General features: G+C 37.0%; 6 protein-coding genes, 2 non-coding genes and 2 pseudogenes across 17 annotated transcripts in view; 6 read left to right on the top strand and 4 right to left on the bottom strand.

Moving 5' to 3' along the window:
* The first annotated feature begins 318 nt into the window (after positions 1–318).
* LIN7A (lin-7 homolog A, crumbs cell polarity complex component) lies at positions 319–365417 on the top strand. Of its 5 annotated transcripts, XR_010932507.1 has the most exons (8): positions 319–436; positions 82598–83022; positions 124032–124150; positions 173807–173878; positions 176174–176383; positions 207577–207795; positions 213925–218462; positions 218520–219097. XR_010932507.1 is itself a non-coding variant. In XM_067697467.1 (7 exons), the coding sequence occupies exons 2-6, from the start codon at positions 82941–82943 to the stop codon at positions 207793–207795; spliced, it is 702 nt and encodes a 233-aa protein (XP_067553568.1). In that variant the 5' UTR covers positions 319–436; positions 82598–82940; the 3' UTR covers positions 362007–365417. The 5 variants fall into 5 exon arrangements, 3 of the variants coding, with proteins under 3 accessions (XP_067553568.1, XP_067553567.1, XP_067553569.1); XM_067697467.1 differs by lacking the exons at positions 213925–218462; positions 218520–219097 and adding an exon at positions 362007–365417; XM_067697466.1 differs by having other exon boundaries at positions 213925–219097.
* On the top strand, positions 54734–54806 carry TRNAD-AUC (transfer RNA aspartic acid (anticodon AUC)). Its single transcript has one exon. It is a non-coding gene; the product is annotated as a tRNA-Asp (tRNA).
* Positions 170862–172468, top strand: LOC137202237 (lupus La protein homolog pseudogene; annotated as a pseudogene).
* On the bottom strand, positions 269969–280475 carry MYF5 (myogenic factor 5). Its single transcript, XM_067697464.1, has 3 exons — positions 272704–280475; positions 271788–271863; positions 269969–271385 (listed from the first exon to the last, which is right to left on the bottom strand). Exons 1-3 carry the CDS (start codon positions 273202–273204, stop codon positions 271195–271197), a joined length of 768 nt encoding a protein of 255 aa, XP_067553565.1. The 5' UTR covers positions 273205–280475; the 3' UTR covers positions 269969–271194.
* Positions 280620–282573, bottom strand: MYF6 (myogenic factor 6). The gene is made up of 3 exons (XM_067697465.1): positions 281960–282573; positions 281580–281670; positions 280620–281341 (listed from the first exon to the last, which is right to left on the bottom strand). The coding sequence occupies exons 1-3, from the start codon at positions 282476–282478 to the stop codon at positions 281223–281225; spliced, it is 729 nt and encodes a 242-aa protein (XP_067553566.1). The 5' UTR covers positions 282479–282573; the 3' UTR covers positions 280620–281222.
* On the bottom strand, positions 310149–549427 carry PTPRQ (protein tyrosine phosphatase receptor type Q). The gene is made up of 49 exons (XM_067698707.1): positions 549127–549427; positions 542451–542711; positions 535854–535984; positions 535551–535680; positions 506040–506200; positions 505119–505230; positions 504221–504447; positions 503813–503882; positions 499201–499400; positions 497802–498051; positions 495854–495982; positions 492949–493095; positions 486906–487078; positions 478111–478291; positions 476574–476735; positions 476291–476470; positions 475579–475686; positions 475157–475435; positions 467091–467273; positions 466635–466736; positions 462628–462748; positions 444629–444789; positions 443790–443935; positions 439703–439871; positions 437935–438225; positions 437397–437672; positions 436872–437023; positions 432438–432579; positions 429553–429822; positions 400854–401177; positions 382881–383002; positions 376038–376224; positions 372580–372824; positions 370197–370263; positions 367055–367213; positions 366293–366515; positions 364210–364283; positions 354908–355007; positions 352301–352429; positions 337732–337758; positions 336997–337078; positions 333781–333871; positions 328789–328865; positions 322387–322521; positions 322028–322153; positions 321067–321215; positions 317591–317726; positions 311741–311864; positions 310149–311489 (listed from the first exon to the last, which is right to left on the bottom strand). Exons 1-49 carry the CDS (start codon positions 549425–549427, stop codon positions 311452–311454), a joined length of 7830 nt encoding a protein of 2609 aa, XP_067554808.1. The 3' UTR covers positions 310149–311451.
* Positions 537577–537683, top strand: LOC137203112 (U6 spliceosomal RNA). The gene has a single exon (XR_010932941.1). It is a non-coding gene; the product is annotated as a U6 spliceosomal RNA (small nuclear RNA).
* Positions 549428–581878: 32451 nt separating the features above from the next.
* Positions 581879–731306, bottom strand: OTOGL (otogelin like). Its single transcript, XM_067697438.1, is given in 59 exon segments — positions 581879–583823; positions 584378–584457; positions 589699–589744; positions 591141–591260; positions 593797–593901; positions 594361–594539; positions 595628–595691; positions 598945–598985; positions 599070–599174; positions 599678–599779; positions 601145–601252; positions 601887–601991; positions 602699–602911; positions 604322–604507; positions 609872–610013; positions 613333–613547; positions 616290–616479; positions 618472–618564; positions 618657–618680; positions 618914–619056; positions 619316–619493; positions 622628–622695; positions 631754–631759; positions 632625–632693; positions 633002–633081; positions 637304–637421; positions 639410–639688; positions 641441–641608; positions 646695–646721; positions 647394–647550; positions 648423–648539; positions 651157–651276; positions 653632–653781; positions 659063–659197; positions 668454–668592; positions 669339–669446; positions 673477–673639; positions 675217–675269; positions 676501–676575; positions 677344–677509; positions 679401–679610; positions 682074–682198; positions 685610–685787; positions 687672–687795; positions 689769–689914; positions 690646–690692; positions 691744–691852; positions 693109–693234; positions 694063–694169; positions 700937–701043; positions 701404–701531; positions 706840–707045; positions 710133–710254; positions 716351–716505; positions 720330–720428; positions 722300–722366; positions 729102–729150; positions 730117–730156; positions 731228–731306. Coding segments are annotated over 59 exon segments (7062 nt in total). The 3' UTR covers positions 581879–583622.
* A 178864-nt stretch (positions 731307–910170) lies between these two features.
* On the top strand, positions 910171–910596 carry LOC137202929 (small nuclear ribonucleoprotein G pseudogene; annotated as a pseudogene).
* Positions 910597–965824: 55228 nt separating this feature from the next.
* The window catches only part of PPP1R12A (protein phosphatase 1 regulatory subunit 12A), a 150909-nt gene continuing 141558 nt past the window's right edge, over positions 965825–975175 (top strand). For all 6 annotated transcript variants that reach the window (XM_067697436.1, XM_067697434.1, XM_067697432.1 and 3 more), the window contains exon 1: positions 965825–966076. In XM_067697436.1, the coding sequence (XP_067553537.1) occupies positions 965840–966076 (237 nt within the window). In that variant the 5' untranslated portion in view covers positions 965825–965839. The remainder of the gene's footprint in view (positions 966077–975175) is intronic.

Genomic DNA, 975175 nt, shown 5'->3' with positions numbered 1-975175 from the left:
ATTACATTGCATTGTTAAAAAATACGTAATGAGAAATAACACATTGATTTATAATTTTGTTTTATAGCTTATAAAATTGTATGAATTAATCTTGTCTTAAGAGGATGCTATCTTAATCTCATTAAGAATTCATTTCTAAGAAATTATTATATACTTGTAATAAAATTTTACTTTTAGTTATTGTATTTTGATGAACTGCAGATCATATTGAAACAACTGGGTCCATAAAAAATACATATTAAACGTACAATTATAGGAAATTTTTAATAAATCACATTTAATTTATATCCCTAAACTAGTTCTCTTACCTCTGAACAGACAGGCATAAATCAACAAGTATGCTGCATAAGAAAACGTTCACCTGGGGAGTGAGATACCAGTGTTGACTTCTAATTTGTGGTGGTGGCACTCCTTGAGGTCTTCTCTCTTGGATTTGGTAAGCACCATTTCTTCACTCTTCAGGCAAGGAAGTAAAAATCCGTAGTTTCCTCCTTGGGTAAATAATTCACAACTTGAATAAATTTTGGTTCTCCCTGTTTCCTGGGGTTCTGCTTAAATGGACTTGAGGTTGGGATGGGGACTAGGGCAATAATCGGGAATGGGAACCAGCCATCAGGGAGATAATAGCCTCAATTATTTTCAACATTCTTTTAAATGCAGAGAATTGATGCTGCTTTTTTCTCAGCCTTGGGTTTTTAGTTGTTGAACCTAAGACAATAAGAACATTGCTACTCAGCTCACATACACAGAATGAAGCATAAATTTTTAAAATTATACAATGAAATGATTGTAAAAACCACAGGATACATCCTCAGATCCAGGGGGGCTGCAGACCCCAACTTCAGGTTCTATAATCAGTACGCTTTCCACCTTTTAGACAGGTGCCATCCAAATCCAAGGCAGCTTGTGAACTGGAGATTACATCAGTCTCCACAGAATGTCTATACTACTGTTCATCGAACAAATTTCACTGAGATGTATTTTAAAAAGTCAAAACAGATTTGACCATTTCTAAGTAATCTGCCGTTTTATTTAGAAATTTCAGGAAAAATCATGATGAAAATTAAGATTATTATAATAAGCATTGTAGGTTAAAATTCAGAACAACTTTGAGTACTTTAGTATCAATCAAATCTTTAAAACTTTATTAAAGAATAAATGTACCAAAACTAGAAGAGAAGAAAAAGCACATATATAGAAATATAATTCTCCAAATTAAATTATATTTTTATAGGGAATTTGACAATCTAGATGAAAAGAGTATTTTCAGTATACAAATATTTTCTAAAAATAATTATCTAACAACATTGCTTTTTTTTGCTTGTTTTTGGTCACCATTCTCTAATTTATCACTGGCGTAATCAAGTTAACATCTCTAGGGTCTGGGAATAGACTTCAACTATATGAAAACAAATGAGTTTTAGAGATACATCAAAGTCCTCTGTAATGTAGATATAATAGAGACAAAGTATCAATATATTCAGCCTAGGAGATATTAGTAAGAATAAAAACACAGAGAATAGTTTGGCAATATATAAAGAAACCCAGAGAGTTCCCAAGGAATGCTCACTGATCTTGCAGTTTTCAACTTACACCACATTATCCTCTCAGGGTACCATTACGCAGAATTGATTCTGGCCTCACATGTGGAAAGAAGCAAATTCTAAAGTTGATGTGTGACTTTTCCTCTATATCTAAACCAATAACTAAAGATAAAAACCATTCAAGGCAAGGCATATATTTGTTAATGTAATAGTATTGCCCAAGAACATAATATATTATTTCCACATGTCATTTTCTCATTGATAATAACATCTGATTTATTCAGTGGTCAATCTTTTGGTAAATTCAACATCTGTAACAAATCTGAGAACCTGATAGTAAATGGAAAAAGTTCTGACCCACTGAAATACCTAGTATTCTAAGATTCATGCATCTTGTGTACTGGCTAGACCCTTGATTCAACATTAGATATAATGAATACACATTTTTAATACTTGGGTGTCTTACTTCTCTGTCCACATCAAATTAAGAAGAGAACTGGAAGCTTCATTTGAGAATTTGTGCATCCATTCCACAAATATTTTTTTAACTTCTCATGTGCTCAGCATTACACTGACAAACTAAACTGTTATTTAATAACTAAATAACAGTAAGAAAGGAAATAGAGAAGCAACCATACTAAAGCCAAGCATAAAACTGATGATTGTAAAAATGACTCTAAATTGTTAAAAGAAGAGCTTGATACTTTCTGTTTATGTAAGCAAGCAGGTAAGTGTGTTTATTTTAGTAAAAAATTTACTTTATTTTCATGTTAGTAGGATTATAACTTGAAATACATATTATTAAAAAGGTTATTCTTGGTACTTAAAGAAACAATTTGCTATCTGAAATTCATTTATTGAAGCAATGTAATTCATAACAGCAGCAGGTGTATGCCAATAATAACAGGCAGTGTCTCACTGTTTCTTTAGAAACTTTTAGAATTTATCTTATAAAAATAGTCACCTCTAAAGGCTGGTACAGCAATTTAATAAGCTTGAGATTAATTTTGGTTACATTGTGTCTCAGAAAATAGACATTGTGAAACAAGGCACAGCCAGGTTCCTGGAGAAACCACAGTGGTTATTTTCAATTGGCTATTTCTATTAAATACAGGAATAGCACTGAGAAGCTTTGAAAATTTAATAGTTTCTGTCCTTCCTAGAGGACTAAATCAGTAGATTGAAATGAAATGTTATGCTGGATTTCAAAATAGAATATTGTGAATTATGTACACCAAATAATATTAGTGGTCATTCAGAAAAACAATCAAGCATTGCACATGTTAAACCAGCCGTGTAGACTGGCATGGGTTCATAAGTTCAGGGACTTCATAAAATACTGCTGTGCAAGTAAACGTTTAAATCAAAATTGAAAATACAATCCTCAGGTCTATCGTGTCGTGTATTTTTCAGTCTGAGCTACATATGCGTTATCGCATTTTGTGATCATGTAAAAGCACAGGTTCCCAAAATAAACACAGTCACCTCCAATCAAGTTATTAACAACCCAGTGAAATTGGATTTGGCTAAAAACCAAAATTGGCAGTCTCCTCTCTCATCTTCTATAGATGTTCTTTCTTCCCTGTATAATGCATCCATTGTTTTAACCTAACAACATACATCAGTACTAATCGTTAACACAAACAGCTATGCATGACCATCCATATATTTTGACATGTAAAACTGACAATTGTTTCTGAGCAAATGTTTCATATTTTACTTGCCACCCACTGATTTCTAGGCTTTTCCCAGAAATGGCAGTTTTGAATTAATAATCCTACATTGTTATTATGTTTCTATAACAGCATTCTGTTAACTGTTCTTAGCACTCCATTATATGTAATTAGAGTTATAAGTGCAAATGAAGTAAAAATAAAAATTCTACCAGATGTTTGATTCATCCCTTAGTAAAGCAATTGAATAAAATGAAAATCTGCCGTCTGTTCTATGGATTAAAAATCCACATGTTTGTAACATGGCCTTTTGTAGCCTTTTGATAGCTATGATTTCCAGAGGAAATATATTAAGATAATTTTTTATTATACTTCTCAAAATATTTTGGATTCTCTGAAGTTTTATGAATTTATGATTCTTGATCTGTATCAGTTTTTCTTTCCATTCCTTAATTTGTATTATAAATCATATAGGTGTTTTAAATCATGAAAATAGCTTTTAGCTTATTTTCTTGAATGCTAAAAAGAAATTAAAGAAAAATCTGTTTTTCTGGGCACTATCAATGAAATCTCAAAAGAATGAGTTTTTAGATCTATTACAATTGGGGAAAATAGAGCTTTTTTTAGTAGTGATATTGTATAAAATCACCAGATGGCATCTCCTAGTCCCTGTAGAAGATTTCTGTTCTCTTGCTAAACAAAATATTCAAAAGAACAACAAAAAAAATTACGCTATACCAAAAAGGAGGCGTTTCCAAGTACTAACTGCTTATTTTTGTATTGTACTTCTCTCACTTGTTAGTCTCTTGCTTCCATTTTTACTGATTTCTAAAAATATTTATTGCCTATGTAAACTGTAAGGTTTACAGACAAGGAAAAGTCTAGAATCAACCACTAAAATTCTGTTCTTGAAATCTCTCTCCAAGGACATTAAATCCAGGGTGAATATCAATTATCTTTTTAAAGCTCACAGTACAATAATGGTACTTCTGATTCAAAGCTGAGCTTTGCTACAAGAGGCAGAGCCCAAAAGGTAAAATTAAATGTGCAATGTCTAAACTGAGCTCGCTGATCATTCTTCTTTTCCTCTGAGAATCTCAAGCTGTGGTTTACAAACAGCTTTCTTGTGGGGTGTGCTGTGAAATAGCAAATGGAATTTTAACTTATCTGTTACTTCAGGGCTTTGTTTACTTTCCTAAATGGAGAGCAGCAGGATATAAAGAAAGAATTCTGGAAAACTATACCATCTAGAACTGTTTCCCAACCACTCTTCTGAAGAAAAATACTGTTATGGTCCAATATATTGTAGACGTAACTGATTAAACAGAAATAAGTGTTTTTGTTTATCTGCTTGTTTGAGATGGCTCAGGACTTCTATTCTAATGTGTCTGGTGAATCTCTCAAAAGGAAACATGGATTAAAGTAGTATAAACAGTTATTTCACCCTAGCATGTGTATTTTGTTGATTTCTTATCAAGATTTTTATTCAAACGAATATGCTTTGGGGAAAGTTGACCAGGAGGAAGGTAATATTAATCATCAGCTTTAAGGGATCAGTTATAAAAATTTCAACAATATCATTAATGATGCAGTTTTTTGTTTGCTCATCCATTAATGGATGAGCAAATTTGGAATTTTTTTGATTCCAACTTCTATTGGAATAAAAGTTTTCTCCGTTGTCTGAAAGTTGAGTGTTCCTGTGAAAACTCTGGGAAGCAGAAATGGAGTAAAGTGAAGAAGCAATTACCTGATGGCACATCTTGCTAAGGACACACAAAAATAAATTGAGATAAAGCACAGATGCTCACAGACAGTGTAAAGCTTTCGTGGCCTGATGCTAAGGTGCTGAGTGTAGTTCCCGGGAAAAGAGCTTGGAGGTGCCCTCTCGCTGCTGGGGGGGTGAGCACTGCCTCTGTAAACGGCTCCCTGCAAAACAAATACTGAGTACTATTGTCCCGTTTTTCCTGAAAGGAAAAATCCTCTTAAGATTTCTTTCAGTTAGCAAAAATAGGTACTAATGAGGGTCTTTTGTAAAAGTGAAGTGATATAAAGCAAACTTTCGAAAAGAGGGGGATACCTGTATATTGTATTCCATTTTAGGTGTGATGTATGTCATCATGTGTTTTCTCAAAGAGAAACTTGTATACATTAGAAAATACCTGAGTAATTGACTGAAATTTTCGCTTTTTATATAAGATGTGTTGATGCAAACTGACAGGGCACAATTGTTTAAGAGATTTTTTTAAAAATTTCCTGTTGAATCATACAGAATGTTGAAATATGAAGACATCAATGGGACTGTCTTAACAACTTTACCTCCCTCATTTTAAGGAAATACCAGCTCAGGGAGGTAAAATAATATGTTCAAGTTTGAGTATTTTTTTAAAGCAAAAAATTAAGAGAAAACCATAGTAACCAAACAGAATACCTATGGCATAAATGAGACAAGTTTATTTCTCTTACATATCCAGGGAGCCCAAAGGTTTCTATCCCAGGCTCCTGTCTTGCTACTATGCTATAAAGGACTTCCATTCCCAAGGCCACCTCAAGGTCCCTGATAGCTGTTGGAGTCTCAGCATATAGGTACTCATTTTAACCAGCAAGAAGAGAAGGATTAAAAGGACCCTCTTTAAAAGCATTTTCTGGAAGTTGCACACCCTATTTTCCTTATAGCCGTTAGCTAATATTTAGACATATGATCAGACCTAAAGGCAAGGAAGCTCTGTGCCCAGCTAAAAATTGAGAAGAAAGTGAGGATAGTGATTAGGAGATAATTAGAAGCCTCTGAACTCAGGTAGCTAGTGAAGGAAGAACTTGTGAATTAATTCAGCTCTTTAGAATTCCTGTCTTTTCTTTCTTTCTCACATTTCCACTTACGTGAATATACCCAAGGTTCTTTACTGTTACATTCTTTTTTTTTTTTTTTTTTTTTTTGCGGTACACGGGCCTCTCACTGTTGTGGCCTCTCCCATTGCGGAGCACAGGGTCCGGACGCACAGGCTCAGAGGCCATGACTCATGGGCCCAGCCGCTCCGCGGCATATGGGATCTTCCTGGACCGGGGCACGAACCCGTGTCCCCTGCATCAGCAGGCGGACTCTCAACCACTGCGCCACCGGGGAAGCCCTATTGTTACATTCTTCAAAGTGTACTTCAAGTCTCCCCTACCTCACTAAATTTTTTCTAACAACCACATCTCAAAATAATGAATTAACTCTCTAATTTTGATGTTCAGTCTATACCACGAAGTCTGGGCTGTATCGTATTGTGGACACTTCGGTTTCTATGCAGCGTTTTTCCAACTGCATTACAAGTTTCAAGAAGCCAGGGAGTATAACTTTATTACAGTTTGTGGCTGGCCCTATTTTTTGATTTGCTGGATCCAGTGGCCTTTGAGTCCTCATCCTAATTTACTGGGTGTAACCTAGTCCTACCCCTTGGCTTCTGTGGTATCTCTCACCAGCTCTTCTTAGTTTTAGAATACTGTGTACCCACAGTCCACAGGAAAAGAGATCTTGAACTCTGGTCCCTCCCAGTGTTCATTTGTAGGATATTTTAGTACTGTCGAGGTTTGCAGACTATTGGCCTACAGGTCTAGTTTGTAGACATATTTTGTTTGGCTCATATAAGGTCATTAAAAGAATGATTTAGTTGCCAACATTTAAAAATCGGAGATGTCACATTAAAAAAAGAAAATTAAATTTCTGGCTGCTCTTAAAAAATGGAAAGGTCTGGCATCATCAGGTCGACGTTCCCACATGCTTAGTAGTGTCATCCCTTGTGGAAGAGACTGTGCTTTGTGTTCACTAAATTTCATTTCTTTCCCTGTGCACACAACTAAATTACATTTCTCAATAAATTAGGTGTGGCTGTTTGATTGAGTTCAATCAATCAAATGTGGATTTATAAGTTCAAGGAATGGCTGTTGAAAAAATTACCCGTATGATGCTCAGTGCTCACTTTCTCACCCTGTATGTCACACTGATGCATTTTTACTTCCATAGTTCCTAATATCAAAAATAGATACATGAAATTTTATGTTTCTCTGTATGAACTCTCTCAAAATAGGCCCAATAACTATACAATATAGCCATCTTTAAATTTCACGAGAATTTTTACAGAATCCCAGTTAATGTTAATGTCATCAAAATATAAAATATATTTAAGTGATTTTCTTAAAATAATTCCTTTACCTGAAAACATCAAGTATTTCCACATTTCTGTCTTTCTCTGTACTTTTTCAATCTATATGACCTAACTGGAAATTAAAATGTGAAAGATACAGTTGAAGTCACCTGGCTTCTTTTTCTCCAATCTTATTCACATCATTCTCTTTCCAGAAATAACTATTAGCCTAAATTTGGAATTTATCATTCCCATGCACATTTAAAAATTATTATTATATAAGTAACAACAAGTTATATATTATATATTATTATTGAGTTATATATTATTACTTATATAAGCAAGTATCAATAAGTTATATATTATGATTTGCCTGCTGTAAAAACATGTCCATGCACAACACAGAATGCAATTTTCTTTTTCTCATTCAATGTTATGTTTTGTTTTAGAAAAAGAAAATGCATTTTTGTTAAACAGTTTACTTATTTCTTCCCTTTAAACATTTAAACAGTTAATTAATTTGTAGAACAGCTAATCCATTCACATGGATTCCAAAATCAGTAAACCTAAAACACTATAGAGTTGAAAATCTCCCTCCCACCTCTGTACTTACAGCCACTCAGTTTCTACCCACCTCAGTCCCCCAAAATAGGTACCCATGGTTACTAGTTTTTTCTGTATCTTTGCAGACAAGTTTTATAGGCGTAAATAAATGTTAGCATGCTATGCGTTATTTTGTACATTGCTTTTTCACTTAATAACATATTGATTATCTTTTCATATCAGTGCATAAAGAGCACTCTTATCCTTTTTTTGTGTAGCATCATGTTTTATTTCATGAATGAACCTCTACTTATTTAACTACTATTCTATTGATGTACATTTTGATTGTCTCTACTTTTTTAGCAATTACAAATAATGCCACAATATATAACACACATACATAATTTTGCAGGTATGAGTTATATCAGTTATTTATTCTAGCATAATAAATTAGCAGCTTAAATTGATAAATATTTATTATCTCACATTTTCTGTGGGCCCAGAACACAAGCAGAGTTTATCTAGATTCTTCTGCCTCAGTCAGTCTCACAAGGCTGTTATCGGGATTTGCCAGGTCTGTGTCTTCATCTGAAGGCTTGACTGGGGAAGGATCTGCTTTCAAGCTCACTCACTTGGCTGTTGTCAAGATTCAGTTCCTTGGAGATTTTTAGACTGAGGGCCTCAGTTCCTCATGGACTGTTGGCTGGAGCCCTTCCTTATATCCTTGCCAGATGGACCTCTCCATAGGGCAGCAAACAACATGGCAGCTTGCTTCCTCCAGAACAAGGGCTCTATGAGAGAGTGCAATATAAATAAAGAGCCACAAAGAATAAGAAATAAATTAATAGATGCACAAGCACATGTGTGTTTGTATATGTGGAGGAAGAGGCTGCCAGGGGAGAGGGAAGTAGAGGAAAGCAGTGGAGCCACAGATGGGCATGAGAAGAGAGCACTCAAATAGCCAATAGATGTTTGCTGGAAAGCACTGCAAGACAATAACAACCAGAACTGACACTGGGGGGAGTTTTGGCATGCTTCAAATGTAGATAAACACAAGAGCTTGCAGTAAGGAAGCCTGAAGGAGTGGGGACAATCGAGCTCTCAGAAGGCTTGAAATTGACCTGCCAAGGCCAACTTCCAGGGCAGGGCCCAGGGAAGAACTCAAATTTAGTGTAACATAGATAACAGAGTGTAAGGAAAAGATAATAGTTGTGGAGAGAGTAGAGCCGGGAATGTCAGGAAGCAAGTTACTACTGGAAACAACAGAAGGGGGAGCTCTGTGAAATAAAAGAACCAATCAGAATCAAAGCTTCCTTTAAAAATTCAGGAAAACTAATTTCACACTAAAATGAGTAAGAGAAAACAAATGTGTGAATCCCATAAGTAGAAAGAAAAAAAGGAATGGAAGAATATCCACACAATTAAAAGACCCCAGAAAAGAAATACAATAGATAGATAGACAGACAAATAAATATTAAAACCATGCCTAATATTTCAAAGTGAGCTAAAAGATATCAAGAAAAATACATAAGAAATAAACTAATAAAAATACAACATAAAATCAGAATTAGAAAAACTCAGCAATGACCTGACAGAACTCAAAAAAAATCAAATTTGACTTTTTAAATGCTCTTATAAATATTCTGTACCTTTAACTTGGAACACATGTGCTAGAGTTTCACTGAGGTATATGCCTAGTTGTGGGATTGCTCCATCAAGGTGTGTGAACATCTTCAAATTTGCTAAATATTGCCAAATTGCTATCTGTAATAAAATGGTTGTGCTAGTTTACGTTCACACCAATATCTTAGGAGAATCAACAGTTCTGTATATATTACCCACCTTTTTACTGTCAGGCCTGTTTCAATTTTCCCAATCTATTGGGCATGAAATGGTATCAAAATATTATTTAAAATTTTATCTCTGTGCTTACTAAAGAGGTTTAGCATTTTTAATGTAATTTTTATCAAACTTTCTCTGAATTACCTACGCACATGCTTTTATCTATTTTCTTTTGGGTTGGTTTTGTTTTTCTTATTGATTCATAATAATTCTTCTATTTATTTTAAAAAGTAGTTCTCTGTTACATGGATTTTAAGTATTTTTTTAAGTTTAAGATACGTCTTTTTAAGATATGTCTTTTTAGTTTACAATGTCTCTTTTCAAAACAAACCTTGTAATTTTAATATGATATATATTTCAGTAAGTTTTCATACACAGTGGTATAACGTTTTTGTGCTTTTTTTCTCTCCTACACCAGTAAATGTCCTATACATTCTTGAACACTTTATAAAGTTTTGCTTTTACAGTAGAGTCTTTAACCCATGTGGAATGGATTTTAGGTGTAATGTGAGGTATGGTTCTAATAGTTTATTTTTGTTATATCAATAACCACATTAAAACCAATTTTCACTAATACAGACAATGCTGCAATTGGCATGCCTGTGCTCATGAGCACGTGCTTCTTGTGGTAGCACCTAGAAGTGGAGGGACTGGGATGAGGGGCATGCACATTTTCTTATTCAGTAGCTGTTGAGAGATTATTCTCTAATGGAATTTTTGAATTGACACTCACCAGTGAAGTTTGAATTTTACATCCCTATGAGTGTCATCAGACATTAATTTGAGCCAATCTGATGAATGTTAATTGTTGTATCAGTAGTCATTTTACAAAGATTTTTTTCGTTCAATTTGTGTTCTTGAAATATATAATCATTTGTTCAAAGTGGACTATTTTCTGAATTTGCATAATTTGTGAATCCCGGAGTATTTCTTTCAGAGTGATAAGCAAATATCCCCAAAGAAGGTATTAAATAACGATTCCTTCCCTGCATTGTTACCTTGTATGTAAGACACTATCTTAAAGATGATCAAGGAGGGCTTCCCTGGTGGCGCAGTGGTTGAGAGTCCGCCTGCTGATGCAGGGGATATGGGTTCGTGCCCCGGTCCAGGAAGATCCCACATGCCGCGGAGCGGCTGGGCCCATGAGCCTTGGCCGATGAGCCTGCGCGTCCGGAGCCTGTGCTCTGCAACGGGAGAGGCCACAGCAGTGAGAGGCCTGCGTACTGCAAAAAAAAAAGATGATCAAGGAAAAGGAATTTATAATTATTTATTTGAATTTTCTCATCCCCATGCTTTAAATATTCATACTACTACTACTAACATATCTGCATGAGCACTTGACAATTTTAAAGAGTTCTAGCATGCATTTGGACAAGAATTTAAAACTCAGAGTTTGTCATAACTAAACATTAATAAAAATGATTAAGTGTTCTTTTTTGTGCTAATGAGTCACTCCCAGTTTTTTAGCTCCCTATTATTTTGTTTCATCAAAAATGTTTGCATATTTATATCAACTTTCTGTTTACCCTTAGATTATTCATGCCTGAGTGGTGTGTCAGCTGCAGAAATAGGTTTAATGAGTTTCATGGGAATACCTCATTCCAAGAACAAAAACTGGAAAAGAAATAAAACACAAATGCCTGCATACTAATATGGCCCCTTGTTAGAACCAGTCTCAGAGTACAAGATATAGAAAGTCCCTACACAATATACATCTCCTTTAGAGAGGCCTTTACTTTGGCTTTCTTTGTGTAATCTCCTACAGACACCACACTAATTCTAAATATATAAACAACAAATACCCAAAGGTAGAGGTTACCGTTACTCTACCCTAAATATTGTATTTCTCTGCACCTGCTCAGGTTTTATTTTATAAACTATTGCTTTGTTCTGCTGCTTTTTTTCCTTCTTTCTTTTTTAAGAACGATTGTTGTTTATGATAGAAACCGTTCCCATAAAAATAAACATTTAACTTATTAGCATTCTACACAGACATCCTATTTCTTTGAAAGAGAGCCTTAATTTACTTTGGTGAAGATAATGCATTATAAAGCACCTTTTTTACATATTTAATATATGCTATGTAGTGCTATTCTATTGGGACAGCAAGCAAAGTTAATTTAAAAGAGTGAAATTTAAAGTTGATCTATGAAGCGCATAAAAAATGGAGAACTAAGGCAATTACTCATGCTTTTCAGATTAAAAATTCCTATATATATATATATATATATATATATATATATAAAGAGAAAGATTTTGGATCTGTATAATTTAGATGTATTATTTTATGTATAGTTCCTCTGTGTGTGTGCATGCATGCACGTATGTGCATACACAGCAAAATACATGGAATTATAATCTTGATATTCTAATGCTCATAAAAAATTTGATCTTAAATTTTACAGTAAACATTAAACAAAAGATTTGCAAGGAACCCTCCATTTTTTAAGCCAGGTGAAGTTTTTGAAGCAATATTAACCAGTGGTATTTAGAAGGAATCCATTAACTTGTCTGAAACATAGGGGGAAATATTGTTTGATTTAGTTTTGATCACTTTGAACTATATTCAGCACTTTAAGATGGATTTCCCAATTTCCTTGGATTTCAAAGAGAAAAAATTTCACTCATTAAAGCAGAAAAGTCTTGATTCCTCCACACATAAAAAATACTCTGATGTGGTGCTTAGGTGACAGTGAAGAAGGAGATAGGCAAGAGGGACAAATAGGAATAAATATTAATGACTAATTTATGCAAAACACTTTACACATATATTTATATTATTATCGTGGTTGGTGCTATCTCTTGTAATCCACTCACTTATTTCATTAAAAATAAAAAAGAATTCTTCTTCTTTTTTGGCAAATGACCTGAGAAAAGTTAGCAATTGCTCAGTTTGCATGGTTGGTATCAGAGTTGGGATCAGAATCGAGGTTTGAATTTTATAGTCTGTTTGACTACAAAGTCCATATCCTATCCTATCTAACACACCATGCAACAAGGAGAAGTACACAGTAAATTTTGACTAAGGGTGATAAGATGTGCAAATGTGTCCAGTAAGAGCATAAGTGTTGTGTTTTTTGTTTTTTGTTTTTTGCGGTACGCGGGTCTCTCAGTGCTGTGGCCTCTCCCGTTGCGGAGCGCAGGCTCCGGACGCGCAGGCTCAGCGGCCATGGCTCACGGGCCCAGCCGCTGCGCGGCATGTGGGGTCTTCCCGGACCGGGGCACGAACCCGTGTCCCCTACATCGGCAGGTGGACTCTCAACCACTGCACCACCAGGGAAGCCCATAAGTGTGCTCTTAATGCTCTTCTGTGTTGCCAAGAAGGGATGAATATGTACCAGCACCATTTACCTAAGGAACACAATTGTTTGGAGAAAGTTCAGATATTAGATACTACTACTAACAGCCTCTATAGTGATACAGAATTTACAAAAATATTTTATATGATTTAGACACCATTTATTGAGGGCTCACTTTCTGCCAGTCATAGTCCTATTATCACATTTCACTTTTTCAATAAGCCAGTGAGTGAAGTATTATTAACTAATCTTTGTAGACAATACTGAGGTTCAAAGACTGATCAATATCATAGAGCCCTTCAGGAATTTATCAGAATTTAATCTAAGGTCTCCAAACTTCTCATCCTCTAAACTTATACTCTTTCCACTGCTCCAAACTAACCACTCAGTACATCAAACAGAGAAGGCACTCAAGAGCCCAACAATAATTCCAAATTAGAGAAATGGAATAATTATTATGATTGTTCATACTTTCAAAATTCCTTTTTTATACAGAGTAGTCCAACTCTTTGGATTCCAAAACATCCAAATCATTATCTCAGTCCTTTATATAACATTGCCCCAAGAAATTAAATAAACAAAACAAACCAAAAAACCCAAACAAAAACCAACCTCACCATCAAAATTTTTTCAATTAGATGAAGAAATAATAAAGAACACTTCTTTAAACTTTCTTGAATGTGATAATAAATGCTACAGTGTTTTCAAACATCATTTAGGAAGGCCATCTATGGTAACAGTTAAACACTATAGCTGTAGAGTTCTGACTTCCAGAATCCAAATTCTAGTTCTAGAACTTATTTTCTTAGGCGATGACATAGCAAATCTAATTTTCTGCATGTATGTAATGGGGATAATAATACATCTGTGAATCATTTAGGATGGTTGATTATAAGTTTTTAAAAACTACCTCCCCAAAAATTTAAATAACCAAAATGAATGCATTTAGCTCATGTAAATTGAGATTTCAAAAGTTTCAAGAATGCTTTGATCGCAGCTCTGGCTGCATTTTTCTAAGGTTGTGTGCCAATGTTGGCTTACTTTGGGCTATCCAAATGTCTGCAGCAGTTGTGAGCCTCCCATCTCACCCTGTTCCCTCCAGAGTTAAGAGAGCCCTGCTCTTCCCACAAATGTCAAATATAAGGCCTTGAAACTTCATCTGGATTTAATCATCTAGAGGCTTATGCCTACCCTTTAAAATCATTTCTATAGCAGGAAAAATGACAAAGAGTTCTCTTACTGGTGTAGGCCAATGTATAGATTTGGGACTGAGTTCAGTCTTAAACAGACCACGTAGCAGCTTCACTGCAAGGAAAGAGGGAGAGAGATAGCAGCTGAGAATGTCAAAATCAATGTCCCCTGCAGCCTGCCTTATAGGGTGAAAGAAATCATCTATGTAATGCACCCAGCAGAGCTTCTGATACACAGTAAAGGATACATAAATGTAGATAATATTATCCTTCTAATGTTTTTACTTTATTTTTATTTTATTTGATAATTTTATTAGTAGACAATAGAAAATATTGAAGGAAAGATTATATACAGTATCTTAAAAATAATTTTTGTTCTAGAATATAATTCTATATAATTAAATTAGACTGTTGTTACTTTATGTGCTGAATTTGGGCTTAAAAGAGAACCAAATCATATATCTTGATTTAAACAATTCTTTGCTCTCATCCTCCATTTTCTTTCTATGAAAAATATTTATAAATTAAATTAATCTTTCAGCGACAGTTAATTTGGCAATAAAAACTACACTAGAATAATTTCATTAACTAGCCTGTTGGTTCTCAAGCTGCATGTATTCGCGATACACTTTCAAATGCACCAATTTTTGGCTGAATACTTAAAGGGATTAAAAGAAAATGGGTGATTTTTTTAAAGCGCACTTTAGAAAATTGAAGGAAAGAAAACTCCTCATTTCACAGTTATTCAGCTACCCTCTTCAGAGCTGAGCCACAGTGTTGTTTTATTTTCTACTCTGCCCACACTCTTGCGAACTTGCAATGCAAAGTTTTCACATGTTCTGATAAAAATGTCATTTCTCTTTTCTTCACCTTCCCTTTCCTTTTACCTTTTTTTTTTTTTTTATCGTAAGAGATCACCAAACCCAGTTTTCCGTAATGATAATAATAGCTAAAATTTATTGAGTGCCCATTATCTCCCAGAGACTGTTTTAAGTTTTTTTATATGCATTAATTCCTTTAATCCTCAAAATGGTGACATTTCTTGTGAAGGGTTGTTATGGTCCTTTATGCAGTAGCACACATTATTATTGCAAACCCTTGAGTACGTCTATCTTTTGTTGTAATATATGCTTTAAGGAGTTATTTTTGTAGTTTGAATAAATTACTATAAGCAAGAATGCTTATATAGTCATCCCTTAATCCCTTAACACACACACATTCACACACACACACACACATATATCCGTGCTATGTGATTAAGTCTCGAGCTCTTGAACTAGCGTGGGTCTCCAGGCACAGGACCCCCACAGTTCTTGAGTTTACAGCTTTGGATTCATGCACACTCAAAGACTGCCTACCTGTCTCTGAATCATAGATTCAAGTTCCTGTAAGGCAGAATCTGATTGGCCTATATAGGGTGAAGTGTCCATAAATGATTCACTCAGCTATATCTGGGAGGAAGAATTTTATAGGTTGAAAGAAGAAGGAGAAGGAGAAGAAAGGGGAGGAGAAGGAGGAGGAGAAAATGTATCATAGACTCATCAATTTCTGCTATTAGTAATAATGTCCCTGATAAAAGGAAGCAATTTTATATCAGTGGTTAGTGGGATTGGAGGAAATTGGGACATACAGAGATCAGTAGAGGCTGGACAAAGGAAAAGGAAAGATACCTTACAAGGAGAGTTCCTTAGCTTTATGTCTAAGGGTCTGAGCAAGTGCTTTAGTAATGAGCATGAGAAATGTATGAATTATTTATAGTTATTTAATTGTGTTTAACTGCACAGCACACTTGGTTTTCTCTGCAGTGTGAGTTGAATCATTCTCATTCAATTTCTCATAATTTGAATCAAAGAAACCTTCTTAGTATTATTATAAAGTTATATTGGAATAGAGACTTCCATTAGAAATTATAGTTAAGATTCTTATACTTAGGGCAGATCACATAGTTAGCAAAATTTGTAGAATACTGCAGTAATGATACATTCCTGTCTGCAAGTATTCTGCCATTATACCTACCATTATTTAAAATGTTATTTCGACAAGAAAAGAAGTGAAGGAAGAATATAAAGACAAAACAAAACAAAACAAAAACAGAAGTGCAATAATCAGTTCCCTGGACATGATGCCTCTAGAAGTCTATTCACATCATTTCATAGAGAGTAATTTATGCTATAACTGAGTTCTGTTCAGAAGCTTTCTATGAGCCCCTCTCTTCTTGTCTTGTTTGACCTTTCTCCCCACTGTACTGAAGAACACCATAGTTTTCTTTGTTAACATGACGAACCACAGGTTTTCTTCCAAGAAGCTTACTAGTCAATATCCATAACGTCTGTCCCCTGAGAATATTAACATGTAGAGGAAAAGAAAGAATAAGACCCTGAATTATCAATTTAAACTTAATATCAAATCAAGAATCTGAATTTTACCTCATATCCAAGTTCTTTTAAGTAAGAAAACATTTGGTATTATTAGTCTTTTAATTTTAACAATTCCAGTTTTTGTGCAGTGATACCTCATTACAGTTTTAATTTGCATTTCCCTAATGACCAATGACACTGAACATGTTTTCATGGTTTTTGGCCATCTGAATCTCCTCTCTTTGTTTGCCTTTACGTTTCCTCATTTATAAAATCGAGATCTATGTTTTTCTTATTGATTGATTTTCTTAATCTTGTTGATTGATTTCTATTGAACAAGATGTATATTATTCTGAAGACAAGTTCTCTGATGGATGTATGTCAGGCAGTTATCTTGTTCCAGCCAGTGGCTTATCTTTCCACTCTCATAATAGTGTCCTTTGTGGAATAGGTATTCTTAATTTCATAAAAACCAATTTATCATTTTTTTCTTTCAACATTCACTTTTTGTGAACTGTTTCAGGGACCTTTGCATACCTCAAACACTTGAAGACCTTCTCCTATATTTTATTTTGGAAGCTTTATTATGTTACCTTTTATATTTATATCTATGGTACATCTCAAATTAAATTTTTAGAGATCAAGGTTTATCCATATTATTTATGAATATTCAACTGGCCCAGCACCATTTATTGAAAAGACTGTTTTTGTACAACAAACTTTAGTGATGTTCTTATCACAAAACTGATGAACACACGTGTGAATCTATCTCTGAACTCTCTGTTGTGTTTCCTTAATCTATATATCTATCTTTGCACCAATATCACATATTCACAATCACTATAGATTTATGTCTTGATGTCTAGGAATATAAGTAATCCAGCTTTATTCTTCTTCAAGATTTCCTTGGCTCATAAAATTCTTTACATTTCCTTATAGAATTAGCTTTACATTTCCTTTTAGAATTAGCTTGTTCATTTTACTTTTTAAAAGCTTCTGGGGTTATTGGAATTTTGTTGAATTTGTAGATTAATTTGGGTGAGATTTAAAATTTTTAGTGTTTTGGGTTTCTATTGCTGCATAACAAATTACCACAAATTTAGGGAATTAAACTGACACTCATTAATTATCTCATTTTCCACAATCCAATGTCTAGGCATCATTTATCTAGGTTCCCTGCCCAGGACTAGGGGTCACACGGCTGCAGTCAAACTGTTGGCAGGGTCTGGGGTCTGATCTGAAACTCAGGGTCCTCTTTTAAATATTCATTTCTTTTTCTTTTCTTTTTTTTCCTGCACAGAGCACATTATTTGACTAATTGTTGTGACAATTATGGTAGCATCACCGTTTGGCTAAGTCCTGCTCCAGATGTAAAATAAATTGGAGGGTAGGGGATGGGATGGGTAGCAAGAGAGGAGAGATGAGGAGACAGCTAAATAATCCAAGAAGAGAGGAGGGCAAAAGAGGAAAGGAATTTACAGCAAGAAGAAATATATAAGCTCTAGAGAAAGCAGCCCATCAAGAGTGCCCTAAATTAAACACTTCAAGCAGGTAAAAGCTGGTTGAGATTTTTCAGATATGCATTTGGTAAGTCAGGCCTGGAGGGTGGAGTAGTTAAATAGCCAGCATAAAACAGAGAAGCCAGATACCTTCTAAGATAGGAGGGGCCAGAAAGCCACTCCATCGAGGGATGGAGAAGTTGGGTGGAGGGATAACCAGGTTCCTGCTGGCCCTCCCTCACCCCCGGTCTTGTTCTTGGATGAGTTTAGGAGTGAGCAGGTGGGAAGTGTAAAACTGGCCCCAGGTCTATGTCAATATTCTGGATCAACTCAAAGATAAATTTCACCTGGGTCTCATAGGCTTAGACTGAGAGATTATTGTTAATTCCTTGGATGCTCCTGAAGCCCTAAGGCTGGAGGTGGAGCGGGTTGAGCCAATAGATGCTGGTGGTGAGGCTTATATTGTGTCAGCTGTCAGTGTTACAGTAGTCAATACAGTAGTAGTTGGGGGCCAAAACTGACTTCCAGGTATATGAACTACATAATCTGGTGGAGCAGTTGGTAGCCCAAGGCTTGGTCATCAACGAGGCTGATGGGCAGGGGTCAAAGGCACTCAACACATGGAACCGGACACAGTCATCAGCCACAGTGTTCTTAATGAGCTCTAGGGTCTCCTGGACTGTCTGTGTAGGGTGAATCTGGGAGTTCATTGTGGCCTGAATCACTGGGGGGAATAACATTTATTTGACCCCTGCATTAAACGTGGTAAATGCTGTGAAGGACCTTACCAGCTCATTGGTTATGTGATTTCTCTCCATTAACTTAAGGCCCGAGTCTCCCTCTACTTTAGATCTGCCTCAGGGGCCCTCAGAGGTCAGGAATCAGACCTTGACCATACAGAAATCTGGCAGCATAGAAATCTGGCAGCTTTTGCTTCTTCAAGACCAGGAGGAAAGAGTCTCTGACTTCTTCCTTCTTTGCTGTCTAAACCCTTTTTTAAATGGCTCATGTGATTAGCCAGGCCCACTCAGGATAATTGTCTTTTTTCTTAATAATTAGGGACCTTAATTATGTCTGTAAAATCCCATCACCTTTGCCATATTCTGTAGGTTAGCAGCAAGTTAAAAGGTCTGCCCACAGTCAGGAGGGGGAGATTACACAATGGTGTGAACCATTAGGGCTCTTTTAAAATTCTGCATGGTACAAAGTAGTGAGTCTTCCAATCCAGGAACATGGCATTCTTTCTGTTCTATTTATTTTTGTTATTTTAAACTTGTCTCAACCATATTTTGTAGTTTTAGCAATCTATTGGAAGATTTATTTCTAGGTGTTAGATTTTTTGTGCTATTATAAATGATATTTTATTATTTTCTAATTCTTGTCTACAACATATAGAAATAAAATTTACTTTTGTATATTAGCTTTGCATCCTGATAAATTTACAGAGCAATTTCTACTAGTTTATCTGTAAATATTACTAGATTTTATATATATACACAATCATGTCATCTGTTTCCCTTTTTCCTCCCAACCTTTATACTTTTTTAATGCTTTTTGACCTGGACAGAACCTACAGTACAGAGTTTAATAGAAGTGGTAATAATGGCATTCTTGCCTTATTCGCAACCTAAGGAAAAAATACTAAATGTTTCATCATTAAATGTAATGTTAACTATGAGTTTTTTTATAAATATCCTTTACGCAATTGAGGAAGCTTACTTCCACTGAAATTTGTGGAAATTTTTTTATCATTATTGAGTGTTGAATATTGTCAGATGACTTTTCTGTATCTATTGATATAGTTAAATTATTTTTATTCTTTATTCTATTAATGTGATTAATTATATTGATAACTTCTCTAATATTGAACCAAACCTGCTTTCCTGAAACAAATCACAGTTCATCATGACAACACATCATATATTTTTATATTACTTTATTTGACTTGCTAATGTTTATTTAAGGGTTTTGCTTACATGTCACGAGAGATACTGGCCTGTAATTTTTCTTTCTTACATTGTCCTTGTCATGTTTTAGTATCAGATTTATTCTAACCTCATAAAATACATAGGAAAGTAGTCCCTCTCTTTATATGCCAAGGAAGGTTTTGTTTTGTTTTGCTTTGATTAATATTATGTATTTTTTATACGTTTAGAAGAACTCACAAGTAATGGCTGGCATTTTATTTTTTGTGAAGATTTTAAGTTATAGGTTCAGTTTCTTCCATAGATATAGAACTGTTCAGAGACTTTTTTTTTTTTGCTGTACGCGGGCCTCTCACTGTTGTGGTCTCTTCCGTTGCGGAGCACAGGCTCCGGACGCGCAGGCTCAGAGGCCATGGCTCACGGGCCCAGCCGCTCTGCGGCACGTGGGATCTTACCGGACCGGGGCACGAACCCATGTCCCCTGCATCGGCAGGCGGACTCTTAACCACTGCGCCACTAGGGAAGCCCAGAGACTATTTTTTATTATGTCACTTTTGGTAAATTATCTTTCTTAAGGAATTATTCCTGTCATTTATCCTGTCTTCCTTCTGTGCCAGTCTCAGTCCAGGCTTCTAGAATCTCCACCCCCACTCAACTACCAATGGAGAGTAAGTTAATTATTGACATAAATTCTTCTGAAGCTGTTAGGTAAGCTTAGTAACTATTAATTAACTAAAGAGATTTAGTTGTCTAATTAACTAAAGAGATTTATTTTTTACCAAGTATAAAGAAATAAAGTTTTCAATTTATACCGTTCTATAAAGTCAAAGAAAAATCAGGCAAATAAAAATTGCCTGATTTTGTTCATTGGTTGGTTGGTGTTTTCACTCTCTTGGTTTGTTTTGGGTACTCTTGGAAGCGTGTAGCACGTTATTGAGGGATTAGTGAGGGATCAAATGGAGGGCATGCATGCTCAGACAAGGACAGTATTCTACAAGTAGAATTGAATATTCTGAGCTATGCGATAAGCATCATCAGAGTTTCACACACCAGATATACTGTGTTTGCTCTGAAGCCCAACAGATGACTTTCCCTTTTGTGCGTTTTGATTCTTTCCCCCCTCTCTCTGCCTGTGTAAGTTCTTGTTGATTCTCAGCTGACATGCCAAATACTCTTTCCTCTTACTGCCAAACATCCCTTTGATGGACTCTCTCTAGACCTTAGTCCCTCATTATCCATAACTTTAAACTAATGCTTAAATGGTTTACACCATTTATTTTCTTATGCCAGTGTGAACCTGAGTTTGTGCCTAAAACCCAAGGAAATAGATCTGTAACCGTTTAATATAGAGGTGCAAATGTACGACCAGCTTTCTCTGTAAGTATCTACTTGGTAGTCTGATGGAAGAGAACTTTGCTTAAATATACTATAATATTGAGATTTCATCACTTAGGTATTCACCACTTTGGGTCCTCAGTGTTAAAATCCATGTATTTTTCACTGAGTAGGCGCCTACCTAGCACTTCCCTATAGTGAGTAAACAGGTGAAAACTAGTCTTAGCATTAGTGGGCAAAAAGAACTCCTGTGTTCCAAGGAGTTAGAAAAGATATCAGTATAATGGAAGGAGGAGCCCAGCATGAAGATTAAATATTTGGGATGCAAGACGGTGTCTTCCTATAGATTCTTCACACATTTACCTATGGTTGATTTTGTCAAAATATGTTTATTTTGCAAGTGGGATCAAGTGAAAAACAGATACTTTGATAAAAGTTACAGAATATATTTTTAATTCTTTCATATGGGTTATTTAAATGCAAAGAAGAGTTATTTCTCCTTTTTTGCTATATTTGGAAGGGTTTTCAGTTAAACAATATCTCTTCTTTGTGTATAAAAGATTTTTTTCTAAACACAGGAGATGTGTACAGACTGATTAAACTATGAGAAAGAAAAAGGTAAGACACATAGCTTATCTTCTGGCAAACTCTTTGCATTTTCCATTAAGCCCTTTTTACAGCAGTTTCAGAACCTTTGTGAACCTAGTATTAGTATCATGAAACGTTAGAGCTGATAAAGACAATCTAATTTACACTCCTCATTTCCCAGGTGACGAACAAAGATCTCCTAAATCCCAGTTCAGAGGTGATTCCACAACATCAAAATGCTGTTGTCTCCTTACATATTTATTTTCATTTATAATTGTTTCAGGAATGGAACTGATATCTGTAAGAGAATAATGTTCAGATTAGTTAGCATATTGGAGTAATTTTTGAGTAAGTGCTTTAGACAAAGCACATTGTTTTAGTATATATTTTGTTCAAAGACTGAGTAGCTGTTTTGCTTATTTTCATGTCATGTGAAGATGCTGAAATGACATTATCAGTATTAAAGGCAGATAAATTAATATGAAATCTAGTCAAAATTCTCCCTTGGCTAAGTGGACTTATCATAAACAACACACATATCATTTGAAATTTCCATTTTAAAAAAGCATAAATCCAAGCCTTCAAGTGAGAAATACTAACAAATAGTCTATCTTTAATTCGAGTTCAAGTAACTTGCACTTTAAAGCACGAAACTTAACTAAAAATCCTTATTGTCTATTTACTCAGTGTTTTTAATCTTATGCAGTGCTTTAAGTATTGAGTGTCCTGCAGCTCTGGTATCCTTCTATTCATTAAATGCATGATTTTGAACAAAGAACTGACTCCTTGAAATGCATGTTGTTGCATTTCACTAAGTGAATTTCTAAGTAGATCAAGAAAATTAACTTAAATTCTTCTGACTTAACGCAGAATAATTTAGTGCTACACAATAGAGAACTAAAAAACCAGCTTAGTCACTTGGAATTTTAGGAGTTATATTAAGTAAGAATTACTGGGTGGAAATATTATCATAAAGTACGTAGACATAGATATTTAAAATTATTAGATTTATAGGGAATTCCCTGGCGGTCCAGTGGTTAGGACCTCACACTTCCACTGCAGGGGGCCCAGGTTTGATCTCTGGCTGGGAAACTGAAATCCTGGAAGCTGCATGGTACAGCCAAAAAATAAAAATAAAATAAAATTATTAGATTTATAAAATTACTAGATCTGTAAAATTTAATTATAAGAATGTTTACTTCATTAGTTAGACCCTATCTTGAGCAATTTTCCCTCCGCCTTTCAACTTCAGAAAGTGGAATACTAGGGGAAAAATGAAGTAAATGAAATAAAATAACTATTTTTAAAAAATACCTGGCCACTGTTCTTTCAGGTTTGGTCATTACTTCCTATGCTCCTCTAAGATTGTGGTACCGCATTTTAAGAATCACTGTTTTGAATCGCTTGACTCTTATCTACTTTTTCTTCAAATCTGTTCCAGTTGCCTCTTTTTCTAAAGTTTTGTCAACCTGAAAAATGAATCCTTGAAAGTTTTCCCCTCTTCTGAATAACATATTATTCTGATACATGGAATGTATTTTTTATTATCTGCTATTATTTTGAATCATATAAAATTGCCATTTGAATAGTCAATCCATTAAAATGTTGGCAGTTTCATATAATTCAAATTAATATATGCCAAGCAGTTCATGCATGCTTTCAAATGTGTGATTCATTTCGTTCCTTCACATACTCATTGTATACTACATTTTATTTTATTATATGTAATTACATATCAATTTCCCATCTAGCTTATAAACTCCCAAGGAAACGAACAGTCACATTTTTTGTTTTTAATTAAGAAGAGCACAAAAAATTTCTGTTGAATGAACAAGTGAAAGTAGCAGTAGAATAGAAGCAAATACTGTTATTGCATTAATAAATCACTTTTTTTTTTTTTTTTTTTTGCGGTACGTGGGCCTCTCACTGTTGTGGCTTCTCCCGTTGCAGAGCACAGGCTCCAGACATGCAGGCTCAGCGGCCATGGCTCACGGACCCAGCCGCTCTGCGGCATGTGGGATCTTCCCAGACCAGGGCACGAACCCGTGTTCCCTGCATCAGCAGGCGGACTCTCAATCACTGCGCCACCAGGGAAGCCCCAACTTTTAACATTTCTTAGCTTGCGTTTTTTATATAAGAAGCTAGAGCTTCTTATATAACTTTTTCTTGGTTTAAAAAAAAAAGAGAAGCAATATAAAATTTCTTCGATATGTGATATGTATCTTTTAATCCAGAAGCATAGATATTCATTCATTCAACAATATGTTGTCTGCACCTACTGTTTTGGACATCGTACTATAGGCATGAGAGACAAAAATAATATAAAATATTTATTGAGTTCTTGTATGCCAGGCACCATTCTAATGTTTTACATATTTTAAGCTCACATGGAACCTATGAAATACTATTTACACTTATCAAATGGTGAAAATGAGACACAGGGAAGTACCTTGTTCAAGGGTATACAGCTCATAAATAGTAGAGATGGGCTTCAAACCATGCAGTCCAGTTCCAAAGTCTGTCCCCTTAACCACTGTCTAGTACTGCTTCTCACAACAAAATCTGAACACAACACCCACTACACTCTGAGTTAAAAAATCATTTGTAGTATTTTCGTCACTGTATCCTGAGCACCTAGACCAATGCCTGGTACATCTTACGCACAGAGTAGCTGTTGTTGCATAAATGAATAAATGTTCAAGAAGAATTCCTCTAGAGAACTGATATGCTGAGATAAAATCTGTTATAGACATATAAAAAAAGTATTGTAGAAGGTCTTAGGATGCAGGACCTAACCTTGTCTGATAGAATTAGGACAGATTTTATGAGTAACATGTGAGCAGTATTGAAAAGATATTAGCCATAAGACTATCCTTGGTGTAGAAAACAGCATTTGCAAAAGTTTTGAGTCTTGAATTGAGTTAGGTTCTACTGCTGGGTGTTAGTAGAAGATAGCAGAGACTGGAAAACTGGAAAATTACTCTGGGATGGGACTATGAAGGGTGATGTATCTCAATCTTGGGAGATTACATTTATCCTAAGGGCAATGGGAAGGCAACCGGCTTGTTTTCTTTCTTCGTGTCTCTCTTTCTGTTTGAAAACCTTTTAAAAGTGATTCAATCCAGGGACTTCCCTGGTGGCACAGTCGTTAATAATCCACCTGCCAATGCAGGGGACAGAGGTTCGAGCCCTAATCCGGGAAGATCCCACATGCCATGGAGCAACTAAGCCTGTGAGCCACAGGCGAGTGAGCCTGCGCTTTAGAGCCTGTGAGCCACAACTACTGAGCCCACGTGCCACAACTACTGAAGCCCGCGTGCCTAGAGCCCGTGCTCTGCAACAAGAGAAGCCACTGCAATGAGAAGCTTGCGCACCTCAACAAAGAGTAGCCCCCGTTCTCCGCAAACGCAGCAACAAAGACCCAACGCAGCCAAAAATAAATAAATAAATTTAAAAGCGATTCAATCCATTAGCAGTGTTGCTGTTGTTATAATTGCTCTCAACTATATCTCAGCTAGATTTAGTGAAATATCAGTCATTAAAATGGTAAGTTTCAGATTTTAAAACAAAGTAGCAATGTATTGAACCAACCCTCCACAAGGTCAAGGAGAATGACCAGTAATTTAACTGTCTGTTAGAACAAAAATAAACACTTTCAGAGGAAGGTAACAGAAATTACAGTTTTTACATCTTTCTCCAATAATGTCTAACATGTAATAAAAAGTACTAGACTTCAAAGAAGTAGTGAAATGTGATTCATTGTCAAGAAATTTTTAAAAGTATTCAACAGAAAAAGCTCTAAGGTGGCTGAGGTATTGGAAGGAGCAGACAAGGCCTTTACATATATTCAGTGGGCTTAACAGCAGATTGGAGACAGAAGAAAATGTCTGAAATTGAACATAGATCAACTGAAATTCGCCAATCTGAAGGTAGATAAAAAAATTGTAAAAAAAAATAAAGAGTATCACTGAACTGTGATAACTGTTACGTGGTCTGATACATGCAAATGGAGTTCTAGAAATATAAGAGAGGGACAATAGGGCAGAAAATATTTGGAGAAATTTTTCACAAATTTGGGGACTAACAAGAGGCTCAGCTAACTCCACACAAGAATAAATACAAAGAAAATAACACTGAGGGACAGTATAATCAAACTACAAATGAATATCAAAAGAAAAGAAAGTGTCTTAAGTAGCAAAAGGTGGGCGGGGGGGCGAGATATATGACACTCAGAGGAATAGCTATATGAATTAAATGAACTGGTTTCCCATTCGGAAAAAAAAAAACAAAGAAAATGGAACGGCATCTTTAATTGCTGAAAGAAACCAGAATTCTATGTGCTAAAAGAAATCAGAATTTGATGTTCAGCAAAAATATTCTTTTAACAATAAGAATAAAGAATAAAATTTTCAGATAAGACAAAACAGATAATTTGTTTCAGAGATCTGCACTACTGGAAATGCTGAAGACTTTAAACTGTAAAATATGACTGGGTAGACTTCTTGCTTCTTTATGTATTCTTCCTATTGCATGTCACAGTACCTTACACAAGGTAGGTGCTCAATAAATTTTTTTCAGAATTCATGTTTGTAATTAATTAACAAATAAAAAGCAGTTTTGGACCAATTATCTGAACTAGCAATACTATCATTCACCAACTTTTGCAATTTTTGTTTTCCTAGTCCAGTTCTGTTTTTCCTGGCATTTGAAGGTTTTGATTTACCTATACTCTCCAAAAAGCTTTACTAAAATTAGGTCAATATTTAAAGAGAAAATGAGATTTGTGATGCCCAAACAAATTCTGAACAACCAACAAGTTTCCTTGAAAGATTCATGGTTTCATTTTATTGATTTATTACGCCTGAAGCGTCCAAGTAATTGCCTTGTGTTTAGAGACTTACACTTTATCATAGTATAACGTATTTAAATATATCTACCTTTATTTTCTAGATAAAATATGATTTAAAAAGTATTAGTGTGCATTTTTCTGGGATATGCATTAAACTATGGTCTGCAAGAAATAATTATGGGAAATATTCTGCTGCGTGTGTGTGTATGTGTGTGTGTATGTGTGTGTGTGTTTGGCCTGCACAAAATTTATTATAGCCCTAAACCTTCTATTCTGTATTTTAATTATCTTAATTTCCAAAAATAGAATACAAACTCCTCATGAACAGAATAAAATTTGGAATCCTTTGCTACAGTGTTTTCTCCCTAGTAGCTGCTCAGCTATTGGTGAATGAAAGAAAGAATGAATGAATATTATAGGTGATAGAATTTCTAGTTAGGTGTACAATCTTCTAAGTTGTAGTTATTCCAAAGTTGATATTAAAGAAGTTGGATAGTTTACCACACAATTCAATTATATTATTGATTTTTGATAAATTATTGATAAACAATATTCAATTATTTATTGTTGACCTCATAGCCAACATCATAGATTTATCTGTATTTCCTCTCTGTATTCTCACTCTATTCTCCCTTCTGCTCCTGAAACTACATTTAGCAAGGTCTCAATACTTTCCATCTTACTTAACACAATGGCTTTCTTTCTATCTTCATTATATTCCAAATCTTAGAACCAACACCCAACCTGTTAACTGAAACATTTTTCTCAAGGTTTCTGTAACACCATACTTGCCTCATTTTCCTCTTGGTTCATAAGCTTTTAGATATGTAATTCTATTATATACAGTTTTGGTTATTTATTGAAATGGTTGTATTTTTTCTATAATACATTGATAATATAATATCACTATATTTCCTAATACTAATATATCCTTGAATTCCTATGAATAACTCTATGCGGTTGTAGAGGGTTATTAGTTTGTTGTAATTTTTGTATTGAGATATAGTTGACTTAAAATGCTGTGTTAGTTTCTGGTATACAGCAAAGTGATTCATATTCTTTTTCCATTATGGTTTATTACAGGATATTGAATATAGTTCCCTGTGCTATACAATAGGACCTTGTTGTTTATCCATTCTATATTTAATAGTTTGCATCTGCTAGTCCCAAACTCCCAATCCAACCCTCCCCCACTCCCCATCCACCTTGGCAACCACAGGTCTGTTCTCTGTGTCTATGAGTCTGCTTCTGTTTCTGTTGTGATTTTTAATCAATCCCAAAGGTTTCTTTTTTATTCTATGTAGTCATAAGCAGGTTTGCCTAAAGTGAGTGAGGGAAAGAGAACTTTACTATGTTTTGCGCTCAGAAATATGTTCACTTTGAAAATGACAGAAAAAACTTTCCATTTTTCTAACCTGTGGTAGTTTGTATAGAATCAGTCACGTCTACAATTAAGCCATTAAGGAAAGAATCCTTTAATAAATTTAATAATGTATTTTTTGTTTCTCCATGGTTATTATTCAATTTTTTTTTACTTTTGTAGTCAATATTGGTAATTTTTCAGAAAATTACCTATTTCAATAATATTTTCAAATTTATTAGTGGGTCTCTGAAAGGTAGTCTCTTAAACTTCATATCTCTCATTTTATCTCCTGTTTTATGTCTAAAATTTTTTTTTATCACATTTGTCATAGAGTTTATACTCTATTTTATCACACACCCTCCTCATCCCTACTTTCCACAAACATGCAAAAACAAAAATAATTGCAACAGAAATCACATATTTTGGATTTATTTATGAATTGTTTCTTTCCTAATTTTTAAAAAATTATCACTTTTCTACTTTGATCCCATTTATTTCCATTCTCATATTTCTGTAAACCATTTTCATCCCTTCTGTATTCTTTATTTGAATAATTTATTAGCATCTTGGTTTTTTTTAACATGATGCCCTCTTTAAAGCATGTTACTTTACCTCTGAGTATACATTTGGCTGTATCCCCCAAGTTCTCATTTTTCTTGCCTTTTTATCTAAGAAATTTATTAATGCAGATTTTATTTTCTATTTGAACAGATAATTGCTTTGGAAAATTTTTAATTAAAGTTTTAAAATTCTTACTCTTTGTAGGGCTCTCTCCTGAGAGAGATTATTTCCTATCAATGTCTGATACTTGCCAATCAGAACTCCCCACTCTTCCCTGACACCCTGCACCCAGCAGTTTCCCCTGCAGACTTCACAGGTCTCATATGCTTTCCTTATGTGTACGTGTAGTTTCCAGAATGTCCCTGCTTCCTAGCTTTGCAGAAAATATAGTTTGTGAATTCCCTCTTTCCTCCCTCCATTCTCCTTGATGCTGTATATGGTGTCTAGGAAAGCAATGGGAAGATAAGTAACTAAGCCATTGCTACTTTTTTTTGGAGACTGAATTTGTAAAATATTAATAGTGACTTAATAAATCTGCTACAGCAGAAAGGACCTTTGCTCTCTGCTAAAATTTCTGCTCATTGAATATATATACTTTTTATAGCATTTCATTACTGCTAAAGTTAATGTTAAACTCTTTCATCGACTAATCTAACCTTAATTAATGTTCCGTCCTCCTGTATCTATTCAAAGAATGTGTGATTAACATTTTAAAAGCTAACTTGAGTTAATACCTAGGGAAGTATACCAACAGTGGTAGCTGGATTACAAGGTATTTTGTAGGAAAATGATAAAAATAAAATGAATCCAAGGAAAAACAGTAAGCTGCCTATTTGAATGTCTTCAATACTTAGAAAACTAAGTAAATCATTAGAATAATCTATTTTTTATCATGGACTCATTAATTATTTATATGACTTAGTGAACTATTCTATGACCTCTTTATAGAGTTTGTTTTAATTTGTATGTATGATATGATCAAATGAATTTGTGTCTTAGACTCAGCTTTTAAATATAAAATGAAAGGCCATCCAGATTTTTTTAAATTGAGGAAGGATATTAATATTTATTAATGTAAGTTTTAAAATACCTTTCATTTAAAAAGTATTATCAAGATCCTAATTTTCATGTTTTTAGTAATAGGCTCTAAATAATGATCTATACACAAGATCCGCTCTTGCCCAAGCTACATGTAAGCCTTCTACATATAAGCTTATTATTCATAACAATATCATAGTCTCTCCTCCGGCTAACAAAATTGTCTCTAAAACTTCTAGTGGTAGATTCATATTAATAAGGACTAACCTGTCTCATAATATTAAACTGCATGCATTTTTCAAACTATCATATATCATTACCTTTCAAAGTTGCTACCTTCTACTTGGTTAATTTCCAACACTACATTTTGGTTACAATTGAACACATATAATGTGTGTTTTTTCACACTCTTATTTTACAATTTTAATTCAAACCTTCTATGATTACTTGATTAATAGTTTGCAGGTGCTCTGTGGACTCTGCTTGTAAGAGTAAACTGGATACCTCTGTCAAAAGTATTATAACAGCATTGTGGTTATTGTATTAATAATTTCTATGATTACCTACATTAATACATTTTTATGTAGCTCATCCCAGCTGCACAAACCCATTCTCTTATTAATAACATAATTGTGATGTCTACAGAGTTTGATCCTTCTCTTCTTTCAGGCCGTAACTCAAATGTTATCTTCTTGGCAACGTCTTCCCTAGCCATCCTATTTAAAAATATACCTCCAATTTCCCTACTCTCTATCCTGAATTATTTTGCTCCATAGCGTTTATCATCCTCTGATAATTTATATTTTACTTATTTATTTGTTTGTTTATGGTCTGCCTCTCCTGTTTAGAATTTAAGCTTTATGATATCAGGAATAATATGTGCCCTGTTCATGCTCCAGTCACTGCTGCCAGAACAGTTCCTGGAATGTAGTACGTTCTCAATAAATATTTGTTGAATAAACAAAAAAGCAAAACCCAGAATAATATGGACATTATAGGAAAAGATACATAGGAAGTGTCAGGGGTGTTAAAGAAAGTAATGTTTGACATAATCTTGAGATAGAAAATAAGAATGAAGTCTCTGTACTCTGGATTCATGTTTACAATAAGGATGTTAAATGAGTAGTGAAATTATGATCTGAGCATGGGCTATGAAAGGGTGGGAATATAGTAGAAGCTAGAAAACTGAGTCAGATATGCTCATGCTACACTGCGTCTTCATTTCCCTTCAGATGCTGGGTCTCATTCAGTCATCCTCATTGTGACTTGCCTCTCACTGTAAAGAATACTTTGCTTGAAAAATATGACAGCTCCACCATCTCTATTGATTTTTTCCTGTCTTCTAGCACGGATGGTACTCTGGGAAATAAAAACCCCCCATATAGTTGGTTCCTCTACTATTTAAGGCGCTCCTCAGTGTCTAATGAAGCAAAGTGTTCTATAATTGAGTAAGTAAGGGCATCAGTACCAAAGCAGCTGGAATCATAGCTCATTTTGCCACTAGTGCCTGATGCAGGATGAAGAAAGTAGCAATATGCCAGGTGGAGATAAGTCACTTAGCTGGCTGATCACATCAAATTGCTCTCAATATAATCAGCTGGGACACATTTACCAAACTGGCATTTTAAATCATTATAAGGAAGTTGAATTAATTACCTGGTTATATGTTTTAATATTATGTGTTCAGTATATGCTCATAGCAAGCACTTAATAAAAATGTTAACCATTATATACAGAAGGAAAAAATAGAACAAATAAAATCATAGCTGATTTCTTGGTAATGTTAGACTTATCTTTACATTATGACTCTGGAATATTGTCCTAATCATAAACTCGTTAGTTATCAATGAATGTTTTTGATTACCCGAAAATCTGTACTGAGGCATCAGCTGAGAAAATTAGGAAAAACAGACTGGAACCTATAACACTTAGCACCCGAATTTCCTTGTGTCATTTTCCATTTAAAGTCAGTCAAAATTGGATTACAACTCATTTTTAAATTTCCCTAGTTCTTTGTTGCTGTATGTCTGCCAGCCCCTGAATCACAATTCAGCTGTGCTGTGTCCTGCATACATTCCTCTTAAGAGGCTTTATTGGTTGGTTGCGATGAGGTTTTACACAGTCCCTTGATCCCACAGAGTTCATTATCCTGCCGTTTTCACATTTCATTACATGGCATGGAGAAAACGAAACATGGGAAAGACTGGGGCATAGTATACATCATTTTTCTAACCTTTGAAACTGATTACAAATGGCAATAAAAATGCATTTTAAATCCTAGTTATAGTGACATTGAAATTAATGTAAATGGTGAGTTCTGTGGGTTCTCAGTCTTCTTCTTCCATTAAAAAAACTACTGAATACTACTGCCTTGATACCATAACAAAAATTTTTTATGCTTTTTTAAAGCTGTTTTTGGAACTAAATTATTTTTTTTTTAAGGACTTTAAAACTCTGGCAATGTCAAAATTACAGTGATAAAGAGTTTATGAAGGCTTTTATTTATCACTTCAAAATAATTGTCAGAGAGCCTCTAAAATTTTACTCCTGGCACAGGAAAAAAAACCTACCAAACATTTAACACTGGCTACGTTATGAAGCCATAGTTTTAAAATTTGATTTATTAAAATCAGAAATATTATTTTTTAATGTAAAATATTTAGCAACATAAATGTGATCAAAAAATAGTAACTCTCACTTCAAATAAGCCCTTAGTTTTTACTGAGGGCATTTATGACAGCCCATAAATTCATTTGCCATAAATAAGAAAATGCACTTATTCCACTGTATTTATTTCGCCAGTGTTTTTGTAGGGGACAGTTGACTTCTTTATCCTACTGCCCATTATCCTACCTTGCATCACTGTACTGCCCATCTTATTTGGGAAGAATTCCCCTGATTCAAGTGATAAGAGAATTCTGTCTTCTACTACAGAAACTGAAGGATCCAGATATCACTTCTCCCTGACCCCCTAAAGAGCCAGCTCATGATACTGAATCAGTGAAATTCTTCAGCTTTGACTTTGAATCTGCAAAGATGCAGGTACATATGAAGACATTAACAAAGCAGTACTGTGAGGCTTGCACAGGTGCCAAGAGTGGTATCCTTAGCATGAACTAGACTGTATTCCCTGATTTCTAACTGAGACTGATTCTCTGGCTTTTGAACTGAAGTTTTTTAGCTAATCATTATTCATCCAGGAAAATAATTTCTCCTTAAGTTCTCCAGAGTTGGTGGTGTTGCTTACAATAAACACTCTGGTGAAGAAATTGGTATTTGTGAATAGATTGTAGACAGCAGATGCTTAGAGAAAGGAGGATTCTTGGGTTCGATGTTGCCTAAACAGTGCTGAAGGGGAATGCAAATCTGTTCTTATCGACAGGTGAAAATCTGGCAATGAAGGTATGCAAGGCATGAAGGATTCAAGACTATAGGGCGGGGTAGTTACTTATAATCATACTGAAAAGCTTGAGGAGAGAAAAAGAGGATAAAACCTGTGCTGTCCATATAGTAGCCACTAGCCCCATACGGCTAAATAAACCCTGGATACTTGAAAACTTAGTGCTTAAGAACAAAAGAATGTAAAATATCTCATTTTTACTGCTTATATGTTGAAATAATAATATCTTAGGCATATTGGGTTAACTAAATTATAAAAATTAATTTCATGTGTTTATTTTTACCTTTTAAATTGTGGCTTACTAGAAAATTTTAAATTACATAAGACACATTTTTTTTATAATTTTTAAGAAATTTTTATTGGAGTGTAGTTGATTTACAATGTTATGTTAGTTTCAAGTGTATGGCAGAGTGAGTCAGTTATACATATACATATATCCACTCTTTTTTAGATTCTTTTCCCATATAGGTCATTCCAGAGTATTGAGTAGAAGTTCCCTGTGCTATACAGCAGGTCCTTATTTATAGTAGTGTGTATATGTCAATCCCAATTTCCAATTTATCCCTCCCCCTCTTATCCCCTGGTAACCATAAGTTTATTTTCTACATCTGTAACTCTATTTGTTTTGTAGATAAGTTCATTTGTACCCTTTTTTTAGATTCCACATATAAGCGATATCATATGATATTTGTCTTTCTCTGTCTGACTTACTTCACTCAGTATGACAATCTCTAGGTCCATCCATGTTGCTGCAAATGGCATTATTTCATTTTTTTATGGCTGAGTAGTATTCCATTGTATGTGTGCACCACATCTTCCTTATCTGTTCCTCTGTTGATGGACATTTAGGTCGCTTCCATGTCCTGACTATTGTAAATAGTGCTGCAGTGAATGTCAGGGTGCAAAACATATTTGTGACTCACAGTTTATGGCATTGGTTCTGAAAGAGTGAGGACATAATAGGTGTGGTTATATGGGTGAGATTCTTAGGGCTTAAAAATATACCCTCATGGGGCTTCCCTGGTGGCGCAGTGGTTGAGAATCTGCCTGCTAATGCAGGGGACATGGGTTCGAGCCCTGGTCTGGGAGGATCCCACATGCCGCGGAGCAACTAGGCCCGTGAGCCACAACTACTGAGCCTGTGCGTCTGGAGCCTGTGCTCTGCAACAAGAGAGGCCGTGACAGTGAGAGGTCCGCGTGCCGCGATGAAGAGTGGCCCCCGCTCGCCACAACTAGAGAAAGCCCTCGCACAGAAACGAAGACCCAACACAGCCAAAAATAAATTAATTAATTAATAAACTCCTACCCCCAACATCTTCTCTAAAAAAAATATATACCCTCATTATCCAATCCCACTAACCAGATAAAGAAACCCCTTTCTATTTGCTTAAAACACTGTAACTCCCTTGCAGGAGAGTGTTCTGCGGACAGTTAAGTCAATTTTCTTCATATCCAGTGGTCCATCCTTCATGGTCTCCAGGCTTCCAACTGGAGCCATATACCAGCATGTTTCCTACAGACTCAGAGAACTTCAGAACTTTGATATTTATGTGTGTAAATATGTGGGAATATTAGTGAAAATAGACGGTGCTCCACAAAAGAGGGAGCAATAATGGACATATATACACTACCAAGCATAAAATAGATAGCTAGTGGGAAGCAGCCGCATAGCACAGGGAGATCAGCTCGGTGCTTTGTGACCACCTAGAGGGGTGGGATAGGGAGGGTGGGAGGGAGGGAGACACAAGAGGGAAGAGAGATGGGGACATATGTATATGTATAACTGATCCACTTTGTTATAAAGCAGAAACTAACACACCATTGTAAAGCAATTATACTCCAATAAAGATGTTAAAAAATAAAAAAGGAGCAATATAATTTGAAATTGGGCTGAAGGTATTACTGTGAGCACACCTCCCAGAGAGTCCTGATTCATTCAGTGTGTTACTCAGTCAGCTGACATGGGTCTAATTATTTGCTTCCCTAAAATGACTGATGACTGGTTATCCACCTAACTTGCCCAGACCTTTCAGGGAGTTGTACACTGAGCCAAGTTAATTCCCAGTATCTCAGACTGCCATTGCAATCTGCTGGAAAGAATGAGAGTTTATTGCAGTTAGTGGGTTGGTGGAGTTCTGGCCAAAGTCTGTCTCTTGGTTGACCCAACTGAAGCCAAATTCATAGTGATTTTATTTCACAAGTCCTAACATTATTCTGTAAATTTCATTTCTGCTGAAGTTAACTGGAGTTTATTTCTATTGCTCACAACAGAGGGCACTCACTGGCTGATGTAGATTTGTGGAACTTAGCAGTGTCTTCCATTGATTGGAAAGGGTACTGATGTTGATACGAATACACCTATTTTAAATTTCAGCTTTGAAACTAAATAACTGTGTGACTTTGAGCACCTACCCTCTTCACTTGTAAAATTAGAATATTTGACCATCATTTGGCTTGCTTCCAAGCCTAAAATTCTTGATTCTTTCCACCATAACTGAATCTACATGTAGTGTCTCCAAACTACATTTATTTTTAACCCAGTGGTTTGACAGCTCCCACCACAAATACTCAATGTGTCAATAGAATTAGGATTATTAAGAAAGCCTGCTCTAAATCTGAGGTTTTTAATTTTCCTGCTCAGTGATATATTCACCAAAGTTCTAAAACATAAACCTACATTCACTAGTTTATCCCCTGAAAAAATGTTTCTCCCTATTTATTTTTAATCCTATAGTTACAGCCTTTGATTGTTAATTTACAACAGTTATAACTAAATCAATTTCTTTAGTCTACAGTAGAACATAATCTCCAGGCCAAAGAGGAAGACAAATTCAAAAAGAATAATTTTACGAATATATCACAACAACTGTGGTAAGTGCCACAAAATTTAATAGGGTGGGGACTTGCCTGGTAGCGCAGTGGTTAAGAATCCGCCTGCTAATGCAGGGGACTTGGGTTCGAGCCCTGGTCCGGGAAGATCCCACATGCCGTGGAGCAACTAAGCCCGTGCACCACAACTACTGAGCCTGCACTCTAGAGCCCACAAGCCACAACTCCTGAGCCCATGTGCCACAACTACTGAAGCCCACACACCTAGAGCCTGTGCTCCATGACAAGAGAAGCCACCGCAGGGAGAAGCCTGGGCACTGCAACAGAGTAGCCCCTGCTCGCTGCAACTAAAGAAAGCCCACAAAGCGAAGACCCAACACAGCCAAAAATTAATTAAAATAAATGAATAGGGTGTTCTGAGATCACATAATGAGGCACCTGGCAGATAACTGCCTCTGAAAGAAGCAATGTATTTTTCAGAGGTATGCTCAAGGTGAAACCTGGATCACTCTAAGGCTGGCAGCTGATGGGTACAGGCCTTCTCCAGCTGATGTGTTAAATGCAGAGCAAACTGAAGCACAGGGCAATGTGTGGTGTATCAGTTTGCTGATATCAAAATGCTTTATTAATCCTCGTTTCCTCTTGGAGTTATAGAACCTGAAATCTCAAAGGGCTTAGATCCAGGTTTCCTCCCCTCACCAGCCCAAATAGGTGTTCATATCACCTGAGAAGGATAGTAATAAAAAGGCAAATAAATGCCTTCGTTTGCTTCAAACATCAAGATATCTGCAGAACTCTGCCTTACATGTATGCAGCCTTTCCTGGTTCTACTTTCTTTTAAACTAAGAGAATAAAAGTTCTCACGTGCAGGAAATAAATCCAGAATTCTCCTTAAGAAGCAAGAGTCCCATAAGAATCCACTATCGACAAAGCAGAAAGTAGTTTTTCTTTTAGGCCTAGTGTCCTCATTTTCTTTGCCACTTTAGTTTAATTTAGGTCCCGGGCATGTGTTTATTTTCACAGAGGTATTTATAGAGAGAAGAAGAAAAGAAAGAAAAGTTTAAATTTGAATTTCTCCAATGCCTTCAAGATACTGGGACTTTCTCTAAGGGACATGAATGTATGTATTTCCTTCATAGTGACAGCTTCCTGAACATGATAGCCTGGTTAAGTGCCACTCTCTGGAGAGAGTAGGCTGGGTTATTACTGATATTTCATCTACATGGAAAAATCGCTCAATCACCTAGGCCTCAACTTTCCAGTCTGTAAAATGTGAACAATAATAAGACTGAATAAAATACATTTCTGAAGTGTTTGGCACAGTGCCTGGCCAATATCTACTCATTAAACATTAGTTATTAATATAGCCATCATTATTGTTTTTAACAAATAACCAATACCAGAATAGTGGTGGGAGTTGGGGGAGGGGGCACAGAAAGGCAGGGAAAGGAGCACAGTCACGTTACATAGACAACCTCTGAAAATATTTTAATTTGTATAAAACCTATGGTCACGTATTATACGTTTTAACTGCTTCTATTGACTATGCATCTTTGGATTGACTTTTATATATTGCATTACACGGCAGCATATTGCAATGTTTAAAAGTAAGGTCTCTGGAGTCACAATACCTGGATACAAATGCAGTCTCTACCATTTTCAAGCTCTGCAACGTCAGGCAAATTACCTGTCTGAGCCTCTGTTATTATATCCTTAAAATAGGGGTAAACATAGTGTCTTACCTCCTAGGATTGTTGTGAGAATTGAATGAGATAATATATGTCAAGTTTTCAGAACACAGCCCGACACAAAGTAAACATTCAAGAAATGTTAATGCAATATAATTGTTATATCAAATATCATAATTATGTTATAGATCAAATATGATATATCAAATATCATAGACTTTTCATATTCTTCCCTAAGAATAGTAGTGTTTTCTCATTTCTTATCCTGGAAAGCCTATTTAAGGGTTTTGCTCAGTGTGGTGAAAGTTGATCTATCAAATTTTCATTGAAAAGCTGAGGCTAAAACAAGCAGTGTTGCCAAATCTCAAATGTTTAAGATTGATTTAAGCAATTGCATGGCATCAGGCATAGTTCAGTCAGAAAAATAAAGAAACCACTCTGCTGTTTTAAGTAGCGAGAAATTTAATACCGTGAACTAGTGACTTAAAAATATATAGGAAGGCCTGGAGAAGCAGCGACTGTGGAAAGCATTCATTATTACTCACTATTACTCAGTTTTATCACCAGCCATGAGGGGATTAGAAAGTTTCAGGATCACAGGAAACTTCCACTAATGATCTCAGGTCACCACGACACCAGATGAACAACTTCCAAGGGGATCCAAAGGAACTGCAAAGCATCACAGTTGTTCAAGCCCATGAGGTCTACTTACTGGACGAAGAACAATGGTTTCTGCTTCTCATGGCATTTTGAACTTTGTGGCCTCTGCTTGGTGGACTCTAAACCAGAAACCCGCTGGCAAGAGATTCTGGGAAATGCGTTTGCTAGACTTCCAGTTGCTGTGATATGAGGACAGGAAGGAAAAGAAATAAGCGTGCAGGCGGTTGGTCCCTCCAAAATAATACACAGCACAGTCATTCATTTGTCCATTCAGCATTCATATAGGACCTTCTACCTATATTCAAATTTAAAAATATCATTCTTAAATCTAACATGTTATAATTATTTCTTATTCAAATAAATATATGCTCACTCTCTCCCTATAAAGGTATGATCCCAAATTCCATCAGTTAATTTATCCAAATCAGGGTGATATCCTTCTAGTTTGGTCACAATATTTTGGGGTAAACTTTAAACAATATATTATAAAGTTAACAACCACAAAAATACTTTATATAAAAATAGGAGAGGGCTTCCCTGGTGGCGCAGTGGTTGAGAGTCCGCCTGCCGATGCAGGGGACACGGGTTCGTGCCCCGGTCCGGGAAGATCCCACATGCCGCTCCGCGGCTGGGCCCGTGAGCCATGGCCGCTGAGCCTGCGCGTCCGGAGCCTGTGCTCCACAATGGGAGTACGCAAAAAAAAAAAAGGAGAAACGGAAAAAATGACATAGGTTAATATACATAAATATGTGCATAAAAAGTTAAGCAAGAAAGTATGCCTGGGCACTGTAATGATTTCTGCATCTGGATGTGAATCAATAGTTGATACTAACTACTTCCTTTTTCTGGCAACTGTTCTAAGTCCTCTTTGTCCTCACCTGCTTCTGAGTTTCCCTTCTATTTCACAGGCCACCCCACTGTGTAGTAGAGACCTTATTTTTCCTTAACGGGACCATTCATCCCAAACTGTTGAGTAAGCCCCTTCATTGCCTGTTGGTTCATTGACAATTGCAACTTCTAGTTTTATAGAAATTTTATTTTGTCCCATGGTAGAAGTATTCCTCCCTTATGCATCAGAGAGCCCAAAGTTGTTAGGACAGGAATTGAGACAGTAGTAATGAGATGAACCACTCCCACTTATTCCCTTAGTGCCAGACCCACATGTTCTCATTGTCCTTTTAGGTGATTGGGTAGCTGATAAGATCAGTAAATCCCAGGGGTATTAATTTATTGCCACACATGGCACAGTAAATGAGTTTCTTGGTCATAAACAATGTTTGAGATTCTATGACAGTGAGTAAGGCATTCAGTGGGCCCAAGGGTTGATGCTTCTGGGAAAAGATTATGGAACTGAGAAGGGATATCCGTATACACAGTGTCTGCTCCACAGAGCTCAGATTGCTACCCTTAATAAGATGTAAAAATTCAATATATCAATTTGCCACCAGGTGACTGGCTGGTCCTAGTGAATGGTGCCATACTGGGGACTCAGCTTTCTTAAGTCTTGACAGACTGGGTGTTAAGCAGTAGTGTTCACTGGCCAGATGAGCCTTGGAGAAAGTACGCCCATATGGCTTAACTTTTGTACAACTTCCATCTGAATGGCCTTGGACACTTTGTTCTTGAATTCATTGAGCAAGCACCGGGGTGGCTGTTGAAGGAGACTGATTAACGTCTATAGGTCAAGTCATCTTACCTACATGATTATTAAGAGTCTATGCAGTGTATGCCCTTTGGTGAGGCGGTGTATATATGGGATACAATTACCTTCACACTCAGTGATTACCTAAAAGGTTCTCCTCTGCTGATCTCCCATTTACTCCTCCCCTAACGTCCCTGTTACTTATGCTCCAGTTATGTTCCTTCCATGTTCATCACTATTCAGTAAATCTTTTGAGACCATCTATTAATTGGTATATACAGACTTATGACGGTTTGACCTATGAGTTTTCAACTTCACGATGGTGCAAAAGCGATACACATTCAGTAAAAACTGTATTTCAGATTTTGAATTTTGATCTTTTGGGCTAGTAATATGCAGTATGATACTCTCTTGTGGTTCTGGGCCATGGCAGCTAGCCTCAGCTGCTGGTCAGCCACACGGGGGTAAACAACTGACACTTTTACAACCGTTCTATATCTATACAACCATTTTGGTTTTCACTTTCACCACAGTATTCAAGAAATTACATGAGATATTCAGCACTTTATTATAAAATAGGTTTTGTGTTCGATGATTTTTTCCCAGCTGTAGGCTAGTGTAAGTGTTCTGAGCACGTTTATAGTAGGCTAGGCTAAGCTATGATGTTTGGTAGGTTAAGTGTGTTAAAAGCATTTTCGACTTACAGTGCTTTCAACTTACAATGGGTTTATCAGGTTGTAACCCCATTGTAAGTTGAGGAAGATCTGTATCCAGATATCTTGTCATTTCCGTCACCAGCAAAGTGAAACACTAAATGTACTGCTCAAGCTTCTACCTGCTAGGAAGATCTCCCACTGTCTTCCAGGAACCTAATTGAGTGGAGTTGTTATGTTATATTTTGTAGTTCTGACTGGTTGCAAATCTGTTTTCTTTTTTTTTTTTTAAGATTTTTTTTTTTTTGATGTGGACCATTTTTAAAGTCTTTATTGAATTTGTTACAGTATTGCTTCTGTTTTATGTTTTGGTTTTTTGGCCCCAAGGAATGTGGGATCTTAGCTCCCCAACCAGGGATCGAACCTGCACCCCCTGCATAGGAGGGCAAAGTCTTAAGCACTGGACTGCTAGGGATGTCCCACAAATCTGTTTTCTTATGTAAACCACCCTTGGAAGTTTCCTTTCTCATACAGTTGTTTATAGAAACTCCCCATGAGGTCGCAATGCATATTGAGAGGGAGGTGGCAATGGGTGCTGCCTGCAGAATTTAGAGGGGCCTTTTTCTCAATGGTGGGGGGTGGGGTGCAAGATGTAGCAATTTATCTTTTACTCTGGAGGGAATATGTCACCATGACCTAGGCTACTGGCATTTTAGAAACTTCACCGAGATAGCAGGCCCCAGAATAATCCTGGAGATTACTTCCTAACTTCTGGCACATCGTGCGTCATGACAAGGCGTCTGAGAGATTTCTTGACTCTTGCCAACCAGACCTAAAAAGAATGTCATCAGTGTAGTAAACCCCAAACCCTATGGGTTGAAGAGATGCTTAAGATTCCTATAGAGAATTCCTGTGGTGAGGCATAAAATTAAAATAACTCTGCTAGGTACAATTAAAAAAAAAAAAAAAACCTGCTACCAGTAATATTTTTTATGGATATAACTTCAGAGACAGACTGCAGGTTTTGAATTTATGTGAGTTACTATTTTAGGAAGATTCAAAATTGGGTGAAAAATTATTTTCATATCTAATAAGCAGATTTATAAAATAAAGCCAATGAATAAAAGTGATATCTAAGAATAGGATAGGAGTATTACATAAAAAGAATAAATAATAATGTAAAATGGCAAGAGGTAACAAATAGAATCATAGGATAGAAGTTAGAAATTAAAAATAAATTTTAGAGAGATAACGAATATGAGGCAAAAGTACGGATAAGGGGCTTTCCTGGTGGCGCAGTGGTTGAGAGTCCACCTGCCGATGCAGGGGACACGGGTTCGTGCCCCGGTCCGGGAAGATCCCATATGCCGCGGAGCACCTGGGCCCGTGGGCCATGGCCGCTGGGCCTGCGTGTCCGGAGCCTGTGCTGCGCAACGGGAGAGGCCACAGCAGTGAGAGGCCCCCGTACTGCAAAAAAAAAAAAAAAAAAAAGTACGGATAAGGCAGAGAAAAAAAAGCAATGATTATAAAGAATGCTAGTATAATCTACTTATGAGTTATTCTATCTATCATAATTATTTTTGTTTTTAAATTAGTAACTATGAAAGGGAAAATATCCCCAGTGGTAAAAGCATATATGACTGGTATAGAAGAAAAAAAAACCATTTTGCTACAGTGCTGATACCAGAAAAATCATAGATTTTATTTGAAATTTAAATGTGCCCACTGTTCATCTTTATGTAGACATTTAAAACTCAAATATACTGATTCATTATTTTCATTTTCTTAGTTGCCATTGTTCTGAAAAAAATTTAAGTATTTCTCTTGAATAATTCAACGTCATTCTCTCCTAGTAAAGTTAGTCACCTTCATGCTACTGTTATAAATTAGAAAGATGTTTCTGGTTTTAAAATAGCTTTCTTTGCTTCAGCTGAAACATAATAAATACAAAAACATGTATTTTCCCCCAAATTTCTTCCAATTGAATGTTATTTAATAATTCTTTTAGTATTTAACATTCACATTTTATTACCTTTATTTTATGGCAATGTACATATAACAGACTTTTAAAAATCAGAATATATGTCTAGATTCTTTAATTTTGCTAAGTCTAAAAGTGTCAGCATTTCACATTCTTAATACTGCAATGCTGGAAGGGATTGAGAGAGAAGCATCATTAAAAGTTTGTATTAGGCATCCATGTAGTAGGATTGATACCATGTTGACTATAGTATGAAACGTAAGTGCTCATTTTCATCTGATAACATATAATCTAATTTATAAGCCGCTCCAAATCCCTCCTCACTTTATATACCTGTGAATAAAAAACTTTTTAATCTCATTTCATTATTTTATAATTTGTTTTGTATTTTATAACTTATAGTTCTAAGTATTTGTCAGCATAAGAGTTTAAATGACTAGCATTCTGTTCTTTGTTTTACTTTCAGATTTCAGCTCTGCCATTTTTTAAATTACAATTTTATTGAGATATAATTCACATACCATAAAATTCAGCTATTTAAAGTGTACAGTTCAGTAGTTTTTGGTATATTCACCACTATCTAATTTTAGAACATTTGGTCACTCCCGAAAGCAACCCCATAGCAATCATGACTTGTTCCTCCTTAACCTCAGTCCCTAGAAATCACTATCTACTTTTTGTCTCTATGGATTTTCCTATTCAATACATTTCATATAAATGGAATCATATATGTGGCCTTTTAATCTAGTTTCACTCACTAACAATGATATTTTCAAGATTCATCTATGCTGTAGCATGTATCAGTACTTTATTCTTTTAGGGAGGAATAGGACTGTAGGACTATACCACACTTTGTTTATCCATTTATCAGTTGATTGACATTTAGGTTGTTTCTACAGTTTGGCTACTATGAATAATGCTGCAGTAAGTATTAATAAGCAAGTTTTTGTGCGGACTTGTGCTTTCAATTGTTTGGGGTGTGTATATACCTAAGTAGGAGTGGAAATGCTGCTTCTTATTGTAACTCTATGTTTAACATTTTGAGAAAATGTGAAACTGTTTTCCAAAGTGGTTGTAGCATTTTACAGTCCCATCAGCAATGTATGAGGGTTCCTGTTCCTCCACACCCTAAGCATACTTGGTATTATTTGTCTGTTTTGTTTTAGCCCTCCAAGTGTGTGTGAAGTGGTACTTCATTGTAGTTTTAATTTGCATTTCCCTAATGAATGAATGGTGGTGTGCCTCTTCACATGTATCTTTTTTCTCTTTGGTTTATCTTCATTGGAGATAGGTCTATTAAAATCTTTTGCCCATTTAAAAATTAGATCATTTGTCTTTTTGTTGTTGAGTTGTAAGAGTCTTTTGTATATTCTGGATACAAGTCTCTTATCAGATATATGATTTGCAAATTTTCTTCCCTTTTGCAAATATTTTCTTTCACTCTTTGGGTGGTCTTTTTACTTTACTGATGCTGTCTTTTGAAGCCAAAAGTTTTGTTTTGATGGAGATGAACTTATCCATTTTTTTCTTTTGTTGCTTGTGCTATTGGTGTCATATTTAAGAAACCATTGCCTGATCCCAAATCACAAAGATTTACTCTTATGTTTTCTTCTAAGAATTTATATTTTTAGCTATTACATTTAGGTCTCTAATCCCTTTTGAGTTAAATTTCATATATGGTGTGAGGTAGGGGTTCAGTTTTATTCTTTTTTTTTTTAAATAAATGTATTTATTTATTTATTTATTTATATTTTTGACTGCGTTGGGTCTTCATTGCTGCACACAGGCTTTTTCTAGTTGCAGCAAGCGTGGACTACTCTTCGTTGTGGTGTGCAAGCTTCTCATTGCAGTGGCTTCTCTTGTTGAAGGGCACAGGCTCTAAGTGCACAGGCTTCAGTAGTTGTGGCTCACGGGCTCTAGAGCACAGGCTCAGTAGCACCGGGGAAGTACCAGTTTTATTCTTTTGCATGTGGATATCCAGTTTTCACAGTGTTTTTTATCAAAAGACTATCCTAATTGTTAATGCCTACAACTAGCATTTCTATTTGCTTGTTATTCATCTATGAAATATATATATTTAACATAACAGTATAAATAAATATACTGAAAGTACACCGATCAATATAAATAAATTTCATTCTTCTTTGAAAAAAATGTTCTAAAATGACCCAGACTAAAAGCTTTATGAATGTCTTTACCTATCTTAGTATGTACCTACTGGGCTTAGTGTAAATGTTATTTTCTCTTATCTATGTTTGTTGGCGACTTAGCACCATTCCTGAATCATTCTATTCTCTGTCTGTTTCCCTTGCCAACAAGATTATGGCCTAGATTTACCAAGAAAGGTGCTCATGTGGGAAACAAAATGCATTGCTCCTGGTCAACAGTGGGATGTATTTGAGCTTAATTGGATGTTTTTGCAGTAGCCTCTGAGAATTTCTCTGCAAATTATCTGCCTTGGAGCTTCAGGCAACTATAAACATACGTAGTGGATCCCTACATTTCCTGAAACTGCCTGAGTCGCAGAAAGCTAACAGCGAATCTGAAAGTTATGGTAGCTGTTCGTTACCTTTACTCTTCCAACATACACAGTGGTTTTCCAAGCTTCCAATTCTTTGTGTTAAACCTCTTCCTTCTTGGACTATTTAGAGTAATTTTTGTGTTTCTTTTTGAAGTATAACTGATATATAACTGATGAAGTATAACTGATATACTTCTTTTTGAAGTATAACTGATATATTTGAAGTATAACTGAAGTATAACTGATATATAACTGGACTATTTAGAGTAATTTTTGTGTTTCTTTTTGAAGTATAACTGATATATATATTTATACTTCTTTTGAAGTATAACTGGACTATTTAGAGTAATTTTTGTGTTTCTTTTTGAAGTATAACTGATACATACTTTTTACTCTTCCAACATACACAGTGGTTTTCCAAGCTTCCAATTCTTTGTATTAAACCTCTTCCTTCTTGGACTATTTAGAGTAATTTTTGTGTTTCTTTTTGAAGTATAACTGATATATTTATGTTGGAGGATATGCCACACACATATTTTTAAGTACTATGGAATCAATATTATACCCACACATTTAAGAAGTTTTTTTAAAAAAAAAAAAAAAACCTTAACTATTTATTTATTTTATTTACTTTGGCCATGTTGGGTCTTTGTTGCTGCCCATGGGCTTTCCCTAGTTGCAGCGAGTGGGGGCTACTCTTTGTTGAAGAGCGCAGAGGCTACTCTTCATTGCTGTGCATGGGCTTCTCACTGCAGTGCCTTCTCTTGTTGCGGACCATGGGCTCTAGGTCAGCAGGCTTCAGTAGTTGTGGCATGCGGGCTCAGTAGTTTTGGCTCAACAGCTCTAGAGCGCAGGCTCAGTAGTTGTGGTGCATGAGCTTAGTTGCTCTGTGGCATGTGGGATCTTCCCGGACCAGGGATCGAACCCGTGTCCCCTGCATTGGCAGGTGGTTTCTTAACCACTGCTCCACCAGGGAAGTCCCCTAAAACCTTAACGATTATAAAAGCTTTCTCATGCTGTCATCTTCCTTGCCTTGATGCTGCTGAAGCTTCGTCTGGGATATCTACAAAAGAGGGAAAGTTTTCCACTCATACTCCTTGCTGAAGTCACTGACTTAGTGCCTGTGGCATAATGGGCTCTGCTTTCTATCCCCTGAAAAACCATAGCCCATTGAATTTTCTTCCTCTTTTCACCAGATGTCTCCTCATGGACAATATGTAGAACCTTCTCTGATTTCTTATGGGAGGACTGAGTCTTTGTGGGAGTGCATGGAGAGTGTCTCAGTTTCTATTTTTCACCTTGGAAAAAGAGTTCCCAGAGTGTTATTTTCTCTTTATTTTGTTTTCAGCCAATTGTCCAGTTCTTTCTTTTATAATACATTCTGGTAATACAACCACAACCGAGGTACGTAGATAATGGAGATTGATGGAGATGTTGATATCTGTAAACACACGAGTAAAGGCTACATTTTCTGAGAACCAACTATGTTCTAGGTACTGTATGATGCATTTTACATTATAATATTTTTAGTGGATATTATGTTCAAGGCTATGCTAAGGAGTTTATAATCATTATTTTATTCTATGAGGTAGGTACTATTATCATTTCCATTTTACTGATGAAAAAAACAGATTTTAAAAAGGTTAAATAATATCCCCACAACCATAGAGTTATTATGTAGCAAAAACTAGGTTTCAAACCCAGGTCTGTGTGGCCTTGAAGCCCATATATTTTAGATTAGTCAATTCTGTGACTTATATGTGTGCATATATTAAAGAAGTTTATACCTTCCTTCTTTATTATTCCAATCCATTCTCCATTACCATGGGGTGCTTGTTTGTTTCTTAAGCAACTAATACAGTCACCTCTTGTTCATGAATTTTCAGTGGTTCCCTACAACCTACACTCTTTAGTATGGCTCAAAAGCCGTTTGGTGATTTGACCCCTTGAACCTACTGAGTCTTACTTCCCTTTCCTCCTCCAAACTGTATCTTATTCTAACATGTTTTCCCTCTGTGTGACACACTTACATGACTGGCAAACTCCTAATCATTCTTCAAGTCTTGTCTCCAAACATCACCTTCTCTGTGCAGGTTCTATTGATTCGCTTTCTTCAGGGAGACTTGGACAGAACTTCACCTCTACTCTCATTGCTTCTTGCATATTTGTGTGAGCAAAGTATACCTCTGTAATAGATTTGTTGTGAAGATTAAATAAGATTATCCATGTAAAAGACTCAACAGAATGCCTAGCACACAGTAAATGCTCATCAAAATGTTAGTTATTATATTTGTATTTTTATTACTAAGCATTAGCCAAAAATATAAAATTAGAACATTGCAATTTTATTTAGTTTTTCTTAAAGCTTTCCATTTTTTATTGTTCTACCTTTTATATTGTAAATTCTTTTACATAGTGTTTGTGTTTCTGACCAGAGAAAATCCTGGGAATATTATAGGCAGGGCTTGTTGGCTAATAGTTCCCTGCTGCTAAGGGTGTCTAGTTGGTTATCAAACCAAATTTGAAAAAGTTCTTAGACCCCTATTTGAAAATAATTTGTTACGATGATGTACCTGTTGGTTTGTATTTAAATAGTGTGATGGGCTGGGAAGATTTGAAGTGAACCAGCTGAGCGTCTATGGTCATGGCAGAGAAGAAGCATAGTTTCAGTTGCTCAGCTCTTTGAAGGGAGGTGGTGCTAGGCCTACTTTCAGGGACAGCTTGATGGAACCACTCAAGCTCCTTGCCTGCTCTGTTGGCTGCCACCATGACATGCTGATAAAGATACCATCACTTGACTGAAAGGAAGAAGAGGATACAACAGGGACTCACAGACTGATAGGATATACCTACTCCTTCAGATAGGGGAGCTCATGCAGTGTGCCCTCAGTGAGAGCCAACAAAAAAGTGGTCTAATGTTCTTAAACTGAAAGTAAGTAGGTATATGCGACTGTGTCATGTCTTTCATCCTAAAGCATAAAAGAACTTGACGCAGACATGGAGTCACGTTTACAAGCTGAGTAATAACATACTTAGGCATTACTAATGCACTATCTTTTTAATCTTTATAACCACAATTCTTAACAATATTTTTGTCCCAATCAGACATTGGAGGAAGATACAAGGAGAGATGAGGACAAAAGGAGGGGGGGAGGGAGACATAGAGAAAGGAAGAAGGAAAGAGAGAGGAAGAAAGAAAGGAAGGAAAGGAGGGAAGGAGGAAATAAAAAAAATGAAAGGAAAGTTAAGGAAAGGAAGCAAAAGGAAGGGATGGTTGGAGGTGACATTTCTCCCTTTTACTGACTACACCACACCCTGCTTCATTTTCCTGTTGCCTCTACCTCTGGATTGTTTTCTGCTAAAAAGCGTTTTTTCTCCTTATCTTTTAACATTATGCCACCCTGCAACAGCCAGTTTCTTTTGTAACCCTTCTTTTATACTCAGAGCTGTTATGGCAGACATAACTAGAGCTTCCCTGGATAGACAAGAAGAAAATATATCCTCGTAAAGTCAGGAACGCCCATGTGACTTGCTTAGGTCCATTAAATGTGAGCAGCAGTAATGAGTGCCTCTTTGTCTTCTTTTGGATAGAAGCATTTCCGAGTGGAGAGCAAATGTTCATGCTCTCCTTCCCTGCCAAGGCAAATGTGGAAGCATCATGCAGATCCTTGTGCCACCATGATACACACAGCTTTCTGGCTAAACCAAGTTCATATATATAACACAAATAAACAGTAAACGTTATTTTAAGCAACTAAGATTTTGGCATTGTTTACTGCTGCAACATAACCTTTAATATTTTGAATAATACAAACATACCTTTTCATTATACACATGGATCTGAAAAAGACATCAGTCCTCTCAGTCCAATAAAAGGTCCCATTATATTAATTTGACCACGGATAAAGGGAACTTCCTAGACATATATTTCTTTTTCATAAAGTTGATCAGTTGGGCTATACATGTCATTAGGTACACTGAGTTTCAGCCTGACCTCACAGTATTATTGGTCTGTCTCTCAGTATCTTGGCAGAAATTCTTTATCACCTTCTATACTTGTGAGTGAAAAAGACGGTTGCATGCCCCCATTAAAGCAATAATATAGAAAAATCTCTGGCTTACAATGGATGGCTACCACACGTAGAATAGCCACTCTTTCTATCTATTTTAACTTTTATCCTGATAAAAGACAGATTCTTATGACTAAAAGAATTCTTTCTTAGTCCAGCACCCTTCTTACAAATAAGTTTTTTGGTTCATTGTATTCCTAATTATACACAGTTCTAGCCTAGCTCCTCAGGTCTGACATAGTCGAGCGTTCCTTTGGTTTCTGTTTCATAGTACTAAAAGTTAGCTGTAGTTACTCACAGATTTTAAGAAATTGTAGGAGTCTGGGTCATTCTGGTTTCCTTTTTCTTGCTGCAGGAAAATCAGAGATGTGCAAGGAGCGGAACTGTTTCATTATTTCCTAGGGATGTGTCTATAGTTCTAAACTAAACACATCAGCCTGACAACAATAATTACTTTCCTGGAGAGGAAACCCTCAAAAACCTTAGCGTTCTTCATTTATTTATTTGTTGAACAAATATTTACTTTATGATGATAGGAGTTCAGGTAGTTTTCCAAGTACTGGGGGCCCTGCCATCATGGGGATACCAAATAATATACAAAAAACCAAATGAACTAGAAAATGTTGGATAAACAATTATTGGACTAGGCAGTGCCTGGGGTGGGTCACTTTAGATTGGGTGGTCAGCAAAGACTCCTTACTTAATTAGTGTGATTTAGCACTTATTACTGGGCTCTTCCAGGTGAGTACACACTTGGAAGCAAAACAAAAACAAAAATAGTAGAAGACAGAAAACTGCCCTCCAAGATATTAGTGAATTGGGGAAGAACTATGACCAAATTGACTCCAGAGAACCTGTTCAGCTCCTGTTTTACTACTCACACCATACCCCCTTCCAACAGTCAGGCCTGATCCAAATCTGGTCACATCAGTTTCTATCAGAATAAGATGGGGGGGGGCGGGGTTTAATGTGGTGAATCACACTGCAATCTGACTCTGCCTTTGGCTCTGAGCGATGCCCCAGGCATGGAGAACGTGTAAAGCCAATTCATTTCAGATCTGAAAATATCATCAATATTATATTCACTAAACATGCTCATTTTTATCACAGTGCTTTTACTGACAGATATGAAAAGGCAAATGATCCTAATCAGAACCAAATTTTTAAAAGAGTCAATGAAAAAAAGTTCAAGTGCCTTGGAGTACCAAAGATATCTTGTTCTGTGTTGACAGCAAATGAAACAGTCATTTAGAAAAACTAACAGTGTGTGGATTAAGTGGTCAACAAGACTTAATGCACAGTGGATTTGAGTCTTTCATTGGCATCTAGGAGGGCAGTTATTGAGTCTCAGCGCATGGAAAGTTAAGAAGTCTCCCTCTGAACTTTTCGCGCATGCTAATGCAGAGGATGACTCTCCAAAAGCTAGGCAATCATTTAGCTGACACCTACAAACTGATGGAAAAAAGGAAAAGGTAGCCACAATTTATTTAGTGCTTTTGGTGGCTACTCATCCCTGTTGCCCTCACATATCCAGCTGGAATATTTCACCAGGGCATCAACCTCTGCCCTTATATACACTCTTCAGTTATGTTCAGGTCATTCTGCAGCATTTACTGGGACATAGACATGGAGGCTCCATGGCTGTGGTTATAGTTTATCAGTTCAGGAGAGTAGTGTGTATATTCCCATAAGACAAGTAAACACAAACTCATAAAAGGTTAAAAGTACATATTTACAGAATCCCTTTCTACAGGCAAATTTAAGAGATGGAGAATTCTGTGCTGTAACCATATTCGAATTATACATGCACAACCTCTTTGATAAAATAAAAAGGATAGAAAAGAAAGGACAAAGAAAGAAAGTAAACAAAGGATTCTATCATCTTGCCTCTGATATTTTTTAAAGCTTTTTATATGATAAGATCAGCAAAGAAAAGATAATGTCAATACTGGGAGGAGATGAAGGGAAGAACCAAACGCTGGAACACAGGTTGAGAGCCTCTGTGGCATACCCCCTTAGGCTAGGACATAAATTAATCCATTCCCCAAGGGTTGCTTCACAAGAGCAGACGGTCTATTAAGGCAAGGCTGAGAGACTGTCTTATTTATTGTGTGGGTTTTTGTTGTTTCTTTTTGTAACTAAAGCATAATGGACTTTTTTTCTCCTATATTTTCATTTGCACCAAGGTTATAAAAGTGATCTGAATTGTATATTAGCCATTTTACATCCTCATGAAATCTCTCAATATGACGCTTTTGAAAGTGAATGATTATGCGAGGTATGTTTAGAATAGCAAAGTTGTACTGGGAAATGTGAATTGCATTTTTGACATTTATCCATAAATTAATTACTCAAGTATTCATGCATAACGGGAAATTGTTGAATTTTTTCATATGTTAATTATTGACCAAGATCGTATTAATATTTAGATATACATCATTCCGGCATTATTTTCTTATATGGAGTATATCTCCAGAAATAAAATATGAGTCTCTAGGGTAATTGAAAAGCCACTACATTTTACAATTATCAGATAAAGTCTAAGGTGATAAATATTGCTTTTAAAACACCTGGGAAACTATAATTTCTAAAAATAAATTGTAAACTAAGCATGATTTTATTTTGCAGGGCTTTGAAGCTATAAATCAATTTATGCTTGCCTCTCTATTCATTTAACCTATGGTTCCCTCGCTTTCCTATTTCCAAGGAACTCATTCAAGTATCCCAGGAAGTGATAATAATAACCCCTCTGTATCTCGCAGCGGCTACTATGAAGATAAATGGAATAATATATGTGAGCATGCTTTGGGATACTTGAATGAGTATATATACTGATTTGAAAGAATACATAAATTAAAAAGTGGCTATGGGCTTCCCTGGTGGCGCAGTGGTTGAGAGTCCACCTGCCGATGCAGGGGACACGGGTTCGTGCCCCGGTCCGGGAAGATCCCACATGCCGTGGAGCGGCTGGGCCCGTGAGCCATGGCTGCTGAGCCTGCACGTCCGGAGCCTGTGCTCCGCAATGGGAGAGGCCACAACAGTGAGAGGTCCGCGTACCGCAAAAAAAAAAAAAAAAAAGTGGCTAATATTGATTTTTATTGAGGAACTATAGAATGAACATTTAATAAGATTTTTATACTTTAATTCAGATAAAATTTCATAAATATATTCAACATATTTCAATAAAAGAATCAGTGATTTAACACATCCTCTGATTCAGGTGATTCAGAATAAATGCTATTGATTTCCTCTTGACTTTGTTATTTCTGATCACTCTAGTAAGTCCTCATGTGCCAGCACTCACTAGCACATTTTCTGGTCTGTTGAGCCTAGATTCAGAAACACACCCATATCCTCCTACCCTGTGTTACAACTCTAAACAGTTAAATCAGAGGCTATCTAGAGTTAACAAATTATATTCTTCACATTAAATTTTAAAAGCCATTGTGTTATCTTCAATCTTAATTGTGCTATTTTTAATCCACCATTTTACTCACAAATAGAGAAGAGTAATGATGTAAGTTATCAGAAAAAACAGATAATCCATTGATCTTTCCAGCAGAATAAACAGTTGTGTGCAATGGGGACAGTTGTGAGGATTGTAAAAATGTGGCTGTAACTGGGTTGAATTTATTCTTCTATGGCTTTAGTATATTATTGGAGGGGAGTCCCAGCTGGGCTCTCCACGCCCCCTCCCTGTGAAATTTTGGCTATTCATGGTTTCAAGGTCATCAACAGTCAGAAAATGAATGCAGATTAATATAGGGAATTGAATTTAATTCTCATTACTCTGGAGAAATAGCACTGGGAATGGATGCTATACTTGCTTGTCTAATAGATCCTTCTTCTGTGTCCCCAAGGCACCTTGCCTTCAAAAATATTTTCACTTGGACAAATAAATAAGCCAGACTATGGCATATATCCTTTAAAAGACCAAAGCATGGACTGTGCACTTTAACCCTCAGCATCTAGAGTAGTGACTGGGATGGAGTGAATGTAGTATAAAATATATGAAGAATGAATAAAAAAATATTCATTAGCCATTTTAGATCTCAATTTGGAAAAATGTTACTCTTTTATTCTGACATCAGATAAAATTAGAAAAAGAGACTTGGAAAGGAACTTGGGAGAAAGTGATGGAATTCAAATAGTCCTTTAAAACATAGATTGCTTTCTTGGGGAAGGGGAAATACCTTATTAGGCTATTCAGTTACACAAATATAAAGCAAGCATTCTGCCTCCTGTTTTTTGTTCTTGAGGGAAACTGGTGCAATTATTTGGACCTTTTTAATCAGAACTCTCCTTGTTCTTCCCTTTGCCCAAAATGTCTTTCTCTCTTTCTGTTTTGTTTTGAATATGTTTACAGCAAGATGCCCTGCACTGGCAAAGTATTTGCCTTTGTAAAAATTGTATGTTCTTCTTTGGGAAGTTACTTACGAAATAAAAAGAGCTGAGTCTTGGTCTTATAAGATGATGAAATCTGACCTTTACCTATGAATTAAATGATGGGCCATTTGTAGGGAATCTATATATCGCAAACACTGGTCAGGCCCCAGGAAAGGCTACTTCACATCGCTTGCCCTGTGTCTTCAAAACAAAGGCAACTGCTGTTAGTAGGTGTGGAGGTTTATGTGTTGTACTGCTGCTGAAGTTTGAGACAGACTATACTTGCAAGCACAGGGATGATTCGAGTGGGAAAAGATAGAAGGCAACTAACTTGTTGAATTCACTCTCTTAGGTATGCAGTAGAATCTTGCCTAACAAAGTACCATTTCCCAGTCGTACTGAATGTCCATTTTCTTGCTTCCTGTTCCAATTCATAGTTTCTGAGGTACTTTCATATTGTGCAATAGTTGTGACAGTCACTAATGGAGGCTGAAAAACATTTTACAATATAAAACAATTCATATTTCTCTTAAATTTGAGTATAGGTCAGTTTATACCTACACTGTCAATATGGTAGCCACTAGCCAAAGTGGCCATTGAACACTTGAAATGAGGCTGTTCCAAAATGCTATAGGTGTAAACACTGGATTTCAAAGAGTTGACAAAATAATGTATTATATCGTAATAATCTTTTATATTGATTATTTGTTGAAATAACATTGTTTTTGGGTATTTTAGTTAAAACATTATTAAAATTAATTTCATCTTTTATTTTTACTTTTTAAATTGTGACAAGTAGAAAATTTGTAATGACATATGTGCTCACATTATATTTCTATTGGACAGTGCTGGTCTAGACCTAATATGTGTGAAGTGTAATACCAAACCCTCACATAGGCACCTAGTAGGACACTAAACTCTAGAAAGCAGAATAGTAGTATTTGCTACAACTACTAGTATAAAAATGTTTAGTAAGATTTAATAGAAATTTCAAAAAGTGGTTAAAATTTTCTATTTTATTTAGTTAAAAGACTAAAAATAAAATACATTATTGAAATTAGTAATTTCAAGGGCGAGTTCATGAAATAGCCCTAAATGTGTTGCTAAAGAAGAAATATGTACATTCAACAATATGGCCAAACACCCAGAATAATTATTCATGCTATGGGGAATTCCCTGGTGGTCCAGTGGTTAGGACTCTGTACTATCACTGCCGAGGGCCTGGTTTCAATTCCTGGTTGGGGAACTAAAATCCCACAAACTGCATAATGTGGCCCAAAAAAAAAAAAAAAATTTATCTGTGCTATATATTCTACTTTGAACTGCAAAAAAAAAAAAAAAAAAAAGCCTTCAGCTATATCAGTATAGTGGAAAATTTTTTTAAGATATTTGGTGGAATAAATACCAAATCCCACCTTATCACCATTCTCAGACTCACTGTGGAAATGTCTACTACATGCTTTTAAAACAAGATACACTAGAGGAGTTAAGGAAAACAACAAGGTTCTCAAATAAAACCTGAATGATGAAACCACACCCTAAACACAAGGAATGCTGAGTAAAGGGAAGGCTTGAAGGTCTTGCTCTGTTTGGGGAAAGATTTGTGGAATTTCTGTATTTCACATGTTATCCAAATATTATACCAAACCATTATCTTGTTAAATAAAGTTAATTAGTCCATACATTGCCCCAGAAAGCCCAAATTCTTAAGAATTTGTCTTAAGCACAGAATTTTTCTATCTTCTTTGACCAATTCCATAATAGGTCTGAGAATCTCATGGGATGTGTATGAGTATGGAATTGTATCTTTGAAATAGTATAAAATTTTTATACTGTTGTGATGGGAATTTGAAGTTTCAATGTTTATTAATATTTTTAGAATCTGTCTAATTTTATATAGTTGATGCTCAAAATTGTGTGTATATGCTGCACAAAATTAATTGCAGAAAATGTTCATCATGTATTAAAAATCTCCATTTGGCTTGGTATAAATAATTGGATAAAGTATCAAAAATATTAAAACAATCTTTAAATAACCAACAATAAAATAGCAAACTGTGGTCTTTGACAGAAAATGAAATCAATTTTGAATTTGTGCTATCTGCTGTTGTTTGATATGAACTTTTGCTTGACATTGATAATGTTAACAAATACTTATAAAGGTAAACAAAACTAATTTAGATACTTTAATTTTTGACTGTTTAAAATACACTATTTCAAAATTTAGAGAAAATGATTTTTCTAATTTAAAAAACTTTGTGTAAAATATGCAACAAAATTGAATTTCTAATAAAATGAAGAAATTAAGAAAATTTAAAATATTTGCATAACTATTATAAAGGAGAAGATTCGTAGACAACTAATACTGAAACTAAGTTCTATAGATACTGTTTTCTGGCTATTATAAATTCAAGGTATGGTCTTGATGGAATAGAGCTGAGCAAACTGTGCAAGGCATATATCACTACCTTACATTTTCCTTATAATATCCTAGCAATGAAACAACTCAAAGAAACATGTATGGTTATAGATGGTGCAGTATGAAATGGGAAAAATCTTGATATAAGTAATATAAAATTATATTAATATAATTAAATTAAGTATTTTTGAAATAGTTTCAGTGAAATGTTAATTTTTCAAGTCTTACCCCCATTACAAATATTTGAACATGAAACTTTATAGACTAATTCCAAGTACTGCATTATAACTTTATAAACAGTTCCAGATAAATTTTTCCAAATTGAAGTTTTTAAAGCAAATAAACATATTTTAAGCACTGTAATATTCAGCAAAGGTCTAATATGGCAATATTGTCAATAGAATACAAATTATGTGAAAACCTTGATTATAACAGTGTAATGAGTAATTTTGCTGAGGGCTAAAAAATTAAATTATATGAAATAAATATATAATTTATAATTTGCTTTGCTTTATTACTCATCCAAATACTTTCCTCTTTTCAATAGACTAACGAGTATGTGACATAATATTTGAATTTGTTCATTTTTGGAATTTTGCTGACCTTCGGTAATAAACATTACCAAAGCCTAATAGATATTTTTCAATGTGTTTATTATGAAGTGATATTTGTCAAAGTAGAAGGGAAGAATATATTTCATTTAATAGCCTGTAGTCATAATTTATAAGTTTCAAATATTTAGTCTTATTGTATATGGACCTACATTTGTAATGTTTTCCAAGTTCAGACTTGCTCTGAAGGAAGTAGACATTTCTATTTTTACTAACCTTGTGAAGAAGCCAATCAGAGTATCAAAGTATAATTTTCTAAAAGTTAAAAATATAACTCACAGAAACATAAAGTAAGCTCAGGTCAAAAACATTAGTGAGGGATTAAGCCAAATGTTAAGCTGGTTCGATGGAGTATAAGAAAGAACAAAGTATGTACTACAGAGAGAAAAAAAAAATGCTGAAATGACATTGCTAAATTAAATACAAAACTGTTTAATAGACTCCAGGACCATAAAATGTAACCTTTTGGATTACCTTTTCTATCAGACAGAAATCATTTGTATCTCAAATGGACAAAAATCATTTACAGTTTAACAGTCTTCTAAAGCTTAACATTTAACTACATGGAGTGTGGAACTTTGTCAGTAGTAAATAGTTAATCAGACAAAACCGAATCCTCTTAGATAATTAGATAAGCCTTGAGCAGACCTGTTAAATGGTACTAAAGTATGTCATGGAAAGGACGTGCAGTCATTCTTTTGCATCCCAAGTTTTGGATACTTTCTCTTAGTAAGGGAAAAGAAACAAAAGCTGGGAAATTCAGTCTTGAGGGGAACTTCTTCTCTAACTGGAGCTTGGGCAGTGAGCCAGGAGGCTGATGAATAGAGACAGACTCAAAAACATGCCATGTGGTAAGAGGAAATTGGCCCCGGCCATTTGGAGGCATGTCTGAAACCAGGCCAGGAGGTGCCCGATGACTGCGACTCTTCAGGGATGGGCCTGGACTGGCACACTCCAAAAGCAACCTTATTTTTTTGTAATTATAATTTATTCTGTATTTTCAAATCCTTTTTTTATCTTCAGCCTTCAGTAAAATCCAGCCAAGTGGTAGCTTCATATTTAGCTGTGTTGTGGGAACTTAAAGAGAGAGTCTCTTTGTTGTTTGGGTGAAGTATTCATATTAGACATAGAGAAAATGGGGAAGGCCAGTGTTTTTCCTCATGCTGAAGCCAGAACAGTGATAGTAGCAGTGGCTCAAGGGAATGTGACCAGAAAGAGAAATTACTCACCATTGAAATTGTTGGTTATACAAAAAGGAGGAGCTATGTTGATCAAATGTGGCCAATACCAGTGGCAAGAGAAGATCAGGCCATATGAAATACCTGGGCAGGTATGTATCAGAAATACTTGGAAGGGGGTCTTGGAAAAAATTAGCTTTTTCCTTTGGACAAATGAAACAGGTTCCAGAGCACCTGTGCTTGTTGAATTGTAGTACAGTGATTACAGGTATCAACTCTAGAGTTATATTGCCTGGGTTCAAATCCTAATTCCACCTCTTAATAGCTATATCAAGTTGATATTACCTAGCTTCTTTATGTCTCAGTTTCCTCATCAGGTATAAATAGGTATAAAGCATACCTACCACACAGGATTGTTATGAGAACTAAATTAATATCTTTCTATCTGAAAATAGTTAAAATGGTACCCATCATATTGTATGTATTTTGGTAATTTTTCTCCTGGAATAAGCTCTATTCTTGCCTTCCTTCATTCACTTTTGAACTGTAGAAGTAGTATCCTGCAAACTGATATATTTCCCTTTTTAGTTGTGTACAGAATTTTGGAAAGCAAGAGGAAGAGAGATGCCATCTTTCCTTGCCTTTGGAGATGCCTTCAGCAGAAGTAGTAGCAGTAGTGTCACATAGTCTCTTCTATGGGAGTGGGAGTGTGGCTCCCAGGTTCCCACTCATCTGCAATAACAGCAGGGACATAGCCTCCATCAGAGTAGTGGCAAGGCTGGGCTTCAGGGCAGGAATGGTTCCAGCTCTGGATCAATGGATAAAGCACTGTACTCTTTGGTTCACCCAGCTTTTCCAACAATTTTGTAACTAATTCTGCATTAAATCCCTTTACACTTGAAATATCTAGAGTGGTTTCTGTATTTCTGACTGATGGACACATCTATTATTGTGTCCATTATTATATTATATAATATATATTATATTATTTCCATTATTAATATCAATTATAGTATTAATATTAATATCCTCTGGAATATTATCTATGAACCAAAAAGTCTAACAATATAACCTTCTTACCCACCTTTCCCAATCTACTACTCTAGTCCTTTTTTCCACAGACTTCTTCCTTGAACCAGAGCATATATAGTGAATGATGAATAGTTATATGAACTGGTGTATCATTTAAATACATCACTGTAGGTTTATATCTATCACTGATCAATGGCATAGTGGGTAGAGAGATTTATTTCATTTGACACCAGTCTAAGAAAGATCATATTATTTTGGAGAATGAACTTTGAACAATTAGAAACAATTAGTAAAATCAGTAACAGGAGAGTTCTTATGTCCCATATAAGGCATACTGTGTGATTAACCTGTAATACTTTATCTTTCTCCAGCTCTCTACTGATTACCATGACTTGTAACAGTTTTAAGGAAGAAATATATACCACACAAGTAACCTTGTTTCACAGCTGGACTGCCTTGGTAACGGAAACTTTGATCAATGGATTTAGCATCCAAAATTATAAACTCATAGAAGGATTTGTGAATATGAGGGTTTAAAACTCGGGAATAATTCAAAAACTAAAAAACTAAAAAACTAAGGAAATGCTGGGCTTCCCTGGTGGCGCAGTGGTTAAGAGTCCGCCTGCCGATGCGGGGAACACGGGTTTGTGCCCCGGTCTGGGAAGATCCCACATGCCGTGGAGTGGCTGGGCCCGTGAGCCATGGCCGCTGAGCCTACGCGTACGGAGCCTGTGCTCCGCAACGGGAGAGGCCACAACAGTGAGACGCCCACGTACCAGGAAAAAAACTTAAGGAAATCTTAAACTATAGACTTCAGTTAATGATAATGTTAGGATTTTATTGCCACATTAATTGTAACAAATATATCACACTAACGTAAGCTATCAACAATTGCTTATATTGGAAACTAGGTTTGGGGTATATATGAACTCTGTGTTCTATTTTGTAATTCTTCTGTAAATCTAAAACTATTATAAAACAGAAAATTAAAATATTTGGTAGAACACTTGAAAAGTTATTATATTTGGATGACCATAAGTTACATATTTAGATGTAGAAATTATTTTACCATATAGATCCAACAAAGCAGAATAAAATGAAGAAGGAGTTCTAAATATGTTTATTCTTTCATGATAATATACCATACTAAAATGTGTTGTTTGGAAATGTTTGCAGCTTTTGCCTATGTAACTAATGGGCTTCAATCCTAAAAATGCTAGAGAAATAAGAAACTATATTTCAAGTGGAAAAGACAAAAATCGCAGGAAATAACAGTCATGCTCTGAAATATAATAAAGTCATTGAGGGATTCTATATAATAGCAGTACAAAAAAGAGAGAAGGACACAGTTAAAGGGTAAAATCAACTGGGGACACATTTAATTCAAGTATTGTATTTTGGAAACTACCCAAAAGCAGTAAGAGAGTTCGCCTAACATCTGGGAAATCACAGTGAGCAATACAATAGAATGGCAGTTCATTTGTATATTGGGAGGAAAAACATCAGTATAATAAGGAAGAAAACAAGGTTTTCCTACATATAAAGGAAAAAAATAGTCTACACCATAAACATATTTCCCAAGTAAATAACTGTCTCCCAGGCAGAAAATGTGTAGCTTGTAAGGTGCAGCTTGAAATGCAAGGACAAGTCTATGTCAAGAATACATCTAAAACTGACGCACAGTTCATTGCAGAGATTGCTTTAAAAAGTTTAAGCCAAGAAATCCAAAGCTGTCATCTGAAGCATTTCAAATCTGTGACAAAATGCTTAGTTATAAAATGATGGTTCTAAGCCACATTAAGCCACACTGGCAATCTTACGGAAAGAGAAACTGATATTTTGCAAGGGTTGTGTCACATCATGTTGGAATAAGGTATCACTGATACCCTGGGTCTCTGATGCTAGAAGTGAAGTGATAGACCCTGATTTAATCCTCAGGAAATATCTTTTTCAGTCTATTTGAAGATAAGGAAGCAATCTAATCATTTGGAAGACCTATGATAGTCCCTTCAAAAGACATATTATTAGGAATATAGTTAACCACAAATCAGTGATTTCAAGGGCTTCCCCCAATATAACAGAAAAAAATAATTTAGAACCATCCTGCCTTTGCCTAGAAAATAACTTTTTTTGTTTTCACTAATAATCTCCATTTATTGAGAGTTTATTCTGTGCCAGGCAGCACCAGGCTAAGTTACTGACCTTATTTCACAGATAAAGAGGCTTGGAGAGTGTGAAGAGTTTGCCCAAGATTAAGAGCTAGCAATTGGGGGAACTGGGGTTTGAACTCAGGCGAACTTCAGAGGTAATAGAATCACGTGACAGAACATTAGAAAAGGTACACAGGGGAATTCAATGAAAACTCACTCTTTTCCCCACGTTCCCCAGCCACACATTTCCCTCCTCAGAGACATCTGCTTTTGCCGTGCTGTGGATCCTTCCAGAGAAATATTTATACCCCAACATGTATGTATCACAATTTATTGACTAATCTGTCCCACTGATTTGAAATGTCACTTTTATGGTATAATAGATTCTTATACGTATTTATATTACTCTTTTCAGAGCTGTCCTGACTCTTTTTTGCCTATCTTTTATGTTTGCCATTTCTCTAAAATTCTTTTTATCTTCTTTTTGGTTTAAAAAAAATTTTCCTTTTCTTGTTTCTTTCTCTTAAGGCATTATCCATTATGTTCATTCACTCGTATTATTTTATTTAATTTATTTAATTAATTAATTAATTTAGAAAATAACTTTTTTAAATGGATAGTCCTCAAGCAACTCAAGCAATTTAACTTTATCTATTCATGATGCTAGATCAGAGAATATGTGTTAAATAGAAAAAATATTTATTAGTTTTTTGGTACTCTATGCTAATACTTAAATATAGAAAATCTATACAATGTGCTATTGTGAACTTAATTGTCAAAATAATTTTCAAAATCTGAGTTTATTGATTAACTCCAAATTGAGTATGTAAATTCTACACATGCTTACTTTGGCCTGATGTCCATAGTTTGAACTTTTTTTTTTAAAAGCAACTAGTAATTCTTTCAATGAAGAGTAAAACACTAAAGGTGAAACAGACAGACTGATTCCTGTGATTGTTGGATAGTTATGTTGTTTAACTTCTTGGCTAAAGGAATTAATTTTGCTTATTCCATTATAGCCTTAGCACAGATCATTATTAACATTCATTTATTTAACAAATATTTACTGATCACAAATTTGCATCAGGCATTGTGGTAAAATTCAGGGGATACAACTGTAAACAACATCAGAAAAGTATCCTCATAGAGCTTATAGTCTAAAAAAGAAGACAGATATTAATTAAATAATCATATAAGCAAATATGAAATTGCTCTTGTAATAATTACTAGGAAGGACAAGTGTGTGGTGCTGTGTGATTTAGTCAGACTTGGAGAAAGCTTCTCTGAGAGTCACACTTGGGTTCAGATATAGTGAGTAAAAGTTCACTAGACCAAGAGAAGAAGGAAAATTTCCCAGGTAGAGGGTAGAATGTATGCTACTAACTTATGGCGGAAGATAGTTTGGACCGTGAATAAGCTTTGAGGATCATGGTAAGAATGTTTGCCTTTATTTTAAGAGAGTAGGGAAAGCATTCAAGAGTTTTAACCCAAAGTGACATAACTATTTTTGCATTTTAAAAATGTCATGCAGTCTATTATGTGGAAAAATGGTGAGATGACGCTGGCCTGGATGCAGGTAGATTAGTCAAAGGGTTATTATAGCACTCAGGAGTCAGTTTTTGAGAAGATGAGCCATGATGTTTTTACTGGAAATGCTAAAAAGTGGATAGATTTGAGAGCCATTTAGGAAATAATATATGCTGGATTTGGTAATGGGTTGAATATGGGGGTGAGAGATAAAAGAGATTTCTGGCTAGTGTAGCCTAATGAGTATTGGAGCAATTCATTAAGACAGACTATAAAAGAAGATTATTAAAATGTAGGGAAATACAATGTGTAATTGATGATTCCATTTTGGGATGTTGACTTTAAGATACCACTGAGACATACCAGAAGGGATGACCCAAGTGGCATTTCCAGAGTGACAGAGTCAAGATGTCCAGAAATCTGCTCCCCATAAAAACAATGAGAACACTAGCAATAATGCTCAAAATCAATTTTTTAAAAACTCTGGAAGTTAACTAAAGGCTTGCAACAATTACAGAAGTCTTTATGCAATAAAAATGGCTGAATCTCAGTAAGAAGAGTAAGTATTGTAGCATTTTAACTTGCCTTACTCCCATCACCCACTTCCGAGCTCCATAGTAGAACTGAAAACCCACAGGCTCACAACTAAACAGCTGTAACAACCAGCAGTCTAGCAGCCACTGGAGGGACAGAGTGGTTTTGGATTTTCCTAAAGTCTCATCCCCAGAGAAATGGTATTATCTGACCTTTCTAGCAGCTGCTAGGTAAAGTTTCATTCTTAGAACTTGCCTTTATTTGACCTAACTCAGAACTCTCTATGTGTGAGTCTTATCTCCAGGGTATTTGTAGAAAATAGTTACTGGTAATTGTTTGATATTGCAGCTGCCTGAGGCAGTGATACTACTTGTAGCTAACAAGAGGTTGACCAAAAATCTCAAAAAGGAAATGGGGAATGAGATGTTTATTGGGGGATTTGAAAAGGACTGGCATATTCCTGAAAATCTAGGAGGCGATGCTCACATGCAGAGCTGTGCATATACCCAGGAATGACCTGAGAATGCCCACCTTTGGCTGATGTTGATGCTCTACCTAGGTAGGAAGTAAAGACTAAGCCAGAGATTTAACTGTGCTGGAGCACTGAAGGTGTACCCTAACACACAAACAAAGGGTCTCAGCAACACTGAGAGACTTACTGGTTCAGGGCCTTAACGCAAATCTCTGTCTAATCATTAGCTGATCACTAAGTTAACTGAGAAGAGACTTCGTTGGCTGGATGCAAGAAAGAACACAGACTGAATTAGTCCAAGAAAGTCACTCAACAAACAACTTTGCTGGTGGGGTTGTAAAGTGTTGCAGCCACTTTGGAAAACTGTTTGATAGTTCCTAAAATTGTTAAACATAGATTTACCATAAGATCCAGAAATTCTACTCCCAGGTATATGCCCAAGAGAAAGGAAAACCAATGTCCACACAAAAATTCATACATGAATGTTCATGGCAGCATTACTTATAATAGGAAAATAGTGGGAAAAAACAAATGTCCATCAACTGAAGAATGAATTTAAAATATGCTGTATGAATCAATGTGATACACCACATTAACAAATTGAAGGATAAAAACCATATGATAATCTCAATAATTGCAGAAAAAGCTTTTGACAAAATTCAACACTGATTTATGATAAAAACTCTCCAGAAAGTAGGCATAGAGGGAACCTACGTCAACATAATAAAGGTCATATATGACAAACCCACAGCCAACATCGTTCTCAATGGTGAAAAACTGAAACCATTTCCTCTAAGATCAGGAGCAAGACAAGGTTGCTTACTCTCACCACTATTATTCAACATAATTTTGGAAGTTTTAGCGACAGCAATCAGAGAAGAAAAAGAAATCCAAATCAGAAAAGAAGAAGTAAAACTGTCACTGTTTGCAGATAACATGATATTATATAGAGAATCCTAAAGATGCTACCAGAAAACTACTAGAGCTAATCAATGAATTTGGTAGAGTAGCAGGATACAAAATTAATGCACAGAAATCTCTTGCATTCCTATACACTAATGATGAAAATTCTGAAATAAAAATTAAGGAAACACTCCCATTTACCATGGCAACAAAAAGAATAAAATACTTAGGAATAAACCTTCCTAAGGAGGCAAAAGACCTGTATGGGGAAAACTGTAAGACCCTGATGAAAGAAATTAAAGACAATACAAACAGATGGAGAGATATACCATGTTCTTGGATTGGAAGAATCAACATTGTGAAAATGACTCTACTACCCAAAGCAATCTACAGATTCAGTGCAATCCCTATCAAACTACCAATTGCATTTTTCACAGAACTAGAACAAAAAATTTCACAATTTGTATGGAAACACAAAAGACCCCAAATAGCCAAAACAATCTTGAGAAAGGAAAATGGAGCTGGAGCAATCAGGCTCCCTGACTTCAGACTATACTACAAAGCTACAGTAATCAAGACAGTATGGTACTGGCACAAAGACAGAAATATAGATCAATGGAACAGGATAGGAAGCCCAAAGATAAACCCACGTACATATGGTCACCTTATCTTTGATAAAGGAGACAAGAATATACAATGGAGAAAAGACAGCATCTTCAATAAGTGTTGCTGGGAAAACTGGACTGCTACATGTAAAAGAATGAAATTAGAACACTTCCTAACACCATACACAAAAATAAACTCAAAATGGGTTAAAGACCTAAACGTAAGGCCAGACACTATAAAAAACTCTTTGAGGAAAACATAAGCAGAACACTCTATGACATAAATCACAGCAAGATCCTTTTTGACCCACCTCCTAGAGAAATGGAAATAAAAACAAAAATTAACAAATGGGACCTAATGAAACTTCAAAGCTTTTGCACAGCAAAGGAAACCATAAACAAGATGAAAAGACAACCCTCAGAATGGGAGAAAATATTTGCCAATGAAGCAACTGACAAAGGATTAATCTCCAAAATATACAAGCAGCCCATGCAGCTCAATATCTAAAAAACAAACAACCCAATTCAAAACTGGGCAGAAGACCTAAACAGACATTTCTCCAAAGAAGATATACAGATTACCAACAAACACATGAGGAGATGCTCAACACCACTAATCATTAAAGAAATCAAATCAAAACTACAATGAGGTATCACCTCACACTGGTGAGAATGGCCATCATCAAAAAATCTACAAACGATAAATGCTGGAGAGGGTGTGGAGAAAAGGGAACCCTCCTACACTATTGGTAGGAATGTAAATTGGTACAGCCACTATGGAGAACAGTATGGAGGTTCCTTAAAAAACTAAAAATAGAACTACCATGTGACATAGCAATCCCACTGCTGGGCATATACCCTGAGAAAACCATAATTCAAAAAGAGTCATGTAACACAATGTTCATTGCAGCACTATTTACAATAGCCGGGACATGGAAGCAACCTCAGTGTCCATCGACAGATGAATGGATAAAGATGTGGCACATATATACAATGGAGTATTACTCAGCCATGAAAAGAAACGAAATTGAGTTATTTGTAGTGAGGTGGATGGACCTAGGGTCTGTCATACAGAGTGAAATAAGTCAGAAAGAGAAAAATACCGTATGCTAACACATATATTTGGAATCTAAAAAAAAAAAAAAAAGGCTCTTATGAATCTAGGGGTGGGACAGGAATAAAGAAACAGGCATAGAAAATGGACTTGAGGACACGGGGAGGGGGAAGGTTAAGGTGGGACAAAGTAAGAGAGTAGCATTGACATGAATACACTACCAAAATATAAAATAGATAGCTAGTGGGAAGCAGCTGCATGGCACAGGGAGATCAGCTCTGTGCTTTGCAACCACCTAGACGGGTGGGATAAGGAGGGTGGGAGGGAGACACAAGAGGATAGGGGTATGTGGATATGGGGATACGTATGCATATAGCTGATTCACTTTGTTATACAGCAGGAACTAACACAACACTGTAAAGCTATTATACGCCAGTAAAGATGTTAAAAAAAATTATGCAGGAGTGAATTGGTACGTCTTAGAGCAGTGGAGTTATGTTATAGGAAAACAACTTTTGAGTGGGATTTGGAACCTAACCCTCATATAAATTGCATTTAATGCCTAAGGTCCTGAGACTGATTCCTGTTCAGTGGGGCCTCAATACTTACCGACAGTCTGGAAAGATAGATGTAAGCAGTCAAGGTCATCTCCGTATCTTTTCCAAGAATAGTATGCATGTCCAACTGCTCACATGCAAGATTTAGATTAAAATCCAGTAAGCATTGTCTACTGTGTGCCAGTGACACTTTATCTTGTTAACCTCCTCCTAAGACACAATTTATTTATATTCATTAAGTTTGCAGAGGCTGATTTATTAAAACAGAATGGAGTAAATCCTTCAGGCAAACAGAAACGTTTTATAATTCTCATCCATCATTTGTTCTCTATTAGGAATTTTATAGTTGTTATAAAGTCAGGAAGAATAGCAAACACACTTACTGCATGCCAGACACTGTTTCAAACAGTTTACACAGATTATGTCATTTGACCTTCACAACAACCTATTCCATAGGTACCATTTATAATCCAATTTTACAGATGTGGAAACAGGGCAAGAGACATTGTCATTTAGCCAGGGTCACACAGGTTCTAATCATTGGATCTAGGATTCAAAATCAGCAGGCTGATTTCAAAGCAGGGACTCTTAACCTTGAAGCCATACTCTCACTGAGCACTGAGTGACTCACTCCTGAGGGTTTCAACTTTGTTTTGACTTAACACAGTACTCCTAAAATTTTAATGCATTTAAGAATTACTATATAAGGGTATAGACCCCAAATCGAGTTTTATAGGAGATAGAAGGGGTTTTTCAAGGGCAATCTTTTGCCTTACTAGCTGACTTTAAGATTAACCTTAGGAAGAAGCAATCTCACTGTAATTTGCAAAATCACAGCCATCCTGTGAAGTAAATGCAATGTAAGTAGAAGTCAGTCCTCCCTAACAGGGTGCTGGGATATGCCAATTACAGACAACTTATCTGTTCATTAGGTCTCAGAAGTTTTTAGGTAACACTAGTCTACTTGCTGTATTGCAGGTGGTATATGAAATTTAAGATATAAAATAAATACTTAGAAATATATTTTTATTAGCAGTGTCGCCTTTTCAGACAAGTTTTAATCACTCTTCATTTATTTGTTCATTCATTTGTACCTTTCCTCTTTCCCTTCCTTCTTTCCATCTACTCATTATTCATTCACTACTATATTTTAGGTATGTGGACAAAATAAAGCAAAATGAAACAAAACTCAAACATGGTCTTGTCCATATTTAGCTTATGCCCTTTAAAAGAATAAGGAGTTTTCACATTTTTCAGTATTGGTTTAACTCTTAGAAACATGCCCAATGTTGATCAGTGGAACTGGATCTTTTGCCGAAAACCATAGAAAAATGTTAAATGCGTTGAATTATGTCTTCATATTAATATATTAGAACTCTAATAGATAACATTCTGGTACAAGATAAGGATTATAAGAATCTCATTTGACTTTGATAAATGCATTTGTTTGTAATCACAATACTTTCTTTTACTGCTAGATAATAGAGATAACGTGTTTAGCCTAAAAATGTCCACCTGTTATCAAGCTGGGAGAATCAACTGCAATTGTCTATATTCTATTTTTATATGTCTACTTTTAAAATTTTCTTAATAAAAATTCCTGGATTTTAACTTCTAAACTATTCCAGTGATACAAATAGAATTAGGCAAATTTGATGCCCAAATGCTGCTGTGTCCAAATGAAAACTTCTAAGTCATGAGTAACACCAAAATATTAATAAATGAAACCTGTAGGAAGTAGAGATTCCAGGCCAGTAAGATGAGGAAGTTCAACCTACATCTCATTCTGGAGGAAACACAGTTACGATCCCTCATCGCAATAAAGTAATGCCCATCTGAAAAGGTCTCGTCTGATGGAGGTGTTGCCATGTTATATTTAATTTGTTTAAATTTTATAACGAACTTGTATTTTGTATAACCAGGAAAATGAGTGTATGACTCATGGTTTCTATACAGTTAAAAGAAAAATAAAAATCACCAATAAGCCTGTGAAACAAATATACAGTATAAGCCTTTCTACCATAGAAGGAAATTTGTAACTTAATGAAAAGTTGTTTTCCAGAGCTCTCTTTGAAAAGTTGAAGACACAAAAGAAAAGTAAGTTTTGTTTATTCCTCTTTAAAAAGGATTTTTGCATTTCATAAGATGACAACTTACAGTCCACAAAATGTTTTATATTTCTTTCTGCTACTTTCAGTTCCCTCAGGATTTGTGTAAACGCTTTCCAAATTTAGCAATGGAATGTCTCAAAAAATAAAAATTTGGAAGGGCAATATTAATATTGGTAAAAGGGGTGAACATAAAAGCAAACAAAGAAGTGAAAAATTTGAAGAGTGAGAAGGAGAATAAAATAATACTTAAGAAGACAAGAAGCAAAATGCAGGCATTCTTTAATTTACACAAACATTAACTTTCTAAATTAACAAAGTAGTGAAGAAACACTGATAATAAAGTCTCAGATTTAAAGAGAATTTCTACCTGGAGCTGGCGATAACTAGGCAGTAGTATCCTTGACACATTATTATACTATAACCCAGATCTAAATCACATTGTGAAGATGAGGACTCAGAGAATATGAAGGCCAAATTATTGAAGCAGCATATTTGAAGTCAGAGGTTCTTTGCTTACATAGAAGAAACTACTAGTCATTGAGTAGGTGGATCCCAAAGGAAACTACTAAAAAAGAAAAATGACCTGTCGGATGATAATTAAAATTACCTGGAGGCTTAGCATTGATGGTGTACCGCAATCCTTAGCATGCCAGGGAGACATATAGTAAAATACCTCTTTCCTCACAAAATCTGTTTTTCAATCATATTACTTGGTCATATTTTCGAGGGACTATATTTCCAACTCTGTATTGAAAATGGATAGATGAATGGCATTTTCTTTATTTTTAAAACGCCTTGAAAGTCAACTTCATGGACCGTATCTCTTCAATAACCTAAGGAGTCAAGGGAGGAAAACATTCAGACACGGGATATAAATAATAAGTGAAGAAAATACAAGTATAGAGATGAAGGAGAATTGAAGGGCAGAAGTATAAATGCTGCAATTTTCCGTACACTTTTTCTCCTGAATGATGTTGAATGCAACAATTAACCTGGCTCTAACCTCCACCCACACCTCCCATTGACTCAGTGGGAACTCTTCACAGAGCAGCAATTATGAGCTGCACATAACACAGAATTGTTAACTTGCTCATTTGCATCTCTCCTATTTCCCTAAATATATCATCTCATCTCCTACTATGAAAGTTCCACTGATATCAGATGCAGATACTTTATGTCTCAAGAGCTATAATATTTATATATATATCTCATATGAAAATGAAAGATTAAAAATCTCATATTTATGGTTAAAATATGTCTTTCACACATATGGATCTCTGTTTTATATGACCACTAGTCTGAATAAAAATGACAATCACTATGTACTAACACATTATGATGCTGAAAATCTAGGGTGGGAATTTTGTCCGCATAAAGACTTGGGGTAAGGAGAGGAAGATACCTCCCGCCTGATAATACAATTTCTACAGGCTCAGTAACATGTTCCATTTTTTTTCTTCAGGCTTTGTCTCTAATTTTAAAACTGATGTTAATATTAATTAGAATTGACATAAATGACCCAGTATAGGCACCACCATTTAAATCTTTATAGCCACTCTCTGTCCTCATCTAGTTCATTTTCCTCAAAACATTTCAACTGAATGAATGTATTATTATCATTATTTCAAAGCTTACCTTGGAATGAAGAAGTTTTCTCAATAATTCCCTAAAACGTCTCCTAATGAATATCTTATTTTCTATGTAATAGTAGTATTTTCATTATATCCTCTCCATAACAAAATCTCTCATTTTTTTTACTGTTATTTTATTGTTCTTTTTATACTACCTGGAGTATAAGGTAAGCTACTACAGTAGTAGGAGTTCACAAAAGAGCAAAGAGTTTGGGGGGATATATACAGTGACATTTTAGGGAAGATGTGAGGTGTTAAGAAATCTTGAGTCCTCAGAATTTCAAACTTTGGCCACTGCTTACTTTTCCTTTGTATACTAGAGATACTTCTTTAGCCAGAGTCAAAAGCCTTCAAAAAAGTAATGTTGTTTCATATCTTCCATGATGAACAATGAAGAAAATTGCATTGAGTGCTATGCAACCAATCAACCAAGCTATAGTTTGGTGTGAAGGCCTGTCTGTGTGACCTCAGATTGGGTCTTTTCTCTTCATATGTGACTAGAACATCACCAGTTGATATGGATAATTTTGACTTTCTGCTACTCTATTTAGAATTTGTAATCATTTTTCTATAATAAATTTTAATATACTATTTCAAGAAGAACCTCCTCACCTTCCTGCTCAAAAACTTTAATGGCCTTCTGAATAAATTCTAAACTTTTCTCAGTGACCTCCAAAGCCCCCTATGGTACCTGCCATTCCCCTTCCCTACCAGCTTCTTTCTAATCTTAATATTTTGCTACTTCCTTCACATCTTCCATGTTTCAGTCAAGTTTAACTGTTTCAATAATAACATACATGCCATTGCTTCCTGAGGCGTACATTTACACATTCTGTTCAGTTCAACTGAAATGTCTATTCAGTTCTGCCTCCACCTAAAAAATCCTTCTGTTTTCAAAGACGCAGCATAAATGACAGTCTTTCATGATGCCTACCATGTTCCATGTAATCCTTTGTTCATATATTTTAATGTTGTGGCACTTACCAAGCCCTACCTTATTCTGGAGATAATTATGACAGCTATATGTTACTGTAGGGCAGGGGTCACATTTTATCTATCCTTTTCTTGTAAATCTCCATAGGATATAGTAGAGCAAATATCTTGTACAAATGAAGCAATCAGTAAATATAGTGACCTAATTTTTCATTGTAAAATGCATTTAAAGTGAAGTTTATCTTCTAGGAAAAATGATTATTTTACTCATTCTTTTATTCACTAGTGTTTATTGAGCACTGGTTTTATGCCAAGCAATGAATATACAGTGGCAAACCAAACATTGTCTCTCTGCTCATGAAATTTACAATCTAGTGTTATAGTGTAGTATAAAAAGGACTGAACTGATTGTCACTTGGCTTTCAGTCTAAGCCCTGTTCCTCACTAGCTAGGAAAAGTTGGGCAGATGATTTAATCTCTCTGGATCTCATTTTCCACTATTGGTCAGATTTGATGTTCTTTAACATCCTTATTGGCTCAAAAATATCATTATATTTTATTTTGACTCTGGAGGAGTACATTTGGGTGGATGCAACTTGTTCAGTAGTATATATGTCAATATCAATGCTGTCTTTTTTTTAGAATTAAGTTGCTTTCTCTCTGTTCGGACCAAATACAGTAAGAGCATGTGTGGGTACTTCCTAAGTAATATCAAATAGTCATGAAAAATAGTAATTAGCTTCAAACAAATATTTTAGTAGGCCTAATATAATGTACTAAATGTTAGTAATAAATATAGGACTGGTATGTATTGCTTTAGACAAATGATGACCATATTGAAAACTCGTGGCCAGGAAGTTCCCCAGAGTAATGAGTGTTCCTTCCATTTATGTTCACTCAATCAGGCAGTAATGATGGAAAAGATAACTTTCCCAAATCAGTTCTGTGCTTAAGAAGGAACTGAGTATACTAAAGAACGGCTAGTGTTTAAACATGCTCACGTCTCTCCTTAAACACACCATTAATGTTCCATTTTTGGAGAAGTCATTTCTGAATCCCTAAACATTGATTTAGGTTATAGATTCTCACTGTACCATGTACTTCCCTTAATAGCATTTGTAACTATTTTAATTGAGAAGTAATTCCACAGATACCAATAATTCCAGTAGAGTATCAGTGGTCTTGATTACTGCTTTATCTTCAGTGCTTTATCTTCAGTGCACAGGGCTTGGTGCGTAGCAGCCACTTGACATGAAACTATTGAATGAATGAATGAATGTATTTTCTTTCTCTCTATCTAACACACACACACACACACACACACACACACACACACACACTTCCGAAGCAAATAGCTTTCATAACTACCGGTAATAAAATTTGCTCTTAAGCTTTAAAAAAATCACCACTAAGTTGATTTTTTAAATATTTGAGGAGTGGAGCAGGAAGGAGTAGTGGAGGGAAAAAAAGAGAAGAGCTCATGATGGTGACCACTGTCCCGTAAAAATTGCTGAATACACACAGCCACCCATTCTCCTCCTAGGAGGCCTTCACCTGTCTTCTCCAGGGATCAGGAAAAGCAAGCACCTTAGATGCTGCCACTGCCTATTAACTGTACTGAAAAACATTATCCCTTGCATTAAAACTATATACCCGTCTTTTTTAATATCTCTGTATTACTGAATTGTGATAATGTATGTCATCAATTCATGTGCAGGGTTCAAAACTGACTTCAGTATGGAAATTCAAAAATGAATATTTGTGTGTCCATGCACGCGCACACACACACACACACACACACACACACACACACTTAAAGTAGACACCAAATAGAAATTTTTAAAAAACACTAGTAGTCTTTTGGGATAGAGACAATTTTCATGACCTTTTGTAAATACAAATTTGACACAGTGTGGTTGCAATAAAGATAAGACCAGTAGAGAGCACTACATGCATTAACGTTTAAATATTCTTTTGAATAGTGACTAGTAACAACATTTAATGAAAGAATAGTATTTCTCACTTTAAATTTTACTTAGAGTTTTCTCTAATTAGTGAATCAATGTGTTACTTTATTTGAAAAAACAAGGTACTTAAACATCTTCTTGTGCTTTCACTGTGTTCCTATCTCATTTGGTGGTAATAAAACCTTCAATAGAACAAATATCCAAAAGTGGATTATTTTAGGCTCTTAATTTTTTTTTTTTTTTTTTTTTTTTTTGGGCTGTACGCGGGCCTCTCACTGTTGTGGCCTCTGCCGTTGCGGAGCACAGGCTCCGGACGCGCAGGCTCAGCGGCCATGGCTCACGGGCCCAGCCGCTCCGCAGCATGTGGGATCTTACCAGACCGGGGCGCGAACCCGTGTCCCCTGCATCGGCAGGTGGACTCCCAACCACTGCGCCACCAGGGAAGCCCTAGGCTCTTAATTTTTAACTTGCTTTAGACACTGTTAGTTTCTCAGTTGAAAATTGGGGTGATCATCATTGATTTACTGGATTGCTGGAGGGTGCTTCATACCACATATTTTGAAGACAAAAATGGTCCTCAGTGTATGGCAAATAGTTTTTTTCAGTCACTTTGACATTTTAGGTTCAATTAAATATGACAGTTCTATAGAAAAGAGGTATCAATTCTCATGGGATAGAATGCCTACAATGAAACAGGAATAAAATGGCTGCAGGTGTGATAATCTGAGAGCATTATCATTGAAAAGGGCCACATTAGCCCTGGGTTATACGGAAGTACACAGTTATAACCGAGTGGAATTTATGCTCATAAAGATGATATAAACAAGAAAGATTTTCCTTCTTAATGCTGTTTGAGATAGCAAAAACCTAGAAACAGCCTGAAAGTTCATCTATAAGAGAAGATTTCAGTGGAATTTTTTGAAGTAGTTAAGAGATCTTACATATATAATGTATTGATATGAAAATATCACTAGATAAAATAATCAAGGTGTAAAATATGGTGTATAAGGCTATTTGAGTTATTTAAAAGATATGTGAACACACATGAATGTGTGTAGACACATATATATGTGTATGTACATATAATTTCTGAAAGAAGACACGAAAATCCCTGTTAACATTGGTTACTTGTGGTAAGATTTTGTAATACCTATCAAGAATTGTTTTCCATGTGCCTTGTCTTACACTTAACATTTCAAAAAAAATTCCTCGTTAAAAAGAAAATATATTAACTACATAAAAGACTTAATAGTTTACTTGCGTGTCCTAGGTTAAAAATGGCAGAGGTTTGCTTACTTTCTCCATTTATTTGCAATTGCTTTGATTTGGGGTCTAGACAAAAATATTTGTTCGGCTTGATTTGCCACTACTGATCTATGCAAAATTCGAGGTGACAGGAACCTGATGATACTTAGAGTTAAAACATTTTTCATTTGCCTTATTTTTTATTTTTTTTTATTCTAGTTAAATCCTCAAGAAGCCAAAATAAAGCCATAATTGTATTTATTATTCAAGTAAATGCTTTGAGCAAGAAGTAAAATTAAGAAATCACTGAAAGAGGAAGTTTCTCAGAGATCCTGTATTTCAAGGTGGTGTCTTGCATAGCTGCGGACTTGGGGAATGGCACAATAAGATTATAAGCATCAGAAAGATCACCTACACGAGCAAGGGGATAAGAATTCATCGAGGACCAGAAAAGCAGGGAAGGCAGAGAAGCAGAGAATGGGGCACTTAGTTTAAGAAAAACATAATTTGACCCCACTGAGAAGTTATAGGAAAAAGATATTACACTTTATGCTTCAGGCTGAGCCTAAGAAAGATCACATTTAAATGCAAACTGATTAAAATCGTAGTGATTTTTGCTTTAATTTAGAGAATTGAAGGAGAAAAATAAGAGTTTATAACTCTCTCCTGAATGTGCTGTCCATGCTAATGTTGCATTTTGCCCTCAAACTTGCTAATTACTGGCAGTATGGCCCTCAGCACACCTACAGTAAATTCTGTTACTGCCTCAATTACTGTATCATGTCACAATCTGGGAAGAATTTGAAGATGGCCTTTTCATCTGTTTCTTCCTAATATTCCTAATTAATTCCATTGTTCCAGAATTCGAGAGAAGTTGGGCAGGATTAAGAAAAAAATGAAAGTCAGGAACTGAGGTGCTTTCAAGAGAAACCCATTTAAACCATATTTTAAATAAAGCTAAAGTTTGAATAAAACAAGCCTTGAACATCCTTAGTGTCCTTTTTTAAGGATCAAGGCAATAGAGTTCTCTCATCACCATGATAAGATTCTCTAGTAACATAGGCACCCAATTATGATAATCTTGTCCCTCCTTTTCTTTACTTTTCATGAAATCCCATAGAAGATCTGGTCCACTTGGTTAGCAATCTTTTTTTTTTTTTTTTTTTTTTTTTTGCAGTACGCGGGCCTCTCACTGTTGTGGCCTCTCCCGTTGCGGAGCACAGGCTCCGGACGCACAGGCTCAGCGGCCACGGCTCACGGGCCCAGCCTCTCCGTGGCGTGTGGGATCTTCCCGGACCGGGGCACGAACCCCTGTCCCCTGCATCGGCAGGCGGACTCTCAACCACTGCGCCACCAGGGAAGCCCTGGTAGCAATCTTTTGATTCAAAATTGCAAAGAGTAGCTTTCTCCTCTGTGACATTTTATTATCCGCATACAGGAAAGAAAATATCTCCAAGTCTCCTCTAAAAGTGAATGTAGGGACTTACCTGGTGATGCAGTGGTTAAGAATCTACCTGGCAATGCAGGGGACACGGGTTTGAGTCCCGGTCCGGGAAGATCCCACATGCCGTGGAGCAACTAAGCCCACGTGCCACAACTACTGAGACTGCATGCTACAACTATGGAAGCCCATGCACCTAGAGCCCGTGCTCTGCAACAAGAGAAGCCACTGCAATGAGAAGCCCTCGCACCACAACGAAGAGTAGCCCCCGCTCGCCGCAACTAGAGAAAGCCCACACCCAGCAACGAAGACCCAACAGAGCCAAAAATAAGTAAAATTTAAAAATTTTAAATTTATTTTAAAAAATAAATAAAAGAGCTTCCCTGGTGGCACAGTGGTTGAGAGTCCGCCTGCCGATGCAGGGGACACGGGTTCGTGCCCCAGTCCGGGAAAATCCCACATGCCGCAGAGCGGCTGGGCCCGTGAGCCATGGCCGCTGAGCCTGCGCGTCTGGAGCCTGTGCTCCACAACGGGAGAGGCCACAACAGTGAGAGGCCCGCATAACGCAAAAAAAAAATAAAAAAATAAAAATAAATAAAATAAAAAAATGAAAGTGAATGTAAACTGCCTCCAGGAAGCATTCAAAGAACCCAGACTTTTTTTTTTATTATGTATGCCTTTAACATATACAAATTTATACTATCACTTATTCTTGTTGATACATCATTGTGTAATTCATACTATGCCTTTCCATTGATGCTTCTCTTTCCTTTCCAAATATTTTGTAATTCCTCAGAAATAACATGAATGTCTCCTATTTCTTCTAACTTCATCCCAGGCCCAGCATCCTAGTCAGTACTCCATCAAATACAGGGTAGATATGTTATTTTTAAAAAATTTTGTATCAAACACAATGTGACTTATTTTCTGATCATTCTAATGTTGCCTGCTCCCTGCTGCATGTTTCATCACAACTTTCTATTTTATTTTCCTTGTAGGCTTCATGGTATGATGGCAAATGTTTAACAACTAGCTTTCCTGAGGAAAACACAAAGCTTCCATATGTAATATTTGCCAATATCCATGGTGTAAACACTCCCACCATGGCCAGTCTAAAGATACCAATGTGATGTCACTAAAAGTGACGTTGGGGCAAGATGCACATAGCTGGGTCTCACGTGTGAACAGCCTTCAGCATATCACTGTTTGTGGTTCTTACTACTACCTAAGATTATCTGATTTATTGTTTATTTGTGTTTTATCTGTTTCCCTTCATAAAATCTAAGCTCCATAAGGAAAGTCACTCCTTCCATGTTTACCACTGAACATAGAGCAGTGTCTGGCATATACAGTAGCAGGTGCATCATAAAGATTTGTTGGATAAAAGCATAATTGTAGACTCAAAATTGAGTATATTAAAAACATTTTAAGATGTGATGGTAATAAAAATATTTTTTAAAAAAACATTAAAGTTTGTGGGTTCTAAAAGTTCAGAAGTATCTCCTGAGTAGATGAGAGAAAGAAATGAGTCCAGTATCACTTTTAAAAATCACTTTATCTTGCCTCTCTTGCATCTATTAGGCTTTCCCAATGATGTAACTGTGAGGTTGGGATGCATAAAGAAAAAAGGAAAATTGTAAGCTTTGAATTTAAATTTCATCATAAAAGATCAATCATAACTTCTGTGAAAACAGAAAAATGTTCATTTCAAAATGAAACAAAAACATCATTTTATATTCTATGAATTAAATAGGCATAAATAAAATATACAATTACCAGAAAGACTTTGCACTTACTACATGTGCTATTGCCTATGGCAGAATCAGAGCAAACATTAATTATTATATTTATTATTTTCATGATAACTGGTAATGTAAAATAATGCAAATAAGACCCTACAAATGAGGATTATTCAGATTTCAGAATTCTTTTAAAATTTTTAAAAATTTCTTTTGAGGACTTCCCTGGTGGCGCAGTGGTTAAGAATCTGCCTGCCAATGTAGGGGACACAAGTTCGAGCCCTGGTCTGGGAAGATCCCACATGCCGTGGAGCAACTAAGCCCATGCGCCACAATGACTGAGCCTGTGCTCTAGAGCCTGCGAGCCCGCGTGCTCAACTACTGAAGCCCGTGCGCCTAGAGCCAGTGCTCTGCAACAAGAGAAGCCACCACATTGAGAAGTCCGCACACTGCCACAAAGAGTAGCCCCTGCTCAGTGCAACCAGAGAAAACCCGTGCACAGCAATGAAGACCCAACACAGCCAAAAATAAGTAAATTAAAATAAATTAAAAAACTTTTTTTGAAAGAAATGAAAAATAATTAAAATGAACATTTTATATTTTATTTCATCTTCAATTTTCTAACATTCAACACAGAATTAGTAACTCTTTATTTCATTCTGATGTTAGTAGTTTTTAATGTAGATGCTACAACACAATTTTTTTTCTTAGCCTGGATAGTCTGTACATTTCATTGTATGATGGGCACAAAGCTATTCACGAAAGGTTCATTACATTTCTGTTAAGTACATTATCTTTCACAACCTGACTCTCAATGGCCCTTGTTTAGGCTTGTTTTTCTTATGCTCCAAATTGAACTGCCTATTTTGCCCAAACGCACCATGTCTGCTCTCCTATCCCTGGCTTTTCTCTCCCGCTTCTCAGAATGCCCTTTTCCCTTATCTCTGTCTTTTGTAATCCTGACGTTATTCTAGACTCAGTTCAGTCCTCAAATTATTCATTCTCTGCACAGCACATAGTCACTAACTGACCTCTTTCTTGTTTGTTTCTTAGTTTGTTTATTGTCTTTCTCTCCCATATAGAATATAAGCCAAGTGAGAACAGGGCCTTTTCTTATTCACTGCAATATCCCAGTGCCTAGAACAGAGTCTGGGATATAGTAAGTACAGTATTTATTGACTGAACAGACAGATAAGTAGTTATTAAAACAAGTCTAAGATTCAGATATTTTACCGTGAACATACTTGCCACTCAGTTTAAAAAAGCTCTAAGGAGAGAATAATATAGTAAGGTTCTCTATGATTATTCAAAAAACCCCAAACCTTTATATTCCAAAGTATAGGTTGGCACTTCGTCTTAATCTAGTGCTATTTTGACAAAGCTGTGAGAATTAAAGAAGATAACGAGATATCGTGACTCAGTCAAAAATAATTTCTAACACCCAAGGCTGAAAGAATTCCAGTTTGTGGTGTTATTTTCCTCATATGAAACTGTGCTTATTATACTCCATTTATAATCTAACTAAACACATTTTCTTGGTATGCTAATGCTTTATTCAAACCTTCTCTTGATTTTGTCATTTAATTCACAAAGATTCAGTTAAGTGAAACAGACCTTAACGTAACTTTGAATGAATTTTTTAACAAGAAGAGACTTTATATTCAAAATAGGTAGTCATTTTAATATTAACCTGTATTTATATAAAATGGAACCAGTGTCATAGTTCTTTCCTCCTTTGACCTAAATTTCCTCCATGCATTTCTCTCTTTGAGTATATCTCAAGCATAACAAAAAAGAGAAAGGATACACACACACACATACACACACACACACACACACTCATATATGGAACTCTGAAATAAAAGACTGAAATCACTAAATCTTGAATAATGCAAGGTGAAGTGTGTTTCTCAGTGGAAAGCACAGGGGCTCTTGAATACAGGTGCTACTTTTTTTTTTTTTAAAGACATTTACTTTTTAAAAAAATTATTTTTTGGCTGCATTGAGTCTTTGCTGCTAAACGCAGGCTTTCTCTAGTTGCGGCGAGCGGGGGCTACTCTTCATTGCGGTGCGTGGGCTTCTCATTATGGTGGCTTCTCTTGTTGCAGAGCACGGGCTCTAGGTGCGCGGGCTTCAGTAGTTGTGGCTCGCGGGCTGTAGAGTGCAGGCTCAGTAGTTGTAGTGCACGGGCTTAGTTGCTTCACGGCATATGCTATCGCCTATGGCAGAATCAGAGCAAACATTAATCTTCCTGGACCAGCGCTTGAACCCGTGTCCCCTGCACTGGCAGGCAGATTCTTAACCACTGCGCCACCAGGGAAGCCCCAGGTGCTACTATTTTTAAGCAAGTTGCTTAACCTCTGTGAGTCTCAGTTTACTTATCTATAAAATGGGATAATAATACCTAATCCTCTGGGCTGAAAAGATAAAGAGAAACCAACCTAGCTCCAAGCCTGGCATATATATAAACTGTTCAATAAGTATTTCTGAATTAATGAATTTCATTGAAAATAAAGGTGCCACAGAGGTAAATTAATATATATCATTTAATGAAAAATTGCACTGATTGTGTAACCAAATAGCTAAAAGTATAATCACAGGTGTTTTAACAATTCCCTGATTAATACACAATTAGCAAGGCAACACACATGTGAATGGATCAAGTATATTGACCTTGATGCAACACTGTGTTTGATACAGGAGTGGTCCAGGCAGTTACTCAAGAGACTTAAGCATGGTCATATCTACCAAAGCAATACAGTAGATTAAGGATATTTTCTTATGTTTCTGCATGTCTCAATTAGAAATTCACAAGTGTTATCAGAGACAGCAGTTAGTTATTCATCCTTCATAAAAAAACAAAATCTAACAGATAATGAATTGTTTATTATTCATTTTTTACACCTGTGCAGACATACGCTAAAGGCATTGAACTTGCCACTATTAGAAATAATAACTAACGAATATATGGTGATTTGTGCTTTCTCGTCCTGTCTTTTTCAATCCATACAAAACCCTACAGAGTCAACAGAGAGGGAGAATGGTAGAGTAAATTTTCAATTAGGGAGCTCAAAGCATAAGTCCAGAAACATTCTATTAAATGTTTGGTGCTGAGGCTACATCAGGAAACAAAAAGACAAAAAGCCTACCATCATGGACTTCACAATCTGGGATTTGTATTGAAATCATGGCTTTTAGATTTATGAATCAAGCCACTAAAGTACATATTCACAATACAGGATGTTGTTAAGAACTACATTAGTGGCCAAGGGATTTGTATGTTCTTTTCGTCCTCAGTTATTGAATGAGGTTTGGTATTTTGTGCAAAGCCTTGGAACATACTCTGTTGTTGTTGTCCACAATTCAACTTCTGTCTGTTGTTTGATTTAGGGGAGGTGAATAATGATAATCCACCAGAATTGTTGCTTCTTCCTGTCTCCCACAGCACTTCCTTTCTATGGTGCTTAGAGCACTTACTGCTCTCATTTTTGCTCAGAGCTTGCTCATATTCTCACAACCAGCTCATTATTTGTCTCCCAACCTGTACGGAGCACTGTCTAGAAAAAGTGCCACATCTCATTAATCTTTGCATGGCTAGTGTCTAGCAGAGTGTTGCCATACAGTTCAGGTGGGATGTATGTTTGTTGTATGAATATATTTGTATATACTTTACTGTTTTCAAAGCACATACATGTGCATGATCTCATCAGACCCTCACAAACCTCAGTGAGATTGCAGGGAAGAATTAGTTCCCTCATTTTACAGAACCTCAGTGAGATTGAAGATTACAAATGCCCTTGTTTGACAGATGAAGAAACTGGGGATCAGTGAGAGATTTGATTTCTGAAAAGCACATAACTAAGACTTGAATTTCCAGATCAGTGTTCTGTCTAAACACTAAATGAAAATATAGGCATGCTGAACTATTATTTTCCGTTTGTCTTTAAGGTCTGTTAGGTGTTTGGCCAATCATTTATGACTTTCCCAAATCACTGGTGAAATCTTGTTTGTTAGTTTTTTTCAAATGTAAACCATGAGATGGGAAAGTTTTCAGAAACCATCCATATTGTAATCAGAAGACAATGACGTAGATTATATGCAAATATTTTGCTGTAAAACTGTGTCTGTCTTCAGGAGTATATTGCTAGCCAAAACAATTCTGCTCTGTCATAGGGAAGGTGACGGAGGCAGCTTTGTCATTTCCAATCCTGAACCCATAGTCATCACCCTTCTGCTTACACAAGATTTCTATATGCCTCTTAATTTCTTGATCAAGAAAATGAGAGTCCCTACAGTGGCAAGATAGTGAAAGCAGTCTGTTGGGGTGAAGGGGTCACAGCTAATAGTTGAAGGTTCTAGTAACTGAATCTTGATCAACTGACTCTAAAGTCACCCTTTTAAAAACATCATCTCCCATTAGATTACAGGCTACTGGAAGGCAGGGACTGTATTGAATCCCCAAGTCAGGCCATGGCTTAGTTCAATTCCTGTCACATATGTTAATTAATCAGCAAGTGGCAGCTCTGAGGGTCAGCCTGGAGGAGTGCTAGGGACATGGTTTTCAAACTTAGTAATAGAAACTTCTCTTTGTGTTTTTAATTGTTTTCTCATTGTGATTTTTAATTTAAAACCATTATTAAGAAGTTTGCTTGTGAGAGAAGTTATTTTCTAGGCAATATACTCAGGTCCTTAACGGGGGCCTAGTGATGGAACTCTGTCTTGTGTACTGTTATAAGTCAACATTCCAAAATAAACTTTAACAGAAATTAGCAGCAACTACAGTTAACCCCCAACATTTCTGAACTAGAAGCATTTTCTTTCTAGGGGATGGGATTAAGGGGTTGACAAATTCTCTTAATCCGAAAAAAATCATGTCTCTGCCTCCCTCCCCTCTATCCCCTCCCTTTCATTCTTCTCCCTTCCCCCAGACGCACGTACACTCTGACCATTTTGTTTGAGTGGAAAGTTGAAAGAAAGCAACACACTAGCTACACGCATCCAGCGATCCTTGGGGTGGAAGAGCAAAGTTCTAGGGCAGAGCCTTCCTTGTCAGAGCCGGCGATGCTTTCGCTCTCCGGTACCTGCTCAGCTTCACGCCGCATCTGAAGGTCTGCCCCTCGCGGAACAGTTGCGTCTCCATCTGGCTGCCAACCCACCCAAGCCTTCTCTCCTCCACAACCACCACCTTCCCTCCTTCCCCCCTCCTTTCCGTCTTCCCTCTCCACCCCGCCCCCAATCTCCTCCTCTTTTTCTCACTACAAGCGGTTGCTGATGCTGAAGCTGAGCGTCACTTCGGCTCCCACGGCAGACATGGCGACATTGACAGTGGTCCAGCCTCTCACTCTGGACAGAGGTAAGGGAGCAGCTCACCCGTCAGGCCACTGCGTCCCCTCTGCCTCCCCCTCTGCCCCCGCCAGCTCCCACCGGGACCGCCAGACGCGCTCGGGCAGGGGGAGCAGGGCAACGAGGAGGAGCGAAGAAGGCTTTCGCGCTGAGAGCAGGATACTTTCTTCCCCCTTTCTCTGCCCGCCACGTCCCCCGTGCCCCCTTCACGCCTCACTCGCCCGGCACAAGGGTGCCTTCGCCGGGCTGTGGCGTCCCCGCCGCCACTCCCAGCCCCTCGCCGGATCGCCTCCGGGCCGCCGGCTTTGTTGGAGCGGAGGCGCGGGGATCGCTCGGCGCCCGCCCGGGGCTCGGGGCTGGTGAGGGGCAGGGAGGAAGCTTGCCGAGCCGGGCGAGGGCGCCTGCAGCCGGAGACCGTGGAAGCCTGGCGAGTGAGCCGCTTGCCAGCCTACGCTGCCGGGGGCCTGGGAGGAAGGAAGTTTGTCCCCGCGCCGGGGGGCGAGGGCCGGTCAGGCTGCGGGTGCCCGGGCAGCCGCCCGGAGGCGGACAAGGCGTACCCCGTGTGACCTGTGCCGGGGCGCAAGGCGGCTGGACTGCCGCGGCGGGGAGCTGACCTCGGCCGAAAGGGCAACGCGGAGAGCGGGCAGCCGTGCCGGGGCCGGGCGCGCAGCGTCGCGGCAGCCGTGCCCTGCTCTCCCGGGCTTCGCGCTCTGAAGGCGCCAGGGGTCGCGTGTGCCCCCGCCGCCGGCGGCTCTCCGGCAGTGGCAACTCACAGTTTGTCCTGCCCCAGCCAGCCTCGTCCTCTCCCAGCCCTGTGCCACCGCGGTGCCCGGGCTGCGGAAGGCGCTGGGACGCAGCGCAGGCTGGGTTGAAATTCAACTTCTGACCTCCGACCCTGTGCGTTCTGCTCTCTGACTTGACTGGGGAAGCAATGTTTGCTTCCTTCCCAGGCCCTCCCCAAGCCTAAGGATGGAAACCTCCGCTGCGATCTCGGCCTCTCCGGTGCATGCGTGCGGGGTTATACCTGTCCTTTGCGTGTTCGAGTTTCCTTTCTGGCTTCCGACGTCCAGTTATGAATGCGCTGAGTCTCACGACTCTGCAGCGGAGGACACCTCGTCCTGGTCCGCAGAGGCCGGATTTAGGACCATGGGCGGCCATTTGGAAATGGTGTGCTCAGATGAAAATGATTTAGTCCGATGTGCCTCTAAAAATATTCTTTCTAGCGGATTAAACTGGACTGTGGGGCAAGGCAAAAGAGCATCCTGCTGCGAGTACAGTGAAAAAGCCAGAGCAAACTTAGTGAGGTTTTTAATTTGGAGAGATTGTGGGTGACTTTAACGTAATCTGTTGGCGCCAGAGCGGATGTTATGTGGTGCCCATAGCAACCTTACTTGGGGTAGGAGTTGAAAGATAAAAAAATAATTGATTTTATGTTGGGAAATGTTGTTTTGCAAGCTAGTAAGTTAATAACAGTAGTTAAAAAGGTCAGAAATCCATTGCATAATCCATGATTTCTCCCCAGGATCATCATCTGCCCTAAGCAGGATAAATCCATTGCCTCTAAAAACCAGACAGATGGCAAGCTATTAGAAATTATGGATTTCCCAAGTATTTCTGTTTTAATGTAATGAGATCTTATATTGTCCCATTCCTAAATCATAGTCTTTAAACATCCCAAGTAAAACGACGTTAGGAGAGAAAACGAACAAGCAAACAAACTCCAAGAAAATTGCATACCTGAGGAATTTTATATACTACTACTACTAAAAACATTTCACTTTGGGGGGTCTTACTTTAAATGCCTGGATCAGTTGTGGAGAGGAAGTGCAATCAGACTAAGTTCTATTCTTTGTTCTTGTTCACAGCCAGACTGTACCTGTCCTTCCCAGTTGTGATTAGGTTCATGGAATAAGTAGCTCAAGAGGCAAGTGTGGGTGAGACAGTGAATGTATCTGAATAAATTCACCAGCAGCTCACTGCGAGGTCTGTAATTTACAGATGGTGGGTTACTGGCATCATTAATGTGCATGAAGTCAATACATATTAATAATTTCCCCTATACATTATTAAAATATAATTAACTGTTTAATTACATCATTAAATTGATGAAATAAACTGATAAAAATTTTCCTACAAGAAAAAAAATCTCTTAAAATAGAGAGCCCAATAATACTTATCTGGCTGCTAGCTGTAGCTCTGATACTCACTTTGGAGTAGTTGGTTAGCCTCTTTGGGCATCAGTTTTCCTCTATGGCACATAAGGAGTTTGGATTAAATGATTCTGCCACTGTGCAGCTTTAACAGTCTAGAATTCAATGAATTAAAACTAGGACTCAGTTTCTGCTCACCTGCTGGAAGATTTTGCAGATCACTTCCTCTCCCACCTCTTCCAGGTGTCCTTTGACGTGCCCTGAGGTCACCCACTACTTTGGCGTCATCAAAGCATTTCTCAAACTCTGTTGCATCTATCTCCTCATTGAACGGAACTCCTTGAGGGAAGAGACCATTTCTAACTTCATCTTTGTATTCTCAGTGCCTGCCATAGTCCCTGATCACAGTAGAATATCAAAAATTAATGTAAATTAGTGTAAGGGAACTAAGGATTGTAACAACTTAAGCGCCATTAAAATATAAGGGTTTCATAGTGAACAGAGGTACAGCTCATAGATTCACAACATTTTGACCCTGGAAAGAATGGCAGGGAGAACATAGGCCAATGGTTCTTAAACTTTCTTTTCCCCCATGCACTTGACAGATTTCCATCAGCAACCATAGCTCACTTATCTGTGATTATTAACCAAGGGGGATTGTGGCAGGTGAGCACAGGAGAAAAGGAAAGAAGACACTGCATAAAGCCTCCTAAGGGCATCTCATCAAGCAAACCCAAATACATGATCCATATGTATCCTGCTGGTTCTTTTCTAGCATCTTCATTTTTCAAATGAAAAACATGAAAGAAGCAATGATAAGAGATGTTTTCAAGGTTACTCTACTAGTTAGTGGGAGATTTTATGCTAAAATCTAATTTTTCTTGTTTGATGCCCTTTGGCATTATCAACAGATTCATCTGGAATCTTCAGGGCAGAGGTTTTAACCAAACAAAGCAAAGCTATGGCTTGAAATTAAGATTGATCCCTCCCAGAATTCAAAAGATATCTGAAAGTAAGAAGCTCAGAAGTCTGCGCTAGTTTCCTGGGTCTTGTCTGGGAAGCAAGCCTTTGCCAGAACCAGCCTGGCCCCTGAAAGGACAAACAGGGTGGCTTCAGGTTTTCACTGCTCTGTGTGTATCCTAAACTCTTTTCCATCTGCCATTAAGACCTCAGATTACCTCTGTGGGGGCTTCTGGGTGGCTGTGGTCACAGCAGGTTCCTGTTCACGCTGGTCCCAGTCCTTAGGATTGCTTATTGAGTGCCTACCGCAAGTCAGACCCTACTGTGGGATTGCTATATACTGATGAGCTAAACAGACTACCACATAGTCTTCATGGTAATTAGAGCTTGGCGGGGGGGAAGAAATTACACACACACACACACACACACACACACACACACACACACACTCACTCATTCAAACCATTCATTTATTCAATAAATATTCATTTATCACCTGCTATATAAGAGATGCTACAGGAATGCCAGAGACAAAGTTTCTGCTTTTAAGAGTCCAGTGGGGAAAACATAATAAGTTAGGAATTCATTCATTCATTCAACAAATTATTGAGTGTCAGCCTTATGGCACGCACTGTTTTAAGCAATATGGTGGTCCTAATGAACAAAGTAGATAAAGCCTAATGGAGTTTACATACTAATGAGAGAACCACACACTGAACAACACATAGGTATACAACTATAAGTGCTAGTGAGAAAAGTAAGACTGAATCAAAGAGAGTGATGGGCTGCTGTTTGAAACATGATAGTCAAGGAAGACCCTTTCCTCCGAGTTGGTGACATTGGAGAAGAGACCCGATTAAAGTGAGGAAGCAAACTTTGCAGGTATCTGGAAGAATGTGCTCTGGAGAAGGACCTCACGTGTGTATCCTGGGAGCATCAAGAAAGTCAGTGTGAAAATGTGAGCACAGGGAAGAGTGGCAAAAAATGGGATTTGTGAATTGGTGGCCAGGGGCCAGATGATATAAATTATAATTAGGATTTTAGATTAGTTGAAAATATGAAGTGCTCTGAAGACAATAAACATGACAGGAGGATAGCGAATAATGGGGAGGGACCTATTTAGATGGTGTTGGTCATAGAAGGCTCACTGAGAAAGTAAAATTTAATCTGAGTTCTGGTGTATTAATAAGGTCCTTAGGAAAAGCATTATGGATAGAGGGAAGAATACAAGAAAAAGCTGTTGCACATGTAAAGCTTGGCTACCATCCCATTAATACCTCCATAACCAAGCAAATGACTGAAAAGAAAAATTACCAAGAAATAACAACACTCTAAGTATGCATCTGGGGCAGATAGTTGGTTATAAGTATACCAAGAAAATCTCAACTTTTTGCTTCTTACTGCTAGACTAAAACACTATATATTATAATTAAATTTTCAAAGATACCTTTTTTAAAAAATTAATTAATTTATTTATTTTTGGCTGCGTTGGGTCTTCATTGCTGCGTGTGGGTCTTTCTCTAGTTGTAGCAAGCGGGGGCTACTCTTCTTTGCAGTGTGCCGGCTTCTCATTGAGGTGGCTTCTCTTATGGAGGAGCACGGGCTCTAGGCATGTGGGCTTCAGTAGTTGTGGCTCGTGGGCTCTAGAGTGTAGGCTCCGTAGTTGTGGTGCATGGGCTTAGTTGCTCCGTGGCATGTGGGATCTTCCCGGACCGGGGCTCGAACCTGTGTCCCCTGCATTGGCAGGCAGATTCTCAACCACTGCACCACCAGGGAAGCCCCAAAGATATCTTGATCATTGTAATTTACATGTCACTATGCATAGATCTACATGTTGAACCCAAGTGGTCATAATACGAGATATATTCATTTTCAGTGTAATATTTTATATTAGACTGTGATGTAGAAAGTAGTAACTGTAATTTACCCTTGTGGCAAAGAGAAGATGCTGATAAGGAGATTAGTGTGGAATCATCTCTTCCAGAATTTAAAATATTCAGTGCAATTCTTCCCTACACCTTTGCCCAGATTTTAATCTCTACAACCAGGAATGACCTTCAGCTAAAATCAAGGGAACAAAGCAGGGTGCAATCCATGATATTTAATACCATTATAACAAAGAACATAGGAATACTTCACTATATTAAAAAATGCATGGATTTAGGCACTTTCCTTCAGTCCAGTAGCTCCAACTCTCCTTCACTTACCATCTCAAGGTCAGAAAAGATAATACAATGGAATTCTCCAAAATGTTACTTCTGCTTATCTTGTTGCCCTGATTTTAAGCAGAATGGCTTTTTAAAAAAACATGACTTATAAGGAAGTCTTTGCATGACTTATAAAGAAGACTGACAAAATCAATTCTTGGAGAAAAATGGATAATTAAAATAATTTCTATGAGTAATTGAAACTGTGTAATTTTAGGGGCTTCCCTGGTGGTGCAGTGGTTAAGAATCCGCCTGCCAATGCAGGGGACACGGGTTCGAGCCCTGGTCCGGGAAGATCCCACATGCCACGGAGCAATTAAGCCCGTGCGCCACAAGTACTGAGCCTGCACTCTAGAGCCTGTGTGCCACAACTATTGAGCTCTCGTGCCACAACTACTGAAGCCCACGTGCCTAGAGCCTGTGCTCCACAATAAGAGAAGCCACTGCAATGAGAAGCCTGTGCACCGCAACGAAGAGTAGCCCCCACTCGCCGCAACCAGAGAAAGCCCGCACACAGCGATGAAGACCCAACACAGCCAAAAATAAAAATAAAAATAATTAAATTTAAAATAAATTTATTAAAAACAAAAGAAATTGTTGGGCTTCCCTGGTGGCGCAGTGGTTGGGAGTCCGCCTGACGATGCAGGGGATACGGGTTGGTGCTCCAGTCCGGGAAGATCCCACATGCCGCGGAGCGGCTGGGCCCGTGAGCCATGGCCGCTGAGCCCGTGGGTCCGGAGACTGTGCTCCGCAACGGGAGAGGCCCCAGCAGTGAGAGTCCCGCATACCGCAAAAAAAAAAAAAAAAAAAGAAATTGTGTAGTTTTAAATATTTGAGACTTTGCTTATAACATGATCAATAGTTTACAATCTGCATTTAGGCACCTATATAAAATAAAATGCTGGTGTCACAGCCACTGAACTTTTCTGTGAGTTAAATTCAACTTGGATACATTGCAAAAGTGTAAATGTAAATCTTGTTTTCTTGAATTCTAAAATAAGTTTTAATCTAAAATATTGATTAAACAAATTTTGATGTGTTTTCCCTTTAAAAAAATTAAAACTTTTGTCCTTTGAAAATTCTAATAGAAAACCAAGAGCCATTATTTTGTGGATTTCAAACTTATGAAAAAAAACATGAGTACAAAAGTTGAATGCAAATGGAAATCCCATGAGTGCCACACTTTTCATAGAATTTGTGATACATTAAAAGTTTTCTCTCTTCCCTTTTCCCTTTTCAAGGCAAGCGGAGCTTATTACTTTATGTATTTCCCAATTCAAGCCTTGGGCAGCCTATAGATTTTCTAATCAGCTGTATTCACCAGTTTTTATAAAATCTGTATTTGCCTGAAAATTGCTTTTGTTCATAGTCCAAAGGGGCCTTCCTCCTCTCTCTCTCTTCGTTATTTATTTATTTATTTTTTAGCATGAGGAGAAATTAAGGAAGAAGGAAAGTAAAAATTAAGCTAGTCTTTATGTTGTTTTAAAGTTGTGTGCCCTGATGGTTGTGATGGGGAGGAGAGAGGGGCTGACTATATTTTATGGCTCTTGTCCTAAAGTCTTCTTACATCAGCAGCCAGAATGTTTTAGTCTACAAACATTAAGTATTTGCTTTCTTTCTCATTTTTTCCATAAGCGTCACTAAACATTTAAAAACATATTGAATTTTTTTTGCAAATCAATATTTGAGTTTCTTTTTGCACTACTGTCACAAAATATTTTCCAGGAGTCAGAATCATGTCATATTCACCTTTTCTTTTTGTTTGATAATGAAAAGTTACAAAGAGAAGGAACCAAATTTCTAAAAAGTCTTATTGAAAAAGGTATTTTCCATTTAATGAGAGTTTTATACACAGTTTTAAAATTGAAATTGAAAAATTAATGATTGAACTTCCAGGAAAAGAAACAGAAATCTGGTGAATACCTTCTAGTTTGGTGTGTCAGCCATCCAAGCTCTGAGACGTATTTGGTGTTCTCTGGTCATTTATGAAAGTAATGCTTTTGCTTTTGGGGTGCTTTTTCAGGATCACAGCTAGGGCTTAGCTATTCAATAGGGAAAAGAGAACATTTAGAGAGGAGTATCAAATGGGAAGATATGTGTATTGGGTTTTAAGGATGCTACTATAGGTGCAAAGCCAATACCTCTTGGAGAGAGTTCTTTACTTAGTTCTGACATCTGTCTATTAAGATATAGTCTTCATCAGGTCAGAGACTCTGCTGGATTTGCTTACACAGAGCTCAACACACTCTTAATATTGATTGATTGATTAATTGAATAAATGTATGAATGAAATTGACTTAGTTGGACTAGCTATCATGGAGTCATTCGTAATGCTAAAAAAAAAAAAAGCCTTCCAACATATAATAATGTAAAAGTGGTGGCTACCTTACTTTGTCACTTTGCTTTGTGTGTGTGTAGCAGACCTAAAAGTGGAATGCTCTCCAGGGCCAAGAAAGGATGTGAGGTGCTGGTGTTCATACTTATACTTGTAGCCCTACTTCCATTGCTTGCATCCACCTGCCATCTTAACTTGTTAATTGAACCAGGCAAGTTAATGCCAGAGTACAACTGAAAAGGGTAAAAAAAAAAAAAAGACAAAAAAGGAGGAGGGCTTGGCAGAATCTGCCCCCCCACCAACACACACACATAAGCTATACTGCCTTACTTTTTTTTTTTCCTTTTAACTAAAAATGGATGAATAATAGAGCTATGTCCTGATAAACAAGTTAGAATCGATTTAATTTGAAATCACTCTGGGTTGGCAAATGTAAACACAACCTTAAAAGTCATGTAGATTAAATCAATGCTTTACTTCTGGTCTAAGTGATAAAGAGGTTTTTTTTTTTTTTTTTTTTTCTCCATGACTGACTTTTACTAAGTGATGTGCTAGCTGAATTTGAAGACTTGTCTATTAAAAGTAAAAGTAAATATACCCAAAGACTACTTGAAAAAAGTTGGGTTGAATTGAAACTTATATTGAAATTATACTCAGATAGTATCTGACTTGGACAGAAAACAAGGGCTTCTAGTTTAAACTGGTGGTAATTTCCTCTAGAAACACAGTAGCTATTCCAAGTCCAACTGGATATGCTATTTTTGTTTACTTGCCTACTGTGGTGATAGTTAATGATATTTCAGTATGAGCTCTGTTTTTTTTTTTTTCTATCAAAGAATCATCTTTCACCAAAAAAGGAAAAAGGATAGAATAATGGGAATCATAGAATGACAATAAGATTTAAACCCCCAAGTTAGATGGGGAAAAAAACTCCATCAAATCATAGCTGGGTCTATTTAATGGTATTGAATTTGGAAATATGGCTGAGAGAATGCTGAAAGTGATTTTTGAGGAAAGTTTTCAAAGAGCACTAATTGCTGATGAACAAATATCCTGGCTTCCAAAAAGGTGTTAAAGATGTTTGGGGAAACTACAGACCGATCTACTTGTTGTTGCCTCCTGGCAGAAAAATCTAAGGCATATTAATAGAAGAATGTGATATTGGCACTTAAAAAAGAAAGTGGTGATCCCACAGAGCCTACATGGGATCACCAAGAATAGGTTTTTTTCAAATTTCAGGTGTGTGCCATAGCAATACTATAAACTCACGACAGCACAACTTTCATAGAAACACTGTGGAAAGTGTGAGGTATGTGAAGTGGATGATTACACTGTTGGATTTCTAGTGGTTGAAATACTATTCCAAGGCGATTTGGTTCTCTGTCCTATTCAACATTGTTACCAATATTTTGGATGAGTGCCATAGAAGATTTTTTATAAGTGACATAGAGCTAAGAAGAAGAGCAACTAATTTGGCCAACCAAATCAGTATTCTAAAATTATAACTAGCTTGGAGTTTGGGATTAGCAGACACAAACTACTATATATAGAATAAACAACAAGGACCTACTGTATAGCACAGGGAGCTATATTCAATATATTGTAATAAACTATAATAGAAAAGAATATGGAAAAGAATATGATATAGCTGAATCACTTTGCTGTACACCAGAGACTAACACAACATTGTAAATTAACTATACTTCAGTTAAACTATATATATATAATAAATCTATAAAGAAAGTTTAAAGATCATATCTACCATTCACTGGTACCAAATCAATTTTCCATACTGAATAGAGAAAAACCCGTGAAACAATAGCAACAATTCAAAGTAAAATATATATATAATGTTTAATAGCCAGGTAAGCTCACAAATTTAGATATTTTAAAAAGTGTAACAAGAATGTAATGTTTTTCAATAAAAGTTGTTTGCCAAAATCTTTAAAATAAATAAATAAATGAAATTATAACTAGCTTGGACAGGGTACAGTAAAAGAGATAAAATTTAATGAAAATGAATGTATTCTTCATTCATTCATTCACCAGGAAAAGGGAGCCAGCGCTGTCTATTCATTGCTCTTGGTTCTAATGCCCAGTGAATACTGCCCCACTGGACTCCACTCAACCACCACTAAAACCTCAGGCAGGCCCTGTACCTCAGTCAAGCCATAATGATTCAGTTCTGGGTCGAGACAGGGATGGTTTAGTATGGCACTTAAAACATGCACCCCAGGACTTCCCTGGTGACGCAGTGGTTAAGAATCCGCCTGCCAATGCAGGGAACACGGGTTTGAGCCCTGGTCTGGGAAGATCCCACATGCCGCAAAGCAACTAAGCCCATGGGCCACAACTACTGAGACCGTGTGCCACAACCACTGAAGCCCACGCGCCTAGAGCCCATGTTCCGCAACAAGAGAAGCCACCGCAATGAGAAGCCCGCACACCGCAATGAAGAGCAGCCCCCGTTCACTGCAACTAGAGAAAGCCCGCCGTGTAGCAACGAAGACCCAACGCAGCCAAAAATAAATAAATTAATTAAAAAAAAACAAAAAACATGCACCCCAGAGCCAGCCTGCTGAGTTTGAATCCTAGCTTTTCTATTTACTAACTCTGTAACTTCCAGTGTTACTAGACTGTTTTGAATCTGTTTTCTTGTCTGTGAAATGGGAAATGATAAAAATAGCAGTGACTTCATAAGGTGGACGAACCTTAAACGAGTTAATACGTGCAAAATACTTAGAGCAGGCCTGACACGTGAGCATCACTGAACAATGATAATCATTTCTTCCCTGAGTCCTCAAAGTCAAGGAAGACATCCTTCGATATCCGCCGGATATTGGTTCCAGGACCCCCTGCTGATAACAAAATCAGAGGAAGCTCAGTCCCTTACGTAAAAAGGTGTGGTACAGTCAGCCATTGTTTCTGCATCCGCAGATTCAAGCAACCATCCATCTGCAATTAGTTGAATCTGTGGATGCGGAACCCCCGGATATGGAGAGTCAACTGTACTCCCACCCTACTGCCAGGAGGTAAGGACAGATACTGTTTGTTGCCTTCAAGCTATACTAAGAGGCAGAGACCGTGTTTATTTTGGTATGCTGTAGAAGCAGGAAGCATTTGGAGATGCCTGGGGGTCAAAGCAAATATTTCCTGTATAAATACCTAATTTGCCAGCTCACTCTTTCCCTAAATCCTTTCTTTCTTGATGCTTCTATAACACTAATTTTCAAAATTGTACTAGAGCACTTACCACACAATATAGAATTTTTTCTTTTACACTGCCGTCACCGTAACAACATAAGTTATTTATATTCATCTTTGTGTACGCATTGCCTATCACAGTGCCTGAAAGACATGTGCTCAAATGTGTGCTGAATAAATTAGTGTTTTTTTCTTCAAATACTGCATAGCAGTCAGGGGGTAAAACTAGGTGAGTTAGCAAAGGATACAAGATGACAGATTTTTTTTTTTTTTTTCCAGTACGCGGGCCTCTCACTGTTCTGGCCTCTCCCGTTGCGGAGCACAGGCTCCGGACGCGCAGGCTCAGCGGCCATGGCTTACGGGCCCAGCCACTCCGCGGCATGTGGGATCTTCCCGGACCGGGGCACGAACCCGTGTCCCCTGCATCGGCAGGCGGACTCTCAACCACTGCGCCACCAGGGAAGCCTAGGGGATTTTTTTAATTCAAGAAAAAAAATCCCCGGGGCTTCCCGCGTGGCGCAGTGGTTAAGAACCTGCCTGCCAAAGCAGGGCACACGGGTTCGAGCCCTGGTCCGGGAAGATCCCACATGCCGCGGAGCAACTAAGCCCGTGCACCACAGCTACTGAGCCTGCGCTCTAGAGCCCGTGAGCCACAACTACTGAAGCCCGCGTGCCTAGAGCCCGTGCTCCGCAACAAGAGAAGCCACGAAAATGAGAAGCCCGCGCACCGCAATGCTTCAACTGGAGAAAAGCCCACATGCAGCTACCAAGACCCAGCACAGCCAAAAATAAATAAATAAATAAATTTATTTTTGAAAAAAAAATTCCCCACATTTATTCTGTTCAAAATTAGAATGGGTGCCTTCCGGGAATTTGTGAACATTCCATTACCAGATTACTGGAAAAGTACAGGCAAAACTTGAATGACAAATTGGAAAAGTTGTTACAGATGGACTTTATGATTCGGTAATTGTTAAGGACAGGGACTAGAGTTTATGTAGATGTTCAGGGTTTTAATTTTATTTTATTTATACAGATATCAGAAGTGTACTAAACAGGGCTTCCCTGGCGGCGCAGTGGTTGAGAAGTCCGCCTGCCGATGCAGGGGACACAGGTTCGTCCCCCGGTCCGGGAAGATCCCACATGCCGCAGAACGGCTGGGCCCGTGAGCCATGGCCGCTGAGCCTGCGCGTCCGGAGCCTGTGCTCTGCAACGGGAGAGGCCACAACAGTGAGAGGCCCGCGTACCGCAAAAAAAAAAAAGTGTACTAAACAGTTGACTGGGGAAAATATAACCAAGAGTGACATTTTGACTCTTGTTTAGTGCTGTTTAATTTTGAAGCATCACATGATGCTGAGAGAGGCATACATGTGCCAGTCAGGGGTGTGAGCACCGGATCCAGACGTCTGCGTTCAAATCCTATCTATGCCTGCCTCTTCCTTAGCTCTGTAACCTTGGCCTGTTAATGTCTTCTCTCTGTCCTTTACTTTTCATCTGTAAAATTGAAAATAATAATAGTTTCTATCTCTTAAGATTACTGTAAAAATTAACTAAGAAAACATATGCAAGTGCTTAGAACGCTGCCAAGTCCATAGTAAGTGCTCAACACTGATTGATTATTCCCCATCCCTTCTCCCCAGAGCATGTGTTTTTCCCAGTGCAGTAAATGAAAAGTGCACAAGCTTTGGATTTAGACAGATATGGATTTGAATTGCAGTTCTGCCACTTACTATGTATGGAAGCTTAGAATACTGCTTACTCTCTCCACATTCTGTTTCTTTCATTCTTAATATAGGAATAATGACACCCACTTTATGGCTGTGGTTACATAGGCTGTGGTTACATAGGCTTGCAAGGCTAAGGTTCTTCCTTAGCCTTGCAAGGAAAAGAGAATGAGAATCTACCATGTGGCAGGTACCGAGTCAAAGGCTGGGGGTAGAGCGTGCAGAAGGGAAGACAGACATGAAACATAATTTATGATAACATAGTTTGAGTATTATAGTAACAGCTCACACATATTGAGCATTTACTATGTGCCAGGCGTTGTGCTTAGAGTTTTTCATATTTCATTTCAATTAGTCCTGAAAACAAACCTCTGAGGCACATGCTATTAGTATTTTGAAGATGTGGGAATTGAGGCAGAACGAGGCTAAATAAAGGGATTGGAACTCAGTCTGGTTTATATTGTGACCTTGAGCTTAATCACTATGCTACACTGTGGAGAGCAAGTACATAGGTCTGTAACAGGGTCTGTAACAAGACTTGAGGGACGTGGACTTGTAAGGGATGGCAAACACGGAGGTGCTTGCAAAGGCTTCAAAGAGCAGACAGACTGGTAGGAGGCACCACCAGGACAGTATGTTGTTCAGACAAAAAGGAAAGAATGTTATTCAATGCTTATAAAAGGGGTATATACTAATGCTGGTAAAGACTAATTTAAGTGATGTATTTTAAAAGTCTGTTATTCGAAATTATTCGAAAATAGCAGGTGTTTAATAAATGGTTGTGCGTATTATTAATCATGTTTATTACTTTCTTGGTACAAAAGATCAAAATACCCAAATATGGAATTAAAAGAAGGTCTAGCAAGATTCTGTTCCTTCTTTCCATGCTGTGCCAGTGAACCAAGAGATTATGACTGTGACATTTAGATTATCTTTCAGTGATCTGTCACGCGCAGATAAAACTTCTTCATATACTTGGAATTTTGACAGGCTCACAGAGGGAGTTGAAAAAGTGATAATAGGGCCCCAAGTCCCTTTCTGTACAGTCTTTGCTGTTAAGTGAGACAAGTGCAGCACAACCTGAGTTGCAGGCATGAAGAGAAAATTGTGACTTCTTTTCTTCCTTCAAGATTGGCTCTAAATGGCCTGAAGGGCATAAACACACTCTGCTAACCCATGATCTTTAAAATATAGGCCTTGAGGTTTTAACATGTGTTTCAGTGGCCCAAGCCATGCTGTATTTGCCTAGCATTAAATGTGGGAGAGATGATCCATCTAAGTAAACTGATCTCGGAGAGGCAGCAGTGAGTGGTGGCATGAGGCAAGATCTTAATTCCCTGCCCAGGAATTGAACCCAGGCAGCCTGGATGAAAACCAGGAATCCTAGCCACCAGACCCCCCTGGTTCTTGCCTCCTAGTAAAAAATTCATTTCTCACGGAGGCAAAAACTGTAAAAACACGTACAAAGTTTATTATTGGAGACATAACACAACAAGAAGTGGGAGAGCACACAGAGAAACGGTTGGTTTAGTTAAGATAGAAGCAAGGCAGAGATGCACACCCGGAGAGAAAGGTGTGGGCCTCCTCCCTAATGAGGAGGCATGAAGGAAAGAGACTGTTAAGTCATCTATATAGGTAAGTTCTTCCGGGTTTTGTTTATCTTTGGCCAATTATCTGGTTTCTTTTTCCACACCTGCCCTAGGACTTTCCCCAACATGTGTGCACAACTTTTTTCCAAGATGGATCACAGCCCAGAGGCCTATGGGACGGCCTTAGCATCACAAATTATGGGGTGGCGCCCCCTCCTTTTTGACCCCCAAGGAGCCTTTCTGCGCATGGGCAATGTTTCCCTTGCCCTAAGGATGGGAAATGTATGACCTCCTGATCTTTTAACAGGGTTTAGCCCCTCTCTATCCCTGACATAAAAGTGTCCAATGTCCAGTTATCTACCCTATTCCTGTTGCTGTTTCTTATATCGAAGTGCAGATCTCGAAATATAGAGAGGAGTCCGGTCATAAATATGTAGTCCGGAGCCCGTTTTTCTCTTGCCTCAGGAAGTGTAAACAGGGGGCTAGTAATGAAAGTCCAGCCTGGAGCCCATCTTCTTCTCACCCCAGGAAGTGTGAACAGGCCAGGTGTAAATGTCTGGCCTGGAGCCCATCTATCTCCTGCCTCAAAACCTTACAGATAACTGAAAATTAATCAATGGTTAATTTTTAACCATTTTTAACCCGAAAATATAGGATTCATTTTCTTTCCTTCTCTGGTATAGTATATGTTCTCTAGAAAATGGAGCTTTTGTAAAAGAATAGTGGAAGATAAAACAAGTAAGGCAGGACAGCAATGCATGTTGCTAACGGAATGATGAGATATTTATGTGGATGGCTCAAAGGGAAATTCTGCATCACTCCAGCTTCTCAGACCCGTTTTAGTTAGTTGACTTTGACAGATCCATGCCTCTGGATAAATAAGGTATTCTGGATCATGTAGACACTCATTTCTTCTGATGACACACATTTTGCAAATATTGACAGTTTGGCTTCCAAATGATAACTTTGAATAGCAAAGTATTAAGATTGTATATGCTATGGACTGAATGTTTTTGTCTCTCCCTTCCCCATTCATATGTTGAAATCCTAACCCCCAATGTGATTTGGAGGTGGAGGCTTTAGGCAGTAATTAGGGTTAGAGGAGGTCATGAGGGTGGGGGTCATGATGAGATTAGTGTCCTTATAAGAAGAGACTAGAGCTCTCTCTTCGCCCTGTGAATATACACCCAGAAGGTAGATGGCTGCAAGCTGGGAAGCGACTTGCACCAGAAACTGAATCTGCTGGCAGATTGATCTTGAACTTCCCACTCTCTAGAACTGTGAGACATAAAGGTCTGTTTTTGAAGCCACTTAGGTTATTACTTTGTTATAGCAATTTAAGCTAAGACAGTATAGCAATCATCATACGATCTTAGCCTCGGCAATCCTCTATCCTAAGTAGTTGAACACATTAGCTATAGGCAAGATAAGTTGTACACAGATGCACACTGAGGTATACCTAATTTCCTCCTTAGTTGCATCTTCTTCCCTGCGTGAGGTTTGAAATCTTTGTCTTACATGTACTAACAAGTTTTCAGAGCCTCTTCTCTTGGATTGTTCTCCATTATTTTCAAATACATTGAATTCTTTAAATACATTTACTTATTTTTTTCTTAGCAGTTTCTCCTGGATATTTTTCGAGATGAAATTTTCTATTTGTAAATTACGCATTTTCCAAATGTAAAGGAGCTGTATCTAATCATTTGTCTTACATTCAAACCATACTTTACTGATCTAATATTGATGTAGGCCTTTGCTTATTTTGCTGTAAGTCTTTCTTTAATGTTTGTATTGTGTGTGGGGGTGTTGTGTTGGCTAGGGTCGACAGTGTGTATCTTTAACTTATCACAGCCTTCCTTAAAATAATATACTTCCAACTGCTGCCTCTTGTCTTTTGTGCTATTGTTAAATCTATGCTATAAATGCATAATTCATTGCTACTAATTGTGCTTTAAACCAGGGTTCACAAGTTATAACCCCCAAACCAAATCCAGCCTGAGAGCTAAGAATGTTTTTTTCATTATTTTAAATGGTTGGAAAACTCAAAAAGAGAAATATTTTGTGGTAATGAAATATTTTAATACAATGAAAACTGTATTAATTTCAAATTTCCATGTTTATAAGTAAAGTTTTATTGGAACATAGCCATGCTCATTAATTTACATGTTATCTATGGCTGCTTTTAGGCTACAGTGGCAGAGGTGAGGAATTTCAGAGACAGAGACCATTTGGTCTGTAAAGCTTCAGCTATTTACTCAGATTCTTTACAGAAAACGCCTGCCAACCTCTGCTTTTAGAGCATTAAAGAAATAGAAAAGAGAGAATGGCCTTTACGTTTGCATTCAGTTGAACCATCTGAGTTGCTTGACCCTCAGCTTGCAGTCTTCCTTGTACACCCGTGTCCCAGCTGATTCTTGCTCTTTGCTCTTACATTCCCACAGGGGTAGACTACTGTCGCTCCTTTCTTGGTACTTACTAGCCTGGTGGTGGGGGACAAAGGAGCTTCTCTGTTGTCCTGGCCCAGCCTTGGTCTCAGGAAGACCCTGTGCCTGAGTCTCAAGGATGGGGCTTTCTCGATGATGCTGCCTCTTCCTGGTCTCCCAGACTAAACTCTGGCTTCATCCTTGGAGGGTCTTGGTGGGAGAGCTCCCTGCCCCTCCCTCAGCGGTAGGGGGCCTCTAATAGTATTGGTATTGGATCCTGGAATTAACACTGTTTCCTGCTTCCCTCTCCCTCCACCTTGGCATACAGGTTTTTTCTTTTATCTGTCTCCCAGTTGTAACAGGTTTTTACCTTTACTCTTAACTCTGACCCATTCTTTCTCACGAGCTCCCAGTAAAAGTTTGTAAAAATTGCCTGTCTTTGCCACTCCCAGAGGTTTTATATTGTCATGCTAGCTCACATTTGGACTTTCATCAATCAGTTAAACACTTCAGCTGAATTCTTCTTCCCCATTTGTATGGCACTCTTCTGCCCATGCTCTGCCACAGATGAGTGAGCCTGTGCTGGGTGTGAGCCTGGCTCACCTCCCCTCTCTGCTTGGATGGGTTTCTATGCTCTTCAAGGTTCCTATACTATTACAGTTTTGCAAAGTTAACTTATCCTATGTGAGCTAAAATTCACACTAACCTAATTGAGTAAGAAGTTGTGTTCCCAGTTGGGAAGACAGACTTTGAAAGCATTTTTGCAGCCTGGTTAGTTTTTGGTATTTATCTGCACATCTGAGCGACTGTTTGGTTAGGCAGACTGTCTTTATGTTGTTGCTCATACTTCAAATTAAAATCCAATTCAGAGACTAATTTGAGTGAATCTGTAATATGGCAGACTGAGCTAACACAGAACCTCTCCCATTACAAAGATCAAGATGTGCTACATAAAATCTAACAATTAAACTCTCTACAGCTTAGAATGCAAGTGAGAAAGCATTATCTCCAGGTGCCAGGAATGAAAGGGGAAGTGAAGGCTGGAATGGCAGTGGTATCACGCTGACATCTTGGTACAAGTGGACGGAGGGAGATGAAGGGGATGCCAAGTGGTCCCAGACTGAGAAATAAGCCCCATGACTGGGGGCAAAGCAGGAACTGAGGGTGACGTGTTAGATCTTCATTATACCCATACCCTAAACTGCATTGCTTAGCTTGGAGTCTGAATATATACCACTGAGCTGGTTCAGGAAACTTTTTCTCAAGGAACTTACATAAAACGAGTCCTAGCCTAGGACAGACTAGAGGAAGTAAAATGAAAGCACTCTTAAGAAGCATTCAGCTACATTACTGGTTTCTCATAGAACAAACAATCCCTGCCAAAGGTGAGCTCGCAAATAAACATTAGAAATGAATGAGAAGGAGGTAGAACATTCGAGTGAGTCAGTGCTGACAACAAACCAGGGGGTTAGTGAGCCCTGTGTTTTGGGCAGAAGGAACAGAAATTCAGAGAGAAGAAGGAAGATATGTCTGAAAAACTGAAAGAACTCGATATAGAAGAAATCAGAAAGAGACTATAAGCATATTTATAATGATTTTAAAATGCACTTTAAAAATAGAAACTATAAGGAGAGAACATGACACTGAAAAAATAAGTAAATTTGAAAAAGATTCCTGAAAAATATGAGAAAAGAGTACTAAAAGCAGATTTTTTAAAAATAAAATGACATTAAATTATATTAAAGTTTTGAAAAACTTGAAAACTTCTATTTATAAGACTTTTTTTGTTTTGTATTCACATACAGGAAAATAATTAGCACCATTTTCACTTTATCTGTTTCTAAGGGCTTATATTAGAAATGACTGTGGAACCTGAAAGGAAGCTCTTCTTGGTTAAGTATCAAAACAGCCAGGAACTGGGGGTAAGGCTTATGTTTGGTTTTGATTTTCTGAGTTATTAATCTGATCATGTCATTCCTTGCATTAAACTTTTTAGTGGCTTCCCATTTTCCAATATTTTAAATATATCTTAATATGTTCTTAATTTTATTAACTGATCATATGCCAAAAATTATTTATGTATAGCCTTTCCCCTTTATTACTTATGTTCCAAATACCTAGAACACAGCCTGGCACATTGCAGGTGTTTAATAAATATTTGTTAAATAAAATCAGGATCTTGGCAATGTTGTTCTCTTTGTGGGGAGAACTCTTCCCTTCCTCTTCCTCCCGTTTCTTGGCAAATTCCTACTTGTCTTTTTAGCATTTGGGTTTCAGATTCCTCAAAAACTCTTGTTCCCTGAGCCTAGTTTAGTTCCCTCTGTTTTATGCTTCCATAGCACCTTATAATGCCCTTTTGTAAATTCACCCAATTATTCACTCGATTCTTGAGTGCCTACTATGTCCCAACTCCTGTTCTAGGTCCTATGTAGTGAACACAGACATAATTTCAACTCTTGTGAAGCTTATATGGTAGTGGGGTGGAGGTGGAGGACGACAAGACAAACAAATAAGTACATAGTACTTTCTATAATTTTAAGTAATCTGAAGAAACATGAAGCAGGTTTGCGGGGGGGCGGTGACAGAGCCAAGGAAAGTAGGGGTGGATCCAGGGAAGTCCTCCTGTATTAGATACAGTAAGTCCCCTGCATACAAACGAGTTCTGTTCCAAGAGTGTGTTCATAAGCCCAGTTTGTTCGTAAGTCCAACAAAGTTAGCCAGGTACCCAACTAACACAATCGGCTATATCGTACTGTTCTGTAATAGTTTTATAATACCTATCACCACTGCTTTTACGCTTGTTTCCGGACATCCTGGGTTTGAAATAAAGATGCTGTACTACTATACTCTATACAGTACTGTACAATAAAGTACACAAAAGCACAACCACTTGTGGAGGATGCACGCACCTGACAATGTAACCCAGACACGTGAAGTAACTTATGTGATTGGACATGCGAATGCACATTCGCATCTTTGAAAGTTCGCAACTTGAAGGTTTGTATGTAGGGGACTTACTGTATAAGTAAATAAGTAGTTTTCCCTGAGGATAACTGGGAAAAAGTAGCACAGAGGAAACAGCAAGGGTAAAGGCCTTGAGGCAATAATGTTCTGAAAGTATTTTAGGAACAGCAATGAGCCCTGTGCCTGGGGCACAGTCAACAAGGGAAAGGGTAGAAAGAGATGAAGACAGAGAGGCTTTGGGTTTTTTTTTTTTTTTTTTTTCCTGGACAAGTGATGTCATTTTAGTTGTTACAGTTATCTCTGGGATGGGCAGGGCCAAGGGGGAAGGCGCAGGGTGTGGGTTCTGGATGGATAGTCCTAGGAAAGCCAAGTCCTAAGGGTGCAGCCCCCGGAGCAGCCACGAGGTGGCGCCAGGCCGCCCCAGGAACTGCAACCCGAGGCTGCGGGCTGGGAGTCTTGGTGATTCCCTGGGACACCAGGCCTCGCCCTCCACCGGGCTAGTGGGCCCCCGAACACCCTAGAGGAGTTGCGCTTCCGTCCGGGGTTCCGAAGATGGTTCCCATCAGTTTGAGGGGCAGTTCAGTTGTCCCAGCCTGAGGACTGCCACCGCAGAGCATCCACCGCAGCAGGTCTGCGCCCAGCTCCTTTCTGAGCTGCTGGAGCGGTCGGCGGTCGGGACAGGGGGCCCCAGGCAGCCTGGTCACCACGCAGCTGTAGGTAACCCGCCGCCGGACATGGTGACTGCGGCCGCTGAGGGCCACCTGGCCGCCCCCGGGAAGGCAGCGGCCTGGACGCGTTCCGGGAGCCCAGCCGAGCACTGGAGGTAGGCCAGCGCGCCCTCGGACTGGAGGAGGCTGACGCTTGCTATTTTGAGGACTTTGGCTTTTAGTCTAATATACTAAAGCCACAGATGGTGGGATTTTTAGTTTGAACGGACTAGATTAGTTGGGAAGTAAATAAAAGAATCCAGACCAGAGATGACGGTGGTAGGGATCCGGGTAGTAACAGGAAAGGTAGTGATGAGTGGTCAAATTCTGGACACGCCTGGAAGACTTAGCCTGCAGGATTTGATGCAGGTTTGAGTATAAGGTGTAGGAGAAACAAAGCAGTTGATGAAGAATCAGGTGTTTGATCTGAGAACCTGAAAAGATGAAGTTTCACCTGAGATTGGAAAGACTCCAGAAGAGCGTAGGGGGAGGGGTTTACGTCCAGGAGAAATACCGATTTTGGATGTGTTGAGATATCAGTTAGACGCTAGAATGAAGAGTTTGAGTTGCCAGCTGTATAAAAACTCTGGAGCTCAAGGGAAGAGTCCAGGATGGAGATATAAATACGGGAATTATCAACGTATAGATGGTATTTAAAGCCATCTGGAGGATGAAAAGATGGGACGTTTGATGACTCAGCTCTGCGTAATTACAACACTTAAAGGTTGAGAAGATGAGGAAGCACCAGCCAGGGAGGAAAAGCAAAAGACAGTGGTGATCAGAGGCCAAGTAAATGAAGTCTTTTAAGAAGCTGGGAAGGCTTATCTGTGTGAAATGGTAACAGGTGAGGTAAGACCTCGTCTGGGAATTGACCATTGCGATTAGCAGTGTGAAGGTCATTGATGGTCCTGACACTTTTTAGAAATAGTAGGTAAAAGCTTCATTGGTGTAGACTCAGGAGAGGATGAGATATTTTAGGGACAGTAAGAACAACATTTTGTAGAACTTTTGTTTTCAGAGAAATAGCATAGTAGCTGGAGGGAGATATAATTCTCAGCATGCCTGGAACTCCTGGTAAAAACTACACACTGTGGTAACAACTGTGTCCATCTTGTTGACTGCTTTTTGCCTGGTACCAATGCTTGACCCAAAGCAGATGTGCCACTGAGTGTTTCTTGAACAGTAAGTACCATTTCAGTTAAAATTATAACCTAAAATTTTTTAAGGTTTAGAAGTATTTTCAATAGATGTTACTTTTTTAAAATTGGATAAGAATATGTGTTTTGACACTGGTTAAGGAATGATCACAGATAATATGATCATTCCACATCTACTTACCAATTTCCCATCTGGCTCAATTATACTAAGCACCACATACCACCTTTATTTCAGGAAAACCATGCAATAATGACAATTTAATTTGTTAAAACTATTCAGTGCATGTAACTATCTACAGCAGAGTTTTTCAAATCATGGAGAGAAGAAAGTAAATATATTTTTCTTTAGCAAAGTAGACTTTGGTTTAAGTTTGGAGAGCATCAGGAAGCCATTAAGTCTTTAAAGAGCTGTTCACAGTACCAGAGTTTTGCGTGAAAGGTTGATTCATTGCTAAATGATGGTACACATTTATTTAATGAAACACATTTATTTGGTTTGAGGATGAGCGCTTGTAGTACAGTAGATCCTAGGCTTGATGTCTGGTGAACTACAGAGATGAATGAAGTCATGAAAGAGCAGATTAAACGTGTAGGTTGCAGATAGATAGAGGTGCTTAGCTTTGTTTGATGGGTAAGCGAGAGTGTTTGAAAATTTTGAGCAGGGAAGTGAAATCATCTGAGCTGTATATTTATTAGCTGCTATGAAAATTGGCTGCAGGATTGAATCTATGGGGAAGAAGAATGTTTTACAAACATGACTCTGGGAGATTTTATTGGATGCTCTTTGAAAACCTTTCCATGGTAAAATGAATTAGGAGATATTGGGTTTCCCAAACATCAGGTTAAACAAACTTAATAAGATGTTTCTTTACTGTAGCCTTTCAGATACTTTGTGAATCTCTAGGTCGTACGGAATATGCAGATCCTGGAACTCTTTGTTCCAGGAATCCTATTATTCTTTGGAACAGTTTGACAATTTTGGACCACTGTTGTATTATTGTTGTAATCTGGATGACCTAACCTGAATTTGAGGAAGAGTTATAGGAATGAAAAGGAAGGATGAGATAATGATGGGCATGCCTTACTGACTAATAGATGATGAAAATGGGGAGAGGAAAAAAGTCAAAGGGGAGACATGTGGATTCACAAACTTGATGAGTTTAGCTTAGCACTTGATGAACTTTAAGATGTTGAAGGACAACCAAGTATAAATCAGGGTTTTAACCTGGAAAGAATTCAAGGCTGGAAACAAGTTTCAGGAGAGCAGATACCATGTATACAGTGCAGGAGGCCAATGATTAGAGCATGAATTAGGGATACTGAAGAAGTGATAGCTACAGATTTTTTTTTTCCAGAAAAAAAAATGTGGGATAAAGCAAAAGTCTAGTTTTAGAAACGATGCGGCAACAAGTGCTTGAAAGTAAGCACTTGAAAGTAAGCATCATTTTCAGTATTCAGACTGAGACATAAAAAGAAAACCAGTGTCAAATCTGTTTTTATGCTCAGAGTATTAATTCCCCATGTCAGTAAAGTGTGATGCCTCCTTCAGAAATCCTGACATCCTCAGCATACTTGGGCAATCGGTATATTGTGACAAGCCAGGAATTCCTCACTGTTTCAGCTTTGTCATCCGCCCTGTGATGATTCATTGTATCCACATAAGGAGTACAATCCTAGTTTCCAACTCCTCTCCTTGACGTTCTCAGAGATCTGCCTTCTGGGCCTCCTTGTGGACCACTGCTCTCAGAGAAGCAGTTGTTACGCTTCCCTGGTGGCGCAGTGGTTGAGAGTCCGCCTGCCGTTGCAGGGGACACGGGTCCGTGTCGGAGCGGCTGGGCCCGTGAGCCATGGCCGCTGAGCCTGCGCGTCTGGAGCCTGTGCTCCGCAACGGGGGAGGCCACAACAGTGAGAGGCCCGTGTACCGCAAAAAAAAAAAAAAAAAACGAAGCAGTTGTTGCTTAGAACTGTGCTTGTCAGCACTTGCAGGTGTATCATGGAATATCTAGGAATTTCTTTTTATTTATTTATTTTTTAAAATATCTTTATTGGAGTATAATTGGTTTACAATGGTGTGTTAGTTTTTGCTTTATAACTAAGTGAATCAGTTATACATATATATATGTTCCCATATCTCTTCCCTCTTGCGTCTCCCTCCCTCCCACCCTCCCTATCCCACCCCTCTAGGTGGTCACAAACCACCGAGCTGATCTCCCTGTGCTATGTGGTTATTTCCCACTAGCTATCTATTTTACGTTTGGTAGTGTATATATGTCCATGCCACTCTCTCACTTTGTCACAGCTTACCCTTCCCCCTCCCCATATCCTCAAGTCCATGCTCTAGTAGGTCTGTGTCTTTATTCTCGTCTTACCCCTAGGTTCTTCATGACCTTTTTTTTTTCTTAGATTCCATATATATGTGTTAGCATACAGTATTTGTTTTTCTCTTTCTGACTTACTTCACTCTGTATGACAGACTCTAGCTCCATCCACCTCACTACAAATAACTCAATTTCGTTTCTTTTTATGGCTGAGTAATATTCCATTGTATATATGTGCCACATCTTCTTTATCCATTCATCCATTGATGGACACTTAGGTTGCTTCCATGTCCTGGCTATTGTAAATAGAGCTACAATGAACATTTTGGTACATGACTCTTTTTGAATTATGGTTTTCTCAGGGTATATGCCCAGTAGTGGGATTTCTGGGTGGTATGGTAGCTCTATTTTTAGTTTTTCAAGGAACTTCCATACTGTTCTCCATAGTGGCTGTATCAATTTACATTCCCACCAACAGTGCAAGAGGGTTCCCTTTTCTCCACACCCTCTCCAGCATTTATTGTTTCTAGATTTTTTGATGATGGCCATTCTGACCAGTGTGAGATGATATCTCATGGTAGTTTTGATTTGCATTTCTCTAATGATTAATGATGTTGAGCATTCTTTTTTTTTTTTTTTGTGGTACGCGGGCCTCTTACTGTTGTGGCCTCTCCCGTTGCGGAGCACAGGCTCCGGATGCGCAGACCCAGCGGCCATGGCTCACGGGCCCAGCTGCTCCGCGGCATGTGGGATCTTACCGGACCGGGGCGCGGACCCGTGTCCCCTGCATCGGCAGGCGGACTCCCAACCACTGCGCCACCAGGGAAGCCCGATGTTGAGCATTCTTTCATGTGTTTGTTGGCAGTCTGTATATCTTCTTTGGAGAAATGTCTCTTTAGGTCTTCTGCCCATTTTTGGATTGGGTTGTTTGTTTTTATGTTATTGAGCTGCATGAGCTGCTTCTATATTTTGGAGATTAATCCTTTTGTCAGTTGCTTCATTTGCAAATATTTTCTACCATTCTGAGGGTTGTCTTTTGGTCTTGTTTATGGTTTCCTTTGCTGTGCAAAAGCTTTTAAGTTTCATTAGGTCCCATTTGTTTATTTTTGTTTTTATTTCCATTTCTCTAGGAGGTAGGTCAAAAAGGATCTTGCTGTGATCTAGGAATTTATAGAACAGCTGAAAGGCTGAAAGAGTATCACCATCAGAAATAAAACCTTTTAAAAAAAAATCAGAAAACTGAGATAAAATAAAATACAGCACAATATGTCCTTTGTTGTGTTAGTATCCTTTGCATAATTAAGTCTACCTGCATTTATGTTTAGAAGGAAATGCATGTAGCAAAACATGTAGATGCATTTTCAAGGTCAGAATGGGGAGTTTGGAAGAAAAATATGGAGCAGACGGTAAGCTCACAGGAAAATTGAGTCAGCCAGCTCTCCCCAGATGGTCACCTTTATACTGTTTTTTGTAGTTTGCGAATTAGGCACCTGTGTTTTCTTCAACTCACTCCCTGCCATGTGAATTCTTGCATTTGACATTTTAATTGCAAATAAAAACAATAAAGTCTTGATTTGTTTCCACCAAAACCCCCATATTTTTTATTCTTATTTTTTCTTGGAATGAAATAACACTTATTCATATTTTGGAATTCCTAAAATGCTTATTTGAATTTTACTGTTTTCTATTCACCTGGTATGGTAATGGATCAGTTCACATAAAGGATTTCTTTTTGCACTTCTCAGGAGACTGGCTTGAGTAACTTTTAAGAACTGTTCAATTAAAAATATATATATATATATATGTTTTCTCTAGAATGTAGTTTTAAAGGAAGTCTATGATTCATGATAAAAATAGCCATATTGATTTCATATCTAATTTAGTTTAAAATATTCCTTGACTTTGACAGTCACATGTTAAATACATCATCTACCCCCATACATAAGAAGAGCATAATGCCTTTAAATACACAATGATTTTCAGGTAAGCAATGTGTTTTTCTTTTTCTTTTTTCTTTTTTTTTTTGTGGTACGCGGGCCTCTCACTGTTGTGGCCTCTCCCGTTGCGGGGCACCGGCTCCAGATGCGCAGGCTCAGCGGCCATGGCTCACGAGCCCAGCCGCTCGGCGGCATGCGGGATCTTCCCGGACCGGGGCACAAACCCGTGTCCCCTGCATCAGCAGGCTGACTCTCAACCACTGCACCACCAGGGAAGCCCAACAATGTGTTTTACTCAGTCACTGCTTTCAGACTTCTATGGCATTTGAACTGGCGTTCTATTATTGAAATGTCAGATAAAAATAGTAAGGCTACCTCTATCCGCACTTAATAAACCAACATAATTTCCTCTTTTCTTTTGCATCGTTTATATGCATTAATAAGTGTTGACACTGAGATGCATGTAGAAGAAAAAGGATCCCTAAGAGAGACATGTTAATCTTTTTCCTTACCTGTTAGAGATATCCTTGATAAATGTAACAAAAATAAATGTTTAAAGTATTATTAGAATGTGATGACGTTCTTGCACCTGAGTTAAGGTATTCAGAGTATGTATAATTAAAGGTAAGATAAAACTACTCAGTAAACTATGGCAAGAGTGGCTTATGTTAAGGCCACTTGAAAAATAATGCCTTTCAAATTAAACTTGTTTATGTATGAGTAGCTTGTTCTGCATTAAAAAATGTGAATTCATACTCAGATTTAAGTATTGCGATATTAGCTTATTCAAAAGATAAAGCTAAGCTTATTTAATCTTCTCTCAAATGGAGCAAAACCCAGCTATTTACTATAAATTCAGGACCTTGTTGAACAAGTCATTTCGAGTTTATTGCATTTGCCTTTTTGTTTTGAGTCAGATCCTAATGACTCACGAACTAGAAAAGGTACAAGTATAATTTTAAGGACATCTAGTGGTCTATGGGATTAAATTTTTTTCATCTGACAAGAAAATATTAAGTTATTTTTAATCTAATATGAAGTTGTAGCATCTGTTTTTATCCAAATAAATGTTTTATTTGTGAATTTTAAACTTAACTCCTCATGCTTAGAGTCTACAACCGAACCTCCAAACTTCATCTCCTAGAACTTCCTTAAAATTACACTTAAAAAATGTTTCTGATACATTTTCATGCATACAGCAGTTGAGTTATGGTTACAGAGTCAGTGAACAGTCTTTTGTGTAGTGTGTGTTGAATAGCATAGAGCAAGTCAACACTACTCCAAAATATTTCCTCCATCTCTGGGCAGGTATTTTCTTTTGGCTCATTTATTTATTCAGTAAATATTTAATGAGTACCTGCCCTGTTACAGGCCTTCAGCTGGGCATGGACATCAAAGGAGAACAAAAAACAGTCATGGTTCTTGTTCTCATGAAGCTTACAATCTACAGGAGAGAGGTAGTAGTCAAAGAGTCATGGAGATAAATGTACAATTACAATAATAAGTACTAGGAAACAAAGATGGACGGTACTGTGAAAGCACCATGGCACAGAGTGGGCATCTTAGAAAGAATGATTAGTGATAGTCTTGATAACAGAAATTAAAATTTTTTTCATATTTTTTAAACAAAGAAAACATATCTAAAGCATAGGACTGGAATTTATATTTACCCTATAAACCTCCCCAAGAAGTGAATTTATTTTGTAATTAGGGGAAAAAGGCATTCAAGTTTGTTTTTTGTCATCTTTAAATTTATTTAACTGTACTTATGACTAAATAACACTTCATTAGTTACTATTTGCTATGCAAATGCAATAAGTTACTAAACAATTATTTTTCCTCCTCCTCTATTCCCAAGATTTGTTTTATAAAAGAAACATCAATTGAAAGTCTGACAAAGCAGCCCCAGGGAATCTAATGTAATGAGGAGAAACTCATTATTTCACGATTTTTATTTGGAATTTTAAATCATCTTTTGCACAGCTTGAAAGTAGTCAATGTTCTAAACAACTATTCACCATAGCAATTTCTGCAAACACCAAGCTTCACTTTGTCCTCTAATCATCTTTTAAAGACACAGATAGCACTGCACTAACCTCACTATACAATTCTCAAAGTAAATAAGCAACTGAGTCATAGTATGATATAGTAGTGATAAGGTAACAGAGGAAACATTATTAAGTAGCTTGACAGCAGAATAATTTATCGAAGTGTCAGTTTAGATAAAAACATTCATCCATTTTTTAGTATAGGAGATATTTGAGGACGTGAAAAGTTAAATTTGTAAGGTTTCTTTATAATGAGCTCTTTGAAAACACCGAACTCGATTGGGTGTCTCTCCAGCAATTTCCTGATAAAATTTTCCCTTCCAATTTCCTAAGCAATATGAAAAAGGCGATTGGGATGTCCTAGTAATAATTACCAGGAAAAAAAATTCCAATTTGACAATATACACAGGTGGAATCACTACCAGTGTAAAAGCTTGGTTATGTCTTACGTACTAAGCCAGGGAAATACTAAAACTCATAGAGCCTAAGGATCCATATCGTTTTGTGTCTAGTATTTTAAGATGCCAGACAATAATTATTTAACTAACTTCTATTGAGAAAACGTTAGACAGATAAGGAGTTATGGAAGGGAAGGTAAAATATATAGACTTCAATTAAGAGTTAAATTTAAAGCTCTGTGAAAAGTGTTTTGTTCTTTCATCAAGTGCATCTAAAATCAGTTGAGGCTGTAGATGAAGTGTAAATAAAGCGTAGTGTGGATGGACAGGCTGGGTCGCTGGTGATGCAGGGTTGAGGTATCATCTTGCTAATCTGTGCGTGGCAGTTGTATTCCTACAACTATACTCCCAGTACTTAACTGGCTAATGAAGAAATGCTCATTGTATCCATTGTCTAAGAAATTTTAGAAACAGTTTGTCTGCATACAAAATGTAGTTTGGACAATGTACTTTGAAATACGTCCCAGAGAGTTTAAAATAAGGCTTCCCTAAAAATTTTCATGAGTGCTAAAATAAACTCTGATCCACTTTCCAAGTCATACCCATGGTTCTTACTCCACCCACTTGTAGAAGGTTAAAGTTGATTATTATAAAAAGATGGAGTCTAGTCCCTTAAATCCTAATTTTCTCAGAATTCACATTTTGTAAGAAATCCAAATCTTGTCAAATTGGGCTTGATATAGTATCACTGTTAACTAGTGAAGACAAATACTTGTATATAATATTAATATAATATATAGGTATATATAAGTACATAATACTTGTATAATATAACAATAACATTTAATTCTGTACAATCAATTGTATTCAACAACCAGTTTTTAAGGGCCTACAATTGTCATGATTCTGGATTGGATATAATGGCGCATACAAAAATTAATAGGATACAGGTGTTTGAGTATTTAGCGTAAAAGAGGGCAGTAGTTGGTTCAACTTCTTTCAGACATGCAAAAACAGATTACATTTTGGCCAGGTCTAATTTCTCATAGATTCTCCAAACACGATCAAGTCAGGCGTTCATTTGCGTCGTTGCCAAGAAGGCTGGAAACAGAAAATGAGATGAGCTAATTTCACTGTCATTAGGACTAAGGTTATAGTTGGCTGTCATTATGTAAAGACATGGATGGAAGATTAAAAAGAAACGTGAGGTGAAAACATAGAAGAAAGGGAAAGACATCAAATACGAGATAAAAGAAAGCGCAAACAAAAAAGGAAGTTGAAACTCCTGATTTCCTGAGGTCTCAGGTGATGGTAGGCAAATCAAGCTTCAATTTTAGCTGCTTGGGAAAATTCGATGAATTCTTTTAAAAAAGGAAGAAGGAAAGAAAAAGAAGAAAACGTTGACTATAGTTCCTTTAAAAACTGGGAACACGTTACTCATTCAGACCACATAACAGGGATTGTTTAACAAAGCTTAAGCTTTGTATACTTAACGATTTGTTTATTGGGTAAGTAATCACTTTCACATGAAACAGGTACCGGCCACTTCAGAGAATCTCTTAGCAACTACAGCTTTTCATTTTGTAGCGTAAAGTGTTCTTCTGGTTGCAGTAGGTTTGGCAAACAATTTGAGATTCATGATTTAAAAATTCTAGTATTGTCAGACTTTTGTGATACACTTCAGTGTCGTCCCAAATCCTAGAAAGAGAATTCATTCAGCTTTTGATAATAAACATAAATTGGGATTCTTTTTCACAGCATACTAAGTAAAGCTTTTAATTGGAGCACATTTAAATTGAGCTAGTCCTAAGGTTTACCAGTTAGTGTGCCTCTAAGGAACATGGCAAGTCGTGGGTGGATCCAGAGATGAGTGTCAGATGAGAAGGACACAATGGTTGTCATGTCTCATTATTACTTGTAAATTGACAGAATTTCCTTTCATATCAGAGCAATGCAAGTGCAAAGCATTATTGGCCATTTATTTTCATTTGTTGGTACACATGCTCTGTTGTGCAGCATGAGATTTTTAAACTGAGCATTCTTTGGTCCAATTTTTAGATACATCATGAAGCTAGTAATCAGTCAGTATTTCATGTACACTATTTAAAATGTAGACTTAATAATGACTTCTACAATACTGTACATGAAATACTAACTTACGGCTAGATTTAGTTGTCCATAGCCATTTTCCTTAAACTCTATGGGTCAAGTATGTCTTCAAAAAGAGGACCTCTAGTCACCTTTTCAAAGGAAATTTGAGTAGCATAGTTTCATTCCTATAATTTAACATTTCCTCTTCAAATATTTCCACTAATAGAACAGGAAGTGAGGACCCACAGAAAGAAAGGGTTAAAAGACAAGATGGTATAGATGTCATGTATAGTTCATGTGCCAGGTACTCTATATGAAAATCTCATCGTAATTACATTCTCCTTCAGACCTCACAATCACTGTATATAATCAGTATTACCACATTTTATACTTCTCAGGTCTCTGACTTTTAGGTTTATATCCATATTCTCCAACTGCTTGGTGCAGTGCTAAAACATTTTATATCATCCCTAATTGACGCTGAATAGAGGGATCTTATATGGATAGGAAGAGACTAACAGGAGAAAGTGCCACACTCTTATTATGTGCTTTTAAAATAATTCTGTCTTCAGGGTGCTGATACTTTTCTTCTCCCTCATTATTCTGGTTACTTGTTCAATTTGTTGACACCATCTGCTTATGGGTAAAGAGGCAGACACAATTATCGATGGAACAGGCTAAGGCATGTGACTGTATTCACTAATAAATCCTTTTCTGCCAAAGAGACATTCTTTTGGGACCTCATCATACAGCTGTGCACCTCCTCGGGGTACTGGTTCCTCTTCTCCCCACCTGTGCTGTCCGTGCCTTGGCATCCCTGCTGCCACCATTTAATTGAAGCTTTCACCATTTCTTGCCAAGACCACTGTAATAGCCTTTTTCCTAACTGGTTTCCTGTGTATATCCTTGACCCACTGGAATTAACATTTCAAACAGTAGTCATAATGATATTTATAAAATGTGAACCAAATCATATCATTCTTCTGCCCAAAACTCTTCAATGGCTTTCTTTAGTAATTACACGAAAATATAACCTTCTTTTTTTTTTTTTTAGATGTTGGGGGTAGGAGTTTATTAATTAATTAATTTATTTTTGCTGTGTTGGGTCTTCATTTCTGTGCGAGGGCTTTCTCTAGTTGTGGCAAGCCGGGGCCACTCTTCATCGCGGTGCACGGGGCCTCTCACTATCGCGGCCTCTCGTGTTGCGGAGCACAGGCTCCAGATGCTCGGGCTCAGTAGTTGTGGCTCACAGGCCTAGTTGCTCCGCGGCATGTGGGATCCTCCCAGACCAGGGCTCGAATCCGTGTCCCCTGCATTAGCAGGCAGATTCTCAACCACTGCTCTTATAAAATCTGCTTAAAATCTAACCCCTGTTTACTTCTCAAACTTTGTTTCCTATACAGTGGTGTGCCGTAATCGGTACTTTCTGCCTTGTGAGAGCTGAGTGTTGAGTAGTCAAGAATTTTTCAAGCCAGTGGTATCATGTTGGTACCTTGAAACTGGTCATGGTAGCAGTATTTACACTACAGAAATCAGAAAACGCTACAAATAAGGGCTTTTTCTGTTTTGTGCATGTGTTTTGGAGAGCGGGTTGTTAATCATTTACCAGTACGCCATTGCTGCTATTGCTCTCTGCCTTACACACTGTGCTCCACTGACACTGGTTTTGTCTGTTCTTCCAATATGTAGGGTTGCTCCCCTCAGTTTAGGGTCTTTGCCCTTGCTATTCTCTTCAGATATTTCTCCTTCGGATTTTCATATGGCTGGCTTGTTATCAATATTCAAGTCTCAGTCCAATGTCACCTTCCCAGAGTGGCTTTCCATGGTTATCTTATTCAAAGGACCACCATATGTGACTCCAGTTTCTCAGTAACATCAACCTTATCCCTGCTAGGATAGTGCGTTTAAAGTCATTTCCTCTGGTATTAGTTAGTTTGTATTTGGTTGCAAGTCACAGGGAACCAAACAGTAAAGCATATATTTGTCTCATAGACAAGAATCATGGGGTTGCACAGTTCAAGGCCAGTACACAGCTCAGTGATGACATCAGGGGCTAGGCCCCTTCCTTCTTCCTACTCCACCTGCCTTAGCATGTGACAGCCATTTTCATGATTACAAAATGGCTGATTCACCTCTAGGCACATTTAAGGCTGGCAAGAGAATGGGGAAAGAGTAAGGGTTCGAAGACCAAAAAGCTGAAGCATACGCCAGCATTTTATTCATCTAAAAAGCCTGCCTGGGGCTTCCCTGGTGGCGCAGTGGTTGAGAGTCCGCCTGCCGATGCAGGGGACACGGGTTCGTGCCCCGGTCTGGGAAGATTCCACATGCCGCGGAGGGGCTGGGCCCGTGAGCCATGGCCGCTGAGCCTGCATGTCTGGAGCCTGTGCTCCACAACGGGAGAGGCCACAGCAGTGAGAGGCCCGTGTACCACAAAAAAAAAAAAAAAAAAGCCTTCCTGGAAGCCATACCCAGTGACTTTACACTTACAACAACTTGGCCAAATGACAGAAGAGTCTGGAAAGAGAAGTATGATTGCTTTCCAGCTTTTGTAGTAGAAGAAGGCAAGGGATATGAGGGTTTTAGATGACTTTGGGGTAGATCATTCATATTGTTTGCCATAGTACTCAATAAATTTTTATGGAATTAGTGGACAGTATGCCTTAAATGACCCAGCTGTATCTTCATCCAAGTTCCAGATGCACATGAGTCATCGGTTAAATTCTGCAGTCTAAATGTTAACCAAGTTAATAAAAAGTCATCATTAAGGAAAGAGAAGATGATAATTGGACTCTTCCAGATGACTGGAAGTTCATCCCACTTAAGTTCCAATATTTTATTGTTTTTGGTTATAATGTTCAACTATTTTAAAGGAAGTCTTTCCAGAATATGTTATCTTACTATCATCAGGCAGTTGATGATGATTTGGTCATTTTTAATTATTAAAATATGTTATCAAGGGGCTTCCCTGGTGGCGCAGTGGTTGAGAGTCCGCCTGCCGATGCAGGGGACGCGGGTTCGTGCCCCGGTCCGGGAGGGTCCCACATGCCGCGGAGTGGCTGGGCCCGTGAGCCATGGCCGCTGGGCCTGCGCGTTCGGAGCCTGTGCTCCGCAACGGGAGAGGCCACAACAGTGAGAGGCCCGCGTACTGCAAAAAAAAAAAAAAAAAGTTATCAATATGAGCACATTGATTATACTATAATGTATTGAAGGGTTACCTTCCAGGACTTTGTGCAGTGTTATATCTGTTTGCCTCAGTTTGCGATGATGCTATATTTAAAAAATAAGTTTGCCATACCTTTATTGTTTTATTTTTAATCCCTTTTCCATGGCAGGTTAGAGAAATAAATAAGAGCATGGGCACTGGAGTCAAACACCTCTGGTCTTAAATCCTGGCCCTACTAGCTGTGTAACCTTGAGCCAGATAATTCATCTTTCTGAGCCTTAGTTGGTGTTTTGTTTTGTTTTATTTTGTTTTTAACTATACAATAGGAACAGTAGTAATCCTTTTATATATTTTTGAGGATTTTATAAGATGAGCTAAGTAAGGCAAGTAAACAATGAATAAATGATGGCCTTTAACTCACTTTATTCTGGATCACATATTGAACTATCAGTAACCTTAAAGTGCATTTGTGAACCACCTTCTGCATCAGCACCATCTGAGATGACTACTAAAAGAGCAAATTTCAAAGCTTCACCCTCAGCCTCTTTTTTTTTAACCTTAATTTTTAATAAATGGTCCAGAGTTATTTTGTTGTTGTTGTTGACTAAAATTTGAGAACCACTGTTTTCAGCCCTCAAGCAAGGATTTGTTGATCAGATTAGCATAATCTCTGTTAACAATGTTGGAGAAGTGGTGCTGGGAATGATTTTAACAGTATAGATTCCTGAGACACATCTCAAATGTAGTCCAGATTCTAGAGCCATATTGCCAGGATTCAAATCCTAACTCTACAACTTACTAGCTCTTTCCTCAGAGAAGTAATTTTAACTCTATGGGTCTCAGTTTCCTTTTCTGTAAAATGGAGATAATAGTACCTACTTCATAGTGCTAAGAGAAGAAAAATGTTTATAATTCGTGCATACTAAACACTGTACGTGAGAGTAATTAGCAATTGCTGTACGTGACAGCAATAAGTAACATTGTTATTAGATTCCCTGGGGTGTACCTTGAGAGGCCATATCAGTGATTCTCAGCATGGTCATCTCTAGGGAGCGCTCTGAAGATACTAATGCCCAGGCCATATCCCAGAACAATGAAATCAGAAATATATGTAGGTAGGATCTAGGTATCTGTTTTTTGTTTTGTTTTGTTTTTCAGTTAACCCAGGTGATTCCAGTTGGTAGCCAAGGCTGAGAAACACTCTTCCCTATCATTTAAATGCTCTCCAGAGAGCTCCCTGGCAGTCCAGTGGTTAGGGATAGATGGTGGAAGTATGGGCTTGAGAGTTGACAGACCAGAGGACGAGTCCATTTCAGAAAAAAATTGTGAGATCTTCTTGCCTTCGTTGTGTTTGTCAAGCAGCCTCCCCAGTCGTTATCTAATATTTCTTCTAATCTGAGCTATCCTGATAGACCCAGACTTCTGTATTAGTAACCAAATTTTGTAGAATAGTTTCATAAAACAAGTGTGAGGTTCTCAATGAGAACGCTAAGGGAACTCATAAATAAACTACACACACTTTACTGCAATCATTTTAAGAACAAGTATTTTACTTACTCAAAGGCTCCTTTTGCTTCCTTCCAGACCTTGGCTTGCAGGTTTCTGGTACTTTTACAGAGCTAAAGGGAATCAGAATTTCATTTTAAGCTCCAGTCTAACATCCAATTTATCACTCACCACATCTTTGCAGCACCAGCCAGGCCTGGGCTGGAGGGACCTGATCTCACTCACTCTTAGTTTTTAGACTTCTTTTGGCTTTTACCAACTGCCACATACCCCATGACCTCATACTGCTAGATTCCCCTGGATAGATGCCAGCAAGATGATTCATGCTCTAGTGCCACTGCTCTCCAGATCTCTCCCTCTGATCAGATAGGCAGAGGGCAGGCAGATCACCATGTCTGCTGCCTGTCTCACCAGGAAAGGGATTCTAGTCTCCCTCTGCAGGCAACCCCCAATGGCTACAATTGGTTCTATTTGGAACACTCCTCGCTTGGTTAATGGAAGAGAAGCAAAAGACCTAGTATTCTGTCCAAAGTTAATGACTTAACAATTTTTCATGAATTTTCTTTCATCTCACAATTAAATCTTTTTTTTTAATCAGTTTATTTATTTTTGGCTGTGTTGGGTCTTCGTTGCTGCGTGTGGGCTTTCTCTAGTTGCAGCGAGCGGGGGCTACTCTTCGTTGTGGTGCATGGGCTTCTCACTGCAGTGGCTTCTCTTGTTGCAGGAGCATGGACTCTAGGAATGCGGGCTTCAGTAGTTGTGGCTCGCAGGCTCTAGAGCCCAGGCTCAGTAGTTGTGGCACACGGGCTTAGTTGCTCCGTGGCATGTGGGATCTTCCCGCACCAGGGCTTGAATCTGTGTCCCCTGCATTAGCAGGCGGATTCTTAACCACTGCGCCACCAGGGAAATCCCCCAGTTACCTCTTAATAAGAACTGGAAACGGCCTATGGTATTACGTTACATAAAAGGACCGGCCCAGCTTCGAATAAGTCTTAATATGGTGGATAGTGTCTAATTTCTTTGATCGCTCTTTTTTGAACTTTATTTCTCAACTTTGGATGGTCATAGGAATCATCTGGAAGCTTAAGAACAAAGAAACAAAACCTCATGAGTGGATCTCACACTTAGAGATTTTGAATAATTGGTCTGGGGAAGCAGGCTGGTTTTAAAACTCCACAGGTGATCCAGGTGAGCAGCCTTTGCTAGGAGCATTGTTTCAGGATGGGGCTGGTACTTAACACTAATTACTTCCATTCATGGACTTTTGTCAATAATTGTGAGACTCCCAGAAGAATCCCATTCAGTATCCTGTTCTACGGGTATCAAAGAATAATAGAAAATGCAAGTGTTTCTGGAATGCTGGGGCTGAAAGAAATCTGAACCATCATTTTGTTCACTATCTCTTGAAATGGGGTCTGTGAAACTACTTTGGAATCACTTGAATCATTTGTTTAAAAGGCAAATTCCTGGGCCTTATCCTCACACCTCCTGAATCAACCTCCCTCAAGTGGGGGTGAGGGGTCGGGAACCTACATTTTAATACATTTCCGCAGGGAATTCTTAGGCACACTCATGTTTTAGAACCATTGATTTGTAGCAGAGGTGCTTAACCCTGCATGCACATTTGCATTAAATAGGGCTATAAAACTACCCATGCCAACTAGACCAGTGGTTCTCAACCATGGCTGCACTTCAGCATCACCTTGAGGGCTTTCAAAAGCCTAATGCCTAGGCCTCCCCCTAGGCCAATCTCACTGGAATCTCTGGGGTGAGGCCCAGGTATCCAAGGGTTTTAAAGCTCCCCAGGTGGTTCCAGTCTGCAGCCAAGGTTGAGAACCACTGTTCCATATATTCTGGTTTAATTCATTTGGGGTGAGTCTCAGGCATTAATAACTTATTGTGGTAATCATTTTGCTGTATACATATATTAAATCATTATGTTGTACGCTTAAACTAATACAGTGTTATATGTCAATTATATCTCAATAAAATGGGGGAATAAATAAATAATTTTAAAATGTATTCCAGGTAATTTTAAAGTGCAGTCCAGGGTGAGAACTCCTGAATAGTCACTTTCAGCTTTTCTGAACTTCTTCTAGTTCAGTCACGTGATACCCTTTAGCCTACGGATTCAGGCTTGAGTCCTTTCCCCCCACACCAGACCCAAGCCAGTCTTGATCACGGCTGATAGTGATCTGGAGGTTTCGTCTCAGGAGAAGTTAGTTATATGTCCACCTAGACATAGACCTCTAACCCCTGCCTTCCTAGCTAGTCTCATTAATTAATCCATCATTCATTCAACAAATATAAACACCTAATATCTGTCAAGTACTCCTCACTGAACTATGGATACAATAACAAATAAGATACTGTTCCTAACCTCAAGAAGCTAATATATTTGCAAGGGTGAAGGATGGAGACATATATGCAAAACGAGCTATAGCAGAGAGTAGTAATTATTACAGTGGATAAGTGAACAAAGGACTGTGGGATCATGGCTATGATAGCAACTAAATCTGCCTTGGAGGGTCAGGGAAGACATGCCTAAGGAGATGCTATTTAAGCCAAGTCTTCCCTACATGACCTAACACACCCTCCGTGATATGATTTCTCTCTGCTGCATCTCTTGCTACTCTTGGCCTGGTTTCAACTTCAGCCATACTGAACTCTCAGTTCTGTGAATGCCCCACACTCTCTTGGTAAGACTTCAATCCGCACTTATTTGCCTGGAACTTTTTTTCTCCTTGTCCTCACCTGTACCTCCTACCCAGGGCTGTGCTTAGCTGTTATTTTCACAAAGAGCTCCTCCCTGACCTCCTGGATGATGATAAATGTCTTGGTTAGACATCCATGTACTAGCCTGTAGAGCTGCTTTTATAGCTCATGCCCCCTCTGTTGGGTATCTGTGATCCGTCAGACCTATAAATGCCATGAAAGCAAGAGCACCCCTCTGTCTCTATTACCACAGTGTCTCCCATGCCTGGCACTATTGGATGAATAAATTAATTGCATTCCAGGAACAGGGGATGATATGTACAAAGTCACAGAGACATGGTGTTCCTGTGGCGTGTCCTAGAATAGTGAAAATTTTGGATGGTCAACGTATAGAATGGGCAGGAGGAGGTTTCTAGAGATGAGTCATAAGAGGTTGGTTGTTAAGGGCTTTGTATGTAGCCCTAAGTGGTCCGAATTTCACCCTTTAGGCAGTAGGAAGCCAGAGAAGGTTTTATGCAAGAGAGTATAATAATGAGATTTATCACTCTGGGAGCAGAGTGGACAGTGGACTGTAAAAGAAAAGCCACTTAAAGAACAGTTAGGACATGTTCCAGTACCTCAGGAGAGAAGTAATGAAGCAAAGGGTTTCCATTCAAAAGGCATTTTGAGATAGAACCTGCAGCACTTACTGACTAATTGCATGTGGGGGTGAATCTGAAAGATGATGCCATGGTCTAGCTTGGAAGACAGGCTGAATGGAGATGCTATTAATAGAAATATGGAATATAAGAAGAGAAGAGCTAATTTCAGGAAAAAAATATGATGAGCACAGTTTTAAACATGTTGAGAGTTCCAGGTGCCTGTTGGCATCTAGAGTCTTTCATGCAGTTAGAAATGCATACAATTCTTAGCTTGGTATCTTACTGATTGTGGATGTGGCTGGTGTGGTACAGTTGACTATGTTGACTTTCAGTTTATGTAACAAAGGACAGACTTTTGAAACTGGCAGTGTCTTACTGATTTCAGGATTTATGCTTCCTTGGGCTAAGATTGGCAATCAGTTGGCAGTACGTCAAAGGAGAGTGTCCATTAAAGTTACTTTTTGGTTATTTTCTTTGGTTAGATACATAAACCTATACCAACCCCACCCTAATTCAGAGGTGGTAGAAATTTTATTATAGGTAGCTATACTGTTATGTTTTTTTTCTCATTTAGCTGTGAATGCAGAAGTGTGTCTTGTTAAGGTAGTGCCAAGTTTAATAGGAACACAAATTGAGGGATGGATGGATGGATGAATTTATAATCTGATGGCAGGGATACGGGATACTTTCTGGAGTTAATCACTTAGGAATTGAAAATCTCTATTCTATACATAAATGCCTGAGTGACTTTTCAGTGAGTTATTGACTACAGCAAGAGAGGTAGAAGAGATCACCATAAGTATTATTATTATTATTTTTTTGCGGTACGCGGGCCTCTCACTGCTGTGGCCTCTCCCCTTGCGGAGCACAGGCTCCAGATGCGCAGGCTCAGCGGCCATGGCTCACGGGCCCAGCCGCTCCGCGGCATGTGGGATCTTCCCGGACCGGGGCACGAACCCGTGTCCCCTGCATCGGCAGGCGGACTCTCAACCACTGCGCCACCAGGGAAGCTCCACCATAAGTATTTTTAAAATAGCCTTCATCATATCATTTTCTTTTGGCAATACAAGACCATCCTGGGAATTTTAAAGCTATGGCTATAAGAGACTGTGTTTCTTGATATATTAACGTGTGTGTGTGTGTGTGTGTGTGTGTGTGTGTGTGTGTGTGTGTGTAAGTTTTATTTGGGGCAAAATGAGGACTATAGCCCGGGAGACAGCATTCCACATAGTTCTGAGAAACTGCTCCAAAGAGGTCTGAGGGAAGGTCAATGTATATGTGATTTTCATGGAGGGGGGAGTACATGCAATCAAGCTCTTACTTTTTGGAGAAGGTTTCTGCTGGTCCTGTGAAAATTACTGCTAGTCACGAGGAGCAGACACCACCATGAAGGATCTTAGTGCTTTTCTAGATACGAGGAAATGCAAGAACTGGGCTCATAAAATCTTCTCCTGAAAATATCTAACTATCTAAAGACCTGTTCTGCCAGTTTTTCCCAAAGCACAGAGGGCCTCATTATCGACCTCCACCTTGAACTCCTTTTAGGGGGTGTTGAAGGTCAGCAGCTGCAGCAGCTCATAATTTGATCCTTGTGGAGGTAGATGGCAAGTGCCAGTTTGTAGGTGACAGGGCCCCCTCACTGTCATAAATTCGACCATGGTTTGAGAGGTATTTCGTGACCATTTTGTCCCACAGTGCTAGGAATGCTCATTCCCAGGTCTGACGAAGATTTTGTTGATAGGCCACTCTATGTGCTACTATTGGACTAGACCTTATTAACGTAGCCAAAAGTCTCTGGACCGTCTGTCTTACTAGTCTGTTGCAGTCCAGGAAAAAATCCCCTCTTGTTGCATCTTGCCATATCTGGAGTTACACTGTTACAATCATCGATCTCATATAGAGCTATATATTTTTGTCAGAGGCTCATTGACACATTTGGTAATGCAAGAAACAACAATCTGGTAAAACAGGCAAAGTGCGAATAACATAGCTAGCAGTATTATTGAAGTCATAAGTAAGAATTAATTTTATTCTTCCATTAGGTGCAGCCCAGTATACCCCCAGGTCATCTGACTTAGTCTGTTCTCTACTGGTCCTTATCTTCCAGGGAAATTATATATTGGCACTGTCCATACGGCCCAATTTCCTAGCATTATTAAGCTGGTTATCCTTAGTATAATTTAATTGTTCCCAAGATACAGGGGGGGCCTTAAAACTTAAATGACCGTAGCCTGGTGTTAACCACATAAATTACACCAGACTCTGGGGCTGCAGTGATGAATAAACCCAATTAAGTTCTTACCCTCAAGGAGTTTATCGACAAGTGGAGAAGATGCACATTAATCAAATCGTCATACTAATAACTGTAAAAATGCAGGTGTGATAAATGTGGAATGCGAAAAGAAAACCTGAAAAAAGCATCTCAGAGGTAAAATTAACAGGGTTCATTTGGTTATTGGGGTATCAGAATATACAAAAGACATGCTTCCTGCTCTTCTTTCCTGAAAGAATATTCAGACTAATTTGTGTGACAAGAAATAACTTATGAGAAATGCCATTAAGGAAGATGTATTAAGTGACAAGTTGTGTGGAATAGATTTAAATGAGCTTTTATCAAAAGATGAGATCAATAAGCTATGAATTGTAAATTCTCATTTTGCAATTAATTCCACTTACTTTTCTTTGTCACTGTTTTCATTGTCACTGAAATGATGGTACTTTGGTGATGAGATTCAGTTTACTCCATGTCTCTCCATTTTGATTTCTTTTTTTTTTCATTCAGATGTTGCCAGAGCCATTGAATTACTGGAAAAACTGCAGGAATCTGGAGAAGTACCAGTGCACAAGCTACAGTCCCTCAAAAAAGTGCTCCAGAGTGAGTTTTGTACTGCTATTCGAGAGGTATGAGACTAAGATTTTAATAACTATATTCTGCCATATGTCTTCTGAACAGAAAACATGTCTTTTCCACACAAACAGTTGAAATAGTTAAGATTGTAACTGCATCTTAGCTTTCTAACTGCTTGGACAGATGATAAAAATAATTTAGTCTGCTAAATTCCAAAATTAGATTCAGTTAGGATTTATGCATTCATATAAAACCAAATGTTGATCTTATGGTACCAATGAAGTGACTGCCTCAGCAGGGGACTCTGGCGTATAGTCTAAACTATTTAGTAGTCACATGAAGTCATCTGGAAATTCAGGTAGAAATAGTCATAATTAATGGGGACTGAGCTTTTCTTAAAAGAACACTCAGCTAAATCTTCCTCAGGTAAATCTGAAAGAGTAACCTCCTACTGACTAAAGTTATAGTTATCCAGACATTACTGTCTAGTGCAATAAGGGGAAATTGAACAGGCTGATATGCCCTTCAACAAATCTTTATAATGCTTTCCTGGTTAACAGTTTCAAGAAGACTGAGGTGAAACAAGTGTGTTTAAAATGACTGTTTGAATTTTTTATTGACTGGTGGTGGAATTGACTAATCAATTAATGTATTTCACTGGTTACAAGATGTACACTTAAGATATATACACTACATTGTTTTATTCAGTAAGCCCATCACCCCTTCCCTATCAGGTACTAAATAATAATTCATTAATTAGCACTTAAAGTGCATATATCCAACATATCTGTCCTGCTAGAAGTCCCCAGTAGTGAATTAAGTACTGTCATCCTCTCCAAAGCCAGCTGAACCCAGTGACTGCCAGGAGAGTTTGTTGTAGCAGAGGGCATGCACCTCTCAAGGAATGCTTGTATCAGCCTCCCTTCCTCTTTGCAACTCTACTTGTGGGTAACACATACTCTGTGCCTCAACAGTGCTAGTTTATGGGTTGTCACTAAGTGAAAAAACCTCAAGTGCCTAAGGCAGAGACACACAAGACCTCTCTCACTACATATGTAAGCCATAGCCTACCCAATGAGGTTAATATTTGGATTTTGCTGGGATTTGACTTAGACTGCGCTTGTGCTAAATCTTTATTAAGTGAAGGTGTTAACTACTTAATTTTTGTTTATAATGAACGCAGCTTAAGGTAATAACCATAATTCTATCTCTAAGCTTTTTTTTAAAATTTATTTATTTATTTATTTTGGCTGTGTTGGGTCTTCGTTGTTGCACGCAGGCTTTCTCTGGTTGCAGTGAGCGGGGGCTACTCTTCGTTGCGGTGCACGGGCTTCTCACGCGGTGGCTTCTCTTGTTGTGGAGCATGGACTCTAGGTGCACGGGCTTCAGTACTTGTGGCACACAGGCTCAGTAGTTGTGGCTTGAGAGCTCTAGAGTGCAGGCTGAGTAGTTGTGGTGCACGGGCTTAGTTGCTCCGCGGCATGTGGAATCTTCCCAGACCAGGGCTTGAACCCATGTCCCCTGCATTGGCAGGCAGATTCTTAACCACTGCGCCACCAGGGAAGTCCCCCATCTCTAAGCTTTAATTGATGAATTTGACCGAAGACTGAAAGAAAATTCCTCAAAGTGTATGAATTCTCGGCTATCAGCTGCTCAGTGGGAAAGGTATAAGATATGTAGAAACTCCACAGGCCTCCTGTAGTCACTCTGTAGACTAAGGCTAAGTCCCCTATCTTTCACAGAGTGCTGCTCCCCTGAGATTTGGTGGCTGACTTTTCATCTTAGATATCCTATCACCTTTCTATTTCCACAGAACTAACTAAAGAATAGGAACCATCGAATAGCTCTCTCTGCTCACTGGGAGTTTGGCTTGTGATCAGTGCAAAGTGTCTACTTTTATGGAACTTACATTCCAGTGAGAAAATGATGATAAATAAATGTATAATACAATATCAGAAAGTGACAAGACTATGGAGAGAAATAAAGCAGGATTAAGGGAGTACGGGTAGGGCTCTATTAAATTAGCGTGGTCAGAAAATAACCTAATTGAAGGAAGAAGTCACACAGGTATCAGGGGGTATAGTGTTCCAGGCAGAGGAAATCACAAGTGAAAAAACACAGAGGCAAGAATTATCTCAGTCCATGGAAGGAACAGTGAAATAAGGAAGGTAGGCTTCCTAGAGGCAGCTGGAGAGCAGATCACACAAGGCCTCGCAGGCCATGGTAAGAACACTGGACTCTATCCTAAGCATGATAGGAAGCCCTTGGAGAGTTTTACCTCACCAGATTAGCTTTTTAAAAATGTTCCTCTGACTACTTAGAGAATACAAGTGTCTGTGCAAGAGTAGAAATAAGAGAGACCAGTAATAAGGTAAGGAGTAGGTCACGTAAGAGATGAGATGATGGCAGCCTGGACCAAAGTGACAGCAGTGCACGTAGTGGGGAGTTGTCAAGTTCAATATGTATGTTTTTGAGAATAAAGACAATAAGCATTGACATATTGGATATATGGATGAGAGAGAGGCGTCTCAATGGATTCTTAGGTTTGGACTTGAACAATCGGATCAGTGGTGATATAATGAGGTGGGAATCTCTGGAGGTGGACCAGGTTTGGATAAGCCTATACAAGAGCTCTGTTCTGGGCATAGTAAATTGACGGTCCTTTTCAGACATCCACGTAGAGATGTCTGGCAGGTATCTAAGTCTGAAGCTTAGGGGAGAAGCTGATGCTGGAGATGTAAATGCGACGTAGATATCTGTTCACATAAACACACAGGCCTTCTTCTTTAAAGACCTTGGTAAGGAAAAAGAGGATGGGAGTAAGAAAAAAATGAAAAGAGACATTGTATAGGCATTATAAATATATCTTACAAACTCTGTGGTAAAGTGTGATATGTTTATCATTAGTGGTCCATGCAAATCTATAACTGATCTATAAGCAGTCCAAAAATTTCAGAGGGGAAAAAGAGATATAATTTATCTACCTTACATTTTATAAACTTGGACTAAGATTAATTTTATGTTCACAGCACCGTCCTTAGTAATAATTTTGTTCTTAAAGGCAATACATGTTAAAAAAATAATAAAAAAAAAAGGCAATACATGTTATATAGAAATTGATTTGGTCCCTTCATCTTGGCTAACATTTCATACCAGTTGCATAGTATTGTTTATATTTGTTACGTCTGGGATTTTTATTATTCTTATGGGGTTGTTTTACACTAACTGTGGGAAGTAATGATAAAAGTGTAAAGCCTATATGTATACAAAAATTCTGAATCATTGAATAATATTGCAAATCCATCTAATGAAAATTTGTTCAATAAAAATATAAAATATGAATACAGTTTGCCAGACAGGTGAATCCACAAGCCAATAAAGTACAACTAGGAAGTACGATGATGTAAGATGATGAATACCTGAAAATAACATCTAATTTCACTCCTGGTCTCTTGGGTACTGCCTGTCATGCTGGCATGAAACCTTTGAACTTTTGGTTTCTTATTCAAATAATGCTCAGAATTTCTGTGGTTAAATTATTTGGCTTTTCAGAAATATTTGCCAGTAAATACTTTCCAGTGTGAAAGTTATAAATGTTGTCAGGACTGTTGGAGAAAAGAACAAGAACTACAGAGGCACCCTTCTTAGTTGCACTTACCAGAGCAAAAACAGGTGCAGGTTACACCACTGCCAACAAGACTGTAAAGCCCAAATTATGCTTTAAAAGAAAGCAGGACAAGCTATTGCCGGTTTTGTTTTTGCCATATACATGTGTGACAGTAGTTATTGTTTCATGTTGAGGCAATCCCATATTTTGCTTTACATTTGGGTGAAACCACCGAATCAGCTTCTGGCGTATGTGCAGCACTTATATGGGAAGAATAGTTTCATGAAATTTTATTTTGTTTTTTAATGTGGATGATTAAAAGAGAGGAGGTGTTTTCTCTACTTAACTTTTTCTGTACTCTGTAACAAAGACTGAAAAAGTTTTGTTGAGATCAGTACTGAAATGAGACCATCTATGTATACAACTAAGAAAGTCATTGATCTATTAATAAATGAGTGCACTTGAATGACAATCCACACCCAGCTTTATTCACAGAATACAGATAGTAGTTGACAGTACTTACCTTGCTTGTGTTTTTTTGCTCAGTGATCTTAACAAGACCTGATTAATAATTCAATTGTACCTATTCGGTGCAAGTAATTTCGGAGTACATGGCAGAGAAATGGGGTGACAGGTGATGCTGCTTTTCCAAAGTGAGAGGTACCGGTTGACAAAAGAAAGTTCACACAAAGTTTTGAATGAGAGATGAACTTTAAAAATCTATGCTACTGATTCCCAGTAAAAATCATCTCTGCCACTTTAAGTGGCTTCTTCAAGTTTTAGTTCATCACTGTATTAATTAGCTTGAATGACCCAAACTTATAAATTAAAATATAAGGAAAAATAAGGGTTGAAATAAAAGGATTATAAAATGTTGATTTTTGGATAAGAGAATTTCCTAAGAGAATTAAGTTGCCGTTCAGATAGCTCAATTGCCAAAAGATGGACTTTTTCCCAACACTTTATATTCTTGTGCTTCAGAGTAAGGAATCAATAGTATATTGAATGGTCATATTTTAAGAGAAAATCCAATTTCTGCAACAGAATACCAGAATATTCCTTCTGAAACTAAAATGTTAAAAAAAAACCCATGAACAAACAGAATTAGCCATCTATTTACTATCATTATCTTCCAAGTTTTAAAGCCTTCAGGCTTCCTGCTTTCCAGAATGATATGCTCACTGATCTGGTGTATGCTGTGCTGCTGAGAGCAGACCGTGGTGTGGACTTACTCCTACACTTATGCCTATCGCTTGCATATTTGAACCAAATATACAGAACTGAATGACATAGTTACCCCAAACTACCTTCCTTGGCCGATCACCAGATGGTGTGTGCTAGTATTTTCTAATACAATAGAACTATACAATAAGAAAATAAAACCAACTCTACCTAGAAGCTATCATTCTGTGATAGTGGATTATTGAAAAATATTCCAATTCTCCTCTCCTTCTTAGGACATATTACAGTTGGACTTCTCCATCCTCCCTTCAGCTCATGTGGTTATGACAACTGCTTTGATTAAGGAAATGTGAGTGGAAGGGTGCTTGCCACTTCCTCATGGAAACCTTTGAGTCAGTGCAGTATTTGCTATGTTCCCTTTCCTTTTCATACGACTAGTGATGTTTTATTTGATAAATGATCTATCAGCCTGGATTACAGAGTGGGAAAATGAGAAATGCAGGCTTTAGCTAACTCTTAATGAACGTGTAGGATCAGCAAGCAGTAAACCTTTGTTACTTTAAGCCCCCAAGATGTTGGGGTTATGGTACCACAGCAAAACTCAAGCTATCCTGACTGATACTAAAATAGTCATCAAACTCAAATACGTTTTCTATTAAATCATGCGTCTCCATTTTCATAGCTAAAAAAAATAAAAAATAAAATAGTCATCAAGCCAAATTTACCTTGGAAAAAGGTTATAAGCAGTATCAACCCTTTTACTGCTATAAAACAAAATTAATTTTTTAAAACTATGTTGTGTTTTTAGTAAGCTGTGATAAATCTTTTTAAAACTATGTGAAATTATTATCTGATATAGTGTACCAATGCCCATTAGATGGCTCATAAATTTTTAAATGTTGAGACACTTTAAATGTTGAGACACTTTGGTCATAGATTGCATTTGCTTCTAGCTTATCTCCCATTTGCTCCTACTCTTTTTTTTCTTCCTTAGGATGGAGCTCATTAACCCTCCATCACTACCTCCCACCCCATCTAAGTCTCACAACATTTCTTTTTCTTTTTTTTTTTTGCGGTACGTGGGCCTCTCACTGTTGTGGCCTCTCCCGTTGCGGAGCACAGGCTCCGGACGCGCAGGCTCAGCGGTCATGGCTCACGGGCCCAGCCGCTCCGCGGCATGTGGGATCTTCCCCGACCGGGGCACGAACCCGTGTCCCCTGCATCAGCAGGTGGACTCTCAACCACTGCGCCGCCAGGGAAGCCCTCACACGATTTCTTTATGAAGGTTTTTCTTTGCTTTATAGACTTGAAGGTATAATCAACATAGAAGAAATAGTTGGAATGTATCAGTCTGCTATTTTTTTTTTTTTTTTTTTGCGATACGCAGGCCTCTCATCGTTGTGGCCTCTCCTGATGCGGAGCACAGGCTCCGGACGCTCAGGCTCAGCGGCCATGGCTCACGGGCGCAGCCGCTCCACGGCATGTGGGATCCTCCTGGACCGGGGCACGAATCCGTGTCCCCTGCATCGGCAGGCGGACTCTCAACCACTGCGCCACCAAGGAAGCCCCCCAGTCTGCCATTTAAGTGCTCTTAGTTTCCAGTGAGTTTTTTTTTTTTTGGAGGGATGTATAGATTGAGAATTATCACCACCATGCCTTCCACCAGTAATATGTGGAAAATGTCACTGCTAGACATTTTGTCAGATCAGAGTGAGCAGCAAAGTCATTAGAGCCGTGCTATAGTCAAGTTTACCAATGTTCGAATCCCAACTTAGCTACTTATTTTTGACCTCTCTAAAATTTCATCAGTTCTTAATAGTGGGAGTAATACCATCAGCCTTGAGGTGATTCTGATAATTAGAGATCATACATGTAAAACCTCCTAGTACAGTCTGGTAGCCAATAATTACACAATCAGTGGATGCCATTATTATTAAAGAGTAGAGTCCCAAATTATTACTGGGTACAGTGTTTTGGTAAGTCAGGAAATAGTTAACAGATGGGAATAAGAATGGTAGTTTCTATAGACTAGATCTAAGAAAACCCATAAGACTAATAGACGTATTCATTGCCCCACTGTCATGCATTAAAATAAATTGAGCCATTGCATCCTAATTCCACAGTCTCATGGGCCATAACTTTATGACTCAAGTGCTCATTCTTGATGCTGTTTTGTACAGCATCTTAATCTACTTTGTGCATGAAAACGCAGATGGCAAATGCAATGAGCTTTATGAGAAAGCTAATGATTGGTTGTATAATAGCATATAGATTTCTAATTACTTTAAGAAAACATATCCTTGGGTCAGTAGTGACAAGATGAGATGAAACAAGGATACACAGATGGAGAAAGAAGAGTTGGAGGAAGGGAGAGTGAGAGGAAAAAAGGAAGAGAAAGGAAGAGGAAAGAAGGGAGGAGGGAAGAAAGAAGGAAGGCTGGTTGATGCTAATCATGGCATAATGTACTATAATGTAATGGAGAGGGCTACCCTGGTGGAACAGTGGTTGAGAGTCTGCCTGCTGATGCAGGGGACACGGGTTCATGCCCTGGTCCGGGAAGATCCCACATGCCGCGGAGCGGCTGGGCCCGTGAGCCATGGCCGCTGAGCCTGTGCATCTGGAGCCTGTGCTCCGCAACGGGAGAGGCCACAACAGTGAGAGGCCCGCGTAATGCAAAAAAAAGAAAAAAAAAATATATATATATATAATGGAAAGATAGGAAGAACATTACATGGAATTAGAAAGAGCATTGACAATGGATTCAGATAACCTGGATTCAAAGTTTTGCTTGGCCATTTAATTATGTGATCTTGTGCAAGTTACTTAATCTCTATGATCTTGGTTTTGTTTAATTTTTTTTTTTTTTTTTACATAAAATAACTTCCTGGGACTGGTGGGAACACTAGATCAAATGAGATAAAAAATATAAAATACCTTGACTAATATAGTGCCTAGCTAAAAGAGTAACTAGTTAAGAAATGGTACCTATTTTGGTGAAATAGTGGTTTTAGTGACAACACAAAATTTTACTATGTTTTAATGGAAATATTAGTTACAACTATAGAGAATAATAGTTCTTTAGTTACTAATCAAACAAATGTAGAATTTTTTTTTACACGATTGCTTTTTTTTTTTTAATTTTATTTATTTTTGGCTGCGTTTGGTCTTAGTTGCTGTGCGTGGACTTTTCTCTAGTTTTGGCGAGCGGGGGCTACTCTTCGTTGCAGTGCATAGGCTTATCACTGCGGTGGCTTCTCTAGTTGTGGAGCACGGGCTCTAGGTGCGCGGGCTTCAGTAGTTGTGGCTCGCGGGCTCTAGAGCGCAGGCTCAGTAGTTGTGGTGCACAGGCTTAGTTGCTCCGGGGCATGTGGGATCTTCCAGGACCAGGGATCGAACCCACGTCCCCTGCATTGGCAGGCAGATTCCTAACCACTGTGCCACCTGGGAAGTCCCTAGAATTTTTTTTTTTTAATAGGAAGATCCACATTTTAAGAAAAATGTTGACAGTCTGGAGTGGTTTTAGAATAAACCAATATCGTAAGGATCTGGAACCCTTGTCATATGTTGAGAAGTTAATAACAACGGAGGTCATTTGGTCATATTTCGGATTACTTTAGAACAATAGTTTTTAACTTAAGGTCATGTATAGGCTTCATGTTGTAAGTGTGGAAAAAGCAAATATATATAAGATTTATTTTTATTTCCTTCTCTTTATGTGCAAAAAATTTTATGGCAAACTATGTTTTTTAGTGTTTTACTTTAAATATGGATAGAGTGGCATGGATTCATTCTGTAAAATTATCATCCTTGTCATATAGTGGCATTTAGAATAGCATTACATTCGTCAGAATTAACAAAAATGTATCTGAAATTATGTTTATGCATATGTTTCTGTTCATACTGAACTTAAGTTGGCAGATGACAAAGAAAAGAAAGCTTGGTGGCTCTTACACTTCCTTTGATTTTATTTGCATTGCTAAATGTGATGGGGCACAAAAGCCAGACTGTTTCTTGTGTGATAAGTTTCCTGCCAACAAGAGCCTGAAGTCAAGAAAGCTTATTTCTGAGCATCCTGAAAATACATCACAGAATATAGAATTTTTGTTTTCTACAGAAAAAGCTCAATTTTCAAAAAGTGAAAATTTACTAAAACTTATATTTGCCACAGTGTGTCTTGACACCTTTCCAAGCAAAAGAAACCATTAAATAATTGGAGAAAGCTTGATCAAATCATGCGCTCTAGAAATGTTTGAACTGGTGGGTTGCTGAGAAAAACAACACAAAATTAAAAGAGTGCCTCTGTTCACTTGCTATAACCTACTTCTGAACTTTGATATTTTGCTAATATTTTGCAGCCAGTTATGGTGAAAATAATAGCTGTGCCATTCCCACTTGGCATGCAATTGGGTGAAAACTATGATTGTTTCAGTAAGTTCTGATTTTTATCTATCTTGTGAATGATGATATCCTGGTGTGTGTGTGTGTGAGAGAGAGAGAGAGAGAGAGAGAGAGAGAGCTACCCCGTGGATATTTTAAAGGCCAAGTTGTTCTAACAGTGAAAAGTTTCTTTGTTAAGCAAAACTCCTAATGGAAGAAAAATCTTGATACTTTGTGTACATGAGGAGTACATATGGAGTTTCTGGGTCTAGCATCCAGCTTGATTAGTGTGGTGAAGAAGACAAACATTCTACTTTTCATAGAGACTTATTACTTTCAACATCAGGGTGCATTAATGTCAAGGACTCTGACAATAATCCTAAAAGATGCCTTGCCTGCTCTGTGGTAAGTGGTCCAATAATTTCACAGCTATAGCCTGCAACCTATATTTTCAAGTTTTTATTTAGGAATGGAGCAAAATGTTTTCTTTTTACTGACAAAAGTTTCTTGGCTTTCCAGAAGATGTGTTAATGCTCTTGGTTGAACTTGGGTCAGAGATTTCAATATGTTTATTTTTTAAGTAAAGGATTGCTATATCTTAGAAAAAATTGACAAGAGAGGTTCATTCGAGGCTAGATTTTATTGTAGAGATGTTAGGCCATAAGAAGGAGGCCAGTCCCTAGATTCCAGATTTGCTGATCGTGTACAGTTGCTGTTGGAAACAGCTGCCATTTTGGAGGGAGAGATTTTAGAGCTGAAAATTTGTGACATTTACAATGCTGAAAGAAGGATATCTGTGAGGGAAAGGGAGTTGAAACGGAGAAAGCCTTGTCAGTTTATGCATGGGGAAGATCTACAACAACTGGAAAGCCTGCAAAACTCTTTTAAAGGTTACTTCTGCTTAGATGATTCAAATGTAAAAAGGATTCAAACGTCATTCCTTGCTGAAAGAGGCTGCATAGTTGACACCAGCCTTTCAAAAATAACATCATTTGACTTGAGGATAAAGGATTTGGTAGAACCTGAATTCAACTTGAAGTGTATTAGAGAAAGCCCAGGTGTCAATAGAAGGCTACTCTGCTCTGATAAAGTGTTTAACTGACTTTGCTATTGAAAGTGATGTGAGCTGCAGCTTTGAGCACTTGCTGCTATGAAACCAGACTCTAATTGATTGGATACTAAAAATGACATAAATATTTCCATGTAAAAGATAACTCCAAATATTAGCTTTTTCTAAACCAAATAAAACAGCCTTCTTATTGAAACATACTTTAAGCAGGCACAAAGTTTTCTTTTTTATATGATTTGTTTAATTTGGAATTATATTTTCTAGGGAACAGCCATTAATTTTTACGGAAAAAGAGTCACGTTATCCTTTGTGAAATGACTCAATGTCAAAGGCCAAAAAAAAAAAAAGACATGAACATTTACACATGTATTTTCTTGGGATAACACCGTAACTTCATTAGATTCTCAAAAGGGTCTATGATATCTCCTCCCACCCCCATCCCTCAAAAACTGAAGAAAACTCTCTAATAAAGGATGATGGTATCAGTTCAGTAACTACGTGACTAGTTCATCTCTAACTCTAAGGTCCTTCCAATTCTATGAATCTATACATAGTTACACAGCAAGTAATTTTCTTTTTAAATATTTATTTATTTTATTTATTTATGGCTGCATTGGGTCTTCGTTGCTACGCACGGGCTTTCTCTAGCTGCGGAGGGTGGGGGCTACTCCTTGTTGTTGTGTGGTGGCTTCTCTTGTTGCAGAGCATGGGCTCTAGGTGCGCAGGCTTCAGTAGTTGTGGCACGCAGGCTTCAGTAGTTGTGGCGCACAGGCTTAGTTACTCCGCAGCATGTGTGATCTTCCCAGACCAGGGATCAAACCTGTGTCCCCTGCATTGGCAGGCGGATTCTTAACCACTGCACCACCAGGGAAGTCCTTAATGTTTTTCTTTATGTAGATTACATGGAATTATGTAAAGCTGAGTATATATGCATGGTAGGAATATATGACTATGTGAGACTGTATGAATGGGGTGGGAAAGACAGATACTATGAAGATTTCTAAACGGATAAAAATAATAAAAGAATAAGTGTACTCATTTTATTGAGCTTTTCGGAGAAACTAATCTATAATTTTATCACAGGAAATTGCAAAAACAAAATGACTACATCACTCACTGGAAACAGAATTTGTAAACTATAGTTAGAGTTCTATTCCTGCAGCTTTTGCAGAGAGAAGACACATTTTTAACAATGTAAGGCGTGTTTATAACATCAACATATCACTTTCTGGTAGCAAGAACAGGGTCTGTGTGGCAGGAACCATCTTAGAGTACAATTGCACTAATGGGTCATTGATCTTAAAGGTATCTAAACAGACCCTTACAAATAGTCTGTAATGACTCTGAAGGCTGTTTAGCATCACTGTTGGGTAAATACTCAGCTCTAGCCTTTCTATTTGCTACTACAAATGATAAAATAAACAGTACATATTTCCAGAAGCTTGTAATTACATGTACTTACACAGTAGTTCAAAATAATAGAGCCCTCAGAGAAGCTGTGTTTTATATCAGTCAGATAAAGTGAACATTCTGTCTTCTGTTGAGGTCATAGGACTGCAAATCAGAACTTCTATTTTTGGCACCACGGATGATAACTTTTTTCTCTCAGTGAACAAGTCATTTAACCTTTTCTTGCTTCAGTATTGCCAACACATGTAGACAAGTCCATTTGTACAAGCCATCTAAAATGAATGTTAAGTTACAAACTGGCGTTTTTAACCAGCTTGCTGTTATCCCTGAGTGTGATTTGTACATAGAAAAGGGAATGAAATTAGTATCACTTGTAATTCAAATATATGCAAGGCACTTAACTTCCTCCCTCCCTTCTTTATTTCCCTTCTTCATTCTTTTCTTCCTTTTCTTCTTTCATAGAAGACTTAGGGTTAAAAACTGACCACCACATCTTGTATGCATCATTTCCTTGATTTTTATATAGTCTGAGTGCCTGTGTTTAATCCTCAAACACATTTATTTTAATTTTATGTGTTTAAAATGTTATAAGGTATCATGCTAACAAAATCTTTGGCGATATTTTTTTTTCACTTAATATCAGTGCTAAGATTCAAACTTTGTGTGTGTGTCGCTGTGATTCACTTGTTTTGACTGTTGTGTGATATTCCATTGTGTAAATGTTTATTAATTCACTCTCCCATTGGAGAGCATTGAGTTGTTTCCAAGCTTTTCACTATGATCATTGGTGTGGCTATTAACATACATGCATTTATTTATTTATTAGATGACTAAGACTTCTCTTGGATATATATGTAGATGTGGAATTTCTGGTTCATAAGGTGTAAAAATGTTCAACTTTAAGAGGTAATGCCAGTTTTTAAACTTGGTTGCTCTAATTTATACCCCAGAAAGCAATATAGAAGGTGCATACTCACATTAGCTCCAACTCTTGGCATATGAGACATTTAAACTTTTACTAGTTGAATAACTAAAATGGATCTCATTGCAGTCATCATTTGCATTTAATTGATCACTAAATTGTTGAATATCCCTTCTTGTGATTATTGGAAATATGTTTCTTTTTCTGTGAAACATCTGTTCATGTATTTTTCTACTAGTTTGTGCTTTTGTATATGTATGTATACATATATATTTAATATATTCTTGTTATCAATTCTTTACTGGTGGTGTATATAGTGAATATATTCAGCTACTTTGTAACGTGTCTTTAAGATGTCTTAAAATTGTTAAATTTTAAATATTCACATTAATCATTTTTTAAATAATCAATGCCATTTTGGTATCTCACCTCAGAAATATTTTCCTACTCCAGTGTCTAAAAGATATTCACCTATAATTTCTACTAAAAGTAAAAATTTTATTTTTAAAATTTATGTCCTTAAACTATCTAGAGTTGATTTTTGTATAGTGTGAGGTAGGGATCCATTTTTTTTCTTTTTTCATCTATAAAGGTAAATATTTCCAGCTTTATTTATTAAATAATCCATAATTTCCTCCTTGATCCATTACATTAATATACCAAAAGCTATACACAGGGATCTGTTTCTGGGTTTTCTGATTAATTGGTCAATTTATCTATCCCTTCATTATTTCCCTACTTATCTCATTTGGGAGATCCAAGGCAATGAATATGGGGGTGGGTGGGAGCGGCTGGGAGCGAGGCATAGTTTTAATTCTTGCAGGTTGTGATCCTAGCTTTTGTTTCATTAGGAGGTTTGTCAGTGCTTGCTAATGTGTAAAAGTAAATTAATAAGAGCAAGCCATTCATGGATCAGTGGACAATGATGAGTATGTGCCATAAATTAAAGCTTATGGTAACTCCAATTCTGTTCTTTGCACCCGAGGCCCAAGGAGGGAAGGAAAAAAAAAAAGAACATAACCTAATGTTCTCAGAGCATAGTTTCACATTCACAATTTGTGGGTCTCTTTCTATTTCTTTCATCGAGGTTAATAAAGGGTTTAAAGTAAAGTCATCTATCTTACTAGAATGAAGGCAGAGAATGTTTCAGTCATCACAGTAAAATTAGCACCTAGTATAGTGTCTATAATAATGAGCATTTAATAAATATCTGTTGGATGCATGAAGAAATTCATTAAGATGGCTCATTTTCATTAGTAGACAATCAGATATTTGATTTTTATAAGTCTTGAATTTCAAATAGGACTCTGAGTTCATACAAATCCCAGACAAAACATGATGACACCTCTAGTTCAAAAGAAGATCTTACTCACATTAAAATGGCTTTCAACTTTGAAAGGCTACATGTAATTAGAAGCAAAATTTTATTTACATTTAAAAGTTGTTTCCAACCTTGAAAACTGACTTTTAATTAGAATCAAATTTCAAGGCTCTTTATGTATTTGCATAAATATATATGTTGGTATAAATGTGCAAATATGTAACATGTGGGTTCTCATGTAGTAACTGTATTTGACATAAAATTAAATAATATGTATAGGGTGTAAAAGGAATCTTAGGAAGCACTTAGTCCTGTGCTTCTTAACTTTGGGGAGTTATAAACTTCTGTGTGATTCTGGTGATTGTGAATTTGGTAAAATTATGGACCATTTTTCCAAATACGTACATGTGCAAATATTTTTTAAAAATTCAGGAGCTGGAAAATCCTCTGAAACTGATCCATTTAGCATCTTGATTTATTATAACCTCTTAATTTTACAGATGAGAAAATAAGATCCAGAAAGTTTACATGGTCTTTCAAGCTAGTTAGTGCCTGAATTAGTACAGAATCAGTCTCTTGAATCCAAGTCTAGTTCTGGTTTCACTTGTTAAGGACAGTGGCAAAAATAGAACACTATGCAATGTAGAAACAGTGAAACATTTGTTTCACTACTTATTGGTAATGAGCTAAAATGATTGGAAAATTGTATCATGATTCCATTTCCGTAATTCCTATTCATATCAGTGTTCCATGTATACCAACAGCGTTATTTAAAATTTTTGCTTCTGGTTCTTTCTTTGCCTCATTTAACACAAGATAATGTATTGTGTTTTTGTAATATATTGTATCATATATTTGTTAAACAAATTTCCAGAAGGCAATGTAAAAATCTAGTTACTAATCTTTGTATACTTGGCATTATATCACCAAAACAGTTACGACATTTCTAGAAAATTTCAGTCCCGTCTGGAATAACTTAGGGCTTTTTTTTTGGAAGTATAGTTAGTTGATTTACAATATTATATTAGTTTCAGATGCACAACATAGTGATTTGATATTTTTATAGATTATACTCCAAACAAAGTTATAAGATGTTGGCTAGATTCCCAGTGCTGTACTTTACAGCCTTGTAACTTACTTATTTTATGCCTAGCAGTTTGTACCTCTTAATCTCCTTTACCTATGTTGCACCTCACCCAATCCCTCTACCCTTTGATAACCACTAACTTGTTTTCTAGGTCTGTGAGTCTGTTTCTGTTTTACTTTAGTATTTTTAAGACTAAGCTTTAGCAAATGTGTTTCAGGATCTATCACAAATATGCTTATCTATTCAAATGTGCCCATAGTCCTTTTCCTAATAAGTTAGCTCGACAGCCAGGGAAACCGTTTCAACCAATAGCCACAACTTTAGGGAGAAGGCGTGCTCTCCTAGATAAAGAGAAAAGAAAACTGTTACAGGTAATCTTGTCTTCCAAAACTACCTTGTATTCTCATGTCTATTTGTTGGCCATATTATAAGAGACCCCAAATACTTATTAAGCCTGATACTTGGAAACTTTTTTTTTTTTTTTAAAGAAGATGTTGGGGGTAGGAGTTTATTAATTAATTAATTTATTTTTGCTGTGTTGGGTCTTCATTTCTGTGCGAGGGCAAGCGGGGGCCAATCTTCATCGCGGTGCGTGGGCCTCTCACTATCGCGGCCTCTCTCGTTGCGGAGCACAGGCTCCAGATGCGGAGGCTCAGTAGTTGTAGCTCACGGGCCTAGTTGCTCCGCGGCATGTGGGATCCTCCCACATCAGGGCTCGAACCCGTGTCCCGTGCATTAGCAGGCAGATTCTCAACCACTGCACCACCTGGGAAGCCCCTTGGAAACTTTTTTTTTTTTTTATTTAGCAGTAGGCGCAGGCTCAGCGGCCATGACTCACGGGCCCAGCCGCTCCGCGGCACGTGAGATCCTCCCGGACTGGGGCACGAACTCGTGTCCCCTGCCTCGGCAGGCGGACTCTCAACCACTGCGCCACCAGGGAAGCCCCACTTGGAAACTTTTGAACTGCATTTTCTCCATGCTGCTGTTTCCAATAGGTCAGCAGAAATACATCCCAGACTTGGCCTACTGGCTAAACTGCAGCCAAAAATTTCTTTGCTCTCCATTCACACACTGCTAGCAGCTGGAGGTGCAATCATAGCGTCCAGTCCTACCAGTTAATAGGCAAGAGACAGCAGTCATTTTTATTTTTAAATTTATTATTTATTTATTTTTATTAACGTATAGTTGATTTACAGTGTTGTGTTAATTTCAGGTGTTTAGCAAAACGATTCACATATATATCTATTTTTACACATAAAATAGTTATACACATTTATATACCTATTTTTTCACATTCTTTTCCTTTACAGTTAATTACAAAATATTGAGTATAGTTCCTGATGCTATACAGTATGTCCTTGTTGATTACCTGTTTTACATATAGTAGTGTGTATATGTTAATCCCAAACTCCTAATTTATCCCTCCTCCCACCCCTTTCCCCTTTGGTAGCCATAGTTTGTTTTCTATGTCTCTGGGTCTATTTTTGACAGCAGTCATTGTTAAAGGCATCTTTGCAAATTTCTCAGGGGCTATGCAAAGACATATGCAAGTATAAAAATCAAATAAAGAACTAACCAAGCAACAACAAAAACAACACAATAAACTATTTACCTCAGAGTCACTGAGAGAGGGATTAGGGCCCAGCAGACACACACACTCTTCCTCTCCTCAGTCTTGCTTCTGGAAAGATGGGGTCAGTTGCCAAGGACAACAGTAACAGGGAAATCATGAGGTCTGGATAGCCCACAAAAGTGTCACATTGATGACAATGGACAGATGTGTACCTTCTGCGTCAAATTAGTAATGTTTCTCTTTCTTTAAGGTCAAGAAAGGAAAGGGAAATTAATCTCTCTGCAACACCCAATAGAATACATTGTTTTTCGTTCACTGATTTCCTTGATATCATTTTCTTCACACACCTTGATCACCATTTTTAGGTCCTGTCTACTTGGAAATATCAACAGGCATGCAGTCATACAAAGATGACAGTGCTGTAACACATCTTCTAAAAAATACTCAGGGCTAACTATTCTGAGAACTATAAACCCATATGTAGTCAATGTGGGAAAGGTTGCTGGCTGTGTAGAGAAATTAAATAATACTACTTCCTGAAATTTCTGATTGAAAGAATATTCTGTTAAATTTACTCTGTGACCACCTGTTTAACTGCCAGATATTTTTGACTCTTTATTTCAGAAAGTGAATTATAACTGGATTCTAATAAAATTCATTTGAAAATCATTGTTTCCTCACAGATGGGACAGCAATTACTTTTGTGTCTAGGATAGAGATTAACCAACTACCACTGCACATTGAGAGAATTGGGATTGCCAGACATTAGCTAAGTAAATTAGACTTTTCTAAACAAGCTATAAAATGTGTCCTTCCTCCAGATATGACAAAGAGTTATGTCATTTATATTTCAATAAAAAATATATCCAGATAATTAGGTTGGAAGAAATTAAAGGACTTAGAAAATTATGAAGGCCCCATAATAGTTCAACAGAACTTCTCAACAATAAATACTTTAAATATTTGAAGATAGTCCCATAGGAGGATGATAATTTATTAATTACTCTGGTGAAGAGTTTATAATTATGAGTGTGATTCAAATCACACTGTTGATGTTTCATGCAAAATACCTTGTCAAGCATAGGCAATTATTCAAACAGTAGTCAAGGGGAAGAAATTCATTGAGAATGTTCATTTGCTTTAATTGTGTCACATGATTACAGCTGAGGGAGGAATTATCAAGATCTCCATGACATAAGGACTAAAAGTAATAGAATTGCTGAATCATACCTGATGTTCAAACTTTCATCTTAGAAAGAATAAACTTGGGTAATAAAAGAATCCATTTAAAATATGATTTAGTCATCATGGTATAAAAATAAAAACAAATGAAATTGACTGTTATTGTAATTACAGCTTTATAATATTTGCATTGCCAAATGCAAAGACAGACTGAAATGTCTAAATATTTGAACATATGACTACACATATGAATTTCCCCAATCTGAATTTCTGTATAATTAAAATTGGACTCTGTTAAGCTATAGCTTTAAAAAAAAAAAATCCCAGAACATTTATTCTATCTTTAGTTAGCTAGTTATAATGATCTAATAGTGAGAAAAATAAATATTGACTAATGTGATTATATTTCATAGAATATTTGCATTCTGTAGAAGACAAAATGTTTTCTTCTCATTGAATTTCCAGTGATATAAAGATTTACGTTTGTTCATTTATTATAAGATTCCAGAAAGTTGTTTTTTTTTTTTTTTTAAGTTTATTTATTTATTTTTGGCTGCGTTGGGTCCTTGTTGCTGTGCGCGCTTTCTCTAGTTGCAGCGAGCGGGGGCCACTCCTCGTTTTGGTGCGCGGGCTTCTCATCGCGGCGGCCTCTCCTGTCGCGGAGCACGGGCTCCAGGTACGTGGGCTCAGTAGTTGTGGCTCGCGAGCTCCAGAGCACAGGCTCAGTAGTTGTGGTGCACAGGCTCCGTTGCTCTGCAGCATGTGAGATCCTCCCGGACCAGGGCTCGAACCCCTGCCCCCTGCCTTGGCAGGCAGATTCTTAACCACTGTGCCACTAGGGAAGTCCCAGAAAGTTTTTGACCATCAAATACTTATATTTAACTTTGAGAGATGTTTTACAGTGGATGTCTAATTAAATATGAGTTTACAAGCAAAAGATTCATAAGTTAATCATCTGTCTGGCTATTTTATTTATTTAATGCCAAATGTTCAGATGTTTACAAATATTGATTTCCTTTGAAGAAAGCAATATTTAAAATTGTTAGAAAAACATATGCTTATTGAACTATATTTCAGTGTGTGTTTGGTATCAATGTGCATATTAGCAACTAAAAGTAAAAGGAGAGTTTTCCTCAATTCAGTGGCTAATTTGAATACATAAAACTATTTAATTGGATTTAGAAGCAGTTGCATTGTAATTAAGCTTGTTGACTCACTTTACTAATAGAGAAATAACCTTTTAGAGATAGCGTTTCAGACAATGCAATTCAATATACATAATTTTATATTAATGTAGCAAGTTATTTAGGAAATAAATAAATAAATAATATGTTGTGTTAACTCTGAGGGACATTTCCTGTTTCCCACTCTTCTCCATCACCTCTCCTTTCACTTGGCCTCTAAAAACCAAGTATCCACTGATATATTCTCTTTACCTTCTCTCCTCCCATTGCCTTTGCCTTTTAGTGTCCGGAAGAGAGAAAGAAGCTGAATGAGATGGATGCATTCCCCCTCCCATGCTCCACCCTGCACATTCTGTTTTCAGCCTAAGATTTTTTAATTCTGTGTGTGATATTGGTTCTTTTTCTTTCTTTCTTTTTTTAATGTAGCATTTACTAGGTTTATGACGTTGGGGCTTAGATCATTTTTACATGAATGCATTTTTCCATTTATAGCAGAATTTTCCATTGACCTTTCCTAAGGTATACAAATAATTCCTTAGAATCCTTGTTGGCTGCTAAAAATGACACAAACGTATCACATTTACAGTTTTCACATATAACAGTGAATTAGGCTCAAAATGAGTGAATCTGAATGTACCTATGATAGTACAGCAAAAATATTTTACTTTATTGCATGAAATGCTAATTTTCAGTTTCCAGCTAGTACCTGAGGAGCTCTTGGTGAAGTTCCTGACTCATCCATACATAGTCTGGCCATAGTCTTGGCTCATTTGAAACTTGGAGAGTTCCTGCTCACTGTGTCTAGTAACAAAAGACTCTGTCTTCCTTTGTGGCTTCCCAGTAAGCCATAGATGATGGTGCCAAACACCGTGGGTGTTTGTGATGATAGTTATAATTTAGTGCACCTTTGGAACATTTCTTCAGTCCTCTATGCTTGCTGTGCTCCCCACTTCTGCTTATTTTGTAGCAGCTGCTTGTCCTTCACCCTTTGCCCAGGACTTGCCCGGTTTCTGTATGTAGCATCAGTTATTATGGGGACAGGCAGGATTCAACTTTTTTATTGAAAAGGAGAGTATACTTACATTAGTAAGTCTTCTGAACTTCTCAAGGGTACCATGTAAGATTGTGCACTGAACCTTTTAGGAACACCATTTATTTTTGTGGTTGTCCTGAATTTGAATATTTATTACTACAGTTTCCTGGCAGATGGCTGTGTCTTGAGGAAGGGCCAGCTTTTTCTAATAGGCGCAGAAGGACCATTTGTGCAAAGTATAGGACTGGATTTCTCATAACATATTCTTTGTCATTTTGTGCATTTGTCACAGAGGAGAAATACTATGTACATTGACATTCTACGACAAACCCCAAATCTATTGGGATTTAGCAGAAGTTCTTGGAGCCTTGCAACCAGCAAGTTTCCTCTCCCTGATTTAAACATCCTCACATCTTTTAACTTTCCTCATGCAGCATGGTTTCCCTTCCTTTCAATCATCTGGTTACCTTCCTCTCCATGAAGAACTCCAAAGTTTATGAGAAATGCTTACTGGAAGTGTTTGATTCTGTAATTTTATATTTTGTATGATTGGTTTATATGCAACACAGTTACCTAATTCATGTCCACTTAATCTCAGTACACCACGGGCCAGATTCAAGAGTATTCAAATGTGACCTTCTCTTAGGCTGAAAAGAAGAAAATATATATATATATAAATTACGTAAGGGATAATTATGCTCTTAGTAGCTACATAGTCATTTAAATTTGTAACAACACATATACTGTTATATGGCCATCTATCAATACTTCTTAGAATCTTCCAAAAAATGTTATTCAGTGAAATGATTCCCAACAGTTTTAAAGTTAAGGATATGGCTATTCTAAGGACACCTGAAACGTGAATTTAAAAAAATCAGAAGGTACCAACAGACATGGTTTTCAGCCTAAACTTCCGGGACTCTTTACCAAGCTTATTGCATGGTGCTCTGGTGGAGTGCGGTGCTCTCTGACTGAAGATGACTCCACACACAGCCAACTAAACAATCTGACCATGCAGTTTGAATTGAGTAGAAGGGACAGACATATCAGGTGTCCACAGAACTCCCCCAACTGAGGAATCCTCTAATTCAGATTGAACGCTCTCTTTATTTATGTGTGACCAGAAAGCACATGCATCTTACATAACAAAGTGAGTTCACATGACACCTTCACTTGGGCTTTGTAGACTTCTGCTCATGTGTCTCATGAACTAAAGGACTTTTTTGTTGTTGTTGTAAAAGATTAAAATACCTTGGTTTAAATTGCTGAATGCCAGCGTCCTTTCTCCACCTAAGCCAAAACTTAGGCTACCTTAGCTTCACCTTGTACTTCACCTTGCAGCTTCTTGCTGGCTGTTGTGTCATTGTTTAGATTGGGTATCACACCCTTATCAGTCTTCCTAAATTGTCAAGTGCAGAGCAGTTGAGATGCGGTGGGTTGGTTTTTGACACTGGAGACTGTTGTCTGCTCTAGGATTTCCTCAAGGGTGAGCCTATCCTGCTACTTGATAGCGATTATGGGTGATAAAAGCCCTTTGTGAAACCAGCCCAGAGGCAGGTACTGCCCTCTAGTGATCTTATCCAATAAGTTGTATATGCTCACTTAGTTAATTAAAGCTGAGTGATAGATCACCTGAGCAATGTGGCAGGTAGCATTTCTGATGTATCTTGTTAGAGGACAGTTAAATGAGATACTATCCACTTCTTGGTTTCTGAATTAATTAGTTCCTGGGAACTTTGACACAAATAATACCAAAAGACAAATAATACACAACTGTGAAGAAAGACATAACTCTCTTCAGTGTCTTGCTTCTCTTATCATCAGGGCTGGTGTCTCTTTATCCTTGAGTAGACAAACACTGACATGTTTGAAGAACTTTGTGAATGATTACCTTGCTCCTAGGCAGATGGCCTCCCATAATTACTATTACACTCTCCTGGGAGGCAACTTCAGCATTATCGGAGGGAAGAAAAGCTACCAAGATGCAGTCAAGTTGCTAACCATCCATTATTTCACTACAGGAGGCTTAAAATAGCTGTTTCCAGCTTTCCCTTGCTCTCCTATCAGTGTAGTAACGCTTCAGAGATAAGTATTTTCATGTGGACTGTAAGTCTGAAGTATACATCTGGTTTGAGCCATTTTGAATTACATCTTTTGTTTTTTCCATCTGAGTGCTCCCTAACTGAAACAATAGAATTTAAATTAAAAAAAATTGAAACTAAGAACATTATTTGTATGAGTAGCTATACTGGATTAAAAAATAGAAATAATAGTAAGAAAAATATAATAAAAAGTCAGAAAAAATGCTTTAATAGTTTTCAAAAGGAACTCTAAGTCAGTTACTTAGCAATCTAACTGAACCATATTCAAATGTAATCAAGTACCTACTACTCTTTTTTTTTAAATAGATCTTTATTGGAGTATAATTGCTTCACAGTACTGTGTTAGTTTCTGTTGTACAACAAAGTGAATCAGCCATATGCATACACATGGCCCCATATCCCCTTCCTCGTGAGCCTCCCTCCCATCCTGCCAGTCCCACCCCTCTAGGTCATCGCAAAGCACTGAACTGATCTCCCTGTGCTATGCTGCTGCTTCCCACTAGCTATTTTACATTCGGTAGTATATATATGTCAATGCTACTCTCACTTCGCCCCAGGTTCCCCCTCCCACCTCGTGTCCTCAAGTGCATTTTCTATGTCTACATTTTTATTCCTGCCCTGCAACTAGGTTTATCAGTACCTTTTTTTTTTTAGATTCCATATATATGCATTAGCATATGGTATTTGTTTTTCTCCTTCTGAATTACTTCACTCTGTATGACAGACTCCTCCAGGTCCATCTACCTCACTACAAATAACTCAGTTTCCTTTCTTTTTATGGCTGAGTAATATTCCATTGTATATATGTGCCACATCTTCTTTATCCATTCATCTGTCGATAGACACTTAGGTTGCTTCCATGTCCTGGCTATTGTAAATAGTGCTGCAGTGAACATTGAGGTACATGACTCTTTTTGAATTATGGTTTTCTCTGGGTATATGCCCAGTAGTGGGATTACTGGCTCATATGGTAGTTCTATTCTGTTTTTTAAGGGACCTCCATACTGTTTTCCATAGTGGTTGTATCAATTTACATTCCCACCAACAGTGCAGGAGGGTTCTCTTTTCACCACACCCTTTCCAGCATTTATTGTTTCTAGATTTTTTTGATGATGGCCATTCTGACTGGTGTGAGGTGATACCTCATTGTAGTTTTGATTTGAGTTTCTCTAATAATTAGTGATGTTAAGCATCCTTTCATGGGCCTCTTGGCCATCTGTATGTCTTCTTTGGTGAAATGTCTATTTAGGTCTTCTGCCCAGTTTTTAACTGCTTTGTTTGTTTTTTTTAATATTGAGTTCCATGAGCTGTTTGTATGTTTTGGAGATTAATCCTTTGTCTGTGGTTTCATTTGCAAATATTTTCTCCCATCCTGAGGATTGTCTTTTCGTCTTGTTTATGGTTTCCTTTGCTGCACAAAAGCTTTGAAGTTTAATTATGTCCCATTTGTTTATTTTTGTTTTTATTTCTGTAACTCTAGGGGGTGGGTCAAAAAAGATCTTGTTGTGGTTTATGTCAAAGAGTGTTTTTCCTGTTTTCCTCTAAGAGTTTTATAGTGTCTGGCCTTACATTTAAGTCTTTAATCCATTGGGAGTTTATTTTTGTGTATGGTGTTAGGGAGTGTTCTAATTTCATTCTTTTACGTGTAGCTGTCCAGTTTTCCCAGCACCACTTATTGAAGAGGCTGTCTTTTCTCCATTATATGTTCTTGTCTCCTTTGTCATAAATTAGGTGCCCATATATGTGTGGGTTTATCTCTGGGCATTCTATCCTGTACCATTGATCTATATTTCTGTTTTTGTGCCAGTACCATACTTCTTGATTACTGTAGCTTTGTGGTATAGTTTGAAGTCAGGGAGCCTGATTCCTCCAACTCCTTTTTTTCTTTCTCAAGATTGCTTTGGCTATTCGGGGTCTTTTGTGTTTCCATACGAATTGTAAAATTTTTTGTTCTAATTCTGTGAAGAATGTCATTGGTAGTTTGATAGGGATTGCATTGAATCCGTAGATTGCTTTGGGTAGTATAGTCATTTTTACGGTATTGATTCTTTCAATCCAAGAACATGGTATATTTCTCCATCTGTTTATGTAACCTTTGATTTCTTTCATTAGTGTTTTACAGTTTTCTGAGTACAAGTCTTTAGCCTCCTTAGGCAGGTTTCTTCCTAGGTATTTTATTCTTTTTGTTGCAGTGGTAGATGGGAGTGTTTCCTTAATTTCTCTTTCTGATTTTCGTTGTTGGTGTATAGGAATGCCAGAGATTTCTGTGCATTAATTTTGTATCCTGCAACCTTATCAAATTCACTGATTAGTTCTAGTAGTTTTCTGATGGCATCTGTAGGATTTTATATATATAATATCATGTCATCTGCAAAGCGTGACAGTTTTACTTCTTCTTTTCCAATTTGTATTCCTTTTATTTCTTTTTCTTCTCTGATTGCCATGGCTAGGACTTCCAAAACTATGTTGAATAAGAGTGGTGAGAGTGGACATCCTTGTTTTGTTCCTGATCTTAGTGGAAATGCTTTCAGTTTTTCACCATTGAGTATGATGCTTGCTGTGGGTTTGTCATATATGGCCTTTATTATGTTGAGATAGTTTCCCTCTATGACCATTTTCTGGAGAGTTTTTATCATAAATGGGTGCTGAGTTTTCTCTAAAGCTTTTTCTGCATCTATTGAGATGATTGTGTTGTTTTTATTCCTTAATTTGTTAATGTGGTGTATCACATTGAGTGATTTGCATATATTGAAGAATCCTTGCATCCCTGTGATAAATCCCACTTGATCATGGTGTGTGATCCCTTTAATGTGCTGTTGGATTCTGTTTGCTAGTATTTTGTTCAGGATTTTTGCATCTGTGTTCATCAGTGATATTGGTCTATGATTTTCTTTTTTTGTGTGATATCTTTTTCTGGTTTGGTATCAGGGTGATGGTGGCTTCGTAGAATGAATTTGGGAGTGTTTCTCCCGCTGCAATTTTTTGGAAGAGTTTGAGAAGGATGGGTGTTAGCTCTTCTCTAAATGTTTGAGAGAATTCGCCTGTGAAGCCATCTGGTCTTGGACTTTGGTTTGTTGGAAGATTTTTAATTATGGTTTCAATTTCATTGCTTGTGATAGGTCTGTTTATATTTTCTAATTCTTCTTGGTTCAGTCTTGGAAAATTGTACCTTTCCAAGAATTTGTCCATTTCTTCATGGTTGTCCATTTTATTGGTATAGAGGTGTTTTTAGCAGTCTCTTATAATCCTTTATATTTCTGTAGTGTCAGTTGTGATTTCTCCTTTTTCGTTTCTAATTTTATTGATTTGCATCCACTCCCTTTTTTTCTTGATGAGTCTGGCTAAAGGTTTATCAATTTCGTTTATCTTCTCAAAGAACCAGCTTTCAGTTTTATTCATCTTTGCTATTGTTTTCTTTGTTTCTATTTCATTTATTTCTGCTCTGATCTGTATGATTTCTTTCCTTCTACTGACTTTGGGTTTTCTTTGTTCTTCTTTCTCTAGCTGTTTTACGTATAGGGTTAGACTGTTTATTTGAGATGTTTCTTGATTCTTGAGGTGAGATTGAATTGCTGTAAACTTCCCTCTTAGAACTGCTTTTGCTGTGTCCCATAGGTTTTGGGTCATCATGTTTTCATTGTCATTTGTTTCTATGTATTTTTTAAATTTCTTCTTTGATTTCTTCAGTGATCTCTTGGTTATTTAGTAGTGCACTGTTTAGCCTCCATGTATTTGTGACTTTTACAGTTTCTTTTCCTGTAACTGATTTCCAGTCTCATAGTGTTGTGGTCAGAAAAGATGCTTGCTATGCTTTCAATTATTTTAAATTTTCCGAGCCTTGATTTATGACCCAAGATGTGATCTATCCTGGAGAATGTTCCATGTGCACTTGAGAAGAAAGTGTATTCTGCCACTTTTGGGTGGAATGTTCTATAAATATCAATTAAATCTATCTGGTCTCTTGTGTCATTTAAAGGTGTGTTTCCTTATTTATTTTCTGTTTGGATGATCTGTCCATTGGTGTTAAGTGGGGTGTTAAAAGTCCCCTGCTATTATTGTGTTACTGTCGCTTTCTCCTTTCATGGTTGTTAGCATTTGCCTTTGTATTGAGGTGCTCCTGTGTTGGGTGCATATATATTTATAATTGTTATATCTTCTTCTTGGATTGATCCCTTGATCATTATGTAGTGTCCCTTCTTATCTCTTGTAACAGTCTCTTTTTTTTAAAGTCTATTTTATCTGATACAAGTATTGCTACTCCAGCTTTCTTTTAATTTCCATTTGCATGGAATATCTTTTTCCATCCCTTCACTTTCAGTCTCTATGTGTCCCTAGTTCTGAAGTGGATCTCTTGTAAACAGCATACAGGTGGGTCTTGTTTTTGTATCCATTCAGCCCGTCTGTGTCTTTTGGTTGGGGCATTTAATCCATTTACATTCAAGGTTATTATCTATATGTATGTTCCTATTACCATTTTCTTAATTGTTTTGGGTTTGTCTTTGTGGGTCTTTTTCTTCTCTTGGGTTTCCCACCTAGAGAAGTTTCTTTAGCATTTGTTGTAAAGCTGGTTTGGTGGTGCTGAATTCTCTTAGCTATTACTTGTCTGAAAAACTTTTGATTTCTCAATCGAATCTGAATGAGATTCTTGCTGGGTAGAGTAATCTTGGTTGTAGGTTTTTCCTCTTTCATCACTTTAAGTATATCCTGCCACTCCCTTCTGGCCTGCAGAGTTTCTGCTGAAAAATCAGCTGATAACCTTATGGGGATTCCTTTGTATGTTATTTTTTGTTTTTCTCTTGCTGCTTTTAATATTTTTCTTTGAATTTAATGTTTGTTAGTTTGATTAATGTGTGTCTCAGTGTGTTTTTGCTAGAGTTTATCCTGTATGGGACTCTCTGTGCTTCCTGGACTTGACTATTTCCTTTCCCATGTTAGGGAGGTTTTCGACTATAATCTCTTCAAATATTTTCTCAGACCATTTCTTTTTCTCTTCTTCTTCTGGGACCCCTATAATTCGAATGTTGGTGCATTTAGTGTTGTCCCCGAGGTCTCTGAGATTGTCTTCAATTCTTTTCATTCTTTTTTATTCTGCCTCTCTGCAGTTGTTTCCACCACTTTGTCTTCCAGCTCACTTATTCGTTCTTCTGCCTCAGTTATTCTGTTGTTGATTCCTTCTAGCATATTTTTCACTTCAGTTATTGTGTTGTTCATCTCTGTTTGTTTGTACTTTAGTTCATCTAGATCTTTGTTAAACATTTCTTGTATTTTCTCAGTCTGTGCCTCCATTCTATTTGTGAGATTCTGGATCATCTTTACTATCTTTCTCTGAATTCTTTTTCAGGTAGATTGCCTATTTCCTGTTCATTTATTTGGTCTTGCAGGTTTTTACCGTGCTCTTTCATCTGTGACATATTTTTTCACTGTCTCATTTAAAAAATTTTTTTTATGAGTGGGATTGTGTTCCTGTCTTACTGGTTTTTTGGCCTGAGGCTTCTAACACTGGAGTTTCTAGGCTGTTGGGTAGAGCTGGGTCTTGGTGCTGAGAGGAGCACCTCCGTGAGACCTCACTCCAATGAATATTCTCTGGGATCTGAGGTTCTCTGTTAATCCAGTAGTTTGGACTTGGAGCTCCCACCACAGGAGCTTCACCCGACCCCTGGATCATGAACCAAGATCCCCCAAGCAGCATGAGGAAAAAAAAAAGAACAATAACAAGGTTAAAAAAAGATTAGACTAGGAAATTAGCAGATATGTTAGAAAGAATATAAAAATAAAAATATAGATGAACCAGCAACTGGGAGGTGCATCAGTACCACAATAGGAAAACAGAAGAGGAGGGAAAAGAAAAAAAGAAAGAAAAGAAAAAAAAAGGGGGAGAAGGCCTTGGCTATGGAGGGCGGGGCCTAAGCAAGGGTGAGGTTTGGGTGGTGGGTGGGGCTTATGCTTAGGACAGGGCTGGAAAAGGCCCTGGAGGCTGTGGAGGGTGGGGCTTAGGCTCCAGGAACAGAAGGGGCCCAGTCGTGCCCCCCACCCCGGTCTCAGAGGGCAGAGGACCTCACCTGGGAGCCCAGCAGGCTCCCAATGCCTGAGTGGGTGCGGCAAATGCTGTCTGCTGCTCTCCCGCTCCTCCCAGAGGGCCCCTCCCACTTGCCTCTCCTGTTCTCCCCTCGCCCTCCTTCTTTAGCCCCCAGGACCAGTGCAGCGTTGGGGCCGGGGGGCTTGGAGGGCAGGGGATCAGCCTGGGAGCTCAGCAGGCTCCCTGTGCCCGAGTGGGTCGGTCAAATGCCCTCTGCTCCTCTCCAGCTTCTACTGGAGGGCCCCTCCCACCTGCCTCTCCTGATCTCCCCGGCCTCAGGGGCACCAATCTTGTCTGGCCTCCACTTCTCCTCCCCCCTCAGTCCCCCCACCTCCTACCAGTTCACTTGGGGGTTCCTCTCGTCTCCTTGGGCATCAGGGTCCCCCACCAGCGGCCGGCAGGCGCCCTAGTTGTGGGGAGATGCTAACTCGGTGTCTTCCCACACTGCCAGCTTGACTCCGCCCCCCCCACTACTCTTGATAGAGTAGTCTGATCATTTCCTTTTTTAAAGCTTTATATCTGTTTAATAACCTGAAATTTAATTTATGTGAGATAATTACAAGTGAGAGAATCCTTTCATCTTTATTACATTTAGTCTTTGAAGAATATGTCTACATAATAGAAACAAATATGGGCTTTTATTATATATAATTTCAAGAAAGGAAGATTTATTTTTCTTGTCAGCTGTTACAAATCCCCTCAACCACACACACACACACACACACACACACACACACACACACACACTTTTATTTAACATTGGTGAATTAGATTAAGGCCATCTGCTTTCTCACCTTGTTACCTGGTCCATTATTATCATAATATTGAATTTAGAAAACCACCTAAGAAATGGTCCACAGTGGCGTATGCTCCACTTGGGAGGCACAGGCAAGAATCCTAACAGCTCAAGGTAAATCATGGCAACAATTCTATGACAACCACTTTATAGAAGAAACATTTTCCACTCTCTGGAAGGCTGTACTTCCTCTTATTTTGAGGAGGGTAACTTCTTGTCATCTGCCTTTTCAGGGTGGAGATCACATAGCGGTAACTCTTCAGTTCATCTCCTTATCTAAGAGCCAGAGGACAGCGGCCTGTTTGTCTTCTCATAGTTTCATAAAACACTATGCAGTGGACTCTGAATCTTGCTGAGAATTTCAGTGTCACCTTACTGTGTAAGAGTAGATATTTTGGGTGTGCTACATGCTGACCACGTATGTGATCACACTACATCGTGACAGCTGCCAAAGAAAATTTCCGGTTTCTCCAAAGATGTTGTTAATATCACCCGGCAGTCATTGATCCTATCCCTCTTTTCCACTTCTCAGTCGTTGGACTGGGCTTTTTTTTCCCCCCCCAAGGCCAAAAAACATTTATATACATATGTATACAAAAAATATATATACACATATATATATAAGTATAGAATTTTTTTTATATTGGAGTATAGCCGGTTAACAATGTTGTGATAGTTTCAGGTGCACAGCAAAGCGACTCAGCCATATGTATCATGTATCCATTCTCCCTGGACTGGGGTTTCGATTTCTTACTTTGTCCTAAAGTAAGATAATAAGAACTGTATAGATAGTGTATAATAAGTAGGCACCCCTAGTCTCATTAGATAACAGGATAGGCCACTCAGTTTAAAAAAACAAGCCCGGTAAAATTTCAGATAAATGGGCTTTTCATTTCATTGGTCATGTCAATGTAGAATTTCTTTAATTTTATAATACAAAGTGATAATTTGCTTAACAGATGAGAAAAGTGACTATGCGAACTTATTCTTTCAATAAAAGCTTTTAAAAATATGCATTTACATAGGCAGTAAGAAAATAAAGAGGACACTAGACTTGCAGGCATGGAATCAGAAGTTGTTTTCCTTTAATGCTGAGTTATGCTGACAGTTATCTCTGATAAAAATAAATGGGCCATGTAACAGGAATAATCAGTGGCTGAGAAAGAGATTCTTTGCATCAATCTGAATTGATAGCATTTACCTGATTGAGGGTAGGTAGTAATGAAGCAGTTCAACCTAATTAAAACTTTCTGAGCATTTTTCCCCCTTCAAAAGTTAGATTTTTATAGGATTTAATTTGCAGGATATGGAAATACAAAGGCAGATTTTTGTCATGCCTAAGGGCTGGTTAATAATGCATTCGGATTCAAATCATCTTCCACATTGATAAAACTGACCTACTTTTTCTTTCAGAGAGAAAACGTCTTATGAAATATTTTCACATAAAAAATGTTGCATTTTGGTGTCTTTTTTCTTACATTCTATAATTAAACCTGGCATATCACTCCCAAAAGTTAAATGAAGTTCAGTTCTTTTTCAGGTCTGGGCTTTTTAATGAGTTAGCATCTCTGCTGCCTGAGACAAGTGGCATTCCCTGCTTTGCGTGCCAGAGAATTTTTCTGACAGTAGTAATAATGATGCAGATGTTTTTCTTTGTGGGAATCTTCCAACAATATCCCTAATGAAAACACATGCCTACTTCCTGGCAAATAAAAAAAAATCATTTTTCAAAACAAAAAAATTCAAAGGCCTTCATCCTAAAACGGCAAATATAAACAGTCCGTTATTTTTTTCACATCATTTTTGCTGTGTTCTGTTGTAGCAATAAAGTGATTTTCTTAAACTTTTCTTTCTGGTCTTGATATGGAACCAACTTTTACAAAATCTCATATAGATTCCAAGTAGAGTGGGGATATTTAGAGCCGTAAGGTTATAATTAGATCATAGGGGTCAAGTTTGGGAATTGACTATTGAAATTGATTTGCCATGCCATCTTGAACCTCATGTCTAGCTCATTTGGTTTCAACAAAGAAATAAATACAGTTGCTCTTAGTATTATGCCCTTAAACTTATGAGTGTAACTTTGTCTGTAGATATGGAAATAATGAAAGGTCTGTGTAAATAATCTTAAACCATTTTTTTAGAAAATTGAGGTATAATTGACATGTAATTTGACAAATCTTTTTTATTTTAAAAATGTGAAATTTTGCAAAAATGCAGATGAGGTTTTTCTAAAATAAAATCTAGATATATTTTGGGGTTTAAGTGAATGTTTGCGGCTGCCCTATCCTCAAAGGAATATTTTAATGTGTTTTCCCCCGAAAAAGAGCCTTTCATCAGTTAGCTTTTAAAAAAGAATTTCCAGTTCAGTGCACAAGAGGTGTCCTTACCCTATTCTTTGTTAAAAATGATATCAACAAGACTGAACATGAGGTATATCCTCTTAACAGATTTTTAAGTTTGCAATACAGTATTGTTGACTCTAGGCACAGTGTTGTACAGCAGAACTCTAGAATTTATTCATCTTGCTTAATTGAAATTTTATGCCCATTGTTTAGTAATTCCCCATTTTCCCATCCCTCCCCCCACCCCCCGCCACTTGGCAACCACCTTTCCACTCATTGATTCTATTAATTTGATTTAAATACCTCCTGTAAGTGAAATCATAGAGTATTTGTCTTTCTGTGACAGGCTTATTTCACTTAGCGTAAACAAAAGACAAAAGTGTTGGTTGAGGTGGAGAAATTGGAATCCTTACACACTGTTGGTGGGTTGGTGGGAATGCAAAATGGTGCACCTGCTATGGAAAACAGTATGGAGGGTCCTCAAAAAATTAGAAATAGAACTACCATATGATCCAGCAGCCCCTGTTCTGGGTATTTATCCAAAAGTATTGAAATCAGGATCTTGAAGCGATATTAGCACTTACCTTATTCCTAGGCATTATGCGTGCCTGCAATCCTGACAGCTTTATCCCTGACCCACACCCCCAGATGGGGTTCAGGATGGATGAGGACCAGAGATGTCTGTTGTACCCATTGCTTGGTCATTAAAACAAAATAGTGTTTTACATTTACTTGTCTGTGTTAGGAGGACTATGTCAAAATGCCACATCAGATGGGCCACATCAAAATATTCTCATTTTCCACACTTATTTACCACCAGGGGAGTTATTGTGAGCCTCCTTTCTCCCTTCTTGGGTGACTGAGCAATCATAGTCATTAGGACATATAAGTAAACAACTCATCAGAATAGAATGGGAAGGGACCTGAGCAATCTGGATAATTCAGGCCAAATGAATCTGCCATCAGTAGCAGCTTGGTTAAGTTTGTGTGCACCTATGGGTAGGTGCTGTCCACTGTTCCTAAGGGCCAGAAGGCTGTGATGTACCTTTCAGAGAGAATGCTCTTGCTAGATTAACTTTTGTTCAGGCATGAGTTATAGTGCTGTTGGCCTTGAGTTCAATGTTAATTATCAACAATATATATTGAATAAAGTGTCTTTAAACAAAAAGTCACATAAAACAAGCTAATAAATTCATCAATTGATGGAGATGTAACCAGAGGCTCATAGGATCCCAATTCTGAATTTTCCATAGGAGCAGTGGTCCAGTATTTGCTAGTTCAATGTTTGCAGAGACTTTATAGACCATAACTATTGCAACTAACAAGAGTCAGCGGTGGTGTTCATATTCAATATAGTCAATTCAAGAAGAGAAATGAGGCCTAGGAATGCAGGTGTATAATATAAAGGATCATAATTCATAATTTTCCAGGATACCTAAACATGTGAAACATGATGAAAATATTTTTATAGGTTTCCCAGAGATTACCAAAATGTGCCTCACTGTAGGGTTAGTGTACGCTGAAGGATTTGGTCATAACTGAGACAGTTAAAACTTCTGCCATCTGATAACTTATTTGAGAAAGGACCAAATCTTCTGCTTCTCTATTTTGAAGACTACTTGAAGGCTGCACAGCTACTATCTAAAAAAGTCTTTAAGTGGTGAGTTAGCACATGTTTTAAAAACACTTTCTAAATAGTAGGAGGAACTATGGAACCTTTGGAAAATTTAAGTGATGATGCAATCATTTGGTATTAAAACCCAGACCAGAAGTCAGGATTCTTTTTTACTCATTTTCAGCATGTATCTGCAACCGCTTCCACTCTGAAGCTTCATTTATTAAACAAGCTTTTTTGGTACTGACTTAATTTCAGAAATAATCTGTTAGTAATTTTCACTATTTAATTGTTATAGAAAAATTTATCTATAGCAAGCATTGCTTCCTGTAGTAAGTATAAAAGATCTTTATTTCTGTGTACCACATAAATTGGCAGAAAACCAGATAGGGAATTACTAGAATTATAATTTGTTAATATCTTCTCTTCTTATTGAACTGTCTATAACTCAGTTTTAACTTCATTTAACTTTCAAGTAATCAAAATAGAAAGAAAAAAAGCAAAGCAAAACAAAAATAATTAGTAGATTATGAAATAAGTCACACAATCTGATTCTGTTTTTTTTTTTTTTTTTTTTGCATTAGGAGTGAAATTCTGTGGTTCAAAAATCATATGTTTATCTCCAATAGGATTTTTTCTAATTCACATTTTCTTATGGAAATCAGGAGGACCAACTACTTAACATGTCTGTGCCACTAGGATTCTGATGAGTAATGCTTATAGATACAATTTGTTTTTGTGTTTTAATGATCTGGCTCTGATCTAATTGGTAAAATACTGAGTTAAATTATATAGTGTATACTTTCATGCTCAGGAGTTAAAGAAAATCAGGACAAGTCTAATATGAATTTGGCAGTGAATATCCCAAAGTTGATCAGGAAATAATTATAAATAGTCCGTTTCTCTTTTCTATCGATCCCATCCCTTTCATTTTTTATCAGACTTCTAGTTACCAGTGAAAGGGCCTATATTTTCTTGAGTCTATCTGAACAGAAGCAAGAAGAGGTAGGAATCACTAAGTATGAAGTATATAGGCTATAGTAAAGGGTAATTGATAAACTCTGTCTTTTGGACAGATGATATATACATGGAGCGCCTTTCATTTTTCAGTCATTTTTTCATAAATACATTTGGCACATTTATAAGATTAAATATGATAGCACCATTAAAATAATGTAGAAGACTAATACATGGCAAAAATATTCCCAGCATTTTAAGTGAAAAATCAGATTATAAAAGGTATGTAATGACTGACTTGATATTGATTTCTTAAAATCAGTAAGTAAAGCAGACTAGAAATAAATCCCCCAAAATGTTAACAGTGGTTATATCCTGGTATGGAATTATAACTGATTCTAATTTCTTGCTTGTACAGTTGTACAAATTTTCTATAGTATATATTGATGACTTTTACTGTCAAATCACTTTTGAAAATTTTATTTCTTTGTATTCCCTCTCTCCTGAATATATTTTATTTGAAAAGGTCTATATATGAGTTATATAAATTCAAATAGATGCCTTGGCTCTATAGGTTAAATATAATACTAAGGCTTAGCTTATAAATTACATAAAAAGATGTTGGAACCCCTCAAGACCCTCACATCTTCTCACTCTAAATTTCACCCAAAGGATAACATATACATAAAGGACTTCATTTGCCAACTAAATAGATAACTCACAAATTATATCTTACAGCCCATATACTTCTAATATTCAGTCCTACATATCTAGCTGTCTACTGAACATTTCTTGGAGATCACACAGTGACTCAAACTCATTATCCTGCATCCCTGCCCATGCCAGCAAACTAGACCCCTTTCCATCTTTTCTCACCCAGAGGCTTCCAACACCAAATTCTGTTCAGTTTACTCCTTAATCATATTCACCATTCTACTCTGAATTATATCCAGCATCTCTTGGTTGCCAAACTATAATAGTTTCCTTTTCAACCATGATCCATTTATGATGTCCTAAATATTGCACAGAACATAATTTAACTAAAAATTTTTCATCATTTATCTGAAACTCCAGTCTAACTGTACATCCTGTATTTTTACTGTTACCTCTGGCAACTTTATTAGCTGTAATAATTTTATCTCAATCAACTGAATAATCAGGTTGATTTTTACTGAGTTAAAGTTTTTCTTTACTATTCATTTGATTAGCTGATATGACTCATATGACACTGACAATATACTCCTAATTATCCAAAATGATTAGTTCATTTTCCTGATAAATACCTATTTTAAGAAGCAGAAATTGATTTTACAACTCTTGCAAACTTTTAAGTATGCAGGTAAATTTCAACCCTGCTGAGCCAATATCCTAGAACTTTGGAATCCTTCATGAGATTTCACATTGTCTTAATCCAATCAGAAAAAAAGGAGACAGATTTTAAGCCCCAAACTTTGTTTGAATTTTACCCAAAGTAAGCAAATAGAGATAATCCAGCCCCTTTGAATGGTGCTATACTAATTGGAAATGACATCTTTCCAAAATTTTGCTCAGGCGTTTCCTGTCACAGGGGACTCCTGCTGTGTAACAACGACAGGACAGGAACAGCTGCCTTAAGGGAATTCTTTTTTAGACAACCATAAGGAAAGAGATTTCTCCCTGGTGGCTTGGCCACCTGTCACGTGGACCCTGTGGAAATCATCCATTATTTGTGATCTCAGTTTTTCCTTGCAGTTATTAAATAATTTGTACAAAGTATTTGTACTACCTTATGAAAGTTAATGTGTGTTAAGAACCCACTAGGAAATATAAACCAATTATAAAAATAAGTAGAGAAATTAATGGTTAATGGCATAGTTTTAAAAATTATAGTCATTCTTCAGTTTTATAGTTTGACAACTAATGCTTCTGCTTTTATATAACAGAATAATTATAATTAGTTGTAAAACTCTACAGAGTATTTTCTGTTCCCTTTGGAAAATGTAAGTATATGGCAGAATCATTTTAATTCACTTACAACAAATGATATAACTAACTTTTGGAAATTTTAAAATTGATGGCGATTCTGAAGACTGTGATATGTAACATACCAACAGTCCTGATGCCTCCCTACTGAGTTCCTACAGAACTAAAAGAAGAAGAAGAAAAAAGAAAGGATGTGCCATCCATTTACTGTCAGGCATGAAGGGGCATTTAATCCTCTTTGGGAAGTGATCCCAGGTTATCCTCCTTGAGGGTCCTCTCATCCCTGCCACATCATTTGGGAAGCAGAGTTCTGGAGAACTTTCTTAGTGTGCCCTTCTCATTAGAATTAACCTATAACAGCATTTTAGAAAAAGTTCCTGTCCCTTTATAACTTGGCTAGGAAGATGAGTAGATATTGAAAGACATCAATTTGTCCAAAACGTTCCTTATCTTCATCTCTATCTAAGCATTGGTGATCACTTGCAATTTGAGACCATATTTTCCTTCAGTCTAGTAATACCTTTTTCATAAATTCACTTTAACACACGAGTTAGGTCACAAATGATGGACCATTTCAATTCAGCTTTTCTACTGCTGTAGTCTGCTTAGTGCCCTTTAAAGCAGATCACAAATGGCATGTATCACATTGCAGCAGAAAGTCTGAGTTATGGAGTCTCATGTGTGGACTGTGAGAGGTAGACTTGAGATTTCAGTGCTGTTAAGATGTTATCATAGCCAGTGGTCCAGGAGTACTCAGATCCTGTCCTGCATTCTGTCGTTCTTCTCAAGGAGTTACCAACCAAGGAAGCAACGTGAAAGGCCCATAACCAAATAGGAAACAAACGACCACTTTGTTATTAGCATGGAAAGCACCCAAATCCTCTCTAGTACGGCTCTTTCTGGTAAAATATAGATTGGAGAATGAAGTTTGGGTCCTTACATCTAAATGAATCCTCCTTTTTCTCCAGTCTGAATCTGAGATGTCAGGTTTGGCTTAAGGAGGTATTATAGAATTGAAAACGAGAGCAACAGCTACATCTCCTCCAAGCAGGCAACTCCTACCTGAATTCTTGTGACATGGGTGCAGAAAGAGTAGAAGATGGGTCTTGTGGCTCCTAACCCTTTTAGAGACACTGTCAGTAACCCTGGTAAAACCATGGCTTAATACGGTTCTTGGGTGCTGACCAATCATGTGAGCAGATAGGTCTTCCTTCTCTGGGGATATTGAGGCAATAAGTAAGCAGGTGTACAGAGGCCCACACTTGAAAGAGAGGGGTCAGAAATGTTTAGTTACCCCAAATGTCACATATTTTTCAATCTTCAAATTCAGTGATTTTTGTTTTTGTTTTTGATTGTAGGTAATGCCACCATTTCTGGCAAGAATGTCAGTCGACATATTGATTTTACCAGTAATATTGTCAAACGTCTGTTTTAATGACTGAACTCTCTTTTTTAAAATTATTTTTATTTTTTTATAAATTTTTGGCTGTGTTGGGTCTTTGTTGCTGTGCACAGGCTTTCTCTAGTTGCGTTGAGCAGGGGCTACTCTTTGTTATGGTGCGCAGGCCTCTCATTGCAGTGGCTTCTCTTGTGGAGCACAGGCTCTAGGCACGCGGGTTTTAGTAGTTGTGTCACGTGGGCTCAGTAGTTGTGGCTCGCGGGCTCTAGGTGTGTGGGCTTCAGTAGTGTGGCACACAGGCTTAGTTGCTCCACAGCATGTGGGTTCTTCCCAGACCAGGGCTCGAACCCGTGTCCCCTGCATTGGCAGGCAGATTCTTAACCACTGCACCACCAGGGAAGTCTCTGAACTCTCTTTTTAAATCATTTCAACCTAATAGAGATGTATTATCCTTTGCTTCTCTATACCTGTCAGTGTTTTTCTTGGCCAGTGGGTGGCGTGTTCTCATCAAAGTTGATGGTCAAAGAGAGATGTAGAAAAAGACATTACCCAAGATATTTTATTCTTGGATTTTCACAGGATTGATTTGACTCTTGATGGTCTTACTGTAGTAGACATGAATTGTAACCAGTGTGTACCATTTTATTTTATTTTCAAAAAATGGTTGGTTCTAGACATTAAATTTTATACCCTAAATTTTGTAGTTTATAGGAATTCTAACACTGTGATTTTAAATGGAACATTTCCACAGTTAGAAAAGCATATGGAAACAATATAGATACATGGATTGCTATAGATTTAAACGTATAACATTTAATTATAGCTGCCATTTTTCCAAAATGGAAGAAAAAATTCAAGGCAAAAATTAGATATTTTTTGAATATCTCTTCCTTAATAGATGAGCCAATTTTCAATTGGTCTGGAACTATTTCTACAAAGCCTCCTAAAATAAGTAGACCATGTGTTTGGTGACGAAATCTCTATTTCTGTTTTATTCTAGTCACATCGAGTACAGTATGCACTTTCACATCAGGGCACTCGATTTCTGCATGCATGGACTCCACTAAATGCAATTAAATTTAGAGCCACATATTTATTTTAGATACCTCCCTTGGCCTAAAATTTGCTTTCAGAAAAACTGCCAAGTTTTTATTATAAATACACTGTGGCTTAATATTGTGAATGTTGTCCAACTACCCAGGTGGCCTCTAATTATATAAGGACATGAGGGGGCTCAGTCTTCACTTTTAGTGTTATGAAAATATTTAAGTATTTTAAAATCAAATAACTTTATTCAACTCTTATCTCAATTTCCAAATCTGAAAAATCAAGCAATCCATTAAAAAAATTATAGATAGCTATAGATATAAATATCAGTCTTAATACTTACATTGCTTTTTTTATTAAAAAAGTACATTGTTGCTTGCTTTTTAATAAAAACCTACATATAAGAAGCTTTAATTAATATTATAATGTGGTAGGATTTGGACCATGTAATTTTCTCATTTAGACTTTCTCATTCATTTTCTCTAATCTGATCATATGTCTTTCTACTATTTTCCCTCTTGAGGTAACTTGGTTTAATGCCATTTTCATTTTTCACAATGTTGCTGAAAAATTTATTTCTTTTTTCCAGTCACTGATATAGAGAAGTTTATTTAATCTTGATTATAATTCTATTGACATTTTAGTAGCTAGCCCATCTATAATAAGACACTTTGAAAGAGATATTACCATCCATTAAAGTATATGTTGCTTTCCACACTGATAAACTTTGAGGAATGGGGGCTAATGTTATCTTTTTATTATATTAAATACTTTCTTAAATATCTGTAGGTTTTTGTGTTTTAAGGTCTTTGTTTTAGGTTTCCAAAATAACAATTAAGTATCTGAATATTTTCATCTCTTAAGAAATATTTTCTGCTTTTTTAAAAGTCAGGTTTATTGAAGTATAATTGCCATCGAGTAATATTTCCCCTTTTCAGTGTACAGTTTCAGAGTTTTAGTAATCCCATACAATCATGTTAACCATAACCTTTATCAAGATATTCGAACAGTTCCAACACCCCTCAGATTTTCTCATACCTGGAGGTCAATTCATCCCACCCCCAGCTTCTGACAACCTTTGATCTGTTTTCTGTCATTATTTTGCCTTTTCCTGAGTATCATGTAAATGACATCTATAGAGTCTGGCTTCTTTCACTTAGCAACATGCATTTGAAATTCATCCACATTGTTGCATGTATGAGTAGTTTGTTCCTTTTTATTGCCTAGCAGTATTCCATTGTATGGATGTGCTTCCATTTGATATTCATCCACAGTTGAAGCCTATTGAGTTTTTTCCAGTTTGTGGTGATTATGAATAAAGTGTGCTTGTATCTAATTTTTGTATGAATATACATTTTTTATTTATCTTGGATAAATAGCTAAATGTAGATACGTGAATCTTACAAGTTTAGGTTTAAATCTGTGGAAGACTATTAATTTGTTTTCTCAAGTGGATGTGCCATTTTCTATTACCACAAGAGTTCTAGTTGTTCAACATTCTTCCACATACTAGGTATTGTCGGGATTTTTAAAAATCTAGATATTCTAATAAGTGTGTACATGTGTCTAATTATGATTTTAATTTGAATTTCCCAGCAACTAATGATGTTGATTATCTTTTCATATTTGCCACCCATACACCTTTCTTGATGACATGCCTGTTCAGACTTTACCCAATTTTTAATTGGGTTGTTTTCTTGTTATTGACTTTTGAAAACTCTTTCTATATTCTGGATAGAAGGCCAGCTATGTGTTTTGCAAATATTTCCTCTTAGTTAGCTTGTCTTTTCATATCCCTAACAGTGTTTTTCCAAGAGTTAGTTTCTGCATCTTTTTTTTTTTTACTGTGACTTTAGTCTATCCTCTCTTAGTTTCTAAACCGTCATATTAACAAATTTGCTTTGATTTCTAATGAAAAAATTATAACTTTTGGAATTGGAAGAGGCTAGAAGAAAACAGGCTCTAAATATAGCATAGTTCTGTATAACATTTACTTGAGTAATGTAGCAATGAGGAATTCTCTTGGCTGAAAGTAGCAGAAAATCCAACTTCAGTGGCTGAAACAAATAGACTGTTTTTCTTCATTACAGTCCGTTGAGAGTAGGCAGCTGCTCACAGGGATTCAGGAGCTCCAAGTGATCAGAGCTGATGTCTATGTGTTTCCCTGGCCTTTCTCTTGCAGTTACAGGTTGCTACTACAGCTGATAATATCCACAATCAGGATGAGAAATAGAGGTGGGGAAACAGACAGTGTTTATACCAAAACAGCAACACTTTCATAGAAGCGTCTCATCTACTTCCAGTTGAATTCTCGCTGGACAGAACTGGGTCATGTGGCCAGGCAGTGCTGGGAGGAGGGAGTGGAAAATGGGGGTGGGGTAAGGTGAGCCTAAGTAGTGTTTGCCTCACGCAGCAACTTTAAATAACATCAAAATACAAGAGTCAACACAGCTATCTGCAAGAGCGGAAGACAGAACAATCAGAATCTAGTTTTGAACTCAAAGTTTTTTCCACACTTCTCACCAAGCAGCTAAATTCTAAAGGCATTGTTCCAACCAAATCTCACACACGCATATAATAGTAATAATAGAAATATAGCAGCTTTTATAATAAAAGTATAAGAATAACAAGTTATGGTTCATGAAGCCACATACTTTGTCTTCTTTGGCTGACTCTTGAAGGTAGCATTTTACATAGTAGAAAACTAAGGTGCACAGATAGTAGGTCCCTTAAAGTCACATAGAAAAGGAGTAAAGGGCAAGAAACTGATGATATAGATTTGTCATCCCTTTCCTACATCTCTGTACCAATCAGGGTTTTCAAGATCAAGAAGAATGATTCAGTGTAAAGTTTATATTGTGATATTGTCTACATAGTCTATGATAAATGAGAGCTAAGAAGCAAGAATCCTCTTGCACTTGAATTTTAGCTGTTTGTTTTAACTCTAACTGGGAATTCTGTTGTAAATTTGGTCCACAAGAGAAGCTTTTATGACATTTGTACTTGATATTCTCCCAGTGACAAACTTTCCATCCAGAAAAGATAGGCTATCTGCTTTTTAATATAAAGAAAAGTAAAATTTAAACTATTCGCTTAAAATATTTTAAAACACTCCTTCTATAATGAACATTAATACTAATTCAAAGTTTTAGAAACAGCCAATATATTTTTTTTCATATTTTGGCCCAGGTGCCTAACCTACTGACTAGAATAGCTTGTAAGTAAATATTAGTTGAATGAATGAATAAATGGATCTTTTTGAACCAACTCACCACAATTCCACTGCCTTTATTGAATTGATCTGTATTTGTAAATTTTCAATAGCTTAGAATAGCTTCTAAATATACAAAATGCTATTGAATTTGTGGGATTTATTCAAGGTTAGGAAATTATTGACTAAGATGTAAACTAAAACTCTATACAAGAGTTTTTATAAATTATTTGACTTTCACTAGGAATTAAACCCATGATATCCAATAGAATGTGCTTAGAAATGCTGTAGGTAAGGTTGCCAGACATTTGGGGACCCAAAAGATTCAGAGGACCATAAGCCCCATGCACTGTCCCTTGAAGAAGCTCATACAACCATTTTCTGTCTTCCCTTCAGAAACTTTCTCAGGGTATCTGGGAAATACTTTAGCTTTCCATAACACCTTTCTTCAAAATTTTATACTTTTACAATTGTCCTTGAAAAGTAAGATAGGCAGGGATAGGTTTTGCCCCTTAGGAAGTAAAAAGCTAAGAAACGTTCCTAAGATGACATAGCTAATGGAAGTAGAATTAATATCTCCAAGTTTTGACTTGACTCTATAACTAGACCATGACCTTTTTAGCTCACTTTTGAAAACCAAGTATCAGAATCTATTGTATTTTACAGGAAAAAAGACTGACGCTAACACTGGATTTATTTCACTTAATCTTAGTATGTTATAGCCAGAAAAGAGGATTGAAATGCTATTTCACTTTCATTTGGAGTTGGTGCATTTGTTGGTTTCAGAATCGTATTGTTGATTGGCAGCCACCACTTGTATAGGTGGTAGACACCATATAAAACCCAGAAACTTTTATGCAAAATATAAGTACTTGTGACATCTTCACATCTGTTTCAACACATGCTGCCAAAATAGTAGTGGTCCAATGTTGTCTCAATATAAGAAAACCTGATGTGGTTAAAAGAGGAAACATTTGGGAGGCAACTGGATATCAATTTCTGTACCAAATTGGCCACTAACTAGCTGTGCAGTTGTGGTTTTGTTATCATCTCCATGGCTGTTTTCTTGTGTGTAGAATGCCTGAATCACAAGTTGTGAGAATTAAATGAACTCATAAATATAAAACGCTTAGCACTACTCTTGGCCTACAGTAAGTCCTTGTTAAATGTGCACCAGAATCATATTTGACTCCAAAAATTATTTACTGAACATTTACGAGACCCTTCTCTCAGTGCGATACAAGTGTTGTTTTATAGCTCACTAATTATTACACATCAGAAGAAAATATATAGCTTGATTCATTAGTTCAGGGTTTTACAATCTCAGCATCATTGACATTTTGGCAGATAATTCATTATTGTGGGGAGCTGCCTTGAGCATTGTAGGGTGTTTAGCAGCATCCCGGCTACTGGGCATGTCGACTACTAGATGCCAGCAGCACCATGCCTCTCCCCATTTGTGACAACCCAAAATGTCTCCAGACATTGCCCAGTGTCTCCTGGAGGCGGGGGCAAAATTCCCCTAGTTGAGAACTACAGTCTTTGATCAGTTCTTTCTAAAAGTGTTCATAGACTCCTAGTCCTAGAGGATTCTTCCTCAAAGATCCCAGGGTCAAATACATTGGGAAACATTAAATAATAATGATAATAGTAATGATAACAACTAATTTTTTATGCACTTACTACATCCTACAAACTGTTCTTATCTTATTGAATCTTCACAACAGACCTAGAAGTTAATTGATGCCTTAAGCACATTTTTCAAATGCAAAAATTGAGCCCCAGAGAAATGAAGTAACTGACAAAAATCATACAATTAATAAGTGGCCCAGGGTTTGTTTCCAAGTCATCTCCAGAGCCTGTGCAATTATCTATATATAGTACTACTTCTTGCATAGCACGTTTTTAAGTTCACAGTTCAAATTGGGGTGTTAAGGATAATTATTCTTAATTTGTATTTGCTTTATCTCAGGCTCTTACAAAATTAGTTTTTCTTCTGTGCTTCAGTTTTCCTCATTTTTATTTTTTATTGAAGTATAATTGACATATATTAGTTTCAGATGTACAACATAGCAATTTAATATTTGTATACCTTGTGAAATAATCACTACAGTAAGTCTAGTTTAAATCCATAACCATGAATAGTTACAATTTTTTTTCCTTGTGATTAGAACTTTTATGATTTACTCTCTTAGTAACTTTCAAATATGCAATACAGTATTATTAACTGTAGTCACCATGCTGTCCACTGTATTCCCATGACTTATTTTGTAACTGAAGTTTGTACCTTTTTGCCCACTCCCAACTCCCCTCTCTGGCAACCACCAATCCATTTTCTGTATCTATGAGCTTGGTTTTATTTGTTTGTTTGTTTTGTTTTTTTTAGATTCCACATATAAGTGAGATCACGTGGTATTTATCTTTCTCTGTCTGACTTATTTCACTTCGCGTAATGCCTCCAAGATCCATCTACATTGTTATGAGTAACAAGATTTTACTCTTTATTTTTTTTTGGCTGACTAGTATACCATTGCATGTATATACCATATCTTCTTTATCTATTTATCCACTGATGTCCACTTAGGTTGTTTCCATACCTTGGCTCCCCTAAATAATGCTGCAGTGAACATGGGTGTGCATATATCTTTTCAAATTAGTGTTTTCATTTTCTTTGGATAAATACCCAGAAGTGAAATTACTGGATCATATGGTAGTTCTCTTTTTAATTTTTTGAGGAACCTCCATAATGCTTTCCATAGTGGTGCACTAATTTACAACGGCACCAACAGTACATGAGGGTTTCCTTTTCTCCACATCCTCTCCAACACTTATTTCTTGTCTTTTTGGTAATAGCCATTCTGAGAGGTATGAGGTGATATCTCATTATGGTTTTGATTTGCATCCCGTGATGGTTAGTGATGTTGAGCATATTTCCATGTGCCTCTTGGCCATCTGTATGTCTTCTCTGGAAAAATATTCAGATCCTCTACCCATTTTTATATTGGATTGTTTCATTTTTGTTTTTGCTGTTGGATGAGTTTTTCATATATTTTGGATATTAACCTCTTATCAGATATATGATTTGCAAATGTTTTCGCCCATTGAGTAGGTCGCTTTTTCATTTTGTTGATGATTTCCCTTGCTGTGTAGAAGCTTTTTAACTTGATGTAGACCCATTTGTTTATTTTTGCTTTTGTTGTCTTTGCTTTTAGAGTCAGATCCAAAAAATAATCTTTAAGATTGATATCAAGGATCTACCACCTATGTGTTCTTCTAGGAGTTTTATGGTTTCAGGTCTAACATTCAAGTGTTTAATCCATTTTGAATTAATTTTTGTGTATGGTCCAAGATAATAGTTTAGTTTAATTCTTTTGCATGTGGCTGTCCAGTTTTCTCAACACCATTTATTGGAGAGACTGTCCTTTCCCTATTGTGTATTCTTGCTTCCTTTGTCATAAGTTAATTGACCATACATGTATGGGTTTATTTTTGGGCTCTCCATTCTGTCCTATTGATCTATGTGTCTGTTTTTATACCAATATCATATGGTTTTGATTACTACAGCTTTGTAATATAGTTGGAAAACAAGGAGTGTGATGCCTCCAGCTTTGTTCTCCTTTTTCGAGATTGCTTTGTCTATTCAGGTCTTTTGTGGTTCCATATAAGTTTTAGGATTGTGTTCTATTTCTGTGAAATATGCCGTTGGAATTTTGTTAAGAATTGCATTGAATCTGTAGATTGTTCTAGGTGACATGGTCGTTTTAACAATATTAATTCTTCCAGTCCATGAGTACAGAATATCTTTTCATTTATTTGTGTCTTCAATTTCTTTCATCGACATCTTATTAGTTTTCAGTGTACAGGGCTTTCACCTCCTTGGTTAAAAAAAAGTAGTTTTTGTTTTAATCAATTGATGACAACCATTCCTCCTCCCCCAATTATTTGCTACATGATTGTCCTCATAAACATCCTTGAATGCAAACAAACACGTCACTCCTCCGGAAAAGATGACCGCAATGACTCCAGACAAACTCATTTGGCCAGGAGCCAAGGAGGGAGAAATTTACTCTGCTTGGGGAAGGCAGAGAATGTTTAACAGAGAAGACAATATTTGAATTAAGCCTTTAATGATTGTGTTAAACTTAGATAAATAAGAGTCTTCCTGATGGAAGGGCATTCCAAACAGAACATACAGCATGTGCAAAAGCCTGGGCAACTAAGAGGGTATGATATGTTTGGGTAATGCTCAGGGAGGAGAAAAGGAAGTAGGAAAACAAGACGAAAGAGGAGGCTGTGCTCTGCATTATTTTCACTAGCTTGACTTTTGTAAGAATTTGACTTTGCAACCTTTACTGTAAGGGCAGCAGACAGCGAAGAGCACAGCAGCAGTATGGTCAGGTAGGTACTTGATGTTGATAACTAAAGTCTATAGTGTTTTGGTGGTAGAGAGACCCAATTAAGACACTAATTCCGTGCTTCGAGCAACAGATAATAAATAAGTTAGGATGGAGCAAACGGGTCAGATTTGAGAGAGTTTATTAACAAGAGAAACAGGCAAACAGGCTGGAGAAAATTCTCCTCTTAAATGGGCTGTAAGAGCAAGTAAGTGGCATTTATTTGTGGAAGGACCATTTCTGTGAAACAGAACGATACATTTTCAAGGAAATAACATGGAAACATGTTTAGCAGTTATTTTGGTAACCTAAAGAATTTGCATGAACAGGTCCCAGTTCCACAAAATGGTCTTCTGGAAACTTGCTCTCTTCCTGTTCAGATTTCCCACAGAAACTGAATACCCCAGTTATTTAGTGGAAACATAAGGATTAAAGGTGGATCCTCAGTAGTGCTCCTACTTTTCTGCTCCAGACCACTTTGTCTTTCTCCTTCTAAATATGCTACCTGGGAAAGATGAATCAGCATTAGTGGAGATTCAACCAAATATATTTGAGACATGAGCCAATAAAAAATGTTGGGAAATCAGTCCCAGACATTCAATGAATGGTTGTTGAATGGATGAATTAATCAAATTTTGAACTCACCTTAATAATTTTTGACTTAAGCATATAAAATAAGATCAATAGAAAGGAAAAAATCTTCAATTAAAATTCTCCTGTTTCATCTTTTACTGATGTGGCTAATGGGTCACTCCTGAAAAATACTCCAGCATAATACCAAATGGACTTTTACCCCGTGCCTTATGCAATAGATATTTACAAATTTATTATTTAAATCTTCAAAATGAGCATATAATCAAGCATATTTAATCGTGTTATTTTTTCAAAATATCCTCTTCAAACTATCCTTTAAAAGTCATCCTCTATACTTCAGTTTATTTAAAATTGAGCAATTTATTTTACTACTGATTTCCTAACCCCCCCATCCCTGGTAGTTTAAAGGAAAAACAGTTTTTCTGTTATGTTTCAACAATTTGTATAGTTGTCTAGAATCATAATTAGTAATGATACCTGCTGTCTAAGGAGTACCTGCTCTGGATGGCGTTTTGAAAGTATTCTTTCAAAGAAAAATAACCATACTGGCCGGGACAACCCCCATCTTCTTGAGGTGCATTGGGCAAGCCGGCGGTGCTGGGGAGGGGAGATGTTGCGGTCGCTGTTAGTGACCCTGTGGCGCGTCTCTGTGGGACCGGGAACTTAAAAATAGCCAGAATGGCAGAAAATGGTGATAATGAAAAAAATGGCTGCTCTGGAGGCCAAAATCTGTCATCAAATCGAGCATTATTTTGGTGACTTCAATTTTCCACGCGACAAATTTTTAAAGGAACAGATCAAACTGGGTGAAGGTTGGGTACCTTTGGAGATAATGATAAAATTTAATAGGTTAAACCGTCTAACAACAGACTTTAATGTAATAGTAGAAGCATTGAGCAAATCAAAGGCAGAACTCATGCAAATAAGTGAAGCAGAACTCATGGAAATAAGTGAAGATAAACTAAAATTAGAAGATCTCCAAGCAAACCCTTCCCTGAAGTGACTGATGAGTATAAAACTGTTGTAAAAAACAGATCTGTTTATATTAAAGGCTTCCCAATTGATGCAACCCTTGATGACATAAAAGAATGGTTGGAAGATAAAGGTCAGGTACTAAATATTAAGATGAGAAGAACATTGCACAAAGTATTTAAGGGATCAATATTTGCTGTATTTGATACCATTGAATCTGCTAAGAAGTTTGTTGAGACCCCTGGCCAGAAGTACAAAGACACAAAGACCTGCTAATACTTTTCAAGGCCGATTACTTTACAGAGAAAAATGAAGAAAGAAAGCAAAATAAAATAGAAGCTACATTATGAGCTAAACACGAGCAAGAAGAAAAACAAAAGTTAGCAGAAAATGCTGAAATGAAATCTCTAGAAGAAAAGATTGGCTGCTTGCTGAAATTCTCGGGGGACTTAGATGATCAGATGTGTAGAGAAGATTTGCATGTCCTTTTCTCAAATCATGGTGAAATAAAATGGATAGACTTTGTCAGAGGAGCCAAAGAGGAAATAATTCTGTTTAAAGAAAAAGCTATGGAAAGCAAAAGACGCGAATAATGGTAACCTACAATTAAGGAACAAAGAGGTCACCTGGGAAGTTCTAGAAAGAGATGTGGAAAAAGAAGCATTGAAAAAAATAGTAGAAGAGCAACAAGAATCCCTAAACAAATAGAAGTCAAAAGGTCGCAGGTTTAAAGGAAAAGGAAAGGGAAATAAAGCTGCCCAGATTGGGTCTGCTAAAGGAAAAGTACAGTTTCAGGGCAAGAAAACTAAATTTGATAGTGATGATGAACATGATGAAAATGGTGCATCTAGACCAGTAAAAAGAGCAAGAGAAGAAACAGACAAAGAACCTTCATCTAAACAACAGAAAACAGGGCTTCCCTGGTGGCGCAGTGGTTGAGAGTCTGCCTGCGGATGCAGGGGTCACGGGTTCGTGTCCCGGTCTGGGAAGATACCGCATGCCGCGGAGCGGCTGGGCCCGTGAGCCATGGCCGCTGAGCCTGCGTGTTTGGAGCCTGTGCTCCGCGACGGGAGAGGCTGCAACAGTGAGAGGCCCGTGTACCGCAGAAAAAAAATAATAATAATACAACAGAAAACAGAAAATGGTGCCAAAGACCAGTAATTTAGTAAACATTTTTTATTCATTTTAATTAGATTTTAAGCTGCTTTTGTCTTTGGAGGCTTTTAAACAGAAAACCGAATTAGGTCCACTTCATTGTCTACCTGTAAGAAAGGAAAATTTTTTTATTGTTTAACTTGTCTTTTTGTTGTTGTTGTTGCTGTTATCCAAACGAGTATGTTTTTATGTATAATTCTGTTTGTGTTCTTTCAGATTATTCAAATATCAAAAGAAACATTCTTCCACTAAATTGCCTTTGTAATATGAGAATGTGTTAGTACAAAGTAATAAACTGTATACTGCATAAAAAAAAAAGAAACAACCATACTAAATAAATATTCTTTACCCATTTTTCAGATGGGCAAAAAGAGCATCAAAGTGGTAAAGTAGTTCACCCAAGACCTCATAGTTCCCCAATTGTATTATAAGGCTCAAACGTAGGTCCGTTAGTCAGCAAAACCTGTATGCTTTCTGTGACATCATTCTGGGTCCAGATTTTACCCCCCATTTTTTCTATTTCATCTAAATGTTAACATGAACCCATAGTTGATATGTTTTTCTGTATTACTAATTCCAAGAATCTCTTACTTTAGTTGTCTTTGCTCCTGAATCTCTATAGTTATGAATTATGAGTGTGTATCAGTAACACATTCCAACTTGCATACCTTCCAACATTCAAGGAAAAGATATTGTAATCCCAGCTCTGTGGAATATTAACTTAGAAAACTATTTTTAAAGTGTTACCTAGATTCAGGAAATAACTATATACATTATTTTTATTACGTATTTGAGAGATAGAACTATAAATAATGGTAAAAATTTTTACCAACAGCGGCTTTTATAAAACCAAATATAAAAGTTTTATTACTTGATAAACATGGATAGCCAAATTAAAAAGTGAATAAAAGTGATTGCCCTCTCTTCTCTGCCCTAACCACCACCTGCCCGCTCCCCCCGCAAAAAAAAAAATAGGAGGGATTTTTGGTCCAAATCATCAGGATAATTGATTCAAAGCTATTTCACTTTGTGATAGGGAACTTCTGTCTTACAGTGAAAACTTATTGTCCTATCTGCAATGAAAGAATTGATATTCTTAATGTTCTTACACGTTCTTTTTTTATGTGAACATTTTAGGTGTATCAATATATGCATGAAACGATAACTGTTAATGGCTGTCCTGAATTCCGTGCCAGGGCCACAGCAAAGGTAAGACTTGAGTAACTTTAAAAATATACTTAACCCCAGTGATCTAGTAATTGATTGTGCGCGTGTGTGTTTCAGGTATTCTCGTGTGTACACTGTAAGAGAATTTAGACATCAGTGGCAGCCCAGAGTCTAGAACCAGTACTACTTCCCAGGTAAAAATCCTAATGGAAAATTGAACGTTTCTGCTGCTTCTGTAGCTTAAGAAAGGAGAATGATTTCATTAAACTCACTGAATGTTCATTTGGCACAAGCAAATCTGCTGGTTCATTGTATAAATACTTCTTGGTTTTCTGACACATTCCTCTGATCCAAAAGAACCTGTTCCCTATTCAACGCATGAAGATTTGTACAAGTCTAAAAGTTTGACTCAAGCTAGACATGACGAGAACTCACCTGATACCCACTGATGCAGGATTCTTCCATGTACTCAGCAGAGTAGCTGAATGAATATGGTGTTGACCTAAAGGGAAGGTCTGTTACCTGTTTTGGTAGTGACCACATTTGCTCTTGAAAAACTCAAATCCAGAGATTGCAGAGACCTTCCGAATGAAAATGTTACAGCAGTAGGATCATGAAATTATGTGGGAAACAGACCATAGGAAATAATACTTTTAAACTAAAATCACTAATGCAGTTCTTACTTTACAAGTACAGAAATGTTATAATAGATACACATTTGCTTTTTAAAAGCTTTTCTCTTTCTAATATGTGTAAGAAATAAGAACTGCTGAAAATAATCAGAATTTTCCATTTAATTCTTTTGTGTTACATCACCGCTTGTTTGGTTTCTCTCCTGATTTTTTCAGTTTTCATTCTGTAACTGAACACTATAGATTTGTGATTTTTTTGTTTTTTGATTTTTTTACCCCAGGCAAAAAGAGGGTATTATTATCATTACATCATGCTTTGCTTGTACTGAAGTGGAACACACACAGAAAAATGATCCCTACATGGTTTAATTAAGGGGAAAGTGAATTATGTAGTGTTTTACCATTCTCATTTCTTATTCATGTAGAACAGCAGGATAGCAGCATAATGTTGCAATAGCACAATATTTTCTGGTTGTTTCTGGGCTGTCTGCATTGCATCCATGTCAGCCATTAAAATCTATGCATGACAGCAAGGTTTGCATGAGCAAATGCATGTAGCTAAAAGCAAGCCATTATTTCCATATCATTCACTATCTTTCACTAAATGCAGACAGTAGCATAATGCTAAATTGATGTGATAATGCTGTGTGTGGAAAAGAATGTACAGTCGTTGGGAATCAATATTTTCACAGTGTTGAGTAAATCACTTTATAGTAGGTATCTAACCAACTGTGGTTAAGGCAGTTTACCAGAGGTGGAAAATAAGAAGCAGGCAGAAGAATCTTTTCTTGATAGAAACTATTTAAATCTTCTCTATGGAGGGGAGGGGGGTGAAAACTAATGGTAAGTTGTTTCCTTCAACTTATTTTTTAAATTAACATATATGAATTTTAAAATAAAGTTATATCCATATTAAATGATATTTTGTACATCTAGGTATAAAACCATGGAGTGCTCATTTTGCCTACGTTACTGCAGTAGTTGAAATATTAATGTAAAATATAGGGGAAAAAAACCTGTGCCAGATAAGAGGACCTCTCATAATAATATGGAATATTGATATGAAATAATTATAACCTGTTTGAATCTATTATTTTCTTTTAGCTTTTTTTTCTTTTAGGCATTTTCAATTAAAAAAGAAAAAGAAACTAAATTTTCTAAGCCAGTGGTTTGGCAATAGCAAAATTCTAGATGTATTCACCAGTATATATACATATAAGTGCTCATCAGCGTATTGAATACATTTATGTGCAAACACCAAGTTAGACCGTGTGTCATACAAAGAAGTGGAAGCCACGATCTCGGCCCTTCGGGTGCCCATGGTCAACATATATACAATATATACAGTAATTATAGTTTATGTACCATATGTAGGTATTATATGTACCAAAGCTATTTGGAGTCCAAGAATAGGAAGATTTGCATCTAACCAAGGTTAGTGGGAAAGATGTTTATGAGGAAGGGAAATTTTTATCATAATGGGTAAGGTCTAGAAAGGTGGAAATATCAATAGTTGGGCTGAGCTTTACCAAAGAAAGGAATTATAAAGGACATCTAAATGAAGAAAGCCTCCTCCCTTTCGTGTTCTTTCTTTCACAGGAGAATGCTGTAAAATAGGAGGAGTTGCCAGATCTACACACTGCAAGTCATGTGATGAGCCTTATTTCCCTCGTTTTTATCACCAAATGACCATCTTTTCTTTCAGGCAACAGTTGCAGCTTTTGCAGCTAGTGAAGGCCATTCCCACCCTCGGGTAGTCGAGCTGCCAAAAACGGATGAAGGCCTTGGTTTTAATGTGATGGGAGGAAAGGAGCAAAATTCCCCCATTTATATCTCTCGCATCATTCCTGGAGGGGTGGCCGAAAGACACGGAGGCCTCAAGCGAGGAGACCAGCTACTATCAGTGAATGGAGTGGTACGTTCATAACATAATCAGAGGTTTTTCTCTCTAAGCACATTCTTGTTTTTCCCCTGCTGTTACTAAAGTCAATGTTGAAATCCTAGAACAAATCTTAATTTTGTGTCCAAACAGCTTCCTCAGCATTGATGGATATTAAGCCTACAAAAGCAGCAATTTTATAGTTTTGATGTCTCATTTTGTCTTATTCAGGGATGATAAGTAGGACCTAGTGGGAAAATCATCCCAAGATATTATCCCAACTAGTAGAATTTCCCCCATATAATACTATAATTGAATTAATATTTAAAAGAACATAATTTCAAGTCACTTTTATTCAGTTATTATGAGCAAATATACACATTTAAAAAATAAAGCTAAAACTTCTCACTCTATATATTTTTCATTTTCATTAAAGAGGAAGAATAATTTTAATATGTGTAATAATAACACACATGGGAAAGGCTAAAGCACAGATAATTCTGTAAGCCGGGTATACAGCTAGAGTATAACAAAAATAGATCAGCCTCTTTCCTGGAAAAGTTTGATTATATTATCTATTCATCATATTTATTTTAGTTTTCACATGAAGTTAAAACTAAGAACATACATTTTTTTCATAACCTCATATTCTTTGGATGCCATTACCTCCACATGTAATAACGAGTTGTTAATGAAATGGCTTCATGTGAAATGAATAATTTTTCCCCATAACTTCTACTTAAATAAAAAAATTAACCTTAAAGCATAAATTTCAGAAGTATAGATAGGAACATATCAAAGCTTACTTTTCTGTTCACCTAGGATCTGTCTTCTAAGAACTTAAGATTTTAAAAAATAAATTAGATTTGGGTTATTTGTGGCCATACTGATTTCTGCTAAGGACATAATATCCAAAATAAATGAATTTGGAATGTGATATTTTGTTGGTAACTATGGAGTAAATTCTTCTATTTATATCTTGCATTTTTTTTTAGCCTGATTAGTAGCTTTATAGGACCCCAAATCATTCATTCAACTCCACTGATCCCTGCTGTACATCAGAATCATCAGTCCATGAATATTTTATTTCCCTTAAGCATTCCAATTCTAAAATTACCATTTCATTTACTTTTTTCTATGCAACAATGCTTTGAGATGAGCTTTTTATTGACTTTTAGATAACTATGACTTTTCAAAGCATGTTTCAACTGATAATTTTATAGTCAAGCTTTCTAGGAGAGGGCTCTAGAGCTAGGTCATGCAATTATGTCACAGAGTAATCTGTGCCTCAGTGTATGAAATTACAATTTCTCTGAATATATTGGGTAGATCAAAAGAGAGTATAGATTTTAAAACATGAGAAGTACAAAAAAAGAACCAAAACTGTATTAATAGTAAGTGTATATATATATAAAGGAACAGTAAATATATATCAAATCAATTTAATATGAGTTGACTTTAAGCTATCTGTCAAAAGGGCTAAAGAGCCTTTGTTTAACCCATACATTTGCAGAGAACCCAGCTGCTGCCATTTCATAACCACTCATCCATTCCTTGCAATGACCATGTGACTTTATCTGGGAGTCTGCGGGAGCAGTTGGAGCAATGAAATCAGACACATCAGGCTCTACCACTCAATATCCATATTTTTATGGATTAATATCCCCTAAACCTGAATTTTCTAATCTGAGTAAGGGGAGTAGTGACTAATTTGAAGGGCTCTGGTGAAAATTAAAATGAGGCAAAATGTCAGTTGAGAGCTATCCTGTGATAATTTGGTTATACACACCTTTGATAGGTAAGTGTGGTTACTGCAGAATGTTGAAAAGGGTTAGCAGTCCCCCTATGATATTGCTATTGCCAGCTATAAGTTTTAAAGCAAATTCTGCTACACATATAGTCATATTTTAGCAAACATTTACTAGCAAATAGGCATTAATAGACTCATACAACCTCTTCCGTAAGTTTGATGATATCCTAGTTCTCTGCCTATTCAGATATTCCAGTCATTACCTTGAAAAAAAGGTTTACTTGAGGCAGATGAAACAACGTTCCAGAGCCAGGATTTTGTTATCTTTATATTCAGCATCAAACAACCAGAAATTCTACTAGAGTGACAGTTGGAAATAAGAAGCTTTAGTGTTCAACTTAGGCCACTGATCCTTCGGTACAGGCTGTGGGCCTCCTTAAGAGTTTTGTAACCTGGTCATGCAAAGGTGGGGGACATCTCCAAAATCTCTAGTATTCCACTTATATTTAAAACCTTTAATTTTGTCGATTAAGTTCTATTTATAATGCTAGTTAATAAGTCACTAATTGTGCCAGTGGGAGTCCATTTCTGACATATGTTGCTAATAAAACAAAGCATCAAGATGGGTATAACAAATGCTTTTGTAGTGACCAACCTCTAGAATGTTGCCTTGGTAACACTCTATAATGTTTGCTGACCACCTAGACTGCTTTAAGCTTCTAAGTTTGGAGTTTAAAACATGGTACATCTATATAATCAAACTATACATTATAAACTACCTATTTTAAAGTACTTAAAAGTAAGTTATATACATTTTAACAGTACTAATATTTATCAGATATTCATCAAAACGTAGTTTTCCTTCTGTAAATGAGAAATTTCATGACCCAGTGGGTTTCCAATAGTCACACAAAGTAGTTAATCCAAGGCAACAACCCTGGGCTCCTAACATTGAATCCACAAGTCTTTTCAGGATAAATAATTCCAGGCAGATAGCAGTATTTAATGAAAAAAAAAAATTCTGTAATGGAAGGGCCAAAAAGAGAAAATGTTAGCAAATGATCAAATTTACACTTTAAAATAAAGTACCATTTGGGGAAATAAATATGGAAGATTTTCAGAACATGCCATTCTAAACTGAGAACAAATTTTGGAAGGAAGTGATTTGAAGGGCTGAAGCAAACCTTACTACTTCAGTACAAGTACTCTGGGGAAAATTTCCTAGTGTCCTACTTGAAAAGTAAAGAAATTGTTGCATGGACCTTTAAACGTCTGAAAAGACACATGAAAAGATGTCTTAATTATGCATGTTCGTTTTTATGCCCTACCTGCTTTTAGAAAGGATATATCATGATATCTGATAAAAAGTAAAATATGTTAATACGGATTTATTAACATGGCATGTTAGGTAATGAAGTGGGATAGAAGGGAAGAAAATCAATAAATAGAAATAAAGAAAAGATACAGCAGTAGAGCAAGTACTTTTTTTTTCTCTTAGCCTCTTAGAAATCAAAGCAGAAGGAAACTTATACCAGCTCAGCTAGCATTGGTAGGGATTTTTTTCTATCCTTGAGTTCCAGGAGAAATTTCCCATGGGATTTTTACAAATGAGATATTGAATCGCCTAATAAAATTTTATAGAATTTTACACAGAGGCTTTTTGCGCATGGCTACTTCTTAGGTCAATCCTCAGTAAAAACTTAGAGCTGAATGCTCAATTAAAATTTAACGGTAACAGGAGGTCACAGTGTTATAGTTAGAATTTATAGCTTTCTAATGATCTCCTTTTTGCCCTTTTATACCAAAGTGTTTCATCAGCAATTTTGAGAAGGACCTAAAGGGCTGTATATAAAGGTTACAGCCAACATGCAGCCAGAAGGGTCAGTAAATACATTTAGTGATTGAGTCTGGATACAAAAAATATCAATAGAATGGTACAACAGGCCTAATTTAATAAGAATCTACATGAAGTCCTGCTCATTTGCCCAGAAAACTAGCTACCTATGTGCAGAATCAGGAAGGAATGGCTAAATAACAAGGCAAATTTACACTTTAAAAAAAAAAAAAAGCCCAGGGGATTTCAATTGATTTCAAGAGAAAAATGAAGCAAGTTGAGGGGGAAAAAAAAAAAAAAGCCCAGGGGATTTCAATTGATTTCAAGAGAAAAATGAAGCAAGTTGAGGGGAAAAATGAAAAACACAAAAAGATGTTAATGTAATCATAGGGGCCATTAATACAAGTATCATGTACAGACAGAGGAGGAGACTGGTCCAGCTCTGAATATGCTGTTCAGCTCACACCCCACTGTACTTTGATCGTGGTTGCATCCTTGGAGAGAACAAGAAGCTCATCCAGAGTCAAGCAGTCTTGTACAGAAAGAAGGACTTGCCTTGTTCAGGGTAGAGAAGAGACTCAGGGGAACGATGGCTGCCTTCACTTGTCCTCCATTGTGTGTGGCAGCAGATGGCAGAACCAAGACCAGTGGATAAAAGCCACAGGGAAGGCAGATTACAGCTTATTATAAGGAAGGACCTTTAAACACATAGGGAAAGACTGAATCATTAGGCAGTATGTGCCCATCATTTGAAGTTTTAATCAGAGATTAGAAGACTAACCAGCAAGAGTATTTCAAAATATGTGTACAATGTAGAGGACTGGAACAGTTGGTCCCAAGGTCCCTTCTAACTGTGTACTGTGTTTTCAGATGGGATTTTGCTGAGACTCCTAAATACCCCTACACACACACACACACACACACACACACACACACACACACACACACACTCCTTATACAGGTAAGTAGGCTCTACCTACTCTCTGTGTACCCTACTAATGAGACATTTTTTCTTGAACAGAGCATTAGACATATACTACAATATAATGCTTTTTATTTATCTAGCATTTTACAGTTTATGAACAGTATTTACCTAAAATTCTCCCATTTGTTCCTCAAAAGTCTCATGAAAAGGGTAGGGTCAGAGTTTGTTCTCTCTCTCTCTCTCTCACACACACACACACACACACAAATGGATACACACACATGTGCACACACAGGCCCACACCAAATACACACACAAGAAGTGAATTTCAGCCTTTATTGTGATCATAACCGATGCTTACCAAATGTAATAACTGGTTACTTAAAAAGTAAATCCCAATGAAATCTGAATAAGCTCCGTGGACTGAGCCTATGTCAATGCCCTGGTTTTAATATTATACAGTTGTTTTAAAAGATGTTAATATTTAGGGAACCTGGGTAAAGGGTGCATAGGACCTCCCTGTACATTTCTTTTTAACTTCCTGTGACTCAATAATTATTTCCTAATAATTTTTTAAAAGTGAGAGAGTCCACAAGAATCAACCTGAAATGTGATATCCTCCTGGTGCTGATGGGAGAGAGGACAGGTGGAGACAGGAAGGCACAGGGCAGAAAGATAAAATAAAAGCATAAGAACTTTAAAAATATGTCATAGTCAAAAGAGACCTTCATTAGCTCCTGAAATCCAGGCATTGTTTTAGAGCATCATTGGTAGGGAAATTGCAGTTAAATTTGCCCAGTAGTTAATCCTAAATAAAGCTGTTGATACAGTGTATGAACAGCGCTAATTGATTTTTAAGCATAACAGATGAATGAGTAAAACTTGAGGGATGGGACAGCATAAATTGTTTTCCTGGAATGTGGCTTTTCTTCCATTTTATAAATACCTATGCCAAGTTAAGGGTGAGTCCTCACAGCCCAAATTATTTATACAGAAAGGCTATCAGGTGTGGAATGAGGATGAAACACAAATTAGAACTGTCTAGATCTGAGCTCTGTGAACCTACAGCATCCCAGATGGGAAATCTGTATTAAATCTTACTTATCTATTATCTGAACAAAGAGAAAATATACATAAGAAGATACTTTTAATTACTATGAAATACACTATAAGATTTCTATGGAAATTTAAGCTCTACATTAAAAACACATGCCCCATTGACAGCAGTAATTTTTGTTCATTGCCTTCAGTCTTAGAACAGCACCTATCTAGTCAAAGCTCCATATATATTTGTTTAACTCCAGGCACCATTGTAAGCACTTTACATATTGAATTTATTATTTCCTCATAATGATCTTTTGTGGTAGGTGCTCTTTTTGTCACTCTTATTTTACAAATGAGGAAACTGAGGAAGAGCGAGATCAAATGACTTGCCCAAGTTTGTACAGCTACTGAATGACAGAAGTGGAGAGTCTAACCTGGGCAGTCTGGCCTTATTCATCCTAATTTAAGGGTAAATAAATATCTTAGCCCTTAAAAGATGAGTATTTTCCTGTATGGTATAGAAATGATCAAGTGGTTTTTTTTATTTTTTTTAACTTTTATAGGTTTGCATAAGCATTTTTTGTTGGGAGAGGGTCTGTTGTTTTTCTGTTTCTCATAAAGGGCTTTGACCTTTAAAAAGTTAAGAACCATTCCTAAAAAACAGTAGCATTTTGGAAAAGGAGGCATTTACTTGAATTCAAACGGCTCAGAATCCTGAGGGGGTGCAGAGAGTTTGGTATGAATGTGTTTGATGGTCCCATCCCTGCCTAACCCATCACTCCACCTTGTGTCAGGCACAGAAAGCACAGGGCCAGAGTGTGGCCTGAACACCCAGTGACAGCCCTGATCCACACTCACTCTTGGGGGTCCACGCGGCTGTTAGAGGGAAGCCATACAGGCATAAAGAGGGGGAAGGCAAAGCAGAGCCTCAGCTTTTGGGTCCCTGTAGAGGCCTGGCATGAGCATCCCTGAGTTCTAGGCTAGGAGGCCTCAAGTAAAGCTATTCTCAGATTCTCTTTGCCAAGGAATTGTTACCAGATTCTTTACCTTGCTGGGCAGCTGAGTGCGAGATTGTTTGGGTTATAATTAAATAGGAGTGCAAGCTGGAATTTCAGTTAAGTGCTGAAAATTCTTGTTCTCTGAATAATTTCATGTGGCACTCCACTCACAACTGTGAAGCCTCCAAGACAAGTACGATTATGTTGCCTTAACCCAGTCACTTTAGGAATGGCACAAACAAGGCAACATAATCCGGTATATTTTGCAACATCGAACAGGTAGTGTTCTAGTCCCCTTCATTCTGAATTGGCTCATGATAGATCTTCTCACTTAAAAAGCAGAATAGAAGAATATTGTACTATCCCAACCGAGCAGGTAACCATAGCTCACAGGCCAGAACTGCTACATTCCCGCCCTGCGATTTCAGCCTACAGGGACGGGCACCAGGTACATTAGCTCTCAGACGTTAATAGACCAACTTGAGCTTTGAGCATACCCTGAGGTTGTGCTGATGAAACTGACCGAAAATGTATCAATGCCAGAATACACTCACATTTAGCAAGTATTAAAGTACAGGTCTCTATATGCTGGAAAGCATTCTCACCCATGGGGTCAGACTGGCCGAAATCTCTATTTAGATTGCTAGTAATGGGTATTTGACTATTCAGTTTTCTTCTGGTACAGTCTTTTTCGTAGTTATTTTTACCATTTGTTGTTTGTGTTTTTCTCATTTTGTGCTATTTTAGCAATACTTTTCATTCATTCAACAATTATTTGTAGGGGCTTCCCTGGTGGCGCAGTGGTTGGGGGTCCGCCTGCCGATGCAGGGGACATGGGTTCGTGCCCCGGTCCGGGAAGATCCCACATGCCGTGAAGTGGCTGGGCCCGTGAGCCATGGCCGCTGAGCCTGCGCGTCCGACGGGAGAAGCCACAACAGTGAGAGGCCCGCGTACCGCAAAAAAAAAAAACAACAAAAAAACCCCCCAATTATTTGTAAAGCACTTATTATGTGACAGCTGCTAAACAGAGACCTGGGTATAAATGTGAACAAAAGAGAAAGGGTTATAACCTTCGTGGAACTTTCTGTCCGGTAAAGAGTAGAAAAATAGTGATGATGATAATAATAAACATACAGGCATACCTTGTTCATTGTGCTTTGCAGATAATTGAGTTTTTTACAAATTGAAGGTTTGTGGCAACCTTGCATTGTAAGATGATGGTTAGCATTTTTTAGCAATATTTTAAAATTTAGGTATACATATTGTTTTTTTTAGACATAATTCTATTGTACACTTCATAGATTACAGAGTAGTGTAAACATAATTTTATATACACTAAGAAACCAAAAAGTACGTGTGACTCACTTTATTGTGATATCTGCTTCATTGTGGTGGTCTGGAACCAAACCCTCAGTATCTCCAAGGTATGCCTGTATACATATCCATGTATATGTAACTGGTGGTATAGCCATCACTTATCCCAGCATAAAGGAAATTCCCCCAGAGATTCAGTTCAGTTCCACACTGGTCAGAGTAATGAGATTTTTACTCCATGTGTGTATTAGTTTCCGTGGCTGCTGTAACAAATTACCGTGAACCTGACGCCTTAAACAATAGAAGTTTATCCTCCCACATTTCTGGAGGTCAGAACTCAGAAATCAGTTTGAATGACCCCAAACCAGGGTGTTAGCAGGGCTGGACTTCCTCCAGAGGCTCTAGGGGAGAATTTGCTTCTTGCTCCTTGCAGCTTCTGTGTTGAATCTCCCTCTACTTCTTTCTTACAAGGACACTTCTGATTGCATTTAGGGCATAAGTCTAGGTAATCTCATCTCAAAATTCTTAAGTTGATCATATCAGCAAGGACCCTTTTTCCATACAAGGCAACATTTACAGGTTCCAGTGAATAAGACCTGATGTCTTTGAAAACCATTATTCTAAATTCAGAGGGCTTACAAGTTTCCAGGACTATGGAAAGGGATCACTTGTCCACAGACCATGAGCACACTGGTTTCCCACTCTCAGGACAGTATGTGCTGAGTATTTTCCACCTACTCCTGGTTCTGACAATGCAACTTTCTTTTTCCCCTCCCACTTTGAATACTTTTCTCCTTTTACTTCTGCCTGTATAATCAGTGAAGCTTTTCATCCTTCTCTTCCTCCTGCCCCCGCCCCCTGGCCCCAATCTCTATCTAGTCTTTGGATAACGGGGGGGGGGGGGGGGGGGAATGCATTTCTGCCTTACTGTCAAAGTCAAAGTCTTTCAGCTGTTTCTGAGTTCTTTGTTTGCTCTGTAGATGTAAGCTGAAGGAAGCAAAGGGGGAGGGGAAGTACAGAAAAAACACAAATTTATATCAGTACTTCAGAATATAACACTGCCTCATAATGAAGTGCTATAACAAGTGTTAAAGGGGGAAAAGGGGAAGAAAACAAGGTGCCATATAAAAGAATAAGAGGAGCTCCTTTTAATAGTGTTAGGGATAGCCTCTTTGAGGGGTGACATTTAAGCTGAGACTAAGGGCAAGGACGAGTCAGTCATCATCAGAAGAAAGCTTGTGTGAAGGTATCCAGGCAAGAAAGTCCATGACTTGCAGTGTAGGATTGTTACCTACCAGGGTTCTTGGCCTTCCTTAGTCAATAGAAATTGATAAGAAACCAGACAAGAAATTCAGGCAAGGCTTTACTGGGGCCCCTGCTACAGCACGGGGGAGCGAAAATAAGTAACAGGTTCCCTTGCTCGCTCCCCAAGGAGGGGCGAGCTCATTCCTCTATGGGGTGAGGGTAGGGGTGTGTCCAGGGTCTGGCCGGAGGGATGGCTTAGGTGCTTTGCCCACCCCTTTGGTGGTGTTGAGTGCAGGGGGCATGCGCAATACCCTGCTTTTGCTCCCAACATCTTGTTTTTGCTCCTGGCTCTTCAGAAGTAGCAATAGGATTTGGTCCTTTTGTTATCTTGTTGTCCGTAATTTGCCCCAACTGTGCATGCATGCAGTTATTTTTGGTCCCTTATAGTTTCTTTGTATTTTGTTGCTGGAGGAGACGTTTGTCCAGGTGCAAGCCCTGCAGCATAGGGTCCCAGTCTCAGGTCCCAGCCTGTCTCAGGATTGGCTGAAAAAAGAGCAGAGAGACTGGGTCATGGAGAGTCGGATAAGATGAGCTGAAGAGTGGTGGGAGCCAGATAGGGCAGATTCCTATAGGTGCTACCAAAAAGATTATATTTTATTCTAAGTGCAATGGGAATCTCGATGTTGTCCGTCAATTCTGAAATCTGGTATTATGCTAAGAATTTCTGATACCTACTATGGCTAGTCACTAAAAACTGAAGTGTCTTATACGTTTTCTGTTTTAGTGTAGTATTATTATTTTTTCTATATTGAAATTTTCTTACTAAACCCTTAAACCACTTAAATAAGATCTGGCATCTGATCGCTTTAGAAGTAGTTTTCTGTCTTTTTATCACTACTTTTAATGGAAATTAGAAACCTTTTACTTTATTGTTAATTGATATTTTCAACATTTCAAATAAGTCATCACATTTCAAGTTCTTATAGTTTCTGAGGAGTTTAAGGATAGTCTAACCATAATATGACCATTTACAATTTGGGGACTCTATTTCATCATCTGTAAAACAGAGATAATACTATCTTTCTCACATGGCTGATCTGAAGATTAAAATAAGAGAAAGTGTGTGAAAGTATCTGCCACTATGGCAGATATCTTTTAAAAGCCCAATAGCTGGGACTTCCCATGTGTTGCAGTAGTTAAGAATCCGCCTGCCAGTGCAGGGAACACGGGTTCAAGCCTTGCTCCGGGAAGATCCCACATGCCGCGAAGCAACTAAGCCCGTGTGCCACAACTATTGAGCCTGTGCTCTAGAGCCCACAGGCCACAACTACTGAGCCCATGTGCCACAACTACTGAAGCCCACGTGCCTAGAGCCTGTGCTCCACAGCAAGAGAAGCCACTGCAATGAGAAGCCCGTGCACAGCAACAAGGAGTAGCCCCCACTCGCCACAATTAGAGACAGCCCATGCACAGGAACGAAAACCCAAGACAGCCAAAAATTATAAATAAAATAATTTTAAAAACCCCAATAGCTGCTAACTATTAATTATTATTAACTGTTAATATAAATTTCTTTAAGGCAGGTAATAGTCTCCTTCCTGTCTTACAATTTTCTTGCATGTAGATATAAACTTTCAGCTCAGACTAAGTCATTTCCTCTGCTCTGTTTATTTTCAAGGGACAATAAAAGTCTCTCATTAAATATGCTAATTTCAAAGGCAGTTAGCTCCCACTCATGTGCTGTTGATTATTGGCAAGTCATTGGATTTTTGGGTGTCCTTACATCTGTAAAACTGATGTAATGACAGCATCCTATCTACCTTTCCTAATGAAGGTAAAAGAGAGAATTGATAAATATAGGACTGGCAAAAATATGACTTTATCTTTCCACAAAAATATAGCATTATTGCTGTATATTATTAGTAAACAGCCTTTTCATCAAACCCCCAGATGGATGTCTTCATAGTTCTTGTGGCAGCAAAGTCTTAATTTACAAAAGCAGAAAATGTAAACAGAGTAAGGATCCTTCTATTGGCTGAGAAATAAGCAGTTCACCTTGAAGGAATACAGTGCTTGCCTTCAAGTTCTGTGCTAGGTCACGTTCTGGCATCATTTATGCTTTATGAAACTCATCAAACCCAATTACCAGTTATTGTTTTAACCATTACTGGAGAAACCAATTTCTGTTACCTAAAAGCTATGCTTTATGATTCGATTTAAGCCCAACTAGCTTGAGAAGGACCATTCTTCTAACTTACTAAATGTTGGCCTTGAGACTACTGGTACCAGCCTAAAGCAAAGTCGGAATGTTGTTAATATAACCACAGCTCCATAGGTGTACCCAATGAAATGCAAACCGAGTTAAGTCTCAGAGTTTGTACAGTTTTATAGAATGGATTATGATCTTGTTCCTGATTATACACTCAAAGAAAGAAGACACTGATACAGATGGGAATCAAATAACACTTCATGAGCTGCCTGTGATTACTGGGGGGTTCATGTAACATGCCCAAACTTTAACTCAAATGTTAGTTGCTGAGCCTCAGCTATGGGAAATTCAGTGAGAGAGTCTTAGATGTTGTGGTGCCAGAACCACAGTTTCTAAGTTCAGCCATGGGGTGTGGACAGTTTTAATGCAGTTGCAAAGTGTCTCATATTGAACCATAAGCCTTCCCTCCTTGGTTTGCTCTGTCTTCTCATAGATACAGAATCATTTGTTGGTAACTTTTTTACTGCTGACTTTACTCTGAAATGTAAATTACATTGTAGCCCTTCAGTGGCACCTAAACACTTCTCAGAAGTCGTGTTTTTATTCATAGGTGTGCCTGTTATCACCAACAACTATGCAAATATGGCGTAGCTTAAGACTTAGGAAGGTAACTTTGAATATGAAGCAAGGCACTGAGACTTTACATCCTGGAGTTAAAGTCTGAATATGTTGCAGTTATGTTTTTGACTGAGCATGAATTTAAATCTCTGCAAGGCTGGTATGCACACGATTTGATCTCCTAAAATCAGCCTGAGCCTAGCTTATCACCCAGCACCTGCATCTCAACTCAGCTTTTTAGTTCTGAACTCATCACCACATATGCAGTAGTCAGTACATATTCAGAAATATAGTAAAATGTGACATTAGAAAACTTGAGGATTCTAGACAGTCACTGAGCTTCTACTTCTGAAAGCCAAGGGAGCATGAAGCTGTAATAGATTTGGTTTTGTAAAAGTAGATTTGGCTCCCCTTAGAGTAGGAGAGATAAATTTGACTACAGTGGGGACCAAGAGGAGATTATATAAATGAATGGAGATGACCAAGTGGGAACTGTGGCAATCTAGAGAGGAAATGTCCCAACACAGTTCCAGCCAGTTATTGCCATTGGATAATGTAGACAGTGTTGGCGGACAGTTCAGAATTTTTAAAAACGAGAAACACCTTCTGGCTTTGTAGAGGAGATGATATATAAGTAGAATTTTTAAAGGATAAATAGTAGTTATCTATAGAAATGTCGGTTGATGGAGGGTTACTCTAGGCAGAGGAGACAACATAATGCACAAACGTAAGAAACAGCATGATGTCTGTAGTGAAAGAGTAAGGCAAAGTGTGGTGGGATTGGGTTTGGAGGGGTGGGCAGGGGCCATGTCGTAGTGTGCCCCATAAACCATGATAAGTAGTCTGGACTTACCATTTGAAGGTGGTAGGAAATGGCCAACATAACATGTTTTTTTTTTTGCATTTAGATAAGTTGGTCTGGCAACTGCCAGCATGTGGGAGTGGGAGTATGTGAAGGAGTGGAGAAAAAACTGGACGTGGGGAGATCAACTAGGAAACTCCTAGGAGTTTTGGAGAGACATGATGAACGTCTTGCAAGAAAAGAATTAGGATGGAGAGAAAGGAAGAGATTTCAAAACTATTTTGGAGGTAATGGTACTATAAGCAAGACCTGGCGGTTGACTAGATGTGAGAGGTAAAGGAGAGGGAATTACCAAGGAAGTCCTAAGTTTCTGGCATGGTTCCTGCCTCTTGTGGATGCAGGAGAAAAGATGTTTCAGGCTGAGCTCTCAGGAGGACTCGGTGATGTCAGATCAGAGACGGGAGCCCACAGGCATCATGGACAAATGTAGAGAAAACTGCATTTCGGGGCCTAAGAGTGCAGTTCCACTTGGTGATGGTCCAAAACGTGTTCCAGTGACTTGGCAATTAAAAAAAAAAAAAAAAGTGTTTCAGGCAAGAAAGTGAGGTGCCCATTACTTAGCAAATTGTGGTGTCTGCAGGTCATCCATGTGAAAGTATACAAAATAGAATGATTTCATCTGGTTTTGGAGAGGGCATAGGTTTTAGGCTGCGGGTAATTTTAAATGAATTAACTGAGTTCTAGCAAACTGGCAGCATTTTAAAGTAGAAAACTTTATTTTTTAAAAAAATTCTGCTTCGTAAACTTTTCACTGAATTAATTTGTCTTAATCAGAGTTTCTCAACCTTAGAACAGTTGATATTGTAAACTGGATAAGTCTTTGTTGGAGAGGCTGTTCTGTCTATTGTAGGATGTTTGGCCGGCATTCCTGGCCAGTCACACTCCCCGCCTCCAGCGGTGACCAACAAAAGTGTCTCCAGACATCGCCAGCTCTCCCCTGAGGGGTGAAATCATGCCTGGTTGAGAACCATTTTCTTAAACTAAACTGGTCTAATTTCAAGGAGACTGATACAAACCAAATATTAGGTGCACCATTAAAATCTAAATTGCATACATTATACACTGTATGGTGCATATGAATAGAATGGACTTCTACCAAATCATAGCATGCGCGGAATTTCACAAATGAGGCCAATTCTTGGAAAGAGACTTTATCTAAGGCTTGTCTCTGAATTGAGGATCTGTGAGGAGGAGCCCTGCAGTTGACCCTAATTACCTTCTATAACAAAGGCAAGGAGATAGACCGCTCACCATTATTGAACCTGTCTCTACAGGCAAACAGTATTTTAAGAATACCACTTTAAAGGCTTCAATCAGACTGCCAAAAAAGAATTATTAACCACGTGCCATGTGCTTGGCACTGGGAAAGGGAAAGTTTAAACAAATCATAGCTCATACCCTAAAGGAGCTCATTTCTACCTAATTCTCCTAGAAACATCAAGTTAAGTTTTTCATAAATAGACAGGACCACATTACTTATAATTGGCCTGAGCTATAGGTTTGGGTGATTTGGAGAAATTGTGTGTCAATATGTCATAAACAGAAATATGCTAAGGCCTTGCCACTTTTCTCTTCTGCCTAAGTCTAGAAGGCACAGTATCTATTTGACTACTCAATAGAGTCTAAAAGTGAAGGCTTCAGGGTACCAGAGCCCTCTGAGTTTTACAACAGATCTGAAATAAGGCTGGCCACAAGGCTAGGAGTGGGACAGCTGCTAATCCTGAAATTCTCTTTATTTTTGTGCCCATGATCTGTTTAAATTTTTTTAAAGTTTATATTAAATGATCATTATTATGTTGCTCTTCACTCTTACACAATGTTAGAAGCAATTTTAAATATTACTGACCAGGATGTAGTAATTTCTAGCTAATTACCACAGGGACCCATTGCACACATCATTTCACATGGGTCCTGTTTTTTTGGATGCAGTTGGCAGGAGGGATAATGCAAAGCTGTCTGATGCTAGTTATCAGATCACACATCATTTTATGGTGTCAACATCTGTAGGTATTAAGATATGTTTTCCTTCAGTTGCATTGAATATAATTTTGCACATATTTTGAGTGTTCCACAAAGTACCCCAATCACTTAAACCTGCTTGGCCTCTAATAAATTTATTTAATTTTTAAGGAAATCATCGAGAGTTTAATTATGTGGAATTTTTTAGTAAGCATGTTTGATTATTCTGTGAAGGAAACAAGTCAAATATAGTCATTAAAATTCCCTCTGACGCACTTTCAATTATTTATAGGAACGTGGGTAACCTAAGCTGAACTTTTAGCTTTACCTCTCTTCGTTGTGTTACTCTTCCTAGATCAAACCATGATCACCTGCTCAGCTACTCCACCAAACCCTAAGTTTGAGAGCTACTAAATAGGGCAGTATATTGACAAAATATACATAAATGCCCTATATCTGGAGCACATATGTGGCCAAACGAGGTTGTAGAACATTACCTGGACATAGTTTTAACATGCATTCATTCATTCAAAAAGTATTTATTATTAACCATAATAAAGATTAAGGAGGATAGGGGGTGTCAGGGTAGAGAGAGGAGTGTGCGCTGTTGGGCAGAGTAACCTCCGTGAGAAGGTGGTATTTGAGAAGAGGAATCAAGGAGATGAGGCGGGGGGAGCCGCATGAGTATCTAGGGAGGAACATTCCAGGCAGAGGAAAGAATCAATGCAAAGTCCCTAAGATGGAAGAGTACTGGCATGTTGGAGAAGAAACAAAGAAGGTAGAGGTGAATTTGGCAGTAGCAGCTCACAGTTTTAATTTTTAAAGTTTTTGCTAATTAAAAATATGCAACTTTTCAAAAATGTATCTTCTATTCAATGTATATGCCACTATATTAATGGTAGTTTGAAAATCCCCAAACACTAGGTGTAGAAATAAAGCAGGCAGCCCTTTAAGTGTAGTAACAAAATTGACTTTTCTGTAGTAACAGAAAAGCCTTCCTTTGAGAGCTTACAGGCCAGGCATTTCCTAAGCACTCTAAATGCACTGGGCAAATTAACTCTCACAGACTAATTCAGTGTAATTTATGGAGTTTACGAAGCAATCTGGTAACTTCTCTGAACCTTAGTTTCCTCACTGCTAAGAGATGGTAATAATAGTGGCTACCTTGTTTTTATGTTTTGGTGTTCAAGTGGCATAACATAGTTCCTGACACGTAGTAGGTACTATATAAATTATTTAAATTAATTCATTAAATAATTATAAATTATTTATTTACTATATAAATTAATTGTGTTGATTGTTACTAGTTCATAATTAAGAGGGCAGCCATTGGTTTAAATAAGAAATCATTATGTTTTCTCTGAGAAGTGACAACATCGTTAAGTTACAAGTTTGTTGATGAACATTAATCAATCCATAAAACTTAGATAATTATTCATTCATTCATTTGGCAAAATATTATTGGGCCTGGTATTGTCTTAGTCACCAGTGAAATAAAAAATAAAACCCCCTGATTTCACGCTTACAGGTATGGGGAGGAAATAGGGAAGAAGACGATCTTTGCAACATAGGCTATTTTGTAAATAAGGATAAGTATGGGGTTCCATGGGAGATCATAACAGGGGCATCTAACCCAGGCATGGGAGGGCCAGAGGTGGTTCCTTCTGTGAAGAAAACTCATAGGCAAGTAGGTGCTGGGTAGGTGGATGGAGGCAGCAAGGAGCATGAAAGGGCCACCTCAGAGTAAACCATGCTAGAGTCCAGACACGAGAGAACATGGCCAGGCCAGTTCTTCCATTTGGACCCTTAAGAGTTGGCAAATGAGGCTAAAAATGTAAGCAGGGCCTAGATTGTAATGAGGCACACTGGACTGCAAAGCTAGGGCCGTATCTGAGCAATATGGGGATTTAGACGGATTTTAAGCAAGAGAGTGATACGATCAAATATGCATTTTAGAAAGACTGCCGTGATTGCAATGTGAAGAGTGGTCTAGAAGGGGCTGGAATTTGAGGCAGGGTAACCAGGGGTAGATATAACTTAATGTTTTAATGAGAGAAGAAACAGATCTCATGATGAACCTGTTATGTAGGGAACAGCTATGTTTCTTTGTTACAATACATTGTTATTTGGGGAAATGGGAGGAGAGGATCAATAATAATCGTACTAAAGGAGAAATATAAAACCAGCTCATTTCATTTTCAAAAGAATTTCTAGGTCGACTGATTCGTAACTCTCTCTGGGATCTCACATCTGTCAGCCTCGAAATCACTGCAGTTTTTCATCTTAGGAGCCATTAGTGAAAAACAAAAATTCGAACATGCGGTGTTTCATAATTCTTCTTCACCAGTTCTTAGTCAAACATCATCCTCAATTTATATCATTCACACTTAAACATGAATGATCTAGCAGGTCATGTAACTGAAGCTAGCATGGACAAATAAACAACCAAGAGTTAACGGAGGAAAGGAAAACTCAGGTTTCAGCAAATTAACGATGCCAGGAGAAAAAGCGTTCGGTCATGATTGAATGGAATTTTGGTGGCCTTCCCTTATAATTGGGGTTTTGAAGCTCCCACAAACCACACTTCTATGTCCATAATTTCTGAGGTAATGTAGCTAAAACCCCTTCATTTCACCTAAGTGGCCCAGGCAATTGCAGGTATGATTTATTTTTTGCTCAAATTATCTCAAAGCTGTGCCTCAAAGCACTTTGAAAACAAAATTATCCTTTGTCCCACCTTCTTCAGTTTATTCTAGAATGACTCACTTTCCTCATGTTGATTCTGGGCTACAGTAGTTATACAAGAAATATGTGAATGCATCCTTATAAAATTTCCAAAGAATTGAATGTTAAAAAACTGGTCAGATTTTTTTAAAAAGCCTCTTTAATCATTTTCCTCACCATCACTGCATTCCAGTTCCTTCCTCTCCCCGCCTGAGGAAACACTATGATGGTGGGTATTTACCCAAGTGTTTTCCTTTGCACGCAAGTACACACACACACACACACACACACACACACACACACACATATTCAATTATTTATTTATTTTTAGATATAAAGTGTATGAGACAATATAGAGCCGTGATTAAGAGGCCAGGCTTAGAGACAGATTTGTTACCCGTTAATGGTGCGCCCATGGAAACTTACTGTTCTTCAGTTTCCTCATATATAAAATTGGGATGATAACGTTACATACCTCACCAGGTATGTAGGAAGAGTCACTATTTTGATAAATTTAAAGCACTTAGAACAGTACCTGATAGTAAACACTCAATGAATGTTAGTCATTATTTTAAGTTTTTAAAATACACTAATATTTTCATATATACTTATTTTTCTATGACTTGCTTTCTCAGAACTATGTCTTGGATATCTTGTCTTCTCAGTACATACTTATGTTTTTTAATCTGCTGTATAGTATTCCATGGTATGTGGGTACCAGAGTTCATTCAACCATTCCCCTGTTGATGGACATTTAGCATGTTACCCAATTGTTTTTTTGTTTTGTTTTGTTTCATTTTGTTATTGTGAACACTGCTTCAATGAAAATCTTTATGTATATGAATGACTATTTTTCTAGGGTGAATACTGATAGGTGGCAAACCAGGTTAGGAGCACATGGGCACACTTTATTTTAATAGATGCTGCCAAATTGACCTCCAGCTTCTATTGCCAATTGTATGAGAATCAAAATTTCCACCAAATCCTTGGCAATAGTTACCAATTTTTAAAAATAAGTGAACAATGTTTATTCCATTCTGGATTTAATCTGCATCTCTCTAACTAATATTAAAGTTGAACATTGTTTACCTGAGAACTTTATGAGAGGGAACTAGTCATACAAAATCCTGGCAGGAATGAACCAGGCATGTATAATACAAAAAAGAACTCCAGTGTAATTTGGGGTTTGAATGAGAGGGAGAGTCTTAGAAGGTGGAGTTGGAGAGGCCAGCTGGGAGCGGAGAGTAAAGGTCCTTACAGGCCATTGTAAGGTGTTTACACTTAATTTTGAGCAAGAAAATAACATATTAGAGAATAAGTGCTATTTGGAATGGACTTTGAATGATGAGTGGAGCTTTCCTAAGACAGGAGAAGGAGGAAGAACCATCTAGTCTGAGGGAATAAAACTGAGAGATTACGGAAACACGAAAATATGTGGTAAAATCAAAAGCATGGTGCTCATATGTTGAAGCTGAATATAAGGAAATAGAGTTGGACCTGCCTGTGTGATAGAAGTGCTTTGCATGACACAGGATACTTTTATTTTCATTTCTAGAAAATGGGGAAATATTCATGGGGTAAGGGGACACTCATTTATTGGGTGCATTCTGTGGGCCAGGTGTAGCACTTGGCACTTTACATGGGTAGTTCATTAAATTTTAAATGACATCTTTAAAGGAAATGTTATTCACATTGTTTTGCATGTTGGGAACTGGGCCTCAGGAAATGAAATAACTTTCCCTACAGTATACAGCTGGCAATCTTTGGGCCTATCCTTCAAAGCCAGCACTCACCAGATTGGGTGGGTACTATGCACTGTGCTGGGTCCTGCCTGGGAAGAAACAATCAGTGTAGCTCAGTAGCCCCTGCCTTCAAGGACAGGGTCTACCAGAACTGTGTTCTTTCTGCCTTTCACTAGATTGTCAGCAAGGACACAGGAAGACCAAGTGACTCAGGCTAGAATCTGGAGAAGAATTTAGACAAGAGGGAAACTAGAGGATATTTTATAATGGTAAGAAATAAGAGGGAGGAGAGGATGAGGTGAGTTGGTAAATGGGGAATAAATATCAACCAGTATCCATGGTTAATTGGATGTGGGTTGAGGGGAGAGTTAGCAACATACCCTGGATGCCTAGTTTGGGTGGCTGCATGGCTAGTGATAGCAGGAGCCAGAGGGGAGGGGTGAAAAGAATCTTTGGGGATTAGAGCCAGTTAGAACATTTAAAATAAGTACAGTTTTATTTTGTTGAATTACCTGAAAAATCTTAGTATAAGTCACTGGTGACAAATCCACAGAATATTCTGTGGTGTGCTTTTTTTTTTTTTTGGCGTTCTGCGGGCCTCTCACTGTTGTGGCCTCTCCCATTGTGGAGCACAGGCTCCGGACACGCAGGCTCAGCAGCCATGGCTCACGGGCCCAGCCGCTCCACGGCATGTGGGATCTTCCCAGACCAGGGCACGAACCCGTGTCCCCTGCATCGGCAGGCGGACTCTCAACCACTGCACCACCAGGGAAGCCCCTGTGGTGTGCTTTTAATTGGAAAAGACATTTATATGTAGAGCCAGTGAGATATTTGACAGTAAAACCTGAAATATCCCTTAAATTTTCACTCCTTCTCCTACAAGAAGGCATCTGTAATCTTGAGTCTCTGTAATTAAATTAAGCATTATAGCTATTATTACTGTACATTATTCATGGTACAAAGCAACATAAAAGTCCCTGCTGCTTTACACTGTACAGGAAACACATTTGACAGCTCTGGACTCGACAACTTCTGCCTAGATTTGTTGTGTTTCTCCTTTATGCTTTATATAATTGGTGGGGCTTCTAGGATTCTAAGACAGGTTAAATAATAAAGGGTACCCTTTGAAGGGTTTGGGTGAATAATTTCAGAGACCTGTTATTGTCTCCATTGATACCCCTTAGAAAACAACGGTCTCTCTGAGATCACTAGAGTAAGATACTGAAGGAAAAAAGAAAACTATTCTGGTTGACAGAATCCTGATGGCATTGCAGCATAATACAAGCTGACATCTAGGGAGAGGAGATGGGATGATGTATGCCACGCTTAGTGAAAGGGAGACTTCCCATAAACTCCCTATAGGCTAAGCCTTTTTCTAGGTTGCAAAGTCTTTCAAAGAACCTTCCAGTGTTCATCCTGTCTGCATCACATCATAACCCGCCTGCCATAAAAATCAGTGGAGACTATCTGAAGGATGGGCTTTGGTATTTGTCCTCGGGGATCCAACCAGTGTCCAGGTATGCAGGCCTGGTTCATCAGTTTAAAAGCCTCACCTGAATCTGGATACTCCTCCTAAACTAGCTTTGCCATTTAAGCCAGGCTCCATCATCCTTGGGATTCTACAGTACCAGAAGGAGATAATGCTCCGTGGTACTAGACCTGTCTTTAGGGTGTTGGCAGGGTTTCAGAGTGAGCAAAAATGACTCCCCCGCCCTCGAACCTATTCTTCCAAACCTTTCTCTTAACTCAGATCCCTCCTTCCCTTCCCTTTCCTCTCCTCATGCTGCCCTTTGGTGTTCAACAGACCCATCCTTCTTTGATAAAATTGCTCCCCCCTATGTCCACTGAAAATTCAAATTCCACAAGGGCTACTGCAAAAACAAACATTTACTGAAGATATATCATGTACCAAGCACTACTATGCATTCTTCAATCTTTACATTTTCCTGCGTCTTAGTCAGTGACCAACTGTCTAGGTTTGCCCAGGACTGAGGTATTTTCTGGGACTTTCAGTCCTAAAACCAGGACAGTGTCCATCGGAGACCTGAGACACAAAGAGGTGAGGTCATTCTCTAAAGGTCACACTCTTCGACAGTGATTTGTTATGACTCAAACCGGGATCCTCCTAATCCGAATCCCTGGCCTTTCTGCCCCGTCACACTGGCTGTACCCAGGGTTGGTCTGACGATTTGATTAGGAACCACACTAGATTTTAGTGACTGAGATGTATTTGCATGTTTAAGTGGAGCTGTAATGGTAGCACGTATGGGTATGAGGGAGGGGATTCTTGGTGGGTATGTCATCACCTCCACAACCCCCCTCTCAGGCCAAACCAGACCTGGAAGCAAATATCAAGAGTCGGCAATTTTGATATTCCTGCTTCTGGACGTTTGCGAGAGGCTCTGCTCCGGGGGGGGTTAGTGTCACAGAGTGTCACGGCTTGGGAGAGTGTGGGTGGGCAGAGCACGTATTTTGGAAGCACAGATCAGCGTGAATCCTGATTGGAAGTGTACCCTGGAACTCGGCTTCCCGGGTGAAACCTACCCCTCAAAAATTAACAGACCGATTTCAAGATCTCATTTTCTAGGAATATTTTTCCACACAGCTTTGTTCTGGTTCCAGATGTCTAGTGTTCACATTTGTACTCTTGAAGATGGCTGTATGTGTGTGTATGCGTATACGTGTGTGCATGTGTGTGCATGTGTATATATGTTTATTGAGTGTATATGTATAGGTATACATGTATGTGTGTGCATGTGTGTGTTGTATTTATCCCAACAACCATCAGGACTTCTTTTGCCTCCTGTCGGTGCCAGAACATTGAGGGTTAAGCAGAGTTACTATAAAGCATTACAACTGACATGTAGTAGCTGTATTTGTTTCCAGTTTTAGGCTCCGGATCTGAAAAGGTGGGCTCAGATCAACCACCTGTTAGATCTGTGATTTCTGGTGCTGATTTTTTTCTTAAAGCTTTTGCTTGCTTTAAATTTGCCCCTGGGCCGACTGCTAGTGCTCTGCATTCTCTACTTCCATGGTTCAAAAAATTTTATATGTATAACTACTCTCACAGGATAAACATGTGTGTAATTACATACACTTTTTTCCCCCATTAACCTCTTTGCTCTCTTGTCGTGTTTGGCTATTTGATGGTTTTCCCCTCTCAAGTTTGCTCACATTATGCATGCTCCTATCAAGAGAATTTCCTGCACGCTCTTCCTTTCCCTAACAAAGTCTGGCACCGTGGAGGGACTGAGAGAGCAGTTTTTCATGAATAAATGATGATCATTTGTAATTAGCATATCAACTGTATGTATGGAAATGATGCTTCTAAATTACTTGACTGTGATTAGAAGCAGTTGATTTACCTAAGTAGTTTCAAACCTTCCAACAAACTCCATACATAATTAATTTAGTAAATACATTTTCTTTGGCTTCCTAGATAATATAAAAGAAACTTCTACCTATTCCAAAGGCAAATTATATTTTGTTGTTGCTGTTATTGTCCTTAAGCACCTGAAGCCCTACAGTGACATGATCACCCAGGAAACAGTTCAACAAACAGCTCACATTTTTTGGACCCTTTTAAAGTGTCAGGTGCTCTTCCAAGTGCCTTGTGTATATTATCAATAAATGTAATGCCCATAATGATTCTATAAAGTAAACACTCTATGATACCCTTTTTACAGATGAGAAAATTGAGGCGTGGGGATGCTAAGCAGCTTGTCTGAGCTCACAAAGCTGCTAAGTTAAGAAGCTCAAATTCAAACTTGGGCAGTACTGGCTCCTTAGCAGCCGCATAGCACAGGGAGATCAGCTCGGTGCTTTGTGACCACCTAGAGGGGTGGGATAGGGAAAGTGGGAGGGAGACGCAAGAGGGAGGAGATATGGGGATATATGTATATGTACAGCTGATTCACTCTGTTATAAAGCAGAAACTAACACACCACTGTAAAGCAATTATACTCCAATAAAGATGTTAAAAATATATATATATAAATGTGTGTGTGTGTGTGTATGGCTTATTCATTGACTAAGTATTTATTGAGCACACAATAGATGCTGGGCACAGAGATAAATAAGACTCATCTTGCCCTCGGACAGTCTAGTGACAGCAGAATGGTTGAAAACTAATAAATTACAGTGCACTGAAATAGATATTAGCATTTAGGCAGGAACAAAGTACTATGGGAGAGAATTAGCATATTTTTTCCAGAGGATAAATGTACTACTTTTTATACTTGCCACTTTTCTTCAGGAAAAGAGAATACATTTAGAACAGGATATTAACATATTTGAGAAAAGGAAAGGATCAAAGAGTCATAAAGGTTTTTTTCTGAATATATCCTATAACCTGTGTGGAGATAGTTCATTTTTTTTTTAAACATCTTTATTGGAGTATAATTGCTTTACAACGGTGTGTTAATTTCTGCTTTATAACAAAGTGAATCAGCTATACATATACATATATCCCCATATCTCTTCCCTCTTGCGTCTCCCTCCCACCCTCCCTATCCCACCCCTCTAGGGGGTCACAAACCACTGAGCAGATCTCCCTGTGCTATGTGGCTGCTTCCCACTAGCTATCTATTTTACATTTGGTAGTGTATATATGTCCATGCCACACTGTCACTTTGTCCCAGCTTACCCTTCCCCCCTCCCCACGTCCTCAAGTCCATTCTCTACATCTTCATTCCTTCCTGTCCTGCCCCTAGGTTCTTCATAACCTTTTTTTTTTTTTTAGATTCCATATATATGTGTTAGCATACGGTATTTGTTTTTCTCTTTCTGCCTTACTTCACTCTGTATGACAGACTCTAGGTCCATCCACCTCACTGCAAATAACTCAATTTTGTTTGATAGTCCATTCTGAATTAAACATCCAGTCCATATGGTTTTTTTTTAATGACCAAAAATGCTGACTACAGAGCTACACCAAGGCAAAATCGTAAGATTTCCCTCACCTATCCAGCCCTCTTTCCTGGAGTAACATAGTAAAGACACTCCTAAGATGGCATTTACTATTTGAGGTGGTTATAGTCTAGGGCACTATGTCTAAACACTAATCTGCACATCAGTGGCTGGCTGGCTGTATCAGAGTTTTATAATGTCACATGTTCCTAGCTCGTATTGCTGTGGACCTTGATATGGCAAGTCTGGGATACAGCCTAGGTCTCTATATTTTAAAAGTGTTTAAGTTGATTTCTGTGTACATCCAGGTTCAAAAACAACTGGTCTGAAAATACCCGTGAATAGGAGAACCACTGATATGCTATTTACTTTCTCTTTATTATCTTATTTAAGGCTATGGATTAGTAGGTAAGAGCCTAGTCTCTGGAAACAGATCTCAGTTAAGTTCCATCTGACTAGCTGGGGACTTGGGACAAATTTCTTAAGCTCTCCATTACCTCTCCATTACAAAGCAGCTAACAGCGCCTTGCACTCAATAAGTGCTCAATGAATGTTAGAGTATACACACACACCCCACACACACACCCACATTTATTATGTATAGACACACACACTCTTAAAATAATATCAAAACACCTTCATGGACTAAAAGCAAAACTATCATAAGAACAAAATGAACAGTCACAATTACCTTCGTGGGAAAGGAGTAGGTCTGTCTTTGGCTATATTGGGCCTTTTCAAAGTTGAGAATAATAACCCACTAATAGTGAGCATAGAGTCTTATTCTGCTTCTTCACTGGCCAACTCATACACTTTAGAGCTAGGAGTTGACACATCCTTGTCATTAGTTTCTATCCTTTCACATCATGTAAAAACCGACCCACCATTATCTAAATTAGTTAATCTAAAAAAGCAGAATGAGGCTGTTGAAAGAGCAGTCATTACGAATAATGAGTTCTAATCCAGCACTGCAACTAACATATTGATCAAATGGACCAAGTCACAGCCACTCTTGGTCTTTACTTCCTTATGTATTAAGGTACAAGGAGATAAACAAGGTTGCTTCTAAGGGCCTTGGCAGGTATGATATTCTGAGTTTGTGAGCTACTTAATTGTACTAACATATCATAACTCAATATCCTTGATTTCATTTTATTTCCTGATAACATTATTTGGTCCTTAATCCAAAAGAATGACTGATGCATTTAGGAGCCTATGCATAAACCTGGCTCTAGATACTCCTACAGTAACTGAGAGGTATAGCCAACTCTCCGTTATCCAACAAAGTGTTTAAGCAGCTTATCAGCAAGCTGGGTCAGGATTATGTCCATGTAATCCTCACAGAGAAAGAACCACATGCACATGAAGACCTGGGCATGGGCCATTGGGCAACTGATTGTGCACAGATATTGAGATCCCTTTCCAGGGCAGGCATCTCTTCCATCTGAGGTCTATACAAGTTCAAAATTTAACAACTGGTTTTTCTATAACAGGGGGGAGAGCACATATTGTGAGCAAATTCATGTATGCAGTGTAATCCAAAGTTCTCTCTTATTAGAGGGGATTCTTAATCAACCAAGATACTGAGTGTACCAAGAAATAGCAGCCATTTTGATAACTCATATTGTGTGGGGGGAAAAAATACTACTGAAAAATCAGAATGCAACAATGTTTAAAAGTTGGTTCATTTATCAGCCACTGACTTGCCAAATTTGCATCAAAGTAACTAACTTTAAAATTTCCCACAGCTTACTACTACTACATGAGATTACTAATGAAACAAGTATGCGTCTGGTTATTTACTGAGATCATTTTTCCCAGCTTCCTGAATGAAAATATATTCCTTTATATATTAACATTTTAGAAGATCCAGTTCTTACGGTTTTTCTTCAGTTTAGTATTTTATTAGTTTGTATTTATGCATTTGGAAATGGTAATATTAATAAAACCACTTGAACTCTGCTTTTCATTTGGATTTCTATCTGTGTTTTTTTAAAAATTTAGCAGCGGAAAGAAATATTTTCAGGATGGGAATGTCCATTCTTCCTGTGCATTTTAATTTACTTTGGTAAAGGCTCGTGGCCAGACTAGGCACTACTATGGAGTAGGTAATATTTCTCTTTAGGGGCTTTTCTTTTTTCAGACCACTTCTCTTTGGTCTAAGTTTCCTGGATACCTAGTATACCCCCATGCCTTCCCCACCACCCCTCACCTCCTTAATGACATCCAACTTTTACCAGATGTCTGTTGGAAAGCCTTGTTAAATTAACCCATGCTAATGACTTCCTCAAATTGCAATAGGTACAATAAACTCTTAAAGCAAGAGGATGAAATCTAAAACTACAGAATTTCTTTTAGAAAGTATAGAAAGCTCTTATGGAAAGTATAAAGTTCAGGGTTTTTTAACAGAGGAGGGAATTTCACTTTGAAATTGGAAGTTTTCCTTGGTCTCCTCAAATCACATAAAGGCCACGTTTTCATCCTATGTGAAAAGCTGGTGTTACAGGTTTTCAGTGACTGCTCAAACTGAGCTAATTGTTATAAAGGACAATTCCTGAATCAGGAGGGGGTGTGTGTGTGTGTGTGTGTGTACACATATCTATATCTGTAATAGAAATCTTAACTGTTTACAAATAAACTATTGTATTTCAAAACATGTTTTAAATATTTTAGCTTGAAATGAGGCATAGTTTCATTAAGAGTGAGAGAGACTAAGTCAAAAGTAGGAATAAATGATAAACTTTCAGGGCTAAGGGAGTACCTGCTGACAGGTGTTTGTTCCTCAGCGTGTATACCCTAACTGATCAGATAGCTTTTTCTATGCATGGAACAGGAAAGGTTGTCTGCTTTTTTGTTCTTACTTTAAAAGGGAGAGAAAGGAGAGAAAACTGCCTTATTCTTATTAAAAAGTTATACTGAAGGACTAAAAGCACTCCAGAGATAAATCATAGCTTAAGACAAACATATGCCCCCCAAAGTATTTATAAAGTAGGCAAAGCCAGTGGAAAAAGAGAGCCACCCAGAATAATCCTCAAGATTTTTCTGAAAACAATTTTAAAAACAAAGTTATTGAGTGTTTGAAATGATAGTCTTATAAACATGCTTATATTTCTTCAAATCTCTGAGTTACCTCTTAGTTTCTGTTATACTGCTTAATCATGTTATTTGTATTATTTTTAACACAGCATTTTTAGTAGTAGAAATGAAGAAGTGTGACACTGCCCAGATCCCATGTGGGTTCTGTGCCCTGGTGGGAAAGACAGAGTGAAAAGGTAGATTCAGACTAGGAGACCCGTTAACTCTGCCGAGCCCGAAAGAATCTGAGTCACCGTCTAAACCAAAGATAGAGCACTGAGGCAAAAATCTGGATTCAAAGACCGTGGAGTCTGCTTTTTTTTTTTTTTTTTTTTTTTTGCGGTACGTGGGCCTCTCACTGTTGTGGCCTCTCCCGTTGCGGAGCACAGGCTCCGGACGCGCAGGCTCAGCAGCCATGGCTCACGGGCCCAGCCGCTCCGCGGCAGGTGGGATCTTCCCAGACCGGGGCACGAACCCGCGTCCCCTGCATCGGCAGGCGAACTCTCAACCACTGCATCACCAAGGAAGCCCCCGTGAGATCTGCCTTTTATCAGTTGCTAACCGTATTGGGGAGAGCAGCGCTGGGGTTGAGAGAGGTAATCCTGCCAGTTCTGCAGGGCTGAGTATGGCACACCAGCCGTGTTTCTCAGCCATTCTCTATGGTGAGAGCCTGATGGTCCCACGTATTAGTCCCACAGCCCTCCTGTGGCAACTCTAAATAGTAGGCAGAGTGCCTAAACTGGGATAATGGGCCTCCAAAGGTCCGGCCTAGAATTTCCAACCCTATTAAATGAAAGCAAATAGAACAAAAGCCAAAAAGAAGTCTGGAGACTAATCATGTGGCCTAGAAAATGGGTGAACCATTGTTATTAAAACATATAAACATGTAAGTTTTAATATTAGAAAAGAAACTAGAGAAGGGTATGAACAAGCAAATCAGCCAGTTTTCCTTTTAAAGGAGAATTCCATACATTAATTGTTAATACATTAACAATTCACCTTGGGGCAAATTACAAAGAAATTACAAGCACACTGAAAACAGAGTTTGTGTTATACAAAGTTGTCAAAGTTTTCCCCTGTCCATGTTCTTCCAGAGAACTTAGTAGAACATGACTGGTAAAATAAATGCTTAATAAACATCTGTTGAGTGTCCAAGTCAATGACTGAGTGAATAATTAAAGGAATAAATTAATCAGTGAATAAGCCTATTTTCCTAGGCTTCCGCCACAGATAAAAATTCACTCGACTCAACAGCTATTTATAACCGCTTGCTCTCTATTTAACCCAGACTCGGCAAAGGAGTGGTTATATAAGTTGCCTCCAGGGCTCTCCACAGTCATTTCTTAAACCCTTAGTATCTGTCTGGTTTTCAGACAAATGACTGAAGGCCACCAATGGCTATCTCATTGCTAAGTTCAAAGCGTTTTTTTCTGCAGTCCACATCCACCTCGCTGAAGCAAATGACAGAATGGAACACAATTCTTAAGTCTCCAAATCTGTACAACAGTCGTAATTAGGAATCTCAAGATATAATTTGTGTGCTTGAAATGCAAATTGTTTTTTGTAACTCAAGATAATATTCATTTTAGCCCCCCTTCTCCTTGGCTTGTGAAAATGTAATCTCAACCAATTTTGGGTGGCCTTCTCTGCCACTTCAGTGCCACTCTTCGGTATTCTGGCAGTGTTTAAGCCTATCTTGCTCTCTGTCACATCACACACGTTTCTCCCCCGAGCTTTACCCAGGAAGCAAGTCAAGAAGGCCTTTGCACTTGGATCCTATAAAATCGGAGTTATGTCATCTACCCTGGGGGTCAGCTGAAAGGAAAGGACTGCCTCCTTTTCTCAGGGTTCTATTATGTCTGATTACAACTTTTCTTCTCTTTTACTACTCCCTAATCCCAACCTGGAGAAACCTTAAAAGGGTTGGGAAGTGTATATATGTCCATGCCACTCTCTCACTTTGTCACAGTTTACCCTTCCCCCTCCCCATATCCTCAAGTCCATTCTCTAGTAGGTCTGTGTCTTTATTCCTGTCTTACCCCTAGGTTCTTCATGACATTTTTTTCCCTTAAATTCCATACATATGTGTTAGCATTCGGTATTTGTCTTTCTCTTTCTGACTTACTTCACTCTGTATGATGGACTCTAGGTCCATCCAGCTCATTACAAATAGCTCAATTTCGTTTCTTTTTATGGCTGAGTAATATTCCATTGTATATATGTGCCACATCTTCTTTATCCATTCATCCAATGATGGACACTTAGGTTGTTGCTTTGTGACCACCTAGAGGGGTGGGATAGGGAGGGTGGGAGGGAGGGAGATGCAAGAGGGAAGAGATATGGGAACATATGTATATGTATAACTGATTCACTTTGTTATAAAGCAGAAACTAACACACCATTGTAAAGCAATTATACTCCAATAAAGATGTTAAATAAATAAATCTCACATACACACACACACACACACACACACACACACACAGGGAGCCTCTTTGAGTTTACTTATAGTAAACATAGTTTCCCCAACTATTGTCTGTGCCATGACGTTCAAAGAGTATTTCTGAAACTCAAAAGCCAAGAATTGATTTATTTTTTGTTTTCTGTCACATCACATCTATCTTATAGGTATGTGTGTATATCTGATTTTATCCTTAGTAAATTTTCCTGAAAGTAAAAATCTTCATTTATAAAGGGTTTATCCAGTGCATAACGATAGTGCCCTCCAGAAAAACTGTACCAGTTTGTGTTATATTAACAGTATATGAGTACCTTTTCCCTACGTCCTTTTCAGTACACCATATTTAAAAATACATCTTTACCATTTTTAAATTAAAAATTTTTTCATCTATATTTCTTTAATTATTAGGGATCTTGGACATTTTTTCATAGGTTTATTGGGCATTTTAAAAATTATTATTTGTCCATGAGTTCTCTCGCCTATTTTGCTTAGATCTTTACTGACTTGTAAGAGCTCTTCATTTGAAGAATATTAACAAATTGACTGTCGTGTATTGAAAATATTTTTTATAGTTTGTTATTTGACCTTTCATGGTGTGTGAGACATAGAAACTTACAATCTTTAAATCTGATTTTTGTGGGGGGTTTTCTTGGTATTTTTACTTAAGAATTCCTTTTGCATTGCAAGATGATGAACACTGACCTGTGCTTTATTTTAGTTGTTTCAGCATCATTATTTAACAATCCTTTTCCCCTTTGGTCCAAATTTCACATTTATCATACAATCAAGATTTATATATGATGGATCTACTTCTAGACTCTGTTTCGTTCTACTGTTCCTTACTACACCAATAAGACACTGCTTTAAGCATTGTAGATTCTTTTTTTTTTTTTAATTATTTTATTTATTTTTGGCTGTGTTGGGTCTTCGTTTCTGTGTAAGGGCTTTCTCTAGTTGGGGCAAGCGGGGGCCACTCTTCATCGCGGTGCGCGGGCCTCTCACTATCGCGGCCTCTTGTTGGGAGCACAAGCTCCAGACGCAGGCTCAGTAGCTGTGGCTCACGGGCCTAGTTGCTCTGCGGCATGTGGGATCTTCCCACACCAGGGCTCGAACCCGTGTCCCCTGCACTGGCAGGCAGATTCTCAACCACTGTGCCACCAGGGAAGCCCTAGATTCTTAATAAATGTTAATATCAGATAGGAAAAGTCCCCATTCGTTACTCTTTTTAAATTTTTTCCAAAGTGTCCAGACTAGTGCATTTACTCTTTCAGGTGAAATTTAGAAATTCCATTCTAAATGTTAGTGTTATCGTTTAGTTCTTCACTGTTTCTCACCCTCCTAACTTGAACCTCCATTCAACCCATCCTGTACCCTAGTGCAGCCTAACCTGCCCACGATTCAGCTACAAATGTAATAAATAATAACAATGGCAATACATCTCATTTGCCATATCTTCTTGAAATTTCAGAGTAGGATTGTACTATGACACTAATTTCACATTTGGCTCTCGAGAAAAGAACATGGAAACTCTCCCCTTTAAGAAATGTCACTGTCTTTTCAGAGTGTGGAAGGAGAACACCATGAGAAAGCTGTGGAACTACTCAAGGCTGCTAAGGACAGCGTCAAGCTGGTGGTCCGATACACCCCGAAAGTCTTGGAAGAAATGGAGGCTCGCTTTGAAAAGCTACGGACAGCCCGGCGTCGGCAGCAGCAACAATTGCTAATTCAACAACAGCAACAGCAGCGGCAGCAACAAACACAGCAAAACCACATGTCATAGGTAAGAGGTGCCTTCTTCTATACAAGGAAAGTCCCTTACATGTTTTTTTTTTAAAATATAGTTTCTTAGACAGCTGGAACATAATTACTAGATTTAATAATCCAAACAAAATCAAACAAATTAAAAAAATGACCTCAGAAAATGTAAACAAGACAGTTGCTTACTTTATGTGTCATTCAGCCATATTCCCTGCAAATGTAAGGTATTTTTGAAAAATGATATTCTTTAGGAGGCCAGGCACACACTATATGATGCCTTTATACAAATTACAAAAATGCAGCCTCTGTGCAAACCCAGATCCTCAGGCACATGACTATATGACAAGAGTGTGGGCTAGATTCCAGCCCCCCTCACCTCCTTGGCCAGTTGCCTTTGCACAGTGTACAAACTAAACTGAAACAGTTTACTAGAAAACTGCTCCACTGAAAAGAATGAAATAGAGACCTGGCAGTGTTTATGCTCTGAGAGATTTTGAAATTCTCTCTGGGTGCTCAGTTAAAATGTGTCTAAGGTACACCTGCCTTTTTCTAAATTCCACTTTGTGACAAAGAATGCTAAATCAGGTTTTTGCTACATGTTTTTAAGAAAATTCAAGAAAAAATGTTAAGAATGAGAACCACCATCTCTGAAGTGCCTGTTATGTGCTAGGCTCTCACATGTCATTCCTTATCCTCAAAAACCCCTTCACAGTAAGTATCACTAAAACACCATTTTTTAGATGAATGATACAAAGCTGCAATAGCTTCAGTGGATTCCCCACAACCACACTTACAAGGATTATTGTAATAGAATATTTTCCCTTCTTATTTTGCCAAGTATTTCATGTGCCAACGTCAGAAATTCTGGAGTTACATAAATTTTCCTTGCTATCCTTTGGAAGAGACAGTTCATATTGTTATATACCTCTACGCTATGATGTCTGCAAATGTGTATTTGAAATGAGGTTCAAATGTTCTTGGGAAGATGACAATGGGTAGTGGTGGTTTTAACTCATTCAATATCAGATTACTATTTGCACACACTGAATTCGAGAAGAGATTTTCAACTTTTTTGCGCCACTCATGAAAAGAAGCTGCATGGGGAAGTAAAAAGAGTATGGGATTTATTCACAGAGTTCTGGGGATTCAACTATCTTTCTTTTATAGCCTGCTAGTTTTGTTATATATATATCACAGTTTGGTGTCTTTATCTAAAATTACATTCCATTCTAAAAACTACATTTATTTAACAATAAATATTTATTTGTTACCGTGATGGGCCAGGCACTGTTCAATGGGCTATAGAAACAGCAGGAGCAGAGCAAAATCCTTGCTGTCATGGTGTTTACATTCTGGTTGGAAGAGATAGTTAATTTACAGGTAGATAAAAAACATCCTATTGAGACCAGTACTTTGTAGAGTTAAAATCGTGTGCTTTGATAGAGACTGGCTAGGTGATGACCTTCTGTGAGGTGATCAGGGAAGACCCCTCAGAGGAGGTAACATTTAAGCTGAGGTTGAATGACAGTGCGAAGCCAGGAAATGAGCATAAGAAGAGGAGGAAATAGCCAGTACAGTAGCTCTGAGGCAGATGTGAGCCTGTTTGACGTTTGAGGAATAGAAAGAAAGCTGAGGTAGTTAGGCAATAAAGAGTGAGAAGGACGGTTAGCTAGATGGGGGCCAGGTAATAGAGAGCTTTTTAAACTGCTTAGGGAAGTTAGATGTTATTGCAGTGGAAACCACTGAAGGTTTTTAAGCAAAAGAGTGACATGATTTATGTGTTAAAAAAGATCACTCTGGCTGCTATGGGGAGAATAGATTAGTGCAGGGTAAGAGTAAAAACAGAGACCAATTAGGAGACTATTATATAGGAGTCCAGGCAAGAGATATGGTGGTTTGGGCTGGGATGACGCAATGATTTGGATGCATACAGACAAGTCATTTTGTCCATATCCTCCTTCTCTCTAATCCGTTTCAAACATAAAGGTACTTCACATTTGTACTTTCAGAATCCTTGCAAAGGTCTTCTTGCTAATAATAACAATCCAGTATTCTTCAGTCAAACACTGACACTCTTTTCCTGAACACATTTTTTCTTCCATTCTCAATAATACAGACTTGTACCAATTCTCCTAAATTGTTTTACCACACTGGCCCATAGTAAAATTGTTTTAAAATGTTTTAAAAGAAGTATGTTGTCATTCCGACTTCTGAGGTCTTACTAAAAGCTTCCAGTATTTATGCTCATTCAGTCATCTTTGGAAGTATACAACTTGGCTATAAATACTGCTGGGCCATATACTCAATTCCATTTCTCTGTTCCATCAGTCTTCATTAAATCACTTGAGAATTTCCCACTGTCTCATTATCGAAGAGTAACATTTTTAATAAAAGGCATTTAAAACCATGTTTATTTGTTGCACAGGATACGGTAAAGCTCTGTTTAAGTGAACATGAAATTTATATCTATGCCTGCCAAGACAGCACTTGTAGTGCACAGGATCATGGACCCTTGAGATGAAACTGTAGTGACCATTTCAAGTACAAGCAAAGTACAACTCTGTCATGTCATCCATGGATTTTATGGTGGATTCAGTCAAAGAGACCTACATTAGCTCTTGTTCAACTTTTAATTAATTAGATTTTTTAAGGATTAAATGGGATTTGTTACACTTGATAACTCATACTATGGTTGCTTTTGAGAAGAGATCTGAAACTATTTACTTTGAACAGATCTCTGATTTTTTTTTTTTTAAGTTTGACAAGTCAAGCAAAGACCAGGTAAAGCAAAAATACTTGTCAGATATTGTCTTACTGTTTATCACATGAAATGTAACTTCTGTTCTATAAATTAGAAATAATATTTTGTCTGAGACGGTAGAAGTTATTAAGTAACTAGCAATGGTCAGTGGTACATACAGATGGAAAATAGGTTGAATGCAAGTAGTGTGTGGAAAACGTGTCTTATGCCTACTTTTAATTTTAAACTTCTCCTGAAGTGAATCTCAGTTGTCTTTTTCCCTAACTTCCATCTTCGTTAATCAGGAAGAATATACTACATTTCTTAAATGCAGTAAATATGATCACTACATAATTACATTACAGAAACCTAAGCAGATAATATGAATATAGGTTTCTTTTTAATACTGTACCCACTTTTTGTGAGAAAGTGTCACATTTATTCAGCTTTAAGCATTTTTTTTTCTTTTTTTACTGAAGTGTAGTTGACTTTGATTATTAAGTTTTAGGCATACAGCATAGTGATTTGACATTTATATGCATTATAAATTGATCATCACGATAAGTCTAGTTACTACCTGCCACCATACAATGTTATTACAGTATTATTGACTATATTCCCTATGCTGTACATTGTCCCATGATTTATTTATTTTATAACTGGAAGCTTGTACCTCTTAATCCCCTTCATCTATTTTGTCCCCCACCCCGTAAGCATCTCATTTATTTTATTTTGTTTTATTTATTTTTACTTTTGGCTGCATTGGGTCTTCGTTGCTGCCTGTGGGCTTTCTCTAGTTGCGGCGAGCAGCGGCTACTCTTCATTGCGGTGCGCGGGCTTCTCATTGCGGTGGCTTCTCTTGTTGCGGAGCACGGGGTCTAGGCGCGCGGGCTTTAGTAGTTGTGGCACACGGGCTCAGGAGTTGTGGCTTGAGGGCTCTAGAGTGCAGGCTCAGTAGTTGTGGCGCACGGGCTTAGTTGCTCTGCTGCATGTGGGATCCTCCCAGACCAGGGCTCGAACCCATGTCCCCTGCATTGACAGGTGGATTCTCAACTACTGCACCACCAGGGAAGCCCATCATCTCATTTTTTTTTTTTTTTTTTTTGTGGTACGCGGGCCTCTCACTGTTGTGGCCTCTCCCATTGCGGAGCACAGGCTCCGGACACGCAGGCTCAGCGGCCATGGCTCATGGGCCCAGCCACTCCGCGGCATGTGGGATCTTCCCAGACCGGGGCACGAACCCGTGTCCCCTGCATCGGCAGGTGGACTCTCAACCACTGCGCCACCAGGGAAGCCTGTCTCTTTCTTTTAACAGCTGTGCTGCTCTACCTCTTTCTTCAATGGCACCTGCCCTTTCATATCCCATCCCGCCTCATAGACACATTCACGTGAGCTTTCCAGGAGTTCAGTCTCACACTGCTTAGAGTTGGTGCTAACCCTCACCACTGACCTCTAAAACAGTGCCCTGTGCTTCAGAGTATTTCGCCATTACAGCTCTGTTAGTTTCCTGTTGCTGCCTAAAAATTACAAAACACATTTAATGTCTTAAAAGAATACAAATTAATTTTCTTGTAATAATGTAGGACAGAAGCCCAAGACAGTCTCACTGGGCTTTCAGAGGCTCTAGGGGAAGATTCATTTCCTTGCCTTTTCTACCTTCTAGGGGATGCCTGCATTCCTTGCCTCCTGGTTCCATTCCTCACCCTCCAAACCACCAGTGATGGTCGAGTCCTCACATCGCGTCCCTCTGACCTCTGCTTCTGTCATCACATCCCCTTCCCTGAGTCTTTCTTCTCTCACCGTCTTCCACTTCTAATTACATTGGACCCACCTGGACAATTCAGGATACTCTCCCTATTTTAACATCAGCTGTTTAGCAAGCTTACTTCCATCTACAACTTTAATTTCCCTTACCATGGAATCTAACATATTCACAGGTTCTGGGGATTAGAACGTGGACATATTTCAGCGGCCATTATTCTGCCTACCACAGTGGCTCATTGAAAAATTAGCAAAGCAATTTGATCAACAAAAATTCAACTAATGTGAAAATGAGGCTTTTATTTTTTAAAAAATGAATCATTAATCTGTTCAATTGTAAATCATGGGAATGAGGGAAATAATGAGAACATTTGGTGCAGGTGGTTCTTCCCAGTGGGTATCTCAGTGATGCAGTTTGGATGCCCAGTGCTCTCTCAGCTGCTGGCATATCCCTCAGGCCTACTCCCCCTCGGGTAGATGAAGAGACCCAAGACTCTTACTAAAATTCATCTGCTCTAAGTCCCATTCCCTTAGGACATGTAACTGTATGATAAGTTAATGGATTAAAAACTCAGTCACTTGGTAGCTCTGTCACCTGGTAGCTAAGGGACTTGAAGGAAGTTATTCAATGTGAGACTCATGAAAATGGTCTGTTATGGAGATTAAATAAGAAAAAATATGTAAAACTCTTTACAAAATATGGACAGTTGTTGAGCACTCAACAGTAATAGTAGTGGCAGTAGTATAGCAGTGAGAATGCTAACGGCAGATGATATTTTTATGCAATATCTTGTTAGGTGACTCCTGAAGCAGTACAGTGGCCTCAGGCTTGACTTTCAGTTCCACGCTGTAGGCCCAAGGTGCTTTTAGGCATTTCTCTAGAAGGCTTGGTGGCTGGAGAGCGCTGATGCAGAGTAGGCAGATGGCAAACCCACCCCCCACACACACTTTCACATGAACCAGAACAATTCATTAAAAATTTGTTTTGTGTGTGGTGCTCTGCATTCATTGAAATAAAAATATCTGCAGCTTTAAAAACAAAGATTGAAAACCACTGTTCTTTCTGAAAGAAATGACTCCATAATGGTAGAAAAGTGACAGGTCTGGGGGAATGTTTGGGGAGGCTGCTCCCCCAAATGTGACCACGTGGGGCATCTGCTTACTCTGTTCTACTCTGTGTCAGGCTGGCTGACCTCGTAGGAGAAGAGACAGGCCTACTATCTGCTTTACAGAAGGGATATTGGTGCTTCCAGCCTATCAGAGAGAGGCTTTGCTTGCATGTGTCTCAGCAGGAGCAACACTAATCACCCTAAAAGTCATAATATATAAAAGTTATCTCTTCTTTGCCTTCGTGAAGAAAAATAGAGTCATCTGGAATTGGGAGGAAGAAATGTTTTACATTTGAAGTGTTTCCAAACTGATTTTTTAAACTTTAATCTTAGGGAATAACTGTGTCTTTTCCATCCTCATTTGATAATTACTTCCTTTGCAGACATCAGTTTTTTCACATGTGGAAGGCTGTGCATGAATGATAGCGCCCAAAATAATCCTTGCTGTTCTCACATAGCACATGCTTCTTTGATATTTTTAGCATATTGTAGTTGAATACTAATCACTGATTTCTCTTCACTCTTTCCCCCCCCCTTTCAGGTCCTTGAAGCTACTTGATCAAACACCCAATAGTCACAAGTTTGAAACCGTGCTTCAGAATCCCAGCACATAGTAAAGGAAAAGACAACACTGATAATTATACCTGTCAAGAAACTGTGAACACGTGGTGTATAAATTCTTTACAAAGGCAACTCGACACCTTCTTTCTCTGGGGCTAAACCCCCGCTGCTCACGTGCTCTTTACACACACAGACCTTCCATTCACTGCAGTGGGAATTCTCACTGTGTAAAGGGAGAGGTTTTCCAGTCTGCAGACTGAAACAATAAGAAGAATAAAGTCCATGACTTTCAGATAAATCACCAGGGCCAGGGTTAAGTGAATCTTGGGTCTATAGCTTTTCCAGAGAATAACAAATCCCTCATTAGGCTATAGTTCAAACTGCATCAGTTCAAGGTTGTCGCCACTTAAAAGAAACCTACACATTGCCCCTCCCCCAGACCTGTTCCACGTCTGTATTGCTGAGTTGTCTGAATTAGAATTCCAGTTAATTGCAAATTCAACCTCTGTTCCTCTCTTGAAAATGGCAAGTTATTATACTATATTTATACTCAATTCAGGTTCTAGAAGCATTTGGCTTTTTATTTTCTGTTTCCATGAATTCTATTATGCATTAATAGAGTGGGCAATTTCAACTCAACTTTTAGTTAGTTAAAAGCAAGGATAGAGAACTCTAGTACTGTTTTTTGTTTTTTTTTAATTTAAGTCTTGCTTGTATCTATTCTTATTAATTCTAACAGAATATAATGTCTTTTATTCCACAAAATATATATTATTAGAGTGTATTTGTTACAAACTTAGGTCTTTTCTTACCAAGTGTTATGAATCTGGTAAGAGAATACTAGCAAAGGACCCGGCTTCATGAACTGATCGTGTGATATTTATATATAACCCTGCTCTCAATATTTTTTGTTAATTTTATATTTTTGATTGATAAACTGGAGAAATTTAAACTCTTTTTACCTACACGGATGTGCTGTCATAGAAGTCTGTTTGATATTTCAAAGCTTAGGGCTTTACAAAACTAAATTATGGATGTGCATATATATATATATATATACAAATATATGTCATACAAAATCTAGATCATTTTTCCCAAGTATAAACTGGATATGTTTGGCAATATAAGATCAAAAGTATTATTCCTCTTAAAATTAGGCATATGGAAACCAGAGATATTAATATTGTGAATGAAAAGGTATTGCTGCTTCTAGGGTAAAAATATACCTACTTCATTACACATATTCATGTACGTAAATAGATATCTCTCAGAAAGTATCATTTACTATAAAATGATCTGTTAAAATCATCTATACTGATCATAACTTTTAACTTATGGTGAATCTAGGCACATAAGTCTGATTTTACTTTATGGAATTAGCAGGAAGCAATAATTATTTGGGCACTTAAATACCTTAGCCACACAAATGTACCTGAAGAAAGAATAAATGTCCAGTTGAAACATTCTAGAGAGATCATTAAAACTTGAGGCAAATATTTGAATATTCCGTTTTCTCAAATGAAGAAACTGATTCCCCAAGAGACAATAAATTTCACATTTCAGATAGTCCCTCAAATTAGAAATTTATGAAGCTCAGTTTAGGAACTGTTTTCTTGAAAATAAAACCAATTGGAACTACCCCACATGTTTCGTTTTGCCCTGTCGGGTGGTGTTATTGTCAATACCAAGTTCTGCCTACTCTTCATAGCCCATCACTCAACAGAGGACAAACAGTAAGGAAACCAGGAGGTGCACCTATTTCAGCAATGTCCTGCCGTGGTAACAGATTCCCATTCTTGAACACGTATCATTTTTTACTAGAGAGAACTGGGGTGGGGGTGGAGCAAGGGTGAGGACCCTGAATGTTATGTAAAATAGGGTTACAAAAGAGGTAAGCATGACTAAGGGAATGAATGAAGAATACAGGAGTATTATTCAGTTTGAAAGAGGTAGTTCCCATTTTTATAAGAAAAATTTAATAAAACATATATTTTAGTTATCATTTAACAGAAAAATATTCACGCTATTCAGGCTATACCACAGACTGTCATAAAGGGAAATCATTGCACCCTTGTGATGAGGAAATGGTCATTTCAACACATCTCAGTACACTGTATAAATTTGGAGCTTAAGGTATGTTTTCGTTTAGCCGTAAGTGGTTGGTTACTATTAAGTTATCATATGTTTTCATGTCAATATAAATATTGTCATGGTGTTACAGAAGCAACTGTCAAATGGGCAGACAGCTTACATTTGTGTTTTCTGGAAACCTTTGTATTTTATGCTTCATTTGCATAATGTTTTGTGCTAATAAATGTATGCCAAGTCGTTTGTCCAAGTGAAGGGGCAATCCATCACACCTAAGGCATCTAAGGACAGATTACATGTCACACTAGTCCTGTTTACAAATGACCAGTCAGATGACCAGTTTTCTTCAGTAAAATCTAGTTGTTGAAATGTAAGCCTTCCCCTAAAGTCTTCGTCAAAAGTAGCTACTTTCGTCAAAAGTAGCCAGTAGACTTAGGCTGCTTGTGGTTGTCTAAAGGTTCACTGAAGCCAGAGGGAAAAGGAAGAAAGTTACCACAACTTGTATTAATGCCTTTTATTATTACTGATCATATTAGAGCCACTGACAAGTCCAAAATCATATTAAAATAAAGACATATCATGTTGCTCTTACATGAAGCTTTATAGTAAACAAATGAGATATTAAAAGTTGGGGAAAAATCTGTTGTGACTATTCATCAGTGATCCTGCTGAATTTTAATTCTTTCCCTTGACCTAATTGGTGGCCAGATTTTTCTAAACTCGATCCTGCTGGATTTTATTTCTTTCCCTTGACCTAATTGGTGGCCAGATTCTTCTAAACTCTTTCCTGCTGTGATTTTGAAGGCAAAACACAGCATAGTTCAGTAAAAGAATCCTTAAACCTTTTCACTGAAGCATTTACATTTTGATTCTGTTGCCATTTGAAATAGAACCTCCACAGGGAGATAATGAGCTTAAATTACAATTGATTTTGGAAAGAATAACAGATTTTGTGCTTCCTCAATCATGTAATCAATAGGGAATTCTCTAGTTATGTGAACTACAACTATCTTTTAAGACAATGCTAAGATCTTAATACAAAATCTGTCATTCAGGAGCTTTTTAAGAATTCAAGGCTGTCTCTGAAGAACTTGGCTGGAGATGGATTATACCAATTTACAAATGCAGTTTTCAACCATGACAAATCAAACTGATCTGATCTCAGTTCATTTTATTCAACTGTGCCCATAGGACCCTGAGACGTTGGAATACTTTGTCTACATTATTTTTAACATCTATAGATATTTGTGGATGTGTGAATAATGCTTGAATTTCTCATCTTTTGGCTAGTTTGTGTTTATCACACAGACACAGCCTGTTAGTAAGACTAGCTTTAACAGCATCATGAAGTAGAAATCAATGCTCTGAAGATTCAGGGAGGCCAACCTAAGACAAAATCTCCTGAAACATGGGGTAGTCCTACCCATCTCATCCCTCTCTAGATCATAAAATCCCTGAGAAAGGGCTATAACCGCCTTGTGGACTGCTGATCCCTAGCATCTGGGATACTGCCAGCACAGTAGAGGCGCTCAATTAATATTTGTTGAATGAATGGACAACTAAATAAATGAATGAAATTAGACAAAAAAATAAATTTTGCCTTCTGATAATTTGAAAAATTTCACCAATTTATATTATCCTGATTGGCATTATAATTTCTGAATTACATAATTAGAATCAGAATTGATTCTTTATAAATACTTTTTAGATATATGAATTTGGAATCAATTACTTCAAAGGCTTCAAGGGTTTGAGAACACTTAGATAGGAATGTTTGGGGATTCAGAGTTTTTACAATGAATAGAACTCAACCTTTCTAGCTATTTATGAAAGGTCCCTGAGTTATATGACAACGATGATCCAAACATGGAACTCCATTTATAAATTTTGTAAAATATTTTCATTTTTAAAAAAGAAGAAAATTCATATCATCAAGCATATTATTAATATGTCCTTCAATATATATTAACCACTTTTCTCTAAGGCTTTCATTGTAATTGGAGACATCATCTCTAAATCTTTTCCTGCTTTCAAAAGATCACTTCTCCTTTCTTATTTGACTCTTAGAATGTACCTGAGCTAAAGATTAATCACATAGCAATTAAGACTTTTCCATGTGTTTATTCATCTAACAAATATTTATTGTATACCTAGCATATGCTACGTTTTGGAAATACAATGGCAAACAAGACAGATGCGGCACCCCCATGGAGTTTGCTGTGAGGGGCTCCTCAACACTTGCTCTAGCAATAACTAGGGTTACTGTCTAATGGATCCTTCTTCACAGCTAATAGAAGAAATGAAGTCCCTTACCCCATGGAGATCATGAAAGACTCTGCACATATTTATGTGAACTTGCTTTTCTAAACACACCACTCAAAAATGCTGCTCAGTGTACCCAAACATCATAGTTATACCCCAGTGAGGTAGGTAATAATTTATTCATAACTAACACTTATTTAGCTCTTACTCCTACCAGTGAGGTAGGTAATAATTTATTCATAACTAACACTTATTTAGCTCTTACTACTATGCTCAGTATATTCATAGACTATATCACTGAATCCCTTCAACAACTCTATTTAGTAGGTTCCATTTTATAGACAAGAAAACTGAAGCACAGATATGTGACCTGTCCAAGGTCACACAGTTAGCAGATGTAACTGGGATTTGAACCCACACAGTATAACACAAAGGCTCATGTGTCTAAGCGTTATCTGTGGCTTGGGGGAAACCATTACATTAAAATAAATGTCAGTAACATAAATGGGTCACTGTATATAAAAGTTCTTTGAAATTGTAAAGTAGTATATAAAAAGATATTAGTAAAGTATTATGATCAACAAACCACATCAGTGGCAGAAACAGAGTGAGAACTCAATCTTAAGTTGCAGCTTACTCTCATGAAGAACACTTCAAGCCAGGGAAATGGATAAAAGTACAGATCCAGAAAATTTCTGACATGTGATAACTATTGCAATGACTTTTGAGAATTACTTATTGTTAGCCACTGTGTCTATTTGGTGCTACAAAAAAAAAACAACAAAAAAACTGAAAGAACAAAATCCCTTGCTATAAGGGCTTATAATAAATACACAATGGGGAGATGAATCGAGGATATTCCACATTTATGGGGAAAGATTGGGCCATAGTACTATTTTCTCACCATTGCATGTGATCTTGTCTTTCTAATTGTTTTCATTATTTTTCTGAAAGAGCTGCAAAATTGTGCAGTGGTTCAACCTGACCAAAGTGGTAATATGCTGCTGGGAAGTAAAAGTATTAGATACCAGACTGGAATTATTGTCTTCATTCTCAAATTTAAGTTCTTTTAAAGCATGAATATAGAGGGACTTTTAGATGCTGAAGGCACCTGAATATTTGGATTTATTAAGTAAAATGAATTAAGTTCCTTGTGTTTCTCCATTCCAGATCATACAGTGAGGTCATGCTATTGAGGGGTTAGGTTCTAAAACTAATATGAAAGGCAAAAATTGAGAAAGAGGAATCATACTCATTATTTAAATTTATTCTCCCTCTGGCCCCTCCCAGTTAAATGGGCATATGATGCAACTTAAATGCTGGTTCATATTTGTGGAAGCAAGGAGTATTCTTAAGAAAACTTTATTACCTCATCATTCTTTCCTACTACCAGCTAATTAGCTCCTTCAAATAATATGTTGGAAAGTTTAGCTTTACACGTAATACAACAGTAAACTCATAAGCCTTTTGTCCAAAACGATACTTAACTTCTACTTCCCTTTTGACACTTTTATTTTTACTAATGATATTACCGTTCTCTGTACAAATCTACTGAGCTTTCTCATTTGCCATCCACATCAATTCTTACATTCTACTTTGACAAAGTCTCTTGCAACTATCTTATCCATTTTCAATATTCCTATCTATGAACAGAAATTTAGTACTTTTTACTAGGACTTCTGTGAGCTTTTAACTGTTTCCCCAATTACTGTGTCTAGCCATATAAATTTCCCTACATATTGATGCTTGATAACTCCCCCTGTAGCTATTCCTTTGCTCAAAATTCTCCAAGGGGTCCCTCATCAAAAAAAATTAAGATTTCTAGTCAAGACTCTGAACCAAAACACTAACATGATGTTGGAGAAGAACACTATAGTGCCACCCCTCCATCTACAAGGGCAAAACACAGAACATGAAATGTGATGGTACCGAAATCTGGTACATGGACTGTGAAATAGAAGTCACGGGGTTCCATGACACTGAAAAATATCACAAGCTTTTCTTCTAGATGAAATGAAATGCAGTGAGAGACTAGCAGTGTTCTGTGGTGAAGATACAGGACTGTATCAGATTATGATGCACCAATTCCAAGATATTTGTTTGGGGTGGTGTGTGTGTGTGTGAATGTGCGGGGTTATGCTAACATCCTAACATTAGACACAAGTATGGTTTGAGATGTGGATTTCCGGACTAGATAGCACTGCTTTTTCAGCCGTGCTCTATCTTGCCATCCAAGTTGACCACTACCTATTCCTGGAAACTCCTAAACTTTTCTTCCCCTGAGCTTTTGATTATTTCTGAAATGCCTCTCTCCTTCTCCTGAAAAAAAAATCCTCAACTTTTAAGGCCCATTTCAGATGGTCCTTCTTCCAAAAAGCTTTTTCTAATTTTTCCAGGCTTGATATTAACCATCATCAAATCCCACTGTGGTATCTGTACCCCTCCTTAGCTCTTTTCTTAGCTTGTCTTGTAGTATACCCATTTGTGTCGTTATCATCTTGATTTCTCCTGCAATTAGTAATTACATATGGCATGGGTGCTTAATATTTCATAAAAGGAATTACCTTCACTTACCTTCACTTGTCAACTTCACAGAATGGCTTCCGGATTATTTTGGGGGTCTCAGTTCTCAGTAGCTCACCAGCGAAGTTCATCTGAATTGAGAACTCAACACCAGATACTTTTAAAGAGAATAAAGCCTTAATTATTGAGTATTTTGATTTAAAAAAAAAAGTAACGATAAAAGTGGTAATCCTTATCACTTATTTCCTAGGTTTTTCTGATCTGATTTTTATTCTCAGGATGAATGTGGAGGTCGATGTAAACATTTTGGATGACCATCACCACCACCACCCCCTCCACACACACACACAATGATTTACTGCTGGTTTATCCCCACATATTTGGTTACTTATTCCGCGGGAGAAACGATGAAGGATAAAACTGGTTTTCGGGCTTCCCTGGTGGCGCAGTGGTTGGGAGTCCGCCTGCCGATGCAGGGGACACGGGTTCGTGCCCCAGTCCGGGAAGATCCCACATACCGCGGAGCGCCTGGGCCCGTGAGCCATGGCCGCTGAGCCTGCGCGTCCGGAGCCTGTGCTCCGCAACGGGAGAGGCCACAACGTGAGAGGCCTGCGTACCGCAAAAACAAACAAACAAACAAAAAAACTGGGTTGCAAGTCAACAGCCAAACAAACAAAATGGGCACCATAATACTACTTTCAACTGGACTCCAGTCCTGTATTAATGGTCCTCCCTATGGCTACTCTCCAACAGAACACAGAACTACCTACTCTTCATTAGACCTCCCCCTCCCCCCGCAAACCACTGCATTCGGAATGGGGGATTGGGAGAGTAATTACTATTGTCTCAACTCCTTAACTTACCCGGAAAAATAAAAGTTAATTGAAATCAAAACATTTCACTAGCCTTAGCCACACATTGTGTTATTTTGTGTTGCCAACACATTGTTTTATGAGTATGACATTTATATAACAAACATGTTCAATGTTTAATTTAAACATGACATTAATTTAATCCCTCCCCCCAACCTAAGGAAAACAAACCACAATATCCTAAAGGAACGTTCCCATACATAGACAAAGAAATGCACTTTTTTCCATTCTTTAAGTTAGAATGATTACAAACAGAACTTCAAGAAATATCCCACATGAATGCAACATTGTTTCAGAGAGTTTAATTGCTACCTGTCTAATAAATCGTGCTTCCTACTGGCTTCTGTTCATTAAATGCATTGTTGTATCTAAAAGGGCTATAAGAGTGAGAGGCTGACTGGCTGCCATAGAAGGAGACCCATAAATGGTCTATACCTGAATTTTTTGTAACACAAGTTTCTAGTATCTGCTCCTCAGCTTTGCAGATCCAGGCTCATTTGTTTTTTCTAGGAAACCCAGGGACAGTCTCAGCTAACACCTGTTTTCTCAGAATAATTACAGCACCCCCTTCAACTCTCAGAAGTGCCCCAATTTAGACAAAACAAGATGTTGTCTACCTACCTAGAAATGATAAAGCCCTAGGATGATGGTTCTTATTGACCTTCTTCAACTCACAGGATGACTGGGAGGATTCCATTTTGTTGCAAGTAACAAAAACAAGACTGAATAGAGCTTGAGTGAAAAAGAGAATTCACTATTGCCAAAGCAGGCCAGATCTGGGATCTCAGTGTTGATAGAATTCTCACCTCCTCTCTCTTTCTCAGCTCTACTTGTCTCTCCTCTTTTTGTCTGTGGCCCTTGTTCTCCCTGCTAGTCAGTTTCTCTCCCTTGTCTGTTTCTCCCTTAGTCCTTGCAGTACCAGGCATATATCCTTATAGCTCTTAGTCTAAAAAGAAAACTAGACTCTTATTCTCAGAGTCTGTATCGTACAGGCAATCTCTGAATGGCCCTGCTTGGCTCTGGTGCTCACCACCTGAGGCAAATCACTCTGGGAAAAGGTGGCATGATTGGCTAGCCCCGGTCACAACCTCATGTCTACTGAGTATCATTTGTTAGCTGCAGGGAAGCCAAAAAAGAGTAACACACTAATAGTTCTACTCAAGGCAAGCTAGGAAAAGAAACGCAAAATGGACACAGATATCAAAAAGGGGGTCAATTACAGGTGAGATAACACAATACAGAGAAACTAGAAAAATCTTCTTAGAAGAGATACCAGTTGAAATGGGTGGTAAAATCTGAGTGGGATTTGATAGGTATGGAAGGAGCTGGAGATAGACATTGACTAGAGGAGGAGCATTACCCCAAATCTTGGCTTAAAACAAGAATCATGTATTAGTTCTTAATTCTGAAGCTCATCAATTTAGGCTGGGCTCAGACAGGAAGTCCTTGTGGGTTTGGCCGCCTGGGCTTCCCCAAGTGTCCATAATCAATCGCCCTGAATCAGCTCAGCAGCTCAGCTTCTTGGTTGGCTGACCCCCAAATGAGGTGCCTCAGCGATCCTCCACATGGTGTCCTATCCTCCAGCAGGATCGTTTGGGCTTGTTCCCATGGCAAAGGGAAAGAATTCAAGAGAGAGCAAAAGTCCAGAAAGCCTTTTGAGAGTTAAACCGACACAATGTCACCTCCACCACATTCTATTGACCAGAGCAAGTCACAAGGCCAGCCCAGATTCAAGGACTGGGGGCGAAGTCTCTATGATTTGGGGTTGTTTTTTTTTTTGCGGTACGCGGGCCTCTCACTGTTGTGGCCTCTCCTGTTGCATAGCACAGGCTCCGGACGTGCAGGCTCAGCGACCATGGCTCACGGGCCCAGCCGCTCCACGGCATGTGGGATCTTCCTGGACCGGGGCACGAACCCATGTCCCCTGCATCGGCAGGCGGACTCCCAACCGCTGCACCACCAGAGAAGCCCAAGTCTCTATGTTTTGACAGGAGAAGTTCATTGCAAAGGGCACGCATACACAGAGAGACAGAAAAGAGCCATTTTTGCAATCAGTCCACAAGAGTACTTTTACTGAAATAAGATGATTGGTAAAGAATCCTCAGTAGGCAAAGTTATAGTTAACAGTTAACATTTATTAAGTGCTTACCATGTTCCAAGCACTGTTCTAAGAGCTTCACATATATTAACACATTTTAATTCCTGCAACATCTTTTATTTTAGAGAAATAGACTACCTGCATATGGAAGTCTAGATGTGGCTTACTATTAGAAAAGGAAACAACTGAGTCCAAAGTCAGGAATTCCCTGAACTCTGGGTTGCTGTCCCTCCTCAGAAGTCAGACTACTCTGCATAGTTGCTGCTTGGGTTCCCAGCTGCCCATGTAGAAGGCGACAGCTAATAGGATGATGTGTTAGTTGGGGTTCTCCAGAGAAACCGAACCAAAAGGATAAACAGATAGATGTATATAAGAGGAGATTTATTATGGGAATTGGCTCCTGTGACTATGGAGGCTGAGAAGTCCCATGATCCGCCACCTGCCAACTGGAACCAGGAGCGTCTATATCAGAGGGCAGGAGAAGATGGATGTCCCAACTCAAGCAAAGAGTAATTTCACCCCTCCTCTGCCTTTTTGTTCTATTTCTGGCCCTTAATGGATTGGATGACTACCCACCTGCACGGGTGAGAGTGACGTTTACTCAGTCTACTGATTCAAATGCTAATCCCTTCCAGAAACACCCTCATAGACACACCCAGAAACATTTTACCAGGTCTCTGGGCATCTCTTAGCCGAGTCAAGTTGACACATAAGATTAACCATCACAGGTGGTTTCAACCTTTTCCTCTCAAACAGAATGTAATCCACTGAGGCAGATATAACAGGATGTTGAGAGAATTTGTTTTTCTATTGTTCAGAATGATGGCTAAGGCCTGAAGCTGAAATCAGAATTTATCATATGTTCCTATAATCTAAAGAAAGCCTTGGACTTTCTAAGAGGTAGTTGAATTAGCCCCACTAACTTCAACCTCTCTCATACCACCAAACACCACAGCAACAGAGAGAGAGAGAGAGAGAGGGACAGAGAGAGAGAGAGAAAAAATTCAGTTTTTGGAGAGAAAGCTTTCAATCTCCACCTCCACTCCCAACCAGGCTAAGCCATGTGAGAGAGGGGAGCTTCAAGACACTCTCTCATAAAGAGTAGAGGTGACTGTAAGAAAAAAAGTCACTAGGGGCTTCCCTGGTGGCACAGTGGTTAAGAATCTGCCTGCCAACACAGGGAACACGGGTTTGAGCCCTGGTCCGAGAAGATCCCATATGCCACGGAGCAACTAAGCCCGTGCGCCACAACTACTGAGCCTGCGCTCTAGAGCCCGTGGGCCACAACTACTGAAGCCCGCAAGCCACAACTACTGAGCCTGCGAGCCACAACTACTGAAGCCTGCATGCCTAGAGCCTGTGCTCTGCAACAAGAGAAGCCATCGCAATGAGAAGCCCTTGCACCGCAACAAAGAGTAGCTCCCACTCACTGCAACTAGAGAAAGCCCGCGTGCAGCAACAAAGACCCAACACAGCCCCCCCCAAATCAATTAATTAAATAAAAAAGAAAAAAGTTACTAGAACCTCACTCCCCAGATGAATGGCTACTGAGCTGCAGAGATCTATTGTTCCCTGATGTTGCCATTGCTTCTACAGCTGAGTGCCATGAGAGGGTTCTTAGGAGAGCTTTGACATGTGGGGTGTGGGGACATACATGAACAAAGAGATGGAAGTTAGGGGGGACCCCCTTCAGGGTTTGTGCCAGTAGGGCTTGAAGGGAATGTGGTGCCTGGGAAGAAGATGGGGACAAATCTCCACTTCATTCCAGTTCCCTGTGGCCTTCAGGATTCACAGATAAGGGCCTCAGCAGTGGCACTGTATCCATGTGATGGAGTGTAGACCTTAGAGGAAGGGCTTGGATGGGCTTGGATGTTACATCAATGTCAAGTTACTCCACAAGCTGCTAAATGCTTATTCTCACTTACTTTGCCTCTTACCAGTAGCAAACCTCATGGACCAAAAAGAGTCTTGTCAACCACACTTTGAACAGCACAGCTTAGGTACACTCTGGAGAAGGACTGTGTATCAAACATAAAAATTGCAGTTTTAAATAGAATTGGGTTTAATTTCAATAAAATAAGCTACCAGAAAGTTGTGGAATCTGTCCATGATATTGCAAGGGGGAAATTCAAGTAAACGTTGCTGAAAAAATAACAGGTTAGAAACAAACAAAAAACCCACAAGGCATAGAGATTCTGAAAAAAAAACGGTTAGAAACAAAAAAATCCTATCACAATTCTGTTACACTCTAATTTTAAACTTATTTTATCCTTTAGTGAGTCCTTACCTTTGAATCAAAGTCCAATTCTAGCAAAGGACTTGCTTCAAAATTTAACCAATCAGGTAACAGTGTGACTGAATAAAGGGCTCACTGTCAGAAGATCACAGAAGCCAGTACTATGGCACTGGTTTTTGAGAGGTCGACCGGCAAGGAGAAAGGAGGCGAGGCTCAAATCCGTCTTCCCCCAATCTGAAATGAGGTCAAGCTTTTTATGCGTTGTGGGGGAGGGCGGGTATGCGGAAGCACGGGCGGGGCAGGTTTCCATTGCAGGGCTTTGGAACTTGGCCATTTATGGCAAGATGCGATAAAGAGGCTTCAGCGGCACATCTTCCGGAAGTATGGACCCTTCACTTCTGAAAGTGTTCTTGCCTTCAGGTTCCGGTCATGTCCTGGCACTTTGGCTCCTGAAATTTTGGTTCCGGGTACTGTGTGAGGTAAAAATTTTTTCCTCCGAGCGTGCTCCGGCTGCATGACTTGCAGTTTTGGTCTGTCTCTGAAAAACAACTCAGTATCTTGTTAGAAACAGGACCAGGCCGGTTTGGGGCTGGTTCTGCTGTTACAATAGCCGATTACGATGTGATTTCTTTTGCGTTATGATTTCTACTCGTCGTGTGTGAAACTCATAGGATTTAAGCTAAGTAATTCAAAATGGAATCACAATGGCCGGTGTGAACTGCCATTATTAGTTTCAAAACGTCCTATATTGGACTGCGAGTGTCTTAGAGTGTTGCTTTAGACAAGAAATTTGTTTGGTAACGTCCGTGAAAAGACTTCACTGAAACAGGAGATCTCACAGAGGCAAGACCCCTTGGGGCATAATTGTTACACCCTAATAGCAGCCTCCTTAAGAGACCATGAGCGACTTGACCAGGCTTTAGGCTGTTGCGAGCTGTTCCAGAGGGATGCTGCCGCAGGCTCTGTCAGAACAGAAGGCAACTTCGGGATGAGCGCAAGTCCAGTTGCTGGACTGGAGACCACCTCTCATGCTGAGGCGCTGCTTCCTGGATCCTTCTTCAGAGTGGTTCGTTACCTCTTTTTCTCTTTCTTCTTTGCGTGACTAACCTTGTGCAAGGTTGTGTGGTTGTGTGCCATAAACTGAGGGGATTTGTAAATTGAATATTCACTGCACATTGTATATTTCCAATCTCATGATTTTTACCTAGCCTTACCACTGGGTCCTGTGACACAGCCCTGGATGATATTATTTGTAATAAAAAATACAGTCAGCCCTCCATATCCTCCAGGTCTGCATCCAAGGATTCGGCCAACTTCAGATAGAAAATATTGGGAAAAATAATTCCAGAAAGTTCCAAAAAGCAACACTTAAGTTTGCCACATGCCTGCAACTATTTACCTAGCATTTACATTTTATTTTCAACTATTTCCATAACATCTGCATTGTAGTAGGTATTAAAAGTAATCTATAGATGATCTGAAGTATACAGAAGGATGTGCTGTATAGTTTATGTGCAAATACTATACCGTTTTATATAAGAGACTGGGGCATCCTTGGGTTTTGGTATCCCTGAGGGTCCTGGAACCAATCCCCGTTGAATACAGAGGGGAGACTGTGTTTGGTCTTTGACCCCCTTTGTGGCAGAAAGCTCCTAAAACCTTTGGTACTTCCTGTGTTGAGAACAATAAAGGCGTCTTACGTTATGTTAATGAAATGACTTTTGGAAAGCCTCTGGGTCTTTTTTTTAACCAGTTTTTAAAAATTGAAGTACAGTTTTTTACAATGCTTCAGGTGTACAGCAAAATTGTATATATAGTAGTATGTATCTGTTAATCCCAAATTCCCAATTTATCCCTCCCTCCCCTTTCTGCTTTGGTAACCGTAAGTTTGTTTTCTATGTCTGTGAGTCTATTTCTGTTTTGTAAATAAGTTCATTAAGTAAATTTGTATCATTTTTTTTAGATTCCACATATAAGTGATATCATATGATACTTGTCTTTGACTTACTTCACTTAGTGTCATAATCCCTAGGTTCATCCATGTTGCTGCAAGTGGCATTATTTGGTTCTTTTTTATGGCTGAATAATATTCTGTTGTATATATATACCACATCTGCTTTATCCATCCCTCTGTTGATGGAAATTTAGGTTGCTTCCATGTCTCAGCTATTGTAAATAGTGTTGCTGTGAACATTGGGGTGCATGTATCATTTTGAATTAGAGTTTTCATCTTTTTGGGATATATGCCCAGGAGTGGGATTGCTGGATCATATGGCAACTCTAGTTTTTTAAGGAACCTCCGTACTGTTCTCCATAGTGGCTGCACCAATTTACATTCCCACCAACAGTGTAAGAGGGTTCCCTTTTCTCCACATCCTCTCCAGCATTTGTTATTTGTAGACTTTTTGATGATGGCCATTCTGACTGGTATTAGGTGGTACCTTATTGTAGTTTTGTTTTTTGTTGTTTTTGTTTTTTTTTTTGTTGGTGGTACGCAGGCCTCTCACCGTTGTGGCCTCTCCTGTTGCGGAGCATAGGCTCCGGAAGCGCAGGCGCAGCGGCCATGGCTCACCGGCCCAGCCACTCCGTGGCATGTGGGATCTTCCCGGACTGGGGCACGAACCCGTGTCCCCTGCATCGGCAGGTGGACTCTCAACCACTGCGCCACCAGGGAAGCCCCTCATTGTAGTTTTGATTTGCATTTCTCTAATAATTAGCGATGGAAGCCCCCAGGTCTTTATTCTTAGAGGAAATTAAATCACAATTGAGTGTGTGTGTGTGTGTGTGAGAGAGAGAGAGACCTTGGTTTATAAGAATTGAGAAGGGACCCATGATTGGTAACAGTTACAGTGAAGATGTGTATAGGGGTAAATTCTGCTTTTGAGGGACCTGAAGTTTATACTGAGGAGAGGTGGAAAATGAAGCTTTTAAAGAAAAGTTGCAAATATAAATTAGGTGAAACTGCATATTTATTTAGAGTGAGAAAGAAATCACAAGAAATTATAAATTTTCACAACTTGACAAATTCCACAAAATCCAGATGTTACATAATTTCTAACTTTCCCTTTCTCGTTCTTTTGTTCTTTTTCTTCGGTTTTTTTTTTTTTTCTTTTTGCTGTCTATGAATTCTCTCTTTTTTGTAAAATTATTTATTTATTGTTGACTGCGTTGGGTCTTCGTTGCTGCACGTGGGCTTTCTCTAGTTGCGGGGTGAGTGGAGGCTACTCTTGGTTGCAGTGCGTGGACTTCTCATTGCAGTGGCTTCTCTTGTTGCGGAGCACGGGCTTTAGGCATGTGGGCTTCAGTAGTTGTGGCACACAGGCTAAGTAGTTGTGGCGCATGGGCTTAGTTGCTCCGTGGCATGTGGGATCTTCCTGGCATGTGGGATCTTCCCAGACCAGGGCTCAAACCCGTGTCCCCTGCATTGGCAGGTGGATTCTGTGCCCCCAGGGAAGTCCCTATGAATTGTCTCTTGATACAACATTGACTTAATAATATTTTCCATGGAAAAAATAGAAAGATCATTTAGCAGTCTCCTCTAAACTGGTTGATTAGACTTTGTTGTTTTTTTTTGTTGTTTTTTGTTTTTGGTAGAGTGTCTTAAAACTTCATGACTTGATATTTGGAACATAAAATTAATTTTTTAGGACTATGGTTAAATTTGGAAAACGTTCTGTCATATATAAGTCATAAAGTCTCAGGACAGTTTTTGCTCATGATTTATCTTAATATTAATTCTATTTGAATTGACAGTACTCCTGTAAAAAATTAATAACGAGAAACCTCCGTTAAATAGAGTCTGGAGACCAGAACAGGGAGCTCTCATGCTCTATGAGGATAGCAGAGCCCACCTGGAAGAAGAAAGACTCCTCTCCTTCCCTGGCAGGGACTTGGCCAGTGAAAAGCCATGGCCTCTGTTTTCCACAACCCTCCCAACTTCGCTTTTCCCTCTGTAAAGGTGTTCTCCTTCTCTTGTTACTCAGGGACTTCAAGTGGCTCACCATGGTTGCAGACCGAGTTGCAATTCTCTGCTGATCCCAAATAAACTCATTGTTGCTGGAGAAATATCTGACAGTCTATTTATTTTAGGGCAATACTCTCTAAACACTTTGTTACTGATGTCCTCACTGTAGTGGTAGTGCATTGAGAGTTTTTAAAGTTTTCTTTTTCTCTCAGTATTTCTTACCAAATTGGCAAGCAGTTTATCTTTTCACACTCTGTTCATATAGAATACTTCCTTTTGACTGGATTATCAAGCCAAGAGCCTACTTATTACTTTTATTCAAGCTTATCTTTACCTCTTAATAAAATACTATTTTGGATATGATCTGATTTGTTGTTTTGTTGTAATTCACTCCTCAATATCAGATTAATTTGTATTGATTTTATCACTCATTTTTTTTCTTTCTTTTTTTTTTTTTGGTCATAGTTTTTATTTTATTTATTTATTTATTCATTTTTTAATTTTTGTTTTGGCCATGTTGCTGCATGCAGGCTTTCTCTAGTTGTGATGAGCGGGGACTACTCTTCATTGCAGTGTGCTGGCTTCTCATTGTAGTGGCTTCTCTTATTGCGGAGCACGGGCTCTAGGTGCACAGCCTTCAGTAGTTGCAGCACGTGGGCTCAGTAGTTGTGGCACGCAGGCCCTAGAATGCGTGGGCTTCAGTAGTTGTGATGCATGGGCTCAGTAGTTGTGGCTCACGGGCTCTAGAGCACAGGATCAGTAGTTGTGGTGCACGGGCTTAGTTGCCCCGTGGCACGTGGGATCTTCCTGGACCACGGATCGAACCCATGTCCCCTGCATTGGCGGGTGGATTCTTAACCACTGCACCAGCAGGGAAGTCCCAATCACTCATTTTTGTGACCTTTTCTTTTCATGTTTCACTCATGTGAATTTATATGTCCTCTCAGTTCATTATTAAATACATTTTAAAGTGGTACAATAATATCCATATATATCCACATCAAGAGTTTATAATTTCTCCCTTGTTTTATTGAAACATTCCAAACTTGCTTTATAAATTACAATTAAAATGGAGTATCCGCAACTCATCGTGCCCTTGTCCCAAACCTAAAACGCCCAAGGCCACTGTGGGGGAAATATAAAGAAGTGCCAGTCAGTGAAAAATGGTTTTGACGGATTACGTTAAAATGCTTTATTTTTTGCTAATCGTATAGGAACACATGATAATGTGAAAACATTTGCTCGGGCCTCTCGCAGGGCTGGCTGCTGCAAGTGAGGAGCCCCAAGCTTTAAGCCTCATTAGTGTCACAGTCATCCTGCTTCTGCTTACGGATTTTCAGAGTTACTTGCAGATGGGTAGGTAAACCTACCTCCTGTTGGGTGTGCATATGTTTTAGGGGATTTGGGAACTTAACTTATAGGAGAGAAAACCTAGAGAAGAGAAGCTGATGCATTTGTCTTTCTAGGGGTACTGAGTTAGACTGAACAGTTGCCACACCACTTTGGGCCTGGATATCAAAATGGAAAATTATAAAAAATGAATAATCACTGCCAAAAAAAGCCTGTCTTCTTCATGTGTGTGTATGTGTTATAAAGAAGACAAACCAGAGAAAAGCCTAGGACTTACCTACCATTCCAGCAATTCAGAAGCATCTTGTGAAACGTCAGTCTCCCTCCCAATTCTAGGAATGACCCTTAATCTTGCTTTTCTCCTTTTTTCTCCTTAATAACTGATATCCCAGACTATAGCTCTGTACACTTGAAATTAAGCAAATAAAAATTTCTCTGTATAAATGTTAGGATATTATAATGAAAGGGATATTTGAAGCCTCAGCGAAATTAAGAAAACAATGATTTAACCTAATGCAGGACACACCTACTGATAAAATGAAAGACAATGGACTTCTGAATGCCAATTTGAAATATTATTATTATTTTTTAATGTGATTCAGAAATACACACATGGTTTTTTAGTGCTTGAAAGTGCAATTTTCCATCTGACCACCAGGTAGCAGACAAATGCCTTGCAATAAAGGCTCTTCAATCACTTGAACATGAAAATGTCAAAAACTTACAACAAAAGGAGCGTAAATAAAGCCGAAGACATAAAGTGATTGACAAACAGTAGTGCTTTTGTTTTCAAAAATAAAGGATGCCAGAAGGCATACGCTAAAACAAAACGTCTCAGCCATTTTCCATCTCAATATATTTAAAGACTTTATCAACTGTCATATACTTTGTGGGTTTGGATTGAAGAGGCAGGGTCTCCTCTCTGAAAGTGAGCAAGTACTAATAAAAGGAAAGATGTCCACATGTACCGCCCCTGCTTCCTGGAATTACTTGAAGTGTCTAAAGAAGGTGAACATTGTGGGTTGTCACCGTAGTTAATCTACTGACAGAGGCATCCCTAGAAGTTCTCTCTAGTCATAGCAAGGCTAGCTGCAAAAAGAAGAAAAGTGAATTCTCAATTTAACTTCATGTGTAAGTGCCAATAAAGAGTTTAGTTTAGTCATTGGCACATTTTAAATTAAACTCCACTCCATCAACTATAAATCAATAAAATTGCAGTATAAAATTCTTGTTTCTAGGCAAGTTTAAACAAATTATTCTTTAATACACAAGATCACCATGATATGTATTTTTCATTTAATTTAAAATATAGGCCTACCTCATTTTACTGAACTTCACTTTATTGTGCTTTGCAGATACTGCTTTCTTTACAAATTGAAAGTCTGAGACAACCCTGAGATGAGCAAGTATATTGGCACCATATTTCCAACAACATTTGCTCACTTCGTGTCTCTGTGTCACAGTTTGGTAATTCTCACAATTTCAAACTTTTCAGTTATATTTGTTATGGTGATCTGTGATCAGTGAACTTTAATGTTACTATTGCAAAAAAGATTATGACTCATTGAAGGCTCAGATGATGGTTAGTATCTTTTAGCAATCTTTTGATTAAGGTATGTACATTTTTTTTTAGACATAATGCTACTGCACACTCAGTAGACTACAGTATAGTATAAACATACCTTTTACAGGCACTGGAAAATCAAAAAACTTTGTGACTCACTTTATCGCAATGGTGTGGAGCTGAACCTGCAATATATCCGAGGTATGACTACAATCCCTTAATGTTGTAAAACCTTCCCTGGGTTTTATTTAAACGGGTCTTCTACAACGGATAATTAGTCTTTCGTAGAATCAAGTTGGAAAACTAGTCTTTGAAATCTGGGCGTTCTAATCTTCCCCCTCCCAGGTCTTTAACTCTTACACTCTCTGTAACCCCAGCCCCCCATCTTCCCTGAGTGCCGAGTAGTCACGTGATTGCTCCTCCCTCTGTCAAAACACCTGTTTTCATATCCTCAATTGCCATAAAAGACATGGTGACTGGCTTTCAAAGTTACCCTTCTGAGCACTGACTGCGTTTTTATAGGACTTGAACACTTAAGCTGAAGGGAGAAGGGAGAAGGTACAGAACTTGAGACTCAGAAGTCAGAATGCTGGATTTAAATCCCAGCTCTGCGCCTTACTAGCAAATTGCTTAATCTCTGTGTAATTTCTTTTCCTTTTATGTAAGATGGGGGAAAAAGTTACAGGACCTAGCCCACGGGCCTGCTGTGAGCCTTAAGTGAGATCACGGGACAGTGTGTCTGGCATGATGCAAACTCTTAATGAGTGCTAGTTGTATGTCTTTGTTACAAGGGAGGTTTCCCATAAGCCCCTTCTCGGGTGACTGGAATCATTACCCTTGACAGATTTTCCCTTCAGTAGGCCAGAGGATTCTGACCATGGCTATGGCTGTGCAATCTGACCATGACTAGGTTGAAGTTTGAAAGAACAACTGTTCGTGACAACAATTGTCATGCTGTGTAGCCCTATGCAAGCCATCCAATCCTTTCCACAAATGAACCTCTTAATTTGTAAAGACATGTTATTGATTAGACAGACAAATACTCTATTTACTGTAGTCTCAAAGCTCTTTTTCAACCAAGAAGTTCAAAGGTAAGTTCTCAAATGACTAATAGACATCTCAAATCTAGTACATCCAAATTGAACTTCTGACTACCTCACCCCCCATTCAGTACCCTCTCATCTTAATTTGTGGCAGCTCCAACCTGCCACTTTTTTTTAAGGCATGTGCATTGGAGTGACCCCCAACTCCACTTTTTCTCTCACATCCTACTTCCAGTTTGTTAGATAATTCTGTTGCCTCGACCTTCAAAATGTATCCAGAAGCTGACCGCTTTTCACTAATTCCATTGCCATCATCCTGGTCCCAGACACCATCTCTCACTTGAATTACTGTAGTAACTTCCTAACTGGTCTCCCTGATTCCCCATACCCACCCCCAATCTATTCTCAACACAGCATCCAGATCCTTTAAAAATAAAAGTCATAGTGTCACTCCTCTGCTTAGAACTCTGTAATGACTCTTCACCAGGAATAAAGGCCAAGGTACTTAAAATGTCCTTCAAGGCTTCCTGTAACCCAGCTCTCACTTCTCTGTCTCAAGTCCTACCATTAGCTCATTCCCCTCCAATCACATTGGCCTCTATGCTGTTCCTCAAAAATATCAGGCATGGCCACCTTCAGGCCTTTGAGCTAGCTGTTCTCTCTGCCCAGAATACCCTCCCCTGTTTGACTAATTCCTGCAGATCCTTCAAAGCTGTGTTCAGGTCTTATTTTCACAATGTGGTCTACTCTTACCACTCAGTTTAATATTGCAACCTGCCTGTCCACACCCCTCCACATCCCCAGACCATAATACCCTGTTCTACTTAACCTTTTGTTCCTTAGTACTCATCACCTCCAACAACATACATGTGTGTCTATATTCACTCCCCCTTCCCTCCATCTTTTATGCTGCTTATTTTATTTTGTCTATTTCCCTCCTTGAATGTAAACTCCACAGTGGCAGGTATTTTGGTTTGTTTGATTGATGGATGTGTCCCAGCTACCACAAATACTCAATATTTGCTGAACGACTGAATTGGAGTAGGGGGAGAGAAGTAGTGTATAGAGAGGAATTAAGATACATTGAAGATTTATTGGTCACTGTTTTAAGCACTTTCACATATAAATTCACTTGTTTTCCTCTTTTATGTGAGATTGGCAAAATTCAAACCTCTGTTAACACAGATTTCTATCATCATTTCTTGCCGAAGAGTTGCTTTTCAGATGCCAGGAGTATAATTGGGTCAGAACAGTAAGAGTAACAAGAATGGGGGGGAAATCTAAGAGAAAAGAACATGACAAATTCTTTGAATGGAGTTTCAAAATGTATTTTACAATGCTTCAGGGTCTAGCAGTCAGGTTCATCAAATATAAGCTCACGCTTATAAAGTCATTTTCATTTCCTTAGGAAAACTGGCTCGGATCCAGTCTATTAAAAGAAAATGTCTCAGCAGAAGTTAAAATGGATAATTTAAAAGATAACTAAATTCAATCGGGCTTCCCTGGTGGCGCAGTGGTTGAGAGTCCGCCTGCCGATGCAGGGGACACGGGTTTGTGTCCCGGTCCGGGAGGATCCCACATGCCGCGGAGTGGCTGGGCCCGTGAGCCGTGGCCGCTGTGCCTGCGCGTCCGGAGCCTGTGCTCCGCAACGGGAGAGGCCACAACAGTGAGAGGCCTGCGTACCGCAAAAAAAAAAAAAAAAAAAAAATATATATATATATATGTATATAAAACTAAATTCAACAAACATATATTGAGTGATCATTATGCACTAAGCAATGTGTGGGTGGCAAGTAGGATACAAAAAATGAGGTATTTTCTTTTCCCAGTAAAAGGTTATAATTGAGTAGGAGGCACAGACATACAACACCAATAATTATAATTCACGGCAGAAAGTGCTAAGTGCTATCATAAAGGTATAGGGTGCAATAGAAAGATGAGAATAGGAATGATTAATTTCAGTACTTAGAGACAGCCACTTTTAAATTTCAGTTTAAATATGTGTGTGTGTTTATCTCTTGCAAGACGCTTCAACTAAATTGACCTCAACCAACTGCAAATAATTGCTGTGGGTTTCATTTTATGTTATCAGACTCTGTGCTCTTCATTTGTCACTACCTCAATTTGTTTAAGTAATGCTTTGCAAAGTACAAAGCCCTGAATCCTGAAGCTTTAACGATTATTTTTTTAATATAGTAACGCCCCGTAATCTAAAGTGCTAACTGGACTCAATTTAATTCATCATTTTATCTGAAATTGAAATGAATCAGAAAATATGAAGTATGAATTCCATAAGACGTAATTCAAGCATCTATCGATAAAAAATACTATAGTGTTAGCTTCATGAACACTACTATCTGAATGTATTTCAAGTAGATGATAAAAATTATAAATATAGAAACATCAAAAATGATGAGGAAATTCCTATGCTAATATTTGCTTTTTTAGCAAATGATAACATCAGAATCAGAAACCTAAGAATTATCTTTGAAATCTCCCTATCTTTCCTCATGCAATAGCCAATCCAGCATCAGACCCTATAGATTTTTACCTCTCCAGTATCTTTTTTTTTTAATTTGTTTTATTTATTTTATTTTTGGCTGCATTGGATCTTTGTTTCTGCACGCGGACTTTCTCTAGTTGCAGTGAGCGGGGTTTACTCTTCGTTGCAGTACGCGGGCTTCTCATTGCGGTGGCTTCTCTTGTTGCAGAGCACGGGCTCTAGGCGCGCAGGCTTCAGTAATTGTGGCATGCGGGCTCAGTAGTTGTGGCATGTGGGATCTTCCTGGACCAGGGATCGAACCCGTGTCCCCTTCATTGGCAGGGGGATTCTTAACCACTGTGCCACCAGGGAAGTCCCTACCTCCCCGGTATCTTTTAAATGCATCCACTTCTTCTCATCTCCCCTTTTATTCTACCAACCACCATACCTCGCATGGACAATCGCTATGGATTCTTAACTAGATACTTTACATTGGCTTTTGCCCCCTAAAAGTCATTCCCCACTCTACAGTAAGAGTGATTCCTGTTGGTGTGTGTGGTTATTTAGGGACCCCAGGTGTCAAGAATTGGGTGACTCATATTTCTCAGCTCATGGCACACTGTCGTCATCAGTCCATGCAATGTTCTTCTCTTATTTCATATTTTTTTCTCCCTGTACTTCGCATCACCATTCTTTTCTCTCATTCTGCTTATTCATGTAGGTATATATACTTGTTAATAAATATGATACTATTTCAGCATAATGGGCTTAGAAACTGTGTAAATGTCATAATGCAAGAGATTATACTCTCTATCTTATTTTTTCTTTATTCAACACTATGCTCTTAAAATTTATCCATGATGCTATTTGTACATCTAATTAAGTACTTCTGCCTGCTGCCTAGTACTTTATTGAATGCATTCACCACACTTTTACTCATCATGCCCTGAACCCGAATTCTTTTGTTCAGTGTGGATTCATTGAGCAGCAGCTAAGGGTCTGGCAATTTTCTAGGCCATTGGAGATAATAAGGGAAAATATAATGGACAAAAAATGTCCTCAGGAGCTTATATTGTAATGGTAGAGACAAATAATAAACAAGATAAATGAGTAAATATAGATTATGTTGGATGGTAATAATTACAGGAGAAAAATAAAGCAGGAAATGAGGGGTAAGACATGTGCAAGGATGGGGGATGTCAAGGAACACCTCTGTGTTCTGAGAAGGTGACATTTGATTTAAGCCCTAAAGGAAGTGAGGATGTGAGCCACATGGGTATTTGGAGGAAGAGTATTCCAGGTACAGAAAGAGTAAGCTCAAGTCCCGAGGTAGGAGTGAACGAATGTGTGCAATAAACAGCAAGGAGGGGAAAGAGCAGTACAGGTGAGAGTAGAGAAGTGACATGGAAATACCTCTTCAAGGACTATGTAGATCCTTGTGCTGAATTATATGAGAAATTATTGAAGTATTTGAGCAGAGGAATAATGTGATCAGATGTATGCTTCATTAGGAATTTTCTGATTACTATGTTGAGAATAGACTGAAAAGGGCAAGGCAGGAGCAGAGACTAGGTAAGTGAGTCTCACAATAATCTTGTGTGAGAAAGTGGTAATTTAAACCAACATGGTAGCAATAGAGGTGATAAGAAGTTCTTTGGTTTTCGGTATATTTAGAAGGTGGAGCCAAAAGGATTTTTTGATAAATCATTATAGTGCATGAAATAAAGAGAGGCAAAGATTACACAAAGGTTTTTTGTTGTTGTTGTTTGTTTTGGGTTTTTTTTTTTTTTTTTTTGCCTGAGTAGCTGAAATAATGTATTGTCATTTACTGCATGAGGAAGATAAAAAATTCAGTTCTGTTCATGTGCAGTTTGAGATGCCTATTAAACATTTAAGTAGAGTGGTTCATCAGACAGTTGGATTTATGAGTTTATAGCTCAGAGAGAAAAAGCTAGACTAGAGATATAAGTTTGGGAGCCTTCACCACTTGATAATATGTAAAGCCATGAGATTGAATGATTTCACTGAGGGAATAATTATAGCAATATAAGACACTGATGCCTGAGTCACAACAACATTTTTAGATCAGGGAGATGAAGAAAAACTAGCAAAACAAGGAAAGGGTGTCCAGGGAGGCAGTTCTTCATCTAGTCTAAAAGAGATTTTCTAAAGGCATGCCTTTTTCAGTCTATGGAAATATACCTCAGGTCCAAACAAGGACCTAGGTTTGGGGATTTGATGAGTTGACAAGACCAAGGGAAACTGCAGATAAATACCACTTAGCTCAAAAGACTTTCACTTTTTTTATTTTGTAAAGAAGCTAAGAAACATCTGCAAGCAAGCAACATGGAATGGGGGTAGAGTGCATAAGCTATCTGTCCAGTGACTGACAGTCTTTCTCTCTAGCTTAGCCACTGCTCACTCCCAGCAGGTGTGTCTCATGGTGTCACTTGCAAGACTTACCTAATGGTCTGCACGTGGTGGTTTGCAGGCAGCTCTGCACACTCTCGAGGACTTGGCGATTCAATGTGCCTCATAGTCTGGTCAGGAGACCTATAAGCTAATTGGGGAAACTGGGCACTCTGGAAGGGCCTCATATTCGATTGGTTTGCAGTTGTATCAGCCTCATTTTGATTGGTTAGACCCAAAGTTACATAAGCCATTACATCATTGATTATATAATGTTTTTGCAAGTTCTATCACTCCTTATGAATATATTCCAGAACTCTTTTTTTTTTTCAAAATATGTTTGCATCTTTGAGGCACAGCAGGTGTTTATCTTCTTTAACCAAAGTGCTCTATGCTTACCCAAAATGGAGTATACATGTTTACAACTTTAACAACTAGTGAGAAAAACATGTTTACAAGCAAAAGAACACTTTCGGTGGGAAAGCTTGTTTACCACTTTAAGCACAGCAAAACAGTTTTTATTCATTCTTTTAAAATGTAGGATGAGGCATACTTAACAAAAAATTATTTCAAACATGACCCATGACAAACCATATTATCATTCTTCTGCTTCAAATGCATCAAGGGCTTCGTGTTGTTCTTAAGTCAAAGACCAATATATCTAAAGTGGTTACCAGGATCCTACAAGGTCTGGCTTCAGCATACCTCTCTAGTTTCATCTCAAAGTGATCCTTTTCATCCACACTGGCCCTTTTGATGGAACCCAGTTTGGTGCAGGGGCTTGGTATGCAGTTCCTCTGCTTGGAAATCTCTTCCCTAATCCCACACCCCAGCTACCCGCTAATCACTCAGTTAATTCCCTTAAATCTCACATCATTTATTTCTTCCTCAGGGAAGCCTTCCTGACTTTCTAAACTATATCAGGGTCCCTATCACTTGCTTTTAAAGCACCATATGTTTTTCCTTGGTAACCATTGTATCCTTTCTAATTTAACTTTTATCTGAATAATTATTTAATATCTTCCTAATTAGAAAGTACATTCCATTTCATTCTAGCAATTAGCACAATGCAAGGTTACATAGTAGGTTTTTATTAATATTTGTTGAGTGAATCAATAAATGGAAAATACTTGTCATTGTATTTTAGTGGAACAGCACAGCTTTCATTTACTCCCCTTTTTGCATTGTTTTCTTTTTTTCCTTTCTTATTGAGGTGTAATTGACATATAACATTGTATTAGTTTCAAGGGAGCAACATAATGATTCAGTATTTGTGTATATTGCAAAATCATCAGCACAGTAAGTCTAACATCAGTCCCCATACGTGGTTACAATTTTTTTTTTCTAGTGATGAGAACTTTTAAGATCTAATCTCTTAGCATGGCTTTCCTTTTTTTATATATATAAATTTATTTATTTATTTTTGGCTGCATTGGGTCTTCGTTGCTGTGCGCAGGCTTTCTGTAGTTTCGGCGAGCGGGGGCTACTCTTTGTTACAGTGCGCGGGTTTATTGTGGTGGCTTATCTTGTTGCGGAGCACAGGCTCTAGGGGCACGGGCTTCAGTGGTTGTGGCATGTGGGCTCAACAGTTGTGGCTAGTGGGCTCTAGAGCACAGGCTCAGTAGTCGTGGTGCACAAGCTTAGTTGCTCTGCGGCATGTGGGATCTTCCTGGACCAGGGCTCGAACCTGTGTCCCCTGCATTGGCAGGCGGATTCTTAACCACTGCACCACCAGGGAAGCCCAGTACAGCTTTCTTAAAGTGCTTATTTTTCCACTTAAAAAATCCAACTTGGAAGCAGCATGTTATATTGAGAAATTCTGCATGTAATATAGGCATCTTAAATTTACCATGAAACTGAATTTTTTGCCTTAGTGATGCAGAAGCTAGAATAATAGATTTTATAATCCGTGCTCAGTGATGTTTCAGTCAACAAATATGACCTGTTGTTAGTCTGAGTATCTAAAATCTATGCATTACTTTTTGGAAGAGCACAACTTACTAAGAAATAAATGTGAGTGGCATTTGACTCATCCATAGTTCTTATAATGAGTTTTGGGATTATTATAGAACATAACCACAATGCTTATGGGTATGAGTCATGAAATGCCTGAATTGAACATGCTCACATTCAAAGAGAGAATTTTGACAACTCTGTTGACACTTCAGTGCTTTCATTAGATGTTTTAAAATTGTAATATGTATTCTGGGTTGACCAGCATGTAAATTCCTTGATTATTGTTAAGTAGGTTTGCAGAAGAATTTTGGGTTGCCATTCATCTCATGCCACCCAGAGATCTATTACATATCTGTGTGGACAGCCGCAGTGTTGTTTATCCCATTTAAGAGGAAGATACTTTTCCCTCAGTGCCTGCTGACCGCCAACCCCACAACACATTTTTTTAAAACTCTAAAGCCCAAACATAAGACACCACTTTCTCCTTTATTTTCTTGTCTTCTTCTTGGATCATTTGGCTAGGGAGACAGAAAGGGGAACAGCTTGTTTGCTAAGAGATTTGGAGTTTGATTTTAGGCTTAACTGAGTAAGAGGAAGGGGTTTTGTTGAGTGTGGAGTAGAAAAGGGCAGAAACTTTGGAGTAGGAGAGCAAGGAGCAGCAAGGTGCTGAAGATCTTGCCCAACTAGAGCAATGTGCCTTCCAGAAGACAGCTTTAACACCTCGAGTAAGCTGCAAGCTTGAGAGTTGAACAGAATCAGTTAACAAAATTATAAAGAGTTTTTGATTAAGTTAAACTCTGGAAAAGTTGTACTCATTTTTGCCCTTATTCATGCCCTTTCATATAATACTGTTTTATTTTCGTCATAGCACTTATCACTACCTAAAATGTTTTTATTTACTTATTATTTATTTATCATTTATTTGTTTATTAGTCTGTTGTTTATAGTCTCTTTAGCCCTACTCTATAAGATCTGACAGTAGAGACCTTGACGTTTTTGCTCTGGACTTCCTGTACTTACCATTACCTAGAAAAGCATATGGCACTGAGAAGTCCCTCAAGAAAACTTTACTAAGTGAATTAAAGAATGCTTAAAGTCCCAACAAGTATTTCTGTCTTCTCTGTAAAGTCTTTCCTGATGAAGTAAGTCATTCCCTCTATGTTTTGGAGTATATTTCATTCATCCATCCATTCATGTTTGTTCATTCCTTCGTTCACTCATGTATTCATTCCTGCAACAATCATTCATTGAGTGAGTGGGGTATGCTAAGAACTCTGAGAAATAAGAATGCTATACGGTTGAATAAAACTGCCTGTAGTTACAGTCTAGAGAGGAGACAGGAAGTCCAGGGCTGTAATAGAGATGTGCACAGGCTTGTATGAGCGTGCATAGGAAAGAGCTATTAATCCAGCCTCGTAGGGGCAGGAAAGGCTTCCTAGAGAAGAGTTCCTTTAAGCTGAGATCTGAAGAACAAGTAGAAGGGAATCATATTTCACAAAGAAGAAACAGCATTTCCAAGGCTGAGAGGCTAAAATGGAACATGGTAGATGTTGAGAACTACATTGTTCATCAGACAAATCCCAGCAAAGAGACGATACCCTGCACATAGTAAGTACTCAGTAAACGTTTCCCCCAGTGGTTGTATGGTTTCTTCATTGAAAAACAGAATAGTTATGGAAACTAAAAAATCATCCATCATGAGTTACTCTGTGCTTTCCTTGCCTTGATTTAAGATGAATCCATTTCTGTCTCCTGCTATATCAATACATGGCTGAACTAGCATTAATTCCTACACACATTCTATTTTAAATGTCTTAAAGGACAGAATTTATGTCTTCTATGAGGAGCCATTACTGCACCACACTTGACAGTTTAGTGGCACAGAAACTCCTGTCGTGGGTGGCAGAAAGGACATGAGTGCCAACCATTTCCCCATCCTATACCCTAACTACCGTGTGTCTGAAAGGAAATCATCCATCTCTATCTTAGGAGAAGGAAAACTGGTGCTTAATATCTATCAAAGAGCGTTCACTACTCTTTGGCAAAAACAAAAGACTAAATTATTCTTCAGTCTTCTGGGTCTTCATTATATTCCATGCTAGTTAATACAGAATAACTTTGGAGGATTTCTTGGCAATTGTAATTCATGGCTGGCTTCTCTCTGTTCTTTATGATTTCTAGCCAACTCCCATCTGTTTTGTAGTTTCAGTAGGAACTTGTCACAAAAGAGATTCACTGCCCAACTAAGGTTCAAAGGAGTAGCACAAAAGCTGCAGAGATGTTTCACATCTCAATCTGTAAGAAAAATGCAAATGCTAGTGTCCAGGGTACATGTGAATCCTGTTAGAGTCAGAAAATGTGCGTTATTATTGAGGTAATGAAAAGACATCCAAAATAGATAGTTCAACAATTACTTCACTCTAAAAACCACAAAACTCATATGGAATATAACAGGATCCTAAGGAGAGGGATTGCTGGGACAGGGTCAGCTGTAAACCTGCATGACATTTAGCATCTTACTTGAATGGCCATCTCAGCCCCACAGCCTTTAATCATTTCTAGTTCATCCCTTTTCTCCTTTTTCCTTATCATTCCTCCCTTTCCCTACAATGCACATACAAAGTTAGGAATTTTAACACAATTTCATTTAGTTGACACCATTTAAAAATACGACAGTTTTAGGGGCTTCCCTGGTGGTGCAGTGGTTGAGAATCTGCCTGCCAGTGTAGGGGACACGGGTTCGAGCCCTGGTCTGGGAAGATTCCACGGGCTGCAGAGCAACTAGGCCCGTGAGCCACAGCTACTGAGCCTGCGCGTCTGGAGCCCGTGCTCCGCAACAAGAGAGGCCGCGATAGTGAGAGACCTGCGCGTCGTGATGAAGAGTGGCTCCCGCTTGGCGCAACTAGAGAAAGCCCTCGCACAGAAACGAAGACCCAACACAGCCAAAAATAAATAAATAAATTTAAAGGGTTAAAAAAATATATGACAATTTTACATAAAAATTGAGATTCTTAGTTTCTCTTGAAAAAAGAAAATGGGCCCGCGTTCTTTCTTGGTGATAATTAGGTAGAGCTGACAATACTCCCTGGAGTCTCTGTTTGCCCCAGTCCTCGCTAATCCCTTTATTCACACACAGACTCTTTCACATGTTTACATTATCTGTCTAGTTTCTGTAGGAGTTAGAGTTTCATTTCTCTGATTTTCTGTTTTAGTGCCTGTATCTCTCATGTATCACTTAATGTCTGCTCTTGCAGTTCTGGATAAACAAGTCCGTCCTCTTACTCAGCTGTTAACTCTATAAGAGTTCCCTGATTCAGTTTTGGGCCTGTAACGATGTTCTCTGATTCAAAGGGCCTATAATGATGTTCAGTGAATAGTTGATGAAAAAATGCAGTAGATGAGAAAGTGTCACAGAGTAAAGAAAGGACTGTTTAGGGCATTTGGCTCTTCTGTTAATGAACAATGTGATCTTCAGCAAGAGATACCTCCATCTGGGATCTCAGTTTCTGTGATTTTAAAAATAGGAAAGTTAGTTTTGATGACCATTGCTTTCTCTTCACTCTAGCATTTTATGATTCTAGAGTTCTTTGAACCGGACTTTCCTCAATTTCTATAAATTTGCCAGCTGGGTCACGAAATCCCCACGCTCTTCCCCATTGAACATGAGTGGGAAATTATTCTGATTATAGTTTTGCAAAGGCAGACAAAAGAGCACGTCAAAGAAAATCACACTTGGCACATCGTGAATGAGGTTTTAAACCAAATATTTTTAGACTGCGTTTATTCTTCGATGTGCCGTTATCTAAATCCTCCTTGCAGGGCTCTCGTTTCAGAAGTGATTTAGAGTTAATGATATGGTAGGAATCAAGAAACTCTGTCTTCCCGGTTATGCCACACAAAAGGGGAAAATACAGACACCAGAGAGCTCATGATGAAGAATTTGCCGAGTCATGTGTTCCTTTATGTTCTGCAGAGCAGAGAGAATTCTATTGCCACTTGAAAGATAAATAATAATAATTGTGATAAGTTCCTCTGTATTCCCAGCAGGGCTGTCAGAATCTGAATAGTACTTTTTTTGCAATCTTCCACGTGGGGACACAGGCTCCCTGATGTCTTTGCAAGGCTCAGAATCATGTCGTTTATTCTCTTTCCCCTGACTAGGGCTCAGACTGGTTGTCTCACGTAGAGGATATGACTTACTCCTTCAAATGTATCACTACAGAAATATTAATTAACCATCGTGGAAAATTTTAATATAAATAAAAATTTATATTTTTATAGGTTTAGAAATGTTGGAATTAAAATCACCTAAAATATTGCCTTGTAGTTACTCTTAATAATTCCAAATGTGAGCACACACACATAATTTTGAAAAGGATATTTGTCGTTTTATACTCTAATATCTTTCCCCTTCCTACCAGTGCTCTGCTACCTGTGGAGAATCACGTCTACCTCCCTTGTGTGTACCGTTGGTGAGACGACAAATTTGACGTTAGAGGGAAATATCATTTCCCAACTTTTATATTTCTCAGCTTCAGCACCACGGACATTTTGAGGCTGAAAAATCTTTATTGTAGGAGCTTTCCTGTGCTTCGTGGGATGGTTAGCAGCATCCCTGGCCTTTGACCACTAGATGCCAGTAACCCCTCTCCAATTCTGACAACCAAAAATTTCTCCAGTTACTGCCACTGGGGCAAAATTGCCCTCAGTTGAGAACTAGCAGTATAGTGTGACTGTCCTACAATAAAATTCCAGGCCTCTTATGAGGGAGGAGTGACTTTGCTGTTTGGAGACTTTGAGGGAAGGAAATAAGCATGCATGGCCTGGCACCTTCTGGATTCCCTTTGGAATCTGTTTGCCTCCAGAGAATATATTATGGTCTGCTCTTAGGCTTCTGGTAATATAACTGGAGCTTGAAGTGGGTGGTGGTTTACTTAATCAAGTGTTCATTTTTTTAAAATCTAGATAATAGTCAAATTTGTACCACCATGTCATGCTTTAAAGGTTACATAGTTGACTTTAAACTGGCATGATTTAGGTGAGTGGCTTTAGAACTTAGGATTTTGTGAGTGCAAGCTCTGTGGTTCTTTTGACCTTGACTTAAGGTGGCTTTATCCTCAGGCACATCGACTGTATCTCAGCAGAAATGGGCCGTAATGGCCGTGGCAGATGTTGGCCGCTTGGGCTCTAGCATGCAAGCTGCTGTAGCTTGATTGTAAACAGCGTTCTGTCATGGCGCTGCAAAAGAGACCGAAAGATGCACTTGTTCTTTTTTGCACATTGACAGGGAGAGAAACATTTGCTGCTTATGCTCTGTTTTTTCAGCCAGGCCTTCAGATCGGGACTTTGAACAGCAGAGACCGTTGAGTTCCAAGTGAACTACACTAATGAATTTCAGACTTTAAATTATTAGTGCCAGGCCTGAACAGACAGTGCTAGGTCAGCTGCCCAAAATTCCATCCTTCTTTTTGTTGTCTTAACCTGCATTCCTGGCAGACGAAGAGCTAACATCTTCGATTAATGTTCCTTGTCTGCATGTTCCTGCATGTACACCCTCCACTAACATCACTACGTGGTCTCAAAATGGCCGGAGCTTTGTTCATTACGGACGTTCTAACCTTAGTTCTAAATCTCAGAGGCCCAAACTCTGATTTTATTTGTATTAGGTTGGTCAGTTTGGGTAATTATGCAAAAAAGTAAAATTAGGTAGTTCCTTACCATAAAGAGAATATTCCTTCTTCTTGGTTGGAGGCAGAAAACAACCCAAAGAAACTTTGCAAAACTAAAGGTTATGAAAGTAATTAAAGAGGCTTCTACCTGGAACAACATATTTCTTGGAATCACAGTTCCCAAGAAATCAAGAAATGGTTTGGAAAAACAGTTTTCAGCCATACACTCAGAAAGGAGCAAGAGAAGAATACAAATAAATAAAGGAAAGCAAATAAGTAAACTTGAGGAAGAGAAAGCATTCTTTAATTTTAAGACTGTAGATGATATTCTAGACAGATATGATCTTCAAGGCTACAATAAACAGATATAAAAATAGAAAATGCTTCCAGGTCTCATTTCTTTTAAAGAGAACATATAAAAGAAAGGAATTATTTCCATTATTCACAAAGAGTAACTAGGATCCAATAACATCTAATAGAGGAAGAGAAGTAAGATCTTAAAGAGCAGGTTAAAATACTGCACAAGAACTTCCTTGGTGGCGCAGTGGTTGAGAGTCCGCCTGCCGATACAGGGTACACGGGTTCGTGCCCCAGTCCGGGAAGATCCCACATGCCGCGGAGCGGCTGCGCCCGTGAGCCATGGCCGCTGAGCCTGCGCGTCTGGAGCCTGCTGCTCCGCAACGGGAGAGACCACAACAGTGAGAGGCCCACGTACCGCAAAAAAAAAAAAAAAAAAAATGCTGCGCAAAGAGCAAGATTCAGGAAATTCCTGACCTTGAATGGCACAGTTAGTTCAAGTAAAGCTGCACAAAGTGAGTACACCTGGAGTCCCCCGCCTTGAATAGCTGTTATCAAACAGTTTTAAAGTAGAGGATTTGGACCTACTGAGAAAACAAAACCAGGGATATTGACATAGAGACTCAAGAATTACTTGGTAAACTTTCAAGGTGAGAGTTATTGTCAACAGGCCTGCATATACTGCCTCTGCCTTGAAGGGCTATGATCCAGGGAGTTTTAACATCACGAATCCTAGGGAGGGCACAGACGAGATGAGACCCTAAAGGATGCTGGGCAGGAGAAGAACAGCGTCCATGCCTGATCTGAATATTTGCCTGATAGAAGAACATCTCCTGGGTGAGATTATCTGACTTGGGGAAAATAAAGGTGGACATAATTTGTTTGAATTATGGAAGCTTTTAGCAGCCCCTTAAACTTGATATTTCTGTCTAAAGCAGACACCAAGGAGACAAAATCTAGAGAAATATGTAAGAAAGATAAGTCTGAGCCAGAAAACAAAGATAGGAAAGGAAAGAACAAGACATTCAAGTTTGGCCAACAGTGTTAGTTCCACCTGTCTCAACTAGGAAAGGGAGCAACTTAAGAATCAGGTTAACTGTAAAAGCTGGACTTAACTCTTCTAAGCAGAGTAGGAGAATATTAAAGGGAAATAAAATATAGCAGCTCTGTAAGAAAAATATGCACGAGGAAGATCTGGAACCTTCAAAAGCTTCAGGAAGACAGTGTCTTGGGGAGCACATAGCAGAGGTATTGGTCTTTATTGGACCCTGGAATACAAGCTTCAATATTTCGAAAGCAGCATCAGTTCGGGAATCTGCTGAAGAAGATTCTGCAACTGAACCAATGTGGAGATCAGGTGAAAACCTTCCAAAGCATGCTGGTTTCACACGCCTAAAAAATAATACAATGAAAAGCAGTGGGAACAACCACTATGCTTGGGCCCAGGAGAAAGTGGAGGCTTTGTCATTTAGTGTAGAATCACAACATAAGCGCAGATTCTAGTGGGAGATGAAAATAAAGACGCTTTGAATATGCTGAGTAGAAACAAGTTAGACCTGGTCACTGAGGATCCCACACTGCAAATTTTTAAACTTTGCAAAGAAAAGGCAGTATTACCACGTGTCTAGGTAAGCATTTGCGAGGCTGATTAGGAAGGAAGAGTACTCCGGAGAGAGGGAACGGTGTCTTGTTCAAGACTAAGAGACATGAGATAAATGTCACCGTTGGAGGATTGCAACTAGGTCAAGTGATGGAATGAGGTAATGGCCAGAAATGAAGTCAGAGGCTAGACCTCATGTTAAAATATATATATATATATCCTGATCCACGGTAGGTGCTGAGTATATGTTAGAAGGGAATGTGAAACCAAACAACAAACAAGTTTTTTTACACAGTTTTAATAATGGAAATATTTCCTACATTAGGAAATGTCTTGGGGAAAGCAACAGCAAGTAATATTCAGGGTAAGATTGATAAAATTGAGCTGGGGAGGGAAGAAGTGGCAAGTAAATACAATATGCTGTATCCATTGTCTACTGCTGCAGAGCAATGTGCCCCCAAATATAGTAGCTGAAAACCACAAAAGTCTATTATTTTCATGATTCTGCGGGTTGGTTGGATGGCTCTTCTGCTGGTCTCACCTGAGCTTCCTCACGGGGCTGCGTTCAGCTGGTGTGTTGCTGGGGGATCGTGCTTGGCCGGGGCAGCTGGAACGGCAGGGTCTTTCTCTCTATGTACTCTTTCATCTCAAAAAGGCTTGGTTGAGCTGCTTTACAGAGTCTCAGAGTTCCAAGTGTGGGAAGGGGACAGCTGCAAGACTTCATGGGTTCTAGGTTCAAGAACCTGTACAGTGTCACACGACATTTTATTTGCTAAAGCAAGCCACAAGATCAGCCCACGGTTGATATGCAGCAAAATACTGTGGCCATATTTTTCAGTCCACCCAACCAACTAAAAAACCTTTGACGTTTTGTGGTCAAAATCAGTTGAGAACTGACGTCAAGTATCTGAATTAAAATCCACCGACCAGCCTATGATGTCATCCTCGTTCCAGATTACTCCTAGTCTTAGGTCTTGGGGTTCTGTAAGTGCTACTCACAGAGGGGCCATATATCATATGGGTTATTCTTCCCCTCCTGCACAATGTTTTGTTTTCCATAGAATTCATTTCTGTTTTCTTTTGTTCTTGTGTGAGTTTTTTGTACATTTATATTAAGTTCATCTCCTCACTCATTCCCACGTTATTACTTCTCGATATATTTAAAAACAGAAGGTATTCTCCAGTTTTCTCTTCCTGAAGATATTTATTCTGGTGAATTCTGTCTTGCTCCAGTCTGATTGGCCAGATGAACAGCTGTCCCCTTGAAATTTCCCATTAACCCATTCTTGTGTTTGCTTTCCCGTTTCGTGGATTTTGTTTCGCTTGTTCTTTGAACAAGTAGAACTCCTTTCTACTTGTAAAATGCATCCTTTAGAAACTTTCTGAAAGAAGGTAAATTTTTTGAAGCTATGCATGTCTACTAAAAATGCCCTTTTTCTACCTTCACACTTAATTGAAAAAAGTCTAGATTGAAAAAACTTTTGTACAGAATTGTGAAGGTATTGTTCTTCTGCCTTCAATCTTTCAGCATTGCTCCTAAGATGTTTATTGCCTTTCAGATCTTGATCGTATGTATAAATCTGAGTTCTCTTGGAAGGTTTCAGAACCTTCTCTTTGTCCTCGATCTTCTGAAACTGCATACTGATGTTATTTGATTTGGCCGCGTATTCACTCATTGTGCACCAATGGTTAATTCAACCTGACGAACCCTGTTCTTTATTTCTGGGGAATATTTCGAAGTTTTTTCATTATTCCTTTCCACCGCTTTCTTTATTCTTTCTTAGAATTCTTATTATTTGGATGTTAAAACACTTGGCCTGGTCCAATAAAATGTCTAATCTTTTCTATTTGCTCTGTCTTTTCTACTTTTTAGGAGGTATCTTTAATTTTATTGTTCAATCCTTCTCTTGAATATTTCATATTTTATATTTCCATGACCTCTTTTGCTCTCCAAATATTCCTTTTGTAGGGTAATTTCTTATTTCATGATACAATAATTTCGAAGCATCACAAGGTGGAGCCTTTTGTCTGTTCTACTTACTACTGAATCCCTAGTGCCTGGCACATAGTAGGCCCTTAAATATTTGTTTAACGATTGCCCATGGAGATATTTTTATAGATTCTTGGAGGGTTTTTTTTCTCTCTGCACAGTGTCTGTTTCCTCCAAAATTTTATTTTCTATTAATTATGTTTTCTTTCATTGTACATCTGCTTATTCTTGGTTGTCTACTCATGTTTAAAAGCTCGGCTCTGAAAAGCTGATCAGAAGCTCTATATACACAAGAAAAACTTGTTGATGGTGGATTTCCTTATAGGATTAGTCAAATCGATTTAAAATATTCAGTCCCAGTTTTTAGTACACATTTACTTAGATTTAACCACAGAATGTTCTAAATCATGTGAGATATATTTAAATTTCTAGTTTTAACATGTTCTATCATTTTTCTCATCTTCCTGAATTCCTCTTAATCCTTACGGTAATAGTCTACACAGAGTAGGGTCACATCAAATCCTTTAACTCTTAATTTTACCATCCAAATATATTCATATAAATATCCAAAGATCTATATACAAGGATATACATTGCAGTGTTGTTTGTAAACAACCCAAATGCTCATCCGTTTGGAAAGTGTAAAGTAAATAATGGTATAGTCGTATAATGGAATACTGTACTGATTTTAAAGAGCATGAGGGAGACCTGCAGTGCTGATATGGAAAGATGCCTGAATTTTGTTTTAAGCAAGGTAGAAGACATAAAAATAAATACGTGGTATTCCACTTGCATAAAAAATGAATAGGCAGCTATTCATTCCAGAAGTAAAGCCTGGGTTGTTGTAGGGGCTGAAGGAACCTCCTTTGGTAACTTATTCTAGGGATTAAAAAAAATATATAAAAATAAAACCATCTCTATGGTTTTATTTATATAAGACACATTTTAAGTTATTTCTTTATATATTACTCACTGTATTTCAGGTACCCTTTTATGTACATGTATACTTCAGGTACTTTACATGTATTAACTTTAATTCTCACAACTACATATAGACACCATTATTATCCCCACTTTTAGATGAGGGTGCTGAGGCACAGAGAAATTAGATAATTTGCATAAATTTATTATCTAAGGTTTGAATCTACAAAATTCATGTCCAGGACCTACTCTTTGACCACTGTATTATCCTATTTATTTAACCATTGAAAGTTGAGGTTTTTGCTACTTTCAGCCCAAAACATTTCTAGCTGATAGATGGTTAGAAGGGCCAACCTTTAATAATCACCTTTGATTATTCCAAAGAAAATGAGTTTTTAAACCTTTTAATCAAAATGCTATTTACTCTAATATGCACCATTACTCACATCTTCCTCTTTATTGGATTATAATTCCTAGTGGTATTTCATTTTTATATCTGCCTCCTTATAAAGGCATAAATTCCAGACTTGCGTTTCTCTCACCTGGTGCTGAAAGCAGCCAAGAAATATTTGTAAACTTGAAATCTAAGAGGTAGATTTTTCCACAAGAAAAAAGAAAATGGTAACTGTGTGAGGTGATGGATTGACAGATACGTCAATTATCTTGATTTTGGTGATCATTTCACAATATATACATATATTAAAACATCAAGCAGTATACCTTAAATATAAACAATTTTTATTGTCAATTTTACCTCAATAAACCTGAAAAAAACCCTACATTTGTACTTACATACCTTTCCTGGATGTCTTCTTTTCTAGTAGCTAGAGATACAGTCAGCAAACTGGCAGATTTATCATAGCATGAGCTCAGGCTAAACTCAGGAAATATATTCTTTCCCATATCCTCCCCTTGCCCTCTAAATTATGCCAAATAGTTCCTTCTTAAAGCTTATAAAGTGCATTGTAATTAAATCGTATTTATGTATTATGACTGGCATGCCAAAGTTATTATCCCACACAAAGTGCTGACCCTGTCTAGAGCTACTTTCCCTGAAAGTGCAGAGAGCAGGAAGTTCCTAGGAGGTCACCAGCAGGGCCCTTAGGCCGTGACTGACTTGATACTTAAATATGAAAGCCCAGATCCTTTGCCTACAGAGAGGACAAATTCTAAGACAAAATTTACATTCCAGAGATCCCAGTGACATCAGGCTGTTACTGGAGCTTTGTCTGAAATCATATCCTTTCTTGGCTTCTTCCTCTTCCCTGTTCTGACTCTCTCACTCTCTTACCAGATTTTTCTGGGAACACTTCTTTAATAAACTACTTGCACACAGATGCCCATTTTGAGATTTACTTCTGGAGATGCCAACTTCCTAACCTAAGATGTAAAAGAATAGAGCTTCATCAGGTTTTTATAGTGTAAGGCTCTCCCCAAGCTCAGCCCTCAACCCACGTGTCTATGTTCTTATATGGGCTGGATCTGTTTACTTTAGTAGGTTTCTTCTCCCTATCAACCTAATTCATACTACTGTGGTATATGTGTGTGTTTGTTTCTTTCTCCTGAAATTTATCTCTAAGATTCAGGGTTCTTCTGGCTACTGAATGTGTCCTGTACCCCACAGCCTCCTGAAAACTATGTTCCTTGCTATCAGTTCTTTCTCAAGAGTTCAGGTTGATTCCCAAATATGTATTTTGAGATCTTAAATAATTTTATACATACATACACATATACGTGCATATACATTAAAATATCTATTTGGTAGGACAAAGTCTTAAAGTCTTACTCTTTCAGCCTTACTGCTCCTAGGTTATTGTTTCTGATTATGTGGCTTGCTGCATCAGAATGACCTGAGTTGGGATGATCTTTGCTGTTACTCTCATGAAAATTATTTTTACATATCATGATTCATTATACACATAGATACCTACACATTCCTACACACATGTTGTACACACACACGTGTAACTGAAATAGCATTTTAAAGAAATGATACTCTTACGACATATATGATCTGATACTTTGCATTGTACTTCATATTTTTATTCCACTTAAAATACATTAAGTTTAAAACATATCCCTGGGCTTCCCTGGTGGCGCAGTGGTTGAGAGTCCACTTGCCGATGCAGGGGACACGGGTTCGTGCCCCAGTCCGGGAAGATCCCACATGCCACAGAGCGGCTGGGTCCGTGAGCCATGGCTGCTGAGCCTGCGCGTCCGGAGCCTGTGCTCCGCAACAGGAGAGGCCACAACAGTGAGAGGCCCGCGTACCGCAAAAAACAAAACAAACATATCCCTTTTTTTCAAACTTGTGCTTCTATTTATTTTGCCCATATGATCTTAATACATTATAATTTTTATGACTCAAGGTCTTTTATTGATCTCACTGTTATAATTTCCTGCAACAAAGGTAGATATAAAATTTAAATTTAAAAAATGAAACTTCCTCTGACTATAAAATCCTAAGTGTTAAAAAATTTCTTTGGGATTAAGTTGTGATTTTACAATTAGTAGTAATACATAATTGATCAAAATAACTAATGTTTAGTTTTGCTAATTCTTAAACATAAAAAGCAAAATTATATTGGAAATATTCCTTAATGAAATACTTTATTTTTTGAGACAGTCCTCTTTGTCAATTCATGTATCGAAGAATGTTACTAATCGCTAAAGTAAAACAGGGTTCAGATCCATTTTTTCATAAAAATAAGCACTAAGAAATCTTATTCACATAAGTAAGTATGAACGGAAGAAGATAGCCGACTAATAACTAATGTCATTTAGTTCATTGAATTGTTTCTGAGTTATATGTCAAAATCACATAGGGCTCTACAATAAAACACTATTTTTAATGACCTATTAGTAAATACCTTGATTAGGTCCTACATTAAATAAGTAAAAGGGGATGATTAGAAACTACTTGTCATCAAAAGGCTATGTTAGTCATTATAGCCATTCACCTTCCTAATACATACACCAATATTTGTTCCATTGTTTGGCATCCTGGTGATTTTTGCACCTGGGGTCAATGTACCCTAGTAAGGTTTAGGATGGGTGAGAGGATTATCTTTTTTTTTTTTTCTCGGTACGCGGGGCTCTCACCGCCGTGGCCTCTCGCGTCGCGGAGCACAGGCTCCGGACGCGCAGGCTCAGCGGCCATGGCTCACGGACCCAGCCGCTCCGCGGCATGTGGGATCCTCCAGGATCGGGGCACGAACCCGCGTCCCCTGCATCAGCAGGCGGACTTTTCAACCACTGCGCCACCAGGGAAGCCCGAGAGGATTATCTTTGACTCATAAAATGGAAGAAAGATTGTTTGAGAGGGGAGATGGAGAAGAACACGTAAGAAACTTGCTGAGATGTGTTCTCATGCACACCAATTTTAAGCAAGTGTGCATATGGGAATTGAGCACCTGAAACCCTATTCCTTTGAAATATCTTGGAAAGTCTTTGTATACTTTGAGATATATAAGTAACTCAGTCAGAAGACTTCTGCCCTAGGGTTTATATATTTAGGAATGAAATTGTTTTGTCACAGCCATGTACATGATTAAAATTATTAGTTAAGGGACAAGTGATTATCAAATATTTGTTCTAATTTACACTCCCACCAGCAGCATTTAAGAGCTCCCATTATTCCACATCCTTCCCAACACCTGGGATTGTCGGCTTTTTCAACATTTGCCAATCTGCTATGCATAAATGAGAGCCAATTATAGCTTCATTTTGTATTTCCTTGATTACAAATTAAGTCGAGCAAATTTCTATATGTTTATTGGCCATTCAGGTTTCCAGTTTCCTTTCTTATGATTTTCTGGGTTACATATTTTGCCCAGTTTTTAACTTTTTCATTATTTATTTAAATATTTTAATATACATATATGCACCTATATATTATATATGTATATTAGATACAATCCTTTGTTGGTTGATGTGTTGTAAAACCTTCTTATTTGTGGCTTATATTTTCACTTTTTATTACGTTTTTGATGAATAATACTTAAAATATTAATGTAGAAGAATTTATCATTTTTTTCTTTTTGTGTTTTGTGCTGTGTCTTATGTTAGAAATCCACCTGAACATCATAAAGATATTCTTCTATATGTTCTTCTAAAAGTTTTGCTTTTCACATTTACATTCTACCTAAAAGTCTCCCTCCCTCCCTCCCTTCCTTCCTTCCTTCCTTTCTTCCTCCCTCCCTTCCTTCCTTCCTTCCTTCCTTCCTCCCTCCCTCCCTCCTTTCCTCCCTCCTTCCCTTCCTCTCTCTCTTTCTTTTTTTCTTAGGATAATAAAATGTCCAGGCACAATTTGTTGAAGAGCCATAATTTCACCACTGAATTTCAAATACCACCACTATAATTCATAAAGTGTCCACATATGGGTGGGTCTGTTTATTTGGGGGCTCTCTATCCTCTTCCTCTGCCCCACTGCTCTATTTGTCCCTGAATCAGTATCAAACTGCCTAATTACTATAACTTTTATAGTAAATATTAATATTAGGTGGAGCAAGTACCCCACCTTTGGCTTCTTCATTTGTATCCTGGTCATTCAACATAAATGTTAGAGTTATCTCATCATATTCCCCAATGCAAGTATACTGGATTTAAAGATTAAATTTGATGAAAATTGACATGAGTAAAATATCCCATTCCCCTATTTATGGATATAGTATACCTTTCTTTTTATTCAGATATTTCTGAATATTTTTCAATAAAGTTTTAAAAATTTCTCCCAAGAAATAAGAAATTTTCAGATATTGATCTTACAGTTAGCCATCTGCCTGAACTCTTATTGGCTCTAGTAATTTGTATAATATTTAAGTTTTATACACAGGCCTCACATCTATGCAAATAAAGGACAGGTGGATGATTTCCAAAGTTTTTCCATGTTAGAGCTGAAACCAGAAGTCTGACTCTTTTTCTTAGAGTCCTGTGCTGCTCACTCCCCTGCCACCCACTTTATAAAGCATTATGGAACACAAGCTTTGGTAATAAATAACCCCATCTTCACTCCCCCATCAAATCAAGATCAACTGACACTGTTAATTGCCACAAAACTAAACATACAACAGCAACCGCATGTATTATATTTGGACCGTTGGCTTCCATATAACGCTTTACTCATTTTCTCAGACTTGTCAGACTGCACTTTCCCAGCCTCCTTCACCAATTTGTCTTCCTTTCCCTGATTCATTTAAATATTGGCAGTCTTAAGGATCCTTCTTAATCATCTTCTCTTCATTCTACACTCCTTCCAATATGTTCATCGCTTCAAGGAATATTTAGCTAATTTAAAATCTGAAAGTTTTACTTCCATCCCAGTCCTTTTTTTAAACTTCAAACATATATATCCAATTGCCTCTCATCATTTACATTTGAATTTTTAAGAAACATCTCAGTAAATATTTTTGATTGATAGAGTGATGAAAGGGTCTTGTGCGCTTCCTTTCCCTACAACGTCATTAATCAGTGAGCTCAGTAACTAGTGCTTGAAGATCAGTGTCAGAGTCAGATTGAAGCTTAAAGGCAAAAAATGTCTGTTTCTTTCCTCCACAAGTGATTGTAAGCCTCTTGAAATTAGGTACCACAATTTGTTTATTTTGGAAGGGCTCATAAATTTTTTTTTAACACTTGAATAGTGTTAACCTCTTAGAAAAAAGTGACCAGAATAGCTAATTCTTCCTTTGAACTTATTTTACTGTGTTTATTGATGATGTGCACAGCTCAAGTAGCACTGACATAGCATTTATGTTGACCTTAAAATTAAGAATTGATGAGATGAGATGGAGATGATAAAGAGGAAGAGGTCAGAACTGGGAAAGGTGGAAGAAAAAAAAGGATAAAATGCAGATTCTTTAGCAGAGATATAATTAGGTTTACTCTGCCTTCTTTTGAATGTGAATAATCTAACTATAGGAAAAAAGAATGATTCTGTCATACATCTTGGGCTTGAATGCTAGTCTAACATTTGAGTAAAGTTCTTAATCTAACCTCACATGCTTTCATAACCTGTAAAATAATGCATGTAGAGGAATGATTGCAGTGACTGTCCTCAGGTAAATTCTCAGTAAATACCTGTTATTAAAACAAGGCAGTGAATTAAAGTCCTTTGGGAGGAAAGACATAAATAGATGTCAGGAGTTGAGGAACTCCAATTGGCCACTCATTACTTAAACTGATTGAACACCAATTTAGAATTATTCAATCAGACTTTTGCTTTCAGATGAATGACTTTTTTTCTTCACTTTACTTACATTTACCCCTCTTCAGGCACCCCACCTCGCCTCCCAGTACTTCCATGTATTCACTGACCTCTCTCTAAATCACATTTTTTTTCTCAGGTGAAGGGTTTTTAACATTTTCCAACCGAGTTCTTAAAGGAACAGAACACTTCTTCAGTGCTTACCTGGGTTACAAAATCAGAAGATTAAAGAAATAACAGTTTTCTTCGACAGCACAAAAGGTTTTTCACCAGATTGATGCATCCTGAGCTTTAGATTTTGTGCACACTCCACTGAATTAACCTGAACAGTTTGAAAAGAAAGAACATCTTCTAAAAACAAACAAGAAAACTACCTTTAAAATTCTGTCTACTCTGCATAGCAATTGTGAAATCAGTTTAATATTCCAAATGATGTACTATTCAACAAAATCTGCCCAAAATGTAAACTTTCATGTTACTCTGGTTTGTCCAAGAACATTTTTTCCCTAGTAAACACTGCAAAATGTACAATGAGGGCCCCGAGTAACTAATACCTGAAATTGGCTTTATATATTATTTGTTGCCTGGTTTTCATCATGGTAGGGTTGCTTCTCACCCTACAAAAACCTAAGCTCCTTACGGGCAGCCCTGTATTGCCTGATTCTTTTATGCCTCCACATAAGTTCTCTGCACACTGATGACTCAATAAAGACCTGACAACTGGTTATATTTTAAGTCCATATATTCCAAACAAAGGCATAAAGAGGGTGAATTCTGATTGAACTAGCGGAGCCTTCTAAAGGAGGAACATTTGGGAAATATATTTGTTAAGAGGCATTGAAAGTTACCTCCTTCTAAAAGAGCAAAAGAAAAACCCTGAAGCCAGTTGCATATCAGAAATGGCATCCATTAATCTCTTTGCAAGCAGCATAATGCAAAGAGGCCTTTGAAAGCAGTTGCCCTTAAGAATGGAGTCATGGTTTAATGTGTTTGGTTTGGAGCACCTTGCTTTTAGAAGCCAGCACCTGCAGCAGACTGACTGAGTCACTGCTTCTGGTAGCAGATTGGGTAATGATGCTGATGACATTTATGGTCCAACATTTCAAGAATTAATTTACAATGGAAATAGTTCTTAGTGCAATGAATACATCACTGCAGTGAAAGATTGACTCCCAGTTTACCAGCTATAAACTATGCAGCTCAGCTTAAGTCCTTTAGAAGGCAAGCATTACAGACATTACTCACAGCTATTTGGGGTTCATAATTCACTGAGAGAATATTTGAAATATGATGGTATATGCCACTATAGCAAAAATCAAGAGCAAAAACCTAGAAAGGGATTTGGAGGGGGAGAAGAACAATAAAGAAATGTGTTCCAGGTGCCTCTGTGTCTCTTCCCTCCTCTGGTCAGATTTCCTATGGAAACCATGCAATTTCATCCCTGATAATCCCCTATATTTTACATCAGGAAGTTCCCATGAAAACATTTTCTTCTTTCAGCTTCTCTTCTTTATCACCAACTTATAGCCAGCCCATCATTTTTATTAGAAAATTTTCTGTAAATCGGTTAGGAAAAGTAACATAAAGTATGCATCTTCATGTTATTTTGTGGATTATTAAAGAATTACAAGTCCCTCATTTCCAGTCTTCAGAAAATCTAGTATTTTCCTAGGACTTCTGATATTCTCCAGATGACTCTGACCACCTGTTTTTTTCAGGGAGAGATGGCTCTGTCTACTGAAAGTAAAAAATACGAGGGATGTACTGGTAATAAACATACATCTAAATGTTGATTAAACTATTGGCTATAGGAATGAGACTTGTCTTATAATTATAAAAACTAATACAAATTATGCAAAGGGATTAACATAAGCTATTATACTGCAGTAAGCTACAACAAATAATTGCATTTAAAGGCTAATTATTGAGAAGCAGAGATACTGGAGTTGTAATTATTAGCACCTGTTCTTGGCCCTGAAATAGACTTGGGATGAGCTCTTAGATTGAAATCATTATTTTTCTGTGTCTTTAAATTAGTATGGTCTTTCTCAAAGCAGATGTCTTGAGTGTAAATAATATGTGGGGAGGGATAATTTTTTAGGGAGTGGTCTGATGGTCACAGGGGCAGTAGGGAAAGACATATACTCCAATTAGCGTTTGCAAAGCCCTTTGTCAGAGTTCTGTATGAGCTTAATGGGTTTTTAGTAAGTCTGGTAGTACCCCTCATATACACCTTCCTTCTCTCCCAACCCATCCCAACCCTTTCTTCTTTTGGTCATATCTAATGAGAGTAGATGTATCCGTGTGCAAACAGCACATGAAACATTAGGGCTGCTTTCAAAAGTCAACTAACTCTAAAGAGGAAATTACAGGTTGGATAATGTTTATATAAGAAGAGTTTGTATAAGTTGTGCACTGTTTTGTTTTCTTTATTAAAGTGTCCATTTAGAAAACTTGGAAAAAACTCAAAAGGAAAAAATAATGAAGCAATTAAATGTATAGTTCCCTCATCCAAACACACCATCATTCTTTGTGCATTAATACATAGGAATATGTAGTACAAGTCCTGCGTGGAGGAGTTTGCAAAATCCTATAAAATGTCATTACTTTTGACTGAACATTTACTGGGAGCTAATACATAAAATAATTGAAAAAATACCACCCATAAAAATAGAAGTCTTTTATATAGCTTACCAGCAAGTGATATGGCTCAGTGAGTAAAGCTAGGATGGGCATACCGGAGATACTCAACCCTTTGTCAGTGTTCCCAAGTGCCACAGTAAATATAACACATGAAACTTAATAGCCATGATTTTAGGAATTAATCTCCGGAGAGGATTATACTAATAATTAGAATCCTATGTATTTTAGTTTCAGTGAGCTTTAAGTCTTGCCGCTCTACTTTTGTTATACATTGATTTTAGAAGGGATGATTTTGCCTACCATACTCGAGTAAGGATTAAGAATGATTTTCTCACATATGGTGAAATAGCCATATTAACCTAGATAGATTGAAGAGCATATGGTTGTAATATGACTGTAGATCACTTAACACCAATCACTGGTATATGATTTCAGTATAGAACTCAGATATTTTTCTCTAAGGATTGTTAAGAACTAATTTTTGTAGCACTTTTGTATTATATGTTCACATACATTTGTTCATATTTCAGAATTTAATTTATATTGTGAAAACATTTTAAAGTTATATCTTTAGTTATTCATTCAAAGAATGAAGGCCAAAGTTTAGAAAAGAGATGGAATGGAGAAGATATAGTCTCTGGAGTTGAAGATAAGATTTTATTAGAACTTGTACATTAACCAAAATAAAAGGAACAATGATTTTAAGTAATTTATTTAAATAACTTTAATATTACAGCATTATATAACTTCCTGTTTAAACAGTAGTATCTGTTTGAACATTCTAGAGTTTGTCAAACTGAGCTGGAAACAATTCATCTTGGAATTTTGATTAAGTATTTATTGCTAGGCAGAAAAAAAAGGAAAAATAATTAGTATGCTTATCTTTCTCTGGTTCCACCTAAATATAACTTGTAGCTATGGTATTTAATCTGTCACTACTGCTGTAATGTCTTAAGTTAAACCAAACAACCTCTTGGGTCAACAACTTGTCAGATCCCTAGGTTAAGAATAATTTAGTGTATTAGGAAATAATTCTCAAAATCCCCTCCCTGACATTTTGTATGAATTTTGCTGACCATTAATAGGCAAAATAATTTGCTCCATGTATGGTGTGTGTTCTATGTACTAAGAATTGATTTCAGAGCTTGATACACATACATATAACTAACACTAAAAATATCTTGTGGAAATGGGTATTAAGAATTCTGTTATGACTGAGGAAAATAAAGCACAGAGAGGGAAAGTAGTTTGATCAACTTATAAGCTGGGAACTGGTGACTTGACCAAGGTCACTCTTACTTCACAGGTCATTCCCTTAAGTACTATATACATAGCTTTCTACATTCTTTATGTTGGATCAGAAAACCACAAACGTTTCCATGTGATAGTACTAAAGAACTCTTGAGCTGTTGAATCACATCTTGAATTCAGTTGGTTATACTAACATGACTTTCGTGGTCATTAAGTATACTAGAGACTTTATACCAGTACAGAACATTTAACCTTTCTGCCGGGCCAGAAGTCTAATTTGAGCAGTTTTACTTTGATGCTCTATTTTTGATTGGTTAAGCCATTCATCCTGTTTGACATTGTTGTGTGGTGTTGCTATGCTTACTTTAACCAGCTGTCACATTCCAGCCCAGAGGTGGGTGAAATGATTTGTGTTTATATGTAATTCTGAAAGGCTTTTAGATGCTTTGAGTTGGCAGTATGTCAATATAAAAGACATTTATCCATCCAGCATAGCAAGCCTGAGAGACTTTCAAAATTCTTCATGTAACTTTATAAAAATTTCTTTCTGCCATTCAAATGTTGGCAGACTGTTCTTATGCAATTATTTCTAGCTCTATTATTAAGCCTGTGACTGTAAAGAGCTGTCTTTGTAGCAGATACTCATTTCTTCATGTTGAATTGGTTCTAAATTTGTATGAGACTATTCATATCATATATCCTGTCTTTCTGAAAGAGATTATAACACTTAAAGCAGGATAGTTGTTCTGAGCTACAATTAGATATGGGAAGAAGTTTGAATTCCTCCAGTAGAGTTTCTGCACAAGTATACAGATTGATATAAGAATATAGACATTTAAAAAAAAAAAAAAGAATATAGACATTTAATGAGCATTTAAACGCCTGAAGCAAGTCCAGGTGCTAGGGATACATAGAACAGTTCTGCATTGAGGGTACTAATAATGCAGCGCAAAACAAAACAAAACAAAACAAAACAAAACAAACCCACATACTTTTAGTATTCTTTAGCCACAAACTCATAATCCTTCCAAAAAGTTTTGACAGCTTAAATCAATGGAGTTGTGGGTTTCGTTATTCAGGAAATCATCTCAATTTTTTGTCACTTTCCTGTGTAGAAAGCTTATCTTCCAAAAGAGTATTATCCCTATTCACAAAATGTAAAGCCACCCAAGTGATTCAAAAAGTAACTTTAAAAATCAGTAATTTCTTCAAGAAAGAAAAAAAGGCCAACCCCATATCAATCAATCTCTTTATCATCATTCACACAAAACACCCAGTTAACCAGTTGCTTTACTCAAACTTTCACTTACAACAGGTCAACTTAGCATTTGGACATAGAATGAATATGATTAAAAGGCATTATCTTCAATGATAAATTAATATCCTTATTTTCAAGTTATATTTACTTGGAGACAGTTTTTTAAAGAACAAAGGTATGTTTCTATTACCATCATTACTTACTTACAGCAGTATGATTTTATCAAAATTGGGATTTTAAAAATACATTATTATATGCAATATAGTTACTTAGGAGGATAATTTACTTTTAGTGAACTAAATATGATATTACAGTGCTTCGTTTTTATATCTCATTTTAACTGTGCGCAGAAGGAAAGTGTTAACATTTAATTGTCTGCGAAATATTTTCAAGGAGTTAGCTTTGATGTGAAAAAATAATAGTTACTTAGGGAACTGTAATGCTATAAGCTTGAGACACCCAACCCAATGAAAATTCTTTGAATGACAAAGAGGGCAACCACAACAAATAGTATTTAAAATGCGTCTCTGATCATATGAAGCTTTCACTTTCTTCATTATTTACTAGTTCTCATTTATTTCCATGTTCACCTGTCTAGTATACCACCATTACTCTTTTAGTGATTCATCAGCATGGCAACCTAACCATTCCCTGAAAAAAAGCAAGGAATAGCAATTGGTACATGCTCAAGCTGAGTTAACTCAATGCTGTTTATCTGGATGTAAAGTAAGAAAGGCAGTCAATCAGTTAAAAGTTTTAAATGTTTGATGGTGTTGTATCATGTAACCTTACCATCTGGATGACTGGATTTTCGTCTTTATATCCAGATGTCTGGCATCATGCAGACACCACCTCAGTGGTTCAATCAGTCAACAACTTTCATTGAGAGCCCCCTTTGCCTGGACAGCTCAGCAAGGGCTAAAGGAAATGTCACCTCATGCATGGGCTATTACAGTATCCTCTTAATTAGTTCTCTTTACTCGCTCTCCATTCCAAACAACCAGGATACCAAAACACCATTTTCAAGATCTAAGTTAAATACTTGCTCAGGAGCCTCGCCTTGCCTCAGGTTTTCACTGAACTCTAGTTGCTTCATAGGTCTGTAACAGAAGAGTTTACAGAAACTCTGCTTTTAAATTAATCATGTTATTTACCCCTCTGTGTGTAAGGCCTTCTTCAGCTGTAGCCTGGAGTGGGTAATACTCAACTCCGTGAGCTGTTTTTATGCTTAGCTATATATTATGCATATCAGACTTCAAAAACTGTTCCAGGATCATAGTAGTCACCCCATGAATGGAGGTAATTATTTTTATCCACTCATGATCAACATCAATAAGGCATGTAAAACTCAGTTTCTGATATAAAAGAAAGTGATGAATAAATGTCCCTTCTTAAACTTCATTTAGAGTCAACATTTACTTTACCCTAAAATCTCATTGATTATAAGATGTCCAATTTGTAACTTTTTGGAGGAGAAAAGGCATCCTATTCCATGAATGTAGTCAAAGACTATAAAACTCAGACTGATTTCATAAATTGCAGTGTGGAAAATTATGCTTATTGAGGAAATACACTATTGTTTCTACTGCTATTACTACTATTACTTTAACAATTCCTTTTTGCGTTATGATCCAGACAAACTAAATTAATTGTTGAGGGAAAAGGAGGAATCAAAAATGATTCTAAAATTTTTGGCATGCATACGTATGCATGTGGTGCTACGAAATGAAATACGACATGTAGGAGTAAAAGACAAGTCAAATTTTGTCCATGTTGAGGTTGCCACCAAGGCGGAAAGAGTCCATCGATCACTGAGTATATGAATGGCCTTCTGAAGAAAAATCTGCAGATTAATATTTGGAGAATGTTTTACTGTGATTCTTTTAGTTACAGATCCACTCAGGGTAGCTCATATATGACTCCCATGAAAAGTAATAAGGGAATCACTTGAGCCAATGGTCACTAAACCAAGAGGACTTCTTTGGAATCAAGATAATTCCAAAGATCCCCACGTCAAGCATTCATGAGTCTTCATCCTAAATCTCGATCATTGTACTTTCTTTTATTATCATTGTATGAGTATGTGTTATGGACTAGGCACTAAGCTAAGCATTTTTTATGCCTTATGTCATGCCACTCTCACAAAAAGTCGTGCGAGTTGTTCTGTTATTATCCACATTTATAAGTGAAAAAACAGCTTCTGAGAATCTAAGTAATTTACCCAAGTACCCTCAGCTAATTAGTGGTAAATTAGTGGTCAACTTCAACTCTTATCCAGGGACCTATATGTACTACAAATAGTGGGCGCTGTGTTCTCTTCTGCCTCTGAATCCACTGTATTCCACTACCAATTGGCTTTTTGGTTTACCTTAACTCATGTTCTCCCATAATTTCAGCCTGTGTATGGCCTTTCATAAACTCTCCAGTCCCATCAACATCATGACCTTTCAATTTAGTTCCCACTATTAAATGGTGATTTAATTTCTCTATGTTTTAGTCTGACTCATGATAATAAGAATCTGTTTATCTCAATACAATATTGAAATCAAGCTATGCATTTCATAAATGTTGTTCAGTCTGTTGATTGGTTGCCCTCACATCAGATACCCATCCCTAACTGATTAACAGTTACTAAAAAGGCCAGCCAAGCCAATCAAAGGATGCATGTGGGGCAGCTTTCCTTAGGAAAGGTAAGACTGAAGCAATAGTAGAAACATCTCTACATAGGAGATAGGTGGGAGTTGAAGCTATGGAAGTGGGAAAGGTCCACAGTAGACCAAAAAGAAAAGAGGACACACAACAGAACCCTAAAAAATTAATATATGAAAATTGGCCAGAATAAGAGAGGTCAGTATAAGAAATTAACATAAAACAGAAAATTATGAGAAAAGTAGAAAATAGTGTCAAGGAATTCTATGAATAAGAAAGTTTGAACATTAAGGGTGCACTCCACAACAAAAGCTTCAGCAATATCAATTCTCATATAGTCCAGGGTTGAGCAAGACAGGTCCTTGCTCTCAAGGTGGAGGAAACAAATGTTAGTCATCACACTAATTAATGCACAATTGCAATTCTGAGACATGCTACAGAGAAGAGGTATATGGTATTTTGAAATCGTAGGATACGAGGACTTGATACTGTGAAAGAGTTCAAGAAAATCTTGCCTTAGAATTGATGCCTGAATTGAGGTCTGAAAGGAGTGGGAATGGACTAGGGGAAGTGGAGGAGGGAAGAGCATTGCAGACAGAGAGAATGTGTAAAGCTCCTTTGGTAAGAGGGAACGTAGTGACTGATAGAAGTCTCTTATGTAGCTGGAGTGGAGAGAACAAGGACTTGACCAGAAAGACGTACTACTAGAGAGGTAGATAGGAGGTAGACACGCAGAACCTTGACGGTCACATTAAGGGGCTTGTTCTGTCGATACCCTACGTGCAATAAGCTGGGAGGGAAAATGGGGTGATTGACATGATGAGATGAATATTCTGAAATGATTGCTCTGGCTGCAATAAATAGGAAAGATCAAAGAATGGCATTATGCAAGATTTTTCTGTTTCAGTTAACCAAGTTCCCACTATTACTGGTTTAAGAAAAAAGATCTTTGTTGGCTCCAAACTTGTAAAGCATGGCCAAGAGCAGATATTCAGGCATTTGGGGATCCAGATACTTAATGATGTTTTCAGGGATATATCACTCTGTGTCACAGATCTGATTTCTACTGTGTTGGCTTTATTTTTAGGCAGGATCTCCTCTCCCAGGGATGACATGGCAGCTGGCAGCCTAGAGTAAAAAAATCTCTTATATTAGAACCTCAGCAGAAAGAAAACTTTTTCCTTACAGTTCCAGCAAATATCCCAGGACTGACACTTATAGAACAACTTGGTCACACTCCCATCCATGAAACAATCATGTGGCCAAGGAAGAGGACACACTCATGGTCAGGCTCATTTCTGGAGGTACACTCAGTCCCACCTGAACCACATGGCCTGAGAAGAGGAAAGGGACAGTCCCCAAAGACAAACTTGGATGCTGTCTCCAGAAATGGGAGGCCCAGAGAAATTATGGGGGAACAGGTTAAGAAGGTCTTATGACATTCCTGGATAGCGATAACCATAGTTTGGATTGAGAGGTATTTAAGGACAATAAATTTGTAGGATTTTGTAGTGAATTAGACAAGAGGTAAGAGAGATTGAAGTATCAGGAGTATGTCCCAAGTTTCATGTTTATATAACTGGTGATATCATTCACTGAGAGAGTCAACACTGAAAGGGTGCCAGGTTAAGAGGTAGGGAGAGAGGCAGAACAGCTTGAACCTAACTTGGAATGTGTTTACTTGGAGGTACCATTGAGACATTCAAGAGATGATAGGAATCTAAAGATCAGTTGGATATACAGGTCTGAAGATCAGGGAAGATATCAGGGCTGGAGGATAAGCTTGCCCAGGGCTGGAACACTCTGTTTTGAAGGTTGTAGTGACCATGGATAGTGATAGAGGCAGAGCCAGATTACGGTCAGTGGAATCAGTGAAAGGTAAAGAAATAGAGACTGCAAGTATATACTAGTCATTATGGTAGATTAACTATGGCCACAGATTCATTACTATTTCTTCCACTGAAAAGTGGAGTTTAGTTTGCTTCTCAGTGATTCTGGATTGACTTTAGTAACTTGCTTGACCAGAATAATGCAATAGACACAATGTTCTGGGACTTTTCATGCTATATCATAAGGAACCTTGTGATTTCCACCTGAGCCTCCTGGAATATGTGCTGTGGAAAGGCCCAAATAGCCAGCCCAAACAGAGTGTTCTTGGGAAAATTATTAAACTCCTTAAGCTTCTACTTCTTTATTTGCATAATAATGCAAACTCAATTTTTAGTTGCTGGTTTATCATTAGTGTTCACTCAATCTGTAATGAAGTGAATTAAGTAGCATAAAAGGAGATAAGAGTTGGCTTGTTTTTCCCTTTACTAAGGATGATTTCTATAAGATTTTAAGACTATAACAATTTTAGTGGTAACTATTTATTATATAATGTTATCTTAAACTATCATTGACTCCATTTTACAATGTGGCAAGTAAAATTAAAAAGAGAGCAATACATTAGCAATTTTAGACCCAGTTTAGACTTTGCATTAAATTCTAGATCCTTTGCTCAGCAAATGTACCATGTTAAACAATTAAATCACTAGTCAACTAATATCAAATCAGAACTGTTAAAGAAATAAATTTCATGTTCTGTGCTTTTTGTGACAACGTGGGAACTTTCAGTGGTGACATTTTCAGGGGTACTTTGCCATTTGAGCAGGGATTTTCTAAAGTTACAAATAGCTATACTCTAATATCATTCCCAGAAATACCACCTCTGAAAGTCAGAGAATTAAATTACTTCTTTAATCTAGTAACTGTTGTAAGCGCAAAGAGAGAATTTCAGGAAATACCACTGTCAGATTAAGTATTTGTAGGAATGCCATCTTAAAGAAGAATTTAGGGCTATAACATAGTCAGTAATTTTATCTGACTTGTATTTTTCAAATGAGAAAAAAAATAAGGGCAATCAAGACACCTTGATTTATGTAGCAACTTGCTTCCACATAGTACTTCCCAATTTCCATAACCTCACTTGATGACATTTTCCTCTGTAACCCAGTGAACGTGCATTTCTCAGGCATGAGGAGAAAGGAGTCTCTTTTGACTCTTTTTTCCTGAGAACCTCCTCGCCATCAGGTTGCAGATGGGAAAGGGGATGTTTTCCTATAAATTTGACTGTTAGTGGCATGTTTTCCACCAGCTGAGGTAGGTCTGATATAAGCTTAGTGGCAGCCCACTTGTTCACTCCAGGGGATTTTGGAGATGGCAAAATCCTGTCCTTACTTGACTATTTTGTCAGTGTCACTCTTTTCCCCCTCTTCTCCCCTACTTTCTTGGAGAAGGGAATGGGTCTGGATTACTGCAACCAACTCCCAAAGGCCCTTGTCAGAAAAGTATATATGACTGCATGTGATGTGTTGTGCTGAGCTGTTTACTGAATAGACACCAGCCTTCACTGTTAGTCCATTGGAAGTGAGATTAATCCAAGCAAGCTGTCATGGAGAGTATTGTATTAAATCATACATTTATCACCATCTGTATTATATCCAGAGCATTGAAAAACTCTTAACTAAATACTTTGAGGCATCATAATATTAACTGAGAATATCAAATACATTTGCAAGTATAGAAGTAACTGAAGTTTGGAAATAAAATTAATTTTTATTCACTTGAATTAAAAATTACATTATATTCTCTGCTTACTTTTATTAAATGGAACAGAATATGGTAATGTGTTTTATTTTTCTTTAATTTTTTTAAAAAATTAATTTATTTATTTATTTTTGGCTGTGTTGGGTCTTTGTTTCTGTGCGAGGGCTTTCTCTAGTTGTGGCAAGTGGGGGCCACTCTTCATCGCGGTGCGCGGGCCTCTCACTGTCGCGGCCTCTCCTGCCGTGGAGCACAGGCTCCAGACGCGCAGGCTCAGTAGTTGTGGCTCACGGGCCCAGTCACTGCACGGCATGTGGGATCTTCCCGGACTAGGGCTCGAACCCGTGTCCGCTGCATTGGCAGGCAGATTCTCAACCACTGCGCCACCAGGGAAGCCCCGGTAATGTGTTTTAAAATTGAACTTTAAAAAACAATCTTTGGATAGTTCTTTTTATTCTAATTCTACTAAGAGCAACAACAAATTTCCCACTTCTTCATAGAAGTAGAAGAAGGAGACAGTGTCTAACAAAAGTGAATCACTCAAACTAAAGTTGAAATTATATGTGAATCTTTATAATGCCCTCTTGAATTCTTTTCACTTCAAATCCTCACACTGTCAAATCATGTATAAAGAAAGACATACCTGTGTAGTAAAGTCAGCATCCCATATCAGGGCATGATGCTAACAGAGTGACAGTGGCTACAATATTTTTTGAACCCACCCCCTCTTCTTTCCTTTCCTTTATGGAATAATATCTATTCTTTTAAGCCTGGTGACTGGACAAGCAAAAGAAAAGAAGGGGAAACCTTCCTAAGAACAGTACAATTGCCAAGCTCCAGCAAAGAGTCCATATGCTTTGGCTGGTGAATATATGTAACTACAAACCCTTAGAAATTTTGAACTAATTTATAAATTAGAAGAGAAGATCATTATCTTTATTTGCTCTCTGAACAGCCAATTTAGATGCTTCAAGGATACTTCCCTTTTTATCTCTCTCAGTGGTAACCTTGTGAGAATTATTCCAATGATTGGCTACCTAATTTTCCACTTACTTGTTCTGTTTTCATCTCAATTCATTCTAAAGGAGATTTAAATGATTAACAATAAAAGACACATGTCCATCACGCAACACAACACAGAAGCATAACGTATGATTAATAAAATCAAAAAGGCTGTGAAAAGGAGGAGGGCAGTTGCAGTCTGCTTCACTTTACTATGGTTTCTGTAAATTTTCTTATGCCAGCACTTTAATAATACAAAAAAACGCTCAATACCTTTAAATATTTTATTGACAATATTAATATACTAATGTTTCAAGATGTTTTCAGGCAAGTAGATAAATGTGACCTAACTCATGATTTCTAATGTACTGTAGATATTAAAATGATGTAATGTTGTACATTCTTTTTGTTTAAAAATATTTTATTGTCCTGAATAACTTCTATCTTTCCCCCACATACACACATAGTTTGACATTATATGGTGCAACATTAAGATAAAAGAAAAATTTTAGTTAGTAGCCTCCCTTGAAGTATGCTTAAAATAGAAATGTGGTATTTTCATCTGTGACACCAACAGGACCTAAGGTGAGTCCATGAGATGATAAATATTCAGATTTATCTACAAAACCAACTGTTTCAGCATTTTCAGCCCCACCTTAAAAATATCATATCAATGACTGCCAACCCCATTAGGGGGTTCTTTCACCAAAATCATAAACCAAAATGTTTCTTCATTTAAACAATTTTATTTGTGGTGGAATTTCCAAAATCTCTTATATCTTGAAATCATCCACAAAATACTATTTTGTGCTTACATTAAAAAGATGCATTTCTTATAAGATCAAAATATATACCATTAGGCAGTATTGTTATATTTTTATTTTACATAATATAATCAAAGGATTAAAGAGACAAGCAAAAAAGTTAAATATATATAAAACTCCCTATAACTGATTTACAGCTATTCTAAAGTTTTAAAGAAAAAAAATAAAGCTCTAAACATCAGATGTAATATTTTGATAAGCAATATTTATAAAAAATATAAGTTAAGCATTGCAACAAGCTACCTTTGATGAACTGCCCCCTGTAAGAAATAGTATCTCTGGAACTATATATCTAAAGCAAGACAAAGGAAAAGAAGAAAAGAAAGTATTAATTGCAATAGTGACTTTTTAGTTAAATACACTTTCTTATAAAGTGGCAAGATAATATTTACAAATTTACAACTGAAAGGAAATGTTTATTTACAGGTTGTCTTGCTTTTGGACTTTTTGGGCCTCTTTCCTCCTGTGTAATAGACCCTCCTGGCAGAACTGATCTAGACTAGATTTTTAGTTCATAGCACATGATAGATGAGCCTGGAATTAGAGGCCCCTTGAGTTGCAGGCTGAGAATCGGTGCTGGCAACTGGGGAGAGAGATGCTGGGTCCTGGAGAGGCAATCCAGGTTGCTCTGAGTTGGTGATCCGATCCACTATGCTGGATAAGCAGTCCAAGCTGGATAAGGAGCTTTTATCCGTGGCATATACTAAGGATACAAAGAGAAAACCATTAAAATAAAATCCTTGCTTATGTTGCCCCTTAAGCAGCAGGTCAGCTCCTTTGAAACCCAGAGGTCAGGTGGTCACAGAAAACCTGATGTAGAAATTTGCAACAAATATCTAGCAATTCATGGGGATGAAGGTGGGGAGTGGAGAAGCACCTGGGTAATATTTCAAGCAAAAGCTCCTATGTCTGTGTGTGTGCATGGATGTATCTGGTAGGGGGATTTTGAGCAGAAGATGTGTGTTTATTTTGCTCTGTCCCAAAACGCCATAAATACCATTCTATCCTCTTCCCAATACCGCATGGAAGAACAGACTCTGCTTTGATAGGCTGAATTATGAAGTTGAACTGGTTTTTAAACTCCTCTGAAGTCATCAGTTCTTACCATTTGGTACATCAGGACAGTAGACGCTGTCAAAACTGCTGCTTTTTCTGGACCAGACAGGGCTGTTACATTCGGGCTATAATAAAAGACACAAAAGAAGGCATTTGTTTTCAGGTCTTGGCAAAAGATGCTCTGACCTAGGGTGAGGCAGTGCTTGCCCACCAGCTCCATAAACTGACCGCTCTCAAATACCTTCATTGCCTTGATTTAGGAAGGGCTAGCCTCACCAAATTGCAAGGGCACTGAGGTCAATCTCTGTGCTTGGAGAAGAGGAGAAAGGCAGCAAAAGGAAGAGGGCGGGTGGAATTCAGCAGCCATGTGCATTGGGTTAACCATGCAAAATGGATTGGAGTAGAAGGAAGCCACACTAATTGAGAGAGAGCACTTTCCCAGGGCAAAAACACATTAAAACCTGGCAGCGTTGGTGCAAACGCCCTCTGTAAAGAATGCATCAACATCTTCCAGCCAGGCCTCAGCAGAGCAGGGACTCGGACCACGCGGGCATTTCTCTCTTAAGTTACAAACTGCGGGACAGTGGAAGCCTCACACAGTTGCCTTTAGATGTTAGTGTATGGCAGGGGCCACTGGTGGTATATATTGGAAATAAACCGAGTTGTAGAGAAAACATCTGATTGATCATTCACAGCCACCTATCTCACGTGACAGCCTCTTCCTACGATGTACACTTAGAACTTGGTAGGAAGTCAAACTAAACTCCTGGTCCGCAGCTACCTGTTTCCTGGCATCTGTCTAAATGCGGCACCTCTCTTCTCTTTCAGCACCTGCCTCCCCATTCCCACCCCCAACTATCCACCAATAACTACTGGCTGTTTGGTCGCTACACCTGGCCTAAATGAGATGTAAAGGTTTTTGTAAAAGATTGGAAGGGCCTAGTAGGTGCAGCGGTCTCTCTTACCATGCCGTCAGAGCAGCTGGAGGTGGGGCTGGTGGGCTCAGAGCAGCTCTGCCCCGGCAGGCTGTAGTAGTTTTCCACCTGTTCCCTCAGCAGCTCCTGCAGGCTCTCAATGTAGCGGATGGCATTCCTGAGGATCTCCACCTTGGGCAGCCTCTGGTTGGGGTTGGTCGTGGTGCACCGCTTGAGCGTCTCGAAAGCCTGGTTGACCTTCTTCAGGCGTCTCCGCTCACGCATGGTGGCCGCCTTCCTCCGATCCATGGTGGTGGACTTCCTCTTGCATGCTTTGCAGGCCCACATGAGGCAGTGGCCGGCCTGGTGGTGGCCCGTAGGTGCTCTCACGTGCTCGTCCTCGTCTGAGCCCTGCAGGTCTGCTTTGTGCGCCCCGAAAGCAGCCACTCGCGGCTCAAACTCGTCCCCGAACTCGCCCTCGGGGGACGGGATGCAGGAGCCATCGTAGAAGTACTCAGAAGGCGAGAACTGGCAGCCATCCATCATGTCCATCTTCTGCGGAGAGGCAGGGGGTGCACCTGGGCAGCAGCGAGATAGGGGAGAAACCGGAGCCTGGCGCCGCTGAGGGCAGGCGAGTCCCGGGCGGAGCTCCCTGGTCGGTTTCTCCGGTAATTAACAAGGGCAGACGCCTGACGGCCTGGGTCAGCCGCGCTGGGGTTGAGGCTCTTTATATATTCTTGGGGAAGGGAGGCCGGCCCCAGTGGCCCCGCACTATTAGCATATCCCACCGCAACCCCCGCCGGGGCTGTCTGGGCAAACCTCCGCCTTTCCTCTAGAGACAACTTGCTGTTTACTGCCCCTTTTGACGCTAATGGTTTTACTGCATTTCTGCTGGGGCGGGGGTGATGGATGGCTCCCCAACCCACTTACTTGCACACTCTAGATTACCTAAACCAAGGGACACTTAAAGGGTGTCACAGACAAAAGGAACGAAGGATCCAACTTTGTACGATTGCTGTCACATTAAAAAAAGATAATTAGTAAATAGAACTCCCTACTTCAGCTGACACCAAAAGCGGACCTGCCTTCCCAGTCCGGGACATGATCACTTTATTTTCAGATGTTTCTCTTTTTCATGAACTTTAGTTGTGTCAGGCATTTTTTCAGCCAGTAGGCCAAATATCGGTTGCTAAAAGCTCGAAGTGGCACCTTCAATAATGGAGTGAATCTAGATTTTTGTTTTAATCTGTTTTGTTTCTCATCATATTGCCATTTTGTAGGCTCTGTGTTATAGGGGGTAAGCAGGGAGGGGAAGGTTCCTTTTCCCCAAAACAGCCCGCTCTGAGTTCTCTCTCTACGCTCATTCAAAAGGCGTGGGCACAGGAGGGCCAGGTGGCCAGGAACACACCTCCCTTCCTCTCTTTCCCGCTTATGCGCATGTTTGCCGAGCGCCTCCTCTGTTGCGCCAGACCTTTGATGGGCCCTGAGCCGGCGGGAGATACGCACTGACTGCGCCTCTTAAGATTTGTATTCTAAGAAACCCAGTTTTAGACGGCGAACTTCTTTCCAGGGGTGCGTCTCCCTTCTCCCTCTCTTTCTGCTCCGCCCTGTCGTTTCTACAGACTAAACAGCCAAGCAGGGCTTTGGGGTCGCTAATTTTCTGCTTTCAGGCAAACTAACACCGTTACAGATGCGTCCCAGCTGCCAGCACAGCAATCCTTCTTGGCTCGTGTAAAATTTCCAACTCCTCCAATCCGAGAAACTTCACACACTTTGGCGACAAAAGCCTTCCAGGAAAGCAATCACAGCAGGGTCTTTGAAACTCTGGTGGCTAGAAGGCGAGAGGGGAGGGCTGCCATTTAAGTGACAATGAACCTATTAATCAGCTTTTGTCAATCCTCCTCCACCCTTACTTAACCCACTACCAAATCACTTGGGGGGGGTTGGTGGGGGACTTGCTGTTTATACATGGGAAAAGCTCTTACTTCAGGCCTAAACAAGTAAAGTATTCTGAGGTTTGGGGTCAGGCCTTGTAGCCTCATTCAAAGAGGAGAGAGAGTTCTCACCTTGATCTTGGGTCATACAGTCCAGTAACTGTTGTGACTCCGAACGTATTGGGGGCTGGGGGAGCTTTCTTTTCTATTACTTTTTCCTAAAATTATTTTCCGAAAGCAACCCTGGCCGGCAGATCCCTGTCTGCAGGAGCCAGAGAAGTATTAACTTTTTCAGGTGAAATCTGTACTCCAAAGTGAAGGTCCCAGAAACCAGAGGTGGGAGAGTGTCAGTCACCAAGGTTTGCTACAGACATCCCCGCCGCAGTCCTCTCTTCCAAGTTCTGTCATCTCTAAGACAAAGACACTACCACCACCACCATCACCATCCACCCTCGAAAATCAGGCCCATTCATACCAACGGGCTGCTTAGTAGGCCTGTGGGAAATTCATCTGTACCTTATTTAGGACTATTAACAAGTGGCTGCCTTTGAAATGAATAGGTACCCAGGGCTACACCAGATAAAAGAATTAAGTTCCTAAAGGACTCATCCAGGTGGGTGGAAACATTCCAAACCATGCACATTGCTACCTCTGAAACACAGTAGTGGGTAGATACTCTCATCTGGGAATTCTCAGCCAAGTCCCACAGGTTCTGGTCAGCAGCAATAGTACCATTTTCTTTGCCTAGAGAGTCCAGAAGTTCACACACTGGTTGAAGCTAAAACTGAGTTGTGTGCAGATTTAAGATTTGGGCACAAATAAACTTTAAGTGGAAGATAGAAGTTATCTTGCCTTTCAGCTGATTTCTTTCCACCAGGCACCTAATGTGCTTTGTACCCAAACTGCTCAGCGTTGCCTGTGTGGAGCAAACAATTATTAAGAATTTTCTATTTGCCAAGCACTCTTCCCAACCCTTTCCATGTATTCACTCGTTTATGATTTACAACAATTTTGTGGCAACTGTAAGTGGACCCATTATTAAAAGAAGGTAACCAAGCTCAAGGAGTAAGTCATTTGCCCCCGGTCACACAGAATTGGAAACTAGGCATCCCCGTGGAGAGTTTGTGCTCCTAGAGGTGAATTTCGTTTGTTTTTTTCTTGAATCAGTTTGTTCTCACTGCGCGTCCTTAACGCTCCAGAGCAGAAACTCGCAAACGCCGGTCCCCAACAGCTGTCCCTCGGCTCCCGGGCTGGGAAGACGCTGTCACTCAGGAAGCTCTGTCAGGAACGGTGGTTCTCAGAGGTTAGGGCTGTCTTTGGTAAGGTGATCTCAAACAAATTTACCAGAGTGCCGCGGGTGAGTGGAACTAAAGAAGCCGAGAAAACACAAGCGCCCGGCGGCTTAATGGGACTTGCTAGGGGGGAAACAGGGTCCAGGGTTGAGGACCCTTGGGACCCAAGTGCTGAAAATAGGATCTCAGAGCACCAAAGTTAAAAAAACGAAACAAAACTTTTAGACCTCTGTCAGGGGCGAGAGGAGAAAGAGATCAAAAAATGGGAGGCAGGATACAAAGAAGGCAGGGAGCCAGCGCCTCAAAGATGGCTGGGCTCCCCTAATTCGGGAGAGATTCCCCTGCTCTTTTCCCAAGAAAGACCGTGGGTGGGGAAAATGCGAAACTGAGTGAACGAGACGGAGGAAAAAAATTTTTTTGAGTGGGAAAATTGAACAGAGAAGTATGAAAACAGTTAAAATTAACTTTTTTAAAAAAAGGTCGTTTACAGTACTCATCTGGGTGGCCTCTTCTTCTCAAAATCAGACTAGATTGGCTTTTGCTTTTCATAGAAAAGAATGAAAATACTGTTTTCCACTATTTCTCCAGAGAAGTGGATGTCTTCCATGCAGAGAAAACTCACGATTGTCTAATATGTAAACGGGTTGTTAGAAATGATATTCCAACACTGACTGTCTGCTAGGAAAGTATCACAGTAGTCAGATGATGGGAGGAAAACTCAGCCCAGCTGGGTGTTATAAATGAATGCCCACCAAGGTTCTGGTGAAGTATCAACAGATATAATGTTTTTAAATTTTTGTGTCATTTTACATTCTGAATAAAAATAAACACATGCTTAATTTTCTTACAATTTAGACTTGTAAGCAGGTATTAATTGCAAAGACCTTTAAGTAATCAAGTTTCTTTTTTTTTTAAAAGAGAACGTATTTTAGTTTAAGCATTATGGCAACAATCCTAGTGTTGATGGACAGACCACACCAGCAAAATGATGCTTAGAGCTTCCTTTTTTAGTAAAATTTGCCCACCCTAGGAATTCTGCACAATTGAAAATTCTCCATGCTTCTCTTAGCAGGAGAAATCAAATATACATAGAAGATAAGTTCATTTCAATTCGTTTCTGCCCCTACCTGAGACCCTTATCAACTCCTGGACCAAGGGAGTTATTCTTGAAATGTTTGCTTATTATATCTGACGTAACAACGTGCTAAACAATTTCAAACCGATATTAGCTCTGGGAACCAGGCACACCTAAGTAAACACATTAGTACCTGCCAAAGCTGCTGGAAGAATTTGTGGAGAAGACAGCTGAGGAAGACATTGGCCTCTGCCTGAATTCGAAGACTCCCAGGAGAGATCAAAGGCCTGAGTAAGGACTTTTAGCAGCCTTGAGAGTAGAGAAAGTAGCCAGTCCTTGCAGCGTTATCTTTGTTCCAGCACATGGCACAGGCATCCCGTCTCACAGGCTGACTCTGAACTAGGCTTGCAAAAAATTGCTTTTTCGGAATGAAACCTCTAGGAAGGAGGGTCGTCTTTTGCAACACTTCTTCTGCCTTTAAGGGAGTGACTGGAGGAGTCTGTTGGGGAAATGTCTTGATGGCTTAGCTCTTTGAGGAAATGCCATGTTATTGCTAATTTACTAATAATGCATTAGAGTAGGAGGTGAGATATTCAAAGTTTAAACTAAAAATTTTTTAAAAATACTTTTTCCAGATAAGGTGTTGTAGGAGGAAGGTTTTGAGATGAATAAAAGGGATAAAATATTACTAAGAGAAAAGCACAGATGGGTAAATTGTAACTTTGAGTTAAGAAATGTCTTAATAGGGATAGAGGTCACTTTAGCAGCCCAGGACTTCTCTGCCAGTCTCAAGAGGACTTGGGAACATTGAATTTTAGCACCACACCTCCACCCTAAAAACATATGAAAGAGTCTGAAAAAAAAAAATGAGTCCGTTAGACATAAGTGGATTTCCACTACGTTCAGGCTTGAAACTCAATGATCCAGGTGTGATGATTAAAGTTAGTTTCAGAAAGCTGACATTTGACATTCTACAAATTGTTTCTATAGTAACATAAAAGAGAAAGTCGCTCGTTGTTTTATACTTGATAACTTCATGCCTGCCTCTGGAAAGAGGCTCAGTTTTAATCTCAAATTGCTTATCTTTACCAAGTTATTAACATCTTGATTTTTCTGCTTCCACAGCCCTGTTTGTTTTGGCTTTGGCCTTAGTCAAGCTTATCATCATTAATATCAAATAAAAACATTTAAATTGCAAACACACCAAGGATTTCATTGGAAAGCCTAACATGTCAGCTATAGCAGTGGAGGTCACCTGAAGTCTTTGGGAAATATTTGCTCTATTTAATGAAGAGACTTCTATAGGCAAACTTATTCTAAACAGTTTCTCAAGTTACCCCGCCAAGAGAGATAGAGAGGATTTGATTTGCAAAGACTGAATAAAAACTATCAGCAATTAAAGTCCGTGAATTGATAAAAGCTTTCTGCTGATGAGCAGACTATAACACAAATCTTATTATAAATATATGCACAGTTACAAAGTAAATGAGTTCACCTGGTCACTTATGACATCTGATTTCAGTTGTGGCATGAGTCTGATTTTCCAAAATATAGGGGTGTGCATGTACATATACATTTTTAGGAAATCATTATCGATTCTCAGGAAGAAAATCATAGATACATAATAAGCATGATTAATGGATATACACGCCATTAAGCCATCTTCAGTCGCATGTGTTCTGATTAGATAGTTTGCAGTGCTTGACCACGTATCTTTTAATTAAATGACTCCTCTAATTTGGAGTTTACTAGCTAATCACTCTTGAGAAAGAGCTTTTAGAAAACAATTGTCAAATACAGCCAAGTTATTCTGCAGTCCTTAAATACTCATTTCTCAAGGGCTTCTCTTTCAGGATGCATAAGCAATTCAGAGAGCGAGCTTGAAGCCACTGATGTTGACTGGCTCCAAATCCTGGCTCTGTACTTAAAACTGCAAGAACTCCTCTCTGTTCCAAAGTATCCTTTTCTCATAAGAGATAACAAAAGGACCCCTTTACAGGTTTTCGTAGGGTTATATGAGTAAACAGGTAAAGTGTTAGTAATGGCTCATTCATTTTACTGCTGGTCTCATTGTTATTAATACTTTCTCAGCCAGAGCCTGCAAAAAAGCTAGAAAACTAAATCTCATGGAACTGTGGCTTTTGGTGGAAGAAAAGCCTCTTGATGGTCAATTTAGATTTACTAATGAAAAATAAAAACAGCTGACATTTAGTGTTTATTTTTGTGTCCTGTTTTGGTTAAGAACTTTATCTCAGTGAATCTTCAGAACCCCAGGAGTTAAGCCCTATTATTGTCATCCCCATTATTTTATAAATGAGGAAACGGGAAAAAGAGAGGAGCAGTGATAGTTCCACGTTTACACCATAGCAGCAAAGATTCAATCCAGTTTATGGCGCACAGAGGTTCAGCAGTTTGCATCCACTAACACTCCCACCTACTTCTCTCACACTTTTGAGAGGGATTATATGTCAAGATCAGTTTCCTCTATGAAGCTTTCTGCATTTTAGGAGAAAGTAGAATTATCCATACACTCAGAAAATTGAGTAACTATTATCCCCAGGAAGAAGCTTTTTGAAATGCTAAAGGGGCAAGACACTGCTCCATGCCTGCGGGGGGCGCGGTCTGTGGCGGCATCTGGAACTCTGGCGGTGGGCAACAAGGTCCAGACTGGAGCGTTGGGAATGAAGTTTGGGCTGGGAAGTGCTGAATTAGATTTGATTTTCACATTTCTGAACTGAGGACTAGCTGTAGAGAAAAAGAGGGAAGGAAGCAGTTAAGGGCGGGCGGGGAGAGTGAAAGTACCATTTACGGAATGTAAGAGAGAAGTAGCAATTCCAAAGAAATAGCTTGCCTCTTTCCTCTGCTTCACTTCCCACTGTGATTCTTGGTGGTCGTTTCTTCCTGAGGTTACAGGATAAACAAACCTGGCACACGTTGTAAAATCCTCACGGTGAGGAGCTCCTGGGGCTTCAAGCCTCTCTGGGGCTTTGCTATTTGGTCCAGCTAAGAGGTTTCATGTGTGTTGTTGTTGTCTTTTGCCCTCAGCCATTTAACCCTTACCTCTCTTGAAGCAACCTTCCTTCAAAGATGCCCACCCCACCTCATGAGACAGATCGTCCCCTTCTTTTATCTTTCTATTTGGAAAACAAACCCAAGCCACAAGAGGTCTTGAGGCTATTCCAGTCTTCTAGCCACCAGTCTAGTTCAAGAAAACCCGGGAGGGACCAGAGACCTGGCTCAGAAGCCAGCACAGCCCCTGGTGCACCATATGAATGCTTCCTCACGAAGGGCCGGGCCTGTAAATTCAAAGAGGGAAAGTAATTCGGCCTAAATTAGCTGAAGATTTTTTTAGGCAAATGAGCAGAATTTTTGTGTGGTCATTTCTTGTAACAATGAGATTTTCCTCGATTGAACATTCAGTTGTTAACTTTGAGAAAGTAAATCTCACCCAGATCTCCAGGTAAAGGACAGTTAAAACAGAAAGAAAAGGGATGCTGATAAAAGGGAAAAGGGCAGATTTCTTCCGGATGGTCTTCATTTCTAACCACAAGTGTGGGGTCTACATGAGATAGAAAAGTGAACAGTTTAATTCAGACACAGGAAAGCAACCCATTTTCCTCCCTTTAAATCAGTCCATAAGTAAACGCCCAAATAAATGGGCTTGGGTGATTTCTAAATTAAAATGTGGTTCACCTTTATTTATGTCTCAAACATAGTTTTTTCAGTTGAATCAAATTAGGAACAACTTTGTTCATATAGAAACTTACATTTTAATATTACAATACCAGGATCCTCGCACATTTTATATACAATACGTCACTACACATTTAAAATATATTTCTTAGGTTTACATTAAAAAATGAAAGTACTAAGATTATTTACAAAAATATATTCAATACCACTAACATTTAGATGCAACGTTCCCACTTTGCTTTAAACAGGAATGAACTTCTTTTGAACATGGCACAAAAGGATCATCGTAATAAAAGTAAATATATTACAAACCCAACCAAACAAAAACAAAGCAAAACTGCTAGATCTAAGCCACTCGCGGTTCCCCAAATACAAGCCCAAAGCCGAAAGGCTTTTTCATCTGAGCGTGCACAACAGTTTCCGAGAAGTTTCTTTGTGAATATGGCTCCTTCCCTTTCATAAGCTCCTGGGTCTGGGTTCCTAAATATTACTGTAACGTGACCTAAAGGATTAGGCGAATGAGGGAGGGAGGGATCTTCCTGCTACGTGGAGGACATCCCTAGCACCGGCGCCGGGTTACTTCTCCACCACCTCCTCCGCGCAGGGGAGTTTGTGCTCCTCCGAGGAGATGCTGTCCACGATGGAGGAAAGACATCGAAGGCTACTCGAGGCCGATGAATCAATGCTTGCCCCTCCTGAGCGCAGAAAACACACACACAAACATAACCCCGAAGGAAGGAAGAAGCCGGCAGCCCCGCGCCCCACGCGAAGCCGCTTAGACCGCGCGGGAGGACTGGTCCCCGTGCAAGGAGCGCCGGTCTCTTAGGGACCGTCCAGGCTCCTGCTGGGCTCCGAGCGCTTTCTGCCCCCAGCGAGCACCCCAGTCCCCTCCCGGGATGTTCTCCAGCGCAGTCCAGTGCCCTTTTACTTTACCTTCCTTGGCAGTTATCACGAGCCCCCTGGAATGATCCGAAACACTTGGCCACTGGGAGCTGCAGGTGCGCAGGAAATCCGCACCCTCAAGCTGGAGGAAAACCGAGGCAGCAGATTAGTCAAGAAACATCGGTTCCGGGGCTGGGGTAGGGGACCCTTTGTGAGGGGGTCTCCCCTGTTTCGTCAGGCCGGGTACGAATTTCCTGCCTATTGCAGGCACCCCGTGTTCACGGGTCACCGGGGGTTCATTTGAGAGGGACCGGGAGGGGCGGGTGAGGAAGGAGGACGCGAACGGAGACAGAGCAGCTGGAGGTTAAGGCCCCAAGGAGGGCGACTAATCAGCCTATACATTCCCCGGCCCCGGCAGCATCTGGGCTTACATTCTCTTGCTTGGGTCTGTAGCTGAAGGGGTCCACCCCTAGCTCCTGCATTTTGTCCTGCTGATCCAGCCGGTGCAGCAGGTCCTGCAACCGCTCAATGTAGTTGATGGCGCTCCGCAGAATCTCCACCTTGGGCAGTCTCTGGTTGGGGTTGGCCACAGTCCGCCGCTTCAGTGCCTCGAAGGCCTCGTTGATTTTCTTTAGCCGCCTCCTCTCGCGCAGGGTGGCGGCCTTCCGCCGGTCAGTGGGGGCAGATTTTCTCTTGCAGGTCTTGCAAGCCCAGATCAGGCATTGGCCGGGGCAGTGAGGAGGCTGCAGGCCTGGGGGCGCCAGGACATGTTCCTCTCCGCTGCTGTCGCTCCCAGCTTCCGGGGGCATTTGGTCCTGGCAGGGGGACAGGGTACCATCACTCCCTGGATACAAAGGAGAGCCCTCTGCCACTTCTAACGGCTGCAGGGTAACATTTTCCCCATCCAAGTAGAAGAAATAGGAGCCAGTTTCAAAAAGGTCCATCATCATGTTCTCCTCCTTGGCCTCTGACTCGGTCTGAACGGGGTGATGGGCTCAAAAACCCAGAGGAGCCACCCAGATGGCATTTAATTAGTGCGGTGACTTAAGTCGCCCCAGCTTTATATATAGAAGCTCCTGAAACTCAATCCAACTTTTAGCTGTCATGGAGCATCAGTCTCTCAACGTGATTACAGCCAGTGCTCTCTAGAACATCTAGTTTGAAAGAAAACTGAGAAGTGTCACCCCCAGAATGATGTGACAACCTATATGCAGAACAGGTTAAAACAAAATACATAGAGAGAATCCAATAATTTAAACAAAGCATCGAACACTTCCATCTGGGGCAGTTTAGACGCTAACCTGCTTACAGGACAACTTCAGAACAACTGGGGATTAACACTGCTCCATTCCCCTCCCCCAGGCTCATCTGAATTCTAAGTATAGACCCATGATGAAAGATTTCAAAGGCAATAGCCATTGCTCCAAAATAGCTTGGTTAATGTTTGCAGACTGGTTCAGCTCTTTTCTCCCTCCTGCCTGTCAAAAAGGTGCTATTCCTGTGATTAAAACCCTTACAGTCCTTCAAAGGTTATACATGACTTTCAGGCTTCAGCCTCAATAGCAGCAGGTAAATCTCTTTCCTCTCTTTTACTAAGGTTGAATGACAGTTTGGGAGCTGGAAGGGGGTGGCTGGAGGGTGCTCAGATTCCTTCCTTGGCTATCTTTTTTTGGAGGGTGGCAACCAAGATCTGAATTCCGTACCCCTGCTCCACGGTGGAGCAGTAGTACCTATAAGGTAAGGGGTGGGACTGAGGATGGGGATGCACTAAATGTAATAATGTCTCTTGAAAAATAGTTTTAGTGGAAATAAGACTCACACTATAGCTATTTGATATTCCAGGATTCAACGTGCCACTCCAAGATGCCTCTGTTAAGGCTCCTGTTCTACAATGTGTGGTCATAGCTTTTTCATTAGCATTCTCGGTATCCACTGACCCCAAATAAGTTCTTTCATAGGATTCAGATGAGAAAGGTAGCAACCAAGATACAAACCAAGGAACAGAATGTTTAGTTGCAGTTTGCCCATGGTCCAATACACACAAGTATGGTGGTTGAGGAGGCAGTACAAGATAAGGGTGAAGTGCAGGGCCCCTAAATTCCAAAGATGTCCCCTCAAGTCTTAGCTAAGTTAATTTCTATTTATGTGTGGATGGGTAATACTAGGTCTTGATTCCTTTAAGATAACAATGGTTACCTTATGGAATTTTGGTGAGAATTCGATCAAATGATACCGTGCGTGTGAAGCATATAACCTTATATTAGCTACTTGATGAACATTAGTTATTTAAAGCATAAGGCTATGTCAAGGCTAAGACCATTTCTTATGAAGGAAATAAAGCACAGCTGTAGCAGAGATTTATTTTTTCTCCTATTTAAATTCTTTTATTTAATTAATTAATTTATTTTTTTAAATATCCCTTCCCTTTCCCTTTCCTTTCCTTCCCCTCCCAGAGCTCTGGAAGGACTCCTTCCAACCTTAAATTGCCTTTGGGGTGACAGTCAACTCTGGTTTTAGCCTTTATAGTCAGGGCCTGAAAAACTAGATGGAAACATAAGATCTTCTTATTCTACCCCAAGCAGTGATAATTATAGGCTGTGTTCAATACGATTTCACTTTTTAAATGAAGAGACTGAAGACAACGTCCTTGGACTCAATGGTCAGACAACGTAGAAACTAGTTACATTTTTTAGTTAAATCACTTATTCCAGAAGATAATTCTTCATAGTCTCTTCCTATTGAGCCACAGACTTGGGATGTTAAGTTCTGACATTTTGTGCTGTTTTTACATTTTTCTTATGTGCAGCTGAATAATTCCTTATCAAGTGTGAGAACCATTTTTCTGTGTTTGGAAAAGTAGGAGGCACAGGGAATAAGAAGAAGCCAATACTTTTGTGACATTTTCTCCTATTTCTGCCATTCCCCTGGTTGTGATATCAGAAGTTAAGACTCCAGATTGGAGGCTCCAAGAGTTAAGGGAATAGCCTAACATCTATTAAGGAAAATTACCCTGTGCTCTTAACCTCACTCTGTGCTGTATCTTGTAATGTGAAGACAATTTGAAAAGTCATTTTAACCAGTAAAGTTATATAGCATTATTGCTAAGATTATTAAGATAACAATAGCTGAAATTCATTTATTCAACATGTTTGGGGTACCTACTGAGTGCCAGATAGTGTCTTGGGTGACAAGAATAAAATGGTGAAAAATGATCTCTTCTTATGGAGTTGGAATCTAGAAGGATGAGTGAAATTGACTAAGTAATTAAAAAAATAGAAGCAATAGCGCTGGAATTGGGGGTGGAAGACCTAGATCACAATCGTTTGGGGCCTATGAGAACTTAGTCAACCCTAATATCTCAAATTCTCAGTTTTTTCACCCATAACATGTATAATGACAAAGACATCGTACTCTCAAAGGTCATGATAAAGTTTTTAAAAATGTGAAATTGCTTCAAAAATGTTGCATACCTATAAAAGTATTTTTATTACTGCAATTAGGTATAGAGAAAAAATGAGATAAGAAAAAGATCACTTCTAGGGAATTTTGTTGCTTGGGTGACAGAAGTAACGAAGCATCGACATATATACACTACCAAATGTAAAATAGATAGCTAGTGGGAAGCAGCTGCATAGCGCAGGGAGATCATCTCGGTGCTTTGTGTCCACCTAGAGGGGTGGGATAGGGAGAGTGGGAGGGAGGCTCAAGAGGGAGGGGATATGGGGATATATGTATGCATATGGCTGATTCACTTTGTTGCACAACAGAAAGTAACACAGCATTGTGAAGCAATTATACTCCTATAAAGATGTATTAAAAAAAAAAAAGAAGTGGGGCTTCCCTGGTGGTGCAGTGGTTGAGAGTCCGCCTGCCGATGCAGGGGACACGGGTTCGTGCCCCGGTCCGGGAGGATCCCACATGCCGCGGAGCGGCTGGGCCCGTGGGCCATGGCCGCTGAGCCTGTGCCTCCAGAGCCTGTGCTCCGCAACGGGAGAGGCCACAGCAGTGAGAGACCCGCGTACCACAAAAAAAAAAAAAAAAAAAAAAAGTAACGTTTAAGGTGACACCATTCTTAGATTCGCCACTGATTTTAAGAGGTATCGGGTAGATATGAGAAAGTCTGCACATCATGAACCTGCTAAAGAATATGAAAGTGTGCACTTTCTCCTTCATTTTCCCCTTATTTAAGTGTTGTCACTGGAGGAACAGTGGAAACAGTTCAAAATGTAGAAAGAGAAGATTCTAGAGAGAAGAAGAAAAAGCTTTGGGGTGCTGATCAAGAGCAACTTCCCAGAAAGGGGTGGCATTTCTTTGTGTGAATTCAACTATCACTATGGAACTGTCATTTCTTACTAAACTACAAAGCCCCTTTCACAATATTCTCTAGAACTCGAGCCAATAAAATTAATGTTGTTATTCACCTTTGTTTAAACAGATTTTTCCCTCTTTTGTTGTTTTGGGGATTGGGAGTAGGGATGGGAAGAGAGAGAAAAGGAAATGCCAGCTTGGGAAATAACCATTTTTTATTAGATTAGGTAATGGGAAAATACGCAATGATTCCAGACAACTAACTACGGAACTCTTGGAACTCAAACAAAATGTGAGATGCCTGTAATTGCAATTACATTATTTCTCAGTACAACTTGGGAGACACAGATCTTGACAAGTGGTCAAAACAGGTTTATCCTCCAAGGTTTAAATAGTTCAAATATGTTTTTTTAATTATGGAAAAAGTAAATAATAATAAGAGAATAATAATATTGTGTCAATAAATCACTTCAGAGGCCTAGAGTTCATTCATAACAAAATGTGAAAGTAAGCTAGTGATAGAATTGAGAGTTTTCAAATAGTTTACCACCCCATTATTCTTACTTCATGCTTAGTTATTTGTAAACGCATTTTCTTCCCATCATCTCCACAAAAGCTTGAGTATGTCCAGTTCTTCTTCTCCGTGAAAAGGAGTGGGAGGAAAAGGATTACGGCCAGCTCAGCCAATGGTGGATTTTAGCTATGAGCCTTTGGGAAGGTGCTGTTATGTGGTAGAAAAACAGTCTCGGAGTAAGCCAGGATCTAAGTTCTAGCCATCGTCAATTATACGTTCCAAGCCTCAGTTTTATAAGAGATCAAATGGCATATGTAATGTATACATCACAGGTTTGTTGTTAGCATAAAATGGAAAAAAAATATATGTTGAGTCCTTGCTATGGAATATGCACTCAACAAATTTTAATTTCCTTCCTTCCCCTACTCAATTCATAAGGCCTCTGATTGAAATAGCCAAAGGGAATTAACTGAAATACCTAGATTTGTTAAGACAGATGTTTAGGATAAATTTAGGGATTTATTTGTGTTAATGGGGTAACGGAAGTGAAAATATTAGAACTAGTGACTCTGATAATTGTGTTTCATGTATTTATGCCCTCAACAAATTTCCAATTACTGGGGGACAGACACTAATTAAAAAAATGACTACCTGAGCTAGGAACTTTGGAGGAAAAGAATGTGGTTCTTTATGAGTGTATAACAATGAAGAGTCTGTCATGAATGGAAGCTTGCGAAAGGACATAAGTTCCTGAGATGTTGGGTTGGTATTTCTAGGGAGCAGAGTTGAAGATTTTTAACAAACCTGTGGATTGGAGGAGTGGTGACAGTAGGAGGAAGGTCACGGAAGAAGTAGACACAGGGTTAGTCAGAAACTGATGAAGAGATTTTTGTGGGTTATACCTAAGGAATTTGGCTATATTATTGCATATCTGGGTTCAAAGAAAGCAGTTTCAGTTACAGTTGAGAAAGTAGACCTGAGGGCCAGATAGAAAATATACTTTTTCAGCAGTGGAAAGAAAGAGGAGAAAAGGGAGTAAAAGAAAGCGGGTGGAGGAGGGCAAGGAGAGAAAGAAAATGAACAGCACTAAGTCCAGCCTGCTGGGAGAAGACGATCAACTAACAAGGCCAGTGAGTGGCCCTGAAGAAGTAGAAGGTGAAGGAAGGGCCTGCTGACTGAAAGGGAAAATTCAGAAGAGGCAGATTAATGCTTTAAACTTGTGGCTGCTAAATGAGTAACCTGAACCCATGCACCTGTAATTTACCTAATTTGCAGACAGTGTGTGCCCAGAGATTCCCGAACACTGTGGTAAAAATAGTTTGCACTTAGACTGACAGAACATTCGAGTTACTTCAGAGGACATGGGAGAGGGGCACAGACCAAGCAGAGGAGAAGGGAATGTTTTAAAGGCGAATGCAACTTCCAGACTGTGGCAGTGAGAAGTTGGGCAGAGAAATGGGGCTGGATCTGGATTACGGGGACTGCTGCGCAGCTGCCTTTTTCAAAATAGCTCCGAAGAAATGTGTCTAAGATGAGCAGAGGAGGAACCAGAGAGGCTGCTCTTCAGATTTTTCAAATATATTTTTTACTCTTTGCTCTCACCCCCCTTTCCCTTCCACTTGGGAATAGAACAGGACTTCCACAAAAACCTGTGTTCAGTTCATGTACTAGACACAAAATGCTACTGAAAGAGGCTGCTGCTCGTTTATTTTCTAGGCACAGTGTCCAGGGAAAGAGACCATAAATGCTCGTCTCCCTGAGAAACTCTTATTTGGTGCTTAAAAAATGAAGTTCTCTTTATAATTCTGCACTCTCCATATTTTCATTCAGATTTAGGAGTTTAAGAGCAACATTTGTGAACCATTAGAATGTTTTCAGGTTACGTATTCCTTCCCTGTGGGTCACCAACTGGCAAAGGTTTGCTTAGGACAAGTACCCAGGAGGTCCCACTTTCAGTACAAAGATTGGGAAATCCTGGACAAATCAGAACAAGTTGGTCACCCTACTTCCAGGAAAAACAGGATAGATGCTGACAAGTATCTATTCATAAATAAGAACAATGAACAGAGTGCAGTATATATAAAGTAGACTTTTTTCTTTAAACATAATTATAGTGATTACAAATATGGGGTTTGATGTTAGATCTAAATCCTAGGCTCAGCTCTGCCACTTGCTAATGTTTGACCTTGGGCAAGTTATTTAACTTCTCTAAGTCTCAACTAGTCCATAAAATGGAAATAATATTACCTTATAAGGTTGTTTTAATGATTAAAACAATGTTAATAAACAATATACAGTGTCTAGCGCGTATTAAACAATACAAATTGGTATTATATTATTTAACTTTTGATTGAAGAAAAATCATCCATCTACGTGTCACCTCAATAAATCATACTTTGCTTTTTTTATCTTCTATATGACCAAAAATTTTATATAATTAATAATACATAATGTAAATTTTGTATTACATGATTTTAAGAATATAGATATAATACAATATCATGCATATATGGCCTTTTTCACTTAAAATGTTACATAAACATTTTCCATGATGCTATGTAAAACTAATGTTTAAAATTTCTAAGATATATGGAATGATTTTTCAATGTTATTTACATCTTTTAAAAACTAAATGAATTGTGATATTCAGATGACCCAAATTATAGTAGGGTCTGATGTTACTAGCTTGTTAAGCTAAACAGATGTCTCTAGTATAGAATGGTTAGCCAAGTATTTTGTTACTGCCCTCCAACTGGCTGGTTATGACATATTGCCCAAAATAGTTGGTGCTTTAATGCCTATGTCACAGCCTACTGTGACAAATAGTCACCACTGTACAAACACATTTATTCCATAAAGTTTTTCTACCGGTTTGGAAAAAAAAGTTGTTTAATCAGACGTACACACACATTTCATACTTTTTCAGAAGCTCAGACATTTCGCCTTGAGATAATGCATGTTAGCTTTTAGGATAGTGATAGAAATATGGCAAAAGTTATAAAATGTTTAAATTGTATATAATCTGGTGTTTTTGAAGTACAGGGATTATATTTTCAATGTGCCACTAGTCACATAAAAATTAATCACGTTAAGTTTTATCTTCCCTGATTTCAAGATCTGAGCTAGATATTGTGATTGGAAAAACCGTGCTGTATAATTTCACAATGTAAGTATAATCTTTTTATTAAATCATTTAAATTTTTTTTTTATTTTCTTCTGTTTAAGTATAAACTATCATGAGATTTAAGCTATAATATTCCACAATTTGTACTTTTAAAGTATAGAATAAAAAGTAGTTATATATATTTTACTTTGTAAAGTTGTAGCCGTTATTCAATTCTGAAAAAAAAAAGTTGCAGTCCCTGTGTCAAAGTGCTTTAAATAAATAATTTCATTACATCTTTTTTTTTTAATAAATTTATTTATTTGTTTATTTTGGCTACATCGGGTCTTTGTTGCTGCACATGGGCTTTCTCTGGTTGTGGCGAGCGGGGGCTACTCTTCGTGTGGTGCACCGGCTTCTCGTTGCGGTAGCTTCTCTTGTTGTGGAGCACGGGCTCTAGGCGCACAGGCTTCAGTAGTTGCAGCACATGGGCTCAGTAGTTGTGGCTCGTGGGCTCTAGAGCGCAGGCTCAGTAGTTGTGGCGCACGGGCTTAGTTGCTCCGCGGCATGTGGGGATCTTCCCGGACCAGGGCTTGAACCCGTGTCCCCTGTGTTGGCAGGCGGATTCTTAACCACTGTGCCACCAGGGAATCCGGATTTCATTACATCTTCACAATGTTTTATCAAGTATGATTTATCTCCATTTTAAAGAGGGAGTAAAGCATTGAGAAGTTAATCTACTTGCCTGAAAATCACATGCTTATAAACTAAACTCTGGCTCTTAGAGCAGTAATTTGTATAATCAAAATGAAGTTCTTATTCTGAGCCTCCTTACAGTGCCCAATAGAAGAGTAGTCTTCAGTGGGAAAAATAAAGTCTAGGGGCAAACTACCTTAGAGGACCTTTGAATGTTTATTTGGCAATCTGTAGGGTAACTTCCGTTTTTCTAGTGACCAAAAGAGGCACTGTTGATAGCTGCTGGCTGAGATTTGGACCTGTGTTGTACTTTGGGAAATAATGATGCAATGCTATTTTCCATGTACAGTGCCATGTACAGGCAGCCTGTCCCAGAGGTCATGAAACTGATGCTCAAATTCAAATGCTTGAAACTCATGGTCTATTTGATTATTTTAAAATATACAGTAAGAAGGAAAGAGAAAGACAGAGTAGGTTAGCACACTTAAGATAAAAGTGGGGTGGAGAGACCATACTATACAAGTCTTGAGCTACGCAATGCATATATATCCTGTCTTTCTCCCTTCCCCTTCAGTCTGCCCCACCTACAGTATATACAAGGACTAGAATTGAGGGTGATCAAAGGATTTCAGCAGATGGAAGGTGTCTGAACAAATACACGGATGCTCTATACACCTAGTCAAAACTACAGCTCACCTATAATCTATTGGGCAGCCAGCAGATTCTGTGGACCAAACTGGATTTCACCAATAAGTGGTCAGTTTAAGACTTCTTAAATATTGGGTTTCTCAGGCATATTTAGTTATTTGATGCTTAATTGGCCCTCCATCCCTTTCTATGTTGACAAGCATAGGCTACACTTACTTTGTCTGTCTCTAACCTGTTTTCCAAGCCATTTGCTTTTATATTTAGTTTCATCTATTCTCCCTATTTTTTCCTCTTATACTCTATGGTAGGATTGAATATTCTTAAATAAGAGCAAATGTGTATTATATCTCCTTTCAGAAGTTCTTTACGTGTTTTCAAATAGAATTGCTATCGCTTGATATTTTCTAGTTTCTTGCCTGATTTCTTTGAATTCTTTAACATCAATCTATCTTATAAAAGTTTCATAATCTCTCATTTCTATTTGCCACTTCCCATCCCGTCTTTTTTTCCCTCAAAATGGTGGGTACATTTTGTTCCAAGAACTACCACATCAGCTGAGTGTAGAATTTCTTTCTAAATTTGTTTTCAAGAAAACAGACAATCATACGCTTTTGGAGATCAACAAAGTAAGGTGCTTACGTAGCCCTTAATAAAGCATTCTTTTTACTAAACACAGAGTAATGTGGATTGTGACAAGCATGACTCCTATGATGGATATTTGGTAAAGTATGATTTTCTTTTCATACAAACCAGGGCTCTATTAACATGGTTTCCTCAAGTCTACTTCTCACTTCCAAATCCTCTAGGAATTGACACCAACTGTCCATTTTGACACTTGTTCATTAATTTCCTTTCAATGGGACTATTCTCTTCTCTCAGCTGTTGTAGCAATTTAAGGTTTTACAGACTCTTCTGGTATGGCTCTTTGTTGAACATTCTTTCTGTGTTCAGACTGTGTAACACCAGAGCCTGAAAGTATGTCCCAGAGTCATTAGTGTAGTTCACCACTTGTTCCATTATCCACTCTCACAGAGGGAGACTTCAGCTGGCCCCTTAAAAACTGAAAAGGGCAAAATCAATTAGTTCTCTCCAGCAAGATTTAATGGTCTTGATAGCAGTAAGTCCGTGCTTCCTTTCCTAACCTGCATCATTCTACACACCTGACCTGACTGCATCCAATAGATCTCTAGTTATAAACTTCTTACAGAAAAAAAATGTTTTTTCCTGTTTGGGAGGTGTGTGTACACACGCTGTGTGAGGGAGGTCACTTTCACTGCCATGACTGTAAGCACTAACAGATCCCAGTAAACAGAGAATGATTGTTGCATCTCTTTGTGAAATATGAACAACCTTGCTGATTTTTATTCATGATTGGGAAACCCCAGCATTTTGAGGATTAAAGGGCATAAAAATGAATAATACAAGAATGGCTGTAGAAGAATATAGCATTTGTTTTGTAGTAAAATGAAGTGGGACCGTGTGACTTTTCCATGGCGCAAGTACTCTTCTTGTGTGTCGAGTTTTGTTTTGGGTTAGTGAGAAACATCACATCACGAAGAAAGAATGCAAGAAGCAAGGGCTGCTTTACACTTTACCAATCTGTTGTGCTGTTCCTGGAAATTTTTGCATTTGAAGTTTGACAGAAGGTAGCAAATTTTGTGTGTGTGGTTGCTATGCTTAAAAATAAGTATGTAATAAGTGATATTTGATTGTTTTATATTATTTTACCATTTTATAGATGAACATGGTTTAATCTTTTAGATTTTCTTTCATCTTATGATATAATAGCGCTAAGAACATATGCTGCTTTTTTAACTAAGTAATTTCAAGATATTAATTCTTTAATGTTCCCTATATAATTCTAAGACAGCTAGACTTCTTATGTTTCAAACTTTATTTTTACTTCTTTGAGTGTTTGGTATTTTATATAGCTTTCTAAAACTTTCATAGCAGAACCTTTTCTTTAATCTTATCCATTTTAATTCATCAAACAGCTTATTTTTTCCTGACTTTGAAGAAAATCCCAGTCTTCTCTATGGAATAAGTTATCTTTTGAAGATTAAAGTGATGATTAAAATCAGCTCTTGGACATATGATAATACTATAATACTATTTTTGGCAGTGGTGTGTTACTTAAAAAGTTTTATAAATACATTATCTTAGCAATAACTTCAGCCGCAGGAAAAAATGAAGCATGATCTTATAAGATTAGTGTGAGATTTCCTGAGGGTACAGTAATTTAGCTCTACCTTCAGAAGTGGGCAGCAAGACTTTTCTGGGACTCTGGGGCTTTTAATAGTCTATCTAGTATAAAGGCAAATAATGGAGACAGAGGAGGAGGGAAGGGGGAGAGGCAGGGAGGAAAGGAGAGAGGAGAGAGGGAAAGGAAAAGCTGGAAGGGGAAATGAAGGGTTGTGAAGTCATTCTTAGTTCAGAATTGACCATTAGACTTCTATCAAAATCTACTCTTTTTTTTTTTTTTTTTTTTCTGTACGTGGGCCTCTCACTGCTGTGGCCTCTCCCGCTGCGGAGCACAGGCTCCGGACCGCAGGCTCAGCGGCCATGGCTCACGGGCCCAGCCGCTCCGCGGCAATGTGGGATCTTCCCGGACCGGGGCACAAACCCGCATCCCCTGAATCGACAGGCGGACTCTCAACCACTGCGCCACCAGGGAAGCCCAAAATCTACTCTTTTTAAAAAATCACAGCGTTTTGAAAATCAAAGGGCTTAGAATTAAGCACATGTTTTATTGGTGGGTTACTTGTTCCTAAGCACAAGTATCCGTCCTTGGTAATAGAATTTGCTGAAAAGGCACAGAATCACTGGAAGCTTGATGTTGTCTCGTATGTTCCTATTTCAAAGTTTATGACTGTAAGGAAATACTCACAAGAGACTACTTGTGGAGTGTGGATCATCAAACGATTTCTATTTTTCACAACTGCCTCTTTTCACATGTCTCATATTGATTACAGTATTTGCTTCTATGGTTATTCATAACCAAGCACTTATCACATTGCCCTTTAATGCTTATTTATTCATATCCTCCACTCTGTAGAGCAGGAGCTATGTAATCATCATTGCTTAGAAGGATCACCTGGTGGAAAACAGGTAGTATGTAATCTCTGCTCAGTGATAATTGTCAAAACCCACATCATCTTCTCTGAGATGAAGTGGCGTTTTCCCTTATTGGATATTTATTTCTTTTTCTATTTGGGATTTGTTTAAATTTTTTGGTGCTTTGCCCAAAACATTGTGTGTCTCGATCAGTGCAAGATATAATGCTCGTTTTATTTTAGTAGAAGTTCCTGGAAACTTCATGGGACAAGAGGTGCTCTACTCAAAAAAAACATTATATAGCAAGATTTATTTTTGGAGCTGAAATTGCTAAGCCTTAGATACTAAGTCTAAGTAATTAATTGCTAAGTCTGGCTGCCACAACAAAATTAGAGTACATCAATTTGAGTTAAGGCACTCACGCTATGTTTATAAGAAGAGAGTATGATAGTTTATTGCCTACTTGTTTTAAAAGTATTGGTGGGGGCTTCCCTGGTGGCGCAGTGGTTGAGAGTCCGCCTGCCAATGCAGGGGACACGGGTTCCTGCCCCGGTCCGGAAAGATCCCACGTGCCGCGGGGTGGCTGGGCCCGTGAGCCATGGCCGCTGAGCCTGCGCGTCCGGAGCCTGTGCTCCGCAACGGGAGAGGCCACAGCAGTGAGAGGGCCGCGTACCGCAAAAAAAAAAAAAAAAAATATTTGTGGGTTACTTGTTCCTAGTCATCCAGCTCCTGAATACCTGGTCATCCTTGTTTTTTTCTGGCCTCCATGTCAGTGAGAGTCTCTATTTTACCCAGCTGGCCCTGAGAGTGAAAGGCTTAGGACAGTGGTTATCTTACCCGTGGCCATTCTTCTGGACACTCTCCAGAAGCTGGTCTGTGTTGCCACCTTTTCACTTCTTGAACTCTGTGGGTTCAGGGTTTCCTGGGTACCTGAAGGTAATCAGAATAGTATGTATGGAACCCAGCACTGGAACTAGTAATCCTTAACTCCCCTCTTTGTATCCTTCAACTTTCTTCTTCATAAAGTCTTGGCTTTACAGTAATAAAATATTTTAATTTACCTTAAAGTAACTTAATTTTGTACATTTTTTAGTCCAATAAATATTCATTTTAAAAAATGGTATCTTAAATGTTACATACCGTGTAACCCATTTATAAGAGGACTTTGAAATGATTACAGTAGTCTGTATAAGGTGCTGTTGGAATTACCAGGCCTCAGTAAACTTCTTAGAAAAGAACATGAACTAGTGGAACACCTAGTAGAGCAGTCCCCTCCTTTCACATGACTTAATTTGGCAGATTTTTTGATGGATTAATTTATTAAATTTTTTTTTTGTAAATTACATATAATTCAGGCCCAAACTCTGAAAGCAAAATGGTCATACTTCTAGCCAATGCCATAAACTCCCCAATTATCTTATTAGGTATCTTCATGAAATTTTGATGAATTTCTTTTGTTGACCATGATGAGAAGAAAAAGGTTTGGAAAGCACTACTCCAAACTGTTGATAATAGTTATATTTAGGTACTAGAATTTTGGTTGATATAAGTTTAAAAGAAAGTTTTCTGTAATTTAAAAAAATCTATAATAAGCATTCTCCAGTTTTGTAATGAGAAAATCAAATGCATATTATTTAAGAAAATCAAATAAAAATAGGAACTTAGTCACAAGTAGAACTAGTATATCTGGCAAATAAGACAGAATCTTAATTTTTAGGACAGGAAACAAGGCCTGTACCATATTTGCAGCAAAATTCTCTTGAGGCTGCAGCAAAATTCTCTTGATGCTGCAGCAAAATTCTCTTGAAGGAGTAAACCTAAAATTTCTCAAGATAAGGACTAAATCTTCCCAGAGTTTGGGGTGAATTGCTTCTCATATACAGAGATGAGGACTGTGGGAGCTGGGAACCATGTAGCTTTCTCCAAATGATAAGCTTCAATTATCTGGGCAATTCAATTATGGGAATAAGGTCCTTCCCAATTATAACAGATTATGGTATATGCTACTTTAATTCAATTTATTGGACTGGGAAGTAAGGTTACTCAAAGTAGCCCAATAGTCTAAACTTCAGTTTGGTTTTCTTTCTCTCAGGAATGCTGTATTTTTTATTGAGATACAATTCACATGACATAAAATTCAGCCTTTTAAAATGTGCAGTTCAGCGGTTTATAGTATTTTCACAAAGTTGCACAATCATCACCACTGTTTCCATCACCCCAGAAGAAACCCTGTATCCATTAGCAGTCACTTCCCACTTCCCACTCTGTCCCTGGCAACTACTAATGAGCTTCTATGGATATGCCTATCTTGGATATTTCATATAAATGGAATAATTACAATATGTCTGGCTTCTTCTGGAACCATGGGTGAAATCCATTTCACCTGCCTTCACTAATCAAGGTTTTAAGACTTTCATGACCTCTAAGCAGCACATAGCCTGAACAATAAGGTGTCTGACTGAGTTGTTTTCCAGGAACTTGGAGTCAGCTGCATCTATTTCAAGCTGAGCCAAGGGTCAGCTGTGTCTAGTTTGAGCTGAGCTCCTTAGGACCGGGAAGGACCACTGACCCTTGAACTGGGCATGCGCAGGCATGCGCACTTGTGAACTTTAGAATGTGAAGAGGCCTGTAGCGTAGTTAAGCCTGCGCAGAGCAACAATTATCGCACCTTTTTCTAATCACCTTTCCCCGTTCCCCCGCGCCTCCGACAGCCCTGCTTCTTTTTTTTAAATCCCATAAACACCCAAGCCTCTTGCCTTCTTGGAGCAGATTCGAGACCTGCTCTCCCGTCTCCTCGCTTTGCTGCAAACCTCGGCATCTCACCGTTTTAGCTTGCTGCACGTTGGGCAAAACAAACCCGGTTAGTACCACCTTCACTTAGAGTAAAGTTTTCAAGGTTGATATATGTTGTATCATGAGTAAGTACTTCATTCCTTTTTGTGGCTGAATACTGTTCCATTGTATGGTTATACCACATTTATCCATTTTTTGGCTATTATGAATAATGTTGCTATAAAAATTTACGTACAAGTGTTTGTGTGGAGCTATTTTAGTTTGTATTTTTGAACTGGCACCAAAATAAAGCCCACACAATGTGATTAGTTGATAAATCTTTTAAGTCTCTATGGTTCCTCCTCTACAACTTTATGTCTTTTGCAAGTTTGTTGAAGAAATTGAATCATTAGTCCTGTACAGTTTTCCAAAATCTGGGTTTTGCTGATTGCATTCTTTTGGCATAATTTAACGTTCTTCTGACGTCTATAGTTTCATTCATTGGTAGCTCGCTGTAGAGGCTTGATTGGATTCAGACTTGATGGGGGAGGGAGGGCTGGTAAGATTACAGTATAGTCTGTTATACTACAAACCTTATGTCTGGTTGTCTCTTTTTTTTTGATATTAGCAGCTATTGTTGATCTTTGCTGGGATCCATTATGGAATGAGAAGTAGTGATAGTCTAATTCTGTCATTTCTTCTTTATTTATAGCTAGAATATGGTATAAAGAAAAAAATCTGTCCTCAGATATGTTGTTACTGCATCATTCAGTTTGTATATAAAAGGAAGGATAAAATGCTTGAATCTTTCCCTTTATTTGCTCGTTTTCAGAATAAATTGGTTATCATCCTCTAATAATTGACTATTCATGGGTTTTAAAAATGAACTCATGGACTAAACATATTCAGTATATTCTAATCAATTGGAGTTATTATTTTTCAAATTAATAGTTGAATTTTTAAAAATAAGTTTCTGTATTTTGGCAGGAACACATAAGTAGATTTTGACATTCATTATATTAGATGATTAACCATGATATTTCTTTTTATATAAAGTCCCCTTATTTAGGTTCTTTGAAAATGTATTTATTTTGTGTTGAAGTATAGTTGATTTACAATGTTGTGTTAGTTTCTGGTGTACAGCAAAATGATTCAGTTATACATGTATAATATACATTCTTTATCAGATTCTTTTCCTTTATGGTTTATTACAGGACCATATGTATGTACTATACAGTAGGACCTTGTTCTTTATGTACTTTATATATAGTGCTTTTTATCTACTAATTCCAAACTCCTAATTTATACCTCCTCTCCGTGCTTTCCCCTTTGGTAAACATAAGTTTGTTTTCTATGCCTGTGAGTCTTGTTTCTGTTTTGTAAACATGTTCATTTATATCATTTTTTTGGATTCCATATATAACTGATATCATATGATATTTGTCTTTCTCTGACTTACTTCACTTAGTATGATAATCTCTAGGTCCATCCATATTGCTGCAAATGGCATTATTTCATTCTTTTTTTATGGCTGAGTAATATTCCATTGCGTATATTCATATATATATATATATATATATATATATATATATCTCCACACACATCATCTTTATCCATTCCTCTGTCAGTGGACATTTAGGTTGCATCCATGTCTTGGCTATTGTAAATAGTGCTGCATTGAACATTCAGGTGCATGTATCTTTTCTAATTAGACTTTTGTCCAGATACATGCTCAGGAGTGGGATTGCTGGATCATATGGTAACTCTTTTTTTAGCTCTCCCAGTGCCACTTGCTGAAGAGACTGTCTTTTCTCCATTGTATATTCTTGACTCCTTAGTTGAGGATTGATTACTATTGGTGAGTGGGTTTTTTCCTGAGCTCTCTATTTTGTTCCATTGATCCATATGTCTGTTTTTGTGCCAATACCACAATGTTTTGATTACTGGAGCTTTGTAATAATTGTCTGAAGTTTAGGAGGGTTATGCTTCCAGCTTTGTTCTTTTTCCTCAGGATGGCTTTAGTAATTCTGGGTCTTTTGTGGTTCCATATAAATTTTAATTATTTGTTGTAGTTCTGTGAAAAATGTCATGGTTAATTTGATAGGTATCATTAAATCTGTAGATTGTTTTGGGTACTGTGGCCATTTTAACAATATTAATTCTTCCAGTTCAAGAGCTTGGGATATCTTTCCATTTCTTTGAATAATCTTCAATTTCCTTTATCAATATTTTACCGTTCTCAGCATATAAGTCTTTCATCTCCTTGGTCAGGTTTATTCCTAAGTATTTTATTTTTTGATGCAGTTTTAAAAGGGATTTTTTTTACTTTCCCTTTCTGATATTTCATTGTTAGTGTAAAGAAATGCAACAGATTTATGTATGATAATTTTATATCCTGCTACCTTGCTGAATTTGTTTATCAGTTCTAGTAGTTTTTGTGTGGAGTCTTTAGGGGTTTTCTATATAAGGTATCATATCATCTGCATATAATGACAAGTTTATCTTTTCCCTTCCAGTTTGGATACCTTTTATTTCTTTAAACTTCAGGTTTTGTTTCTGGGACATATATCTTTGAATTCTTATAAATTTTGGAGAAAATGTAAATGTTTCACACTGGGGTGGTATGATCCACTGGGCATTAGAAGTTGGGTGAGTGTTCATCCTGAAAAGGGGAAATTATTTATGATCTTTAAAGGAAATGAAGACCAAAGGAAATAAGACCATGGAACATACTGAGATTTTTCGCTCCAAAATTCATTTTGGTTTAGAGTGAGGGGGTTAAATTTAACATGATTTCATTTTTTTTTTCCCAGCAGCCAATTTCCCTACATCATTTACTGAATAATGATGTATCTTTTCTTCCTTGGTGGATGATATTTCCTTACTGACATATTAAAATCTTATAACATGGCCTGTGTTTGAAAACTTGTCTCTTTCATTAGGTATTGCTTCTTCTCATGTCAGTCGTACACTTTATTTTGATAATAAAATATTTTAATAGATGGAAGTTCTCGCCTCATCACTCTTCTTACTCAAAAAAGTTTATCTTATTTCTCAGTTATTTATTCTTCCAGATGAACTTACGATGTTTTTATAAATATGAAATAATCTAATACTATTTAAGATATTTAAATTGGCATATTAAACTTATGAAGTAATTTGAGAAGAACCATGTTTTTTATAATAGGCTTCCCTTACCAAAAAATGTAATCATATCTTAGATTTCCCTGTTTTAGTTTTCTTCAGAAGTGACCTCTAAGTTTAGTTTCTTGGTATTTTATATTTTGGACACTATCAGTGAACTGACTTTTCCCGTTATATCTTCTCACTCATTAATTGGTTGCTTATAATTTTGGAATATTTATTTTGTGGTCACTTATATTAGAGAACTTATTACTTATAAAGTATTTCAGTCTGCTTATTTGTATCTTCTAGGTATGCAATATTTTTGTGTTGAATCATGACAGTTTGGCTTCTGTTATTTTTGTTTTCCTTATTGCTTTGGTTAGATTAGCAGTATACATATTTGGTACCTGATTTTGATAAAAATCTTTGTCTTTAAAATCTCTCTAGTACCTTAGTTATTTAAAGCACATATGTATTTTTCATGCAGTTACCATTTACTTACCACTGTTAAGCCGCAGTGAAGGAGTGATATAGAGATAGGTACATATGTGTATGTGTATCTCTGTTTATCTACATCTATCTTCAGGAAATGAGGGGTTATTGAACCCTGCCTGAGTCTCTCTACTTTGTGTCTGTCCCTGAGGAAGGGAGATGCCTCTGAATCTAGCTGGACAGTAGGACCCTGCTCCCTGATGACCCACTTCCCTACCTCCGGCTTTTCTTGGATCTGAGTAGTGCCAGTTCCTGGATTCTCTTTAGCCTTGCTCCACCTGCCTGTTATGATATGCTACCTCCTACCAGTCCACCCTCGTGTGTCCTGCTAGCCTGGTTTGCCACCTGTTGCTCGTTACTGTCTTCTCTGGCCCTGGTGTCCGCCTCCATGCCTGTACACATTGGCAGCTGAATACAGACCTGCCTCTGCATGGCCAGAAACTGTCTCACCTCGTGGAATATTTTGTTCCAAGTTTCTTCTGGAACTGCCTCTCCCTACCTTTCTAGTCTAATTAGTTTTGATGAGGTCTTTAAAAGAATATATTAAATCCATACCTGTCTCCTTAAGGAGTAAATGTAATGTAATTTAAAAAGAAAATATGTTTTCTTAAAGAGGACTTTGGTTATAATATTCCAGTGGCTATTGAAATATATTGGATTTCTATAAATGGTCCCCAAATTTTATGTTTTGAAGGCCTATGTGCTTTTAAGAGGAAGGGGTGTGTGTGTGTGTGTGTGTGTGTGTGTGTGTGTGTGTGTGTGTGTGTGTGTGTGTGTGTGCGCGCGCGCGCGCGTGTGCGTGCATGTGTTTGTGTGTGCATAATATAAGGATATAAAACATTAGCTTTGCTGTTTACAAACTGCTGTGAACTGGGAAATCATGTTTGTTGAAGTGTCTATAATGTAAGACAAAAAATACTGTTGATGAACTGTTTTTTAATATGTTGCCCAAATATACAGTATTCCTTTTTGTCATCTTCAGTTGTTCAGAGGTTTTTCGCATACTGTTAAGATCTCAGTTTCATTCTGGATAACTGATGATCCTGAACAAATGACAGATTACTGTCTGCCCATTTTCCCTGCTCCCCCACTTTCATTTATCTTTGATCCAGTAGTGTTTGTTTGCTCCTTGATTGAAAAGATATTTTAGCAAGTGTGGATTGGTAGGAAAATACACTGTTGCATAGACAACATTAGTTTACCTCTTCTAAGGGAAACTTTCCAATTGCACATATTAGTTCAAGTTTATCTCATATAGAAGATGTTATGCTAAATGCAATGAGGTTAAAATCATGAGAAAAACTTAGTCCTTGTTCACAAGCAGCTGACAATCTAGTAAGCGGGGAATGCCAGCGGAGGATAAGAACTATTGAGGAGAATGTAGGAGCTAAAGTGTGGTACTGGGAATGTGTACAGTGTGTTTTAGTAGGCAGCAAGTATTCTAGTTTGGCTGGAAAATTGGAGTAAGACTGTGGGAAAGGCATTTTACGAGTTTAACTCGATAGGCAATGAAGGGCTACCGAACGGATCAGTAAAATGATCAGAGCTGTGAGCTAAGGAGATAAATCTGGCAATGAGTTCCAGAGAATCGGAAAAACAAACAATACATTTTGGTTTGGATCAAATATATATTGGAGGAGGCAGCAAATTACAGAAAGACTATCAAACTAGATACTTGAATTCAAAGGCTAGCACTACCACTGGCTGACTATGTGACATGAATGATTTGCATAAAAGGGCCTATTTTAGATGCTATCAGGAAACTTCCCTTCTTGAGGATGGGAGTAATTAGAGTTCACGTGTATGTTCTACGTCCAAGTAGGTGAGATCAAAGATAATATTTATCTGATGGTCTCTGGGTAATACAATGGCATATGGTGGCTGATGCTGGAGACTCTGAAATCAGATTTCCGGTTTCAGCTCTAGCTCTTTCACCTACTTGATGTGTAACCTTGGGCAGGTTATTTAACCCGTTTTTTGTTTTTTTGTTTTTGTTTTCTCATCTGTAAAAGGCAAATCACAGCACCTACTTCCAAGAATTGTTAGGAGATTAATATTTGTAAAATCCTTAGAAGAGTGCCTGGGACATAGTAATGATTCAATAAAGAAAGCTATTAGTAATCACAATAAATAAAATTATGTCTATTTCAAGTAAATTTTTCATATCACAGTTGTAAGTGTATTCTTTTTTTTTTAACATCTTTATTGGAGTATAATTGCTTTACAATGGTGTGTTAGTTTCTGCTGTATAACAAAGTGAATCAGCTATACGTATACATATATCCCCATATCCCCTCTGTCTTGCGTCTCCCTCCCGCCCTCCCTATCCCACCTCTCTAGGTGGTCACAAAGCACTGAGCTGATCTCCCTGTGCTGTGCAGCTGCTTCCCACTAGCTGTTTTACATTTGGTAGTGTATATATGTCCATGCCACTCTCTCACTTCGTCCCAGCTTACCCTTCCCCCTCCCCGTGTCCTCAAGTCCATTCTCTACGTCTGCGTCTTTATTCCTGTCTTGCCCCTAGGTTCTTCATAACCATTTTTTTTTTTTAAGATTCCATATATATGTGTTAGCATACGGTATTTGTTTTTCTCTTTCTGACTTACTTCACTCTGTATGACAGACTCTGGGTCCATCCACCTCACTACAAATAACTCAAATTTGTTTCTTTCTATGACTGAGTAATATTCCATTGTATATATGTGCCACATCTTCTTTATCCATTCATCTGTCGATGGACACTTAGGTTGCTTCCATGTCCTGGCTATTGTAAATAGAGCTGCAATGAACATTGGGGTACATGACTCTTTTTGAATTATGGTTTTCTCAGGGTATATACCCAGTAGTGGGATTGCTGGGTCATATGGTAGTTCTATTTTTAGTCTTTTAAGGAACCTCCATACTGTTCTCCATAGTAGCTGTATCAATTTACATTCCCATCAACAGTGCAAGAGGGTTCCCTTTTCTCCACACCCTCTCCAGATTTATTGTTTGTAGATTTTTTGATGATGGCCATTCTGACTGGTGTGAGGTGATACCTCATGGTAGTTTTGATTTGCATTTCTCTAATGATTAGTGATGTTGAGCATTCTTTCATGTGTTTGTTGGCAATCTGTATATCTTCTTAGGGGAAATGTCTATTTAGGTCTTCTGCCCATTTTTGGATTGGGTTGTTTGTTTTTTTGATATTGAGCTGCATGAGCTGCTTGTAAATTTTGGAGATTAATCCTTTGTCCAGACACTATAAAATTCTTAGAGGAAAACACAGGCAGAACACTCTATGACACAAATCACAGCAAGATCCTTTTTGACCCACTTCCTAGAAAAATGGAAATAAAAACAAAAATAAACCAATGGGACCTAATGAAACTTGAAAGCTTTTGCACAGCAAAGGAAACCATAAACAAGACAAAAAGACAACCCTCAGAATGGGAGAAAATATTTGCAAATGAAGCAACTGTAAGTGTATTCTTTAAAACATAAATAAATAAAAACTCTGATGTAACAGCCCAGGGAGTAGATGTTGATCCTGTTAGCATGCACCAGCTTTATGAATGTGGTGCCTTCAAATTGAGGAAGCTCTGTTTTCTAGTACGAGAGCACAGCAAGTGAATTCATCATATCTTCCATGGCGGTTCACCTGGTTATAAATACTAAGTGAATAAGGACTTAGTGAATTCTGCGGAAAGCACTTGCAGCATGTCAAGTTTTATTTTTAATGTTTAAGACACCGATTTTAGAGCTTTGGGAATGGAGTAAATAAATAACAAAGTAAGTAAATATTTCTCTCCGTATTGCCCTCATTCAGGCAGGAGAGCAAAATACTTTGATAGATTCGTGAAAATAGTCCATAAACATTTAAGTCATTGTTATAAATTATTAAAGTTTAAATTGTGCTTTTAAAATTATGAAATATTTCAAACACAAAACTTTAGAGAATAATATAGTTTTTACTCATTATTTAATTTTAACAAATCTGTGTTGCCACATATGCTTTAAACTTTAAAACAAAATTTACAAATGCGTTTGAAACTCTTGTGGATCCTCGTGATTTCCTGGCAATCCATCTTCTCCCTGCATTCCTCCCACATCAGAGGAAGCCATGATTCTGATGCCAGTACGTACATTACCATTTATGATTTTATGTATGTACTATAGTGAATGAATCCATAAAAATATGTACTACTTGTATTTTAAAAACACAAATAGCATTCTGTAAATACTTAACTATTTTTTCATTATTCTATTTTTAATCAACTTTATTGAATTATAATTTACATGGAAAAAATGCATTCACTGTATGTACACAACTTAAAGCATTTTGACAAATGAATATACCTGTATAAATAACACTCCATTCAAGATACAGAACACTTTCCTCACCCCCCTAAAGTTGCCTTTTGTCCATTGCAGTTGATTCCCCACACATATACCGCACTCCAGGTAAACACTGATTTGATCTTCATCACTATAGATTAGTTTGACCCGCTCCAGAACTACATCTGAATCGATTCTTACAGTATGCATTCCCTTGTATCTGTCTTCTTTCACTCAGTATAATGTTTTTGAAGATTTTCCCTGTTCTCATGTGTATCAATAGTTCATTTTATTTTATTGTCAAAAAATACCACAACTTATTCGTTCATTCCTGCTGATGGGTATTTGGACTCTTTCCATTTTTGGCCATTATGAATAAAACTACTAAGAGCACTATTAATACAAGTCCTTTTCTGGAAATATATTTTAATTTCTCTTGGATAAATGACTAGGAGTGGTAATGCTGGGTAATATGGCAATAGGGTATTATCTTTTTTTTTTTTTTTTGCGGTACACGGGCCTCTCACTGTTGTGGCCTCTCCCGTTGCGGAGCACAGGCTCCGGACCTGTAGGCTCAGCGGCCATGGCTCACTGGCCCAGCTGCTCCGCGGCATGTGGGATCCTCCCGGACCGGGGCATGAACCCGTGTCCTCTGCATCGGCAGGCAGACTCAACCACTGCGCCACCAGGGAAGCCCCCTACCGTATGGTTTTTTTAATGACAAAAATCTATATTTTAAAAATATTTTTATGTCCAAACCAGAACAACAAAACAAACAACTCCCAGTTAGTTGATGACATGCTATAACAAACATAATTAATACTAATAATAAAAAGGGATAAATATGGACAAGTGAAATACATAGAAACCTGTAACAGTTAATAAACTTTTTCCAAATACAACTTCTAGCATGTTTACAGAAGAAATTAATTTGATTCATTTTCTAAGCTTCCCAAAGGCTAAAGACAAATCCATTTAATGAATTATTTTCTATATGCCTATCAGTATAAACAGGGTAGGATGAGTAGTCAGTAACAGTGCTGAAGGATAACTGGGGCATGTGGGTTTCGGTTCTCCTATAATCCCCATCAGCTGTCGTCCCCACGACCCTGCCCCCACCCAGAGGTTTATAATGTAGGAAAAGAGAATGTCTGCTTTGCTAATATAGTTCAAGGCCATGTCTAACCAGATCACTGCCACTAAGATCCTTCCAGGCAGAAATTCTAGAGCTGATAACTGCTTGAAGTTTTAGATATCTTACCAGGTTTTGTACCATGCACATTCTTTCACTTCTCAGTTCAGCTACTAATCCATGTATATCCACATATCCATATATATCCATATATCCATATATATGCTTTATGCATATATATCCACAAAATCATGATCATTTATATGTTGTGTTAAGTGGTCCAGAGCAATAAAACTCCTGTTGCGGAGCACAGGCTCCGGACCCGCAGGCTCAGCGGCCATGGCTCACGGGCCCAGCCGCTCCGTGGCATGTAGGATCTTCCCGGACCGGGGCACGAACCCGTGTCCCCTGCATCGGCAGGTGGACTCTCAACCACTGCGCCACCAGGGAAGCCCGGGTATTATCTTTATAAGAAACTACCAAACTGTTTTCCAAAGTGATTGTACCATATACCATGCAGTTCCAGCTGCTCAAATTCCATGGTGGGATGACTTGATATTACCAGTCATTTTAACTTTAATCATTCTATTAGTATGGTTACTTCATTCTGATTTTTATTTGCATTTTCTTGATGACTAATGATGTTGAGTACCTTTTCATGTATTGGCCATTTATATGTGTGTGTGTGTGTGTGTGTGTGTGTGTATTATTCTGTAAATATATATGTATTCTGGATACCATTCCCAGGACTTGAATCTTGTCACATTTATTGTGAATATTTTCTCCCATTCTCTTCAGCCTGTGGCTTGGCTTTTCATTTTCTTAATAGTGTCTTTTAAAGAGAAGAATGTTATAATTTTGGCGAAGTACAATATGTCAGTTTTTTCTTTTATATCTTTATATTCTGAGGAATCTTAGCCTGTCCCAAAGTCATGAGGATTTTCATACTTTTTTTCTATAAGCTTTATAGTTTTAGCTTTTACATTTAGATCTGTGTTGCATTTCAAGTTAGTTTTCGTATTTGTCATATGGGCTAGAAATGAAGGTTCATGTTTTTCCAAATGGGCATCCAGTTGTTCCAACACTGTTTATTGGAAAGACTATCTTTTCCCCATTGAATTACATTGTCACCTTTGTTGAAAACTAATTGACCAACTGTGTGAGAATTTATTTTTTTACTTTCTATTTTTTATTTTAATGGAAATGCCATAGATGCGTAGTATAAGTCATTCAACTGTGTTCTATTTGAATGTTGTTTTGGCTATTCTAGATCCTTTGCATCATTTCTATATAAATTGTAAAAACAAGTTTATTGATTTCTAGAAAAAAAGCCTTATGGGATTAAGATTGATATTCCATTTAATCCATACATCAGTATGAGAATTGACTTCTCAGCAACATTGAGTTTTGAGTTCATGGATATGCATTTAAAAAAATTTACTTAAGTCTTTAATTCTTCTCATCCATATTGTTTTTAGAGTATGAGTCTTGCATATACTTTGTTAAATTTACTCTAAGCATTTCATGTTTATGGATGCTGTTAATGGTATTTTTAATTGCAGTTTCCAGTTCATTGATTAATATGTAGAGATAAAATTGATTGTATCTTGATCTTGTATCCTGTAACCTTTTTAAAGCTATTTATTATACCTAGTGGCTTTTTCTCTTTTGTAGCTTTTTCAGGAATTTCCTCATACATAATTATACTCTCTACTCATACAGTTTTTCTCTTCATTTACAAACCTTCCTTTTCTTTCTTTTTTTTTTTTTTTTTTTTGCCTTACTGTAATGGCTAGAAACGCCAGTACAGTGTTGAATATAAGTTGTGAAAGTGGGCGTTTTTCTTGCTCTTAGGATGAAGGCCTTTAATATTTCACCATGACGTTAGCTCTAGTTCTTTTGTATTTGCCCTTAATCAGGTTTAGGAGGTAATTTGAGCACTTTGAATATGTCATTCCATTGTCAGTTGGCTTGCATTGTGTCTGAATTGAAGCCAGCGTATTTTCTTATATTTGAACACCTCAATAGGTCTCTATTTTCTTTGTTGCCTTTAAAATTTTTATCTTTATCATTGGCTTTCAGTAACTTGATTATGATATGCAGCTTCCACCTTTACTAAATGTGGTCTCTGGCACATCTGTTAAGCTTTCATTATATTTATCTGTAATATGGGACACTGCAGATCTTAGAGGATTTTGTAAGGATTAATCAGGATGATGGGGGTAAAAGTATTTTGAAAAGTTTATAAGTTACTAAAATGACTTCTCAATCTAATACTTTCAGTAAAAATTAAAATAATTCAAGCTTGTGATTCTAAAGAAACAATCTTATTAACAAGGGAGAATAATGCTTTTCATCACCTATTAAGTTAGTTTTATTTTCAAATGACTGTATTGTAGACAGTGATTTAGTATGTCCATTTGAAACACGTGAAATGGAAATTTTCTTGATTTGTTTTCTAAATCACAATTTTTATTTGTTTATCTATTCACTTTAGTCCAAACATTCCTTGAGAATGCTCTTAAATCATTCATGAAAAACAAAGTATCAGTGGTTTTATTTAGCAGAAATCAGTATATCTGCCATAATTTTCTCTTTAACGTTTGCATGTGAAACAGACATACAAACATGGAATTAATATCACAAATACAATACAATCTTATAATGGGGTGCATTATCTTACTGATAAACATTACATACTGTCTAACCTGGGTAAAAAATTATCTTAACTTTGTAGAGTTCTTTGTACTTTTTGAAACACCTTCATATGTGTGATCTAATCTATTCCTCAGAACATCTTCATGAACTGATGGGTATATGAGTTTTGATTCCAAATGGAAGCTCTATGCATATTCATGATGTCATTTACCATGAAATATTACTTGTGCTAAGAAGGCAAGCTGTTTTGTTAAGATTATGCTTTATGAACTTTTTTATCCCACATTTTCACTTTTTAATATCATTCAGTTGAGAATTTCAGATCATTTTGTGTTACTGGCATCATCAAAAACTTTACTGTGAGTTTTCTAAAAGTTGAACTACAAAAGTGGACCTATCACAGTAATGTCATGGACGTGTAGAGTAGTTTGCTGAACTTAAATTTCATTTTTAAAATCTAGTGTTTGGTACCAGATGTGAAGAGTGAATCACCATCTCCTTTATGAAGAGGGAAAGGTTTAATTAGCTTTTTCAAAAGTCGTATCACACATTTCACCTATAAAGTGAAAGAAGAAAATTCTGTGTTTTAAAGCAGGATGAAAGTAGAGGTGATACCCACAGCTGCTCTCGTTTCTGGCAAACCATTCTGAGAGGCTCCAGTTTCATTTGGTTCAGATAAAACACATGTTGCTCATTTATTGTACATATGCTTCAAAGTATTTTGACAAATCTGATCTAAAAAAGTTACAGATGTTCCTCGTTATTTTAATTTGCACTTAGTAGCCACCTATAAAAATTTGGCTGTGAACTAGCATTTTCACAATATAATTAAGAGAAAATTTAGTTAACATTAATATGTGTTTCAGTTCCATTTCAGTTACAGTTTTGTGGTATAGCTAGTGAGCTATACACATTTAACAGGTGCTTTGTTATGTTTTTGATAATGAAGACAATTCTTTTTTAACATGTTTCAAATAATTTCAGATGGAAATAAAATTATTCTGATCCTGTCTTTTAGAGATTTGCTATTCAGTGTATGGCCCGAGCTCAGGCAGCAATATTATTACTTGAGTACTTTCTAGAAATGAAGAATCTTAGGTGCTCTCCTGGACCTACTGAAGCAGAATCTGCATTTTACCACAGTCTGCAGATGATCTGTATACACATTAAAGATTGATAAGCACTCTTTTAGAGGAGGCCTTATATTAAAACTTCTTTTATATGCACACACATGCATATACACACGGGTCAACTCTATTCTGTACTCTCTGTTTTATATAGATATTATAGAAAATGGACTGGCTTGTGGATTGAAGGATTTATTTTCTTACCATTTAATACATTTAAAAGTAGACTCACCAGTACTTTCCACAGGCTGTTATCTGTCTTCCCTGAATACAAAAACCCACATTAATAAGTACTGGCTTACCACTCATTTTCAATGACTGACACGTGAAGCAAACTGAAGACCTTGTCACTCAAACTTGAATCTTTCAGAGTTTTCATCATTTCTTATTGTTTTCTGTAACTTTCTATAGAGTAAACTTTTTGGTTGGAACATTAATGGATTGTATTTATTTACACACCCTTGCCATAAAAAACAGAAAGCAGGATTGCTTGTAAGACTAAAGGATTTAATTTCTTGCATAATAAATTCGATTTTAAAATTACTATCTTTGGATACCTTGGGAAATTATTATGTCTTAATTATTTATACCACATTATATTACTGTATTGTACTTATACTTCATTATGTTAAGATAATTATTAATTATATCTTAATATGTGATACAAAATCAAATTTATGTTTATAAGGACCTCTGAAATCATGCTGCAGAGTGACTCAGTTCCTTAAAATTCAATTTTATTGGCCATCACTTTTTCTATATGTATATTCCAGCAGAAATAAGTATAAGATATGATTCTTACCATAAAAGAAATAAAATAATTAATACTATTTTATGACCCTTAATTGAAATCTATGACAAAATAATTTCATATAGTTCAAAACTTACTTTGTACATTGTTACTGTCTAACAAAAAGGAGGGTGAATTATTTGCTTTTAAAAAAAATCTCTAATTTGCTACAGTCTGGTTAATTTCTTTGTGTTCAGTTCCACCTAATACACTCCTCAATAATCAACCTTGGGAAATGAAATAAAGACCGTTTTATGTAATCTATTCAGAAGTCTCTGGTTGGCACCACAGCAGCACATCATTGGTTTATGACCTTGTAACACATCACATTTTTATTACTGTTTTCATGCATTTCTGCTGAAGAAACCCTTCAAAATTGTTATTAGGTTGCATACATATCTAATAGACAAATACTGATACATTTAACTATGTATTCAAATATACAATATAGTGGTACAGCTTGTTCCTCAAAATGTACAAATGCAGACAGGCTACAAAAGTACTCGACAACTTCACATGAGCAATTGCACTGTTTAATTTTTCCTTTTGTTTTTCAAACTGAAGATTACAGTGCAATTGAAATAGCCCTAAGTGTACTCGAAGAGCTACTGTGTGTTGTATAAAGGCTAAGTAATCCCAGCAGTGTCAGGGGGTTACTGTTCAGCTGTTCGAGATCATGAGATGATATCTCAGCACTCATAAAACAGGGGATTCAAAACACAGGGGCATACATGGAAGTACAGATCATTATGACAGTCCTGGAAGTTATCCACGAGAAAAGTCAACACCCTGGAGGCCAAAATAACACTACTGAATCAACATTTACAACTTTTGTTCAAGATCAAATCCAATATGTAGGGAAAATTCACATTGAAACATTAACGTAAATATAATAATAATTTTATATTTGGCTCATTCCCAAAATATAGAAGGCTTCAAAAATCTCTGGGATATCTCTTCTTAAACATTTTACATGTATAATATTTATTCTGTACAAAACAGATAACTATCCTGAATTAGCTATTTCCTAGAACTATTCATAAAATGTCAGTCCATTTAGTAAGGCACAGTAAGGGAAGCATAGAGTTTTATTTAAGGTTGCACATTTCAATTCAGAAGAGTAAGGGGGTATTTTGGCCCCTGGGATTTGAAAATATCTTCCAGTTGTAATCTTTGGTCTGAATATTTACATGGTGGTTTCTTCCCATTCAAGCTCAACATCACCTATAACATAAAGTAACATGTCACAAGAGAGAATTGAAGTTAACAGTTCAAAAGATTTAAATGTTTCATGACAAAAATACAGTGTACCTGGAAAGGCTATTATCCTAACTTGGATTAGAGAGAAATTAAAGAATTGATATGTGTGCCAGCCAAGCTTCTAAAACATTTTCAACATACGGTTATTATTAAATTAATGCTTCTGCTATAGGTGGTAAACTAGTAGTAAATTGATATACATTGCCTCTGTTTACCTTCCATGGTGTCCAAAGAGTCCATCTTTTGAAGTGCTGAATAGTTAACAAAACAGATGGGCTGATTACTTCCTTTACTTGATAAGAGATCCAGAACGCACTGATGTAAAAAGATATACTGTGCCTAGACACCAAAGAAAGGATGGTTAAATAAATGGACGGGGTAGGGATTTTCTTATATGGGGGCGGGGGGGGGGCTATACTTTTACAGTGAAAAGTAATATTGAACTCAACGAATGTTAAATAGCTAAGTTAGAGGCACAGAATTTACCATGAATATAAATGATTTTTTATCATTTCAAACATAAGATTTGCTAAATTCCTGTGGCTTTTTGTAGTTTCCAGTTTTTAAAAATACTTGTCATTAAATACTAAGTGTTCATATGTTCTTTCTTTCTGTAATTTTAAAAAGTAGCAAATTATATTATTTAAATTTGTTTATAAGTTTCCTTTTTCCTGTTAGGCATAATTGAGTAATTTTTCTTATAAATATTTTTCTTGTTAGAATGGCTGTTGGAATGCAGATACTAAATTTACTTTCAAAAGCTGTGACTGAGCATATCTACACACCATCAACATATTTAAAATATTTAACAATTCTGTTAATCACCCAACATTTGGCCTACTTAATGTCAAGGATCTGGTCTCTATTTGTAAATATAAGGCAGGACTCCGAACATTTCATCTAAAGTTAGGATGAAATTCAATACCATCTGGGTTCTTTAAGTTTATTCAATATAATTCAATAACCTGTTAGCATTTCTGGGTTTGGACTTTCCCAAAGGTAGTTAAGGTTACAGTCATAGAAAAGCACCCTCATTTTTACATAGGGAAGGTACCTGAAGTTAAAGGAATATAACCAAATGTTTAAGATTCACACACACACACACACAAACACACATACTGACAACTGATTTAAATAGAATGTCCTCTAAAGTGACCATCTTAAGAAATTATATTCATATCTATTGCTACTACACCTCAAAACCTTTTTGGAACTTCACTATTGAAACTGTCTCTAGAGATTGTTGGTCATTATTAGGAATACCTATTTCTTCGTGGATTACAAAATGTTTCCACACACATCTCATCACTGTCAGTTCTATGAGGACAGAACTCTGTCATATTCACTGCTCTATTCCCATTGTGTGTAATAGTGCCTGGAATGTGGTAGTTGCGTAATGAATGTTGACTTAGCCTCATTTAATTCTCACAGTTAGCAGATCTTTACCATTTCAGGACAGACTTGATTGGGGGAACATTCAGAAGTCATTAGGGATCAAGTTTGTGAGGTGGATGATCAAGTTACATAATTCAGTTTTGGTAAGAAATGAAGGATTGTTACAAGGTAATAAAAATTCTATTGAAATTGCTGTTAAATTTCTTCTCAGGGTAATTCCAAATGAGTATTTTAAAATATGCACTGCACAATGAATAACATTATTGACAGAAATAATATTGACATGGTATAATTTCTTTGAAAACAACAGTCATTTAAGTTTATGAGTTCTGGTATTTAAAAAAAAAACACATTTGAATTTGAAGTCACATTTGATATGTGAAACTTCTAACTGTCCCAATCTCATCTTTCTCCACTGGAAAGAATGATGGGTGTAAACTCTGCCAGCAGGGCAGGCTGAGCTCCACAGGGCAGTACTACATTTTCCAAGATCCCTCTGCCGTGGTGTGTTATTGCCAGAGAGGCAGTGAAGAGTTCAGTTCCAGTTTCTACCCTAGATAGTCCTGTTACCTTAAGAATTAAACTTTTCTGATGTTCAGTTTCCTCATCTGGGGGATCAGGAAAGCTATGTTGTGAGATTTAAGGCCAGCCATGTATATATGTTGGTGGCAAAAAATTAGGCACCAAAAATATCTTATTCTTTTTTCTTCTACCTCAGGAGTTCACATCAGTCTATTTTCAAGAGAACCAGAGCAGAAAAGGGATTCATCCAGATTAATCCTTTTTTCAGGCAGGAATAGTAGCTCAGGATATTACCTCACTGCAGAGTATCTCTCAGAAAGCTCTTTCACATCTCCTGGGGCTGCTATGAACTGTGTTTTGGTAGACAGTGAAAGAACTTTAGGTTCTCTCCAGGGTCTGGGCCCTCTGGTGTCTTTTAGTGGTGATATATTGCTGAGGTTCCCACCTCCCCACCCCTGGCCATGGCCACTGTGTATGTGCTGAGACAGCATTCTTCACAGAAATTGGAATCATTCCCAAGTGCAAGAGAAGAAACTAAGAAACCACTCTTGTGCAAGGCAATGCTGGTTTATAAGGACTGGAGCCAGGGTGTGGTCATTTTCCTTTTTTTCCATCACAGAGAAAAGACAGTAAAGAGCATAGCTTCCGGGAACAAAGTCCGGTGAAAGAGAGCTTTGGAGTACCACATTTTAAGCGAGGATCTGAGAATAGTGATTTATATCGTTTACAAAATGGAGGCTAATTATTTAGTAAACATGGATGTATCTTAATTTTATAACCTCTATGGAAGGGCTACCTATACTTTTTTTTTAATAAATTTACGTATTCATTTATTTAATTTTTTGCTACATTGGGTCTTTGCTGCTGCACAGGGGCTTTCTCTAGTTGCAGTGAGTGGGGGCTACTCTTTGTTGCGGGGCGCAGGCTTCTCATTGTGGTGGCTTCTCTTGTTGCAGAGCACAGGCTCTAGGCGCGCGGGCTTCAGTAGTTGTGGCACACGGGCTTCAGTAGTTGTGGCTCGCGGGCTCTAGAGCACAGGCTCAGTAGTTGTGGCACACGGGCTTAGTTGCTCCGCGGCATGTGGGATCTTCCCGGACCAGGGCTCGAACCCGTGTCCCCTGCATTGGCAGGCGGATTCTTAACCACTGCGCCACCAGGGAAGCCCTATACTTTTCTTGAATATCGATGAAGATGTACTTATTTCAAACATGCCAACTAATATTCATGACTTCTACCTATTGATTCAGTAAGTGTTTATCAGGATTTTAACGAACTGCCACCTTTTTATCTTAAAAAGCGATCGGCACAACTATATTGTCAGACCTTTACTGCACGCTGGGCGTTTACTGCATGCTTGGTGCTTTAGATACCTTCTCTTACTTAATACTTACAATAGACTTGTGAAAAGTGTAACACAGCTATTTTACAAAAGAGAAGTAACTCAGAGAGGTTCATTAAACAAAGTCACAAAGCCAGCAATTAGCAGGACTGGAATCTGAACTCAATTCTCTGACACCAAAATTCAGGCTCTTTTCATCCCCCTACCCAACCTGCAACATTTTCCTCTGGCTGGTTATTCCAGCATAATGTATGAAGTTTATAGCATATACTGAATACTAAATTGTGTGCAGTTATTCACAGGCATGCTTGAACACACTCTTTACAAAGTTTGGTTCCACAAAATTGTAGAGCATGACAAAATTCGACTTCTATAATTTGAAGACCGAATCTAGTCTCTACAAGGAAATATCCCAATCATTTGCACCCTCTAACCTATCCTAGAGAGCCAACCAATCTCGATCAATGCCAAGAACATTGATCACCAGTGCACATGTGTACACCCAGGGACATGGGAGGAAAATGCTAGCTATTTATTCCTGTTCTCAACTAAAAATAATTTGGTTTTAATAATCATTAATGGTCGTATTGATCTTGAAGCCCTTAAAAGATCTTTGGATAACAACCAGCTACATAATTGGTGGGGCCCACTACAAAATGAAAATACGAGTTTCCTTCCTCAAAAATTATTAAAGATTTTCAAAACAGTGTCAGCAAACATTAAATCGAGTGCAAGGCCCTTTTGAGCGTGGGGACCCGTGAGACTGCATAGGCTACATACCCATGAAGCCAAGCCTGGCCACAAGTTGAAGTCCATTTCTGAAGTTTCCTAAGGGAAGAGTGATACTTCACTCATGTGCTCCCTTTCAGCATATAAGGGAATGCACATGGATTACAGTACCTAGTTTTACCTAGCCATCACATAATTGAAGTGGCTTAAAAAGATTCCTACAAAGAGACTGTGGATTAAAGATAAGATCTGTCAGGCAAGCACCAATGAATGACAATAAAATGGCAGTGCTGACACTTTTCATGCTCCTAGAATAACTGTCTTAGAGCCATGCTGTGAGGTGAAAGCAACAACAGTGTAATCAGATCTGACAAAAAGCTAGATCACTTTTTTAAAAAATTACAAAGAATTTAAAACATGCATTTAAAACCACTATTGAAACAATTATTTCCTGCTAAGTATTTATCTTTTGAAAATACCTTATGATAATATGAAGCCACCAGTATTAGCAAGGTTGTCAGAATTGCTTATTTGACCTTTATCTCATGTTTTTCAATTTCTTGTGTACGCTTTATAATTTACATAACTGCACAATCAACATTTTAAGAATAAATATATATGTATTGGAGTTGAATGCTCAAACATTTCTCCTGAAAGGGATGTGTGTTCCTAAAAGTTTGGATGTCTCTGGTCTAGAGCAGCATCTTCCTAAGAACATTAATGTTCCATGACATCATGGCATTATAGGTTTTGGGGTCAAAAAGTGTTCAAGGATTTCATAGTCATATAAATCTGGGAAATGTCCACAAGGGCTCTGTATTTATAATTGTCAATGCACATTAGCATAGAGGCTGTAATTCTAAGAAATTCTTTCTCAAACTTATTTTAGCAAAGAGCCTGTTTTCTCACACCTTTAATGACTGTAAAGCCACTTGTGTTTTCTAGTAGGTACCCTGGAAAATACCGTTACAGAAGAACTGTATATTTATTATGAGAAAAATCTCTCTGTAGCATAAAAATATCAATCCAAAGATATGACAGGAACATCCTATATATTATAGTTAGACAGATTTGGGTTTGAATTTTAGCTCTGACCTTTAAATATCACTGAATTCTTGAACATCTGCTTCCCTACTTGTAAAGCAGAGACCATAATACCTAGTCTGTTGATTAGTTTCGTTGGCCCTGCCTTACAAATAAAGAATTAAATAAGATAATACATGTAAAGGATCTAGTATAATACTTGGAACCTACTAGACACTCAACAGGGTTTTTAGTTTCATTACCATTATACTGTATAATTTTTTTTACTTTTATTTTTTGCGGCACGCGGGCCTCCCACTGTTTTGGCCTCTCCCGTTGCGGAGCACAGGCTCTGGACCCGCAGGCTCAGTGGCTATGGCTCACGGGCCCAGCTGCTCCGCAGCATGTGGGATCCTCCCGGACCGGGGCACGAACCCGTGTCCCCTGCATCGGCAGGCAGACTCAACCACTGTGCCACCAGGGAAGCCCCCTACCGTATGATTTTTTTAATGACAAAAATCTATATTTTAAAAATATTTTTACGTCCAAACCAGAACAACAAAACAAACAACTCCCAGTTAGTTGGTTGATGACATGCTATAACAAACATAATTAATACTAATAATAAAAAGGGATAAATATGGACAAGTGAAATACATAGAAACCTGTAACAGTTAATAAACTTTTCCCAAATACAACTTCTAGCATGTTTACAAAAGAAATTAATTTGATTCATTTTCTAAGTTTCCCAAAGGCTAAAGACAAATCCATTTAATGAATTATTTTCTATATGCCTATCAGTATAAACAGGGTAGGATGAGTAGTCAGTAACAGTGCTGAAGGATAACTGGGGCATGTGGGTTTCGGTTCTCCTATAATCCCCATCAGCTGTCGTCCCCACGACCCTGCCCCCACCCAGAGGTTTATAATGTAGGATAAGAGAATGTCTGCTTTGCTAATATAGTTCAAGGCCATGTCTAACCAGATCACTGCCACTAAGATCCTTCCAGGCAGAAATTCTAGAGCTGATAACTGCTTGAAGTTTTAGATATCTTACCAGGTTTTGTACCATGCACATTCTTTCACTTCTCAGTTCAGCTACTAATCCATATATATCCACAAAATCATGATCATTTACATGTTGTGTTAAGTGGTCTAGAGCAATAAAAACTCCAGTTCTTCCAACTCCAGCACTGCAGGAAGAGTGAAATTACATGCAAATTATTCAGCAAAAAGCCTGTTTATGTTGATTGTGATGAAGGAAATAAACTATGATAGCAATAAATTATAAATAGTTTCTTTTGTTATTGAAGGTAGATTTTCTTTGGAGTTTCTTTGGATTTATATTGTTCCCAAGACTGTTTAGACAGAGCAAGATGATTATCGTTAAATACTCTGTCAAATATTTGAGTTTTTTTTTTTTAACCAGTTGGACTTTCCCTGTTCTTTCATAATATTTTTAAGGGTTGTAGTTGGAGAAGTATGGGGAAGATTTTTAAAAGTCATTGAAAATTCTTAACCCCAGAAACTTTTTATTGAATATATTTTTGGTTACCAGTAGGAGTGCTAAACATGAAAAATGTCAACTGTAATATTTAGCCCATATAGTACTTCCTCTGCATCACATTGATAGATTCTCATGTGTTCTTTTCACCTTCCCTAGAATTTTCTTTTCCTTCCTATAGATAATAAAATTGGAAAGCTATTTCCTTTTAAGAAATTAGTTTAATACTGAAGGACAGGTATGTGCTCCATATAAACTGTTAATTGATAAACCTGACAGGATTGTTTCAGAAATTCCAATTAGAAAGACAAGACTCCTAGGTACTTAAATGGTTAATATAGGAAGTAAATCTGAAAAAAAAAAAAAAAAACATCATTTGAAAGGTCACCTAATCTTAAATGTCATTTTGAACATCACGAAACTGCCATCTTTGTAGGTGAAAAATATTCTAATGTCGACAATACCTATGATTCAACCTAAGAAATAGCATTACAACATGAATCTGATCACTATAACACAGACACATGTATGCCCGAACAGAGTAATCAGTCATTACATCATTCAATATATTTTGAGTGTCAGACACTGTCCTAGGCATCTGCAATACAGCAGTGAACATTACCAAGTCCCTGAACTTATGGAGCTTATATTCTAGAGGACGGAGAATGGTAGTCCACACAGCAAAGAAACATGCATAGGATATACCCAGCCGCAATAAGTGCTATGGAGAAAGATAAATTAGGTTAAGGAGATAAAAGGTGATAGGGTAGGACAGGGTCATTAGAGAAAGGTTCTCTGACAATGTGATATTTGAAAAGAAACTTGAGTAGGGTTAGGGAGTGTACCACCTGGGTACCTGGGAGAGGAGCATTCCAGCCTGAGGGCGCAGGAAGAGAACAGATCTGAGTGGGAGAGTGTTCTGTGTGTTCAAAGAAAAGCAAGGAGACCAGGGTGGGGAGAGTGTGTGAAGAGGTGATGGGGGGCAGGGATCAGAGTATTTGCTGTTGGGTTGGATGTGGAATGTAAGAGGAAGCAGAGAGTTGAAGATGAGTCTAGGGTTTCTGTACAAAGCAGAGTGGACTGCTGTTTACCAAGATGGGGATGAGAAGGAGGGAGTTTGGAGACTGATCTAAGTGTTCTGTTTTGGACACATCAAATTTTCAGAATGTTGTGGTTAAACTGGAAGTTAAATGTATAAGTCTAAAGTTGAGGTGAGAAGTTGGGGTTGGAGGTAATCATTTAGTAGACAGTTTTAAAATGATATTTTAAAATGATTATTAATATAAGCATACTTTTTCTCTGGTCTCTTTTATGTATTTAAATCACAAAGGAGGAGACTACTCTTTTTGAGGCTACAAGAGAGATGGTACTTTTCTTTTTTAATGGATTTTTAAATCCACTGTTTTAATCCAGTGGCAGTGTATATGTAAAACATGGAGAAGCTGAAGGAAGCTTACTATCCGTTTTAATCATCAGTGATGCCAGTTTAAAATCAATCACTGACTTTATAAGCAAACTGTTATTCTATTTATACTATATACTGATCTGTTAAAAATTTTATATATATGGGGGGGATATGGAATTGGGAGGGTAAGAATGAGGCTTTTACTTTTAATTCTATATGCTTTTTAAATGTAAAAAAGATATCTCATAATGAGCAAGCATTTGTGTATTACTCTTACAATTTAAAAAATCTAAAATATTCCTGGAAGATGTAGACTCATTTAAATTACATGCTGAGTTTTTTCCTCTAAAAAAAAAAGTTTAAAAATTGAATGGATTAATATTTTCTTACATATTTAACCACATTAATTATAGTATATTCCCATTAGAATAATTATCCATCAATTAATTTCTGGAATTATTATAATTAATAATAATGGGTTAAAAGATATTGTTACTTAAATTTTTTTATTGTAGCAAAAGATACATAACATAAAATTTACCATTTTAACCATATTTAAGTGCACAATTCAGTGGCATTAAGCACATTCAGTCTTGTGCAGCCAACACCACTCTGTTTCCAGAATATTTTCATCATCCCACACAGAAGCTATGTACCCGTTAAACAGTAACTCTCCATTTCTCTCTCTCCCAAGTCCCTAGTAACCACAATTCCAGTTTCTTGTCTCTTTGAATTTACCTCTTGTAGGTACCTCATGTAAGTGGAATCATAAAACAGTATATTATCACCCACTTTTTCTTTAATTTGCAAACTACAACTGTTGACGAAACTCATGTTGAGATTGACTTAGATATATCATGTTAGAAATCATAAATCATATCAATATGTCCAGAACTCTGAATTCTAAACAACTGTGAGTTTTATTTCTTTTTGCGGGGGAGTATTGGTATTTCAGTGGTATAAAATACCAGTGAAAATAAAGAGGGGAAAAAATCTTCATTTATGGTCACATTCTATTTATCATGTTCAAAAAGCTAGGTCAAAGAAAGATATTTGAATAGTTTGTAAAAACTCTGAATCATGCTTGGGTTGGTCACTTAATTTGATCTTTATTTTAAAGTTCATTTTCTTTATTCTTTGTAAGTCAAATCTAGAAACTTGCTTTTGCAAAAAAGTTTAAATTAGTATATTAGACTAATATCAGTTGAAATAATGAAGGATCAGATGTTTATTCATAAAAATAAAAAAATCCTACATACCCACACTCATCCATTTGATGTGTAGCCACATCAAAAATGGGCTACAATTTTTTTGTTTTTAATTTGAAGGCCTTCGAGAGGTATAATCCAGTCAAGATTTCAGGAAAATTCCTGTACCAGGATATATATTTCCCTTGCTTTTAGACATAGTCATTACTCATTTTATCTCTGCCATCTAACCTTTTATAAAACTACATCTTGATTTGTTATAACCAGTAAAATATCTGAAAACTAAAAGCTGGATTGAATCTACATTAACATTCTGCCAGAAAATCAATGGTGTCGTGATAATAAAAAGGTCACACTGAGTTTCAGTACCATTTCTAGTGTTTCTAGTGTTCAGAGGTTCTAAAAATCTCTCTTACCTGCAGTGAACAACCATAGGTGTGGTGTCATGTGCTCTGCTTGCTCGAACCAACTTCACAAAGTGAACTAGAGGCGCACTGTTTTCAGGAACCCCATGCTCAGGCCAAGCAGTAAAGTTACACTGTCTAATGGTCATGCAATCCCCATGCTAGACAAAATGACATTAAAGAAACATGATAAGACAGCTGACTTGCCAGGTTTTCAAGGTGATCTTTTAAAATGACAATTTACCAAACAGAAGAAACTGTGTTTTCATAATTTCCTATAAGAGAAGCCTTCTACTATTGCTACAATAAAGAAAATTGCCTTTCTGTATGAATGCAAACAATGAGAAGGCTTGCAAGCAGATGATAATGTAGGGTATTTAAATTCAAATATAATGTAACGTTTTGTAACACCAGAGTAGTAGATTTTGAACAATTGTGACCTAACAACTTAAACACAATCACAAATTATTCACAACACAGGTATAGAGTATCTGATAATGTCAGAAAGTATAAAGATCCTTATATCATTTTCTGTGTTTATAGGCCTTTACGTTATATAAGTGGGATCCTATGCTATCGCTTCTGTATTGGTTCTGGATTAAACAGAAAATCCAGTTATTAGGATGTAGACAGAGATAAGTGATTTGGGAAATTCCTGTTTTAAATCAGATATTACAGTTTCTTTATAAAATAAGATAAACTTAGTGATCTAGTTGTTTCCTCCTTTTTCTTCCCCTGTCTACCTAAGAATCTGATATTAACTGGTTAATATGAACTTTATATAATTTGGAATTAAACACAGTGACGTAGATATTGAAGGCAGGTGCCAATTCAAAACTTCTATTTTGAAAATAATAGAAAAGCATTATTGAATATACAGGTATCAAGCAATATGTCTAGAAATTAATTTTACTTTAGACATTTAGAACATTCATATTTTATATCATGTTTGACTTCCCCTCCTTTTTTTTACCCTTTCAATTTTCAGATCTCTGATGGTCCAATCTATTTGAACATCCTCCATTAGCTTTGTAATCACTATATCTCCGAAGACAGTAACTGGTTTGTTGTCCTCTGGCCAATACTGATGGCATCTGATCTGTATTCAGAAAAGAGTCACCAGTCATAAGAACCATTGTTTTATATAGATACGTTTGTGTGTGTGTGTGTGTGTGTGTGTGTGTGTGTGTAAAATATCACAGTTATCACTGCTAAGATAAAACTGCTTTATAGATGTCCAAGTCATTGATGACTCAAAGTATTAGCTAAAATTGTCACACATATATTAACAGAATTGTAAAAGTTTTGTGAAAAGATTTTCAAATAACTTACCCGCCCTTTTTCAAAACACTGTGTTAGCATTACTAATGTTTTTGCTCTGGTTTCCCACACCATTCTCCAAAAATCCCCAACTGTTCCTGGTAATGGACCTTGAGTAGCAATAAATTCATTTGGACATAAGTAGCCCTAGAATGATATAATTATAACACTGCATCAATATTTACATATATATAGTATTTTTTAGTTTTTGAGCAACGTAAGAAAAACATACTAGTTTGAGATGACCTAATATTTTAAAATATTGTACATTTTTGAATGCTAAATAATAATAGTACTCAAAATTTCCAACATTAATTTTAACCTCACAATGTAATATACTATACAGCTAACTGTTCTTAAAATGTATTTCTAACTCTGAATAAAGCAGTAAAGACTAAAAAATAATAATACCACTTTACAGCAGACAATATGCTAAGCATCTTATAGTTAGTATTTCAATTAATTTGTTTCTTATAAAAACCTTGAGAATTAGAGCTATTATTATCCTCATTTTAGAGAGGAAGATACTGAAGCTAAGGAATGTGAAGTAATTTGTGGAAGATTTCACAGTTGGTAAGGTAGTCTGAGTCCAGAGCCAGCGCTCTTACCCATTCCACTAAGTTACTGTCATATATTTAAAGATTGTGCAGATATTTTCATACTCTTTCTCCAAGAAATTACTTATCTATGTAAACTATGGCATTAGTAATTATTCTCCAGAGCTCCAGACCAAGAGTAATGTGAATAATAAGAAGGTTCATTTAACTACTATAGGACCTGAGATTTGTCTCAACCCTATTATGATAGCTCTTGTAGATTTTATCAAGTTATTCTAAAACTCAGTCCATTCACCTGGAATGTAAGGATGCCACTTGAGTCATATCTGTGGATTTTTCTTAAAGAAAGGTACTGTATAAATAAAATATAGTAATGAAATTACATGTATTCCAAACATCAAAATATTTTGAGGAATGAGGATTAAAGGTGAATTTTATTTTTAAATTGGAATTGTCTCAGTAGCCAGAGAATATAGTATTACACTGAATAAATATACATTTTAAAGTTCAAGGGGCCCTAAAATCTAATCCAACCAGTGTATTTTACTCTAAAGAATAATGAGCTACTTGAGGTGATTTTCCCAAAATCACCCAGTGACAGTGTCTGGTATAAAACCTTGAGTCTCTTAAATAAACTATATGCTAAAGCATTTCTCTGTTTCCAGTCTCAGTTGAAATATATAATTATTTTACATTGTAAAGGTTTTTTTTTTAGGTTAAAAAAGTAATATATAGTCAGTGTAGAATGTTTGGAAAATTCAGAAAAATACATAATAGAATGTGGAATTAATCTGTAATCTCACTGTCCATAATGAAGCACCATTAATATTTTAGTCACTTTCTCTGCAGACTTTTAAAATATGCACATTCCTCCATTCAGATAATATTTATGAAGGTCTACTGTGTGTCAGGCACTATTCTAGGAGCTGAGGATTCATCACTGACTAAAATTCCTACTCTCATTTATCTTATATTCTAGTTAGGGGAAATAGACATCAAGCCTATTAATAAGTCTATTAAATAAACAATTTACATAGAGTTTTTAAAAGTGATGTGTTGTGAGAGAGAGTTTTCAGAAAATAGGGTGTTCAGAAAAGACTCATGGGTGAAATCTGAGGAAAGAACTGAAGCAGAAAGGGGGTAATCCCTTCAAGATCTGAAGGAAAAGTGTTCCAGGTAGAAAGTCAAGTATAACAGCATTAAAGGAGAGATGTGTCTGGAATGTTCTAAGAACAGCAAGTGGCTGGAATGAGGGGGACAGTAATAGAAGGTGACGTCGGAAAGAACAAGGGAGGGAGGACAATGGTGCTTTAGGTCCTAGAGTAGGTAATTATAAGATCTTGGATTTTACTCTGAATGATATGGAAAGCCTTTGAAAGATTTTGAACATACAGAGTATATGGTTTAAGAGTTTCATCCTGGTTTCTGTAAGACAAGCTGATATGGTTTAAAGGAGAAAGGAGGGAGAGTAGTTAGAAGGTTATTGCAACAATCCAACCAAGGGTTAGTTTGGGCGATAGCAGTGGGGATTGTGAGAAGTGATAAAATCTGGATAAATTCTGAAGACAGAGCCAAGAGAATTTGCTTATGGATTGGATACTGGGTATAAGAAAAATAGAGAAGTCAATAATGATTCCAAATGAAGATGGGGAAAACTTCAGGAAGAGCAGACTTAAAAAATTTTTTTTTTTTTACTTAAGTATAGTTGATTTGCAATGTTGTATTAGTTTCTGGTGTAAAGCAAAGTGATTCAGTTATACATATATAATATATATTCTTTTTCATATTCTTTTCCATTATGGTTTATTGCAGGATATTGAATATCATTCCCTGTGCTATACAGTAAGACCTTGTTGTTGTTTATCTGTTTTATAGATAGTACTTTATATCTGCTAATCCTGAACGCCTAATTTATCTGTCCCCTACCCCCTTTCCCCTTGGGTAACCATAAATTTGCTTTCTATGTCTGTGAGTCTGTTTCTGTTTCATTTGTATCATATTTTAGATTGCACGTATAAGTGATATCATATGGTATTTCTGTCTTTTTCTTTCTCTTTCTGACTTACTTCACTTAGTATGACAATCTCTGGGTCCATCTATGTTGCTGCAAATAGCTTTATTTCATTCTTTTTTAATGGTTGAGTAATATTCCTATGTATATATACACCATATCTTTATCCGTTCACCTGTCGATGGACATGTAGGTGGCTTCCATGTCTTGGTTATTGTAAATAGTGCTGCTGTGAACATTGGGGTGCAAGTACCTTTTTGAATTAGAGTTTTCTCCAGATATATGCTCAGGAGTGGGATTGCTGGGTCATATGGTAACTCTATTTTTAGTTTTTTAAGGAAGCTCCATACTGTTTTCCATAGTGGCGGCACCAATTTACATTCCCACCAACAATGTAGTGGGTTCCCTTTTCTCCACACCCAGGATAAGCAGGTTAAAAGGAAAATCAAGAATTCATAATGGAAATATTAAACTTGAAATTTCTTTTGGATATTCAAGTGGCAATGTCATGAAGGCAACTGAGTATATGAGCTTGGAATTCAGAAAGAAGTCCAAACTAGAGACATAATTTCAAAGTAGTTAGCAAATAGATCTTACTTAAAATCACAAGAATGGTTGAGATTGTCAAAGAAATGAGTTTGGAAAGAAACAGTAAATTCAAGGATTGGGCTGTAGATAATTTCAGTGTTTGGTGGCCAAGGAGATAAGAGAGAACCAACGAGACTGAGATGAAAGTGTCAAAGCTGTAGATGGAAAATCGAGAGAATGATGTCCTGGAAGCGTTTTAAGGGTGAGGACAATTAACTGTAATTGATCAATTTATAAAATGTTTCTCCTAGTTATTTGCATTTCCCTTTTTCAGGGATTCAGTGTCCTTTGGTACTATAATCTTCTACCAGAGTAGACGAAATCTGATGTTTCTGATACGATTACAGCTCCTTTGCATCATAGCCTTTAATCTTCAGTCTCCAGCTATGGTAAAAGCTATCCTCAAATTGAAGTAATTTCAGGCATCTCAGGTTGACAGGAGAGATAATTTGGGGTGGTGGGTTGGGGGCTTGTCCCATTACATAATGTTCTTATTGTTAGCTTTCTTGAAAACATTCCTAAAGTCATGTGTACAATTAGTGGTTGTTTACAAGGATGCAGTATCTATTTTCCTCCCTACCTCTCTCCCACAGTCCATCCTTAATCAACATTTTTCAGGCTCTCTTTGAGTCCTAGCTTCAGGAGCACAATTCCCAAGAAGAGCCAAGGGCAGAGAGATAAACATATAGTAATCTAATTACAGACCCAGGACCGGAGTTCCCAGTCTTAAAGTACATCCTTCAGACCACCTACTGGTCTTCCCTTTTCCCTTCTCCAGACTTCACTTTTTCTTTTCCATCTAAACACTAGTTATTTTGCTTTTTCTCTACCTTGCTCTATAGTTCTTTTCCCTTTTCCTCCAGCTTCCAAAGAAATAGGAATTCAGAGTCCATTTGTAGATGGCCTTTGTCTTTTGCTCCTGGAACAAGTGTTCATGAACTTTCAGATAGAGGTGCCATGGAACAAAAGTGGGGAGTTGGGAGAAACTGAGGCATCAAACATTCATTCTGAGAAATCTTCACTATTTCTGAGGTGAAGACTGCCTGAATTTGGGGATAGAGAAGTGAGAGGCCACTATGGTATTATGACTTTGTCTATTTCCATCTGTTCCTGACATCCCAGGCGAAGGAGATACCCCCAGAAGTAAAAGCAATACAGCATACTGCCCACTCCAATACTGAAACCTGCCTTAATATAAAGTGCTTTCCACCTGGGCCTGCTTACCATGTAGCTCAGTAATGATTACGCATATCATTACATATGGGTCATAGTGAATTTGTTGTAAAATTTATTATATTACAACATCACTTGACCACAGCAGAACATATATATATGTATTAATGTACTCAGATTTAGTTTATTGCTCATCCTGTGTTGTGATCTTCTTATGGTTGTCTCCTGACAACTTATAATATTTAGAGGGAACACTGGGGGTTCATGAATATTCCTTTGTTTATGTGTGGTTCAGTTATACTTCCTAAAACTGTCTGGTTGCCTTCCTAATCATATTCATAACCTATACTGTCATCCCATAACTGGTTGAACATTATAGGATACAAGCTATTCATTTGTATCTACTTATTGGTGAATAAAAATGATACGAATTAATAGATCACTGATACAACAATTTGTTCTTGCTCTGTTCTATGGTATCATAAAATATATGATCATTGTTTAAATTTAAATATCTAAATGTATATATGCCTCATTCCACAAATCAAAGTAAAACTTCTACATGCTATATTGTTTAGGATACAATTAAAATTGGGAAGCACAAGATTTCACCAAAATCTTTAGAAAAGAATTACATTTTCAGGGAAATCAATGATTTGATAAATGAATAAAATATACCATCACAACAGTAAATTTGGGTTTTCTTCAAAATAGATTTAAAGTTCTAGCATAAAAATGGGATGAAATTCAAAGGATGACTTATTAACCTCTGCAACCCCCCCCCGTCACTTCTCCTATTAAGAAATCTTAAATGCTCCCATTGTTCACTTATTTCACAATAAGATTCAATATATAATTGTAATTTTGGAGTAATTATCAACGAATATAAAATTCAGGATGAATTCTTCTTTTCCCCCTTAACAGAGTCTTGGGGAGAATGGGACATAGGACAGGTTATGTTTGATGTTGGGGAAAGGATGGAGCATCACATAAGCAGAGCCCCAGTGGGACCAAATGAAATGGCAGGCCTGGATGAGAAGACTGAATAAGGAAAAAATAAAACACCAGTGGGAGTGTGGGCAGTAGAAGGAACCTTCAGGTATCTGTAGAGTCATGATAAGAAGCATAGTTAACCTTGGTATGTATTAGAATTGAAGTCAGTGGTGAAAATGTAAGGGAACATATGTTGTTTTTATAAAACAACTGTGTATTTGAGTAGTTCAGTGGTGGAATCATCTGCCTTAAGGAGGAAATAGGTGAATCAATGCCAAGATAGGCTAATATCTAATTACAAGTAATTTTTCAGAAAGATTTCCTGGGTGAAGGGTTGGATTAAATAACCACAAAAGCAGTTCCTACTCTCGGATTTCGTGATTGTGTCAACCCAAGTGGAGGTCTTGGGTGCATCTAAGGTTTCTGTGTACCTATGATAGTGGTGAGCATTGAGAGAACAAAAGAGCCATGGAGAAGGAGAGGGAGAGATCCTTAAAACACTTTGGTTTATTCAACTTTCAATCCAATGCAGCAAGCATTTATTATCTGTGATGTGCAACATAGTATACTAGGCATGTCACAGTTCACCCCATGTTGGTTCACTTAAGATATGCTTGTTGAGTAGCTACAATGGAGTGCACGTTCTGTAAGTAGCTGAGGATGAAAAGAACAAGGCATCATAGTTCCCTAGAAGGACTGAAAATCTAGAAGGGAGGAAGAGCATAATAGGTTTTTATATTATATGGACATGACTGTACATATGACTAATTTTTCTTTGAAAGAGAGGTTGGCCGACCTCATTGTGTACAGAGAATATTCTGACAAACGTAGGAAATAGTGGAAAGACCAGGGGATATGTAGCTAGAAGTTGTACGTCTGCCACTTATTAGTGAAATGATCGTTGGGTAGATTGCAATCTCTGTTTGGAGCCTCCGTTTCCCCATGTATAAAATAGGGATACATAATGTTGTTGTAAGGAACTGGTACATTAAATTCATAGAGGTTGTAATGATTTTCTTGTTTTAAATAGCTTGAAGAGTAATACTGCAGTATTTATGTTTTATAAAAATATATATAAAAATAGCAACTTACGGAAACATAGCTGGCATTAATATAATCCGATCCTGGAATACTGGCATCAGCTATCAGTTTCACTCTGTTATTGTTATCTAGAAGAAAATATAAGAAATTAATGCTAATTCACTTTGCTACTTTCTTACTATAGCAGTATAGAAAGAAGTTCATGATATAACATCAAAAATTATAGACGGCTGTAAAATTTTAAATAGAAATTCCCTCTTATTCCATATTTCCACTACCCAGAGACAATGACTATTAATATGTTCTTGTATTTATTTCCAGGATTTTCTATATATATTCATATAAAATTGACCACAAGTGGGCAATATACACACTATTCTGCAAAAATTTATTTACCTGTATCTTTCCATATTAGCATAAACAACAACATCTAGCTCATTACTTTAAAAAGCCATATAGTATTTCAGTGCTTGAATATAACATACTTATTTAGCTCTTTAGGGTGATTTAAACTCATCTCATTTTGTTATTATAAAAAGCTGAATAAATATAACTGGACTTTTTGCACATATGTAGGAGTCTATTTGTAGAATACATTACCAGCAGTAAAATTCCCAAATCATATTGTGCATCTCAAATTTTGAAAGATACTGACAAATTGTTCTCAAGTTATATCACTCTGAACAAAAGTGCTTGAACAGTTTGAACAACTTTCCTCTTAACTTTCACTGCCATATTATTAAACATTTTAATTTATGACCTTTTGATAGTTACAAATTGATGTCTCCTAATATTTATATTTTCTTAAATATGAGTGAAATTGAGCTTCTTTGCTTATGCCTTGGCCATTTTAAATACATTTTCTATTAATTACATTTTCATATGATACTATTTTTCTAAAAATATACTAAGAATGTTTTACATGTATTGAATTTTTCTTTTAGTTTGTCATTTGTCTTTGCCTCTATCTATTAATCAGTTTATCTGCTAGCTACCTTGCCATAGATAAAATTTATATATTTTGTAACCAAATTTCTCATTATTTTTCATTATGGCTTCACTGTGGCTTCTTGTGTGATATATACAAAGGTCTTTGTCACACCAATATTCTTATTTTCACAAACTCATTCATAGTTCCTTCTGGGACGTTAATAGGGTTTTCTGCTTTTGTTTTAAATATTTTGATTTTTGATCCATTGGGCTTTTTTTTCTTTTGAAACAGAATGAGGTAAAATCTACCTTTATTGTTTGTTTGTTAACATTTGGAACAACAAATAGTCCATCCTTACTCCCTTGTTCAAAACACCACTTTTATCACACACTAGTTTTCTCTATGTGTTTAGGTCTATTTCTGGACCATTTATACTCTTCCCTTAATTTATCTGCCTATTCTTTCTTTAATACCAAACTTTTAATTATTATTTTTTAGACTTTTAAGGTATGGCAAAATTAGATAACCTTTACACATTACTTTTCTTCAAAGAGAAGTATCAAAAATTATTTTTTCCTGAGAATTTTTACCGAGTTGGTATTATAATTGAAATGTCCAGTGCTAATTTTCACTAGACAAGGGAATGATATCTATTACTATTACTACTTATCTATTACTACTTAATTATTTTGAAGGTTTTTTGTTTGTTTTGTTTTGTTTTTAATCTTAATGGGAAGGCACTCAGTATTGAAGGAAAAATAGGTAAATGTGGGTTTGTGTTTGAATTACAGATGATCTACCTACCATTTTTGGCACTGGGTGAATTGCTTAACTTCTCTGTTCCTTTGTTACCTCAGCTATAATATATAGTTATAATATTTATTTTGTAGAATCCTCTGAGGAAAACTTATACGAAAGCTTATAGAACTCATAAAGCTGTATAGACCACAAAACACGTTCTTATGTTCTTAAAATTAAGCACGTTGTATGTTAAATGACTTTGCTGTACCAATAGTAATCATAATGACCTGACCAATGTGTTTGAATCTAAAGAAGGTGGATTGTTCAAGCAAATTTATGTGAATGATTTATATCCCAAAGATTTTGAATTTGGTATGATCTGCCTATTTTAATGACATTGTGGCCAGTCATGTAACTAAGGAAGGGAAGCCATCAGGTTTCTATTCACTCGATATGCCTGCTTATAACTGAGTCAACAGCAAGCTAAACTTTTCTTCATGGTATTGGAACACTTCTGAAGGTCACAGTGTCCTGTCAAAGAGAGACTTGGAAATCTCTTCTGCACGCATTTGCTGCTAATTCTAGTATCTTAAAACCCTGTAAGCTAATATCTTCTAAAATGCACTGTGATATTTGAAATTCTACTTCCTACATTACTCAGGGGAAACAATGAATCTCACTTAGCTGGCTCAAGCTAAAATTCAGACTCTTATTAAATGAATTCACTCTCTACGGGAGAAAAAAAACATTTCAGCTTTATGGCTTCTCTGCAAGCACAATGGGAGAATGTATTTAGTTTAAACATTTCGTTTTCTTGTTCCACGTATATGTGGGCAGGGGCGAGGGTCTGTTTGTCCATATAGGCAGAAGTGAGTTTATAGCTTGTCTTCCAACTGAGGTTAGGGAAGTAGGTTTATCATCTCCAGACCGCAGACTCTAAGGGCCTGTTACTAAATTTTTTTCACCCAGAAAGTTAGAGGCTTTTAAAAATGAGCAGTCTATTGATTACTAACAATCATAAGAACTAATATTTAGGAGAGCTTCCTGTGTTCTGGTATTGGGCAAAGTGATTTACATGGTTATTTCATCTACTCCTGAAAGTTAGGAGGTCGACACCACTAAATAATATGTCCAGTCACTAAAGTAGTTAGTAGGTAAACAGAACTGCAGCCCAGGAAGTTTGATTAGAGCCCACATGGTTTTAGTCATTTTACTATACAGCAGGCAGTATGTATTAGTTGAACTAATAAATTATTCTAATAATATTCTTGAAAAATATAACATTCTTCCTAATAAAATTATTTCTTATAGGACCTCCAACTCTTTAAGAGGACACTTAAGAAAAAGCTTTCCCCTAAAAATCCATTAAAGGATATTGGATGTGGATGTAGTATATTATTAGAAAAATTACCATAAGTTTTCTGTACAGAAATCAAGAAGAAAGCAGAATACAATTGGACATTATCCATTTGACTCTAGAAAAGGCGAAAAACATGCATGCAAAGCTTTTAATATTCCAAAACGTCCTTGGTTTACAACATAATTCCATCACTAGTTATTTTTTGTCTTAGCTTTAGATATCTGGATAATCTTACCCCTCAGTTCTTGTTGTTTTAAGGATGTCTGTTTAGTTATATTGACCACTCGTATTCACTTCTTTTGCTGTAAGAGCTAGCAAGCTAGCATTATGTGACTTTTCCTATGGCCATATGTGAACCCAGAAAATAATGCACTGAGATCTTAATAATAAAAGATTGAAATGACACATTTTTTAAAATGTCTGACATATCTAATTTTTATATATATTTTTAAGTCGGATACTCTTTAGTCTTTGGAAATAAGTTAGATATATTTGATTTACTTATATATAGTGATACACATTACTTCAGCCAAATACACAACTGTAAATAAATATTAAATATTCCACAGTAACTGTCCTTCAGTCACACTATAGTACTTGTTTTCACAGAATATCACTAAGTAATCATGAAGCAGAGAGTCTGAAGGAAATTTAGGTATAGATGAATATAAAAACATGAGAATTTCCGTATCTCTTAAATTTATGATGCATCCAACTCAAGTTAACTCTCTGAAAGGGAAAACAAAAGGACTTATTAAGAAGGGTCATGCCACAGGAATTGAGAGATGTAACACTAACATTCCTTATTTCCTACAATGATGTCTTATTTGTCAACTTACTCTTAAAGTCATTTACCTTTGATTTGTTTTGTTCCGGGAAGGATTTTAGGCGATTAAAGCTATTTGTATTTTCATCCTTTTCTAATTCTTGGGAATTAACAGATTCCGTTAGATTACTACCTGCTATATCATGTTTCCCTAAATTTGTTTACTTCATGCCTCTAGTTCTAGAATAACAGAATATGGTCCATTTCTTCCTATCCATATCCTTATGATTTTACATTCTGTGATTACACCCTTCTTTAAGTCTATGTCTTTCTAGACAGAAGAGTTCAATTTATATATATATATATGGAAGTTTCCCCAATACAGTTTTGAAAAGGCATAGAACATAGAAAAATATATATATACTAACTCTAAAATTAGGAATATTTTAAAACTCTAGATTTTGAAACAATACTGACTATTTCAGAGCTTAACAAATACCACTTTTTAATTTCATATATAAAAATGTATTGAATCAGAATATAGTTAGTAGGAATATCTGTTGAAAAAAATATATCAAACATATAGCTATTACTAGCAGAGGAATGTTATTTTTTTTCACATCACTGCTAAGTCTTAAAGCAATAATATGGTTTTTTATTTCACATCAGTAGACATTCTTTTTAATGACATAAGGAATAATAACAGTGTACCATGTAAGATGGTTTTTCTTATTGACTGAAAAATGAAGCCATGTTCACTGTGGTAAGGCACAAGCCCACCTCCTTTGTAAAACCAATCCTGGTAAGCATACCTTTACTCTGATCTTCAGTGAATATTTTGCAATGCATTTTTTATATTCCTTAACAAAGCACTGCCATGCTTTTAAGAAAACTAATGCACAAAGTTATGTATGAACTTTCTCTTTTCATTTGAGAACTAGGTCTGTAGGAAGATATTAGAAAGGTTCGTTACTTGGGTTAAAGTACAAAGCTAAGAAACTACTAGGTCTACAGTTTCTTACACCTGCATGAGTAAACCTTGTGTGAATAAGCTGAAAACCATGTACATTAACTTTAATAAATATTAACAAAGCAAAAGAGATACAATTTAACAGCTGCTAATAAAATGCATTATTATAATCCAATTAATATGTAATATATATTTAAGAAAAAATGCTAAAATGCATTTTGCTCTCATTTGAAAATGTTTCATTATCTAAAACCAGAAATAGTATGTACACATACATGGTTTTATGTTTGGAAAGCGGTTTTTTGCTCTGTTCCAAGGCAGATCAGCATCAGTGGAAGAAAGATCCTGAAGAAATTTTGGTAATTCCTGTGGATTGAAGTCATTGCAAAGTTTAGATTTATTTCAGAGGTAAACAAGTTCCACTTAGTAAAAGACTATTCTTTATTCTAAATCCTTTTACTTTTAAAATGACAACACTTCTCATAACTGCAGAAGCAAGGTCAAATTAACAGTAATGAACTTACATGAACTTTCACTGAAAATTCCTGAATAGAATTGATTAGTTGAGCTACTGCGTTCTCTGGCATAATTTCTTTGCCCTTTGGGAAGCTCTGAGGTGCAGCAACCATGTTAGTAACTCCTTTCATAATTTACTAATGGTTTTGTCAAATACACACTGTGTATTATTTAATATTTTAATGTCTACTTAGTAGGGTAAGGGAGTTGGTGATTTATTTTTTATTTTTTCTCGTCAGGCAGTGTGATTTCACGCCTATTAATTGGTACAACATTGGTCAGTTTGTGAGAAAATGCCAAAGGTCAATTCCTGTTCTTAGTGGGCATTGTTAAATCGATAGCGGAATGCAAAGGTGTGATAAAGAATTATCAGAGGAAGGGTCAAGATCTGTTATTGACATTTTGGTGAAAAATCACGATATAATCCATTCATCATAAAGAAAGCTGGTGCAAGAAAATGTATTCATTATTTTGTTGAGCTGATGATTTACATTTATGAAATTTATAGTTTTCCATATTAGAAATGCCTCAATTTACCAAATTCCTTAAAAAGTGTTAAAACCGTGGGGTTTTGCAATTTTTTCCCACTTTATTATAAAGGATTTCTTTTAATTGGATAATTTTCCCTTCTCCCTTATTTTTCCTCAAAGAGAATTCTGGACAGTATTTTATGAGTGTGTATGTGTTAGAGAAGAGGGATAGTGTTAATAAGCATCTGAATTCTGGCGTTTTGGCACTAAAGGCTTAGAAAAAAAATTTTTAACCAAGTGAGGAATCCTAGAACAGCTTCCTTGTGTCAGGTTTTGGGAGTATATGTCAGCATATTTATAAGAGACAAAGAAATAGAGGGGGGAAAGAAGATGAATTGGAATCACCTGAAAAGTGGTACCTATTTTTCTGTAGTTACAGAAGTTTCCATTTATAGATTTAAATGATTATGGCCTTGATAATTAATACCCAATTACTAGGTTGACTGTTTGGATAGTAATGTTACACTCAGTGGTCTTATTCTTATCAGAGCACACAGGGCCTCAACCAACCTTTCCTATGTAGCTCTTTCTCCTACGGTTCCCAGTTTTTAGTGGGATCACAGATGAGTGGAACTGCTTTGCATCCTTATGTTTTTGCATTCATTCTCTCTCTCTAGAATACCTTTCCCCCTTTATAAACTTATTGGACTTCTGCTCCATCCTAAAGTTCATCTGGCAGGTCACCTTTTTGTAAAGTCTTTTCTGACAGCTATCCAAACAGAGTTGATCCTCACTTCTTTCTGCATAGCTCCATCATGATACGGTATCATTTGGTTTTTTTTTTTTAATACATGTCTGCAGTTCTTCTTCATCATTTGAACTTCTTTATGAAATCATCACTATGATGGCAAATAGTTGTGCCAGCCACTATTCTCAGTATTACACACATTCAATCAGTTTAGTATTCACAATTCAACAAGATAGATACAGCATTTTACAAATGAGGACATTGAACACAGAGAGTTTAAGTGATTTACCCAAGGTCACTTAGCTGTTTAAGTGTTGAATTCATATATATCAATACCTGTCACGTAGTGGAGCTTATTAATATTTAAGGTATAAGCGAATATGACCTGAGTTACAAGTTTTATCAAACGTATGCATCAAATATGCATTTGTTTATTAAAACAGTTAAAAAATACAGCACTAGAACTAAAAGCAATTAAAAAAACCATGTTCCTTACATGTGAATATACATTTACCTAATATATACAACCTATATATTTATATAAAAACACCCAAGTACTTAAAACCATGATCTCCAAAAAAGTTAAACTAGAAGCTTTCTCATTATAATGTATGAGAAAATGTTATTGCTAATAAAACTTTTCATCTACTCAGTCATGTATAATGTTAACTATATTCACTCCTATTCTAAACAAACTACCCTTTTGTTCCTGAAAAATTGACAGTTCTCGCTGCATAAATGCTAAGAAGAGTTTTATGGTACCACTGATTTTGTTAAAACCAGACCAATATTACTTAAGAAGCATAACCAAAAGCTGTAGGAAATACCATTAATCTTCTCACATTTTTTGTGATTATTTCCTGAGAGACTGAAATATTACAATCCTGAATTATTCAAGCCAGTTGTTTTTGTTCACACACTAAAAGTTCATGAAAAGCTAGAAATAAAGTTTTTGGTAACATTTAGAAATCTGTTTTATTTTTATAATACAAAATAAGTTAGGAAAGAGCCTCACAAGTTTTAAAATAGCTTGTAGACTAGCACATGCCTTATGTTTTAATGTAATTTCAACTTTATGGATATATAAGATGCTAAAAGCAATAAAATTAATCTTAACTTTCAAAAAGTGTAAAAGTAACAAGTTCTTAACTTCATATATTCTCCATAACGTGATACTGCATTTATTCCATGATCACTTAAGTAATACCTGTGTTTTATAGGCTTCTTTTTATCTGTTTTTTATTTTTGGAAAGTTCTAAAAATAACATTTTTTAAATAATTTCTGGAAACATCAAGTTCTGTTCTCAAGTTCATCTATACCACTAACATAAACTAAGCAGGCAAATATGAAATGGAATTATTTAGTTTCTAAATCTAAAACAGTTATTTAAATATAAAGCCACATTTACGGTACCACCCAAACCTCGTACACACACAAAACCTGATGCATACAGCATTCTATAGTTGCATGTACATCTGGGTGAGAGAGCAAAGAAGAAACAGGGCCAGGCTGCCCTTGCTGGGGAGGTCTCTGATCCGGAGCACCTTTTCCTGACACAGTAGGTGAATAATTCTGTTCAGGTTGCACCAGAGGCTGCCCAGTGTAATGTTACTATCCAAACAATCAACCTGGTAATTGGGTATTGATTATCAAGGCCAGAGTCCTTCATGGCCTTGCAAGCTTAAACTGGACATGAAATGTGACACATGAAACGACTGGAGGTCTGGCAATGTTGTGACAACTGCTAGTAACATACCGAAAATTCTTCTTGAAACTTTAGGTTGTTGTTTGTGCAAAGCTCTTCAACATGTTGCAGAAAGGATTTCTTGCTTATCGGCCTCCAAGCAAAGAAAGGTATAAAATGGAGTCATGTTAGGTTGAGTTCTTTTCCTTTAGCCTGGGCACTCTCTTTACAGTTGACAAGTTAGAGGACAAGGGACATTTCAAAAGCACCCACCCCTTTAAAGTCACTCTGTCATATTTACAAAATTAGCTTCCCCCTTTACGTTCACTTTCTTTGTATTTCATGGTATAAAAATCCTTCAAATTTTAAGTGACTTTAAATGAATGATTTAACATTTTAATGAAGAAAGTTTTTCAAGCAAATGTAAGGGCATAAAGTCATCATTGAATCCTAAAACACATAAAACCTCTTTGTCATACAGAAAACATTTTATACGTTACAAGGTTTTAGAAGATATAAAATATTGCAGTGACCTCATTCTCGTAACGACATGGTTTTTAAACTCTAAGGAGTTTAAATATCCCTGTATTACTTCCCAAGCTAAAATACAGACATGCAGGCTTCACCCCAGAGAGAGAGAAAGCATTTCTCCAGTTACCATGCAATTAGTCATGCTTTTATGATTTATATCCAGCTTGGAGGTTTTTCTAACAAACATACAAAAAAGGAACCACACATTGAGATTCATCGAATCAGGGAATCCAGAGTTGATACTCAGAAAGAAGAAAAGATATTTAACAAACTTACTTGATGGATTTTCTATAACTAAGTAACCTGCAACAGAGATTGTGTTAAATGGATTATGAGTTGAGGGTACAGCTCTTTCTGAAAGAGTTTCAGATTAAAATCAGAAAAACAGGGTAAATCAGCAATATATAATATGCTATGCCTTTAATTGATATTTGATCATTATTTTAAATTCTATGTCATTTTTGAAATTATATTATTTGGACCCAAATATGGCCAGATAATAATTTGGCTTCTTTCTCAAGCTAAGAAGGTACTATTTTATATTGTTAGGCATTTGGGGCATTACATCAAAAACAGGTCACTTTTTAATATATTGCATAGTATTTATTGGTCTAAAAAAGTTAATGTGAATTAAATTTTTTTCTTTGTTCATAAAAAGTGCTAAATCAGGGAGGGTGAATCTTTGAAAAATGATATCAAATTGCCTAAGTCTTGTTTCATGAGTGAGTTTTCATGAATATATAACCATAAAAAATGACAATCATTTCAATTACTTTGGATATACATATCTTTTGTGGCAGTTCATTGGTCAAGTTATTTATACTCTGAAAAAAATTGAAATAATTTTTAACAGCTAAATAGACTATGCAACACACAAATTCAGAGATGGGTACATCTTTAATAACATTTGTCATGCACAACAAATTAGCACTGCAAAAAAACACAAAAGGCACAAAGTATGATGAAATAAAATGAAGAACATGTACCTTTATCAAAGTTTTTAATTTTAAATATTATTAGAGATGATTTCACTGTATTTCTTAAGTGACAGATATTTACAAGAGGATATGGTTTTTGAAGTAAAGGACAAATGAAAAAAATTAGATTGAAAAATGTGGCTTAAATACTTTGAAAATGGTCACATGTGTGTGTTCAATGAAGAAAACATGAGTCAAAAGAGTGTATTTCATTACAACACAGGAATTGGTGAAAAATATGGAGGTGCTGGAGCAAGTATTATGAAGAAGAGTGGTAGAATTCTTGGTTAATTCTATAGGTGTCCCCAAGCAGAAGGAAGTATCTCTCAGCTCCTCAGGGTATAACCTAGTACAGCAACATAGCATAGCATAGAATCATAGGTTAGAGCAAAGTCTTGGTGGATGACCTTGTGGGCTTCTCACAATACCCTAGAGTGATTCTAAGGAGGCACCAGAGAAATTCTGACTGTAACTAGATTGATATGGAGATGCCTGAATAGGATATTGAATCAGAAGAATCCTTAATTTGGGGACAGGAAAACAGTGTATGAATTGGAGGGCCTGGAAAGACTTCTGCCACATGCAGTGGGGACTAAGGCAGCAAGCAATCCCCGTTGAAAATAATTACGCCTCAGCAAAGACCAGCAAGAAAAAGAGACAACCATGAGCCAGACACACACTACTCAAGACCCTGAAGATGCCTGATGCCCCAGTGTTCCTATGCCATGATATTCCTCAGAAATAGGAAAGGAACGAAGGTCAGGTTGGGCATATATTAATGAATTGAGCTTAAGATAGAAATGAATGAGATACTTGAATTAGCAAGATCATTTTCCCTGCTACCACGCAGAAATGGGAATGCTTAAGTGGAGATCACTTTTATAATAGGGAACATTATTGAGTTTGTGATTCGTGAAATTCAAACACTACATCTGCTTTAGTGACAGCCATCCTATAGTGGGGAGATTCTCTTTTCCCAGAGGATCCAGGATTATTTGAGGTAGTACTGGCAAAAATATTTTTACTGTGCTATCTAGAACCTGAAATAGAGCTAGTTTTTAGAGCAAGAAATAGCTAAAGCACGAGATTATTATTCATATCCTTGTTCTACTTTCATTAATGTTCTATTCTCTCATTTAGAAATTATGATTAATACCTTTTAGTCAATTTCATTTCAGTGAAGAACTCCACAGAAGGTTGCTTTTATTTTACTATTATTATTTTATTTTGCATTTGAAAGATCTCTCTAGAGATACTGATTTTAAACCATAACTGGCTAGCTATTGCATTTGGGTGGATATTTGTGAATTCTTTTCTTAAAAAATACAATGCCCTTTGAAAAATGGTTTCAAATACCTGATCCAACAATTACCAGCTATATTATCTTGAGCAAGTTACTTAATCTTTCTTAGTTCCTAATTTAGAAAATAGGGCAAATATATGTAAATCAAGCTCATGTATGTAAAATGCTAGGAAACGCCCACCCCTGGCTTTGGAAGCAGTACGTAAATGTTAGTTACTATCATTAGTATTAAAATTGCTATTTCTAGTTTTATTGAACTCAAGTTCCTGCTACTGATCTGTTCTACAATTGATACTGATATAATGATTTTTTTTGTTTCCAAAAGAATAAATTTTACTCAAAACTGGGAAGACTAGATTGCACTAAATTAAGCAGCTAGATTTCCTATGGTATTCTTCCTAATCAGAGTCCCAGAATAAACAGTGATCACAAATATTTCAAAGCTACGTTTGGTTTTCTAGTTCTCAATTCAAATTCTAAATAAATCCCTAATAATATAAAGGCTGTAATAATTGTTTTCATATTATCATGTGAAAGCATTTCTAATCATGCCTGCATTTTTTACATTATTCCTTAAAACTACCCTTCACATTACCCTGTTTGTACTCCAGATACTTTCACTATCAGTTTCTTCTACCGTTCCAGGTGTTTCCCCACAACCAGATTTTCCTGATTGCTTAATGGCTGATTCAAATGTTAACTCCCCCATGGACCTTACCCTGTTCAGTTACAGAGAAAATCATTTCTTCCTTCTATGAAACTAAATTTCTATGGACAAATCATCTTCCACCTTCTGTTACGGCTATATAAAAGTACATGTATTAAGGACACATGTATTGAGATTCATGTGTGCTTGAAGGCAGGGGCAGGATTAACACGTGGCTTACTACAAGTCCCTCATAAACTTATTCGTAGTAGACAGTGAATAAATCATTGTTAAATATAAAATTGTGGATGAATTCAGACTAAGATACATAGTAAGCTAAATACAACTGCTCTGATTATTATAAGAGGATATCTGAATTAAATGAATTTTCCACAAAAGTATTAAGTGATTGAGAATTCTCAGGAGATCCTACTCAAAGGTTTAAATAAGTATGATCAATAGATGCATCAATAAACAGTATACAGGTCTAAACAAAGCCATATCAGGTCCTCTCACATTAGAAGTTAACAGGTGCTAGATACTTAGGAAATTACATGAACAATAGAGTCACTCTTGTCTAGACAAGTAATTAAAAAAACAGGTTTTAAAAAATAAGATCTGTTTGGCTTTATGTATTTATTTTTCAGTATCACCGTTTATCTAAACCCAATCACTTTACATAAGCTGTTCTTCACACTTGTATTTACATAATGTGAGAAATGAGGCTTCTAACAGTCTGTTTTTATGTAATTTTCCAGTCTATGCTTATCTCACAATTATGTGTGAACTGAAATCAAAATACCTATCTGGAAAGCTTAAATAGAGAAGACATTTTGGCATAAATGACCTGTTTCAAATAAAAGTTAGTTTTTTTCTTGTTTTTGTCTGTAGTCTCCATGTCATTGTCTTGATTCTTAGCCTCATATTGTATATTTTTCTCTTAACTAGTGGCTGCATTCTAAATTTTATTTTTCTTTGAAGTTTTAAAGTTTTGTTTGTAAACAGGAGAAAATAGTAATGTGGATAATTTATGCAGGGAATTAGAAAAGAAGGTGGCATATAATATGAAGAAAATGCATTGACTTGTTACTGATGAAGAAATTAAATTCCTTTAAGAAGAATTATTTGGTTAGATAAGCATAAAAAAACCTCATAGAAATTAATGTGTATGAAAATCAACAATGTTATTTCAGGAGTGCTATTTTCAAATAAAGTGATCTATGGAGACACTCAAAGAGACTCAGAAAACTTCCTATTAATGTTTTTAAAAACTTAAAAAATTGTTACATGGAGAGCATGTTAGACTGGTATAGTCCTCTTATTTTATTCACTTATAATACAACAGTGAAGGATACTGTCAAATCATATTCAGTTCATTAGTGTATAAATCAATTTGGGAATTGTTCAGATTTCAGTAAGATAACTGACCAATTTCCAATATGAAGGGCTAAACACTTTTTATTACATGAATCTTAGCTTAAATCCTATGCCCTTTTGTTGAAAAGGGTATTATTTCATGTCTGGGCTCATTTTTTTTTTTCAAAGTCTATCAAAAACTTAAATTCCGCTCAGATTACTCTTGATAGATCCAGAGAGGAACCATTTATTTATGTTGGCAGTGGTGATTGAAGACCATATTGTCACAGAGACTGAGCTTTACCTCAAGGTCAATTAGTTGAAATCTATAGGGAATTAAAATATAGTGCAAATAGAGAGCCATAGATGATAGCCTATAGATGAGCAGCTTAAATCAGCATTACCAGTGGAATAAGACAAATTGAGAAACAGTGTTTTCTACTTAACTGGTTAAGTTAGGTTAAAAAGAAAAGAACCTCAAATTTTATTGCCTTAATGTAAAAATCTGTATTTGTCACACTAACATGTACTTCATATTCAACTAAAAATGTTTGAAGAATCTTTCTGGTAAAACATGTTAACTGATCTTTCCAAGTTTTGTAAAATATTGAGTGTGAGGTTTTTAGTTTATATATTTCAATTCATTATTCCAACGTTTACATTTATTTCTACAATGATATTCTGTTACTTATCCAAAGCATTTACTGTAATGCTTTTAAAGGGATCTTAATTTTTGTTTTTTTCTATTGTTTTTATTTGTTATAGGCTTTCAAATAGTATCCTTTCAGACCCTCCTCCTTTCTTTTATCAAATCACCAATGACTTTTCTCTGGTCCTCAATACAAATTAAAAATATTATCCCAACCAGTGGCTAGTACTATACAGCTGACTCAAACTTCACCTTATAAGGTAAACATGCCACCTGAATAAGTAGTAATGCAGTATTTTTCTTATTGTCTAGAAAAATAATCAATTAGTAAAGGCTATCTAAGTAGTTCCTCAGCATGTCTCTTTATATCTGTAAGGACAAACAGGTTTTAAGGGAGCTTAGCTCTTTGAAGGGCAGCTCGTTAGAGGCAGTGCCCCTTCCTTTTTCATCACAGTATTTCCAGTGCCCGGCATTTGTAGGTGCCCAACTGATAGTTCTTTTATTCAAACAAGGTGAAATGGTCTTTTAAATACATATAGAAGAGCAACATTCTTGCTGACGTCAAAGAGGTGAGGTAAGATTCCCAGGGTGGCAAGAGTTGAATTTTCCTTATTACTGAAGCCTCTCCACATTAGCACATGTGAAACCAAATTCTTGACAGATTCTTATTTTATAAACCATGTATTCTAAATTAAAACTGTGGTCATAAACCTAGCTACCTCCGGGGCAATAGGGCAGAAGCAGTAGAGAGGATGAAGACACTGCCAACAGCTGTGTGAAGAGATGGGCAGAGGTTCTTAGTGAGGGGACCTAATGAAGAGGAGACAGATGACATAACACCATTTAAAAAGAAGTCTTGCCAGGCAGGTAAGCACAGAAATTCCTCTGTCAGGGGTTAGAAGGTGACCTCAAAAAACTAGATTTGAAAGAAAACTACATCTATTTTGACAAATGTGATTTATGTAGAGGTGTTTAAAGGTTCTGATTAACCTGAACTATTAAGTTTAGTTCTATCAAAGTAGAAGCTCTGACTGAGCAGGACACTGTTCACTGATTCCAGGGGAGGAAAATGTGGCGATAGAAGAGATACAGAGAGGGTTCGATAAAAATGGAAGCATTTTTCTCTGAGGTTAGCTATGATTCCAAAATGCTAAAGGTGATTAGAGTAGAAAAGGGCCTGGCTTCCTCTGTTTTAATCACGCTGAGTACTATTCACGGTCAAATGTCAGGAGTCTTGGCCCCATCCCATCCAGCCTTGCGGCTCATGGGACTAACTCTGCTGTAGTAGATCTGGGATTTTGAAATCAAATGCATTTTCACTCTCTGCCTCCATTCACATCCTTTACATGAAGAAATTGAGTATCTCTGGGGCACTCAATCAATTGTTGGGTCCCTGCTAATGCTGACATTTTGCTATGCTACCTTCAGAATGTATACAGCAATTTTTATCCTAGGATACAAAAGGCATTTCTGGGCATTAGGGCGATGCCTGAAAGCATGCACAGTTGGCCATCCATTGGTCAGGATAGAAGTCAAATTTCTATGAAATGTGCCGCTCAGTATATGCCCCAGAGTCAGAGAACAGGGAATGTCATTGTCTTAGGTCCTTACAGATTAGCACCTGCAGTAGTTGAAATGAGCTTGTGTGAAGTGTGAACCCAGACTCCACCCATCAGACAGAGTACTCAACTCTTGTGTCATCGTAATAGGACAAGAAGCATGTGAAGAAATCTAGGTAAAAACTTACTTTACTATCAAAGTTAACACAACATGATAACACAGCAAATTCTTATGACATGCACATTGCAAGTCAATGTGCATTTTGATAAGGTTAACTTTACCATATCAATAGCATGCAATATCATAGAGGACACTTAGTAAGTAGAAAGTTTAGAGTATTTTGTTTTACAGTTTTTTGGGCTTTGGAAAAAACAGCACATTAACCAACAGCACTTCATATCTTGTATTTTAAAATATAGAGCACACCACCTGAAAAGATTAAAATAATCACAGCAGAGCTCTGCATCACCACAGTAACTTACTGGATGACAAAAATCTCCTTTCGTCTAAAGAAAAATGAAGAGTATCTGGAAGTAAAGATTCGTCATTTATTTAGTATGAAAACACACTGCAGTATTTTTGCTTTGCTGCCGTAAGAACATGAGCAGTAAATACCTTAAATTTCGTTCTACTGTAGGACATTTCTTGTCCCAAATTCACATTTTGTCCAGACGTTTCTTATTTGGATTCACATATTTTTGCCATTGCTTGCAAAATAGTTAAGACAGAAGTAAAATGAATGACCAGAATCTGTCAAAGAACTGATGGCAATTAACATGCTAACAATTTTACAAAGAATTTCATATGTCAGTCAAATTTTTTGTATTCTTACTGAAGTCACAAGAATTGTACTACTATTTTCCAGTTTCTGCAAGATTGAACCTACACTAAAATGCCATCATTCCTTTGCCCCATATCACTAGAGAATAAGTAATTCAAAAGAAGCAGTTCTTCCCTTAGAATCATTCTCTGTATAGAAAATGCTACTTGAAGAAGGATGTCATGGGCCCTTGTCTTTTTAAGTGGGTTTATATTGATTTAATCTAGTATGCTTCAGAGTTAAATACACACACACACACACACACACACAATTATAGGTGTATGTTGATACTTCAGAATCAAACTGACCTGGGATCATCTTGGCTGTCCTATTTACTAGGTGCATGACCTTGGACAGTTACCTAAATTCTCTAGGCATCTTTTATTTTTCATCTGTAAAGTGGGGATAAGAGTACCTACCACAAATGATTGAATGAGTTGGGTGAGATCATTACATACAAAATTTAACAAATAGTAATTGCTCATAAACAGTAGCAATTACTATGTTAGCAAACCCTGGATGTGAAAGTAGACTGGGGTCATTCTTAATTTTACAGATATTATAAATAACAATAATAATACCAAATGTATTCTGATTTACAGTTTACAAAACACATTCACGGGATTCTTTTGAATGGTAAGCTTCCTGAAGGCATATATATTTAATAAAAATTTGACATGCAAACTTCTAAAGTTATTGAAGAAAGAAAGATACTCTTAAAATAGCCAATCAATTGTTTGCTTCATTTTGTTGAGAATTTTAATTCCATTCATGATTACTGGATTGGGCCTTAAGTCTTAACATAATGCACCATTACATTCACTCAACTAAAATAGGCAAGATAATTAGTATGGAATGATGCCTAAAATTTGGGGGAAAAAATTGAGGACTGGAAGAAAAGGAGTATCTGTCAAGTAAGAATAGTAGTGACATTGATCAATATTATTTTTTTTTTCTGATTTAGTCACTGAAAGAAACAAAACTTCTAACTTAAGTGTAGAAAGGAGACAGTGAAAAATAAAAAATTTTTAGCCAGTAGTATCTTTATCTTCTGAAAATTTTGTTGGGTTATTTAATTTTAAGTTTTATAACTCTCTTGGGAAGGTAATCTGTGTTACAGTTAAATTAGTTAAAAACAAACCACAGGGCCGGCTAGGCTCAGCAATGTTTTTGCCTTTTAAATTATATCTTTATTCTTTTAAACTTTCCCAAGAGTTTAATCCTAGATTTAATATAGGATTTATTTTGTAGAAGTATAGATAATCTATACAATTAAAATACTAGATTTTTTCAACTTCATTGGATCTTTTTTAATTGAAGTATGGTTGAATTACAATGTTATGTTAGTTTCAGGCGTACAGCACAGTGATTCCATTTTATATGTGTGTGTATATGTATATATATTTTTTCAGATTCCTTTCCCTTAGAGATTATTACAAAATATTGAGTATATTTCCCTGTGCTATACTGTAGGTCCTTGTTGGTTATCTATTTTATATATCATAGTGTGTATATGTTAATCCCAAACTCCTCATTTATCCTTCACCCCTTCCTTTCCCCTTTGGTAACCCTAAGTTTGTTTCTATATCTGTGAGTCTATTTCTGTTTTGTAAATAAGTTCATTTGAATCTTTTTTTTTAAGATTCCACATGTAAGCGATATCATATGATATTTGTCTTCGACTTACTTCACTTAGTGTGAAAATCTCTAGCTCCATCCATATTGCACCAGATGGCATTATGTGGTTCTTTTTTATGGCTGAGTAATATTCCATTGTATGTATATGTGTGTGTGTGTGTGTATATATATATATATATATATATATATATATGGCACATCTTCTTTATCCATTCATCTATTGATGGAAATTTAGGTTGCTTCCATGTCTCAACTATTGTAAATAGTGCCGCTATGAACACTGGGGTGCATGTTATCTTTTCAAATTAGAGTTTTCTCTGGATATATGCCCAGGAGTGGGATTGCTGGGTCATATGGTTACTCTAGCTTTATTTTTTTAAGGAACCCTCCATACTGTTCTCCATAGTGGCTGCACCAATTTACATTCCCACCAACAGTGTAGGAGGGTTCCCTTTTCTCCACACCCTCTCCAGCATTTATTGCTTGTAGATTTTTTGATGATGGCCATTCTGACTGGTGTGAGGTGATACCTCATTGAAGTTTTGATTTGCATTTCTCTAATAATTATTGATGCTGAGCATCTTTTCATGTGCCTCTTGGCCATCTGTATGTCTTCTTTGGAGAAATGTCTATTTAGACCATCTGCCCATTTTTTGATTGGTTTTTTGATGTTGAGCTGCATGAGCTGTTTGTATATTTTGGAGATTAATCCCTTGTGGGTCACTTTGTTTGCAAATATTTTCTCCCATTCTGTGGGTTGTCTTTTTGTTTTGTTTATGGTTTCCTTTGATGTGCAAAAGCTTTTAAGTTTAATTAGGTCCCATTTGTTTATTTTCATTTCTATTTCCATTACTGTAGAAGGTGGATCAAAAAAGATATTGCTGTGATTTGTGTCAGAGAGTGTTCTGCCTATGTTTTGCAACTCTGCTCTAAGAGTTTTATAGCATCCGGCCTTACATTTAGGCTTTCAGTCCATTCTGAGGTGTTTTTTGTGTGTGTGTGTGTGTGTGTATGCTGTTAGAGAGTGTTCTAATTACATTCTGTTACATGTAGCTGTCCAGTTTTCCCAGCACCACTTACTGGAGAGACTATCTTTTCTTCATTATATATTCTTGCCTCCTTCATCATAGATTAGTTGACCAAAGATGAGTGGGCTTATCTTTGGACTTTCTATCCTGTTCCACTGATCTATATTTCTGTTTTTGTGCCAGTACCATACTGTTTTGATGACTGTACCTTTGTAGTATAGTATGAAGTCAGGGAGTCTGATTCCTCCAGCTCCATTTTTCTTTCTCAAGATTGCTTTGGCTATTTGGGGCCTTTTGTGTTTCCATACGAATTGTAAATTTGTTTGCTCTAGTTTGTGAAAAATGCCATTCATGATTTGATAGGGATTGCATTGAATCTGTAGATTGCCTTGGGTAGTATAGTCATTTTGACAATATTGATTCTTCCAATCCAAGAATATGGTATATCTTTCCATCTGTTTGTGTCATCTTCAGTTTCTTTCATCAGTGTCTTATAGTTCTCGGAGTACAGGTCTTTTGTCTCCTTAGGTAGGTTTATTCCTAGGTATTTTGTTCTTTTTGATGCAATGGTAAATGGGATTGTTTCCTTAATTTCTATTTCTGATCTTCCATTGTTAGTGTATAGAAATGCGACAGATTTCTGTGTATTAATTTTGTATCCTGCAACCTGTCTGGTTTTGGCATCAGGGTGATGGTGGTCTCATAGAATGAGTTCAGAAGTATTCCTTCCTCTGCAATTTTTTGGATGAGTTTCAGAAGGATAGGTGTTAATGCTTCTCTAAATGTGTTGTAGAATTCATCTGTGAAGCCATCTGATCCTGGACTTCTGTTTGTTGGGAGTTTTTAAATCACAGATTCAATTTCAGTTCTTGTAATTGGTCTGTTTGTATTTTCTATTTCTTCCTGGTTCAGTCTTGGAAGGTTGTACCTTTCTAAGAGTTTGTCCATTTCTTCTAGGTTGTCCATTTTATTGGCATATAGTTGCTTGTAGTAGTTTCCTATGGTCCTTCATATTTTTGTGGTGTCTGTTGTAACTTTTCCTTTTTTGTTTCTAATTTTATTAATTTGGGCCCTCTTTTTTTCCTGATGAGTCTGGTGAAAATTTAATCAATTTTGTTTATCTTTTCAAAGAACCAGCTTTTAGTTTCATTGATCTTTTCTGTTGTTTCCTTTGTCTCTATTTCTGCTCTGATCTTTATTTCTTTCCTTCTATTAATTTTGGGTTTTGTTTGTTCTTCTTTCCTCTATTTGCTTTAGGTATAAGGCTAGGTGGTTTATTTGAGATTTTTCTTGTTTTGCAAGGTAAGCTTGTATCGCTATAAACTTCCCTCTTAGAACCGCTTTTGTTGCGTTCAATAGGTTTTGGATCGTCGTGTTTTTGTTTTCATTTGTCTCTAGGTATTTTCTGACTTTCTCCTTGATTTCTTCAGTGATCCAGGCTCAGCAACTTTAAAGAGATAGGTCTGCGTTACCAGTGTGTGTATGCTCATCTTGCTAATATTTCCTCCTAGAAATGTTTCTCACTTCGTTGTGTTAATGGCTGTGTTTTGAAGGAGCCATCACAAAACGTTGTTTTGTTCATTTGTTTATCAAATAGCAAAACCCAAGGGTTATTTTCTAATCTGGTAAATGTGGAATAGATGAGCACAAATATCAAGAATTCTTCCCAAGAAATAAAGCTTGTGTTCACTAAACTTATATAGAAAATGTGCATAATGAAATGATGTCATTATCATTCCAAATAAGAACTTAAAAAACATTTTCTTGGGATATCTCTGAATGTTCTCATGGATTTATAGAGTATTAAATCTTTGAATTTTGTTCTCTTTCAAGAGAAGAAGAATGAGAGAATTCTTCTTCAGGTTCTTTGTGAAATAAGATATCAAATGATGAGAGTTTATACATATAAAAATTATAGGACAAATCTTAAAATGTATGTAAATATATAGGCAGAGATAAAATAAATAATTTCTTAACCACAAAACCCTAAATCCTGAAGGGGATTTAGTACCAAGTATTGTAATGACCATTTTTGGTCAACTAGGTGACTCCCTAAAGTTAATATTTTAACTACTGATTAGATATTTTATCATTTCTGTTATGGACATGTGAAGACGTATAACACTGAGGAAAACTGCAAGTCCAATTAGCATCAAGAAAGTAGGCAGGTTGGAAGAAAAAGAATAAGCCTATGCCTCACGTATAAAGAGCATATGTTAATTGGGTAGATTTAAAGGAAATTATCTAAGTTCCTTCTTGTAAATCACAAAGACATATGGCATAAGTTACTCAACAGTTTGGAAGCTAACTCCAGCTCTTTGGTTCTTCTGTCTCAGAATCTACCATTAGTCTTTGTGGCTCTACCCTCATCAGACATGTATGGCTTTGAATAGATTTAGATTTTCCAGCACCTGAAATACAGGTTAAGAGCTTTAGAGCTTCAGTGAAGAGTGACCACGTGCATATGTGCACATGGCTAATTATGAATCTGTTAATTACTGTTTTTTCTAGTCTTATTGTCTAATGTATTAGTGACTTTATTAACATGAAAAACCTTCAGTAAATAATAAAGCTGGAGATAGATCTCTATAATGAAAAGAATTACTACCAAACCACTTGACAGTTATTTTAATAAATTTCTGTAATAAAGCAAATCATATTAGTATGTGCCATTGGAATTACCAATGAGAAAGTTTTTACAGTCACGAGTACTAGAATCATAACAAGTAAATGAGAAAGCAAAAAGCATGAAAACTAAAATTTCTAAGTGTGCTATGACTAGTGGTAATACATACCCGTTTTCTATATGCAAAAACAGATAAAATTGTTTGAAATATACTTTAAAAGCAATTGTACATCCATGTACAAATAAAGTGACATATATATAAATAAACATGGAACAGGAAAATAAATGAGTCAAGGTTAAATAAGGCTGTCCCTGAATTATAAGTACCCGATAATAAACAATCTATACAGTCTTTGCCCACCTTTTCCATTAGCTGTCATGACAGTCATTGTTTAAAAAATATATATCTTATCCCTTTTTGATAATGGCTGTGTTCAGCAGTGGAGTAGGGGGCAAGCTGTGAAAACACATAGAGCTTAGGGGATCTGACCTCACATAGCCTCTATAGAATGGTAACCTCCTCGAAAAAGAATACTTTCTCCAATACTGACTGGCTTCTTTTTTCACTGTATTATAACTCCTAAAGATCTACTTACTAGAGACTTTTGGGGGATTAATAAAGAATCTTTAAGAAGTGCTGTAAAATTGTTTGGGCACTTAGAAATTCAAGTTTATGAACAGATTCAACTAAATTGTTCAAGAAACTAAAATTAATTGCACTCAGAGATTTGAAGTTCTATCCCTTGTATACTTTCACTTGTAGAAGAAAGAGATGGAGATCCCAGGCCTGAACTCAGAAAGGAGTGTGGAAAGGGAGTTGGGCCCACAGGGGTAAAGGAGAAGAAACTTCCTTTTACTATGCAGTATGACCCTTATAGAACTGAGACACAGAGCCTAATACTAGTAATGCTCTATTGTTGCTATGATATGATTTAACTTTGACAGGTTACCCTGAAAATCGGTTGATCTTTCATGTGGAAAACTATGTCCTGCTTAATATATAACCATCTTACACATAGTCTTTGGAGCACTATCCATTTTAGATAGGAACAACCTGTATTGGAACATAAAGAAATGTAGATAAATATAAAGAGGTTTTCATATCCAACAAACCAAATTTCTTTGTAATTTACTGATAAAACTGAATAACTTTCATTTTGTCGCATTTGGAAGGACCCTGCTTATCAGATGACACTTCCCTCTATAGCACGTATATATACTTATACGTATATCTACGTAGAGCACGTAGATATTTTTAGACATACTGGAAATATTTTTGCAAAGTCAATCTATCAGGTAAAGACCAACTTTGGTAAATGACAACTATAAATGATTAATTCCTTTTTAAGTTTAAGACCTTTGATGCCATGTTTTCAGTTGGTAACAATTTCTAAAATTCAGCACAGCTGTGCAGGTACTTTGTAACAACTGTCATGTGCTTGTAAGCATCACAAAACATTGGATCTCCTAAGAATTGGAACTTGTTAAGACAATCTGATGATAGTTTTTTCTTTTTCCAAATTCTTAATAAAAACTATCAATCACTGAACAAGCAAAAAAATAAAAAATAAAAGAATTTGGTGAATTATCTTAATATAAGTTTTTCAAATGTGCCAACATTTTGAATAATTTATCTTTACAATTAAGCATTCTATTTCCAATACATATTGATGACATATTTAGTATACATATTTTTACTTTTCCTTTCAAAGGTAATTTTAACTTTGTATTTAATTCTTAAATACTAAGCAATTTAAAAAAATGAAGTGTTAATACACAATTTAGACTTCTTCTAATGTCATTTTATACTAAAATAAGGAGGCATAAGACAGGCTTTTATAAAAACGATATAAACAATATCAAGTGGTTACAAATTTAATTTAAATTTGTGATAAAAAATGTGGACACCTCCAGGAAATCCAATGTAAAAAAAAGAACTGTCATCTGAAGTGAATTATTAAATATAATTTTAAAGATTTAATGTGTACAAATATTTGTCTCAGGAAAAAAAAGCTTGGTTGAACATTATAGTCCAAGGTTCCTATTGAACTCGAAAGTACTAGGAAGATTGATTCTCCGAACACCAGTGAGAAGTGTGTAGAAGATGGAGGTCACCCTTTGAAAGAAGATCTCTGCGACCTGTGTAAATAGGAGCCCCACAAACACTTCCAACAAGCATAGGTCAGAATAGGGTCATGGCTCCGGGCCCTCTGGACCACTGTTCGCCCAGAGGAGTGCTCACCGCGTTAATCTCTCGTCCTTCAGTTCCAGGTCTGCCACTGTGATGAGCTGATCTAGGTTGAATTTAGTGTCAATAATTTCTGCATCCCGAGGAGAATATGTTCCACCTTCTTTCTGCTTCTGTCGAATTCTAATAAAGTCCAAGAAGGGAATATCATAGAAAGCATATGAAATTATATTTAGTTTTCTTAAGACATTAGTCAGATAATTTCTTTGTTGGGATCACTTCCCTGAGTATGTTGCAAATTTGCAGCTACTCAACTCTTTCCTGTTTTAATTCCACAGAATGTATTCTATAATTTTTTAACATGCTGCTTTTAATGAGAATTAGTTCATCAAGGCCTGAGCCATTGGCACATTTAAAATACAGAGCAAATGAGACTGAGGCTGTGAGCTTGTTTCTCCTCCCTCAAGCTGTCTCATATGTTTGTCATAAAAAGGAAATATGCCAGTGTGGACATAGCTCACTGCTATCAGCACCAGTGCTAAAAGACAATGCTCCGTTGTTTTTACATAACGTGAAAATACATAAAAATGTGTTTTGAGTTGTCTCATTGGCTTTTATAAAAATATTGTCAAATATGTAATATCTAAGTATAATATAACTATACAGATTATGTAATCTAAGAATATAATATATAACCAGAAAACTCAGGTTCAAAATTAAAATCACATGCATCTGCGAATCAAATCAAAGTCTCTTCATTTTGAGCCCTTTTACATGTTTATTTTTATATGACATAGTACGGTATATTATAAAGTAATATTTAGCTATTCTATGTATCTTTTGCACTTCAAACATTTAACATTTATTATGATTTATGTGTTGAGGATGATATAGGAAGTATAAAATATGGTCCTTATCCTCAAGGACATAATTTAGTTGAGAAGTAGGATCTAAATGTAGAAAAAGCATAACAAAAGAGAAAAAAAGTCAAATTACAACTCCTAAAACAGTAGTTGATTAGTTATAAAATGTTATATAAGTGATTACAACTATTAGTATTTAGAGGAAATAAAAAGTAGGATTTGACTTGAGTGTTCCAGAATCAGAAGGAGGAGGAAGCACATTTCCAGCTGACTGAACAAAAGCAGAGTTGTATGAAAACTGACGGAATGTTCAGGTGAGAACAGACTCTGTTGGCTGAAGAGCCGTATGTAGGAAAGTTGCAGGGAATAAGAGGGGCCCATTTCCTGCCCACAAAACGAGTTCATCCTATAAAGAAATGATTTTAGAGCAGGAAAACGATATCAATATGGTGGATGCACATCCCTCAGGGACAAGGACCATATATTACACAACATAACTTTAAAAGTGCCTAAAATAACGATCGCCTCTCACCATCTTCTGGCTGAATCTGAGAACACTTTCTGGTATAAGAAAAATATCTTTCAAGAGCCCTTCAAATTATCCATCAAAATGATAATTTAAAAGATACAAGATGAAACAGAATACAGGACACCATTCTTCGGATAAAATAGAGCCTATTGAGCTACTTAGGAAATTAGCATAATAGTTATTTTTACAAATGTAAGGTCCCTTTAACTCAGCAATCTACCTTATGAAACTAATTTTAGGATCACAACTAAGGCTTCCCCTGAGGTCCTGTAAACAAGGGAAATTTTAAGAGACTGATACCGAGAATTTGAAAAAAACACTTGGAAAACACAGTACAGACATTTTGATAAAGTAAACGTGAGAAAGGGGCCCACCGTATAAGGAAGTTGGACATGTTTTAAGTGTTCTTACTGGAAAAGTGATCTCTTCTGTATAAAATCTGAAATTCAGACCTGATTAAAATATTTTTCAATTAAACCTATCAGAGTTATAAAATATTCAAAAAGATGGAGAAAGCCTGGCAGCTTCTGCTTTTGGGTTACCACTTTGTCTCTCAGCTCTACGTCCACACTTCTTTGCCCTGCTTTGTGATACTGAAGTTAGACTCTAACATTTCTCCTTTGCCAGCTGGCTAGACGTTAAACTTTGTCAATAGAGGACACTGCAGTCATCCTGCAAGGCAATAGGGACAGGGAGATACTTCCCTCAAGTGTTCTAGCGCTGCAATATTCTTATTCATTGTGGAAGCCCAGCAGCCCACCTGGGTGAGCACTAGCTGCCTCTTAAGTTCATGCTCTCTGCATCAGTGAAGGATTCCAGGTAGCTCCAGCCCACCCACGCGATCAGGCAAGAGTGGGCTGCTTCCACTGTCCGATTCCAGCCTGCCAACTCTCCAGTAACGATGGGTAGCTTCTACAGATCAGCTCCAGCCCTTCCTCTGTCATATTTCTTTGCACAAAGGTAGGTGATAGGGCTGCGTGTGTCTGTGGTAGCCATTCCATGTCAAACTTGGGAGTGAGATTTCTTCTAGTTCTTTGTTCCTCTATTGTCCACTCTTCCTTAGCCTAGAGAGAGTAGCTTTGTTGCACTTGCTACTTCTGGATCCCTTAGTGTTTTCTCTTACCCCCTTCAGTTGTTAACTATTTTTACTAGTTAACATATTATTAAATGTTTCTCATTAAAGTAACCATTGTGGCTCTGTCTCCTGATTGGGCCATGACTGAATGATGTCCATAAAGCATCTTAGGAATAAGTACAAATAAGTCTTACCTTGCAAATGCAAAAACAGCTGTTCCAAGAAGAATAATTGAAAGGATACACAAAGTGACTGAGAGTATAATCTCTACAGATCTTTCTGAAAGCCCTTCACCTGAAGAGGAAGACATATAAAATCATTATTATTATACGTAATACTACATTGGGTCTCAAAATACAGGAAAAAATTTGGCATATTTCTCAATAATGCTAATGAAGTGTACAGATGTGTTTCTCTTCTCCTAGATCTTCTAACTTTGGAGCTCAATCCTTGGTGCTCTTCTTTTTTTCTATTTAAACTCACATCTTTGGTGAACCTGTGCAGCCTCATGGTTTTAATTTTCATCTATACGATGATGACTACTTAACTGTAATCTAAGGAACTCCCGACCTGTATATCCAATTGCCTACGATATATCTTTATTTAGAAGTGTAATTAAATTTTAAAAATCAAAATTTCCAAAGCTGAACTCCTATTCTTCCCTCCTTTCAACTGCATCTTTCTACATCTTAGTCGATGGCAACTCCATTGTTCTAGTTGCTCAAGCCAAAAATCTTGGAGTCATACTTGACTTTCTCTTTCATAGAACACATCCAAAATCTCTGAGGAAATCCTGTTGGCTCTATGTTTTTCACTAAAAGAAACTAGGGAAACTTGGAGAGATAGTAATTCCAAAGTGTGATTAGGGAACAAAAGGAATTTGGGATATCTAATGGGGCAAGAAAGCTAAGAAATGATCAAAGCCTAATGGTATGGAAAGAACAAAAGATCATCTTGAAGAGGTGGCCAAAGATGGAACAATTTAAACTTTATAATGAATAAAAACTGAAATTGATTGAAATAGATTCAATATAAAAATCCATGAGTTCTAATATTATTCAATGAAAGAGAAATGAAAATTAAAACCAAAAAGGTACTAATTTGTAACCTCTGGTTTTAGCTAAACAACTCTTTTTTTACTCTAAAAATTTGTAATTAAAGAGAGAAAATGAAGCATTTTTTTCCCGTGGCTTTCTCATATGAACTGTTTTTTATGAATTAAAAAATAGCCCCAGTTAAGGAGATAGAGCTCCTTATTAGAGGAGAATTCTGTTTAATAAATGTGGAAGAAATAATAAAATTAGAAATTAATTTTGCATTCCTAATGAAATAATTGACTCAGGTAACAATCATAAGTGTATCTCTAAATGACTAGGAGGAAGGTTGAAAGGCATTTGGATATTTAGGGAATGTCAAACTATCATCTCACAGATTATTTGCTGGTTCTAACAAGGGAAAAAACAACTTTCCAGTGAAAGGTCCTTCTGTCATTACCACTAAACTTACTGATCAATTTTAACATCACTGAAAATGTGACAACCAGGTATTATACACCTCCTGATGTGAGGTATTTTGATCTACCCAGCAACACCTGTAAAGTAGCCCTGCCAAAAATGTTCATTGTGAATATTCAAACCTTTAGATCTTATCTCTAATTTATAAGAAAGTAGGAAAAGGAGTTAATGACACCAATAAAAAGCAATCAGACAAATTCAAAATATGGAACCTCTTGATCCTGTTTTAAACAAACTACAAAGAAAAAAATCAGAGGATGCTTTGAAACTATATATATATATATATATATAGTTTTACATAATATCAAGGATTTATCATTAATTTTGTTGAACTGCAACAATATAACATACTTATTAGAGAAATATGCTAAACTGTTTTGGAGTGGAATATATAATGCTTTCTGTGATTTACTTTAAAATACTTCAGAAACAAAATGAAAAATGTGTAATTAAAACATGTGGCAAACCATTAAAAGTTATTAAATTTAATTAATAGGTATTTGGGGGTTCATTATACAAAACTTTCGTGTACGCTCTACTCACTTCTCACTACCTCTGCTGCAAGCATCCTGATCAAGGCCACCATCCTGTTTTGCATGAATTGTCGTATGGACACCTAACAAGTCTTCCTGTATCCACCCTGTCCTCTTTCCATCTATTCGCAACATAGTAGCAAGAGTAATGATTTTAAAACATTACCTGTCTACTTAAAATCCTCCTTATCTCTCACAGACAAAATCCAAAGTCCTTCCAATGGCCTATGGCCATAGGTTAATGGCCTCTGGTTCCCTGTTATCTGTTTGACTTCCCTTCCAATCTCCACCTTGCTTACAACTCTGGAGCCAGACTGGCCTCCCTATTGTTCTTGGGACACACCAGGTAACTCTTGATATAGGGCTTTTGGCCAGCTTCTTCCTGTGCATAGAAATGTATTTCTCTTATAGATCTGCCTGGGTAGCCATTTCATTACCATGAGGAATTTGCTCAAATATCACCTAGTCAGTGAAGCCTACACTGACCACCTCTTACGGACTGAATGTATGTGTCCCTCCAAAATTCATATGTTGAAGCCCTAACACAAATACAGTGTGACAGTATTTGAGTAAGGAAGTAATTAATGCTATATGAGGTCACAAGGGTTGGGCTCTAATCTGACAGAATTAGCGTCCTTTTAAGAAGAGACACCAGAAAGCTAGTTCTCTCCCTCCGAGTGCACATGCTGAGGAAAGGCCAAATAAGGACATAGCGAGAAGGAGGCGTTCTGCAAGCCAGGAAGAAAGCCCTTACCACATACTGAAGTGGCTGGAAACTTATCTTTGATTTCTTGCCTCCAGAACTGTGAGAAAATAAACTTCTGTTGTTTAAGCCACTCAGTCTATAGTAGTTGTTATGGCAGCCCAAGCAGACTAAGACATTACCATATTTAAGATTGAAAGCTGCAACTCCTTCACTTCCTGCCTTCCCCCTTCTACCTCCTCTACACTCTGTTCTACTTTTTCTTTTCTCCATAGCCCTTTGTAACATCTTATAATTCATTTATTTATTATCTTATTGTTTATTACCTGTCCAGAATGTAAGATCCCTGAGGACAGGACTCTTTGTTGTATTCAAAACTGTATTCCAAGTCCTGAGAACAGTATCAGGCACACAGCAAATGCTCAATAAATATTTTCTAAATTTACTGATATATAAAAATATCGATTTTGAAGTATATTAGAAATTAAAATTTTTCAGGTTGAAGATTAGGCATTAAACCAAATAAGACTATATGTTATTAATTATTTTGATACAACTAGTAATTATAATTATAACCAATTTTAAGTTATATAATGTATAATTTTACTGTAGAAAGTATTAAAGTCAAGTGACAAAATAGGTTAACTATCTGTAAAATACGCAGGGGTTAATGTTTCATCTTTTCTTCCCTGGACTGATGCTTATGAAATGTTAACACTATGAAAGAGTTTCTGTGGCTATTCTGCATGGTGGATTTGAATGAACACTGAATCTTGAACAGTTTTCAGAGTTTCATGGTCATCTAGAATCTCCAGCTAAATTTAGAAGACTCTAAAGGGGCATGTAGCTCATAAAGTATTTTAGATACACCTTTTTCATACATTAAAATATAAATGGTTTGTTTCATGAATTTTCACATGCTGACTCCTAACTGGATATGCTTGGGAAAGGAAATATGAAGATGAATAGAATCATCTTTATCAGGTAGTATTGAGTCACTGGACCTTGGAACCTAGTGGGGAAAAAATGATTTCATAGACCACAAAAAATTTTCAGATTAGATTACCATTTCAAAGCACTAGCCAAGTGAAGTGAGGAAATGACATATGATGTATTAATAAACAATAGGTAATCCTTTGGGCACATGTATTACAAATGTACTACTAGGAAAGGACAAAATGTACTATGACTGTCCAGCACAAATTTCGATTCACTGCTATGCATGTACCCACAGAGCATTACCAGTACAGAATGAAGTCATTTCTCTAAATCCTTTCACAGAAAACAAAACTCTTTCACTTAAAAATATAAACATGATTCTTTTTCTAACGTGTACGTTTCCTGATTAGACTTAAAATCCATTGAAAGGTCAAATTAAATTGTTTTATGTGCATAACAGCATGTACTACTGTAGTAATTAAGCAAATCATAATTATAAAGCACTACCTAATTTTTCATAGTTTATCTTTTGATTATCATTATTTAAACTCCTCTATGGATCTGACTTTTTAATGCAGCTTTATATCTCTAAGAAGCTTGAACTAAATGAGTTATAAAGCTCCTAGGACAATGCCCGGCTCTTGATATAGGTACTTACTGCATGAAAGATCATCTTCTTAATATTATTATTAATCTTAAAAGAAAACAACTTCTTATAACAGAACTTAAGTATAAAAAGTTCTTCTCTTTTAGCCCAGTATTAGCCATCCAGAATATTCAAATACTGCACAAAGAACTTACTAAAGGTTCTCAATTTCATAATTCAAGAAATGTAAATTAAAATACCCTAAATAAATGTTTTTTAATACATCATATTGGCAAAATATTAGAAGTAGATAATAAACAGTGGCCAGGTTGCAAAGTCATACTTAGTCATTGTTAAAACAAACAAAAAGGAATTATTGCATCTTTATGTGTAAAAACAGTATACTTATGTATGAATGTTAGCCTCAGAAAGCTAAGATGAGCAGGTGCAAAGAGAACAGCTAGAAATAATTTAAAATGTTGAGAAGAGAAAATGGTACAGCAAAGATAGGAAGTCTGTGGGAACAGAAAAATCAGAAATAGTAATGAAATCAAAAGCTACTTGGGCACTTAGTGATTTCCAGGCAACGCAGTACAGTGGTTATAAGCACAGCACTGCCTGAAGTCAGGCTGCCTGGGCCTAAAAGCTGGTGCTGCCACTTCCTAGCTCTGTAACCTTGGGCAAGATGCTTAAAGACCCAGCTTCAGATTTCTTACCAGTAAATTGGGGATACCTATAAACAGGAAATCGTGTTATAGGGTTGTAGTGAAAAATACATGAGGTTATATACAAAAAAACTCATAAAGGGCCTGTCACATAAATAATGTTTCATATCTTTATTAATAACATTTCATAGTCATGAATCTGTCCATTCATCTGATTTAATCTCCCAGTTAGCTTATGAAGTAGGTATTATTATTCTCATTTTGGAAATAAGATTGCAGAAGTTAATTTGTTAAGTAACTAACCCAAGGTCACATAAATTCCATATATGCCAAAACTGCCTGAAATATGCTTGTCTGACTACAGAGTTTACGAGGTTCACCATCACATTGCCACTGCCTCATTAACATCATAAAACCTTCCCCTGCTCCTCTGGTGTCCCGGGGGCAAGTGATCCTTTTGCTGCAAAAAATATATAGTGACTCCCTATCTCTGTTCCCAAGTGAGCATATTGGAACTTTTCATTGTTAGCACAGTAATTAAATGAGAAGTATTATGACAAAAGAAAACAATCACAGAGTGCCTTTGCCATGAGGTTTAAGGTTTCAACTTGTTCAGTTTTAATGAAGCCCTGTGAGGTGCAGAAAGCAGTGTCTGGTTTTCAAATCACAGGAATCCTCTATAATTAAACCTTGCAATCAAAACATTGCCTACAAGCAGTTTCCATAAACTGATGTGCCTAAGGAGGTTTCTTAAAAAAAAATTTAAGAAGGATTCTTGGGAATTTTCTTAATAAAAATCCTAATGCTCAATCCTGAGTGAAAACAAAATCAAGTAAGTTGTAAGTATTTCTTTAGGGTCAAAATGATGGCACATCTCATCTCCCATTATTCCTACAGGCTACAAAGATTTTCCAACGTGCAAACCTCTTCCAGGTTATCAATCCTTACTCAGCAAAGCCCTGTCTGGCCCCTTCTTACTTGTACTGCTGTTAGCCTTTTTCCCGAAACTTAAGCCTTTTAGTTCATCAGTGATTCTTTGCCCCTAATTTTAACATACAAATAATATCTCTGACAGGCACAACCACTATCAAAATGGTCTGTCTTGTAAATGTATGTCCTATACTAACTTAGAAACACAGCTTTGCAAAGGCACTTAAATCCTGAAGATTGTATTGATAGGCGACTCAGCTTGAAGCTCCTTGCCTGTGGTGTGCAAAATACCAGTACATCCATTGGTGGTTTGATGACCTAGATGGGACCTAGACTTCTTTCGCTGAAGTGTGAGATGCACACCTAAGTGTTGGGCAGACCTGTTAGAAATGCTGGGAGCCACTAGCCTGTTGCAAATGCTGTCCTATATCCCAATACATGACATGTTTGAGAGAAAAAAAGGACTCAATCATCCTTTGTACGCTTACGATGACACCAATGCATTTTACTATTTGCTTGCCTCCATTCTTATAGCCATGAAACCATTCTTGCCATTGACCACTGCCCACTGTAGAAACAGTCAACTTTATTTCCTTTTTGGGTCCTTCTACTATATCCTCCTCGGCAATGTTCTTTTCCCAAAAACTCTATGACTCCATGGCCTTTTATTAATGCCAATTATAGACCAGCACCTTTTCTGGAGGGTGTTCTTTGGTTCCTGACTCAAGAGTGAATCTGATATACACAGAACCACAATATCCAATAGCCAGGTAGAAAATTAATATGAGGCCAGAAATTGATGCTGTTACATCCATTAACCAGCAAAATGACTGGGCTACTTTGATGGACATCAAGGAATTCTGCTCCTGTGGTACACACCATATTCCAAATCTGAACATTTCATTTCACCACAACTGAGGGTTGCACTCCTTTTAATTTCCTCCACTCCTGCCCAGCACTGTTTTCCTAGCTACAAATAACTATCTAGATAGCAGAATTTTATGTGGTCAATTGGAATAAGATTAGAGAGCAAACTCCTATTATAAAGCTGCTACCTATCAGGAGAGAGCCCATGGGAGGCCACCCTAAGGAGGAGCCTGAAAGGCTATCCTGGTGCCACTGGTCTCCAAATAGCATATGAACCCCGAAAAACTGATTGTAGATACGTGGGACTCTTCCTTGTCACAACCCCTTACCAACCCAATGGCATTTCACTGACTGTGCCCAGCCTGTGTTTCCCTAGTCCCTCCTATTCTGACCTTGACAGGATCTGGTGCTCTGCCATTCATTATACATCTTACATCCCCTTATACTCCTGCTGTTACCAGGGCACACAAACATTAGCACCTGGATGACTTGGGTGGTGGTGATGATTCCAAAAGGGGAATCAGAGAACTGATGGTGTATTTCTTCTGTCTTCTAGAATTACTTATTGTATTCCACTGCCTTGGCTGAGAGACAAAGAAAGAAAGAGAAGACCGTCGCTGAGGGACATCTTGAGACTACCTGTGGCCAAAGTGATGGACGAGGCCCAACCTTGGCCAAAGGGAAGCCATTTAGCAGAATCTGGGAATCACGTCCCTGTACACCATGGTTCCTGATGCTTGGTTTCCCTCCTCTTTCGTTCCTGTTAACCTAGATGTCTCAACTTTACCTTTCAAGATAATTGGCTGAATATGTTGTCCTCATATCCATAATCTACATAAAACCAGCAAGCTATGAGATGAACAGCACACAGCAAACAACACAACAAAGTGATCTCTTTTTAGCACCGCATCCTCAAAATATCATCTCTCTAAGACATATGAGCTAATCCACTTGTACTATGTTTCTTCCATCGGTAAATATACTGGGTCACCATTTAGCTGTGATAATACGTAGTTTCTGAATGCTGTAACCTAAAGGAAGTTAAGTTGATGCCATCAAAACATTTACTGTGGTGGTGTCAGGGTGTGATAAACTCACCTATCAAATGCAGAAACGCTTGACACAACTCCAAAACCACAAGTCTAGTCAGCTGATTTAAAAATGATTGATTACGTAAAATTAGTCAAACCAGTGATTTAATGGAATTTAAGCAGACAGCACAGCCAACGAAATCTATGTTATTCCCCTATAAACATTAATGTAGCAAACCGTGTGCCCCTTCATTTCTTCAAGGTCCAAAGTTTCCTTAACTAAGTGGAGGCTGCAGAAACTGGTTTATACAATTAATGTTCCACAACCAGATGAGAATTTCTAACTGAAAAGGGTGGAACATTTTCCGTCTTCTTCCAGCCATAATTATCACTGAAATCTATTGCATTCATGATATACTGTGGATCAGAACAACACACAAAGTTCCACACTCTCGGAGCCTGACACAGAGGAAACAGAAAGCTGTGATTTACTCAGAGAAGTCCTAGGGAAACAATTTCTCCTAAGGAAATATATTTTTAAAATCTTCCCTTATGACTCATCCAAAAAGAAGCTATTAAGCATTGAACACTTTATAACTATAAAATATTAATATCTTTACCTATATTATTTTACACAGATCTTTCAAGGCAAGGAAACTGAGGTTTATAGAAATTATTTTCTCAAGTGGTAGAGCCAAGATTTGAATCCAGGTCTAAATCCTGCATTTGTATCATAATGGTTGTAAAATTTGTGCCGGCAGAGCCACGTAATTACTTAATCTGGGCCGTGGTTTCCTCATCTGTAAAGTGGAGCTAACACTGACACCTAACAGGGTTTCTGAACCTCAGCACTATTGACTGTGGGTTAGATAACGCTTTGCTGGAGGGGCTGTCCTATGCACTGTAGGATAGGTAGCAGCATCCCTGGCCTCCCCGCTCACTAGATGCCACTAGCTCAGCCTGCACAATTGTGACAACCCAACCAAAAATGGCTCCAGACATTGCCTAATGTCCCCTGGAGAGTAAAATCACTGGTTGAGAACCACTGACCTAAATTAAAGGACAGCTGTGAAGAGCCCATCAGTGAATACATACAAAGAGCCTCAGAGTATGTCTGGCCCAGAATATTTAATGTTAGATAGGTTGGTGGTGAAGAAGGACGAGGGGAGGAGGGGGAAGAGAAGAAGTAGTAGCCATAGTAGGGAGAGCAGGAGGGGGAGAGGAAGGGGGAGAAAAGGAAGAAGAAGAAATATACTTGCATCTGACTAAATTGTATTGATGTTTTATTCAGGACTGACTGGGTGTATATAATTGAAAAACTCAGAGTTGATCAGAAAGAAAATAAAATTTAAAAAGACAGGTAGGCTTCTATCTTTTAGGATTATTTCAGGAAAGTTTCCATAATCCTTTTTCTTTTTTTATGAAGTAAAAATGTTTTACATATAAGATTACATATTAAACAGCCAAATAAATATTTGCTTAGTGTAATATTCCACACATCAGCCTAGACCAAATACCATATTGAAGTCTATGTCCAGATTTGAATAGATGGAACGTCCATCACTTAAAAGAGTATTATAAATACTATTTTTCCTTAGGATAATTAACCTTGAAATGATTTTATCCTTGAGAACATTCGTCATGGCTTAATACATTTACTAATGAATGTTACAGCTGTGATTAGCGTGTTGAGATTATAAATGAAATTAACTACAAAATACGTCTTACCTAAAGTCTTAACAGGATCAGAGTAATCAGAGTCAGTAAATTGTCCCATGACATTTGTGGCTCTAAATTTAAACCTATGAAATAAAAAACAACAACAATTTACATACCATATGACTTTTTTTCTATGAATAATTTAACAAATGACTGTGAAAAAGACAGTTTTGTTAAAGAGAAAGTTAACTTACAAAGCGTAAACTTGGAAATCAGTCACCATCAGGACAAATAAATAACATCTTTACTTGAAATTATCTTGTACATGGACCTCTTGAACTTCATGAGAGAGTGACCAAAAATTTGACCAGACTCATGAAGAGTCAGCAGGTTAATCAAATGAAGTAGATCACCTCCTTCATGGATTTATTTGGATGAAACCACTGAATGTCTGCACAAGCACACTTTATATATAAAGCATAATAACTGTTATACCTCAGCCACCTTGGAAAATGCCAATAAGCCAGATTTAGAATAGTCATATAAAACTCATCCTGTTCAAATACAAACAAATGAAGAACAGTGCTTCTTAATTCCGAGTGTGCACTTTTCACTTTCTGTGCTTTCATGACATATGAAATACAAGATGGATGCAGAAGAAAGTCAATCTTAAAAATCACTGGTTAATTCTGTCACTACAGAGACAACCGAAATTTACCTTATTTTAAAACTATGGGACTTCCCTGGTGGCACAGTGGTTAAGAATCTGCCTGCCAATGGGTTCAAGCCCCAGTCCAGGAAGATCCCACAGGCCTTGGACCATCTAAGCCCGTGCACCACAGCTACTGAGCCTGTGCTCTAGAGCTCACGAGCCACAACTACTGAGGCTGCATGCCACAACTACTGAAGTCTGTGCTCCTAGAGTCCATGCTCTGCAACAAGAGAAGCCACCATGGTGAGAAGCCTGCGCACCACAACGAAGAGTAGCCCCCGCTCACCACAACTAGAGAAAGCCCGCGGGCAGTAACGAAGACCCAACGCAGCCAAAAATAAATAAATTTATTTAAAAAAGGAAATCTTTAAAAAAACAAAACTATGAACCTACAAGAATTTTAAAATATAAAACCAATCTATATTAATAAATTGTACTTCATAATTTAATCCCTACTCTTCTCAAATTCTTATGATTTTATGGATTATATGAAATGTTTTGGAAAAAATGTAAAATCAACAATTCTTGGATAAATATTAAACTTTGTGGTATATCATTTCTGTAACTGTTACCGTATGATGATCAATTTCAGGCCATAACTTAGTAACCCAAGTAATTGTACTTAATAACAGATAATAGAGCATTCTTTTTTCAAATGCCTAACTTCTCTAACTTTTCTAATGTTAACTTGTCCTAGGATGTTTATGAAGAACTTAACAGTGCTTTAGCAGGCAAAAATGAAACTAGCTGTATTTTTCAAATTTAGTAGTAAAAATTGTATTTTGAAAATTAAATAATTTAAATAATTAAAAAATTATAGTCATGACACAAAATAACAGTCAATTTAGTAGGAGAAAAATAACCAATTTAGCAAAGCATTTAATAAAGCTAACATATCAGCATTGGTTTTTATATTAGATTATTATAATCTATACAATACCAAATATTAAAGTGAATTGTAAAGATTTCAATTCCTCATTCAGTTGTTTGATAGTATGAAAAGCTGAAAATGATTGCTATGACTGAGGTAAACTGAAGCCATAATTAACTGAAAGATGAGGATCATGTTTCTAAAAACCTGACATTAGCATGCATGGCAGAGAAATGAGTGAAAAACACGAAACAGTACACATTAGTCACATTGCCCTTTACAGGAAGAATTAAATTCTACCTGTGTTCTCCAATTTGCACATTTTTCATATTGCCCTTAGTCACTTAACACGTCAAACCATAATTACTTCTAAGCTTGCCTACTTTCCCTACAACTGTATGTTTACGGGATGTAAGGACAATGCCTTGTTGATCTTTATCATGCATTAGGTCACAGTACATTATGGATGCCCAGCACTTACTGGAAAGATGACAGGAGAGGTAGATGGATGATGAAAGTTGTCAGCTAGCTTGCTAACATGATGCACAGTAAGCGTAAACTATACTTACAAGTATTGCTTTTTTGGTTTCAGAGGTCCATTGCAGATTTTGTCTTCATTGCCAGGAATCATACATGCGTTATCAGCACCTATGATGTAAATTTCTTCATTGCCACTAAACTTTGTCTTTTCCTCTGTACATGGGGGATTAGGAAAGCCTTCATTTGTAAAATATGGCCTTGGCTTATTAAAATATGCATCATACCACTTTGTTACATTTCCATCATGCTGAGCTATTTTCAGAAAAAAGAATAATGATTACAAGTAATATCCAAATGTATTTTCACATTTATAAAGGGTGTTTCTATAATTGCATGAGGCAAACCTGGATGCAACATCTGTCACTCTGTGAACCACTGGGGATGATTCAGCTGATCTACCTGGATAATTAGGGAACCCTATCCATTCCCATCACACATGAATCCATAGGCATTGTGGAGAATGACTTCTCGGAGAAAAAACATTCCTCCGTCAAGGGTAACTAACTCTCTTTCACACCTCCAAAGATCCTGCCAAACTCAACACAATCCTACCAGCATATGGAATAAATAAATCACATATTTTAACCATGCCTTTTAAAATTTTGGTAAAACATTTTAGGCATATATTAATGATCAGTAAAATTAATAATAATATTGACAATCTATTAAACTCAAGAGATGTATAATAATCAGGAGTCAACCTCATATTACTAATTTTGAGTTGAAATGTCTTTAGCATTCAGCAGTTCACACACTGCAATTTGACAAGATAAGCTGGCATGTGATGATACCTCCTGCTTCTGCTACAAGCACCTGTACACTTTTGATTGGTCCATGGTCATCATTATAGTAACATATTGGCATTCTGATTGTAATTGTTGTTGAAGTCACAAGAAGTTTTCCCGTGGCATCATAAATAGGGGTTGGTTTGGTTTTTGGTCGCGCTGGAGCTATAAACAAAGAAGAAATATCACTACCAATTCATTTTTTGTTTCTGCAGAGAAAATCATTTTGAATTCCCCTTTCATGCAGTAATTTACGGATAAAGTGATGACAAATATAAATAACAAATGAAACAGATTTCTGTTTGGATACAGCAGATATTTAGCAATTATTACCTCCTAATGGTATAATTATATATTTGAGACTTGCCTAAGATAATGGGACCCAGGTGTGATTTTCAGACATCTGACTCCTCTTTATATATTAAAGAAATTCAAACTGTATTTATAATTTTCACAAATGCATTAAATCATACTAGTATTTTCATGTTTTTTTTTTTCTTTTACTTCCTTTAGCTGATTTACCAGTTTCTATTCTAGTCATACCAGGAGCCCTGCCCTCTAACCCTGCAGTTATCCATACCAAACATCTGGATGGTATCCTCACATATTTTTCTCTATGTTCACATAATCATATAAAAATACATAAAGTCATACATCATGGATTCTTCTCACTGATATGTTTTAATGGTGCTATATTAAGTATTATAATTACCCCACATATTGTTTTTCTCACTTAAATAAGACTTGTGTAAATCTTTTCAAGTCACCAAGTTCTGGCTAACTCATTCTTCTTAATGACTATGTTGTACATCATGGTGCAACTGCATCATATTTATTCAGTCATTCATCTAGTGATGGGAAATCACTTTTCCTTCAGGTTTTGAACATTTGCTTCACTACTCAGCCTTATACATTTAGCCTTATTTACTGATCCTTTTATTTCTATGGAATATATTCCCAAGGGCAGAATTTCTGGAACAAAAGAAACATGTACTTTTAACTTTAACAGATACCGCCAGAATAATTTTCTAAAAGTGCCATGATAATTCACATTTTACCGTCAATGCATGCAAGTACCTCCAACATCAACATTTGTAGAAGCTCCTCTTGTTTCATTTCATCTTATAGCTACATACACTAGCTGAGCATCAGTAAGTTGCTTAATCAAACTTCAATTCTCATATTTATAAAATCTTTTAAAAAAGCCTCTCCGACAATGCCATAAAATTGCCAATATCATTTCCATTTTATACATGAGGAAAATGGTCTTATGCTACGTAGTGGTAAGAGGGAACTATCAAGACTGGAACCAAATCTTTCTGACTTGATCCCTTAGCTCACTCCTCTGAGACATAAAAGTTACGATGACATTAGATGTATAGAAGTTTATTGGGGAAAATATCTATGAGAATCAAGGGGCAGGGAGCAATAGCAGGTGGCATGATCACAGGCCTGACACGTGTGAATGGGGAGAAGGAAGGAAGAAAGGATTCAGCAGGAAGGGCCTCAGGTTTCAGGGAGTTCTGAGAAACTTGGAGAGAGGCCACTGGGGAGTCCCCAGGACAAGGTTTCCTGTTAGAGGACTCTGGCATGCGACAGTACTATCCAACTCGGTATTATCTGTCAAATGCAAATCTAATGAGACAACTATTAATCCAGTGTCACTCCATGTCAATAAAATCATGCATATTACTGGAGAAAAATTCATTTCTCTAGGACTGAACCACTGCCCTTTAGTACTCATATATCTTCTCTAGATAACTGGTCATGAGTCTATCCACCCTATGTAAGGCATGGAAAGTCAGAACTAGTCATGTCTGCCTGAGGATGAGCAAGTATCTGAAATGGGAAGTTTTACTAAATAAATATAATGCATCTATTGTTACCCGTATACTGAATATATGAATATGTCTGCCACTAAATAACAAAGAGAAATTAGGATGGTATGAGGTAAGCTCTTCTTTATGAAGTCATTTTCTAAAGTAGCTGATATTTTTTAGACTTCAGGAGTTTGTACATTCCAAGTACATATTTATCAACTAAAAGCAAATAACACAAATAGTATTATAGTTATATAAACTACCCATTGATAAAAAGTAAAATGTATCAGCTTCATCTTATAGTGATTAGTTCTTATTCTTAACAATGCTTGTTTCCAGGCACTGTCCCATGGGTTTTTCAAAGATTCTCTCTTTTAATCCTCACAGCAACTTACGAGGTAGGAACTAGTATTATCTCCATTAACAGGCTTACAGGTGTTAAGAAACTTGTCCAAAGTCAAACAGGTATCAAGTGGCCAATCCAGAATTCAACCTCAGCAACCTGACTCTAGACTCAGCCTAAAAGCTGGCACTTTTAATCACTGTGCTGTGCTATGCTTACCAAAGACTGAGAAAAGCTACTTTTCGTTTCAGAGAGAGGAGCATCAGGTGGAATTCTACTAAAGGTCAATACACTTTTTTTTTTTAATCTCTCTGCAGGTTTTACACAGGATTTTAGAGAAGTGGCAAAACTGTGTGCATATTTTCAGTCTTGAGAAGGCACCTTGAATGACTGAATGCCCCCGAGGTCCTCTTAGTAATCTTTTATGGCTTTTGTGGAATTTGGTGGGGGAGGCAGTCTCCAAATTTTTGTATATTTTCTATGAAAAAACATCCCTGTCAATAATGAATTGATAGATCTACTTTTATAGTCAGAATCATAAAGTTGATTATATGGTAGTTCAGTAAGCACTATTTGATTAACTGAAAAGAATCTGACTTTCAAAATAAATAAAGATCAGTCAAGGAATCTAATTAGAACTAGTCGAAGTCTAGTCACGGGTAATTTAAAGGAGCTTTCTTTTCAATAAAATTTTAAAAACAAAATACAATTATAAACCTTGTCTCAGAAAAGTTTAAATTTAGCAGAAAAGAAATATAAGATAAATAGCAGTGGGCATTCTCTGTAATGAACATGGTAATTTGCATTATGATTAAGACATTTTAATTATAGCCTGAATAAGCATATATTACTTATTACTTAATATATGCTTATTATATGCATATGCATGGTTTAAAAGCTTAACTACATCCTTAACTCTAATACAGAATACAAATTATAATTACTCTTTGATTAATAGTATTTCATGGGAAGGCAGCTCATGTACCTTTAATATCCATGGTTATTCTCATTTGAACGTTTGGCCCTGCACCAGCACTATTGATCGCATAAACCTAAAACAAAGAAACACCTTGTTATTATTTTCAAATTATTGCATGGTTATGGTTATATGGTTATATGTCATTTTAAAATGATTGCACTTTTGAAAACAATTCATATAGTCTGTTAATTACATTTTCTTGCACTCAAATTAATATATGGAGGAAGAACGTTAGCAATAAAATAGTTCTTACAACTGATATTATGGTACTAAGCCCTGAGAACAAAGGCTAAGTGACCTAAACAGCCCTATCATACAGACCAAGAATGATGTGGCTTCGATTTGAACCTTTAGGAGGAAAGAGCAGAAAAGTCACTATGTCTACACTCTCTCTTCATCTACTCCAACATCTGTTCCTTCTCTCTGTAGCTAGGTTAACTCCGGCTTTCTTTAAATCCATATTCAAGACGCTCTTTTTTTTCCTTCTCTGAGATGAAACCCTATTCCTCAGCCTCCCAGTTTTCCTGTATTAAATCATCCCTCTGAAAGTTGGCCTTTATACCCTGCTTCACCCCTGCCCCCAAATATCTGACGCTATACCCTGCATAATGCAGCATATACACATAAAGCATTGCTGTTTGAATCTACAGCGGGTGATTTACACAAACGTGAATCCTTTCAATTAACTTTGTGCTTAGGAAGCTGCAGACACAGGCTCTTCTTTTATTCACTTTATCTTGCTATGTAAAATAAAGACTGTGTTCTTGGCCAATTTCATTGTATTCAATAAACGCAATTCAGAATATATCATTTTTGGAATTAATAAATTTGTTTCATACGTTAGTGACCCACCCTCCACCCCCTGGATAGCTTCAGAAGTATTTTGATTGAATTAAAATAGTAATATATGTGATGTGGTAGGTATACTAAATAAACCAAGCCCATAAAATGCTTAAAAATATCTAAAGGAAATATTTATTGGTGCATGTAATTTTAAAAAGGAAGTATTCAAAATAAAAGTGATGTTATGAAGTGCTTAATTATTTTTATTTCTTTACAATCTAACCTTTAAGTGAGATAATAAAGTTGGGCAGTGCTTCTCAACCTGCAGTGAGCAAAGAAGTCACTTGCAAACCCTGTTAAATGAAGATCTGTAGGTTTTGATTCAGTAGGTTGGGACAGGTGCGAAAGTTACACATTTCTAATAAACTCTCAGGTGTTGAGGACACTATGTTGCACTTTGCAAAGAATCAGATTTTTCTGTAAATTATGAATTGGTTATACTTTATTTCCTGTTTTTATTTGCAAGAGCCAAAACTGTTACAACACTTGCTACCTACCGTAACTATTAATATCCTACATAGAAATTACTATTCTTATTACTAATTTTTCAGATAAGGAAACTGAGGCACAGATTTGAGGAAATTGCCCAGAAAGAAACTAGCAGAGCCAGAATTTGAACCTAGGTCAGTTCATTCCCTTAACCACCACCTTCTCTCTAATAGATCTTCTACAACGGGGGTTCATTTAATGGAACGTGCAGCAAGAATCCTAGCAAGTCAGATTACATAATGAGATATAAAGTTTGCGAGGGAACACAGATTATTAATGACAGTTTTCTGATATAAACAGTTGATAGGAAGATTAGTTATGGAGCTACTTGGATGTATAGGGTGAATTCTATGTTGCTTAAAAGATGATTTTCTGAACTTTATGATTGTTTGAAAATTCCAAGACATGCAAAAATAGTGAAAGGATGAAACAAATTGTGTATGTGTTTGGGTGTATGTATATGAACTCACACACATATTTACTTTACCAAATGGATAATTTAGAATTAAGATGTAAAATAACATTAGCTTTTAGTAATAGTTGTGTGAAATACATGTGAATTTCAATCACATAGTTATTTCTGACTTCTGCCTTTGAAATTTGATTTTCCACCTATAATCACACAGAAAGTTTTTCTTTAGGCAGAATCATCTCATTATATATATCTGCTCTTTAACTTTTATTTATCGATTTTATTTATTTATTTTTGGATGCATTGGGTCTTCATTGCTGCTCGCAGGTTTTCTCTAGTTTCGGCGAGCAGGGGTCACTGATCTTTAACTTTTAACGTGGATTTTCTTCCTGCTTTATTTCTGGATTTCCACTATAATTGTGCAAACTTTTTTGTTGTTTACATATTTTCACAGGACTTGCTGTATTAAAATAGGAAAGCAGCAATTTTGTTTCTCCAAATTTATTTTCAGTTGGCATGTCTTAAGCGATCCCACGAAAAGATAGGAAAAATGTATTATGTACATAAGCTGCAGTATTTTTGAATGCTGAGTTTGTAAACCAACTTTGTAAGATAGGTGAATAATTAAAAGCTATGTATTCTTACACTGATGTTGTATGTATGTCCGCCTTTTAGTCCTTCTAACATTGCAATGACAGATGTGTCCGTTTTCTGGATAATACTGAGGTTGCGAATCTGGACAGCAGTGGGATCATCTTCTTGGTAAACCAAAGCTTGATACACTTGGATATTTCCATTAGGTTGAGAAGGGGGAAGAAATGTTAACTGAAATTTTGTAACTTCATCTGGTATCTTCTGAAATGTCATGTTGTTCGGTGGGTCCTTAGGGACTGAAATGAAATATTTAGCAATTACAATTTAAAAAAAATTTGTGTTCATTTTGATGTCCATATAAAACTGATTTGCTTCAAGTTTCTGTTTATAAAGAGTATTACACAGATCATTTAAGCCATTTAATTTTGAAAACAAGCAAAATGGCTCATGCATTATAGAATCATTGACATCTATAAATCACAGAAACCATAACAGTGATCCAATTTATTTGCTTATTTATTTAGCCTTTTGTAATATATGTATTTTTATACAGAATGCATTTCTATGATACTCTGAACTTAAAAATAATGTATAGACTCACAGGAAGTTGCAAAAGTCATACATACAGTCCCCTGTAACCTTCCCCCAGCTTTCCCCAGTGGTGATATCTTATGTAACTGTTTTTTAATATCAAACCTGGAAACAGACACTGGTACAATAATGTTGACTATAGACGTTATTCAGTTTTCACCATTTTTCATGCTTTCCTGTATCTGCGTGTAGTTCTATGCAATTTAATCCCATGTGTAGATTCCTGTAACCATCACCAGAAATGAGATACAAAACTATTCCATCACCATAAAGAAATGTCCCCTTAGACTTGCACTCCATGCCTCCTCACAACACTAATCAATCTCCATTTCCATAGTTTTGTCATTTGCAAAAGACAATAGCACAGTGACCTTGAGGTCCATCAGGGTTGTTGTATATCAATAGTTCATTCTATTTTTATTGCCGAGTAGTGTTCCATTTTATGGATGTACGAGTTTAATTTATAAAAACATTTGGGTTTTTTCCAGTTATTTTGTTGTTGTCATTACTAATAAGTCTTCTATTAACATTCATATACAGATATTTGCATGGACATTAAGTTTTCAATTCTCTATGATGGTTGCCCAAGAGTGTATTTGGTGGATCATGTGGTAAGTGCATTTAAAAAAAAATTTTTTTTAACATCTTTATTGGAGTATAATTGCTTTACAATGGTGTGTTAGTTTCTGCTTTATAACAAAGTAAATCAGCTATACATATACATATATCCCCATATATCCTCCCTCTTATGTCTCCCTCCCATCCTCCCTATCCCGCCCCTCTAGGTGGTCACAAAGCTCCCAGTTGATCTCCCTGTGCTATGCGGCTGCTTCCCACTAGCTATCTATTTTACATTTGGTAGTATATAAAAGATCACCAAACTATTTTTCCATTGTAGCTATACCCTTTTACATTGCCACTAGCAATGTATGAGAGATCTAGTATTTCTGCATCTTTTCCAACATTTGGTATTGTCACTATTTTAAAAATTATTATTTCATCTGTTCTAGTCGATGTATAGTGATATATCACTGTGGTTTCAATTTGCATTTCCCCAATAGCTAATGGTGTTGAAAACCTATCTTATCATGAGTTTATCTCCCAGTCATATATCCTCTCTGGTAAAATGTCTGTTCACGTTGTCAGTTTTCTAATTGGATTCTTTTTAAGTGTTGAATTTTAAGATTTCTTTATGTTCTAGATATTCCAGTTTATTTTTGATAAATAAAAGTTATCCTAACATGTAACTAGCTAAATATCAATAAATTATTTTAAAATGATACACATGAGGATAAAATTATTTATGAATAATTTTATGAAAGACTAGTTTTTGTTGTACTACATAATCAGTGTTCTTTAAATAAATGACTCATTGAATGAACATATCTTATTTTGATCACACTGAAATGGATATTCCATTCTAAATTCTAAAATTCTAAGAATTTCCATGAAAAGGCTGTTGATATTTGGCTGTCAATGATTCAGATATTCAGATATTGCTGCAAACATCCCTAGAGATAGTGCCCTATGGCAAGCAAAAAATAAGTAAATAAATAACAGTGAGAAAAAAGAGAGAGAAAAGCAAATAAACATGTCATTGTGCCAAATATCACAGGATGAAAAAATGCATAGCTGAAATAAAGGTTAAATTGGTTCAACACACATTTTCACAACATTTGCTGTTATACATTTTTATGATACATAAGAAACATATATATTTTTTCTTTTTATAAGAATTGTTTCTCTAAAATTAGGATCAGCTTTAAAAAGCTGAATACAGGAAAGAATTATCTGAATGCTAGAAAGAACCTTCTATCCGCCAAATATCTTTCGTTTAACGTCTAAAATTCTACTCTTAGAGGTTTAGTAGAAATTTATTAAACTATGGTATCCTTGGAAGAGTTAACACATTAGGATTTGCAATCAGTGCTTTGTGGTGTGAATGTGAATAAGTTTAGCAGCAACTTTCCTCACAGATAGGTAGGATGGGGGAGAAGTGCAAAAAGTGTAATAAGAAAATAAGTACCTGGAATATACATGGCCACAAAATGGAAACAAGCAGAATTTTAGGGTGCTGAGGATAGGATGTACTTTTCAATTTAGAACCGTAAGTTTATAGACAACAGAGTATGTAGCATAATGAAAAGACTAGCTAAAAAATATTTTACCTCCTATACTTACCTTACAGATAGCAACAAATAAACTATAGCAACACATCCCTTCATGTGCTCTTTCCAAAGATATATCTGGTGGCAAAGAACATCAGGAGTCTGAAGGAGGATGGGGCAAGCGAGTTCTGGGAAGTTGACTTTCCACATTAAATTCTTATTGGTTACAATCTTATTATTCATTCAGACCCTGTTCATAGGAACTGGAGGAAATCTGTACAGATTCTGACATTTATCAAATAGATTACGTAATAAAACATGTCACTTAACTAAGTGAAGAAAACAGATATGGTGAAACATAACCTGGGTTCTACTTCTGAATTCTAGATTATTTAATAATGGAGTATTATTACTTTAATGTGCATTTAAACCGTGGGAGAGAAATAATTAAAATGGAATTTAAGGTGAAGCTTTATTGGCTATAGACAGTTGGACAAAATCATCTCTTAGGCAAGGTAACTCAACTTCTGAAATAGTGTTTAAATAAATGCAAAAAAGTACAATTGGTTACCTTACTATGAACTAATTTATTTTTGTATTTACAAGTATTGATTATTCTACATAATTCCACTTTGCCTCAAAAATGTAAATACAAAGCTTTACTCCTGTCAGTCACAGTGAGTCACTGAAGTTTAAACTTATATGCTTAAAAAATTTCTTTTAACACATATGCTTTGTAGGGTAAGGTGTGAGAAACTGTAAGAAAGACACCTAACTCAGTCAATTTTTAGCATGAAAAATAAACCTTACCTGATTCTAAAGTAGTAACAATCACTTCAGCACTCGACTTTCCTTCCACATATGCAGCACTAATATTTCCAGTGAATGCAGTGATCAACACGGAATATCTTGTGAATATTTTCAGATCTTTAATTTCTATGGTTTTATTTTCTCCATTTGACTTGATTAAGGAAATATTAAATTCATCACTATCTACCTACAGGAAAAAATAGCTAACAATTAAAGGAAGCAGCACTTGAGATACAAATCACTAAAACATAAAAATAGAAAGCTATGAGTGGTATATTTTTCTAGCCAAGATTTAAAAATTCTTTTATTTACAGTCAGACAGACCTGGGAAATCCGAAGTGCTACTTTAACAGTTTACTAATTACAATTATTTCAACAATTGAAAGTAAAAGAAAAAAATCAATCACAATTAATCAGAACAAGCAGAAATCATCTCCGCAGTCAATGAAATTTATACTCCAATTATTTTTTAACATCTTTATTGGAGTATAATTGCTTTACAATGGTGTGTTAGTTTCTGCTTTATAACAAAGTGAATCAGCTATATATACACATATATCCCCATATCTCCTCCCTCTTGCATCTCCCTCCCACCATCCCAATCCCACGCCTCTAGGTGGTCACAAAGCATTGAACTGATCTCCCTGTGCTATGCGGCTGCTTCCGACTAGCTAGCTGTTTTACATTTGGTAGTATATATAAGTCCATGCCACTCTCTCACTCCGTCCCAGCTTACCCTTCCCCCTCCCCGTGTCCTCAAGTCCATTCTCTAGTAGGTCTGTGTCTTTATTCCTGTCCTGCCCCTATGTTCTTCAGAACCTTTTATTTTTTTTTAGATTCCATATATATGTGTTAGCATACAGTATTTGTTTTTCTGACTCCACTCTGTATGACAGACTCTAGGTACATCTAGGTACATCAGACTCTAGGTACATATAGTCTGTATGACAGACTCTAGGTACATCCACCTCACTACAAATAACTCAATGGAAAATAATATTCCATTGTATATCCATTGTATCCGTTGTATATATGTGCCACATCTTCTTTATCCATTCATCTGTCGATGGACACTTAGGTTGCTTCCATGTCCTGGCTATTGTAAATAGTGCTGCAATGAACATTGGGGTACATGACTCTTTTTGAATTATGGTTTTCTCAGGGTATATGCCCAGTAGTGGGATTGCTGGGTCATATGGTAGTTCTATTTTTAGTCTTTTAAGGAACCTCCATATTGTTCTCCATAGTGGCTGTAACAATTTACAGTCCCACCAACGGTGCAAGAGGGTTCCCTTTTCTCCACACTCTCTCCAGCATTTATTGTTTGTAGATTTTTTGATGATGGCCATTCTGACTGGTGTGAGGTGATACCTCATGGTTGTTCTGATTTGCATTTCTCTAATGATCAGTGATGTTGAGCATTCTTTCATGTGTTTGTTGGCAATCTGTATATCTTCTTTGGAGAAATGTCTATTTAGGTCTTCTGCCCATTTTTGGATTGGGTTGTTTGTTTTTTTTGATATTGAGCTGCATGAGCTGCTTGTAAATTTTGGAAATTAATCCTTTGTCAGTTGCTTCATTTGCAAATATTTTCTCCCATTCTGAGGGTTGTCTTTTGGTCTTGTTTATGGTTTCCTTTGCTGTGCAAAAGCCTTTAAGTTTCATTAGGTCCCATTTGTTTATTTTTATACTCCAATGTTTTACAGAAGAAAGAATATAGGTTGGTACCCAGCCATCAGGGGTTCAAATCCCAACCTGGTCACTTAATAACTCCTGTAGCATTTGATAAGTTATTTATGCTGTCTTACTTTCTGTATATGTAAGATTGGGGTGGTAATATCTACTTAAAATATTTTGATGATTTAGAAAAAACATCTGAAGTAGCTGGCACAGAAATCTGCAATTTTTTTTTTTTTACCATGATCAACAAAAATGAAACACATTTTGCAACATAATTCAGGATGTGTGTGTGTGTATTCTTTATAACTGAAAATTGCTTTTCAGAAATACAACTTCTGAAATGCACTTTGATATTTTCTGCTCTTTTTAATTTTACTCCAATTCATTTAAAAAATGCTGGTCATAATTGAAGTTTGAAAAACTGATCTAGCACCATGCAAGGCACTAAGTAAGGAATCAATTAACATGATGTCATAATTATTAAATGTGTACAAATGAGTATGCTTAGGTATATTAAATATAGTTGTATAATTTATTAAAACATAGTCTGTCTTTGATGGAGAGTCTGGCCTATTCACTGTAGGGATTAAACACAGCTAAAGTTTCTAGCACTAAATAGAAGGGCTTTGCCTGAGATGAACAACAGCAAGTTTGAAATCCTATTATGCCTGCTTCTCTCAAGTACTTGAAAGACTTAAAAACAAGTTGGATACACTGTCCTCACTATCAAGTTCATTTTCAACCTGACCCTCTGTCATAACTTTGAAAGACGTTTTTTTTGTTTAATATGTTCTTCAAATGCTCTTTTCTAAAAGCTTTTTTAACTAAAAACGATGTTGCTATGAGAAACACAGCAAAAGGCTGAAAAATATCAGATCTGCAAAAAGTCAAACAGATCGAACCAGAGCAGTGGAGGGAGGTGTTCCACCTCTAAAATGTCAGAAAAACAAATCAATCAGTGTAGGAATCCAATTGATCGGGTGCATGCACCCACTGGTAGAAAGTGTGTATGTATTTAATTAGTTGTCAACATCTAAATATTTCATACAAATCGGGCTTTTAAAATTTCCCCTATGACTAGGCTTGTATTCATGCTGGGTAACAATTATCTAGAGATGAGTGACAGGTGACTCCTCTAATGGGGCAGGGGTCTCCAATTCATCACTGAAGCTTCATTGTGACTGTTCCTTGATGTTCCTTGCCTGACTACTATAGCTATTTCAACTCTGATTTTATTGAGTTGAGGTGAATTCCTCAAGATGCCATAGCAACTTGGTAGCTGAGACAGGATTTACTCCCAGGTCTTTGAAGAGTCCAGACCTCTCTACACCAAGTCATGGGGCGTGGTCTTATAAAGTAAAACGAAATTATTCCAATGCCTTCCATTAAAAAATGGATAACAAATAGCAAGTAGTAAAACATGAAATAACATGCATGTGATCTACTATATCTTAAAAAATATACAGTAAAATTCAAAAAGAATGCTGGGCCCTCAAATACAGCATGTGGAAAAATTCATTTTCTTTCTTCACTAAACCTACTATCATTAACTAATATTCGTCCACTTACCCAGGACTGAAACCTCAGACCTTTTTGACCCATCATTTCCCTTCAATCAGTTCCAAATTCGTTTGCTCATATTTGATCATCGATTATTATGATGAAATGTCTGCCATTTTTTTTGAAGTGTGGTTGTTTCATATACACTGTCAGTAATTAGATTCTGGTTCTATTTTCCTCTCCTTTGCCTGCCCCACCTGCACTCTTCCCCACCTGGTACACCCCCATTTAATTCTTACATCCCAGAAGAGAACAAATTTCATCTTCTCTGTGCAGTCTCCTCTATATATTATGTCCCCCATAACAGAAACTTTAATTACTTTGTTAGTTTATATTCCAAAAAAGACTGCATACCTCATACTCTACAACTAGCTCTTTATATTCTGGTGTCATTCTCTAGAGTGTGAGCTACTTGGAAGCAGAACTTTGTTTTCCATCTTTGTCTTGGTGAAAGAAGCTACTAACTATTTGCTAAGTTAAAAAATAAAGGGGCCGACAAACAAAGGGCCACAAAATGCATTAATATCCAGTAGAATCATCCAGGATGATATCTGAGCCCATATATCTTTATTCAAGATTGTCAATTTTTGCTTAATTTGAGTCTTTGAAGGGAAGAGTTTTATGCTCTTGCGGTTAGTATTTGACAGAGGCCAGGCTGCAGCGTAAGTCCTAAATTCAGTGACATACGTTCTTCTTTGGCCTGCGAGCCAATGACTTTTGAAGGTAGATAGTTATATATTCATGAAATGAGCTGCAGATAAACTCTATAAGGATAATGACCACGTCAGACTTGTTCACTTCTACATACCCAGCACGTACCACAGTGCTGGCATTTGAATGTATTTAAAAGCGTGTTGGGAGTTTGGGATTGACATGTACACATTGCTATTTTTAAAATAGATAACCAACAAGGAACTACTGCATAGCACAGGGAACTCTGCTCAGTATTCTGTAATAACCTAAATGGGATAAGAATTTGAAAAAGAATAGATGCATGTATATATGTATAACTGAATCACTTTGCTGTACACCTGAAACTAACGCAACATTGTTAATCAACTATGCTCCAATATAAAAATTAAAAATATAAAGTGTGTTGAAAGAATGAAGGGAAGAAGGAACAAATGACAACTTAGTTCCAAGAATCCTAGGGAAACTCTGAAGTGTTAGAATCTGTTTGAATTTTTGCTATCTTTGATCCAAAGGTGTTTTGGTGAGCATATATTTCAGTTTGGCAATTTTTATTTGCTTTTTGATGGTTTTTCCTATTTTCCATCACACCATTGTCTACCGGTTTTAGCCACGTCTTAATATTTGAGAAGTTATTTATCATCTCTGTGCCTCAGTTCCCCTTTATGCAAAATGAAGACGATAGCATTTACATCAAAATGTTATTAGATAAGATATAATACAGTGCATATGAAGAGCTAATATGTAACTGAAATAAGCAATTACAATATTAGTTATCTTTCCATCCTTCTCTCTTTCCCTTGCTCATTTTTAATCTCAGTAAGAATGCTAAGAGAAAGAGGTTATAAATCACTTTTTTTACTGTCTTATTTTTCCCTCCTTTAAACACAACCAAATTCCAAGAGAGAGCTTTTTCCTTAATAAAGTGTCCTTTACTTGATAGAGCACAGCATTAACATTTTTTTTTTTTTTTTTTTTGCGGTACGTGGGCCTCTCACTGTTGTGGCCTCTCCCGTTGCGGAGCACAGGCTCCGGACGCGCAGGCTCAGCGGCCATGGCTCACGGGCCCAGCCGCTGCATGGCATGTGGGATCTCCCCGGACCGGGGCACGAACCCGTGTCCCCTGCATCGGCAGGCGGACTCTCAACCACTGCGCCACCAGGGAAGCCCCAGCATTAACATTTTATAATTTGCTTTTAATGCTATTCCCAGAGCATTTGTCATTCGTGTTATTTTTGGCTAATTATTAACTAAAAATCTTCACAGATATGCTCTAAAAAAGGAACATAAACTGAAGACTGAATGGGAGAACAAATGTACCAATAAACCCTGAAACTTTCTCTTAATCATGACACGTCTTTTGAGAAAGAAGTATTTCCTTTAAGAAATAATATAAAGACATAAAAAAATCATAAAATTAAACAAGAGATGGATAGAAACAGCAAGAAGGAGAGTTCACCATGAATTACCTAATTTAACGTGTTAGACGCAACCGTAAGAGACTGCTCATCAGGTCCAGTAAAGCTCAAGCAGGCTGGCAAGGAGATATTTCCAATTCTAACCCTAGATAACAACTCTGCATTATTCACATTGTGCAGCACCCTGTCTTAGGTGAAAGGCTTGACTCTCATGCTTGGGTCTCCTTCTGTCTGGAAGGCTACTCCAATTTGGTGTCTTCAGGGACATCTTATTTAAATGTTTGTATTCCCCAGGATACTATCCTCAGGTTAGTTCTTACAGAAGAGGCTTTACATGTTGTGTAGTTAATCTCATCTACTCATATTATTTCATCTATCATCGAAACACCAACAGTTCCCAAATCTGGGAATGCAAACTTCCTCTCCGGAGCTACAGATCCACAAATAAAACTGCTAATGGGCTATCTGCATCTGGAGGATTCCCAGGCATCTTAAAGTCGGTGCACCTAGTACTGAATTCATGCCTTTCCTCTACAAATCTGTTCTTCCTCACAATTTTCCAAATCATATATCTTAAAGTCATCCTTGATTTTTCTCTTCACTCACCATCCACAGATTTTTTTCACCAAATCCTGTAGTTTTAAATTATTTTTCATTCTGTTTTCCTCACTCCATTTCCTCTGTCCTTCTTTTCTTGTCCAGTTTTACTCTTATAGTTTCCTGTCTCCTTATTTAATTTTGCACCCCCAGGACTTCTCTAAAACTATTCTCTACAATGCACCCATACTGATCCTGTAAAACAGAAATCTGTATCCCGACACTGCTTTAATTCCACAATTGGCACCCCACTGCCCTTACCATGAAACCCACACTCCATAATATGTTATAAGCCTGCCTCCTGATCTGGCCTCATCTCTCAGCCTTTTCTTCTTGAAAGTTTTGACCAAGGATTCCAGAACTACTTACTTTTTCCTGAAGGAAGCTAACTTTTCTATTAGTCTAATTTCTATTACCATTTCCTTTCCATGTTCTGCTTCAATTATTTTCAAAATTAAGCTCTGATGCTATCTTATTTGGGAGATATTTCTCCTAATGCCTTGTCCATTCTCCTTTTATGTTTTGAGTTCGTTTTCACTGTATTTTAAACCAATATATTATTATCAACTTAACCTCGTTTATATACGTCATCTATACCCTGACGATAAATACAATAATAACCATGGTGACAATACTTTATTTACATTTATTGAACACTTACTATGCGTCAGGCAATGTTTTAAGTTCTTTAGGTAAATTTTCTAACTTAGTCCTCACAAAATCTCTCTACACTGGGTAGTATTATCAATCTTTATTTTACAGATGTGGACACTGAAACACAAACAAGTTAAGTAAGCTGCCTAACAGAGCTGAGATTAAAATTCAAAGTCTGGTTCCAAAACCTATATTCTTAATCATGCTCTATACTGTCTTTTGTAGAAGGTAAGACATGCCTTACCGATTTGACATCTATCAAATAGAATGTTGGTCCAGTAATGACAGCAGGTTCACTCCAGCTGATGTTGATGCTAAAAGGTGATGTTGCTACTACATACACATTTTCAGGAGGACCATCTGGAGCTATGAAAATAGAAAAAAATCAATTACCTTGCTACATTGAAGCTAGTATTTGCCACAATATGGTAATAGAAAAGACCGTAAAAAAGGATAATCATGCTGAATTAATTATACATAAATTTATAGTTCACAGCATGCTAAAAGGCACTGGCAAATCAAACGGTGTAATTACTTTCAAAATAATTACTATGCATAAAGAACTTCCATTTGAGAAATTAATGGTCATAAATACATGATTTTCAAACTTGAAATAACAGTTTGAAAAGAATAGCATTACTATTGCTAAAATAAATCTTTTTGAACAAAAAATAATTATTGAACAAAAAATAATTATTTTATTTTAAAATAATTAGCTTAACAATGTTGTTTTAGGAAAACCTGCAGAAACTAAACTTATTTGACTACAGAAAAGTGGAACTGGTTCAAGTGAATTATATTTAAAAGGTATTGTCTTACAAATGTGTCAATAAATTGGGTTGGTTTATTGTTTTCACTGAGGGGGTAGCATAGGAAATAGGTTATACAACTGATCTTATTATTACAAATGTAAACATTTCCTGAGTTCATTATGATTCCAAACAAATTCTTTAATTTGTCTTACTTTTATTATTGTTATCTTTCCTCAAGAGTGCAAAACAAGAAATAATATTTTAAGGAACTGACTGATGAAAACCTGTGTTGAAATTTCAATTTGTGAAACTACTAGGAATTAGAAGAGTTTTCAGTATGTTAAGAAGGATTTAGTCACAGTTACTTTGACATAGACATTGACCTAGAAACACTGTTTACACATCCCTGGCCTATCACGGCCCCTCGTCAATTCCAGGGATATTAAATATTGGGAGATGAGTATTTCCCAGCATTTCTGATTTTTAAATCCACATGAACAAACATTACTGAACAATATCATTCCTTAGATCCTGAGAAGGGGTAAAGAAGAAGAGAAAATATTCACTTCCTCAAATTTATAACAGCAACAAGTTGTATGATCTTGGTCAGACAATAAAATTTCTGGACCTCAGTTTTCTCTTCATATGCATACTTCACAGTGTTTTAAAAAGAACCGCGAACACAAAATGTGTGAAAGTAGCCCATTAGTTTAGTGTTTGGCCCTTTTTGTAAATTAATACAAAATATTATAACAAAGGGCAAAGTAAAGATAAGAACTAATTAGAAATACAAATAATCTACTATGAGAGGGCAAAGACAAAGTGGTGAGTACAGCTGGGCGGGGAGTCAAGGTAAAGTTGCAGAGAGGAGCTGGGGATTGAATAGACTTTGAAACATGAGAAGGATTTCAATAATCAGAGGGGCAGGTTTGGGGGCACTTCTTTGCTAAGAAGGTCCTAAGCAAAGCCACAAAGATATAAACAATGGGATCCACAGACAGAATATTATTTCTGCAGAATGGCTTTCTTACGCTTATTAATCTTATGCTTATGCTTATTATTTTATAATTGAAAAATATAACTCTAGGAAGGGGTCCACACACTTCACCAGACTGTCCAAGGACTGCATGGTGCAAAAAAAAAATCAGAACCCCTAAATTTAAGGAATAGAGATATCACAGAAAGACCAGCATTAATGGAGGGACAGGGTAGGGAACAAGCCTCAGGCAGTCATTTGGGAACTAAGTTAGGGAGCACTCGATTATCTTAAAGCGTTTGAAGTTCATTCTTTAAACAATGGGATGTCACTGAAAGTTCTGAGAAGGGAAGTATTTTTCTAATGATTTAGGAAGAAATCTGATGCAGCTATGAAAAAGATATGTGCTCTGAAGCAATGAGTCCAGATAGGCTATTTCCAAAAAGCCAGGTGAGATCTGATGAGACCCCAAAGTAGAAGAGTGACAGTAGGTAGAGATAGGAGAAGATGAATCCCAGAGCCCTTAGAAAGTCTAATAAAAAGAACTGAAGGGCAGATGAGATGTGAAATAGAGGAATGTAGTAAAAGCTAACTCATGTATTAATACTGGGGGAGTATTGCTAGAATTCACAACAACAGCATGTTCAGGAACAGACACTAGTTTTGGTAGGGATAAGACTATGGCAGGAGATGATAAATTTGGTCTGTACTCATTAAGTCTGAGATACTCACAAAGATTCAGATGCCTGCCTGGCAACTGGAAAGATGAGCCTAGAACCAGGGAGACAGGACCAAGATGGAAAAGGGTTTTTAAAAATTTTCAGATAATTCCTTACAAATTGGGATAGTATAAATATGGCAAGTATATCTGGTTCAAGTGAGTCACAGGCTCTGAAGAAAGACAAAAGTTTTATTTCAACGCCAGGTAGCTGTTTAAGATGCTAATAGTAGTGACAATCTTTGAACTATGAATGAGTTATTGGTACTTAGAACATCTCCAAGAGAGATGATATTATATGTTTTGGAATTTGGGAGCCCAGCTCAGCCCATAAAGGTATTTTTTAATAGTAGCATTGAAATAATTTAAAGAAGTACTCAAATGTTACTATAGAGGACTCTAGGAAATATGTATAAGAAAGTTTCTGTGGGAAAATGCTTTTGGGGTGACAAACATATCCTTCCTACTTGTACCTTTTCTGAACTTTGTATAATACTCTGAACATTGACTCAGAGATCCAGTCTATATGGCCTCCAGGGGAGAGAGTGAGGAGGGGATGCTCCTGGATTCAGAGGTATGATAAGCTGAGAGGTGTTAAAAATAATGACAGAATTAGGCACATGATTTCTCTGGTGACTAAATGTAGAGAGATCATGGAATCTCAGCACTTAAACACACCCTGCATGTCCTGAGATCTTCAGTCTTATTCTAACTTTAGGATCCTAGATTTAGGAAAACTGCCTCAAATTGTAGCATAATTCATTTAGATAACTATACACATAACAAATGAGAGCTATAGGAGGTCTCCTGCCACCAGCATAATTGTTTTTGGATGCCCTCACAGAATAATGCACTCCATATTCAAAAGTGGCAACTCTCTTTCCTTCCCAAGCTGGATTTTCCTTAGAAATAAGGAGTGGATAGGCTTCAGGATTAGGTACACCAGTACTGATCATCATTATATACTTTCCTCATGGAGAAATGGCTCTGAAAAATGTAAGATGTTTTGTGGGTTTCAATGGCCTGTCTCCTGCCTTTGACTCTGTAAAAGGGGATGGGCTAGAAGCTAAGTAAAGCTTTATTAAGGTGGCTATTGATTAATATTTTAATTATTTATCCTTTATTAATGTTTTTGCAAAACCTGCCTTCTAGCTCTGTATGGACCATTGTGGAGAGGAAGAATTTTCTGACAGGCTGCACGTTTCAAGTGGTATGAGACAGGAAAATATTTTAGCCTACCTTTTCCTTTATTTCTACCAAAATGTTCTGTTGGCTTTTAGGTGAAATTTATGCATTTATCCAATCAATATTTATTGAGCATTTTCTATGTGCCAGGGACTGGGAAGACACCAAGCTTATAGAAGTGATCAAGGTAGCTGTGGACCTACCCATATAGAGGTTCTAGTGTGTACCCACTCTTCTTCACTCAGCAACTGTTTATTGAACACCTACTCAAGGCAGGCATTTTTGAGGTGCTGGGAATAGAGAAGAAAACCAAAGATACAAAGATCATGGAACCACTATTTCAGTGGAGGGAGACAAATAATATGTAAGTATATTATAAAAAAATTATATAAATTAATATATAACATACAAATAAATGATATACTATGTTAGGAAGTGATATGTACCATGACAAAAAATGAAGCAGGGTAATTGGGATGGGAATGTAGATAGGAGTTACTATTTTATAAAATATGGTGGTCAGGCTATGCCTCTCCAAACAGGTAACATTTAAACAAAGATTTGAAGGAGGTGAGGGAGCATGGGAATGTTTGAAGAAGGAGTGTCACAGGGAGGAGAATGGCCAGTGCAAAGACCCTGAGACAGGACTGTGCCTGGTGTATTCTAGGAATAACAGGGACTCCAGTGAGGCTGAATGAAGTCAAGTAAGTCAGAATGTTGAGTCAGACAGGAAATGAGGCCAGATTGTGTAGGGCCTTTAATGCCACGGCTAAGGTCTTTTAAGAACTGCTGTCATAGACAAAAAAGATAAACGCCATAGTTTAATAAACTAATATCATGAACTAGAAGGAGCCTCTATAGATTTTGGTGCTTGGTATCTAACTCATACCAAGAAGATGGGCCAAAATTCATTATATCAAAAGAGGACAGATTATCTCCAGAATGTTATTCTTATACCTCTATAACATATATAAACTCGATGGCTGTCGGGATTGCACTTTTAAACCTAACTCATTCTAGCAGGCAGGCAAGGTGGTGCGTTATTGTTGCCCAGATAACATGGACAGCTTACTGAGAATTTTCTGTGATAAGAAAGCCGATGAGATTTTTCTGTGACTAGGTTGATGGTAGCTTGTTTTTACAAATATTTTCTGGAAATATTCTATGTCTGTGTCTTCTCTGCTCTGTAGTCTGGATCTTTGGGGTCTCAAACGAGGACAGATCCAAAACCATTTGCCAAGGAAAACCTCGGCTAGTCTTGCAAACATGTCTGTAGACCAGCTCAGAAAGCAGTATGATGCCTTGCTTCAACTTCTCGTCTTTCATAGTAAAATGTCAACCCTGCAATCATTCCTTTAATACCAGCAATCAAAGCCCTCATCAGGGAGTGTCTGCTACCCCAAGCAGAGCTGACAGAAAAACGACATTCAAAGATCATTCATGGTACATACTAACCACTTGAACTACTAAATATTTTAAGTTCTATGCACTAGTCAATCATTATAAAAAGCCAAGGTATTTAGCCCCTCGCTGAGCTGTGCTTTAATTCTTGAACTTTCCTAAAGTGTTTTTTTTCTTTCTTTTTTAAGAAACAATCAGATTCTCTTAATAACATTTGCATTTTCAGTATACTTGATAAAATTGCCTGTTTTGTTACACAAGTGTTCCCTGTGTTAAATCTTTTATGAAATATTTCTCTTAGAACATATTATATTAATCTATATTCTTGAAGAATTATAATATGATGGAATAAGAACTCCTAAATCTGAAATTAAAAAAAGTAAACACATACCTAACTAAACTGATATGAATATATTATATGCACATAATATATAACTGAATATATATTTCATCTGTGTAAAGCAATGAAAGATAAACATTTGATTAACTCACGGATATTTTAAGAGAAACATTTAGAACACCAAATGCTCAAAGTATACTATAAAACAGTATCTAATTATTTTAATATTGTCCAAATATTATAATGTACTTTTAAGCAAATAACATTTTCAAGTTTCTTTTATGCAATTTTCTCTTGGAATTTATCAAAATTCCAAAAATGCATAATAAAATAATTCAGTATTATTTTTTTCTTTTATTCCAGTGTGTAGTAAACTATTATTAGAGTTACATAAGGGGGAATACAAAATTACAATTATGAATGTCAACAATCAAAATAAAGGAAGCTTAAAGCAGTAAAGGTATGGGGAACTGAAAATATGCCAGTTTAAAAGCTTAGTAATATATAAGCATCTTTGGGAGACTTTGTTTGTCTCTCCATAAACTGTCACATTCTGATTTAGGATTGTTTGTGAAATGAATCTAGTCAGTAGTAGGCCAAGATATCACTATACCCTTTCTCTTATAAATCACAGCAATTTACTCAGTAGGAATGATCTATCCTTATTCTCTCATTCCCCATAATCCAATCACTTCCTCTCATAAGCACTTTTCCCCTGGTTTTCGCAATAATGCATTTTCTGTAACTAACAACCATCATTTCCTGATTATCATGCTTCTATCCTTGCACAGGAATGTGGGTCTTATGTGGGTCAGGGTCATCTTTCCCATCCATCTGTGTCCCCATGCTAAGTGTGTTAGCTGAAAGGTGAGTCTGGATAGACCATCATTATGCCTAGTACATATAAAAGTTTGAATGCCCCCAAGTCTATGACACTTTGATTAAGAACCAACGAATTTTGGTGTGTCTAATACTACACTTTCAGAATAAGCACATTCAAAGAGTTATTAGAAACTCTGCCTTCTGCAGATCCCTGTAAATTTTATTTAATGATGAAAAATGTTGTAGAAAATACTCTGGTTTTTAATGCATGCTGTAGTGACCTTCCTAAAGAATAAACATAAATAAATAAATGACCTGACAGCAACTCACAAGACAAAAAATATTGAGCTCTGTACAACATGTATGATTTAGATTGTCTGCACATCTATTTGAATTTAAGTTCATTTCAAGTTTATTTAAAGGTCCTTCCCTTCAGGGTACTTTAGTTTCAGGATTTGGTACACTGGACCATCAGATTCCTATCTACTGTCATCACTAAATGAAGGACTCCCATTCTTTCTCAGCTTATACAAGTATTAACAGCCTCTAGGACTGTGAGTTGCCTTAGATTCACCATACCTGAAGGAATTTGCTTTAAGTTTTAGATGTCTCTCAGGACTAAACAAAATCTAATTGGCTGGGTGGTTTGGGTGGATTCCTTACATCTTAAATAATTCAGGGCATCAAGGGCCCTGAAGAAGTTCAGCGATTAGATTGACCATACTGATGGAGGCCAAGAGCATCTCAGGTCACATCCGACTGGTTACAATACTGCACTAATTGGCTATCCTTCACTGGTGTTGAATGTTTCCCTAGAGCCCAGTGATTTCACTGCCCAGTATAAGATACTACTGTTGGTGTATGAAATATTTCCTTCCCTTTTACAAGATTTTCATTTTGTTTTACAGTTAGATTTCCCAACAGCAAGATAGTAGCACAAAGGGCAACTATTACAACCATAAGAATCTGACCTATTAGACTGTTTGATGAGTACTGAGAATGACTGATGGATGCCCACAGTATTACACTTCATTGTACGACCATTTTCTTTGATGCTGAATGAGTAATTTTCTGAGTCATTTCAGGTTAGCTTAGGTGGAAAAAAATACAAAATACCAAAAAACTCTCACATCCAATATTAGCCATGCCAGGTAAGAATGAAAATATTCTCATATTAGTTCCACTGCTTTTAGGATCAGATAATACAACTTTTTCTAGAGTAGCATTATGTTCATAAAACAACTTTCTACAACAGTGGTTCTCAAAAATGTGGTCTTCAAACCAGCAGCATCAATATTACCTGGGAAGTTGTTAGAAAAGCAAATTCTGAGACCACACCCCTGACTTACTGAATCAGAAGACCTGGGTAGGGCCTAGCACTCCGTGTTTTAACAAGCCCTCCTGATGATTCTAATGCTTGTGGTACAAGTTTAAGAGCCACTGCTCTGTGACATCAACGTACTATTGGAAAAAGCAGTGGCACTGCTCTTCAGATCAGGTACCAATGATTAGAACTCTTGGTAACAAGGTTAGAAAGGGGGATTACTGTTTCTGTGAAGACTGGGAATGTAGTTAGTGGTGGAGGGCTTGGGAGCTGGTGATAAACATGGAAACTTGCATCCAGCTAACAGACACTCCACACACTGGTCTCCTTGTGCCTTTCATGTATTTTAATTCTGAATAAACGATGAAGAGGTTTCTCCCTACCATCACTCCCTCTCATTCCCAAAGTTTCTAGAGTAGTAACAGGTCATCATGTTCCGTAAGAACATAAGAAAACATCATCATTTCTATGGTACCTTGAAGCTATGTGTAGGAGCAACCTGGAATAATTCAGATAAGGCCATCACCATTACAAAGTGTTAGGGCTGAGATAAACGTTGCTACTTCATTCTCCCATGCATTGTATGCAGGTATAATCAGGGTAAAATAACTATCAAGGGTATAATTAAAGAGAAGAGAAACTAAAAGTAGTTAGAGGTTATGTGTGTTAGGGCAAGTCCCATTTAATTTGTTTGGGAATAGAGATGGTTGGATCATGTATCAGAAGCTTGTACAATATCTCCAGGTCTTTCTTAGTCTCAGTTTTCAAAGCTAATAATGCCACATACTGATTATCCTTTAAGTTTCCTTTAACTGTTTGGTTTTTAGTGCTTTGCTGAAAAAGACATTCCACTTGTTCATGCAAATGGGGATGTCTAATTATTTTTATTTATATTCCGGAAAACTTGCTTAACAACCTGGCAAAAGTTTTTTGTTTTTGTTTTTTTTGAAATTAAATATAGAGTTCACCTAATCAAACTTACAAGCTTTTGCACAGCAAAGGAAACCATAAACAAAACAAAAAGATAACCTACAGAATGGGAGAAAATATTTGCAAATGATGCGACTGACAAGGGCTTAATTTCCAAAGCATACAAACAGCTTATACAACTCAACAACAAAAAAACAACCCAATTGAAAAATGGGCAGAAGATCTACATAGACATTTCTCCAAAGAAGAAATACAAATGGCCAATAGGCACATGAAAAGATGCTCAACATCACTAATTATTAGAGAAATGCAAATAGAAACTACAATGAGGTATCACCTCACACCGGTCAGAATGGCCATCATCAAAAATCTACAAAAAATAAATGCTGGAGAGGGTGTGGAGAAAAAGGAAACTTCCTACACTGTTGGTGGGAATGTTAAGTTGTTACAGCAACTGTGGAAAACAGTATGGAGTTTCCTCAGGAAACAAAAAACAGAATTACCATATGATCCAGCACTCCCACTCCTGGCATATATCCAGACAAAACTCTAATTCAAAAAGATACCTGCACCTTTATGTTCACAGCAGCACTGTTCACAACAGTCAAGACATGGGAACAACCTAAATGTCCACTGACAGATGAATAGATAAAGAAGATGTGGTACATATATACAATGGAATACTACTCAGCCATAAAAAAGAATGAAATAATGCCATTTGCAGCAACCTGGATGCAAGTAGAGATTATCATACTAAGTTAACTAAATCATAAAGACAAATACCATATGATATCACTTATATATGGAATCTAAAATATGACACAAATGAACCTATCTATGAAACAGAAGGAGACTCATGGACATAGAGAATAGACTTGTAACCACAAGCCAAGGGGGAGGGGGTTGGGGGAGGGACTGAGTGGGAGGTTGGGGTTATAGCTATTATATATGGAATGGATAAACAAGGTCCTACTGTATAGCCCAGAGAACTATATTCAATATCCTATGATAAATCATAATGGAAAAGAATATAAAAAAAGAATGTATACACAACTGAATCACTTTGCTGTACAGCAGAAATTAACACAATGTTGTAAACCAACTATACTTCAATAAAAAATTTTTTTAAAAAGAGTTGAATGCTTTATTAAATAGTTTAATTTTACATGCATTCTGTTAGTTCCTTTAAATTAGGGTTTCACCTATCTTCTCTTTGTATACTACTTAGCACCCTTCCATCTCTTAGTACTTTCATACCACCATGAGGCTTTGCCCAAGTCTTTGTCAAGATCTAAGAGCACAGGCTCTAACCTAGAAATGAATGAGGTTCATGAATAAATCAATGTGTGTATAGTTCTTAGAATAGTACCAGCACATCATAAACACCTGATAAGCTTAGCTATTTCTGTCATTCTTCTTAACTATGCAGCCAAGGAGTCTCAGCTCAGGTACTGGGCCCAACCCAAAGGTGCCCTCAACTACCAGACATAGCAATCCTATGTTTTTTTCAGAAATGGGAGTTTTCCATAGTCAAATCAGAGTTCTCCCTTCTTCCTTAATACATGCAGAAGAAAACAAGAGCTGAAAATTTGTTGGCCTAGGGCCTAATACTGAGGCAGGCCTGAACTGAGGTTAATGACCAGAAATCACAAAGAATGAAATGTACTTCACACTTCTTTCTGAACCAAGAGAAAGAAGATTCTCAGAAAAGTCAAAGTCAATTCAATTCAACATGAGATTTGAAGTTTGAGATGAGAAAGTGGGAGAATTCACTGAATTTTTAAAAGATAAAATACAGCTAGCTATTATTGGGAGAAAGATTGTTTCTTCTTTTATTCTTTTAATAACCAGGCTTTCTAGAGGCATACTTATGTCTTTTCATGTACCTTGAATGGTTCATCTCACAAAAATCCAAATAAACTGAAGAAACCCTGATACAGGCAATAAAAGCATATAAGATTAAAGAAAAAAAAACCCCAGGCTTTCTATAATATTGATGATTTTAAAAATAATATAGTGATCATTCTTATCCTTTGATTTTTAGTGATTTTGCTGAAAAATACGTGCTTATGTAATAGGATTTCAAAATATTTTTATTTATCTTATGGAAAGCTGTTTAATAACCTGGCAAAAGCTCTTTTAAGTATACAGTTGAATGCTTTAATAGACAATTTTACATGCTTACTATTATGTTCTTTAAATTATGATTTCATGCAAATATCCTCTCTTTGTAATTATACTTAGCAACCCAGATTTATACATTGGTCTCCTTTGTTTTCTTCATGGACTATCAATCAGAGTTTATTATCTCAGTTAATCATTTCGATACTATTAAAGCTTCAATCCACTCCAAAATAGGCATTTATTATTTTCTTTCATTGTCTGAAATCCTCCTCAATTTATTATGAGCATATCTCTTTTCTACATGCAGTAATTCAAACTTATGTTAATTAATGAAAAAGAAAAAAAAATCAACAATATAAAATAGACTGGGTCTTTCTCACCTTCTGAGATGGCCCACACTCCGTCTGTGGAGTGTGTTTCTCTCTAAATAAATCCACTTCTTCCCCATCACTTTGTCTCTCACTGAATTCTTTCTGCAATGCGACATCAAGAACCTGAGCTTCATTAAGTCCTGAGACCAGCTAGACCAACTCCTGCTCATTGTCAACACCGTTGGGGACATCTTCTGTGCCGTTTCTTTGCGACAACTTTTGGGGCACTAACAACTGGTTGGGAGACTACTTTGAAAGTGATAGCATCTAAAATCAAACTAAGGCCCCCACCCAGGTGGAAGATGGTAACTTCAGGCAGAGTATGATTCCTGAAGCAACACCCTGTTACCTCACTACCAACCAATCAGAAGAAAATCTGCACACAGTGGAAGATAGAAGACTCTGACACCCCTTCCCCAAATGATTGACTGCGATTAACTTCCCCTTATCCCTTTAAAAACTTTCATGGTCAAGCAGAATCTTGGGAGTGGTTCTTGGATATGAGTCTGCCTTCTCCCCAGGTTGCTGGCCTCCTGAATAAAGCAATCTTTCCTTTACAACCAACCAACCAATAAATAAATACATAAAATAAAATAAAGTAAAATAAAATAAACTGGTTTTGTGAAATAAAAGAAGCTGAACATGTCAAACATAAATGGAAACTGACCAGGAGAATTTTAATTTTGACAATAACCATGTAAATATTTGAAAGACAAGCTATAGTCAGAAAGAAAATCTGAAGAAAATTTGTATGAACATTTTTGCAATATGGAGAATTTTGACATTGAAATACTTTCCAATTAAAGTCAAATGTCTTCCCTGAGTCCAAATGCCATATTCATTTAGTCTTAGATATTGAATAGGCATGAAGATTAGAAACATACATAAGACATGATCACCTGTCATCTTTGCCTGTAAGGAGCTCAGAGTTCGACGAGAGAGAGATAAACAATTATGATGTAATACGTTCAGTATTTAGAAACAATTTTTGGAAGGTGGGAGTGGAAAGAGGAATTTATAGAAGGCTTTGCAAAGGAGATATTTGGTCTCCTTTGCAAAGAAGAGGCAGTTGGTCTCCAAAAGAGGACAGAAAGGACAGTAAGAAAGAACACACATACTTTGCTCTTTCTCTGGAGCACAAAGGAGAAAGAGCAAAGTACGTGTGGGGAATATGAACAAAAATCATAAGTAACCATACAGAGCATACTAAAAATATAATTTTTACACAGCAGGAAAATAGAAAACTATCAGATTTTAAGCAGAGGAATAATAGATAGGTGTATTCAAAAACTAGGTTCAGGTGGAGGGTAGAGAAAATGGGAACAGAAAGACCATTTAGATATCTTTTGTAATAATCTAGGAGACGGCTGAATTTAGGGAGCCTTAACAGAGAAACATAAACAAATTCAAGAAATATTTAGAAGGGAGAGTCAGTAGGAGTTAGGTATGTACTTGGGGGTGGGAAAGGCTAAAAAGAATTAAGAATGATTCCTAGATTGCTGGCTTGAACAATCAGACGAACAATGGTACAATACACTGAAACAGGGAACACACAGGTAGGAGGAGGCTTGCAGTGGGGCAGGAACAGTGGTAATACGGGGTTTGAGATGTCTGTGGAAACCTAAGTGGTCATACCAGTAACTTCAATCTACAGGTCTAGAAGAGAGAGAGATGTCGTCTTGAATTACACATTTGGGAGTCTTAGGCAACTAACTTAGAAGACTTTCAACAGCATATAATTAATTTTGCAGAAGTACAACCATCATGTCTAGAATAAATTATATTCAATTCCTTTACTGGCACCAGGATAGAGCCTAAGACCCACTGCCACAAAATGGGCTTCTTCATGTCATGAATTATATTTTCCTATTTATTTATGGCTAACATCTCTTCTTATCATTATATGATTGCTTCTTTATAGAAAGGAGAATATCTACCTCTGTTATGATAGCTTTCACCACATTATAAGTGCATTATACCATTTAGAATATATGAAGAAAAATAATTGAATATATAGTAACTCATCAACAATGTCTCATTTTTAAAAATGTTAAGGAGTGCTTTGCCCTCTATTTGGTTTTTCTTCTTTTTAAATCATAAAGTTGCATTCCTTGGAAGCTTCTTTGATGAGGCATGTTTTGCTGAATTTTTTTTAACCTAACAGATGTTTGGGTAGTTAAAATTCCTCATGAGTATGGTATCCCGTGGTTTTCACAACCTAAGTGTTACCCCAGGAATTTTCCTTTCTTGCTGTCTTCCAGTCCTGGTGGTCTATAGGAGATGCACATTATGAGAGTCCCATTTCACTCCATACTAAATTTCACACCCACACTCTTTTAAAGTTGTACATTCCCTCCGCATTATAAGTACCTATTGTGCACCACAGAGATATTTAACAGCTTCCATTGTGCATTCCTCCCCCACACACAACTCAAATTGCTTTTGAGTATAAGGATAATCAGAAAAATAAGAGATGAGTAAAATAAGCTATAAGACTTTAATGTTTCAAGTTAAATATTTCTGCCATTTGTAATTTCTGTGCTTATGTTTGTATCTCTGCACACTTAGCACGAAGTACAGAGTAATGGGTATTATACAGATGATTTAAGCAGAAAAACAATTTGGTTTCAATTATCTAGATCAGAGTATGTGGGAGAAAGAAATGTTAGCTTGAGCTGACCGAATGTTGTTTCTTTTATTCACTCCAGTGTACAGTGGCAGATCTAGATTCAGAAAGTAACCCAATGTAATTCTCAGCCTGCATTCCAACTCTGCTCCCTGCATCTTCAATTTGAGTGCTCTTCTTTATGAGCTCAGAGAGAGTTAATACAACATATTTTCTTATTCTACAAGTCATTTGAGAACATCTTATAGTATTTATTATTCCAACTGGTGGTCTTCTTATTTGAGCTATTCAAATGTTGAATAATCTGACCTCAAACTAGCTATCAATTGCTAGCTCCTTATCAAAGAAGCTCCAGGTTTTGATAAGAAGTTCTGGGAATAAGTGCTTGGGCACAACTTGATGCTATTAGAGTAACATGCACAAATCTGAAATAGTGATTTTATACTAAGTTATACTGTTGTTTAGTGTTTTCCATAATTCAGAGGAATCATTCATTTTCATTGTTTTATTTTCTTATAAAACAACATAACACTTTTTTGGAATCAATGACATAAAAAATCGTATTAAATTTCTTCATCCAGATTACTTTTTATGTTTGCAAAATGTCTGTCATGCTTTTCATCTTTGGTATGTAGAATCAACATCTAAGCATTACTTGCTTTCAATCTTAAAAACATTACTACTCTTCAAGATTTTTGTTGCTTGACTGTTCTTATTTCTCATATTCTTATACAATATGTTAGTAGTTCACTATATATATTGTCTTGCAATAATATATGTAGTGTCTTTCTGTCTTTCATATCAAATGCCACCTCAGAGTATCTCTCCTTGGCTTACTAAATAAAACTTTTTTACCATACACTTATGAAATTCAAATACATTTATCATTAGAAAAATGTCCCTTTCATTTCTAAGACTAAATGAAGAGTGAGCAACTCATTCTCATAACTTTCAAAATTAATTTATTATTACCACCCCCATATGAATACTCAGCTGAAAAGCTAATAAGTTTGAGAATGCCAAGAAAAATAGTAAGTCTGTTGTAACAAATTCTGAAATATATAAATCTTTTCACTTTTCTCTCTTAATCACAGTGGTAGAAAGGCAACTTTCCATGTATTCCCTTTTCTATCTTATTGATAAAGAACAGAGTAGAAAATTAGTCCTTAAGGATAAAGAACAATAAAAGGGAATAGGAGTAGCATAGAAAATCTACTTAACTACTGATAAATTTTTTTCACACCCAAGTACTCTCTGATGGAGAAGTCAAATTGTGGCAGTGAGGTACCAGACCGAGAGAGAAGAAAAGTACCAGATAAAAGTCAAACTGGTACTCCATATGAAGGCACTCTTTCGATTAGTCATCAAGTAAAGATCTGGGAGCTGGGGTGAAAAAGAAGCCAAGATTATCCTCTCCATTCCATCAAGAACTAACAAATCAACCAACTAACCACGAATGGCAAAGGAACACATCCTAATAAAACTAGAAAAATAATGCTATTTATTTTTTAAAAAGCTCACACCGATTGTGAAATATTTGAAATATTCTACCATTATTCTTTTAAACCAGAATAGGCAAAGTGGAGTAGTAGGGAATTGAAAATGACCAAATTCTAGTGAGTGGGTCATAGACCTTAAAGTGGGGTTTGAAGTGGAGGGACTCAGGGGGGAAGAAATGACATTCAAGCAGAAAGACTCTCAAATTTTCAGAATAAGAATGGGGGATTCGTTAAAAATCCAACTTCCCGGGCTTCCCTGGTGGCGCAGTGGTTGACAGTCTGCCTGCCGATGCAGGGGACACGGGTTCGTGCCCCGGTCCGGGAAGATCCCACATGCCGTGGAGCGGCTGGGCCAGTGAGGCATGGCCGCTGAGCTTGCACGTCCGGAGCCTGTGCTCCGCAACAGCAGAGGCCACAACAGTGAGAGGCCCGCGTACTGGAGAAAAAAAAAAAAAAAATTCCAACTTCCCAGTTTCATTTACCAGCTTTTGAATTGGTCAGGTTATATGTTGTTTTATGCTAATTGAACATCTTCCACCATCCTGTCTAGAGTACTTGAGGAAATGATACATTTAGAAATTCGAATTCCTGGCTCACTGTAGCAGGCTTCTGTCCAAGTGAGACGCTCCTAAGGAGTGGGACGGGAACCCTGAGTGGCAGCAGATGCACAGGCATATGGTCTATTTTAATCAAAGGTAACAAATTAGCTGCCCACAGGCCAGATGTGGGCTACTGACATGTTTGGTTTGAAAAACTAAATGTTCTTAAATTTAAAAAACTTGTTACAGCAAGAAATTAAGTATTTTCACATTAAAAAATCTAACTTTCCTATTTCTTTGAAAACATCCTAAGTCCTAATAGCATGACTTCTCTATAAGACAGTAATCAGACAGAGGTGAGTAGTGGTTGCCCCTGTAGACGGCACATTCTGTTAATCTGCCAAGGCTTCCACCACTCTCAGTCGCCTTACATCAGCCTGCTTCATTCATTATGGTACCTGACTGATGTCTTCAGGTAACTTCAAGTTGTCCCTGGTCACTTGTAATTTTGGTTATTCTTACTGGCTGAAGCAACTAAAATTCCGAACTTTACCTATGTTCTAATCTCTAAGCATCTGTTTCTTTCTGTTTTCTAGTCAATTAGATTATCATAGTTATTTCTTCTCAAAGTTAACAGGCTCAAAATAACCGTAATTACTGACTAAACGCAACCTGCATTTGATTTTTCCGTATTTTCCTTTTCTTCGTTATGGCACTATCATCCTCTCTATCCCCTGCACTGGAAAACAGTTCACTCTGCCTCCCCCATTTTAGCTTATTTAATCAAGTTTAACACGTTCAGGAAATATTTATGGAGTGCCTACTGTTGCCAGGCACCATTCCAGGCAATAAAGAAACAGCAATGGTCAAGACACCTTCTAAAAATAAGCAAATACATATAACTAAAAAATGATCAGGTAATTATAAATTTTCATTAAGATAAGATGATATTCTAGAAAAAAACTGTATGGCTCTTTTAGATTGGGTGGTCAGGGAAATTCATTCTTAGCAGGAATCATTCAAGTAGAAGTATACATTATAAAAAGCTGCTCATGCAAAGACAGACGTGGAAAAACATTCCAATCCAAACGAACAGGGCCAAGTTCTAGTACTTTCGTGTGTTCAAACAACACAAAAATTATCCAGTATGAGTGGAGGATAATGGTAAGTGGGAAAATGATTATGGATGAGGTTAGAGTGTTCAGTAAGAGCCAAGTCACATAGGGCTTTGTTAATCATGTTAAGAAATTTAAATCTTATTCCAAGAGCAATGGAAATTCACTGAAAGGCTTTTTAAACAAGGAAGTGACATCATCTGATTTACATTTCAAAAGATCAGCGTGAAAGCTAAGGAGGTCAGGTTAACGCAGTGGTAGCAGTAATGAAGGATAGGACTAATATGCTGGTAATGCAAATGGAGGGATGTGTTTAGATAGCATGGTTGAAATAAATCATTGGCGGAGTAGAAGAGGAAAAGAACACTGCCTAAATTTTCATTTTCTGCATTCAGACGATGAGACTTAGTGTTTAGACCACGTTAATTTTGAGAGGATATTAGATACACCTTCCCAATGATGTCAGTTAAATATACTGATTGGGTTCCAGGGAGCAATCAGAACTGGAAATAGATACTTGAGAATAATCACTATATAAGTAGACTTTAAAGCCATAGGACAGGATAAGGTCACTTAAGGTAACATCTCATAGGGGTTGTGTGTTGATAAAGAAAAGGGCCAATGAAAAAGAAAAAAAAAAAAAGAAAAGGGCCAAGTATATTATCTCTGAACACTCCAACACTTAGATTTAAAAAATGAGAGAGAGAGAGAGAGAGAGAGAATAAGCAAAAGAGACTGAGAAAGAGCTATCAGGGAGGTGAGAGAAAAACCAGAAGAGCAGATCTCACAGAAATCAAGAGTCCAAGAGCCACAAAGAAGAGAGGTTGGACGACTGTGTTGAAGGCTGAGTTGTCTGGATTCTGTCTCAAATGTTGAACTGCATTAACAAACATTCATTGAACATTTACTATATAAACATTATGCCAGGTACTCCGGGGAATAGTAAGAAGATACACATTTGGCAACCTAAAAAATAAAGCCTCTAGATCAAAGTTTATTTCACTGTTTATAAAGGTCTACAACAGCATCTATTTATCACTGAAACTCTATGTGTGTGTGTAAGCCTAAAGTCACTGAAAACGTGGTAAAGCCTGGCATAAAAGCAGCAGAGCTTCCAGATACGAGGGGGAAATGTAGGCATAGACGAAGGGTACTTGATGGCTATCAGTATAGCCTAATGACAGACCACTTAGAGGATCATAATGCTTTTTGTTACAATATAAGACTCTAGGACCTTGGTACCACTCTGGGAGTTTGAGAAAAGCCCTAATAATGACTGAAGTTGAATTTCCCATCGGGATTCAATTAAGAAAAAATAAATGCTATTATGGTTAACGATGTTTAAGCAATTAGGGCAACCAGTTAATTTTAAAATATAAAACTAAAGTTACAAGAGCAATCTTTACCTATATTTTGAATGATTTCTATGGAAAAACATTTAAAGAGCTTTTTCTTGAATGCAGAAGTATACATACATATACAGAACAATACTTACGACCAGGCAGGGTTTGTGTAGATATCCAATTTGACGCATCGCCATAGCCGGCATTGGTGCTGGCAGCCACTTGGAATCGATACCATCTAAATTTCTTTAAATCATATACTGTCTCTTCAGTTAGGTCAGCTTCGTAGAGGTATTGAACTTTTTGATATTCAACACATTCTTCAGATTCCCATTCTCTGCATTTTTGAGCCCGAAGTTGAGTGGTAATCTTATAATTTTGGAAGTAGCCAAAGATAGTGTCAGGTCTCATCCATGTCAATGTTGCACTAGTTGACTGAACATCAGAAAAAGCAATATTTGTGGGAGTGCTGGGAACTAAAAGTTGAAGGGAAAAAAAAGGGAAAACAATTGGAACTACCAAACATTGTGTGAACAGGAGGGAGAAATGGGATTTACAAACATTCCTTTACTATGCACGTAGTGGTGATCTCTTATTACAACTGCCCTTAGATTAATATCCCCACATTTAATAAGCAGAAACTTAAGGTGATACTTCACAGAGCAATGGTCCAAAGGGTTAGGGGACAAAACAATTGTGATGTTTTTATTCCTAATTTTGCTCCCAAATTCACTCACAAGTTACTTATAAAAACTTACTTTGGTTCCTTATATAAGCACTGGTACAAAGAAAAATTGCATGCTCATATAATCCTATGTACTTTCCGAGGAAGGGTCTGAGTTTTTAATATTCAGTTCCCAAGAAAGACGTTCTTATATTTAAATGACTAGATAGACACAAACACATCTTACATATAGTAGATGTTGATTATAAAATAATTTAAACAAGATTATTAAATGAATTAATAATGTATACAATTAATTTTTATTTTATCTTGCACATATTTAAAATTAGTATAACCCTTTCTAGAACATCATCAAGCACACTGACATTAATACACAGAATAAGGTATCTGTATATCACCTACAATCACATGGTCCTACTTGGAGGCATTTATTAGATTTCGTATTAACCACTGGTTTGCTATATTCATACCGTGTGTCAGGCTCTGAGGCTGGTGTTAGGAAATCAAGATACGTAGGCTTATGTCTTGTTTTCAAGAAACAGTCACTTATTAGACAAGTATAATAATATAAGTGTGTTATGCTTAGAAATATAAAAGAACAATGAATTAAGTGACATGGGCACTTTTTTCATGCCTGTCCTTGTATATGTGCAAGGACCTTTTCTCAGAAGGCTGAGATAGAAAGACTGATAACAATGACTTGTATGAAAATTACACAATTCATAAAAACTATATGTTAATATGTGCAGTAAAGATAAGAAAATTAATGAGTTAGAAAATTCATTCATAAAAGTCATTCATTCCTAAACATATCATATTAATTCAGATTTCAATAAATACCTAATGAGCATCTAATTTATGCCAAGTACTACTGTAGGTGCTGGGAATACAATAATACAATGAACAAAACAGACAAAAGTCCCTACCCTGGTGTAATTTACATTCCAGAGGTTTATATACAACACAAGTATAAATAAGTATTATATATAGTATTTTGGATGATGATTAGTGTTATGGAAAAAAATAAGAAAGGGAAAAAGGAGAAAGAGTTCAAGGATAATGAAATGAAGACAGCCCTTGGCCAAAAAAGCAGAAAGCGTGACTGATTAGGAGACATGAAGTTCCTGATGAAGGTGGGGAAACTAACCATGTGACTGTTTGGAGGAAGAACATTCCCAGCAGGGGGAAATGTGTGATTACAGGCCCTATGTTGGAATCATGCCTGGTATATCTGAAGAATAAAAAAGAGGCCAGCGTGGCTAGTAGGAGGTGAGGTCTGAGAAGAAACACCGAAGCCTTGATTATATACGACATTGTAGAACTTTAAGACTTTCACATGAGCAGAGGATTTACAGGCTCTGAAGTATGTTTTCACTCTAGCTACTGTGTTGAGACTAGACAAGGGAGAGAAGGATGAAAACAGGGAGAGTAATTAGTAGGCTATTTCAGTGTCAACACAAGAGATCAGGATGGCGTGAGGCAGGACTGCAGCAGCAGAAATGAAAGCAAGTATTCAGATTCTGAATATAATTTGCAGGAGAGCCGACAGGATTTGCTGCTGTGTGACATGTCAGGTATAACAGAGAGAAAGGAGTAGAAGAAAGCTTTAAGGTCTTCGGGTTAAGCAAACAGAAAGACGAAGTCACTTAACCAAGAAGGGGATGACTGTGAAAGAAGTAAGCTTTGGTAAGTAAGATTAAGAATTTATTTTGAGCATGTTAACTTTGAAATGCCTAGCAGATACCCAGAAGGAGATGTCAAATAACAGATGGATGCATGAGTCTGGAGTTCTGTAGGGAGATCTGGACTTGAGTTAAAAATTTGGATTTCCTCTTAATTTTTTTTTACTGAACTATCTACAGACCTATTGCTTGTAAATTTGCCTAAACCTGGAAAAGAAGAGAAAGTCTAATGCAATGGAAAACAAGTAGTAAATTACTTAAAGCCATATGATCAGATTCAATTACTCTGTTTTCAAATACTAATATTTATCATCAAATCTTACTGTATTTAATTGAACAGTGACCTTTAAAAAGGTAGCTCTACAAACAGAACACTTATAATATGACTTACAACACATTATCTTTAGTTATGCATAAGAGCAATGAGAGAAAAACTTATTTTAAGGAACAATTACCTTTATAGAGGAAGAAGTTTTAGAACTGACTAAAAAGTACAGTTTCCATAATTTATTGAAATCCCTCAGCCACTAAGTTTGAATTCAGACCTCTTGGAGATAAGGCACATTTTCAAAATATTCTAACACAAAGCAGAGAAATATGACTGATTTGGGGGTTCAGGAAAAGTGTTAAGAGAAAAGGTTGCATGTGAGAGGAGATTCCACTAAGTGTAAAGGTAGAGATTCAAGAAGAGGGGGGTAATGTGATCTAAGTCAAGTTTACAGCTTATAATTGACACTGGCAATGACAAAGAGAAATAGTCTGAGGACATACTATGGCACAGGATTACAGATAGCTTCTCAGGCAATGGAAAGCTGTCAAGGTGACAGAATCAGATGTTCAGTAGTACATTTTATCAAGTCTAGTCTGATAACTGCAAACAGGAAAAGGGACAAATTCATAGAACATTTGATTTGTTCAGCAAAGAAAAAAGAAAATGATAGCAATAGGAAAGAGGTGAATTTTTAGATCTATTTTGGTGGTAGAATCCATAGAACAGGCAAATGAATCAGAAGATCACAGAATCAGAATCTGAAGGAAACTTAGAGATGATCTTGGTCAACCTGTCTTGTTTATGGAGGCAGATGTCCCCCAAGAATTTTGGTACCTACACCTTCTTCCAGTTTTTCAACCAAACACTGATAGGTGTTGATGCAAAAAAAATTTTTTGCAGCTGTAATTAAGATCCAAATCAGTCAGGGAGAGATAATCCAGTGGGCCTGATTTTATAACGAGTCCTTTAAAAGCAGAGAGTTTTCTTTGGGTAGTTACAAAAGAGGAAGTTAAGTATTCTAAGCAAGAGATTAGATGCAATGTACAAACATTTCTCCACGGCTGGCTTTGAAGAAGGAAGGGACCACCAGGACATCTCTAGGAGCTGAGGACAGCCCTTGGCTAAAAGCCAACCAGGAATTGGCTCCTAGAACTGTAAGAAACTGAATTCTGCTGCAACCATGTGAGCTCGGACGAGGACCTGTACTCCACATGAGAACACAGCCCATGGATAACTTCACTTGACCTTGTGAGACTCTGAGTAGAGAATCCAGGCACAGCATACCCAGACTCTGACCTACAGAGCTGTGCTCTAATAAATGGGTGCTTTTTTTTTTTTTTTCGGTACGCGGGCCTCTCACTGCTGTGGCCTCTCCCACTGCGGAGCACAGGCTCCGGACGCGCAGGCTCAGCGGCCATGGCTCACGGGCCCAACCGCTCCGCGGCATGTGGGATCTTCCCGGACCGGGGCACGAACCCGTGTCCCCTGCATCAGCAGGCGGACTCTCAACCACTGCGCCACCAGGGAAGCCCAATGGGTGTTGTTTTAAGTCACTAAGTTTGTGATAATTCATGACACAGCAATAGAAAACTAATACAAATTCACTCTACCAAATGACCAATCTCTACTTATCTAGCCTGTTCTTAAATATACAGAGCAAAATCTTGAGGGGCTTTATTTTAAAATTGATTTCCAGATAGCTCTATTAGTTTGTACAGCCTTCATTATTTTGAACAGATATCTACCTTCCTATAAATCCTAATTCTACACTGAACACCCACCTCAAATAGTCCTAGTCCTATTTTCCTCTCCACTTTACTCCAACATTTATACCGAAGAACTAGAAAGGTTTTTATTCTGCATTCATATTAATAAAAAAGATTGAGCAATTACTCCAAAATATGTTTATTTATATATTATATACATATATGAATGCCAACCATAATTAGATTATTTCTCTGAAGGTCTAGATTAATTCTTGGAACACAACAGGCATTTAATAAATATTTTTGAAAGTAGGAACAAATGAATAAGAGGGTATAACAGGAGACTTGATTTAGATAGATGGTCAGGAAAGGTTTTCCTGATGAATTATAATTTAATCAGAGATCTGACAGATAAGATGTAACTTCCCAGGGGAAAAGCATCAGGGTGTTAAGACTCTGAGGAAGAGAACATGGCACATTGGAAACATGTAAAGAAGGCTGCTACAACCACAAGGAGATGAAGAGGAAGACAGAAGGTTGGAGATGCAGGCCAGAATCAGATAATGTTGAGCCTTGCAGTCTGGATTCAAGATTTTCAGTTTTATCCTAAGTGCAGTGGGAATACTTGATAAGTTTTATATTGACTTTTCATTTGCATTAAAACCATAGACAAGGGCTTCCCTGGTGGCACAGTGGTTAAGAATCCACTTGCCAACGCAGGGGACACAGGTTCAATCCCTGGTCCGGGAAGATCCCACATGCCGCAGAGCAACTAAGCCCGTGCGCACAACTACCAAGCCTGCGCTCTAGAGCCCGCGAGCCACAACTACTGAGCCCACGTACCACAATGCCTGAAGCCCACGCACCTAGAGCCCGTGCTCTGTGACAAGAAGCCACCACAGTGAGAAGCCTGCGCACCGCAACGAAGAGTAGCCCCCACTCGCCGCTAGAGAAAGCCCGTGCACGCAGCAATGAAGACCCAACGCAGCCAAAAATAAATAAAATAAATAAAACCATAGACTCTGCTCTTCCCCATGAGAGCAAGGGACTGTGGTCCAGACATTTCCCTTTCTTTCCAGTCCATCACTAACTACCCCTTTCATGTTTCAATTTCCTTTTCCTAGGGTTTACTAAGCAACTAAAGGTGGAAGGAAAAAAGGATGCATTAGCTATTCAATGAACTGGAGAAGGCAGAGGAGGCTACCCTTTCCCCATATTTCATCAGGCGGGATGACTAGATGCCCATGGCTCGCTAACCAACTTTTTTAATACCCTCCAGTGTTTAGATTTCAGGAAAGAAAACTAATGGCAAAGTTTGATGCACAGTAAAAAATTTTCAGCAGATTAATATTTGTCCACAGACTCCACTATTCTCCAAATAAGTGTTACAGAGAAGAAAAGGTCTAAATAGGACAGTACTTTAACTTGACAAAGAAACAAGATCCATACAAGAGTTATTTCTAACCTGGCTAAAGAAAGGGTAACAATAATTGCAACTGCTTTCCATGTGACAAGCTCAGGGATGGGCCTTGCACGGGACACCCAGAGTCTGGCACGTATGGGCACTCAGTAAGTGTTGATTATGTGAATAAATCATGGTTCATGAAATAGTCCTTTGGTTTCATGCAATACAAAATTTTGTCCACATTTTTCACTCAAGTGTATTTATAAAGATGAACAAGAAATAAATCTAATCTGAGGCCAAATATGTACAACTTGTAGACAATTTTTTTCAACAAGGCTACCTCAGACGCACACACAAATGACCAGCAGTATGTAGGCCTCATTTATATCCAGCATCTTCTCTTTTGATGAACCGTGTGTTGAACTAGACTATTTCAAGGCAACCGCCCTATTGAATTACAGATACAAAAAGGATTACACTCAGTTTAGCATGGAGAATCAGATTTCCATTCTTTAAGAATGACTAAAAACCTCAACCTTTTTCTATCCACAGATGGTACTCATTTGAACACATCATTCCATGCTTCCTGGAATAATCATGCAGCTTGTTTAGATTTTCTAAACATGACTGAACTGTGATGAAGCGATCAACATTCTCTGCCAAGGTATTCCGTAAATTACATTTTTATTCATAAATTATTCTTACCGGCGAAATACTTTCATCATGGTTGAATTGAAAGTCTGTAGATCTATCTATACAAGTAAAAATTTGTTACACTTTAAAGGCATGCCAGTTTTTAGTGATTATTTAGTATATTCCACTTAGAAAATGAAAATGTGTATAAAATGTAATTATTCTCCAAACTTCTGAATATCAATTATAAGAAGTTGCCAACCTCTTATGATAGGATGGTAGTTTGTACTGACTTCTCACTGACCTGGTTAAGTATACTAACATGGAAGACCAAGTTTCCTTAAATCTTTAGTCATGACTATATACATGTATCTTCAGGCAAAGATATACTCTCTTTTAAGCAAAACAGGTGTCTGAAAAATATATAAATACTTATAAAAGTTACAAAAGTATCAACACAATCTTTCCTAGTTTATTAAGAATATTTTTGTCTCTACTAATTTTAAACAAACTACAAAACACAAGGTACAAATATATGATCTGAACATACACAAACAAAAGTACAGTTTACTAACACTAACATAGTATGGATCAATATAAACACAGAAATGCCTGAAAAGTCGGGTGCAAAGAATATTTCCCAAACCAGATATACATTTTGCACTAACCTGAATTTAATCAATATCATTTACTAGACATTCAGATTGAGTGGTATTGGCAAGTTATAAGTCTTAGGGTATAAGCCCTTCTTCATACATATATAAAAGTAATTTAGCTAATAGAAACTATCACAAATAGGTGATGCCAGGAGGAAGGCTCAATGGAAGGAGAAGATCTGGGAGCTACAACTTAAAGGAACAACTGATGATTAGTACAGATGAGGAAGAAATAATGTTTTAAGTACATTAATATAGGGAGAGATCTATAAATGGCAACAAGATGTTTGTCATGGTCTGGAAAGTATACCAGACTGGAGAAAAGAAAGTCTAAGGAAGTCATAAGAAAAAAGTTGTGGGCGGTGTAATATCAAGTGTGGTGCTACTGAAGGGCACTGAACGTTGGAGAGATGAATTTAGATGACTACTGCAGAACACAGAGAACAACCGACAGATTCACCGGTAAAGTATAAACTTAAAGAAAATCCTGAGCCTCCATATGGCTAGTCATTAGGAAACAGTAAATGTGATAGAAACTGGTTAGATACTGTATATATGCAGTACAATGTAGACTACAGTGATAAAGAATAATTAGGAATAGAGCTAAAAGGCCAAAGAATATTGGCAAAAATGTGATGATTTATTGGGCAGAGAAAAAAATAGGAGTAAAGAAATGGAATCAACCCAGCAATTAGGTTAATAGATCAAATGTACATTGTACATGTCCTAGAAGTAGGCTATGATTTGGCTCTGACGTTACAGAAGATAATACAAAGGAAAAAATTAAGACTGTAAATCTCTGTGACCATAAATAAAGACAAATTAAATGAGCAAGAAACATGAAATAAACTCTGGTATTGAGATCAAAGGTAGATTTCTCCCCCAGAAAAGCACATAAACAATACCATGTAATTTAATAAACAGCGTCCTCAACAACATCCTTACATAGTAAATTCTAAGTATGTTTAACTTGGCTCCTTCTTATAATGTCTCTCAATATGGGTGGGCGGAATAATTATCAAACGCATTTTTGTAAAACTATTTCTTTATAAGTTCTAATGATTCAGTTCAGGTATACTTCTCTCTGTCGGTTTGGCTTAATTCAGAGATAGATTTTGGAGTAGCTGAAGCAAAACTTACCAAAATAGGCTACATAAACATGATTTTAGGTGACACTACAAAGCTGAGAATATGGAATGACACACTTATTAGTATGCCAAATTAAGTCATTTTAAAATATCCCATCTGCATGTCTTTCATGCTTGAGAAAGTATCTATAAACAGAACTAAAGTTTTCTAAAATAATTTTTAAGTGTCTGTCACAGTGCATGTATAGATGGACAATTGGGGACCCAAAATTCTATGGACCACAGCTATAACAATATTAGTTATTAATCCAAAAATTATTGAAACGTAACTTATTTATAAAAATATCTCAGTAAAATTTCTGGGGAAAATGTCACTTTTTCTTGGAGAACTCAACAAGGAAAATGATGATACATATTCTATTTGGAGACAAAGTGAGTTGATTTGTTTTATAGAGTCATTAATTTGACAGCTCTATATAGCAAGTCATCTCCTGAGAATACCTATCAAAAATGACAACTTTGTTTTGAAATAGTTCATCACAAGCAGTTCTTAGGGGAATAATTATATAGCAGAATTAGTCATCTATTAAGACCACTCCCATAACACCTGGAGACTAAATTGAACCATTGACATTGATGAAACAATGAGAAAGATATATGGGTTAGTGATAATGTGCTTGAGGATGGATATGAGTAAATAAAATGCTAGTTTCATATCTTGTTAGCATGAATAAATAGAGCTGTTTTGGGAGAAGCTTAGGTTAGAGTAAAAGGTAGGGAAAAACAACTTGGGATAAATATGTATATATAAGCTTTGAAACCATGAGAGTGAATTAACATATAAGGGGGTGGTATTTATAGTATCAGAAAAGCAGGCGATAAAAAAAAAAAACTGAGTCTCTGTCAAGTCAATAGTCAATCCAGGCTAAATTATCAATAAAATAGGAAAAAGAGATCATAAAAAACTCACATAAGCCAATAATGTTTGGCACACATTGGTACTTAAGAAATATTTGTTTAACAAATGAATGAATAAATGAACAAACTAATGGATGGATACATGGATGCATGGATGAATGCATGGATTTCAAGAAGAAAATATCACCAATGTTGACTGATGAACAAGTGTCACCAATGCTGATTATAATCAAATGCTGCTTAAAACCATTCTTTTCTAAAAACTGGCTGTACAGAAAACCTTGATAGAGTAAAGTATACAAAAGGAGTCCTGGATGTAAGTTTGGGGAAAGCTCTACAGGACAGAAGAATTTGGATTTTTCAAGGATTCCATAAGAGAAAGGGGGGGGGGGAGGGAGGGAGAGAGAATACAAGGAAAGAAGGAAAGATGTAAGCAGAAACAATCAATAGAGGAGAAAGGATCAAAGGATAGAGACTGGAGGCACTGTGAAATAATGTAGCCAGTAGAAAAATTCCAGATTGCCAAAATATTTTTAAGAACAAAAATACTGTTTAATTTAAAGTCATGTATATTATTGCAGTGTAAACCCTTCCTCTATGTACTCACAAAATGTTTGGTAAGGCTATTATACATAAAAGTGCACAGTGTGATTAGAACTGTCAAAATCGTGCAAAAAAATTTTGCTGCAGTAGTCAAAAATTTATGTAAAAATATTCCATTATCCAAACCTAATAAGTTTGAGGGATGTTCTGATGATGCCAGAATAGCTTGTGTCACACTAATCCTTCTGCAGATAACAGCTATAAACTCTGTGGCGGAGGGAGGGACAGCTTCTGGCTTGTGGTGTCAGGGAATGGGATGCAGGATTGCCAGAGTAGTTCAAAAAGGAAGAAGCCACAAAGGCGTTAGACCCAAATTACAGTTCTAAATTCCCTGAAGATCCTTGGCCAATCTCATAATTGTGGAAGTATGAAGGATATGCCAAGAAGCAAAGTGGAAGGCAACAGATGAAAAACTTACTAGAAATTTTAGTTGCTTCCCAATGCAGAGGAGATAAAATTCAGAATTTGAATCCCACCAAAGTAAGGAATTGGTAAACAGCAGGCCTCATTTTAAAATCCCAAAAGGGCCATACATTTACTTTGCTCTATGTCCCAGGATTAAGGAATTCTCTCTACAAATAAGGTTGAAACCAAAATCAAACATTCACAAAACTGTAATTCAGTAATTTAATGGCCTATTTGAATAAAAAGCCAACACCCTTCAAAAGAAGATACCAAAATCCAGAGTTTCTGCACAATGTCACAAACAATATCCAATTTAAGTTTAAAAATTTCTAGGCAGGGCTTCCCTGGTGGCGCAGTGGTTGAAATCTGCCTGCTAATGCAGGGAACATGGGTTTGAGCCCTGGTCTGGGAGGATCCCACATTCCGTGGAGCAACTAGGCCCGTGAGCCACAACTACTGAGACTGCGCGTCTGGAGCTTGTGCTCCACAACAAGAGAGGCCACCATAGTGAGAGGCCCGCGCACCGCGATGAAGAGTGGCCTCCGCTTGCCACAACTAGAGAAAGCCCTCACACAGAAACAAAGACGCAACACAGCAAAAATAAATAATTAATAAACTCCACCCCCAACATCTAAAAAAAAAAAAAATTTCTAGGCAGGCAGGAAAATTACTATTGACAGGAAAATGTGACTTGTAGTCAGGAGGAAAAAGTGTTCAATAGAAAGAGATCACAGGATAATGCAGGTGTACGAATTAGTAGAAAATTAATTTAAAGAAGCCATTATAAATATTTTATTTGACTTAATGGAAAACAAAGCAAATGGGGAATTTCATCAGAGAAATGGAAGTAAGGAAACAGAAATAAAGGGAAATTCTAGAATTTAAAAGTATAATACCTGACATGATATTGGATTTGTTAAATACCAGATTAAAGATGGCAGAATACAGTCAATGAACATCATGTCACATCAATAGAACTCCAATCTACAGAATAAAGGAAGAAATGTGAAAAAATTTAATAAAGCCTCAGTCACTTAGGAGGTATGGAATTAGAGTCCCAGAAGAAAAGAAGATGGCAGAAAAATAATTTAAAAAATAATGGCCCAAAATTTCTCAAATTTTAGAAAAATATTAATTTACCAATACAAAAAACTAAATGAACCCACAGCAAAATAAATGCAACAAAAACCACACTAGCCATATTATTGTAAAACTGCTTAAAAGTAAAGATAAAAAAAAAAACTTGAAAAGTGTCCCCCAAATCACATTTCATACACAAGAGCTAATGATAAAAATGGTGGTTGACATCTCATCAGAAATAATGAGTACTAGAAGACAAAGGAATTACATCTTTAAAGAGACAAATATTGGGTGGGAGAACTATCAACCCAGAATCTTATATCCACAGAAAAAGACCCTCAAAAGTGAAAACAAAATAAATCTATTTCCAAATAAATAAAATCTGAGAGAATTTGATGCTAGCATACCTGCACTAGGAGAAATTCTAAAGTGAGTTCTTTAGTTGAAAGGGAAATATTAGCTGTAATTACCTGTAACTCATAACTACTGGAATAGAAGAACACCAATAATGATAATTATATGGGAAATACATGGTCTTTTCTTAATTTATGTAAATGTCTACTGGCTCTGTAAGTAAAAATAATACCATAAATTGTGGGATTTACAATGTAAATATATGTAAATCATTTAAAATATATAGATGTCAAATGTATGACAAAGTATATGGAATTGTACTTTTGCAAAGTTCATATATTTTATATGAAGTTGTAGAATATTAATTTAAATACAATAAACTAAGGAATTATATTGTAATCCCTTGATCAACCACTAAAAATAATGACAAGGAAGTATAGATAAAAATCCTATAAAGAAATTAAAACAGAAAGCTAAAACCATCCAATTAACCCAAAGGAAGGCAATAAAGAAAGAACAGAGGAACTAAAAAAGAGCTAGAAAACAAATAGCAAATAGAACTAAACTCAACTAAATAATGACTTTAAACATAAATAGATTAAATGCTCCATTTAGAAAACAGAGATTGTCAAGTAAGATAAAAATAAAAGACCCAATTATATGCTGCCCACAAGAGACATAATTTGTCCACCAGACACACAAATTAAATATGATACAAATAATTCAAAAGTAAAGATAGAAAAAAACATACAAAGCAAACAGTAAACTAAAGAGCATGTGCCTATATTAATACCAGACTAAAGAATCTTTAAGACAAGGAGTGATCTAAAGATAAAAGAGACAGTTTATAATGATTAATGGATCAGTTAGGAAGTTATAACAATTATAATATGTGTGTGTTTAATAAAAAACTTTGAAGTACATGAACCAAATACTGACAGACTTGAAGAAATAGACAAATCCACAATATATTTGGATATTTTAATATTTCCTTATCAATAATATATCGAATAATTTTTGTTGAAAAGTGGTAAGAATACAGATTTGCAAAACATTATCACACTGAATTAATACATAGAACATTATGGACAACAACTGAAGAATAGACATTATTTCAAGTGTGCATGGAAGAATATTCAACAAGATAAATTATATGCTGAGCCACAGAAACTGCCCCAACTAATTTTTAAAAATTAAGTGTTACAGACATATTCTCTAACAATAATGGCAATAAATGAAAAATTGATGACATGTGGCTATCTAGATAAGTCTCAAATATTAGAAATTAAATATATTTTTAAATAACCATGGCTCAAAGGAGAAATTTCAAAGGAAATTAGAGAATATTTTTATCAAAAGAAGTCAAAATTTGTGATATATAATTATTAGGAGATTTATAGCTGTAAATGATTATATTTGAAAAGAAGAAAGGCTTAAAATCATTATGTAAAGTAAGATTAACTAGCTACAAGAAGATAAATACTGCAAGATCTCACTTATGGATGGACTCTAAAAAAGTCAAACTCATGGAAACAGAATAGAACAGTGATTGCCAGGGGCCAGGGGAGTGGAGGGGAGATAGTGGGATGTTTGTCAAAGGGTACAACTTTCAGTTATATGAATAAGTTATATGAAAAAGCTAATGTACAGCATGGTGACTATAGTTAATAATGATGTATCAATATTACATACTTGAAATGTGTTAAGAGAGTAGATCTTAAGTGTTCTCACCACACACACACACACAAAAGGTAAATATGTGAGGTGATGGACAGGTTAGTTAGCTTGATTGGGGGAATCATTTCACAATGTATACATATATCAAAGCACTGCACTGTATACCTTAAATATATGCAATGTTTATTCGTGAATCATACCTCAATAAAGCTGGGGAAAAAAGACAGAAAGAAAATTATGATAAAAATACAGAAAAAAAGAGCATATTAAAAGCAGAATATTTAGAGGGAAGAAAATAATAAAGATCAGGACTCAGTGAAATAGAAAATAGATAAATAAAAGAGAATATTAACAAATTCAAAAATTAGTTCTTCAGAAAAATTAATAAAATTTGTAAACACTTGTCAAGCCATATATAAAAGTATAGTGCATCTGATCAAGTGTGGTCTATCCCAGGAAGGTAAATTTCACTTAATATTAAAAAAGCTAATCATATAATTTACCACAGTAACAGAATAAAAGAGAAAAAAGCATTCGATCATGGGCATCTACAGATATCCTACAGCACACATCATACAAAATAGTGAAGGATGGATGCTTCCCCTTTTGATTGGGAACAATGCAAGGATGTCTGCTTTTACTACTTCTATTTAATATAGTACCAGAGAGTCTGGCCAGTGCAATATGGTAAGGGAAAAAAGTCACAGGGCTTAGAAAGAAAGAGATAAAAATTACCCTAATTGTAGATGAAGTGACATTTTTAAATGTAGAAAATTCTAAAGCAATATATAACAAAACCCTTCTTGGACTAATAAGCAAATTTAGCAGTTGTAGGACACAATACCAATAAACAAAATCAACTGTATTTCTAGATTCTACATCAAACAACTGGTGACTAAAATTAAAACGTTAAATAGGAATAATTTTAACAAAAGACATGTAAAATTCATTTGCTGAAAACTACAAAGCACTGCCGAAAGAAATTAGAGTCTAAAAATAGAGACATATACCATGTTCATGGACCAGATAACTCAATATTAAGATGGCATTTCTCCCTAAATGCATGAATAGATTAAATGCAATCCCAATGAAAATGCCACAGGGTTTTTTTTGGTAAAAATCAACAAGGTGATTCTAATAATAAAATGTATATGGAAATACAAAGAACTAAAATAGCTAAAACCTTGAAAAAGAACACATTTGTAGAACCTACACTACCTGATTTCAAGATTTGTTATAAAACTGTAGTAATCAACACAGTGTGGTATTCATAAAGGTATACAAATCAATGGAAGAGAATATATTCCAGAAAGAGATTCAAGTGCATAGAGTCAACTGATTTTTGACAAAGCTACCAAGGTAATTCAGTAGGGAAAAGGAAAGTCTTTTAAAAAGTTTTGGAAAAATTGAATGAATATATTGAAAAGGAACTTTAAATCATATCTCATACTATACACATACACAAAATTTGAGATGAATTATGGATATAAATATAAAAGCTAAAACTGTAAAATTTCTAGTATAAAAGACAGGATAATATCTTCATGATCTTGAAGTAGACAATATTTCTTAGGACACAAAATGTACTAATGTGAAATTAAAAATTGCTACTTTGGATTTCATCAAAATTAAAATAATCTGCTCATCCAAAGGTACCATTAAGGAAATAGAAAATCAAGCCATTGACTAAGAGACAATATTTGTTATATATACATCTAATAAAGGACTTGTATTCAAAATATATAAACAGTTCCTATAACTCAACACCAAAAAGAAAAGCAACTCAATACAAAATGGGCTAAAGACTTGAATGAAAACCTGTCAAAAATGACAGAACAATCCTCACGTTGCATGTTCTAATATGCTTGAATTTCTGTTTTTATGGTTTAATTAAATAACACCTGTCTGCCCAAAACAGGGGTTAAACTTTGTTACCTTTATACATTAACTATGAGTTCTTGTATAAAGTACTTCACTGCTAGCTCTCCTGTCCACAAAATTGCTACCAACAAAGACCTACTGTATAGCACAGGAAACTCTACTCAATATTCTGTACAACCTAATTGGGAAAATAATTTTAAAAAGAATAGATACACAACATTGTTAATTGTACACCAATATAAAATAAAAAGTTTAAAACAAATAAATAAAAAATGATTTGGTTTCACACACACACACAGATGTACATCATAATCAGAGACCAATAATATCATTTCTTTTGAAACCTATCATTGATTGGTCACTGTGCATCTGTTATTTAGTTCATGCACAAGCAGCAAAGTGTGTAGTTATATGGCCTCCTTATCTCCCATGTGCATATGTCACGTGCCCATATGCATGTTCAAAGCTAATCCAAACTTTGCCAAGTCATAGAAAAGATGCTCTCTCTATATCATAAGCTAAACAGTGAGAAAAAGCAAGTAACCACTCTTGATGTTTTTAATAAAGTGAAAGCTTTCATTCTCAGTTATTTCTAATGTTTTAAATTACAGTGTACTAAATATTGTTTTTGTTGTTTTTTTCATTTCCTATATATTTATAACTGACAGTAAGAGAGTTTTTAATGTAGTGACAAAAAACTTTGAAGGTTATGGAACAATCATCATTTTCCCTATTGATTATTAAGGTTGCTTTGCACACATTTTACAGACAGCTTTACAGTCATTTTTATGGTCCCACACTATCAGGTAAAGCAAAGACTGTCTTTATATGAATTATCAATAACCATGTTAAAGGATTTAACATCATTAGTCATCACTGAAATGAAAATTAAACTTACAATAAGATAGAAGTTCTTTTATACCAGCTAGACTGTCTAAAATTAAAAAAGACTGATAATACCAAATTCTGCTGATACCGAGAAGTAATTAGAACTCTCACATATGCTGTTGGGTGAGTATTTAAAATAGAACAACCACTTGAAAATCATCTGTTTCTTGAATAGTTAAACATCCATCTGGACTATGACCCAGCAAGTCCACAAAAAAGTTTTATACAAAAATATCTATAACAGTTTTATTCATAACACTTAGTATGGAACAATCCATATGTCCATCAAAAGAAAACAGGGCTTCCCTGGTGGTGCAGTGGTTGAGAGTCCGCCTGCCCACGCAGGGGACATGGGTTTGTGCCCTGGTCTGGAAGGATCCCACATGCCGCGGAGCAACTAGGCCCGTGAGCCACAACTACTGAGCCTGCGCGTCTGGAGCCTGTGCTCTGCAACAAGAGAGGCCGCGATAGTGAGAGGCCCGCGCACTGCGATGAAGAGTGGCCCCCGCTTGCCACAACTAGAGAAAGCCCTCGCACAGAAACGAAGATCCAACACAGCAAAAACAAATAAATAATTAATAAACTCCTACCCCCAACATCTTTAAAAAAAAAAAAAAGGGATATTAAAATGGTGGAAAATGACTCAATAATAAAAAGAACAAATTACTGAAACCCTCAACAACATGAGCTTCACAATTATGTTGAAAGAAATAGACCAGACATAAAAGAGTAAATATAGCTCAAGAACAACTGAAACTAATCTATGTTGATTGAAATCAGGATCGTGGTTGCCGTTGGGAGTGGGTGTCCAAGGGAACTTTCTGTGGAAGATGGAAATATTCTATATGTTGCTGAGTGGTGGTTACATGGCTGTATACATGTGTGGAAACTCATTTAATTGTATAATTAAGTTCTGTGCATCTCACTGTATATAAAATAATTTCCCATAATTAGAAAATGTTAAAAAAATGAAAAGAAAAAGGCTTTCCCATTAAATCGTACCAACAATATTCAAAATGTTATACATTCATATAGAAAATTAAAATCCTAGATACTAATACTTTCTAGCTAATATTTTATAAATCTAGACATTATGGAAAAAATCATGAGCTTTATCGTATTTCTCATGTATCCATACTAGAAAAGAAGCCTTATAGATTAGTCCAAGTACGTCAACAACTACTTTCAATTCTCTTTTGGTAACTGTTCAATCTTCAGACAAATTTTCTAATAGTACTTGTAAGAAGAGCATCCAGCTTCTACGGAGTATGTCTCACACAGTTAATAACTTCTCTGTAATAACATCCTAAATACAAAGTTAGTTTTAAATTTCAGGCTAAACTTTAAAAATGTCAGACTGTCATACATAGAAAATATTAATGTAGTTACATTTTAAAAATTACTAACAACCTTCGCTTTTAAAAAAATCCTATCTAAAGTAGGCTAATTTAATTAGTAATAAATGTCAGAAAATTGGGCTACTGTTTTTTAACATATCCTTTAACTGGTATGGATTTCATTATTGTGATCCATATGGAATTACATTTATCTTTCTAACACTGCAAATTGCCTTTAAAGTAGTAATTCTTCGTAATAAGGTATCCAGGCACCGAACTAATGGGTGAATCAAGGATGCAGTGAATAGGAGGTGGTGAATATTCAAATTACCATAACATTAATATACTAAGAAACGTTATTTTATTTGAATTCTAAAAGTGGCTGCTATTTATGCATGTCTTATATTTATAGAATAGCTTCCTCCAAAAGTTGTTTTCTTATATACCATGAAACTTGTAATATTTTGAGATTAATGATAATTTGCACAACCTACTATTTGTTTAAAACCTTTTCTTTGTATTCATATTGCATTTTTAAATTGTCTAAATTAACGTAATATTGTTAATGAAATATTGCTATCATTAAAACTCATTTATTCTACATTTCAGAGTTTTTCCACCATTAGTAAATGTTTTTCCCTGAAGCTTATAATCTCATAGAAACAAGGAGCACATTCTTGAAGCTTTCAAGTCGTATGGCTACCAGAAAGAAAGAAAGAAGAGGGGCTTTTGCATGCACACACACGTGCATAATTTACTTAAAAAGGGAAGTAAAAGAGAATAAGAAAAAAATGAGGTGAAATGGAGGAGGAGGTTGATATGTAAAGGCTGTTATGAAAAGTATCAACTACAGCTGCATAGGACAGGAATGGAAAATAGGGTAATAAGATATGCCCCAGTTCCTAAATAAGTTAATAAAAATGTTGCTTGAAGAACAGCTGGCCTTAGCTGGAGCTGGGATGAAGAAAAGAGTGGTTGCCTGGACTCCACTTAATGAAAGGTATTAGAGCATCAGTGGGGTCAAGGAGAATTATGCAGAGTAACTCAGGTTCATTATTTTACAAAAGGAATTGCATTTAAAAGGACTTTTAAATTTATAATTTATAATTTGATACCTAAGACAGAAATTCATAATAGCAAAGATTACACTTTTGGAACTGATCCAGGATAAAAAATGTGATATGTGACTAGAAAGTATAAAATTTCCCAGAATGGCTTCAGTATTTTACAGATCTTACTATATTAACTCATAGTATTTTTAGTATTATAGGTTAAGCACATATTTGATAACAGAAATTTAGTTTTCCTAAATTTTAAAACCATATTTGGACAAAAGTATGTATATACTCAGAACATATATATCCCTGTATAAATTAAATTCATATGATGAACCTGAATTTCCCCACTCCATAATGACTCTATTTAGATACTGTGAAAAAATGTGAAAAACATTTTAATTCCAGTAAACACAAATGATCGGTTGAATTTCTAATGTAAGGGAAGTATCATGATACGGTAGAAAGAGTTCTGGATTAGTAAGAGTTCTGCTAATAATTAGTTAAAGCACACTCTCAGCAGACACTAAACCTCTGTGCTTCATTTTCCATGCTTGCAAAATGAAATGGCTGAATGGGGTTATCTTCGAAATCCAATAAAGATCTAAAATTATATAATTCTAAATTTTAAAAGCACATGAATATAATTTTGTTTCATCATAGTCTTACCAGTAGTCTCTGGCAGAGTACTTCATATGTATTAAATAACTTAATCTTGAATATATGGATTTAAAAGGGTACCACACGTGATATTAAGCATATCCCCACAAATGAACTTCAGGCTTTGAAGATGGAGTAGATATATTTTCCCAGTTCCCTCCACGGAGTACAACTAAAACCTTGGACATTAAATATGAAACAAACATAAGAAGACTCTGAAAGGTGGTGAGAAGGCAAAGCAACTAGGGAACTCACGACCCAGGGAACAACACAGTGGTGAGCTCCTGGCTTTTCTTTTTGCCTTGTATATCCCCAAGGCCAGCAATCTCCAAATGCCAACCAGCTCAGACTAAAAAAGCCTCAGAAAAAGCCTCCTCCCTCTAACAGAAAAAAAAAACAGTGCAGCCTGGCAAGACAGAAAACTTTTAGACAATAACAACTCTACCCAAAAACTACAGAAAAAAGCTGTGGTCCCACTCCCTCCCATGACGACAAAGGTCAAATGAAGAACCTAGTCTGCCTTTACTAGGTGGTAGTGAGGTTCCTCAACCATCCTTGATAGAGTGAGGTAAAATAGGGAGCCAGAACTTTCACCCCTTCCGGAGGTAGTAAGTCCCCTCCACCGTGTCAGTGGAGAATATGTAGGAAGAATAGGAGGCACTCCTATCCTTCTTAGTGGAAGCCTGGTGGGCAACCCTGTTTCTCATGCTCACCCAACATCCTCCCCTTGGGTGTCAGCAGAGGCCAAGTGGGGAATTTGGATTTCTACATACATCTGGCGGTAATGGAGAGGTGCCCTCCTTTTCTCTACCAGAGTGCTATCAAAGGAAACCATCACAAATTTAGTATCCTTAATAGTTATAGGACTAGTCAAATCATGTATTTCATATTAACTGAGCTGTGGTCATTGTGATTTTAAAGAGTAAGTTCATATATTAATGCATATATGTGGAATCTAGAAAAATGGTACAGATGAACCTATTTGCAGGGCAGGCATAGAGATGCAGACGAAGAGAACGGATATGTGGACACAGGGGGGCAAGAGGAGGGTGGGACGAATCAGGAGATTGGGGCTGACATATATACACTACCATGTGTAAAATAGATAGCTAGTGGGAAACTGCTGTATAGCATAGGGAGCTCAGCTTGGTGCTCTGTGATGACCTAGAGGGGTGGGATGGGAGGGGGGTGGGAGGGAGATCCAAGAGGGAGGGGATATATGTATACATAAAGCTGATTCACTTCATTGTACAGCAGAAACTAATACAACATTGTAAAGCAACTATACTCCAGTAAAAAAGAGAGTAAGTTCATTTCATCTAAGGTGTAAAATTCTTGATATTATTCCCTTATTATCCTTTTGATGTCTGCAGTGATTTCATTTCTAAATATTGGTAATTTGTGACTTCTTTTTTTCTTTGTCGGGCTCGCTAGACATTTGTCAATTTCATCTTTTTGAAGAACCAGTTTTGTTTAACTGATTTTTCCTACTGTTTTTCTGTTTTCAATTTCACTGATTTCTGTTCTTATTTTTATTATTCACTTCCTTCACTATATCTTCCTTTTCTTTTTCTAGCCTCTAGTGGAGGGGAGAACCTTAGATTATCGATCTGAGACTTTTCCAATGTATGTATTTAATGCTACAAATTTCCCTCTCTTCACTGCTTTAACTGTTTCACACATTTCGATATATCGTATTTTCATCTCATATCAATTCAACACATTTTAGTTTACCATATTTCATTATGTCTCTTGAGACTTCCTTTTTGACAAATGTATTATTTACAAGTACCACTTTCTGCAACTGATTCGATAAACATTTCAGCTCCAACTTTGCATGCTGAGAACACTTAAACATAATTTTAAAACTCCCCAAAAAGAGATCTCCATGCCTTGATAGTTTCACTGGAGAACTCAACCAAATGTTTAAAGAAGAATTAACACAAATTCTACACAATCTCTTCCAGAAATTAGAAGAGATTTGTATTATAAAGCTAGTATTCTCTGATACTGATACTAGACAAAGACAGTGAGACTCATCAAGAAAAAAAGAAAGAGGGCTCAAATCAATAAAATTAGAAATGAAAAAGGACAAGTTACAACGGACATAGAAATAAAAGGATCATGAGAGATTACTACAAGCAGCTATATGCCAATAAAATGGACAACCTAGAAGAAATGGACAAATTCTTAGAAAGGTACAATTTCCCAAGACTGAATCAGGAAGAAATAGAAAATATGAACAGACCAATCACAAGTACTGACATTGAAACTGTGATTTAAAAAACTCCCAACAAACAAAAGTCCAAGACCAGATGGCTTCACAGGTGAATTCTATCAAACATTTAGACTTCTCTAAAGTTAACACTTTAGAGACTTCTCTTAGTTAACACCTATCCTTCTGAAACTATTCCAGAAAATGGCAGAGGAAGGAACACTCCCAAACTCATTCTATAAGGCCACCATCACCCTGATACCAAAACTAGACAAAGACAGTGAAAAAAAAAAAAACCTCCGCAAAACTGCAGACCAATATCCCTCACGAATATAGATGCAATAATTTTTAACAAACTATTAGCAAATAGAAATCAGTAATAAGTAAAAAGAAGTACACCATGATCAAGTGGGGTTGATTCCAGAGACCAAAGGTTTGTTCAGTATTAGAAAATCAATCCATTTAATCCACCATATCGACAAGCCATATTAACAAGAAAATTACATGAACATATCAATCAGTACAAAAAAATTTATATAACATTCTTAACATGACAATATTACAGAAAATGGAGAGCAAATTAGTGGTTATCAGAGGGTTAAGATGAGCAGAAGTACAAGGAGAGTGGGCAGGAGTTGGGTGTGGCCATAAAAAGGCAACATGAGAAATTATTCTCATTAAATATTCTCTATATTGATTGCACTGATATAAATATGGTGGTTGTAACACTGCACTGCAGTCTTATGAGATGTTCCCATTGGAGGGAACTAGATAAAGGGAGCACAGGAGTTCCCTATATTATTTCTTATATATGCACGTGACTCTATAACTATCTCAAAATAAAAAGTTTAATTAAAAAGATTTACCACAGAAGACATGCCTTTCTTAGATATTTTACCACATAATTGTCTAAACATAATTTTGTGGCTGAAAGTTTCTACTTCAGGCACCCAAAGTATGCATACTGAGTGTTCACTGTGTCTCTATCACTCTTCTAGGCCTGTATATTGATTGACTGATTCATTCATTCTTTAATAATATATTTATTGAGTATCACTGTACGCCAGATGCATTCCTGGGCACTGAAAATAAGGGTGAACTGCACAAAGGAAAATCCCTGTTCTCATGGAGCATGCACTGTAATGAGGACAGATCCACAGATAATGATACCTATAACAGAGAAAAGTAAAGCAAGAAAGAGGCATAGAAAATTCTAGCTGGGAGGAGTTTTAATCATAAATAAGTTAGATCCTCTTTGAAGAGGTGATATTTGAGGCTAAATTTCTTTTCAAAGATGAAAGAAGAGACACATACATTACTAGGGAAGAGAATGCTGGGTTGAAAAAGGACCTTACGGACCATTAAAATGACTGTGGATTTTATTCTTTATGATTTGGGAGATTCAGTAAATTGGTAATGAACAAATCCTTCTCCATCTGAAGAGATTACTGCAGGGTTTTAGGAAAACGACCAAAAAAAAATCACTGTTTTCAGAGTCAATTTATGTTGCTTCCTACTCTAAATTTAGCAGAGTACCCTATTTTCCATAATATTGTATTCAAATTTCTGCTACAACTATACAAAGCAGAGTAAGGTCTACCTGAGTTATTCGATCTCACGTCCTATACTCTTTTCAATACAGCACCCTCTAGTCAGGCTTCCATCTCAGCCTTGACCCCTTATTACATTCCTTTGTACTACTATGTGTTTTCCCTTGCTGTGTCTTGGAATTTCTATTTACTCCCCTCTATCTATCTCACCATTTTTCATGAATAGCGATGGGGCCGCAGAGTGGCTTACCATAAGTGCTTTAGCATACCCATAATCTTCAGGTCTACCTAACCTCCGCCATCTAAGATTGCTCAAATAAAAAGAAGAATGTTCTTTGATATGTACAACTGACATTTTCTCATAGCATATTGAGGAACAACAAAAAGAATATTTAGTAAACTTAGCTATTTTATTAATCTATACCAGGTAAATGTAAGTAAATATTAGTATACCTGACTATGAAATTCAAGTTTCAAAACCATATCATCATCTTCTAATTAGGTTACTGAGTCTAAACTTCTATAAAGCAATTCCAAAGCTATCAATAAGCAACATCCAGTTCCTATTCCACTTCTTCAATATGGCCTTCCATAAAAGATATTTCTCCTGAATTCCTATTTGATTCAATCTTCAATCCACACAACTGACATATTTATGTAGGTTTGTGTTTAATTGCTTTATATTTATTAGATACGTCTTTACAATAATGGTGGAGTTATTTGGACCTGCAGAGCCGAGATCACCAATGCCATTTGGGATTCAAACTTGAGTCTTGAACCCCAAACAGAAAGCCTGGACTCAGTAAGCATTACATGAGTATATACTGGTCAAATGTCCACCACACCACAAGTATAAAGGATACTTTTCACCTGATGTTCACTCTTAAGGAAAGTATTATATTTAATAATTAAGTCTGTATGAAATATATTTTGTAAAGCATTTGAACTTCAATTAAAGTAGCAATGCTAATAGCTATTTCTCTCTGATCCATGACAGGCAACTATAATGGCTTTTGTGCTTTCTACAATTACTGACTGGTAAGTAGAAATGTGCCAATTCACTTGCTTAAGAACAAACAGGATCACACAATTTTCCTGCATGTCTGACTTCTCATCTCGACTGAGGAGAGCAAGGTCACTGGGATGCAGACAAAGGAAAAAGTAAACTTCTTTTGAATTAGCACATTAATTTGCAACCTTGAGAAAACTTTTACCATCCACATCCACTCTATTAAATGGTACTTAAGAATGGTCTAAATTCTTATAAATGGTATATCTTATTTTTTTAAAAAAGCTGGTAAATGGGAGTTAGATTTTGTCCTAATCACAGTTCGCCCAGTAATCTCTACACTGCTCACAGAGGCCCACAAAATAGGGATCCAAATAAAGTACGTAACAAATACATTTCTTAAATACTTCTTAGGGGAATGGCGGTCATGGCTTTGTAGAAGAGGCCTGAGAGTTTACATATATGCTATTAAACAGTACAGTTATTTGAAACAACCAAGTGTAGAAGGGGAAAAAAACAGGGATATTAAACACACTCCCATTCGGTGCTGATCCATTAAAATATCTGCAAGCTCAGTGGACTTCCAGTGGGTCCATCTAGGTGCCTAATACCTCCTACTGAACAAAAAGCTAATAAAGAAATCACTGCTGAAAATAACACCCCTAAAAACCACAACTGAGTATTTCACTTTCCTTCAATTAAGTTCTGGGCATCCAAGGGATATAGCTTATTTTCCTCTTTTGATTCTAAATTACTGAACTTGGAAGAGCTTTGAATAAATCCAAACTGTAAAATTATCTTCCAGGAAAAAAAAGACAAATTTTCAAACTCAATATTAAATCACCATATTTACTAAGATTTGAAAATAATAGGAGAAGTGCATGCATTTTGAACTAATTTGAGATTTTAAAAGTTAAGTCTTGTATGCACTTGAACTTGCTATAATATTTTTATTGGTACATATAATATACTTGGACAGAAAATGCTATTAAAATTACCAGGTTTGGGGGCCTTCATCTGTATTTGCCTTATTCTGACGTGTTTGACTGCGACAATGGAACCAGTTTAGACACTGAACACTAATCTCCTCATAAATTCAATCATCCATGATGCATGTTTAACTGTGCCCAATATGACCAAGTTTACACTGAGAAAAATACCCAATAATCCCTGGAAGGAATGTTAAGGTCAGACACTAGGCAGCAAGGGAGTGAGCCAAATTTCATTTCACTTCATGTCAGAAGTACAGAGTCAGTGACTCACAGCTGACTTTACACTGTGACTAATCTTAGACCACCATAAATTAGAAGTTTGCAACAGCTATAAAACTGCTTCCATTCTGAACAATGAATCTCCAGTTCCTACTAATGTCTTATCAACAAACAATTCATGTGAACCCAGATAAAAGCAAATTATTTACCTAGTAAAAATTGTAATCATAAATACAATTACATGCTAGATCTGAAAATTAATTTTAAAGATAAACAAATTATTTAAATATTTTTAAAGCAGCAGTTAATACTCATGTTTCATATGAATGACTCTCCTGAATTGAAAAAACTTACATTTGCCTGGGAGAAAATATCTATAATTTTGCCTGATGAAAGTGTGGAAATAATACATTGCAGTGGAGTAACACCCTTATGAAAAATTATGAATTTCATGAGAAAACAATTCATTTCTTTCTTTTACAAAAATCTGAGTGCCTAGAATGCCCAAGGCTCTTTGCTATGAACTGTGAGTAAAATAAAGACAAATAAGACATAGCCCCACAAGCAAAGAGTATACAGTGGAATAGAATGGTTCTCAAATTTCAGCACTGTCTCTCACCTCACATACCTTGTTTAAAGGAAGATTTGTGAGTTTTATTTTCCAAACTCTGATTCCACAGGTCTAGAGTAGGGCCTCGGGGATGTACCTTCTGATGCAGGGAGAGTCAGCAGTCCAAACTTTGAGCAACATTTGTCTTCAGTAGTAAGGGAGCACATAATACATGGTACAATATGCCTAATACCTTCCTAATTCATTGGTTTAGAATTCCTTCAGTCTCCATTCATGCGATCTTTTAATCCTGACTTAAAATCTAATTCAAATCCTTAAAGGATTTTTTTTTTAACAAAGACCTGTCCTTAAGTTCAGGTGGCCCTACATCAAGTGTATATACTTTGATTATGCATCTCTGTTCTACTAATTAAACTTCTGCTTCATTCCTGTGACTGAGCAGTCACCTTGAGTACCAGTGGAATCAATAATAATGAGTCCTCTGCCTTGTTCTCTGAGTTCTGAACCTCTCATTTATCTCAGAATTACTGTCCTGTCTTTCATTGCCAGTTCTCTAGGACTCAGCTCCCGTCCAATGATCAAGACCATTTCACCTGGTACTAGACCACCCTGATGCAGACCACCTGCCTGCATTTGAACATATTTCCTTCTCTCAGACTCTGTATAGCAATGATCTGCTGCCCACCCACTGAGGAAACACCTGCTACCCCTTTCTGGACCTCTCTGACACTGTTTGCCTGTCCTCACTGCTACACATCACCTGCCATCAAAATTCCTGGGTAATCTAGTCCAGTAATTCAGAAAATTTACAGAGAATCATCAGAGAGATGCTTAAAACTATAGATTCTTGGGCTTCATCTCTTGAGGCTATGATTCAGCCAAATCTAGGGTGAAGTCTAGGAATCTGTAGTTTTAATGCTTAGCATGTCATTGAAGACTTAAACACACTCACACACATACACACACACACACCCACTTAAGCTGGGCTTTTAAGAACTAATACAATTTTGTGTGACGTAGAAAGGGAGTAGGACAATCTGATGGTGAAAAGTATTGAGTAAGTTTAAAGAAGAGAATCTAATCAATTATTAGCCCATAGCAGGTGCTTAATAAATGTCTTTTGAAATGAATACATGAAATCTAATGTGTGAATAAATAAAGTTTGGCTTCAGTTATATGAAGAGATGCAGTGCAGGAACAAAAGAATGAAAAGCTAGACAGAAGTCAAATCTAACTGGTGATGAATTCTGGGTATATTTGGTACACGATGAGAATAGGTAAAACATTTGGAGTATTCTGGGCCATCTCTTATACATAGTACCTTTCATTACCACCTCTATGCTTCAGATACCTATATATCCATGTCTGCTTCTCACCCCTCAGGTAATAAAATTCAACAGCCAACACATAAATGCTCTAAATTGTATGTTAGAGCCAATTCAATCAAAATAAGTGGGTGGAAAGATGGTACTGACAGGCAGGCTGAATGAGAATCCCCAAAGGGGATTACTACAGGAAGCAACAAGTCTGATATAAAATGGGGGCAGTCAAGTTGAAGAAGGGGCAAATTGCAGAGCCATGGTGGAGACTGAATTGATAAGCTCTGATTATATGTAGGAGAGATGGGAGGAAGAATCACATAAGAAAATGAGGCTTGATCCCCAACTGATTATAAAGAACAGGTATAGAAAAGTGAGGAAGAGAAGGAGAATTCATGTTACACAAATTCCATTTTGAATATGTTTAGGGTTGATATACCAACCAGGTCCTCAGCTGAAATTTTCTAACAATTTGTGTGGCTGTTGGTGTGTGTCTGTGTATTCAAGAGACAGAGAAAGAAGATAAAATGCAGGAGAAAGTAGACTAAATTGATGGAGTTATGTTCTAGAGGAAACACGAGTTTGAAACAAAAATGAGCAGTTAGATTCCTGAAAAGAGAAAGGCAATGACATTCCCAAGGGAGGCTACCTTGAGAGCATAAATAAAGATATCAGTAAATTTTGAAGGAAGGCAAATCAATTCTCTTTGATGCTATTAGTAAAATGAATAATAACATCAAAGATGGATCATAGTGGGGGTAGACCATGTTCAGAGTAAGAGCAGAATTTTCCTATGGAAAACTGATTAAGTGTAAACAGGGATGTAGATTGTGGAGCAACTGGGAGAGCTAAAGAATAGCTGAACAAGATAGAACCATTTACATTTTCTCCAGCACTATTCATCAGCCAGCATCCAGTGAAAACAAACAGTGGGGTCCTTTCAGAGTTGGGAATCTCCTGGAAGATGAGTTACAGTGACACGCCTTGCGATGTAAGGAGCAAGAGATAGTTGTTGTTGCAACACGTCCATTCCAGATGAATAGGTAAGACACTAAAGTCTCAAGAAATGTTGCCTTGAAAGGATGAGGAGAAAAAGATGCTGAAATCAGAGAAGGTACACCACGTCTTGAAGTTCTGTGGTTTATAGCCTCAAAGATAGAAAAGTAGAGTAAAATTGGGTGATGCTGATTTCAAAAGGAGGAAAGGGTTAAAAGATATTTCAAAGATAAGGATCGAGAGGTGCCAGAAGTAAACAATTATGTCAATACCTACAGTCCCCAGTAGGGAGGACCTCCAGGGAAGTGGTGTTATTGGGAAGGAGTCAGGTTTTCATTTATATGAAGAGGTACAATATTAGAGAAGGTAGAAGATGAAAGAGATTATGACTTAGGGTGGATCACTGTTAGGGAAAGTAAGAGTCTTCCTCTTTAAAGACTAGAGCTTAGTGACCTAGATATTTTTATTCCAATAATACAAAAGATGAAGGCTGGTATAAAGAGAAGGAAGTAGATGAAAGGAGTCTGACACTGCAACTTTGGAATTCAGGGAAGCATCAAGAATGCCATAAATCAATTAAAAAAAGATATATATATGTGTGTGTGTGTATGTGTGTATATATATGTTACATATTCATTCCCTATTTTAAATTACAATACAGCATAGTTCAGTAAGTTTGGTGTTTGTATAATAAGAAATAGATACTTGTAAAAACACAATGAAGCAGATTTTCTCTTTTTTCCTCCTTTCAGCCTCCCAGTGCTATGGAGGTGGTTCAATGGACCACACAGCTGGCCCTCAGGTAACATGTGGGATAAAAAATGTATGTGTTATATTTTTTAATATTTCTTTTAAAGTTTTAGACAAATGTGCTATAAAGATTACAAAGGTTATTGACAAACGTAGGACACAGTCCAGGAACAGTTTTGTGTTTCAGGTTAGTTCTTTCAGGTAGATTACATGCTTCAGATCAGTTACCTGTTTCACATTAGTTACCTGTTTCGGGTAGCGTGCTGATGTTGCATGCACTTTCATCACCTTCACCAGCTGAGGTTGAAGCTCTTATTTTAAAGACATACGAGGTATTGGCGAGAAGTTTCATGAAAGTATACATGTGATCTTGGGGAGAGATTTTTGTAGCATTCCTTTCAACTGTTATCATATAATGTGTAATTATTCCATTTGCCTTTTTGGGTGGATCCCACTTCACTAAAGCTGACTGCCAGCTAGTTGCCATACACTGTATGTTCTGTACAACATCTGGAACTTAAGAGATAAGCAAATGCCCAAAGTTAAAATTTATACACATGTAGTAGATAAATGATTTCATTATGCGATTGCTAGATAAAGTCATGTTTAGGAGTAGAGACAGAATAAAAATTTAACATATCAACCTTTCAATGTGCGCTCAAAAAATTCTTAACATGGGCTGAATCAAATGGCAGTTGGCCCATTTTCTATGTTACCATATTAATCCTTACAATACTGAATCCATCACTGAATATTCTCCTAGGCCCAAGCAGCAATCACATCCTCAAATCCTCAGTAGCAACTATGTAGCCAGCCTCAAGCTCAGGCAGTGGTTGAAGCCTGCCCTCTTTACCTCTTAATGGGAAGGAGCAGTCTTAGCCATACTTTATGATGGAGCTTTTTAATGCAAAACGTAGATGTAGGTGCCTCACTGAACTGGGTACTTCTCAGGGAAATGTCTGATTATATAGTGTCCCCTAATGTAAGCATAGCTCTTTTTGCCACACTAAAAAGAGGAAGCTATAAAGAAAATTTGCATAGAGTCAATTTGTGGATTACAAACAGCAAGCAGTGAAAAGAAACAACTTGTCATTGTGCAAAACATAGTTATTTACAGAATATTCAAGTAATCTTTGACTTGCCTACAGTTCTCTCCTATGGTGTAAATTTCTATCTTTACAAACGCTTCTCCCTCTGTAAGATAAAGGCATCAAAACTAAAGGAGAATAACTTGGGGGGGTGGCATTTAAAATGAAAGAAAAGACAATTCCTAGGCTGATCCAGGGCTCTGGCAGCTAAATATGGTTAATTATTTGCTTTCTTATTTTCAAAAACATATACTAATACCAATAAATGAAAAAGAGACAGTTGATAATTAAGTTTAGATTATAAACCTGGATTTTGTGAACATCTATTTCACTGACTCTCCAAACTTAAAAACAATTAATTAGCCAGCTGATAACACTTCAAGTTCAGAATTTTATTTAACCAATCAGGGCATAAGATTTTGTGGAATTATTTTATTTTGCTGGTAAAAAAAATTTTGTTGGTTTACATAATACTGTCTACAAGATTAGCCTTGATTTTTATCAATCTAATATGTGTGTAAATAGTTAAAATGTTTTTTTCTTTACGGGTTTAGCCTTTTTCTATAGTATCACTCAGTTATGATATGCATTTCCTACAGTCACGTCCAGTTTGCACTAGAGGTCAGACGCTGATGTTCTAGTTCAGTTTCTTCACTAATTCTCTCAGCCCTTTTCATCTAATCTGCCTGAATCATGGCTTCTTCATCTGAAGTACGGAAACAGGGGCAACCGTAATGTTTTTTTTAGTATTTGTGTGTCCAGCACTAATAGGTGCTTCATATGGGTCTTTTCAAATATTTTTCCCAACAACCTTCTGGGTGGCTACTGCTAATGTGTGTTTCTTTTCAGTTAAAGATACAAAGGCTCAGAGGAGGCACGTGCCTTTGCCAGGGTTATACAACTAGCAAGTCGCAGAACTTGGATTCCAATCCAGACACTGACTGCAGAGCATGAACTCTTATCCACTATAAATACTACTTACTTAGCCTGTCTTATAGGCATGCCATGAAAATAGTATCAGGTATTCATAAATTAATGTAAAATGGTTAATTTATCAGTGAGTGGTCTCCAATTTCAATTTAGAGATTCACTAAAACAAAAAGAAATGCACCCAGAGGTACAGGGAAGAAATGACTAGAGCAGGATCTTGTGCTTATTCAATAATCATTGACTAAAAAAAAAAAAAGAGTGAGTAAGAGTTGCCTTTAAAAATATGGTCCAGGGCTTCCCTGGTGGCGCAGTGGTTGAGAGTCCGCCTGCCGATGCAGGGGACACGGGTTCGTGCCCCGGTCCGGGAAGATCCCACATGCCGCGGAGCGGCTAGGCCCGTGAGCCATGGCCGCTGAGCCTGCGCGTCCGGAGCCTGTGCTCCGCAACGGGAGAAGCCACAGCAGTGAGAGGTCTGTGTACCGCGCAAAAAAAAAAAAAAAAAAAAAATATGGTCCAGTTGAGAGAAGGAAAAGTATTAAATCATTAAATCAGTTATAAATTAAAACTATTCAGTACACAGTTGAGTTATGACATGTAGGTGATGCACAGGTAAGTTGTTTAATTAGAGCGATGGTATTTCAGTCTTCACAGTCCCCTCCACATGTCACAAATGGACTACGGGAAAGTAAAAGCTTACATACTGACTAGTGCTCTTCAAATGTCACAACACATCTTCTTTAAAAAATTACAGATTTTTTTTCATGAAAATATAAATCAACCTATTAAAAGTGATTAATGGTTCATTTCTCCTTTTTTTCCCAGCTGTCTCAGATGGTACTAAGAAGTAGGTAATTTTTACATATATCTAGAAGCCTACTTTGTTCCTAAAGTAGTCTTTTATTTCAGCTTCCTCAGTTCAAAGTGAAAACACATGTGTAAATATGTATCTATTTAATTGCAAACAAGACAACCCAGCCTATCCTTAAAGCACTGAAATTCAACTTCCCTTTGAATGAACAATTAAATATTGATAGTCAAATAAACTGAGAAAGGAAAGGGAAAAGTGTTAAAATACAAAATCAAACATTTTAGGATCCAAAATCCATATCTAACCTGATTCTTGGGTTGTGAATTTTACTACGTTACTAAATTGATTGCCATTTCCAACTTTAGTAAAGGCAGATATGCTGATAGAATAGGTGCTGATGGGTTCCAGTCCAACAAGTTTGGCTTCAGTTTGCAAACCTGAAATATTCTGAAAAGCAGAAATAAAATTCTTTGTCACAATGCATCATCAAAAAACTTATTTATAACTGGAAAAAATATTTAATACATCAAAATTATGTCTTCTGTGTTTAACCTATGATTTAGTAAGCACAGGTATTTTTTATTAAAAATTTAAAAATTAAGCATTTTTTGTGTGTGCCCCAGGGTGTGCTCAGCTGATAAAGCGAGGATGAACTGGATACCCTCTCAGCACTGAAGAATCTCATAACTGCCATTTGTTTTTAAAGCTGAAGTGTTTTGTTTTCATTTTGTCTCCCTGATTTTTACTTGGAATTACATACTGATTACTTCCTTAAAATTTGCTAAAATTGAAGTCCTCAATTGAAATCCAACTTAAGAGCAGTCAGTGGTACTTGATTTTTCTTGAATTCATCTAAATTCATTTTTTAATTCTCAGTAGCATTTTGTGTAAATTAATTTATTCATCAGCTATTGTATGGTAGGCACTGGGAATACAGCAGTGAATGAAACAGAACCTCTGCTCCTATGAAGCTTAAACTATGAGTTTTCCCAGACAACTCCTAAATTTCTAATTTTATGCAATCTCTTAGGAAAATGAAAAAAAAGAATGAAACAGTTATCACAGTTGTTCAAAAGAGGATATTATTTCTCATAGAAAATTTTACCATCAAATATAAAGCCTTCATTCAAAGAGAATTGTCCTAATAGAAAGAGCACTTAAGATTGATAGTTACCCTATGGAAAAAGAAGACAATCTCCTATGTGGTATAATTTTAAGAATACTGCATTATATCTAATCCAAAATATAAACTACTTTCACTTATATATTAAACATTTCAGTGGCAGAAATTTAGCAAGAATACTAATGCTCAGGGCACTCACGGTTTGAATCATATTTTAAATTAATCTCTTGCAAGTCATTGACATACTTTATGAACTCACTGTATTACGCTGTTTCCTTTCATTCTTCCACAATTACTATTTACCAAGCACACTGTTAGATAACCAGGGGATTATAAAGATATATAAGACATGGTCCCTGTCATCAAGGAATTGTTATATTAATTAGAGAAATCTACCAACAACTGCATTCTAAGAAGAAATTAAACACAAGCAGGTAAATTTTGACTTGGGTTAGGAAGGGTGAGTAAGTACCCAGAGAAATGACTGAACTCAGGAGATTATAATAAAAAGTGTGAGTAGCTTATTGGATAGTGGACAGACTGACAAAGTAAGTTGTAAGATGGAGACATGAGTAAGGAATATTTCCAAACATAACAGGACTTTTTTACTGAATAAAAAATTTCTTTCAGTATGTGTGAGTGACCTGAGTTACCAGCAGACCTGGGTCTTATTTATCTCCAAATGGATTAAACTGGATTGACTGAGATGGCAGGAACATTTGAAGTGGTTCTGGAATTATTATGCCTCCAGGAACTCACATATAATCTGAAAGAATAGAAAAGAAAAGAAAAGAAACTAATAGTTGGGACATAGAGGTAGCTGAAAACATAGAAAGGATAACAGGACAACACACTCAAAGAGAAAGCCACACAGAGGAAGGAAAGCAGATAAAGAAAACTAGATGTTGAGAAAGGAAAAAAGATGGCATGAGGATACATTTAAAGGAATTTGAAAGAAAATAAGGCTATGAAAATTCATGGAAGACAAAATAGATGTAAAAAGGAATAACTAAAAGTAGTAGATTTTAAAAGAAAACTACTCCTTCCACCCCAAAAAGGATATATTTAATACTTTATGGTATAAAGATTATATCTTTGCTACTAGTGAAATTTCAATGGTGGCATTTCTATTGAGAAAACAGATGCCTAAAACTCTTAGAATATAACCTACCCTCATATTCAGGTAGAGGAGTACTGTCATTTCAGGCTTAGTGCTATTACAATGCTGAATGGAATTTGTTCTTTTTTTTTAAACCATATACAAAAACAATAGCTACCGTGTTTATCATATGCTGGGGATTGTTCTAAATGCTTTATATAGATTTTCCCTTACAATCTTCACTTTTTAGTGGATGTATCTTTACAGCTCCCATTTTGCACTTGAGGAAACTGAGTCATAAGAATTTAAGCAACTGCCCTAAGGCAGAACAATAAGTCTCAAAGTCAGGCTTCTAACCAGAAAATTTGATGCCAGAGTCCTTAATTCATGACTGTGCTAACGGTGTTGATGGTAGAGATCTCTGTTCTGAGGAAAAGATCACACATACACATCCACACTTCAATATACATACATGTTTATCCTAGGAATGATCACATTCCTAGGATAATAAAGATTATTATCTTTAAAATATAGAAATATAGAAAATGATTCCTTTTCCCCATTTGATACCTATTTACCAGTGATCCATACAGACAAAGCACATTAAAAAAAAAAGGAAAATGTTAAGATTAGACTAGAAATAGATACTAGAGGGCTAGAGACTCAGCACCATTAATGAAATTTCACACTGCTGGGAAACAGATTCCACATTTATGAAGAAATACAATTTGAATTCTACTCAGCCTATCAGATTTTAGAGTAATATCTTGATTTCCAAAAAGAAAATCATTATTCCTTATGACATAAACTTACGCACTGCTTCTGATTTTTACTATTCACCTTTTAAGCTACACATGCTATAAAAATGATTTACCATCAGTAATAAATTATAATGCATATAATATTGGGGACAATGTTTATGCAAAGTTTTTGCACTCTCCTTGCTGCAACTAAAGAGCATTCCAGTACTTCATTTGCCTTTGGAAAAAAAATAAGAACACTTTCTCAAATAAATGCTAGTTAATTACAACATATTTTGGCAATTAAATGCTAGAAATCATATAGGTATATTTGAGACCCTTTGTTACATCAGTTCTTTGGGTATTTTTCATTGATTCTGAAACCTAAAAATGGAGGAGTGAAAGGGCATTTAGCATTGAAACTAATTAGCATTGAAAGAAAAAGAATAATGATATATTTTAAAAGACCAATTAGTGTGGGATTACATGCTATCTGGAAAGGTTAACAGAAGTCCAGTATAAACACTTTTCTGAACAGGTTAAAAACATTCATTTGGTACTTCTTTTAACAACAAATACAATAGTCCCCCCTTATTCACAGTTTCATTTTCCACGGTTTCAGTTACCCACAGTCAACCATGGTCCCAAGATATTAGATGGAAAATTCCAGAAATAAACAATTCATAAGTTTTAAATTGTGAGCTGGTCTGAGCTGCATGATGAAATCTTGAGTTGTCCTGCTCCATCTTGCCCAGGGTATCAATCAACCCTTTGTCCAGCATTTCCCACCCATTAGTCAGTAGCCTTTTTGGTTATCAGATCGACTGTCAGATAGTGCAGTGCTTTTGTTCAAGTCACCCTTATTTTACTTAGTAATGGCCCCAAAGTGCAAGAGTAGTGATGCTGGCAATTCAGAGATGCCAAAGAGAAGCCATAAAGTGTTTCTTTTAAGTGAAAAGATGAAAAATGTTCTCAATAAGGAAAGAAAAAGTAATCGTATGCTGAGGCTGCTAAGATCTTCGGTAAAAATGACATTTCTGTGACATTCTATGAAATTGGGAAGAAGGGGAAAAAATGTACAAGTTTTGCTGTTGTACCTCAAACTGTGAAAGTTATTGCCATAGTATGTGATAAGTGCTTAGTTAAGATAGAAAAGGCATTAAATTTGTACAAGAAGATGTTTTGAGAGAGAGAGAGACAGGGACCACATTCATATAACTCTTATTACAGTTTGTTATAATTTTTCTATTTTGTTATTAGTTATTAGTTACAGTTGTTAATCTCTTACTGTGCCTTATTTATAAATTAAACTTTAGAAATTAAACTTCATGTATAAGAAAAAAACACAGTACATATCGGTTCAGTACTATTCATGGTTTCAGGCATCCACTGGGGGTCTTGGAATGTATCCCCTGTGGGTAAGGGGGATGAATGTAGAAATATATTACCCTTAAGACAATAACAGGTTTTAAATAGTCTGAAAATTTTTACTCTATACTTTCCAGCATTAACAAAATGGTGCAATTACTTCCTAACTTATAGCTATCTAGAAGTTACAAATTCTAAGTAAAACGCTATATGAAGTACTCCACTTCCATATTTGACAAACGTTTGCTGTGTTTTCTGCAAGCATCCTTAAGGTGTAGGAAACCAAAAAGATTTTTTAAAAAGATGGTCCTTGTGTTAATTAAAGCAGTCCATTTTCCCCCTGCATGTCAATACTTTAATTGACTTTCTAAATTTTTGAAATAAATATACAGTGTTATCATCAACCTACCTTATAAAATATAGTATCAGTTTCATGCTCATGAATTTTTAAACTATATACTTTAACAATACCGCCTGGAACAGGACTCGGGCTCCATTTCAGCCATACAAGGTCTGAAGTGTAGTTGACTAAAGTCAAATTTTGAGGAGGTGCTAAAGGCACTGCAGGAAAACACATTATAAAACTTATATTCATAACATTTTTTAGCAGAAAAATATCATCGTGACTCTAGCTTCTTGAAGACACTAGTTAAGAAAGACTTATAAACTGATCATATTTTAATTTCAGAAATAAAGAGCATAAGTAATCATGCTTTTGTACTTGGAACTCAGTAGTTCCAAAGTAGCTTTAAACAGAACACCCTGTTCTGAAGATCAAATTAAAAAAAAAATGTTCAGCAAAGCAGATGAATAGTTGTCAGGCTGTTACAAATAGACAATCAAATATCCTTTCATTTTCCATGCTGTTCCTTAAAAAGAGAGAGCAAGTGCTGCAACAGTGAAATCATTGGAAGAAATATGGATTCTGGCTTACCTGACTCATCTGTGTAAAAGAAAAGAACACTGGAAGGACCCAGTCCTTTTATAGTTCTTGCAGCAGCAAAAAAACTATATAATGTAAATGGTGAAAGCTCGTCCAGTATTAGATAGTTATCAGAAGTAACAAAAGAATAATTCTCACTTGGTCCTTGTAAAATTAAATCATAACTTATTATTGCACCATTTGGTTTTACTGGGGGATCCCATGATAAGAGAACTGAGGTAGAGGAAAGGTTTTTAAAAGTGTTGATTATTGGTGAAGTTTCTGGGACTATAAAAGAAAAAAAGAATATTAAGTGAAACAAAAGTGATTAGCATCAAGAAGAAGAGGCTTTAATAATAATGGGACTTAATTTTTATCAACAGGTAATTATTTTAAGAAACTTAGAGCTTACTGTGTTTATTGAAAGGCTAATTACTTAAGAACAAACAGAATCTATGTAGTGATAAGAATAATGTTTTCTATCAGAAAGCAATATAAATAAGAGAACACCGACAATCTGCTTAATAGGCAATAAAAGGGTCCAGCCTACCATCTTCTTCAGTTTTGATGTGTAGTTGGGCAGTATAGGTATCAGAGAATCCCTTTTCTGTTGATGGAGTGATTTTTAATATATAATCAGTATATTTTTCCAGATTATCAAAATACATGCTTCTGTCATATGTAACTAGAGGTGGTCTCACGTGGCGAAGAGTTTGCTGTGAGCTCAGAGAAACATAGTAGAAGACTAGACCGTTTGGTTGAGACGGAGGGCCCCAGCTTACATTTATTGCAGTTGACGAAATGGACTTGTAAGTCAGGTTTCCAACAACTCCTTCAGGTACTATGACAGGTAATGTGCAAAATATAAAAATCATCAGTCACCCTAAATAAAATATAAGTAAATTCACAAACCGGAGGATAATTGTTGAAATGGCAACTACTACATCACCTGCTCTTACATTATTTAAATCCACATGTGGTAACATCATCTACTACAGAATATCTTCTAAATAATTATATTAAAATCATTCAAAATAAACCCTGTCATCTTTAATATGTGTGAGAACTGTTTTATGCAATATTTTCTTGGCTTTTCCTTCCTACAAGATGGTGATTATGAGTCTGTATATGAGATTATGAGTATGTGATGGAAATTATGTGTATGAGATTAGGAGTATGCACACATGTATGTGTGCATGTATACTCAGATATTTCAATATTTTGATAATGTATATTATCTAAACAATATTTTTAGTTTCTTTCTTCTAAAGATTATCCTTATTGTACATATGAAGTCATCCAGGGCCTCTCACTGGGAACAGTGCACAGTAAGTGTTTATTATTCATGGTGCTATAATAATAACTGATAAAACGTTATAGGTTGGTGAAAATCTTGGGAGAGATCTGCATTTAAAGAATTCCTGAAATGATATTGACCACAAATTGCACTAAACATTTTTGCTAAAGACTCCCCAAACTTGTATTTCCACATATCATTATCTACTCTGCTGATCAATGAGTAAACAATTTAAAAGATTGTTCCAACAACAGGGAGAACATTCATTCTTCATACTTAAAGTATCTGTCAAATTTATAATCTTCAAATAATAAACAGAATTCTACTCTCAGCAGAAATTTAGGTCAGTATCATTTCTCAGTAAGAGGACTAATCTTTAAAAAATAAATGGACCATAGAAACAACCACAAGAAGAAATAGACAATGATCCATGTATCATCGTGTTCTTGAAACTGAAACCTAAAAAACAGCAAGAGCTTCAGTCATTATAGTTTTCTGAATACTCAACACAAACAGGATTCTGCAGAAGCCACAAATGAGAAACTTCCAGAGTTAAAAAAAAAAAGATATTTTGGACATATTAGTCACAAACACAGTAAGAACAAAGATGCTGCATAAAATCCTTTGTGGGTTCAAAGACTGAAAAGGAAACAAGTTGCTAGAGAGAAAAAAATGTCATTTCTAGAGCAAATGGATATTAAGTATTGGAAAATCCATCCACATACGCAACGGTTTTTTCCATGCCCATAACCGATGGCTGTGACATCTTTCGAAGCAATGAAAGTGACAGAATTTTTATAAATGGATGGTAGCAGTTTTCAGGAATAGAAAAGGCTGTTACTGTTGTAATAGGTTTATAGCTATATTAAATGCATTTTCAAACTTCTATGACTGGTTAAATGTGCCTAAATAAAACACATATTTTATTACCAATACATACAAATAGAAAAAGATTCTGAAATAATTATAAAGTTTTAAATTAATCCTATTAAACATTAATGAATGCTTTTCATTTACATACTGTCTTGATCTGTGTATACTTGAACTATGTCACTGCTTTTATTCCCATTTCCAACTGAAGTACTTGCTGTTACCCAAAATGTATAGTAGCTGAATATTGCCAGTTTATCTATTATTGCAGATACGGTCATATTGTCAAAGTCATTGGTTACTTCATGGAGTGTAAAATTCTGAAAAATAAACATATTGTTTTAATTGTTCAGAGTATATTTTTAGTATACATGAGCATTTCAAAGTAATTATTATTCATGGATTGGTTGCCTCAGTATTTTAATATGTTAATTTTTGAGGAAAATAAACAAAGAACTTTTTTATTGCAATAATTAAACTGGAAATATGTTTGTACTGAAAGAGGAATAGATGGTAGCAGTTTTATTAAATCAACATACAGAGTAGCAGAAACTCCAAGCTTAGCTGCAGTGAGGAAGGTCTAGTGGTGAACTGGAAATGCTACAATGTGCTGACCAGTGTCAGTTTCCCTTATGAAACATTCAAGTATTTTTCAAAACATTGACTATATATTTTTAAACAAGTTTGAGAGTATTATAAAAATTTTAAGTGTCTTCTTCCTGTTAACAGTGTAGGAATTACGGAAGTGTTCACCTCTTTCTATGAACTCAAATGGTTATTATCTTTCATAGACCCTCTTTTTTTCTACAGTCATGTAGAGAAATGGGAAGGCAGTTGGATACACTCTCATATGTGCTGAGTAAGAGAAATTTTAAAATTCTCTTGCATGACCCTAGTTATATTTGTCCCAAGGCATTTTTTGATAATTAAGGAATTACAATCATCCCTTCCTTGACCAAATTTTAAACACAAAACACATAGTCAAAATCAATTCTAAAATAAAGGAAAACAGACTTTTAAAAAAGTCACGTAGGTAATTAAATATGAATTAAGTATGAATAATTTTATAATAATGTCTACTTATACTGAGAAACCTGAATCATTCCAATCTGCACAAAGCCCTTAGAGTCCAAAGACCTGCATTCAATTCTGGCAACAGCTCTGGATAAATCATCTGATCACAAAGCTTCTCCAACTGTAAAATGGGAATAATCATTTCCACTTCACAGAGGGCTTTTGAGGATTAGATAATATAAAGCATATAAAACAATACCATCTCTGGCACATGATAAAAAACTGATAATTAGTAAAAAGTTCATTAAAATTAGTAACACAGGATAATCAATTTGACTAAAATTTATAGTTATCTTGGTTCTGCAATGTATCAACAAACTAAATTCAGCAAATTTTTGTGGTTCTTTCCCAGTATAGGGAGTGGGGGAGAGTAAGTGTCAGAAAAGATCTATTTTACTTTTGTGGTGACTTATTTAGGAACAGACAAGTTAAAACATATTTAATCTCACACAAAATATGATCTGTGAACTTAATATCTTCCAACACATCTACTTTACACATGGCATAACTGGCTTACATAAATTCTCTCTTAAAATATTAATAGAGCTTTTTCACTTTTCTTTGCTATAAAATTTATTCCGACTACCTATGACCTACCTTGATGACAATATTAAGTAACAAATTATTTTTAATCACCCAGAATTTATTCATGCTGAGTGTGAGTAAACATGCACAGACATGTAACAAAGTTAGAATTATACCAATTATCCAGATGATTATTCATCTATTTATTTTTGGAAAAAATGTCTTGTGGCTCAAACTATCTAATTAAGGTTTATTCTTTGTGTATATGGATGCAGTCAGAAGGTATTTAGTAAAAACTTCTCAAATTTGATTAATCAGCCAGTACTCATTTAACACTTTTTAATAAAAGACACTATGTCAGGCAAACTGAGGAGACATAAGTGGGTAAATGTTAAAATGTAGAAGAGTTAATATACTATACAAAACACAATACACCACAATTGGAGGAGGGACAAGATGTATTGCCAAGTAGTAGCAAAGAGATTAAATTCCACAAAGTCAGAAGAAGGAAAGATCACTTCACAACAAACTCAAGTGCTCCAAAATTATAACTAAGTACTGAAAATAATGTTGATCTGTTGTAAGAATTTTACGTTCTATGATTAAAACATTTATTGAGCATTATCATACTGTACCAGAGGACTTCAGGGGATGGAAAGACAAGCGGCACACACAACTCTTTTCTTCGTGTTATTTGCTATGGGATGAGGGAGCTAAGATAAGTAGCAGATACCAGGAATAGAAAGCAGAATATGATGTGCCATGCATGAGATATGCCACAAAGTTCTATGGGAAGAAGAAAGAGAAGGAAGAAAACAGCTCTACATCTATTCTGCTACATAATTTTCATTTTGAGGATTTCTTCTATTCTACCAATCCAAAATAGAAAATTAGGTAGTGAAGATTTTTATGCTATATTTAATGTTAACTTCAGAAATAAATTAAAGCATGGATGAACTTCAAGAAATATAAGAAATGTTTTAACATCATTAGCCTGTGTGCCCTCTTGCAGCTGTCACACCTAAAAGCACTCTTAAGATAATTTAATAAAAGATTACATTTTCTAAGATAGGTGAATTGCAAATGGTATCATATTATATACTCTGGTTTGAATAAGAAGGTTCATAAAATCATGTTGAAATCATAGTTAAACATTTACACTCGATTACCTAGATGTGGACAAAGAGAACCAAAATTGAATCAGAGACAAGCCATAAAGTGAACTGTACAGAGGCAAAACCTTTGCTAAGATTCAGAACTACTGAATTTTGAATACTGAATATTGGTTAAATGCATGAAAAAAATCTGCAATTTGAATGGCCTCTATGACATAATGACACATTATTAAATTTGTAAACACATTGTGGTAAAAAAAAAAATAAATTGCACACTGATCCCCATTCTTCCCCAAATACAGAAAAGGAAGAGCAAAAATTGCTTGATGTACAGAGTTAAACAAACAAACAGATCCTCTTTTCTTACGCAGTCCCACTCTGAGAGGGCCTTGAGCAGAATATAAAAATAGAACCAAACTCTGGACTGTCTTTTACTCACTGCTGAGTAAGGCCTAAGACAGCTTGCAAAGTTCTGCTCTGACCTTATTCATTAGCCTAAACTGTACTAAATCAAGTCATACTTTATTTAGTCCCAGAGATTTCTGCTCACAAGAACTCTAGTGGCTACACATGGGTTGTTAATCACAAACGGAATTAGGCAACTTAGAATTAATAAGACTCATCTCTATCCTCCTTCTGCTTAAAAGGATGCAAACACTTAATAATGGTCAGAGTCATAATCAACATGCAGTCAACAGTCCCTATCAGTAAGGTACATATTCTGTAAATTGCAGTATTTCTTCTAAATTAGTGTTTTCCAAGTTATATTCCAACTCTCCCCATTCCTGATTCAATCACAACCAGTCTAGTTTTAATCTTTTCATCTACTAGAGTTCTGTGAAACAGTTTGGAGAAATAAAAGAATTTGGCTGAAAAATTAAAACTATTTCTTTAAACAAAATGCACTTTAGCTATTTTTATAACTGTTATTGTTCATATCTCAGAAAGTGTCCATCTGCAAAGTGTGCGACCCTATAACCTTGCATACCTCAAGTTAAATAAGCACATTTTAATAGTTTCATTACATCTGATACGAAGCAATGATGATGATGATGATGATGATAAGCCCTCCTGCTAACAACTGAAAATATTTTTAGAATTGAAGAAAAACACACAAACGCATCCAAACATGAAAACTATTTATATTATATACAAACAAAAAGAAATTTTTTTTTAGCTGAGAAATAATTGAGGGTAAATGAAACCATTAACTCTCTAGTGAACACTTCTTGGAGAAGAGGCACTCAGGGCCATATTTATATACAGAATTTTTAAAAGGTGGTAGCTTCATTGTTGGTAACACATTTGAAGCTGATAGAGAAACATGTGTGTGTTTGAGTATATGTGTGCATGCTTAGACAGTTTAAAATGTATTTATTTCTCCACCACATTTTTCTATGTCAATGGCAGTTCTACAAAATGTCTACACAAAATTCTAATAAGCAACTTTTTCTACCATGCCAAGTCTTTATCAACAGAGCTGAAGGATGTAAGTAAAGAAGCAGGAGAAAACTCAGGTCTTACCTGCACAAAAGTACCTGAAGTATTCCTGTAATAAACAGAATAATATTGTATAATCCCATTAGGTTTTGAAGGAGGCGTCCAAAAAAGAAGTACTGATGAAGAACTGAGGTTTGCATAATGAACATCTTTGGGAGGATCACTTGGTGCTAGAAAACAAATGATCGAACAAAAAACTGTACTTGTGTCTCTAAAAAATGTGTGAAATATTCTAAATGTTACCTGCCTTTGATTAGTTATGATAATTGTTTAAAAACTAAGAATAATATCTAATTAGAAATCAGAAATGAAATCCACAAGGCTCATTGGGCCATCCCCGTAACACTCTACCATAGCAATATCTAAGCAGAGACAGACGGATTTCTTACTCATAAAACACTATCCCAGTTCTAAAACATGCCTACTGCCCTAGATTTGAAAACAACATTATGACGAGTTTCCAATATAGAATGCATAATATGAAATTCTAATTTAACTTACAATTTTGAAATTGAATAATAGAGGACAAAGGCAGAGAGCCGACTTCATGCGTTTTACTTTGTTTCATTTAAAAACACACTAAATGCTTACTAAATGTTGAGTTCTGTGCTGAGTGCATTTACAAATATAAATTCATTTAATCCTCATAAGGACCCTGTGAGGTAGGTAACATATCGTTTCCATAATACAGATGGGAAATTGAGGCACAGAGAGATTAATATCACATAGGTAGAGAGTGAGCAAAAAGCAATTTTGCATGTAACTGTGACAGATATTAGGTTTAATAAGACATATTTATATTTAACACATCTTTTTTCTGAGTATGATATTCTTTTACTTGGCCTACATCCATAAGAACTCACCTCCTTCGGGTGTTCGAAAGTTAATGATATTGCTTCTCGTTTTCCCTTCACCAAATCGGGTGCTAGCTGTTACATAAGCACTATAGTCAACATTATAGTCCAAATCTGAGAACTCTAATGATGTTTCAGTTACATTAATGTTCTTTAATGATGATCTGTCCCTAAGAGGAAAATAAAGGATTATCTGCACAACTGACCTTTAAATTAAACGTTACAGATATATTTTGAGTACAAGTACATTAAAAATAAGCAACATTTATGCACAGATATTAATCCGGATTAATGGGATAAAGATGCTACTTATCCAGAAATGCTGAAAAGAACGAATTTCAGAATAATTCAGTGAGTAAATTCTTTTGTTTTCAAGTATATCCAGTAATTCAATCAAGTGTTAATAGGATGTTCATATTAAGAGTTTGCTTGGACTGATTTTAATGGCCCTCTAGGAATTCTGTGTGTTCAAAGTAATTACAGCATTCTTTTTCATACGAATGTTTTAGTTGTTCAAATATGTGTTCTACTGAAGTGTTGGCAAAATCTAATTTATACCATATATTTATCAAACACATTTTACATATATTGTACAAAAGTAACATTTACTTCAGACCAATTCAAATCAATTTCAAATGATAAATACCTGAACAGTAATATCTAAAATAACGAGTATGGGTCATCCTTTATTTATGTAATTAGAAACAAGATTTAAAATAATGTATGTACAACATAACAGGAAAGCAAAAAGTAGAGCTCACATCTCTCACTCAATTAAAATCTTAAATGTATCTGAAATATCACTTCAGAAAAGAAAGTAAATATTGACTTAAACTCTCCAAGTAAGTATCAAAATGCCAGGAGAGGGGGGAAATGTCTAAAGAGCATACTGTTGCTAAGTAATACAGCACTACAATTAATTTCAGTCATGTTAATTCAGTTTCCATAGAATTGGGGATAGATTAGAATTTAAAGAATGAATATGTATATAATGGTACTGAAAACTATGCATTTTAAAAAGGAATTTTGATTTTTAAGAGCAATAAAGCGAGAGAGAGGCATGGACATATATACACTACCAAACGTAAGGTAGATAGCTAGTGGGAAGCAGCTGCATAGCACAGGGAGATCAGCTCCGTGTTTTGTGACCGCCTGGAGGGGTGGGATAGGGAGGGTGAGAGGGAGGGAGACTCAAGAGGGAAGAGATATGGGAACATATGTATATGTATAACTGATTCACTTTGTTATAAAGCAGAAACTAAGACACCATTGTAAAGCAATTATACTCCAATAAAGATGTAAAAAAATTAATTATTAAAGAATTTAGATAAGAAAATATGAGTAATATCACAGAAAAGATACAAATCTCATGTAATCTCAGTTTTTTCTTTTTTCGAAGCACAAGGCATCCGAGAGGTAAATGGATATTCCCTCTGAACATAAAATGCACTTTCTTTACCACTGAAATATTTGAATCCTTGAATCATTAGGGGAATAACAGATTTTAAGTGAATTAAGGATATCCACAGAGAGATCCATTTCAGCCATGGTTTTACCATTACAAAAGCATCAATTCACTCCAAATATAAGTATGGTTATCTGAAAAATAGCTGGAAAGCTTACCATGGTGAGAAATATGGATTCAGAGTATGAGATTAGAGACAGGCAGGATTAGCCAGGCTATTCAGTAATTTGAAAGAGTTTCATCAGACATCCTTTTTCAGAAGCCATAGGGAGAGCTGAGTTCTCTCTTTGACTTCGCTGAGACTATAGGAGAGAACCTTTTAAAACTCTTAATGCTGTGGCTATTAGGCTATTAGTCTGAGAAAGATGCCTTGTCATAGAAACTTTACGCAACTGCATACTCCTGTCATTGGTCACAGGTCATTAGAACACTACAGTATAGCTAGTCCAATTCAGATCTCTAAAGCTATGAAATTAGCTAAAGCAACCTAATTGCATTGTATCTGTTTCAAAACTTTCTTTTCAAGCATATTTTTAATAAGATCTGCTGCCTTGTATGACTACTTTCTTACCCTGATCTTCACAGCAAAATAGTGCAGATAAGGATCTGCCTACAATAAGAAAAACCCCAATTATGTTCCATAAGTAACACAGAATCAAGGCAATTACCTGGAAAATGCAGGTCAAACATAAATTTTGTCTTAAATATCTGGATATTTCAGTAAAAAGAAGATAGTCTTTATAAATTATCTGAATAACAAATTCAATAGTCCACCTCAGCATACATAGGTATAGTTTCCACATCTACTCCAGTTTATCTCCAGGGACAAAACAGTGCTAACAAAAAATTTTCAAATACTGATATGTCTTGTCTGTTTGGTGTTTGTAGTTTAGAGTTGTGGCTGATATTTTAATAACTATGGTAGAAAAATATCTGAGCACAGATAATCTTCAATTGAAGCTTCAACTTCTGGTACAAGTTCAGAATGTATCTTGGGTACATAAGAGATGGTCTGCCATAAAACTGAGAACCCAGAAGTAGGAAAAGGAAAGAGAAGTGATGCTGTTCCCAAGGATCCGACTCCACCCTCCTTGCTCTTATGCTGCTGCCAGATTGGCGGAAACACACAGAAACCTCTGGGCTGAGGCCTGAGCTCTCTCTCTGCTCTCTGAAGAGCCATCTCATGGGCAATCCTACAGTTTCTGCCATGCATAAGAAACCCAGCTTTGATGCTGCTGGAATCAGTTGTTACTCCTGGTTTTAGCTGGTTTAGTTTTAAAATGTCTGTTTTGTTCTTATTAGTTTAAAAATATTATAATAGGATTATGATGTGTTCCACTACAGCGTTTTATTTCCATTTATAAAAGTATATGTTCTATATCTTGATTTTCTCATGTTAATAACAATAATCTATACCATTATTTTCTTTTTAGTTGCCTAATTTGGATATAGCATATTTCTTCAGCCTTCCCTCTATAAATTAACATTTAGGTTGTTTCTCTTTTTTTTCATATTACTATCAGTGATGCAGTAATCATTCTTACTCAAATATCTTTCCATAACAATACTTTTATTTCTGCAGGTTAAATTCCCAATAGTGTGACTGAGTCAAATGGTTTTATAAAATTTTTATTTTAATGATAATTAATAAATCATTATTATCTGGAGTCACAGCAAGTGTGCAAACTTTCACCACCTGTCTGGATATTAATTTTCTTAATTTCTGCAAATTTAATTGACCAGAAACATTTATTTAATTTGCACATCTCTGACGATGAGTAAAACAGATTATCTTCTTATTGGTCATCTGCAGTCCAATTTTTGGAATAACTTATTCATACATTTTCTTTTATATACTTTATTTTAGTCTTTTAAATGGAATACAGTGTATGTCAGGGAGTTAAGGAGGCATTGTTCTTTTATAGTGCTGCAAATTGAGAAAGATAGATACCTTCCCCACTCCTTCTGTATTTAGTGATGATATGTATACAATCAATATTCAACAAAATTCAGCAAAATTCTTTGAGCACCTACTATATGTCAGGAACTATTAAGTGAGTAAGAGACAGGCCTTACCCTCAAAACAGAGAGACAAAGCAGTAAGTAATTATAAAACAATTCATTAATAACAGTGTGATCCCCTTAAGGGCAGTAATTTTTCCCCTAGTGGCTAAAAGCAAAGAAAAAGAGAAAGAATGAGTGAGGACATTAATCGTGACCCAAGAGTAGAAAAGGAGAATAAAGCACAGCCCCCAGAGATGCAGGAAACTGTTCACTAGAAAGCAAGTTTGTGAGGTTTGAGAGTAGAATAGGGAGTTGAGGAGGGAAGAGGAAGAGAGAAGGCCCACCTGACAGAGCAGGTCTAACTCGTACATATCCAAAGTCACAAACTGTGTGGAAATGGAAGGACCATAAATGTCACACAATACTTAACCTATAAAGTAGATAACTTAGAAAATCAGCCAAACCTCCCACGCAGTGCAGATTTTCAAACTGAGGGAAAAAAAAAAACTTGGGGAGTCTTCAGTGCTATCATTTTACTGATTTAACTTATAAACTCATTAGAACATTTTTAGAGCCTTTTTTTTTTTTTTTTTTTTTGCGGTACGCGGGCCTCTCACTGTTGTGGCCTCTCCCGTTGTGGAGCACAGGCTCCGGACGCACAGGCTCAGCGGCCATGGCTCACGGGCCCAGCCGCTCCGCGGCATGTGGGATCCTCCCGGACCGGGGCACGAACCCGTGTCCCCTGCATGGGCAGGCGGACCCCCAACCACTGCGCCACCAGGGAAGCCCTAAAGCCTTTTTGAATTTGAGAAATCAAAAGAATCTGAATGACTTTGAAATTATTCTGAATAAATATAAGATGGAGTTTTTCTGTTTGTCTACACTCATTGGTAACATCAAGAAAACATATTGGGATGAAATTAATGGAGTCTTTAAGATGAAGTTATTTCCTAGTTAATTTACACTTCTTTTCAAAAGACAGACCACATTTTGACATCTAGGGCATAAAGGAAATTCTAGAGCTTAAGAGCAGTTTCTTTGCTCTGCTTTACCAATTCCTTTGCTCATTTCTTATCACATCAAGACTATGCTAAGCAACAACTGCCTAAGAGGAACCATGAATATCAAAACCATATGGAAAGACTTAAACAAAAGTCCCCATTTCCCTAACTGTGAACATGAATGGTTTCCTAGACAAGGTATGAGGCTCTTTGAAAGGTCATGGTCTCAATTCTAATCTTCATCATTTGGTATTTTGTTCCATGTGGGCAATCTAGCCTGATGATATACCCATTCCTGTACATTCCTATGAATTTATTTTTAAAAGTTTAATCTGCTATTATCTAAATATTCTACACTAATCCTTTCACTCACTAAATACCACTCTCCAAAATAAAGAATTTCAACATGCATTTACTTGACTATCAAATCATTTTCTCCCTCACATGACCCAGCAACTTCACTAATTTTCCCACTCCAATGACACTGGTCTTCTATGTTGCAATTACTCTAGAATATTTACTCTTCATAGATGGATTGAATCAGTAGGTTAATAATTACATATCAAAGAACCCCAAACTAGCATAAATAGCTGCATATTCTATGATCCTAAAGCTTTACTAGAATCTCAGAGAAAGTCTGAGTCGAAGTAGGGTATTCATTTATTGTTACTCTTATTCCTGCTGTCGTCATTTGCTTGGCTGGTTGATTTCATTTCATTTGGTTTGACTTTGTTTTGCTTGTTTGCATTTAGCAGAAAAGACACATTTATAAGATTAGAGGAGAATGAGGTTGAAGCTCACTTATATACTTATAAACCATCCTCTTGAAGCCAACATAGGAATTAGGGTCCACAAGACAAGAGGAGGGACTGTACTTAAGCTGGAGGAGAAAGATTTCATCCCGAGGACAGACACAATCCCTCGGGCCAAAATAAAGCATTTGGATTTTATTCCAAGAGTAATGGAAAGTCTTCTGAATGTTTTCTCCTGAGTGTAATCTTTGGGTGAGTGATGAAAATAAAATTTAAAAATCCCATTCAATACTGAGATTCATTCTTCTCTCTCTCTAGATAGACACACACAGGAAGGGAGGGAGGGAAGGAAGGAAGGAAGGAGGGAGGGAGGGAGGGAGGGAGGGAGAGAGGGAGGGAGGGAGGGAGGGAGGGAGGGAGGGAGGGGGGGAGAGAGAGAGAGAGAGAGATCGAGATCCTTATTCAAGCCTCAAGTCTCCATGTATCTGGCCTGCCCACCCCTCCAGTTTCATCTCTTTCCACTTTCCTCCTGTGCCACTATACTCAAGACACAGGGCCATCTTGCTGTTGCCCACACCAAGCTTCTTGCTGTTAACCACACTTGATGAAATTATTTGAGTTTCTACAACCAGTTAGTATACCCCTGGGCTTTTCAGCTAAATATGTCATTATTTTGCTTAAGCCAATTTAGGTTGGGCGCAATCATTAGAAACTAAAAGAATCTTGACTAACACCTATTTCCATTATTTAATAGTTTATCATATGCCTCGATCCTGAGTATTTCCACCATCATCATCACTCCTTGCTGAACAAGCCTGCTTTGTCCATTTACCATTGTAACTGTGAGGACCAGTTATTCAACTGGTTTACACATAACAGTATGATCATGCTCTCATAAGGGATAAAGTCCATGAAACTATGCAGACCAATATCAAGCCAGTGATTTTTTTTTGGTAGAAATATGCCATATGAGTTGACGCACTAAGCTTAATTTATTATAACTCCATTAGTCTTCAATCACAAATGCTCTTATCAAACTAAGACTTTCCCAATCCTATAAGCATACTGTTGAGTTTTTAGAACAAAGGGCAATTATACCACTTATTCCTAGTGATTTGGGGAAAGCATGATTTGAGAGTAATACAGATCTGGTTATGATCCTAGTTCTGTCATCTTCTAGTTCTGTAACCTTAATCAACACCTTAACCTCATCAAGACTTAATTTCCACAACTATAAAATGGTGATAATATTCTTCACTTCAAGGTTTTGTCACGAAAAACAAGTGACAGGTAAGAAACCAAACACAGCATTTGTCCCAAAATGTTAACTATTCCACTCTCCCTCTTGAGTCCTTTTCTTTAGCTCTCCAAGATGTTTTGTTCCCCAATCACAATCTTTCCTAGCTTTGTACATTTCACAAATGGGATGAGAAGACCCCTGAAATTGAAGGTATAAAAACTCAAGATCCACAAAGGCAAAGTAAATGACTAAAATGATTGAATTTAAAACAGAGTGTGGTGGGAACTGAGGTAAACTGCAAAGCAAATGCTCCACCTAAAGACCACCTCTATTTAATTCCTGCTGATTTATTTTCATGGGGAATACGGCAAAAGAATTCTGGTTTTTGTAAGAAACAAAGGAAGTTGAAGTTTCACTAGATATCTACTCACTATACTGACAGAATTCTATTCAGAATTTATTAACAGTTTGCTGGTCCAGCAAAGCATGGGTGGCCTACCAATAGCCTGCTTGTCGCCTCGGTACCCAAGCTTCATCCAAGTCATTCATGAAAATGATTAGCAAAAAAAGAGCTGAGACAGAGTTCTTAATATCCCACTAGAAACCTCAGGTTAAATGATCAAAAGCACCCTTACACTCAACCACTCCATCTACCTGTGTTTGTATCTCCCACTATCCTAATCCTGCCCCACTATTTCATGTCTACAATGCTCCTTATCAACTTCTTGACATAGTTCATTCATGCTGCCTCCAAGCCTTCTACTGTTCCCACTGAGATGTTCTCCTGACTTATCAATCTGCCTTTACCAACTTCATTCCAAACGGGAGGTGAACTCAGGAAATTTGAAATAGCCCCCTCCCCATTCTGATTATTGATCTATATCATATGTTCAAACTATTAGGTAGTTTTAATAGAGTGAAAATCGTTTAGAAAAGTGGAAGAAATAGGACTAAGCGTATCTTTTTAGCATAATGAAAGCCATTTCCAAAGGTAAGCTTTTATGCTACAGGGGGAATCATTTGACCAGTGACATTTAATAAAATGCTGCAGTGAAACTGTTTTGACTTCCTAATATATTGCTCAGCAAGTATTTTTAAGTTATCTCACATGGGCATATTTTATCTCTAATTAGTCTAAATTATTTTAAGGTTCTATATATTTTTTATCTCCCCACAGAGTTTAATAAACATTTGTCAGACTGACTGATTCAAAGTTACTTCTCATAACAACTACTAAGAAGACCAAGAAACATTTAAAGGCCAAGGTTTGTATATAAGCTAGAATTTTCAGCATCCCACAGTCTTTTAGCTACACCTTATGGGCCACTCACTTAAAAGTTTTATAAACAAGGAAGAAAACTACTGTTAAATTTTACTGACATTATGAATTGCTAAACAAATCAAAGTTGAATTCAACTATAAAATAAATAAATAAGTTGTATAATTAGTCTACTAGAATACCACACCTCAATCCGAAGTGTATTAAAAGAATAAGCTTAGAGGGCTCTAGTAGAAATTCATTTATTTAATGGTGGCCGCCCTAGGAATGAAAGGATTGCTTCTCATTTGAAACCATATAAACATAATTTACCAGTATTACTGAAGAAAAAGCACTACTTAGATGACAAAAGTTATTTCACAAAGCAAACTTTAAAAGAAAACATTATTTTAAAATGCAATGGGTCAGGACTTCCCTGGTGGCACAGTGGTTAAGCATCCGCCTACCAATGCAGGGGACACGGGTTTGAGCCCTGGTCCGGGAAGATCCCACATGCTGCAGAGCAGCTAAGCCCATGCACCACAACTACTGAGCCTGCGCTCTGGAGTCCGCGAGCCACAACTACTGAGCCCACACACCGCAACTACTGAAGCCTGTGCGCCTAGAGCCCGTGCTCCGCAACAAGAGAAGCCACTGCAATGAGAAGCCTGCGCGCCGCAATAAAGAGTAGCCCCACTCACAGAAACTAGAGAAAGCTTGCAAGCAGCAACGAAAACCCAACACAGCAAAAAATAAATAAATAAACAAACTTATATAAAATGCAATGGGTTAAAGAAGATTTCTGAACATGCCATCTACAAATCAAATGTGATTCACATAGCAGTGGTTATAAAATGATTGCACAGTAACCCTCATGAGCTATTTTGTAAAGAAAAACTCACGACAAAGGGAGGAGTCACCATATAACAAATATAACAGGTAACCTGCAATTTGCTGAAAACAGCAAATATCCAAAGATGTTGTTTTTTCAAAGAAGTTAGTAGTTATTGAAAGAACTAAAATAATGGAAATTGAGAACTGTGAGAGAAATATGGACCCCTGAAACAGGAACTCTGCCAATAAAGATAGCCACCACTTATACAGTATTTTAAGAGAACAACACAGATAATTTAGTGGCTGTGCCATGACTCAAACCTATGTCTCTGTGACTCAGAATGCATGTCCATTATATGGTGATACATGCCTCCTATTCTCTCCAGTAAAACCGATGCAGCAAGAGTTCAAAAAAAGCATTAGTGATTAGTGACAGTGATACGAAAGAACCTAGGATTATGACTATCCCTTTAACTACAGTGGTTCCAACAGGTATCTTAGGGAAGAAGATGCTAGAAATTTAAAAATATCTCTGTATATACTCCATTACCATTTATATATTTCAGTCTATTATAGATAATATTCTTTAAAATGTTAAGGTGTTTTTCCTTCTTTGTTTTTTCTTTGTAAGACCTAATTCTATTCAATTGAAGGTATTCATTGTCTGGAAAAGCATCACTACGCTTATGCCAGAAATGAAAAGCTAGTAAGTCTATATTAAGTTTTTAACTCATAAAATATATTCTTCATTCATTCATCCATTCAACAAATATCTAGCTTCAATTATGAGCCAGGAAGTTTTCTGTTCCAGATACAGCAATTAACAAACCAGATCTTGAAGCAGATAGGATCTCAATCTCTTTCTCTCTCTCTCTTCTCTTGCCCTCTCCCTCCTAGTGTGTGTGTGCGTGCGTGCGTGTGTGTGTGTGTGTGTGTGTGCGTGTGTGTAAGATAAAGCGAAGTTCTACTGAGGAAAAAGTGTTTTTTACATTCTCTTTCCACATCGAGAGTCAACCCTGCATGATTTTAGACCGTAAAGTTTTATAATAAGTCATGGTATAGAAAGGAAGAAGTATATGCAAAAAGAAAGCTTTCAACAGTCAAGAACAAGAAAAAGTTTTGCTCCACTAAGAAAAGGTGAGAGAAAGAACAGGAAAAAGCCTTCAGACAGGACTGTCCTGGGATCTTAAGTTGAGGGTAGTGTGATGAAAACAAATAGGTTTGTGAAGGAAATACCAGCAGAGAGCTCCTTCTTCTCAGGATGGAAAGGAAAATGGCAAACCTCTTAGAAAATATGTCTTTCATATGGCATTACTTATGTCTAGTAAGTAATTATGTCCAGTAATTACTTATGTCCCCACAAGATCTAAGGGCTCTTCTAACAGACCATCCAGAGCTAGGGAACAGTGTGGAAGCCACCTTCCCAGTCCTGCACACTACAGATTGGTTCAGAGAAAATGACCAAGAGCATCTAGCTACCTGAGGGTTGAGACAGACATGCTGAGAGAGCCAGGGCACTAGAATAAGCCTGAGGCTGGATCAAGGCTAAAACAGAAAATAAAAACCTTGAAACTAGAAGCTATGATGGGAGATGGGTCCCAGGATGATTCCCAAAAGCCAGGTGAGAAGAGCTACCATATCCCAGACTTGAGATCCCCTCATCCTACTTTCAGTGAGCTTCCCCTGTATCTATAACCCATCTTAGGAAGAGAGACAAAAAAGGGATATCAAAGGAGAGAAAAAGCACTACTGGGGAGTTAAACCCACACAGCATGATCGCTGTGCGACAACTGCATACAGAGTAATGACATTGTTCTCACAAGTGTAGGGCTGGAACCCCAGCCAGAAAAGTACTGATTCTCATTTTCATTATTTTTTTTCACCTTCAATTTTATTTCTAACTTAGCAAAATGGTGTCAAAAATCTCAGAGTTATCACCCTTTTATTCAAAAATCTGGAAGTCGAGATTGGTTCAAAATGGCAGAGTAAAAGGACATGCTCTCACTCCCTCTTTGGAGAACACCGGAATGCAAAGACAAAGGAGAAGCCTCAATGAGACTGTAGGAGGGGCGCTACCACAATAAAATCAAATCCCATAACTGCTGGGTGGGTGACTCACAAACAGGAGAACACTTATGCCACAGAAGTCCACCCACTGGAGTGAAGGTTCTGAGCCACACGTCAGGCTTCCCAACCTGGGGACCTGGCAACGGGAGGAGGAATTCCTAGAGAATCAGACTTTGAAGGCTAGCAGGATTTGATTGCAGGACTTTGGCAGGATTGCGGGAAACAGAGACTCCACTCTTGGAGGGCACACACCAAGTAGTGTGAGCATCGGGACCCAGGGGAAGGAGCAGTGACCCCAAAGGAGATTGAACCAGACCTACCTGCTAGTGTTGGAGGGTCTCCTGCAGAGGCATGGGTCAACTCTGGCTCAACAAGGGACGAGGACACTGGCAGCAGAAGTTCTGGGAAGTACTCCTTGGCGTGAGCCCTCCCAGAGTCCCCCATTAGCCCCATCAAAGAGCCTGGGTAGGCTCCAGTGTTGGGTCGCCTCAGGTCAAACAACCAACAGGGAGGGAACCCAGTCCCACCCATCAGCAGACAAGCAGATTAAAGTTTTACTGAGCTCTGCCCACCAGAGCAACAGTCAGCTCTACCCATCACCAGTCCCTCCCATCAGGAAACTTCCACAAGCCTCTTAGATAGCCTCATCCGCCAGAGGGCAGATAGCAGAAGCAAGCAGAACTACAATCCTGCAGCCTGTGTAACAAAAACCACATTCACAGAAAGATAGACAAGATGAAAAGGCAGAGGGCTATGTACCAGATGAAGGAACAAGATAAAACCCCAGAAAAACAACTAAATGAAGTAGAGATAGGCAACCTTCCAGAAAAATAATTCAGCATAATGATAGTGAAGATGACCCAGGACCTCAGAAAAACAATGGAGGCAAAGATCAAGAAGATGCAAGAAATGTTTAACAAAGAACTAGAAGAATTAAAGAACAAACAAACAGAGATGAACAATACAATAACTGAAATGAAAACTACACTAGAAGGAATCAATAGCAGAATACTGAGGCAGAAGAACGGATAAGTGACCTGGAAGACAGAATGGTGGAATTCACTGCTGCGGAACAGAATAAAGGAAGAAGAATGAAAAGAAATGAAGACAGTCTAAGAGACCTCTGGGACAACATTAAATGCAACAACATTCACATTATAGGGGTCCCAGAAGAAGAAGAGAGAGAGAAAGGACCCAAAAAAATATCTGAAGAGAATATAGTTGAAAACTTCCCTATCATGAGAAAGGAAACGGCCACCCAAGTGCAGGAAGTACAGAGAGTCCCATATAGGATAAACCCAAGGAGAAACACACCAAGACACATACTAATCAAATTGGCAAAAATTAAAGACAAAGAAAAATTATTGAAAGCAGCAAGGGAAAAACGAGAAATAACATACAAGGGAATTCCCATAAGGTTAACAGCTGATTTCTCAGCAGAAACTCTACAAGCCAGAAGGGAGTGGCATGATATACTTAAAGTGATGAAATGGAAGAAACTACAACCAAGATTACTCTAACTGGCAAGGATCTCATTCAGATTCGATGGAGAAATCAAAAGCTTTACAGACAAGCAAAAGCTAAGAGAATTCAGCACAACCAAACCAGCTCTACAATAAATGCTAAAGGTACTTCTCTAAGTAGGAAACACAAGAGAAGAAAAGGACCTTCAAAAACAACCCCCCCCCCAAAATTAAGAAAATGGTATTAGGAACGTACATGTCGATAATTACCCTGAACGTGAATGGATTAAATGCTCCAACCAAAAGACACAGACTGGGTGAATAGATATAAAAGACCCATATATGTGCTGTCTACAAGAGACACACTTCAGACCTATGGACACATACAGACTGAAAGTGAGGGGATGGAAAAAGATATTCCATGCAAATGGAAATCAAAAGAAAGCTGGAGTAGCTATACTCATATCAGATAAAATAGACTTTAAAATAAAGAATGTTACAAGAGACAAGGAAGGACACTACGTAATGATCAAGGGATCAATCCAAGAAGAAGATATAACAATTATAAATATTTAAGCACCCAACACAGGAGCACCTCAATATATAAGGCAACTGCTAACAGCTATAAAAGAGGAAATCGACAGTAATACAATACTAGTGGGGGACTTTAACACCTCACTTACACCAATGGACAGACCATCCAGACAGAAAATTAATAAGAAAACACAAGCTTTAAATGACACAATAGACCAGATAGATTTAATTGATATTTATAGGACATTCCATCCAAAAACAGCAGATTACACTTATTTCTCAAGTGCGCGTGGAACACTCTCCAGGAGAGATCACATCTTGGGTCACAAATCAAGCCTCAGTAAATTTAAGAAAATTGAAATCATATCAAGCATCTTTTCTGACCACAACGCTATGAGATTAGAAATGAATTACAGGGAAAAAAACGTAAAAAACACAAACACATGGAGGCTAAACAATATGTTACTAAATAACCAAGAGATCACTGAAGAAATCAAAGAGGAAATCAAAAAATACCTAGAGACAAATGACAATGAAAACATGATGATCCGAAACCTATGGGATGCAGCAAAAGCAGTTCTAAGAGGGAAGTTTATAGCTATAAAAGCCTACCTCAAGAAACAAGAAAAATCTCAAACAATCTAACCTTACATGTAAAGGAACTAGAGAAAGAAGAACAAACAAATCCCAAAGTTAGCAGAACGAAAGAAATCATAAAGATCAGAGCAGAAATAAATGGAACAGAAACAAAGAAAACAATAGCAAAGATCACTAAAAGCTGGTTCTTTGAGAAGGTAAACAAAATTGATAAACCATTAGCCAGACTCATCAAGAAAAACAGGGAGAGGACTCAAATCAATAAAATTAGAAATGAAAAAGGAGAAGTTAGAACTGACACTGCAGAAATACAAAGCATCCTAAGAGACAACTACAAGCAACTCTATGCCAATAAAATGGACAACCTGGAAGACATGGAAAATTCTTAGAAAGGTATAACCTTCCAAGGCTAAACCAGGAAGAAATATAAAATATGAACAAACCAATCACAAGTAGTGAAATTGAACTGTGATTAAAAATCTTCCAACAAACGAAAGCCCAGGACCAGATGGCTTCACAGGTAAATACTATCAAACATTTAGAGAAGAGCTAACACCCATCCTTCTCAAACTCTTCCAAAAAATTGCAGAGGACGGAACACTCCCAAACTCATTCTACGAGGCCACCATCACCCTGATACCAAAACCAGACAAAGATACTACAAAAAAAGAAAATTACAGACCACAATCACTGATGAATATAGATGCAAAAATCCTCAACAAAATACTAGCAAACAGAATCCAACAGCACATTAAAAGGATCATACACCATGATCAAGTGGGATTTATCCCAGAGATGCAAGGATTCTTCAATATATGCAAATCAATCAATGTGACACACCATATTAACAAATTGAAGAATAAAAACCATATGATCATCTCAATAGATGCAGAAAAAGCTTTTGACAAAATTCAACACCCATTTATGATAAAAACTCTCCAGAAAGTGGGCATAGAGGGAACCTACTTCAACATAATAAAGGCCATATACGACAAACCCACAGCAAACATCATTCTCAATGGTGAAAAACTGAAAGCATTTCCTCTAAGATCAGGAACAAGACAAAGATGTCCACTCTCACCACTATTATTCAACATAGTTTTGGAAGTCCTAGCCACAGCAATCAGAGAAGAAAAAGAAATAATACAAATTGGAGGAGAAGTAAAACTGTCACTGTTTGCAGATGACATGATACTATACAAACAGAATCCTAAAGATGCTACCAGAAAACTACTAGAGTTAATCAATGAATCTGGTAAAGTTGCAGGATACAAAATTAATGCATGGAAATCTCTTGCATTCCTATACGCTAATGATGAAAAATCTGAAAGAGAAATTAAGGAAACACTCCCATTTACCACTGCAACAAAAAGAATAAAATACCTATGAATAAACCTACCTGGGGAGACAAAAGACCTGTATGCAGAAAACTATAAGACACTGATGAAAGAAATTAACGATGATGCCAACAGATGGAGAGATATACCATGTTCTTGGATTGGAAGAACCAATATTGTGAAAATGACTATATGACCCAAAGCAATCTACAGATTCAATACAATCCCTATCAAATTACCAATAGCATGTTTTACAGAACTAGAACAAATCATCTTAAAATTTGTATGGAGACACAAAAGACCCCAAATAGCCAAAGGAGTCTTGAGGGAAAAAAACAGAGCTGGAGGAATCAGACTCCCTGACTTCAGACTATACCACAAAGCTACAGTAATCAAGATAATATGGTACTGGCACAAAAACAGAAATATAGATCAGTGGAACAGGATAGAAAGCCCAGAGATAAACCCACGACCTATGGTCAACTAACCTATGACAAAGGAGACAAGGATATACAATGGAGAAAAGACAGTCTCTTCAATAAGTGGTGCTGGGAAAACTGGACAGCTACATGTAAAAGAATGAAATTACAACACTCCCTAACACCATACACAAAAATACTCTCAAAATGGATTCGAGACCTAAAGGTAAGACTGGTCACTATAAAACTCTTAGAGGAAAACATAGGAAAAACTCTTTGACATAAATCACAACAAGATATTTTTTGATCCACCTCCTAGAGTAATGGAAATAAAACCAAAAATAAACAAATGGGACCTAATGAAACTTAAAAGCTTTTGCACAGCAAAGGAAACCATAAACAAGACAAAAAGACAACCCTCAAATGAGAGAAAATATTTGCAAATGAATCAACGGACAAAGGATTAATCTCCAAAATATATAAACAGATCATGCAGCTCAATAACCAAAAAACAAACAACCCAATCCAAAAATGGGCAGAAGACCTAAACAGACATTTCTCCAAAGAAGATATACAGATGGCCAAGAAGCACATGAAAAGCTGCTCAACATCACTAATTATTAGAGAAATGCAAATCAAAACTACAATGAGGTATCACCTCACACCAGTTAGAATGGGCATTATCAAAAAATCTACAAACAACAAATTCTGGAGAGGGTGTGGAGAAAAGGGAACCCTCTTGCACTGTTGGTTGGAATGTAAATTGATACAGCCACTATAGAGAACAGTATGGAGGTTCCTTAAAAAACTGAAAATAGAATTACCATATGATCCAGCAATCCCACTACTGAACATATACCCTGAGAAAACCATAATTCAAAAAGAGTCGTGTACCACAATGTTCATTGCAGCACTATTTATAATAGCCAGGTCATGGAAGCAACCATAATGCCCATCGACAGCGACGAATGGATAAAGAAGGTGTGGTACATATATACAATGGAATATTCCTCAGCCATAAAAAGGAACAAAATTGGGTCATTTGTAGGGACGGGGATGCATCTAGAGACTGTCATACAGAATGAGGTAAGTCAGAAATAGAGAACCAAATATTGTATATTAACGCATATATGTGGAACCCAGAAAATGTTACAGATGATCTGGTTTGCAGAGCGGAAATTGAGACTCAGATGTATAGAACAAACGTATGGAGAGCAAGAGGGGCAAGCAGCTGACGGGTGGGGGTGGGGGTGTGATGAATTGGGAGATTGGGATTGACATGTATACACTCATGTGTATAAAATGGATGACTAATAAGAAAATAAATAAACATTAAAAAAAAGAAAGAAAAAAAATCTAGAAGTCATCATTGATTCCATTGATTTGTTTCTTTTTTTTTTTTCGTTCTCACAGCCAATCCATTCACCAAATCCTATCAACTCTTCTTCCTAAATGTTATAAAAAGCTGCCCACTCCTTTCCTTCATCCCAGCATCATCCACGGCCCAGACTCCTTATCTCCTACCTAGTAACGCTGTTAACACTTTTGCCTCCTGCAATTCATTCTCCATAAAGTATCCAAGGTGCTTGAAATTCTCTAGTAAGTCCCATTACAACTGAAATGAAAACGAAATCCTTACAGTGGCTTAGCTCCTGACCTTTTTTGGCCTCCTACCCTCCAGGATAACTCTCCTCTCTCTCTCCGGTAACACTGACCTCCTCTATGGTCTTCAAAACGACAAGTGTGTCCCCCACCGAGCCTATGCGGTTGATGTTCCCTCCTCCTGCAGATCTTCTCTTGACGAGAAGCTCCTTCTTGGCATTCAGACCACAACTCAATGCCACTTCTTCAAAGAGGACTTCCAAAGCACTCTATGAACAGTAGCCCTCTTTCCCCCAATTTCCCCTCATTTTTAAATTTCTGGGTACATAATCCACTTATCTCTTTAGAATATGAGCTCCTTGAGGGCAGGGGCCTTGTTCACAGGTAAACAGATACTCTATCAACATTATTGAATGAAGGAATGAAAAACTGAATCGATAAATGAATGAGTAGGGTAATAGAGGGGAATGGTTACCTTCTTCTCACTGCTTCTCTTCCCACTAACATCCCTCATGTCACTCCCAATTTTGCCAAAGAGTAAGCAAAATGACTACTAATCAGGCAATGAATAATACAGGACATGTCCTAAGGAGCAGTATGCAAAGGGTATAAACAGGCATTGGGGGGGCAGGAAATCTTAATTTAGGAAAGAGAAGAATAGACTTTTTAAAAACACCATAGCCTCTTACTCAATGATGGACCTTCCAAGTGAGGAATACAAAAGTAAGAAATGCCTATGTTCTATAAAGCATTATGTAAATTGTATTTCCTGAGTTGAAATATTTAAAATACACTAGGAAATATGTTATTGAATGGTGAATCCTTTTACGAGGATTTATATTAGATCAAAGTAAGCATTTTTATCTGTTGAGCTTTCATGAAGCAATATAGCCATGTTGTTAATTGATGAGAAGCACTATAGGATTACATCTTTTTCATGATTGACTCATAAATAGGCAATTAGGGTAAAGGTGATCAGTAAAAAATAAATACACTGCTTACATCTCAATAGAAAATTGACCTTAAATAATAGATTTCTGGAGAAATATCTTTTAGTTAAATTTTAGTTTAATTATTCTGCTCAAGGAAACTTAAAGAGACAGTGGCATAGAGAATATTGGAGTAAAACTGAAAGCCTCTGTATTCACTTGTAGTCACATAAGCTGACCAGTCCATGACTCTGAAGAGCAGAATTTTAGTATAATTGCACATAATACACATTTTTTTGTTTTGGTTACAAAAATCATTATCTATGCTTGGACCTCTATGTAATATAGGAAAAAGTTGTTTCTTAATAAAGGCATATTAACTAGCCTATTAATAATCAGATTCCTAATGTACCTTCACAATCTGAAATTTAAAAACTGCATTCCTATTATGTTACAGATTAATACTTGTTCTCAGAACTATTTCCAAAAAAGAAAAAAATTCTTACCAGACATAAACTGTGTAATAGAGGATAATTCCATTTGGCTCTAGGGGTGGTTGCCATGACAACTTTACCGTGACACCAGACAACTGTTTTAGAGAGAAGTCTTGTGGGGGAGAATCAGGAGCTGAAAAGTTAGAATATATGATAATGCATTTTATTAAACATATATAAGAAAAAGTTAAAATAGAAATGCACAAAATTTTTATTATGAACTTTCTGGTAAATGAATCAGGTACAGTGCCTTTCTCCATGGGCTTGAGAGACTGTTTACTTTCAAAATGAGATGATAAAAGAAGATTTTGCATGGTGGTGTTAGAACATCTGTTTCTGTGATTCAATGGAAAAAAATATTTCATGAGAAAAAAAGAACAAGGGCTATGTCATTGTGATTTACCTACTGTTCAAGTACATCTTGGTAAATTATCATCCTCTAATAAAAATAAAACTATTGGTTGGGGTGAATAAATATACAATAAAAGAGCTCCACAAACAATAAAAAGAGATGGGGAAAAAACATGCATCCAAGGAGTGGGAAAGTGATAAGTATAACATTGTGAGAGCAATTAAAATGACGGACCTCACAAATGAAAACTACATTCCTCAATTTCAGTAGCGTCATTAAACTGCAAAATAATATCAAAATCTGTTGAGTCTTCAAAATTGAATGGGTTACAAAGGAAATGCCAATGTAGCACATAAACAAGAATACAGACATTTTAGGGTCTACTTCTAATTGTGCTATAATAGTGTAAGGATTTAAATATTTTAGCCATTCTGAATTGAATAAACACTAAAAAAATTACTGTAAACTAATTAGCAAGTTTATATTTCCACTTAGATAAAACATTTAGAATGGCACTTCTCAGCTCCTATATAACAGCATAGTAATGTCTTAGAATATTAACACAATTTTTTTACACGTAAAAGGGTATAAATTACTACAATTTTGATCATTGTTTTAGTTATGCATGGAAAGTAGACTCATAGCTAATAGAAATTCCAAGAATTTATTCAGATCTTTGAACAATGTTATAGATTAGTATTTGTGCAAATCACTTTTTCGAATAATTTGGAGAAAATGCTGCCTGAATTATTATATTTTCTTTCTGATTTTCTGAGTAATCCCCACTATAGTGTACACATACGTGTGTGTGTTTTCATTATTTTGGTAACAACAGTTTTTTTTTAAAAATTTATTGAACAGAGAAAAGCTTTATGAGTTCTATAGAATAAGTGACAGCTAATTTATATTTTCAGTTGGTATTCTCACTGGCACTATAATAAAAATGCTAACAAATATTGATTATCACAAGAATCCATATATCATTTGGAGATGTCTGTTTCCCAAGATATGAATTACCGCTAACCAAGAACTCTCTTTCATCTGTCAAAACAAAAACCTAGAATACTTTTTTTCTGAATATCATTGCAAAACTTAACTTTTGTTTATTATTGGAAAAAAAGAATTTTAATCAAAACTAGTACTGACATAGAATATTATATGTTGTAACTGAGCACTTTTCTTCTATAATATGCTTTAAGATGTTTATGTGGAATATCAGTTTTTGGTGTTTTATATTTAATCTTCAATATATTCTTGGGTTTTTTAATGTAAAACATTTTATTGCTAAATAAATGTAATTAACACGCTTTTTTTTTTTTTGCGGTACGCAGGCCTCTCTCTGTTGTGGCCTTTCCCGTTGCGGAGCAGAGGGTCCGGACGCGCAGGCTCAGCGGCCATGGCTCACAGGCCCAGCCGCTCCGCGGCATGTGGGATCTTCCCAGACTGGGGCGCGAACCCACGTCCCCTGCAACGGCAGGTGGACTCTCAACCACTGCGCCACCAGGGAAGCCCTAACATGCCTTTTTAAATAAAATACTGAATATCTACTATAGCAGACTAAGTTTCAATCATTTTAGCATTTGTTAAAATAACCTTTGTATTCAGAATTGCAGTTTTAAAAAATGAAATTGGAAAAATTAGATTAAATAAATGCAATATCTTTTGCAATCTATCCAAGTCATCAAGACAGAGCATATGAGGATAGATAAGGGTCTTCCTAAGGCTCTTACTCACTCTGCTTGGCATGATCTTTCCTATCCCTCACCCTCCCTCTACTCGTCTGTCTTCAGGTCACAGTTTAAACATAACTTAATCAGCTACATTTTCCTGGATGCTTCAGAGTAGCTAAAGATCCTTGGTTTTGGTCCTGGTGAACACTTAAACCAGTAATTAGAATAAAAAAAATTACCTGTCTACACCTTTGTCAAATTTAGATCTCTTCTGCTGAACTTCAAGCTCCGTGAAAGCAAGGAGCTCCTACTACCCAATAAAGCAAAGCTTCTCAGCCTTTATCCATTCTAGATTTGCTATAATTTTTCTAAAAGAGGTCTTGTTCTTCACCCTATTCCGTAGCAATTATATCAATAACTGGGCCAAGGACTTAGATGGAAGTTTACCATGACTCTGCATTTTTAACAGCCCAGGTAATTTGGATGCATAGTATAATTTGCAACTATTGACTTGAGTGGTAATAAACTCTGCCTGTTCAAAATATATGTTCACTACTGGTCTAGGGTCCTTCATATAAGACCTCAGATTCTTACTATAGGGACTATTTCATTAGATTGGAAATAAAGAGGGTACTATGTCTATTAGGGCATTGCTAAAATGATTTAATACATCTTTCTTAGACATTACCTAAGAGAGAAGGAGAGCTAACCTTCTTCCCTAGCCTTTAGCCATGGTCTCTTTGGGAGAACTTTTTTATTTGGTTAATTTTCACTTTGAGAGCAAGAAGAATCTATGAAAAAAATGAAAATTTGGACAGGTGAGTTTTGCTGAAGAAACAAGCATGGAAAGTAGAGGCAATAACTAAGGAAGACTAACCCATGAGAAGACTTAGAAACTGGGGCAACCAGTTCTAAGTTTCTAGAAATGGGGGTAGAAACTAAGATCTACCAGTTTCTGACCCTGGTAGATCACCTTACCAGGATGTTTTGATGAAGTATTTTGGTGGAGGGGAAAACATAGAGGGACCTGAAATGGGGGAAGAGGGCTTCTGAAGACTTTATTACTTGGAGTAAAGTAAGAAAAACGCAGAGAAAAGCCTTTCTTCTTCTAGAAGTAAGTAACATACATTTTGTCCTGGTGAATGACTAGAATCTGAACCACAGAGTGCAGCTTAGTGTGAAGTTGGGGAAACCTGAGAGGGTGAAAAAAGATATTCTACAAACACATGTTACATCCAGACCTACCCCTCTTCGCAATGGGACTTTCTTTTACAGAAGAAAAATAACATTCTCAAAATACCCAATGTAAAAAACATAAAATGTAAATCCAAATCCCAAATATATCTCTCAAAAGTAATTTTCTTAGCATGATATATGCCTATAACTTGGTGAAGTAGTATTGTAAAGTGGTCTCAGTAGTAAAATTTATTTTATTCAGGTTAGGAAAATGTATGCTTAGATATTCAATATGAAGGCTATTAACATTCAGGAACAGCATCTTGGCAAATTATGTAGAGAAATCCGGAAAATAGCCTGCAGTCATTAGCAAAAAGCTAATCCTAATAACAATAAAAAATGGTGCAGGTTGACATAACAGAATCTACTACAAAACTTATGTAAATGTCTATTCTTACGAATGTTAAAGTTGAAAAACACAGTTGTAACATATACTAATTGATGTTCAAACTATTTGCACCAAAATGTTAGCCTTAAAAATTCCCATGGAAAAAAATATTACTGATTCTTTTTTTTTTTTACAGAGCATGGATGACTTCAGAATTTTAAAAAAATGCATTTTATATAGCTGATTTTACTGAACATAAATCTGACTTTGCAAGCTTCTTTTAAACCATGACAATGAAAACTCTGTATAAAGCTGGTGCAGCACTCAAGTGCTACCCAAGGCTGGAGAATTCTTAGTCATATCTTCATTCTGTATACATGTTTTCTGAAGTGTGATGGATTCAAAATATATCACTATTCACTGCTATATTTACCATCTTCTTCAGTCAGCACACTTATGGGTGCACTCCGAACTCCTTCACCTTTGAGTGTACTAGCTGACACCTCAATTATATATTGCGTATACTTCTTCAGTCCTAAATAGAAATAAAATAGATAAGACTTACAAAATGTCCCTTAATTATATGCAAGAAGCAAGCTATGAAATGTCTCAACACTCTTTCAAACGTAAAAACTAAATGAAAATGTAGTTCTTGGAATAGTAACTCCTATTATGAAGACAAAATATTAAAAAATGTAGAAAAAACTGACTTAGAGTAGTCTTTCACATGACCTGCCATAAACTTCCAGTTTATTTACCAGAAGGCCAGAATTGTCACACCCTGTATAAAGCTAATCACACTTACCATTTCTAATATAACAACAAGCTAATATTTTGTGGCCACTCTGTCAATATAAATGTAAATATCCAATATTATATATATTTTTACCTTTAATGTTCTGGGTCAAAGAGGTTGTATTTATAGTTCTTTCCTCATTTCCATCACTTTTCTTGAGATAAATTGTATATTTTTGTATAATTCCATTGGGACTATTTGGGGGAAGAAATGATAGCTCAATCTCTCCAGAGGAAATATTTTTGTAAGTAATATTTTCTGGTGCACTATCAGGCACTGAAAAAAACAAAAAGATACATGCATAAAACAATTCCACCCTAATAGTGCATTCTGCTGAAGTTTTCGCTCCAGTGGAGAAGGATATGTATACATGAACATTCATTAGAGTGCGATTATAATAAACATCCTAAATGCAGTAAAATATGGGTAAATTATAGCACTTACAACTGTTTAAGACAAATTTCATTTCAAAGAAAATTCATACTACAACTCTACAGAATAATGTTTAGAGGATGATTTTTTTTTTTTTTTTTTTTTTGGTACGCGGGCCTCTCACTGCTGTGGCCTCTCCCTTTGCAGAGCACAGGCTCCGGACGCGCAGGCTCAGTGGCCATGGCTCATGGGCCCAGCCGCTCCGCGGCATGTGGGATCTTCCCGGAGCGGGGCACGAACCCGTGTCCCCTGCAACGGCAGGCGGACTCTCAACCACTGCGCCACCAGGGAAGCCCTATAGGATGATGTTTTTATTAAAATACCTGAGACTCTATTAAACTGTCTTACATTGCAGTACATGCAGATAAAGTGGTCCCTGGGTATCTGCAGTGAATTGGATCCTCACCCCCACCCCCTTCACGGATACCAAAATTCAAGGATGCTCAAGTCTTATATAAAATGGCATAGTATTTGCATATAACCCATGGACATTCTCCTGTATACTTTAAATCATCTCTAGTTTACTTATAATACCTAATATAATATAAATGCTATATAAATAATTGTAAACACAATGGAAATGCTATGTAAATAGTTGCCTGCCAGCATGCAGCAAATTTAAGTTTTGCTTTTTGGAACTCGCTGCAATTTTTTTTCAAATATTTTCAATCCACAGTTGGTTGAATCTGTGGATTCAGGGCCCACAGATACAAAGGGCTAACCGTACAAGAAGGAGGACTGAAAAACACTTAAAAATTGATTCTGCCTTTCATTAATAATGATAATAATACATAAATGATTAATAGAATAGTTTTGATATACAACAAGATCTATGACAAGACAAGGAGCCTCTCCTAGATATAAGGCCGCATATAATAACCTGGTAACAAAACAGTCTACTAAGGATACAGGATATCAATAAATAAAACACTAGTTTTCTGTATCTATTAATGTTCTTATTATATTGAATGTAATGGTCACAAAATGGTTTTCTACATATATTCAAATACCAATACTACATGTGGGATTCCAATTCTGCCAAAATACTGGAATAGATAAACACTAAACTGAATGACTATTATAATTAAAAAAAGTAAAACTCTGCATAAAATTAACATTTTTCTTGTCACGTAAGGAATTGCAGAGCTGACAAGGGAGTTAGAAATTTCTGGTGGTCCAAAAACAAATGCAAGAAAACAAACAAAATAAAATCAAACAAAAAACAGTAAAAACAAGAATCCTGAGATGGAAGCCGGTACTAAAGCCTCCTCTGCCTTGGAGGGTACTGGTCAATCCTGGTGACTTGGAGTTTCTGTATTAACAGCTATGTAGAGTGCCAGAAAAAGAATATAAAACCTTGGGCCAGAAGAAGGATAAGGATACCCCTGCATCAAGAATTGGAACCCCAAAAGAATGCAATTTCAACTAGGGCCATGATATTGGCCAACTCTAGGGGCACCTTGAATTCTTCTGCAGAGTACCACAGACCTCAATGTGAGTGGTAACTCCTAGGCTTGTGCAATGTGGTGTATTCACTCTCAAGGACTAGGGAGTGAGAAGTAAGCCCACCATGCAAAAGTGGCCAGAAAAGTAACTTTTTTCCTCTTGCCACTCCTCTGGACAAAGAGGTGGAATAGAAAAATGACACATTTTTGGAACTTTAAGCCTATCCCTATGAGCATATGTAGCCTAAATCCATGCTACCCATATAGCCTGAAAAGACCTCTACTTCAGAATATAAATTAAAATGAATTTGAGTTGCCATTACTCAAAAGCAACTAGCAGAAGCAAACACACATTTTCTTGGAAGAAACTCAACTTCAACTCAGTCTACATAAATTTCCCACAGATGAAGTTTCAAGGAATATGAACTCACTGATAAAAGTCACAAAATACACAGGCAAATCAGGCACCAATACTTAAAGCCAGCAAAGAAAAAGGAAAACACACACACACACAGCAGTCAGACTTCAAAAGACTTTAGATACTGAAGTTATCAAAGAATAAAAATACAAACGTTTAATCTATTTCAAGAAATCAAACATTTGAAAGTATGAGCAATGAATTCTTTAGCTAGTAATAAATAATGTAAATAACCAAGCATACTTGAAAGAGAACCAAATAGGACTTGTACAACAGAAAAAAAATAACTAAAATTAAAATTCTCTTGATGCACAAAAAAGCAGATTAGATATAGTGAAAATTTTAGCAAAAAAAATTTACAGTATTGAATAAAGTAACTCAGAGAAAGAAAATGTAGAGAATATAAAATGGCAGTTAAGAGACATAAAGGATATACTAAGGGGGTCTAAGAAAGTAGAGAAAATGAAGAAGAAATATTTGAAGGGATATTGGCTGGGATTGACCAAAATTGTTGAAAGATATCAAGCTTCAGAACAAGGAATCCCAATAAATCTCAAGCAAAATTTTCTTTAAAAAATCATATGGGGCTTCCCTGGTGGCGCAGTGGTTGGGAGTCCGCCTGCCTATGCAGGGTATGCGGGTTCGTGCCTCGGTCCGGGAGGATCCCACATGCCGCGGAGCGGCTGGGCCTGTGACCCATGGCCACTGAGCCTGCGCGTCTGGAGCCTGTGCTCCGCAACGGGAGAGGCCACAACAGTGAGAGGCCCGCGTACCGCAAAAAAAAAAATCATATTTAGGGGCTTCCCTGGTGGTGCAGTGGTTAAGAATCCGCCTGCCAATTCAGGGGACACGGGTTCGAGTCCTGGTCCAGGAAGATCCCAGGTGCCGCGAAGCAACTAAGCGCATGCACCACAACTACTAAGCCTGCACTCTAGAGCTCGTGAGCCACAACTACTGGGCCCGCGTGCTACAACTACTGAAGCCCACATGCCTAGAGCCTGTGCTCCGCAGCAAGAGAAGCCACCGCAATGAGAAGCCCGCGCACTGCAATGAAGAGTATCCCCAGCTCCCCACAACTAGAGAAAGCTCGCACGAGGCAACGAAGATCCAATGCGGCCAAAAATAAATAAATTAAATTTTTAAAACTCATATTTAGACACATCATTGTGAAAGTACATAATACCAAAGAAGAGAAGATCTTAACAGCACCAGGAAGAAAACAGATCATCTACATAGGAATGACGATTAGACAGAAAAGTGACCTCAGTTGAAAAACGAATGGAATTCTAAACCCAGAAAAATTAACAAGAACAAAATAAAAGCATATTCAGACAATCAAAAACAGAGAGAAAGCCATCAATGCAACCTCAACAGATGAAACTGTAAACAATGCACTTTAAGCAGAAAAATATTTGCTGGAGATGACAGACCACAGTTGGAAAGATATTGGTTTAAAATTGCCTTCATAGAAGAGTAACAATAATGACTAACTTGATGGTTAAACAACATAAACTAAATATGTGCATATTATTGCCATTATAGAGTCCTGATATAAGTCCTTTCCTTTCAAAAGAAAGAAGAGAACCTTTTTTATTGGTAGTCTAAATACAACGGATATAAAAAATGCTACTAATAAATTTAGTAGAGAAAATTCAAAAGCCTTAAAAATGTAGAAACAGTACCCCCTCACCCCCACTGTTACCTGTTATGAAGTGCATTGCATCTAAAGCAGACTTAAGAGGAAAAACTGAGATAAGAATGTTGATATTTCTAAAATTTTGGGAAGAACTGTAATTCAATACATAACTTGATATAGCAATATACAGCAATATAATCCTACTATCCCTTCCCAAAGAGTCAAAATCTTCTCTACTATCTTTCCAAGCCAAACCATTAAATTGAGAAAAATCCTCAACAACTACTCTGAGTGCTCTCTTAGCCTTCTGGCTCTAAGTGAAATCTTGGAACTGCTTGAGAACACTACAACTCAGCACTCCTGGGTAACAGATAGCTATTTGTTTTTCTCTCATCATTCCTATAACCACAGGGCCTGGAAGTCAAGTATTTATGCTTTTCTTTGCCATATCCAGATCTATTCTTCTTCTTCCTGAAAAACTCGAGGTGTCACCCCTCCTTTAAGACAATCACCTAGTGGTACTCTTCCACTTCTCCACACGTCTTAAAAAGTTTATCACCTGTATGACTGACTTCCTCTCTACCACTCTCAGAGATGTCAACACTGATGGAAATGATCTGTGCTATTCCGTGGACTCTGTATTCGTCGAGGTCCATAATTTCAATAATCTTTTCCTCCACCTCACTTTAACCACTAGCTTTCATGGCAACACCTGAGGGCTTGTCATTACCTATAACTGTCAGTATTCCTCTCTTTGGCAACCACCTATCTTTCCAGCTGACTGACCCCCGTACTGCCAATCCAACAAGTCTTTGACCCTCATCAAAACTTCACGGTCCATCACCTCCCTTATGTCCTCATCTCCCTACTTACTCAGGTCAGAGTCCACAGTCTATCACTAAAATCACTCCCTAGCAATCTCCAGAAACTCCTTTTTCTATCTTACTTTTCCTGCAAGATTCCAACTTAGGTTAAACTGAACTCAGGGCTAGTTCTACATCTGCAATACAACAGCTAAAAATGTCTGAATAAAATACCACTCCATGCTCACTAGCCTTACTTTAATTTATAACCTCAAATCTCAAATCAATCTTTTTCACTGCTTGGCAACCTATCTATTTTTTAGTTCATTTAGTCTCCTCTGTTATGTATGTTTTCACCATACTCTCTCTCCACAAACATCCAATATCTCCTCTCCCTCCTTATTCGAAGCTGATAAACTTGCTTCTAATTTCATTGAGAAAATAAAAACCTTCAGAAGAGGACTACATACGTTCCTACCACCCCTCTTCCTTTAACTGCCTTCTCTCCTTACTCCTTTCTAAAACCCAGTCCACTTCAGCACTAGATTCCACTCCGTCTACTTAGTCAGACCTTAGACTTGACATTCTTTCCTCTCTGTTGTATTTTTAGTTTTTCTCTCTTCACTGAATTCTTTCTATCATTGTATACATGTAAACACACATCAGCTATTGCACTTCCAAGCATTAGTAAAATAATCAAGATAAAACATCTGAACAAATAATGTACTCCTATTTGTAATTAGCAGCATTAACACATTACTGAGTTAGCATAGCTCTCAATTTCTCATGAAATAATATTGAAAAGTGGGATCTTGTTTTTTATAGTAAGAGTAGAGGGTGTATTTATTGTATTTAATAAGAATATTGAGCCCTGGCAGCAAACAGATAGTTGCTCCTGAGCACATCCTGCTTCAAATGACACCTTGAGACTGCTTAAAATTATAGCTTCCTGTTTTTCAAAAAGAACTGAACTCGGTGGTCCAACTTAGCAAACATGATCTAGGAAAAGTCATTAATGTAGATTCCATTGCCTATGAAACACCCAGTAATTTATATTAACTTTAGGAGGGTGGAAATTCATTTTCTTTTACAGTGCTAATATAGCCCAGTAAGGGTTGGTATACTGTAAATTATTTGTTGAATATTTGTTGCAAGGATGAACTTCTCAGACCTCAGTCTATCATTAGGAATGAAGATAATAATACCTTATTGCTTTATTCTGGAATTAAAAAGGCAATTTTTGTGAAAGCCAATAGAAGAGCCCACAATGGTATGTTGCAGGTACTTAAAATATGCTTCATTCCTTGACATGGTGTAAAATGAAACCAGGTAGAGTAAGATATTTTTCTCAAAAATATTTATTTTAAGTACAATATTTATGAAAGTAATGAAGCATGCCAATATATATATCAATTAAATTGCACTATAATGGATAACTTATAATAATAAAAAATGTTCTTTTCATTACACTCTTATTCCTGCCATTACAACTACTGTCATCCTCTATGGTCAATCTTATTAATTTCTGTGACCAGTCTGAAGAGGATACTTTTGCTCAAAGGTAAGCCACTTTACTAGATTCCTAGTTCCTCAAGGTCAGGGACAAGGCCTCACCTATAGCATCTGTCTGAATCAGAAGAAATTGTTGATATTTGGCCAATTATGACATATAGGAATAGCAACTCCATATGGTTCAGCCAGTATCTAGGCAAAGAATATTTATTTTTTACAATGCAGGGATGAAACAGTACCTTTACGGAGTTGGCCTAAAAGTGATGCTGCAAAATATATGACTATAGACATAGTACAAACAGTGCACTGAGATCATCAGGCAAATGTCGTGCTTTGTGCTATTTGCTCTTGCATCACTGAAACACAATTAACTCTTTGCTTGCGTTATTTCCTTTATATGGGATACATCCCCTGGCCACCCAACAACCTCTATAATGTCCATTCCACCGACTCCTTAAGACTCAGGTCAAATGCTACCTCCTCTGTAAGCCTTCTCCAGGCATGTCCTTTCTGTGCTCAGACTCTGCACCTCTGTCTATACACATACCTCAAGAATGTATATAGACTATAACAGCTTCATCAAAGAATATATTCCCAAAATAATCAAATTATTTTTATTTAAAATATATTTAAAGTAACCTTATTTTTCTCTATTTTTAAAAAGAGTTTATGTTATCCAACTTTGAGGTGGCTTATGTACTGTGTTAACATAACTGATATTACAATTTCTAAATAAAAACAAGTTTAATTACCAAAAAAAAAACAATGTAGGGACTTCCCTTGTGGGGTAGTGGTTAAGAATCTGCCTGCTGGGCTTCACTGGTGGTGCAGTGGTTGAGAGTCCGCCTGCCAATGCAGGGGACACGGGTTCGTGCCCCGATCTGGGAAGATCCCACATGCCGCGGAGCGGCTGGGCCTGTGAGCCATGGCCGTTGGGCCTGCACATCCGGAGCCTGTGCTCCGCAACGGGAGAGGCCCCAAGAGTGAGAGGCCCACGTACCTCAAAAAAAAAAAAAAAAAGAAAGAAAAGAAAAATCTGCCTGCCAAAGCAGGGGACACGTGTTTGAGCCCTGGTCCGGGAAGATCCCACATGCCGCGGAGAAACTAAGCCTGTGTGCCACAACTATTAAGCCTGCACTCTAGAGCCCATGAGCCGCAACTACTGAGCCCATGCGCTACAACTACTAAAGGCCGCGCCCAAAGCCTGTGCTCCACAACAAGAGAAGCCACTGCAATGAGAAGCCCATGCACCACAACAAAAGAGTAGCCCCCTCTAGCCACAACTAGAGAAAGCCTGCACGCAGCAACAAAGACCCAACGCAGCCAAAAATAAATAAATTTATTTTTTAAAAAAGAATGTATGTAGATATATGTATGCGTCTATACACACACGTACATATATATGTATAGAATTTATATATATAGTCTCTATACATCTATGTACATCTATCTATAGATATACACTTACATTCAGCTTTACATATATGTACATCTATACATATATATGTATAAATATAGATACATCTATATCTATAGGTAGATGTATATGGACGTACAGAGAATGTATATAGATTATATATAGTATAGGAGTCTACTCTTATGAACGTGTCTCTGCTATTACCTAATTTGAAAGCAACCAAATTTATAGGTACACTGAAAAGACCTTTGATTTCTCAAGGTATTTCATTTGAAAAAAAAATCACTGATTTTTATTCTGGAGTTCCCTTATATGTAAATCAAACTTAAAAAATTTGCACAGCAAGTCTTTTCCCACACTTTACCAGAAAGAGCATATAAATTCCTGGATTATACAAAACAGAATGAAAGACTTTAGGTTATGTAAAATATAAACAATATGGCAATTATCAGCCATGTTTACTTCCTTACTATGTATTAAACAAACAAAAACTTACCAGTCTCAGATGTCCTTACAGAGAGTAAAGATAACTGATTGCCATGACCAAATCTGGTATATGACCTTACAGAAATGTTATAGAGGGTGTAAGGTTTTAAGTCTCTTAAAATTATGCTTGTTGTTGAGGTGTTCTTCATGAATAAGGCATCTATATTTTTATAAAGCACTTCATAAGCAACAATAATCCCATTGGGTTTCTCAGGTGGTGACCACTTCAAACTTATTTCACTAGCAGTAACATCAATAACTTCAACATCTTGAGGTGATGATTCTGGTTCTGGGGGGAAAAAAACAAAACTTTAAATACATGTATTTTTTCATGCTTATTACTTCAGACACTAAAGGCAGCATGAGGTAGATGGCAATAAGCATGCAACACCATTTGCTTCTTTTTATTAAAACTGCACCTGATACTCTTACCATCTTCTGGAGTTCTCACAAAGATGTCATTTGCTTCGGACAAAGAACTTTCTCCAACACTGGTTGAGGCGGTCACTCTCATTTTATATTTTGTATATTTCTTTAACCCTATAAGGACAACAGGCAATTTGTTTAAAGTCCTTAAAATAATATTCTTGTATTAGTGCCATTTAACACAGGACTAGTGAAAATAACTTCTTTGGGAGACTGGTTCTCTAAATCAGCCCCCTTATAATCCCCATCTCCCAAACTTCCTTGGGATGAGAGCCTTTCCATCTTGATGACGTTTTAGTTTTTTCCTAAAATATTAAGGCGATCATCTGAGGCTGAAGAAATCATTTTTGGCACACTGCAAGGAGTACAGTTGATTTGGCACAAACACCACGTCAGCTCAGTTACTTCAGCTGATTGGCACATACACTTAATCAAGCCATCAATACTGAGTTATATTGATGTACCAGGCATAAAATCCCCTAGGTTAAGAGTATATTCTTAGGATACCTGTTATCTGATGACTTTATTTGCAGACAACTATAGTTAAAGAAAAACACATCTAATCAAGTAATTTCTGCAAGTATTTTTCAAGATATCCATGGGAGCATAGCACAACAAAATCTAGAATGATGCAACACGTGCCCTGCTGTGTTTAACGGCATAGAGAGATGTGTATTTTCCATCAGGAAAAGAATGTCGAAACAAAACTTTGTTCTACCTGTTATGAGAAAGCTGTTATCTACAGTAGTCATCTGGAATGCTCTGTTCGTATCCAGTTCCATTGCATAAATGGTATAATGAGTTATTTTTCCATTAGGATATTCTGGAGGATCCCAATATAACAAAATAGATGAAGAACTAATGTTTTTATACTTTATAACTTGAATGGAGCTTGGCACTTGAGAAGAAGAGTGAACAATTAATATGAATGAAAAGAAAAGTATTACAGTGTACAAGAGCAATATTTGCAGGTAATTATTTCAAAGGAAACACACTCTTACCTTGCTCACGTGTCCTAACATTGAGAACCGTTGGTGGTCCTTCTCCCATGATGGTGAAAGCAGATACACTAATCATGTGCTCAGTGAAAGGTACAAGTCTCCTGATAACGTAAGACAGCTGTTCAGCAGCAATGTCAGCGATATACTGATTCCTTGAAGTTCCTATTTGAAATCAGTTTTTAAAAAATGTTTGGCTTTGTGATCAAGATCATTCTTGCTCACACAGTGAAATTTTAAACCCAATTTCACATTATTCATTAATCTCTCCATGTAATCCTTTATATGAAAGGTAGATATATAGTTAATAATAAATATGCCAAATATACCCCAACAATATATATAAATAGTTTGTGATCATAATATAGTTTTGCTAGTTGTTATACACTATCCTGGAACAAGAGATTAGTGTTTTGAGAAAATATAACTTTCTAAAAAAGACAGGCTAGGAGTTTTTTCTGAAAAGACCATTAGGCAATAATATCAAATTTAAATATTGTAAGTCAATGCTGCATTATAATTTGAAAATCATAGAAATAAGGTTTTACTTGGACTCAAAGTTCGCCACACATTTGCTAAATCCATTAGTGATTTAAAGCAAGCATGCTTATAAAACTGCCACATAAATATGTCTGGACAAGGATTTCAGAAAATGTTAGTTTTTTAGAACTTGCGCTTACAATGTTAATTAGCATTTAGGCCAAACAAAGTATTTAAGGAAACATCTACATCAGAAATCATGGGCCTCTAATTTTTAGTGTCTTCTAAAAATTAAGTCTTCTTTGCTCAGGAAAAACAGATCAATGAATGAAATAAACATATATTAAATGCAATGTGATACTTCTGCCTAATGCCATCATCAATAAAATAATATAACACTTTTAATTTGGAACGGAACAAATCAGAGAAAAAGCAGTATGAAAAAAATTTTTTTCTCACTTAGCATTTTAGAAAAACCAGAGAGATAATTTAGATTTGTGTCTTCTAACCAAGTATTTTTAATTCGCTATATATGACATTCTCTTTTTAGAGACAGTAAGATCCATTGACCCTGAAGAGCAAGTGTATACACTAATGACATCACCACATCATTGGGGTCACCTACACCTGTTTATCACCCCATGCACTAGAGTTGTAACTTTCTGACCTATTTACCTTCAGTGACATTTGAAAACCTATTAGTCAAAAACTGCAGAGAGTGTGAGGCCTGTAAATGATTTGAAGATATGTTAATCCCTTCCCATCACACCTGCTTTGGCAACTGTAATAACTGATTGTCTATGCAGCTTGGCTAGAGACTCTAGGGTGCTACTTTCTCTCCAAGGAAGGTCAGATGGGTTAGGAGGGGCCAGCTCCTGCCTGTGTGGCATTTCCATTTGCTGTATGAGGTTATCCGACAGTTAAAGAAGAAAAAATCTGACTCCAGCCCATGGACCATTAATAATTGGGTTGAACTCCCAGCTAAGGTTCATATCTGTGCTAGCTAGTACTGGTGGTTTAAATACATTTCACAGAACAACAACAAAAGAAATGTACCTACCAACTGCTGAAGGCTGGTCTTCAGCTCTACTCCTCACAGGAAAGTTATGATGTGGATGACTGCTATACATAACTGAAGCAATCGAGTACAGGTCAGAAGACATCTCTGCTGAACCCTCAAATAATCCTGCCATTGACTCTACTACGTTCACAGTTTCTGGAGCCATGGGGCCTTTTATATACTGCAATTGAAAACAGATATTTACAAAGACTGCTCGTGACAGTTATGTTAATAATGGCTTCATTCAAGGACTAGTTTCAAAAACTAGTAATTCTGGAATCACGGTTTTTTTAAAAATAATATTATTTCCATGACTGCTGTCTCTTTCACATTCCAAGATTTCACTCTGAAGCTACTAAAATCCTGCATCACTGTACCGATTGTGATCAATTCCATATCTTAAGAGACCAATACTGTATTGTGGGGAAAAGGAGATAATTCGTTTCTGACTTAAGTTAGCTTCTTTATGGTAAAATTAGACATCCTCATGCAAAGGTTTCATGACTAAAATATTTTAACTGCTCACCCCCCAAAAATAAGTGTTCTAGGCTTACTGCTTTATTAATATGTGTTTTGCTTTGCCATCTATATGTCTTCATTTGTATACGAGGTGTGAGCAGCCTGCATGCCTGGTAGATACATATCACTAATAATAGTTTAATCTATCATCGAGAGAAGTTACAGACATGAACAAAATTACATAGCAATAATTTTCAGAGTTCAAGGCAGACCTCTCCAAGGCTCTGGATTTAAGGAATATTTTGGGTAACTGTGATTGTTCCTAGATGCCATAACGTATCTCACAAGTGTCGAGTTCACCGAAGTGGCAAATAATGAAAACAAAGTATCAGGAGCAGATTACAGATATACACAGTAGAGTTTTATGTTGGGACAACAAGAGGACTCTCTCCTTTCTTTCCCACATAACGGATTGAAAGAGAATGAGAAAATTTGAATATGGTCTACGTTTCAGATGGTACCAAGACAATATCAGTAATTGTGTCAATTGTGGTAATGGAATTATTGAATAAATTAAAATGTCCATGTCTTGTAGGAATCCATACTTAGGCACGTAAGAGCAAAAAGATATGAAGTCTGGAATTTATTTCAAAATAGCCGGCATCAACAGCAACAACAACGAGAGACAGCTGGGGCAAGAATGGCAGCATGCTGATAATTACTGAATCCAGGTGATGGGTTAATGGGGACACAGTTTATTTATAATACTCTTTTTTTCTCCATTTATACCAGTTCAAAATTTTCCAAAATGAAATAGTTTTGGGAAAAAAAGAAACTGTTGCAAGAACTACTCTCTTTTTGTCAATTCCTTTTCAAGTTCAGTTTCAAAACTCACTCCAAACCCTTTTTTTAAAAAAGAAAATTATTCTGTTCCTTCTCAACTCCCTGCTCTCGTACCCTCAGAATTTGTAATTAATTCATAGTATAGGTTTTATTTATTTATAAAATTTTGGTACACCTGTGTTTTAATTATCTTACATGTTTTGGGATTGTGTTTACTCCGAGAGCCAAAAACAGGCTTTTAATTCCTTATTAACATAAAGCACTTAGTATCGTTAAAAAAGTAGTAGATACTCAGGAAAAATATCGGGAAGGCAAGAAATTTTAAGGCAGTTTACTTATTTAACTAGCTACAAAGACAGCTCATTTAAATATTAACTTTTCTGAAAAATAAAAAAATGGAGAAAAGATGCAAGGATATCTCTAGTTCTCCAAATGATATTTATAAAATAAAATTATCTAAATCTTGTTACATCTTTAGCCAGAAAAGTATTGTGATAAAAAGTAGGGAGATACCAATAAGATTTACTCTAAGAATATTGTGATAAAGCACTCTGGATAAGGAACCCTATATGGAACAAACTAAAGCTCTTCCATCTTTCAAGGCACACTTCAGCTCTGTCTCCACTGGGAAATCAGAGAAGGCATGAATCACAAACACATAATTCAGAGATGCTCTGGTAGTCCAGTCAATAGTTTATGCCTGAACCACACAGCTGTTTCCACTATCAATCAGCCACCCTTTGAGAATCCAGGGTACAAAGCACTTTATAAAGGGTACCACAGGGTAATACAAAGAACTTCCCCTGAACTATGATTTTGCATTAAATCTCTCATATTTTATACCAATGTCAGATAAGCTTCTGAGAGTTAAACCATCGTATCCTATCAATTAACTAAGTTAAGCATCTCTGTTGACAAACTGCTGTTCCAGCCTAAGAGCTGACCTGAGTTAATTCTATCTGAATTTTCCCGAATTCATTGGAAAGACCCTCCCTAACTACAAATGATTTGAACATTGGTTTTGTAAAAACCCAGAAAGTTACTAATTATCACCAAGTGTGCCATGTTGTGAATATTTCCCACACTTTGCCTCTCTAAAAAGGTATTAAGTATTAGGTTTTTCAAAGGATGAAAAAGAAAGATTTTTAAGAGCAAAAATGATGGGAAAGAACCAGAACTTAAGAGGGTAATAAGAAGGGGCTGAGAAGCAGGAGTGGAAATGAGGGATATAGAAGGGAATAAAGGCCCATCACAACTTCCAAAAGCTTGGACTCATTGAGTCAGTCCAGCATTCTCAACCTCAGCAGTAATAACATTCTGTGTTAGATAATTTTTTGTTATAGGGAGCTGTCCAGGGCATTGTAGGAAGTATAGCAGCATCCCTGGTCCCTACCCACTAGAAGCATCTTCCCAGTAGTGACAGTGAAAGCTGTCTTCAGAGATTGCCAAATGTCTCCTGGAGAGCAAAAGTGCCCCTGGTTGAGGACAACTGAGTTAGGCAATGTCACAATTCATCAACATGAAAAGCTTCTCAGATGCTACTTAGGAATCTTCAGAATTTATGTGAAAGAATTAGAAGTCTTCAGAGTTAAGTTCCTAATCCACCTGAATAAACCAACCTGATTCTACATGTAACAGTCTTCATTATAACTAATGTGATTTTAAAAAAGAAAAGAAAAAAACTCTAGTACATCTATCAACTTCCACTCACTAGAAGTCTGCTCGATTGAATTAATGAAAATTTTGACTTATTCTTAAGAAATGCTTCTCTATTTTATTATAAACTATAACATGATTTGTGCTATTATCAACCAGTGGTAAAAAGAAGTTTACAATTAGCATTACGTTTGGAAACCTCTAATGGATACTATATCATTCTGCACATTATTTGGGTGATAAATCCCTAAGACTTGATTCTATTTATGTTCCTAATAATCAATGAAGTAAACTTGTCTCAAGCATTCCTTAACTACCTTCAAGTCCTGTCCTCAGCCTCAATCTGAAGCAACTGTCCAAGCATTTAGCTGGCTTTCTTCTCATGCTCATCACTGACAAACACTGATATACTTGAGAAATAGGTTGGATGAAAGGATGTATCTATACAAATCTCAGAAATCTGTAACACTACATAGCAGTGTCTCTGGGGATAAAATGTCCCAGGGTTCGATTAGAATAACAAGTACAGGATGAGATTTTAGTGTGAAACTCAGCCAGAGAGCAATCCATGGAGAGATGACTTTAGGGGTTTTCTAACTTCTGTCTCAGCAGAATGAGTCTCCCAAAGAAATTAGTTTTATTCTTTGCATTGACAGAAGTAGAAAGTTTACACAAAAGGAGAAAATAATTCTGCTCAGTTTGGCTCTAGTCAAACTACATATAGAATATTGTGTTCAGCTGAGAAAGAGGCTCATTGACAAATTGGAAAATATACACAGAAGAGTTATCAATAATATGAAGGACGTGGAAACCATGACTGATGAGAACCTGAGGATGTTAAGCCTTAGGGAAGCCATGAGCATTATTTCAAATGATAAAAAGTTAAATCACTGTGCACTGTTATTACTACTGCAGAGACTAACATTTAAAGCTACTGTGTATCAAGTACAGTGCTAAATACTTTTTCCCATGTGATATCACTTCATTATAATCTAAAGGGAAAGATATTATTATCTCCATTTTACAGTCATCTGTTCAAGTTCACAAAGCTAGTCATAGCAGAGGTGGGGTTGGAACACATTTTCCTGGTTGCAAATCCCAAACTCAAAGTCATTATATGCTACTGTGTGGGTCTATAGAGGAGAGATGGGACAAACTAGTAAACATTAGAGGACGAATATTTCAGTCCAAAACAGTTAAAGAACAGGGTAGTTTCTTATTTATCTATGCATATTCTGGACCTATCACAGTGCCTAGAACTTTATAGTTACCTAATAAACGCATGTCTGTGAGACCATAAGGAAGCATGGTTTAAGGCTTAAAGAACAGGAGCTGCTTTTGTAGTAGTTGATTCCCTATTGTCAGAGTTGATCAAATATTTTAGCAGAGGCTGGATTCCCAATCATTTATTAGGCATGTTATAGATGACATTCATATGTAAGCTTGGAAGTTGAAACAACAGTCCTCAAACGCTGAGATTAAATTTTCTAATGTATTTCTTCAAATATGTTTTTAAATATCGAGAGTAAAATCTTATATGTATTTCAGCATGCTTAAATAACCTCTGTTTATTAAGAAACAAACAACTCATGAGAGGTCACTGGAAAAAATTTCAATAAGGATGATGAGATCAGGTCAAGCCTAGCATAGGATGATTATATTTTAATACTTTTTTAAAAGTGTAATCATCATGATATATGCACATGGCTAAAAATGCAAGAGGTGATGAAGGATTTACAATGGAAATACTTCCTTGTCTGTACTTTTCCAGTTGCAAGTCTTACACTCCAGAAGCTACATTTTTTTGAGATTTTGAAATCGTTTGTTTATTTTAATTGAGATATAACTGACATATATTACTTTCAAGTGTACAACATAATGATTCAATATTTGTTGGAAGCAACACCTTTAATCATTTCTGTTTTCAGTTCTTATGGCGTTACTTCTAAAATCACTAGATAGCATGCTTATACTGTTCTGTTAAGGCTCACTTACTTTAGACAGCATCAACTGACTTTCTGCTACGACAGGAAAGCTAGATTACTTAAATAGATACATATTCCCGTTCCCAGGCCATTCTCATTTTTTATTTAGTTACTTTTTTAGTTTAAGTAATATACTTATATCTGGAAGGATTATTCTCATAGACGCGTGAAACACAAAACAGTGGAGAGACTACAGTGGATGGCCTCTCTCGTGATCCCTCCACTATCCCTACCTCCTGTTGTTCATGCTTTTGTATAATCCCTTCCTCTTGGGCGGTAACTGTGGTTTGCATCTAACCAATGGTGATGTGATGTCACTCTCACAGTTATATTATACAGACTCTCCCCGCTGGCTTGATGAGGTAAATGGCCAGGCTAGGAAAGTTCTGTAGCAAGAAAATGTGGGGGATCCCTATGAGCTAGAGCTAAGGGTAGTCTCTAGTCAAAGGGCCAGAAAGAATCCAAGGCCCTCAGTTCTACAATCAAAAGGAAATGAAATATGCCAAAATTCTACATGAGCCTAGAAGTAGATTCTTCCCTAGTCAAGGCTCCAGATGAGAACACAGGACAGTAAGCCACTTAACTGCAGCTGTATGAGACCCTAAGTAGGGAACCCATCTAAGCTGTCTGGATTCCTGACCCACAGAAACTGTGAGATGATAAATGTGAGTTGTTTTAAGCTTGTGGCAAATTGTTATACAACAATGGAAAACTAACGTAGTAAGCTAACAAAAATAGTCCAGGCAAGAGACTATTCAATCCTGAGCTGGGGTGGGGACACAGGAATGGAATATAGAGGTATGAAGGTCACACTGTGGAGGCAGAAATAACTGGCCTTAACACTGAGTGGCTATTAAATGCTAAGTATAACCAAAGTCAGAGGTAATTCCAAGGTTTCACGCCCTCATGAAGAGAGGATGATGGTGCCATTAACCAAAAAGAGAGACATCAGGCATGTAAAAATGCCATGAAAGCCTTCCAAATGCTTAGACAATGACCTTCAGATCAGAGATCTGTGGTGTGCCCAGTCCAAGGGGTTAGGAATTCTAAGCCTGTTATTTAGTATCTGGGTTTCAAGTCAGCCTCTCTCCAGGCCTTGTTCTTGACCACTAAAACTATTAATTGCCTTTACAGACTTTCTTCTTGTGTCCTGTGGGAAACTTTATATGCCCCCATCACTGTCCCAGAACCTCTGTCTAGTACCTCTTCTTCATTCCAACTTCATCTCCTCCTTTCAAGCAAGAACCAAGTCCTGTTATCCCCCAAAGGATGCTTGTTTTGTTTTGTTCTGTTTTATGAGTTCAAATGTGATGAGCCCTGGCAGAACTTCACCACAAATGATTTGAATTAGTGATGCAGAGTGTCAGAGAGAAAAATCATCATGGAAAACAAGGCAAAAGAGTCATGAAAATAGGAAGCAGTGATTGAAACTGTGCGGTTATCAAAAAAAAAGTGTAATGACATGGCTGAAAACAGAACTCTCTGCAATATCCTTATAATGAAGAAGCTAGAAAATTGTAAAAGAGCTAGCTTTTTTATTTTATTCACTTTTCATTGCACAAGGCCAAAATTTTTGCATAGTCACAGTATATGAAAGTGGAGCAAGTATTAGGGAGAAAATGGTTGTATCAAAAGCTGGAGAGTAGGAGGCAAACGAATGGATTTTGGAGGAGACAGGGAAGATGAGGACGGCTAAAACTATATTACCACCTTATCTGACACTTAGGAGGCCACTGGTGACTTCTAACACGATTTCAAGGATTTAAACAATTCTTGAGACAGGGTGTGGAGGCTATACTCTGAGAAGTTGAAGACTGAATAGAAGAGTCCTTATCCTACATCAAGGTCAAGGAAGAGGATAAAAAATGAATACACTAAGCCAGAGGTTTTATCTGTTATCTCCTTTATTCCTCATCATATAAGGTGGGTATATAAGCTCTGCTTTAAAAGTAAGGGCAGCAAGTCTCCAAAAGTTGACTTGACCGAGGTCATAGATCTAGAAAAGGGCAGAGCCCGGTCTAGGACCCTGGTTCATTTGGATTTAGAGCCTCTGCCATATGTCAACCTCTTGAAAGGTGAACCCAAACACCAATCACATGGGGAAGCAGAAATATCAATAAAGCGCCTGATCTAATGAAGAAAGATACAATCACAGAAATAAAGAGAAGTATAATGTCTCCTTTTATTGAGACCTAAGGAAACTAATATTGAGTCCCAATGAGGGTGAAAGGTCCAGTGCCATGATTATCACAACAGGTCACAATTATTTAGCACCAAACTTACCATATGCCAGGTATAGTTCTAAGCTCTTTACACACATTAATCCACTAAACCTTCATTAACAATCCTGTGTTATAGGGACTCTTAGAGTCCCTATCTTAGAGAAGAGGAAACTGAAGTTCAGAGAGGTCAAGCCTACTTTCTCAAGGTTAAACCATCACTACAGGCAAAACCAAGGTTTAAACCCAAGCATATTTCCTCCTAGGTCCATGCACTTAACCTTTCTGCTGTACAGCCCAGTAAGTGACCAAATTAGGATATAAGCCCAGATCTGTACAGTACCAAAGCTCATGTTCTCTCTACTATGTCACAGAGACCGCAGATCATATAGATATAGGCAGAATAACAAAGAAGTCATTCCACAATCTCTTACTTTGAAGAGAAAAAGAGGTGTGGCTTGCCATTCAGTAGATGTCATTACAAGTGAGAGACCTGTCACCCAGTCCTAAAATAGTGAAGTATCTAATTTAAGGCCTTCTCAGCAGGAGCAGAGGATTAAGCTTTTGCCCTTTGCCTGAGTTGTCAACTAAAGTATCAGAGAAATCATAACTCAACATTTTTGCACACAGGAATGGAGTCAACATTGGATTAAAATTTAACCCTGGGCCAGAGATGTCAAACGACTTGGAGTAATAAGTCCTGGGTGGCCAGAATGCATTAAGCACATAGTGAGGTCAACTTTCAGGTAGATGTCAGAAATGGAGGAGAGCTGGGACTAGAAATAGAGTAGGTAATATATGTGGAGATAGGAAAAAACAGTGATTCTGGACCAAAGGAGTGGAACCTAATTACTGACTAACCATCAGGTAGTACCTCTAAGGTACAGAGATTGCTACACTCACTGGTCCCAAGTATATTTAATTTTTGTGAGCCCCAGGAGCCACCAATATCTGGATACAACTAGTCTGCAGTTTTAGAGGGAACTCACAGGTGAACAGCTGGCTGGATGAGGTGAATGAAGACAGTGAAGGAAAATCACCGCTTCCTAACAGAAAGAAAGGGGGAAAAAAGACTCCCGGTGTGAACAGAAGCAAACATTGTCCTCTTATTTTATATCTATGAAACAATTTCGTCTCTTTTATTTGATTTCTTTAATCAAATGTATATTGTTCGTTTGTTTTTAAATGAGGCAGCTTTGAGAAATCTGGCTTCCTAAGTAGGTCAAATCATTTGTCAACAACAGCTACTAAAATTACTGTGCCTTTCGTTGGCAACTATTCCAAATGACAAGCACAGCCTTAGAAGGAGTACTTAAATCATAACAGGAGTTTCCAAACAATTCATTAACTTAATTACCATAATAATATTCACTTATGGAAGTACCTTTAGTCCTGCTTAATTCCTCAATTAACATTTTTCATTGCTGAAAAAACATAATAGCACTTAACTAATAATATATGTCCTAAAATGAAATATCATGAGCTAGATTATCAACATAGCCTAAATTTACTTCATTTTGTACTCTGAAGCTCGTCAAATATTTTATGTTTGCATGTTGGCAAATCTTCCAAGTTATCAGGGCCAAAACCAAGTAGAAAGGGCTCCCCAAGATAAGAAATTAAAGTGCAATACCTCATCTTTTCCTGTGAGCAAAGTATTCTCCAATATTACTCCTGTCTCAGAAACTAATACTTTCACTCGATATTGGTTAATGATTCCATTTGGTTGTCGTGGTTTCTTCCAAGTAATGCTTATTTCTGTGGCTTCTACTTCTGCAACTTGCAAATCAAATACTGTACCTGGAACTAAAAAAAGAGAATAAGAAAAGGGAAATTTAAAAATACATTCTCAAATTTTTAAAAATTCCCTTAATTCTTAGTTCACGATTGAAGATATATAAGCAATTCTATTAGAAAACAGACTAAAACAATTTATTAATTATTAAATTTGTATCTGATCGTTTAAAATATACAGATATTTAAATTTCTACACGTTGTTCTCAAAATGTCCACAAGAAACAGAATAACATGGAATAATTTTCCCAAATCAAAATGTCACAACATTTGTTCAAAACAAATTAATTAATAAAAACAACTTCCCAGGGAAAGTTGTTTATGACTGATGAATGCCCAGTAGAAATCCTGAAGACTTTATAAAAATAACAACATACCAAAAAATAATATCCAGAATACCAGGAATGAAATTACATGTAGTTGGTAAAAATCAATTAGGCAAATTTTAATTCATTACATTAAACTGTTTGAAGAGTTGATTGATATTTTCCTGCTGATTTTACAAATTAATTATGTGAATCTCAAATTTCAGATGCCCTCACTCTTTGCGACAGTAAAGAAAAAGAGAGAAAAACTAACAATTGGTTTAAGATAAAGCAAGAAGTACTTAAATTCTAGTTAGAAACTCATCAAGTGATAATAATTTTGTAATGTATAAAAGTATATAATCACTAAATAAATGAATGAATGAATGAATGTATGTATGTATGTATCTATGTATGTCACCAAGAGCAACCTCTAGGAAACCTCCCAGGGCCACAGGAGTAATGAACCAGGAGTAAACCTGCTCTGGGCACTTGTCCACTTTCTGTCTATAGTTCATTATGTGATTATAAATAACCAATTCACCCCTCCACCTTTAGTTTCCCTATCTATAAAATCGGTGTGATTAAAACTTTCCTATCACTACACAAAGTTAGGAACAAATTCAAAAGACTTTATAATATGTTGGTTCAAGAAAGAGAAAATGAGATGTAAAAATATTGTCCTTTATGATTAGGACGTGGTCACACATTAAATTCATTTCCCTCATTTCCCTATTTCCCTAAGCTGAGATATTTCACAGTAGTACAGGTTTACCAAATTCCAGTTAGAAGAAAGACATATTGGGGGTATAATACAAATGAAGAATGACTCTGTTCTCCTTTAAGATAACAAAAAGGAACTGAAAATTAATGCCACAACTCCCATAAATATTATTATAATTAATGAACCTAATTATGCTTAAGTTAACCATGTAGTAAGCTCCTGTAACCATGTAGTATTTTATCCAGTAGATTAAAAGTTGTTTTTTTTTCTTTGTCTCTATGAAGTAATCAGTAAAAAAAATCTCCCTGGAGATTGTAACAATGTAAATATTTCTAAATGTTTGTTGACTAGTTAATGGCTAGATGGATGAATTCTGGACTAAGAGCATATCTGATTACTGCAGTCAAATTTCCAGTGTCCATGGGCTTCCCTAGTGGCGCAGTGGTTAAGAGTCCGCCTGCCGATGCAGGGGACACGGGTTCGTGCCCCGGTCCGGGAAGATCCCACCTGCCGCAGAGCGGCTGGGCCCGTGAGCCATGGCCGCTGAACCTGCGCGTCCGGAGCCTGTGCTCCGCAATGGGAGAGGCCACAACAGTGAGAGGCCCGTGTACCGCAAAAAAAAAAAAAAAAAATTTCCAGTGTCCAGTATGGGTATAACCTGTGCTCAAAACTGAAATAAACATAACATGGGTACACCTATAATTTGCCAATTATTTGCATCTCCTTTTCTAAAAACATTTTGGTATATCTCTATATAGAAGGATAACTCTTTAGATTGATTTCCCCAAAGGTGTTCAAATCTGGAGGAAAAATAGTTTGACCTTTGAAAGACTGAGGAAAGACTAAGGCTAGAACCCTACAATCACTGATCGATTCATTCATCATTCAACAGACTGAGGACTCATCATACAGTCACTGTTCTAGGCACTTGAGGATAGAGGAAGGAATAAAACAGATAAAATCCTTTGCATAGGTCACCTCTTACACGTTTTATTTCATTAACATACACTGTTCCTAAAGCTTATGTTTCTATCATCATATATGCCAATATACATTTTTCAAGAGTGGAGGACCTTTCTGATTAACCATGTAGTGTGAGAACAACACAGCTATTTAAATAGCAAAACTCCAATTCCACCTTGCTTTGACATTTTATTTTGGGGTCGCTATGTAGACAAACTCTCAGTATTGCATAACCTAAATCAAAGAAGAGACCTGGCACTTTTCCATCTAATTTGAACACATGTAGAATCTTAACTGAAAAAGCCAGTTTAATAAGTACATTGATCAGATTAATCAGATAACTAAACCCTGCCTACTATAAAATAAGTGAAATGGTCAGTCCCATGTGATATAACATAATAATGTAGTAGGATACCAAACATTACCCAGTACAGCAGTATATTTAAAATGTACTCTCTTATTCTGTTAGCCAAACCTAAAAATAGTAGCAGATACTGTTTCTCTATCTTTTGATTTATACTTTTCAATATAACTTAGTAAGTATTGCCCCATGACACTAATGCCTAAAGTTACAATCCAACTTTAAGTGGTTCTATGTTATCCTAAAAAGGTACCCCAAACTTGTGTAAGAATGATTCTAAGGCTGTCTCTTTTTTTTATGAAAGAAGCAGCAGCTTAGGGGATAAAGGAAATGGAGTAGACAGCGTCGTATCTTGTCTTTAGAAAGATACTTGATATGTTACACCACAAATTCTTATGGGGAAACCAGAGAAGTGTGGATTAGATCAAACTTCTTTAATATTGATACCAAATTAACTAAAGAAAATCAAACACACAAAGCAATTATTCATGGTTCAGCATCAATTATGAAGGTGTTGTCCATGGGGATGACCTAAGAATCATTCTCAAGTCAATACACCTATAAATTTTACTAAGAAATGGGAAACAGAGTACACATATGATTGGTAAAAATATATTCCAAATGATTTGGAGTTTGCAAATGAAAAATTCTTAGAAAAAAATGAAATGGAGACGAACGGCAGTGGGGTAGAGAAAATACATTAAAATAAACCTGCCATTATCTAGCAAATTAAACTTCCATTAGAAGTGAATTTTGCAAAAATCTACTGAAAAATAAAAGTCACGGAGAATCCTGAAAAACACAAAGTTCAGAGTTTCTCAGTGATCTCCCTACAAAGATGTTGCTACTATTGGCAGAAAGTAGCAAATTGAAACTACTAAGGACAAATGTCTTCACTTCCAATATCTATTTATGGAGGAGTAAATATGGATTTCAATACTTTGTTTGCTTTTAAGGAATGATGTTAACCTCCTTAAAAGATATTTGACACTAGTGGCAGAGAAGTTTTAGGGGATATTGAAGCAACAAAATTTACTTAATTTTCTTTAATCCTGATACAAATAATAAGAAAATTCTGTTGCCTATGTTATATTCAGCAGATTACCTCATTTTGGAATAGGCAACCATGATGTTTTATAACATTAGAGATTATTAAATTATCATTTTTTTCCAAAACCATCTCTTCTTCATGCCTATGTAGAAATCTGCTCAGTAAAATATTAACGGATATGTAGAAACATTATGAAATACATAGGATAACTGCTTTAACAACATCATGTTGATTTTCTTTGATAATCAAAGTAGACCATGGACCATATGATTCTCAGTATTAGAGAAATCAGCCCCATTAAAATATGATAGCATATATTTTCTATAAGAAATCAATTCAATATTTTTCTATGAATATCTGGAGATTTGTTAGAACCCTAGTTATTTTAAAATATATTCATTTAAAAGCTGGTCCTAATTAATTTTTTAAATAGACTATAGACTACTTTTAAATATGGAGAAAATAATAAATTGAGTAACTTTAATTAGAATACAAAGAACCCTGTTGTATTAATGAATAAAAAGAATAATCTAAAACTAAGGTATAAATTTTACTTGACAGTATATAGTTCTAATGAATTATTAGATTGTTCTCATATAGTCTAAAGATTCCTTTATGGCAAAGTTTTAATTAGTAGGACCAGGATTAATTAGTGCTGTCAGAGTCTATATTCACTGCATTTGCCCCAGCATTCCACTGAAACTCCCTGAGAACTCCATGGAGAAGCAGGCATGCAGAGGTAAGAACTGTGCCACGCCTGCCCTTAGAGAAACCCACCTGTTACCAGTGGGTTCTCCTGGATGTGGTCTACATGGTGAGTAGTTCAGGAGGCAGTAGGATAAAACTTAGGATACACTGCTCGTTACACAGGGCAAGTAGAGTCAGATATTCAAAATAACTTGGTGTGAAAAATAACCCATGTGAAATATGTTGAACAATATCCTTAAAATTCTACTTATTATTTTGTCAATAAAAAGTTCAGATATAAAGAAAGGGAAATAAATGCTTAAACAATATCCCAAATAAACAAAATGGCACTGTATGTGGCAATGTATTATCTATTTCCCTATTTTGGTCAGATGCTGTAGGTCAAGAATGATGACAATAAAACAAAAATCTTAAATTGTGGATTCAGTTTAGGAGCACCAAAATCAGCTTGGCTTGAAAGAAGACTGAATTTATTTAATTGCATAACATGAGAATAGAAATTGGTCAGTTGGGTTGGTTGAGAAAAGACCAAATTCAAGGGCTCTAAGTATGACGAAGGCCAGATTGCTCTGTGGTGTTTGACAGCCATCCATAAATCTGTCTAGATTTCTTGAAAATGCTTAAGAGCAGGTTTAGGTGGAGGTGGGAGAAATTTCAGGTCTAATTGAGAAGACGTACAATGCTAAGACTCTTCTGATAGAAATACAATGGAAAAAGTTTGATATGAAGAAATGAGAGCATTTTGTTAATGAGTGTGCATCTCTTTTTTAACCTGTGTATTGAAACCGTATACACATTAGAATTTTCATTTGAAATCGATGTAACATAATTTTTACGTTCTTTCAATAGCAAAATATTATCAAGGGTTGTTCTTTGAAATGGGGGAGAAGTACAAAATTCCCTAATAGTTGCTGCCCTCTCATGGTGAAACACTTGAATGATTTATCTGATGAAGGTATGCCCAGCCTCGTGTGTGTGTGTGTGTGTGTGTGTGTGTGTGTGTGTGTGTGTATGCACGTGCATGTGTGCACACTGTGTACTTAATTCACAAGTTACTGTATGTTAGCTCTCACATAAACAAAAACTGAAAACTTTTTCAAGTGCTAGTGTGACTGTAAAAAAATGATTGTATTCTCCTAAATAATTACAATATCTAAATAGAAATGAAGGCATTGAGCAAGTTTGGTGTGGGCCCAGAAAACAGGTTGTGAAATGGCATGGTAACGTTTTTTTAAACACTACAGTTCGCCTTAGACTGTGACGTTTAATATATACAAATAAAAAATTTCTTCAGGAGAAACTTTTAAAAATAATTTCAGTATATTCTGGTAAATTTATATTATGCACCTTCCAGAAATCCTCACTTCCTTAGAATATCCTTTTGATTATAAATATACTTTGTTATAGGCATTGTGGGATACATGGATTTCTCTGAACGTTATTTTGTGGGAAGATAGAGTCAACATTAAATAATGTGGTTTAAACCATGTTAAATGTGTTCATTTGTTTAAGTATTCTTGAGATTTTGCCAGCACTATTCATTGTGAATTATGCAGGCTGATACTGCATGTAATGTTGATCTTTGGTCCCTCTTATTATGAAGCATGCTATGGGTTTAGTGTTTTAAGGAACACATGTTCAGAATGCGCTAGGTAGTAATCTGATAAGGAAATAACATGAATTAGGTAAATATCAACCAAAGAGCTTCTAATACAATGTTTAACTGATGCAATAAAATTTTCATTAACACACTAGAGGAGGTGTTCTTACCTTCTGGAGGAGTGAATACTGAAATATCTGACTTGGGTCCAATCCCTGCACTGGTTTCAGCCGCAACATACACGTCATACTTTGTAAATGGTGTTAGATTAGTGAATACAAACGTAAGGTCTTTTGTGCTATTATCCAAAATCTGACCTGCAAAAAGCAAAAGATAATTGTGGATTATTTACTCTTCAAGCATGTAATCATTCTTACATTTAAGTATAGAGCAATTAAAGTGTTAACCTATGCACTAACATTCACTATTACAATTTTAAAAGTGAATATATCTTAAACATTTAGCTTAGTGTCACACTGGTGTCAATTTATTTAAAATGGAAAAAAAAATGAAAATCTTGCAGTATTTAGAATTACTTTTATATAAAGCCCTATTGGACCATAGTGTTATTTTTTGACATAGTTAAAATGAACACATTAGGTTTTACCAATATAAAAACAGTGACAGTGTTTGATACTCAGATTCATTCAATTAAAATGCTAAATATTCTCACTATCTTCTATAAAAAGATATATTTAGAAAATTTCTGTAGCTTAGCTTCTGAGCAAAATTTCTTAACTGGGCCATCATCAAAATTCCTTAAATCCTCAACTTTATCTCTGAATCGTTTTTTCCCCTTGTTGCTCTAACTGAAACCTAGCTCTCCCCTGAGACCACTGCTTCTGTTCCCTACAGCCACCCTGAATGGTGGTGACTGATTTTTCCCCGCAGCCCTCAAGCGACTAGGCGGTCAGGTGTGGTATGTGTTCTCCTTGCTCCTCTTTGCTCTTAGACAATTGTAGCTCCTCCTTAGAAAAGCCCACAGCTTCAGCTCTCATGTCATCGGTGACATCCACTGACTTTCATTGTTGTAGTGATCTGCGGACCCCAGGGTCACACACTCACATTCTGGATGGTTTAGCTCCTGCTTCAATGGCATTTTCTTCAATGCTACCATCTTAATTTGTGGTGATTTCAATATCCTTAGAGATCATCCTTAAACTACTTCAAGCTCTCCTTAAATAATCTAGTCCTCCACCTGATCTCAGTCACTCCCTCACAGTCATAATAGACATGGCTATTACCAATAGCTGCAAATCCTAAATTATCTCAATTTCATGCAGCTGTCTCTGACCACACTTCCTGTCTCCTGATCACTACTCTAGAAGCCAGAACCAACACTTCTTTGGGACCTCCAATCCATTGATCTTACCACCTACTTTATTTTGTTTGGTTCCTCACCACTTGATGTCTACTCTTTATCCATTGTCAGTAATAATCACTGCCTTACATAAGCCCTCTCCTGTTGAAGGGAACTGGAGAAAAACACAAATCCACTCTGACTGATATCACTTTATTCATTACCACACTTCAAATGAGCCCTAAATGGTACTCAGCACCTTACCTATCTTCAGTAGTACAGTCACTCTCTACTCTTCTAGGTGAATATTTACACTTTTTCTTCCCAGTTGATTAGTTGGAAAAATTAATCATTCAGAAGACATGTGCCACACACTCCCACCAACGCAACTACCTATGTACAGCATCTGCACCCACAGACTCTGCCTTATAACCTGTTACAATGGATAAAATCTGGATTCTTATTCAAACTAATCCCTACTTTTGAGCAAACGATCCCATTTTCTGCCTACACAAAGATATCTTTCCAATAATTCCTGCCTTTCTTATATCATCAACATATCCTTTTTTAAATTTATTCCCATCAGCAAACAAACATGCTTTGCTTGTTCCCTCTGAAAAGAAAACCTGTCGATGCTGCTCACCCCTCACCCCCTCTACCCACTTCCATTCACTGCTTCACTTTGCAGCAGAACTCAAGAGCTGTCCATTACCCACTGTTCCAATTCTCTTCTCCCATTCTCTCTTCAGTCTACTCCAAGCAGGCATTTACCCCACATACTCCACCATAACTGCTCTTGATAAGATCGCTAATGACTTCCAGTTTGCTAAATTCGATAGTTACTAAATACATTCTCTTGACTTACCAGCCTCACAGATATAAGAGTACTTTGTCAAAATTTTGTAAAATAGTACTGATAGAAAAGCTATGCCTGGGTATCCATGTGTGTCTATGTACTGAGGAGGGAGGGGGAAAAACAGACTACCATATCTTTAGGCATGCAAATATTTCAGAATTTTAGGAGCATAAGGTACTCAGGGATGAGAAATAAAGTTTACTCATGTGTTTCATGATAGATTCCTAGAAGTTCCCAAATGAATAATTTGGACATTTGACGATTTTTCCACTCTTCCAAATAAATGATAATATGTGAGTTTATGTTATTTCATTACTATCTGAAATAAACTTATTTCATAGAACCATAGAATGCAGATTATGAAAGAATTGTAGAGTTTACTTAATCAACTTCTACTAATATAGTTTTTGAACCCCTTAAAATATTTGACAAGTGGATGTCCAGCTCCTCCTTGCTCAGAAAGATGATGAACTCGCTACATTATGAAGTTGCCCATATTACTTTTAGAGAGCCAATTATTAGAAATAGTTTCTTTCTTCTAAGCAGAAATCTGATTTAATATAACCAAAGCCCATTGTTCTTCATATATTTGCAATCAGAGTAAGTCAAGGTCCTCCTGTTCAAATATGTGAAGACATGTATCTCTTCTAAAACTTCTCTTCTTGAGGGGTTATCCTTTGTTCTTTCAGCTCCTTGTCATGAAATATGGAACATGGGCAATGTTTTACCCTCCTTATACTTATTTATGATTTTAAACAAAAAGTTCAAAGAGCCTCACTTCCTTATTACTTTTTTACTGTTTGCTTCAACTATAGGGTCTTTTAAAAACAGTTAAATACTTTTTAAAAGTTTGATCATAGTAACATATTTTATATAATTCTTACTCCAAAAGATAAACACAAAACTGATTAAGACTTACCTGATGGTCCATATAATTCAACTCTGTAACTAAATTTTCCTGTAACTGTAGTTGGTGGGTTCCATGAAACTGAAAAGGACTTTCCTGTAATGTTACTTGTTACACAGTTTTGTGGTGGTCCTTCAGGCACTAAAATGATTACAGAAAAATAATGAATAATAGATATATATATAAAATTTAAAAGCACCTTATTAAATACACAAAATAAAACACAAAATCAGAGGAAAAAAAGGTCACACAGTAAAGTGTTTGTTTTTTCAACCTACAAAAAGAAAAAATAGGCTATAATTGAAGAATTTGAATAAGTGGTGGACCATTAGATAAACTCCTTATTTGCAACAATTACTATTTTTATTTAATGCTGTATATTATTGCACAGGGTGTTTTATTCCTATATAGTTCATTGTACAGTTACATTGTCTAGAAGCATTTATACGTATTGCATTCAACAAGCCCTGGGCATCTGGCTTGATAAAAGCTCTCCCTCTGGTGTACACAGGTAGAAGGGGCAAAGAAATAACTCAACCTTCAGAATCTGTTGGCAGTGATTTTACTTTTTATATCAATATCTGTATTTGGTTCTGAGAGGAAATTTATAACCTATATTCGAATGTAACATTGGTAACATATAAAAATAATAATGATATTTAAAAAGTCTTTTTCATAGTCTTTTTCATAGATATTTAAAAAGTCTTTTTCTATATTAAAAAAAACACTTTCTTTTAATTGAAATGAAACATTCCAAATATTTTTTTTTTTTTTTTTTTTTTTGCGGTACGTGGGCCTCTCACTGTTGTGGCCTCTCCCGTTGTGGAGCACAGGCTCCGGATGCGCAGGCTCAGCGGCCATGGCTCATGGGCCCAGCCGCTCCGCGGCATGTGGGATCTTCACAGACTGGGGCACGAACCCGTGTCCCCTGCATCGGCAGGCGGACTCTCAACCACTGCGCCACCAGGGAAGCCCCAAATATTTTTAAAAACAAAATTCTTGTCTATCAAATTTCACTTTGTGTGACCTTCATGAAATTCTTTCTTTTTTTGTATGAAAAGAAGTAAGGAGTATAGAAGAGGAAATGGTCTGATTCAAAGATGTTTAATTCAAGAAAAATCTTCAAATTTACATGTACTTAAACGATACCTATGTAATCAGAAAAAAATACTATGCTTTAGTGAAATTACCCTACAAGTAATAATTTCCAGTAGACTTAAAAACCATCAGTCCAACTGAATTTCTGATACTATATATTTAGTATGGCATTATGTAGTATGTTTAGATGTGTGTGTCTATATATATGTGTATATACGGACGCTGACATATTATCATAATTAAATATATAAATACCATACCTAGAAATATGTACTCTTAGAATTTAGTAGTAATAATAATATCTAATCATACTCATTTAGTACTAACACCATCTCCATAAGGAAGATACTATTACTGTCTCCATTTTTCACAAAAGGAAACTGAAATACAAAGAGGATACAGGTAGGTATTTTTTAACTACTGTTTTTATCTGATGCTGAATGTTAATCGCATGATATTTCTGCTACTGCAGGTGTTATCTCCACATCTGGCAATAGCAATATCAGTGAGAGAAGTCATCTACACATGACTATAGAAGATGAAGGACAGGATGATTATGAAAAATTGCTGGGGTCACAGAACGATAAAAGCTGATCTTAGGATCAAGGTTATTAGTTCAGGAGTCTCTTCTCTGAAATCTCCTTTCTCATTTTAGATGCTTATATTAGTATCATAAAAGAGTATTGAAAGTGAAGATGCTCCAGAAGGGATACCTATTATCTGTTATTAGGGCAAAAAAAAGTTATTGAAAGGGAAGGAAGGTTTTAACAAAAATATCTACATGAAAAAAATGAAAGGTTATTCTATGAATAATTTAACTTCTTTTCCTACCAAAGAAAAAAAAGAAAGAAAGCAACCATACCTGATTCTGGTGTTCTGACAATCGTACTATCAATATAACCTGCTTCAGTTGTAACAGCAGAAACTTCAAAAAGATACGTCGTATAAGGTCTCAAATGTGTCACTACAAAACTGATAGGCTCTTTCCACACAGAGCTAATCTTCCTCCCGGGCAACATGCTCGATGGGTAGGTGGTACGTGATGGAGGCGTCACTCTCCCGAGGGTTGGAGAAGGGCTGGTTGTACTCCATAAAAAGGATTCATTACTCTCCTAGTGAATAACATAAACATCAATGGGAAAATAATGTGGTATCACTTGATGGTGATGATAAGGGTAATTCATTTTTTCTTTATACTACAAATATTATTCCTAATTTGTGTGTGTATGTGTATGATTGGGTAAGAGTTTAACAGATTCACTTACCCATTAGAGCTACAGACAAATTTGCTAGATTTTAATTATACCCACTTACCGTCTAGAGTTATACCATCAATACCATTGTCCACAGTTTTAGAACAGAATGTATTTACTGCATTCTTTACACCTTAATCTTTCTTATAAGTAGGATTTCATGTGGCTTTGAGTAAAGGTACAACCATAGCAAAATCATTATTAAGAATTTTTAAAATTCATATTAAAAATGCAAGAGCCAAAGAGATGAAATGTTTTCCCTATTGTGAAATTTCAAACATAACGTCACTTTCTTACCGTTATGATCATTTTTTTCTGCAACGGTATTCAAGACAAAGCTAATAGAACATGTGTTTGTGTGTATATGGGTACATGTGTATATGTGTTTATGTGTATTAGATATCCAAATTAAAAAAATATTTTGTGACTTCTACAACTTAAAGCATTTAAAAGAAAAGTAATTTTGGTTGTTTTCTCATCAATAATATCACAAAGATAACCAAAATTAACTTTAAAAAAGCATTATTACAGTACTTCCAGGGATTTCCCATCTATGACTAGAGTAGTAACAAATTCTTCACTAAAGATATACACAACAAAAACAATCTACTTCCACAAACTTAACCTTGACTACTCCCCTCCCCTCCTCTCCTGTCACACGGAAGTATTATCTTTTTTCCAGTGATATCCTATGATTTCCTACTTCAGGGCTTATAAAATATCCTCTACCTCCACATAATCTCCACCTATCCTTACTCCAAGGCCTATCACAAATGCCATGCCTATAATGTAGTCTTTCCAGAGCTCCCTAAGTGATCTGACTTCTCACTGCTGAATTCTCAAACCTTTCTCTTATTCTGCCTTGACTATAGCCAATTGTATATCATATGATACTATAAGTAATCAAATAGCTAAGAATCATTTTGGTAAAATGGAAATTTTACCAAAACTTCAAGATGTAATTTACCTAAAATTTTTGAGACATAGAAAATGTTCCATGATACTTACAATACATTCTGGCAATTTCCCGGGCAAAATGTCCTCTACTCTGATTGAAACATCTTTCACTACTATCCCACTTCTGGCATGTTTGACGCTAATCTTGAAGCTGGTAATTTTGCCATTTGGTTGCCGAGGTAAATACCAAATCAGGCTTACTGCTGAATAGTTAAAGGCTTCGACTGTGAGATTCACCACTTTTCCTGGAGCTGGGGAAGTGAGAGGGATTGAAGGAGAGGAAAAACATTGTTATAAAACTTAGAATGGCATTTATATAACTTTGGGATGTTACGTTTCCCATGTTATATGAAATTAAATGTATAATACATTGTATAAAATCTACTTGGGTATACTTTTTGAAATATATACTTGAGTATACTTTTTGAATTGACTTTTGCCTAAAATAAAGAACTGGAAATTGGGCCCATAGAGCTGTGTTTAAGAGGCACACAAGCTTTAACTTCAGGATTATTTGGCCAATACATCCATCAATAAACTATTTCAAATAAGTCTGAAAAAATATTCAGTCAACAGTTGTTTGTGGTTATAGAAATTTGAATAATGAATATCTTACTTTCTGAAATACTTTGGAATTACGTAAATTCCTTATATAATGAAGAAGTGGCAAATTCAAACAGTTATATAACCATTTGCACCAAAAAGCACATTTCTAGAATGTATGTAAATATTTAGTGTCTAATATGAAATGGATACCACCCAATTGATTGTGGTTATTATATTTTGACTTTCATACACCCTCCAAATCAACTTTCATCAGAATTCATGATACTTTGTTATTAATTATTAATAATCTGCATAATAATAAGCTATATGCTATCTTAGTTGGAATGAGATAAACATGAGGCCAGAGTGAAGAAAAATGATACTTATTAATTCAAGGTTAATTATGCAAAATTGACCGAGTAAATAATTAAGGTCCTTTAGAATATAGAACAACCATGACAAGTCACTATTGAAAGAAATAAAAACAAAACAAGATGTTTGGGGTAAAACAATATAAATGATAGTAGAAGTGCCTAGCATTGAGAAATCAAACAACCAGAGTTTAGGTATACATTGTAGAGAAGAATACCAAAATGTGATTTGTAAATGAAAGCCATATAAAATATATAAGAAAGTTAGGTCCTGGGCAGGAGAGCTGTATGTGGATGATATGAGTTCAACAGAAATTAAGAAACTTAACAACAGCTGCATTTTAATGGAAGAAAGTAAAATACAACAATTTGGGAAGATGATTAATCATTAATAATGGATGTCATAATGGATAGAAATTTTTTTCTTCAACAGAAACTGATCAATGGAATTAAAGCTTAAGAAGGACAGTCTAAAGTATGCAAATTTTATAAGAATGCCTGAAATATATATCAATAACAGACTGCATACAAGCTGGCACATTTCCAAATCGGCCTTAACAACAATCATGAGGAACTGCCCAAGTGCAGAGAAATTTGAATTTACAAGGTAACCAAACCTTTATTACATTCCAAAACATGATTTCAAAATATCTTTTAAAGTACACAAAATATATTAGATAAAAATTAATTAAATCTGTTAAACAACATTTAGTGAAAAAGAGGTTATTTTTATTCACTTAAAATTACATTATTTTTGCCTCAGTAAAATCTGTGTGTTTTCCTTTTGTGACTTCATGGTGTCTGAAGACTAATTTGGGCTGTTTTCTGTAGCTGACAGGTCTTCCCCTACTTTAAATATTCTAACTTCTACTTCTGGATTTTTAGGTACCGAAATCCCATCATCTTTTGATTTTTATAGTGAATTTATCCATCTTGGTCCAAGTAAAGATCTGACACTAAAGCACCAAAAAATTCTGTTTATAAATCACTTCACCTTTCAGATAAGTCTTCCACACACTTTGAGGGCATAGCTAAATAAGTGACTTGCGTAAATATATAAGTATGTGAAACTAATTAAAACTTTTCAAAGTGTATACTATACAAAACATACATTTTCTTGAGCCAGAAAAAAAACAAAAAACCTTTCTAAATCAAATATAGAGACTTTTAAAAGAATCTTCTACATTTCCAAGGATCCATCAAGTTAGAAATGAAGGTACAAGAGATATTTCTAATATTTTAAAGCTAAAATTCTACATTTGTCTGAAACAATGCTGTGTGAGAAGTAAGAAAGTTGAGATTTCTGTGCTTGTGGATGTGATATCAGCTCAGTATGGTATAATGGGTTAACTTTATACTTTACGAGTATTTTTATTCATGGAGAAAGAAATTTGGTTTAATAATAATAAATGCAATTTATTATTCCACAGAAATTTTCCTTAAATTTAGTTCTGTGTAGCATAAATAATAAAATGGAGTCCTTGGGGGAAAACTTGGACATAACTGATCTAACTAAATTTAGGTTTATATTTTTACCACATAACATTTTTTTTTTTTAAAACAAAAGATAAGGCAAGACTGATTATGTGATTATGTAATTTCCCCAAGAAAACACAGCAAGTCAGAAACAGAGTAAAACTTCTGTTCTGGTATTATTTTCACGCCATCCTAGAGTGTTAGTCTGTCCCAATCATAATTTGCCAAGAGAGAAAATAACTCCAGAAATTACATCAATTAGTAGAGTATAAAATATATAAAGTTCAAAATACTGTCAAGTTGAAATCATAATCTGCATGTACCAGGCTTTATCAGAAACTGTATCAAGATGACAGTTTTAAAAAAAGAATAAACTATTTGCTAAGTCATTCAAAAATTATTCCAATTATTTTCCCTGAAGCTAAAAACATAATCAATTTTTCTTTTATATCCTAGTGAACATTTAATTTAAAATAATAATTTTCTCAATTTTTAGTTGTGCTAATAATCTGAATGTCAGTAGGTTCAATATCAATAGGAAAAAGACCTCATGAATCATTAATTTCTAATCTTAAATAAACTCTAGAATTTTCTCTTAATTCTTTCTATGGCATAGAACATGTATTCACATGCTTCTCTTGATAGGGTCTCAAATAAAAACTGGGCCATAAAGCTTGGCACATGTTTCTTTTAACATTATAATTGCATAATCCCCTCTAGATATACAGGGCCCATTTCAATGTAACCCTTTGGCAGTGAACCACTGGATATTTTTATCTTTATCTGTATCTTTATACAGAACATTTATAGTTGCACAAAATTACAGAAATTGTTTTTATAGCACTTCTCACCAATCTAGTATATTACTTAGTAACTCATTTACTTATCTTAGCCCACTAGAATATAAGCTCCACAGAAAATATTTGCTATTGATTGGAGATGCCATTCTTTGTGCCATTTTTCTATTTATTGGTTCTGACTGTTTGCTATTATAAATAAACAACTGAATTACTAAATAAATAAAATTACCTCCATTCCATAACAACTTATTTTCATCACAAAGCTTATGTTCTACTAGGCTAACACATACAATAAAAAGTAAGCAAGTAAATGTGTTACATGTCAGGCTTGTCCAATGGAGAAAAATAAATCTATTGGAAATAAAGATGGACAGAAGGAAACAGGGGCTATTTTAGAAGGTGTAGTCAGGAAAGGTAAAGTGAGATCTGGATCAACTGGGGAGAGAGTTCTACAGATATTTAGTGAAAGAGTATTCCAGGCAGAGGGAATAGCAAGAGAAAAGACCCTAAGATGGAAGATCAGTATGGCTGGAGTAGACAGAGGGAGAGGAGAAAGGTAAGAGATGAAGTCAGAGAGGGGAAAGGGCATACAGAGCACTGTAGCTCATGGGAAGGACTTAGGTTCTTGCTCTGAATAAGACAGGAGCCATCTTACGAGGAGAGAAGTAACATAGTCTAGCTTCTCTCTCAAAAGATTATGTAGCTCTTGTCGATAGAGTAAACTATAGGTAGGTAAGCTGGAAACAGGAAAACCAGTGAGGAGACTTTCGATTGTTCAGGCGAGAAATGATAATGGATTACATAGGGTGATTAACAATAGGGGTGAGATTCAGGATATATTTTGATATAATGTTGGCAGTGTTTGTTGATAGATTACAGTATACTATGAGAGAGAGGAATCAGGATGATATCACGTTTTTCCTCTCAGCCATTGGGAGAATGGAGGTAGCTTAAATTGGTTTGGTAATGATTGCATGTTATGGAGTAATATGATAACCATTATAATCTGTATTTCCAAAAGTCTAATGTCATAATAATACTTATGATTTGATGTTAAGAGGAAAAGGCAGGCTATAAACTTGCATAAATGGCACAAGCCTACTTTTACTAATATATAGTCACAAAGACATACATTCATTGGGAAAAAAAGGATCAGCCAGAAATGGACCAAAAGGGTAACAGCATTTTTTATATAACAGGGCCATGGATAACTTTCATTTAGGGTTTTTTTAATTTCTGTTTTTTTCAAAGTTTTCTAAGATAACACTTAGTGTTTTTATAATCAGAAAGAACAATATACATTTTAATGAGTAAACTTACTATCCAAGAAGACTCTAAAAGTAATTGAAGGGCCATGTTGTTGAAAATTTTATGCATTTTAGTGCCGGATTTTGTTTATATCCCTATTTATTTTCAATGACAAAAACTCATAACGAAGCTAATTCAGAATAAATGATTTAGGAAAATTACCACTTTCTGCAGTTTGGAAGAGAAATGGGTCACTAAACACTCCAATGCCAGCACTGTTTTCAGCAGCAACCTAGAACAGACCAAAAGAATTACATTCAAGCTTTACACTCTGTAATTAAACAGAATCTGAAATAATAAAACTTTGATTTGTCCAGAGGATAAATGATAAAGAGCTGACTGTCAGTAGGTTCAATATCAATAAGAAAAATAAATTATATAAATACACATAAAAATGAAAAGAGATTATAAAATTTGTTCAAGTTTTAAAAGCCCAGATGGGCAATGAGGCCAAGACTCAGATGATCCTTCTTCAGTCACTTGCTGCAAAGGCTTGACCTGGTGGGATAAAGCTCCTTCACTTTTAAAATGAATGAATATTCTAATACTAACTATTTACAAAATAATTACCTTGATTTCATATGTTGTTCCAGGTTTAAGATTAGTAAGAAGAACTTCCAGACTGTCTGGCTTTGCTCTAACTTGTGTATACGCTGCTTGCATCCATGGACAAACTTCCTTATATTTTACCACGTAAGATATAATCCTTCCATTCGGATTAGGTGGTGTATTCCAAGACAGAAGAATCCCAGCAGATCCGACTCTTTCCCCTGCTAGGAAGACTGGAGGCCCTGGTTCTATTTTTTTGAAAAAATTCATGTTGTTATAAGGTCAAACAATTATTATTGTATTTTCACAATCATATGTAAGAAAAATATCTACAAATTGTAGACTTCTGAAGTTCCCAAAGACTAATGGTCTCATAAGTGTAAGTTTACCCTCCCTAGAGCTTTGCTACCACAAGAAAAAAAAAGATTAAATGCTTTGGGGAATACCAAAAATAGTCTTTTATAAGAATGTAAAAAATGGAATGCTACTAAATACTACATGCCAAATATACTTTTAATGCCAAATCATTTTTTAAAAAAACTTACTTGATGCAAGGCTTATACACAAACACTAAGAAAACAAGAACCAGTATTACAAACTGAATAACTCTTTCAGAGCAACTATAGTGAGTTTATTTTCACGGCTCTGTATTATTTAAATATTACCATTAACAGTGTTTCTGATCCATTTCACTAACAAGTATAGAAAAATTATCTTTGCTCTTTGAAAGTAATGGAAGATAACTAGTAGAACTCAGGTTCTAAACAGATCACTTTCTTAAGTTTCCATTTTGCTTTAATTACTAAACTGTTCTCATGCATACAGTGCACATATCGCCAATGTAAGTATTTCCATCCAACAGATTTATAATGGTTCCAAATACTTTGTAAAAAAAAAAAAAAGGAAAACATATACTTACTTGTCACATTCGTTGTCACTGTTCTACTAACAGGTAAGCTGTATGTTGTAGCAGAAATGGAAGAGATGGTTACATCATACCGCGTACCAGGAACAGCATTAGAAACATCAACCTGGAACACCAAAAGCAAGTGATTGTGTTAAAATTCTGAAAAGCAAGTAAGTTAAAACCATAAATCTATCACAATCAATAAAACAAAGTAACACTTCACTACATAACTCTGAGCTATTTAAGATATCACAATATATTTCCTATCACTGTAAAATATAAATTTGTTATATCACATAACTATTTACCAAATAACAGATAACAAAAACTTAAAACATACTGCATTATCAAAGACAATCAGTATTTCTATCTATCCTAGTTCATTGTCACAAGAAACAACTATTTAAGAGTCTTAAGAAAATTACAGTCCATTGCTTAGCCCTGGTATTTAAGAGTGTGTACAAAATACCTGTGTCTCTGAAGTTCCAATAAAAAGTAAAAGAAAAATCATAAGAAAATCCATCATTATTACATTTTTCAGGCAGTGGAATCACATTGATGGCTCTAGAGAGAAATGTTGCCTGCATTAATGATTTAAAGACAGATCCTCCTGGCAAGTGCACAATTAATGAGCGTGGATTACTCAATAGCTCTGCCCTTTCATTGTTAAACTATTCATGAACCCTTGGATCGTTGGCTGTAGGTTCAGGGTAGACTTAAAAAAAGAGACACAGACGTTACTAAGGTAATAGTCCACCAGTGCTGAAACTTAAACTCATCAATTCGGCATCTGTGTTTTTGTCTTCATCTTATGCTTTTAAAAAGTCTCAAAGGAGTAAGTTTTCATGGTGGATGAGTTTCATAAAGAACTTTCCTATTTGGACCAAATATAAATACAAGTTAGTTTGGCAAGTACGATAATGAAAACGATACCTGATATTCTCCACCTCCAAGATCTTTGATAGTAACAAAGCCACTGTCAGGAACAAGATCCACGTGAAACCCATCCACATGGCCAGAGGGTTGGCTCCAGTGCAGAGAAAAGGAATGTGCAGAAATATTGAAGGCTTTAAGTTTCTCAGGTTTTTCCGGTTCTGATATTGAAAAACAGAGGTTTAAAATAGTTATTCTCCTAAACCTTCAAAGAAAAAAGGAAAATCAATAGTCTAAGGGCCAGGTTTCAAAATAACCAAATTGTCAGAAAGCATCAGATCCTTTAAATTATCTCTAGCTCTATGTAGGTGTTAGGCATGTATATCTTTAAAATTAGCTAGTTTCTAAGCTTAATTATCAAAAATGATACATCAATGCATATATCTATTTCTGGGATATTCCTTACCTGCTGAAATCTTTTGGTTGACTAGTTTTTTTAAAGCTTATGCTCTAATTGAAAAACTGAATCATTTTAAAGATAAGTACAAACTACGATCCAATTACCTGGATATTTATCAAACTGAAATAAATACCCAAAAAATATCAAAATCTGCCAAAATTTCATATTGGAAATGAAAAAAAGATAGTTTTTAAACAGTAAGTAGTAAGTGTCCTAGCCATTTCAACCATATTTTTTCTACCTTTGCTTCCACTGTTTCCAAAGTTTTGTTTATGCTGCCTGTACCTACTTGAAGGGAGTTTTCTATGTAAAGTTCTTTGGATTGATTGCCAATGAGTCAGATTTGTACTCTTCTTATCTTTAGTGCAGATTCCAAACAATATACGGGGAGGGACAGAGATTATGAAGCCAAGCATGTGAAAAACATCCTGATACAGATCCAATCTAACACTATTTCCAAAATAAAGTAGTCTGGAATTAGTCACTGAACTCCATTTATCATTTTAAGCACTCCCGCCCCCCACCCCCAACCCCACCCCGCCACCAGAGATGATTTGGAAATCGATATATTAAAAAAAAAAAAGTGTACATTTCCTAACAAATCTGATAGGGCACATTGCATAAAATAGATAACAGGTCAGTTTCCTAGTATTTTTGGGGGGGATACACTTTTAGAATGGTTTTCCTTAACTCCTTTCAAAAAGAGTCACGTACCAAAATGTTCATTGAAAAGTTCCTTTAATCCTTATAATACAACTGTCTCCCTAGTGGCCAAAGCTAATATTGATCAATTAATTTTCACATGACATCCTCAAAGAAACAAACATTCTCTTGGCATCATCTCCAAGTTGTCCATTCAGTGAGCACTACAGTTTTGTAATACCTCTTTAGAAATGCTGCAAACCTAAGGTGAAAGATCAGAGAAATACCCAGTGTGTGATGGGTAGAATTTCTTTGTTGTACATAGCTGCTGGCATTTTTCCTGGATGATTCTGCACACAGACCTATGTCTTCTGTATTTTCAGGCTTGAGAGAAAAGAGCTTGATTCTCCTGGCCAGCCCACTTTAAAATGGACAAAAGTCTAACATGACAGAAGTCCGACCACTACTCACACTTACTGGTTTATGTAAGGGCTGATACTATCTCTTCAAGAGTCCTAAAAAGTAACTAACATTTACGACGTCTTAGGCAAGAAACTAGAAAAAGAGCTGGGATGAGACTTTGGAAGAAAAATGAAGACAGAAGTGAAGGGCTGTTTACTGAGATGGTGGGGAGATAGGATGCAGTTTCCTAGACTGTGGCTTAAGATTACACACTGAAGAACCCTTGGCCAAGGATGAAGTGTGTCTCACCAAGAGGAGGAAGAATATATTTGTCTGGAAATTTGCCAATCTGATAAAAAGGGAAGGCCTGGAAGCTTCAGGACAGTTTGGTAAAGTCCTTTCAAAGCAAAGTTAATAGAAGCCCTGGAAATGGACAGAATGTAAAATGACTGAGAAAACCAGCCTGCGTTGTGGGATCATTTAAGAAAAAAGAACAGTCTCATGATCATGTAGGCCACAATAAACATTTTAGATTTTTTTCCCCTAAATGCAATGGAAAACATTGAAAAATTTTAAGCAGAAAAACAATCTGACTTTTTTTTAATTTTAAAAAGATTACTTTAGAATATGGCCTATGAATTGGACAGAAGCAAAAGTGGCAGCACGAGGCCAATTAGTAGGATTTTGTGGTAGGTAGTCTGAGCAGAGAGGAGGGAGGCTAGCCCTCAGGAAAAGGTAGTAGAGATGAAGAAATGCTTAAGTCATTGTGAAAGAGTGTAGCTTCCTGAATATGAACTGGAAGATTCAATTAACTGAAACAGAGTCCATAACAAGTACATGATTTGCACTCCACGGAATTTAATCTCTGAAAAGGTAGGAAAATATGAAGCAAAAATATCACTCTCAATCTAATTGTTATTAACCAACAAAAATCAGATCATGAGGTGGATTTTGAGTTCTAAAAGAAAAAAATCACATAATGTTCAATTTAATTAGGGCTAGCAAGAGGAATTCTAGGCCTAGTCAGTTTTTTTAGACCGGAATTTTCCAAAAATTAATCCTTAGTACCCTAAATCCCTAGAATTGAATACATGTCTTATGATCAAACCATTCTGTTAAATAATTCCTTTTCTAAGTTAAACATCTTCTTTTATTTCAGGGTAGCTCAGAGCCCTAAATAGGCTTAAGTATGTGTCTTGTGATTCATACTTAAGCAACACTGTTAGATAAAAATACAATGTAAGCCACATTAAACAAGTAAAAAGAAACATGTAAAATTAATTTTAATAATACATTTTATCTAACACAACATATCAAAAACATCATTTTACACATAATCAATATGAAATTATTAATGAGATAATACTATCACTTTTTTTTCATACGAAGTCTTTGAAATGCCATGTGTCTTTGGCACTTAGAGCACATCTGAATTTGGACTAGTCCTATTTCAAGGCTCAACAGTCACGTATTGCTAATCACTGTCTACTGGACAGTGCAGCTCTAAAACATCTCTCAACTTTTCTCCTTGGCTTTTCAGTGAATTTACTTCAACTGCATTTCGAGAAACTGAGAAAAAAACAGAAGTATGATCCTATGATGTCTATACAGGAAAAGAGCTCAAAAGAGTTAAAAGGACCTCACATACAAAGTTCTGATACAAACTATGGTGGATTAACCTTTGAGACAGAGAGTGAGAAGAGATTCAAAATGGAAAAGCAAGCTTCTTAGGGAGTTCCTCAGTAGATTGTGATTCTTTAAAGAGTGTATACAAAATAAGACCAAAATGTTACATACTTCAGAATACCCACAAAAGAGTCAAACAAACCTATCAGAACAGTACCAAGGAAACAAAGCCTACAATGGACAGATATTTTAAATAAAATGTGAAGACTTAAAAGTCCCATCACCATTATTATTAACTTTTATTTATAATTCATATGTACCAACACTATATATGATATGCTTTCAATATCACATTCAAGCCTTTTCATGATTTATCACAGGTTGGGTATAATATATGTTCTGACTGAGGAGATATCAGACATGTAGAATATTAAGAAGTAACTCATATCAAGTTTATGATACACTATGCACTGCACTAAGCTTTTTCACTCATTGTTTTATGTAACAGCTGTAACAAATCATAAGGAGATACTATGATTATTGTCATTTAAAAATGAGAAAACTGAGGAACAAAGCATTTAAGTAACTTCACCAAGGTCTCAAAGCAAATAGGTAAATAGTAGAGCCAGGATTTGGACCCAGGAGCAATAGCTTCAGAGCTCAAGGTTTAATCACCTTGATAACTTTGCGTCCCTCTAACCTTCACAAAGTGGCTTGTGAATAATAGCACGTTGAAAAATCCTAAATGTATTAACATTTTAGAAAGGATTCAAGCATTAATAGGATGATCTATAATTTTCCTTTAAAGTCTAAGATTATTAGTTGAAGTGACCTCCAATTTAACTTTAGGGGACTCCATCCAAATATGTCCTTATGTCAAGGCAACATTTATCAAGTTCCTGTAGCTTCTTCCCTCTTTGGAAATGGGCTAGGTATAGTAAAATAAACATCCTCTAATAAGTCAGCATCATATTAGGTGCCACAAGTGTCTAAAAAAATCAATTTTTAGTAAGGCACTGGTCACAGGTCCTATAACTGGATAACTAGGTTCAACTCCTAGCTTTGCCACATAAATTAAGAATTTAGGCAAAACTCTTAACCTCTCTATTTCTCTCTGGCCTCATCAACCTGAAGATAATAATCCTCCTATCCCACACACTGTTGTGGGAATAAAATAAGTTAACACATGTAAAGTGCTTAGAAGAGTGGTTTGAACATAGCAAAATCTTAGTAAATGCAAGCTATAATTAAAGCTATTGTTCATTCTGCTATCTTTCCCTATAAACCCTGGTCATCTCTTAGTAAAACCATGCATTACTGCCATTTCATTTCTTAGCTTTAGCTCCCTCCGCATATCCACTCAGTGCTCTGCCCAGCATTGCTCCATGATCACCACTCTCTCCTTTATAAAAAGTAGGGCAGTAAAATCTCTTTCTGCTCCAGTGGTACATCAGAAAACCTAGATTACCACCCTTTCCCATTTCCTCTTATCAGCTCACCTCCCAAATCACAGCTCTCCATTACCTACCTCTAATCTCTCAAAACCATCACCTAAACCACACAATCCAACCAGAACATCAAGTTCCTGCTATTTCATAAAGTGCTCTCTTTAATTAAAATGGCCATTGTTATTCAATATCTTCCATGAAACTTTCCTGATATTGGCATTACCTTGCTCACTTTTTCCTCTGATCACAATCTAAGTGAGCGAATCCTGTCACTCACACTAACCCCACTGTCTCCTTGACTTGTGCATAAGCAAAACATTTTATTTATCGTATCTTTTTTCAACCTTTGCTCAGTGGACTATTTGATTTTTCTATCTAACCATACAGATCAGTGCTTACCATACATCTGTGGTGATTTTTACCAACTTATGGCAATTTCTGGACTTCTGGGGATTTCTAGAAAAAAATTTGATTGTCACAATTAACAGGATCCTAAACATCCTAAAAAGTACGGATCCCCACAAGACGGAATCACCCAGCCCAAAATGTCAATAGTACTGAGGTTAAGAAACCTTGCCATAGACTAAAACTTCTACAGTGAGTCCAGTTTTAATGTGTTTGATTGTGTACTTTACCTACTGCAAAATCTGAAGAAAAAGACATTCATCATTTAACACACATGCTTTTTAAGAAATAAAGATGTGCCTTACATATTGATATATAATATAAAAATAAAGTGTAATAGAGTGTTGAAGAGCCATAAGGAATCTCAGAGATCATCAACTCTTTTACTAGGTAACTTGCCCAATAGTACTCAGCTAGCAAGCGTCAAATCCAGGAGTAAAGTTGGTGTATGATTTCTGAACTCTGCTTGCTTTGCATTATCATATATATATGTATATGTGTATATATATATATATATATATATATATGTGATACATTAGGAGAACAATATATACATTTAGGAGAACAATAGTATGTAAGACACATAGAATAATGGGCTCCCAAGATGCCCACATTCTAAACCCTGGAACCTGTGAAAATGTTACATTACATGGCAAAAGGGACTTTGCAGATGGAATTAAGATTATGAACCTTTTTAAAACAGGGAGAGCAACCTAGATTATCCAGGTGGATCCAATCTAATTACAAGGCCCTTAGAAGAGAAAGAGGAGTCTGAAGTAATGGGGAAAAAAGGAAAAAGAGAATTGAATCCTGACTGCAAGACAACCTCCCTTTGTTGTCTCTGAAGATAGAGGAAGAAGATCACAAGCCAAGGAGTGAGACGTTCTCGAGAAGGGGATCAGATCTCAGCTGACAGCCAGCAAGGAAATTGTGACCTCAGTCCTACAGCCACAAGGAACAGAATTCTGCAACGACCTGAATGATCAAAGAGCCTACAGAAAGGAACACAGCCCTCACAATATCTTGATTTTAGCCTGATGGGAACCATGTCATATCAGACTTATGGCCTGCAGAACTCTGACACAATCAATTTGTGTTATTTTAAGCCACAAAGCTTGTGGCACTTTGTTACAACACCAATAAGAATCTAATACAGTGTGACACCCACATAACAAATGTCTATAGACTGAGTTATCATCATATGTCTGCTTTGGGTTATCTGTCAGATCCATAGCCTTAAAGATCATTTAAGAGTAATCTCATTAGTTATTACTGCAATCTTGTTCTCTTTTGAAAAATTTTAAATATTAATAGGTTTCACAACTTCATTCAGATATAAAAGTGATGCTTTAAGTTATTCAGAATAGGATTTTGTTCTCTTCTCATATAAATACAATAAAATCTTGCAATGTTGAATTGCTTAAAGTTCTACAAATACACCGTATCATTTACACCTCCATAATTTTGACCAGACTGTTCCCTCTCTCTGTGAGTCCTCCTTTCCACACACCCCACATGCCCTCTAATCTGATTAGGAAACTCCTTATCCTTTTGCAGCCCCAGAGAGCCTTTTCCATCCATTCTATGAAGGTAATCATTCCCTTTTCTGTGCAACCACAATAAGACTTAAACACTTCCACTGCTTCACCTATTAATTTGACTTATACTATATGTATTTCCATGCTTGTATCCTTTATTACTCTCCACACACCCTAAGACTATGCTTTTTCATGTGTATAGCACATAGTGGAATATCAAAGAACAAGGTTTTAGGAGAACGGATGATCCCCAAATCAACCACCTAATTTCATTAGCTGGACCTCTCATCTGATGTGAAACTATGTATAGTATTAGCTACATTTATTGAGCACTGACTATGTGCCAGATACTATGTTATGCAATTTACATCTTACATATCTCAAAAATCCTCAGAATATCCCAGTAAAATGAGTATTTTTACCCTCTGAACTATCCTATAGACTGTAAAATTTCAAATTTCAAAAAATGCATTGAAATTTTATCTTGAACAGTATAATATGAAATACAAATGTAAATTTTTTAAATATCAAAAAGAATTTGTATACCTGCAACAACTCTGATAAATGTGCCAGATCCTTCAACATTGCCGCTCATTCTATGTACTGTGATGTTATATATTCTACCAGGAGTCAGATCTGTAACTGCGTGCTCAGTCACCATCCCCCAAATAAGATATTCTTTAGCAAATGTTCCGTTTGATATATAAATCTTGTAATGAGTGAAGTTGGTCTCTGTTGGATTCCACATTAAATTTGCAGAAGAAGTATTCACAGCTTTCAATGTTAAGCCACATATCCTGGATGGTTCTATTGAAAAGGTAAATATATGTAAATAAAAACTGCACACATATATGTGAAAATAAAGCAAACATAAATAGTATAATTTAAAATCTACATAATAATCCTTGAATTTATTCATGTACAATATAATGTCTTACATGTTCAGCTCTGCAAATAGAGAAATAGGCTATTATATATACAAGAGTTTTATTTTAAGTGACACATTAACGTCCTCCCTAGTTCCCAAATATCTTTCCTTAATCAATCATGAGTCATTTCCAATAGTCATTCCTTTAGAATTGTGCCTCCTGAGTGCTTGCAACCAGAAATATCCTTATATGATACAGTTATAGGTTCATTAGCTACCACCTAGCAGATGGCTAGATGGTGGTTGAAGATGAAACAGAATAAGTTAAGAGAGGGTGTGAGGGCCAGAAGTAAGGGCATTTTCAAATGTGGTTCCTTCAGTTACATCAAAGTTTTCAGCATGCCTATATCCCTGCATTTTTAATCCATTCATCAGGTGAAGTAATATTGTTTCTTGCGTTATCATTTAGTTTCCACTGAGAGGGGATCCTGTAAACATCATAAACTTTCACAAGACTTGTTGGTGATAAACACTATTACTCCACCCCACTCTAAAACATTATGAAACTGATTTACAATGAATTTACAACCATCAGGGAAGAAAAAATAGAAGTTCTCTGCTTATCAAACCCCCACCTCAATAGAAAATGAATTGCATTTATATCATTATGACATAGTATATATAATGTGTGTATATGTATACATATATTCCATATATGTGACATACATGATATGTATGTACATACATATATATACATGTTTGCTTCAGATTAGAAAAAAAACTCTATGTAGTTCCCAATACATTTAGACAAAGACTTTTTTAAGTTCATATATATCTTGAGAGTTCTCTTAATCATATTATGATCATCATTATTCCTTAATTATCAAGCTTTATGTTTAAAAATAGCTTTAATTATGCTGGGCCAAAATACTTTCAGTTCTTATAAAACTATAAAGCAAAAATTTTATTTATGACATTTCCTTACTTGTAGCCACTTTTTTCATTACAGATATGCTGTAATCTTTGCCTCTAACTGTCTTCACGTGGAACAGATATTCTATACCCGGAGTCAAATTCTTGACTTTGGCTTTGTTGCTATAAACAATTACTTTAAATAGTTTTTCCTTTCTAGATGTCATATAATAGGATATCTAGAGAAAGAGAGAGAGAAATACATGTTTTTCATGATTTAAAAATGATTTATTTGTCACGAACGCGATACCAGTCACATCACAGATTAATACTGCAAGGCAGAATTTGTGATCTGTCCCATCTTCACCAAGAAGTAATCTGGTAGTTCCGATACCTTGGGGATTTTTTAAGTCACTAAAAGCTACTTATAACAATCTTTACTCTTCTTTACTCCATATTTCATGTTGTAAAAGAAAAGATACATCTAAATGAAAGTAATCGCATTAATTTTATAATTTAAATTACACTATGCTTTAAAAAACACTTGTCATGTGGTAAGAGTCAGAGAAACAAATTTCCTAGGCAAACATGTTTATCACTGTCTTGTGGGAAGAGTGTTTTGTTACTGAAGGAAGATAATCATGAGGTCTAGAAGCATATCATTGCTTATTGATTTATAAGGTGTCACTGGCAATTACCTTGCTTGTCTGGCATATGGGAAGATAGGAATAGTGAATAGAATGCTGAGAACTTCTGGTATGAAATGGTAGGGAAAAGTACCATGTAGCAGAGGAAGAATATAATCTTAATGAAGTGCTAAATTCAAACATACAAAGAATCATAGTAAGGCATTAATGAAGGGTTAAAAGAAAAAGAAATTGACTGCAGTCATCTCATGATAAAATGATGTAAAATTTTTAAAATAAATTTGTAAAATAGAAATTTGTTTCCCCAACTATGTGGACTTCATACATCTAATAGAAATCAATTGAAGAAAACATAATTTGTGCTTTATTTCTACTTTTAAAGCATAGTTTGAAACCTGGGATGATTAATTTTAAATGATTAGGAAAATGATCCCAATTATGCAAGTACACTTTGCTAAGCAACCAGGATACTGTTGCTTAATTCATTAAAATTTAACAAATAATTTAATTGGTTGAGAAAGACTAGAATAATCATTAGTGATATAATATAGTTAATAAACAATCTGAATCTGAAAGATTAATGTGATTTCTTAAAATAAGTTTTACTTAAAAAATACATAAATTACAGTCTCTGAAAAAACATGTGTTCATATAAAAATAGTAAAAACGTAATTCTAGGGGTATATATTTTATCTGACAACAAATAAATTTATGGCCTCGGTTAACCCCAAGGAAAGATCATCTTTTTAGGCACTTGTCTTGAAATATAAGAATTAGGACAAACAGATAAGGGTAAAAAATGTGGATCTTTTACAATTAACATTGTAAGTGCCTAGAATTTTCTCTAGAGAATACCTACACTAAAACAGGAATGAATTAAATCATTCTAGAAAGGCTAGAATTTTTCATGAATCATTTATTATTCAAGAAGCCCCTATCATTGAATGACATTTACGAACGACAAATAGAATGCTCCCTCCTATCTGTGAACTTCCTCGTGTAGAATATCCTCTCCTCTTTTCCAAGAGTCTGAACACTACCCGTTCCTAAAAGTTCACCTCAAGTTCTACCCTTTGCTGGTAACTATATTCAGTATTGATATCCTCCCTCCATAATCACCCCAATCATATATGGGAACACTGTTATGCAAAGTTTTATTTATTTACCAAATACTGGGCTGGCCAAAAAGTTCGTTCCATAATATCTTATGGAAAAACCAGAGAGAACTTTTTGGCCAACCCAATATTTATTGAGCATCTATTACAGGGAAAGCATTATTATTGGTACTAGGCATTTTATGGTAAACAAGACAGGTAAGGCTTCTGATTATAGGGAACTTACATTCTAGTGGTGATGCCAAACAACAAGCTACTCAATATTAACAAATGAATGAGATAGCTCAGCTACATCACAGAGTGAATAGAAAGAGTGATTTTATTTAGATTAGCTAATCAAGGAAGGAGATGAGAATATAAAACAGAATGTTGCTCACCATTTAATTCTACAAGGATTAAGTCATTAGCCACTGCAGTTGCTGACTTACAATACACCCTGAAAGGAATCTGGGATGCAAAACAGAATGAGGCACTCTGTGCTTTGGAAACACAGGCCCCTCAGAAAGTTAGATGTATATCTCAGGAAGACTTTTAATGAACCCAGATTCTTACATTTTCCCATACATAGAAAAGTACTAAAATCATTATCTGTGTCTTGTGACTAACAGTAACCTTTTACTGAGATGTATGTTTCACTACACATATTTCTTAGCCCCAAACCATATATGTACTGGCTTCTCCCCTACCTCCGCAGAGCAGTTCCCTCGACCTACTTGAGAGGCTGTTTCCTAGACTACAGTCCTCATTAAATTCCCTGAGTAAAACTGAAAGTCACAACTCTTACAATGTGCATTTTTCTTTTAGTTGACTAGATGATTCTTGAGCTGAGAACACAATGATAGGAAAAAGTCGATCCAAACTGGCGGCAAGATATCCATGCAAAATGAATGTCAAGCACAAAAACCCTGCAATGGCGAAGTGTTTGCCATGCTAAAGGAACAGAAAGAGAGCCCAATATGGTAGCAACATGGTAACCAAGCAGGAAGCATAATTAGATGAAGATCCAATCAGGTGAGCTCTTGGAGACCATGGCAAGGAGTTTAGACTTCATTTGAGGGCAATGGAAATCTAATGGAGGTTGTTAAACCAATGAAAGATACTATGTTTTTAACAGTGCTCTCTCGCTCTCTGTTTCTCTCTCCCTCTTTCTGGCTGTTGTGTGTGCAAAGTAGATTATATGGAAAACAAGAATGGAAACCGAGAAACCAGTTAGGAGGTGAGAGGCTATCGTCTGTCACCTAGGCTGTTGGTCTCCATAAGAAATGAGAGTAACTAGGACAAGGGTGGTGTAGTGGAGATGAAGAGAACTGGACACATTAATGATCCATTTCAGAGGTAGAAATGACAGAACCAGGTGATGGATTGAGGAATGAAGGAATGGGAAGAATCAAAGATAACTGAGCAAGTGATTTCAGGACAGGGTCCTTTCCTGAGATGGGAGAGACTGGTAGGAGCTGGGGTGGAGTCATAAAGGACATGGAGAGCCTTGAGCCATGGTAAGGAATCTTTCAAGCACAAGGATGACATTTTATTTACTTTTAAGAAAGAGCACTCTGATGGCTGTGTGGCAAGGGAGAGGGTAAGGAGGGATTCACATCAAAATTAACCTTCCTTCAACCTAAATGTCCATTGACAGATGAATAGATAAAGAAGATATGATACATGTATACAATGGAACATTACTCAGCCATAAAAAAGAATGAAATAATGCCATTTACAGCAACATGGATGGACCTATTATATTAAGTGAAGTCAGAGAAAGACAAATATCATATGATACTGCTTATAGGTAGAATCTAAAAAAAATAATACAAATGAACTCATATACAAAACAGAAATATGCCCACAGACATAGAAAACAAATTTATGGTTACCAAAGGGAAAAGGGTGGGGAGGAATAAATTAGGAGTTTGGGATTAACATATGCACACTACTATATATAAAATAGATAACCAACAAGGACCTATCATATAGCACAGGGAACTATACTCAGTATTTTTTAATAACTTGTAAGGGAGAAGAATCTGAAAAGGAATACATATATGCATGTATAACTGAATCACTTTGCTAAACACCTGAAACTACTGCAACACTGTAAATCAACCATACTTCAATAAAAAAATAAACAAATTAATTGTTTAAAAATTTTAAAACACTAAGCTTTCTTGATTGTGAAATATGAACTGTGAAAACTAAAAAAAAGAAAACTGATAATCATTCAGTCATCAAAATATTTACTGACTTCTGCTGTATGTCAGATACTGGTCTCAATAATGTAAAAAATGGTGACCAAAGCAGATAAAAAAAGCCCAGTACTCACAGAATTTGCATGCCAGAACACTTGCCAAACACATGATCTAACTGAATACCCTAAACAATTCTATAGAATAACAATAATCTTCATTGACAGATGAGGAAACAGGACCAAAGAGGATCAAAATTTGCCCAAGGTCTCACAACAGAGGTGAAGTTAGGATTCAAAGCAAGGAATTCCAGGGCCTTAATCCTTCCATTGCACCATACTGCCTACCACACCTTATAAAATCACAGGAAACTGAACACAGGCATGTATATCAAAGTTGCATCAAATTAGTGTTTTCATTTTCTTTGGATAAATATCCAGGAGAGAAATGGTAGATCATATGACAGTTCTATTTTTCATTTTTTGAGGAATTTCCATACCATTTTCCATTTTCCATAGTGGCTGCACCAATTTACATCCCCACCAACAGTGCACAAGGGTTCCCTTTTCTCCACATCCTCATCAACACCTGTTATTTGTTCTCTTTTTGATAGCCATTCTGACAAGTATGAGGTGGTATCTAACTGTGGTTTTGATTTGCATTTCCCTGATGATTAGTGATGCTAAGCATCTTTTCATGTGCCTTTTGGCCATCTGTATGTCTTCCTCGGAAAAATGCCTAAACAGGTCCTCTGTCCATGTTCTAAATGGATTGTTTTTTAGATATTGAGTTGTGTGAGTTATTAACATATTTTGGATATTAACCCCTTAGCAGATATATCATTTCAAATATCTTCTTCCATTCCATAGGCTGCCTTTCCATTTTGTTGATGGTTTCCTTTGCTGTGCAAAAATTTTTTAGTTTGATGTGGTCCCATTTATTTTTGCTTTTGTTTTCCCTGCGTGAGGAGACAGATCCAAAAAAATATTGCTAAAACCAGTGTCAAAGGGCACACTATGTTTTTTTTCTGGAATTTTTATAGTTTCAGGTCTTACATTTAAGTTTTTTTGTTTTTTTTTTTTTGTGGTACACGGGCCTCTCACTGCTGTGGCCCCTCCCGTTGCGGAGCACAGGCTCCGGACGCGCAGGCTCAGTGGCCATGGCTCACGGGCCCAGCCGCTCCGCGGCATGTGGGATCTTCCCAGACCCGGGCACGAGCCCATGTCCCCTGCATCGGCAGGCAGACTCTCAACCACTGCGCCACCAGGGAAGCCCACATTTAAGTTTTTAATCCATTGTGAGTTTTTCTTTGAATATAGTGTAAAAAAGTGGGCCAGTATCACTCTTTAGCATGTAGCTGTCCAATTTTCCCAACACCATTTATTGAATAGACTGTCTGTTCCCCATTGTGTATTCTTGGCTCCTCTGCCGTAAATTAATTAACCATATAAATGAGGGTTGGATCCTTTCTTTCTTTCCATTGATCTGTGTTAGTTTTTGTGCCAGTACCATACAATTTTGACTACTATAGCTTTGTAGTATAGTTTGAAATCAGAGAGCATACAACTTCCAACTTTTTCTTTCTTTCTTAATACTGCTTTGGCTATCCATGGTCTTTTGTGGTTCCATTTATGTGAAAAATGCCACTGGTATTTTGATAGGCATTGCACTGAATCTATAGTTTGCTTTGGGTAGTATGAACATTTTAACAATATAAATTCTTATCCATGAAAATGATATACCCTTCCATTTATTTGTATCATTTTCATTTTCTTTCATCAGTGTCTTATAGTTCTCAGCACACAAGTCTTTTGCCTCCTTGGTTAAATTTATTCCTCAGTATGTATTTTAATCTTTTTGATATAACTGTAAATAAAATTTTCTTAAATTCTCTGAGAGATCAGTATTAGTGTATAAAAATACCACAGATTTATGTATATTAATTTTGTATCCTGCAACTTTACTGAATTCATTTATTAATTCTAATAGTTTTTTGGTGGAATCATTAGGGTTTTCTATATATAATATCATGTCATCAGCAAGGAGTGACAGTTTTACTTCTTTTCCAGTCTGGATGCCTTTAATTTTGTTTATGTGTCCAATTTCTGTGGCTAGAACTTTCAATATTATGTTGAATAAAAGTGGTAAGAGTGGGCATCCTTGACTTGTTCCTGCTTAGAGGAAATGCTTTCAGCTTTTCACTGTTGAGTATAATGTTAGCTGTGGGATTGTCAAATATGACCTTTATTATGTGAAGTTAAGTTCTCTCTATACACACTTTGTTGAGAGTTTTTATCATAAATGGATGTTGAATTTTGTCAAATGGTTTTTCTGCATCTACTGAGATGATCATACAATTTTTATCCTTCATTTTGTTATTGTGATGTATCACATTGATTAATTTGTGGATGTTGAACCACCGTGCATCACTGGGATATAGACCCACTTAATTATGGTGTATGATCTTTTTAATGTATTGTTCAATTCAGTTCGCTAATATTCTGTTGAGGATTTTTGCATCTCTGTTCATCAGTGACAATGGCCTGTAATTTTCTTTTCTTGTAGTGTCTTTATCTGATTTTGGTATCTGGGTAACGCTGGCCTCCTAAAATGAGTTTGGAAGTATTCCTTCATCTCCAGTTTTTTTGGAATAGTTTGAAAAAAGTAGGTGCTAACTTTTCTTTAAGTGTTTGGTAGAATTCACCGTGAAGCAGTCTGGTTCAGGACTTTTGTTTTTGGGAGTTTTCTTATTACTGACTCAGTTTCATTACTCATAATCAGTCTGTTCATATTTTCTATTTCTTCCTGATTTGGTCTTGGAAGATTGTGTGTTTCTAGAAATTTATCTATTTCTTCTAGGTCATTCAATTTGTTGATATATATAGTTGTTCATATTAATCTCTTATGATCCTCTATTTCTGTGTGGTTGATTGTAACTCTCCTCTTTCTTTGACTTCTGATTTTATTTATTTGGCCCTCTCTCTTTTTTTTCTTGATGAATGTAACTAAAGGTTTATCAAGTTCCTTTATCTTTTCACTGAACCAGTTCTTAGTATCACTGACCTTTTCTATTGTTTTTTTGGTCTCTATTTCACTTATTTCTGCTCTGATCTTCTACTAATTTTGGGTTTTGTTCTTCTTTTTCTAGCTCCTTTAGGTATAAAGTTAGATTGTTTGAGATTTTTCTTGTTTCCTGATGTAGGCCTGTACTGCTATAAACATTCCTCTTAAAACTGCTTTTACTGAATCCCATAGATTTTGCAATGTTGTATTTCCATTTTCATTTGTCTCCAAGTATTTTTAACTTTCCTCTTTGATTTTTTCATTGACCCACTGGTTGTTTAGTAGCATGTTACTTAACCTCCAGGTGTTTGTGTTTTCTCCAGTTTTCATCTTGTAACTGGCTTCTAGTTGTGTACTACTATGGTCAGAAAAGATGCTTGATGTGATCTGGATCTTCTTAAATTTATTGACACTTGCCTTGTGGCCTAACATGTGATCTATCCTGGCGAATGCTCCTGTGTGAAAAGAATGTGTATTCTGTTCTTCTGGAGTAAAATGTTCTATATAGACTTATCTATTAAGTCCATCTGGTCTAATGTGTACTTAAACGTCAATGTTCCCTTACTGATTTTCCATCTGGATGATCTGTTCATTGACCTAAGTGGGGTGTTAAAGTCCCCTACTATTATTGTATGACTATCAATATCTCCCTCTATGTCTGTTAATATTTACGTATTTAGGTGCTCCTATATTGGCTGCATAGGTATTTACAAATGTTATATCATCTTCTTGGAATGATCCCTTGATCAATATGTAATGTCTTTAATTGCTCCATTACAGTCTTTGTTTTAAAGTCTATTCTGTTTGATATAAGCATTGCTACCCCAGATTTCTTTTCATTTTATTTGCATGGAGTATCTTTATGCATCTCCTTACTTTCAGTCTGTGTGTGTCTTTAGATCTGAAGTGAGTCTCTTGAGGGCAGTATATACTTGGATCTTGTTTTTTTTTTAACCATTCAGCCACCCTTTGTCTTTTGATTGGAGCATTTAGCACATTCATATTTAAATTAATTATTGATAGAAATATACTTATTACCATTTTTTAAATTGTTTTATGGCTGCTTTTGTAAATTATTTTTGGTTTCTTTCTTATCTTGTTCTCTTCCCTTGTGATTTGATGAATTTATTTAGTGTTATGTTTGTATTGCTTTCTTTTCATTTTATGTGTATCTGTTACAGATTTTCAGTTTGTGGTTAGCACAATGTTCACACATAACAACTTATGCATATAACAGTCTATTTTAACAGGCTGAATGGATATAAAAACAAGACCCGTATATATGCCTTCTACAAGAGACCCACTTAAGATCTAGGTACACATACAGACTGAAAGTGAGGGATGGAAAAAGCTATTCCATGCAAATGGAAATCAAAAGAAAGCTAGAGTAGCAATTCTCATATCAGACAAAATAAACTTGAAAATAAAGACTATTACAAGAGACAAAGAAAGACACTACAAAATGATCAAGGGATCAAACCAAGAAGAAGATATAACATTTATAAATATTTATGCACCCAACATAGGAGCACCTCAATACATAAGGCAAATGCTAACAGCCATTGAAGGGGAAATTGACAGTTAACACACAATAGTAGGGGACTTTTTTTTTTTTTTTTTTTTTTTTGCGGTATGCGGGCCTCTCACTGTTGGCCTCTCCCATTGTTGAGCACAGGCTCCGGACGCGCAGGCTCAGCAGCCATGGCCCACGGGCCTAGCTGCTCCGCGGCATGTGGGATCTTCCCAGACCGGGGCACGAACCCGTGTCCCCTGCATCGGCAGGCAGATTCTCAACCACTGCGCCACCAGGGAAGCCCGTAGGGGACTTTTTAACACCCCACTTTTACCAATGGACAGATATCCAAAATGAAAATAAATAAGGAAACACAAGCTTTAAATGACACATTAAACAAGATGGACTTAATTGATATTTATAGGACATTCCAACCAAAAACAACAGAATACACTTTCTTCTCAAGTGCTCATGGAACATTCTCCAGGATAGATCATACCTTGGGTCACAAATCAAGCCTTGGTAAATTTAAGAAAACTGAAATTGTATCAAGTATCTTTTCTAACCTCAATGCTATGAGACTAGATATCACTTACAGGAAAAAAATCTGTAAAAAAATACAAACACATGGAGGCTAAATAATACACCACTAAATAACCAAGAGATCATTGACGAAATCAAAGAGGAAATCAAAAAATACCTAGAAACAAATGACAATGAAAACATGACAAACCAAAACCTATGGGATGCAGCAAAAGCAGTTCTAAGAGGGAAGTTTATAGCAATACAATCCTACCTCAAGAAACAAGAAACATCTCAAATACACAACCTAACCTTACACCTAACACAATTAGAGAAAGAAGAACAAACAAAAATCAAAGTTAGCAGAAGGAAAGAAATCATAAATATCAGATCAGAAATAAATGAAAAAGAAATGAAGGAAACGATAGCAGAGATCAATAAAACTAAAAGCTGGTACTTTAAGATAAACAAAATTGATAAACCATTAGCCAGACTCATCAAGAAAAAAAGGGAGAAGACTCAAATCAAGAGAATTAGAGATGAAAAAGGAGAAGTAACAACTGACACTGCAGAAATACAAAGGATCATGAGAGATTACTACAAGCAACTCTATGCCAATAAAATGGACAACCTGGAAGAAAAGGACAAATTCTTAGAAAAGCACAACCTTCTGAGACTGAACCAGGAAGAAATATAAAGTGTTATCAACAGACCAATCACAAGCACTGAAAGTGAAACTGATTAAAAATCTTCTAACAAACAAAAGCCCAGGACCAGATGGATTCACAGGTGAATTCTATCAAACATTTAGAGAAGAGCTAACAGCTATCCTTCTCAAATTCTTCCAAAATATAGCAGAGGGAAGAACACTCCCAAAGTGTTCTGTTCTCCCAGGCCACCATCACCCTGATACCAAAACCAGACAAAGCTGTCATAAAAACAGAAAACTACAGGTCAATACCACTGATGAACAGAGATGCAAAAATCCTCAGCAAAATACTAGCAACCAGAATCCAACAGCACATTAAAATGATCATACACCATGATCAAGTGGGATTTATCCCAGGAATGCAAGGATTCTTCAATATATGCAAATCAATCAATGTGATACACCATATTAACAAATTGAAGGAGAAAAACCATATGATCATCTCAATAGATGCAGAAAAAGCTTTCGACAAAATTCAACACCCATTTATGACTAAAACCCTCCAGAAAGTAGGCATAGAGGGAAATTACCTCAACAGAATAAAGGCCATACATGACAAACCCACAGCCAACATGGTTCTTAATGGTGAAAAACTGAAACCATTTCCACTAAGATCAGGAATGAGACAAGGTTGCTCCCTCTCACCACTATTAATCAACACAGTTTTGGAACTTTTAGCCACAGCAATCAGAGACGAAAAAGAAATAAAAGAAATCCAAATCAGAAAAGAAAAAGTAAAACTGTCACTGTTTGCAGATGACATGACACTATACATAGAGAATCCTAAAGATGCTACCAGAACACTACTAGGGCTAATCAATGAATTAGGTAAAGTACCAGGATACAAAATTTAATGCACAGAAATGGCTTGCATTCCTATGCACTAATGACAAAAAATCTGAAAGAGAAATTAAGGAAATACTCCCATTTACCATGGCAACAAAAAGAATAAAATACCTAGGAATAAACCTACCTAAGGAGACAAAAGACCTGTATGCAGAAAAGTATAAGACACTGATGAAAGAAATTAAAGATGATACAAACAGATGAAGAGATATACCATGTTCCTGGATTGGAAGAATCAACATTGTGAAAATGACTATACTACCCAAAGCAATCGACAGATACAACGCAATCCCTATCAAACTACCACTGGCATTTTTCACAGAACTAGAACAAAAAAATTCACAATTTGTATGGAAACACAAAGACCCCGAATAGCCAAAGCAATCTTGAGAAAGAAAAATGGAGCTGGAGGAATCAGGCTCCCTGACTTCAGACTATATTACAAAGCAACAGTAATCAAGACAGTTTGGTACTGGCACAAAAACAGAAATACAGATCAATGGAACAGGATAGAAAGCCCAGAGATAAACCCACGCACATATAGTCACCTTATCTTTGATAAAGGAGGCAAGAATATACAATGGAGAAAAGACAGCCTCTTCAATAAATGGTGCTGGGAAAACTGGACAGCTACATGTAAAAGAATGCAATTAGAACTCTAACACCATACACAAAAATAAACTCAAAATGGATTAAAGACCTAAATGTAAGGCCAGACACTATAAAACTCTTGGAGGAAAACATAGGCAGAACACTCTATGACATACATTACAGCAAGATCCTTTTTGACCCACCTCCTAGAGAAATGGAAATAAAAACAAAAATAAACAAACAAACGGGACCTAATGAAACTTAAAAGCTTTTGCACAGCAAAGGAAACCATAAACCTTTCTCCCTCAGAATGGGAGAAAATATTTGCAAATGAAGCAACTGACAAAGGATTAATCTCCAAAATTTACAAGCAGCTCATGCAGCTCAATATCAAGAAAACAAACAACCTAATCCAAAAACGGGTGGAAGACCTACATAAGGTCTTAAAAAACAAAAAAAAAGTCTTAAAAAATAAAAGTCTATTTTAAGTTGATGGTTACTTAAGTTTAGAGCACCCTAAAAGCACATTTTATTACTTTCCCCAACAAGCACTTTACACTTTTAACATAATTTTTTACATGTTTTTATTTTGTTTATTGCTTGACTAAGTATTTAGATATATTTTACTTCTTTTGTCATTAAACCTTCATAGTAGCTTTTACAGGTGGTTGATACACTACCTTTACGACACGTTTGCCTTTACCAGTGGAATTTTTTTTCGTAATATTCTTGTGTCTAGTTATGGCCTTTTATGTTTAAAGAACTCCATTTAACAGTTCTTGTAAGGCTGCTTTAGTAGTGATGAATTTCTTTAGGTTTTGCTTGTCTGGGATAGTTTTTATCTCTCCTTAAATTCTGATTTATAACCTTGCTGAGTAAAGCATTCATGGTTGTAAGTTTTTTCCTTTCAGCACTCTGAATGTATCATGCCAGTCCCTTTTGGCCTGTAAAGTTTCTGCTAAAAAAATTCAGTTCAGAAGAGGGCTCCCTTGTATGTAACTACTGTTTTCCTCTTGCTGCTTTTACATTTCTCTCTTTAACTTTTGACATTTTAATTATAATGTGTCTTAGTGTGGACCTCTTTGGGTTCATCTTGTTTCAGTCTGTGCTTCCTGGACTTGGATGTGTTTCCTTTACCATGTTAAAATTTTTTTCAGCCATTATTTCTTCAAATAGGTCTACTAGAACTTTCTCTCTTTCTCCTATTGGGACCCCTTAATATGTAAATATTGGTATGCTTCGTGTTATCCCAGAGGTTCCTTAAACTATCCTCATTTTTAAAAATTCTTTTTATGTTCTGATTGGGTGATTTCCACTACCCTGTCTTCCAGGTGCTGATCCATTCTTTTGTATCCTCTAATGTGCTGTTGATTCCCTCTAACATCTTTATTGGAGTATAATTGCTTTACAATGGTGTGTTAGTTTCTGCTTTATAACAAAGTGAATCAGCTATACATATACATATATCCCCATATCTCCTTCCTCTTGCATCTCCCTCCCACCCTTCCTATCCCCCACCTCTAGGTGGTCACAAAGCACCGAGCTGATCTTGATCTCCCTGTGCTATGCGGCTGCTTCCCACTAGCTATCTATTTTGCATTTGGTAGTATATATAAGTCCATGCCACTCTCTCACTTTGTCCCATCTTACCCTTCCCCCTTCCCATGTCCTCACGTCCATTCTCTAGTAGGTCTGCATCTTTATTCCCATCTTGCCCCTAGGTTCTTCATGACCATTTTTTTTTTTTTTTAGATTCCATATATATGTTAGCATATGGTAGTTTTTTCTCTTTCTGACTCACTTCACTCTGTAGGACAGACTCTAGGTCCATCCACCTCACTACAAATAACTCAATTTCGTTTCTTTTTATGGCTGAGTAATATTCCATTGTATATATGTGCCACATCTTTTTTATCCATTCATCTGTTGCTGGACACTTAGGTTGCTTCCATCTCCGGGCTATTATAAATAGAGCTGCAATGAACATTGTGGTACATGACTCTTTCTGAATTATGGTTTTCTCAGGGTATATGTTCAGTAGTGGGATTGCTGGGTTGTATGGTAGTTCTATTTTTAGTTTTTTCAGGAACCTCCATACTGTTCTCCATAGTGGCTGTATCAATTTACATTCCCACCAACACTGCAAGAGGGTTCCCTTTTCTCCACACCCTCTCCAGCATTCATTGTTTGTAGATTTTTTGATGATGGCCATTCTGACTGGTATGAGGTGATACCTCATGGTAGTTTTGATTTGCATCTCTCTAATGATTAGTGATGTTGAGCATTCCCCTCTAGGGTATTTTAAATTTCAGTTATTGCATTCTTCAGTTCTGCCTAGTTCTTTTTTATATTTTCTATTTTTTTGTTCAAGTTATCACTGTATTCATCTATTCTTCTCCTTAGTTCAGTAAGCATCTTTATGACTATTACGTTCAACACTTTACTTGGTAAATTGTTCATCTCCATTTCATTCTATTCTTTTTCTGAAGTTGTGTCTTGTTCTTTTGTTTGGAAGCTTTTTCATTGTCTCCTAATTTTTCCTAACTCTCTGTGTTTGTTTCTATGTATAAGTTATATCAGCTAATCTCCCAGTCTTGAAAGAGTGGCTTTATTTAGAAGGTGTCCTGTGATGCCCAGTGATGCCATCCTCCTTGGTCACCAGAGCAAGGTGCCCCAGGATTATCTCCCATGTGAGCTCTGTGTGCCCTCCTTTGGTGGTTGGGCCGTGCTTGCTGCAGGCCCACTGATGGGTGGGACTGGCCCCAGCATGACCAGCTGTGAGGCCCAGCTGTGACTGTTGCAGGTATACTGGTATGCAGAACTGCCCCCCCCCCCCAGAGTGGGAGCTGCTTTGGAGGGGCACTGGGCCAGCCAAGGCCACCTGCTGGGTGGGGTGGGTTAGGAGCTACTTTGGAAAATCTAGCCAGGGTGGGTGGCTGGGCAGGACTGGCCTTCGGGGAATACTGGGGCAGGCACATGGTGTTGACTAGGCTGATTGAGAGTGATAGGTAGGTGGAAGGAGAGTTAAAAACTAAATTGCACCCGCCAGCCCTTCCATTCCCAAAGAAAGCTCCACCAGATCCCTGCCCCTCCAGCACACACCCTAACACTAGTCAATGAATCTTCTTGTCTTATGACTTAGCTGCTTTTCAAGCTGCTTCCTCTGCACTGGGACTCAAGAGTCAGCGAGTTTGTGTGTGAGCCCTTCTAGAGCAGAGTCTCCACATCCCATGGCCCTCTGGCTCTCCCATACATAGCCCTGCTGGTTTTCAAAGCCACACCTTATGGGGCTCTTCTACTCAGTGCAGGTCCCTCAGGCTGGGAAGCCCAACGTGGGGCGTGGACCTCTCACTCCTCAGGGTGGACCTCTGTGGTTGTGACAGCCCTCCCACTCGTGGGTCACCGCACTGGGGGTGTGGGTTCTGACTACACTGCACCTCTGCCCCTCCTACCTGTCTCACTGTGGCCTATTCTTTATATCCTTGGTTGTAGAAAATGTGTTCTGCTAGTCTGTAGGCCATTCTCCGAGACAGTTATTCTATACGTAGTTGTAGCTTTTGTGTGTCTATGGGAGGAGGTGAGCTCAGGATCTTCCTACTCCACCATCTGGATCTAGACTCTCTATAATCTCCCTATTTTAAAACCTGCGAATTAGCAAACTTAATTCCATCTGCTTCCCCTTTGCCATGTAATACAACGTATTTCAGGTTCTGTGAGTTAGGCTGCGGATCTCTGGAAGGCCATTATTCTGCCCACTACATCCCTCTTTGTCTTTAGTACCAGATGCCTTAAATAAGTGTGGATTCTTTTTATATCTATCATATAGTGACTAATACTTTGTTTCTCTTATGAACTGTCATTGTTAAGAAGTTCATACTCAAATATAAAACCCAGATGTACTAATTAGTTCATTTCAAATGTCTGGTAATTTTACTGCTCTGGTTCCTTTTAGGCTGTATTGATTCTATAAATTATTAAACTTTATATTGTTTTTCATTTACAGGAAACACCTTTTGTTATATCTGCTCAAATTCTAATGACTCTATAACCCCCATCACCCACAGACCCACGGCCACCACTTTTACACTACAAGCACAGTTGACTGAAACTGGACTGGGTGTCTACAATATGGAATAATCACAGTCTCTTCCTTGGGAATTTAGGGAGCATATCTGTCTTTCTCTGTGGTTCATAATGCACCATGTGTGCTTAGAAGTTGTACATGGCATTTTTCCACTCACCACATGGATTGCTTAACAGAGAAAGCTGGTCATCAGGAAAAATAAATAAATAAACTACGGCTGATGAGCACAAAGAAGTAGACAGTAAGAAAACAATGCATGGGGCCTCAGTAGCCTTAAACATCTGATTCCAGTTCTCCCCAACACCTTGTTATATTCTTTGCCTTGGTGTCCATGACGCACTCTTTCATTAATAAATTTTTATTTCTTAAACTATTTCAGGTTGTTTTCTGTTATTTACAACTAAAATTACCATCTCCTACCACTATGAAAGTATAGAAAACTTGTTTGCCCACGTAGAATACAAAGCAATAGTGCTATCTCCAGAAGCTTACTCTCTCTGCAAGCCACACAATGCAGGATGCAGGGTGTGTATAATATGTCCTCACGTGATGCCAGGTCACATTATTAACAGCAAAAGCAACAAAAACGTACGCATTTACCTCACAGACACAGTTGAAAAGCAGCCTCTCTGTACATCTTTCTCTCCTACCCTCTGGGCTGCAAGTCTCCACTCTCAACTAAATCTGTAGAATGGAGTTGAAAGGGAGCCTGTGACACATCACCTGTCTTTAACTTCTGGAATCTTCGTTGTGGCCAGTGCTGTCACAGAAGCACTATCTTCCAGCACCAGCATTTCTTTATGCACGTTTTTGTACTACATAAGCACGTGTCTCTCTCCATTGAAAACCCGAACTCATTTAAAGTCAAGTACCAGCTTTTACTCAAATTTGAAAACCTCCCATGACAACTTTGTACTTTTAAAGCAACAAATAGAAAATTTACTTTGGAGGAAAACCTTATAGGAAAGGAGTGGTACCATAATTTCTTAAACTGTTAAGAAATGTAAAATGAAGGACAAAAAGGAGAGAAATAAAGGCCTCAATAAACATCAAGGTTGCATGATACCAACTTTACCTGAAACCTTTCAAAGCCTCCTTGTGGGAGTTTCCAAGACAAATATATTGTGTGTTCTTCCTGCCCCAGAATCAGCAAATCTGATGGTGGGTCTGGATCTAGGGCAAGGAAATAAGACACGGAAATGAAAGCTTTGAAAAAAAAAATTTTCTATCATCATGTTATCTGTACTGGACTGATAAACTTGAGTGTCACACTATGGAAGACAGACATGATACGCAGGTTTTTCTAGTCAGTTTAGCACTATGTGATCTTGCGCAGGCTGTTTACCTTGAGTCTCAAGTCTCCTCATCTCCACAAAGCAACAGGAAAACAAATTTTCTAGAAAGCCTTTTTCCACAATAAAATTATATAAAGTATGGATTTTCATATTTATTTTTGTCATAGCAGAATTCAGTATGAAGTTATTACAAGTGAGATTTTTAACTTAGAATTTTATGCACTGCCTAAGTTAAGAGATATATCTAGCCCCCTTCCTTAAGTTTCCAAACTCCTTTTCCCTTTAAACATTTTATCTGAGAAGGTTCTAGAAACTTATTTTTTCAATTCAGTAGCATGTCTCTATTTCTAATTTATAGAAATTTCAAATGAAATGTAGCATTTCTTTCCTTAACTGGAAGAAATGCCACATTAAAAGTTTATTGGAATAATCTCACATCTAATATTCAAATTCTGTGTGAGATTTTTTTTGTACTTACTTACTTATTGATTTAAGTCTATTAGAATTCAATCCAGTGGTAGATTTAAACCTGCGTCACTGATTCACAATCCTTTTTATTCTATTTTTCTTTGATGTATATTCCCTTTCAACTGGAATTAACTTACTATTTCCCCAGAGTCCCTAATATTTTAGCTTTTTTTTTTACATTTATTAATATTCCATCTACTTCCAAATGGATTTGAGGTAGCTTGCAAAAAAAGAGAGGTACAAAAAAGACCAAAAATTATTAATATACAATAGAAGACAAAAGTCAAATTGTAAAGTGGGAAGGGTTGTGGGGGGGAAGTTGCCAGGTTTGTTTGGGAAAACACAGCCAAAGCAACAACCTCTTAAAATACAGAATGTATGGACTTCTCTGGTGGCGCAGTGGTTAAGAATCTGCCTGCCAATGCAGGGGACACGGGTTCGAGCCCTGGCCCGGGAAGATCTCACGTGCCACAGAGCAACTAAGTCCGCATGCCACAACTACTGAAGCCTGCACACCTAGAGCCCGTGCTCCACAACAAGAGAAGCCACCACAATGAGAAGCCCACACGCTGCAACGAAGAGTAGCCCCCATTCACCACAACTAGAGAAAGCCCGTGCACAGCAACGAAGACCCAATGCAACCAAAAATAAAATAAATTTTTTTAAAAAAATACAGAATGCACTGTTAAATCTAGGGTAGAAATGAAGAGCTTGAGGTCCAAATAGAATAATGATTTGCACAAAGCCACAGAGCTAAGAATGGGTAGTGTCAGTCCTACCTATAGCATAGTAGTGGCCTTTCCACTAAAGCAGAGTGGTTATAAGGACAGAATTTGATGTCAGGGAAATATGGGTTGAAATCTGTCATCCTATATAAGCTACTGAAATTCTCTAAGCCTCAGTTTCCTCATTCGTATAAAAACATGCATCTCATCATTATTAGTAGAATGAATATCATGATTGAGAATTCAGTGACATAAAGCACAGAAAATGCCAGCAAAGTGCCTGACAAAGAACAAGCACTCAACGTGATGATGATGACAACGGTGATGATGCCAATGGTGATGATGATGCTGACAATGATAATAACACAACCAAATCTAAGCAGCAATCTAAGACGCCTTCACTGATATAAAACAGGAACTACCATTTTTCCAAAAAAGGTTTTTCTCATCTATTGCGGATGGTTCTTAGGATGGTCTTTGTGAGAGGCAGCAGAGTGTCGTATCAGTTTGAGAGTTAGATACCTGGGTTAAATCTCACCGTCAGTAATGAGTTATTAACGCCTATGAGCCTTAACTTACATTTTAGATAACTCCAGGAGATTCAACACAGTAACTTAAGCACATAGTACCATTGCTGCTATATAAGTGCTCAAATTTTTTAGTTTATTTTCCAGGAATTGATTTGACTGTTGCTGCATTTTCCAGTGCTTTCCCATCCTCCACACTGCAAATCCTGAGAGGAAGCCTCCTCTCACACTGATAAGGCATGGGTACTTAAGCACACATTCGACTGTGACCCACAAGTGACAGGGCTCTTTGGAACATCTGTATATGTTCAGGGCAGGCATACGTGTAAGTGATGCTAATAAGGTCAGAAGAGGCAAACTGAACCCAAGAAATGCAACTGAAAAGACAGTGCTGGACTTCCATGGTGGCGCAGTGGTTAAGAATCCACCCACCAATGCAGGGAACACGGGTTCGAGCCTTGGTCCGGGAAGATCCCACATGCCGCGGAGCAGCTAAGCCCGTGCCCCATGACTACTGAGCCTGCGCTCTAGAGCCCTCAGGCCACAACTACTGAAGCCCCTGTGCTCCACAACAAGAGAAGCCACCGCAATGAGAAGCCCGCGCACCGCAACAAAGAGTAGCCCCCGCTCTCAGTAACTAGAGAAAACCCACATGTTAACAGATATAGTCAAAATATTAGAAAAATATTGAGTATTTCAAGATGACAATACCTTAGGGTTTCAGAGTACTTTGCTCTTTTCACAAAGAGCTTTGCATTTGATTTTAGTAACAAGATTTTATACCTAGGCAGGAATAATTATTCTCACCGTTTAAGTAAGAACCTCATAGTTTTGCCCAAGGTCACATAGTCTTGCCCAAGGTCACAATAAATGATAGAGAAAGGAATATAATGCAGGCATTCTCCATGTAAATGAAGTACTCCTTCTCTTCAAGCCATAATGTCATAAACCACTTCTATATTGATTGTTAACTAGATATTGGCTTTAAACACAACTATTTTCCCTTAACCCATGAAAAGTTAATTAAATATAAAATGAACTTACAAGTGCTAACCATGAGGACAGTAGGATGGCTTCTCTTTAGTCCCTTGGTAGCTATAATGCTAATTAAAAAGTCAGTCCCTGGAGAAAGGCTGTTAAATGAGAATGTCCTACGCATTAAAGAAAAATCAAACATTAAGATATTTAGCTCAGAAACATTTGGAAAACTCCATCTTCTCACACTATTTGCAGAAAGAATTTTATATATAAGTTTTGGTTTTTTATTGTCTATTATGGAAACAATTTGCTACGCTTACACACAAGCAGTTACTGAGAAAGCATAGCTTCTTACGTGGAGAAATTTAAGTCAAAAAGTGTGTATGTCATACATACAAGCATGATGAAATCATGAATTAATTCATTACTATCTATTAGCATAAATAATTTGGTACTGTAGATCAGATTTAGTTATTCCTATCACACTATAGTCCAAAAAGTTCTCTTGAAAAGTTTTCTAATTTCTATTTATACTAAACCACTAACATAGCTTTCTAACAACACATATAAAATGTTCATCTTGTGTTCCATGTAACTTGATATAATTTCTTTTCAATATTTTCATACCTTTTTGTGGAAGGCAGGATTTCTTCTTTCATTAAGCTTTCACTGGATATTGAAATAATGTATCCATCCAGAAGACTTCTAGCTGAAGGCCAGCTAACGGTTACTGCATTTGAATTCCTACTGTGATTCAGAAATTCAACCGCACTTGGGGCTATATCATTTAAAACATACACATAAAATAACATTTTTTATCGTACAAAGCACCTATTTTATAACCACCCTGAAATACTCTCAGGATTTGTTTGACTCTTTGCAAACTCTGAGGGTAACCAAGACATTCCTTTTATTCCTCCTGGTAGATATGAGAAGTTAAAAGAGTGGGGCGGAAAAAACAAACAAACAAGAATCATTGTAAACTTTGAAACAGAGCCGATATGTACCCCAGCAGTGTTGTACCCAATATTTCCCCTGCTTCTATAATGTAGGAAGAGGCGATATCTTGGTCTTGTGTAATCACCAACCTCAGAAATAGTTAATGATTTTTAGGACTCATTCTAATTAAATACCAAACAGTGACAAGGTTAATCAGCAGGGAAAGTTAACTGCAATCTAAATATGAAACGCTTCCTTTATTTTCTGAAAAAAAATGTTAAAATAGTGTATAATATATATTTTGTTGCCCCTTTAAAATTCTCCCATGTATAAGAAACGAACAAAATTGCCACGATATTCTCTCTCAATTCCATTCTATGTTATTACAGTAAAAGAATACCAGACATGACCAGTTTCTAAATACATCAATCAATGTTCCCATACCATCCATGTCAAGAATATCTAAAATAGTTATATTAGTAGAACAGTTGACAATTTTACTTCACCTACATTTGAAAACGTACACATTTTGCATACACCCTTCCCAATCATCCTTTATTTCATATGACTACCATGGAATAAATCACCATCTGCCACTGGGAGTAAGTTGCTAATGCTGGGGAAATGGCACTTCACTGTCTGTTTAACTGAACAATGGAAAAATTAAATCACAAATGGAGACTCTGGCCAGAACCCAGACAGTTAGCAACTCTATTGTCTGGAAACAGACACACAAAAGAGACTGTGCTAATTCATACAAGGGGAAATAGAAAAAGAGATAAGAGGAAATACTGCCTGCCCATTAAGAAAATTTGAGAAGAATGAACTATTTATTAAATCTTCCCTATAAGAACCAAATGAATATTTGAACATTGAAACTTATATGTCAATGGTACCTCAATCAATAAATAAATGAATTTTTTAAAAAGAAAGAAAATAACACATAAAACCAAAGCATTTTTATGGAATCCTTCTGATTATCTTAATAAAATATTTTTGAAAACTGGAAATTAAAAAAAATATTTGAACACTGAATAATAACTAAAGTGCTTACATAGGCTGTACCTGTCTGTACTTCTTTTATGTAGGGAGAACTGTCTTTAAAACCTTCTTTTTCAGTGCGAATTGAAAAGGTGTACACTGTGGCAGGATCCAGGTTAGAGAATGTTGCTGCTTCTTGAAATACTTTCTGGACCTATTGATCCAAAAGAATAACTTACCAAGTGTTCATTTAAGAAATGCTCCACCATCAAACACAAGCAAAAAAAATGTTGGGGGTTATTTAGTTTCACTACTACCTAATATAAGAATGCAGCAATACTGGCTTCAGAATAAAAGTTATTCCTCTGAGAACCCCTTTTAACGTACCATGAAAGCAGCAGCACAGTTTATGCATGTGATTTCATAATGCTGAAAATTCCCATCAGCTCGATTCCAGAGAATTTCAATGGAAGAGTTTGTAACTTTGCCCTCATGGATATTCGATGGTGCTTCCAGACCTACCCAAAATACACGAAACACTTAAAATTCCTCCTGCATGTTTTCTAACCGGGTTTTTTTTATTATTATTATTTACCCCTTTAAAGGGAATAAAAAGCACAGTGTAAAAAAGGACAATAGTTTAATAATTAATTATCTATCCTAATTAAAAATAGCTGTTTACACATGACAGCTTATAAAATATGATAATCTATTGCAATACTCAGAATCACTGTAAATACCATTACATGCAGCTAACTTTGATGTTGCAGTAAAAACTACATAACAGCAAATTCACAGGAGTAAATGTACAATATTCAAAGGAGGAAAAAAGAATTAAAGCTTTCTGAAACTATTAGCATAAGCTGAAAAGACAACAGAGAGAGAAATATGAAGTATACACAAAGAAGAATCCCTTTGTATCAAATACTGGATGAAGTTAAAAACAAATTTTATCTGATGAGTTTTAGTGTTTAGTTTTCCCAGTTTAAAGATCTCATCTAGCATAAAGGAAAACAATTATTTTAGATAACCTGAAAAATGTCAGCTTTAGACAATTATCTCATATATTGGTATTTCTGCTGATTGATATAATGACATTGATATAGATGATCAAGTATAAATTATTTTCAAAGAAAAGAACTGTCAAATAGAATGCTGCCCACAATGATTCATAATATAAGAGAGACAGAGAATACAGATACAAAAAGTTACAAAAATTACAAGCAGAAGTAAAATAAACATATACTGAGCTGATTATGAACATGTTAAAATGCTACTGGAATAACGTGATTTGTGACATCAATTCGAGATTATTTTGTGGAAAAAATTGAGTTTAAAGAGTAAGGGAAGGATTACAATTTGGGGGAAGAAGACTCGTAGTGGTATAATTACATATGTGAAGATTTATAGTCAGGAAGAGCAAATCATTAAGAATCTGGACATTTATTTATATTTATATTCAGAAATATGTTTTTAGGACACCACATGATTTTTATATGGCATTTATTATTCTTTGCCATTTATTTCTACATCAAGTAGATGGATATCTTAGAAAATTTCAAGTATCCCAAAATTTCTAAATTAATATCTGTAGAATTTTTGAGTGACTTAAAGATAAATCAAAATCAACATGAATCTGAAAACGTAAGTATTGGTATGAACAAATATTAAACATATTAATTCAAAATATTCAAAGAGGTAAAGAAAATACAAGCTAGTTCTTTCTAGACAAATGGCAGCATGGGATGAGCAAACACACACTTAGATTATATGCTTTGAGAGACACTATCAGGGCCCCTACACTCAAAAAATATGATCTAGATTTCATAATCTGCCTAAATATTACTCACATTCCTCACTCGGATTAAGTCATTGAAAATTCTGATTAATATGCAAGTATTTTTTTTCTGTTAATACGTAAGAAAAAAATTCATGGCTTACTAATTTTAACAAGGTTAGCTCTATCTGCATACTTGGGCAATTAAAGATCAGGCTCAGTAATGAGGTTTTTGCAAATGTTTTAAAGGATCTTTGAAAACAACTGTGTTAAAGTGAATGTAGACTACTAATTTGAAATGACACACAAAATCAAAATCAAGAAGCAACTTTGGTGCTCTCTTCGGCAGCACATATACTAATATTGGAACAACACTGAGAAGATTACCATGGCCCCTGCACAAGGATAACACGCAAATTAATGAAGCATTCCATATTTTTAAGAAAATGGTACTAGGAACATACATGTCGATAATTACCTTAAATGTAAATGGATTAAATGCTCCAACCAAAAGACACAGACTGGCTGAATGGATACAAAAACAAGACCCATATATATGCTGTCTATAAGGGACCCACTTCAGACCTAGGGACACACACAGACTGAAAGTGAGGGGATGGAAAAAGATATTCCATGCAAATGGAAATCAAAAGAAAGCTAGAGTAGCCATTCTCATATCACACAAATAGACTTTAAAACAAAGACTACTACAAGAGACAAAGAAGGACACTATACAATGATCAAGGGATCAATCCAAGAAGATGTAACAATTGTAAATATTTCTGCACCCAACATAGGAGCACTTCAATACATAAGACAAATACTAACAGCCATAAAAGAGGAAATCGACAGTAACACAATCATAGTAGGGGATGTTAACACCCCACTTTCACCAATGGACAGATCATCTAAAATGAAAATAAATAAGGAAACACAAGCTTTAAATGAGACATTAAACAAGATGGACTTAATTGATATTTATAGAACATTCCATCCAAAAACAACAGAATACACTTTGTTCTCAAGTGCTTATGGAACATCATCCAGAATAGATCATACATCGGATAACAAATCAAGCCTTAGTAAATTTAAAAAAACTGAAATCATATCAAGTATCTTTTCCCACCACAATGCTATGAGACTAGATACCAAGAAAAAAATCTGTAAAAAATATAAACACATGGAGGCTAAACAATACACTACTTAATAACCAAGAGATCACTGAAGAAATCAAAGAGGAAATCAAAAAAAACCTAGAGGGCTTCCCTGGTGGTGTAGTGGTTGAGAATCTGCCTGCCAATGCAGGGGACACGGGTTCGAGCCCTGGTCTGGGAAGATCCCACATGCCGCGGAGCAACTATGCCCGTGAGCCACAACTACTGAGCCTGTGCGTCTGGAGCCTGTGCTCCGCAACAAGAGAGACCACAACAGTGAGAGGCCCGCGCACCGCGATGAAGTGTAGCCCCCGCTCGCCGCAACTAGAGAAAGCCCACGCCCAAAAACGAAGACCCAACACAGCCAAAAATAAATAAATAAAATTAAAAAAAAAAAAAAGTACCTAGAAAGAAATGACAATGAAAACACGATGATGCAAAACCTATGAGATGCAGCCAAAGCAGTTCGAAGAGGGAAGTTTATAGCAATACAATCCTACATTGGGAAACAAGAAACATCTCAAATAAAAAACCTAACCTTAAACCTAAAGCAATCAGAGAAAGAAGAACAAAAAAACCCCAAAGTTAGCAGAAGGAAAGAAATCATAAAGATCAGATCAGAAATAAATGAAAAAGAAATGAAGGGGCTTCCCTGGTGGCACAGTGGTTGAGAGTTCGCCTGCCGATGCAGGGGACACGGGTTCGTGCCCCAGTCCAGGAAGATCCCACGTGCCGCGGAGCGGCTGGGCCCATGAGCCATGGCCGCTGATCCTGCGTGTCTGGAGCCTGTGCTCTGCAACGGGAGTGGCCACAACAGTGAGAGGCACGCGTACCGCAAAAAAAAAAAAAAAAAAAAGAAATGAAGGAAATAACAGCAAAGATCAATAAAACTAAAAGCTGGTTATTTGAGAAGATAAACAAATTGATAAACCATTAGCCAAACTTATAAAGAAAAAAAGAGAGAACACTAAGATCAATAGAATTAGAAATGAAAAAGGAGAAGTAACAACTGACACTGCAGAAATACAAAGGATCATGAGAGATTACTACAAGCAACTCTATGCCAATAAAATGGACAACCTGGAAGAAATGGACAAATTCTTCGAAAAGCATAACCTCTTGAGACTGAACCAGGAAGAAATGGAAAACATAAAGAGACCAATCACAAGCACTGAAATTGAAACTGATTAAAAATCTTCCAACAAACAAAAGCCCAGGACCAGATGGATTCACAGGTGAATTCTATCAAACATTTAGAGAAGAGCTAACAGCTATCCTTCTCAAATTCTTCCAAAATATAGCAGAGGGAAGAACACTCCCAAACTCATTCTATGAGGCCACCATCACCCTGATACCAAAACCAGACAAAGGTGTCATGAAAAAAGAAAACTACAGGCCAATATCTCTGATGAACATAGATGCAAAAATCCTCAACAAAATACTAGCAAACAGAATCCAACAGCACATTAAAAGGATCATACACCATGATCAAGTGGGGTTTATCCCAGTAATGCAAGGATTCTTCAATATATGCAAATCAATCAATGTGATACACCAAATTAACAAACTGAAGAATAAAAACCATGTGATCATCTCAATAGATGCAGAAAAAGCTTTTGAAAAAATTCAACACCCATTTATGACAAAAACCCTCCAAAAAGTAGGCGTAGAGGGAACTTACCTCAACATAATAAAGGGCATATATGACAAACCCACATCCAACATCGTCCTCAATGGTGAAAAACTGAAACCATATCCACTAAGATCAGGAACAAGACAAGGTTGCCCACTCTCACCATTATTAGGCAACACAGTTTTGGAAGTTTTAGCCACAGCAATCAGAGACGAAAAAGATATAAAAGAAATTCAAATTAGAAAAGAAGAAGTAAAACTGTCACTGTTTGCAGGTGACATGATGCTATACATAGAGAATCCTAAAGATGCTACCAGAAAACTACTAGAGCTAATCAATTAATTTGGTAAAGTAGCAGGATACAAAATTAATGCACAGAAATCTCTTGCATTCCTAAACAATAATCATTAAAAATCAGAAAGAGAAATTAAAGAAACACTCCCTTTTACCATGGCAAAAAAAAAAGAATAAAGTACCTAGGAATAAACCTACCTAAGGAGACAAAAGACCTGCAGAAAACTATAACACACTGATGAAAGAAATTAAAGATGATACAAACAGATGGAGAGATATACCATGTTCTTGGATTGGAAGAATAAACATTGTGAAAATGACTATATTACTCAAAGCAATCTACAGATTCAATACAATCCCTATCAAACTACCACTGGCATTTTTCACAGAACTAGAACAAACATTTCACAATTTGTATAGAAACACAAAAGACCCCGAAGAGTCAAAGCAATCTTGAGAAAGAAAAACGGAGCTGGAGGAATCAGGCTCCCTGACTTCGGACTATACTACAAAGCTACAGTAATCAAGACAGTATGGTACTGGCACAAAAACAGAAATACAGATCAATGGAACAAGACAGAAAGCCCAGAAATAAACTCACACACATATGCTCACCTTTTTTTTGGTAAAGGAGGCAAGAATATACAATGGAGAAAAGACAGCCTCTTCAATAAGTGGTGCTGGGAAAACTGGACCGCTACATGTAAAAGAATGCAATTAAAACTCTCTCTAACACTACACACAAAAATAAACTCAAAATGGATTAAGGACCTAAATGTAAGGCCAGACACTATCAAACTCTTAGAGGAAAACATAGGTAGAACACTCTATGACATACATTACAGCAAGATCCTTTTTGACCCACCTCCTAGAGAAATGGAAATAAAAACAAAAATAAACAAATGGGACCTAATGAAACTTCAAAGCTTTTGCACAGCAAAGGAAACCATAAACAAGACGAAAAGACAACCCTCAGAATGGGAGAAAATATTTACAAATGAAGCAACTGACAAAGGATTAATCTCCAAAATTTACAAGCAGCTCACGCAGCTCAATATCAAAAAAAACAAACAACCCAATCCAAAAATGGGCAGAAGACTAAATAGACATTTCTCCAAAGAAGATATACAGATTGCCAACGAACACATGAAAGAATGCTCAACATCATTAATCATTAGAGAAATGCAAATCAAAACTACAATGAGATATCATCTCACACCCGTCAGAATGGCCATCAAAAAGTCTACAAATAATAGATGCTGAAGATGATGTAGAGAAAAGGGAACCCTCCTGCACTGTTGGTGGGAATGTAAATTGGTACAGCCACTATGGAGAACAGTACGGAGGTTCCTTAAAAAACTAAAAATACAACTACCATACGACCCAGCAATCCCAGTACTGGGCATATACCCTGAGAAAACCATAATTCAAAAACAGTCATGTACCACAATATTCATTGCAGCTCTATTTACAATAGCCAGGACATGGAAGCAACCTAAGTGTCCATCAACAGATGAGTGGATAAAGAAGATGTGGCACATATTTACAATGGAATATTAGCCATAAAAAGAAACGAAACTGAGTTATTTGTAGTGAGGTGGATGGACCTAGAGTCTGTCCTACAGAATGATGTGAGTCAGAAAGAGAAGAACAAATACCATATGCTAACACATATATATGGAATCTAAAAATATATATACATATATTGTCATGAAGAACCTAGGGGCAGGACAGGAATAAAGATGCAGACCTACTAGAGAATGGACCTGAGGACATGGGAAGGGGGAAGGGTAAGCTAGGACAAAGTGAGAGAGTGGCATGGACTTATATACACTTCCAAATGTAAAACCGATAGCTAGTGGGAAGCAGCAGCGTAGCACGGGGAGATCAGCTCAGTGCTTTGTGACCACCTAGAGGGGTGGGATAGGGACGGTGGTAGGGAGGGAGATGCAAGAGGGAAGAGATATGGGGATATATGTACAGCTGATTCATTTTGTTATAAAGCAAAAACTAACACACCATTGTAAAGTAATCATACTCCAATAAAGATGTTAAAAAATAAATAAATTAAAATTTTTAAAATTTTGAAAAAAAGAAGCATCTTAGACAAGTCCTAAAATACTTACATGTTTTTACTGCTGGCACATAACACATATTACTTAATTTAGTCCCACTGATCGTAGAAACAAAGAAATTATATTCTGTGCCTGGGGTTAAATTGTCAACAGTTATTTTATTGTCCTGTTTCAAAAACCTGGTTACATTTGGCCCTCTGTCACTTGCAATATGTATGCCATCAAACACTCCAATATCAGGCATCTGAACATATAAGATTACAGAGGTACTATGACTTTCATAAGGGATAACAATTTGAACTGGTTTCGGCTCTGAAAGATAAAGAGAGATATTTATAATTAGTATTTTCTTAAAACTTTCATATTTCTCTATATTATGTCTAGCATGTTGTAGAATTTGTGAAAAAATTAAATGCCTATATATGAAACTTATGTTTACTAGGTCACCACTGGACAGAGGAATAAGGTGTACATTCTGAAAGACTGTATGTACCTATATATTGAAAGGACCTAATTAACTTTCATTTTTTGATTCTCATTAACAGTCTGAAAAAAACATAAAAATCTGAGATTTTCCCATTTTTTTTCTTTTTATCTATTTATTAAGAAAATACTTTTGAAAACCTATATACTAGGAGGAGTGCTCAAATAAAGTAAATAAGGCCAGATTCCTGCTTTCAAAGAGTTTCCAATTTCAGAAAAGACATGCATAGATCACTAACTATAGAGTCCCAAATGGTTAGAGTGACATGAACAAAAGGCTGTTGAGAATAGAGGAAGAAATCAACAATTCTAGCAGAGATAATTGGGGAAGGCTTTCCAGAGTCGATGATGATGTTTTATCTGAGTCTTATAGGATAGTACAAGTCTACCGGAAAGAGTGTGCGTGGTGGGAAGAGGTAGTCAGGAGGGAATCCCAGACCAAGAGAAAAGCATTAGCAAGGCCTGGAAACCAAAATGGGCATCATCGTGTATTCAGGGAATACCAAGTTCTTCTCACTCTTTACTAGCAGGGCAAGTTACTAGTCACTAGTCCTTGGCAACTAGTTTCCAACTTCTAGTCTTTGGTAAGTTACTTAGTCACTCTGTGCCTTGGCTTTTTCATCCCTATAATGGGAAGGACATCTATTTTGCAGGGTTCCTGTGACAATTAAGTGAGAGACTGCATTTATGCATAAAGTGCTCAGAGCAGTTCCAGGCACAGGGCAGGCACTCAGGGTGGTTCAAGCACAGGGTGTGTGTGAGGAACAGGGACCGGGCATGAACGGGCCACCTCTGAGGCTGGCCGCTGTGAGAGGTTTTGCATGCCATGCTCTCGAGATCAGACTTTATCCTGTCTGCACAGCGACTGTGAGCAGACGTTTCATTTCATTTTTAGGAACATGGTTCTGGCAACAGTTTGGTGGAAGGATTCATTTACATTTCATACTCTCCCTAACCTCTATTAAAGAGCTTTATTGTACCACAACCCTCTATTCTGCTATTTAGAGCAGATTTGAAATTTTAGGTGACTTCTAGTCACATTATTTTTCCTCAGGTCAATTTTAATTTCAATTCTATTTTTAGATTATTGGGACACCATCTAGTATATCCTTAAGTCTGTCTTCTTCCAAATAGATATCTTCTATCTTCTTCTAAAATATACATTCTGAAAAAGTTTTTTTTCCTTCCAGAAAATGACACGGCCTTTCCTTTTTTTTTTTTTTTTGGTGACATCTGGTTTGATGCAATGGAACTTGTTCTAAGTCACTGTTAGAACAGCGACAATGTGATCTGACAATGTGATTCTGTCACTTTACCCAGAGCCAGTACTGTCTAAAAAGATTTAAACACACATCTGTAATTAGAAATATAGAACACAAAATCTGTGCAATCTCTCCCCCAATTCATTCAGCTGTAATATATAACTTTCGTTTTCTGTTCTTGGTGGTTATGAGGAAACATTCAATATACTAACCATAGCACATTCTATATGGTATATTACTGGGTTTCAAGGCACTTTCACCCTGTTTTTCTTTTTCCAGTTCTGATTACTTTTCTTTTTCTGTCATCACTAACATTTTTGGTGGGTTTCCTCTTTAAATTCCTTACAGCTTTCTTCGGCTACAAAGCTCTCACAGTAAGCATGGTTTTGCAAGACATTCCCCAAGTATCCAATCCATCTGAATCTGTGGGCAATGATCTATGAAAGCTTCTAAATGTACTCTGAGCAACAATTAAAGACCTGCAGATTGGAAATGAGTAACGGTGCCCTCGTGGAGAAAATTCACTTGCATGCTCTTGGGTGCTGAAAACATTTTCTAGGGAGAGACAAGCCTTTAAATAGGCATAGTTTACTCTAGGTTCTAAAAGTATACAGAGTCAGCAACATTCCCTCCAGGGGGTAAATATAAGGTTTTACATCAACTCCACTTGTCCAGGGAGATATAGTCAACAGTATTAACACATGACATGTTAAAGCAGAGGGACACCAAGGCTGGACAGGTGTAGAACAGGATAAAGTTATTCCTTCTCTTCAAAACTATACCCTGAACTTCTGAAAACTCAACTGGGAGAAGATTTTGCCATTTCTGGTGGATTCCAGTGGGTCTCCACCTCTGTGACCATGACCTCCATCCTTACCTATTTTCCTGCAAAAGCTTTTTCAGAAGAAGTGGCAGCCCTGAGGGCTGTATGAGTTTTTTTCAATATGAGATAAACTGAACTAGGCCAAATTCAAAGGTTTTTATTATAGGTAAGTTAGAATGAGGCCTCAGAGATGCCCAGTCTATCTTAAAATTTATTCTTCTAAAAACGAGAGGAAAAAAAGAAAACTCAAACACCAGCTCTCCTACAGATTTCCTTCCCTCAATAAAACTTGGATGTAGCTAACTCCTTAGACAAAGAAAGACCACATAAATAGCTAAAACAGCTTTACTAAGAAATAAAAATTATAACAACCTCAAAGACTCTCAGAGTGCTTGCTTGGTATCTGAGCCCTTACATTATATTAACTTCATAAAGTAGATAAGATTATTATAATTCCCATTTTAGGGAGAAGAAAACTGAGGACCAAAAAGGTTGAATGACTTTCCAAAAGACATAAACTGATCATCGTGGAGCTGGAACTGTAACCCAGGTAATCTGGTTCCAAGGTCTGTTGTCATAAGCACCGATTTCTCTCAAAGTGCACACTTTATAGTTCAGGCGCACAGTAATAACTGGTGATCAAGTTTTGTTTGGTTGCTTTCAGGATAACTGAGAAAGAGACAAAGAGAGAAGGTTCAAAGGGGAAAGGAAAATACAAATAGGATTATAAGAAATAATGGAATACTTGAAAGAACTAGAGAAAATTCACCAGAAGGAAAGAAAATATAGACACCACAAGCACCTAATGGGTGTTTCCAAACATATGATGGACTTTTACGTGAATCAGGGAGTAGATTTGCTTTGTGATACTCTGGAGAACAGACATGGCTCCAAACTAGAGGAAAATTACAGGGATGCATTACAAAATGATCAGAGGAATTACGTATCTTATGAGAAAATCTCTGTTCTAACTTCAAACCCTAAAATTCTATTATTCTTCCTAGGATTTATAAATATTAATCCATGTTTCAGCATCCATTTGGATAGTGACTTTATAAATAAGTACTTGAATTAACCAGAGTCGAGAACTATGCATACACCTGAAGACAGACAGCCTAATAAGATTTCAAAAGAGCTCACTGTATAGAAAGGATGGCAAAATTTGGTTTTAGATGGTAGATGGGCTGAAATATGCTAAGCTCCCTACAGTCAAAGAAGAATAAGACTTTAGAGATGAAAACCAATTTAAAAATATACTCAGTGGGGACTCCCCTCGTGGCACAGTGGTTAAGAATCTGCCTGCCAATGCAGGGGACATGGGTTCAATCCCTGGTCTGGGAAGATCCCACATGCCAGAGCAGCTAAGCCTGTGCGCCTCAACTACTGAGCCTGTGCTCCAGAGCCTGCGAGCCACAACTACTGAGCCCACGCACTGTAACTACTGAAGCCCGTGCGCCACAGCTACTGAGCCTGTGTGCTGAAACTACTGAAGCCCACGCGCCTAGAGCCCATGCTCCACAACAAAAGAAACCACCGCAGTAAGAAGCCCGGGCACCACAACAAAGACTAGCCCCCGCTTGCCACAACTAGAGAAAGCCCACATGCAGCAACAAAGACCCAGTATATATACATATATACATATACATATATATATACCCAGTATATATATATATATATACAAGTATATATATATATACACACAACGAATATATATACAACGAAGACCCAGTATATATATATATATACACAAGTATATATATATATATACAAGTATATATATATATACAAGTATATATATATATATACACAAGTATATATATATACAAGTATATATATATATATACACAAGTATATATATATATATATATATACAAGTATATATATATACACACACACACACACACACACACTCAGTGATTTAAATCTTGTGGAGCAAAAACCTAGGCCCTGAGACAATATGGGGAAAATCTAACCTCATACTGGTAATAACTGGTAATGATTGGTGGCTCTAAGACTACAGTTCATTTTCCACTTATGCATTAATTTTAGTACTTCTGTTCTGACTATAAATTTGCATTGGGTCGTTTAATAGACATGAATTTTTTTTTTTTTTTTTTAGCAATATCTCTTTCTTAGTTGTCTCCTTTTTCACAACGGTTTCCTATTATATTTATCTTTAGGTAGGTTTTCACAAAAATTTAAGCTTGAAAGTTATGGAACTAAATTTAGATTTAGTCTTTGGAAGTTAAAACAGGAGGATCTGATGCTGGTTGAGTGCAGACCCTGCTAAGACACAATTTTTTGAACCAATTCACTTTTTCCATCAGGCTGCCCTTTTTGTTAGCCAAAAGGCCTGTGAGCTCCAATGAGCTTTCCTTCCTCACCGTCACCACTATCCACCCAAATTAGTCAACTAAAAACCCCAGTTTCTCCCTTACTTATCACAAGCACTCCAGTGTGAAAGCTCAGACTTCTTACTTCCATAATATAAAATATATCTTCTATTTTCCATCTGCACTTCCCCATCGTGTCCACCATAATCTTTTGCCTATATTCTACAACACCCTCTTACCCAGTTTCCCTACTTCCACTCCCACTCCTATAGAAATCATTCTTTGCACATATCAGGAGAGACATTTTTGTAACATAGGCCGCCTTGTCACTCTCCTGCATAAACCCCTCAATGGCTTCCCATTGCCCTCAGAACAAACTCAAAAGCATGGCCTACAAGCTCTATGTGCTCTGACCACTGACTACCTCCCCAATACCATTTCCTACTACCCTTCTCCCTCTTCCTTAGACAACACTTATCCTGGCCTTTTTCTTCTCAGACACACCAAGCTTTCTCCTGTTTTACAGCCTTCATGCCAGCTGTTCATGCCTAAAGTACCCTTCCTCCACCTTGTTCTGCTCCGGCGCCTTCTCACGGTTTAAGCATCCATTCAAATGAAACTCCTTCTGTTACAGCCCATCTCCAGTAGAACCCTCCATCCCACTTCAATTACTCTTGTAAAACAAGGAATGTCACTTGCCATACTGTTACACCAGGATTAAGTCATCAGCCACTGCAGTCGCTGACCTACGATACACCCTGAAAGGAATTCAGGATAAAGAATGGGAGGAAGCACTCTGTGCTTTGGGAAAACAGGCCCTTAAGCAGTTAGATATATTTCAGGAAAAATTTTTATGAACCCATATTCTTACATCGTCCCATGCTCAGAAAAGCACTAAAATCATTAACTGAGATATCTGTTCCTCATGACTAGCAGTAACCTTCTACCAAGACGTATGCTTAATTGCATGCACCTCTTAGCCAAAAATCACATATGCTATACTGGCCTCTCCCCCTACCTCTTTGGAGCAGTTCCTCAAAGCTCTCTGAGAGGCTGTCTCCCAGGCTACAGTCCTCAGTAAGATCCCCAAATGAAACTGAAACTCACTGTTCTTATGCTTTATGTTTTTATTTCAGTGGACACTCTCTGACATCACTTTTCTCTTTTCCTTCTTAACACTGACCATAATTTATAAATATCTATAAACATTATTTCGTGTATTTACTTTTCATTTTTTCCTTTTCTTTTTTCCTCCTTATTAATTTTTCAATAATTACTTATTGAGTATATTAATTTTATTTGAGAAAAAAATGGAAAATTTTTGTTAGTCCTAAACCTTTTATACACTGTCAATATTTCCGTCCAATGTGCTGCAGCATGCCTTTGTGGATGCAATAAAAATTATAAAGACGTCCAGTTGTATGTCAGGCACTGTTCTAAGTCCTTACATTTATTAGATCAGTTATTGTCAGGACAACCTATGAAACACACACTATTATTTTCTCCCGCTTTACAAATGTGGAAACTGAGTCATAAACAGGTTGAATACATTGCCCAGGGTTACTCAAATAGCTGAACCCAGATTCAAACCTAGGTAGTGTGGCTTTAGGATCAGGTTCTTAATCATAAACAATGCTGCCTTTATACAAGCACAGGACATTTTCAGGATACAAGAGATGCGAACTGCTCCAGATCCTGAAGCACACTAACAATCTATTTATTGTAAAAAGATAAAACCTGCTACCAGAGGGCTCTTTCAGAAACTATTTTACAATACGCCCAAATCAGCAAGTATCTGTTAAGAATGAAAAGTACTTGATTCTCACTTAGAGTTTGTTGAATAGTGACCAGCTCGCTCAAGTTCCCATTCATTACTGTTGCCATTCCAATGTCATATGTCATTCCAGGGATTAAGTGATCAACCTTGACTCTATTAGCATCCTTTACAAAAAGCTTCCTGACTTCTCTTCTATCTGATATGGATGTGATTTGAATGTAGACCTCGTGGCCGTCTGGTGGGGATCCCCACTGAAGAATTATACTGTCTTCTCCCACATCTTCAAGTTTAGCATAAACTTCCTGAGGTGGATTAATACCTTCGAGAAATAGATAAATGGATACATACATTTTAGTTTATTGTCAGCGTTATTCATGCTGAGTAAAAATATCTCAGTTCAATACTAATTCATGTTTAAAACGTAACAAATCCTCAGGTCACCATGTCTTGAAAAGGACTAAATCTTAGAGAAAAATATGTCTTTGTGATTACTATACAAGTATTGGAGAATTTTCTTGATACTGTTTTGTAATAACCAAAGAAAATACTTTGGCTTATCTCCTTACACAATTTATTTGAATATCAGGCTTGGGGATTTTCAATACTATACAATTCTCTGGAAATTGTAATGTCTTCCTTTTAGTCTCATTGTCTTGTGTTACACGCCTCCCCTAAATTTTTGATAGTTCTCAGGTACAATGATCAATCATTAGTTCATGTCTATAAGGATAATTATGCAATTTTAAACTGTTCAACAGTTTACTTTAAATAATCTTTAAAGAATTCTCTATGATATTCAAAATTACTTTGTTTTCAGAAACTATAAAGTGATTTTTAATCTGTTTTGAAGTTCACCTCCTTAGAAACACAATTAAACACCACATTTTAATTTCTTAGGAAAATATTCTGGGTCAGACCCATCGTCTATTCATTCCATACCTTCAATTCACAAAATTGGAGCCAGCCTGACTTTAGGTGTTGAAATTGATTATGTACGTAAAATTATCAGAAAATGCCAGAATAGTCCAATTAGAAAACTGTTCACAAGATTCCATGGTGAAACAGCTTCAGATATTTTTTTCTTACATACCTACAAAACTTATGAGTCTGTTATAGTCCTATAATTACTCAAAGAATTTTCTATCCATGCCTGTGCATTTTTATGGGAGAAAAGTCCATTATTTTTTCCACATTCTCAAAGGCTCCATTAACCCAGAAGAGTTAGATTTTATTGAATATAAATATATTCTCTATATCAAGGCCTTTCATGTTGTGTGCCTAGCTTACATTTTCTAAATTCTCACTACATTTCCCCTGTCCTCTAGCCATGCCAATCTACTCCCCATTTCCTACTGGTTCAGTTGTCAGTCTCATCAAAAAGCCTTCTCTGGTGGCGCAGTGGTTGAGAGTCCGCCTGCCGAGGCAGGGGACACGGGTTCGTGTCCCAGTCCGAGAGGATCCCACGTGCAGTGGAGCGGCTGGGCCCGTGAGCCATGGCCGCTGAGCCTGCGCGTCCGGAGCCTGTGCTCCACAAGGGGAGAGGCCACAACAGTGAGTCCCGCGTACCGCAAAAAAAAAAAAAAAAAAAAAAAAAAAAGCCTTCTCTGACTTTCCCAGTTATGGTTAGATAGATGCCTCTTCTTTGGTCTTCACCATCTGTGCACATGCTGTTTGCCCTACTCACAACATCCCTCTGCCTCCCCATTGCCACCTGGTTCACTCTTACTCTTCCTTCGTGACTCAGTGCATCACTCCTCCAGGAAGATTTTCATAGCCATCCCTGTACCCCAAGTCTGGGTTAACTGACCCCTCTCTATGCTCCCACAGTACCAAGAGCATAAGCCATACAATAGCAATTATAATACAGCATCATCCTTTTTTAAAAATTTGTCTCACTCCATTAATATGTAAGCTCTCTGAAGGTAGATACTAGTCTTATTCACCTTTGCATTTCTAGTACCCATTGCAATTCCTGACACTGAAACATAATCTACTGAGTGAATAACAAATGAAAAAAATGCATATTGCTTCAACCTCAGGAAAGTAAAAGAGCACTGGATTACTAAATCCTAGACATGCACAGCTGTGTCAGCTTAGAGTCAACATACATAGCAAATGACATAATTAAACGTGCAGACTCACATGTACCTTTCTCCTGTCCCTATTAAACAAATAGGGACATACCATGGAAGCTTTTTTTTTTAAAGCTTTATTGTGACTTAATTCAGGTACCCAAAACACCATTTCAAAGAATATAATTAAGTCATTTTTAATATACTGACAAGGTTTTGAAAGCATCACTATTATCGAATTCCAGAACATTTTCATCACCCCCAAAATAAACCCTATACCCATGAGCTGTCACCCACCACTCCCTTCTTTCTCTTCTCCCATTCTTGGCAACCACCGATCTAATTACTGTCACTATGGATGTGCCTATAGATTTCATATAAATTGAATCATACTACATGTGGTCTTACGTAACCAATTTCCTTAATATCGTTTCAAGGTTCATCTATGTTGTAGCATGTATCAGTACTTCACTCTTTTTAACTGCTGAATAATGCTCCACTGTAGAGATACACCATGTTGTGTTTATCTATTCATCAACTGATAGACATTAGGGTTGTTTCCATGTTTTGCTTATAGGCTATGAACATCCATATAAAGTTTCCTTTGTGAACAACTGTTTCCAATTCTCTTGGATATATAACTAGGAGAGGAATATCTGAGTCACATAATAACACTATGTTTAAATTTTTGAGAAACTGCCAAACTGCTTCACAAAATAACTGTACCATTGTACATTCCCACCATTAGTACAGGAAGATGTCAATTGCTCTACATCTACCATGGAAGATTTTAATGTGACTTCAAAATTAATGAGTCTGTGAGAAATCCTCCTAGTCTGCCTGTCAGTTAAAAATGAAAGCATCTCCCTAAAGTGTAAGGGAGTCAATCAAGCATTTACCAATTGACAGATGCTTTGGGCTCAGGGAAGAGAAAACATCTGCTCTCGTATCCAATTGGAAAAATACTTTTGATTAGGATTTGCAACAGTGAACGCATGTATCTTAAGCATTTGCATTCAGTAATCATGAAATAATATATTTTATTACTTACTTTACAATTTATTATTGTTATTCAAAGAAGCCCAAGTATTCCCAGCAAATATGAGAAGGTTAATTAATCTACGTCTGTGCACGTGCACGTTTTCCTTTCCTCCTCCCTCAGTTCTAGTGCATTTAAATTTTAGCTCGTGCAATTTCAAAGAACTTTGCATATAGACATGTAAAATACACATGCACAGACAATACACGTGTTATACACACACAGGGATATGCCAAAATGTGCTTAGTTATGTACTTTCATAAATAGTGTTTTCGCTTTTCAAAAAAGATTGACACATACTTAATGGGGTAAACAGAATGCTTAATTAAAAGATAGAGTACTTTAATGATTATATTCTAGACAATGATTCAAAAACTGCCGTGTGGTGAGTGGAGATTAGAAATGCATTTGCCAAAAGTCCTGGGATGACACTTCCCCCTAGAGGTCAACTCTCAACACTGCATGAGGAAAGAAAGAAGGACCAGGTAAAACTGATTAAATGTGCAGATCTACTTGCTGGATCTAGTGCTGTTAAAGAGAACTGGGTGAACTAATCTTCATCTCTTAGGATAATTTATTTTCCAGCAAAGGCTATGATACGAAACATGTCTTCTAGGAACTCTGGGAGGAACAACACAGATGTTTACGGGGTTCATATAAATCTAAATGAATTTAGTCTTTAAAATCCATGCTTAGCATTGTGTTTCAACATCCAAACAAATGTTCAACCCGACTATTTGTACCCATGAAAGGATCGACACTATTAAATTTTGGCAAAATAGTATTTTTAAATATGCAGTTTGTATCTTTGATCAAAAGGCAAAACGTGCCCACACTTACCTGTAATGGCTGAAACAGGTTTCTCAAAGCAGCTTAAAGTTCCTCTTTCTGCTACACTGAATAGATAGATCAGATAATGATGGAAAGATCTTAGATTTCCAATTGTTGTTGATGTGTTGGATTTTTCAACAAACACCTCTTCTGATTTATTGTTTACAACATCCAAAATAGCCACAAAATAATGGTGAAAAGATACAGGATCTGGACCATCCCAGTGTAAAAATATTTCTGTTGGGGTCACATGAGTAACTGTGACATTTTGGGCTGATAACGGACCTAGTAGATGGATGAAAAGAAACCAGAAAAATACATTATACTAGTGATCTTGAGCCTCGGAGTTTTTTGTTTTGTTTTTACTATAAAATGGGAATTATAGGAGTAATTATGAAGATTGAATGAGATAAGGAGGGTAAACCACTTGTGTTTGACACACACTACTGTTCAATCAATTTTATTACAAGCACCATCACAATGGTATTTCTGGCATTCAGTGATCATACATTATATATGTCTTTTACTTCTGTCTTGTCAGACCAGAGGGCAGGGACTTCATATTATTTATTCTTCATTCCCAACATCACCAGAACTCAGGCATTCATCCTCTTACAGAAATGTTTCCCAACTCCAAATTGTTTCATCCAGTGCCAGGGATTTTCCTAGTTAATCCCTCCAGATTAATTTTCTTAAAACAGCACCTTGCACGTATCAGTCTCAAACCTGTATCTGTTCCCTACCCTCCCAACTCACAGATATGCACGCACATTCTTTTTGATTCTTTCTTTAGAAGCAATAACTGGAGAGTTAAAACGAGACCATCTGGGTTCCTGGACTCCTGTGTGGCTTAACAAAGCATGTTAGTCTAGTCAGTTTACTTAACCTTTCTGAAGCTCAGTTTTTTCATTTCTATATAGCTACTCCAAAGGTTGAGATAAAGACTGTGAAATAATGCATTAAAACTGTTTGTAAAAGGCAAAAGGGGAAAGAATGCATTAAAAGTGTTTGTAAAAGGTAAAACAAGTCTTAGAAACTATAGTCTTCATGGATTTCCTTTGTTTCTAAGGTCAAGCCCAACCATCTAAGACAGAGACCCCTGGCATGCCCAAACCTGACACCACCTACCAGTCAAACTGATTTCACCCTGAGGATCTCCAGTCAATCCACACTGTTCTTTTCCTACAAATTCCTACCTCCACACTTTTGCTTAAAACGTGCTTTTCTTCCTTCAAGTGTGAATCTAAGCCTCTCCTTTCCACGAGTCTTCCCCGTCACCCACCTTCTGAATTCTAGAAAGCATTTATCAAATGTACCACTGGATGGGAATTTAGGTAATTTTTCTATACAGTTTTATTTGCATTTAATTTATTAATATTTATTAATTTATTAATATTTATTAATCAATTAATATTTAATTTTCTATACAGTTCTATTTGCATTTAATTTTATTCCTTACTAATTCTCTCCATTGTAAGTCCCTTTAAGTCTGGGATGCATGTCTGTTTATCTCCTGCTATTGGCACATATCGAAAATTCAGCTTCCCCAAATTTACTGATTATCTACTATGAACTGGACACCAGTCTAGCTGGTATATAAAACAAATAAGATACAGTTCCTGTCCTCCTGGGTGTTTAATTTAATAGGAAAGCCAAACACGTAAACAGATTCATTGTAACCTACAATGGTTAAAGGGAGAGATTTCCCAGAATGTTATGAGAAAACAGCAGACCCTCAGGAATTTTGTGCTAATGATGATATTAAATATTTGAAAAATTATACTTTCAGATGTCTTGTAACTTACATGTTTCAACAATGAATACTGGACTTAAAGTAGTCTTTGCCTCCCATTCACTTATTGCAGAGAATAAAAATCTGTAAACACGGCCAGGAGACAGTTGGGTAATTGCTTTTTCTGTAGTATTTGGGGGCACGCTTTCAAAATGCTGTTCTTCTGTATAATCTAAATAATATTTAATGATAATTTTATACCCCAGTTTCAGCCACTTATTCAAATTATTCCAACCATTCAAATCATTCCAACTAAATACAACCTCAGTTGTTCCAACATCCTTTACATAAAATAAAAGGTTTTCCTGTGGAGAAGGTGCTGAAAAATATAAAGGAAAATTATTTTTATTAGAAATTATAATTCTGTCTTTAAAGTAGTAAAAGAGTAAGATGCATGAATATAAGAATACTAATAAAATAATTACATTCATATTCACAAACATATGGCAAGGGAACATAACAGAAAAATCTTGTAAAGAAATAGTTTGATCCAGTTGCGTTTTGCTGTAAAATGTAGCAATCTGTTTCATTCTTGGGTAGTAGTGGAAAAGAAAAAATTTCATTTTTCTTAAGACCAAAAGATGATCCATCTGTCCATGTGAGATGACCTTCTTTCTGTAATAAGATGTACAAATTAAGCCAATTTAAAGGAAAAGTATCATGTCTTCAAATATGTGTATAAGATTTTTATTAGACACATCTATATTATAAAATTTTCTAAGACTGTTAAATCATCAACCAGTTTCACATTTTTGTGTGGATTTCCTTCATGACAAAGATTCTGAGCTGGAGACAGAGTTCATTTTCATTCACTCATTAGCCATGTCTTCAGGAGAACTGCTAAATTTCACATTAAACCTCTATTTTCTCAGCTGTAAAATGGGTATACTACATCTAAGTTGTTGTGAGGATCACAGGCAGTGCAGCATGCAAAGGGCTCAACACAATGCCAGGCACAGACCCATTATTCCTTAGATGTTAGTGATTTTGTTTCAAGTCAACAAATAAGTCTTAAGCATCAGAAGAGGCTGTTGTTACCTTTCTGCTAAGGATGCCACTGGTGAATATCATCAACCTCAACTCTCACAGGTAATGAATCTATCTTTAGATAGTCACGTGGCTACTCTCCTTGAGTGGGAAAAATAGAAGCTTCAACAAAGATATATGTGGATTCTAATCAGTATTTCTGTCACTTACTACCTACTCCCAGATAACTGCTAACCTCTTAGAAATGAAATGTTTTCACCTATGCAATGGGACTAATCATGACTACTCTGCAGGGTTTAGAGAAGACCTCTCTCAACAGGTTTAGAAAATATGTATGTAAAATGCCAGGCACATAACAGCACCTCACAAACAAATATAATTCTTATAATGAGCTTGGTAAAACAGAGACTATGTCCGTATTGTGATTATGACACTATCCCCAACATCAAGCGTGGTGCCAAGCTAGTTGCTTGGGTGAGGACTGAAGAGACCTGCTCCCTCCTGAAGAGATTTTAAAACAGTGCATTCCAATTCCACCAAATAGAACGGAGGAGTATCGTTTCCTAAAGAGTCTGCTTTATTGCATATATCGTACTGCCATTTTGAAACCAGACAGAGGCTCAGAGGCAGTATGGTCAAGTGATCAGGGCATGAGGGTTGGTCAAACAGATACAGGTTCAAGGCCTGGCATGGCCATTTATTAGCTATGTGACCCAGGATCTTTCTGAGTTCATTTTCCTTATCTATAAAATGAGAATAATGATACTGCCTATCTCATTAGGTTGTTGTGAGAACTCAGTGAGTTTACCCATGTAACCCACCCAAAGTAGAATAAAGAAACTATTAATCTTTCATTCGTTAAGCTCCTACTGAGTGGCAAGGTCCCAACTGGAAGCTGGGAATGCAATGATGAATAAGACAGTCTTTATCCTTGACATCCAAAAACAAATTCACACTTACTCAGCATGGGTTTACTTAAAGGGGTGAGTACTTTCTTAATCTACCACAAGGATTAAGACCTAGCAGCTAACTCTGATGTCAACCTCAAGAGACCAGCTTCATGCAGAGGTCGTAGAGTACAGTGGTTAAGATCAGACTCTGATGCCTGTCCACATGTGCCCCAATTTCCTCTTACGTCATACAAGTAAATCACATAGAATTGCACTTAGGAGACACTATAGGACTCAGTTATTACTACAAAGGAAGTTTTCTTTTTTAATAGTTACTTTGATGGTTCATTTGCTTCCCAAATTATTTTTAAGTATATTGAAGCAGAGTCCGTATCTTAGACACCCTAGAAAAATTCATAGCAACCACGAGGATGCCTTGAGAGCCTCACTTTAGCTATCATGACCATGTGACCTAACTTTATAACAGAAACCAGGAACCGTAACTATTGGAAGAGAACATTCGAATTTAAACAGTTTATAACCACCATAACTAACAGCAGGAAACAACTATATATACACTAACTGGCCTACTTGGAAAGACACTGGCACTCTGGGAGGGGGACTTCTGAGATGAACTGTGGTTTGAGGAATCTTTATTAGAATTTCATTCACTTCCTATTAAAAGATAAAGGAAGCTCATTAAGAGAATGATGAAAATGCAATCAAAGATTGCCAATAGTTTCTCCCAAGCTTATGCAAAGTTCCAAAGAAAAATTGGTTTCAAACTGAGTGAATTTGCCTTGGGTCACTAGAGATCAGCATATCTCATGGAGAATAGAATTTATTTTTGAATGGCAGGAAATAAAAGTAAACGGATCATCAAGAAGAAAACACAGACTAGACAGATAATTGTGTTAGGTCTCAAGTTTTCCTACAAAACGTGAACCAAAATGAGATTTCATTAGCTCTTCCATGGTATTAGGAATTTTTGGAGAAAAATGTCACACATTCCTTATTTCACTGGTATTGACTAAAATCTTCAGATCTTTCTGTATCTCTCTTAGTGAAACTGAACTTCATAAACCTGGATGTCTACAGTGAAAGAAATAAAATGAAGACCGCCATGTTTTGGGGTTCATATTATGGTATTGTTCACAGAGGTGAGAAATAGAGGAAGTGGAGCAGGTTTGATGGGAAGGAGGTAACAAGTCAGTTTTAGCAATGTTGAAGTGTCTGTGGAAAATTCCAAAAGGGATAAGTAGAGGAAAATTAGATAGGTGTCTGGTAGTCATAAGAGGAAAGTGGACTAGATAAACATTTGAGACTAACTGGTTTAGGTGGTAAACTAAGTGAAGAAATAGATAAGATCAATCAAATGAATTTAAGAGGGGTCTGGGAAAGACCAAAATGAAAGAGAAATTAGGTAAAGAAATAAATGCCTACAAAAGAGATTGAAGGAGGTGGGGAAGGAATGAACAGACACGGTACAGAGGACTCTTAGGGCAGTGAAAATATTCTGTACCATACCAAAATGATGGATACATATTATTTTATATTTGTCCAAACCCACAGAATGAACACCACCAAGCGTACAGCATCATGTAAACCTTAGACTTTGGGCTATAATGACGTACCAGTGTAGGTCCCGGGGTTCTAACAAGTTACTACTCTGGTGGGGGAGGTCACTAATGGGGGGCTGTGCATGCCTGGGGGCAGGCGGTATATGGGAAACCTCTGTACCTTCCCCTCAATTTTTCTGTGAACCGATGACTACTCTAAAAAAGAGAGAGATTGGAAAAATAAAAAGAGAAATAGTGTCTGGCTTATAAGAAGTACTCAAAAATGGGACTTCCCTGGTGGTCCAGGGGGTGTGGGTTTGATCCCTGGTCGGGGAGCTAAGACTCCACATGCCTCGTGGCCAAAAAACCAAAACATAAAACAGAAGCAATGTTGTGACAAATTCAATAAAGACTTTAAAAAATGGTCCACATCAAAACAGTTTTATCACAACATACATATTTCTTTATATCTACTGACCTTCAAATCGTTAAGACCAGTCCATATTATTATTTGATTCTTTGACCTGAGATGTGAAAACATAAATTTTTTTTCCTCTTCATTTTTTATATCCACAAGGTGTGCAGAAATTAAAGATAACTTACAATGTTGCTGGGCTATATTCCATGGCTTATTATCTTTGCTAATTCTATAACAGTTATTTTTTAATGCTACCCATCCTTGCGAACATGAACCTACCAAAAGAAAAATGCTTTGTTAAAGATGGATTCAGCAATGTAGCATTTCACAATTACATTTCTTAACATCTACATAAGTTAACTGTGAAAACCTCATAGTATTAACTGTGCACTTTCCCTATGTTTCTCCCAAACCAATAAAAGTGCTAAAGCTGTCATTATTCAAGTAGTAAATGAATTACCACCAACTAAAACAGTTTTAATTAGCTGTAGGAATTAATTATGCAGAATTATCATCCAATTATAACTTAACACAAAACAACAGATGTTTTTCTTTCTAAATTACTTTGTTACCTTTCCTTTCCCTTACTCTTGTACTGGTAGAGAACTTTTAAAGTATATTTCAGGCTTCTTTTTAATTTAGAGAACTAGACAACATGCTTGCTTAGAATTCTGCTCTCTGTCACTTGACTTCAAATGGGTTCACCTTCCAGAAAAAACTGAATGGCCAGCCACTTAGCCTTTTTCTCCAAGATTACACATCACAGAAAGACAGGAAAATATCAGCCTGTTCAGAGTAGAAACTGTACTTCAGCTCATGCTTATGCTTCATCAGTGCCCAACCCAACATATTAGGAAGATGTAAGAAGGATCTTTTGAACTGCTGTCTTTTTTTTCATAGGGGAAAAAAAAGAATGGGGAGAGGGAATGCTTAAATACCTTATTGTCTTTTTATTACCAAAATATTATAAAAAATATTGCAGTTCATTGATTATTCCTATAGAAGGTATTAAAATGGGATTCTTAGCCCATCACAGAAAGTGCACTGCCCCCACTAGCCATCTATGACTCTGTCTTCTTCTCATATCTTTTCCTACCATACGAGGGAAGGAACAGGAAATAGGAAAACACCAGAATATTGAACACATTCACCTCCCCCTTGCAGTATTCCAAATTTGGGTCAGGTCTGATCAGGGATGAGTAATGGAGAAACTTTAAATAGGATGAAGGATTTATATATATATATTTTTTTTCCTTCAGTAAAGAGAGATTTATTTGATTCAGTTTCTTAAAACAACTTTCTTTTTGGAGATACAGTCCATTGACATACCATAAACCAACGACTCTGGACTAGAATATCTCTAAATTCCACAGCATACAATTTGATGCTATGTTTCTAAAAAATAACTTGAGACCAAAGGAGTTAGCTCTCTAAGTCTGCTGAGCTACACTTTTCACCTCTTATTATATATGAGGGTCCATTGCATTCTGGGTATGCTAATGAAAGATTTATATTTTTATACTAGATTTTAATGATCTTTTAATATCTGAAAATGAGAATGTTCATTGATATACTGAAGTCACCTAAAAAGCCATGGAATCTATATGAACCATTGACAGAGTTAAAGAGAACCCACTTGGTTCAGTTTAAAAGAAGAGGTGGAAGAAAAAGTTGGTTCTTACCTTTACCCTGCTAAATCAAGCTTGTTCAGTAAATCATTCAAATATCAGAATAATATAGTTAGAAAAAGAGGACTATATTAATTCATTTACAAGCAGTTTACAGTGGTTAATACTTGGCTGAATCGTATTTTAAAAGTTGTCAAGTTATCTACAAAATATATAATATATAAGTTAATAAGAAATATCTACATACCTGTTTCAATTTGAACATCCAGTCTCTGAAATATATTTATAAAATCCAAATGCAATTGTTTAAATTCAAATGTAAAAACATATAAGGTGGCAGGTTTCAAATCATCCCACTCATAAAACATGACATTATTTTGCATAATTTGTGAAGAATTATTAAGTGATATTGACACTAAAGTGTCATTGGAAGATAGAACACTCCAGTTAAAAGAAACACTCGTACTTGTTGCTGTTGTTTTAATATTTCTAGTTGATATTCCACCTAAAAGATCAGGGAGAATAATTAGTATGGTTTCAAATAAAACTGAATGAAACACAAAGGATATTGAATTACAAAAGATTCACCATGATGGGAAAATATTATCTAACTATAAAACCTTTTCTAGACTATATGGGAGTTTCTTGCACTCTGCTTAGAATGAATGAATTAAATTACAATCCACATTATAGGATTTTTAAGAATAATCTGGATTACATGTAATACCTCCACTATACCTATCTATTCATATTAGCACACATTAAATGTCAAAACTGAAAATCATATTCTTACCTTAGTTTACAATTTCCTTTAAATTTTGAAATTTAAATTATAATCAAAAAACAAAATACTATTGGGATGTGATTTTTAATTACCATTGCATATCTATTAATCACTGTAAAATTCAAATGATCTGGTAATAAAAAATTTTCCCTTTTATAATTAGGTAAGATAGCTGAACAACATATACATATTACTTACGGGTTTGAAATGACTTTTCACTTAAAATTTGTCCATATTTTATGGACTGGATAATGATGTGACAGTCTTCACTTTCTTCTAGTGTTATTATTGATTTTGGAAGCCTTTGTGGGTCTGCGGGAATCCTTTTCACATTCTGTAAATAATGAGATTCATCTGCTTAAGAAATGTTTATTAACTCTATGTAAGATGCATTATAATTAGAGGTTTGACTTCTCTACTCTTCATAAGAAGCAGTTTTTCCAATATGAAATGCAAACATACATAAACTATTTATTTTTACATAAAATATTAAGTTTTAAATAGTTGCTCTCTGTGTAGTACATAAATTCTAAAAAGGAAAATACATAACCATTCTGATGATGAAACAAATATTATTTTGATCAACTAGTTATTGAAGATATTTCATAAAATGCTAGCATTTTATATATTAGTAAAATTAAAGTAAGATATTGCAATGACTATTAAATTCCTGTTTATGATGTGGCATTCAGTTACAACAAATTTACACTATGCTCACTTTTATCAGAGCCAAAAAATAAAACATGCCTTACTTTTTGAGCAAAATTATTAACAAGTTGGTATTTTAAAAAATAAAATTCAGGATTTCCTCCCTTAGGAAATTCATCCCATTCAATAAAAATTGTTGTTGTTTGTTTATTCTTTGGTATAAAATGGAAACTTTTTGAGATCTGAAATGGGAAAGAAAAGTAACAGTAAATAAAAATGCCTTGTTATTTTTTATAAGCAAATTTACAAAAAATGAAACCTAAAATATACCAAATTATGATTGAAAAATATTTCAGTAACATCAATTTCTACACATAAATAACATCCATTGGATACTGTATTTATAAGCATAGTTCAGGAAATAACTTAAGAAAAGCAAGTAAACATAAAAAAGAATGATATAATGCCATTTGCAGCAACATGGATGGACCTAGATATTATCATACTAAGTATCAAGTATCATATGATATCGCTTATATGTGGAATCCAAAAAAATGATACAAATGAACTTATTTACAAAACAGAAATAGAGTCACAGATGTAGAAAACAAATTTATGGTTACTAGGGAGGAAAGGTGGGGAAGGGATAAATTGGGAGACTGGAACTGACTTGTACACACTCCCACATATAAAATAGATAACTAATAAGGACCTACTGTATAGCACAGGGAACTCTACTCAGTGCTGTGTAATGACCTATATGGGAAAAGAATCTAAAGAAGAGTGGATACATGTATGTGTACAACCAATTTACTTTGCTGTACAGCAGAAACTAACACAACACTGTAAATCAACTATACTCCAATATAAATTTTTAAAAAAAGAAAGGCAAGTAAACTAAGAGCAGGCAAATTTTAGATGCATATCTCTCAAACGAGGAATCACCAGGATCCTGGGGTCAGGGAGAAGGAAGAAACAAAGTCACAGCACACCCTCTTAGCATGTCAAACTGTGTACCCTGATGACAATGGATTTTTTTTTTTTGCAGCTCTATTTATTTATTTTTTAACATCTTTATTGGAGTATAATTGCTTTACAATGGTGTGTTAGTTTCTGCTTTATAACAAAGTGAACCAGTTATACATATACATATGTTCCCACATCTCTTCCCTCTTGCGTCTCCCTCCCTCCCACCCTCCCTATCCCACCTCTCTAGGTGGTCACAAAGCACCGAGCTGATCTGCCTGTGCTATGCGGCTGCTTCCCACTAGCTATCTATTTTACGTTTGGTAGTGTATATATGTCCATGCCACTCTCTCACTTTGTCCCAGCTTACCCTTCCCCGCCCCATATCCTCAAGTCCATTCTCTAGTAGGTCTGTGTCTTTATTCCCATCTTACCCCTAGGTTCTTCATGAGTTTTTTTCTTTTCCTTAGATTCCATATATATGTTAGCATACGGTATTTGTTTTTCTCTTTCTGACTTACTTCCTCTGTATGACAGACTCAAGGTCCATCCACCTCACTACAAATAACTCTATTTCGTTTCTTTTTATGGCTGAGTAATATTCCATTGTATATATATGCCACATCTTCTTTATCCATTCATCTGTTGATGGACACTTAGGTTGCTTCCATGTCCTGGCTATTGTAAATAGAGCTGCAATGAACATTTTGGTACATGACTGTTTTTGAATTATGGTTTTCTCAGGGTGTATGCAGGATAGAAAGCCCAGAGATAAACCCACGCACATATGGTCACCTTATCTTTGATAAATGAGGCAAGAATATACAGTGGAGAAAAGACCACCTCTTCAATAAGTGGTGCTGGGAAAACTGGACAGGTACATGTAAAAGTATGAAATTAGAACACTCCCTAACACCATACACAAAAATATGCTCAAAATGGATTAAAGACCTAAATGTAAGGCCAAACACTATCACACTCTTAGAGGAAAACATAGGCAGAACACTCTATTACATTAATCACAGCAAGATCCTTTCTGACCCACCTCCTAGAGAAATGGAAATTAAAAAAAAAAAAAAATGGGACCTAATGAAACTTCAAAGCTTTTGCACAGCAAAGGAAACCATAAACAAGACCAGAAGACAACCCTCAGAATGGGAGAAAATATTTGCAAATGAAGCAACTAACAAAGGATTAATCTCCAAAATTTACAAGCAGCTCAATAACAAAAAAAAAACAACCCAATTCAAAAATGGGCAGAAGACCTAAATAGACATTTCTCCAAAGAAGATATACAGATTGCCAACAAACACATGAAAGAATGCTCAACATCATTAATTAGAGAAATGTAAATCAAAACTACAATGAGATATCATCTCACACCCGTCAGAATGGCCATCATCAAAAAATCTAGAAACAATAAATGCTGGAGAGGGTGTAGAGAAAAGGGAACCCTCTCGCACTGTTGGTGGGAATGTAAATTGATACAGCCACTATGGAGAACAGTATGGAGGTTCCTTAAAAAACTACAAATAGAACTACCATACGATAATGGATTCTTGGCAAAGCACTTAGAATGAAAATAAGTTTGAGTGCAAAATGTTTGACTCTGAATTATTTTAAAATCTTGGTTCGTTTGTAGGTAAAGAAAATGTTAGCAACTGAGGCAAAATAGCCAGACCACATTATCAGAGACCCTTTACGTTCCCTAGATGACAAAAAAATAATTCAACTCCCAAGAGAATGATACATTCATCAAAATTCCTACCAAAAACAACTTGAAAATGCCTCACTATACCTTGACTTCTACCAAATTCTGAACTCTCTCCCTCTGCACTGATCATCCCCCAAAACAATTTACAAGCAGTGAAAACAGCTGCCACCAATATGCATATATTTGTGCAGCACCTACCAAAGAAAACTTTTCTTAGGTACTAAATCTCATATTTAGTGTTACTTGTCTTCAACATACGCTTTCTATTCCAAAATGGATAGACTCAATGCAATAGCATCTTGCCCATTAATTCCAAAAAAGAGTACATTCGAAAATGTCTTACCTTAAAAACATATTGTATCCAGAGCAGTAGAATAATTGATTTCTCCATCTGGAAAATAAAGTATAGTCAGCTCAATTAAACATGTATATTTTTAGTTTCAAAACTAAACTACTGGAATTTCTTTAGGTTGTGTGTGTATATATATCACTTTAATGTCAGGTCTTTTCAATTTAGACTGCCCATCGAACCGAATGTTAAGGCATTAATAAGTAGGTGCTTCATAACATTGTCCACCCAATAAAACTGGAAACATCAGTACTTTTCAACTAATAACAAATAGCAAAACAATTTGCTTCTAGAAGCTGCTATAATTAAATATAAAGGAGATGTTAGCAATAAAATGAATTATCAGGCAATTACACAAAATTACATTGCATTGTGTGAAACTATTTAAGCTTAATGGATGAAAATCTAAAACACCTACACACTGCTACTTTGTTGGCAGTAATTCCTCACATTTTTAAATTATACCATCATTATGAAAAATATTTCAAATACAGTGGATGCAATTGAAACTTAAATGGAAAAAACATTCAACATTCGTTCCAACTGAATTTATTTTTAAAATGCATTGATCCAAAAAGCTTGTATAACTTTTCCCAGGAACCTTGAGTCCCTGGGGACTTAGGAACTGTCACGTTCAACTTAAGGTATAAAGGAAAAAATAAAACACCTCTGTATTTTTTTAAAAATACATATTTCTGAACCTGAAAAATATCATTTTAATAGTAAACAGGTCCCCAGGATCAATTTTAAAGCTCTCTAAAGCCCAATCTAAAGCAGGTTTCTTCCTACAAAATCTTCTGTGGGTCTCCTTAAGCAGGTGTTCACCTCGGATAAAATGCAACCCAGTTAAAAAGAAACACCTAATCATTCAATCCACAGACTCCTCCACAAAACTGCAAAGCTTTAACCCTGTTCTTTATTCTCAGCAACCTGTTATAAGCGTTCCAACCGCGGGGTTGGGGTATTAATTTTTTCCCCCAAATCTAAGTTGTCAGGTAGAATTTCGAAGGTTTGGGTGCTGCATAATAAGAACGCCGCTCCCTGCTGTTTGTTGAAGTCCAAATCCCCGTTCAAATATAACTCAGTCAGGGTTTGCTCCCAAAGTGTAAAAAGAGAGCAACTTGCCCCGGCCGCGCGGTTTTAGAAATAGTCCCAAACTTTTGACCAATGGAGAAAAGAACAGAGTTTAAAGAAAAGGGCGGCGGTTTTAAGAATAGTTAGACTGGTGGGGAAAGGAAAAAGACCAGGGACCTGGAAGCCGACTGGTGCTCAGTGGAGGAAGCCTGCTGGGTGCCGGGTGCCCCGCGCAGCCCGCCCTGACACTGCCAGACCTTGACCCCAGCCGCGCAGCCAGCACTTTGCAAGTTTCGTGCGCCGCGGGTTGCGCCGGGGTGACGGGGTCGGGGGTTGCGGGGGGAAGGAGCTCGCCATCGCCCCCACCTCGCGGCTGCTACGCGCTTCTCCTCCAGGCCCCGCTCAGCAAGCCTCCGCTCCGCTCCAGCTCTTCTCGCCGCTGTTCTGGTGGATTTCGCTCCCGCCAGCAACGCCCTCTCTCTCCGCGGGGTTAATTAAGTGAAGGTCTCCATGGAAACGGCAAGCTGCGGGAAGGGAGAGGCGTGGGAGGCAAGTCCCCAAACACTGATGTGGAGGAGAATTACAGTACATGCAAGAAGGGAGGAAAGGGTAGGGCGGTGAAGGAGGACTCAAATTGGCCTCAGGAAAAACAGAAGTCGACCGCCGTGGCTGCGAAGAATCTTGGCTGAGCCCAGTTTTAAGTTCATCCAATGTGGCTGTGTATGAAGCCGCTTTCTTTCATTGGTAACAGTTGTGTGGTCTGCTTACTTGCTTTTTGTAGTGTTTAACAGAATTGACTGAACCTTACTTCCATCCTGAGATTTCAGTTAGCTTCCCTGACATCACCCTCACATGGTTCTTCTGTCTTCTTAAGTCCACATCATCCTTGACATTTGCAACTTAAAAACTGACTTGACCCATGGTGCCTTTTTTACCACTAGGGTCTTTGGACTCTATGTTTGTTACAGGCCAGGGTTCTTGGACTCCTTCACCAATAGAATTTGATGAGAGGCCAGATAAGAAATTCAGGCAAGGCTTTACTGTTTCAGCAGGAAGGAGCGAAATCAAGTAACAGGTGTCCTTGCTCGCTCCCTTGGGGGGTGGGGTGCGTGAGCTGATTCCTCATATAGGGTGAGGGTCTAGGGGTCAGGAGGCAGGGATGACTTGGGTGGTCTGCCCACCCCCTTGGTGCTGTGTGCAGGCTGCATGCCCATTACCCTGCTTTTGCTCCTGACTCCTCAGAAGGGGCAGTTGGGTTTTTGGTTTTTGTGTATGTTGTTGTTCTTAATTTTCCCCAACTGCACATGCGGAAAGTTATTTTTAGTCCCTTATAGTTTCTTTGTATTTTGTTGCGGAAGGAGACCTTTGTCCAGGTGCAAGCACTACAGCAAAGGGTCCCAGATCCCAGGTTTCAGGCCCCAGGCTGTCTCATGATCAACAGAAATTGGTAGGAGGCCGGACGAAGAATTCAGGTAAGGCTTTATTGGGCTTTATTGGGACTCCTGCTACAGCTGGAGGGAGTGAGTACAAGAAACAGGTGCACTTGCCCATTCCTGCGGGGGGGGGGGGGCTGTTTCCTTAAATGGCGGTGAGGGAGGATTGGTGGGTCTGGCACAGGGGTAGCTTAGGTGGTCTGCCCACCCTCCGGGTGGTTCTGTGTGCAGGGCTCATGCACAGTTCCCTGCTTTTGCTCTTGGCACCTCAGAAATGGCAGTTGATTTGTGGCCTTTTTGTATCTTATTGTTAATATTAGCCCCATCTGTGCATTCAAGCAATTATTTTTAGTCCCTTACAGTTTCCATGTATTTTGTTGCTCTTGAAGACATTGGTCTAGGTGCATGTGCAAGCACTCCCAGGTCCCATCCAACCCTCCATGAGTCGGGGTTATTTCATTCACTTTTATGTTTTTCAGTCATATTCAGACTCCCAGTCATGCCATCTTGGATCTCATTTCTTTCCAGGGCTTCAGAGCAGTATCTACAGGTCTGCATTGGCCATTTCCACATGGATGTCCCCCACAGGCAACTCAAAAGCATCCTTCCAAAACTAAATTCATGATCTTCCCTCTCCCAGACTTTCCTGAGCAGAGGCTCAGCCAACCAAACAAAAAAATCACCAACTCTGCATCCTCAGATCTTTTCCCTCACTACTCAAAGCCAAGTTGTCCTCAAAAATCCCTTTGGTTCTCCTTCTAAAATATTTCTTAGGTTGATTACTTCCTCTCTATTCCCACAGTCATGGGCTTAACTGAAAACCGAATTACCTTTCTCTCTGGAAGGTATGTGCCATGTTTAAGAGTTGGAAACTCAGTTCAGATCCTATGGCTCCATTTACCAGCTGATCATCTCTCTGAAAAGTTGACTGTGGCCAAAAGTAAGCTTAAACAGTGCTTAGTAAAGTGTAAACACTGACTAGAGTGACAACTAATATTGGTTCACTGGATTAATGCAAATAAACTCATACTTGGACTGTCTCTTTATCTGATATCCCCAGTCTCTCCTATACACTGTTAGCTAATGTGATCTTTCTGAAATACACACATGAGCATACTTAAAAACTTACTTTGGAACTTCCCTGGTGGCCCAGTGGGTAAGACTCCGCGCTCCCAGTGCAGGGGGCCTGGGTTTGATCCCTGGTACTAGATGCAAGCTGCAACTAAGAGGCTGCATACTGCAACTGAGAGTCCAGCATGCCGCAACTAAGACCCAGAGCAGCCTAAATAAGTAAATAAGAATGGTTTGAAAAACAAAACAAAGCTTACTTTTTAGGTGCTTACTTAAAAGTCTCTTCTGACTCTTGGTTGCTTACGATGTACCTCTGGCCAAATTCACTTTTCCGACTTCACCTTTCTCTTCTTCCTTGGCACCCTAATTTATACCCTCAGTGAAGTAACAGGCCATAAACCTTTGCACTTCTGTTTTCCTATAGAACTTTGTTTACATTGTAACACAAAAATTTACTTTTTATGTATTTATATATATTCTCAGCCAGATTAGGAACTTCATGATGTCACAGACCATGTCTTAATTCAAGCAGTTATACATGTGAACTATATTTATGTTGTCTTAATTCCTGAGGGCCCTACATATCTTTAGTCTTTAAAAGTGGAAAGTGTCAAGGCATTATATCACAAACGATTTCATTGCCAATGAATTAGCTTTTAGTCTGTGAGAAATATGATCAAATTAAAAATCTATCAAGGATGTTAACTAAACTTATTGTGGTAATCACCTCACAATATATACATATATCAAATCATTTTGCTGTACACCTTAAACTTATACAGTGTTATAAAACTTGGGGGGATAGAAAAATCAGGAAACTGGTCTGAAAAATAAATAAAATTAAAATCCATCAAGTGAATTAAATAAAAAAATAAAGTGTATATATTTCAACATGGCTTTTTTGTCATACATTTGCTGTGCAAACAATTGCATTTTAAATAAGCAGCTGTCAAAAACACTATCACCTTCTGTAGTTTACATCAGTCTCTCCACTAGGTCGATAAACTTGGTAGCAAGTTAATCAAGGAGCTTTCCTAAAAAGCTCTCCTTCCTGAAGGGTTATCCCATCAAATAACAAGTATGGCCTTGTTCCTGCCTTACCCTTTTTTTGACCTAGGAACTTAGTTATAGAGAAATGAAGTGAAAGATTCAAGAAAATCATGGATCTTTTCTTTTGAGAAAACGGAAAGTGTAGATTTAGTACAATTTCAGGGCATTTATTCTCAATGAAAATAATTTATTTTTCAGATGGAGAAACACAAACGAAAGTCATTTAAGCGATAATGGAGATCACTAACATCTTACAAGGTGAATTCCCTATTAGGAAATGTGTTGTTTGGGGTCTTATTTATGTATCTGTTATGAAAGGTAACCGCTGTCTTCACCAGAAGTTGGGTGGACATAGCTGCATTAACCACATCCCTGGTGGAAACATGCAAATATACAAGTAAACACAATACCCACCCCTTCCTCGCTTTTAAATTCCAGTCATTTATTCAGTCAGAAATATTGAGTGCATATTATGTGCAAGCACGGTGCTAAGCACTGAGGGCTAGCAACAGGTGCAATTAGTCCTCGCCTTCATGGAGCTTCACTTCTAGTGAAGGAGCTGCTGAGTGTTGTATACTCTGACTCTGTGCATAAACTTACTCCTCTTGGCTCCTGCTGTTACTTTCTCAATCTGGGCCCTCTTTCCCTGTCATCTAATCTTTCGGGTTCCTGAATCTAACTCCAACATGTGAGGTGTGTGTGTGTGTTAAGGGGGGCACACCTCTGTAACACCAGGCAAAGCTTGGGACACCACCTGGGTGTCCTACAGTTCAGTTCAATCTGACACTATCTACTCAGAGATAGCATCAGATTCCACAGGTTAAGGGTTCAGTCCTACAAGACTGACCCCTGACCCCAGATGCCAGTCACAAGCCCAGGTTGTTAACCGTGCTTCTGACCAACCAGCTACAGATTGGAGGTTGCCACAAACCCTTCCTTGGGTTCGATTTATTTGCTAGAACGACTCACAGAACTCAGGAAACCTTTTTACTAGATTACCAGTTTATTATAAGAGGATATCATTTAGGAACAGCTGGATTGAAGAGTTGAATGAGGTAAGGTATGTGGGAATGGGTGTGGAGTTTCCATACACTCTTGGAGCAAGCCATTCTCCCCAAATCTCCAAGTGTTCACCAACCCAGAAGCTCTTCAAACCCTGTCTTTTTTGGGTTTTATGGAGGCTTCATTACATGGGTATGACTGATTAAATCATTGGCCACTGGTGATTGATTCAACCTCCAGCCTCCACCCGCCTCCAGAGGCTGGGGGCCAGCTTGAAAGATCAAACCATCTAATCACATGATTGGTTCTCCTGGCAACCAGTTCCCATCCTTAGGCCCCCAAAATTACCTTAACATAACAAGAGACACTTTTATGGCTCTCACCACTTAGGAAATTCCAAAGGTTTTAGGAGCTCTGTGCCAGAAATGAGGACTAAGACCAAATATATATTTCCTAATATAAATCACAATATCACATCTAGATATTTGACCTCCCTTCATCTCTTTTTATTAGATTGATCTAAAACAGGCCTCTCTAGCTCTAGTTTTTCCCCTACTTCAATCCATTTTCAACTGTCCTCAGATTAATCTTCCTAAAGTAGTCAGTTCTGATAATGTTAATTTCCTACTCACAGTGTCTTCGGTGGCTCCTCAGCCTTCCTAATTCCTTACTCTGCCCATTGAAGTCTTCCAGAAACGTTTTCAGTTCACTTCATACATTTTTGGTTTTGTCCTTAAAAGTTCCCTTCTATTTTACCTTTTTCATGAAGCTTTGCCTGGGTCCTCCTCACAAGAGTCATATCCCCCTCCTCTGTGCTTCTGTGGTACTTAATGCCTCTAATGGATGCTTCACTGAATTCTATTTTTTATATAGATATCTGTGTACATCTTAGTACCTCTACCAGACTATAATCTGCCCGAAGGTAAAATTTATGTCCCATTGATCATATTACCTGTGGAGCCAATCATGATACCTTATATAGTAGGCACTCTACAAATATTTTTTGAATAAATACTTGTTGACGGAATATTATAAAACTCTCTTTTCTAGGTGGCACTTGGGACTTACCACAATGTAACGGTTAAAAATGTTTTTGGAGGGCTTCCCTGGTGGCGCAGTGGTTGAGAGTTCGCCTGCCGATGCAGGGGACATGGGTTCATGCCCCGGTCTGGGAAGATCCCACATGCTGCGGAGCGGCTGGGCCTGTGAGCCATGGCCTCTGAGCCTGCGCGTCCAGAGCCTGTGCTCTGTAACGGGAGAGGCCACAACAGTGAGAGGCCCGCGTACCGCAAAAAAAAAAAAAAAAAAAAATGTTTTTGGAAATATTGAATAGAAATTTTAACATGAATCATGCCACTCCGGAAAAACCCATGCGTGATTTATAATATTACTGTAAACTTCTGCCTTTGCCATGAACTCTTAAGAGTCTTTTTCAGAGTCCTTTGCAATATTCATGAGAAACTTTCTTAATGTTGTTAAAAACAAGACAACAGGCCCCAAATGGAGTCACTTATGCTAAGCCTTACATCACCAAACTGAGACTTAATTACAGTTTCAGCTCTCCCAGATTGACCGGAATCTTACACCAGTCAATCAGGAATCTCCTGATTAGCACTAGTTAGGTAATCTGCCTGATAGACTCCTGCCATTCCCTAAAGGAAAGTGACCTTGTCATAACCAACTGCTCTTTTTCATCTAGTATAACTTCCTTGTTCCTGATCCCTTCTGCCTGTAAAAATCTTTCATTTTATACAGCTCCTTGGAGCTCCTTTCTGTCTGCTAGATTGGATGCTGCCCCTTTCATGCATCCTTGAATAAGCCAATTAGATCTGTAAAATTTGCTCAGTTGTATTTTGTTTTTTAAACTATGTGTTAACCTTTAGAGTGGCCAAGATCTGTCACATTCCAGAGTGTAGAAGAGTGTACTGTTTTAAGATTTAAATGGAACCATACTTAAAAATTAAAGACCAACATAAAAACATTCTTCCTTAAATCTTCTGAATTGGAAAACTAGTGGCACTATTTTTTGTCTTTCCTTGTCTCATGTTTCCTGTTCTTACAGATCTTTTTAAATTTCCTCTTTCAAAGAAGATATTTTACTCAAACTTTTCTCACAAAAATAACACTTTTACAAGCTGATATGTAATCAAAGTGAGCCATATTTCTATCACTATTTAATGGGAAGCTATTGTTGCTATAGAATTCCTAAGCTTTATTTTGCTGGCGTGAGTTAAAAGAGAAAGAAAATAAAAGATGGATTAGCAACATTTTTTCATCTGTATTTGATTTCTTAAATGTGGTGCCAAAAAGATTGGCTTTTTGGTTCTATAAGTAGGATTGGCCTTTTCTACAATGTAAAACTTCCTTAAAATGGGTGGTAGTCTCTTTTAGCATATTCATTTATACAATATGAAAAGTAGTTATTTTGATCTTTTATGAAAATATTTAATTATCCAAAATAATCCAAATTAATTTACTTTGAGTGAAAATGTTATGTTTAATCAAGTGTTATTGGCTGTGCATCAGAATCCAAGATTAGAAATTGGTTTTATCTATATCCATTGGTGTCATGTTGAGAATCAGGACTATACAAAAAGGATCTTCATCTCCAGAATAGGGGTGGTTGTGAAGTAATTCAGAGGTCTGGTCCATTAAGTTTATGGCTTTCCTGCTAGATTTGTTAACAAGTATGCCAGGATGGGTGGGAATTTTTTTCTAAATGAGATTATCAACACATTTAACATGTAATGAATTCAGTTCAGTAAACTTTTACTGGGAAACTTTGATGCAGAAAGTATCTTAGGTAGAGGGAAAGAAAAGGAGAGGCAGAAGTGAAATCCTGACTTACTGCAAGGGCTTTATATCCAGAGGGGAAGGTCCATTATCCTTACACCTTGAAAAATTAGAGAAAAAGATTAAAGACCAACATAAAATTATCCTTCCTTAAATCTGCTAAGCTGGATAAATTAGTGGTACTGTTTTTGTCTCCCTTCATAGGAGAGTAGAGGATGACGGAGCTCTGTGAGCTCATACAGATGGCCAGTGATACTGGCTGGTCCAAGCATAATACTCTAACCCTTACTGTAGGCAGAATTCTAGGATGACACCCAATATTCTCACCCCAGGTAGTCACACCCTGTACCATCCCCCTCCTCTGAGGGTTGGTGGGACCTGTAAAAATAACAGTCACTTCCATGACTGTGTTACATTATATAAGACCTCACTGTAGCAGAACAAAAGAGGGATTCTCCTGCCGGCCTTTAAGAAGTAAGCAGCCGGGCTTCCCTGGTGGCGCAGTGGTTGAGCGTCCGCCTGCCGATGCAGGGACACGGGTTCGTGCCCTGGTCCGGGAAGATCCCACATGCCGTGGAGCAGCTGGGCCCGTGAGCCATGGCCGCTGAGCCTGCGCGTCCGGAGCCTGTGCTCCACAACGGGAGAGGCCACAACAGTGAGAGGCCCGCGTACCACAAAAAAAAACCCAAAACAAAACAAAGAAGTAAGCAGCCATGGTGTGAGAAGGCCAAGTGGTTAGAATACAAGCATAACCTCCAGTAGCTAAGGGTGTGCCCCAGCCCACAGCCAGCACGAAAACAGGCCTCAGTTTTCTGCAATCACAAGGAACTTAATTTCTGCCAACAACCTGAATGAGCCTGGAAGAAGAGGACCCAGAACCTCAGATGATGGATCACAGTCCCACCTAACAACTTAATTTCAGCCTGGTGAGATCCTGAGCGCCCAGCTAAACTCTGACCAGACTCCTGACCCACAGAAACTGTCAGATAATAAACATTTTTCTTCAAGCCACAAAATTTGTGGTAATTTGTTTCATGGCAATAGAAAGCTAATACACACCCAACAGTCAATGTGACTGATCAGGTGATAAGCAAGCCTGACCAATCATTGCACAGGATTTCCCAACAAGAGCTCAGAGACAGATGCCCCTTCCTCTTTGTTGACAAACATAATAAAGATGATTCCACCAAAGCTGCGTGGCCGTGGCTGTATGCAAGGTTGCAGTTATCAAAGCTGCACATGCGACAACTTGGGATGCAGTGGGAAAGATGAAGCTAGCAGAGGTTGATGCATTCAAGTCCCAGCATTTCATTCTCTCTTGCCCATCTCAAAGTCCGGTTGTCTCAAATTCTCAAATTCTTTGAAGGAATCCATCGGACTGGCACTCATGCTACAGCTCCTCTCCCAGAGTAGTAAGTAACATCACTGGGATTTGAACCCAGACACTCTAGCGCCAGAGTCTGTTCTCCTAACCATTAATTACATAAAGAGCTATAGAATCTCCTTGCTCATTGACTAAATAATTTTGTCTTATTTGATATAATTTAGAGCTCAGGCTAGATCAAGGAAATGAATATAACTTAAAAAGTACAGGTATTTAGGTACTACTTTTAGCAAAAGGTCTAATATATTTATAACCTATGTACTTTATTTCTGAAGTTAAATCATTTTCTAAATGTTGATTTTATTGCACTGTTCTCATCACTGAATAATTCTCATATATTTGGTATTTATTATCCTAATATTATGGTCAGTTTATTTCCTTAAGACTTCTTTGCAAAATTTTATAGACATTTTATTTAAAGTTGATATTTGATCTCAGAGTTTGTACTATTCTAAAATAAAATCAGTGATAAGATTTGGGTGCTAAAAGTATACTATATGTATTACAAAATATATAATTTTTATCCAGGAAAGAAAAGGGCACAAAAAATAAGTGTTCCACAGATGACAAGAAAATGTAGTGCTTTATTTCAACTATGTGTGCCACATAAACACGTAGTATATGCATGTTATTTTAGCCAAAATCAAGCTGCTGAAGATGGTCATTTTTTGACAATGATAGATATAAGCAGTGTTCCTTTTCAATATCTTCTAATTCTTGGGGGTTTTTTTGTTGTTGTTTGTTTGTTTGTTGCGGTACGCGGGCCTCTCACTGTTGTGGCCTCTCCCATTGCGGAGCACAGGCTCCGGACACGCAGGCTCAGCGGCCATGGCTCACGGGCCCAGACGCTCCGCGGCATGTGGGATCTTCCCAGACCGGGGCACGAACCCGTGTCCCCTGCATCGGCAGGCGGACTCTCAACCACTGCGCCACCAGGGAAACCCAATATCTCTAATTCTTAAGTGAAGAGAAACAATTACCACTGTAGTAAATTTTAAAAGGCTGGTGAGCGTTTCTCTTTTAATACAAACAAACATCATTCTTAAAATATGGGCCACAAATTCCACATGAATCACAATATAGACTCCTTTACTTAAGCTAACGAGTTTTCTATTTTTCTCTTCTATTAAGTGTTACAATGTTTGTTTGAGGTTGATACTATTCAAAATGGCTAATTCTAAAGAAAAAATGCAAAAATGAGTAGAATTGTTTATGCATTACTTAAATAATAAAATTTATACTTCGGGGTAAGTTTGATTTTAGTTCCATCTACCACAATTGTTTCTCTAAGGACTTCACTTTCTCCTTAAAAAGAAAAAAGAAAAAAAATCTGTTTTTTCAAATCCCCAAAGAAACACTTGCTTTTTAAAGAGATGTATACATTTTGTATACATTTTTGGTACACAGGTGTATACAAAAGATGTATACATCTTTGTATACATGGAAAATGTACCATAATTTACCATAAATTTACCCATAATCCCATCAGCCCAAGATAGCAAGTGTTGAACATATTCATCTGTTTCTTCCCGATATTGTTTGTGCAATGCATATATATATTTTTTGGCAAGATTGAAATTATTTACTTTTATATTTTGCTTTTTTTCACAAAACATGTTGCTTCAGTAAAGAATCTTTGAAAATATAATTTTGAATTGTGCATAATAATCCAAGTTATGAATATCATATAATTTATATAACAATAACTGAACTGTAGAACTGTAGATTATTTAAGTTGTTTCCAAATTTGGGGCACCATAAAAAAAATGTTTAAATGGATCTTCAAGTTTATAATGGTGTATCACCAGCACTTTAGTGTAACCCTGGCTAATGTATCTCTAAACAGTGAAGAAACAGAAAAATATAAAAACAAAAAATTTCATAAACTAAAATTGCTTAACAGAACAAAACTGATTTTGGAAGAAATTCTGTTATTTATAATAGATCAAAGTCTACCAGGAAAAGGGAAAGGAAATAATTTACAGCTCTCCCATTTCCAATTCCTTAACTTGGAGTTTTGAGATCTGTAAATACCAGAAACTGGTCAGAAACTGTATTATTACAAAAGTGCATCTTTCAAAAGTACCTGAAGTTTCTTTCATTCCAACTGTCTCCCTGGTCTTTCTACATCTATTCAGACATAGTAGCTGCCAGGAAACAACAGGTTTTAACAGCATCCCACTATATTTTATGAGTGGCCATCACAACACAAACATTAGAGATGAAGAAAGATGGCTAACAACAAAAACAGTAGCTGCGAAAGAAGGAAATTGTAGTTTTTCATGATTTGACAATTTGGGTGATCAGAGGAGCATGAAAGGATGTAAGGAGGAGCAAACTATCACCTCAGATTTTTATACTCAGCTAATATATATCAAGTCCTTTTTACATGTTAAACACTATAGTAAGTGCTTTACAAGCATTAAGTCCATTAGCCTTACACTAATCCAATGAGAAATTTGAAAAATATGAAGTGCAAAATCGTTAAATTTAGAGTCACACAGCAAAAGAAGGTATCAGGAGTTGAATTTGTACCTACTTGGTCTGAGAGCCTGAAATCTTAGCTGTCATGATACACTGTGATTAAAAATTTAGAAAATATACACTCCATGTACTTTTCTAGAGAAAAATTACTTGGAGATTTAAATCAAGCAACCAAGAAATAAATCAAACATAAGAAGTAAATAATGGAGCCATTGACACTGATGGTAAGGATTATAGTTTACTCACATATAGAACTATTAATTTGGGTCACAAAACTAGAAGTTATTTATATGTGTCATATATAGCTTTTAATAGAAAATATAGACATAATTTAAGATAATTTTGACACAAAATAAATATGATTGAGAAAGCAGAAAACTTAAATTCCATACTCTTTAGTAAGTATAATTTATTTTTTTATCAATCTCAAGGTTTGCTAAACTCTGTATTTTCTGATAATAGATAATCTAATAATAGAACTTTTATGTTAGCTAGAACTTAAAGCTTTCTAGTTAGCAGTTGTTGAAGAAAAACTCTGAAAGTTAAGGGGTTTTTCCCCAGAGATGCAGTCTAGAGGCAAGATTTCAAGCACTATAGTCATTTTTAAGACTTTATTAGAAAGAAATGAAGGCTGGGAACAGACAGTTGCTGACCTTTGTGCAAATTAGGAAAAGGTGCCTACTCATGACAGGTGTATTAGGAAAAGGCACAATGTCTGATGGATGAATTAGAAAATGCCTCCCCTTTCTTACCTCAGGAGTTATTAGAAACAGGCTCCTCCCTCTGGGAAGATGCAGTCCCAAAGACGGGTGTTTGGCTTGGCAAGAGGCCAGTGCCTCTGTGCAAAGAAAAGGGAATTTCATCCTCTGGGTAGAAATAGTCTCTTGTCTCGGTTCACGACCTGGCTTGAGGAACCTGAGTCAGATTTCAGCACAGCCTCGCCCCTCAGATGAGCACTTTAATACTGGGACCAAAATGTACAATCATTCACAGCGACCCTGTCTGGGAATATTAGCACAAACATGAATCCTAATCCACTTGGGCTACATACAGGCCCTCTGATCAGAGTCATACTTATTCTGTATCTTGAAATCTTCTGAATCTATATATTGTAGCCACACATGTTCTCAATAGATTAATTTTAAGAAATTATTGAGATATCTGGATTTCAATAGTGTTATTTTCTGTGTAATGTGAACATTAATTTTGAAACATTGCATGGTAATTAATTTCATATAAAAAGCTCAGAAAGCTATATTTCCTGTGCTGTACAATATATCCTTGTAGCTTATTTATCTTATACAGAGTAGTTTGTACCTCTTAATCCCCTACCACTATCTTGCCCCTCCCCCTTCCCCCATTGGTAACCACTAGTTTGATCTCTATATCCATGAGTCTCTGTTTTGTTCATTTATTTTTTTAGATTCCACCTATAAGTGATAACATACAGTACTTGTCTTTCTCTGTCTGACTTATTTCAATAAGCAAAATACCCTCCAGGTCCATCTATGTTGTTGCAAATAGCAGAATTTCATTCTTTTTTATGGCTGAGTTATATTCCATTGTATGTATATACCACATTTTCTTTTTCTTTTTTTTTTTTTTGCGGTACGCGGGCCTCTCACTGTTGTGGAGCACAGGCTCCGGACGCGCAGGCTCAGTGGCCATGGCTCACGGGCCCAGACGCTCTGCAGCATGTGGGATCTTCCCAGACCGGGGCACGAACCCGTGTCCCCTGCATTGGCAGGCGGACTCTCAACCACTGCGCCACCTGAGAAGCCCCGCATTTTCTTTATCTATTCATCTGTTGATGGAAACTTAGGTTGTTCCCATATCTTAGCTATTGTAAATAATACTGCTGTGAACATTGGGATGCATGTATCTTTTCAAATTCATGTTTTCATTTTCTTTGGCTATATAGCCAATAGTGGAATTGCTAAGTCATATGGTAGTTCTGTTTTTAGTTTTTTGAGGAATCTCCATATTGTTTTCCATAGTGATTGCACCAATTTACATTCCCACCAACAGTGTACTAGGGTTCCTTTTCTTCACATCTTTGCCAACATTTCTCATTTATAGACTTTTCGATGATAGCCATTCTGACATGTGTGAGGTAATATCTCATTGTGGTTTTGATTTGCATTTCCCTGATGATCAGTGATGTTGAGCATTTTTTCATGTGCTTGTTAGCCATCTGTATGTCTTCTTTGGAAAAAAGTGTCTATTTGGGTCTTCTGCCCATTTTTAAATTGGGTTGTTCATTTTTTTGATATTGAATAGTATGAGCTGTCTATATATTTTGGATATCAACCCCTTATAGGTCATAATATTTGCAAATATTTTCTCCCCTTCAATAGGTTGTGTTTTTATTTGTTGATGGTTTCCTTTGCTGTGCAAAAGCTTTTAAGTTTAATTAAGTGCTGTTTGTTTATTTTTGCTTTTGTTTCCTTTGCCTTAGGAGACAGATTCAAAAATATTGCTATGATTTATGTCAAAGGGTGTTCTGCCTATGTTTTCTTCTAGGACTTTTATGGTTTCTGATCTTACATTTAGGTCTTTAATCCATTTTGTTTACTTTTGTATATGCTGTGAGAAAATGTTCTAATTTTATTCTTTTACATATAGCTGTCCAGTTTTCCCAGTACCACTTACTGAAGAGACTGTCTTTTCTACATTGTATGTTATTGGCTCCTTTGTCATAGATTAATTGACCATAGGTGTGTGGGTTTATTTCTGGGCTCTCTATTCTGGTACATTGATTTATGTGTCTGCTTTTGTGCCAATACCATGCTATTTTGATTACTGTAACTTTGTAGTAGAGTCTGAAGTAAGGCAGCATGATAACTCCAGCTTTGCTCTTTTTTCTCAAGACTGCGTTCACTAAAAATTCTTAAAGAAATTAAAAATTATGTTCAATTTAATCCCAGATCAGGAGGGGCAGGGAGAAAAACAAAAATAAACAAAATGACAATAGAAATTATTTATGTGTATGTTTTGTATTATTTTTCTCCTACAAACAATACAAGAGAGTTTGTTTTTACTCTTCTCCCTTCCAAAATGACTCAATAAAGAGTGTTAGCTGTTTAAAAAATCTAAACTAAAAATCACATCTTGTAGTTTTAATGCAACACACACACACACTAAATTTGACAGTTGTCATTTACTGAGGTGAAGAAGACTCTTCAAGGAACTGATTTAAGGAAAGTGAGGCAGGAGAGGGACAAAAACTAATACAAGTCAGATTGTTAGAGAGCAGGCCACTGCTTACACCAAACAGATATATCTGGAAAGGCCAAATGGAACCACTGCATCTTGGAATAGCCATTGAGGATGAGGGGTGACAGTGAGCAATTTACCTGCTGGCTCCTGGACCTGTCCATTGTTCAGAGTTTACTTCACAGGGTATTAATTCCTCCTTTTTTCCAGGCTGCATTACTCAGTTCTTCATGGTAATCAGGGGGCATGATGCTTCTTCCAGGCTCAGAAGTGGTAGGAGAAACCAGAGCCCCTAAGGCAGACATGGGGGAGGGATGCAGTCCTTCCTCCCCAGAAGACTGAGACAGTGGTCAGAGTAAGGCAAGGAGGTCAATGGCTTAGTCTGGGCCTGCTGCACATGTGCTGTGCTGTTCCTGCCTAGCTGCCTCAGGCTGCCTGGGAGGGGAAACTGTCATGAAGATGGGAACAGGCGGCACCAGCTGCAGAAACATAAGCATGTGTTTGAGTGAATCTGGGCATGAGTACATCAGGAGCAGTGCACATATTGAGTCCAATTTATCATCTACTTATCACCTTTCAACTCATTTTCAATGGGCTGAATGGCCATGTCCCCTCAAAATTCATATGTTGAAGTCCTAACCTTCCATATGATGGTATTAGGAGGTGGACCCTTTGGGCAGTGAGTAGAACATGAGGGTGGAGCCCCCACGAATGGGATTAGTGCCTTTTTAGAAGAGACTCCAGAAAGTTCCTTTACCCCTTCTGTCATGGAAAGGATACAGCAAGAAGACTGCTGTCTTTGAGCCAGGAAGCAGACCCTCACAGACACCAAATCTGCTGGCACCTTGATCTTGAACTTCCCAGTCTCTAGAACTGTAAGAAATAAATGTCTGATGTTTTTAAGTTGCCCAGTTTGTGCTGTTTTGTTATAGCAGCCCAAACTGACTAATACACCACTTCATTATGGCTTTTGTTCATAATAAGAAACACCAGTGAACTCTTATTTCTATAAATCAAATGACTTTTCATCACCATTTGACAGAATAGCTCCAATTCCTGGCTTCTACGACCCCCATTAAGGCTCCAGGCTTTACTCCAAACTCTATAACTATTCTTTCTCAGCCTCCTTTCCTGACTGTTCTTTTCTAAGATCCCTTATACTTATTTTATAACTAATTTAAGTGTGAGGAATATGTGATACAAACATAATTCAGAAATCAAAAAATATATTGTTCTACATTGAGAAGTTCATATCCCAGACTCCACATACCCTGATCTAACATCTCTTTACTCAGTTTACTATCCAGTTGTCCCAACACCATTTATGGAAAGTCCATTTGTACCCCTCTGCTGATTTGATGGCCACCTTGAACTACATTCCAAAGAATTTTGGGTTTTCCTTCTGGACTTTCCCCGCAGGTGTGTTTATTTATGCAATACCTACTTTCTCACTAGATTCTAAGTTGCATGAGGGTGAGCCCTGTGTCTATTTTGTATTGCCCATGTTCTCAAGAGCTTAGAACAGTGCCTGACACATAGCAAGTGCTCAATATAGATTTATTGTATTTGAGAATGTTTATGAAGTTCTAGGAAAATGTTTCCCTTTTTCCCCACAAATAGGTTTAAAGACAATTCAATATTTTTAATATAATAAATATTTAACAGAGCATGAAAATAAAGAAATGAGTGGTAGACAATATACAATATTATGTACCTCATTTGAGGTAAATACAGTTTCTCTTAAGCAAAATATTAGTATATTTTAACCAAATAGATTTGATTCAATCTATATGTTAACAGGAATCAAAGAATATTGAAATGTTAATGTCTAGACAGAACACTTATAAGTGTTATTAAGTGCAAATAAGATAAAATCAATTTTTATATACAGTAGATACTGGGGCTTTGCAGATGCAATGTTCATTTGATTCTTTCATCCATTTCTAAGTAACCCTGGGGGGTCCCAAAATATCTAATCTGTTGTAATTTTTCTGGGTAGCATGATTTTTAAATAGAAACAAATCACCTAGCTCAGCCTAGTCATCAGGCTCCCACATCCACTTTTCAATGCAGTTTTACTCTTTTCTCATTGATGTTCAACTTCATTTGATCCTCACAACAATCATACCAAGTGGGGCATTCTCTCCTTTTTACAGATGAGGAGAATCAGATAATTATATACTATAAGTGGCAAACAATTGGGGGGTTTGCAAAGATCTTAGAATATATTCCTTGCAAATGTCAATAATCTACTGTCTTTAAAAAGTGCGGCATTCCACTGTAGAACTACTAATACATTCAAATCATTTTATTTCATCCTTCATTGGCAAAACAGCAGCATGAACAGAAAAATAGCATGCAACTTCAATAGTTAGGCAAATACATCTCAAATATCAGACGTCTATGAGACAGTAAATAGCTAACTAAATGTTAAATAATAACAACATATTTGAAAACAGTTTTAATGGTACAAAAAATAAAAGCCCGAGATCTCCCTCCTCTATTTAGCAAATGATGCTACATTTCCCCGTTCCTTATTATTCAGGTAACTATTACATGTATGTATATACATATGTATGTGTGGCATTTTTTCCTTGTTTTTAAAGGAACTGAGTTTAAAATTCTTAATTCTAGGCAAAGCAAACTCCTTAAGAATAAAAGGTTCTGTGATACACACCTTACCATACTGTTCAAAAGGAAAGAACATATTGCTGGAATGTCAAAGATGTAGACTTAAATCAGCTGTTAACATGAATTCACTATATCATTACACTGGATGAATTTGTACAAGTCACATAGCTTCTCTGGTTATCTGATAAATTTGCAAAATAAGGGAAATTTACAATAACATTCCTAATATCCACTCAGACTTCAAATAATCTAAAATCCTATTGTTCTATGATCAGTCTCTAAGCGTACCACTCTTTATGACTATCCAGATGCCACTATTAACTGATTACATTTACCAGAATAAACAGTAGCAATGAAGAGTATCTTATTTCGAATAGCTATGGCAGACTTTTCAAATTAAAAAGAAAAAACTATTGAGTGAAACTGAAAGAATCCTACAAAACAACCTTCTAATAGATGAGAATATAATTGCATGCTGCAATTATATACATAACAGCATTTCAGCTGAACACCTTAAAATCATTTGATTCTCTAAAATAGACTAAGTCAATAAATGAAGTTTTTCCTGGAAATTTTATTTATTTTGTAGCAAGTGTTAAATTGCCATATCCCATAGTCTGAAAAATACATTATTAAACAGTATAAATCTGCCCAGTGCCTTAAAAAGAGCGATAAAAATTAACTCCATTTGACCTTATGATGTTGCATAGAGTTCTTGGAATCCAAGAATTTAATTCCACTGGCATGTGCAGTCTATAGGTTCCTGGAGAGTGTGCAGGACTTCAGTGCCATTGCCTGAGCAATACAGTGGCACAGTAAAGTTGCGTACCCCATTTTCACGACAACACTTACAGAATCTTAGATGGCTCTCAATATTGATGTTAAATATGGTAGCTGATGGGCATCTTCCATCGCAAGATGCAACATTTATCTGTAAGAAGAGATGAGAAAATTGTTTAAAAAATTTTAAAACAGTGATATTGATTCCACTAAGGTAGCACATTGTTTGTCCAAGATGGCAATCTGACATAACTCAAAGTATGAAATGTGCACACATAACTAGACAGATCTGTGGAATACAGTAATCACAATCTAATGATTCTATTGTAACCTGTATTGTATCACAATTAAGTAGACTACAGAATCAGACAGGTCTTATTAAAGTGGGAAAAGTTAGAACTAAGACTATTTTTGCTGATTAAAATTACACACTTAAGACAATATGTGGTTAAATATATTTAGGTTTAAATTTCCATCTCTCTGTATTGCAATTAACATTCAGAACTGTTGATTATTTATGCCAAGAATAATTCATACTTCTTCACAAACAGAATATTTTAATATTAGAATGTAGGAATAATCTCCAAAAGTTAAATATTTTAAATGTTGGCATTTTGTTGGCTTACAAACTTACCAGTGCTGTGACACATATACTTCTGGAAAGACACATACGCTTTATGTAACAAATGATATTTTTCCACTTACAGAGGTTTGACTTATACAGTCCTGTTTCCTTATGATTGATCTAATAATCACTTTCTGGCATATTCTTTCATCTCGTTTGCCTGATAAAATACAGAATGTATTTATTCATCAAAAGTCCGTATCAAATTGTTTCTTAATTCAATTAAACATATGAATATATTTATAATTGAAAACTGATATATTTATATAAAACATATTTCTATAATAAGAGATAGTGAGAATTTTACTCTTACATAGTGTATGTTAATATTTATTTTCAACTTCTTTTCTCATATATTTTCTAGCTTTATATTTATCTCTTTATCTTATTGTCTCAGAATAATTATCATAATCATAAATCAAACATATTCCACACATGGAGTAATGCTAACATCAACCCGTGTCAGGTGTATATTTATTATTATATTTAATGTAATATTTATGCATTATATTTTAATGTAATACATATTTACATGTACAGGTAAATATACATGTACATAATTAAGGCATACATACATACATATATATAAATCAATTTTAAAATATAAACTGATAGATTTAAAATCACATTATCTTAATGGATATTAATGTAAAATTCAAGAATGTAACTGAATTATTATCAACCATGTTGAAATGTATGGATGACTCATACTTGATTTTATGGCTCTGAAATGATGTCACAATTTCTAATGAAAACACTTTGTATTAATTAATCTATTAATATGCTTCTGTGTGCATGATGTATTATCACTTGATAATACACCCAATAATATATAGTTAATGCTGTATGACAGAGAATGTAATCCCTGAATCAGGATACAAAACAACCAAGATTCTCATCTCACTCTGTTACTAATTTGCTCTGTCATTTTAGGAAAGAGACTAAATCATTCTGAGTTTCCTTGTTTGCAAAAGACTGGAATTAGAGCTCCAATCTTCAAATGAGTTTAGTCGCAAAATCTTTATTTAAAATAAATGCTTGAGGGCTTCCCTGGTGGCGCAGTGGTTGAGAGTCTGTCTGCCGATGCAGTGGACACGGGTTCGTGCCCCAGTCCGGGAAGATCCCACATGCCACGGAGCGGCTAGGCCCGTGAGCCATGGCCGCTGAGCCTGCGCGTCCGGAGCCTGTGCTCCGCAATGGGAGAGGCCACAACAGTGAGAGACCCGCGTACCGCAAAATAAAAAAATAAAATAAAATAAAATAAATGCTTGTATGAAATCCCAACATGTGAAGTATATAAAAGTTAAGCCACTCTGGTTGAAGCAGAGATGGGTAGCAAAGACTGCCTGAAATTAAACTGTTCTTTTCAAGGTCATCTATGACTTTCAATTACTATTGTCAAAGATCACATCTCAGTTCTCATCCTACTTGACTTCTCAGCAGTGTTTGACTCAGTCCATCACTCTCTCCTCCTGGATACACTTTCTGCACTTGGCTTCCAGAGCGTACTCTTTGCTCTGCCTCCCATCTCTTTGTGGCTCCTCCTCAATCTCCTATGCTTGTTCTTTCTCCTTTCCCCGACCTCCCAAATACGGTGTGGACTGAGGCTCAGTGTTGGTGGCAGAGGGCAGGCTGTTTTGTTCCTTATGATGCTTTCACCCAGTGGTTACTTCATTAGCCCTTCTAGTCTCATAAGTTTTAAAACAAAGAATAGTCAAGAAGGAAACCATCTTTGACATGACCTATAAGATCCTTATCTTCTTCTATCACTTTCATCCCTGTGCTGTGACTGTACTTTGCCATTTCCTCCACCTTGAACACTCTTCACTCTACCTGGCTGGCTCCCAAGGACATTCAGTCCCTATTCAAATGACACCTCATCACAGAGGCATTCTCTAATCACGCACTTAAATGAACAACCCAATTTCCCTCCCTCTCCATCACTTTTATTCTGCGCTATTGTTCTTTACACCATTCATCACTACCTGACATAATAGTGTATATTTACCTCTTATTGTTTCTTCCCCTTCTTGATAACATACACTATGCATGCAGATATTGTTTCATCCTCTATCTTGGTCCCAGTGCCCTTTTAAAAGGGTGTCTGGTACGTGAGAGGCACTCAGTAAAAATCTGTTTGTGTTAACTCGTTCAATGAATGAAACTGGGACAGCATAAATGTATTGTTAGTTGGCTGGATTTGTTCGTGCCAAGAGCCATTTCCTATTTATTCCTCAGAGACTTTATTGTAACACATTTTGTTTAGCATAGCACCTGCAACAATACGCAATATCCACAGTCTCTCTGATAAAGCCTGGTCACCCAAAAGCGAAGACTACAGACGGGGGTTCTCTAATGCCAAAGCAGAAACTACTTCACAAGGCCTTATACATCAGATGAGAGAAAATGAGGAGGCTTGTTATTATTCTGTACTTCAAAGAGCTTGGCAAAATTGAAATATCCTGAGGCCAGGCACTGGAGAGGCCTAAATCTACTGAGTATTATTGATTAGCGTGATACACTTTTCTGAACCTTCATTTCCTCACCTGTAGGGAAACCATACCTACCTCCCCACCTACCCTCCAGAACTGTGGTGAAGATTCGTTGCAGTACTGTCTGCTATGGGTTTAATAGAGTGTTGACGCGTGACGGACAATCAAGAGTAGCAATACGGTCAAGTCAAACAGATCTTCCCCTGTCTGCCCTCAGATAACATAAATACACTCACTTCTCTAATAGTTAAAATGGGGTTACAGAATTCAAGGTGTTTACATTGCAATGTGATTCTATTCCTATATCTCATACCTGTGGAAGAGTCTAGAATCTAAAGAAGCAGAAGGAAAAAGACATGAGAGCATAAAAATATAAACTTCCTTAGATTCTGGAGCCTAAATTTCACTCATTGAGTTCTTGATACAATGACTATTTGATACACATTAGTTTACATTTGATTCAGAGAAAACAATGAAAAACTGCTCATTTCTAATGAGCAAAAATTTTCATTAGTATGTGTCTAAGAGCCCCAGTAATTAAAAAGCATTAAGTGGTACTCTATTACCCACTAAAATCCTGGCAATATAGCTGTTATGGGTTGAATTCTGTCTTCCAAATACTCCTATGTGCCTCAGAATGTGACCTTATTTGGAGAGAGGGTTTTTTTCAGAGGTAATCAAGTGAAAAAGAGGTCATTAGGGTGGGCCCTAATTCATATGACTGGTGTCCTTATGACTGGAAATTTGGAAACAGATCCACTTACAAGGAGAACACCATGTGAACATGAAGATGGCCGTCTAACAAGCCAAGAAGAGAGGCCTGGAGGAGACCCTTCTCTCACAGCCCTCAGAGGGTATCAACCCTGCTGACACCTTTGTTTTAGACTTCTAACCTCCAGAACTTTGAGACAATCAATTTCTGCTAAGTCACCCAGTTTCTGGTATTTTGTTAACAGCAGCCCCAGCAAATGAATACAAGAACAAATTGGACATCCGAATGTTTGTTGTGGGTGGGTATGAATGTGTTGGATTTTACTTTTCACACCTCATGTAAATAGACTCTGTCGTTCCAGCCCTGCACTGATGAGCAGACATCATCAGTCAGCCTCTGCCCTCTCCTAAAACTTATACTGATGATGTTCCAGAATATCACTAGTGGTTAAGAAGCAGGCTGTGAGATCAGGCCTGGAGGGAAATCCCACAAGAGGTATGACTTAGATGAGTTACCTAAACTCTCTAAACTGAAAATCAGGATAAATGCAGAACCCATCATTGGAATTTTGTGAGAAATAAATTGTCAGTAGAAAACAGGTGAGTTTCTGATTTATAAGCTGTTATTATGTTCAATAATATATATTTTACTTATGTTTCATCAAAATTTTAATTTATTTTATTTTTTTAAAGATAATTATTTTATTTTATTTTTAATTAATTAATTAATTAATTTTTCACTGCGTTGGGTCTTCGTTGCTGCGCGCTGGCTTTCTCTAGTTGCAGTGAGCGGGGGCTACTCTTCATTGAGGTGCACGGGCTTCTCATTGCGGTGGCTTCTCTTGTTGTGGAGCACAGGCTCTAGGCGCGCGGGCTTCAGTAGTTGTGCCTCGCGGACTCTAGAGCGCAGGCTCTGTAGTTATGGCACACAGGCTTAGTTACTCCGCGGCATGTGGGATCTTCCCGGACGAGGGATCAAACCCGTGTCCCCTGCATTGGCAGGCAGATTCTTAACCACTGTGCCACCAGGTAAGTCCCTAATACATTTTAATATTGTTTTCAATATGACTAACACCTCTAAATAGACAAGACTATTCTTACATATTTATGGGACTTACCTGGTGGTAAGAAGTTCAGAAATCTCCCTTGAGAGGCATGATAATTTGTGTCTAAAAATCCAACCCTACACAGTGGCATTATTAACCTGAATTGTGTTGTAGACTTTTTTCCCAAAAGCTTCTCTAAACAATGTTAAAATTACTATTTATGCCAAGTTTCCTAAAACGTTTTTCTTTTTTTTTGTTTTAGTATTTTCATTGGATTTTAATAACTTTATTATATGTGAGATTGAACATTTTTTTCTATTATTAAAGTGAAATTTGCATTAAAATAAAACTAACCATTTTTAAATACACAATTTAGTAGCATTTAATACATGCAAAATGTTGTACATCCACCACCTTATCCAATATCAGAACATTTTCATCACCCCAGAAAGAAACCCCATACCCATGAAGCAGCACTCCTCCACTCCCCTCTAAAACGTTTTTCTTGACATAAATTCATGAACACAAAAAATAAAATCATAAACACATAAATAAAAATGGTTGCATGAACACCCCTCTATTCTATTTCAGTCCTTAAAATCATTAAAACGCACTATGAAATAAACCTTATAATTCAAATAAATATATTGCATGCACATAATTTTGTCAAAATAATTATGGGAAGTTTTATATATATGATTTAAATATAATTGACTAAATTGGTATTTCTCAAATATATTATACAGAACCATAGATATGTTCAAATAGGTTTGGAAAATATCACACTTTCTATATCCTTATTGACGTCTCATCATAACCTCCTTTGTGTAGTTCAGCCTGTTCAAAGCACATTTGACCATAGGGCACTTTCAAACTTAAAACCTACTGAAATCCTGTGCAATACCTTTTGAAAAATGCAACAATAAATTTCTAATATTTAAATTAAAATTCATCTCAATTAAAAACTTATGCTCCAGAAGATAAAGATTAAATTACAAAATAATCAACCGCATGACAAAAACATTTAAATAATAAACATTATAAAATTTGTTTCCCTCATTGCAACATAGGAACTGAATTTTATGTGAAAAAATAATAATCATGAGCAATTAAAACTAATCAAACTAATGTATGTAATTTGTCTTCACTTACAGATCTTGCAACAGCCTTCATTATAAAGCTTTACAATCCCTTCATTCTAGGAAGAAAAAAGGAATAATGTTAAAATTCAGTGTTTTGTCATTTCATCCTAAACTAGAAATAAAAAAACAACTTTCTCAATATTTTTACTAAATATCACAAAGACTTTATAGAAAGATGATTGAAATTTAACAATTTCTAATAAGAATTTTTGTTTGTAAAATTAGGAGCAGATATTTTGTTTAAAATTTGTTATTTCTTCATTAGTAATATGAAAAAGTGCAAAAGGATTAACTTACTTAAAAGAACCCATTTTAAATACCACAAAAGATTTTCTTACCAAATCAAAGTACTAATAGGGACTCTAAATAGAGGCCATTATATCTTTTAAACTCCTCAAAACAATCTGAACTACTTTTTGAGACTAGACTGAGTTCCTGAATATAACTGAATGTTAAAATGATGTCTCTTTTTCTTTAATATTTTATTATTCAAAAAAAATTCCCCACTTCAGGATGTCTCTTGACAAAGGCTAAATTAAGAAAATTTCATCTATTTTGGAATTCTTACAGTAAGTTGCTAATTGCTTTTAGTAACTTGCTAATTGTAATTCAAATAAAAGAATTTATTCTATAAAAATGAATCTGTGAAATAAGATGATGCCTAAGATTCCTTCAAGAGCTGAAATTCTATTACTTTAGTACATATTGTATCTCACTAGCCAACCAACTAGCTAACCATCATCACTAAAACGGCACATCATGAAAAAAAAGTGAATGTGCTATTTCTCCACACTTAAAGAAAAATATTGCCTCGCACAACAGAATAAAGCTTACTTTTCATTAGGGATTATTATCTCCTAAATAATTAAGGCTACAAAGAATCTTTTTTTAAAAATTGTGTGACTTTCGAAAATCTACTCTCCCAATAGGCTCTTCTACGAGAGAAAAGGGAATTGGAAGAGCAAAACTAAAGAATCAGCAGTGCTCTGGCATGTGCTGAGTTTCACAGTGGCCCATGCTCAGAGAAACTACGGCAAATTTCACTTAGGCTAGTATGCTTTAAACAGCAAATGACAGCATAAATCTGCTGTGTGTTTAAGAAAGAGAAATTTGACCAAGTTCTGATTGATTAGTTTATTAATCCATATGGAAAGAAGAGGCTAAGTTGGCTGATCAAAGGATTTTTCAATAATCCTTTGGTCTACATATTAAAAACCCAGACATAGCATCATGTCCATTCAGGGAGACTCAAAATTATTTGGAATGCCATATATAACTCAAAGTGTCAAACTGAGAAAATATAACAGAGCTTTTATGTATACATGAAAATAAAACATTTAGCAAAATAAATAAGCCATAATGTATGTATGTATGACCTTGGAAAACATATTAATGTGTATTTTCTAAATTATATTTAATGCCAAATTTTCTTAGCTATAACAAGGTACAAACCATTTTGCATTCAGTCTCATTAAAAGGGGGACAGACCATACTGTACTTCAGAATCATCGTCCCTTCGTCAGTCTTAACACATTCAAATGTGGTACAATTATAGTTCCAGGTACTCCCCTCCTAAAAATAAAAGAGAAAGTTACTGTTTGCTTATTAAAATCTGCTATATTTCTTAAGTAGAATGTTTCCTATCCTACTGAATCAAAAGTCAAGATTCAGAGAGCTTCTTGTAACATAAAATGTCCATCTGGCAATGTCCCCAAACTTATCTAAAATAATTAAAAATACATATATGTGGTATGTGTGTGGGGGGGTGTTTTGGTTTCATACTAGAACCAAGATGTAAATGTGAAACAAAGCAACAGAGAGGAAAGAAGCAAATAGGTATCCTTTTCTACTACAAAATTAATTATCTAACGTGGCCAAGTGTCAAGGGTCTTGCTCTAATATTCCCTTACTAATTATAAAACAACAAGTCATAATACTTAGTACACCTCCTCTCTTGAGGTTTGTTTATTTTTCCTTCTACTCCCTTATCACCAAAAAATTTAAAAATCTTTGGATGATAGTGATTATTCACCTGTGGTTCTAGTTTTCTATACCTTCTGGTTATTTTTTAAACATATCCCTATTCTTTTAATAACTTTTTCAACATATTAAGTGTTTACTTCATTCTTTTTTTAAAAATTTATTTATTTATTTTTGGCTGCATTGGGTCTTTTTTACTGTGCATGGGCTTTCTCTAGTTGTGGCGAGCAGGGCTACTCTTTGTTGTGGTGCGCGGGCTTCTCATTGTGGTGGCTTGTCTTGTTGCGGAGCACAGGCTCTAGGTGCATGGGCTTCAGTAGTTGTGCCACTCAGGCTCAGTAGTTGTGGCACAAGAGCTTAGTTGCTCCGTGGTATGTGGGGTCTTCCTGGACCAGGGCTCGAACCCAAGTCCCCTGCATTGGCAGGCGGATTCCTAACCACTGTGCCACCAGGGGAGTCCCTAAGTGTTTATTTCATTCTTGATTTCAGAATTCCTCTTTAGAAATAAAATCAGCTGAAAATAACTATTATATAATTATTAGGCTGTAATTGTTGATATATTTTTTTATTTTATAACCTGCATTTAAAAATGCTAGTCAGACTCTGACTTGAAGATTCCTTGTGAACCAGCAAAGAATTCTGACAAACTTTATTTTCTGTAGATTCTATTTTAATGTATAAATATCATCAGGTCTTAGGTCTTCTATGAATCTCAACTGGAAAAGATCTGCAAGTCCAGGTATAAAAGAAGATAAAACATTCAAATATGAATATTAATTCTAATATTCAATTCAAATAGTACTATGTAATTTATCTGAAATCAAAAATTACTTGTTCCATAAGAATTAGATTTCTAGATAACTAAAGCTTATCTTTGAAAGAGCCAAGAGTTAACAATCTTCATATATGTTTACCTATATTACATTACTTGTTGTGTTCTCAAAAAATATTCTAAACATAATTTAATCTTTCATTTAAATTTCAGGGCTATCACAGGATTACTGACATCTATAGAGTTTATGTTGCTCTTTCACTAAATCCCCATATGACTGTATATTTTCAAGTAGTCTCTGATTCCTTTTCTCTCACACCTATGTCTCCTCATTTTATAAGCTTCCTTTTTCAAGTCTCCCTCTTTAAAATGATATAATATGAAACAAATATTGCTATGATTAAACAAATAAACAATATCAACAACATTATTTAAATCAATACACTATTTTTCACATAATTATAAAACAATAGACTATGAAACAATAAGATAATTGTTCACTTTTCTTATTTAATAAAATGCACAGGATTGGAGAAATCTCTTTTTCTTTTGGGTCTATGAGTAATCCCTTGTACTTAAGAACAACATAAATAAGACCTCCATATAATTAAACTATTAATGGAAAAAATTTAAGGATAGCAATAATAAATTGGAACTACCTTCAGGTAATGTAAATTATAAACAGAATTTGTGAGCCTCCTAAATCTGATGACATCACTAACAACTGTACTAATCATGGTTCCATTCTTCTATTCTAAAAAAGGAAAGGAGTAGGTCAGTCTTCAAACCTCCATAGAGTTATTATGAGATAACAGAAGAATTCTGAATAATAATTTTATTGGTTTGGGCAGAAAGATGTGGTATAGCATTCATTACTCTTGGGATCTTCTTTTTAAAAATTTTTTCAAATATTCTTAATCTTTTGTCATATTTACCCACTGAAATCTTTGATACCTGAAATAATAAAGTGCTAACAACTTGAGTTTCAGATTTCTATCAAAATGTTTCATTTCAAATGAGTGAATAAAATAACATTGTTCTTTTCCTTTGTTCTAATTATTAGAAATCAACATTTCTCAAAGTCCATTCCTAACATCTGGGGAAAAAAGTAAGGATCTATGATAAAATAAGTTTGAGAAACCATTTTAACATGCTCCTTTACAACAGAAATCAGATACTTTAAAATGTAACTATGTCTTGTGTGTTGTAAGCATGCTGTATATGGGTGTGTTTGTTGTATGTGGAACACTATGTGTGTGTGTGAGTGATATTTTTCAAATTTATGGAACAGCTTCTTTAGAAAATAGCACAGACAGCTACCCATGGAGCACATTTTAGGAATGAAGAAATTCATACCTCATATATAACTGATGTTCCATTTTCCATTTGAAATTTGCAGGATACATTTTTGCAGGTACCACAACAATCATAATCACTTGGCGATGGAGTGTATACCTGGTGCTGTGCATAATAATAATAATTTGAATTAGCCAATAACAATACTGATATTTTTAATGAATTCATTCTGAAAGTGCTTCCCAATACAACCTATGCTGTCTCAGAGCACCTGTAAAGCATTTCTGAGGTTGAATTTGAAGCACTTCAAATAATAACTGACTTTATATAGCTGTATTAGAAGTGAAGTAGATGTTAACCTTTACATCTAGCAACCAAGATTCATCAAGTAGATTTAACAAGCTCAGGTCAAACAAGCTGTATAGGTAATAAGATTCCTGAAGCTCAAGGTTATACACAGGAAAAGGAAACTGCATTATATAGATAAGTTACAAATTAAAAGATTATTAAAGAACTATTCAAGTGTATATTTTTAACTTATGGAGTATTCACTCATTCAAATTCTACAGCTGCCATTTAAAGATTAATTAACTCTCACCAGAATGACTTACAAAGAATACTTACAACATCACATTCTTTTGAACAATTCAACATTGTAAAATTCAAAGTGTGGAAGCCTGTAAGGTTATCTTTCTCTTCTAGACACTCTACCATGTAACAAAAGTCCCCTTCCAAATACTTTATCATAGATTGGCCAGGATTCAATACTGATACTTCTTGAAACACACACACATCATCCTTTTCTAAGAAAACAAAAAAAGTCAACAAAAAGTAGTATATTAAGTTTTTTATTAACTGATCATTGGAACTTTTATTTAAGTTTATGTTTTTATTGTGATATGCAATTTTTTCAAAACCAGTAAAGATCTTTACCTTTATATATTGTTAACAGCTCAAGAGTTCACTTAATAATGAATGTAGCATTTATTCCTTAACACAGAGTAAGAAATTGATTCCTAAACTCAACTGCTATACACTGTTTGAACTGCCTCTAAAAACTATACTTTATAGCAGATTCCAGAATTTTAGCCCAAAGTGATCATCAAGCTACTTGCTGTTCCCTCTTCTGGAAACATAACATGACAATTTTGGGGAGTGGATATAAATGGAGGCAAAATCTAAATCAATAACAGTAGGTCTCTTCATGAAGGGATTGTGTAACATTTCATGTTTTTTGTTATTTTGAGAGAAATTTTTCAATTTTTTGTGTTGCAAAATAAAGTCATATAAATCATACTTTATGATGAAGGTAGGTGATATAATGTGCTATCACATCATTAAAAGTGGCTCATAGTAGGCTAGAATAGTGATGAAGAATGCAGCTCAGAAGCTCTTTGTGCCTTGTGAACATAGGATTTAACTCTTCCCTCATATAAAAATACAAAAGTTTTAAGCTATTAAACAAAAGTTTATTTTCTATTAACCTACTAATACTTAATATGAAGATTTGTTATTTCATAGAAAAATCAACCTTATGCTTTGCAGTGTTAACATCAACAATAATAAAACAGTGAGCAAAAATCTCTTTTAGATGTTGTCTACTTTTAAATTAAATTATATACACTAAAAAGAACCCTGGCATCAACTTTAAATTCTGTGAAGCCTCTGAAAATGAATCATTTTTATGTCCTGTTACCAAGTTTCTCAGAACATTTAGGAATATTACAAAAGAGGAAATTGAAAAATAAAAAGTATACTTTTTATACTTAAAAACTGGCCAATGGCTTAAAATGTGTAGTACATCTCAAAACTTATTTTTAATTTATTCATAGTAAACAACAGATATCAATAATATTCATTATCATTTAAAAGTTTCAAAAAACATAGTTACCACAGAGATACTGTACACATCCACAGTCACTCTGAAAGTTGAGGTCTATTGCATGAAATTCTCCCTATTAGAAAGATATTATTATATGACTTATCAATATGGCTTATTATATTACCATTGTAAAAAAAATGCACAATATAACATCTAATAAGTTTCCTACCCCACAGCCACATAGCAAGTTCATAAAAATATTTGACAGTGAACAAGCTTTGATTAACCCAGTGGTCATTTAATTAGTAGCCTATAGAAAATACAATAAAAATGTGATCATAGACCACTCAATCTCTCTAAACTTAAATTTCCTTATCTATTAAATGAGTGAAGGTGGATAAGATGATCTTTATGATTTGTCCTAACTTTAAAATTATATTGTTAGATTCTGAGCTTCTAGTGGGCAATTAGAGATAAAAGAATGCTTGCTAACCCTAGAAAATTCTCTTGATGAAAATGTTCTTGATCTGCTCTGTAGAGGTGGTCCAGAACTCTGATGTCTGCATCAGAGCAAGGCTTCTTTAGCATATAAAACAAGAGCAGAAGAGTGTAGTACAATGATTAGTAGCACAGGCACAGGAACAAGACTGCCCTTGTGCCAATCATGCTCTGCTACTTAATAGCTTTGTCATCTAGGGCAGATTACTTAGCCAGTCTGCTCCTCACCTTCCTCATCTGTAAAATGGGGATAATAATACCGTCTGCCTCAGAATTGTTGAAAGAAATAAATGGATCAACATATGTAAAGAGCTTAAAACAAGCTGATGTACAGAAAGTGCTATAACCTTTAGCTGTTAGTAATTTGCTGTTATGACCAATGCTTAAACTTTTCCCTACTAGGGAAATGGTATAGGTTCTTCTCAAGTGTAGGACTCAGGCTTAAAGTTTCAAGGATTGTATTTTAAACATCAACTTTTCCTGGGTGTGTTTAATTTTCATATGACATCAGTAATAAAAACTAATTTGATTCTTGACACAAAAAATAACTCAAATTCATAGTAATATATAAAAGGCACTTTTCTCCATAAGTTAATAATATCTCACTTTTTATAGTGCTTTACGAGATGTAAAGTAGTTTCATAGACATTAACGCCTTTGATGTTTTATGACTTTTAGTCATTATACAATTCTAATGGGATTGGAAATAAAATACTGGAATACAGAGTTAAAAATAATAATAAATCAAACTCCCCCACTGCATAAATTACTCCAAAAGATTAGATAGTGCTTTTTTAAAATATATCACCTTAGGGACTTCCCTGGTGGCGCAGTGGTTGGGAATCTGCCTGCCAATGCAGGGGACACGGGTTCGATCCCTGGCCCGGGAGGATCCCACATGCCGCGGAACAGCTAAGCCCGTGCGCCACAACTACTGAGCCTGTGCTCTAGAGCCCGCGAGCCACAACTGCTGGGGCCCGAGCGCCTAGAGCCTGTGCTCCGCAGCGAGAGGCCACCGCAATGAGAAGCCTGCATACCGCGGCGAGGAGTGGCCCCTGCTCTCTGCAACTAGAGAGGGCCCACACAGCAACAAAGACCCAATGCAGCCAAAAATAAATAAATAAATAATAAATTTTTTAAAAAAAAATATATATATATCATCTTAGACACTGAAACAAATATTTAGCAATTTCAGGAACAATGCGTCAGGTCAATACCTTTGTAGAACAAGGAATGTTAAAAATAAATTGCCTTGCATGAGCGTTTAGACACAACCCTTGGTCTAATTCCTGAAGATCTCAGTCTATCATTTACTCTCTCTAGACCTCAGTTTTCTTACTTATAAAATGAGCTAAATATATCTACTTTGTAAAGAGTCAATGAAATAATATACAAAACTTGTTATGTAAACTGTGAAGAACTTGAGAAAAATACAATATCAGAATTCCACTCTTTTCTGTAGGTTATATATATAGTGTATACACAAAATAATCCAAGAGAATTTTTATGAAAGTTACTTGTAAAGCTTAAACATTGTATGCAAATCACAGATGGTAACTCATCATTAGAGTAAATGTTAGATTAATGCTTTGTTTTTGTTTTTTTTTTGCGGTACGCGGGCCTCTCACTGTTGTGGCCTCTCCTGTTGCGGAGCACAGGCTCCGGACGCGCAGGCCCAACGGCCATGGCTCACTGGCCCAACTGCTCTGCGGCATGTGGGATCCTCCCAGACCGGGGCACGAACCCGTGTCCCCTGCATCAGCAGGCGGACTCTCAACCACTGCGCCACCAGGGAAGCCCAATGCTTTTTTAAAATACAATTTAATTAATTTATTTGACATACAAAAAGCTGTACGTAATTGATGTATACAACTTGACATATTTGGAGATAAGTATACATCATGAAATATCACCATGCCATAGACCTATCCATTAACTCCAAAAGTTTCCTCCCACTCTCTTATTTATTATTATTATTATATTGTGGTAAGAACACTTAGCAAATTTTAAAGTCTACAATACAGTGCTGTTAACTATAGTCACTATGCTGTACAACAGTTCTCCCAGCACTTATTCATTTCGCATAACTGAAACTTTGCACCCTGCTTTTTAAATGAAACAGTGGCATCCTAAGAAGGGTTCTGTTACTTTAAAAACTGCCTCATTTATTCCCCTGAATATAGCCTTGGCCTGAAAAGTCTGAATGAGTTTTTAATGATATACATTGTTTGAGAAGGAAAAGAAAAAGAAAATCTTTGTGAAAGAAAACATGTCTTCTTTGATAAATAAGGCCAGGAATATATTATCTTTCTCAAGTCTTAGAGGCATACCATGGAGGTAAATATTTAAAGAAAAAAAAAAAAAGACTTGTAAAGCACCATAACCTCCATCTAATGGTTAAATAAGTGATACCAGAGTCATAATTATTATTTCTAAAAATTAAATTTTTGGAATTTCTATAAGGTTTGCATGTTCATACATAACCCCTAACAAGGTACAGACAGTTACATGTCTATACCCCCTCCTCCTCTGAAACAGATGCATTGTTAGTGCACTTTCTTAAAGAATCATTGGAAAACCTTTCATTATTGAGGTAATATATTTTCAATACTGTGCTTATTTTAAGACCGGTGAACTTACGTAGATATAAGGCTGGTAGATTCAGTCACCAGTGGAAAAAAAAATAACATATTGATTGTACTTTCCTGTCTCAAGTATAATTTAAAATGTTGACTGCTCCCTAATATCAGAGAAGATTTAATCTACTTCAGTACAACTTAAAGAGAATAATTCCATTAACTCTGAAAAGAAATCAGAAATGAAAGCAATAAAGGAAGAATAAACTGATTTAAATTATATTAAAATTCAATAAAAATATGTGTTCTTACCACTTCACAAGTTGGCACAACAAGACTTTCACAGCTACATTCTAAAAGGCAAAAAACAACATATTTATATTGATCGTATATATTAATACATTCTAGTAAAACTTTAAAATATGAAAATTAGTTACCACAGTGCCATATTGGACAACATTGACCAGATACATTTTCTTTCACAAGTTTCATATCTTGTGCACAGTCGAGTAGTGGCGTAGGACAGAGATTTGGCTCACACACTAAATAGAAAAATAACATGAGTAAAGATTAACGTCACGTAGTTGCTGGTTTTCACTAGCTACCATTTAGTTCACTGCCATTACTGATGTGATACATGGACTTGGATCTCCCCAGAGCTGCCTCTCCCATCACCCAATTGCAGTGTGTTGGTAAGGACCGAACAAATACAAGCACATACAACAACAGTAGTAGAACTAGGACACACTCATCAGGTTAAGAGCCCTGAGAAATGGCAGGGGGGCAAGAAGAGAAAGGAGGTGAAGAGGGTATGGAATCACGTGTATATCTAGAAAGTCTAGGATGATGAGAAAAGTCATAGCTAATCTATTTTGGGGAGGTAACAATACTGTCCAAGAAGCACTCTTAGATGTATGAAAACATTACATGTATTTAATATGCTAGAACTCAACTAAGGTCTCATATAACAGTACAATTAACATGCACTGGCCTTCTTAAATATTGAACATATCTAGATATTTTTAATTAGTTAAAATATACTTACCACAGTAATACTGAGGACAACAGAATTGTGTAGTATTAAGATCCACAGTGAGAAATTCTCCGTCAGTACATAGTGGAATAGGTTCAGTGCAGGATTTGCAAACTAAAGGTGAAACAAAAAGGCAAAGTCGCAGCTGAGCTAAAAACAAACTAGTTATCAGTTCAGATTACTGTACACATATAAAATCAAAATAAAAATACATTATGTAAAACAAAATAGGAAGCAAGGAAAATAAGGATTTAATAAACGGATCTCCTTATTTGGTCATAAAAACAATAATACTATCTGAGTGTATTGCTTTATACTTTCCCAAGCACAGTGACACAGAAGAACCATCTTACCAGAAATATAAGATTTCAGGAGTAATTTGTTCTTACTAGGATCAAAATACCATTGATATACTTATTTTTCTTAATTCACTACTCTGGATCACTCCCATGAATGAACAATGTAGTAGGCACCTGTTCTTCTGAGCTCTTAGCATCCCTCTTCCAACTTTGATAACAACTCTCTTAATGCACTTGAGGAAATGCCTCACCTACGCAGCCTTGGAGTGACTCTTAATAAAGGTGCCTCACTCTTACCAGGCCCATGTGTAGGAAAAACCCACTTTAGATGAATGAGAATGTCTTTCTATAGCATTTGAGTCATAAATAGAGGCACATCGAGACGAGAAACGGATGTTGCTGACTCAATCATTAGTGACTGACACCTAGAGAAGCTGGTTTCCCTTCTTCCCAGGGCTTGGCTGAATGCTTCATCTTGATTCTACAAAATCTTGATTCCCCAATTCTCCCAATAATTGGTTGTGCTTAAGCTAGCCAGAATCAATCAGTTGTTGCCACTGCAGTCAAAGAACCTTAAATGATACAAAAAGAAGTGTTTTGATCTACAGAGGTTTATCTGAAACCTACATTAATCAACAGCCTTTGATATGATAATTCCTCAGTGAAATGGTAAAGAGAATTCTTTATTTTTCAAAGTCTAGTTCGTCAGAATATTTAGCTCAAATTCAGTTATTTCCCAGACACCTTTCATTTATTTCTACCATTCTCTTTTCGAGATCATCTGCTTACACAGGATATACAGGAGATGAAGTTTTAAAAAGGTGAGCTGCTTAGCAGAGTTGTTTATTTCGTTGGTTATTCAGGAAAGCCAGGGCTAAATTTTTCTCTAAAAAGAACTAGGTGTTAGCCTTATTTTTTGTTTTTGATTATATTACCTTGATCATGTTTTCAATGATATACATAGTCTTTGTCAATAGGGAAAAGTAGTACTAATTGAAATAATTGTCAAGAATCATTTAAAATGTTGTACTTTCTTTTCTGCTATTCTTGTTCAGTTGAATTTTAAGAGTATATCAGCAGAATATTGGTTACCATTGAGTCCCATGAAATTCATATGAAATGAGAGATTTTCCCTAGACCCTCCCTCTTCTTCCAGGAAATGACCTCACAGAATGCTTACCACAGGCAGGAGGAAAGCAGCAAGTCTCTTCCTCTTGAACCTGAAGCATGAACTGGTCTTCTCTGCATTCTGGCACTGCAATTTCGGGGCATTTGAGTGGGTCACATTCTGCAGAAACAGTCCAGAGATATTTGGAAATGTGTATAGAGTGAGACAATAAATAAATGAAATAGTGTGGCTCAGTTCTCTTTGAGTTTAGTGATAATTAGCTCATTAAAACAATCTTAATCTTAGCGGAAATATATAGGAAATAGCAGGTTATTTATATATAAAATAAATACTTTTACATATAAAATATATGTAAATAAACATTTAAAATATATATATAACATTCTATTAATCATATATATGATTAATCATCTGTATGTATGTATGTATGTGTGTGTGTGTGTGTGTGTATATATATATATATATCTCCTGCCATAAAATCTTAGCAGAAATATATAGGAAATGGCAAATTATTTACAGTTAAAATATACAAATATATACATTCAAAATACATATTTCCACTGAAATTAAGGTTTTTAAAATGAGTTAATTATATATATATAATAAATAGATTTAAAGTTCATATATATACATATTTATAAAGAAATTGCAGGTTTTTAAAAAGCTAACTTTAGCAAGACAGCTCTGCAAACAATCTTTTATAATAAATTTCCTTGTAGACACAAAAATGAGAATTTAATCCACTACTCTGAATAGTGAACCTCATTCTTACTTTTCCTAATTAATTACTCACCACATTGGTACTGTGGACAGCAAGAAAGAGGGCTATAGCCAACGATCAATTTTTGACTATCTGTACATGTTGGAATGGCAGTTTCACACAAAGTCATGTCACAGCCTGGAAATAAACAGAAGTATTAAATAATCTGTGAACACAACTAAAATCCTGTGTTTCTAACTCAAAGCAGGGAAATGATTCTCACTATGCATGTTTTTACACTACAATTAAACCATTCAGCTCATAGAATGGTCATATGTGAAAAGGCAGCAGAGTTAAGGTCACCTATTGTTGTCTTTGACCCCTGATTGTCATAAGTCAAAGATTCCCAGATCTTTTATCTTCACGTATTTCTGAATATTATTATTTGATAATAGCCAGAGTTCTGCATGTCTATTTGCAAAATCAACAAAACTATAATGAAGTAAAACTTGCTTTGAGAAAGTGTAGGTGACATTTATAGCAATACTTTCATTGCTACTTTAACCCCATACATTTTTTTTTGCGGTATGCGGGCCTCTCACTGTTGTGGCCTCTCCCGTTGCGGAGCACAGGCTCCGGACGCGCAGGCTCCGGACGCGCAGGCTCAGCGCCCATGGCTCACGGACCCAGCTGCTCCGCGGCATGTGGGATCTTCCCGGACCAGGGCACGAACCCGTGTGCCCTTCATTGGCAGGCGGACTCTCAACCACTGCGCCACCAGGGAAGCCCCAAACCCCATACATTTTTTTTAACACCAAGCATCATGCCTGCCCTGCTTTTTCACAAAGAATATCAACATATTTTGTGGCATTAACAGACTGTAAGGCTTCAGCCTGCATACATACCGCAAACTTCCTTTGAACAGCAGGTCCACTTATCAATGAAGCCCAGGACGACTTCAGCTTCTCGTTCACAAATTGGCGAGGGCTCTTCATCACAATCAGGTTCTATGGGAATAATGCTTCCATTCTCCAAACATTTGTACAGGGCACATTCGTCAATGCCCCCATTCCAAACTTCCCCAGCAGTTCGAGGCTGGTCTTCACTATCAGTGCACGCTTAAAAAGATGGTCAATGTTATATCACTTAGAACCTGGGCACGAAAATAAACCAAGCTGTGATGTTTTGATTTCAGACTGTGACTTGGCCCAGTGACACAGGTAACATGTCACATTATCTACCCTTTCTCAGCTTCTTCTTTTTGTTCATCAGCTACTAGCTTTCATTTTTCTTTAATGAAATTTTTATATTCCACAGAAAATATTTTTCCCTTCTACAACTATCTGTAAATTTGCATGTCCTCTTCTATAAATAAGATGATGTTAATTTTTTTAATTCATTTTAAGTCTTGTTAATACAATTTATTTCGCTTGAACAAACTTGGTAACATAAATTTTAATTGGTTTTAAAATATCAACTATTAAAACTGGTATTAGAAAACAAGGTAGTCTCTACCTCACATTAACATGTTTGTCATATCAAAATTCAAAACATTTCAGCTTTAAAATCTAAATGTAGAAAGTAGGTAGTCAAGCAAAATATTATTTAGTGACTCTATTACTTTTATTATGAATGTTTTACATAATGATAAATATGGCCCTCTAGTAGTTCTTTTAAGGAATAATAAAGATAAATGAAGTGACCACCATATTCCCAGCCTCCAGTGAATTTCTCGTACTTTATTTACTACCAAACCAATCTCACAGGTCCCTAAAAACAAATATAACCATGTATATTCTCAAATTCTTCCACAAATACCTTCTTCAGTGGCAAACACAAACTTTTTTCTGAAACAATATATGCATTTCACTTCTACTTGCCTTTCCCTTGGATTAGTAGCGTTACTTCTGACCATAACAATGAGCCCTATGATAGATAAAGTACTGCACTACAGTTTTCTCAGTTGGGCCCTTTTTTATCCACAACCACCACGGAGACAATGTGTCAGGATAAAATGGTTTGAAAATGAAAGTAGAAATACTCAATGTTTTCTCCCAGATAACAACACTTTCTGAAATTTCTTGAGTGTTTATTTTTCTCTAGGCATTGTTACAAAACTCTTTCTATTATTTTATGTATCCCCACACTAACCTTGTGGGATAAGTCCTATTATTTTCCCCATTTTGCAGATGCATAACCTCAGGCTCATAGAGGTAAAGCTGAATCATTAATACGTGAAATAATTGAACTTTCAATTCAGTCCACACACTATTCTCTTCATTCTTAATTTGCCATATTCTTTTCCAGTTATTATAAGCATAAGTAGAGATTAAAACATACCACCACCAAAGTCCCTAATTCTGGTAACTTCAACTGAAATCATATTAAAATCAAATTACATACTCTCTTCCTTTCCAACACTTAAGGTGACCTTTAATCAGTCTTTCTCAGCACATCTCTCCAAGTTCTAAAAAAGTATTATTTATTTGCTGGGTCCCTAAGATGTCATTTTGTACTTCTCTGCTTACCACATTCTTCCTCTGGAATGCACTGAGTTGACTCTGGCCTGTGAAGAATGGTTCCATTTTTGCACACACAGTCTTCTCTTAAATCCAGACATGAAGAGTGTCCATAGAACCATCTGTTCAGACATGTTCTTGCTTCACAAGGTCGCACGCAGGGTTGATATTCCTTCCCCTCTGGGCAACTCAAAGCTATAAATAATAGAGGATTTGTGGAATTTGCTAATGATAAAAGTGACCTACTTGAATTCTAGTAAAAGGAAGAAATGTTAGTTTTCTTTCTGAAAATAAATTTTGCACATTTTCAGTCTCCTCAAAGTCCACTTTTCATGTATTACTTAACTATAAATTAGAAACAAAACAATCAATGAGTATTTTTGGCCATCTTCCAGGTGTCCAGCTAGTATTATGTTATAGCAGGAAAAATTCATCTGATTTATATCAAATAAATACGACCAAAACGCAGCCCAAATTTGGCTGGCATAAATATAGAGTCAACTATTATGAAGTTACTGCTCTGTGCAGTAGGAGGAGATACAACAGTCCACACAGAATAAGCACAGAAACATGTTTTAAATATGCAACTCAACCAAGTCATAGAAAAGGAAAATCCCGCGTATTTAGGCTTAATCCTTCACTGTCAAAAGAAACTACCATTGCTGAGCAGTTTCTAAATTATGTTTCAGAAAATTCTTGTTGATTTTCAGTGATCTTAAAAAGTCATACTGTTAAAAAATGAACATGCAGCTTGGTGGAGGTGTAAATTGGTAACATCTTAGTAGAGAACGATTGTAATAGTAAAACTGAAGATGTCGTATGTTCCCAGTGAATCAAGTAACCCCACTCTTGAATAGTGAGTACCTCTGGGAGAGTAGGGAGAGGAAAGGGACAAGAGAGGGTACACCATGAGCTGCTTTATTTCTGAAGTGGAGTCATGTAACTGGTGTCTGTGATATATTATTCTTTATCTGTGCATTTTATTCTTTTGGGGGGGATGAAAACCTTTTATTTTGAGCATTTTAGTAACATTCATTTTGAAAACCTTTTACCATTGAATGGCTATAATTAAATTAACAATATTTTCTGTAAAATGTGCCCAAGATTGTTGAAAAGTTTAATAAAAAATTTGTATGAAGTTATAACTTGATGAGAAAGCTTGAGCCCTATGTATAAAAATGGGCAAAGGATAAATATAAAAGAAAAAGGAAATACAAACATGTATCTGGAAAAATATTGAACCTAGATATTAATCAAAGAAAGCCAGAAAGACTGGTTTCTAGGAAGTAGATATTATGTTAGGAAGAAGGAAAAGGGGGAAGAAAAATCTCCAACCTCTCCACATACAACATGTAAGGACAAGCATGGGAAAGAGAGGCAGGTTGAATGAGGACCAGCAAAGTGTGCTGTAGGACATAAGATTAAAATCCCCTTCAAACCTCTGTGATTTCTTCAATATTTCAATCTATTTTGCTAACTAACATTTGTGGACTAGGTTTCCTTTTGGGAGAATTGAGGCCTACTTTAAATCCATTCATTCATTTATTCGAATTGAAATATGGTTGACGTACAATATTACGTTAGTTTCAGGTATACTGCATAGTGATGTGACACTTGCATACATTATGAAATAATCACCACAATAAGTCTAGCAACCATCTGTCCACATACAAAGTTATTACAATGTCATTGACCATATTCCTTATGCTGTATATTAAATCGCCTAGGCTTATTCACTTTATAACTGGAGGTTTGTATCTCTTAATCCCTATCACCTATTTCACCCCTCCCCACTGGCAACCACCCATTTGTTCTCTATTATCTAAGAATCTATTTTTGTTTTGTTTTTTTTTTGTTTTGTTTTTTAGATTCCATATTGAGATCATACAGTATTTGTCTTTCTTTGTCTGACATATTTCACTTAGCGTAATTCCTTCTAGAGCCACCCATGTTGTCGCAAATGGCCATATTTCATTTTTTATGGCTGTGTAGTATTTCATTGTGTATATACCACATCTTCTTTATCCATTCATCTATAGATGGGCACTTAGGTTGTTTCCATTTCATGGCTATTGTAAATAATGCTGCAATGAACATAGGGGTGCATATTTCTTTTTGAGTTAGTATTTCTGTTTTCTTCAGGTAAATACTCAAAACTGAAATTTCAGGACCATATGCTATTTCTAGTTTTTTGAGGAAACTCCATACTATTTTCAATAGTGGCTGTACCAGTTTACAAACCCACAAACAGTGCAGGAGGGTTGCCTTTTCTCCACACCCTCACCAACACTTGTTATTTTTGTCTTTTTGATGACAGCCTTTCTGACAGGTGTGAGGTGGTATGTCATTGTGGTTTTGATTTATATTCCTCTGATGGTTAGTGATATTGAGCACCTTTTCATGTGTCTGTTGGTCACCTGTATGCCTTCTTTGGAAAAAATGTCTATTTAGATATGCTACACGTTTTTTAATTGGGTTGTTTGTTTTCTGATGTTGAACTATATGAGTATTTTGGATATTTTGGTTATTAACCCCTTAGCAGACATGTATTTTGCAAACATCTTCTCCCATTCACTAAGATGCTTTTCCATTTTGTTGATAGTTTCCTTTGCTGTGCAAAAGCTTTTTAGTTTCATTTAGTCCCATTTGTTTATTTTTGCTTTTATTTCCCTTGCCTGAGGAGACATATTCAAAAAAATATTGCTAAGACTGATGATGTCAAAAAAGCATACTGCCTATATCTTTGTCTAATTTTATGGTTTCACAGCTTACATTTAAGTCTTTAGTTGTTTTGAGTTTATTTTTGTATATGGTTTGAGAAAGTAGTCCAGTTTGATTCTTTTGCATGCCACTGTCCAGTTTTACCAACACCATTTAGTGAAGAGGCTTTCTTTCCCCAAATACATCTTGCTTCCTGTCATAGGTTAATTGACCATATAAGTGTGGTTTTATTTCTGGGCTCTTTATTCTGTTCTGTTGATCTATGTGTCTGTTTTTGTGCCAGTAGCATACTATTCTGATTACTACAGCTTGTAGTATAGTTTGAAATCAGGGAAGGTGATATGTTCAGCTTTTTCTTTCTCAAGATTACTTTGGCTATTTGAGGTCTTTTGTGTTTCCATACAATTTTAGAATTATTTGTTCTAGTCCTGTAAAAAATTTCTTTGGTACTTTGATAGGGTTAGCATTGAATCTCTAGATTATTTTGGGTAAATGATAATTTTAACAATATTAATTCTTCCAATCCATGAGCATGGCATGTTTCCATTTGTTTTTGTCATCTTCAATTTCTCTTATCAATGTCTTATAGTTTTCCAAGTACAAGTCTTTTACTTCTTTGGTTAGATTTATTCCTAGGTATTTTGTTATTTTTGATACAGTTGTAAATGGGATTGTTAATTTCTCTTTCTAGTAGTTTGTTATTAGTGTACAGAAACACAACAGATTGATGTATATTAATTTTGTACCCTGAAACTTTACTGAATTCATTTATTAGTTCTAATAGATTTTGGTGGTGTCTTTAGGATTTCTATGTATAGTATTATGTCATCTGCAAACAGTGACAGTTTTACTTGTTCCTTTCCAATTTGGACACCTTTATCTCTTTTTCTTGTCTGACTGCTGTGCCTAGGACTTCTGATACTATGCTGAATAAAAGTGGTGAGAGTGGGTGTCCTTGTTTTTTTCCTGATCTTAGAGGAAATCCTTTAGCTTTTCACTATTGAGTATGATGTTGGCTGTAGTTTTCTCATATGTGGTCTTTATTATATTGAGGTATGCTCCCTCTGTACGCACTTTATTGAGAGATTTTTATCATAAGTGGATGCTGAATTTTGTCAGAAACTGTTTTTGCACCTATTGAGATGACTTCTATTCTTCAATTGGTAATGTGGTTTATCACACTGACCGACTGGCAGATACTGAACCATCATTGGCATCCCTGGGATAAATCGCACTTCATCATGACATATGATCCTTTTAATGTGTTGCTGAATTCAGTTTACTAATGTTTTGTTGAGGCCTTTTGTTATCTATGTTCCTCAGTGGTACTGGCCTGTAGTTTTCTTTTCTTTGGTGTCTTGCTCTGGTTTTTGTTATGAGGGCACACTCTTCTCTAGCCACCAGAGCTGCATGCTCTAGGAGTGCCCCCTATGTAGGCTGTGTGCACGCTTCTGTTGTGGCAGTGCCAACTAGTGTGGGTGCGCTGGTAGGCAGGGCTGGCCCCTGGCCTGGTTGGCTGCAATGCCGCAGTGACTAGGGGCCCCTGGAGGGTGGAGCAGGCTTTCTGCATGGCTGTCTGCACAGCCTGGAGGGCTTGCAGCTGGTGCTGACCCACTGGAGGGCAGAGAATCCCCTGGAACTAATAGGCTAGTGGGAGGATCCCAAAACAGTCTTTTGCCAGCGCCAGTGTTATTGCAGTAGAATAAGCTCCCAAAAATGGATGCTTCCAGCATCTCCATCCCCAGGGCGAGTCTCAGTTGCCTCCTGCCTCTCCAGTGCGCTCTCCAAGATCAGCAAGTGGTTCTGACACAGTGACCTTTCAAACTACTTCCTCTGCCCTGGGACTTGAAGCATGGGAGAATTTGTGCACGCCCTTTAAGAGCAGAGTCTGTTTCCTATAGCCCTCCAGTTCTCCCAAACATAAGCCCTACTGGTTTTCAAAGCCAGAAGTTCTGAGGACTCATCTTCCTGGTGCAGGACTTTTAGGCTGGGGAGGACAATGTGGGGCTTGGACCCCTCACTTCTTAGGAAGGACTTCTACAATTGTGATATACCTCCTGTTTATAGGTCACTGACCAAAGGGTGTGGGTCCTGACTATACCACATCTCTGCCCTTCCTACCCATCTTGGTGTTGTTCCTTCTTTATGACTTTTGCTGTGGAATATCTTTTCTGCTAGTGTTCAGGTCATTCTCATAGATGGTTTCCCTGTAAGTAACTGTAATTTTGGTACGTCTGTTGGAGGAGGCGAGTTCAAGGTCTTCCTACTCCACCTTCTTGACCCCACCCTTGCTTTAAATTTAGACCAGGATAAAAACAGAAGCTGCTTAAGTGGGAGACCTAACTATAGGTTACACTTACATTCGTTTTATTCTCACAAAATTATTTTGCGGACTTCCCTGGTGGCGCAGTGGTTAAGAATCTGCCTGCCAATGCAGGGGACACAGGTTCGATCCCTGGTCCGGGAAGATCCCACATGCCGTGGAGCAACTAAGCCCGTGTGCCACAACTACTGAGCCTGCGCTCTAGAGCCCATGAGCCACAACTACTGAGCCCACGTGCCACAACTACTGAAGCCCACATGCCTAGAGCCCATGCTCCGCAACAAGAGAAGCCACTGCAATGAGAAGCCCACGCACCGCCACGAAGAGTAGCCCCCGCTCGCCGCAACTAGAGAAAAGCACGTGCGCAGCAATGAAGTCCCAACACAGCCAAAAATAAATAAATAAATGAATTTTAAAAAATTATTTTGTGCTGAAAAGGAAAAGAAAGAAGTGAATGCAAAAAACTGGACTGTTATTTGAGTGTTGGAAAATATTGTTTGAAGTGTACTACTTACAGCAGTAATCAGGTGTTCTCCATGGAATGCAAATGTCAAACTTGTTACATAGAGCCACATATGCAGAAAGGGCATCACATTCATAGTTCCAAAAATAGGTATAATTGATCCACATCTTTTCACAAAAGTCTTGTGGTGAAACCTAGAGATACATTGTGCCTTGGGATAAGTTATGTTGTTTTATTTCTCTGAAGGCCCTAGCTAAACTATTTGGAGAATCAAAAGGTAGCAAGTTAATATTCATTATAGTTCCTCTTTGACCTTAGATTTTCAAAGCTTCGTAATATTAGATGTCACTTCTGAATTTATAATTTTTTAAACACACAGTTTTAGATAAGATTAATATTGTCTGTACTAATGTACATAAATCTATCTTATAAAGATGGAAAAGAAACAGAGTATGTGGATCTAGCAAAAACCTATTTCTGATATTACATTTTGGGTTACAATCATGTTTTCTATATACTGAATAAGACTTTGATCTATTACAGATAAAACTGGAAACTCCTAAAGCTTTCTGTAATGATACATGGCACTGCCCATTAAATGAGGTTATAAATGCTTCTCAAAAAATCGTGTACTAATATTGAACATTAGTCAAATAATTTATATAATTTGTCATGCGTCAACTTAATTAGAAACTCATTTTTTCTACAGATTATGTTTCATTTTGATCTAGAGATACCTGAAATCTAAATAATTTAACTTGTAACAACATTCACTCCAATTTTTCTCTGCTCATTTATTCAGCAAACATACTAAGCAACTACATTCAGATGTTAAATTTGGACACAGGTCAAAGTGTCAGATAAAAATACTTAATATTTTTCATATCCTATCATTTTTTCTTCAAGGTCCATATCTATAAAAACTAAGATATTACTTCCTTTTTAGTCTCCTCTGTTGAATCTCCTCAGTTTCCAACCATTTCACTTTTCATGGAATACTTGCTATGATCATCAAGAGCCCCCTACTTGTCAAATCCAGGGAACACCCTGATATTCTAAACCCTCGCCAACCTCTCAGAGGCGTATAATGCCATGCACGGCCCCTGTGTCTTAAAAGCCTCTCCCTTGACTTTGAGAGCACCACACTCTGGTGCCTTTCCATCTGTTCATTGCTGTCTCCTCTTCCTGATTCATTCTGAGTATTTGTCTAGACCCCTTCCTTGATCGCCCTGTCTACTCACTACAAACGCTCTTCCTGGGCTCACCCATTCCCACAGTTTCTACCGCCATCTTGGGCATTTACGTCTTCACCTTGGTTTCTTCATAAGTTAAATAGAGTTAATAATAAACCTACTACTACTTAAGATTGCTGTGAGCTAATATATGGAAAGTATAGAGAGCAGACTCTGGCACATCATACATGAGTTACTGTTATTTTTAAAAACTCCATATACTAATAACTCCCCAAACTTGACCTCTGGCTTCAACTGGTCTCCTCTGAGATCTAGAATAGCTTCAAATTTTTTCTGGGTATTTTTGCCTTGAAGTCCCACATGACTTAATTTTTCCAATATAAAAAAAATTGTAACCCTTCTCTACTGAACCCACAAAAGCTGATTCTCCTGTATCCTCCATTTACTTATGCATCCTTTCACAGTTTATTGAGCACCTAACTACTTATCAGGCACCGTACTATTCATGAGGAATATAAAGGTGATTAAAACAGACCTGTTCTCTGCCTTGTGGATCTCATAGTTAAAGCCTACGTGTTGAATCAAGAGGAGTCACCATGCTAAAATAGATCAGAGGAGGGAAGTATTCTAGCTTAGGACACTCCAAGCATAAAAGCCCATTTGCAATAGTGCAACAGTTGAAAGGAGACTGGAATGCCTGGAGCTTAGCCAGTAAGAAAAGTGTAGCACAAGAGGAAGCTGGAAAAGTAGGCAGGCCAAAGCATAGAGGAAATTATAAGCCCTGATAAATTTAGAGCGTATTCGAAGGGTAAGTGAAAGACACTGAAGGATTTTAGGTAGAGAAATAATCCAACTGTGTTTCCATTTTCAAAAGAACATCTGCCTGCTATGTGGAGATTTGCAAATGAGGATGAAGATTAGAAGCGGAAAAACGAAATGTCAAGCATTCCTTTCTTTTGCCATCAAATTCACTGGGAGGAACCTAAGGGAAAGCTGGAGCTATCATAGACTAAATGGTACCCTATGTTGCCTCACTATGCCTTGAATAGTCAAGTTGAAAAGTTTCCTGATGTAATCAACCTTCTAAGTTCCCAGTTAAAAATGCAATTTTTGAAAGTCCTTATGCTTTAAAAAGACAGATTACAATGACACTGAAATGAGTTAAAAGGTATTTGCTATTTTTTTCATTTTTATATGCATGCATTTTAAAATGTAAACATTTAAAACTTACTTTGTTGCAAATCTCTGAGCAAAACTGAAGCTCCAGAAAGATACACCATTTTTATCCCATGACTTCATATCCTTTGTCTTTTCCCTCAGAGAACTCATAGAGGGCAGGCTGAGAACTATGGCGTCTACGCTTGATGGTCGAACACAGAAATCCTAGAGTGAACTCCTTCTGCTTTGACAATTCACTCACTCTCCTTCCCAGACTTCGCCCCTCCGTAAGTCTTGCACTAAGCTATTTCAGTGTTTTCCTAACATGGCCTTTTCCAGCAACCCTGCTCTTGTCATACTGTTTTCTTGGCCTAGGTCTCCCTTCCTCCCTCTTCTCTCCTGGCAAACTCATCCTTCTAAATAATTAAGATGTCTGAAACCCTGGGAAGTCTTCTCCCGACTTGGGTGCCTATGCATCTCCATACTGTATATGTTGATTAATCTGTTCACAGACTTGCCTTCCTTCTAGACTCTTCGAGAGCAAGGAGAGGGTCTTACTCATCTTTGTATCATAGGAGTTTAACACAGTGCCTAGTAGGTACTTGATCTCACTAACTTTTCATTTAACGATACACGAAATGCTGTATTTGTCTGTCTTTTGTCTCTAACAACAGATCTTTTTTTAACGATGCAGATTATTTAAAATATCTACTAGCCACCTAAAGTCAGAAAGTTAGAGACTAATAAAGAACAATTAAATTGTTCTCCTAAGTTAGAGACTAATAAAGAACAATTAAATTGTTCTCCTAAGAGGCCAGGAATTGATTAAAGCCTCACTGTCTTGGTTTCGATACTGGGTTATCAAATGGCATTCATCTCTTTCTCCTAGAGGCATTTATTCATAGGACAAAATTTCACTTTTCTTGAAAGCTGTAGATATAGTTCAGAAAAAAAAAAACATGGGGGGAAAAAGATAATTACCCTTCCTGTTCTATAAGTCAATAAACAGTAAATGATTTTGAATTCCAAAGCGTACTGAGAGGAGGTTTGGGGATAAACTATTCTCAGTAGAAGAACATCATGGCAAGAACAAGAATTTATTGGCTTTTCCTCTCAACATGTCTAACATGACAGTTCTGATTTATGGTTGCTTTCAACTTACTTCATTATGGCATGGGATGAAAACTCTTCTATTTAATAACTCGATGCAGTGACTGCAGTCGTGCTCAGTACAATTTCTAAAAGGTCTCCTCGTTGTTACTTCAAATGATTTCTCAATTTCCCAGCTCTCAATAAATAATTCTATGTCTTCTATATTCGTAATGATTGTGCCATTTTGCATCCTTAGATCATCATCTGGATCTTCATTGCAAGTTCCTAAAAAGATGTGTGACATTTAGAAGGAAAATTTTTTTCCCTTAAACCAAATATAGGCAGCAGAAGTAAATCATCTCAATAACTGATTTAAAATGAATAAATTATTTACTGAATCAGGCACCAAATTTATGTCCTTTGACTTTAACGTTGATTGATTTTTTTAAATTATGTGTCTGATTCTTTGATAAAATAGTGTAGAACTGTCTTAACCAGATAAGAAAGAAATTATAATCCTAGAAGTCAAGATATGTTGAAAGATCATAGAAGAAGAAAGAGGAGATTGATTCTGTCCCTACACTCTTCCACTATTACCACTATCTCATAATTTAAGAACTAGTTCTTAAATCTGACAGGGTATTCCCCAGAATAGTAGACATTTTGTGATTGCCTCCTAAGCATCTATTCCCCCAGGAAAACCCTGCCTGAAAACATTAAATTTTTCTCTTCAGGAACTATCTCTGCCCCATTACCTAGCACATGACGCCACTCCAGCAGAGGGCCCTGGTGAGCATAAAGGTAAGCCTTACTCCCTTTCATTAACAACTGTTACAGGTAATCCAGGCATAAACCAGTCAGCTTGTGGCAGTCACTTAGACACACAGATTTGTTCAACATTAGAACAACCATTGTTAAGCTCAGGATTTGACCTGGAGAATTCTAGGACATAGACAATCTCTCTTCCTTGCAATGACATGGCCGATTGATGGCTGTGATGCTGTGACCTGCTATAGCCTCTAGCTTCCTTCAGGGAAGCCAAACTGAGGACAGAGCTTACTTTTAATCTAGTGAAGTGAAAAACCAAGGGAAGTACAGAGAAATGGGCCTAGGACCCTGATCATACCTTACCTGAATCCCACCCTACTTTAAGACATAATTTTTTCTTAATTCCCAAGGCTCCTAGCTATAAAAGATACGAGTTAAACATTTTTTTCAAATATCAAATCTTAATCCTCAAGCAGTTATAACAAGATCAATAAAGGTTTCTGCTGCCATAGTTGCCCCACACTTGTAAATATACAGGAGACTGAGTACAGTGCAAATAAATAAATTAAAAAAACTCAAGCTAAGTGAACTATACTGTAAAGCAGCTATGTTTAAAGTCTAAACTCTTCTGGGAAGAGGTATTGGTAGTAAAGATATGTTTTCATTGCAACTCTAGCCATCACTCCTGCAGACTTCACAGTGCTATGTAGAACAAGTTGTCAATATAGACCTCCCATTCTGGTGTCCATACTCAGTTTGGGTCACACTCTTGTCCACTACAACTCAATCAGCCAGCACCCTGATTTCCTTTTAACAAACCACCGCTCTCCCATTGTGGAGGGCAGGAAGTTTAGGGGGTGACCCTTGTTAGCAAAAAGGTGACCCTAGCCCCTTCTCTATAGTGACTAGTTAAGAATCCAGTTAGCAGACTGTCTCCATAAAAGCATGAGCTGACAGTAGAGGAAAAGAACCAAACAAACATGAAAATCAAGCAGAAGTTATAGCACACAGAAGTGATAAATCAGAAAAGAAAATATGCATTCCCCAAATCCCTGAGTTATTACTCAATAATATCTATTGGGTTATTATGTATACCCAATACCATGTATATACAATAACTATTTCCACAATGATAACCTAAGTCACCACAGAAGTCTGTGCTGTGTTTAGCATGCTCTAAACAGGCAAGGAAATTGTAAACCATTTTAGCCAAACTTTCCACTAAATCCTTTACGTTTTTGAAGAAGAAATTTGGGTATCTCATATAATTTGTTGAGAGCAAGGACCTGGTCTATTTGTTTTGAGTTGTCAGCACCAAGCATAATGCCAGACACTCAGAAGCTGATCCATTAACTTTTACTCAATTAATATTTAGTGAGTTTAAAATAGATGTATTTGTACTAAGCTAATATTTATTGACTGTATTAAGCAATGTGTTAAGTGTTTTACGTTAACTTTCACATTCAATTCTAACAACAATTTTGAAGGTAGATTTTACTATTCCCATTTTAAAGATAAGGAAACTGATGTTCACTTAAACATCTGTAAACGGGATAGCTCTGGCAGACACCAGGGCCAGAATTGTTCTTTTTATTTTGTTATGTACCTAGAGATATTTCTAATTTGTTTCCTTTGGCTTATCACTATGTATCTATGTAACATATTGTGATAAGGAAGTGTAAGATGTACCTTTACACTTAGGTTACACTTATGGAACCTAAGTGTAAAGGTACGTCTAGGCTTTACACTTCATAAGAAAACTGGGACTAATATTCAGAACACTGTGTTCCCTGTATATAACTTTCAAGATGACTTAACTAAATTTTCTTTGATTTCAAACTTAAAAAAATAAGAAACAAAGTTATTTAAGTCTTTAATCATTCTATGCCTCATTTTTATCACTTATAAATTAACACTAGTGCCTACTTATTGAGGCTACTGTTAGAATTAAATGAGTTAAAGTATGTAAAATAATGCCTGACACTTCATTAATGCGTAATAAAGATGAGCTAGTAGGAATACAAACAGTATTGTAGAAACAGTGGTAAGCATATATTTCCATAAAATACCCAAGTTGAACTGTTATTTCTTGCTTCTAAGTCCATTTATGGAAAGACATTGCTTCCTTCACTACTCACATGGGGAACTGAAAGTTAACATCACTTCTCCAACCCAAAAAATGGGGCAAGAGGGGTCAAGACGGTGTAATGTGAACAGAAAAAAAAAAGAAGAAATAGAGATTTGAAAAGCAGTGCTTACCACAAAGTCCTTCTGTGTAGGATGACAAGTTAAATTGAGAGCCAAAATGAATGTCTATGATCCCTGTAAGATGAGCCCACTTTATGATTAGTCCAGCTGGAGTAGTAATCACATACACTGAACCAGAATCCTCTATGGACAGATCTTCATTTGAAAAAGGCAAGGGTACAGCAATAGAATCCACTTCTACCTAAAATTACAAAATGCATTTACACCTATTAGAACAATGTTTATGTTTTAATATACACTCATAAAAATTAGGAAAATTCAGATTATTCCATTTCTTCTGATTTAACGTAAACTATTTTTAAATGCTTAAAAATCTATTTGCTGCTGCCACAGTTTCTCACAACTCCTAAGTTCTTTTATTGTTCTTTTGCTGTCTTGCTATAGTCAATATTTGTTCTAACCTCATTGCCCTTTATTTTCTTCAAAACCTAACTTTCTTCTAAGTTATATATGCTTTTTTATGTTTCCCCCAATATATGTTGATTATACCATTACCTCCTAATATAAATTAAAGATAATAAAGTTTTTTTCAGGATGTTTTCTTTAATCTGGGTCCTCTATTTGATCTTCTAAATCAGTGTTTGTTTAATTATAATGTTCATAATAACCATCTGTGAAGCTTGGTAAAGATTAAGATTACCAGAAATTCTACTTCCAAGGTTTGGATTGGATCCTAGATCTTATATTTTTAACACGTTTTCTTGGTAATACTAATATAAGGAATCCAAGAATTTTTACTTTGAAAACAGTGCTTTAAATAACAATGATGACATGGAACCATGAGCTGTAACTAGCAGTAAATTTCTCAGAGTTCTATCTGACTAACCATCCAATTTCTCATCTTTATATCTTCTTCCTCTTGCCACCCTCAAGCTGAAACAGCCTTCTTTGCCTGGTTAATTTCTACTCATTCTTTAAGATTTATCTTAGGTGTCACCTCCTCCAAAAATATCCACTTGACCCTCCTATAAACTGCATTTTTCAATGACCTGTATCTCTGTTTCCATGATATCTTGGTCATCACTCTATCACTATAGCTCCTACTGCCTTTTAATTGGCAGATAATGACATTTATGCACCCCACACACAACTGCAAGTTACTTGAGATCAGGACCTGTGTCATTTTATCACATAAACTCACTAAATGATTTTTTAAGTTAACAAGTTTTCAACTGAATACATGACCAGCCATCAGTTCAGCTGAGGCCAAAAATAAGCCCTTCCAACCAAATGTTCACAACAACAGCACGGACCAGGTTTGAGTTTAATTTCCCACCCACTTCCTGTTAATATACCAACCTCATTAAAATCAAAGGTATATATAGAAATTCTCATGTCCAAAAAAGTAACACATTCATATATTTTAAGTTTGACTTAAAATTAAACTTTCTGATACCTTACCGCATTTTAGGCTTGCTTTAACACTGTTTCCAGTCTAGAATGTATGGCCTGTGCTAACAGAATTATTTCCAGAAAGCATATAACATCTCAGCCATTTTGAGCAAAATCTTTATAAATTATTTTTTTATGTTTTTGAGAGACCATGTAGACCTGAGTGAAGCATCCAGCTTATAACTCACTCCTATTTGGTAAATATAATTCCTTTGGATAAAGGTTTTTCCTGTAAAATCAAATGGCTCCTTTCCAACTTTTTAATGGTACATTACTCTTCTTCAGTTCATTTCAACAAATTTAAATATTCCTTCATTTTTTTAAGCTATCAATTAATGGTGTCAACATTTCAAAACTACTCTTTCCCTCTGTTTTTCTCTCAGTAGTCTTCCTTCGGGTGTTCTTGGCTGCTACCCTTTGCAACCTTATGATCCTCTCTTTCACATCATTTCCACTTTGTCTAATCTGAAACACTAAACATTAACTCTGACACTAAGAAGCTTGGCCACTCATATGATCCAAGAGAGCTTTAGCATGTTTAACATGGCTGTTTCAGTTAACCTCAAAAGGGGAGAAACATTTGCAACCGTTGGCATGTTATGGTAGGAGACATACAATAGTATGAAACACATTTTCAACTGTCCATGAAAAGAATGATTAGACATCATAGCAATGAAATTCCACTGATGTGTTTAATTTCCCCTCTTTTTGGAAATAACTGTGCTTATGTAATTTCTCAATTTCATCCATTATGAGGATATGCTTTACTTTGTGTTCCTACCTTTCTTGCTGCCCGATTGACAAGTACTTTATGTACAGGTGTGGTCAAATTTAACTTCTTAAAACAAAGTGCAGAGATTCTTCCAGAGGAAGCCTTAATTTGAAAGAAAATTGAAACTTTATGTAGTTAAACATAATTTTAGCAATAAACATAAGTAATTCACTAGACATTTTGCAGATACTCACTAGCTTTTTAAATGAGTTTCCATTCTGAAAGAAAAAACATTTAAAAAAAATACATTACTTGATTTTTTAAAACCTTATTTGGATTAATACTATATGCCTCTAAATATATTCACATGAAACACGTTTTGTTTTAAGTACCAGAAGATAAATCTCAGTGAGTTGTTGAGTCCTTTCTTACTCTGGGAATACCTAATGTTGCAACATACTTCTGCTACTAGATTTATGAAGAAATGACAAAAGAATAGATTATGACTTACCTGATTCATGGAACATTTTTCAATATGAGCAACTATAACTTCTCCAGGAATTCTTACTAAGATATAAGAAGCCATACTATACAATGCTGCATTATTTCCATCAAATGTAATAATGCTGAGTTCTGACAACATGGAACACCGACCTAAAAAGTGGTAGAGAGTAGATTTAGTCTATTAACTAATTATTTGTATTACAGTAATAACTGCTCCTTTTAAAACATCTTTTAAATTAGTCTCCTTATGTTTGACAAAAAGCAACTCTAAAAGTTACTGGGAATCAAAATCATAAATCAAATGAAGAAAGTTCAACAATAACTTTGTCTTGATGAGGTGATTGCTTCAAAAAAAATAATAATCTCCCCCGATTAAAAATTCATTGCCATGTAAGGAACGCAGACTTACACGGACATTCCCACTCAGGGCAGCAAATATCTCTGTTCACTTGAACAGCTCTTCCCCGGAAACCACAGTCAGGCATTTCTATGTCCTTTGGGCAATTAAGAGACCAGTTGTACAACTTCCATTCCTTATCAAGGCATATATATTGGGTACAATTATAAACAGGATCAAATTCTTGAGGCTGTTAATAAAAAAGAAAATTAATGCATATTTTTCCATTTTCAACTAATGTTTTAATTTTTAAATTTCCCATTCACATTGCTTATAGTGTACATTTCCTAAATACAAAAGCTTTTGAAAGATGAACAATTAAAATTTCACTACAGCTTTTTGTTGAAGTATCCTCTCTGAAATATTCAGTATGAACTTCATTTAAACTTTATCTTAATATTGATTTGACTATCAGAATTGCCCAGATACCCAACTTCTGAGCAAACTGAAGTCTTGTCCTAAATTGTCTAGATTAGTGCTTTGCAAGCAGACTTATACAGTGGCAGTCAACCTTTCATATTATGTTGTATAAAGCTAGTATATGATTAAGACTTCTGTTGAGGTCAGTTTAAAAAAAATTACAACTTAATATTATCCATATATTCCATTAAAACTCAAATGTGATATCAGTTTGACAGCACCTGGATAGAATCATAAATTACTTTTTATATATAGCTCACAGACTTCTAGATAAATAAATAAAAAAATAAATAAGTGGTAGATTTTTTTATAAATTACATTCTATATAAATTATAGTAATAACTATAGCAATGATAAATAATATAACACTTATTACACTCCAGACATTGTTCTAATTAGTCTATTTTATTCCCACAAAAACACCCTCTGAGGTAGGAGCTAATATTTTTCCCTATTTCTCAGATAGAAAATCAGGTTTAAGGTCAAATTAACTTGCCCTGAGTTTCATAGCTAGTAGAGTCAGAACTTAAATTCAGGCATTGTTGCTCTGAAGACCAGTGCTCTTAACCACTACTCTATACTGCATCTCAGGGGATGGAGGAAGAAAAATTAACATCTATTTAGCACCTATTATATATCATGCACTAATAAAGTAGCTTTTTTCATTTAATTCTCCCTAAATTTTGTGGGGCAGTTTCTATCATTCCAGTGTTATACATGATAAAAAATAAGAATAAGAGAGGGTAAAGAGTTTTCTAAATAGTGAGACTATTAAGAGAGGACTTCTCAATTTAAAAGCCAAAAGTAGGCAAATAGTCAAGTTCAGTCTTGCAAAATTTTCTGTGTATAAGTTGTATCAATTCCCAGAAAATGAAAGGAGATAGAAGAAAACTGAAACGCCTAAACAACACCTAAACCACCTAAAGAATCTATACCTTCCACTCTACTGAAAGAATCTTTAACAAGGTCACCAATGAACTCCACATTGCTAAATTCAATGATCAATTCTCAGACCCCATCTAGTTGACCTGTTAACATATTTAGTATAGCTTATTACTCCATCTTCCTTAATATTTTCTTTTCTTGGCTTCTAGATCACCTACAATCTCCTCCGTTTTCTCCTAGTTCAGTGGTTAATATCCTTTGCATGTTTGTCATTGTTTCTCAATCTGTTGAAGTTGTAGTGGCCCTTCTCTCTTCCCTGTCTTCACTCAATCCCTTTGTGATCTCATCTAATCCCACAATTTTAAATACCCTTTATCCACTGAGAATTACAAAAATTTCATCTTAACTTGATCTCTACCCTAAACTCCACTTGTGTTCACCAGATCTGTGTACCCATAGCTTTTTGATGTCTAAGAGGAATCTTAATCTTTACATGGCAAAACTGAACTCCTGACTCTACCCACCCCAGACCTTCACTTCCCACAATTTCCCCATCCTGATTAACGCCCACTTTATCCTTCAGTTGTTCAAGGCAAAACTCTTAGAATCCTTAATGCCTCTTTTTCATTCACACCTCACATCTAATTCTTCAGTAATTTCTGTAGCCTCTACCTTCAGAATAGATCCAGAACCCAGACATTTCTCACCATCTCCAATGCTATCACCTGGTCCAGATCACCATCAATCTCTTGCCTAAATTCCTGCAATAGCCTCCTAACTGGTTCTATTGTCTCTTCACACCGTACTCTCAACACAGCAGCTAAAATGATCCTGAAACAGATCAGATGATATAATTCCTCTGCTCAGAAATCTCCCTTTTCTCTTCCTGTGTCATTTAGAATGAAAGCCACAGTCTTCACAATCATCCACAAGGCCTTACATAATCTAGTTTATTTCCTACTATTATTACATAATCTAATTTACTTCCTACTATTTTACTCCATACTATTTTACTCCTTGCTATTCTTTTATTGTTTTAAGATGTTAGGTACATTCTCAGCTCAGGGCCTTGCACTTGGCTGGCCCCTCTGCCTGGAATGCTGTTGCCCTGGTTCTTTGCGTGGTTCACTCTTTCACTTCTTCAGATTTTCTGCTCTAAAGTAACAGTCACTTTCTCAGTGAGGTTCAGTGAGGATCATTTCATTGAAAATAGTTTTATTTTTCTCCTGAGCAGCAATCTCTAGCGTTTTACATAACTTGGTAATTTATTTTGCTTATTGGCTGTTTCAGAATCCAATAAAATGTAAACTCCATAAAAGCAGGAATTTTTGCCTGCTTTTATATTGCTTTACTTATGGTACCTGAATAGTTCCTAGCCAGAAATAGTGCTAAATAAAAATTGGTTGAATAAATCATTGGTTTATCAGAACAAGTAGCATATTTGGAGTAAGGAGATAATTTCTCAAGTTTCAGCCAAGACAATTACTAGCTCTGGGATTCAATGACCTTATCTTTCTTTGCTTACTGGTATATATTTGACATCTTGCACAGTGCCCGGCATATAGCAGCTGCTTAATAAATGTTTTTGAATGCCCGAAGAGAAGCCCACAATATGCTCTTTATTATTATAAAGAATTATTATCATTAAAGAATTATTAAAGAAACATAATTATTATTAAGTTAATAAATTATCCAATTAATAAATCAATAAATAAAAGTATTAAGTTATCATACGTAATTATTATTACACCTATCACACAATTACTACTATTAAGGAATCATCCTTAAGACTTCATTTGCATTTTATTTGTTTTTCTTAGTGTGACCAGAGTCTAATTACTAAGAAATATCTGACAGTTAAGGAAATAAAATTGTTAAAATGTAATGCTTATTTAATTTAGCAAAGAAAGACTAGAGAGCATACCAAAAGAAGTTTAATAGCATCTGGATAGTGATACAGAAACATGAATAGACACAATAAGGAAATGACAAATAGCTGAAGACATTACTCAGTCATACCTCACATTCCAAACCTGGCGTAGGTGTTAGCTTGTCAATCGCAGTGAAGTCTGATGGAGTAATCATTTCTGAAGGAAATGAAGAGGTCCCCTGAATTAGTGGAGTGGTATTGATCATATATAAAATTCATTTGTGATATAGACCATGCTAAGAAATTTTATATAGATTATTTCATTTAATTCTAACAAGAACCCTGTGAAGTAGATAATAATATTATTGTCATTTTACAGATAAGGAGACTAAGGTTGTAGAGAGGTAAGCTGGTAAGTGTCAGAGGCAGAATTCGAACTTGGCAATTTTGATTCCAGAGCACTGGCTTTTAAGCACCATCCTAGAAACATCTTCAGTGCCTTGTTGGTGTCAACACAATTGTTTGAACAGGTAGAAATATCAATAGTATCACTAAAGATTGCTCAGGAGTTACAAATTTTGTTGCATTTCTAACATGCGTAGTGAGGTTGATTCATTTCCCTGGTGAATCTCTAAAATGTTTCCCTTGCAAGCAGAATAGTTGCTGCTGTGGATCGTTGGAGACCCCAGTTGGGTGTGGCGAAGGAGTTACCCATGGAAAGGGAAAACACAACTGGTAAACACATTTGTAAGAGTTCTTCCAAAGCTTTTTGTTAGTACTAAAGGTATCTCTAAAATATTCAAAATCTGAAGGACTATAGAAGAGTGAAAATGAATGGCTGAAATTTTGTCTAGCTGTAACTGCAGTGTCCATTGTTGATACCATCTAAAAATGACTATATTAGTTTCCTATAACTGCTGTAAACAAATTATTACAAATTTAGTGTTTTGAAACATCACCAAATTATTATCTTGTGGTTCTGGAAGTCCGAAGTCCTAAAATCAAGATATCAGCAAGGGCTGTACTCCTTCTGGAGCCCCTACGGAAGAATCTGTTTCCTTGCCTTTTCCAACTATGGATTCCCTGAATACTTTGACTCATGGTCCCTTCTTCCAACTTCAAAGCCACAGAATAATATCTTCAAATCTCAATTTCTCTCTCTCTCTCTTTCTCTCCCTCCCTCCCCTTCTCCTTCCCTGCTGATTCTGACATCTGACATGTGACACCTTCTCTGACTCTGACCCTCCTCCTTCTCTTTTATAAGGACCCTTATGATTACATTGGGCTCACATGGATAATCCAGGATAACTTCCCCATCTCAAAATTGTTAACTTTATCGCATCTGCAAAGTTCCTTTAGCATGTAAGGTCCCATATTTATAAATTCTGGGCATTAAGACATGGACATCTTTGGAGGGCCATTATTCAGCCTACCACAATGACATTAGACAAAACTTTTATTTTTTTGTTAAATAAATTCCATAAATAACCTTAATTTTGTACTTATTTTATGGCTTCTAACTTACAAAATAAATGAAGTAGAATAAAAATTCCCATTGCTTGGTCCTATAAACAGTGTTCATGGTATATTAGATGTTGTATCTTCTAGAGAATATGAAATTTTTACAGACTTAAATATCTTCATTTCCATCATCATAAATGTTTGAGCAAAGTAATAGGAGACAAAGTTCCAGCCCAGAGCAAGCACAGAGTCATGAAAAATTCTGATAACTGGGGGTCTGAGTGGTCTCAGCAATAAATTAGTCCATTGTTTTCTAAAATCATCAATGGGTTATAAGCACTGTCTTGGGGTAGAATTACAATAATCAAGCTTGTCGTAATAACCATAGCTTTATAGTAAGTTTTAAATTGCAAAGTATGAGTCCTACAACTTTGTCCTTTTTCAAGATTATTTTGGCTATTCTAGGTTCCCTGCATTTCCATATGAATGTAGGGTCACTTTGTCAATTTCTGCAAAGAAGTAACTGGGATTTTGATAGGTATTGCATTAAATCTGTAAATAAAATTTGGGAGCATTGTCATTTTAGCAATATTAAGTCTCCCAGGAACATGAGATGGCTTTCCATTTATTTTGATCTTCCTAATTCCTTCAATAACATTTTGTAGTTTTCATTGTACAAGTCATATACTTCTTTTGCCAAATGTATTCCTACATATTTTATGCTACTGTAAATAGAATTGCTTTCTTCATTTCATTTTTAGATTGTTCATTGCTAGTACATAGAAACACAATGATTTTAGTCACTGGTCTTTTTCTTCTGTAAGCTTGTTGATGTATTACTATTTGCCCATTAATTAGTGCTAACAGGTTTTAGTGGATACTTTAGAATAATCTGTATACAGGACCATATCATCTACAAATAAAAATAATTTTACAGGGTAGTTTTCTTACTTCTGAGGGTCATGGAGTAAAATCTATCTCCCCAATATAGTGACCACGGTACTTTAAATTGTTTTAGATGTTTAAAATATACAATGACTATTGATTTGGGGGGATATTACAGAATGCAAAGTAGACAGCAGTACTTAGAGGAATTAACAGTGTATGTCTCAGGTTTAGTACATGCAGTGTTAATCTAAACTTATTCACTCCGTAGATTATACAACACAGGGAAAGTACTACCAGCCCCTCTCAAAATATGCTTTAAACTATACTAAATTCACTGATGTCTAAAATTTTACAGCAGTAGAGTAATTCCTCATCTCTACAGTGCTAATAATAAGACCTCTCTCTTAGCTTTCTCATAAAGATTAAATACATGCAAAGTTCGTACTCCAATGCCTGACACATAGTAAGTACTCAGTAAATGGTAGCTATTAAGAATAGGAGTAATGAGTTGGGGAGGAACCAGACGGCAGAGTAGAAGGACGTGCTCTCACTCCCTCTTGCGAGAACACCAGAATCACAACTAACTGCCGGACAATCATCGACAGGAAGACACTGGAACTCACCAAAAAAGATACCCCACATCCAAAGACAAAGGAGAAGCCACAATGAGACAGTAGGACGGGTGCAATCACAGTAAAATCAAATCCCATAACTGGTGGGTGGGTGACTCGCAGGCTGGAGAACACTTATACCACAGAAGTCCACCCACTGGAGTGAAGGTTCTGAGCCCCATGTCAGGCTTCCCAATCTGGGGGTCCAGCAACGGGAGGAGGAATACCTAGAGAATCAGACTTTGAAGCCTAGTGGGAATTGATTGCAGGACTTCGACAGGACTGGGAAAAACAGAGACTCCACTCCTGGAGGGCACACACAAAGTAGTGTGCACATCGGGACCCAGGGGAAGGAGCTGTGACCCTGGGGTGACTGAACCAACCTACCTCCTAGTGTTGGAAGGTCTCCTGCAGAGGCGGGGGGTGGCTCTGGTTCAATGTGGGGACAAGGACACTGGCAGCAGAAGTTCTGGGAAGTACTCCTTGGCGTGAGCCCTCCCAGAGTCCCCCATTAGCCCCAACAAAGAGCCCAGGTAGGTTCCAGTGTTGGGTTGCCTCAGGCCAAACAACCAACAGGGAGGGAACCCAGCCCCACCCATCAGCAGACAAGCGGATTAAAGTTTTACTGAGCTCTGCCCACCACAGCAACAGTCAGCTCTACCCACCACCAGTCCCTCCCATCAAGCCTCTTAGATAGCCTCATCCACAAGAGGGCAGATAGCAGAAGCAAGAACTACAATCCTGCAGCCTGGCATGATATACAGTGGCATGATATACTCTACCCGGCAAGGATCTCATTCAGATTCGATGGAGAAATCAAAAGCTTTACAGACAAGCAAAAGCTAAGAGAATTCAGCACCACCAAACCAGCTCTACAACAAATGCTAAAGGAATTTCTCTAAGTGGGAAACACAAGAGAAGAAAAGGATCTACAAAACAAACCCCCCCCCAAAATTAAGAAAATGGTATTAGGAACATACATATTGATAATTACCTTAAATGTGGATGGATTAAATGCTCCAACTAAAAGACACAGTCTTGGTGAATGGATACAAAAACAAGATCCATATATATATATGCTGTCTACAAGAGACCCACTTCAGACCTAGGGACACATACAGACTGAAAGTGAGGGGATGGAAAAAGATATGCCATGCAAATGGAAATCAAAAGAAAGCTGGAGTAGTTATACTCATATCAGATAAAATAGACTTTAAAATAAAGAATGTTACAAGAGATAAGGAAGGACACTACAAAATGATCAAGGGATCAATCCAAGAAGAAGATATAACAATTATAAATATATATGCACCCAACATAGGAGCACCTCAATACATAAGGCAACTGCTAACAGCTATAAAAGAGGAAATCGACAGTAACACAATACTAGTGGGGGAATTTAACACCTCACTTACACCAACGGACAGATCATCCAGAAAGAAAATTAACAAAGAAACACAAGCTTTAAATGACACAATAGGTCAGATAGATTTAATTCATATTTATAGGACATTCCATCCAAAAACAGCAGATTACACTTTCTTCTCAAGTGTGCATGGAACATCCTCCAGGATAGATCACATCTTGGGTCACAAATCAAGCCTCAGTAAATTTAAGAAAATTGAAATCATATCAAGCATCTTTTCTGACCATAACGCTATGAGATTAGAAATGAATTACAGGGAAAAAAACGTAAAAAACAAAAACACGTGGAGGCTAAACAATACGTTACTAAATAACCAAGAGATCATTGAAGAAATCAAAGAGGAAATCAAAAAATACCTAGAGACAAATGACAATGAAAACACGACGATCCAAAACCTATGGGATGCAGCAAAAGCAGTTCTAAGAGGGAAGTTTATAGCTATAAAAGCCTACCTCAAGAAACAAGAAAAATCTCAAGTAAACAATCTAACCTTACACCTAAAGGAACTAGAGAAAGAAGAACAAAAAAACACAAAGTTAGCAGAAGGAAAGAAATCATAAAGATCAGAGCAGAAATAAATGAAATAAAACAAAGAAAACAAGAGCAAAGATCAATAAAACTAAAAGCTGGTTCTTTGAGAAGGTAAACAAAATTGATAAACCATTAGCCAGACTCATCAAGAAAAACAGGGAGAGGACTCAAATCAATAAAATTAGAAACAAAAAAGGAGAAGTTAAAACAGACACCGCAGAAATACAAAGCATCCTAAGAGACTACTACAAGCAACTCTATGCCAATAAAATGGACAACCTGGAAGAAATGGACAAATTCTTAGAAAGGTATAACCTTCCCAGACTGAATCACGAAGAAGTAGAAACTACGAACAGCCCAATCACAAGTAATGAAATTGAAACTGTGATTAACAATCTTCCAACAAACAAAAGTCCAGGACCAGGTGGCTTCACAGGTGAATTCTATCAAACATTTAGAGAAGAGCTAACACCCATCCTTCTCAAACTCTTCCAAAAAATTGCAGAGGAAGGAATACCCCCAAACTCATTCTATGAGGCCACCATCACCCTGATACCAAAACCAGACAAAGATACTACAAAAAAAGAAAATTACAGACCAATATCACTGATGAATATAGATGCAAAAATCCTCAACAAAATACTAGCAAACAGAATCCAACAACACATTAAAAGGATCATACACCACAATCAAGTGGGATTTATCCCAGGGATGCAAGGATTCTTCAATATACACAAATCAATCAATGCGATGCACTATTTTAACAAATTGAAGAATAAAAACCATATGATCGGGCTTCCCTGGTGGCGCAGTGGTTGAGAGTCCACTGCCGTTGCAGGGGACATGGGTTCGTGCCCCAATCTGGGAAGATTCCACATGCTGCGGAGCAGCTAGGCCCGTGAGCCATGGCCGCTGAGCCTGTGCATCCGAAGCCTGTGCTCCGCAATGGGAGAGGCCACAACAGTGAGAGGCCCGTGTACCGCAAAAAAAAAAAAACCATATGATCATCTCAGTAGATGCAGAAAAAGCTTTTGACAAAATTCAATACCCATTTATGATAAAAACTCTCCAGAAAGTGGGCATAGAGGGAACCTACCTCAACATAATAAAGGCCATTTACGACAAACCCACAGCAAACATCATTCTCAATGGTGAAAACCTGAAAGCATTTCCTCTAAGATCAGGAACAAGACAAGGATGTCCACTCTCACCACTATTATTCAACATAGTTTTGGAAGTCCTAGCCATGGCAATCAGAGACAAAAAGAAATAAAAGAAATACAAATTGGAAAAGAAGAAGTAAAACTGTCACTGTTTGCAGATGACATGATACTATACATAGAGAATCCTAAAAATGCCACCAGAAAACTACTAGAGCTAATCAATGAATTTGGTAAAGTTGCAGGATACAAAATTATTGCACAGAAATCTCTTGCATTCGTATACACTAATGATGAAAAATGAAAGAGAAATTATGGAAACACTCCCATTTACCACTGCAACAAAAAGAATAAAATACCTAGGAATAAACCTACCTAGGGAGACAAAAGACCTGTATGCAGAAAACTATAAGACACTGATGAAAGATATTAAAGATGATACCAACAGATGGAGAGATATACCATGTTCTTGGATTGGAAGAATCAATATTGTGAAAATGACTATAGTACCCAAAGCAATCTACAGATTCAATGCAATCCCTATCAAATTACCAATGGCATTTTTTACAGAACTAGAATAAATCAGCTTAAAATTTGTATGGAGACACAAAAGACCCCAAATAGCCAAAGCAATCTTGAGGGAAAAAAACAGAGCTGGAGGAATCAGACTCCCTGACTTCAAACTCTACTACAAAGCTACAGTAATCAAGACAATATGGTACTGTCACAAAAACAGAAACATAGATCAATGGAACAAGATAGAAATCCCAGAGATAAACCCACGCACCTATGGTCAACTAATCTATGACAAAGGAGGCAAGGATATACAATGGAGAAAAGACAGTCTCTTCAATAAGTGGTGTTGGGAACACTGGACAACTACATGTAAAAGAATGACATTAGAGTGGCTTCCCTGGTGGCGCAGTGGTTAAGAATCTGCCTGCTGGTGCAGGAGACACAGGTTTGAGCCCTGGTCCAGGAAGATCCCACATGCCATGGAGCAGTTGGGCCCGTGTGCCACGACTGCTGAGCCCATGTGCCACAACTACTGAAGCCCGTGAGCCTGGAGCCCGTGATCCACAACAAGAGAAGCCACCACAATAAGCATGCACACTGCAACTAAGAGTAGCCCACACTCTCCACAAGTAGAGAAGGCCCGCACACACCAATGAAGACCCAACGCAGCCAAAAATAAATAAAATAAATAAATTATTTTTTTTTTAAAAAGGAATGAAATTAGAACACTCCCTAACACCATACACAGAAATAAACTCAAAATGGATTTGAGACCTAAGTGTAAGACCAGACACAATAAAACACTTAGAGGAAAACAAAGGAAGAACACTGAAATAAATCACAGCAAGATCTTTTTTGACCCACCTCCTAGAGTAATGGAAATAAAAATAAACAAATGGGACCTAATGAAACTTTAAAGCTTTGGCACAGCAAAGGAAACCATAAACAAGATGAAAAGACAACCCTCAGAATGGGAGAAAATATTTGCAATGAATCAATGGACAAAGAAGTAATCTCCAAAATATATAAACAGCTCATGCAGCTCAATATTAAAGAAACAAACAACCCAATCAAAAAATGGGCAGAAGATCTAAATAGACATTTCTCCAAAGAAGACATACAGATGGCCAAGAAGCACATGAAAAGCTGCTCAATATCACTAATTATTAGAGAAATGCAAATCAAAACTACAATGAGGTATCACCTCACACCAGTTAGAATGGGCATCATCAGAAAATCTACAAACAACAAATGCTGGAGATGGTGTGGAGAAAAGGGAACCCTCTTGCACTGTTGGTGGGAATGTAAACTGATACAGCCACTATGGAGAACAGTACGGAGGTTCCTGAAAAAACTAAAAATAGAATTACCATATGATCCAGCAATCCCACTACTGGGCATATACCCAGCGAAAACCATAATTCAAAAAGACACATGCAGGGCTTCCCTGGTGGCGCAGTGGTTGAGAGTCCGCCCGCCGATGCAGGGGACACGGGTTCATGCCCCGGTCTGGGAAGATCCCACATGCCACGGAGCGGCTGGGCCCGTGAGCCATGGCTGCTGAGCCTGCGCGTCCGGAGCCTGTGCTCCACAACGGGAGAGGCCACAACAGTGAGAGGCCTGTGTGCCACAAAAAAAAAAGATTGATGACTAATAAGAACCTGCTGTATAAAAAAACAAACAAACAAAAAGAAAAACAACTAATACTAAACTTTCGTTGGGTTATTTGTATGGAAATATGTTAATATAAATGTTTCAGACATTACATGAAATTTCTAAAAACCTTATATGTTCTGGTATAATGTTATGTCATAATTCTAGTTATTACTTTAAAATGTATATCTCAGAAATAACTAAATTTCCTTGTCAATTGCATTATTATGAACTTTCATCAAATCTTTAACCGTGGTAATTTTTAAGTCTTTTGTCATTTACAGACAGTTCTGGGTGTACTCTGATGCTTTTGCAAAAATGTTCCTATAAAAGGGTTTCATCTTCAAGGAATTCATGGAAAAGACTCTGACAAGTACAGGTTTCTGGTAACTGACTATACTGCTGAACTGAATGAATAAGCATTTTCAGAACTCTAATGGAAAACTGATGAATTCATAAAAGTGCTAACAAAAGATCAAGATGAAAAAAAAATTAATTACATGCGACTGAGTGAACTGGTGAGGATGATTATAATCTTTGTGACTTTCTGTTTGAATAAAAAAAAAAATCCCACAAGGACTCAGAGACAAAAACTATACAAATCAATTTTCACTGCAAAGTAAAGGAGCTGTTACAGTGGAGGATTACTGGACTGAATGTCAATATTATGACATAGTATGAGTGTGTTTCGTGTTTGGTAATTGCAATCATTGTTGCTTTTGTTGTGGTCATGCATTTACAATGCTTGGTGTCAGTTTATTTATCTCTTGTAAAAATAAAATACAGTGTGTGTGTGTGAAAAAAAAATAAAATAATAAATATCATAATTAAAAAAAAAAGAATAGTAGTAATAGCGATGATTGTAGCGAGACTATTATTTGGAAGATGTCACAGGACTTATTAAAATCCTCCAGTGATTCGCCATGGCCTTCAGAAAAAAACACAAACCCAACAACTTTCCTCATGGGCCGTTTGTGATCTGGCCTCTAAACATCTCTTCCAGACCATCTCTTGGCACAATTCCCCCACACCACACTCTCAAGGTGCGATGACCTGCTTGAAGCCCCTCTGTGTGACGGGTTCCCTCTCGGCTGCAGGCCTTTGCACGTGCACACACTTCCTCCTTCTAGCTATCCACCTCTGACCTTCTGTTAGCCAACTGAGACCACACGTCCAGAATAAGACCCCTCCTGCTTACCGCTTGGACTTACTCCTACCGTAATATCACAACAGCCTATGGACTATTCGCTGTTTTAGGGTTGGAGCTGTGACTTGTTCACCATTCTCCCTTCCTCCCCCCTCCCCACCCCCAGTGTCAGGACAGTACCTGGCAGTGTTGACACTCAATGAAAGCTTGTCAAACATATTTAAAGAATAAATATCTGAATTTTTCTAAATTATAACCCCAGGAGATATAATACATTAGGTTTGTCAAGCCTCACTGTGAGTGGATTTATTCAATCCTTTCCTGAGGCAAGCTTCACAGTGAGGGAGCTAAGTGAGGGTTTGAGCCCAGAATGCCTCCTCCAGAGGCTGTGAGAGAACACAGGAATGAGAATAATAGTGCTTAAAGGATGACTTCATTTGCCTTAAAGTCTCTTCAGCGTCAGCTTAGTCACTGTGAAAATTTAATCAGGATTTAGCAAAAGCTAAATTCTAGGCAAAAAACGTGAGGGAAGTTCTTATTATCTATACTAACTGAAATGGGACAGAGGTGGACCAAATGTAGAAGCCATTCTGAAAATGTGGCTTGTTGATCCAGTGAACAGCTACTTAGTGAGACCAAAGTGACTGCTGGGTTCTCTCATGGATGGGATAGTACTAACACCAGTAGCTGTTTAGGAGTGCCAAGATTTAAATTACATGATGCTAAGTTTAGTGTCTAAAGTTGTAACGATACCTGTAAACATGGGTAGAGATGGCTTACCTGGAGAAATTAATGCTGGTTCTGTGGGAATCAGAGGTATGCCTACAAAGAAGCAAAGATACTCTTCTTTAATCTGTTTTGCTTAAAGTGAAGCCCACATAGTTCATATAAGGATGTTTAGCTTTAAGGAAAATATTTTGGGAGAGAGCTTGCAGAAGGAATGTGAGAGCAAAGACTTACATGGTTTAGAAAGTAATTCAGAATCCAAAAACTTTGAAAAGGACAATGAATAAGAATCTCATGAAGGTTTATTGTCTGTCTAAAACTTCTGTTTATAGTCACTTGCCATCACATAAAAAATATTCAAGTATTTTACTTTTCAGAATAAGTGAAGTAAGGTTCACACTTACAGTCTTCTGGGTGAACACATTTGAGAGTGACTTCATCAAGGATCATAGTTTTAGGGCAGTAGGGCAAGCATCCTTCAACCCTTTAGATGAAGAAAAAGTTAAAGTAAGAAAAAAATTTTAATATAAAAATATATTACATTTAATATAGGAAACTAAGATACAGTTTTCCTAAAATTCTTCTATTCTCCTTGTCAAGCACTAAGCAGTGCTCTGCTTGCTGTTATTCCATCATACCTCATTGTACGAAATCACAAGCTAGTGGATGATAAAGAAGTATTCATGATTGAGGCAGAATCTGAACACAGAATTTTCAAAACATACACTTATGTTTGGGACACACTAAGGCCATGTTCTATAATTGTGATTTTACTCTATGTTCATCATATCGTTACTTTCCTATGCTCCCCAACATATAAGCAGAGAGACACACTCTTTGAATATCCATAAGGATGTTGGTAGAACAAAAAGAGAATGTTCAGGGGCTCTGCCTGCTTATTATTAAGCCCTGAAGTCATTGAAAAGTAGTTAGAAATCTCTGGGTGGCAGAGATGGAGGTGGGACATGGCTGCTCTTCTCTGAGAACAGGGAAGGGGGATGGCAGAGGCTGCAGTTCTCAAGAGCCTCAGGGCCTGTGCCCAAAATAGTGGCCGTGCTCTGGGAGGAGGTGGTTGTATATGAGCCTAAGGAGACTGAATTTCAAGCCCCAAAACGTCTGGTCTTGTGTGTGGTACATGAAATCAGGAGGCCCACATTTCAAGAAGCATGGGCTTGGGAATCGGGGACCAAAAACAGGCAGGACCATCCTGAATGCTTATCCTCTAAGGGAATGAAGCCAAGATAATGACTGAGGTAAAGTCTTCCTTCTCGTTCAGTTGGGGCTCAGAGTCCAATTTATTCTGATGCAAAAGAAATATATCCTTCATGTACAACCAATTATTAGATTCATAACTACTAGAGAGAATTACTGTACATATAGTTTAAAAAAGGCTTGCTTATCTGCCTCTCAAATACACCAGCAGGCTATGATACTATTTTTAATATTTTAAAACATTTCCATTTGCCTTATCTATAAAGTAAAAGATTTGGACCAAAAATACAGCCCCTTTCCAATTCACTTGACACTAGGGGCACGTGTTGCCACCAGAGGGCACTCTTTCATGGAAGGAAATCCAAAACCAAGAAAAGCTAATTTCTCTTTTTAACAGAGACCCTTTGGCCATCTCTTGGATACTTCCTTCACAAATTTTTTTAAAAAACATTAACAGCTCAGCTTATAAGACCAATTATTTATTTCATAAAGTGAACTTAAATAATAAAATTTTAACCAGTATATGATATTCCTATCCTACTCTGAACTCTGTCAAGCAAAAAAGAAAAAGTTACTAGATTACTGAAAATACTAGGGCCGGTTGATTATCCTCACATTAAATAAACATCATTTTTTATGCAACTCAATTATTCTGCAGTTGCTTTATGCAAGTCAAAACCACAGCTATCGTTTTAAAATCATCTTCCAAAACCCAGTGACTTGTTCCTTTAAAATGTCATCATGGTTGCACACAGCAGGGTCCTCTTTATTTTGTCATACCACTGGTAATCTAGTCAACTTCTGACTGAAAAATATGCCTCAGATGTAGAACAGTTCTTATAATAGGTATATTATGTAATAGGGATAGCTCTGCTTACATATGGGCTCTGTGGTATGCTAGTTGGCATCTTTTCTCATAAAAGTTCTCATTTCCACTAGATATTTTTATTTTCAACACTTGCTATGTGCCAGAAACTGAAATCATCTAGAACAAGCAGGGTGGTTCTGCTGGGGACTTGAAGGAGGCGTGCAGGGCTATGTTGACACGCCAGCTCAGTACTTGAGTCTCCCCTCAGGACGGCAAGTACCAGGGGGAGCCATAATGAGGTGCCTCAGCCCAGGGAACCGGAAGAAGTAGAAAGAAGTAGTGGTGAAGACAGAGATGAGAAACAGTTTGGCAGGGGGGAAGTTTCATGCCAAGTCTCTTCTCTGCGTTCTAACTATACCAAAAAAGAAACTTCGGGGGAGCTACAGACCAAACAATGGAAGCACTGAGGATCTGGGTTCAACCACCCTGGAGACTGGGTATGCCACAAGAAATAAACTAGCCAAATGCCACTTCAAAATATAGCTCCATTTCCTCCCCAGTGCCAGGGCTGGCCTTGCCCCTCTCTTTTTCTTCCTTCCTCCCCCACATGCTCTCCTTCCTATGGGGCCCCTGTTATTTCCCCTCCTCCCGATGGCTCCCAGAAGAGACAGGAAATAGGTTTGTGAATGTGGGAGGTCCAAGTGAATGGTGAAGACTTCTTTTCAGAAAGAACTGGTTGTTTTTATTTTTAAGAAAATAAACAGAAATATCATTTCCTTCTCTCTGTTCCCATAGCACCTGTTACCCAACAGGATGTAGTTGTTCAAACTCTGGCTCTGCTGCCTGCAAACTGTGTGGTCTGAGGCAAGTTGCTTAACTTCTCTGTGCCTCGGTTTGTTTTCTCTTCTGAAAATGGGAATAATGAGATTACCAATTGTACAGCACTTAGCACAGCATGTGTCATGCTGTAAATACTTCAATGTGCTAGTTGTTGTGGTGGTTATTCCTCTAGCCCTCTTTCCCCTGTATTGTCAAGTATTTGCTATTGTTCCTGTCTTCTTCCTAAAGACTGTGAGCTCCTTGAAATAAGGGCTACAACTCATTTACTCATATGTCAGAACCTTTTCTAGTGCCAGTGTTTGTTGTAGAGCAGAAGCTCATAAATGACTAATGGAAAATGATTCTTTTAAAAATATTCCCTCCTACTACTGTTGCATTTCTCTGTTCTCCTTTACAACAAAATTCCTTAAAAAAAAAAAAAAAAAAGCTGTTACATTGCTTATCTCCATTTTGCCTCTTCCTATTCTCCAGATCACCAAATCCAACAAACAATTTTCAGTTTGAAATTTAAAATCCTCAGAACCAAATTCCTGGCTTTTCCTCCAAACTGCTCCTCCTAACATCTTCCTTATCTTAGTAAATGGCAACTCAGCCCTTCCGTTAAATTGAAATCATTCGAGTTGATATTTGACCAGTTTTGACCACAAAAATGGCGATTTCATATGATTCTGAAACATACAAAATGCTGAGACCTGAACTGGAGTCCTTAACTCCTCTTTCTCTCATAACTGACCTTGACTCTATCAGCATCCCTTATGGCCCTAAGTTCAAAATATATCCAGAATCTGTTCACTTCCCACATAACCTCCAGGGCTACCAACCTAGTCAAATCCCCTTCATGTCTGTATTACTGCCCTGTTCTGCCCTTGTTCTTCCCCTCACCAAAAGTCAGTGTAATAGCCAGTGTAAACATTTTAAAAGATCCTGTCACTCCTCTGCCCAAAATACACCAGGACGTTACTCAGAGAAAAAGAGTCCTCAGGGCTTCCCTGGTGGTGCAGTGGTGAGAGTCTGTCTGCCGATTCAGGGGACACGAGTTCATGTCCTGGTCTGGGAAGATCCTACATGCCACTGAGCGGCTAGGCCCGTGAGCCATGGCCGCTGAGCCTGCGCGTCCGGAGCCTGTGCTCCGTGACGAGAGAGGCCACAACAGTGAGAGGCCCGCGTACCGCAAAAAAAAAAAAAAAGAGTCCTCACAACAGGCTACAAGGCCCTATATGATTCACCCACCACTACGATTCTCTGCTCTCTTCTCCTACCTCTCAATTTTGTTCACTTTGCTCCAATTAACTGGCCTCCTTGCTCATCCTCAAGCACACCAAACACATTCCCATCTCAGGACCTTTACATGTTTCTCAGATTGAGAGGCTCTTTCCCCAGATATCCACATGGCTAGTTCCCTCACTTCCTTCACATCTCTTACTAGATGTCACCTTGTCAGCCTATTCTTCCCTGACCACGCTACATTAATGAGCAAACACACACACACCTGCCTTATGCTCCCTTACCTTCCTTTATTTTTCTCCAGAATACATAAGTCCATCCTACAATATATTGCATTATATATTTACATTTTTATTTTTTATTCTCTGCCTCAATGCAACAAAATGTTTAAGCTGCGGACAGGTAAATACTTTGTTCAATACTGTATCCCTAACAGCTAGAAGAACTGCTGGCATACAGCAGACCCTCAATAACTACTGCTTGAATAAAACAAAATAAATTCGTGAATGAGTATCTAGAACAAATTATTGTTAAGAATTTTTTTAATCTAAGAAAAAAAAATCACTGACAGCAGAATCTACTAATGCTAGAATCTGTTCATGAATGGTTAAACATGACTTACGGTGGAAGAAATTTACATGCTAGAGCTGCAGGGTCACTACACGTTTTAAAACAGGGAGTGGCACAAGGTTCATATCTCCATTCACACATCCTCCTGTAAGGCACTGCTGCCTGGATTTCTGGGGAAAAATGAAATTTAGATTGTGTACAAAAATGGACAGCTTGAAAAATAATGATTTATGATAGTAAACCTTTAGGGTTTGACCTTTCTTTGATTATAATGCTGTGGAAAAGACAGCGCTATGGGGAATAAAAAGCATTGTAACTGCTTGCTGATCAAAGCATTTCATACTCAGGTTGAATATCAAAATGTTAGTTTATCTTCCAAACATTTAAAAAAGCAAGAGGTGCAGGAGGCCAAGGAAAATTCTAAATCTTCTTCCTTTCTTTATGTTTAGTGGGTGTTCATTGATCTATGTATCATGATAATAGCATACACTTGTTTGGAATTTTATTTTTTGCAAAATAAATTTTTGTCCATAATTTTATTTTATCCTTGCAACAATCCTGTTGAGTGGGTATCACCTCCATTTTATAAATGAAGGAATTGAGGCTAAGAGGAGCCAAGTGACTTGCCAAATTCAAACAACTGGAAAAATGACAAGACCAAAGACATATTTATTGCCTGACATCAGACGTAAGGAAAACACTCCATCTTTGTTCTTCTCATAGAATTTAGCTCATTGCCTTGTACACGGTAAGTATTATCTAATGACAAAAATGAATGAATAGGTTTTAATAATACATGCTTGTAGTTAGAAAAACCTTCCTTGACTGAAGATCTTTCTCCTGCACACTCTGCTAATATTTTCCCCTTCCCACATCATAGACCAGTCCTTCTGCAGCAGTCCAGAACTATCTCTGAAGGAGAGAGCTCCATAAGGGAGAAAGTTCAGGAAGCAGGTTATGTTTCTTGGACTTCAGATATGGAATTCAATTCCAAGGTATGAGAAGGAAAATAAGGCTTTCTGGAAGGCATCTATGCATCTAAATATTAAAATACTCATTAGACCTGGGTTAGTAGGATCATGGGGCATGAGAGAGGGTTGGTTCCAAGACTAGAATAAACCCCTAGTGTATCCTAGGTTTGGGAAGCCCACAAAGATGAGTTTCTGAGATTTTGATGATGCCATTGGCTGCAGTTGTCCAAAGCTCAGGTAAGGCCACTGGGTCTGGTTCTAATGCAGCAGATTTGTGTATTGGAGAGGAAATAAAGACATGCAAAATTCAACTTTTAAGTAAATTCAAGTAAAAATATCACACTCACTCTATAGAATGTTGTATAGCCATGTCAGTGACTCTTTTTCTCATGAGTCCAGGAGCCCCATTCAATAGGCAAAAATTTGAAGCTTAGTTTGAATTTTCTAAAATCCAAAGAGATTTATAGAAATGTATCCACAACAAAAAAAGGCAAATGATTAGCTCTCTTAGACTGACTTAGAATCTGAGTCTGTTAGAATGAAAAAAATTTGTTTGGGAGACTCAAGGCAGATATCGAGCTCTTAGGTTTTGAAAATAAAGCATGACTTTTAAACACTGGATAAGGCAGTGAGGATTCCTCTCTGAAATTTAGAAAATTCAATAGCTATAGAACAGCAAGGATCTCTAGAAATAAGACCAGGATTCTGCTGAACCAGAAAAATCTTCTAGAGGTCAGTGGAACCAGACTCCATAGTATTCAAAGAACAGAGATAAACACACTGTCTTTATCATTAAGAATCAAACTATATGAGAAGTTGCCTTCTAATGAAGGAAAAGGTAGATACAAAACTAGACAACAAGGAGACATGGGTAAGTTCTGTTTCCAAAGCCCAGACAGCACTGAAAGTAATCATTGAGGCAATCATAAAAATAACATCATTTAAGGCTATTCTAAACAATTTACCACATTAACTTATGGGATACTATAACCCTATGAAGTAGGTATTATTATTTCTCCCATTTTACAGATGCATAAACTGAGAGGCAGAGAGGTTAAGAAACTTACTAAGGTCATAAAAGGTCATGCAACTAATTAAAAATGATTTTTAAATTAAAACCTAATAAATATTCTGTCATTATTTAAGTTACCTACTTAATCTGTATTTGAAGATCTCAGGAAACATACCTTCTATGCTGAAGCTACTTAAATGTTTAAATTCTTCAGAATCATCATATTTTGATGCTTTGGCACTAGAATCTGTCAATATGATGAAAAAGCCTTTCTTGCTGCATAACTCAAAAGCACTGTAACCAGGAATCCAGAGGTCCTGATGGTGAAAAAATGTGGCTCTCCGACGAAAGGCTGAATTCACCTCCCACAGTTTCAGAATAAGAGTGTCATCATCATGGACATAGAGAAAGTAGTTTGGCCTTTCAGCAGATTCCAAGGAAACAAGTGCCAATGCTGTAAAACAGAGCAGTGTTTGACAACTCCCTGGGTTCTCTGGAGAAGGCAGATCATCAGCACTGGCATCATAAAATTCATTTATAAAGCTGACAAAAACAGAACTGCACAATTGTCATACATAGTTAATGCCAATCTCAAAGATTTCAGAAATGATTTATAAGATCTCTAAAGGAAAAAATAGTATTTTAATGCAATGCATAAAGTGACAGCTCCAAAAATAATCAGTCTTTGATAAGTTCCAATTTTTAAATAATTGATCATGTCTTTGGGCGAAAAAAAGAAGTATCAACTTAGGACCCCAGAATGTACAATTCCATACAAATAGTTGAACAGTTAATTGGACACACATTTGTACTTGCAAGCTTTAACATTTTCAAATGTACAAAATCTACAAATGGCTAAATTGGATGATAGAAAAGAAAACGAGAATAGAGAAACAGATCAATTTAAACATGGTGCTGCATTTCAATATCACTGGATTCTTAATAAGCAAATGTTCTTGCAAGTGATTTTACTGCATTAAGAAAAGACTATTTGCTCAACATTATTGTCTATTTCCCCAGAGATGATGAGAAAGCTAACGAACAACTACAAAGCATTTGAGAAGTGCCATGCTTTTTTGTTATGCACTTTAAAAGTTTCCCTTATATTTATAAAACCCATGGCATAAGTTTCTTCATTGAGATTTTAGATTTAATTTCTTAAACCTTAATTTCTTTAGGTCTTAATTCCTTAATTTAAATGTACTAGGATTTTTCTATTAAAAAAATTAATTTTTGTACATCATACAATGAAGAGCTCTCTCAAATCCAATAAACGATTCCAAAGGCATTTATTGTGTCCTAAAACTTACAAACCCCTCTGCTGAGCACTGGAAGATGCGAAGAAAAATAAAAGATATTTTTATAAGAGAAAAAATATATAACTAATATATAAATTAGAACTTTAGACTGTGATAGGTGTTTTCACAGATTAAAAAGAATTAAAGGAGCTCTTTTTACAAGAATGGAGCAATTTATTTTAACTGGAAAATCAGGAGATTTCTCTGAATTAAGTGAAACTTAAGTCGGATTCATTCATTCAATAAATATTTCCTAAGTTTATAGAACACAACATGCATGGTTCTAAGCAGGGTAAGAATAGTAACAATGTAGCCTGAACATCATGGATCAGAAGGGGACACTAACCACCAGGCAGAACAAGTGCCAAGTGGATACGACCAGTATAGATGTACAGGGGCAAACCAGTAAGTGTGGGGCCAGGTACCACGACAGACAAGGCCACGTAAGAAAAACAGACCATCTCAATGACTATCTAGACTTTGATTTATGGTCTTAACTTAACTTGCTTGATATTAAATCACAACTTTTTTTCTTTAACTTTAATCTGGCATTAAAATCTTTCACATGTTAATTATCAGAAGACTATTTTTCAAAAATTTCAAATTAAGTTCTGTGATTAATGCTATGAAAACTGAAGCTGTGCTTTATTTGGGACCAAAAACTCAACCAAACAATTGCAATTCTAATTGCATCTATATATGCCAACAGATAAACAAAGAAATGATTTTATATACAAAAGAGAGAGCTAGTTCATACACCAGTGTCTTATGTTATTTCAAATCCTTTAGAGCACCTAGAAAAATGTCATAAACATATTAGATTCCCCAATTAATATTTACTGCATGAATAAATGAAAAAAGGTCAATGGAAAACTAAATTCTTACTTTCAGTTGGAAATTATACTTACACGATGCCTTATCTTTGAAAAGGCCTGGAGTGATCATAAAAGTAAAAAATAAATTGCCATGAATACTACTTCTTGGCAGAGAGAAAATGTTTCTACTGGTCATATTGATCCCCAGAATAAGGCCAGTCTGCCCATAACTTGCCAGCATATATGGTCCTTCTCCAAGCCCTAGTTAAATGCAAATGAGAGAATTATAAGTTGGCATAGGATTTTTACATTTCAAGCTGCCATTTCAATGGAATAAATTCTAATACCAAAAAATACTCCGAAAATTATTGAGCATTTAAACATTCATCAGTAACAAAATAACAACTCTTTTCAAAAAGAATATATTATATTGATTTGGAATATATACATATTTAGAATATGCAGTTTAGAATATATATATACATGACTGCGTATGTGTATATGTATATGTACATGTATACCTAGTGGTGATGGATAAAAGGTTGACTTAAGCTTTCTAGACCTCAAATTTTCTCACCTATTTGAAGATGTTTGTCTAGGTAACCTTTCACTCTAATATTCCAAGACTCTAATCTACTCTCAATAAACTTAAGCTTAGTTCTATCAATGGTAAGGTATTTTGATAGTCTTCTAAAAATCATCTCTCCTTAATAGGTTGCATTACATTAACACAGAATTCACAGACATGATATACAATATTTTACTATTTGGGGGATTACTGAATTTCATCAGTGAGGTATGTCTATAAAGAAGAAAATAAGATGATGCTGAACAGAGAAGCCAAATGTCATGTTACTTATGCTGTCCTTTCCATACACTTCAATGGTTTCATATAAAGTGAAAAATATATACTATAGTTAAAAAAAACTACTTAGTGTAGAACCAAATCTGAAACTCAGTCAAAGTAGTATTCCTACAAACTTCATCTTATAAAGAAAACTATATAAATTAATTTTAAAATTCACTAATATTAAAAATAAACTGATGCGTTAAGTTTTATGATAACGTCAGTTTACCTTCAATCCAATCTCTATGACGTTTAATGTTTTAAAATAAGTGAGGTACTATAAAACTTTGAGGTTTCTTCTGAATTATCTAAATTACATAATTATCAGCTGTGTACTTTTACAGATATATGTAGATATTTACGTTGTAGTTATGTAAAATGCTAATATAGGTGCAATAGGTGGTTTCAGAAAAGAACAATCTGGTTGCTCTCAGTAAATTTCACTTTTCCTCTTTTCTCCAATTTTTATCTCAAGGACAGTTTTCCTTTCCCAGACTACTCTTAAGATGGATGGAAAAAAATTCAAAGAAACCCACAACCTGGGTTTTTCCCCTTTCAGGATGAAAACGAAGCCTAAGAGAAGGGGAGAAGATAATTGGATTAGAGGGTTACAAAGTCTCCCAAACAGGAAGGAGAGCAAGAACCAAAATTTCCATCATGAGGAACAGGAGAAGGTAGAGATTATAGGATGAATCTTCAAGTGCTGTCCCATCCACTGAGTCATCAGCTGAGACACTTCACCACTGAGCAGCTAGGGTCACCTCTAAGCCATGGGGAAGGAGCTTTAGGAGGGACTCAGACACCCTGAGTGCACATGGAGCTTTGAAAACCTCTGCCCCCCACACCAAGATGGAACTGAGCAGATGCAGGAAGAATTTCGCTATGAGCCTGGCAACAATGGACTCCTCACCACTGTTACAAATATATACCCTGCACAGTTTCTCTATGAGCCAAAGTCTACAACACCCAAGAAAACTATATCATTAGTCTCCACCGCCTACTAGCTCATTTTCTAGGGAAGACAAGAGCAACATAAACTTCCAAGATGAAAATATACACCAATTTAGATTTGTGTGAATATGTAAATAATGTACAAATAGGTATATAAACATGTAAATCATGAGATTCAATTCAAAATGAAGACGACATATACAACTACAGCTTGTGGGCTTCAAGCACCCTCACAGATGTCCAAGAGAAGAACAGGAGAAAGGAGATAGACCACTAAACAAAATATTCTCTCCCCTACTGCACAAGTACCTTCCTACAGCAACCTGAAGAGACAACTGTCATCTGAGAAATCCATTTGTATAAAAATCGAAAGCTCCTGAATTGATTCCCAGTCGATGGATATCTTGTGTCTGAATTGTTTTCCTGCATTTTCACTAGCAATTGAGGGACAAAAGTCACTGACTTTATCATTAATTTTCTGCAGGGAGAATTATAATTTCACTGTCTACTAAAAGCAATCATTTCCTGTAGTTATTATTTAAGCACAGTATTAAGAATATCTGATCTAATAAAATCACTCTGAACTTAAAACTTGCACAACAATTTTTAGCAGGATCTTGAAGTCTTAACTCCCTACAGCAATAGAACATTTATATTTTTAGCAAATGCCATAAAAATGAAGATACTAGAAACAGTCATTGTGTGAAGGATTATTGAACTTATCTCAGTAGTAACCTCTGAATTTTCCTACTTTAAAAATTTTTTTCCTCCTACAGAATCACAATCATTTCTCTCTGCATTTGCTTTGAATAATTTAAGTATTTTAATAACATAGTGTCCAGAGAAAAATGCCAGCTATGAATGTCCAAAGAAGACTAGGTAAGTTTACAATAGTTGTGAAATTATTTGAGATGAAACAAATGAAGAATGCTCATTTAAAACTTTTTTCTTTTTATTACTATCAACAACTTCCACAATTCTTTATTCCCGTTCAATTATCTACCTTGATCACATTACTTTCACAACTCTTCCTCTCCTTGGCAGGTTGACTCTGTTCCCTATTACTTTGATCATAGGAAACAGAATCTCTGTCTCTCGTGGGTCTCATGAAGGCCGAACGCCCCGTGTTCACCCTCTGAATACTACCAATACAGTATTACAAATGAAACTAGAAGAACTGGTTTGAAGAATCTTGTAACACATTAGGAAAAAAAACCATCAGTAGAAGTGCAGCAGACTTATTGACAAAAAGCAAAATGTACCAAGCAGTAAGAGGCAGAAATTCAATATTCATAGAAAATTCTGCTTCTGTTTCCAAGGGCCTGCTGAAGGAACGCCAGAAAGTACAAAGGCACAGATGGAGATTTTCACAGCAGAACTGTGTGAGGAAGGAATTCTTAAGCGAGGAAGTTATTGGAGCGTTTTCTCAACTTGCTGTCTGTGTACGTTGTGTACAGCATATGATAACGACGTGCGGTGATCATTCCTAGACTAGGATGTGCTAACCATAACTAGGCAGTGTAGCATGGAGATCAAGCTCGTGGGTTCTGAACTTAGATTGTTTATAAATCCATTTACCACATTTTGGCTAAACGACTTTGACCAAGTTATTTAATTCACCTATGCCTCAATTTCCTCCTTTGTAAGTGTTAATAATGATAATAATAATGTTATGTCTTTCAGGCATATTTTGAAGCTTAAATTATATGATATAGGTATAGTTAACACAACAAAAGCCATTTTTATTATTAGGTACTTAATATTAGGCAATCAGTCTCATCTTAAGCATGGAATCCAAAGGATTGATGTGGAGTGGGTGTGGTGCGGGAAATATGTTTAGTTTAGATTTTCTTTAACAAACACAGAATTTTTTAAATGTGGGATTTTTTTCCTCTTCAAACTTCCAAAGATATAACAGAAACAACCAAAGACTAAAATGTCCATTTTCTTTTTAATTCATCATCTCTATTTTACTAAAATTTTCTGGCTTTCTTTGTACTTTTACAGCTGACAGATTTCTTCCTGGCTCAATAAGTCATGGAAAATACTTTGCATTGGTTGTTTGGTTTTTTTCTTTAATAGATCAGCTTTCCTATAACTGTTACTCTAACCTACTCATCATGGGTTTTTGTCCAGTTACCGTCAAAGTGGACACTTCCCTGGATCATTTTATTTGTCTGAATTAGGTTTAAGTGGCTACGCCTTCCTCATTAAATAGGTTTGACAAAAAGCAGGCTTCAATTCTGCTAATGTCTGGCATTTTCAATGAGGATATAATTCTCTGTCTCTTACATCTATGCCTTAGTTTTAGGCAGCACCTCCTCTTAGACTTCCCATTGCAAATCTGAATGCTTGGGAGACTAGATTTTCATTATTACTAAATCAGTAAGTTCTCATTCTGATAAGATATAAATAATTATTTTTCCTAAAATGATGGCTAAATAAATTCCTATATTATAGTTTGTTTCTTTGATTTCCACAACATAATAAAAGTTTGAATAATGTCCATATTTATTCATAATGGTAAAAGGTATACGTTTGGTATATATCTTTCATCCTTTTAACCTAAAAAATTAGCTAGCTTTACTCATTCATTCATTCATGTTATTCAAAAACTACTGAGAGCCTCCTAGGTGCTGAGAACTTAGTTACAACACTTTTATTTTAAAGGGAATAAATTTTAGCACAAATACTTAGAAATTTAGATACATTTTAGAAGGCAATGGCTTTCATTGAGGCATACAGTTGGCACTTAAACAACATGGGTTTGAACTGTGCAAGTCCACTTATACGCAGATTTGTTTCAAGAGTAAATACTACAGTAGTACACAATCCATGGTTGGTTGAATCTGAAGATGCAGAATTGCAGATAACACAGGGTGACTATAAACCATACATGGATTTTCATTTTTTTTTTTTTTAGTTATAACAGCACCATTTAATAAGGCTTTATTTTGTTCCAGCAGTATAGGTGACATACAGTGTCTCATCTAAGCTCACAGCAAACATAGAAATAAACAAAATAATTAAACTTAAATGACTTAACCAGGTTCACAATGTTCATACGTGACAGAGAGTGGACTCTAATCCAGATATGACTTCAGCTGCAGTTAATGACAACCACACTATAGCTTTTGGTTCCCAGCAGAGGTAGTGCGTTATTAGAAGACCACTAAATCTCCACTCAGAAAGTCCTGGAAACTGTCCTGTGACTCAGCCCAGGGGACTCAGCTCTACCTCAGTTTCCTTCTTACGTCTCTAATCCTTCCTGGCTCACTTGCCATTCCCTAAATGTATACGTTCCCAACTTCCTACCTTCAGACTCTATCTTCTTCTCCTGAAAATCATCTTTTCCTCTCTACACAGCCATACATGGATTTTCAATTGCACAGAGGGTTGGCGCCCCTAGCCCCCTCCTTGTTCAAGGGTTAACTGTATGCCAAATTATGAACTCTTCATACCTTGTTCCCAGCAAACTTGTTCAAGAATTTTGAATCTGAAGATATATTTAATAGAATACTATAGTGATATTCTTTAAATGTCACATACCTTCATTGTAATAGTCACAATCGAGTGCTAAAAGGAAAAAAGAAGAAATGTTAAACTAAATAAGGATCTCACCACTTATCTCAATATATGCAAGATATGGTTTATCAATGACAAAGTGAAAGAACTCAGAACGACATCATTATTTGCGAGTTTTCTCTGAGCAAAGAGGATTCTTTAAGAGTGCTCTGTAATAATTCATTAAATTTCCTAAGATTATTTTATAGGTAGGCAAATATATCTGCCAATTTATAGATGTCCACTGAAAGTGTTAAAATCATAAGCTGTTCATCAGATGACTTACTATCTACACAAGTAAATGAAAAGTTTAGAGTCAAATCTGAACGCAAATTCAAAATGATGTTTTTAAAACTATGTCTCTTATCATTAGAACAGTGGAATTTCATAGCCATAAGAGAAATAGTCATAAACAGTATCTCTGAAAATGGTATGTAAATAATTTGTAGTTCAAATGTTACAGTCATAACAGTCTAACACAGAACAGAAAAACTTACTTCAAAGTTTCTTTTATAAATCCTTTAGCTATACTACAATTTATCTGCATTGTCAAAAGAATATAAAATTTACTCATCTTAAAGAAATTCTATTTCCATGAGTCCATGGTATCGCTTCTAAGATAAGACAATATGAATCTCTTCATAAGGTTCCCACCTAATGATGATGCCCTGAGAGGATACTCACAACAAATAGTAGATGATCTCCAGTGAACAGAAACCCCTTCCTGACAACACTTGTACGCATACGCTGCTACACTTGTGCATAAACATTCACAATCCCCACCAAGGTTACAGTTACACGTGTCTTCATGACAATTTTTGGCAAAAGAAGTAACATCAATCTGAAAATGAAGTGAAAGATAAATTAATTTCAAAAACTACTAACTATAACTGATTAAAATTCAACCTTCTAAAAGAAAACTAACTGGTAGATTTTCAAAATTTGCTATTATCAGCTTAACACTGCCACCTAGAGAGTTCTCAATATCTCAAACTTCTATTCATCCAAAGGAATTTATTAGGCAAATGTAAGATCAAAGAACTAGCAACACAGGTAACGGGACTAACAAATATAACTTCAACATCTGCAATACAACAGATTAATATCTGTAGAAGCTCATTGTTTCTTTATTGGCATATTCACATGGCATTAAAAGAATGTTCTGCTTACAAATGTACTTTTGCTTAGTTTTTAATAATATCTTAAACTATTCTTACAACTTCTATTGGAACCTAAAATTATTATGTTGGAAAGACATTTTAAAAGTTAAATTTCTAAATAAATTACATTCAATCTTGGGATGTGCTTCTAAAACCATTTTAAATGTGTCACTAATAATACTTTTAAACTATACTTTGGGTTAAGGAGAAGAATGCCCATTTGGTAGTGTCATCTGAAGAAAAATAAGCATTTATGGCTTTGATCAGTCATTTATGGCTTTGATGATGGACGTAAAAATGTTTCATAAACTGAAATAGATCATTAACAAGCATTATATACGCTGTTAAATAAGATGGAGTCAGGAAGAATGTAAATCAACTAAATGTGTCAGTGCCACAGAAAAACAAACTCCCAAATTTGTCTTCCTAACAAGGGTTAGGTAGTATACCTGAAAAGCCAATGGGTAGCTAAATTATTTGTCCTGTTCATCTCAATATTATAAATACAGCAGTACTTGTTTAAATTGGAAAGTTTAGTAAAGCATTCATTTACCACATTGCGACAAGGAGCAAAAACATCACTGTACAAAATGGAGCATTCTTTCTTGGCATAAGGAAATTTGTTTTGATGTGCCTCACAGGGTTTAAATAATTCAGTTGGGGTTTCACACTGCGGAAAAAGAGAAAAGAATGTTTTTAAGGGGTGATTTCTGAAGCTGAAACCAGAGTAACCTAATCTGACTTCATCCACCACAATCATACCTAATATATTCACATTCTTCTGGACAGACTTTACCTAAAGCACCTGTGCTCGGCCAGCTCAGTGTTAATAGTATATATTATCTTTGAAAGCAACTAAATTTACTATTAAAATCATGAAAATATTAGAGAGTGAAGGTAAATCTTTTTTAAACTGTCAAGTGCAGCATTACATGACTAAAAAAATTGCCTAAGCAAATTATTCTCTTTCCTTTAATTTTCACGTCCTTCATTTCTGTCACAAGCCATCCTCTGAGGAGTTGCATACACTCAAGTGTCTACAGGCTCACCTCCCACATACTAAACAATTCGGTCTCTGCCTCTTCTAATCCACCTCCCTGAAACTGGCCTGGAGAAGGCCATCATTGATATCGTTACTAAAAATAAAGGCAACTTTTCCATCTTCATCTCACTTGCCCTTTCACTGTCTTTGATTCTGTTTCATACTTTACCCTTCTTACATGTCTCTCATGTGTTTCCGGTGGCACCACTAGGGTTTCCTCCTAGTTCATTTGCTGCCACTCTTCATCCTCCTTCCACCTCCCTTCTCTGCAAGACTTGACATTCAAATCTCTATTTTTTTCATTCTATACACTTCTCATGCCTTCAGCAACCTGAATATGATAGTAACTACCAAATCCATATTTCCAGCCCATATCTCTTTTCTGAGATCTCAAAAATTGGGACATTTCCACATAAATATCTGTCACTTCTCTCTCAACACATTCTAAAATGTACTTATCTTACACCATTGTCCTGTCCCCACTGTCCCCTACCACCCACCTTCCTCTGTGCCCTGTCTCCTGGAAGAGCACCAGTGTCTATGCAATAAGCCAGGAAGATGGGAGGCATTCCTGAATTCTCCAAATTCATCTTTCCTTATGCAGTCCTTTCAACAGATGCTGATGTTTCAGATGTCTCTCAGACTTAGATAGTTTTCTAAATCTTCACTGATTTAACATTTCTTAGCTGGATTATAAGAGCCTAACTAATTTAGGGCCTTCGAGTCTAGATCCTAGCACACATATTTTGCAGCTTCATATTTTGCATTCCAGCCATTCCCTACTTCAAACCTTCCACCACAGCCATATTGAACTTCTTAAAATTCCTGTTAGGCACCATACTCACTCCAGTCTTCCTGACACGTTCTAAAGGGATGCTCCCTCCTTTGCTGCTGCACTCTTTCCCATCATCTTCACTTGTATAGCTCTTATGAGTCTTGTAGGAGTCAGCTCAATGGCACCTTCTTGGGGAACCTTCCTTTGACCATCACGAACTCCATGCTGTATACACCTCTATCCAAGCACCTGTCTCATGTTTCCATTGTTAAGTTTTTCTACCTCGTCTGCTAAACTAGACTCTAAATTCCTAAGGGCAGTGGCTATGTTTTAATAATATTATGTGTTCATATATCCTGGAAAACATTAAGTGCTAAATAGAACTTACTGAATGAATTTTTTTTTTATTTTCAGCTTTGTCCATTAGGTATTAATGAGTCTAAAATTCTTTGATGAGTCCAAATATTTAAGTATTATTATAAATTAGATATTCCTTAATTCATTTTATATTTTAAAAAATAAAATCTTTATACTTTCCAATGTAGACCACTATGAAATATACTGCTTAAATTTTACTAAATTGGATGAATGTTTAACCCCAATCCCCTTTTATTTTTATAAAAAGATTTAGATATATTAGTAAATTAGGCAAAATAGTAAGGCAACTAACCAAACAGTAACCAACCAGGAAATTGTAGTTGCAGACACTACTTTGTTAGAAAAAAAATAGGTTAAAAAAAAAAGTAGAAGAAAAGAGTAGAACAAATTTCCAGTTTGACTGTTTTCTGAGTTCAGCATTTCTCAGATTGTGTCCCATAGAAAACTATTTCCTTGATAACTAATACACAAAAATGTAAGATCTGTGTCAGTAAGTTCGGGAATCCCTTCAAACACATCCCTCCCTTAGAGGAATATAATGCCTCAAGAAATCCTTCAAAAAAGAAATATGCCTGACTTAATTTATTCTAACTGCTCCCCAAGGTAAGTTGGCCACAAATCCACTCCCTACCCCTCCCCATCCCACATCCAGCCATGTCTGGAGAGCAAATGTTAAGAAATACTGCCTTCATTTATTCATTACCTTGAGTTGACAAAAGATACATCATTAGAAATACAAATAAAGAGAATTTTGCAGTGAAAGGAAAAGCATGAGATTAGAAGATGTGAATTCGAAAGTCACTCCTGCGGCTTTCTGGATATATAATATTAGACAAGTCATTTAACCTTCCTGAGTCTCAATTTCTTCATCTATAATATGGAGTCAACACCCTTTACATTATAAGACTGTCACAGGATTACATGAGAAATTAAATGTGAAAGTAGTTTGAGTTTGTCAACTATGAATTACTGCACAAATATTACATAAAATAGTATTACCTAAATAAATTTTTCTGCAAGGATAAAATGTTTTAGTGGATAAATACAACAAAAAATATTTGTTTAGTTCTAAAATACATATATTCCACTTACCTGTCCTAATGCCCAACTATCTCCAAATACCTGGGCATTTCTCACTTCTAAGTTATTGGATGTGGTCATATCATTTGAAGTACATTTGTCAAAGTTTCCACATAATCCTGATAATTTGCCCTAAAGTAAAAGAAAATTATCATGAAATATTCTATATTCATTTTAACATTTAAGAACTAATATTCACTGAAATTTTCAAGAGATTTAAAATAGACATTTTAAGAATTTCCACAATAATCATTTTAAAAATGTTTCAAGAAGGTGGAATTTCATGTCTATTTAATTATATTTAACAGTTATTTTAGATTCTCAAAAATGTTTTTCCATACCCCAAAGTTTATCTATTCACACTTACCATTGTATTAGTATTGATATAACTAATAATATAAGTAACTTGGAAAAGTATAATACAAACACTACAGTATTTGTACAAGTATAATACAAACATTACAGTATATGTCTGAGTGTGTATATACAAATATGTGTATATATATACATATTCTGTGTATATTTACATATTTACATTTTAATGATGAAAGATCCACTTCCTATTATGTTTAAGGTTTTCTAAGACTATAAATGTTGAAACCATAGAAATAATTTATCTTTCTTTAGGTCGTACTTTGAAAAGCCAAAACACTCAAAGCATAACTTTTAAAGAAAACGTTAACTCTATATTCATATACCATGCCACCATGAGACACAATAAATGAAATCCACATCTTACCTAATTTTTATAAAGTTTGTTATGGGTTATGCAGTGGTTACTGCAAGTGCCATATGGATTATCCACATCAACAATGTCCACTGCATTTTCTCAAATAATGTGAAAAACTTTTCTCTTGGGGAGGGAGGTGGATTAAGAGTACAGGGAAGAACGAGATTCCAAAATCAATGAAAATCCTCCTTAAGCTTTGAAATTAAACAAACTGACCTCTCCCCTCATGTACTGAAGAATGGAACGCAGCCCTTTGTTAATGGTAAAGTTGGCTGCCCATGCCTCCAGCAAAGCTGACAATAACCTTGGGATTGCAACTGCCAAGGCCACTGCTTACCATGGTGCCTCTGCTCTCAGAAGCCGCAATACCTATTCAAAGACAGTGGCCTCTTCTGCTACTGCTCACCCCAAAATTTAAGGCAGCAGTAAAAGTAAGGGAAGATGTAGAAGAATAAATGGTTAATTTGTTTTCAAAAAAGTAAGGAAGGGAGGATACATGGTAGACAATGGCAGAAAATATAGCTGAAGAAGTATGGCAATGACTAAACTACTTCATCTTCATCAAAGAAATGCAAGATGCCAGCAAACACCTAGGAATAGATTTGGGGGCTTTATTTTGCTTAGGGCTGAATGAAAATGACTTCAATATACAATCATATCTTAAGTTTATAACATTTTAAAATATTTTAAAATATGTATATTTTCTAGTTTTATAAGAATTTGTTATTACTATCCCCATTTTTCCCTAACTTGCCACAGATTATATCCATGAGTTTCAATTTCAATTTCAGATAAAGTGGATTTTTAAAACTATATCAACGTTTCAAAAACAACCCTAACATATAAATTTTAAATGTTTAATAAAATTTTAAATATCTAAAATAATAAAAATATTTAATAATATCTAGTACAATATTTAACAGTAAACAATAGTTAAAACAATGTAAAATATAAATTGACAAAAATTGTAAACAACCCAGATTGAATCTTCAACCATTAATGGATAATACAAACTAATACATCCATACAACAGAGTACCACTTAGCAGTGTATAGGAACAAACAATTAATTCATTCAACAATATGGATGAATCTTGAATGTATTTTGCCAAATCAAAGAAGCCAGACCCAAAAGGCTACAGATTGCATGATTTCATTTCTACTGTATCCAGAAAAGGCAAAACTATGCAGATGGAAAATAGATCAATGGTTGCCAAGGGTGAGGGGTTGGAAGTAGGAGTTGACAACAAAGAGGCAACATGTGAGAAATCTGGGAATTGATGGATCTGTTCTATCTAGAACTGTGGTGGTGGATACACAACTCCATGCATTTGTTAAAATCCATAGAACTGCAGACCACAAAAGTAAATTATTTTACATTTTTTTTAGAATTTTACTGTATGTAAACTTAAAAAAAAAATCCAGAATATGGAGGAAAAGATGGAATGCAAACTGTAATAAATGAATCTAACTCTACTACAAACATATCAAATAACCATGCTGCAGGGAATGGGAAAAAAAGAACCTGACCTAAGTAACTTTGAAAAACTGGATACTGTAAGGTTGAAGTAAAAAAGAACTGTATACAGCACTTGGTAAAGTTGTTCTTCTCTGGGGTCTGAGTTAGTAATTCTGAAAATATAACTTATTTCTTAAAGGAAAACATCAATCATTTTATTTCTGTAAAACATCAAAAGGTAAATGTAATTTCATTTTTTGCATCTCATTTGGATTGACCTACCAAATAGGCTGACTTACCCTCCACTGTGGTCCAACTTTGATATGGATGGTTGTCTTTTTATCCCAAAGAATAGTGATGTCTTTCTCTGGAAAGTATACTACTATGTAGTACCCTGCCTTCCAAAGCTGGTATGTTGGCTTACTTTCCAGAAAAAAACCTGATCGTTTCTTAAAAAAAAAAAGAAAAGAAAAGAAAAAGCATAATAAAGAAAAAAATGAATTTCTTGTTTTCTCACCAAAATGTAAACATTAATTATATCCATCAATAATTATCTACGTACTAGTGTTTCTGCTTAGCCCTGTCTTTCCTGAATTTTGTAGTGAAAGACAGAACAAGTGCCTAAAATAGGAAAATCATAAAATTGGTAACAAGATACACACTGGTAGATAGGCTCAACATGGATAAATGAGCAAAGGGAAAAAGGTATTTCAGTTATAGAGAAGAGCACAAACAAGGCGTGGACATAGAGTACATTAGGGGGATATACCTGCTGACCCAGAAATTCTATATTGATGGTGAATAAATATGATTGAGTACTAAAAATGTATGACTTTACCTGAATAATTGAAAAACAAACGCACAAAGTGTGTGTGTGTGTGTGTGTCTATAGAGAGAAAGAGGTGTTAAGGAGGACAGGGAGATGAATTTCCATAAAAGGAACTTAGGAAGGCTCTTTGCAAGAGGTGGAACATATATACTGATATGTAAGAAGCCATGATAGGAAGATATAAAGGGCTGGAAAAGAGAATGAGGAAGAAATCATCCCAAGAGAAGGGAATCAGTTTGAACAAAGGCTTAGGGGCAGGAAGTTTAAGATTGTTCAGTACTAAGGAGAGCACCAGAGAGCTACAGCATGGATTCCATGACAAGCATAGTCTGAGACCCTTTGCCATCAAGTTACCCATCACAATCAATGGCTGTTATTCCATGTGCAAATGTCCTCAATAAAGGCTTTTGAATAGTAAAATGACAGACCATGTTTGTATATTAAAAGAAAATAATGTGTGTGCTAGAAAGTATAACAGGGAGAAACTAGAGACGAAACCCACTGGGAAAATTTAGAGTACCTTTAACCTAAAGTGAGAATATGCAATGTTCTTTATGGGCAAGGGCTATACCCTATAAAAGATTATGCTGAATCTGACATTGAAATTAAGTCACATAAAAACTTTAAAAATACATGGTTAAATCAAAGTAAATAAAACAAATTTAACCAGAAGCAAAATAAAAATTGTGAAGGAGATATGAATTCCTTTGATTATTTTTCTCCCCCAAGTAAGAACAAAAGCATAGCTTGGAAACACTGTACTATAGTGTACCATTTTATAAATATTTCATAGGGCAAATTAAATAAACTTAGTCACATCCATAAGGAGTTTTCAGTCTCCTAGATCAAGGTCATACTTATAAGCGCTCGGTATATTGTATAGGACAGTATGAATTGTTAATGGACTCTACCTAACCTCATTTCCTTCTACTTCCAAGCGCCAAGTTGGAGTTATAGGGCAATGCCCTCAGTACCTGTGAGGGTCTGCACTCAACCTGGAAGTACCCTGTGTCTAAGTGAGCAAGGCATTAAATGATAAAAAAAAAACACCATGGCAGGTAAAGAAAGACTAAAAAACAAAGGAAAAAAATGTTCCCTGTTTGATCAAGGGCTCTACATTTTCATTTTTCACTAGGTCCATAATATGTGTAGCCTGCCAGGCCCCCATATCACCCTCTGCCATAGAACCTATTTTTACCATTTTGATTACACTTTTCAGGACCTTTCTATTATCTGATTTGTCTTTGGCATTATTATCTGTCTTCCCCCCTACATGAACGTTAGCTCCCAGAAGGATGCACTTTGTCAAGTTCATGGCAGTATCTGCAGCTTCTAGATCAAGGATAACATATATTTTTAACGCCTTCCTGCACTGGCCTGTTCTTAGTTCTCAGCTTCCAGCCTGAACAGCAATAATCAAAGTAAGTAAGTGAAATGTTTGTAGCTTATAGCTCCTTTTCAATCCATGAAATACCTTCTTCATGTATTTTCCTATTAAACTTCCCTCAGACTGGTTGACATATCACTGGAACATAAAATAAATTTTTGGATACGATTATTGGACTTCCTTCTGGTTGGTTTTGTATTAGTTATCCTGATGTAAAAGCACATCCTCTCTATTTGCCTGTAGAGCTAAATCCTTCATTTTTATTAGACAAGGCAGTTTGCTACAAGAGAACAATGGTCAAAAGGAGATGGTGTACTCCTTACTTTTCAGATTAGGAAGTAAAGACGTTTCTCCTTATAAGGTTGAGGTATTATGAATTGGACCTCCACTTCAGGGGAGAATTACTGCACTTTAAATAAACTCTAGTGATGTTAGAAAAGTAAGTTATAAAAAGCAGAGAATTAAAACTTTTAAAATACAGCTTCAACTCATAAAATGTTTATATGCTACATATTTGATAAAATTAGAGTGGTACATTTATTGAAAAAAAAAACAGGTTTTTTTCCTTCCCCTGAATGAGCAATCCATCTGCCATAAAACAAATGGTACTTATTTTCAATTTTGATGCTCAAGAAAAAATATTAGCCAGAGATTTGTTAGGGTCAAACTATCTTCATGATTTTTCTTCATCTTACTTTATACTTCACAACATATATGAAGGAGATTCATCAGCACCTGCATTCAGGTGAAAATTGGAAGATGAACATTACACAGAACTGCAATTATCACTTCAAAAATGTGTCAAACAGTCTTTATAAAAGTATTTACTATTTTCAGTTTTTCTTTTTTTAACACATCCTTTCTCTTAGAGAGAACCTTCACCTATAAATGAATATTCAGCTGATGGCTACACCAAACTGCAGTAATTACTTCAAAAAGATGTTAGCACGACTTGTACAAACTCTGTTTTGCTCAAATCTTGATTGCTGCCTGGTTGGTCTCAACATTTCTTACTGAGACATGAGCTAAGGTCTAGGGCACCGATTCTCAAACTTTAGTGTGCAGAATTTGGGGAAACCATTGAAATATTGATTGTCATCAACTTCAGCCATTCTAATTCCTGAGGTGGAATCCAGGAACCAGCTCTTATAATAAATATTCTAGATGATTCTAATGCAGAAGTTTTGCAAACCAAACTGAGAAACGCTAGTCTAAAAACTCAAAAATAGGCCACTTTATAAAGTCCATATGTCACATCATGTCACTTAATTCCAAAATTTCTTCCTTGTAGAGTAAGTTCAAATATTATATTACACAGCCTCCTTGTCTACTGCCCTTGTCCCCAGGCTTCCTGCATGAAAGTCAATCTGGACGCTCCTCCCTGAATCTCTTTGCCTCACCCTCCCTCCACTATCCCCATCCACATCAACCAAACTAAACTGCTTGCAGCCTCCAAACGTGCCATTTTATCTTTGAACTCTGCTCCTTTCAACATGACTGTTCCTCTGTACTGATTGCCTTTCTACTCTCTCTCTTCACCTGCCTAATACCTACTCATCCCTTAAGACTCAGTTCAAATCATTTCCCCCAAAGCATGTCTTCTGAGCCTTCAAAAATAAGGAGGGTGAAGGAGAGAAGGAGAGCCATTTCCCGAAATTCATTCTTTCATTTAATCCTCATGTGAATTTAGGAAGTAGATTCCATAATCATCCCAAATTTACAAATGGGAAAGCTGCAGCTTGGAGGGGTTAAATAAAGTTGCCCAAAGTGACACAGTTAGCAGGTGACAGAACAGAGGTTCTAAGTGAGTACTAACTGACACCAGTCTATGCTCTTCACAACTACCCTGAACATCCCAAGTTGGTTTAGGTCTTCTTCTTAGGGATTCTCCTGATTTCCTAAACACACTCCTACCATAGCACACCACACTGCACAGCCTCATTTACTTGAAACGTGTCCCTCACCTCAGTATAAGTTCCTTAAAAGCAAGCACAGTGAGTGTCTTTTCACTGTTGTAGTCCCAATAATTAATACATAACTTTGTACAAAGTAGATATTATGAATAAATGATTGAATGAATGAATTTTATTCATTCTTTCAAACTGCACAGGCTCCAAGTTTACAAGAATGAACAAATAAGACAGCGGTCTCAATTCTCACAGAACTCACAGACAAATAGAAAAGACACAGACCACCACACAGGGGTCCCCAACCCCCGGGCTTTGGACTGGTACCGGTCTGTGGCCTCTTAGGAACCAGGCCACACAGCAGGAGGTGGGCAGTGGGCAAGAGAGAGAAGCTTCATCTGTATTTACAGCCGCTCTCCATCACTTGCATTATCACCTGAGCTCCGCCTCCTGTCAGATCAGCGGCAGCATTAGATTCTGAGAAGCGTGAGCCCTACTATGAACTGCACATGTGAGAGATCTAGGTTGCCTGCTCCTTATGAGAATCTAATGCCTGATGATCTGAGGTGGAGCTGAGGCAGTGATGCTAGCGCTGGGGAGTGGCTGCAAATACAGATTATCATTAGCAGAGAGGTTTGACTGTGCAGAGACCATAATAAATCAATTGCTTGCAGACTCATATCAAAACCCTATCAGTGAGTGGCAAGTGAAAACAAGCTCAGGACTCCCAGTGATTCTGTATTATGGTGAGTTGTATAATTATTTCATTATATATTACAATGTAATAATAATAGAAATAAAGTGCACAATAAATGTAATGCACTTGAATCATCCCTAAACCATCACCCAACCCCCCGGTCCGTGGAAAAATTGTCCAGTCCCTGGTGCCAAAACCAGTGCCTGGTGCCAAAAAGGTTGGGAACCACTGCCACCACACAAGTAATTTCACTAAAGTGTGATGCATGTCCTGACAGGGAGCTTGAGGGCAAGAGGAGGAACTCCTTGAAGGAGATAAGATGAGACTTATCACATAAGAGTAAGTTAAATGGAAAGGCTGATCCAGGTAGGAGCAATGACATTCATGAAGAACCAGAGGTGAGAGAAAGAATATAGAGCATTTGAAGAACTGATAAAAGCTCCAGCTTCTGGAACATGGGCTTGAAGCAGAAAGCGATGAGAGGTACAGCAGGAGAGGCAGCAATGGCCAGATTGGTGAGGCCATGTAAGGGCAATGGGAGGTCACTTGAAAGTTTTGAAACACTAAGGTGTCAGGAGATTACATTTCCATTTTAGGAAAACCACTCTGGCTGCACTGTGGCAGGATGGATCAGAGGGGAAAAACTAAGACAGGAGGCCAGGTGTCTAGCTTGGAGAATGTTGAAGTACTCCAGGTAACAGGTGACAAGGAAAGAATCAGCAAATGGAGAAGTGGAGTATAAACAAAAGAGACAAATCAAGTATGATTTACTGAAGCTACATAAAATGACAAAGAAAAAAATTCAAACCTAGTAACCACTCATAAAGAAAAGTACCCCCACAAAGTTTCTATTTTATTTTCAGTATCCTCAGGACAAGTTAAAATGATTTACAAGAAATAATTCACTAACCTGTTTGTAAGGAGTATCATGCAGGTAAATGTCAGTGTCCCCAACTGAAATCAAAACACTTTTAGAACAAACAATATTGTTGTCAAAGCATTTCTTGTTCTGGCTAATGACAGATATATCTGAATCATCTGTACTCTGAAATGTCAAAAATATTATATTAATACAAATGTATATTATATATAACTTTTACTTATTTTTCATTAACAAATCTTAAAGAAGTCCAAGATTTACAATGAATTGTATTGAAATTGAAATACAACTTACCTCTAAAATAAAAATCATTTTGATCTAATAATGTGAAGAATTTAATAAAAGTATACCAAGATAGCTCAATCTTTAAACATTTATCTATAATAGCTCCTGTTAAAATGTTTTTCCAACAAGGATTTTTTTCCATTTTATTATTACAGCTCAAATTTATCAACCAGTTTCTTCTTATCAAATACCCAGCAAGACATGTCATGTAGGGGAATTTTAAAAGAAATATTTTCATTTTAGACAACATCTTTTGTTTTATTTTAAGCCAGTTTTCTGGCTAAATAATTATTTGCCTACAAGATAAAATTGCAATAAATATAAAACTTTGACACTGTATTAGTAAATAAAATGATGCATATCATTTGAGGGCTTCCTTCCAACTTTACATGCATTGTTTCATTTAATTCTTATGATAATTCTTGAATTATGTATTATCTCCATTTTACAGATCAAGAAACAGAGGTTAAGAAGGATTAAATGAATGTCCAAAGTCACTTAGCTAAATAAGGGCAGAGACAGAGTTCAAAACCCTCTTTTTTAATGCCACTTGCAGAGCAATTAGGAAGAGTTTAGTAACGGTTGAGGAGAAAATTCAGTTGTAGGTTATAGGAAATCCTTAGTTCCAGAGACTATTATTTAGTCCCACACACTCTCAGTCTAACCTTTTCACCAGTTACCTCACCCTCACCTTCCTTCAGCCACTCCTCTCTCTATCCACTGAGAACTCTCTGTCTGGAAACAGGGTTTTTAACTTTTATTCCAGTTTAATAGATGGGCTTCAATAGTTCTACAGACTCTGGAATTTCATTGTAAAATGCTGTTTTTGAGTATCTGTATTTTTCTAGGAAGAAAGTCTATGATTTTCATCAAATTTTTGAAGTGGTCCTTTTCACCCCAAAAGTTAAAGCCACACTGCCCTGAGTCCTTCCACTACCTAGTGGAAGGTGGGAATTTCATCAAAAGGAAAGGGACAATTCTCTTTGAACTCAAATTCCAATTTTCAAAGGCTCACATACATTTCCTGAATCCTTTTCATTTTTAGATATATGGGGCAGTGCTTATTTTCAAAGTGAGAAGAGTCCTTAAATGTTTGGAAATCATATAGGTCTTGATGTAAATTCTCCATACTTAGTTTTTTATACCACCAACAATATGAACACTAGCTCAATATAATTCTTGGTTTGGCCAAATTCTTCCTGTCTTATTAGTAATCACTATAACACAGTACCTAGAGGATAGGTTTTCAATGAATATTGTTGACAGAGTAATTAATTTGTTCCTCTGTGACCCAATTTTCCTTACTTCATAGGAACCGAGAGCTTTTTCTTCTTCTTAAACAATTGTTTTCCAAAGCATTGCCTAAACTTTGAAAAGGAGAATAATAAGGGTCATCAAGATGATTACGGCATTGTATTACTCAAAAAATAATGCCACACTTTTCTGCCTTTATGAACAATTTTCAAAGAAGAAATATATATATAATTCAGGGTTTTGTTTTCGTCTTCCTCTTGGAAACAGTTATTTAGATTAAGGGATGTGAAAAGCTGGCTGAAAGGATTCCTATTGCCATTACATTTCTATTACTATTAATTAAAGTGCCTCAATGTTAGCTTTAGTCTTTATATTAATTCAGAAATGCCAAGAAATATTCTATATTGTATAGTCTGCCTGGTAATGTCATGTTCAGAAATGCCAAGAAATATTCTATATTGTATCGTCTGCCTGGTAATATCATGTTATGCTGACAGTAACTTGAAACTATCAAGTCCTAAGAGTCACATTTCCCCAATTTCCGTTTCTAATATATATTTCAAGTTAATATTAGGTTTGGAGATAATGCTACAGAGTTGCTAAGCAACACAGTAAGTAACACAAAGCTAGAGGAAAAAGGTCAACAGCAATGTGCCACATAGATTCCTCAAACCCTTTATGCTCAGGTACTGAAAACACTGATAGAGAATATTCTCCCAAGTGATTCCAAAACATAAAATGTCAGCACCTCTCAAGGTAGTATATTATTTTACTTGCTATGTCAGTCTAAGACCTGTCATAGTCCCAGCCCCTTTTAACAGTAACTATCCCACAGAAAGTCCCTGCTGATACAGTAGCCTCAGGCAGCAATGGTTTATGTTCCACAGCTGACTGGCCCCAAAGCAGCACATTCTTTGATGGGCCAAGGGACTTTTTAATGCAGGCAAAAAAAAAAAAAAAAAAAAGACAACTCTAGACAATTAGATTATCTCCCACATTTGAACCAAAAGGAATGGAATGTAAACAAAAGATGGTATACTTATCATTTTTTAAAAGAAATGCTTATTATCTCAACTCTATAATGTATCTTGGGCTTTAATTTGTTCCTTAATTTTACCATTTCCTTTTTCACTTACTTTTATTCCCTTAACATACATTTAAATTCTTATTAGTTAATTCCATCATCTCTTTCATAACTTCTGGAAGGCAGAAAATATTTTTATTTTATGGGGAGTAAATTTTATTCAGAGTGAAATCTTCATCTAATTTTTACATGTTACTTCTTTCTTTCCTTCTTTCTTCTCTATCTCTCTTTCTTTTTTTCCTGAAGTGCCACATCATTGTATAATTACTATGCCATTAATTTGCATTTTACTCTTATTTGACAGAGAAAGCTCTATCTGGCTCTATCTAGATCTTTACATTTGCCTAAATAGGGTGTAATGATTTCCTTTGACTTCTTTTCCTCTCTGTTTTCACTTCCTGTGGATGGATGGACAGATGGATGGATGGATGGATAAATACATAGCTACGTACATACATAAATGCATACAGGGTTTATCCTTCAAGATATTATGAGATTACAAGCAACTAAGAGTTTTATAGAGGAGACAGGCATGAAAATATGGAACTTGTGAGTCCCAGTGTTCTAAGAAACTCCTGGAGAAAGAAGCCACCAGAGGAGACTGAGGAGTGGTCAAAGACCAGCAGAAGCAGTAGAATTACCTCAGAGAAGACAAAGCAAGAACCACTTCAAAAAAGGAAGATAAAAATTTAAAAGGTTTAATTGGATTTTGCATAGGTCATCATTAACTTTTACAATGGCAATTTTATATGAATTTTGTGATTTGGTGATTAATAACTCTCCACCACCAGCCTAAGTTTCAAAGGACCCTAAACTGATATCTATGTTTGCACATTCTGTACCTCCACTTCTCAGTATAGGGCCTGACACATAGAAATCACACAAGAAATATTGACATGAAAAATGATGATATGATACAAGGTATAAAAATTTGAGAGCGATGAAATTAGAAGGGTTTTCAGAGACTTAAGGAGAGCACCAAACATTTGAGCTATCAACTGAACAGAATGTTGAAAAACCTAATCTAGAACAAGTTACAGGAAGAAACCTAGCAGTGACAGGGGCCTGTCATAGATAATGGAGGTAGAGTTTGGCTCTGAAATCCAGGAGTTGGAATATTAAATTTCCCACTTTTGCTGAAAACATCCAGTGTCCTCTCTTTCTTTGAGCTTATAGCAAGTCAAGTTGCTGTTTGGTTTCTCAACTCTTTTTACTCTTAAAAAAGTCTTACCTCAGGAAATACAATTATGAACTTTGTCCTAGATTTGCTTCAACACACTTAAAAAATAATGTGCTATATTCCTTGTGCTATTTAAAGTATAGCATAAACAGCCTCCAAAATGAATAAAGTATCAGAGAACTTGAATTTTTAAAGTTCTTTTTTTTTTTTTTTTTTTTTTTTTTTTTTTTTTTTTTGCGGTACGCGTGCCTCTCACTGCTGGGGCCTCTCCCGTTGCGGAGCACAGGCACCGGACGCGCAGGCCCAGCGGCCATGGCACACGGGCCCAGCCGCTCCGCGGCATGTGGGATTCTCCCGGACCGGGGCACGAACCCGCGTCCCCTGCAGCGGCAGGTGGACTCTCAACAAATGCGCCACCAGGGAAGCTCGAATTTTTAAAGTTTGATAAACATCAACAAAGATAGGGTAAGTATTCGCTGGAATCAGATTAAATTTAAAACTCCACAACCCAGGGACTTCCCCTGGTGGTCCAGTGGTTAAGATTTTGCCTTTCAATGCAGAGGGTGCAGGTTTGATCCCTAGTCAGGGAGCTAAGACCACACATGCCTTGTGGACAAAAAAAAACATAAAACAGAAGTGATATTGTAACAAATTCAGTGAAGACTTTAAAAATGGTCCACATTAAAAAACAAAAAAGCTCCACAATCCAGAGATTAAAAAGAAAAAAAAAAAACTTTACAATTCCTTCAATATGTCAGAGTCTAGTGACATTATACTTTCAAGATAAAGCTGAGTATTAATTTTTTAAAGTCCCATTGGCAAATAAAAGGAAAATTTTTATGAATTTGTTTACTAGATCCTTCACAGGGCCCAAAAAAATAAATGATAAGTTTTACCAGATAAAAATGCGTTACAAATGACAAAGTCTGGAATTTGTAATCAAGACAGGGAGGAAAGAGAGCTGCTTGACAAGGAAGAAGGAATTAAATATGATATTCACAGAAGTGATTCTTGTCTATGAAAAAGCAGCAAGTAAATGAATGGTGCTGGCAGCCATTCTATCCTTCTCAAAGGAAATGCTGATTCTTAAAAAATAAATTAATTAATTAAAATTGCAGCAGAAAATCTCCAAGTGTTGAGAAATTTACTATCTGGAATGATAATATTTCAAAACCATGACTATTAGGTTTCATTGGTTAATCACTAATTTGTCTTTGGTATGAAATAATTACTCCATGGTCAAATAAAATATTTCTTGGCTTATCAAGTATATGTTGGTCATGCTGGAGAGGGTGTGGAGAAAAGGGAACCCTCTTGCACTGTTGGTGGGGATGTAAATTGATACAGCCACTATAGAGAACAGTATGGAGTTTCCTTAAAAAACTAAAAATAGAACTACCATACAACCCAGCAATCCCACTACTGGGCATATACCCTGAGAAAACCATAATTCAAAAAGAGTCATGTACCACAACGTTCATTGCAGCTCTATTTACAATAGCAAGGACATGGAAGCAAACTAAGTGTCCATCGACAGGTGAATGGATAAAGAAGATGTGGCACATATATATACAATGGAATATTACTCAGCCATAAAAAAGAAATGAAATTGAGTTATCTGTAGTGAGGTGGATGGACCTAGAGTCTGTCATACAGAGTGAAGTAAGTCAGAAAGAGAAAAACAAATACCGTATGCTAACACATATATATGGAATGTAAAAAAAAAAAAAAATATGGTTCTGAAGAACCTAGGGGCAGGACAGGAATAAAGATGCAGACATAGAGAATGGACTTGAGGACACGGGGAGGGGGAAGGGTAAGCTGGGACAAAGTGAGAGAGTGGCATGGACTTATATACACTACCAAATGTAAAATAGATAGCTAGTGGGAAGCAGCTGCATAGCACAGGGAGATCAGCTCCATGCTTCGTGACCACCTAGCAGGGTGGGATAGGGAGGGTGGGAGTGAGATGAAAGAGGGAGGGGATATGGGGATATATGTATATGTATAGCTGATTCACTTTGTTATACAGCAGAAACTAATACACCATTGTAAAGCAATTTTACTCCAATAAAGGTGTTAAAAAAAAAAGGCGTATACAATTCTAAAACTTGAAGCTTTAGACTTTTAATATTCTTTATATCTTATTTTTACCACATGAACCCTAATGACAGATCTTAACCCAGATATTTAATTAGGTACTCAAATGTTGGAATAACATTTCCTATAACATGTCTTCTCATATACAGGTTTGCATGTCTCATTAAAATCTGAGACTGAACATTATGTATGCATTTTTACAGAAGGATATAGTAGAAAATTAAAGTGATGATAGGAAATCAGGTTTATAAAATCTAAACGCCAAACCTTAATGGCTCTTGCCTGCTAAATAAAATGGCACTGTTATATTGCAGCACCAATAAAAAAAGACTGCTACCATCATTCAGGATCAAACAGAAGAAGATACTTTCATTTTGTCAGGAATCAGAGTTGAGACAAATATTCTACTTTCTGCACAATCACTTTTCTGTACACTTGAAGCTAACACAACATTGTAAATTAACTATGCTTCAATTAAAAAAAAAACAATAATTGTTTGAAAATTCAGTGGTAAATACTATGATTTCTCTACTGCAAAGACAAATGAGGAGTTAAGGAAAAGCCAGGTAGATCAAATAAGCAGTTGTTAAGAGTTCACCAAATGCCCACCATTTTGCAAAATGACTGGGGGGAGGAAAACAGAAATGTAGGTCCTGATCCTTGTTTCAAAACTTCAGAATTTTCTTGCAAAATTCTATCTTAATAAATAGAGAAGGCGTGTTTTTGTTAACACAGTTTACACTTAATAGGCCCTAAAAATTGTTTATTAAATGAATGAAATGATAATGCATGAGCAAAGACCATTGTCACACATTGGAAAATGTTTGCAAAGATGGTGATACATGAACAAGGTTTAAAATGTTTTTAGTAAATACTTGTAAATAATTTTTTCCCTAAACAAAATGAAAACAAAGTTTGGCAGAATTTTTGTTTTGCTACTTAAAATGAAAGCATAAAAAGCATCATTAATTAAACTCAATGACATATCCAATGGGAACATGTCATGTTTGATACAATATTGTCAATGATACTTTGTTTTTTCTAGATGTGACAAAGTTTACTATTCAGAAGAAGAGAATTTCAAAAATAGTTAAAATTCATTTTTTAAAGAAGAAAATGCTTTACATCCTTGCTATTCAAAGAGTGGACTATGGACATGAAACATCAGGGTAGTTTATTAAAAATTGCGGAATCCAAGATACTGCTCCAAACACATAAAATCAGAATCTATATTGTAACAAGATTTCCAGGTGATGTGCATACATACTAAAGTTTAAGAAGCACTGTTCTACATACTTCATGTTAAAGGCATGTATATGAGTTTATAACAAAGATTACTAATTAAGTGTAAGCTTGTGATTTCTACCCTCTAAAAAAATGGTTAAAAAACTGAGCAAGTAATTTTTCAGCTCTTATAGTACAACCATAATTGTGTTAGCCCTTATGAGGAACCCAAAAGCAGTATAACGTAGAGCTCTGATATAAAATGATACACTATCTAATTGAGCACACATAAAATAATCAGAATATAATGGGCTGCTTACTTTTGACATGATGACTATTAAATACAATAGGATGTGGAAGAACAGAACAGATAAATGTGAACTAGAAAAGTTATTTTGAGGGAGTAGAGGCAATCAGGTACAGGAAAATACCCTGAGAAAAGACATAAAGGAGGGGTGGAGCTAACTGAGACCCTTGAAAGATTATCAAAGGCTCTCAAGGGAAGTTTGATTTTATGGAAGCTGGTAATTGGGAGTCAACCGTAGTTCTTAGAAAGCAATGACATGATAGCAATGTGAGTCTTAGAAAGATTAACAGAATGAAAAAAGTGTATTATTATAGGGATGAACTTGAGTCAGAAGAGCCTAGAAGTTGAAGGTCAGAGCTGTCCATGTCAATTTGGAACTCATCAGCTTGTAGATGAGGTTGAGATGGTAGAGAGGGATGATCATACCAAGCATTAGGAGAAAAGGGCAGAGAACCAAGAACAGACATCCAGTTCAGTGAATATTCAGTGGACAACTATGTTCCCAGCACAATGCTCTACACTGGTAAAACAATGGTGACTAAGGTTTGGTCCTTGCCCTGAAGAAGCCAACTCAGTCACCTATGGTCTGGGACTTATGCTAAAAGAAAAGGCAACAAAGAGACAATGGAGAAACCAGAAGAGACACTGAAGGGTTCCAACAGCATAATATCTAGAAAGTCAAAGGAAGAGGGATCTTAAGGAATGTCAGAGACACCTAAATATCAAGAGAAGTAAGGATTTGGTATAAAATCAGTCTGATGCATTTTGAGAAAAAAAGTATCTGTTTATGTATTCAAATCTCTAAATTGTTATTTACTTTTCCAAGCTTCTCAATTTACAACCTAAACTTCAGGGAACAAGAAAATTCTCATGTAAAATTGTTTGCTAAATAAGCCTTGTTCTAAGAGGACAAATACTCATAGAATGTATATGTAACACTGTGCTTTTCCTATGCTCCAAATAGTATCAAAACCACACACACACACACACACACACACACACACTATAGGCAACCCCTATAGGCAACTTGTCATCTTCTATAATTATCTCACTGCCAAATCCATTCCCAGGGATTTATTCTTTAAGAAACTTAAAATTGTTCATAAAGAAGGCTAAAAATAGCACTGAAAGGGAAACTCAGTGGTTTCCATTGAGGCTATAGATTTTACTGTTTGTTTTTTATTTAATATAACTAATACAAAATGGGAATATGTCTACTTTCTTGACATATGCTTAAAGAACAGGATCATACATGAAGCTCTAAAAACATAAAAGCCTTACCCAGAAAAAAACACAAATTCAAGATAATCACGTTACCTTGCTGGAGAAAAAGATGTTATTTTGCTTATTTTTGTGCAACTTCTTCCTAAAGCTTACATTTTTCATTTAGAAATTTAATTCTGGGATCAATGATATCTAAATAAAATTTAGGGTTACAGAAAATCTGAATGCATTAAAGATATGAGAAATTTTAAGGATTTTATCAGACATACAGAGCCCAGGGTTTACCAAAGCATACCATCAAAATAGCATGTCTAGAATTGAGAACCATGTCGTTTTGATTGCTACAACTATAAACAATACGTGGTCCAAAACATGATTTAATGTCTGATATTTGTATTCACCAAACTAAACCAATAAAAATAAAAATGGCTGACATTTATTAAGCAGTTACTAAATAGCAAGCACTCTCTGAGAGTTTTACATATATTTATTTCATTCAATCCTAAGAACTACCCCAGGAGATAGGTACAATTATTATCCTCATTTTACAAATGAGAAAACAGAGGCATAGAAAGTTTACGAATTAGCCCATTACTTATACATAATAAAACTTTACAGTGAGTCAAGGAAATTAATTTTAAATTGCTATAACTTTTATAGGTTTTACTAATGATACATGGATTTGATATGCCATGGTCCACCATACTTGTTTTTTACACTGTATTTACATAATTGTAAGTAAAAGGAAGTAATTGTGACATACCTTTATCAAAAATACCTGGCAATCACTGATATAATCATATTCCAGTCCATCAAAAGAATGATAATGACGGTCCCCATATATTGTGCACACTGCTGGGCATGGATAATATGTGCAGTTGAACATTCCTCGTCGACAAACACTATTAGAAAATAATACAAACACTGTTACCTTTCTAAGAAACCTGGCTCTAATTAGTATTTTTCAAGCAGCATAAATATTGGAAGGTTTGTATTCAAAAGCATTCACTGAGCCAATAGCCCTTATAAATATGGCCAATTCGTTCTGATAACATTTTATTACAATGATAGATAAGGCATATATTTACCACTTTGTCTAAATAAATTATCAGACATCACAGCCAATCCTGGAAATTGTGCCTGGGTCACACAGAAAACAGGTGATGGAATGAAAAATTAAACATACGCCTGCTGGTGGCTAAAAGACCACAATGCCATCTCATCTACTGGAGTCCATTTAAATACCTTAGACAGGACTTGTTCATGAACTTAGAATTTTTATCCACATTTCAAGGAAACTGTATTTCAATTTTATTTTATGGCTTATTTCCAAACAGAAAACTTTCCATCAAATGTGACCTTCTCTTTGCAACACTTACCACTTTCTTATAAACTTGAGATATGTTTTTCCTATTAAATTTTCAAATTGTCATAGTTCATTTTTTTCTCCTGGGTTGAACAAATAGGAGTAAAAATAATGATCTCCCTGAAGGTAGTAGCTCCCAACCAACTCCTGAAAGCCTTTAAAATCTTATTTACTCAGACTTGGTTTGCTTTTTTGCTGAAATCAGTCACATTAAGTAAATACAAGATGACTGAAACTAATACAATTTCTTAGGAAAATTGTGAAATAAACAGATCTCATTACCAGGTATAACATGGTGTAGCAATCACTTCTCCTGAGAGGTACTCCCAATCTTTCCAGATACACGGACAGCTTTCAGGAACATAACACTTTCCTTTGTGCTCTGCCATTCTTTCAAGTGAAGAAGTAAATGCTATTTAATATAAACTACTAATTTCAGTTTTTTAAAAAATCAGCAATCTCGTCATATTCAAAACCACCTATATTTGTTACAGCTGTCGTAAGAATGTTCTATCTGACCTATGGAGGGATCGAATCCAGTCTTTCTCCCCTATTTTACACACAGTACCTTTCACATCACAGAAATAAATAAATGCCAGGCAAATGACTGGATGCAAAATTTTAAACTTTCTATTATCACTTAGTACAATAAAAGGGAGACAGAAGCCTAAATTTCCGGGTAAAGTGAGATATTCTGAAAAAACAATTAAAGAGGAAGTAAGTCTCCCTTTCTTTAATATTTGCTACTTGATAGAAGAGTCTGTGAGTCTAAGAATTTTTTTATAAAATAGTGAAGTATGAGCTGGATAACATTTTCTATTACAGGATAGAGAGAGTAATCAAAAGCTTCTTTTGTTAGTGCTTAAAGTTAAAAGCCATGAGACTTTAGGTGTGTCTTGAATAAGAAACCATTATATCGAGTGTTTCACATTTTATTATTAACATATCAGGTTTTGAATGTTGGTTTCTTCAAAGTGTAATTTCCTTCATGAAAGATTACCCCATAAGAAAGTATCTTAAAATACCTCTGAATACAAAAATTAAAACAAAATCATTATTCATAATCTCAAGGAAAAATCAATTTGGGTGTATTATCAAAATATTTTGATATGAAGATAAAATAAATACATATTATATATAATAAATATTTCAATACCCTTAATATAAATATGTACATATATTTTTCAATATTCCTAAAATCTTTTCTCAAAAATAGCTTCCATAAATAATAATAAAATGCTAATAAATAATACATACAATAATTTAAATATATAATAGTATAACTATAATATAATAAAAGAAATTAAAATAATAAATAATGGATAATAAAATAGTAATAGCAACATTCAAATCTAGCTAGTAAAAATAGATAAAATACATAGTTCTTTTCTGAACTTGCTTTAAAATGTGAGAATTCCATGTTGTCAAAATTAACATAGAAGTCAGGATTCCTGACTTCTTGCCTCTTCTCTAAAATAGAAATAATCACATATGTTCCTTTAGTGCTCTGCTTCCTCGCTCATAGTTTATCTAATGTATATGTTATCCATTTGACTTTAAGTTCCACTCCGGAAGACCATGAATATCTTGTTAATGGTTGTGTTTCAATGCCTAGCACATAGCAGACACTCAATTAATTGTTGAGTAAAGGTGAAGAAATGAAACAATTTATATAAATGATGCATCAACTCATTCAGATTTCTTTCTTTCAGACAACAGTGCCCTAGAGTCCATAATTTCTCCCCTCAACCTTTCCAAACTTCTAGCCACTTTCCCTGAGCATTGCATCTCTCTTCTGCCTAGAAAACTAAAAGATTTTTTTCTCATCACTCAAGACTCAATTTAGTGCAATCTTTTCAGTGCAATCTTTTATGTACCACACTCCCTATATATAGCAATCTGTACAAACCTTTATTGGAGAATTTACCACAATGAACTGCAAGTAATTCATTAAATGCCTTACAGAGAAAATAAGAACAATAACAAAAACTAGTATTTTTGAGTGTTAACTATGGCCCAGCCACTGTCATTAACTCATCTAATCCTAGTGACAATTCCATAAGGTAGATTCTATTGTTATCTTATATATATTTATTTTAGCACCATCATCCCTGTGTCTTAACACAATGTCCCAGATATTAGGTGCTTCATTAACATTGGCTGCTGAATTGTTTAGATAAGGGATGCCTCACGGAAATGAACCACCATTCTTTTTTTTTCAATTCTCATTTCTTTTATTTTTTAAAATATTATTCATATATTTAATTTTTTAATTGAAGTATAGTTAATTTATAATATTATATTAGCTTCTGGTGTACAGCATAGTGATTCAGTATTTTTACAGATTATACTCCATTAAATGTTGTAAGCACAATTCTTAAATAACCAGCCAAATGAGTGGTTTTAAATGGTTACACTGATGACTGATGAGTTTTTCATAACTAATCAAAACTGGAAGAAGGAAGAGGAGAGCTGTAAATCACTGTGAATTGTCTGCTTTAAGCAGGTTTGGGAAGTGGAGTTAATAATAAAATAAACATTTACTGAGCACCTACCATATGACTAGTGTGCTGCATATACTCAACCATCTATGAAGTAGATAGTATTACACCCGTTTTAAAAAGATAAAGTTGAGACTCCCAAGTGGTTAAGATTTGTCCTGAGGTACTTTACCTAATAAGAAAGAGGGCCAACATTTTAACCCATTTCTATATGACTCTTTCCACTATATGACTTTCCATTTCTTTAATCCACAATGATTTCTGAGCTAAGGTATGTGGTCGATTTGTAGTCGATGAACTGCTGGCACTATAAGGAGCCCCAAGAAAACAAGTGACACCAGGCTTATTGTCCTAAAATAAGTCAGCCAAGGTCATGTGGAAGTCAGTACAAATCATACTACCAAAAACAACTTTATAATAGAAAGTTCCATGTAACAAAATTATTTCCAAACAGTGAGAGGCCTCTTAGTCAATTCCAACTATACTTATTTCAATAAAATAAGAGAAGGTGGGAGGAAATTACTTTAAGTTTTTGTAATAAAATTTGACCAGTAAATTAATAAATCACTGTTGAACTAAAAGTCAAAGGTGACAGCAAATAGATATTTTTTTAAATAATAGCATCAAGCACATGAAACAAAATTAGGATGTAGATTTATTCAATCAGCCATGCATCCCTGAGTCATAATCAAATCAAACAAATCAAGCACTGTTGTAGGGTTCAGTTATTTTACTATAATAAAGGTTTTATTTCCCTTGTCCTTTTTAACTAAAATGTCTTCCTTGCTCAGCTGCTGTATGACCTGATTTCTACCTGCATTTATTTTCCCAGGCAAGGCCTTGTTCTTTCACACTCCTTCTATGTCCTTTCTTTCTAAAGAGATTGATACAGTCCCATTACTTGGCTCTTCAGCCTATTCCAGATGGGGACCATTTAGACAAATGTGACTCTCCTGGGAAACAGACCACAAAACCTCTCTCTTCTTTGCTCCCGGTTTATATGAATAGAGCCCAGGAATCGCTTTGTGTGAGTACGTTCATCGAGAAAGAATGGGTGACCTCTTTGCCTTAGGTGGCCCTCCCTCTGTGCACTGCCTCTATTCACTACCAGAAGAAGGAAGGCCAGTGAGGCCACATTCCACGTGTGCCTGCAAGGAAGCAAATAGCCACCAGATTCTGTATTTACCTTCCATGTATACTAGGAATTTCTGCTACTAAAGAAAATTTACAAAGATAAGAGTAAATTATGCTGCCATAAAATAGTGGCCCATACTTATTGAGTGTATACATACACACACACACACACACACACCCCACATTTCACAATGCCTGAGAGTTTAAAGAACTTGCAGAAAAATCACGCAGCTGATATCGGCAGGGCTGGGATTTGAAACAGGTGTGTCTGAAGCCAGAGCTCCCACTCTTAGCCACTGCCCTAAGTAGCCTCAACACACCATTTTCTGTAACATCCATTAGGTAGATCAGTTGGCATCAATAATATAATTTAAAATCAACAATAGTAACAGCACAACAGAATATACAAAAGATATGTACTTCAAGTGTTTTGAATACAGAGTGGCTCACTATCATTTTCCCAAAATTGCAGCTGAATCAGGAGGTAAATGCCAAGTCCATCCTGAAATGAGTTCTCCCCTCGATTCACTGCATTACTTTAATTATATTGTATACATAACATATTGTGACATTATTTAGTCATGTGTTACATGTGATATGCATCTCACACATAACATACGTGATATGTTCCATGAGCACAGAAAAATAATTACAACAGTCTTCTAGTTACCAACTCAAAGTGAACCACTAGTCAGAACACAATTTTGGCTATTCCTATAAGTAATGTTTTTAAGTGCTCTTGTGTTTTCTATCAAATTCTAAACATTCAAGAAAAAGAGGCTTACCCTGGAGCACAAACACAGCCACTTATGCAGGGTGATGATGGGGCACAAGTGAAGTTCATAGCCAGGTTTGCACACGTAGTTTCACAATTTACACCACCAGCTGGTAATTCAGGGTCAGGAAACCTACAGTCGAAATACTGTTTTCCCTCGGGGCAGATGTGAACTTCAGGGACAAGGCACAGATAAAATACCCTTAACTTTGTATTTGCTCTATACATTTAATCTTATTGACATGCATTTGTCATCAAAACACAATTCGCCATAGAATACAGTGCATTTAACAGTAATAACTGATCTTACTCTGTGATGTTTGGTTCATGAGCTTACAAACATTCCCTAGACAGATTTCCTTTAATCACCTAAATTTCCAAAATCTATTTTGAGTTTGAAAACTTTAGCTGCCTTCCATAAAGCAGTAACTAAACAACTAGTATATAATTTTCTGAGATCAAGAACCAGGGTATTTTGATTAATCCAAACATACATTATCAATTTTTGAGGACTGACAGTACAGTATATTTAAACTTTACAAAGTTGTATGTTTACAACAAACACATGATACTTTTAGATCTTGCTTCACCTCTGAGTCATTATTTACATTAGTCCTCACTATAATGTAGAAGTGCAGAAAATGGACATAATTACAGGCAGGCTAGGGCTTACATATTGCTCCAGAAACTTTTGAGCTCAGAGGGATTAAATAACACCCCTTATCTAGGGCCAAAAGGAATCTTGGGGATTCCTCTGTGAGAAGTCTGGCCACCTGGGCATCCTTTTCTTCAATGCTGAGCCACCCTGACGCAAATGGGGCAAGGCAGGGAGGGCCTAGTAGCTATTGAATATGTGTGTGGTCCATGAACATACACTGTAAAGAAGCCCTAGACAGCCTGAATCCTCATAAATTGAATCCAGGGCATATAATTTAAAGTTAATTTATAAAATATATTACATAACTGTGCAAATAAATAACAAAGCAATAGCTCACAATTAGTTTTAGCAGCCTACACTCTTCCTGCCCATTAAAATCAACAAAAGGTAGTTTTGTTTAGTATTTGCCTAGAATTTCTCCACAGTGACCAAAAATTTGAGGCTTTTTGTGTGGTGAAAATAAGTAATATAAAGGGTCTCCTAATATGTAAGATCTTCAGGAATGATATGCAATCGTAAGATGATATCCTCAAGAGAGATGGCAGTCGATGTCATTTTACATGCCATTTCTAACTGATGGCTGCTAGTACTAAAGCTTTGCTACTTATAATGTAGCCCAGGACCCAGTAGCATTAGCGTCACTTCAGCCATCAACAGAAATGTTGCAGGCATCACCCCTGACCTACTGAATCAGAATCAGCATTTTAGCAAGATCCCCAGGTGACTGTGTGTACATTAGAATCTGCTGGTCTGGAGTAGGGTTTCCTAACTGCTGTTACACAAGTGAGTTCCGACAGGTGTCTGGATACATATCCCTAAAGCCTTTGGGGCACCTGGGGTGGTGCTGGGATAGGCAGCATCAAGGCAGCATCCCTGGGTTGATCAGCTCTGCCCCTAAGCAGCCTTATATGTCCACCCCACACTGTCCTACAAATATTATAATTCCGAATGTGAAAAAAGTTAGGAAGCGCCAGAGTACCATGTTGAGAAACATTCTAAGGCTATTCCTCCATGACGGATTAATAACTTCTGCCCTAAGAGTAGGAGCAGTACTAGAGGCACATTCTCTTTAAGGAAAAATCTAGATCTTACCAGCAGAGGGTGTTGCTAATTCATCACATTTCACAGTCCCATTTGAACACTGGCTGGTAGAAGTAAACAAGTAGTTAATTCATGAAACCAAACCTCAAGTTTTTTCTGTATTTCAAAAACAATATAACATGCAAGAATTGACAAATACGATTTTTCATTTTTACAAATAAGTTATTGGTGTAGGTCCAATTCGAAGAGAGCTATTTCAGTTCAACATATTTTTATCAAACACTCATATATGTGTGGGGCACTGTGACAGGCATGGGGAATTCAAACACCAAAATTCGTAGTCTTTAGCCAAGTGCCTACTATATTCTAGTAGGAGAGAAAGACATACAAATAAATAATTTAGCCAGTGTGACATGCAACATAGAAACGTTTAAGACATAAAAGTAAAGCACCAAAAAATGTTTAAAAATCTGTTAGCAATTGACATCAGGGCAGTCAAAGAAGATAAAGTCGGGAAAATTTTGAAGAAGGGATGAAGATTACGATATAGATTAAAGTAGGAAGGCTGTCACACTGAGTGGAGATGTAGTACAAAGCCATGTAGGGGTAGGACAGCTTTCCATGCGACAGAGTACCATGTGGGAAGTGACAGGGGATGCAGATGGCAAAGAGTCAAAGGCCAGCTCCTATTAAGACACTAAGAATTTATCCGTGAAGTGAGTCACTAAAGACCTTAAACACAGATGTGATATGGTTGGTTTGAATTCTAGAAAAGTCATTCTGGCAGCAGTGTGGAAGATAGAGTGAAGTCCAATCTTGCAACCTGAGATCGAAAGTCAGGGCATAAGGCAAAAACCAATTCAGGCAATGTGAATCTTGAAAATCCCTTAAGAAGGTATCATGATAAGGAAAAACACACCAGTTCTCAATAAGCCAGTGGATAAACCACAAAACTAAAACCCGTCAGTAACTTACAGTATTTGAACACTCATCTCATCCTTATCTTTTATTTGAGAATCAAACTGATCAAAGGCCTTCCATTTCACTATTTGAAACTTCAATTCATAGCTCTTTTCTACAGTTATGAGCACAAGACTTAGGCACTCCATGTTGAAATGTAATATATACATGTGGTTTTATATATATATATATATATATATATATATATTAGGGTTTAATATATATAAATGTAATATATATGATTTAAAAGTGTATATATTAAGGTTATCTGTATTTTTCAAATTATAGGTGTCATATTTCAATTTATGGTTTTGGTTAAGAAGTTATATGATTACATGTTATTTGTCAAGAACAATCACCATCACTGAAATCTACCATAAGCCTGAGAGCGTTGGGATGAGCTCCCCAGGTTGGTAAATGCTGCCTCTGTAATGACACCGACAGTGAAATCTGCAAGGAAAAGAAAGGGTTAAATTAACAAAATAGGATATAAATTTAAAAAAAAACACTGAAATTCAAGCAGACCATATGCTCTGTACTGGTAATTTTAATGCACAGTCTAACAATGACATTACTCCATGAGATCCCATGCAATTCTGTTATACAAATGTGAAGCCTTGTGCAGCTTTAGATTTTGTTTTCTAAATTCAAGCTCTGTATTGTTTTAGTGACAGAACAGACTGTGTTGTTTTTGTCACCAAATAAAAAGTCCCTGAAGGCACTTCAGAGAAACACAACTGGTATATCATTTAGCCTTATGTAGACAACAAAAGTCTTAATGTCATATGAGATTTGAGAAATTTCTGAGCGCTGAGAGACATTAAAATCCTGCTACTAAAATCTGCCACATGACCGTGAAACATAAACCTTGCTATCATTATTGATATGGCAAAAGCAAGTGGGAATAAACTTCAGGATTAACCATCAGATTCCTTAGCTCTTTCTATAGAGCTTTTGTGAACACATACAGGGTTAACAAATAAATAAATAAAGGTAAAGACATTAAGAACTATTAAAGAAACAACTCACAAGCAGATCTTTGCAAATACGCACCCTTATTTCATGGAAAAAGTGACTGTTTAATAGTGGAAAAATTTATGGTGCTGAGTCAATTAGATAAAAAACAGAAAGAAAGGAAAGAGGCATGATAGCCCATTTATCCTGTAAGGGAGAAAAGAGATAAAAACTGGACGCTGTCAACCCACTCCTGTGACGTACATGGGCACACAAAAGCTAAGTGTGTCTTCATAGTATTTGCCTTCGGGACAGTTGCAGCCTTCAGCACAGTCATCAGGACACTGTTCTGGGGAAGAGAGAGAGATGCAGGAGCGGCGACAGAAGGTGGAGCAGTAATGGTACATCATGCCTTTCTGGCACACCACCCCTGAGGACGAAGAAGCATCAGTTGAGAAAGATCTCCACAGGGCCGAGAAGCATTTTATGCTGGGTTATAAGTCTATGATAGACATAAATCATGAAAAAAGAAGATATCTTACATCAATAAACCTAGAACATTACAGAATCCTATATAATAAATAAATAAATAAAATAATTCTTTGCCTCAGTGTAACAGAAGAACAAAATTTCTATGTGAAATATATTTAAGGGTGACATTCCATAACATTCTTTAACAGTCTGTGCTATAATTTTTTTAAATATTTTTAAGCCATTTTATCCGTCTAAATAAACTTCCCTTCCTCACATTTTAAATTTATTTACTGCTATACTGACACCACCTTCTTCTTTGACATTATTTAATCCTAAGTAAACTTTTAGTCCTCTACAATTAGCACAAAACTTGACTTTATCAATCTGTACTCACAGCTCCTGTTTTTTGCCTTTTTAATCATGTTTGCACTTTTTGCTAAACCCTCCAATTTCTTTTTAGAACAAACTGAACTGATTACAGTAGGCAAACTAAAATAATCGAAAAACACACTTATACAAACAAAAATGCTGGATAAAACACAACTGAAATAATGTTAAATGTATAATTGATATTGTGAGAAAAAAATGGCGGTGGAGGGTAACTTCTCCATACGCCAGAAGTAAAGAGAGAAATAAAATTCAGAACTTTAAGTAGAGGAAGGGAGGATGGGTCCCAGTAATCTTGGACCTGATATTTAACTCTTAAGGAAATGGAAAATGAAAGTTGGTCCTTTTCAGGGCGAGGAATTGGGAGACGCTTAACTTGGACCTCCAAAACAATCTCCATCGTCAGTTGAAAAGATGGACTACAGCAGAGGTCAGCAAACTTTTTTTGTAAAGAGCTAAATGGTAAATAGTTTCTACTTTTCTGGCCATACAGTCTCTGTCACAACTGCTCAACTCTACCCCTGTAGCTCAAAAGCAGTCATAGACAATATGCAAACATATGGGCAGTAAACTTTATTTTCAAAAACACGGGAAGCCCAAGGGTGTAATTTGCCAACTTCTGGACTAGAAGAAATCTGCTCATAGTACAGGGAGATGCCAGGAAAGCTTCTCTAACTCTGTGGGGTCTCTGATGAAATAAAGTATCCTCTGAGAAATCAAATTCCTGCACAGGTTTGGTATATGAATTTACATTACCTTTATATTTACATTATTTTTGTCTTAGAAAGCCCAAGCTGAGAAATTAACATCACAACTGGCCAGTGTTACTCCTGGAATAATAGGAAAAAGTTTTTTGAAACCACTGAGGGATGAAGAGATGGAGAGAATGAAGCTCCTGAAACCCAGGTCACAGAAGATTCTAATGGGGGTAAGGGGAATGGGCAGTCTTGATAAAGAAAGATTAAATCATAAAAGAAATTATAGAACAGTAAGGAAAGGAAACAATCTACTATGCATGATAACAACAGACATCATAACCAGGAAGATTCGAGCCCTAAGAACTTGAGATAATAATTGTCTGTTGCGTAATTTACCTATTTACCTACAAATCTGTGTCACTATACCACATAATGCTTTCCCATACTTTCCAATATTTAGAACATTTCTATAAGAATTTTTTCAAATGTTTCAAATTATTTCTGTTGCATATTTCAAACCATACAACTACACTCTAATTTTGCTTATGGTAAAAATAGTCAAAACCCATTGGTCTTATCCAACAGAGCTCCAATTTTAAGAAATAAAGTATTTCACTTTTTTCATGTTTACACATTATAATAAGTCAAATAACCTAAGCAAATATTGACTTTTTATTTTAAAAAATAGCGGTAATTACAAATACAAAAATCTCTAAAGTGTTATTTGATCATCTTTATCAGTGACAATGCCATCATACTCACCACAGAATGAAATCTGAGCTCTGAAATCGATGGGAACACCATGCTGGCCACAGAGGTAGGCATAGTGGGCAAGAGCATTGCATAGGCAGGCGCTTCCGCACTTGCATGCATCATGGCGGCATAGCTGATAGTACAGCCCAGGGCTAATATAGATGTGGCAAGGAGCAAAGAGCTCTTGGTGGATAACATCACAGTGTGCTGCATATCCAACTAACAGACAAAGAACCCCATTAGCACTTCATTTACTAGTCTAGCTAGTATCAAATACCCCTGAAGTATCAAATTCCAGCACTATCCAAGCATCTTGCTTTCCGAGAAATAACACTGTACTGCATATTATTTTCAATAAGAGCCAATATTTTCAGCTTATACTTCTTTTGGTAATATTGGTAACAGCACTTAATCCATATTTAATATTCTTCTAGCAAAAAAAAAAAAAGAGTATTGTGTTATACCTGAATAAGTTGTGCAACAGAAGGGTTAACTGACAGAAGTGGCCTCAATTACCCCATCACCTGAGGACCATCTTAGGAAATCACCCTAATTCTGCTATAAAGAACTGATGAATATTAGAAGGTTTACCTCCCAACATCCACACACAATAAAAGCAGTGCCAATTGTGGATGTTATGGCAATTCCCTGGGATACACAATTATCCAGGAAGGACTAGGAATCATCTCACTCCAATGGAGTCTCTGAGGTAAATGGTAATGAGGTAGATGCCACATAGTCGTTAAATGCAATATCTGCGCAAGGCATAGTGCACAATGTCTGGTAAATATTAGGAGATCAATAATGTTTGATAAATGAATCTATGACGAATACGTGAGTAAATGAATAATGAACAGAAATTGGTAATGGAACATATGCTAAAGGCTATGAGCTATCACTACCAAGCCATTTGAGGGGATGTGTATAGTAAGTTCTTGAAATGTGTTGACTTTTCCTTGAGAATGACTGCTCAGATATAATTCTTTATGGGAGTAACCAAGTTTGACAAAACAATCTGGATTTCATCTTTCTGAAAAAGCCTCGTCCTGTGATTTCTTGGTGCAATGGACCTTGATTGCATTGATTTCTTCACAGATAAAATTAATCAATCTTTGAGCTGTCATTGTCTTTGAGAGACAAGATGAGCTGCTAGAGATAGAATTTTTTCATTACTGAGGAATTATACTGAACTTTTTTTGCTGAGCATTTTAAATATATTTATTATTGGAAACACATGGTAATTATCTAAGTAATTACCTGAGTATTATATATTTTTGCATTGTTATGCACATAATATATGAAAACAAATGACAGACTATAACAGCATACTATTAGCATATATACTCCTAATTCCCAGGATCTCCAAGCAATAGCTTTTATTGCATGCCCTAAAGATTTGTAGATCAAAAAACATTCCTACTGACATTAAGTGAAAGGGTGACTCAGAAAATCCTTGTTTAAAAATATCCTTCAGAATCCATATTAGAGTTGACTTTCATCTATTTATTTTCCTTTCTTTGGGGATCTTTTTGAATTTACCTATTTGAAATTAAAAAATAATAGTTCATGGCAAAGGTGAAGAAAAATAATGTCTAAAATATATATGTCATAGAAGATATAAGATATGGGGACAAAAATATATATATAAAAAAATGGTAGGGAATAAAGGAGGTCATTAAAGAAACAACCAGAGAAAATTGGAGTAAAGTCCAATTGATAAATTAGAAGTTGGCCTAGATTAAAAAAAAAAAATCACTAAAAGCAAGATTATCTTGTTTTCTTTCCAGGACACTAAAACTATAAGTTAATAATAAGGACCACAGAACAATAAACAGAATCCTTCCAAACAACCACTACAAAATCCAGAAACTCTGCTAACTTCTCATGGGTACTCAATCAATATTAATAATGAATTTTTAAAACTACATAAAAACAGTAAACCAACCAAAATAAAGGAACAAATTTAAATTATAAAAATATCTATTTAAGCATGCACATTAATTTTCTTTCACAAAGTGATTTTGAAAAAAAAAATATGCCTTCTTTTATTGAACAGTAAAATAGCCTTTCACGTGGTCTGCTGTGGCTTTAGTAAAAAAAAAAAATACAGCCAAAAATTCTTGGCATGTGAGTTGCACTGTCATTGTAAATTGGAACTCTAAGACAATCTCAAATTGTTACACACCTGACGGCACAAAGCTTCTCTGGATCACTGGCTTCCTGCTTATGAAGCCATAATATGTTCTGTGAGTAGGAACTCGTAGTGTGACATCAATAAACAGGAGAATTCACATGCACTGTCACACTGTGGAACCGAAGTTGAATATCCCAAGACTATACGAGCATTATTAGAATACTTCCAGAGATTTTTCTTTAGCATTTAAATAATCTGAAATACCCAAAATGCTAGCTCACATTTGGGAACAGTTGAGGGATTTCTGAACATCTAAAATAAGTAAATTTATGAATGCAGAGTAGTAAATAAAAGAGTCATTTTCTGGAGTTCTTTTTTAAAGTAACCTAGATTACATAAAGAGGCATATGTATTAAATAAAAATACATAAAGAATGGCATCGATTTTATCATAATGAAGAAAATCAGAATTTAAAATCACTATCTAATTTTACAAAATTACAGTAATAGAGAGAACTTTTTCTTAGGTTTACATGCAGAAAGACTTACTGTTTTGTTGATTAATGTTGCAGGGGTCCATCACAGGAACATGAACAGGTGCAAAACAAGTGGAGGAAACTCTCCATGCATTTGCATGAAGTTGTGGGGTACCTTCTATCATGCCTGATGGAGAACTAGAAAGCAAATATAATATTCTCTTAGCCTCTCCCATTCATTTCCTTCCTTCAGAGTCTTCAAATATTGAAAAAAGAGAATACTATTTTTTTAATTTACAAAGAAATCTTAAAGCTTGAAATGTTTTATTACATCTTTAAATATACACGGTGTTAGCTTCTTATTATTAAGTTTTACAATGTGTCAAATTGTGGACATACATGGTTTTATTTAATAATCATTTCAGCCTTGTGAAGGACACACCATTATCCCCATTTTAGAGAGAAGGCAAAGCAGAAGCTTAGAGAAATATTAATGTTCACTCAGCTGCTAAGTGTCAGAGGTGAGATTCAAACGTAGTTCACACCACTTGGATGAAATATCACACAACCAAAGCATGAATGCATGTGGTTTAGGGAGGTGGAGGTAGGGAGCTCACGTGATTCTTTTCAGGGTAAAGACAAATGTCCTAAAGAAGAAATAGTCTACACTGCTGGTTCAGTATTTCAATTTTCATTATGAGGCCTGACATACTGAGGTTCCACTGTGAGGTTGGGCAAACAAACCAAGTGAAAATTAAGAAGAAATGGTATGAGGCACTCTTCACCCACGTTTTCTCACTTCTTCAGTTCCCTCAGCAAACCAAAGTGGAAGAGAAATATCTATCCTTCAGGCTTATAAACCACAACGTTTAAGAGCCAGACACTAAAATGCCCCCTCCAGAAGTCATCAAGGTTTAGTAACTCATCAGCCAATAGTGAGTGGCAATCCCTGTTGTAGCTGTGCCAGACACTGTCAGAACTACTTAGAGAATCAGGTTGGACTAGGTTTCCTGTAGGAAGCTTTGACCAAGCAAAACTTCACTAATGCAAGCCATAACTGCATGAATTGCTACAACACGGCCAAATAACAGAGTAGCATTTATCTTCACTCTCTTAGTGTCCAAATAAACATAACTACTTTGCCTACCATTTATCTCAATCACCAATATGAAGCTATATGGAGCTTCTCACCACGAAGACAGGAGTAAAAGAGGGAGCCACACAAGCTACTCCACCATGCTCATCCCTTGTAGCCACCCTTTCCTTCTTTTTTCTATTCCTCAAAATGAAACTATTCTAGAAATGTATAGAATTATAACAGACACCCAATCCAAAATCTAATTTTGCTCCAATGAGAACACGAAGACTCACAGAAATTGCATGACTTGCACTAGCTCTTCTCATTCTTTCCCTCTCCATCCCTCTTTATCCCTACAAAGCACAATAAAATAGGTCAAGGTGATAGGTGTACTCAGGATTCCCAGGAGGAACTGACTCAGAGCTTGGCTCTCTTATTTCATTTAATTCACTTAAAACAATAAATACCAAAAAAAAAGCTGAAATGTAGACCCATTTATTTATTGCATTCATTTTATAAAATAGCCTTTCAGTTCACCGTAGTGAATTTACTAAAACAAGGCATACAAAATAAATTTTCAAGTAATTAATATTTTCCATTCATTATGTTTGCAGATTCACATTGACTTTGTGATGCAAGGAATTTTAACTGCTTATGCTGGAAAGCTAAACAATGTTTGAAAATTATCTCTGACTCTGAAATATTATCCTGCACTGTTATCAGGCCTGAATGTTTATACATGGAGGAGACTGGTGCCTTAGAAAGAGGCAGACAGATCTGCCATCTGTTAAACATTGACTACTAACCCATTCTGACAAACAGGAAGAGAAAAGGCTTAATGTCTCCTCTGCACATCTTAACCAAGTCACTTAATATAGTTTCTGTTTCACAAATTGATAAGAAATCAATATTCTGATCTACCAGTAAATGAAACAAACAAACAAACAAAACCCGTAAATGACCTAAAAGCAAATTAATTACACAGGAGAAAAGGTAAAAGAAACTCTCTTTTAAAATTACAAAACTGAAATGCCCTTTCTCCTTGCTGATCCAGATTCTCTTCTTGGTGCTACATCAAAAGTCCTACCTCCGTTCAGTTCAACTGTCTAGTGCATATAAGGTACTCTGCTAGTTCTTAAGAATATAAGGATTAAGGACACGGTCTTTATTCTCAAAGCCTTTGCAGTTGTTTTTTTTGTTTATTGTTTTTTTTTTTTGCGGTACGCAGGCCTCTCACTGTTGTGGCCTCTCCCGCTGCAGAGCACAGGCTCCGGACGCGCAGGCCCAGCGGCCATGGCTCACGGGCCCAGCCGCTCCGCGGCATGTGGGCTCTTCCCAGACCGGGGCACGAACCCGCGTCCCCTGCATCGGCAGGCAGACTCCCAACCACTGCGCCACCAGGGAAGCCCGCCTTTGCAGTTTTAAGTGGAAACCAGACAGATAAACGACAGATTTTCATAGATAAAAGAGTCAAAATTAACTTTGGTGGGATACAAACTCACTTTTTGAAGCAAATAATGACCGAGTTGGTTTGAAAAATAAATAGGAGTTAATGGGGAAGATTAGGGAGCGGACAGAACCCAAAGCAGGAAGAATATGCAGAAGTGTTTTTTTAATGGCATTTGGAGAATGGCTTCTCCAGGAAACGCTCCCCGCCTACCCAGCCCACCCTGAGCTACTCAAAATTTTGCTGTGCTTCTAGCCACAACCACACAAGTTAACACTTAACTTTTTGAATTCACCTCAGTATTTTTATACATATTGTGATTAATACCTCGCCTAGAACAAATTATTTCTGAAAGACGGTTGTCCCTTCCCAATCCACAATATAAGCTCCTTGAGGATGGGAACAATGTCTTACTGCCTCTATTGTCCCACAGTGCTTAGCACAATAACAGGTGCTCAAAGCATTTACACTAAGTTATACACCATGTCTTATCACATGTAGGTGAAAGTGCTTTGTCAATACAAGGGGTATAAATGTATTTTATTGCTTTTTCTCCTAATGAAACACCAACTATCATAAAATCCAATTAACTTAGATGCCACAATGTTGCTTTAGAGATATCATTCATACCAAATGATATCAATATTATTAAAGTATAATTTACTATCATTCATACCAAATGATTCTAAGACTTTTTAAAGGCAGCAAAATTTTTTTTACATAAAATACCGTTAAGCTTGATAGGATAGGCGGCAGAAAGAGAATAACGGGAAGTTATTCTGTGGGTAGCCTTCAGGCTCTTGAGTCTCACTACTTAAACCCAAAGTCCAGCTCCACTGTATTTGAGCTATGTGACTGAGCTATTTATTTGTCACTTTGGTGCCTCAGTTAGCTTCCTTATCTATAAAACAGAGATACTAATCAGGGGATTGCTACAAAATTTAAATACAGTAATCCATGTAAAGCTCTTGGAACAGTGAGTACTAAGCTATTATTAGTTAAGTAAACATTTTTAATGTAAGAATTTATATCCTCTAAATTACTAGTCATTAAATTATGTTAGCTATACAGAGATCATACTTACAGAAAATCATCCCTTATGTTCCCATTAAACGTGCCACACAGACCTAACGTTCTTCTTTTCCACGCACTAGTGAGCTGAATATAAACTCTTTCCCCATCTATAGCAAACAGAATCTTTAAACCAAACGTGGTTTTTAGAAGAATAAATAAGGATGACAGAGTCTGAATTTCAACAATTCCTGCAGGAAAAGAACATACATAAATCAGCTTTGAGACTCACAGGCAGTGTTCTGAAATGCTAATGTACAACATCGGGAGTCTTCTTCCAAAAGACTTCTTCCCAGTTCCTGCTCCTGTGCTCCGGGGCCAATTTTCACCACCTTGTGCCTGCTTTCTTTTCTTCCATTTCCCTCTGGGTCTTCAGCAGATATTTTTAATACATTGTCAGGTGCACATGTAATTTCAGTTGGCAAGCATCTCATGGTGGGGGTGGACAGTCCTTAGACATTTGAAATCTGATCTCTTTTCCTTAACGTGTGTGTGTGTGTGTGTGTGTGTGTGTGTGTGTGTGTGTGTGTGTGTTCCCACGAATTGGTCATGATTCAATAAGGAAGGGGCACTTTTTCAAAAACTCCCCATTCCTTTGAAACTGTCAGCAAAAAGGGGAGCACAGCACTAGAGAAGCACCATTTTATGAGACATCTTTAGAGAAGAGAAACTTGTGCTCAAGACTGAATTTGACTTTTGCAACCAGAAGAGTTGCTCCTGCATCTCTATCACAATTTCTGCCATCAGTCTGGTCACCAAACCGAGAAATCTGAGAATCATTCTTTGATCACTTCATCCCCCTTGTTGTCCTTCCCCAACCAACCCCAATCCAATCCATCACCGAGTTGACAGCACTTTTTTTCTAAATAAAATTTCAATCTGTTTTCCTCTCTCCATCTCTACTGTCACTGTCTTGGATCAGTTCCTCCTCATTCCTTGTATGCCCTCCTCTAATAATATCCTAACTATTATCTGTGCCTACTGTCTAACATTTCTCAAAGCCATTTCCATAGTGTTGTTATAGTAGTCTACCAAGAAAAAAAAGACAAAGTTAGTCTCCTCATTAAAACTCATTGCTTATTTGGTTGAAGCATATGAGATTGCCAGCTTTGTACATAAAAATGGTCAAATAATAACAATTGCATATTCAATTTCATATCAAGTTCAATCAACATCCTGGCACGACATTGACTGTGACCATGTAATTTATAACACAATTCAAGACATTTCTGAAAGCAAAACAGACTGTTATTAGCAACTATACTGGAACACAGGCATGAACAGGGCCTCCCAGGAAAACCACAAAGTATGATGCCCTGTATATAAGGCATTCCCCATGGAATTAAGAGATACAAACTACTATGTATAAAACAGATAAGCAAGAAGGATATATTGTACAGCACAGGAAATAACAATCATTGTTTTGAAATAACTTTAAATGAAGTACAATCTATAAAAATATTGAATCACTATGTTGTATAACTAAAACTAATATAATATTGTAAGTCAATTATACTTCAATTTAAAAAATAAGGTCTTTCCCATTCTCACCCCCATCTCTTTCCCTCTTCTCATCTCTGGACATTCTACACTTACCCTCTTCATGCTGCAGCAATGCCAAAGTAGTTATAGTTCCCCCTAAACATACTGCATAGTTCTCCTCTTTGCTATGCCTAGAACACTTCCCCCATCTCCTTCATCCGTAAGGATGTAGGAGCTGTAAATGCTCAATGAGATAGTCCCTTTCTTAAGAAAATTTTCTGACCATACCTGCAGGGTTGAGTGAGTTGTACCTAATCATTTAGACCCCCGAAGTCCCTATGCATATCTTTGGGTTTATCATATTTTTAAGTGGCTGTTTACTCGTATCTCTCCTCTTCCAAACTCTAGTCCACTTGAGATAAACACTAGATCCCATAAACATGGCAGTCTCAACTAAGTCTGGCTGAGGAGCTGGCAACACATAGTCACTCAATAAATGTTAGGTTAGTCGGCTAATGGGAAAAGACTCCATTGAAGTCGTGCTGCTGTTGTTGTTCATGTAAGAAAAGTACACCATCAGCATTGCTTCTTACCATTCAGACTGAATCCCTGGTTAGGACTGGTGAGGATCTGTCCTCCCCTACTAAGGGTCACTTGTTTGTTGGAATCATCCTCCAGAATTAGAGTTACAGACTGAAGGCAGACCAAGCCAAGGTTCTGCATAAAAATCAAATTATCAATTAAAGGAGTGAGAGAGAGAGAGAGAAAGACATAGAAAGGGACAGGACCAATGGGAGAAGGAAATGGGAGAGGATGAGGGAGAGAAAGGAGAAAAGAAAGGAGAGAGCACACATGGATAAAAATTTATGGTATATAGAAAACTTGAGAATAAGCAATATAATAGTTATTACATCTTATTGTGAATATAATGTAGCCCCATTACTAATAAAATATATCTTTATGTAGTACATTAAATATACCATATATATACATACCGTTTACACAGATTATTAAATAGAAATTTTTTCAATAAAGTGCCAATAATTATGTTTTCCATACTGCATAATTAAAGGATCTTTCCAAATTCATTTGTGGTATATTAAATATTTTAAAAATTCAATGTAGAAAAGAACAAGGAGAATTACTGTTCCACGCAGAAGGTTAACTGAGACCTGACATATTGCAAAAGAAAAAATAAAAATCAAACTAAAAAAAAGCTAACAAAGTAGACTGGAATTTTGTTGGAAACAACCATTTTATGTTCGAATGAAAATAGAAAAAAAGATTTTGGCAAAATTTTGACTACTTGATTTAGAGAGAGATGAATGAAAGATCTGGGTTTCTTTGTTTACAAATTATTGATGTGCTTATTTCAAGAAAATGTCTTTAAAATAAATATTCCAGAATGCTAAAAAATCCATCATATCTATTTAGAATGATGTGAAACTTGTTAAATTCTGTCAAAAATCACCTTTAAGATAGCAGTCTGTAAAAACAGAACTACCATATGACCCAGCAATCCCACTACTGGGCATATACCCTGAGAAAACCATAATTCAAAAAGAGTCATGTACCACAATGTTCATTGCAGCTCTACTTACAATAGTCAGGACATGGAAGCAACCTAAGTGCCCATCGACAGATGAATGCATAAAGAAGATGTGGCACATATATACAATGGAGTATTACTCAGCCATAAAAAGAAATGAAATTGAGTTATTTGTAGTGAGGTGTAGTGAGGTGGATGGACCTACATAGAGTCTGTCATACAGAGTGAAGTAAGTCAGAAAGAGAAAAACAAATACCGTATGCTAACACATATATATGGAATCTTAAAACAAAATAAATGGTTCTGAAGAATCTAGGGCAGGACAGGAATAAAGATGGACAGGACAGGAATAAAGAAGAATCTAGGGGCAGGACAGGAATAAAGACGCAGACATAGAGAATGGACTTGAGGACACAGGGAAGGGGAAGGGGAAGCTGGGATGAAGTGAGAGAGTGGCATGGACATATATACACTACCAAATGTAAAACAGATAGCTAGTGGGAAGCAGCCACATAGCACAGAGAGATCAGCTTGGTGCTTTGTGACCACCTAGAGGGGTGGGATAGGGAAAGTGGGAGGGAAATGCAAGAGGGAGGAGATATGGGGATATATGTATATGTATAGCTGATTTACTTTGTTATACAGCAGAAACTAACACACCATTGTAAAGCAATTAACATCCAATAAAGATGTTAAAAAAAAAAGAGAGAGCAGTTTTGAAGTAACAAAAAGCTTATTGTCTATTGTGCAGTCATGAAATGTTCCAAAAACCTATACATAAACAAATACCATTTTTAAGAAAGAAAGTACAATAAATACGCACTATTTAATCTGATATATTTTTAATATATTTTAATATCTCTGAATTTATTTTAATATCCTATATTTTAATAGATATTTAGATTTTTAGATATTTAATATCTCTGAAATCAGGATACATGATATTAATAGTATAACAGATTAATCATCAACATGCTTTCTTTCTTTGTAGTATATAGAATAATGATGCATCTTAACAATCAGTGGTGTCCTATTTTTGAAGAAAATAACTATACCCATTCATGTTACCATTCTTAACCGAGATAAGAAGTTTGAGTCAAAAAAAATGAACATTCCTCTGGTCATTTTGAAATGTTCTTACCTGCTCACAGTGAGCTTTCTGTAAAGTAATTGTGAATTTATCTTTTCCAGTTCCTTTTACAAGGATGTATTGGCACATTCCAATGAAAGAATAATGTCGACCATCAAAAGTAGTAAAATGAGAATCACCTACAACAGAGCATTGAACTACCAAAAAAGAAAAAGAAGAAGAAGAAGGAGGAGGAGGAGGAGGTCGGGGGGGGGGGGGAAGAGGAGAAGGAGGAGAAGGGGGAGAAGGGGGAGCAAAGGGGAGCAAAGCAGAGCAAGGAGAAGAGGAAGAAGAGGAAGGAGAAGAAGGAGAAGGAGAAGTAGAAGAAGAAGAGGAAGAAGAAGTAGAGGAGGAAGAAGAGGAAGAGGAAGAAAAGAAGAAGAAGGAGGAGGAGGAGGAGGGGGAGGGGGAGGGGAGGGGAGGGGAGGGGGAGGGGAGGGGAGGGGACGGGGGAGGAGGAGAAGAAGAAGAAGAGGAAGGAGAAGGAGAAGAAGGGGAAGGAGAAGAAGAAGGAGAAAAGGAGAAGGAAGAAGAAATTATGTTTATTCTTAAAAAGAAGTAGGTCAACTTAGGATAAATTTTTAGGTATCAAAAAGAATAACTAAAGTGTTTGACAAACTTACTAAATTATGTTATTCAATTTAACTTAAAATTTATTAAATGATACCTGTCCCACATATTTTTTAGAATATTTCTACTATTTTAGTAAATTTTTCCCAAAGCTGTCTGCTCAGAGCTATCATTTATTCAATTTTCCACTATCCTCTTAATATCTGGATTTAGAAATCATTGCATTTATATGAGATGACCTTACAAAAATCAGTGCTAGCTTCCTCCTCAATTTCAAGAAAATCAAGACATTGTCTTTAAAAACATTTTAAAAGATTACCTGGGCAGTCATGCTCAGTGCAGTTCCAAACTCCACCAACACATACACTAAATGAAATGATAAAAATATTAATCTAATTGTATAGAGAAACTGTATGAATATTTGCAATAACGTATTGGTAAATGTAACCAAAATGTATCATGTTTTTTAGGTTCGGAATAATCTGACTTGAAAAATATCTCTCCAAAAGTTCAATTAACTGATACATTTGGACTGGCAAGCACCTAAATTATTATTTATTGCATTAGTCAAGAACAAAAACACTAAGCAGAGAACTTCTGTTTCTGTCCTTCCCTCATTGATTAAACCAAAAAAGGTCACACACAATAAAGTATTTACCCACATCATTAGAGAAATATATAGAGAGAGGTTAAGATTAATAAGTTAACTCATCTACTAAAAATTTTAAAAGTTGGCTTTGAGCATCATCAGACATTAAGGAGAGAGAAAAGATATTCCCTTTGTAAGATAAATTCTGCCTTCTACCATCAAACAGGTATGAATTTTGGAGGACAGAAGCAGTCTCAGAATGGCAGGAACTCAAATCAGTATCTAAGAGCAGGGTTAGTTTTCAATTGCATTTCAGTTATATACACAGACACCTAAGGGAAAATTGCCTAAAGACATTTACACCTCTGTTTCTTTTTAGATTGCCCTGAAGGGATTTAATCTTTGGCTATAATAGTTTTAGTTAGCTAATTTAAGAAGAATTTCTAAAAGTCTCTAATCATGGCCAAAAACTGGATAGTCACTTTTTAAGGTACTCAATAGAGAAGGCCAAGAGAACCATCAAGTTCTAAAGGTAAAAGTTTGTGCAAATTGGTGATTATGAATAACAAGACAATTCAACAGTTCATCACATGGATATAAGATTTTATAGAACTACCAAGGGAAGTGAGGAGAATTACATCATAAAAGAAAATATAGATGTTCCCCCCACCACCCTGTCCCTGTAAGGCTTTAAATAAAAGGAAAACTGTGTCTTGGAATTTTTGGAAGAAAAATCAATAAAAAGTATATTTCTTTAAACATATGTCATGGTAAAATGGTCAACTAGTCAAGTATCCAGAAATAATTAGCTGTACATTAATCACATACCATTCAGTACATTCTTGTTCAATTTTTGAACCAACTGAATAAGCTAATCCATGAAAACTGCATGGGCAATTTTCCAAGGAGATGCAAGTCCCATTTTCCATTATGAGGCCTATTTAAGAAAAACATATCAAATTCACAAAATAAATAATAAAGATTGTATTCTTTGAATATAATAATTCAACCAACTTTTATTGAACACTTGCTTACACTATGTGCTGGAAATAACAAGTTTCTTTACTTTCAAGGAGGTTACCAACAGCCTTGCTCTGTCTCAATCAGTAGCTACCTTATAAGGGTCTATTTCAGTGGTTTTCAACTTTCTTATCCCATGACTTGCCATCAGAAATTCAAGATTCACAGTACAAAATTAGGGCAACTAATGTCTCTTTGCTTTTGAGGGAAGAGGGGAGGAGAAGAGGGAGAAAGTATATTTTTGGTTTTATTTCTGTTTATGTCAAAGTGAGAGATTTACACTATCATCACACAGATAATAAAGAGCCAAGCAGTGCTTCTCAAAGGGTTAGTACAGTAGAACTGCATTTAGTACTTCTCTCTAATGAGGAAAGGTGGTCGAACCAGTGTTACTAAGCACACTGTTTGATTCAGCTGATCTGGTTTTCAGAGTAAGACTCTCTAGATGAAGGAAGCATTGACTTATATTTTGGTGCACGGATTTATATTCTGGTGCAAACTCCTTATCTCATCACTGGCTGGTAACAAACAGTTTAGGCCTGGCACGGGTCCAAAGCACTTAGAGTAGCACTGACAGAACAATGGACTGAGGTCAACAGATCTGATTCCAAGTAGTCCTCAGTCATATTAAGTGTATGACAGTGGGAAAATCACTTAACATCTCTGGGATTCTATTTTTTTTTAATCTGTAAAAATAAAAGGGTTTGAGTAAATCCTCAATGTTCTTATAAATGTCTATCAGTATAGCAGATTTAAATCCCGTTTCTATCACTTACTATGTTACTTCTAATTTCAAATATTAAAACTACATCAGGACTAAAATCTTGTACTGCCAAAATGTGAAGGTTTTTTTTTTTCTGAACTTGATTTCATCTTTAAAAAATGAAAGTATATAAATTATTAAATATCTTTAAATACTCAAGAGAACAAAAGATCTGCCATGGGTAACTTCAAGACAAAGTTCCAAACTTCCAAGGAAATTTGCAAAGGAATAAGGCTTTTACTAAAGAAAAGCAGCCATTCCTTCTAGTCACTTCAAGGATCAAATCCTACAAGGATAGAAAATCACAACAGCCCTATCATCCTGAGAGATGACATTAAGATATGATTCTTGGATCACAGGGGTACTAGTTTCCAGGAGTGCAGACATGGTTTCTTTCATGAAGCACTTACCATCCGCGCAGTAACATCCGTCAAGACAATGGAGATTACTCCCAAGACATTGGTCCTCAAATGTGCAGGTTGGTGGGCAACAACTGATACAATCCCGATGGACAAAGCTGTCATCACATTTATCAACTAAAATGGGCAAACAGGCGAGCTGTAAATCAACTTTATTCAACACTCAAAAAGATTACAGTGGGGTTTTTGGGTTTTTTTTAATTTTTTATTGAAGTATAGTTGATTTACAATATTGTATACATTTCAGGTGTACAGTACAGTGATTCAGAGATATATATTATATATATATGTGTATATATATATATATATATATATATACACATATACATATATATATACATATTCTTTTCCCTTATAGGTTATTACATAATATTGAGTATAGTTCCCTGTGCTATAGTAGATCCCTGTTGGTTATCTATTTTATACATAGTAGTGTATATATGTTAATCCCAGCCTCCTAATTTATCCCTCCCCCACCTCCATTTCCCCTTTGGTAACCATAAGTTTGTTTTCTGTGTCTGTGACTCTCTTTCTGTTTTGGAATAAGTTCATTTGTGTCTTTTTTTTTCTTTTAGATTCCACATATAAGCAACATCATATGATATTTGTCTTAAGGAGATGTGGTGTATACACACACACACACACACACACACACACACACACACACACACAAAATGGAATATTACTCAGTCATAAAAAAGAATGAAATAATGCCATTTGCAGCAATATGGATTGACCTAGAGATTATCATACTAAGTGAAGTAAGGCAGACACAGAAAGACAGAGATTACAGTGTTTTAAAAGTATGCAAAAGTTTACCAACATTATTGCATCAATAACAAGTATTTGCAATTCATTAGTTTTGAGCACTAGGGTAAGTTTTGAGTACTAGGATAAGCCTAAAATTAATAGAGGTGCACAGGGCTGGAAAATAATGAAACATACTGCATGCTGGAAAGTCATCTCTCCAGTCTTGAATAGGGTAGCCAGCATGGGAACAGGCTCTAGCATACTCGGTGGCTGCTCGACAATAGGTCTCATCATCGTGAGTTCTGAAAAGTGAAAAGACAGATCCAATATCACACAGGAAATATTGACAGAAACCATACCTTTGAGCTCCTGATCTCAAGAAATGCTGAGTATGTGGTGAATATTCTAATATTAGCTGATGTCAGCTTGTATATAATACATTATAATATGTTACGTACAATAATGCAGAAAACAGATAAACATGGGATCCCAGCTAAAAAGGCCTAGGTAAATTGTTTCATCTTTCAATAATTTGGCCACTTTTCATTTGATTCAAGGGAGTACCTATACTGAAAAAGATTTCTATTTTAATTATGATGTTCTTTCCAGAATCCTTGTATTTTTTTGTTCCCACACAAAGCATCCTAGATCTTTCAGAATTTAACAAATCCTATTAGAACAGACAAAATTCTATCACAGCAAAAACAACCAATATGAAAATTATTTCTAAGATACCATGCTCTTGATAGTATACATGCTGGAATAAAACCAATACTAATAACCTGCAGAACTTTTGAAAGATTAAATAAATAGCATTTAATTTAAGATTTAAAAGAAGATTTTTAATTCTTTCAGGTTTAAATTACTAAAGCTAGTTACTTTTATAATGCTGCCAAGAGTGAATAACCTTTAAGTATTTTCTTATAATCACCTTAGAAACTCCTCCAAACAAATATAAGAGGTCTGCCAATTCCCAAAGCAGATTAACAAGGCATCTATAAAATAAACAGGGTTTATAAGGTAGTGGGCTTGTTTTTCAACCCAACTGAAACTCAAAATTAAATAGTTAAATATCTTTCAAGATAATGACCTTACGAATGTTGTATTTTGTGAGCCTTAGCATTTTCAGTATCTCTGTTGTAAAAGCCAAAGCCACCAGTCTCAAATTGCACTTATCCTGTGCTACTGTAATTGAGTCATGAAGCTTATCTAGTCCAATTAACTGAGCTTTAGAAGGAAAAAGGACTGAGCATATAAACTTCAGAAACTCAGAAAATATTCTAAACCTCCGAATAAGAAAAGTCTCTGAAAAACAAGGTAAGTTAAAACTGTTGAATTCCTAGAAAGACATTAAAATCTATGATTTACTTTAAATATGTGCATTGTTTCCTACAATTAATGGAGGCTCTGAAAACTAACAAAGTAACTGAATATTGGCTTTCCAACCCAATGCAACTATTATTCAAATAGCTACTATTTACTGTGACTATGTAATGCTAGGAACTGTACTGGGCATATTACATTTGGCATTGCATAAAAACAACAATCGGGCAAGAAAGAAATTATTATTGCAATTTACTGAGGGGAAAATAAGCTTATTTTTCCATTTTGGATGTGAACTTTAATAGGGAAAATGAACATTAAACAATAGTTGTTTTTATCAATAAATCAATTGATTTGGGTGTGGCAAAATTAGAAGCATTTCCTTGCTGCTAAGTTTAGCATTCTTAGAAGCAGAAACACGACAAGTTCAAGAACTGGTAATGTATCATCCTTCAAATTCCAACTCAGCTGTCAGCTCCTCTAGGCACTACCTGATAAAGTTAGTAGTTCTCTCCTCCACATTCACTGCACTTTGCATTTTAAAGCATGTATAATTGCTGAAGGTTTGTTTCTCTGCCCCATTAGAATCTGAGTTCCTAGGACAGGGACTATTTCTAAATTGTTTTTTGTTTTGATGGCCAACAGACACATGAAAAGATGCTCACCATCACTAATCATCAGGGAAATGCAAATCAAAACCACAATGAGATTACCACTTCACACCTGTCAGAATGGCTGTTGTCAAAAAAATAACAAACGTTGGTGAAGATGTGGAGAAAAGGGAACTCTAGTAAACTGTTGGTGGGAATGTAAATTGGGGCAGTCACTATGCAAAAGAGAATGAAAGTTCCTCAAAAAACTGAAAATAGAACTACCCTATGACCCAGCAATTCCACTCCTGGGTATATATTTGAAGAAAACAAAAGCACTAATTCAAAAAGATATATGCACATCAATGTTCACAGCAGCATTGTTTTTTTTTCATCAGTAGAAGGCATTCATTTTTTTCAGCAGCATTTATCAAGATCAGGGCCAGCTTTATGGGAATGTGACCTGTGTAGTCAGTCACACAAGGCCCTGCTCTTAAAAAGACCCTTCAGGGCTTCCCTGGTGGCGCAGTGGTTGGGAGTCCGCCTGCCGATGCAGGGCACACAGGTTCGTGCCCCGGTCCGGGAAGATCCCACGTGCCGCGGAGCGGCTGGGCCCGTGAGCCATGGCCAGTGAGCCTGCGCGTCCGGAGCCTGTTGCTCCGCAACGGGAGAGGCCACAACAGTGAGAGGCCCGCGTACCGCAAAAAAATAAATAAATAAAAAACAAAAATAAATAAATAAATTAATTAAAAAAAAAAAAAAGACCCTTCACTTAGCTGGACCCTGTACTCGGTTTCACACTCTGCTGTCACTATCTTGAAATTCTCAACAATGTTTTTAACAGGGGGCCTTGCATTTTCATTTTGTACTACACCCTCCCCCCAGATTTATTATATCCCAAATGAACTAACTGACATTCTGACATAATTCAGGCTAAAGCACAGTCAGCCTACCCAGAATAAGCAGAGTAGGGTAAGAGATAAGGCAAAGGGCAAATTCAGATCTGCTGAGAATAGTCAAGTTGTATGAAATAAGATCAAGCAAAGATTCATACTCCTTACTATGAGCCCTAAGACTCTAGGTAATCTAGGCTCTGCCTACTTCTCTAACTTCATCTCCTCTCTCTATCCCATTCACCATGCCCAGCAACACTTTTTTTGTGTTCTGTAAACACCCCGAATTTGTTTTGCCATAGTAGCATTACTTACAATAGCCAAGATACGGAAGCAGCCTAAGTTTCCATCAAAGATGAATGAATAAAGAAGATATTATGGAATATTACAAATGGAACATTACACAGCCATAAAAAAGAATAAAATTTTGCCATTTGCAAAAACGTGGATGGACTTGAAGGGTGTTATGCTTAGTGAAATAAGACAGAAAAAGAAAATACTGTGTTTTCACTTATATGTGGAATCTAAAAAAATAAAAGAAATGAATGAATATAACAAAACAGAAAGAGATTCACAGAGAACAAACTAGTGGCTACCACTGGGGAGAGGGATGAGGGGCGGGGCAAGATAGGAGAAGGGAATGAAGAGGTATAAACTACTAGGTATAAAATAAATAAGATATAAGGATGTAATGTACAGCATAGAGAATATAGTCAATATTTTATAATAATGCTAAATGGAGTATAATTTATAAACATATTGAATCACTATGCTGTACACCTGAAACTAATATAATATTGTAAATCAACTATACTTCAACAAAAAATTTAAAAATAAAATAAATTAAAAATCAACATAATAGGGCTTCCCTGGTGGTGCAGTCGTTGAGAGTCTGCCTGCTAGTGCAGGGGACACGGGTTCGAGCCCTGGTCTGGGAGGATCCCACATGCCACGGAGCAACTGGGCCCGTGAGCCACAACTACTGAGCCTGCGCGTCTGGAGCCTGTGCTCTGCAACAAGAGAGGCCACGATTGTGAGAGGCCCGCGTGCTGCGATGAAGAGTGGCCCCCGCTTGCCACAACTAGAGAAAGCCCTCGCACAGAAACGAAGACCCAACACAGACAAAAATAAATAAATAAACAAATGTGGGTTTAAAGAAAAAAAATTTAAAAATCAACATAATAAATTGTTTCTATTTCACCAAGATGTGGCACAATGCTCAACTCGGAAAAAACACTCAGAAAATGTGTTGAATTGAATTCAATACACTATCATAATCCAAGCAGGAAATTAATTTGTGTTCAGCAGATTCACAATTATATAATCATGGTATAGGATCCCTGTAGGCAGTCTTTTAACATAAGAAATGAAGAGACTCTCCTTTAGGGGAAAAAGAATGTAGGTAGGTATAGTCCTGGGTGAAATATTGAGGGGAGTGAAAGGCTAACCCTGGTACCTTCTCACTTCCATTTTATCAATGCCCACTTATTCCATTATAAAGCCCTTTCTTTGGTATTACCTGCCTGCTCTGCCCTGCCTCTTCACCTCAGATATGTATCTTAAGGTGTCAGCTGATTTCAACCAGTAAAAGGTGTTTCACCATCCTGCTGTTTTTATTTGCCCTAAAGAAAGCCATTAGGTTTTGAAATCCAAAGCCTAAATACATCAAAATTTCAAAAGACAAAAATGTTAACTTCTTAATGATGAAATTTCAGATGAAGTAGGTATGGTCAGCTACCTTTCATGCCCAGTTCCCTCTTCTTTTCAGTATTAGAACCTGCAAGTTTTTGCTGGGCATATGGCTGCCCAGGCAAGGACAACATTTCTCAGCTGTCCTTACTTCTAGGTATGGCCCATGTTTCTAAGTTCTGACCAAAGGGTTAAAAGTGAGAATGTGCATGAAACTTCCACATCACTTCCTTAAAAATGCTGACAGCCCTCTATTTCCTTTTCTCCCTTCCTAAGGGTTAAAATATGAGCATGGCAGTGGTGAGCCAGTTTTGACAATGAAATTGAAAATAATACCCTAGGCCCTGGGGGATGACATAGCAATAGTATCACTGAGTCAATGGAGAAATATAAGCATTCAATTGAATCGAAGCCACTGATGCTTTTGAAGCAACCAAACAATATCCCAAATAATAAATGGCGACTGACTTTTCTGGATCTGCCAAGTGATCCTTCACTTCAGCCTACCTGAGAAACGAGTGCTAAAGATGATAAGACAAGTGAGAAGACTGTTGGAGAATGGTCCCAGAATGAGTCATCATGGAATAAGAACAATTGTTAATTCCATATAGATGGCTAAATAAGGACAATGGACTACCTACAGAGTCCTCAAAAAGAGCCTAAGTGATAGAACAGAGATAGAACAATATAGCACTTAAATGAAAAATAAAACCAAATAGAGGACAGAATGTTATAAAATATCAAGGTCAGTACTCAATATTTTAGGCAGAGGGAATGCTCTTTCAAAGCTCCTGCATTAGTTCAGAAATCCCTGAGACTATACATACAAATAAAGGTATAACTGTACTTTATTCAAAATTAAGAAGTTTCCCAAACAATCTCATTTTAATATCTGGAAAATATTATTACATTCATTATTTTTATAATAATCTTAATTTAATTAAAGCAGAGTGATTATAAATAACTTCACACTACCTCAACCTTTCCTCTCTGTTTTCACTTTTGATAAACTTAGACCTCTTAACAAGCTACCCAAGATATAATTTCAGTGGTTTTACTCAACCAAAAATTAGTTTGGTCCTTTACAGCAATGTTCCCATGTACCATTTAAACTTCTTGGGATACTTAAAAGATGCAAACATAAAAATTTCTTGAGATATTCTCAAACATTCAAGATAGCTAATCACATACACTTGGTAATTTTTTTTAATTGAAGTATAGTTGATTTACATGTTGTGTTAGTTTCTGGTGTACAGCGAAGTGATTCAGTTATACATATATATACATATTATTTTTCATATTCTTTTCCATTATGGTTTATTACAGGATATTAAATATAGTTCCCTGCTCTGTACAGGACCTTGTTGTTTATTTTATATACAGTATTTTGTATCTGCTAATCACAAACTCCTAATTTATCCCTCCCCACCCCCTTTCCCCTTTGGTAACCACAAGTTTGTTTTCTATGTCTTTGTTTCTGTTTTGTAAATAAGTTAACCTGTGTCATATTTTAGATTCCACAATAAGTGATACCATATAGTATTTGTCTTTCTCTTTCTGACTTACTTCACTTAGTCTGATAATCTCTAGATCCACCCATGTTGCTGCAAACGGCATTATTACATTCTTTTTATGGCTAGTATTCCATTGTATATAAATACCACATCTTCTTTATGCACTCATCTGTCGATGGACACTTAGGTTGCTTCCATGTCTTGGCGATTGTTAATAGTGCTGCTATGAATATCAGGGTACATGTATCTTTCACTTGGTAAACTTTTGAAAAACTAAAATAAAAAGGACTTCACCTCAGTAATGGGTAATTTATAAGTTCTACATTGATGAACACGTTATGATGAGTCTCACTGAATTTGTTCCCTAGACAACCACCTTAGTCTACGTGTTCTTAACCCGGGAGTGAAGGCAAGAGTCTGTGCCCTTGGATGTGAAAAATACTACATGTTTATTTTTGCTAATCTCCAGCTGATATTTAGCACTTCTTTCAGTTACACACATGGGCAACACATCACAATGTTCTTAGCAGAATCTGTAACTTTGTCATCAATGTAACTCATATCTCATTTTTCCATATTTTCATTTCTCATTTAATTGTTGCAGATATCTCAAAATATTGTTTATACTCATCACTATATCAAACTACATTAGTTATTAGACCTGAAATGCACATAAAAGAGCACATGGATCAGAAATTCATTTCATTTACTATTTCAGTAATTCTATTTCAATATAATTAGTTCCCTTGTAATCTTAAATGCTTTATTTTGTGCATTTCAAAACACTATTTTGAAAAGAGCCTATAGCCTCTCTAGATTCCCAAAAGGGATCAGTGGCACAAAAAGTGTATAAGAACTAATGTACTCTGTTCATGCTGTTAATATAAAACACTCAGACTGTACCTGTTATCCAGTAAGATTTTAATAGCTGTTAGTACAGTGTATGTTTTACATTTCCCATTACATTTTGTGAACTGCTGAGATGATGAAGTTACACAATTGTTTTTGCTCTTCTTTTGGATAAAGAAAATTTTATTGCAAATAAAATCATTTCACTTACTTGCAAAGATCATTAACACAGCTGGCAATATATAAATATGGATCAATATATTCATGGCAGCTCAAAAAGGGAAACTGCAACAGTATCTGACACTTGAAGAAGATTGCCTATGCAGAAAAAGATGGCGGTCAGCAGAACATACTGAATGATATGCTTGTACTCTCATTTTTTTCTGCTGATCTGTTTGCAAGACACTCTGTTCTTACTAGGAAAGAGAAAGTATGTAGGCTTATAAATTTTAAACAACATTTTTCTAACTACATATTTTTATAATGAGTACTACTTTTATGAAACTCATTGTAGTCACCATTTTTGAAATAATCATTAAGTTATTCTTGTTGCATTACATTTCCTGATTTTAATAGTGTTTATGTAGTATTCACGCTAAGAATGCTTAGTGTTAAATATACAAATACAGTATATGTGTGGTGTATCCAACATGCCTAAATTTTTCACATCATATTTACCTCAAATGCTGGCATTCCACTGGAGCATGGATTTGGAAAATCTGAGGGTGTGGGTACACATTTGGGGTCATCTGGAGTTTGCACCAACCAACTATTTGCAAACATAGCAATGTCTTCTGTATAGTCCTCTATTTCACACAAACACATACAAAAAAATATGTATAATAGGATCACTTTCCACAAAGACACAGTTCATCAACATAAACTTCCTGGTCAAAAAGTTAAACTCAATAGCTTTATAATTACCAATGATATTAGACTATAACATTACTTCAGCATAATAAAAATAAATTGAACAAAGTTTAAGTACCAAATAAAAGTTAATACCATTGGAGAGAGAAAGCAAACTTCATTGAAGCAAAATGGGGAAGGGTTGAAAAGTGAGTGGTACAAAATGAATACCAGTTAAGCCTGCAGTTTATAATGCAGAGAGGAGAAAAAATATGCATAAAATTAAGAAACATAAGTCAAAGTTTGGTATGAAAATTTTCAGACAGCCCTCTCATTCTATTTGACATAAGTCAGAACCTTACTAAAACTGTAGCTCCATTTTTGGGGTACCTAGAGCCCTTGTGGAGATTTCAGAGGATGCTCATACAGACAATGAAAAAATGGAAAAGACACCTGGAGAAGAGGGTACTAAGAAGTGAATTCATTCCATTGGAATATGATGAATAGTGTTTCTAAAGATGCTTGGGACAGATTAGGAATCCTGATACCATCCCAGCATTATTCAGAGGCAAGATTCAGGAGCTACTATGCAGCAGCAACAAACAGGCAGTTGGTGGTGAGCACTCTGGGCCTTCTATCTGGCCTGAGGACAAGTTCAGGGTCTGACATGAAAATTAATCCTGCCCCACGTTCAGACAAGGGCTGAATCTGCAATCTCAAGGACTCCGCAGACCCAAACTAGATGACATCTCAAAGTTCCATCTGACAGCCTTCATGTTTGAGTGTTAGCATCTCTACCACTGAGATTTACACAGCCACAGGTCCACCAGCGATGACAAGCTACTGCACCACTAGAATCAAAAACTGCAAGCCAAATGGTTCACCATTCTATCTCGGCATCTTCAAGATAGGAAGATGTCTACTTACTATTACCAATTTTGGGGAAGACTGTTAAAGTTCATCTATAAGAACGCTTTGCTCTCTTAGTATAAAATCCCAAATTTTACAGGGGCCTGGAAGACTTTTTTGATCTGGCCTCTGCACTCCCCCAACTCCCCACCTGTTTCACCCACTCTACCCCACCCTATCCCTCCTACATCTTCCACTCCTATTTTTGCTCAGCCTACTCCAATCATACAAGCTTTATAATGTTCTTCACTCAAGCTCATTTCCACCCTGTTCCTGCTTTTGCTCTTGCATCTCCTCCTTCAAAATCACTCTTCCCCCACCCCAATCTTCCCTCTGCTGTCTCCCTTACTTCATGTGGACATCTATTTAATATGACCTCCTCAGAGAAGCCTTCTCCGGCACATGATCTAGACCTACCAAACATACACTGTTCTGTCACTTAGTCTCCTTTTCCCCCTTCTTTAATGGCTGCTATTGCTCACAAAAATTATATTTTAATTTGTCTATTTATTTTGCCTTCTACTACATGAAGGGAGAGAGCTTGTCTAAGCGGTCCTATTGCTGGATCCCTAGTTTACTATCTGGTATAGAGTAGGTGCCCAAAATATATTTGCTAAATAAGTGAACGAATAAATACAAGGGAGTTTTCCATATTTATTAAATAGATTATTAGAGTCCTAGATGTTTGGTCCACTTTATTATCTCTGATATTGTTGGAAATGCTATACCCTGAACCAAGCATGGGTCTGGTCTAATATACTTATTTTTATTTTTTTTTAATTTTTTTTTTTTTGTTTTTGCGTTACACGGGCCTCTCACTGCTGTGGCCTCTCCTGTTGCGGAGCACAGGCTCCGGACGCGCAGGCTCAGCGGCCATGGCTCACGGGCCCAGCCGCTCCGCGGCATGTGGGATCTTCCCGGACCGGGGCACGAACCCGTGTCCCCTGCATCGGCAGGCGAACTCTCAACCACTGCACCACCAGGGAAGCCCTAATATTTTATTTATTTATTTATTTATTTATTTATTTATTTATTTATTTATTTATTTATTTATTTATTAATTAGCGGTACCCGGGCCTCTCACTGTTGCGGCCTCACCCACTGCAGAGCACAGGCTCCGGACGCGCAGGCTCAGTGGCCATGGCTCACGGGCCCAGCCACTCCGCGGCATGTGGGATCTTCCCGGACAGGGGCACGAACCCGTATCCCCTGCATCGGCAGGCGGACTCTCAACCACTGTGCCACCAGGAAAGCCAAATATACTTATTTTTAAAAGGAAAAACTGATGTTCCTTTTAAGTAAATTTATAGTCACATTTCATTTCAAAGCATCATCATACTTTTAAAGGTCTGCAGAATCAAAAATATTTCCTAAAGGCCCACATATTTCCATATTTATGCACAAATTTTAATGTAACTAAACAACCTGGGCAATCCCTTAGAGTTCACTTTAATTCCAGCTTTTAACCACATATTTAGCTGTTTTCACTACATTGCATTAACAAAAAAGTCACAAATGTTAGTTACTATGAGACTTTAAATCCATATTAGTTGGTGGTCCGGGAGCCTGCAAAACTAAAATTAAAATGTTTCATATAAAATGTACTACAAACGGAGCAATTTACTGTCCATATTGGAACACTTCTAAGAGTGAAAGAGAGGCAGTAGTAATTATTATGCTGGGAAAAACAAGAGTAAATCAGGGCTTCTATGAGTAGCTAGCCATAGACATGAATTATGGAACCAGAATCTCAACTAGACAACAAATTTAAATATTTCTATATCTACAGAAATTCTGAAAAGGCTCATTTCTTTGTGAAGTCATGCCTGAAGAATGCATAGGAATGCAGAGAGAAATACAATTTTAATCACTTTTAAGAAATTATTAATTCAATGGGATTCAATCAAACTCCCTCTCTGCCTCTAAAGATTTATCTAATCAGCAAAGTACAGGCTGAGTTTCAAGAAAATACTAGGCATCTTTAAGCTAAAGGTAATACAGCTCACCTGTAGACGTATTCTTGCATTATTACGGTATGAGAGAAAATCGGAAAGCAGGTTCTAGTCACATCTTTATAAATTATCATAAGTTAGTTTTTTTATCATTCTGCTTTACTCTGTGCACTAAATAAAATAGTGAAAAAGCTGAAATCTCTCTTTAGGCTCCTTCCATATACTTTCCAGGGTCCTTCTTGCCTTCTGCCAGTTCAGCCGTAATTCAGTCAAATTGCCTCCTTCCGGTCTTCTCCCACAAATAATCTGCTAACACCCCTCTGCCTGCTGCCCAATTATCTCACTGTAAGCAACCATTTTATGTTCCAGGTTATCAAAGTCTGTCTGACTCTTAACACAAATCCTAATCTGAGTCTCTCTGCCTCTAACAAGAGCGGATGCTATTTTCTATCCCAACTTCTATACCATGTTCCCTAGATGTTCCCAGGGAAGTTGCCCATGGCAGTCTTTAACTCTAACATTGAGAATTGAATTGAGTATTATTTTTTTCATAAAGCTTTGATACAGAAGAAAAAGAAATCAATAGCTGCCATCTGATTGGTTCTGCCTACGTCCAAAACCCTACTTCCTAATATAGTCTCAAGATTCCAAGTTTGTGAACTCTCTCATTCTAAATACCCAACCGGATGCAAAACACCATTTCGTGATGAAATGTACAATACTGTACATTTGTACTGTGCTCACAGACTTTTAAACACTTTCACTTACATTTTCTCATTAGATTCTCAGAGGCTAGGAAGCTCTAAGGGTCATTATTATTATCTCCATTTTGCATGTAAGAAAATTGACTCCTTGAAGCCCTGCTCTTTAGCTACTAGTAAACTAATACTGATGAAGCATTATGCATCCTGGGAAAATGTTTGCATTTTGACAAGGGCCTCTTAAAGCAATGTCTTTAATCAAACATTTTCACGTTAGCTCCATTATAGGCTCATTGAGAACACTTGGAGATGATAATAAATTAGCTAAAATGTATTCAGTATTAACTATGTGCCAAGCGAGACACTGTACTAAGTATTTTACAGGGATTACCTCATTTAATCCTTGCAACTCTATGAAGTATACACTACTAGTATATCATTAAACTTAGAAAGTTTAACAAGTGGCAAAGCAGAATATGAATCCCACATTCTGACTCCAGAACCCACACTCTAAGTAGGATTTTCATTCCCTTAAAACACAACATATGGGCAACTCTCCTCTATTAATTTTATAATATAAAACAAACAGTATTATATAGCGCTTTACAGATTAAAAGTCAGTTTCTCTCACATTTATCTAAGAATAGAATTGGGAGCCAGCTGGATCTGTTAACTCAACTCTGATAACACCATTTACAAGCTGTGTTACATTGGGCACATCACCTTGTGTCCTCATTGTAAAATTAAGAAAATACACCCACTTTACAGGATGTTGTAAGAGTTGGGCATAATATAGCTATGTACTCATATTAACTATTACTAAATGGTATCAAGCTATGCTATTATTAACAATGCTCTGTGTTCCAAATTATTTTAATCCCTATTTAACAGCTGAAGAAACTGAGTATCAGAGAGATTAACTGAGATGCCTCAAATTATAAAACTTGTAAGAGCTGAACAAGATTCAAAGCCAGGTAGGTCTTCTGGTACTAAGAACAGTATTCTTTTTTATTGCACATTTATATGTGGACCTAAATCATGATTGTGTCCTGTAATTCTCCTATTTTGTTGCCACTGCAAACTAGTACCCATATTGAAACAAAACCCATTTTTAACAGCTCACTGGGATCAGTTTCATGACTTAGAATAAATAGATGAATGAATGATATGTACATTATTATACATGATAAAAACCATTCCAAGTTATTACTCAACTTTTATCAATTCTGCTCACATTTTATTGTATTTACAAAACTATTACATGGAAGTCATTTAATTTATTCCTATCAAGACTGGAAGCAAAATATCTGTTGCCCAAAAGTAGACAAGTTTGCCCCAAATGGGTCTGAATCACTAAAATGTTGATATAAGCCCCAAGAAGGGAGAAGCTTTTTTTTTTCCACTGATATATCCCAAGCTCCTACAACAGTGCCAGACACAAAGTAAATGCTCAGTTAGTATTTGTTACATGAGTAAGACCTGACTTGTATTAATTTAGCAAATGTAAGCTAGCTCATGGCTTTCAAGAATGACACAAAAATATTTTCCTGTTCAAGCTTCACTTAAAATCACATAAGCAGGCAAGCGATAGCTACCATTTTTACCCAACCTAGGACAAGTTGTACCCTTCTGGGTATAAACAGAGTGATCAGTGAAGGAAGAAGAGCTCAGAAGTACCCACCCATTTCTTCTGCTCCACTTACCTTGCTGAATGATGAAATCATCAGATTGAATGTCATTGTAGTTTGCACATAGGCCACATGATTTCCCTTTATGCTCCTCAGACAGCTTCAGGTAAATTCCAGATATTCCATCCCAAGCCAATGAAAAACCAAAGGTTGTTTTCACCAGAATATAGTCAGCTAGTTTCTCAATGAAAACCTGTCCAATTGTCTGAGGCAATGTTAAACTTGAAAAATAGAACAAAGGCAATCTAAGAATTATGATGAAACATCAATTACAGATGATCTATTTCTTTCTTGAAGTGAATGAGAATTAAATAAAAGATAATTATTATTCAAAATTATTGAATAAACTATGCAGTTAGATTTTCAACATTTTTGAAATTTTAATGTTGAAATAAAAAGAGAGTAAAAATGATACCTATTTTTGCATACTGATTAAGATTTTATACTTATAATTGGATGCTTCTTTCAACCAACCAAAAGCACACTTCTGCTAAATGTCAGTGATTTTTAAAATCTGGAAAATAACCTTGTCTATTTAGAATAATGAGAGCTGAATGTATTTATATTTTTATCTAGAGAGTTTAAGATAATCTAAAAATGCTGCTCAACAATTTTGAAGTAAGAACAAACAATACTCAAAGTATGTAAACACATTTCTGAGTGATGATTTTGTTTAATTTTGTTTCAAACTTGGCTGTAAAGAAATAAGAGCTTCTATCCCCAAAATGTCACCTTGGTACAAGTCATTGTTTTCCAAAAGAAAAAGCCATGTTAATTATAATTTTTTATTTTTAATGCTGCAAAGTATATTATTAGGAATAAAAAATACTTTCCATACAGTATTTGTAAGGATTATATTCATAATTTTTAAGTTGCATACAATTTGGTCTATTTAAGCAAGGGTCACATTGAATATTTAAACTCCTGATCCAATGTCTATTCTTTCCATTTTTCACAAGCATGTACACATACAGAGGAAATGAGAGACATAAGAGGACAGAAGAAAACTAGTCAGGCTAAGTGAATAATGTGAGGTGAGAGGTTAGTAGGTACATTCATACATTTCTCTCAAAAACTTCAAATTAGTGAGTGCCTTTCCAGAAAGAACATGGCTACATGAAATAAAAACTATAAAATTAAACATACTCATTAACATAGGGATAGTCCCTAAAGAAACAATTCAAAATATCTGTAATCATTTGCACAAGTATGTGTGCAGATAATTTTTTTAGTCATAAGATTTATAATAGGAAAATAACTAAAATTTACACCACAGAATAAATGACTTTACTGTCATAATCTATTATTATTAAAAATGATAAACATAAGAAATTCATTTTCAATTCCTAGTAAAAGTTAGTACGAATAATATTGTTTAAGTTTGCAAGTTTATAAAAGCTATACTTGAAAAAAGTGAGTCATGTTTGATAAAGATATTCCATAGCAATGGGATGTTCACTGCGGCAAGGTATAGTTTTTCTTTTGCAGGTGTTCCTTGGTTTGGTCATTTGTCACTTGATCTCTTTCATAGTAAATTTGAATAAATACACAATTTTTGAAAACAAAACGTGCATAACTGTGATTATCCAAATGTCTATACATTAAAAGATGCTAGTAGAGATGGGTGATGATACTACAAGTTAGATAATCTCCCATAAATTTAAGAAAACCTCCATGCAACTTGAAACATTAACAATGCAAACTAAACTGAATGCACAGATTAATACTGAAAATTATTCACAGGTTCATATGTACCAAAACCCTGCATTTCACAGGGGAGAGAACTGAAGTCCAGAAAGGTAAAGTATGATGTGCAGAGCCAAACACATTTGACTTCATTTTGGTAAACATTTATCTAGCATCTGCTATGAGATAGGCCCTAGGCCCAGTATAGCATTATTATAAGCAATTTAGCTGAATAATACGAACCATCTTCTTTCTATTATACAAATGGAAATCTTCAAAGAAATATTTTTTCTGAGTTAAAATTTAAATATTATGTCCTATATTTAACAAAGGGTTAGTATTCTTGAAAATCTACTTAAATGGCGTTTTTGTTTTACAAAACAATAATTTTTAAGTGCCCACTATGTTACCCCAAATCCCATATAAAAATCCTAAACCACTGTTTAAATTCAGCTCCAAGGAACACATATGTAAGTGCATTGCCTTCCCCTTCAAACTGATAATCTTTCTTTTATAAGAAAATGAAAAGTACAGAACCCAATTGATGAAGAAAATAAGCCCAAGAGAGGCAGAGGGGCTGCTTGGGGTTGCCTGACTATGAAAAAACCTGGGTCAGTGCCTGGCTCCCCTGGTGCTTCATCCAAAGCCCTTCCTGCTATCATCTGCTGCCTCTTGAGGAATCTAAACTGAAAAAAAAGTACATAGGTTGGTACAGCCATTGCCCTGGAAAAAATGCCCATGGTTCAAACACTTGCTGGCGAATTCTGCATGATGGATAGAATTGTGCTATCACACAATTTACTTTTCTCAGCATAAGTCAGCCAAAACACAAAAAATACCTGCCCTCATGAAATATATCCCATTAGAGGAAGACAGTTAATAAAATTTATGATGAAATGTAACTAAAATATGTACTATGCTAGATGACATGAAGGAGAAATATTAAGCAGAGAAAAGGGATAGAGAGTGTGTCAAGGATGGGGGGGGCAACTTAAAATTGAGTATTTCTATACTTATTTAGATTGGATGGTAGATTACTCCACAGTACTTCTAGTTTAAAATGTATGAAACCTTCCACCAAATAAATAAACATCCGCTTCCCCTAAAGTTTCAGTTCTACAAGTGGGCCCCTCTCTTAGCTATTCAAGAAGACCAGTTATTTATTGACTCTCAACTCTTCGTCAGAACACTAACAGAAAATCCTGACACCCAAACCTCATTCACACAAATTTGGAAAGGATTTTCAGAGGTTAAGTTTTATTTTGATTTACTGCTTTAAAAAAAAAGAAGAAGAAAAGATTTAAGAAAGGGGGCAAAAATAATTTGAGTTGAACTATGAGGATTTCTCCTGAATCTCTCTTACAAGTAGATGTAATAATCTTACCTCCACCTATATAAGTATATTTGTATCCTGCAAAAACATTAGGGAGGCTAAACTGTTAGATTCCTGGCCACCTGGTTGGCTTTGGAGCCTACTGAAATTTTTATGTCTGTATGCTATAACTTAAAGGTTACTGTTGAAGAAATCCTCTCCCTTCTCTCCACATTCACTTCCAGAGTGAGATGTTTAGAAATTCTGTTAATCCGTTGTATTACTTTCATTATATCATTTATCATCTTACCTGATTCCATTCTTTTTTATTTCATGCCCATAAATTCGAATTTCCTCTTGGTCTGAAAAGAACAAGCTGATCGACCGATAACAGTAATACACTGAACCAAGGCATTTAGGGCTGTTATGAACCTTAAAGGGAGAAAAACAAGAGAAAGCATAGAAACCAACAACAATACACAAACTTGCCTTCATCTGAGTTAACTAAATCCACAATGCACGTCTACAGCTCTATAGCATCATTAGTCCCATGAAACTTCACAAAATTATAACTACAGTTAGGATTTTCAAGAGAAAAAAAGAAATTTATTTCAGAAATTGGACAACAGAAGTAACTTCATAAAGTACAAGTTAATTTAGCATATTTATTTAAATGATCTGAATCTTTACATACAGGATGTTAATATTCTAAAACTATGTGGCGTGATTGCCAGGACATGGAAGCAACCTAAGTGTCCATCGACAGACGAATGGATAAAGAAGATATGGCACATATATACAATGGAATATTACTCAGCCATGAAAAGAAACGAAATTGAGTTATTTGTAGTGAGGTGGATGGACCTAGAGTCTGTCATACAGAGTGAAGTAAGTCAGAAAGAGAAAAACAAATACCATATGCTAACACATATATATGGAATCTAAAAAAAAAAAAAAAGTCGTTATGATGAACCTAGGGGCAGGATGGGAATAAAGACGCAGACCTACTAGAGAATGGACTTGAGGACACGGGGAGGGGGAAGGGTAAGCTGGGACGAAGTGAGAGAGTGGCATGGACTTATATATACTACCAAATGTAAAATAGATAGCTAGTGGGAAGCAGCCACATAGCACAGGGAGAACAGCTCGGTGCTTTGTGACCACCTAGAGGGGTGGGATAGGGAGAGTGGGAGAGAGGGAGACACAAGAGGGAAGAGGTATGAGGATATATGTATATGTATAGCTGATTCACTTTGTTATAAAGCAGAAACTAACACACCATTGTAAAGCAATTATACTCCAATAAAGATGTTAAAAATATATATATTACACAAAGTAATATTTAAAGGTTGCAAAAGTAACTATAACTCTAAAAATAAAATTGTCCAAACACTTTAGGGAAGAGAGGTTATTTCTCAAAAAACTGATGGGAATATTAGTTTACTAGTAAAAATAAAAAAGAAAGCAAGGAAGAAAAGAGAAAAGTAAGAAAGGAGAAGAGGAATGTTAGTTTCTCTTACCCTACCACCAAAATAAAGTTTAAAAGGTCCAAATAATGACAGCAGAAAATAGCTGAAAGAAAATATATATAACTATATAGATGGAAAAGAACTTTCAAAGCATAAAAGTGATAAGAAAAATCACCAATGATAAGATAGATTTTTAATACTGCAAGAATGTAATATATAATTTAGTGATTAATCAGCAAATTTTATTGATCACTTATTATGTACCAGGCACTGTTCTAGATTCTGGAGATGTAGAAGTCAACAAAATAGACAAAAATACCTGTCCTCACGAACCTTATATTCCATTAGAGAAAAACAGTTAATAAAAAATATATAACTACATGTAACTAAAATATGCACCATGCTACATGACATGAAGAAATATTAAGTGGAGAAAAGAGATAGACAGCATGTGTATCGAGGGTTGTTGGGGGGTTGGGGGCTGTTTTAGACTGAATGGCCAACAAAAGCCTCGCTGAGAAGGGGAAATTCTAGTAAAGATGAAGGAGGGATAAGAGCAAGCCATATGGATATTTAGACCATTCTAGGCAAAGGGAATAACAAATGCAAAAAGCCTAAAGTAGGAGTATAACTAAAATGTTCTCAGTATCCAGGAATCCAGACATATGACCCCAGGCAGGATACTGGAGGAGGTTTCCTTGAAGAAACAAAATTGAAAAAGATGTACAGATACGAATATTGGAGGCTTATTTAATGAAACCAGAGACTCCCTGTTCAATCTCCCACTAGACAAGCACGCCCCCATCCATGTATTCAGATCTTCCAACCAGCTTTTAGAGCCTAATTCTCAAATGTGAATAAACATTCATGGATCATTTGATAAAAGCCTGCAATGTGAAAGGCAGGTGCCAAATAAACAAAAGAAAGGAGATCAAAGGAATCAAAAACAAGTCAGAAAAATAAACTTCCAAGAATCCACAATTGATATCTTCAGGGAGAACAGTGAGAAAAGGCCATTCATGAAACAAGAATAAAATGATGTTAAAAATGAAATTCAAGGAATAAAAATAGGTGATTGCATATTGACAGTACGATAGGAAAAACTTATAACTGAAATAGAACCCCTGGAAGATAAATATTTAACGTTGGAAAGAAATCTCCCAAAATGTACAACAAAAAAGCAAAAAGATGGAAAAGAGAAATAAATCAATGAGAAAATTAAGGAATCAGTCACTTAGTTCAGGCGCTCCAATATCTGAATTACAGAATTTCTGAAAGAGAGAAAGAGAGGAAATTAAGAAAGAAATACTATTCCAAAAGTGAAGGATTTGGATTGCTAGAAAGAGCCTATCAAGTACCTAGCACGATAAATGGGAAGAAAAGAAAAAAAAAATTCACATAATGACATCTCAGAACATTGGGGATAAAAAGAACTAAAAATTTCTATAAAGAGAGGGGAGGGCTTCCCTGGTGGCGCAGTGGTTGAGAATCTGCCTGCCAATGTAGGGCACACGGGTTCAAGCCCTGGTCTGGGAAGATCCCACATGCTGCGGAGCAACGAGGCCCGTGAGCCACAACTACTGAGGCTGCGCGTCTGGAGCCTGTGCTCCGCAACAAGAGAGGCCGCGACAGTGAGAGGCCCGCGCACCGCGATGAAGAGTGGCCCCCACTTGCCGCAACTAGAGAAAGCCCTCGCACAGAAACGAAGACCCAACACAGCCAAAAATAAATAAATTAATTAAATTAAAAAAAAAAAAAGAGAGGGGAAATTTTACAAGACCATATGCAAAATGATCAGAAATCAGAATGAATTGAATTTCAACATTCTGAAAGTGATTTCCAAACTATAATCAAGATTTCAAATTTCTCCCTCCTATGCACTCTTGAAACATGGGTAATCATTAGTCAAATCTATTTCACCTGCCTTCACTAACCAAGGTCGTTTTAATTGTTGCTACCAAAGATTTGCATGTACTCCAAGCAACATGTAGCCTAAACAATAAGATGTTTGCCCGAGTTGTTTTCCAGGAACTTGGTGTCAGGGGTGTCTAGTTTGAGTTAGCTGGTTAAGACTGGAGAGGACCCCTTCCCCTCCAACTTGCTCCAATGTGCAAGTGTGGTGACTTTTTGACGTCAGAGGGCTGAAAACACCCTCAGATCATGCTAAGTGCCTCCATTCTGGAACAACGATTCCCCACACCTTTTTCCAGTCACCTTGCCCCAGGCTTCCATGCCTCAGGCCACCCTACTTTTTTATTCTTTATCCAATAAACACCCCAAGACCCTTGCCTTCAGGGAGATGGATCTGAGATTTGTTCTCCTGTATCCTCACTTGGCTGCCTAATAAACCCTCTCTTTGCTGCAAACCCCAGCACCTCAGCATTTTGGCTTGCTGCAAGATGGGCAAAATGAACCTAGTTCAGTAACACTCTTTCCAGGAAAATATCTTCCCTTTCCAGAAAGCACTATAAACAAGCACTGCCCACACGATCAGAGCATCCAATAAGCTTTTTAGAGCCTATCTCTCAAGTATGAACAAAATTCAAGGACTGCTAGACACTTCACGGGACCTAAGAAACAGGGAAACCAATACAGGAGAGAGAAGAATGAAATTCTCCAGGAAGGTGGTGAATAAAATCCTAAGTGCTAGGTGTACAGTAGGCTCAAAAACAACCACTCTCAGGTGGAACAGGAAAATGAAGAACTGAGGAAGGGACATCACATGGGAAGGAAAGAGAAACTGAGAGATTGTCTGATGTATCTGACCATATTGAGAACAGTTGTTTAGAGATACTTTGAAGGAAAAAATGATTGAAGTATAGAAAATTCAGCAAATGAAAAATGAGATAAATGTTAATTCTATAAAATTGTACAGAGAAATAAAATCACAATAACATATTAGGCTTGGCTCTCAACAATATTTATATAAATATTTTTCATATATGTACAATATGTAAACAATAGTATAAAAACCACATAGTTAACCAATAACGGTGATATAACTATTAGGAGGAGAAAAGGAAAGTGTGTGTGTTTGTGTGTGTGTGTGTGTGTGTGTGTGTTAGGGGCACAAAGGATAACGTAACAGATGACTTCCCATTTTCCATAGTAAGAAGTGAAGAAATAAGTCCTAACTTTGATAAATAAAGAAATAATAGCACATTTTGACATGTTAGGTAAAAGCCAGAAGAAACAGCTAAAAAAATTGAAGTAATTGCCTTTGGGGCATCAGACTTCAGCTGGGGTCAAGGAGTAAAGGAAAGAGGGGCTATTTTTTGGCTTCATATATCTTGAAGAAATCTTTTAAACTAAGTACATGTATTATTTTCATTAAAATAAAATTGAATTTAAAGAAGAAAAAGAAAAGAATCAAGAGCATAAAAAGATATATGCATAAAGATATTTATTAACACACATCTTTTAAAATACTGAAAATATTTTTTAAATCTAAATTTCTAAAAGAGGGTACAATTAAATAATTTCAGTATTCCATAGTTGGAACAAATAACAGCTAACAAAATCTGTGTTTGTCAAGAACATTTCACGTGGAAAAAAAGTTCTTGATATAATATTAGGTGAAAATGCGGGAAATAAAATTATGCATAGTAAAATTTCAAATTTATGTGTATAAAATCCGGAGGAAAAAAATTAGAAGGAAATATGTGAAGCCATTAGCACTGATAAGCCTTGACTGATCATTCTGATAGTACTTTTTAGACTTCTTTGAATTTTTTCAAATTTTCTACAAAAGAGGTGAACAACTTTTACAATCGGGGAAAGATGACATTTAAAGTAAATGGATTTGTTAATGTGAAAGCAAATTCCACCAACCAAACAGGGCCAAGTAAAAACAATTATCTATTAACTCTGGAAGCACAGTTGAACATTGTGTGTTAGGATCACACAATTATCTACTTGACACCTTAGTCCTCAAAAGGATCGGACACTGGACAAGAACATTTCAATGAGAGAGTCAGAAGATGTTTGAGTGATAAACCCAGCAACTCCTTCCTAGAGTGGATGAGTAAAGGACAATAGCCCTGAGCCCTGTATGAACTAAAAACGCATGCCACTAACTTCCTTACCTAAAGAGACCTCCAATGTTTTAGCCTTATGTCCCATAAGTTAACTTTCAATAGACTTCATTTCCTTTTGAGGGCACAAGGATTTGTTGCTGTTGAAAAGCTTTAGGGCCTACTTTTGAATATTTGCCTCGTCTAAGAGAGGAGGAAAATTTAGGCAACTCCAACATAAGTCGGAGGGATTCAACAACAGAGATTCAAACAAATGATAGTTATGGAGGGTTTTAGCTTTAGAACAGGACAGCACTGCAGTTTTCTAGCTGTGTTTCGAGATACCAGAAAATTCAGAGGAAGACAACAGCAGGGTAAGAGGTCCCTACTTCCTTACTTCTACCAGAGCTACTCCGCAGCTCGCATTTTGAGATGTCTCCTATGAATTCTTTTGAAGAAAGAACTCTGCAGTTAAGAACTAACTCTCTGAGCTCAATCATATAGTATCAGTCTACCTAGAAATTAGCTGCCTGTCTCCACATCCTTTAGCCTGTGTTTATATAATTCATACACTCCATTTAATAAATTCCAGCCCCCAGATTAGACCGAGGTATGTGATTTTAAAACATCCAGATGGCCATCACACTGGACATGTCAAGAAGGAAACATACACGAGTAATATGATTGATGCCTGAACCTACCCTCTCTTCAACATGATCAAATAAAACGTGAAGAATGAGTATGTCAACTGGAGTTGATATTATGACATCCATGATATAGACATTTCTGTGTTGCCTACATGTCCCTACCATATGGATGCAAACCTTTCTTCTCCCAGTCCTAGGCTCCATCTTGATAGAAATATACTCAAAATAGCTACAAATTTGGCCCATCCCATTCAGAACCAGCCCCTCTCCTTCCCTAGTCAGGGCCCTAAGTATTCATGCTATGATTACTATATATTTTCCATGATTTGTCCAGTACTTTAAAAATACAGACTTGGCCAGAAATAATTTTTAAGTTAATTATGTCCTAGAATCACCTACCCATACAGTGTACCGAGGCTCCAAATTACCACAGTCCTTCGCAAAGATGTAAGAACAGTTTCCTGGGAAATAATAGTAGATGCCATCAAAAGTTTCAAAGTGGTACTGTCCCCAGCTTTTGCAAATCCCATCTCTGCCACTGCCCATGTTTGGCACTGAAAAGAAATAGGATAATATTTAGTAGAATAAAACAAATTATACCTGTTTCTGGCAAGGTTCAGTCATGCTAGGTAATTCTAATTTTCATTAAAATAAATGTTTTCTTCTTTGGTGGACAATATCACAGGGAAAAATACCTAACAAAATTACCAACTACTCTCAAAACTATCAAACTCTTCTGAAGAAAAACATGGTCTCCAAGTTGTTTTGAAGAAAGGATTTATGTTAGAAACTTCCTTAATTTTTGCTTCCAAACAAAGACTCTGGAAGAGATGAAGAGAGGAGATAATGACAAAGTAAAAGAAGGTGATAGTGATAAAGCAAATATAATGGCTCAGAAAGAAAGAAATGTCACCACTAAGTGTTCTAAAAATTAACACTGACAGTGTTCTAGTCTCTGCAATTCTTTCAAAAATAATAGCATCCACAGAGAAAATTAACCACTGACCAAAAAGTCATGTTTAGAAGCCTGGGACCTGGGGATGGGGAGCATTAGTCATCCAAAGTATGCTGGAATTTAGGAATTCATGACTTCAAACTGGTCACATTGTAAGCAGTGTTTGTCTTAAAGCATACAACTTTATCTCCTGTTGCCTTCATGCCTATCTCCCTTTATACCTTTGTGGGTCACCTTCCATTCCATTTTGATTTTGTAGACCCTTCCTTCTAGATTAATATGAAAATCAGTGACATTTACGGAGCACTCAAAACGTGTAATACATATTGGTTAAGACATTAAAATGTGTTAATATACTCTATAAAGAGCATAAAGATAAGGCACAATCATTTTATCTTTTCTTTTTGTAATTTACCTAAATGTATTAGGCTTGGCCAACTTTGGCCTTTTCAAGAAAAAACAGAGTTATTCATTATTCAGGCAGTCTTCTCTGATAGTATGCCTTACCTCTGTTGCATATTTTCATAAAATCTTGCACTTCCCTTTACAGAACGTCACAAGTGTAATTACTGTGTATCTGTTATGTGTTGGTCCCCCTCCTCTAGACTGTAACCTCCAAGAGGGCAGAAACATGTCTATATTACTCACTCTTCCCAGTGCCCAGCCTGGAATCGAGTAGATGCTTAATAAATACTCATTAAACAAATGAATGCTTTTTAGTCATTATTGATGTAGGGTCCTAACCTAGACACCATGGATAAAAATATTTTTAAGAACCTTCTGCCTTTGAAGAGCTCTCAACACTATTTCTCTTTTATGTACAGAATGTTCCATTAATTCAAAGTCAAAAAGAATGAGTGGCTCCAAATAACAAATCTAATTTATAAAGCAAAAGAGAGATGAATTGGAAGCCTGCTTTAATGGGCCAGTACCATTTAAAATGGAAAAAACACTTGAATCGCATCAAAAACAAAATAAAATACTTAGGAATAAACCTGACCAAGGAGGTGAAAGACTCATACACTGAGAACTATAAAACATTGATAAAGGAAATTGAAGATGATTTAAAGAAATGGAAAAATATCCCATGCTCTTGGGTTGGAAGAATTCATAGTGTTAAAATGGCCATACTACCCAAAGCAATATACAGATTTAATGCGATTCCTATTAAATTACCCATGACATTTTCCACAGAACTAGAACAAATAATCCTAAAATTTTTATGGAACCATAAAAGACCCAGAATTTCCAAAGTAATCCTGAGGAAAAAGAACAAAGCAGGAGGCATAACCCTCCCAGACTTCAGTCAATACTACAAAGCTACAGTAATCAAAACAGCATGGTACTGGCACAAAACCAGACATATGGATCAATGGAACAGAATAGAGAGCACAGAAACAAACCCACACACCTACGGTCAATTAACTTTTGACAAAGGAGGCAAGAATACACAATGGATAAAAAGATAGTCTCTTCAGCAAGTGGTGTCAGGAAAGTTGGACAGCCACATGTAAATCAATGAAGTTAGAACGCAACCTCACAAAAATGGCTTAAAGACTTAAATATAAGATAGGACACCATGAAACTACTAGAAGAGAACAAAGGCAAAACAATCTCTGACATAAACCATACCAATGTTTTCTTAGGTCAGTCTACCAAGGCAACAGAAATAACACAAAAATAAACAAATGGGACCTAATAAAACATAAGTTTTTGCATAGCAAAGGAAATCATAAACAAAATGAAAAGACAACCTACGGACCGAGAGAAAATATTTGCAAATGATGCCACTAACAAGGCCTTAATTTCCAAAATATACAAACAGCTCATACAACTCAATAACAGAAGAAAAAAAAAAAACAAAGAATGGGCAGAAGACCTAAATAGACATTTCTCCAAAGACATACATATGGCCAACAGGCACATGAAAAGATGCTCAACATTGCTAATTATTAGAGAAATACAAATCAAAACTTCAATGAGGGGGCTTCCCTGGTGGTGCAGTGGTTAAGAGTCCGCCTGCCAATGCAGGGGACACAGGTTCCAGCCCTGGTCCAGGAAGATCCCACATGCTGTGGAGTAACTAAGCAACTAAGTGGTTGTGTGCCACAACTACTGAGCCTGCACTCTAGAGCCCATGAGCCACGACTACTGAGCCCATGTGCCACAACTACTAAAGCCCGTGTGCCTAGAGCCCATGCTCCACAACAAGAGAAGCCACAGCACTGAGAAGCCTGAGCAACGTAACGAAGAGTAGCCTCCACTTGCCGCAACTAGAGAAAGTCCGCACGCAGCAACGAAGACCCAATGCAGCCAAAAATAAATAAATAAAATAGATACAACAGTAAAGAAATTTTTTAAAATGTTTAAAAAAAAAAAAACTTCAATGAGGTAATACCTCATACCTGTCAGAATGGCCATCATTAAAAAAATCTACAAATAACAAATGCCAGAGAGGGTGTGGAGAAAAGGGAACCTTCCTACACTATTTGTGGGAATGTAAATTGGTGCGGCCACTATGGAAAACAGTATGGAGGTTCCTCAAAAAACTAAAAATAGAGTTTCCATAGGATCCAGCAGTCACACTCCTGGGCATATACCCAGACAAAAACTATGATTCGAAAAGATACATGCACCCCTATGTTCATAGCAGCATTATTCACAATAGCCAAGACGTGGAAACAACCTAAATGTCCATTGACAGATGAATGGATAAAAATGTGAAACACAAACACACACATACACAAACATACACACACACACAATGAAATATTACTCAACCATAAAAAAAGAGAATGAAATAATGCCATTTGCAGGTACGTGGATGGACCTAGAAATTATCAAATTAAGTGAAGTAAGTTAGAAAGAGAAAGACAAATACCATATGATATCACTCATACGTGGAATCTAAAACATGACACAAATGAACCTATCTATGAAACAGAAACAGGCTCAGAGACATAGAAAACAGACGTGGTTGCCAAGGGGGAGGGGGGCAGGGGAGGGTAGGATTGGGAGTTTGGGACTAGCAGATGCAAACCATTGTATATAGAATGGATAAACAACAAGGTCCTATTGTATAGCACAGGGAACTATATTCAATATTCTGTAATAAACCATAATGGAAAAGAATATGAAAAAATAATAATATTGTAAATCAACTCTAATTTAAAAATTAAATAAAAATTTAAAAACAGAAAAGAAAAAACACTTGAGGAAATAGAGTTCAGTGAGAAGTTAAAGTGGGCATACTCATTTTCTTTCACATTGTTTCAAAATTACTGGAAATAAATTGTGGATACTCTAGTTAATACACAACATTATTGTACCAACTCCCAAAGAATGAACACTAATACAGCAAATTATGCCTTCATGTTCTCCACGGCATCTCATAATTCTCTCATAAGTATCCCTGAAACTTACCAATCTGGCACCGTGTCCCAAGTGCCTGAAATATTTGACAGTCACATGTACCAGCCTTAGAACAGAAAGCTCCGTTAAGGCATTCATGAGGACAAGAACCTGTAGGGCAAAAAAATAAGTTATCTTCTGGTGTGCATCAGTTTTTATAAACATAAATCTGTCAAGATTTACCTTGGACTAACAGTAACCTCTGTTAACTAAAACAGAACCCTGGGCCTATTGCCTTGATGAGCTAAAGACTTAAGCCCCTTAAGTCTCTATCTAGTTCATTTCATTATGTGTGCCGTGAAACAAGAAAGACAGGCTTTCACATCTCAAACTACCCTGAGAGCAAAGGTTAGCCTCCTTCAAGCAATTGAAAGGTCAAGTTCCCATGTAAGGAATCCCTGTCCCAGATGATGAGAACCAGAAATACACAAGCTGCAGATGATTCCCTTGACGGAATTTGGCACGTCTTATCAGCTACTTCTCCAGGAGCAAGTGTTGTATTAAAGAAAAACGTCCATCATTAGCTCAAGGGATCAGGCACAATATATAATAGAAATCACAAGGAAACTACTTTTTTAAGAGAATGATTAAACATTCCATTTGAAGTTTGTGTATTAATCCTCAGGTTTAATTACAAATGGATGCATTCTTTCTGACCCATAGTTAATTTTAACGGGGCAAAGGCCAACGTCACTGCTGGTTGTCACCAAAAATATTCTTTCTTTCATGGCAAGAAAAATCACCCCAAAGAATTATGTTGAAAAGAGGAAGAAAAACTATGACCTCCTTAGTGAGTTTTAAAACTGCAGATGAATCACAGTGAAAATTTGTCCTGTAATAAGGAGAACACAAGAGACAACTGGCAAAACTCAAGCAGAAAGGATTTAAGTAACACATCAATAGAATTAGAGAACATCTCTGAGTGACCGTAAAGTGTTTACTAAAGATTGGCCTTCTCCGGAATACGGTCAGGTCATGAAAGGCACTTATCTAATTGCGGTATTTTAACCACAGCTCTGCAGAAGGCAAGAATTTTAAAACTCTATTATCCTTTCACCTTAAAATTCATTGATCTAAAATGTCTCTACATTTAAAGACATACAACTCTCTAAGTATATCTTAACTGAGGAGAAATGAGCTGCTTTAACTTTAATCATAAATATAGATTAAAATGATGTTTTTCATAAATTTAAATGCAGTTTTCTTTTTCTAGGGCGGCATATATATTTTCAAATTTTATCTTAGGTTACAATCTTGTATTTTTCCAATCAATAAGTGTCAAAGTAATTATGTAAGCAAATGTATCTCCTTCAAAAATTTAGTTACAACCCTGTGTATCCTCCTGAAAACAGATATCAAAACAAAACTAGTCATAAATCCCTGCTATTCTAAATGCAACAAAAAATTCAAATTGAATTTCAAACTACCATTAGCATTCTGCTAAATGGAAATGGAAAATTGGTAAGCAAAAATAGCAGTGTCGGGATTCCCTGGTGGCACAGTGGTTGAGAGTCCGCCTGCCAAGGCAGGGGACACAGGTTCGTGCCCTGGTCCGGGAAGATCCCACATGGTGCGCAGCAGCTGGGCCTGTGAGCCATGGCCACTGAGCCTGCGCGTCCAGAGCCTGTGTTCCGCAACGGGAGAGGCCACAACAGTGAGAGGCCCTCATACCGAAAAAAAAAAAAAAAAGCAATGTCAAAGAATCGAGGAGCCAGTAATTGATTCAGAAAAAAAGCTCCTGATACCCAGTGATATCTTTCCTGGTCATATAGTTATCAGCTTTGTCTAACTGCTTAACCTTGTGTATTTCCAAATATAATTCAAATTTCTATATGAAGTAAACAAACTATTACTAAGTACTATTACCACCCTGGCTCAGTTTCCTTCATGCATTATGTGGAAATCATTGAGAGTTGATTCACTATATCCCCCAAAAGGGTCTTTTGAGAAAGCAAATACAAAAACATAGATGTAGCACTAACCTTTTATTTTACTCTCACCCCAATTAATAGCTTCATGGAAGAAATACCTTGGAGAAGTTGCTTCAAACTTTAAAAGAAAGAAATAAGAATTCAAGAGAATTAAATTATTTAATTCAAGACAAACATGCAATTGGAAAATCTGGAAAACAGCTACAAACACAGAAATTATAGAGAGCTGACTCCATATTTCCTTGGGTTATTGAGGCAAAATCTTGGAGAGGCAGAAAGGGCTCCGCTAAGGTTGTACTTAGATCTGATTTCAAGGTTGATTTTGCTTCTTACCTGAATTTGACAAGTCCTTTATGCTCTCTGACCTCAGTTCTGCCTCCCTGCCCTCCTTGGAAAAGAGCCTGGTCAGAATCTAATCTTTGCATTAACTGACTGCTTTGCCTGCAGGAGTAGCAGTTTTTTAATACTTTCAAGTGCAGATGGGTCTGGAGAAAATGCATGGGACCAAAGGACCAACAGACAGTGATGTACCCACTTCCTGCAGCCCCATCTGTGCAGACACCATCCACAGAAGCCTCTGCTGCTGAAGTGTGAGTGTGACACCCTCAGTCTCCAAAGAGCTGACACTTTAAAGTTCGTAGAAATTTAAATGTATCTGTTTATAGAGCCCAAGGCACTTCAGGGTAATCATTAAGATCATGAATTATAGAATCAAACAGATCTGGATTAGAGTCCTGATTCTGCCATTACTAAGGCAAGTTTCTTAACTGCTTAGTGCCTCCTTTTACTTGTCTGTAAAATGGGAACAATGACACATATATACTTCACTGAGTAGTTCAAACAATAAATAAAATAATGTATATAAAGATTCCAGCATAATGCCTCACACATAAAAAATTAGCAAGAAAGAGATTTACATTAATCTAAGCAACCCAGATAAAACCCTAGGATTTCTAGAGGTTAATATGGAATAGTAGCAAATAGCTGTGGATTATTAAAACTAATCAGTTATGGATTTTTTACTCCAACTTAATGCCAATTTAGTGTATCATCTTGGGCAATGTCCTTTCCAACAGCATTTTTACATTCACCAGAATACACATTCCCAAAATTTGCCTCATAATTGTCAAATTGAGGACCAGATGATGTTAGAAAAACTGGAAAGAGTGAAGGATAAGAAAAAAGGGTGATAAATATTATTCAACATAGTTTTGGAAGTTTTAGCCACAGCAATCAGAGAAGAAAAAGAAATAAATGCAAATAAGAAAAGAAGAAGTAAAACTGTTACTGTTTGCAGATGACATGATACTATACAGAGAATCCTAAAGATGCTACCAGAAAACTACAAGAGCTAATCAATGAATTTGGTAAAGTAGCAGGATACAAAATTAATGCACAGAAATCTCTTGCATTCCTATACACTAATGATGAAAAATCTGAAAGAGAAGTTAAGGAAACACTCCCATTTACCATGGCAACAAAAAGAATAAAATACCTAGGAATAAACCTACCTAGGGAGACAAAAGACCTGTATGCACAAAACTATAAGACACTGATGAAAGAAATGAAAGATGATACAAACAGATGGAGAGATATACCATGTTCTTGGATTGGAAGAATCAATATTGTGAAAATGACTATACTACCCAAAGCAATCTGCAGATTCAATGCAATCCCTATCAAACTACCAATGGCATTTTTCACAGAACTAGAACAAAACATTTCACAATTTGTATGGAAACACAAAAGACCCCAAATAGCCAAAGCAATCTTGAGAAAGAAAAACGGAGCTGGGGGAATCAGGCTCCCTGACTTCAGACTACACTACAAAGCGACAGTAATCAAGACAGTATGGTACTGGCACTAAAACAGAAATATAGATCAATGGAACAGGATAGAAAGCCCAGAGATAAACTCACGCACATATGGTCACTTTATCTTTGATAAAGGAGGCAAGAATATACAGTGGAGAAAAGACAGCCTTTCAATAAGTGGTGCTGGGAAAACTGGACAGCTACATGTAAAAGAATGAAATTAGAACACTCCCTAACACCGTACACAAAAATAAACTCAAAACGGATTAAAGACCTAAATGTAAGGCCAGACACTATCAAACTCTCAGAGGAAAACATAGGCAGAACACTCTATGACATAAATCACAGCAAGATCCTTTTTGACCCACCTCCTAGAGAAATGGAAATAAAAACAAAAATAAACAAATGGGACCTAATGAAACTTAAAAGCTTTTGCACAGCAAAGGAAAACATAAAACAAGATGAAAAGACAGCCCTCAGAATGGGAGAAAATATTTTCAAATGAAGCAACTGACAAAGGATTAATCTCCAAAATTTAGAAGCAGCTCATGCAGCTCAATATCAAAAAAACCAACAACCCAATCCAAAAATGGGCAAAAGACCTAAATAGACATTTCTCCAGAGAAGATATACAGATTGCCAACAAACACATGAAAGGATGCTCAACATCACTAATCACTAGAAAAATGCAAATCAAAACTACAATGAGTTATCACCTCACACCAGTCAGAATGGCCATCATCAAAAAATCTATAAACAATAAATGGTGGAGAGGGTGTGGAGAAAAGGAACTCTCTTGCACTGTTGGTGGGAATGTAAATTGATACAGCCACTATGGAGAACAGTATGGAGGTTCCTTAAAAAACTAAAAATAGAACTACCATATGACCGAGCGATCCCACTACTGGGCATATACCCTGAGAAAACCATAATTCAAAAAGAGTCATGTACCACAATGTTCATTGCAGCTCTATTTACAATAACCAGGACATGGAAGCAAACTAAGTGCCCATTGACAGATGAATGCATAAAGAAGATGTGGCACATATATACAACGGAACATTACTTAGCCATAAAAAGAAACGAAATTGAGTTATTTGTAGTGAGGTGGATGGACCTAGAGTCTGTCATACAGAGTGAAGTAAGTCAGAAAGAGAAAAACAAATACCGTATGCTAACACATATATACGGAATCTTAAAAAAAAGGTTCTCAAGAACCTAGGGGCAGGACAGGAATAAAGACGCAGACATAGAGAATGGACTTGAGGACACGGGGAGGGGGAAGGGTAAGCTGGGACGAAGTGAGAGAATGGCATGGACATATATACAATACCAAACGTAAAATAGCTAGCTAGTGGGAAGCGGCCGCATAGCACAGGGAGATCAGCTCAGTGCTTTGTGACCACCTAGAGGGGTGGGATAGGGAGGGTGGGAGGGAGACGCAGGAGGGAGGAGATACAGGGATACATGTATATGTATAACTGATTCACTTTGTTATAAAGCAGAAACTAACACAGCATTGTAAATCAATTATACTCCAACAAAGATGTTAAAAAAAAAAAGGGTGATAAAGAACGTGACTTCAGGTACAATCCTCTTTTCAACAGATTCCTGTCTCCTTCCTACATGGTAAAAGTTTTATCTTGGCAATTTGCACTGCAGTACTTTTTCTTTTAAAGGGCAAACCTGCCCCATGGCAGACAAAAGGATTCCCACACTCTCTCACCACTTCAAGGCTCTTTTCCAAAGTCCTTGGCCCACATCATGTCTCCAAGTTCATTGTCTCCTGCTTTCATTCCTCCAAGGTTTTGTCCTCACTGCTCAATCTCCTCTTTTTTCCCTTTCCTCCCTCTTCAAACTAAGTCAGACTCACAAAAGTCTATGACTTGGATTCCCTCAAGACAAGTCTTATTCTCTCTTTAGCTATATTGTCTGCAACTGCCTAAATCTAACACAACAACCAATATTACTGGGCACCAAATTCTTCTTACTTTGGTGCTAATGAATCATCACTGATGCTCACTAAAAGTGTATAGTGACTTCAACTCTGTCTCATACAGGCTTATAAACTAGAACAAATTAGTTAACCTGTTCAGCCTCAGTTTCCCAATCTGTAAAACAGAATAACAATAACTGCCTCACGGAATTGTGAGGATTAAATGAAATGGGATAAGTAAATCACCAAAAATAGTGCAAGGCACATAAGTGTTGTAAACATGTTACCTACTTTTATTATTAAGCAAAAACTGAATACACTTGACAACATTAGACCAAGGCAAAAACATATAATTTGTTTTTCACTCCATATCCTCTTACCCAACTCAGGCTACACCTCCTCCATGAAAATCACAATAAGTACTTAGCACACCAGCCCCCTGGTTACCACAGCATCCTAATCTCTGCAGCATTCCACTCATCATACTATAACATTTCATGTTAAGACATGACACACAGCTTTTATTTTTATAACAGATCTGAACTCAGAATGGCACATCTTACATTTATAATTGGGAGCTCTTTCATTTTTTTGTATCATACAAATAATGGCAAAAATTGGTGGTGTCTTAGATTCGATGAACAAGTTACACAGAAATGACTTCTTTACAGCTCTACCTCCACTAGACACTGAATTTCTAGAGAACAAACACTGCTGTTCATGGTTATACCTCTAGTATGGTCCTTTGTGTGTTGTCAACAAATACCAACTGAACCAGAAATAGACATTATGCAAATGGGAATGATTTGCCTTCCAAAGCTGTTTAGAACCATGACTATAAAATGTTCTGTTGATGCCCCTCCACTTATCCTCTCATCTCACCTTGGATTTCACCTGCGTCTAGGTTTCTGTGCACACTGAGACCCTCAAGCACCGGCTTCTTTTTGTCTCTGCCTTAGGGTAGAGTCCAAGCAGGATAGACAAGAGAAATGACTTTCAGGGGATTTAAGTCCCCCCAGAAGCTGCCCTCAAGGAATGAGAGGCAGGTGCTGGTGGATAAGTATATCAGCTCCCCCATCCCTTGGAGAAACAATTCTAAAACACTGTACACAGTTCCTCAGAGGGATGCCAGCAAGACTGAGCCCCAGATGCCTAAAGCAGGAAGGCCCCTCATTAACAGAGCTGTGCTGGATTTTCTCCCTTCCTAGTCTCCCTTTCCACTCTCCGTCACTCCTGCACATACAAACTGTATGCAACCTCTAATAAATAAATAATCTGCCCCTGCTTTCAGGAGAAGAATTTTGAAATGTGATGCAAATGCAAAAAAATTGCAAGCAGTGGGTGCATATATTCACATAACCGATGAAAGAGGACAACCCATTCTTCCTCCATGCTGATTACATCTCCACAGGAGGCTGAGAAGCACAGAGAAATACAGTCTTTAGATGAGAAATCACTGTAGCACACAATTACACCATTGACAGGAGTCTGTGTCTACCCTTTCTCTGGTCATTGTTATCTCATTGCCAACATATTCCTGAGTCCTTATGTGCACATTTATCTGTCCATCAGTGCTCCGTCTTCCTAGAGCAGGGGAGTGAATCTGTGGACAAGAATGGCCTCATAACAGATGAAATTTCAATCCTAAACAGTGAAACGCATGATTGCGACCTCACTGCCCTTCTTTAACATTTCTTCCCTTAAAATTTGTTCAGATGTTAAGTAATGTTGGTGCATGTTCTCTAGCTGCAGGAAAGAGAAGGGCAAGTGTCCAGCTATTCATTCTCTCTAAAAGGGAAATCAAGGCAAGTGTGTTCCTCACTTATTAACAAAAGGGAGGTATTAAGATAATTCTAGGGGGGTAAATTATACAAATGCTAAAAACATCCAAATGGTCAACAGTAGAAGCCCATCCACAGGCTGTTTCATGTGACACCTGTGGGGGTATATTTCACAGGTTCTTCATCTAGTGGGTTCTACCAGAATGCAGTTTTTCTCAAAATTGGATTTTCTGCTGAGTCATGTTGATATCTTTTTGTGGCTAATATGGTCTACTGGCCAACTTGACATTTCTCAGAGAAAAATCATTTTAACCACTTCACATGATACATAGGTACTTAAGTACACAAAATACTCTTTTTAAGAAAAAAAGTGTTTCCCTTCCATAGACAATCCTTTGCCCATTCTAGTGCAAAGAAAGAGCTCCACTCTTGATAAGAATAAATTAGTTCTGCCTTCTGAATCATCACAACAGCATATCAAATCTGCCCTCTATTTTTTTTCAATTCTCTTTAAGTTCACAAAATATTAAAAAAACCAGGCATCCATCATAAAATGCTAATAGAAATTGACTGCAATTCAGCATGTGACAAAGACCTTGAATATATAAGCTGTTTGCTACATAAATACTCAAATCATATTACTTTCCAAAGAAATGTCTTAATATTGAGTTAGGATTCTCTATCTTAAATGAAGAAATATTTTTTAAAATCCACCCATTTAAACATTCCAACCATAATTTGAAGATATTGCAATTATGTTATCCAATATCCTTTATATAGAGGGACCCAAGCAAAAAGGCCTCCTCAAATTCAGTGCTACCCCACCCCTCTAAAAAAAGAAAGGTCACCTCTTCATCAATGCCTGTAATTTAGATTTATTAGATAATATAAAACCCATTTGTCAGGACACTAAGACACCTCTGATGCCCTTTTGTGGTACTTTACTCAGATCACGTACACCTTTCTCTGCCCCTCTTTGCTTGTATTTGTCCTATTAACATTGTGCTTAATTTTTAAACCAATTAAAATGTTTTGGCAAATAGTGAGATTAAATCTCCCACAAATTCTGGGAGCCTATCAGTAGGGAACCGAGGTGAATAGCAAAAAGCATCTGACCACAAACAAGTAAATGTGAGCTAAGCCTGAGCTGGAGGGTCACAGAACAGCACTAGAGAAGTTACTTTGCCTCTTCCTCCTCTTTCCTGTCTTGTTTTTAGCATTTTATTCGCCTCCACAAAGGACTCATTGTTGAAGTGACAGCAGAGGCCCAAAGCAGGATGGATTGTTTCTCTGCCTCTCTCTCCTTCTGAGGCATAACCTACCTGGGCTGCTAAAAGAGCTCTTTTCTGTTGATTTTCATTAAACCCGTTTCTGGAAGAAAACAAAAAGAACTTGTATAGTCAAAGGCCCCTAGGCAACCTGAACAAGCCTTTCCCAAGAGAGAGCTGGTGTTTTCCTCCTGATTTCCATCACTTTATCAAAGAGGTCTTTCTTGCTTTAACATTGAAAAGGTCCCCCTCCCCGCTTTGGAGGGGTTAGATTTGGGTGGTGGCACTGTCTCATTTTACAAAATTTGGGAGTGTCCCCAGATCTCTCCAGTCTCTGATGTAAACTGCATTTTAGGAAGGAACTTTGAGATAGAGAAATAAACAAAATAGTGTAACAGTGTAGCACTAACATGCATGATAATTTCTCCACATGCCTTCATAAAACTGGTGAGATAAGTATTCGACAAGTGCAGGTTCACGTTTTTCAAACATAATACTCGATTCTCTCTCTTTCCATGTCTTAAAGGGCAGATTAACATTCATGAGCATAAGCACATCAAACTGTGGGTTATCAAAATCAAACAGTAGAATTTTTGAGTAGAATTCCATTTTTCATTAAGATCAGTTTAGTCCAAAAAATGATTTTCATTATTTACTGCTAGAAACATTTTATTCTTTTATCATTAAAAATGTTTACTCTATGTTAAGAATACAGCACATTTCTAATCAACAATGTACATTAATAATAATATGAAATAGGAAATTACTGAATATAACTTCTTTTCAAATCTTTGAAGTGAAAATGTCCCCTTAGTATCTACAGTCATTGGACACCACCAAAAACTCCTCTTGTAATTAAAATGAAAGGAAATATTTTTGTTTCATAAATAAGGAACTGAATGCCTAGTGATTTTTAATTTGTGGAAATGTTTTAAAGAACTAAATCTCATGCCCTTATTTTGTAAAATATTTAATTTATTTTTCAAAAGCAGATACACTGACCTGCTGAGCTTTGCTCATTCCAATTATCTTTATGTTTTAGAGGACATAAAGAACAAGAAATACTCACTTTGATGTTCTCGTCAAGATGGATGAAGTACAAATATAACCTGCCAGAGATAAATATATATATATATATATATATATATGAATGAAAAAAATTATCCAAATATCTTGATCACATGATCTGATTATAAAACAGATCATTTAAACCTAAATTCTGAAACTTAGACTGAGTTTTGCTATTAGTTATTTTACATTTTCTAGAGGATTTTGACCAGCAAATTCCCTGTGAGACATCAGGGTGACCAGTAATTCAGAAAGAATGGGCAGTGTACCTTGATTTATACAGAGACATGATACAGTGGAATAAGCACTAGTCCTGAAGTCAGAGATCCAAGTTTTAGTCCCAGTCCTACGACTTAGTAAATGCCAAACTTAAGCAAACACATCACAAAATAACAGTGGTAGCCAGGTTGATCTTCAAAGTCCCCTCCAGCTCTCGCTGCTCTAAGACATTTTCTCCTTGGAGTTTCAGTCACTACTAGGATTGGAAGATAGTGTCTGTGACCTCGCTGGTCTTCTACACTTCAGTAATTTCTCCCACTTCCTCTACAAGCCCCAAAATATACAGCCCTTTTCAGGGACTAAAAGTTAATAACTGAATGTAAATAAATGCTTTCTGCCATAAAAATCTTTTATAAAAATTAATTTATAAATATTGCTATAATATAATTGAAAATCAATGCTTAGTCTCAAACATTAAAGTCCTTCTTAAAACATTCCTTTACCATTCTTTGGGTTGATGGCATCAAGAAAGTTTAAGTACTCAATGTCTCCTTATCTTTTATAAAATTTCAAATGTTTAAATTACACAACTGTTTAAAATCATTATTTAGAAGAGAAAAAGTTAGAATCAGAGCTTATTCCAGTACAGCTGCATATCATGATAAAATCATGATTTTAACATTTAAAAAAGAGACTCAGAAAATGAAAATCAGAAGTTCCAAATTATCTATATTATTAAAAATTTTCCCAAAAAATGATCTGGGTGTCATTTAGTATATACCCATCCTAATGACTTGGAAATGTTTTACAGTATAAGAGGAAACAGTTTCTACAATTTACAAGGAAGACTAAAATACAATAAAATAAGGTAAAAGTTTAACATGAGTTCTTACCTTGTAATGAAAACAGCAGTATATGAAGCAAGAATATACTCCAAGGTATCATTAAATTGAGTTTTCTCACAATGTTCATTTCAGTATAGCCTTTCTCCCTGAAATGTAACCAAATTGTTGGTCTTTACTAAGATGGCATCTTAGAAGTATGAGTACTTGTAGAGTGCTCAAATTCTTATAAATATAGCTTTGTAATAAAGTAATTCAAAAAGCAATTCCAGGATTTCTAACCACATACAGCATCTGAAGCTTTAGAACTTGCAGGCAACCCTTTGGCTGAATCTCTCATTAGCAATGCATGGCAGCTTCTTACTGAGCCGGTATTAGTTACACCCTACCCGACTCCTGCACATCATACGCCTTTTTAGCCTATATTAGCCTTTTATGACTTCTAAAGTCAGTAGCATCAAACAAACAAACAAACAAAAAACCCTGTTATCTCCTGATGTCATAAGAGATAAGCATTATTCCTAATTAGTGATCTATTCCATGTTTTATTCATAAAATAATTACTGTCCTTTGAAATAAAATCCTATCAATCATTCCTAGAATGTCTAGATGTTTTCATAAACTTTTCTTTAAGAATTATAAGTAAACTAAAATTATGTGCATATATTTTCAACTCCAGTCCCATTACAGTGTAGTTTAAGTTGACATATTCATGTGCCCACAGATCTTTCTGTTAAACATTCTGCAATAGAAGCAGAAAATAACACAAAAAGATGATATTCTAATATTTGACTTTAAAAAGAAAATAAAGTAACTCACCTAATCCTGAAAACCTTCCTTCACACCCTGTTTTTCCATCCTCTGGGACAAGTACCCAATTAGACAACAAAAAAGAACTTCTTAATCCAACACTAAGTGCACTCTTCTCTGGTAGCAATTGACTACCTGGATTGACATTAGAGAACAGCTCTAATATTTCGTAATGAACTCCATAGAGATGATCTAAGCCCCATAAATGAGTGAAGGCCATGATTATATAATGGGTGCACGTTTCCTACAGCAGATCCCATCAGTTACCTGCAAAGTATCAGACTCACTTAACAGATGGGGGCACAGTGGTAAGGAATATCTAACTACACAGGAACTACCTTATGAGACAAAAACACACAGCAGTTCTTAATACCTTGTTGTACTCAGACAGTTTTTGTGCAGTGATTTCCTGGTCTTTTCTGTGAAAATATCCTTAACATCCTGATGTATTGCATGCCCAACATCTACTATATACACAGTTTATTTTCTGTGTCTCAAACTCAATAATCTTTTACTCTTGCTTTACATGATTTTAATGCCTTTCCATCCATTTCCACATAATTGCCAATTCTATGAGCCAAGAGAAGATGTTTGCCTATAAATTCATTTTTAAAGCAGGAAAACCATACCAACTCGCCCAAAGTATAAGTAGCTATATGCCTACACACACACACACACACACACACACACACACACACACACACGTACACTCAGTTTTAAATTTTGATGGATTAGATTAAATAATTTAAGCATAGTATGTGTCTAATAAATATTTATTGAAAGGTTATTGGTCATTACTCAAAATAACTAGACAATAAATTAATATAAGTCTAAACAGATAGGCTTAGCTATTTATAGTTACATTCTAATTATTGGTCTAAAAATTATGTATCTACTCAACCACAATCAAAATTAAAATATTCTAGATACTTAAGAAGATGTGAATACAGAATAAATTTAAAAGTTAAGCTTGCCAGGGGCAGGACAGGAATAAAGACGCAGACGTAGAGAATGGACTTGAGGACACGGGGAGAGGGAAGGGTAAGCTGGGACGAAGTGAGAGAGTGGCATGGACTTATATACACTACCAAATGTAAAACAGATAGCTAGTGGGAAGCAGCCGCATGGCACAGGGAGATCAGCTCGGTGCTTTGTGACCACCTAGCGGCGTGGGATAGGGAGGGTGGGAGGGAGACGGAAGAGGGAGGAGATATGGGGATATATGTATACGTACAGCTGATTCACTTTGTTATACAGCAGAAACTAACACAACATTGTAAAGCAATTATACCCCAATAAAGATGTTAAAAAAAAAAAGCCTGAAATTTGTTTAGAGAGCAATAATTTTCCTCCAAAGAATTTTTTAAATTAAAGGCACCAAATTGATTTACATAGAATGCTCATTAACTCTTTCTGAAAAACATGGAAATGTACATAACAAATATACATTACTAAGTCCCCTCCTTAATTTACAACAGTTTCTCTTATCTTCATAATTTCCCATAAAAATCGACCTAAAATATGAAGATTCTATAAATCATATTTTAGGATTTTTTTTCCCCAATCTGGTAGCTGCTTGACTTAAAATCTGTCACAAGTGACATACCTATGGAAAATTCCCAAATGGAAACCAAAGTTAAATTTCATGGTTCAAAAAAGAAACATTTTGATAATGCTTATAGTTATTTCTAAATACTACCAGATCTTGGTGAAAAAGGATTAGTAAACAGCAATATAAAGCCTGTGAAAAGTACTTCTTTCTAATATAAACTTGGATATTTTACATTCTTAATTCAAATGTAATAACTCTCAACTTTTCATCTCAGATTTCATACAGTATCTTTAAACGTTTGATTCAAAAGCATCACAGCCATTTTCACTGGTTGAAGTTGAAAATTCCAAGGTTATATCACCTGGCATATTTATTACTGTTATTCTATTTTGAACTCTATGTATTTAAAACCTATACATTATTTTGTCTGGTAAAGAAAATAGAAGAAATTATAATGGGAATTCTCAGGGTGACCATTCTTTTATAGCTAGAGGTTTAGCATATGCTAGCTTTCTATTCCTCCTCCATCCAGGTTTAGAGTAGGTCGCAGATTAGTAAAGGAGAATGAACAATGGCAGAGAAAACAATACCAGAAATTCCAAGTTCTTTTTCAACTAACTACATTATGAATTCATTACATTAAATGGTAGCCTGCATGAAAATAGGTAAAATAGACTTCCATGAATAGCTACAGTAGAATAGAGGGTTTAGATGAAAGATTAGACCCAGAACCACAAAAAAAGGAATTTATGACTGTTGCTACATGTAGTTATTACTGTCAAAATTTAGTTGACAGCTTTTATATTTCATTCTACCCTGATAAAGGAACTCTGGCAAAAAGTGAGTCAGTCACCAGCTTGTGAAGAGATATTAAGTTCATAAGAAGTCTGAGGCAACTACATAATGCATGAGATAAACAGTTCCCTTTCTGATACAAGAACACGGCACATTTTCCCACATGGAATATGATCTTTAGAAAGTTGACACCTGACAGCCTATTGGCCTCAACACACCACATTAAAAACAACTGTCAGGAATGGGAAATTGCTGGGCTTATAGTTTATATGTCAATAATAAAGAAAGGGGTATTTTTAATGAAGTTCATCATCTTTAAGAAAAATTAATTTCTATGGTGATTTATATAACACTCATTCTTCATTCATTGAAATCAAATCTAAAATAGATAACATTTGATTCCCATCATATCACATTCTACTAGTGAAATGCAACTATTCCTCACTTGCCTTACTAAACCTATTTCAGGTTCAGTGATTTTATCTAGAATTTATGTTATCATTGAGCAGCAAAAAGAATCCTATATCTTTGACGTGATTTTAACCACTCTGAATTTAACTGCCTTATTATAAGATAGTTTTGCAGTATTCTATTTATGCTTTCAGGAGGTGTGCTGCTTAGCACTTTCTGGAATGCTTCATATAATTTAATTTGTAAATGACATCTATCTTAGCTTTTCTGAATACAGACTGTGTGTCATAAGTGGTATCTATGTTGGTCATGATTTCAATTTAAAGCTCACCCACAGAAGTTAATGTGTTGTGTTTTATAGGGACATTCATTTTTCAAGTTTCTATGGTGTCACTGATTTGCAATATCTTTCATCTTGAAAGAAGTAATGTTCCTACAACTAAAGTTTTGTCTTGTCAACACTTTAGCATCAAGTTCTTGATATAAAACCAATATTTCCTACAGTTCTCTTTATTTTCTAAACTACTGTAGCACTTACATACTATAGCACATTACATGTGCATTTATAATATATAGTGTAATATACAATGTACTACACATATAACAATATAAATTATGTTGGTTTCTCATGTTTTCAATTCCATTTTATATCTTCAGTCATTTTAGATTTACTTATTTTAGAGTTGCTGAGGGATAATATTACTTGAATTTCTCAGGAGGAGGAGGGTTCTAACCCTGTTGCTTGCTGTGTTGGCTTCTCACACTTAGGGTGGATTACCGCATAGGTTTTGTAATTTTGAATTTTGGTTTCCCATCTGGTAGAACATTTTCTGTGGTAATTCTTTACTGCCAGCGTTGAAGTTATGCCTCTCCAAAAAAGAGTTTGCATTTACTTCTGCCAATTGCTCCAAGGAATTTCATGTTAATTTCTCAATTTGAGGGTTCCCAGCATACTGAGTATAAATTCAAATCCCAAACTCAAAGTGAGGGAATGCCAAATCTAGTTTCTGCTTTGTCTTTGGCCTTTGGTGATATTCCTTACTTCTATTCAACCACTTAAATAGATGAATATTTTATTTTATTCAGCATGCCCAAGTATTTTATAGCTGACAAATTTTTAGATCATCTCATCTGTTGCATTGCCAAAAACAGAACCATCAACTATCAAAAATTATATGCTCTCATTTTCTAGGTTACTACTTTACGTATTTGCAACATACCTTCTCAACTGAATTACAAACTCGTGATATGGAGCCATCTATGATTCACAGGTAAGTACTTATTTAACTCTTCTAATAATTATATCCAAGTTATTCAAAACAAACAACTATACATTTATAAAGAAGGCATATTAAAGCATCTCATACTTGGATCAAATTATTTAAAATATAAGAGAAAACCTGTCAGATCCCTAAGTGTGATGGTTCAGATGACTTCATATAACACCAAGATTCCAACCCAGACACCTGACAATGATTTATGACAATAGCCACTGCAACCTGCAGCCTGGAGTGTCAAACATCAGCTTATCATCTTCTACCTTTTCTAAGTTGGCAAGGTTAATACAGAAAAACTGCCTTTAGAGACGTGGCACCATTGTGGTTTTCAGCAGAGCACAAATCAGTATGAAAACATAACTCAGAAAAAACTAAGCCCTTCATTGTGATTTGAGAGTCACATGAAGGTCGGATCAGCCCTAAAAAGTGTTTCCCCCTTATCTTGACATGACCTCTTCCCTGGCTTCCAGCCTGAATTAGAGTGTTACTGAGTTACATGCAAAATTGTTATCATTATCTCCCAAAAGCTGCAGTGAAAACACACTAGTTCCTTTGGAAAGTTTTTTTCAGTCTTCTCTTCTAACAAGATAAGTTTATCAGCTTTACCTTAGAATACAGAGGTGGTTCTCAAACTTTGGTGTATGCAAGAATCACCTAGGGAGTATATTAGAAGCACAGATCCCCAACACCACCTCCATCACATCCAGTGTTTTCTGATCCATGAGTCTAAGGGGGTTAGGCATCTGTGTTGTAATACAGACTCTAGCTTCGGGAAAATTAAATACCAAACTAGTCTATTCTAGTACAAAAAAAGGAATGCAAGTGCATTACAAATATGGAGGAATTGATAGATCCCATTGGAGGAGAAAGCAGCAGAGGTCGGAAAAATTAAGTGGAGGTTGAGGGCCAGTCTCACTACCTACTAGTTAACAGTTCCTTGTTTGGGAAGATGAAGTGTATCTGTTATTTAATTTGCCTACTCTTTCCACACTTCTTATGCAGAGAAACTCCTCCCAGAGGCAACATAGCTTCTGCTCCATTGGCCTTACATCTTTACAACTCTCACTATGATAGGTGGAATAATCGCTCCCCAAAGACAACCACATCCTAATTCCCAGAACTTGTGAATTTTGCCTTACATGGCAGAAGAGATTTATGGATGTAATTAAGTTAACAACTCCTCTAACTTAATTCCTTGTGGGCCCAATAGAACCATAGAGTCCTTATCAGTGAAAGCAGGAGTCAGAAGGATTGGAGTGGAAGAGAGAGTCAAAGATGGAGGAAGCAGCCACCAGCCAAGGATTTCAGGGAGCTTCTAGAAGCAGGCAATGGAATGGATTCTCTCCTGAAGCCTCCAGAAGGAATGCAGTTCTGCCAACATCTTGATTCTAGCCCAGTGAAACTGATTTCAGATTTCTGATCTCCAGAACCATAAAATAATAAATTTTTTTTTAAGCCATGAAGTTTGTGGTAATTTGTTACAGCAGCAATAGGAAGTAAGGCACTTACATTCTCTGGCCACTAGGGATAGGCACTTGACGCTAAACGAAATAATATATGGTGGTCCTAGCAATGGATCCAATTCTCTTTCTCAGGCATTGAAACATAAACCATAGAGATGAAAGTCACATGTAGTCATAAGTCTGTGGGCCCTGGGGCTTTGTGGTCACACAGAATTAGGGATGGCAGCTATTTTCCAATCATGTACATGTTGTTAAATAGGAAAGAATTCTGCAAAAAGAAATAGAATGGAACAGATGTTCAGAAGGAAGCAAAGGAACAAGTGACGGAGAAGATGTTTCACCACATTTTGGTTTCTATCTATCCAATCACTTCCTTTTTACTTGAGTTAACTTGGTTAGAATTTTATTCCTTGACATGCAGTGATCCATGACTGAGACAGAGGAACTGAGAAAAAGGAGGATGACTGACTGTGATGGTTGATTTTATGTGTTAACTTGACAGGAGCACAGGGTGCCCAGATATTTGGTTAAATGGTATTTTGAATGTGTCTGTGAAGGTGTTTCTGGATGAGATTAACATGTGAACCGGTAGACTGAACAAAGCAGATTGCCCTCCGCAGTGTGGGTGGGCCTACTCCAATCCACTGGAGGACTGCATGGAACAAAAAGGCAAGTAAGCAAGGATTCGCTGCCTCTGCCTTACTGTCTTTGAGCTGGGACATTGGTCTTCTGCCCTCAGACTCAGACTTGGACAAGAACTATACCATCGGCTCTCCTGGGTCTCTAGCTTGCCACCTACTGATCTTGGAACAATGACCTTCTAGTAAGAGATACCATAAACTAGATGGGGTTTACTATTCCAAGATTCCCAAATCATCTGTTTAGACACAGGAAAAAACTGGAAAACTAGGATTTATATATACCCAAAGATGTTACATTTTCCCAGAAAAATCTTCTTGAAAGGTATAGAGGGGAGATGAAAGTTGTGAGTGAGAACCCCAAGAGAAACAGAAATGAGGCACTGTGAAATCGTCTCTTTATCACCAAGTACTGTGCTGAATACAGCTACTCTTCTGCTACCCGAGAGTCAGATCCAGGAGAACCTCTAGGTTAGACTTCTCTTACAGTACCCCACTGCTGGGAGTTGGGGCAACTTCAGTAACACAGGGAAGTTGTGACAAGACTGGGGGTTTGGAAGCCATTTTTCAGCACTGAGTGGCTTGGAGATGAAGGCTTTCATCTAAGAATTATGTGGTAGTATGCAGACAACAGGCAGGAACACACTTGGATAGATTACTGTTTCCAGTTGTTCATTCATATTCTCCTTGTCATAGAATCACGTCTTCCCTTTTCTGTGTGCTTTTGCGATACCTCCCATTGGAGTAGTAGAAGTATACTTCACTTCCCTATTGATGTTTGAGTTGGTCACATGACTCTTCTGGCCAATGTAATGTTAACAGACACAACTCCAGCAGGGCTTTACCTGTGTTTCAGAGTTTTGGATTGTTCTCTTGCACTTCTGCTATCCCTCGGAAGAATAATACGTCCTGGGTTGCCACTAGTCCAAGGGGAACGAGGAAACATGTGGAAAAGATTGCAGTGTAAAATAGCCTCAGAGTTGATTCACATGGTCCAGAAAAAAAATGTGTAGTATGCCATTAAGATTTGGGGTTGTTAGTTATATGCAACAATACTGTAGCATCAACCTTCCTTACTTAGAAGAATTAGTAAGGTCAGTGCTCCGGTAGAGCAGTTAGAGGTGGTGATATGGCCCTTCCCTGGCTGGCACTTGGGAGGGCTTTCTCTTCAGGGGGGTCTTCACTAGGTCTGAAAGAAAGCATCTAGTTCTACTTTTTTTCACAGGTTGTGCCTAAGAACTACCACTTCTGGTAAAACAGATAGGAAAATACACAGGATTAGACATAGGGGACTTAATATCCACTCTTTTCTGGTAAAGCAAAACTAGTTCTCGAACTTTTTTTGTTTTGGCCGCACCACACGGCTTGTGCGATCTTAGTTCCCTGACCAGGGATTGAACCTGGGCCCTCGGCAATGAGAGCACAGAGTCCTAGCCCCTGGACAGCCAGGGAATTCCCCAAGCTAATTCTTGCTCATTTTCTATATTAAATTGAAACATCACCCCTGCTGTGTAACCCTTCTCCAATAACAAGGTGCTCAGTCCTTTGTGTGATGTATCATCCATACCACTGTCATTGCTCTCAGAACAATGTATTATATATTTACTGGTCTGTCTCACGTACTGTGGGTTTTTGAGGGCATGGAACACATTTTAATCACTTCCTTTCCTCACCGTCTCAAAAATATTTGTTAATTGAATAAATTAATATATGCCTCTGCTATAAGACTCCTGGGGAAGTAGAGTTTTCAAAGCCTCTTTTTTTGGTGTTTGAATGCATGGCCTCAACCAGTGGACCAGGTTAACTCCTCCATGTGAATGAATCCAAGCACTGCTCTCCACAGGCTAATAAATTTGAGTTTGTAAAGTTAGTAAGCCAAGGGCTCAAGGAGAGTTGGATGAGGGCCATCGGTCATTGACAAACATCTGTTCCTTTGTATCCTGAATTCAGATTGAATTACGATAGTTTTGAAGATAAGGAAGAAGGAAGACTACACAAAGCAGTGGATAAATCACAGGACTTACCTTCAAAGAGACAGGCAGAACATTAAATATCTCCTCCCTACCTTTCCTTGATTCCCAAAAGTCACATTGACTTGTGGAAACATAAACCTAAAGCAGAGCACTAGCGGCATCTCAGGAAATTGCTCTTCTGCTCTCAACCACTCTTTGGCACTTGCTATTTAACTATCTTTTATGAGTATATCTGTCACTTCGACTAGATTAATAGGTGATTGAGAGCTGTGATCCTGAGTTAAACATCTTTGTATGTCCCCACGGGCCCTCACGCAGTGTTTGGTGTAAACTAATTCTTAATAAACATTGTTAGTGGTGATGGTAATAATGATGATCATCTCCCTTTCCTGACACGTGGGCTTGGTGGGCAGGATTGGAGGGCGGGGTGGAGTGAGATGGGAAATGAAGCTAGAAGGAGGCGAAGTCCAGACCGTGGAAAGCCTTATGTTCCATGCTAAATATAATGGACTTGGAGGCATTCTGGAGGCAACTGTGATCCATTAGAAGTTCCAGTGGCATTTTTTTAAAAGGTCTCTGATAGCAAACTGCTACACGAAGCTGAATTCAACATTTCAGAATCTAACACCTGGCTTACTTCTTGGTTTGAGTTTGATTGCTTTGATCTTCACAGAAATATCTCAGAAAGAACTCTCCTTTTCCTACAGATGAGGAGACAGAAGGAGGCAGGGGGGGGGGAAATAGAGAAAATAAAAATTATAACTATTTATTGGTATAAGTTCTAGGACATTTACTATGGGTGAAACACTATGTTAAGTAGTATGACGATAAAACACATAAAGATAAAACATTCAAATCATCTCAAACTAACCAAATGGGTACTATAATTATAGGCAAAAAAAAATCAAGAAATGAATATGATAGCCTCTTTCCTCAGTGAGGTAAACAACATTAAAATAATTATGAAGTTAATTATTTAATTGCAATTGTGATATGTGCCCTTAAAGAAAGTACAAGATGCCTTCAGAGAGTCTTGCAGGAAAGGGGAGGGTCAGAAGGGACTTCCAAGAGAAGGTTACTTTTAAACTGAGAACTGGAGTTAACCAGAGAGAACCAAGGTTTTACCAGGCAGAGAAAACAGCTTATGTAGATGCCTTAAGAAGGAGAGAGCACAGTAGGTTTGAAGAAATAAAAGCTGGTGCAGCTGGAGCAGAGTGAGCCGGGAGAGAACGGTGCCAAGGCTGGGATGTGGGAACAGCAAAGGAAGGTCATTCAAGTGCTTTGGGCCATTGTAAGAATTTTGGACTTTACCCTCAGAAGAACAGAAACTAGTGGAGAGTTTGAAGCAAAGGAGTAACATAAACAGGATTTTATATGTGTATGTGTGTGTGTGTGTATACATACACGTATGCATGTATGTATACACACACACATACATACATTATATGTATATAGGCACATATATTAATATATGCACATAAATATACACACATGCATATGATAAATTATATATCAATATATTTTTTATCATATAAGGTATCTATTTTTTATCATTATCCTCATTTTATTTTATTTTGTTTAATTTTTTTTAACATCTTTATTGGAGTATAATTGCTTTACAATGTTGTGTTAGTTTCTGCTGTATAACAAAGTGAATCATCTATACGTATACCTATATGCCCATATCCCCTCCCTCTTGCATCTCCCTCCCACCTTCCCTATCCCACCCCTCTATGTGGTCACAAAGCACTGAGCTGATCTCCCTGTGCTATTTTACATTTGGTAGTGTATATATGTCCATGCCACTCTCTCACTTTGTCCCAGCTTACCCTTCCCCCTCCCCGTGTCCTCAAGTCCATTCTCTACGTCTGCATCTTTATTCCTGTCCTGCCCCTAGGTTCTTCAGAAACATTTTTTTGTTTTTTAGATTCCATATATGTGTGTTAGCATATGGTATTTGTTTTTCTCTTTCTGACTTACTTCACTCTGTATGACAGACTCTAGGTCCATCCACCTCACTACAAATAACTCAATTTCATTTCTTTTTATGGCTGAGTAATATTCCATTGTATATAGGTGCCACATCTTCTTTATCCATTCATCTGTCGATGGACATTTAGGTTGCTTCCATGTCCTGGCTATTGTAAATAGTGCTGCAATGAACATTGTGGTACATGACTCTTTTTGAATTATGGTTTTCTCAGGGTATATGCTCAATAGTGGGATTGCTGGGTCAGATGGTAGCTCTATTTTTAGTTTTTTAAGGAACCTCCATACTGTTTTCCATAGTGGCTGTATCAATTTACATTCCCACCAATGGTGCAAGAGGGTTGCCTTTTCTCCACACCCTCTCCGCCATTTATTGTTTGTAGATTTTTTGATGATGGTCATTCTGACCGGGTGTGAGGTGATACTTCATTGTAGTTTTGATTTGCATTTCTCTAATGATTAGTGATGTTGAGCACCCTTTCATGTGTTTGTTGGCAGTCTGTATGTCTTCTTTGGAGAAATGCCTATTTAGGTCTTCTGCCTATTTTTGGATTGGGTTGTTTGTTTCTTTGATATTGAGCTGCATGAGTTGCTTATATATTTTGGAGATTAATCCTATGTCAGTTGCTTTGTTTGCAAATTCAAAGAGAGAGAACAGGTCTTGAACAGCAGGAGAGCCTTCTATCATGGAGTGTATAATCCAGAGGGTGAGCAAAGTTACATGTATGTAATGGGGATAATTAATATATTTTTTCTCTTTTGCAATTTTATGTGTATGATCTTCTCCAAGTTAGAATGAGGCGCATATCTGCATTTAGGATTTCATATTATTCAGATGAAAAAAGGAAAATATGATATTCAGCTTCAAAACTACAAAATAGGATATTTTGCCTACAAAAAGATAATAAATTTAAAAGCCAAGCTTTTCCAACAGTATTTCCAAAATCTCCAAAGAAGGAGATTTTCTATACTACTTCTCTCCCCCTCATATATTTTTTTTCCCCCCTCATATATTAAGAGGCAGGACTTAGGAATTAGGTCTTAGAGTTTTCTATGGAGTTCTCAATGAGGTAAGGAGGAAGAAGGAGTTAAAGGTCATCACACACAGCCAGAAAGACTGTGGGGAGGAGAAAGAATCAAAGGTAGGGAAGAAGGTGGCTCCACAAAGGACATGTGGAAGGTAGAAGCAAAGTATGGATTAAGCAAAGGGAGGACCTGAGTGCAGCTCTCCTGGCAGCCCTCAGATGCCACTTGACAGATGAGACCATGCTTCCATAGGAATGCTATGGAAGGCTGTTGAGAGTCTGACTTCAGAGCTCACCAGAGGGCAGCTATCTGAAGAAAGAAGCACCTCCGACACAGAAGTCTGGTGGTTGGATGCATGGCCAAGGATTCACAGACTTCAAAGGGTTCCACAAAGCCAGTGAGAGCTGAAGGAGAGCCCCAAATCATCAGAAAATAACCAGAATAACAAAGCAAGAGTTACAGCAGCTTCCATCAGCAGTTGCAAACATCAGCAAAACACGAGGGATACGAACAACTGTAGAGCAAAGGTCACCAACCAACGGAGAAGTCCAGACCAGCCACTCCCAGCGGAGACCAGCACTAGTTCAGAGAACACTGTACAGACCTCAGAGCCAGTGTTCCAAAGACAGTCAAGGACAGTGGCACCTCCACACGCAGATGCCACCCGGGGAAGGGGCTGGAATTGTGAAGGACATTTACCGAAGCCAACCAAATAGAGCTGTGGATGGTGATCATAATAAGGTCAGCTACAGAAAAAAATAAATAACCTAATTTTTCATTGCACATCTGCATGTGGTGTTCATAAATCTGAGGCCCCACCACATTTATAAATAACAATATTATTACATCAACAATGACAGATGCCATGTGAGGTGTGAAGCTGAAAGGACATAGCATTTTAGAAGGCACAGCTGAGACACAGGTTAACCTTGCCTGAGACAATCTCAATTACTATAACCTGTGAAAGACCAGAGGGGAGAAAATAAACAATAGGTACAGAGAGAGGGGCTGCAGCCCACTGCTCACAGACACATCAAGGCCTGCGCTCACTGCCTCATCCACACACGTTCCCCTGCACACCAAACCCCAAGGGCGACTCCAGAGCCCACCTCCAGATCCCACCTACTTGTTGGTGAAGAAAGAGCCAGAATGAGCTCCCAATATCTAAGACACTGGAACCAAACCTTCGAGAATGACTTTTTGTGCACTCAGCCAGCCTGGACAGAGGCAGGCATGAACAGGCATGAAAATGGTGTGAGATGGCACAATTCTTAAGAAAATCCCCTTTTTGTTATATCCAGAGATGTGCTGGTAAATGTTTAACAACCATCTCAGGGGAAAGGGGAGTGCCCAGATTCAGAGTGTTTGCAGATTTCCATGGTGTAAATATTCCCACCATGGCCAATTTTGAGCTACAAATGTGATTCCAACTGACTCATTAAATTCTGCAAATTTAATAACAGGCTTTCACGAGCCAGTACGAGCTGGCTCCAGCCCCAGTGCACGGCAACCCAGTTAAAGCCACAGTAGGGCACCACCTACATCAAAATCTAATATGAGTGGACCCCACAGTCTGGTGAGGTTTTACCTGCACTTCTACCTGATTAACACACATTGTGACCTTCAAAAGGATGTTACATTAAAAAGACAAATTTTAGGTTGAATTAAATCATATAAATTTCAATCTACTAACCAGCTTTTCTTTTTATTTAATAAGGTAGCTCATATCTAGGAAACTGATTTCCTTTTAATATGAGTTTATATTTCATAAGGTAATTTTTCTTCAGTTGTGCTATGAATATGCCATTAACAAGGCACTTGTAGCAAGCCCAGGAAAGCCCTCTGCTGGCTTGCTTTTGAAAGCCAACGTGCCTGCTCTCAGGCTTCGGAGCATTCTTTTCCCCTGCTTTGCAAGCTGAGCCAAAATGCAAATTTTGCCTTAAAATGTCATTAAGATAAGAGTGGTCTAACTGTTTCCAGTAGATTTCATTGTTAAAACACGAGACCTGTCAGCTTATAAATCATATCCTACTGCGTTATTCCAAAGATTAGTTATAATAGCCTAAGAAACTTTTATAAACATCAAATTCCTTTTTAAAAATTATATTTTGAGATACCGTGGGTGGGAGTGAGTGATTACTTGCTGGGTATATTAAAAGAAATTACATTAAAAAGAAAAAGGAGGTTTTTGTACACATTTTCTACATAGCAGGGTTAAGCTAAATGCTTTTGAGAAAGAATTTGAATGAGGAAAGAAATTTCAACAGTCATAGTATTTCATTGTTATTTTAGTCTGACTCACATAATTCTATAGCTTATTGTTTGTACTACTTTACCAGTTTGGAGAATTTTTTCCTCATTTCTAATAGGAAAAGAAGCAACAGTTTATTCATTTTATATAACTTTTAGATTTAGGAAAAAATCTGAGCAAAATAAATCAGTATTACTTTTATCATCAGAAAAGATTGTAAATGCTATCTTAAGTATAATTTTAGAGTGTTCTCTAGCATAATATTATATAACAGAAAACTTTTCTTATTGAGGCAACAAATGTTTATTACAATAGCATTGTCAGGTTAATCTGACTAGAATTCAAAATTTGGAATTGTTCAAAAGATCTAGAACATAGTATTCTGATTATATTTCTGGTAGGGCAATTAGAAGAGTGTTTTTATTTTTCCTGTATGAATCAGTCTTAAATTACTCTTGGTGACCTAAGGCAGCTCTGCTGGGTGATTTAAATTTGTAATAAGAAGGTCTTGCTTCATTGTTGGGTGGATGGTAGTTGCTGGAATCACAAGGTTCTTTAGTTGCAAGTATCAGAAACTAACTCTGGCCAACCTAAGCAAAAGGGGAATTATCAGGTTATTGGAGATCTCATAGACCTAATAGGAAGGTGGAAGAATCATGCTTGGAATTTGCAATGAATACATATATCAAAACATTACGTCGTACACCTTAAACTTACACAATACTATAAGTCAATTATATCTCAGTAAAGTTGGGGGGGAAAAAAGAATCATGTTTAGTCAAATGAATATTAGGTTATAAGATTACCTAAGATAAATGAATTCCAACTCTTTCCTATCTTCTTACAAAAACTCTGCTCAAGATTTAAAGTCCCTGGAAAACTGATTGGGTCACATACCTAACCCTTGGCTATACAGAAGGAATTTCATGGGACACGTCAGATTCCACTGTAAGATTCCATACACTTTGGGGAATATAATTCCCAAAAGAAAATCAGTGTTTTTAGGAAGAGGGACTGGATGCTAGACATCTAAAACCACAAAGCTTCACCATACTACTTAGTCAATTTTGTCTGTGACATCACTAACTGCATCAGCATAAAAGAAAGACATCTACTTCTCTGATTCTCTTTTTATTCTTTTGCAAAATGAGAAGAATGCATTAGATGACTTCAAACTTCCTTTCTGTATTTCACATTCATGATTACTTCTTCGGTAGACACTGAAGCTACCTTTGGAGAATGCTTCCATCTAGCAAAGGGACTTTTCCTAAACTTTGTGGTTCTTAGCCTCCACCATCCCTCCCTCTCACTCATACTCAAGTCTTTAGAGAACATCTGCAGCTTTTCTGGCTCTTGCACATGCCACAGCAAGTCTCCAGGACCCAGTGAATCTCACTTGGATAATTAAAAATCAAACACATTTTACTCCAGCACATGCAAGGATAAGTTGTCTGAAATATAACATTTCCGTCATCAAATAGTACATGTTCCGGGTAATACATGCCAAAGTTAAGAACAGGTTCTTTATTTTCTGTTTAAAATGAAGTTCTGAAGTGCCTTTCACAAAATTAAGACTTATTTATCTTAACAAAGAGAAGTCCTGGTGCTCCATCTAGAGGACATTTTGTATTTTCCAGATAAGGGGGTTAGAGGGTCCATTACAGATATCCAATTCTCTCAACCTTGCTGTGATAACTCTACCAATAATTTTCTAAAGCTCAACAGATATGTTTTAAAAAAACATTTTGAATAAGCCCATACTGTGTAACAGTGAAGAGGACATTTTCTCCAATTTCAACTGATTGTCTAAGTAATAACTTTCTTTTTCTTCATGAAATATTTGGATACATACTATGGACTCACTGTGCTTACTTTTAGGAGTTTCATGGTTAACAATTTTTAAATATAATTTCTAACAACCACTTACTAGGTTTTAATTATTTTCATCAGAAGCTTTTAATTTGACAGCTATTTCCCCTCATTTAAAATGTAATAATACATTGGACAAAAATATACATGTCCTTTTTCACTTAGAATTACACAGCATTTTCCTTCAAAAAGACCTGTCTGTTAAGAGAACATGATATTTTTATTTTTAGTGACAAAAGAGTTTCAGTCGGATAATGCTTCACAGAATCTTGGAGAAACTTCCTTTTTATGTAAAATCCAGGACCTTATTTCAGAGAAAGCAACATTTCCTGCATGGAAATTCACTTTTAACCAACACACAGTCTCTATTTTCCCATAAAATTCTGTGAGAAAGTAAGGTCTTATGGTGAAGCAAAGAAGGAGGGACTAGGAATAAGGATCTGAGAGAGAATTCTGGTTGGTGGGGGGGAGGTGACTGGCTGATCTTGGACTGAGTCCATCTCAGTCAGGGCAATGCAGCAACCATGACGGGACAAGCAGGCTGGGGCCCTCACATTACTGCACTAGTTTTGCTGGAGGTACGAAACTAGCCTCATAGCAACTTCTGTGAGAACAGAGACATTCGCCAAGCAGAAAGTTTTGCTCTGGGCTCTGACTTGTCACACTAGTTTCATCAAAAAGTCTACCATATGTGCTGAGGGTATCTAAGAGAGACAAACTAATGTATCAGAACTTCCAAGATACACAGGCCAGGGAAACAGATTTTTCCCATAGAAGGAAAGAGCAAATGGGGGGCAGGGGGTGGCGGGGGTCCATCTTGATGTCTCTTACACAAATAATTTGCTATATATTCTTGAGTATAAACTGGTTCTTCTAAGGGATGATTAAAGTAATAATTTACACACAGAGATGAATTTCTTGAAAGCAAATCTGTATAAACTTTCATTTTAGAATTTCTTCATTGAAATGTAAATAGTGTTTAAGTGCACCATAGTATTTAAAGCTGGTGTAGCAGTCCCTCTGCCCTCTCTCCCCCTGTGAACAGAGATCAAGATAATTTGCTCTATGTCACAGAGCTAGTGAGTAGTGAAGCCGGCACCAGAACTCACTCACACTAGCTGGCCCTGAGCATTACTCTTTTACGTCACTTTGTTACAACAGAATCATTATAAACTATTTTAACACCAAAGCCTTTAAAGAACCAATTGTCAAAAAAATTTTAATGTCCCATCTAAGTAAGTGGTTAACTGTTTGGATGTGGCATTCTTATTTTGAAAGAGAAATAACAAACAGAACAAAACTTTATAAATCGATACCATATTTGGTTCTCTTGAGAAAAATTTACATTAAGAAACACATTAAGTGTTCTTTTTAAAAAAATTCACTTAGCGCTTCCTGCCTTGTTCTAAAATAGTAGGTATCTGGCAATATCCAATATTTTTAAAGCCACGATATAAAAATAAACTTAAAGTATGTCTTATGGCCAGAACAGATCTATCCTAGAAAGTAAAGAGATAGTGACCTCACGCCTACAGATGAAACTACCCTCATGTCCTCCCAGCACACTCCCTTATGCTAACAGAAAGCCTTCTGACCAGAGAACTGGTGTGCCTTAGGTGGAGAGCTGTCCTTTCCCTGTTTGCTGCAGCCTTACCAGGCTCTTGCGAACCAGCCTGGGAAAAGAACGAACTACAAACTAAAAGAAGAACTATTTTTAAAGAGGAACCAGTAAGGATACTAACACTAAACAAAACTTGGATTAATTCTCATAACGAGCTACAAGGATTCACTTTGCCCATGGTTTTGGCATAAGATAAACTCATGAATAGATTCTTCCCAAACTGCGAACATTGACTTGATATCCGTGATACCTTGTTGTCCCGAAGAAAAAGTAGACATCAGCTTTAACTATTTTTTAAACTTCTTTGAATTTCTTTTTATTACTTCTAAGCATTGAGATATTTAAAAATTGTACTAGTTGAAGTATGCATTTACTGGACTGGGGAGGCTCATGGTCACTTAAGATGCAGGGTACATCCTGTTCCCAAATAGCTCAGTAAATATCAGTGTGTGCATAGAGCAGCCTACTAAGTCACATCCAAATACAATTTCAGTGAAGATACTTGCTATTAATACCTTTATGTGCCAAAATAAATCATAACAACAACAGCATTGTTATACATCCAAATTAAAGAGGCAGAGTCTATATAGTATTTCAACCTGCTATAAAAATGGTGCCAGAGGAACTGTGGCCAGCTCCGGCGGGAGCCATGGTCAGGAAACCCTGTCAATCCATGTTCCATACTTCCAACCACCTAAGCTTTACTGGAGAATTAGTCAAATCTCAGGAAAAAGTAGAAACCAGTTTTTAGTGAGTCTTTCCACTACATTCAGCTGTTTTCCATCCTCCTGAGCCTCCTTCCATATTGCTACCTGATTTCTTAGCTTCACTTAAAATGATTCCTAAGAAGACCACCCTAGCAGAAAGACTGGAATCCATAAGCTCATTGCCCCTGTGGAATAAGGTGCATCAACTAGTAGTTCTCAAACCCGGCCTGCATGTTTAGAATTATGTTAGAGATCCCCGCCCTGACCAAAGAAATTCTACTTTCTGGGTGTGGGACCCAGGCATTAGTATTTCATTTTTAAGCTCCCCAGGTGATTCTAATACAGCTTTGTGTATAGAGACACTCTCTAGCCAGCATTCAACGGTAACAGTTTCGGGACTTCCCTGGTGGCGCAGTGCTTAAGAATCTGCCTGCCGATGCAGGGGACATGGGTTCCAGCCCAGTCTGGGAAGATACCACATGCTGCGGAGCAGCTAAGCCCCTGCGGCACAACTACTGAGCCTGTGTTCCAGAGCCCGCTAAGGCACAACTACTGAGCCCACGTGCCACAACTACTGAAGCCCTGCGCTCCACAACAAGAGAAGCCACCACAATGAGAAGTCCACGCACTGCAACGAAGAGTTGCCCCTGCTCACCGCAACTAGAGAAAGCCCGTGCGCAGCAATGAAGACCCAGCACAGCCAAAAATTAATTAATTAATTAATTAATTTTTAAAATGATAAGACTTTTGTGATCAATCCCTTTTAGTCTTCTAGACAACATATTCTAGTTTCAGAAGCCTCCTAGAAATTCATTTCTTCCATGAAATGAAATAACACTAAACAATTTCTGCTAAAGAGGGCAGGAGAGGTTAAAGAAAAGAGAAAAGCAGAAAGAAGCTAATTTCACTTTTATGAGGCAACCAATTTCCCAGCTGGTGGGTCTTGTTTGGTCAATTGGTCAAAGATTGGATTCTCTTTGTTTTACTAAGAAACATGATTGCTATCCAACCTTCAAAGAAAATAAACATCAAGTTGAAGACAGTGTTGAGTAAAAAGATTATTCAACTGGGATTCACAAAATCTGGATCATGTTTAGCCCTTAATAGTTGTGGTACGTGGGACCTTGAACTTATCACTCTATGTCTCATTTTCCCATCAGAAAAATGGAACAATATACTTCCGTCTTCCAAACTCTCTCTTAATCTGAGCATCTATTTGTGATCCATTCAGCAAAATACCTTAAAGGATGCATTTTTTCTTCACATTGCCCAAAGTGGTGGGGTAGACTTTTTCCTTACATACCCACAAAAAAACATTAGATTAGAGAGACCAAATTATAAAATCCTTAGATTAAAAACATAAAATAATTAAAGCAGTGCTGTGGGAAAGCTTTACTCAAACTAACATACTGCAAGTTCTGGGGAGGATCGATTGTTTATGATCCTGTTCTCTAGAGACTGAAATTCTTGGGATACAACAGATGGTTTTATTTATGTAGCAAAAGTTCAGCTCTAGTGAGGTGCAGCTGGCAAATTCACACAGAAATAACAGAAACTGTGTTTATGGCTATGTACATATCCTTGCTCACAAGAGGGATCTTCCATTGTTTCTCACGGGACATTTGAACTAAGTTTAAATTTACCGTGTTAACGAGAAGGCCCACCACATTGGAAAGGAACAGCAGCCTACCAAGACAGGAAGGTAATCCACAACCTAAAATTTAACATGGAAAAGTGGCAGACCTTTGTGGATCTCCTCTATCCAAATGCAAGACAAATCTCATTTAATTTACTCTTTGATGTTCATATCCAATCTTATCTCTTCAAATAGCATTACTGAAAGTGAAAAAGAACCCAACCCTCTCTCCATCTGAATATTTCAAGCTGCATCCTGTGTCTACTCCTGGCACTGAGTCAGCCTTGTCAGCCCAATTTAGAACACATGGCAGTGATCCAGCTCATTGTGGCTGTTTGTGGTCCCCAGCTCAGGTTTCAAAAAAGAAGGGGCAGCAATCCAGTGACCTTCTCAAGATAGTAAAGAACAACTCTGGTCATGACTGACACCTGATCTTTCTGCTAACATTAGCTCCTAATCAAAGATGGTGCCAAGATTGCATCAGGCACCAGCCCACAACATTTCTGTCCTCCTCCACGAGGTGCGGAGCATCCTGTCAACCGCTGAGTTTCAGTTTTAAAATGCCTTTCCCTTTCAGATCCAAGGAAGTTTGGTTTTATTGACATCTGAGATAAAGCTCAAGGCCTGTCTTAATTGAGATTTCCTGTTCTTTATAGTGCATGCTTATCTACTATTCATTGTCTTTATACCTAGAGAGGTTCAATGTGATTCATAACAAAGACATGGTTATAAAGCTCTAAAATTCACAGCCTTGGACGTTCATATTATAATCAAGAGACCTCATGCACTTGGGATGTTTTTCCTGTGCATCTATCATCCTGTCATCCCTTCTTAAAAATGTGGCCATCATCCTTACTGGACTGAGTCATCCTTCCTCTCTACTTCTGCTGGGTCTTCGAGACTGGCTCAGGTGGAGTCACAAACTGGGAACCCAGCAAGGTCCTACAGAAGTACTCTTTATCTATAAGGGCTTACTGTATAGCACAAGGAATTCTATTAAATACACTGTAATGACCTATATGGGAATAGAATCTAAAAAAGAGTGGATATATATATAACTGACTTTGCTGTACAGCAGAAACTAACACAACATTGTAAACCAACTATACTCCGATAAAAAAAAATTAATTAAAATAAAAAAGGAAGAAGTACTCTTTATCTTCTAGGTCAGGTACATTATTTCTTACTTGACCAAATGCCAAGTATCAGTGTGAAAAACCACCTTGCTACTTGCCTCAGTATCCCTTTAATCTGGAGGCTGCCCTTTAACCTTACAAAGTCTTTAGGAAATATATGTCCTTGGATCATCCCCTAGCTTTTACATAAAAGTCTATGTTAAAGCCTGAATATTCTTAGGGTTCTGGAAATGTTCAAAGTACTATTGGCTTTACTCCAGCTCTGAGTTTACATATATGATTTGTATCAGTAGAGATCCAAGTTTTCTATACAGAATTCTATCTTCTATCTCCCTAAACAATCTTTGAAGCTAGATAAAATGAAAAAAGAGTATGGAATTATTTCACCCTGCCTTATTTGTTTCCATGAGGGTTCGAACCAAAAGGAAAAGATGAGTCATTCAGCATCATTCCCTATTTGGTGGTTTGGACTCTAGGCTACTGTAAACAAAAGGGGGCAGCACTCCATGGGTTTTCAATTCACAAAAAGGAAAACTAGTTTTTACTTGAACTCTCTACCTTAAGCAAGGCACTCCACTCTGTGTTTCATGGAACACAGAGACGATTAATACACTGCTCTAAACATGCAGGAACAAGGAAAGAAGAAAGCACTGGGGTAGCAGTTAGAACACAGCTATGTGTTGGAACATGGTAAAAGATTAATCTGGAAATAAAAAGTGGGATTAGATTATGAGGATTCCTTGTACCTCAGGTGTTTATCCTTTATTTGGAATGCATTAGGGAGCCACTCAAAGTTTTCCAGCGAGTGGGTAATAGGATTATACCTCTGTTTGGAGCAGCTACTGATACATCTGATAAAGATGTATTAGAGGGACTGAAATAGGGTGAGATCAAACGGCAGAGGGAAAAACAGATAGGAAAATAATATAAAGGACATCCAAGAAGTGATGAAGATCTAAACCAAACGGATGACGGTGAGAATGGAAAGGTGAGATCTGATGGGACAGGCACTGCAAAGGAGGAAAACATGTCCTTAATGGAGTCGATATAGGGAGAAAGGGACCAAGATATGCCCAAAGTTTTACTTCTGAGAGTTGGGCATATGGTAGAACACTTAACCAAAATTGGGAAGACTGGAGAAAAGAACTTTTTGAAAACATTTTCTCTTCAGGGAGAGTGAAACACTACTCCGTTGCCAAGATGCAAGGAGTGCAGGGTGGAAATGCACGAATGGCATGAACCCAGAAACTATCTTGGAAAGAGGAATTAGCCAAAATGTATACTCCACCTTTTAAAATTTGTTCAGCTGAATATATGACCACTTGCAAATATTGTGTTGTACTTTATGGCATGTGTTGCTGTGTCCTCTTGGCTTTATATGACTCAACTTATTTGTCCTTTTATTCCAATCTCTTTATATTTGTATCTAATGACAGTGCCACATCAAAGCCCTTTGTGAATAAATTAGAATAAGCATCAATTAATCAATTATAGTTACAACACTTTTCTATACATACTGTAAAGACACACACATCGACAGCAAGCACATAGATTCCTTATGCAAAATGCACATCACTAGCATTTGCTAAAAACAAATGCGGTAGGTACTAAATTAAAAGTTTTATACATATCACTTCATTTAATCCTATGATTAATAAAACAACTCTGTGAGGTCATTCCATCATTATCCCATTTTACAGATGAGGAAATTGACCCAATAAGGAGAATCAATGTGTTAATATAGCAAGTAAGAGGCAGAGCTTGCATTATAACCCAGGCAATCTGATCTCAAAGTCCCTAATCGCTTCACTCTCTGCCTCTCTGTCCAGATTGCCTTTATTATTGTGTTATCCCCATTTTGCTGGTTCTTCTCTATACGTGCCATGTTCCACTTTGGGATGTCACTTTCTCACGTTGAAGGAACACTGGCCTCCAGAGCCATTGTATTCAATCAGGAAGCTTTGTTGCCTCTATATATAGAATATGAACTAGCAGATTCAAGAAAAGGCACATTGCTTCATTTCTCTAAAACTGAATTAAATCTGTCTCTGAGTCCCCACACATCAGGGTAGAAGGATGACAATCCAATACCAGTTGTTTGGGAGACTCAATTTCTCCCTGTATGAAATCATACAAGAACCCTCTCACAATATTAGAAAAAATGGGAGGAAGAGACAAGGAGCCATGCTTACTTTTGGTTCTTTCAGCCATCCAATTTCCTGTAATTAAGCATGACATATTCCCATATCTTTTATGACTGCCAATATGTTGGTGACTATCAAGTCTGTGACTTCAATCTACTTTTTTGTCTTGAGCTACAGATTAGTATATCTAATTTCCTACAGGTAAGTCCAAAAATACTACAAATTTAGTATGTCTAAAGCTAAACCAAACTATCATTTCCTAATATACCCTCCAACCACCACCCTGTTTCTCTTTTTATTGCCCATTTTTTGGATGACATAATTATCCACCCATTTCCCAAGGGACAGGGCAGGATTGGAGATTTCTTAAGAGTCCTACCACTTTTTCAAATTTTACATCTGGAATTTCGAGTCTGAGTAACCATAGATCACCAAGCCCTTGGATTATATCAACTTAAATTGCTGCTATTGGCCTTGACAGATGATAGATATGCATGTTTGTATAGTCTGTGCTCTGCCCACTCACCACGCTTAAGATTGCTGAAGGTACCATTTACTTTATGGGCATTACAGATTTATATGTTTTTTATAAAAGTTTCTCACTTCACAATAAAACATCCATTATAATCAGTGATATGAATATTTTCCAATAAATAAAGTACCTTAAGAAAGGATACCATTATCTAATTTGCATAAAAGTTCCACATGAGCTAACTGTAGCCTTGGGCCTCCTGGCTTCCAGACATTTCCTCTAAGTCATTCATGTACTGCTGCAATACTGACCTTTCCAAATGCAAACCTTATCATGATTTTCTTTCAGTGGAGCACAAAGGTCTCCACTATCTGCTTTAGCCTAACTGCTGATGTGAACGTTCTGCTTCAACCATCCTGAGCTTCTTACAATTATTTAAATGTACTATTGCACATCTTTGCATGTGTAATTCTTTCAGCTTATAATACCAAACCAACCCATCCCCACTGCAGCAGTTTTCCACCTGGAAAACTTCTAATCTTCCTTCCAGACCAGCTCAAGTGTTCCCTTCTCTTTAAATCCTTCTCTACCCTAGAAAAGATGATTACACTTTCTTTTGTGCCTTCATCCTACCTCTCTGTCTACCAATCACAACTTTTTTTTTAACTGATATACTAAATCAGGAGCTCCTTGGTTTAGTATAACCATGTACTATTTAACTTTTCTTTTCCAATGGTGATGCAAATTGGTATAAAGGGAATGTACTGGATCAAACAACTGGCTAACTGGCTCTACTGCTTGTTGTCTAGCACATTCTTTGAGCTATGCTGCTGCCTGCTGGCAAGCTTGCACTTTGAGCTGTGCTGCTTTATGCTGCATTTGCTGAGTCCTACTGAGCCTCTGTCATAGATTTAACTGACCTAATTAGAAAGTTTTGAAAACTAACATTTAGGACAGGAGTATAAGATTGGGGTCCTACTTAAAAAGTGACCCTGGGGGCTTCCCTGGTGGCGCAGTGGTTGAGAGTCCGCCTGCCGATGCAGGGGACACGGATTCGTGCCCTGGTCCGGGAAGATCCCACATGCTGCAGAGCGGATGGGCCTGTGAGCCATGGCCGCTGAGCCTGTGCGTCCGGAGCCTGTGCTCCGCAACGGGAGAGGCCGCAACAGTGAGAGGCCTGCATACCGCAAAAAAAAAAAAAAAAAGTGACCCTGGGTCATGTGCCGTGGGATAGGACCAGACCTATCTGTGTATCTCAGATTGAATCATGAGTTTGATTCCAGCATAAGCTGTGACTAACTCTAAGCTCTTACCCTGTGACCACTGGTTATATGACTCAACCAGGCATTGGCCCTAATTCTAGATAGAGCTCAGGAGAAAGGCTGATACACTGTGGAATATACAGGCCCACTCATGTTGTACACAGACTACTTATGGTCGGTCACTTATGTGAGGAAGACTAGTCACTGTGGTACATGCTGCTGTCACATTCCTAAAAGCAACTCTATCCTGCCACTGTCAAGAAACAGCTATCAACTCTCTAAGCAACCACTGAACTAAAACAAGCTCAACATCTTTTAGGCCTAGTTAGGTTCTGATGGCAACATATTCCTCATTTAAATTTTTCTTAATCCCATTTATGTTGTTTTTCACAAGTTGACCCACCTTGAATGAGACTCCCCACAACAAAGGGCTCTAGAATCTGTCTGAATTACAATACTATAGCACTCTCCTTAGTGTTCCCCCAGAGTCTCCTCCATGTTGAGGCTTTAACAACTCCCTCTAATGCCTGTTGAAGTCTACGGACCCTCCATGATGGCCACAAGTTGCCCATGGACTTCTGAGGTAAAAAACTGCCCTCCTCAGCCACATTAGATTGCCCCATTAAAGCGACAATCACTGACTGTACACTGGGTCATCCTGGAAGCAAAAAGCTCTCACAGGCCTTGACCATGCTCCTCCATACCCATTATGCCTTGGGTTATGAAAGCAGCACCCTGCAAGCTCAGCAAGGCCCCCAAGGCCTCTTTGCTAAAATAGAAATGGTACCCACAGGAAAGAGACAAACCTCGCCTTTCTGGCATATCTTACTTACAGGAGGGGGTGGTCTCCCCTTCGGTACCTTGCCAAATGCCTTATTTCTGGAGGAAGTCAGCCCTCTCAAAGACCCCTTGGCTATCTGAGAAGCCCCTTGGGAACAGCTGAGTGAATAGCAATGGGAGGATTTTTTTTTTGTATTTTATGTATTTAATGAAAAGCATTATGAACTGTACTTTATGAACACCAACATGTGATGGATGCTCACTCAAGAGCTGCTGCTTTAACTAGGATATCCCAAACCACGGATGGGATCCAAGGGCCAACACAATCCAAAACTTCATGCACTGGATGCCCTGGCCAAATTTGGGCACCATTTGCACATTTTTAAAAACTGTTAAGCCACTGTTATTTGTCCATCTAGTCCAGCAAGAACAATTTCTTCCTCAAGGTTCTTTTCTCTTTTTTTTTGCAGTACGCGGGCCTCTCACTGTTGCGGCCTCTCCCGTTGCAGAGCACAGGCTTTGGACGCGTAGGCTCAGTCGCCATGGCTCACGGGCCCAGCCGCTCCACGGCATGTGGGATCTTCCCAGACCAGGGCACGAACCCGTGTCCCCTGCATCGGCAGGGTTACTCTCAACCACTGCGCCACCAGGGAAGCCCTATGTTCTTTATTTAGAGTAAAGAGATCCGGAAATCTCTTGCCTCATATATACCCAAAATATAAACCAAGATCTCACATGTTTCTGTACATACTTAAAGCCACAATACAAGGCCTCACTCCCTATCCCCTTCAGAGTTCTAAACATGACTGAAAGTGATCAAGATGCTCATTTCACTTCTCAAAATACACAATGTTGGGCTCTTGCAAAAGGCTTGCAAAATGAAGCTTTCACCTCCCTTACTGACCTCAGGCTACAAGACCTATATAGAGCCATAAGGACTTACTTAAACAAGGTCAAATTCAATTAAATGAAACATGACCCATTTCAGTCATCAGTCAAATATCAGGGTGAGTTGTAAATTATGAGTCTGACTCCATTTTTGATGTTTGACTGTTGACAGCTTTCAAGCCTCACCACTCCCACTTCTTCTTCTGTCCCACATGTGGGCAAGCTGATAAGAGAGCTCTCCTCTGGCTCCAGCACAAGTTCAAACCATATAAGCCTGCTCCAGCGAGCAGCCCCACCCCCCGGTCACAATAAAAGCCAAGCCAGTCTCCTTTTCCCTGCTCTCTCAAGCCATTTTCAGACCTACTTGGGCGCCTGCTTTGCTTTCCTTAGAAAGCCTCATCGTGTGAGTAATAAGCCTTCAAATGCACAACATTTTCTATATTATATCTCAGTTCTCTACTGGGATTCAAGTCTTACCTGAAACTTCCACCTCAAAAGCAGTAGTTAAAACTAAAAACTCATAATTTACGTACTAGGTACAGAGAAATAACTTTCAAAATAAAAGTGTACAATGCAAAAAGATAAGGGTAGAAAGAAGATTTTAAAAGTAGTATTACTTCTGTTTCTGGCAAAACTGGAGTAACAGAGACCAGGTATAACTTCCCAACTGAAACAACTAAACACCTGTACAAAATATATGAAACAATGGTTTTCAGATGCTGGATGTCAGGCAACATTGGACAGTGATCACTGAGAGAAACAGTGTGGTGAGCACTTCAATTGCCCCAGTCTAGTGTCTGAGTAGAAATGGGGATCCCAGGCATAGACTGGTAATCTCTGAGTTGAGGAGACAAGCTGAGAGATGCAGCAGGCCAAGAAAGCCAGAGTTTGCAAGGCAGAGTTCTGAAGAATGGAGACATTCCTGAGATCTGCAGAAAGCCCCCCTTAAATATGCAGTTGAGTATTGGTTAGTACACGTATGCAAGTAGAAACTATCTGCTGCTGGCAAAAACAACAACAACAAATAAAACCCACCTAGGGCTAGGACTAGTTCATGTTCCCATGAGACTCAGTGGAAAACCTTGTAATCCACAGGGTATTGGGTAAAGTATTCAGAAGAGTATTACTTTGGTAGTGAAGCAAATTAACCTAGGCTAAAGATTGCTCTAACAAAGCTTAAGAGCAACCTCAAAGAACAAATATAATATGTGTAAGACCCGTACACTAAACACTAAACCCGTACACTAAACACCCATACACTAAACACTTCAAAACACTGCAAAAATTTAAAAAGACCTAAGTAAATGGAGACATATACCATATTCATGGATCAGAAGACTCAATATTGTTCAGATGTCATTTTTCCCCAAATTGATCTATAGATTAAATGCAATCCCAAACAAAATCTCAACAGGCTTTTCTGTAAAAATTCAAAGTACAGAGAATCACAGAAACGACTTTGATAAAGAATGTAGTTGAGGGATCTATACTTTTGATTTCAAGGTCTATTATAAAGTTACAATAAATAATACAATGTAGTATTATCAAAAACATAGACAATTAGCTCAGTAAAATGAAATAGAGAATCCAGAAATAGACCAGTACACATATGATCAATTCGTTTTCTACAAATGTGCTAAGGCAATTCAATGGGGAGATGAGAATCTTCTTAACAAATGGTGCTGGAACAACTGGATAACCACATGGTTAGGGAACGTATACAAAATTAACTTGAAATAGGTCATGGACCTTAAATTAAGATCTAAAATTTCCAGCAGAAAACTTAGGAGATCTTCATTACCTTGTTTTTGCAAAGATTTCTTAATATAATACAAAAGACACAAATATAAAATCATCACATTTATTTCATTAAATTAAAAAACGTTTACTCTTCTAAACCTATCGGGAGAAAATATTTGAAAAACATTTTTCTGAAAAAGGACATTGATCCAGAATGAACATATATATATACACACACACATATATTTCTTATAATTCAATAAGACAAACAACCCAATTTTTAAAAATGGACTAAACAACTGAACAGACACTTCACCAAGGAAGATAAAGGAAGATATATGGATGGCAAATAAGCACATCAAAAGATGCTCAACATCATTAGTCTCTAGGGAAAGAGATTAACATTAAAATGACTGATCATATCATTTCTTGGCAATGATGGAGAACAACTAGAATTTTCATACACTGCTACTAGAAATGTAAAATGGTACAATCACTTTGGAAAACAGTTTGACGATTTCTTAAAAAGGTAAATATATACCTACTACATGACCCAACAGTTCTATTCCCAGCTTTTACCAAAGAGATATAAAAGTATCAATGCACACATAAACTTATACAAGGATGTCTATGGAATTTAGACTTATTTGTAATAGCCAAAAACTAAAAACAACCCAAATGTCTACCAATAGGTGACTGGATCAACAAATTGAGGTATATCCATATAATGGATTACTACTCAGCAACAAAAGGAAAAATAATTGATACATGCCAAGTACATGGATAGATCTCAAAAAAGTATGCTGAATGAAAGAAGCATACTTCTTTCAAAGTACCAAAAAGAAAATACTCTGATATTCCATTTTTGTAAAAGTCTGGAAAATACAAACTAATACATAATGACAGAAAGCAGATAAGTTGTTGCCTAGGCAGGAGGAAGAGGGTTCTGAAGAGAATGGGACAGATTATAAAAAGGCACAAGAAAACATTTGGAGATGATTGAAATATTCATTATTTTTGTTTGTGGTGATGGCATGATAGGTTTATACATATGTTAAAATTTATCAAATTGTATACTTTAAATATACGTAGTTTAATAAATGTCAATTATATCTCAATAAAATTGTTTTAAAAAATGATACCAGAGATTGGCAAAAGGTATTATATATATATAATGGTGCTTCAGCAAATGCAGCAAACTCTGAAAATTTCCGAAACTAAGACTGAATATTTCTATTAGAAGATGAACAACAGTTGCTCAATTTTGGGCAAAAATTACAGCAGAGTAAAAAACTGGGACTGCTCCTTGTTTTCTAGCCACCCATGGCTAAAATGTTTTTCTCTCCTCTAATGAAGAGTGATTACTGAGTATACATATTGTAATTGATCACTTACAAGCCTACATTTACTATTTTAAAACTTACCTTTAAATTACTGATAGCTTTGTGTCTTCAGAATCAACCTCAATTATTCCAAAGTCTTATTTTAAAGAACTTCATTTGGCCATTGTTAAAATAGATACATATGTCTGGGTTGTTGAAATGAAACTTCAGTCTTCGTCTTGGTATAGAAAAGAGCTAACTGAGCAAGCCAGGATAACAGTCACCCTGGCTTGCTGGTAGGTTCCATCACTACCCCAAGACAAGGACCACACCCGAAGTAGAGTTGCCAAGATACCCAGTCTGACACAGGATATGAAAGAAGAGCTCAATGTGAAAAAAAACTTAGAGGCAGAACCTAAGGGTGCATGAAAAGAAGGATTTGCTTTCCTAGATAAAGGAATACAAGTTCCCCTGATTAAAAATGTGAATCATGCTTATTCCTTTCAGCTCTATAATCTCTCTGAAGAATCTTAATCTGAGAGGCTTCTAATAGAGTAAGGCAATGCTCAAGGTAACTTCAATTAAGTCTTCTTGAACCAACACTGATTCACTTTTAGAAATACAGTTCAGCACATTTTCCTGAATAAGAAGCTTTTCTTTTATATAATATAATTTTCTGAGACATTTTAGTATGCCAATACAATTTTCAACTTGTATTCATCTGAGAGCTTCACACCTAAAAATGAGATATTTGTATCTAACACTTTGATGATAGATGTGTTTTGAAAGACTTAATTTTCATAAATAGAAATTAAGCACTGCATATCACCTAATTCTACCACATAGATCATAAGATCATAGATATACCACATAAGTCACATGAGTGACTTAGATATTTCCTTGTTTTTTATTTCCATTGAGAATGTATTTGGAGAATAGAAAATAGGCTTGCCAACTTTGTAGAAGACTGTATTGTTCTTCTTTCATGTGTTCTATGCATTTGGAGCTAAATTTGCATTTCTTGTTTTTTAATTGTTTTTATACAGTGGGTTCTTATTAGTTATCTATTTTATACATATTAGTGTATATATGTCAATCCCAATTTCCCAACTCATCCCACCACCACCACGCCTCCACTTTCCCCCCTTGATGTCCATATGTTTGTTCTCTACATCTATGTACCTATTCCTGCCTTGCAAACTGGTTCATCTGTACCATTTTTCTAGATTCCACATATATGCATTAATATACGATATTTGTTTTTCTCTTTCTGACTTACTTCACTCTGTATAACAGACTCTAGGTCCATCTACAAATGACCCAATTTTGTTCCTTTTTATGGCTGAGTAATATTCCACTGTATATATGTACCACATCATCTTTATCCATTCGTCTGTTGATGGGCATTTAGGTTGCTTCCATGACCTGGCTATTGTAAATAGTGCTGCAATGAACATCAGGATGCATGTGCCTTTTTGAATTATGGTTTTCTCTGGGTATATGCCCAGTAGTGGGATTGCTGGATCATATGGTAATTCTATTTTTAGTTTTTTCAGGAACCTCCATACTGTTCTCCATAGTGGCTGTATCAATTTACATTCCAACCAACAGTGCAAGAGGGTTCTCTTTTCTCCACACCCTCTCCAGCATTTGGTGTTTGTAGATTTTCTGATGATGCCCATTCTAACTGGTGTGAGGTGATACCTCATTGTAGTTTTGATTTGCATTTCTCTAATAATTAGTGATGTTGAACAGCTTTTCACGTGCTTCTTGGCCATCTGTATGTCTTCTTTGGAGAAATGTCTATTTAGGTCTTCTGCCCATTTTTTGATTGGGTTTGTTTTTTTAATACTGAGCTGCATGAGCAGTTCATATATTTTGGAGATTAATCCTTTGTCCGTTGATTCGTTTGCAAATAGTTTCTCCCATTCTGAGGGTTGTCTTTTCATCTTGTTTATAGTTTCCTTTGCTGTGCAAAAGCTTTTAAGTTTCATTAGGTCCCACTTGTTTTTGTTTTTATTTTCATTACTCTAGAAGGTGGGTCAAAAAAGATCTTGCTGTGATTTATGTCAGAGTGTTCTTCCTAGGTTTTCCTCTAAGAGTTTTACAGTGTCCGTTCTTACATTTAGGTCTTCAATGCATTTTGAGTTTATTTTTGTGTGTCGTGTTAGGGAGTGTTCTAATATCATTCTTTTACATGTAGCTGTACAGTTTTCCCAGCACCACTTATTGGAGAGACTGTCTTTTCTCCATTGTATATCCTTGCCTCCTTTGTCATAGGTTAGTTGACCAAAGGAGTGTGGGTTTATCTCTGAGCTTTCTATCCTGTTCCACTGATCTATATTTCTGTTTTTTGGCCAGTACCATATTGTCTTGATTAGTGTAGCTTTGCAGCATATTCTGAAGTCAGGAAGTCTGAGTCCTCCAGCTCCATTTTTTTCCCTCAAGATTGCTTTGGCTATTCAGGGTCTTTTGTGTCTCCATGCAAATTTTAAGATTTTTTGTTCTAGTGCTGTAAAAAAAAGTCACTAGTAATTTGATAGGGATTGCCTTGAATATGTAGATTGCTTTGGGTACTATAGACATTTTCACAATGTTGATTCTTCCAATCCCAGAACATAGTATATCTCTACATCTGTTTGTGTCATCTTTGACTTCTTTTATCAGTGTCTCATAGTTTTCTGAGTACAGGTCTTTTACCTCCTTAGGTAGGTTTATTCCTATGTATTTTATTCTTTCTGTTGCAGTGGTGAATGGGATTGTTTCCTTAATTTCTCTTTCTGATTTTTCATTGTTGGTGTATAGGAATGCAAGAGACTTCTGTGCATTTATTTTGTATCCTGCAACTTCACTAAATTCATTGATTAGCTCTAGTAGTTTTCTGGTGCCATCTTTAGGATTATCTATGTATAGTATCATGTCATATGCAAATAGTGACAGTTTTACTTCTTTTTTTCCAGTATGAATTCCTTTTTCTTCTCTGATTGCCGTGGTTAGGACTTCCAGAAGTATGTTGAATAACAGTGGCGAGAGTGGACATCCTTGTCTTGTTCCTGATCTTACAGGAAATAGTTTCAGTTTTTCACCATTGAGAATGATGTTTGCTGTGGGTTTGTTGTATATGGCCTTTATTATGTTGCGGTAGGTTCCCTCTGTGCCTACTTTCTGGAGAGTTTTTATCATAAATGGGTGTTGAATTTTGACAAAACCCTTTTCTGCATCTATTGAGATGATCATATGTTTTTTATTCTTCAGTTTGTTAATATGGTTAATATTACATTGATTTATTTGTGTATATTGAAGAATCCTTGCATCCCTGGGATAAATCCCACTTGATCATGGTATGTGATCCTTTTAATGTGTTGTTGGATTCTGTTTGCTAGTATCTTGTTGAGGATTTTTGCATCTATATTAATCAGTGATATTGGTCTGTAATTTTCTTTTTTTGTAGTATCTTTGTCTGGTTTTGGTATCAGGGTGATGGTGGCCTCATAGAATGAGTTTGGGAGTGTCCTTCCTCTGCAATATTTTGGAAGAGATTCAGAAGGATTGGTGTTAGCTCTTCTCTAAACGTTTGATAGAATTCACCTGTGAAGCCATCTGGTCCTGGACTTTTGTTTGTTGGAAGATTTTTAATCACAGCTTCAATTTCATTACTTGTGATTGTCTGTTCATATTTTCTATTTCTTCCTGGTTCAGTCTTGGAAGGTTTTACCTTTCTAATAATTGTCCATTTCTTCTAGGTTGTCCATTTTATTGGCATAGAGTTGCTTGTAGTAGTCTCATATGATGCTTTGTATTTCTGCAGTGTCCATTGTAACTTCTCCGTTTTCATTTCTAATTTTATTGATTTGAGTCCTCTCCCTTGTTTTCTTGATGAGCCTGGCTAAAGGTTTATCAATTTTGTTTATCTTCTCAAAGAACCAGCTTTTAGTTTTATTGATCTTTGCCATTGTTTTCTTTGTTTCTATTTCATTTATTTCTGGTCTGATCTTTATGATTTCTTTCCTTCTACTAACTTTGGGGGTTTTTTTGTCCTTCTTTCTCTAGTTCCTTTACGTGTAAGGTTAGATTGTTTATTTGAGATTTTTCTTGTTTCTTGAGGTAGAATTGTATTGCTATAAACTACCCTCTTAGAACTGCTTTTGCTGCATCCCATAGGTTTTGGATCGTCGTGTTTTCATTGTCATTTGTCCCTAGGTATTTTTTGATTTCCTCTTTTATTTCTTCAGTGATCTCTTGGTTATTTAGGAAAGTATTGTTGAGCCTCCATGTGTTTGTGTTTTTCATGTTGTTTTCCCTGTAATTGATTTCTAATCTCATAGCATTCTGGTTGGAAAAGATGTGTGATATGATTTCAATTTTCTTAAATTTACTGAGGCTTGATTTGTGACCCAAGATGTGATCTATCCTGGAGGATGTTCCATGTGCACTTAAGAAGGAAGTGTAATCTGCTGTTTTCGGATGGAATGTCCTATAAATATGAATTAAATCTATCTGATCTATTGTGTCATTTAAAACTTGTGTTTCTTTGTTAATTTTCTTTCTGGATGATCTGTCCATTGGTGAAAGTGAGGTGTGAAAGTCCCCCACTAGTATTGTGTTACTGTCGATTTCCTCTTTTATAGCTGTTAGCAGTTGCCTTATGTATTGAGGTGCTCCTAGGTTGGGTGCATATATATTTATAATTGTTATATCTTCTTCTTGGATTGATCCCTTGATCATTATGTAGTGTCCTTCCTTGTCTCTTGTAACATTCTTTATTTTAAAGTCTATTTTATCTGATATGAGTATTGCTACTCCAGCTTTCTTTTGATTTCCATTTGCATGGAATATCTTTTTCCATCCCCTCACTTTCAGTCTGTATGTGTCTCTAGGTCTGAAGTGGGTCTCTTGTAGACAGCATATATATGGGTCTTGTTTTTGTATCCATTCAGCCAGTGTGTGTCTTTGGTTGGAGCATTTAATCCATTCACATTTAAGGTAATTATCGATATGTATGTTCCTATGACCATTTTCTTAATTGTTTTGGGTTTGTTTTTGTAGGTCCTTTTCTTCTCTTGAGTTTCCCACTTAGAGAAGTTCCTTTAGCATTTGCTATAGAGCTGGTTTGGTGGTGCTGAATTCTGTTAGCTTTTGCTTCTCTGTAAAGCTCTTGATTTCTCTGTTGAATCTGAATGAGATCCTTGCCAGTTACAGTAATCTTGGTTGTAGGTTCTTCCCTTTCATCACTTTAAATATATCATGTCACTCCCTTCTGGCTTGTAGAGTTTCTGCTGAGAAATCAGCTGTTAACCTTAGGGGAGTTCCCTTGTATATTATTTGTCATTTTCCCCTTGTTGCTTTTAATAATTTTTCTTTGTCTTTAATTTTTGTCAATTTGATTACTCTGTGTCTCGGCCTGTTTCTCCTTGGGTTTATCCTGCCTGGGACTCTCTGTGCTTCCTGGACTTGGGTGGCTAGTTCCTTTCCCATGTTAGGGAAGTTTTTGACTATAATCTCTTCAAATATTTTATTGGGTCCTCTCTCTCTCTCTTCTCCTTCTGGGACCCCTATAATGTGAATGTTGGTGTGTTTAATGTTGTCCCAGAGGTGTCTTAGACTGTTTTCACTTCTTTTCATTCTTTTTTCTTTATTCTGTTCTGCGGCAGTGACTTCCACCATTCTGCCTTCCAAGTAACTTATCTGTTCTTCTGCCTCAGTTATTCTGCTATTGATTCCTTCTAGTGTATTTTTCATTTCAATTATTGTATTGTTCATCTCTGTTTGTTCTTTAATTCTTCTAGGTGTTTGTTCTTCTAGGTCTTTGTTAAACATTTCTTGTATCTTCTTGATCTCTGCCTCCCTTCTTTTTCCAAGGTCCTGGATCACCTTCACTATTGTTATTCTGAATTCATTTTCTGGAAGGTTGTCTATCTCCACTTCATTTAGTTGTTTTTCTGGGATTTTTATCTTGATCCTTCATCTGGTACATAGTCCTCTCCCTTTTCATTTTGTCTGTCTTTCTGTGAATGTGGTTTTCCTTCCACAGGCTGCAGGGTTGTAGTTCTTCTTGCTTCTGCTGTCTGCCCTCTGGTGGATGAGGCTGTCTACGAGGCTTGTGCAAGCTTCCTGATGGGAGGGACTGGTAGTGGATAGAGCTGGGTGTTGCTCTGGTGGGCAGAGCTCAGTAAAACTTTAATCCGCTTGTCTGTTCCCTCCCTGTTGGTTGTTTGGCCTGAGGCAACTCAGCACTGAAGGCTACAGGTTCTTTGGTGGGGCTAATGGAGGACTCCAGGAGGGTTCATGCCAAGGAGTACTTCCCAGAGCTTCTGCTGCCAGTGTCCTTGTCCCCACAGTGAGCCACAGTCGCCCCCCGCCTCTGCAGGAGACCCTCCAACACTAGCAGGTAGGTCTGGTTCAGTCTCCCCTGGGGTCACTGCTCCTTCCCCCTGGGTCCCAATGTGCACACTACTTTTTGTGTGCCCTCCAAGAATGGAGTCTCTGTTTCCCCCAGTCCTGTCAAAGTCCTGTAATCAAATCTCACTAGCCTTCAAAGTCTGATTCTCTAGGAATTCCTCCTCCCATTGCCAGGCCCCCAGGTTGGGAAGCCTGATGTGGGGCTCAGAACCTTCACTCCAGTGGGTGGACTTCTGTGGTATAAGTGTTCTCCAGTTTGTGAGTCACCCACCCAGCAGTTATGGGATTTGATTTTATTGTGATTGTGCTCCTCTTACCATCTCATTGTGGCTTCTCCTTTGTCTTTGGATGCAGGGTATCTTTTTTGGTGAGTTCCAGTGTCTTCCTGTCAATGATGGCTCAGAAGTTAGTTGTGAATCTGGTGCTCTCACAAGAGGGAGTCCAAATCTGTATTCCTAATAAGACATCCTTCTGCATTCTTTGCCTCAACAGGTTGGCAAATCTGATTAGATTTCTTCATTTTGAAACTTTTCCAGGTATTCTGTTTTTTTTTGTTGTTGTTACCATGTCTTAATAGTATTCATTCATTTTCAATTTTATTCGTTAACTGAGGATGAATTAAATATCCAGCACCATGGTAATTAATGATAAGTGGGAAACACATGAATAAAAATGACTAATTAATCTACACTCTCAAGAAATATTCTAATTTAGTGGATATATGTATACAAACAATATTATATGTTATGAAGTGCCTTTCCTTCTGCTCACCGTAATCAATGCGGAAGAGAAAAGAATCACAGAAATTTGGAAAAGGTAATTAGACATGGTATCCTCCAAGATTAAACTAATAGAGTTGGGAGATACATAAAAGAGAGCATATGATCTTATAAGGTACCTATTGATAAGAACTCAACATGAATGATGTAAGATCACTGCCTTTTTAAAATACTCAGGAAATGCGGAAAAAATAACACAGAAGGAAAAGAACAAGTCAGTGTAGGAGGCAATCCAATGCCCTTCCCCACCTCTTAAGCCAACATCTACCTCTCCAGGGACCGCCCTGAGAAGAACAATGACTCACATTGCCAAATCTTCATCCATATGATTTGGGATTTTTTTCCAGCTTTATTTATTTTTTTATTAAAGTATAGTTGATTTACAATGTTGTGTTAGTTTCAGGTGTACAGCAAAGTGTTTCAGTTATACATACATATATATCTATTTTTTTCAGATTCTTTTCCCTTACAGGTTATTACAAAATATTGAGTAAAGTTCCCTGTGCTGCACAGTAGGTCTTTGTTGGTTATCTATTTTATATACAGTAGTGTATGATTTGAAAGATGTAAGATAAGGCAAGGGCCTTGTTAACTGCTGGGAGAAGGGCTGTAATTTGGAACAGGAGGGAAGGTAGAGACTTGGAGCCAGAGAAAAGAAGGAATAAAAAGGACAAAAGCAGAGTGTGTTGGAGGGAAGGGCAGTGGTAGAGGAACAAAGAGAAGACTTGAAGAAAGAAAATGGATTCTTATTTGGTACACGGGGATGAGTCAGACTACAGGTGCAACACATAATTTTTCACAAACATGCCCAGTGTGTACATTCTAGATTTTCATCACTGGAAGCATTGAGCAAAGAACTGTTTAACCATTCTTCAGCATTCTGGGTGTAAGTTTAGCTGGCAAAGAAGAATTATTAGTTGCTGCCTCTACCACCACCACCTATTTAGGTATATTGGCACCTGTAGGAGTAATCAAGTACATAATGAAACCATTCAGGGAAATACTGCAATCCAAAAATCTGGAAAACTGTTTCCTCTGACCATTGTTTGCCCTACCCAGAGTAAAGTTACCAATGCTCCTCTGCAGCCAAAGAAAATGGGTTATAGTAGGCAGTAACTATAAGGAAATAGCTATTAAATGACATTAGCAAAGTATAATATACTTTGGGAGCTCAAAGAAGGGATATCACTTCCCTGGGAAGTGATCAGGGAAAGCTTCATGGAGTATATGACATTTGAAGAGGATAAGTAAGACTGATAGATTGAACTAAGAAAAAGGAGTCACAGTAATAGAAACATCAGAAGCGAAGGAACAAAAGCATAAAATCAAATAAGTATGTCTACAACACAAGCTACATGAGGGAAGTCTTAGAAGATGAGGCTGCAAAGGGAGGTTGGATTAGAAAATATTTTGAACTAAATAAAAATGAAAATAAATAAAATATATCAAAGTTTGTGAGATGGTACCAAAGCATTTCTTAGAGAAAAGCTTACAGCATTAGATGCCTATCTTGGAAAAGAAGAAAGGTCTAATTTCCACCTTAAGAGACTGGAAGAGCAAACTAAGCCTAAAGCAAGCAGAAGAAAGGAAATGATAAAGAGCAGAAAGCAATGAAATTGAAAAGTGAAAAACAATGCAAGACATTTATAGAACAACAAGATGGTTCTTTGAAAAGATCAATAAAATTGATGAATTGACAAAGAATAAAAGAGAGAAACACAAACCATTAATATAAATAATGAAAGAGGGGTTGTTAGTACAGCCCTCACTGACCTTGAAAGGATAGTAAAGGAATACTGTGAACAAGTTTATGCCTTAAAATTGGATAACTTAGATAAAATGAGCCAATTTCTTAAAATAAGAAATCTACTGAAACTTACTCAAAAAGAAATAGCTAGCCTGGATAGTCATATATCTATTAAAGAAATCAAATTCAAAAACATTCCAACAAAGCAAATTCCAGGCCCAAGTGATTTCACTGCCAAATTCTACGAAACTTTTGAGGAATAAATAATACCAATTCTACACAATCTTTTCCAGAAAATAAAAGTAGAGATAAGACTTTCAAGCTAATTTTAGTGGGTCAGCATTATTCTTATACCAAACGAAGTATAAGAAAATAAAATTACAGATCTATAAACCTCATGAATGTAAAATAGATACAAAAATCTTCGAGAAAACATTAGGAAATTGAATCTTGGAATATTTCAAAAAGATCATGACTGAGTGGGGTTTATCCTGGGAATTCAATGCTGGATCAACATTCAAAAATCAATGTAATGCATCTTATTAACACACTAAAGAAGGACAACCACATGATCATATCAATAAATGCAGGAAAGGCTTCAACAAAATTCAAACTTTATTCATGATTTTAAAAAACTTTAAAGAGTAGAAATAGAAAGAAAGTTCCTTAATTTGATTAGGGAATCTGCAAAATACCAAGTAATATAATACTTAATGGTGAAAAACTGAATCTGAATGTTCCCTTTAAGATAAGGAACAATGCAAAGATGTCTGCTCTCACCATTCCTTTTCAATATTCCTGGAGATTCCAGCCATAGAAAAAAAGCAGCAGAATAAAAAGCAAAAGGTATTCACTTAGTTTGTAAAGGAAGAAATAAAACCACCTCTATTAGCAGTGGACATGATTTTCTATATAGAAAATTCCGAGGTATATTCCAAGAAAGCTCCTGGAACTAATGAGTGAGTTTAGCAGTGCACAGGATAAAATATCAATATAAAACTTCATCCCTGTTTCTATATACTATAAATGTACAAATAAAAACTAAAATTTTTAGAAGTACGATTTACAACAACTCCAAAGAGGATTAAATACTGAGGTGTAAATCTGACAGATACATGCATAATACATACGCTGAAAACTTCAAAACACAGATGAAAGAAACTGAAGAAGATCTGAAAAAAAATAAAGAGATATATTCATGTATTGGAAGACAGAATATTGTTAAGATGTCAATTCTCCCTTAATTGATCTGTAGATTTAATGAAATCCCAATCAAAAACCCAGAAGAAGCATGATTCTTCTTCCCAGAAAATATAAACAAGCTGATTCTACAACTTTTGACAAAGTAAAAGAATTACAATAACCAAAACAACTAGAAGCTCAATTAAAAGAAGATCAAAGTTGGAGGAATCACAGTATCTGAATTTTCACACTTACTATAAAGCTTCAATGATCAAAACGGTGATGTTAGTGAAAGAACAAAGGTCAGTGAAACAGAAAATAAACACAAATATAGTCAGTTGGTATTTGGCAATGTGCAAAAGAAATTCAATGGAGAAAAAAAAAAAAGACCTTAACCTGTACTTCTCACTTTATACCAAAAAATACCTCAAAATGGATCATAGACCTAAATGTAAAATATAAAACTGTTAAAGTGTGAAAGAAAACAAGGAGGGGAGGGGAGGGAAGATGATGACAGAGCCTAACTAACGTCTGCTACGGATACATATTCAGTTTCTTAATTGCTTAAAGATGGTCTATTTACCAAACTAGAGAGGGGCTTCTCAACAACTCTTTCTCTGTCCACTGAAAGAAGAGATGATAACTTCCAAGATAACACACTTAGCATTGAGGTTCATGATGAAGATGCCCTATTAGGAACACTCAGAAAAATCTATTAAATTATATCCTCCAAGTCGGCCAGAAGTCACTGCCAAAATAAAGTTACCTATTACCTTCCAGAGTATTTCATATTTTTCTAGGACAAACTTACCTTAGCCTTTGCTCCATTCTTTTAACTTCATACTTTTATAGCTATGATTCTTGTTGATGTCATGGTGCAAACTGATCAAGAACATTAATTGCTGTCACTTATCATTTTCATATCTTAATTTCCCAGTATAGTTACTCTGAGACCCCTCTCAAAAAAATTAGTACAACTTAATAAAACATGACATACCCTGGTTGGCCTATATTTGAACTAGTTGTCTTCAAGGATGCTTACTTGATTAGGTAAATCAATGTTTACTCCTTACAGCCTATTTTTTTAACTCTCAGAGTCAAAGGCTGTTGCTAAGTCAACAAATGAGAAAACTACACTAGAGTAAGTTAACCACTCATGTGGTGGAGGAGCCTTCTCCTTTTTAGGGCTGAAAGAGTTTGTAAAGTATTATGAGAGGCAATTCTTGAGTGACTGGGAGATGACTTTCAATTGCTCAGGCTTTTTGCACTTATTTTGTACGTGTGTGTGCATGTGTGTGTATGTGCGTGTTTTTCACTAGGTGGTGACGTGCTAAACAAAATCAACTCGGAGGTTTCCTGCTGCTGATTTTTTTGAGAACATATAAAGCAATGTTCATCAGATAGGGCATTATGGGGTGAAGGTGTAACATTGCACTTCACCATCATTTTATACTTTAACTAGAGTGAAGTAAAATATTAAAAGGCGAAAAATAAGATGATTTTTCTTTTAAAAATCTTGGACAAATGAGCATACCTTGAAGAAAAAAATTAATTGTATAATTAGTAAGAGAAACTTTTAATTAAAAAATATAAGATCACATTACTTCCAATACCATATCTATCATTACTGCTTTTATTTAGACTTTCAATATTTATCTTGTTTGATGAAACCAACTGCTAATTTTTTGCCACGTTCAAGTCTTGCCTCCTCCACTGAGTACTCTTTATAAAGAGATCTTCCAAAAATTAAATCTGATTTCACCACTTTTAATCTTTAAAAAAGACATCCAAAAACTCGTTTAAAAAATCAAAACCAAAATTCCTAGCCTGTTAGCCACTTCACAGTCCAGCACTGTAGCCATATCTTTGGACAGTCTCCACCTTCACTCTACAAAGCCTAAATTGTCATCTTTCACTGGAAAAGTATACCTTTTCCAACTCCATGACTGTTACAGGAAAAGGACCAGGGTGAGAAGAGCAAGGTAGTTGCTTCAAATACAGAGTTTAAAGGGGCACCAAAAAAAACTCAAAAATCAAGAAAATATTTTAAGTAATACTTTTAAAAATCTAAATCAATGTAAAAAAATGTATAATAAACAAACTACCATCATTTTAAATTAAAAAAAGTTACCCCTGCCTGAATTTCATTCTGCTTAGGAAAGTCTTACTTATATTTAAAGACTAACTTAGGGACTTCCCTGGTGGTCCAGTGGCTAAGACTCTGCGCTCCCAATGCGGGGTTCCGGGTTTGATCCCTGGTCAGGGAACTAGATCCCACAATGCCACAACTAAAGATACCACATAAAGATCCCGCATGCCGCAATGAAGATCCCACATGCTGCAACAAAGATCCCGCGTGCCACAACTAAGACCCAGTGCAGCCAAATATATAAAAATAAATACATAAATTTTTTTTTAATAAAGACTAACTTAAATGTTAGCTCTCTGAGAGTATTTTCACATCTTCCCAGAGGATGGCACGTTTACTTTTCTCTGCCTCTAACTCTACTGCCATTAATTCTTCTCCAATTGGTGTTGTGCTTATCTCTCCACTTACACACCATTTCCAGTGAACTGTGAGAATTTTTAAACAATCTCTGTATCCCGGTGATTGATACATATTAGGAGTTCCACAAATACATGCTACACGAATAAACAGGTTATGGTAAGCAGAAAGTGAGACACAAAACTTAGAGTCAGAAACAGGAATTTTCAATTCCACCTGCACAGCTCATATATTTTTCAATTTTATGATGCTGAGCATATCTCTGAGCATCATTTTCCCTATCTTTGTAATGGGAATAACTTTACTTCCATAGGACTTTGGTAAGCTAGGTTCTTATTGAATTTTTTGAAAGAGAGGTCAAGTAAAGAGACTAGACATTTATTCACTCACTTGAAGTGAAGAAGGTGACAGGAGAGAAAGGGGAACATGGTTTACCCAGCTAAAAGAACTACACGTTTGAAAACAGAGGTAGGAAAAAGCATTAAATACACTGAGGAACTGCAGGTGGTTCAGCCTGGCCCCATGTTAACAGTGACTGAACATCAGAGGATGAGACAGGAAACAAAGTAGGCAGAATCCAGACCCTGGGGGAGGCTGTTGTCTGATACTCCATTCAGGAATATATGGCATAACTGTGTTAACCTTGAATTAACAAGAATGAGTTTCTGCCAAAATTGAACGTGGGGTTCATGAGCTAAGTTGAGTTTGGCCATGGAGAAAAAATTAAATCAAGCCATCATACACTCAGGTCTATTTCAAATGCCCCATAGAATAAGATTTTAAGAAGAATGTATAACAGAAATAGAAACAAAGAAATCAATTCTTGAGATACTGTAGAAGTAATATATATAAAATTTGGCAACAGACTGCAAGGGGGCAGGGAGGTTATTGAGAATGAGGTATTTAGTTGGAAGTATGTCATGAGAAAGTATAATGCATAAACAGAAACACCAGCATTTAAAATTTTCCTAATGTAAAATGGGGACCAAATTATCTGGTTTTAGTGCTATCCTCTTTCCTTAAAACACCAGCTCTATAGTTTTGTGCAAACATTGCTTAGATTTCAAATGTTGTCTCTCGTCTTCCTACAGAGAGCAAGTAAACAGAAAGAAGGAAAGAAAAGAAGGAAGGAAGGAAGAAGAAAAAGAGGGAGAGGGAGAGGGAGGGAGGGAGGGTGGAAGGAAGGAAGGAAAGGTAAAGGAAGGGAGGGAAAAGCCACTATACCACACAGTACATGCTGTCTTCAGTATCTCAGAGAAGACAAACAGCCCTGATGAAAGCATTTTCCAAGCAAAAAGGCAAATGTATGAAATATATATTTAAAAAATAGGGTATCACTAATCCAGCAAAGCTTCCTTTTGGAAAGAAAGCACATTAGCACCACCTGTCTCTCAATTCCCATATTGATCTTACAGTGGGAAGGTGTATCAGTGAGGGTCCTGAGGGAACACAGATGGCATAATCAGAAGAAGTGATTGAAGAAGGCTTAGTGAAGGGGTATCTACAAAGGTGTGGGTGGATTAAGGGAAACCACCAAGTATTGCTGAAGCATCTAAGGACTAGTAACGCTGAAACGCTATTACCAGCTTAGGCTAAAGGGGTAAGAAGGAGCAGTTACCAGAACTCAGGGGAAGCTGGATCCGTAGCTCTAGGAAAGGGTACAGGAGCCATGACTTTTAGGAGTGTAGCCAATGCCAATTGTCAAGACTGCAGGGCAGGAACCAAACTCTCATCTCCCAGTCTGTAACCTCCTGCTGGTGGTTCACTGACTGAACTCCAATGGAAGCCAGAAGGCAACAGAGGACAGCCTGAGACACAGTGCAGGGAGGAAAGAATGGAGATTATTGGGGGTGGAGGCAAATGGAGAATATGCAGCTCCCTGATAGCAGAAACACTTTGCATACGTCTCTGTAAACACATCCCACCACCACTACTCCACCACCTCTACTCAGCGTCAGACACAGTGCCTTGCACAGAGCTGGCCATCAATAATGGCTTTATGAATAAAAAAAAAAAAAGCCACATCCATTCTTAGCAAGGATTAGAAAAAGCAGTGAGAAAAGATCAGAAGACAGGAGAGAAGCAAACCACATCTAAGTCCAGCCTCCTTGGGTCCTCTCTCCATTTTTACAAATCTCTAAAAAGTCCTGGGAGAGGAAAAGGGAGGGACCAGATGGAAGTGAGAGAAGAGATATTTTTCAAAATTTTTTAAGGATCCACGTGGGACAGGCCTCTTTCTCTAGTCTCCCACATGGGGGAAAACACTGTAATGAGACGATCTTCTAAATGTGTTCACTTTGACATCACCCCACATTTTGTTTTATCCCCCCTACCCTTGGAATACCCTCTCCAGTCCCCTCCATTAATCCTCATTGAATATCCTCTTCAGGCCAAGAAAATTTTCCCTTATTTTGTTCCTCTTCTACGTTAATGCACTAACATATATTAGTACATTATGTGTTTATTTGCTTTTTGCTTTATAATGGTCTTCTTGGTTTTTAGGGATGTACACCCTGAAATTTCTCTGAAAAAGAGGGAAGAGACTTAACATAAGTTCAAAATATACTGCATAACAAATGTTTTAGAAGTGCTCCCTCTTTATTGTTCACAATTATCCAGTAATACAGATATCGTTAATCCCTGCTCACAGATAAAGAAACTGAGGACAGCCAGATTTCTCAAAGCAATGCAGTAAAGTCAAGATCGCATGTACCTTATTCTTGGCAAAAAAAAGTCACAAACTCCCACCCTCTATCTCGCACTCCCCAACATTCATCACTTGCAGTAGTTTAAAGCTCCAATTCTTCATAATCTGCCCCTCCATATCCACGGCCTTCGCCATGTAACTTCACAGCTCCTTTCACTGAAGAGGGGGAATATACCCCACCACTTCACCTTGGGCTCAGCCCTTTGACTTCACCAATGGAATATCAGCAACATGACATAACCAAAAGCTTGAAAGAGCTTGCACAGTTGGGCTTGCTCTCTTGCTCCTCTGTCATTGCCATGAGAACATACCCAAGTTTCCCAGGAGAAAAATGAGAGACACAGTGAGCAAATTCAAATCAAAGTCAAGCACAGCCTAGCTCAGCTGATTTCCAGATATGTGAGCAGAGGCCAGACAATCTCAACAGAGCCACCAACCAAGTCCAGCTGAGAGCAGCCAATCCTCAGTTGACCTACAGATCTACAGAATTAATGATTACTGTTTAAAAAAACAGCAACAACAAAAACTCTGATTTCAGAATGCCTGCTCTTCCACTACACCACATTACTAACTTGGTCCTGTGGTCTCAGAAACATTGACATCTTTGACCCTCAATTCTCCATTGTAAAAGGAGGAACTAAACTTTTCTCTTACAAGGATCTTCAAAGTCTCTAAGTTATAATGTTCTATGATTTCATTTCAATTCTATTTACAGGGGATTCTATTATTCCATTTTTTAATTTCCTCTTCCTTATTCTTATCCCCAAATGATAATCCAATGTTATATAACAATGTCATTTGTTCATTAGTTTATTTATTCATTTGACAAACTTACTACATGTCAAACATAAGATAAAGCCCTGTCAGCAGAAACTTATAATTAAGTAAATAAATGTTATTTAAGACAAATACCTTAAATAAAATAAAAGTACCTCTCAAAAATTTTTTCATATCAAAGTTATTGCTTTTACTCATAGGCAGACAATTATGTTGTATCCAGGCTCTAAGTTTTTGGAGATAATATCTTCATTCTAAAAGTAAAGCGGACTCTGTGAGCAAATATTAGTCTTTCAATTATTATTAATTTTCCTCCTTGAAAGAGCTGTGACAGCTGACCAATCAGGAGATCCTTACATCTGCTTTGCTGCTAGCTAGCTTTCTACCTAGTTCTCAAGAAACTCCACAGTCTTTTTCTATATTAAAGTGGGACCTAGGGGCACTTGAGTCATAGGAACATACCTTACTTATGAGGAGGTGTTGTTATGGATTGAATTGTGTCCCCCCAAAAAGACATGCTGGACCCTTAACCCTCAGTACCTCAAAATGTGACCTTATTTGGAGATAGGGTCTTTAAGAGGTAATCAAATTAAAATGAGATCAAAAGAGTAAGCTCTAGTCCAATATGACTGATGTCCTTATAAAAGGGGAAATTTGGACACAGACAGACATGCATTAGATAGCCATCTACAAGCCACGGAGAGAGGTCTGGAACAAATCCTTCCCTCACAGACCTCAAGTGGAACCAACCCTCCTTACACCTTGATTTGGACTTCTAGCCTCCAAAACTGTGAGACAATAAATTTCTATTGTTTAGGCCACTCCATCTGTGGTATTTTGCTATGGCAGCTCTAGCAAACTCATACAGGTGTCTTTGTGTACGCTTACCACAGTTAATACCACTCCAGCCACAAGGAGACCCACTTAATGAAAAGGAGCTAGTTGTAAATTTGAAGACTGCTTGCCTTTAAGCAAGGCACTTTCTCTATAATTAGAGAAGTGCCTCTGTTTCTATGACACTGCAGTTTCAGTGGTACTTGAGCAATGATGAAATATGATTGTGGTTTTGTAATGACATTTCACAAAAAAAGGAGATAAATGTCCACTTTGTAAACTACTTTTGAAGAACAAGAATTTTCATATCATCTTAAAATGGTAATTCCAAATTCACAAGAAGTAAAAACCATGAAAATCACTTTGGAATTTTTTCATAATTATGTGTTCATTGAATTTGTAATTCTGGAACTGTGGCATAGTTGCTGGGGAAATGAATAGCTAATATAAGAATAGAAATTTCTAGTTTTACTTAAAGTATATTTATTTAAATTCTTGCATTGGCAAGGCTTTTGTTTTGAAGAGCTTTACGAAAGCAAATCCATCAGTTCTGCAGCCAGATTTCTACATGTTAATTTCAAATGAAGAACATACTCGAAACTGCTTTTCTCAAAATCTCATGAATCCATAAATGAATCTAGCAAAACTGATATTTACTTTCCATCTTCATAAACATTCTATCATTTCCAGATGGCTTTAATATTTGAGTCTCTCAGTATGTCATGACTTAAACATACTGTCTTCCGCACAAACTTGCTCCTCCTCCTGCCTGGCGTACATCTGCTAATGGCAGCACTATTCTTTCAATTGCCCAGGCAAGAACTTAATTATTCTAGATACCCTTCTGTAGTAGTCAAGATTCTCCAGAGAAACAAAACCAATAGGATATATAAAGGTATAAAGAAAGAGATCAATTATAGAGACTGAGAAGTCCACAATCTGCCGTCTGTAAACTGGAGAGCCAGGAAAGTCAGTGGTGTAGTCAATTCAAACCCAAAGGTCTGAGAACCAAGACAGCAGGTAAGTCCTAGCCCAAGTCTGAAGGCCTAAGGATCAGGAGCGCAAATGTCCAAGGGCAGGAGAAGATGGATGTTCTAGGTCAAGCAGAGAGCAGATTTGCCCTTCCTTGGTCTTTTTGTTCTAGCCGATCTTCAATGGATTGGTGAGGGCAATCTTCTATGCTCAATCTACTGATTCAAATACTAACCTCTTCTGGAAATATCCTCACAGAAATAATGTTTTACCAGCTATCTGGGCACCCCATAGCCCAGTCAAATTGACACATAAAAATAACCATCACACTTTTTCTTCCTCCATATCCAGTTAATTATCAAGTCCCGTAGATTCTATATTGGTACTTTGTTTGGCACGCCACTACCTCACTTCAATTGCATTTACTCATCCTATTAAAGTTGCCTGTTAAATGTATCTCCATTTCCAAAAGGTTTTTTCTTTATGCCAACCTACCTATTTTAATGCTCCTTTAAGCATAATGCTATTTAAGTTACTCTTCTGCTCAAAACTCTTCAAGGGTTCTCTATTTCTTAACAATAAAATCCAACATTTGAAGATTCTTTTTATAATTTGTATACTACTTATTCTCTTTTTTCCTCCTCCTACTTACTATTTTTCACATTCACCTCATTTTTCCTTTTTTTCCACTCTTTTCTTTATAACTGCCTTTTTACTCAGAATTCCCCATCTCCTCTCTCTCCCATTCTTCAAAGCCATTTCAACTTTTTCTTTTTCTGAAATCTGATACAGCCATACAATCCCCTGTTCCAAACCCTTGGGTCCAATGAATTTCTGAATTCAGAATTTTGGGGAGTTTATACAGAGAATATATGCACATACCATTTATTACATAACATTCCCCGTGGAGCCTGATCAGTCTTCTGAGATCAAGCACATCTATTTTATGCAATAAAACATAAATAAAATCACCCTAAGTGGGATAAATAAATAATTCATGTCAGTTCAAGTCAGAATTTGCAATCAAAGTTATTTGCCACAAACTTATTTTTGAAACACTCAAGTTTTCAGAGCTTTTATAGATTTTGGAATTATGGATAAGGAGGCTGTGGGTTTTTTCCTTATACTTAAAATGCTTACAGATTTACTAATTTCTACTTGGTTTATACTTGTTTATACCTACCATATAAGGAGAACATACTATTGCCCAGGCACTAGACTAAATATTTTATATACATGCCTCAATAAGGAACCTACCAGAAAAGCAGAAACAGTGTTAAGAATTTACAACAGAGAAATTAATTCAGGGAATTGGTTGTACAAGTGACTGGAGGAACTGAGACCCAAACAGGGAAGAGTGAGGTAAGCCAGAGAGCAGCAGCGGCGGGAAGCCACTGTAACCCACAGGATGGAGAGACAAAAGGAGGAGGGAGCCCAGAGGCTGGGGACACCTGAAGGAAGTAGGAAGCCAGGTGGGTCTGTCCAGCAGGAGCTGGTGCCATGAAGAAGATGTAGTTGTTGCCCAAGAATATCCCTGGAGTAGAGAGGGAGGGGGAAATGCCCTGACGTCTCCCTTTCTTCTGCCCCCTCAATTTTTCACCAGCCAGAAGTCTGTTGACACAGGAGCCTGGGGAAATGCAGCTCAGAGGAGTCAGCCCCTCTGTGACACAAAGTATTGCTGGGGAAGGGCAAGGAATGGATCTGAGCACAAACAATCCCGAAACTAGCCTGATATTGTACATTGTGTTCCTTAACTCTTACACCTCTGTAAGGAAGGCACTATTATTTTCTTTCACAGATAAAAAACTGAGATACAAAGAGATTAAGAACAGTGGAACCACAATGGCAACATAGTTCTATATCCAGAGCCTATCTTCCTAAACATCACCATGTCCCAGAACTTAATAGATGCTCAAGATGTTTGTTTATTGAGCACTTTTTAGGTAGAGTCTGGAGATACAAATGTGAATGAAAGCCTGTGTTAGAACACTATTCAACTCAACACTATTCAGCTCAACCAATATTTCAGAGAGCAGAAAAAAACAACTGTTGACCCTCCATAATTCTGACAGTAGTTCCAATGAAGAGCACATTCATAAACTCCATCTTCATGTTACATTTAGACATAACGGTGAATCCTTATTCCATGTGAGGAAAATTGCCAGATAAGTAGCAGAAATTTCTGAGGAGCATATTAATTTCTCACTCAAAGGCCAGCATTAATTTATGGGTAGCTATAAGAAAAACCTTATTTCCCATCTATAAAATACAAGTCTCTGAGAATGAATACGATTTAGGAAAGTCAAACAAGCCCTCCTCTAATCCCTTAAAGTCTAACTTCCTTCTCTTTACAATAAAAGGAAGAAGAAAGAATACCAATGAGAAAAAGAACTGAGAGAAAAATAGACAAACTCACTTCCTGAGCTAGGTCATATATATAACAAAAAAGACGAAATAGAATGGAGTCTTATTACTAAATGATCCACCATTACATGGAGTTTTCTAGGAAAGTACAATCACACTACGTGGTCCAAAGTTAAAAGATATACAAATATGTTGAAGACTCGTTATGACTATTATTATCCTAGTCCCAGCAACAGTCAGGGGGCTGTAATTCAACTAATATTAAGAATACCCAAGTGCGACTCTTTCTTTTCTTCCCTCTTCACCCCCATAGGTCCTCTGTCTTCCCTTGACATTTAAGAGTCATGGAGGGCTTCCCTGGTGGCGCAGTGGTTGAGAGTCTGCCTGCCGTTGCAGGGTACACGGGTTCGTGCCCTGGTCCGGGAAGATCCCACCTGCCGCAGAGCGACTGGGCCCATGAGCCATGGCCGCTGAACCTGCGCGTCCAGAGCCTGTGCTCCGCAACGGGAGAGGCCACAACAGTGAGAGGCCTGCGTACCGCAAAAAAAAAAAAAAAGAGTCATGGAAAGATAGAGCAGGGAGCAGAAATCCAACTGTCTCTTACAAGGATTTAAGGAGAAAAAAAAAGTGCTATTTAAGGAGAAAAAAAGTTTGCAACTTCTATACTTGCAAAACTATATAGTCTTAATTGTTGCATTTTTACAACCATCAGCTAAAGTACCTTTTCACCTACATACTGCTTTTCTTTGGGGGAACATCTCCCAAAGACTCTATCAAAATTCTTTCTCTGATTCTGATAGTTTTTCAGGTTGACTGAAAGGAGTGAAATAAAAGAACTTAAAAGTTTCAATTCAAAGCCATTCCATGCTTCTGTAAAAAATCTAGAGAACCATTTCTAGTTTGGCAGGACAGAAAAGAAATAAAAATACACTTTCCTGTAATCCTCATTCAAAAACTATCATTCCTATTTAGAATAAGTACATAAAACATCATCTCTTAAATTACCTGAAAGAAGAAACTAATTTTGTTCGTCAACTATGTTATGGGTTTTGGGTATTGGTCTGTGATTTTATTTTCTTAAACTAGTGGTGTTTAACTTATAATAGACTAAAGTCCTGAATAGGCAGGCTGCTAGGTTTATAAGGATTCTTGTGGAACCTCTGGGTATTGGTTGAGCTTTCTGGAAATCTAGTATAATCAACTTGAAAAGTCAAAAACATAATCATGTCATAATGTCTAACAGTAGATACTCAATGAACATTTGTGAATTGATTTTTTTTTTTTTTTTTTTTTTTTTTTGCGGTACGCAGGCCTCTCACTGCTGTGGTCTCTCCCGTTGCGGAGCACAGGTTCCAGACGCGCAGGCTCAGCGGCCATGGCTCACGGGCCCAGCCGCTCCGCGGCATGTGGGATCTTCCCGGACCGGGGCACGAACCCATGTCCCCTGCATCGGCAGGCGGACTCTCAACCACTGCGCCACCAGGGAAGCCCTGTGAATTGATTTCTTAAAGTAGAAATAAAAACAAATCAGTGACAAAAGTTGAATTTTTTGTAACAGGGAACTGGATTTGTTACCTGTCCTCAAACTCTAGGAACACTCAAGGGTCATCTGTGACTATAAATTGTCTTAGACCCACAGACTATTTTACTCTTGAGTTCCTTCAGGACCCTTGGATGAGTGCCCTCCAGTTCCAGCTATTTATTTGCATCTACTTTGTCATTAGGTTTAGAACATACTGTGCCTTGGTCATTATCTGTTCTAGTACTTCTGACCTTTCAGCTTCAAACTGGAATTTGGGAGGGAAACTCTTCTTAGCATCTTCCTTAGCAAAGAATGAAGCACAAGGTTGATTGGGCCTCTGCTTTTTATTTTATTTTTCTCATTCCTAAAGACATCTTTCACTTCATTACCAAACTGTGCTATGTTGGAGTAGGCTGAGAGAAATGAGAAGTAAGGATTCTATTTTCTATGTTCTTTGCTACCAAACTCCCAAACCCCAAGAGCCATTATTCTCTATCTACCATGCCCCACCATTCCATGCTCCTCTACAACAAGGAGCCTAGCACACTCATGTGACCCTGGTTCTTCCTGCCCTAGAAGAAATCAGTCTCATTTTACAAATTCTCACTGATAGTGATAACCAGACCAACACTTGTCAGTGCCAGGTGACTCTGACGTGGAATGTATTGTTCTCGATGGAGTCAAAAGGAAGCAAATCAGAAACTTGGATTGAAGCCCCAGATCTATCACAACTAGGATTTGGGGGCAAGTTATTTGACCACTCTGACCTTCATTTCCTCATCCAAAATATGAGAATGGTAATAATAATTACCATACATGGTTGTAAAGAGAATAAAATATGATAATAGCTATGAAAAGTACCCATAAAATGAATTGCAAGGCCCTAGAAAGTTAACATTTAGATAGTATTGTTGGACTCTATAAGGCACCGAATTCAAGATGCTCTTTAGTTAACAATAATTCTTTAATGTCTTTTAAGTTGGAGAGCCATTCACAGTGATATTACCAACTGGTTAACTGCTTCCCCTACCTCTCATCCCCATTATTCCCTCCACGCTGGAGCACTTACAATCCACAAAAAGCCCATCTAAAGGCGACAGTGAATATGTAAAGGTCCAAGTCCATGCTGCAGAATATTTAAAGGTCCAATAATAATAATTCAGGTATGAATAAGGTGGCTCTACTCCCACAGAGTCTTTTTGGATAGAACTCTTCATTTAGTGTCTACAGATAAACTGACATTTTAGAACTTGGAAAAATCTCAAGATGGTTTGTCCTGTCAGGATTTTGAAATTAATCTTATTGATTCCTACTATCTATTGTTTCAGCCACATACAATTCCAGAATTAAATAACTGAACATTACCTTTTCTTAGTAATTTCTTTAAGATACTGATACAAACAAAGCATTATTTTCCAGAAACAGATTTTAAAAGTTAAAAAAAAAAAAGAACATATATTTATACTTGCTTTCTATGCTTTTCCCTTTCTAGACTTACTCTGGGGTACAGACACAGGCTTCAGAGAATCCACACGCTTACACCTAAATTATATAAAGTTGTGTGTGCATGCATCTTTCTGGGGAAAGGGTCCTTACTCTTCTGTGATGATCATGACTCAACATAGGCCAATCGTTACTGCTCTGTATGGTCTCTGACTGAAAACCAATCACAATGGATGTCTGTGAACTTAAGGCCTACTTTTGAGTTTTCTTTTATCAACCACAAGGCTTCAGGTCTTTTCTCCAGTAACTGTAATATTTGTTTGCTGCCTTAGAAACAGCAAAAGGCTAATGACTGACACATCACTCGCTGTCCAGATGAAAGATAAATGCAAATGGATGAGTCCTGAATGTTACCCTTTGATCTCCCAGCTTGCTGGGGTGTCTCTCTGGAGTTCCCTTTGCAGGGCAATTTGGAAGTTTCTTTTGAACAGCTTCATTTTTTCATTTTTATTGGATAAGAAATTACTCTGCATTCTGTTCAGCAAGGAACACATTATTCTGTCATAGCTGCATAGAAAGAGAAGCATTTTCAAAATGAATATTACATAGAGGAGAGATATAATTCTTGAAAGAAGTCTGGCTCAGTAAGATAAACAGAAAAAAATAATCTGGAGAGATTTGTGGGGAACAAAGACTTCTGGCCATGCAGGACTCTCTATCTGAGAGAGACCAAACTCCTTTCTATAGTTTGCATCAGACATTATATAAAGAAAGATACAAAATATCAGAACATTGTGGATGCCTCTGAATACACAGAAGAGATAAACACATCTCTCTGGCCATGTAAGTTATTCTCTGAGTATGTATTAGCCCCATCTAATCACTTACATGTGGAATCTAAAATATGACACAAATGAACTTATCTACGAAACAGAAACAGACTTGCAGACATAGAGAACAGACTTGTGGTTGCCAAGGGGCAGAGGGGGTGGGGGAGGAATGAATTTAGAGTATGGGATTAACAGATGCAAGCTATTATATATAGAATGGATAAACAATAAGGTCCTACTGTATAGCACAGGGAACTATATTCAAGATCCTGTGATAAAACATAATGGAAAAGAATATGAAAAAGAATGTATATATATATATATATATATATACACACACACACACACATATATATATAATTGAATCACTTTGCTGTACAGCAGAAATTAACAAAACACTGTAAATCAACTGTACTTCAATAAAGTTTTTTTAAAAACACATAAATCAGCCCCTTCTAGAGTACTGTTAACTCTCTTAGATGAAAGAATCTCTAGATTTAGATAGTATACCTGAATAGCATACCCCATGAGCTGTTACTCTTCCAATAGGATCAGAATCACTATGCTATATATAAAATAGTGACTGATGTGTAACGTCAAGCACATATTTACTGCCCATGTACTGCCTTCTACATGCTTTCAAGATCAAGCAACACACTCAGTTAAACATAACCAACGTGAGTCAAACAATCTCCTCTTTTGCTCCAAAAAAAACCTCTGAGGTGAAGTTCTGATTAACAGCATCTCTTACTTTGAGACTTAAGAGTTTCTCCCAACTACCCAACAATCCTAGAATTTTATGTGGAGAACTATACACAACCCTATAGGACTTCAGGAGGTAGAGGACAAACAACAAGGAATGAAAGATATGAAGGCTGGTAAGGGAAAGAGAGAGAACATTTGCTGTCACCAGGGGAGAAGGGGTGTGTCTATCAGCAGAGAGCTGACAAGTCAAGCACTGACCTCTAGGCTGTGATGTGAAGTGTTTTAGGAAAGCTTTTCCCATTCCTCCTCTCTCCACCCACACCCTACCTCCAATCCAAATTCAGGTCCACAGTCCCTTACTGGAAACTCAAGATGCCAGCTGGAATTTGGAATTCTAAAATTTGGGGACTTCAATAGAGTGCATATATCTTATATTATGTCACACCCCATCGTGGGGTCTGAGGGAGCACCCCATTATTAAATATACTAATATTCCTGCTACAAAATGTATGAATAGTCACCCTAAATGTGAAAACAAATACTATGAATAATGTTATGTCAATTCATGCTAGGTTTGTACCCAAACCCAAAACTGTAGTATACTGTTGACCTGTACTGTAGTTAAGGTCAACAAATTATTTTCATAAGACAGAATATGTTATGTTATGTTATGTTATGTTATGTTATGTTATGTTATGTTATGTTATGTTGTGTTATGTTAATTCATCCTAGGTAGCCTTTCCCAGATCTCACGCCTACGCCTGCCCATAAAAATTACTAGTTTCTTGAATGGTCCCAAGTTCTCCAAATTTAATTTTAATACTTGAATAAAAATGAGTCAAGTTCCCATCCAATGCAGACTGGCAACCCCCTGCTCTGCCCTCCTGCCATATCTCCAAGCCTTCTCTGATTTGCCTTTTCTGTTGGGTTCTCATCTCACTCACATCTGTCTCCTGATGGCTATTTTATGTTCTCTGCTTTGTGTAACCCAAATGTGGAACACAGCCCCCATTCTTTTTACTGTACAGTGTAAACAAAGCAAAGTGGAGACAGAAAGGAGGAGAAGAATATAGGAGATGTTAAGGCTGTAGAATGAATGAGACTTGGCTTTATTAGGCTTCCGGAAATGAGGGAGACACATTTTGCCCCTGGCTTGGGTGAATACTTAATAGTATTCCTGCCAATACAGATAAAAATAAATTTCACAAAAAATATTCTATACACAATAATAGAATTTTACTGAAGATACAGGGATGATGGAGAGGGGGTTGCATCTTGGCATAACACAGAAAATGAATTAAAATTTTTAATTTAAGAACCCTCATCCAGGGTGTGGAGAAAAGGGAACACTCTTGCACTGTTGGTGGGAATGTAAATTGATACAGCCACTATGGAGAACAGTATGGACGTTCCTTAAAAAACTAAAAATAGAACTACCATACGACCCAACAATCCCACTACTGGGCATATACCCTGAGAAAACCATAATTCAAAAAGAGTCATGTACCCAAATGTTCATTGCAGCTCTATTTACAATAGCCAGGACATGGAAGCAACCTAAGTGTCCATCAGCAGATGAATGGATAAAGATGTGGCACATATATACAATGGAATACTACTCAGCTATAAAAAGGAATGAAACTGAGTTACTTGTAGTGAGGTGGATGGACCGAGAGACTTCCATACAGAGTGAAGTAAGTCAGATAGAGAAAAACAAATACCGTATGCTAACACATATATATGGAATCTAAAAAAAAAAAAAAAAAAAAAAAAAAGGTTCTTAAGAACCTAGGGGCAAGATGGGAATAAAGATGCAGACTTACTAGAGAATGGACTTGAGGATACGGGGAGGGGGAAGGGTAAGCTGGGACAATGTGAGAGAGTGGCATGGACATATATACACTACCAAACGTAAAATAGATAGCTAGTGGGAAGCAGCCGCATAGCACAGGGAGATGAGCTCGGTGGTTTGTGACCACCTAGAGGGGTGGGATAGGGAGGGTGGGAGGGAGAGAGACACAAGAGGGAAGAGATAGGGGACATATGTATATGTATAACTGATTCACTTTGTTATAAAGCAGAAACTAACACACCATTGTAAAGCAATTATACTCTAATAAAGATGTTATAAATAAATAAATGATCTGGGGAAAAAAAAAAAAGAACCCTCATCCATTCCCACTGCTCAGAACTTTAATGATGCTGGGGCTCTTGTCACTGTATTTGTGATGCCCAATACAGTAACCACTAGCCACATGTGGCCACTGAACTCTTGAAATCTTGCTAGTCCAAATTGGGACATGCTGTTAATGTAAAATATATTACTAAAATTAATTTCACCTGTTTCTTTTTCTTTCTAAACCTTGGTACTGGAAATTTTAAATTATATATCTGTATGACACATTATGTTTTATTGGACAGTGCTGATCTAAATCTTTCTCATATATTCCTTCCTCTTAAGAGTTTCTCTCCTTGTCTCTCTTGATCTTCTTTCAGAAACACAAAAGTTCTCCCATTCTATATGAAGCAAGCAATACTGTTCCCTCCTGATCTCAGTCAATCCTACCTTGGCCAAGCCCACATGAGAAAGAAGGAGGAGAGGGTAAGGAGGGAGTGTCGGGGACAGTTTCGCATATCCTTCTCAAAGTAGCTATTATGGTACATTCTTAAACAGAGCCTATCCTCACCCAAAAACGAATTCTGCTGCTGACGGTAAAATATAAAAATATTCTTTCTACTACAAATATACATATAGAAAAATATATTTATCAGTCATTAACTCTGAATATTCTATGTAGAATATGAGCAGCCTGAAATTGACCTTTACGTCCCTTTGTTGAACTGACATAAAAAATCTTGAATGGTGGCTGATCCTTTATTTGAGTCTCAGAGGTCATAGGAACAGGACTGGAGAAGGAAAGCAAAAGGAAGTTGACATCTTTCAGAAAGATTTCATCCACGGAATGGCAAGGGCTGATATAACAAGTCTGCCTGTTATTAGAGAACTTCACCTCTTTGTTCACTCAGTGAATCTGTACTGAGCAGCTGCAAGAGTGGAGCAGGGTGCTCAGAACCCCCAAGTTCTCTGTAGGCAGCATTCTTCTCCGCTGAACACCAAATGCCAGTAAAGAAATGCCTGATTTCCTATATATCCATACATGAACATTGTCACCTTCGGATGATATATCTTGATGCTCAAAAAATGAATCATTAATAGTCACCTTTCCATCAGAGGAGAAAAATAAAGATAAGATACTGTAGATGTTAATGTTCCACAAATTAGACTAAAGGAAAAAAAAAGAGAAAACTCATTCCACAGCCTAATTTTATTTCTATAGCTAATAAAAAATATCTTGCCTTTCTTCCCTTGAAATCACCACCCTACTTTATATAATTTAAAAACTCAGGAAATGTGACAGAGTATTAATTACCTACTTCTTCCTTTTAAAAAAGGGTATGAGAATAAAAAGATCATTAAGTTCCAATAAACATCTGCAAGAGCTACAGAAATATCACTGCTTCCTTATGACTCCTGTGGAGCGAACTACTTTATATTAACAATTATCTGGATAATTTAATCTATGTACACTGCTTTTTTAAGTGAACTCAAAAAAAGTTTTATTTTATGTACGTTTATTTCACAAACGTGGAGACAAATTACTCGATTACTAAAATCCCTTAAGTCCACATACATTCCCAGAAATACTAGTTGTTCTGTCCTAACTAGTCAGAATTTCATACCATTTAGATACTTTAAAAGCGCAAGGGACTTCCCTGGCGGTACAGTGGTTAAGAATCCACCTGCCAATGCAGGACACGGGTACGATCCCTGGCCCGGGAAGATCCCACATGCCACAGAGCAACTGAGCCCGTGCGCCACAACTACTGAGTCTGCGCTCTAGAGCCCGCGAGCAACAACTACTGAAGCCTGCACACCTAGAGCCCTTGCTCCGCAGCAAGAGAAGCCACCACAATGAGAAGCCTGCGCACCCCAACGAAGAGTAGACCTGCTCGCCGCAACTTGAGAAAGCCCGCGGGCAGCAACGAAGACCTAACACAGCCAAAAATTTAAAAATATATAATAAATTTATTTTTAAAAAAAGCGCATGTTGTGGCCTCTCCCGTTGCGGAGCACAGGCTCCAGACGCACAGGCTCAGCGGCCATGGCTCACGGGCCCAGCCGCTCCGCGACATGTGGGATCTTCCCGGACCGGGGCACGAACCCTTGTCCCCTGCATCGGCAGGCGGACTCCCAACCACTGCGCCTCCAGGGAAGCCCTCAAATTCACATTTAGTAAATAGGAAAGATAACAGCTGATGCCATATGTGTACTACAAGCGAGGCACCATTCTAAGTACTTTATGTATACTGACTATTCAGTCCTTACAACAACATTCAGAAGAAGATATTATCCACATTTTCCAAATGAGGAAACTGATGCACAGAGAGATTAAGGAACTGGCTGAAGGTCACCAGGCTGTTAGTGGCAGAGCCTGGGTGATCCCAACCCAGTTAGTCTGACTCCATGTCCTCACTTTTCAACACTGTACTCTGCTTCTTAACAAAATAATAACAATAATAATAATAGATGACACTTGATGTGATTTGTTTAGTTAATGATGGTAAGACTGTCTGAAAACTTACATCTTGTGGGCAAAACTGGGCACAAATAGTTAACAAAGCAGACCTCAAAATCAGCCTTACAACTGGACTCTAGGTACAGTCTCTCAAAATGATCCACATAAGCCAGTAATTTAACTCTGAACTTCACAGGTTGCGTTGACACTAAAGCTGAAATAAAGAAAATCGTGGTAAAGCTGAAAAATAACTCAAAAAATGTGATAGAGTTGCTCCATGAAGACCAGTCTGTGATGGGGAAGGAAAGGCAGGGTTAAGGGTATAAATGATGAATTCAGTTTGGGAAATGTTTGTCTTAGGTTGTGAGTAGAACATTCGGATGTAAATATTCATTAAGTGCCTGCTATATCTAAGAAACTACGATAAGCACTGTGGAAATTCAAAAAGGCCTTGAAGCCTATTTTAATTTTATACATCCTCAAAAAACTTGCATTCAGAGTAAGAAGACTAACTCAAAACCAAGACAGAATATTACAAAAACCATAACACAAACACAAAACCTTCTAGTGGATCAAATAAAGTCCATTAGCTGGGGAGATCAGAAAATATTTACGAAAGGAAGTAGCATTTGACCAAGGCAAGATGAAAAAAGATGAGAAGGATGAAGTTGGGGCACTGGAGGTAGAAGGAACCACTAGTCAAGTCTTAGTTGCAGAGGACAGAATCCATATTGACTTCTTTAAATAGGAAGGGATTGCTATAAATCCCAGGTGTTCAAAGGTTCACAGAGTAAATGGGACTACTAAATGAATAAACTCTGGCAGAGTGCTCAGGAACAACTCCCAAGTTCCCAATGCAGGAATGGACTGCCAGGACAGCTGCTTCCCCCATCACAATCAAGGAGCACCCACTTTCAAGGCCAGCCCCAGTGCCATCCACCCCTACAACAATCTCAACCAGAAAAATGGATACTTCTTGCTCTTCTTTTCATGGCATAATTCAGGTCCAAATTCAAAGCTCACATGAGTTCACCTGACTGACAAGACCTAAATCATATCTGGTACCCTCACTATTAAAGAAGTCTGGGAGATAAGGTTTTTAGCTTTCCGATCTCTGCAATACAAAAGGACACACTAAAAGAAAGTTGGAAAAGATGTGGGTAAGACAATCTATATGTCTGCCACACTTGACATTTTCAGAGACTTGTGGTTAGGCTAGGAACCACCCACCCACCCATTTACTCATTCACCCAAAAAACATTTCTGTGTTAATGATGTGCCACTAATCAATATTAGTTTTACATTCCTACATTCACTCTAACTTCTATTCTCTGAGAACACATCAATTAACTATTCAACTACAGTCTGTTATTATACTCTTGCCATTTTTTTAATCTAAGTAAAAATGACTTAATATTTTCTTGACATTTGTTTTTATCACTTTAAAATGCTAATATAGCTGTTGGCTTTCCATGTTGGAGTCATTTGACTACTAAAGTAGTTGATGATGTTCTTATCTTGCATCTGGTAGCAAAAGCTCTCATAGCCAGTCTTTGAAATATAGAAGATAAAAAGTATTCCTCACTATCCCCATCGTACTCATCTGGAAAACATATGTTCTCATCTTCATTTAATAATCATCATCATTTAATAATGGTAATAATGAGAAGGAGGAAGATGAGAAGAATGACAACAGTAACAATATGTAGTACTTGTCATGTGCGAAGCACTGTGCCAAACACTCAACTTAATTTTATTTAATTCTTATAACAACTTTATTAGAGAGATTCTACAATGATCACTATTTAACAGATGAGAAAACTAAGAATATGAAAGAATAAGAAAATAATCTTATCAACCAGCTGGCAGTTTTAGCCAAGTATAATTATACTTCTAAGCCCCTCTTTCTAACACAAGAAAGGAGTTCTTGCCCAAGGACAAGATGCAGTAAGAATCCCCTATACCCCAGAAGGAACTCATGCATTTTGATTCACAACAAGCTACTCTACATATGTATAACTGAGTATGTGGTTGCCTAGAGAAGTGATACCTAACTTAACTCTACCTTCTTGGAAAAGGAAATTCTAGCTCTACTTACAAACCATAATACTCCATTGTACTAGCATCAGAACACATGGAGCTCTATATTTCCATTAAGCCTTTTATCTGAGCCCCTCTATCTAAAAGGCTGGTAAACACCAAAATGATACTTCTTCCCGAAGAACAGAAATACACATTAGAGCTTCATTTTTTATCAACGTGAACCAAGTCTTGTTCCAGACCCTGAATTTTAACGGGGAAGTCTCCAGTCATCATGGCAGCACCCCCAGAAGATAAATTATGTTCCTTAGGCCTGGATTATCCTGGCATCAGATCATGACATTAATAAACTTAGAAACATGAGACAAAAATGCCTGACACAAAGTCCCAGTAGGCTGTTAATTTGTGAGGCAGCTTTAAATAAGCCATTTAACTTCTTCCCCATTTGCTCATCTGTAAAATCAGGATTAAAAATAAATTCTCAGAATTTGGTTGGCATTAATGTTTTGAAAGCATATTAAGGTATAAGCAGTGAGTAGAATAATGTTAAAACATCCAAAACAGTGTCCTGATGTGTCCTGGGTCAAATATCTAATTTGGCAAGAGATTTTGATCACTGCCATTTCTCACCAGTTCATCAAAGGACTGTCAAGGCAGGTTAAAGTGATCCGTGTGAAACACCACACCAATGTCTTTCACTGGATAAACACAAAAATAAGTATTCACAATTGATTGTGCCAGAAGCATAGCGAACCAGATGGTAATTGAATTTTCAGTAGATATCAATTCAGTGACATTTTTTTATTTGCTGCCTAGAAATTCCTTTCTAACATGAAATTATAGTAACCACTGGCATTTCATTATAAGTTGGACATCTACAATCGACTTAATAGGATTAAATTTGAGAGATTAAATATTTCTTGTTGGTTATATTTTAAGCAATCCTGTCTTGTTGCCCTAAAGGAAAATAGCCTTTTGCATTAATAAGATTTCAGTTCTGAAACTGACCAAAAATGTGCACTTTTTTCCTCTGGTTGGGAACATTAACCCAGCTAACAAATACCCGTTTAACATTACCATGTGCCACGCAATATTCCTGTTGTTGGGATTTGGATAGTAAAGAAAACACATCAAGATCCTTATCCTGTGAAGCTTACATTCTAATGGAATGGAGGAGAGACAGAAAAATAAGAAATAAACATCAATAAATAAAATACATAGTATGTCAGAGGCTAATAAATGCTATGTAAAAAACAAAGCAGGAGAAAAATTACAGGGAATGATGAGATATTGGGAAGGGTTAGAGTAGGGTGAAGACAGCAACTGTAAACAGGACGGTCAGAAAAAGCCTCCCTGATAGGGGACATTTAAACAAAGACCTATAGCTTCCCCTGTGGCTGTCTGGAGAAAATCTGGTACAGGTAGAGGGATGAGCAAGTCCGAAAGCCTGAAGCATTCCTGGAATGCTTCTTAGCTGGTTTGAAAACCAGCTAAGAACTAGCAACTGAGTAACAGAAGAGGTGAAAAATATATTACGTGGTATACCTCATGAGGTCAAAAAGGTATCTTATTACTCTCTATGTGGAGGCAGGGAGACCGGGTAGGAGGCAATTATACTAATCCTGGTAGGAGGCAGTTATACTAATCCTGGTAGAAGGGATACTGGCTGTGGCCAGAGTAATGGTGATGAAGGTGACTGGACTCAGTTAAATATATTTGAACTGTAAAACTAAAAGAATTTACCAAATGATTTGAAATAGAATTGAAAGGAAGAGAACAGAAGAATGGTGTTAAGATTTTTAGACTAAGCATCCAGGATAGAATTGCCATCAACAGAGACTGGAAAAACTTCAAGAAGAGCATATGCTCTGGGGAAAAGCAAGAGTTTATTTTCAGGCAGGTTTGATTTGAAAATGTTGGTAAATATCCAAATTGAGGCATAGAGAAGACACTGCATATACAAGATTGGAAGTCAAGGGAGAAGTCCAGGGTAAAGAAACAAATTCAAGCCTCACCAACGTATACACAGAGAATGTTTAAAGCCATCAGGTTTTATAAGATTGCATGAGAGTGAAAATAGCAAGAAAGTAGACAAAATAATTCTTTTGCTAAAAAGTAAATGCTTACCTAATAATAAAAACATCCATAACTTCAGAAAAGCACCAAAGATTCAGACTGCAAATCATTTGAGTAATCCAGAAAAATCTCAAAGCTGACACTGAATTAAGGTGATACTAGATTGCTAGTGCCCTCAAGAACTTGGTAAAAACTATCAGTCTATATTGAGGAATATAATATATATGTAGGCCTCAAAGTATTTCTACAACCGACCTCAAATATAATATCTGATCTACAATCAAAGATAATAAAGTATACAAGGAGATATGGCAGAAACAGCAGACAATAGAGAGATCCACAGGGGCTCTAGATGTTGGAATTTCCATAATTAGACTTTAAGACAACCATGTTTACTTTATTCATGGAAAGTTGACAACTGAAAACTATAAAAAGAAATCACAGCAAATTTGAAAACAGCTAAAAATATAATTACTAAGATTAAGAAATCATGGAAGGATTTAAAAGAAAATTATATCAGGCTAAAAAGAAAAATAGGGAACTGGAAAAGGTCAGAAAAACGTAATCCAGAGAAGAAAAATCAAGGTATGTGGCAAGAGGGCTAGAGTGCACTGTGAAGTCTAACATATATAACTGGATTTACAAAAAGAAGGGGACAGAAGCAATACTTGAAGAGATGATAACCAATAATTTTCCAAACCTAATGAAATATATCAATCCATAGATTCTGGAAGATCAAAAGTTCTAAGTAGAATAAAGAAACAATAGAGTATTTTCACTGACTAAACGCTGGAGAACTTCAATATTTAGAAGTTGGAGATATAGACAGACGAATGAATAAAGGAGATGTGTGTGTATAATATATATTTATATACATTTACATATATATATATACATATATATACATATTTCCTTCATGAGAAAAAAGGGAAATCCTGCCATTTTGACAACACAGATGGACCTTGAGGGCATTATGCTTGGTGAGATAAGCCAGACAGAGAAAGAAAAATGTTGTATAGGACCCATATGTGGAATCTAAAAAAGCCGAACTTGTAGAAACAGAAAGCAAAATGGTGGTTACCAGGGGTTGAGTCGTGGGAGAATTGGGGAGATGATAAAGTCCAAAGGAAAAATAAGAGCTCATCAACTGGGAGGAAGACAGCAGGTCTCTAAAGAAAGTGGCATTTGAGATGGACATTGAAGGGCAGACAGAATTTCAATAAATGGAGATAGACTACTTATCTGGACTTTATTTGAAGAATGGTTTAAAACAGGAAGATTAATCTGATGTGGTACATAAAATGAGTTGAGAGGAAAAGAAACTAAAGGTTGGAAGACTTTTCTCAGTGGTCTATAGCAATACTCCACGTGAATAATAAAAGAAAAAGGATGGTAGCGTTGAGAATGGAAGGGAAAGAAAGAAAGGAACTGATTTTATCAGTAGCTATTGCTGTAATAATGCTATTTAACAAACAACACTGAAATTCAGTGGCTCTAAAAAGCAATATTTTTTCTTGATCACACGTCTGTGCATTGTCTAGGGGTTGACTGATCTAGCCTGGGCTTGACTGGGTTTAGGTCCAAGCTGTAAGTTGGGTCCAGGCATGCTCCATGTGCCTCTCATCTTCCTTGGACTACTGGGATATGAAGAAATGACAGAAATGAAAAATATTTTTACCCTGGGTAACAAAAAATAAAGAAAAAATTACAAACCAATTAAAAATTGATTGAATGATTAGGCTGTGGAGAGACCAAGGACAGGTGATCACAGACTCTGTAAAAGCTACATTAATTTTCAGGTAAATTCCATGTGTAAGCATCTCCAATATGTATCATAAAGTGAAGAATTTAAAAATTCAGGAGAGATATAATGATATTTCATTGATTTCAAACATATACTTTCATTCATATATTGAATAAATATTGATTAAACACTTACTATACATCAGGTGCTAGTATAGGCAGTTACACCAAAAAAAGTAAGATAATGAGCATTTTTTGAAAAGTCCATAGTCTAGAAGAAAAAGTAGACATGTAAATAAATAATTATGATATAATATGACAATATAGATAAATGTAAAATGCTGCAGTAACACAGAAGATCAAATATTTAACTTTGACTTGGGTGGAGGGATGAGAGAAACATGGATTCTTAAAAGAGTGCTTTGTGTGGTTGAAGTATGTGTGAAGAGTTGAGGTTGGGTCGAAGAGAAAAGACATTTCTAGAAGAGGAATCACCACAAGCAAAGTTAAAAAAGAAAAGCAAAAGAGCATATGTTCCAAAATCAATAGCATGAGCAGGGGTGGGGGTGAGAGGGGGGAACTGGTTATAAAGTTGGTAAGGTAAGAAAGAGCTGCCTGGGCCTCCCTGGTGGTGCAGTGGTTGAGAGTCCGCCTGCCGATGCAGGGGACACGGGTTCGTGCCCCGGTCCGGGAAGATCCCACATGCCACGGAGCGGCTGGGCCCGTGAGCCATGGCCGCTGAGCCTGCGCATCCGGAGCCTGTGCTCCGCAACGGGAGAGACCACAACAGTGAGAGGTCCTCATACCCCCCAAAAAAAAGAGCCATTTTGTAGAAGTCAGAGAGGTCTATGCTGGTATTTGATATTTTTACTAGAAATAATGAGGAACCATTAACAGGTTTTAAGTACAGGGGAGTAATGTCCATGTCGTGGCCGAGTTGAAACTTATCTGAGAGTCATCCTTGATTCTCCTTTCTCACTCACCCTCACTACTCAACAGCATATCCTAAAGATTTTAATTCCTTTGGGTTTCTTACGTCCATATATTTCTCTCCATCTCTATAGCTACCAGTCCAGTTTAGATTTTCTTTGTACTATTTTTGTAAACAGCCCTTCAGTTGCTGCATTAGTTATCTATTGCTACATAATATACTATCCCCCAAATTAGGAGCTTAAACTAACAATAAACAGAATTTCTTTAGTTCTGAAAACATCAATCTATTTCTTTCTTTTCTGTTGCCTTTGCTTAAGATTACCCCTGGGTTCAGAATGTCCTTTTCCTCTAGCACCCGTGCCCAGCCCGACCTTCATCTTCCTCCTAAATTATCTTCTTTCATCTTTCAAAATGCCTTTCAGGAATTATTTTGCCCAGAAAGTCTTTCCTAAACCTCTCTGCCCACTCACTGCCCAAGGCTCATACTTTTCCTTAGCATTTCCTTAATACTGTGCATATACTTTTATCCTTTTACCTATTACATTCTGTAATAATTGTCCAATTATACATCTGCCTCCTCTGCCAAATAGGAAACATTTTGAGGTTTTAACCCTGGTCATATTCACACAAGTATTCACAGCACAAAGCATCTGGAAAAACAGTAGACACGCAATAAATTTTTGCTGAATTAATCACCAACTAGGTTTGCATGTTGGAAAGATTATTTTGATAGTGATAAAAATATACGTGCACTAAAGACTGGAAAAAATGAGGTCACAGAGACAAGTTAAGAGTTCATTTAGATACTTAGTCTGAAAGATGAGTAAGTCAGTGATGATAGAGTGGTAAGGATAGATTTAAGGGAGGTTTATGAAGCTGAGTCAGTAGAACTAGGTGACACATTGTCTAGAGAATGAAAGTCCAGTAGAAAGATGATGGTTGAAACAGTGGGAGTAAGAAAGATTACCATGAATAAAATAGACTTAAAAAAGAATCTGAGAAGTGAGTACAGTTCCTGGGACAGAGTAAATGCTCAACAAATGTTTGTTGGCTTTTCCTTTCTTTTTTAGTAATCAAAGTGGAGCCAGAAGCTGTGGAAGGAGGTAGGGAGGATGGAAGAGGAGAGACAGAGGAAAAAGAAAGAAAATCTTTTTACTAAGCAAATTTTAAATACAGAAGCAAGATTCAAGTGATAAACATTAGGGTGTTTCCTTAAAGATACAAGAAAAAGAAATAACTAAAACCTAATCTAGGCAATTTAAACTAGTTTAGTCACTTTACTTGTATTTTAAACTCAAAGATCAGAATAAATGAATTGAATTAGACTCAAGTAAAGTGCACTTTTATTATAAATGTTAACAGGAGAGATGCATAAAGAAAAGGGAAAGTAATTATTCATTTTGCCATTTCTGACTCATTTCCCTGTTGAAAATGGGAGAGGGGCTTCCCTGGTGGCACAGTGGTTAAGAATCCGCCTAGCAATGCAGGGGACACGGGTTCGATCCCTGGTCTGGGAAGATCCCACATGCCTTGGAGCAACTAAGCCCATGTGCCACAACTACAGAGCCTGCACTCTAGAGCCCACGCGCCTAGAGCCCATGCTTCACAACAAGAGAAGCCACCGCAATGAGAAGCCTGCGCACCGCAGCGAAGAGTAGCCCCTGCTCGCTGCAACTATAGAAAGCCCACGTGGAGCAACAAAGACCCAACACAGCCAAAAATAAATAAATAAACAAATAAATAAATTTTAAAAAAGAAAGAAAATAGGAGAAAACATTCATAAATCCTAACATTATCTTTGAAACCACCTCCATAAGGTTCAATCGGCTTGATACAGGTGAGATGAACAGGGCAGGAAACTTTCATTCATTTGGAATAGATACCTGGTCCTCTGATGGCTAAAATGACCAGCAGACAATCATTATGTTTTAGAGAAGAGATGAACATTTAACTCAGGTATCATCCAATCTTGAGCATCTGGGCAGATTTCCAATGAATCGCAGGCAAGCTTGAGAGATGTAGAATCATAATTGGTATGTTGATATCCTTACTGATGCTCCAGCAAAAGGGAGAAGGCAATGTAAAATCAATGACTAAAACATTTAGCTCCTCTGGCAAAGGGCAGGATGTGGCAGAGATAAACCTTGCCTGCATGGATTAAGTTCTGTTTCTCATTCTGCTTCCCTCCCAGTAGATACAAAATGTCCAGGACCCTGGGAAGTAGACCTGAGGCTTATTCTGAAATACAGTAACTGGCATTCACATAAGTACACTGTACATATATTTTTGTATTTTTAATGTGAGACCTCATTCACCAAGAGCAGCCTCCAAGAATACACAGGATAAATTAAAAATAGGAATTGGAAAATATAAGAGAAAATTCAAATATAATTTAAATGATGGCATATAACAGAATACAATACATAGACAACAGGCGCTCAGCATGACTTATATAGGTGTAGAGCCACATAAAGACATAGACAGTGAGAGAGAAGACAGGTTAGCAGTTCTCAAGCCTTAACATATATCAGAATCATCCAGGTCTTTTTTGTTTAAAAGAGATTTGGGGGTCCCACTTCTAGAGTTTCTGACGTACTGAATGTACTTCAAGACCTATTGAATGTAGGTCTGTTGTGGGGCCAGAGAAACTGCATTTCAAACAAGTTCCCAAGTGATACTGAGAAACCAAAGTAGTTAATGAAGAAAGAGATGAAATGCTTATTGAAATTGTATGTTCATTCAAACTTTATTCTTGCAATTTAAGCAATGCAATATAGTAAAAGGACTTTGGAATCAGATTGAAAGACTTTCGAGTTCCAGCTCTACACTTACCTGCTGTGAAACTTTGGGAAAATTAAAACTTCTCTAACCAACAGTGTCATCATCTGTAAAATGGCCAAAACAATGAGACCTATCTCACATGGTCGTTATGAGGATTAAATGAAATAATGTATGTAAATCACTTCATTTCATGCATGGCACAATAAAGCTAAATAAAATACAGCTGTTATTGTTATCTTTATTATTACAAGAGAAAGTATTCTGCACAGTACCTAACACTCAGTAAGTGTGAGGTTAATGCCAGTTGCCCTCTCCTGGTTCGTCCCACATTAGACTAAATAAAACATGAGGCTGATTCTCATAGGACACCATCCACTGGTAATGAAACAGTTGATCAATATCACCCTTTAAAAAAATTATTTAGTACATGCTGTGTGCAGAGTCCTTTTTTGAGTGCTAGAATACAAAGATAAGGTTTCTGCCCGCAAGGTCTTCACATCTTCTTAAGAAAAACGATATATAGAAACGGAATTAACGGTTGAGGACTACACACCAAATGAGTGGCAGAGGGGAAAAAAAAAGCTTTAAGGAGCAGCAGCGGTCACTTTGAGCTGGGTTACGTAGGGACAATTAGTGGAGGAAGTTGATAGTGGGAATTTATCATTTGGGTGCTCTCCAGCAACTGACCCTCCTTTTCCTACCAATATTCACTCTTTTGAGGGGAAAAGCCCCCACTGTGTATGCTCTTGGTTGGAGCCACTATTCTCTGTACACTATGAAAACAGAGATCAAACTGGGCCAAACAAGTGGACATGTGACTTAGTCTGCGTCAACTGGATGCTCTGTACCAGGTCTTGGAATTCTGAGGGGGATGCAATGATGAGGGATAGTTGGAGGTCAAGGTCATGGCAGCAGCAATGGCAGTGATAGAGTCCTTACCAGGCTATTCTTGCGGTGAGATGCTTGCTATGTCTCCTGCTTCTTGACCTTCCACAGTTTCCTTCGTTCCAGCTGTCCCAATCTTTATCATCTAGCCTTCTGTGGTTTCTTCTAGTAAATTCTAACTCCCCATCCATTTTGAGTGGGAGAAGAAGGGACAGCTTAAGTTAGCCATCGTTCACTTTCATTTCTTTGAAGAAAGAACTAACTGATAGCAGATAAAACACTCATGAATTTTAAAGGAGAGGTAGAATTCATGAAAGCAGAGAAGAAAGATCATGGCATGACAGGGAATATGGCAGAGATGTGAGAATGGGCTGGGGAACAATTATTACATTCATTTGGTTAAAACAATAGGTTCATGTAAAGGAATTCATGGAAGAATCACCCTCCAGCAAATCAGCCTAGGAAATCCTTAGTCTCTTTCTTTAGACTCTTCCTAAGGCCATTCAGCACAACTTTACTCCGTAAGCAAAAATCACAGTAGAAACTATAGAACTCAGTTTGACCACTCCCCCTTCATCTCCACATCATCTCTAGTAGTGTAAGAATCAAAATTTATTCAACCTAGTCCATTGATTGGCTATTTCCTTTGAACGCCTGCCATAACATCTACCCTCATCTGTCCTCAGACTGGCCTGTGCTTTCTGATTTAAAGCCCCTAATATTCTTCAACACATTTCTGCATAGACTACATTTCACCCTTTAAATTGGCTTTGATTGCACAGTCCTAACCTCTAACCTATGCAATCCAACTCGAAGCTTCAGACTAAATTGGCCTACCTCAGTTTCTATGTCCAAGACAACCACTGATGTGTTTTCCCTGCATCTTCACTGTTAGTATTTGTCTAGTTTTAAGGGAAACACATCATCAGAACAGATGCATTCCCAACTGGCTTGAATCCAGCCACTTCCAAGCACAGAGCATGATGCAGTGACTTGTCAAAAAAAAAGTGTTTGGGGGGAAAAAATCTAGCAGTAGCTTAGTAACAGTTGGAATGAGGAAAAACTGAATACAAAGAGGCCAGTTAAGAAGAACAAGCATGACACAGAACTTGGACAAGGGTGATAACAGTGGGATCTGGAGGGGAAAAAAGGAGATAGAACATTACAAAAGATAAACAGATAAGACTTAGTAGAAAAGAGATGGAGATGAGTACAAAATAACTTTATGGTTTTAAGCCATGACCAAACTAGAGAAATTGAGAATATCTGCTGGTTTTGAGAATCAGTTTTGTATAACGTTACAGAAGTTAAGAGAACAAAGGAAGAGTTTAAGGCAGTGACGGCAATCAACAAGGCAAATGTTACAGAAAGGTCCAAAAAATGAGTCAGTTTTAAAAAGTCTTTACGTAGGTTTCCTAAAAGGTTACTGGTGACTATGAAGAAAATTTTAGGAGAGTAGTGGGGTTGAATTCAGACCACAAGGAAACAAAGAATGAATAGGAAGGAAATAGAAGTGACAAATATAAAATATTTTAAGGAAGTTTGGAAGTAAGAGAAAAGCAAAAAATGAGACAATGATTCAAGATATTAAAGCTGAGGAAGGGCCATACCACTCTCATTATAAAGCTATAAGGAAACTGTAAAATAGTCTTTTCTACTAGTATAATAAGTCAAGATTGTTAACCATAAAAGTCAATGCATCCTAAAAGCAACTGGCACAGTTTCTTGCTGTTAACACCTGTTGGCTTGGCAGGTTATGACATAAGAGTTCTGTATATATATTATATATACAGAAACATAGGAAAATATACTTAAAACACAAAAAGACTGAGGTACTGACAAGTCTTATTCACACCCTTCTACTCTCTAAATGAACTTGGTTTTGTTTGATGTGAAAGCAAGACACAGAGAAAAGGGTTTTTAATTCAAAGCTTACACTCTCTTCCAAGAGCATGTCTAAAACTAATTGCTTTTAAAGTCCAGAGTGCAAGCAGGGACTTGAGTTGCAGGGCAACTACATGGATTTCCACGTTTGGAAACTTGGTCTTTCCAAGTCATAGAAATGGAAACAAAGCATATATGAAAAATGACTGTCCTGCTCTTATTTGAGTGTTTGCATACTGTTTCCCGTAAAGGAGCAGAAACCCAATGTCAGCCTTGTACATACTCAGAAAGGTAAAGGATAACATCTCTGGAATGAGACAGGAGAAATGTGACGTCTCTTTTGTTCCTTGCCAAGCTTACCTTGACATTTACTTCTATAAACATAGTCAGCAAAGATTATGCAAAGAAATTATCTTCTGAATCTACATCTGGATTTTTTCTCCACTGCCACATCTTGACCAGCTAGGAAAGTTTTGCCCTCTTCCATTAAATAATCGTGCTAAAAATTACCAATGCAATGTACATTGTATTGTCCCTTACTTCCAAACTCCTCTTTGCCTGCTAGTCTCATTTTAGCTTTGCCATAGCCCTGTGAAATAAACAAGGACAATCATTTTTGCCCTCCATTGATTATCAAGGTATGTCATGATGGCCATGCAGAGGGAACACAGAGGCACTTAAGTGTTGGGTAACAGTGCATTTTTTCTCCTTTGTTGTGGGAATGTTATCTTAGAACTAAGTTCATAAGGTAGAAGTGTGTCTGTATATCAATCTTAAACATGATCTCAAGTACTTTTTTTTTCTTTTTAGCTACCTACACAACTCAAAAGAATTGTTTTTGACAACTGTTTGTTTGTTTGTTTGAATCAATCTAAAATGACTTAAATAAGCTCATTGGAGTCTCAGATGAATTTCTGGCCTGAGTTATTTATATTAGCTGTATGATGATTTTGCAGTTATGTCTTTTTTACGTTTATAAAACCATGTTCTGAAACTAAGTACAAACTATAAGTGTGTGTCACCCCATATATTCTCTGTGCATTTCTTGCAGACTTACACCTCAGCAACTCAGGCACACCTCTAATTACTGGAACTCAATACTAATTGTTCCTGTTTAAGATTAGTGAGGGATAAAAGGATTGGTCACTAGTCCCACATAAACCCACAGAGAACCTCCCACTATGGATATATATCATACTATCATCCTTATAACGTCAGTTAAGTTCCCTTAGTCTAGATATCATAATATTAGATCATCTACGAGATACAAAGCAAAGAGTTTTCATGTCAATTATTCTATTTACTTGGTTTTGGTTTAGAAAACAAAACAAGATCATTCAAGCTGCTGCAATGATTCTTTTTTCTTACCTAAACGGGTTGAACTCACTCTGTGTTGTATAGATTCTTCCCTGTAGGGAGGGATGAGAGACTTCTATAAGATGGTTTCCAAGGATGAGGAGGCTGCTGCAGATATTTAACACCTATACTATGTTCAAGTCAAGAGCTTCTCTTCTAGAATATCTGATGCAAGTGCTTAAGGAGCAACAGTCTGGTTTAAAAGTAGGCCTAGGAGTCTCCACCATAAAGCTTCATACACGTAGAAATCATTCTGGTTTTGTTTAGATCAAGTGTCTACTTGGTGGTGGCTTTAAAGGTTGTCATGAGTTGGTTCCTAAGCCAAAGATTTACATACACGTGGTTTATTGTGGCAGTATTCTAAAGAACAACACTTGTAAGGGAGTAAGGGAAGCAGTATAGGGCAGAGGGAGAAGCTGAACTGCAATGCAGTTGCAACAGAGGCCTCAACCCATCCCACAGACTTCTCTGAAGTCAGAATGGCCCCTCACGTATGACCTGAATTGAAACAAGGAACTGGGCCTTTGTGCCCTTCCCACTCCCCACTCCCACTCACCCTGTCTATCCCCACCAACTAGTCATAGGAAATATATAGGCCCCAGGAATGGGAAGTAACCTTGGGCAGCCAAAATATTTTTTTAGGGAAGGAATCAGTTGTGACCCTCAACAGCCCACACTCCCGGCCCTTAAAGGAATGAGGGTCTTGGTGGTGAGGGCAGGATCTGGAGAATGAACAAAAGTATCCACTACAGGGCTTCCCTGGTGGCGCAGTGGTTGAGAGTCCGCCTGTTGATGCAGGGGACATGGGTTCGTGTCCCGGCCCAGGAAGACCCCACATGCCGCGGAGCGGCTGGGCCCGTGAGCCGTGGCCGCTGAGCCTGCGCATCCGGAGCCTGTGCTCCGCAACGGGAGAGGCCACAACAGTGAGAGGCCCGCGTACCGCAAAAAAAAAAAAAAAAAAGTATCCACTACAGGGGTGGATAACAAAGATTTGGGGGTTTTAAAGGCCATCTCCTTTCCTTAGCCTCAAATAATCCTTTGTTCTGCCACCACTGCCTAAGGACCGCAGAGTCTAAGAACAAATCTGTGAATTTGTTATTTTGGAAAATGCATTCATTCATTATTTTTTTTAATGTTTTTATTTATGTTACTGCCAGGTACTGTCTTGGTGAGCAAAATAGACAATCTCTATCATTTCAGTTATAACAGAGGCAGCAAACTGTAGGATGAACTGAAGCCAGGTGAATCTGATGGCAATGGGACCAGCTAAGAAGCTGTTGCATGTATCCTATGGAGAAATGATGACGAGGAGAGAACAGATTTAAGAGATAGTCGGGAGAGAGTCCTGTATTCTTCACAAAACTCAGAATCATATTTCATTTGCCTTAGGAAGATGCGCCCCTGATGCACTGCAGTCGTAATTCTAAAATCTTGGACTCTTTGGCTGTCAGCTGAGTCAAAAGGTCAGTCCCTCGATGCTGTTTCCTCTCTTCTTCCCACTGGCTTTTCTGGAGTCTAAACAATCATGCTCCTCACATTCCCATCAGATACGAAATTGTGATTCCAGGGAAATGGGCCAAAATTAGCCAGCTTCCTCCTTATAAGCAGGCCTCTTCTCAATAAATAAAATTCTATTTACTTTGAAACCAAAAACCTTGTTTAACATCCAATATCAATATCAAGAGGCAATCTTGTTCCTTTTCTTAAGATGACCGAAAAACCAGATCTAAGTTAAACACTTCTTAAGACAAGCGTTTTAGGATCTCTCTCAGTCAGAAATCTGCCTGATAAAAATAACTTTTCCAGGTTATTACTTTTAGCCATTATCTTTTTCCTACCAAAATATACTCTCACTAGTACAAAATGTTAGCTTATATGCAATAAGTCATTTCTCCCCAATTTTGTTATTAGTAAAAATAACTCCACCCAAATAAAGCAAATGATATGAGTATTTGAAACTGTGTCAAACAATATTTTACATCACTCTAAAGGGCTGTGGTAGAGATTTATTGGTTGAGTTACTGTTTACTACATTTTGTAAATGTAACTGAATTTAGGGTTTGTTTATAATTAAACATTTTTGGCTCATGAGATTCAATGTCCCCTTCACCTTCCTAAGCCATCAGGAGAAAGAAGACATTTATTCTGACCCTTTCCCAGTCCTGCCAGATTATCCCAAACAGCAGATACATAGTTTACTGTCTTTGCAAAATTGGTCAGCATCAATCTGACTCAGTCATGCTTCATAGCCTGGTGGCAGCTGAGAAAGACCTCTCTATAGACTTGCATGATCAAGGAGCTCAATCTAGGATTACAGAACATGGTATCTTTGCAGCATAATCACCTCCAATTTCCCTCATCTGAGCCTGCCAAGTTCACCTCTTCCCTCCCTTGGGCTAAGCTCTTAACTAGACAGCAACTCAGGGTGTGGTACAGATAATACAATAGGCACATGTATACACACACACACACACACACACACACACACACACACACACACACGCTGCCCCCACCACATACACACTTGTCCTTAAAGGAAGGTAAAAAATAGCCCAAATAAGAAATGAAGAACACCCAGGCAAGAGATTGGTTACTGGTGGTGACAAAAACAGCAGGCTTGGGCTTCCCTGGTGGCGCAGTGGTTGAGAGTCCGCCTGCCGATGCAGGGGACACGGACTCGTGCCCCGGTCCGGGAAGATCCCACATGCCGCGGAGCGGCTGAGCCCGCGAGCCATGGCCGCTGAGCCTGCGTGTCCGGAGCCTGTGCTCCTCAACAGGAGAGGCCACAACAGTGAGAAGCCCACATACCGCAAAAAAAAAAAAACAGCAGGCTTGATGATACTGCCAGGTCTTCCTGAAGGAAATAATTTTAAAGATGTGCTTTGAAGGAAGGTGAATATTTTGAAAAAGAGCAGTAGTAGAAAGGGCATAAGGCATTCAAGATCGAGGGAAATATTCTCCAAAGAAGACATACAGATGGCCAGCAGGCACATGAAAAGATGTTCAAAATCGCTGATTATTAGAGAAATGCAAACCAGAACTACAAAGAGGTATCACCTTGCATCAGTCAGAATGGCCATCATCAAAATGTCTACAAATAATAAATGCTGGGGGCTTCCCTGGTGGCGCAGTGCTTGAGAATCTGCCTACTAATGCAGGGGACACGGGTTCGAGCCCTGGTCTGGGAAGATCCCACATGCCGCGGAGCAACTTAACCCGTGTGCCACAACTACTGAATCTGCGCGTCTGGAGCCTGTGCTCCACAGCAAGAGAGGCCGCGACAGTCAGAGGCCCGCGCACCGCGATGAAGAGTGGCCCCCGCTCGCCGCAACTAGAGAAAGCCCGCGCACAGAAACGAAGACCCAACACAGCCAAAAATAAATAAATAAATAAAGACCTCACCTCAATCAAATAAATAAATAAATAAATGCTGGAGAGGGTGTGGAGAAAAGGGAACCCTCCTACACTGTTGGTGGGAATGTAAATTAGGGATTAACAGATACATACTACTATATATAAAATAGATAAACAACAAGGACTTACTGTATAGCACAGGGAACTATATTCAGTATCTTATAATAAACTATAATGGAAAAGAATCTGAAAAAGAATATATATATATATATTTATATATATAAATATATATATATATATATCCGAATCATTTTGCTGTATACCTGAAACTAACACAATATTGTAAATCAACTATGCTTCAATTTAAAAAAAAAAAAGATTGAGGGAAATATGAGCAAGGAATAACATCAAGAAAGTACAGTATGTCCAAGAAATTTAATTTGGTTGCAGCTGGGTACATGGATACTAGTGAAACAGAACCAGGTAGATAAGGCAGGTTTAGTTAATTTGTGGATTGTTCTATACCCTACAGAAAGAAGGTTAAATTTAATTTGGTAGAATTTTGGAAGCAACTGATGTATAAAGAAAAAACATTATCAGATGCTTTAGGAAGATTATTCTGGCAAGCTGTTTTCAGAGCGAACAAGAGAAAGAAGAGGTGGGAAGTACAGAAAACATCGGGTGGCTATTTCAGGCAAAATGTGCTCAGCCTGAGTTAAAATGACATTGGAAATGGAAATTACATAACAGATTCAAGAGCCATTGTGGAGTTAGATTCTACATGACTAGGCTTTTAACTGTCATTGCATAGTAAGAAGAAGCAGAGTCACAGATGACTCCAAGGTCTCAAACCTAAATAAGAAAATTCAAATGCCATTAATGAAAAAATCAGAGTCAGAAAAAGGACTTGTTTTAGAGAAGACATGATGAGTTCTATTGCGTATGTATATATGTGTGTGTGTGTGTGTGTGTGTATATATATATATATGCATGTCACCTACAGATAATTATTATTGCCTCTATTTTACAGACAGTAATTAAGACGATAACTAAGATTCAGAGGTAAAAATGATTATGTCAGACACTTCATATGTTTCACCACAGATATTCATAGCCCCATTTGTCTTTGAGGTCCCTGTCCAATTGGTCCACCTGAGCCTTCACTTTGACGACCAACTCTATATGAATTCCAATAGTTTTACGCAACAGCATCTGACCATTCATGCCAATGAATAATCTTTCATCTCCTATCCCAGGGCTTCCCTGTTGCCACTGAGGCATAAGATACTGCCCCACTTGCCCAAACCACACACATGCAAACCCACAGTGCAGAGAAGCTAACACTTTATGGAGCAATCCTTTGAGCAACGGAAGATGAGAACTGAGGGATAATTTCTTCTTCCCAAGATGGACCAGCCAGGGATGTAATTTAACATGGTCTATTGTAAGGAGGCCTTTCAAAAGTGAGAAATCAGTTGCACTCGATACCAGGTGATACTACGGCCAGCTCAGAATATATCCTCCTTTGGCTTTCACTCCTCTGCCTCATTCTCCTTTTCACTCACACCAGCTTCCCAGTACTCCCTAATTAAAAGTTTCACATATGCTTTTGCCTCAGGCTTTGCTTTCTTGGCAAAAACTAATCTAAGAGAATAGCTAAAGCCTTAACAAAGTTTGATTGGCTGTATATTTTATAAGCATTTTTGGTCACTGAGATTGATGTTTTTGTCATCAGTGGTATTCCAGTTATCCTTCTAGGCCTGTAGTAGATTTCCACTTCTCTCATCCCTTGAAATTGGGGGTGACCAATCAGGTGTTTTTCTGGCCAATAATGAAATGAGGATTGAAAGGATGTGGGTCAACTCAGGCTTTAAAAGCTTGAAAAGACATTTTATAGTTTTCTGTGTCCCCACAGAATAATGAAGTCTTAAATCCAAATTTGTCTAAACATCTTTTAAAAAAATCACATGGAGGGTTTCCCTGGTGGCGCAGTGGTTGAGAGTCCGCCTGCCGATGCAGGGGACACAGGTTCGTGCTCCGGTCCGGGAAGATCCCACATCCTGCGGAGCGGCTAGGCCCGTGAGCCGTGGCTGCTGAACCTGCGCGTCCGGAGCCTGTGCTCCGCAACGGGAGAGGCCACAACAGTGAGAGGCCCGCGTACCGCAAAAAAAAAAAAAAAAAAAAAAATCATATGGATCAATCAGGATAGTAAATAAAACTTCTCACAATGCATGTTTACAGCATAACTCAGAGACAAATAAAATACTATGAACTTAAAATTGCATAATAAAGCAAATAAATAAAATAAATATATTAATGTTTGGGGAACCAGAGTTTTCACTGAGGGAGAGAGAAAATGCAAGTGTGGAATGGAAGACGTTAAGGAAGAACACTATTTTGATTGATTTAAGATATAGGTATCAATACGAACTCATTTTTTAATTTTAATATATTTCTAGTTCTGACCTCTGCGAGGGCCTAGAAGCAACAGCCTAGTAGCAATGAAAATACTTAGTGTTAGATTTTGGTTTCTAAACACCTTTCCACACTCAGTCTCCTCAAAGAAATTAATGGTTCCAGATCTGGGGCAGAAAGAGTACAAGATGAGGCTGGAGTATTTTATCATGGTATGAAGCAGAGAAAGCCTCAAAGACTGATAGAGACAAGTCAGAGGACACAAGAGCTATCCTAAAGTTAAATAAAGAGAATAATGATGATACTGAATTGTTTTAAAAAACTCATTTATCCAAAGTAATACTAAGAAAAGAGGAGTGGAAGAGAACTTCCTTATAGAAAAATGCCAGCTAATAAATGCAGAATGAATGCTAGAATTAGAAAAACACCTTTGTGGGAATTCCCTGGTGGTCCAGTGGGTAGGACTCCACGTTTCCACTGCTGGAGGCCCAGGTTCAATCCCTGGTGGGGGAACTAAGATCCTGCAAGCCGCGCGGCACAGCCAAAAGAAAAAGAAAAGAAAAAAGAAAAACACCTTTGTACAACCACCAAGGTAATAATTGATTTAAGCAAAATCATCAGTGGATGCCAAAACCATTGGGTGGAAGTTTGTTGAACAGGATATTTACATATTCTCATAGCATTTCTCACGTAGATTGCTATGGTTTGCAACAAGGAGAAAAAGTAACTTAACAATGGAAAAAACTAGCAAATGCCACTTTAGCCAAGAGATCAAATTTCATATCACCAATTATGGGACAAACTGGCAATATGTGTGCATCCTGATATGATTCACAGTGCTTAGAATAATTTGTATTAAGAAAACTGGATATGACTCCACCTACTTGCCACTACAAAATGAAAAAGTATTCAAACTTACTGCAGAATAATAAATCAGAATTACTGTAAAGTTCAAATGATATAATGTATCTGAAAGGAAAGCACATCAATATGCCAAAAATAAAATTTTCTAAAGCCAGTTCACTGAAAGTCAATCAGCTAAATGACTAAATCTTAAAAGTCCATTTGCCAGCGTCTGAATATTAGCAATTTACAAAGGGTAAGTTTCTTTTAACTACTGGCATAACATTTCACTAAATTTGACATAATTTTTTAAGGCAACAATAGGAAACTAATACAGTCATTCTACAGTCTACATTGTACAGTCTACATCCAAGCTGTCCTCTGAGCTCAGACACTTACGCAAATCCAGCCAACGTCAGCCAGATATTAAACCACCCTACCCATTATAAATTGCCATAAAATTTATAAATAATTAAAAGACCCATATATTTGTAAATTGAAGCACTTGATAAATTTGTCAAATTGGTAATTCAACACAATTTTTAGCAATTTCACTGAAGTAAAACAAAATGCTTCAAAAACATATTATTTTTCACTATGTAGAATGATAGAAACTACAAATAAGAGTTTAATGCCCACTATTGTATTGCCTTCTGTAATGATTAAAATCAAACATAGCCAAAGAAGTTACAAAATAAGGACTGACTCAATCCTAAGCATCATACATAATAAGTACTAGTGAGGCACGAACAACAGGATTCTGTGTGTTTGGCAGTGGGGGTCGGAATTGTACATGTGAATATGCATGTGCATATGTGTCTTCCATAAGATTGCTACAAAATCTTTATACCCTGTAGAATAGGTGCCAGTTGCTTGAAAATCTGAGAGTGTGCATCAGCTAAAGACATATATGTAGAAGAAGAGAAAAGGAATTAGTAAAAACATATGGAGAAAAGAAGAGGAAAGATAAAGGAAAGGGAAATAAAGAAGATGGACATTCAATCTCTGCAGAGATAAAATAAACACAAAGGTGGTCACCAATCCACTGGATAATAAACCTAAACCAGATTACTAGTGTAATGACATGGGACCCTGGACATAGTCTGTGAAGACCATAAAGACACAACGGTGTCAGCAAGAGGTGGTTCCTGGTAATGTAAAGACCATTCTGTCCCAAAAGAAGACAGGAAGAAATGATGATGTCATAAAAAGATGAAGCTGCCAAGAGCTGAAGAATCTTTCTTCATTGGCTCATGTGTAAATTTTGCCACACACAGTGACTGAAGACATCTGAATCTAACAACTGACAAGACACCACAGCCTCAGAGGCAGCAAATGTTTTCATTAATACACCCCAGAAGTTAAAATTTGCATCCATCCATCATTATGGGTCTTGAAATGATTCTTTTACTTTTAATGATATGATAAGATATTTGGTCTTATGACTAACTCTGAACACAGCCAAAAAACAGTCTGCTCATATTCTGATGGAAATGTTTTTATCTGCAAATGGGTTAATGTTATTTTTCCCAGTACCTTTTGGAACCAAGCCAGTCATGATTTCCATTGTCAATACCCTCATGTATTTACAGCAAAGTTCCAGTGCTTTGTAAATTTTTCCATAAGTCATTTTCAGAAATAGTTATTTAAATGCAGTCATGCCAGGGATATCAATTTACCACTTCTTATCCAGAATCATAAAGTCTGGGTAAAAAAGGCAGGTGTGGTAAGGAGAGACAAGATTTGGGGAATAGGAAAGAAAACGTTATTATCAATTTTCACTTTTTGTATTAAAATAAAGTTTCACGATACTTGTAATTCCTGATATATATTCAAACATTTTTATAGGCTGGGCTAAAAACATTAATAGTTTTACTACTTTTACTCTCCAGATGGAAAAAGTCTTAATTAGAAAAATCTGATTACTAAGAACAATAAAAATATGCAGTGCAAAGATAAAATTTGTGGGATGTCTTGAAATAACGCCTTCTGAATTGATATCACCATTTCCATTTCCTTTAGAAATTTAGCTGGTATATGAGAAACCTTCCCAAAATAGCTAGCTGTGTGACCTTAGACAAGTAACCTGACTTCTCTTTAAAATGAAGGATGGGGCTTCCCTGGTGGTGCAGTGGTTGAGAGTCCGCCTGCCGATGCAGGGGACACAGGTTCGTGCCCCGGTCTGGGAAGATCCCACATGCCGCGGAGCAGCTGGGCCCATGAGCCATGGCCACTGAGCCTGCGCGTCCGGAGCCTGTGCCCCGCAACGGGAGAGGCCACAGCAGTGAAAGGCCTGCGCACCGCTAAAAAAAAAAAAAAAAAACAATAAAATGAAGGATGAACCACCCCAGGATGTCTTTTACCTCTAGCATTTTATAACTGAGTGAAAATTAAATTTCTTTTGACGTGACTTCCTCTCCACAGATGTTTTAAACCCACAGTTACCTCTACTGCATATGTTCTTAGAATAGTTCTAAATAAATAAATTGTACCCTAAGATAGGAAATTTCTGATTTAGTCACAACTTTTTTCTCAGCGTATTTTCTTAATTTTAGCTTTATTTTCTAACATTCTTTGCTCATAATTTTAAATTTTATGAATTCACCAGATTTCTTAAAAGATTCTTGATATACAATTATTACTAAAGACTTTGTGTGACATAATCCATGGACACCTAAAACAATGCCTTGCCTTTAAGATGTGCTTGACCAGACAGCTCCCCTCAACCCCACCCACAACCCTGCTCTCACCTCCCTGATCCAAGGTTTGCCTGCTTGAAGGAATAAGGAAGGCAATGAAGAATTGAGACACTGTGGTCACTTTACTATTAAGGGTATCCTTGGTCCCAACTAGCTGACAGAGTTAGGAATTTCCCCAAGTTAGGTAAGTGCTCGATGCCACAATTAGCATAGAATACGCCTCTCTTGGCATCTGAATTTAACTGGTCATGACTGGGGCCCAAGTATCAATTTGTTGGAACTCCCAGGAGATTCCAGTGAGCAGCAAATGTTGAGAAATGGAAGAACTACATGCTCGTGGCTTTTCTGAGCACCCCCTTACAGAGTCCGGATCAGGGGAGGGCTGTGGAGCTGTGACGGTTCTTGGTGGGCAGAGATTGGCCTTGAGCTTTCACAAGGTATATCTATCTTGTGCCCCATTTAAAGGAGGCCAGTTACTATGATATCAAAGGGACGTCATTATAAACATTCAGCAAGTATTTATTTATTGCATTCACACTTAATGTAGGAACTGTTTCGTTTATAAAATAATCCTGTCTTATGGTGCCTTCCTGCCAGGACATGATGTCATATGTAGGATTTAGAATATTATTAATGTCAGCCACAAAACACTGATCCCGAAAACATCTGGGTAACTATGCAAGTCACATGGGGAGCTTTTTAAAAAGTCAGAATCCTGGTCCCACCACAAAGTTACTGAATCTGGATATTCAAGTGCTTCAGAGGGTCCAAACAACTTACTCTCTCAAGGCTGTGTCCTTGAAATTTTGTCCACAGCTCTGGCTATGGGAATGGTGGGTGGAAGGTACATTCCAAGGACACGGTTGGGCATTAGGAGCTTCCAACTGCCCCGGTCCAGCTCATGGGTCAATCGGCAGTCACATCTTCTTGATGACCTCCTCTAACACTACTGGTGTTGAGACCATCTGGATTGAATATGTTACGAAACCCAGTTAAGGCCTCTATATAAACTTTTAAGATTCTGGTGGGCAGATGCAGAGATACATTTATCTTGCAGCCAACAAAGACAAGCCCCATATGTAAATTCCCTTGCTTACTAAAACTGCCACCTACCAATCTGGAGTTGCCCACCTCTTTCTTTGGTCTCTCTTTGCCCTCTGTGTTTGTGGGCCAGTTTGTGAACTGAAGTAGATTCACAGGTCTGGAATTAATAAAAGTCTGGTTTGGATACATTGTTACATCAGAGAACAGTAAGGCTGTGTTGCAAAGTTAAGAACATTACAGATGACCCTTGAACAACACAGGTTTGAACTGTATGGGTCCACTTACATAAAGATTTTTCTCAATAAATATATTGGAAATTTGGGGGGAGATTTGCAGCCACTTGAATAAACTCACAGACAAACCACATAGCCTAAAAATACCAAAAAAAAGAATAAAAAGATATGTCATGAATGCATAAAATATATATAGATACTATTTTATCATTTACTACCATAAAATATACACAAATCTATTACAAATAGTTCAAATTTACCAAAATTTACCCACATACCTACAGGCTGTACATGGCGCAATCAATTACACTAGGCTACCACAGCGCAATCATATTGCTGCTTCTTCATTATCAAGGCGTGAATCGTTTGTTACAGCTGTAAATAAATATGAATTTCCTTTTCACATTATCTTTTCATTCCATTTCTTTTCATTTTTGATGTCCAGTGTTATTAATATGTATAACACGGTATTTTGTATCATACAAGATAATACTGATGTAGGTACTGACAGACAATTTATCTTGCAAACAGACAAGATTCAATTTTATTTATGGAATCAATAAATATAGTACAATATTTTAAACGTATTTTCTCTTCTTTATGATTTTCTTAATAACATTTTCTTTTCTCTAGCTTACATTATTGTAAAAATACAGTATATGATACACATAATAGGTATTAATCGACTGTTTATGTTATTGGTAAGGCTTCCAGTCAGCGGTAAGCTGTTAGTAGTTAAGTTTTGGATGAGTCAAAATTATACAGGGGGGTATACAAATTATATATTGTAAATGATAATTACACAAGACTTATCAAATGCATGGGGGGTTGGTGACCCTAACCCCCACGTTGTTCAAGCATCAACTGTACTTGATTTCAGTTTGTCCCCTGGAGACCAAATACCCTTTCTCCAGAACAAAAAAATTTGAAATGGAGCAGATTAATTTTGGAGCCCTTCCCAAATGACTTTCTGTTAAACTGCACTGAAGACATCAATACCACATCATTTTACGTATAACAGTTCCCCCTTTACATGTACAGTATGGGACTCAGATAAACATGTACTCCAACCTCAAGTTTCCCTTATAACTAGCTCTGTGCCCTTGGAAAGCTGCTTTACCAGTGTGAGACTCAGTTTTTTCATCTATTAGATGTCGATTTTTTTTTAACTGCTTCCACACTTATAATGATTAGATGATGTAAGAAATATACAGGATCAGACACTAGTTTTTAAAACCATTCCTTTTTACACTCTCTCTCCACATGGCCTCCTGATGAATATGTTATACCAAGACTATAATTATTTTTCTTCTTTTATATAAACAGAATTATAATGCAATTGTACGAAAGCATAGACTGTAAAAGAGGGGTGAAAACAGTCTCTACTCAGCCTTTTGTTTTTGGAGAACATCCAAGAGCCTGAACATCAGAAAGGAGAACATTGTTGGGAAGGGGTGGTGAGAAGGAGTTCTAAAATGGGGAGGCATTGTGATTACCTTAATTCTTACACTAAAATATTCAAAGTACTTAGAATTCTCTGTGTTAAGAAAACCGGATATGTATTCCACCCACTTACCACCACAAAAAGAACTAGAGGCATTCAGCCTGTACTGACCTGTTCCACACCATTCTATTTGAACTCCTGTGGAAACATCAACCTTTCACATAGGAGGAGCAAGTAGGATTTGTTAAAATGAGAGAGCAAGAGATTCTGCAGGAACTTCTTAAGTGCTTTTAAAGAAAACATTTGAATCACAGCAAGAGACACTTTTTTAAATTGAGACTTTCCATTTTGCCATTCATTGGATGTTTATTCATAAGTATGCAGGAATTATAAAATTTTCTTCAAGCTCTTGTTTAATGCTTCATCGGTGCCAACTCTGAACCTAGTGCTACAGAAATATATTCCTATGTAAAGAAAATGGAATAATTACTGAATGTCAAGGAGCTTCCGTACTGGAGAGAAAAGTTTAAAAAAAGTTGCCTTGGTAACCGAAAAGAATTTTTTTTTATGTACTATTATTTTCTCCATTCGAAATGGGAAACAGCCACAGAGGGAAAAAGTGAAAGTAGAGGAACTGGAAAAACAAAAGTAGGAAAGGATTTATTCATCTTAGCACAATGACTACAGTCAGACTGAATCATTCTTTCTTTGCATAAACATTTTAGAGTTGTAAGAATGGCTCACCAACACCAGCTGAAGGAGAAAGAAAAAAAGGTTAACTTCTGTAAAATAATGAGCTTGTTAACTAGTTTCCCATAACACTCGAACACAGGTTAACATAGTGAATTCAGTCAGGCACTTTCTAGCAGTTTGAAAAACCACGTGTTTTTTTTAATGTTGAAATCAACTATAGGAGTCTATATGGGACTTCACTACTAAGTTTAGTATAAACAATATTTTTAAATTAACTATAGGGCTTCCCTGGTGGCTCAGTGGTTAAGAATCCGCCTGCCAATGCAGGGGACACGGGTTTAAGCCCTGGTCCGGGAAGATCCCACATGCCACGGAGCAACTAAGCCCAAGCGCCACAACTACTGAGCCTGCGCTCTAGAGCCCGTGAGCCACAACTACTGAAGCCCGCATGCCTGGAGCCTGTGCTCCACAACAAGAGAAGCCACCACAATGAGAAGTCCGCGCACTGCAACAAAGAGTAGCCCCCACTCACCACAACTAGAGAAAGCACGTGTGCAGCAACGAAGACTCAACACAGCCAAAAATCAATATATAAATAAATTTTTAAAAATAAATTATTAAATAAAATAAAATTAACTGTAGTGCTACCAATAGGGCAGTTAAAAGTCCTGAGTTCTTAAACTTTGAGAGTGTCAACCTGTCAAGGGATCCCTACTTGCCAGACTTGGGAAGCAGGGAAATTTAGTCCAAGAAAAAAAGGAAATTGGCAGGAGGCAGGTGTAATTGACCCGTTGAGAACTGAGTTTTAATTAATGAATTATTCCCATTCATGTAGAAGCAACAGCAACAATGGCCACTGAGCACAGGTCCACAAGTAGACCTGTCAGAATTGCCAGTTTCCTTTCTGGAAGGTGACTGGAACCAAACCACTGATACTTCCAACTGAGTGAGCCCCAGGGGTTCTTAGATTTATCAAAGGCAGGATTATCCTACAGAGGAAAAAATAAAAGTCATTCTTAAACTACTGATTTTAATAATAATTTTATCCTAGCTTGTTGTAGGATATATTGTAAATGCTTCATAAAATCTCCCATTTCCATTAAAGCATTTTGAGTAGAGCAGTCAACTACCATGACTTCTAGGTTTCCTCTCGTATAACCACATCAGCCTCTGTCCCCCTGCTCCCCGCCCCCATGTTTTATCAGGAAGTTACCAGCTGCGGCTTTATCCCTTAAGGGTTATATTTCTAGAGATCCTTTAACCTGAAGGTCTAAGAGCCCTACAAGAAAAATATCCTTATACAATTTCTACAGAAAAGGAAAAGAACAGTGGCGAATCACTTAATATATCAAAGAGTGGGTATAAATCACTCAGTACCTCATCCCCTTTTTGCTGATGTAAAGTCCATTTCCATGGAAACAGGGATTAGAAATAGCAACCTATGAGAAACACTGGGTTTACTGGAGCACATGGAAGCTTTAGTTTGGTTTTCAGCCAAATCTTGAAAAAGCAAATCTTTGACTAATACCTACATGCTATTTTTATCACTTTTGAGAATCAATGTTTGACTTACGGATTAAGAGGAAATCATTTTCTTCCACTTAAAGACAATAAAAACAACAAACTAATTTGCGTATTGGGAAGCATTATAAGATTTGAAAGGCTCTCCTTGGTCACCACGGTTTTCTATCTCTCCTCTGCCTAATGTAGATATATGACAACAAAATAGTAACAGTAATCTGTCCTGATTTGCAGATATAGTTGCAGCTGGACCCAGGGTTTTTAAGTGATATCCATCCCCAAGTGTGAAATCTCCAGACTATTTTCATTCACAGACAAAAAAAGTTAGATATAGACAGCCATCTAACAGTACTTTATTCTGTAAATTAGATGCCTCCCTGTGTTTGATAATTAAACTGCTTCTTTAAAAAACAGGAAATTGTAAAGCTCCAAGATTCATCCTGGGAGACAGCATGGTATCCTAGAGTAGGCAACCAATCTGTGGTCAGGAAGTTAAGAGGGAAACTGAAACTAGACCCCATAAAGGCTGGCATCTCTCCCCACCCCATCTCTCGCACCTTCATTCGCTCATCCTGCAAAGTCTACCTCAAAACTCCCCTCTTCTATGAAGTCCGTTCTCCAAATTCACAATATACATTATTCACAGATTCAGTATTTGCAAATTCACCTACAGTACTGGCTAAAATTTACTTGTAACCCTGAAATCAATACTTGCGGTGCTTTCAGTCATTTATGACATATACAGAGCAGCATGTTCCCAGCTATCGTCAAACAAGGCAATGCTCTACCTGTTGTTTCAGCTGTTCTATTGTAAACGAGTCCCTTTTGTCATCTATTTAATGCCTTGTTTTTTGCCTGTTTGTGTTTCTGTTGGTGATTTTACCATTTAAAATGACCCCCAAGCACAGTGCTGAAAAGCTGTCTAGTATTCCTAAGCATAAGAAAGCTGTGTTGTCTTACAGAGAGAACACGTGTTAGATTATCTTCATTCAGATATGAGTTATAGTGCTATTGGCTGTGAGGTCAATGTTCATGAATCAACAATATATATTAAATGAGGTGGAAACTGTGCCCCACAGAGTTAACAGAAGCTGATAACTAACGGAAATTTGTGAGCTTGTCTTACAGGACACCAGATAAGGAAACAGCTTGTTAAAACCCCTTTACTCATAAATTGCCTTCATTGATTAAGCTCACTTTTTTTTTTTTTTTTCCTTTCTTTCCTTTTTCCCTCTCTTTAACTGCATACCTTCACAGCTTCACAAAGCCCAGTTGTTTTGCAGGAACCTAGAGTCAGCTCCTGCCCAGTGCCAGCTGGCTGGGGCTGGTTGGGACCGGAGACCCTCGAACAGGCCTACAAGGGTGTCCAATGACTGGCCTTCTGACAAGAGGGCCAGAATACTCCACCCTCCAATTGTGCTAAATGCCTCCGATTTAAAATATGCAGAAACATGTAACCCAGTTGTGCCTGCGCAGAAGACCGATTACCTCACCTTTTTCATACCTTCAATCACTGTTCCCCACGCCTAGGTCCACCCAGCTTATCCCATAAAAATCCTACTCTCTCACCTTCAGGGAGGCGGATCTGAGACTTGTTGGCCAAATGGACCTGGTTTGGTAATAAGGTGTCTTTTTTTTTAACATTCTACTTTATTTTATATTTTTGATTTTATATTTTATATATAAATTTTTTAACAGATTACATAATACTATCTACCGTGGAACTGATATCTACTTGTTGGTCCTTGGTGAGGATGTTGGTTGTTTCATCCTGTTTGGGTTTTTTTTAATTTATTTTTTATTGAGGTAGCATTGGTTTATAACGTTATATAAGGTTCTTGTGTATAACATTGTATTTCTACTTCTGTACACAGTACTGTGTGTTCATCACCAAAAATTTAGTTTCTGTTCAACAATTATACAGTTGATCCAATTTACCCATTTCACCCTCCCACTCCTGCCCACTCTTTACCCTCTGAAGCCACTACTCTGTTCCCCATATCTACATGTTCAGTTTTGTTTGGTTTGGTTTGTTCATTTATTTTTGTTTTTTATATTCCACATATGAGTGAAATCATATGGTATTTGTCTTTCTCTGACTTACTTCACTTAGTATAATACCCTCAAGTTCCATCCATGTTGTCACAAATGGCAAGATTTCATCTTTTTTCTATGGCTGAGTAGTATCTCCATTGTATATATATATATACGACATCTTCTTTATCCATTCATCCCTTGATGGGCACTTAGGTTGTTTCCATATCTTGGCTATTGTAAATAATGCTGTGATGAACATAGCGAGACGTATACCTTTTCAGATTACTGTTTTCGTATTCTTTGGATAAAGTACCCAGAGGTGGGACAGCCGGATCACATGGTAGTTCTGTTCTTAATTTTTTTAAGGAGTCTGCATACTGTTTCCCTAGTCAGCCCCTTACTATACAAAACCTTAGACTCTAATTGTTGGTATTATATTGGTTAGCTCTTTGTTATGGACTTTTTGATAAATAATAACCTAATAATAGTATCCGCTCTCAGTGACTGAGTGCCTACTCTGTGACAGACAAGGTACTGAGAGCTTTACAAACATTATCCCATTTGTGGGTGACTCATATCCCAAATTAGATGGTAAGCTCCTTTCAGTCAGGGACCTCATCATTTTTTACTGTATAATATTGTCTAGCACAGAGACAGGCTCATAAAACTTGCTGAAGAATTGGGGTTTTGCTGTCTTCATTCTGTCACACATTTCCTTGGATGAATTTTTTTTTTTTTTTTTTTTTTCTTTGCTGTACTTCGGCCTCTCACTGTTGTGGCCTCTCCCGTTGCAGAGCACAAGCTCCGGACGTGCAGGCTCACCGGCCATGGCTCACGGGCCCAGCCGCAGAGCGGCATGTGGGATCTTCGCAGACCGGGGCACAAACCCATGTCCCCTACATCGGCAGGCGGACTCTCAACCACTGCACCACCAGGGAAGCCCCTGGATGAATATTTTTGAAAAGTGATTTCATCCAAGTAAATTTTCTATTATGGCTAATGATTAAATCATAACAATCATGTTTCTCATCCTTATCACATAGTGAGCCCTAACAATTTTTCAAACACTGTGTTTAGTGCTATATATAAATATATATATATAGTCCTATATAAACACTGTGTTTAGTGCACAATCTCATTTTATTCATTAAAACCACCCTATAGGAAAATTGATAAGAGAAAGTTTAAGTGACTTTCTAAGTCATAGCTCCTAAGGGATGAAGTTGGATTCTAATGCAGAGGTTCTTACCCATTCCAAGTATTTTCCCTCTTAAAATCAATAACTTTCTTAAAGTCCCTGTAGAAGATCAGATATAATAATAAAGAAAACTTAAGTGCTTATTCTGAGCAAAGTGCTGTCTAAGCAACTAGCATAGATCAACTCATTTAAGGCTCACAACATCTTACGAAATCAATGATATCTTTCTTTTACAGTTAAAGACACTGAGCTTTAAAGAAATGAAATAACTTGCCCAGTGTCACCAACCTAGAGAGTAAGTAGCAAAGTCAGGATTTAAATGCCAAGGATTCTATCTCCAGAACCTGGGCTCTTAACCATTTCACAATTCTGCCTTCAACCCATGAGTATACTCTTTCAATCTGTTGCTATATAACAACAAAAGGGAACTCTGAATTTATAAAAGAAGTTTATCTCTCATTAATCATAAAATCAGCCATATACATTTGAAAAACAGGAGTAACTGAATGTGAGAGATATGTTGCTTAGTCCATGGGCATGTGACCAAACACAGTCCTGGTCCCGCCACCACTGGCTGAGATGTGCTTCAAACTGAACAGACCTGCCAGAACCAGAACAGCTGACCACAGTTATTACCACTGCATGATTCTTGAGTCAGACAGACCCATGCTTGACTTTCAACTCCTCTATTTACTAGCTACTAGTAAATGTTAGACAAATAAATCACCTTCCTGAGTCTCATTTTTCCACCCCTCTCCTCAAAATAATGATAATACCATCCAGCTCACAGACTTCCTGTGAGAAAGAAGATAAGGAACATAGCACAATAAATAATAGGCAACCAATAAATGCAGGTTCCTTACCTCCAGGAAACCCCTACTCCTTTTCCACTAGAATAGGCACTTAGAGATCAAGGCCAGCTCAGGTCAGAGAAGAGCTCACCCTTTGAACCCTGAGATTTGGACTGCTATCCACTGTCATAGCCACATTTCCACAGAAACTGTTCCTGTCCAAGTAGAGAAAGAAAGCACCACCCAAAAAACCAGAACCAAAAGCCCAATGAGGTAGCATGCTGTGTTGTGTTAAGAACCTAATTTTGGAATTAAGACAGCTGAGTTTTAATTCAAAACATAGTTCTGGCTGGCTTTGTGACCTTGTGTTAATTACATAATTGACCTGATCCTCCTTTTTTTTAATGTCTGCAAAATAGAGTTACTGTAATGATTATTAAGCTAATGTTCCACAGTCCTGGAACATGGCAGGAGCTCTAGGTAGATGGTCGTGTTTATTAACAGTGGCTGTGTGCCTGCCATTGCCTGGGTTCTGTCCACTTTCAACCTGAACAAGGAGGAGCGTTCTCCCTTCACATGCGTCTACATCCCCATCCTCTCTCAGGGGGCTTTCAGGACTGTTGGACAGCAGGCTATCCACAGGTGATCCATACTTCAGAAAAGGTGCACTCTATTCCTTGGTCCTCACCAGCCCCGGGAACTCCTTCTCCTTCTAACTCCACTCTCCTTCTAACTCCACTCTCCTTCTAACTCCACTCCCTTCACACCCTCCTTTCTCCAGTTGCACCTACAGGCCTCTGGTCCCTTCCCCCCACCTCATGTCTAATTTTTGGAGGTGAAAATAATGGTTCTGTACGCGACTGGCAAAATCTTTCTGTCTCATACTTAGGCTATAAGCTTCTTTGTGTTTGTTTCTAAACCAGGGGTACTCTCAGGTACCAATGAGAGAGTAAAGAAGGACATAAATCTACAGAAAACAAAGAGATATATGCCTTTCACACTTATGTATGCGTTTATGTGTTACACATATACATTATATATTATATATTTATATACTTATGAGTATATATTTACTATAATTATATTCTACATATATTCATTCATTGAATCACATATATTGTCTGAGAGACTGCTATGTGCTGGCCATAATTTTAGATGCTGAGATACAGTCCCCACTTTCAAGGAGCTTATAGTCTAATGGGAAGAACAGATAGTAATCAAGGAAACAAATAATGTGTTAATTTCCTTGTTTGTTGTCTCTCCCACAAGAATAAATAACATGTAGATAATATATAATTTATTTTTATAGAAAGAAAATATGATGGTGTGTCAACCTTCTCCCTCACAGGAAAAAATAATAAGCACCTTCCATTATATTTGACCTTTCCTGTGTGCTCACTCTAATGGTGCTTACAGAACCCAGAGAAGTCAACCAGGAATTGGATTGTCTTCTTAGTGGTAGGAGGTGCAGATATAATCATTTGTCCTTTACTTTGGAGGGGATGTCCCAGCCTGACCCTGACCATTAGGCCTCTAACAATTTCAGTGATGTGGAAGCCGCCTGAATCTTTTTACCTCCCACCCTCCTGAATGCATGAGTCTTACTAAGGCCTCCAGTCCACTTGCCACTTGTGACTCACCCAGTCTAATCAGTTTGCTCATCTAACTGAATTAGCTTGATGTTGTCAATGTAGTGAACCATGAAGATGTCTGGTAGAAGGTCCGGATGACCCAGTTCCCTTTGGACTATATTAAGAGAGAGGATGAGAGAGTCAATATAGCCCTGGGAAAAGACCATAAATCTATACTTTTGTATAGGATCAGAGTTTACTTTTATAAACAGAAAAAAATATATAACACTTTTAATATGACAGTCATGTCTTGCCCTCCTTTCTATTCCATCACCTTCAAAAGTTAACACATAGGTTTAAAAAAAAAAAAAAAAAAGACCCTAACTAAGAACATAGAGTGCTTTGGTTTGGTTTGATTTTTCTTTCTTACCATTTCATTTGTTTAAAAACACACACTCACCAGCAAAGAATGGACATGATGTCCTACTTGTTTATTTCCATCCCTGAATTCTGAGACAATTCAAAATTACTTTGTTGATATACTATATTCAGTGCTTTCAATGCCTTATTTAGTTGTTTGGTTGATCTTGAGAATTCTTTGTTAGACTGTGTGATATATATGCATTCCAGGTTTGCTTTTGGCATCCAACATTGCAGTGCTTCTGGTTAATGTTCAGGCAAAGGGATAGTTCACCAAATAGCTAATAGTTCATTGTGTCCAAAGTTAATGTTCAAAAAATGTAAAATTTTAACAAAATGGTAGAATAGATTTATTAAAAAATAGTTGCTTCATTTAATTCTCTGTGTAACTCTGACTTGTCAAATTTATGTAGTAGTTCTCTTTTATTAAGAGTTAGTATTCTCAATTACTGCAAATGTAGTAAATAGGAGGAATGAATACCATTTTATATACTTCACTGGCAATGATGTTTTCAGTACTTCAATCTAAGAAGTAATATATGGAGGCCTTATTTAAGCTACTAACCATGTAAAAAATGCAAATTGAGAAGGGGGTCACTAAGGGGATAGAAAAATATTTTTACGTGCCCATATTGGTCTGACCAGTGAACTATTTTAGAAAGCTTCTCAGCCTAGAGTCATAAGTACAGGCTCAGATTGCAGGGATTCAAATTCCAGCTCAGTCATTCACTGACCATGTGACATCAAGCAAGCTACTCTACTTCTTTATCTGCAAAATGGGATAATAATAGAACATAATCACAGGGTAATTGTGTGGATTAAATGAGAAAATCCAGGCAATGCCTTTAGCCTGGTGCCTGTTATTTGGTGACAAATCAATAAATGTTAGTTGCTGCTAGTTAGTAATGCTTGCTTGTCGATAATGATATTGAAATTGTTGTTTTTTGTTGTGTGTTGATTTTTTTTATTGGATCTTATCAGGAATATTTCTCTCAGTGGTAATATCAATCTAGCAATAAACTAAAAATATTAGTTAGAAGTCTAATTTTCTGACCCAATTTTTATTTTTCTTTTTTCCCGCTTAGACAAATAAAGTCTACAACAATCCTAATAGAAAATCAAGACTTTAATATCTTACTCAGTGTTTCAGAGAGAGTACTAAAGATTCATTTTAGTATATTTGTTTACTCTTGGTTTACTCTAGAAATGCAGTAATAGGGATCAGAACCTTAACAAGTTTTTAAAATCTTTAAGAATTATGGAGCCTGTGCTACCTTGAAATATCTAGTACCTCCTTTTGAAACTACCATAATATTATATTAGTGTATTTGTAATCATTTAGAAAATCACATTAGCTGTAATGTGTCCCTAGCCAGCAACATTTTTTCCAGGAAATCTGTTTCACACATTTTTTTTTCCTTCAAAGTATGCATTCTTTCCCTGCTCCCTTATACCTTAACTGCTGTCAGATGTTTTCATAAATTTTTATAAAAAGAGTTTAAAGGACATCTATAGTCTCTGAGGGAAAAATCCTATAAATCATTGCTTTTCAAATTGATCCTTGGGAGTTTTTTCAAGGGTCTGAAAGAGCTCTGTGGATTTTTTCTTTAATGCCACATTTTTAGTTTGATATTAAAATAGCACAATTAAAAAGAGATTGTGGAACATGTGAATGATCTTATAAACTCAATACTGCCACTCAACTTAACCGCCTGTGCTTGTGCTTATATTTATGACTACATTATCAACAAAGAGTACTGCTTTAATTGTTACTATTTAATGAAAAAAGAACAGAGATTAACTTAATACCTAAATGATCAATCTGTGCCAAGTGAAGACCAAGTGATATCATGGCAGGCTGTACAAAGATTTCTTTATAGTCCAACTTGTAAAACATGGTGGCAAAACTGAGTCATCATAAAACATATTACAGGCATACCAAGCTCAAAAGATCCTATCCTTTAATAGTCAGTATTCACATAACAAGTGACAATTTCCTTTCAGCAAAACACATTAAATTAACGTGACTAATTTACATTTTATTGGTTTTGTAGTTTTGGGCATGTGTGTTAGTTTTACTGTCATTTAAGAACCATAAGCATTGAGAGTTTAAATAAAGCTTAATGTTTAGACACATTTAATTAATATAATAAAAATAAATTGTCAACACCAGGCAGTCCTTAGAATATACTTTGAAATGCTGTTATAAAGCTTTCTAATTTCTGTATCTATTTATCTTTTTATTATTTCACTTGTATTAACTTTAAAATGTCTTTTTCAGGCACTTCCCTGGTGGTCTAGTGGTTAAGATCCGTGCCCCCAATGCAGGGGGCCCGGGGTTCAATCCCTGGTCAGGGAACTAAGATCCCACATACCCCCGTGCGCCGCAACCACTGAGCCTGCGCGCTCTAGAGCCCACGCGCCGCAACTAGAGAAGCCCATGCAACCGCAATGAAGAGCCCACAGTGAAGACCCAATGCAGCCAAAAAAAAAAATCCTAGCAAGTTATTTTTTTTTAAAAAGTCTTCTTCAAACCTATTTTTCCCACTCAGACTTTTCTATAAAATGCTGAAAATATCCAACATTCTCTATGATAATAATAATAGTTAACACTCATAGTGTTTATTATATGCCAAGCACCATTCTAATTACTTCTCATGTATTAACTTGTTTGTTCAACACAACAATCCTTTGAGGTAAGTTAACCCCATTGCACAGATGAAGAAACTGAGGTAGAGCAAAAATAAGAAAGCTGCTCAAGATCATACAGCAAGTAAGCGGAAGAGTGGGGCATTCAATCCCAGGCATTCTACAGAGCCCACATGCTTAGCTACTGAATTATACAGCCTCTGTAATTTATATATCATTTATAATCTATGATTCCCCTGAAGTTATTCAAATATGAAAAATTACTCTCCCACAATTTTACCTTTTAATGGTATTTAAGGTAAAACAACACGTTTGATTATTCTATAAAAAGTCCATTAGTCTTACTTTTCAGGAATAATTTGTCTCCAACTTCCTAGCATTTCCTAAAATTGCTCCCTGAAAATAAAAGTACTGATTTTTTTTTTTTTTTTTTTGCAGTATGCGGGCCTCTCACTGTTGTGGCCTCTCCCATTGCGGAGCACAGGCTCCGGACGCGCAGGCTCAGCGGCCATGGCTCACGGGCCCAGCCGCTTCGCGGCATGTGGGATCTTCCCGGACCGGGGCAAGAACCCGTGTCCCCTGCATCAGCAGGCGGACTCTCAAACACTGCACCACCAGGGAAGCCCACTACTTATTTTTTAAATGACCACTTATTTGAGCACTTCCTTACTTCAACAATGTCCATCTATAGTGCCCTGGGATGTTGAGCCCAAAACATTCTGAAGGTAAAGAAGATTAAAAGTTAAAGGGATTTTAGAGTCAATTATAAATACTTTAGTAAAAGATGGGACTGAATGGAGGGAAAATGCAAGCATTGAGTGCATTAGATATCTAATAAATATACATTTGTACTCAGGTTCATTAGTTGGAGGAATTTATGGTGACAAGCAAATTCAGAATCCTTACAGAGAAGATTTGGAGTGCCATACATGCAGCTAATGTGGTGACTGTCCATCAGGACCACATCAGGGAGAGGAGAGCACACTCAAATTAGGCAATCTTTAGAGAGAATTTAATAAAGGGACCCTTTCCAAAGGAGTGGATGGGGTCCAGGGAAAGCACAAGGGATGGCATGGTACCTATAGCTAATAACAGGAGGACATGTTTACCATCTTAAGCCAGAAAGTGTGGGGAAGGAGCAGTTATCAGAGGCAAAAGGGTAGGGTCTTGTGGAGGGAGATACCTGATGGAGGTCACAACCTGGGGTAGAGGGAAGCACCCAGCCCGTGGAGACCCCTCAGGGAAGCCACAAGGCAATAAATACCTGACCTCTCTCTCCTCCCTCCTTTCTGCTCTTGCTGAGGCTCCCATTGGCCAAACCAAACCAGAAGCCAAAGGACAAGGACACTAAAGTATACACTCTCAAGCTCCTAGGGCACAGAGGAGACTGGAGAATAGTAGACAATGGATCTGGAGGGGTAAAAAGAAAATAGCCAGTACAAACACTGCAGTTGATATAAATATTTTATATCTAATCATCAACTCAAGCTGATTCATCTCCAAACAGTATTTTTATATAGGGCTCCATACCTAGAAATTTTCTTTAATTTCACATGGCAAAAAAAATTTTTTTCCTTAATTCCTTCAAATCTTTACCCAAGTAAATTTTCACCCGTCCAATGAAAATTCTCCCAACTACCCTATCAAAAATTGCAAACCCTCAATACTCTTTATTGTCTTCTGTTTTATTCACTTCTGTACCCTAGTGCTTAGGATAGTGCCTGGCACAAAAAAGGTTTTGCAAATGTTTTATTAACTAATTGTTTACTAGTTGTGTGGCCTTGGAAAAACTACTTAACTTCTCTGTGAATCAATTTTCTCATCTTAAAATGAGGATAATAAATAACTACCCCATAGGTCTGTGATGAGGATTAAATGAATTAAAATATGGAAAGTGCTTTAAAGTACCCGGCACATAATAAACATACAAATGTTGATAATTATTTAACTGAAAACTACTGCATTAGAATATTTAATTTATGTTTGAGGATATTTAAAAGTAAGAGTGGTTAATTTGTCTCCAAGAAAATAAAAACTTAAGTTTTATTGATTCTAATATTTTCTTCCTGATGTTTTAGTGAATCTGACATCAAAATACACATACGATGTATTCACAGCATATATATCACATTGAGTGTCAACCATGCATTTTTCCATATGCATACAAATGTGTGTATTTTTTTTAACATCTTTATTGGAGTATAATTGCTTTACAATGGTGTGCTAGTTTCTGCTTTATAACAAAGTCAAATTTGTGTATTTTTAGCCATGGTGGAAACAAATAAAGCAAACAGGAAGAATGCCTGCTTTCCTCATTCCTTAGAGGTATAATGAAAGCAGAAATTTGTCAAGTAGAATCTGTCTCCTGCAATTATAATTATTTAAGCAAATTTGACTTTTGATGGTGTTCTCTCCCATCATGTAAAAATTAGTAATGATAATGAGCACACAGTTACATATTTTTCTTAATTTGTTCTTGCTTAGAATTAAGCACTGTTTATATTTTTAAAAACAAAATTTTAAAGGCAATCCAAAAAGATACAGTTTGGCAAAACTAATAATCTCTTTTCTCAGCCAAAAGTAATATTAGCCAAACTTAATACAGTGTGTCTAATCCTCAAGAATTGAAAGCTTTAACCACTGCAGGGTTATAAGAGATTTAATATGGAGATAGCTTATATTAATGCTGAAACCTTACCTTTTTATCCTTAGTAAGACAGACTTACAGATGATTAACACATATGATACAAGAAAAGCACAAATAAATTATCTCTTTTTCAATGGTTCAATGATTTCTTTTTTGCTGAACTATATACATTTATAAAAGCTGAATTGTTATCCTGACCTATTAAAAATAAATTACATTCTTAAATTAAATAAGGTATTTGAGTATCATAAGCTAAGGATAACAAAACATCACCATTTTTCTTAGAAATATTTGGGTGAATATATAACTGCAAAGGAGTGAATTTGTTCCTTCTCCTCACAGAGACATAAATTGACAAAAATTTTACATTAATATTATATTTGGTATTCATTCAAAAAAGTAATTTGAAATAGCATTCACAAAATTTCCTAAAGGTTGAATAATCGTTATTTTTAATTCCAGTAAATCACAGAATGTTCATCCTTTCTTTTCATTTATGACAAATTTACAACAAATTGACATTTTATTGCAGGGTTGTTTTTTCTTTTTCTTTTCTTTTTCTTTCTTTCTTTCTTTCTTTTTTTTGCTAGTAAGCACATTACAGTTAATAAAACAAATTGATGAAGTTATTATAACATTAACATCTTTAGGACTCTTTCTTAAAGCCTCTTTTTATTTCTCTGTTCCTACATCCCTTTCTCAGCTTCATTATGACTACAGACACAAACTTTAAGGACCATTAGTTGAATAACGTCATTCATGATACACTTAGACCACTTTGTACCCTTATGTAAGGTTTCTGTCAATCCTGTCCAATTTAATCTTGCCCTAAGATCACTCATTATGCATTCACTCATTCATTGCAAAGCACTGTTCCAGGTAGGGGAGATCCAAGGGAAAATGACAGACACCTTACCTCCCATTCTCACTGCTACGTCTTCTTTCTTCCCTGCTGTCTCAATGAAAATAACAATAATCACCATTTATTGAGTAATTATTAGGTAGAGTTCATGGTGATGTGTTTTCACTAGAATTAAATAGTTAATTCTCACAACCTGCCCTGGCACGTAAGAGACAATATAGTATATAGTCCAGTTCAGCTTCTAGCTCTGTCATTTACTACCTGTGTTCCTTGGGAAAGTAACTTAATGTCATTTTCGCTAGGCCTCAATTTCTCTTTCTGGTAAAACTGGAATAATAATAGTATCTTCCCTTTATCTGTAAATCAGGAATCATAATATAATATTACCTAGCAGAAAGAATTATTATAAATATTAAGTGTTAATGTATATAAAGTATGTAGACTAGTGCCTGGGTTAATCAATATGAGCCATTATTACAGTTACTATTTTATCAATGAGGAATCTGATAGATTTAAGTTACCTGAACATAAAGACACAACAATAAAAAGACTGAGCCAGGATCTTTAAACACTGGCCTGATTCTATGGATATCCAAGTGACGTTTTAACTGTACCAACTACCAATGTGAAACAGATTTTGCCCTGTCAGGAAGATTGAAATATAAAAAGAAGAAAACCTTGCCCTATGAATAGAGCTAAAAAGCTCTTCTGAACAGTCTAGTCTTGTCTAGGACAATAGTGGAGAGAGATACTAAAGATTTTCAAATAACTTATGGAAAAGAGGAGAGGGAATAAAAATTACAGTTTTACCATAACTGAACAATTCAGTGGCAGAAAAAAAAATTCCTTTTATTTGCTATTTACTCACTCCTCAGAATACAGGTAATATTAGACACTTGTCACATCATGCAAAAGGAAAAGGGCAAACTTCATGGGACTGATCATCAGACACAAGCAATTCATTCTAGACTAAAACAAACATAGTCAATGCATAACTCTTGCTTTTTTTGCCAGTATGGCTGCCTTAAGCCAGTATTTTAGCATTTAAAAAACTAATCAGTCAAACATTAAATCAATTCATGATTTCTTACTTCCTACCAGTTTGTGGAATCACAGTAAATGTGAATATTAAGCTTAGTTTTAAAAGGTGAAAAGTGCCTTTACTTCTAAAGACATATTTTTCCTCATCATTTATATAGAAAAATAATGCATGGAACTGTGGATGTTGGCTGCACTGTATTAAATCACAATGCCTCTATACTAAGTTAAAGCATTCATTCTCAAGAAAAGATTATTTTTTCCAACGTGTTTAAAGATCACAAACTACACATTTCTAAAGTACTGAGAAACTACTTAATATTACATATCTATTAAGTAAGTCCTACAAACCAATAAACAGAAAAATGTAACCAGTAATGAGAATGAAAATGAAGGGCATAATTATCTTACATCCTATTTTTCTTATTTAAGGTTTATACAGTACACAATAACATTTTAAGAAAACTTTTCAAATCTGTTTAATGATAAAGTTTGTCATATTTATGTTCCTTCCTAGATATATATGTGCATGTAAGTGTATATATGTATTTGTGACAATGATGTGTTTTTTTAAAAACAATAAAGATTTGAATAAAAAATAAGTCCTAGAGATCTAACGTACAGATTAGCGAATATAGACAATAATATTGAATGATAATCATCAAACTTACAAAAGGACTAGCTCTTAACTATTTCCACCACAAAAAGAGAGAAATGATTATTATGTAATGTGATAGAGGTGCTAACTATCACTGCAATGGCAATCATATTACAATGTGTAAATGTATCAAATCAACATGTACACCATAAATTTACACAATGTTATATATCAAATATACTTCTATAAAAAATATATTATGTACCTATCTATGTATCTACTTATTTATCCCATGAAAGAAGATGAACTCAACAAGTGCAGTCCTCACTTGATAAAATGGGTAGAAGAGACAGCCACAGCATATGAGTGAGGTAAACAAGAGAAACTAAATATGTCAGCCAAACACATGAGGATATTATTTGGGGCATTTTTGCTTGCATATGTTCACATAACATTTCAGCTGGGTAACGCCAGGCTTTAACTTATGCACATCTGTGGGATAGAGGAATCTCTCAGAGAATGAAGAGGCTTTATTCAAAAGTGTACAGTGAAAATTAGTGCTCACAATGGGCTTCCTTTACAGAAAACCATTGGGTTAGCAGTATGTTTTCCATCACACATGAATTTCTAGGGTTTGATTCAGCTGGTCCAAGCCGGAATAACAATTAGAGCACTGTGCAATAATAACTGCTTGCTGTGGCACTAATCACTTGCTGTGGCACTAACTGAAGCAAAATCCACGCCCTCCCCTTAACAGGGAAAATGTTTAAGTAAAGGATGTGACTATGATATCTTTGACTACCATGTCCATGAACAGTGTTTAAGCATGGGCAAATGAAAGGCAGCCACATTTGGAGCAACATAACAATGTAGTGACTTCTAGTTGATGCGCGCATGGTTTTTGGATAAAGAGAAAAATAAGAACAAAGCACATCTGAAAAGAAGTTTACTCAGACCAAGATTCCATTTTGGGGGTCAATGAAGGAGATAAAAATTGTACCAATATAATAATAAATGTGGATCTTGGAACAGACAAAAGTATCCTTCATACATATATAAATCCTGCATGAAGGGTACATGTAAGGGATACGATCAATAAACAAAGAAAACCTTTCTATTCTACTGGGAAGATAATGGGCTTATTTTGAGCATATAGGATATGAAGTAGTCAATCGTTAAGATAAAATCAGTTAGGAAAATCATTTGTCAGTGTCTATGAAAACCAACATAAGCATGCCCCATGACCTGTGATTCTACTCCTTGGTTTATAGCCAACAGAAATGCACGTATTGTCCATCGAAAGATGTATACAAGAATTTTCATAGCATCACTATTTGTTATAGAAAAAAAACATTAGAAGCAACCCCAAAGTCCATTCAAGAGCAGATGGTCAAATAGTGGTGTATCTACACAAGGAAGTACTAAAAGGTAATCATGTAATAACAATGAATGAGTTTTTCACACACACAACTTAATGAATGAGTCTTACACATATCTTGTATGATTCCATGATCCATTTATATGAAGTTGAAAAACAAGTAAAATATCTATGGTGTTAGAAGTCTAGATATTGGTTATCCCCTGTGGGGGGTGTAGTGATGATATGAGGGGGATTTGGGGGTGCTAGGAACATTCTGCTTCTTGATCTGTTTTCCGGTTACAGAGATGTGTGTTCACTTTGTGAAAGTTTATCAAGCTATTCATTTTTCTATTTGTATATTAGACTTCATTAAGAAGTTTAGTTAAAATAGTACAAAGCAGACTCTGGATTCAAGTCCTGACTCCATGTCTGACAAGATGCATTCTCTTAAGCAAGTTACATAACCTCTTTTAGCCTCAATTTTCCAATCTGTACAGCATGGATAATAATAGTGCCTACCTCAAAAAATATTTATAATTACATAGCTAATGGACCAGGCACAAAATATGTGTTTAATAAATTAGTGCATGTCATGAGGCAGGCTGATCCCTTAGTGGTGAGCTACAGAAGAAAACAACCTGAGAGTTAAAAGTTACATCGCTGGAGAGAAGACTCATGGCAGATAAGGAAGAAGACCATTTCAAAGCAAGGGCCATGGACAATGTCAAGTACTGCAGAGAGGTCAAGGAAGATAAGGAGAGAAAAGATTTGCCAATATGGAAGTCACTGGTGACCTTTATCTGAGCAGACAACCGAGTTAGGGGCAGAAGTTAGACTGTAGTGAGTTAAAGCACAGATGAGAGGTGAGGAAATGGAGATATCTAAGTAACTCTTTAGAGAAGTTTAGCTGTGAAGGAAAAATAGAGAGAGAAGGCGCCACAGACAGAGGAGGTGGATATGAAACTGAGAAGCTTATTTATAATGCAAGAGACTACATAAGAAGAACCAATAGAAAGAGACTGATAACACAGGAGACAGGAAGATCAACAGAGCAAGGTCCACAAGGAGATAAAGAAAATGGAAACCAAAGCACAATATAGAGTTATCTTGAGGAGGAGGAAAAAAACCTCTTCTTGTGCTGTCCCAAGAGAAAAAAAAGAAAGGATGAGCACAGATGCTGAACCATTGGTAGGTAGAGAGACATTCTCAACAGGTGGTTTCAATTTTCTCAGTGAAGTAAAAGGAAGCATCATCCACCAATAGCGAAGGTAGAATTAACAGGATAGAGGATATAATGAGATTTTTTTTAATAAAATAAAAATAAAATTACGAGAAGAATGGAGAGACCCTAACCACACACACACACACACACACACACACACACACACACACGTTTTACCAAGCAGTGTCGAAGTCCCAACTGGGCTGTGAACCATGACTGTTTCATGGCACCAGCCTACAAGCTCATGTGATCTCCAGCAGTACTTTACATTTCTGGGGTATTCTTACAATGACTCTACAATTATTTTTAAGATCCCAGGTATACAGAGATGACAGATGGTTGGACTGATCCAAGTATGAGTTTTTTGCAGGGTTGGTCCACTAGCAAGGCTCATGGTTTCAAATGACAGAAACTCAACTCAAGCTAGCTCAACTTAAACCTATTTAAAAAAAAAAAAAGTGATCAGGCTGTATAAATGGAAACTTTAAAGTATATGTGGTTCCAGGGGGTTAACCGCTGTCAATTGCAATGTCTTTTTCTCCATTTCTTGACTCTGCTTCACTCTCTGTTGTTTTCAGGCAAACTCTTCTTCATTGATTGCAAAAGAGAATACTTGAATCTTAATACATTGTTGCACTAGCCCTCCTCCCAAAAAAGAGAGCACATCTTTCCCATTAGTTTCAGAAATTATTATAGGAATGGCTCCTTTTGTATCTTCTTGGATCACAGGCCCATTCCTAAATCAATCTTGTGGCCCAGGAAATGGAGAACTCTGATTGGCTATCCTTGGAGATGATGGGTGGGGTCAGTTCTACTGAAACTACATGAACCATCAGTGTAGGAGGGAGTCCTTCTCCAAAAGGAAGAGATGCAGGGATGGAAAAACAGAAAAAAATGGAAAAACTCAGAAGCACATTACTTGTTCTCATTCATTTTACTGTCCAGTGTCTCCCTCGCATTCAGACTAACCATGTTTTTCAATGCCCAGACCTAACATTATACTTTTTACATTTTTGAATACCCAAACTCAGTCTCATATTTTTCACCTTCTCCTCTATACACCCCCATCTTACTGTTCCTTGCTTCTCAACTTTTATTCATCTACATTCAAAATACGTATTAATCTTCACTTTCTTAAATACTTCACTGACCAAGATTGTTTCAGCACTTAAAAAGCAAAGCCATTTATACTTTTTCAATGAACTTCAATGACTTCAATTTAATTGATTTAATCTTCCTCAAAATGGTGGTATCAAAATTCATTTTCAAAATATCTCCCTATATTTAAGGACATGGTATGAAGTAAAATGTGCTGATGTCCTGTACACATATATTATTCCACACATATTTCAGTACATATATATTGGCAGTCTAAATTTAATTGACATTAATCTGAGGAGTCAATACAAATTGCATCCTGCCACCCTCTGCTTAGAACACTTTAATATTTTCTATTGCTCTGAAGGGAAAGACCAAACAACTTAGCATGGAATGTGGAGCTCAGCACAGTCCAGCTCCTGCTATCCCACATCATGTTATATCCTCCTCATGCTCGCTCCACTTCAGCCTCTCTGGTCTTCCCTCAGTTATTCCTACATACTAGGCAACCTCCCACCACAGAGTTGTCACATAGGCTCTCATTTTTGCCTGGCAAGTTTTTCTGTTTTCATTCTTCAGAGCTCTGCTCAAAGATCTCATCGTCAGAGAAGGAGAAATTTTCCTGACCTCCTTGACCACATCAATCCACCCATTAGATTAATTTTCAATTTTCCTGGAACTGTACTGGGTACCTCTCCCTTGACATCTTTTGACACAGTTGTAGCTTTACAATTGTTTGTATGGTCACTTCATTATAGTCTATCACATTTGCTGTATTACAAATGCCAAGGTAGAGACTGTCTAGTTTTGCTCACTCTTGTATCACTAATACCCAATCCATGTCTTGCACATTCTTGGTACTCAATAAAATGAATACATGTGGAATGAACCAATCAATTTATTTATAAATTCTTGATATAAAAAAATAATCAACTCCTTTCAGTTGATCCCTTGGCTTCTGAAGAAAGAAAGAAGACTATATGAGAACCTAAAAGAATTTTAACTGAGCTCAGGATTTCACTTTGGGGGTAAGAAAAATTATAACTATATATTTACTAACATTTATTTTCTAAACATTGGTTGTTTGTAGGTGTTCCAACTAGATTTTTTCCAAGCCATTTTTCAAGAGACAAAATGCTAAGTGGTATGCTTCTCTTCTGTCTGCTATCACCAGGGAGTTACAAAAATAAAAAGTCATGCATAATAAAAATTTTAGACCTTGACCACTGCTTAGCATTGTCTAATTATATGCGGTATAGTTGCCTGTTTGATAGCAGATGCTATATGTATCTTGGCATCAACATTATTGTTTACATATTACTAATTCTCCATGAAAAACATCTCTTCACTTTGTACCCCAGAGGACTCATTATCTCTCCAGAGGCAGATGGAGATTTATATATATAAATTGATAACAGCCCTCTTTACAAAATTAAAGATGTTGGCCAACTCCTTCTTTGGCAGCTATCCAATTTGCATAATTGCATTTGCCTTTCTAAATTACCCCTGAAGCTTCAGTTGAATAAGGTATTCTTTTATATTTGCATTTTGAAAAGGCCTAATCTAATCGTGCTATGGTAAACAGCTGCCCCCAGCTGCCCCTGCCCCCAGCTGCAGTCTCAGACCTGGTTGGTATTGGTGAACTGTGTGTTGGCAAATCACTTTGAGAATTTTCCAATCAAAGGAAAGCCATTAGTATTCATGAACTTATGTGAGCAAAGTGTTTAGATTTTGTACAATGTCAACTAGCTATAGTGAACATTTCTAAGGTAACTTTCCTACAACTCTACTCAGAGTTAATAGCATATTCAATAGGTCTTGCTTACTAAAAATTGTACTTAGAATGGCACTAACATAACAGTCAGGGAAGAGAAGTATGGGTAGGTTTTATTTCTCTGATATCCACCAAAGACTCTAATCTAATGTCATCTAATCTCAAATGTTAATAAACAAGGAGTCTGAAACTGGAGAAGTGACTCTCATTCTCCAGGACATGCTATACCCATAGTTACCTTCTGAAAAAGCAACCACATGTAACTCCTAATGCAAGATTGGCTGAGGTTGGTTGCTTGTGATTAGACTACACAGACTTCAACCAACTTCCTCCCCAGAAGCAATTGACTGACTGAACCAAGAGCCTGTTAGGTAGCCTGAAACAAAAAATTGGTATGATGGACTCTACATTGGATGGTGGCTAACAATCCTATCAGATGCTCTAGCTTCAGACATTTACATTCATTCAACTTGTATGTATTGAGGACATACTCTGGGTCAGTCAGGGCATCCAAGTGCTGCGGATATTGAAGAATGGACAGTTGTTTTCTATGCTCATGGAACTTACTAATGGGGAAGTCAAATATTAGTAAGATAATCACATGAATGAGCATACATTTATATTCTAACACATGTGCTATGAGGAAGTAAAACAATGCTATGAAAACCTGACCCAACATGAGAGGCTCAAGGAAGACTTATCTGAAAAAAAAGTGGCTTGAGCTGAGAAATGAAGGTGAAATAGAGGTAACAAGCTGAAGAATGGGAGAAGAATATTACTAGTAGAGAGAACAACAGTATTGTGAGACTCTTGTGAGCCCACTAGAAAATCAATCAATCAATGCCACTGGAATGCAGGGATTGAGGAAAAGAGTAGAGTGAGGTTAAGCTGGAGACATAGATAGAAGCCAAACCACAGAAGCCCTTGAGGGCTATGTTCATTATTTTGGTCTCTATTAAAACAACAATGGTAAGTCCCTGAAGGGATGGGAGTTGGGCACAGAGAGGAGGGAACGTACTCAAAACTGTATAAAATATTTCTCTGGCTGCACAAGAGCCACAACAAGAGAAGCCACCACAATGAGAAGCCCATGCACTACAATGAAGAGTAGCTCCCGCTCGTCACAACTAGAGAAAACCTGCATGCAGCAACGAAGACCCAATGCAGCCAAAAATTAATTAATTAATTTTTTTTTTTTTTAAAAAGAGTGAGTTAGAGATGAGAAAATGAACTCACCAAATAATGAAAACTCTTTAGATTTAAAGAAATGGAAAAGACTGAAAGGAGCTGGAGAGGGAACATGGGAGTCAAGAAAAGGTTGTTGCTTTTAAGATGGAAAATGCATGAACAGGTTTAAATGTAAATGGAAATAATCCAGTTGAGAAGGATATGCTGAATAAATAGCAGAGTGGAGCTGGAGAGGAGGAATTGATAATGTGAGATTTCTGATAAGGCATGAAGGGATGAGATTCAAAACACAGGTGAAGAGATTGGCCCTAAATGATCAGAAGACTATATCCTATACTAACACAAGAGGGAAAGAGAAGAACATGGGTAGAGATGGAACTGTATGAATTTCGTAGCAGGAAGCTGAGGGAGTTCCCATCTGATGCCTTCTATTTTCTTCAGGAAGTAGGAGGTGAAGTCATCTGCTGAGAATGAGGAGTTAAGAATATTTAAAGTTTGACTAGAATGTAGAATGTTTAAAACAATTTTTGAAGATACAGGGAGAGAATTTACCAGGGAAACATGGAAGAATTGGCAGACTTAAAGAATCCAATGTGTTGGAACCAATCTGTCTGATAAGTGACTTTTTGGCAGTGCCAGGCTGTTCTGTTGTAGGTATAGAGAATGCACATAGATGCAGTCATCCAGAGTTGGGCTTTTGTCAGATAAATTTAAAAAATCAATGTTTAAGAGATGAAGGCACAAGGTAGTTAACAGTATTGGTGAGAGTGTCATTCAAATAAAGGACTGTGGGATCTAAATTAAACAATGATGGTGAAAAAATGAAAAAAGATAAGAAGGTGGGAGCTGATGGACTGGGAGAAAGTAAAGGGGCTACCACATTAGAGCAATACTTCTCAGATCTGAGGATCTTGTTAATATACAGAATATGATTCAAGTCTGGAGGGGGGACCTGATATTCAGCATTTCTAACGAGTTCCAAGTTAATGTGATATTGCTAGTCTAAGGACCAGACTTTGCGTAGCAAGGCATTAGAAGTTCAAAGAGGATCAAAAGTAGTTTTGAATTTGAGAATATGAGAGAGAAAGAGAGAATGAATCCCAAGAAAGCAGAAGCAATGGGAAAAAAGCAGTGGACAATATATCAGAAAAAGAAAGAAGCAGAAACCAAGGAAAGCTGAGGCATTAAAATTTGAGAGGACCAATGGATGCCCACTTCTGTGAGTGGGCAAATGACAAGGTTACCAAAGATGCTATTAGATCACTAGAGCTGCAGTAGCTGAACACCGAACAATGAAGAATGAGATTCCATGAAGGACACTCTGTACAGCTGCTAAGGAGGCTCCCTTTATTGCTGTTCATCTCTTCACATCCTTCCAGAATATCCCCATTCACATGACGTTGCCTAAATGACTCTGTCTTGGCCACCTGAACAAATCTAACTAAAAGAGATGCATTGCTGTCCTGGTCAGCTAGGTTGTAGTTCAGTGTGGGAAGGATACCCACACTATTACTAGGAAAGCAAAAAGGCAAGACTGGTCTTTAAAAACAACTATTTGAATTAGAATTTTAAGATGAAATTCCTAGAGTCCCAAAAGATAGGGTAGGTGATTAAAAAGAAAAAAATTGGAGTGTTTTGGAGTTAAACATATGTGAACAGTTAAGGAAGGGAAAAAGAAACTGTTAGAACTTCTAGAAAGAAAGATCCTACTCTGACTTAAGAGAAGACTTTTAAATCTACAGGGTTCAAATGAGATTATCTAACCTTAGGCTCAGGTGATATAGATGGGTCCACAGAATCCACTTTTCTATCCCTGCCTATGAACCAACTGTTCCCGAGAAATTGTAACTTGCCTTCTAAATAGTTCCTGAGTAAGCAGCTAAAGATTCCCTCAAAAGCTGAGGGGATTCAACCACCTGGGCTTGTATTCAAACAACAACAAAATAATAAAAATGATAAATGAAAATAATATTTGTCATTCAAAGTGAATTGATCCAACTCAAGCTTAGGAGAAAAAACAAGGTCAGATTAAACAAATACTGATAATATTTCATTTTATTGTTAAAATGTGTACTTAATGTCTGATTTTCTTTAAATCTTGTTCTGTGTAATGACTCTTCCTTGGAAAAGTGGTGATTAGATACTAGCAAATGTTTGTTCTGAAGACAGAGTTCTAACTTTTATGGAAGGGAAACAACAATTGAACAGATAAACATGCTACAACCATAACTTCAAACCATACTTCAAAACTTAAACTCTCTAGATCACAAGCAAGCCCCCTTACATAGACACAGGTAAGTAACAGTGTATATAATAAGCAGCAATGTCGTAAGTTTTCTGGAAGAGTATTTAGGAAGTAGCGAGCAGCACTGTGTTAACTGCCCTTGCAAACCTGAAATCTCTAATGAGATGACAAATGGCACAAACATAAGAGGATTTATTTGCTATTCAACATTAGCTTAATTGTATCAACCTGAATAAATGAGAAATATAGTCATTTCTGGCACCATGACCCACTGATAAACATGGGAAGCAATAGGTTTTTCTGAAACTACAAATCACATAAGCTACACAAATGCCCATTCCCTGGTTAGTCTTGTACACCTGTACATTTTTGGACAGAAGTCACTATTTAATATAAACCAGAAATTTATTCCTCAATAAGTATAACAGTACTTGAAACTGGCCACAGATAATTCTGGGAAGAATATCTGTGGTAGCTGGGCAAAAAGGAGCTGATTACCTAGATTCTTGCATACATGAAAAATTTGATTGTCGTAACTACTCAGCCCAATTTAGGAAGAAAAGCTTGTCAATATCATCAAGTGAGTTAGTTCTTTGTTAAATTAGAGAGACCTTACCTTGGCAGAAGACTAGACACATGACATTCTCAGTGCTGCGTTAGTCATTGTGTAATGGTATCACTCATTTCCAGAGGATTCACTGATATAAAGTTTAATCCAAAAGAAAAAAAAATTTAAGGGCAGAAGTCTACCCTAAAATGAAAAAGCTGCAGGTTTAGTAGGTTTGGGGCACGAAGATACAGATGAAAAAACTTACTGGCTCTCTCTCTTGCTCCATTTCTTACATATGATTCAAAATAATCACTATGCTTTTTGTTTGGTGGCTTTTGCTTTTTAACCTCTTAATAAATTACCTGATGCTTTAGCTCATCATGTACCCAAAATAGGGATCATAAATCAAAATACCTACAGGGGTTAAGCAGATAAAGCAAAGGAGTTAGGTCATTTTTCTGTCAAGTCTAAGAAAATATGCAGTGGTGAGAACTTGGCAACTTGTACAGTACATGACCCATTGAAGGGTCTTAGGATTTACTTACCTCCACTCAGCTGTCACATGCAGAAATGCAGGCTGAGTGTTGCCAGATGTTCCAAATTTTCAAGATAAACTGTAAATCTGAATTTTTATGTGCTGTCTCCTGGATATTAAATTTGGCAACAATTCGAACGTTGTTTGGAAATGCATGCGGACTCCTAACTGAGATGGTTTAGTGAGTTCATAAATTACCACTCCCTCTTTGTTCCAAACCCTCAGCCATGATTGGAAATGCATAAAAAGGTAAAAGCATTAAGACATTAGCTGGGTGCAAAATCAAGATAAATATCTCCACAGGCCAGGAACAGAACAGGAAGGCCATGCGGTGAGCAAGACTCAGGCAGATGAGCAGCCAGAGCCACGCACCCTGCCTGAGGCTGCACCTGGGTGGGAAATACCACGCAGGTATAGGATGCTTAAAAAACAACTCACTTGCTGCTAGGGGCTGTGGTTTATTAGGAAGTATTGGATTTGAGAAAAGAGGAGAAAAAAGACACAGTCTTAAGACCAGAAACTGATTCAAAGACCCCCTAGCTCCATAACTATATTTGTACTATCCCCAATACTACTGTGGATCAGGAGCCCCAAAACAAAACAACTTTAGAGACTTTATCCATTTTGACTACCAAACCAATATGAATAATGCCCTAATCACACAAGCTTTTTCGTTAATATACTCAATTATTTACTCAACAACTATTTATCAAGCAGCATGACATGCTAGGCAGTATTCTCGGTGCTGGAGACAAAAGAATGAACAAAACAAAGTCCCGGCATATTCTAACTGCAGGGGAGGGGGTGGTGTGGGAAACAGATGGCAAATACACAGAAGAATACATAATATGTCAGATGGTAAAAGTATTGTACTATGAAGAAAAAGTAAAGTAATGTAAGGAGGAAGAAGAGCACCAAAGTGGAAAGAAGTTCTTTTATAGAGAGTGCCAGAGAAGAACGAGTGAGAAGGTGAGATTTGAAGGAGTCAGCCATATAGATATGCAGGGGACAAGTGTCCAAGGCAGATGGCACAAGAAGTTCAAAGGCTTTAAGGCAGGAGCACATGTTCAAAGAACAGCAAGGAAACTAGTGTGACAAGAGTGGAGTGAGCAAAGAAGAAAGGTAAAAGCAAAGGTTGGAACTGGAGCAGATCACATAGAGCCTTCTATACCATTTAAGTTCTTTGGCTTTTACTCCCAAGTGAGATGAGAGGCCACTGGAGGATTTTGAGGAGATGGGGGATATAATGTGACTTATATATTGAAAAATCAGTACAACAGCCTTGTTGAGAAAAGACTGGAGTGAAATGTGAAACGAGGCAAGGAAACAAATTAGAAACCTATTCAAGTAATCCAGGCCAGAGATGATGATGGCTCAGACCAAGGTGAAAGCAGTGGCGCTGGTGATAAGTGGTTGAAATATGAATATATGTTGAATAGAGATAAGAGGATTGCTGTTAGATGGAATGGGGAGTGTAAAAGAAAGACGAAAGTCAAAAATGACTCCAGATTTTTTGGCCTCCTGGAAGCCAGCCGGAAGAATGATATTGCCATTTACTGAAACTGGAAAGTATGTGGAGAGGTTATGTTTGAGGTTGGCAGTTAGGTGAGAATAGAGCTGGAGGTTTGGGACATGTTAAGTCTGTGGTATAAAGAAGATATCCAAGTGGAAATTTCAAGTAGGAATCCCAAGTGAGAGGGGCAGGCTACAGATAGAAATTTAGGCGTCGTCAGAGGAATCCTGAAATTTGTATCCATGAGACTAGATGAGATCAGTGAAGGAGAGCATGTAGATTTATCCATCAGTTCATGCAGCACACTCCAGCCATACAGTTTGAGAAGAGTTTAACAAAGGGTCTATTTTAATGGCATGGCAGATTTTAGGGTAAAGAACAAGGTATAATGCACTACCCTAATAGCAGGAAGCCTAAAGGGGTAAAGGGAGGGAGGAGTTACGGGGAACACAGAGGAGGCGGCTGAAGGGAAAGGGCCCCCTGACAAGAGCTGTAACCTTTAGTCGAGGGAGGTTAACACAGCAGTTAGGAGGACAGAGGAATAAATACCCCAACTCCACTCTTTTCCCAACCTCCAAGAGGAAGAAAAGGGCCAGGGAATCTGTTGATACAGTGTACTCAAATCACCTCTTAGGGCACAAATCAAAGAAGAGGAGAAGGCAAATGTGGAGAGGCAAATGAAAGATATTCAGCACAACAGACAAAGAAGAGACCCAAGAACTGAGTCCTGAAGAATTCCCATTTGAGAGATCAAACAGATGAGTGTGGTAGGCATAATTGTAAAATAGCCCTTATGATTTCTTCCCCTTGGTGTTCATGCCCTGCATAATTCCCACTCCTTGAGTGTGGGACAAGACCTGTGACATATTTCTAGCCAATAGAATATGGCCACAGTCAAGGTATCTGAGATGTAATTAAGATCCAAAATCAATTTCTTTTGAGTTAATCAAAAGGGAGATCATCTGGTGGATTTGACTTAATCAGATGAAAAGACATAAGGTGAAGGTGGCTGGGCTCTCCCTGAGGTCAGAGATTCTCCTTATGGTCTTGATGAAGTAAGCAGCCATGTTGGAGATGCCCATATAGCAAGGAATTCTGGGTGGTCTTCCAGAACCTGAGCATGCTCTTCAGCTGACAACCAGCAAAAAGCCATGATCTTCAATCATATAGCCAAGAAAGTGGCATCCCAGAAGTAAACTGAAGAAAATATTTCAAGAGAGTAATCCATTGTAAAAAAATGCTTCTGAGAGTTCATGTAAGATGATAACAGAGAGCTGATCATTAGAATTTAACAACATGGAGTTAACTGGTAACTTTAGCACATAAGTGAGGACAAAAGCCTGATTGAAATGGTTCCAAGAGAGCATCGGGGGGGAAAGAAGTGAGCTGGTGACCATAAGTAAATTTTTCGATAAGTTTTGCTATTATGAGAAGCAAAGAAACATGGCAGTAGCTAGAGAAGACTGTGTAGTCTAGAGGAGGTGCTTTCACAATAAGAGCTGTTGTATCACTTTTGAATACTCACTTCGTATTATCAAATAAAAAGGAAAAATTATTGATGTAGGGAAAAGAGGGAGACTGCTAGAATTATGTCCTTAAATAGGCAAGAAGGGACAGGAATTAATGCAAAAGTGGAATTAGACTTGGAGAGAAATAAGGACTGCATACAAAACAATGAGAGGAGTCAGATTATTTGGGTTCAGATACGAAAACTAAAGGTAGTGTGAGAACAGAAAAGAACAATCTCACTCATAAACATATATGCAAATATTCTAAATTAAATACTAGAAAGTTAAATCCAACCATGTATTCTTTAAACATTTTTGAGGAGATGTAATTTACATATCATAAAATTCACAATTTTAAGTGTACAATTCAGTCGTTTTTAATATATTCACAAAGTTGTGCAACCTCTACAACTTCTAGAACATTTTCATCACCCCAATAAGAAATCCCATATCATAAGCAGTCACTCCCAGCCCCTACTCCCAGCCCCTGGAAACCACTGATCTACTTTCTATCTCTATGAATTTGCCTATTCTGGACATTCGCTACTATCCTTATGTGATTGTCTTCTCTCATTTAACATGTTTTCAAGGTTCATCCATTGCTACTGATACTTGATGCAGCAAGTATCTTTTCCTCTGCTGAATAATATTCTGTTATATGGTTATGCCACATTTGTTTATCCATTCCTCAGATGATGAACATTTGGTTTGTTTCCACTTTGGGGCTATTATGAGTAATACTACTATGAACATTTATGAACGAATTTTTGGGTGGACATATGTTTTCAATGTCTATATACCTAGGAGTAAAACTGTTGAATCATATAGTAACTCTTATATATAACTTTTTGAGGACCAGCCAAACTCTTTTGCAAAGAGGCTGCACCATTTTACTTTCCCATTAGAAATGTGCAGGTGTTCAAGTTTCTCTGCATTCTCATCAACACTTATTATTGCTCATCTTTTCTATTATAGCCATCCTAGTGCATGTGAAGTGGTATTTCATTGTGGTTTGATTTGTATTTCTCTAATGACTAGTGATTTTTATCATCTTTCCATATGCTTTTTGGCCATTTATATCTTCTTTAGAGAAATGTCTATTCAAATCTTATGCCCATTTTTTAATTGGGTCATCTGTCCCTTTATTGTCTCTTTGTAAGCATTCTTTTTTTAAAATATTTATTTATTTGGTTGCACTGGGCCTTCACTGTGGCAGGAGGGCTCCTTAGTTGCAGCTCGTGGGCTACTTAGCTGCGGCAGGTGGGCTCCTTTTGGTTGCAGCTCAAGGGCTCCTTAGTTGCAGCTCACCAGCTCCTTAGTTGCAGCATGTGGACTCCTTAATTGTGGCATGTGGGCTCCTTAGTTGTGGCATGCAAACTCAGTTGCATCATGCACATGGGATCTAGTTCCCTAACCAGGAATTGAACCCGGGCTCCCTGCATTGGGAGTGTGGAGTCTTAACCACTGTGCCACCAGGGAATTCCCTATAAGCATTCTTTATGTATTCTGAATACTAATCCCTTATTATAAATATAATTTACAAATATCTTCCTCCATTCTGTGGTTTATCTTATCACTTTCTCAAAAATCTCTTTTAAAGCTCAAAAGTTTTTAAGTTGATGCATTCCATTTTTTCTTTCATTGCTTATGTTTTGGTGTCATGTCTAAGAAACCATTACCTAATTCAAGGTCACAATATTTATTTCTATGTTTTATTCTATGAGTTTTATGATTTTAGCTCTTATATGTAGATCACTGACTCATTTTTAATTTTTGTATATGTTGTAAGGTAGGGTTCCAATGTCGTTCTTTTACATGTGGATATCCACTTGTCACAGCAGCATCTGTTGAAAACACCATTCTTTCTTTATTGAGTTGCCTTGACACCCTTGTCAAAAATCAATTGATCCTAAATGGAAGGATTTATATCTATATTCTCAGTTCTATTCCATTGATCTATATGTCTATCCTTATGCCAGTACCACACTGCCTTGAGTACTACAGTTTTTTTTTTTTTTTTTCTTTTTAAACATCTTTATTGGAGTATAATTGCTTTACAATGGTATATTAGTTTCAGCTTCACAACAAAATGAATCAGTTATATATATACATATGTTCCCATATCTCTTCCCGCTTGCGTCTCCCTCCCTCCCACCCTCCCTATCCCACCCCTCCAGGCGGTCACAAAGCACCGAGCTGATCTCCCTGTGCTATGCGGCTGCTTCCCACTAGCTATCTACCTTATGTTTGGTAGTGTATATATGTCCATGCCTCTTTATCGCTTTGTCACCATTTACCCTTCCCCCTCCCCATAGCCTCAAGTCCATTCTCTAGTAAGTCTGTGTCTTTATTCCTGTTTCACCCGTAGGTTTTTCATGACATTTTTTTTTTAATTCCATATATATGTTTTAGCATACGGTATTTGTCTCTCTCTTTCTGACTTACTTCACTCTGTATGACAGACTCTAGGTCTATCCACCTCATTACAAATAGCTCAATTTCGTCTCTTTTTATGGCTGAGTAATATTCCATTGTATATATGTGCCACATCTTCTTTATCCATTCATCCGATGATGGACACTTAGGTTGTTTCCATCTCTGGGCTATTGTAAATAGAGCTGCAATGAACATTTTGGTACATGACTCTTTTTGAATTATGGTTTTCTCAGGGTATATGCCCAGTAGTGGGATTGCTGGGTCATATGGTAGTTCTATTTGTAGCTTTTTAAGGAATCTCCATACTGTTCTCCACAGTGGCTGTATCAATTTACATTCCCACCAGCAGTGGAAGAGGGTTCCCTTTTCTCCACACCCTCTCCAGCATTTATTGTTTCTAGATTTTTTGATGATGGCCATTCTGACTGGTGTGAGATGATATCTCATTGTAGTTTTGATTTGCATTTCTCTAATGATTAGTGATGTTGAGCATTCTTTCATGTGTTTGTTGGCACTCTGTATATCTTCTTTGGAGAAATGTCTATTTAGGTCTTCTGCCCATTTTTGGATTGGGTTGTTTGTTTTTTTGTTATTAAGCTGCATGAGCTGCTTATAAATTTTGGAGATTAATCCTTTGTCAGTTGCTTCATTTGCAAATATTTTCTCCCATTCTGAGGGTTGTCTTTTGGTCTTCTTTATGGTTTCCTTTGCTGCGCAAAAGCTTTTAAGTTTCATTAGGTCCCATTTGTTTACTTTTGTTTTTATTTCCATTTCTCTAGGAGGTGGGTCAAAAAGGACCTTGCTGTGATTTATGTCATAGAGTGTTCTGCCTATGTTTTCCTCTAAGAGTTTGATAGTTTCTGATCTTACATTTAGGTCTTTAATCCATTTTGAGCTTATTTTTGTGTATGGTGTTAGGGAGTGATCTAATCTCATACTTTTACATGTAGCTGTCCAGTTTTCCCAGCACCACTTATTGAATAGGCTGTCCTTTCTCCACTGTACATTCCTGCCTCCTTTGTCAAAGATAAGGTGACCATATGTGCGTGGGTTTATCTCTGGGCTTTCTATCCTGTTCCATTGATCTATATTTCTGTTTTTGTGCCAGTACCATACTGTCTTGATTACTGTAGCTTTGTAGTATAGTCTGAAGTCAGGAAGTCTGATTCCTCCAGCTCCATTTTTCGTTCTCAAGATTGCTTTGGCTATTCGGGGTCTTTTGTGTTTCCATACAAATTGTGAAATTTTTTGTTCTAGTTCTGTGAAAAAGGCCAGTGGTAGTTTCATAGGGATTGCATTGAATCTGTAGATTGCTTTGGGTAGTAGAGTCATTTTCACAATGTTGATTCTTCCAATCCAAGAACATGGTATATCTCTCCATCTATTTGTATCATCTTTAATTTCTTTCATCAGTGTCTTATAATTTTCTGCATACAGGTCTTTTGTCTCCTTAGGTAGGTTTATTCCTAGGTATTTTATTCTTTTTGTTGCAATGGTAAATGGGAGTGTTTTCTTGATGTCACTTTCAGATTTTTCATCCTTAGTGTATAGGAATGCCAGAGATTTCTGTGCATTAATTTTGTATCCTGCTACTTTACCAAATTCATTGATTAGCTCTAGTAGTTTTCTGGTAGCATCTTTAGGATTCCCTATGTATAGTATCATGTCATCTGCAAACAGTGACAGCTTTACTACTTCTTTTCCGATTTGGATTCCTCTTATTTCCTTTTCTTCTCTGATTGCTGTGGCTAAAACTTCCAAAACTATGTTGAATAAGAGTGGTGAGAGTGGGCAACCTTGTCTTGTTCGTGATCTTAGTGGAAATGCTTTCAGTTTTTCACCATTGAGGACGATGTTGGCTGTGGGTTTGTCATATATGGCCTTTATTATGTTGAGGAAAGTTCCCTCTATGCCTACTTTCTGCAGGGTTTTTATCATAAATGGGTGTTGAATTTTGTCAAAAGCTTTCTCTGCATCTATTGAGATGATCATATGGTTTTTCTCCTTCAATTTGTTAATATGGTGTATCACGTTGATTGATTTGCGTATACTGAAGAATCCTTGCATTCCTGGAATAAACCCCACTTGATCATGGTGTATGATCCGTTTAATGTGCTGTTGGATTCTGTTTGCTAGTATTTTGTTGAGGATCTTTGCATCTATGTTCATCAGTGATATTGGCCTGTAGTTTTCTTTCTTTGTGACATCCTTGTCTGGTTTTGGTATCAGGGTGATGGTGGCCTCGTAGAATGAGTTTGGGAGTGTTCCTCCCTCTGCTATATTTTGGAAGAGTCTGAGAAGGATAGGTGATAGCTCTTCTCTAAATGTTTGATAGAATTCGCCTGTGAAGCCATCTGGTCCTAGGCTTTTGCTTGTTGGAAGATTTTTAATCACAGTTTCAATTTCAGTGCTTGTGATTGGTCTGTTCATATTTTCTTTTTCTTCCTGATTCAGTCTTGGAAGGTTGTGCCTTTCTAAGAATTTGTCCATTTCTTCCAGGTTGTCCATTTTATTGGCATAGAGTTGCTTGTAGTAATCTCTCATGATCTTTTGTATTTCTGCAGTGTCAGTTGTTACTTCTCCTTTTTCATTTCTAATTCTATTAATTTGAGTCTTCTCCCTTTTTTTCTTGATGAGTCTGGCTAATGGTTTATCAATTTTGTTTATCCTTTCAAAGAACCAGCTTTTAGTTTTATTGATCTTTGCTATCGTTTCCTTCATTTCTTTTTCATTTATTTCTGATCTGATTTTTATGATTTCTTTCCTCCTGCTAACTTTGGGGTTTTTTTGTTCTTCTTTCTCTAATTGCTTTAGGTGCAAGGTTAGGTTGTTTATTCGAGATGTTTCCTGCTTCTTAAGGTGGGCTTGTATTGCTATAAACTTCCCCCTTAGAACTGCTTTTGCTGCATCCCATAGATTTTGAGTCGTCGTGTCTCCATTGTCATTTGTTTCTAGGTATTTTTTGATTTCCTCTTTGATTTCTTCAGTGATCACTTCGTTATTAAGTAGTGTATTGTTTAGCCTCCATGTTTTTGTATTTTTTCAGATCTCTTCCTGTAATTGATATCTAGTGTCATAGCGTTGTGGTGAGAAAAGATACTTGATACAATTTCAATTTTCTTAAATTTACCAAGGCTTGATTTGTGACCCAAGATATGATCTATCCTGGAGAATGTTCCATGAGCACTTGAGAAAAATGTGTATTCTGTTGTTTTTGGATGGAATGTCCTATAAATATCAATTAACTCCATCTCGTTTAATGTATCATTTAAAGTTTGTGTTTCCTTATTTATTTTCATTTTGGATGATCTGTCCATTGGTGAAAGTGGGGTGTTAAAGTCCCCTACTATGAATGTGTTACTGTCGATTTCCCCTTTTATGGTTGTCAGTATTTGCCTTATGTATTGAGGTGCACCTATGTTGGGTGCATAAATATTGACAATTGTTACATCTTCCTCTTGGATCGATCCCTTGATCATTATGTAGTGTCCTTCTTTGTCTCTTCTAATAGTCTTTGTTTTAAAGTCTATTTTGTCTGATATGAGAATTGCTACTCCAGCTTTCTTTTGGTTTCCATTTGCATGAAATACCTTTTTCCATCCCCTTACTTTCAGTCTGTATGTGTCTCTAGGTCTGAAGTGGGTCTCTTGTAGACAGCAAATATATGGGTCTTGTTTTTGTATCCATTCAGCCAATCTGTGTCTTTTGGTGGGAGCATTTAGTCCATTTACATTTAAGGTAATTATCAATATGTGTGTTCCCATTCCCATTTTCTTGTTTTGGGTTTGTTATTGTAGGTCTTTTCCTTCTTTTGTGTTTCTTGCCTAGAGAAGTTCCTTTAGCAGTTGTTGTAGAGCTGGTTTGGTGGTGCCGAACTCTCTCAGCTTTTGCTTGTCTGTAAAGGTTTTAATTTCTCCATCAAATCTGAATGAGATCCTTGCTGGGTAGAGTAATCTTGGTTGTAGCTTTTTCTCCTTGAACACTTTCAATATGTCCTGCCACTCCCTTCTGCCTTGCAGAGTTTCTGCTGAAAGATCAGCTGTTAACCTTATGGGGATTCCCTTGTGTGTTATTTGTTGTTTTTCCCTTGCTGCTTTTAATATGTTTTCTTTGTATTTAATTTTTGACAGTTTGATTAATATGTGTCTTGGCGTATTTCTCCTTGGATTTATCCTGTATGGGACTCTCTGTGCTTCCTGGACTTGATTAACTATTTCTTTTCCCATATTAGGGAAGTTTTCAACTATAATCTCTTCAAATATTTTCTCAGTCCCTTTCTTTTTCTCTTCTTCTTCTGGAACCCCTATAATTCGAATGTTGGTGTGTTTAATGTTGTCCCAGAGGTCTCTGAGACTGTCCTCAGTTCTTTTCATTCTTTTTTCTTTATTCTGCTCTGCAGTAGTTATTTCCACTATTTTATCTTCCAGGTCACTTATCCGTTCTTCTGCCTCAGTTATTCTGCTATTGATCCCATCTAGAGTACTTTTAATTTCATTTATTGTGTTGTTCATCGTTGCTTGTTTCATCTTTAGTTCTTCTAGGTTCTTGTTAACTGATTCTTGCATTTTGTCCATTCTACTGTCCATTCTATCTCCAAGATTTCGGATCAACCTTACTGTCATTATTCTGAATTCTTTTTCAGGTAGACTGCCTATTTCCTCTTCATTTGTTAGGTCTGGTGGGTTTTTATCTTGCTCCTTCATCTGCTGTGTGTTTTTCTGTCTCTTCATTTTGCTTATCTTACTGTGTTTGGGGTCTCCTTTTTTGCAGGCTGAAGGTTCGTAGTTCCTGTTGTTTTTTGTGTCTGTCCCCAGTGGCTAAGGTTGGTTCAGTGGGTTGTGTAGGCTTCCTGGTGGAGGGTACTATTGCCTGTGTTCTGGTGGATGAGGCTGGATCTTGTCTTTCTGGTGGGCAGGTCCACGTCTGGTGGTGTGTTTTGGGGTGTCTGTAGACTTATTATGATTTTGGGCAGCCTCTCTGCTAATGGGTGGGGTTGTGTTCCTGTCTTGCTAGTTGTTTGGCATAGGATGTCCAGCACTGTAGCTTGCTGGTCATTGAGTGAAGCTGGGTGCTGGCGTTGAGATGGAGATCTCTGGGAGATTTTTGCTGTTTGATATTATGTGCAGCTGGGAGGCCTCTTGTGGACCAGTGTCCTGAAGTTGGCTCTCCCACCTCAGAGGCACAGCACTGACTCCTGGCTGCAGCACCAAGAGCCTTTCATCCACACCGCTCCTTAATTTGGGATGATTCCTTGTCTATTCAGGTATTCCACAGATGCAGGGTATATCAAGTTGATTGTGGAGCTTTAATCCGCTGCTCCTGAGGCTGCTGGGAGAGATTTCCCTTTCTCTTCTTTGTTCTCACAGTTCCCAGGGGCTCAGCTTTGGATTTGGCCCCGCCTGTGCGTGTAGGTCGCTGGAGGGCGTCTGTTCTTTGCTCAGACAGGACGGGGTTAAAGGAGCCGCTGATTCGGAGGCTCTGGCTCACTCAGGCCGGGGGGTAGGGAGGGTCACGGAGTGTGGGGCGGGCCTGCGGCGGCAGAGGCCGACGTGACGTTGCAGCCTGAGGCGCGCCGTGCGTTCCCCCGGGGGAGTTGTCCCTGGATCCCGGGACCCTGGCAGTGGCAGGCTGCACAGGCTCCCCGGAAGGGCGTGTGGCTAGTGACCTGTGTTCGCGCGCAGGCCTCCTGGTGGCGGCAGCAGCGGCCTTAGCGTCTCACGTCTGTCTCTGGGCTCCGCACTTTTAGCCGCGGCTCGCGCCCGTCCCTGGAGCTCCTTTAAGCAGCGCTCTTAATCCCCTCTCCTCGCGCACCAGGAAACAAAGAGGGACGTAAAAGTCTCTTGCCTCTTCGGCAGGTCCAGACTTTTCCCCGGACTCTCTCCCGGCTAGCCGCGGTGCACTAACGCCCTGCAGGCTGTGTTCACGCAGCCAACCTCAGCCCTCTCCCGGCGCTCCGACAAAGGCCGGAGCCTCAGCTCCCAGTCCCGCCCGCCCCGGCGGGCGAGCAGACAAGCCTCTCGGCTGGTGAGTTCCGGTCGGCCCGATCCTCTGCACTGGAATCTGTCCGCTTTGCCCTCCGCACCCCTGTTGCTGTGCTCTCCTCCGCGGCTCCCAAGCTCCCCCACTCCGCCTCCCGAAGTCTCCACCCGCGAAGGGGCTTCCTAGTGTGTGGACACTTTTCCTCCTTCACAGCTCTCTCCGGCTGGTGCAGGACCCGTCCCTATCCTTTTGTCTCTGTTTAGTTTTTTCTTTTGCCCTAACCAGGTACGTGGGGGGTTCCTTGACTTTTGGGAGGTCTGAGGTCTTCTGCCAGCGTTCAGTAGGTCCTCCGTAGGAGTTGTTCCACGCGTAGATGTATTTCTGGTGTATCTGTGGGGAGGAAGGTGATCTCCGCGTCTTACTCTTCCGCCATCTTCCCGGAAGTCGAGTACTACAGTTTTGTAGTAAATTTTGAAATCAGGAAATGTGAGTCTCCAACTTTGTTCTTTTTCAAGATTGGCTTGGCGAGTCTGGGACCCTTATATTTATGCATAATTTTAGGATTAGTTTGTCAATTTCTTTTTTTAAAAAAGCAGCTGGAATTTTGATAAGGATTGTATTGAATCTGTGGATCAGATTTGGGGAGTATTCCCATCTTAATAAGTCCTCCAATCCTTGAGCAAAAGATAACTTTTCATTTACTTAGATATTCCTTAGTTTCTTTCAAAAATCCTTTATAGTATTCAGTGTATAAGTATTGAACTTCTTTTGTAAACTTTATTCCTAATTGTTTTATTCTTTTTGATGCTATTGTAAATGGAATTATTTTAATTTCCTTTTTAATTGTTCATTGCTGGGTATACAGAAATACAATTGATTTTTGTATATTGATCTTATACCCTGAAACCTTGCTGAACTCACTTATTAGCTCTAATAGGTTTTTTTCTTAGCGTGAATTCCTTAGGATTTCTGTATATAATATCATCATCTGAAGGTATAATTTTACCTCTTCCTTTCCAGTCTGGATGCCTTTTATTTCTTTTGCCTAATTGCCCTGACTAGAACCTCCTGTACAGTATTGAATAGAAGTGAACCATGTATTTTTTTAATTAACTAATTAATTTTATTGAAGCATAGTTGATTTATAATGTGTTAGTTTTAGGTGTACAGCAAAGTGATTCAGTTGTACACACATATATATCTATTTTTTTAGATTCTTTTCCCTTATAGTTTATTACAAAATATTGAGAATAGTTCCCTGTGCTATATAGTAGGTCTTTGTTGGTTATCTATTTTATATATAGTAGTGTGTACATGTTAATCCCAAACTCCTAATTTATCCCTCCCCCACTTTCCCCTTTGGTAACCATAAGTTTGTCTTCTATGTCTGTGGGTCTTTTTCTATTTTGTAGGAACTCATGTTCATTTGTATCATTTTTTTTTTAGATTCCACATATAAGTGACATCATATATTTGTCTTTGGCTTACTTCACTTAGTATGATAATCTCTAGGTCCATGGATGTTGCTGCAAATGGCATTATTTCATTCTTTCTTATGGCTGAGTAATATTCCATTGTAAAAAATTGCCACATCTTCTTTATCTATTCATCTGTCGATGGACATTTAGGTTGCTTCCATGTCTTGGTATTGTAAATAGTGTTGCAATGAACATTGGGGTGCACATATCTTTTCAAATTATGGTTTTCTGCAGATAGATGCCACGAGTGGTATTGCTGGATCATATGGTAGCTCTATTTTTAGTTTTTTAAGGAACCTCCATACTGTTTTCCATAGTGGCTATACCAATTTACATGCCCTTTAAAATTCACAATCAAACATGATTTTTCTCAGGAACTTAAAGGCCATTACATATAATAATATAAATTAAAGTAATATATTGAATGAGAAATTTCAAATGACCAATTCAGTATATTTATATAAGGAACACAGTATCATGCTTGCTATGTGCCAGATGGTTGTAAGCACTTTACAAGTATTAACTCATTGAATCTTTACAATAACCCTATGATTAGGTGCTATCATCCCCTCTATTACACATGAGGAAATCAAGCCAGAGTTAATTTCTCCAATATAACACAGCAGTAAGTAACACAGCTAGAACTTAAACCCAGGCAGATTGGTCCAGAGCCCTATCTCGTAACCACCTGGAATGCTGACTCACACATATATTTATTCATCAAGTAGCTTAATGATGAAATTTGAGAAGCATTCTTTTAAATGTCAGGAAAAAGATAGGGATGCCAGCTATCACTGCTTCTACTGAACACTTTAGTGTAAGTTCTAATAAATGCAAGTCAATAAAATTTTTTGGCATAATAATTGGAAAGAAAGAGATGTGTCATTATTTGTGGAAAATATGGTTGTCTACACAGAAAATTCAATAGCCTCTATATTCAGCCATTACAATTTTTAAAAGCCAGCAGATTTATGAATAAAAGAGTAACCTACAAAAGTTGATGACATGTTCCTAAGCACCAGTAATAATCCATTAGATAATATAACAAAAAATATTCCATTCAAAACAAATACTGTAAGATTTCTAAGAATAGATCTAACAAAAGTTAAACAAGTAGGGGAGTGAAGTGTTTGAGAAAAGAAAAGAATGTAACCTCATGTGACTATAGTATAGGGTTTCTGCAGGGGGAGTTCAGAAAGGGAACTTAGCCAGATTAAAAGAGGCTTCGATATACACTCCATAGAAAATTTCTGAGCAAGGAAGTGGCAAAATTAACGTAATAATTAGGGATATTTAATCTGACAGCAGTTAAATGGAATCCATTGGTCTAAGCAGCCCAGAAAATGTGGTGCTGGTATTCATTTGTAACCACCTCCTCACGTGGAGATTTTTATAGTCAGACCATTCTCAGTGAAGAGCAACATACTGCCACTGGCCAAAATAAAAGGAAAACCAGTGCTTTGATTATGTTTTTCCTGTACAGTAAAATTGAAAAGCAGAAAAGACTGCTGCAGTGCTGCTTGTCAGACAAACTCTGTTTGGCCCTCATATTTTCAATATGAGGTCAAATGATGGAATCTTGAGTCATCCAGTGGCCTGGTTAATGATCAGGACTTCTATCTAATGACTAATTTTGGCTTTTAGGAAAAAAGACTAAAAATATTACTGTGATCATGGGCAGAATTTACTTATTTAAAAAAATGAGACTTCAGTCTGGTTTCATAAAAATGTAATGAAACCATGGTAATAAAATACAATAACTCTAACGGTTAAACCACAGAGTAAGAAGATTTCAACAACTAATTCTGATGTTAGTTTGGCATTAAATAGAGGGTCTAAGTCCCCAACTGACCTATTTTTGCTAATCCTAAATGAATATATTCAGGCCCTTATCTTTTCTGACTTCTCTATAACAATTTTCATTCACCACATAGTTACTGGGCACCTGCTCTGTATCAGGCACAATGCTAAGTCCAGGGAATTGAGCCAAGAACGAAGTAGATGCAGCACCTGCCATCTCAAGGTTTACATTCCTGCCTAAGTCCACGTTGCTGCACACTCCTCCTGGGCTTCCAGTAAACCACTCTCCAGAGTTTTCCCCTGCCTCTCTCATCCCCTCATCCCTGTCTCCTTTGCTGGCTCCTTCTTTTTTTTTTGCTTTTCTCTTAATATCAGTTCCCCTCAACCCTGGGCTTTCTGCTTTCCCAATATTCTCCCAGAATAATCTCACATACTCCCATTCTTCTATTTCATTTATTCTTAAAAATTATATATATATGGATTACTATAAATATGGATTTCATATATGAATTAATATACATGTGTATTACTATGTGTCGAACACTGTTCTAAGCATTTTGCAAATATCAACACATGTACTCCTCATAACAACCACTTGAGGTAAATACTATTATTTTATCCATTTTCCAGATGAGGATGCCAACACACAAACTGATTAAGGAAGTGGCAGACAGTCAGGATGTCCATCATTAAAAAGTCTACAAATAACAAATGCCGGAGAGGGTGTGGAGAAAAGGGAACCTTCCTACACTGTTGGTGAGAATGTAAGTTGGTGCAGCCACTATGGAATACAGTACGGAGGTTCCTCAGAAAACTAAAAATAGAATTACCATATGATCCAGCAATCACATTCCTGGGCATATATCCAGACAAAGCTATAATTCAAAAAGATACATGCGGGCTTCCCTGGTGGCGCAGTGGGAGTCTGCCTGCCAATGCAGGGGACGCAGGTTCGTGCCCCGGTCTGGGAAGATCCCACATGCTGCGGAGCGGCTGGGCCCGTGAGCCATGGCCGCTGAGCCTGCGCGTCCAGAGCCTGTGCTCCGCAATGGGAGAGGCCACAACAGTGAGAGGCCCGTGTACTGCAAAAAAATAAAAAATAAAAAATAATATACATGCACCCCTGTGTTCATAGCAGCACTATTCACAGTAGCCAAGACATGGAAACAACCTACATGTCCATCAACAGATGAATGGATAAGGAAGATATGGTACATATATATAATGGAATACACCTCAGCCATAAAAAAGAATGAAATAATGCTATTTGCAGCAAAATGGATGCAACTAAAAAAAAAAAAAAAATGGATGCAACTAGAGATTATCATACTAAGTGAAGTCAGAAAGACAAATACCATATGATATCACTTATATGTGGAATCTAAAATATGGCACAAATGAACTTATCTATAAAACAGAAACAAAATCAGGAACATAGAGAATAGACTGGTAGTTGCCAAGGGGGAGGGGGGGTGGGAGATGGTAGCAGTGGGAGTTTGGGATTAGCAGATGCAAACTGGTAATATATAGAATGGATAAACAACAAGGTCCTTTTGTATAGCACAGGGAACTATATTCAATAGCCTGTGATAAACCATAATGGAAAAGAACATGAAAAAGAATGTGTGTGTGTGTGTGTGTGTGTATATGTATAACTGAGTCACTTTGCTATACAGCAGTAATTAACACAACATTGTAATTCAACTATACTTCAATAAAAAATAATTTAAAAAAAAGAAAGTGGCAGAACTAGAATTTAAAACAAGGAAGCCTATTCAGCGGTCCCCAACCTTTCTGGCACCAGGGACCGGTTTCATGGAAGACAATTTTTCCACGGACCTGGGGTTGGGGGGAAGGATGGTTCAGGCATTCAGGTGTTAATGCTAGAGATGGTGAGCTGCAGATGAAGCTTCCCTCGCTTGCCCGCCACTCACCTCCTGCTGTGCAGCCAGGTTCCTAACAGGCCACGGACTGGTACCGGTCCGCGGCCCAGGGATTGGGGACCCCTGCCTTAAACCACTATGCTATGCACAGTCTGATGACTTCAACCTATGTGTGGACGCCTCCATTACACAGATCATTAAATCTGACTTTCTATACTCAGACTCATATTTTCTAAAGGCTACCATAAATCTGTACCTGAGCTATCCACAGACAACTTAGAATCAGTGTGCTCCATTTCTCAAATCGCTTTTCTTTCATGCTCTACATTCTGTGTTCAAGTCCCCTTCAATTTCCTCTTGTAACAGCTCTTAACAGGTCTCCCTACCTCAGCAGTTCTCACAGATGATCCAAGATCATTTGAGAGGTTTGGAGACCTTTTCCAGGGATCCATAAGGTCAAAATTATCTTCATAAATCTACTAAGATGTTATTTGCCATTTTCACTGTGTTGACATTTGCACTAATGTTGCAAAAAACAATGGTGTACAACTGCTGGCAACTTAGCATGAATAAGTCAGCGGCAGCAAACTACACTAGAATATTATTGCATTTTTCACCACCATTATTTAAGAATATCTTTGATGAAGCAGTAAAAATTACTGATTTTTCAAAATTTTAACTCTTGGGTACGCACCTTTTAAATATTCTGTGGGATGAAATTAAAAGCACACATAAAGCTCTTCTGACATTGAAACAATGCTTGTCTCAAAGAAAAGCAATTATGTGAATGTTTGAGTTTCAAGTTGAATTTTTAAAACATGTTTTTCATGAATATTAGAAAAGTATAAAATTCATCTTAATTAGGATATTAGGAAAATCCAAATTTTGGAAAACTTATATCTGATTCTTTGAGCCTCATTGTTTCCCAATATTTAAAGATTTTTCTGTTGTGGTCAATAATGATATTAACAAATGTAATCTTTTATATTGTTTATGGAAACGTGTCAATATTTGGGAGGTTGACATAACCTAGGAAACCAATATTTTTCAAAAGGTCAATATGTCACAAAATCATACATGGGTAAAGGATTCGTTCAAGATGCAAGATAACTGTAATGCAACATAGTAACAAATACTGTTTCAGATTCTACATTGCAAATAAACTCTATGAAACTACTATTTATTGAGTTCTGAGTTGTTATCAAAGAATATCAGGCATCCTAAGCTTGGAGTTCCTCAGCTATGACACAAGCCCACTGCATGAAGAACACCCACCTGGGCTCCTCTGCATTCCCCACCCCCACCCCGCTCCGGGGATTGAGGGAGTAAGAATAATGGATGCAAACATGAGGCTCACACTGCTTGCTGTTCTGTGAGTAATAACCCAGGAATTTCAAGTCTTCTGCCAGCATCCACGAAACTGTGGCAGGCTAATTTGTTAGCTTCTAAGTGAGGTAAAATCTCAGACTATTCACAGTTCTTGACGAACAATGAGTGAGGAGAAAATCTTAAACTAGGTGAAGTGATGGTGTGAGGCATGCCTGGGGAATAGATTAAAATGATTAGGATAGAGATAGTCTAAGGAGGACCACTATTACAGGTATAGGCAGCAACTGAGAGTGTTTACCATGAGTAAAACATGACAAAAGTGTTACTTTAATAAAACTAATCTGACTATGGTATGCCAATGGCCAATGCAGAGCTGGAACTAGACCCAAACAGTAACAGCCACAGTAATTAACATTTACTGAATGCTTAATCATGAAGAAGGCATTATAATATGAATTCTATTTAATTCCCTTTACAGTTGAATAAGGTCATTACAATAAATATTAACACTTACATAGTGCTCACTAAGTGAAGAGCTTTAAATACATAAACTAACTCAACATGCATAACAACCTTATAAGATGATACTACTATTACTACCACTTTACAAATAAGGAACCAAGACATCCAAAGATTAAGTAACTTGCCCAAGGTCATGACAAACCACAAACAAGTAAATGGTGGAGGTAGGATTTGACCCTAGGAAGGCTTTCTCCCAGAAACTATGCTCTTAACCATTATTCTATACTTCCTCTATGGTAAGGCATATACAATCATTATACCCATTTTACAGCTATGTAAAGAAGTATAGCAAAATTGTCACCTATCCAAAGCAATAAAGCTAGTAAGAGGTGAAACCAGGAGTACTCTGCTAATTACAAAACTACAGAGACTATGTTGTCAGTTATATAAATTTCAATTTGCAGACTTATTTTGGTTCTTTTCAACTAACCCTTTTTTTTTTTTTTTTTTTTGGTTTGGTGCATTTATGTATTGTAATACGATTACTACCGTAGTGTTAGCTAACGCCTTTATCATGTCACGTAATTATCATTTCTTTTTTGTATTAAGAACAGTTAAAATCTAGTCTCTTAGCAACTTTGAAGTTTATAATACAGTATTGATGACTATAATCACTATGTTGTACACTAGATCTCCAGAACTTATTTATCCACTAGTTGCAAGTTTATACCCTTGAACATCTCCCCATTTCCCCAACCCCTAGCCCCTGCTAAACTCCATTCTACTCTCTGTCTTTACAAATTCAGTTTTTTTAGATTCCACATATAAGTGACTCTGGGATAGTACTTAAAACATTCCAAGTTTTTTAATGTTTATATTACACTCTTACCAGAGCCAATTTTTAAACTTAAAATAGTATCTATTATTTTTTAGGCACTTGGTTTGGTGTTTTTATACATGTTCGCTAATTCAACAAAGTTAGCGTTTACACACACACACAGTTAAGATGATTGAAGAAGCTGAGGTCTAGAGAGATTAAGCAATGTACCCAAGCTCATGACCCTTATATGCTGTGTAGCCAGAGTTCCCATCCAGGTCTGTCTGACTTCCAAGCCTACCTTAAGGCACTATTTGGCCAAAAAAAAATATCACATCCTAACTGGATCCCTAGCTATTACACAGTTAATGTTTCCTTTGTAAGACATTAGGGTACATTCAGTCCAAGCAGAAATGTTCACCTCCTAACATTGTGACACTTTCTCCTCCACACATCCAGCATGGAATTTCCAAACATTCATAATCACCTTCATGTTAAGCTACTTGTTTAGAGAAGTCCTCATCTTGAACACTTTGGGCTGTCAAGAACTAGGACAAATTTGTGTTCTCATGGTCCAGAGATAATTTTCTAAAGTTATTTTCAGGAACAAAATCATCACAAAGATGCTGGACGGTAATGAGAAAAACTCTTTTTTGAAATTTTGTTTTCTCTACCAAAGAGATTTTCCTCATATATTCTAAAAACCTAATTTGGGTCAGAAATCAAACAAAGCCAGCTTCAGGAAAAAAAAAAAAAAACCTACTAACTGTTAGACACATCACTTATGTGTCAACACCTCTCCTTCTGGAAGCCATGCCAGTACAGTCGCCAAGAAAGGCAAAAGAAAAAAATCTTAACTGAGCCACATAAGTCCAGCAGGGATGACTAAAGAGAATGGCCAAATGGTGTTAGTAAGCAGGTTAACGGTGCGTAAGAAGGGAGCCATGAGGCCTAACACAAAACTCTGTTTGCATTTCACAACGATGACTACGGAATCATGTGAGATAAAGTACAGTGGTTACCGAAAGCAAAGACATTTCTTTCTCTTTTTTTAACTATAGGATAAATTGAGTAAATACTGTCTGAATCCAATAAGATTATTTCACAGAAAGAAACAATTCCCTAAATTTCCTCTGGGACTAAAAGGACCCAAGGAGTTTGGACAATGCATTTTTGGGTAATTGTTTTTCCCCCCTTCTTTTGTTTTCTGAAAGAAGTTGGAATGTACCAGCTGATGTCACTGACATATCTTGACACGGCTGAGAGAGAGGAGATAGAAACAAACGACAGGGAAATAAATTAGAATTGACATTCTCTTGACTTCACCAGCTGACTGAAAAAGTATTCTTCCTAACAAACTGGAGACAATTCACAGCCTAACTGTAACAGAAGGAAAGCCCTGTCTGTGATAGCTTGAATAAATGTACAAATAGCAATATATGTGTGATGGTTTTGATATTGAATCCTTATATACTCGTTTATCTGAATATTCAAGTCCATAAAATAACATGTTGTCTGTATGCTGTGTACAAACATACATACTCTAATAACTTTAACAATAACTTTATGTATTTTGGAAGGAGGGAACTTATTTGTTTTATGTGTGGGTTTGGGTTTGAGATGTATGTGTGTATTTATAAAATATTCTTTAGGAGAAAAATTTTATGTATCCACACAACTGGATAAGCTAATTCCAAAGTGTATATATAAAAAAAACATAAAAGTACAGTTAGGACAATTCTGCAAAAAAGATATAAAGTGGAGGAAATAGCCTTATTAGATATTTAAAACATACTGTAAAGCTATGATAATTAAAACAATCTTTACTGCACACAACTAGACAGATCAACGGAACACTACAAAAAGAATTAGAGTCAAATACATACCAGAATTTAGTGTATAATTAAACTGACATCACAAATTTTGGGAAAGATGGGTTAACAAATGGTATTGGAAAACTAGGTAGTCATCTGGAAAACAAGTTTATCTGTAGCACCTTTACACAAAATGAATTTCAGGTGGATAAATTATAAAAATGTAAGAAATAACTGTAAAAGTTGCAGAAGAAACCATTTTGGGTTTTTTTTAAATATAAACTTAGAGTTTGGGAGGCTTCCTAAGTCTGATTAAAAACCTAAACACATAATACAAATAAACACAACTATAAGTAAAATTTTCTGCATAGCGAAAACTATCATGAGCACAATGAAAAGACAAATGACAGACTTGGAAAATACATTTCAACAAGTATCACAAAGGGCTGTATTAAGGGCTCACACAAGTCAAATAGCAAAGCCATCCATCCCATAGGAAAAGAAAAATAGGAAAAGAGTACAGACAGTTTATAAAAAGGAAATAAAAATGAGAGAAATGCAAATAAACTTCACACTGAAATGTCATTTTTCACCTATCAAATGGGCAAAGCTCTAAAGTTTTATGCATACTCTGTTGGCAAGTATATTGGGAACAGGCACTCTCATGCATGTTGACAGGAATAGGTATTGGTAAATCCTCTTTGGAGGGAATTACAGCAATGTCTATCGAAGTTACAAGTATGCATACTCTTTAGCCCAGCAAAGATTATCCCACAGATTTACTCACACATAGGTGTGAAATATGAAGGCATAAGATTATACACTGCAGCTTTTTTTAAATAGCAAACTATTGGAAACAGCTTAATATCATGAAATAGGGGCTGGCAAAATCAACGTTGGTACATCTATTTCATTGTGCTTACTTCATGCAACTCCAAACAACAACAAAAAAAGGCAAAACATAAGCACAGCATATTTATGATGACCCCAAATCCCGATTTCCAGGGCAGTCTGTGTTTATGCTTTTTGTCCTGGCATTCCATCCAATTAGCACCGCCTTTTACTCTCAAAAGTGTCCCTCTCTATAATGATAAATAATTTGGCCATCCTAAGTGTACTTTTGGGGAAAGAAGTGGGGTGAGTTGTGGAGCAGAGTATGAGGTTGGATGAAGGGAAAAAGAAGGAAAAGACAATTTAATGTTTCCCAGGCAACCTGATACTACTCAATTCTTCTCCTCTTAATGCTATCTAGACCATAAGTCTCTGGAGCCAGAGAGCCTGAGTTCAAATCCTGGCTTCACTACTGACAAGCTATATGATGTTAGTAAATTTCTTAATCTCTCTCTCTAGCTCAGTTTCCTCATCTGTAAAACAGGGGTAACTAGTAGACATCTCATAAGATTATTGCAAGGATTAGATGAGCTAACATATATACAGCATTTAACATAGTGTCTGACACCTGCAAAGCACTACAGATGTGTTACTCTTACTGTGATTCATAGTTTGACATAGTCAACACATAAAAGATTTAATGGCTAAAAGAAATCTAAGATCTAAATGTAAACTAGATTCACTTGTTCAACAATTTTTTATTGAGCACTTATATTTAAGGCTCTGAGCTAAGCTCTAGGGAAATAAAATTATATAAAACACAGTAGGAAGCTAAGATGAGCTGGTATATAGCCCACATGCATAAGAAGACACTCTTTGCTTTATTATAAGATTTACTGAGTATACATTTCACTCAATTAAATTCAGCAAAAACAAATGGTCTAGTTTCCAGTAATTTGTTAATCTCTTGACTATCTGGCAATCTTAATAGAACTTCAAAATAGAATACAAACCTATTAATATAGACCAATTAGCTAATATTGAACAATAAATGAGGACTTAAATGTACTCTCATGGTCATGAACTAGACCTCTGGAACCAAGACATGCTTAGGCTTGAAACTGGTTCTGCCACCTTTTGTGTGTGACCTTCGGCAAGATACCTAAACTTTCTATCCACTCATTCTACATATTTAAAATGAGTAACTCCAGCTACCTACTTCAAGTATAGTTATGAGGATTAAATGTAGGGCGTTTACCCAGTGTTCAGCACATAATAAATGCTTAATAAATATTTGCTAGCATCATTATTTTTCTTTATCTAAATTTAAATAAACAGCAGTTATCTTTCTACCCATATTACATCTTCTCCACCTGATTTATCTCCATTTATCTCTAAGCAAATGAGACAAAAGATAATTTGTTCTTGTTAGATATTCAATATTTTAAAAATATATTTTCAAAAAACAATAACTTGCTGATATCTCTCATAGCAGGAGTATAAACTAACTCTTCTCCAGGGAGTCACATAGCCATGTCTTTGTTTAGGTTATTTCTAGATCTCCTATTTAGACAAGGCCCTCATCTAGAAGTCATAACGTCTTATATAATCCTGCTCTGATAACACAGCATGAGTGATAGAGCTATAAAGACTCTCTCCTCCTGCATGAACCATGTACCTGTAGGATGTGGATTCAGTTAGTGGAAATTCACTTGTAAAAGACAATTGTGAACTATTACTTCTTTCTTCAACACACATCTTTGGCACCAAAACTTTTCATCTGTACACCATCTCCCTTCCAATTAAGTTCTAAGCCAAAAGAAAAGTTTTCCTAAGTAATCCATGTTTGTAGATATTTGATTTGTCATTTTAGAGTACTAATATTGAAAGCAATTTAAAATTATTTGAAAAGGAAAGTTGATAAATTACTGATATAATTACTAAATTGCATCTTAGGAATTTTAATGTCATGTGTTCTAATGGCGGAAAAAAGTGTGTTTGAGAACTAAAAAGATTAACCAAGAACTGAACTCAGAGGCAGGTATTTTTAGGAATCTTTGGTAGTGTTTTAACATCAGTTAGCTTAAGAAACAAAGTAAAATGTTTGTTTCTCATGGTTGCTAGGCTACATGTTGGGTTTGATTTGGTTTCCAGTCATTTTAAAAAACAGCGCCGTGATTATAATAAAATAAGCAGCATCACATTTTTCTCAATTTAATATTAAAATACTTAAGAACAGTTGGCTTTAGAAGCCTTTATTAATTAACAGATTTTTTTTCATTGTTTTCCATATCCTTCTCTTAGAATCCTGGAACAACATACTGTACTCTTAAAAGAATAACTTATGTTCCAACTGTGCGTTAGGCTGTATTTCTATTTTAAATTAGAAATCCACATAAAATTCAAGTTACTGAACTTTTTAACCTTTTGTCTGAGTTTCTACGCACTCTAATCATCATATCCCTGAATCATCAAATATTCTCTTTTTAAGAAAGCAAGGAAGCAGCATGTACCTTAGAGAGATTTTCACTCAAAATAGTTGAAATGTTGCTGCTGAAGACGGATAAACTTCAGACATTTAAAAACAAACAACAAAACCCACTTCCACAAAAACTTAATACTCCAACCGAGCTGGAAATAAAATTTGTCCCTATTAATGTGTTTCCATGAGTTGTTTTTTTTTTTTTTTAAGATGTTGGGGGTAGGAGTTTATTAATTAATTTATTTAGTTTTAGTGTGTTGGCTCTTCGTTTCTGTGCGAGGGCTTTTTCTAGTTGTGGCAAGCGGGGGCCACCCTTTTTTTTTGGTACGCAAGCCTCTCGCTGTTGTGGCCTCTCCCATTGCGGAGCACAGGCTCCGGACGCGCAGACTCAGCGGTCATGGCTCACGGGCCCAGCCGCTCCGCGGCATGTGGGATCTTCCCAGACCGGGGCACGAACCCGCGGTCCCCTGCATCGGCAGGCGAACTCTCAACCACTGCGCCACCAGGGAAGTCCGGGGGCCACTCTTCATCGCGGTGCGCGGGCCTCTCACTATCGCGGCCTCTCTTGTTGCGGAGCACAGGCTCCACACGCGCAGGCTCAGTAGTTGTGGCTCACAGGCCTAGTTGCTCTGCGGCATGTGGGACCCTCCCAGACCAGGGCTCGAATCCATGTCCCCTGCATTAGCAGGCAGATTCTCAACCACTGTGCCACCAGGGAAGCCCATGAGTTTTTAACATAGATGATATTTTTTGTTTTCTTCTAACTATAATAAAATTTTAAATTAGTTTTTTAAAGTCAGACACGACAAAGGAGTACAAAATGAAAAGTAAATCCCTCTTCCTACCCTCTCCGCAAGTTCAATTCTACTCCCCAGGAATAATCACTACTCACACTTTCTTCTGAATATATGTTTTTAAATTCTGCTTGGAAACTGGCATTTTAGATTTTGACACCCAATTCATCTATTGTTAGAGCTTCAACACAATGTTACCACCTAACTAAGAGTTTTTTTTAAAAAACAGCAATTTTTTTCCAGCAAAAAACTATATTCCTGGACCTAAACCTTTCTCTTCTGACTCTTCTCTCATAGTACCTCATTCTTCCATTCCTGAACAATATGCACACTCAGTCCAAGGATTCAACTAACTAAACATATTGGATGGGAATTTCTGGGTGTACGTTTTTAAAAGGTTAATGTTCCTAAAGCAGTTTCCCAGTACTTAACGTAATCTAAGTTTTAAGTAGCAAACAATTTCTCCCTGCTTCCCTTCGGTCTCCTCCTCCCCTCCCCCTTTCTTACTCCTTCTCCCCCTCCTCCATCATTTCTTTATTTCTATTAACTTTCTTTTGTTTTTATTAGTTATTCTCATTTATACTTCACATAAGAGGCTGGAGGGCTAGAATGGTCTAAGCCCTTTAGAGGTACAGGAAACCCCTTCTAGGTACATGTATAAGCCAAAGCTGCACTAAGAAATTATTATTACGAGCTCTTGTCCCTCCCTCCCTCTCTCTCTCTCTCTCTCTCTCTCTCTCTCTCTCTCACACACACACACACACACACACACACACACACACACACACACACACTCACTGCCTCAGAAGGCTTTTCCTCTAGGTACTGTCCTCCTCCAGGTTCCAGTTTTCTGGACAGTCTAAACAATTTCCATCCTCTGGCCCTAGGACAACCTACTGTTCTCAGACCCATTTTTGGTATCTGCAAGACTAGTTTCCTTCCCGTTTAGGCCTGGTTTCTATAATGGGAATTCTGTATTCTCTCTCTCTCTCTCTCTCTCTCTCTCTCTCTCTCTCTCACACACACACACACACACACACACACACACACACACACCATTTGGAACCTCTGCCATAAGCTGTTTTTCCAAATGGTTTCTCAGCAACCACACTCTGAATTAAAATTGTCCTTGGTATTCAGCTTACTGCTTATCATCAACACACTTTAGGGTGCTTGCCCAGCTCATGCCCTCTTCTGAGAGCTGCCTCATCCGTCTACAGCTGTTTATATCACACGACCTCATTCCTCCGTGGCCAAGAGCTGATTGGATAAGGGTGGACATCTGACCGTTGTACTGGTCCCATTAGACCCTCTCACTTGAGAACTTGAACTAAGAACCCACGAACTGAGAGTCAGCTAGAGCTAAAAAGATACTGTAGTATCAGGAACAAGGGTGGCCATTCGGGTGTAATTATGCTGATGAGGAAGCAGAAAGAACCAAATTTCAGAGAGAAGAAAGCAAAATAACAGATTCAGAAACAGGCAGAGGCATGAGGCCATGTGACAAGAGAAAGCAAAAACGAGACAAAGAATATAAGAGAGAACAAATCTTTCTTAATTACTAATATCTTTCCATTTCTTCATGAAGCAACAGATGCATTTTCTGACCCTGGATCCTTTAAGATATCCCAGAATTCTTTTAATAAATTAATATTGCTTTAAGCTAGCTTGACTGGGCTTTTAAGTCTTATAACAAAAAAAATTTTTAAAGTCCCTGATTATGATCTCTCTTACTCTTGTATGTCCTCTCTCTCTTTTTCTTTTCTTCCTTGGTTTCTTTTAATAAATTAATATTGCTTTAAGCTAGCTTGACTGGGCTTTTAAGTCTTATAACAAAAAAAATTTTTAAAGTCCCTGATTATGATCTCTCTTACTCTTGTATGTCCTCTCTCTCTTTTTCTTTTCTTCCTTGGTTTTTTTTGACCCATAGGATAATGCCATCTGGATATTTTCTCTTAATTTTTGAATCATGCCCAGAAATTGCATGGCAAATAGTCAATAAATGTTGATAGGTTTTTTCTTTTTGGCCACATTGGGTCTTCGTTGCTGAGTGCAGGCTTTCTCTAGTTGCAGCAAGCGGGGGCTACTCTTCATTGCAGTGCATGGGCTTCTCATTGTGGTGGCTTCTCTTTTTGTGAAACACAGGCTCTAGGCGCATGGGCTTCAGGAGTTGCAGAGCGTGGGCTCAGTAGTTGTGGCACACAGGCTTAGCTGCTCCATGGCACGTGGGATCTTTCTGGACCAGGGATCGAACCCGTGTCCCCTGCATTGGCAGGCGTATTCTCAACCACTGTGCCACCAGGGAAGTCCAAGTTGATAGATTTTTATAGCATCAGGAACACAAATGATAGGATGATAGAATCAATTGCACAATTCAAAATAACCTTCCATTTTGGGGGTAACTTTGAGGCACTGCATCAGGTACTGTATAGACATCAACTATTTTCTTAAAGCAACCATTCAAGGTGAGAGTTATTGGTCCCTTTTACAGATGAGAAAACAGGAGTCTGAGAACGATATAGAATAGTGCTACCCAAAAACACATGGCTAAAAAGCTAAAGAATCAGTGTTGTAACCCCAGTTTATCCAATTCCCAATAAACTCTATACTACAGTAAGTCCATACACTCCATATACTTTGTTTTTCAATACAATACACAGACTTAAAGAATCCCAATCCCCACTAGAGTCCTCACAAAAAATGAACAAGGAATGATGAAAGCACGAAGTCTTAAGCACTACTGGAGTCAAGGAAGCAATACTGCAACACAGATTATGGAATGAATGAATTCTGTGCAGAGAAAAGCACAGCAATGACAAAATGGACATTTCTTTGCTCCCACCTCAGTGTCAAGGCAGAAAAGAAAAATTTCTCCCACTCTATCAGCATATCAGAGAACAAGCAGAACAAAGACGTGGGCAAGGAGAAACACACCTCAGACATCCCCAGAAGAAAGAGCAATGGTTACAGGCATTTTACAGAGCCTGTTGTACTCTCAAAGTTTCAAGACAGCAGGAATGCTGTGCTGCAGCACATGACACAGTACCTGGCACATAACAGGGGCTCAATAAATCCTGTTGAGTGAATGAGCTCCGACCTCTATAAGTTTCAGCAACTGCACAGATGCGGACATTCCTAAGTACGAAGAGAGCTGCAGAAGTACAACTGATGCTGAGGACAACTGAAGGATGAAATTTGAGCAAGTGTTGGTGGAAATCTTGATAGATAATCCTCTGTAAGCAGGAGGGAGGGGGGGATGTTCCCCAAAATGCAGAGTAACCATTCAGACACAAACAAGAATGGAGGAAGAACTAGCATTGGAACAGAATCAGTGAATGACTGAGAATCAGGGGAATTAACTTAGAAAAGAATACAGAAAAAAAAATCAACAAATTTCTCCTAATGACACCTCCATGAGAATTTCACAAGCATTCTAGTGGGAACAGTTGGAAGTTAATGCTATGAATATATAGTATATCATACAATAATGATAAGGATCATACATAATAATAATGATAATATAATAATATAGCTAAATTTTATTGAGAACTTACAAAAGTATTTTAAGTGAACTCATTCATTCAAACTTTGAATTCTGACAACCCTCTTAGGTAGCTATTACTATAATTCCCATTTTTGCAGATAAAGAAACAGAAATTCAAAGAGGCAAAGTAATTTCCTCAAGATGAAAAAGTTTGTAAGGGATAAAACCAAGATTCTAGCCCAAGCTATATAGAACGTTAGGGTCCATTTTCATAACCACTGAGCTATACTTTATAGTCAATGTAAATCATATGTAGTCTATTCTTCAGTGTGGTTTCAGTCATTCTCAATCCATTGTATTCTCATTATAAAGTTCTGAGTTTAAAAGAATGAACCCCGGGCTTCCCTGGTGGCGCAATGGTTGGGAGTCCGCCTGCCGATGCAGGGGACACAGGTTTGTGCCCCGGTCCGGGAGGATCCCACATGCCGTGGAGCAGCTGGGCCTGTGAGCCATGGCCACTGGGCCTGCGTGTCCAGAGCCTGTGCTCTGCAACGGGAGAGGCCACAGCAGCGAGAGGCCCGAGTACCGCAAAAAAAAAAAAAAGAATGAACCCCTTTCAAGCACTGCTGTAGATCATATCTGGATCCAAGTCAGCTCCACTGGACATTTGTAGACTGATATGGCAGCCAGAGCATCTATCCATTCTTTACCTTTAATTACTCAAAACTTGCCCCTCATTAAGGAAAATATATTTTTTCTTTTTCTTTTCTTTTGTATCTATATGCGATGATGGATATTCACTAAACTTATTGTGATAATCATTTCATAAAGTCAAATCATGCTGTACATCTTAAACTTATATACTGCTGTATGTCAAATTATACCTCAATAAAACTGGAAAAAAAGGTCTATGTTAAAAAAAAAAAAAAAAAAGAACTTGCCCCTCACCCATGACCCACAGGAACTGAATATAAATCAAAGGCAAGAAGAAGTCATTGCCTTTAAAGAACATTTAAAATTATTCTAGGCCTCCTTCTGGTCCTCTCTCATTGTTATTGATCACTATACCTCATTTTCAATTCATGCCTATTTAAATCTTTCTAGACTCATGGATTTTAAAAGATACATAGGTAGATAGATGATAGATAGATAGATAGATAGATAGATAGATAGATAGATAGCAACCGTCTAGTGTTTGGACTATCTTCTTAGTTTTGGCAACTGAAATTTTTGGCTCATGGATTTTAATTAGTAGTTAAGTTTCAATTCTATGCACTCTTCTAGTTTTGTTATAATCACCAACTTTGTATGTTTTGGTTGGTTTGATTTCATTTTTCCATACTTCCTGTTCACATATGACCCATTCTCCTATTAGGTGGCAGTTGAGGCAGTTCAGAACAAAGAACTGTAAACACTTTTTAACTTTTGAGTTTCTAGGACCTGAGCTATATAAAGAGTACCTTCAAAAGTAGCTAAATAAAGAGCTCAGGGCATAAATATATGCTATAAGTAATATCTTTGTGAGATCATATTATCAGTTAGAGGCAGCGTTTATGGCTCTCTTTGGAAATCAGGTCTGAGAAAGATAATGATTCAGAGAATGGAAGGAAAAGAATGTAGACTCTGGGTCTCTTCAGGAGTCCTGTGTCCTGACTTTTCCCACAGATGAAATCCAGGATTGGGACAGGGGAACAGGGAAGATGGAGAATGACAGAGGCTTGGAGTTCCCATTCTCAGAAGATACTCAAGAAAACAGGGAGACTCTGAGATTCTAGGGTTCAGTAAAGTGCAGGACTAGTGAAGTAGTATTGGCTGAAGGGACAGGGCAGGCAGAAAGAGGCTAAGTCAGCTCATAGGGATCATATAGCTCATAGAGGGGACATCTAGCAACCAAAGATTTCTCCTTCTCACTAGACCATGAGCAAGAGACAGTTCAGCATCAACCTGCAAGGATTGACGAACAGGATCAGATAATATCCATCTCAGAACATTCCCATGTGAATTGTTTAAAACAATCCAGGGAAGATGTAAAAGCACCTCACTACTGCATTGATACTCTGTATATGGTGCTGCAAACTGGCCACAAGCTTGGGGAAAGGGGTGGTGAAACCCTGAACTGACTGAGGTGATGTTTCAGCCACTCCATGTAACTAGTGCTCAAAATGCATATTAATTTCAATCACAGAAAAATTATACAAGTTATATTTCTTACACACATGTGTTTGTCAGCTGATACCACTACCCTGCTATAACTCAGCTTTTCATTTCATGCCTTTATGAACTGTGATTACTTTGGGCCACTATTCCTTCCACCCAACTTCTGGACTTACCACAATTCTAAGAGGAGCCTATCAATACTTTTAGTCTTAATTCTTTGAGTGTTCCTGATAATCTGGTATCCAAAAGAGGCCATCTATCCTATATCAACTTTAATATTAAGAATGTGTTCTAAAGAAAAAGAGAGAAAAGAATGAGCTTTTATTAAACTGCAAAACATCAAAAATATCTGCATTTTTCTGTATCTTGGACCTATAGCCATTATTTGCATTTAAAGGTATAAGAAGGAAGATACACAGAGGTTAAGAAAGTTTTCTGTGGTGACAAAGGTCAAAACTTTCAACAAGATGAAGATTTTTGCTTTTTATAAGATTGAATTCTGTGGATGTGTGGTACGCTCAGACAAAAGAAAGGACAATTAAAGCAGCATTCTGGAAAAGGTTAACTCGACTTACTACCAATAAGGTGGAATCAGAGCATGGGGCTTGCCTAGAGCAGGCCTGGGGGGATTAAGATGGCCTTGTTCAAAGCTGCGAGAGTAGGCTGAACTACTAAAAGTCAGTGGATTGTCTAAAATTGGAATTAAGATCAAGCCCACACACCAAATCCATACTTCTAATCTACATGCCACAGTCTAGGGACCAATAGTATGGTCCTACAATAAAACAAGTTGACAGAGCCGGGATTTGTAAAAGGAATCATCAGACTGGATTAGGGCCCACTCTAAAGGCCTCATTTTAACTCAGTCATTTCTCTAAAGGTCCCATCTGCTAATGCAGTCACATTCTGAAGTACTGGGGGTTAGGGCTTCCACGTATGAATTTGTGGGGCGGGCTGGTGGGGGGACACAATTCAGCCTAGAACACTTGTGTTATCTAAAATTAGACTAACATTCAAAACTACAATGAGGGGCTTCCCTGGTGGCGCAGGGGTTGAGAGTCCACCTGCCGATGCAGGGGACACGGGTTTGTGCCCTGGTCTGGGAAGATCCCACATGCCGCGGAGCAGCTGGGCCTGTGAGCCATGGCCGCTGACCCTGCACGTCCGGAGCCTGTGCTCTGCAACGGGAGAGGCCACAACAGTGAGAGGCCCGCGTACCACAAAAAAAAAAACAAAAAAAACTACAATGAGGTACCACCTCACACCAGTCAGAATGGTCATCATCAAAAAGTCTACAAATAATAAGGGCTGAAAAGGGTGTGGATAAAAAGGAACCCTCCTACACTATTAGTGGGACTGTAAACTGGTGCAGCCACTATGGAAAATAATATGGGGGTTCCTAGAAAAGTAAATATAGAGTTACCATATGATCCTGCAATCCCACTCCTGGGCAAATATCTGGAGAAAACTCTAATTCAAGAAGATACATATACCTCAATGTTCATAGCAGCAATATTTACAATAGCCAAGACATGGAAGCAACCCAAACGTCTATCGACAGACGAATAGATAAAGAAGATGTGGTACATATATACAATGGAATATTACTCAGCCATAAAAAGAATGAAATAATGCCATTTCCAGCAGCATGGATGGACCTAGAGATTGTAATACTATAAGTCAGACAGAAAAGACAAATATCATATGATATCACTTATACATGGAATCTAAAAAAATGATACAAATGAACTTATTTACAAAACAGAAATAGACTCACAGACATAGAAAACAAAAGGATGGTTACCAAAGGGGATAGCTGGGGGGGGGGGGGGCAGGTGCAGGGGGGGATAAATTAGGAGTTTGGGATTAATACACACACACTACTATATATAAAATAGGTAAAAAACAAGGACCTACTATATAGCACAGGGACCTATATTCAATATCTTGTAATACTCTATAATGGAAAAAAATCTGAAAAAGAATATATATATAAAATACACATATACATATATATGTATAACTGAATCACTTCGCTGTATACCTAAAACTAACACAACATTGTAAATTAACTATACTTCAACTTAAAAAATAGTTTTAAAAATTTAGGCAGTTGCTCAAGTCTCAATTTAGTTATTTTATTTTATTACTAACTGGGCCTTTTAAAGTATGCTCTGTGCATGCCAGGAGTTGGCAAGAGACAGTTGCTCTCCCTTCTGAGATTCCCCTTAAATTTTCCAGTAGCTCTTGCACCAAATTGTGTTCTCTGATTATTCAAATTTGAAAATATGCAGGATTTCTATCAATTACAGCCATCCCATGCAGAACCACTTTCAGCCAGTCTTCAGACGAAAAGAAATACAATGTTAGCTCACCCTTTTCCCTTTCCTCCTCCTAAGAATTTACTCCCCCTCCAGAATCTGCCTAATTTCATTCATTTCTCAATGCCTTCACGTAGTTGTATACCTGTATTTTGCCAAGAATTTATAGTTATTATGTCTGTGAGGGTCAGCTCTCGTAGGAGCTTATCAGCCATAGTAAATGCAGAATATAAAGTAATTTTTACAACCATTTGAAAAACTATTTGGTGGTATTTATTTAAGGTGAATAGTTTCATATCCTATGAACCAGTAATTTTAATTCCAATATAATTACATATGTACGGTCACACAAAAACATGTGTGAATATATTCATAGCAGCATTCTTTGTAATAGTCAGAAACTGGAAATGACACAAATTTCTATCAACATTAGAACAGTAAATAAATTGTGATATATTCAAATGATGGAATAACATACAATAAGAATAAACTATTGTTAATGCAACAACATGAATTTTACAACAGAATGTTGAGCAAAGGAAGCCTAATACAAAGGAATACCTACTGATGATTCTATTTCAACAAAATAAAAACAACAACAAAAAAAAAAAACAGGAAAAACTAATACATGGAGTTAAAAGTCAGGAATAATGCTTACCTTTTGGGATTTAGTAATTAGGAGAAGGCAGAGGTTTTCTAGTAATATTCCATTTCCTGGACTGAGCACATCTACCAGGATGTACTCACTTTGAAAAAAATGTGTTCACCTTGAGCTATATATGTGCTATTTGTGTGCTTCTCTGTACATATATTTCAATAAGCATTTCAAAGAAACAAATAAATAAAATAAAATTAGACTAACAACAAAAACAAAAATTTTAAAAAATAGTCTCTTAAGAAACAGATTTTTCCTAAGATAGATAACATGTTTTAGGATGCTGTGCCAAATCTTTCAGATTAATGGTCTCTTGTAGAATACACAGAAACATTTTATCACCTTATTTGACGTATGAAAGTCTGTGCAGCTGCCTAAGAACTCTTAGAACCATAAAATGCTTTATATCTTAGGAATATCTATTTTGTTTAAAACTATGTTTACTTTGAACACTGTACATTATGGAATTTAGCACGTGCTTTATAATATAAACTCTCCTTAGCTTTCTTTTGTCTCTCAGCCTGTTTCCTTATTCTTTCATTCATTTTTGCCCTGGGCCCCAATTCCCGGGTGTGGGGACTACTTTTTCTAAAACATATGCACTCTTCTAGGGACTAATAAAGGTTGATTGGTAGAAAATGTACTCTTTCATATTCTCTGCTTGTTCAACCATTTATGATTCCTTCAAGGCCACATTCTTGTCACTGACCTCCTCCAGTGAACGTCGGTCCCAGGGAGAGGTTCCATGTATCCAGAGAGGTCATGACCAGACCGTGGTATCCACATTCACTTTTCTATGCTCTAAAAGAATGTATTGGTGTCACAGTGTACCAGAATAGTCGAACCTTTGTTAGAAGACATTCATTCTGTGTAAAACCATTAACTGGAAGTTAACATTTCACTTCTTTTTTCCTTCTAAAACTTTTAAAACTTCTAAAACTTTTTTTCCATTGTTTTTTATAGAGAATCAGCTAATTATTTTTTAAATGCTTAACGCCTTGCTCTGTTTCACACTATTAAATATTGTAATTCCATCAGAATATACACTGATAGTGCAGAAAGAATCAATCCATATACTAAAGGCATAATTGTTTAAAATATAAATAAATAAAGATTTACCAGGCATCAGACTTTCTACATAGTGAATGGAAATTTAACTTTGTAACTCTCTGTAGTCCCTGCATTTCTGACTAATCACTTAATAAACTGAATCTACTCTTCTCATTGTTAACCATACTTCAGAAAAGTGGACTATGGGAGGGTCTAATATTAACAGATTTGGGCATAGTCAACACTGCTGCAAAGGAATGATACTGTACACATTTAAAGTCAGTATCCAAATATTCTGGAAAGCTGAACCACATAGACACAGAACAGCTTCACATTTTACACCAGTGACTACATAATTGGGAAACTATGCATCAGTTAAACAAAGAAATTAAACACATAGGGCCTGCTGCATTTAAATATTTAAGTGCCATATTTTAAACAAATCATTATTGTAGGCCAGAGGATTTCCAAGAAAAAAAGTAAACCTATTATAGAGCATCTTTTTTTTTCTTGAGATTTTGTACCTCACACAATAATGCTTTTCATTTCTGTACTTTCTCCAAATGTTTTCAACTTCTTAGAGGCTACGTTGTTTTGTAAGAAGAAACTGTAGGTTTTCCAGAGACTCTCTCTCCCACTCAGCTACCCTGAGGGAGTCAGACCCTCTGCACACAACTTATTTTCATTTCCTTCACCCCAAAAATGATCAAATAAGGACTGTTTTCCCACAAACATTTCCAGGGCAAGAGGCTCTGACAAGTGCAACGTTTATCACCACAAACATCTCTTCTCTTTCCTGCTCTGGCACGTCCAAAGAAAAAGATTATTTAACACACACCAACCATGTTAGAATCAGAGCTCCAGCAATTACAGAGACACACAAGGTAAACATACAGTTTTAAGCCGTTGGAACGGGGATACCTTGAGTGTCTCTGGAATTCTGCCACTAACAATTGGGAAAGCTCAACAAATGCTACAAAATCAGTACAGTCTCTTTTGAGACTCTGCCGCTTTTTGCCTCCAAAATAGACATTTGTTGGCCGCACAATTCTCAGCATCCTGGTTCAAACAAGGATACTGCATATTACATATTCTATACTATTTTGGAGTTGCCATGGCAGAGTAAAGATATTTTAGTTGATGGAATATCTCTTAACAGAGCTCCTTATTTTGGCCTTCCTGACTTTTTGACACAATTTTCAGCTCTACTTTAAGTACCTCCATGACTTTCTCTTTTTTTTTTTAATTATTTGAAACAGTCAACATACCAGCATCCCAGAAAGAGTAGAAGATACAGTATTAAATGTGAAAATAGGCAGATGATCAGAATGTAAAGAAATGGGATTCAGATGAAAAGAATGGATAATCTGTCAGAATTTTAATGAGCCCTTTTTTTTTTTTTTTGGCTGCATTAGGTCTTCGCTGCTGTGTGCGGGCTTTCTCTAGTTGCGGCGAGCGGGAGCTACTCTTCGTTGTGGTGCGTAGGCTTCTCATTGCAGTGGCTTCTCTTGTTGCAGGGCACAGGGTCTAGGTGCACGAGCTTCAGTAGTTGTGGCATGTGGGCTCAGTAGTTGTGTCTCGCGGGCTCTAGAGCACAGGCTCAGTAGTTAGGGTGCACAGGCTTAGTTGCTCTGCGGCATGTGGGATCTTCCCAGACCAGGGATCGAACCCGTGTCCCCTGCATTGGCAGGCAGATTCTTAACCACTGCGCCATGAGGGAAGTCCCTGAGCTCTTAAATTTCAGTCCAAACTCCTCCTGGTTCTTTCTCAGCTGCCCTTTCTCTCTTTCTTTTGTCTTTCCATTAACGTTTGTCTTCTAGTTATTCATTGCTGCCTTATCATTTAAACATAGAAATAGTGTACCAGATTGCACTAGGTAATGCTGTAATTTGAAAGAGAATCTTAGTGGCTTAAAATAACTGGTTGGTTTTTTTTTTTTCCCCCAAAGCAGATATCTTTCATGGATCAGTTTGGGGCTTGGCTGTTTTCCTCCTCCTGGGAATCAGGTTTATGGAGTAGCCTTCATCTAGAACAGGAGCCAAGAAACTATGGCCTGTAGGCCAAATCTGGCATGCTGCCTGATTTTGTTTGACCCAGAAGCTAAAAACGACTTTTACATTTTTTAAGAGTTGAAATAATTTTTTAAAGAATAATATTTTCTGACATATTAAAACTATATGATAATTCAAAAAGAGTCATGTACCACAATGTTCACTGCAGCTCTATTTACAATAGCCAGGACATGGAAGCAGCCTAAGTGTCCATCGACAGATGAATGGATAAAGAAGATGTTGCACATATATACAATGGAATATTATGCAGCAATAAAAAGAAACGAAATTGAGTTATTTGTAGTGAGGTGGATGGACCTAGAGTCTGTCATACAGAGTGAAGTCAGAAAGAGGAAAACAAATGCCATATGCTAACACATATATAGGAATCTAAAAAATTTTAAAAAATGGTTCTGAAGAACCTAGGGGCAGGACAGGAATAAAGACGAAGACATAGAGAATGGACTTGAGGACACGGGGAGGGGGAAGGGTAAGCTGTGATGAAGTGAGAGAGTGGCATGGACATATATACACTACCAAATGTAAAATAGATAGCTAGTGGGAAGCAGCCACATAGCACAGGGAGATGAGCTCGGTGCTTTGTGACCACCTAGAGGGGTGGGATAGGGAGGGTGGAAGGGAAACGCAAGAGGGAGGAGATATGGGGATATATGTATATGTATAGCTGATTCACTTTGTTATACGGCAGAAACTAACACACCATTGTAAAGCAACTATACTCCAATAAAGATGTTAAATTAATTAATTTAAAAAATAAAAAGTGAAACTATATGAAATTTCTATTTCAATATCCATAAATCAAGTGTTACTGGGATACAGCTATGTTCATTCACCTATGTATTGTCTGTGGTTGTTTTCGCACTACAACAGAGATGAGTAGCTGCAACTAAGACCATATGGCCCACAAAGCCTAAAATAACTATCTGGTCCTTGACAGAAAAATGTTGCCAACTCTTGAACTAGGGCATGTCACAGAGTATAAGAAAGAATGGCAAATCAAGCACTGACTCTTAGGGCTTCCACCCAGAAGTAAAACAGCGATTTATGCTCACTTTTCATTGTCTAAAACAAATCACATGGCCACACTGAATTTTAGCGAAGGGATAGGGAATTGCAATCCTACTCTGTGCCCAGGAGAAGAAGCAAAAATATTTTGATGACCAGCACTTGTAACTATCACAATTAAGAAAAAAAAATTAGAAAATAAATGGTTACATGTTAAGCAGATTCTCTATTTTACAAATAATCTACTGGTTGTCCTAGAAAATATGGCAAATTAACAAGAGCTTCTGGCTATCTCTCCAGAAACCAAACTCTGATGAGGCCAAAGAAGTGAGACGGAGGTTGAGGAATCTCAGAACTTTGCACCAAAAGTAAGGAAAACGCTTAGGGATAGAGGTCAAGGCCTGGTGTAACTGGGAGAAGGGGGTTGAGGGTAAGACGGCAACCAAGCGCAGAAGACTGAGAGGCAATAACAGGGAAAAGCCTGGTGAAGGGTTTTCTAATGGTGCCCATTTATTTCCACAACACTACCCTAAAATGTCATTGCCTATCTCCAAACCAGAGCCAACAGAATGGGGGAGATAGCATCAGTATAGCACAGGAGTTCAGCTAGAGTTAGAGTGAAAAGCTACAAGTACAGGCAGGCTGGACTCCATCCTGAGCATTCTCTTCCCTCATTTCTTCACTCTTTTTCCTACCCTTTGTCCCCATTTGTCAAAGTTTCTAATTAGAGCTGAGGAGGACATCTCCTTAAAAGGATCTATATACTCAGGGAAGAGTCACTGGAATGGAACACCGGATGGGATACGGTGAGGGTGAGAAGACCACATAAATGAAAGTGGTCCAGCCCACAGGCTCCCCACTCTGGGGATCACCTCTCCTCCCCACTTGGAGGAGTATATTCTAGGCCTTTTAAAATTAGACAAAAGAATAGAAATAGATACAAACAACTGCAAATACAATGGAGGTTAAAAAATATTGTAAACAACTATATGCCAATAAATATAAAACTAGATGAAATTAATAAATTTAATTTTAAGCTAAAATGCAAATAGAAAGCTTGAATAAATTAATACCCATTAAATAAGTTGAAATATTAATCAAAGACCTTCTCAAAAAAAAACCAATAAGCCCCACGTGCAAATAATTTTACATGTGTATGCTCCCACATATGCTTCTTACTTCATGTAAGAAGTAATCTATTCCTTATACAAGTTATTCCAAAAATCTTTTTAAACTAATTCATTTTATTATTCCAAATACAAATAAGAAAAGAATACCAAAAATAATAATTTAAGGAAATTTTTTAAAAGCATTCCATAAATTTAACACATACATGCTGGAAAAGCTAAGAACATTAGAAGTAGAACTTCATTAATTTTATAAAGGCTATCTACAAATAACTAATGCAAACATTACAGTTAATGGTGAAAATTTAGATATATTTCCTTAGGATCCAGAACAAGACAAGGAATAGTGCTACGACTGCTACTATTCAATATAGTACTTCAGGTCCTACCAACAAAATAAGACAAAACAAATAAGGATTACAAAATAAGAAAGAGATTTTGTAGAATGGATTAAAAAAGCAACAACTCTCTGCTGCCTACAAAAGACAACTTTGAACAAAAACACATGGACTGGATGAAAGTAATTGGATGGAAAAAGATATATAGTATAAACAGCAGCATAAGAAGGTTAAAGGGACATATCAATATCTGTTCAAATAGACTTTAAGACAAAGACCATTACCAGAGATAGAGACATTTTATAACAATTGAACGCTCAATCATCAGGAATACATCATAGTCATAAATGTATATGCACCTAATAGAGCTTCCAAAATCATGAAACATAAGTGCCAAAATTAAATGGAAATATAAACAAAGCCACCACTGGAGATTTTATCACCCTCTCTCAAAAAACTGATAGAGTAATTAGACAAACTCGATAAAAACACAGAAGAATTAAACCACAGTATCAACCTGCTTGACCTAAATATATTTATATAATACTACACCCAACAAGAGCAGAAGACACATTCTTTTCAAGTGAACGTGGAACACTGACCAAAACAATATATTCTGGGCTCTAAAACAAGTCTTAATAAATTTTAAATACGTTTAAAGCATTGAAATCCTAAACAGAGTTTGTTCTCTGACTATAAAGGACATAATCTAGGAATCAACAATTTTTTAAATGTCAGAAATACCTAAAATATTTAAAAATTAGATAACACACTCTTAAATAACTTATGTGTTAATGAAGGAATCACAAGGGAAATTAGAAAATATTTCCAAAGTAATGACCATATTTGAAAATATGGACAATTAATTACACATGACTGACAATGAAAATACATTTCAAATTTTGTGGGATTTCAAACTAAATATCAAGGAAAACACAACATATAAAAATCTGTTCCTAGAAGAAAATTTACAGCTTTAAATGCTTATTTTTTCAAAAAATAAAGGTATAAAATGGCTTTAGGAAATTAGAAAAAGAGGAGCAAAGAACACCCAAAGAAAGGAGAAGAAGAAAATAATAAAGAAATCAAATTATATATAAAATAAACAATAGAAAAAGTTAACAAAGCCAAAAACTGATTCTGTGAAAAGGCCAACAAAATTGATAAACCCATAGTTAGACTGATCAGTAAGTACAAAGAAAGAACATAAATTATAAACATCAGAAAGTAAAATCACTACAAATCCTATGGATATTAAAAGAATAATAACAAATACTATGAGCTAATTTATGCAATAAATTAAGCAATTTAAATGAAATGGACAAACCTCTTTAAAAATACATGTTAATAAAACCGACACAGATGAAATAATAAATCTGGGTAGCCCTATATCTATTGAACAAATTAAATTCATTTTTGACAAACCTTCCCACAAAAAAATCCCCAGGCCCAGATGGCTTCACAAGTGAATTCTGCCAAATAAATAATAATGAAATAAAAATAATCTCACATAAAACTCTTCCATGATATGGTGGAAAAAAGAATTACTGACCCAATTATGATTGTAAGAACAGGTTTGATAAATATTGCCTGTGTGGCTTCCTTGTTAACGACAGCACAAGTTGTAGTGACTGAACTTCCTAAAGAAGAGAAAGACCTTGCCATGGGTGCAATGAGTGCATGAGAGAAGATGAGAAGTACAGAAGCAGCCTTTCTATAGAAAGTAAATTGATTATGTAAAATTATATATCATCTTTATGTAAAAATTTTTTCATTTTAAAATAAATAGTCTTATTTCTGTTCATCAAAAAGGCCTAAAAGCAAGGTCATTCCTGTATTTGGTCTTTACATCCTATCCAACACCAAAAGGAATCAGAACTCCTTTAAGAAATGGTAGATTCCATGTCTGAGGCAGGAAATGTACGATATGGGTCTGGGATATCTTGTTAATGACAGAAAGCAAAAAAGTTATCAAAAAGTGATCAGTCATGTCCAAGGGACATAGGAACATGCTTGAAGAGGTTCCCACTAACCAAAATGGAACAACTTAAACATCAAGAGGAATAAAGACTGCACCTCATGTCATGCACATGAACACACACAAGTTGATAATGAGTTCAGAAGGATGCTTTAAAAGGGGTGGGGGGGGCAAAACAAAACAAAACTCATTAGATATTATGGAAATTTGCAAGGGTACCAAATCATTACTCAGTAAATTGATAATAAAAGGGAAAGAATTAAACATTTATCCTGCCTTTCTGCATTTCAGAGTAACCAAATACCTTTGCTGGATGAGGACAGGTAGTTCTTCCATCAAAAATATCAGCTAGAGCACTGGTGCCTACAAGCTCTTTGGTGGAGCTAATGATAGACTCTGGGAAGGCTTATGCCAAGGAGTACTTCCCAGAACTTCTGCTTCCAGTGTCCTTGACCGCACGGTGAGCCACAGCCACCACTGTCTCTGCGGGAGACCCTCCAACACTAGCAGAGTTGAGGAAGATTGCGGAAGAGTAAGACGCGGAGATCACCTTCCTCCCCATAGATACATCAGAAATACATCTCTACACGTGGAACTGCTCCTATAGAACACCCACTGAATGCTGGCAGAAGACCTCAGACCTCCCAAAAGAAAAGAAACTCCCCACATACCCGGGTAGGGCAAAAGAAAAAAGAAAAAACAGACAAAAGAATAAGGACGGGACCTGCACCAGTGGGAGGGAGCTGTGAAGGAGGAAAGGTTTCCACACACTAGGAAGCCCCTTCACGGGCAGAGACTGCAGGTGGCAGAGGGGGGAAGCTTTGAAGCCGCGGAGGAGAGCACAGCAACAGGGGTGCGGAGGGCAAAGCGGAGAGATTCCCGCACAGAGGATCGGTGCCGACCAGCACTCACCAGCCCGAGAGGCTTGTCTGTTCACCCGCCGGGGCGGGCGGGGGCTGGGAGCTGAGGCTCGGAGGCTTCGGTCGGATCCCAGGGAGAGGACTGGGGTTGGCTGCTTGAACACTGCCTTAAGGGGGCTAGTGCGCCACAGCCAGCCAGGAGGGAGTTCGGGAAAAGGTCTAGAGCTGCCGAAGAGACAACAGACTTTTTCTTGCCTCTTTGTTTCCTGGTGCGCGAGGAGAGGGGATTAAAATCGCTGCTTAAAGGAGCTCCAGAGACGGGCATGAGACGCTAAGGCTGCTGCTGCCGCCACCAAGAAGCCAGTGTGTGAGCACAGGTCACTATCCACACCGCCCCTCCCACAGGTCACTATCCACACCGCCCTCCCAGGAGCCTGTGCAGCCCGCCACTCCCAGGGTCCTGTGATCCGGGGACAACTTCCCCAGGAGAACGCACGGCGCACCTCAGGCTGCTGCAACCTCACACCGGCCTCTGCCGCCGCAGGCTCGCCCCGTACCCCTCCCTGCCACCAGCCCGAGTGAGCCAGAGCCCCCGAATCACCTGCTCCTTTAACCCCGTCTTGTTTGAGCGAGAAACAGACGCCCTCAGGCGACCTACACGCAGAGGCGGGGCCAAATCCAAAGCTGAGCCCGGGAGCTGTGCGAAAAAAGAAGAGAAATCTCTCCCAGCAGCCTCAGAAGCAGCGGATTAAATCTCCACAATCAACTTGATGTACCCTGCATCTGTGGAATACCTGAATAGACAAGGAATCATCCCAAATTGAGGAGGTGGATTTTGAGAGCAAGATATATTATGTTTTCTTTTCCTCTTTTTATGAGTGTGGATGTACATGCTTCTGTGTGAGATTTTGTCTGTATAGCTTTGTTTTCACCATTTGTCCTAGGGATCTGTCCGTCTGGTTTTTTTTGTTTTGTTTTTCTTACTTTTGAAAAAAAAATTTTTTCTTAATATTATTTTAATAACTTTTATTTTATCTTACTTTATTTTATTTTATTTTATCCTCTTTCTTTCTTTTTTTCTACTTTTTCTCCCTTTTATTCTGAGCCTTGTGGATGAAAAGTTCTTGGTGCTCCAGCCAGGAGTCAGTGCTATGCCTCTGAGGTGGGAGAGCCAACTTCAGAACACTGGTCCACAAGAGACCTCCCAGCTCCACGTACTATCAAACAGGAAAAATCTCCCAGAGATCTCCATCTCAACACCAAGACCCAGCTTCACTCAACGACCAGCAAGCTACAGTGCTGGACACCCTATGCCAAACAACTAGCAAGACAGGAATACAACCCCACCCATTAGTAGAGAGGCTGCCTAAAATCATAATAAGGCCACAGACACCCAAAAACACACCACCAGACATGGACCTGCCCACCAGAAAGACAAGATCCAGCCTCATCCAACAGAACACAGACACTAGTCCCCTCCACCAGGAAGCCTACACAACCCACTGAACCAACTTTAGCCACTGGGGACAGACACCAAAAACAACGGGAACTACGAACCTGCAGCCTGCAAAAAGGAGACCCCAAACCTAGTAAGATAAGCAAAATGAGAAGACAAAAAAACACACAGCAGATGAAGGAACCAGGCAAATACCCACCAAACCTAACAAACGAGGAGGAAATAGGCAGTCTACCTGAAAAAGAATTCAGAATAATGATAGTAAAGATGATTCAACATCTTGGAAATAGAATAGAGAAAATGCAAGAAATATTTAACAAGGACCTAAAAGAACTAAAGAGGAAACAAGCAAAGATGAACATCACAATAAATGAAATTGAAAATATTCTAGAAGGGATCAATAGCAGAATAACTGAGGCAGAAGAATGGATAAGTGACCTGGAAGATAAAATAGGGGATATAACTACTGCAGAGCAGAATAAAGAAAAAAGAATGAAAAGAACTGAGGACAGTCTCAGAGACCTCTGGGACAACATTAAATACACCAACATTCGAATTATAGGGGTCGCAGAAGAAGAAGAGAAAACGAAAGGGACTGAGAAAATATTTGAAGAGATTATAGTTGAAAACTTCCCTAATATGGGAAAAGAAATAGTTAATCAAGTCCAGGAAGCACAGAGAGTGCCATACAGGATAAATCCAAGGAGAAACATGCCAAGACACATATTAATCAAACGGTCAAAAATTAAATACAAAGAAAACATATTAAAAGCAGCAAGGGAAAAACAACAAATAACTCAAAAGGGAATCCCCATAAGGTTAACAGCTGATCTTTCAGCAGAAACTCTGCAAGCCAGAAGGGACTGGCAGGACATATTTAAAGTGATGAAGGAGAAAAACCTACAAACAAGATTACTCTACTCAGCAAGGATCTCGTTCAGATTTGATGGAGAAATTAAAACCTTTACAGAAAAGCAAAAGCTGAGAGAGTTCAGCACCACCAAACCAGCTTTACAACAAATGCTACAGGAACTTCTCTAGGCGAGAAACACAAGAGAAGGAAAAGACCTACAATAACAAACCCAAAACAATTAAGAACATGGAAATAGGAACAACATATCAATAATTACCTTAAATGTAAATGGATTAAATGCTCCCACCAAAAGACACAGACAGGCTGAATGGATACAAAAACAAGACCCATATACATGCTGTCTACAAGAGACCCACTTCAGACCTAGAGACAGATACAGAATGAAAGTGAGGGGATGGAAAGAGATATTCCATGCAAATGGAAATCAAAAGAAAGCTGAAGTAGCAATTCTCTTATCAGACAAAATAGACTTTAAAATAAAGACTATTACAAGAGACAAAGAAGGACACTACATAATGATCAAGGGATCGATCCAAGAAGAAAATATAACAATTATAAATATTTATGCACCCAACATAGGAGCACCTCAATATATAAGGCAAATACTGACAACCATAAAAGGGGAAATTGACAGTAACACATTCATAGGGGACTTTAACACCCCACTTTCACCAATGGACAGACAATCCAAAATGAAAATAAATAAGGAAACACAAGCTTTAAATGATACATTAAATAAGATGGACTTAACTGATATTTATAGGACATTCCATCCAAAAACAACAGAATACACATTTTTCTCAAGTGCTCATGGAACGTTCTCCAGGATAGATCATATCTTGTGTCACAAATCAAGCCTTGGTAAATTTAAGAAAATTGAAATTGTATCAAGTATCTTTTCTGACCACAGTGCTATGAGACTAGATATCAATTACAGGAAAAGATCTGTAAAAACTACAAACACATGGAGGCTAAACAATACACTACTTAATAATAAAGTGATAAATGAAGAAATTAAAGAGGAAATCAAAAAATACCTAGAAACAAATGACAATGGAGACACGACAACCCAAAACCTATGGGATGCAGCAAAAGCAGTTCTGAGAGGGAAGTTTATAGCAATACAATCCTACCTTAAGAAACAGGAAACATCTCAAATAAACAACCTAACCTTGCACCTAAAGCAATTAGAGAAAGAAGAACAAAAAAACCCCAAAGTTAGCAGAAGGAAAGAAATCATAAAAATCAGATCAGAAATAAATGAAAAAGAAGGAAACGATAGCAAATTTCAACAAAACTAAAAGCTGATTCTTTGAGAAGATAAACAAAATTGATAAACCATTAGCCAGACTCATCAAGAAAAAAAGGGAGAAGAATCAAATCAATAGAATTAGAAATGAAAAAGGAGAAGTAACAACTGACACTGCAGAAATACAAAAGATCATGAGAGATTACTACAAGCAACTCTATGCCAATAAAATGGACAACCTGGAAAATGTACAAATTCTTAGAAATGCACAACCTGCCAAGACTGAACCAGGAAAAAATAGAAAATATGAACAGACCAATCACAAGCACTGAAATTGAAACAGTGATTTAAAATCTTCCAACAAGGGCTTCCCTGGTGGCGCAGTGGTTGAGAATCTGCCTACTAATGTGGGGGACATGGGTTTGAGCCCTGGTCTGGGAAGATCCCACATGCTGCAGAACAACTAGGCCTGTGAGCCACAACTACTGAGCCTGCACGTCTGGAGCCTGTGCTCCGCAACAAGAGAGGCCGCGATAGTGAGAGGCCCATGCACCACAATAAAGAGTGGCCCCCGCTTCCACAACTAAAGAAAGCCCTTGCACAGAAACGAAGACCCAACACAGCCCAAAATTAATTAGTTAATTAATTTTTTAAAAAAAGAAAAGAAATTCTGATTTCCTAACTGCAAGGAAGTCAGAATAAAAAAAAAAAAAATCTCCCAACAAACAAAAGCCCAGGACCAGATGGCTTTACAGGCGAATTCTATCAAACATTTAGAGAAGAGATAACACCTATCCTTCTCAAACTCTTCCAAAATATAGCAGAGGGAGGAACACTCCCAAACTCATTCTACGAGGCCACCATCACCTTGATACCAAAACAAGACAAGGATGTCACAGAGAAAGAAAACTACAGGCCAATATCACTGATGAACATAGATGCAAAAATCCTCAACAAAATACTAGCAAACAGAATCCCACAGCACATTAAAAGGATCATACACCATTATCAAGTGGGGTTTATCCCAGGAATGCAAGCATTCTTCAATATATGCAAATCAATCAATGTGATACACCATATTAACAAATTAAAGGAGAAAAACCATATGGTCATCTCAATAGATATAGAGAAAGCTTTCGACAAAATTCAACACCCATTTATGATAAAAACCCTCCAGAAAGTAGGCATAGAGGGAACTTTCCTCAACATAGTAAAGGCCAGATATGACAAACCCACAGCCAGTATTGTCCTCAATGGTGAAAAACTGAAACCATTTCCACTAAGATTAGGAATAAGACAAGGGTGCCCACTCTCACCAATATCATTCAACATAGTTTTGGAAGTTTTAGCCATAGCAATCAGAGAAGAAAAAGAAATAAAAGGAATCCAAATCAGAAAAGAAGAAGTAAAGCTGTCACTGTTTGCAAATGACATGATACTCTACATAGAGAATCCTAAACATGCTACCAGAAAACTACTAGAGCCAAACATTGAATTTGGTAAAGTAGCAGGATACAAAATTAATGCACAGAAATCTCTGGCATTTCTATACACTAATGATAACAAATCTGAAAGTGAAATTAAGAAAACAATCCCATTTCCCATTGCAACAAAAAGAATAAAATATCTAGGAATAAATCTACCTAAGGAGACAAAAGACCTGTATGCAGAAAATTATAAGGCACTGATGAAAGAAATTAAATATGATACAAACAGATGGAGAGATTGGATTGGAAGAATCTTCCAATCTTGGATTGGAAGAATCAACATTGTGAAAATGACTATACTACCCAAAGCAATCTACAGATTCAATGCAATCCCTATCAAACAACCACTGGCATTTCTTACAGAACTAGAACAAAAAATTTCACAATTTGTATGGAAACACAAAAGACCCCGAATAGCCAAGGCAATCTTGAGAAAGAAAAACGGAGCTGGAGGAATCAGGCTCCCTGACTTCAGACTATACTACAAAGCTACAGTAATCAAGACAGTATGGTACTGGCACCAAAACAGAAATATGGATCAATGGAACAGGATAGAGAGCCCAGAGATAAACCCACGCACATATGGTCACCTCATCTTTGATAAAGGAGGCAAGCATATACAGTGGAGAAAAGACAGCCTCTTCAATAAGTGGTGCTGGGAAAACTGGACAGGTACATGTAAAAGTATGAGATTAGAACACTCCCTAACACCATACACAAAAATTAGCTCAAAATTGATTAAAGACCTAAACGTAAGGCCAGAAACTATCAATCTCTTAGAGGAAAACATAGGCAGAACACTCTATGACATAAATCACAGCAAGATCCTTTTTGACCCACCTCCTAGAGAAATGGAAATAAAAACAAAAATTAAAAAATGGGACCTAATGAAAGTTAAAAGCTTTTGCATAGCAAAGGAAAACATAACCAAGATGAAAAGACAACCCTCAGAATGGGAGAAAATATTTGCAAATGAAACAACTAACAAAGGATTAATCTCCAAAATTTACAAGCAGCTCATGCAGCTCAATAACAAGAAAACAAACAACCCAATCCAAAAATGGGCAGAAGACCTAAATAGACATTTCTCCAAAGAAGATATACAGATTGCCAACAAACACATGAAAGAATGCTCAACATCATTAATCATTAGAGAAATGCAAATCAGAACTACCATGAGCTATCATCTCACACCGGTCAGAATGGCCATCACCAAAAAATCTAGAAACAATAAATGCTGGAGAGGGTGTGGAGAAAAGGGAACCCTCTTCCACTGCTGGTGGGAATGTAAATTGATACAGCCACTATGGAGAACAGTATGGAGGTTCCTTAAAAAACTACAAATAGAACTACCATATGATCCAGCGATCCCACTACTGGACATATACCCTGAGAAAACCATAATTCAAAAAGAGTCATGTCCCAAAATGTTCATTGCAGCTCTATTTACAATAGCCAGGAGATGGAAGCAACCTAAGTGTCCATCATTCGATGAATGGATAAAGAAGATGTGTCACATATATACAATGGAATATTACTCAGTCATAAAAAGAAACAAAATTGAGTTATTTGTAGTGAGATGGATGGACCTAGAGTCTGTCATACAGAATGAAGTAAGTCAGAAAGAGAAAAACAAATACTGTATGCTAACACATATATATGGAATTTAAGAAAAAAAAAAAGGTCATGAAGAACCTAGGGGTAAGACTGGAGTAAAGACACACACCTACTAGAGAATGGACTTGAGGATACGGGGAGGGGGAAGGGTAAGCTGTGACAAAGTGAGAGAGTGGCATTGACATATATACACTACCAAACGTAAAACAGATAGGTAGTGGGAAGCAGCCGCATAGCACAGGGAGATCAGCTCGGTGCTTTGTGACCATCTAGAGGGGTGGGATAGGGAGGGTGGGAGGGAGGGAGATGCAAGAGGGAAGAGATTTGGGAACATATGTATATGTATAACTGATTCACTTTGTTATAAAGCAGAAACTAACACACCATTGTAAAGCAATTATACTCCAATAAAGATGTTAAAAAATATATATCAGCTATAAGTGCAGATAAAATAACAGAATTAGAAAATTGCCATTTGCCAATCCTAATGAACTAACTGATTCAGGCTATGCTCATCAGTGGATGGTAGTACCATCAGATTAACGGTTTATGGGAAACTGAAATGAAGGGGTCAGGCTATCACCACTTGTACCTATGGGGCAAGCTTAATAACATTAAAGTGAGATAACCCAGCATTATATGTCATCTGATGTAAAGTAATAGGAAATAATACATGTGAAGGAAATACACAGAACTATCCATGATATATTCTTGCCAAAATAATGTGAATCTAATTCTAAGTTTCTACATCTAAATTCCAGTCTACAGGAAATACTACAGACAGAGAAACAAGTTAAATGACATTATAGGAAGAAACAGGCCAAATCCAGAATTTCTCAGGACACCTAATCCAGTTTCTTCAACAAGTGAAGAGCATAAAAAACCAAAGAAGAGAGGACCATTCTACTTTAGAACTAATGTAAAAGACATAATAACCAAATACAGTGAGAGTCCTTTGCTTGGATCCCAATTCAAATCAACTGCAAAAAGACATTTTTAGATAATTGGGAAAATTTTATTATGAACTGGAAATTAGATCATAATAAAAAAATACATTTAAAATAACACAAGAGGGACTTCCCTGGTGTTCCAGTGGTAAAGGGTCTGCCTCGCAATGCAGGGGATGTGGGTTTGATCCCTGGTCAGGGAGCTAGGATCCCACATGCCATGGGGCAACTGGGCCCGTGTGCTGCAAACTACAGAGCCCACGTGCCCTGGAGCCTGTGAGCCACAACTAGAGAGAGAAAACCCACACGCCACAATTAGAGAGAAGCCCGTGCACCACAACAAAGAGCCCACGTGCCACAACAAAAGATACTGCATGCCTCAACGAAGATCCCGTGTGCCACAACTAAGACCTGACGCAGCCAAAAATAAATAAAATAATAATAAATATTTTTAAAAATAAATAAAATAAAATAACACAAGATGTGATAATGGCACTGTGGTAATGTAAGAAAATGCCTCTGCCTTTTTTGAGATGCATACTGATATATTTAGGGATTGAAATGACATGATTCTGAGATTTGCTTTGAAATACTTCAGTAAAAATAATTGGAGGATAGACGAAACAAGTGTGTCAAAATGTTGATATTTGTTGAAGTTAGGTGATGGATAATTTTTCATAATAAAAATTTTAAAAGACAAAAGACCTACTGTCATGAAAGTGCCAACCTGTGCAAACTGGTTTATAAAGTCAAAGCTATTATGATCAAAATCCCAAATGGATTCTTGATAATGTTTGACAAAATCACTCTGAAATTTATATGGAAGCTCAAAGGGTCACACAAAACTAAGACAATTCTAAAAAAGACTAAGATCAGAGAGATCTGCCTACCAAATTTAGAGATTCATTGTGATGCTGTAGTAATAAAGACAGTGAACTGTCATTGGCACAGGAAAAGACAAATACACCAGAGTCAAAGGACTAGAATCAATCTCACATAAAAATGGATTTTTGGCAGAGCAGACTTCACAGAAGGGTGTGAAAGGATGAACTGTTCAGTAAATGCCACTAGGAAAATTGGTAATCTAATTACACATAAAATCAAATCAAATGCAGGTGGATTAAAAATGTAAAAGTGGAAGACAAAAATTACAAAACTTTTAAAAGACATGTAATAGTGAGATTACAAATAGATCATTATTTGTTTACATTAGGAACCCTCAGATATATCTAAATTTCTGAACAACTGACAACATTTCTTGGCAATTTTTCTCTTTCTAGAAAGAGATTTTAAGATGTGGTCTTCATCCCTGAGGCCATACTGGGGAACCCCGGGTCAGTTCTGGAAGGTACCAAGCAGCACGTCACCCCACTTGGCAAAAAAGCAGCCCAGTGCCCACCACAGCATTAATGGCAGAGATACAAAATCCATTCTTAAGCTCTGGAAAGTTTGACAATTACTATGATTTTTATGCAGGAAAATGAAGGAACCCTCTGGTCTTTTCTTTCTCCAATGTGAAAAGAAAAATTTGTAACTTTACACATGTAAATGACCTTGTTAAGAGAGAAATTGTTATCCATACTCTTTGCCTGTGTTCTGAGCTGCACAAACAATGATATGCGCTCAAATTTTTTCAGGCTTCAATTTAAGTTTTTGTTTTTGTTTTTTTTTGGCCGCACCACACAGCTTGTGGGATCTTAGTTTCCTGACCAGGGATCAAACCCGGGCGTTCGGCAGTGAAAGCGCAGAGTCCAAACCACTGGTCCGCCAGGGAATTCCTAAGTATCATTTCTTTATATAGCTATTCCTTCTCTCTTCTCTGTCCTGCCCCCTATCTTTGTCCAGGATTGATATTACCATAATTGAATTCTCAATCTTTTCCTTTGTGACTAGTACTTTTTATGTCTTGAGAAATCCTTCCTTATCTTGAGTCAGAAATATGTTATACTATATCAGCAGTAGACAAACTTTCTTTGTAAGGGGCCAGAGGGTAAATATTTGGGGCTTTACAGACCATATAGTCTCTGTAGCAACTACTCAACTCTGCCACTGAGACACAAAACAGCCATAGACAATATGCAATGAATGGACATGGCTGTGTTCCAATAAAGCTTTATTTACGGACACTGAAATTTGAATTTTATGTAATTTTTACATGTCACAAAGTATTACTCTTCTGGGTTTCTTTCAACCATATTTTACATGTGGACTTTTACAACATTCTAAAAAGGCAGTCTGTTTCAAGGGTGGCTTCAAACCCTTATTCAAAATAAAGTGTGTGGGCTCTCTATTGTTACCTTTCCACCCAATTAGGGAAATTTGTGTGGGTTGTTTGGGGACTTCTAATTTACTCCTGATTTGAAGCTGGGTTCCAGATTACTAACATGAACATTAGAAATCTAGCATGCCTGCGTATGTAAATATGTAGATCAAATATGTGATGTAATATGTGTGTAATATACATAAATATATACATTCAAAATGTAATGTAGCTCCCCTCTTCGTCCTCTTGTTCCTATTTCTAACTCTTACTCCTCAATACACCTACCTGATGTTTCTCAACATTTAGTGTACCTAAGAATCATTTGGAATGGTGTGATAAGATGCAGATTCCCAGTCTTACGCCTAGAGATTAAGATTCAGCGGATTTGTGGTAGACTCCAAACATCCCAGGTAAATCTGCTACAAGTGGGCAATAGAGCACAATATGAGAAAAATAGAATCAGTCCATGCAGTGCAAGATGGTGGGAGCAATACTGGCCCAGGGTGACAGAAATACTGAACAATAACAAAGCAGGTGCTGAGAAAAATTACCCTAAGATATCAACTTTTGATGTAGCAGCTCTACCTCATATTGAATATGTTTATATTTGATAGTTGGACTGTGTTATGTGGGGACTTTGGAGTTGACTTGATCTGCCTGAAGGTTTAAGAAGCTTAGCAATTAATTATTACTAACTATATAATCTTGGTCAAATTACCTCATTCTTCTGAGCCTCAGCTTCCTCATCTATAAATTTGAGAAATGTCATCACATTGTATAAATGTATTTTATTTAAGATTTTCTTTTTTGGATGCTTATTCTTCTGGGGTCTCTCTTTTTACATAACGATCTTGGTATATTACTTGGCTTGAGACAAACACACATACACATACCCCATTCCTTGTGCTACCCAAAGGGGCTGTTAACCTCCAGCAGACTTATTCTCTGGGCACCTGCCCCAACTCCATTTTCAGGGAGACATATTATCAAAACCACAGAAAAGATCCCTGCCTACAAACCACACCTTCCCTTTCATTCTATAACCAGAAATAGTGGTTAGATGCCTAAAACTCTGAGGAATCTCTGCATTCCTCAGTTAGAGATTTAATACCTGCTTCCCCTTCCCAACCCAACTTCCCACTGAGTCTAAGAAGAGTTATTCTTGGGTTTACATCTTGCACACTCACAAAGTGAACCTTTGACTTAACACCTGGTGTAAGCCACCAAAGGAAAGAAGGTTGACAACTGAAGTCTCTTATTCTTGTCATTTGCACTTTCTTAAGAGGAAATTTCAAAAGGATCATCATTGCTTTAAAAATGAATACAAATGGTGTTTTCATCGATTGTTACCTTGTTCCTAATAGTTTTTGTGGGAAGAGGTGTCTGCCTGACTTCACTGTTAGCGCTTGCTGATGTACTTTCTCATGCACACCAATGTCAGAAAGATACACCCAAGTCCCCTTTTTTCACCACAAGGAAATCTTTTTGGAAGTTTGGGCAAGTTAGCTGAGCTTCCATTTCCATATCTACAAAATGGAAATAGTGATTCTCACTTCACAAAATATTGTGGGGAGTATAAAATGAATGTGAAATCATTTTGAAAGTAAACACTTTATAAATACATAAATTTAGGTAATGAAATTTTAATCTCATTGGCAACTCAAAGTCTCCTAGTTGGGTATCCTGGTATTCTTAGTTAGGTCTCAATGATTACAAGTAATACAAACCACGTAAAACTAGCTTAAGAAAAGTGGAGAAATGTTTTATAAGAATGCCATAAATAGATCTTCATAGATCAATGGAATGGAATAGAGAGCCCAGAAATAAACCCACACAGTTATGGTCAATTAATCTACAAAGGAGGCAAGAATGTACACTGGAGAAAATACAGTCTCTTCAATAAGTGATGCTGGGAAAACTGGGCAGCTACACATAAAAGAATGAAATTAGATCATTCTCTAACACCATATACAAAAATAAACTCAAAATGGATTAAGACCTAAATGTAAGACTGGAAACCATAAAACTCCTAGAAGAAAACACAGGCAGAATACTCTTTGACATAAATCGTAGCAATATTTTTTTTGGATCAGTCTCCTAAAGCAAAGGAAATAAAAGCAAAAATAAATAAATGGGGCCTAATTAAACTTAAAAACTTTTGCACAACAAAGGAAGCCACTGACAAAATGAAAAGGCAGCCAACTGAATAGGAGAAAATATTCCCAAATGATATGACCAATAAGGGACTCATATCCAACATATATAACAGTTCATACAACTCAACATCAAAAAAACATGCAACCTGATCAAAGGACGCTCAGAAGATCTAAACAGAAGAAGAAGACAAAGAAGACATGCAAATGGCCAACAGGCACATGAGAAGATGCTCAACAATGCTAATCATAAGAGAAATGCAAATCAAAGCCACCTCACACCTGTCAGAATGGTAATCATCAAAAAGAACACAAATAACAAATTTTGATGAGGATGTAGAGCAAACGGAACCCTCATACACTGTTGGTGGGAATGTAAATCTGTGCAGCCACTATGGACAACAGTATGGAGGTTTCTCAAAAAACTGAAAATAGAACTACCATATGACCCACCAATTCCGCTCCTGGGTATATATAAGAAAAAAACAAAAACACTGATTTGAAAAGATACATGCACTCCAATGTTCATAGCAGCATTATTTACAATTGCCAAGGTATAGAAGCAACCTAAGTGTTCATCAACAGATGAATGGATAAAGAAGACGTGGCATGTGTGTGTGTGTGTGTGTGTGTGTGTGTGTGTATATATATATATGGAATACTACTCAGCAATAAAAAAGAATGAAATCTTGCCATTTGCAACAACATGGATAGACTTGGAGGGTATCATGCTAAGTGAAATAAGTCAGACAGAGAAACACAAATACTGTATGATAACACATGTGGAATCTAAAAAATACAACAAACTAGTGAATAAAACAAAAAAGAAGCAGACTCACTGATACGGAGAATAAATTAGTGATTGCTAGTGGGGAGAGGGCTGGGGGGGAGGGGCAATATAGGGGTAGGAGATTAAAAAGTACAAACTATTATGTATAAAATAAGGTACAAGGATATATTGTACAACACAGGGAATATAGTCAATATTTTATAACTATAAATGGAGTATAACCTTTAAAATTGTGAATCACTATATTGTACACCTATAACTTATATAATATTGTACATTGACTATACCTCAATTTTTAAAAAATCTTTTAAACAAAAAGAACAGCAACCTGTCAATAAATTTGCAAATTTTTTTTAAAGAAAAAGAGGGCTTCCCTGGTGGCGCAATGGTTGAGAGTCCACCTGCCAATGCAGGGGACACAGACTCATGCCCCGGTCCGGGAAGATCCCACATACTGCGGAGCGGCTAGGCCCGTGAGCTATGGCCGCTGAGCCTGCGCAAAAAAAAAAAAAAAAAAAAAAAAGAATGTCATAGTGTCTTAGAAAACAAAGCAAAACAAAAACAAAACTAGAACAGGAAAATAGCAGAGCCTTGAAAGGGACTAAAACCAGGAATTGGAAGATCCCTGGAACTCCTTGTCTCTTGTTTTATTAGTTCTGCCTATCTTCTTCTTCTCTAATATCGCCCTTAGGCTCAGGCAAGAGGGACCTCTGCCCTGGCCTCAGAGCGTTAGAGGGTCCCACTCTTGCCCTTCCCAGACTGTGCCCTTCCCTATGAGGCATAGAGTCCATGGGGTTAAAAAGATACACCCTAACACATGCATAGCCTCTCCCATGTAAGTGTGGGGACGGAGTATACAGGAACTCTGCTATAGGAACTTTCTGCTCACTGTTGCTAAACTTGTATCAATACCTAAAACTGCCCTAAAAAATAAAGCCTATTAAAAATAATAATAATAAAAAAAAATACAAAAAAAAAAAAAAAAAAAGCCCACAACTGTGCCTTTCCAGAGCCCATATAGCCCTTTCAAGAACATGGTCTGGGCACTTGAGGACACAGAATTCCCTGCTCCCAGAGGGCCTGAGTTTATTTCCAGGACCTGTTCTATCTTTTTTTCTGGGTCTGTCTTCCTGTGGACAAACTGTTCTGCAGGTGTGCCCCTCTAGTCCCAAAGCATGGCCAAAGTGGATGGTGCTTTGATGAGTTCCTGGAGTGTCTAGTACATGCAATGCATGGCCCTTTGTGGTGCCTGATGGAAAGATGAGGGGCTACAAACCATCTCTCCCCCCAAAGTCACTTTCCATTGCAGAAAGACTCTGAAGAGTCTCAGAACTTTAAATTTTCAAACTTCACCTCCAAGTCTGCTATAAATTATATTTGTCAAAAACAGGAAGGTAAAAATACCATATTTAATAGTTTGTTTTCTTAATTTATGCCTTTCCAATGTTTAAACATATGATATGAGGGCCATCATTTCTACTCTTGTTCCTGGTCCAATTAATGTTAGGGACAAACCAGTTATTCTTTCCCAAAGGCAGGCTGTATCCCAGCTCCAAGGTTATAAGCAATGGGCCCAGTCCCAGGTGGAGAACAAACTCCAGTCTCTCAGCTCTGACTCTAACTTCCTGGAAGAGAGTCTGGTTGGCTCAGCTCAGGTTGGGGAGGAGAGAACAGCTGCAACCCCTGGTCCAATCAATCGACTCTTTTCATGCCCAAAATGGGCATTTTCACAGAAATAAGACTATCAGGGGAAGGAAACACCCTGTGGTAGAACAGGCAGTTCCCAGAGAAATGTGGCTGAGTAAATTCTCCACTGAGTATCCAAATTCACAGATAAAATAAACGCAAGTTTTATTTCTCTTATTTCAAATTGGTAAAAAATATATAGAAAATCAATATATTCCAGTTACAAGACAAATTATACCATGATTTGTTAGCCTTTTTTGCAGTTGGCTTTAATAGGAACAATTAATATGAACTATGGTAGAGAGGAAATTTCTGTTCAAGAGAAAGTAAAGTGTTATTAAGATGATGTTCAATCCCCATCTTCATACAGTATTTTTTAAAGGTGATCAGTGTGCTAATACAAGTCTAATACTTTTTCCTTATTAGAAAATCAAGCTAAAGTGTTTTTTAAAACATTCCATTGACTTATTCTTCCCAATCTCCTTTGTTTAAAATAAAGCAACAAACCTAATAAGGTATACAATGTTTCATTAGAAAACACTTGCCAAGCCTTCTAGCTATAGTAGGATTAATACAGTTCATAACTGGGATCTCTTAACAGTCCTATTTGAAAAAATACAAAAGACTGGAAAGCAGTATTTGCTTTGGATACAAGAAAAGCATGTAGAATAACATTGTTTCAGCAAGATTATCTCCATGTAACAGTATCAAATATGGAAGGAATGAGAAAGTATACTTTCAACCTTTTCTGGAAAAAAGAAAAAAAGGGAAAACCTCATCAAAAGAAGAAAAAAGACAGGCATACATTGTTACTGTTTCCATGTATGTTTCTTCACCTCAAATAACCTAATGTTACTGTTAAGGCTTAAACTGAAAGGCCCATCCATTCTACCCAAGTCTGAAGTTTAACATCCTCTACACTTTATGCAGACAAAACTTCTGCTGATTTCATTTGGCTTCCACAGACAATATGCAACCATCCAGAAGTTATCAGCAATTCTAAACAAAGGCATTATTTGCTCTGGAGCAACAGAGGGTCCGTACTATATAGGAAGGGCTTATGGGCAGTAATCCAGTTACAATGGGGAATAGAAGGGGTCTTCAAACATTTTTGCTTGAGTATACAATTAAAGAACATTTAAATACTATGAAGCCCCACTAACATTTTAAAGCCTAAATATAAAATCTCTCCCCCATAAGTTTAAATAGTAGGAAAAGATGCAATTCTGACATACTGTACATTTTGACATTTTTTTAAAAAATGGTTATAACACTCTTTTAAATGTATCAGAAAGAATGTAAATAATATAGTGACTTGACACCACCATCATTCATTTTAAATGAATTTAAGTAAACAAATTCTTCTCTAACAGTTCCTTTTGTTCCTTGAATTCTTATTTTCTTTTCACTTCCCTAACAGAATTACATGATGTAATATAGTTTGTGTTTTCTGTCATATTAATCACCTCCATAATATTTCTTTGCAATAAAACCATGTATATAAATTGAAAGTAAGTGGGTTTTTTTCCCTAAAACATCAATGGCCGAAGTGTTTCATTAAAAGACTTCTGGTTAGTATTAGTCAACAATTATTGGAAACACCATAAAGGACTGAACATTTGCAGTATGCTAGATTGCAGATGGGAGAGAGGTAGTAGGCCTTTTTTAGTCAAGTGGGAGGACAATTTTGAAGGAAAGTCAGCAAAAGAGAAATACAATGACTCTTGACCGTGGGGAAAATTCTCAGGTAGATCAATTTTTAGAAAGAATAAACATGGAAGTTTAATATCTATAAACTGACCCTCTTTAAGTTATGTGTGTCCAAGTACCCACTGGAAAATCTCCTTTTACCCCAGGGGACTGCATATTTTGCTTTGAAGATCTTTGAGCTAGATAAATTTATTTGAGGTTTCTTTTATATAATAAGCATAATAATCTTTTTACATAGATTGTTTGTGCCAATCAATAAACCATTAAAGTTTGTAATGATGCTCTTATAGAACACTGAAGAAAATCCACTTGAAAATGTATTATTTTTTTAATTTGGACTCACTTGAGAGGCAGTTGGTAGAGATTAATAAGGAACCAAAAACATCTTCTTGCCACTCCTACCGTTAACAACCACCTATATTATTGCTATGGTTTGGACTGCAGAAGCAGCTGGTTCTTTCAACCCTTCCTAAATTACTCAACCCTTAGTCAACTTAGATTGCTGGCCTAGGTAGAAAGATCTTCTTTTAGGAAAGTTGTATTCCCTTCCATCTCTGCTTGCAATTGACTCAATCCAGTCTGAATCTATATTTGCCTTGAAAACTTTGCTGAAAGAACTAAAGAAGCAACCAATACATTCCAATATCCTGATTTTTCTTTTTTTTACCTTTTTTCTTAGAGCTATGGTCTCCATGAGTGTTTGGTTCACTTTCCAAGTTATTGCAGATGACAGGTTTTGAAATCTATTTCCATTGTGTAATAATGATAGCCAGCTTTCCAGACTGCAATAACTGTGTTCTTGAACCCACCACCTGACCACTCAGCCAGTGCCCACTTTTAAGTACCAAATTCTGTATTTTTTAGGATACAGGTTCAGTTGCTATAACAAAACCCAGAATAATAGTGATTTAAACAAAATAGTTTATTTTCACATAACAATCCAAGTTTAAGCAGAACTGGCTGATAGGCAGCTTCATGGTATTAGGAACACAGGGCTCATGTTATCTTGTTGTTCTCCTGTCCTAAATAGTTGCAGTCATCAAAGAAGTCTCAGCATCACATACACATCTGAGAGAGCAGGAGGAGAACAGAGATGCAGGGAAAGATTAAGGACATGACCCAGAAGTTGCACACATTACTTATGCTTAAACCCATTGGCTTGATCATATGGCCACACTTAGTGGCAATTGAGAAATGCAATCATTGGGTGGGTGGCCATATACCCAAGCTTAAAATTCAACCTCATGGAAAAAGAGAGGGGACTGGATATTGGGGGACAACTAGCCAACTCTGCTATAATGTTTACTGGAAAAACTAAGCATATTATCTATGCAATGCCCGAGGAGTCATTTGCACAACTCCTCTAACTGCAATAGCAGTAGTTGCCTCTTGATCAGGTCATGTGGGATGATCTGTTCAGTGATTGTTTTCTGACCTGAATGGCTAACAAATACCCTTCAAATAATAATTCAAAATGTGTGGGATGGCTTTATATCACATCAAAAAGAATTGTTGAGAGCAAACAGATTGATATTTTCTCAAAAGAAACATGACTTGCTTTAAAAGACACTGAAGAAAATACACATTTTCTTCACATAAGCTTTTCTTTTCATTAGAATGTTATATGCAGAAAGCAATTTTTCTTTCCCTTCCTCCTTCCTTTTCTGTTTTTCTCCTTCCAGGATTCATATTTAATAACCAGATATAGAGTACCTTATTTATGACAGGAACTTTCACATATAATATTATCTGACTTAAGCTATACATCAATTACAAGAGATAGATATTATCCTTAATATAAAAATGAGGAAACTGAGACTCAGAGAAGTTTAATGACTAGCTCAGGATCATGTCACCAAGTCACACAATCACACTGTGGTACGGGCTTGTTAGAAACTTCCAGGAAACCATGTATCTCTGCCCCAGCCTAAAACAGGTGATATGCTATGTAGCTTTCTATGAGAGTGTCAAGCACTGCAATTCAATAGATCAGAGAAACTGGTTTAAAGAGCAATTTTAGACCACATGGCAGAGATTGCTTGCTGTCACTCAATATGAATTCATTTCTTCTTCCTTAGTAACAGAATCTCCGATTTAACTGGGCACAAAGCTAGTCAACCTCCCTTGCACCCAAGTATGACAACTGTAAGCAAAATCTTTCTGTATACCATATAGAAAGTATCCTTAGAGGAAAAAAGCATAGCCTCCTTCTTCCTTTATTACTTTTGCAGGATGAAATGTAGATATAATGTTGGAGGCTGTCATGGATTAAGTTGTACCTCCCTCCAAAAAATAAGATACAGTGAAGTCCTAACCCCCAGTCCCTCTGGATGAGACTTTATTTGGAAATAGGGTCTTTGCAGATGTAATCAAGTTAAGATAAGGTTATTAGAGTGGGCCTTAATCTAATACAACTGCTATCCTCATAAGACAAAACTTTGAACACAGACATATAGGGACAACACCACGTGAAGACACCCAGATGGGCACAGAAGGAAGACAATGTAGAGAAGATAGCCCTGTTATGACAGAGGTAGAGATCAGAGTAATACATCTACAAGCAAAGGAAAACCAAAGAATGCCAGCAAGCAGCAGAAGCTAGGAGAGGCAAGGAAGGATTCTTCACTACATCCTTTAGAGAGGGTATGGCCATACTCCTTCATTTCAGACTTTCAGCCTCCAGAACTGTGAGACAATAAATTTCCATTATTGTAAGCCACCTAGTTCATGGCACTTTGTTGCAGAAGCCCTAGGAAACTAATACAGTGCCTGAGCAGTCATCTTGGATCATAAGATTGCTTGCTGTGGATGGCAGAAAAGCAAGAGAGAAGAAGCCTGGGGCCTTGATGACTTCATAGAATAGAGTCTGAACTATCTGTCTATGCAGTTTTACATGAGAGAGAAACAACTTTCAATCTTGAAGCAACTATTATTTGGAGTTCTTATTACTCACAAATGAACATAATTCTGATATGAGCTACATACCTCTCCTTTAAAAATGTACTACTAAGGGCTATGGTGCCTAATCCTAGCTTTCATGGAATATTCTGGTTCTCCATCCACTTTCTCAGTGGAAACAATTGGGAGTGTGATAAATCTTATCACAGATTCCAGCTTTACCAAGGAAGAGAGTAAAATTAAGATGGTTCTTAAAGATTGCTGGGAACTGGAGGCAAATGACTCAGGGTTGAAATCATGGGTTATTCAGATTAAATATGACAGTAGCATAGTACAGTGGGTAAAAGAACAGACTGTGGCATCAAACAGTCTTGGAATCCAATTCCAATTCTACCCCTTACTAGATAGCTAAGTGATTTTTGAATAAGTTATTTCACATCTCTACTCCTCAGGTTTCTTATCTATAAAATAGATGATAAAAAGAGGCATGCTAATGTTTTGCTTAACTGAGGATGGACAGCATGAGTGTAAGATAATAATGAACTTACTGGATTGTTGAGGGGATTAAGTGAAAAATACACATGAAGTGCTTGACACAGTTCCAAGCATGTATTAATTTCCTTCCCACCATAGGGTTTTTGCACATGTAGTTCTATTTCCACAGATGCTCTCTTACTGTCATCAGATTCTGGTAAATAAATACTCTCTGCATGACTAATTCACATACATTAATCTCAGCACAGAGCTCTTCTCTTCAGAAATTCCTGCTTGGTCTCCCCTGCACCAAGGGCACACATAATTTGATGATTTTTAATCATAGCTCTTAGTAAAATTTGATCTAGGATTATTATTTGTGTTATTATTTGATTGATTTCTGTCTTTCCTTCTAGACTAGCACTCCTCAAAGTATGGTTTACTGGCCAGTGTTGATCTGCAAATTATTTATTTTTATTATTTATTTATTTATTTATTATTTATTTATTATCTCCTTATCCTCCAGGAGATAAAAACAGAAACTAAGATTAAGATTTTAGAAACTTTTATAACAATTTGATATAGTAATAATGGTTTGTATTTTTCATATTTGACTTTTTATTTTGTTTTTCTAGTAATTCATTTTTCTTATAATCTACAAAAACATCTGTCCACAACTGACTTCTTAAAATTTTTAACTGATCTTAACAGAAAACAACTTAAAAAATGGTAACAGTTGGGCTTCCCTGGTGGCGCAGTGGTTCAGAGTCTGCCTGCCGATGCAGGGGACGCGGGTTTGTGCCCCGGTCCAGGAAGATCCCACGTGCCGCGGAGCGGCTGGGCCCATGAGCCATGCCTGCGGAGCCTGTGCGTCCGGAGCCTGTGCTCCGCAACGGGAGAGGCCACAACAGTGAGAGGCCCGTGTACTGCAAAAAAAATAAAAATAAAAAAAAAATAAATGGTAACAGTAAAGTCTTCTGTATCAATAATTACTTTAAATGTAAATGGATTAGATTCTCTAACCAAAAGACACAGAGTGGCTGAGTGAATTAAAAACAAGACCCAACTACATGCTGTCTACAAGAAACTCACTTTAGATTTAAGGACACATATAAGCTGAAAATGAAAGGATGGAAAAAAATATTCCATGTAAATGGTAACCAAAAGAGAGCAGGGGTTGAAAGAAAAAAAGTCGCAAGAGAAAAAGGACATTATATACTGATAAAAGGATCAATCTACCAGGAAGATATAACAGTTACATATGCATCCAAGGTCAGAGCACCTAAATAATATATAGCGAACACTGACAGAACTGAAGGAAGAAATAAACACCAATACAACAAAAGTAGCAGACTTCAGTTCCCAACCTTCAGTAATTGACTGTAATATCTGAACAGAAGATCAGTAAAGAAATAGAGGTCCTGAGTAACACAATAGAGCAAACATTTGCTAACATATGTAGAACATTCTACCCCACAACAGTAGAATACACATTCTCCTCAAGCACACACAGATCTTTCTCCAGGATAGCTCACGTTAGGACAAAAAACTAGCCTTAACAAATTTAAGAAGATTGAAATCATACCACAAAGAAATGAAAATGGAAATCAATAGAAAAAGGAAAACTGGAAAATTGACAAGCACGAAAATTAAACAACATACTCTTGAACAACCACTAGTTCAAAGAAAAAAATCAAAAAGGAAATTAAAAAATATTCTGAGGGCTTCCCTGGTGGTGCAGTGGTTGAGACACCGCCTGCTGATGCAGGGGACACGGCTTCGTGCCCCGGTCCGGGAAGATCCCACATGCCGTGGAGCAGCTGGGCCCGTGAGCCATGGCCGCGGAGCCTGTGCGTCCAGAGCCTGTGCTCTGCAACGGGAGAGGCCACAACAGTGAGAGGCCCGTGTACCGCAAAAATATATATATATATATTTTCTTTTTGAGACAACAAAAATGAAAACACAACACACCAAATTTATGGGATGCTGCAAAAGCAGTACTAAAAGGGAAGTTCATAGAAATAAATGCCTGTGTTAAAAAAGAAAAAAGATTTCAAATAAACAACTTACCTGTGCACATCAAGAAACTAGGAAAAGGAGGAACAAGCTAATTGGCAGAAGGACGGACACAACAAAGGTAAGAGCAGAAATAAATGAAATAGAAAACAGAAAAACAGTAGCAAAAAATGAATGAAGCTAAGAGCTGTTTTTTTGAAAAAATAAAGTTTACAAACTTTGTCTAGACTGAGAAAAAAACAGAGAAGTCCCAAATATTAAAATCAGAAATGAAAGAAAGAAGAGACTTTGCAACTGATGCCACAGAAATGAAAAGTATCAAAAGAGACTATGATGCACAACAGTATGCCAACAATTGGACAACCTAGAAGAAACAGATAAATTCCTAGAAACATATTATAAATAAAATCATGAAGAAATAAAAAGTATGAATAAACCTCTAACCAACACAGAGATTGAATCAATGATCAAAAACCTCCCCAAAAATTAAAGTCCAGGACCAGATGGTTTCACTGATGAATTCTACCAAACATTTAAAGACAAATTAATACCAATCCTTCTCTTTCAAAAAATTGAAAAGGAGGGAACACTTGAAAACTCATTTTAAGAGGTCAGCATTACTTTGATACTAAAGACAGACAAAAACACCACAAGAAAAGAAAACTACATGCCAACCTGATGAAAAGAGGTGCAAAAATCCAGAGCAAAATGCTAACAAAGCAAATTCAGTAGCATATTAAAATGATCATAAGCATGACAAAGTGAGATTTATCCCTGGGATACAAGGATGTTTCAATATACAAAAATCAATTAATGTGATACACAACGTTAATAGAATAAAGAATAAAAATCATATGATCATGTAAATGGATGCAGAAAAAGCATTTGAAAACATCTAACACCTTTTATGATAAAAACTCTTAATAAACTAGGTATAGAAAAAAAATGTACCTCATTATAATAAAGGATATATATGACAAGCCCTCAACTAACATACTCAATGGTGAAAAGCTAAAAGCTTTTCTTTTAAGATCATGAACAAGGCAAGGATGCCCACTCTCACCACTTCTGCTTAACATAGTACTAGAGACTTAGCCAGAGAAATTAGGCAAGAAACAGAAATAAAAGTCATCCAAATTAGAAAGGAAGAAGTAAAAGTGTTCCTGTTTGCAGACAACATGATCTTATATATAGAAAACCCTAAAGATTCCATTTTTTAAAAAGCTATTAGAACTAATAAATTCAGTAAAGTTGCAGGTTACAAAATCAACATACAAAAATCAGTAGCATTTATATAGACTAACAATGAACTATCTGAAAAGGAAATTAGGAAAATAATCCTACTTATAATAGCACCAAAAGGAATAAAATACATATGAATAACCTTAACTAAAGGGGTGAAAGACTTGTATACTGAAAACTACAAATCACTGATAAAAGAAATGAATATAACACAAACAAATGGAAAAACATCTTATGTTCACTGATTGGAAGAACCGATATTGTTAAAATGACCATACTATCCAAAGTAATCTACACATTCATTGTATTCTCTATCAATATTCCAATGGCATTTTTTACAGAAACAGAAAAAACAGTTCTAAAATTCATATGAAATCACAAATGACTGTGAATAGCCAAATCAATCTTGAGAAAGAAGAACAAAGCTGCGGTATCACAGTTCCTGATTTCAAAGTATATTACAAAGCTAGAGTAATCAAAACAGTATGGTACAATATCATTTTAATTAAAACATCAAATCAAAACAGAATACAAAGCAGAGAAATAAACCCGTGTATATATGGTCAACTAATATTTGACAAGGGTACCAGGAATACACAATGGGAAAAAGGATAGTTTGTTCAACAAAAAGTGTGGGAAAACTGGATATCTACATGTAAAAGAATGAAACTGGACCCTAACTTTACATCATACAGAAAAACCAGCTCAAAATGCATCAAATTCTTAAACATAAGACCAAAACCTGTAAAACTCCTAGAAGAAAACGTAGGAGAAAAACTTCATGGCAGTGGCCTTGGCGATGATTTCACAGATATGACAGCAAAAGCATAGACAACAAAAATAAGCAAGTGGTACTACATCAAACTAAAAAGTTTCTGCACAGTAAAGGGAACAATTAAAAGGAAACCTATGAAATGGGAGAAAATATTTGCAAATCACATATCTGAAAAGGTGTTATTGTCTAAAATATATGAGGAATTCCTACAACTCAATAGTTAAAAAAAAAAACCTAATACTCTGATTTAAAAATGAACTAGACTTGAACATTTTTCTAAAAAAGACATACAAAAGGTCAATGGTATATGAAAAAATGCTCAACATCACTAATTATCAGAGAAATTCAAATCAAAACCACAATGAGATATCACCTCACACCTGTCAGTTTGCTTATTATCAAAAAAAAGACAAGAAGTGTTGGCTAGGATGTAGAGAAATTGGAACCCTTGTACATTGGGAATGCAAAATGGTGCCACTGCTATGGAAAACAGTATGGAGGTTTCTCGAAAAATTAAAAATAGGGCTTCCAAAAAAAAAAAAAAAAAATAGGGCTTCCCTGGTGGCGCAGTGGTTGAGAGTCTGCCTGCCGATGCAGGGGACATGGGTTCGTGCCCCGGTCCAGGAAGATCCCACATGCCACGGAGCTGCTGGGCCCGTGAGCCATGGCCGCTGAGCCTGCGCGTCCAGAGCCTGTGCTCCGCAGCGGGAGAGGCCACAACAGTGAGAGGCCCACGTACCGCAAAAAAAAAAAAAAAAAAATTAAAAATAGAACTACCATATAACCGAGCAGTCCCATTTGTGGGTACTAATCCAAAAGAATTTAAATCAGGATCTCTAAAAGATAATAGTGCCTTTATGTTTATTACAGCAATATTCACAATAGCCACAATGTGGAAATAACCTAAATGTCCACCATTAGATGAACGGATAAAGAAAATGTGGTATATACATAAAATAGAATACTCTTTTACCTTAAAAAGAAGGAAATCCTGCAATATACAACATGAATGAACCTTGAGGACATTATGCTAAGAAAAATAAGCCAATCACAGAAACATAAATATTGAATACTTCCACTAATATAAGGTATCTAAAATAATCAAATTCATAGAATCAAAGAGTGTAATGGTGGTTGCCAGGGGCTAGAGAGAGGAGGAAATGGGGATGAAGTTTCAGTCAAGAAAGATAAATAAGCTCTAGAGATCTGCTGTTCAACATTGTACCTGCAGTCAACAATAATATATTATACACTTAGAAACTGGTAAAGAGAATAGATCTTATGTTAAGTGATCCTCTCACTATAAAATAAAATACAATATAAAATGAAACTGGGGACTTCCCTGGTGGCGTGGTGGTTAAGAATCCGCCTGCTGATGCAGGGGACACAGGTTCAAGCCCTGATCTGGTAAGATTCCACATGCCACGGAGCAACTAAGCCTGTGCGCCACAACTACTGAGCCTGTGCTCTAGAGCCCGCGAGCCACAGCTACTGAGCCCACACGCCTACAGTCCATACTCCACAACGAGAGAAGCCACCGCAATGAGAAGCCTGCGCACCACAACGAAGACCCAACACAGCCAAAAATAAATAAATAAACTTACAAAAAATAAATAAATAAAATGAAACTGGTTTTTGATTACAGATAGTTCAAGAAGCACTGTTCTGGACCAGGGATCAGCAAACTTTTTCTGTAAAAAGTGAGAGTAAACATGTAGGCTTTCCAGGCCAATCAGTCTCTGTTGCAACTACATAACTCTGCCCTTTTAGCATGAAAGCAGCCATAGACAATACATAAACAATGAATGTGTCTGTGTTTCAATAAAACTTTATATTAAAAAAAGATGATGGGCCAGATTTGATCCACAAGCTGTAGTTTGCCAACCCCTGTTATAAGCCATGAAACTCCAGGGAGCAGATGTCTCATTTGTTTTGGTCTTCACTGTCTCTCCAGTGCCTAAAATATCCTTCACATAATAGGTACTCAATAACTATGTATTTAAAAGATGATTGGTCTACTTTATGATGCAGGTGCAGGTCTTGCCTGAATTGATGTAGACATCATATGTCCAGGTCTATCAATGCCATGGATGACCATGATAAGAATGTTAACTGACTCTGGTTAACCACAGATAACCAGATTAAAACAACAGATGTTCCATGGATCAAATATAGTCTGGGAAGCAAAGGCAATCACCAGTTGCTTGAAAAAAGAAAGGAAGAGGGTATTGGCACTTGGTAGGTTTTAAGGAAGCTGTGAAAGTTTGAGAAGAATGGTAAGGGAAGCTAAAAGTGGTGTGTGATAGATACATTGCTTAGTTGAGGTTGGAGAGCATGAGTGAGAGGTGGCAATGACCCAGAAGGCAGCAGTGTCCTCTAACAAGGCCCTGGGCTTGGTGTTCCAGGTAGATTAGCCTAGAAGGAAGACTATTGAATAATACATCCTTGTCCTTTTCCTCTTTAAAAGCCTCTGATCATACCACAGGAGTGTGAGGGAGACCACAAGTACCATTTCAAGGCAGCTCTAAGCACACTGAGTAGACGCCATGAGCAAGGCTCACCATCTCAAGTTGAAAAAAAATTTAAGAACAAGAAGTTATTACTGAAATTAAACAGCAACAGATGTATCCAAGGAATATTGTGGGAATTTGATCCCTTTATGAATCTTGTGATACATGAATGTATGGAGATCATATCCAGGGCAACAGAACAATATTGGAAAGGGGATAATAAAAGGAAATAGTATCATCATGTTAGAATCCTTAGAAAGAGTATAAATGATGGCTGTGTTCAGCAGAGAAATCAATTGCTTCCACACGTCCCATCCTCAAAGGACTTGTTTTATTGTGATGTAAAAGTCAGGTGATGCACACTTGTCATATTAAATTTTTAACTGAAATTTTTAAAAACCCAAAATGCTGATAACTTGCTAAGATCAGATCCAAAATTCCCTGACATCGAAAGTCTTTGATCATTTGGTTCCAATCTACCTTTCTCATCACTTCATGCCAGAAACACCTTCCCCAAAATATACTGTTCCTAGAGCCACACCAGGCCATTTACTCTTTCCCTCAACATGCCTGATGCTTTCACATCTTGACACCTTGGCTCTAGCTATTCTCTTCCCTGCAATGCCTTTCTCTCCTCTTCATCCAGCAAAGTCTTAGCCCCCCTTGGAGACCTACACTGTGAAGCCTTCATGGCTCACTTACCAGATAGTTTGTCTCTCATTCCACTGCTCTGCCATTACATTCTATCCCAATAATTTGTTTGCATGTCTGCCTGTGCGCTGAGACAGGGAGCCCCTTGAAAGCTAGTTTTAATATTCTGGTGCTTAAGCAGAATTGGCAAAAATGCAAAGAGCCCGTGATCTGCATTTAAAGCAATTATAGCAGTATTTTCTCCTGCATTCTCTCTTGCTACACTGATTTTCCTTCCTGCATTTATCCCTTCCCAGCTGAATCTTTTCTTTTGCTCTTCTCAGACCCAGACACAGGAGAAAACCTTTCTATGCAAGGTTGATAAGCTTATCTGTAAGAAGGGCTAAATAAATGTTTCCATTATGTTTTAAAATTATTGAATACCCAAACCCACAAAGACATTTTAGAGGACTTTTCAATCCCATGTGTATTTTCAGGGAAGTGTATCTAATATGTTTTATTAGTTAATTTACATTTAACTTACCAACATAATGTATTTAATCATTACACTCGAAATCTAACACATTCCCTTAGGAAGCACAACAATCTATTTTTTTCTCTATTAACAGGGTGTTGTTTTCGCCAACTGAAACTTGACACAAAATAATATTAATTAAACTGAATTTCTAGTTTCTTCAAAATAAAGTTTCTGAATGAACACAATAGAGTGCAAGATCATTGGGTTAGTACCATCAGGGGACTACATTGGAACCCGACTCTTTTCTTTTCTTTTTTTTCTTTTTTTTAACTTTTTCTTTATTTGGCTGCATCGGGTCTCAGTTGTGGCACGCAGGATCTTTCGTTCCGGCACACGGGCTCTTCGTTGTGCTGCATGGGCTTCTCTCTTGCTGTGGCATACAGGCTCCAGAGTGCGCAGGCTCTGTAGTTGAGGCATGCGGGCTCTCTAGTTGTGGCATGTGGGCTTGGTTGCCCCAAGGCATGTGGGATCTTAGTTCCCCGACCAGGGATTGAACTGACGTCCCCTGCTTTGCAAGACGGATTCTTAAACACTGGACCACCATGTAAGTCCCTCTCTCTTTCTTTCTTTTTTTCTTTCTTTCTTTCTTCCTTCCTTCCTCTCCCTCTTTCTTTCTTTCACTCTTTCTTTTTCTTTCCCCTTTTCTTTTTTTCTTTCTCTCTTACTTCGTTGTGTCATGAAACAGTTTCATATCATAACATTTTAATTTTATCATAATAAACATATATTTTAAATCCATTTGAGGTTACAAGGAACACACTCAAAAGCTGTAGCATCAAAATGAAACAGTGTGAGGGGGGAACTTCAGGATGGTATAAGAGTAAGACACAGAGATCACCTTCCTGCCCACAAATATATGAGAAATACATCTACATGTGGAACAACTCCTGCAGAACACCTACTGAACACTGGCAGAAGACCTCAGACCTCCCAAAAGAAAAGAAACTCCCCACGTACCTGGGTAGGGCAAAAGAAAAAAGAAAAAACAGACACAAAGAATAGGGACGGGACCTGCACCAGTGGGAGGGAGCTGTGAAGGAGGAAAGGTTTCCACACACTAGGAAGCCCCTTCGTGGGCGGAGACTGCTGGTGGCGGAGGAGGGAAGCTTTGAAGCCGCGGAGGAGAGCACAGCAACAGGGATGCGGAGGGCAAAGCGGAGAGATTCCCGCACAGAGGATCAGTGCCGACCAGCACTCACCAGCCTGAGAGGCTTGTCTGCTCACCTGCCGGGGCGGGCGGGGGCTGGGAGCTGAGGTTCGGGCTTCAGAGGTCGGATCCCAGGGAGAGGACTGGGGTTGGCTGCGTGAACACAGCTTGAAGGGGGCTAGTGCGCCACAGCTAGCCGGGAGGGAGTTCGGGAAAAGGTCTAGAGCTGCAAAAGAGACAAGAGACTTTTTCTTGACTCTGTTTCCTGGTGCCGAGGAGAGGGGATTAAGAGCGCTGCTTAAAGGAGCTCCAGAGACCGGCGCAAGCCACGGCTAAAAGCGCGGACCCCAGAGACGGGCATGAGACACTAAGGCTGGTACTGCCGCCACCAAGAAGCCTGAGTGCGAGCACAGGTCACTATCCACAACTCCCTGCCCGGAAGCCTGTGCAGCCCGCCACTGCCAGGGTCCTGGGATCCAGGGACAACTTTCCCGGGAGAACACATGGCACGCCTCAGGCTGGTGCAACGTCATGCTGCAGGCTCGCCCCACATAAGTACCCCTCCCTCCCCCCGGTCTGAGTGAGCCAGAGCCCCCGAATCAGTGGCTCCTTTAACCCCGTCCCGTCTGAGCGAAGAACAGACGCCCTCAGGCGACCTACACGCAGAGGCGAGTCCAAATCCAAAGCTGAGCCCCAGGAGCTGTGCGAACAAAGAAGAGAAAGGGAAATCTCTCCCAGCAGCCTCAGGAGCAGCGGATTAAAGCTCCACAATCAACTTGATGTACCCTGCATCTGTGGAATACATGAATAGATAACGAATCATCCCAAATAGAGGAGGTGGACTTTGGGAGCAACGATATATTTTTTTTCCCCTTTTTCTCTTTTTTTGAGTGTGTATGTGTATGCTTCTGTGTGTGATTTTGTCTGTATAGCTTTGCTTTTACCAGTTGTCCTAGGGTTCTGTCTGTCCGTTTTTTTGGTTTATTGTTTTTTTTTTTTTTTTTTTTAAGTATAGTTTTTAGCACTTGTTATCATTGGTGGATTTGTTTTTTGGTTTGGTTGCTCTCTTCTTTCTTTTTTTATTTTTTATTACTTTAAAAAATTTTTTTAATAATTTTTTTATTTTAATAACTTTATTTTATTTTACCTTCCTCATTCTTTCTTTCTTTCTTTTTCTCCCTTTTATTCTGAGCCATGTGGAGGACAGGCTCTTGGTGCTCCAGCCAGGTGTCAGGGCTGTGCCTCTGAGGTGGGAGAGCCAAGTTCAGGACACTGGTCCACAAGAGACCTCCCAGCTCCACGTAATATCAAACGGTGAAAATCTCCCAGAGATCTCCATCTCAACACCAAGACCCAGCTTCACTCAACGACCAGCACGCTACAGTGCTGGACACCCTATGCCAAACAACTAGCAAGACAGGAACACAACCCCACCCATTAGCAGAGAGGCTGCCTAAAATCATAATAAGGCCACAGACACCCCAAAACACACATCACCAGACGTGGACCTGCCCACCAGAAAGACAAGATCCAGCCTCATCCAACAGAACACAGACACTAGTCCCCTCCACCAGGAAGCCTACACAACCCACTGAACCAACCTTAGCCACTGGGGACAGACACCAAAAACAATGGGAACTACGAACCTGCAGCCTGCAAAAAGGAGACCCCAAACACAGTAAGTTAAGCAAAATGAGAGGACAGAGGAATACACAGCAGATGAAGGAACAAGGCAAATACCCACCAGACCTAACAAATGAAGAGGAAATAGGCAGTCTATCTGAAAAAGAATTCAGAATAATGACAGTAAAGACGATCCAGAATCTTGGAAACAGAATGGAGAAAATGCAAGAAACAGTTAACAAGGACCTAGAAGAAATAAAGAGCAAACAAACAGTGATGAACAACACAATCAATGAAATTAAAAATTCTCTAGAAGGGATCAATAGCAGAATAACTGAGGCAGAAGAATGGTTAAGTGACCTGGAAGATAAAATAGGGGAAATAACTACTGCAGAGCAGAATAAATTAAAATGAATGAAAAGAACTGAGGACAGTGTCAGAGACATCTGAGACAACACTAAACGCACCAACATTCGAATTATACGGGTCGCAGAAAAAGAAGAGAAAAAGAAAGGGACTGAGAAATATCTGAAGAGATTATAGTTGAAAACTTCCCTAATATGGGAAACGAAATAGTTAATCAAGTCCAGGAAGCATAGAGAGTCCCATACAGGATAAATCCAAGGAGAAACATGCCAAGACACATATTAATCAAACGGTCAAAAATTAAATACAAAGAAAACATATTAAAAGCAGCAAGGGAAAAACAACAAATAACTCAAAAGGGAATCCCCATAAGGTTAACAGCTGATCTTTCAGCAGAAACTCTGCAAGCCAGAAGGGACTGGCAGGACATATTTAAAGTGATGAAGGAGAAAAACCTACAACCAAGATTACTCTACCCAGCAAGGATCTCATTCAGATTTGATGGAGAAATTAAAACCTTTACAGACAAGCAAAAGCTAAGAGAATTCAGCACCACCAAACCAGCTTTACAACAAATGCTAAAGGAACTTCTCTAGGCAGGAAAAACAAGAGAAGGAAAAAACCTACAATAACAAACCCAAAACAATTAAGAAAATGGTAATAGGAACATACATATTGATAATTACCTAAAATGTAAATGGATTAAATGCTCCAACCAAAACATATAGACTGGCTGAATGGATACAAAAACAAGACCCATATATATGCTGTCAACAAGAGATCCACCTCAGACCTACGGACACAAACAGACTGAAAGTGAGGGCATGGTAAAAGATATTCCATGCAAATGGAAATTAAAAGAAAGCTGGGGGCTTGCCTGGTGGCGCAGTGGTTGAGAGTCCACCTGCCGATGCAGGGGACACGGGTTTGTGCCCCAGTCCAGGAAGATCCCACATGCCATGGAGCGGCTATGCCCATGAGCCATGGCTGCAGAGCCTGCACGTCCGGAGCCTGTGCTCCGCAATGGGAGAGGCCACAACAGTGAGAGGCCCGCGTACCACAAAAAAAAAAAAAGAAAGAAAGCTGGAGTAGCAATTTTCGTATCAGACAAAATAGACTTTAAAACAAAGACTATTACAAGAGACAAAGAATGACACTACATAATGATCAAGGGATCAATCCAAGAAGAAGATATAACAATTATAAATATTTATGCACCCAACATAGGAGCACCTCAGTACATAAGGCAAATACCAAAAGCCATGAAAGGGGTAATCGACAGTAACACATTCATAGTAGGGAACTTTAACACCCCACTTTCACCAATGAACAGATCATCCAAAATGAAAATAAATAAGGAAACACAGCTTTATATGATACATTAAACATGATGGACTTAATTGATATTTATAGGACATTCCATCCACAAAAAACAGAATACACATTTTTCTCAAGTGCTCATGGAACATTCTCCACGATACATCATATCTTGGGTCACAAATCAAGCCTTGGTAAATTTAAGTAAATTGAAATTGTATCAAGTATCTTTTCTGACCACAATGCTATGAGACTAGATATCAATTACAGGAAAAAATCTGTAAAAGATACAAACACATGGAGGCTAAATAATACACTACTTAATAACCAAGAGATCACTGAAGAAATCAAAGAGGAAATCAAAAAATACCTAGAAACAAGTGATAATGAAAACACGACGACCCAAAACCTATGGGATGCAGCAAAAGCAGTTCTAAGAGGGAAGTTTATAGTAATACAATCTTACCTTAAGAAACAAGAAACATCTCAAACAACCTAAGCTTACACCTAAAGCAATTAGAGAAAAAAGAACAAAAAACACCCAAAGTTAGCAGAAGGAAAGAAATCATAAAGAAAAGACCAGAAACAAATGAAAAAGAAATGAAGGAAACAATAGCAAAGATCAATAAAACTAAAAGCTGGTTCTTTGAGAAGATAAACAAAATTGATAAACCATTAGCCAGACTCATCAAGAAAGAAAGGGCGAAGAATCCATTCAATACAATTAGAAATGAAAAAGGAGAAGTAACAACTGACACTGCAGAAATACAAAGGATCATGAGAGGTTACAACAAGCAACTATATGCCAATAAAATGGACAACCTGGAAGAAATGGACAAATTCTTAGAAATGCACAACCTTCTGAGGCTGAACCAGGAAGAAATAGAAAATATGAACAGACCAATCACAAGCACTGAAACTGAAACTGTGACTAAAAATCTTCCAACAAACAAAAGCCCAGGACCAGATGGATTCACAGGCGAATTCCATCAAACATTTAGAGAAGAGCTAACACCTATCCTTCTCAAACTCTTCCAAAATATAGCAGAGGGAGCAACACTCCCAAACTCATTCTGCGAGGCCACCATCACCCTGATACCAAAACCAGATGAAGATGTCACAAAGAAAGAAAACTGCAGGCCAATATCACTGATGAACATAGATGCAAAAATCCTCAACAAAATACTAGCAAACAGAATCCCACAGCACATTAAAAGGATCATACACGATGATCAAGTGGGGTTTATCCCAGGAATGCAAGGATTCTTCAATATACGCAAATCAATCAATGTGATATACCTTATTAACAAGTTGAAGGAGAAAAACCATATGAACATCTCAACAGATGCAGAGAAAGCTTTTCGCCAAAGTCAACACCCATTTATGATAAAAACCCTCCAGAAAGTAGGCATAGAGGGAACTTTCCTCAACATAATAAAGGCCATATATGACAAACCCACAGCCAACATCGTCCTCAACAGTGAAAAACTGAAACCATTTCCACTAAGATCACGAACAAGACAAGGTTGCCCACTCTCACCATTACTCAACATAGTTTTGGAAGTTTTAGCCACAACAATCAGAGAAGAAAAATAAATAAAAGGAATCCAAATCGGAAAAGAAGAAGTAAAGTTGTCAATGTTTGCAGGTGACGTGATACTATACATAGAGAATCCTAAAGATGCTACCAGAAAACTACTAGAGCTAATCAATGAATCTGGTAATGTAGTAGGATACAAAATTAATGCACAGAAATCTCTGGCATTCCTATACACTAATGATGACAAATCTGAAAGTGAAATTAAGAAAACACTCCCATTTACCATTGCAACAAAAAGAATAAAATATCTAGGAATAAACCTACCTAAGGAGACAAAAGACCTGTATGCAGAAAATTATAAGACACTGATGAAAGAAATTAAAGATGATACAAATACATTGAGAGATATACCATGTTCTTGGATTGGAAGAATCAACAATGTGAAAATGACTATACTACCCAAAGCAATCTACTGATTCAATGCAATTCCTATCAAACTACCAATGGCATTTTTCACAGAACTAGAACCAAAAATTTCACAATTTGTATGGAAACACAAAAGACCCCAAATAGCCAAGGCAATGTTGAGAAAGAAAAACGGAGCTAGAGGAATCAGGCTCCCTGAGTTCAGACTATACTACAAAGCTACAGTAATCAAGACAGTATGGTACTGGCACAAAAACAGAAATATAGATCAATGGAACAGGATAGAAAGCCCAGAGATAAACTCATGCACATATGGTCACCTTATCTTTGATAAAGGAGGCAAGAATATAAAGTGGAGAAAAGACAGCCTCTTCAATAAGTGGTGCTGGGAAAACTGGACAGCTACATGTAAAAGAATGAAATTAGAACACTCCCTAACACCATACACAAAAATAAACTCAAAATGGATAAAAGACCTAAATGTAAGGCCAGACACTATAAGAAACTCTTTGAGGAAAACATAGGCAGAACACTCTATGACATAAATCACAGCAAGATCCTTTTTGACCCACCTCCTAGAGGAATGGAAATAAAAATAAACAAATGGGGGCTTCCCTGGTGGCACAGTGGTTGAGAGTCCGCCTGCTGATGCAGGGGACACAGGTTTGTGCCCCAGTCCAGGAGGATCCCACATGCTGCGGAGCGGCTGGGCCCGTGAGCCATAGCCGCTGAGCCTGTGCGTCCAGAGCCTGTGCTCTGCAATGGGAGAGGCCACAACAGTGAGAGGCCCGCGTACTGCAAAAAAAATTAATAAATAAATAAATAAATAAACAAACAAATGGGACCTAATGAAACTTAAAAGCTTTTGCACAGCAAAGAAAACCATAACCAAGATGAAAAGACAACCCTCAGAATGGGAGAAAATATTTGCAAATGAAGCAACTAACAAAGGATTAATCTCCAAAATTTACAAGCAGCTCATGCAGCTCAATGTCAAAAAATCAAACAACCCAATCCAAAAATGGGCAGAAGACCTAAATAGACATTTCTCCAAAGAAGATATACAGATTGCCAACAAACACATGAAAGAATGCTCAACATCACTAATCATTAGAGAAATGCAAAACAAAACTACCATGAGCTATCATCTCACACCGGTCAGAATGGCCATCATCAAAAAATCTACAAACAATAATTGCTGGAGAGGGTGTGGAGAAAAGGGAACCCTGTTGCACTCTTGGTTGGAATGTAAATTGATACAGCCACTATGGAGAACAGTATGGAGGTTCCTTAAAAAACTACAAATAGAACTACCATACGACCCAGCAATCCCACTACTGGGCATATACCCTGAGAAAACCATAATTCAAAAAGAGTCATGTACCAAAATGTTCACTGTAGCTCTATTTATTATAGCCAGGACATGGAAGCAACCAAAGTGTCCATCAACAAATGAATGAATAAAGAAGATGTGGCACATATATACAATGGAATATTACTCAGCCATAAAAAGAAACGAAATTGAGTTATTTGTAGTGAAGTGGATGGACCTAGAGACTGTCATACAGAGTGAAGTAAGTCAGAAAGAGAAAAACAAATACCGTATGCTAACATATATATGGAATCTAAAAAAAAAAAAAAGTGGTCATGAAGAACCTAGTGGCAAGACGGGAACAAAGACACAGACATCCTAGAGAATGGACTTGAGGATACAGGGAAGGAGAAGGGGAAGCTGGGACAACGTGAGAGAGTGTCATGGACATATATACACTACCAAACGTAAAATAGATAGCTAGTGGGAAGCAGCCACATAGCACAGGCAGATCAGCTCGGTGCTTTGTGACCACCTAGAGGGGTGGGATACAGAGGGTGGGAGGGAGAGAGACGCAAGAGGGAAGAGATAATGGGGACATATGTATATATATATATAACTGATTCACTTTGTTATAAAGCAGAAACTAACACACCATTGTAAAGCAATTATACTCCAATAAAGATGTTTAAAAAAATTTAAAAAATGAAAGTTTGAATTTTGCAGTTAATAAACATCCTCTGAACATGACCTTTTGACATTTTATTTCATAATAAGTCTTGAAGAGGTAGATTCATTTTTCCCAAATTCTTCTCACTTAAAACAGTTACCAAGGTACAAGTTTTCCTTTTGTGACCCCTCAAACAAAATGACAACTGTGACAAGCAATGCAAATTTTCAAATGGACATGCTTGTTCAACAACTATTTCCTGAGCAGGAAACTGTATTGGACACAGGGAAAGAAAACAAAAAGTTAGTTTCATATATCTTGAGAATCTACCAGATGTGGTCCAATTATCAGCAGGGAAATAAAGGAGGAGCTCAGCTCTGATAATAGATTCATCCATGGGAGTAGGTCAGGCATTTGGAACTGACTCAGCCACAGGTTGGGAGGAGGCCCAATGAGAGAAAAATACTCAGTACCTGAAACATTGTAACAATTAATAAGGGGCAGCCTAGGAAAGTAGTCACTCAGGTGGCTTTTACAGGGAAATAGGAACACTTCTAACCATGAGATGCCAAATGACTATAGTCCAGTCCTCCAGAAGTTCCCAGAAAAGCTAAGAGAGCAAGAAAATCATGTCAGCAGTACCAGTGAAGTCAGACAATTGATGCAGTCATAATCTACGTCTCTAGGACCAAGCAAGAATAAGGCAAAGGATCAGATTTTCATGGACAAATTACAAACAATGACTCAGGCCCACCTATCAAGGGGGGGTGGCCCATTGTTAGAACTGAGGCACAAAGTCAGAAACCAATTTAGGTGCAAAAATCATGATGCTACATCACAGAATTCTTTATATATATATTTTTTTTAATTTTTGGCTGCATTGGGTCTTTGTTGCTGCGCAGAGGCTTTCTCTAGTTTTGGGGAGTGGGGACTACTCTTCATTGCGGTGCACGGGCTTCTCATTGCGGTGCCTTCTCTTGTTGCGGACCACGGGCTCTACGCATGCGGGCTTCAGTAGTTGTGGCACCTGGGCTCAGTAGTTGTGGCTTGCAGGCTCTAGAGCGCAGGCTCAGTAGTTGTGGTGCACAGGCTTAGTTGCTCCATGGCATGTGGGATCTTCCCGGACGAGGGCTTGAACCCGTGTCCCCTGGATTGGCAGGCGGGTTCTTTTTTTTAATATAAATTTATTTATTTTATTTATTTTTGTTTGCATTGGGTCTTCGTTGCTGCGCACTGGCTTTCTCTAGTTGCAGTGAGCAGGGGCTACTCTTCGTTGAGGTGCATGGGCTTCTCATTGCGGTGGCTTCTCTTGTTGCAGAGCACAGGCTCTACGCACACAGGCTTCAATAGTGTGGCTCGCAGGCTCTAGAGTTCAGGTTCAGTAGTTGTGGCTCACGGGCTTAGTTGCTCCGTGGCATGTGGGATCTTTCCAGACCAGGGCTCGAACCCGTGTCCCCTTCATCGGCAGAGGGAGTCTTAACCACTGTGCCACCGGGGAAGCCCTGACAGGCAAATTCTTAACCACTGCGCCACCAGGGAAGTCCCCAGAATTCTTTAGATTACTGTTACCTCTCCTCAATATTGGTTCTGAAGTTTAGGATGAGTTTGAATATGCTTTGGGGTTCAAGTGCAATCAGCGGTGGGGAGGAAAGTACCGCAGAATCCAACAAACAGAGCTGAGAATTGGTCCCTGCCATCATGACTTTCACTGCAAGAACTGAGTAAGGGACAGGGGAGGTGGTCCCGGAGAGGAAACATGAGTTCATGGAGGAAGATTTCATGGGTATCAAGTTGGCAAAAACAAAAGCTGTCCCCTGCTGTGAGGTTCAACACAGTGCTGTTGTCTAATGAATAAACAGTAGGAAAATGATAGTATGTGTTCTGAAAGGTTTAAGCTATAGATCCATCCCAAACCATTAACTTCTGTGGGATCTATGTGATTTTAAGTATTGGGCAGGATTAAATCTTTCACAGTTTGTTGAAAGTTCTAAGTGCACTTTGGACTGATGACTGAGTCTCCTGTGTGAATACAGTAATGAACTTTGCTCTCTCTTTGTTTCTCTCTCTCTCTCTCTCTCTGGCTACCGAAACCTAGATTTCTAAAGCTATAAGTATATACTTACAGCTTATAGTACACTTACAGCATGTGCTTCAAGAACTTGCGACTATTCCTAGTACTGCAAGGTCAATTCAGCTAATTAATGACACCAAGAATAAAAAGATAAGGAGATAAATACTATTTGAGATCAAACTCGTGGCCATTGTCCATCTAGCCCAGGAATAGAGAATAGGTTGATTCTATGATAGCAACTACCAAAGCCTAGGAATGTGATCCCAAAATAATCCTTAGCTTCCTTTTATAGCAATTATGGATTTTCATCATAAGCCAATGGTATTTTTTTCAAAATCATGCCTTTTCTAACTGTGCACTGAGACCAATAAGTGGGTTGTAAAATCATTTCAGTGGGTTGGGACTAGACTTTTTAATTAAACAGAAAAGAAAATAGAGCTGAAGAGTAGAGAAGATAAGTAAAGGGAAAAAAGAAAACTTTTGTTTTAGTTGTGCATGTGTGTATGTGCTGGGTCCCTACACAAAATACACTTTTTCCTACGGATTACATTTTTAAAAATACATACACAGACATAGACATGGATATAAATATAGAGATATAGCTATATATTAAAGAAATAGCTGGTAAACTCTCCCCAAAATACTATCACCAATCCCATGTAAGGCATTCTCCACCATAATATTCATGGGCATCTACAGAAATACAATTATAATAAAAATATCTACCTTTGACAAGACCAGGGATAACTAAAAGTTAAAACAGAAAGAACAAGTTACTTAAAGTTTGGAAGACAAACTTAAGCTGAACTTCTCCAACCTTAATTTTCTCATGTTAAAAAGAAAATCAGAGATGATTTAAAGAATAAGCTCTCAAAATACTTCATTCTATTCTCTTCTATTCTTCTGTTCTGCCAACCCCAAATATTTGAGTATTGTCATTCACTTTCATCCAACTCTAATATCAAACATTTTTCATACAAAATAAGGATGATGTCTTTCTTATTTTAAGAAAGTTTCTTTTTTCCCTAGAGAATGAATTCCCATTCAACAAAGAAAATGTAGAAGAAAGAAAATCACTCTTAGGCCTAATTATTTAAAACAAATAGTGAAGATTTTTCTAAGCAGCATAAATTATCTAATACTTTCAGAGAGATTTACTTTAAACTGTAAGAACATGTTTACAAATTACATTATACGGGGTCTTCTGTTTGACTTATACCTTTGAGTTATGCAGAGCTATACAAATGTAGTTCCTGATAAAATAGACAGCAAATCAGTATAACACTGCAGTATCAGCCTTTGTGTTGGCAGAAATGCCCACTGATATTCTGGAGTGGGGGTGAACACTGGAATTCCTTTTAAACAGAGTATCAGCTGCATAATTCTCCTCTGATCTCACACCCACTTGTGCCGCTCTTCCTTTTTCTCTGCCCAGGCACAGAGTGGAAAGAGATCAGAACACAATTTTTACACTCCCATTCTGCTCAACTCCAGTTCAAAGATAGACATGAAATGCAAGCAGGGTGTGGTTACACTTGTGGGATGTGAGTTTGGCCAGAGCCTGAGCATTGTTATCTCATCTGTTTTATTCACTCCCTGAGCTCTCAAAGTCCTATCTCTGATTCATTTTTTCTCAACCCTCTGAACCTTGAACAGAAAGAACTGCATTTTAGAACTAGAGCAGAGTGACGAGTATCATCTAAACCCAAAGTCCTTGCTATGGTCCATAAGATGCTCCATCATCAGGTTTCTGGCTGTCCCTGTGACCTCCTCTTCTGCAACCCTCCCCTTCCTTGCACTGCCCTCCTGTGAGCCTTAGACACTTCCAGCATGCCCCTGCCCCATACCCTGTTCCCTCTGCCTACCTTCCCTTGGGTTTCTGCATGGCCTAATTCAGATCTCTGTTCCACCTCTGAATCTAGAACTTTCCTGGGCCCATCACTCTGTATCCCATATACCTTGCTCTATTTTTCTTCATAGTACTTAAGTGCTTAGTTTGATTTCTTCTGCTACAAACATGGGCTTTAGTGTAAGACACACCTAAGTCAGAATCCTGTCTCTGCCTTTGCTCTGATCTAGGACAAATTACATAATCATATACCTTAGACTCCATTTCCTTACTGGTAAAAATGAATTATTATATAGCTAAAATGGAATTACATGTAAAAGTTCTGAACTCAATGCCTTATTAGAATTCAAGTTTCATAAGGGCAAAGACTCTGTGGGTTTAAAGCTGTACCTTATCCCCCAGAACAGTACCAAGAATTAGTTTCATAAACATATTTTGAAGGAAGGAAATAAGAGGAGGGAAGGAGAGAGGGAGGTACAGAAGGAAGGAAGGAAGGAAGGGAGGAAGGAAGGAGAACGAACGATTATGGGATCAATTTAAATTATGATTATTGTTATTCATTTTCTTCTACCAAAGTGGCTCTGAAATGCTTCTTTGAAAGAAGACATGTATGATAAACGAATATGCACCTAACTTTTCCTAATGCACAAGAGGTCCTCCTATTCCTTCTCACCATCTGACTCCTAAAAGTTATTCAATCCTTATTTCTAATGACATCTGAAAATAAGCAAATAAATTAAAACATAATAAATAACATACTGAAGCTAAGATAGCAGTGGTATAGGTCAGACAGGCAATAGTTGAGACGCAGAGTCTAGAGAGACCTGCTAAAGTGAGATGGTCCATATAGCTGATGACCCACAGCTATGAAGGTCTCCAGACAAGAGAATGAATTCTTTGCATGCTCAATGTTAGAGGCCCTCTGGGAGGTCCGCAAGCAAAGCCCAGAATAAAAGGTATCTGTCAACAGGTAACAGGAAAAGTCCAGGTAAGCATGAAGTCAGCATCATGGAAATCTAACAGTGGTCCTCCAGCCAACTGTGAGCTCCATGAGGTCAGGGACTTTCTCTGATGTATCCTCTCCCATATCCACAACACCTAGCCAATTCCCAAGGATTGTGCATCCTCGATGATTATTTATTGAGTGAATAAATTACAAATCAAGTAAGATTATTTTTCAATTAAAGGTAACAGCTCCAACACAAGTTCTCTTAAACAAAAAATAATATAACTAAGCAGGCCAGGTTTAGATTTGACTACAGAAGCAGCTGAATGCAGGGCCCAAATATTAATATCGGGTTGTAGTCTTTTCATCTTTCCCTTTGGAGGACTCCATTCTCAGACCACCAACACTTCCCAAGACTACATGTTTTGTTGGTCATGCAGCAAGAAAATTCACACACATGAATGCAGGGGGAAGCATGTTGCATTGCCTCTGCTTGGGACATACACCATTTCTGAGACAATCACTGGAGCACTAGAGTTAAGGGAATGCAAAGCACGGAGTGTCTGAAGCCTCTTGGAGAATAGCATACAGTATTCACAGTAACCACCTGGGCTGACGGAAAAGATGAGGGGGTGGGATTCACCAAAGGGAAATCTTGTTAAGGTTATTTCTAAGAAGAAGTGTGAGTGAGTCTGGGCTCCATAAACAATAAAATTCAACATTGAGGCAGCAGGCCCAGGCACGAGGGTGCCACCCTGAATCAGGGTAGTTCTGCAGCAGGGACCCAAAAATGAGGTCTAGAATAGGCTCCAGCACCTGGAAGCATTGGTGGGAATAAGGCAATGCTGGAGGTCTTGGAGTGCAGCTTGGGTTAACCATAGAAGTATGACTCAGTCATGAGCCAATGTGATTAGGAACCGTTACTAAAACTAAGGGGAAAGGCAAGACTGCAGGTGAACTTAAAGTGGGATTTGATATTAAGCTCTCAAATCCTTCCTTTGAATGAGAACGTGGTTGGTTTTGGTGAAGCCGAGAAGGTGGTAGCATTCAGTAATGAATTAAAGTATGTAGGGGTATTTAAGATGTTGGACATAGAATGACCAGGATGATAACAAGGTTCAGAATGCCACCACAGGACCCATTTATTATCCTCTTACTTTACTAGGTCTTAAATATATCTTCCAGTAGTAACTTTATTCAATCTTTATTTTTTATGCATTTGAAAACTAGCAAATAAAGTAAAACACGAGAAGTAACATGCTGAAGCTAGGATAGCACTTTACCTTTAAGCATGCTTCAGACTCTTATATCAAACTGCACATTTGACATATCTACTATGATGTGCCACAGGTACCCCAACTTCAACTTCCCACTTCTTCTTGCCCCAATCAATATAGTATTTTCCTCCAAAACTGGCTTTTCTCCTGTATTGCCAGTCTCAATTAATAGCACCTTTTCTAAGCCAGAAACCTATCTATCATCTCTCTGCCTCTGTCTATGCATGCATGTATGTATGTATATGTGTGTATATAATATGCATGTACCTATCTATTATATCTCTACCCTATTTCTCCTATCTAATCAATCATCAAATCCTGCCTCTTTTATTTCCTATATATTGCTTGACTCCACCCCCTTCTCCCCACCCCAAAAACTGCTGCCCTAATTCACGTCCTCATCATCTTTTGTGTAGGGTATACTTCAACTGTCTCCTAACTGGATACCCTACCTTGAGATGAACTTTCCTGAAAACCATAGTCCATATAGTTTCTCTCTGTTCACATGGCATTCTGTGCCTGCTCCCTACTTAACATTTACAGCATCATACTGAGATTATGGGTTTATGTGTCTGTCCCCCTTACAAGATATTAAATTTCTCAAATATGAAAGTTCATCTTCAAATCCTCAATACCTAACACAATGTCTATTGAAGTGGACCAAGTCATTGAGTGTTTATATACTTAAAGGCAAGACTAGGTCAATAAATACTTAAGACTCTCTGCTAATCATATAGTCACAAACAAAACATCAGTAGTGCTTTATTTGGGGTTCACTGTATAAAGAGTTTTTCCTTGGCACTTTTGTGCAATAGGCCAGACTTTTTCTGAATTAGTGAACAAAATTCTACTTTATTGGAATCTTCTGATTAGACTACATGATTTACTTTAATCAACAATTTGCAGATGCAAAGGCCTGAGGTTCTGTAAAATGCAAATTATATATGCGAAGATGAAAGAAAACATTCCAAACTTGGGCTGTTTCCCTTAATTATAATTACAGATAGCCTACTTTACACCATCATTCTGAAGATCCAGAATATCTTTCACATCAATTTGAAAACTCTATCATAATAGTGTAACTTTGTGTAAGTAATCAGTTAAAAACTCCAAGTAAAGAGTGACATACCATTCTTTTTTTTTTTTTTTAATTTTATTTTTGGCTGCTTTGGGTCTTCGTTGCTGCGCACGGGCTTTCTCTAGTTGCGGTGAGCGGGGGCTACTCTTCATTGCGGTGCGCGGGCTTCTCATTGTGGTGGCTTCTCTTGTTGCGGACCACGGGCTCTAGGTGCATGGGCTTCAGTAGTCGTGGCACGCAGGCTCAGTAGTTGTGGCTTGCCGGCTCTAGAGCGTAGGCTCAGTTGTTGTGGCGCACGGGCTTAGTTGCTCCGTGGCATGTGGGATCTTCCCGGACCAGGGCTTGAACCCGTGTCCCCTGCACTGGCAGGTGGATTCTTAACCACTGCACCACCAGGGAACCCCAACATAGCATTCTTACCATGAGAAGACAATGAACTTTCCTCTGAATTTATGGATTAACAGAGTTAGTTACATGTTATAATTTTGGCTCACCTACTTAAATGATGCTTTATTTAGGATAATAAAATTTTTAATCATGTTTCTAGGTTACCACGTTTATCCTTGTTTTAATTATGATATATGACCTGCTTTAACTATTCAGTCAAGAGACATTATATGTTTATAGGTATGTGTTTATAGTAAAATTGCTTAGATGAATCTATAATAGGCTGTGATTCTAATAGAGAATTTTTTAATGTGCCTTCCTACTTTTCTCTGCAAAAACGTTCATCTGGGGAAAAAAAAGTTTTTATCATTTTAAAAGGATGAAAGTACCTATTGATTTTATATGTTTTTATGTACTGTGACCAAAACCCCTTCTTAAGGACTATTTTTGTCTTTATTTTTAAAAGATGTGTCATATTAGAGAATGTTTATCTTGTAACTCCAATGTGTAATCCAGAAGTAACACTGATGAATTTGCTCAAGACATAGCCTTAGTGCTGTGTGATGAAAAGACTATAGGTAATGGATGCTTTATAGAAACAAGTAATCTAAAGTTTAACCAAAAGGTCAAGGGCAAAAAAAAGGCACAAGTTAGGGATAATGCTATTTTCAGAAGCATATTGGTATATTTCAGAACTGACCAAATATGCAAAAATGGATTGTCAAGTCATTCCAAAAGGTTTAAAGCTTGGTTCTTTGAAAACAATACATTAAGCTATTTAATGATTTGTGCACTTTCTGTATGTATGCATTATACTTAAATTTAAAAAGCTGACTTAAAAAATATATACCCTCTAACACAAATAACAGGCACCTGATATGATGACAATTCTAAACTATCAATAAAAAAAATAAAACTCACTATTCTCTATCTTTTTCTCAGCATGTGTCTCTTCAATTCATGGCAAGGACTGCCTGTTTCTACTAATGATCCATATTGTGTTAGCATGTGTTAAAAGTTCAATGAAAATAAGAACTGTAAAGTCAAGATTTCTGTCACTTTCAAATGGCCTGCTCTAATAAGTTCTGGAAACTCTAATCATTCAATGCTTACATATGCTTTACTAGACACCCAGCACTGAAGATATATTAGACTGAAGATATATTAGATCTTTATCTGTAGAAATATGGACCCTGGCCCTCAGATTTGCAATTATACAGTGACTTCTACCAATGCATACATGCTACACAGTGCCTGCGTGTGTGTGCATGTGTGTGTGTAATGAGAAAGAAAGAGGCCATTTTTTTTTCCCAGTGAGTCAGTGGTGTTGGGTCAGTAAAATTAACATTCCTATCTCACTCATTAAGTGGAAACAAGTTCACATGCCAATGGGTGTGTGTGTGTGTTGATAACTGGTGAAGACTTCACCCAAAATGAACAAATTGTATTAGTTTTCCTAATAAATATTCAACAAATATTAAGTACTTGTCTTTTCCGTATTTTTACAATAACATGTGATCATCTACATCTGGCATTCAATGTTTTACGCAGCAGGGAAACATGAGTATACCACAATTTAGGGTTAAAATGAAGGATCACAAACTGGTGGATCACAGGGCAAATCTATCCACCAGACAGATTTGTTTAACAAACACGATTATTTTTAAAAATTACTTAACTCCCAGCATTAAATAATTTGGAGATTTTGTAAAAATCTCATTAGGAGTTTGTCTAGACAAACAAAAGCTCTGGAATTGGACTCTTGTTACTACATGGATTGAGCTAAGTGCTGCTTGGCTCTTCAGTTCAAGATTGTCTCCATGCTATACACAGTCTGCTTCATCCATGTAACCTTGCCCGGCTCCTGCAGACATGTGAGGCTGCAATCCTTGGTTTCCAGAAGAGTCTAATTTATCTTGGTAAATTGGTTAATCCAAAATTTATCTTTCCTATTTCCTTCCCACCCTATAGTGGAGGATATTGATACCTTAACTAAAGTATTCTGTTTATGAGATCTCAAAATGATCCTTTGTGGGGCTTCCCTGGTGGCGCAGTGGTTGCCGATGCAGGGGACACGGGTTCGTGCCCCGGTCCGGGAAGATCCCACATGCCGCGGAGCAGCTGGGCCCGTGAGCCATGGCCGCTGAGCCTGCGCGTCCAGAGGCTGTGCTCCGCAACGGGAGAGGCCACAACAGTGAGAGGCCCGCGTATAGAAAAAAAAAAAAAAAAAATCAAAATGATCCTTTGTAAGTGTCTTATAATACTTTAAACAGAAACAAACAAAATCCTTTTTGTTGGTTATTTTTCAACCAGAGAGCCAAGTCTATTTAATGGATTATAAGATTTTTTAAAATATATTTTGTAAGTTCTGATTTCCATATAATTATTTACTCCTTTACTAGAAAAGAGGTCTTAATGATAGTTGACAATAACATTATCCTCACACACAAAGCATGGCATATTTCCACGGAGATAGCCCAAGATCAAAGCACCCAGCCATCAGCTTGTGGAAGTATCTATGTGTATTCAGATATCTGGCTTTTATTTCATTAAACATGATTTAAAAAGGAAAAAAAAAGCAATCTTTTGGGTTTTTTCTTAAAGCAGACAGGAGAAGTTCTTGGTATTGAGTGATGATAGGAAAACACACAGAAAAAAAATTTTTTGCCACTGACATTCCGTGTTATTATTATGTCCACTATAAACTTCCTATTTGTTCAAACACTAGATGCAGGGAAAAACCAAGCATATAAACATTCCACCACACTGTCGACATTTATGGTAACTTTAAACTCAGAAACTTTATAAAACAATCGGCTGAGAGACAGATGTAGTGTTTAAGTTTTACCTTAAGGAATTTTCCTAAGGCTGAGTTAGAAACAAGTTCTGCATGGAAACACTGAGGCATCCTTAGCTAGTGTTAGAGGATGTAGTCTGCTATATTTAAAACTTAGGCAATTTCTGTCTCCTTATAATGCAGGAGTTTTTTTAATTAATTAATTTATTTATTTGGTTACACTGGGTCTTAGTTGCGGCATGCAGGATCTTTAGTTGTGGTATATGGGATCTTTAGTTGCGGCATGCGAACCTTAGCTGCAGCATGTGGGATCTAGTTCCCTGAACAGGGATCAAACCCGGGCCACCTGCATTGGGAGCAGGGAGTCTTAGCCACTCGACTACGAGGGAAGTCCCAGGATGCAGGAGATTAACCTCTAAATTTTAAAAAATATCTTCAAGATCTAGCTAATGTGCATAGAAAAATAAATGTTTATGTGCTCATACAAGTATTTTAATGAACTAATTTCACCAAATGAGACATTTTAGACGTTAACATAAAAATTATAATAGCACCAAGTGAAATGTTACTAACTTTCCTTGAGAAGTTATTATGATCTTTCTTCATAAAGGTAAATTTGCCTGGAAAGAAAAAAAACTCTTTGTAACAATTAAAGCTTTGGGAAAGAATTTGAGAAATTGACCATTTATCATCTACTACCTCCTACAAAGATGGTGCTACCGCCCACCTTCAGCAGTCTTCAGGTGTTCGCCCGGGAGTAGGAATGTGTAATGATCTACAATCCTCCCAATGCCCCATGCCACCTTTATTTGATGCTTTGAATTGTGGGATGTTGATTGTGGCCAAGAACAGGAATAATTTATCAGGCTCTGTAGGGAACTGAAACTGTGACAGAACTCTAACCAGCTGAGTCAACAGGCTAAGGTTAGATAATGTTGTTTACACAGATAGTGCATAATTTAAATTTTCCCTTCAAACCAGATCATCCCAGTTATCCTACCATCTCTCCCACGATTTTGCAATTTTCTTTATTAGTTATTTTTTCTCACTATAAAATAGAATGGGATCTTCTTTTTATACTCTGAGTCTGAGGACTCTCTCTTTGTCTTCAACCACGTCAGGAGCTGTCTGCCCATTGCTACAAATACATATGTCAATTTAGCCTCTTCACCTTTGGTTAAAATGGTTCACTCACTCATACCCACAGACCCTAAGTTGGGGACACCCGGAAGATGGGAAGACAGGTTATAATAAGTGCCTGTTACGGCTTTCTGTGTAAACTCTGTTCTCCCTATGTTCCATATTACCACCCTCTGAACAAAGATTGTTATATTATTTTTTATGGATCATAGTACATAGAAGGTATTTAAACAGGTTTGCTGACTTAAAGGAATAAAGGGAATCTCATGGCTTAGAGTGGTTCCTAAATTTCAGTATGCATAAGAAGTTACCTGCAGTGTTTGTTAAGACACAGATTCTTGGGCTCTATCCCAAGAGTTTCTGATTCAGTAAGTTTTGGGCCCCAAAGTTCGCAATTTTAACCAGTTCCTGGATGATGGTGATGCTGCAAGTCTAGAGATTACATACTGGGAACTATTAACTTAGACGATAAGCATGCATTACTATAGGACTCAGGTGCTCTATTCACGTACACATTAATCATTTTTCTACTGTTAGCCTAGTTCTTGTCCTCACTACAAGATAGAAATACTACCTAAGATTTAACACGAATGTGGCAAGACTATAAATTGATTCCTCCAAATTATACAAGAAAACTTATTTGTTATTTAACAGTAGTAATGATGTGTGCTAACCAGTAGGGGAAGAAAATTGCATAGTTTGAAAAGAGGGGAAACTGGAGGGTGTTTCTGGGTACAGCAAGGGTGGAGTTGCCAGTGGCAATAATAGGGCAGTTCTGCTCAGAAGCTATGCTGCCTGGCAGCTCTAAAAGGGTGAGCCTGAATTTTCTCCTCGCTCAAAAACAGGATGTGGCTGCTCTGCCATCTCCCCAATCTCTGTCCAATGAACCAAAGAGAGCCCTTAGTCTAATCTCTCTCCATTTTGTGGGGAAGGAAGGAATCAGATGCTTCTCTGCTATTTCACCTAAGCTTTATTATAATTTTTTAAAAGTTGATTTTCAGTGCCATTCAGTGAGTCCAAAATGTCACAGCAGTATAACAGCATCAACAAGAAATGATCCAGTTAGAGGTCTAAAGAACATTTAAAAAATCATGTTAGGGATTAATATGCTTTCACTGCAAAGAAGTCAAGTGCACATTCAATGAGAACTTAATGTAGCAAGGAGCAAAAAGGGCTCAGTGGAACTGAGCAATCAAAATGCCCATATTTAGAAGAACCTAGGGGCAGGACAGGAATAAAGACGCAGACGTAGAGAATGGACTTGAGGACACAGGGAGGGGGAAGGGTAAACTGGGACGAAGTGAGAGACTGGCATGGACTTACATATACTATCAAATGTAAAATAGATAGCTAGTGGGAAGAAGCCGCATAGCACAGGGAGATCAGCTCAGTGCTTTGTGACCACCTAGAGAGGTGGGATAGGGAGGGTGGGAGGGAGAGAGACGCAAGAGGGAAGAGATATGGGAACATATGTATATGTATAGCTGATTCACTTTGTTATAAAGCAGAAACTAGCACACCATTGTAAAGCAATAATACTCCAATAAAGATGTTTTTTAAAATGCCCATATTTAGACAGAAACAGTTTCTTCTTTTATTTAGAAAAAGGTCTTCAATTCTAGGTAGAGCTCATTGTTTCTCCAATTTGAATTGCTTCCTCATGTTGAAATTGGAACTGTTCTTTTGTATAACATAAGAAATATTCCTTTATATTGGATTAAATGCCTAGACCAGCAGCTTCAGCATGTTATCCTTATGAAGGAATAGGGTTTTCAATAAAAGCTGAGGGAAGCAACCCCTGCTTAATCTGCCTTCAAAACTAAAAGTTCTTTCAGGCTTCTCTGATCAAACCCTTGGGTAGCTACACATTAAAAAAATGGCCTTTTGGCAATTTGACCTGCCTTCTGGTGTCATTAAACTTGTTCTTTGTCTATTCTCCTTTTCCCTGTAAACTAGAAACTAGATCTAAAAACTTGATTAAATTTAGTTTAAACATTTTTGACACAAGTAATTCATACTGACACTATAATCCTATAACCACACCTGAAACCACATAATTCAGCTTGTCTGTCAGTGACACTAGGTTTGATAGCTATGCTAGGTGATCAGGTATCTCCATTGCAAAGGTAAGGTTTTTACCCTTTGCAATTAACAAGTAATCTATGGAGTGATACTTGGACACTACACAAATATCCTCCTCCCCATTAATCTCTCACCTAATGTATTTTGGCTTCTATTAATGATCTTTGTCTGAATCAGTTTCCACTAGGAGTTCCAAATGGTGCTTTTTCTAATCTATTATTTCTTCCATATTGATGAGCTGGCATTCTTTTGTTTCAAAAAGGGGTGGGGGAGCTTTCACACATTAACTGGTTTCAACAGTGCCTTCAAAAAAGACCGATAATGTCTTACTTATTTCCAAAGTAAGGTGTTTTTCTCTCTCCCTCTCTTTCTTTCTTCAAAACTAATAGTTTTTGATTTATTTTACATTTTATAATCATTTAGTTATTCTTTTGGGATGCTTATTTTGTTCCAATTTGATCAACAGAAGTTATTTCAAGATGGCTCCAATATTTTAGGACTTTCTTGCTTTCTGGCACAAGATATTGCAAGTTCAACTTTTACCTAATTGCCTCAGACTTAACTTGGAATCAGCCATTTTTTAAGTGAATCTTGTTCCTTTTAGGGAATTTGATAATCAAGAATCTAGGCATTACAGGGACTTCCCTCGTGGTCCAGTGGGTAAGACTCCAAGCTCCCAACTCAGGAGGCCTGGGTTGATCCCTGGTTGGGAAACTAGATCCCGCATGCATGCTGCAACTAAGAACCCACATGCCACAACAAAGATCCCACATGCCACAACTAAGACCCAGAGCAGCCTAAATAAATAATAAATAAATAAATATTTAAACAAACAAAAAGAATCTGGGCATTACAGAGGTGTCACTGTTTCTAGACCCTTTCAGTAAAGAGAGATAGGACATACATATATTCAAAATGAGTTAATATCAATATTTACAATTCAAATTTAACTTTATAGGGATTTTTTCTTAACTTCTTTGATTTCATACTCATGTGTCCTTCTTACACAAAAATCTTATCACCCTAAACATTTATTTTTTCCCCAAAATATGCAATAATGGTTAAAATACATAATACCAATTATCACTACCAACGATAAAAATCACTAAGTGATGTTTAAGTTTCCTTTTTTTGTTGTTTTAATTTATTTATTTATTTATTTATTTTTGGCTGCACTGGGTCTTAGTTGCTGCGCGCAGGCTTTCTCTAGTTGCGGTGAGCATGGGCTGCTCTTTGCTGCGGTTCGCAGGCTTCTCATTGCCGTGGCTTCTCTTGTTGCGGAGCACAGGCTGTAGGCGCACGGGCTTCAGTAGTTGTGGCACGCAGGCTCAGTAGTTGTGGCTCACGGGCTCTAGAGCACAGGCTCAGTAGCTGTGGCGCACGGGCTTAGTTGCTCCACGCCATGTGGGATCTTCCTGGACCAGGGCTTGAACCTGTGTCCCCTGCACTGGCAGGCGGATTCTTTTTTTTTTGTTCTGTTTGAATTTTTGAATTTTATTTATTTTTTTATACGGCAGGTTCTTATTAGTTATCCATTTTATACATACTGGTGTATATATGTCAATCCCAATCTCCCAATTCATCACACCACCACCACCCCTCCCCTGCCACTTTCCCCCCTGGGTGTCTATACTTTGTTCTCTACATTTGTGTCTCTATTTCTGCCCTGCCAACTGGTTCATCTGTACCATTTTTCTAGGTTCTACATATATGCGTTAATATACGATATTTGTTTTTCTCTTTCTGACTTACTTCACTCTGTATGACAGTCTCTAGAGCCATCCATGTCAGCAGGCAGATTCTTAACCACTGTGCCACCAGGGAAGTCCCTTAAGTTTTCTTCATAGTTCTTTTAGCCCTTAGATTATATCTCACTAAGGATGCATAGAGTATTACATTCAAAATTCACTGGAAATAAATTTTTTTTCTCTGTGCTATGTTAGCAATTTGATACACAGTCAAGGTTTACTTGTTTCTATTTTCAATTTTAGAATTTTTCTTTTTAAATTAACTCTATGATTTTAATATATAAAATACTTACATGATTTAAAACCTAAATTAAATTAAAAAGCATACTTAGATTTCTAAGCCTCATCTCTCCCTTTCCCCTCCATTCTATTCCAAAATCACCCTATGGATAACAACTATTTTAGTTCCTTGTTTATACTACCAGTGTTTCTTTTTGCAAAAATATATGCACCTTGATTTTTTTCCTTACCCATATATCATGGAGATCTCTCTCATTCCTTTTCATAGTTGCATAATAATTAAAATGGTGGTATCACCATTAGTTTATTAACCAACTAGCCACCAGAGCTGATTGCTAGAAGTAGAATTTCTGTGTCAAAGGACAAATACAAATATAATTTTCCTGAATAAGATTTCGTATTGTTTTAAAGTTTTCCAGAAAACTCTAATAATCAGCCAGGAGCCAATAACCTACATACCAATAGCCATAGTATATTCTTTCAATCAAAGCAACAAGTTTTAACTGAGCCACAACTTTGACCTGGGCATTATGGCAGAATACAAAAAGTAGTATTCGCTTGCCTTCAATGAGTTTTTAAAAAGTAGTTGTCCTGCCCTAACTCCCTTAGGGAGACAAAATTAACCTGCAAAGGAAGCATTTGGATTATACCTAAGTGTGGGTATCTCTCATTGCCAGAATTTTCACAACAGAAATTGGATACACACTACCTTGATAGTTTTTACGTTTTACTTCACTCAATGCTAAGAGTTGTATTATCCTTATGAAGGAAAAACTGTTCTCTATTGCAGAGATTTTCAACTTGGACATGACCTATTACTGGGTTATGAAATCAATTCAGCATGTAGTAAACAATATGAAATAGAATAGAATAAAAAAGTATCAGAATGTATGACAGGTAGTAAGAGTGAATATTTTTTCTTGAAAATATTTTTATATATAAAATAAGAGATTTGTAAGAGTACATGTTATGTCAAATTAATTTCTTAAGGTGAATCATGATATTTTTTTAAATCGAGAAACACCACCTTATAGAAAAGGAACAGCTGTTTTCTTTGAGTACTAGCTGTTCAATTTTCATGTTTAATATTGATCATCACACACTGCTACAACCTAGTCTTTTTTATTTTTTTAATTTACTTTTATTTCTTTTTGGCTGCGCTGGGTCTTTGTTGCTGCGCGCGGGCTTCCTCTAGTTGCAGTGAGCGGGGGCTACTCTTCATTGCAGTGTGTGGGCTTCTCATTGAGGTGGCTTCTCTTGTTGCGGAGCAAAGGCTCTAGGCACGCGGACTTCAGCAGTTGTGGCACATGGGCTCAGTAGCTGTGACTCGCAGGTTCTAGAGCACAGGCTCAGTACTTGTGGTGCATGGGCTTAGCTGCCCCACGGCACGTGGGATCTTCCCGGACCAGGGATCGAACCCATGTGCCCTGCATTAGCAGGCGGATTCTTAACCACTGCGCCACCAGGGAAGCCCCCAACCTAGTCTTAAGGTCTAAAAATATGTTTATTTGGGGCTGGTGTTACATAATAGGATTTGCCCAGCAATTTTCAGTTTTGATAAAAACAATTTACTCTTTTTTAGCTTGTAAAAACAAAATATATCTAAAGCAGAAATGACAAACTGCTGGCAAAATTTGCTCAGAAGCAAATTCTAGTTTGTTAATTTGAGTGCTGTAAATTTAAACTAGTTTCTAACACTCAAAAATTAGGAAATGTCACTTAAATTTTGGATTTCCAGCTTCTCAAGAAAAAATAGATGGTTTGGCAAGTCTGAGCCATCCAGAAAGTGCTGGAGATGGGTCACCTGCTTCCCAGCTCACCAGAGTCTCCCTGTTACATCCCAACTCTGAGGCTGTCACTTGCATTCACTGTCTTACTCTTGGCCTGCCCCCCCACATTTACATTCCCTACGTGGTCTGATAGGCACATCAGTTTCCTACTCCTGATTTGCCTCAACTATAAAATGGAAATAACAGCTGCACTCGCCCCAAAGAGTTGTTGTGAGAAATAAATAATTTAATTCATGAAAAGACTTAGAACAGTGCCTCATAAATGCTATCCAGTATTTCTGGAGTCAAGTTGCAGAGCATATTGAAACCCCAAAATTGATAATTTAGACAAAAGGTTCTCAGACTATGACCATGGTGTGAAGAAACTCTTAAGTTAGGCTAAACTGTCAGGCTTATTGCTATGTAAATAAATACCTGAGAGGTTCTTTTCTAGATGCAAGCCTAAAAATCATGGATATAACCACCTAGAGTTCTCTAATATCTGCTGCTATACATTTTCAAAGTGATGTTTCTACTTGCTCATCATCTGTTACATCATTTTATCCACCCAACTATTCCCTGACAGTCACATTTGCTCAAATCCCCATTTGCTCAAAGATCGCATTATTGCTTTCTCCTCCTCACACACTATTTCTGGACCACCTGCCCCTATAGGCCTGAAATCATCTTCTCTTGAGAAAACAGTTTATCCATCTCTACATTATCCAGCACCAAGGTCTCCATCTGCAAATGTTGCTTAAATTGAACTGAATTTAAAGGGAACATGGCCTAACCAATTGAAAATTTGCCAGCAAATTCCTTCTAGCCACAGCTTCCATAGACACAGAACTTCTCATAATCTTTGTGTTCCTATGTGAAATTAAGTCATTATGCTAGAATAGCTGATTTTCCGGATTTAGCAAGTAAAAATACAGAATGCCCAGTTAAATTAGATTGTCAGATAAATAAAGTTTTTACTAGAAGTATTTCCCATGAAATACTAGGGACATATTTATGCTAAAGAATTTACTTATTTTTATCTGAAATTCAAATTTAATGAAGTCTCTTGTGTTTTATCTGGCAACCCTAACATGAAAGGCACTTTATCTTCGCTTACCCTTAACATTTGCTAACTTATGTCATTTATGCATGTTCACTATTGTTTCAAGTATCTATCACAGGAAGTTTCAATAAATGCTTTTTATAGTGATAATCACCAGGCTTTCCTCTTGGATTTATGTACTACCTAAACAAAGGCAAATGTGCTATAAAATGGAGATAATAAATACTTGAATAATTTTTTTTGTATTTATGGAAGATTTATATGCAAATTTAGTCATTACTTTTATTTCAGCATTTCTAATAAAGATTGTTGGTTGGCTGTGAGGTTTACTGTTCTCAGAGCATGTCCTGTAACTTTTTAATATGAGTTTTCATTCCCTAATGATATAGAGAAATAACAGCGCATCGAACCTTTAGTTGTACGAGGACTCTGCAAAGACAAGGCCTGGCAAGAGACAGTGGTAAACATGCTCCTGGCCTAAACTGGGAACATAGTCCCAATTCTTTCACACAAACAATTTACTCTGTAAACCAGCATTATGTAAATGATCACTGATTTTCAGGTTTTGGGGAAAGAGATAAATTTATAGTTATATCTGCAGAATCCATTTAATTAGACATTTTAAAATATTTTCTGAAAAAACAAATCAAAGTTAATATGCTCTCTATAAAATATAAGTAACTACCTCACTCTATCATGACTTGCATTCTTAGTACTGTATGCTGAATGTAAGTCACTGCAAGTCATTCAGACCATTTGGAAGGCAGCTATGCTCACCACTATACCACCAATGCCAGTCATTCACACCCTTTGGACCACAGCAAATTCAGTCATTCAGAACTCAGCAACCCAATTACATGTTAGGCTTCCATCAAGTTACACATACAGGGAATTGCCTGGTGGTCCAGTGGTTAGGACTCCGTGCTTTCACTGCCATGGGCCCAGGTTCAATCCCCAGTCAGGGAACTAAGATCCCACAAGCCGTGTGGTGCAGCCATAAATAAATAAATAAAGATATAGAACAATTTTTTTTTTAAGTTACACATACAGAGAGTTTGTTTACATTATATAGCGGACATCTCTAGTTTTGTCTGCCCAATCTTTTGTGTTTCTTTTAGTAACAACATCCTGGCTTTCCCTGGGAAGCCACCCTTCCTGTATTGTCAGTCCATGTACCCCCAACCTCAGCTATCAGTTCCAAGGAAGGACAAATGACCTAGAACTGGCCCATCAGTGCACAGCATCCTCCTGTCCACCATGATCTGTTTAGAGGTGAACACGAAACACAGGCCAGGCCAGTGAGACTCAAGTGTCCGCTAAGTTTTCAGTCCAGTGGATGAAAATAGACGCCCACCAAAGTACAATACCATAAAATTTCAGAAAATTAGGAAAAAGAAAAGGTTCTGGGGGAAAATATCTGGTCAGAAACAAAGGATCAAGAAACAGAATGGCTTTGGACTTCACAGCAAACCTGGAGACTAGAAGATGTTACAGCAACACCTTCAAAATTCTTTAAAAAAAAGATTTTCAATGGAGAATGATATAGCACACCAAACTAATAAGTTGAGAGGGCCAAATAAAGATATTTTAAACAGGCAAGATCTGAAAACTTTACCTTTTGTGCACTCTATCTCAGGAAGCTATCAGAAGATGTGATCCTCCAAAATGAGGGAATAAACCAAGAAATAGGAAGCTGCAGTATATTAAGAGACAGATCTCAGGATTCCAGTGAAAAAAGCCCTAGGATGATAGTTGTCTCCCTGGTTTAGCTAACAACTAGTCCAGATTAGGGCAAGTCAGAAGACTCCAGGAGAGATTTCTTCAGGAGCACGACAATGAAAAGGAAACTTAATCCATCAGAAGGTATCAAGAAGCTGAAAATTACAGAACATTTCAGTTATCTAAAAGTACTGAGGTATTTGGATAACTGATAGAGAATTGAATTTGGATTCGTAAAAAGAACATTCTACCTTGAACCACATAATGCTAATATTTAATAAAAGTGGCAATTTCATATGGTTCAATTTAGTAGAAAACAAAGGGATCAAAAAGTTGTAGAAATTATCTCCAGGGGAAAGAGTTGTGCAGAAAGGAAACACAATAATGGATATTTTACAAACCTCAGTTGTGACTAACATTTTCATAGCTACAATACTGTAAATACTGAATAGTGATTTAATTAGAATAAAAGTATAATGATATTGCTAGACTCAGTGTTCAGAAGGAAGTCCTGTGTGTAGTAAGTATGAAGAAGATGAAAAAAAGAGCTAAATCTCCATCTTTTAAAGTGACCGGTAAATAAATAAAGCCTAAATCTGGAAAATCAGGAAGTAGCTATACAAGCTTGTTATTAGATATAAAGCTTGATAAGCAAGGAATTAGATGAAAGAATTAAAAGTAATTGCCACCAGGCTGGCAATTTCAAAAATTCAAGCAAGAGATAAATGAATAAGGGTCCTAAGACAAAGGCAGAGGGAGTGGACAAAAGGGAATGAGCGATATTAAGAGAATTGTATAAATAGCTATTGGTGATTAATTAGAACACCACATTTCTGGCTTGAACCATTAGACAGATGATGCAGTTACTCACTGAATCAGGTAAAATAGGAGGAAGAGCAAACATGGGAGCAAGGGGATACAGTACTGGACATGTTAGTGTGGAGACACATGGAGGACAAACAGATGGGAATATCATAAAAGCAATGAATATATGGGTCTAGAACTCAAGCGTAAAGCATAGCTGGGAGTAACAGATGTGAATCCACTACACTGTGACTGGCTTGACGGCAGAGAGAAACCTAACTTATTGACATGTGTATCCCCAGCATCTACCACAAATAGTGCCTAATATGTTTATTTATTCATGCATTCACTCAAAAAAAAAAAAAAAGTGTCATTTGAAATACCAGGGCTGGGGAAATGGAGAAGAACAGTAGGAAGTTGAGGGAGTTCATGTGAGAAATTATTTGCTCTGTGAACAAGGAAGTCTGGTGGTTTGCTGTAAGGGAAAAGGGCAAGGAGCAAAGGAAGATGAAACAAATGAAAAGGGTTGAATGACATAAAGGACTGTGAACGTTGGAATAGTCAGCCAAAGGAATGGAAGAAACTGCTGGATAGGGTCTAAAGTCAGAATGTCAAGAAGCACTGTGGGGGGAGCTGAAATTGGACGCTGTATTGTAGTGGCAACGAGCCCAACAGCTGTTTTCCTCTAGCACCGCTCTCCCTTTCAGCCAGGAAGAATTATGCCTCCATGTTCTGCCTTCTTTTAGCACTGTGCTCCAACTGCTCCTAGAGCATTGATGAATATTTTATTATAGCTGTCTGCTCTATCTGCCCTTGCACACCATGAATTCCCCACCTTTGTATTCCCAGCACCTGGCAGAGGGCCTGCCACACTGCAGGCTCACAATCAACGTGTATTCAATTCAACTGAATACCTAAATCGAAGGAATAACTCTCCTACATATTGTAATCTGAAAAGCAAGCGAATTAAATGCTTATTTTCATGGGAGTATAAAAATGTGGTTGGGGTGGGGGGAACCACTGAGCTTTGACACAAAAATTTAAGAGCCCGATACCATTCAAAAGTGATAGACTTACCTGGGCCTGTCCAAGGCCTCCAACAAGCACCATCGGCTACACATGAAGGTGCGGCGCTTCCCCGACTGCTTGGCCAAGGACACCGACAAGGTCGAGGTGTCTGCCCGCCAGGAACTCAAGGAGCAGGCCTCAAAGTGACCGAGAAGTACGAGTGGGATGCGGCCGACGCCTAAAGGATGTGGTGCTTTGGACCCGCCAGCGCCAGCCCCATCATCGTCCCCGACGTCACCAAGGGCCCGCAGTACCTCAACAAGATCAGGACAGCGTGGCTGCCAGCTTCCAGGTGGCCACCAGGCAGGGGCGCCACCGAGTAGCACACGCGGGGCGTGCGCTTCGAAGACTGCGTGCCACGGCTGCTCGCGGATCCATCCAGAGTATCACGGCGCTGCCCCTATGTTGCGTGCTGACCGCCAGCCCCGACCCGCGGAGCACGTCAACGAGCGGAGATCCGGTGTTTGCAACAAGGGGCTGGTGCCATCTAAGGGGTCCTGCACAGGAAGCGGGGCCACGTGTTAGAGGGGTCCCAGGTGGTCGGCACCCCCATGTTTGTCGTGAAGGCCCATCAACAAGTCTTTCTGACTTCACAGCCGACCTGAGGGCCCACGCGGGCGGCCAGGCCTTCCCCCTCCGGGCACCTCCACACCTGCCCGCCGACTCCTCCGACCACATCAGGCGCCCCAGACAGGTCGTGGGGGATACGTGCGAGCACAAAGGCTTGAAAGAAGACGTCCCAGCGCCAGACAACTTCCGGGACAGAACGTAGGCACTCTTCCGCAACCCCTCCGCCCAGGGAGGTCTTGGCGCAGCAACCCGCTTCCACCCGGCAACCCATACAACCGCGAGCCTCAAGTTCGCCTCACGACACCTCGCGAGACTCCAGACGCGAGATGCTCCACCTGCCAGGTTTCTGGAGCCCACTGCGTGCCTTCACTCGACATGAACACTTGGTGCCTTTTTTTTTTTTTTCGGTGCCTTTTTTTTTCCGTATCTATTTCAACATTTCAGAGCAACAGAAATGCCGTCGCAGCACATACTTATTTGGCTGGTGGAGATGGAAGAAGGAATGGGACACACAACACTTTTTCTTTTTTTTTTTAATTTCTTCGCAAGGAAACTCAAATGTCGCCCCTCCCTACCCCACCCCCCCCGCCAAATTTAAAATAAACGCATTAAGAAGTTTATTTGGGGGTTAAAAAAAAGTGATAAACTTAAAAAAGCAAACACCTTGTATTATGGATTTGAGCATGTTTATGTAAAAATGAGATTAAAAGCAAAGCTTTCTGGACCTAAGTTGCTATGTTGTTGCTTTTTGTTGTATGTAGCTCTGTGCTTCCTTACGAGATAATCATCAGATTCCGTCAGACTTTTTCTTGGGCAATGCCAAGGTTAACTGGGCGAATGAGTTTCAAAAATAAAAATGGGTTCACAGTAGAACTGAAGCACTGTAATCATTCAGAATGGTTATGCCACTTCTCATGACCCATCTAAAACTATTTAAAGCTCTTATATGGTTGATCAGCTCCTCTGTCCAAATTTTCAAATCTTCTGTTGACTTAGAAGAGCAAACTTAGACTAAGTATCTTAGGTGTTTATATGTTTATATATAAACATAATAGGTGATAGGGTATAATGAAACAGATTGATACAAATCGGCTAACATTAAAAAAAGTTTTGTAAATAAAATTCAGGTGAAGTTTTTGAGGAGATTATCTGACAGGAAGAAGGGAGGAAATAATGCCTATTCAAGGGCACCAAACTGTCCAAGTAGAGAGGAGGAGTTGATTCAATTTAAAGTCACTGATCAGGAACTTCGCTGGCAATCCAGCAGTTAAGACTCCGCACTTCCACTGCAGGAGGCACGGGTCCTGGTCGGGGAACTAAGATCCCATATGCCTCGCAGCCAAAAAAAAAAAAAAGGAAAAGAAAAAGTCACTGATCAGGCCATATTTGATAGTGGGTGGGATTTCCAAGTGTTAAATATCAGAAGTAGGGTTCTCTGATTCTCTCCTTTCCAGAGCTATCAGAGCATAAGGCTGGGACTGGCCCAGCATGTCAGGGGCCTTAAACAGCTAGATCACCCTCAGTCTCATACTTAATTTTGTTCCATGTGACCAGAATAAACGTGGGTTTAAGTGTTTGATGGTGCTTTGGCCTAAGGCCATTTAAATCAACTAGATTAGAAAAACGGTTGCTCCCTTGAAACAATAGGTCAGTATGTCATATTCCTCTGCACTGAGGTTAGGAGTCACAGTGCGAACTCTGCTTTACTTTGCATTTGTTTCTTTTATCTGTTTCTGCCACAAGAACTTTATGGAACGGTGTTGAAGTAGGATTAGGGTATTTGTGCCCTGGCCAAACCACCTTAAAACTAAGAAAATTTTTTAATGTTGGGATGCATTTTTCAAGGCATTGGTTTGGGCTATGTAATGTCACTGAAATTCTCTCCTTACGTGTTTGTTTCCTCTGTAGTTTAAGAAACTACTAGCTTCTTAAAGATAAGAACTGTTTTCAGCCTACTTTATATTCCTAGGATATAACACAGAGCGAGGCACATAGTAAGCACTCAAATGTTTGTTGAGAGGGACTATTTGTCCAGGGCTAGTTGTATAATTAGAATTTCTTTCATTCTTGCAGAGTTAGGAACAAAGCTGCGCGGACCTGCTGCTATTTTGAGATGCTGACTATCATGGAAATTTTCCCGACCTGCTTTGTTGGAATTGCCCAACCACAAGAGCTCTAGTCAATGTAAAAACTGTACCAAGTATCTTTTGTAAAACCTTTGGGGCAGGGAGCGTGAGGCTAGGCAAGGAATACGAAACTTGAAGTATTCTCCTCTTGGCTCTGCTACTTATCTATTGACTATGGGAAAGCCACTTCATCTCTCGGAGGCCTTAATTTTCTCCTCTGTCTATTGAGAGGTTTGTATTAAATTATCTCCAAATTACCTCCCAGCATTAACATCCACGTTAAGTTCATCTTTGTATTCCTAACACAATGCTGGACTCATAATATGAGCTTAATATTTATTAGTTAAATTAGATTGAAGTTGCCCCAGGGTCTCTAGTACATTGCTTTACAACGTTTTAGTTCCAACCTAACATTACTTTCAGTGTTAAGTTTTAAATTAACTAAATGGTCTCAAAGAAGAGGTTATTTTTCCCAAATTTTTCTTTATTCACCTTACATAAAAAACACACAGGGAAAAATATCATAGCAAGTCAACCTGTACTTTTAAAAATCTGAGTTGACAAATTTTGCCTTTAATCTTGAGTAAGGGATTCTCTTAGAGAATGAGATTTCAGTGGGGGGAAATGTTTTAAATTACTTGTGCGGGTACCTCAAGAAGTTTTAATAGCATACAATAACTAACAATGTATAAGTGAAAAAACACTAGCTTTGCATCTACAACAAAATGTATTCCCCAAAGAACTCACTGAAAACCCTCCTTTTAGTTTAGTTATTAAATGAATTTAAAAGTAATGTAACTATCTTTACTTTTTAAAAAACCTTTAATTCATACTTTTTACTAATTCAAGCTTATTTCTAACAATCAATAAAATTAGTGTGGTTCTACATATTTATATGATTACACACAAAATTATACAGAATTCTACATGAATATGGAATTAATTTTAGTGGTCATTGTTAATATTTTGAGGTTAAACACTCGTTTTTCAACAGCATTAACAAGTACCTGCTGGATGTAAAGCATCACTATGATTATGAAGAAGAAGGACTGATATTTTTTAACTGATTACCATATGATAGGCACCTTGCATTACCACATTTAACCCTCTCAACAACTCTAAGATTATTATCATCTCCATATTTAAAATGAGAAGACTAATGCTTAGAGAAGTCGCTGCGTGCTCCATAGAAAACAGTGACATTCCATCCCAAGGTTGTCAAATATCGAAGTCCATCATGTTCCTAAACACCATGCTGTATCAACTTTGTTAGATTAACTGCCTCACATAGTACTTTCAAGAATTCATGAATTTGTCTAACCATGAGTTTATCAAAAAGCTTTCTCTAAAATTCAGCTAACTAGGTAGTCCCTTAAGGGTAAAAGATCCCTTAAGGGTAAAGTCCCTTAAGGGTAAAATATCTGCCCAAGATCCTTGAGTTACCAAAGAATGGTTATAATTTCTAATATGAATTTACCACTTCCCCTGATATGTGATAGCCAAACTGCAATGATAAAGAATCACTCTGTCACTGGTAGGGACATTACGAATGCTTAACACTGCTGCTAGTACCTACCGCAAAAGCAACTTTGGTTTGGTATTTCCCCTTGGCAGATGCTGATATCAAGACTTTGATAGTTAACAGTTTATTGAGTTTATCCAAAACTGTAGACCACAAAGATTCTCAGAAGTTTCTTTACTAAGTAACTATTGATATTTCAAAATACTTGTCAGTGGAGCTACTTAGAAGTCCTTCAAAAATATACTTATGTAATATATCTTCATATGGCTAAAAGGTTAACCATTCCAAATTATCTAAATAGTTGTGTCCCTATAATTAGTCATATAGTCTGATGATCGATCAATAAATATTCACTGATATGCTTGGAGCTCAAACTTCTGTTATGCAATTCCATTTCTAGGGGTATTTTCTTAAGAAAGGTAAATCAAATATGTTCAGCTGTGCAATTTTTTATGATTGAAAATTTATAAGATACATGAAAATCACCAAAAGAAGACTGAAGAAAAAAGTACATAGAATGATATTCATGCACTGCACACCTATATTCTTTGACATGGGAACATGTCCATGATATATTGCTAAATGAAAAGATAGCTACTAGTTTCTATGTATAAAGTGACTTTTTTGGGGTTTATATTTTTTAAAAAAGTAAAACTGTATATGTATTCATGAGTATATTCAAAGAAAAATATCTGGAAGATATGCTGTATTCCAAATTGTTAACAGATCTGTGAGTAATGGAATTATGTGACATTATTTTCTTCTTTAGATTTTAAACTTTTTTCCTGATAATATTGCAAGGAGAATAAATTAGCTTTGTAATCAGAAAACAAAAACTTTTCAAAATAACTCCAATAAGGATTTGTGGGGAGTTTAATCTAAGCAGCATATTTGAAATAAAACTATTATGTTTGCCATAGCCCCAGTTGGAAACCACAGTATCAGCCAGTTAAGTCAGTCATAAGCATTTGTTAAGCATGCACAATGTGAGGGACATGGTCCTTCACAACACAGGAAAATAGAAAAAATTGAGTCTACCTTAGAGGATCTTAGAACTAGCTGGAGAATGAAAACATACCCACATGATCCATTCTCACTATTAACTAGTAAGGTATGTATTAACCAGTAAGAAAAACTTGCTAACGTATGTTCCTGGGCAGAAGGAAGTTTGTCTTTTAACTGCTTGTTGAAACAGTTTCATGCTTGTACTCAAGATGAGGCTGATACAAACCTCTAATATTTTTGTATCATTTAAAATTTCTAAGGCTATTAGTATTTAGGATCTGTTGGACTCTATTGTACCAAAAGTTAAATTTATTAATTTTTCTCCTGCATCAATGGAAAAAAAACCAACAGACATTATTTAATGTAATTAAATTTTTATTTAAAATAATCTAGGGCTTCCCTGGTGGCACAGTGGTTGGGAGTCCGCCTGCCGATGAAGGGGACATGGGTTCGTGACCCGGTCCGGGAAGATCCCACATGCCGCGGAGCAGCTGGGCCCATGAACCATGGCCACTGAGCCTGCGCGTCCGGAGCCTGTGCTCTGCTACTGGAGAGGCCACAACGTATAGAAAAAAAAAAAAAAACATCTAAAAGTTGATATTGCTCATATCTAAATTTCCTTAATGTTCAAAGTTTACATTTTAAAGGGCGTACTTTTTAATATTTTACCAAAATATTCACAAAGTATGTTCCTGCCTTCTTAAATATCTAAATAAAATTGTATAATTTCTCCATAATTATTATAATGAATATCCACTATTAGAGATTTGTTCCAGACTACTGAAAAGTATAGGACTGCTTGCCCTTTCTTTGACTGGATCCACACTGTTACGTTTTCTCAGTTCTTGTGTCTGCTTTTCATTGTTGTAGTTTTTAACCTATGTAGTCTTTTGCTCTTCAGGTGCCAACCCTCTGTTGGTACCAACAATCTGACTTTAGCAGCATCCCTCCTCTGGCTTTTTTTCCTCTAATTTGCTGCAGGCTAAGAATGAGAACGTGGATAGAAAGAGGTAGGAGATCTCATATGTAAAGTACATAGACCCCTGGACTTTGAGATGTTTACATCAGCTACTCTGAGACTTTTGTTGTCTTCCACGTTCTCAGTACTACCAAGATTGCTGAGGTTTTCATAACCTCCAGGTTTCTGAGATGTTTTGTATTTCAGAAAACTTTAACAGAATCTATTACATTGATTTTAGAATCTTCATAATATTTTAAGTTTGAAGGCAGGCATCCTTCAGAAGAGAAGGGTAAAGAAGATACCAAGAATAAGTGATGAGAGATGATGCAAAATAGAAAAAGAAAGGAAGAGATACAATAGGAAAGGGAGAGGGAAGTGGAGAGAAAAAAGAAGGGAAGGAAGAGGGAAACACAAGAAGGCGGGAATGGGAGGCGAGGGTATGAGGGACAGAGAGGAAAGGAAAGATGGAAAGATTTAGAAAAAAAAGAAAGAGACAGAGGGAAGGAGCGATGCAGAGAAAAGGGGACAAGAAAAGGGAAGGAGAGAAAATTAAAGCAGCAGTAGGGAGAGGAGAAACTGAGATGTAGAGAGAAAAAGACAGACAGAAAGAGAAACAGATATAGGGAGAAAGAGGTAGGAAAATGAGCATAGAGACAGAGTAATAGATAAAAAGAGGAAAAGGAGGGATGGAGAGATATACCACCTGAAAACTTTCCACTTCCCAAGAACCCAAATTTGTTCCTCTTGAACATACTTTCTGTGAGGTTCTATCCTTTCGGTATATCCTGTTTTTACTTAAGCTACTTTGATTAGTTTTCAGTCCTTGCAAAAAAACAGGCTCTAAATTTAAAAAAAAAATTCTCAATCAATGATCACTTACTGATCATTTTCTAACTTCTAGAAATTGAACTCAGTGCAAATCTACATATCACAATATCCTCACTTTATCAGTTAATATAATTGAGCTTAAAATTCAAGCAGATATTACTCTATGTCAATGCAGTATAGCCTGGAATATTTAGGTTTGAATATATTTCAGAAAAATAAAATATATTAGTGTATTTGTTGTCCACTGATACATAACAAATTACCCCAAATCTTAGCAGCTTAGAACAATAATAAACATTTATTATCTCACAGTGTCTGTGGGTCAGGAACTTGGGAGCAGCATAGCTGGATGACTCTGGCTCTAGATCTCTCATGAGGCTGCATTGAAGACATTAGTCAATGAAGGCTTCACTTAAGCTGAAGGACCTCCTTCAAAGATGCCTCCCTCACATGGGAAATTTCCTTACTATGCGGGCATCTCAGCAGGGCTGCATGAGTGTCCTTACAGCATAACAGTTAGCATCTCCCAGAACAAGTGATCCCTGAGAAAGCAAGACAGAAACTTTAAAGCATTTATGACCCAGGCTAGGAAATCACACTCTGTGATTTCCTCAATATCCTATTGGTTACACAGGTTAGCTGTTTGCATAATGGGAGTGAACTTCACAGAAGCATGAACACCAGGAGGTGAGAGTCACTGGGGCCATTTTGATGGCTGGCTCTCTACCACACTTAGTTAACCAGTTTGATACTGTTAACTGAATTTTAAATCTAAACTTCTGAAAAACAAATGATTAGAATATAAGATGGCTTTTTAGAACTTAACTGTTTTCTTTCAAAGTTTTAAAGAAGAGAGTAACTAAGCTATGTTGAAGATTATATTAGTAATAGTTACTATCTTAGGAATATTATCATCTGAATATGAAAGTGACTTTATGAATATGATATATTTTTTCTGGCTGTAACTTTGACAGTCTTAGAACTTAACTGGTTTCTCTTGCTCCCTTTTTTTTTTTTAAAGACCGTAAATCTCATTCTTTTTCATGTACAGTTCTATGATTTTTGGCAAATGTATACCGTTATGTAACCACCACCATAATCAAGATACAGAACAACTCCATCAGTTCAAAATATTAATACTCTCTTTTTCTCTTTTCTTCCCTTACCCAGGCAAGAAGAAATATTTGTCTTCAGAATTCAGTCCATAACATAGCAGAAATCTTCACAGTAGAGAAAACTACACTTTGTTCACGTTCATCTCTAGAAGTGAGTTAAACAGGGTTGAACTATGATAGAAGTGGTGGAGATGAAGGAAGCCAGAGAGAGTGCCACAGTAAAAACACCAGAATGACTATACATGTACAAGACAAATGCTATAGGGACCGATTTTCAAGCTTTCATCTCATGTCTGAACTAATCCGATGCTGTACCAATATTTCCTATACCTGAGGGATTAGAACATTGCATTGGCGTTTATGAAAGTGAGCAGAAGAATGGCCTTATTATCCACTCCAGGGTTTGTTTTTAACCTATGCCTAAAGAGAAGTGAAAATCAGCTACCCTTCCAGATAGATATATCTTAGCTGATTGCCTACTTGGATGTAATTAAGAATAAAGACATTCTCATTCATAATTTCATGTATTTGTATCGTACATATCTCTATCTATCTATCTATCTAAATACACATATCTGGCAACTATAACCCTCACCCCTCTCAGTACATCTTTCATATTTTCTTTTACAGCCATAAGTGGGAATGGAGCACATACAAGCTTCTTTATCCTTAGCTACTCAGATAATGACGTAATAGGTATTAAAAGGCATGAAATGCATGTTATAGAATTTTATCTACAAAAGGTAAAAGTAAGATATAAGAAGATAAAATTTAGAAGGATGAATCTGAAATAGGATTAAAATGAAGTGAATTAAAATAATTTGAGAAATAAGAGAAATCACATATAACTTACATACAGTGTGTGTGTGTGTATATATATATATACATATATATACACACTATATATGTGTGTTTATGTGTGTGTGTGTATCAGGAGTGAGAATGTTTATGAGTCAGGTAAAGATATGTACAATGGGTGTAATAATATTGGAGATTTAAGTAAAAGTCATATAGTTGGGAAAATTAGAAATATCTAAAGTCCAACAGATACAAGAAGAAAAAATAAGTCACTCTGTTGGTAACTAAAAAGAAAATGAAGAGGTTAAAAAAATGGGAAAAGAGAGATTAGGATAATGTGGAGAATACTGAAGAAAATGGAAAGCTGATAGAGTTGGAGAAATTGTCAGGCTAAGAAATCCAGTGTCTATCATGTTCCTGTCAAGGCAAAGCAGCTTAGAGAAACTTGAGAGCTTGTGCCTCCTCTCTGCCTCTCTGTCTACATTATCCTGACCTAGCCCCACATGCTTAACAAAACAAACAAACAAGCAGACAAAAAATAAAACAATGAGCTTAATTTAGCTTGGCTCATTTTTCAAGAACCTTTAGTTGTTCTTGGTGACCACCAAGTTCTTGTCAAAACTTTCACTTACTTTATGTTCAATTACCTTTCCTAGAGTTTTACTCAGGAATGGTGTATAATTTACTGATGTATGGTTACTAGGGATATGTGAAAATACATCTAGCGAAGTGATCACTGTGAAAAGCAAATCTACTTAATTGATGCAAGAGAACTTATCTTCTCCTAGGCAGTGTGATAAACGGTTTTTAATCAAAATTAGACCCTATCATTCATTATCTATTCAGAAACTATCCTACACTCCTCCCATTTTTCACACCCCACATACAATGGTTAAGCTTTATTGATTTTTGGACCCTTCTTTCCATCTGTACTGTCATTGCCCTATTTGAGGCTGTCTCCAACTGTCACTCCAGTACTGCAAAGTTCTTACCTCCTTTGACTTACCTAGTGGTTTAGGAGGGTAAATGGTGTCTGGGGAGAGGTAATGAGTCTGTTCTCTCTCCCTACCCACAGCCCACTTTTGCTCTAGAATTTATAGATTCATTTCTTTATGGTACCCTTTCCTATGCCCCAGAATCTAACCTATATTTTTCTTCCAGAATGATCTTTCTGACCCAAATGTCTGATCATACTACCTCCCTGCTAACAGTTCTTCAATGGCTAACCAGCATCTGAAGCAAAAGTAGCAATTGCCAATGGCCACAGGGGCCAGGCGGGTGGCATAAGTGACATTTGAATAAAGCAGATCAATAGGTACTATTGCAGAGTGGTGACAGCAGAGTCTGTCAAATGTGGGGAAATGTGGCCAGAACTCCCAAATCTTCAGAACAGGCTAGAAGTCCAAACTTGTATGTGAAATTTCTCAATTTTAAAATGTTGACAACTAATTCTACTCTTTTAAAACACATCACTTCTGTAGCCTGTGGGCAATCAATCTGCCAACTCTGACCTGATAAGATAAAAGCCAAACTCCTTAGCATGGCATAAAAGACTCTACATGATCTACTTCCTTCCTACCTTTACAACTCTATCCCTTGCCAGTTCTTCCTGCCAAAAAAGCATGTATGCTTCATCGATTGTGAATTACATTCACTTCCAGGAGAAGTGTAGTTTTACTTGCCTTTGTGTTTCTGCCTCTGTTCTGATGGAGTCTCCTCCCTAACTCACATTGCATCACCCCCAAACACCTCATCCAATTCCTCGTTGATTAATTGTGTCCGTGAAGTGTCATCTCCTTCCATAAGCCGTCCCTGTCCTACACCTTCCCTCCTTTGCCACCTAGGATAGATGGCTTTACAGTAGGTTCCCAAAGCATTAAGTAGATCCCAGTCATTGCCTTAAATAAAGACTCTAAGAGAAGAAGCAAGTATACGTGGGAAGCTGTTAAATTCCATTTTGCATTTGTTAGGCTCAGATATTTCCTGTCAGTAAGCAATTGTATAAATGACTATGGAACTTAGATGCAATATCTGGTCTTCAGGTGGGGATCTGAGAAAAAAAAACTCTGTAAAGTGAAAAGAAAAAAGGGCTACAGATGAAATCCTGTGAAATAAAATGTAGGCAGAGAAAAAGGAGTGTATGAGAGGAATCTTAAAAGTAGTTAGAGAATTAGGAGGAAAACCAGGAGTGAGTGGTGTCATGAAAGATGAGGGGAAATTTTCAAGAAGGAGAGAGTATTCGTCATGGTCAAATACTGCAAAACGTCCACTGGACTTAACAATAACATCACTGGTCATCCTGATAAGACCAGTTTTTAAGGAATGGTGGTTGTGAAACCAAACTAGAGTGAATTAAGGAATGGAAAGAAAATGAGGAAGTGGAAACCATGAATGAAGATTCCTCTATCAAGATTATTTTTTGCAGATTGAAGAAGAAACACTAGAATTGTATATGGGGTTAAGGAAGGATTTTGGGGGGGAAGAGCTACTGACTGGTTTATTTTCAGTACTTCTCAACAGGGAAGGTAATGGCATTTTGAGAAGTGTAATTCATTGTTGGGTGAAGAATTCCCTCACATTTCAAGTTATTTAGCATCCCTGCTACCTTCCTCCCCATCAAATCATAGTAATGCTCCCCAGACATTTTGATAACCAAAGATACCCCCACCACACTTCCAAATGTCTCTGGGACAATGGTATTGACCCCATTAGGGAATCACAGCACAGTCTCCCTGCAATGGGCTCTTTTTCTCTCAACATTTTGTTATGAGAAATTTCAAACAGACAAGTTGAAAGAATAGTATAACAAACACTTAGATACCCATTAGCTAGATTCAGAAATTGTTAACATCTTGCCAAATTTCCTTTATCTACTTTATGTGTGTTTATTTTTTTTTATTTTGCCAAACCACTTGAAAGGAAGTTGTCAACATGATGACACTTTATACATGCATCTCCTTAAATTATACATGCATCTCCTTAAATTAAGGACAGATTTTGTAATCATAACATTATTACCACATCTCAGAACACAAATAACAAAAAAATTCTTAATATCAATCTAAAACCCAATCCATATTTAAATTTTCCCAACAATCAATCATAACTTTTTTTTTTCCAAATCAGAACCTAGTCAAAATTCACATGTTTAATTTGGTTGTTATATTTTTCAGTCTCTTTTAATCTAAAAATCCTCACTTTTTTTTTAAGAGGCCTGGCCAATTGTCCTGTAGACTATCCTACATTTGGGTTTTTCTGATTAAATCCTTATGGTATAATTTAATATGTTCTTATAGCCCCCTTATTTCTTATAAAATGATATCTGATCTAAGAGGCTTGATTAGACTCAAGCTATTCATTTTCGGCAAAAATATATCATAGATAATGGAAGGGCACATAATGGAGGCTGTTCTATTATTTATGGTGCTGTGTTTGATCACAGAGTTGAGTTACTGATTGTTGTTGATTTAAGGGAATATATGTTTTACACTGTTATAACTTTAGCACTAATAGGGGCTTGCCACGTGGCAGGTGCTCATAAATGTTTGGTGAATGAACAAATGAATAAGTGAATAATATAAACTGATTTTAAGTGATAGCTAACAAAAAAGAGGCAGTTGAGTTCTGAAACACAAATTCTAGAATAGCTGGTTATAGATCTAATTGAAGAAAGAAATTATTGAGTATTCTTTATAATTTTAAATCTTATGTTTCCTAATGAGAATATAATTTTCTACCCATTATTATTATTATGCCAGTGTTTTATTTTATTTTATTATTTTGGCCATGCCGCACAGCATGCAGGATCTTACTTCCCCCACCAGGTTTCGAACCCATGCCCACTGCAGTGGAACTGCAGAGTCTTTTTTTTTTATAGAAATTTCATGTAATGTCTGAAACATTTATATTAACATATTTCCATACAAATAACCCAAAGAAAGTTTAGTATTAGTTGTTTTGTTTGTTTGTTTATACTGCAGGTTCTTATTAGTCATCAATTTTATACACATCAGTGTATACATGTCAATCCCAATTGCCCAATTCAGCACAACACCATCCCCACCCCACTGCAGTTCTCCCCCCTTGGTGTCCATATGTTTGTTCTCTACATCTGTGTCTCAACTTCTGCCCTGCAAACCAGTTCATCTGTACCATTTTTCTAGGTTCCACATACATGCGTTAATATACGATATTTGTTTTTCTCTTTCTGACTTACTTTACTCTGTTTGACAGTCTCTAGATCCATCCACATCTCAACAAATGACTCAATTTCGTTCCTTTTTATGGCTGAGTAATATTCCATTGTATATATGTACCACAACTTCTTTATTCATTCGTCTGTCGATGGGCATTTAGGTTGTTCCATGACCTGGCTATTGTAAATAGTGCTGCAATGAACATCGGGGTGCATGTGTCTTTTTGAATTATGCTTTTCTCTGGGTATATGCCCAGTAGTGGGATTGCTGGATCGTATGGTAATTCTACTTTTAGTTTTTTAGGGAACCTCCATACTGTTCTCCATAGTGGCTGTATCAATTTACATTCCCACCAACAGTGCAAGAGGGTTCCCTTTTCTCCACACCCTCTCCAGCATTTGCTGTTTGTAGATTTTCTGATGATGCCTATTCTAACTGGTGTGAGGTGATACCTCATTGTAGTTTTGATTTGCATTTTTCTAATAATTAGTGACGTTGAGCAGCTTTTCATGTGCTTCTTGGCCATCCGTATGTCTTCTTTGGAGAAATATCTATTTAGGTCTTCTGCCCAGTTTTGGATTGGGAACTGCAGAGTCTTAACCACTGGACTGCCGGGGAAGTCCCTATGCCAGGTTCAGAAACATATTCTGATGTCATTTGCTTGGGAGAAATGAAGGGTTTGAAATATTGAAATATTTCCTGTGGGGAAAAGGTCTTTTGGAGAAATAAAATAACAAAGTCTTGGAGAAATAAAATATTAACAAATTTGAAATTCTTCTCTGATGATCTTCTTCACACAATATCAATAATATTATATCAGGTAGAGTTCTTTGTTCCAGCACAGAAATTGACTCTAATTATAAGCAAAAAAATCAGTTTGTTAGAAGGATATGGTGTAGTCCCCAAAATTGAAAAAAAAGCTAAGAAAGCAAGTAGTACAGGAACTGACATAGGCGATGACAAGAATACTAGACAGTCTCTTTAGAGCATCATCATCTGGACAAATCAACTTTGTCTGCTAAATGCTAAAGAGAGCTAATCTGATTGATTTCCATGGAGTTAGATCATTTTTCTGCTTGTTGTTTGTTACCTAGAATCTGAACACTTTTTAATTAGGGACAATTCCCATTTTGTGAGTCGTGTTGGGAGAAAGGACCATGCCACCCACTACAGAAGCTACATGGGGCTAGACATTCTCTCTTCCAGTTCCTCAGCAGTTAAGTCTTGGGCACCTGAGCTAGGCTTAACCAACCGGGCATTCAGACCAAGGACTTTGAATTCAGAGAAAAAGTTGGGAAGTTGAGTTGTCCTCAGTAATGGTGGTAGAAGGGTCAGCAAACCTTATCTGTAAAGGACTAGATGGTAAATAGTTTAGTTATTGTGTGTACATATAATCTCTTTCCCATATTTGTCTTTGTTTGCTTAAAACCCTCTAAAGATGGAAAGGCTCTTCTTAGGTCGCTGGCAGCCAGAGCTGCAGTCATTTATTTGCAGGCTTGATTGGGGCCGGAGGATCTGCTTTCAAGAAGGCTCATTCCCTTGGCTGGAGGCTTCAGTTCCTCACTAAGTGGGCCTGTCCAAAAAAGGTGCCTGAGTGTCTTCATGCATGATAGCCCAAGTCACACAGAATGAGTGATTCTAGAGAGTAATCGAGCAAACAAGACTGAAACCAGTGTCTTCTATTACCTAATCTTAAGAGTGACAGATCATCACTTGTGCTGAATGCTACTGGTCACTCAGAACAGCACAGGGACAATGTGAAGGCATGATAAATACCACAAGGTGGGGATCATTGGGGGCCCTCTTAGAGGCTGTTTACCACAGTTGTCACAACAATTACTATCTGGTGGTGGCACCACCAATGTCGTTCTATCAGAGTTTTCATATAATGTGATCTTGACTATGTTATTATTGCCGGACTTACATTTGTTCCTGCTCATTTTGTGGGTTCATTCTCTGGCCTTCTCACTAATTCTGGAACCATTCAACATCCTTTCCATAAATGTCTTTTCTGCTTATGGAAGTGTGGTGTGCAAAATTCTAAAATGCTCCCCAAGATTCTTGTCCCTGGTGTAAACACCATGTATAATCCCCTCATCTTGAGTATTGGAAGGAACTGTGAATACAATGGATTTCACTCTTGTGATTACGTTACATGAAAAAGGTGAAGGAATTCTGTAGTTGTAATTAATGACCCAAATCAGTTGATTTTGTGTTAATCAAAGGCAGATTATCCTGCTTGTGGGAACATAAAATGGTGCAGATACTATGGAGAACAGTATGATTGTTGCTCAAAAAATTAAAATTAGAATTACCACATCATCTAGCAATTCCACTTCTGAGTATATACCCAAAGAATTTAAAGCAGGGTCATGAAGAGATATGTGTATACCCATGCTTATAGCATTATTATTCACAATAGCCAAAAGGTGGAAACATCCCAAGTGTCCACAGACAGATGAATAGATAAACAAAACGAACCTTGAGAATACTATGCTAAGTGAAATAAGCCAGTCACAAAAGGACAAATACTGTATGATTCCTCTCATATGAGATACTTAGAATGGTAAAATTCATAAAGACAGAAAGTAGAATAATGGTTTCTAGGGACTGGGGGTGGGATGGATGGAGTTATTGTTTAATGGGTACAGAATTTCAGTTTTTAAAGATGAAAAAAGTTCCGTGGATGAAAGGTGGTGATGGTTGCACAGCAATGTAGATGTGCTTAATGCCACAAACTGTATCCTTGGAAAATGGTTCAAATGGTAACTTTTACATTATGTATATTTTAACACAATTAAAACATTTTTTAATTTAAAATGTGAAAAAAATATTATTTTTTTAATAAAGGAGACTATCCTGAGTGGCCTTGAGTTAATGGGGAAAGGTCTTTTAAAGAGTGACTGGGCCCTTCCTGGAGGGAGATTCTCCTGCTGGCCTGGACACCATGTCGTGAGCTGTATGGAGGGGCCACATGGCAAGGACCTGAGGGCAGCCTCTAGTTGCTGACAGCAGCCTCTGGCTGATAGCCAGCAAGAATATGGGGACCTCCATTCTGCAACTACAAGGAATTGAATGCTGCAAATGACTAGTGAGCTTGGAAGAGGACCCCAAGCCTCAAGGTACCCAAGCTGCGGGTACAGCTAGCAACATCTTTATTTCAGCCTCAAAAAACCCTGAGCAGAAGACCAAGCAAAAATGTGTCAGACTCCTGACTCACAGAAACTATGACTTAAAAATTTGTGGGACTTCCCTTGTGGTGCTGGTGGTTAAGAATCCGCCTGCCAATGCCGGGGACACAGGTTTGACCCCTGGTCCGGGAAGATCCCACATGCTGCAGAGCAAATAAGCCCATGCGCCACAACTACTGAGCCTGCGCTCTAGAGCCTGTGAGCCACAACTACTGAGCCTGTGTGCCTAGAGCCCGTGCTCCGCAACAAGAGAAGCCACCGCAGTGAGAAGTCCGAGCACCGCAACGAAGAGTAGCCCCCACTCACCACATCTAGAGAAAACCCGCACGCAGCAACGGAGACCCAATGCAGCCAAAAATAAATAAAATTTTTTAAATGTTTAAAAAATAAATTAAAAAAATTTGTGTTGTTTTAAGCCACTAAATTTGTTGTAATTTGTTGCACAGCAATAGAAAACTAGTACAAATAGTCAGTGTCTTCTTTGGAATCAAGAATCCTAACTGATTTATGTATCTACTCCTGGGTAGGGAAACTTGATAATTCCAAGACTCTGTGCAGTGAAACGAACAATCCTTCCCCCCTTCCAAGAAAACCTATGCATCACTATTAATAGAAGAGGGAAGGCATGCCAGATAGGTGAAATTAGAAAACAGACATCTACTATGCTGTGTATGCATGTGTGTGTGTGTATATATATTTAACTTAGAATAAGTTAACTAGTTATCTATGTATTATTTTATATCTAATTTCTCCCCAATTTTTAGTATTAATTTTTAACCACGAGTCTCCATCATCTTAATAGTGGTATTCCAAGTTTTCATTTATTTGTTATATTTAAGTTGTGATGGTGGAGTAGAAATAAATTTTCTCTGTAAATTCCAAGGAACTGTGAGGTCATTTAGTCTAGCCAAACCCTTTGACTGAAGCATAATTGGGGATAACCCAGTAGGATACGCCTAATGCTCCAAGACGCTATCAGAATGGACAAATGAGCAGAGGAAGAAAACAGCAGGACACACAGTCCTCATCATCCCATTAGCTTCCCTCTACAACACCAGCTGCCATTTAAACTAGCCTTTCAAATGGAAAAGGTGTTGCCCATTCTGGCCTAAACATATGAGGGCTTTGGTGGCTTGTCATTGCCCTGATGATTTTTCAGTCTTTGAGAATTTTCTTTTAAAATGAGATAGACGGGTCATATTTGAAGCCTTATTAGCTAAGATCTTAATTCTCAGTTTATGCCAATGATGGATTACATCTGCTAATAGCAAGAATGAGTCACAGGATAAATGGGGAGGAGAGAAATTTTCAAAGATAAATTAAGCTTTCTTCACATTTTATCTAGGGCTGTCTGAGCTACTCTGAACAATTCTGTGTTCCTTTTCATCCCCATCATTTTAATGATAAATATGCCCTGCTTCTTTGTATCTAAGACCTTCCATTATAAAATTATTATTTCTCCAGTTTTGGATCCTGCTATGACTTTCTTGATGTTTTGTGCTCTGATACTATGTAACTGTCCCTCTTTCTGCCTTTATACATACAAGATTCCCACTCCCCTTCACACACACATCATGTTTGTGCCTGGCTAGTTCCTACTCTTCCTTGAGGATGAGTTCATGTATCACTCCTTCTCAAAGATCTCCCTGATAGGCTGTGCCTATCTGTCCCTCCCCTCAGCCCCCACCCCCAACCCAAAGTACACTCTTCTGTCCTTTAACAGTATACACTGCTTTAACTGTATCCTTCCCTTTATTTGTATCCCTTTCTTTACCCTGTACAGTAATATATTCATTCAGTGCTTATAATAGGAATGGGCCCTTCGTAAATTCTGTAAAAGTATTAGCTCTTATCATTGTATTTAAATTACCTATTTCAATACCAGTTTCCTCTACTGAAGTGTAAACTCCTTAACCTAAAGGATAATATCATTCATTTTCTTAGTTCTTGGATTACAGTAGGTGATTAAGAAATGTTCTTTGAAATGTAAGATGGTAAGAAACTATTATTTATTGAGCCCTGTGTCAGGCAAGATTTCTAAAACCGTCCCTCAGGGAGGTCCTTGATTTAATCCCTGGAACCTGTAAATAGGATATTATGATCAGGTTATTTTATATGGTCAGTTGACCTTAAAATAGGGAGATTATCTAATTTCAGCAACTTTTAAAAACAGATACCTCTCTCAGGTTGATGGCAGAAGGGGAAGTCAAAGAGAGGAAGCAGAGCATGAGAAGGATTTGACACACTGTGGCTGGCTTTGAAGATGGAGGGGGGCCATGTGTAAGAAACAGAAAGAGGTCGCTAGGAGCTGAGAGTGATTCCCAGTCCACCACTAGCAAGGAAATGGGGACATCAGTCCTGCAACTACAACTTAAATGAGCTCCCCAGAGCCTCCAGCTAAGAGCCCAGCCCAGCTGATACCTGGTTTTTGGCCTCCTGAGCATAGAACCCAACTGAGCCCACCTGCACTTCTGACCTACAGAACTGTGAGATAATGAATAGTTATTGTTATAAGGTGTTACATTTGTGGTCATTTCTTATGGCACCAATAGAAAATGAACTACATGTCAGCTATATGCAATGTCAGCTATAATACATAAATAAAGCTGACTCTTTATTTATGTATTGGGAATGAATCTCACTTAAAGAGTCCTCATCTGGCCTAATTTTCTATAAATAACTTAATCTCAACCTAAACTCCTGACCAGTAGGGAATTCTATATCAGTCATTCTTGGTGGTCTTTAGCCTCCACCGGGGTGTGTGTCAAGTTTCTGAGGTCATACTACACAGTGCTACAGCCATGTTTACACACTAGTTAATGCTGGAACATCTGTCCTAGCCTGCATGATCCCTTCAGGTGGCTTCCCGACATTTAAGTTCCAGCTGGAGGCAGATTTACTGCAAAACTTCAGGGCCTCTAACTTCAGTGGGTCCCTTCCAAGGCCCTACACTTAACTGAGTGTAATTTTATATCCTTTTCCTTAAAGAGGAATCCCCAAATTGCATAAATGTCAGGCACCACAAAACCTGGACACCCCCCCAGCTCAGAACTTTCCTGGTTAACTAATCAGAGTAAACTTTTCTTCCCTACCCCACATCTGCCTAACTGCCAGTAACTTTAGACAATTTTTACCTTCTCTCTTCCTAATTTTTTTCCTCACTACACTTAGCGGTATCTGAATTTATTTATTCGTTTAAAATGTGTTCATTTTTTGTCCCTCCCCACTAGAATGTAAGTTTATTGAAGGCAGGCACTTTATTTGTTTTATTCATTCCTATATGCCTAGAACCTAGAATGATGATTGACAAATAATAGATGTTAATCAATATGTATTGACCCATCAACCTCTGGTCTATCAAACTGCTGCATTCCGGTTGTCTTAGTTCATTTGGGCTGCTAAAACAAAATACCATAAACTTGCAGCTTTATAAACAACAAACGTTTATTTCTCACAGTTCTGGAGGCGGGGAAGTCTTAAGATCAAAGGCACAGCCAGATTTAGTTTCTGATGAGAGCTTGCTTCCTGGTTCATAGATGGTAGTCCTTTCACTGTGACGCTACATGGTGGAAGGGGCCAAGGGTACTAATGTGACATAACTAGCTCCCCAAAGCCCTACCTCCTAATACCATCACCTTGGGGATTAGGATTTCAACATACGAATTTTGAGGGGACATAAACATTCAGACCATAGTATAGACCAAGTCTGGGGCACACCTATGTTTGGCTAGTGGGAGTTCCAATGCTTAGGTTCCAGCCTCTCTATGCAGCATTAAGCCATTCATTCTGAGATCTTGTCACATTCTAGGGACACTTCCAGAGATCAGGGAGCAAATCCCCACTGCTCTAGAGGCCCACCGACTTCTTTCTCATCCTTTTAGCCTATGCATCACGTTTTATTCTCAGTGAAATCCTTCTTTTCCACAGAAGTGCCCAAAAATGGCTTGGGAGATTCCCTTTGCTTGGTTCCCCCTTCTCCACCCTAAATAGAAATAATATTACATGATACTATGAAATAACATTTTTAAAAAGTGAGAATACAAGCAATTTTAGAAAATGTTCCTGTTTGTGTTGATCTGTAATACCATGCAAGTGTAGCTTCAATAAATTCCTAGCCAACTGGTACACTACTTCCAACCAGATTACTAGCCCTAAATTCTTATTCAATAGATATTTGGGAGTGGTCACTTCAAGCTAGGAAGGAAAGTGTTTTGAAAGCAACTTCTGCTTTCTTCCTTGCCACAAACATCCCCTGAGGCAAGGAAGCTGAGTTGCTATCAGCTTTAATGAGGGAAGGAAAAGAGGCAAATACAAGAAAACAAAATCTCATTTTTTTTCTTTCTAATATATATTATTCATTTAATCTTAAAACAACCACATGAGGCTCATATTATTCCCACCTGCCAAAACTGAGCATAGTCTTTACCAGTGATGTTGTGTCTGTTATCACTGCACATGTTTATTCTCACTAATATCCTACTCTGTCCTTTTTTGCATTCTAGTCTCTGGAGGAATTTAGAAGCTTTTTTCAGAATTTCAGTTTAAGGACATTTGAATGAATCCTTCAACTAAATGCTAGTGTTCCAAGATGGAGCTCATGCACCTAAACTCTCCTTCCAGATGTTGAAGCATCCTATATTATTACATTCTCTAGTTATTTTGCTAATAATAAACTTGACTGGGAGCATAATAACATATTATGCTACACTCTTTAGATGATGGTACATCAGAGAACACAGAAAAAATTCTAAGCTTTGTGTGTGTGTGCATGTGTGAAGATTTAAATTTTATGATTTACTAAAAATGTCTTCAAATTGATAATTAACAAGTAAATTAATGGTTAGTAGGGGATATCTGTAATGTACTTAAGTTTTGAAAAAGATGTGTACAGATCCTCTTCTGAAAATCTCCTGCATGTAATAACTAAAGACCCCAACTGATTAATGATTTGCTGCAGCAAAGGAAAACATTTAGCAAATTAATACAGTGTAATTTGCACTTCTATTTTAAGGCTTAATTTGCATTAAAAGAGCTGAACAGTATCTTGACACCCTTATCTACTCAGAGGGCATTAAGAAATGAAAATATTTGCATTTCTTCAATTTCTTTTTCTGCTTAGATAAATTTTTAAGTTCATTCTGCTATTAAGGTATTATGAAGTGACTGGCTTTGTGTTTTTTTTAAACAATAAGTTTTGCCTTTTCTGGAGTTAGTGGTAGGTCTTCAGTATCATTAATTCAAAACATTAAAAAAAATTCTCCTTAAAAAGGCAAACAGGTGGCAGTTTAACAGCACTTGCAATGAGATTAACACAGAACTCTGTGACCCTTAGATCTGGAGAAGGAAAGCTAACCTCAGTGAAATTTGCATATATTAACAGCCCTGGTGGGTTTTTATTTTGTTTTGTTTTTGTCTGGTAGCCTTTGGGAAATGATACTTAACAATTTATTAATAAACTACTGTTTTATTAATTTTACATCCTAAAGTAAGTGCTTGAATCAGAAATAACATACTTCCTACCAAACTCTTGCCCAAATCAAAACTTGAGATATCAATCTATATTCCAAGGCACTTTTAAGAGCTACCAAATAGACCATAACATTCTTGGGAAATAGTAAAGATAAGCTGTCAGTTTTTATAGGTAGATAGAAGAGCTGACAAGGCAATCTTCAAATTCCTTTCTTTTATTTTAAGAACTGTATTCTGGAGTTTTTTAAGTGAATAGGAATTTTGTATTTTAGTGCTAAGAGTTCTCCAGCACCTAACACTGTCATTATTCAAAGCTCTGATTGGTGCATTTTAGGCATGTTACACTCACTTTCTATTTCTACAATATTTTTAGAGGAAATATTTTTAACCACACCTGGGTTCTATTACTATCCTAGTAATTGCTATTCAGAAAATTTGGTCTTACAGGCAGGTGGTTTCCTAATCACATTTTACCCATTTTTTATTTCTCAATATGATAAGCTGTAATGTAGTCTACTGGAAAATAAGAGAAGCTTAATTCTTCACTGCTGTATCTGCAGCATCTAGAACAATGCTTAACTCAGTACAGGTGCGTAATATTTCTGAAGGAATACTAATCCTCCTGCTGAGAAAAATTAGGTAAGTCCATTAGTTCTTTGGAGACTCAGTACAGATGCTCCCTCAAGTTCCATTCAATGCTAACCTTTTGTGACTTCTCTTATTTTGGCGCTAAATGTTCTAGAAAATAGTGGATGAGAATATTGTATTGTTTAGAAAAATATCAGTTGGTGAAGATTACAAATAGATGGCTCAAAAGACGTTAGTATTTGTTTCAAATCGCTCGCGCGCGCTCGGTGTCATACATGACAAAGTTCAAAAGCCTTTTTTATAATTATGATAAATTATGAAGTATTCTGAACATGTGATCTCAAAAGGTGGTTTAAATATGTCGTAATCGTCATTGTATCGCCAGTACCTGGAACCATGACTGGCTCATAGTAAGTATTCACAAAATACCGGTTAAATCCATTGCGTAGTACTAACATTCCTTTTGAACTCTAGAAGCAGCTGGGTCTTTATCCACCCCTAGAAAGCGATGGAGTAGGAACCAGAAATCCCTTAAAAGGTCAGGACCAGTAACAAGGCAGAGCTAAACTCCGGGGTAGTAGCAGACAGGATTAAAGCATTGAAAGCAGGGAAAGAGGACCCAAAATACGAGCGAGAGAAAACAAACAAACAAACAACAAACACAAACACAACAAAGCAAGAAAAAAGCATAAGATGAAAGACGTTTCTACAGTGGAGGCTGGCAGAAAGCCACTGCAATTACTGCAGGTCAACCCTTGTCACAAGGCGGTCACCTTGGGCTGAGATCTGGCGTAACTACCAACAAATCCCTCGGCTGTACACACAGACCCTGCTTTTAAAAGGTTCTTAGCAAATTCATCTGAGTTCCTCAGAAAGGGAAATCACTAGCGCTTAATTCACGACCTATCTATCCTCCATTCTATTCAAATAACGCAGCCAATAGGAAAATCCTCCGCCCTGAGCAAACCACTCGGCAGAGCTGAGACAGCCCTGGAGGCAAGTCTGCCCCGAAGAGCCGCCATACAACCCGACTGTTGGCCTGCGGAACCCCAGGAGCCCTCAGCGGGGCAGGACAACCTTCCTTCCCTGTCTCCGCCCTTCCAGGTTGGTCCCAGCCCCCGCTGCCCAGGCGGCCTGGACCACACCCGCTTCCCTCCGGTGGCCTAGCCTCCCCCGCCGCGGCTCGCGGGAGCGCTCTTCCTGGGGCGGGGACAGGCCCATGGCGCATGCGCACTGGCCGAAGGGCGCCTCCCTGCCCGGATCTCGCGAAGTTACGTTAGATTGGCCGCCGGTGACGGGTGGCCGGGCGGGGGGCGGGAGGGCTTCTGAAGTAGGAAGGGAGGTCCGTTCGGCCGGGCGCGCCGCCCCAGTGCTCTGTGGGATACTGGAAGTCTCGAGCGTCTCCTCCCGGTTCCCAGCCCTCTTCTGGCCAGCACTCATAGAAACAGTCACACACCCCCTGCCTCCCCTCTCTTCCCTCTCCGCCTCCCCTTTCCCCCCCTCGCGATAAGAAGACCCGGCGGCAGGAGAGGGGATGAAGATGGCGGACGCGAAGCAGAAGCGGAACGAGCAGCTGAAGCGCTGGATCGGCTCCGAGACGGACCTCGAGCCTCCCGTGGTGAAGCGCCAGAAGACCAAGGTGAAGTTCGATGATGGCGCCGTCTTCCTGGCTGCTTGCTCCAGCGGCGACACGGACGAGGTCCTCAAGCTGCTGCACCGCGGCGCTGATATCAATTACGCCAATGTGGACGGACTCACTGCCCTGCACCAGGTCTGTGCGCCCCGCCGCCGCTCTCCTGACCCTGCGGGTCCTCGTTAGCCTCCCGCCTGGGCCTCCCCTCGGCTCTTGGTCTCCTGAGGCTGGGGGCGGCGGGAGACTCCCTGCCGCGGGGTGAGGGGGCGGCTTCCCGCGAAGGAGGGAGGGAGAGAACTGGTAGAGGGAGGGCCCTAGGCTTGGGGCTCCCTTCAGACCAGTTGGTGGTGGAGTAAGGGAACCAGGAGATTTCCGGGGCAGAGGGGGAAAAGGACTGTGGTCCGCTTGGGGCCCCAGGGCCATTTGTGGACGTGTGTCTGGGATTTGGGGTCGAGATGGGGAGCGGTGTCAATGATGTCAGAGTCGGAGGACGGCGGATGCTGAAGAAAACTACGAACTACGAACAAGAGGCACTGGGGACACTTGGGTAGAGGGACGTCTTTGGCTTGTTAGGAGGGCGTTGGATTTATTGTAGTTTTTAGGACTTGATTATAAATAATGATAATAGTAATCAAGCGCCCTAAGCCGAGTGCCCTGAGCAGACGGTTTCCTGTTTTCTCCTTTATTATTCTTGGTCACTGGGGAGGGGGAAACTGTAATTTAGCTGATCTGCACCGGCTGAAGGGGAGAGGGTGAAAGTGGGTAGCGTGAGGAAGCGTTCTAAAGGGCTTGCCCACCGCGGGGCCGGAACGTACGAAAGAGCCTCTAACTCGGAGTAGCGTTTGCCGCAGTGTCAGAGATCCTTTGGCCCCAGGTCCAGGGGTGTGCATTGCGGTTAAAAAGAGAAGAATAAATACGAGGCACTTTTTTCAGAGCCGGTTACCAAGCTCTCATTTTTCTTTTGGGGGGTGGGAAAAAAGAAAGCTGTTCACGAACTTTTCTCAAAATGGATGCTTTGTGCATGTTAAAGTTTTATAGTAGTCTGATTGGGATCTCTCAATGTTAGCCAAATAAGGAGAAACTATTGGCAATCCGGAGATAATGTTGCTTTGCCTTTAACAGGCCAAAAGCAACACAACCACTTAGAGTTCTTCTTAAAAAGCAATTTTTCAGTGATGGTAATAGGTGTCAAAACATAAACTCTTTCCATTTTATTAGTGGACAACTTGGAATTACTAGAAAACGACTTAACAGCAATAGCTTCCCCTTATAATGAAAAGACTTGTAAACTAACTCAAAGTTGCCTTGGTTATATGTGGAAGATGTTATATGTGGAAGATGTTGATTAATGCTGTGACAAAAACTTGTTTGGGAGGTTGAAACTTATGGTTTCATATTTCATGCATATTGCTGCTTTTTTAAAAGAGGTGTGTGGTGGCGTTTTTCCTTTTACTCCTTCCTGTTTAGTGAATGATGACTTTTAAATTTTATTTAATTGAATTCTCATATCAAACTTGGCTTATAGCCTTTGTTTACAAAGTTGACTGGATGAACTGTAATGACTGACAAATTGCAGGACAAATCTGGAATTTAGCGTGTGGCACCCAGTAAAAATATAGCATGGTCTTTAGCTCTTTATCTGTTCCATTAATTTAGAGTCTCTAATGTATAACAAACTTTTTATTTGGCTGAGGTTTATTTTAAGCTATAACATAACTCTAGATTCTAAAAATATGGTGTTGAAATGAAAGAAACTTTCAGCATTAGAAATGATAATGTAATTATGTAGGATGACTCTTCAAATTTCTTTCAAGTGTAATTTACATGGTTTAGTATGGAATTGATTCAGAAAGACAGATTATTGTATGCTTGAGGTCAGGTTAAGGTTGCATAATGGTTTATATCAGTATGTTTTATTAAAGTTGTCATATAGAAATGTAAAGTTATTACAGTTGTTGAGGAACCCAATTATTATGGCTTGGAGGAAGAGGAAAACTTCTAATATTTATATTCTTATTGGCTTAGGTAGAAAGAGAAAATACATCTAACAGGCTTCTTAGAGGTTTTTTTTTTCCTCCTCTAAATTTGGACATGTTGCAAGAATTATCAGACTTATCAAAGTCTTCCTGATTAACTGAATTCAGTGGTTAGTTTGGCATTATTTAGGTGTTGTCTTTATTAGATATTTTGTTTTAGCTGACAAACACTTAAGCAGAAGTTGCCAAGTTTATGCATAATCATTTGCATAATTTCTTTTTGTAATTTATTTGCACATTCCTTAACTCAGTGAAGCCAAAGTCTTTAAAATATCAACCATTAAAATTTTTATTATGTTTTCTCCACCCTCATTTCTCGTTTATTGACTCTTGTACTTTTTTGCCATTGTGACAGAGAACAAGGAGTTCGCTTTCGGCAAATTCAGAACAACAGATAGTGAAAGGTGATAAAACTTTTTAAAAAAAGAATCACAAAAAATTTTAACCTTAAAAATCTCTTGAATACTGATTGCTTTAAATACTTAAATTATAAAACCAAAATTGACCCATTGATTTGTTTAATAGCCCTTGAATAATTTTTTTTAATTTAACCTCTTGAAAGCTCATAGAATAACCAGAATGTTTTTACCAGATTAATTATTGGTTAGTCTTTTGGAATATTCATTTCCATTTTTGGTTTTGATCAAGTGTCTTTTTTTTTCTTTTTTAAAGATTTTTTTAATGTGGACCTTTTTTTTTTAAGTCTTCATTGAATTTGTTACAGTATTGCTTCTGTTTTATGTTTTTGTGGGTTTTTGGGGGGGGGTTTGGCCACAAGGCATGTGGGATCCTAGCTCCCCGACCGAGGATCAAACCCGCACCCCCTGCATTGGAAGGCAAAGTCTTAACCACTGGGCCGCCAGGGAAGTTGGATGGAGTGTCTTAAATTTCACTGTCAGGAGAAGAGTTTTAGGAACTTTACAACCCACAAATCCTCTTCTTAATCTAATATTTTACTTCCATTTTAATATAAACAGCTTATATTTAAAAGTTTCTTTAATTAGTTGAATGTTCTTTCTCATTAGAAGTTACGAAAGACAGTTTCCTTTTTTGTGTGTGTGTAAAAATAGGTCATTCATATAGGAGAAAAAGCAGTGTTTCTAGTCAAATTTCCTATCTTGGTCTCTAGAATAACCTCCCTTCCCCTAACCCCCTCCAGTAGCTAGAAAACAGTACTGAAGTTACGTTATAAACTTCTGATTTTCTAGAACTGAGGTCTAGAGTAGAATTTCATTTTTATCAGTGGGCAATAATCAGCTCTGATTTAAGAGCTACCTGGTAGAGTCTTAATACTATATGATCTGTATCTTTATTTCAGTATACTTTATAAAGATTTTAGGAGAGTAATAATAGTTTTCTATAGAATGCTTTATTGCTGATGCTTACTGATACTGGTGTGCATAAAATACAGGACTGAGATTTCTTCCAGCAGTTGTGAGTGTAGCCTTTTGATTTTACCTTAAAATCTTATCTGCTTCCTCTGCGCCTGTGACTTCCAAGTCAGTTTCCAGTTCTCACATTGCTGCAGAGCTCCAATCCCTCATTTCCATTTTTCTACTGATGACGAACTGTTGATTTAAAGTAAAATATTATTCGATATATTGTGATTTTATATTTAAAAATATATCTTCAAGTAGTGATGTAGTAAATAGAGGTCCACCCCCTTTGCCGTAGAATAGCAACTGTTTATTTACATCAATATCAGGAATTTCTTTAAATTCAACCCGAAATGAATATTTTTCTTTCTTCGCCAAACCTATTCTTCTCATCGATGCCTGTTTCTGATAATGATGTCATTAATCTCTAGATTAAGCTTTAAACATTTTAATTATTGTTTACTCATCCCCTTGTCTACATATAGACACTCAGTCTTCATAACTGCCTTCACATCAGTTCTTTTTCTTGCTACTCTTATTATCAATCTAGGTCATACCTTTATTATTTTTATCCCTAGAGTAAAGTAATAGCCTAATTGCTTTCCCTTCCTCTTCTCTCCCTGGTCCAGTCTAGCATTCATACTGCTATCACATTAATCTTTTAACAATATCATTTCAGTCATGTCACTCCTCTCCATAAATTCAGATTTAAAGTGTTTCACCATTTAGGTTAGACCTGATATATCCCCACTGTGTTATATCCTTTACTCTTTTTACTTCCATGCCTATGGCCTTGCTTTTTCCACCACTAGAATATACTCCCTCCCTCTTTGCCAATCAAAATCTTGGTCATTATTCAGGGTTCAACCCAGTTGTCCTCCAGAAAGGATCTTTCTGTCCTTTGAATTTGTATAATAACTATGTCACTGGAGAGACTCTCCTCTGGGGTGCTCATTTTACCTTACATTTTGCCTCTTTGCTGCTGTTAAAATGCTTCTTACTGAGTAGTGTGTGTTTTTAAGTTTGTCTTTCCTGGCTGACTCTAAGGACCCAATCTTCCACATTTTTGTATTTCCAGAGCCTGGCACACAGTAGGCGCTCACTAAAGATTTATTGAATTTTATCTTTTACCTCGTATCATAGATAGGAAGTTTTATAGTCATTTGTATGTTGTAAGATAAATCATTAAAACATTCACACCCAGCTACTTAGAGTACAGTTCTTGCACATGGTAGAACTTGTTGTGGATCTTCTGTGCAGATATTTTTAATGTCTTGAGATTTTAAAAATTTTTTAATATTAACCTCCTTCCCATTAAAAAAATTCTGAACCAGTTTAACTATTGATTAAGAGATAGAAAAATATTCACTCGAGTCATCAATTAATTTGCTACCTTCTTTATGAAGGTCTGAACTAGGTCCTATAGAGGAATACAGAATACAAAAAAATTCTGAACCGGTTTAACTGTTGATTAAGAGATAGAAAAATATTCACTCGAGTCATCAGTTAATTTGCTACCTTCTTTATAAAGGTCTGAACTAGGTCCTATAGAGGAATACAGAGAGTAGAATTAAATCCATGTTCTTTGCTATTATAATTTTAAAATAAAGTTTTCCTTTTGATTTTCAATAGATACAGACTTGCAGGTAAGTTTAATATTACATCCCTTTGCTCTTAAAATACAAATTTTATCTACTTCTGAGGGAGCCATTTGAAGCTTCTTTGAGGAATATGTGACTCCCCTCTTGTCAGTAAAAGGAATACTTTTGTTGAGTTTTTTCTCAAGTGCTTAATCTTCTCAGCCAAGCCATTTTCACTGAATCATAATCTGAAATGTAACTCTCTTTTAAAAAGTATTCTAATGGGGCTACTTAAAGTGTTTTCCAACCAAAAGGAAAAGAGACTGGAAGCAGCTGATATTGAGTCTCTTGTTAGAGAATAGTGTAATTGCTGTATATGAGAAATCTCTTTAAAACTGAATGTAGAGTTTATAATTGTTTCCTTTTTTTTTTTTTGGTGGGGGATATTAAGATCTTGGAAGAATCTGTTGGATACCTTATAACTAATATTAAAACCTCTGTTTAAAAAATATACAGTATAAGTTATTTTCTCTACATAATCTTATTTAAATGGCTGATGGCTCTTCAAACTTTTTATTGAAATCATCCTAACCATAAAAAACAAACAAACAGAACAAACCTAAACAAAATTTCTAACCCCAAACTGGCCCCTCACTAGCCATAAATGGGGTATTCTGGTAGGGCACCAGTGCCTACAGTGCTGTTGTTATAATGCCCTCTCTGCAGTTGATACCTCTGTGCTTCCTGGCAACAGTTTTGTGGTCTGACTTTGAAGTGTCATAACCAAGACCATCTTTCATGTACTTCAGCTACAGTGTGATTGCAAGCTGTGACTGAGCACTTTCTAGTATAGCCAGGTAGAAACATTAGATGGAATAGAGGAAAAATTTTTTTCATTATGTTTGTTATCACATTTTACAATACTGTTCACATAAGAGGTGTACTTTAAAAACTGTCTAGTTAGATAATTTAAAAAATATAACTATTTAGAAACCTTTGGAGGGAGGCAAAATATAGAACATTATTTTGTTACTGCTGTAACATGTTACTTCTTGACACTTCCCAAAGTTGCTATTTTCTTTGCCTTTCTGCCTGCCAAAAATGATGATTTTCACCCCACTTTTCTTTTGAAAGTTTGTGAGGTTCCACAGGGGTTGGCAAATGGAGTATTGGCATTTTGGTATATCTCTTTGAAAGGTCGAAGACCTCCAACAGTCATTTTTGAGTTTCTTCTAAATAAGGGTTGGATATGTAGTAGCCATGCCTTATCCCAGTGTTATATTGAAGAAAGGAATTGGCTGGTGAACATTTGCTGAGGATTTGCTACATGTGAAACATTATGTTAGATAGTTTTATAACCAATATCTCATTTAATTCTCACAGTGTCCCTTTTTTCTTGCTCAGTGTTACCAAGATAATAAGTGGCAGAGCTGGATTCTGACACAGGTTTATGTGATTCCAGAGCCCAAATTTAACACTATGCTACATGTCTTTTAAGTCTGAAGAAGAAAGTATTCTTAAATCTTCCAGTAATTATGGTTGATGATTAGTAGTTGGAAGTTCTTCCATGTTAATCAGTAGAGAATCAAATGAAACACATACACATAGATCTAATTATATTCTTCATCTGCTGTTGTTTGGCTAGTCAAAACTTTTAAGAGCTTTCTATGGTAATTGAAATGCAGTAATGCCATATTTAAATTAATCTCTAAATCTGTCCTAAACTTTAGGAACTGCCAGGATTTTTTTTTTTTTTTTTTTTTTGCGGTATGCGGGCCTCTCATTGTTGTGGCCTCTCGCGTTGCAGAGCACAGGCTCCGGATGTGCAGGCTCCGCGGCATGTGGGATCCTCCCAGACCGGGGCACGAACCCGTGTCCCCTGCATCGGCAGGCAGACTCTCAACCACTGCGCCACCAGGGAAGCCCCCCAAGATTACTTTTGACTGACCATTATGTGCATAATATTTGATCAGGTGCTTTCGGTAGTTACAAAGGAAGTTACAACAGCAACAGAACTCTTTTTTTAAGGACAGGGTTTACTTAGTCTTTAAACATCTTCATTTTTCTTTATCTTAATAACAATTTATATTAATGCTTTAGGCATTTTTACATACTCATTTACAGTAAATGCTTTATACATTCACAGACTTAACTTTTTCAATGAAAAGATATAAATTATAGGTAAACTCATATCACTGATAGTGAAAGAAGGAAGGCAAGCAAGCAAGCAAGCAAGCTCCAGCTTGTCACCACCATTTAGCTTAATCTTCTGAAATTTACTTTCTGTACAATGATTATTATTATTTATAATTAGGACTTGAGACATTACATGAAATGCTAGTAAAGTTACCTGAATTAAATTTAAATTCTGAATTAGTAAAACAAACTTTTTAATATTTATCATGTTTGATTTTAATTGGAAGCCTTTTGTTAGTAGGAATATCCAAGTCATAAGAATATTCCATTCCTTAAATCATTTTGCAGAATTTAGCCAAATTATATTTCAAGTCACCTTAGAAAAGGCAATAGAATTTTTTTTCTTAGTGGTAGTAAGTGAGAGCACCATCTGAAATGTGATTTACTTGTTGCCTATGAAATCATTGGTTCCCAGAATTGTACATTTCATGGACCAATGAAATGGTTTCTGTTTTTTGTTCTTTGTTTTAATTATGATGACTAAAAGAGGAGAACCTAATTTTTATGTTGTCATGTTAGGGCGTTAAAAACAAACAACTTGGTAACCTTCTACCATCATCATTTCATAAAAGAAAGAATACTTTAACAAGAAGAAAAGGATATAGTATCCAAATAAAGGACAGTGGAGCCTCATATATTAGTCTATAAGATTATTGCTGTATTGACAACAGATGTTCTTGATGCTCTTCCTTGAAGTAGAGTAGTTAAGGGTGAGCAGATTTCAAAACTTTATACCCTGTGTTCTCCATTTGGTAGGATATGAGAGAGTGCAGGTGGTGGCAGGCCATATCATCAGGATGAAAGTGCCTGGTCCCTGATCACTCAGTAAGAAGTGGAAAAAGAATTTACCTGAAGAGATTCAGGAGATTGGTGAAAGCTTTCTTGAGGAACCACTGGTTTCATATTTATATTTCCATAAGCCTCTGCATATGTAATCTTTCTCTGGAATGCATTTCCCAGCTTATTTGTATTAAGACACAGCTCAAAGCATAAAGTGTGGACTTGCTTGACCACGGGGGTGCACAGTAATTCTTTCACTTACTATTTAAACCCTAAGTTTGGCACTTACACACTACCTGCTATTGTTAGTATATCTTATCTCCAGACAGAGTAGTGAATTCCTTCAAGTGGGGACTTTGATTCATTTTTCTTTAAATCCCCTTTGGTATCTGCATTTTATTTTAGCAGGTGCACAGTAGATGTTTGTTGATTTTTTAAAAAATGAGCACAATGTAAACTAATCTTGTGAAGAGCAGAGTTCATAGAGAATAAAATGATGACAGTTTGGGTAAATATAACAACCAGCAAACATTAAAATGTTCTAATTAAAAAGTGTATACCAATAACTTACTTTATGATAATTATAATGTAAAGGTAACCATTATTACAGTCAAAATTTAGCAGGATCTTAGATTTTTTTTTGAAATGGAATGTGTTCCTGATTACCAATACAAGTAGAATTTTGCTCAGTTTATGTAACATACTTTAAAAATGAATTTCTTTAAACAAATCATCCAGTATTGGCTTAGAAGAGGAATCCCTAGCATATGTCATTAGAAGCTAATTCATATTTTCTAATGATCTTAATCATATTTTTTTCCTAAATAACACTTTTCACTATGGATCCCTGTATGTCACTATTTTTCTGACCTTGTTAGTATTTTGGTTGTTTAGCTTTTCATTGTTATGCTGGCTAACCATAAAAAGACAAAGTTGAGCTCTGTGTTACTGCCCTAAGTGTGCTTGCTTGACTTGAATGCTCTTTCATGGGTGGAGACATTCCACATTGTCATGTGTTATATAGGCATTTCTGAAATGACATTCAGTAGAAACCATGGAAAGAAATGAAGGCATTCCTCAGCTGTCACCTTTTCAGTAATCTATTTAAATGCGTTATGTGCACTGAGTGAGATATTCTGCAGGGAGAGCTTCAGTGACTAAAAAGCGTTACTTTAATTTGATTATTAACTCATATGAACTGAAAATTGCATGTTTTACATATTTAACATGTTTCCTAACGAAAAAAATCATAAGGTTGTAGAAAGTTTG

The sequence above is a fragment of the Pseudorca crassidens genome, chromosome 11 (genome assembly GCF_039906515.1).
Source record: "Pseudorca crassidens isolate mPseCra1 chromosome 11, mPseCra1.hap1, whole genome shotgun sequence".
In the NCBI taxonomy this organism is placed as follows: domain Eukaryota; kingdom Metazoa; phylum Chordata; class Mammalia; order Artiodactyla; family Delphinidae; genus Pseudorca; species Pseudorca crassidens.
The sequence above is the reverse complement of the archived record's forward strand: the minus strand, read 5'-3'. Positions and strand labels throughout refer to the sequence as shown.

Coding starts and splice junctions, on each gene's coding strand:
- PTPRQ (XM_067698707.1), bottom strand. CDS start 549,427: ATGTATGTATCCATTTATCTATTTCTCGAAGGTATTAATCCACCTCAG. Junction 439,872..443,789: donor CTTCAGGTACTTTTGTGCAG/GTAAGACCTGAG, acceptor TTTATTTTTCAG/AATTTTACACTCCATGAAGT. Junction 317,727..321,066: donor CCTATGGTTGTTCACTGCAG/GTAAGAGAGATT, acceptor CTCTTCCTGCAG/TGCTGGAGTTGGAAGAACTG.
- MYF6 (XM_067697465.1), bottom strand. CDS start 282,478: ATGATGATGGACCTTTTTGAAACTGGCTCCTATTTCTTCTACTTGGAT. Junction 281,671..281,959: donor ACAGACCCAAGCAAGAGAAT/GTAAGCCCAGAT, acceptor GTTTTCCTCCAG/CTTGAGGGTGCGGATTTCCT. Junction 281,342..281,579: donor CGTGATAACTGCCAAGGAAG/GTAAAGTAAAAG, acceptor TTCTGCGCTCAG/GAGGGGCAAGCATTGATTCA.
- MYF5 (XM_067697464.1), bottom strand. CDS start 273,204: ATGGACATGATGGATGGCTGCCAGTTCTCGCCTTCTGAGTACTTCTAC. Junction 271,864..272,703: donor CCAGCTGCTCTGACGGCATG/GTAAGAGAGACC, acceptor CTTTTATTATAG/CCCGAATGTAACAGCCCTGT. Junction 271,386..271,787: donor CTGTCCTGATGTACCAAATG/GTAAGAACTGAT, acceptor TTGTATCCTTAG/TATATGCCACGGATAAAAGC.
- LIN7A (XM_067697467.1), top strand. CDS start 82,941: ATGCTGAAGCTGAGCGTCACTTCGGCTCCCACGGCAGACATGGCGACA. Junction 173,879..176,173: donor GTGCCAGGGCCACAGCAAAG/GTAAGACTTGAG, acceptor CTTTTCTTTCAG/GCAACAGTTGCAGCTTTTGC. Junction 176,384..207,576: donor TACTATCAGTGAATGGAGTG/GTACGTTCATAA, acceptor CTGTCTTTTCAG/AGTGTGGAAGGAGAACACCA.